The sequence below is a fragment of the Parasteatoda tepidariorum genome, chromosome 11 (genome assembly GCF_982258835.1).
Source record: "Parasteatoda tepidariorum strain Cologne lab strain chromosome 11, Ptep-v5.0, whole genome shotgun sequence".
NCBI lineage: Eukaryota > Metazoa > Arthropoda > Arachnida > Araneae > Theridiidae > Parasteatoda > Parasteatoda tepidariorum.
The window spans coordinates 66,834,463-67,987,895 of record NC_141765.1 but is presented as its reverse complement, the minus strand read 5'-3'; the positions used below and the strand labels follow the sequence as shown (position 1 = coordinate 67,987,895).

Genomic DNA, 1,153,433 nt, shown 5'->3' with positions numbered 1-1,153,433 from the left:
CCCCCTCTGTGGATGCAATTCCGCATCTCTCTTGCTCCCAAGCATCTTTTCCACTCAACTCGCGAGATGATGGCTTCTCCCGCAAATGATAAGGCGGGAGGGAAGTTAGCAGGATTGGATTAATTGATTAGGTATACATCAAAACTGTATTTACTGAAGAAATTAAATTCCGTCCATGATCGTATACTTCAGATTAAATCGCTGGTTCATGACATGCCAGTCGTCACATCCCCACTCCTTTCATTCGATTCTTTGTGCCGACGGTAAAGAGATCCACCCCCCACAGCTACCCCTCTCTCCTTCCTTTTAATTTCCCTCAATCGTTTTCGAGTTAATCAAAATGAGGAATTACTTTTTTTAATTAATGCGGGTAAAAACGATGCGCGCCAAATAATTGACTGTTAATGAGCACCAAAGTTCTAATCGAAGGTTAAAAGTGCTAAAGCCTTCAAGGAAAATTGCTTTCAGTCTTTACTTTAGAGGTTGGAAATTCGACGCACAACGATTTAATTAGAGAACGAATCAATTAAAACAATTAACGCTCGAGTTTTCCTCATTAACTCCTCTTTTGGGCTACTGTAACCTTAACTTGTTTTGAGAGGTGGAAAAAAAAACTCTTCTTTCATCAGTGCCGTTGTAAAGTATTTATACTCTTATTTGAAATTTTTCTTTTAGAATTTGATATATCGGAGAAAGATTATTTCTTTTTTTAACTTTAAAAATGCAAATTGTGGTTCACCGAAACAAATTTATTGACACTAATTATGATTAGATAATTGGGGAACAATGATGGTAAGGAAACTTTTAAATAGTTTTAAAATTGCATAAAAAGGCAAAAAATATTTTTTATTTTTTTGAAATTTTTAAAAAATGCTATTTTTTTTCAAAAATTTTTTACATAACATTTAAATCAATTCATGCTCTTATGACTTCCGTTTTCCTTCTTTTAAATTGATTGTTGCAGAAAGAAACATAAAATCTTTATAAAAAAGAACTTCTACTTAAATAAAATGTATTTACTTATTAAAGATATTTAATTGAATTTAACAAGGTTACATATTGATAATTTTATTATTTGTATTAAGTTATAAGAAAAATAAAGATACATATTGATAATTTGTATTAAGTTATAGGAATAACAAGAATACATATTAATTGTTACTATATATATATATATAAATATATATAATAATTTACATACATATTAATTTGTATAAAGTTATAAGAATAAATAAAAGTAAGAAGATCGATGAAAATATGGATTAATGCGTTTGATTCCATATCAAACAATAAGTTTATTTGATACTACAATTTCCTTACCCCTAACTTATTCTTACAGAAAAAGAGATTAAAAAACATATATAATTCTCAGAGTTATTAATCTTATTTATAAGAATAAGTGATAAGAAAGAAAATCGTAAAAAAATGTTAAGTAGTACATTCGATTGCATAATTTGTGAATAATTAACACATTTTCTTTGTTCATTTTACTTATTCTTATTGAATTATAAAATCATTAATACGAGTAACGTGTAAAAATCTCTTGATGAAATACGCAATCACACATTATATTTTATGTTCAGAATAAAAGTTAATTTAAGATTGCGATTTTACTCACTTTTATTAGGCCATGCAAATATGCAAAGGAGTAAAGTGGAAGAGGATCGAAACTAAGATATAGCAATACATTCCATTTTAAATTTTGAATTTAAATAAGATTGCGGTGTTATTCGTGTTAAGTAATACAAAAGAATAAGGTTTCCTAGTGTGACAGGAAATATGGTATCATTTAATTGATTTTATATTTGGAATGTAAATAAAATCACAATCTTATTCTTATTATAAAGAAGTAAGATGTAAGAGAATCGTAGAAAAGATGCAATTATTCATTCCATTTTATATTAGGAATCTAGAGTTTATTGAAGTGTGAAGTAGAAGATGCATTACATATTTGGAGTGTACTATTACGATCTTACTCTTACTAAGTCAGACAAAAGAGTAAGTTGTAAGATAATTTCAAAAACGATTATGATTTTATTCTTATTAAGTAAAACAAAGAGTGACATGCAAGAGGATTGTAGAAATGATGCAATCCTTCATTCCATTTTAAGTTTGGAATATAGAATTTATTGAAGCATGATATCTTACTTATTCTTATTATATCTAATAAAGGAGTAAGGTGTTAGAAGATAGTAGAAACCAGATGCAATCATGAATTTCATTTTATATTTCGAATGTACGATTACGATCTTACTTTTACTGAGAGTCAGACAAAAGAGTAAGTAGTTAGATAATCTTGAAAACGGTTACGATTTTATTGTTATTAAGTAATACAAAGGAGTAACATCCGAAAGGATCCTAAAAAAGATAGAATAATTTATTCCATTTTATATTTGGAATATAGAATTTTTTGAAGTCTGAGATCTTATTTTTCTTATTATGTCTTATGAAGGAGTAAGATGTAAGAGGATCTTAAGAAAGATTAAATAATACATTTGATTGCGTAAATGAATATACTTATTCATATCACTCAGTCTAATCTAGTTGCATTGGTATGGTATTTAGAAAAAATAAATAACGAAAAAGAAAACAGATTAGGGGTAAACCAGCAAAGGGGAACTACTTAGACAAAAAAAAAAAGGTACAGTAATTTCCAAAATTAATAAAAACAAATTCAAATGTATTTTTAATTATTTCATCAGAGTAAAATGAAATACATTAAACAAAAGGGTTTAAAAAATACATTACGGATATCTTTTCAAAACATTTTAATTCTTGAAAGAAATGATGCGATCTACTTAGCAATTACAAAGATCTTAATCATGACATACTATTTAAAATTCACATAAAAACAAACTGCAAACGCATTACAACTAAAATAGCATAAGAAAACTAAACTTATTCCGTGTCCTCCCGATGTAGAAATGATTATAACATCTCACATTATGGGTCATTTGGAAAAAATCCAAATCATTTTATGATGTTACGTTCCACCAAGTACTCATTAACTACAGATTTACATTTTTTTCAGGGTTTGTTTAAGATAGAAAGATAGATAAACTGAAAACCGCAGCTACCGTGAACATACTTTGTAAAAACTATAAAATACGGACATTAAAAAAAAATTAGAAACTTAACCGTTTCATTGAATATGTAACAGTTATCTACACCTCTTCTAAACTTAGCAATTTATCGTGGGCTGCTTAAAGGATAAGTTTAATGCAATAACATTTTAACTCGCCATAATGATAAAATGCTGAAAACAATGTAATATTTTGTTTGATTTTTAGTATACAATGTTTAACGGTAATATAATGACTATGAAAAGCTTTGAGTTCAAACAATAAACTTGTAAAAAATACTTGAAATTTGTCTTTTTTTTATTATGAAAATATATCTGCGTTTTTTCTTTCCTTTTTTAAGGTCGTTTCCTGCTCTAAATTTTTTGTCAAAGAGTTTCTTATTAGAATATTTTTCATACTTTTTTTATTATTTTTTATTAATTTAGGTCAAAATAAGGGAAAAACATTATATCTATCATTTTAATAATTTATGTCTATGAAATACAGCATGAAGTACCAGTGTTGTGTAAAAGGTATAATCTTCCAAGCGCAACTTACTTCCCAACACTAATTTTTCAAATTTGCAGTTATTTATATCTAAGAAAAAAAATTATAATTCATTAAAATTTTTTAATTTACAAATGCAATTATTGATAAACTTTTGAATATGAATGGAAAAGAATTTTTTCAAACTACTTTTTTTAATTTTATATTTTAGTACAAGTATAATTCAGCTAAGGTATTTTTAATCAGCTAATCTATTTGGCTACAGTGTAGTGTGCATGTGCACACTTGAACACTAAAATTTAAACCAGAGAGTAGATGGTAATTAGACAAGATTTTTCCTCCCCCGGAACCCAGGTTCGATTCCCAGTGATAGCTAGTCGAATTGAATTCTGCTCCAAGCTCACACCGGTTTAAACGTGGGAAGTTTTTGTTGTTTTTCTGTTCGCATAACACAAAAGTGGCTTCACGAAGGGCATTTTTCTTCAATACTTGAACCAGGAACTCTCTTATCTTATGCTTCCGGTTCAAAACTACAAGGCTACGGAGTTGGACATTGATAGCCGTAATAGCTAGAAGTATATAAACCGAAGAGCCATTACATTATGACTACCCTGCTAATAACATGTAGGACCACCTTTAGCCCTCCAAACTCCTAGCACCCGCCGTGGCATCGATTCCACAAGGTGCTGATAGGTAGTCTGAGGTATCTGGTACCAAGCGCTCACCAACAAGTCCTGCAATTCCCTCAGATTGCGAGGGTGTAGCATGGTAGTACGAATTTGGCTTTTCAAGTAGAACCACAAATGCTCTATTGAAGTAAGGTCAGGAGAATTTGGGGGCCAAGACAGGACTTGAAAGTCACTGGAATGTTCCTCGAACCAATCCATGGCGATTCGACCCTTATGACATGGTGCATTATCCTGTTGGTAAACACAATCCCCCGCTGGAAAAACTGTTGCTATGAATGGGTGAACTTGGTCTGCAACTATGTTCAAGTAGCTTACAGACGTCAGGGATTGTTCTATGAGGATTATGGGTCCTAATGAGCCATATGAAAACATTGTTCCTGGGCGAGAAATTATGAAAACCTGCGCGAGCCCATTGTTATAGATGGAGGGTGGTCATAATGTAATTGCTTTTCGGTGTACATAAGGTAAACGAAGCGTCTTGAAAATTTTATCTAATAATCGGATTTTCCAGTACTAGGAATCACTTTTAATGGTTCAAACCAGGCCTGGGGACCTCGAATATGCTAATTAATTTGTGAAGACGATATTTTAAGTTAGGGATTCAGACGCAAAAGCGTAATTTTTCTGAATAAAAGTACCTTTTTTTCGACGGATTTTGATTTCTAACCTCTAAAATTATGGATGTAGTCCAAATAATAAATTTTTTATTTATTTTTTTTTTCCTCAACGTATATCGGCAGATCTCTAAAACCTTTAACTTTTGATAATAATAAAAAAAAATAATAAAAAATAATAGGCACACTATTTTTACACCTCCAGAATTGTTTGAAAATGTATAAAATATCGGAAAATAATCGTGAACATCGAAAATTTTGATGCCCTTATAAGTATAAACAAAAAATTAAAATTTTTGAACTAATTTTTCTAGGTTTATAATCACAAACTGTCATTCGGTGAGGTTATAGTTACGATGTCAAGACCGTAATCAGACGCAGATCTAAAAAGTAAATGTTAAAATCAATCAAAATTTTGATCACATGTTTGTCATTGCCTAATTTATTTTCTGTGTTGTGTGCATCGCATTGCGTTGCATCTGAGTAAAGTTTTCGATAGGTTGTCCAGACCGTAACCCTATCAAACCGTAAACTCAGGATTAATTAATTGAATTTAACATATCAGAACTTAAGTTTTTTTCCCTATGTTTTACTAATTGAAGATATTTTTTGACTGAAAATTATTAAAGTAAGCCTTTTTATACATTTTATAACAATTTAGCTTAATATTAAGATTTTTCAATTCATTTATGATGGTAATAATTTTTGATGAAAAATAAAAGTTAAATATGGATGAAATTATTAAAAAGAAGAAATTGCTCAATAAAAGAAAAATAGGTACAATTAACTTATATGTTTATTAAATAAATGATACTTTTGTCGTTTTTATGATTTTTAACGAAATGTATATAAACCTAGAAAAATTAGTTCAAAAATTAAAAAAATTTTTATACTTATAAGGGCATCAAAATTTTCGATGTTCACGATTATTTTCTGATATTTTATGAATTTTCAAGCAATTCTGGAGATGTAAAAATAGTGTGCCTATTATTTTTTTTTATTTTTCTTCTATTATCAAAAGTTAAAGGTTTTAGAGATCTGCCCATATATATGTTTATTATGTTTTCTTTTATGTATGTAATATGTTTTCACATATTTTATTTAAATTATTTTGCAGTGAGCGAATAATTGAAATGTAAATATTCATTGCCTATTTCGCGCAGTTTTGTTGATGAACCTTTCAGAAAAACCTGAATTAGTTATTATTTGTTTGTGTATACTTAAGTATAATTCAGTTACCGACTAAAAAGAACTCATTCTTTTCCCATATAGTTTATTATTGTTTTTATAGACGTATTTGATTCAATGTCTTCCTTTTAAAAAAATATACCGTTGAGAGAAAGGTGTTTGCAAAGTGTGTTACCCAGGAATGTTAATTTACAGAACAGCTTGAAGGGGAAAAAATTGTTTCTTTAAGAATTCCATATTTATTAATTTTTGAAATACGTAATTAGCAAAGAAAATTGCTTTTTTTTTTGTTTGGAGGAGGAAGTATTCTGACGTCAAAAAAAAAACATTTCTTTTTTTACTGTTGCAGAAAATAATCAGTTGATAAAGGTTTCAGAATTTTTTACCATGGTCGATGGGAAAAAATTAGGAGAGCTTCTGCTCAGTAATTTTTTGCATTAAGTGATTTTAAGTCAGTTGCGTAAATTATAATTCTATCTACCTGTCAGGTAAATTTAGAGTAGTATGGTGTTTTTACACAAAAGGTGCAAAAAAACTTAGAAGTCTAGATTCTTTTTTTAAGATGCTAATTTAAATGAGAGATGTAAAGGGGGATACACTAATTTATAAAAGAATATGCTTTCAACTTTGTCATGTTTAAACTAATTATTTGAATAATTGTTACTTAAACATTAAGTATTTAAATATTCCGTTGCAAGCATTTTTGCATAAATTATCTTAAAAGGTATTGCATGCTAAATTGTTTACATAAAATGGTGTAATTTATTAAGTATGCAGTTACTTGACATATCCATTAACAAATCCTCTATTATCCGTTATCTAGAGAAGTGTGTAAAAATTTAAATTAATGTAAAGTTTAAGCTATTCAACCAATTTAAATTAGTTCAGGAAGTGTAATAAATGCATTTACCTTTTTAAATAATTTTAATTGTAACATACTACTCCATGAATTAAGTAAAATATTTTTTTAATGAATTGTTAAGCAATACTGCCTTTTTTTAATTGCATTCCGTTACCTATAATCACGAACATATTTAAATAAACATAGAAAAAACTAACACAGCGTTTCAAAATTATAAAGAAAGTTTGATTAATTAATTTGTGTCAAATGATACAAAATTACGAAAGGTGGTAAATGTGGAAAGGTTTTTATAAGCAAGATATATGAGCAATTCTACAAGTAAACGCCAATTAGGCGGCCAAAAAAAAAATTTAAAAAAATTTGGGGGACACACTGTTTCTACATGAATTTTCTTCTTTTTTAAACCCTAAAAAGGAAAGAAAAAATCGTGAACATGAAATTTTTTCTTTGTGACATACTTTAAATGTGACATACTCTTTCTGACATACTCAGATAAATCTGAGCCATTTACTCAGATAAAACGATTTTTACATAAATATAATATTATTATACTCTTAAAATGTATTTATAGAGATTTCATATTATAATATTATATTTTAGTATAAAAATTGGCGTTTATTTATAGAATTGCTCATATCGTCGCTTTGAAACTAAACCGTGGTAACTCAAAAAAGCAAGTTTTTCAGGAGAGCAATTTCTAACTTTCCGCGCTAATGCTGATCGCGCCAATGCGATAACGATTTATCTGCTCTCTAAATTAATTTTATGGAACTATGAAGATAACACTTTGTTTCTCTAAAATGGTGATTTTTTTTTTTACACAAAATGACCCAAATATCTCATTTTTCGATTTACTACGGTTAGTTTCAAAGCGACGATTTGAGCAATTCTACAAATAAACGCAAATTAGGCGGCCAAACAGAAAATAAATGTTTTTTTTTTGGGGGGGGGGGCATGCTATTTCTACATGAATTTTCTTCTTTTTTGCACCCTGAAAAAGCAAGAAAAATATTAAACATGAGATTTTTTCTTTGTGACATACTTTAAATGACAAAATACCAATTTTAAATTTTTCCCGATTTTTTCAATTTAAGAACTTTGATTAAATTTTTTTATTTTTGTTTTTTATACTAAAATATAATCTTATAGTACGAAATCTCTGTAAATACATGTTAGAGAGACATTATAATAATATTATATTTATGTAAAAATCGTTTTATCTGAATAAATGGCTCAGATTTATCTGAGTATGTCAGAAAGAGTATGTCACATTTAAAGTATGTCACAAAGAAAAAATTCCATGTTCACGATTTTTTCTTGCCTTTTTAGGGTGTAAAGAAGAAGAAAATTCATGTAGAAATAGTGTGCCCCCTAAAAAAATTTTTTTTTTTTTTTTGGCAGCCTAATTGGCGTTTATTTGTGGAATTGCTCATATTTACTTTTTCTAACTATATAAGTATGATAATTTGCGATGATACATTTTTACAATCTTTAAATATGCGAGAGCCGCAATGGCTCAATAGTTAAGGTACTGAATCGTCACTGTGAAGAGCCGGGGTTCAACTCCTAGTGGCGGCTTGAAGCCCACTCAGCTTCAGATCGATGGTTAACAGTTTGTCGGAGAAGTAAAGTCGATCTGTGGTAGTCCCAAGATTGTGGAGCAGCCAAAACCCAGTTCACCCACAACGAGCTGCTGCGGAAATGAGTTCCTTTTAATGTATGAGTAATAAATAAATTTATATTGAATTTTTTTTAATATATCGAATCAACTTTTATGGCGTACAGCCACTGAAACTATAATTTTGTAAGATAAATTGCATCATAAACTTTACTCCATACCTATCATAATTAACAATCATTAGATACGCGGTGTTCCGTAATAACCAGGGTACTTAAGTCATGATTTGGCAGGAATGAACTGTGCAACAACGCGCGTGGTCACCACTGAAGCACTTCTGTAAGTTTTTTTCTCATTAATAAATCAGATTGTGCAACTTTTGATATAGTTAATTCGCTGACATAAATATCTATTGAAATTCAAACTTTACTTTTTCTGATGGCCGGGATAGCCTGGTTGGCAGGGCGCTGGACTCACGTTAGTGAGATCACTAAACAGGAGTTTAGTGGTGGATTAGTAACAACAGAAGTTCTTATTTTGTAACAACTACTCAGCTTATCCTCTTAAGGTTGAAACTGTCTGAGAGAAATTTTTGCTAAGGAGTATTGATTCAGTAAAAAGAAAAATAAGCAAAGTTGACAAAAATTTAGATCCCAAGAACTTTCTGAGTACAAAGACAAACAATAAAGTAAAAAATAAACGACTTATTATTCAATTTTTCAAAACTTAATTTCACCACGCTAATGATGAAATTTCAAAGTTTTCCTTTTTCTAATCTGGCTTTTTTTTCCTTTGAGTGACTTTTCCAAACGTTTGTCCATAATTAGAGACTGCGCTTACGGTTGTATTAACCGCATTAATCCGTGTCAGAGAATGAGAGTTTGACTATGTTTATAGTTAAGATGATTGTACTGTATTAATTTAAATAATAATTAATTTACATTAATTTCAACTGATTATTACGTTTGTATGATACAAATTGTATTAATTGTATAAATATAAATACTTTTTATTTACTATATATTTTTTTAATTATTGAAGAAACCTTGACATTTCTATTAAAGTACTTTTTTTTTTATTTCAAAACAAATTAATTTAAATACAAATTATTTTATTCATTGCATTTTTTTAGCTTTTAGATATTACAAGATATTTAAATAACAGTATTAATTCCATCGTTCAACAAAATGTTAATGTTTAAGAAGATAGTATTTATAAACTGTAAATATATTTATAATAATTAAAAAATTAGATCTTAAAAGGATTTCTCCAAAATGTACTTGTTTCTTAAAACCCTACAGACAGGTAACTAAACTAATAAGGCTTTTACAGAATTCTACATATGCCATTGAATAAAATTGAGAAATAAATTTTCGTAAAGACTGTATATTAAAAAACCACAACAGTTCATCGTCAATTTTCCATGCCATTTTTTTTAAATGATACTATATTGTTGACACGCTTCTAAACTTTTGTAATATTGAGAAATTTCTTTGAATATTTATAAAATATTCTATTTTAACAAGTCAACTTTAAAAACGTTGTTCATGAAAAATATCATCTTTTATTACCTGAGAAAGGGGAGAAAAAAACTAATTACTTTCAGTTTTATATGATAATTAATATTCAGATTATTATTTATAAAACAAAATACATAGTGAAGTTCATTGAAATTAATTAATTTAAACATTAAGGAAAATTATTCATAAATATTTTCTTAACTATTATTATTTCCTTAAAAGGTTAAATTATTACGGTGCATTAAATATCAAGAAACATCTAATGAAACAGAATATAATAAAATAAAATTAATTTAAAATAAGTACAATTTGTTTACAAAAATAGAATTAAAAGTGACTCACTACAGAGCCCCAGCGTCTCAAAGTCGGACATTTAAAGTGCTTCACTTTTCAAACACGTTTTTCTTGGAATTGGCTCGCATGTAGACATACTACTAGCATACTAAGTTTTATCTCAAACTAACAAACTCTCCTTATTAGCTTCAGTTATATATATATATATATATATATATATATATATATATATATATATATATATATATATATATATATATATATATATATATATATATATATATATATATATATATATATATATATATATATATACAGTACCGCTCAAAAGTATCAGTACACCTAGAAACTTATAAAAAAATGGCAAAATTCAAAGTGTCATAACTTCTTTCTGTCATAACATGTTTTTTGGCGAAGTTATTGTCAAATTAAAAAAAAGGTTTTTTTTTTTCAGAATTTAATGATTTTTCAGCAATTATAATGAATTTTAGCGTAATTATAATATGATATGAAAATTTTTTAATTAAAATAAGTTAAAATTTAATATTTCTCGATAATATTATTTCATAATTTATTATAACAATTTTAACTTTTTTTTTTTGAAAATATAATAATGAAATAAGAATCAACGTTTACAATTTAATATTTTGAAATTTATTTTTTCGTATTTTTCTCAGAAAAAATTTGAAAACAAAAATGTAATAATGAAAAAATACTTTACATCATATTTTGTTTTCTTCAAAATATCCTCCCCGCGCTTTTATAACTGCAGCACACACTCGAGGCATCCGATCAATCAGCTTTTTTAATGTTATCTTGTCTATTTTTCGCCACTGCTCTTGAAGGACTTTCCACATATGATTTATGCTGGTTAATGGATCAAAGACCGAAGGTAGGAAGACGAACCTAAATAGTTCCTGTGCGGAATTCATTATAATTGCTGAAAAATCATTAAATTCTGAAAAAAAGACTTTTTTTTATTTGGCAATAACTACGTCAAAAAACATGTTTTTTTGGAATTTTTTTTTTAAATGAAAGCTAAAAGTCCAAATTTTTCAATGGTATAATAAAAATTAACAATATCTAACCCCTTTGCGGCCGTACATCGCGTCAAACTTCGCAAAAAATTAATACAATTTTCTATGATTGTTTAGAGTGTAATTGTACATAGTTGCAAAATATATTAATTAAAAACAGAAGCATTTTTGATCATTTTTAAAGAAGTTATGACACTTTGAACTTTGCCATTTTTTTATAAGTGTCTAGGTGTACTGATACTTTTGAGTGGTACTGTATATATATATATATTCAGCGCTAAAGAAATCTAGACAGTTGAGAAAAAATAGATGGTGATTGTATTGCAATCTCCAGTTACCAATTGGCAATTTTTTATCTGGTTTAACTTCTGGTCTAACTTTTTTTAATTTAACTTTCAAGTCATGGGTTGTATAAACTACATTAATTAATGTTTGTTCCTTTGTCGTTCTAATACAGGATTGGTTTTCAATTCCAGCCAATAAACGCTTCTTAAGACGTCATGAAATTCTTTTCCTTCTTGAGTATTCATATTTATATTAAAATCACTGCCAAGACAGTAATTATGAGTAAATTAATCATAAAAAAGGGTAAAAATACTTTTAATTAATATTATGTAAAAACATTGAGAATACACTTTGGTGAAAATTAAAAAATAAATAAATCCACGAATAAATGAATTAATAAAAAATCTCAGCCTGGTTAACAATCAACCCTTAAGAAGTTTCAAAATTATCATCTTTTTTTTATTTGATCATGTTGTGCTGCTTATTTAATTAGTGCTCATGTTAGACTGATTTTTTTTATGACTCCTACAAATCTTATTTGTGTTTATGGTGTTGTAATTGATCGAGTCGAACAGTGTGTAGATATGAAATATCTAGTACAGCATCTTTTTTCAAATGGATAATAACATGAAATCAACTTTACAGTACTATGTAAGTCAATACCCCGATGAAGCTACAATTTATTAATAACAATTGATAAATATTTAATTATAAGGAAAATGCATAATAATCAATGTTTCAAAATTTAAAAGTTTTGACACATTCTCACTTATAGTAAAAATCTTAGTTTATGTAATAATTATCTTTACACCAAGAAAATAGAACTATTCATAATAATAGTAATAATATGAAATGGATTGACTTACTCAACAAATCATATAAATTGTTGCTATCGTAATCTATTTCCATCAAATAAAAACGTATATCACAAGCCTATAGCACATACAACAAAGTTACTTAAGTTGTATCGAGTTTAAACTAAATTCCAAGTTATGTTTAAAAGGAAAATGTGTGGGCGTATCAAATGCTGCTTTTTTCCGGAATAAAAAATTGCCACATTGATTGAAACTGTAGTGAAACATTGCCTTTTGCCTTGCTTGAATGAACTTATCAAGCGATAGCCCCCAATTTATTCTGAAAAGGTTAAATCATCATCTTAAAATATTTGTAGACCTACAGTTCAACTATACGAATAAAGCATCTATTCTATATCTTTAGGAGAAAACAGATAATGTTGACCAATCATATAAATCAGAAAACTCTTCGTCATGAACATTAATCTTTTTCTTCCTTATCTATCAAATCACCGAATGTAAAAATTACTTTATTTATTTATCTTCTTAAAATTTTCACTGACTTTTAAAGATAAAGACAGAGAGTATATTATTTTGAAGTACAATAATACAATTTGAAGTCTAGGATAAAAATCTTTACAAATACCCGTTAAAATTGATTTAAAATTTTTGTACTTCTATTTAGGATAATTCTTAATGTTCAGTCTTAATATATATATTTTTAGAATCAATGTCGAAAATGTCATTATAAAAAGTTTGTTGTAAGTTGGTTTTGAAGGGTGGAAAATATAAAAATAGTATCAAAATCTAACGAATCACTATTGACTAAAAACATTGCTTGATTGCGAGAGGGAAAAAAAAACATAGCAGTTGAAAGGTGATTTTTAGAAAAAATTCCTCATTTCTCAAATAATCAAACTTCTTTTGATGTTTTATTCCCACTTTCTTCACTGATAAATTATACTAATTTCTACAGCGTTTTTTAATCACTGAAAATTTAAACTTCAACTAAAAATGTACGTGTCATTTAGGGAAGATTCTTGGTGTTAATTTGCTTGCGGCAACAATGATTCTCGCTATGAGATTTTCGGCCAAATTCACAGACGTCTCGTAAACTGAAGATTCCATTTTTCAGCAGAAAATAAATAAATAAATAAAGAAGTCCAGTGGATTGAGATCTGATGAACGATGAGGCCACGATTTAACTGTTTTCTGTTTCTAGGAATAAAATGCGACTCCTTGTTCCGTGGTTTTTTGTAGAAACAATCTAAACTCCTATATATAGTTTCTAAAAGTATGTTCATAGCATAAATCATGTCAAAATTGGCACAAAATTACTAGCTATTTCCGGCAATTATCGAAAAAAGCAAGCTATATTTTTTAATGATTTCAAAATTTCTTTAAAATTCTCTTATTTTTCAAAAGTTGATACTGTAAAGTGATAGTTCAAATTGAATAAAAATTTTGTTTCCAGGAACATATATTTTCGCGAGAAAGTAAAAACAGGTGAAACGGATGTGCATAAACTATAAATAAGACAGCATAATTTAAATTTTGTCAAATGTTCGCATTTTTTTCGTAATTATATTTCCGTGAAAACTATAGCTTTAAAAGAAATTGCAAATAAGTTGAAAATAACTGACTTTACCGCTCAGATGTCATCATTAAGATTATTATAATTCTTATTTTTTATTTTGGAGAATTGAGGATTTCCTTTAATATCTTAAGAAAAACATTTGATTACTTATTTAGATTATTTAAATTCCTTATTTATTTTTATTCTTTTTAAACTCAAAGACCTTTTAACTACTGAAAAGTTGCTAAACGGATTTTTTTTAAACATTTTTAAAAAAAACTCTTTATTACTTTACTTGATTTATGTAATCTGTGATTAAAAAAAATGAGGACATCATAATAATTTCTTTTCGAAAGGAAAAAATCGAGCTTTGACGAAATTCTTTTTTGTTTGGTTAAATAAGAGAAGTGTAGGGTATTTAAAGACATTTTCTCATAAGCATGGAAATAACGAAATTAACAGTATGCGGGTGAAAATATTCTTATCTATTTGAAAAAAGAATTATTTTGAACTAAGATATTATAAAGGAACTAAAGTTAGTGGTCTGACAGATAGTTTTTATCTATTTATTTATTCAATCAAACGCATTTTTTTTTCTTCAAAATAATACGTTTTGCACAGCTTTTCATTTTTTCTGTTCTTTTTTCTTTCTTCCTTAACATTGAAAGGAAATTTTTTGTTACAATTTTACAAAAAATTTCAATTAGAAAAGGGTGAGGAACTAAAAAATCTCCTCTACATTCATTTATGGGTAAAGAACAGTATGAGTAAACATTGTTTTAATACTTATATGACTAAAACGAGACTTAAGATAAAGAAGAATAGTACATTAATAAATATATGCACAGTTATTGATGTACTTTTTTTGTAGGCACAAAAAGTAAATAAATAAAGTGAACAACAGAAGGCTTAAATAAACTATAGAAAAAATTTACATAGGATTAAAGTAGTTTTCTTTTTCTGTATTTGTTATGCACACACTTAAAGGTGTTTAAGTATCATATTTAGAGCATTTTCATTGTAAATTTTATTTTTCTGAGTCAGGATGTGAGGATTAATTTCAGAATGATTTGTTTGACTTCAGATTTTTTTTTGCACTTGCTACTTATTTCAGAATTATTGTTTTCTCCACTGTTAGACGTGCAGGTCTGAGATAGTTTATACCTGTAATATTAGGAATTATCTGAAAGAATGTTTTTTGTCTAACACACTGTGTAAAATGAATATTTTCAACTAACTATTTTATTGACAAAACCTTTTCTTGGGAAATGCTCTGAAAGAACATTTCGTCAAATGGAGGAAATTATCTTCACCTGTTTGAGGATACGAATTTCAACAAAATCATTATTTTTATTACAACTGATCGAATAATACAAATGATTAATATGACATATAATATCTTTCGCCTAACACACTGTGTAAAATAAATATTCTCAATTCACTAAATTATTGACAAAACTTTTTTTTGGAAAATGCTCTGAGAGAACATTTCGTCAACTGGAGGAAATTATCTTCACCTGTTTGAGGATAAGAATTTCTCCAAAATCATTACTTTTAATACAACTGATCGAATGAAACAAATGATTAAGAAATATAACGTACAATATCTTTTGACTAACACAATGTGTAAAATAAATATTCTCAATTAACTAAATTATTGACAAAACCTTTTTTGTCTTCTTTCTTTTTTCTTTGAAAAATGCTTTAAGAAAACATTTTGTCAAATGGAGAAAATTATCCTTACCTGTTTGAGAATATGGATTTTTCCAAAATCATTACTTTTAATACAACTGATCGAATAAAACAAATGATTAAAAAATATGACATATAATATCTTTTGACTAACACACTGTGTAAAATGAATATTCTCAATTAACTAAATTATTGACAAAAACTTTTTTTTTTTTTAAAGAAATGCTCTGAGAAAGCATTTTGTCAAATGAAGGAAATTATCTTCACCTGTTTGAGGATATGAATTTCTCCAAAATCATTATTTTTAATACAACTGATCGAATAATACAAATTATTAAGAAAAATATCATAAAATATAAAGGGCGCTTACCTCTTCAGTTTAATATAGACAGCGACAGAAAAATTATATGCATGTGATCCATAATAGTGAGATGAAGATAGATAAAGATGGAATGATATTTCATGGGACATGTTTCTTTTGTATTGCTAAGATCATAATGTCAACCTTTTTACGAATGTCGTGTAAAATAGTCGTCTTTAATGATTTGTAGTTAAAGAAAAAAAATGTTACAACTAAGCACGTGCAGAGAGAAAAAGAAAATTTTGATGCTGAATAAAACAAGCACTGTTCAAAATATCTGTACATTAAAAAAATTCTTAATGATAATTTTTAATTTAGAACTACAATGTATATGCATCTTGATAGTTAAAAAACTTCTTCATACATTTCTAATAAGATTGATTATTAACCTTGTTCAAATTTATTCTTAATATAAAAAGTAAACAATCTGTCTTTTTTAATTCTGCTTTCATGAAATTTAAAATTACATCACAATGTTGTTTTAAAATATATTTATGAAATCTTTTTTTTGTATATAATTCTGTACACTGATAACTTTTTTAAGCACAGTATTTCACTTCCAAATCGAAGCAAAGTCAAATTTAAAAAAAATCGATCAGTTTTAAAAATTAAATAGTTTATCTAGCAGCTTCAATCAAGTCGAGTAATTTAAAAAAATTAAGTAAAATTAAAAATCTAGCAAATTAATTATATTCACAAGGATTTGATTGAACTTATATTGTTGAAAAGATTAATTTTCAACTATGTCTTATGTTAGCTTAATATTCAGTTAAAGTAACTAGATGTAATTCACCTTAAATTTTTAAGAAATCAGCATTTCTCAAGAACATTTTGCTAATATTTAATAATTCTCGAATTATCTCGAATTAAATATCAAAAGCTAAGTTTCCTTAATTTATTCTATCACACTCCTTACATTTTCCACATATTTCATGTTTCAAAGTCTTTTTGTTTTTGCACAATAAAACAAAATGTAACGTAAAATAAAAAGTGCGAAAAAATTGCCGAAAAAAGCACTTTAAATTGGAATGACTTTCAAACATATTGGAATTTCGAGAAAAAAATTATTGCTATTATTATTAAGTTCACAAATAGTGCCGATTAGACGGCGTAGTCGTCTGGGAGCTGTCCTCACATCAGAAAGCTCCTGGGCTCGAATCCCCGACAAGGCATGTATGTTCTTTTATTCTCTGTACCATCTAAACTAACTGTGAGAGCAACTTTGGATCATCTAATATAGTGCCCCTGAAGAAGTTGCCAACAAATCTGCAGTATTTATACCTGAATGATGAATATATTAAAACAATATTTGACAGGTTTTCGGAAAAAGTACACTGAAAATAAATTTAGATTTAAAATAATTTTTATATTTAATTAAGAGTTACTGACAAACTTGCATTATCATTAATTTGAAAATCATATCAGAAGATACGACATAGATCATAGCTTTAAAACCTTTCGATACGGTGCACTTTTCTACATTCACATTTGATAGAACTTTATTTTAGGAGAGAAAATTTAATTAATACGAAGAGTACATATTCCTTATTCTAATCTGAAAAATATGTAAGAAAATCAATTCAAAAAGGTATGAAACAAGCGATTTTAAAGCAATGACAATAAAAAGTAATAGTTAGTCTTGTACAATGTTAAAAGTGCAAAAGCTATAGAATTATTTCTGAGCTAGTTTTATTTTTCTGCAAGTAGTACTACATCCTAAAAAATTCACCTAACTTTTCTTTAAATAGTTCTACAAAGTGTACCACAGTCATTAGTTTAGTCATTTTGTTATTAGTTTAGTCATTTTGACTGAAAAACTACGTGTAAATTTAAGAGGAAATCGTATCGGATAAGAAGACTATTTCCAAAAACCATTGGAAGGAAAACTAGTTTGTGCCGTTTGGACCGCATTACCCAAAGTCCGTATAGTTAATGTTATATTACAATGCTACATTAAACTGTGAAGTCACATTCGAATTGAATGTTTGTTTGTTTAAGCATTCTTGCTCCACTGCCCTTTGCTGGCTCCTACGCATCGTCATTAAACGAATATTTCCTATTAAAGTTAAATATTTAAATTAGTAAAACAGGCTTTCGCCTTTCCTTACAAAAAAGAAAAGCAAAATGATACTTATGATTTTACACAAAAAAACATCTAACAAGATGTTAATAAATTATTAATAATTTTAATGAAATTATAAAATGACGTTTTGCTTATTGTATGTAACACTACTCATTTACTATAGAATCATATTTATTCCAGAATGAACCAAAATCAGAGAAATCTTTATTTAATGTTTTAATTTCCCTTGGCACATTTTTTCCGAAAAAAATTTTATTTTACATATCAGGTGGCGCCATCTAGTATAAAAATATTAAGTATTTATCATGCAAAATAATTTATAATTTCTTTTCGAGGGGAAAAAATGCCTATTATTTAAAATTTTGATTAATTTTCGAATTGTATCCAACACTCAAAAGAGCAGCATTTATGCTTTCTTCAGACATAAAAAAATCATGCCCTTATGAAATTCCATGCTCCTTCAGTCAATTAATCTAAAATCATGACTATGATATTAATTAGTTTATCATTTAGTTGATGTTGGGAAGTTACTTTTGTAATTTTTGTTCTGTGTTTTAGCTTATGTTCAATTAATGTAGCTAAAACTGAATGTACATACGTTGAAACTTGTTGATTTTGAACTAATGGAATTAAAAAATGTACTATATTTAAAAAATAGTTTAATTTATTTGAAAGCAGTAATATTTTGAATTTAATATTTCTCTAAAATAATTTGATTGATGCATTATTTCTAAATTTTCCATGCTGTCTACATTTAAAGCAAAATATTTAGAACTTGGTGCAAAACTTTTATGTTTTGTTACTCAAAAATTTTATTATATAATTGTATAATAAATAGTATTGTTTTTTCTTTAGTATTGTTTTTTCAGAGCATAACATTCATAAACCAATATGCTCCTGATTTTTATCAAAATGTACAGCCACAGTCTAACTTTAAAAAGAAAATTAAATAATAAGTAAACAAGTTATATAAGAAATAAATAAAACTCAGCCTTCGAAGCAGAGTTACTCCATAAGCATGAAACATTTATTACTGCTTAAATCATTTCTTAAAGATACTTAATAACTTAGGTTTAGACACATTGTTTGATATTCTAGCTTGAAATAAAAAAATAAAGAATTGAAGTCATAAAGAAGATTAATTACAGCTCATTGAAAAATCCAGCAGTTATAAAATTGAAAGAAAATCAGAGTTTCTTTCTGTATTTATACTAAATGATTTGTCCAACGCTTCTTTCATTTAAATAAAAATAAATAAATAAATAAAGTAAAAAGACTGTAAATAAAGTTATTTTATTTCTCTCGTTCTCATCGTTCTTCCATTTTCTTGAAAGTAATTTTAAATGAGAAAAAAAAAGGCTATGATAATACTTTTTTTTTAAATAAATAAATGAACATTTTTCCAAAAAAAGATAAGGAGGATTTTTGACTCAGAAAGCTTTTGTTAAAATTGTAAGAATTTATTTAATAAATGCTGCTGCAATAGATTATTTTTATTTTAAGACTCAAATTTTCAGCCAAGAAGGACACTCTATGTTATTTAGCAAAATCATTAGTTTTATTTTTACTTTTTTTTAAAAATTTTTCATTGTTAGCTTTGCAAAATACTTAATTAAAGGCAAACAGTTTTCAAGAATTCAGATTATGTTATTATCATTAAAAACTAAGATAATAACGTTTTTCAGAAAATCTGAAGATTTTTGAGTTTTTAGTTCCAAAAATTAAATACTAGCAATTTTCTAAATTCAAATTATCTAGTTATCATTCGAAATTAAATTCGCTATGTCATTTTGAGAGAATGTGATGAATTGTTTAGTTTTTGTATAATTCGGAATTGTAGCACTTAAAATTCACTAGAATGAATTTTCTAAAATTAAAATTATCGTGTTACTTATTGAAAAATATAGAAATGTTATATTATGTAAAAAACTTTGCAAAGTTTCAGTTCTGATATAAATCTCGTAAAAAATATCGTTTAGTTTCATAAGTATTTTTGCATAAGTACTTGGAAAGATTAATTTTGATTTGTGATGAAATATTTGTGGAATAAAGTATTGAAGCATTAATTTTTTTTTTTTAAATGTTACAAAAGTTACCTGATCCTGAACATAATTTAGAGATTTTGAACTAGAATTTAGAACTATGTACTGAATAATACCTTTTTATACCGAGTTTCAAGTATTAAAGTATTTTAAATTTTCCCTGATAGGTGGCAGCATATGCACGTGGTAAATGCATTTTAGACTGAGTTCTTGGAATATTACTTGAAATTACGAACCAAGTTATATTAATTGTGAATTTAGGACATCGATAAAAGTCCCTTATATTAGTCCCTGATTTAGGAGCTATGTAGCTAAAATAATGATATGAGATCATGTAAACGTTTTTCTACTAGGAAACGAAAGATTGGAGAAGCAGAATTCAGATAATTTAAATGCGGAAATGGTGTTTCTTATTTGTTTATTAGGGAAAACTATGTAAATTGTTACGCGTCCTGCAATCCTTTGAGATTATTAAAGAGTTTATAGATACGGTCGTTAATTAATGTTATGAAATAATTTAATTTCAGTAGAATTCGCGGAAAATTTAACCTGAAAATATTGACTGAGTAAATTGTTCAGAAAAAATCATGTGTATTAAGATAAAGGTGAATATTGATACATTTTAGAAATTCTTCATTCACTCATGAACACGTATATCAAGTTCAAACACCCCCCCCCAAAAAACACTTGGGAAATTAGGGTCCATATCAATATCTTTATCGATATCTATATCTTTTACTCTTTATCTATATCTTTTACTCTTTATCTACATCTTTTACTTTTTATCTACATCTATATCTTTTACTTTTCTTCTCTCCCTTTTTTACATAGTGCAACTTATTACATTATTGTTGAATTCCAAGCCTAACAGAGGGGAAATCACGCAAGTATTTTATTCTAAACAAGATATTAAATATTTTGAAAACAAAAATTCTACTAGAATATGCTACTTAAAGGTGCAATGTATAATTGGCATAAAATAATAAAAGAGTTTCATAATTAAATTGCAAGTTAATTAAGAGTACTTGTAACAGAGAAGACAAATAAAATCCCACATTTTTGACATGCACTGCTATTTATGTTAAATTCTTTGATTTGGACTATCCTAAACATTATCTGTTATTATTTTTAAATTATCACATTTCAAGATAAAATGAATTATTATAAGACTTTTAAATTTGCTAACACATTTTTTTAAAGTCGAAATAATGCATCGTAACAGAGCGGACATGAAATGTAACAGAGTCTTACAAATCTGACGAAAAGTTAAAGGGAAATATCACTGCTAAAAGTGACTCTTCGGTTATTTAAAGTTGGAGTTGGCAGCACTGCTATAATTGAAACCCGTGCTACTTCTCTGTAATTACATTTGAAAGTTTGTATTTTACCAGATCATGTTAAAAAAAAACAACAAGTGTATTGTTTGCTTCTTTCTCAATTTTAGTTATTTGGGCAACAAAATTAACTACCCTGTTTTCTTTCTTGAACTTTTTACATTTGAAAAACAGTCTATTACAACATCAAAAGAATCCCAATGTTTTAAATGGGGACTGATGCACGTTAAATATATCGGGTCAAAAAGTCCTCCAAGTTCCCAAAACAAATCAAGCCTCTGAAGGTACTGATCAAGGAGTTCCCTGGTCTTTTGGATTGGGTTCAAAATTAGAAAGCTACGGAGGTACGGCTACATTAGTTGCCGTAAACTCAAATTCAAGTCAGTTGTTCAACGATCGTTATAAAATAATTGAATCAGGATACATTAACACTTGTTTACATACCTTTCAATGGTCCACCTATCAATTTTGTGTAACTGAGGGGACATTTAGTTTTGTCCTCTCTGTTTCATCCCTTCTGTTATGTGAGAAACTTCAAAATATAACATAACATGATTGTATTAATAGACTTTATTGTTAAAACCAAATATTAAGTTAAAAGGTTTTTTGTTTAATGAATAAAATAAACTTAAGAGAATAATTGTAACAGAGGGGACAAATCTATATTTGAGATAATTTTTGACATAAAAATTGCGAAAAAAATTTTTCTTAATGGAAATCACTGCATAATTAGACTCGGGAACAATTTATTTCACAATATAAATAAGCCTATATGTAAAATCGTAATATTTTTAATAACTTATTCTTCTTTAAAATAGAAATTTTTTTTTGTAGAATAAGTCAAAATCATGATTCCTCTCTATTTATGATAAATTTGACTATAATCATGCTTAACTCCAAAAAATAGCTTCTAAATTCATAAATTACGAAAAAATTTCCTTTAAAATGATACCAAATACAAGGATATTGCTTAAACTTTAAGAATTCACTACTGGTTTCAGTTGCCATGGAATTCAACTATAATGAAAAGAAAATTAAATGAAAATAAAATACACAAAAAAATCCAATGCATAAAAAAATAAAACAAGTGGTTAAAGAACAACAAGAATTGTCTCTGTTACCCTCTCCTTCAATAAGCAATAAAACGCTCTTAGCACAATTCTTTTTCCCCATGCACTTAACTGATTAAAGCATCCCTTAACTTTTAATAAAACAACACCCATGGAGAGTCATTTGATACCTCAATTGACTCTCCTAACGCCGCCTCAGTTTACCTTATGGGAAAATGTCCTTTGCATTTTGAAATAGCCTTTATCGTATTTCTGGGATCCTATGTCATCTTTTAAAAATGTCAGATATCGACAGAACCAACTCTTTGTTGGCTATCTATTCATAAATTGTCTCAAACAGGAAATTATCTAGAATTTTTCGGAAAAGAGATGGATTAACCTTTTAGGGAATTTAGGGGGGGGGGGGGACTCTTGTTAATCTTTTCCATTTTTTTGCTAATTTTGTCAAAAGACTTACTCTGATATCAGAGCCGGATTATACCTTTCGTAGGCCCTAGGCATAGCCGTTATTGGGCCCTCCCCTCCCTCCCCACTCCTCCCCTCTTTTCAAAATATATGCTAAAATTATTATGGATAAAAAATATGGATTTTAATTTTTACAAATTTGTTCATCGAACTTTATCTGCAATACCGACATACTGCCGATATTGCAGTTGATATCGATAATACCATTATGATTAGTTCGATCGATAACTATGTAAACACTTCACGTCAACAATACAACAACAAACCAGCAAAGAAAACAGTGAAATTGATAGTGAGATTAATTACAAGAAATATTTATACTACAAATAGCTTCATAGTTTTCATGATACTACTATGATAACTAAGTGAAGGAAATTAACATTGTCAAAAGTAAATCTTTTGAAATTATTTATAAATAAATTTGCAAAGTAGGTTAAATGTTTACTAATTGAAAAAAATAATTTATTACCGAAAAATACTATATTTTTATTTGTATCTTCATAATTTTGTGCAAAATACACTTGTTGTTCTTAAAGCTAAATTATTTTTGTCAACAAATTTTTTTCTCCCAAGTTTTTCGTAGGCCCCTGAATTTCGTAGGCCCTAGGCACGTGCCTAGTGTGCCTATAGGTTAATCCGGCCCTGTCTGACATTCTAAATCTTCTCTTACAAAGCGCTCACATTTCTATGCCCAGGGCCGGACCCAGGGCAGGGCGATCCGGGCGGCCGCCCGGAGCGCAATGATCTAGGGGCGCCAAAATGATAGTTAACAAGATTGAGAGGCGGCAGGCGGAATTTATCATTTTTATTTCTAAGCACATAATTCAAATAATATAATATATTTAAACATTAATGCTAAACCTAGTTGAATTCAATTCAACATGACAAGAATTGATTGTATTTTATGTAATATTTTTGGTCTAAATAATATTTTGGTCTAAATAATATTTTGGTCTAAATAATACTTTGGTTTATATAATATTTTGGTCTTTTTGTATAATATATTTGGTCTAAAAGACATGCCCAGAAATGAGCTACTGGCTCATTGCAAAGATTTGGAAATAGTTTTAACTGATGGAAATTCAAGCGATCTTAACGCCCTGGAACTAGCCGATGAAATAAGCATTGTTTCGTCATTATTAACAAAAAAGGAAACCCCTGTTGAAGTTCTCAAGTTTATCGCTACACTTAAATTAGCACCAAACCTCAGCATAGCATTAAGAATCCTACTTACATTGCCAGTCACTGTGGCTTCAGGGGAAAGAAGCTTTTCAAAACAAAAAATAATAAAAAATTATCTCAGAACGATGCAGACGCAAAATCGACTCAATGGATTGGCAATGATAGCTATAGAACACCAAATTAGTGACAAATTAGACTTGAAATCACTGGTTCGTGAGTTTGCCGAAGGAAAAGTTAGAAAAAGAGTATTTTAATTACTTTGGTTAGTTAGAATTTATTTATAATGTGGGATATTAGTTTAGTAAGCATTACTACACTTTAATCTTTGTTATTTTGCCTTAAATGCTAATTTGCTTATCTTGTTATCTGATGATTGAGTTTTAAATAAAAGTTTTTTTTAATATTTTTCTTCAATGTTTTCTTGATTTTCTGATATGGTCGCATGAGATTTACTTAAAAAAAACGGGGGGGGGGGCGCAAAATTAAGGTTTCGCCCAGAGCGCCAAAATGTCTAGGGCCGGCCCTGCTATGCCACCATCATTTAAATTAACTATTTCTAGCCATTTAATAAAGTTTTTCATTTGATTACAAGAGCTCAGTAAATAAATATATTTTTTGGAAGGTAAGTAAATGCTTGTATAAAATTACGTAATACATTTATAATTGTCTGTTTACGTGTTGTCAGAATTGTTTTATGTTTTATAGTTTATAAACCAAATTTATTTATACAGCACATTAATTCATTATTTCACCGCTCATTGTTTGCGCATAAATTTATTTTTAACGCATAAAGTTTTTTCTTATTTTGTATTTACGAAATATTTCTTCAAATGCAACGTTTAAAGTTTTAAAACTATAAATGAAAAATTAGAATTTTTAGGATTTTTCAATAACTTTGTTTTCATTTATAAATTAAATGTCACGTTTAATTTTATAAAAATTTTGAATGTAATTTAATAAACAATTTGTATAAATACTGATAATTTATATTCTAATATAAAAAATTAACATCAACTTACATTTTAATCAATTAGAAGAACGAAGAAATATTTCAAATGCAAAAGTTTCATAAAAAGAAACAAATCCATATGATTTTATTATACTAATTAATTAAAACTGGAGTAAAAATATATTTTTAAGAATTGGATCATTTGTTAAACTTAATTTATTGTATGAGTGTATATATGTAGTTTTATTTATTTTGGTTTCATCAAAATAATATAGGATTTTTAAAGTAATTATTTTGTGCTAATTAACATTTTTAGAATTTGGTATTTTTCTCGAAAATTTCTTCTGAATTAAAAGTATGAATTTTTTAAAATTTCATTAGTGAAACTATAAATACTGCAGAATGAGGAAGAAAAGGAGAGTTCTATGAGTTATCTCTTTTATTTTTTTGTGTAAATTTATATAAAGTTTTTATGGTTACCAAAATGGACCAAGAAATAGAAAAGACATATATATATATATATATATATATATATATATATATATATATATATATATATATATATATATATATATATATATATATATATATATATATATCTATATCTATATCTATATATATATATATATTTATATATATACAGTCGAACTCGTTTATAACGAGCACAAAGGGTCCGTAACATGTACTCGTTAAATCCAAGTGCTCGTAATAAACGGGTCCTTAAGGCAGGCGTGCAACCAGAAGAGGGGTGGGGGTTGGAAGGTCAAATTATTGAGTTTACATAAAATTTAATTAATACTTACTTACTTTAATTAATTTAATTAAATACTTTTCCTAATTTAATGATAACTATCCCCCCCAACCAGCAAAAAATTTCTAGTTGCGCTTCAGTCTTAAAGGAAAGAAGCAATAAACGGAAAGAAAAATAAAGGAAAAGATTCTTACCAAAACATTTATTTTTTTCATTAATCTACATATTTAAAATAGTAGTTTGTTAGCTTACTTTGAAGTTTCAGTTCGCGGTTTTTTTTTTATTTCGCGCGCATTTCTTATCATTTTGAAAAAAAGATTGCGAGACAGAAAAATATTGCTCGCTAAAACCGGGTCTTGCTCGTTAAAAGCGACTTCTGTTCCATAGACTTAACATTGATCCAACCAAATATTCTCGTTTCCCTCGTTAAATCCGAGCTCGACTGTATATATATATATATATATTATATATATATATATATATATATATATATATATATATATATATATATATATATATATATATATATATATATATATATATATATATATATATATATATATATATATATATATATATATATATATATATATATATATATATATATATATATATATATATATATATATATATATATATATATATATATATATATATATATATATATATATATATATATATATATATATATATATGGCAGTACTTTTACTTGTACTTTCGTTACTTTTTTAGGGAAAAAGTACAAGTATTTGTAACGGAAATGTAGAATGAAATCGTTACTTTTTTCTAAAACTCGGTAAGCTTTCTAAAAAAAAAAATACTTTCGAAATGCATTTATTTTGCAAAATGAATAAAAATATTAATTAGCAAGTTATTTTCATTCATTTTCGAGTTTTATGCATTTGTTTAATAAATTTTAAATAAGAAATGTTGGATTTTGTTATTACGTTTTTCAATTTTCTTTTTGAACTCACTAATAATACATTTTTGTCTTAATACATTTTTACCTAGTACATTTTTTACTAAAATTATGTTTATGCCCGACCTTGTCAAACAACGCCCAGTCAAATCTCTAAGAATTTCAGAACTATTTGTGCTATTGAAAATTATTATAATTACTATTTTAACTCTTGAAAACTCGAAGGTATTAATTTAGCCGCTGATACTAAAATTCGTTTTCAAATTTTAATTATTCCGTCAGGCAGAAATGATTTTCTCGCATGACTTCAGCATTAGCAATTGTAACAAATAAAACTGCAGATTGTTCTGTTTCAACTTATACTGCATATTCAATTATTTTTTACTAGCTCAAAGATCACAAAGCTATCTGAAACCCCGTGTTTGCTTTGTTTATGTTTGTGCTTTTAAAACGCGTTTCTATAGAGCAAAACAATTTTAAATCAATGGTAATTTAAATAAATAAAAATAATAAACTAAGGATTAAAATCAATAGATAAAATTTCTTTTTCGTGCAAAGTCATAAAAAGTTTGATAAAAAAATTATATTTGATTTTAAAATTATATTATACGATTATATTATAAAATTATATTATAAAATTATATTATAATATTCTTCCGAACTAAAAAATAAATTAATGTCCATAACTTTCAAAATTAAAAATAATTAAATAAATAACAACAATTTTGCAAAAACATTTAAGAACATAAGAATATTATTCAATAGAATTTTAGGTTATTTTGAATTTTCGATTTCCTAGAATTGTACTTTTAAATCGTTCTTTTTTTGTTTAGTACTTGTACTTTTACTTGTACTTTTTACTCGTTACTTTTTAAAATAAGAACTTTTTGCTTTTTACTCGTTACTTTTTTTAAAAATACTTGTACTTTTACTCGTTACTTTTTAAAAGTAACGTTGCCATGTATGTATATATATATATATATTAATTTTCATTTGTATATTAATGAGGGATCTTTAATTTAAAATTACTACTTCAATAATAAGGATGTTCGGAAATTATTAAGTATCATTTTTAAATTCATTGCTGTATATTTAATAATGAGAAACTGGTTTCCATGCAGATAACCACAAAATTTATATGTTTCTGGTGTTATTTTTCCGTTCTTATTATTGATATTTTTTTTTTTTAAATTTATTTGCTGAATCATTTTATCCATAAGATTGAAAATGTTGAAAAACATTTTTTTTAAGTGCAATAAATAGTTATCTCTATTATGCAATAAATAGTTAACTCTAAATTTATAATTATGTCAATTGTCCTTGACAAACAGAAGTAAGTTATTACTTTCCGCTAGCATGAAAGAAGAAAAAAAAATTCATCAAAACTGCAGAGCTTTGTTTTTTTTTTGCTTATAATTTTATAATATAGATGGCAGCACCAAGATCACTTAATAAAATTTTTGATCTATTCATCCATATCTTCTTGGCATGAATAACTAAAATACTCGTCTATATGAGAAACTGTAATACGTGTGTTTTACAAAAACATTACGGAAAAGGAAATATCGTTCATGCTGCAATTTATTAATAAATAAAAAAATAGTTTTGTTATTGTTTTCCAAAAAATAAGGCAAAATCTGTTTTCTGTACGCATATTTTAGAAATGAATAAAAATAGATACAAGAAATTTTGGAATATACGTGTAGGTGCCCGAAGCAATTTTTTATTGAATGCAGCATAAAAATGTGATTAAATTTTAACACAAATATTATTTTGAACAAGAAGAGCACAATTGGTAGAGAGTCCTTTTTTTGAAAAAATATTACACAAGAAATAGTACTTCAAGAAATACACAAATTATAGTACTTCAAGAAAAAATTTCTATCCTCATATCAGTATTAATGTTTCTTTCAAAGGCATGTGAAGTCACGTGGTCCTCCAATACGATACGTTCCCTAACCATCAAATTTTCGCTTAAATAATAATCGATTTTATAGACATTTCAGGTTAGGTAAATTATTCCCGGCAAAATATCAACCGGAGACATGTTATCTAGCCCACAATGATTGAATAGTTGGTTATGATGGAAAGATTATTAGTCTGTGAGGGCATTGAAATAGAAGGTTCGCCTTCCAATGCGGCGCCACAAGTTCGAATCCCAAAGGTGGCTGATTGATACAAATTCTGCTCATGGCTTGCACCTTCCACAGTACTGACATAAAATATCCTCAGTGGTAGACGGATCAAGAGTTAGAATCACTTTGCCGACAGGCTAACCGAAAGGGGATTTTCCTCCATATGTAACGCAAATGCGGATTAGTTACTTCGAAAAATCCTTCACGAAGGCTAATTGCTAAATCCAAGAGTACCCGTGTCTCATGGCTTGGATTCAAAGTTACAATACTCAAAGTTGAGCATTGATTATCGTAAACTTAGATCGACTGTTACTACTTTGAGTCCTTCTCCATGAATGTTACATGACAAGATTTAATCCTAAATTTGTTTTTAATTTCGGTGTCACACATTTTAAGAGAATCCTATTCCGCGAGAAAAACCCTTCACATAGGAAATTCCGTTTTATCTATGCTAGTAATTTAAAACGTAAAATTCAGAAAAAGTAAGTTTGTTTAAAACCAAAGCTAACCATGAAATTTCAAATGCTGAAAAAATATTTTTCAAATATCAAAATAAAAACAAAGAATGACAAGATGACTCAATGGGGAAGTAATCGTGCCATAATTTAGTTGCATTATGATGTTTTTAAAATAATTTTTCAACATTTGAAACTTCATGGTTTACTTAAGGTTCACCGTTTTCTATTTTTTAAGTTTTAATTTACCATGGAAGGAAAAATAAAATTTGTCATAAAAAGTTTCCCTCTACGATATATCGTCTTCCCAATTGACAACATTGAAAGTCGACGGTATCTATATCACCATTTTAAGTTACGAAATTCGGCGCAAAAACATAATTTCTCTGAATAAACATACCCTTTTTTCGATGAATTCCAATTTCTGACCCCTGAAGTGTTGGGGGTAGCCCCAATCTGGAAAAAATGAACCCCATAGTTTGGACGGGAGAACGATCCAAACTTTGGAACCCTTAATAATAATTTTACTTTTTGCGTATTTCACCACATCTTGAGAAAGTTTTAAGCGAATTGAACAAATTTTGCACACAATTATATAATTCGTTTATCCAAAGATAATTCCATGCAAAAAAATTTTTTTTGTAAATAATTATTATTTTATTAAATAGCAATCGAAAAAATTTTGAACTCCTAGATATGTAGTTTATTACGTCATTTTAAAGTATGTAATTTTACGTGACAATATATAAAATTTGAGCGAAATCGATTGAATAGTTTCTGAGTAATCAAATTTTAAAGATTTCGTTTATCTAAAATTCGATTACTCAGAAACTATTCAACCGATTTCACTCAAATTTTGAATTTTTCTAGGTAAATTTACATACTTTAAAATGACCCCAAAAATTATACCTTAAAATTTTAAAATATTTTCGATTAGTAAAAAATAATACATATTTAAAAATTTTTTTTGCATGGAAGTATTTTTGGATAAACGAATTTTATAATTGTGGGCAAAAATTTTTCAATTAGCTCAATAAGTTCTCGAGATATGGCGAAATACGCAAGAAGCAAAATTAACATTGAGGGGTCTAAACTTGGGATCGCTCTCCTACTCAAACTATGGGGATCATATCTTCCAGATTGCGGCTACCCTCTATATTTTGGGAGTCAAAAATCCAATTTCATTAAAAAAAAAGGTATGTTTATTCACAGAAAGTACTTTTTTGTTCTTTATTTCGTACTTTAAAATATCGCCTGCTCTAATTAATTAGCATATTTGAAGTCTCTCCCTTGAACCACAAAGAATAAGTCCTGAAGCGTGAATATCCAATCATTAGATCAAAAGTTATATTTAGGATTTATTATCGAAAGAGAGTGGATTCTAGTACTGAGCAGTTTATCATGGGTTCGAGTATAGGTGAAAGGAATACAAGATCAAGAATTAATCGAAAAAAATGAGTTCAAGTATTGTTCAAATGATAGTGGGCTTGAGTAAGCATGAGTTTGCATGTTCGAGTATTATTCAAAAAAGAGTGAGTGGCTTCGAGGTCTGATCAAATCATTATTGGTTCGACTAAAGATGAAAGGTATGCAAGTTCCAATATTATTTAAAAGAGAGCTGGTTCGAATTTCGATCATATCATAGTGGGTCTGCGTATAGGGTAAACCAACCAGTGAAGGAACATTTCATATATATTGATTAAAAATGAGAATTTGAAAGTTTTTCTTTAGATTGATTGGTAACAATAGCTTACTGCCTAACAATAGGAAGTCATCTAACAATGTTTTGGATTACCTGGTCACATAGACTTCTCTGGAAAAATTTTTGAATTTGTTATTATCTCTGCAACACCTTGTTTCTTTGAAAAAATTATAAGGTGAGTGTTTGTATTTATATGTTTGAAGTGGAATTAATTGCATGTAATAGTTTTATTCTTCTCACTGTGAAAAAGAGAATTCAAAATATAGTTATTGAAGTTATGTTTTATTTTTTTAAGTAGCATAATAAAGTACTAAGATAAGGGGGTGTTTATTCACTCGATCACCAAACGATGAAAAACCAGTGAAGGAGCAAGTGTTCCTTCACTGGTTTTTTTTCTAAATTAATGAAAATTAAAGATAAACTTTAATTTTCTTGTACCTTTTTGATGTTCCGCATCAAAAGTATGTTAAAAATACGAAAAATAACTTCTAACCAGAGAGGAAACAGGCATGTTCCTTTACTTGGCATAGATTTCCCAGTGAATGAACAATATGTGTTAATATGTTGACACTTTAATTTTCAATTCATGATTACAAAAAAAAAATTTAACATTTTCCAAGTATTTATATGTTATAATTTCAAGAATAGGCTTGTTTTTAAATATTTGTATGTCTTATAAATTCATAAAGAGCCTTAAAAAATAACCAAAATTAAGTGTTCCTTTACTGGGTGTTCATTCACTGGTAAGAGCTGTTCCTTCACTTGGTCTTCTTACTACTTGTTATTTGAACCTCCAAAACTTTAAAACAATATTATGTAAGTTCTCTACAATTTTTTTACATAATTTGCAATTAGTAACAAATATGTTGACACTGTCATTGGACTAAAATTACGAATTTTGAAATTAATACGATTTTTTGAAAGGCAAGCGAAGCTTAAGTGTTCCTTCACTGGTGAGTTTACCCTAAATCAAAAATTTGTTGCTTCGTGCACTGATCAAAAGAAAGTGGGTTAAATTATTATTGAAATGAGAAGGGGTTCGAGCATATATCAAAAGATTGGAGGTTCGGTTGCTAATCAAATGATAGTGGCTTCGAGCATGAAATGATTACTTTTCAAGTATTGTTAAAAAAAAGGGAATGTTCAAGTTCTGATCAAAAGAGAGCTGTTTTGAGTACTAATGAAATAATTTTGTTACATTTATTGTAATAAGTTTTTTTTGAGATAAACAATCGAAATTGGGTATCTCTTTTTTTATATAAAAGTCGACTTGAATAGTAAACAAAAGGGTACTTACAAGGGTTGGGGTTCTAAAAATAGTTGTTATGCTTAGTGGGGAACGGTTAAATGAACCTGTGCTGTAGAATATCGAATTTTATACCCGGAAACATGGCTTAATTTTCAATGTAGCGAGGATCATTTTAAAAATTAAATTCACGAAGTTGTACCACAAAACTGTTTTGAAGACTGTTATCAATAAAATTCTGTTACACATCTTGCATTTGAGCTTCATTCTTTTACACACAGTTTACCTTTAAACCTTTATAAAGTGATGCGTGATTGAATTTTTAACGTTACAAGGGAAAATTTAAAGAAATTAACTTCAAAAACTAGTACTGCGAAAGCTAAATTTTAAAAATTTTGATACTACCTAAGAACTTTTTTTTTTTCAATGAAATTGTAAAGTTTTTGAAACTTAGTTAATTTTCGATTCTGCAATATATATGCTTTATGAAATAGAGTTTGAAATAGCTATATTTTTTAATGTCAGAATTGACGGAAATCCCTTGTTACCGAGACTATTTATTGTCGTAAGAATTGTTTTGTACTGTTGTTTTTAAGAAAAAAAGGGTAAAAAAATGAATGCACTGGTACTAGAATAAATACCAGAAATGCACTGGTATCCATAACAGAAATTTATTGAACATTCTGAGATCTGAGTAAAATATTTATGTGTTTTGAAATTCTATTTCTTAAGGAAGAAAGCCGAATCTTGTTACTGCTGGTGCCCACCCAGTTTCTTACAATTCTTGTAATTCACTTAAAATAGTAGAGCTGAGTAAAGTAATAAACTTGACAATTTATTTTTTGATCTATTACTTTACATGGAAAATAAAGATAAATTTATATTTCTGCACATGTAAGGCGTTTTTTTCAGTGGCGGATGGCTCTGAAAATGTAGCTATAATATCCGACAAAAATTAAACAAATTAAAATACTCGAGACAAAGCGGTTAGTTTGATTTGTCTATAGAACGAAACGTATTCGAAAGGAAAAAAGTTGATGTCCGACAAAAGTTAAAACTAAAAATGTTTTAGGCAAAACGATTAGTTTGAAATGTCTGTAACATTATATGGGTGATTCTCACAAAAAGGTGATTTTTTAAGTCCCTGAGTAATAAATATTAGGAAATACAGCAGATTTCTTAATATTTTTCTTTATCATTTTTCGTGAAGTTCTTAACTAACAAATCATATGCATTTTTAGTATTTAATATTTCATTCTTATTTTTTAATAAACATGACTTCAAAATCCCCTCCGTGGACGTCCCTACGTCTGTGGCACAAAATAATTTTTAATGCCTGTTAAACAATTTAAATGTTATTTTAATGATTTTTGTAGTTTTACCTAGTTAAATGTTTATAGTAACCTTTTATTTAATATTTTTTTAAAAAAAGTTTATTTTTGTAAAATAAATGACTAGTAAACTTTGTCCATCAAAAATGATGTCTCCCTCCGTGGACAATTAATATAGTTCTGTAAATATGCAATAAAGTGCGAAATCCCTATAAGACAGCTGCTGGGAGGGGTAACCATTCCATTTTCTAATGTTAAATATCAGTTGTTTTTGTTCTCTTTGGTGTCAGTTTTGGATTGTTGTGTTCAACTGGGGTTTGGCAAAGTTCTCACCGTATACTCCGTGGACATCATAAAGAAGGTAAGAGAAAATTATTTTATTTTTGATAGATGAATTTTAGATTGCAAAAATAGTATATTTAACAAAAAGAACTGCCCCATTTTTGTAACTTTAAAATTAAAAATCAGAAAAATTCGGGAACTAGCTTTTGTCTCCTCCGTGGACATAACAAGTCCACGGAGGCGAAGACACAGTCAATGTAAGAGACAATGTGTTAGATAACCATAATACAATTTTAATAATTAAAAAACTATTTTCTTTTAATAGATATTTTTTAAAATGGAACAAATGTGTTAATTTGTTTCTATTTTTAAAGAAAATCAATTAAGTTTAACTTTTTCTTATCGGAGAAGTAAATATTGGCAATTTTTCTAAATAATTTCTGTGATGTTTAAAATTTTTTTTCTCTTCAAATTTTAGGAAAAAAATTGCGAAACCAAAATTTAAGAAAAGAAAGCAATCAAATGTTCAAATGCAAAAGAGAAGGGAACAGAAAAAACTTAGTATGAGACAAGGTAGACAGAAATTAAAAGAAAACCCGATATTGTTTGAAGAAAGTAAAAAAAAAAAAAATAAATAAAGAGCAAGAAACTTTAAAATTTGCATCAGGAAAAGATTTAACAGAAAAATCGTGATTAAATGTACTTAAATTTCTAGAAATTGATAGAGTAAGCCGTTTGTGCCCAGGGAAAAAGGAAACAATAACAAGAAGAAAAGAGAAAAAACAAAAACGTTATTTGGATGACAGTATGTTTAACTTGCATATGATGGTCACAAAGGAGAACCCTCAACACTCAACTTTCATGTGGAGTCTGAATTTTTATTTCAATAGTCTTTACATTTTAATTTATGAATATTCAGTAAGAGTTACTTAAGAAATTGTACACCTAGGTTAAAAATGGATGTTTCCTTTCATAGCAGCACGATTAATCGGAAGTAGCTCTATCTCTAATAATGAAATATTTTATTATTTACTTATTAATGTTAAACTCATATCAGTTGTGCCCAATAATTAATGAATTAGTCTTCATTGACATTTTATATTTTATAACATAAAATGTCTCCTCCGTTGACTATTACATCTCCTCCGTGGCAAGGCAGAATTTAAAATATTTTAAATCTTGTAAGAAATAAAATGGAAAACTTGACCATTATTATAAGGACATATAACAAAAATAAATAAAGGCATTTATGTAATTTTCATCACTTTTTTAATTACTTTAATTTAAGAAATTTTTTTAGTCTATTTATACCTTTTCAGTGAGAATGACCCATATGCATTCGATACACGAAGAATATTCATATAAAATTAAATAGCAATGTTTTATAATAAAAAGGAACATAATAGAGCATTATTAACATCAATTTTTACAATGCATCTTCCATCTCAAATGTTATAAAATTATCTGAGCTGGTTATGTTCTTGTTTTGTAAATTAAAGCGTTCATTTCGAATAGCCAGTATTTTCAATGGGTAGAACACTCGTCTCCCAATGATGGTCTGGGTTCGAATACGAGTATATTTGCTGGTCGAATACGAATTCCGCTCTCGGCTCGCACAGTGCCGACATAAAATTTCCTCAGTATTAGACGGATCATGGGTTAGAATTCCTTTTCCGTCGGGAAAACTGTGATTGGTTTTCATGTTACACAAATTCGAGATGGGATTTTATATTACGCAAATTCAAGTGATTCCATGAAAAAAATCTCCACCTATGAAGGCTAGTTGGTCCCGATGTAATACATAGTAATACATGAGTTCTCTTGTATTCTGGTTTGGGTTCAAAATTTCAAGGCTACATTAATAGAAGTCAATGATTATAAATTGAAATAAAAAATGACAATTTCATAGTTTTTGCCAGAACTTTTAATTCCTACAATTTATAGTGGAGCATTCGTGTTTAAAATACGAAAACAAAGAAATCCTTAAAAAAGCAGACTTGGTAAAAACAATAAAGAACCCAAATTGTTTATATATATATATATATATATATATATATATATATATATATATATATATATATATATATATATATATATATATATATATATATATATATATATATATATATATATATATATATATATATATATATATATATATATATATATATATATATATATATTATTACTATTATTATTATTATTATTATTTTCATTAATCCTTTCAACCACCGCACATGATAAAACTTATTAAATTTTGTTTATAAGCAGTACTTGGAAAAGTGTAACGGGTAAATAGCATTTAAAAAAAAATAGAAAAAGCAATTCGTTAACTAATGTAAGCTTGGATAACGTAAGCAAAGATAAGTAAAAAGAAAAAAACAAACAAAAAGAGTAGATGTTTGAAAATCCTCTGTCCAACTGTTTAAAATAATTACTCACATAGGCAATAAATGGATTTCAAGCATTTTCTCTAATCGGTCTGTGGGCTGCATGGGGTAGAGGCCAGGTTAAGTTGACCATTATAGCAGCAGACTTATACACAAATAATGAACCTCAATCTTGCTGAATAAGAGAGAAGAAATCCTCCTTCTTTCTTATGCCATTCCAAACTGCACACAAAACCGTTTTGGATCATCCAATTTCCTTTTGAAATTCTATTTTTTGCATCTTCCAATTTCTATTTCTACTTTTCTATGTTTGAGGATAGCTTTCAACTTAAGATACTGCTTAATTCCTACATAGAAAATTGTTTATATGATATAACAGTAGATAAGGAAAAAAAGCGGAAATCTTCTCGATTGAACATCAAGGTGGAGGTTCTTTAAAGGAGTGGGAAGGTTTTGGTTGTGTTGGTAAACTTATCATGGCTTTTTCCACGAGTCGTAAGGAGGCTAATAATTACTATAAAACGGTAGAAACCCTTTAATGTCATTTGTAAAAAATCCTCTGGAAAATCTGTCTTGGGCCAGATTTTCTAGATCTTGAAGTTTACCCCGTTCCGAAGAGTAGCTTTCTCACCATCTTGAATTTACTGAGAAGGATTGGAGTTTAAATCCAAAAAATTAAGTTTCACTATAAAGAGAAGTATCTCATTTACTTTTTTGTTGCTTTATTGCTGAATCGTAGGACACCAAAATCAAGTCGGTAGGGCTAATAATTCAAAAGTTATAAGAGAGTCTGAAGTTTAAAATATTATATCTAAAGCATCATTTTTGATTTTACCTATTCTTAAGTCTTAAATACCTATCTAGATAAGAAAAGTATTATATCCTTTGTATATTTTCATGCTAAATCCAATGATAAAACTAATAGTCATAAGAAATACAGATTTATATTTATACTTATCTTTATAAAAACTTTGCTATATAGGTAAGTGAAGTATTGGACCTTAAGCATTATTTTACACTGAATCGTATAACATTAAAATCTAAGATAATAGATTTAAGGTAATAGATCTAAGATTATATATCTAATAGTTTAGAAGTCATGACTGTTTCAAGTATGAAAAATATACTTTTCTCTTTTCACTTTTTCGCAAATAAGAGTTTTATAACTCCGAAACTAAAGAGTTATAAAGGTTCCATTAATAAGTACAAAAACCGTATTTTTTATGCATGAAATCTTTCTGACTCTAATAACTTCAAAACTATTAGTCCAACCGACTGACTGCGATTCTAGAGTTTTAGATTAGTTTTAATACAAAACTGTAATTTCCATATTGTCATCCATATTGTTTTAGTCTCATCTGATTTATCGTTAAAGAAAAGCATTTAAAATATATTACTTGTCTAGATCGAAATTTCAAACGCTTAAGTAGGTATAATAAAAAATTGTACTTTTTATACATCATATTTAATAAATCCCATATAACTTTAGAAAGATTAGTCCTACTGACTTGATTTTGGTGTTAGGTGGAAAAAAGAGCACCGGAAAAAAGCACATGGAAAAAAGCACCGGGAAAAAGCATCCGGAGAAAAGAGAACCTCCCAAAAAAACACCAGAATCATGAAATCACTTTTCAGAATAGATAATTACTAAATTAGATTAATTTTGCTTAAGTATTGAGTTTATTTATAATCTTTTTCTACACATTCTTAAGCAATTTCTACTCACTCTAGTACATTGAAAAATTTATAAGAAACTAATGCTTTAACACATTTTAATAATAATAATTTAAAATAATAATTATTTGTAGAATTTTATTTCTTTTATTGTATTTATAAAATGACTATTTTCGAAATACTATAAATGCCTCTCAGCTGACTTTTAGTATTAATTTGCAAAGTATAGTTTGGAAAATAAAAATCAAATTCCACTTAAATGATAAAATAAAAAATAAAAAATTTTACTGAAAAAATATTTAAAATACACTTGTTATTTGAAAAGTTTTTTTTAGCTCACTTGTTAATTATAAATTAATACTTATTAGACCTTCACATTAATTAAAAAATAATTTGAAGATTATTTAATTCAAACTGTATTTTAGGTTATAATCTGTTCCGTTTTGTTTATACTTGCTCTTTTTGAAAGCAACAATAGTTCAAACAATCAATTTTATTACTTGTTCACACTTACCGCTTTACTAACTATCAAAAATCTGAAAATATGCGTAAATCAATCCTAAGAATTTCCGTCTTGATTGATTTTTCTTTTCTCTTTTTTTGACACTGAAATTGTCCTATAACTGTTTACTTTTGTTATTTATTCCTTTTTCATGACCGACCCTCACATTTCTACAGAAATGTAGATAGAAAGTTTCGGTAACTGATAATATTATTTCCGATAAATTCATAACTAATTGTTTTTTGTATGTAAACTAAATGAATGTAAGAAACATATGATTTCTGATTCTCGTATAATAATTTCAAAAAGTAACTGCAACTTATTTCTTTTCGGAAAGAAATTACTTGGATATCATTAATGATTGAACAAAAGGGAACTAATTATTAAGTAACCATCTTACAATTTTATTTGATCGATTGCTTTGCCTTCAAAATTTCCTTTCATTCAAAATTTTTCGTATTGTTATTATGAAGTTCATTTAACCATTTCCCTTGCAAGATGCCCGTTACTAACAAAAGTCAACTGAAAAAAAATATTACCTCCATAATCCTCCAGTTGAGAAAGCCTGTAATTAAATTCAATTTCTTAGCAAGCTTTAAAATACCAAATCATTAAAAAACTTAAACTCTTTACAGCGCATAGAAATTTTTTTCATCGAAACAGTTTAATACTTTTTACCTATATATGATTTAAGAGATCCTTCACTTCTACTATTGATCAGCAATGTGGAATCAAAGCACTGGTTGCTAAGAATATCATTTTTGACAAATATGTAACTAATAGCATCATTTCCGATTTCCTTGTGCAAATTTCAAAAAGCAGCGTCAACTTGTTTCATTTTAGAATTGAAAAAAAATTAAACATTTAATAAGTGGACAAAAGAAAACAAATTAATAGCTAACCGCGTTATTATTATGAATGTTCGATTGTTTTGTTTTCAAAAAGCATCGTTTTCCTTTTGTAAACTTGAACAAAAGTTATTAATTATTATAAATTTCATTTAACCATTTTTTAATAAAAAAATAATAATAAAAAAATCTACACTTACAAGCAAAAAATTACTTGAAAAAAAAATACCACTATAACTCTCTTATTAACTAAGTCTTTGCAATTACATTCAATTTCGTAGCACATATTTTTTTTTTTAAAAAAAGGGGCCTAAAAAAACAACTTTTAACAGTGTATAAAGCCTTTTTTTTCCATCACAACTGTTTGTTCAATTCTTTTTACTTCTTTTGTGGTAAAAAAGATTCCCGTTCTGTTCTTAGTCAGCTATGTGCATCCGAAGCGCCGGTGTTAATAGAAAAATAGGAGCGCTAAAAGCGTTTAATAAAGACTTCATTTTTAAGAGAGCGTCATGCATCTATTGTGGCTCATTCCGGGGTTCTTCTTCGATTGAAGTGTGTATCTATTACAAAAGAATGAAAAATATGAAAAAAAAGAAAAAAGCTTTGCAAAAAGATGGAACTAATAAAAGGAAGAGTGAAAAGCCCCTTTATCGGAAGTTTTTTCTGCTTAAGAAAAGGGTGAATGGGAGCTTTTTAAAAGAAGAAAGCCCAAATCCATTACAAGAACAGAGTACATGCACGCGTCTAGGCCACGAGAAAAAAGTGTCATGCCTTCGGCTATATCTGATGTTTGTGGGGGGCCTGGGGGCAGTTTTTCCACCATGACAGATGTTTTATTTTATTTGTTGGCGTTATTCATCCAAAAATCTCGCAGCATTGAAGGTTTTTTTAGAGTTTTTTGTGGAAATCTAAAATTTTGAGAGGTGGCAGTTTTTGCAACATAAGTGGAGCGATTTCTATAAACAAGTGCTCGACCTCCCATTGGCTTCGCTTTTACACCGAATAAATTCTGCTTTAATGGCGTTTTCTAAACTCTATGTGGTTATTTTAGCTCTCAATAGAGTGTAAATGTAAGCATTAAGTAGAGTCAAGTAATAACATTGAACGCATATATATATATATATATATATATATATATATATATATATATATATATATATATATATATATATATATATATATATATATATATATATATATATATATGTGTGTGTGTGTGTGTGTGTGTTCACTTCCGCATTAACACATTTTTTGATCATTTTAAAAAAAATACTAAACGGATCATTTTATAAATATAGAAGTGCTTAGGATATGTAATTTCAGATACTTATCAGTAAAGTTTAAAGCTTGTAGAAGTTTGAGGGACCGACAATAAATTACAAATGGAAACTAGTGTTTTTAAGCACCAAGCAATGTAGCAATAAATTAGTAACTTGTAAAATATATTTCGGTTATTATACGCAATAATTGCTCAAAATTTCGTAGCCCTGCTTAAATATGTACGGAGATATGAACATTTTTAGAAAAAAAAACAATTTTTTTTGTTTTACGTTGTTTTATTATAACTTTAAAAATATTCAGTAAAATTATACAAAATTCTTGGAGCAGTTTGAAATTAATTGTAAAACTATTGCTATTTTTTTCTCGCGTGCTTTCTTTCCTTATACAATCATATTTCGGTGTACGAGCGTTTATTGCAAGATATTATTCTTTTTTATTTAATTTTGTCTTATGATACATAATAATATTTGTAGAAAATCTCTTATTATTTTCAGTTTCAATTTAAAAGTACAAAAACTACTCAGAAAATTTCTTGAATCTTTTAAAACAAACTTTTAAGACATTTAAAATTTTTAAGACATTCAAACTGGACTTTTTTCATTAGTCGTTAAACGCGTATCACTATAAAATTATGAAAAATAAATTATAAATTTTTTTCGCGCGTGCAAGAATGAGTTTAATTACTAAATATCGCACAATTTTCAACGAATTGTTTTTCAAATTTAAAGCAATTTGTAATTAATTTTAGATTGCTCTAAAAACTTTCTTTAAATTTATTGAACATTTTTAAACCTATAGCAAAAAACATATGACGAAAAAATTTGTTTTAATCAGTCATAAGTCATTCAGTCCTATATACTGTATGTATATTAATTTAAAAATATTTGAACGTCCTTTCTCTGAAAACTATTAGCATAGACTATTAGCATAGACTTCTGGTAACATGGACACCTGTCTTTTAAATCTGTAATTCTTGATTCCAGAAAAATTCTAGTTGCCAATTCCGGAAACTTAAAATTTATAGTATCCCCTTGACCTTGCAATATAGTTGAGGCATTTGAAAGGAGCGTGCGATATTCTTATATGAAGTGCCTACAGATATGTCTTTTAAGCGAAACGTGTGTTATAGACAAATTTAAAATGTTTTGAGGCAGTTTTTTCGTTTTCGAATGTCTGAAACGAGGCAGACGTGAGATCCGTGTTTATTTTAGGCAATTATAAGTGTTAGAAATTTGAAAATTGTGAAATATTGTGAAGGAGCCTAAAATTTTCATTTCTTTACAGTTTAACAGTGAATCATTTAAAATATTAACAGAAAAAATAATTATGCAGTTTCAAAAGCATATCATTTTGAATGAATTCATAATTGTATCGATAATGTAATAAATTAATATAAATTTCCATGTTACACTTGCGTTAATAAATTTTTTTAATAAATAGGCATTGTTTTATTGTTTCGTTGCATAGTTGTCTTTAATAAAATTGATAAATATATTTGTTTATTTTTAGAGAAAAGCGTAACAATTTATGCTAAATAATATTTAAATCCATTGTATAGTAATATTTTCAAGAGAAATATTATGGCTTAACCACATTTTTGTAGTTTTTGTTTCTCATATTCGCATTAAAAATAAAGAAAAAATAATACGATAAGAAAGAGCCTAGCATTAAATTCTCCAGAACTGAACTTGTAATGGACATGTCTTGAGCATGTCAAACATATATTTTTCGACTGAAAACCCTTTAATCGATGAAATATAATAAAATAGATAAAAAAATTAAAATTAATGTGAAATATAAATAAAAATAGAAAGATTATTAAGTTACGCTTTGAAGTAAAATAAGTTAGACTGTAAAATACATGGTCAAAATGTATTTATTGATGCTGTATTTTAAGAATTCTTCCAACAAAACTCTCCAAATGTTTTAAACAACAGGATTAATATTATTTCTAGTAAGTTTATGGTTGTTTAAGTTATTTCTTTCGTTAAAAACCTTGTCGCTCTTGCAAAAAAATACGATACAAATTGTAAAATAATTATTAGTTTTAATAAATGTTACTTTGTCTGAAATACATTTCTTTAAGAAATATGTATCACTCTTTCGAGAAAGGGAAAAACACAAACAATGAAATTATTATTGCGTCTAATAAGTTTATTATTATTTGAACTATATTTCTTACAGAAATAATTATTTCATCTTCGAAAAAGTGAATGCAAATAATAAAATTATCATTTCTAAAAAGGTTAATCATTGAACTATGATTAGTTAAAAAAAAATATTATCACACTTTCGGAGAAAAAAAATTTAGAACAAGCAATTTTACTGATATTATTTTTTTGAAATTTATCGTAGTTAGAACTAAGTTTCTTTTAGCAATAGTTATCACGCTTTTAAAGAGGCTAATATAAACAATAAAATTATATAATTATTATAAAATTATATATATTAGTAGGTGCACTTAGTGCAATTAGGTGCCTCACATAATAACTTCTATTAAGCTTAGCATTATTTAACCAACTTTTCTTTCATATATGGTTGCCACATTTTCCAAGCAATACGGAAAAAGTAAATCCAGGCAATAAATTTATTATTATTTCAAGTAAGTTTATTTTGTTATTTGAACTATTTTTTTCATAAATACATACTTTTGAAAAAGTATTTTTTACTGAATCGTTACATTTCAAAACATTATTGAAAAAATTTCCAAAAAAAAAGAAGAAAAATTCGAGAGAGAGAGAACTGATTTTATTTCTTACTAGTGTAGGATTTCAGCAATTTTCAAATGCACTTTTCTATATCGGACCATTCAGAAACGCCCAAATGACATGAGAAAAAAAGATATCAACGACGAATCATCTTGAAATATGAAAAAATAGCCAGAATTGTAACGCACTATGTGCGTGCGAAATTTAGCGATAAAAGGCTTTTCTTGTCCTTTTCATATCTATCTGTATCTGATAGATGGATAAATATAAGCATAGAGAAATATAAATATAGTTGCAAAATGGATTTGAATGGATTGATAGAAACGTTTCAAGTATTGCGCTCGAAATTTCGAACAGGTCACACGCCGAGATATCGGGCTATTTTTGCGATGTAAAGCGAAGTACTTTATATCGATTACCTTATCTAAAGATGCATCGATTTACATCTTTTCGAAGACATAAACGGCTTATGATTTGAAATTTGGGTAATTTTCTTTACTGAAGTAAAGATTTTGCCTTACATTGTTGTCATGCCATTACGGGTTTTACATAATTCCCATTTTTTTTAACTTCCTTCATTTTATAAAATACATTATAATTTTTAATTTTTTTAATCCTTTTTTAATAAAAAAAACCCAGTTAAATAACATTTATTCAATCTCACACTATGAGCTAATGACTAGTTCCATTTTTTATAATCTTCCTTCTATAACTTACTTTTTTATTTCAATGCAAGTGCGCAACTATTATGCAATGTAATGACAACCCGATATCAAAAATATATTTTTAATCTTTCTTTCTTCAACCGCATTAAACATTAGGCTTACTAAAATCTTTTAACGAACTTTATGGAACTTTTGCCTAATTATTTAAATATATCAACTCTTCTTATTGCAGAGCTTTCGCCCGTCGAAATTCAGAAATCATATATCTATCTATCAATCTATCTATTTATATATATATTTATATATATATATATATATATATATATATATATGTATGTATATATATATATATATATATATATATATATATATATATATATATATATATATATATATATATATATATATATATATATATATGTATATATATGTATATATATATATATATATATATATATATATATATATATATATATATATATATATATATATATGTATATATATGTATATATGTATATATATGTATATATATATGTATATATATATATATATGTATATATATGTATATACACTGGTTATCATAAATTAAGGAAAAATCACAAAAATAGCGATAACTCTTTCAAAAGTAAGCCAAACCGTGCAAAATTTGCATATGTTGTCCACTAAGAGTAGCTGAGTAAAATTGCAATATGCAAATTAGTGGCGCTGCACTCGGCTTACGTCATATGCCTGGAGCATAAAAGTCCAAGTTTGAGAGAAAGCACACAAATTTTACTGTGATTGCGACATTGAAAATCTGAGATAGCCAATTCGTAATAATGACCTCTAGGCATCATTTGCCTGAAGAACTACGATGGAGAGCCATCGGGAGACTAGAGGCAGGGCAGAGTCAATCAGAAGTGGCCAGATGGCTAAATGTGAGTCCATCTGTGGTTCATAGACTTTGGAGGCAATTTCAAACCACAGATTCGGCATCTAGGAGGTTCAGTCAAGGACGGCCAACTGTTACGACCAGTGCCGATGACCGATATTTGACATTAAGTGCACGCAGGAATAGAACCGCTACTCCGACACATCTTAGATCCTCTCTTGCTGCAGCCACCGGAAGGTTGGTGTCAACGTCAACTGTGCGCAGAAGGCTCCACGAAGGTGGTCTGTATGCGAGACGACCAGCCATTTGCGTGCCGCTCACATCACGCCATAGGAGAGACCGTTTGCAGTGGGCCCGACAACATGTCCACTGGACGTCAGATCAATGGAGGCCTGTTCTCTTTACGGATGAGTCCAGGTTTAGTCTAGAAAGTGACAGTAGACGTTATTTGATATGGAGAGAACCTGGGACCCGTTATCATCCATCAAACATCCGTGAAAGAGATGCATACGGAAGAGGCAGTGTCTGTGTTTGGGGAGGCATATCCTTAGGAGGGCGCACATACCTCCATGTCTTTCCAAGGGGAACCGTGAATGCTCAGGTTTATCGAGACAACATCCTTGATGCTTATGTGCGCCCATATGCCGGGGCAATTGGTGATTGCTTCCTGTTACAGGACGATAATGCAAGACCACACAGAGCTCGCATTGTTGATGATTATCTTCAACAGGAAACAATTACTCGCATGGAGTGGCCAGCTCGATCCCCGGACTTGAATCCTATCGAGCACGTTTGGGATGCTCTAGGGAGGCGTGTATCTGCCATCAATCCGCCCCCTCAGACCCTTGCCACGCTTGCAACTGCTTTACAAGAGCAATGGCTCTCACTTCCTATTGAACTGATAGACCGCATAATTGAAAGCATCACACATCGCTGTTTGTGCTGTATTGCTTCTAGAGGCAATCATATTCCATATTAAAGGTACTTTTTCTATTGCAAACCGATACTTCCAATTTGTTTATTTTATACATGTGCTAATTTCTATACTACTATTAATGTCTGATAATTTCTTTTTATGTTGTTTAATACCTTACTATGTGTTGTATATTGTGGGTAAGTTTCATAAAATTCCATGTGTAATTTCTTGAGTTATCGCGATTTTTGTGAATTTTCCTTAATTTATGATAACCAGTGTATATATATATATATATATATATATATATATGTATATATATATGTATATATATATATATATGTATATATATGTATATATATATGTATATATATATATATATGTATATATATGTATATATATATATATATATATATATATATATATATATATATATATATATATATATATATATATATATACTTGTGAACTGAAATTAACATAAGTATTTTTATTGTGATGGTTAATAAAAGCAATACAAACTTTAAGACAACTGCACAGTATAATTTTTAGTAACAAATTCTAAGTCACAATAAACTTCAGGAAATGAAATAGTTCTATCTTCATTGTATTTGTAGAAAAAATAAAACATTCATATTATTTGTGATGTCTATGTATGGTTTGTTCGGCAAATTACCACATATATAGCAGATTTTTTTTTTCGAAATCATGTATTATCATACGTAGAAATCAAACAGTATGTGAATTAACTTTCATTTATATCAATAAGTTTAATTCAAATGAAATTAAACTTTCCTTTGCAAATTAATGCTGTAGGTCAGAATTTCTCTATAATATTTTCTAAATAATTATTATATTGAAAAACGGGAATTATATATACATAAATAAATTTTTCATGAAAAGTTTTTGTTTAATTCGAGTAAGTCAATGAAATACTAAGAATTTAGGTACTGTTGTGTAGAATGCTGAAAAGTATCTAAATTCAGATGTAATTCCAAGATAAAAATTTCTTTTAATCTCACATTAAATTTTTAAATTATTTTATGACACCTATAAATCGTTTTATTTTTTTCGAAATCATATTTGCTGTAATAGCAGATTTTGGCAATTGTAGTTGCTGAAATATTTTCTGAATACAAATAAATTTGTAAATAAAAATCGAACAAACTAAAAAAAAAATTCGGAACATTGCTAAAAGCCACGTTCAAATCAGACTTGAAATAAAAATAAAAATTATCAACCGCACAATTGATGTGTACTGTCATTGACAAAATTTTAAAGAGATGTAAATAAAAGTAATTAAAACTTTTATTTTTATTATAAGTGAAAGTGACTAATTTTCTTTGTTGATGATAATGATTGTTCTTTAATGATAGTTTCTTTTGAATTTAAGCGTACATAAAAATAATTTCTGTTTCATTTAAGTTAGAGAAGTTATATTTTTTGACAACTTAAAATCCATTTTAAAAATCAATTCAAAAAAAGAAAAGAAAAATGACGTCATGCATTAGAGAGATTTTGCTACCCTCTTTTTCCTATTAATATTTTCCTACCATTTTGAAATCCACAATGCGCGAGTGGGAAATAATTAATATCCAGTTGGAGATTGCGCTGTCATAATCTAATTTCGCGGATGGAAAAAGTTAACGGGGAAGGGGTAAAAAGAAGGGGTATAAAATCTCTCTAACTGAAATATTAAACTTAGTCCTGACGCAACGTTTTAAAGTTCAAAACCTGCATTATTTTGAATTACTTAAGGAAAAAAAAACTATTTTACTGGTAGAGGCATTTAGTTACAATTAATATTTGTTTCTGGCCTGTTACGGTTGGGTATAGAATAAAAATGAAAAAGTTGCAAAAATGAAAAACAATTTAGAAAATAAAAAAAACTAAAAAAATTAATGGCCGGGTGAAACATAGTTAGTGGTACATTTGCGAAGTTTGGCTAACCCAGAAAAATAGTAAATTTTCTTCTTCAAAAATACGTTCCAGAAGATAACAAGTATATTCAAAAAAACATACCTTCTTCTTCAGAGCAGTTCTCTGAGGCAGGATGAAACAAACAGAAAAACAAAACTTTGGTTATTGAAAATGAAGCAGTCCAGTTCCTTTTTTTAAAAAAATTCCTTGTTGTTTTATTGGAGAAAAAATATGTTCAAAAAAATCATCACATTTGAGGCACGACATCATTTTAGAAATCAGCAATAGCACATCCCAAGAAGGTGGAACTAGTGATGACTGGAACAGGAGTTTGAAAATGACTGAGAAGGATTTCCATCCCTGACGGTAGTTGGTCAGCGGATCATCATAAAAAAAGCTGGAGATTTATCAGGAAAATTCTTTAGTAGGCATTAGTCCAATTTGATCAGGAAAATTCATTAGTAGGCATTAATTCAATTTATCAGGAAAATTCTTTAGTAAGCATTAATCCAATTTATCAGGAAAATTCATTAGTAGGCATTAATTCAATTTATCAGGAAAATCCTTTAGTAAGCATTCATCAGAGACAATGAAAAGGACAGCATGGTTATTAACAGCTACTTGAGTTATTTTCAGAGAACAAAGCCCAACATCAGATAAAGATGGCGCAAGGAAGCCATCCTTCGAAAAAAAGCTTCTCCACCTTAGGGAGGTGGGAGCAAAAAAATGTTAAAAACTCCGTTAAGCGGAGGGCAGCAAATTGTATGACATCAAATTATCGAAAGCTATCCGTCTTTCGCGCTCTTCCTTTTTATAAGATACAAAAACTTAAAATTGAAGTTGTAGTGCATGTTGTGCAAGTTAAAGTTAAATTATCTAAAAATCACGAGTTGAGACGAAAAATTGATTATGCGTTAAAAGTTACGGTTGAGAAACACAACAAACACGCGGAGATGAAAGATGCCGACGACCAGTGGAATTCTCAGAAAAAAAAGGGTGGAAACTTCTCGAAATAAAGGGGCTCTTTAAGGAGCTGGTAAGGAATTTTAGGGGGAGAATGTCCAAATTGCGCTACCGCTTAAGGGGCTAAAGAAAGATGATGAAATAAAACGTGTATTACAAAATTAAAAGAATTAGTATTATTGATTAAAAAAAACAGGATATTTATAAATTAGGCTGTGACCTAATGTCACATTATACCCCCCACTGCAGAAAAAAATTTTTGAAGAAAAAATTTTTTTTTTTTTTTTTTTTTTTTTTTTTTTTTTTTTGCCAAAAAATATTAATCCAAAAAAATTTATAAATGAAATTAAGTTCTAACAGCCTGCAACTCCAGTTCACCACTACTCCACTTACAAATAGTCAGATGTTTACATAACAATCTATATCAAAACTTTTGATAGTAAGGGTCTGAAATGAGAAAAGCTGTGCCTCAAACATAAGACATACAAAGAATTAGTAACACATAACAACACATACATATAAGCAGCTTTACATGGCTGCATCTTGATTAGTGAGATGGCCAAACAATGTTAATTGTTTGATAAATGGACGAAAAAAACACAAAACAATCTTAACCCTCCTGGCGTCAAGCCCGTTATATTACGGGCTTCATTTCCTTGCTAAAAGCGGCTTGCCCGTGTTTTCACGGGTTCACGATCTGCCTCTGGAGCGGCGAACCCGTCTTTTTCTCCTCTAGAATATTTCCTTCCCCCTCAACCTCCTACTGCTCACAAATTGAGAGGCGTATAAGCTGTCATCGTAAATCACTCACTGTGCTATAGTATTTCTGTTTGAATTGATGTGAATATTTTGCATTCTTTTTGATTTTTGAACCCCCACTCAAACTAAAAGTTTACCTTTAATAAACAGGTTATTTTTTTTTTTGTTCAACTTATTCGATAGATTTAATTTTATTCAATATTTATTGCTTAATTTATTATACTAAATCTTTAAATGTTTTAAATCGTTTTGTATTTTTAAATTTCAAATAATTTTCGAAAATTCATTTAATTTTAGTGTAAATTGCAGCAAATTATTTCTTCTCTAAATAATAATGTAATATTTAAAGAACTAATTTATGAATTTTTAATATTACCACTTTTCTATAATATTTAACTAATTTAGTTAAAGTTATTAATTGTTTTTAAAAAAAATTTTTTTTTTTTGCTTACAAAATATATTTCAAAACAATTCTTGCAATTGAAGTTAACTCTAAAAACATTCTCTCCTCTTCATGTAATGCTCTGGACTTTCTCAGCGTTTGTCTAAAATCCCGTCACCTATGACACTAGTTTTATTTGTACTTTAGTTTAATGATATTGAAACATTTTCATGGATAGAGAGGAAATCGAAATTCTTTTCATTTGGAAATACGTTTTATTAAATTAGTAAAATTACAAGCTGTTAAAACTCCAAATAACTAAGTGAGTTTCAATATACCAAATATTTTTTTTTCATCCAAGCAAATAATCAAATGAATTGTAAATTTTTATGTCACTCACATTACGATATACATTTTAAAGAAAACGATTTATAGCTTGTTTTAGTAAAAACAAATAAGTTTAGTAATAAATTTAAATTTTCTTAATAAATTATATTAAAAAAAATTACAAGCTGTTAAAACTCCAAATAACTAAGTGAGTTTTAATATACCAAATATTTTTTTTCCATCCCCACAAATAATCAAATGAATTGTAAATTTTTTGGTCACTCACATTACGATATACATTTTAAAGAAAACGATTTATAGCTTGTTTTAGTAAAAACAAATAAGTTTAATATTAAATTTTCTTAATAAATTATATAAAAAAAATTACAAGTTTTTAAAACTCCAAATAACTAAGTGAGTTTTAATATACCAAATATTTTTTTTTTCATCCAAGCAAATAATCAAATGAATTGTAAATTTTTATGTCACTCACATTACGATATACATTTTAAAGAAAACGATTTATAGCTTGTTTCAGTAAAAACAACTAAGTTTAATAATAAATTTAAATTTTCTTAATAAATTATGTAAAAAAAAATTACAAGTTGTTAAAACTTCAAATAACTAAGTGAGTTTTAATATACCAAACATTTTTTTTCATCCTTGCAAATAATCAAATAAATTTTAAATTTTTTATGTCACTCACATTACGATATACATTTTAAACAATCCGGAATTTGAAAGTTGTTGATAACGAGGGTGAATACAGTGTTGATTAAAAATAAAATCTTGGTAACAAATACCAACTGCACCGAAATGACCTTACTTTCCACTCCCCCTAATATTCCATTAATTTAACACAATCAAATTAAGTATTACAGTACTGTCATTCGTACTAGAATATTCATCTATTGACGGTCTAAATACAAAAGTAAATGATACTTCTAGTTACGTGATGATCTTGTTAAGTTATTGAAATCGTTTTTAGAAGTTTCATTTGAAATGAGCAATAAACAAGCTTTATTGTGATGTAAATATAATCTAGACTCCGCTTATAAGTGTTCGGATGAAGTGAGTTTCGCCTTTCGCTTTCTTTTCTATTTATGATCAAAAATACTATGAAAGATGATCTAAAAGAAATGGACGTACTGTAATAAGCAGAACGTGTTGCATTAAGTTAGCGAAATGTGAAATGCAGAGAAGATTTGTCACTGTATTTTCTGAGATTCTTTTCGAGAAATTCTCGACTGCAAGAAAATAATAAAACTTAAAATAAGAGCTTCAATAAATTTAGGATGAATAATAATAATATTTGGGAATAAATATGAAAGACATGATGTTTTTTTTTTCATTCTTAGGAATTGTATATCTTTGAATTCATAAATGACGGTGTAATTTATTTTATAAGGCATAATGCAACCTCTTATATGTTTTTTTTTAAGTGATAACAAGTTCTTGCGCCCTACCATAATCTCAAGTATATCCATAACCCACAAGCTCCTTAAATACGTTGCTAATTACTATAAATAAAATATTCTTAAAGTGTTACTCTTATAAATAGTAAATATAGTGGACAGGGAGGCAAGTTTTATTACACGAAATATTTCTTAGCACATATAATTTGAAACCATAGAGTAATACGTATAATACTTTTTTCTTTAAAAAATGTAATTTTTAAAAAAAAAATGTTATTGCAACTTTTCATTAGTTGATATGTTACAAAAGTAGTGCAATAAGTTTTTATTTTTTTGCAAATTTGAAGCTAAAGATCCCGAAAACTTTATTCCTAAATTTGATCTGCTTAAATGTATTAGTAATAATTTAAAAATAAAAAAGAAAATTAGATGAAAGATAAAATTATACTGATAACCTCGTTAGAAATACAAAATATAGCAACTTCATTAAAATTCATTTATATATAGCTTACTTTATTCAATTAAATAGTATTTATAAAATACAAACGAAGTTATGCAATAAAATATTTATTTAAATGAGAAAATGTTAAACAGGTTAATGTTAATTAAAATATCAGTTGTATTATGTTTTAAACATGTGTAAAAATTACAAATTCTCAATTGTATGATATACTTCAAAACAAGGTACAACACACAAAGTGACATTGCACTGTTTACATTGAAATCGAGATTCTTTCCTAACTCGTTGTCCTTTTGAGTCAAAATTTTTACTCCGCCACCCCCCTAGAAAAGAAATCCTACCCTTATCTATTCTGAATAGAAGGAGTGACTAGTTCGATGACGTTCGACTTAAAAACCTGAATTTGCAATCCCATAGCTCATTTCCTATTATACGTCAGTCATTTTCTATCTCTTGACTTTGAAGAGGGATGAAAGAATGGAATTCGGGGGAAAGCAATATTTATATTGTAATAGATTTTTATACTTATACACATAAGTTTTTTTCAATTTTTTTTCCAGCTAAGTTAGGTTCTATAAAGAAATAAAAAAAGCAAACATATCCTACTTATAAAAATTAAATATAGACTAATGAATATAAGAATATAAAGTAATGAATATATAAACTAACGAATAAAAATATAAAATCCCATATTCATTCTATTTACCATTTCCAATTTTGAAAATATCTTCCTTTTTTTTTGTAATTCTTTTCTATGTCATTTAATTGCCATACAAAAGGTGTGCACCTTGAATAATGCATAATCGAAGTACTTTTTTATGACAAAGTATTTTTATGTCATGTTTACAGGTTGTAATTATTGTCAGTTTTTTTCACAGAAAAAGAAAAGCAGAGCAACGATTTTTTTCCGATTTTGCATGCACTGTATTCTATTCTATAGGCGGAAAAAATTAGTGCTGTCAGCTAGAAGTATAGTTATTTACCTTTGAGTCTGAGACAATATTTCTAAATGGTGTCTCAGAAACATATTTGGAATAACTGATTCTATATGTCATCATGGTGCAAAGAGTTAATTTTTTTCATGAAAAAAATTTAATTGATATTTATTATACTAAATCAATACAACCAAAAATCTTTAAAAATATGTTTATTTTTGTATATTTAAATTCTGTTACTGTGACGTACTCTTTTTTACAATATATATTGTTTGATTTATATTGTAAAAATCATTCACACGAAATTAAAGCAGTAGACAAAATAGCAAAGAATCAATGTATTAATTCTTGAAATCAAGGATGGCGCCAGACTCTGCCCGACAAGGGGTCAAGTCTCCCCCGACTGGGGGGCTCAAACAAATTCAAAATATTTAAATTAATTATACTTTACATTTTTTTCAAGTGTGTTTCTAAGAATCTAAAATCAGTAATATTGATACCCATAATGTGCAGATTCCTTTTAATGTAAATTTAAATCTAATTTTTTTTCTGTTATCGATATATTTTGTACTGTATGGTGCAATTTACCATACATTGTAATCGTAAAAATTACTTCTGTAATGAAGAATAGTTGTAGCAGTAACCGCTGTTTCAAAAAAATTCGACACTTCTTACTCTCATAAAGCAAAATTTATTCGATAATAAAAATCAGAAATTTCATGCACATTTAACAAAAAATTTAAAGAATATTTTAATATAAAATGTTATTTTTATATGCATCGATTGACTTTTGACTCATTTAAATATTTTTCAAATAAAGTTTTAAGTACATTTTTTGCATCCACGTATTCTATCTAAATATATCATGCCCCGTTTCGAAGGAACTTCGAAATGGTTATGCCCATAAAATTGCAAAATTTCTATTTTTTTTAATTGTTACACTGTATAATTTTACGGACAAAAAAAGGGCTATTTTAATCAGGGGACTCGATGCTAATATATATTGTAAATAAATACAAAGATACTTCGAAAATTTCTCCTTGCGATTCCCTTTTCTTTTCAAAGATGCTTTTAAAGTGAACATCTATGTCCGGCAAAATGCTAATTTCTCTATTTGAGAAAAAGAGTAAGTCCATCGGCTGAAAATATAAGATTCAAACAATATAGCTGAAATTTGTAATTATTTTTAAATTTACAAATTTTAAATTTGCTTCCGAGAAACGAATATTAACTAACTTACATTTTTTAAAAAAAATTGCAACACATGGCTGCTGTTTGTCTGCCTATGTTTTCGTTTCACTGCAAAGCTGAAAGCACACTTTCTACCAAGATTTCTGTTTCGCCCTGCAAAAGCGTTTTACATATTGGCATATGCCTGCAACGAATAACCTTTCACACAGTTAATTGATTATTGTTTACCACATGTCAACGCGAAACATTCTTTCCTCTACGATTTAAATTTGTTTTTGCTTTCATAGTTACGAATTTTAAGTCACAAGAAATGGACACTAAAAATTAAGAATTTAGGGGACCAAATTTCGAAAAAAAAAAAATTACTTTTATTTTTCAGGACTTATTTGACCGATTTTGCTTTTTGATTGAATCGAAAAAATTTTCATACAATTGTTAAAATTCGTTTTTCCAAAGGTAATTCCATGCAAAAAATATAGTTTTAAATAGTTATAAAATATTTAATATATTTATAATATGCGTTGAAAAATTCTGAATCACGATTTTTGAAATTCCCGTGCAGTAAATGGCGACTGATGCACGTTAAATCTATCGAGTCGCAAAGCCCCCCATGTTCCCATAACAAATAAACAACACTGGGGGTACTTATCCAGGAGTTTCCTGGTCTTCTGGATTGGTTCAAAATTACAAGGCTACGGAGTTGAAATTGGGTCGGTTGTTCAACGACGGATAAAATAAAATAGCAAGATCTACAAACCTGAAACTATAGACAAACTTGTATGTTTATCCAGATCAGAATGCGTTTTTCTGTTTATTTTCGTAACTTAAAATATGGTATTGATTCTCTGTACGTGAAAATATGATTAAATCAAAAGTTAATCAAGGTGTTCCCTTTTTCCATTTCATGCACTGTAGATAAAATAAGTCAATGAGAATCTGTTAGGTTGATTGATATATATTTTAGGATATTGAATATGAACAGTTTAATTGTTTTTCTGACTCAATCAACAATCTTTTTACTACTAAGAAAATGATAAAAAAGATAATAAATAAAAAATATTTTGTTATTGTTTTTTTTCCGACTGCATATTTATTGCGTTCATTAAAATATAAACCTTGAATCCGAATAAGTAAATGATTTTCCTCAATTAATAGTATTTTTAAAAAAAAAAGATTAAAAAATTAAATTTTTTTTATTTTGTTCTTATACTTTCATTTTGCTTGAAAATTTCAAAAAGAAATTATGTGATCACATAAACCATTGATAAACACATTACATAAAAAAGAATTCGCAAAGAAGAGGACCTGTGTATCCCCTTCTTAGTTCTCCAGAAGAAAGAATAGCAGTTTGAAAGATAAGTTTCCAAGAAAATGAAGATGTGTCTGTGGGAAAGGATTTCTATGGGACTTCGAAAAGTCTTCAATTTCACCTATGTCTAATCGCATCCAGTCTCTAGTTTGACAATGTACAGGTAAAGTTATGGGTAGTGAAGTGAAACTATAATTACATAGAATTTACAATATATTTTACTAATTTTTGTTACTAATTAAGAACAAATAGATAAAAAGTCAACTACAAAATTTTTTTATTAGGCATTTGTAAAAGAATTTTTGACATAATTTAGAAAAAAATGTGACCAGACTATTTTCCGGACGAGACTTTAAAATTTTCCCGTGGGAGGGGGGGGCATGCCCGACAGGGGAGCAATTCCCCCTCCCCTGATCCCGCCTTTGCTTGAAAAAATATTCTTGCAATGATTCTTGTACTGATATTTATTCCTTGCATGCGAAATGTAATAAGATTTTGATATGTTTTCATTCTTAATATTATTTTTACTATGAAAAAATGTAATGAAAAATGCAGTTTTGCTTAATAACTACTAGTGTAAATAGAAATTCATATTTTTTGAAGTTTTATAAATCTCTATTAGAATACCTAACAATTTTTACTCAATCGCGTAAACGATGAATTAAAAATGGATATTTCGTTTTGAAACAGTAGCGCTCAACAAAAGCTTTTTCTCCCTCTCAAAGAAAAAGAGCCATTATACATGAAAATATAATATCCACTGAATTGACGTTATATTTCGCATCTATAGTACTATTATATAAGTACTATATAAGTACTATAAATTATTTTTTAAATTCAAAGATATCATTAATGTGGATTAAAAAGGTAAATATGATTTGTTATTAACACGTATATCAACGAAATTGTTCTCATCCTACATGAACTTAGAACTGAAGTAAATTAAAAAGGATGCACATTTTTTTTTTAAAACTTGGCAATTGTATCTGGAAAATCACAGAAGTCAAAAGAGCTAGGAAGGAAAAAATATCAGTAGAAAGAACCTATTCAGTACCATCACAGGGGATATTGATAACAACCTTTGATGTTATATATCAACGTTATCATTGTCAAAGTTCAAAGGACAAGAAAAAGTGTAATTTAACCTAAAAGCAATAATCTTATCAGTAAAAATGTCTTCTTCATTGCTTGATATTTCAGAGGAAAGTGCAATGTTGACCACAGTTCAAAAATGACTTTCGGAAAAGTGAATCACATACGCGATTCATCCATCAAACTGTCATGATCCACCTGGACCTCCTAGACCGATAATCACCCCTTTTAACCACAAATTGAAGTGGAAAGGGGAAAGCATACCTTTTGTCCGACCCTCGACACTTTTCGTGGCATCTTTCTAAAATGTGTCTGCCGCTTGTAGTAAGAATATAAGAGAGAGGGGAAACGCCAGGAGGGTTAATTGTTTGCTACATGAAAACAAACATTTTGACAATGAATCGTCAACACATGTACTATAAATTAAACTTGAACAACATATGCCTTGATGCATGTGAATGCCTATAAGTGCAATAACACCCGTCTAAAAAAAATTCAGGCTACATGAAGTAGACTGAGAAAATCTTCTCCAAAGAAAATAACATTAAGGAGGTAAAATGGATAATTGATTATTCAAAAAAAAAAATCTCACTTAGTAATAGTGGAAAAGCAATTGTTGAGATAACGGACATTAACTCAAATTATTCCTTGTAAGAAGGAATTGAAAAAAAATTGATTTGTTTGCTGGAAATTATTATGAAAAAAATTGAAAAATTGCAAACAAACGAAAAAAAATCAGGCTACCATTGTAGACTGACAATACTCCGAGCTTAAACGAACAAGAAAACTTTGTACAACATTTTGTACATCAATCCATTAAGTGAATTTTGAGGAAAAAATTGAAACCAATCAAACAAGATTGATAAGTAGTAATCCGAGTTAAAACGACAAAAAAATTAGTACACATCAAAATGTATACCTGAAACAAATCAAAGTCATTAGTGAGAGCAATAAGTGCATTAAAATTATTAATTTTAGACTTGAAAAAAAATTTAAAAAAATTTGCAATTAAATTTACTAGTTGTAACAGGAAAAGCCTATGCAAAACATTAAACTTAACAAAAACTGCAAGGAATTTTAACACTTAAAAACAACAAATTGACTCACAGAACTTTGACCAAAAAAACTGCTAAAAACAAAACAAACACAAAACAAGGCCTTGACACATTGCTTACGGAAAGCATTACCTAACAAAAATTGCTGAACAATATACAATTAACAAACTCAGCATCAACAATTTGTATAAAACAACATAACACAAAACAATAAAAAAATCATAACAACCGTTGTGACACCTTGAGATGTACAATGAGGTGTACTTGTATACATTACTAATGCAAAGAGAATTCACACTCTGCAAAAATCCAAAAAAATTTTGTATGTAATAATAGTTACTTATGACATACTAGAAAAGGGAAAAAAAAATACTGTACAGAACTACAGGGTCGAAAAACAAAAAAATTGGCATTCGAAAATCAGACGTCATCAATTAATTACAATTATGTGTTTACGTAATTTAAAAAAATACAAATATTAACATGAAATATTTGTTAAAAAAAATTGCAATCAGTTAGACATGAACAACGTTGTATCATTTGTTCGTTTATGAAATTAGTGATTACTTAATCAATGTATTATTGATTATGAAAGATTTTGATGATTATTTCATATTATTACAACACAAATGAAAGAATGTTCTCAAACAAAGCAAAAAAATGTTTAACCTCAAAAGACATTTAATTATTAGTTTAACATTAACAGTGAAGGTAACATTGTGAAAGTTATGTACTTTAGTAATTATTAACATATGGATATTCCAAGGTTACGCAAAAGATTTTCCTCAAAGAGCATCAAAACAATTCAATTATCTAACAATTGACTCGAATCATTTTTTTTTTTTTTTTTTTTAGTATTTATTTAATTAAAATTATTATTATATATATATGTCATATATATCATCCGGTTCTTTGACCAGGGTATCATAATTGATCTTCTGGTTTCTTTGACCAGGAATACCTTCTGATTCATATTTGATCAGGAAACTAAAATTAATAATTAACGTCTGGCTCTCTTATGGCCAGGGAAAAGTAAAAGAAAAAAAATTTCTGGTTTAATTTACCAGCAAAAATCGTTGAGCTCAGGTATTACCCAGAGCAATCGGGACATATTTTTCCCAATTAGTTTAATAAATTAATCCCAAATAATAATTGAGGCATCTGTATTACCAGACACGATTCAGGAAATTCACTATCCCAAATATTTTAAATTTTTTTTGTAATAATTCAAGTAAATATTAAATTATCAGATACTCCAGTAAGAAAATCGTAACACATTCAAACATATAAGCTTGGCAAATCTTACATCAAAACATTGATTCACTAAAATTGAGAACATGACATAATAAAAAAATTGGGAGAGAGCCAAATTTGAGAACATTAGATAATAAAAAATTTGGAAAGAGAATTATTTTTTGAAAAAAATGATAAAAAATGACCACAAGAAAATCCAAAATTAAACTGCTCATCCTCCATCATTAAAAAAAACCCCTTCATTTTTGAATACCTCATTCAATTAAAAGCAAATTAGTAAAATTAGAAACATTAAAAAGTTAGAAGAAATAAATTTATAAATGCAAAAGTCATTGATATTGTATAACAACTGCTACAAGACCCCGCTGTTCCACGGATATGTAACGACCAGCATCACACACAACGACGCCCAAATAACACTCGTCACACATATATCAATAAGTTAATTACAAAAATTATTGTCAAAAAAATTATTTGTTAAACTATAAGGATAAACCTTAGGGATAGTGATATTGTTAAAATTATCAGGCATAATTATTGAATTAGAATAAGTTCTATTACGGGTTTGAATTGGGGTCATCTAATGAAAAAAAATTAAATAATAAAAGTATCAATTACACAGGTATTATTACTAATTGTAACCTTTTGATAACCTCATGAAAATAATGTATAAACTTAAATATCAAGAAAAACACAATTAAAAAATTAGGTAACCCTTCAAATTAATCATATAACGATATACTTGCATAAACAAGAAATATCAACCATTAGAAAAAAAATATTGTCATTAATTATTTCAAAGTGCAAATAAATACCCAAACATTTTCAAAAACCAATCAATTGTAGTATAATATATTAGAACACTAATAATTTAGCAATATAGGAGAGTAAGACATTGGCAATACATATTAAAAATCAATTCAATAACCTTTCAACAAAATAATCAATTAAATTATTAAACATGACCTGATTCAAAAGCATAATAAGCAAAATTTTTAGTACACATAGAATTTACCAAATATTAAGTAATGATTATTATTTTAACCAATTGCTGTGAAAAAATTTTATTTTTCAAATAATTTATGTAAACATCAATTTTATAGAATAAAAGGAATCTTATTTTTAAATTGTTATGTGAAAAATTATTTACCAAACCTTATCCAATTACTACTTATTATTTAATCAAAAATATTTATATTAATCATCCTAATCAAAATCGTTATTTTTAATCACTATTATAAAACAATTGTAATATTCAACTACAGAAATTATGACAAATAATTATTATCAACTCAACTTAAAAAATTATCTATTTGGTTATTGTATGAAACAAATTAGTAAATAACCAAAACAAGATATTAATTAACCAATCAAAATATAAAGTCTATTAAAAAATTTGATTACATTGCATAATTTATTATTGTTTATCTGGCTATTCTATCAAAAACTATTGAAATAAACAGTTCATTTCCTACTCCAAACTTAAAGAAATTTATTGAAATTAATTGTATTAAACATTGAATAATAATATCTTACATTACTCATAGTAAAAAAATTTAATTTGAAATCACTGGTCAAAATAAATTTAGTTAAAAACTATATACACCAACCGAAAAGCGGAACGGCACCAGATGACCTGTTACGGTTGGGTATAGAATAAAAATGAAAAAGTTGCAAAAATGAAAAACAATTTAGAAAATAAAAAAAACTAAAAAAATTAATGGCCGGGTGAAACATAGTTAGTGGTACATTTGCGAAGTTTGGCTAACCCAGAAAAATAGTAAATTTTCTTCTTCAAAAATACGTTCCAGAAGATAACAAGTATATTCAAAAAAACATACCTTCTTCTTCAGAGCAGTTCTCTGAGGCAGGATGAAACAAACAGAAAAACAAAACTTTGGTTATTGAAAATGAAGCAGTCCAGTTCCTTTTTTTAAAAAAATTCCTTGTTGTTTTATTGGAGAAAAAATATGTTCAAAAAAATCATCACATTTGAGGCACGACATCATTTTAGAAATCAGCAATGGCACATCCCAAGAAGGTGGAACTAGTGATGACTGGAACAGGAGTTTGAAAATGACTGAGAAGGATTTCCATCCCTGACGGTAGTTGGTCAGCGGATCATCATAAAAAAAGCTGGAGATTTATCAGGAAAATTCTTTAGTAGGCATTAATCCAATTTGATCAGGAAAATTCATTAGTAGGCATTAATTCAATTTATCAGGAAAATTCTTTAGTAAGCATTAATCCAATTTATCAGGAAAATTCATTAGTAGGCATTAATTCAATTTATCAGGAAAATCCTTTAGTAAGCATTCATCAGAGACAATGAAAAGGACAGCATGGTTATTAACAGCTACTTGAGTTATTTTCAGAGAACAAAGCCCAACATCAGATAAAGATGGCGCAAGGAAGCCATCCTTCGAAAAAAAGCTTCTCCACCTTAGGGAGGTGGGAGCAAAAAAATGTTAAAAACTCCGTTAAGCGGAGGGCAGCAAATTGTATGACATCAAATTATCGAAAGCTATCCGTCTTTCGCGCTCTTCCTTTTTATAAGATACAAAAACTTAAAATTGAAGTTGTAGTGCATGTTGTGCAAGTTAAAGTTAAATTATCTAAAAATCACGAGTTGAGACGAAAAATTGATTATGCGTTAAAAGTTACGGTTGAGAAACACAACAAACACGCGGAGATGAAAGATGCCGACGACCAGTGGAATTCTCAGAAAAAAAAGGGTGGAAACTTCTCGAAATAAAGGGGCTCTTTAAGGAGCTGGTAAGGAATTTTAGGGGGAGAATGTCCAAATTGCGCTACCGCTTAAGGGGCTAAAGAAAGATGATGAAATAAAACGTGTATTACAAAATTAAAAGAATTAGTATTATTGATTAAAAAAAACAGGATATTTATAAATTAGGCTGTGACCTAATGTCACAGTTTCCTTCATTGAACTTGACCATGCCTCCCTTAAAATTTGTCAACATTTCGAAATCACATCAACAAGTTATTGCTAGTTCTTGAGGAGAAAAAAAAAAGAGAATTACATAGAGTAAAAAATTTCGGTAAAATGACCGTACTATATGAAAATGACCTTTCGATATTTAAACAATTCATTTGGTAATTTTTCCGTTCACAAGGTAACAGTTCACTAGAAATTCTGGTTTCAAAATTATAGTTCTTATTGTTACACATTCAGTGAAAAAAAGAAAACTTAAAAGTAAATTTAACCGAATAAATGGTTTTTATGCCATGTTCTAAGGTATCATGATAAAATTACCAAGTTTTATCACTTATCAAATCTTATCACATAATTTAAAACCATATTTTTTTGTTAATTTCACCAAAATTATTTTCAAAGCACTTCGGTAAATATTACCGAGTTTTTGGGTATTCCCATGAAGACAGAAACACAGTAAATTTTGCCACATTCCAATAGTTTTGACGGCAACCTTTTCTTAGAGTAGATATAGGTATTTTAGTCTATGAAGCAGTAATTTTGTTCTAACAATTTAAGTAGTTTGTTCAGAATTGAGTAGTTTAAACTCAGTTAAAATTATGTCTATAGGAAACAATTAAGGAATGGTTTATGAAAATGAAGTTAATAATAGTGTTTAACGGAAAAGAAGGAAAATAATTAGGTGATAATAATTTTTTGGTATCAAAAATGGTTAAGTTCTATGACAAATGTGTTACTATTTATAGGCCGGGTTAGCCTGGTCGGCAGGGAGCTGGGCCCATGTCCGATAGTTCGTGGGTTCGAACCCCGCCGGTCGAAGACCTGTAGTAAAGTGACTGATGCACGTTAAATCTGTCGAGACGCAAAAGTCCTCCATGCTCCCATAACAAATCAATACCTCTGGGGGTATTGGATTGGAGATTGATCGTTCTCTGATTCAGATCAAAATTACGATCTGTGAAAGAATGAATGAATAGATGCATGAATGGGTCTGCCCTACAAACGGGTGCGGATTCTTGGCCATAGATGGCGCCATTGAAAAACAAGAAACGCACACTCTGCCTTAAATTTGCTCGGTTTTACCAAGCAGGCTTGCCCGTGTGGCAAGTGATATTAGAAACAGCAACATGTGTTACTATTTAGATTCGATCTTTCTTCTACATTTTAAATAACTCAGAAATGAATTTAAATGCTGACTTACTGACAATATTTTATCGAATTTTAAGTTTGCGCTACTGCTTTAAAGTAAATGTATCCGTTGCAGCTACTAATATCTTACGCAAACGCGAGTTTGTATCAACAAAATATTCCTAAAATTTTGCGAATCATTCACTACTCTCAATAGAAATAAGATCCTTTTCTGGATCAAACATTTGATTTTTTGATTTTTTTAAAAATCTATTTTTAGAAAATTCAAGACCCAATAAAAGTGAGAAGCCAATTAAATCCACCTTCCGTTAAAGATTTTTACACAAAATATTTTCCAGTATGCAGGAAAAGGGTCCAAAATTATTATTATTTTTTTTTAACATTTATCAAATTTTTCAAATCTTTTAATTATTTATCGACACACAGAACTGTATATGTAATCTTGTGATTCCTCAAATTAAGTATGCTAAAAATACTTTAGCAAGTTATTATTTAAGGAGCTATATTATACAAAGGGAGGAAAAAAAACGTAATTTTAGGATTTATTTTCTCGGAAATTCAATTTTTTTTTCTCACAATTATTGTTAACATTGTGAATTCTTGAAGGTGATTTAAAATTGCGATTTTCGATGGCTCCTGGCATTAGAAAACTTATCTAAACCCAATAATTCCAACGGGATCATCATTAATATTAGTAAAAACAAGTAGTTCTCTCTCGATTGAAAGTTAACAAATTAGTGATCGCTTAGGCTGTAAACATCGAGTTTTCATTTTAAAAATCGGTTTTGAGCGATTATGAGAAACCGAGTAATATCGGAAAGGAAAATTAATCAACATCTAAATATAGCTGAACATTAAGAAACTAAAATAAGATATATTGACTAAAACTATAATTTTTTGTCACCTTAAAAACTTGATTTCAAGATAATACTAGCTTGTAGAGCTTGGAGTCACGCTAAAATGTTAAATAAAACTATTATATAATATTGCATAGTTTTGTTTATTTTCATTGAATCTACCTAAATTTAAGTTTGAATAAATTAGCACTCTAAAAAATCTTAAGCTTGAATAAATTAACTTTCAGACTATGCGAAATAAAAATAATTTTTTTTTAATGCGCACACCATGATAAACAATTTCAAAATTTTCATGAAAAAAATTCTGGAGAAAATCTGAAGGTCCACTTCTTGCACTGTCTGATTATATAAAATTTTATTTTGTGGAAAAAATTTATAAGAAATGTTAAGAATAAATTTTTTGCGAATTGATAGCGGAATTAAAAAAGCAGAATTTATTTTATTTAAAAGTTAATATTTTTTATTTATAAAAACGTCAAGCACTCCCACTATCGCCAGTCGCCGAGACCGAGAGTAAGTATGAGGTCAGTATTCTGAAGAATATCTCTAAATAATTTTTAATAGGATACATTTGACACCTTTTCAAAAATTTTCTTAATATATAATAGCCTGCCAAGGAGATATAGAACTTATATGTTAAAATCCTTAAACAATTACAAGAAAACTTTATGACGTTTCAGTAAATTGCTATGCATGCAATTATGCTCAGTTTCTTTGAAAAAATTGAGATCGATTGTCAAAGTTTCAAACTGAAAGAGTGAACTTTCGCTTTTCTGCCCTAAAGTTATCCTTTTTTCATAAACACAGCAGATGTAGAGTACTAAAAGTATAAAAGATTGAAAAAACAAGGTTTTTTTATTTTAATTTCTTCAATTAAAAAATAGACACAAACATAGGAATAGTTCTGATTTTGTAAAACGGAAAAATATTTTATAATAAAGAAACTCTCATTACAATGAAAAAATAGCAAATTGAAAACAGTCTCCTTAAAACAATATGTTTTCAAAAGCTCGATAATTATTTTTATTTTTGAATGTTTATGATATTTAATATCTTCATAGATTTTATGTTAACCTCTTTGAAGTTTTAGGCACGAGTTTTTCTGCACAATTCTTAAAATTTTTTAAACAATATTTTGCTAAACATAGATTATTGCTCTGAATAGAATATAAAATGTAAGTAACTGATTTTTTTCTTTTTTCTTTGCTTGTTTTAATTGTAGCAATCGGACTATGTGTTAATACATAGCCAGATTCTTATAAACTTCTTCGTTACACTAACAATGAATCAAATTACCTATTGCTAAATCCTTATGAAACTCACATTTGTTAAATACTGTTCAAACCTTTTCATTTGTTAGTAATACGAAATTATAATAAATTATACAAAACGTTGTGGTGATTACAGAAAAATGAATAAAAAGCTTAGTTGATCTTGGCAATCAGATGTTAGAGTAGGGTTGCCACGGGCTATTAAAAATGCAAAAAGTGCTGACTATCAAAATGCGAAACTTTTTTAAAAGAAATTAAAATTAGCAAATTTTACATGGCATATATTTTCAGATTACTATTGAAAGTGAATGCAAGGAATATATCTGTTTTAAATATAAATAATTTGAAATGCAAATCTTAGTAGTAGTTACAATTCAATAATTAAAGGGATAATAAATAAATAAAAGATAATTGAGTTTCTACCACCTTTTGCATTTATAGTCACCTGTGACTGAACTTTAAAATAATTATCTTATTCCAATCAAATTTATTCGCATTTTTACATCTGAAAATAATATCTATAAATTAAAATAGGAGAGTGAATTAAAGATACTGAGAAATACAATCAGAACATTAGTTTAATTAATAATATATCAAAATTAATAATTATAACAATGCTTGGTTTTTAATAATTTTACTTTTAATTTAAGTTGTTTGAGATAAACAGTTAATAAAAGAAATTAAAAAGGAAGTAATTACACAGAATAGGCTAAAAATAAAAAGGAAACAATTACATCATAAGTTAAACTTTATACATAAAAAAATCATCACTAATTACATGTTTTATAGACAAAATGGCTTTAAAAGCTAAGATTAACACAAAATATAAAAAAATATTCAAAAATTCATTTAATAATGCCTAGAACATATTTTACTTAACTAGAATCATAAAGTACCAAAACGAAATACAATTTTTTCCAAATATTAGAAGACACACGGAAAGGAAATAGATTGAATAGGGGCCTTCCTTGTAATTATTTCGAATAAGTTGCACGCTTAGCAAAAGTAAAAAACACAACACGATTATTTGAAAAGTAAAACAAAGAAGTCTGTTATCAGTCATTTATCTTTCAAGCTTAACTATGAATAAAAAATTAACTTTCCTAATCAATCTTTTCCAATTTAAAAAAAGCGTCAAAAAAAAAAAGAAGTGCAAAATATTTGAAAATTACAAAACATTTTTATGACGTTACTTTTATTTTCTAATATCTTTAATAACCTAATAAAAGTTTTAAAGAAAGTCCTAAATTGCTTTTCTAGTACTTTTTTTCTTATAACTTTTTTTCTCCAAAAAACAACTTTTGAGTAAATTGGTGAGCTTTTCTCCAAATCCAACTAAATAGATAAACATCTTCTGGAAAGTAACAACGGCTTAAGAACTCATTTTGTTTCGTAAATCTAATAGCTCTTACGGAGAATTTTCAACGACACGCTAGGGTAAGAATGCTCTCGTATTTCCCAATATATCAAGCTATTGCGAATCAATCATGAACTGATCCGTTTGCGAATAATATCCCGAGTAATACTTCTTAACTATTTTTAATTAGTGGTGCTTAACAAAAGTATAAAAATGCAACACAATTTGTTACAAAAATAAGACAACGAATACTTCTCAAAATCTTCTAAGCTTAAATACGAAAAGAAAAATAAATTTCAGTATCCAGTTTAATTCGGAAAAACATCCAAAAAAAGAAATAAAAATATTTCAAGAATTATAAAAGGAACATTTTTATAACGATGTTACATTTATTTTTAAACATCCTCAGCAACCTAATAAAAGTCAGAAAAACCGTCTTAATAAGCATGTTTCCACCACTTATTTCTGAAAATGACTTTTGAGAAAACTGGTGAACTTCGCTCCAAATTCAACTAATTGAATAAACACCTTCTGGAAAGCAACAATGGTTTATGAGCCCATTTTGTTGCGCGACTCACTAATAGCTCTTGCGGAGAATTTTAAACGACACACTTGGGTAAGAATACTCTCATATTTCCTAATATACCAAGCTATTGCGAATCCATCATGAACTGATCCGTTTGCGGATAATATACTGAGATTTCGCATTTGTAATCCTGCCAATAATCGGCACGCGAAAAGCTTACTCAAATGGGAATATTCCCTTAGGAAGAAAATGATTTCCCTCTCTTAGCCGATGATGGAACGATTGGAGGTTTCTACGTTTAAAACCATTCACCAATTTTTCTTTCTATTGACAGACCTCATTTTCAGACATTCTCCCTTATCTGCTTTTCCAGAAATCATTCTGGAAAACATAGAAGCAAAATTTGCGGACGTCGATTTGCGCTTTTCCGCAAATGTAGACGATCCAATTCCGCGATCTATGTATCTTATTTTCTTGCTTTTTTTATTTTTGCTTTGGTTTTTCCCTTTTCACTACTTATTTCATTTATGGAGTTTCTGTCCTTTTCGAAGTTCTTCCCAGCTTAGATCATTCAACGGTTTTGAGAAGCTCTTACCGATTAAGTAGTAAATTCTGCTATCGATAGATTAATGCCTTTTTTCGACTTTCGGTCAAACTGCGAAAGAGAGAAAGAAAGAGAGAAAAAACTCGATTGATCATATCAAAATCCGCTCTTCCAAGAAAATGCAATAAAATAGGAGTTAGAGTATAAATGGTACAACTACAAAATGAGTTAAAGTCACAATACTTGTGCAACTTCACAAACACAATATGACACAATATAAACACACACTTCAAAAAAATCTGCTTAAGGTTGAAAATTGTATCGGTACCTTGAATGTGGAAAAATATTTGCAACCTCATTGAAGTGCTAAATTGATCTATGTTTCTTTTAAGACTCAGCCATAGCATCGCGTAATGAAGTTTAAGAAATACCATAATATGGTTCAACTTTACCTTATAAGGATTTTACAAATTTCTACGGTATTATGATTCAACACGCTTCAAAAGGGGGTAGGGGTCAAAATATATCATTATCTAGTTGTTGGAATTTTTTTTTTATAATTACTTGAAAATAAAATGTCTCAACATTTTTAGCTTATGAAATCCGAAAATTATTTACCAAAATAGAAATCATGTAAACTCATTTAATATAAACTAATACTATTTATAAGAATTTTAAATGTATAATATAAATAAATAAATCGACGCAGACAACCTTTTTTTGATTTGATGTAATTCGTTAATTGCAAAGAAAAAAAAACTAACTAACTGAACTATCCTTGTTATAACTAGAAGATTTTAGAAATTAATTTTGTATATTAATTTTCGTCAATTTTTTTCTAACAGAGAGAAAATTTCCTGTAAACCTGAAAAATTTTTAAGGTTTATTTTATTTGATCGTTTTGTGAAAAAAGTTATATTGTTTCAGTTTATAAATATTAAGTTTTTATTTTCTTTTTGTAAGTTAAACTGTTACCAACTGTAAATTATTTTTCCATGCAAACTTATTTATCGTTATAAAAAAATTAAAAGACTATGGGAAGGCAATTATTTTTTTAAAAAAAAAGAAAAGTTATTTTTAAATGTGATTAATGCTTAAAGTTTAAAGAACGCGGATGGAATAAATGAAACAAAAAAACGTCTCATTAAAACTTTTAAAAAATATGTTTTTTTTAGTAGAGATGTAAAGTCTTTTTCAGATGAAAAATCAAACGAGTGTATATTTGCGTTTGAGCCGGCCAGGTGGCCGAGCGGTTAGCGTGCCTGACTGCGAAGCCATAGGCTGCGGGTTCGAATCCCGCTCTGGGCATGGATGTTTCTCTCTCTCTTTGTGCTGTCCTCTGTTGTGTGTATGATGTGTGAATGTGGCCCACCCTATAAACGGGTTTGTGGCAGTGTGGCGTGGGCAATGTTGCTCGCCTCCGTGACTTTGGTTCACAGGTGCCCACTGGGTAACGCGAAATGAGCAACAATAGGCTGCGGCAAGTATAGGCAAATATTCAAATTCAGTGCCTGCCATTGAAAGAAGAAAGAAGATATTTGCGTTTGAAACACGCTTTAATGAACATTGAGCTATGAGAATTTAAAACTAAATGATTAATTAAAAATTACGTACCTCCAAGATTTTTTTTACATTTTTTGTCTACACTAAGAAAAAGATTGTGGTTAAAACTACCAGAATATGGCAAAATATACCATATTTCTTTACGCCTTGGGAGCAGTAAAAAGCTTGGTAATTTTTACCGACGTGCTTCGGTAATGATTTTGGTAGAAATTAATAGTGAAATATGGTTTTATATTGCGTGATAAAATTTGGTATATTAATCATAATATCTTGGAGCTAAGCATTAAAAGCATTTATTCGATTTAATTTACTTTTCAGTTTTGTATTATTTCTCAATGTGTGGTAATAAGAACTAAAATTTTAAAAACCAGAATTACCAAATGAATGGTTTAAATACCGTATATTATGGTTTTATTAACCTTTGTGCCTTATGTTTTATTAATTTGTTTAGTTAAGACTTTTTTTTTATCAGATATGTCATTACCATGCAGTGCAGTAATTTTATAAGAATTTTTTTTCTTCGTACATAAAAGTTGAATCTCAAAAAATTTTTGTGTATAAACTGTCCAAATATGATTGCATATTATGTTTGAACTCATTCTGATTAAAAATATTTACTTGATTTTTCATTAATAATTAAAATAATTTTTGTCTTAGGCAATACACCGATATTTAATGAAGCATGTTAATCAAACTAAAATATAAATTATCAAAAAAGAAAATGTTTTCTTTGGCCATTTAAAATTAAATTTTGATGGATATAAGCTCATTCGAACTTCATATTTTCCTTATTCTCAAGAAGAAAAAAATTCTGAAGACACTTAAATTATTCTTTTTCTTTCAATATGATTATTTCCACTAAATAATTTACTTTCATTATCTTTCACCAATATTTTTTTTTCTTTTTTTGTGTGCATAAAATCAAAAAAATTGTTGATGAAGAATTTTATTAATACTTTTATTTATAGTATCATTCCCCAGTATTTTTTTGTTTGAATAAGATGCTTATATTTTAATTTTTTTTCTAATCGGATTATCTAATCGATTCAGAATTATTCACTAACGATTCTTAAAGCATAAAGATTCTTAAATAAATAATTTTTCATTTTTCTATCAATATAGCTATTATTCAATCATATTGGAAGAAAATGAGGGAACAGTTTCTTTCTTTTCTTTTTTTTTCTTTTATTTTTCTTAATGACTTATTCCACTTGTCTCTGTAGTAAGTATATGAAGCCAAGATATTCTCTTCTTCCGGCATTCATCTGTACGCGATTCCCCATAAAATCTAGATCTGTATCGGCCAACTATAGAGTACCATCAATTCCCCAACTTGATTTCAGAAGCGTCAGGTGAAATGACATTTGATGGTTTTTGTGAGATGGATTGGGAACTTGATGAAGTGGCTTCTTCTAGATTGTTTGTCTACACACCAAACTGATGAACATGATGCGCACTCTCTTAGGCATTAAAGCGACCAAAAAACTATATTCGATGGGTGATTATTATTGATGCAAAGAGAAGATTTGTCTTTAGTGGTAAGAGTGGCAAACAAAAACAATTTTTTTTTCCTAATGCAATGTTTCGAAAAGTGATCTAAGGATGATATTTTTAAAAAAATTTTTTAATAAAAAGATTTTTTTATTTCTATATTTTTACTGAGGTTTAATAATTTAGTAACAAGAAAAGTCACACTGGGTGGTTATAAAAATAAGCACGTTAAGTGCTTAGAATTTTATTCTAACAAAATTTAAACAAAAATAATTTTCCCAGACCAGGAAGCATTAAATCAATTTTTTTAAAAACAGATTTAAAAGTTTTTAATTAGAATTACTGGATGCTTTTTTTAATCAAACATTATAAAAAAATTCGAATGGATTTAAAATTTCTTTTTTTAAAAATCAATAAATCAAGATTGTTTTGCATTAAATATTTTGATTTTATCATGCCTTTGTGCTACATTTTTTGATTCTCAGTTTTTTATGAAAATGTTTAAGAGTACAATATTTTATGTAGGTCTTGGCACATTTGGCTATCAAAGTGGTCAATACTCAGAGTTATAAATGCATGTTATATGCAACCTTCCTTTTCTGATTCCTAAAACACAGCTAAGAGTATTGTTTTAACAGTTCCACAAAAAATGAATGACCAAATTTTGGAAAATTGTAATTTTGGATCTGAATTAAAACAATTTCAATTTTTTTTAAAGAAGTTATCGAAAACATTTTAAATATTCCTTATTTATTTTTAATTAATTTTATTTTTCATTTATTTCATCATCTTTGAAAATATGAACTAATTTTAATATTGATAAGCATGCATAAATGATTTAAAATAAGACCTTAACAATTTGAAGGAAACTTATTGTTTAAGAACATTTACCTTATTTTTCAGTTGGGAAGACCTTTTATTTTACTCTTTTTAATGAGCAATTTGCTTAGAAAATTTCCTTCAAAATTTTTTTCGATTTTAGCTCCCGCATCTAATTAGTTAAGATTTACAGTTCTACTTAATTTGATTAAGTAGTTTTGTTGCAATGGAATATTAGTGTCCTCTTTGTATGTGATAATTACAGTTAAAAGACCATTATTTAAATCATAGTATTTTTAATAAAAAAAACTTAATTAAGCGACCAGTTATGGGATTAGTTCAAGCTTTAATCAAAAAATAAAAAGGATTTAAATTTTTATTCCTGAATTCTAGTGAAATTTAAAAATAATGTAATAAATTGTTACTCTTAACATATATTAAATGTTGCATATTTTTATAACTAGTTTTTAATGTGATAATTTTTCTTTTCAAATAAAATGTATATATTTATTCTTAATCAGTTCAGCACTCTTGCACTGAATAAGATTTTGAAAACCTGATGGAAATAGTGGATGAAAATTTTCTTTTGGCTTATAACTGATTAGTAAGAATGCAGAGGTGTAAAAGATGAACTAAATACTTAATGAGGAAGAGGTTAGAGATTAGAACTAAATACAGTAGATTGGTTTTATTGCCTGTTAGAATTTTAAGTATCCATATTTATTTAAAAATGGCAAAAGCTTATTTTAGAGTTTCAATAATATTAATTAACGCGTATTTTGGGTTTAAAATTATAACAATGTTATTTAACTTCTATTTTTTTATGTATCTTTGGTATTGGTTTATGTCATAAATATAAGAAATATTTTACGTTCCCTCAAACCGCACTACATTACGTATTTAGAGAATCAATTTTCTATTATGTTCCCAATCTTTTAGCATCTACTGAATTTTCTGTTTGTTTAAAATGTTTTTTTTAGTACTTTCTCAGAATTATTATTTTCGTGTTTTGCGTAACTTTACATTACTATTCTTGTTTGTTACTATATTTTCGAATATTTTTTAAAAGTATTTTTTTTTCTCATTGCTGTTTAGAAGTATGAATAGCATAATAAAAGTTTTGAGTGATACACTATCTCAAAATGCTTCATATAAAACGATTGGATCTATTTATACCTTTATTTCAGTACATGTTTGTTTTAATGCTTTCCCACATTATACTTTTTTTCAAAGTCATTTTATTGGTTACAGTATTTTAAAATATTTTTAAAATATATTTTCTTTTCTCATAACTGTCTAGATTTATGAAAAACATAATAAAATTTTTGAGTGATGCATTATCTCAAATGCTTTGTAAAAAATAATTGGATTTATCGATATTTTTACTTTACTATGTGTTCTTTTTCAGTAATTTCTCGTATTTTTTTGCATTTCAGCATTGTTTTTCTCTTCTTTTCTATATTTTCCAATTATTTTAATGAATACTAATTTTTAAATGACTGTTGTCGAGATCATGGGTTTCCAAGCTTTTTTTGAATAACCGCCTACTTTAAAAGTCAAAAATTTTTTAACATTCCATTAAAAAAAGTTAAAATTAATAAAATAAAAAAAAATTTTTTTTGAGACTGATTTTAAGTCCTTAAATTTTTTTTTGCTAAGATACACTTTGATTCCTGGATTTTCTTCAAAATATATCTAATGATCAATGTATTTATCTATCCTAAAAATATTTTTTACTCCAATTTCGATAAAATATAGTTCATCTGTAAAATTTTTAAGCGTATGCATAAAAATAAGTTCAATATATCATTTTTTCAGTTTCAATTAAATACTTTCTTTGGCAGTTATATGAAAAGTGAAATAAGTAATGTCGTTTATCAGGTCAACCTTCAATCTATCACCTATGTTTTTCAGTGCAACTAATAGTGAGTGAATAATATATCGAAATTCAATCAGTGGTTTATATTTTATAGACTAATAATTACTATCAAACGAATATAGTATATATCATATTTCGTAAAGTATCAACTATTAACTTCATTAATTGCATTTTGATAATATCCCTTTGAACTATTGAACGAAGGACAGACAGAAAATATAAATTATAAAAATAAATTAACTTAATATATCCAAAACTTCTTTATAAATTAAGGAAAAGTGAGATAAAAGTAAAAAAATAAAATAATAATAAGTGATTAAAGTTACCGAATAATAATAATAATTTAAAAAATATATGATTTATTAAATATATCATAAAAGTTTATATACATAAAAAACTTAAAATAATAATAATATACTAATAGTATTAAATATATATAAAAGTTTCAAATTCATATGAAGATGATGGCGCGGTTCGCAGTTAAAATCGTAATTTGTGTATTACGGTGTTTTATTTCCATCGTCAAAATGTTTTTCAAGACAAATAATTTCAATAACAAAGCTGTTTTAATAACAAATAGTAAAAGCTAAATAATTCTTCATTATCGAATCAAAACATGTTTTTAATTTTAATGTGTATTTAATGCTAATTTCGTTATTTTACGATCCTCTAAAAATCTCTAACCGAAAATTTTGCTAGCGTGCCCCATAAAGTTTTCTAAGTCATATTCCCCCTGAAAGTAGCATGCCCCCTAAAATTCTTGGATACTAATGCACTCAAACTACTGTAGAAAGTACCGGCACTCAGGATACCGATACTTCTTACTATATGATACATTTTTACCAGAGCATGTTATGGAATAAGAAATTTGATGTACTATAATTTTTATCGTAAAAACTATCGTAAAATCACTGAATCACATTAATTAAATGAATATTATTGTAAAAATTTTGGTGTAATATTTTGGAGTAAAAATGGAATGCACAGTAAAATGGATTTTATGGATGATGCAGTCAAAGTGCCGATGCTTTATACTGTAATTTGATTCGGAAAATTTTTACAGTGTAATCTAGATATTTCAAATTTCGAAAAAGTTAAAAGAAGGAAAAATTGTAGGGGAAAAATGTTTTGCATAAAATTATTCTATCCTTATCTTTATTTCATTATATTTTTAACACTTTCTAGTAAATAATATTTTTTTCAGTAATTATTATGAATATTTTTTTATTATCTGATAGCTGTCAAGATAATCGAAACTTATGAAAAACTAAGTGAAAGTTTCGGGGTGAAGTATTTCCTCAAAATACTTTGCATAAAATGATTGGATCTTTATTTCCTGTTATTTCGTAACCGCATTCCTTCGATCGAATCTTTCCTTTTTTAACATCATCCACACGAGGTTTCTCTTCTCTTTTTGAAAAGCTTTCAAGTTTTACCGAACTACAATTTTTAAGCCTCACTTGAACGTTTTCTTACAGCAACTGCATAGATCTTGCCATAATAAAAAGGAACAAGTAGAACTTAAAGCGTGTCTCTGATATCCGATGAAAGATTTTGGAGGTCGTTATAAAGTGAATTCTTGAAATTTGAGAAGTGACAATCATTTTTGAATCGGATGATATTGCTTGGGGTGTCGGAAAAAAATGTATAATTTGCAATGACTGATATTCGATCTTCACAGACAATCAGATGCGGCTCTGTGATAAAGTTTTTTCAATTGATAAAGGAATGATACTAGATAATATGTAATTGGCGACGGCTTGCTTTCAGACGGTTTTCAAAAACTACGAAAAGCATCGGTGTTCAACTCTCTTTTTAGTTTTAAACTATAAAAAGCATATTTTATGAAGAAAAAAAAACAGATAGTGTATTTTCACAATAATAAAAACGATAGTATAAATAGTATTTTTTATCCCGAAGAATTATTTTTGTTAAGTTCAATTAAAATAAACTATATAAGTCCCATCGAAATTCACAGGACATCCAGAAAGTGATCTTAAAAAAAAGCTAATCCAAATGACGTCTATTTTATGTTCTTGAAATATTTCAGTTTTGTGCTATGTAATTTTATCTGTTCTCTCAAAAATAATTCTGCTATGTAATCTTTGAAATGTGATAATTTGTTAATGAGTGAAGCACTTCGAGAATGTTGTCTTTGAAATATTATATTTTGATTGGAAGTTTAAACATTCTTAAACGGTTTGCATCACTTTTTCTATTTTTTAAATTTTTTTTTTATATCTATAGGGGCCAAGATAGCCTGGTCGGTAGCACGCTGGGCCCATGTCCGAGAGTTTGTGGGTTCGATCCCAGCCAGCCGAAGACTCCCCGTGTAGTAAAGTGACAGATGCACGTTAAATCTGTCGAGTCGCAATATCCTCCATGTTCCCATAACAAATCAATACCTCTGGGGGCACTGGATTGGAGATCGATCGTTCTCTGATTCAGGTCAAAATTACGATCTGTGGATGAATGAATGGATGTATGAATGGGTCCGCCCTATAAACGAGTGCGACGCATGGTGTGGCAGAAGTTGAATTCTTGGCCACAAATGGCGCCACTGGAAAACAAGAACAATCGCACCCCCTCTGCCTAAACAGGCATACGTCAACAACAACATCACTTTTTCATAGATGGATTCATCTATTAAATAATGAATAGATGGTTGATTGAAGCCTCGGTGGCACAGGAAACGGAGCACTCACCTACCATTAAGTGCCTCAGGTTCGAATCTCAGCGATAGCTGGTTTTTTCACATTTTGAAAAAGTAATAATAATAAGTATATGTTTCACACATTACATCCTCAAACCATGAACCCATTACTTATCCTTGTTCAGAACTCAATCTAAGATTGGTCGTAGTAGGAATGCCAGCTCATTTTGAGCCTGACGTGGACGGAACCTGAACTGGTACCCCCTTTTTTCCACTTCCGCACCTCAACCAACTTTAAACCATAACAAATTTAACTTGCACTTTGTGTATAGATGCTGGTTGTTTTGTCTGCTGGCAGGATCAAACTCACGATTCACATCTCTCTTTTAGTGAAGTAAGGAACGTCATTATGGACTGCGCCCCCGGCCTACTTTTACATATATCTTATGAAGTGACGCTGTGGCTCAGGGTATAGAGCATTTTCCTCTCCCAATGAGGTGGCTAAGGTTTAAATCCAAGTGGTGGGTGGTTGATACGAATTCTACTCCTGGGTTGTACTGACCACAGTATTGATATAAAACATCATCATTGATAGACAGATCATAGGTTAGAATCCCTTGCTGTAAGATTAATAGTTAGTGATCTACATCACGCGACGCAAATGCGGGATAGTACCATCGCTGGCGAGGTATTCTTTGGCCAAGGTACCATCAAAAAGACCTCATTGAAGGCTAGATTGTCCCAATGCTTGATGCAAGAATTTCCTTGTCTTCTGGATTGAGCTAAGAATTACAAGTGTACGGACATTACTAGGGTATAGACATTGATAACCGTAAGCCCAAATATAGGTCATCTGTTCAACACCGGCTTTAAGAGTAAAATATAATGGATAGGTTCAGAAAAGTATTTAACACTTTGGGAGGAATAAATGAAAGAAATAGAATAAATATCGGTCATATCTTTACTATTCCGTGAGATATAAACCGATTGATGTTATGATGCATTTGGACTGCCATTTCGATGAAAGATAAAATTGTTCATTCATTCAAGTGGAAATTAGATATCGTTGAGGAAACTAAATTTGCTCAAACATAAAAAATTTTACATAACTCTATGTAATTTTATTATGCTTCCTTTCAATTAAACATCATGATTACATGAAACGTGTTTGTTTGCACTTCCTTTTAATTGAACTTCATGTGTTAAGAGACTTTACTAGAAAGTGCAATAATCTTTCATTTTCTATACTTTATTTATTTAAAATATAATACTTGTGACTCGCCTTACAAAAAAAAAATGGCACATAAAAGTTTTTAATTTACACAGAAACTTGTTCCATAATATCGCCATAGCAACCAACGATAAATCTTTGGCTGCTAAACATGGATAAATCGCTTTTACTGGTCTATCGATATCACCAATAACTGTTTTTACTTTCATCATTCGGATATTCTTGTCTTTCGCTGGAAATGTGGAAACGATCCGACACAAATGCCCATCTATTCTCGTCTTATTGTCATAGCATACTGAAACTATATCACCAGGTTTTAATTCCCTCATTAGATGTTTGTACTTCGTTGGTTTTTGTACCAGAAGACTAAGATATTCGCCTCTGAATCTTCTTCAAAATGTATCTCTCAAAATTTTCTGATATAGCCATCTTTTGTTGATGTTAACTTTGTCGAAGTGGTTAGATCAGGCATACCAATGGTGTGCACGTCTTGAATAAACATGCATGGGAAGAGTGAAAGTAAATCTTGGAAGTAAATCTTCTGAGATGTAAGCAAGAGACCAGCCGTTGACAACAGTTTCTACTTCACACAGAAAATAGTTAGCCATTTTAAATAGTTAATTTAGTTAGTTAGTTAATAGAAAATAGTTAATTTTTTTACCATTCTAACCATTCCTTTCCACCATGCTGCAGTGGATGGATTGAATTTCACTGTATCCTGAATATTGAGGAATCACCAATGATTTTATTCCAATCAATCGTGTTTAATAAGTTATCTGTTCCAACGAAATTGCTTCCATAGTCATTTTATATTATCCTATGTTATACGCGTCAAGCAACGCATATTCTGAGACCCAACAAGAAACAGCTTGTTGACAGGCTTTGAATGAGCTCCAGATGAACGACTCGATATACGGCACAAGTAAACAAGAGAATCCAGGACTTTATTACATCTTTCAAATAAAGTGGGCCTCCTAGATCAACTCCAGAGACTTCTAATGCTAACGATTTCTTTTCTATCGGATGCATTTTAAAATCTAACTTTGGATTGTTCTTGCTTCCTGTTATTATCTAATATAAATTGTACTCCAGCGTGTAAAAATTTTAAGTGTTTAGCAAGTATCAATTTATCTACGATTTCATGTTTTGAAGGATAGCTTTTTAAATGTCAGATACTACACTAATCCATCAAAATGCAATCTATTCAAAATCGCATCAACAGTGGCGGTATTTCTTCTAATCGATTGATCTCCTTTTCCAGGCAATCGTTTAATGAAGGGGAGCCTTTTCCGTGAGAAGATGCATCAAATACAGGTCTTACTCAGTTGTAGAATGATCTTTTAAAAACTCCTCTGTGTGGCAGGTAATCAGAAATATTTTCAATTTCAGAGTGGGGAACTAATTCAATTATTTCACAATCTTCCTATTCCTTGAAAACGGCATCATATTCTTCGTATCTACCTCCAGTTTTGAGTTTGCTTGAAGTTGAAATGTTATGCTTCAGCAATGGACTTGTTTTCCATTAGAGAGATTTTTGCTTCCAGCCACTGTAGACGAACTTCAAATCATCCCAGTTCTTTCTTCGAAACTGATTTTATATCAGCTAAAATCTGGTTACATAATCATGCAAGAGAGCTTTTAACGATCTTCCATTGGTTTTAAATTCCATCCGTTATATTATTAATACTTTATATAAAATTATAAATTTTTTTTAATATCACGTACTTCTTCACCACAAATGTTAAGAGACTCTACCAGAAAGTATAATATTCTGTCATGCTCTCTACTTTACTTAATTAAAATGAAATACTTCTGACGTCTTTTCTCATCTTTTTACAAAAAAAAAAAGAAAGAAAAAAAAAAAAGAAAAACGAAAGATAAAACTTTTTATTTGCACAAAAATTTGCTCTATAATATTGCCATAGCAACCAACGATACTAATTCCAGATTACCACTGACACATACTGAAATAACAAATAAATTAAGTCTAGTACTTTTAACATCATGATCTGATGAAATGCTTCTGTTACGTTTCTAATATGGTATATTATGCTATAATTATTTCTATCTTTATATAGATACGTTTTAAATATTTAAAGTGGACATTTTGATCGTTTTAAGAAGTAAATCATAAGGAATTGAATAAATCATTTAAGAATCGAGTGAAAAATAATTTACCCTATTCATTATTTAAATAAAAAAATAAAATGTTTGTGAGCTCAAAATATATTTGCATATTTATTGCATTAATTTAACTTAAGCATCAATATGAAATAAAATAAGCCAACTGATAAAGAGTAACAACACAATTAGCACATTTTTTAATTTAATATTTTGATGCGGTGCCAGTTAGCTTAATTACTTCAAAAAGGATATCCCTGAAAGTAATTCTGGCAGCAAATCCCGGTAATATTAGTTACTAGTAATTAATGTCATTAGTAATATTAGTTATTTATTTTGCTTAATATTGCCACGCTTAAACATTGTATTCCCTTTGCATAGGCCTGTTTATGAGAATCGATTGAAATATGAGTTTCCAAATGATACATCCGGAGTAAACATAATTTTTCTGCGAATAATCTTTAAAGAATGATATTTACTAACCATAATTTATTTTCTACTTAAACCATTGTTTTATGGAAAGTGCATTAAGAAAAAAATTGGTTAATTTTTTTAACATAACTTGCTTCTCTTATTATCTGAAAAACTGAGCTAAATGTTGCTCAAATAAACACTGTTCAAATTGAAATCTTACGGTCTAAAAATTAGTTTAATGCTGTAATGGATTAAAAAATAACTACACTGAGAAAATAAAGTATGGTCAAAACTACCCCAGAATATGATAAAATTTACCTTGTTTTTGGCTCTATGGGAACACCAAAAAAGTTCGTTAATTTTTACCAAAGTCCTTTGGTAAAACAAACAAAAAAATATAGTTTTATAATATGTGATAAAATTTCGTAAATTTGGTAGTTTTTGCATGATACTTTAAACCACGGCATAAAAAATATTTGCTTGGTTAAATTAAGTTTTCAGTTTTGTATCTTTTACTAAATGTGTGGTAATAAAAACTATAATTTTGAAAACCCGGAATTTTCTGTAAACTGCTACCATGTGAACGGAGAAATTAGCAAATGAATGGTTTAAATACCGTATATATTAGTTTTATTACCATAATTATGTTTTTATTACCAGAAATGTTATTACCACACAGTACGGCAATTTTACCAGAATTTTTAAGGCAAAAAGATTCCCTTATCCAGAACAAGTCATTAAAGTCACATAATTAGATATCATAACTTTATTTTTCAGTTCTAATTAATAAACATATATAAACAGTACTTTTTGAATCATTAAGATCGTGTTTACCCCTCACAGTACATACATCTGGCAGAGGTGATAGAACTTCAACTAATTTTATGTTTGTCAAATTAACAAATAACAAGTAATTCAGGAATATCAGCTTTGGAGTTGATGGCTCACAGAAGGCTTAAAAATTAAGCTTTTGCAAAAGCCCAGAAAATAGCAGCAGAGCATTAAATGAAACCGGGTTTTGATAGCAGAAAAGAAAAGAAAAAAAAAACAATGAGCAACCGCGACAGAGTTTAGGAAAAGAGTGCAAATATTGGTATGATTCGCCTCCGGAATTATACCAGGAATTATAAAATTATTTCACAATATAAATAATGCTAAATAATTTTTTTTGAAGTAAATAATTAACTTATTAATTAAGGAAATCTGAAACAAGTTAAAAGGGACATTTAGTGTTGTATTGTGTTATAAGTAAAACAGATAAGCAGGTAAAAAGCAGTTAGACGTGCAAATTGGAAAGATACTCAGTTAATTCGTAATCTAATACTACCTTGTTATATTTTGGGTAAAGGATTTGTATCACACTGAATAAACTATTCTTAATTCTATCTGCTTGTCAAATTATAATTAGAGTAAAAAAATTATATATCTTTTAAGATTTTAAATTTTTTTTTACTTTAATGAGGCCTTTGTAAAGTTGAATATCTTTTTCATGACATTTTTATGATGCTAGCCTCTAAGTTAAGCTTTCAGCATCATAAAACAATGTTAACTCTTTATATGCGATGATAACTTCATGTTTTAACGATAACTCGATTCTATTTAATTAAGATTGTATCCATAATTAGTAATGTAGCAATTAAAAGAGAGCAATTAAAATGAACCTTTTCAAATATTTCACTATTAAATCGCATCGTTAAATAAAATATTAACATGTGTAGGTTTCATAATGAAATTAATGATAGAAACATTAATATTTCTAACAGCACTAATCAGGACCTGATTTGCATAGTCCTTGTCCCCTGAGCAAAATATCTTTTAGAGATCAAACTTCGGTTTTGTATTGATTTTGAAACTGCATTTATATTAAAAGTTATATTTATTAGAATTTATATATTATATTATTGGAATTTATATTTATATTAAAAGTGTTTTGCTTCATTATAAACTAAATCCTTTGCTAAGTAATACTTTTGCATATGCCTATGATCCTTTTCTGTAACCGCTTTAAGTTAATAAATAAAACTGGTGCCTATATTAATTTTTAATAAGCTTATTCTAATGGCATTAAATGAAGTATTAAAAAAAGTACCACTATGTAAATGCTTTCTAAATCAAAACAAAAGCTAAATGAAAATCCATAAGCATAGTAAAAAAAAGAAAAAAAAGAACATAAAACCACCAGGGAATACACGATAAAAGAATATAAAAGTTTTCAAAACTCAAATACATTTTAATCACGGAAGGCTAAATCAAATTTATTTTAATAATAAACTCAAAGTTGATTAACATTAATTAACACCTTCGGGAAAATCAGGAACTAAATAGCAATCGTTTCTCACCACAATCATTACATTGGCTTCGAGGCATTTTAATTATATTTAAGCGTCACTTATTACATTAAGCTTTTGCACCACTTCAGAATTAAGTGACTTGAAAGTTGATAATGTGCGATCAATTAGAAAAAGTACAAAAAAAGGCCTTTAAATCAAGAACTCTTTAAATCGTATATTTTTAAATTCTTTATCCACAAACCATCAAATATCACAAAAAGCAGAAGCTTTTAAGCAAATGAATAGCTATTTCCAATCCCCACTTATCCCTTCCCCCATATTTCCACTATCTTCTACAGTCGGTAGGTACTAAGTGGTAACAGCAATGCGATTATTGACTAGTGCCCACTGGAAACCAACCAATTTTACGCCCCAGGCCCCTTTTGCGAGTGCATCCCCACCACTTTACCCTCATACTCCAAAGGCGAGACAGTTTTAAGAGAAACTTCACTTTTTCATATATATTTTTACAGGCAAATTCTTTTTACAAAAGCTCTTTTCTTTTGCACCAAATCTCACGAATCAGAAATTTTCTGAGCATGTAATCGCCCGAAAACGCTCTTTAAGTGGTAGAAGTAAGACATGACGATAAGAAAAAGGGTGACAAAGATTAGAACAATTTTTATTTTATCTTTTCTTTTCTCATCTTCATCTTACCCCCTTTCAACTATGCTGTTGATGGACTCAGCATTTGGACAATGCTGAAGCACTTTTCTAGCCCACAGCAATTTTTGTATTATTGTAGAAGATGGATAAATGGGTCGGTTTTTTTTCTCTCTTTGTTATCTCATATGTCCCAAAGGGAAAAGGTTAGGTACCTTTAAGCTTAGGTTTAAAAGGTGATTCAGTCTTTTTTGATGTAAGTGACTATCATCAATGTCCTTTGATGTGACCATTGAAATCCTAATAGGTCTACTTTATCAGTGCCTTGTTTATTCCCCTCAACAAAACTTGGATACTCATAGGTATTATATATTATTATATATTAAGAGATAAGTATATAAGGCTTGATGCTTATGAAATTCTACTGCGTGTTTGCATAATTTTTTTAAAATTAAGCGTGATAATTCTATTTGATTTGTAATCCACAGGGTGAAAGAGAGCTTAATAATCATAATCTATATTAATTTAAAGTAAGTTAAACACACATTTTAGTTAAATCAGAAATTAGTAAAAAAAAATATTAAATAAATTAAGTAAGCTAAATCTTGAAAAATACACAATTGAAATTATCTCCGGTGACGGCTTGAATTCCATACAACTTCAGATCAATATGTATGAGCTTACTGGGAAGTAAATGTAATCAATGCGAAAAGTCAATCACATCCAACATCATACCATTGATCATGAAATAGTGGATTCCTAACATCTATGACCGCCGTGGCCAACAAAATGGCTACTGTGGTAGAGCTTTCGAAAGTTAAGATTATCTTTAACACAAAGCTGTAATAAAGTTAAGTGAATTTAGTCTACTCTACCAAGTTAAGAGTAGTTGCCGTATCTATACTATCACCCTAAAAAAATCGGTTCATTATTAAGGAATAATATTTCGCAAATAAGGCGTAAATTTGAACCAAGGTATCACATAATTAAATTTATGATAAATGATTTTTCCCGATAAGGTTGAGCTTTAAAGATTATTGAAAATTTGTATAATATTGTGGTTCAACGCGTTCTAAAAATTTTAATACTGCACTTCGTCTCTCACATACAATCATTACATCTGAACATCAATAGAATAAGTTGCAAAAACCATCAAGTTAAATAACTCACCCCATACACAAATACCCCATGATACAAATGCATTTATGCTCAGCATGGCAAGAAGTTGAAAATCCTTCATATACATGATTTGAACTTGCATACCTATACCAAGACAGAATTCTTTATTTTTATAATATGTGTAGCGTATCTACCACTACAAAATTACAACTACAATTCCCTAGTATATAAGACATGTTAACTCGACTCTATGTGGCTTTCTACTTTCAATTTTCGATTTTCACCACCAGAAGGAAGCACCTCAAGGATCCCATCTCATGGTGAAGGGGTAAAGGGCCGTTCCGGCTTTAGGCACCCCGACCAACCAACAAGACCAGACCATCTATGTGGGGGTACCTTTTCATAGATGAAGGTTGACATGGTCGAATACTCCTCTCCCCACATTGATGACCTTCGGACGTGATGTGAACACGCCTACCTTGGCAGTAACGCCCACTTCGATATGAACACTCCTACCTAGACAGTAACGCCTACTTCGATGGATGATCCACATTGAACAATTGACTTGCTACTTGTGACTGCGACATTCTCCACCTCCTCGCACTGTTGCTACTCAGTCTCGTCTCGATCACGCACAACGTCGGCTTGCATACTTGTGATTACTCGACTGCTAACGGCAACACAGCAGCGACTACGACCGTGAAGTTAATACACCTCTCACATTCAGCACTCAAAAAATACGGTGATCTTAATGCAGCTCTCCCGGCATCTCACAAAACAGCAATGAATCAACTAGTGGTATTCGTTCATCGAATTCTATCACAGATATAATTCTAGTGGGGGAGTACTGTAGCGTATCTACCACTACAAAATTACAACTACATTTCACTAGTATATAAGTCATGTTAACTTGACTCTACGTGGGGGTACCTTTTCATAGATGAAGGTTGACATGGTCGAATACTCCTCTCCCCACAATATGTATTGTACTAGTTCATGCCAAAATGATTTTATCAAAACTTATTCCTTTTATTTCTGGCAACAAATGTTGCACGTTGCTTCCAAGCACAAGTAAACAGAATAACAGGAGAAAAGAAAATCATCCAAATGTTCGCAGAACCATACACACATGTTTTCTTCGGAATACAGTCTCCTCCTCATGAAAATATGAAATCAGTTTTTCCTTTTATCTTAATAACACTAAAGTACCTCTCAGTAACCTTGAAATATTTTTTTTTCTTTATTTCTCAAATTATTTTTTTTCTAACTGGCACTAAAGTTTCTAACAATGATCAGTGACTAAAACCATAGGTGTGAAGTTCAGAAACTAATCCCTGATTGCTTCAACAGCTTCATGAAGCTGATTCGATTACATCGTCATACTAGAAAACAATTTACGGAAAAAACCTAATGAGTTAGCTAAATTAGAACGGCATTAGGTTTTTTATTTGTACGTTTTAAAACAATTTACGGAAAAAACCTAATGAGTCAGCTAAATTAGTACGGCATTAGGTTATGGAACCCTTATATATCTGATTTGAATAGGTACATAAACCGGAACTTATTTTCATGACATGTTTCTTATACCAGTAGATGGCACAACATCTTCATCACACCTTATGCCTTTCATTTCTAACAACAAATGTTGCGTGTTGTCTTAAGCACAAATATCTTACAACACATTTATGAATAAAAAATACCAAAAGAAAAGAGAATCATTCAGATGTTTGCAGAAGCATCTTATGAAACGAACAATCTCATCTTCGTAAATATGTAAAATCTGTTTTCCCTTCTCATAATATCACAAAAGTACTTTATAGTCATCTTGAAATAATGTATTTCTCCGACTGGTATGTTTCTCCCCGAAATATATACGTTTCTTATTTTTCTATAGCCGCATGCAAATATTAGAGGTAAGGGTTAGTTGACTTATGCCCACCGATTATTTGAAGGGGCACGAGAATTTGTCAACGGCGTGCACACTATAATAAGTGAATCCTACTTGTCGGCAGTAATTACCGAATCCATCATGCTTTGATGGGGCCCGTGAGGGCGAGGGGAACACTAGATGGGGTTCAAAAAAATGGGGGTAAAAATGATTGTGGTGAGGCATCCTATCCCGTTCAGTAAAACCAAACTAAAAGCAACTCCAATGATGGGGAAGAGAAGTAAAATGAAAGAGGATTAGCCCCACCCCTATGATGAAAGTAGAGATAATGGTCCCGCGAGGACCTCATGAAAAAAGAGCATAATATTCCACAATCAGTACGTCATACGTTAATGCGTCTAGTTAAGTGATATGTAGAAGGAATGGGACTCCTATTTTACAGATGGCTCAATTTTAATTTTCTTCCTTTTTAGTAGGAAATGAAATACAATATATCCGCATTTACAATGCATTTTTCATTAGACTATTAAATAAAACTGCAAGCTCCCATTTCAATTGAGTGAACTTTACTTAAATAAAATGAATCATTGACTTAGCGATGAGGGTATTAAGGCATTTATTGTTTTAATTATTAATATTGTAGTTAGTATACGAAACTTGGTTTCTTTGTTTAATTTTTCTTACGGTTAGTAGCCTCATTACGTATGACATTTGTATAATAATGGTTAACTATAGCATTCCAGTAATTTTGAACAAAAGGTAAGAATATTTTTGAGTTAATTATCTGGACAAAATTTCCTTCTAGGAAGATTTTTGAGTATGAATCATATTTGTATTGTACTGATAAGAAAATCGCTCCTAGTTAATTATCTATACAAATTTGCCTTCATGGAGTACTTATTACCTTCATGGAGTACTTATTACCTATCAGGACAAAATCATATATGTATTGTATGGAAAGTAAAACCATTCTTAATTTTTTAACTAGACCAGCGATTCCCAAAAGGTGTTTCACAGAGTCCTAGTGTTCCGTGGAAAGGTAGTAGGGGTTTCGTAATAAGATCTCTCCCTCTTTTTTTTTTTAAATAATTATAAATAATTGTAATAATTATAAATATAGTATAATTATTAATAATAGTTAAAATAAATATAATATAACGGTTAATACTAGTTAAAATAAATATAATAATTATAAATTATTATAATAATTATAAATATAGTATAATGATTAATAATAGTGAAAATAAATATAATAATTATAAATAATTATGCTAATTATAAATATAGTATAATGATTAATAATAGTTAAAATAAATATAATAATTATAAATTATTATAATAATTATAAATATAGTATAATGATTAATAATAGTGAAAATAAATATAATAATTATAAATAATTATGCTAATTATAAATATAGTATAATGATTAATAATAGTTGAAATAAATATAATAATTATAAATACAGCATAATGATTAATAATATTTAATATAAATATAATATAATGATTAATAATAGATAAAATAAATATAGTGATTAATAATAGATAAAATAAATATAATAATTATAAATAGATGAATAGTTATAATAATTTTAAATAGATGAATAATTATAATAATTATACATGAGTTTGATCATCACTACACATTAATATTACGACAAATATATAAAAGCATAGTCTTCAAAAAATAAATATATTTGTGAGTAAGATTGTTTTTTGGTAGTAATTGTTTTACTACCACTTCAAGAATCCAATCTCGAAAAAAGTGTGAAATTTGGCAAGTATATATATATATATATACATATATATATATATATACATATATATATATATATATATAGCCGGAAAAAAAGTATTTCTAAGAATATTTTATTTTAATAATTTTTCTTCTTCTCTTTTCATCAGTCTTCATTACATTATGTTTTCTTTGTATTTAAAACTTATATATAAGTGTATATATATATTGTTTCAGTATACCTCATTGAAATTTTCAACATATGAGATAATTATTTATTGCTTCAAATCCAAAGTTCCTATTCATCGATAATGATAAAAATATATTAGATAGATGTGTTGTACTAGACGGTACCATTAAATAAAACTGGAGCAGCTTTTAATATATAGAACTATATATGTAATTATTTCAAGTCTTCTTTAAACATTTTTCGAATTTATTTTGGTATCGGGTAATTTTTTACTGCAATTTTTTTAATATTTTTGCTTTTTGTATAGTAATTCTATTTATATTCAAATAAAATGTTTCGCAGTGACCGCTGTTAATGTATATATTTAGAATTCTTACCATAAATGAAATTAAAGAAAGTATGCCATTAAGGGTTACAAAATTGTATTTAAAAGAGAGAAACGAAAGTGCCATCGAAATGTAACGAAAACGCTGTTAACCGCTTCCCTGATTATCCCGAGTTAACTCGGGTATGTGTATATTGCGAATATTTATTATCCCGAGTAAACTCGGGCATAGCAGAATTCTTTAATATGTTTTGTTTTTTCATGTTTTTATTCGACCGGAAGTGAAACAAAAAATAATAATAATCTGCTGTGATTGGAAGCTTACCACTATTTGTTTGGGAGTTTTGCTACTTGTGGGACTGCAGACATGTGTTGTAGAATTATATATATGGGTCATTCTCACAAAAACAGTCATTTTCATGTCCCCAGTATATTTTATGTTTGTTTTACAACTTGCGAAAAAAAAAAATTCAGGGAAAGTGTCCTTCAGAATGCAAGCTAACAAAGGAATAAAAATAAAACTATCAATTTTTATTTTTTATTTATTTTAGGTAATTAAAATATACCAATATGTCATTCCCTCACTTGTCCCCACTGCTGATTTAAAAAAAGAAAAAAATTGTTTCTGAAATAAATTTTTTTTTTTACAAATTCGTGTTTTTTATTTCAGAATACTGAAATATAGAATTCAGAAAATCAATTTTAAATTTAATTTCTGATAAAAATATTAACACAGCACTATTTTAAACTTTGTCCCCAGTGTTTCGCGTCATTCCCTCACAACAATGTTCTTATCACCTGCAATCGTCTTAGAATAAAAATATTTTAATAAAAACTTCAGAAGTTAACAATTGGCATCATAGAACAAAATTGCAGTATGTTTCCATCTTCAACTTAAAGAAGCCTTGCTGTGGAATAAATCTGAATGAATCAAACCAGGTAAAATTTTTTACATTTGTCATTCCCTCATGTCATTTTTTAGAGTAAAATAAAATACAACTTCATCGAGAAAGTGGATAATTATATGTTGCTTTCTTGTATGAATATAATTGTATGTGATTGACTTCAGAAATTAATTAGGCCTAACTGTTATTTTTAAATTTTATTGAATTCGTCATTCCCTCACTAGTGTATAAAGTGAGGGAATGACGCTGAAGTGAGGGAATGATTCAAGATGAGTATATTATTAAATTTTTTTTTGTTCAATCGTGCCAGCCAATTTTATTTCCCAAACCTGTAAAAACTATTAAATATATAAGAGTAAATTATAATAAATATCAGATATACTTAGTATGTTATCATTTTCAAACTTTAGGTAGATGTAACTTAGATAAAAACATGTATTAAAATAAAATATCATTCCCTCACTATTAGTGTCATTCCCTCACATTTTAAATAGCGAAAATAATTTATTTACTTATTAATTAATTTGAAAAATAAATTAAAAAATTAATAAATTAATTTATTAAATTAATTTATTAAATTAATAAATTTATTTATTAAATTAATAAATTTATTTATTAAATTAATTAATTAATTATTAATTATTATAAATTAATTAATTACAAATCAATTATTTAAAAAATTAATTAATTTAAATATTAAGTATATTTTATAGGATATATACTTTCTTTATAATGCCATTACATATTTCTATTAATATAAAACGTTTCAGAGCTTTTTATTCACTTTACTTTTTCGGGATTTTATGAACTGAAAAATGACAGTTTTCGTGAGAATGACCCATATGATGTTTAATGAATTTACATAAAAAAAAGAGTAAAAATATGGCGTTCGCGAGCGAAAGTGAACGTAATTCAGATGATTTTTCAGATTATGAAGAGGTTAACATATACTAAGACTAATATTTAACTTTTTTAATTTACCCGACATAATTTGGGATAGTAAACTGATGGTAAATTAAATACTTTTTCATTAAAAAATTAAAATTTAAACTTAGAATTTGTGTATTATGTTTTGTTTTTGTTCCTAGTGAAATAAAAAAAAATGCGCTGATTTTTTGCAAAAGGCAAAAATCAAAACTTGTTTGATTGCCGTGTGTACCGTATGTTGCGATGAAAGTAGAAGTCTTCAAAAGGCTGGTATTATAAGCGTCTCCAAGTTTCATCTGACAAAGAAACTGGTTTTAAAGTTTTTATCTGATCTTCTTCACAAGCGATTCGACACATTTTGTAAGCTATCTTGTACGTTTCGAAACTGGACACATAGAAATTTAGAATAAATTCTAACTTTTTCTGTCTTCTTTGGACTTTATTATTTCAGAATTTAATACTTTTTTCAAACTTCAATGAAAGTTCACATCAAATCTCCCAGTATACGAATTTCAATAAAATTATATAATGAAAGTAAAGCTTGGAAAGAAATAATGTTACAAACTGAAATTCTAATTTAATTATAAATATAAATTTTTATTGTCATTTTCAATGTTTTTAAAGATATTTTTGTCGTTTTTAAGGGTATATTTTAAAGCATCAAAATTCAAGCTTTACTTATAACTACTCAAAATCAAAATATTTATTGTTTTAGCTTATTCTAATCTCCATTGCCTTAATCCTGATTTTAATAAATTGAAAAATCAATTTTTCTGTGAAAATAAGTCTTATTTTCATGTCTTAAGAATGGTAACTAATCGTAAAACGGTAATAAATGTCTTAATGGTAATAAACTAGAACGGAATCAAATTATATTCTACATAAAATCTATAATCATAAAAATTTTAACGAAGAAAATCAAGTTTCGGCGATAGAAATACGCTTTGTTACTTTTTAGGCTATTATTGTTATTATTATTATTATTCGTCAATTTCTTAAATATATTAATCCAAAACTTTTCTTTCAAATACAAAAATAATTAATTCAACCTTAAAATTTTATCCTAAAATAAATTTGTAAGTACTAAAATTTTAATTATTAAGTACAAGTACTAAGTACTAAGTAATGTTTTACAATAAAAACGTATTCTGTTTAAAGGCTTGAAATAAAGTGTTTCAAAGATTATTAACCTTTATCACAAAACATTTTTTTTAATTAGACAGTAACTATAACGTCTCTTTTTTTTGTCATGTGCTCTAATATAAGGATTAGCTAGCAGAAATTTTAAAATATGTTATTAACAATTAACGTTTGTTATGTTAACGCAATTATATGTTACTAATAATTAATTACGTTGTAATAGCACATGGATTTGTTAAAAGTCTAAAATCATGTAAAATATGAATGCTGTAAAACAATGTTTCGTACATAGCTGTATTTTGAAAAAGTGAGATCTTAAATAAAATTCTTTTCTAGTCATTTAATATAACTAAACACTATCGATAAATAAATTTACGTCATCTAGAAAAAAAGTACATTTTCTATTCAAAAATTTAAAGAGTATTTAAAGGTTTATTACCATTATATTTCTATCTTTGATTGTAATTTAAGAAATACGTGAACAAATTATTTTATCACAATTAAGTGCTGAGATATTGTTATCTTAATCCTTTGAAAGTTTCATTTTAATTGTATTTTATTGCACTTTATTTTGAAAACAAATTAACCTTTACTGTGATATTAATAATAATTAAATATGTATAGATACTGCTGGCAAAAGTTATGTTACCTGCCTTACCAGCTAAAGTGATACGTTAATCATAATATTAATAACTGCTAACAATAATTCGTTTCATTTGGACATAATTGTTGATTGTATCATAAATGTTCAAGAATGGAATGAAATTATTTTTATTTTTTATATTGGAATAAATTATAAAAGAATTATTAAATATTAAAATCAATTATTAAGGAATTTGAACATGTCTTGTAAAGGATATGCTAATTACTAGCAATATAATGGCCTCATTTACAAATTTTTCGGAAGAGTGTTTTTGGTGCAAATTTTTTAACTCTGAACTAATGATTTTGTGACGTTTCCTCGAGCATAATTAAAAATGATATTTTCTATCGAATTAAACAATGTATGTAATATTGTTATTATCCTATCACTAATTATTTTTTAAGATTTAATTCAAACTAAATAGTATATTATTAAAAACTGCATTTACTTGAAAAGAAACAATAAATAAATAATCTGAACTCCAGTAATAAAATCTTTTGGTTTTTTAGTTGCTATAATGATAATATAAGGCCATATAATAAGACTTTTTGAGAATTTTTCTGATACGGCATGTTTGATAAAAAAAAAAACAACGTGTTTTGCTAATGTAATTGGAGATTAACAAATATTAACTTTGAATATTGCTCAGGGAAAAACTAAATGGTGATTGTAAATGAAAATATATGAAATAAGCAACTAACATTTGATTCAAGAAGAGATAAAAAAAAATGCTAATATAAAAAACAATCGTTTTCTAACTTAATAAAAATTTATTTTCAGTCAAGTACCCTCATTGTTTCGATTACAAATAGTCCTTAAAACCCCCAGAATGTCTTTATCAATGACATTCGAAATATGAACAGACAGTCCCTAATGATAATCCTATTAATTTCAATTTCGTAAAAAAATAAAAGATAATATCACGGCGAAATTAGACTACAGGGAATTGATTTAAGACCTTAGACAGACAAAATATTTGTCTCAATAGTCTCAAAATCTTAGAAAGTGGGAGCAACAAGCGAACCAATTGGCAGGGAGCAAAGGCGGTACAAACGACCCCCTTACTAACCAATAGGGGGCGCGTATCACTAGATATGGATTTCAAATGTTGGAAAGCATGGCGCTCCTGAGAGGCGGAGTCGGGAATTTTGTCACTACTTTCAAAGAACTTGGAGTTGGTATTGACAGTCAAGTTTGTGAACAGTCAAACGTGGGACGTTGGGACAAATATTTACTATTGCCTCAAACTTGTGATCAAAATACAACAAAACCATCTATTTTAAAAATAAGAAAAACCGATAACTAGTAATGTTTTGTGAGGATTATACCGTTAGCTGTTTCGATACACAAATACTTTAAATTAATATTAATAATTGGTAACCAATGTCTATCCTGATGTCAGAAAATGGTGAGGAGAGAACTGTTTGCTCATCAAATTCTTCAGAAGCTAAAGCTCCAGCTGAAGACATGAAAGCACCGTCGATAGCCACAAGAAATTCTTTTTCTATAGCTAGTATCCTAAGTAGAGATGATCCAAAAAAAGAATTTCATGTTGTTCCAAATGATGTCAATACCTGCCTTGCCAGAAGGAACTTTCAGAATATTGCATTTGAACCACGTCTGGCGATTATGCGACACGCGCAGAACTTTTGTAATCATCAACAACATGCATATGTGAAACAGATATATCCTCATTATGCATGGAATCCTGTTTCAACTCGAGAAGAGAATAGGAACAATAATTCAGGTAAACAACTTTCTCAAAGTATTGCAAATTTATTTTAATAGTTATATTATTTTGAATGAAGTGTTTAATATCAAATCATAGGGATCAATTTTTGCAACTTTTTTAGAAGAATATTCAATTAACAAAGATAATCTTTCAAGGGTCAATCAAAAATTCCTACCTATTCGCTTTAACTAAGAAGGCTAATTGTGGTAATTAAAATTTAAGAGTGCCAATTGGTAAGAGTAAATGATTTTGGATCGAAACAATATCTCACGATTGCTTTGCGATATTTTCCACTGTCAAAAAACTTTTTGTTTACCGCAAATAAATTTTTTTTCAAAATTGGGATGGCGCTTTATTTTAATTCGAAAATAAATCTATTTCTTTCTAGAAGTACTAAATTAGCAAATATATAAATATATATATTAATATTTTTGCTTATATATATATGTATATATATTCAGCATTTAGTTTTTGAAATAATAAAATATGAAAAAAATGAATTTAATAAAAAAATTTTTTTTAAAAGACTGATAGAAACTGATTTTGTATAAAATTATTTATAAAGGTTTGAACACAGGCCTTTGAAAGAGAATATTAGCTTAGAATGAAAAAAAAGGGGTTGCGAGGGTTTCGAAACTTTAATTAGCTCTTCAAACATTTCTTGATAAGTACCTCAGATATTCCCTTAATCATTTACAATTTGGTAGCACAAATTTTATTTATAGCACAGAGTCTTGCAGCACTTCGAACTTGTTGCTTTCTAGATCAAAGGTGGGAAATGTAGAATATTATGATTATAGAACTACTACTAATTATTGTTCCTTTTATAAAATTGAAGTAACAAATTACTATATTTTTTAAAGGTATAGTCAGATTGAAATTGTTTCTTTCTTTATTTTTTGAATGCAATTATCAGGTCTTGCATCTAGATTACTCAATTATTGAAGTACAGTGATCGTATACAAACAATTGCTTACCGTTTTGCAGAGTTCATACTGATAATTTTATACAAAAGTAAACAATTTTGAACAATTGTAACAGTTTTTTACAATATCGAAAAATGCCATTAAGTCATTTCCAGTTTTGTCTTATCAAACCTTTAGAAAGACATTGTGTCAGCTATTAATACATGCCCAGTACTTTACCCTGTTTGGAAATAATTTAATAATTAATATTTAGAACTAAAACTTAAAAAGGCATTAACAATGGTAGTAAGAATGGAAATATTGTACGATCTTAGTAGTTTTTTTTTTAAAAATTTAGTCTACTAAAGTTAGTAAATAACAATATGTATGCTGTTTTTTAATGAGGTTATTATTCCCGAGAAAGTAATACACACACATATATATATATATATATATAAATACATATCGGCGGCGGCAGCGCGCATTTAGCGATATAAAATGCTTAGTGTTTTGAAGTTTTGAATCTTATATTTAAGTTTAAGTTATTTATCTTAAATAAGATTCCTTTATATAATGGATTTTTGATAATGGAAAAAGTCCCTTTATTTCCATTATCAAAATAATTTAATCAATAAGAATGCAACATTTAAAAGTAATCGGTTATACGGAGGTATATACGGTGAAGAAAACAGCAATGTTATATATGACTCTATTTTAAATTCGTACACAGTTGCACAACTTGGGCGTTAAAATTATTATTGCACTCTAAAAAGTTTATAAGTTCAACATATTTTCCTATGTTGATGAAATCATAGTTTGATTACCTTGCGATAATGTCATTATACAGAATTATGTTTACGAAGAAATAAGAGCGCAGTGACAAATGTTTCATGGGGCTGTTGGAAGCAATAAAGTTTTAATATCTCTTCGATTTTAAGAATTGAATTCGACTGTTTAATTTCCAAACATAATTTCTTTTAATTTGCAAATGTTTTCGATAGATTGAAGTCAATTGAAGTACATTATTTTCTCTAACTTCCTCTAGCACTTGTTAAAGTTTCGTTTTGCCCTTTTTTTTGTTGAGAATAACAATACTGTTCTATGTAAACATAATTTAATTATTTTACTTTTCGTTTGGAATCCATCATATTTGTACATACATTTATTCTAAATAATTTAAAACAAAGTATTAAAACAAACTACATTAAAAAAATTAAGTAGTAATTTAAAAATAGCATAATTTGATTCCAACAAATTACATAAATAATTTGAAAATACTACCATAATTTAGACTAAATACTTTTATTTTACTACAGTAAATCTTAATTAATTGAATTTTATTGTGGATGTAAGTGAAATTTGAAAATTTACACAAAAAAATTTTGTAATGACTATAGCTTTGATCCGTATGCTCTTTTACTGTTGAAAGTTATCATTAGTTTCAACGTATATCGGTATGTATTTACTTTTAATTGTGATCAACAGATTTAAATGATAATGAAAAAGTTTGAAATTACTGTTAATGGATCTTTTAAAGCTAATGAAAAGATTGTTCTGTTGATAAGATAATAATTTAAATTTAATCCGTATAGATTCTTTGCAAGTAATTAAAGTACCTTCAACTGGTATTAAAAATGTTTAAACATAATGAATGTTTTAACGGCAAGGAAAAAGTTTAAAGTGTTGATGATAATGAGAAAATATAAAACACATAAAATTGAAGTATTAAGTAATCATAATTAAAAAAAAAAAAAACATTGCTTGCAGCAACATTTCTAAATGTTAAGAAAAATTTAATCACTGCTGTGAAACTGGAAAAAAAAGTCATTTGTGAAATAGTTTTTACAATTGCTTGGGGAAATAACTGCCCATTGTTTTATTATCATAGTTTTTTGTCATCGTCCAACTAAAAAATAAAAATATAGCAAGGAAGATTAAAGGGATATGGAAGTCTTATTTATATTTCGCGTTATGCAGATTTACAATTTATACTACATATGTATTTGAAAAAATAGAAATTCGTTCTATGATGTTGATCGTTAATGAGCGTTTGTTACTGATGTTTACTTTATATACATTTTAAAATATAAATTATAGTTTTATTAAATTGATTGTTCATAAACGTTTATAGCTGTTTCATATTTCATATGTATTTAAAACATAAACAGTCGTTTTATTAAATTGTACCTTGATAAGCATTTATAGTTGATGCTAAAAAATGAAAATTACTTCGTTATTAAACATTTTACTTGATGATTATAGGCTTAAGTAATGCAACAGTTTTAGTAATGCATTTAAATAAGAATGCTCTAAGGAAAACAACAATGTACTAAAATTTTATTATTTCGTTGTATTTATTCATGGCTATTCTTAGGATGCTATAATAATATCAGAGGATTTAAAAACTCGTTAAGGGTTTTGCAACTAACTATATAAGTTATGTTCCCAAAATTCGCCTAAGATTTTTTTGAAGATTTTTAACTCGTGTAATTTGCATTAATCAAAAATATATTTGCGTTTCCAATAGTCAAAATTATCTCATTCTTTCACTGGGCTATTAAAAGTTATTTAAAGTTTCATGAAGATTCTTTTAAAGAATACACTTTTAAAGTGATGGTTATGAAATCAGTAAAAAAATTAATAAATAAATAAATAAAACCTATAATTTATTAAATCAAATCACGTCCTTTTACTGGGATTAAAAATATTTTATGTTCTTACTTTCCAAAAAAAAAATGCCGAGTTAGGTATACATACTAGGCATATATAGCAAAAGAAATGGAGAAATTCTTGCATATACATATATATAAATCTAAAAAATCGTTCTACATTTCAGTATTCCCTTTCAGCCTAAATATATGACAAAAAAAGAGTTTTCATTTTTATAAATATATACGTTTATTCAATTTTTATTACTTCTTTTCGGCAATAAATTGTACAAATTGAAACAATTGTTTATTAATACGATCTTAATCCTAATGTACTAATTGAAACAGTTGTTTAATAATACAATCCTAATTAGTACAATATTTAAATATTATATAGTGAACCTCGAGTGGTGTGCAATAGTATTTGACTCCCCACGTAACGTACTCAACGTAATACCAAATAATGCAATTATATTTAATTTATTTTGATTTTGATGTAATTATATAAATGGTGCTGAATGTTTAATTGATAATAATATAATAATGAAGTATAAAATGAAACTCATTTACTTGATTTAAAATATTTTATAATGTTAAAAAGCATAAAAAAATTATTTTCAAAAAATCAACTCGTTTTTAAAAATAAATAAATAAAAAAAAATGGTTCAACGGTGAAACATACTATCGGTGCTTCAAACTGCATTATGTTTTAAATTTTTTGAAACTTTAAAAATGAATTGAATTGATTCACATAATTTTGTTGAATTAATTTCCCTTTAAATTGAACCATTCCATTTAAATTATCTTGCACTCAAGTTTAAAAAGTGTGGATCTATATTACAACAAAGCACCATTTTTATATTGCATTAAATTTGAAAGACTCGGACAGTTAGCTATGAAATTTCTGACAATGTATTTGCGTGAGTTTCTTTTGATGTATAAAAATATTAACACCTTATTATTCAATTAACAATAAAAACAAAATGAAAAGAATTCAGAACTGAATTAAGGATTCTACCGGATAAATTCAAGACCAAAAAGTTCTTGATATTTGAGGAGACCTTTCCTGGCAGCTCTAAGCTGCCAATTTTACAATTTTATGCTGCCGATTGTGAAAACTGTATTAGAATGTTTTAAGTACATACATTGATAGTAATCCATTGACATTTAATGGGGAAAAAATGAATCTATCGCTATCTTCTATTACAAATATTAAAAAATACGGATTTTTAATGAAATTACTTATTGGTGTGTCTATTAATCGATCACAACTCGGTAGTTGATATTATCACGACTTTCAAATTTAAATTTTGTTTTGTCCCAGGCAGCTAAACTATTTTTAAAATTAAAGAGGAAAAAAGCCTCATTCATCATATTAAATATTTAGAAAATACTCTATGTATTATTTTGAAAAGAAAGCAAAATTCCCGGTTTATAAAGAGAAAGTTTAGATGGATGATTTTGAAATTTTTTCTATTTTTTAAATCGAATATTGGATTAAAATTAGAAATGTTTGCAATTTTTTTGTTTAAACAATGTCTATGGCAAGGGTGGCAGACATTTTGCATATAAAGCCCCAATTTTTAAACGGGTGTGTCCATATAACTAATATAATTGACAAATTTTTACATAAATAACATTTTTATCTAATGCCCTAGACCGGAAAAGTTATGTTTAAGCAATGCTCTAGAGGAAGTAAAATATTATTAATGTATTACCTCGTAATATCAGATCTCAATAACAGGCCATTTTGAGTCTTCCAGTGCATTAAGATTCGGCTACCCATGGTCTGTGTTGACAAAATAAAAATAAGAGAATCATCAATATGAAGTCGTAATAAAAGAATGATATGAAATTACCTGAATCACTTATTTGACTTTTATGTGACAATTTTAGCAAATATATGCAAACATTTTTCTTAAAATATCTTTTTGTAAATTTAAAAATACATAAATAATTGCACTAATAAGGCACTACCTGTTAATTTAAATTTATAAACAGATATAACCGATGAACAGTGCATATTTCTTTTCTCCATAAATGTCAACAACATAAGAATAAAAAATACATATACTTCAGAATCTGAGATTCGTTGAAAATAATTAAATTTTTATAAGGAAACAACGCTGTAAAATTTTAAAACATAATTTTAAAAAAAATATTCATAAACTGTTATCCCTCGATGGCATTTTCCAGAAAGTATGACAAGAAACGTAGAGGAAAGGTGTAATAGTTCTTTAATATGCGGCATTTGTATTGTAAAGAAGGAGATGATGGTCTTAACCACAAGCAAACTGTAATATACGCGAAGGTTGTGTGAAAACAGAAACAAATAGTGAGGAAACTGAAGTCTGAAGTTGGTTTTAGTGCAAGGAGAGGGTTTAAGAAAATTTCGTTTTTAAATTCGTTATTAAAGTTTATAATCAGATTTTTAAAGTGAAAGGCGAATGATTTTCCTGTTATGCTTTATAGACTCTTTTTTTGTCATAAAATGTTCTTTGAATAACTATGGTCCAAGATTATTACAATTCGAGCTAATATATTAAATATGTTTTAATACAATCTTGGTACTATTGCATTATCCCCGAATTTGACACTTTTTCTAGATTTTGCAGATTTATAATTATTCTTATTTTTTGAAATAAAAATGAAGGCCAAGAGGGATGAACGGCTTATGTCATTTTTCACAAAAATGGCTATTGGATTACCATCTGTTGCATTTTGAGGGTTACTAAGTTTTGTCAAACCAATAACTTGAAAAAGCGTTTCTCCCCGAGAGTTATTACACTTTGCTGAGATTAACGGTTTCTCTCCCAGCAAAGGCAAGACGACCAAAGAAAGGCATAGTGAAGAAAGCGACGGGATTGTATTGCTAAAGTTTTGATTGGAGAGGCATTTCGAGGAAAATACAGTTCTTGTCCAACCCTAATTTCAAATTTTATTTTTTTAAAAACTGCGAGTTTTATTCCGAAATTTTTGAGTCATGTAAATGAATGTTTATGATACTTACGATTTCAATTGTATGCTAGCTCTTAAAAATCTCAAACCTTTAAATTCGTTCCCCCCCCCCTCAGAATCAGCTTTCAGTACCATAATCTGTTTTGAAAACTGCTATATCTTCAAATGCGTTCTTACAAAGCAAAAAAGAAAACAAGCACGAAAAGAAAATAATTCCACTAAAATGTTTAAATAAATAATAGACTCTTAAGGAAATAAGGTAATTTTTATTTTAAACCTTAAAATTATCAAAACACGCGATGCAATTACTTTAAACGATTAAGAGTAGTTAGAGTAGTGACAAAAACAATCCTTTATTTTGTTTTATTTTAAGCTGTTCTTATAACATTTCTCGTAGGAGGAAAAATTATTCAAAAGATCAATTGGCCATTCACTCCCTAAAAAAGCATAGTGTTAAAGAACTCTGTTACTTCAAAACATCCAAATAAACGATGCAAAATTCAGAAGCACTCATAAAATAGCGCAATACACTCAACAACTATGTATTCATCTGTTAAACTGCTACAAACAACACATTTGCTCTTCAATTTACTATGGAGAGTCCATAAAGGCAAGTTATTTGATCGGCTCTTTGATGTTAAATGGGAAATCTTTTGTTCCCTCTCCAACCCCTTGTGATATTGAAACCCATGGGGGACAAAGAATAGGCTGTGACAGGGGTTGGGGACATAAATGGCTCGACTTTTAACCTAGCCTCTTCATTGCTTCATCTGCCAGATGTATCTACAATCTGTCTCATATAAAAGAAACGGTGGATTGTTAGATGAGTGGGATTATATATAAGCTATTGGGTGAGTGGACATGGAATTCTTGTTGAAAGAGTTTTGTTAAAGTTATATAAACTAGGTAGACTAGGTATTACTAGATGCCTAGAGTATACCTAGTGTATACTAGATATACACTAGGTAGACTATACATTAAAATTGTCGGTAGTCGATAATTCTTAGCTAGAAATGAAAAATGCAAATCTACAAGATAACCTACAATATATAAATATATTTTAATAAAAAATTTTTGGAGAATATAATATGTTTATAGAAAAAGTCATATTACGGGTACAAAAAAGAAAATCTAGATCTCCTGAACCTTTTTCTCCATCCAGTTTTCAAGTATATTCGTGTTCAAAATTGATTGCACTCTCAGAAATAAAACTTTCACAGTTTCAGCAGTCCTTGAGCTGTAATTCGTTAATTTTGAGAATCATTTCGTCACGAAATCACGCGAATTGTGACGAAAATGTTTTCTTAATTACGGAACTTCATCGCAGTGCATTGTGGGAGATTGTTAACTAGAATGAGGACTAGATGATCGAAAATAAAGTGGCGGAAGAAGCCGATGGGTCTGTATGGTGGTCGAGGAGTTGTCCTCGTAACAGGATGATTACGGTTCGAATCCGGCTTCGGGTGCTGTTACATTTTATCTCTCTATTCTTTATATCTTTTATAAATATATTTCTTTGCACTATTAATATAGGAGTAAAAAAATGGATTTATTAGAGCGTTAAGGGTATTTTTCTTTATATTCATAAAACTTTACACTCCTTCCTATTTTTAATAAAATAGTCTCAGTATAAATTTGAGATAGGTAAACACAAAATGAAAAATAGTTAATATTTTTTATTGATAATAATGATAAGTATAATTGTGAAACACAAAAACTACAAACGTTCCTAACAAAATAGTTCGAAGAAGTGTTCAAAAAATAGTTTTACATTAATTTAAATGTGTCAATCAGTGATTAAAGCAGTATTACAGTTAAAATTACATTGGAAATAAAATTTATCATAACTTCTAATTAATAAGGATCTTTGAAACTGAAAAAAAAATATTTCTTTCTACTTAATACTTTCTTAAAGAATATGCAATGAGGGAAAGTTGATTGATATGCACATTTTGATAATGTTATGCTTTGTTTCATTGGTTATTTCTATAGTTATAAGGGGAAAAAAGAACATTGACATTGCTAATTTCTGAGGAAAACATGAAATCACGAAATATTTATTTGGTACAACTAGATAGTGGAATTTAAATTAAAAATTCTCCTTTCATTGAATAAAATTTCATGAAATAACTTTTCGCTGATAAATGACCATTGAGTTCCCCCCCCATATTATTATCTCTAAAAGCACACAGTATTATATTGGGTTCAGATCCACAATTTATATCGAAGTGAAGAAATCTAAAATATAAATTATAGAGTGAATTTAGAAGTTAGGAGTTATAGAGAAAACGTAGATAGAACAAAAACATATGTGAGCAGATCAGAAATGCATTATTTTATTCTCTACTTTTGGATTAAAATATTACTAATGTAAACTAAGTATTAGTTACGAATCGAAAAATCATGAATCTAACAATTTGATTTATACTCAAGTTTTGAGCTTACTCTAATATAAAATCGAATTGTTAATTTTTTTAATTCATTGAAGACTATTGATTTATTCATTGATTGGTCATTTGATTATGTTGATTTGTAACATCATGTCTGTTTTCTTAAAAATAAGTTACATAATTTTTGAGAAATTTTAATGTATACTTGTGAACAACATTCTTTTAAAAAATCACTTTCAAATTGTTACAAAAGTACAAAATTTTAGAGAAAAATTGAATGTCGTACTTATACAGTAATATACGCATTAGTTTGTTCATATTTTATGACTTAAAGTTTCAAAAAGTATTTTCTGTGAATCAAATTTAAAACTCTTCTTTCGTAATTATTCATATGATTCAGTTTAAAAATTACATTATTCCTTTGAAATTATTTACTTACCTAAACTATTTATACATTCAGTGTCAAATATAATAATGTTAATACGCTGATATTTATTTCATTATCGAAGTTAAAATGAAATAAATGTGTTACAATAACTGGTGTACTTAATTTTAAATTGGGATATATCACTAATTCTTAATAGTGAGTCGCGATGGCTCAGGGGATAGAGCGCTCGCCTTCCTATGTTGTGAACCGGCTTCAAATCCCGACAATGGCTGGTCATTACGAATTCCGCATCCGGCTTGCACCGACCATAGTGCTGACGTGAAATATCCTCAGTGATGGATTATGGGTTAGAGTCCCCTTGCAGTCAGGCTAACCGTGGGAGATTCTCGTGGTCTTCCTCTCCATGTAAAGGAAATTCGGGTTAGTACCATCAAAAAGTCTTCCACAAAGTCAAATTTGTGCTCCCATATGCTTATTGTAATCCGAAATAATGTTGAGTTGTGAAATTACAACTTCTTTTCTTGAGCCGCGATAGCTCAAGAGATAGAGCATTCGCCTTCCAATGAGGTGAACCCGGTTTGAATCCCGGTGATGGCTGGTTGGTACGAATCCTCATCCGGCTGGCTCTGATCACAGTGCTGACGAAATAGCCTCAGTGGTAGATGGATCATGGGTTAGAGACCCCTTGCAGCTAGACTAACCGTGGGAGGTTCTCGTGGTTTTCCTCTCCGTGTAAAGGAAATGCAGGTTAGTTCCCTCAAAAAGTCCTCCACAGCAAATTTCTCCCAATACTTGGTCCAGGAGTTCCCTTGTCTTCTTGATTGAGTTCAAAATTACAAAGTTACGTAGCTGAACATTAGTAGTCGTAAGCCCAAAAATTGGGTCGGCTGTTCAACGACGGTAATAAGTTAAAAAATTAAAATGACTCTTAATAATTTAAGAATTGATTTATAAAAATATTTCTTTTCCAGAGTGTTATAATTTTATCATTTTATGTACGTAATACACATTTTTTCAATGGCATGTGAAATCTTGAACCATTACTATAAACCCCCTGTTTCAATTTTCTTCTGGTTTTACAAGAACTTGAAATGGCAAACAATCGAGCTTTCAGGTACTTCAGTTGCTCCTCTATTACCTTTTATTTCCGCCAAATATTCATTGAAAGAAGGTCTTTTTATAAAAGAGTGATTCTTTTGGAAAAACGCATTGTCGATCACAAAACAAATCATCGTTTTATCCAACGATCCTAAGATGTGCTTTTAGCGGCGAGATAACACATTCAGATTAGTACGATGCCATTCAGATAATCCTTTAATCTTGCTTCCCCCTCTTTAACTGACTCCCGTGATATTTTGAATGCATTATACTCGTGAGAAATAGAATTTTTTTTTTTTTTTTTAAACTGGCTGAAAGTGGGCTGAAAACTGTGTTTCCTTTTTTGGTTTTATTCTGCTTTTGTGAAAAATAGAAATGTACTTAGGCGTACAATTGCATCTGCCGTAAAGAAGAAGGATAAACGATTACTATTTTTTCTCCCTTTTTATTGAAAAGTTGCTAGAAACATCAAAAAAATGAGATTTTTTTTAAAAAAAATATTGATTGGTATTAGCAATTTTATATTTTTTCATAAAATATTTTAAATGAAAGACAGAAAACATTTTCTGTGAAATATTAAGATTTTAATTTTTTTTCTGTGCTGGTTTAATAAATCTCACTAGAAACATTATTTTAGGTAAGACTGAACACAACCCCAAGAAAAAATTTACTGCAGCCCCTTTCCTTAAGAAACAAAAAGTTCTTTTTGTTTTATTTAGTAGAATTTCTGAAGAACCTTCCTATCAAAATTATAGTTTTCATGATTTCTCGTATTTATATTAAGGAATTCTTTGTAATTTTTTAAAAATAAATTAAAGGACGTTTCATATTTGTAAGGAATTTTGACAGCACGGAGAAAAAAAATCCGGTAAAATCACACTTTTGGTAAAAAAAAAAAAAAAAAAAAAACTTAAGTAAAAATATAAAACTTAAAAGTAAATTTTACCGATTAAATGGTATTTATGCCTTGCTCTCCAGTATTATAATAAAATTACCAAATTAAGCCGCATTTACCAAATTTTATCACATACTATAAAAGCATGTTTTATTGTAAATTTTACCAAAGTTATTACCAAAGCGCTTTGCTGAAAATTAATAAGCTTTTCGGTTTTTCCCTAGACCAGAAACACGATAAATTTCACCATTTCCATATAGTAATTTAAACCACACCTTTTTTTGCTCAGTGCGGATCCTATGCTGTACCTAACTCTGGGACAATTTTCATTGTCTCCCCCCCCCCCCTTGAATACTGCCTTGATTTTAGAGATTTAGCTTATATGTAGTGATTTTTATTATCTTCTGTTGGTTTCCACTCACACAAAAAAATTGGTTCTACTTTGAACCATAACATCGGTACCCGTAATACAGGGAATATTCAGTGCAATCTAAATAAGGTGTAAAATTGAATCTGTTCAAGTTGAAATATCGTATTGTATACTAAAGTTTAAGAAGTCCGATAATATGGTTCAACTTGCGCAGTTATTGAAGTGGCAGTAAATTTTTTTTCAACACGATTCAAATTTTCGGGCAAAATTGTAGGATGTCTTCTTATCTATAAGCATAATTTCATATGATACAATTAAAATAATATTCTGTCTAAAGAAAGTTTGAGTCTCAATGAACTACTTTATCTGAAAATATGGCCTTGGGAAAAGTAATAAAGCACATTGAATTTTTTTATTGCTATACTTTTACGAATGAAAATGATCATACTTTTTTTGCTCTGATAATATATTTTACTACATATAGAGTCAGACAGAGTAAACTTACTTTTAACAACAGATTTACAAATGAAGTCTACAGTTCTTGAATCAAATTTGCACCGCTTAACACACTTGAAGTATTAAAAAAGAATTTGCAAATGAATTCTTATTTGTATTTTATTTACACAAATGCGGAGAAAATAAAAGAATGAAAGCATCAAAAGAAGTTTTGAGTAAGTCATAGTAACGATGACGATTAGAACTGCACACTTTTATGAATTTTGAATACATACTTGGGACCCTCGACCAAGTGAGATGCGAAAATAATATTATTGATTTGATTAATAAATTCTTAATGTTATACTAAATGTCTTAATTAAGCATGTGTTAATTATATATTTTAATTATATGATATGGGTTGCAAGTTGTTTAAATTACATTTACTGCTACTTGTTGTGGTAATTATGTGTATTGTATTGCTAGTTGGTGTGACAATTTTATATGCAACATTATGGAAAAAAAAAAAACAATGTTTAGCGAAAGCTATAAAAAAAAATTAAACTTAGGATTGGAAGAAAAACAGATAAAGATAAGGTGAAGGAATGCATAGAAGATCGCTTTTATTGACCCAATGACACCTTAAGCACAAAAATATTCATTGCAATTTCTTTTATAAATTTAAAATAATAAATTCCCAAAATTTTAAAATTATGTCATTGCTTGTTCTTATATTACTATAAGTTCACATATACTAGTTTGGGTAAATGTTATTATGATTGTTGAATACTCACTTTCATCATAGTATTCGCGCATCCATTATGTATATTTATTAATTAAATTACATTAGCTTGAGAGTTTATGCATCGAAGACGCATACAATAATGACATTTGATTGATAGGTTTTCCGTTGGTAAAATTCACAATTCGCGGAAATAATTAAAAAAATAAAAAAATTTATGAAGCACTAAAATTAATCTCAGGCATTTTTGTTTTGATGTTTTAACTGCTGTTTATGCTTTAATTTTTCTCCCTTTAAAAACACTGACGTAAGTCTGTACTTCATAAACTCTTAAAATCAAAAGAATTCAAGTATCGAATTTTGCCAAAAAACCTTTTATCAAAAAATTATTTATCGACCGAGGTAATTAAGAAATTGTTTTAAAACTTATGGATTTTTAATTTTTTTAACTTTGTGAGAAAATTTAAAAGCTACCGTTGGCTTTTCAGCAGTTTTTAGTTAATATTAAATATCAAACGTTAGATCGTGAGTTCTCCAAAATAGTTTATCATGATATTGCCATAAATGAAGGGATAAGGAAGTTGTGAAATATATATATGTATACACACACTCACGCATATATTTGATGGAATCAAAGGATTTATGAATTTAATATGACTCTAAAATCGTGAATAATATTTTAAATCACTTTTATTCGGGTCATTTTAATTTAACGTTATACATTTTGAGTATACAAAAACACTGAATTTCTCAGCAACAAAGTATCATTCCTTAATTTGACTTCAACTAAAAGAATATAAATTATTCTAAAACAGTCAGAGTTTTTTACTATTTTCAAATTCGTTGGTTTTGTATTGGCTAATTTAAGTTTAAATAACGCATTTTTCAGTCGATATTAAATTTAAATTTTAGGATTTCAAAAACTATTTATTAAACCCAACCTAATTACTGTTTAAAATTATTTTCTGATGCAATTATTGTACACAATCGCTATGTTTGATCAATTTTTTCTGAAATATAAGTTCAATTCCTTTTAAATTCGCAAACATTCCTCTATTTCTCAAGTTTAATCAAGTGAAATGAATTGCTATAACTTAAGAATGCTAAATTGATATCAACTATTTCAACTTTACGACTTATAAATCGCTTAGATCCTCTAAATAGGCTTAGTTAGAAATTATAAACAATTTTGATAAACCCATACACAGAGTATTAGTTTTAATTTGTAAATGTATAGTAGTTTTAATTTGTCGATGCGTAAGTTTATTATAGAAGTTATCTTTAATTATTACCGATATTGTTATTAAGCTTGATTAATATAACTTATTTTTAAATATTGCTAAAATTAATGTTTTTAACGAAGTCAAATAGTTAACATTATCTTTTTGTCTCAGTTTGATTTTCAACATCCATCTTTAGTGCTATTTTAGTTTGTATGAAAAAGAGTTTCAGAGTGCCTTAAAATTCAAGCAATAAAAAGACATTACTAAAACAAGGTTCGCATTTACAAATAAGAAACTATTTTGTTTAATGAAATTAGGGTAAAAACAGTTCTGTACGCAAACTAATTTACTATAAATTTAATTGTGTGCAGAATTCTTGCATTGTTTGTGTACTGAATTGGTTTATTGCTGCAATTACAAATTTGACGTGTTTATTTGAAAGGAAACGCGTTATTTTCTTGAGCAAAAATTAACAAAAGTATATCATTTAAATGGAAGTTAAAAAGTTTATTAATTCAAGGTACATTATGAATTATAACAAAGTAAAAAAGTGAATTTGTCATCTATTTAATATTTTTTTTAAAACATTTAAGAGCATTATATTAATTTATGAAATAAAGTCGTCATATTCTTATAGTGCATCATTTACACTAACATCAAAAACATATATGAATAATCTTGTTCATGTGCATATCACAAATATATGTATTTAGTTTTTATAAAATAAAATTTTATAAAACTATATATAATAATAAGTAATGATAATAGTAAGTAATAATAATAGTAATTAATTATAATAGAAATTTATGTGCCCTAAAGGTTTCAGCAATGAAGGTAAGGGAATTTATTTTATAAAAGAAGAAACTTTAAAACAACTATTGTAAATAAATAAAACATATTACAAATTTCGTAAATGGCTATAAGCAATTTAATAGTAACAAAAGAAACAGTATAAGAAAAGAAATTAGAACTTATATTTGCAATAAATACTCGAAATTTTCGCAACTTTTTTTAAGGCAACGCTCAGCTATTTTGCTTATATTTCTGCAAACGCGTTTCAAGATATTAAAAATTACTTAATTTTTCTTTGAGTAAATGGCACTTTTCAGATTTTTTATTCTTTTTAGAATTAAAATAACCTTTCACAAAATTCGTTTATTTAGACAAAAAACTAAACCCTGATCATTACAGCAAAAAAATTTTACATTATCGAAACATATCGTAGTGTTTACTGCATTAATATTCTTGTTAATTAAATCATGCCTATGGTTTTTATTTTATTTATTTATTTATTTATATTTATTTACTTATTTATATTTATTTACTTATTTATCTTTATTTATATATTTACTTTTGCCGATATATACTTTAGTCACTTTATTTCCTTAAATTGATTATTATTGGGTCAATTGATTATCACAAAATTTTTATCATTGGAGATATTTTAAGTAAAAAATGCTTATGAAGATAATTCTTAAAAATTAAATAATCTCAAAATTGCCATTGTTCAAAAGATACAAGAAGTCCATCTCAGTATGCAAAGCGCGTCTCTAAAGTTATGCAAATAATAACATCCCTTTTTCCTTTGTTATTTTAAAAGTGCTTTTAATCATTAGCATAAAACCGGTTATTTTATGGTTTGTTGTTTTTGCCTTATAAAATCATGAATTCTTACTTTAATCCATCATGAATCCTCAAATATCTATATCGTTGTGTTTTTTTTTCAGAGAGTCCTCCTACCTCTCAACAAGTATCCTCCTCACCATCCTTTCATTCTCCCTATCGTTTGGATTTGAACAATTCCAGTAGATCTCCCAGCCCCAATACAGCCTCAGCTTCTCAACTGCGGCCTGACTCTGGAGGTTCAGACTCAGAACATGAGACTGGATCCAAGTCTTTATGCGCTGGTGATGGATCAGGTCAAGGTGATGACAAGAAAACCAAAACTCATCGGAGGAAAAAGAAGACAAGAACAGTTTTTACACGCAGCCAAGTATACCAATTGGAAGCCACATTTGAAATGAAACGGTATCTTTCTAGCTCAGAGCGAGCTGGACTCGCATCTTCATTGCACCTGACTGAAACTCAGGTCAAGATCTGGTTTCAAAATCGACGTAATAAGTGGAAACGCCAAATGGCAGCTGACATAGAAGCTGCTAACTTGCATGCAGCAGCAACTCAAAGACTTACTAGGGTACCTATTTTGTACCATGAGAGAGCAAGTGGAGGAACATCTCCTATTCCAGGGAATGGACTGCCCGTGGTGAGTGCTGCTGCAACAGCATTTTCTAATTATCCGGCTTTATTTTATCCACCTTATGCGGCAGTCCAACCAACAGCTGTTCGTCCCACGCTTTCTGGAATGGGATGAAAAGCTCAATTATAGGACAATTATTTAACTAACGTTGTAAATAGATTCTGAGTATAGTTAAACAAAAATATTTATTGTATATAGATAAAAACAATATCATAGCATTTTCTGAGAAGAAACCTTTTTTGTACTTTTTGAACCAAACATGAAAGTTATAGTTTACTGAGGAAGCAGAAAATGCTGCAGTTTGATTCGGCTTTGTGAATTATTCGTCACATACTGAAGAACTTTTAATAATAAAAACTGATTTAATATCACTTTAAACAATCATATATATTTATGCGAATTATTCATAAATCTGTGTAATGAATATTGTGTTTTGCAAACTAATGCACATTTATTTCACACTTTTACTTAAACTTGAGATTTATTTCCGTTATTCGACACATTGAATATTGGAAGTAATAAAATTAGTACTTAAAGCTTCGCATAGTATAAAGATTAAAAAAGAATTGTTTTTATTTAAGTAATTAGGCTGTTATCTTGGAAAGATAAGCATTATTCTCAGTGCTTAAAAAATTTGCATTTATGTTCTAAATTAAACTGTTTGGATGTTTTTTTTGATGTACAGAATGGTTTGTGATTTGCAAAAAATTTAAAATGCAAAATAATTTACAATACTTGAATTACTGTGATTTTACTTGAATTACTATGTAATTTAAATGTTGATAAGTACATAATGTTTCTTCTTTACAGTAAATTATTCGTAAAACTATAATTTTCAAAAAAGCCAATAATTAAAATTTGTAAGTTTAAAATAATTTAGATTATTTAAAAAGCGCTGGTGAATTCTGATTACCAGGCCAGCATTTTTTTTGCGAAACTGATGAAAATCTTTGAAAAAAGTAGCTTTGAGTATTTTAAAAAAAATATCAGTCAATTTATAATTACTGCACAAATAATTTTTAGTACAACTAATAAGGAATATATATTAAAAAAATGTCGGTAAAGAAATATCTTTCTTGTTTTTTTTTCTGAAAAGAAATATTAACAAAGGAATTTCTCTTCACATGAATTTTATGAAATAATAAATGTTTTATTCTCTAATTGGAGTTATTATAAAATTTCTGTAGTTTAAAAATTATTTTGAAATATTTGCAAAACTTTTTATCAAAACTCATTGTGTTTAAGATTTAATTTATTTAAGGGGAAATAAATTAGTTGATAAGTATTCCAATTATAAAGCCTCAAAAATTCGATTTTTAATATTTTATTGAAAGAAGTGTATAGAGATAGAAGACTTTTATTGCTTGCCAGTTATAGACTTTTTGCGTGAAGATTCGTGTTTTGTTTGTGGAATATTGAAAGACAATTCACGCAAAATCCTGTTTTTCAATAATGTTGACGCGTTGATCTCACCAAAAGAACATTCGAGTACAAATAATTACAACCCAGATACAAACAAAGAAAGCTAAATTATGCCTCTGAAATGATAGCGTCTATTTTCGTTTAAAGGTCTTATATTTTTTTAAATATGATTTTTAAATAGACTAGGTCAAAAATTTATACGTTTTTGTATAATGAATCAATAAACTTTCAGAAATACAAAGCATAATTAATTATGATAAATTTATACAGTTGTCAGAAAACTTATGAATGTTAAACATTTGTTAAAAACTTATCAATAATTTTCATTTAAATACTTATATGATTTTTTTCATAGAGTCTTTCAGCTGAAAATGTTCTTTTTTAAGTGTTTTGTAGCTAATGCTTAACTAAAAACCATATATTTAAATTTCAAATTTGTTGATTATATATGTATTATAGACAAAAATATCTGCAAACTTGTAAACTTTGTATTAATGGTTTTAAAAGTATTATAAATATGTATTCATAACTATGCTAAAAATAAATGAATTTTGAAGATGCAAGATTTCTTTTACTTTTTTATTTGTTGTCTTATCTATAACTAAATGAAACGAAAATCAAAAATTTATTTTCCGCATTTGTGTCTATCAGAAGCAAATATGATAAAATAATATTTTAAAACTTTCCCAATGAAATTTATAATATTTAAGCAATAAAATAAAAGAGAATTGCATTCATTGAACAATACTCTTTGGTTTAACCTGGAGTAGAATTTGGCCTAAGGTAACTTTCCCTTAAACAACTTCTATTATGGAAATCGCAATCGAAATATGTCATGCCTCTATAGATGCAAAATTAATTTATTAATAACTGGTCGTAAACATAATGTAATAAATAATAATAATAATAATAAAAATTTTTATCCCGAAATAAGTAGATTTTAAGATAAGTAAAATTTTTACGATTTTAATTTTCTAATTTTTACTGGCTGTGGTAGCCCATTGGTTAGAGAATCGGACTCCAGTTCAGAGGGGCATCGACTCAGTTAAGACCAGCAGAGCACAGGTGATATGCATAGCCGTAAAATCTGTGGAAGTCCTATGGTTGACCACTCAGCAGTTCCATGGGTACAGAGATCTGCAGAAAATTACATTTTTCTTCAGATCTATGTATTAATTGAGGAAGAGGCCTCACGAATGAGGTCAGAGGATCAAAAATTTTGATGGTATAGTTTGTCTATGGATAGAACTCCCCTCGCCCCAAAGTATAAGGCTGTCTACTGCTATGGAAACAAGAAACAGCACATTTCAACGAGGCGAGCTTCTCTTTCCCCTGATTCCCTTTCTCCCTTTGACTCGAGCCAAATCCTGTCTTAAATATTGACCTAACACCCCTACTTGAAATAGATAAACCTCGTAATCATTGTCCCTGCCACTGTACCAGACGAATGAGTAAGAGAGTTCCTTCCATAGACAGACTGTCTGTCTTTTACGATCATCCCCAGCTTCTCAGGCAGTCACTAATAGTTTATAGTACAGCTCTAGTGTGACATAAATAAAGTAGCTTACATACCTTTCTTAAAATATTCACTATTGCAAACTTTGTGATGCTTATGTCTTTTACTTATTAGAATAGTAATAGACTATGGTTTAGTTAAATCACAGAAGTGAAACCATTTAATTGTTTTTTTAAATGGTTGATAGGAGTAAGATAACCGTTTTAATATAATATCGCAATTATAACAAGAGGTAAAGTGACATGAATGATGGCTTCCAATGCTTAATTAAAGTGTTTTAAAGATACTGAACTCAGATATATCTAATTATGGTGATTGTTTCAGCCATTTTTTATGGAGGCACTGAGATTTATTTAATTTATTTACATATACACGTCTGTTTCATTCTAAATACTCTGAATGGTTTATAAACTCTTTTTAGTTCAAAAAATTCATAGCACAATTTTGCGAAAGACAGCAAGAATATACATCCTGTGTTATAGCGGGATTCGCACTACATCTACTCTTCAGAGTGTTTATCGGTGCAGCAATAGTACACATCGATGTTCAAGTAAAACATCCATTTATTATTGGGGCTTTGTTGCTGCTGGTTGTTGCCCTTCCGCCAAAGATTCTGAAGCATAGAGATATCTTGGCGCTGTTTTTTTTTTTTTTTTTTTTTTTTTTTCATTTTGTGCTACCTGTTCTACAATTTGCCAAGAGACAAGCCAATCTTTGCATAAGGAACACAAGCTTGTATATGTATCAAAACTAAACGCGTTCATTCTAACGCGCTACCTCTCAGCTGCTTTCTGTTCCAGTGAAAAAACCAGACTGTTGTAAAAAATAATTAAGAAAAAACATTACTATTCGAAATATTTTTTATTGTCACTCACACGTATGCAAGCTTGTGAGCTTATTGCGAAGTATGATTTATTATAAGCTCTTGTCAAGTTAAAAAACAGATTGCTCAATTTAAAGAAAGGCATTACAAAGAGACATCGATTGTAACAAGGATGTAGCGGGTTCGATACGTAGCGGGGATATATGTTTATGGTGCTTTCTCTAATTTGTGATATTTGTATACCGATTTGCCAAATACCTCTGAGGTTCTATTTTAGGATGTTGGGACATCTCTGATGTGTTATAGTTAAGCTACTGATTTCGTTTAGCCTCTTCCGGGCATTTGTAAATTTTCAAATGTACATTTTTTTATAGTTTTAGGTAGTTGTTAACTTATAGTTTAGGTATGAAGAAAAAAAATAACCGACGAGAAACAAAACTAACAGCTGTTTACTAATTAAAATAGAGGTTATCATACTGAACGTTTTTGCAATATCTTAAACTATACAACTGCCATTTAAAGTACCCTCTTTTGGTTAAAATTACCAGAATTATACCTCATTTACCTGTAAACAATATGGTAATAAAACCATATCATTAATTTTACTTAAAAACCATAGCCCTTCGGTAAAAATTATTTTCCATCGTGGTCTTCTCATTGAGCCAGAAGCTCAGTAAATTTTACTATTTTCTAACATTTTTAACCGTTCCTTTTTTTTCCCCCGCATGTATTATTAAAAAGAAAGTTATAAATATTATGAAGTAGTTTTTAAGAAGATTTGTTTCTCTTCTTTTAATACGGAATTCGATTTTGTTGTGATACCATGAATGTGGTTTCAAAAACAATCGCGTGCGAGTGAGAATTGTTTGAGCAGAAATTCCACCCTTTAATTTGTTTATTTTCTGTTATTTTATTTATAAATTTAATTTCTTTAAAAATGACGAAATTCGAACGATGACTTCTAAGTACTGTACTGAACTTGACGGGCTGGAAAATATCCCTGAGGAGGATTTGGACATCCCTTTTTACAAGGAGGACCACATTCAGACACCATCCATTCATCCGCAGATCGTAATTTTCACCTGAACCAGAACATGATCTTTACCCCAAAAGGTATTGGTTTGTTACGGTAACTTGGAGGACTTTGTGACCCCAACAGATTTAGCGAGCACCAGTCATCATTTTGTTTAGGGGAGACTGATGGCCGGTGGGGCCGGTTGGAATCGAACTCACAACCCAACCCCCAGGCAGTCAGGGTTTCCCGACCCCCGATGACGTCTAAGAAAACTTCAGGGCCTTCCTGGCAGAGTAGCATCGCCCACCAAACGCTCTACAGCGTGGAGGTAGCGAGTTCAAATCCCGCCTTAACATTGGATGTATCTTCGTGCTATCCTACTATGAATTATACTATCTATCTTAATACTCGATAAAGGTTTATAAGCTGTACTTATGTAATTGAGCACACAAGATTGCATTTATATGTACCAATAAATAAATGATTTGGTTTCCCTGACAGAGCGGTATCGCCCGTCAAACGCAATGTGAAGCACGGAGGTGGCGGGTTCGAATCCCTTCGTAACCCTGGATGTATTCTTTGTGATGTCCTTCTCAAAATTGTTCTATCTACCATTCTACTTGACAAAGGCTTATAAGCCTAAATTGAGCAAACAAACCTGTAAATGTATGTAATTTCAATAAAGCAATAAATGATGGTAGATGAAAATAAAAGTGTTTGATCTTTTCAGTGAGACAACTGCGTTATATGGAGAATATTTTGAATGTTTATTAGTGTTTCAATTAAATATTTCGCTATTAAGAGGATAGGTAGAGAGATTTCGTTGTTGAGATAATCTATTCCAACGTTTCCCAAATGATGTTACGTGAAACCTTTGGGTTTCGTACAAGGGTCGTGAAGGTACCGAGATTCGGGACTTTTTTTTTACCATTGATTTTCGAAAACTGTAAGTAAATTTCCATCCATTTAATTATCCATTATTTATTACGTCTGTTATTTTTATGAAATTATGTAGTTAAAATGCGTGTGAAAAAGCATAATTTAAAAAAAAATACTAATAATATATTGAAAGAATTATGAAAAGAGTATGCATTTATGAAAATTATCTTAGTATTTCCTCATCAAACAAAAATAATTCAATTCAACAATATAGAAATTGAAAAAATTATGACAAACATTCTCAGTGTTTATTTTTACAAAAACAATATTTTAGCTCATTCATTTATAGTTTATACACAAATTACATTAATATCTAAAGTTAGACTGAGAGCCATATTCAAAACCTTTAAATTCAACTGTCTGTAAACAACTCAATTTGTTAAAATGATATGATGAAAAAACTTCATTCTTCATTCATTTTCGAAATAATAAATAAAAAAAAATAATCATTAAATATTTTCAAAATAATGAATAGTCTTTCATTCATTGGTATGTTCATAATTGCAAATGAAATTTCTTCATTGTATCTCAGGGTTCCACCAGAAGATAGTTGATCGTCAAAGGTTTCATAGCCGAAAAAATTGAGAACCACTGATCTGCTCTGTGGTATTTGAGTAAAAGAGCAAGCATCCCAAAATTTTCTGACACAACTATATATCTGTTCAAATAAACATAGTTGTCACTTATTTTGGAGATCACACATCACCTCTTTAAGTGCAAATGTCAACTGACACTGTCAGTTTTGAAGACAAGGGGTGTGGGTTAAATGAGAGCGATAAGGGATGTATAAAGGCTATCTTGAAAGGTTGAACAAAAGCTTTTAAATTATAAATGAATATATTATCTTTCTCATCTCCAGTTAATTTTATATATTTTATGCTGAATTTTTTCAAATGCTTTCTATTTAAGGAGTTATTGCATTTAGTAAATTGTTAAATATAACATAAACAGTCTGAAAATTTCAAATATCAATAGAAACTTAAAAAAATAAATTAAATATTGGTGTTTTAACACAGTTATTACGGAGGCATTTCTTTTATATTTGGAAGTTTTGTTGCTCTAGAACTTCTTATTAACCTCATAACTTTACATATAGTGCTATACATAAGGAAATTTTATATTTGGTTCGTACTTTAGGTTTTAAGTGTTATTGTAAAAGCAATTTAGGCTTAAACTTATATTTTATAGTTATTAATATTTAATAGTGACTAAAAATGTTTCCTTCTACGAATTGATTCAACATTTTTCACTTGCTTCTATAATTTATTTCTAATCAATAATTGTGTTAAAATAAGTGTTAGACTAATTTGTTGAGTGGCTACTCATGTATAAGTTTTTAAGGTAAGAAAAAAAGGGTAAAAATTGTGTAAATAAGAGTAGAGGAATAAAGTTAGTTTTATTTCAAAATTAAAAATCTCCAAATTTTAAAGTGAAATGCTTCAACATTTTTTAATAAACAATTTCACAAAAGTATTCTTTTCTTTTCTATCGTGCAATATATTTTATTTCATAACCAGATTTGAACAGCCGACCTAATTTTGAGTTTAGAACTCTTAATGTTCAACTCTGTAGCCTTGTAATTTTGATTCCAATCCAGAAGACAAGGGGACTTCTGGAACAAGCATTGGGACAAACTAGTCTTCATGGAGGACTTTTCAATGCAACTAACCAGCATTTGTGTTGCATGGAGAGGAAAAAAACGAAAGTCTCCCTAGGTTAATTCGACGGCAAAGGGATTTTAACCAATAATCCGTCTATCACTAAAGATATTTTCCGTCAGCACTGAGATCAGTGCGAGCCGGGTGCACAATTCGTATCCACCAACCACCTTATTGTGAGGTGAACGCTCTATCTACTGAGCCACAGTGGCTCTGCAGTGAATATTTTATTTTATAAGCGTCGTTGAACAGCCGACCCAATTTTTTGAGTAAACGACTACTTATGTTCAACTCGTAGTCTTGTAATTTTACCCAATTCAGAGGAGAAGGGAACTCCTGTATTAAGTATTGGAAGAAATTTGCTTACGCGGAGGACTTTTCGATGGAACTAACCGGAATTCGTCTAACATAAAGAAGAAAACCACAAAAACCTTCCAAGGTTAGCCTGATGGCAAGGGGACTCATGATCCACTGAGAATATTTTACGTCAGCACTGTAGACGATTCGAGCCTGTTGCGGAAATCGTTTCGACCAGTCGTCGAACCCTGTTCACCTCATTGGTAGGTGAGAGCTCTTTCCCCTGAGCCACCACAGCTCTCTGCCATGTAAATTGGGGATAAAAATGGATAGAGTTATTCATTTATTTGAATTGAATGTTGGGTTCAATGGCAGGAGGTCGAAAAAAGGGCATTATAAGACAAGAGAGGTACTTATTAAGAATTCAAAAACGTGAGACATGCATTCGGATAAATACTTTTAGTATATATGTGTTTTGAAGAAAAAAGAGCTTCTAGCTACCCACACAGGATTACTATAATTCTTTAAGAAACATTTTCTCATAGTTTTTGTCTTGTAGTACTTTTTAGTCAGTCATTGAAGTTCAGTTAATCAATGATTTACCAAATTATTTGCTAAAAATGAAGTTAAATACAGAACGATAAAGAGAGGAAAAGCAATGCTTTACACTGTTTGTTGTGCGGAGAGAACTCCCTAATGAATGCTGAGCATCTAGGGGTTCGCCTTGCAATTACTTGCAACATCTGTGACAGATACTGGAATGCTAAGGAACAGTTGCAGGCGCTGCTAACTGACTGATTTATCTGTTTATATTTCTATTGTTGATATTCGATTTTATGTTTCTTCGTTCTAATTGTTTTTGTATTTCGAATGTTTTCATTTTTTAAATTTTTTATTTCTTACGGGTCTGTGCTGAGGACTTTTTCTTTCACACACACACAAGCGAATGATGTACACATCAAGTTCTGCTGTTGGAAATTTTAAAAAATGGTTTACACAATTCGAAATTTCGCAATGTATTGAATTGTTCAAATTTTTTGCAACCAATATTGGATAAAGTGAGTAATAATATCTTACTTAGATTTAATTACACGCATCTACGGTTCGATTTGAAAAGGTTCATGATTCAATATACTACTTTAATAAAGTTTGGGCCTTATTAAAGTATGATATAAGGTACAGTTCGCAAAATGAAAGAACCACTCTGAATAACTTTTAAACTTCTGATCGGATTTTCACGTTTTAAAGACTCAATCTAAATGGTTCGCGGGGGTTCAAAGGGGTAACCTCAAATACGTTAACTAATTAGTGCATAATATTTTAAACTACGAAATCAAACACAAAATTTAGAATTCAGAAACTAAACGTAAGGGGAAAAAATACTACCAAAATTAAACCATTTAAAATTTCTAAACGAATGCGATTGTCAATAGGGTGGACATTTTCGTTGATAGTGACTTATCGAAGATGATGAGTTGTTGAAGTGGGAGCCTGATTTAAAAAACAAACTCACATTTGGATAGATTTATTTTTATTTTCCGAAAGAATCCATGAATGTTTTTGTAATGTTATAAAATATTTTAAAATAGGTTCTGAAGCTTGCTACTGAGCTATTTGATTTTTATTTAACATATGATGGGTACTTTTTTCCTAATTTAATAATTTTTGAAAATTAAATCGTTACAAGAAACTAATAGTAAAAATCCGAAAACCCCCCGCTACCTGATAAAATTTTTATTAATTGTCAGTGAAACACACCTAATTACCCTAAGAGAGTGAGAGTATACTTGACTAGGTAGCTATTGATTATTTTCAAGGCTATAATTATCATTTCACAGAAGCTTAAGAAATTTGAAATGGGGTTGCGTTGAGAAATTAAAGACAGCTTCACGGAAGCCGAATTATAGTAATGCTTTCAATGGTTTAGGATATTTATGTGATTGTATTATCAGGCAGTAAATTATCTATTTATGGAATTCGCGATACAAGTTTATTCGGAGAAAATATTTAGTGGATATTTTTATTGAGAGAAGAATTAGAGGAAATATAAATTTAAATGTTTAATAATGCTAAAGTAATACTTGGAATTATGTAACGCCAAATTAATAGCAGAACAGTCAATTTTAGAAGAGTTATATACCATAAAATAGTGAGGATATTTATTTTCCAAAGATAATACAATCCGAAAAAAATATTCAAAGAAAATTTAAAGTCCGTGAAAATAAAAATATTAAATAAAAATATGCACAGGGAATAAAATGTTTTTTTCTTTAATAAAAAAACGCCCTGAAAAATTTTTCGATCTAAAAATTGGAACTTTTACGTAGTAAGATGCAATCTGAAGAGTTTGAAAATAAATTAGGTAATTAATAAGTGTAGACAACATTTTAAGTTACGAAATTGGACACAAAATTTCCTTTAAAAAAAATGTTTTTTTTCTTAAGGGTATTTGGATTTTTAACTCTTAAAATATACAAGGGGATGGGTAGCTGATTTCTGGAAAATATAATTAGCATAGCTGTGGAAAGTTTGAGACCTATTATGTAATTTCTAAAACTTACGCATTTCGCTTTGTCTCCTAAAATAATTAAAGTGAACAATAATATTTTTGAATGTAATTGTAAAAACTCGTTTATCCAAAGATAAATATGATATAAAGTCCTTATTTATATAATATCTTATATTATTATTAAAGTAATTACTTTTAATTAACGCAACATTATTTTTATAAATTTATTTATTAGTAATTTACATTATTGCGCAATTATCTATTAAAATCATTCTACATCTTTTCAGCTTCTTAATTACAACATCGAACTTAAAATATTGCTAAAAAATTATTTATCATTGAATGTCGATACAAATCGCTTATGGAATTCTGTAAAATTTAAAGATTTAATTCCGCGACTATCGAATTTTATACATATTTATATAAAATACTTTTTTATTAGCTAGTACATTTGTATTATATATATGCTCAATAATTACCAAATACTTTTACAAAGGGTTATATTTGAAAAAAATAGAAGAAAAATCTTAGAGTGCAGCAAACACTCTGAACAATGTTTGATCGTAAGATTACATTTTTCACATACCAACTTGCAATTTTCTCTAATTTGACAAATTAATTAGTACTAACTTTTATTCAATTAACGAAATCAAACAAAATAAAGACTTGATCTTAAACATTATGTATTCATAAAAGAGAATTATGTATTTCTCCTGATGACAAAGTTGAGATTTGGGAAAGAGTTCTTTGCAAATGAAAAATTGATCAAAATAGTTTATTCAGATTGAAAAATGGCTAAAAGTTTCATCCCTTTAGTGTTACTTTTCTTGGACAAATCTCTCATAATAATTGCTATAATTAAATATTTTTATCACAATTTATGAAACTTGTTTGCATCAAAAATAATTTAAAGTAATTGAAAAAACAATTAAAATTATCTATTAATTCAATTATCATAAACATTCAAATCGTAAAATCTTATATAGGCTAACTATCATGATAACTTCTAAGTATTTTAACTAAGTAAGTTGTACTAATACCAATTTTTTAGCGTTTACTTCGTTTTCCCAGAAGTATTTAGAGTGGACTCCATAACTATATTAAATGGCATTAACTTTACTAATATTTTTATGATTTTTAACCAGAAAAATGATTGCAAAAAGTCTCATGCTTCTACACATCACTACGTGAATTATTGATATGTCGTGTATTTTATAGTTAATATTATTTTTAGTTATTTTATAATTTTTATGACACTCAGTACTATTTTAATAATGCATCTTTGCTATGTCTTATAAAACGCAATGCTTAATATATTTGTATTATCAGAGAACAATAACTAGACGCTTTTTAAGACATGCTTGGGTTGTCTTATGCATTCTACAAAATCATTTAATGTGTTTACAATATTTAATTATAATAATATTTAGCTATAAAAAAGCATGATAGTTCATATATATTTATTTTTTTTAGTTTATTTCTTATTTTTGTTCCCCAAAAAACTAGAAAATGATAAATTTTACTCTCAAATTTTCATTTCGAAAAAGTTTAAAGTTATTCACTTCTAGCTGTACTAAAACTTCTTGCACATAAGTCACGATAACAAGCGAAAGAAATTTTGGAAAACTATAATCAAAAGTGTCATTCATCTAATATAGTACAGTAAAAAGTGATTAAAGAAAGAAAACATGTTCTTTAAAGGAAAAAGTCAAACTTTCTGATGAGTTATGACTTCAAAATACTTCCATAGCATTGCTAAAACTACTTAAGGGACTATGAGACTAGTTTCCTTTTCGTAGCATAGGTTAATCTTATTTTGTTTTAAGATTCACAAAAAATTATCAGGGGTTGATAAATGAAAAAATATGGCTCTGCCCGAGAGTGGGGAAGTTTTTTTTATAAAGGTAACGAGAGTGAAGAGCAGGTAAAATTAAACAACAGTTTTTAAGGTCTAAGGTCAGAAAAGTGCAAAGAAGTGCAATTTTCTTTCGCAAATTCATATTTATTGTTATACTTTTATGGCAGTGGTTGTTTAAAAACTTTAATGCACTACGAGAAACTGCATCGTAATATTGCATATTTGACTCTCTTTACTTAAGAAAGATAGCAATAAAATCTGTACTTTTCTTTTTTTTTCCTAATCTAAAAGATGAGACAGGGTACGTAGTGATGTGAAATACACAAATATTAGTAATAGGCGTAAATCTTGTAGTTATTGAATTCTCCAATGATGATGCCAGATCTTTATAAAAATTTTAAAATTAGGTTTCTCAATTTTTTTTTAACTTTCTTGAATTTTGTCTTTTTTATAGTAATTTAAAAATTAAAAGAATATTAATAGAAAAATAGTACTAATAGAAAAAGTTCTAAGTTTATTTTAAATTTTTGCTATCAGTAGTTTTTGAAATGTTTAAAAAATAAACAAAAAGAACACAGAATTTTTTTTAAAAATATCAAAGTAGTTTTAGTTTTTCTTAATATTGAATTTTTAAAATTTATTAGTTTTTGCAATTTAAAAATTTATTAGTTTTTGAAGATACACACAGTTGAATAACGAAAACAAAGCATGCATCGTTGTTTTTTCCCCTTAACGGGTAAAAAAACAACCAGGTGCTCCTAACGAAAGCAACTTAATCAAAAGTATATTTTTTATTTTGCTCAAAGAATCAAATGTTTTTGGCTATTAAAATTGTCATAAATTGTCTTAATTAAAATTGCCTTATGTCATGAGTTTCCGTTATTACCAGAAATGCCACGAATATTTACATAAATTCTAAAAAAATAGTATGCACTCTAAGAAATAAATTCTCGAAATCTTAAAAATTTTTCGTCTTCTCAGAAACGTTGTTTGGGAAATGCTCTCAGCGAAAATTTCGTCAAATTGAGGAAATAACTATCGTTACCAGCATTTCATTAAAAGAATTAGACTTAATGCTGCATATCTATTAACACAATTTATTAGGACATACTTTATAAAATAAAAAGAATGATGAATGGTTTGTGAACAGTGATATTTAATAGACCAGATTAAAGAACTTTTTTGAGACGTGAGGGCCTACAATGGGTTGTAACGCCATTGAAAAAACTATTGAAGTAAACAGGAAGGAATGAGTACTTCTAGAAAGAAATGAAAACAGGGAAAACTTTTTTAAAAAATGAGCGCACTAGCCCCTATACCATCTTATCGTATAATTAAATCGATTTTAAAAACCGCAAGAAAAAACAATGTTAGGACGTCTTAAAATGCACTGTGAAAACACTATTAAAAGAAGAGTACGTTGCTTTAAGAATCAAGTTTTCTTTTTGATAGATTGATTGTTAAAAATACTAAAATACAGCTCAGTGTTAAAAATACTAAGATGCAGCTCAGTGTTAAAAATAATAAAATACTGCTCAGTGTTAAAAATAATAAAATACTGCTCAGTGTTAAAAATAATAAAATACTGCTCAGTGTTAAAAATAATAAAATACAGCTCAGTGTTAAAAATAATAAAATACAGCTCAGTGTTAAAAATAATAAAATGCAGCTCAATTTTAAAAACAAAAAAATACAGCTCAGTGTTAAGATAATTAAATACAGCTCAGATTGCTGAATTGTTAAAAATCAGTTTCTTTTCTCAGATTGTAGGTGATAAATGATTTCAACATTTCTAGACCAGTGTAGTTTATTGATTTTTCTAAATGACGTTCTTAGGAGTTTTTTATGTTATTATTTGTATTTATTAAATGATTTCAAGGTAAAAAAAAATCTTGGTGAAAAAAATCTAAATATTGTTAATAATTTTAAACGATACAGAAAATAGGTCCAAACACTCCAATCGACACTTTAATTAAATTAGTTATTCCCAGTATGATTGATTTGAGAAAAATTTAAAATTATTTTTGAAAAATAAATATTTTATATTTGTATAATATTTAAATAACACTAATGGCCTTATAATTACTAGGAAAATTCAAACACTTTCAATTGACAGTTCAAATTATTTCCAATGTGGTTCTTTCTAAAAAAACTGAAATATTTAAAAATATATATATATTTATATTATATTTAAATACCGCTAATAGTTTCATAATTGCTACAAAAATCCGAAATCCAAGCACTTTCAATTTGCAATTTAATTCAATAACTCTCCAGTATGACTGATTTCAGAAAAGCTAGAAATATTTGAAAAAATGTTTCTAGATTAAATATGAAAAATATTTCCATATTTAATCGGGAAAAAGAGACATATTGAGACATGTTTGTCAAATTCGTAACTATTTTTTTTCTTTGAATTTCGCAGTGTCACAATTTCTTACTTCTATTCATGTCTCTTTTTGGAAGTTTCGCTATGCATCGAAGGGTAACAAAACGCTGCAAAAGTGTTCTTTAAGTCTACTTTATGCCTAGGGAAAAGTGCCTTTTTTCCTACATATATTGCATTTTATGTTTGTATCGTATTCTCGTACGCAATGTATACAAGTCGTTTAGATATAAAAGCGCTGTCAGGCATAAATAAAAATATGGACGATGTCCACCTTATGTATTGTAACGTGATGCTGGAAGCTTTTTTAAAAATTTTGGTTTTCTAAAAAGAACATTTTCTATAGCTTATTTTGATGCAATATTTTGAAAGATTCTGGTTCACAAAAATATTTGAAATATTATTGATACAATATAAAAACTGTGTCCATTTTCTCGAAAAAAGTTTTTAGTCGATATCTTTCAAAGAAGTCAACATTCATTTCATTCAGCTTTAGAAGTAAACACATCACGTGGCTGATTTTTCTATACTGAAATACAGTACTCAGGTATACAGTACTCAGAAAGTTATGATTTGATTTTGATGACAGCATTTTATTGAATGTAACGCACTAAAAAAAAAAAAAATGTAAGGAATGATTTAACTATGGTAATGATTGTTTCCATATCATACACTATCTTAACTTTTTATTTATTCTTTTTTTTAATTTTTTTTTAATTAAGCCTTAAAGTTTTGTTTTGTGGTTGCATAGTAAAAAAAAAATCTTTAAATAAATAAAAAAGAAAATTCAGTAAAATAACGTAACGATCTGTATCGTATTTTTAAAACCTTATGTCTCTTTATGCAGCAACCTCTGCAGAGTGTTTCTTCTTTTAATTTTATTTTTACCAAAACCATTTTACCATTTCCAAATATAATAAGAACTTTTGTGAGTTCATTTCTTTATCTGCAAGTATAGATGGCGTGCTGTGTGAGAGCAATTTAATTTTGGTGAGTGCTATGAACTACGATTATAAAATTAATTATGTTTGAAAACTACTATATTTGTAAAATTGTCACTGCTTTAATCCGTTCCTCATTTACTTTGTGTTTGTGCAACACTTAGTAGTTATCTGAAAAGTTTTTTTTAAATAAATTGGAGTGGAATTGGAGCTTAAGCTATTCTGATATAGAATAATATAATTAAGTCCAGATTGAAATGTTACTACTTATTTTATAGTAGTAACATTTCGTTACTACTTATTTTTTTTTTTAATAAATATATTTTGCGGACATGAATGTTTTTGTAGAATCAAAATGAATTTAAAAAATGGGCAAGAATGACAACAATAGTTTTATGGTTATTGGGTCAAATATCTTTTTTTTTTACAAATAAACATGTGGCAGATATTTATTCTACTCAGCAGTATCATTTGAATCATGTAAAATAGAAAGTTAATGGGAAATCGGAATGAGAGAGATAGCAGAAGTTTACCCTGTTTCTACCCTAACAAAGATATATCAATACAATCGTGAAAACGATATTTTCAGAAAGTAAATTAAATATTATACTTTTATCAATTTTCAGATTTTTGAAAAAAACTTTTTTTTCTAACGTAATTTTTGATAAAAAAAATTTACAGTATCAAATTGTTCCTTTTCTTTAATTTTTTTTGTTAGTTTAAACAAAAATGATAGCCAATTTTAAAACTCTGAAAGGAGATAATAAAATTCTATAAAAAAATGTCAAATAGCTCCCAAGAAATGAAATAAAACTTCTTAAAATTTTATTGCTCAGAAATTATTTGATCAATTAATTCGTATACCTCATATTTCGAAATATATTTCTGATCATTATTAAACGAAATAACTAAAAACAATTTTTCTTAGGGTAAATGAGTTTTTAAATTTTGAAACTATTTGTCCAGTGGACCGAAGAATTATTTGGTTGTATATTATGTAATTACCTTATCCACTGATTGTATAATTTTCATTTCAAAAAAAATTTCGATTATTATTATAATAAATAATGAAAAAAATATATTTATAAATATTAATTATTTTATGTAATAATCTTAAAATAAACTAGTTTAATATAGATATTGTAAAAAAATTCGTTTTGCTGAAATAGTTCGAGAGATTAAAAGCATCTAGAACAGGTTCCCGCAACAGCCCGTTGTATGCTAGAGAGGTTGTGGAGGTTAAGGGTGCACGGTTTCATGATCAACCGCATGATTGTTTCAATGCGGTCAGCATTGTGCACAGGCCGCCTGTACTTCCCCTACAAGCTGGTATCCATTGATTTGAAGTTGGGTGGACTTCAAGCCGCTGCATGGAATTGAACCTATATCCATCACAATGACAGTTCAGTTCGGTTCCTTCGAGAGAGATATCAAAATAAATAGAAAACAAAACTTTCAAACCTTCGATCGTTTTTCTGATTAAAATATTAGAACAGAATTTCGAGAGTGAAAATTCCGAATTCGTCGAAGAGGTTCATTTTACAACGAAAACGTACGTTTCTGTTTTTAATTTCGTAACTTAAAAGATTATATGTATCTGATAATTAAGCATATTAATAAGTATATTAAAATGAGTACTCATAATTAAGCTTATTAGTGGTGGATCATTCCCTCGAACCATTTAGATTGAATGTTTGAGCGAGAAAACTTACTAGCTCAAAAGTTATTCAGCAGTTTTCTTTTTTTTTTAATTTCGAAAGCACGTTTTCCCAGGAAATAACCAGAAACGGAATTAACAAATTTCATAGAATGCGCCTAGACTACACCAATCTAAATAATTACCTCAATTTTACTTCCAAGTACAATCTCCGCGACAAGAAGATCCCATGAATAGGTAAATAAACCTGTAACCCTTCTCTTGCGCATCATTAATATCACTATCCAAAAGGATACTTTATTCCCCACTGAATGCCATCTGCCCCTTTCTAGAAGCCACAGATAGGAGGGGCTTTTTATTAAAAGGGTCGGATTGGATAGTGAAGTTGCAACAGATATATTTTCCGGGTAAGGGGAGAGGAATATTGTGTTATGTGATAATGGTTTACATTCTAATGGACATTCCTAGTTTCAATATCAGCTTTATTGACTCGAAATATAGTGACATACCCTAATAAAAAGCATCTTTTCACCTTATCTCTTTTATGGAAGTGATTTTTAGAATAAAATTTATTTGAATAAGTGATAATCACGTAAAATTACGAATTAATGTTTTTTTTTATGTAAATTGGATTCATAATTTAGTATGATTTGTGCTTCGCGCAAGTTATTAGATTAAAATTTAGCCGTTCAGTGGAGTCTCTCTATAACGAATCCAATTTGTTTCAGTTGAAAAATTCGCTATACAGAAAACTTCGTTGGGCAGGGGTGTGATATTTTATCTATTTTATCAGTTATTAATGTGAAAAAATACAATTAAGACTCTTAATTGAAATTAAAGTAATGCATAATACCATGAAGTGTTTACATTTTTCTTGATATAGAATAATGCGTGTGGTTCCAGAACAGGATCCAATTCCGAATTGGTTGTACAGAACATAGACAGTGATAATCCCTTAACATAGAACAGTGGATTAGTTGTACGAAATTTTAAATTTTCAGTTGCAAATTTTTCAGCAAAAAAAAAAAAAAAAAAAATTAAAGCCTAAATTAACAAACGTAGAAAATTAAGGTAAATGCATAGATAATTTAAGAAATAACGAAAATTGTTGAATGACTGAAAAGTTTGCAAAAATAACGAAAACCAAATATATAAACGTTCGAAAAATTCGTTATAGGGAGACAATCACTTCGTTATATGGATAATATTTTGAATATAATTTATCGCTCCGATTAAAAATAATTGTCATTGGATAAATTCGCTGTAGGGAAACTTCGTTGCAGGGAGATTTTACATCATTTAACTTACTTTAATTGCTATGAGTTATAATTTGTTACAATAATTTGTTATTATTGTATAATTTGTTATTTATTATTGCATGTTTAGAAGAGTTACAATTATTTATTGTTTAATTTGCATTTTATAATTCGAAAATACTCCAAGAAGGGGAGTTTGTCTTATTGAATGCGGGAGATCCCTTAGGTATAAGATTGGTTAAAAATTATAGGGTCTTATGCAATTCAACCAGTTTTAGAAAATAGAATGGCTAAAATTAAAATGCCTTAAAAGTTTAAGTTCCACAAACTAAATATCTGCAAAAAAATATTAATAATAGGACTGCAGTATTAAATATTCGTATACATAAGTCAGCTAATGGCATAAATTTATTTTCTTAGTATATTTCAAAATATTTATGTTCTATTTTAATTCTTGTTTGTTAAAATTAAAGGGAATAATCCATTCTTTTTTGTTCTTACATCTAAAATAAAGAAAGACAATTAGATGAATTGGGGTTTAACGGTTGCCAGAAACATGTCCAAGTAAATACTTCTATTTTTGTTTTAATTTTATTCATTTTTTTAATCTCTTTTTTTTGTAAGACATAGTTTATGCTATCGTTTATTATTGCTAATTCGTACCATCGAAAAATTTTTGCATTCAGATAGACGCAAGCAACGTCGCAGCATTATCAGGTTCTTGTGCCATTTAACCGCACATTCAACTATAATTCCACAACACTATATATTACATACACTGAGAAAAAAGTATGGTCAAAACTAGTAGAATGGGTATTTCAATTCTGTAGAATGGGTATTCAGTATTTCAACTCTATGGTCTGTTGCTGTGGGTTCCCGCAGTGGATGACTGATCGTCAGGACATCGTTGCCAGCAGATCACCGAAGTCTAGCATCACTCAGGGTGTGGGATGTATGACCACTGCAATCAGCCTGTGATGGAACCGAGGGTGCGAGGTATTAGTCCTCGTTAAATTGCTCAACCATAAAGTACTCTACTTCGCTTGCAGTTTGTTGAGCTAACGAAGCGGGGGTGCCATTCCCTCTGCAGAAGATCATAATTATGACAGCATGTCTTCCGATCATCCTCAGAGATGCTTCCCAGACAGCCGCCAAAAGCCCATTGTGCAGCTCTAGGGCGACGAATATAAATTACAACTGCAATCTCCATGGGAACACCGAAAAGCATGGTAATTTTTTCGAAAGCGCTTTGGTAATGAGTTTTAGTAAAGTTATAAGGTTTTATTATTATGTTACTTGTTAGCAAGTGTGGTAAAATCGGCAATTTTAAGCAAAAAGTAGGTAATTTTAACAGTGCTTGTTTAATTTTAAAGGACTCAAAAATATTCAATTTGATATTCCCTTATTTTGTTTAGAGAAAGCTTGTTAGCTTTGTTTTTCTTGATTTCGCCAGTTGTTTTTATTTCTATATAAGTTATAAGCTAAGCTATAAGCTATAAGGTCTACCAACTTTTAAAACAAATGCCTGATATATGCTTAACTAAATCAGTAGCTTAACTGTCAAGCGTCAGGGCTGTCCCAACATCCTAATTAATGATTTAAATACCATATAATTTTAATTTTATCAGAATTTTTTTTTTCTTTACTGGAAATGTTATATTGGTAATTTTACCTGAATGTTTTTTCTTCGTATATGTTTCATAAAATAAATAAAAAATAATTATACCTCATTTCTTAGGAAAACCTCTGACGAGGCTATAGGGAAATCATCAATTGCTAGACTTAGAGTTGGAGTCCCAAGAAAAAGTCATTGATGTTCGGGGTTAGATTAAATTATTTCCCTTTTCTTAGCGAACAAACTGTTTTTTATAGAAACTGATAATGGCAGTTTATTTCTATATTTCAGCAAAATTACACTCAATAAAATACTGTTAATAGAGAATGAAATCTGTTTAAGTAACTTAAAAACTTTCATACTTGGCACCAAGTACACATTTTGTTTATAAATATTTAACGAAAAATATTTTTTTAAAATTTTGACATCACTATTTCTTTTATGTATATATTATAAATAAACGCATTACATAAAATATCCTCTTCAATGACTCGCTTCATTTTGCTCCTCTCTCTTTTCCTTTTTCTTTTTTCTTTTTTTCTTGTTTCCCTCTTTTTTTATTTCCTTTATCTTTTTTTAAGTTCAATTTTTGGTTTCCTTAAGTTCCTCAATAAGAGTTCCTTAACTTTAATTTATTAAGTCACCCTTAAGTTTCGATCCGAATTTGACCAAAGTAGAGTTAGGCATTTTCAAAAAATTTGAACAGGTATATATATACAAGCTTAACCCTGACCCGCCCCACAGGAGTCATCCAGGGATACTGATAACTCACCAGGATACTGATCAGTAAGCAACTGTTCAAATACAAAAGGTGGAAATCAAGGAAATAGTATACAAGTATGGGAAGTATACAGTTAGTTCCATAGTGTTCACCCTTAATATATATTTTATAAAGCTTATCAATAAGGAATTAAAAAAATAGATATACTATGAATCGTAAATATACATTTAAACGAGGCTATAACAAACAAGTCTTCTAAGTCAGACAAATCACTAATGAGGGAGGTGGGATGAAAAAAGCAAGTCAGTTTGATTGTCTGAAAATTTGGAGATGTTTTTAATCTCCTCTTACTTACTCCTGAACTTAAGAGTTCCTGCTTACCTCCGTAGTGATTCGATTAATTTTGATATGCCTTTTTCGGAATAGATATAAATTTTCAACATTTAGTCTGCATATATATTAGACTTCATTTTTAATATGGATTCTAAAAAGACATATTTTGGGTAGGCATTAAAGAACTCTATGTATTTTTGTTTAGATTAATTGATAATTATCCAGTGTTTTCATTAATTATATAATTTTCTTTTAGAATAATATAGGAATAATAAGCACAGAAAATAAAATAATACTATGAATAATAGAATTGGTTTTACTTTAATTAATTCGGAGAAATGAATAGTTTTTGCTCTGAAAATAAACTTAGTGAACATTATACGTTCATTTAATAGTTTAGGCAAGTGTATCTGGAATACTGAAAATTCAAATTCTGTTAAGAAATGCTTCTCAATGGTTAATAGTTTAATTTAATCTGCGTTTGATTTCGTTAATCAATTCATCAGTTTCCAATTATAAATGTATCAATTTCTAATTTTAATTGCTTTCTATCTATCTCCTCCTCATTAAATTGGTTGGGATATTATGTAATTCTCTGCCTTCAATTCTGACTTCATTTCCTTCCAATCTAAGCTGTTCGTAGCAATTTAGGTGATCAAAATATATAGGTGGTTGTCATAGAAAGCTATGTAATTGCGAACAGTTCTGAATTAAAGCTAAGGTTCCACCCGGTATTGAGATTAACAAACATAGATTCGTAAGCGAGGTGCACACTTAGAGGATATCGTTTTGAAGTATCGCATGTTGCAGAATTAATTCTGTCTTAAGCTATGCATTTATGCTCAACTGATGTCATCTTGTTATATAGTGAGAATCTGTAACTGTTACCTTACTAAGTGATGATGTTATTCAGAATAAATAATAGAAGATGATGTGTAATTACTCTGTCTTATTTTTTATTGGTGAATGAATTCATATAGTTTGGTTGATTTAAATACCAATTTATATGAAGGAAAAACGATCTTTTTTAATCAAAAGTAAGCATGAAACAACGAAAGTAAAAATAAAACTAACTAAAAATAAATTAAAAAATGTTCATAACACAAAAACCGAATTAATTGCATATAAATACAACAGATATCTTTGTATATTTATGTTTGAAATATATTTATTGAATTGTGTTTTAAAATTATCAACCATTTTCTATTCTATTGCTGATAATATCAAAGATATTCTATTTGAATCAAAATTTCTAAAATTCCCCTTTTACTTATACTTCTTATATGCGCTATTTAATACATTTTAGATTCTTAAGTAGTACTAAATACATCAAAAAAACTAAATACATCGAAAATTCGAAGACTAATTTGTCGATGTAATAAGAAAATTTTATAATCATAAAAATTAAATCATAAGAGCTTACTTCAATCATGAAGCGCATTTGCCCTAAATTTTTTCAAAAGTTAAAAACAAAACACTGCCACGTTTGATTGTGCGTGGTTTTATTTAATATCTTTCATAGTGTTCATACTTTGACGGATTTCTACCTGTTGAGCTGTTGTTGTTGTATGCCATTAAGGAAAATGGGTGAGCTTCTTCTTTTTTCCTTTGAAGCCATCTATGGCCAAGAATTCAACTTCTACCACACACATACGTCATAGCCCGTCTACAGGGAAGACCCTTTGTGCATCTCCAATTCGGTACCCCCAGAGGTCTGATTTTTTTATAAAATCATGGAGGACTTTGTGTCCCGACAGATTTAGCGTGCGTACCAGTCGGCATTCACTATACGAGAAGTCTTCAGCCGGTGGGGATTGAACTCACGATCTCTCGGACATGGGTCCAATGCCCTACCAATCTGGTCCTCTTTAGGTGCAAATGAAAAATGACTGTATTGTTATCTAAATGTATTAATATCACTGAGTTGTGGTTGAGCAGTGGTTAAGACGTTGACCTATGAGTATAAAAGACTGGGGTTGTATTCCTAGTGTCAGCCTGATGCCCACCCATTTGGATACCAGTATGTATGAAAAATAATGTCAGCTGGTGCGCAATGCTAAGAAAATTACCACAATCATGCCGATAGTCACGAAATCTAGATGTCTTAACCTTTATGACTAAAGAGGCTATGTCGGAATTGTTTTATGTTTGGATTTATCACATTGTCATTATCTTTTGAGAAAATCTGCATGCTTTTAGAATGCTGTTATCAGTATCTAATTTCTAATTTATAGAACTAAAATCTACGAAAACTTTATATTTATGAAACCTTCAGCTTACTTTATCCAGTAAACAGAAATTTTACTAAAGTTTTGTCAAAAGGTAGAAACAAATTTTGATAGCGCTTGATGCATTTCAAAGCGTCAACCAATAGAAGTTTCTTATCCTTTCTAATCACTTCGGAAGAGGTAAAAAAACATTAACTATTCCTGTAGTGAACCAATACAATTTTCTGTTAAATTTTTTGAAAATTGCTACCAGAATCAAATTTCTAATTCATGTAGTTTTATTTTACAGCTGCTGTTAACATGAAACAGAACATGCTTCAAAAAATTTTCGAAAGTTAGAAACAAGCTTTTAAGTTCACTTGATTTTATACCTTTCAAAGTGAAAATCCTCAAGTTTTTCATTATAAAAAAACTGTAGAAATTTTTAATTTTTTGAATATGCAAATATTATCTTTTTTCGAAAATCTGTGCACTTTAAAAAAAACTGCTTCCAGGATCCAATTTCTGATTAGATTTGATTAGAGTTAAAATATACGACAACTTCATAATCATAAAAAATTAGCATCTGACTTATTTTACAAAACAGTACAATGCACCAACATTTTTCAAGGGTTAAAAACCAAAGTTTGCTGGCGCGTGGTTTCATCTGATATCAAAGTGTCAATCCTCAGAAGTTTCTCTTTTTTTTCCATGTCACTTGTAAAAAAATAAATAAATCAATAAACAAAAAATGTAAAAAAAAAAAAAAAAACGTAAAAAAAAACATCTAATTATACTCTGAGTGTACCAATATCGTTATCTGTTTGCAAATCTGTACGTTTTCAGAAAACTGCTACCAGTATTTGATTTACGATTAGATTTTATTCGAGTTAAAATCCACGGAAACTTTTTAATTATAAACATAAAAAAAACTTTTTTAATTTAATTTAAAAAAAAAACCGTAGTTCATTTTATATACATAAAAAAAAAACAGTACAATGAACCAGATTTTTTCAAAAGTTAAGAACAAACGTTTGATTGCGCGTGGTTTTATCCGATACCTTTTGAAAGCGTCAATCCTCAGAAGTATCTCATAAAAAAAAAATGCCGGTAGCTATTGTCTGAGTTTATCGATGTCATTATCTGTTGAGCAAATCTTCACGCTTTTAGGAAACTGTTAGTAGGATCTGCACTATGCATTATATGGGTGAAAAGGCACTCCTGACAGTCTATGGACAAAAACTTAATCCTATAGTGAAGTACAATCTGACCGCCAAACAGCTATGGCCCCAAGGGAATCCCCATCGTAATAGCAAGTTAATGGTTTAGAGAAGAGCTACATCCCATAGAGGGACAAATCCCTTTATTAATGTACTCTGGTGTACCCTGTAACTTGAATGGAGGGGTGTTATAGTATGGGGTGCATCTGTCAACGGAAGTCAATAGTATTGAAAAATTGTCGCGTTGAATGAGTGCAAACCAGATGAATGTTAAGTGTTCCAAATATTCTATTTTACATAGTTTATACAGAAGCTATAGTTTTTTTTAGGGGTGTGACTGATGATTTTTTCTACCTTGTTTTGGGCTGAGCGTTTTAATGGGCTTCTCATAAAACGAGGGGTAGGTTGTTGGTAAGATGAGAGTTGTAAATTAATGGACTGACTGAGCATTAAATAATGCGTAAAAATTTGTTAATGACGATAAAAGCCTTCAGTGAAAGGTGAGATGGAAGTAAAAGGATTTATCATTTATTTTTATGAGGGTATTAATATATTCTTTTTTTAAAAAATGAATGAAACTAAGTTTGCTTGTTGATCTGCATTTTGTCTTATAATACAAAAAAATTTTATTTTCATTTAAGGCTGTTTTTTGCAAGCTCTGTCGTCTTATTAAATAACACTTTTTATAGAATAATATGCTTTTTTGCGAGTTTGTAATTGTAGTTAATAATAATTTTCAGGTTTAGTCCATCTATAGTCAGAGTCCTTTAAGTAAATTATGAAAATGAAGAATAACGTCTGCATAAAGAAAAAAAGTCACAGTTGTTTGAAAATGAATGGTATTTTGAACCTAAATTTTTGACATTTAAAAGGTCACTCAAACACTACATTGCTTAGGTAAACGACGCTCAGGATTATATGCAAATCTTGAAAATTATTTCGTACTGTTTTTTTTTTTATTTTTTATTTATTTATTTTTTTCTAAATTTATTTTTTTGAAATCTTTGTCGTGGCATAGAATTATGATTTTTTTAGAGAACAATACGGTATTTTTTGCAACTGTTGTGAGTTTATGGCGAGTGTATTCATGCCTGTTAGATTCAGTTTTGTCTATATTTAGGCAACGCTTCCTAGACTAATTATGAAAATAGCGCAAAATATTTATACAAAAAAAAAAACTACAGTTTTGCGAAAGTGAAAAGCGTTTTTGATCTAAATTTTAAATGTTTCTAAAGATACTCTAAAGTAGCACCGTCAAAGCTCACAAAAATTGAGAATTGTTCATTGTTTTTAATGATTTTGATGAAAAATAATAATTAAAATTGGTGATTTTTAAAAATTATAAGTATTTAAGCTTGTACAGATTAAGAAATTCCTGCACCTATGAATGAAATTCCTTTGCCCAAAGATAATTCCCTGCTAAAAATAATGAAATAGTTATTTATTTTCGATTTTTTTTGTTTTTCTTTTTTTGTGTAAGGTATAAAAATAATTGAATGTTTTTAAACAATGCAATTTTTAAAAGTGAAATAAAAAGTTTGTGGAAAACTTTTACCTGGAAAATAAAATCTCGAAACTGCGACCTTTTTCAGTGGTAGTTTGAAGCAGGACACTTTTCAATTTAATAAATCATTTAATCTACCAATATTTCAAATGTCCTAGTTATCAGATTTGCTAATTATTAGGAAAAATGGATCAATTATTACTACCATATAAAAAAAATTTAAACGCGGATATTAGTGACAAAAAATAAATGAATTAAAAAAAAGAGAAACATTTATAAAAAAATAAATAAAAAATATATATAATAAAAATAATATACAAAATAAAAATTTTATAAAATAAAAATAAATTTATAAAATAAAAATAAATTTGTAAAATAAACACTTCGTATTGGCTTTAATAACTCTTTGTAATAAAAGGTAAATAAATCATCAGTAATAATTCAATGTTCAGTTTATGTTAGTTGGTGATCGGATATCAAAATATAAAGAGCTCTTAAATAAAAATACAATATAACTTCAAATTTTATGAAGTATTTTAGAAACGTAAGTAGTAATTTTTGTAGTGATGTGGTATAATAGTTCATGATACAATAAACAACTCTGTAAAACAGAATTGATCAGTGTCGAAGAAAAATTTAGTTTTAGACAGTTTTCTGTCTTGAACCTAATCGGACTTTTTACAAGAAATAAAGATTTTGATTCCACCACATTAAGATATGTATAAATTTTTAAAAACTTGCAAAAAAAGAAGACTCAGAGAAAGGATAATTATAACTTTTCATATTACCAAATTTAATGTATAATTATAAATTACGCAATATAATATAAATTTTTCTGTCTTGTTATACTTTGGTTTGAAGAGTAAATTATTTTCTTAAGTCTTTACTCGATGTTTTTTTTTTCTATTTGCAAATTATTTTACTATTGCGCAGTGCGAAAAATAACGAGCCACCTTGAATAACTTTTGATCAAATGATCAGATCTTAAAGCCACAAATATGCAAATTAATTTGTGCAAATGATATTTTAAGTTACAAAATCAGTTACAAAAGCGTAATTTCTCCGAATAAACATACGTTTTGAATTTTTGACCCTCAAAATATAAGGGGTAGCTGCAATTTGAGAAAAATGGTTCGAATTATTTTTGGTCAGGAGAACAGTCAAAACTTTGGACCCTTTAACTTTAAGTTTAGCTTATTTTTATATATCTCGAGAATTTTTTAACGGAATTTAAAAATTTTTGAACACAATTATAAAATTCGTGTATTATATAATTCCATATAATTCACTTATAATTCCATGCAAAAATAATTTTTAGTATTTTTTTTTCTTTGATTTAATAATAGCCGAAAAATATATTAATTGTAAGTTACAGAAATTTTTTCACCATTATAAAAAATTAAATTTTGTCTGACATAATGCAAAATTTAAACCAAGTAACTCGAATAATTTCCGAGAAATCAAATTTTAAGACACGACATTTTGAAAATTCGATTTCTGGATTTCATTCAAATTTTATATTTTACCATATCACATAGCATTCTTAAAAATGATGTAACAAATTTTATGCCTTACAATTCAAACTTTTTTTAACTATTTTTTTTAAATAAAATACTAAATAGTAATTATTATTAAATATTATTTATGCGTGAAACTATCTTTGAATAAGCGGATTTTATAATTATGGGCGAAAGTTTTTCAATCCATGAAAATTTTTTCCGATATATAGAGAAGTACGCAAAAAATAAAATTAACATCAAAATAAAATTAACATTAACATAACATAATCCTCAAGGTTTAAAAAATATCATTGTTAATATACTCTTCTTCATTACATTTATATTGTTGATTGAATTAACTCCCCTAAATTTTTTCTACAAGCACACAAATTTGAAAAACATGAAACTTTCAAAAAATTTCCACACTTTTGGCCATTACTGTAAATATATATATATATATATATATATATATATATATTGATTTTATATATATATATATATATATATATATTAATTTTATATATATATATATATATATATATATATATATATATATTGATTTTATATATATATATATATATATATATATATATATATATTAATTTTATATATATATATATATATATATATATATATATATATATATATATATATATATATATATATATATATATATATATATATATATATATATATATATATATATATATATATATATATATATATATATATATATATTCTTAGAAAGTATAAAATTTTAGCGAATTATTTCTGTTTATATTAGATGGTAGATTAAATCGTAGAAATAGTTTCAAAAAAATTCTTTAAGTGTAATTTGTTTTTTCCATTACCGGCAGAAGGTGAGAAGAGACTCTTTTTCCCTTACTTTTTAGAAAATTCTCTTGTGACATTCCTTATCCTCTCTTTAGTAAAGTACTGTTGCAATTCCTACTGTAAAAAATAGTCTTCCCCTCTTACTTAAAGAAACAGATTTCAACAAAACGTTTTTTACGCTTTATTTTAAACCTAACACCTTATTTCTTTATACTTATATTTGAAAAGAGACTATTTGTATTTAATATGGTGACTCCTTTTAAGTACTTTTTCAAGAGCTATTGAATATGTTGCTTAATTTTTTTTTCTATAGTCATTTCTTTATTTTAAATTAATTTCTTTAGTACGTAGAAATCTTAGTCCCGGTGGATTTTTTTGAAAAGATCTTAAACTTTTTAATTGAATTAAATTATCAAATATTGAAGTAGAATTTCTTTTAAATGCATCTCTAATGTTATCTTTAATACAGTTCAAAAGTGAATAAGCTAAATTGATACGGATTCGGCTAAGATTTTCACTTAAGCTTCGTCGGATATTAAGTAATTTTTTAACTTCTTATTTACAATAATGTTTTCAGAAAGCCTGATCAATTAAATTTAGCTTAAAATTTAAATTTCTCCTTAAAGTCTTACGCATTTGCATTTGTTTCGAATAAGCATTTTATTTTTGAAAAACTAATAAAAATTTATTTTTTCAAATTCAGCATAATTTTATTATAATAAAATAATTTTTGCGTAAAAAAAATTGAGATTCAGGAGTTCTAAAAAGTGCAATCTCAACTCATTAATCTGATGAATTTTTGAAATGATTTATTTCATATTGCCTAAGACTAAGAGTGCGTTTTACAAAGACCTCAGGTTAAAGTGGTTTACTTTGTTTAGACAAACGAGGTAAAGTTTTTTCCCTTTTTCAATTTCTTTTTGTTTGTGTCAGACTTTGTTTATAGCACCATTTATTTAGGTTCCCTTAATTTCATGATGCTTTGTATACTAGGCGCAGTACAGTAGATTCCAGCTTGTGGGTCTAAAAATTTTATGTTCAAATCAACTAATTCACTTTGAGCATATACATTTGGTATGTCTCTGTCAGTACTTAGCTTTATACATTAACCGTTAGTATTTAACAGTGTGCACTTAGTGCTTAAGATTACTGTTACGGTTTGAACCTTGAACTTTAGTATTTTCCACTTTTGCAACTTATTTTTTAATGAATTTTATTTTTAATTTATTTTTAATTTTATTTTTAATTTTATTTAAACTTTATTGCAGCTTCTGGAACGTAATAGACTCATTTATTGGTAAGGTAAAGTAGACATACTTCAAATTAAAATCTGAGCACAAACAATTATTGGAATAATTGCCATTTTTTTATCGCAGCTCTTAATAGAAGACTACAATATAATAAAATTATAATATAAATTTATAAGAATTAAACTTAGATCATAAGAGCTATGTTTAGAAATACTAAGAAAAGTTATGAAATTAAGAAAGGAAACGTAGGAAATAATGTTTATTGATTAAATGTGAGATGTCTGAATTTTGTTTGTTGGTTGTTAGACTTATTGTTTGTTAAAAAATATCTTTCTATTTTACGTTGAGTTGCTAAATAGGCCATCAAGAACAAGCACGTTGATTTTTTTTAACCAATAAAATAATTGTGTAAAAATAATAGCTATTTTATATCACTTAAAAAAAAACCTCTGTATAAAAATTTAATAAAGCTATAAAATTGTATAAGGCTTAACATCTGACAATCATTCCTCTATAGCAGTGATTCTCAACCAATGTGCCGCGGCACTTTTGTGTGCGCCTCCAAATTCTTAAAATGTGCCGCCAAATATTAGAAATGATACAATAAAATTTATAATGCTTTTTTTTATTATGAGTAAAGTTTAAATTAAAGAAAAGTGTATATAATATTATATATATATGTATACTTTTTATAATTTTTTCACGCTTTAACCACTTGAACATCTTGGTCGGCGATTGTCTTGTCTCTGACAATCTTAAAGTAAGATGGAAGTGTTTAAATTGTATATAACAATTAAAGTAAGCTATGCAATTAATAAACAAATTAACAAAGGATAACTAAAAAAACAAATTAACAAAGGATAACTAGCAAAAATTAAGCTAACAATTAATAATTAGCAGAAAAACTAGTTAACAAGAAATCACAAAAAAATAACAGTTAATGTAAAAAAAAACTAACAGTTAATAACTATGGAAAACAAGCTAATAATTAATAACTAGCAAAAAAAATAAATAACTGTTACTAACTAATAAAAAACTGATCGAAAGAAATAATTAATCCCTTAATAAATGTGCTTTTGTAGTACATATTATTTTATTTCACATTCAAAATTTATTATCACAAACTATTTAACAAAGTGTAAAATAGGTAATTAAACAACTTTTAATCTAATTTTTTTCATTGTGTGCCGTCAAATTTCGCAATCGTTAAAAGTGTGCCGCAACAAAAAAAAAAAGGTTGAGAATCACTGCTCTATAGTGATAAACAAGCTTATATTTTCAACTTTCTTGGTTTTATGCCTGAGCCGTCACTGAATATTCCGTCACTGAATTTTATATTGAATTTTTATGCATTTCTATGCCAATTAAAATAAAATGAACAAATAAATAAAAATTTTAAATTCGAGAAATAAGAATAAACTATTTTCTAACAAAAATAGTTCTCTCTTGAAGTAAATGTTGTCTTCGTTAATAAGACTTAAAAACGCAACTTATAAGAGCGTCTTAAATACGGTAAATATTCTCACTCACAAAATGACTTTTGTAATTAAACGGAGAAAAGATACATATATTAAGTATACAAGAGCCGGGTTTTCGTTTATCCCGCCTCCCCAACTTTCCCAGAATTTTCTTTGACGAATTGATATAGTGCGCTCTAAATATATGTATATTGCGCGACCATAAAACCATTTCCATTTATGCAGCAGTTATTGCCCCAGTATGCTTGCATCGCTTAACTGTAACACCCTCTTGCGATGAGCATTAATTTAAAACGACCATTAATTCTGAAACGGTCGTACCATTAATAACGCTTTAATGGACTGTGTTGAAATCGCGCGTGAACGCTAACAATTTCAGCTACATTTCCGTGAAATATAGCTTAATTAAGTCACCAGGTTGGCAAGGAAGACGCTCTGGCTTTAGATAGAAACATCATTCGTATGGCGCGCTTTTGCCATTTGTAATGAAACACATTCCAACCAGTATGGATATGTTAAACGCGTTTTGAGGGGCAACTTCTATTTAATATCGTTCAATTTAGAAACCAACAGAAAATTTGTTAAAATTTCAGCCGCCGGCAATCAGTCTTGGTCATAAATTTTCGCTAAATTACCCTCTATACCTGAAGGTATTTAAAACGCGTCGCCTGATGAGGCACGGTTCGTAAAAGAAAGAAGAAAAAAAATCTTTTGCTCGGATTCATTTAGGTTTTAAAAGCGAACAGAATCGCGCTACTAGGTAATCTTATTTGTAAAATAACTTTAAATCACTGGGAAATTGGAGTTCTTATTCTTTTTTGGGGCTAGCGATTAAATTGGTACTTATAGCGAGCAAGAGACTAATCGCTGGAGTGACGTTAATTTTTTAAAAAAGTGAAAAGGTTTTTTTTTTTTTTGCCTTCCTTATTTTTTCGGAAGAGATATGAAATAGAGAACGATTTAACCTTTATTAGAAATATCGTTATTGAAGGTCAGACATGGAAGTTGCGATAAAAAGCAAACGACCGTTTAAATCAATATAAGTAAAAGAGAATTTGCAATCAATAAAAACAATTCTTTTACGGTAGAAACTTCTAACGAATGCGTAAAAAAATATATTTATTTATTGATTCAATATTCAATATATTTATTGATGTTTTTTTTAATTTAATTTTAAATCATTCGCTATAGCTCCCAAGTACTATATAAATTCTCAAAACCATTGTATGTCATTGAAGAAATATTCTGGATTTTTCTTTTACTTTTTCCAAATATCTTTTTTCTTGTAGTTACTTTTACAACCGATGTTAAGTTGAATTTTCAAAGTTGCGAAGAGTTGCACGTTCTCATTTTGAGAACTCTAAAAAAAGGCTCAATGTTGAGTCATAATATTGGTATCTTAACCCTTTAACGTGGAATTAGTTAATATATTTTTCATTATTTTGAATTTAGTTCGAAGCAAGTGAAAAATATTATATTTAGCATTTTAATAGTTCGTCTGGGCAGCATGAAACAAGAGTGTCTTTTTCTGTAAAGGTAAAATATCGAATACTCAACTCTAAATCGAATGAGATCGAAACAAAATTAACAGAATTAATAATTTTGAAGTTATAAGAGTTAAATTGATTTAATGTATATAAAGTGCAGTTTTTGACCTACTGTATTTTTTACTCATCTTCACACATCGATGTTTCTATCTATGCAACCAAATTGTACACGGGATTAAATATTTTTAGTGATTTTATAGCAATGTCAAAAGTGTAAACAGGTATAAGTAAAACCTTATGAACTTTTTAAAACAAAATTTAAATTATCATACATCTAAACTGTTCGTCTTATTGGCCTAAGTTGATTCGAATTCAATTCAGATTGTAAAAAGAATTAGAAAATAAAAACGCAGTTTTTAAGGACACTAAAAATATCCGATTCAAGCCAAAAGAATTTTTATATTTTTATTTATTTTTAAATTGGCAACTTTTTTGATAAATAAAATTTTACTCTTCCTAAATTTATTACGAAGCAATTTAATCTGAATAACTATGAACTAATTATTAAGCCATGATATAAATTAGTCAGTCTTAATTAACAATATATAGTGATTAGCGAAAGATTTGGATGAAGACTTGATAAAAATTAGAAACTAATTGCCACTAATAAACTAACCATTGAAAACTAATTTATTTCACTATTAATAACAGAGTGAAAGCCGCGATGACTGAGGGAATAGAGCGTTCGCCTTCCAATGAGGTGAATCGTGTTCGAATCCCGGCAATGGCAGGTCGATACGAATTCCGCATCCGGCTTCCACCGATCGCTGTGCTGACGTGAAATTTCCTCAGTGGTAGACGTATCATAGGTTAGTCCCCTTGCAGTCAGGCTAACCGGGGGAGGTCCTCGTGGTCATCTTCTCCTTGTAGTGCAAATGCGGGTTAGATCCATCAAAAAGTCCTCCACGAACGCAAATTTCTCCTAATACTTGATCCAGGCGTTACCTTGTCTTCTGGATTAGGTTCAAAATTGCAAGGTTACATAGCTGAACATTAGTAGTCGTGAACCCAAAAATTGGGTCGGCTGTTCAACGACCGTTAAAAATAGAAAATAACTGAGTGACTATTTTGAGGCGTTGTCACCTTATATAATAATGACTCCTTGTACTTTAACAGCACTTCTTAATGGTATTTATGCTCTAATACAGTTTTTGTACTGCATTTTTTTTGTATTTCCTTGTATTACTTCGCTTTTCCACTTTTTTTTATTAAAGTTCGAGCCTATGAACCTTTGCTTTGCCTACAATAAAAATTTTTTTTTTTCAAAATGGATATAATCTATGTTTAAAGAGAATGATTTTAAAATTTAATTTAAAAAATTAAATTTATTTAATGTAGACACAATTTGATGTATTTTCCTTTATATTTCTGGAAATTTAAAGGTGCACCTACATATATAAATAAATTCTTAAAAAATAACTTTATTATAGGTAGGTATTTTAATAAAATGAATAACAATTTAAAACTATAGCTTTCAGTAAAATTTTCATCAAAGAATTGAAGGTATGAAAGGTTTATTTTAGCTGCTTGCCGACTCACTCTGCAGCACGTGTTTTCAAATTCGTCTGCGATAAAGATTATTATAAACATTAGACATAATAAAGGTTTAGCAAATTTTGCATAGAAAAGCTAAAATAATGCCCAAAAATTTTGTGTTGGTTAAAAATTTATGAATATTTATTTTGAGGTTAATACATTCTGAGCAATAGCAACAAATTTTAATACAGTTCCGATATTGCCTTTTGGTTATAAGTGCTTAGAGACTGTATAGAACTTTTAAAAAATTCAATAAAAACAATTAAATTTTTAAAAATCATTTTCTTGCATATTTGGAGATCATTTTTAAGTTTAAAGTTTTAAAAGATTTGAAACAGTTTGTAAACTCTTTGCACGCGTGAAATGAGTTATACTAACCTGCTTTTTGCTTTCAAAAAAAGGCGAAAAAAATCTGAGAAGTAAAAATCATATATAGTTTGTCTACGGTAAGAACTCCCCCCGCCACAAAGTCTAAGGCCGTTTGCTGCTATGGAAACAAGAGTAGGGCATTTCAGAGAGGGTAGCTTCTGTTCAATCTAGGGCTAACATAATAGACCGAAAAAAAAAGATTCCCTTTCTCTCACCGACCTGAGCCAAAATCTTTCCTAAAATAAGGACCCGACACCCCTACTTGAAATAGTTATACCTCGTTACCATAGTCACCGCCACGTGTCCAGACGAATGTCTAGGGGTGTTCTTACTATAGACAAACTGTACCGGGACTGTGTCAATCTATAGCTCCCGCTGCCACGCTGAAGGTTTTCTGATAAAGGGATTATGAGCTTCAACTATATTTTCAAAAATTTAGATTCATTCAAGATTTTAAACAAATGCTTACCTTGTTCAAACTGCAGTTTTGGAGGAAAGGGCTAAACTTATAACCTTTGCTGTATTGTTAAATTTTTCTCACTTATATGTAAATAATAATTTAAATGAAAACATTTAAGATTTTCAAAGGGATCCCTCTATCTCCCATACATTATTGCGTTGTTTATTCTAAAGTAAAAACATTAAACGATTAGGTGATAATAGCTTATTTACCTATGTACGAATGCAAATATTCAATTAATAAATGCCTATCTGTTTGACTGCAAAGATTATTTTGGGCGAACTCAAAATATGTAGTATTAATTTCAATATCACAATGATTCAAATTTTAATTATTATATAAATTTTAGTTGTCATGATTCTATAAAAACTTTGAACAGTAATGAAGCTTTTGTCTTATTTAACTTTCTTTTCGTTAAAAACTTGTAAAAATTATTGATTAATTTTTTATGTACTACTACCTTAATTGTATCCCAACATTTTGAAACCTATAAAAAAATTTGAGTATTTGTTATAACATATTATTATTCTATATAATAATTGATAGTAACATTATTTAAATTTCTGGTTTAACTCAAAGGCGAAAAGATATGACATTTTTATTTACAATTTTAATCATTCCATTAATTATTTATTTCAGTTTTAGTTTTTTTAATTATTACAAACTAAAATAATTTATTTATTACAAAGTTGTTGTAATGTCGAGTTTTAATCTTTGCTTTCTAAATCTGAAAATTTATTAAAAACCAATTTATTGATAATCGTTCACTTTTCTTATAGTAGAATTAGTAATAGTATTTACATTAATCACGTATATTTCCTCTAGATGGCAGCAAAAGTAATCGGAGTGAAGAACATTAGAAATATTTTTCAATTATGCTTCTTTCATTTATAAGGATTCCTAGTATACCATTAATTCATTAAATGTTCAAGCTGTTTTTTATATTAATTAATATTTCTGTGTAATTCTCTTTATTGTTTGAAGTGGTATTAAAATTTTGATTGCAGCTATCTTAAATCTCTTATAAAAGCAAAAACATAATTTAAAATTATGGCGAAGTTTTCGGTTATAATATTTTTTCAGAAATAATTCTAATTCATTAGCATTTGCTGCAAAAACGCACGTTTGAGTATTTTGTCTCAAAACAGGCAAAAAAAGAATATATAATTTTTTGCTTGATCAAAAACTGTTGTTTATGTGAAATCATAAAAGACTTCTCGTTATAATATTATGCATTTTTATCAACTATATGCAGTTTTATCAGCTTCTTGTAAAACGAATAGTTATCTTTCTAAGTAATTCAAAATCTGTAAGAACGTTTAGTCTCGAAAGCGGATATTCTAATTAAAAATGTCAAGTAATAACAGGACAAACAAAACTTTTTTTTAAAATTATATTTCGTGAGATTGCATCTCTAATGATGTATCAGAAGAGCTGTTTAATGATTTTAAATTTTTAGCTAAAAAATATAATGCCGAAAAAAATAAGTGCCGAACCCATGTTTTCTGAAACAAATTATGCTTTTTTAATAAATTAAATCTCATTTTTCATTATGAAAATATGAAAAAAGAACTTCTCCCATTATTTTATCGATATCCTACAACGATATCATTATTTTCATGGGTTGAACGTCTAAAAGAAGCAGTTTTTTTTCCAAATTTATAAAGGCCTGAATTTCATAATTGTTTATAATTTACATACGAAGATGATTTTGACTGAATTAGATTTCTTTAATCAATTAAAAGTTTTTTTTTCTTTGCAGATGAACAAAGCATTTTAGTTTAACTATAAGATACTAGTGCAAATTGTTATTTAAGTTATCTTCTCTTTTGAGTTGAGTCAATTTTAACTTATACAGAAGTTTCAGTTTCCGTACAGTTTTGTAAAAAATTACCATTTTTTCGTTTAATTATAACATTTTCTTTAAATTAATTTGTCTATAAATATTTATCATGGAGAATATTTTCCAATTTTTTATATGAATGAAATTGGTGCCTTTAATAAAATAAGCAAACAAAAATTCCCTTTTTATTTGTTGATCTTTAATAAAGAAATCAGAAAAGAAGGAAATATTTTAACTGAATATCTCTTGGTATTGGTATATAGTTAGAGCATAATAATTGCCAAAAAATACCAAAATGTTGTAACCATACATTTGGAGCCTCTTTCGGAAAATTTAAAAAGCAATATGATTAGAATATTTCTTTCTTTAGTATTTTTAAATGTTGGTGAAGTTCATTATGAAATAGACCCATTCTGCGTATGAGAGTATGCGCATCTCTGTATCTAAGTGTATATGGGAGTGTCCTTACAAAAGTTTATCATATAAGATATGGTATATATATCTCACTTAAAGATTTTTTTTTATCCTGAGTTTGATTTAAAGAAATAAGAAAAGTATTAAATTTTTATATATATATATATATATATATATATATATATATATATATATATATATATATATATATATATATATATATATATATATATATAAATAAGCTAAGAAAGAGTGAGGAGGAGAGACCTGAAAGTCTTGATGCAGCCTTGATGATATATATATATATATATATATATATATATATATATATATATAAATAAATAAATAAATAAGCTAAGAAAGAGTGAGGAGGAGAGACCTGAAAGTCTTGATGCAGCCTTGATGATATATATATATATATATATATATATATATATATATATAAATAAATAAATAAATAAATAAGCTAAGAAAGAGTGAGGAGGAGAGACCTGAAAGTCTTGATGCAGCGAATGTTCCTAACTCCCTAGAACGCCGAAACAATTCCTAGGGAAAAAATAATTATTTTAACAGTTAAATTTCAACTAAGAGACTAGGAAGATGTTAAATTCTAATACATTAAGATATTGTGGGGCATATTCTATTTTAAAATAAATTATAAGAAAAGATCGATTTTTCACGTTTTATTTTTTCTTGGCATGCAAGTTTTTAGATATGGAACCTTCTATTATTTATTTTTCCACTCCCAAATAGTAAAAATATTTAGTAAAAATCTTGGCGAAAAACGAGAGTGAGGTCAAGAAGCCATCTTACAATTCTTTCAAAAGTTTTAAGAACTCCCCGCTCTTACTCGATTTCAGACGAAATTGTTACTAAATATTTGAAGGTGGTTGAGAGCGGAAGAGAGGGGCGAGCAGCTTAAATATCTCAATTATGAAATAAAAAATTGCGAAAAGAACTAGAAAAATCTATTTTTTATTTATTTTTTTCACAATTCATGGTGTCAAAAAACACCAATCTTCCTACTGGCTACAATTGTTCGCGCATTGAAACTTTTTTTCCTTTTTAGCCCTAAGAATAAATTCAACTATTAAAATAATTATCCTTCCATCAAAAGTTTTCACTTTGTCAGGGCTTACGAATTCCTTTCTCCCCCACACTCTTTCAGTTAAAATTGCGACTACATATTTTTGTTAATAGGTAGTGTCTAGTGAGAAATTGTTAACATTAAATTGTAGAATTGCTGAATAAAAAAACAAAAGATACTATTTTGACTGAAGTTTATACTCTTTACTCTGAGAAATCGCACCAAAATCTCCCCTTTTTTTCTACAAATATTCAAGTTTCAGAACATTTTATCTTTTTCAGAGTCGAAGCTTAACGCTAAATTAATTATTCTTTTCTAGCAATGAAATTCGAGGATATAAAATAATCAAAAAGGTATATATAAGTTGTCCTTCCAGAAATCGGTGAGTGATGGGGAAAATGGAGATCATATTTGAATTTAAGAGGTAATTTTCTGTAAGAATCAGCAGAAATAGTGTCAGGGTTCAATATTTTTTATTAGTTTATTTATATTTTTTTCCAGTTAGTATAATCTTCCATTTTTTTCAAAACCAGTTTCATTCATTTTTGAATAAATCCTACTAAACTTCAACAGTTTTCGATATTTTTCTAATCCCTGTACTATATTTAATTCCATGAGCAAGTGAGGAATAATCTATTTTACAGATAGTCCAGATTCTCTATAGGATTAAAGTCTGGAGAGTTTCCACGCCACTCTTTAACCATTACTTTGTTTTTGGCAAAATATTGTTTAGAATTATGGCAAATCGCCAAATCTTGTAGAAAACTCCCTCCTTCGGATGAAGACCTTTGGTTGAACTCATGCATTGTTCTTTCTGTATCATTCTATTAATATTTTTATTCCCGTTTGCTGTATCATTCTTTTCTTCAACTTGAGCAATTGATCTGATGTGATCATACAAAAAATAACTTCAAAAGATTAATATGAATTCGAGCAAAACCAAAGTAAATAAGAGTTAAATATTATAATATTATTTTATACATTTGACAGATTTATGTATAATGACAGATTGACACATGAGTATTGACAGATTTATGTAATCTTAAAGATCTTTATTATGCAACTAAAAACAAGCATTTTATAATAGTTTATACGAGTAGCTTGTCAAATCAATCTGTCGAAAATATTGAAATTACTTGGAAAATAATGGACCACAATCAATATTTTTTTTATCAATAATTAAAGAGGATTCATATTTTCTTGGCTATGAGCAGTTTGTCAAGTAAATCCGACTGGAATCATTCATATTTCATGAGTACACTCCATGAAAGCAAACCGCCATATTTATAATATCTTGAAATTGCTCAATTAATCACCTTCAACTTTTAATAATGATCTAAAAGCATTTGCTATGCTATTAAAACATTGCCTTCCATCAGTTCACGCAAAAATTTGAATAAATAATTTAAATATACTCTAATTATTCTCCAAATTTACGCACCTCCAAGAAACACTACAATCTTCACCAACGAGCTGCAGATTGGTGTATCAATTATCAGCGTTAAGATTTTACTACAACCTTTGAAGTGTGTAAGGATTCTAAATGTGATATTAACTTGAAATGAAGTAATCATTCACACTATTTTTTTAAGTTTTTCAGCTCCAAATTCGTATAGGTATTACATAAGTTTTTACAGTGTAATGAAATTCTGAACTTGACTTTCCTAAAGAGTTAAAAAATATAACTATTATTTTTTATACCAACTTCTCCTGGATTTTCTTATTAACCTTAAACGGTTTGTAACTGTTGTAACCCTTTCACTTTTTTTACAACTTATTAGGGAATCATATTGTCCGAATAACTATAATATTATCTTCGAAAATAATTAACATAATGTTTGGAAGCTTTTTGCCCTGCTTCAGAAGTTTATTAAAATATGCGGACAATTTAGGAGGATGGACAACACTGAGCTTTCTCAGTCCGAATTCCTCTTCACTTCTGCTTCTAAAAAGTTTTCACTTCCTTTTAGATTTCTTCTATTTCCACTACTTTCCTCATTTCCTATATTCCTTTCCTCCTCTTTTAGCTACTTCTTCTCCTTTTATTTTTCCATCTCTTCTTCCTTTATTCTTCCGTCTAATTCTACTTCTGCTGCTTCTATTCTCCCACCTACTTTTTCTCCCTCTCTTACACGTTTTTTTTATTGTATTCTCTAAAAGCTGGGATGAATAGTGTGTAAAATAGTGCCGAAAATGAGTAATTGAAATTCAATTAATTTTTTTCTTCTTTTTAACAGTTATGATGACCTATCCATAGTTGTATAACATGCATGCTTACGAATATTCAAAATTTAAGCTGATTCCAGAGAATTTTCTGCTTATCCAAATTAAAAATTCTTGTATTCTAATATTGTAAAATCTCTCCTTACAGTTTTATTTTATCATTAGTGGATAAATGATTAGATGATTTCTAAAGTAATTTGTTTTTGAAAATTTTTTGCGCAACTAAACTTTCTTTAAACCAAAAACAATTGCATATAATTTAAGTTCTTTTGTTTCAAGACAATCATATGAATATTTACATTAAGGTTATATAACATTTTTCAAAAATGTAACTCTTCTAATACTAAAAAAAAGGTGAAATAGATATTGCATTTGTAAATATACATCTATTACAGTAGTATATTCTATTTTAAATATAAAATTCCTATTAAATTTATTATTATTAATATATTATAAATATTGATTATTTATTATTTCAATACATTATTATATTATTGAGAATAACGATAAGAGTAAAGAAAGTAGTATTAATTTAATAATTTAAACAAAATCATAACGCTTTTTTAACTTGATTATTTATTCACGAAACAACTTTCTGAATCGGAAGTTAGTTTTTAAAGTATTATCAATTAGTTATTCTTAAGAAAATGGTATAATGGGTAGCAAAACTGATGAATAATTTTTGTTACTCAATACAATTTTTAAAAAAATCGACAACTGTAAGTAAATAAAATTAAACCTTGTCAAAACTATAAAACTATCATAATAAACTTACAAGATTTGAATATGCATTAAGATATGATACTCTTATAGGTGTGCTACACATCACGCAGATTATAAAATTTACGCACTTTTAGAGTGCTCATAAATTGCAAGCATTCATTTAAATCTCGAGGCCACCAGTGAGTCTTGCCCACACAACTTGCCTATTCAAAATTAGATCATTCTAAGTGGGCGATCGATTCGAACATTTTAATAGAAATGAATCTGAATTTTAGATTTTTTGTGTTCTATTTTTTAATGAGTTTAGTGTTTTACTTTAAAATAATAGAATTTTTTAAAATATAATAATTAAATTTAATTGAATGACTCATTTATTTTCAAAAAACACTTGCCAAAAATAGTGTAACTCTTATTTATAAAAGTTTAATGATAATGCAAAAATTTTGTTTTTAGTTCCATTAAATTACTAGAAGCGTTTTGTTTCGCAAGTAACTATATTTATTTCCATAAATTTAACAGAACTAGCAAGAAGCGAAGCATTGAGCAATGATTTAAGAAAAAAATTAAATTGTTTTATTGATAATAGGTTACTGTTTTATTGATAATGGTTAGGGAAGGGACTGGGTTAAAATAGTGAATAATTGTTCAATTTTGAATAAATAGATTAGCAAAGGTATGAGATCTGGGATTTTTAAAATTTTGTGACAGGAAAATACATTTAATTTTTTAATATATATATATATATATATATATATATATATATATATATATATATAATATGAAAAATTCCCACTATACAATGTACGCAATACACATGATTGTTTAATTTTGTATAAATGGTTTAGGAAAAAACTGAATTCTTGCATTAAAATAGTTTTCATCTTAAGATAAGATTTTAATTTTTATATAAACTATGTTTGTTTGTTTGCCTCCAGACTAATTTTAAACCATTGGAACTCAAGACTTATTAAATATTGAGTTTTATTTCATGTTTAATTGGAAGAATTGTTTCAAATTTTCTCATGTTAGCTTTAACTTCAAACAAGCCTTTTTTTAAGCTTCAGATTTTAAAATTTACAAATAAATTACATGTCTGTAAATCAATACTCCATAAACAAACCATTATCAAATCAGTAATCTACAAATCTTTAATTGCCAGTTGTTAAAATGTTTTGTATAAAAAGGTAATTGGAAAAGAATAAACACTTCATTCATCAACATTTACTCCTAACAAGTCTTATTGATTTTATTTCTTGTTTTCTATTTTTCGGTTTTATTGATTCATTTGACTTAATGGTTTTATTCACTTCTTTCAACAATTTAATGATTTTGTGCTTTGAAATGTTATTGGTAAAATATCAGTGGTAAATTGCTCTATAAATCAGTAAGTCTTTAGTTGTTACTTGTATAAATTGTTTTTGCATTAAAAGGCTATTGAAAAAGAATGAACACTTCATTCATCAACATTTACTTTTAACAAGTCTTATTGATTTTATTTCTTGTTTTCTATTTTCCGGTTTTATTGGTTTATTTGACTTTATGGTTTTATTCATTTCTTTTATCAATTTAATGTTTTTGCGCTTGAAAATTTCATTGGATAAAGCAAGCAATTTATCTTCATATCATTGTTTTACACATTTACTGACAGTCTCTCGAAAATTTGCTTTCGAAGTTTATCTAAAAATCAAATTATTAACAAAAACTTTGTGCGACACATAACCAAGTTGTCAGAGCGTCAAACAGAATCAACACGTTTACTTTAAGTGTTCTAATGGAGCAAAGTAAACCTTCCAAATCAACTTACAAGATTGATAGTTGCAAGAAGAATTATGAATTGTGTTAAATGAAGGGAAAACTTATGGGAAAAGAGCATGACACGGTAAAGAAAAACAGTCGTTTTCTAGGCAAATATATGGGTATTAGATAAAGAATAGCTAGCTAAGCTGCCATATTTATCATCTAAGGAAAGTAGAGAGCAAAAAAGGCAGATCAAACTTTCAATTTTAGTCACTTTGTCTCAAGGTTAACATGAGAATCACATTTTTTTTTCACTTGTAGTCTGGTCTCGAGCGTTTTAAAAATAGACATTTTCAGAACTTTTTCTTCGATCCATTTTGTTCTTGTCAAGTTCACTTATATTATTCATTTAGTAGAGATCTATTTCCTTGAAGGTACCTAAATATAATTTTTCGTCATTTGTGTGTAACGCCTGTTTTACTTTTTTTCATTTGAGTGTTTTGAAAACTTTTACATGTTAGTATAAAATTAAAAAAGGTATTGAAAAAAAATTAATTCTGACCTTTCATAAACATTAAAATTAGAATAAAACGCATAAATTAATTATAGATATTTTTACTTTTCGACATTTCGGAAAAGGTGTTTACCATTATTAAGTTGTGTAAAAGTTTAGTCTTAATATTGTCCGTATGAAATATGACAAAATGCGCCCCAAAATTTAGCACAACGTATAGACTATTGCTGAACAACAATTTTAGCCACTAAATTATCTTTGCGTGGTGTAAAACAATACTTAATGAATCAAACCTTATAATTTCTTTGACAAAACATTTTTATAAATGAAAAAATTGATTTAATTGATCTTCCCTAAAGAGTTGTTCAAAAATTTAATATCTCAATAATTTAACGTAAAGATTTAATTCAAAAATTTTATTTTCCATGACGAATTATGTAATGAAATATGCTTCGTTGCTTGGGAAATTTATTATATTCCTATCAGATTTATTAATTTTCGTATTCCTTGAAAATACAGTGGTTTCATTGAAGTTAAAAAGTGATCGTGTACTTCTTACAATGTGCATTAATGTACAGATCTTTACTATTTAACTATTAGGGCGGCGTTTCTGCTGAACATATGTTTCTTGACATATAATTTCAAAACCTTGAAAATATCAATCATAATTTAGAAGAATTACACGCTTTCATGTTAAAAATGAAGAATACAATGAAAATCTTTCTTCCGCAGCCCGATGGTAAATAGAACTTTTTTAAAACTTTATTAGATAATAAGGGGTTCCATGACTGTTAGAAAAAGAACACAAGCTCTCATCGTAAGATGAGTTCCATCCAAAAATTATGTTCACTGCAAGGAAATTAAATATTAGGAGCAAGCGAGGAGAATGGGTGTGGCTAACCAGTGTTTGACATATTTACCTTGCTATTTTCGAAAATCACCATCGTATCAATGCACCTATTAAGTAAAAATGTATAAAAATTGCATTCATTTCGTAAAAATAATAAAATTTTATTATAAATCTATAGTATTTAAAAAAAGGAATTTATTAGTTTCCTCATGCTAGGCAGCTATTGTGTTTTGCCTCTCTCTGATAACACTAGGGAACAATTTTTTTTTCTAATGGATGAAATTTTTAACAGGTGTTTATGTAACGCTGCTTTCAAATCTGCTATGGGTTTCTCTTTGCAAGCTACACTTTTTTTAAATTTTTAAAAATAGCATCTAGTCTATTTTTCGTCAAAATGTATAAGTTTAAAAACGTTATACATAACAGGGGGTCACACAAATGTTACGAGAAACCTCTAGAGGAGTTAGAGCACATCATTAGGTTTAATATTGCATAAAAACCTATGCCCTGAAATGTTGTCATACGCCGCTAAGGGAACCTTCCCTGTTGTGATCTGCTTTTTCGTGTACTTTTGAGCAGGTCATAATAGGGAAGCACCCCGTGTGACGCCCCAAACGGCGTACATCTATTTGTCATTTCCGGGTATAGGCTTCTATGTAGTATTAATCTTGATAATGTTTACTAACTCCCCTAGAAATTTGCCGCCACATTTATGCAACCTCCTGTTATATATATAACGTTTTCGAACTTGAACAGTTCGGCAAAAGATATGTTAAAAATGTGGCTTTAAAAATATCTGTAATTTTAGGAATAAAACTAGTTTCATATTTGAAATCCAACACCCGAATTAGGTAAGATCAAGTACTTGTATAAGTGCAAAAAGAAATTTGTTTCCTTGTCTAACAGTTCCAGGTTGCAGCCTTGATATCTAATAAATATTAATTTAGTCTGTTTATAATGTTAATATACAAAAAGATACATTCATAAGTATGGAGAATAAATTATTGTCGAATTCTGTAAAAGTATGTGAAAAATAAAATTAGTGGATAGCAATTTTTTAAGCATGTAAACATTAAGTATATAAACACCAATTTAAATACAAATTACATTTTTACGCAAGAATATATTCATTATCAAGGTATTTCTTTCGAGCTCGAAACAACTCTAGTTAGATAGGTCATAAATATTCATATTTAAAGTACTTATAATAAACATCGCTAAATAATGCTATCAACACATTTCCTTATTTCGCCTTACAACGTTTTTAAGTTCAGCAAAATCTAATTTACCGGGATTTGTCCAATTTCCTCACCAAACAGAAATTTGCCACTTCCATTATAAGAGGCATATTTACTCGAAATAAAACATTACTTCTTATTTATGGGATATTTTTAAACTCCAATGACAATTTAGGAAATGAAGAAAGTGGCGAAAAACGTGCATATTCAATATTATACGAACCTTACCCGAAACGATCATTTAAACTGAAGAGATGGCGAAAAACGCATCCTTAAAGCTCCAAAATGCAAATTTCTCTGTAAATAAGATAGAAAGGTGAATATTACAAATCTCCCTTTCGAATCTCGTTTAAATACTGTAAGAGAAACCCATTTCCTTAAGGAAGATATATAAAAAAAACTAAAACTCCATCATCACCCGGGAAGCCGCTCGTAAAAACGGGAGCAAAAAAGAAAGTTTTCTTGATAACTTTTTACCAATCAGTTCTTTATAATGCAATTTAAATCTCCCGCAGTTAGTTTTTCTCGAAACGGGCTCACATTTACATTCATTCAAGACATTTCTTTCCTTTACTGTCTTTCTTAGAAAAGTGGACAAATAACATAAGTCTGCGTTCAAACTTTTTGCCTTTTTGCTCCTTCAGGGAAAGAATCTAAGCTGTGTCACATTAGTGGCGTCTTCCTTCACAAACAGCATCTCCTCAAAAAGATTAGGATTCTCCTTTTTTATTTGTACACAACAGCCATGTATAGATGAACCGCTATCTTCTTTAATAGTTCCCCAGCAACAACTTTTCATCCTCGCTACCCCTTTTTCCCGAAAATGCCCGGGTTATTTAGGAATTTCTCCTCTCCCGTAAACGACACTTTTTCTGGTGGCGCCTCAATTTCTTCTTTTTGTCTGCATTTATTTTTTCTTATTTCTTGTCGCCCCAGCTATACCTTTAACCCTAAGTGCTCCAATATTTCTTCACCTTCCCTTGGCGACGAAAAGCTACTCACTCCTGAAAAAGCAAGAGAGATCCGGGGGTGGTGATGGGTTGAAAAATGCCACTAGAATATTCGAAAAGCCAAAAAAAGAAAAAATATGAAAAAAATATCTATAACCGACCTCGCATAAAACTCGACTTCTTGATGAGTCGCTAAACCTATCGGACTGGAAATAACCCGTTTTCTCCCCTCTTCAACACCTCTTTAAGACCCACCTCACATATTCACATGACTTTTCCCCCCTCAACTTTTTACTCCAAAGCACACGAAAGAGGTGTCATCTATACAGAAGGTCGTCTATACTTCTCCGTTTTCGAAGATTTGAGAGAATATAAAATATACCCTATGTAGCGCGCCGACTTTTCCTAATGGACTGTGAAATCCTGGTGTAAGACATTGCCCTAGTCTATGTATCAAAAGGGATAGGGTGGACATAGAATGGTATCCAATAGAAAGATGTAGAGGATCGTTTCGGAAGTATTGTTTTACAACCAAGAGGAACTGATTTTTTTTATATGTATAAAAGCTTTATTCTGTCCAAAACTTAATGGTTTGTGTAATTACAAGCATTTTTATCTTGAAACTATCAGCTTTTTTTCGAAGAAGAAATTTTAAAGCTACTAAAAGCAATGAAAAAAATACTGTTTGGTCATGCTACGAAAGAGAGACAAATTGTGAACGTTAGAAGTGGCTAAACTTTTTCGATTATTGAAAGAAACATACCAAAGTTTCTCATTTATTTTTATTTATTAAAAGATATATTTAAAGAAGAATCAAAACTTATAGTAAACAAATATTCGTGATAATTACATTTCGCGTGTACACTGATGACGAAAACTAATCTGTATGTTCACTATGTTCACTCTATATGCGGTAATTTTTTTTTTTCAGATTCTATTTATATTAGGCTGTTTTCATTATCCACATAGGCTGTTCTGTAATGACTGACTTTAAAGTGCAAGTTTAAAATCATAGTAAAAAACGAATTAAAAAGCATGCATTGAAAGTATCTCACACCATATTCACAAATTAATATTTAATCTTGGAGAAAACTAAAATATTATTAAAATCTGACGAATTACTACATGCGGAAGCAATATTAAAAACTAAAGAAAATTTTTGAGCAGAAAAATTAATATTTTTTTAAAAATATTTTTGCATTATTTGATGCTAAACAATTTTTAATTTTAGTAGAAACTGAAACTTAAATAAATAAGAAAAATACAATAATTGATGCATGTATTAAAAAAAAAAGATTTTTACTAAAACTTAACAGATGAACTTTTTACGACCCAATGTTTTCTGTACTCGAAGACATAACTATTTTTATCTTCAATGAGCGGGATGTTCAGCAAAGACCACCCTTAATTCTTAGTCATTATCTACATGAGGACAAGTGAATGTACACGTAGGAGATCGAAAATTGATATTTAAGCTAAGAAAAAACAAAAGCTCAATTAAAATATGGCAATTATTGGGGATTGTACATTAATATTAGATGTAAGTCAGGGAAAAAAACACTATCGAAATCTTGCAAATCACAGTTGAGAAAGGTGAGGATAAAAAAACCAAAACTTGTTTGATTGCGAGTAGAAAAGACTATTATTAGGAACTTTCTTAAAGTATTACCAGAAATTAAAAAAACTCTTGACGGGTCATGGTCTGTACAGATGCCTTACTTTCTTTAATTGTGATTCGTCACGTTTCTATAGTGTTTTTTCCCTCACTTAAAAATTAATTTGCGACTGGCAATATGCATATTTATTTTACATCTTTTTCTATAAATATTCTGAAAATTCATAATGAAGTGGGAATTTTTGGATCATCATGCATTTAACCAAACATTTAATAGAACAGATTATACCGATGTAGTTTCCGTTGTAATTACATATGAACTTCCATCGAACACTTATAATTTTTGATTAATTAAATGCGTTAAGATAAAATGAATTTTTTGGAAAAAGAAAACGTTTTGATTAAAAATCTAAGTTTTAGACTTAAGAAATTCTACATCACAGTTGAAGAAATTGAAAAACCTTGGATTGTCCAGCAATTATTGTTAACCATTTTTCATGCCATCGTAATTTGTGATGGCTTTCTGGAACTCGGTTACAGTACAAATGCATTAGCAGCTGTGATTTCTTTACACTTTTAAGATTTTTCTTTCTTTTAACCTAATAACATTGTTTTATAAACAAAGCAAAAACTCAACATCAGTATAGTTTGTCAATGTTTGTGTAATTACATAGCAATCTCATACAGCTATTTTCTCTTTTGTTAAATCAACTCTTTTTATCATATTTTGCATCTGTTTGATTTTACATACTTTTTTTTCTTCTTCTTTCAGATATAATTTAGATATAATTTATCATGATATACTTTTACTAAATCATTAAAACTGCATTTTTTTAAAAAATTTTGCGAACTGTCAGCCCGGAGAGTGTTTCTATTTATATAAAATAGCCCATTTTATAGCACGTGTACCTAATTTCTTAGAAGCTACTAGCAATCTGTATTTAATACGTACGTAAATTTTGTTTTGAGAAAGTAAAACACAATTATTTATATGGCTAATCAGTTTTAAATTTTATTTTATAACCGTCGTTGAACGGCCGACTAAATTCTTTGGGTTTACAACTACTAATGTTCAACTCCGTAGCCTTGTAATTTTGAACCCAATCCAGAAGACAAGGGAACTCCTTGATCAAGTATTAGGAAAAATTTGACTTCGTGGAGGACTTTTTGATGAAACTAACTCGCTCATGCGTTAGAGGGAGAGGAAAACCGCTAAAACCTCTTACGGTTAGCCTAACTTCATGGGGACTCTAACCCTTGATCCGTCTACCACTGAGGATATTTAATGCCTGCACTGTGCTTTGTGCAAGCCAGAAGCGGAATTCGAATCGACCAGTCATAGCTGTGATTCGAATCCAGTTCATCTCATCGAAAGGCGAATGCTCTACCCCCTAAGCCATCTGTGCCAGTCTTAAATATTATCGGTCACAATTTAAACTCTAATAACGTCACACTAACATCCATTACTTGCTTGCTTTGAAAATTATAAGTAAAGTATAAAATTGGTACTTAATTTTTCAGGAATTTCGTTTAAACATGAATTATCTTATGGTCAAGATGTTGATTTTATCTCTTCATAAAGTCAACAGGGAGAGTTTACTGTCAATAACTGTAAAATAATGGCCAATCAAAAAAGTCAACCTAATGATAGAACCTTCCACTGCATGTCAAACGTAGTGAATTTTGTTTCCTTGATAATGGAATGACGCTTAAGTTTGCCGTAGTATAGTCGCTGCCCACCCCTTTTATGCTAAAATATACATTCAATTAATCAATCATAAAAACAATGGTTCTACCAAAAAAAAATCATAATGTTTAAATAAGTTTGACTTAAATAAATTAAATACAAACCTTTAAGTTTCGTATAAATGTTAGACAAGTGTTAAATGAAACAAGTGCAAACCAACAAATAATTTTTTTTTTGCAGTAACTCAATAAAATAAAAGTTTAAAAAACACAAGTGCTTAATTTAAAAAAAATAATCAATAGTCTAATAAAAACAATTTATGAAAAGTAAAGATACGTAATTTAATTAGTAAAAAAGCAGATCAGTTGAAAATATTACCTAAATATTTCCTATACCTAAAATATTTATTCCTCTGTGTATCAATATACTAAAGAAAATACAATACTAAAGAAAACAGAACCTAATGAATTATGACTTCATTAACTTTTCCGGATGCTTACTTAAACAAGATTCGCTAGATTTTAGTTGATAAAAAATTGTATCCCGTATAACTTCATTACACCGCTTTCAAAACTATTAATTTAAAAGCCAAAAAATATTATTCCCATTAGTTAGTAGTGATTTTCAAGCAGTCACTAAAATCTATTCTTCCCCGGCTGAGCAACCCTTAACAACACTCTTTAGTAAGACAAATCGACGTTAAAAATTCCCGCAATTCAATTTAATTATCAACTCATTCGCTCCTGTTCCCTGTCAAGAGGCTGTGTTTTAAGTAAAGACTTACGTCCCTTCTGTCATTTTAGTGAGCCAAAATTTGTTTTTTATTCTAGCCGCTGCGCGCTCTTTTTACTTAGCGCCAAGTTAAAGAAAACAGATGTTCTATTTAAACTTGATGCATCCCCGCTTAGGCAATTTATATCGGAAAGGTGCCGAGCTATTGAAACTTTATTAATAGGTCGAAGGCACTAGGCAGAGGAGAAGCGCAAATCAGGAAAAATAAGCGCCTAATTATTCCGCTCTTTCCAGTTTCCCACCGGATCTGGTAATAGTGACAAATGCGGGAGAAACGCGTTTAAATATTGCGGCAAATAAAACATTACCCTCCTCGTCTCAAGAGATGGCAAATAAATGCAGGAAACAATACCTTAATGTTGCTTTAACACCAGCCGCGCCAGATTCAGGAGTTTTGAAAGGGGGTGATCAGGTATAGGCTCCCTCCCGTTATTTATGAGTAAATGGAGTGGTTTCAAAGAAAGTATGAGGTCACCATCACAACCTTTAAGCCAATCATATTCATTTATCTTCACTTGACCTGACGCTGAGACATTATCTGGATGCCACGCTGTCCTAGAAGCCAGTCCTAGTTCAGCCATTTGCGGGAGTGTGTACTAGAATCTCAAGAAAGACACTTCTTCCAGGTGATGTCTGCAATAAGAGTACCACGGGAACCCACCGCAGTTTGACAAAGAAAAAGATACAAATGTTGATTCATGATACTGGAAAGGTTTCCGGCAAATTCCTAAAGGCATACAGAAATCATATATTATCGATGTAAGTGATAGGAAGACGAGAAACTAACGATTTGTTGTCAGGAGATATGTGGTGTACTGCTACTGACAGAACTTCTCTTTAAGAAGTGTCAGCAAGCGTAACATGGCCGTTAAGGTTGTATATCACCATTCAAGTTCACCTCCTGAGTACGCTATTTTCGATTACGGATTTCTCTTTTATTACTTACAGTATTGCGACATTAGTTTTGCTTGAAACTACTTGCTGCTCAAAACTTACTTTACCTCTGCACGTTTAAAATAAATTTTCTGAAACTGTCGTAAATTTCGTTGAATGCAAATTTATAAGCTTTTGTTCAATTTAATGGCTTTCTTTCGTAGAATAAACACATACCATTATGGAAGATTTATTCAAAACAATTTACTCATCAATATCGATAAAGTAGAGCTTGGTTATCTATTCAGACAATTTAGGTCCATATTTTATTCGCAAAATTTTTTTCTAAGAAAGGCTTGATGAAAGGAGTTAAGAAATAAATTTCAAATTATTTTTAAATTTACATTTTGCTAATAAATTTTAATTTTCAGAAAATTATGATAATATTTTTAACCTATTTCAAATAAGTATATATATATATATATATATATATACCAATTGTGCTTAATTTATTCATTCTATTTAGAGGTCAGTTCTAAAATTATGCTGATTGCAATAAGCTTAAGAAAATGCAGGCTATGAGGAAAAAAAATCTACGTGCATATTTTAATTAGCCTAATACTTATAGGCTGATTTAAATGAACAGACTGACTAAAATATACAGAAGGGTTTCAGAATTGGCGCATTACAAAATGACTTACTTACACAATTAACTTACACACAGCTTATTGCAGTGTGCAAAATATGCCGGCAAAAATATGCCGGCAGAACGAAAATGAGAGAAAAGAAAACGTTTTTTTCAATTAGTCTATGACACAGGTAAATTGACACAGGAGAGAAGTTTTAAATGGATAGATGAGATACTTTTATATATGTAGTAGGCCGTATATCCATTGTTGATAAAATTTTTAAAATATTAAGTTAAGAATTTCTTGGAAAGCACCCTATAAAAGAACGGTCTAAAACACGTATAGCAGCTCATTAAGACTGTAAAATTGTAAACATTGAAATGCGACTTTTAATGTAATATGAGTCGCGAATCCCTAAGTGCAAAGTGCTGTTAAATGTTTTTTGAAAGGCGTATTTTCCTGAAAAAAATACTACTTCAATTTAAGAGGAGGTTGCGACGCATTTTTTGTCCATTAATCTTACTATCATTTTCATAACATCTTGAAACAACAAAAAGTGTCACAAAGCTCTATCATTTTGCAACTAAACAAAAGGGAAAGAAGAGCCTTGGTCGGTTAGTGGGTCAAATGAAAGGTCAACATATGACTAGAGACTTGCAAAAAGTTTTGTTTAAGCCTATCATATAAGAAAACTAAAACGCTTGTTTGAAGGTTTAAAACTACAGTTCTACAAGATTTTTAATAAGCTACCTAAAATAGGTCACATGATTTTTGTTTGAATTGTTATTATAATTGAAAAAAATCTATCATTTAATTTTTTTAACCTGAAGGATGATTATTCCGGCATATTTTTGATTAAACTGTTATTATTTTGTTCCTTACAGGATAAACTTATATTTCCTATCTATAGAATACCGAAGTGATTTGTTTTCTATTTTTAAAATCTATATCATAGGTTCATTTCATTTTCCTGTGTACGTAATCACTAAGTTTAGAACAGTATAGCCAATTCCAGCTTTTCCCCCCATTAAACTGTCTTTGTGTTAATATATTATCAAAAAATATGCATAGTCTTATGAATGTAGCAACAAAAAAATTAATTTAAAATTCGGTTGGTTCATATGACGCAATATTCTTGACATCTATATTAAATTTATCAGAATTATGAAAATATAAATTCGTTTGTATGAAAAAAAGGAACTAAAATTGAATTTGGATTTAAATATATATATATTTTTTTCAACTTTTGTAAAATATTTAAAACTCCATAGAGTATTAGTTTGTGATCTGTGAGTTATGTCAAAACTGTTTTCACTAAGTTGGCAATTAAAATTTATTAAACAGATTCTAAAACATTAAAAGTAAAATTTAAGTTACGTTGCAAAAATTATTATAATAAATAACTCAAAATTGTGTTGCTTTTTAACTAACCAATATTTTTAAAGCTCTAAAAATAATTGTCAAGTTGCATTTTTCGCAAACTGCAGGTACAGTGAGCAAAGAAAAAAAAAGATATCACCTTGAATAACTTTCGTTTTAATAATCGGATTTTCGTGTACTAAGCAGCTATCTTAATGGTTCCTGGGGTTGATCTTAAATATGCTAATTATGTAGTGTTAACTATTAATTAATTTACAAAATCAGACATTAAAACGTATTTTCGCTAAAAAATTAAAAGGAATTATTTTTTTGAAAAAAAATTGGCAACAATGAAGAAATATTTAAATGGGGCGATAAATATTTAAATGTAGATAACTTACAAGAGAAATTTGACTTACGCGCATGTAGAGTAAAATTTCACTCATATTTTTTCACTAATAATCGATTGCTAATCCTTTTTATATAAAATGATAAAATAGGATTTTTCTTTTGTAGTCGTCTTAAACTTTATTCGTAATTGAATAAAGAGATTTGAATAAAAAATTTAATTGAATAAAAACATTTTATTCAACGAATGTCGAGCTTTATTAAAGTATGTTTATGATAGAATGTGAATAGGTATCAGCTTCTTTTAATTTTATTTTTTAGTTTGTTCTTTCAATAAATGATACAATTTCAATAATGTACAAACGTATGCATACATTTAAAATAATATATTTATCAATTTCTTCAATATATATTTTATAAATATTAATACGAATACGTCAACATTTTTAAACTTCTTAAAATTTCTCAACTTCTTATATATCGTCTTAATCTTGAAATAAATTTGTTAATTACCTGTCCACGCGTGTTTCGCAGAATTATTTTACCAACTATTTAATTAAATTTTAACATTTCTCAAAATCTTATTCTTTGCGCTATCACTCATATTATTTTTCCATTAATATACTAATCAATTGTTTTAGCACTTTAATTTAGGTTTTTCTTTAAAGTAAAATTCCTTTTTAAATCATTGTCAAGTTTTGAGTAAAAGAAAGCTCAGAATTGTTGCCAGCCAGCTAAGAATTAAATCTTGTTAAGAAATTTAAAAATATTCTGCTGATCAAAATAATTGGATACAAAACAGTTGACTATTTACTGAGCATACTATTTTCCCGAAAAATGAAGATAAATTATTGTCTTTTTTTATTGTTTCTTATTCATTTGAGATGCTTATATAAAAAATGCAACAGTTTGCTTTGTTTTTTAAATGATAAAAGAATTACGAACATACGACTTTTCTTCAGCGTTCAAACTCATTCTCGCCCGCTAACTTTAAGAAAGTTGCCCTTTTAAAAAGAATAATGTTGAAAAAATTTGCTTAAAAAGTTGTTAATATTATTTCTAAACTTTAGCACAGTTCAACAAAGTATTGTTATATCAGGTAAATGAGCCTTATGCCTTATTTTGTTAAACAGCAAGTACTAAAATTTGAAAATTGTAAAAAGATTCCCAAACCATGCTATTTCTAGAATCTTCATATCAAAATATTTTTCTTTTTATAACTTTAAACTTTCCTTAATGCTAAAATAAGATATATTAAGAAATTTTGGATAACAAATTATTTTATAAATGTAATTAATATGTTTAGCAAATTGTTATGTTAGCAATATACTTTTTTTAGAAATTATAAATAGAAGTTGTTCTTTTAACTCACCGTAAAAAGGCAAGAATATTACTGTTTCTTTTATATTCAATTGAAGAGTGGCAATGATTTAATTAACCCCAGAACTGAAATGTGTTTGGACGTAACAATATTTATTTGATTGAAACAGTAAGAAACAATTAAATTTATTAAAATTATCATAAATTAAACTTATTCTTTTAATTTGTTAAGAGCAGTAGGAAATATGAGGAAAAATAGTGATAAGTCCGTTTACCATCATACTTACTATTCATACATTTAATTATATAAATTGAGTTATTTAAGCAAATTAATAAAATAAAATAAAAGGCAAAATAAAAATTCTATTGAAATGTATCATTAAGCATACACTAAAACATATCTAGAATAGATTTTGGATTGATGAATTAAAAATATATTTTCCAAAAATTTCGAATAGGGCAGAGACGTTAAATTATTCGAAATAATTGACTTGTAACTTCTTAATTTTGATTCCAGGGGAGAGTAATCATTTCATTGTTTCATTCAACTTTTGAAATTTCCCTTATAGACGGAATTGTTTAACATCCTAAGAAATGTTTTTCAGAACAGCAGTCAAAATAAAATAATTGAATAAAACAAAATAAAATAAAATAAACGAATAAATAAAAATGTATTACTTTGAATTTTTTAGAAAGTTTGATGAATTATATATTATGTTTTTTTTCTATCTAATAGCCATAACCATTATATTTCAAAAAACTAATTTTAATATCGCATTAAGCATATAAATTTAATATACTGATTCATAAAGAAGTTATTTTTAACTTAAAAATTTAAATTTCAAAACTTCAAAACTATAACCATAATTAAATACATTTATCTTCTTAGTTTTTCTGACACTATTACAGTTTCTTAAGAAGTTGACGAATTCTATTTAAAAGGAGACCATCATAGCAGATATATGTATAGATGATGTATGATGGTAAGAGTCATAAAATAAGCTAGCAATGAAAGGAATAGAGCAAAAAAAAAAATTATAGTAGCAATATTTGGTGATAGTAACTGTTTAACGTGTTAAGCGACATTTTATAGTGAATTTACGGAAATCCGTTTCCGAATAAATAAAAACGTCAGGATGCTATTTGCAAATTATCTTTATCTAAAGAAATCCACATAACTCAAATATTTGATAGCATAAAATGATTTTTTATAAGTAATCTTACAATATTCTTAAACATAAATTTTTCAGTCTTTTTAAAATAACACGTAACATTCACTAATTTCTTCAACTACATAAAAAAAAAAAGAAATATCGCCGAAAAGAAATAATGGAAACATCGAAAAAAAAATAACAAATAAAAGAAGTATGTATAAAACAAAACCTTGTGAATGTGCATTATAATTTCTTGTAGAAATTTTACAATTTTTACGGGTTCTTTTTCGTGATTTGCCTTACAACCCTGTATATAACAACTAACTACAACTAACTTAAAAACAACTTAAATACAAATAATACTTTATAAAGTGTTCATGTGTTCAAATACTTTAATCTTGGAAAATTATAAATAATTCAAAAATCGATTCAAATTTTATTTTTAAGGGAGATGAAAAGGAAAGCAATCTTTGTTTTTTGGGCAGAAATCAACTGAACACAAATCTATTGCTTAGAAACTTCCAGACACAAAAACGTAGAATATAGCTCCAGTTTTTTTTTATTCTCTCAGCTTAGTTGTTTAGTAACTGAGTATTTTTCTCTTGTCGATTACACTGTCATAGTATGGTTATAAACTGAGATGGGCACAGTCGGCCTTGGCCCTCTTAATGGGCTGTCGCGCCACTGAGTTAGTTAGTATGGTTATATAAAATTTCTAAACCTGTTATGACGATAATTCGTGGTCTCTTTTTGGGACGACTCCAAATACATAAAACTTCCAAGCGTCCTAAATTTTGATAAAACTTTTGATAAAATTTTACTCTTAATACTTTTTCCTCATTGGTTAGATATAAGTAAAAAAAAAATTGCTATTATTTGTTTAGTAAATAAGTCATACGCAAAAAGTGTTCAGTTCAAGCTATCATTAGATATTGCGTGAATAAAACTCCGTGCTTTATCATTACCAAATTTAACTAGCCTTCATATTTTTAGAAGAGTTGGTTTTTGGAAATTTAAAAAATTTGGTGACTGAGTGGTAGCACTCTTGTGACACGGGTCCGGGGTTCTATCCCCGGACAGGGCAAGCTTGACTCAGTCTTTCATCCTATTAGTGGATAGAATTATTGTTGTATTGTTGTAGTTCATTTACGTCGCACTAGAGCTGCACAATGGGCTATTTGCGACTGTCTGGGAAACACCCCTGAGGAGGATCTGAAGACACGCCATCGCAATATTGATCCTCTGCAGAGGGGATGGCACCCCCGCTTCGGTAGCCCGATGACCTGCACGTGATGTCGAGCACTTCATGGTGGAACAGTTATACGAGGACCCATACCGCTCACCCCCGGTCCCTACGCAAACTAATCCAAGTGGTCACCCCCCCCCCGCGCACTGACGGCAGCCAGTGATGCTTGACTTCGGTGATCTGTTCAACTGTGAATAAGTTTTTTGCTCTTCAATGTATCATCTTGTAATCCACTACTATGTAACCTCCCCTTTTTTATTTTTCAATAAATGGATTCTTGAGGTGTGTGATGGATGCCGTCTGCTATCCAATCCACATGATGAAAATACCAGATCGACCCACCCCACCCCCTTTTATTACATTTTACTTTATTTTCTTCTCGATTAACAGACCCCCTATTTTTACATTTTCCATTATGTTTCGATCGGAGGTGCGTGCCCAGTGCACAGGTACTCCGTTGCCTAAAAGCAACACCACTCGCCCTTGACTTCGGTGATCTGCTGGGAACCGTGTCTTAACGATCAGTCCACTGCGGGACATTAGTGGATAGAAGAAATTGGGAATGAACACTAGTGGTTCTAGATATGGCTGACTATCTAATTCAGCACCCCAGAGCTAAGAAAACTTATATGCGCAGTAGAGCTTGATCCCTTTGAGCAGTCACGCCACTGAGTTTAGTTAAGAGAAAAGTGTGAATAAGAGAGAATATACATTTATCTTTCATTCTTCTCTTATGATTAAAATAGTTATAATCAAAACTTATATAAGTAAACATATCAACCAAAGACTAATACATTTGCCTTTCAAAGTGCTTAATTTTTCTTGGCAGTTAATAATTATTTAAGCCTATATTAAGGGAACATAGTACCGAAACTAAACTGAAGAAAAGTATGTTCCTCCAGTGAAAGAATCTTCTTTAAAAATTTTATGGTAATAAATAATTATAGTTGAGTATTCATTAATGGCGAAGCATGTATGTAATCTACTTATATAGATGTCGCGTCATCTAACTCCAAGTAGGCTCTAGCCATCGGTCAGTTTCACTGTTTCTTGAGGTGAACGTTTGTACGAATTGGGAATAAACCAAGACCGACTCTCATCATTAGAGAACAGCTTCTTTTTTTTCAAAAACAATTCGATCTAATTCTGCATCATAATCGAGCTCTGAAAATTTAAAGCATTCCATTATAGCAAGTATAGCAAGAATTTCATCAGGATAGGGACGTGTCTCCTCGTCCGAGTGCCCAATATGAATCAATTTTCTTTCACATAAATAATCTATTATATCAGCAGGTCCCGCAATGGACAGATTGTTAAGACGCGGTTCCCAATAGAACACCGACGTCAAGCATCACTGTCTGTGGTCATTGTGCGGGTGGGTGACCACTTTTATCAGTTTACGAAGGGACCGAGGGTGTGCGGTATGGGTCCTCTTGAAACTGTTCTACCTTAAAGTGCTCGACTTTGTGCTTAGGTTGTCGGGCTTACGAAGCGGGGGTGCCATCTACTCTGTAGAGCAGGGATGGGCAAACTACGGCCCACGGGCCAACTGTGGCCCGCCGGAAGATTTTACCCGGCCCGCGGATGGAATTTTAACTCGTCGATCAGTGGCGAATATAAACAATATACATTATGCATCCATTTTCTTGTCTACTTTGTTTAAAGTTTTTTTTTTGTTCTTTCTTTTTTAACAAAGTTTAGATGATCTTTTTAATTTCTCTATTTTTGTTCTACAAAGCATAAATTGATAGAAATAGTTAGCACAGACAGCTTCAATTGGTAAAATGTTGAAAGTAGAAGTTCTTTACAGAATAGCCGTAGATTGGCTCCAACGAGGGTCTGTCTTTCTCGAGGAGCATATCTATGGAATCTACTATAAGTGAATTGCACTTCACGTGTGGCAGACTGCGCATTTTAAGCTCCAAAGAGCGGATTTTTCTGCCGGCCTCGAGTTCTAACATTTATTGGGTTCGGAAAAATTTCACACATATGTCAGTGTAAATAATGGTGAAATTATTAAATTTATAAAATGGCTAGTGCTTTTTTGACTTATTTGTAAACTTTGTTAACCCCAAAAAAGCTACTAAAAAAAGAAAAGTTGATTTAGAGTGCCATTCGTTCAATGATGAACTTGGACAGATCTTCTTTCTCATATGAACAGCTTGAATCATTCTTCGTTTGAACAACTTGAATCGTTAGCCTCGTTCCTTGAAATAAGCACATCTCACTTCAAACCTCAATATAAGGAAATGAAATCGCAATTTCATTCATATCATTAAATATCTAAATTAAAGCTTGTCTATCGTATTTTTTTTCTTAGAAGTTTCTATTTGGCCCACCAAACTTTTTCTCTCGATTTTCGGCCCTCGATCAAAAAAGTTTGCCCATCCCTGCTGTAGAGGATCAAAATTGTGATGACATGTCTTCGGATCATACTCAGGATGTTTCTCAGACCGTCGGCAATAGCCCATTTTGCAACTCCAGTGTGACTACTGCAACAATCGACTTAAACAGACTGAAGAGGAGAATAACTAAATTTCTATTTGGCCCACCAAACTTTTTCTCTCGATTTTCGGCCCTCGATCAAAAAAGTTTGCCCATCCCTGCTGTAGAGGATCAAAATTGTGATGACATGTCTTCGGATCATACTCAGGATGTTTCCCAGACCGTCGGCAATAGCCCATTTTGCAACTCCAGTGTGACTACTGCAACAATCGACTTAAACAGACTGAAGAGGAGAATAACTAAATTTCTATTTGGCCCACCAAACTTTTTCTCTCGATTTTCGGCCCTCGATCAGAAAAGTTTGCCCATCCCTGCTGTAGAGGATCAAAATTGTGATGACATGTCTTCGGATCATACTCAGGATGTTTCCCAGACCGTCGGCAATAGCCCATTTTGCAGCTCCAGTGTGACTACTGCAACAATCGACTTAAACAGACTGAAGAGGAGAATAACTAAATATGAATAAGGTACCGTATTTTTTGAGTATGCGGAGAGGGAAAGGACGTAAAAAGAAAATTCGCCTTCTCAGTGGACGGTCAGAACAGCGTCGTCCTGGTCTTAGAGCTCGGCAAAGTTATCGGTTATAGTTAAGTACTAAGCCCTGGACACGAAGTAAAAAGTAATTTAAAAAGGCTGAGGCCGGAAATTTGTGAATGGAAAATATTGTGTTAGCATCCTCACAATAATCTAACCTAAAATATTGAATGAGCATTAAAACATATCTGAAGAAAAGTACGCATGTCTTGAGAATAAATTTCTTATGTTTCTTAACATATAGTATTTAATAATAGTAATTGAACTTGATTGATTGAATATAGTAACATATCTTAACTGATGAAAAGTATGTATACTTCGCGAAAGAAATTTTCTTTTGTTTATTTACGTATGGTAATTAATAATAAGTTATAGTTGTCCAGAAAAAGAATCTCTTTTTTTTCCTTTAACTTACGGTAATAATAATAGTAATCAAACTAAATATTGAGTGAAACATATTCTAGCTAGTGATAGCTACTTAAAGCATATATGATTATAACTTTTTTTAAAAATTATTTTCTTAAAAATTTTATCATAAAATAACTCGTATTTGCTAAACACGCTGCTAGAAATTTATCGGGAAAAAAATTGTTAAAAAACAATTTATTTGTCATTTTGTCTCTATTCATCCAAAAGAGTAAAATAATCATAAAAAAAACAACTAACTGCGAGAAAAGTCATTTTTTGACTGTTTTCACCCAAAAGGTTTAAACAATCAGAATTTTATCGGCACTAACTGGGCCCACAGCTAATGAGAATCGAGCAAATGTTCTTCGACAGTGGAAAGCTAAACCATGTAATAAGGTTTTCGAATTCATATTTAATATTCCATCATCGATTACTCAAACGATAATCGATTATAAACGATAATAGATAATCGAATAATCGATTACTCAAACGAATGATTTGATAAGCTCTAATTCATAATTGTTGAACACTTATGAAGCCACTTATTTTTTTGTAGATGAGAACATACCTTAGATGAAGAAGTAATCTGTCATTCTCATGGCCGGCTGAAGTGGATTCAAATGCCAGCCTTGACACCACAATATTTTTTGCTTTTCTCATTTGGTAACCCTGGACTATTGGGATACAAAACTCTGGATTTACGCACATATTGCAGCACCACAGAGCATTTTAACACAAAAAGATGATGCCACTAGATAAACTAATTTACTCACATTACCCGGTTCATTAGTCAAAACACAACTCAACCACAGCTTAACGATATTGTTCATTACTTGAAGAAAAGTCTAACGTAACCTAACTCCAATGTTCAGTTAAGTATCATTTTTATGATTTTGAAACTATGCTAGTCGTAAATGATTACAAAACCGTACAGTCCTGTATTAATTGTTTTCTAACTTGTGTCAGTTGTAAACTGTTTCGAATCCGTAAAAGAAAAGAAATGTTACTAATCGGTTAATCTGAAGAGCATTATTATTTACCGTAATTTTAATATGAACACTCAAACAATCGTACTCAATTTAAAATGATCAATCAATTTTACCTTTAGCTTTGAAAATCTTCTTATCTGAAAATTCTGCTTAAAAAGATTATAAATAAAAACATTTAACTTTGAACAATTTGAACTTTATTAATACAAATTATAGAAAAGAAATTACTCTAAAAGTTAATGAATTTTAAAAATTACCGTTAAGTAAAGTTATTTGATGTTATCTAACGGAATAAAATATAAAAATATTCGTATATTTCAAGTGTAATTCAAAACCCTCAAATGTTTAGTTCCTGGAAAAAATTGTACTGAAATTTCTCTGCTGCACACTATTTTTACCTTTGGATTATAGTTATTAAATCCTGATATTTTAGAAAACACTCTCCATTTATATTAAATGAAATTGATTATTGAACGAGAATGGATCATAGATTTATAATGATCATGAATTTAATCATTAATATGAAATTCTTTTTCAATGAATTTATTTTTTTAATAAAAAAGTTTTTTACTCCAGTTTTCTTTTGCAGTTTGCTTTTCTTTATCTCAACGAAGTTTAAAAATGATCTTCGTTAATGTATGAATAAATTGAATGCATTAAACACATCTATTTTTCTGTTATATTATTGATGCAGGAAAGCCTGCAACTTGATGAATATGTGTTGATAATACTTTGAGAGTTAAACATAAAGAATTTTGGTAATCTTGATAACATTTTAAAAGCCTCATCACGAAAGAGCTGACGTTGTATGTGAACTTTTAAATCATTTATATAAAGTGGTGCGGGAAATAAATTTAAATAAATAAAAAAATAATACATCAAAACAAACTTAGCTACCACTTAAATAATTTTTTACAAAAAGTGTAGAAAGTTGGTAGCCCTTTGAATGGCTAATCAAGGGAGTGTATTAATATGCATCCCTTTTTTAATGAATTTATATTCTTCTTGAGAAAAATTATTTCTCCAGATTCTTATGCAATTTGCTTTTATTTATCTCAACTATATTAAAAATATTTTTATTAACGTATAAATAAAGGTATTAAATGCATCGAGAATTTTATAAGTGAAAGTGTGAAAAGGCAATTAAGGCCCTTGTGAATGATTAATGGTGTGTGATTTCAATTGTAGCTAAGTACTTCATTATCATGAAAGAAAAGAAACAATTTTTATGAAGGATGTTTTTTATTCAGTGCCATCGAAACAATCCAGATGTTTTATTTCCACACGTTTCAGAACTTCGACACCACCTTGATTCTTCAAGTGGTGGACAAGGCCTACTGTTTTTTGAGCCAAAATGAATAATTTTTCTTTTCCTAAATTCTTCTCCAAATCCGCAAGTGTTACTGCAAGAACCCCAGTCGGACCATTCACTTACACGGCAAGATCTTGTTCCTAAAAGTTTGAATGAAAAAAAAAATTATCAATTTCGTTTTATGTATATTAGTATTTTTTGGGCTATATCTATATTTTAATATCGCGATATATCATCAGAAAATTTCGATATGAGGCGATATTTTTGTTTTTAGTTAAACAAATTAACATTATTTTTATATTGACCAATACAACACTCTCGATAATATCATATTCGATAATTATAGTTATCGATTATTCTTGCGATATTATAGTATTTATTATTTCTCGTCATTAGTTGCCTAAACACAATCAGACCATTTACTTCCTCGGCTTGTTCTTAAAAGTTCAGAGAAAAAAAAATCAAATTTTCTTGATGTATATGCTTAGTGCAGGGCGATTATCTAAATTTTGTATTGCAATACATCGTCAAAAATAACGATATATCACGATATTTTTTCTATTTAAAAAATTTACATTGTCTTTACAGTGGTCAGTATTTTTTTCCCAAATGAATTTATAAATTTCCATGATAATATCGTATTCGATAATTATTCTTATCGATTATATGTTATATCGAATCACAACGCTATCGTATTTATCATTTATCGCTGCCGATTATACTCGCGTTTATATTGTTCACGATAATTATCACGTATTCGAAATTTATTATAAGATATAGCATTCTTGATATATCGTGAAAATATTTTTCAGAATATCGTTATCACGATATTTTAAGACTTGGATCATTCATGATGTTTCGATATCTAATTATTATATTTCTCCAGAAATTGTTCTGTTTTTCCTCTAAATATTTAATTGATTTTATTCTACCTAAAATTGAAATATTAACAAGAAATCCTTTTCTTTTATTATTGCATTTTGTAGAAATTAAAAACTTAACAAAATCGCTACAAGTTTTTAAAAATGAAAAAAATAACTATAAATTTTTTTTTATGAAATTAGCTTTCTTAGTATGTGTTACATATTTAAATTATGCATTTTCAACTGGAAACGTTAGTTATAAAACTTAAGATTTGTTCTATTAGTAATGTTGATATTATTATGACTAGATTACTAATATAGCAAATCCTTTATTCAGAGTTCAGTGTATCTGAAGTAAGAGGAATTTTAGTACATTATTAAAGGTTTATCTAGTGTGTTGCATTATTATTTTTCCTCCATATAGGTTAAGCGATGCTAATTGCCTTTTTGGATTTTTGTATAAAATGTTGATTTACTCCGATAAATCAGTTTTGTTTAACATGTTTCCCTACTTTATTATTATAAAAAAGAAAGTAAAATCAAAAGAGTGCCTCGCGATTTTGTAACTCGTATTTACCTTAATAACAATAGTAATAAATAAATAAATAAAACCACGGAGAAGTACAATTTGAGAACAATATAGGAATTAACTAGGCAACTCTAAGATTCGAACCCGAGTAGCTTGGATCAGAAATGAGCCTACGCTACCACGGAGTACAACCTTTCGGATGATAATATGTAATCAATCTTTAAAACTGATACAAATAGTGGATTTTTGGCGGCTCTTTAACCTATTATAAACATAGAAAAAAAAATTTATATCTCAATTGCTACCAAATTTATCGCTTACTCTTTTTTAGGGAAAGAAAGCGATTTCTCTTTAAAAATCAAAAGTTGGTAGCAGTGCTCTAATCAAAGACTTATCGATATATTAATAAAAAACACGCCAGACCTTTTTGCTACTTGATACGGAAGATAAACTGATCTTTTTATAACACTGTAATGAATGAATACATCAACAAAAACTATATGTCAATCAATTCTATTTCAAAAGCGATTCTTGCCAACACTTGTATTCAAGGTTAAGAAGGAAGGTTGATAACCTCCGCCAGATTGAGTTCGTGAAAGTTGGGTTTTTTTTAATTGGAAACATTATTTTATTGTTAATAAGAACTTTTTCATACTGGCTAGTTTTTAATTATGTTTTTGAAAGGACACTGACCTTATGACAGCTGTAGTTATTATTCATACAGAATGCCAGGTGCAAAATTATGATTAATGTGAAAGATAAATTTATGCAGACTAGCTAATTTTAAACTATTGTCTAAATAGAAATATTTCAAACATCGAAGTACCTAGAAGATAAGATTTTAAGGTGAATTATTTGGCAGTTTAAATAATTATTTTTCAGTTCTTAATAATTTCAATTAGGCTATATCAATCCCAGAATATAAAAAATAAATTTTTAAATTTCTTAAGTTTTTTTTTCGATATCTTTTAACATTAAGTAAGTAATTATTATAAAAAAGAAAAATTAAGAAATATTAATCAAAATTTCAATTGCATTTCTAATACAAATGATAAAAAATGAGCATTAGCTACATTTTGCAATGAAAAAAATATTGATTGGTCGTATGATTTAAAACAAAATTAAGAATATTTTCTCAATTACACTACCAGTTAAATGATATACTTAAAATGTGAACACAATTAGCTTTGCAGTATATTGATAATAGAAAAACACAATTTATAAAAGAATTTTTTTTAAATAGTATTACTTACGATGGTGTTTCTTATGTGATTCTTGGTCTTGATTTGTAATTGTAGTTTCAGCTTTTGAAGTAAAAGCATTTATTTCTTTACGAGCTAAATTCTTCTTTTTTTCCCTTCGTAATTTTCTATCTTTTTTAGAGGAAAGTCTTCGTAATTCTCCCATTGAGCTATAAAGGTAAAATGCGAGAGGAAAAAACGTTACTCCGCTTAACTTTTCCAAATATTCTGAGTTGAAATTAATAATATTTAAAATTGAGCAAACCATAAAAATTGAAAAATTCAATAAACTAATCTAAAGATAAATTAACAAATGGTTTAACTACTATTGTTGTAATAGCTTAAAACCAAAGTGATAACTGATATCACATCTTTATAGACACTTTACTCATAATATATTGATTTTGTGTTTTAAATTAAATGGTTTTCTTCGAATAAATATTAGTATTACTGATACAAATAGTACATTATAAAACCCCAAAAACCGTGGAATTGAGATATTATAAAAACTGTGAGTTTATTATTTTTCTATGTCTTAAATTTTCTTTATAAAATTTATTGTTGGGATAGTACAATTCGTCATTTTGAGAACTGAAATTTCAAATTGAGGTGTATAAACGCAAGGTAGTATAAGACTAACAGGTGTTTGGATAGGAGGTTTATGACGGAATTATAACGATAATATAAAAACGCTGAGTTTATTATTTTGCTATGCTTGTAAAAATCTTTATTTTTCGTTGTGAAATTAATAGCTGTGAATGTATATTTCGTCTTCCTAAAAGTTTAAGGTATTATATAACGAACTTAGGTGCATAAATGCAAGTTGGTTTAAGACTAACATGTGTTTAGATAGGAATTTTGGTGTTAGAGGAGGTAAAGTAAAAGATAAATATTTGGAAAAAATATTAAAGACTAAAAAATATATTTTTGGAAAAATCGGCGTGAATTGTGAATAATTTTTTTAAATTCTTTTTAAAGCATTAAATTTGCTCTTAAAAAAGCTTGTTTTTTAATTTTGCAGCTTTGTATAACATTTTCAATTTTTGTAATTTAAAGTTTTCTATCACAATATACTTTTAAAGCAACATTTACTTAGTTTTGTAATATGATGGAATGTAAATATATCTATCCAGTAGTCTTCCAGAAACAACCTGTAAATAATGTATCCTATAAATAAAATATCTGTTATGTTTTTATTCATAGTTATGGAGTTACATAAAATTTAAACATTTCTTCCAAAAGTAAGACTTTCTTTTAAACAAATAAGTCCCACATTATCTGTAATATTTAAAATTTTTCAGCACAGTTCGGGGTCATTCTCCAATATTTGTTATGCACGGGCCATTATAAAGTCATGTGTTTCTATTCTTTATGAAAATGCAAGCAAAAAATCATTTTTTTTAATATATTGTATACCTCTTTAATAATATTACTCCTAAAATGTTTGAAACTTCGTCGTTTTTTTTTCTATTGTAAGACTTTGTTACAGAAGCTTTGTTATGTATAGTGCAACTGAGGTAAAATACTATCTGTGTTCTGGGACAAAACTTAGCAACAATGGGACGAAATCTGGTATCAACTGGGAAAATTAAAGAATTTAATTAAAACTGGCCTCACTTGTTGAGCAGAGATGATTTCATAAAACAATTTCCATAACAGTTGATTGTTTCACAAATTTTTTTCTAAACTCCGCGAAATATTCCCTTATAAGGAAAGTAAAACATCTCAGAAAAAGTGAAATTGAGAAATAAAACAAATTAAATTAATCTCATAAACTATTCTAACTTATTAGCATTCACTCTCATAAATCGGTTCGAAATTGAACTGTAATATCGATACCTCAAATCCTACTAAATAACTAAGTTCATAAAACCTTAATAAAATGTTAAACTGAACCTTTTTTGCATTTTAATTGAACTATAGTATCTTGTAGTAAAGTTTAAAAAATACATGTGCTGCACCATATTAAGATTGAAGCAAATGGGAACAATAATACGATTTTACAAGCTCTAAAATTTCCAACAATGCGGATTAGTAATATTTTATGAAATTTTTAAGCACACATTTCACAAATTATTTTAAATTATGTCCTATTTATTACCTAATAATGTTTTCTTGAGTAATATTTGTTGTATTCTTGGCCAAAACGAGACTTTCTCCCCTGAGACTTATTTTAATTTCTTTGGAGAGATAAAATTCTTTCATTTTTAAAAACGTAACATGTGCTATTCGAGGGAGTTTCTCTAATTTGGGATAAAAAAAAGAACTGGCCGGATGACTTGGATGACTAGCTTTTATGGGAGAGATGCTTGACCTTGGTACAGTGGCCCATTTTGGAGATGTGAATGTGTAGCCGTTGTCTGTGCCACCATCAGTGGGTTCGAGGTCTAGGGTGATATAATCCACCCACTTACTTCCCTTGCAAAGGTCAAAACTATCGACTCCGATAAACCAGTCAGGACTTGGAGTAATACGGCAAATCATCGATACCTGGGAGAAAAATAATAGATTAAATTTGATTTTAACATGACATAGTAGAGGCTTCATAATTGAAATAAGATACTAAACCAGATATGATGAAAATCCAAATAACCTCTCGAGGAATATATCTATTCGGATTGAAATTCCGGACTTATTTACCCCAAGCAAACTTAAAGGACTTGGAGTAATACGATGATAATCCACATTTTTAAATTGCTCTGGAAAGTATTTTTTTAAAAACATTTTTGGGGAACAACACTACGTTTTCCACGTAGGCAGTAAAATGTTTTTTTGTGTACTGTTAACAAGAGGAAACTCTAAACACTTGCAAAGTACCTATCCATAAACAATACTAAGGATTAGTTTAATATAAAATTTTATATTTGAAAAAAAATGTGGTTTATCACTATATATCCAAAACCTCTTAACTTCATGATACATTTTTTATCTCCCCATTACTACATGGATTGTATTAACGAAGTTCAAAATAATTGTTTGGTTTATTAAAAAATTATCAATCACTGTTCTGATTTTATTCGACTGTAGGTTCAGTTTCTTTCATTCTTTTTTTCTTTCCAATAATATTGCCATAGGCTAAAGTTCTACCAAAACGGTGTTTTGCTCATAATCATGAAATTGGATTGATGCAAAAGTTATAATAAAATATAAATTCTATAAATTAATTAATATAAATAGCTTAATAAACAGAGACAAATGATCATTTTGGTACTCTAATAAGTACCATCATCAAAAGTCGAACACAGAATGAAGAGAAATACGAATATATATAATCGTATTAATGGAAAATAACAAGAATTTTCACTCAAGGGAAATAACAAATGACCTTTGACCAATGACGCATTATTCTAAAAAATGCTTATATAAATTAATTGATAACTTTTCTATTACCCTTTATTTTTCAATAGCTTGGATAATATATTACCATATATTTCATCTTCGTTTTTCGATCTACATCGAAACCATTGTATTCTGCTTTTGTCTTTCTCTAATCGTCGATCAACTTTTTCCTTGTAAATCAATTATTGATCCTGTTGCATTTATTTTCTATCTGTGCCTCGGCACTTATGGTGGTAATGTTACATATTATTTGTGCTTTTATACGCTGCGTTCTTTATTATAATTAGATACCTTACTTCCCATAAGCGACGATCCTTGTTTGGATTTATTTCATTATTTTGATTTTAAGCCAGTGAAGTTAAGAACAATTAGATATTTTTAAATATTAAAAATTTTATCATAATTCATATTGTGTGACACTAACACAATTTAACATTGTCATTTTAATAAATAACACTCATGAACCAGTGAAATTAATCATATTTTTTAAACTTATTCTATCTGCTACGCAATCAATCACATCGCAAAATCATCTATGCTTGTAAATCTTAAACGAATCTTCAGATTATATAAAGTAATCATAAATTAATAAATAAAATCTGAAAGATGAAAAGAACATAATTTGAAATATCCGTAATAATCTATGGTATTTGAGTAAAAACAATACATTTTCACAACTATGTAATTTTAACAAATAATTTTCGAGAATATAATCTAGATTTTCATAAATTATAATTATGCACACAATTCATTTCATTTTTCTTATTCTCAGAAATCTATAACCTTAAAAAATAATCCTTGTATTATGAGCTCATTTCATTTAAGTACAAAAGAACTTCAAAGAAAGGCAAGATTCAAATTACATATGCTTTCTATCTTAACAATTCTTTATCCACTATCTTTTCTTTTGAAAGTGTAACTTTATATCTCAGCTGATGACCTCACAAAGAAGAAAGATTATGAATGAAATTGTTACTCGCAGACAGCGTGTCAGCTCAAAATTCACACCAGACAGTTAGTTTTCCTCTTTGTTGATAGTTTTCTTGTAAGCTGCCTCGACCACAAAGCCCCGACAGCACTTTTTCTTCGACTCATTCATCTAAAATTAGCATCGACGATCTTGCCATGTTATTTGAAATAAAAATGCTGTGTTTCCGGCAAATGAGCACCGTGTAAAAGTGGTATTGTAAAAAAATGAGTTAAGATTGATTTTTCTGAACTTTTCGGAAAGTGCAATACCCTAATGACAAGTATACTTTCCCATCTAACATTAACAAATGTTTTATTCATTTTGTTTCATTAAAAAGATGCAATCTTAGCTTGAAAGAAGCATTCTGTGTTTCCAAAAAATGTGTAAAGAAAGAGGTATTGTCAAAAATGGGTTGAGATTAATTCTCTGAACTAATCGAACAGTGATGTACCCTATACCCAAATGGCATAAGAATATTTTATTTTACTAGCATAAAACATAAACAAATGATTTATTCATCTTGTTACTCTTCCTCTTGCTACTTTCATTAAAAATATGAAATCTTATTTTGAAATAAGAATTGTGTTTTCGAAATCTGGCGCAATGGGCAAAGATGTATTGTAAAAATGGGTTGAAATTGAATCTTCGTACTTATTGAAACTTGCAATAGCCTCATGGCATATAAATAAAATACTTCAGCATGATCTGCAGTTAAAAATGCTTTGTTTTACTTAAAATATAAAATCTCAGTTTGCAATAAAATAAGGTTATAACCAAATTAACGTAATGCGTAACTATCACCCTTCATTAGTGATTTTTATAATCAATATTAACTTTTAGCAGTTCAAAATTTTAAAATTAATTCTTAGATTTCAATATTTTAAATTGACATTTCAGGTTTTAATACCTTAATACCAATGGTCAGAAAAACACCATTTTGCAGTTAACTTCATTTGTAACAAAGTAGTTGTAGTTAACTAAAACTTTTTTTTTTAATGTAGTGACTAAAAACTGCTTTCGAAATGTAATAACTACCTCACTACTTTAAGACTAACTTTACTAGGGAACTTAATGTTCAAAATGATGACTGTTGAAATAACATTAATGTTTCACGAGTTTTCATTCGCATGTGAAAGTGCGATAAAAGTGATTAATTATATATTTTTCGTAATGGCTAGTTTAAATATTAGTTACACCGGATTCCAAATACGTAATCTCTGTTAACCTCTGCTACAGTCACAGGGTCATTTTCATTGCACCTATTGACAAACCTGCGAAAGTTTGTACCTATCAAATTCGAAAAATTAGTTGTGCTAAAACCGTGTTTCTTTCCTATTAAAAGTAGTAGTCAGGAATCCTACAAACTACTGCTTTTTTTTTGTATCGCACTACTGACTACACTACTTTTTTTTAAAAAAGTAGCACATTACGCTACTTACCACGAAAAAAAGTAGCAACTACAGAAGTTTCACTACTTGTTGTGCGCTATTTCCAACCACCTTTATATTATCCTTTAATATTATTTAACGCCTCAATGCATTTATAGGGTTACAGGAGGTACGGGAGGTGTTACGAACCACCTCGCTGGACTCTAAGTACTGCTAATTTTAGTTTGATTCAGTCAGATATATCTCACACAGAAAATAATATTCGTGCATTTTAATAATTTTCATGGCAACTAGATTCGTATATATTCCTTTACACAGCCAGCATTGATATGATCTTGATAGTGGGCGAGTACAAACGCTACGGGAGATATTTTTGGGTTTTCTTTACGTGGCTTAAGTACAATTTAGTTTCCTTAATGTTTATTTATTGTCAAAAAGATAATCTTTGAAGTTGAACAGTTTCCTTTTTTTAAAAAACTTATGCGTTCTTTGAAATTGAAGGAATTTGATTGCACTTGAGTGAGTCATGTACTTTTCAATTTATGAACTTGCATCGTACAAATAAATTTTATTTTGTGATATTATACACATTAAATTTAACACTAAAACGTTATATTTGGAACTAGAAAACATAAATAGCCTCTGAATCTCCTGATTTTCAACAACTTTTATTTGAAATAAATAATTTATATTTTGCAATTCATTGTGACTATAGTGAATGATTTGTTGTCAAAAACACATTTAAAACAAATCTTAACGACGCATTAATGACTAAAATGAATAATTACGAATAGGCGTTATTTTAACATTCAGATTTTACCTTTGAATGGGTGGAATCTACAAAAAATGTTGCTTGCGTATTTCCAACACCCTGACTTAAGGGAGGAGCAAAAAATTCAGAGAGGATTCCCCTCTTTTGTTCAGCACTTTCTCGAATAAGTAAGTCAGCTTTTCCGGTTTCTATAAACATTTTGACTGAATCTGAAGCAGTTTTTCCTAAGCTCCATAATATACCACTTGAGTTATGACTTCGTCCTGTAAATAAGATAAATTAATTTTATTTATTATCTGAAAGAGAATAAAATTTAACAAGTGAAATTTGCTTTTCTTTATTTATAAAATTTTTAATCACAGCACTTAAAGTATAATAGTTATAATTGTTAAATAATGAAAAAAAAATTAAAGATTTTAAAGTATTAGGGAGTTACATTTAATTTAATAAAGTACCACAATTTAAACAAATTTTAAAAAATATTGAAAATTTAGTTCGATGCAAAGTTTATGATAATCTTTCAATTAGAGAACTTATCAAAGTACAATAAAAAAATTACATTCACTTAAAATTTATAGAAGCCAAAGGAAAATAAATTAATGTTTTTTTTACAACCGTCGTTGAACAGCCAACCCAATTTTGAGTTTACGACTATCAATGTTCAACTCCATAGCTTTGTAATTATGAATCCAATCCAAAAGACAAGAAAACTCCTGGATAAAATATTGGAAGGAAATTGCCTTCGTGGTGGATTTTTTGATGAAACTAACCGCATTTAAATTGCATGGAGACGGTAACCTCAAAACCTCCCACGGTTTTCCTGACGGCAAGAGAACTCTAACCTATGATCCGTCTACCCCTGAAGATCACTATTGTCGGTGCGAGTAAGGTGCAGAATTCGTATCAACCATTAACCAGCCATGGCTAGGATTCGAATCCAATTGATCTCATTGGAAGGCATACACTCTATCCCTGAGTTACCATAACTCTTAATTTTTGTAAATATTTAACTTACAAGTAAATATTTAACTTACAAGTAAATGTTTAACTCAAATATAGCTTGTTATTCAATAATTTATTATCTCATAATTATTTTTGTAGCATATTCAGTAATATTTGTAGTTATTGTCTACTAATAAGAAATTGTATCTAATTTAAATAGATTTTGCTCACTTTATTCAAGTAATTCTAAAAAAATAATTTACAAAACAATGACAAGTCACAATTTTTCAGTACAGCTTAGAAATTTTTTCGCAGCAATATTATAGCAAGAAACATTTGTAAGAATGAAAAATTTTTCTTATAAAAAATAATTCAGACAAAATGTTAAAAGAGAAATATAACTATACCAGAGAGATTTTTTTACTCTCTGAAAATACTCACATTTATTTTTAAAAAAATAAATAAATTGCTTAGTTTAAGAAATCCTCATTGTTTCTGTCCTTCAATGCCATTTTAAAAGTTTCTCGCAACCCACACTGAAGTAAGGCCTTTTACATTGCCTGTCTCATTTACTTGGGCTGATAATTCCATATAATTAATCACTTCTCACTTTAACGTTTAACAGACACCAAAAAATAAAATCTTTTTAATTTAGTTTTGTCAGTTATTTAATTTAAGAAATTAATTGTCATGTTATAAATTGTAGTTATTGTTGTTGAGAAAGGTTATGTGCATACAAAAAGTTAACATTTTCGCTTATCTAGGTCAAGAAATGAACTTAAGTGATTGAAAATGCGAAGGGTTGATTGCTTTTCTTTCGAGAAAAAAATGATTTATTGCATATTTTACTTTTCAAAGGTTAAATGAGAAACATAGATTTACATGAAAAATTGATTATTCTCTATAAAAAAAAGGGAAATATTTAATACAACAATTTGTTTTAGAAGGATAATAAATTTTCAGAAAGAAATTTAAAACATTTCGATGTACAATGCTCAAAAGGAGAAACTGACCACCCTAAATAACTTTTGATCTAATAATCGGATCTTCACGTTCTAGAACTCGATCTTAATGGTTCGAAGGGGGTGACCTTAAATATGCTCATTAATTACTGAAAACTATATTTTAAGTTATGAAATCAGACACAAAAACGTACTTTCTCAGACTAAGCATGCCTTTTTTTCGATGGATTTGGATTTCTGAACCCCAAAATATACGGGGTAGCCGCAATCTCGGAAAAATGGTCCCAATAGCTTGGCCAGGAGAGTAATCCAAAAGTTTGGACCCCTTAATGTTACTTTTATTTTTTGCATATTTCGCATATTTTTGCATATTTGCAATTGTTCAATTATTAATCATGAACAAATTTTTTTAAAAAATGCTTTGTAAAAAGAGCTTTTATAGCCTGTGATTTAATATATTTTATGCATAATATGTGATTGGAGCAATCAGTTGGGAAGATGTTCAAAAAAACAGTAGGCAACAGCTTTGTAGTTTCATAATTTCAAATATGAATATATTTTTTGGAGACGCAAATAATATTCTCAAAGAAACCATATACGTAAATTAAGAAAAAGTAATTAGTCTTGAAAGAAATTATTCTTCAATTTATTGTACAACGATATCTCATTTGAATTAATTAATATATCTGATTAACTTAAACCGTTAACTAACAAGCATGCATATGTGACTCCTTAGCCTAATCAACTAGAAAATTTTACTCGTGCAGCATCTCATTTAACTATTACTTATATCTGTTTATCACAACTTCTTAATTATCTATCACGTGCTGTATTTGATATAACCTGTCAATTAACTATTACGCATATTCGAAAAGTGTAACCAATTATTAGGTATATCAGACTAATTAAGTGTGTGATTTGGTTAGTATAACTAAAAATAGCTCTTCGTATCATGAAAATCGTATCATAGAAATGCTTCGTGTCAATGTAATTACATATTTCATCAGTACGGTTATATGAATAATATCTCTCTATTTATTAGATTCTATTAATTTTCTCTTTCAAAATATTTGGAATTTCTTATTTTAACTTAATAAAAAAAATCATACCGTAAAATCCATTTCACCGTAAAATCGAGTTTTACCGTAAAATATTAGATTTTTTTTCCAGTATTATTTAGAGTGATTCAGAGATTTTACTGTTATTATTATTATATAAATTAAGGTTTATCATTATTTTTGTTCCGTAACATTTTTTGTTAAAAATAGATTTTAAGGTATAAAAAATCAATGCTCTGAAAAATATCGGTACTTTTTACAGTAATTTGATACAGACTTTTTTACAATCTTAATCATAATCTAATCATTATTAAATATTTTAAATGTTCACAATACACTTTAAAAATAAAGTAAAACATTGAACTTTTTAAAAAGAAGTAATGTTTTTCTCTAAGCATATTTACTAATGAATAAATCAACTCCTCCGTGAAGCCCATTGTTTGTTGATTTGAACTTTATTTATTTTATTTTTTTAATTTCAAATCTGAGGATGCGAGTATAAAATGTTCATGACGTGAGTCATGAAAGAAAACTCACGGCAACCAGGTCATGAAGTGACTTTTTCTGATGACATGAAAAGTTTTATTTAAACCTGCGACACATTCATCATGACAGACAGACATTTGGATTTCCTATTTTTAAAATGAAACAATCTTGAGATTCCAAAGTGTGATTCAGCAAAACAGTAAATATTTATCCTGAAAGTTTGTCTGGATCAACTGCATTACTAAATTTAAAATATTTTTTTAAAAAAAGATAATATTACGGATTATTTAATAATCTATGCAGAATTACAATTAATTACAGAGCTAACAAAGTAATATAAATTAAACTGTTTTTTAATTAATTAAATTAAAATTTCAATGGTAATAAAAATTTAATAAATATACTGAATTATATGGATTTGTATAGGTTTTTAACTTTATTAGATCTAGCACAAAGTTTCATATTATAATATCTTTGTAATGTCGTAAAAAGCCATAAGACAACAATAAAATTGGCTAATAGAAAAATTACGAATTTTAATGCAAAGATATTTGGACGTGTATTGGGCTTTTCAATTATCTATGAAAAGTCCTATGGATATGTATAGGGCTTTTCTGTTATATATTTATGGCTTTTCAATTACCATTTAAAAACAGAACTGTTAACATGATATAACGTGTAACGTTTTTTCAATGGAAATGTTATGAACTGTAATGGTATGTATGATTTTAATGTCTAATGAACTGTAATGTCTAATGTATGGATTTTAATAAGTTTATACATCACTAGAACAAATTCAGATCATAATGTTTCTGAAAAACGATGCATGGAAAAATTGGTCTGCGAATATTTTTGTAGATAAAAAAAAAATCACAATTTAGTATTCAATCAAATCTTTAATATTTTAACACGTTCTTTGCTTTAGATACTTATGTCACTCGAAGTATAAAATGAAAAAAAAATACTTATGTACTTTTCATTTAAAAAAGAGCTTATTGTTAAATTTCTAAATTCACCAGAAAAATATGTGGTTTGACATTGTTTGACATTGTCATAATAAGAAATTCAAAAAAGTAAGTGGATTCCAAGAATTGCAATTCTCCTTTTTTCTCTTATAATTTTGCATCAGTTATAACTTTTAATGGCGTTTGAGCTTGTTCAGAGCAGCATAGTCGCATCCAACTCTTATAGGATAAAACTGTACGATTTTATCACCGGTGATACACGACACTGCACATGTAAGCATTATTTAAAGTAGCTGTCAAACTTAATCACTAGAAAGTATTTCGAGAAAATGCATTATAAGTAATTTTAATTCACACTTTAGTTACCCACGAACCAAAAAATAAAAGAAGATTTTTAAATTGTCCATCCAGCTGAAAAACTCAAGGTGAAACCCGCGGGAAACTTCGAAGAATTGGTATCTAAGTTGACATAAGTCTTTTTACGCAGTAGGGTGTAGACTAGAAACTGTAAATCGAGTGAAAGAATAACAGACTTAACAAGTAGGTTTTCCCTTGCTTAGAAAAAAAAAAATTATTATTTAATGGCAATGCATAATCATTTGAGAGAACTTTTTTTTCGATCTTACTTTGTATCAAGTTGTTGAGTGTTTAAATTTATATTTTGGATTACGTAATTTGAATTTTAGTTAACTTATCAATCGGGGTCAAAATTGTGAAGTGCGTCACAACGTAATTTACCAAGTTTAAAGAAAATCAAAATAGAATGATAATAAAATGAATGAATAATGTATAATGAAAATCATCTATAGACACTGTTAGAAATTTTGGTGCTTGTTGAAGCAAAATGTTTTTACAATTTGCAGCAACTTTTATATCATTCTTTGTTGAACCATTTTATCCTAAACTTTATTAGATAATATTAAGTTAAACATAACTTAATTTAATACCGTATTTCGTTTGTGAACATTTTGCACCCTATCAGGGTACAAAATTTTTCCGAGGTTATACATAATAGATAATATTTAAAAATTATCAAATAATTCGGATTAATACAAAAACAGATTTTAAAATTCAGAAAAGCAAAATAATTTTTGTTAATCATTCTTATAAGACTTAAAGATTTAAAAATAATATTTTAGGCAATAATTTTCATTTTATTAAAGATAATACGATTTTGTAAAGGGCCATTTTGAAATTTAACTCAATTGAAATTTAACTCAATTGAAATTAAACTCAAATGGCGGAACTAGAGAAGGTGAATCATATGTTCCTCATATATATATATATATATATAGTTCTAAATGTAAGGAAAACATGGAAAAAATTTCAGAACAGTGAAAAAAGGGAGAAAGAAAATTATAAAAATAACGAAAATCCGGGGGGAAAAAATCCGAAAAAAAGGAAAAAATTAATAAAAATATTACAATTTTTAATTTTTTCATTTTTTTCGGATTTTCCCCCCTTTCCGGATTTTTGTTATTTTTATTATTATTTTTCCTTTTCCCTTTTTCCCTTGTTCTGTAATTTTTTCCATGTTTTCTCTACATTTTGAACTTATTTTATGAGTTCTGTTTACTTGCAACTTATGCGCAGTAAATAAAACTTAATGTTTTTCTTAATTTTCTTCGCTTTTTTCTTTTTTGTAAAATCTTTGTTCAGACTTCGATGTAGCTTCCTTCTTCCGTTACGCTGCAGCTTTCACGGGCCCAGCATTGATACACATCAAGGAGGGTACCCGATTTGTACCCGATTTTACCCCGTGAGCAGAGGTTGTCGAAATTAAAGAGAACCAGTATCGTGCTGAATTCTTACTGTTTGCTATAGTATAAATCTTTAGTAAACATAAGCTTAACCTAAAATAATTATAACTGTTATGACCATTAAATAGGAAAAGCTTAAAAACAAGAGAATATTAAAAAGTTGACATAGTAAAACCAACTTATTTACAAAAATGCCGTGAATTAACACGCGAATATGGTTCTTTATGTCTACTAAAGTGTGCGTTTGTGGGCTGGAAAACATAAATAATTTCATCAAAATGGAGGTACCCGGTTTTACCCCACTATGCAATATGAAACATCCTATACAAGTTTCTCTACATAAATACATAGCTTAAAATGGTTTTTGCTTATTAATTTAAAGAAATTATTTTACGAAGAGCTATAAAAAGTCAATATTCCAATTAAAAGATTATATTTTGAAGCTAATGGGTAATAATTCTGGAAATAACTCATTAAGAAAATACCGAATATTATTTACGGCGTAATCTGTTAAAATGAATTGAGATGGTTAAATTTTCCCCTTAGGGTGACGCTCTATCACGTTATGGAAGTTCTTGAAACCAATTTCCTTTTAAAATGTCTAAATAAAGGACGGTACAGGGCAATTTCACGCGGCTTTTTCATGGTGTAACTTCCAGTAAAACTACGAAAAGGTCAAACCCGAAGGCCCGAAAGGTCAAACCCGAAGACACTAACTGGGGAAAACTGTTCCTGAAAGAATTTCCATGAAGTGCTATATAAAAATTAAAAGAAAGCAATTTGTGTGTCATCTGTGGCAATTATTTTTTCTAAAAATAAAATCTCTTAATATTAGAAGCTGGCATTCGGTAATTTATATCTCGGAAAAAAATTGTGTTAACTAAATGTAAACTATTTAAGAAAAAGTTTTTTTTTTCTTTCAAAAAAATTACAATTTACATTTCTTAAAAATGGCTAAAAAAGCAATTAACTCCTATATAATAATGGCAAAACATTAATTCTGATATCACTAAATTCATTAAGCATTTGTTACACACGTCAAATAAGAAGCCACGCAAAAAATGTTTTGGTTTTTTACTATACAATCAATGCCTTCCCTTTTTTGCAAAAGTTTCAGGAATGTGCTTCAATAAAATTTAAAGTTTCACCACCTGAAATTTTTCCTCGAATTAAATATCATACTTTTCAATATATAAAACCAAATAGATGATTTTGGCTTTTGCCATTAAAAAAAATATATATATAAAGTGGTTTTTAGCCAAAATATTTCACGCTTTTTTTTTTAATGAAATAACAAAATTCTTCGAACTCTTCATTTCAAATAATGTTAAATATTATATTTTTCAATTAAAGATAAATAAATAAAAATATTTTTTTTTAGTCACTGAGAAAAGAAAAGTGGTTTTGGGCCAAAATTTTAATGTTGCAATAGATTTAAAAAGAAAACTTTAAAATTTTATTAACTTCTTACTGTTTATAAAATGAGAAACATTTCATTCATCATAGTATAATTACTTTTGTTTATGAAATTTTACAATGCCTAATTAAAAGTATTTGCCTGAAATTCATTGTAGCTATCTTACTTGTCTTGAACTTTGGTTAGATTCTCAATTTTTTTTCTTCGACTTTGATTTTTGCGAATTTTTGAAAATAGAGTACGGTAGCTTTAACCAGAAAAAAAAATATTTCAGTTCTTTTCCAGCATTGTATCGTTTCACAAAGTTTCATAAAAATCTGTAGCATGACGGTCACGGCTATTGGTCATTTTTACACGGAAAAAGCCATGCACGATAAATTCAATATATTCATTAATCGAATATATAATAATATTCAATTATGATTTCCCTACATTGAATTCTAATGTGCACAATAATGTTATAATTTAACATCGACAAAAATTTGAATTATTATTATTAAAAAACACTGGGGAATTTTTTGTTGTATTTATACAAATACTTGATCTTGCCTAATGTGGGTATGGGGATTTATAATCTGAAATTAATTTTGCTCCAAAATCTATTGGTTTTTTTTTAAATGACATATTTAGTCTATTTTTTTGTCGAAGTTGAAATGTACAAGTTTAAAAACTTTATAACAGGGATCGTATAAATGTTGCGAAAAACTCCTAAGGATGATAGAACGAATCATCAGGATCAAACTCATGTCCAGAAATGTTGTCAGACGTGGAGAGGAACGTTACCTTATTATGACCTGTTCAGAACCACACGAAGTCGCAATTCATAATAGGGAAGCGTCTCTAGCGGCGTATGACGACATTTTCGGGCATGAATTACCATACAATTTTGATCCTGATGATGTGCTCTAACTCCCCTAGAAGTTTGTTGCAACATTTGTCCGATCCTCTGTTATGTATAACATTTTTAAACATTTCGACAAAAAATAGACTAAAAATGTCATTAAAAAAAACTAACTTGGAGACTAACTAACTATTGTATCCTTGAAATCAGCGATGTAAAATATCCAATATCCGTTAAAAAGTCACATGCAGCAAATAACAAAAGAAGAAAAAAATTGTACCCTAGTGTAAATTATAATAAGAAAATTGACATTTTAGATCAATAGCATAAAGACTAGCAATTTTAGATAAAAAAAATTAAATTTTTTATATATCTAGATAGCTTTTTTTCAGAGTCAACTGCCATTGATCATATGGCCTTGAAAAAAATTTGCATTTCCCGTTAGTTGTTATAAAAAAATAACTAACTAAATAACTAATTAAACTAATTAAATCTTTTTAATTATTATAATAAAGGTAACCACACAGGTTACCTTTAAAAAGTACCGATTATTATTATTTAAATTATTATTTAAATTATTTTTCAAGTTGATAATATAAGTAACTAATTTTGATATTCCAAATTGTTCTGTTTGCTCAATAAAATTAGCATTATATGAAGTGTAGAAAAAGTTTTTGCTTCTTCTGTTTGTTTAACATTTTAATTAACGTTTGTTTGAATTTTTTATAAGCTAACCTCCTTATCCACATAACTGCACAAAGAAAACATATGCAATTGACAAAACATAATTTATAACAATGATGGGTAATAGGGTAGAGCAGAAATACCATTTATGTAGCTAAATTTTCAGACTACAATAGTAAGAGAAAAAATAATCAATTATTATAAAGTTATTGTTATTCAAAAAGGTTAATGATTATAAGTAAAAAAAAGTTAATCATAAAAGTTATAAGTTACCATAAAAGTTAATCATATTGAATATAAAACTTCTTTCATAAAAAAAAAAATACTCGCACATTTAAAACACTTATTGAAGTATATACACTTATATACGCATTGAAAACTGTTATTTAAATGTAAATTAAAAAAAAAGAACTGGTATCCCTTCTAGAAAAATAACAATATTAGTACAACATTGCGTCATTAGCCATTGTAAAAGTATTTAAAAGTTATAAATGAAATTTATTTATAAATTATTCCAACGATTGACGTGCTAAAAATATTTTTACTCTATTTCTCAATATATTTCTCAAAAACTAAGATATGTTCAATATATTTATGATTATTTATCATAAACTAAATATATCCATCAAAAACAAATCTCTTGGGAAAATTACTTTACATTTTCCTCGTTGCTACAAAAACAAGAAGTCTTCATATTACAAATCATATAAATAAAAAGGACGGCTTTTGACAACTTTTTGCTCAGTGGAGTATCGGAAAAAAAGTTTACTTTTCGTATAAATTCAGCATTTTAAAACATTTCTGGTTTAACTAATTTTTTATCAGTAAATATTTTTACATTTCTCACATTAATGAGACATGCCCAATCCATTAGACATAGGTAATGGCGTTTGAATTTTTTTTTCTTTTTGTTTCCTCCGTATTTTACATCAATCTTATGAAACGTTTGTTAAACGAAATTAGCATTATACGAAGTACAGAAAAGAATTTTACTTCTCCTGTTTGTTTAACATTTTAATCAACGTTTATTTGAATATCTTATAAGCAAGTCTCTTTACCACATAACTGCACAAAGAAAATATAGGCAATTGACAATATATAAGTAATAACTATAGGTAATGGGGTATGACGATTTCTCGTTTTTATTTCCTCAGTATTTCGCATGAAACTTATGTAATGCTTATAACTAATTTTGCATCATATAATGAGTAGAAAACGAATTAGCTTTTTTCTAAGTTCACTATTTTAAAGTCGTTTGCATTTAATTTTTTAATAAACAAATCTAGATAAATTTTTCAAAAGGAAACAAGCATAATATTCAAAGTATTTTTGTTTTTTTGCCATCAATTTATTATTTTAAACTGATATCACAATCAACTGATATAAAAAATAATAGCTTTTGCTCTTCTTCTGTAAACTCAACAATTTAAGTAATGTTTCTTTTCATAAGTTAGCAGGTTTATTTTATTTATTTATTTTTGAATGGCTAAGTACTTTTGTAAAAAATAATTTACAAAAATTTTTAAAATCGCATGAACACCATAATATGTATGCATCTATATTGCTTTAAATTGCAAGCAATTAGTTGCGAATTCGAAATTCACTTGACTACATTTGCCATGTCAAAGCTCGGGAATAAAAATAAACTTCATAAAAAAATATTTTGCAGTAGAGATAAATACTTCACAGTCAGAAGAAAAAAAGAGCATAAATTAACTCAAATAGCCATCTCTCCTTTTATAAAAACTAACAAAAATTAATGTAGTAAGGACATTACGATGACCATAATTTCTACCATTACAGAAAATTAACACAATTTATCACGCATCGCTCAGTTGACTCTAAGTTCATAAAAAAGTAATATATTTTAGCTTTAAGGGTAACTTCTCATAATTAAGTTCAACTGAAACGAAATATGTCAGAAGTCGAGAAGCTGTTCTGACAGAGGAATAAAAATCTTAACATCCGGGCTGCAGATAGAAATAACAGTGAAATTGCATAAAGAGATGACAGATAAATAGCGGCCATGTTTACGAACACTTCAACGATATTTCCTGTAATGTTCATTCAAAAATTAACTTAAAAATGAAGACAAGTATAAATTTTAAACTAACAAAAACAAATTAAACTTGAAGAAAGATGGCTACAAAACTTTGCAGAGGAATCTCCAGTAAATAATCTTACTTTTAATCCATAAAAAAGCTATTAGTTGTACCACATAAATTAGGAATTTTTAGGCTATCACTCTTGCTAGAGTATATCGGAGTATTAATATCAAGGTTAAACGAATTAATTATGCAATCAATTACCAAATTAATTCTCAATAATTATAATTATTACCATCAACCACAGGGCTGGGATAAATGAACACACCAGAAAATGAATGAAATATTCCAATAAATATTAATCACAGAAAACATATAATTTAATGACATCTTCTAGTTCCAGTTTGGATTAAAGATTTGAGCTTTGCTACATTAATTTTAACTGTAAATGTGTTCTATAAAAATGAGCGGAGAGGGACATTTCAAAAGTTTTGTTTGAAATGTCCATACACATTTCAAGTATTCTTAAGTTATTATTCAGCAGCGTGCAAGTCTACGGTCAATATACTTTTTTTAATAAATTCTTTCAGTTATTGGTTGCGTACAGATATAACTTTGAGAGATATTGGCTATCAGCTACTAAATGTTTATACATATAACTCATAGGTTATGCATATAACGTCACAAGATACATAAATCTTTTAACTGCGTTGTATTGATAACACGAGACTGTTTTGGCAGACAAATAATTTTTACTTCATCTTTTATTGTAATAAACTAAAATAACATACTGGCTGGAGGCTTTTGCACGCCACTATAAGCGTAATGTTGCTTATACCCCTGGGACCTGGTTGGAAAAAACTGTCTGTAACACAATTAATTTATTCAGTTTTTTAAAATATTTTTTTTATTTATTTATTTATTTTTATTTATTTTTATTTATTTATTTTCATTTATTTATTTTCATTTATTTATTTTTATTTATTTATTTATTTTTATTTATTCTTTACATAGATCCAAATTCTTTTTACTTTCCTTTAAGCATCATAGACACTTTTTACTTCACTTTTTAAACTCCCTTTTAACTGACGTTTAGGTATTCAAATTTAAAACTATCTTTTACTGGCATAATAGTTAAAATGCAGACATTTTCAAATTCCCTAACCATTTTCTTCTAACATCGTAGCATATGCATCGCATGAGGGAACTAAAATGCCTCTCTAATATCCTTTCGAAGCGGGCTGAGGCTAATATTCTATTCTTAGTTAAAATTTCGGATAACCAATTATTTCTAGACAAAATTATTGCGTTACGGGCTAATGTCCATTTTTACTGGTTTAAATGATATATACAATCTAAAGTTTGTATTGAAGATATTTGATACTTTTATCGAAATTTATCAGTCCAGATTCGAATATTATTAAAAAAATTACCCAAGTTTTCTAGATCGTAGAAAATGTTTACAAGTCACAGAAGTTATCGATATAGTTGAAATATTTTGCCAGTGAACAAAATTAATACTACACAACTAAATAAAAAAAATATCTTAAAAACTTAGGGTATCCTTTTTCTATTATATACTTTATAAATTTAGCGACTGCTTCACACTAATGAAAAATAAGTTGTTGTATCTTAAATTTCGGTATATAACGATAAAAATCTATAACTATTTTGAAATCAAATTATAGTAAGTTTTAGAACGATTTGAAAATGAGCATCCTCAATATTTTATTAATTTGGTTCCATTGTGAGCATGCTCATAGTGAGTCGAAAAATTTGAAAATATTTAACGAAAAAGTTTCAGGCAGAAAGACTTAAAGAAATTTTTGTAAGAAATGCAACTAATACCATTATTTATGAGCTTAGAAAAAAAAGTATGTGTATAATTAAATGGCGTATAATTAAACATTTTCACGAAGCATGTTTTACAAAAAAGTAAATCAAATGCTTAATAAAGCCTGGTTAATTGATGAAATGGATGTTTATTTCACAGACTAAACAGAAAGTTCTTGTTAAAAAATGTTAAAGCATTATTTTATTTATTTTCCTTAAATAATGGAATAAAAAGCGATTTTTACTTAGAAATGTGAAGTTCATAAGAAAATATGTGTGATGAAATATTTTTTGTTTATAAAAGTTCAATTATTTGAGCATAATTATTTATTTTTAATCGTTACATTGAGAAATTATTAATTTTAACTTCTAGGATTTTTTGCATGTAAGATAATATTAAACCGTATTTCTTCGTATTTTGGTCATGAAACAAAATCTACTAGATTCAAATAATAAGATACTTGTTTACCATAAAGTCTGCTTGAATTGAATTTTTTTACCTTTCTTATAATTTTTCATTACAACTAAAAACTCCAACTAACGCGAACAAACTGAAAAAAAATTTATGATATTTTTGAAACAAAAATATAACATAATAATCAGCTAACACAGAAAATATAAATTTAATTAAATTCACAGTTTCACTTGTTCGTTCTTAAGGGGAAAAAATAGAATCTCGTAAATCTTCCTTCATACTTTATCTTAAATCATTAAAAATGTCTTTTAATGCTGAGAATAGTCTTTCCACAGCAGCTTGGCTAACGTGCAATGCTGTTGCGATGTGGCAGGTCTCTTAAATATCTGTAAGATACATGGAAATTGCTGGAGCCCAGAAGCATAGGAATATTTAAAGCTCCAACCCCCACTCTGGAGCTCTCCGATTCCAGCTCCAGTCCTTGATTTTCTTTGTATTTCTGTTAATTTTCGCATAAGTGTGAATAAGTTGTTGGAGGATCTTTTAAAAATATTTTAACTACAAGTACTAGGGTATTATTGTAGTTTGATTCATTGTATTTTTTAAACAAGATTTTTATATTCAACACTATAGTTACGTTTTTAAATTCAAAAGTTAAATGATAACACGGAGGAAAACATGAGCAATAAGCATTCAAAAATAATGGCACATGCTATAGAGTGACGAAGTTTCCTGCCAGTATATTCTCATTTTAATTTCATTACAAAGCAGTTCAAATTTTATAAGCATCGTCTTTAAGATTATGTATCATTTTTAAGTTCCAAACAACCAAATGCTGTATGGAGTTACAAAAAATATATTGAGACGCCACTGCAGATATAATTTTTTTATGAATTTAATGCTTTGAGAAAATTTTACATTTTTCATAAAATTTTTCATACCGATCAGGGTAATTTAAAGAGCATAAATTAAAAAATTTTCTTAAAATAAACAAACCCTTTTTTTAATACTAAATAAGTTTAATTCATCTCGGTACATAGTTTCTTTCTTGACCATTATATCTCCTGTCAATAAAATTTTAACAAACACTATACTATGGGAAAAATATTTTTGTTTTCATGTTACAATCAACTGAAGAGATAACCATCCTAAAACGCAAACCTATAAGCAATATTTATAATGCATTGCCCCTTCAGTAAATACTATTATTTCTGACCAAGCGTGATGTATTCTAAGGGATCAATGTGTTACATTATGCAACTATTCTTTTCTTTTAAAAAATTTAAAGTGATAGCAAATGAAAAAAAGTAGTTATTTATTTAAAATATTTAAATTTTACTACTTTTTAATTCGAAGCACTTTTCCTTGGGCTGCCATGTTCAGGAGCTAAAGGGTTAGGGAACGAATATCATATATCTAGTGACCAATATCCTTAGGCTAGTGCTAATGAGAAATAGGTGAATTTTTGGTGCTGATACAGTTGTGGCTCTACTTGGGCACAATGTATGTAAAATTTAAAATGGCTGGTTAACATTTTTAATACGTTTTAATTTTTTCAATATCATAATTCAAATGCTTTTCATTAGTCTTAAAATGCTCCAAAAGTAATTCATAACTTATTGAGATTCTTATGTTCGGATTGATAAGACAATTTTTAAGACAGTACTTAGTTTTTTATTGTTTTAACTATTTTTCGGCAGACAAAGCATATAGCGTTAGGGGGCTAGTAGAGAATTTTTTAATAAAATTAATTATTAATTTTCATTCGCACTACCTACTAAACTGTAAAGAAAACCTACAAAATATTAAAAAGTATTGAAATGTCCGACATTCTAAATGATTAAAATGACAGTGCTTCTCAGATTACAAGAGAAATATGATGTTCTTTCTGATATAGGAAATATGATAGGAATGTTGGATTACTTTATTTTTAAATCTTAGATTAAACTTCACTTGGCATCACTAATCACATACGATTTAATAAAAATGTATGTTGTCTACATGCTATAAATTTAAATTTTTCTAATAATTTGTTGAAAATTTTTTCTGCTGTTTATAATGAGATGCCTTAAAGTATTTCTAAATGCTAATTGTTAAATTTATCAGTGTAATTAATAGATCAATTAACTAAAGTCACCTAGTTGTTTTAAATTAATCAAATATTTAAAAAACATAATTTGAAATTTTGTGATACTAGATTTTATTTCTGTTTGTTTTTAGCTAAGAATTTTTTTCTTTTTAATATTTTTGTTCATATGCTTTATAAAATAAACTCACCAACAACAACTGACCACTGGGCTGGTGGTCTCCATTCTGGATATTGCTTAGGAAATTTCTCTTCAGACCATTCTGTTTGTAAAATTGTCTTGTACATAACCAAGACATCTGTCGGACATCGTGCTGCAGCAAGGGTCAACCAAGACCAAGCTAGTGTAAAACATGCAAGCACCCTCATAATTAGAACCGAGTGAACGAAACAAACTCTAGTTTCTTCCCGCCACAGCATCTTTTATTTGTTATTCTTTTTTAATGAAAAGAAAGATCTTTACTCCCGCGCCACCTATGCAGTCAAAACAAACTAAAGAAGCTTTGTACAATGACGTCGAATGTCCTTGCTTAATATATCATGAAGCTAGAAATCTCAGTTGACAGCTATAGACTTGGTGAGCGAATGATTAGACCTCTTCAGTGCTTGTTTTACACAGTTCTAAAAGAAACAATGTCATTTTATAACTGCTAATTATGTTTTTATTTTTCATGTGTGAAAACAATTCTTTAAATTGAAAAATTAGATCTAATTTTCTTTGGCAGTTTTTCTTGAATTCGTTCATTAACCTGATCTTGATTAATTGGATTAGAATGATTTTTATTTGGTTTAATTTATTCCACCAGACATGACCATTATATTATTTTATTTAATTCATTCTCCATTTTTTTTTATTTGAGAGTGTATTTTTATGAATAAATTAAAAATCAGATCGTTTAGATTAACTTTAGAAAATAAATAATAAATAGTTGAAAAGCAGCATTCCATATACATTTATTTGAACTGATAAGTGATTGCTCAAAATAAATAAATAACAAATAAATAAGAAAAATCACTCTTTTTCTTGCTTGAGTTAAAATATTTAAATACAAAATAGAAATTTAAAATACATTTAAATTACTTCTTCTTTAACTATGCATTTAGAAAGAAAATTTTTAAATCTGTTGCACTTAGATCTTACTTAAAATATGAAAAATGCATTTGTTTCGTTTTTTTTTTTCCAATTAAAAAAAATGTAAATCGATAAAATAGGAAACGTTTGTTTCTTCTTAGTATGTTAGGACTAGGTATATTTTCTTGGCAACTTTAAATATCTTCTGCACTAATTAATTAGCATTCCTAAGTTTGCATCCTCGAACGACTCAGATTGTGTTTTAGTACATGAAAATCTGATTATTAGTTTTAAAAGTTTACTTTCTGTTGCGCTCTATTAAAGCAACCCATATAAAGAAGTTTTCCTAATACATTTAATCTTTCACGAGGTTTACCTTTATCGTGTAAGCATAGTTCTTTAAGCCTAGATCATCTTGCTCTGTTTTCCCTCCTGTTTCTTGTTGAGGCAATCTAAGTTTATAGCGCCATTCGATAACCTTTATAGATTCGATTCTTGCTCTTGTGCCAGTCTACATTTAAACTAACTAACTTTCAGATACTCTTAGTTTAATATGCAAGGTTTGGTCAAGTTTCGTTGGTTAAAATATGAATTTATGAATGCAAATTTAAAGGTATCACAAAATCCATGTAGGATTTTATTTTTTCGCTATTTGTGCAATAAAATGCTTCCAGCAAATATAAGACAGTGAGAGGCTGAAATGAAAAATTGAAAGAAAGAACAATGCGTTTTTGTTGTTGAGTAATATTTTATGCATAGTGGAGTCATTCTTTGGTCGTGAAATTTCCCATTTCGGGTGATTGGAATTAGGCATCAAAATCACGCGATTTAAACAGTTTCTATTTTCTCTCTCTTTAAATCTGAGGTCTGTTCCAAAAGCTTATAACAACCCACGTCTTGAAGGAGGAAATTGAGCTCTGTCAACTAGATTCAGATTCAGAGCCATATTTATGCATAATGGTCTTTTAAAATTTCAACATATGAGGGCATAAGTGACAGCGAGACTATGGAAGCTATTTACCAACACCTCTTAAAAGAGAGAAGGCCTCCGTACGGATCAATTTAGTAGTTCGACATAATTAACATCAACAGCTTAGTGGAGGAAAAAACAAAAGATGTCGCTACGTTCTAACTACTAAAGGATCGGAGTTCTCATTTATGGTAACCTGTGCGGAGGTCTTCTCTCTTATAGGAGGTGCTGCATTTACTCTATACGGTATTGTATATATAACTCTTTACTGTATATTTCTATTTTTTTTTTCGTATAATGAGATTGAGTCCATACAGTGAAGTGGTTGAGATTTATAACTACTATTTCATCTATATTATGCAAACTGGTTTTCCACCATTCTTATGTGGTATTCGTTGTGTAAGATGGTGGGGATTCGGGTTGGAAAATCCTTTCCTTAATTTCAAAATGCTGTTGGAAGCAATCGATTCAAGAATATCTCACGTCGATACAAATTTTGAACGATTTTCATACCTTATTTAACCAAGAATATCTTTGTGCATGGAATGGGATTGATTTAGGACGTGCTTAAATCCGATTCCATGAATATAGTATTACTTTAATTTTCTTTATAGTCAATTCATATACTGAGTGTACGACTTTTGAAGATCAATATTAAATCTCGTAATTTTGAACCAGAGGAAAAAGGAATTTTGAAGTTAAATGACCTGAAGCAAAATTGCAAAGCAACAACGGTGAAGCATCAGCCATTTCATTCGAAGTTCCAATTTACGACGAGTGTGGTTTGTTCCATGTCTTTTGCAGGCGAAGAAAGGTTGGGGACGCATGCCTGCATTTTCTTGAAGCAATTACAGTTAACAGAATTTGTTTTTAAATTATCAGCGAGTAAATTAGTCAAATATTAAAAGTATTAACCAATTTTCGAAAGTCTTCGCCAAATGCGAATCGTAAAAGTTTTTTATTATTACTTTTTTTCCCATAGAAAACTATTTTACGGCAGTTTGTTTCAGGCTTATATTATTTGGACCCAATTCTTATTGGTTATGCTGTGCATCTTCCAAAAATTACTGTAATCGAATAAAAAATACTGATTTGTTTAGAAAAATTCATTTTGATGAAATTTTGAGGATCGAGTTTTATATATATTTTTCTTTCCAGTGGAAAAATCATTCGCCAATACTTTCACCAAAACACAATTTTATTTGCCAAATTTACAATTTTATCGTATTTGGCGAGGTAGCTAATGCTTCGCCCGGGCCCTGATATATATATATATATATATATATATATATATATATATATATATATATATATATATATATATATATATATATATATATATATCCTTTAAATGATGATTTACCTGTCACTAGGAATATTCGATGTTAGCACTGTGGTCAGCAGCATAAAACGAAAGGGGAAGTGATGGCGGTCTAACAATTTGGAAAAGAATTTCCAGTCTGCTTTCATGAATGAAATTTTTTATTTTTTTTATTTCGATATCATCTTTTTAGCATAATAATAATTTCGCTAACATAATCTTTTTGACGATTTAATCCGTTTCCATTACATTCTATTTTATGTTAAACTGCAAAGTAATAAATGTTTGAATTAAAAAATGTATTTTTTTTTTGAGAATTCGGATTGATTTCCGGGAAGTAGCGTAGATCTTGTAGCTAAGTTTTTAAAAAGTGTAAATATGGGATGAAATATACTATAATGTTTTTGTTGTTCTTAAAGCATCTGAATTTCTCGTTGAGAACAGTTACATTTCTAATTATTTTTTTATTACTTAAATAACTTTATTATAAATAAGTGATAGAAATTTAAGTTACTATTAGTTTTTTCTATTTTGCCGAAATAGATTTTTATTCTAGAAAATTGACACACCGAGTTTACAGTAGATTGCATATTTACTCAGTTTGATGTATTCTAGTTTTCGGAGAGGTTCGTTGTAGACTTGTTTGTTTCAAATTCAACTTATCAGTTAAAGTAGGCAGGAGAAAAATCGTTTCCGAACGCTTTAGTATGGAAAGTTGCTTATTGTAATAAGAATAAAAACGGCATAATTTTTTTTAAAAATCAGTTAATATCTTCGTTTCCTCCTAACACTTAACTAATAAAATATCAAAAATCGTGGTGAAAAAAATCAAGCTTCTTCTAATTTCTTTTAAAGTTTACTAAATCTTCTGAAATAACTAAACTTAGTTTTTTGTCTTATGGTTAGAACATCCTTTACGCTCGCAGAATGTTTAGGGAGAAAAACAAAGTCTAACGTTAAATTAAGTTTTCCTAAAACTTACTTCTCGTTTTGCTGGGACCTAGGCGTAAGCCATGGCTAGAACCAACCTAGCTATGGCTAAGCCAACCTAGAACTGACCACGTGAAGATCGTTGCACGTTATTCCAACCTGTACCCTACCCAACTGGACTATAAATTAGTCTCTAGAATTCGAATCATAATCGCTTATTTTGAGAGTGATCCTTTCTTTCTCTGAGTCAGGTCAAACAAGTCAGTTTAAGGAGACCGGAAAGTAATGTCGTTTCGGTGCATTTGATATTTGTTATCAAGATTTTATTTTTCATCAATAATGTATTCACCCTCGTTAGCAACAACCTTTCAATGCTGGATTGAAAATGAATCGAGAAAAAAAAAATGAATTGGTTTTTAAGCCTAACGAATATTTAATGCACCGAAACGACGTTACTTTCCGGTCCCCCTAATAATTAGCTGTTATTGTGAAGAACCCGGGTTTTATGCCCGGTAAGGACTTGAAGCCCACTGAGCTTCGGATAGATGGGTATCAGTTTGACTGAGAAGTAAAGGCGGCCGGTGCACAATGATGTCACCACCATCATACAGTTAATCTCGAAATTGTAGAATCTTAACCTATATGACCCCCTTGTTCAACAACTAGCTGCTGTAGAAATGCTTTACTTCAAGTAGATCTTGTTACCAGGATGTGTTCGCCTTTCTACCGAGGTTCCGGGCTAATGTTGTTGCGCGGTGTGAATGGCCAAAACTCAAAGTAAAATATTGTTAACCAAACTTTATCTTTAACCACTTCGGATGAAATTATTTGCTTGTGCTATATTTTCTAAAGTATGGCTGCAATGTAAGGTGTATTGAAAAAATTTGGCTGGAAAGTAAGTTTATTTATAGAAAGTATGCTTTAACGTAAAACTTTTATTATTATAGTTAGTATTAATTTATTACGATATTCCTTAAATCTATTGATTTTAGGCAATTCAAATGAAGAAAACTGCGCAATTATTTATTGACGCTTGAAAATCCGATTATTATATCAAAAGTTATTCGGAGTTCTTATTTTTTTTTCTTTTTTGCTGACTCTTCCAACTCAAAATAGCGAGGAAAATAGCGAGTTTTGTACTCAAATTTAACCATTTTGCTTCAAGCTCAAATTAAAAACGCCAAACTTAAATTAATATAAATAAAAATAAACTTTTGTGTTTCGAAAAAGCCAAAATCTTCATTTTGAAAGAATACCGTAAATGCAACAGTAGATGAAAAGTCGCGGGGCTGTGATGGGTAGGGGACTCCCTCCTCTGACATTATGCTACCATTAGTAAATGCATATATAAAACAAAGAATATGAATTATCAGTTTAACTGTTCACCAAAAGAGCGCAGCACTAGTATACAAGAAAATAAGGAAAAAGATGAAGAAAGCTTCTCCAACTTTTAAAAAATGCTGGAATTATAAAACTTTTTAGCTCATAATAGATAAAATTAATTAAAGTTAAAAAAAATTATAATTATAATAATTTTTTTGTTAGTTGCTTGGAGCATGAAGTATAACAGATAAACATGATAAATAAACAGAAGTACAACATGATAAATAAACAGTTTTTCGGCCACATTGAAGGTATATATTTTGAATAAAATTTTTTTGGGGTAATGACCCTCGCTAGAACTATACCAATCGAAAGTCAAGAAATATAAATTATATGTTGGTACTATGCTAGTTAAGCGATCTTAATTGAAAAAATTTCACATTTATTATTACTTCATATTTATTTTATTATGGACGAAACCATGTTATCTGTTTCAGACTGTCCTTCCGCAACAAAAATTTTTTTTTCTCAAAAAATTACATAGTTTAAGATTTTTTACTGTGCCGCATAATTCAGTTTAGAAAAAACTATTAGCAGGTAAATTAATATTTTTTTTTGTAGTAATAACATTTAATGATGCACAATACGTCTTACTTAAAATTTTAATTTATTTGGAATAATTAAACAACAAAGTTGCGCTTTATAAAAAGTGAATCTTAATACTCTTTATATGATTTGTTTGCTGGTTGATCTGTAATATATATATATATATATATATATATATAGCGGAGGTAGCAATAGCGCAGCCAGGAATTTTTTATTTTTCTGAGTTGGATTTAAAAATTGCTACTTTCAATATCCATAAATTTTCAATACACGACGATTTCAGTAGAAAAAGGTGAAACAATAGACAATTTTCAACTATAATTATTAAAAAGCTTTATGAATTAATAAGACAATTGCTGATAGCACTTATGAATGCGCATTTTGAACAAATCTAGTTTCTCTTTTATCAAATTTGCGGGCGGATTTTCGTGGTTCTCCTCTCCATGTAACGCAAATACGAATTAATTCCATCAAAAAAGTCCTCTTCGAAGGCCAGTTTGTCCCGATTCCTGGTCAAGGAGTTCCCTTGTCTTCTGGGTTGGGTTAAAAATTATAAGGTTACGGAGTTAAACATTGATAATCTTAAAACTCATAATTGGGTAGCCTGTTCAACCCCGGTTATAAAATTAAGCTATGAAGAGAGAGCTTTATAAATCAAATCGCTTTTCCAATTGTCCGGCAGCAGCTTTAATAATTTATTGATTTAATAGTTAAGGATGATTTCCTGGAAGTTGTTTTAACCCCTAAAACTTCATCTTAACTGCGCCACTAGGTTTTACAGGTGAAAAGAGCAAACGGAACTATCTAAAAAGAACTGAACAAATAGTACTGAGAATGTAGCTTTTAATGTAATGAAAATAAATTGCAAATGATATTGAAGTGTAAAACCTGTTATATTAAACAAGATTCAGGAGAAAAGAGCGAGTGAAGCAAGCTCAGATCTTGAAATTATCAGAAAGGAACTTGCGTCAGCAGGCTCGGGGTTAGCGAGCAATAGAAGTGCAGCCCACTAGACTATTATAAAAAATAACACTATATAAAAAGTATTTTTCAACATTAATAAAGAAGATACTATATTATTTTTAATTCTTGAATATTAATGGAAACATTAAATCAGTATTTTTTTAAAATTGCATTTAAACTTAAAAATTTCTATGCATATTTAATGCTGAATGTTTTTTTTTATAAATAAAAGTTAGAATTAGCAGAAACGTAGATAACATTCTCCGTTGCTCTTCAAAGTTTTAAAATAGTGCTGATGGGCGATTCCACGAAAAGTGGTCCTGAGTGACTAAATTTTCAAAATTATCGTAAAATCAAAAATGACACAATTTCGGAATCTAGAAGATGTACATTTTTTAATAGTTAAGATAGTTTTTTGAATTACAAAAAATATTTATGTGAATTCTAACAAAAGGTGGAATACTATGAATTTTAACAGGAGTTCTCTTCTTTGTTATGTTATATTCCAATGGAGTTCTTAAAATATTAAATAGCAATAAAATAGTTTTTAGTAATAAATATAACTATTTTACTCTTTTATCATTGTTTAATGTATTTTTTTAATTTGGCCTAAATTTTTTTGCTTGTTTGAAAGTCGATTAATCAAGATAGTCTAATTTCCCAGTAACACACGTAACATAATTTTGCATTTTTTTCTGTAAAAACTTTAGTAAAAAAGAAAATTTAAAAATTTTTTGTTTTATAAATTAAGAAGGCAAGATATGCAACGGAAAAAATTCTCGAATTAAAACTGCCAATAGTTAAAATTTTATAATTAATTTTATTCAAGGTAACACACGTAACGAAAAGTTACGCGCGTTACTGTTATGTGTGTTAGAGGTACTTATACACTTTAATTATTTATTTATTTTCAGTAAAAGATTTAAATCATGTTCGGAAATTTTTTATAACCGCTGCGCAACTTCAATGCCACAAATACGGAATTGTAAGATTGTGGCTTTTTGTAAAATCAGGTCGGTATAAGCATTAATAAAAAAACAGCATAATAAGACGATAATTTTGAAACTTTTGGAAATTGTTTTCCCAAACTTCTATTTGTTATACGTTTATGTTTAAGTAGAATATTTCGACTGCATTTGCTAGATTATTATAAAATGGATAAGCTTAAAATAGTGTCCTTATCTGGATTTAAAAGAATAAGAAGATGAAGAAAAAAAGAAAAGAGCATAAGATTCTGCACTTCAAAGGAAAGAAAATAAGGAAATAATGAAAGTTAGACTTGAACTTTCAAAACAGATTGATAATGATGTAAAAGGTTCACCACTAAGTATTTCAGATGAACTTAATTATTAATAAATGGATTTTCTTCAAAAGTTAGATTGTTTATACTATGCTTGTATTGAAACAAGGTTCTCTGGATTATTACGGGGAAAAACGGGCAATAAAACGAAAGAACTATGTAACAATGTTCCTAAGAGAGGCTTATACTGATTTTTGTCAGTTGCATCCTAAACATTGTTTAATTTTCCATATTTAGTGCTTTATGACTAAAAAATTTATTGCTACTGTAAAACTTAGAATCAAAACAAATATCATGAAATTTTTATTCTTTAACTGGAAGGCTAAAATTAAGTTTATGACAATACACGGTGATGGTAGAAGTATTTATGTATAATAAAGTAAAAGAAATTTTGGATCTAATTGTTGGAAGGGTGCTTCTGATACTTACAAAAATTTCTCATTGCTTGTTATAGGTTTCTAACCATCATTTATTGTAGTTTGGTAACGATGAGAAAAAGATGACAATAGCTCACAATAAAAAATATATAATGGCAAATGTGCAAGAAGAATGTTTTGAAATAACTCTTGAAAATTGGACTAACTTTCAATAATACGTAAGAGTTAAAAGAGTCCGAGGTGATACTTTCCAAACAAACATATCTAACATTAAAACCAGGGAAATTCAAGTTGACTTTGCAATGGCATATTCTTTTGAATATAAAAACGAATTTCAATCAGCATTATGCTATCCAGCCACAGTTCCGTTATTCACAGCAGCTGTTTCCTTAGACGATACTCTCCTAAAGAGTTTAAAATAGAGTCCTTTACAATATTTTCCTAAGGCAAAGACAAAGGTGAAACAATGTCTACACTTTTATTTTAAGTCTGTTTAAAAACGATTCTACTTCAGAAGATGAGCTAACAGAAACCTTCTATAGTAATAAGTCAAGTTAAGAATTATGGTAGAATTATTTATATATATGGTAATAAATATATGGTAGAATTATTTCATGTTTTGTCAATCAAAATATAAAAAAAGAAATTAATTTGGAATTATTTTACGATATCACATGCAGAAGTTCCTTCTATGGGATAGGTGTGTAGTACAAAATCTTGAAAGCGAAGCAAAAAGCAAAGTTATTTATATCATTGTGTTGTTATACAAAAAAATTTATTTGCTATCCAGTGTTGTTTGCAAAGCTAACCAATCAACTCATGCCTAATACAACAATATTATATATTAGCCAAAAGGAAATAAAGATATTAATTGAAAAGATCAATGCCTGGCAACGGTAATACAAAGCATAAAATCTATGCATAAGTATCGTTAGATACTTGAATAAGATGCATAGATGCACATTTTGGCACACAAATAGTCAGTAAGTCAATTTCTGTTCCCTCCTGATCAGAAGTGCGCCTATAACTGAAATTAAAACGACATATGCTCTATCTCGGGAACATTATTGACGCAAATGCACATGCTTGTAAACCTAAAATGCAATATTTGCATAAAATAATTGGAAAATATGCATATTTTTGTTTCCAAACAGAAATGATTTTGAAGGAATAGATGTGCCTAAGATTTGCTGTGTTTTACTCTCTAAACCAGTATAAAGAAGGGCTACAACCATCTTTCCAGACCATTAACTATTTTATTTGCTAAAATAAATTGTTTTTCTTCTGCTAAATTAAAATAAATAAATGTTTTAGTGCAACACTTATGACTTCTCAGTTGAAATATTCACAGAGGGTAACACACGTAACGTTCAGTTAACACACGTAACGCACCAATTTCACCAAAATAAAGAAGTTTTTACTGTTGCAAGAAATTTTTAAAAATCACTAAACACAGTTTCGATATTGTATCTCTCTATAAAAGAAAATATCTTAATTTTTTGCCTTTATACTTCACAGAATTAAATGAATATATTCAAGGTTTCAAATATCTAGCATTATAAAGGGTAACACACGTAACAAAATTTCAGAAATTTTTTTTTTCAACATCAAATTAATTTGCGCCCTCAATCTTCGTTTTGAAAACTTACAACACATATAGATTTAACAACAAATTAAGAAAAACATAAAAAATATCTAGCAAGTTTATTATAATAAGTGTTAAAGTTGAAATATGTCGTGTAAAAGTAACACACGTAACGAAAGAATCGCCCTGATCTTTAAATTTCGCCAGTGATTCACAGTACCTATTTCTCTTTTAAATCAGCTGAATATTGTAGAAGGCATGTTTTACTAACCCATATTTGAAAAATTCAAAAAATGTATTAAAAAATCTTTTCACGACAGTTTGATAAATAAAAGAACTAGAACACATCAGAGAAGCCTCGAAGATGCCAACATAAGCGTCGAAACTGGCTCAGATTATCAACACCTAATTCGTAACAAAAATACTAATATATTTTTTTTCAGGACTTCGATATTTGCATGAAATTTATTTTTATTTCAGTATTCTCTTTTAATGACGTCTATTAATTACGATTTATTTATGAGTCACTCTCCAGAAAGAGTGACATTTATGCCCCTTGGTTTTAATCAATTAATTTTTCTTATAAAAATGCCTTTTCGAACTTTTAAAACTTTAAAATTAAAAATGTTAAATTTATTTTATCGTAAATATTAAGACCAACAGTTTAATTTGAATGCATGAACTGTCACTAACCTTAGTTAAGATATTTAAAACAAATTTTCAATATAAGCACAAAACATGTTAAATACGTACTCTGCATTTTTATTTTTTTGCTTAAGTGGAAAGTTACTAGAAGTATATTACATGTTCATTAGCCTAGTTATATTGTCACAGTTCATCAGAAAAATGCTGTCCCTAAGTTTACTAGTTACTATTAAGCCTTGCTTTAAATATTATTAAATTGATTACTAAAGAGCCAAATCTTGAATCAAATAAGAATAATGAATCATTTGTATGACTCCTAGTTTTCTTATATATAGTTGATATACTATAGACTATAGGTTAGTTATTTTGGCCTCTATATCAACTTAAAAGAAAGAATATGTTTACAAGACGAATAAGAATTGGAAAAAAATATACTGAAGTAAAATGAATAATCCCAAGGAACTGAAGTGGAAAACTATGCTTAATGATATAAAACTTTATTTTCCTAAAAAAATACGAAGTTTAAAGTAGACTTGTTTCGAGTGCTAAAAAAAAAGGACTCAATTTTAAGACTCACCAGACGTGACTTACAAAAACAAGAGTGCTTTGAAATAGAAAACGTTGTCCTTATTCATATCTGGCAAGTTTTGAGACTGGGCGTCTATTTTTGAGCGCTCGAAACATTTTAACTTTCATAACTATTATATATATATTTTTTGAAGCAAATTATGTTTAACATCATCAAGTACATAAAACGGTTATTATAATCCAAACCAAATTTAGGCAGAATGGTACTTTTCCCCATTTTGTCACCTCTATCCTCTTAAAAGCATTTTATGGTGGGGATAAAAGTGACTATTAGGCAGAGACTAACGTTAATTAATAATTTACTGGTTTTATCAAATAAAATATTCTTAAAAAAATATTTTTTGGAAATAAGTAAAATTGAAATTATTGGATAATTGATTAATTTTATTAACCAAAGCAGTTCGTCGCATCGAAACTTTTTGTATTGTTACATATGCATTTTCTGAGGTATCTGAATTGTTTTACATGAGTTGCTGCAAAGGTATGTAACCATTCCAGTTAACCCTTCAAATAACCCACAAGTTCTGCATTTATCAAAGTACAGATATGATGAAGGTTGGAACATGAATTGGGATTATCTCAGGCATTCAAAAGTTAATAAAAAAAACTACTTAAATACATTTTATTATTAGATCTGGCAAGAGATGCTATTGCTCGGACAAACAAGAAATACCTATAAAAGAAGTTTCATGCAAAATTGTTGTACCACCATGCCCAGTCTTAGGCAGACATTTGGAAATAGTCTACTTTAAACTAATTAATACAGCTTGTGTTTCACAAAAACTAAAAATTTAAATGTATCATTAACAGTATTGTATGTTAATTTTTTTTTTTTTTACTAACAGCAAAGTGAGTTAAATTCTTTTACTCCTAGGTAACTGCAGTTCCTTAACAGTCACTACTGTCCCTTATATAAAATTTTCATTATATATAAAGCATGTGAATTTAAAACTACTAAAACAATTCTATACTTAATTTTTTAAATAAGCGTAGGAATTATGAATAAGTTAATTTCAATATTTTTTTAAGAAAATAAAATAAAAATTCAATGCTTTCAACATGCATTGTAAAATTTTATTATATATAAATCAGAAAGAATATTTTAGAGCTATAATTTTGTAGGGACTGTTTTTTACAACGATGAATTTCCTTTTGAAAGATTATTATTTTTGAAGATTTATTTTAATTTCATCCAATAAATAATAAAGTACTAAATGGTACAGAGAGAGTTGGTACTAATAACATAAAAAATTACTTACTTCACCGTCATATTTAAAGTCTGCACTAAAATATGTTTCATGAAAATCTGTAGTAAATAGAATTTTATTAAGTATTAAAAAAGTTTTATAAATCATATTTTACCCCTCTTGAATGTCACACTTTCTGTTAAAAGACAAAGCCCTGAAAAACGCTGCCTGGTCTTGTTGGGTTATGTGTTAAGTGTCACGCTTTCTTTAGAATCGCCAATACAATGGTGTGCTAAAGTCTCTGACCAGTGTATTTTTTATAACTTCCTTCAGCCTATGGCTGTTTATATAAACTTAACATACATAAAAGTTTTAAAAGAGAAATATTCTTCCTATTTTTTTATAGTTATCAAAGTAAAATTACTATATACCGGCCAGAGACTATTGCAAGCTAATATAAATCTTAATTATTTCTGAAATATTAGTTATTGAAATTTTTTTTTATAGAGTATTAAATTTTTCTACATAGCATTATAATGGGAAAACCAGTTCTTTTTTAAAATGATCCTGAGTCGAATTTGAGCTGAAAAAATTAAGAAAGGCCATTATTATCATAGGCAATTATTTTTTATTATATGGAAGGCCAAAATATGTTTTTTACAACTATGCATGTTTCTTGTAGTTTAATTGTAAAAAGATGTTTACATTTTTTTTTTAGTAGAAGCAATTCAAAGCATTGAAGAAACTAGAGGTTTTTTAAATTTTTTTTTTTTAGTAATTGTTTTAAATTCATTAATAGAGAGGGAGATAAAAGATAGCTACAACTAAAAAAATAAATATTGATTTTGTTATAATTTTTCTCTTGAGATTTAGGATATGAAGCTCATTATAACATATTTAGCACATTTTGCTAAAATATCAGTATTTAAGACATGGGTGGAGTTCATTCTTTATACTAGCTATTGTGAAGTTTAAGTTTTATCATCAATCCATACTCATTTAGAAAATTTTTAAACTGAAATTGAAATAAAATATATAAGTAACTCTACATTTCACAAACATTCAACTTTTGTTGCACAAAGAAATATATGACAAGTGAATAAAGAAAGAAAAATTAATTATAAAATTAGCTTTATTAATTTTATTAAATAGAAAAAGTAATATGAAAATATGAACTAGAACACATAACAGAAAACACTATTGGTAAATAATAATGAATCAAAGATAAAATAATACAAATTAGTAAATATCAACCCGTTTTGCAAATTAAAAGGACAAACAAGATGATTCAGCCTTGACATAATATTATCTTTAAAACATATTCAGTCAAAAGAAAGCCCCTCTATTAAAATAATGCAAGAGTTAATTTTATACTAACTCTGCAAAATTTTATCACAGTCTTATACATAAATAAGAAAGTACAGTATGAACATAAATTGCAAAGAAAATAATTTAACAAATGTTAATGATTTTAGGTTTTTTTTATTACACATAAAAAAAATGTTTCGATATATCTATAAATAATAAGAAATAAAAAGCTATCTGATTTTGTATAGCACCAAATTGACCAATTGAGTTTAAAATTACCAGAAATATGGTTAATACAGAATATTAACAAATAAATATTTGTAATGTTTAACCTGCTCAAATTGCACACTTAATAAGCATATCATATTTAAGAATTATTAAAATATGAAATAAAACATTTTTAAAATGAGTGAACAATACTGATGTGCAATTGAAAAAAAACAACCCAAGTGCTTTAAGAAAAACGATTTGTCAGCTATTTTTCTTGCCAATTCAAAGCTATTGATTAAATATATTTCAAATTTGTTATAGTTTATATATAGTTTTAACAATATATAGTTTTTAACAAATTAGGAGTTACAATGATTTTCTATAACCGGTTATAATCTGCAATACAAAAAATTATCATAAGTCTATTTTTCTCTTGTTCGAAAAAATAATCTGCAACAATGTGATAACTTCTTTGTATCATTTTCTTTGTTTTTGATTTATTTATTTGCAAGATATTTTTAACATTTCTTGTATTTATTTCCATTATTTTTATTATTTGTGCTTTGCATTTTTTAGTTATATTTTTAAAGTTTTATCTTCAAATTATCAAAAATAAATAAATATTATAATATTTATGATTAAAGAAATTTCATTCAATTATGCCTACAGTATTGTATATATTTACTTAAAGTTACTTGATCAATCATCAATTAAATCTTTGGATGTTTCAAATGTCTTTAAGTTGTTCCAAAATGTAATAACTTCAGTTCAGGAATCAAACTTCAAGATTCTTCAGGATGTCTAATTCCCCCCTCTCCATCTTTGGGAGGAGTGTCTCATACAAGAGGTTTTCTCTTCGTTACAGACAATTTGAAGAAATCATCTTTGAAAGAATTTGAATTCTTCAAAAATTTTAATCCCTCTTTGGAACATCATCTTCAGTATTTTATTCTAGTATGATAAAATGCAGCTAAAGAGAATAATCTCACAGAATTTATTACATTTACTGGTTATTACAAATAATTACCTATGAAATTTGGTTAGTCTAATAATTTTCAACGCATTTGGCTACAGTTTCTAATGTACATGTATAATGGGAATTTCCTGTTCAACCAATTAGACAATGCCAGATAGTTTACTTCAGATGTCGACGTCTGCGATTTATGTACGCTGCTCATATCAAGAAGACTACTTGCGCTAGACTTACTAGAATTCTTTTCCATTATTTTCACTCTTTTTTTTCTTTAAAACACATTATATACCGGTATATATGTGTATACCGGGTAGTGTCCCTTACCTTAAAAAACATTAGTGCAGAGACATAATGGGCAGTAACACTTACTCTTACAAAACATTTGTGTAGGGTAAACCAGGCAATAACTGCTTTGACTTATCCGATTATGAATAATAGCTGTTTTCTATAAACTAATATATTCATTCATCTTTTGTAACAATGTTAAAATGCATTAACTCAAGATTTCAAATTTCATCCATCATCAGTAGATTTAATGATAGATAAAAAAAAATTAAAGCTATTATTTTAAATTAAATCATAGGTAAAAATCAGCATCTTTTTTTTTTTTAGCTCTACAAAGCAGATTTATTATCACAGCACACAGACTATAAAAATTACATTTCTAATTGAAATTCAATAAATTATGCCGAATTAATAGCACTTACCAAACTTCATTGGCAATTATTAATAATAACCACTTAGCATAATTGAAATACATTTGCCAAAGAACTTGATTATTAATAAACATATTCATAACATTCATATGAAAATTCACACTTTTTACATCGTAACACAAGATCGAAAATGATGCTCTGTAATCTTTATGAAGTTTCGCAACATTCTCTCAGAGTATGAAATAATTTAATTTGCGATACATTTGAAGATTATATTCTTGAGTAAAACCTCAAATTTTCAAATCAGCATGTGTTTAATTAGCGCAAGATACTAAAGAAATGAAGCGGGAAAAAAAAAAAAGTACAAGGTTTACCAGGTTATTCTTTCACATCCGTCAGTTACTTGCAATACAAAAAATTATCATAAGTCCATTTTTCGCATGTTCGAAAAAATAATCTGGGAATCGATAGCTATGTTACGATGTTTTCAATGATAATTGAGTGTAATGACGTTTCTTGTCTGGAAATTAAAGATTCTGTTGGAGTTACGCTGAAACAAAATTTCAGAAAAAATTCTTTTTTGCAATCTGTAGCCATACATACAAAGATGCCAAGTATATAAAAATCCCAATTCTGAATTTTTTGTCACTTACGTTGGTTTTCAATTGCACAGCAGAATAGGTTGCTTCACTTTTCAACTTTCTTTTCGGTGCAAAATGTAATATTTGGCCAATCTACTTAGACATAACAGATAATTTTTTGTTTCAAATCAAATATTTGTCTTATTATCAAATTTATTTTATATATATTTGTCTTATATCAAATTCATAAGTTGAGTTACAATATCTTTTGTGGTAAGTATGGCCTCAAAATTTTGACTGAAAATACCAAAATTTTCCCTAATTTAGTTTAAGATGACCATACAATAAGGTTAGAAAATGTCCTTTGCGTTCAAACCTTACTTTTAATCTTTAAAATTAAAGTTAAATATTCTTCAAAAGGGTAAAGATGCCTCATATAAAAGTTTAAATGGAGTGCAAATTCAGTACTGGTGTTACTCTTTACTCACTTGGCCAGTGAAGCCATTGTGGGTAGCATTGGCCAAGATGGCTGAAAGTATAGGTGGCTGCCATTAAGGATCCTCTAAATAGCAATTTTTTGGCAAAATTTTCAGATATTTTGATACTTCATTAGAGTTAGTCAAGAAAGTAAAGTCTGTCTTATGATACCACCTCTAATGTCATAGCAGTATAATTAAGTCTTTTGTAACCAAATTCAAGCCTTATTTTGGTTGTGTGTGAACAGCGGTAAACAAGTATTCTGGTTCTCACACTATTGCCAGGAAATGAAGTCTCTCAATTCATTTTATACTTAAGATTGGTGGTATTAATAAAAACTTAAGTGATTTTCCATTGAATCACATCAGAATAATCTTTCGTTGCAAAGTTTACCTGTGAAATAGCATTTCATTAAAAGGATTGATGAAAATTCTAAAACATCTATTGTCCCGAGGTTTATTACCTATATCTTGACCAACAGGAAGTAGAACATAAGTAATTACATAAAGAATATTGCTTGGGTTGACGAAGTATTTACTTGAGTGGACTATAGCGTGGCATTTATTTCATAATTCTATCTGCCTCTGAAGATTCCAGTAGCATCATTTTATAACCGTCGTTGAACAGCCGACCCATTTTTGGGTTTACGACTACTAATGTTCAACTTCTTAAAGCAGCATCTTTGTCCCTTCAAGGCTATTTAACTTAAATTTTAAGGATTAAAAGTAAGTTTTTAATAGAAGTTTTTTCTAACTTAATTATATGACTGCTTATTCTAACTGAAATCCGTTGTCAGTGTTTTCAAAGAAAATTGTGAAAATTTGATGCCATGCTTCTCAGGGGAGAAAAAAAAATTATATCTGTAATGTTCCCATGGATTGGGCACTTTTGCCACTTATTACACTTCAGTTCAGAAAAGAGTTGAAAAACAAGGCACCCCAGTTATCAATACCTTTAAAATGAATAAATTTCAACAGGCTATCTCCCAATAGGAGTTCTAAAGTTGGTAAATAAACTATAGATTGGAAGGACATGATTAAGCATTTTACTTTTTCATAAGCGAAAGGAGATTTCACAATACAAAAATCCATTTAAAAGATGAAACTTGAAATAAAAACTTCACACTAAAATCCATTTAAAAGATGAAACTTGAAACAAGATTACACAGTCAACAAGATTTAACACTTCTAAAAATTTAGCATTAATAAACTGATATCAAAATCAGACAAATTTTTTCTTTATAGCTTAATACGAGAACATGTTCAATATTATTTGGAAGCATCGAAATTTCTTTTATAGACATTATTTATTAACAGGCTTTACATAAATAAACTTGGCTAACATTAGCCAAATTATGAAACAGAAGCAGTCGCAATAATAAATTAGGTTGAAAAACATTCATATTTGCAGATTTTTAAGCAAGTATTTTAAATTTATCACACACTAGGTAAAATAAAAATATAAATGCTTTCAAAGCTTAGACACACTACTAAAAAATATCCATAAGAATACAACAGCCTATTTGAAGTCATTATACTCTTTTCTTCACACAAAAAGAGATAACTATCAAGTCTGCAAGATTAATAAACAGGTTTCATATTTATCTTTTGAAATTATAAAAATTTGACGACTAAAAAAAAAAAAAAAGCATAACTAAATTCAAATTTGTATTTTGAAAAAACCTGAAAAGCAAACAAGACAGTTTTACCAAGATAGTGAGCAAAATCAATATTGCTTTATTTAACAATGAGCGTCAATTAATTTATTAACCAATCTTGCCCAGATTATTGCTAAAAATACACATTACAGGAATCTACCCAAAATGGGAAAATAATAGAAGAAAAATTCTTAAAACACTAAGCATATAGCAATCAGTAATAGTTGTACACAAGTCATGTTACTCTTACATTAAAAAAATTAAAACTACATGAAAAAGCATAAGCAATATAACATGAAACAAACACAAGATCCTTTAGGCACCAAAATGAAGCCTTCAGTATTTTGATATTTTTTTAGTGTAAAAACAGAAAATGAAAAATAAAACACAGAGATGCAGAAAAACCAAAATCAAGTTACAATATGCTAGTGTTATTGCATCCCTGTCTTTCTCTAGTTCATTCCATGTGTTGATACTTACAAAGGTGCTTCATTTATAGTTGATGCAACATTATTTGTATTTTTCATGCTGTTTCAACTTTCATGCAGCATAAAGTTAATTAGTCTTCATTTGGATACTGTTACATTATTGTTAATATTACTTTTATTGAGTCCCCATTTGCATCACACTTATCTTTTTACATTTTCAAGAATAAAAAAAAAATAGTGTTTCTGCATTATTAAAGTGTTATCATTACTTAAATAATAAAATACCATTAAACATCAATATATAGAAAAAACATAAAATCTATAGTTAAGAAATAATTCAAAGAGTGTACAAAATGAGTAGTTAATACACAAACATATTTTTCATAGAAAATATAGAAGATTCTAACCTTCATATCAAAGGAACCTTCTTTAAATGGTCTCTCTAATTGTTGAGTGGAAATACACAGAGTAAAAATGTACAATAGGTTTACAAAGCACATGAAATGTTTCTATAAAAATGAAAGGTAAAAAGCTGTTTGAAAAATCAATGCTCTAGTTTTAAAAGAGGTTCTAAAGCTAAAAATGGTATAGGTAGTTATATTTATAACTGGTATTATTAATAAATTACTTTGAGTAAAATATTTCAAATAAAGTGGTAACTAAAATACAGTTATACCTTGTCAATAAGATTTTTAAATGACAATTAACAAAAACATAAGGAATATTATTTTAGCTTTCAATCCAATTCATAGAAGACAAATGTTATTTACTATACTTATAGTCCCTTGTGACTCAGTCATGCTTCAAAGAGGTAACCAAATACACTATAACATCTTTTAAGTAAGAAAAATCACAGATAAATTAGTAATTTAATTCAAAAAGAAGTAAAGTATATAGGAAACAATACTTTTAGTTAAAATTACATACTTATTAAAAAAATATATATAATGAAGAAAATACTAAACCAGTGTATAAAATAAAGAACTAAAAAAGGTTCACTTTACAAAGAAAATCAACTATAAATAATTTCAGAATGTACAAATTGCACTAAAAGTAATTTTCAATAAAAGTTACTCAGTAAAAATTTTTTAGTCTTTTATATTTAACGTTAAAAAAAAGTAATTGATTTAGATATAAATCCATAAAAAAAATAAGCTAAAATTTATAAAGGCGATCAAATTTTGGTACTAAGATTTCAGAGAGGGGTTTATAAGTTTCAGCTTCCAAAGAGCATGAGTGAAATTATAATTATCAGTAAATAACCATGATTACACACAAATATTTTTTATTTGATAACTCAGAATTCTTGAAAATATAAAATTTATTACCAAAGGCACAAAATTTCTAATACATATTATAGTAAATAAGTCCCAACATAAATGGCCATGGTAATGTCATTTTAAATGTAGAGATTTACTTAATATTTAATTTAACTGGTGTAAGAGTTGCACTTGAATTATCAAACACAGTCATGCTTAGCATCTGTGTTTAGCATCCAAGATAGCATCTTTCAAATAGGGGTGAACAAAATAATTAAATTGACTTATTTTTCTAAAGCAATATATATATAACTCAATGCAATGATTAAATGAGTTGTACAGTTAAGTATTTCAAAATTATTTCTCTGGAATTAAATTAATTTAGATGTATGCAAAAAAATAATATATATATATATATATATATATAAAGATATCATACATCCTATTATTTACTGTGCATGGATTAGTACTACAATCTGAAATTTGCTGACCTAATTATTTGCATAGATTCTAGGGAAAAGTAAGATTATAAGCCTTTTTATTAACTTAATAAATATTTACCTGTTTTAATGATTTAATTTACATTAAGAATACATAAATTACACATTTTTAATGTACATTCATACTTTTAATCACAATAACGTTTTATTTACAAAAATTAGAATTTATATAATGAAGAAATAAAAACAAGCTCTGAAAGATGAAGTAAAAGCAGTAATTAAAACAGCTTTTAAAACTTTGATAAAGAAAATTTTAGATGAAGGGTAGTTGATTATTTTTTTAAATTAAGCTTGTAATTCTCTTTTCTTGCAACTTATTAAAAACAAGTAAGTAACAAATATACAAAGTACTCAAACTGGCTTATAAGAGCAATAGTAAAGGTATGATACACATTTTGCTTCATATCCAAGTTATCCCTAAACTGTAATGGTGTTTAGTTACAGTCAATCCTTAGTTATAGCTATGTTTTGCCAACTTTTGCAATGAGATCATCACATATGCTTCCCAGTTCAATATTTTCTTTATTCTGAAAATGAATATCAAATTTTAATTAAAACAAAATATCATTAATAACAATTTTGGAACAACTAATTTTAAATTTAGGAATTAATGGAAAGATAATTTAAGTCAGATTTGGGAGTTTTTAATATTACTGTTAATTAAAAAGAATATTGGATGGACTCTCCGAATATAAAGAATCATTGAATTATTGTACCAAATCATTTTTAGGTTCCTTAGTTTTGTTGAAATTACATGATAACATAGCTGCAACTTAACGGCTTTTGCTAAAATGTTTCAAAATGGTAGCGAAGAAACAGTGTAAATGCATTAAAGTTATTAATTTTTTTTAAACCCTGTGAGGCTTTTACACATACAAAGCATAATCTTCAGGGTTCTTATATACGTTTTAAATTCTTTTATGTTGCAATGGTTAAAATAATTTTTAAAACTCAAAGTAATATATTAAAACATTAAATTGAGAAAGAAAATATTGTTTGTAAGTTGTTTAGTTGACACTTTTTAAAAAAAATTTACATTAGCATGTAAAATAAACCTGGCTAACTGGACACCTCACAGCATTTATTAATGCATCTTTATTCAAGGGCAAATGTATCATTTACAGGGGGAAGAAAATGAAATATATTTAACTTTTTTATCAGTTCATATCAAAATAAATATTGTAAAATTTATTCATAATTAAGCAAAATGGACTAAAAAATGAGACACTAAATCACTTGAATATGATGTGAAAATGTAACCCAGCTTATAGGTTGTAAGATTGAACAACAGCAACAATCTTACAAGAAACTTGTAAGATTGTTGCTGCTTTAGATATCAAAATACCGAAGTTGATCCAAATTAAACTAGCTACAGACATTAATACTTAGTATTAGACAAGAGAAATAAGCTCTAAAAAGGACTATTCAATTATGTAAATATCAGTTTTAAAAGCAACTCATAAATTCAATGTTCACCCAAGAATGATTCTAGCTACTCAAGTAGGTTCAAAAAGTATCTGCTACTTCCAACTAGATCCATAATTGCTACTTAAAACTTAATACCTATAAGTGGGAAAAGAAGTTATTACTGGATTCATTTGCAATTGATAAAAAAGGTTATTGGTGGTGTCATCTAGATGCTAAATTTTTGAGATAATTCTAAATTTTTTTTTACAAGTTCAAGGAGTTTTGCGAAGGGCAATTTCATTGCGTCTGACATAAAAAAAATGAAAACATAAATTTCATGGAACAATAACATTTATAAACTATAAATAAAATTTAAAATACTTAGGACATTATATTGTAGCAAAAAATAATTTATAAAATCTGATAATAAGTTCAAATATATTGGTTTAGATTGTTGGTGATTGACGTAAATCAAACAAAAGTTAAAAAAGGTCACTTGGTAAAGTATCCTCTAAATTCTGTGAGTTGGTTCATGATTCAATTTTGAACTCCATTAAATAAAGGTCTAACATAATACATAATTAATTTAAAATTATTTTATTTTGGTGTTGAACATAAATTGTTCAATTTAGCAAAACAAATGTAAGTCAATGAAAATAATTATAAACTTTGAAATGTATTGCAATGTTTATTTCATAACTTTTTTTTACTCTCTTTTCAACTAAATGCTTCTTGAAGTTTAAACTGCTCTCTCTTTCTTGTTGATTCGATGATGTGGATGAATATGTTTAACTAATTTTCGATCTTGTAAAATATTTTTTTTTTACAAGAAATTTATATTCTAGCAGAGGTTTTCATCTTCAAAGTCTGTCATTCTAAATCCACTTTTTGAGCAAAACATACTATACAAGATAAATTTCGCTTTATCCTACTGGTTTCAGACATTGGAAAGACTCTTTTGAAATAGTTTGATAGTATACGATACAAATGATCCAAAGCTTTGAACTTCTTGGGAATTTTTCACTTTACTTCTGATACCACCAGTTTTCTTCTCTTAAATTGCTAAATATCTCAAAAGGTCATTTTTTTCAAATCTAGTTGTGTTTAATATTTTTTGCTTCAAATAAATAAAATAATGTCATATGTAACTAGTGTCATATGTAAAAAAATTAATACATTTACAAACATTAAAAGATCGTACCAATAAGCTATTGAGTCTTGCTCTAAATAGAACATTTTATTTTTCAAGTTCTACCTTTATTTGCTCAGTAGAACTAATTGTTCATTTTATGGACCGATGTAAAATATTTTAAGTGCCTTATGAAAATTCTTTTAAAAATCAAAATGTGCTGTAATTCTACATATTTTTCCAACATTTTAATTCAACTTTTAAATAGTGTACTTTAATAATTATTTCACTTCACAATATTAACATGTATTTACAAAAACATCTGGATTTATTTGAGTCATTTAATGTGACTAAAAATTTCATATGATGCTGCCCTTCCTTCAACAGCCTGTAACCAGTTGGGAAATAAATTTATTAAGTTAAGATGAAATATTTCTAAATTTCTAACTTCCTTTTATAATGACATCTTGTTTCTTAAAAAAATATTTATTTTTTATTTTTTATCATCTGGTTGACTTTACTGTGAAAATGCCCTAAACTTAAATTAATTGATACTAAATTCACTCCTTAATTTCATTTGAAGTACTAAATACTTTAAAATGTTATGTATAAAATATCAGATACATTGATAAAAATCTATCTCTAGTATTTACTATTTTAATACTTTTTATGCAGTGATAACACTGAGAAAGAAGGTAAGAATTCTTTTATCAATATATAATAAAAAATAAGTAATAAGTTAATATAAATAATAAGTATAAGTTAATAAAATAAGAAATAAGTTAATATTTATTTATGTACATAGTCTATAAATAAAAATATCTCAGTTTGTCATTAATTTTTTCCAGTTCATTTTAATTTCAAATTCAAATTGTCTAACAAAAACTGGAGTCTCAGTCTAAGTGCTTTTAGCAACTTTGACTCCTTTTACTCAAAAACATGTTTAATTCTAATTCCATGCCTATAGACTCCACATTATAAAGCAAATCCCAAAAATATCAGTACACAAGGTAAAAAATTAGTAAACCAAATATTATATTCATTTCAACACTTTAAAATTTATTTCCCTATTAATGTCTTCTACAAAACAAACTAAAACCTTTAATATTGCTCCCTATATGCTTAACTCTCAAAGGAGTTAAAGTTAGTTTTTAATACATAGCCTGAATAGCATAAAACCATTTTTCTGCTTAATTTATGAAGGACTAAGAGTAGTATTTAATAACTTTATTAGACAAATTTAAGTTATTTAACTGGTCAAATTACAAACATTTTGTCTCCTTTGTAGCAAGGAATACATTTAATTTAAAAAATCAACTTAGGCAAAAAGTCAAATTACAAAGGTGGTCAGCTTGACAGGTTTCACAGTAAAACTATGCAATTCAATTAACCTTTGATTATACATTCAGCTTTAGCAATAAAATAAATTTTTTTAACCATGTTTCTTGCCAGCATAATTGCAACTGCTTATTGTTTATTTGCATTCATAAATCATATAGTTATCATATAGCAGAGTTTTAGAAGTACACATAAATATGTATACAGAAGTACGCATAAATATGTATACGTATATTCCTATTCAACAATGTGGGAATTTAATTTCAGTCCTTAATACTGATAAAAATTATCTGCTTCAGGAATACAAAAAATAAAAATATATAAATAAAATGTACTTACCTTCTGTTCCAAGTCTCTTTCTAAACTAGATACTTTCATTTCTGCTTTTTTAAGTTGTGCTCTCAAAACGGTTACTTCAGCATCACCAGATTTTCGAGCATTCTCAATTTCAGCATTAGCACTGAAAATATATGATGCAATTAGCACTTACATTTTAACTTTGTAATAAGAAAGAGGACATGAAAAAATTAAAGGATACCTGTCTAGTTTGTCTTGGATACGAGATCTAAGCATCTCATACATCTGCTCTTGCTGTTTTAATTTTAACTGCACCTCAGCAACCTGATGCTTCATCCTATCTTCATTCTTATATTAAGAAAAAACAAAAAAATAAGCAAAAATTATTGACTGATAAAAATTGAAAAAGGTAAAATATTTTGAGAGTATTTATTTACAAAACAAATATTCTAGGAATAAAATCACCATAAAAATAATTGAAAATGTAAATCAAATTCAATAAAGATCATAAATGCTTTGTAATTCTCTCACTACTTCCATCTTTTTTTATTCTATTGATTTAAAAGCGAAATGGGTAAATTATGAAAATAAAAAAATTAGAAAATGATTGATTTAAAAATTAAAATAACCATACAAGTTACAATTTTCAGAATGCAAGAAGTTCACAAATCACAACTAATTGATCATAAATATAGGTAGATATACATAATTATGTAATTAAAATAGTTCAAGATATTATCTTACATTACTCTTTAGTAAAAAAAATTTTCTGTATCACCAATATTTGTTGCCACATTAAAAAATACTGACCAAAAAGTAATTTTTGGAGAAATCACATTTTAACATAGACTTTTCCATTATTATGAATTTTATAGTTCTGTGTATATACAGTAAGGCTAGATTTATTGCAATTATTTTTAAAATCATGCCCAGAAATCTGGATTTCAATCTACAGATGTAAAGCTATATTTACAATGGGTTGAATCAAAAATATCTGGCTTAATCACATTTGAATTTGACATATGCAGTAAACATTGGTCTTACTTGTTTATATCCTTCCAAAACTGCTTTACAGTTTTCATACCTTCGATGTAAATCGGCAAATGCAGATTCTACATTTTGTAAATCTTCTAGTGCCTAAACAAATTTTCAGAGATTAAGTTATTTGAGCATAAGAAAAAGAACTACAAAGGTTTTTTTTCGAGCAAATTTCAGTAATCTAAGAAAATAATCATAATAAAAACTGTTGGTGAAACTCTTTCACAGAAGCTTATTAGTAACTTATAGATTCTTATTCTATAACTTCCACACTTTCAATCTTATGAGAGAATTTCTCTAAGAACACTATAACTATTTTAATGTAAAATCAGTAATTCAAAAATAGTTATCTAGAGCAGAAAACTCCCTGTAGAATGGAAAATATGCTTGTGGGAGAACTGAAAAAACATCTACAACAATAAGTAGCTTTTGTATAGAACATTATTCATTCTTCCTAAATTAAAAACTATAGGAAAATTGAAATCTATAAAAAAATTACGATTGTTATTGAAATTATGTTTACGAAAATTATGTTGCAAAAATTATGGAGGAAATATTGTAGTTGAAACTTTAGCAAAATACTTGAATATAAATTATTATTGAAGAAGTTTACATTTATTTAAGGTTGGTGTATAATCCAATCGTTCATGTTTCCTTTTCACAATAAAGATAAAATATTGTGATATTATATGATGAAACAAGAGAATCAGATTATTTTATTAGAACTTTTATTTCTTGTAAAACTGTAACGTAAATCTTGATATGTTGAACAAAATAAAATTACATATTAAAAAAAAAAAATTTTAAATAATGGAAGAGATGTGCTACTGAAGGATAAATGGACCCTGAGAGAACACATTTTTTAATTCAAAAATATAAATGTTAAGTGTTAAATTTTAGACAATAAAATTGTAAGGAATGCATGATTTTGTTATTAATTATTGACAAAGCTCGTTTTCTTAGTCTTATGCATTCAAATGTGTTGGCTGTAAGGAAGTTATGAGAAATAATAACATTTTAATAAAATAAGTATAGTAGCAACCATATAATTATTTCCAAATTCTTGTGAATTGGATTCAGGAAAACATTAAAAATTTCTGCTTTTTTTTTTTTTTTACAGAATATTAATGATTACTCCGTTAATATTAATGATATATTTCATCGAGAAAAAAATAAAATTTGTAAAAAATGAATTTAGTTTTTTAATGATAGAAAATGTGTCATTCTTATATTTGCATAACAAAATTTTGTTTAGTTTCTTCAACCTGATTCTCATAACATTTGTATTAAAAATTTATTTAAACTACAAAAAGGTAAAAAATTCAAACCTGATCTCTCTCTTTAAGAATTTTTTGATTATTGCTTGTTGTTTCAACACGCTCTTGTTCTTTTGCCGTAAGCCATAGTGTAAAAATATTTAGGAGTTCCTCTAATATGCTTCTACAAAATTTAAACAATAAATTATAAGTTAGGATTAAATGTTTTTAAAAAATTAATAATACAATACGATTAAAAAACATGCATTTAATAAATAAATAATTACATAATTTGTGAAAAATTTATGCATTACTACTTTCAAGTTGTATAGAAAATAGAATTGAAAAGTTTGGATTTAAAGTTTATATTTTCCACTCTATAATTTCCGATAGTTTCTTCATAGCATTCAGTATATTACTGAGAAAACATTATAAGGAATTAGGTTTCTGTGATTGATAAAACTATAATAGTAGCATTGCCCATTCTACTATTTTTAATACTGTAAACATCAAATTAGGCAGTTTTGTACAGAACATATCCGTAGATTTCATTGTAGATAGAAGATATCGAAAATTTTAAAGGATAAGTATAAGCTATACATTTTAATTGTTAAAAAAATGTATACATTAAAATATTTAATGCTGGCAAATTAAAAACTTTTTTGTCATAAGTCTCCACAAACAAAACAATAAAAGTCAAAGGTTCTAACAAATGTTTCATACCAGTTTTTGAATCAAATTGACAATAAATTACCAAATATTAGGGCTTGTTTATATTGTAACCCTTTTTAAAGGTTTGCAAATTATATTATGTAGGTTAAAACTTATTTTGAACTTTGTTCTTGATCCCTTATTTCTAACATGATTAAATTTCTTTCTATTTTTACAAATTACTTATTTAGGTAGTTCATAGATATGATAAAAATTTTATTATTCAATTTTAATAGTTAACTCACACCTATATTTCTATAACTTTCGTCCAAAAAAATTCTGAACTTGAAATTCTAAAGTTTGAAATGCAACATACTTATATAAAAAAAGTTACCCTATAGACCAAAAAAATTAAAGATTTGACTATTATATCAAGTAAAAATGTTACTTAAATGGTAGCACAAAAACAGAATGTCCTAAAATAAATTTAGAAAACATTTCAAATGTTTAATTAATGGCAATGGGGCCTGGTTAGCAGGGTGCGGGACTTATGTTTGTGAGAAAGGGAGTTTGAATCCAGTCTGCTGAAGACTCCCCGTGCAGTAAATGGTGACTGGTGCACGTTAAACCAGTCGGGTCACAAAGTCTTCCACATTCCCATAACAAATCAATACCTCTGGGGGTACTGAATTGGAGATATTGTTCTCTAGTTCGGGTCTAAACTATGACCTGTGAAGGAATGAATGGGTCCGTCCTATAAACAGGTGTGATGTATGGGTGCGACATAAGTCAAATTATTGGCCATAGATGATGCCACTGGAAAACAAGAACAATCGTGACCCACTTACCTTAATGGCCTACAAAAACAACAACAAATTAAGGTAATAAAAGGAAATATAACAACACATACCTAGATGCTCTATAACCTTTGCTAAGTGCTATTACTTGGTTTTTGAGAACCTGTTTATCTCTTTCAAGAACTTTTATCTGATCAATTTTCTCTTTATCTCTTTTCAGCTGTTTTTCATGAAACAGAAGCTCTTGCATTTTTAGTGCTTGAGTGAATTCTTCTTCTGTGAAAAGTTTCTGTTCCTAAAATTTCATTGATCCAAACTTAAAAATTATTTGTAGATGACACACTTACAAACAACTAATGATTTTACATTTAAAATTCTAGAATTTAAAACAGTATCATTCAGGAAATTTTAACTAATATGATTATTGCTATTTAGCACTAGCATATTGACTTGGGCTCGTCAATTTACATATAAGAAGGGAAAAAAAAAACACGTGTTTTGAATTTGCAACTACATATGACTAGGTGAGGGTGCTTAGAACTAGCAAAAAAACAGAAGTCTTTTAAAGATAATGAACTTCCTAAACAAATCATCATGTTTTTCTGACACATGAAGGATTATTTTGAAGTATTAAAAACTGCATGTGAAGTAATGCAAGAAATGACACATGAAGTCATAAGCAAATCTCCCCCATAAAAGTACTCAATACTGCATCTACCAAGCAATGTATGTAAAAAAAAGAACAATGCACAAGAACAAGAAAAGCAGCTTGACAACTATTTTTATTCCCTCTCTAATGCTATGGATGCTAAAATGGAATTTTTTTAAAAAAATGATTAAAAAATTCAATTTTTGAAATTTTTTTTTACAATACATAGCTTATACAAAAAAAGCCGAATACATAAAAATCTCAATTTATTTCACTTATGTTGATTTTTCTTTTACACGGCAGAGATAGGGTCATCTAATGCTAGCATTATGAATCGATTGTTGCTCACAAAAATCATGATTTCTGACAAAATTTAAGTGAATAAAATCCAGCAAAACAGAAAATATATAACATATGCTCAGTTTAATTTATAATGAATTTTTTTTCAAAAATTCACAGCCTAAAAAACTGTTAAAGACATGTCACTAAAGAGATAGCTATTGTGCAAAGCAGACTTATTAAAATAATAAATGTAATAATGCTATTGAAAAGGAAAAAAGGAATGCAACTAAGCTTGATTAATCAATATTCTAGCGTAGTGAAAGAGGTAGGCCTAACTAAAAAGGGTAATCTCAATATTTAATTAAACACCCTTTCATCTACTTGCAGTTACTTTTCAACTAAGATATCCTACCAATGTTACAAATATTTTTAAGTATAATAATTAAAAATAGAGGTTTTCACAATTATTTCAGAAGCAAATTTACCAGAAATTTGCATCACAAAAGAAAATAAAAGAATTGGTTTAGTTAAGGTAATAAAATTCTTAGAACTTGAACAACCAATAGACATTTTAAATATTCACACTGAAACACATGATTAACAGGAACATATACTTACTTGACCACAATGAGAGTTCTGTTGGTGACTAGAGCTTGTTTTATCCATCTAAATGAAAGTAAAAATTTGTATTAAAACTCATTTGTTATATTTGATAACATTTGATTACATTAAAAACTATGTGCAAATCAATAGCTATGTGCAATACTGCAACAAAAAAAACTGATATAATCATTGTGATAAAAATGGAATATTAAAATTCGCAATTTGAATTTCTCTCATTGCCAGAAATATATCAGAATATTTAAAAACCATGTGAAAATCAATAACTGCCGAAAATATAATCGAAACACTACATGGATTTAGGATACTATTAGAATAAATTGAGCATGTCAAAAAGTGATTTAAATGCGTGATTCAAACTTTATTTGAAGAAATATTAACTGAGAAATGACCGGAATTTTAAAAACCCCAAGAAATTCGGTAGTAATAGCAATAAAACGTTTTAAAAAATGATGAAATCGTCACATTAAAGTAAATAATCAAATAAGAGATTTGAATTTTGTCTGGAATAAAATTTTATGTAAAAATATCAGGGTTTGTTCATGCCCAGCTTCATGTTTTCATATTTTATTCAAACTTCTGCCACAAGTTTCTTACACATTTTTCCCCTGCCAGGGAGTGATAGAGAAAATTTCTCCAATGTGTGCAGTGTCAGCAAAATGTGTGATTTAAATCGTGAATATCTTCACTTTAAGTCCTGCAGCATTGGGAAAAGATATACTGCACAATAACACAGGAATCAATGATTTCAAAATAATCCGGTAGTACAAAATTTTTAACAGTTTTTTTCTTCTGAATGGTTTATCTTGCTTTTAAGATCCTTTTTATATACCACATAAGGACTTGGTTGACAAATGTCAGCAGTCTGCAATGGGGCAAAGGAATGCTCGTGATTTTCCAAGCATTCTGGGCAATGCCGAGAGTGATTGAATTTAAAATCTATAATAGGAGTAGATATTGTTGGCAGACAGGAATTTGTTGTAGTAAAGACCAAATTTGGTACTACCAAAGAAAATCTTTAAAACTTTAGATTTAAAATCATTACTTAGAAATCTTGTGTGGTATGCTGCAATACTTCAGTGAAGATAATATTAAATCATTAATCTATTCCAGCACCAGGCACATCAGAGAAATACCATTTCCCCTGTGCCAGTCTTTAGAAAGGTGTGTTAAACTTGTTGCAGCAGCTAGAATAAAGTAGGTGAACATGAAGCTAGAAATGGATATGTCCGAGCAACACAAAGATTAGCCTCAGATTTGTTCAGCCTCTTTTCTCCAAAAAATCAGTTTTAAAAATGTAGTAGGCATAAAAAAAACCTTAATTTAGTAAGCCGAAGAATACAAATCTATTAAAAATCTTTGTAACTAGCAGTAAATAAAATGCAAAATCCACTTCAAAACAGTGGATGGTTTGTTTGGTAGTGTCTAGGTGGAATTTGACATGTAACTCCATGATTGTTCATATTGAGCAAAGAGATATACTTTGAAAATTAGGAAATTGCTGAACTTATATTTTCCAAATCGTTTTGCAAATGTAAGAAATTAAATTGATGATCAAAATTTAATTTATTCAGAATTTCCAAATCATTAAACAAGCATAAAAAACTAAAGCCTATTTATTTCATAAGTCTTAGTTAAACTAAAATTTTTTAAAAAAGATGAGATTTTTTCAAAGTTTTCAATAAATTTAAATATGATGTGCGAACCAAAGACAATAATCAATTTTAAAAATTATTTTGCCAATGCAACTTTTCTCTACTAAAACGTTGCAAAACTTAAAATTTCATTTTTCTTTTACCAACTCTATTTCACACAGCTTTCATATCTAGTTTAAATGGATTACAATAGAGCATGTTTTGATGTAAACAAATAATGCTAAGTTGGCAGTATTTCGACTGTTTGGCGATAAATTTTTGTCTAAAAACGTGGGCATAACGGAAAGATAGTGAAACTAAGAAAATTGAAATTGTTTTTCTATGAAATTCCCTGAATATTCCAAGTTTTTATCCAAATTTCCCTGACCTTTCCTAGGTTTTTTCCAGAATAAAAAAAATTCCGATAATGTGGGTGACAACCCAGAAAAAAATGTTTTGAAGAATTCTGAAAAAAAAAAAGACAAATTTTTTTTTTTAGCTTTATACCTCTTTATTTTCAATCATTCTCAAATGAAAATAGAAAAACCACAAGCATTTCTATCCTCTCTGATGCGTGAGTAGTGTACCTTTTGAATATAATTCTGGAGGGGAAAAAATCTTTTGAAAATTTCTGCAGAAAAGAAAACCAAATTTTTTTACTTCCCAAAGGAAACAATATTTCTGCAAGAACTCTGCGATAATGTTGATGCAATTATGCCACAGGGGCTGTCAGTTGCTAGCAAATTTATTTTAAAGCTACAAACTTAGATTTGTGTCAGTGTGACTAGCATTTTACTTTATTTAAATTTTATTGAGTTTAATTTGTCTATTTCTTTCAGGCAGGGTTGCCACTCAAATCTGGAAAAAAAAATTCCCTGTGTTTTCCCTGTACATATTATGCACAATATATTAAGAGGAAACAATTAATGGGCTCTTGTGTGAGTTATTGTTAGGCTAACAATATTTATTAGTTTTAATTGCTGAGAAAACAGCTGAACATACTTAAATAATGCTGTAGTAAATTAAATAGTATAGTATAGTTGAAATATCATGGTTAAATATCCAATAGATTACGCTTTCAGTGGTCTCCATTCTTTAAAAGACAAAAATAAGAAACAAAATTCTCTGTTTGTAAAGAAAAAATCAAAATTCCCTGCATTTTCCCAGTTATTTTAGGTGATTTTCAAATTCCCAGTATTTTCCAGATTTTCCCTGTTCCCCCTGCAGACTGGCAGCCCTGAGAGGGTAAAAAAGGCTCCAGATAATTCTACAAAAAAAATTAAAACCTGTTTACTAAACCTTTGAATTTAGTAAATTAACTGACTATATAATTTTTTCAATATGAACAGTTTATAATACTGAAATGTGAACCTTTCTTCAACACAAAACATGATTTTTCCAGATTCATAAAAGAATACCTGATTTACACTAAAATTGGATAAACTAAACATACCAAAATTGTGAATGTATCACGTTCATCTATAAAATTACCTTTAATAATACAAACAAAGTGACCAAATGTCAATAAAACAAATGACAATATCTATATATATTAAAAAAGGAAAGTTATATTAAAAAAAAATATTAAAAAATAAAATAAAATATTATATACATTCTATCAATAATTTTATTTAAATCATAAACTTTTGAAACAAAAAAATTAAAAAAAAACAACATATGTAAAACGTAACCTTTTTCGGAGATGCTGAACTTTTATTAGCTGAAACTGGTCCTTCTGACAAAAATGCAGTAGAGTCAGTAGTCATGGTTGAATTCAGTTGACAAAATTCATAGTCTTTTTCATTGCCACATGCCACATTTAATGAATTGCTAAATTCAAACCAATAATTATTTAAAATATTATCTACATACAATAAAATTAATTGAAAATCATTCAAAAAAAGAAAGAAATGAAAACAGAAAATAAACATAAATATCTACCTGTCACCACTTATATCCAATCCTGAATCTTGACCACCTGAAAAAATAATTGAGAGTATTAAGAAACTCATACATTTTAATTTTTGAAATACCTTTCCTAATCAGTGTTAAGACCACAGTAAACAGCCTAAAAATAAGACAAAATACTAACCTTCAGCTTTGTAAGTAGATTCAAGCTTTATAAATTGTGATAGGCGACCAACAGGTGACTCTCTTAGCAGCTGCAAAAAATTCAGTGAATAAAACAACAGTTTCATTTAAAGATAAAATATATTTCAGGTCTACAGAAAAATTAATCCTGAGATAGGGTCAGGTTATGTTATGCTTTTCGAAATAATTGAATCAATATTTTTATTATATCAGGAATTCTGATTGAAGTTTCTTTAAATACACCATATATAATATAATAATCAGGTAGATCAAATCATCAATCTTGTAGTTTTGGAATACACTGTAAAATTTTTCAAAATAGATAATACTATGTATAACACTTCATCTCTTAAGGTTAGAAGAAAAGAAATTAATAGTTGAGATGGATATGAATGAATCTTAATACAAATGAATGGAAATAAAATATGATATGGTAAACATAAAGGATATTATAAAACCATAATATTAGCCAGGCTCAATCGTTTTAGTTTCACATATTTTTAAAAAAATATTATATTAAAGACTGATCCACTAAATTCTCTCCTGTGTAACTAAACTGCATCCCAACTATCTGAGCAATAATATGTTCAAAAAGTAATAAATGTATGTCATGGTTAAAATACTTCACAAAAATGATTAAAACAGTGGTAAAGTTTGAATAATCTACTAAGTAATTTAAGGCATAATTCCATAATTTGCTACAAACAGCAGTTTCAGTCCCAAGTAGAAAATTGTTAGGTATTTATTTCATTTTGAGTATGTTTAGAAGTCTCGTACATTCTTCTGTATATTTTTTGAATAGCATTTAAATAAAAATTTTGCATATTACTCCCATTTATTACCCTATGTTTAAAAAGTAGCATTTCTTTTTTTTCTTCATTGGAAAAATTGAATTTTTCTCTATCTGCAAGCTTAAGAAAATATAAGATTTAAAGGTCTCATAATAGAGAGATGCTCATGGTTCATACACAAAAATAAAATCAAAATTCAGTGATTTTTTTGAAGAAAATATTCACATTTCAAGGATAACTATTGACAGCTTTTATTAAAATATATTTTAAGACTGAAATTGGCTAAACATGACTTGTATTACATAATTTTGGATTTACATCACAATAAGCTTTAAATCACATTTTTTGTGTCTTTGAAAAATCAATGTTTTCTTACACATCAAAAAATATTTTTCTGAAATAAAAAAAAATTAAGTAGTTAAGAGCTTTGTGACAGAATGTTTTCATAGGTATAAGACTTAAGTAGAAAAAGAAAAAAAAAGTTATGAAAGATAATTTTGTGAAAGTGGACTAACTATAAATAAAAACGAATATGGAATGATTTTGATGATGTCATTGTTTGGCTGCTAACTTTTATTTAACATTTTTGATAAATATAAAAAGAAAAAAAGACTAAAAAGAAATTTTTTTTTATCACATTGGGATTAGAAAAAAATTTAAGTGCTCAAATTTTTCTGTTTGACTTTATGTTGCACTTCAAAGCTTAGCAACCCCCCCCCCCCATCATTTTTGCAAAGTTTAATGATTTACAGCATAACTCACGCTTACATTCATTTTTCAAGTATCTGGAAGAATTTAGATTCTATAAAGTGGATTATGAAGCTTTATGATTGAAAACAAATTTGAAGATCTAAAATATTTTTCTAAGATAAAAAAAAAAAAAAAAAACACACACACACACAAAAAAAACTATTTACAATTTTACAATGTGATATTTGTGATTATTATGGGCTTCTACATAAAAGGATTTTCATACGATGTTTATAGTTACATCAAAGAAGTAAAATAATCTTACTAAAAGGACATATCCAATGATTTTAAAAAATTTGAATGCTCTAATGGAGGAAAACTCAAAAATTAACTTAACAGCAGGGATGGATACTGAATTATCATTTATAAAATTAAAAAAAGGAAAGATAATATTTTGATTGATCTTTGTAATTTTTTCAGTTGTTTTTCAAATTTTATCAAGGACATATAACAATTTTAAGGACTTTGAATCCTTTAATCACTCAGCTAACTTTTTCCATTCACTTAACTAGATATAATTATGCTAATGTCAAGTAATTTCAGATGGGCTGCATTTTGCACAATTGAGATCTATTTATATGGAAAGAAGTTAACAAGGAAGAAAAGGGTACAAAATCTCTTCAATATACTTAGTTTGATAATAACTTATAAAATATGGCAGGAAGCTTTTGTTCCTTTTTGAAATGGAAACCCATATTTCTTTATTTTAGCTTTTTAATCCATTAAAATGCTCCCAATTTAAATGCTGGTATGAATGCTGATATCAAAAATCAATGCTGAATGCCAATTCCATGCTGATATCAAAAAAATTGATAATCAGGTCAAAAATTATTTGGGGTGTAATTCCATATTACACATTAACATAAAATTCAGAATTTTTAAACTAGAATACGTTGAAAAAAAAAGCATTTAAAATGTCATACTTATAAAATATATATTCTATTAATAAATATTAATGAAATATTGTTTTATAAAAGATATGACTTGTAAGACTGCGCAAATATGTTAAAGATTGATTTCAAATTATATATTGTACAGCAATACAGGAAAAAAAATGGCAGACACTGGTGAATTGTATAATTATTATTAACCAATTTACCTAACTGTACTTTAAAATACATAAAATTTAAATTTAACAAAACAATAGATGCATACAATGACAATGTAAAACATAAATCAACAATAAAACAACAAAAGTATTTTACCTTTGAGTTTGAAGCTTTCTGAAAAAAGTCAAATGCTGATGGCTCCTTGAAAACTATAAAAAAGAACATAGTTATGTAATTTTCACTTTGCTTACCAACAATAGAAATTTCCTTTCTCTAAAGTGTAGAAAATGTAGAGTTACATGTCAAAGCAACTGATATAGCTCCACACTGTTAAACATAATTTCTAGTGATGGTGATAGAGTATAAACCTTCTCATGATTAAATCTATATTAAAGTTAATGGATAATCATACTTATCAGAATTAGAAATACAGAGCTATTTGTTTAGTAGTTCTCTTAAAATAAAGAAAAAAATCAAAAATTGAAAAAGCCTGGTGTTTTTTTTTACATAGAGGACATGGGCTCAACACCATGTTTGACAAAGGTATCACCACCAATTACTTTTGTACTATAAAAAATTTATCAACTTTGTGGTTAACAACTATTTAAGACATAAAACTTAGAAATATGAAGTTTGTCAATTCATCAAGGTTTTGAGAAATTTGAAGAAACCGCTTAAGAGGTCTGTAGAGAGACTACTAGGAACTTTTTAAGCAGATGTTTGGTACAATTAGATTATAAAAAAATACTGAAGTAGCATAATGATGTGAACTTTTCAGTGTAAGTTAAGAAATTAAACAGTTTACACAAAAGTTTTCCTTTACTTATTTAGAAAACTAAAAGATTTCTTCAAAAATTATTAAATTTAGCATAAATATTGAAGCTTCCTTTTTTTAAATGAACCAGGTTGGGCAAAAGAATACTGATTTAAATTCGCTAATACATACTTCAAGTTATAAAATTACTGTCAATACAGCAAAATTATTATAACCTTATGTCAACTGACATGTTATAAAGAGCAGAGAAACACAACTAAGACTCAAACTTTTCCAATCTCGCAATTTTACAACATTAAGTACAAATGTGAGTAAATTTTCTTTTTTTCAATAAAAAAGACTCAACTAAGCATAAATTGGTCTCCAAGCATAATAGCTTAACTTTTTTCAGGGTTAAATAAAAATTCAGTTTTATGGAAAAAAAGTCAAGTTTCAAAACACATTAAAAGTAATTTTATCATGGTAAAACTAATGTTGAAAAATTGAAAATAAATCATAAGAAAACTCACGTTCCGCAACAGATCTCAACTCCTCTTCAGAAAATTCAGCAACATCTGGTCCTGCTTCACTATGATTTTCTAATAATCCACTAGAATTTACAGTTTGCTTTAGCTTTTCAGATTTTGAAAAATTGTGTGTTTTCGTCGAGTCATGGAGAAGCTGGAATATTGATTCACAATAAACAATACATATAATAATATATTAAAGCAAATTACAAGATTCAAGATTATATTTCTTTATTAAGTTAATATTTCTTTCAAATATACTTATTTCATCATTTAAATTTCATCCCACTTAAAAAAGATAAGCCACTTTTATGAAATTACAGGACCAAATAAGATTACAACACCACCATATAAAAAATTATAAAAAAAAATTGCTGTAATATTAAAAGGTAATGGTAAAATTTTTTTTATGTAAGTCTCACACTTAGAACTGGGGTTTCAATATGATTATTATTAACTTACTCCTTTATGTATCAATGAGATTTTTAAGTCTCACTAATATTAATTTCACATAGCATTCAAATGGAACAAAATATCCCATCAAAGCATGTCGGTTCATATTATATGACTTTCTGTTTATCATTACTGGTTCACAAGACACTATTATTTGAAGTTGAGCATCAACTATGGAACTATTAAGTTTTTGATATTTTCTTTGAGAATGTACTTTTATGATTCTTCAATTTTATTTCTTAATTATCAGCTTACTATTTCAACCAATTGTGCACGAAAGTCTTTCAAATTAAATTATTTATTCATTAACATTTTTAACTACTGGGTGTACAAATAAGTTCCCACCGTTCGACACAAAATGGAAAATACCAGAAGGCTATGTAGAAATTGACTAATGTTAAACGTCTTATTGTAAGTTTGTTCATCTGGTAACAACGTAACCTTAAAGTATTAGTGATTCCATATTAGCAAAAATAAAACAAAATATAAAATGTTTAAGCATAATTAAAATTTTATAATGTGGTTTATGTCCCAAAATTAAAAATTTTATGAAAAAAATTAGAAAATACTATTGAATATTAAATAAATATATATATGCATGCTTGTCAAAGTTTCACAAATTTTTGATAATTTGGGGTATAGATTTAGGAGATGTCTACACCTGTTTTTCCGGATTTTTTTTCTATCTCCAAATTACACGCTAGATGATAATAATATAATGTTAGTTAGAGAACACAGCCATTATGAAGAGGTAAATGGAACTATGGGAGAATCCTATGCATAAAATGACATAGATGAGATTGTATAGGAGGTAGGGAAATAACGTTTTGATAATGTTTATGATAGTTGTGTAATTGTGCAGATCAGGATATTGTTTTGCAGGTGGATAATTGACGTAGTGGGAGGAGGGATTTGATAGATTACGCATATGGAAGATGATTGGCGTAATAAATGTTTTATTGATGTTTCGTTTTTTTATGTAACATTTTTTATAGTAATTTAATCATTAAATTTTGATTTTAGGATCAAATTTTTTTGACATTAATTTTCTGTGGAAAGATAGTTTTGGTTTTTTGAAGTGATTTTCAGTCAACTTTGTGTGAGTTTGAATATAGATTTTTTTTTAAAATGTAGGTAAAATAGGTTTTTCTTTTTTAAAGAGATAGTTTTCTGTAGAATTTAATGCAGAAACTGAAATTTTATTATGGTTTGTAGCTTTTTTTAAAAAGTTTGTGTTTTTGATTTATAATGACCAATTGTTGATTGGTTTGATGAATAACGACTTCCTTAAACAGAAGAGTTTAAACCTTTGTGGATTGCTCGGCTGAAAATGTGTGCTTATCTGAAAAATTTGGGGAAAAAGATTATACTCTAGCAGCAAGATAATTTCTTTTTGTTTTTACATTTATAGTTTTGGAAATTTAACATTGTAATTTTTTTGTCAGCAGATCATTTAAAAATATGTTGCCTAGGGGTAACAGTTCATTATTGATCAGCAGTATTTTAAAAATTGATGTTTTTTTTAAGGTTAAGTGTTGGTGTTTTTAAGTGCCACAGCTCAATATACCCTGCACTGATATTTTTTAGGGCTAAATTTCATTCCCTGGCATACCCTACACTATAGTTTAAAATTGACAGCAATGCAAGTGAACTTTAAATTTAAAAGGATTGCAATATTCAATTCTGTTTTAATCCTCGGTGCAGATACATAATGCAGATGCTTAACAAATCTGTTCCAAGTTAAAATATAATTGCTTTCTTTTGAATTATTCAGGCTAAATTAACTTGCTAAAAGTGAAGTATAGACAATGATTTCCCCATTAAAAAACAACAGTCTCACCATTTTAAAATATTTATGTATACTATTGATTAACAGAAAACTTGTTTTTTCTTCTTTCTCTTTCATAGAAATAAGAACAGATTATTGAGTAATGTGAGAAGCTTTGAGAAATAATTTAGATATTTTTCTTCTTAAACACACATGACTGTTGTGTTGCGATAATAATCAAAAACACGCTTTTTAAAACAATTAAGTACTGATTAAATTAGAGTCAACATACAAATGAATGAAAAAGCTAATAATGAACAAAAATCTTTAATTTAACAAGGATTGTTTTACTGATATTATAATTCTATTCTGGTCAGGGGTGATTGTGACACAATGTGAAAAACCCTGAAATTTTTAGTGCAAAAAATCAATAACAAGATATCAATTTATATACAATTCAGACTTAATATTTTTTTAACTAAGATTTATAATTAAATTACTACCCAATAAAGAATAGCTCACTTTTATAGTAACTAATATAAGAAAAAAATTGTTCTTACAAGAATATTGGATTTTAAAATCGCATGAATGTAAATCGGGATATTGGGTTTGAAGAATTAGAAAATCTGAATCGTGCTGTTGGGTTTTAAAATTGTGTTATTACGAATCACGATGAATGATTTTTAGATCCTGTGAATACGAATAGCGACATTGTATTTTAAATTTGTGTGAATACAAATAGCAATATTGATTTCAAAAACATGTAAATACAAACAGTGATATTGGATTTTTAAAATCACCTGAATATAAATAGCGAGGTACAATATTTAAATTGGGTGTATATAATTCAAAATGAGTAACTTTCAAATCATGTTAATAAGAAAATCAATGTTTAATATGAAAATTGTGTGAGTATGAATAATGATACTAGTTGATTCCAGGGTAGTTTCAAATACAAAAAACAATAAAAATCCAACAAACCAAAATTGTGGAAGAGTCACTTGTATGAAAACATCTTGATAATGTGAATTAGTGAAGGTTTCAAAATTTAAATTTTAGAATTTAATTACTATGTTCAATTTTAGATCGTGGTTAAATTTTGTCAGATTATAAGTTCTGATTTGCGGAAGTCTGCGAAAAAATCACAAGCCCTGTTTCTAGTTTTTTGACCTGGAAAGATAGGAAAAATCTGGAAAACAATCACCCCTGTCTTCCATATATCTTGTAACTAAAAACCTTACTGTTCACCATTCATTAGTGTAATTAATTCATTTCTTACAGGATACATAATATTTAACTTAATATTTTTATTAAATTAATCTTTAATAAAATTACTGAAGTAAATTTAACTATTCCTATCTCTTAGCTCATATTATAGATGTGCCATTAGTATATTTCTTATACAGTAATTTTTTCCATATAGTAGAGCACTGATTATCCAGACAAATCGAGACCACAGCCGATCCGGAAAATGGAAAATTTGAATTATTGGACAACTTTAAAAACTGATATGAGAATGCTTTTAAGTAACTTATCTTCACATTTTTTTCAGGCTAAGGATTAGCAAAAGTAGTAGTGTCTATTATAACATATTACAAGTGGCATGTTTAAACGTTTAATTTTTTTAAAATTTTTAAGAAACCTGCAGAAAATCTCATTGAAGCTGGGTGAAAACAGCATGAGGTTCTTTTCCAAGTCACCAGGGACTAAAGAAGCCATTTCTTAACCCCTCTCAGATATTTTGAAAATAAAAATAACATTTTCGTGATTTTTTTAAGAAGGTGGGAAAATTCTTAGTCTTGAATGATCCAGATAATTGGACAATTAGGTAAATCAACGTTTGGATAATCAGCGCCCTATGGTAATTTTAAATAACTTAAAAAACTTTAAACATTATATAAAATTCAAAATCTATGAGTACATAAAATACCGTACACTCTCGATTATCCGTGCGCGGATTATCCGGTTTGCGGATTATCCGTGCTCATTCCGGAGTCACACAAAAAGTATAAAGAGAAACATTTTCAAGATTAAAAAAATTTGATTCATGAAGTTATAACACTACCAAATTTTTGGAAGCAATACTCGTTATTGGATTGCAGTATATGGAACATCAGCAGAATGGTCAAAGGTAAAATCGTCTGCGTTATCACGATCTTGGAGAAAGATCATACTGCTTGAGGAACAATCCTCTTCAGATGTTCAAGAAAAATATGATAACAGTATTCTTGAACAAGCAAAAGAAATCGAAGGTTTTGAAATTCTTGATGAAGAAAATTTAGAAGATTGGTTTTAAAGTGATGCATGTGAGCCTGGCTTCCAGTATTTGACTGATGAAGACATCGTTATGTTGTTAAATCAAATAGTGATGATAGTAACTAAGGCAGAAGTTGTAGCAAATGAATGAAATACGATTCCTCATTCTGCTGCTCTGTTGAAACTTTATTATATTATATGGGAGGATTTGATTACGGTGACATTACTGCGGTTCGTAAAATATGGCAAAGATGCATTACACATATTTTAATAAGGAAAATTCCTAGTTTGATGTTATGCATGCAAATGTCAGTAATTTTTATATTTTTGTACTGATATTGAATTTTTCTTTAATAAAAGGAGTTTTCGGATTATCCGTGTTTTTCGATTGTCCGTGCGACCTGTCCCGGTGATTAACCCGGATAATCGGGAGTGTACTGTAATTCATTGTAACATCACCATAAATCATAATACATCATTACTCATAAGTCAAATGATATTGTCAGTAGAATATGATTAAAAATACTGAGTGTTTTAAAATTTGACCAAAAAATTAAAAAGGGTAATAAAATGCTTTAAAAGAATGAAAAACTATTGTAGAATATGGGGCTGTAAAGCATATTGATATCTTGAAAATGGCAAAAAACACAAGTCTGTGGACACACAGGAGAACATTCTAACGTAGATTGTTCACTTTAACAGACATCAAAAGCCCAATTAACATTTTTGAAAATGTCCAGAAATTGCCACTTCAAATGACTCTTGTAATAATTAGTCAAAACTTTCTGTAATTAACAAGTATTTAGCAAGTTTTGAAGTTGTTTTCAGAAAAACAGAAATCTGCATGAGTATAACTTAGCAACCCTCTAAATTTATGAAATATGAATAAAAAACAAATGGTTTCTTGAATTTTTTAACAAAATATTCAATTTTTATTATTTGATTGTTTTAAATAAGTCCATTGAATTATTTCTTAGATGGTAAGTGGTAAATTAAGAAAAATGTGACAAAAGAAAACTTAATACTGAGCATATTATTTAAGGTTAACTTTCAGAAAATTCAAATATTTTCCAAGCAAAAATTGCAAAAAATGTATTTATCTTGAAACTTAGCAAGAGCTTAACATGATTATTTTTTTCTTTTCCTTCCCCCAGAAACAGCAGTTCAGTCTCCAAAATATATTATTTTAAAATACAAGTCAAAACAACACCAGGAATATTATTTATAGTATACAGAATACCTCTTTTCGAATATATACAGGGTATTCTATAAAGATTACCCTTAATGTGTATTTTTAGAATCAAAAAGGAAAACAAAAAGTATACCTATCAGAGACCTCTAAATTAATATTTAACAAAGAAATTTAAAAGAAAACAAATACTATAGAAGCCTGACAACTCACAGTACAGAAAGACACAATGCAATAAACAACAAGACAGACTTGATTATGGGAGGAAAGAGAGAAGATTTGAAAAGGGTTTATTAGAAACACTTTCAAGTTTCAACCTCTATAAAAATTGTTTTGATGTATGTTGATTACATCTGCCTTCTTGTTTTATAATAAGCCAGAATCTGTTAGCGGGTTTGTTTTTTTCCTCACTAAAATATTAGTTTGCAATCCCCTATGTCCATACTTTTTTTTCCATTTTTGATAAGGATTCTAAAATTGTTTATTGAGAGAGCCTTTACAAAACACTTGCATACAAAAAACCATTTTTTTAAAACTGACACAGATTGGGGTTTAAATTAATCTCTGAAACTAAATCTCCTTTGAAATCACAAAGGGAATACGAACCGAATTTGTGTGGAACGAAATAGATTGCAGGAGATAGGATTTATGGATAGGAGCAGTAGACTAATTTAACATTCAAGCGAATGTTGTTCCAAAGAAAACTGTTTTAAATTCCATTGTGAATTTCCCGAGAAGAGCAGCAGTGAGATCCTTGAATTTGCAGAGAAGGGGAGCATAATCTGAATTATCTGGCTTGAGTCAACCCTGAATCATCCGGCCCGAATTCATCAAAACATTGGATTACCAACATTGGGAGTCTCTTCAATCAAGGTAGGAATTAAGACGAGGCTATTCTTAATCTTATTTGAAGCACTCTATTATCTACTGTATCAACTAACTTCTCAATTGAGATAAATAAAGCTAGAGAAAAACATGGACAAGTGGTTCAAATCTTATATTCTTAGTTAAAGTGAATTTAAAATTTTTGAAACATTAAAAAAAAAAATACAAAAAATAGTAATATTGAGAAATAAACTTAAGTATACATGCAAAGAAAAGAAAAAGTGGTCAATTTATACAATACTTTAAATTTTATAAACAAATTTACAATAAATAATTAAATATTAATATGCAAGCATAAACAGTTGAGTAAGTACCTATTTCAAACAGAAAAATAATCTAATCATGCAGTGAAGAGTGCAGTGGTATAGAGTTCAACAACCAAATTACTATCAAAACATTTGTAAAACTACCTTTTGTAAAAAATAAATTTTAACTAGATATTGAATTTAAAATACATTTTAAATTCTTCAAACTACAGGTCATCAACACAAAAAATTTTTGAGGTTTTATTTGAGATGTAAACAAACTTTTATAGAAATTTTTTTTTCAAACCTCAAATCTTCAACACAATATTAACTAATTTAGTACAAATCTTTGTCAATTAAAATATATCAGGATTATAGCTTACACAAATAGTGTAACTTGCAATAAATTTTTTTTGTGTAAGTTAAAAGTCTAGCTGTCTTTTCAAACAGATCTAAAAATGATTAAAAAATGTATTTATTAGTTAGCAAAGACAAGTAAGAACAAACAAAAATTAACATTTCATATATTTCTGCTCCTGTAAAAAGAAGAAAACTTTTTGCCTTCTCAACATGTAATTTTACCTAACTTTGCACGGACGTAAATGATATCACAACTAAAAACTTTGATTATATGACACTAATATTTTAAAAATCTTTAATCAATTTTACGCACAGTGTCAACTTAGAACAAAGGAACAAATTTTAATAATACTAATTTGATTATGCTTTAAACAAGTTCAGGGACTAAGAATAAATATGAAGAGAATTATAGTTTTTCGTATCGTTTTAGTCACTTAAGACAGAAATGCTTTTAAATATATAAAGGAAAATTAAATCAGTGTACTAAAAACTCTAATATGCTGCTAAATTTTATTTTACTCTAAATTTGCAAATACTATGTACGAAATAAATGCACATGAAATGATGACAAATGAAAATAATTATTAGCATTATAAAATAAGGCAACAAAATAAATTAACAATCTCAAATAAGAAAATAAAATAACATTACAGCACAAAAAAGCATATAAACAGCTGGCGCCTTAAAAATGATGAGGATTTTTATATAGGAATGTAGATTTTAAAAAATATCAAAACAGAAATAAGAGTAACTTACTTCTGCTTTACTGCATTCGGTAAATTCTGCTGATTGATGATCCTTACCAATATCATTTGGTTGATGAAAGTCATCAGATAGTAAGGGATTAGTAGAATTTACATTAAAATCATTATGACTCGCAGAACTATCCACCATGTTAACTTTGGAAACATTCATTAGGGTGGAAGACATGCTATTTGAATTTTGGTATGAGACAGTTTTTTGAACCGAAGAAATAGTTTCAACCTGATCAAAAGTTTTATATGCGTTATTTGAAATGTTTGAAGACAGTTCATTGAATTCTGAACACTTTGAGTTTGATATGATCGACACTGCATGGGAATTAGTAATGAGTATATTTTGGTTATCTTCTCGTTGTGATGAACAAGATATTAAATTAGAAGTATGTAGTGTATTTATGTTTTCATCAAGGCTAAACATTACTCCCAATTTTGATGAAACTTTATCTTCAGCCATCATTTACCAAACCTTTCTTTTACTAAAATTTTCATTTATCAAAACTTTTCATTTCTGGTGATCAACATGCAATGAATAATTTACAAAATGCCTTTTGTCCTTTTATCAAGGATGCTCACATAATAATACTTCAAAAATAAATACTTCAGTCAGCAGGCAAATCTGGACTTGACAAAGCTAAAATAAAATACATTTCATAAAAACCCAGAAAAAGCTTGTTAAGAAGCACGTAAGTTTATTTTAAGGCCAATGTAATAAGCAAGGTGCAAAAAAAGAAAAAAATGCATAACTTATAAGCAAAATATAAATAACTTGCACAATAACTCATTCAAAAATGAAAATATTAATTAAAATTTCTTAAAGTGAAAGTGTATTTTTATTTTTTATTAAAAATAGCAAAGCACAGAAAAACCTAACAGTGTGACACAAGCAATATGAATTTCAGTGAGCCTTTATGCTTACATAAAAACACATTTAAAACAAGCTATTAGCATGCAATATTTATTTTCTAGTTTTGTTACTGCAAAAAAAAAGAAAAAAAAACTTGAAAGGGAAATAAGTAATGAGTTATTTCTTTAAATTTATTTCAAATCAACATAAAAAGTAGTTTGCTTTGTCTGAAAAAGCAAGCATTCCATTTATGAAAGTTTCATATTTTAGCCATGTTGTTAGCACTCATATATATTGAATTAGGTAAAATTATTTTATCAAAATCCAAACGAATATGATGCGTGCAATATTTATTTCTATATTGCTATGGAAACATTAATAGTTATACCAACTTAAAAGATTTCCTATCATGTTCTATTCTAAGCAAAGATAAATAAATTCAATAATTTTTACAAAACAATAAGAACATTTATAAATAATAAATAAAATCGTTAGAAATAAAATCATTAGAAATACAATGATGTAGTATCAAAGCCAAAACCTAAAAATTTGCCTCAATTTTATAGGAAACTCAATTTTATAGGCTTTGAATAACAACAGAAGTAAATATTTACAAGGAAAATGAAGAAGTTAAGAGGCTATGAACCATTCCAATTGTCTACTATGGTCAGGTTATCATAAAAAAATTTTTTTGACTGCAATCTTACATTACATTATTTTAGAACACAAAATATTTCCTTTGTAAATTTTTTTAGCTAAATCCTTATTTTATATCACCTATTTTTTATGGCATGTTTAAAATTATCACATAGAGTGAAAAAATTTTCATACAGGAAGTCTAAAATGGTAATTTTTAAATTCAATGAATCTAAAATTGTCACTTTTGAGCAAATATTTTTATTAATTGAAAATGTTTTAAACAGCTTCATTTCTAAAAGATTGTTTAGCTTACATAAATAAACTATTAAATTTAAAAAGAAAAAATTTATTAATGGGCAATGAGTATCTCAATGCAAACAAATTGAACGTTTGAACAGTCAACATCATTTTAAAAGTTTGCTGACACTTTTTAAACTTACATTCAACTTTAAAATTAATATTTCTATCAAGCAATATGTTTATTTTATCATTTAAATTTCACCCCACTTAAAAAGATAAAGTCTTAAAAATGATTTATCAGAGATAATACAAATAACATGATTTATTTTTACAATAAATACTAAAAACACTCAACTATTTTTGATAAATTTATTTGCAACAAATAATAAAGGTTTGTAGTGATGGAGTCAGGGTTGGGTTTTTGACGTCAAAAAGTGGTTTTTGACATGACAAGGGTATAATACTGGTTTAAACCGTCAAAAACCCGTCAAAAATGTCAAAAACTAAAGTTTGCCAAAAAATATATATAAACTTCAAAACTACCAACAGTTGCCATGCATTATATTGAAATTTAATTATACTATAGGTAATCAGCAGGTTTTAAAATATTTTTTAATTAAAATTAAGGTAAAATAACAGATTTAAAATCTCAGAAATTTATATTCAAATGCATGTGCAGAAAAATTTTGCACAAAATTTTTTTAAATACAGTAGAGAACCATTTATCCGGTATCCAGGTAACCGGGAAAAATTTTGCTCGATTTTCCCGCCATTTTGAACTAGAACGAAAAAAGCGGAAATTGGACTCATCCTTGAAGTTGAAGAGGAAAATGTAAGGAAGGGGGAAATTTTTTCCCCGTTTACTCAGAGAAACGTCATTTCCTCCGTGACCTTGAAGGCAGGGAAGGGAGGAATGTTTTTTTTCCCTTTAGGCCGTCAATCAAACTCAAGGGTGTGGCATGCTGATTTCGTTTTCTGCTTGATTTACGAGGGGGGTGGGGAAAATGCATTGCATGCATATCAGTGAGCAGAAAAAGTAAAGAGAAAAATATATTTATTTGACATCGAATAATAAAAATAAAATCTTTTTCTTTTGAATAAATTCTCATTCTTTGGAAGTGCGGTATCAATTGCAAGTTTTTCTTGGTGTGGAATCACATCTGCTGTAATAAAAAATCTTGTTTTTATCAACAAAAAAATAAAATAAAAGGAAAATTGTTTATTAATTTAAACATAGGATTATTTTATGAAGCAGATTGCAGTTTTGTTTTTCTGATTCCACTACGTTTGATTTTTTTTCTTTTCGCGATAAACTTTGCACTCAATAAATTAATTCTTTTTATTCATAAATTTTATCATTAGGTTTTTTTTTTTTTTTTTTTTTTTTAATTCCGTTGATCTTGCCTTGCTCCGGGTTTTAATATTTATGCTAGTGCCTTTTTTAACTATCGTTTTGGTTCAATAATTTTCAAGTGTTTTTATTTAGATTAATAAGTTTTCCTTTTATTTTATCGTTTCCTCCCGTATAATTAGGTATGATATATATTGCGTTATTTAATCATTGGTTTTGTTTATATTATTTAATTTAGAAATTGTAATTATTTTTAAAAAATAAATAGGAGAATTTTGTATTTTTTAAACTTGATTTTCTTGTCTAAACTTGCAATTTTTTTTTTTTATTCTTTTAAATGTTATATTTCTACCATTTTTTTTTTCTTTTTAAAGTTAGGAGTACCTTTCTTTTTTCTCTTACTTTATGCATTACACTTTTTCCTTGTACTTCGGGTTCGATAAAACATCGATTAACGACACTTTTTGGTCGATCCAGAAAACCGGGAAATTCAGATATCCGGGATAGCGATGGTCCCGAGCATCCCGGATAATTGGTTCTCTACTGTATTTATATTTTGAAAATTTTTTTTTACTTTTGATACTTAAGAATATTAAAAGTTTATTACTATGCATTTCTGACATATAAGGAACATATAACTAATATTTATAAGGAACTTACAAGTTATGTTGTATAAATACAAACTTGATACAAGTGTATGAAAAAAAAATTTAATGTTATACCGAATATCTTTATTATCCAGTATGTTAATTTGAATTTAAAAGTAGTTTTATTTGTGAATAATGATAAATATAATTAATATTGTTTATTATATTTATTTATAATTATTACACTTATCATTTTAAAACAATTTTTACTTCTTAATTTTTTCCCCCACTTGTATTAAGAATACAAATAATGCATATCTTGAAAGCAAGAAGTAATTATTCAACAGCTGAATATTTAGACATTCAACAAAACTATGTATATAGTATTCAGCAAAATGAAATTCACAAGTATTTGGATAAACTAAATTTTCAGCATAGTAAATGAATAGGCTGAATATACTGTAAATCTACACTAACTACTCTGTGTATTTAACAGAAAGCACTTAAATTTGTATTGTCTTATGTTAAAAAGATTATTAAGAAGATTTAAAGGAATATTAAAAAGATTTTTCTTTAAAAGGTGTCTAATGTACAAAACTGCTAATGTTTATCTTTAAAAATGTCTAATTTTTAGTATAATCTATACTATACACTAAATTTGGTTATAAATAAATTTCTTAATAATATCACTGCAGATTTTCAATAACACATGAAAATGAATACATAATATTACAAAAGATGTGAGCTTTCAAAAGTACAAGATTTTGGTTACTATTTAAAATATAAGTGTTTCTTCAAAATTTTAAATTTATTTTTTCTAGAACATATTTAGAAACACTATCCTTTATAAAAAATATATAAATTTTATGTATTAATTAAATTTCACATATGAATATAGGTTTTTGACATTTTCGACAGTGAGGTTTTTGACGTGACGGTTTAAACCATGGTTTAAACTGTCAAAAACTGTCACATGTCAAAAACCTGCCAACCCTGGATGGAGTAGCCCTTACATAGCATAGCAATTTTAAGTTATCATTGCCATTGGCAAATCTTGGCATAATATCAAAATGTTTTAGCATCTCGAAAGAAAAGAAAATTCTTATTTACTAAAACTGATCACTGATATAATATGATAAAATTAGAATAAATGCTGATATTAGTTTTATTTTATTATTATTATTTGAATGTACCTGTCACCTTTGCCTATGAAATCTTGCAATTATTTCACTTAATAATTTTGATTTGAATAAAAATCTTTAAATATAACTTTCTAAAACAACCTAAAAGATAAATATTTAATAAATAAAATATGCAAGGTATGAAAACTCTGTATACTTTATTTATGAAAATTTATTAAGCATACAAAATTTAGTTATCTTTGCTAATTTCACAAGTGGTCACACAAGATACTACTTAACTTCCCAAACACATTTGAAAAGAATGTTTATAAATCTTTGGTCATTACAGCGCATTATAGAGACAGAAATCCTCTCACACCATTTATTTCCAATTATAAATAATTTAAAAACAAAAATATAATTGTGTTAAAAAAAATTTTAAACGTAAATTTTTTTCAGGATATTGAACACACACGAGAAATGTTCCTATCCATATCATTCCCATGTAAGTTTTTCTCATAATGAGTATAAATAAATATAGCACTTATTACAAAGCAGATAAATTGCTCTTTTGAAAATTCTACCTATAACTTGCTGGAAAAAAAAATTATTATTAACTCTTAAAAAAAAAAAAAAAAGAAACAGATCTGATTTCATGTAATCGACCGAGTTTGAATTTTTTCAAACAACACCAATGTTCATGAAATATCATTATTTATACACTTCATTAAAACTTTAATGCCACATATGTATAAATAGACTATTCAAGATCCTAAAATTTTACCAAAATCAGGAGGGTCGACTTCTACACTGTTAAAAAATTAACGGTGAAATAATGATGCATTATAAACAATGATATAGATATTAATTCAGTATAGATTTACATCTTTCAAAAACTATTTTAAATGTGTTATATAGAATTACTTTTACATTATTCTCATCAAATTTTCTTTACAAGTATTCTTAGAAAAATAATGATTTAAATAAATTTAGTTAAAAAAAAAATTAAGAATAGTATAAAGTTCAGATAAGATAGTAAAAGTTCAGATTCCAAAGTATTTCAAAATATATAACACAATGAAAACTTATAAAACATACCATAAATCTATAAATTTTAAGATTCCAGAATATCATTTGTGTTGGATTCAATAACATTAGCAGAACAGTCATACAGATCACACTTTGCAATGGATTCTACATTATTCTTATTTGCTACGTTCCATAAAAAATAGTCTTTGCCCTCATTCATAGAATTTTAAAAGATTTTCGATAATCTCTTGAATCCACATTTTGTAATGTGTCTAGTATCATTTGGCACATGACATCTATAAGAGCAATTTAGAAGTTTTTGTAAGCATTTTTGATGTGAAATAATTTTAATTTGAGAAAATTCTATAGCTTAATTTATTTGTTTTTTAAATTTCAGAAATTTTTATGTATATATATAATTTTAATATGTGTATATATATATATATATATACAGACCCAAAAAGGGGATCAACTTATACAACAGGACATACAGCAGAATACATATGGATATATACAGAAATTCCTTAATTTAATTTCAAACAAACATATGGCAACACAAAATATTCAGTAAAAAATAAATAAATAAAAATGAGGAAAAACAAAATTTCATAGATTTTTCATGAAGGAGAAAAAAATTGAAGTACAGTACAGAACCCGTTATCCGGAAATCAGAAAACCAAAAAACCAGAATGAAATTCAATAAATTTTCCCGCCATTTTTTTAAAAAAAATATTTTTTTCCTCATAAGATTTTAGGATTTTTCTTTCTTTTCTTAAAGACGTTCACCTTACCATCATCTAGGAAATAATCATTAGTGTATTACTTCATCGTTTTTTCTCCTTTTAAAGATCATTTCCAAATTTTTTTTCTTCTATTAGCTGGGTTTAACAATAAAAAAACGGCTTTTTGTAGTGATTCAGAAAACCGGAAAAATCAATTATCTGGATTAGCGATGGTCCCGATCGTTCCGGATAATCGGTTCCCTACTGTATTTTCTATTTATAAGTTACGTGTCCTTAAACTTGAGTAAAGTTTAGAACTATAACTGAAAAGTAATTTGAATAAAAATTATGTATTATACCATTTGTTCTTTTCAGTTCAATTTAGGATATTTTAACATTAACAATGAAATTATTTCAACTTCTTTTCATTCATAAGTAATAATTACTAGACTAATTTTGAAAAAACAAATACTATACTTAAAAAAAATTTAAAAAAAACAGGCCCTGTGGCAGAATTGCAGCAACACGGCCACATTGTCACAGAATGTTATAGAGTTCTTGCAGAAAGATTTTTCTTTTAAAAAGGAAAAAAATTACTTTTCTTTTCTATAGAAATTTACATGCAATATTTGAATCATGGATTTAGATCAGGGGTTTCAAACTTACACGAGGCCGGGGGCCTCAACTTTATCAAAGTTTTATGTAGGACTCTTATGATTGAAGGAATATTAAATATTCCTGTCTGATTTTTACCAAGTTGTACAAAACAAAAGTATTGAATTACAAATTAAAATAAGAAGTAGATTTTTAAAAATATTTTATTGCATATCAAAAAATTCGGGCTACAATAACTTTGATGTGCACCCATGTATTAAACAATTAATGTGCAACAGATATCTAATTGCTAAGATATAACACTTTAAAAAGGTTGATATTAAAACTTACATAGTTGCACACAAAATGTTCAATGACAAAATTGAGGTTTGTCTGCTGCAACCACCAGAGAATAGATAGTTACATTTTAAATTTAAAATCTGCAAATGTGTGTGTAAATATTTCCGTCCAAAATGAGTGGTTTCAAAAAGTTAAATCAAAGAATTTCTTCGAGAAAATTTCTGATACTGCTAAATTATATTCATAAAATACAAAAAAATGAAATAAAAAAGAGCAACACACGATTATTTTTGTATTTGAATAAATATTTTCTTGGATGCAAAACCTGAGAAATAAATTTTTTTGCGCCGTTGGTTTGATAAATTTCCCCAAAACAAAGAAATTAGGTTTTTATTAACGAGAAAAGTATTTTAAGCCCATATAGATTTTTTACGAAAAATGTCTGCAAAAAATTGATAACTAATATATTTTAGTTCGCAGGCCACAAAAAAAAGGATGCTGCCCCCGGGCCGCCAGTTGGAAACCACTGATTTAGATAATCACTTTTTGACACTCTCAATTTACGCCTATAGTATCATAAATCGATATAATGTTTTGATTGCATTTTTGGCAGTCATTGATATTGATTTTCACATGGATTTTAAATCTCCCGAAATATTTCAAACAATATGGTAAATTCAAATTGTACATTTGAGAATTAATTTTTTAAAGCAATAATTCTACTGAATTTTTGGCAGTTATTGCTATTGATTTCTTCATAGTTTCTAAATATGTTATCTTTTATACGATATTATTTATTACAACAACCTACTCTCGATACAACACAAGCATTTGAGGAGTACGATTAACGAGAGTTCGTCATCAGTACTTTTTAGGCAATTACTATTACGAGTAATTGAATTGAGTTTCAATGAATAAGTAATGTAAGTTGAGCAAATGAGTTTTAATTATTTTTTTACTGTGATTATTTACAAAATGCGAAGAAGGAAATAATTTTTGCGTCCCCCTTTAAAATTGCATGTTCAATAAAAGAAAATTATATTAAAAATTTTTTTTGGTTTGTAAACACAGCGCTTTTGTTATTTTAAATAAGTTCATATTATTTTTTCAAGCTCTTAATTGAAATTCTTAGCATTTAACTGTTCCATTTAACTAATAATTAAAGTTTTGAATAAACATTTCAAAAATATCTACTTTTGTTTCTTAAATATGCTAACAAAATAATAAAGAAAAAAGGAGAACAGTAACTAGATACTTTAAATATGCTTTGATATTACTTTACAACTCCTCTTAATATGCAAATAAATACTCAACATTTAAATTTTATTTTAGTGACATGCGCTTGTCTGTAATTTAAAAATGTTATACTTCAGTATTTAATTAATATCACTATTTAGTTGCATACAATTCATAATAATCGTATTTTTCTTCTTTTTTTAATCCTTTGAATCAATACAAATTTTGATATACTTAAGGCAATATACCATATATATTTTATATTAATACTAATTAAAAAATTGTTGATAATAATGAATTGAAGAAAAGGTGCAAAAATGACATCAGTTGCATGTAAAACAGCAAAAGTCTTATTGCTTTATTTATTATTAAACCATTAGTACTAACTACTTTTTTTAAAAATTTATTTCAACTCAAAAGAGCTTTAAGTTTGATAATATCAGAGTTTGTAGTTGCCTTGAAACTTCCAATTATCCTGCTAAAAATATTTTGTCTTTATTTTTCCAGGATTGCGACAGTATCTGGAAAATCGGGAACAGTCAAAGAATTAAGAATTTGTCCTAAAAATTAGGGAGTTTGATTTGACGGACACCAAACAAGGAATTTTTATGTAAACATGTCCTACACAAGAGTTTTTTTTTCCACCCATTTGGCATGGAACCAAATTTCTCAGAGCTGTAGCAAGTCATGTGGCTTAGAAAACTTAACTGAAAAAAGGAGTTTTAGTTGCTAGAATCCATAATAGTTAAAATGTGGATGGATGGACTTCAGATTGTCTATTCTTACTCTCTATTAAGAAATTTATTGGGATAAATAGGGTTTTATAATCTCTTAAATGCTTTTTGTTAATTTCCTTAATCCGTTTAACACCAAGATGAGATATATGAATTCAATTAAACTAGTTATTAAGAACTCACAGGAAGCATGGGGTTTATTGTACCCACTTAGATATTATATAGCAATACTATAATATCCTGGTGTTGATCCATGCTTTATTTTTAATGCTCATTTATGTGAAAAATGGAAAATTTTTCCTGGGAATTTCGTAATTGATAAAGAACATTCAGTTTCAGCAATCACTATTTTTTATTCCAATTTTTTATAAGTCCAGGAGTTTTTCCGATCGTTTTACAGCCGATTCTCTATGCTTTATTTAAAATTTGAGTCACCACTTTTTTCAAAGTGCTCAATTCGTGACAATTTCCTCATGATTTTGTGTCATTACTTCATAGTTTATTAGCAGTGTTTAAACGAATCCTTAGGTATAAAAATTTTTTAAAATATATATATAATTTCATTTGGATCAATATTTCATTATTTTAAATTGTAGTTTAATGGGCCCATTGAATAGGCTGTTAAATTCATATAGTTACTTATGAGGTTTTTTTTTTCTGTACTTTTTCTTCAAGTGTTTATTTTTCATCCACTGTCAAAACAATGGGGAGGGCTTAGATTAATTAATATCAATCATGATTATTAATTAATATCAATTTGTATAGCTTTACTTGTTTCTATAATACAATTCATTTTACAATCATAGAATAAATTTTCAGTATTTCATATATTATATGGTAATCAAACATAGAATACAAAAATATGAAAGGTTCAAACGTTAAAAAATAAAATTTATGAGATTATTTTTAAAATAATGCTATTTTATAAAACATTTATTGGAAAAAGATGAAATAATCATTTAGTCAAAAAATGAAAAGTAAAAACAGAAGTTATAAATAAATAAAATATTTATTTGTTAATCATACACTATTTTGCGGTTTCTGCCTATATAGCAAAAATTTGACTAACTGAACTCTTTTTTTTATTTTTAGTATGCTACTATAATTGAAGTAAAGAGTATTTTTTTTTTAAATATTTAGCTATGTTAGACTAACAAGCCTAGCTTTCATGGCAGTTTTTAGGGACAAATATACTTCTCCAACTAAAATAAATTACAAACTTATGACTCACCACAACTCAATTTTTAATTGATATTAATGCAATAATTGAATTTACAGCTTATTCTATTGATTCCCATCTTGAATCACACCTTAACATTGCACCGTTAGATCTGCTTCCCTCATCCCTAGATTTTTCACACAGATCCCTCACCCCTAGATCTTTCCTTTTTTTTGTGTGCCAGAGTTACATTAGAGCAATGAGCACCTTGCTTTAGTATGCTTTGTTTTGATCTTTTACGGTTAAAATCTGCATTTCATTCGTCTGTAATTATATTAAAAATTAACACTACCTATCAAATGTAATTAAACAAAAATTATCTAACTAGATTAATAAATATGTCCAGATCACACATATCATGGACCACATACGCGCATTACATATATTAGCTCAGAGAGTTGGCTGAATAATGTCTCTTAGAAAATTGTTTGAGAAGGTGAGATTAGAAATGTATGTTTCATTGCCGATATAAATAGAGGAATTAAAAGACACTTATTTGAGGCACTTCAAGCTAAATTCGGCAATCAAACTGGCTTTAAAGTTATAAAATTCGTTTATCTTAATAGTAATAATTTTAACGATTTTCTTAACCTTTTTTTCTCGTTCTTAAATGGTAATTTGCGATTCTTAATTTGTATATTTTTTTAAACTAAATTCTTAAAGATGATTCTAAAATTATACATGAGAACGTAGATTACGAAATACTCTGCATCATAGAATCAAGATGTTTCAGTTTTCATAATTATAAATTGAATGTTAGTAAAAGATATTGATTTGATCGTGAAATATAATTTTCTTCTATTTGATGTCTTGTTTTTGTCATACATTAAGAAAAAGTTACTTTTATCAATCTATGAGTGTGTGTATTTCGGTCCCTTTTTATATACATATATAATAAGGGCAATACTTTTCTCTTTTTGCCAAGAAATTTGAAAGTAAGTCTTAAGTATGGTCCCCCCAATAAATTTGATCTGCAACGCCAATGCTCCTACAATGCAAATCTAAGCATTACATGATTTTTCTTTTATTCAAAATGAAGTCATATGTTTCACATTTAATGTGCATGAAAAGGAATGGTGGCTTAAACAATTTGCTGAAAAATAAAATATTTGTTTGTTAGCGGTGTTTCAGTATTTCGTTTTGAAAGAACAAAAAAGTTTATCACTTGTTCTAGAAGTGATTTTCTAGGGAATAAAACGATAGTTAATTTTTAGTCACTATATTCAGTTCAAAGGTTTAGTTTCAGCATTTTAACAAGTATTAAAAAACTAAACACCAAATAGAATTATATGTACCGAATAATATTATGGAAGGGTCACTATTAAGGGGTTCATACTGATAAGGGTAAACCTGTATGAGCAAAGGATTTTGGGAAAATTTACCGCATTTCTTATTAGTTACTGATTACAAGAAATATTCGTATTAGAATGAATGACCCATTTAAGATCTCGGCCCTTCGAACAATATATATTTCATTAGTACGCAGAAATCTGATAATTAGATCAAAAGTTAGACAGAGTGATTTTTAGAAGTCAACAAATTATCGAATTTTATTTTCAAAACCTTGTACAACTTATAACTTTGTACAGCATGACAAAAGCGATATTCATTTGTTAGATTGGCTTACAGAGAAAAAGATACACAGATTGATAAAAAATTTTACTAATACATACCAGATCAGATTTCTTATATTCCTTTACATTATGGTGATTAGAAAAAGAATGAACAGACGTTTCCCAAACGGCCAATGGCATATGTGCATTTCAATGTAAGAAGCCAAAGTGTTTCATAACAACACTAGAAAAAAGTTAAGAGTTTATTACACAATGCTTGTTTATTAACAGAAAAAATGATTAAAGAACAATTATTCTGACATAGTCTTTCAAAAAACAAAAGTTTATTCAGATGAAAATGTCATGTATAGGACTGGGAGATATATAATTGAGAAATATTGATGCAACGTATATAGTGGTTTTCATTTTGCCTGATTTATTGGAACTCTGACTTAACATTAGAATTAACGACTTTTTTTCCTATGTAATAACCATTGCAATCATTTTGATCACAATAAGAAAATGAACATAGATATTTGACTTTTATTCTTTGTTCGCACTATAAAAACTGAAAACGTCATTTTTAATAATGTTAACATTCAGTAGAATTTTTGAAGTATTACCTTTAATATATATAAAAAATTTCTTTTATTTTCAGGAAAAATATCATGAAACCGTTAAATAGCATTGGAGATATTAGCAGATTACAGTTAACTCCCGATTATCAGCAATTCACTTTTTTCTTACGATAATAAAGAATATAGAATTGAAAATGAATTCATAGATATGGAACTATTTTAAGAGTTTTGAGAACATTCTAACAAACAATCATGTTTGTAGCCTAGGTGTTCACAATTAATCAAATAATGTGTCAACATGTAAACAATGTGGCCAAGTACCAAGTAAAAACGAGCATTGTGAGGGAGAAAATTGCGAGGCATTCATAAAGAGCAAGACAACATGAGTTATGATTTACAGCTGTCTAACTACAAATGCAGAATGAAGTTCAAATTTCAATGAATAGATTCAGCACCCATCAAAGCAATTTCTTCTCCAGGATTGTATTGTTATTTTTCAAAGCAATATTGATAGCAAGTAAAGAAATTGTTTTTCCTGTCTTGGTTTCATATGATGACTGGGAATGAATGATCCTCAGTTATTTATTTAGTTAACATGTAACACATTATTGGAACTCTTCAAAAAAGAATGAAGGCGGGCCTTGAATAATTTATGGGGCATATGCATGATTTTTAAATTGTAGTCATTTGATTATTATTATTATTTTTTTAATAAGTTTCTAAAAATCATGCGATCCAAACATTTTTTGTGCATTCTTTTTTCAATAGCATATGAACATCCGAGTTAAAAGTCTACTTATGTCTGTTTTATTTTAGCCTTCTGCTCTTCATCACCAAGAAACAAAATAAATTGGCAATCTCTTCCATACAGAAATAAAAATATACACATATAAGAAAAAAACTGCTAATAGACATTGAAATCCATCACTTATATTTAAAAAATTGATGATTGGTGTTTTTTTTAAGCGTTTAGCGGAATATCCGTGTTTCGTCGGCTACTCAATTTTGCGCATAAGTGGCAGTTTGCTGTACTTGTAGTTTCAGAAAGTCAAAAGAGCAAGAGGGTAGTTTATTTAAAGAAAAATATAACAACTCAGTTTGTTTACAAAGATTAAAATGAAAAACTTCCAAGAAATTTGTACGGAGTTACAAGCCTTAAAAAAAAGGGAAAATAGGCAACATAAAGTTTGATCATAATCAAGAAATTATTCATGCTATTTAAAATCTGCTTATGCATTGAATCTAATATTATATACCTAATGCAGAGAAAACAGCGACCTCTTGAAACTTTCTAATATTCGAAACTCTTGGAAAATAACGTTAGATTTTCTGATGTTATCTAATATTATGAGTAACTCTGGTATATATATTTAAACATATATTATATAATTAAACAAATATGAAATACTCCACAGCTCTGGTATAAATATTCAAAATTTTGAGAAAAAAAATTCCAAATAGTAAGTGAAACTATACCTATTTGTTATTTCTTTTAAAGAAATTGATTAATAAATGATTGATTAAAAATGTACTTCTAGAAAATATCGACATGAAAAATGTGTCCACTATAATAGCTTTATTTAAAAGTCTTCACTAAAAATAAAAGAAGTCTATTGAACATTGGTTGAATCAGAAAATGATTTAAATATAAATATATTAAAAGTAAATCCCATTACAACACTTAAATAAGGAATATTTCTCTCAAGAGAAACCAAAACTAATTTGTTACCCTCCGTCTATATGAGCTTAAAAACATTAAACCTGAAACCCTTGAAAAAATCAGATAAATAAATTATATTTCTAATATTAACTTCGCTTAAATTCCAAAATAAATCAAACAGAAAGCATAAAAATTCAAAGAATGGATTAGTCATCTAAGTGAATACAAACAATAATTATTCCAAGAAAACTTTACAGCACATCAAACGAAAAATTATAATAATACAGCAGCATCGTACCTCAAAGGAGTGTAAACTTAAATTAAATTTTTTTTAATAATTTTAAAATCGTATCAGGTGTTCTAAAATACCATAACTATTTCGCATCGGAAATAACACCTGGGTGACTGGAAATGTTCCCAGAAATGGTAAAAAAACAAACCACAGTATTGTGGTCAAAGTCACTGCCATTTCATAAATGTTCAAATATGGAGAGGAAAAACCAATGAATAAGCCTTGGCAACCACCACAAAGTAATTTTCCTTCTTGCGGGAACAGCTATCGCTGGCCAATAGCAAGCTTTGCACAGAAAATTTATCGAATCGAATTTTTTCAATCGACGTATTTGGCGATCGAAATGGGCTGCAGGGAGCGTAGAGCAGAACTCTCTACCTATGGCAACATTTCGCACTCTTTCCCCGTTAGCATGTGAAGAGTCATAGAGGAAGAAGGTACATTAGTTTCTCTCTTGATTTTCATATAGATTAAAATCTTTTAAGTCAGAAAACTATACGGGACTGAAAACTACATTAAACATAGTTCTAAAGAAAAGCATCACTGAAATTTTAAAAAATATTTTTATTAAATAAAACGGAAAAATATTAAGAAAAGGAAAAATATCGTAGTACATTCCTATTCAACTGAAAAGAGGAGGAGAGGGAAGGGAGAAGGGAATTGAGAAGGGCCAAAGGCATAAAATCGGTGTCCCCCCAGATGGCGTATTCAAGCGTTGCGATTGCCAATATTACAGTGATAATTAAATGTAAGTTTTTACTCTTCAATTGCACATATGGAGTACAATTAAATTTAAATGACTTGGTGACTGTGATTATTGGGGATCGAAATGGGCTACAGGTGGAAGGAAGTGCATTAGTTTCTGTCGTCATTTTAAAATAGATTAAAAACTATTAAGTTAGGAAATTATATGTAACTCACAACAGCAGTGAACATAGTTCCAAAAGAAAGCATTGTGGAAATTTTAAAAAGAAAATTGAGACAATTGAATACCTAAAATATTAAAAAAGAGGAAAATATCGTAGTACATTCATATACAACTGAGAAAAGAGGGAAAGGAGGAGGGTCAAGCCACGGAACCGGTCTTCTCCCCAGATGACGTATTCGAGCGTTGCGATCGCGAATAACCCATGAAAAGAGGGCTATAGTTAAAAACACTGATTGGATAAGACTGATCGTAAAGACATGGTTCCCAATGGAATACCGAAATCATCCATCACTGGCTGCCGTCGGTAAGCGGGTGGGAGACAGCTTTTATCAGCCTACGTAGGGACCAAGGGAGTGTGGCATCAGTCCTTGTTAAACTGTTCTACTGTAAAGTGCTTCACTTTGCGGGCAGGTCGTTGGGCTATCAAAGAGGGGGAGTTATTCCCTCTGCATAGGATCAAAATTGTGATACATGTCTTAGAATCATTCTCAGGCATGCTTCCCACACCTTCGCCTATAGCCCATTGTGTAGCTCTAGTACAACATGTATAAAGTGTACACCTACCTACCTAACACAGCAAGTAGAAGTCTATTTAAACAAATTATAAAATAAATAAAACAATTGGAAAGACATGTCCAAGTAAGACAACTTTTAATTTTTATAATTTTTTTCCCATTTGTGGTGGGCAAAGTTGTATCCTCTACTTAGTCACATAAGAAGAAATGGCGAAAATAGGTCAATAAAAAGTACAGAAGAAAAAGTTCCTGCAAAATAAAAGAGTTCCTTTTAGATTTCATTGCGAAAAGACTCTCAAAATAGTAATAGTCGCTTTAAAAATACTTGAACTTATCAATCAATTCGATGTGTATAGAATGTAAATAATTTTATATACAAAGTAAATAAATAATAATTTGAATGTAATTTATATATGTATATATATATATATATATATATATATATATATATATATATATATATATATATATATATATATATATATATATATATATATATATATATATATATATTTTTTTTTTTTTTTTTTTTTTTTAAAAAAAATAATTAATATACGAGAAAAATATGAAGCTTACAGAAAGGAAAGTTTTAAATGATATGTTGGTTTTTCTTTATTTATATATATTCTATGATAATATTATTACATTTAATGTTAAGAGCATTGGAAATAAGGAACTGGAATAAGGGCAGTGGAAAGATTGGAGTTTTTGGTTTAGCACACTCTATACAAATCTTCACCAATTCAATACTTTTTAAAACGATACATAATACAATACTTTATTCTTCCTCCAGAATCAAAAAACATCCATAAGCTGTATTTAAAATGCATCCATTTCATTTTATAAATGCATCTCTTTCTTCTTTTAAAAATCATTTTTATAAATAAGAAAGATTTAATAAAATCATTGAGAGAATAAGCCACTAGAAGAAGATTTTATAAAATATCACCTCCCACCAAAAGAAAATTGCGTGAAATAAATATATAATTATTTAATTAATAAACAAATAAAGTCCTACTTCCGTCGAACCAAACTGCTGGATACAAATGTGTTTAATATGTTTGTTGTTTTATATAAATGTGAACTTGTAAATTGAAGATATAATAAATTTGACTAAAAATTTAACTTCACTGAAGAAAGTTTTCCACAAAGTGAACGACACCACAAAGATTTTCTTAAAAGAAAAAAAAAATGCTGATCTCTTGAAAAAATTCCTGTCTCCGTTCAACTAAGCCACTGGCTAAAAAATTCAACTTGCTTGTTATTTCATAGGATTATAAAATTGTACTTCAAAGATATAATGAATTTAACTAGAAAAAAGTTTCCCACTAAAAAAACTTTTCAAATTATTTCCCCCTTCAAATTTCAAAAAGAAAAGAAAACACCCCTTAAATAATCAAAAACGTAGAAAACTACAAAAAATATCTAAAATATTAGCAAAAGTATCCATCTCCGAAATGGCGTTCTTTGATATCTCTCTTTGGGCATCCTTGATTTAGTTAGTACAAACAGAGTTTAATAATTGCAGGTACAAAGAAGTGAAGTCAAATAAAAGAAAATACTTTCTCACTCGTCTCTCCTGTGTTTCCATTGGCATATTCAGACTTTCTTATGAACGCTTTCTTAGTCTTGCTTCAGGAATTTTATTTAACTTTTTTAAACGTACTAATGGAAGCACAGTAAATTGCAATGATTAGGCATCAGCCAGATGTCCACGGTCCTGCACTGAAAAGTTGCTAATCCCAAGAGAATTAGTTTGATGAGTTGATCAACTCGAGTCTGTCATATCGTATGTAAATAAAAAGACTAATAATGAGTCCTTAAATTTTTCTTTGTATTATAGTTTTTTTTATGTTTTTTTGCAGTATTGTAATTTTTATAAAATATTTTAAATTATCGCTTTCAATATTTCCCATTATAAAGAAAAAGCCCGGACACTATGAAAATTTTTTGAAGATTTGTGTTCTTACCAAATACATAAAAGTCTATATTTTATTCCTTCAAAAAATCGATTAAATAAAATAAAAAATTTATGGTTCTATATTCTATATTTTCTCTCACTATTTTCACATTTATAAAGCCAATGTCTATAATAAAAGTTATTGAGAGACGCCCCACTTCCTTTTCTTTCTTTTCAAACTAGTATTTATTTTTGGATTCTCTAATTTCAAGGACTTGCGTTTAAACTCATGGAGGTTTCTGATACATCTTCTCAATCAAGTAGGAATTTCGCATCTCTTGAGCCTTGCCTCGCCTAAGAAACAAATTTCTGTTTTCCAAGTAAACAAGGTTCCCTTAGTTTTCAGTACAATCTCCCACAATCCAATGACCCATCATAGCAACTTGCCCTCATTTGTAGAAAAATTTTGCTAAATGTGTTGGGTGTTGGTCAGTATTGCTCATTTGTTTCGAATATATTGAGTTTTTTTTCACATTTTTCATCTTACAATTTTTTTAATATCCTAATAAAACGTGAGTTTCGCTGACCACCAAACCGAGACATCTGCTCCTGCACCATAGAGCCCAAGGTTAAGAAAACTGAGATGGGCACAGTAGGCCGTGGCCCTCTAGGGCTGTCGCGCCTCTGAGAGAAATTTCGAAGCAATACTATAAAGCATTAATATTACTATTAGTCATTCACTTATGTGTTTAGAGTGTAGCAGAGTAATATAAGTTACATTTCCCTATTTTGAACATGTGTTCGACCTCTTTTTGATTTTTCTATCCATTTGAAACATTTGAAAAATAAAAAAATAGTCTTTAGTATTTTACTCTGATTTTTTGTAAAATTCACCGAAGTCTTAAAACAAAAAAAGTATTCTGTACTTTATAGTAATTGTAATGCAGAAACGCTTTTGTTATAGTGCTAATTAAAAAATATAAGTATTTGGGAATTATTTTTACTAACTCTCAAAGGTTACTTTTTTTCGACGAAATTGAAATGTGTCCGAAAAATAATTTGCTTGCAGTATAGTTTGTCTACAGTAAGAACTCCTCCCGCCACAAAGTCAGAGGCCTTCTGCTGCTATGGAAACAAGAATAGCGCATTTCAGGGAGTGTAGCTTTTCTTCACTCTAGAGCTAACGCAGTAGACAGAAGAAAAAGATTTCATTTCACTCGCCGACCTGAGCCATAAACTGTCCTTAACAATGATCCCAGACCCCTACTTGAAATAGTTATACCTCATTACCATAGTCACTGCCACGGGACCAGATGAATGGCATGGGGAGTTCTTACTTTAGACTAACTATAGTATGTCTGCCTTTTTTATTATTTTTTTAAAAAGCACGCTTTTAAAATCATAAATGTATTTTTGAAAATTTTTTCTGGATGTTGGAAAAATAAATTTCCATCCTTTTATTCAAATTTTTTACAAAAGGATTGTTTCTCGATTGCAAAAATGAGTGTACTATTTTTAAATATTAAATATGTAAGTATGTACGTTCGATAAAAAATTTGCAGTTTTATTTTTCGCATTTAACAAAAAAAAAAAAAACAATAAAAACAAAAAGTTGTTTTCAAAGAATGGGCGATAAGAGAAAGGCGGATATAGCATTAACCAAAAAATTATGCCTGTATTAACCTTGGAAAAAATAGCAGCAACTGAATAATTTTATTGACTTATGTAATTTAATTTAATATTTGATCGAGAAGATTTGAATTATGAAATGTAAAATCGTTCGTATTACGCTTAACAAAAAATCCAATGTTTAATCAAATCGAATAAAAACTTGCGAGGAATCAGAATTTATAAATACCAGTTTATCATTTATTTTTCTGAAATCATTCAACTTATTGGGTTAAGATCAAATGTTGAATGTCGTTATTTAAAATATCATAAAGTGACTTAAAAATTTCGATAAAATACTAAAATTATTCTAACAGTATAAAATTAAATTACGAAAAATTTAATTCTTGAATATTTTTTCCTCGAATATGTTTTTCGATTAATCAAATTATATTTATAGCTATATTAATTTATCAAATCACATTAAAACCAATAATTATCTAGTAATTATTGATGAGTAATTTGATTTGATAGATTGATCTGTCACTGTACCTCTTATGTTGAAGGTTTCAATCGGACTTATTTCCCCCCATTTTTAAAATCTAAGAAGACAAAAAAGAAGTGGTTATTGATCTCCAAAAGATGCAGTTTTAACAAGAAGCACTTAAAATGTCCTATACGAACTTTGTAGCACGTAACACTATGCTCCATAAACATTTTATAGGCTTATAACACTGTTATTTAGCTTGTAACAGTTGAAAAGTTTAATATCGTATTTCTTATTATGCTCTCATAAGCAAATGCATTGCGTTACACATCTTCTGTTTATTTACTTAATCATAAATACTCAATATTTCTGAGGTTGGTAAAATTTAGGGAGCAGGTGGTACGAATTAGGTACCGGTTAGCTAAATCAGCTGAATCATGGTACCGGGCCGCCCATTTCATTGAAACTGAATTTATACCCCAAATTAAAAATATCTGTGTTCCATTAAAATTTTACTTGTTTAAAAAAAGGGGGCTCAATGGCAGTGACATAAATTTTTGAAATGTATCATTGTCTCCAATTACCTCCAGATGGAACCGTCTCATTGCAAAGAAAAAAGCTTAGGGTTCTCATTGATTTAACGTTCTAGTAAGTTGAAATGCTAAATCACTTAATATTTATTTTTTGGTGCAACTGTATTTTGCTTGGAAGGCATGTTTAATTGCAATTAAATTAAAATTAATGAATCAAAATGATCTAAAATATAAACAATCAACGCCCCCCCCCCAGCGGGCAGCGGTAAAATTATCAAACGTTAACAGGTCCGCGGTGATAAAAAGGTTGGGGAACACTGATATTTTATTAAAATTTTGTTTCATCTTAATGAGTAAACATCAATGTTATTGAAAATACCCAGCTTTGTCAGGATATATATATATATATATATATATATATATATATATATATATATATACATATTGATATAAGGAATTCATAGAGTGCACATGCATGCATATCGCCAATATAAGAGAGGATATTTTTTAAATTTCTTGTATGTTTTCGGAAACGGAATTCATTTGAAACTTGATGTTAAAATTTGAGCGTTAAATTGCTTCAAAATATCTAGATATTTTATGAATTATTTATTGAGCATTTTTAGGAAGAAATCGTTTATTTCAAAACATGATATGAACAGATTATAATTATCACCCAGTATCAAAGAGAACAGTTTGAGAATTTTTATACTTTTTGCAATGTGGAATTCATTTAAAATTTGATTCACATTCAAAAGTGAGCTTCAATTTTTATTAAAATATTGATATATGTATGTTATGACATATTTATTGAAAGCTTTTATGAAGATTTTTTTAGTCCAAAATATGCTAAATTGCGAGCACACATACCACTAACAAAAAGGAGAGAATTTTTCGATTTTTTGTATTTATTTTTTGGTAAAAGGAATTCATCTGAAACTTGTTTTATATACCTCAATTTGTTTCAAAATACTCATTTCAGTAGGGAAATGTTTATTGAAAACTGTTATTAAGAACATGTTAAATCAAAATGTGCGAAATTCTGAGTATATGCTTCGCGAACATACGAGAGGAAACTTAACGAATTTTTTCTATTTTTTGCAGTGAACAATTCCTTATAACCTGTTTTCTGTTTAAGAGTGAGAGTCAATCTGATTGATGATGTCTGCATAAATCAAGAAATATTTACAGACACTTTTTAAAGAGGATTTCTTTGGTACTAAACGCGCGAAATTCAAAGTATACAAATCACAAACATTAAGGAAATATATTTTTCGAATTACTTGCATTAATCTTGCAAAAAGAATTCATTTAACACTTATCTTATGTTTAAAATTGAGCAGAATTTTGTTTGAAAATTCTCACATATGTTAAGAAACATTTCTTAAAAATTATTAAGAACATGTTTAATCCAAAACATGGTAGGTTCGAAACTTACGTATCGCCAAAATCAAAGAGGACAGTTTGCTAATTTTTATGCTCTTTTGCAAAGTGGAATTAGCTTAAAACTTGACTAATATTTATAAATGAGCATGGATTTGTTTTGAAATACCCGTATATGTATTGAAATATTTATTGAAAGCATTTTGTTATTTTATTTATTTACCTATTAGTAGTCCGCTCTACTGATTGTTGAACCGGAGAAATAAGCTAGAGAAGCGATCTGAAAAGAATTGCTGTCCCGAGATTTCCCGAACAATATCGAGGCTGATCCTTTAATTTAAGGTTCTGTCTTTTAATTAAATAATAGAATATATTAGTGTGTGATATCTGAGTATTAAGTAAAAGAGTGAACAAATTGAGCTCAGATCATCAATCCTTCAATTAATAAATTTTTTAAACTGAAAAATTATTAGTTTTATTCTTTCTAATCTCAAGTTATTATTATTATTTTTACTTTAGTACTTAATAAACTAAATATTTTGGGCCCCAGGAGCGTCAAGTTTTTCATTTCATTCTATGTTTTTTATTTAAGCTTCCTTTCGTTTCAACCGGAATTTTTCAGATTTATACTTTCCTCGTTAGTATGTAAAAATCCGACCATAATATCAAAACTTATTCAAATCCTCAATTTTAATTTTTTGCAATGTATATTATATTACTAAAATAATAATGAAAATGGTTCAAGATTTTTAAGTATCATTATTATTATTTATATAAGAAATGCAGTGCTTTATATCACATTTAGATTTTAAATTTTTATGGTAATATTCTGAAACACAGAAGCAGTTTTTTTAAAATGATTTATTACAGTAGGTGAGTTGTACTGTTATACAATTATACAACGTTTGTCTAGGGAAAAAGCTTGGATGAGATTAAAAAAAAAATTTAAAAACTCACACACAATTTTTAATAAAAAAAAGAAGAGGAAAAATCAAGTGAGAAAACAAGACAAGCTTTCTATAAATCTTAACAATCATGATTATATTAGGAACAGCAAAATAGGGATTCATAAAAAAAAAAAAACTGGTTAATCTTTTTAAACTGGTATGCATTTATTTTTAGCCAAGAATCGCATTTAAGCTAAATGTTTTTAAATTATTTCGATACTCTCGTTTCTCATGTTTTCTTAATTTGCCCCTAATATGTATAGTTTTTTACTTCATTTCATTCATTTACTTCCGTCCCTATAGTTTTAACGATATATAAATCTCTAAAGACGATTTCGACAGATGGACTTTACAAGACACAGGGTACTTTTAAATCAATAAAATGATTTGTAACTGACATATTATTGGTATCAATTTTCAAAACGTTTTGAGTAAAGAGTATTTTTGCCCTAAATAACAGTATAAGAATGCAATATTGCTTTATTTATTTATTTATATTTTTGCTCGCACTAGCATTGTTTTTTGCCTTAACAATCTTTTACAAAGAATTTTTGATTCTCTATGTTGCGCAGAGAACAGAATTTTTTAATTCTGGAAAAAATTCATAGAATGTTTTTTTTCCTTTCAACTATTTACAAGTTAATATAAAAATACACCTGGCAGTACTGTTTTAAGCACTTCGAATCAAATTTGGTTATTTATAAGAAAAATTTACTTTTATAAAAGCGTTTTTCTTATCTACCCACTGGATAAAAAATTCTCACCTTTACAAGTTAGCCCACTATTGGCCACATCAAAATGTGCATGCTGTTCAATTTCGCAAGAATGTCGCTTTTGGCAATGGTGTTTGTCGTAGTAAAAAACGTTTTACGTAATATATAATAATATATGTATAACTTCTAGCAATAATAATTTTCAAATTAATCTAATTTTAAATTATAGCAAATTCTCCATCTTTATCAATAAAACAGAAATTTTCGTTACTGCTTTTTTAAATATTAAATCTGATTTTCATTTCCTCGTTACATTATGCAATGAAACAAATTACAGTTTGCAAAACAAAGAAATTTTTTATTTATTGTTGTTTTTTATTAATAATGAACACTAACAAAAAACAATTTAATATTAGCAATTAAATATTAATTTTAATGGGAATTTTATAATATTATCTGGTGCTTGCTCTAAATTTCTAAACCCTGAGCGCCCAAAATATCTCCAGTTTTAAAGCAATTGACAAACCTATTATCCAAAATACATCAGTAACTGAGTCAAACAGTAAATAAAAAAATTATATAATACATATTTAATAATTAAATTTATATAATATGTATATATATATATATATATATATATATATATATATATATATATATATATATATATATATATATATATATATATATATATATATATATAGGGGAGAGTCGGGTAGCCCCGCCCACAGTCAATTTCATAAGAATTGAAGAATTTCATAGAATATTTTTTCAAGTCAATAGGCCATCGGACATTAATTGTTATATTAAAAAAAGATTATTTTCAAAGTATCAAATATTTATGCAGCTGTTAACTTGGTAAGCGATAGTTTTGAAAATATGTTGAATACAGTAGTCATGAAATTTAGAAAAATTGGTTGAATGTTTCGATTAAGCTTCATTTTAATACTAAAAAAATAATTTTTTCTATACATACAGCATTAAAGTATGTAGTCTTAAGTTTAATTTGCACGAAGAACGAAGTCTATATGTGAAAAAATGTTCGAGTAATTACAAATTTACAAAGAAATTGGATTTCGGGTAGCCCCGCTCACATGAATGTCGGGTATCACCGCCCAATTTTATTTCGTCGATAAATGTACGGTTGCAAAGATTATTATTTTATTGCTTCAAAGTTGAATGTTATATGCATTTTAACAACAACTATTGTTGTTATTAAATTATCGTTATTAAATGATAGAATTCACTAAAAGTATATAAATGTGTAATAAATAAAATAATTTTGTGATAAAAATGATAAATGAGGTTTATCTATTGTCAACACATTGGTCACTTTCATTTACGCCTGAAAAAACAGTCAAAAAACATAATTTTTGTAACTGGGCGGGGCTACCCGACACATTTTGAAAAGAGATGAAAAACATATTTTTTTAAATTTAGATTTTTTTAAATTAAACTATTCTTTTTCCGGTTTATTCTTTTTGTATTATTTAATTAGATGGTAAAACAATAGAAACATACAAAAATATTGATTATTACTCAATATTATGCAGAAATATAAGCAATACTCCTTAAGTGGGCGGGGCTACCCGACTCTCCCCTTTATATATACACATATATATAAATGCATATATATATATATATATATATATATGCAGAAAAAAACTGATAAAATGAAATATGAAAAAATTACTGCATAAAGGTGCAAAAAAATTAGTCTTCAAATATTTTATGAACAATTTTTATTTAAATGGTGACTTCATTTAAATAATTAGCAAGAAACAAAACTTATAAATTAATGAAATAACAATGTGGTTTGAGCGTCTAGAATAATGGTGACTACATACACTTTAGAGACGCAATTAGCTACTTTTCTTCAGCACTATTAGAACAATCAGAACTATCAACATTAATTAAAGTTACAAAAGTGTTTGAGCTATCAACGTTTGTCACATGCTGATTTGCCTCTCCTTCCAATTGTATAACAGTCACATCACTGCCGCTGGATCGAGGAGTGCTTGAATTTCTCGCTTGAAAACCTTTTCTTAGGGACCCATTATCCTTTTTACTAAGTTTGTTGCTTTGAATATGTTGTCTACAAGTACCATTTAGTCCTTTTTTACTCCTTCTCAAAAGAGGTCTTTTTTTTCTTGGTCTTTCTAAATCAGCTGATCCAGGATCTGACGTAGTTTCAGGAATTGGTGTTTCTAACTCTCTTGTGGAGCCTAATGAACTTGCACGGCCACATTCTTCTTCTTCTGACGTACTTGGTATTCGGTGTTTTCCTCGAAGAACGTTTTGCAATGCTGCAGCTCTTTCGACCAAAATGCGAGTGGAAAAATCATCTTTCCCATTCACATGTGATCGTCCATTTGGTAAATGGTTTCCATTATTTAACGTTCCATTCATCTGAACTGAATCTCCATTCGTATGTTTGCACTCAGCAATATGATGGTGATGATGATGATGCTTGGATTTTGTTAATGTTTTTTTACGTAAATTTTCTTGAGAGCTTCGTGAACCTCTCGACGTAGTTGAAGAACGATCAGATGTGGGTGTACTTCGATCGCTTTTATCTACACAAACATGCTCAAATGAACATAATGGCAAATGCTGAGTAAGGTTGAATCCTTTAGTGGCACGGTTCCTTGACATACTATTTGCGAGTTTACTCAAGCACAACTCGAATTCGCTATCATCTCTGGTTGCAAGAACATTGCCCAAGTGACTTAAATACCTATTTAGTGAGCAATCATCAGTCGGCTGTATGACAGAGTCTGCTAACTGAGCTAAACACTTGTCGATTGTCGATTCATTTTCATCTTCACTAATATCCTCACGGTTTTCTTCTCCGCATCCATGTGGTGGGACAGGTGTATTTAAGGAATCTTCAGTCATGTCTGAATTGGCAACTGATATAGAATCTGACTCGATAGATGGTGTCTCTACAAACCTATCACATTCATTTTCATTGTAATTACTAGTAGAAATGTCATCAGGATCTTCATGGATGTGAGATATTCTTTGTTTAGGAAGAGAAACTGCTTTTCCAACCCTGGGAATAGATATAGAGTTTGGTGAAGGAGAACACCTTTTTGTTTCCCTAAAAGAAAAAAAAAATATCGATAGTGTTTTTTTATTTTATTTCTGGAATCATAAAAGAAAAAAAATACTAATTTTCATAAATTATGTAATTTACAACTAAAAGAGACAAATATCAAGCTTGAACTCTAACAATGATGGTAAACTTATAAGTGGTATTGCATATACTGTGAGATCTTTTTACGGACAGAAACTGACAGTAGCTCAAATTAAAGAAAATACTTAATCACTGCGAGAAAAATAAACTGACACGGATTTACAGAAGTTTTCAGAAAATTTCATTACCTGACTGTTTCACAAGATCCATTTGATATGGAAATGATGGTTTTCTCTGCTCCATCAACAACTTTAGAGGCAGGCACTATTTCAGGTGTCTTATTTCTAAATTTTTGTTTACCCTTTTTTCCATTTGTTGAAGAGGGAGTAGACGATCTAGTATCATCTGTTTCACTAATGACACCGTGATTATCATAACAATGGTTTTTGCTACTTTCTTCCGTCACAAGTAGTTCTTCATTTTTTCGTCCTTTTAATAAATGACGTTTAAAAATGTTTTTTGAAACATTTTTTTTAGTTTTTTGTGGCTGTAAAGTCCAGTTATCGTTATTTTTCAAAGTTGGGCTAGTTTTTGAGTTTTCACTTTTAGATTTGCCGAAATTTGATTTGAATTCCTTAAAGAAAAATTCCCGAATCATATTTTTCTCCTTTGGTAAATCAGTACTAAAATTAGGAACTGTTCTTTCTGATAATTTTTTTGCAACTTGTGTGGATAGTTGTAAATATTCCTCAAGAGAAGGATGCTCACTATCCTCGCCTAAGTTATACATATCCAAATCGGTACTTAATCGACTATCGTCATCTGTTTCTTCATCACCCGTGTTTTCACAATAGTCAACTTCTTTCAGAACACTGGAGGATGTTACGACGCTAGAGCCAGAGATTACTGACAAATTTTCTGAACTTTTACCAGAAGTTTTGGATTTTAATGACGGGGCTTTTCCTGGTTTTCTGAAACTTGAATTTAGAGAATCTCCTGATAAAGAGTCCTCTGAAGTTTCTGAACAGTCAGTTGAGTCTCCATCATTTATTCCTCTAGCATCCCCGTTTGCTATGTGTTTTTCTTTCATTGTTGATGGTTGACTGCTTGAAGAATTACTCATTGCAGTTCCAGGTCTTGCACTGGACTCTGTAATATCTTCTTCGCTCTCATCTATAAATATAAGAGCACTAATTAACGACTATTTCAGAAAATATCAAGCATTACATCGATATACACCGAAGAGCCATTACATTATGACCGCCCTGCTAATAACATGTAGGACCACCTTTAGCCCTCAAAACTGCTAGCACCCGCCGTGGCATTGATTCCACAAGATGCTGATAGGTAGTCTGAGGTATCTGGTACCAAGCGCTCACCAACTGGTCCTGCAATTCTCTCACATTGCGAGGTGGTAGCGTGGCAGCACAATTTGGTTTTCCAAGTAGGACCACAAATGCTCTATTGAACTAAGGTCAGGTGAATTTGGGGGCCAAGACATGACTTGAAAGTCACTGGAATGTTCCTCGAACCAATCCATGACGATTCGACCCTTATGACATGGTGCATTATCCTGTTGGTAAGCACCATCCCCCGCAGGAAAAAATGTTGCCATGAATGGGTGAACCTGGTCTGCAACTATGTTCAAGTAGCTTACAGACGTCACGGATTGTTTTATGAGGATTATGGGTCCTAATGTGACCCATGAAAACATTGTTCCTGGGCGAGAAACCATGAAAACCTGGACGAGCCCATTGTTCTAGATGGAGGGTGGTCATAATGTAATGGCTCTTCGGTGTATATATATATATATATAACAAACACTAAAAAAAGGAGAAAAAAAGGGATTTTGAATAGAGGAAGAAGAAAAGATTAATTAAAAATTAGCAACAAAAAAATATAACCTCGTTATCAGTTCACACGATATACAGTGCGCCCGCTAAAATACGTTATAAACCCAATAATATTTGAAGGGCAAGAGCTATAGACAGGAAAGTATGGCCAGGGGCCAGAACTCACCACATGAAGATGATTGCACTTTGATTTACTTCTATACCAACCAACCATGCAATATTTTTGTGTATCATTTTATTTGCAGTTAGTTAAAAAGATTTTCAATTCAGTAGAATTCTTTGGTTTAATGCATTGTTAAAGCTCCTTTGTTATACCTACTACAGATTTAAAGTATGAATTTTTTTTTTTGAGAAATGAAACATAACTGATCTGAAATATAGTGTTGCTTGGATATATAGCTAGTGAAATATAGTGTTGCTCTAGCTTCATATTCACATATTTCATTCGAAGCCTCTGACACGAGTTTGACTCACCTTATAGTTATTTTGGTATTTCTCAAATGCGTGTAGAGTCAGAATTAATATGTGATTTAATACTATTTTCACTTAAGTGGTGCAACATTTGGAAAGGATGCACAACTCAAAATTTCTAATTAATATTTTCTAATTAATAATAATAATTAATAATAATAATTAATAATTTCTAATTAATAATAACAATTAATAATTTCTAATTAATAATAATAATTAATAATAATAATTAATAATTTCTAATTAATAATAATAATTAATAATAATAATTAATAATTTCTAATTAATAATAATAATTAATAATTTCTAATTAATAATAATAATTAAAAATTTCTAATTAATAATAATAATTAATAATTTCTGATTGACAATAATAATTAATAATTTCTAAACTACTCAGATGTTAAAAGTTTATCTTCGGCATTAGGAAACTTCTAGCAATATTTTTCTTCGCGCCAGTTGCTTTAAGATCCCACTCAGATATAACTTAATGATTGGGTTAACAACAGTCTGGAATGGGACAGGATTGTGGTTTTTCCAGTCTTCTGAACTGTGCCAAAAGGTGATTTAATTTAAAATACATGTATTGTATTGCTGGTTCACAAAAATTTGTTGAGCAAAGACCAAATTTCATACTAACGAAGATAAGCTTTACATATTTTGATTACTTTGAAACCATTAATTGGAATCACACAACAACTTATTACAGAGTACTTTAAGAAATGCCAATGCTTCCCTGTTACTCCTAAGCTGCATAGAGGTGTTATAAACTTGTTCAAGAGATTTCGATTAATATATGCAAACATGAAGCTAACGATGGATATATTCTTTCAACACTAAAGTCTAGACCAGTTATGCCTCATTTCTTCAAGAAATTGAATTATATCTAAACTGCTGTTTGTAGAAAATGCAACACCATGAAGGAATCATCAGAATCAAATGAAATTCGCAGCAAATGTAAATTATAGGATATTATGCAAATTAATAAAGTTTCAGAGCCATCGCGCGTGCGTGGCGCGCGCAGCGCCCTCTGAATTGATGCTGAAAGCGTATAAATAAAGTGCTGTAGCGGGACGTTGAAAATAGTCTATGATTATTTGTTAGTGGCAAACGTTTAGTGAGACCTGAGTATGCCTCCACGACGGAAGAATAAGAAATTCAAGCAACTTACGGAGTTTGAACGAGGGAGGATAATCGGCCTTCGAGAAGGAGGATTTTCCTATCGCGCAATAGCAGCTCGTATGCAGCGGAACAGTTCCACAGTGATGCGAGTTTGGAAGCAGTGGACCGACGAGCACCGAACAACTCGAAAAACAGGCACTGGACGACAGAAGGTGACGTCAGAGCGCGATGATCGACACCTGCTCCGCATGGCGGTGAATGATCGCACAGCTTCCTCCAGGCAGCTGGCAGCACATTGGTCTACTGCTACAGGTGTACAATTGTCGGCTTCGTCAATTCGTCGTCGTCTGCTGCGCCGTGGATTGCGTGCAAGGGTGCCATTATACAGGATTCCCCTCACGGCGGATCATCGACGGCTGCGTCGGCAGTGGGCTCTTGAGCACAGAGACTGGCGAGCTGATTGCCACCAAGTTGTCTTTTCAGATGAATCACGCTTCAATTTGTGGACCCATGATGGCCGTGTTCGTGTTAGACGTTATGCCGGTCAACGCTGCCTTCCTGAGTGTATTATTGAACGACATAGTGGTCGAACACCCGGAGTTATGGTCTGGGGTGCGATTTCGTATCATGGACGATCCAATTTGATACGAATTGAGGGTAATCTCAATAGCAACAGATACGTCCGTGAAGTGCTACAGCCCGAAGTCGTTCCTTTCCTTCAAGGCATCCCTGGAGCTATCTTTCAGCAGGATAATGCACGCCCACATGTTGCGCGGACTGTTAGAGACTTCTGTTCAGCACAACGCATGCAACTTCTTCCTTGGCCTGCTTATTCGCCGGATATGTCGCCTATTGAGCACGTGTGGGATATGGTTGGTCGGCGTCTCACTCGTGATCCGCGTCCTGCAGTTTCCAAAGACGAACTTTGGTTGCGCATACAAGCGATATGGAATTCTCTTCCTCAAGCAGATATTCAACATCTGTTTGACTCCATGCCACGTCGTATAGCAGCACTTATTGCAGCGCGTGGTGGCTGCACCAAATACTGATTTCGGACGCTTAATTTGTTTCTTTTGTTTTGAAAATTTCATCATTTATTTGTATCAGTACAAGTCGTTTCTGCATTAAATTTCATTTGATTCTGATGATTCTTTCATGGTGTTGCATTTTCTACAAACAGCAGTTTATATCTATAACTATCTATCTATCTATCTATCTATCTATCTATCTATCTATCTATATATATATATATATATATATATATATATATATATATATATATATATTCAAATATATGACGTCTAATATATGATATATAATGTCTAATAGATATACATCGATTAATCTATGCAAACATGAAGCTAGCGATGGATATATTCTTTCAACACTAAAGGCTAGACCAGTTATGCTTCATTTCTTCAAAAAATTTAATTATAAATGTTTAATAGTTATAAGAAAGGAACCTTAACAAGGTAGTAAGTCAAAGAATTCTACTTCGTTGAAAATCCGTTTTATTTTAACTAACTGTATTGTTTTTACTTTGTAATTATTTAAGTTTCAATTAAATTTAATTATAAAAATGTAGCAAAATTGCATTATAATTCTTGTTAATTTTATGTATTACTAACAGAGGTTTCATCTCTCTTGACTATAAAGATCATATTTTCCAGATTATTGCTACCCCCTTATGTTTTGAGGTCAGAAATCCGAATCCGTAGAAAATGAAGTACATTTATTCAGAGAAAGTGTGTTTTTGTGTCTGATTTCATAACTTAAAATAATATCGTTTACTCTAATTAATCAATATATTTGAGGTTACCCCCTCGAACCATTGAGAATGAGTCCTAGAACGTGAAGATTCCATTATTAGATCAAAAGTTATTCAAAGTGGCCCTTTTTTATGTATTGTACTTCACTTCCTTTTTGAGTAAAATGGTTTTGACAATTTTATAAAAAATTTGACCAATTAAAATATTTTTAAAGATTTCTGTTACATATTCTTCATTAACTTCCTTCATTTTTCAGTAAAAATAACCGCTTCTTAAAATTTTTTTTTATTAAAACTTCTTACATTGCGACACTGGAATGTGAAACATCAAATTCCATGTAATTCCAATGCGTTTCTAAAAGGGCTTTAAGTAGTGCTTTATTTAATACACAATAAATTTGATGCTACAATTTTTTCTATACTTCAATTTTTACAAATTTAATTTGAGACATAATTTTCTATTTAATTTGAGACAATTTCTATATATAAGATAAGTTAATGTTCAGATAAAAAGCTTTAAAGACTTTAACAGCCGTTAGTTTAGAAACATGAATGTACTTATATTCCTTATAAGTACTTATTTTTTCTTATATTTTAGAATAATCAAATGCTTTGAGACTTTTTTCAACTTTTTAACTTTAATTAAATATTCATTCATTTTTATTTGAAATGTAGAATTTCGTGATCTTCTAATTAACTAAATTTCTAAATAGAGAATAAATGCTGAACTATAACACAAAAAATATGTTTTGTCAGCTTATGTTTTCAAAAATTAACTTAATATTGACTAATTTAACTTTAATACTAGATGAACTTAATAAAACTTGAATTATCTCTAAGAAATTTAAAAAATTGAACTAAAGAAATAGTTCCGATATTTTTTAATATGTGGCTAGAAATTAAAAACTTTCCAATTTATAAATGTTTACCTCGTATATTGCAAATGATAAAAATAGCAGACATAAAATTTAAATGCAATAACAATTATAATAACAATGTTGATTTCAAATTACCTGCACTTTTGCCAGATTTAACATCCTCTTTAATTTCTTCAGAAATATTTTCATTTTCTGCTTTGTTCCTTTTTCTTTTTGATTTTGTTAAGATTTCAGAGTATTGAATTTTTTCCGATTCCTCTGTTTCATGCAGTTTATGAAGAAGCTGACGACGTGATATCTTTTCCTCAGATTCTCTGGATGCAGAATTTAAGCAATAGTTATTTAATAAGCCACTTTTCTCAATTTCAGAGCAATTTGTTGCTAAGCACATATCATCTGTAAAATAATAATGAAAAGTAAGATATCTTTTTCTATCTATCTCTATGATATACGTGGTGATTTTAATGACCTTATTTAAAACACATATTAATACAATCCTTATCAAAATGAATTAAAAAAAGTGTTCAATTTAAAGGTCATAAGTTAATATTCAAGCAAGCCAAATTGCTATTTTATTTATTTTATAACCGTCGTTAAACAGCAGGTCTAATTTAGAGTTTACGACTACCAATGTTCAATTCCGTAGCCTTGTAATTCTGAACCCAATCCAAAAGACAAGTGAACTCCTGGAATTGGAAGAAATTGTGCCTTCGGGGAGGACTTTTTAATGGAACTAACCCGCATTTGCGTTACAAGGAAAAGAAAACCACGAAAAACTCACATGGTTCGCCTGACCAAAAGGGGACTCTAACCCATAATCCGTCTACCACTGAGGATTTGTTACGGCAGCACTGTGGTCGTTGCTAGCCCGCTGCAGAATTCGTATCGACCAGCCACTGCTGGGATTCGAACCCAGCTGACCTCATTGGGAGGTGAGTGCTCTGTCCCATGAGACACCACTGCTCAACAAATTCCTATTGTGGAGGGCGGGACTAAAAGTATCAAAATTCATTTGTCGGCTGAATGGAATAGAGAATAGTTATTATTAGAAATACATCCATATTAATAAGAAAACTGGCTTTGCTATTTTTACAACCTGCTTACTTCAATAATGATTTAACAGATTTCGATAGCGATTTTGGTTTTTATTTTTGTTCAAATATAAATAATCGTTTTCTGATAATTACATTTTAGACAAAAAATTGTAAAAATATGAAGAACGGTAATGATAAAAATCCTATATACCTCCTGTAAATCTGCTAATAATTTGAAAATTGGTAAGAATTTAAGGGAATTTTATGTTTGAACACGGTCAGTGCGAAATTTATTTTCTTGCCAGGGAAATTTTCTTCTTCTTTCAAACGCAATTATTGAAAACATTCAGATTACAGAAATATTAAGCGCAGGGTGTGCGGTCAATAGAAAATTCTGGATATTTTTGATACTTTCAGTCAAGCAAAGCTTTATTTGGGATGTTGATATTTGCAGACAAAAAGCATTTCGTCGGATGCACCAATGTCTATTAGATCAACGGTTCTCAAATGGTGTACCACGGAACCCGAGGGTTCCATGGAAGGGTCTTACAGGGGTTCCGACTTCTGTTTAAAAAATTAATAATGGTTTTGAAACCTGAAATTATATTCATGCCCAATTTTTATTTATTTAACATTTCGGTTATTTTTTTAAAAAATTCTTTATGATAAATATCACACGGATAAAAAAAAATCTAGAGAAAATACCGTACTGTGTGGTAATCGCATTTTTGGTAAAAATGAGCATAATTTTGATTAAAAAATCCAAAATATACGGTATTTAAGCCGTTTATTTAATAATTTCATTCATATGGTAACTGTTTGCCATTCTAATTACGGCTTAGGTTCTTATTACCATACATTTAGCCAAATAAGCGATTTTTAACTCATGATATGAAGTATCATGATAAAATTACCCAATTTGCCAAATTTTATCACATATTATGAAGTTAACTTAGTTGTTAATTTCACCAAAATCATTACCGAAGCGTTTCAGTAAAAATTATCGAGCCGTATGTTTCCGAAGAGAAAGAAAGACGGTAAATTTAACCATATTCTGGTAGTTATAGCCATACTTTTTTTTCAATGTAACAAAAAAATATATTAACAGAAAAATAAATAATAATTGCATTAGTATTTTTCTTAAATTTTTCACTCAAAAAAATAACCTATATCAGAAAGAAAAAGTTTCCATTAAAGTTTTTGTTTACGTTTCAAAACCGTTATTCAGTTTATTCATTTTAAGCTAATGCTTACACCAAAGACAAATTCTGAACTGGAAAACATGCTACTCCAAACCTATGAATTCAACTGTCTGACATAACACCTAATTTCAATTTTGAGGGCCGATGATTTAGGGTTCCATAGCAGAAAAAATTGTGAACCGCTGTACTAGGTAATAAAAATGATGCCGTAAAATGAGGTAGTTTTGCGCCAAAAAAAGTTTCATTTTAAAAATTAAATGCATTGAATGGCAGCTAAAATAAAGAGAACAGATTGAGAATATTTTGCCAGAGTCAGTAACAGTATAAGTTGTAAGACAGTTGTCATTTTTGTTATTACCGATCCGTACTGATCTACAAAAACCGTTCTTTGATTGTATTTCTTTGGCTGTTTGCACAGAACACTTTCATATCTCACTTGGAGAACATATTTGTAGTATTATTACCAGAAAGATACTCAGATTGCTAGTACTCAGTTGATACTCAGATTGCTCAAAGTAAACACATATGCAAATATGGTCAAGTCAAGGTACTCAAAAATATTGCGCTTTGGGTGATGACTGTCTGTTAGTATTGGGTTATGTGCTGATTAATGAAGAGATCAGTGTAGACAAAACCGATAGGAATAATGTTTGTTCTGACTTTACAAAATCAGTGGAAGTGGTTAAGATAAATAAAACCGCACATTATTAGTTCCTTCTTGATGAAACACTCGGAACTAATAATGAGCTATGTTGTTGTTCAGAGTTTCAGCAAACTGTACCCGATGCTTGCAGAGGAGAGACACCAGTTTCTTCTGAGACCAAAGAACGGTATTATAATGGAAGTAGACAGTACAGGAAAAATAAAAAAAAGTTTACTGTTCCAAATTAAATATCTAACAATTTTTTCGGAGTTGATTTTTATGTTTGGTTACCAGTAAAAACAATATAATTAATAAAAATATAGATATAATGAGAATAATAATAGAATTAATAATTAAGATAAAAATAAAAAGTGAATTATTAAAAAAATTGAATTATTCATAAATATAATAATAAATCTAATACTTATGTTTTTCATTTTTTTGGAATGTTTTTATACTAGAAATTTGTAAACAAAGTCTTTCTGAGATAATTTTTAAAAAAAAATTGTGTATATTTGATGTTAAGAGGACTTTAAATAGAATAGTGTTCTAGTCAGTTTTAAATAATAATAATAAAAAAAATCGGTTTCACAAAGTTACCTCACCCAAGATTATGATTTCGTGCTCAAAAAGAACATTTTATTATAAGTTTTCCATTACATAAAAATCAAATTTCACCTACTACATTAAAAATAATGTGTACATATTTTTTGGAAAATGTTCAAATTTCCACTTTGCAATTTAACCCCTTAACGATCGGTTAATTTCCAAGAAAACGGTCATAAAAGTGCCTATTTTTTTTATCCCTGTATCCCTGATTAGTGCTGACATCTAGTTCAAAATAAACTAACCATCTACAATTACCTTAAAAATATCCTGGTACTGCCATCTGGTGTGTAAAATGAGAAAGAAAATGTTTTCCGAGCAAAAGACATGAATTAGTTTTGTACTTATTGGCGCGTTCCTACTGAACACTCCAGCCCGGAAATATCACGGGAGCGAAAAATAAAGGGCGAAACTTCACCCTGTCATTTTCACGGAAGCGAGAAGGAAGGGGTTAAAAGAGGTCTAATCCAAAAAATCCACGAAAATTGGGACAAAAGTCACATCTCTTTACTGTATAAGCACTCATAGACAAAGAAAAAGAATTAGAGAATTTTTCGAAAAAAAAAATATTGACAAAATTCTTCAGTATCTTAAATAATATAGCAGAATAAAGGTCAGATTGGTAAACTTATGGCTCTTACCTTTAGTTTTTTTCCTGTCAGACATTTCCAAAACAGCTATATCATTTTCAGAGAGAGCTGAACCTCCTTCCCTCATTCTATTTATTTTGTCATATAAATCCAGACGAAATAGGTCAAATTTTGAATAGTTTTCCGATTTTGAATTACCTGTAGAATTTGATTTACGTGTTTTTCTTAGACTGTCATGCAAATCATTTAAACTAACAGGTGAAGGTGACTCTCTCATTAGATCTGGATAATTTAACTTTTCTCCAGGTGGTGATGGAGCTCGTTTTCTTCTTTGTTTAACATTACGAGGAGGAGGTAAAGGAGGAGCTAATTTAGCTTCTAGCATAGCAGCACCTAGATTTGAGCCATGGATTGATTCAAATTTTTTTGTCATGGCTGGTGTGCTGCCTTTGCGAGAAAACTTTTTGAACGAAGATTTTCTTTTACCTACATCACACACATCGGATACCCATGTTCGGATACCATGTTCTTCATCGTCTTCAGGAATTACAAGAAGAGTTGGTCTGTACCGGAAATTGTTTAGACGATTTTTTGCAGCTGCAATCATGCCACGAATTCTAACAAAAAAATCATTTGAAGGGGACTGAGGCAATGTTTCTTCTGTATTTAATGTTCCCTCTGAGTAATCGTTGGTAGAATTTTTACTACTTCTTTTTTTGCCATTGAATTTGCCACATGACGAGGAATCTGATTGATGAGAATGTATTTCCAAGCAATTTACATCCTGGTCATCCAATGTGCGCCGGGAACCCTAAAACAAATAACAAAGAAACATTAACATTATCAGTCTATTATTAAACATATAATGATTCACGCGAGAGTTAATATTTTGAATATGATATTTATATGCGAATCAATGCAACTAATTCCCTTCAAATATTATGAGGTGACTGTTTTCTCTACACAGGCCCAAATTCACTTAACAGTGCCTTGACAACACTAAAAATGGATGAAAACTCAAGAGGCCACTTTAAACATCTTCGTCTTATTTATTAAATTTACTTTTCAGAAATAAAATTTCAAATAAGAGAAACTGTTAAAAAACAGTTAAATAGAATATGAAAATAATAAAGAAGCTGATGTATCATTTGACCTCAGCTTATTTTCATTATTTTATCGAATTATAGCTCACCTTCAATCCACATTTTGAACTCTTGGTTGTTAATTCAGCTTCTTGCACCAAATTATTAATATAGGCATTTCTAAGCTGAAATATTTGAACATTGTCAGAAAATTTACAATACAAGAATATATCTCAATTAGAAACATTATTTTTTTTATTAACTTGTACTAAAAAAATTATTATTAACTCATGTTTACTTATTTATAATAACGCAATTGGTGGCATTTGTCCGTTTGAAGATATTGAAGCTCTTCTCAGGTAGTTTTAGTTCGACACTTTCGCACAATCATATAGCTTTGAACTTAAGCTATAGGGTGTGCTGTAATCACCACCCTTAATATATATTTATAGAATCCTTTTCAAATGTGACATTTAATGCTTATTAGAAGTCGTACATTATAGTCGCATAAGAGAGGAGAAAATATACTGCCCAAATCTAACTAATCACTACTGAGCAAGGGGGGGGGGATTAAAAGAAACCAAAGCATGCACAGAGCGCAAAGAAAAAAAAAACCAAGACACCGTGAAAAAGTTAGATTTAATGATTAGATTTTTACGTACTAGGACTTAATCTTACTGATTCGAGGAAATTACCTCAATTATGCTAATTAATTAGTTAAGACGATATTTTAAATTACGAAATCAGACACAAAAACGCATTTTCTCTGAATAAACGTAAATTTTCTTTTCTATAAATTTGGATTTTTGATTCTCAAAAGGTAGGGGATATCCGCAATTTGGGAAATAGGGTCCATAGTTTGATCAGGAGAGTCGTCCAAAGTTCGGACCTCTCCATGTTAATTTTACTATTTGCGTAATTCTCCCTATATCGAGAATATTTAAGCGAATTGAAAAGTTCATCACGTCATTATGAAAGTCACTTATTTAAAGATATATCAATGCAAAAATAATTCCTTTATTACTTTAAATTTTTTTTTCAAAAATTTTCGAAAACTTTTGAATTGTACAGGATAAAACTTAATAAGAATGTAATTTTATAAGGCAAAATACAAAATTTGACCAAAATCAGCTAAAAGTTGTATATTTGAAGTTCAATTTCTCAGAAACTGTTCGACTGATATCACTGAAATTTTGTATTTTGCCTTCACAATTACATTCTTTAAAAGGATGTAAAAATATGTATACCTAAATAATAAATAGCTAGGAAATGTAATTTCGCATGGAATTATCTCTGGATAAACGAAATTTACAAATGTGTGTAAAATGTTTTCCATTAACTTACAAAATTCTCAAAGATACGGCGAGATACAAGAAGTAAAATTAACATGAAGGCGTTTAAACTTTGGACCAGAAATATGTAGGCCATGTTTCACAGATTGCGATTACCCTCTATATTTTGAGGGTCAGAATCCAAATCTATCGGGGGAAAAAAAAGCATGTTTATTCAGAGAAAATACGTTTTTCTTCTGATTTCGTAGCTTTTAAATATCGTCCACATTAATTAATTGGCATATTTGAGTTCACCTCCTGGAACGATTAAGATTGAGTTCTATTGTGTGAAAACCGATAATTTGATCAAAGTTATTCAGGGTGATTTTTTGCGCACTTTGCAATTTCTAGAAGAAACTGATTATTTTATTAGAGAGAATGTCAAGTTTCATCAAGCAATCAAAATGATGCTTTTTTAATCACTTCTTTTTCACTGGAGAATCGACAAAACGTTTTTGTTTATTTCCCGTGAAATATTAGTTTAGGATCCCTAAATTGTATAAAAACTCCCTTGTGATAACGGAATATCTTGTATATCTTCGCATATTCAGAGGGATGATCATATTTTATTAATCGCATCAATTTTTTTAATAATTTCTAAGAGCCGCATAGAAATTATTGTCAAATTTAGTTCGTATGACGACTTGGATTTCATAGCAAAGAAAATATGTGTACTCATAATTCACTGATATTGCATTGCGATTTTTACGTATTATGTAATGATTCACTCGTATGTTGATTTTCTTGCCTTATTATTTTTTTAGCTGTTTAATGAAGATACTTGGCCGGGAGAGCCTGGTCGGTAGGGTGCTGGGCCCATGTCCGAGAGTTCGTGGGTTCGAACCCCACCAGCCGAAGACTCCCCGTGCAGTAAATGGTGACTGATGCACGTTAAATCTGTCGAGTCGCAATGTTCTCCATGTTCCCATAACAAATCAATACCTCTGGGGATACTGGACGTATGGGCGTGACAGAAGTCGAATTCTCGGCCACAGATGGCGCCACTGGAAAAGAAAGAACAATCGCACCCCTCTGCTTTAACAGGCATACGTCAACAACAATGAAGATACTTAATTCTGTATTTAGCAGGATTTGAAATACTATTGGTAAAGGTATTTAAGCTTAAACATTCTATTTGTATATTGTTTCGTACATTGAAATTTTAATTTTTATTTTATGCTACCTCTGCTGAATTTAACTCTTCGTCCGTAACTTCAATAGAGCTACGAGACAAGCCTTGTCTTGATGATTCATGCAGTCTTCTATTTTTCCTGCTTTTCATGTAAATTAAAACAGCTCCAACATATATAAGACCCAAAATTCCTATTGCCACTGCGATAATGATGTAGTTATTCTTGTTTGATCCTTGCTCTTTTTCTGGATCTAAACCTGCAAGTGAAAGTTTCAAATTAATATATTTTTTTTTCTAAATAAAATAGACTATGTCTTGTAATTTTTTTGAAAGAATATTCAACTGTAATTTCTGACAAACAATCAAGGTGTTTAGCTTTAAACCAAGCTATTATTAGTTTTCTAGTTTTGATATGGGTTGCCAATGCAGCTCTAGTGAGACGTAAATAAACTACAACAACGATATGGGTTGCCAAGAGATAATATAGCTAAGTATCCGGCATCAAATTCAGATGTTTGAGATGAAGATATTTTTTTCAGCAAAACTATTGAAAATTAATGTATGAAATTACAAATCAATGTTGGCTGCTGTCAGTGTGCGGGTGGGTGACCACTTGGACCAGTCTTCGTAGGGACCGAGGGTGTGCGGTATTGGTCCTTGTTAAACTGTTCTACCGTAAAGTGCTTGACTTCGCGCGCAGGTCGACCGGCTTCCAAAGCGGGGGTGCCATCCCCTCTGCAGAGGATCAAAATTGTGACGGCATGTCTTCGGATCACCCTCAGGGATGCTTCCCAGACCGTCGCCAATAGCCCATTGCGCAGCTCTAGTGCGACGTAAATGAACTACAACTACAACAACAAATCAATGTAAAAATATATCAGTAATGTTTATCATTTATTTACTTTTAAATGTCTTTATTCATTTCATAAAAGAACTAAACTGTAAAAAAGTGACGCTAATAGTGTCACACATTTATACTCACTCCTAATGTATTTTTTTCAAAGAATTTTCAGGAATTGTTATATGCTTATTTGGTAATTATTGCTTACAGATAAAATTTAATGCTATATTTTATTAAATAAAAAAATGGCTTAAAAAATTATTGAAAACAAACAACAATAAAAATGTTCCTCAGAGCTATGATTTATTTTGTTATTTATTTAGTAACTTTAATCGCTTGATGTCTATGCCTTTTACCAATAATCTGTTTACACTTCTATGGCTTACTTAAAATGGTAGTTTAATTCATAGGTTGATAGGAGTTAGGTGACGGTTAATTATTTATTTTCTTATTATATTTCTTAAATATAATAGAGATAAAATGGACCTGATGCTTTCAATCGTTTTAAAGATACTTAAACTTGGATTGATCAAGCTATGATGTTTGTTTTACGCATCTTTTATTGGAGTAGTGAGATTTATTTATTTATTCACACACTTATGTGGCTTTCTTTGAAGTACGAATAAATGTTTTGAAACTCTTTTAAATTTAAAAAAATTGATAGCACAAGTTTAAGTAAGACAGCGAGAATATACATCCTGTGTTTTAGCGGGATTCAACCCCACTACATCCACGTATCAGAGCGGTTAATGGAACAGCTACACTGCATGTCAAAAAAGGTCCTTAGCATTTATTGCAAGTAAAACAACCATAAATTATTGGGGTCTCTTTTTTGCAAGTAGTGTCTTTCTGCTAAATTCTCTGAAGTGAGGAGGTAGTGGGTTCGATATGTTTGTGCTGTCTTTCTCAGTTTTGTGCAATCTATTTTTTAATTTGACAACAGACAAATTATTTTTTGCATTAATACATAAAAACGCAGATATATCCAATAAACTTATTTATTTTTTGTCACACATTCGGGGCTAGGATGGGATTTGAACCCGCTACCTCCATTTTAAATAGTGTTTGACAAAAATCCGAAACTGCGCAGACGAGGAGGTCACCGTAAAACGAATAAGTAAAAGAAACATCACTATTCATAATATTTATATTTCTATTGTTACACATACATATTCAGGCTTGTGTGCTCATTACACATTGCAAAGTACGATTTATTACATAGCTCCATGTCAAGTTGAAGAACAGATCGCACAAGGACATTACAAGGATCCCCCTATTGTAACATGCAGGCAGCGGGTTCAAATCTCGCCGTATCTCGGGATATATCTTATGTCCTCCATCTTGTGCTGTCTGTTCTCTGACTTGACAAGGACTTATATGCAGAACTTTATAAATAATACGCGACTCTGTTTAAATTATTTATAATTTTTAAGTAAATATATGAATCCAGGGTTGTGGTGGGATTCGATCTCAAGATTCCTATGTTTCCATTTTAGGATGTTGAGATGGCCTTATGCGTAACAGTTAAGTCACTGATTTTGTTCAGACTTGTCCGGGTAATTACATTTATACAAACACTTATTAAAGTTTCAAAATTTACAGTTTTAAAAGTTGGTAAACATTAGCTAATAGCTTACATTAAAACGAAGGCAACTAACAGATCAGCGCAAAGTTAACAAGTGGTTACTAAATAAAGTAAAGGTTAACAAACTGAAGATTTGCCTTACCTCAAATTAGACAAGCATTGCAAAAATTATCAACTATTGTGTCATAATTATCGAATTTGACCTCTTTTGCAACCAAGCAGCATGATAATAAAAACCTATTTTATGGTTAATTTTATTAAAAGCCATTACCAAAGCACTAGTATAAAATTACTCCACTTTTTGGTGCTCCCATAAAGCCGACAACTAAGGTAAATTTTACCATATTTTATTAGTTTTAACCATACTTTTTTTCAGCGCAGGAGCATTGTAAATGAAATTTCCACTCTTATTCTTCTTCCTACAGATAGTAAATTTTCCCTACTGTATTTAAATATTTTAATTGATAATTTTTATGTTCATCATGGTAATGATAAATCAAAAATTCTGATTTTCAAAATTGTAGGTCTTATTACCCATCCAGTTCATCAAAATACAACACTCAAGAGTATAGAATAGAATTTAACCACAAAAAAAAATGGTTTTCACGCCATTCTCTGCTCATACTCATTTGTTTTATGAGATAATATATATTTTTAATAAAAATTATTATTTCCTGCTCAATACTGTAATTTTTAAATTTACCAAATTTGCTACTGAGCAGCATGATAATTAAAGCAATTTTTAATGGTTATTTTAATATAAGTAATTACCAAAGTACTACGATAAAAATAACCACACTTTTTGATGTTCCCATTGAACCAGGAAACATCATACATTTTATCACGTTCTGTTAGTTTTGACCATACTTTTTTTTTCAAAGTCGAAAGAGCATTCACTCAACATTAGTTGATTGTTGAGTGTTTGATTCAATAAATCAGAGTAGATTGGCGTATGAGAAACATAGCTATAACATAAACACCCAACTCAAGTGCTATAAAAAAGACATTATTACTCTATGCTTACTTCTCACAATATTGCAAATATTTTTAATGATAGAAGTTTATATAAGTCTACCATCTATCTGCACATGTTATAGAAAGCGTAAGCATATTCTTACTCATTGCATAAGATACATGTAGTGTTGAGTGCACGTAGGTTTTAATTGAAATTTTGTTAATTTGTGTAAATTTAAGTTGGCAGTAGAAAATCAAGATTAAGAATTTTCTTTATTTCTTATCCGCTAGTTTCCCCGAATAGCGAAAACTATAAATTCCTAATATTGGTATTTACAGTTCACGCTCTAGAGCTTGCAATATTGGCAGTTTAGTTTGCTGCAAAAACAAGTAAATAAATAAATAAATAAGAATGAAAATCTAAAGTTAATCGTCAATTGCTTATACTTCTACTTCGGAAACACTGAAAGATTGTCACTTAGAGCTTTCGGCTCAGCTCTGCGAAGTTTAAAAACTTAGCAAAATTTATTTTTTCGTATTTAAAGGAATCAAGAATAAGATCTAAAGAAAAATCGAATTCTTCCTCCTTTTACTAAAATGCTTAGTCGAAAAGCTCATAAATGAAAATATTCATGATTTAAAATGTTTTTCTATCTTCAGAAAAGTAATTAAAATTTTATTTTTCATTATTTTATGAAATATAATTAGAAGTTGTTTCACAGAATCGTTAACAGTGATGGAAAATTAAAAACAGAGGAATGACACGTTTAATATTAAGTTAAACCCAACAAACTGAAGCAATAAGATATACTTGATGTAAAAACTTCATTTACTTCAAATAATGAAGTTTTACATCTTTATCATGAAGGTAGAAAAAGTCGTCTTATTTCATGCACTCAAAAAATGAGTCCCGCTGTGGAGTGATCGTTAAGACACGGTTCCCAGCACATAACCGAAGTCAAGCATCACTGGCTGCGGTCAGTGTGCGGGTGGGTGACCACTTGGATCAGTCTGCGTAGGGATCGAGGGTGTGCGGTATTGGTCCTCGTTAAACTGTTCTACCGTAATGTGCTCGACTTCGCGTGCAGGTCGTCGGGCTACCGAAGCGGAGGTGCCATCCCCTCTGCTGAGGATCAAACTTGTGATGGCATGTCTTCGGATCATCCCCAGGAATGCTTCCCAGACCGTCGCCAATAGCCCATTGTGCAGCTCTAGTGCGACGTAAATGAACTACATCACAACAAATAAATGAGGGAAGCAAAAGAGATTTGAAAGCATAAAGTTGCCAATGAAAAACTGGAAAATAAGAAAATGTTTCGCATTTATTCGTGCATTATAATCTCTCTTATTTTCCTCATTCATGTCAGTCGAGTCTTGAGAAAGTGCGATTATTTTTGAGAGCGCAAAACATGTCAACTTTTTCAAACTTTTCATTTCAGAAGCAAATGAAATTTTCATATTATCAAGACACGCTTACTAGTTCACGTGAACATGGTTTTATTTGTCTTAAAATATAACGTTTTTAAATTAGGGTTTCATCACTTCTTTATGAATTTCAAATTTAAGAAAGCAAGATTTCATTTAAAATTTTATTTCAAGAATACAAAAAAAAAATTATTTTATTTTTTAATGTTAGTTAAAAAGTGCATGAAAGGAGATATCTTACCAGGTGCCCAACCAATCCGTAATGCCACACAAGGTTCGATATAAAACAGAGTTCCATTTGTAGTCTCACTCTCACAAACCATTCGAATTAAAACCAAATGATGTTCAAGTTTTCGCCGCTCGTCATCATCGCCAAGCCACTGCAGGAATGTTTTATTCCCATCAATGTAAACACCAAATATGTTTGAAGATGTCCGTATCTCCTCCCATCCATTTGTAGTCATCAATAAGGAAGCTTTAACGTTGCAAAGGAACTGTTTATTTGATATTCCTGTAAACAGCTTCATGTCAGCATAAAGTTCTGAATATTGATTAGTTACAGAATATATATATTTAACTTAACTGAGGTCTGATTTAAGAAAAAAATAATATAAAACAAAATAGCACATGAAACATTTTCAGACTGATTAAATATAATGAATAATGCGATGATGTTGATCGGTTTTTAAATCTATTTGAAATAATCCTTAATACATGATGTGATGAAGGAGATTTTCAGATCTATTTTTACCTTAACGTTTTTGATTTTAATGAAATTCAAGACACAGGTACTTAAGAGCCAGGTTTTCAAGAGCTAGGCAGGGATGGAAGCTTGACATTTTTGATGATTTTGTTGAAATTTTAAGGATATGTTCTTTATGTAAAACTATTAGACACATGTTGTTCTTTTTTAAATATTTTTTTTTAATATTGGTATGGTTAAAACTTCAAATCCTCAGAAATTGACAATACTTTTTGTGAAACATGTGAATCGTGTCACTGATAATTATTTTATGTTCTACTATCTACTACATTAACACTAACTAATATGACATAAATGTTTTCAGTAAACATTTGCATCGAAGGTCAGAAACCATTCCAAAATATTCGAAGATAGCTATTTTCTTTAATTTTGCTAGTCAAAATCTACTCGTACTAACAGTGAATCACAAAGGATCATATTAGGTATTAAGGATCATATTTTTGTAAGTATGTCAGTGATTAGTACCTAAAAAAATAAACATATAAAAATATAAACATAAAAAACATAAAAAACATATAAACATAAAACATATAAACATAAACATATAAACATAAAAAAAATAAAAATAAACATGTGATGTATAATTGGCTTAACCTTAAAACTGACTCTAAAGTAGCAAGAAAATGGAATTTAAAGGTAATTAACAGCCTTCGCCCAAAATGGCTCTAAATTTGAGATTCGTTCTTGAGTTCTGTTCGTTCTTGAACACAGTGGGAATGCTGCAAATTTTTTAAAAAATTGTGATTTAGGCCTGTTCGTTCACCAGGAGTTGGCATTTGGCCCCGCCTTCATCACGTGGTATCCGGCGATACTATTTCGCTATTTTTGGGAGAAGGATGTGAACAACCTTTAACAAGGTTGCTATTTGGTGACCGTATGACAAAAATATTTGTTTCGCAATCTTAATGTGCATTTTTTAACATTAAATATTTCATAAATTTGATGATATTTCTCTCATTTGAGTGAATAGTTGTCCTTTTTGAGACATTTTGCTGCCATATATTTAATTAGCTAGAGTAACGAAGAGTATAGCAGATGATAAAGCGCAAAATAAGTGGCTGAAAAGAATTCACTGTTTGCGTTTGGGGCGCATTAGGGCTTAACCTTAAAACTGACTCTAAAGTAGCAAGAAAATGGAATTTAAAGGTAATTAACTGCCTTCGCCCAAAATGGCTCTAAATTTGAGATTCGTTCTTGAGTTCTGTTCGTTCTTGAACACAGTGGGAAAGCTGCAAATTTTTTCAAAAATTGTGATTTAGACCTGTTCGTTCACCAGGAGTTGGCATTTGGCTCCGCCTTCATCACGTGGTATCCGGCGATACTATTTCGCTATTTTTGGGAGAAGGATGTGAACAACCTTTAACAAGGTTGCTATTTGGTGACTGTATGACAAAAATATTTGTTTCGCAATCTTAATGTGCATTTTTTAACATTAAATATTTCATAAATTTGATGATATTTCTCTCATTTGAGTGAATAGTTGTCCTTTTTGAGACATTTTGCTGCCATATATTTAATTAGCTAGAGTAACGAAGAATATAGAAGATGAAAAAGCGCAAAATAAGTGGCTGAAAAGAATTCACTGTTTGCGTTTGGGGCGCATTAAGGGTTGTCTTAATTTCAGGCGGGGAGACATTTCTCCTCTTACTCCCGCGTTGAAATGAACTCTTCGTATGAGGAGGTGGAGCCACCTTCCAACTCCTGGTGAACAAACTACATCTGAAGTTGACACCTTTCCGCGAGATGAGCTGTAGTCTCAATTTAGAATATACCGAGGGAGCAAAAGGGAGACTTACACTTCGAATTTGTTCGCTGTTGTTTGTTGCTTGCAATTGTTTCGAAGTATTTTTTAGGCTGGATTGAACAAAACCTTACCCTTGATGATACAACTAATAGATCTGAAGTTATAAAAGCTTTTATAGATAAAAAGCATTGTACATTGCCGTGCAGACGAAGTTTAAGATCCTATGGATTTTTTAGAATTAATCAAATTAGATAAAATCAAGTCAAATGAAATCAAAATCATTTTATTATTAAAAGTTTCAGAAATATTTCTTATTTTGAACACATGAATTATTTTGACCATATTAATTATTTTCAACATATTAATTATTTTGAAATAACAACTTAATTTGCTAGATCAGAACATCAATTACTCGTCGAAGCTATGTTTATCATATGTACCTTTTATCTTTTCTTGTGTTATGGAACAGATAGTTTTGCAATTTCTCTTTGTACTTTTTTTTCTTGCTTGTGTGTTTGCTCAATGGTAGTGATACGGATGAACACTGAATCCAGTAAAGATTCAACCAACTTGATTGAACTATTAGTAATAATTCAAAAATTAAAGAATAAAATGTGTACATTAACGTGATTGATATTCCCATACAGACAAGCATTGTATTTACTCAACTCTCTTGTTGTTTCCTCTAACTCAAATGAAATCCAAACCAACTTAATAGAATTAATAATTTTAATGTTATATAATGATTCAATTAATAAAAAGTACAGTTTTTGACTATTTAGGCATCTAATTTCTATCTAGGTAATCCAAAACTGTGCAAGATATCCAAGTACTTACATCAAAAATGTTGGTGCAAGCCAAAATTTATGCTGTTTTAAAATAAATTCAAAATCACTTCTAAACTGTTCATCTTATCAGTTTAAATCTTAATTCGATTCAGTGTAAAAAATACACCAAAAAAATATGTCACTTGTCTAAATACCAAAGTGTCCATTCTTCCTCAATAAGTTATTTTTTAAAACAATTTACAGCATTTCCATAAATATTTTAATATTTAATTATTCAGGTGTTGGACTCAAAATTTAGGGCCATATTATAAAAGAGTTTAAAAGTAACCATACGTCTGTTCATTGATTTCGTTTCTGATATACTTAAGACTTCTTTTTCGGAGAGTTTCTTAGTTATCTAGCTTTGGGAAAGGTAGTTAATGACCTTGAAATTTCATCAAAATTTCCTTTTCTTGCTACATTAAAGTCAATTTTAAGGTCACGCATATATATAGCCATATTTTTAGGTACTACTTATTGCTATGTATTCACAGAAATATATTCATTGTGGTGCACTACTGGTACAAGTTGATTTTGATGGTCAAAAAATAAGGCAATAACATTTATTTTGAACCTTTGATCTTCCATGCAAAGGTCCACTAAAAGTATATATTTCTTAATAATTTGTGTGAACGCAATAGAACATAAAAAATAATGGCCAATACCGTGATTTACTCGCTTCACAAAAATTATTTACCTTTAAAATGTGAATCGACGTTGTTTGTAAATCGATGTGTTTTTCTCAAAAATCAAGAGAATATTTAGTTTTGACCCCCAAAGCGTCAAGAAAATTTTTTTTCCTAGCAAAAATAAAAAATGTAAAGAACATATTTTGTACACGTGTATTTATACAAAGAGTATATCCTGGAAATTTTAAGAAAATCAAACTTCTCAAATATCAAGTTTGCTTGATATGCTCGATTGTATTCTTAAACTGTCTCTTAAACAAATCAAGTTAAATTCAGATTAAAAGAGAGGGTAATACTTCCGAAAATGTGAACTATTATGTGAATAGCAATCACCTATCAAATTTTTACACAAAACTTTCTTTTATTTACTAATTCTTCAAATTTTTGCTTATTACAAAGTCATCTCAACTCGAAGTCGAAGGCATTTTTTCAACAGTAAGTGCATACAAAATATGTTTTAATTAAGTACTTAGTTACTGTTTTCAATTCCAGATTATTTTACAGAATTTAGTTTGATAGTTTTGATTTTACAGAACTTAGTTTGATTCAGTTTAGATGCACAAGTGCGCAAAATTTATATTAAAATTTGAAATAGTATAGGAAGTATTTTTGGTACAACTAATATGGAAAACTATCTTATCTATTTTTTGCACTGTGTCTAAAGTGAGTAAACGAGGCTTTTTCACCCTAGTTCACTATCTCTTAAGTTTTTTACAAGAATTTAGTTTAAAATTTCGATACAATTTTAACAGAAAATAGTAATAGTTAAACATTTAAAAAAATTAAATAATAATGGAAATGAAAGGTGTTGCTTAACTTATATAATTCAACATTTCAAAGAAAACTGCAAACAAAGAGTTATTGGATGCTGTTTTCCAATAACTTTACGTCATCAAATTTGAAAAGAATCAAGATTTATTCAAACACCATCAGTAGAAAGATTACCCATGTTTGCATATTTGAACTTCACTTTATAACTGCTTAATGAAATAAAATCTATGCAAAGCATACTCCGATGAAAAATTACCGATGTTTGTATCTTTGAACTTAATTTTATAGTTGCTTAGTAAAATAAAATCTATGCAAAGCAATCCGATGCAATATTCCCAATGTTTGCATTTTTGAACTTAATTTCATAGTTGCTTAGTGAAATAAAATCGATGCAAAGCATTATCCGATAAAAGATTTCCCATGTTTACATATTTGAACTTAACTTCATAACTGATTAATTAAATAAAATCTATCAACATAATCAGAAGAAAGGGTATCACTGAAAAGATATTTGAATTCAACTTTATAACTGCATAGTAAAATCTATACGAAATATAATGTGATGAATTGTTAACAATACTTACTTATTTGATCCTCTTAAATGCAATATATTGCTTGATTCGAAATATTTTATAGCTTACCTGATGAACTTACCGATGAAAAAATTTCTCAGTCAAAGTTATTAGTTGTTAATAGCAGACTTTCTCAAAATTTAAATATTCTTACTTACCTTGACAGAACCATTAATTCTTCCTGAATTGCTAATAATTGTTAACATAACAGTTTACCTGTAGCAGCGTGTAGCTCTATATACCATGTAATAAATGAGAATGCGTCTTCAATTACATCATCCACATGAGAGATTTAACAATATTAAAAATATGATAAATGCAGTCCTTTTAACCGAATAAAATTTATTATTTTTTACTGCCAATGATTAATCCTTACTGATGTTCTTCCTTAATGAGGTTGTAAGAAAATTCAATAAGTCTGCAATGAAATATTGCCCAGAATTTTGGTTTCAAGATTAAGTTAATTTTATATTTACTTTTGTTCATTACCTATGAAAACTTCCATTATTTCTAAGTGCATATTTCATAATAAAGTTTTAAATAACTATTTACATATAAAATTATTAATTTAATAATAAGTTGCATAAAGATTTAGATTTTAATTAATTTTATAAATAAAATTTTAACGTTTGTTTATAGCCACTGGGAAAAAGTTTATTATTTGCTTACTTATAAATATTTTTTTTGGTAGAGATTTCATTCATTAAAGGAAAATATAAGGAAAAATGTGAGTGCTAATTTTTTTTAAAGTATTTATTGTATTAAAAAATTTAGATGATATTAACAGATTTTTACGGAATATGCTGTAAAAAAATTGTTTAACGATAGGAAATGTTTAATGGATTTTAAATAAGATAAATATGTTTTGCAACTAAAAAAATTACCATCAGACTTTATTGTCAAATGAGCTGAAGGGTATACCAGCTGGCCAGACATCGGTAAAAATACTAGTGGCATCTTTTCCACGGAAAATGGTCTGACAAACATTGCCACTGGACATTCTGTAAAAATAAAAGTTTTTAAAATTATAAGATAGATATTACGAATATCCAATTCTTTTATTAAATGTCTAATTAGGGAAGGCTGAATCACGAGAGAAACTTTTCATGAAAAATTCTGTTTTACATCTATTGACACTTTAAAAATTACAGTTTAGAGAAAAATGAGTTCAGGTTAATTAAGAATAGCTGCTGAAAACTGTTTTCAAAATATCAAAAACCAAACAAATTGGATAAATTCCGCGCTGCGTAATGATATGTAACTATTTCTTTTTAAAAAAAAAAACTCTTTCAGCATTTGAAACTTTATGGTTTATTCTAAGATAACATGAGCTCACTTTTTCTTATAAATTTTTTGTTAACTATCCCTAAATAATGTTAATTACATTTATTTATGATACATTTTCATTCGTACTTTGCTATGCTTTAATTTAACACAAGAAAAACCACAAAAATAATACCTTCAAGAAAGTCCCTCTTTGAAATTTATCACAGCAAAGTTGATGTGATTATACAGTGTGCAACGAAAGGACCATCCGAAATAATTTTTGATCTAATAATCTTCACGTTCTGGGACTCAATCTTAATGGATAAGGGGACTGGCTTATATGCCAATTAATTAGTGTAGACGATATTTCAAGTTACGAAATCAGACGCAAAAACGTAATTTTTCTGAATAAACATAGCTTTTTTTTCCTGACGGATTTGGATTTCTGACTTCCAAAATATAGGATGGGGGGGGGGGGGGGGCGCAATTTGGGAAATAGGGAAGTCGATTTAAAAAATTCGATTTTTTTACGTACAATAGATGAGAATCATTTTTTCATTGACTACCCCTAAATACATTTCATAAATTATTTTAATGTATTAGTTGATCTCTGGGGACATAAAAACTTTTTTGTTTACCAAGAATGTTCTGCAGTCACCACCTTTAAAGCATGTTTTTATAAATCTTGTCAAAAATGAAGCAAAAACTCATTAAAGTCACAAATTAAAGGAACCGAAGAAAAAAGAAAAAAGCTGTTTTTAAATTTATCGTGCTACTTAGAGAAACATAACGCTATTATAATATTAACGAAAAGTGTAAAAATAGAAAAGAGACTTTTTATTTTTCCCCATTTAATTTCCCCAGTTTATTTTATTTAATTAAGAGAAACTTGTCCTTTTCTGAAGAACATTATTCCTTAGTACTTTTTCAGACAGCACCTAAAATCAGTCAAAAATATCCAATTCCGTGAGTAAAAATTATCTTTTATAGTTATTTTTAATTTAAAAGTAATACATATGTTTGTAATCTCAATCCAAGGAATTTGCACCACATAATACTTTCTAAATGTTATTTTTTTAATAATATGATTATAAGCCTTTGCTAGTCAAGAATGATTTTAATTTTAACTAAAAACGTGTGAGCCATTTAACAATTATGCTATAAAATTGAATGAGTGACTGAGTAATTGAGCGTATAAATAAAAGAAAGGAAACGAAATAGTGAGTAAACAATTCCGTTTAAAATAATTTAAAAATATTATTAAGCTATAATCTGTAGACAGGTAATAGGCAGCCACAAATTTAAATATTTCGAGTTTTATTTTTTTCAAAAAAGTGGAAAATCAGTTCAGTGAACTTTTTGATAAGATCAATAATGCACCAAAGGTAGCAAATAAAACGTCGCTATAAAACACACTACCTGTTTTTTTTCCCTTTGACACTTTTATATTCTTTTTTTTCTTCTTCTTTTTACGACAATTTCGGAACTGTGTAAGTTTTGTATTTAAGGCGCGATGTAAACATTAAACGAGTTTTGGTAACACTGCAATTAATTGTCTTTCCTTGTCCAAAACACCTAAGTTGACCTGCTATCTTGACTTTAATGAATTGATCTGTAATTCTTGTTTTCGCGGTATAATCAAAGTTCATACTTAAAATTTTCCTCTTTAAAAAAAATTAATTTTAATTAAACTAAAACAATTAAAATATATAACTATTATAACCATTCGAATTTCGCACTTGTTTACTACTTAGTAGTCAACTTCCATGTATGATGGGAGAAATTTTCTAATCGTCAGCAAAATTCTGGCGAATGAATAATTTGTACCATCCCAGAGAACAAATATTTCATAATTCGATAAGTGTAAAATACTTGATACTAATTATGAGAATTAAAATGTGGGCAATTTTTTTAGAACAAAGTCTTGAGTATTTCTCTTTCACTGCTAAATATTTTCCGGAAGAAAAAAAAACTTAAAAGTTAGTAGTTATAGGATTAAAAATTTTGGTCTCTTAATAGGCTGTGTGGTATTTATATTTTTCATAAAAAAATTTGTATACAGGGAGTAATAAAAGTTTTGAAATGGTCAAATATTTAAAGAAATATGCGTGGAATCGAAAAAATAATAATAGATGTATACAACATTTCGTAAAGGCTATCCAATTATACTAAATTCCATCTCCCACTTCCCTCCTTGGGGGCGGGATGGGGCAAATTCGAACTCCTATTTTTTATTGCAACCCTATTTGACCCTATTATTTGACTATCCCTATTTGACCTATGGATTTATGCAGTTTGCTTCACAGGTGGCTTTTTAGAATGCTTCATAGATGTTTGCTTCGTTGATGGCGCTGTTTCCTGTTTAAACAATCTCATTTTTATCTATATTCTTCTTTTAAATCATTTGACAAATCTTAAATCATTTCTTCTCTTGAATCATTGACTAGTTATAGAGGAGAATTGAACAAAACAGGACTAAATTACTACCTCTATATTTATCATGAAAATATAATTGTTGCAGACAGTGGCGATGCTGAAGATGAAGGAAATATTGTGTAGGCCATGCTTTTGTTTACGCAAATAAAATGATTTGAACAACTTGATTAGATTTTTTTTTATTTTCACTCCACTGATTTTACTCTTTTGTTTCCAATTGCGCGTTATTTTATGGAAATGTACCACTTGATTATACACTTTCCTTAACTTTCATTTTAAATTATTAAGACGGGTTGCATCATGCTAATGCTAAATATCTTTTTTATGCTAAATTATATAATCAGATAAAACCGGGACTTAGTCAGTCGAATATAACTAGGTAATAAAATAGGTGAAGTTACGGCTAAGCTGCAGGTCAAAATTTTAAGTAGGTAGACAGTGTAAAGGATGAGCGCGTTGAAACTAAGCAATGATGCGGAAGCGCGATAAAAGTTTTGCGTGTGATTTTTGCTCATACAATTTTTTTTTATCTAACTTAATTTACTAAAAGTTCTAAAGTTATTAAGATTAGAAATTAAAAATGCTGCTTGATCAGTGTAGAAAGGTCCTTGAATTAATTTAATGCTCTAAATAAATATTTCGAAACAAAGATATGGTATTGATATATGGTATACAAAAAAAGTAGGTATATATGCAATGAAACAAAACATTACATCAATGCCTACCCGGTTTTATTTGACCAGCTTGATTAAAGCCGGTGCAAGCATTAAAAAAAATTACCCGCGAAATATAGATTTTTTTTAAATGAAATCTTATGTATACTTGAAGCTAAAGGAGCTAATTTATCCTTCAAATAAAAATTTAGGACAATTGCTGATTAGGAAAACTAAGAGGTTTTGTCCAACTTTTCAACTTTTCCAACTTTAAAAAAAAATTTATTTTTGAAAATTTTAGAAGTAGGGAAAGATTCGATATTACAATAAAGGATTGAAAGTGAGTAACTGCAAACAATAGATTTCAGAAACAAATCATACGTTTGTACTTTTTTTTCATGAAGTGGTAAGAGAAATTTGAACTTAAATTCATTTACTAATGATATTGATCATTAGTTTCGAAAATTTAATATTTTTCAAAGTCTATAACTTCTAAAAGTTTTGTTCCAGATTTTACAGATGTGCTTTTATTTGCGATGTGCGAAATTTTCAATACCTACTGTAGTTGAGAGAAAATGCCGTTCTTAAAGGATTGCGATTTTTAGTAATGAGTCTAAACTTTTCAACAAGACTGTAATTGTTGTTTGAGAGTTTATACTGTAATAATGTTTATCCCACAAAATGTATGCAAAATACTTATAAGAAATTCTTACCTTCAATATCTTTGATGCACGTCATTAAATCTTCACGAAACACGTAGTGACTTCGGCTACATTGACACGAACAGTCCAAACCAGGAATTTGAGCTGCTCGACGCCCATTGTAAATGCAAAATGATGAAGTTGGATCACAATTTTTGATTGAAAATATATCACCAAAATAATCACGCGTAATTTGTCCTAATTTTTCTGAATTGGTAAATGAATGAAAAGTTAAAAAGCACAGAATTACGGAGGTTTTTAGTTTAATTTTTACCATTATTAAGAATGCAGAGAAAAATGGAATGATAGAAAAAGACATACGAATGCCAATAAACGTATCTTCATTGTAAGAAGGAATTAGTAAAGGAGTTTCATCATATATTTGTGTTTTTAGTTAGATTTATAAAAAATAGTGACATTGCTAACAAAGATAAAGTAGTTTTTAAAAATGTTAGCTATTAATTGAACGTTAAGATACATTTCTAAGAAAAAGGTAAAGATACGCAGTGAAAGTGAGAAGGGATATAATTAGTTACGTTTGTAAAGAAGTGATATTAAATCAATATTTTTTTGTTTTTCACAAACAGATTTTAAAACGGAGTGTTTAGCAATAATTGCAAATGAAAAAAATTGTGTTTCAAGTAACTGGTTAGGATATAAATTCATCTTTATCTTGACATTTCTTCACATTCAAGATTAACCTGAAAAAAAGAAAATATGTTTTAATATCTAAATAAATAAACACCTAAATAATATAATTAATAAGTGCAAACGATGGTTTAAGTTGCAATGTTAGACACAAAAACATAACTTCTTTGAATAGAATTATCTTTCTTTTTTTTCTTTTTTAATGGATTCAAATGTTTCAAAATATTGATGGCAGCCGTAATTTTGAAAATATAATCTCAAAAATGGAGGAGTAATTTTCGAATTTTTTGTCCTTCCATGTCATTCTCATTCTTTACGTTTTTATCTGAATTGTTCGAATCGTATCTTTAAAGAAACCATATTTTTTCATTGTAATTCTCAGAAACTTGCAAACCGATTTCGTTGAGAGTTTGATATTTTTTCCCCCATTTAAAATTGAATTGGCTATGAAGGTGTAAAACTTGTTCACTTTACTAATGAAACGTTTTTAATCATTATTAAATTAAATATTAAAAATCAATAAATACTTAAAATCAATAAAATAGTATTAAAAATTACTGATTGTTAAAATTTGTTTAAAGAGGAAACATAATTTTTTTAAGGTATAGAGACGTAATAAAAAACAAAAAATGTAAGAAAAAGAAGGAGTTCAGATTTTTAATTTTGACGAGCTTTTTGACTACACAATTACGCCCACATTTTTTTCAGATCACGGAAATCCTTTGAAGTGCCAGAAATCCTTGGAAAAAATTTTTTTATTCAAAGAAAGTACATTTTTGTGCCAAATTTTGTAGCTTAACTTATCACACACACTAATTTATCATTATATTTATGGAGCGCATCTTAAACATTCAGATTTAATACGTGTAAGCCTGATCATTAAATTGCAAGTTGTTTAAGCTTTTTTTTTCTCTTTTTGAAGGCTGCATGCGAAGCAATTTTTTAATAATAAAACTTAGAATTAGAATAATACTGGTTCCTTAAAAATGCCATTAATTGACTAAATCATTAGAAATGCCACAAAATGATTGGATCATTAGAAGTACAACGAAATGAAGGCAGGTTGCATTTCATGTTAAACCAATCAAAAAAATTTAATGCTAAAAATATTATAAATAGGGGAGAGCGTTGTACCTTGGGAAAGACAGCATAGCGACTAACAAAACTAACCTGATGTAATTGTTTTCTTAGCCACCAAGAGTTAATGTTGCAACTTTAAAGTGAGATTTGAGGGAGATAGAAAAGAAAAGGAAAATATTTCGTTGGAAAGTAAATTATTATCCCCCCCCCATTTTTTCGTAATTGATTAGTGTTAAAAATTAGAATAGTGTATTTAACATTTAATTATGTTTTACTTAATGGTATGGTTAGTTAATCAGAGCAACTAACCGCTAGCACTTTTACAGGCCATGTTTTGTTTTTCTACCATGTGAATAAATTAAGGTTGAATCTTAGGACAAATCCAATACCTTGTTAAAACAGAAACGAACACTTTCCTTTATAGAAATGAAACCCTATATGAAATGTATGAAGAAGAAATAATATGTAAATCATAATTTGCCCTCAACAACAGGATCTTCGGTGTATCAGAAGCAATCACTTAAGTTCCCCTTGGATTTCGGTGCATATGACATTACTAATCTGGTAGATTAAGAAAACTTTCATTACTTTTTCTACTATTTTACTATTACTTACTATTACTATTACTTTTTCTACTATTACTTACTATTTTATATTCATAAAATAAGATTTATTTTCTATATTTTGTTTATTTTTCATTTAGTATCAAGGTATAATACCCTTCATCACGAGGCACAACATCCTGCATCCCAAGGTATTACAGGGTGTTGTATTTTGAGATACTTTGCAAGGATGTAAGAAATAACTTATTACTCCCTCATAAAATGATTTATTTTTAATTTTAAAATGCTTATATAGATTCTTTAAATGGTAAGCAATAAGATATTAATTAAATTTCTACTGCGATTCTTACCCAAATAAAAAGTAAAAATATTTGTTTTCGAACTGTCCCAAGATACAACGCCTTTCCCTATATTCAAATATTTTCTAAGTATTTAATTTTCATATGGCAAGTATGCCACTCATTTACAAGTCAAAATATTCCTTTCACGGCCAACTGACACTCCCTCGCTTGATGCATCCGCTCAACTTTACTCACACTCAGAAAAAGTTTAAAAAGTAATCATTCATCTTTATATTCATACCTAAACCTCATTTCTAGTGAAAATAAAAACTAGATAAGAAACTATCACACGGTTTCATCGGATGAGATCGCTTTCAAATTGTTTTCTCTTTTTCATGCTAAATGCTTTTGATTTAAAAATGAAAAACAAAGTCTTTAGAAGTCAAACGCTCTACCGCTAAAAGCTATAAAGTGGATTGCACCAAGTTGCATTTCATATGAAACCACTCGGCCGTTTACCTACTATCATCAAAGGAATTGAATCTCAAACATAATTTTCGGATTGTTGCCCTCAGGCTTTTCTCGAGAGAATGTAACTAAAGAGGAATTGTTCAGTCCTCTCACGTAGCCAGAGAAGAATAATTTAAGACATCTGGGAGTTGATGTAATTGGGGTTCTCTATATGTTTAGTTTCAGCCGGTATTTATAGCTTGTTTGAACAATATTGGGTGACTGCTTCATCAATAATCCGTTTGGTTCTTGTCAAATCATTAAAATTAAGCGACATTTTTCAGATACTTCAATATTGTTTGCAATTCCTAGAGAGAAATGATGAATTCGTAATGATTATTGCTCAGCAAAAATACTTTCTTTAACCTCATAGGCCACAATACTCCAAATTCTATAACTAAGGCTACGTAAACGAATCAAAACTAGCGAACTTTTTAAATTAGAAATGTTATTACTTATACATTACGATAAATTTACCAGAATTTTTTTCTCCAAGTAGAATCAGCTAACACAAGACACGTTTATAACTGAATTTGATAGATCTTAAAAATGATAATAATAATAAAATATAAAAGGCTGTCAAATTTTTGATCAATGGCAAAATATGTTTCATTGACTAGTGTAAGCTCTAAATTTGCCAGTAAAATCATAGTGCCTTTTTTAAAAGCATTATAAAATCTATGCTATAAAATTCTTTGCATCATCATGTATAAATTCATAGAATGAAAATTCTATTTATTAATTTAAGTTGAACAGCGATTCGAAACCAAAAAATGCAAAAGAAAAATGAATCTTGACGGATTACTTCCGGACCTATATTTTCCTTAATGCTTCATTTGCATCAGCTTTATGTTACGCGTATTTATAAGCAAAAAAGAATATATTATGTCTGGGAAAAGAGGTACTTCCTACTTAAGCTTAATAGGGGGTCTAAAGTCTCCCGTGAGTATTAAAAGTTCTTTACATGATCAAATTCAGATCTCTCTGTAAGTCACGGAAGGATGATATTAAACAGTAAATTTCTTGTATCCAAAAGCATGAAAGCTTTTCCTACAAATAAGATTTGTTTGAAGTAGTTTCCTTTAGTGAAAACTTCCGGGAGATAATTTTATTTAATAGTTGAAAATAATTATAAAAGAAATTAATCATTTATGTTCAGATCATGTTTATTTAGATAATTTTTCAACTAAAACTTAAAATATTGCTGGATTGGTAAATGTATTTGCTATTATACTTAATATTTTTGAAAATATCTTTGCATCTTAAAATAGCTTTTAAATATTTATTTATTGATTTAAAAGAATTTTTTATGTATAAAGAAATTATGCTCTTACAAAACACAAATGTGCGCCATTGTAGATAAACTTCCAGAAACTTCAGGTTTGAACTGCCCATCTTACGAAATATATATGCAAAACCAATATGCAAACCGATGCTTTATCTGATTAAAGTTTTGCGTGGCAGTTTATTAACATTTGATTACATAATTAATATTACTGTTCAGTTTACAATATGCATGTGATATCACGTTTTAAACTTTTTTTATTTACTAAATTTATGGAAATTCATATTTGATTCCACGAGACTCTTTACATTTTTAACGAAGACGCAGCAATTGGAACGCACACAATTTTTTATATACATATAGATGGTAAATTCTCTAAGAATTTTTTTAAATGCTTTTTTTAGTTCAGTTAAGTTACACTATTAAGTAATATTTCGCTAATTAAGTTGCTACGATTATTTATTATTTGATATTTCAATTATTTACTGAAGGCAGAACAATGATACGCACATTTGTTCAGGGAAGTGAAAATAATAAAACCAAAATATCAGTATAATTCCCCAAAAAGATTTTTAATTCTTCAAAAAATCACTCTTTTAGGGAACAAATGTTCTTACAGAATAATAGTATCGCAATTATACAGGAAACTAAGAACTGAAAAATTGTAGAATTTTTAAACTTTTACCAGAGGTAAATTAATTCTAAAAAGTTGCACTAATTTAGAACAAAATAATATTTATGCTACTTTTCCCAAATACGAATTTACGCAAGAGACCAATATCTTGAGTGAATGCACTTAAGATTCGTCTAATTTGCCCAATCAGTAAATTTGTTTTCCTCAAAAAAGAAACTTCAATTAAGATAAAGGAAATTACATTTTCAAAAGAATGCAATGGATAAATGATAGATTAAAAAAAGCGCTAATAATACACTAAAATGACTCAGCCGAGCATCCCTTTTCCACGTGTTTTTCAAGTATCTTACAAACTTTTACCCTCCAGTAAATGTTTCTAAAAAAGCGTGTTACGCAAGCCGTGTTAGTCGTAAACTGAGCAGAAAAAGCATTGTCCGTGACGTCATGACGCAATAGAAAAATCCGCAAGAAATTCCTACGGGTAAAGGGATCTTATCCGAAATCTGGCCATTGACCCAGCTTAAAGCACAATTCTTTAGCTTTTTTTTTTTTTACTTAGTTGAAGTTTTTTCTTTTCTTTTTTAAGTTGATTGGTCAAAACGATCCTTTTAGCTAAATTTTCACGTATTGCGACACCCAATCCCCAGGCTCATTTCATATAGCTATTCGGCGTTTGTATACGACACATGAGCCTGAGGATTGAGACTCCAAATCCTCAGGCTCATTTCATGTTACTCTTTAGCATTTATATACCTGGTATTTCAACTTTTATATTGCCAATACATCAGGAACTCCAGTAGGGGGGTGTCATAGTAGACTACTGATATTTTTCGCCTATAGTTACTCTTGTTTTTTGCAAAGATAATTAAGCGATGTTTTAATTTTGCAATAAAAAAAAAGAAAATTAATCCCAATCATATATAAAGAGAGTTTCTGTTAAAGTATGAAATTCGTTATATCGTATAATACATATATTTCACGTTAAATTAACTTAGCAATTTCGAAGAGGCTATAGAGTAGAACAATTTGTATCCCGGAAAGTGAAAAAGCTGATATTAAAAAGTGAGCTTCAATTTGTAAGAAAATATCTATATGTGTCAAGAAATATTTATAATACATTTTTCCGAACAACTTGTTAAATCCAAAAAACGTTAAGTTCAGTGCATTTATACCGCTAATACTAGATCGGACAATCTGTATTTTTTTATATAATTCTTTACATATTCACATGAATGCATGAATTCTTTTGAAAATATTCATATCTGTTAAGAAATATTTATTAAAGTTGTCTTAAGAGAAACTTGTTTAGTCCGAATCATGCTAAATTCAGAACATGAAAGCTGACATAAGAAATTTTTTATTTTTTAAAATTCGGAATTTATTTAAAACTTGTTTCATATTCTAAAGTGAGAGTCAATTTGTTCGAAAATACCTATATATGTCAAGAAATAATTGATGAAAATTCTAGAAATACAAAACATACTAAACTAAGTTCATATATCGATAATATAAGGTGAGGCACTTCGCGAGTTTTTCAAATATTTTGCGATTAAAACTTGCTTCATTTCAAAATGCGTACATAAAGCTGTTTAAAAATACTCATATATGTCAAGGAATATTTATTAAAATTTTTAAGAGCAACTTTTTCAGTTCAGAACAGGCTAAGTTCAAGCATACCGATCGCTAACGTAATGGAGAACGAACATAACCGCTAGCATAAGAGTGAATTCTTTATAATTTTTTTTGTAATGCGGGACTCATTTGTGTTTCATATTTTAAAGTGAGCGTCAATTTAATTTAAATTTAAGCATGCCGATTTGCTTTTGAAGTCTAATTCTAACTCTAACTCTAATAACATTTTTTTCGAAAGTATTCAGGTTTTCAGGTTTAAAAAATAGGGTAAAGTTTTACAAAAGTATTGTGCGAAAGCTACGATTTTTGGTGAAGGTATTTATCATTATATCATATCACTCATTAGTTATTTTCTCATTATATAGCACATATGAGGCAGGAAATATGTTTCGTCAATGTGACCTAATTATCAGCTGTATAATCCATGTATCACTGGTCTATGCATAGTAAAAAAATTATGCATAGTCAAAAAATTCTAAATTTAAATTGACGAGCAGGAAAATCTGATGACCATGTAGTTATAGTTTTAATATATTAGCAGATAAACGTCAGAGTTCTGATATAAAAAAAGCAACCTATTACTGATTTTAGTATCTATGACTAGAACTTGAACTCTATGAAGCTGGGACATGTTGTTGTTGACGTATGCCTGTTTAGGCATACGTCAACAACATGCCCCAGCTCCATAGAGTTCAAGTTCTAGTCATAGATGCAACAACAACAACAACAACAGTATCTATGACTAGAACTTGAACTCATAGTCATAGATACAACGACAACAGTATCTATGACTAGAATTTGAACTCTGTGGAGCTGGGACATCTTAAAATGCAATGGTGGCTAATAATAGAAAATTGCGATTTAATAAAATATCCAATATTTTATCGCATTTTTCATAACGGCATTGGTTAACCTCTTCACTCTGATAAATTTGAAATAATAAATAAATAAAATCTGTCAAATCATTTAAAATGACAGCTAAAGTTAGGAAAATGTTCATATTTTGAAGTATTCATTCCAAGTGCCAAAAACATAATCAATTTGATTATATCTGTATGAAATCTTTAAAAATAGTTTTATAATACAATACTGAAATTCAACTTTAAAAAAATTAATAGTTTTGAGAAAAGCCAGTCATGAATTTCAAATTTTTCCAGATTGTGGCTCGGTCATAGGTTTCAGTTTATTTAACGTGTCTAAAAGGGTTTAGAAGGGTTAAAGGGTGTAGAACACATATACCATACTTCTTACGTCTAACGTACATAAGATTAAAAAAAACTATTTGAAAAGCGCATAACTTAACCATCATCATGAGTTTTACATATACCTTTTTTTTAAATATAAATCCCAATATCAATATTTCGAAATATTACTCAAATTTTTATCTTTGAAACGTATTGAGGAAAAAAATTCATGAATATCCAGAATTTGAAATGAAAGTTTATGGAACTTTTCGGGACTGTGTACACTCTTGGATTTGCTTGTACCCCGGAAAAGAGAAAAAAAAATGGCATTGAAAACAGTTTATAGCTGCACCTTATTCTATACAGAGCTACATTCTATACAGAACTAGCATTCCTAATCTGATAAAATTTAAAAAAAAGTGGTGTATAGCTCATAAGCCTCAGTTCTCATTTTAACTTTTAAGTAATCTAGAAATTAAATGATTTTGCTACCATTTTTTTCTCTTTTTTTTTCTTCTTCCTTTCTTATTCCTATCTATCAAAATATATTTGTATTTTAAAGGATAAATGAATAGACTTTTAAAATTTCCCCCCATAATTGCTAATATTAAAGTGAAATTAAAGCCTTTAAAGTTTCCAACAGGTTCAAGAATCATTTGTTGCGATTCTTAAAATTTATTCTGGTTGAGGACACCTATAGTATATTAACCCATTTTCCGCTAACGTTGCGTTTGCTCAACATTTTGTTGTGATGCATATCCTACAAAATTTGTGCTTTTTGCAAAATAATTTTTTTAGTGGCAAGGAACTAAAGCTAAAAGTAGTATTTCTATAAAACAAAACTAAAAACCATGACCATGCGTCCATCTGACCTTTTATACACCAGTTTATATTTTTAAAATGGTTAACAAAATGGTTGGTCCTTTTAACTCCTATTTATTAGGCTATTAACAGAAAATGTTGACTTCCACTGAAACTGAACATAATTCCGAAATTGAATCAAGCTTCATGACTAATTTCATCATGACTAATTTTAATACCGAAATGTGCCAATTCCAATAAAAATTGACATTTTCATCTCATATTTTTAATAAAACTGTAATGTTCTCAAAATTCACTGACTATTTGTTGAAAAGTTTACTTTTTTTAATCTGGAAGAAGTTAAAAAATTCTAATAAAATGATTGAAAGTCAGCAATGCAAAATCTGTATTTGGATTCGAACTCATCCCAATTATATTTTTTTAATAGGCAAGTGGTTGTTATAGGAAGAAAATATTAATTTAATTTGAAAGTGAGTGTGCTTTTTGCATAAGGGCACTTTTTTGTTACTACAATATTTAAAGCCTGACAGTAAAGGACACGAAACCCAAATTTTAATATTAATGTATATTAATTTAATTTTAATAAAATGAAATACCCAAATTTTTAATTAGCAGTGATTAAAACCTATTCGTATAGCAATCCACCAAAATGTTTTTATATGAAATTATGTAATATTTAGTTGTCACAATGGAATTGATCAACTAAATAGAATTTATCAACCTTATTCCCATTACAGCTCATTGGGGGTCATGGAGGTTGCACAATTTCGTGACCAACGACATGATTGTGGCAATGTCTTCAGCGTTGTGCACAGACCACTTTTATTATCTAGACCAACTGGTATTCATCAAAATTACTCATAGTAGAGAAAACGAAACACAGAAACATATATAGCTACTGTAATTAAACTATTAGTGCCGAGAGTAGCTATAAATACTTTTTTGTTTAATGATTAATAAAGCATTTATTTATGAATGGTGTGTAAAATGAATTATTAGTTTCAATTACAAAAAAAAAATAAATAAATGGATGGAATTTATTTTCCGCACAAAGAAATGAATGAATTTTTACTTTAAAACAGTATACAGGTTGGCAAGTATGAGGTTTATATAAAACTGTTCCTTAGTATTGCTTTTCGAAATTTCACTAGTAAACAGTAAGTCAAAAGAAGCAATGTATTGTCTACATACAGTGGTCGCAACGTTCTATAAAAATTACAAGGTTGTCTGTTTTCTTTACTTATATTTATATGAAAAAATTTTACCTATATACAATTATATGAATAAATGTAACAAAATTTTCAAGATAAATTTTTGAAAAAAAATCTGAAATTTTTTAAATATTTAAACGAGACTGTAAAAGTCGAGCTTGAAATACGAAAAGCAATAGTTGAGAACAAATAATTATGTTCAAAAATGAAAGTAATTTATTTTTAATTTTCAAACATTTTTGTTTGATAGTTACTTGCATAATTACTTCAGATAATTACATAATTTAGAAAATTACATAATTAAGTAATCACATATGTATATAGAAGAAAGCTAAAATGTTCTCATATGAATGTCATTATGTACGTGGGAATATCTGGGGCTTTTAGCGTTCACCCACTATTGTATAAATAATTAATCGAAATAAGATTCGTTTGGAGGGACTTAAATATTGGCTTTATTTACATTTCTAGATTGAAAATGAGTTAAGAAAGTTTTCATTAATTTATTTATTTTTATAAAATGATCATCAACGCGAGTAGGTATGCTGAAAACTGGTTTCAATGAAAGGTGAATAATGATTTACTAATCACTACTGACCATTGATCAAAACTAACTTGAAAAAATAGGCATATTATGTTTCCTCCTTCTTTATAAAGAATGGTCAGTAATTGTAAAAATTCTTTACATTTATTAAAAACTCGGAAGTGATAAAATTATATTCTTATTGCTGTTAATTTTTCGATAACCTTTTTTTTAAAATGAAATACAAAATTGAAAAGTAAATTTATACAAACAAATGGTTTTTACGCCATGCTTTGAGGTATGACGCTCAAATTGTCAAATTTTACCAATTTACAAATTTTTAACGAATATGATTTATTATTAATTTTATCAAAGTCATTGACAAAGTACTTCTGTAAACATTATCGTGCATTTTGGTATCTCCATAGAGCTAGAAACACCAAGCGAATTTTACCATATTCTGGTAGTTTAGATCATACTTATTTAGAGTAGTCAAAAACTATTTAACCTACGTAATTGGCCCATAAATGCATCCGTTGAGAGATTTAACTACCAGCTTTTAAGTTTCCTGCAGACGCTCTGGTCTGCTTAGTTAAGAGAAGATTGAAACATTCGTAACAACCACTACTACAATTTTTTTATGCACCTAGAGTAACATTTATAAGATAGTTTCCTTTATACAAAAAGGTAATTATTACAATCTTTTTAAAAATTTATATTTATGTTTCAGAAACAAAACATGCGTGTCCTCTATAACATATTAAAGTTAAAACTTCTTTTATATATAGATCTAAAACCATACTACGCCATGATTTTTTAAAGTTCAGTTTTTCTGCGCAAACTATTGTGATCACAATTACCAGATTGCGTCTTCCAATCTAAGGGACAAAAATCTAAATTTGTCGTAAAAGAGTTATAATTTATTCAATGAAAGTATGTTTTTGTGTCTAATTTCGAAAATTAAAATAAATATCGTTTGCTCTGACTGATAAGCATATTTAATGTTAGACCATTAAACCATTCAGATAAATCCTGTTACAATCATTATATAAAAAGTTAAAGATCATTTGATTAAAATTCAAGATGCTTATTTTATTGAGTTTATTGAGCTTGTTTTATTGATGCTTGCTTGTAACGCGAATTCTTATACCATAGACTTAATTTTTTAAAAAAAACTTTTTTCTTAAATTTTTAAAAAAATTAATAAAATACCAAGAATTATTGGCCTATTTACGAAACTAATTTATATCGGCTTACGAAGATTCATAGATCACATACCCCATTAAACTTAAAAAAATTCCAAAATTTATCGTCTTATTCTCGTAGCTAAATTTATTTAAAAATAGTGCAAAAATAATAACATTAATAATTAATAACTAAATTGCTAATTAATAACAAAATTTATTTTATTTAAAAATAGTGCAAAAATATTAACATATTGATATTTATTTCAATTATAGCAACAATTTTTACCTTTATGAAACCTCGAGTATCTAGATCTCTTAAAATTTCGTCCTAAATTTAATTGAACAAATTAATGTGATATGTACTTGAAAACGCAATTTATGAAAACAAATACATAAATAAAGATTAGAATTCTTATTTCTTACCATAAAAGAAATTTAGAAGATGTCATAATTTTCTTTCCAATATTTAGGGGTAAAAGTAAAGAAAAATCTCCCAAAAATTCCAATATAATAATTTTTTCCTTTTGTTGTTCTATTTTTGAATCAGAAATTAAAGTATCAATCTTTGTTTTAATTTCACCGTCACTTTTTATCTTTAAGACCAGTAAGGCTTATAAAACTATTTTATTTACTCTTTTATTTGATAAAATATTAATAAGTTTTCATCATTAAACAAATTTAATGAAACAAACGTACAAATTAAGAGGAGGATTTTTGTTTGTACCAAATGAAATTTTCAATTATTTAGTTAAAAGTAAAAGTCTATGTATGTAGTGATAACAAAAATATTAACGTATTTAAATGTTGCCACTTAATTGAGACTCATGAAGTAAAATATTATGGAAGAATGTAATTGAGAAATTAATGAGATTTTTGTACTGAAATATATCGAATAACGACAAATATACAATTTTAACTCTTCATATTTATCGGTAATTTATCAGATAATTTAATTTTTCTTTTATTCTATGTTTAAGAAGAGTTTGAACTCTTTTCAATTGAACCCAGCCATTCACCTTGAAAAGAAGTCAAGAATCATTTTCTTTTCATTTTGCCGATCCAGAGCAGTGAACTGAATTACAACACAATCAGGCATTCTTTGTCTGCCTGAAGCTAGAATTATATACAACACTTTGCCTCTTTAATTTTTTTCTTTCTTAATTTTTACTTCTTGGTAATTCTTTTTGCGTACAATTTGTGATTGACTTAATCACAACCATCTATGTCGGATATCCTAGAGAGAAATAAATGCTTTCCATAATTCAACATCCGTTACATTGGATGAGTGTTCATGTTTACACTAAAACTATTTTTTTTTAATTAAACTGAAATCATTTTTCAAAAATACTGTTAGAAATTTCGGAGCATAGTGTATCTTAGTATCGTTAAAATTTGCTTCGTTAGCACGGTCCAAGCTTCACCATATTAACGTCCTTAGTAAATTTGATTACACGAAATACTTTTTAAACTTGATCACAAAATTTTCTTTTACAAAGAATTTAATAGAATTTAATACGAATTTAAATACAGTTCAAAATATAAAAAACAGTCTCCATTATTTAATCAATAAATTTTATTAGAAAATTAAGCCTTTTTTGCAATTATAGCGAAGTTCTCTATTAAAAGGGTTTTTATTTTCATAAAGTTTTTTTAAAAAGGGATGCCGGGCCAAATAAAGGGGTCGAAGGGCACGAAATTCTTACAAAAAGTTGGAAAAAAAATTAAAAGCAACGAAAAATCAAGTTTATTAATAATACTTTTGACCACTGTTATATTAGTTAAATTTAAAATTAGTTGAATAAAGTTATTCTTAGTAATTCATATGTAAACATCAAATATGAGGAATACAAATTATGTAATAGAGATAACTCACGAATTTGCCGTTGCGATTATTCAATTTACCCATATAAAATGCATGTTATTAAAAAAATATAATGGGAACTTTAAAAAAAAAATATTTTAAAAAAAGTCTAAAATATTTGAAAATCTTATTTTAATGTTAAAAAAATCTATAAACGCTATGTAAATGAAATTAGAAATGTTATTCAAGTTCAATTCAGGATCAAAAGAGAAAGAAGAAGGCCTTAAAATAACTAGATGAATTGCGGATATAAATGAACTGAAAGCAATCAGTATAGCTGTAGCCCAGTAAGTATCAAAGCATCCAGTTCTGAATGAATGCTTTGTTTTAAAGTATTTCATGTTGTTGTACAATATAAAAAGTATAAGAAACTGCTCAGAAATTTCGTTTGAGGTTTAAAAAATTAGAAAAGGAATTAATGAAAAAAATTAATAAAATTTGAAAAAATTAATGAAATTTTGTTTGAGGTTTTAGGAAATAAAAATAGTAAAATAAATAATAGTAAAATAAATAAAAAGTAGAAAAAATAAAAAATAGAAAAAATAAACAATAGAAAATTAAATATTAAAATCAAAAAAAAAATTTTAAATTTTTTTGATATAACTGAAAATATTTTGTTATATTATAAAATATTATGCTTATAAAAGCTTTGAATTTATTTTGAATAAAAATGGCCATGCTTTTTTTCAGTATATTGTACTGTTAGCCTTTAAAAAACTTAAGAAATTCTAGATATTAATATTTTTTGAAAAAAAGTTTAATAAAAAGTATAAAATAAAATCTTGAACAGTTTTATGAATCTCCTGAAATCAAGTTAAAAAAAACTTTCAAAATGTATATATTCCAAACGTCATACACTTGTTTTCAATAGATTTTGAGATATATTACGTATAAACTTAGAAAAAAGACATAATAAATAATGATGTTGAAAAGAGCCATTGAAGTTTCAGCTAATTAATTTAACTTTATTAAGGAAAAAAAAAGAAATGAAGTTAGATCTCGTGTTTTAATAGAAAAAAAAAACTTATTGTTTTCATCATTTAAATGTATTTTTTTGGAGTTTTTGTAAACTTTCAGCATTGTTTTGAGAGAGAGAGAGACAGAGAGAGAGAGAGAGAGAGAGAGAGAGAGAGAGAGAGAGAGGCGGGAGATGGGGAGAGAGAGAGGCGGGAGATGGGGAGAGAGAGAGGCGGGAGAGGGGAGAGAGAGAGGGAGAGAGAGGGGGGAGATAGGGGAGAGAGGGGGAGAGAGAGATTTAATTCAATCACACCTGAAAAACTGAGATAACTAACTGTCTAGTTGTTTCATTTTTGTTAATCTTCTCGGGTCACGGTAAACAGTTATTTTTGGGTATGAAATGCTCAATTTTGCGTGAAAACCTTTTGGACGTTAAAATTAACTTGAAAAGTTCGTTTCACCTATTGAGAATGAAAGTAGGCACATTAAGATGTATGCTACGGTTCACTTGAAAACTGAACAAACTTGACTGATGAGTTTCTGATCCTTTAGAAAAGATGAATATTTAAATTACGGTTTGAGTATGCCGGATAATTTACTAATTTTTTTAAAGTTATTTAAAAAAATTCAACACATTTCCTTCAGGTCAAATAGAGATTAGTTTCAGCGTAACCTTAAATTAGATAACTTTATTTGATATTTCAAAGAGGTCAACCATTTTCATTAAAGATTCTAAAAATTGGTTCATTTTTAAATATTTATATGAATACTTTGATCAATAATATCGTTAGAACTCGCTGCAAAGGTTCACGAAGACAATCATGGAAAAGTTCACGATAAGCAATTTTTTTCGTTTTTTTCGGTTCACGTTTGGCTCTATTATGTATTCAAATATGAGAAATAGGCAGAATTTTTTGTTTGTATTAAGATTGAAAAAAATTTGGAAATTTGTTTAGAAGTCTAGTTCAAAATATAATAAATTTGTTAACGGTTTTTATAGCTATGTAAAAATAAATAATGCTTCAGAAAATTTATCAAATATTTATTCCAAAATTAAAAGTCTACATGATTTGATGGTATCTATATCTTAAGGATAGGACACTTAGTATGAATAAAAACAATTTTAAATCTGGATGTAGTAGTCAATTATTTATAAATGAGCTCTTTTTCTTCGATTTACTGGCTTTAGGGACATGCATGTAAACTAAAAAAATTATCTAAGAACATAACATTAAGACCTCGGGGGGAAAAAGCTTATCTTAAGAAGATGATTCAGAGAAAAATCGATTTTGTACTCGGAAAGGAAGGTTATTTCCACAGAATGGCCCATTTTCACTGCGTAGGAACTCTCAGGGAAAACTGATTTTTTTCGCAATACTGATTTGTCGATTTAATTGTCATTTTTAAGAAAATTCGTTTAAACTATTCTCCTCCCTTAGTTTTTATTTACTCAACCCTATTTTCCTTTAACTACGTGGATACAATCATTTATTACTGAAATAAAAAACAAATTTTGATTTTTTTTTTTACTTCAATAAGTAATGAAAGATAACACAAACAATTTATTCTTATGTGGCCTAATTCATAGAAATAAATTTAATAGCCATTTATGAAAACATAGAATAATTTTTTTCATCAAAAAATAAAATCGATACATAAATTGCTCAGTTCAAAAAACTTAACATTCGAAATTAGGGTTTAATTTTATTAAAACATACATTTTTGATATTTGTCTTTTATGGAACAGCGAATTTCGATTGAAATTCTTAGTCAGGCAGAACATAAGCAAGTGTGACCTTATATCTGAAATGAAGCGACATACTTTTTCTCTTAAACATAGTGGTTACTAAACGTTTATAACTAATTAATTTTAGTTTTCTAATGGTTTTTATGATAGTTGTTGAATTTATTTGTGTTACCAGACTGGCTACACTTGCCGGAGAGAGTTAAAGCACTCTTCCGGTATCTATATATATATGCAGAAATATTCTTACATTATTGTATTTATTTATATGCATCTTTAGCCAATAGATACACTCTCAGAAAACGTTAAACAACAACATCTACTTTGAACCATAGTATTGTGAAAATTGTGCAATTAAATTTAAGAAAGATTAATAAGCACTATAATATGGGTAATTATCTCACTAAGATTTTAATTGCAGATTGTATCTAAGATCACAGCAGGTTTCATTGACATTAGTGTTCACCATTCTTCAAAATTTTTATGTATAAATTTATCGTCTTCACTAAGTGACAAAATTAAAATAATGTGTTATAAAATACTTTTCATTCAAAATAAGTTTTAATTGGTTCCCTTGAACCAGTTACTAAGTTCCCGTTTTCCATTTAATTATCCCCACAACTAGGATTAATTTAAATCCGAAATTTACCTGTCCAAATTAAATCCGAACTTTTATAAGTTTAGTTGTCTCATGTTGGTTCACTTTGTGATTAAAAACTTGTAAATTGATGCATTTTAATTAAATTTAATCTGCATCTCTCTAATTGGACAGCATGAAAAAAGAATAGCAATCCTAACTAGAAATAAGGAACCTCTAAACGAATTCTTGCAATTTTATAAGGAATTATAATACTTAACATAACAATATCAGCATGTACGACACAATTTAACTTTCTAATAATTTTGTATTGAATTTTTTTTTCAATCTTTGTTTTCTATAGACGATTCATAAAGATTCTTGGTGAATAGGAACCGGTTCGATAAAATTCCCAACAAGCTCAAATTAAAACCTGACCTGCCCACCACCTGTCTATGTCTTCGGCAGGAACTACCGTGAACTCGTATAATACTTCTGAATGGTTTCACGAGTCGTTCGATCTTCACTTTTGATTACAGGGTTAATTATTACCCACCTAAGGAACCCTTTGGTGCAAAACTCGTCCTATACTCTTTTATCTGTTTGAATTGCGTATGTGAGAAGCTTTTTTCCCTTCCATTTCCGAAAATAGACTGTGTGGTCTTCCGCAATCTTGCAAAGAAAAAAAATAATTCTTACCCTTTTTCAAGGTTTTCTTTATATATTTTAGGTGTTGAGAAATTTCACGATGAGAAAGTAAATAATTTCTGACTTTTTTTTGTGACTTGAACTTTTTGTTGCAAAATCTTAATGACTTTATTTCATTGTTTTATGACGTGAAAGGAAAATATGATCTACTTCAATCTTTTTTTTTATTTCAGCATAACGTTGGTTACTATGGACCTCTTCATTACAGTTAACATATTTAAAGAGACAATGAAAACATAAATTTTTTTATTTTAATAAAATTAGTATTTCTCAAACTTTTTTTAAAAACTGTAAATTAGTTTCCTGTTTTTACGTAAAATTTTTGTTGCAAAAACAGATTATAAATATGTTATGCAAATTTGAATCAAAATAAGTTAGAAAGCGAATATAATTTATTTTTTCTGTTATATTTCCGAACTTATTCGAACTTGATTTTTGTTTTAAAAAGCAAATGCAAAATGGTGTTCGATTATAATTATTCAGTTTAATTATGAATGGAATTCCATATAATGATATTTAATTTAGAATTAAAGTAAATTATTTAACAGACACGTACCCTAAACTTAGCCACATTAAAAAAAATATTAATTACTATTATACACTGAGGAAAGAAGGATGGCTTTTATTATTGGAATATCAGTATAGTAACACCAAAAAGATGGGTATTTATTACCATTGCACTTTTGTAATGGCTTTTGGTAAAATTAAAAAAGATATGTGGTTCTATTAGCATACTGTTTAATATCAAATGTGGTAAAGCTGATAACTTTTCTAAAATTGGTGATTTTGATATTTCAGGGATAATTTGAGATAACTCAAAAATGTTTAGTTTAATAACATCTATTTTAGTTAGTGAACGTTTGTTATCTTTATTTGTAATTGGGCCCTTGTGTTCAGTACAAAGAATAGCATTCTTCCTGCCACATCGTCCCGCTGTGGACAAATCGTAAAGACACGATTCTCCGTAGATCACCGAAGTCAAGCATCACTGGTAGCAGTCAGTCACTTTGATCAAACGGCGAAGGGATAGAGGGTACGCGGTTTCGGTTCTTCTTGAACTGTTCTACCACTAAGTGCTCAACTTTGCGCGCAGATCATCGGACGATCAAAGCTGTGAAACCACCCCCTCTGCAGAGGATCACAACTGGGATGGCATGTCTTTCGGATCATTTTACGGGATGTTTTCTAGACCATCAACAATAGCCCATAGTGCAGCTCTAGAGAGACGTAAATAAACTACTGTTACTATTTTGGTCAAATCAAAGAGAACAGATAGCACAAATTTGACAGACAGTAGCCAATAGTCCACTGTACAGCTCTTGTGTGACGTAAATGAACTACAACAACAACACAAATTTAAGAAAGGCAGCTCAAAGATAGTTTGGTTGTTTTACTTGCACGCACTAAATTCCAGAGGTCTTCCTTTATACCATTTTGTGCAATGTATAATCAAATACATTAATAATTTTATAAATGCTTGTATATTGGAGCCGCTTTAACCAAGCAGTATCATACACTGAAACTTCTGTAGCTTTGAGGTAACGGGTTCGAAACCCACAGTAATCCTAGATGTATATTCGTACTGCATTTTTTTAAATTGTGTTATCTGTTTTTTTACCTGACAAAAACTTATAGGCCATACTTATGTAATTGTGTACATGAGCCTGCATATGTATGTGTACCAATAAAACAAAACTCCCTAAAGTTTACTTAGGGGCTTCCCTGGTGGCTCATCCAATCACAGTAGGAACCGTGGAGGTAGTGGGTTCGAAACCCGCTGTTACCCTGGATGTATCTCCGTGCTGTCCTTCTATGTAATGTGCTACTTGTCCTTCAACTTGACAAAAGTTAATAAGCCTTAATGGAGCACACAAGCCTGCAAATATATGCTGTAGCAATAAACAAAGCCCGGAACATAACTGGATTCCAAGGAGGCGGTACTACTTGGTGCTATCTCTCCTATTGTGCTATCTGTCCTTTTCTACTTGACGAAGGTTTATAAGCCTATTTTGAGCACACAAGCCTGAAAATTTATGTAATTGCAATAACCTATAAACAAAGCCTTCACCTATAACTTGTCTCCATTGTTTTTAAACAAGAATTAATTTGTCGAATAAAATAGTGTCATTTAGAATTACTTTAACTACTTGTGCATTTAAAGTCATTTTGTACACATATAATTATACTTATATATATATATATATATATATATATATATATATATATATATATATATATATATATATATATATATGTATATATATATATATATATATATATATATATATATATATATGTATAGATATATATATCAAATAAAATCTAGCTATTTAATTTAATTTATGAAGTTATTTAATTTATATTTAATCAGTTGAGTTGAAAGTAAGTAAAAGTTTAAAGTTGAGTAATACTAATTAGGCTGATTAATCGGTAAACTAAGTTATAAAACTAAGTAAACTAATGGACTATCTACCATTCGATGCATCAGATCAGAGTAATTAAATATGTAATATAATATAAGATGTAAACAACTAAACAGGGTGTTCCATAAAGACCGAACTTACTATGTACTTTTAGAATTCTTATCGAAAACTGTAATATAAAATAGTTTGTAGATTATTTTGCTCAAGAGCCATCAGGGTGTGGATAATTTGTTTTGCTAAAGGGAAAAAAATTTCAAAAAGCTCGACATTCAATTTATTTAGAATTTAATTTAGAATATTTAATTAGTAAATAATTCGTAAATATTTTATTTACATTTCAAATGAAATTCAGTTTGCATAAGAGTCTCGTAGTTTAGAGCCAAAGCTGAAAATAATATTAAAAGCATGTTTGCAAAAGTGTTTCGGCATTTGGAAGGGTAAAATAAATTGCATTTTATAAAAGTTGAGATTTAAAATAAAAAGGTATACAATTAAATCTGCAAAAATAAATTAAAAGGTATATAGAGTTAGGTTTATCTAAAATCGAATTCTAATATTTAATAAAATGTAGAAGACCAGACTAATTAAAGTATTTTTGGCAATTAAATGCTAGCAACTTTCATTTTTAGTGCACATTGCACAAAATAAAAAAAAATTTAAGAAACTGAGCACACTGAATAACTTTTGATTTATTGGTTGGATTTTCAAGTACTAAAACTCGATCCTTATGGATTGAGAGCCTAACCATAAATTTGTAATTAAATAGTTTAGACAATATTTTATTTTAAATTTAGAGACAAAAAAGTAAAAAAGAATTTCCCGTTGGATTTGAATGCTCGACCCTCAAAACTCGGAGGGTAGTTTCAATCTGGAAAATGTGGTGACAACAGATTAATCAGGAGAACGATCGAAAGTTTGGATCCCTTAATACTAATTTTACTCTTTGGGTACTTTGCCGTATCTCGAGATCTTTTTAAGCGAATCGAAAATTCTTGTATATAATTATGAAATTCGTTTACCCAAGGAAAATTCCATGCAAAAAAAATTAATATTTTTTTTATTGAATAATAGTACAAAAAATCTAAATTATATGTTATACTAATTTTTATAATTTCAAGAATATAATTTTATGTGGTACAGTATAAAATATTAATGAATTCGGTCGAATAGTCTCTGAATTATCAAAATTTTAAAAAAATCGCATATTTAAGAAAAAGAAAATTGAATTATCTGACCGATGTCGTTCGAGATTTATATTTGGCCCTTTGAAATTACATTCTGAAAAATGATGTAAAAACTTGTATACCTTACAACTCAAAAGTTTTTCGAATATTATTTGATAAAATACACTAAGTGATAAAATAAAATAAAACCAAAGTCTTTTAAGATTACGCTACAGTTTATGAATATACCTGCTTTTTATTGTGCATTAGTAGATTTAATAACTCATCACTCCAACAATAGTTCATCAAAGCAAAATTTTCATCGATTGGGTCACTGAACTCTAAATTAAGATATCTTGATCTTTGCCGGAAACGAAATGCGAATGTAATATTTTTAATTTTTTAAATTCAGTTTCAAATTGTATGAAATAGAGTAAAATATTAAAAGGAATCTTCTTTTTTAAGCAATGAACTAAAACATTTTCTGATGGGAAAATCTCCTCAAGTATTGTTTCTTCTTTTTGAAGATGAGACGCATCCGCTTTCGTTTTTATCTCTTTTACATCTTGATGTGATATGTATAGAATTTGTTAGTCATTTTTAGACAATAGTGTTTTGGCTTATAATGGCTTTTTAATAACACAATGCGTCATTTACCACACATTTGAGGCTAAGGTTGAAGGCGCTCACGCAAGTACTAGTTTGCTGTACAATATCTTAGGATATTTTGGTATTGCTGATGTGCAGGTTATTTAGTTCAACTAGGCATTTATATTCAAAAACGGCTTATACAAATACACAGCCGCCGTAAAGGATTAGACAAGCACGTAGTTTGCTTAAGGTGACACATTTCTAGGACTCTTGAGAGGTCCTGTGCCTCTTATATTCGAAAAAAACTTCTTGAATATATATATATATATATATATATATATATATATATATATATATATATATATATATTTAAAAATTGAAATTTTAGTGTGAAAAATTCAAAAATCTTGTCTTTCATTTTATCACAAAATTCAACTGGGAAAGAAAATACAGTAATCTCCACCTTTGATGGTGCAATAGAAAAAAAAACTATGCATTAAAATTATAAGATTAAAAAAATTAGATTTATTAAAGCATTTTTAAATGATCATTTAATTTGGACCCCACAAATCTGCACTTCTTAAGCAATAGCATAAAACTTGAGAAATGGAAAAAAAGAAATTGTTAATATTTAGAAAAAGCACTGCAATATATAGGGAATCCTAAAAGGGGACAGCAAAAATGATGATGATAAAGCCTGACGGTTCTAAGATTCGCTTTTTTGCTGTTAAAGTGGCTTTAATCTCAAAAAAGCCTTTCTATTTAAAAAAAAAAGAATCATATAAAAACCTAAATTGGCTTAGAATACCGCAAATATAAAAATAATCAACCAAAAAAGTAATTCTATTAGAAAAAATTGAAACTTTATTCTATATGTTAGGTGATATAAGCATAGGTAGGTGGTGTTTATTTGCTCCAAATCGCAGAGGGAACGAATGGCGTATCTTAGTTATCATCAGTACGTATTTAGTTTTCCAATAGTTTATGTATCGTTATTGAATTAAACAATGCAAAAAATTCATAATTTAATTTTTCAAAAATTGGTATTCTTTTTTACATATTTTTATTTATTTTATTTGTTTTGTTATTTTCTTTACATTTATTTGTTTTTTTTTCAAATTAGGGAGTTAGGTTTCTATTATATTGGTTGTCATTTATAATCCCAATTTTGACTTTTCTTTGCATGGTTAAAACATAGTCAAAAAGAAATAAGGCCGTTGAGATCATCAAAGTCTTGCTTAGACGTCAGAAACAGTAGTTTTTAGATAACTGTCAATTTTATATATTTGTCATTAAGCAGTAGCTCTGTATACCATACATACCATAATGGTTAGGTACCATAACTACTCATATATACCGCTATAATAATTTTAACAAAGCCATACACATGTGACGTCCGGAAATGTAAAGGCACTTACAAAAATGGACCAAAAGCTTCCCAAAATATTTTGTGCTATATATCCTAATCCCCCCTTTCAATATTGTGCATAATTAAGTATTTTTTTTTATGTAAATAAAATTTTTTGTTTAAATTCTGAGATAAGTTGAATTTTGATTTTTGAACTGATTATTACACAGAAAACAATAGATGGAATTTTTTAAAAATGCATTAAAAAACCAATGAAAAAGAAGAAAACATTTTTTTTGAAATTACATCTAAAATGAACTATTGTTTAAAATTGAAGAAAAATATATATTTAAAAAAAGATTTTTTACTGTAATGCTAAACTTTTTTTTGAATAATAATTGTTAAAATTAAGAGTCCGAACAAAAAATTAATTTAATTTAATGCAAATATTAATTAGTATCTGTAATGAAATAAAAACAGCATTTATTTTAGTGCAAAGTGCTCAAAATAAAAAAAGGAACGCAGTGAATAACTTTTGATCTAATGGAAAGATATTTTAATTCTTAAACACGATCTAAATGGTTTGAGAGCCTAAACTTAAATGTGTAATTAAATAGTGCAGATGGTAGTTTGTTACAAAATCAGACATGAAAACGTACTTTCGCTGAATAAACATAATTTTTCTTCGACGGATTCGGAGTCCTAACCCTCAAATATGGAGGGTAGTTGCAAAACTATGGTCTGGTCAAAGAGCGATCAAAAGTTTGGACCCCATAATGCTAATTTTACTCTTTGCATACTTCGACGTACCTCGAGAACTTTTTAAGCGAATTAAAACATTTTTGCACTCAATTATGAAAATCGTTTATCCAAGATAATCCCTTGCAAAATATTTTTTACTAATTTTTATTTTTATTGAATAATAGTAGAAAAATTATAAATCTAAAACTAATTTCTATAATTTCAAGTTTTTAATTTTACATGGCAAAATATAAAATTTTAACGAGATACAAAATTTTAATGAAATAGTTTCTGAATTATCGAATTTTCAAAAATGTTATATATTTAAAATCTGATTTCTCAAAGAACTATTAGACCAACTTCGTTCGCATTTGTATTTCAACATTTAAAGAAATATTCTTAAAAATGAAGTAAACATTTTTATATCTTACAATTCAAAAGATTCTCTACTATTATTGAATAATATTGAAAAGTAAAAAATACTAAATAATTATTCTTTACTTTTATAAGTAAATCTTAGAAATGGAAATGTTAGACAATTTACTATCATTAGTTTTAAAATGTTTTTATTGAAACTCGTAAATAATACTGTTATTTCTTTGCACCAGATAATTTAATATTTTCAAATCCCAATTTTATTTTGAACATTGATCTAAATTTATGTATTTGAAAAATTATCATTTTCATGAAAATACGAATGTGATTTATCTCAGTCACTACTAAAATTAAAAACTATTATTTTGTATATTTTAATTGCTTTTATTTTTAAACATATTAATATTGAAGTATGCATGATTTTAATGAAACGAAAAATACAATATTGAAGATAATCATAATTGGGAAAACTTTTCAATTGCAGAAGTAAAAACTAGGAAACTTTTTAAAATAAACCATGAGAAAAGGAATGCTAAACAATTTACTATCGTTGCATATAAAATGATTTGATTAAAATTCATAGATAATTAATTCTGTTATTTATTTGATCCGGATAATTTAATAATCTTTGACAATGATGCTTTTCTCTTTTAAATCCTTTTGTCATTTATATTAGGAAGCAAGAATAAATTTACTTTCTTTACTGTCAGGTTTTTAAGAAATGCGTATAATTAAGGTCATTGACTTTCGAAAGATTTGTTAAGAGTTAAAAGTAAATCAATATGAAATGATGCAAATTAGATACACTGAGCTAAGAAGAAGGAGAGTTTTCAACAACTGATTTGCTGACATAAATTATTCATAATATACTTCCAGCTCTAGCTATCAAATTGAACCTTTGAATATATAAAAATCGAAACATTCGAATCCAAATTATATTAAGAGTTTTTACTTATAGCAAAAAGTTGGACTGGTACCTAGCAATGACTGATATCGGAATTTTAATATTGCAATATATAGCCAGGAAAAATTTTTGTTTTGAGAGGATATTTTTTTCTATTTAACCCTTTGCGGTCGTATCTCTACTCTCAGTCAGCAATGCTTTTTTACCGTTTTAGTCTTATGTCTGCTCTCAGTCACCGCAGAAAAGAACCATACTGATCTTATATTAATTCAACAGGCTTCGGAGATACGTAGAATTCGAAATAATATTTCATAAATTGCGTTTAGGTAAATTAATTCCGACCAGCATGACACCCATGTATAAACTTAATACGACCGTAAAAGATTAATTAAAATTTCTTGAGTAATTTTTTTTTATCCAGATGAAATATTACAAAACTCCCGATCACATCGTATTAGATGATTATCAATACTATTCGTTATTTTTTGGTATTAGACAATTAACATTAGAAGAAATACAAGCAAAATTATTACATTTGTTAATTATAGTGGTTGATGATTATAATGATATCTCAATCAATATTCATTGTAAGACATGGTATTCACGAAATATTCTCAGAATACTTTACTTTATAAAATATCGATTTATAGAGATACCTAAATAATATCAATAAATGATGAAATATCGATTTATTATGATTATGCAGCTCTACTGGTAAAAATAAATAATAAATCAAGTTTGGAATTGAACTCCAGGTATGTTAATTATGCCAAATATTAGTGTCTTTTAATTACCAAAATTTGAAGTCTGGAATGATTAATTATAACTGCGACTTGTAACAAATATATAAAACAAATGGCTTAGTTTAAAAAAATAAGTTACTATATTAATTTTGAATGAAAACTATTCATTTGCTAATTATACTGAAAATATTAGCAAAAAATAAAAAATAAATAGTGAATAAAAATACTAATCAATACTAATAACTATTAATAAAAAAATACACACTGAAAACAAATTAATTTTTAATAAAAGGCATTGCTATTTTAAAAAAATTATAAAATTTTTGTAAAATTATTCTTTACTATTTAAATATTTAAAATTAATATCAGTTTTAAGAAATTAAGAATTTTCGCTATTTCACAAAAATACAAATTTTTGTTACATGAGCTATAGATTCAGAAAATATACACTGAGAAAAAAAGAAAAGTCAAAACTATCACTTGGTAACATTTACCGTGGTTCCGACTCAATGGGAGCTACAAAAACACAGTAATTTTTACCGCATCACCTTTTTTTAATGATTTTTTGAAAAATTAACAAAGTATTTTTTAAATTTTTGTATTAAGATTTGGTAAATGTGTTAAAATTAGGAAATTATATCTTGATACCGTAGAGCATGGCATAAAAACCATTAATTCGGTTGAATTTACTCGTCAGTTTTGTATTTTTACTAAATGTGTGAAAACAAGAATTTCTGATAAGCACCATATATATTGGTTTTTATGACCAGAATTATTAAGTTTTTTTTAAAATATTTTTCTCCGTGTAGTGATTCTGTTCCATTATAAAAATAGACTAAAAATTATATTAGAATTTTTTTTTTTACGAAAACGAAGTTATTTGTGTTTCTTTGTGAAACATTTAAAAATAGAAACGAATAATCGGCATTTGGAAAAAATTCTTTATTGATAGCTTAATATTTGGTTCAGGTCGACCAATAATTACGATGGATAAGTTTGAACATATCTTAATAAGCATTAAGATTCAATAAATAGGCAATTCATTAGTTGCGATTCTTTGGTATGATATATAATCTGTCCCAAAAAACATGTAGACATATCTTAAGAATTAACTTCTGAAAGTGGTAACTAATTGCGATTCAATCAAGTGGAAAGTAGGTTATCAATAATAAAGCATCTCAATCTTAAATATTTAGATCATATGACAGTTATTTTGTAACTAAGATGATAATTAAAAACAGTCTGTAAGTTTCACTTCTTGTATAACAATAAATAATAAAAGGAAATTGGGTACAAAATATTTATAGAAGCTAAGAGATTGTTTTGTCTGAAATGCGTTTTGTCTAGATTTAGCTATCGTCAGTTTTTGCTAAAGTCAATAATTGTATAAAAAAGCGATTATTTTTAGTTTATTTAAAAAAACAGTCGTTAAAAATCATTATTTGTATAAATGGTTTCAACGATATCACTTGCATTGTTTGCTAACAATGAGCAGTCTCAAAAACAAACAAATTTTTTTTGAAAGAAAAGATAAAGTTTGCACTTCCTAATGAAAAAATATGATGATTTGTTATTTGTGTTTTTTGTTACACATAAAGAGGTTAAAATGCCTGATATGATCAAGATATATGACCACATGTAAAGATCAAATATCTTGAAAGCTTTTTAAAAAAAATACTGAAAAATATTATAACTAAAATTTATGTTAATTTTTAAGAAGTATTAGCGGCCAGGTTGAGTCTTAGTTTTCTAAATTTGAATTTTATTCCTTTACTACTTACGTTTAGATGAGGGAAAAAATCGGTTTTAAGTATTTAGCTGATTTAGTTTTAAGGTTAATACAAAGTTAGTTTTAGTTTGCTTTTCTTAGTTCTTTATCTAAGTTATATAGATTTTGAGAAAATTGAGAAATTTATAAAAATGTTTTAGAAAACTGTCATGGGAACCGAAAATACTGTAAAATATTTTTAAAAAAATGACATTTGCACACAACACAATATGTTTGCGCTGAAAAAAAATTACTCATGATTTGCATTTTTAAATAGTTTTATTGAGACATAAAATAATATATAATTTTCTGGAAATACGGATTGAAATCTCTAGTAAAAATAACCAATCAGAAAACTATTAAGTCAAAAATTAGAAAAGTTTTTTTAATAGTATATTGGATAGTTTCAATCGTGAAAATATACACAGATCCAATACTGATTACACGGTAGCTTCTGAAAAATTTATTTCGCGAGAATAACTTATAGCTATAAAAAACTAATAGCTTAAGTTAATTGCGTAATTCTTAAGAAGTAATGCGATTGGTTTCATGAATGGAGTCATTATTACTGATAAAAAGAATGGTTATTAAATGATTACGAATGAAATATGTTTTAAATTCCCCAAAAAATCGTTTCCCCCCCTTTTTTTCGTTTTTCTTTTCGAAATTGAAAGAATTTACCCACTGAAGTGATAATGGTTTTGAATTTTTTTCATAGAATGAACTGTGAAATTCAGGCGAACAATATTTTTTGGAACTTAAACAAAAATTCTTGTAGACAATGAATACCATGTTGTATATTATGTATACCATGTTTTTTGTACACTATTTTTCAACCATGCATGCCTTGTTTTTGGTATACCATTTTTCAACAATTCATACCATATTTTCATCCTCATTGGGACTGAAAAGGAAAAATTAACATTTTGGAGAAAAAAAGAAAATTAGTAAAAATAATTTCGGATGTTTTTATGAAATTAATTGTGAAATTTGAGGAGACAATGTATTTTTAATTACCTGCTTTAACTTAATTTTTTGTACCTATCGTCATTTAAAATGGTTTAACTAAGATTATAACATACCGCAGAGATAATGGTTTAAGTTTTGAAAATATACACTGTAAAAAATTCTGGATCAAATTGCGATATAAAATACCGACACTTTGGGTGCATCGTCCGTATAACCCATTATTACCATAAAATATTACACCATAATTTTTACAGTAATATTTATTTAGTTAGAGTAATTCAATGATTTTGCGGTAATTATTACTGTAAAAATTACTGCATATCAGATTTTTTTTTGATAGCATGCTTCGATGAAAATTAATTTTATGAAGAAAAAAAAAGTACCGGTATGAAATTTTTATAGTGTATGAACTCTGAAAGATGGGAAAACAAATATTTGCAAGTACCGACAAAGTTTTTCAAAGCCTTAGCGAAAACTCACAGTATGATTTAAATCGGAATTAACTTGTACTAAAAGTATTAACATGTTGTTGTGAGTCATAGACTAGCATAATCAGTGACCGACACTTACATAGTGATTTCAAAATCACTAAAAGAGTTTAGCTAATTGAGTCTTCTCTTTTCGTTACGAGTGAATCACCTTAATTCATTAAAACTATAAATGATTGCACTTAAATGTAAATCAAGATATCATCAAACCATGTATGGAGGATTAGAGTTAAAATATTTCATAATTAAAGGCAGTCAGCATCTTACAATGAAGTTGTAAGAAAGGGTGACGCTTGAAGATCTTTGCTATACCATCCGTAGATAATTTTCACTCTTTCAAACTCTCTTTAATGCTAAGTGAGGAGAAACGAATAATACCTTTGACTCGATATTAAACAGCAACAAATTTGGCGCCACGGTTGGCTTCACACATCAGCAAGTGCCAAAAATTTTTATTGTGCCTCACGTATTACAGCCAGGGAATATTTCCGTATTTAATTGCTGGATGACACGCATGGTTAACCATTCTTCAATTGAGAGGTACAAGAGAAAATATTTTCACTCAGCAGTTATTGCTGCTGACAAATGCTTTTATAAGCAATAACTGAGAGATTTTCCCTTTCAAATCAAAATAATTTTTAGTTTTTAGTGTTTTCAAATAAATATCAACTACTTCTGAGTATTCTACTTTCTAGCATTCTAAATAAGATATCATATAAAAATTGAATATGGCATAAATGTGGAAAAAAAATTAGAAATGAACACAATGGGATTTCCTTAATTGTTTGAAACTAGCAGAGACATATATATATATATATATATATATATATATATTTATTTTTTGGGCAATACTTAAGAAGAGGTAGTATAATATTTTCAGTTATTTGTGGTTGATGCTAATATATCGGTGATTTCATGGTCCCGTGCGAGGCATTTTTAGTGTGTTTTCTTATGAAATATGTTTTAATTTTGCTATTGGCTATTAAAATACATAAATTTTTTTTTCTTTTTTGCTTTCCTATTAATTTTTTTCTGAATTTTCATGCAACCTGCCAGTTACAAAATTTGACGCATCCTAATATATTAGGGGGGCAGGAAAGTAATGTCGTTAGTCTTAAAAACCAATTCATTTTTTCGAACAATTTAAATTAATTTTCAATCCGGCATTGAAAGTATGATGCTAACCAGGGTGAATACATTGTCTATTAAAAATAAAATCTTGATAAGAAATATCAAATGCAATCAAGAAGAGGCACGGCATCAAAAAATAAAGAAAACTTTAAGAGAACTTTAAGCAAACAATAAGCGAATAATTGAATTGTTTTCAGAAAGTTTAATTTACTGGATCAAATCGAATTCATTTAAAAATTTTAATTTATCATTTCTTTAGCAAGGAATAATTATTTAATATTTAAGACACAATTATAAAATTCATTATTTATTTAAAATTTTTTTTATTAATATATTAGTTATCATGACATTTTTAATTCTTGTTGATTCCACTTTTTCCTAATATACAGTGAAACGACCCGGAAGTGGTAAGAATTGGCCCAGTTTTTGCACCAGAAAAACCCTTAACAAACAAAATGGTTTTAATGTAAGCAATAGTACTACTGTAAGCAATTTACAAACAATATGGGTTATCAAATGATGTTAACTTTGAAATTTTGTTGCGTTTAAAAAAATTTCGAAAACTATTTATTTAAAAACGCGATAAATTATCCCCTACATATTTAAGACATCACTGCAACAAAAAGTAAATCTGGTATTATATTTTTGCATTGATTTGAATTCTTTAAGAGCCATAGGCGATTAAAAAAATTAAATCAATGCTTGCAAAAAGTCATTAATTTTAATGAGTAATTGAAATTTTAATTTGAAAATAACTACGAACTAAGAATTAAATTAAATTGGAATTATTTTATCCAAGTTATTTATCTGCGATATTTGATTTTTTAAATGTTTTTAAAAACTAAATAATTATTTTTTCACTTTCTTTTAATCATTCTGATTTTCAAAATTTGAATTAGTTAAAATAGTTTTGCAACTTTGGCAAATAATTCGAACTATTAATAAAACAAATGTCTATACGAAACGAATAACTTCTTGGGGATGAAAATGCTGATATGTAGACATATAAATCAATCTTGTATACTTTTACCACCAACAGATTACTTTCGTAAATGCTGAAATAGTTAGAAAAAATGACGTTTCATCTCAAATTTAAAGTGTAATTTCGGCAGTTAATTGTAATCAAAAGCGATTAATAATTAAAAAAATAAAATACCGAAACGCACAGAATTGACAGAAGTTAAAGCAAGAATTGTATATGTTGCAAAAAAAAAAAGGTGAGGTAGAATAAATTAAAAACACTTTATTTATAAGACAAGAAACTCGTTTGTTTTTATCAAAAAAATTAAGTAATATATTACGTTGTTCTCAATAAATAAACAAAAACAAAAAGGGTTCAATTAAAAGATATTTTGCAAATTAATAAATATGAAACATGCTTTCAAAACGACAAAATCAAACGAATGAAATAATTTATAATATTACAGTATAAATATAATTTTTTGTAAATGTTTTATTTCAATAATCATATATTATGAAATAATATCTTTTACATAATTTTACTAAAGTCTTACATTAAATTTTCTCAATCGAAAATGAAACAAAAGGTGCTATATTGAAAAACTCAAAACGAATATATAATTTTAGCGTCACTGTATTTTATTATAAAATTCTTGACAAAGAATTAAAATTGAAAATTTTACGTTTGAAACTATAGTAAAGTAGTTACAAAATATTTCTTACGAAGCAAAATATAAAGAAAAACATATATTTCAAACAAAAATGGATCAAGAATATAAAATTTCAATCGTCAAAAAATATTTTGTGGTGTAAGAAATCAAGAATAGGTGCTTTATTGAAAATCAAACAAAAGGTGCTATATTGAAAAACTCAAAACGAATATCTAATTTTAGCGTCAATATATCTTATTATAAAATACTTGACAAAGAATTAAAATTGAAAATTTTACGTTTGAAACTATAGTAAAGTAGTTACAAAATATTTCTTACGAAACAAAATATAAAGAAAAACATATATTTCAAACAAAAATGGATCAAGAATATAAAATTTCAATCGTCAAAAAATATTTTGTGGTGTAAGAAATCAAGAATTTAAATTTAAAATTCAAGCAATGTAAATGCAAATTACACTGTTAAAAAGACTGGGCAAAAAGTAAATTTATGATGCAATGATTTGGTTTCTTAATCGATTTTAAAGTGTTCAGTCTGAAGTACAGCTTGTTTGTAGTTCCTAAAAATTAGTTAAGGTTTCAAAGTTCAGTTGTTATTTCCATATATTTGTATATTATTATTCTGTCACGGAATCAATTGAGGTTCTTGACTGAGATCAGAAAATTTTTTCTTATAGGTTATTTAAATTTTATTTTTATGAAGCTGAATTTTATTTTAACGCTTACAATTAACCGTTATATCAGCCTATAACTTCCTTATTGATTGCACTATATTATACATATAATTTTAGATGACAAGGTTTAATTATGCATATTTAATACTGCCTTAAATGTACTTCTTAATTTCAAATTACACTTACCAGCCTAAAATGCAAGTTTTTTTAAAGTGGTAGTAAAACAATTAAGATAAGTGAAAATGATTTCATTTCGCAAAAATTTAAAAAGTGAACACAATCAGTATTAAATCAAGATTTAATCAAGATCAGTATTAATCAGATTTAAATCAATAAATTTTCACATCAGAAATTAGATGTTTAAGTGAAAAATTTGCTACCAGACTAATTATTTGACAAAACTCTTCCACATAAAGCAGAAGATGGCAACTATTTTGGTGATATTTTAATAAAAGTAATAATTATAGTATTAATGTCTTCTTAAAGCATAAATTGCGTATTTTAATATTTAAAAAATACAGTTCTATCAAATAATACTAAGATACTTTTATTTCGGTCGAATTTTGATAATATTGTAATTTTTCATCTAAATAACTGAGAAAAATAGTATAGTGAATAAAAGTTTTTAAATAAATTACTTTTGGAGCATTTCAAATAAAAGCAGGTATTTTTTTAAATTTTGCCCAAAATCATATATTCCGGAGCCGAATAATTCATATTTATCGATTGTCCAAAAGCAACCGATTATTTGAAAAATCGAGTAAAAAAATGAAAAGAGATAAAGATTAAAGATGCACGATTTGTTGTGGTCTGCTTAAGAAACTAGTTGATTTTTGTACGGTCAAATTTTAAAAATATTTGCAAAGCTTGTGAACAGATAACACTACAGATTGGAGGACTTCTGAAACTGTTTTTTCTGCAGCACATCAGATCATTCTAAGTTAAATATTTGCACTGTTACTTTTGTCCTCAGACAGCACGTCGTTTTCGCAAATGGTCGATATTTTGAAAATATTGTTTTCTCGTTTTTTAAAGTTTGTAGCCATTTATTATAATGGATTTTGTAAATACTTTTCCAAACTTAGATTATTTTTCAGAAATGAATGCCTCAGTGTGTCATCGAATATGTGTAAATTTCAAATTAATATGCTCTTTTTGTAATTTAGGCTCCAACAAGACGCAGTGAACAAGAATTAAATCATTTAATGAAAAGAAAGTTACCGAGTAAGTGAAATTAAATTACTTGTTTCAACTCTTTGTCTCTATTTTTGTTTTATGTAATGTAGTACTCGAAAAGTATTGCATGTGTCGTATTTTCAAAGTTTTTATTTGAGACAAATGAAAGCGTTGGTGAACAAATGCCATAAAGGACCGTATTTAAAAATGAAGCTCTTTAAATAAAATTCCAAACTTAAATAATTATTGTTTACAAAATTAAAATCTATTTAAGCAGCGAGCCAATTTGAGTTTACAAACTCATTAATTAATCATTAATTCTATTAATTATTTGGTTATTTATTTTAATAAAAAGAAAGAAAAATGAATTCTTTACTCAACTTATTTGAAACTAAAAATATTATTTTTAAATAATTTAATTTTGTATTCTCTTTCTTTCCTCGAAACATTTTGACTTCATAATTGGTTTTATTTTTTTAAATAAAAAGTAACGAGCTAGGAAATAAATAGGATAGATATTATTTTAGAAAAAAAATCAAATCTTTACGGGTATTAAAAAATTAATGAAGAGGAAACTTAAACCCAAAATTCAGTTTAAGGCTGTTAGTGATAAAGATAAGAATGTTGAAAATGTTTGTTAATTCGATAATAAAAACTTAAATAAAATAAACATTATTTTTTTAAAGTTTAACAATGTTTATGTTATTTAAAACTGATTGTTAGCCGTTTTCACTTTAAAAAAAGGCTGAAACACTACAGGGAAATAATATTTTTTTAATTATGAATTTTATATTGATAGGAAATTATTTTTAACTCACCTTAGTTTTATTGTTGTTATTTCATTGAAAGCAGAATTTTCTAATGTTTCTCAAAAATAGTGGTTAGCTCTAGTTAGTATACAATTTGTTCTAAGGTAAATTTTAACTAGATATTTTTCAAATGAAATAAAATTATCAAATTTGATAATTTATTTTCACGTTTTAAAGCAGTATATATATTCACGTTGAAATATTTATCTGCTTTTAAATAATTCCATTTTGTTTGAAAAAAAAATTGATCCGCTATTGCATTAAGTTTAGAATTGTAAAGTAATTATGCAGAAAAGAATCAAGAACTTAATATTCTCATTGTATAAATATTTATGGTAATCATTTTATGAAAATTTCACAATACTGTTTCCCAAATTATCAATTAAATTATGAAAATTACCTAAAAAATTACAAAAAAATATGTGCTTGAAGTCTAGATATTAGCTTCAATAAGTACTATTTATACACAAAATCAAATTACAAAATAATTCACCTGGAAATTTAACTCTACTAGTTGTTTAAATTCAATAGCGAATCGTTCTTTTAAACTGATAAAAATAAGTAAATAAAAATTTTAAATATGTTATAAATATTTATTATTTTAAGTAATGAGTAATTTTTTTGTTCTTCAAGTAGCCGAAAATCTGATAAGTCCTATTGTTATTGACTCAAACGACAATACCACAATATCATGTATTTAAATGAAGACAAACTAACTGTTCTTCTAGTGATTGTTTTGAATTTATTGATGTTAAAGCATGATTGATAGTGTTTTAGAGTTCATAGTAATGTTAAATAATGCGCTAAATATTGAACTTCGTTGTCAATATTTCTTCATTTTACTACGAATTTAGTATTGAATTGAAAACTAAACTTAAGAGTGACTGAAATTCGTTTTACAGGAAAAAAAGTAATTTTCTCAAGAGCTTAAAAGTTAATCTTAAAAATGATATGTCAAATTTTTTTTCTGTAAGACAAAAATATTAAAGTTAAAAATTTATTACATAACTTAATAATTTTACAAGTATAATTCTTCTTCACCCAAAATAGTAAAGAATTTGAAAATTTAAGATTACCATGTCATGAGACTTGACTTTTATGCACTATAAGTAACTCAAGTACTCATCCCGCCAAAAAAAGAAAATTTTGATCCCGAATAATAAAAATAAATAAAATAATAAAACGATGGGAAGTAATAAAAGTAAATGAAAATTATTCAGCTTCTAAAAGCCGGAATGTGCCTAACGTAGAAACAGAGAGTTAGCGAAAAGCCCGAATTATATGAAAAACCTTTTAAAACAAGAATTTTTTCCTTATTTGTACAGTAATTATTTTGTCATGAATGTTTCTTTCTTTTGAACATTGATTCTAAATGTAATTTTATGCATTGTATGAAATGAATTGAACTGTAATTCAGTGATTTTTTTTAATAACACTATGAATATACTGAAGAAGAGAGTATCAATAAAAATCTTTTCTCAGGCGAAAATGGTGATTCTGGCATCATGGAAATTTACCAATATACCTTAAGATATTAAGTGGGTATAATTTTTTTTTTGTATTTTATGAAGATAAATGTATAAGTATTGCCGATTCAAAAAACGTGTAATATGCAACATGAACAAAAATATGTTGCAAATAGAAAACAAAAGCAAAAATTTTCTTTTTATTTCCGAAGCCCACCTACGTTAACAGTTGGTCACTTTTTAGGCATTTACAGGGCAGATACGTTGGTCATTCTTTCAGGGGCACCATATTAGGAGGGACAACATTGCTCCCACAGTAACGACAGATAGTACAGAGAATGAAAGAACATCCATGCCTTGCCCGGGATTCGAACTTGGAACCTTTCTGATGCATGGCCAGTTCTTTGACCCCTACATAGTTCGGTCGGAACAAAAGTAAAATTCGATTAAGGGATTTTTTCTTCTTCTAAAAATATTATTCATTCTATACCAATCAATATCACAACAAAAACTGTTTTTAACATTGTACAAATCTATGTTAATCATTTAAAATTAAAGTTATAAACATCTAATATAGTAATAATAATATAGTCTAATATAGTCTTTCTTATCAAGTTTTATAATATTATTCAATTTTTTTTTACTGTGAACATATATGACAATACTTTTAACTTCGTTTCGAGCAATGTAAAAAAAATTTACAGAGTATATATTTGCACTGTGTATGTGAATTTTAGTACTTTTACTCGTACTTTCGTTACTTTGTTTACGAAAAATGAAACCATTTTGAGCGAAAATGAAGACAGAAATTATTACTCTCCCAAAAACTCCACTTAAACATTTTTTAAAATTATTTGAAAGACTTTAAGCAAAATAACTAGCGATAAAATTCTATAGAAATCACCTGTACTGTAAAGTAATGACATTTTTAGTGAAAAAAAAAGAAGAAAAAAACATAATACTGGTTAACAAAACCCAAATATACGGTATTTAAACCATTTATTAGGTAATTTTCCGTTCATGTGGTTTAGTAAAATTTAGTACGCAAATTTAGTAAAAAATACAAAACTGAAAATTAAATTTAACCAAATAAATGGTTTTTATGCCATGCTTCAAGGTATAATGATAAAATTACTACATTTTTCCGAATTTTATCACATATTATAAAACCATATTTAATTGTTAATTTTATCAAAATCACTGCCAAAGTGATTCGGTAATCGAACTTTTTTAGTATTCTCACATAGCCTCACAAGAAAATCTAGTGCAAAATCATAATTGCTTCAATATTGTGAAGCACTTGACTACTCCTTACTGCCAGTGACTATGCTGTCAATGACTATTTTTGCGTAAAATATACACGTTGGTAGACAAATTATCCTATTGTCGTCAAACTATCTTTGATGAAGTTTTATTATCCCTTTTCATAAAGATAGCAGAATAATTAAATATTTTAACTTTCAATTCATCACATGCTTTTTAATAAAAGTTTATTTTACTTCGAAGTTAAAATTTTTTCAGTGCACTTAAAATCAGTACTTTAATGCTTTGTGCTTTTACTTTTTAATAATTACCTTTCATTTTTAACTCATCAATTTCGCTTTAAGTACTTGTACTTTTATTCGTTACTTTATAAAGTAACGTTACCATACCTAATTGTGATGGATTTTTTATATTTTATAAAAAAATTTGAAATCGAGTAGACGGGAAGCTTGATAAAAAAGAAATTTTAGTATTCAATTGACACCGTTTGTAAAAGTTGTTGGATCAATTGTATATTATATCCAGTATTATATTATATTATACCCAGTATTTACTTCTATCTTCCAAAATTCGTATTCGATCAATCCTTATAAATAAAGACTAGACTTTCTTTATACATTGAACTTTGTGAAACAGAAAAAAAGAAGAGAATATATTAGAGATTAAAAAAAATCATACAGTATGTATCGCCGCGAATAGTTCCTTCTTTTTTCACTCTCGTTTTTTTTTTATTTTTGATTCGTCTCATTTTTTTTAACCATTCCATCTTAGCCAGCAGCGATATAAGTGCATTTTATGTAAGAAGGTTTTTACTCCCCTGTGCTCACTGAGACATGAAATTTTCGGAGCTATTGTTTATAAAAGACATACCTTCTAAAGCAAGTTCTTTAGCTCTAAAAGAAATCCAAAATATTCTTTTTTTCTACCACGTCTTGAATCGGATTAAAAAGAGCGATGAAACAAATGCGGCTTTTCGCATTATTTTTTTATACCGTGAAAATGTGCCTTGCACGCGACAAAACGCGATTATTCTTTTGTTTTGTCGCCGCGATCTACATTTCTAACTGGTGATTTTTCTTTGTTTCGTCAATTTGAATTTGGATAAGCAGTTAAGAGATAAAAGAATTTAAAAAAAAATGACAGTGAAATTATCTGTAAGCTATTCCGATCGAAGGGAAAGTAGAAAAGAAATTTGTTTTTGAAATCGAAGTTAAACGATCGTTTTAATACTTATTTGTTTTGGTTTGTTATATGTATCTGCATAAAAAAAAGTTTTCATAATTATAATATGTGATGTGTGTGATTTTTCGCTGTTTCGTCAATTTGAATTTAGATAAGCAGTTAAAAGATAAAAGAATTAAAAGAAAATGACAGTGAAATTATCTGTAAGCTATTCCGATCGAAAGGAAATTTGAAAAGAAATTTGTTTCTGAAATCGGAGTTAAGCGATCGTTTTAATACTTATTTGTTTTTGTTTGTCTTATGTATCTACATAAAAATAGTTTTCATAATTACAATATGATTTTTTTCAAGCTTGTGTTTTTTTAAAACTTTTTCTTTGTATATTTTGGGCATTGTTTATTTTATTATTATTTTATTCCAGATATGTTTCTGCCACATTCATTAAATAGGAGAAAATAGGGGGAAAGTTTTTAATATCAAAGACTCCTCATTAAGAATAGAACATAATAATTATTGCGATGTTCATTTTATTATATCCAGTGGACGTGTGACCTTTGCAAAGAAATATATCAAGTTTGTAAAACTCAAAAGCGTTATCCTAAGAAATAAAAATGTTATCAAATCTGCCAAGTTTAGAATACATTGAATACTATTGAATATTTTGAATATATTTAGAATATATCGAATTGCTATAATATTGAATAGTACCAAGATAATACCAAAACATATAAAATATGTATGCTCTAAAATCCTGGCTATTTATAAAGCATTTGAATATCAAAAAAGGAATCTGTAAAACATAACAAAGTAATCACTTGAATATGACAAAAAAGAAACTCAACAAAGGAAATTCTCAAACACCATCCTTGCTCACACTACAGCAAATAGAAAGCTTCTATTTTCCCTAAAAAAAGCTGCTTTTGAGGTTGACAGGTGTTAAAAAAATTCAAATGAGGTAGAAAATAAGGCACCAAGAAATTTAGCACCAAAAATAACCTCATCAATAAACTTCACCATAAAATCAACCTCATATATAGCTCAGTAATAATTTTAGTTGAAATCGGGGGAAATTATTCACTCCTGAATTACATTAATTTGCTTGAAGTGTAGAAAAAAATAACATGTACAACCTAAAAAAAACTTTCTAAACTGGTTGCTTTAAGATATATTTCTATCAACCTCAAAAAAACTTGAAGAGTGAAAAAAATACCAACTTGATTTTAGACCTAGAGAGGTTTATTTTTTAAGATTGCTTTTGAAGTCAACTTCAAAGAAACATTTAAAATATGCAACATTTTAAATATGCTTCTGGTTAGTTTTTTTTTATAAATAATTAGTAGCCTCAGATACACTTTTCTACTCAGTATAGGGATGTAGTTAATTTTTTCACATGATTGAGATTTAAAAAAAGTTTGCCTTATTATTTGACGTAAAAAACATAATTTTTGTAACTTACATATTTAAAAATACATTACAGTTTACAAATTTTCATTTAACTTTATCATAAAACTGTAAAATTTATGATAAAACATTTGAAGTTAGAAAGAGAATTGCAAACTTTTCTTAACAGTAACCTAATTAAGAAACGAAACAGGTAAATGAAAAAGTAAATAAATAGAAATTTTAGCTATGATATTTACTAACATTTCATTAGAAAAAATTTCCAGGTGTTTCCTATTTACTTCAATACTGAGTCGAGTTTGAAATTGAATTAATTGTTCGGAAACTATATTTTTATAGTTGTGAACTAATAAGAATAATTAATATCAGCACCATTTAATATTATAACCAAATTAAAAGTAATTAAAAATATCTCGTAATATTTTTTTCTTTCTTTTAATTAATTGTCAAAATGTTTTTTTTTAGTATAACTGCCTTATTTATCCCTTATCTTGTTAATTATTTTAGAAATTTCATTGATTACTATAGGTGTTTTATGTATCTTCATTACACCCCTGCAACTCATAATCAGTTTCCAAAATTTTATTTATCACATATCTGTAATATTAGAGGAAAATATTCATGAAAAAACTTTTCCTCAATTTAAAAAAAAACTAATAAATGTATTACGCGGTTTTATTACCAAAAACAAATTTTAATGACCTTTTAGGTGAAGATTAATGTCTTTTCCTCTCTCTTTACGATAAAGTAAAATGTATTGATGCGATAAAAGCACGATATATCCTAATGTAAGGGTGATATGTCTTGCGGCTTGTTAATTTAAGACGTTTAAATGAAAATATAAGACATTCGCAGAGCAAAGATAAGAATAATTACAATCGGTTATCCCTTACAAGATTTGAAAAGAAAATTTTAAGGAACGTGTGAAATAGTTTTTTTTAATAGTAAAAATGTAATCTTAAACTTTTTTTTCGGGAGTGGTAGTTAAAATATTTTTGTAATAACTAAATAAATAAATGATTTAATTTTTTTAAAATTATACGCTTTCAATATAAAAAGTTATATTGAAAGCGTACTACTTTAAATTAAATCAATTTAATGTGCTTTCTGATTTTGTTGCAGATGTTTATTAATTAAATTAAAATATTTTTAACCTTATTATTGAATCAAGCTGCATCAGAATATATAATATTAATATACAAAATGTTTCGTAAAATATAAATCTAGAACATTAATTGGTTAATAAGCCATTAAATAGTTAATTGGTTGTAGATTAGGAAATAATTCAAAGCTACTATAACTTTCTTAGACTAATAGCCACAAAAATATCTGCGATACGTTTTTACTTTTTGCTATACAGCTAAGCTAGTGCTAAAAAATGAAGTAATTAGTTGCTTATGAATGAAAGAATACACATAAATCTATTAATATTTTTAATGCTTGACATCAATCTAACATTGTGAATAATTTTTATAACCTGACCAGAGAAAGATCGATAAGAAAATATGAACACTACATACATTAATTTTAAAAATCTAAATTCTTTTAAAGCCCATTTAACATTTACAAGGAATATACTGATTGATAAATAGGAAATGAGGAATTAGGGAGATTATCTCACTTTATTTACCACTTTGGCTAACAAGAATTATATGAATTACGTGCATATTTATAACAAATTGTATTGCTGAAAAGTTGTAATTCCTGTAAAAAGAAACTGTAAACGGATTTTTTGTCCTTCATTTTTCATTTCATCAGCCCATAAAAATTGTGTTGTATTTAAGTCAATTTTGAAACATTTTTCAAATGATATCCAATATTCGTCATTGTTGCCTCAAAATGGTTATCCACTTAAATATTTTAAGACAAATAAAAATGTGATAAAATTCCATTATTTTGTATATTAAATGACAAAGATTTGTTTCAGCTATAGTATTCAATACAAAATATTAAAAACAACTTTTATTAAAAAATAGGAGTTGTTTTTTTTAAAATTTTAATTCGATATATTTTTTGTTTTTGTTTTGAGATAGGTTAGTGGATAAAAATTTATTTTAACCGTATTTTAGGGCTTTTTATTCCTATTTTCATAGTAATTTTAAGAAAAGTGTTCTCCAACAAATATGCAGCTTAAAAAATTTTCAAATGAGTTGATTATTAGTATCGCAGTTCTAATTAAAAACATTTCTTTGCGAATTTTAAAATAGCTATGAAATTAATGATTAATGAAAAATTTAAAAATTTAATAAGTCACAACGCATGTATTCCCTAAATTAATAAAAAAAGGTTGTTCAAAAAATAAACTGTTCAGAAATCTTCTATTTAAGTTACTTTCAAAAATGTTTTTCAAAAAATATTTGGAGTATTTAATACGAACAAAACTAAATAGTAAACTGAAAAATCAAATTTTAAAAAAAAATTATAAAAAAGGTTAAAATAAAATTAAAATAAAGAATAATTAATATAAACCTCACCTTCCTTAAAGCGTTAATCTCCAAAATTTCCATAAGAAAACACCAGTTTTTTTTGCGAAAAAAAAACGTGTTAATTGTTATTCTTTACTCGAAGCCGAAGTGTTTTTGGCATTCATTAAAGAAGATTCACTAGGATGAAAAAACAACCACTTCCAAGAAGCACTGAAAGCAAACTGCTTCAAGTTTTACTTCTTGTTTCGAGGCTAATCGTTTTAACAGCAAAGAAGAATCAGTTGAGGATTGGGTCTGAGGAATTAATGTAAGAAGATGATTGGTCCGGTTTGTCGGATGTCCTGCAAGTAGCATCTTCTATCCGGAGAATTGGAATTTCTTAAACTTTTTATTTATGTTTTTTGAGCATAATTCACGAAAGAATGTAACTTTGCTTAAGGAGATTTTTGATATCTATTAGTAACAAAAAAATATATTACCCGCTAGCTCTTAGTTTTTTTTCTTTTTTCTTGGGAATTTTTTTTATCTGATAAATAATAAAAAAGCATTTACTCTTTGATTAAGATATACATAAATACAGCTGTATTATGTGATTTTAGAGTTTTAAAAAGTGTAGAATTCCTGCAAGATGTTATTTTAAATTTGTATAATTAGTTGATAACTGATGTTACAAAGGTGATAAAAGATGTCAAAATATGAGGAAAATATGATATGATTTCTTGAATATTGTTATACTTTTGATGAGTGTTTTTTCTATGATAGAAAAGTATGTCATGCAACAGTGCGTATGTTCTCATATGTAAAAAATCTAAAATTCTCTCTTTTATTTTAAACTTTTAAAGAGTTTAAATTATTTAATACAATCTTAAAAAAATATATAATTCGAAAATAGAAGATAATTACTTATCTTTTATTTTTTTATATTGTATTAAATAATATAATTATTTAATATATAAAAATATACATATTTTTGTCAAACCATTCTTCTCTATTTTTCATCGGAATATCAATTTAAGATGCATGCCTCATAATGACGCAACTTATAAAACAATTTAAACTTAATTTTTACTCCTTGTACACTTTTATTATTAAGGATTTACAATGCATTAAAACATTATTTAAACATGCATTATTTTTTTATGATATTTAATTAAAGGACGATAACAAAGATTCAATTTCTATTCTATGAGTCAATGAAATATGAAACAAAAAGTAAAAACAAATTTTTTCTCAAGAATTGCAATTATACCTTTTCTTTAAATCTGAATTCATCGATGCTTATTGTCAACAATGAATTTTACAATCCGTCGTTTTTATATGTAGTACAGTTGTAAAGAATACATATTTCATGAATTCCAGATATACCCATTTGCTTCATTGATATTTGAATGACATCTGGACATTTTATATGCATTATTTTTCCTAAATAATTATAATGAAATATAGCAATTAATATCTCCCTTATCATTCCAATTTTTTAACATGATTTTTTTCTTCATAATCGGTAATGATTCGGTGTCATATTGGCATCGAATTTTCAATGAATTCCATTTTCTTCCAACTACTTATTGTTTCATTTCGTGAAAATATAATAATCTCTCTATACTTTCACTATTTCAATTTCATCTTTAATTTATTTCTGAACTACGAGAATAGTATGGAATTTTTCAGATTAACATATGTTAATTCCTCAAATCTTTTCCTATCTAAATGACGAGTTCATCTTGTGTCATCAATTTAAGTCGAACTAGGTGTTTATTTCCCCCAACATCAGCTTCTCCGTACAATCTAGCAAAATACTTTCATTCTTTGCTCAGATATCAATATAGAGATTTTTCCCATAAACTTATATTTGAATTAGAATCAGGGTAGATCACTGCATTTGTCGTCATATATTTAAAGTAAGCATTTTTAACCCTTTAACACAGGTGGGACACCGGTGACTCTTTTATAGATTTTTTCTGACGATTTAATTATAAGTAAAAATAAATTTTTTTAAATTTTTTAATTATAAAAAGCAGTCCAATAATTACTATCCGTCTGAATCTCCCTAAATTACAATCTGAATCTGTCAGATTATTGGAATTATATTCGTACTAAAAATAACTTAAAAAACGTAGTTTAAATTTTTCAAAATTCATATTCAAAATTTTATCAATAATTGATTTTGTAAATGAAAGAAATTTCCATGAATTATTGCTTCTCTTAGATCTAAATAGCTGCAAATAAGTGCAAATTTGAAAAATCTTTGTTTGGAAGTGAGCTATGTTTGGAAGATCTTACATTTAACGCAAAAAGAGATGCAAGTGTTTCGTGCTGTATGTCATGAAGCATAAATTATTAATATGCTAATTTTTCCACTAATTTTGATCTAGATACAAAGTAACGAAAAAAGTATGAAAAATATGTTTAATAAAAATTCTGCTTCAAGGGGTTAAAGATTTAATCACATAGTTATTTAATGTATGAAAATGCCATTAAATTTTTTAAAATTCATATTCAAAATTTTATCAATAATTAATTTTGTAAATGAAGGAAATTTCCATGAATTATTGCTTCTCTTAGATCTAAATAGCTGCAAATAAGTGCAAATTTGAAAAATCATTGTTTGGAAGTGAGCTGTGCTTGGAAGATCTTACATTTAACGCAAAAACAGATGCAGGTGTTTCGTGCTGTATGTCATGAAGCATAAATTATTAATATGCTAATTTTTCCACTAATTTTGACCAAGATACAAAGTAACGAAAAAAGTATGAAAAATATGTTTAATAAAAATTCTGCTTCAAAGGGTTAAGGATTTAATCACATAGTTATTTAATGTATGAAAATGCTATGTCCTTATATTTGAACTTAATATTTATGTAAATTTCATAATGTTTTATGGAAACTTTGATAAAGTAGGACTTACCATAGATAATAGAACTTAAGTTCTACTTGAGAGGAAACTTAGAAAGTTATATATTGAAAAATCTATTTGAATTGTTTTCATTTTTCTATTCGTATATCTTCATATTTTTTTTGTTATTTTTCAAATTCAGTGAGTTAAACTTTCTTGATACTTGCCTGTTTGATCACGAATGATAAAAATCTTCTATCATTTTGTCATGCTCGTGATTAAAATCATTTTGTCATCATTTTGTCATGTCATCCTCCCCCCAAATTACATATACAATTGGATCAGAAGGTTTGAGTAAGAATTAACTATTTTGGAGTGCACTTTTTTTTTTTGTAGGAAAAATTGCTTCGGAAAAGCACTAAATTTGCTTTATCTCGTTCATACCACCTCATTTCTTACTTTTAGGATTCATCAATTTGCCTTTTTTTCTTCTGATATCTTGAATCATGTCATTTATTTTATTAAGTCTGGAAATTTGGAAAATAAGGAATGTTTTTTTTTCTTTCTGTTCCCAGATTCTTACCGCCCTTTTCCCTCATTTCTGCAGGATGGGGTGTCATGCTTGTGATGTATCTACAGTAAAAAAAACCCGAAAATACATTGAGTAATTATAATTTCGCATCTTCTTTTCTATGAATGAGTAATTTCAAAAAATATTATTTTCAAGAATTTTAAATTATTAAACCTTAAAAAGGAAAATATTACTTCTCGAAGTATTAGAATCGAAATTTTGCTTTAAATTTAAAGATTAAAAAAGATAAAAGTGTGTGTTATCGTGACACTTTTAAGGATGGTAAATTTTTAATTTTATAATTTTTTCAAAATTTTTATGGAAATATAAATTATTTCCCTTAAACTGAGCTTATTTGTTTGCATATATGAAGGGAATATAAAAATAAGAACGCGTTTATTTTATATTCTATCAGTCAAGGAGCTGGTTTGGTTGCAAATTAACATTGATTTAAGTCTAGTTATTTAAGGATATTCGTGGCAACATTGTTTATTTTTTTTAAATTCGAAAATAAGATATGAATTAGATTTCCTAGAATATGTATTATTTTAAAATGTAATTAATAAACTATACGAAGAAAGCTATTCTTTAAGCACTTAGAAACAATTAATAGTTTCAATTTATGAATTATCAGATTAATCTAGGGATGATTCACTGTGCCTTATATGTATGAAAAAATGCGCCACCTTTTTTAAATATAACAACAACAAAAAAATTTACTAATAAATTTTTAGCATTTATCGAATATTACTGCAAATATTACAAAATATCAGTGAAATCGGTGGACTCATGAAAAATCGAATTTTAACTATACAACTTTTTAAAAATATGATTTCTCGAGAACTATTCAACCGATTTCTTTCAAATTTTGTATACTTCCATGTCAAATTTACATGCTTTAAATTGCAAAGTGTTCAATTACATCAATTTAAACTTCAATTTAAACTAATTTTTACATCAATTTAAACTTTTTTCGACTAGTATTAAACAAAAATAATAAAGAAATAATATTTTCCGAAATTTACTTTTCGCACGGAATTATGTTTGGACAAACGAATTTTATAATAGTGTGCAAAAATGTTCTCGAGATATGGTGAAATACGCAAAAATTAAAATTAGCATCGAAGGGTCTAAATTTTGGATCACTCTCCTGACCAAAGTATGGGGACCATATTTCAGAGATATGGTCCCCATACCTCCTATATTTTGGTTACTTCCTATATTTTGGAGGATTAGAAATCCAAATCCGTAGAAAAAAAATTATGTACACTCAAAGAAAGAACGTTTTTGTGTCTGATTTCGTAAATTAAAATATCGTCTGCATTAATTATAGAACAGTTGAGGTTACTCATTACAACCATTAAGATTGAATCCCAGAACGTAAAGATTCGATCATTAAATCGAAAGTTATACAGAGTAGTCCGATTTTCTTTTCGTTTATTTTTATTTTTTACGCACTGTACATTTGAATGAAGAGTAATTTTCGCAGTTTATGCTTGATTAATAAAATAAAATTTTACTAACAATCCATCTATTATTTTTTGGTTTGGATACATTTATGTAATTGCTTAGCTTCATTGTAAAACTGAAATCTATAAATTTGCTTAAATATCAGGCATTAATTAATAAATATCTTCTATGATAATTTTCGTCAACAAAAATTTACAAGCATTTCAACAAATCATTATCAACTAAGTTTTCCTCACTCACCAATCTACATTTTGATGAAAAATATTTCTGAAAATAAATAAATAAATACATAAATAAAACTTCTCGATAGATTCGCTCTTTTAAGATGTTAAACGATATTAATCAGATTTTGCTTATATTACTGCTTGCTACCAGAGGCAGCAAGCAGTGAAAAACCCCAACCAGTTCACCTGAACCAGTTGTGCATGTTTATCATTATTTACCATTAATGTTGTAATGAGTGTAGTAGTAAAATAAAAACAAAACAAATAAAAATTTGAAAACAGTTTCTTTTATTTTTAGATTGTATCTCATGAAAAAGACTGGAGATGCTACGCCGAAACATACAAAAGGCATAAAAAAAACTTATTTTTATGTCACAAAATAACAGCTTTGAGGGAGAAAATATTTTAAAAAACAACTTCAAAACACTAAACATCGTGTTCAAGATATGATATAGTACGATGAGAAACATGAAAATAGCGTCACACAATAATTACCAGCTAAAGCACTGTGGCAAAAGAAAAAAAAACATAAGGAAGGATATGATTCAAGCACTGTATAGTGCGTGTCTGTTGTATAATATATAAAACGGCATTTCACATTTATAACAATACATTTCAAGCATGAGAAGTTGTTTATTTAACTCATAGCAACCTTGCTTATTGTAAAATTAATTTCAATTATAATATTTTCATATTTGTTTCAAACAACTTTTTAATAGTTATGCATGCAAATTAAAACCAGTTTAGTAAGGACTCAAAAATTAAGCATTTTATCAGCCAATAATTTAAAACGTTAATTTATATATATTCGGGCTTATTAATAGAGTAAATTCCCAATTATTATTTTTTTTTAAATATTTTCTTTAAACTTGAGAATTAGTGAACTGATACTTATCGGTTGCTAAAGGTTTGGATGATTGTAAATGTTTTTATTCCCGCGTTTGTAATATTCCAAATTGATATTTACAGATTACATTTAGTTTTTTATTAAAAAAAATCATGCAAGAAATTAAGCTTATTATTGAGAGGTACAGCCAATTAAAATGTGTCTCATTTATTTAAAAAGATTTGTTTCATTATTCTAAATATATACACATTTTCTTCATTTCGTAGAAGCTTATTAAAATTTTATAAATTCTTATTTGATCAAGCGCATAACTTAGCTGTCTGTTATAAAGTAGATAGAGCATTCACGTAACTTTTAATTTATGAGTCCTCAAAAACAATTTTATGAATAGTCAATAGTTTTTGCCAATTATATAACTGCATTCTGTACGAAATTTTGTAAGCATTTAAATTAGTACTTGGAATAGTTAAGAAAATTATAAGAGCGAGAAAATTTTTGCAAGATTTTTTTTAGTTTAAAATTTATAGGCGCGGTCGTCAGGAGCATTCTGATCTAATTATAAGTACAATTAAGGACTGTGGCACAGTAACCTTCTTGTGCGTCGACTGAACTTTCCACGTTTAACTCTACAATTTATGCCTTGGACGTTTTTCTGTGATATTAAAAATTTGGGGATATGTTTCACATCATTACAATCAGTTGTCAATGATATGATTCATAGTAAATGTATTTACTGAAACTAACTCTATCGTCAATTAACTTTTAAAATATATCAGTTCAACGAACAGTTGATCATGTTGAAGTCATTTTTATGCTTCATATGTATGGTATAATCAATCATAGAATAAATTTAATATTTTATACACTATCAGAAAAACTTAACAAGAAATTAACCATTTTAACAAATACATTTTTTTAAAAGTTGAAGGACTAAATGAAAGACTGAAAACCGATCTACGCGAAGCATAGGTTATCGGAACACATTGCGCAAAATGGATTCTTCCACGTTACAAGGAACATGCGCAGGAGACGAAAAAATGTATACAAAGATTCTTTTGAAGCATCTGACGTCATCTACTAAGAGAAATAATCGTGCTATATGAGTGCCACTTGCAAAGGAATGTGTTGCTGCTAACTCAAGCATCTGCACTATTCATGAAATCGTTGGTGTGTAGTACTAAAGAAGGCTATAGACCAAAACACATGAGCAATAGCTTACCAGAGGAGGCATAATTATCTTCTTTTGTTTTTGGTACAATTTATTAAATTTTATTATTAAACTAGAAAATAATACTCATAGAGAAATGTGGCCTGTGATATGCTTTGATCACATGAACGACTAGATCCTCAAATTTCTGGTCCACTAGATAAGATTTTAACATTTAATTTTTTGTCGATTTCATGTAAGTTTTATTTATTTTTTTAAAAAAAAAACCTATGACCATTTTTACCATTTGAAGATCCAAAAGAATAATGAGAATAAGTAGACCGCTCTGATGTATGTAACAATTACGATATAAAATCCGAGACTTGTTCGATTTGGGATTAATTCTCGAGTCAGTGGAAGTTCGTGGCTTAAGTCTCAGTTAATGCAACCAGAGTCCAGGAATAGATCCAACCTGATAAAGAGTCATATATTTGTATTTTCAACCAATCGGTGAATTAAATGGAATAATTTATTTGGTTTTCTTTAAGGATATGACATTCAAAACCAGGAGGCATGAAATTGCAATCTCTGGGTGATTTGCGATATGTCGTGGTTGCAAATTTTCATGAAGGCCACACCGAAATTTTCATAGCAGACGGAGGAGCAAGGCACCCACGACTATATAAATGGAAGCACGTAAGAAGGACCCCAATCCGCATTGCTGTTCAATGCTATTTTCCTGTAAATAAATAAATGGGATTGTGATTTCATTTTAAGTAAAACACTGAATATATTAATATTATTACAATACAAAAATTCACAATTCTTTTTAATGTGATTACACATGATGTCCAGTGGATGACTTACTAATTTCAAAATTAAAAATCACTGAAACAAAAAGTGATAGAGGAATGAAACAAATGATATGTTTATTGCAAAAGGCTGTAAAATTTTTATACAGGAATTTTGTATTTTACTTACAAAATTTACTAAAAAAATCAAACGGAAAAAAATTTACTGTTTCTGCAAGCCATGTATGAACTGAGGTATAAATTTTAGTGTTAAAATGTGAAAGGAGGTTATCGAACCAAATTAGTATTCTTAGCTATTCTACTCGAAGACAACAATGCGTGTTTCTAGTAATGGAATATCACAATTTAGATTAGTCTTTCAGTATTCGCATTCTTTTCACGAACAGAGTAACGCGTTATATGTTGACAACTCTTTTACAACTAAATTATGTATAAACTTTTTAAAGCTTCATAATAAACATACTTTTTGTTTCATTCCTGTACAGCTCTTTGATGTCGAGATTTTTAATTTTGAAATTAATGAGTCACTGGCTGGACATCCTGGCATTAACTAGCAAAACCTTACCAAATTCGCTTACTTTTTTCCATACAACACTGTTAAATTACAAAACATAGCAGCTAACAGAAATGGCGTATTGTATTGTTATTTAGTAAAACATTAAGCAAAACTACAGCAACAACAATCTAAGCAGTAGTTCATCATTATATAAACAGTTTAGATCAAAGTTTTTAATAACATACTTTGCTTATCTCAAACTTAACTATTTTCTGGGCTCGGAAATTTATAATTAAACGCAAAATATATTTAAAATCTTTATAAAAGCTATTATGAAAGCTTTGGAAAAAAAACTACAACCTTATAACTCACAATTTCGTAACAAGGTTGAATGCAATACATTTTAATGAATAAACGGAAAAAATATTTGAATATATTAATTCATTACCATTTCTTTTCATGTCTTGGTACATAAGGTACTTTGGTTTTCCGTCGTTTTCAGCCACTTTCATCTCTTACTTGCTGGCCCGCCCAGGCTTAATGCTCTCTTTTTTCATCATCGTGTTTTATGTAAATTTTCGGCCTTTTCTTCTGGCCCCAATCAAATGCAACTTCAAAAATTTCATCCTTGACCATTCTTAGAATATATCCAGTAAAGCGCCATAAGCAAATAATTCTTTATTTCTTAAATAACTAAGTATACTAACATTAATTAGTTGTTTTGGCTTATCCTCTAACTGTCCTGCTTGCTACTGGTAAGGAAGGGTAGGTGCCAGACAAAAAGAGCACACCACCATAAACCAGCACAAACTTCTACCTATTTGGTGGTCAAATTCCTCAGAACAACAGAAGCTGCAATTCATCTCCTTCCCTTTCTGGTTCTCGATTTTCTGAAGGTTAACGATCTAATGGAATTTGTTTTACTTAGTTAATATTAATTAGTTATTATTTGCTATTAAAAATTCTAAAAGGACATTCATATAATTTTGCTTTGGGTAACATGAAAGCAAAATCCTTTTATTTTCTGTCTGAATACGACACTTAAGGTCATCGGAAACTTATCAAGTAACTTTTGAACAACGTTTCAGAGACGATCACATGTGTCTAAAGTTAACAAGAAGTGATAAGATAATTCTTAGACATTCTTTTTCGAACACTATTACACAGTTTTGAAGCCAAGTTTAATAATGATATTGATACTTACTTCTGGATGATGGTGGACGCATTTTTCAGGTAATTTTCTCAATGTACCATTTCTCATTCTTTGGCATCTTTCTTCTTCATCATATACAATTTCATTTAGTTCTAAAGAATGACTATAACTTTCAGAGACTGTAATATTATCACATGCACACTCACTATATGTAACCACCATTACTAAATTCGTGTAAGGAACTTTTTGTATGATGTAGTTCCTAAAATTAATAATAAAAATTAGTTTGAGCAATTTAACCATACAATTTTAAATAATTTTGAAGTATGTTAAACCATATTACCGGGTGAACTTACGGTCACCTTATATGAATTCAAGTTGACTTTAACTAGAGTCATTTCAAATTAAATAAAAGGATATGATTAAATTTAAACAAAAAGTGTAATTCTTCGTTTAAAGCTTATTAAAATTGCAGTAAATTTTGGCAATCTAATGCTTAAAGTTGCATTCAATGTCACAAATTCTCAACATAAAGTTGCGTTGTGTACTTATTTTTTAGGTTGCATCTGACATAAGTACGCTTAGTCGTCCTTACACTTTCCTCCGCAACTCCAAGAAAAATAATTTTGTACATTTTCAACTGTTTCAATTTCATTGTAATTTTTTTTAAATCATTTTTTAAGTCTTCGAAATATATTTAACTGGTATAAAGGGGAGTTTTGACCAGCTATTCAAATTTTGCCTATTAAATGTTTGTCTATATGCTTTTCACGAGAAAGCATTTTTGAACGATTCAGAATTCATGAAGTTAATACATTTAAATTTCATGTAAACTAAAAAGAGCAACAAAAAAAAAAAAATACAATGCTGCGATAGTCATGATTGCAAGTTATCTGCGCGCGGGAACAAAGCTCTTTCAAAATCGTACCAGAAAAGAAGTGGAGACCACGACCAAAAGGGTCAGCGCAGAAGGATCAGCAACGGAACAGGGTAGCAGCATATGGGATGGGATAGCCGTGTTGGGTTTGATCATGATACTGAGCGCCTTAGACTATGATTTACTTTAAAATGAAAGGCATATTCAAAGACCGACAATTTAAATCGATTGCCGAATGGATTGCCGAAATAGAGCATTCGCCTTCCAATGAGGTGAACCGGGTTCCAATCCCGGCAATGACTGGTCGATACGAATTCCGCATCCGGCTTGAACAGACCACAGTGCTGATGTATAATATCCTCAGTGGTAGACGGATCATGGGATTGAGTCCCCTTGCCGTCAAGCAAACCGTGGGAGGTCTTCGTGGATTTCCTCTCTATGTAACGCAAATGCGGGTTAGTTTCATCAAAAAAGTTCTCCTAATACCTGATCCAGGAGTTCCCTTTTTCTTCTGGATTGGGTTCAAAATTATGAGGCAACGGAGCTGAACATTAGCAGTCGTAAACTGAGAAATTGAGTTGACTGCTTAACGACGGTTATAAAAAAATAAAATCTATTCCAGAGAGCCGTTGTGTCTCGCTCGCTTAGCAATGAGATGAGCCGGGTTCAAATCCTGCGATGCCTGGTCGATACGAATTCCGCACCCTGTTCGCATCGATCACTGTGCTGACGAAAAATATCCTCATTGGTAGACGTCAGGCTAACCGGACTCAGTGGTCAGGCTAACCATGGGTGATTTTCCTCTCCATGTAACGCAAATGTGAGTTAGTTCCAACTAAAAGTCCTCCACGAATGCAAAATTTCTCATAATATTTACTCCAGGAGTTAACTTTTCTTCTATATTAGATACAAAAGGACAAGGCTACGAAGTTGAATTTTAGTAGCAGTAAACTTAAAATCGGATCTGCTGTTCAACGACGGTTATAAAATAAAATCTTATGCAAAAGTTCTTGCTATTGTCTGTAGATTTTACACTAACATCCTCAGGGCATATTTTACCCAAGACCTCCGGAACTTTCCAAGTCTAATAACAGAAGAGCATTAAGGTGTTCAGGGTGATATCTAACTGAAGAAACATCTGTTTTTTGTAAATAAATTGTTATCCCCTGTGTGTCAGCATTTGTGTTATTCATTTTTATAAGACTTAAATAACATGAAGCAGATATTTTTATTTTTTTCTTCAAATAGCAGCAATTTTTTACATGTTGTTCAATAAAACACATATTTAATTTAAAATGTATTGAAAAATTCATCAAAATTTGCATAATTAACCTATTTTATAGGTTAATAAAAATTCTTACAAGCATATAAAATAGATAATAAGTATTAAAAATATTTTTAAACTCTCATACTTGCGAAAATTTTACCTAAAATTATACGAATGTTATTCACTGGAAGTCTATAAAAAGAACACACCTATCGCAATCTTCAAATGAACTGCAATTTGGAAGAACACCTTTCGTAGGTTCCCAAGAATCTGTTGGTCTCATTTCATAAAGATAGAATTCCTTATCACAAGGTCGAGGTCTTGTTTTGTTCGGTGTGAATTGGTCTTCTTCATAGGTATCATCGTAATAGTAATCTAAGAAGGTAAAAGGAAATAAATTGGCGGTTAAACGATTCTAAATACTAAAATAAAGCCTGCAAGTGACTTACTAAGAGGAGACTGCTGTGATTTAATTCATCACACGCGGAAACTCTTAGAATACGGAAGCGGAATTTTACTGATATTTGAAAGTTAGATTTACCTAGTTGACCTTAGAATTGATATATGTTACAGCTATGAATGCCTCTTTGTTTATTTTAATTTTCTCAATTAAAATAAGTAGAACAGTTCAAGTAATTAAAACAGTAATTATTACTACGTCAGCAGTTGCTCTATCAGGAATTTAAATTTACTTAATTTTAAAAAAAATTCGAATATGAATAGCACAACTATAAACTAGTACGAAAATTATATTATCGCTTCTAATAAGAAATTTGCTAAAATTGGTTAATAAATTTTCACAACTTTTATAAATTTTTGAGTAAGAGGATATTTTACAGTAATAAAGTGTTTTGGTGCTTTCGTTAAGAGATTTTGCATCAAGTGACTATTTTAATTTCAAAAAGCGACCTTGCTTGTTACAAACAATTTTACTTTACTTTCGGCAAAATAATTTTTCTATTTACATTGATATTGTTTTCTACTAATTTAATTTAAACTCTTGTAAGTAAATAAAGTTAATTTTCTCTTGTCATTTTTGTTTACTTTATTTTTTTCCTAGATTATTCTACGTTATTTTTTATGTTGCGTAAAATGTTTAATTGTTTTTTAAATTCTTAAATGCGATTGTTAACTACCGTTTACTGCAATGTTCGGTTCCAGCTCAATATTCCTAACATAATGATTATATAAAAATGCATGCTTTTTAAATAAATTGAAGTAAATATCTTTTTTAAAATTAAACTTTATTTCTGTTACTTGAGGATTAAAATTCGTTGAAGCATTTATAAAAACAATATTTTTAACGAAATTTTATCTGATACTTGGTTCAAAGCGTTTCACAGAATTTTTAATAGAAATTTAAACTTATTTTATTTGGTCGAATCAATAAAAAGGAGCTTCAAAATCTATAGTGATTTTCTCTGTAAATGTGAAAAGCTAATTAAAAACTGTTGTTCAATGTTTAACTCGTTGACAAGTTCCACTTCAAATATTTTTTTTAAAGTAGACTTTTGATTTTGTACTTTATTTGTTAAATTTCACGCATAATTTATGTATCACGTCATAAATAAATAAAATGTTTACCTGACGCTTGGGCCATTTTGATTCCATTGTCTGTAAACCACGGTAACACATTTGTTTGCACAAATATCCTAAAATAATAAACAATCTGTATTAATTACTATTACTTTTACTTTGCATGATTAATATTTCAATAGAGCTTGACCACTTTAATGTATTAAAAAATTCAGTTTAACTGACGTTACTAAGTGATTCTGAAAAAGGGTAGCATAGTAATCGCAAAAAACCTACATATCATTTTTCTTTTAATTAAAAACGATAGAATTATTTTTTAATATAATAGTCGAAAGTGTTTAAATTAAATTCTGAAATTGATACAAATTACAAATGTATGGTACATTGTTTATTAATAAGCCCGATATTAAAGAATTAAAGTTTTCTAGATTTTAAAAAACATGTTATTGACCTTTTCAAAAAGAAATTTTTACAGTTTAAAATTTTCTATAATTGTTAAGGAAAGTGGAATTTTTATCTAAATTTACTCAAAGCATGCATTCCATTGATTTAAATGAAATATTTTAAATATTACTTAATGAAATATTTTCATGATCTTAGTAATATATATTAATTTAAAAACAGTTCAAAAATTTTATTTTGTGCTCTAAATTAGTTAAAATTAAAATTATTATAGAACTAATAATCATGCCAAATAATCTAATATTTAGAAAAATTATGAATGCTTGTATAACTTTATTTTATTTTTCAGTATAAGTTCGATAATAATAATATATAAATTAAAGTATTTCGAAAATATCGTTCATTTTTAACCTATTCTACGTAATAATATGATTAATATAGTTTCTCTGTTAGCAAAATAATTATTAGTTGTTTGTTCTAATCTGATTTTAGACGCTATTAAAAATTGCTGAAACAATATTTCTAAGAAAAAGTTAGTATTATTAAACTTAGCTAGCACTATATTTATATCCGTTTTACAAATAAGTTCACTGACTATTATATCACTATTGCTTTTGTAATGTATATTTGAGCGTAATTAGTATCGTTTTTGACTCCCTACAAGAAGAAGTATTCTAAATAATTAATTTCGAGCTTTGCGAAACTAACAACCTCCATAACAACTAACTATATAACTTTCTGAAGAGAAAAAAGATTTCCCGTAAAAATATTAAATGTTTTGCTTCCCTTTTCAAACTTTAACAGAGACACCTACCATCTCAGGCTTTTCTGAAATTGAGAAGTTCTGTATTTAGAGAAGTGCAACTTTATAAATTGAAATATATATTTTCTTCGGATAGGAAAATACCGAGTGTTCTGCAATAATGGTCCCAATATAAATCTCTAGAATATTTGTAAGAACTGAAATCGGAAAACTATGCTCAGTACTGTAGAGAAATTATATTTAAAAGAGAAAAAAGAGACAAAAGTTATCTACTCGGACAAACCATTTGTCACAGAAAGCGAGAGATAAGGCCATTTTGGACTTTTCTCAAAAACGGTATCTGAGAGATAAAAAACATCAAAATCTGTTATATTACTTGCGAAGCAATAGCAAAGAAAATGTGATTATTAGAGATTTCTTAATTTTGAACTGGAAATTTATCTGGTTTTGATGTTTTTAATTCTATTTTCTTCAATAATAATAAATTAAATTTCAATACTTTTTTTTCTAAATTAAATATTTAATGAGCATAATATGAGCATAATTTTTCTTTAATTATTTGACCAGAAATATATATTTAGGCCAATTATCAAAGAATAAACTGTATATACCGATACGAGGATCAATAAAAACCTAAAAAATTATCCCCATATGTTCAATCTATACTTATATGAATTTCTAATATTATATGCACTTACAAAAGCAGTTTGCTCCATATCCAATACAGTATGTTTCCTATCTGGTAAAATGGCTGAAAAGGAAATAAAAGTATATTAATAACTAAATGTCTAACGAGAAAAGAAAGTTGCATATTTGTTTTTCAAATTTAAATTTGTTAATTTTTTCATAACCTAAAATTAAAAAAAAAAAAACTTAATTTTAGTAGAAAGTTATTTTATTTCTCTTATAATTTATTAGTAGACACATTCCTTTAAATTTGCTAATTTTTTTACTTTTTTTAAAGAGAAAGAAATGTTAAAAAATTGCTCAATTAGTTGCAGATTGACAATTATTTTTGAACCAAAGTTTAAAATTTTGGCTAAACCTTATTAGCTATAGTAACTTGCAAAAGCTGCAGTACTTAGCGAAAATAAATTTTAGTTTGATAGCAAGAAAAATAGCATATGGAATTGAATGATGAATTAACAAAAAAATAATAAGTTGTAAATTAAAAATAGTGCCCAATATAAGGATGTGTAAATTTTACTTTTAATATATTAAGAAAATCATAGTTTATTGCGAGATTTTAATCTTATCTATTGATTAATTTGTCTTTTACATTGTAAAACTAATTAAAATATTTTGATTCTAAAATTTTGCAAAAGTTATTGACATAATTTTAAAACTTAGTGCAAATTGAAAATATGTAATAAAAAATGCTACAATAATTTTTATATCTTGATTAATATATTCAAATAAAATCTATTAAAATTTGTCAATTCCATAAAATATTTAAAATGAAAACTATTCCCTAATTAGTTAACAGTTGAATAAATTTTTAATTACCGTTTTCAGAAATGACGCAGGACCCGATGGCACGATAATATCAACGCACATGGCTTGGTAATCGTACATTTTTACCCTAAAATAGAAAGAAAGCATTTAAATGTGATGAACAACAAACATCTAATAATGTTTCAATATAAAATCAAATAACAAAAACAAAATTAATTTTATAATTTAAAAGTTACTTTCATTGGTTATTTTTTATAACTGTATTAGCCGAGGAAAAATTATCATTTGAAATTAGGGGAGAAAATTGTAATATATTGTTAATTTATCTGAATAATGAATTCAATATTTGAAGCATAGCGATCGATGAATGATTATGAAAAAAATAATGATAAAAATAAGTCTGGTTCTTTTCCAGGAACTAATTCAAAGCACATAAAAAATAAATAAAGGTCTTGTGTATTAAGCTATTTTTAACCAGATAAAAATCTTTTTTTCGTGCAAAATTTGGATATATACGTACTTTTGAAATGAAACACTCACATCCCAGATTAGATAATATCATTGGAAAATATGTATTATTTATTGTAATTTCACAGAATTGACTTAATTTTAATGTAATTATTTCATTTTAACATATATTTGTAAAAGTAGTGCATGGAATTTTTATTAATTTATTATTACATTTAGAAATAATTGAGTTAGGGAGCACATTAATTCACAACTCGCAATTATTCGTTGCAATTTTTTTGTCATTAAAGCTGAATACTTTTAAAAGAATTGGAATATTGTTAAACAAAACCTGCCAAAAGAATAGTTTTAGTTAAAAACGTTTTCCATGAAAAACACGCAATAAAAATTAACTAAGAAGACAATACAGAATGTCAAAAAAATTAATAAAAACCTGAAAATTATTTTAGATTCAAAAACATGATTCTAAATATTGTATTTACTAAAACACCTACAAAATTAAAATGAATTAATAAGTAGTTAAGCAATTTCACACTTTCTTCATGATGGTTCAAAAAATTATTCTCTTGTCAAATTTAAAAACAAAGAAAAGCTACACTATCATTCGAATGCTTTACGTAAGTTGAAATGTTCAAAATTTAAAAAAAAAGGGAAAACTAACATTTCTTAAAAGTAATGCCTTTTTAGTTTTTATTCGTTAAAAATTTGACATTGCATTTACAATTTTACATTAATTTTTATACATTAAAAGCTTTTTATACATAATGATTTTTTTAAAATTTAAAATTTTGCACACATGGAAAAGCTGCTTCAGACTCCATAAGAAAATAAATTATCATCAAATGAGGGAAATAAGATAAAAATCATTTAACTAAATAATCATAAAGGAATATCATATAGAATTTGTTGTATGAGAAGGTTTTTATGAGAAGGTGCGAAAGAGAGGTTACATCTTCAATTTAACAATGGATATAAATGGAAAAGAATCATGGATTTTCAACAAAAAACTTGGAGTTCATTTTCTAGAATAATTTTCGACTTTTTCCTTAGTTGTCATTTCATTGTTTCTACAGTATAATTACAAATTTGAAAACAGTTTATAAAAATTACTTACATTTTTTAATGTTTCAGAAAACCTCTCGCCTAATGTGCTTAGAAATCTTAAAAATTTATTTTTAAATATTTTAAAGTAAGAAGTCAATATTAAGTCAATTGTCAGATTTTTGTAATTTTGCAGTTCAAAGGAATCTGAGGGGAGTTGGTAGTTGATATAAATAATATGACAGTTGATATAAATAATAAAATTGTTGTATTAATTTATTATATTTATCTTTAATATTATGTCATGTGATTTATTTTGCTATAATCTGAGCAGAAATTAATGTAATCCAGTAACATTTCCCATATTTGTGAAAATATTGAACATTGTAGTAATTTCGTATAAAATGTTTTTCTTTTTCTTTCAAATCTATTTCTAACATTTTGATGATTGTAACGAATAAATTTAACGAGGAATTTTTTTCCCTCCATTTTCGGCATGCTTTTCTAGAATATATTCCACAGGCAAGGAAGGGATAAGATCATAAAATGTGTAAGAAAATTTTTATTTCTAAATGGATTTTCCAAAAAAACACATTTCAAAAATTTATAATCTCCACTTTTCCAGAGATGTAATGTAATGAAATTTCCGAGATATTACTCGAAAGGTAAATTTTATTTTGGGGTAAACTCGTTCTGGTTATGATATAAATCCTAAGATTTGATAAATCTTAGGATTGATCATCAGAACTTTTATTTAACATAAACGCTGCAGCAAGAATGCATAACCTTCAAACGCAAAAATGTTGGCAAAAATACTGGGAATTTCGAAAATGTGATAACAAACAGCAGGACGAAGGATTTTTCGTTTTAAAGATGAAATATTAAGTTTATTTGAACAAGAATATGCTTATATTGACAAACAATGAAAAAAAATGCACACAATGGTGTGTTTTAGAAGTCAAGCTACTTCTAAAGGCTTTTGTGCTTCGAAAGTACTTTAATTGCTATTACTCTTACTGCATGCTTCCAGCAAAAACGGCAATACAGTTTATATATATGTATATATTGTTTTTGGGTTAATTTTATAACCGTCATTGAGCAGCTGACCCAATTTGGAGTTTACGACTACCAATGTTCAACTCCATAGCAGTATTATTCTGAACCCAATCCAGAAGGCAAGGAAATTCCTGCTTCAAGTATTAAGAGAAATTTACTTTCGTGGAGGACTTTTTTTGATGGATCTAGTTGGATTTGCGTTACATAGAGAGACAAACCAAGAAAGCTTCCTACGGGTAGCCTAATGTCAAGGAAACTCTAAACCATAATCAAGCCACTCAACCACTCAAGATATTTTATTTCGGCGCCGTGGTTGATGCGAGCCGGGTGCGGAATTCTTACTGACCAGTCATCGCTGGGATTCGAACCTGTGCCTGCGCTCTTTCCCCTGAGCCTCCAAGGCTAAACTAGCACATTTTTGCGGAAATTTCTGTTCCTATATTGACAGTTAGAAGTTGTGACAGTTTTTAAGAAATTAAGTCATAGTTAGGAAAATGTATAGGAGACTCCAAGAGCATTTCGAAATGGGAACAATTATAACTTTAAAAATTAAAAACCAGATTAAATTATTCATCGAAGAAAATTTGACATACTTTAAATGCCCTATAAATTTGAAATAGTTCATTTAGCAATTGAAAGCTTTGAGCTAAAATAATTAATTTGTCACCTGACATGCTTTAAATTAATTTATCAATTGAAGGGCAGTATTAATAAAAAAGAATTAGCGATGAAAGAAATACTTATAAACGGAATTGTTTTATCAACTTCTAACTGTCTATTAATAAACTGTCTATGTCTATTAATGAGCTGCTATCTATGTCTATTAATGAGTTGCTATCTATGTCTATTATGAGCTGCTATTTATGTCTATTAATGAGCTGCTATCTATGTCTATTAATGAGCTGCTATCTATGTCTATTAATGAGCTGCTATCTATGTCTATTAATGAGCTGCGTCATCAATTTAATACTTTAATATTTACAGCATATAATTATTAGTTCAAGTGTATCGCAAAAAGATTTTTCAAGCAATTGCTGGAAATATATAGAAGGATTTAGTTTAGCTATACAGAATAATTGTCAAAAATGTTTAAGCTATTACCTCACACCAGTGGTTCTAATTTTGCTCAATGTTTGAATGTAAGTAGATAAAATTAAACAATTTTATACTTACCTGCGGAAAATTTTTCCATGGATCATCGAGTCAAATAGGACGTTATCTATTTCTCCAAAAAATTTCCCCGTCTGTTGAATAAATAAAATGCATTTGTAACAATTGCGCTAAAGCGAAACACGAGATTAAAAATAAAATGCAATAAAAAGTTATCTTTAAAAAGACAAATTAATGTTCTGTGACACACTAAAAGATTTTGAAAATTTTTCAAAGGAATTATAGAAAATGTACAAGGGAATATCAGCTACATTTTTCCCCAGAGAGGTCAATTATTTGAAACAGAAAATGGGGAATTTAAATAAACAAAAAAAAATGATGTGAAATAAATTAGGTCCTGTAATAGAAAAAAAAACAGGAAAAAAAGGAAAAAAATTAGCATAATATTTATAAGTAAAACAAATTATAATTAGAATTTTACCGTTTTAAACTTTTGATATTTTAAATTTTGAATACAAATATTTTCCTTTTAATCTAAAGAATTTTTACATTTTACATAGTTTACTTATTATGACCAGCCAGTAAAACTTTAGTAGAATTTAGTTGAAATTATATCATAAGGATGAAAGATTACTTTAAAAAAAATTGAATTTTATTCAGGAGAATTTCATAAACAAATTTGAAGAAAAAAAAATCATTATCGTATAAAACTGGCTGATAATGTCTATAAATAATGGGCTAGTGCTTTCATCAAATATTTGATATTTATGTTCTAAAAAAAGCTACTTATGCTATTTTTTTGACAGTTTACGTTTATTCCTTCATTAATTACTTAATAAATAATTGCCGTTAACTACTTTATTAATACAATTATTTTTCACAGAGGAAAAAAATGGGGATTAAGCGTAACATATGATTTTTGTTATAATTTTTTTTGTTGATGCGAATGTTATCTGTATGAAAAACGTTTATAAATTACTTCAGAAAAAAAACTTTTCTAATTAATATGGAAAGCCTCTATACAGTGTAAAATACAGTGGTGCAGTGGTAATACAACCTCTATACAGTAGCGGTGTTAGCAATCTGCAGCTTATAAGTAAAATGCAGTAGAAGTAAAAAAATGTTTTTACATGATACGATTTCAAAATTTTGTTAAGTAGAAGAAAAATTCAATCGCAATTTTTTCAAGCCTTTGCCTTTCAAATACATAAGTTATTTAAACAAACTGTCATCAGAACATCTTCATCTTTTACGAAATGAACTGAAAGATTTCCGTTTTCCAGATATTTACGAAATCTTCCCCTCTTTCAAAGATTTACGAAAGCTTCCAAAGGCTTCCAATTTAAGGATATCAAGGAACTCCAGCCATGGCCCTTTTGTACTAGATTATATGGCTGGTCATTCTCCGTTTGTTATACTGTATTGGTTAAGTAATACACAAAACACTTTCGTTAGGTTCGTGATGTTTAAAACATTTCCGAGACAACATTAAGAGGTTTTATAAAAGTGGTTATTTCAAGGTTTAAAAATGTTTTTGGGACTTGATTAAATTGATTGTAATTGATTAAAAACCAAAGCAAAATATTTCTGATGTGTCAGTGGAATTTTTTACGTGTTATGGGTTGATGCAAAATTTTTACACATCTATTTTGCAATTAAATTTCAATATACACTCCGCTAAAACTGAAAATAGCTATAATCCAGCTTTATTTAGTGGTTTAATGTTGTAAAATGATGAAAGAAATAACCTCAACTTCTCAAACCTTTTGTTTCTTAACTGAATTTCTTTTTTTTAAATTATAGGGTTTATTTTTGTTTTTTACTAATATGGTATAGTTGCGTTTCTGTTAACATTGCAGGTTACATTAGTAGAGAAAAAGTATTTTATTTCTTCATTTAATTGACTATGAGTTTTTATTCATTATTTAAGGAACAAATCATCCAAATAGATATTATTTATTTATTGAATCTCGAATAGAAAATTGAAAGGAATATATTGGGAAATCACTACAATGGAAATCGAACTAAAACTAAATATCTCGTTACTTTTGACAAGAACAAGACTAAAAATGCCTTTTTTTATTTTAACGGATAACAGCAAAACACGTATTTGTGAAAAGTTTAACGTGATTATGGTGAAATCCATGTGATACCATTATTACTGACATTTAGAAACTAAAACATACTCAGAAAGCTTATTTTAATTGCTTCATTGTTTTGAGCAGGAAACTGTCTTTAAATACATTAATTTAAGTTCTTTAACTTGGATTCAGATTGAGAGAAAATATTGATCTTTTAAAGTCATAATTCTTTTTAATAAAATCTACATTTTATAACAGAAAATACTCAACAACTTGTCACATAATTGCCAGATGAAAGAAATTTTATTCGTTGAAAGGGTTGTATCCTGTTTTGATATATATATATATATATATATATATATATATATATATATATATATATATATATATATATATATATATATATATATATATATATATATAATTTTATTTTTTTATGACGAACAGTTAACGGAATACTTTTTATTATAATTATAGAAATTTACTCCTTAAAAGCAATTAATATCTAAGGGATTTTGAAATTTTTAGTAAGTAAATGAACATAAATTACTTTTACTAATAATAAGCTGTTCAATAATTTTTCTTTAAATAACTTTTATGTGTGCCAGATTTGAAATAAACTTTCTTCTAAAAACCTTACCTCAAAAATCAATACGACTTTTCAATCACAAGCTTCTGATACTTCTGACAGATAAGAATATTAAATAAAATTATAAATGTAATTTTGAAGATATACTGAGATTTTTAGGATTTTATAAAAAGTTTATTTTATCATAATAATATTTTTAAAGTCTTAAAGGATATAAATCTCATTGAATTCAATTGGAAATCGTAAGAATTCGTAATTCTTTGCAAAATTTGCAGAGTAAAAACTTGCTTTTTTAAAAGTCATTTTATATATAATTAATAAATATGTTAAATAAGATCAAAAAAAATTCTGTAATACATTTAAAAGTGAAAGATAATATAGTATAATACTGACATCTTATTGGGATTATGTATTATAATTAAGATATCATAAATTCGAAAAAATAATAAATAAATATTTGAAAATCAATATCGACAAAATTTTATCAGTTTAATCTTATCGGCTTATTTTCCTAAACATTCACATGTTTTAAAAGCTGAAACTCACAAAATCTACCTTAATTTCTCAATAAGATTGAATGAGAAGTTAAACAAATAGTAAATCTACCAATTACGCCTAAATTAGCTAATGTATTATGTCTAAGTAACTTCAGATTTTAAAGCAAAAATTAATATTTCTAGCTCTAAATTCTGTTATTAATCCCAAAATTTTAATTTAAATTAAATTTATTGAAATATTTACATGTTTCTTTGTGGCCAACTCTGTAATAAATTAAATAGCAGTACTATTATAAAAATAATTTACACTATTTTACGCTTTTATAGCAATTGAAAAAGATTTAAATTTCTAGATATCAAACAAAAAAAAATCTTAAAAATCTCAGTTTAATTTTTGCAAGAATAATTTTGATTAGATTATTATAGAATATTTCTTACCTTGTTTTTGAAAATTCTCTATGAACAGTTAAGATTATCAGAATAAACTTTCAACGTTTCTTAAAATGTGCTCAGTAGAGTTTTGTAAATTTTTTTTAAAAAAATGACAGTGAATCATTAAAAATAAGACTAATTTGTAAAGTATTTTAATAAGTCAGTGAAAAAGTTTTCGCTCAGCACTGAAAATAATATGCGAATAACGCTTAATTAAATCTACTATTAAACCTGAAACTATTATTGCTATAAGCCTCATTGTTGGATAAACAACTCTGATTTGTGTGAGAAGGCATTATTATTCTAATTTTGGTCAAGAGCAACATGCCAAAGATGTACATAAGTTCATCGCTATTTAATAAATAAATTCAATATGTTAGTGGTAATGTTTGAAATACAGTATTCTATAGAATAATTAGGCATTTTATCGAATGAAAAAAACTAGCTGGCAAAGTATGAAACGTTTAAACATTTCTTTTATTGCTTAGGCTTCCAATAGAATATCAAAAGAAAAACTGAGATTATTAAAAATGCCTCGGTATCCTATAGAATGCTTGAGTTTTCAGCATTGCTCGTAACATAGGACAGTCTTTCATTTTGTTTTGTTCTACACAACGTTTGGATTTTTGAGAAATAAATATCTTTTCAAAAAGAGTTTTATCATGACCTTTTTTATGTACTTTTCCTAAGGAGACAGTCATTTTATAAAATGTTTAGGAATTATTCACAATGCCGAAGTAAAATATAGAATAATTCTTAGTTTTCCTTTTTTGCCTAAAAATACCCGTTTTTCAATTAGATGATTTTGTATTTGATGGAATGCTGGCGTTTCGTACATTGATGGTTACAAACAAATCAATGATTCAATTACGAATTTGTAACAATTTTTTTTTAAACCCACGTGTATTCTGAACAAATAGGCTTTTAAAATAAAATTTCCTTAAATTTTAAGAAATCTTTTTCTATTTTAAATTATAATTAATGATTTTAGATAGAACGAGGTTGTACCTAGTTTGTGCGAAGTAAGCATGTTGGTATAATAGAAATTTAAATGAGGTAGAAAGTAATTTCTGGTAATTAATAATTAGAAAGTGCAAGAAATTTTTTTTTTTTACCAAACTATTTAGTTAAAAATCTCTGAACTCTCGAAAAGATTTAAATTTAGACTGACTTTAAAGTAGAAAATTTAATTTCTTTAAATTTTATTTCTTTATTTTAACAATTAGTATTATTTTGAAGTAGTTGCCATTTACAAAAGTAACTTTTTAAAGAATTCAAAAGCATTTTAAGAACTATGAATTTAACTACAGCATCTGATAAGTTATGTACTGCCATCTGGTGTATATATTGAGAAATAAACATGGTTCCGGACATACAAAACATATATTTTGTTTTCTTATCTTTTTTGGCGTGTTACTTTTGAACACTTCTGCCCAGAAATATGGCAAGCACGAAAAATAGGGGGCAAAAATTCTCCCCATCATTTTCACAGGAAAGAAAAGTGAGGGGTTAAATTACATTAAATTTTTGTTTGTGCGACAAATACACGTGTGACGGAAAATTCATTGAACAGTGAAAGTTAATGCAATTTTTTATTATTTTAAACACCGTTATGATTAATTACCATAAATTTGTGACCTTTATTATAAATTGTGTTAGTTGGATGACCCTATAGTTCTGATTTATACAGTTTTAAGTATATTTTGTTTTCTCATGACGCAACCTGGTTAAAAAGAATGAACATGTCATTAATAATAATGTCATTAATTTACCATTGCCAAATTTCGACTGAAAAAAAAAGCTATGATCAAATTTAGAAAAACGAATTTTGAAAAGACTTTACTTATATAGATTTATTAACTTACTTAAAGAAAAAATGTTAGTTACTGAATAATTTATGTTAATGTTATGTAAAAACTGGCTATCTCCCCCAAAGTATTCCAATAGTAAAATAGAAGTGAAGTTTAACATAGCGTTTCCTGTTGAAAATGAAGTAACTTATGTTTTTATTGCTTTTGTATGTTTTTATTGTTTTTAATAACATTACATATATTTAATACATACATACATAATATATACTTACATATGTTTAATTTTAATAACAAAATAGTTTGTTTAAATATATTAAGGGTCTAAGTTTGGATAGATAGTAACCGGTTTGATATAATATCATCATTCAATTTTATTTTAAGACTTGCTAAATTGTATAAAAAAATAAAGAAAAGCGAAAGATTAATTATGAGTTTCGCTTTAATATGAGTTTGGTTATGAAAGATGTTCACGAATTTTATGACATTCTTTGCCATCTTACGAAGTTTAACTTCTAACTAACTTTTCATCAAATTTATTACCGCCTTAGTTTTTTATTAATGAATCAAAATTAATTCAATGAGTCAGAAAGGCTGTTTAAGCCTTTAATGTGGGTTTGCAACTCAAAAAATAACAAATTAATAATAAAATAATTAATAATCAAACACAAATTAATAATAATACATAGTTTCCGCTTTTGAAGTTTTTTAATGAGATTTTGCTTTGAAAAAAAAGCTCTTTTACAGGTAAAGACAGCGTGGTTATCCATTCCCTTTTTTTGCAGAATAATTTGTCTGCAATTTTAACACATGTTTTTCAAACTTTAAAAAAAGATTACTGAGGGCTCCAAGCTAATATAAATCTGAAAAAAAAAATCTAATTCCATTGACTCATTATAGAGAATATAATTACATAGCAATTTACTAACCAAGTATAATAATATATACTGAATAAAAACTATATTAATTATCAGTAAAAAGGCAAACTATCATATTTCTCATGTGTGAGAATGTTGGTAAGTTTATGAATTTATAAAAGGTTTTCGATATTAATAACGATTAGATGTCATTTGATGCGCGTAAAAAATATATTATTAGTATGTTTTTACATACATATGCTAAATACATATTATTAATAATTCAACTTTATAATTACTCAATTTTTCATATTATTACATGTTTGTGAATTATATTTTCGTATTATTACATGTGTAACAACAATAAGTGAGTTTTATATAAGTATTAAAAAGTGACACATCGAATGGTAATAGAACAATAGTGCTTTGTTTCTGTTTGTTATTCTTGTTCTGATTACGTAATAAAGTACAATATATTTAAATGCAGGCTGTATGATTCATGAATTTTAACGGGAATTTAGAATAGCCCGAGAAGAATTCTAAGGAAATATCCCATCATTTATATAGATAAGAAGAATTCTTATATATTGTATATGACTATAGACTAAAGTGAAACAATTGCTGTTTTTCTACCAGTCTGATTGCAATGCGTTGAGGGTTAAAATTATTTTAATAGGCAGCAGTTCAAGTGCAAATGATAGGAAATAGTAGCCCGCTAAAGGTTTATCTGTTCTCATTCTGTTATTTTATTTCAGATGATGTATCTCAGTGAGAATCTAGTTAAAATCAGATCTTTTTAAAATATGATAAGTTATAAAACACGTTTTTTTAACCAATTACATTCTAATTCAACTGTTATAGACTAAATACACACCGATTACACTGTTACAGACTATTTTTAATGAATTAACAGTTATAATAAATTTCCTTTCGTTTCGCTTTATATATTGTACATTAATTTTTCTTATATGATAATCTTCAACGCACCACAGTCAGACCAGCATAAAAACATTTGTCCTGTACCAGGGTAAAGATCATTAAAATAACCTACATTTTGTGACAGTGCCTCTCAAAATATATGCAAATTTTTCATTTTTATTGTCTTCATCCTAGATAGTTCATAGGTAAAGATAATCTCAGTCTTATTTCGAAAATTTCTAATGTTACAGAATTAGAATTTCAGAGAAGGATTGAGATATTCAGATAATGTATAAGCTTAATGTGCAATGTCTTTTTAAACAAAAAAAAATATTTTTCACTAAATAGGTATAAAATTTTCCATGAGAAGAAAAGAAGATTAATATTATATTTTTTAATGTATAATAATTATAATAATAAGATATTAGTAAGTACAATGTTTCATTTTTAACCTTGCAAACAAAGTTTTTTGTGAAAAAAATGAATTAATGTTTTAAAAACGTTTGTGCTCGTTTAAAACAAACTCGACTCGTATAGAGATTAAAGAAATACTTCAGACAACGCAAGCCTTATTTCAAATGCGTTCAGACTACTCGGTACATTGTTAGGGTTCTAAAAAAATGTTTTTATTTCAAATAGGTAGAAAATTTCTCAAAAGTTAAGTAAATTCCAAAATAAACAAAATAAATATTTTAATTCATGATAAAACAACATTGGGAACAATGCTAACTTTTCACCATATCCATTTTTTAACCAAATCTTATTCAATCGAATGGTAATTTATAAAAAATCGTAATTCTGTAAAAAGTCGAAACAACCTTTCGAAACCGAATCTAATAACCACTCCTTAATTTTTTTCTGACTTCAATTGTCCTTAAACTAAAAATCAATGATGCTATTGCAACAAATAGATTATTCTCTATCCAAACCAGATTCGTAACGTAGTTAAATCAACTATTTAGTAACAAAAATTTGACGAAAAATATATATCACTTTCCGCTTAATGGGACACGCCATATTAATGATTAAGTTCAAGACAACGTTTGAAACGCTGAGAGGGGGGGGGAGTGATGGTCGACGTCACGGACTACGTCATCACTATCCCTGTCACTACGTCATCACTATCACAAAAAAGGCCTCACGAATGAATGTGATGTCATCTATTCGTGGGGTTCCAAGCTAAGACGTACTTTCACCCTAGCGGGGCTCTGTTGTTAAGCGAAAGGCGAACTTTCCCGTCTTAATTCGCAAAAGGCGATGGCTTGCGAGCTTGGCTTGTCCAATTATAAATAAAAATAATGATTTTCTACCCTCAGAACAAATGGAGACAAATTTCCGATGTCACCATTGTTACTTCATTAAGCTTAGAACTAAACACAGTGACACATAGACTTCATTACTTAATGGGGCACTTAAAATATGCTTCTTAAAAGAATGCCAGGAGGTAATTCCCGTTGAAATTTTGAAAAGTCTAAATAATTCGGTTCGTCTTGGGGCTGAAGAATCAAATCAAGAGTGAAGAAACGCTCTCCTAAAGACTTCTGACTTGTCAATTGTAACTTGCTGTTTCTATTGCTGTTAAAAAATTAAAATCAACACGCGGCAAATAGAAAATTCCCAAATTAACAGATTTTTCGTTTCCACTTTTGATATAAACTGCAGACGCTCCAAAAATCCAAAAACAAATTTCTTAGAACAATCTCAACTATTATTTTTTTTTCAAATCAAAGTTCGTTTCACATAATGGTTCTTAGATATTTTTTTTTTGCTACAATTTTTACTATCTTCACAAGGAACTCTGTAAAAAATAATTTGGCATGTCTAAGCTTTTAAATACATAAATATATTAAAATAGTAATATAGTAGGGAGTCTGAAAGCTGCTATTCATTGGATGAGAATGCCAATTTAGATTGGGTGAGAATGCCTGTATTTAGATATGACTTTTTTTTCTCAGAATCAATTTATTTGATAGTTTTTTTATTATATAAGAAGCCACAGATAACAATGTACATTCCATTCATCAGTTGTCAGAATATTTCTGCTTAGGGTCTTACTTAGTAGGCTAGAGACCAAAGTCTCTAAAATTTAAAATCAGAAAAAAAAACACTTCAATTCACAATTTCCTTCATATTGATTAAACTCCTAAGCTTTGTAGAGCTTAAGAAAATGAAGTGATAGGCTACACTTTTCCAATGGTAAATGTTTTGTATCAAATTCCTCCTAAGTATTTGTTTCAAATAAGGTTCTTCAAAAATTGCTAGTTTTTTTTACACCAGTTAGCCTGGCATTATACATAATCAGAACTCATTTTACTATTCACATGAAAATCGCGCTGTTTTCCCCCTGAAATGTTCTCTTGAATAAAGTGTGGCTTACTATTATAAAGCTCGCCAAAACCCTTTCACAAATTTTTATGCTACTACAGTATAATTTGTATTACTTTACTTATAATATCTATATAAAAGTTAAAAATTTATAATTTTTATACTTGTAATGATAATAAGTTATAATATTTATTTAATTTCGCAGAAAGACGTTTGAAGAAGCATTTATAAATAAATTATTTGCATCTTTAAACCCAATAAAACCATAGACATCACCTCAATTCTGATTTATTAATTAACAAAGAAAGTATGGGGGTATGGAATACAATACATTGTTTAAATAATAAATAAACCAACTTTTAAAAAGAAATTTCCAACAAAAAATAACCGAAACATTAAAAGATCGAGTTCAAATAACGGAGATAATGAAGCTTTGAATTTTACGAACGAAAGTTTTTTAATTGATTTTCAACTAAATATAATGACAATATAATTATTCAAAACTGCACTTTTAATTATGTCAAAACCTTTAGTATGGCATTGTTTTTAAGCATTTTAATTCGTGTCAAGATATTTCCTGGCTCCTCAAGACATCATTTCTCTGAAAATAAATATTTTAACGCAAAAAAGGAGCGAGAGAGAAGATAACAAAATAACATAAAATATATAATAAAAGAAAATAAATTAACACAGAAACTCATTCATAATATTCTTTATTACTTAAAATCTAATATTTTTGCCTGAATGTATGATGATTCGATAAGTCAAAATAGTAAACAAATTAACATCAAAATAATTATAATTAATTGAGTTTTTTTCTTTGTCTGATACTTGGAATAAAGCAGACTTATATTGATTATGTCTGAGATAATAATTCCAATTGCTAAATTAATGAAACAATCGCTTTTTTACATGCGCGAGGAAGTGTTGTAAGCTTTTTATTATTTTTGAATTGTTTTTTAAATGACATTATGAGTAAGAGATGGAGCCACAAGGCCATTTAGCTAAATGGTAACTAAATGATCATGAAATCATATCTAAATATAAATCATGAAAATTTATAATTCTTTTAAAGGATAACATTTTTCACTCTTGTTTTCATAAGTATCCTCTTCAGCGACTCCGTAATTTACTATTTTAACAATAATTTTAGGGAAATATCCAGTTTAAAACTTCAGATTTATTAAAAAAGTCTTTTTTTTAAGAACTAGTTGACTAGTTCGAATTATTAAACATGCATCATTCTTCTAACAATTTTTATTCTTATCATTTTCTTTTAAAACAAAATGAAATTCATTCAGCTTATGAAACAAACTATAAACAATTTGTTAGTATTGAAATGTATCAAACTAGCATTCTAATGATCCGATGTTCAAACTTAAAATAACTTTCATTTAAAATAAGGTAGAAATAACTGGATTTAATAATCTATATTTATACTTTCAAATATTATTTAAAAAATAATAATTACTTAACATTACTTATAATTATTTTCATAACAAATAAAGCGCACTAAACAGTTGCTTGAAAGCTCATTTTTGTAGAGCTTATTCATATAAAAACATATTTGAGCTGACGAAAAATCAGAATACTTCATAAGTAACTTATTATTTGCTTACATTTTAAAAGAAAAAAAGGACAGTGGAGTATAATTTATTTATTGTAATTATAATAATTAAATTTTTTCTTAAATTAGAACATTTATATATGTTTGTAAATTTTATATTTAAATTTATGTTTTTAAAATTTAATTTTAATATATTTAAAAATAAAAATAATTGTTTTATAAAAAAATTTGTTGAAAAGAATTCTGATTCAAGGAAAATGCTGTGAAGACTTACTGAAAAGCTACCCATCACCTTTACAAGTAAGATGTTTATCTTAAAAAAAAATAGCTAGAAATTTGTGATTTTTTACAATTAAAACCATATTTTCCAAAGAGCGTTTAAGTATGGAAATCTAATCTTTTAAATAGGAGATATTAAGTTTATTAAACAAAGTATTTTTACGGTTTCAGCTGTAATGGCTATAAAAATAATCTGTAACAAAATGAAAACATTTACAGTACAACACATTCAACAATAATTATTATTATTTACTTCAGCTAACTTTCAAATCAAACCCCTTACTTATTAGAAAGTATTCGTAATAAATTTACCCCAACAATTAATATCTGAATAAAGTTCTAATTTTTTGCATTGTATTTTTCCACATAATGCACTGAATGAAATAATTTAATTTTCCTTTCTCATTCATTCAATGTTTGTTATTTTGTAAATTGCAACAATTCATAACAAATGTTATTGATCAAACACTTTTATAGACAAGTTTCAATTTGTTTAAAAGTAACTTATAAACTGCAGATTAAAAAAAAAATCCCAATTTAATACTTTAACCATGCAAAAAATTGTAGAATAGATTCAGCATTGCATTAGAAAAGCAAAACGAGTTCTTTTAATAATCAGCTAGGCTTACCTTTATAAATCTTTCTTCTGCAAAATCGACAATTTAGACTGTGAGTTTAAAGTAGAATAAATCTGTCATTGCTTACCTTTCAATTAGCTAATCAAAGAAGGTGAGAAGAAGTTCAACATGCATATTTCTTATAAACTGAACTAATAGTATATGAACTGAAGTACCAAATAAAAAATACTAAATTTTTCTTGCACCAACTTGTTTTGATAAAAATGTAAAGTTTTAAACCACATCTAATTATTTAAATACCTTCCTTCTATACGAATTATTTTTTATTTTCGTACGTCAAATGATGAACAATGAAACAGTCTTTTAGAACCCCACAACATTTCAACATATTAATTTTTTCAAGTTTATTGAATAATAATAATAAAAAAGAGAAAATTTATAAGGCACCTATAATATTTCAGTGAATAATGCAATGTGTGTAAATTTTCTTAAAATTGCAGACACTTTATAATCATTTAAGTAACCCAGATGCAAAGCCTGCTATCTGAAATCTAGGAGAAAAAATTCGTAAAACATATTACAATCGATTCTTTATTCAATTTTTATTAGCTTAATATGTAATTTTTCTGAAATAATAGTTAAATGGTTTTGCAGTTTATGACTTTTTCCTCATTTTCTACCTTTAGTATAGGAACAGTCAACAGGATTTGCATCTTTGCTTATTCAAAGCATTGCAATTCATTCATTCATTTGCTTATTCATTCATTACACACGTCTGCAGAAATTACACGCAAGTAATTACATCAAGTGAATATTGAAACATGTTAATCAAGTTTGAAAAATATTTAACCAGAGTTATGTAAAAAATATTAAACAGGTTGTATGAAATATTGTAAAAAAAAAGGCAAATTCATTTAACTGCGATAAATGAGATACCCAAGAGCAACGCTTCAATGTGTTTTGAGAAAACTCATTTTTTAAAAAATCTTATTTTATTTTTCTTCCTTTTTTAAGTGGAAATTCATAAAAATGAAACATTTTGCTTTGAGTTATTTTTAGAAATGCACATTATACTATTATTTCATTCACATTATATTTTGAAGAAATTTAGAAATATATCGTTTAGATTAAGCAACAAATTAGCTTTCTAAAAAATACTCACATGTTCATGAACTTCTGATACAACAACAAATCCATTGTTGTCTAGTAAAAAGCAGTCCATTTGCTAAAAAAAACATAAAACGCAAATTGATATACATTTTAATTATACTGAAATATATATTATAAACTACTTTGAATGTCACGAATTGTAAACCATAAAAATCGAAATAGTAAATAATTGTAAAAATTGAACAAGTATTTTATTTTTGCACTTAAAAAATTTAAAAGAAATTACTGTTAGTAACACACTTATCATTAATAATCAATCCGTTTTAAAATTTTAATAATCTCGCAAATAATAGGATTTAAACAGCAAATATAACAATAGCAAATATAACTTAATATAACTTAATAGCAAATATAACTTAAATGCAAAATATTTATTTTTATTAAACGTTAATCTTTAAATAAACTTAAATATGAAAAAATAAATTATTTTTATTTCGATTAAAATGGTGTCAAAAGTCACTTCCTCAATTATCTCAATCAAATTCCACGAAATAAGCGAGATTATTTGTTTCATTTACAATTGTTTGTTTTAGATTATAATTAAAATTGTGATATGATTAAATTGATGTTTGATTAAAATTGATAGTTAATAATTTAAATTGAGAAATAAAAAATTTGCCGAAAACTATAAATTATTATATACTTACTTTGTCTGCACACTTGTATTTGCATGCTGTCATACACTAAAATAACGAAATGATTATGAATTAGAAGATAGTTAAAAATATTCTTTTATGTTCAAAATAAAATTTTAAAAAAGGACTCGAAAAAATTTGCTGCATAAGAAAATTAATTTGATATTTAAACTATTTCTTAATTTATTTTGTAAAGCTTCCAAAAAAAATTTTTTCTTAGGCTGAAAAGTCTTTTAAGTCTAATTCTTGCCTCATTTATTAGTGCACTTTTTGTTTTAAAATTAAACACAATGCTTGCTGTATATTGTGTGTACTTTTTTTAATACGTAAATCAGCTATGTAATATTAGTCTCAGAAAAATCTAATTAAAAAGAAACTTATAGGCCAAGAAAATGTTTAAATATTATTTACGTTTATAATGTAATATAAAGTTATAAAAATTTTTTTGGTTTAATATAATAATAAAAATTAGTTGAATGATTTAATATTAGATACTGCATCGGAAACAAGTAGCAGTTATTAAAGTTATATAATGTAACTGATCATCGAGGGAATAGTTTTTGCTTCTATTCTACGTTTATGTTATTTTTTTTCATCTACCACCGGAGGCTTCGTCGTGTTACATTTAATTCCATAAATAAAAATATTAAAAATAACATTCATTTTTTAAATTTGCTTTCTAAGGATGGGTTTTAAAGTGTTAGCGTTGAAGGATCATCTATTATGAAGCACCCGGTTTTATATTTCTTAGCCATATGAAAATTACCATTTTAAAAACTAAAAAAGAAGAAAAAAATTAGAATGATATCTATTTTAAAGTAGTCTGAAATTTTTTTTGCGGAAATAGGGTCAGAATAATAATTGCTTTCAATACTTGATATGTCTAATAATACCTGTGACTTCAAATTGGGTGGTTTCTAAAAAGTTAACATAAAACACATGTTTAAAATACATAAAATTAGGAAAAAATATGAAAAAGAGCATATAAATAACAAAAATAGTTTAATATAATGGAAATGTTTATGTGGGATAAAAGAAATAAACATTTCCTCTACCGTATTCCCTACCGTTCCTGTTACGTTGAAGAATCGCTCAACAAACGCCGCGTGCTTCAATTGAACTCCAACCACAGCTGCTGGAGCTCGCTTCTTGCCTTTCCCAACGAATATGGCCTGGCTCGCTGTTACCAAACTTGTATTTCGAGTACCTATTTTTAAACAAATGCAATAAATATCTTCTTAAATTCCGTTAAATGCAACTGTTATTACAAAATCAGTACTGGGATCCATCAGAAGTATTTTTTTTATTGTAAATTCTAAGTTCATGGCACATTAATATTTCCTAGTTTTAATGAAATTTGTCCAAGCAGATTTAAAAACGACTAATAAAGAGGATGCAGATTTTTTTACTCTAATTTTGTGGTATTTTCACTCCGTGGGTCATTGATACAAGGAACTATAAACAACTTTGACGAATTTTAAAATCAAAAATTTTATCACGATTTCATTTTTAAAGATGCTTTTAAGGCCACAAAAGTCATTTGAAAATCAAACAACAGCAGGATTCTGCCTTATCACACAGAGCTAATGTAACACATTAATAATTTTTAAGGCCACTTCTTGCATCAGAGTTGTATTCAATGAATGTTTGGTACAACTTGAACACAAATTGACAACTTTGGTACTAGATGAACTATATTGAAGGTAAATTTCGGTTGGTACATATTGTTTAACTTCATAAAATTTATAATAGTAACCCTTAAAATTCCTAGTTCAAGAAATGGAATGAAATATCATTAGGTGAGTTATCGCTCATAGCTGAAAATTCAGCATCACGTTTACATAAAGACTAGATGTGATTCACTATGAAAATTTATAAATGTGGCGCAGAAAGTGGTATTTAAGTGTTTATTTCAAATTTTGGTTGTGATATCTAAGTAAATATTGAAATTTCGTATCATAAGTGGTCAAGTTATTTCTTGTCTCCTTATTTACATAATTTTGAAACATGATTTTTACGACTGTTTAAAACTATCAGCATAACGGTCTGATCATCATGAAATGTCAGAAGACATTTAGATCATTAAAATGATCTAAATGTCGTGTGAGACTTCAGTAAATCGTGAATAAAAACGTGTTAGTTTCACTTTAGCTATAGAAATATAAGCTGTACAACTTCATTGCCAGCTGAGTGCAGGTGGTTATAGTATATCTATCATTATAAAGTTGCTGTATCTATAAAGAAAAAATTAAAGTTTCTTATTTCAGCAATCATTTCAGTTTTTTAATTTTACAATAAGTATATTTTAACAAAAAAAACAAGTTATTGTCATAAGAGAACATATTTTCTGCAAAAATGGTCGGCCAATATTACGATAATACGAATCACGTGATATCACGTGATCCGGCAACGTACGTGCTAAAGATATAATAGTGTACAGAATATTGAGAAATATTTATCTATTGCAGCTAAAATGTGTAATTTATTTCCATTATTCTGAATCTTATAATTAGTTGCAGACTTACGATACACGAGAAAAGAATTTTACTACAAAGAAAAAGTTATTCTTCAATTAAAATGAAAATTTTTAAGTAGTTTTTTCTAAGTAAGTGTATTAACCTAAATACTTTTTGAAGCACACGAAGTTATAACCATAAAGGTTTTGAATTTTATAATTAGAAGGTAAAAAATTATTACAAAAATAGAATTAAGAAAGATTTTTTTAAAAAAGAACTACTTTTTTAACTATAGAATTGCTTTTTTTATTAATAAAATTATCATGCTTCTTGTTTCATTTATAATATCGTCTTAATTTTAATATACATGCAAATAATATGCATATTAAATAAGATGAAATGAAATAAAATTAAAATATGAAATTAAAATTAAGATGAAATATGTAATAAAAATTTGTAATTTCTTCCAAATTTCAACAGGCATGGAAATATATATAGGCAAAGCATGATGAAATTATATAAGATGATATTAAGAATGAAACTATAATTAAGATGAACTTAAAATATGAAATAAAAGTACATGTAAATATACCTCGTATTTGTAAAGTATTTATTATACTTTAGATTAACATACATAATCGATCTATCCCTTAAAATAACTTCAATTAATTTTAAATTACGAAAGAAATAAAATACTTTCTAAAGCTGAATAGACATTTAAATACCTGCATCAAATGGAACTGCAAACACAAAAGCTGTACTGTTTATGTGGTAATAATCCACAGCCCTTCTGTAAAAGAGTTCATCCGTAGCCCTTGTGTGAGTTTCATAGAAAGGTCTTTAAAAAAATAATTATTTAATACTGATTAAAAAAAACAAATTTTAATTATGAACTAAATTAGCAAGTTTATAATTTTTCACTTTACCTTTCAGTGCTATTTCCTTTTTCTTCTTCTGATCTATGATCATCATACCGTAAAAGTCCACTTCGAGTAGCAACAAAAGTTGTAACTATTCCATACATGTCAATTATTCGATCCCTGAAATCAATATTAGTATAAGAAAGAATTTCTTTAAAAATAAAACAGAACAAATTTTTTTTCATAAGGTAATGAGTCAAATAGCATATAACTTAAAGCAAACAATTGTTACATAAATAATTTTTCAAAATGAGAATAAAAATACATATTTTTCTTGTGAATTAGATTGAATTTATGTTTTAAGTAACAGGCTGAGTTGCCTTTGATCAAAATTTCGAATGTTTCTCATTGTAAAATAAATAAAAATTAAATAACCCTTTTGTTAGTTTTTAACTATTTTGGTTTCTCTATTATTCACACTGGCTTTAGTAACTTTAATGAGATCTAAAACTATTATTCTTTAATGTAATTCCCCACTATCTAAACTAATAATTAGGTGAGAGAGAAGTTAATTAACGTAATTAGAATTTCATTTTCCTCACGGAAAGATTTAGAAGTCTTAAAAACTGTCAGTATTATGACAGTGTTGCCTGAGCTAAAAAAAGTCTATTATCTTGATTTTCGTACTGTTGTTATTTTAAAAAATGTTAACAAAGAGAGAGGGTTAATGTTTCGGCAATGAAATGTAAAAGGTAAAGAAAATATTAATGGTAACTAGAAATGTTAAAGGCATCTGAATTGAAAAATTGAACCCAACCCTTACAACTACTCAAACTGTAGATGGATTTTGAGCACGCTTACTGGATCTTTTGTCAACATCATCTGTGACGTATTCCTATTTCATTATATTATACTTGGTATTTTTTTTAGCAAGGAGCAAGTTTGTACTAAAGATATTTTTACTAATTTGAAATGTCAGTTTTTTCACCTGAAAAACTTCTCTCTTCATATATAAATGAAATTACTTTTTCCAATATTAATACTCTTCGAAGCAGCGTTCGAAATTTAAAAAAATGCAACAAGTAATGTTTCAATTATTAAATGCATTAATTATCACTCTGATTTATCAAATGACGCTGAAAACAAATTTTTTTGGTCATATTGATGCTTTATTTCTCATTTACTTATAGTTTTGAATAATTTTATTGCATTTAAAGCTATTCTGTACAATAATAAATAATTTTTATTTTTATTTTATGAAGAACAGTTATATATTAGATGTTTTATTCTGCAAAAGATTTCAAACACTTAACGAAAAATAAAATATGGTGCCAGGTACATTTTTGTTATTAAATTTATTGTTTAATTAAATTTATATCGAAGTAACCTTAATGTGATAGTGGGTTTGTACGGCCGAATTATCCATAATTTTTAGTAGGTTTATCGTACACGTAGCATTGAAATTCTAGTTTTCAATCATATACAAAGCGTTACAGATGAAAATTTGTTTTACATATGCAACTCCTAGAGTGCAAAGCAGACTTATTAATTTCTAAACTAAAAAATAAACGACTTTTAAAGTCATCCACATTATGTTCATGGTATAAAATGTCAAAACATAATATACTAATACATTCAACAAATACATCTTACATAGATACTTACTTTCAAGATAGTGAAAGAAAAATTCATTAGTGGCAAGTGAAAATAATATACTTAAATGAATTGTGCATTTGTTATATTAGACGTATACTTATTTGTTAGATTATTTAGTTTAATCTAACAAATAAACTTATAAGAAACTGTATTTAAATCTAGCAAATACTTTCGTGAATTAAAAAAAAAGTGTAAGTGCTTTACGAGTGGCTTGACCACTATTTTCCTTATATTACTAATGCTAAGAATTTCTGACTGAAACAGATTAGAATATACCTTTTGAAAATTTTTTTTCGCAATAAGTATCGCATTATATAAGAAATGTCATATACACAAAAATCTCAATTTTGAATTTTTATCACTTACATTAATTTTCTATTAATTGGCATAACATTTTTAATCTTGAAGGCTTGGCAGAAAATAATAATTTGCACTTAACTAAAAAATATAATAATGAAAATATAATAATAAAAATAATAATAAAAATTAATGATTAACGAAAATAAAATTCTGTACATGGTAATAATGTTAAAACATTTTTATTAAGTTTTGCTTTAAATATGCTTTTCTTATCGTCACTATTTAAAAATGCACAAAATGATAACTAAAACTGAAAGGGACAACATTTAAAAACATTTTACAATTATAATTATATATATAGTAAAATATTTCCATACACATTTTCAGTTAATAGTTCAACCATTTCATTTTTCCGAAGTTTTTTCTCAAAATGCACGAATTTGTTTATCGTATAATGAATATTTTGATCTGAATTGCCAATCACTTTTTAGTACTTTTTATAAAAGAAAAAAAAAAGATGTTCTCAAATTTGTACTTTTCAAATTTTTACTTTTCGTAGCTATCTCATACAAAATTCAAACAATAATTATAATTACATAATTTTGCATTATGTATAATAATTAAACTAAAAGTTGAAAAAATTACGAAACTTTTTGCATATACTCAGCTACATGAAGGAAAATGTCATGCTATGTCTTAAAGCTCTAAAAGGTACCTTAGAGAAATTTCTGGAGTATGCATTGTGTTTTCTTCATAAGCTTCTACTTTATTTTAAATTTGCATCATATAAAAATTTTTGGGGGAAGGGTGTTTTCAATTACTGGCAAAATATAAGCTTGGAAATAATTACACTGAGATAAATAAGCGTTATTATAAAAGAAACTATGTAAAATAAAAATGCTAATTGCATGATGATATTGACACTAAATGCAATGACTGTAGTAAATACCTGAGCACACGAAAATAAATTTTACCTTGGTAACAGAGCCAGCAGCATACCTAGTGGGCTTTAGCGTTAAACAATGAATAAAGGTTAGTTTACAATATATAAATGTTATATACAGTTGGATTTCAATGAAGTATCTCTCCATTGTATGGTTCTTAACACAGGTTCGATGATACTTACCATTCCTGAATGCTGAAAACAAAATTCTATACCATAATGAATATCTTATGTCATTATGAATATTGTGATGATATCATAAATTATCTACAGAAAGAGTCCAGTCCGTGTCACATGTGTCACAGAATGAACATGGCGGAGTCACAATCAGAGAGTCATTGAAAAATTTAACAAATTACGTTTCTCGTTTGGGAACTTACTCAGAATTCTTAAAATCCCAACTTATACTTCACAACTTTTATAATACAACAGAGCCAGAAAGAAGCATTGCTTATTCAAAAGCTACATTAATTATTTACTAACTGTTTAATAATTATTTAGAATTAAATGTTTCAAGGTATTTAATTTTATTTTATGTCTTATCTAAATTACTGCAGTTTAAAAAACATCAACACTCAAACCTTAGTTAATTTTATTTGCTTCAATATTTTTTAAATCTTTACTACTCAGACTTCATGAAAAAAATTCGATATTATTTTTAGATAGAGTAGCACCCTTTGCAAAAAGTTTGGCCACCTCAATTGATCATGAAAGATTTAGTTTATATCAACTACCATGAAAATTTAGATTTGTAGATTTTTCTGCTTTATGTGTTAAATTTAAATGGCAATACATGTTAGTTTCAGATATATGTTACAATAGGTTAGATTTAGATAGTTAATAACAGAACTGATTATTAAAAACGAAAATTGAAAAGAAATATCAAGTTATAATGTTCTTTTTGCAATTTCTATTTTGTTAGCGTCGATTTACTTAAATCAAAATATTTATGTAAAAAAAGCCGTTGAAAATAGGTATGAATATGCACTCTTAGAGATATGGAAATATAATACCTCATTTTCTAAAACAGTCGAGGTGGATGCATAATTATTTTAACCTCTACTGTTTCACAGTAAAATTCTTTCTCTAAACCGCTAGCAATTTAAAATATTTTGAGCAAAGTTATTTCAAAAATCTTGCCTATTTTGAAGTTTTATTTACTACATAACGCATAAAATAAATTAAATATTTGGTATGTATTTAAATAAGGTAAATAAATTTTTTTGTAAGAAACTGTAGAGTCTGAGTAGTACCCTTTAAAATATTCGTAAATAAAGATAGATTTCTTGCTTTTTTTGTTTCATCAGAACGCTTTGATGCGACAAGGCGTTAGCAATTTAAAAGAACATAAATAAAGATTCTAAAAATATTGCGTACAATGCTATTTTTTACTTATTATTAGAGAATGCCAAATAAATTAAATATTTGAAAGTTAATGATAGTAAATAAAAATTTAAATAATAAGAAGCAAATTTAAAAAATATGTTCTGGAGTTTGAAGAGCAATCTGAATAATTTCTATATTTTGATTGCACTGTTTATAGGGAAACTGAAGTAGGATGCCGCTTAAAAAATTTAAAAAAACTTTTTTTCATTCCTTTAAAATTCGTAATATTTCAACATTCAGTCTTAGAAAAAAAAACTAACTATTTAACTAAACAAGTTTAAAATTGAGTTAAATAATCAAAATTCAAACTGATTATAAGATAAGTTTACAATTGTCAAAATATAAAATTGTACTAGGGACGTTTCATTTATTATTAACTTATAAATTTTTTATGTTATTAAAAAGTGATGTTAGGATTAATATATAAATTTTCAAAGGTCTTAAATGCTAAAAAAAATTTAAATGGTTGGAGTTAAATATTTATTGCAATCTAAGCAAATCTTTTTGTTAAAATAAATAAGCAGAAAATTAGTGTGCCTGCGTTTCAACTGCAAATCTTAAAGTATGCAAACTTTAAAGTTCTTATTTTTTAAAATTATAAACTTTTTTAATGCATTTGATACATCATAAGGTTTTAAGTATAAATCTAAGCAAACCAACACAATTCCCAAATTTCCCACCTTATTTACGTAACATTTAATTCGCAGATTTTCTATAACTATTTGATTGATGTATTTTATATTCTACAACAAATTCTGAAAGTTTGTAAATCTCTTGTAAAAACTGAAATTCCTTCAAAAACTAGAAGAACTGGAATATAATAAAGTTATCTTATTATAATAACAGAGTACTCCACAATGACCACTTTTAATATGCATTTTATAATCCTAATCACAAATGAACCGAAAAGAACATACCTATTAAAGCTTGTAAATTAATATTTAAGTGAGACAAAGTTGAGAAAGGTGATTGTTCAAAACATAAAGACGTGTTTGATTGCGGTATAAGTAAGAGAAGAGTTGAAAAACTATATAAAACATATTCTAGGTTTGATCTGCAATCAAACAAGTTTTTGTATTTTACATGTTCGTCTTCCTTATTTGTTATTCAACCGATTTTGATTCTCTGTTTATTAAATTTTGTTATTCAAAGTACACTGGCCAAATTATTAGACGCACTATAGGATTCTGCCGCATTTTTTCTTTCGTTACGGGTTCAATTCGTACCCTGACTCAATTTTCTTCTTTCTGCGTCGTATACTAAGTTCAGAAACCTTCAATCTTCGTTACATTTGACAGTTTGAAAATATATTAACATTCACGAGGGCCTTTACTTGAGCTTTCTTACGTGGTGAAAGATCGCTTTTTTTTACTCACGATGAAAATGTTTCAATTGATTATATAAACACAGTGCATAAGGTCACAGAGACACGTCCGCAACTGAAACCGCGGTTTGCACTTGTTTTCGTTCGTGTATCAATTGGTTTATATTGTAACGCAATACATTAAAAATGAATTCAAATAGGAAGTATATAAAAAAAACTCCTGAATGAAAACCCATTACGTGTATGACATGTTTATTTAAATATAAAAGTATTGCATTTAACCTCGTGCAAAACATGTAGATATTAAAAAACAACAGTGCGTCTAATAATTTGGCATGGGATCTTGAGAGTAAAGGTCTGATTAGAAAAACAAATACTATAAATTGATTTATTCTACACTATAAACAAATACATGATTGATTAGGTAAATTAATTTCAAGAAAATTTAAAATGCAACCATATACAACAATAATAAGGCCAAAAATACCATATGGATCTAAAACTTGGGTTTTGGAAAATCACAAAGCAACTTTTAAACAATGCTTTGTACATGCTTTATTATCTTTATTTTCATGAAGACTCTTAAAATATGTATTAAATGCGGTCGTTACGGATTACCCTGCATCTAAAAATATATTGTAATAAACTATATGCTTTTCTAGAATATAAAAATTTATTAACAAGAAAACATTTTAAAAACAGAGAATCACAAGAAATCAAAAATTTTTTGTGCACAAAAAATAACTGCTTGTAATAGTTTTTGAATGAAATGAATTTGTATACAAATTTTGACAGTTTCATTATATTTGTTTTATTATTCATAATGTAAAGGAAAACAGACTTAGTTCGTCAAATATTCAAGCAATGAAATGTTTGTTTTAAAATAAAATTTAAAAAAATGAAAATAACAGTATCTGAAGAGAAATAACTTGCAACAAAAATGTTACTTAAGGCTTAAAAATAAAGTAAACCTATTTTGTTACAGCATAAAGTTGAGAAACTCAATTGTAATTTTTTCTTAAATAGTTTTCCTTATTGGGATTTTTTTTCTTTGATAATCCACATGTTTGAACCCTATTTGTAAAAAAGTAAAAGTCAGTTTTCTGGAGCATTTCAAAATGTCAGAGTTATTTTTTACTGAACAGATACTTCGTGTTATGCTGTTACTTAGTTACTGCAAAGAATTAGGTTATTGGTAAGGTTTTCTAAGTGACAAGTCGTAGCGAATACATTATACCAGGAGAAACATCCTGGTTTCTTAGGATGGGGATTGGACTTGGGGTTAACAACTCCATTTCATAAAAAATTGCACTCTTGAGAAATCTCAAAATGGAGTTAAATGGGCTGTCTCCTGGAAATTGATATGGAACGGGAAAAAAGGAAAAGAGATTGAGATATGGTAACATGGAATGTGAGAACTAAGAAAAAACCTGGATGGCAGATGACATATTGAAATATAGTATAGAGATAATTAATCTGCAGGAAATTAGACGGAATAGGCAAGGTAGAATTGATAAGCCTGATTTTACTTTGATTTATAGTCGTGCAGAAGAAAACCCCGCACAATTTGGGACATGATTTATGATATCAAAAAAGATGAGAAAGAGTTTAAATCAAATATGCAGTTATAGATGAAAGAATGTGTAAGCTGCGATTAAAAGGAAAGTTTACAAACATTATTAATATATTTGCACTTGCACCAACTGAAGACAAAGACGAAAATGAGAAGAAAGATTTTTATGGAAAATAAGGAAATACATTTATTGAAGCACCAAAACACGATATGAAGATAATCATGCGTAATTTTAGCACCAAAACTAGAAAAGAATGCTATTTAAAGAAAGCAAAAAAAGTAAGTAACATGCAAGGGCTGTTCGCTGCTAAAAATGAAATGAATATTAAAAGTATGATGTACCCACATAAAAATATACATTTTGGAACAAAGCGTATACTTGGTAGATATGAAACAAATCATCATATTTCGATAATGATTAGGTATTCATCATCAATAATCGATGTAAAAGCTTTCAGAGGGACTAATTGTGACTTAGGCTAAAGTTAAAATACAGGAACGAATAACAAATGTTAAGAATCAAATTAACATTTGTTAACCGTTTCACCAAAAAAAGACAATGGAATATTGAGAAAATCATAAGTAATCACCACATAAGGAAGAGTATCAGAATGAAACGCAAAGGAAATTTGAACAAGGCAGCGATGTAAAAGAAAAAATGGACATCAATGAATATTGGAACAGAGTTAAAACACAGAAACTGCTGAGAAGAAAGTAGGTGAAAGAATAAGAATAAAATAATTTTATGGAGAGTGCGCAGATGTCATTAAAGTAAAAAATGAAGCTAGAAAAGTTATGACACATAAAGAGACAAGGAGTAACTATTGGAAATTAAGGAGTTGCAAAATAAAATCTTTAGAGTAAAGGTCTAATTAGAAAAACAAATACTATAAATTCATTTATTCTATACTATAATACTATAAACAAATACCATAATTGAACAAATACTATAAATTGATTTATTCTATACTATAATACTATAAACAAGTAACATAAATGATTAAGTAAATAAATTTCAGGAATATTTAAAATGCAAATATATAAAGCAATAATAAGGCCAAAAATAGCATATGGATCTGAAACCTGGGTTTTGGGAAATCACAAAGCAACTTTAAAGCAAATTGCGTGTATGGTTAAAGCAAAGAAAAGGATTTAATCCAACATAATATCTTCGTTCATACAAATAATAGGTATATGTAGAATATTAATTGTCTGTAATTATATGACAATGGTATTGAGAATGAAAGATCTAAAGTAACCAACACTAATAAAATTAACACATACAACTGTTTCTATGCTATTAGCGATCTTTTTTTACAATATTTAATGTATAACTGAATTCATTTTGATAATGATATTTTCTATAGGCGCTAAACATTTATATGATTACAAATTGTTTTATTTATGCTGATTTTTAATTTATGTTAAGTTTTTAAAAAAATATGAAACAAAAATTTAGCATAATCACCACAGTTAAATTTTGCAATTAGCAGATACAATTATATCTGTGTTATTTAGTGTGAAAATGAATTGATTTTGGTAACAATGAAGAGTTGTAAAAGGCCCTAAAACATCAGTATGCGTCCAATTAATTTTAAATTCATATTAATAATGTTGGGGATATATAAACTTTTAATTAATACAAATATTTATCATGTTTTCGCTCTTTATTACTATCTTAAATACAGTTTATGATATAAATTTTGTAAAACCAAAAAGATTTTTAATTATTATTTTTATCTCTAGAAGTTAAAATAATTAAAATAACATTTAAACATTTGCATAAACATATTTCATTTCATAAATTGATTGAATGAAACCTCATTTTATTTTCCGCACTATTATAGCAGAGTTTAAATTCATTAATATTTTTTATTCAAAAGAAGAAAGTTCAACCAGACAATTTAATATTTTAGTATTTAAAATAATTTTTTTAAATTTGAAATGATAAACAAGTTTTAAAAATTTAACAAGAATAGTATTACTTACTCATATTGATGGGTTAAGGAAGGAGCCTCACATTTTTTAACATCTACATCAGTTGCTTTTGCATCAAATACAAGACCCTGAACAAGATCTTTATCACCTAAATAGATATAAGAATTAACATTACTTTTCTTTGAATTCTTTTAAAATATATTATTCAAAAATAAAAATAATCTCTTAAAATTCATAACAATTAATTGTTTAAGTTGTAAATATCGTTTGTATTAAGTAGTCCTAGCTAAATTTGTCTTATAAATGTTATTATCCAATTAATCGCTGCTAAATATACAAACCAAGACAAAACATGTACTGTCTGAGTTTTGTAAGTATCTGTATCACATTATCTGATATACGTATTATCTGGGTTTTTATTTGAAGCTCCAAAGTTACATTTCAAATAAGAAAAATATGATTAAAAGTATAGTAACAAAAATGTTTCAAAAACGTTTTTATCTAATCTGCAGTCGCTGTTCAAATTATTTGACTCACTATAATATCCTATGTAAAATCTTAATTATCAGGTGATACTATACAGCTTTATTGTTTTTACGCGACTAAAACCGGTTTCACTTGCTTACGTTCGTGTATCAATTGGTTAAATTGCACGATATATAATGGAAATTCGACGATTCAATAAATTAAACGATATATTATATAAACTTAAAATTTTTTTTGTATCAGATATTATATTAGTATATTATAATAATTAGATCAAATTATTGGACGCACTGCAGTTTTTTGATAATTACATGTTTTGCACTAATTTATATGCAATACTTTTATATTTAAACATACATGTAATGGATTTTTATACAGGAGATTTTGTATATACTTCCTACTTGTATTTATTTTTTTAACGTATTGCGTTACATTGTTAACCAATTGATACACGACAGTACATAAGTGCAAACCGGTTTCAGCCTCGTAAAAACAATAAAGCTGAATGAAAACTTAACAACAAATTCTCAAATGAGAGACCACTTTCGGGTTTAACATCGAATGTTTCCTTAACGTCTGCAGAAGTGGCCCTAGTTTGAAAATCACTTTTTACATAGATTTCAAAAATGTATATTAAAGGCAGTTTTTACGGTGCACCCAACAGAAGAAATATTTTATCTTAGCTAATTACTTACATTTAAATATATATATATTGATAAAGAAAAGCTTGTTACGTTTCATTTATATTGAAATAATTTAATTTTGATTAAATTTCATTGTTATTAGTCATAAAACTTACAGAGAAGAACTTCATATATAGGAGGTCTTGTAGATGGAGATCTCCATTTAAATTTTTGAGAACCCATAGCTTCTTGGAGAAAATTTCGTATTATGTCCTCAGGGCTTATATAGGCATCGCCTTCTTTTTTAGCTGTTTCACAATACACCCTGCAATAATTTTGGTGGTCAGTACATAGCATAACTAAAAATATGTAAAGTCTACCACATTTAATTAAACTGATTCATTGGTTGAACCTAAGAGCAGAATTTCTCAATTTTAAATAAAAAGTTAGAAACCAATAACAAGCAAAAACGAAATTGTAAAGATATGTATGTTAGCAAAAGCATTATAAGCAAGCTAAAGCATTATAAGGATTTTGTAAACAAAGATTTTGAACACATTGTAACAGGTGACCTTAAATTAATCAGAAATGAAGATCTAAGATTTATCTCTGGAATTGGGACTTAAGTTTAGACCAAGAAAAAAATATAACTTAATTTGTACTCTTGCTTCTATTAGTTATTGCAAAATGCTCCAGAAAATTTAATTGGCCTTTAGAGGGATTTATTGAATGGAAATTACGCGTTTTATTTAATTTTAAGTTAAATATTTTAAACAATAATATAAAATAAAAGGGCTTTTATTTGAATTCCAATATTATTAAATCTACCAAGGAATTGAAATATAATGCTATTATTTGTGTTGTTGAAAAAGCATCTAATAATTTTTGCTTTATTTGAAAACTTTTTTTAGACATTTAATGATTAAAGAATATGATAACAATAATACTTTTGTCCGAATTAATAATTCTGAAACAGAAATTGACAATCGAATTTTGGCTTTTTCAAAGAAAAAATTGGTTTAAAACTCAATACCATTAATTATCCTTATTTATTTTCAACAATTAAATTCCACAAAAAACAAACCGGTTGAATTTAGATTTGTTGCTTTCAGTACTGGATGTTATAAGTCTGCTTTTGGATTTTTTTTAAATATATAAACATCTTTTAAAAGAATTATATCTAATGATAAACATTTGGTTATACTAAATAACTACCAAGACGTTATTACTTTTGACTTTTTTTGTGTATCAATATTTGAATTTTTGATTGTTTTTTCTTACTTAGTGTATCCATTATGGGACCTCGGGGCACAGTCAGTTTTTGGTTTAACCACTGACTACAGAAAGGCTCCTATGTGTTAACAGACAGTGTGTCTCCTGATGAAGTGCTGTTTTTGCTAACATAAATGCTTTTAGAATTTCGTTTTTGCTTGTACTTATTTTATAGAGCCTCTGAAGATATGAAAGGCTGAGTCAAAAATGCTATACCTTTCAAAAAAAAAAGTAGAAAAATGAAAGCATCTTTTTATTAGATTGGGAGAAGGAGCACTTCAATACTTTTTATAATCTATAGATTTTCCATGGATTAGAGAGCAATAAAATTACGTGGTTAGAAGTTTTGTAAAGGTTATTCAATGCTGAAGATGTGTCAGTTTTTAAATTTTTTTAAAATTTACTTTGATAATTGGTGCTCAGCCTGATAAAAATCTAATTTTTAATTTTTTGAAAAAAATTTTAATGCAAAATGCACAAAATTAAATTTATTTATGAAAAATGTAACAGACAAAATTATAATACTAAACTACATTAAAAAATTGCTGATTTTAGGTTTGTATCGCCATATATATATATATATATATATATATATTTATTTAATCAAATCAATAAAAATTTAAAACGTTGCTTGTTATAATTTAAAGATTCTAAATAGATGACGTTTTTGTATTTTAATTGTTTCGAAGGACAGTGCAGAGTGGAGTTAGTATTGAACGTTAGTTTACATGTAAAAATTAAATAAGGATAATTAAAATCATATTTAAAAATTTTTCCCTACGTCTTCAGACCTATGTCAGTTTAGTTTATCGGGAAGACTCTAAATTGATGTTTTTCATAATTTCTCTAGGGTTGATTAATATTCTGCCCTGTACGTTTACTTTTTCTCCTATAAGAATGCCGTTATTATACTCATTTTATAATTATTTAAAATAGTAATACCAAATTTAATGCATGTTTAAATTGCCTTTCATTTAATTAAGTACAAAATTTAACTATAAGCTAATGATGCTTTTTTTATGAAAAAAAACTTACCAATCAGGGTGTATTCTCCATCTGTTTCCTTTAAAATATTGTTTTACTGAAATTGAAACAAATATGTTATACTTTTCAGACATAATCTCAAATAAATTTTCTTACAATGGCAAATGAATGAGATGCAGATGATTTTAAATTACTAAATCCGCTTACTGTCTTCTGTTCTCATTTTCACTTCTATTTCACCTTTGACTCTATAACGTCCATAAGGTTCAGGTAAGGCGATGACTAACCTAAAATAGAATATAAGGTCAATTATCTGTCATACATAATAAAGTGCCGTAAAAAATGAATTACCCATTAGAGCCTTTTTCATGCAATTAAGAGGCTATCCATATTTAAGTGCTGGTACTAGTTACATATCAACAAATAACTTTAATCCTACTTTCCAAGTAGAATTAGTCCGATTTGCCTAATCCTACAGTTTGACGTAAAATATTATCAGTGGTGGTCGGATCATGGGTTAGAATCCCGTTCATTAAAAGGAATTCGACATTATCAGGAAGTGTATGATGGAATTGCTTGTCTTTCGATTGTTATCAATTTATAAAGTAAGTGTAAGCAACCGTCTATGTGCCTTAGATCATATAACATTTTATATTACAATATGAAATGTCGGGCATAACACTTTTTTTAAGTACTTTTTCCATAACCTTTTACATAACTTTTAAGTACTTTGTACATAACCTCCAGCTTTGGCCGTGATGGCTCAGAGGATAGAGTGTTCGCCTTCCAATGAGGTGATCCAAGTTTGTTTCCCAGCGGTGGCTAGTTGATACAAATTCTGTCCTCACTCAGACTACGGTTCTGACATAAATTAATCTTCCTCAGTGGAAGACAGTTCATGGATTAAAATCCCTTTTTGCAGTCGGGCTAACCATTGGAGGTTTTCGTGGCTTTTCTCTTCATACAACACAAATGCCATCAAAAAATCCTCCAGGAAGGCTGATTTGTCCCAAGGATACAAGAGTTCCCCTACTTCTGGGTGGGGTTCAAAATTACAAGGCTACGGAGTTGAACATCGATAGTTGCATGCTTAGAATTGGGTTCAACGCCGGTTATAAAATAATACATAAAAATCCAACAGTTTGTGTTTTGTGTTTTCATATCATAATAATCGTCAAAAATAGTGAAATACAGTATTGCGGAATCGACAAAAATGAGAGTTTCATTTCTGAGAGATAACTCTTTCTCATCGTGATTTCGCATTCAAGGTATGTTCATATATTATTAACAAGTAGGTTCAAAAGTATTCAGTAAAAAAGGGGTAAAATATAAATATTAATAAAATATACTTACGCAAAGGGAGTATTGTTCAAAGGTCCATAGTAGTAAGAGTTATTTCTCGTCACAACCCTTCTCTGGAAAAGTTACATAATTATTAATTCATTATCACTATTAATACACAGTTAAAAATGTCCATAAAAATTAGAAATTAAATCAAGAATCTATGTTCAAGTAAGCAAACTTTCGTTTAAACACATCAAAAAAAATTTTTTTCGTCAGCAGGGTTAAGGAAAATATCGATTTTCCCCAGAGAATTTTTCTAAAGAGACTTTATTTTAGTTATTCAAATGTATTGTTAATCATTTCCCAGGTACAATGTAAAAATTTTTAGTGAAAACTTAAGGTAAAACACAAGAATCTTTCACAAATTACATAAGCTCTCTTTTGAATGCATATAAAAGAGATATATATATACACCGAAGAGCCATTACTTTATGACCACCCTGCTAATAACAGGTAGGACCACCTTTTAGCCCTCAAAACTGCCAGCACCCGCCGTGGCATTGATTCCACAAGGTGCTGATAGGTAGTCTGAGGTATCTGGTACGAAGCGCTCACCAACTGGTCCTGCAATTCCCTCACATTGCGAGGGGGTAGTATTTGGTTTTCCAAGTAGGACCACAAATGCTTTATTCGATTAAGGTCAGGTGAGTTTGGGGGCCAAGACATGACTTGAAAGTCACTGGAATGTTCCTTGACGATTCGACTCATATGACATGGTCCATTATCCTGTTGGTAAACACCATCCCCGGCAGGAAAAACTGTTGCCATGAGTGGGTGAACCTGGTCTGCAGCTATGTTCAAGTAGCTTACAGACGTCAGGGATTGTTCTATGAGGATTATGGGTCCTAATGTGCCCCATGAAAACATTGTCCTTGGGCGAGAAGCCACGAAAACCTGGGAGAGCCCATTGTTATAGATGGAGGGTGGTCATAATGTAATGGCTCTTCGGTATATCTATATTTATATATATATATATATATATATATATATATATATATATATATATATATATATATATATATATATATATATATATATATATATATATATATATATATATATATATATATATTGCATTTCTCTGAAAGAATTTTCTTTTAGATTTTCCAATCCATTTTTATTGATTCATAGGTCAGCAGTCGCTCATTTGAAGTGTTGGTAGAGTTTGACTGGCCATTGCTTCAGTCGGGGTTCGATTCCCTGTGGCAAACGTTGTGAGTCTGATTTGTACTTGGATGGTTATACTGAAAAGGATTCTGTTCTGATATTACGTCTTGGGAGGTTACTGAACCTGCAAGGGTTTATATCTATGACCCAGGAGAAGAGTAACATAGTTTTGGGGTAATGTTAAAGTATAAGCTAAATTTTAAATTAAAAGTTTACCTAGGTTTAATTGTTTAGTTAAGTGTATTAGTTAGAAAGATTTTTTTCAATTAAGCTTTTTTAAAGATTGCTCTTAATATTTGTTTTTAAATCTCGCATGAATAATGAAATTAAGGAAAAAAGCATGCACATTATAAGTCATAAATTATAAGCAAATAAAAGAAGATTTTTTTATTGCAGTCCATTTCAAATGGACTGAGCCGTTATTCATAATTCTTTCAAGCACTCCTCGTAAGAGAAAATCAAGTACCATAATTTAATATATTTTCAAATAAAACTAATGTTGTATCGATTTTAAATTTTTAAGACCTAAAATGGCTAATTTTACAATTTTCAGAAATATGTTTTGGAGTTAATAAAATTAATAAATACTATATAAATTCCAAGTTAATTAATATTTTTAATTTTACATTTACTAAGTTATTTGAAAAAGTTAAAGTAAATATTTTCTCTTACCATTCCATCAAGATGGAGTTTTACTGGTAATGTTTTCCAACCAATACGTCCATTTATTGTCAGATTTTTGATCTGGAATTAAAAATAAATTTTTTGTTAGTTTATGAAAAGTTTTCCGTTTAATAATTGTGTTTAAGAAAATTGCAGCAAACTCAAAAAAAAGAAAATGCTGTATGATATTTCATTTATTTATTCAGCATAAATATGATAATAACTAATATATGATTTATTCAAAATTAATAAATATTGGTAAAGTCAATGAAAATGTTATTAGAAATAGTTCTAAGGCGTATAGGTAGCTTACGCAATTTTTGACATAAATTAATTATTTATTAAATATATGCAACTATTACTGGATAAAAATTTCCTTGCCAAAATTGCGGTAAAAAGTTCCGGCACTCAGGTTGCCGGTATTGCCTTTTACCGGAACATGTCACGGAGCCAAAGATCTGATGCACTTAACTTTTTGCAGTAATAATTACCGTAAAATCAGTGAATCACTGAAAGTAAACAAATATTGCTATAAAAATTACGGCATAATATTTTACGGTAAATGGATTTTACGGATGATGGACACAAAATGCCGGTACTGTATTCCTTAATTTGATCCAAAATTTTTTCAAAGTGCACGTGTTGGATAATTAAAACTTTTGTTTTGGAATAGCATGGACCAACCAGTTAAAGATCCAAACATGAATTTTCTATGCATATAAACAGGAAAAATAAAATGTTTGAAAGTTGTTTGGTATCGGTCACAAATTTCAAAGATTGCTAAACAGAATAGTTGTTCTGTATTTTATCAGAAATTAATGAAAGTTCTTTCAATTCAAGCGGAATAAAGTTACCAAACATAAAAAAGGTTGAAATTTTCAAAAATTAATGCATGCATATCGTTTAATAACTATTCAGTGGAAATTGAAATTAACTCTGACAAATTGATAAAGCTCTTTTTTTTAAAAAAAATAACTATGAGTTCGATCGTAGTCTGCCTTTATGTAAAATAAGGATATGTCTTATTTTTAGCAACTATTAAAGACAGTTGCCATTAAAATCATTAATATTCTTTACATCGAAGAAAAAGACTTTTATAGCAGCATACCAAGATTTCAGTGTAAGGTTGATTTTTAAGTGAGCAACAATTTTTATCACAGCGCCCAACAATGTTTATAAACGATTAGCAAATAAACCATGCAATTTTGAAATAGTGTTAAATTTAACTATGCTAGTTTGCTCTCTGTGAGATTCGCATTAAGCTTGCGTTAATAACCTTTTTATATAGAGATTGAATCTGTCTTTACAAAACAAGGCAAGAAAACCTTCTGAAATCCAGGATGAATCTTTCACAATTGAAGTGAAGAAAGAGTTCTCAAACCGAAGATAAATTTACCTTCTCAAGGTTTATTTTGGATTTCATGATTGTCACTGAAACAAGATTTATTTGCGTAGGTTTTTTTAAGTACTTTCTTTAACATTTTAAAGGTGAATTTTTACCTGATCATTAAGTTTTCAACGTAAACAAAATGCTGCCAGCATAAAGCTAGAATGAAATAAAGGCAGAAGCAATGTTTACAGTAAGAGCTAAATTATGATGGTTTTTTTTAATTTTTTGCATGCCTATATTCAACTTTTAAGGAAAAAGCTTGGCATAAACTAATGTTTCCAAAAAGTTTGAAAAAGAATTAATTAGTCAACCTTTTTATGCCAACCAAGGGAAAATTAAACTTCAATGCTTGGCGTAAGGTTACCTGCTATTTGGGATATATTTTTTTTTGTTGCTCTATCCACCTTACATTAACGACTCTAAAAAATATTTTACTAATTCTCAGTTCGATTCAAGCGTGGAAAATTATAACGCCATTCAAGAATTACTTTTCTTTACATTTAAGTTTGAATCTTTTGACGATAATGGAAAGAGGCAAAGTAATGCTAAAATACCCTGTCAAATATATGCTTGTTTGAAATAATCCGAAGTTACAATATTAATAAGTATTTAGTTGAATTTTTCACGTACATTACAGTAATTTTTAGATATTTGTTCATACAATAGCTTATTGTAACTTATAGAAAAATTTCTCCAATATTTTGTTTAATGACTTTTTATTGCAATGCTAATTCTGGAAGAATAATCAGATTATTTTTCTATAAATGTAACAGTTATTAAAAGAAGCAAAAATATAGTTTTGACTTACCATTAATAATGTATCATCGAAATCCTGAAATAGATGAAAAAAGAAATGTATAAAATTCAAAATTCAATCAAGATAATTTAGATAGATAACCATCTAGATAACCAATTTCAATAAATTTTATAACATAAAAAGAACAGAGATTTTTTTTTATTTATTATGATATTTATATGCTTCTTTTACAAAAGAACTTCAAGGAGTTTTTAGTACTTACCCGAGGACCTAATTTATCATCATCCACTATTTCAACTTCAGCCATATCAACCATATTATATTCAGGTTTCAACATATCTTGAAACTAAAGAGAAATATTTTAAATAATTTCTGATTAAAATTTAAGCAATAAATAAGCTTTTGTATATTTTATTTAAGTTTAAATTTAAGAAGAACTATTTAAATATTTTAATTAAATACACTTTCGAATTAAATAATGGAATAATGTAATTAAGAATAAAGAGGTTCACTTGTTTAATAATGAGCTGGCAGTAAATTTGAACTATACAAAGGTTCAGCACGCCTAAAAATATCTAACAGTTTAAGAAAAAATGACAAATAATGCTGTATTTTCTGTTTCAAGACTATTTAAAATTAATAAAAATCATTATTAATAAAAATTATTATTTGAAATTATTGAAAAATTATTATTTTTTACTTACCAATGGTCTGAGATCAGGATGGTATAAAACAAAACCATTGTTTGTAACAACGAATGAATAACCATTTACGCCAAGCTATTGAAGGAAAAATAAATATTAAAAATCTGAATCATGAGAAAAATGTATGATAGATGAAAAATGAATTAAAATATGCTGACAATTAACAAAAAGAGTAAATAAGGGAAGTAGGATTGATTAATTTATTGTATTCTTAAAACTAAAAAAAAATACTCAGATTACGACTGACTATAAATTAAAACGACCTCTAGGATTTAATATTATGATATTATTATAATTAAGGGGACATCCTTTATTCAAAAGGGATTTAAAGAGCTTTCCATTTATTGTGTGATTTCAAAGGAAATAATAGTTTAAATGATTTCTTTGAAACTTTTTCTGAATCAAACGACTAAATTATGGTTGCTATATTGAAATAAACAGTTTCGTGCAGACGTCCAGATGAACATTAAAATTACATCGCTTCTATATAATAGCAAATGGGAATTATTGAATAAGTCATTATAAAAGAAGGATCGCTTTGGGGGTCGTAATAAAGATCGTAGATTGTATTACTTTAAAAAGAAAGATTGCTTATCCCCTCTTTGAAAAATGCAAAATAGGAAAATGGATATTTAAATAGGGGTCTTTCATTTCTCTAACTTGCATTTTTTTTATTTTTTTTACTTCTCTATTCCAAAGTAAATTCTAATACAGTGGAACTGATCTATTAGGAAAATGGATGCATAACTGAGTAAAACCCGAAGCAAAAATGTCAAAGATCATTTCATTTCTGATATCCATTATTTCTAGTACATATGCAAGAGATCTGAAAAATATGCATTAAAAATACGCTTGGAATCAAACATCTAAAACTGCGAATGCAAAATAATTTTAAAAAAATATGCATTCAATGATACCAAACTTGACTTTTCAACCCCTGAGTTGGGGCGGCAGAAACTTCAAAATCTTAAATATGTATATCCCCCTTTTTTGCAATCTCAAAATTATCAACAAATAAAGAGTACCCCGATTTATATGTTTTTGTACTTTGAGCCATGATGGCACTGTAATAGCAAAATAGAAAGGGGGTGCCATATTGTTTAAAATAGAACCATTTCAAAAAATACATGTCCAATCGGGGAAAAAATATTTCGTGTTTTAAACAGGTTATCTTATTTTCCACAACTCTAGGTCCGATTTACTTCAAAATTTCTAATGCATTGTCTAAAAATGTATTAATTCTCATACTGCAAAACTTTTTATACATTATACTTTAAAACTGTTTGAATCATTATAATAATAAGAAAAAATTATAATTTTTTTTCATTGATTAATGGAGAGATAATAGAACGAATAATTTATATAAACGAATTTAATAATTTTGAGCGAACTAGCCTTTGATTTGCATATTTAATTTCATGGAACTCTTTTGATTAATTTCTTTTTTAATTTTTTTGATTGACTTAAAAAATGAAAATAACTTTTTTTATAAATATTATATTTAACCAATATTGTAAATGCTTACATAAATATAATATACTATATATAATATATAAAATATATTACAAAAGACACTTTAAAATTTTTGGAAGTATTAAAATCAAACTTACTTTATGAGGTGGAGTTAGTTTAATTATTTCTCTAATTGGAACATCTGTCCCAGCTACTCCTAAAATATTAGCTACTCGCATCTGTGAAAAGAGTAGTCACTATTTCAATACTAATTCCATATAGAACTAACAAATAAATCATTTCATTACTAGTAAACAATGCAAACAGGTATAAACATGTAATTAAGATGCTCAGGATTAAACATAAGCAATAGTTTTGAGCAAGATTGTTTGATTAGTCACAGTCTTCTACATAAGCATAAGGGATGAATTTTGGCTCGCTTTTAGAAGATAGAGCCAAAGAAATTTTAATCCAAGCCCACCCGAGTCCGAGATACATAGGATTACTTAAGAGCCAGACTCCACCCGAGCCTGAGATAATATCGGGTGAAAACTAAATTCTGCAGACTCTTCACTTAGCCTTTGATGTCCAAACATACACACACAAAAGAAATAGTAAATTAAAATCTCTTCTATCGCTGATCTAAGAAAGAGAAAGCGAAGAGAAAAACTGAACCAACTGAAACTCCAAGATGACTAAAACAAAATTTAGGAAAAAAAATTTCAAATATTAGGTTCATTAAAAGTTATTAGACAATAGTAATTAAATTTTAATCCGAGCCCACCCGAGTCCGAGATACATAGGATTACTTAAGAGCCAGACTCCACCCGAGCCTCAGATAATATCGGGTGAAGACTGAATTTTGCAGACTCTTCACTTAGCCTTTGATGTCCACACATACACACACAAAAGAAATGGTAAATTAAAATCTCTTCTATCGCTGACCTAAGAAAGAGAAAGCGAAGAGAACAACTGAACCAACTGAAACTCCAAGATGACTAAAACAAAATTTAGGAAAAAAAATTTCAAATATTAAGTTCATTAAAAGTTATTAGACAATAGTAATTAAATTTTAATCCGAGCCCACCCGAGTCCGAGATACATAGGATTACTTAAGAGCCAGACTCCACCTGAGCCTGAGATAATATCGGGTGAAGACCAAATTTCGCGAACTCTTCACTTAGCCTTTGATGTCCAAACATACACACACAAAAGAAATAGTAAATTAAAACCTCTTCTATCGCTGACCCGAGAAAGAAAAAGCAAAGAGAAAAATTGAACCAACTGAAACTCCAAGATGACTGAAACAAAATTTTGGAAAAAAAAAATCCAAATATTAAGCTCATTAAAAGTTATTAGACAATAGTAACAGCCTCACAAGGTAAAAGAACCGAACAGTGTAGCCGATCACTATAAATTTTTATACTTTATATAGTTTACATTTTCTTACTCAAGAACTGAATCAATTGCTTATTTAATAGTAGTTTATGAAAATCTTATGAATCTGAGCTCACCCGAGCTTAAAACCTTTTTTCAGTAAAAGGACCCTAGCTCGGGCCACGGTCTGAGACCGTCTCATTATATTTTTATATATATATATATATATATATATATATATATATATATATATATATATATATATATATATATATATATATATATATATATATATATATATATATATATATATATATATATATATATATTTTTTTATATATATATATATATTGCTCTCTATATATATATATATTGCTATGCTCTCTAGCGATGTTAGAAATAATGATGCACCACTTTATTGTTCAGTTTCTTCATATATATATCAAGTTAATTTGTTTCTATAACAATATTCAACAATTTTCTTTGATTTTTTATTCTTGATTGTCAACTGAATGCAAAATCATATAAAAATTGAAAGAGAATTTGTTTCTCTACATTTTCGTCATACTTAGTGATGAAAAAGTAACTTTAACATTGAATATAAAAAAAAACGTAGTTAAAACGTTGTAAAACGTAGCTTAACATAGTAACTTAACTCAGGAAGTATGAAAAGTGTTAATTTTTCTTAAAATGTAAAAAAAGATTTTATCTATAAAACTTTTAATTTTTTTATTAAATGAATAAAATATAAATAAATTTGCTAGGAAGTTTATCAAATTAGGATTAAATAAGAAGTTTTTCTAATTAAAAGCATAACTTTTCAAAGCAATTTTAAAATAAAAATGATCAATTTTAAAATCAATGAAATAAAATTTTTAGAAATTAACACATAAAAATTAAGTCAGCTGAAAAAGAGAATGTATGTAAAAAAATGAAAACTGTAAAAAATCAAATAAATGCTTATAAAAAAAGTACATCAAATGTCATAATGTAAAAATGAAACAAACTTCCTTCTTCTTGACACTTACTCATAATTGTAACTCAAAATTAAATAAAACTCTTATAAGCTATACCTCTTTTGTTCTTTCAATCCAGATATTTTTGCTGCTTCTAATTCTTTCAGTTACATTCTGAAATTAGTTTTGGAATTTAATTTATTGCATGAGAAAATGAATAAAATGTCTAGCAAACATTGCAATAAAAATTTCATAACTTACTGAAAAATTTCGTCTGTCAAACACTGGAGTAGCCACTGTCACCAGAAGCTGTACAGCCTGTAGAAAAGTGATAGAAATTGTATTAATTTTAGACATTTACTGATAGTTATTTGTTTAAAACTTATTATGCAACTCAGTGTTTCTTAAGCCGTAGTTTTTGATTCGTCACTTAAAATACACAAGAGTTGGACAAAATTATATGAACAAACCTAGAAAACTGTTTTTCTTTTAGTTGGAAATATCTTGGAACTGTTAGTACATTCTTACATCACGATTTAAATTATTTAAGAGATTATGTTTAGCAAAACGATTAAAGGAGGGTTGAAGTTTTTTTCCTTTTCATAATATCAGCAATTTGAATTTTTTTCAAATTTGCGATATTAATGAAGAAATAACTTTAAATTTTAAGTGGTTTTAAAGAAAGAAGTATTTAAATTCATCTACTCGTTTTGGATGATACAAACTTTCTGCAAAATTAGTATTATTTCCTAAAGCTTTAATTATGATTTTAAGAAAAATTCTTATAGTTTAGCTATGTAAAAGTTTTGAAAGCATTTTTTGCAAAAAGCAAAACAATTTCCGTAGAATATGCATAACATTGTCCATAGCATTTTGTATAAACTCGTTTACTGATGCAACTGCAAACTTTATTTTATCTATAAACCTTCTTTCAAACATGAAGACTCATTTTTAAAATATTTTCTTTTTGTTCTACCAACACAATTGTCAGTTGTCGGGCATGGCTGCCTTAGGCAAATAATTTCATCTCAATCTAACTGACGTCAGTACTCAATTATTACAATTTTAACAAATCAAAAAAATGGTTAAGAAGCACTGGTTTAGTCAATATATATTTACTACATGAAATATTTAATTCAAAATCTATATTTCTGGAAATAATTGTAGCGCGCAAAGAATACATATAATTTAATGCCCTTATACATACCTTGGAATTTATTGTTCCCCCTTTTTTAAAAAATTTAAGTTTAATCATTCAGTGCTTAGTTTCTTCATACTTAATGCTCTGAATTCCATGACCATAACAGTCTAAACACTACTTAAAAGCTCATTTCGTGGAGGATTTTTTTTAATTCGGAGCATAGCTCAAAATCCGTATTTAAGACAAATGACATTGGCTCAAAAGAGCTCATGGCTCAAAATAACAAATGGCTCGAAATGTTTATTTAAGTATATGGGCATGGCTCAAAATGTTTATTTAAGTATATGGGCATGGCTCAAAATGTTTATTTAAGTATATGGGCATGGCTCAAAATGCGTATATGCGAAAATGGACATGACTCTAACTACGTATTTAAGAAAATGAACATATCATTTTCAAATTTCCCTTATGAGAATTGTTTTTTTCCAACGAACTATCTAATGAGTTCATATAAATACGTGGTTGTAAGATTACGTTGTAGAAATCTCGATGTTTTAATTATCACTTTATTATTTAGAAATCTGACTGCGAAGAGTTCGCCTGAGAAGTTACATCCGCAATATACCTAGCTAACCCCACCTCAAAGTCTTGGACTTAGTTTCGTAATGGTTATGCTTAGTGTTTAAAGCAATACCAAAATTACTGGTTTCGTATTTGAAATTAGGGTTTTTTCATTGAAAAAGCGTATTTTTTTTAATGAAATTTTTTGAGCTTTATCCATTTTCTTAAATGCGTATTTTGAGTTAGGTTCATTTTCCAAAATGCGTATTTTTATCTATGACCATTTCTTAAAAATACATTTTAAGATGTGTCCATTTTCTTAAACATGCATTTTGAGCTATGTTCAGAATAGAATGATGGAATATGGATGAATGAATGATGGATGGATAAATGAAATCTGTAATAATTCCTCAATAAATAAATATTCAATAAATAAATATTCAATAAATTTGACTCTAATAATTTCATTTTTGATAATAATTTATTAGCTATAGGGATATTTTTGCTTCTACATTTATTTTAAGAAATTTAGTGCATTTGAATTTTGTGTACAGTTCAAAAAATCGATTTTTTTTTCTTCTGCTTAAAATCTTGTTTTGTAAAAAATAATTTTTGATTTTTTATACATTAATACGCGAAAAATGTCCATTTAGAATACCCATACCCATGATCACAAAATTTATCCGGTATTAGTGAGATATTAGACAGCAGTATTTCTTTCAAAGTTTGTGCTTAAAAATATAGAAATAGAATAATTAAGTATTTAAAAGTTTTTGAAAACTGTAAATTTTATATTTTTAACAAATACCAGACTAAAGAGGACTAAAAGTGCTTTACGTTTTGGATTTTTAATTTTTGTTAGATAAATGAGAAAATATCTAATCAAGATACAAAAATTTCAAGATATGCTGAAAATACAAATAAAATTTTTTAAAAATTAAGTTATTTGCGTAAACACATCTGCTGTTCAACCAAAAAAATTTTCGAACTTTGTCTCCACATTTCCGTAATCAAAAACAAAACATTTGCTTATAGAAAATCTCAAAATGTGAAAAATATAAAATGGTATATATTATTAACTGTAACATTTTATGATTGTTGTTATTGTCTGCTTAACTATTTTTATTAGCAAAAACAGCAGATACATGCACTAAATTGAAATTATAATACATGCTAAACAGTATATGATTTTTTTCTCGGTATTTTTAACCAACCATGATCAATCAATTCTATCATGTTCTTTTTTCATATTTTATCAGATAGATGTAATACTTTCACGTAGCATGTTCATGTTCTACACAAGCTCCATGCTAAGAATCGAAATAGTTTGTAACGAACTGAATTTGTAACGTTTGCACTTTTGCATGCAAAAGTGCAAAATCTCTCTGATGAGATATTACACATGATTGAATTGTTTGATCATGATTAAATTGAAAATATGGAAAATTCGTATACGCATGAATTGAAATATAACGTGTACACATACATTTAAATCTGTATTTAGTGCATTTATCTGCTATTTACTTGGATTCTTCTTATGTAAATAGCTCTTAAAATATAATGTAAATAGTTCTTAAAAATGGAAGTTTGCAAATTTTCTTCCGACATTGACTGTTTCAAGATAACTATTTGATAATACAATATAAAAAAAACTATAAATTGCTTTACTATAATAAATATCGCTTTTGAGATGACGAAAAACATTTAAGCAAAAGTACTGCAAAGAAGCAGCCAAGCCATTCTCTAAGCAATAATTTTTAAAACAATTAGCCCTAAAAATGGGACTTAAGTTTCATGAAGAATATTATCTATACATTATTTCTGTAAACTTACCCTGCTAGCCGCAGACGAATTCTGTAGAGACTGGAAAGCCAAAGAAATGTAGTTACTTTAAAATGGCTTACAAAAACGAAATTTTCAAAAAAGTGCTAAAAAATTTCAATTTGGAGAACAAATGTGATGAAAAGTGCAAAAATAGGATGCTTATGGAAGGCCTGTGCTCACATTGTACAAAAAGCAAAAACAGTTAAATATTAAAAATATTTAGTTTTTGGAAGCACAAAACATTTTTAAGAAAACGTGGAACTGTGATAATTTATATCTCCATTTAATTCATTCGTTATTTTTTTTGCAATCAATAATTATTAAGATTTTAAAAAATATTAATAACAGCTATTTTTTTTTATCTGAGTTACAAAAACTACTTTATGATGATTAAAGACATTTATATTCGAGTGTTTTTTATTTTTAGTTTAACACTGCATTTTATTTTAAATCATTAAATAATAAACTTTCAGCAACCAAGAGATGTATTTAGAGCACTTTTTATGGGGAGCTATATATGAAATAATCAAAATGGTAATTAAAGATTCCAATAAAATCTTAAACATTCAGAAATGTGGGTTTATTAGAAGAAACAGGAACAATATTTTATTATAATATAGCACGTATCAATTTATGAAATATTATAATATGAATGCATAGAAAATATTTTAAAACATGCATATAGCATCAGAGCATCATGTTTTAGTACTATAGAAAATAATACAGCCAATGGTATAAGAGATTGTTCTGATTCATGTAATAAGTCACAGCCAGACGCCTGTTCATGCAGTATAAAAATATTTTTCATGCTACAAATGTTAAAAAAATCCAAAAAAATGTTGGCATGCGTAGTGAAAAAAATCCAAGAAAATAAGTATAACGGATTTCAGGATAATTCAGCTATCTCATGGTAATGATTTAGTTTATCGACGCACAATTACTTTTAAAACAAATAGCAAAAAAAACCAAATATAAATTATTTTATAAACAGATCAATTGAACATGATGAAAATTTCGATACCTGACGTTTCAGTGAGTTAATCTGGGTGACCATAACTAGCCCCCCAGATTATTGGATTTATAGTTGTTTTTTTTTTTGTCTTAGATAACAAGCCCTAACCACCCACACCTTGAAGGAAAAATTAAGTGCGTCAGTAGAGTTCAGTAATAATTATAGCCATTGAAAGTTTTTTAAAAAAAATAGCTCACGTGCAAAAAAAAAAGCTCACAAAACTTACCCGATGAGTTAAAATTCAAAATTTTTAGCTAAACACTTGCGTTGTTTTTCAAAAACATTTTGAGTCCTGTTTATGACAATAAACTGCATTTTAAATAAACGTCGCAGCACTATTGGAAATTCTTTTAGAACAATCAACTTAAATACGCATTAAAGAAATTTTCGTTGTACATTAACTATGCTTCCCAAATTGAAAAAATATCAGTTAAATTGATTGTAAAAAATATTTACTCATCATGAAATCCGTTAAGACGTATTTCAAGAGAAGATAAGCAAATAATATGATTTACCTTCTTTTTTAATGGACGACGAGGTGCTTCTGGTTCTGTGGCATATTCAATATTTGGAGATGTTCCTAACATATAGTGGTCAGATGAGATGTTTCCTTCTGGATAATCTTGCATTACAGTTTCAACGTCTTTTTGCCTTTTTTCACGCTTTTTTGTTTTAAGTTTAAGAATTTCATCCCTTTCTCTTTCTTGCCACAACCAGTCAGTTAGTTTAACATCCTGTAAAAGTATGACACAGCGTCAAAAATATTTTAGGACTGGAGCTAAAATATGAAATAAGAACAACACATGATAATAATTTTTTTAGAAACAAATTCCTCAATGTTTTAATAGTTTTATTACAGAAATGTAAAAAAAATATTAATTCCTATTTCGAAACTATCTTTAATGCAGAATATGGATACTTTGAATATACTTCGATGCATGAAATATTCTTGGCTTTCGACGAAACCGTTTCATGGAAAATTACTCCGAACAAACATTTCTTCATGATGATGAAATTACTATTTTTTTAAGATAGGAATTTCGTCAAAATTATTAGGCTTAATGTAACTCATCGATTACACAATTCATTAAGAAACACAGCATAAACTAAAAGGGCACATGATTGAAGAAGAATGACTGACTGCTGGTCAGTCATCGTCATGCAACAAATCTGGTAATTTTGTTCAACAGTTACGAGTACTAACCTGTAGACCATCTTGTCATACAGTATTAAAGGCTTTAAAATTAAAAAAAAAAATACTCAACTTACAGAATGCACACGAGTCTAGAAGCAGTTTAATCATATAGTTTATGATTCGTCAAAAAACACGTGATTTCATACTGTAGCTCAAATATCATTGAAAATGAGTTTTATTTCTGAATGTATTAGAAATATGAAGAAGAATTTGAAATATGTAGAGTACAAATGCAATTTCAATAACTTGAATGGTCAAATAAATTACTTGAAAACAATGATTTAAGAAATTAAACTTGAAGTTTTTATCTAGCATTAAAAAAATAGAGCAACAAAACATAAAATAAATTTCTTTTAAAGTAAAACATTTCTTTTTCAGTTATAAACTAGTCACTCTGAAACAACAGAATGATAATAATCATCAATTTTTTTTGGATATTTACTGGTGCAATTTTTAAGATTTTTTTTCAGAATTTATTTAATATATTCACATACATAAGCAGACATGTATAATCTCAATGGAAAGACTGGCTTCTAAATCCTTGTCAAATAGAGAGAAGATAGAGAGAACAAATTGGAAAAAAGTAGAGAGAACAAATTGGAAAAGGACAACACAGGAAACCCTCCACTCCGCACTAATCCGCATTTGCGTTACATGGAAAGGAAAACTTCCCACGGTTAGCCTGACAGCAAGGGGACTCTAACCCATGATCAGACTATGGCTGAGGATAGTTCACGTCGACATTGTGGTCAGGGCTAGCTTGATGCGGAATTCATATCTATCGGCCATCTCTGGGATTTGAACCCAGTTCACCTCATTGGAATGCGAACGCTCTATCCCCTGAGCCATCGCGGCTCATTGAGAATGTTTGTGAAGACATTAACGCTGTTAGAAGTTCATGATAAATATTTCAAAGATTTTTAGAAGAAAAAATGCCTGTGTTAACTACATTTGTCAGAATAAGTATTTTCACCCAAACACGATAAGCAAAACTGGGCTTCTGACATAAAACAATATGGAAAATAACTTACCGTAATATCAGCATACACTGATGACCATACAGTTGGGTGATCTCCCGATAACACTACTGGTCGACTCATTACGGGAATATATTTCTAAGGAAAAAAATTCAAATTTCATATTAAAAAAAAACAGTTTATTTCATGAGTATTTTTCCTTCAATTAAAGATTAAGTATAGTAAATCAGATATATATCATAATATATAAATTGACACTACTTCATTCTTCTGCTTCTACGAAAACAAATTATTTAATTCTTAATGAAGTAATAACTAAATTTTGACAGTTTAAAAAAATATCAAAAATATTTATCAAAATTCTGAAAAAAATGTCCTTTTTGACGACCGAGTTCAGTTGGCAGGAAAGAGTGCTTTGGAAAACTGAGTAATTTTTAGAATTCTCTTTTATTTATATTAAATATATATCTTTTATTTATTAAAACTGAGTAATTTTTAGAATTCTCTTTTATTTATATTAAATATATATCTTTTACTTATTAAAACTGAGTAATTTTTAGAATTCTCTTTTATTTATAAGCTACTTTTTGTGAGAATTTTTTTTTTCTCTATAAAACTGCATAAACGTATAACTCATATTTATTCATCTATAAAAACTTCTTACCTGAACTTGTTCTCTGACTTCAGCAAGGGTTGTAACATGAGTATAATAACCTGTAACAATATATAATTTATTAATTGATGACATTAGATACATTCTCCAATTTATTTATGAAAATTTTATATCAAATAACCAAATTTTCTATCTAAAGAAACTTTAAATATTGTCTTCTGGAAATAGAAAATTATTTACATTAGAGAGACTTGCATATTTTTCTCTAATGCAATTATTGAACTTTATCTATATTTTTATATCTCTTCAAATATCAAGTCAAGCTCTTAACAATAAACTCCTCTCAATTCTTTTGAAACGATTGTTGGCTTTGAAAAGTATTTAGCCTGCACTACCTAATTATTAATTCACCAGATTTTAATAAAATTTATGTTATTTCCTGGTTTTAATATTAGTTGGCTTTAAGTGTGTGTATTTTTCGTGATTCATTTAAATATACAAATTGGAAGATCGATATTGACTGTATATGTATATTGGTAAATCAATAATTTGTTGGTGCACAATTAAGATCTTGCTAACCACGGTAAATTTATATTATCCCCCTCTTTATGTAAAATAGTTATTCTCGGCTAAAAATCATCCATCAAAAAATTACTCTATTATTTTATCCAGGCTTCCTTTAATCTTCTGAGAAGGGTTCAAAGTTACGTTTGAGTTCAAAGTTCAAACGGAACATTTATTGCCTCAAATATTATGCATTACCCGGATTCGTAATAGTTTTGCAAAGTAAAAATAAAAAAAAACTTTATTAAGATATTTTCTTTATACATACAGTAAGCAATTATTTTAATTTCTGTTCTCCCATTTTACGTTTCTTAGGATTTTTAATTCTTTACGTGTACTTAAATTAGTTACTTTTTTTTATTTTGTAAGTGTACTTTTTAATTCTTCTTTTTTTACTTAATCTGTAGTTTTCACTCAATTCTTTTGCTTTAAGTACTAGTACTTTTACTCATTCCTCAATTAACGTAACGTTTCTGTGCATGATATTACATGTAAACAACAAACACATATTAAACACTTTTTTTGGGTACATTTATATAAATCAGTAAAATATATATATATATATATATATATATATATATATATATATATATATATTTGCAAGCAGTTCGAAAGGTCAAATAAAATTTTATTCAGTTCATTAGGCGACTACGTATACTACCACAGCGACATAAAATAGATTGATTTTAACCTCGATTCTGACAAGCCATCCATTGTACTTCATCCATGTCAGTGACTTCCCTTCCAATTAAATAAGTAAATACTCTCACCTATTAAAAGAAAAAAATATTTTTAAAAGCATTTAAAACACTCAAAAGAAATATTAATAGGAAAAAAACAAATCTTACTGGTATATTTGGCCAATTATATTGAGCAAATATTATTTCATATGTTTGTGGAGCACCATCCGTAATAAGCATGATAGCTTGATTGCAATTGCTACCTTCGTTGCTTTTTGCAACCTAAAATTTTAAAAACATTTCTGAAAATAATACTATTTAATTAATAGTTAACATAAACTACAGATTCAAAAGGAGGGTGGGTATATTTTGTGCTACGTGAATAAAGCACAAATAAAATACAGAAATACAACTACTAATAATAAAATTTTGGTGTTAAAACACTGAAAAAGGCTCTTGTAATAGAAAAGAAACATAGTACATTTATCCATTTCTGTATTTTATTTGTGTTTTATTTAAGTTACTCTTTGCTTTATAAACGACAGAGTTACTTTACAACAGATTCTGTCGTAACTGCCAGTTTTTTGAACTATCTCTTTTTTAGATAGTAGAACAGAAAAATTGCTGAAATTCATTTTATTTACAAATATTTATTTCATTACCGAAGCTTAAAATATGACCTATTTTTGGATTTATGACCATCAATGCTCAACCCCGCAAACTTTTAATTATGAATTTAACGTAGAAGATAAGGGAGTTCCTGTTTCATGCAGTTGGGCAAACTAGTCTTTGTTGAGATATTTTTGATGGAACTAATCCGCATTTGCACTACATGGAGAAGAAAACCACGAAAGCCTCCCCTAGTTAGCCCAACGGCAGGGGTATTCTACACCTTTATAGTTGCTTTTGAGTTTTGTGCTTTTAAGATATAGTTACCTATGGGAATGAGGTGTAAGTGATGATCGGACGTACGCACATGATGTAGAGAAGACGTTTGTTGTAAAGATTTAGTGATGACGGGAGACCAGTGGGTTTCAGTGACTGATATGCGGTTTGTGCTTTTTGAAGAGTAGTCTCGATACGTTCTTTCCAGCTTAGATTGTGTGTTATTGTAACTCCGAGTTACTTGACTTTTTTTTTTAACTATTCCGAGAATGGGTGTAGTTTTTCTGTTGCTTGTACTTTTGACTTATTCTCTCCGACTTTAATGAAGCTTGATTTGTCTGCATTTATCTTAACTTTCAATTACGGAATAGCAGTCTGCTTATAACGTTTTTATTATTATCATCGCGATTATTTTGTCTTACTAACAAGACTGTAGCTTTTTTTCCACAAAAATTATTAAAGTATTTTTTGATTTCTTCGTTTTAATCAGTTTGCAACTGGAAGTCAAAAATTAGACTATGGTAATTATATTTCATTAAAGTTTCGGAAATAATTTTTGTTAGTCACATTTAAATATTAAAATTATTATTTATTGAATGATTTAATTAACATGTGGATAAAATGATAGCTCGCTAGAATAAGTTATGAGTGTTTAAGAAAAAAAGAAATAATAATTTCTTGTAGAACTTACTTTTTGAAGTAATTCAAAGGCAGTAATTAATCCCAATGTGAAATTAGCTATATTGACCGTGTCCAAATCTTTCAAAAGTTCACGGAATTCCTAAATAGAATGGATGTATTATTGGTATTATTTTTTTTTATTTAATCGGATTATTAGTAAAATGATTAATTACCCTGAGATTTCCTTCCGTGGCTTGAACAAGTGTATTTTCAAAACATGGAACAACTGATTTAACATTTTCAGAGAACTAGCAGAAATAAAAAGAAATAAGTTAATTAAAAAAATAATAAAAAAATCAATAAAAAAAGTATATATATATATATATATATATATTTTGACATAGAGTCCCTATACTTAACGCAATTGGAGAATTACGATAAGCAGATTTAAAATTTTCCAAATTTGATATTGGAAAAGAAAGATACCGAAGTCAGTTACCACATCCGGCAAAGTTTTCTCTCAATTTTAGCTTTTATAGTTCACGTTAAAGTCAAGTAAACTACATCGAACTACTTTAATGTAAAAATATAATTGTATCTTTACTTTTAGTTCTTTTGCAAAATTTTCTTGCAGAAATTACTTCTCCTCCAGAAAATTAACTCTTAAAATGACATGTAATTGCATAAACAACTTGATATAAGTTAATACCAAGTATAGCAATTATAGTTTTTAAAAGCTAATTATTTTACAGTAGATCAAAAATATCTTATTACTTTATTAAGTCTATGTTTTCTCGTTTTCAGTTTTTTTTTCTTCTTTTTTTTCTCATTCAATTTTGGCTCATAGTCTATCTCAGACCGTTACCTGTTTGTCACTACTCCCTGACTATGCAAAACACAGGGACTCTAGAATAGACAAGTTGCAATCATCGCCTTGTAAACTAAGAAATTCGCTTGATATAACAATACAAGTACAAATAAATAAAATAAACATTAAAGATTTCTCCATTGAAAACTATGTCTTCTTAGTTTAATAAACAACATTTATAAAACAGTGGAAATATAATTTGCAGATTCCTTTTTATTTACTAATAATTTTTTATTCATTTTTTTTCCAATTTTTTAATTTTTTTTGGTCTATTTATTTATAAAAATTACTTCAAGTGAAATTCAAAATGCTAAAAAAAACTTTCCCTCGATGCAGTGTAACCTAATTATCTGAAAACGTTTGATGTTAATCTTCTTTAACTCTAACTGAGTAATTGAAATAATTAAATAAAGAAAGTAGAACTTAACGACAATAAAATAAGACATTCTCTTTTGTTAATGAGAATTAATGCTATAATTTGAGTACGTCTTTTTTCAAAGATAGTTTTTCGTTTGGGATGATGTAATTATCTTCCACCCATCATACAAAATGGAGAATCTTTTATGCAATCATTAAGAATAAGATGCACTTGATATAACTCATAAGAATAAGCTACAGTTGATATTTGATAGTTTTCAATGGTCATGAAATGAAATAATTTTTTTTATTTCTTCTGTTAATTAATTTAGCTGCCTAACTTTAATTTTACTATCCGTTTTTGCAGATTATTATGTCTGCCAGAATTTATAAAATTTAATTTAAAAAAATGCATTTTCTAGATACGTTGTCATTGATACTTTTTGGAACACAATTTATTTCTCTACAATAAACTCTTACATAATGATTTAAGTTGGTTTTTATGGGCAAAATTGCGTCGGAATTCTCTAAATTTCTTTTGCGTGTCTATCACAGAGCGAATTTTAAACAGGAAGGTTACATAAATTTCTAAAGAGCCTACAACTTCTTCAGTTTATTTGAAAGTCATATGGAACAAAATGCAGTGAACAAGTTTATTTAATACGTTAACGCATTTCACTTCAAGTTAGGAAAATTTTTTTGGTAAATTAAAAGGTAGGATTTGTAATTTCCAGCGGGAGGCAACCAGAATTAGATGGAAAAATGAAATCGTTCATGTTTAGAAATCGTTGGAATATTTTACACTGAAATACTCATGCTAAAGAAGAGTCGCATTTAATGCTTTGATAATGTTTATCTGCCAGACATTTATGATGATGTATAACATTTGATGATGTATAACATTTGATGATGTATAACATTTGATGATGCATAACATTTGATGACGTTTATCTGCTCGAAGCTTCATTTCTGAGGGCTATAATGCGCTGTTTTTCAACACCACGCATTCAGTTTTTCAATCTGTCAATAATTATTAATTATTCCTTACTTTAATTAGAGCGATATAAATTTGTTTTAATTAAAAGACGCAGTAGAAACTTGTAGTTCTATAATTGTTGTCTTCTCCAAATGCAAAGAATGAAATCAAGAGTATGTAAATAATAAGTTTTTAATTTTTCTTGTGGAACAATAGTTTTATAATGTTTTTACTACATATTAACAACTTGCATCTTTAAAGTTTAATTCATTTTTTAGATATTTAAATTATTTGTCCGTTTTTAAGTTCAGGCAATTATTTTCAGAGACATAGCATATACAGTTTCAAATTAAAGATACGCCTTGAATGTAAGGCACTTAAAATATGACTTTTTTTTAAAATTTCCCTTAGAGATATAAAATTGTATACCAAAAAATGCAATTTTTTAACATTTTAATAGATACATAGTTCATAGTTACTTAAGAACTTGGTTCTAATTTCTATTTCTTCCTTTTCAATAATTGAAATTACTTTGAAGAACAATTATATATATATATATATATATATATATATATATATATATATATATATATATATATATATATATATATATATATATATATATTGCTTGGTTGCTTTTAACTTTTTTTTTACTTTAATTAAACACATCTAATCTGTAGATTTACAATAAATTTATAAATCTAAATAATTACTGCTAAGTTGACTACTGATAATTTAAAATTTCTCTTTAGAATTAACTATTACTTATATCAACTCGTACTGAGTTTATTTTTTGAACAGTCGTTCGACGAAATTTTTGAACAGAGCGTTGAATTTATAGATAGATTTATACTCAATATTAAGGAGGTATATATTCAATAATTTGAAAATTGATTCATGTGTCTGAAGCTCTTATATTTACGCTCTTCTTAAAATCCACGAATTACAGCAGCATAGTTTCAACTTGACGCAAATGTGATTCCCATGACGATGCTTCTCATCATGTTGTTACATAATATAATTGAATTACGAGAATATTCATTTTCATAAATAAATATAAAAAAATGTTTATTACCCTGAGTATAGTAACAAAGTCATTATCACTAAGAGTTTCTAAAATATTTAATACTACATTCCTTGCAATTTCTTTTCTAAGACCTGTCATTGATCCACTGCCATCTAATAATATCACAATATCCTTGGGGGAGGCAGCTGCTTGAATATACCTTCAAGAAAATGAAAAGAAAAGGCAAATTAGTTAACCTGTACATATTTCTACGCTATTCACCTTTCAGAAATATTTTTAAATAAATACATTTTCTAAAAATGCGACTACAATTTAATAAAATGTAATTAATATTAATAAAACTTTTTAAAAAATGCTCAAATTATTTTATGCAAATATATTTATTATATAATTAACATAATAGTTTTCTTTTACAAATAAAGTAAATTAAAAAATGATGATTGAGCAATTTTTCTTCTTTTTTGTAAGTATTTTTCTAAGAAAATAAATGCTAATTCAATTTAGGCGAAGCATCTCAATGAAAAAGCAGGATGACCCCTATAAGCCCTGATTGTTCATTTTAAAGAGAATATTTGTCTCGTTTCTTTAAAGAAACATATAACATTTCAAAAATATAATCAGAATAATATTATCAAAATTATAATTAAAAATCGGGCTATATTTTTATAGATATGTATATTTTTACACTAAACTGTGCGTGATATTTATGGCATAAAACTTATCAACAGATGGCAGCAGTGATATCTGAACTAGCGATCAATTAGGTTTTAGTTGATTATGCTGCCATCTTTTATAAACAATGTGAAACATTTCTCAAAGACAATTTTCACATCCTGTTACTCTTTATTAACATTTCCGCCATATTCTCTAACTCATATCGTACATGATATATGGAACTTTAATTAAACTTTTATTTATTCAGGGATTCTTTTGTTTCAAATAATTTTGTAAAATTAATATTTACTTATTTTAATTCCGATCAAATAGTCTTATGTAATTTGTAAAAATTCATTCAAAGAAAATTTATTCTTCTTATTAATTTTCGTTGCAATAATTTTTATTATTTACACGCTACAGATATTTAAACGAATATGATGAAAATTAAAATATGAGTAATATTGCTTTAAGTAGGTAATACATGAATATGGGATAAAAAATAAAGACTTAGTTAGAAACTCTGATGAAGTTAAAATTAGAATAATCTATTAGAAATACCTATTTTTTATGAAATTATATTTAAATAAATATTTCGATTGTATATTAGATTTCCTCGACAGATGGCAGCACCATAGTTATGCTTTGAGTTTAGTTTAAGTATATTAAAAATTACCGACATTCGATTTGTGACATTTTAGAATTATTGCTCCTGCATGAAATATAATATATATTTAGTCACCTTCCTGATAATTTAAGGACAAGTAGAAAACGACTTATTACGTTTTCCTCAATTTTTGCAAAACCATGTTTAAATTTTTTATTTCCCTAGGAATTTCTATTTATTTTTTTTTTGCTTTTTTTCCGTTCCTTTCTTTCTTATTTTTAATTTCTTTGATTTCATTTAAATTTTTTTCTATTGTATTTATCGTATGTTTTATTGTATTTGTGCACAGTTGACAATGTGTAATGAAACTGTAACTAAATATTATTCTTCAGAAAATCTGACTTAAAATTGATCATAATGTAATTAATATAAATTAACTTTTTAATGTACATCACTCCTCATAGATTTATATAGACAAATGCAATGAATGGTTTTGTAGGAAAATAAATTAAACACGGTTGTTTATTATTTCTAGTAAAAGTCTTCTTTATAAATTAATCACAGTTAATATCGAGAATATTTAATGGTTTGGCAGTTAACAAAAATATTACGAGGGATCATGATGTACACATTTTTATTCCCCGAAAATCTAATTTAAATAAACAATAAAAAATATCATTGAATATTAATTTAATTTTTTGAATAAGCAACTGGAAAAAATTATTAAAAGTATATATATTTAATTGCGAATAATTGTTTTCTTTCCTCTGAGTATTGCAGAAATTTCTTTTCGAAATATGACTATAAAAATGACACTATGGGGATAGAATTTTCTATCTGCCCAGAAATGACCTTTCTATAATATGGTATGTTTATCAAATACATACATTTTTCTTCCTTCAACTCCATATGATTAATTCCGAATGTTTAATGATTTGGAGTTAGATAAACAGTGGAATTTTGACCAACCTTATCCCTTATTTGACCAATTTGATCTATATTTATATATTTATAAACTGTATGTTGAGCATTTTTATGCATCTCAGCAGTGTCCTCGTAAGATTGAGACAAGCATCGTACTTACTCTGGGTCTCGTATTTCCAGAACAAGAGAGGGGATGGTGATATTCACAGCAGTTTTGTTTCCTTCTTTTTTCAATAATTATAAAAATTTCGATTTTGTTTTTAATAATTTATTTTTAGTGTTTGCAAATTTGAAAACATTTCTTTAACTGTTTCAATCACAATAAATAGTAGCAAATGCTTGGACATTTCGAAAATCCATTCTTAGAAGTGAATTTTTAGAATAGATGTATTTTTTAATTGTTAATTTAATGGATCCCATAAGTGCCAAAATCCACATTTTTACACTGGTGTGACATATACACGCGATATATGACATTCACGTCCCATCTTTGTCACACGGTGACAATGTTCAGACGAAAATATGTCTCAATTTCGTCACACGATAACGTCACTGCAAAATTAAATGCCTGATTGTAGTCTCAAGTTATAATATGAAATTCATAAAAGTTGTCACAGAGACTTTTTTTTTGACCTACCCATTGATGTCGCAAAAACTACTCGTGATTTGACAAAAGAGAATTCGTGACTGTCGCATTTTTGATGCAATCTAGTGACGGTGTTACCTGGGTTATACTAACAGAGGATCAGAAAGCCATATATTTCAATAAATACATAATAATGAGCATAGTACATTTTGAAAAATCAGTAATAATGAATGTTAAAAATTTATTTCTTTGTAATACAATTTAATAAATTATATGTAGTAAGAACGATTAGTAAATTGATATGAATGCTGGAAAAAAAAACCTGGATAATTTTTCGAAAGTAGACGCTCCAGTTTCCCCCATAATTTAAATTTCATTCCCAACTAAAACGTTTTGCCATTCTGGGTTACTATTGAGCTATTTCTGTAACTAAAGCCATTTAACGTGGCAAATGACGAATGATGATATAAGCAGTGCTGTTGTTAGTTTTGTCATTAGCTTTCATAACAAAATGAAAAGATGACAAAACACCAAGATCAAATTAAAAAAAATGCATTGAACAAATCAAAAACAAACTCAATTATCAAATGAAAAACAAATACTACGAACATTAGAAGAAAGTACTCAAATGAAAAGGCAAATAAATAAACGGAAAATAAATAGTATAAAAGGACGAAAAAAAAAAGTAATTGCACGTTTCTTCAATTCATCATCATCGTTTAATCAATTGCACGTTTTAATGAATCTCATGTGTGTTCTAATGGTAAGGTTTGTTAAACAGGTCAAAATCAAGATTATGAATTAAAATAAAGTTTAAAATATTTAAGTTTCTTAACTGTTCAAAAATTTATGAATTTATTAAAAGAAATTAACTTGAAATGTTGAAAAATGTGCAAATAAATTCAGTATTTTGCAAAATCAATCAATCTAAATTAGAAAATAAAAACCATAAAAAACAGCTATTGCAAAATTGTTGATTGGGCTGCATTATTATAAAAAAGAAGAGAAAACTAAAAAAAAAATTTCACAATGAAATAATATTGACATAGTCATGGAAAATACAAGGCCAATTAGTATTTGAAAACGAAAGAACCTTTAAAAATTAAATTTAAATAAATTTTAAAAATTTAAAGTGAACAATGAAAGTGAACTCAAAACATGCCAATAATTTTCAATCTAAGCAAATTATTCTAATTAAACCACAAATACTAAATTATTCACTAATTTTAAAGCTTGTTATAAATAGGATTCAAGCCTTTTGTATGCTTTTATACTTATTTCTCGCGTCACTAAACAATAAAACATTAATTTTTCTCACAAAAAAAAAGAAACTTTCGAAGTTGAGTAATCATTTTCAACTTTTGAAATAATTATCACAAAAGCATGATTTTGTTTAAAATCAAAGGCTTAGAATTCAAAGCACTTTTCGAAACAAGAAATAACCCCAGTGGTTATTAACCAAGTCACTACAATATCACACAACTATTCAAATTCAAACTCAACATTCTTCAAACGTTATCACTTTTTCAAAATATTCAATTTTTGGTGACATCATCATCACTGGAATTATTATCTGCGTTAATCTCTTCAATTGAATAATTCCAAAGGGTCCTCCATTTTCAAAGCTGTAGCATAGCGTAACCGCTGGTTCGTCTTTTTTCATTAAATATTACATTACAACTAAATAATTAAGCATCATCCGAAATCAATAGCAAACTAATAACATTTAAGGAATGCAGAATTGCTGGAAAAAAGCTCTTATGGATCAAAAGCATATGGCAACGTTTTTAACGCAATCAACACAAATTTTAACAGAATCAGCAGAATTTTAATCTTGTAACAGATTAACGTAATCAGCAGAATTTTAATCTTGTAACAGATTAACGTAATCAGCAGAATTTTAATCTTGTAACAGATTTACCTAACCAACAGAATTTTAATCTTGTGACAGATTAACGTAATCAACAGAATTTAAATATTGTAACATATCTTTTGTGGACATTTAATTGATAAGTTCAATTTTAAGTAAGAGCATCGATTGTTCTAAACTTGAGCCTGATCTTTGGCAGTCACCAAATGTAATATATAAATATATATATATATATATATATATATATATATATATATATATATATATATATATATATATATATATATATATATATATATATATATATATATATATATATATATATATATATATATATATATATATATATATATATATGTTGTTGATAGCAGTGATGAATCTTTTGAGCTTTGTTAATAAAATAATTTGCATTTTGCTACGAATTATCAATTAGACATTTCTTCTTTTAATGATTTCCCCCTATTGCTTTGATCATCTCACCAATTACATTTTTATAATCTGTAAAATTAAATTTAAAATTTTTCTCAAATTATTATATTCATTTTGAACTTAGGATTATTTAAGAAATATAAAGTTGTCTGACACAATATATAATTCAATGCAAAATGCTTTATATTCTATTGAAAATCTGTCGACGTTTCTTCCTGAAAAGAAAATCTTTGCTGTGCACACATAATCAGTTTTAGTCAGTTATTTTATCATATAAAATAACAAATAATTTCCGAGACTTTAAAAGTTATGAGAAAACTATGCATCCTTTTACCAGATTTTCTACTTTTTTTTATTTTTCCTTTTTCTTCTTTTTTGCTAATATAATCTTATGAATAAATAAAACCACTAATTTCATTCTAAATATATTCTATATATTACTTGGAAAAAATTCTTTTATATAAGAAAAACAGAAAGAAAATCTGTATAGCAAAAATGAGAAAAAGAAAACAAGGCTACAAGAAAGAAATAATAAATAATAAGATTGATGAGAAAAGCATTACATTGTCCACTTCCGAAAACTTTTCGTAGAATAAATGCAATAACTCCACAAAGTTCAGCTTCTATGTTTGTACTTACAATGTTTATTTATTTCTTTTTCCTCCCCCCTTTTTTTCTGTCCAGATGTTGAAAAATGCTAGACAAAGGGAAAAATTATTACCAAAATAAAATCAATTGTGGCTTTTGGTCTAAAAACCAGTTTAATCCGGAACTGTGAATTCACATTCTTTTGATCCGATTTTTTAAATTATTATTATTATTTTTTTTTTTTAGTTCGACAAACCGTAACTAATTCAAAATTTATTTTGGACCCGTTATGTTAATTTTTTATGCATCCGGTCAAGTTTGAGAATATATAAAAAGTTTCAATTTTCAAACTACTTAATCGATGATCCGGCACTATCCGGTTATGATGCGTCTTTGAATCACATTGATATCCAAAATTTTCGAATCAAAGTGATGCGATACATATTTGGCTCATTGTTACGATGCACAAATTTTCTGTTCACTAAACTTTGGTGCTTCAAATGTGACAAAGTCTTTAAATAAAAAAATGGTTTTGATGAAGATATATAAATACATTGCAAGTTCTTGTCCTATTCAAGTAAAGAAAAAAATGCTGTTTTGTGACCAATGTGATAGCAAATGAATGTGATTTTTTTCTCCATTTTTCCCTGTTGCTCTGCAGACACTGCATAAATGTAAGATGTAAAAAGAGAAATTATCTGTGTTCGCTTGATTCAGGTTTTATATATTCTGCTTTCGACAAAGCAATTTAACTAGCAAAAGAAATTTAATTAGAAGCAAAATCAACTCCATCTTGAAGCATTATTTCTTTTCAAAATTGAGTGAAACGAAGAGAGATAGTGGCAGAAAGTTATAAAAAAATTACATTAATATTGAATGAATACTTTATTTTATAAGTTAAGTTTATCAAGTAATTAAATCAAGCTTATTAATTCAACTTCCTCTCTCTCGTTTCCTTTCGTGTGTAAATTTTTACAATGGCTCAAAACTAATAATAAGGTTATAGTACTAGTTCTCGAACCAGTTATGTAATGTAATTATCACCTTGTTACTATTAGAAGAGTGTTGAACCATATTATCATTCAAGTTTTCTACTACCTAAATATCATCCTAATTTGAACCACATAATTATTCTTCCTAATTGTCATGCCACCATGTCCTAATGACGTAATGTTCAAGCATAAATGTAGTTTTTTTAGTTCCCAAGAAGTGCCTACGAAGGCAAGACGTCGATTTTTGTAGGAGTCAGGGACTCTGAGGTATTATTGGTATTTGGACAGTGCTGTATCACACTAATGATACTATGCTTTAACTTGAACAGACTGCCTAACCAGTTGGTGTATTTTAGCCTTATCTTGAACCTAAGTTCGATTCCCCTGGCTGGGTATTTGATTGCACTGCTTTTTTTCGATCGTATCTTAAGAGGGAGTTCATCTCTATTGGTATCTTTAAATTTTAGAAAAAAGAGAGTTTAGGGAAACACAGAGTAAACCAGGAAGTTACAATTGTTAATTTTCCCCCCTTCAAAACAACAAAATTTAAACAAATCCTGGCAGGATAACTCAAAAATACGCAGTTGGGTGGAATAGTAGTAATCCTGCGATAATTTGTTTGCATTTTACGATTTTTTTTTAACATTTGAAACTTCATGGTTTGTTCTTGATTTATCTAAACTCACTTTTTGTCGATTCTTTAAATCGATACTCTCATCGATACTTTAGTTATGGATAGAGATGAAATAGAATGTCATGAAAAGTTTTTGACGTGATATAGCGTTCTCTTAATGGTTCAAAATTCGCAATTCGAAATTCGAATAATGTCCAAAATTCTTTCAGAACTTGAAAAGTTCATTGTGTGGCTGAGAAGCGTGGTACGGAGGCCGGGTGATTGCTTCCATTATTTGTACTCCGATGCAAACTCTAGAATGTGGTAAAGTAGCGCTCATGCGCTAGAGTATTTTCGGGTCATCATTAAAGACGAATCCTAGATGGTCGCTATTAGTGTAGTCTAGTGGACTTCAAAAACCAAACCAATTCTAATATGAACGGAAGAGTAGTTGGATTTAGTGCATTAAAAAAGTTGCGGCAAATTTATACCACATAATGGTTTTAGGTTCCGATATTATCTTTCAATGATGAGCCAAATTTTCTCATGTTGCTGTTATTCATAGTTTAACTTTTTCAATAAATAAATACACGGTTAAAAATGGTTATTATCTTGAAAGTCGATTTCAAATTGTTTTGTTGATTTATTTTTCTCAAAAAAAAATAATGTGTACAAAGTGTTCCAGCTGTTTGAAACCATGTTGGGGGAAAAAACTATCTAAAATTTGAGATAAAGTCATCAGAATGTAGATTTGAAAAATATAACCAGCATACACTACTTTAAAAATCCACAAGTGAAAACGTATTTCCAAATCATATAATAAAACGATCTCTTGCAAACATTCAGTCAATTATGACAGAAATAAGAAATAATCATTTCTTATGAGGAATGTTTTGAAGATCAATAGATCAATGTCTACCTCATAATTTCTATCCAAACTCTAATCTTGGTATGGGCCATAAACTCTCTTTCTGGAGATGATTGATAGCATTCTCAGATGTATGGCACTGTGAACCCAGATGCCTTTACCGAACAAATAGTCAGATGGCATTAAAGGACTGTTTTGTTACAATAAAATGGCGAGCAAATGAGATACATGCGAACAAGTTCTGAATATGAATTAATCCGACAGTGGCTAATGTAGCATATGCATCAGTTAATATTTCCGATGAATTAAATTTAGATATTCGTATAATGTTTTTTTTTCTTTACTGTTCAATATGAGTCTATGAATAATGTTAACAGGAAGTTATGAAATGGTGGATCAGTAATTGTTTTCTGAAAAATATATGATAGGTGTCACATTTAAACCACTTAATTTGTTTGCAATCACTCTTTCATTTTCATTATCTTTTGATTATTTCAGAGTACTTTCATATTTACGTTTATACCATTAAGCATAATTTGCATTAAATCACGTTTTTAATGAAATAGTTTTCATAAAATTTTTTTTAGAGCCATTATGTTTTTAATAACCACTTAAGAAATCAGACAATTTTAAACAAAACATTATGATAAATGCACGACAAAATCACAAAAATGGAATTATAAAGAACAAATCTCTGTATAACATTTCTTATAAGTTATTTGTATATAATTACTTCATTTTTGATTTTCTATTCTTTACTATTCAATATAAGTCTAAATTTATACACAATATCAATAGCATTATGTTTTATCTAAAATAAAAAATTATAGATAATGTAGCACCGTTTGATAAGTTTACCTAGATAATATAAAACAGTTAGCGTGTTATAATTGATTCATGCTGGTATTAAACTCTACATTTAAGTCAGATATGATATTTCAAGTCATTGTAAATCGCCTCCCACCACCTCACGTGCTTTAATTCCGCATTTAATTATTTTTTATTATTTCAAGTCAGATAACATATTTCAATTCAATGCAAATTAACTCCCACCGCCTCACATGTTTTAATTCCGCTTTTACTTATTTTTATTATTTCAAATCAGATAATATCTTTCAATTCTACGCAATTCAACTCACACCACCTCACGCGCTTTAATTCCGCTTTTAATTAGTATTTCAAGACATTTAAAATAATTTCAATATATGTTTTGCTTAATTTTTAGATCAAGGCATTTACAGGAAAAATCACACTGCACCACTAATAAATTTAAAGGTTTAAGAGTCAAAATAACGAGAATGAATTTGTAGGGGTGGGATGAAGAATAAAGCAGGATGAATTCTCAGGAATTAAATAATGAATATGAATCTTAAAATGATTTTTAAAACCCATATCATACAAGCAGGTAGAGCATAAAAGAGTAAAGTCAGTTCTCTTTCAATGTTTCCTGTTCGCCTTTTAGATATCCTAGCAGCTGACTGTATGTCACAATGACAAAATGTTTCCATATTGATCATTTTAGGAACGAGGATGAATTGGTTGGGGGTGGACGAAGAATAAAGCGGGATGAATTCGCAGGAGTTAAACCGCTAACCATTCTTCTCCCGAGCGGACGACAGGTTTAGGAGAAACCGATAATTCTCCAATATTCTGAGATCTCGGGCAGAAATAAAATAGAAATAACCATCAAGACATGTTCGAACTTTTTACAGCGCCCTTTTTAGGGAATTTTTGCGGTTTATGAATCCCAAATTTTCTTCCCTTTATAAATGGGAATTCTATTTTATCATTAAATAATCAAAGAAGAAAAATATTCTAAACTACATTATCCGAAGATCAAAAGAAGCTTAAGAAAGGTATTTTGATTAGATGTCATGATAGAGCTTGAATTTTAATCATAAAGGACTTCGAAATAAATTTTCGATAAATGGGGAAATAAAATTATGTTTAGAGCACAATACTTCGGGCTAAATCGAAATAAATTTCAAGAGTAGGTTTAATCTCCTCTCGTGTTTTTATTTGAATTAAATGGTTTCAAAGAGTTTTAGGATTTATATAATTTCATAGTTGGATCGATGGGTATTTAAAAATCACGTTTAAAAATCTTTTTATGTCGGGTTTATTTATGAAATGTATTTTAATCTAAAGAAATTTAAATGTATTATTATTGAGAAAAGCTATAGAAAAGGTATTTTGAACAATTTTGAAATAATATAATATTATTTCCCCAATTGACCCAAAAACAAAGGTGAAAAATATTTAATTTTGGAGTTTTAAGCTTCGTAAAATCTGCTATTTTTGATTCTTTTCTTTGACATCTCATTACGAATTTTTAGATAAATATGCATACATGTAGCAATAAATGATAATAATGATAATGAGAATCTATTAAGATTCATATATTTCCAAGAAGTACCAAATATGAAAGCGGCAAAACAGTTGCTTTTCAAGTTTTGAGCATTACAAAATATACTTTTGATTTTTTCTAGGACAATTCATCATTTATTTTTAGATTAATATGCACACATATAGTAATAAACGATGATAATAATATTATCTATCAAGAATCTATAAAGATTCGAACTTTTCCAAGAAAGCTGCAAATAAAAAAGAGACAAAACTGTTGTTTTCTAAGTTTTGAGACTTGCATGTTCTATCTTTAATTTTTTATGGCATTTCATAACTAATAGTTCAATTAATATACATATAGCAATAAACGAGGATAATAATAATAAGAATCTATTAAGATTCGTTTACTTCCATAAAGCTCCAAATATAAAAAAGACAAAACTGCTGCCTTTTAAGTTTTGAGTTTTGCAAATTGTGTTTGTTTGTGTTTGAGTTGTCTGTGTTTGATTTTTCCATGACTTTTCTTTTTCAATTTAAGTTCATATGCATACAATAAACAATAAATGATAATAATTTTAAGATTTGTGTACTTCGTAAATAAATCTTAATATACACGAGACAAAACTGCTGCTTTTCAAGTTTTAACTTTGCATTTGAACTTTTTGTTTTGAACTCAACTTTTGAAACCTGATGTAACTTTTCACTATTTATTTTAAGATTCATACGCTAACGTTAGTTCATGAATATTTCCAATATTCTTAAGTGTGATATCTTTAGTATATTCTTTATATCTTCTACGATATCTTTATTTTGTACCAATCGAAGCTTTAAAACTGATAAAAATACATCCAATAATGACGAAATATTATATCTGTATGCACAAAATTATTATAAAGTAACAGCGAAATTTTTAAAGCTGTCTTTACTTGAAAAGTAATAACCTACTCTGTATGAACTTTCGCATATTTCCTTAAAGTCTTATTTTTATTCCTTTTTATTTTCAATTTACTTTATACACTAAACTCAGAAATCTAATAAAAACCTGATATTTTTGGATTTTATTTTTATAAAAACCATTTAACTGTCCTTAATTTAAAGACCAGTATAATAATTTCTTGAAAAGAAATAGGAAAAACTAAAAGTTCTAAACTATCAACAAAACTATCAAATAGCAATTATCGTGAAGAAAAGTTTAAGAAGAAGAAAGTAAAAAAGATTCTGTCAAGTGAAAAATTGGTAAGTTATGTTGATCCATTTTTCTAATGTTTTCTTCTTAGATATCATAATTTGTCTATTATTGTAAAGCTCTTTTTTTTTCTATAAAAAGCATATAATTTCAATTTAAGGTCTTTTTTAAGATTGATATTGTTGGATTTTAAAATTCTTTTCTAATAAAATATAAAATTGTTTCGAATCAGTAATTCTTCAATTATATTATTGAATTTTTCGCAAACTTTATAAAGAGTTTCAGAAATTTTTTAAAATGAAATAAAATTGTTATTTAAATTTAATAAAAAAATTATATCAATGTCTGATAAGTTTAGATTTAAGCTCACTTATGAATCATTGTCTCTGGAAAAATTAAATTTTCTAGAGCTTCATGCAAGACTTATTATTATTCAGAATTAAAAAGTAATCTTATCAGTTTCTGTTCGTTTTAATTTACGGTGGCTCAAAAAATGATCTACAATTCTAATAAATAATTGAGAAAAAAAAATGAAAATTGACAAAAATGATTTGAAAAAGCAATTAAAAAGCATAAGGAAATTGATATTATACACCATCGCTGCGTTCTACTCAGTGAATTAAGAATTATTTCTCAAAGTTTCTAAATGAATCACACAATTTGGCAGAAAATTGCACTACTAACTGAGAAAAACTATAAAACAATGTCTCTTTCTATGTGCCAGACCATTTCTATTAATTTATTTACAAGAGCTTCGATTAATTGTGGTTTCAGACTACATCAAATTGAAAATGGTGGTATTTTAAAAATGATATTTTATAATTATCTCAGTCTTTATATAGACCGATATTTTATAATTATCTCAGTCTTTATATAGACCGATATTTTATAATTATCTCAGTCTTTATATAGACCGATATTTTATAATTATCTCAGTCTTTATATAGACCGATATTTTACAATTATCTCAGTCTTTATATAGACCGATATTTTATAATTATCTCAGTCTTTATATAGACCGATATTTTATAATTATCTCAGTCTTTATATAGACCGATATTTTATAATTATCTGTAGAACTTCGTTCTAAATCTTTAAACTTGTTAAGAACAAATCTCTAGTTTCTTAGGCAGAGAGTAGAGAATGGTAAATTTTGATTTCCTGCAGTTTTTTTTTTCTTTAATAAATTTTTCAAATCATCAGTCATTTTGGGACATCTGCTGAGAAAAAAAGGCTAGGTTAAGGGTTAAGAGGTAAAGACAAATAGGTTAGCGTTTGGATAACGACGTGTAAAAATTGTTGCTAATAGGCTAAATCTTCAAGAATAGTTCTTATTTGACTGAAACTAACTTTGAACTTATTAGTTTCAAAGCCTGGAATTTTGCTTTTAAAAATTGGCTTATGATTTTTACGGTGGGAATTATGATTCATTTAGTGTGATCAAAATTGCTAAAATACCGATAAGATGGGGACGATTGAAAAAACTACCAGTACAAGCAATAATTATTGTATTATAAAATAAGGGATCACCGTATTTTACTTCAAAATTTATGAAAGTTCATTAATGAAGTTCCTTAAAATAAAAAGTTTTCTATGCTTGGTCATAACACATATTGGAAAATTGTAATGGTTTATTTTTTTATTTTTGCTTGCTTAAACGTAACTGGTAATCACGTATTTATGATTTGACTGAAAAATTTTAATTTCTCTTCATTCGTTCCATTTACTACTAAAAAATATATATAATTGTATAAAGTGTTACGATTTCGGATTTATTATTTTATTTATATTCGTTTTTCAACTTATATTTTTTCGTTATATTTATAATAGAAATGTATATTAAAAACACTATGGATTTGTAGATAATTTTTAAAAATTTGAGAAAAAGCTTACTCTTCATTCGGTGTAAATAAATCTGAAAAAATAGTATAAATTTCTGATTTTTTTTTCTTACCAGGGTCGCATTCTACAATCATACATGTCTGGGCCACTATGCGGAGTTCTCCATTTTATAGCTTAAAAAAAGAATATTTTTATTAGATTTATATAAAAGGGTTTTAAAAATCTACATATAAAAATATCACCTTATTTTAAAACTTCAAACAATAATTAATTTTTACCTGGAAAGAGCCGCAGGAAACCAGTTGCACTACCAAAAAACTGATATATTAGTGATGAATCTCTATTTAGGTTATTTAGAAATGTGTGATATAAACTTTCTGTCCATTTGATGGCATTCAGTACTTCTGAAGCTAAATAGAAAATACAAACAAAATATATGGATATCATGGCCATTGTCATTGAAAACTTAAAATCAGAGAAAAAAAATCGAATTATTATAATGGTTTGGTCAGTACTGTATTAGTTAAAAAAAATAGAGGATTTATCATTATTAGTTTAAAAATCGAATGGAATTTTTGCCAACGTATCGGTAGATCATATATCTCGCAATCTGGTTTATTATAACAATTTAAAGTTATGAAGCAAGTGTATTCACTATGGATGCCAAGTGCAGATGGCGCTGGGGGTCAAAATTTAAAGTAGGATTTCCGAGTTTCTACTTCCGACTGATTTTTATGCCTAAGCTTGGAAAAACGCGCCATCCAATATTATCATACTTGTAGTGGTTTCAATATAACGCTTTCTTTCAATTTAACTTACATAGAAACAAGCAACAAATGAATTTGGAAGACTTCGCAAGCTGGATATGATGCTACCCTAAATATAGCAAACGGCACTATTTTACACAAATATAGCCAAATAAGGGAGAACAAAACATAGCAAACTTTACACTTTATTTAAGCTGAAATATTAATTTTGTTAAGTTTGTTTTAGGTTCACGATGTGTTAGAATTTATTAATTACAGAAAACTCTTATAAATGGTAAAATTACGTGTAAATTTAAACACAAATCACAATAAAACGTCCTGGAATATTTAGCTTGTTCACACATCGCTTCGTAAGCATAACATAAGCTGAGGGATACACCTTCAAAATGTCTTCCGATTTTAGAAAGTTTTTTATTGTTTACATTCGGTCAACCATTCATAGGGTGGGCAAGTTAGAACTAGCCCAGCAAATATTTTTAAAGTATACTACCAGGAACGTTTTTATTTTGATCATCCTGCACAGTGATCAAAATTGAAAACGGAGCGGTGATTTAATGGCCGAATTTTCTCGTGCAAACATGCAATCTTTACCAGTTGAGCGAGCGATGCATTAAGTCACTGCGCTAATCGTATTGAAATTATCATTTATTATAATAGTAATAACTTATTATTGATAATATATATTATTGATAATATATATTATAATTAGTACTTTTTGTGACAAAAAATTTGCCACATTACTACTATTCGCCAATATTTTATATTTATGAACTTAATGTTTCAGGATAATGAAATTAAAACATAGATTTCTGTAATTGTTTCTTATAAAAAAAAGTATTTGTAAATAAAATATATAAAGTTTAGTATTGGACAAATAGCACTCATCCTTTCTGAACGAATTATAACGCACACTGAGACAAAATCTATGTTCAATCCTAACAGAATATGGTAAAAATTACCGTGTTTTTTGGCTCTATGGGAACACCAAAAAGTTCGATAATTTTTGCTGAAGCAAAATTTTTCTATTTTATTATGATACATTAAATCATGATATAAAAACCATACCGTTAATTTTCTTGGTTTTTATTATTTACTTAAAGTGTGGCAATAAGAACTATAGTTTTGATGACTGAAATTTCTGATAAATTGTTACCTTATGAATGGGAAAAAATACAGAAAGAATTTTTTAAAAATCGTATATTTTGATTTTTATTACCAGAATTATCGTTAATACTACTAGAAATTTTTTTCTACTAGAAATATCATTACAATACGGTAAGGTAATTTTACTGTAGTATTCTCCATGTATGTTGAATTTTTTCCTTTATAAAAAGCCAAATGCTAAATGAAATAAAATATTCATAGATTGGTTTTATTATTTCGTTAATGTTAATTTTTGCTGTGATTTTATATTTCTTGAACAAAGTAAAAATGCGATAGATAGAGTTTTTATTTTATCGAACTAAGCATTTCTAAAAAAAGGGAAAAATTTTATAAAAGGATAAGTGAACCGAAGGATTTCTTTCAATTCAATAAAATATATTTAATAAATTTTAAGGTGTCAAATCCTGAGGTTTAATTTTGAGAACAAATAAGATTTCTTATTCTTTAGAGTAATTCACGCTTTATTTTTTAAAAAAAATGTTTCGTGCAATTTGAAGAAGGATAAAAAAACTTTTCATGAAAACTTCCAAACTGTATGGGAATTCTTTTTTGAAAAATAAATTAACTTTTGATGACAAAAGCACTCTTCAAAACCAGCTTTAAATCTAAAAGTTTTATTTCGCACAAGTCATTTAAATTAATGAAAAAAGAGAGTCTAAAAGAAAAGTATTTTCATTCCAAACCCTTTTTTCTTCAATTTCATTAGAAAAATGCATTTAAATTCTCATTTTGAATAAGAAACAAAGATCTAAAGCTATTGATTCAAAAATTCCCTAAAGGCTATAAATTCTTGAAAAACCATCTTTAATTGTAATGATAAATGAATACTACCTCGACCGTGAACATTTTAAGCTTGGGTTGACAACTTAATTATGTTTAATTTGAATTGCATTTTTAAAAGAATAATTATTTTTGAAAACAAAACAGTAATAGATATTTTTTTATCTGATGCTGTATATTTTTTACAGATTTTTGCTCTAATAATCACGGTATGTAAATAGTATATTTTTTATACCGTTTAGAGCGTAGAATATCTTCAATTATATTCTAAAATTAATATTAATTATAGTGTTTAATTAAAATGCTGAAAAAAATACTTTTAAATATTAATATATTTTTCCTTTCATGGTTTAAATAAATATTTCTTTATATGCTTATCCAAAAAAGGGCATAAAAAAGGCTAGTTTATTTAATATAAATATGAGCGCCTTCAGGAACAAAAAAATGAAAGGTACACGAGAGGCCTACATAAGGAGAATGTAATGATTTCATGCATCGTTAATATATCATTGTGTCTCACAAAAGCTCTCTTCAAGACTGGTTTAAAATCTATTATATTTGATTTGAATAAGTCATTTAAATTAATAATAAAAATAAATTAAAAAGAAAGTTATTTTCAACTCAAATCTTTTTTTCTCTCAACTTCATTAGAAAAATATATTTAAATATTTATTTAAAATAAAAAACAAAGATTTAAAGTTATTGGTTCAAACATTTTCACATGACTAATGATTCATCAAAACACGTACTTAGTTATAATAATAAATGGACAATAGCTCAACCTTGATTATTTTAAGTTGTATTGACAATTTAAATTATGTTTAATTCCAATACAATTTCAAGAGAGTAGCTATTACTGAAAGCAAAATTGTAAAATCTGAAATTTTCATAACCCAAGATATTTCTCAGATAGTTTTAAAATTTATAATTGTGATGGGTAAATAGTATATTTTTATTCCATTTATAGTGTACTACTATAACTTAATCTCATATTTGTTTTGAAAACTTGAAAAAAATTAAAATACTAATGTGGTTTTTTACTAATTGACAAAATTAAGTATTTCTTTTTATGTTTATAGGTAAAAAAAAAAGAATTCATTTTCTTTAATATAAATTCTATCAGGAACAAAACAAGAGATTGTCAGGGACAATGAATATCATAAATAGCCAAATTTTGCTATATTTATGGATATTGTGTAAAGTTATTTTCTTATTTTAAAATTAAAAGTTTAATATTATGAAATTAATAGTTATATTATTTATTTCTAAATACGTTTTTCTTTAGCTTTTTAAGAAGAAAAAAAACGATAAACACATAAATGTAATTGAATTTTGCAAAAACAGAATATTCTATATTAATTGCATTATGCAGTAATTAAATTAGAAGTTAAAAAGAAATTAAATCTTGAACCAATCATGATTAAGAACATATAAGGGATTAAAATGTTCTTAAAAGGATGGAACTTTAGGAGATTAACCCATTTTAATATCACTAGACAAATGTACTGGTTTTTGTCTATTTTAAATCCTCCTTTATACCTTTATATAGTCACAGTCTAATAAATAATCAGAGTTATAAAACATTTTTACTTCATATACATTTAAAGGATTCTATATAAACCATGTATATTATATATATATATATATATATATATATATATATATATATATATATATATATATATATATATATATATATATATATTAAGGATGATTATCACAGGGCGCCCTTGTTGCAAGATTTTTTTTAAGACTACTGCATTCGTAATTTAAACTATATTACTCTGAAATGCTTTAAATCACGAGATCCCTTCTGTTTTTCTGTTTGACGATCTTTTCTTGTTAGGCGGAGCACAGCAACTTGAAGTGGCTTTGACTCCACGTATCTGGACAGACTCGATGGCCATCCATAATAGCAAACGTGTTGCGATAACTGAATTTTTTGCAACAGAGTTTTCTACAGACAAGAATAGACAGACTCAGAAGCATTTGATAGGAATCATGTTGGTCAATTTGCATAGCCAAATCCATCGATAGAATTTTCTAGAAGGTTCTTCAAACCAATCATGCAGAATGTTGGACTGTAGACAAATAGCTTTGTCATTCAGATTCTAATCGGGTGGAGTAAAAATAAAATTTTTCTCATATTTCCCGCATGTATAAAAGTTCTGTTTTTATATCATCTGGAAGTAATAAATAATATTTTGAAAATATTTTTCCTAAAATAACATTTTCTTCTGCCACAAGAAAGTCTTAAGCGACTTTTTTTTAATTCCTCTGTGTTTGATCCATTAATCCTTATTATGGTATTATATCAGGCATCATGATATTATATGATGGTATTATGGTATTATGGTGTCATGGTATTATATCTGACATCAAACTCTGATCCAGCAATCAAGCCGTTTTAGATGTTTTATTCCGGTTTCCTCATAAATGGTTTATTAAATAGCTTATTAATTGTTTAATTTAATGGTTTAATTTTTTTATTAAATGTCTGGAAAAAATAAGGTTATATATCCGAAATTTTCTTTATTATTTCTTCATTATTTTATTATTTTCCTCATTATTTCTTAAGAAATGTTTTTTAATTCCTCTGCGTTTGATCTAGCAGTCAAACAGATTTCGATGTTTTTATTCCAGCTTCCTCATAAATGGTTTATTAGACTTTGATAAGATTTCTATTTATTACTCTCGTTGATATATCAATTTGTGTTCCGTAATGTAAATATTTTTCCTTACATTTTTTAAAGGAATTCTTAAAATACTGATAAAGTACTGTCATTAAAGAATACCCTGAGATCAATTTTAGTAATAATAAAGAAAATTCGTAACATGCAACATAATATTTGAATAATGTCTAATAGAAAATGATGTCTGATATAGTACCATAAGTATTAGGCAACCGTGCAATACTATACGTTAGAGCAATCTGTTAGACTTTTCATTTCAAGCTAATTTTTTTTCCTCCAAACATATAAAAACTGATTTCATACGGAGATAAAAACGCAAAAAAAACTTTTGAATAGACTAAAACTTCTTTAAGGCATACTTACATTGATCAAATACATTTGTAGGTACATGGACAACACTATATTTTGTATTAATTGGAACATCATCAAAATTTCTATGCGAATAAAACTCTATAGGCTTGTATTCTTTGCCTTCTTTTACAAAGGGTGATTTTGCATTAATGTAGTCCAGCTAAATGGAAAAAAAATAATACTTTTAAGAAGTTAAGCTCATAATAAAAATTATTTAACCAGCCATTACAATTTTGCATTTCCAAATCACACGGTTCTTCAATAAAAGTTTAGTTTCAGACTTAAAACACTCTAAATATGACTCTTAAAAGCAATATTTTGTTTTAGCAAGCGGGTTGTCATTTCCGTAAGATAGATATCTTCATTAAACCTGATTAAATATAACCCAGTACACAGTATATGAGTTTTATCCAGCACATGCCATAAATAAAACTAAATTAAATATTATTTAACAATAATTATTTTTTTTACAAATTTTAAAATTTATGAATATTTTTCAGCACATGCTATTAGAAATCATTAACTGAATAAACCGTGCCTATATAGACAGCATATGCTTTCAACAATTCTGAATTTATTAAATAATGGCTGTTATAAAGAATCCATCATTATATACAAAATTAAATAAATTTTACACAAGACATCACTCTGTGCAAAGTTGGTTTAAAAACTTAGAGAAATTTAATATTACATTTGCATATTTTAAGAATTTGTCTAGTTTAATAAATTACAAAAATGCATAATTATGAATTTAGTCTAGTTTCCGTAAACAATTTATTTTGTTGTTCAAAAGAACGTGTTTGAAAACTATATTAATATCACTGCATATAGCTATGAGAATGATAAATAAAATGACGTTTTTAGTTGACTTAAAACGATAAGATAATTTATAGTTAAGTTAGTAATGATAAATACTTTCTTTCTACTAGTTTGAAATATGTACTGCATTATTTTACCTTACTCTTCACTGTTTCCAGAGCTTAGGAGGAATATTCAAATTACGAATACCTAATTGATAATTATGATAATAATGATACTCTCCGAGCAATAGTTTAAATAATGTATTTAAATGATTATTTTAAAAAACCGGTGGTAAAAAATTAGTTACGTTTTAAAGTAATTGTTTTAAAAAATTCAAATAATTAGGAACTTAAGAAACACTAACTTTATTCTGTTAATAAAATAGAATTTTCAATGAAAGGCAAAGAAATTGATTTTTTTTATAGGGAATAGATTTTTTATTATGATTATTTTTTCTTGCGGATGAAGAAACGACATCTTAAATTAAAGGTAGACAAAAAAAGCTTTTCTTTGAATTCACTCAATAAAAACTTTTTCACTCAATAAAACTAATTTTCCACATTGATTTGTCAGAACTTAGTTATCCCCAAGATGCAGCAGATGGCTATACAATCGTCATTTAATGGACATAAAATCTTTCCCCTGACCTTCATTTTAAGTATAACCACTTGGAACAGGCCTAATATCATGTGGAAAGAAGTCCAATGGAAAATGCAGTATTAGAATGGTTTTATCTATTAATCTGAGACTAGACACTTATCTGCATCTGCTATGGTCTTCTTTCTAACATGAAATAATTTCATGGTTACTAAACCTGAACATTTTCTTTTGTAACAGATATGGTTCTTTACCGTAACAGTTACAAGGTGTCATTTTAAAACAGATACTACGACCTATCTTAAAACAGCTGTTATGATCCACCTTGTTTTGACCTAACTCAAATGAAAGTTGACCTTATAAGTCAAGCATTGGAAAAGAAGTATAGAGAAATATTTGTTTTATATAACCCATTTATACGAAATATTCCAAGATTACTAGGACATGAACTGTTTCATTTTGTGTAGTATATGGTTTTATATTGTAACCGTCACAAAGTGTTATTTAAAACAGCTGTTGCAACTCATCTTTATCTTTCAATGTTGAACTCCGTAAATATTCAGTCTTAGACCTAGAGAAGATCTAGATCTCAGAAGATGATAGATCTTTTGATACAAGAATCGAAACAGAAATGTTTTTTAACAGGTATCTTTATTTTACGCCAATCCCACTAAAAAGAATCTTAATTTCTTAAAAAAAATTCTTAAGAATATCTTAAATTAATTGGCCCACTCATTCTTAAGATTTTCTTAAGAATATTTTCTGAAGAAAATCTTAAGAAAATAATCTGAAGAAAATCTTCAAAATATAAACTTAAGATTTAGGTTTACGTGGGCCAAATAACTTAAGATAATCTTAAGAATAGAATCTGAAGAAAATCTTCAGAATAGAATCTGAAGAAAATCTTCAAAATGTAATCTGAAGAAAATCTTCAAAAAATAATCTGAAGAAAATCTTCAAAATATAATCTGAAGAAAATTTTCAAAGTATGATCTGAAGATATCTTTAAAATATAGGTATATGTGGACTAAATAACTTAAGATATTTAACATATTTTTTATTTCAGATTTTCTGGAGAATAAATCATATTGATTTGTTTTTTCATTGTTTTTATAATTTTAGTTTTTTTAAATTAAATAAATATATACTGTTTCAATGCTATATCAGAAGACCGATCTTGATAAGAAAACCTATTTTATATGAGTTCCAAATTGTCCAAATTCAATGCTTTTTAATACGATGTTAAGTCTCTTTTGAAGATTGAAGATAACAGTAAAGGAACTAATGTTGACAAAAAATAAAGATTAAATTAAACTCTACAATTTATTCCACCTATCACAAATGTTTTTATCAATTGCTTTGCTTTATATGAAATATTTAATGAGACAAATATGGCCATTGGAATAAAATACTTTTACAAATCCACTAAATTACATAAAAGAATATTCTAAAACTTATTTTTCAAATGATAAAGAGATCACTTAGTAATTCAATATAATCACTTAGTAATCTAATAGCATAGAGGTGGATCAATTATTTTGAAGCGTAAATAATAATTAAATTTTAATTCATAAAACCATACTTACTTTAATTTCTGGCTCATAGTTATGTCCCATGACTGCAATTTCTGCTGCATCCCGTATTCTCTACAAAAACAAATTCACAATATTAGACAAACTGATTGATTATTTAAAGACTATGAATACAATTTACACACTTACTCAAAACTATAAAAAATATAATATGAACTGTTTCTTCAGATAATATGAGTAAGTTTTATAAAAATTAGGAATGAGAAATAAATTTCATTGAAAACTTGCACATTTTGTTATTTAAAACATTTTTCTGGATGTGTTCCAAAAATAATAGAGATAGGGTAAACTAACCAGTGAAGGAACACTTAAGCTTCGCTTGCCTTTTAAAAAATCATATTAATTTCAAAATTCGTAATTTTAGTTAAATGACAGCGTCAACATATTTGTTACTAATTGCAAATTATGTAAAAAAAATTAGAGGACTTACATAATATTGTTTTAAAGTTTTGGAGGTTCAAATAACGAGTAGTAAGAAGACCCAGTGAAGGAACAGCTTTTACCAGTGAATGAACACCCAGTAAAGGAACACTTAATTTTGGTTATTTCTTAATGCTCTTTATGAATTTATAAGCCATACAAATATTTAAAATCAAGCCTATTCTTGAAATTATAACATATAAATACTTGGAAAATGTTAACTTTTTGTTTTGTAATCATGAATTGAAAATAAAAGTGTCAACATATTAACACATACTGCTCATTCACTGGGAAATCTATGCCCAGTAAAGGAACATGCCTGTTCCATTATATTCGTTATATTTGCTCAAATAGTAAACATTTGCTGGTGACTTTATCAAACTATTTGAGAGATTGGTCTTATTATTATACTCCGTTGCAAGTTAAGAAAAGACTATTGCAGTAAAGGATTTAAGTAACCTTCCGCGACGGCATATTGTTCCGGTTTATTTTATTATCAAATTATACAAATATGCTTTCAAAATAATATAAAAGTTTTGAAAAGTTAAATACGTCAGACAGAAATTTAATTCATGCTATCTTTTACGATATATATCATAGAGTTACTAAAGAAAAGTTACAGTTTCGTAGTTTTACTGGAATCCTACACTCGGTGACATATTTCGATAAAAAAGAACATTCATTTTTTTAAAATTATTTTTTTACACAATTATATGAAGTTGCAAGAGCACTGAATTTGATTAGACTACTAAAAAAAGCGCGTATTATGCTGACATTCCCTTAGCAAATCAAATGCGAGATAGAGAATTTTTACTTTTGTTTCGCTTTATCAGAAAATCTTTTGCAAAAGAAACAATATTTATTGTTCTGTCATCAATTTTTTTTAATGCTAACATAAATACGTATATTTTTTACGATTTTAGATATCATTTTTATTAATTCTTATTACTTGTAAATTGATTATTCAATAAGTTTTATTTTCCTCATTTCACACGATTTAAGAAAGCAAGAAAAAAGAAGGCTATGCTACGTCGTTTCAAGAGTTGACGATGTTGATCAATGTTTGCGCTGTCAGTTTGGCATCCAATTGGCGTGCACTTAGATAAAACCCATAGGTATAATGATTTTTTTCTTAACTTGCAACAGAGTTTAGTGATTGGTTTGACTGCATTGATGTAAAAATGTGTTTCTTCTTAGGAGGGTGAAAAAAGCTAAAAGAAATTGTTTTCTTTCGACAAAAATTTGGCGAAAAATTTTTATTTGGCGAAAAATTTTAAGTATTAATTTTTAAGAAATTTATGAGTTGAGTGGAATGTTATATTTGTTATGCGAATTAAAATCGGTTGTACTGCAACAGAGAAGAATCGTATTATGCATTCTAAGTAAGCTGTTGACACGGTGCAATGAATAAGTCTAAAAAATTTTTGTATGGGTTATAAAGTTAATGAATGATACGATGTACTCATATTTAGCGAATACGATGTACTCGTATTTAATAGCATTGAGGCCTTTTTTTTTTAATTTTAAGTATGGTTGGAAAGAAAGTGTTTCGCAAGTTCGAAAAGAGAAGTGTAACTGTTTATTCATTAATTAATACATCGATTTGAATTTAGAGAAAAAAAATACATTAGTGAGAAAACCTTTTTTTCTGGGAATCTATACCTACCAAATTTAAATTTTAAAAAGTTTTTGGAATCTCTAAATTTTTGAGTTTTTTGACTTTAAAAATAATCATACCAGATATTTTTTAATGATACACCTGTTGATTCTAAAACATTATATTTCAATATGCAAACTTTTAAAAAAAATTATGAATTTGGAATTAATGGATTAAAACACAAAATGGCCAAAGTTAAGCTTTTCTTATGGTTGAGAAAAAAAGAGAGATTTTTAAAGGAAAAATAATTTGAAATTCGTACCGTTATGGCATCAGCTTTCCAGCTCATCATAGTTTCTACTTCTTCCCTCATATCACTTAACATTTTATTTGCGTCTACCCATTCAGGAGCAGCACCAAGATTTTTAAAATTCTGAAATAAAAAGTAGAATTAATTGAAAGTAATACAAACAATTTAAGAGACTGAATAATATTTAAATAGTAGCAAGGGTGAATGAGGTGACTCGGGTTCGAAACCCAGCAATGGCTGGTCACTATGATTTCCGCTGACGTAAAAAATCCTCAGTGGTAGTCCATGGGTTAAGGTCCCCTTGCAGGTTTACAATGGGAGGTTTTCCTCTCCATGTAACGAAAATGTGGCTTACATCTTTTATACGGCTCTAAAAGAAAAAGGGTCACATGAAAAGATATCACATGCTTTTAATAACTTTGATAGTACAAGCTTGAATTGAGTCATGGAGTCTGGCTGGACTTGTACGTCGGGGTACAAAAGAGTCGCATGAAGACCAACTGTAAGGACTGTCAATGAAACTTAAATAGTGTCCTTATTTATTACAATGTTTGCTTTACTGTATTAGTCTATTTTTTTTTAATGTAACTTTCTGAAAACTCTGGAAAGATTCATGAGTAATTATTAATGATTTTTAATATATTAATGATATTTTTAAGTTATAAAACAAACTTAAATACACGTATCTTTCTATTATATTATTTTAGAAACTCAATTCACAAGATCTCAAATTATTTTTTAAACAGACGGTTGTTTTATTTTCTTTGATGATTTTAATGAAGAAAAAGAGTTAAACATATGGCTTAAGACTAAAAACAATGCATTTATTTTTAATATGAAACTCTGTAAAATAAAATAAATTTTCCTTAAATTTTTACTTTTTCGACCAATCTATGTTTTTAAATTGCCAAAAATATGTCTCCACACCTGCTTTGAACTGATTTCAGAGCACTAGTATTGCGTAAAGTGAGCTAAAGTATCGTGATGAAAAGAATCGATTTCCATTCTCCAAAAAGAAATTCTAAAGTTTTTTTTCTTCTTCGGGATAAATTTAGTCTTCACCTTTCGAAACTCAAGAAACGGAATCACCGGTTAATATTTGAAGAAAATTGCCTCCAGTTACGAAAAAAAAGTCTTTTTCCCAAGTCCTATATAAATATATCAGGCGCAATTTCTTTTTCTTTCCATGTATAGATATATTTTTCTTCTCTTAACTCTCGAGGGACAGCAAAAAAGTTTCTCTAGCAAAAAAATGTTATTGTTCACCCTTCTTGCAATTTTCCAATCACTTTAATATTGTGCAATTTCTTTTATTTCGTTTCTCATATTCTTGGTTCTCCAGGCCTTCAATTTCAAACTAGGCATCAACTGGAGTTTTCAATGGAAAGATACGTGGTGAAATAAATTGGTATCAATAATATAAGTATATACTTGTTTTTACCTTAAGGCATTACGAATTGTGTCGTAATGACGAATTGACATGATATACTTAATACTAAAACGTTCAAATGTCGCAATGTGTCAAATCAAATAATTAAAAAAAAATCATACCACAATACATAACCCATACACTGAAAGAAAATCAAGAAACCTTTGAGGAAATCATCTTTTTTGAGAAAAAAATTGGTATCAACATTATAAGTATATACTTGTTTTTACCTTAAGGCATTACGAATTGTGTCGTAATGACCAATTGACATGATATACTTAATACTAAAATGTTCAAATATCACAATGTGTCAAATCAAATAATTATAAAAAATATCATACCACAGTACATAATCCATATACTGAAAGAAAATCAAGAAACATTTGAGGTTAACATTAAAAAATGCATTCCTTAATGTACTGTAAAATGCATTCCTTAATGTACTGTAAAATGCATTCCTTATAGTAGGGGAGAGTGGGGTCAATTGTAACATTTTTTACTTAACTATTTTTAACTAACAAAAAATCCAATATATTATTAGTATTAATTGACAGACGAGTAAAGTAGGCTATCCTCTACTAGAAAAAAAATAAATACCTGATTTTAAATATTATTATATTAGTTATTAACAATTTTTGACAGTCGTGCAGTTGTTACAATTGTCCCCACTTACGGGGTCAATTGTAACAGTTCATAAATTAAACTAAAACATAGTTAATTATTCATATTATCATAGTTGTGATATATTTTTTTATTGATCAAAATAGTAGTGATATTTTAGGAGTAAAAATAATGAGCAGAAACCTAAAGGGTTAAACTTTTAACTTTAATGGGTTAAAAATTTTAATTTATGCTGTGAAAGGTGACAAATAAAATAATGCACATGCAACATAATATAAATGATATAGGAAACTATTGGTGGTTCTTAAAGAGTTAAGTAATGGTTTGTAAACATAAGATTATTTATTTTCAGCTGTTACAATCGTCCCTTTACTTATTGTTACAATTGTCCCCAAGACGCCATTTCAGCTTCATTTGTTAAAAACAATGCTAGTTAATTAGCAAAACTAATCTTTTTTTTATTGAAATGTTAATTAAAGTGTCCACTTACATATTCGGTTACTAATTTTTATTTGTTTAAACAAAATTACTTTGTTACAATATAATATTCTAATACCAAAAAAAGTACTTGCGTGGCGTGAAAATATCTTTTGTGATGTAACTCTTTCAAAAGTACATAAAAATGGTTGCCATCAGGGGTGTACATGTAGATTTATTAAATACACCTTGTGCGCCACCTAGGAACCAAATCTAGAACCCGACACTCGAAATTTTTGCTCTGTTACAATCGTACCCTGTTACAATTGACCCCACTCTCCCCTACTATTTAACAATTGCAATAAATTACATGGGTAGAGTAGTCAAGATTAGCATCATATAAGAGGCGAAAGTATTTTTTTTTCATTCAATATGATGTTACAATTGTAATTTAATAAAAATTGCAATTTATTCATAAAACCATCAGTGTCTCAAGACAAAACTGTCCCGGCGTTTGAGTGCTCCGTCTGAAACATTTGTTTCTCTAGGAAATATCAAAACGATTTCAAATTAGACCTGAAGAAGAATTTTAAATTGAATAAATGGTGAATTAAATTAGAATTTGCTATGTGAATCTGAACCTGCATATACCTTACGACATTTTGGAACTGTATCGCTAGGATAATTGACATGATATATTTATGCAATTTGAGACACTTAAATTCCAAAATATTCAAGTAACAACACTCAAATATACAGATACAACACTATATAGATACAATCAATAGATGCGATCAATAGATACAACACTCAAATCAATAGATACAACACTCAAAACAATAGATGCAAAACACTCAAATCTCACTTTGTGATAAATCAAAATGATCAAAAAGTAAATTTAGTAAACTATATATTTCTTGCATCGTGAAACATAGGAAAGTTTTAGTTAAATATTACTGCAAAATGTATTCTATAGAGTACCATTTAGTAATTAATGTAAATTTTACGGGAATATATATATATATATATATATATATATATATAAAAATAAACACAAATATGAAAATATGAAAATATGAAAAACATGAATAAAATAAAAACTAAATTGAAGAGAAACAAGAATGGTAAAAGCAATAGTCGTTATCACGACACATCTATTGCTATAAATGCGATATTTCTGAATAAAGAATAATTATCCTAAGATAAAAATTATTATAATTATATTTATGATTAGTATAATTATATATATATATATATATATATATATATATATATATATATATATATATATATATATATATATATATATATATATATATATATATATATATATATATATATATATATATATATATAAATATATACTAAAATTAATATTAAAGTGTAATACCAATCAGAATAAATTTTTTAATGCATCAATAAATAATATGATTTTTATTTAGAAAAAGCAAATAAACCCAGAAAAATATACATTAGATTTCTTGGTTGCTTTGAATAATAAAAAACGAACAATGAGTGAAAACGAAACTGTTATTCCAGTGATGCCAGTAAAAATGCGTAACAAAAGAAACTTAGCCTTATAAATCTCCTATTATCTCTCTTTTGAAATTTTTACTGTCAAAAAATGTCGTAAAACGATCTGACTCTACCAAAATTCTTGATTATAAAATCAATCTTGCCAGTCTATTCAACATATGCATATCAAGTAGAGAAAGCAAATGTTTTTTGAAACTAACATTTCAAAAAGTAACTGTCATTCTAAAGTATCAAAAAATAATTGAAAAAAAAAGAACAAAAAATAAAGCTAAGAAAAAAAAGCTACTTTGTGAGAAAAACAGATCATAATCTTTTGTGTTGTCATGAACTAATTTACATATTTGTGATCTTGAGTTACGCTCTGTCATTTACTCCAAATTGCTGAAAGGTTTTTTCTTTACATAATTTATTCTTGTTTCTTTTCATTAGAAATACTTTCTTTTAGAAATGTATTATTAATTTTAAATATATTTTTTTTTAATTTCGCACAAAGTAATGTTTTTTCTTCTTGTTTAATTTGAAAAAATAGATTTAAACATGTAAGTTAAGGAAAAATTGCTTTGAGTTAAATCTGCATAATTTTTCCCCGTGCCTTCCGGACACTTGGGATTTCGAGCTGTTAAAATTTGCATAAGCAAACATTTTTAAATTATTTTATAAATCAAAGGTTTATTCAGAGAATAAATCCATCAGTAGTATAATAACGCTTATTTGTATAAAAATAATTTATACACTTCTTGCGTGAAATTAAATTGAAAAGAGATCAGAATAATGTATATTGACCTTTCGTAAATTCATTAAATTATAGGGTGCATTCTTTTGTATACTTTATTTTGCTTACGGCTTCTTAGAAATAGTAATTTCAAAATTTTGTAAATGTCATTTAAATAAGTTTTTCATTTGTAAAAGATAAAATATGTTATTAAAAATACGCAACTGCTAATTAAAAAAATTAACATTAATATAAATATTACATTCCTTATTAATATATTCCTTCGAATAAATTCTGATGCACAGATATTTACTTTAAAAAGCAAAACCGTCTACTTTTGAGAGTATTATGCATCAACTTAATGATTCGTTCCATCAGAAATTATTTCTAATGCTTAACTGAGAACAAAAGAATTTGAAAAATACTGTTTTCAAAATTTAGCTCTATTATTTATTTATTTAAAATTTTGTGGTCTTGCAATTTTAATTAATTAAATATAAAAGTATTTTTAATTCAAGAAATGTGCAAGTTATTATTTTTAGAAATACACGAAAAGTACGAATATCTACGAGGGTAAACTGGAGAGAAGAAACAAAATCTAGAAATCAAGGATGTTCTAGGAAATTCCCGTGGCCCATAAGAAGAAACAAAATGTAATTCCCCGAAAAAATTTGCTGCAAAAGAGACCATCAATATTTCAACAATTTCTCAACATAAGAACCACTGAAATTGTAACACTTGTTGTACTCTGCTATAAGCTTGTGTAGTCCATTCCGTAGAAGTCTGCCACATGGGAATAAAGCCATTATGTCACAGCTGTCTGTATATATTCGTCTTTGGAACTGTGGTGCTCGGACAGGAATTCCTTCAGACGGAAAGAAGAGCACTATTAGCAAGATAGGGATCATAAAGTTAATGGTCAAACGCTTCCCAATGAAACTTCTAAAATAGATTTTTTTGTAGAATTCGTCGAATGTATGATAGCATTGAGGGAGAGCAACACAATACTAGCACAAACCATCTCAAGCCTCTTATTCAGATTTGCTCGTCACAAATCCTCTCGAGTTTCGTAATGTTCAGTGTTCACTTTTAGCATCCTTAAGCACAGAATCAAGGAACAAAAAGGCTTTATTGTCCCCATGTTAGTTTCCATGCGGATCTACCTTTTCTGATTTTGAACAAGCATAGACGTCAAACATGCCTCTAATGCTTCCTTCGTCTGTTACTTGGTTTCTGGGGTTAAGGCGTGTCATTACCACGCAGACAGCTGGGTCACGTTGTCTTTATTCTCAGGAGGCAGACAGCTATGACACTAGATTACGAAGATGTATCCCCCGGTACGACAAGTTATACAATTCTGGTGAGTCTTATCTTAAGAAGTAACTGAAATATAGCATTATTTTTACAGTAATTTTTAAACAGTTATTTTTTACTACTTTATGAACAGTGAGAAACTTGCTTTGCTGATGGCCCTCGTGGACAAATAGCATTTTTGCAGTTTTTTGCATTTAGAATTTTAATATAGGAAAGAACGAAATACTATATACGAAACATGGGTTATTACTAAATGCGAGAAAATAATTTTTTTTTCTTTCTATAAAACTATGAAACGCCTACGCTAATGTACATTGTAATGTAATGACATTTGTAATGCATTACATATTATCGGCATCGTACGAAATGCCGACTTTTTATGAATGTTATGGACTGCTTAAATGTTTTAGTCGAAGTATAAAATATGAAAACTATTACATATTTCCTCTAGGCATTGTAAATAGTACCTAGGCTATCTATAGAATGATATCTCTTGAGACAAATTTTAAAAACGATTATTTAAAGAACGCTCCTTACTCAAAAATACGAATCTTATTTTGAACAAAAAAAGTGAAAAGTTTTTCTTAAGCAGTCAGTTGAATTGTTGTTTTTTTTATTTATAATTGTCAAGAAAAAGAGTCATTTAACACGTTGACTGCAGCAGGCGTTTACAGAGGAATCTCCTTCAGGCCACGAGTACCGCTGTACCAAGCGTATTCTGCTAAGTACTCCCTCCGATATTTTAATAATGCAAGTCTCCGGTTGTTGTTGTTTTCGTATGCCTGTTTTAGGCAGAGGGGTGCGATTGTTCTTGTTTTACAGTGGCGCCATCTATGGCCAAGAATTGCGAGTCGCCGGTGGTCACAAGAATAATATCTTGCTCAGCTTGTTTACATGGTATCATGTCTGTTTATTTGTGTCCGTTGCTTCACATCTCGCCAATTTACACGATCAGTTTTAATCTTTGCCGAGTAAAGAGGGGTATAACTTAAAATCCTTATCTTAATTCGTTGAAATTTGGAAAAGAAAAATGGAAACTTATTTCTTAGTGAGTCAAATAGCAGTGAGCAAGAAAGCTTTTACGAGGCTCGCAATAATTTTCTTAATAAATCATTTTTGTCTTACTTTTATAACAATTCAGTAGCTTTGTTACTTCCTGCGAAATATCTTTTCAAATACTTACAAATATCCTGCACAAGTAGTGAAATAAGCGTCACCCCAATACGGGTTTAAAGTTTTTTTTAAAAAAAGGGTCTAGGTCTAAGAACTTAAATTAATACAATAATCAAGTTTATCATGTAGTCATAATATGAGACAGTAATGTCAGAGATCTTAACACGTTTATTGATAATAATTAAAATCTACAAACTTTTCTGGTTCAACCCAGATTAATACATCATGAACACGAGAGTAGTAGATTGAGTGTTTTTCTTTCTATCGTTATAAATATATTGAATATAATTGAATTCGAAGACAATATTTTAGCAGCATAACTCTATAATTCGAAATCAAGATGCATCATAAAAATTTGAATTGTTCTTATTAACGAGCTCATGCTTGAATATCTTCTGCCGGTATTTATAAAAGTTTTACAACTCTAATCTAAATATTTTATTAATGAGTTTGAATAGAAATTATAAAAAAATATATAATTTAAAATAGAAAAGGAAAAAAAGTTGAAGATCTATGACTATATTCCCTTTTACATTCTGTTTCTATTTTTGTAATTTCAAAGTAGGATTTCTGGATTTTAGCCTAATTAAAAATGAAAGGGAAAAAAGGCTTCTATTTGTAAATTTTTTTTCTCAAAAAACTGTGAAATTAAAAAAATGCGTAATGTGGTTAGTTATTTACAAATTTCATTAGATGTTTTTAAAAATATTGAGCAATAACTAACAAGTAAATTTCATGAATTATTCTTAAGGAGAAAGGTATGAAAACTAGATGATTTTGTATTTTATAATTTTGTAGCTGTTTTATTTCTAATAAAAACAGCAATTTTTATGTTGGTTTATTTACGTTTATTTAATATTATATTCAAGAAACTATCAAAGAAAATAGAAAGCATACTTTATAAAAAATGTGAATACTTTTGTAATTTGAGTCTGAAAACAAGACGTATTCTATATTTTAATTTTGCTAGCACGTGGTATAATTAATCCATTTTTGTTTAGATGCATTTATTATGTTTTGTATATATAAAAAAATAAATTTTCAACATCATTCTTGGAATTTTTTTTATTTCAATACATTTTTTTTGTAATCTGAAACTACTTATTTAGTGGTTTTCATTTCAAATAATATTTTAAAGCTTTACAAAAAGGAAGAGTTACAGCTCATTTTTATTTTCTTATCTTCGAATTTTTGTATTTCTCTTTCGGTGAAAAGAAATGCTTATTTTTTCTTTGCCATTTGCTATATAATTATTTATTTTATAAGTTATTAATTCCAAATCACTGCCTGAAAATTAAAAAGCGAGAATTATCTAAACACATCTTTTGATTTTTGTTAGATTATTTTTTAAACAGAGAAAAGTTTCAGAAAGTAGATCGAAGCATCAAAAATATTTATACATAATACATTTTTGTACTCATACATTGATATTGATAAATGTACTAAACGTTTTTGCCCATAAAAATACGGAAGCGTTTCGTAAATTAATTCTAGCCGTAATTACATTTCTGTTTTCTACCATTAGTAAATATTTATTCATAAAATGAAAAATTTAATAGTTTTATAAAACACATATGTTAGCAGATACGTCATATTGCCCTTAAGAAGGTATCCTCGGAATTGATGACCGTGCGATTTTGGCTGTCAAGGTCCTCCTCCCTTCTAGATGGTTAAGAATAAATGCATCGGTGTCTGCTGCTTTTGTCCTCAGAAAGTATGACGTTGTTGTTGGGTTGAGAATAAATAGTCTTGTTTTCTAAGCAGAATGTCCCAAAGCGTATACCTTTATCTCCCAGCATTTTGCTTTAACTTTTGAAATCGTTGATTATTTTCGGGATACTCTATGCTGCTTTACTTTCATGAATAGTCTAGAAACATCTTTAAAATAACTAAATAGACAGTGGATACCATTTGTGCTAATTTAATTGCGCGCCATTCACATCTGCATTTAATATTAAATCACCACAGTAATGCAAGCGAGATTATTTAAGTTTTGAACATATTTTAATGATACAAATGGGTGCATTTTTAAAAACTTACATCTCTTTCCTTTTAAAAGGAAACCATTAATAGTTAAAGCAAATTACTTTGAAGAATTTCTTCAGATTAAAAAAAAGGAACTAAAGATATAACATTAAACATAGAAATATTTTTCACAGATATAATTGGATATTTTCTTCCACATGTTTTCTATTAGTACTAAAATACGACTTTTTATTTCAATATTTCCTTATTTTTCTGCAAAACTACATATTCCAGAAATACTTGAATTCAAAAATTTCTCTAAATTCCTTACCATCAGACCAATTTTATGCAAATTACACTTTTTGAAACTACCCATCAACATGAATCCCGAGCAGCCAACATTAAATATAATAGCAGATCCTGTTTAAATAATAGATGTTTCTTTCCCAGAAACATCTCTATTTTTCCCGTTCCAGAAGAATAAACGGGAAATAGAAAGGATGTTTCATCTTCGAAGAGGATTTTAGGGAAGAACACACAGTAGTGCTTATCCATTATATAACTCCGTATCAAAGCATTCGAGCAACGCTTCTGTTATAGATAAGAAGAGACTAGATACTCATGGAAGCAGAAAGCCACAATTCCCGATGGGATTTTTGATCTTCTCTCTTGTAAATGAAATAATCCTTCTTATTCAAGACTTATTCCATAGATTTATTCCTGACACTTAAGTAGCATTATGGGTAGAATATTCCTTAATAAGTATTGGGCAAAATTAATAATGTAGAATGTTTCAGTTTTGAAGAGAATTTTTACTTATTTTTATTTGTTAACATTACAGTTAAGTATATGCTATAGCTTCATACGCATTAAAATGGAAAAAAACTAGTGTAATATTATTGACACCCACAAATAAATAAAATATTTTGATCTGTAAATATGTAATTATTTTGCAAAGCAATTTTGTTGATTACAAAAATTATTTTCTTTAAAATTCTTTAAAATACAAGTATATAGAAAATAGATAATTTCGAGTGGTTTTAAACATTCATAAAAGTAGTAGCAATTGATTATAATTTCCTGCTTATTATGAGTAATACAAGTTTACAAGTAAACTTATTATTTTGAGTAATACAAGAAAGCATTACTTATAATTGTACTGCTTATATAACTATGTATCAACGCGTTCTGACGCAGCTTCTATTAAAAGTATATAAGAAGATTCTAAATACTAATCGAAGCTGAAAGCAACAACTCCCGATGGAATTTTGATCTTCACTCTTTGTAAATTAAATAATCCATCTTATGCGAACCTTACTACATAAGTTCATTCTTAACAATAAAGTATCATTATGGGTAGATTAGTTCTTAATAAAATAGTGTGAAAAAGTAGATAAATTTAAATGTTTAATACGCATTGATATAAGCAATCTAGCATTATAAATCGTATAACTCTTAATTACTAGTGGAGAAAATTAATAATATAGAATATTTCAGCTTTGAAGGCATATTTTTGGCATGTTTATGATTTTTTTTAAAAATTTTTACTTGAACTAAAGCTTACGCTATTGAAAAAAATACATTTAATCTTCTTGTTTTAATATATAAATAGCTCCGAAATTTAAAAGAAAATTTAGATTAGTAAGGTAATAAAAATAATACATTGCAATATGTCTAAGGTAGCGAAATGCTTTACTTGTGCATGATTAAAACTTCACATTATTCTATTTTGTAATGGCATAGCACTTTTAACGAAAAGATATTTTGATTAAATTAGTAAAAACAATAGGAAATTTTTTAAAGGGTTTTATTTTATATTCCAAATCAATTATTTATTTCTTCTCTTCCAAAAGCCGAAAATTTAAAAGTCATTTTTTCAAAGTTACTCCCTCTTCTCTATACATTTTACCTTTTACGCAAAAATAATGAGATAACATGCCTTGACTATTTTATTTTTCAACTTATCGCACAAACATTCCACAAACATTTTTTTCTCAATATACCCAAATAAACTCAAATCAATTTCTCTTTACAGCACTTGCTTTGAAATATCCTTATTAGCGATTATTACCGAGAAAGATAGTTTCCATGGCAACGGGTGGTGGCTGAGTGCTACTGACATCTCTTCTCAATTTCTCCAGCCCCTACAGCCTTCAGCAAACCTACAGAGAGGTTGAATAGTACGTGCTATTTCATGAAAATCTATTCCCACTTACGATGTGCAACTAATGCACACTATCGAAACACTCTGTGTTAGATATATCCAGGAATAGGAGTGGTGAAATCCTCTGAAGCGATAAGCCGATGCAATCTTAATTCCTATCGCACATGTGTATATAGTATATTCTCAATAAATTACTTAAAAGGAAAATGAATAGGATATTTGGCCCCACTTCAGTATTTTTTTACTTTATCATAGCCTTAAAGTAGGAGAACAATTTTACTTTAAGTAGTGCTTTGCTGTGTCTTTCAAAATATTTACAATTTTAAGACTCATAAGACTCATTATTTTTATTTAATTTATTAAATTTAAGTTTATTTAAGAGTCATAAAATGCAAGCTACTTGACAGATTTAACTATCAATTTAATGTAATAGAAATTCAATGACATAAGTTCGAGATTCATGCCCTTTCTGCACTAAATGCAAATTTCAATCAATAGTAAATGGTGTTTAATTGTAATGAAACAAATTTTTCTTCCATGCTGAAAAACTGGAAAATTTGAATTAATCTTTGTTAATTCCGTTTGCATTTTTAATGCATTAAAAGAAAATTGTTAAGGAAATAATTTCCCGTCTAAACCAATCAAAATTCAAATTAACTTTTCTTATTCCGTTTGCATTTTTTATGCATGAAATAAAACTTTCAAACTCTGAATTAAGTGCGTAGTTGAATGAAAATCATTTCTTTTCTACACCAATCGATTATATAAAGAACATATCGATTACTTATGGATTGTACACTTTAGACACATAATGGAAATTTTGACGACCGATCAAAATTTTAGTTGTAATGTTCTCATTTCTATGCGACAATAGATTTTTTAATCTGAAAAAAATGGCAAAGAAATTGCTAAGTTAATTTCGTAAAAAATTTATGCCTTTTTTAAAAAAAGCGATAAAAATTTGCTTTTTTAATGCTTAAACACTATTAATATTAATTAAATACTTATTAAAAATATGAAATTTACCTCCCTTTCCCTTTCAAGCAAATCGAATCTAGTCTATCTCACTTCAAAATTATTTACGATGCTTTCTTGAGGGCACTACAAATTGAACAAAAGTTGATTTCGCTTACTATTTAAAAAAAACATTAATTTAATTTTCGAGCAAGAGTTATTATATTTGCTCAAACATTTTCATTCCTTTTAAATATTATTAGTTGCCAACAATATAATCATTAATATATTTTGCCCCATAATTACCATTGTGATAGTCAGGATAATAACATGAAAGGTATATTGTAGCAGCTTTATTGTAATGGCAGTAATCCACCGTAGTTCTAATAAATAATTATTTTAAACTTAGTGTCGATTTTCAAATTGTCAGAAAAAAAACAAAGATTATTTTTAAGAGTAAATTAATCATTTTTTTAGAAAGTATTGTTCATCATTTCTCAGATGTTAATCATTGTTAGAATCATAGTTTAAATGCTTGAATAAATAAAATTAGAGATTCCCATGAAGGATAATTTCGGTTTTGATCACGCTAATTTTGGAAAAAAGAGGTGTAAATTTGAAATTCTGGCTTCAAAAAGAGTGATGCGTACGAAGTTATATGCTTGAAAGTGACAAACTTACATTAATGCTACAATAAAAAATAAATAAATTAAAAGATGTTTTTTTGTAATAGGAATAATAAACTGAATAAGTATAATTCCAACAACGTTAAAAAACTAATGTATACGCTTTCTTCAACTTTCGTTATCGACCACGAAATAAATTAATAACTGTATTGCTTTAAGTCTTTCAAATCAATGTTATCGTTATAAAATGCCGTAAATATGATTTTCACTGATTTCGAGATAATATTAATAATTTATAAAATTGTCTGAATTGAAGAAAATAAACCCCATTTTTTTCAACTAAAAGAGTGCATTAAAAAAACTTAGTGTTATTTCTTTTCAGATGTTTCAATCGGTTGGAACAAAGAAAAAGCCGCTTAGAGGGTTTCCGTCAAAAACAGTTATTTTTTATTGCATAAAAAGAAAACGGAAACAGTAAAGAGCAAGCTAAAAAAAATCACGCAAAATAAGTAAACTTTTAGTTTAAAGATAAAAGTTAACAGGAAACGGTTCGAAGGGACTAACGATATTTCCACTTTAAAAACGCATATTAAAGCTTCTGGTCTCGAAAAAAAAAGGAAAAATAGAATTTAATGAGTAAGAAATATTACGAAAGCGATAATGCTCATGATAAAAAAAAAATAGATGCTAGTTAAACCAAAATATAAAACGAACTAAACTCAAACAGTTTAAAAAAAATCTAACAGTTTTTCTCTTATAATATTTCCCCAAAACAAACTCTGGCTGCTAAATTACGACAATTATAACTCCAAATTCTTTATCACAGAAAATTAGTAAAAGTGATTACGCAAAAAACACCTTTAAATCTTTGTAATTAGTGTTTTAGCGCTTGTTAAAGCAGCTGAGTAATATGAAATGTTTCTTTCATTTCCTCAAATGTAAATTTAGTATTGCTTTGCATTATTAAAATAAGTATTAACATATAAACAATGATCTGAAAACTTTTGATTATATATGTTAGTGTTTTTTAATAGTTATTGTCTATGAGCAGTAAAAATATTCTATTTAATGTTTCTTAAATTTTTTCAATGTTTAATATTTTGTTGTGTATTTAAATCATATTTTAATTCACGATTTAAATTATGGTTCATTCGACTGCTAAAACAGCCGAGTAGTTTAAAATACTATCAGTTTCTGAAATGCAAATTTAGTTTTGTGATGATAAGACTTTTTGTTTATTTTTCTAATTAATAATAGTTTCTTAACGGTTAAAATATGTTTTTTATGGGTTTTGAATTCTTTTACTCTTTTAATAATTAAGAGATGTTAACAATGTTTCATTGTTTTGTTTCCATTGTGTATAGATTTTAAATTCACTTCATAATCAATAGTTTTTAATTAGTATTTAAGCTATTTTAAAATTGTTGAATTTTAAAATTGTAATTTTAATAATGTTTCAATCATTTATTAAAATATAAATTTAATTTTTCTTTGTTAAGACCTTACATTTTCATAAGAATTTTACAAATATATTTACGAAATATTAAAAACTTTTATCATTTCAATTTGTTTTGTGTTTCGTACAAATCATAATTATTAACTAATTAAAATACGTTACTTGTTGTTTTTTTAAATTTGTTTACTGTTTCAATTTTTAAGAATCAAGTCATATTCACTTTATACAAATTTTACGCTGTGATTATTAGAATTAAAATCCTGTTTCTAATCAATAAATACTAGTTTCTAATCATTTGATTGTTTCATAAATTTTGCTAGCATGATGTTCTGAAGTAATTGCTATTAAATATGCTCACATTAGGAGTTAAAAGTTAAGATAAATAATAAAAGATATATCCAACTATGACGAATCATTATCGAGGTCAATTTTAAGAACCATACTGGTTAATTAAAAATATGGTAAATTATAATTGATGAATTATTAATTTTTGTTTTGCTAGTATAAATTATGTGAAATTAATGTAATGAAATTATGGTAATCTTGCTTTGCTAGTGTAAATTATGTGAAACATTATGTAAAATTGCGTGAAAACGTACATATTAGTGGTTATGTTAAGATACGTTTTTAAGAAGAATTCAAGAAATTTATTTTTTTAAATTTTGTACAGAAATGTAGATAATTTTGTAAAGTTTATATATAAACAAATTAGAGTTCTAAAATGATTTGTAACCTAACAAAGCCTTGTAGAAAAAAAAATCATCTATAATTCTACCTTTCTGCTAATCTTAACACTTCTAAAGCATTATCTTTCTAATTTTTTTCCTTTGCTTGTATAAGTATTAAACACGAATCTATAATAAAAGAGCACTCATCTCAATTGTCACACTGCGCTTTATTTTCTCCTCCAAAATTGCTGAATGAGAGAGAGCAAGTGAGCGTGGAGACTAATGTTTAGAACGAAAAGAGATAGAGAAATATAAAGCTGGCTTGCTCTATTTTAAATACAGCTCTATGGTTTCCACGCTCAAAGAATAAGTTTTTATAAAGTATAAAATCTGTTTTCGGCATATTTTTTTTCCATCAGAAAAACTCAAATTAAAAATAATAATAATGCGCAATTATATTTTAAATATGATGAAAAGATATTTTATGATTCAAATGTACATTAGCAATATTTTAATCGAATATCTTTCTTTAGTTAATGATAATTGCAACTTAAATAATTATTTAAAGTTAAAATGAACGTCTCAATTAGTTTCTCATCCAAACCTAATTAGCAATTATTTTTTATCTAGGCTAAAGATAATTATTTTGCAACACCTTTTTTCGCAAAATATGATATTTACTTGCATTAAATTAATAACTGAATGGAAAAATAAAAGCTAATGATAGAATCGTAGGTTTGAAAATAATAATTAAAAGAGAAAACGATTACAAACAACGCGCTTGGTTCCTTTTTAAAAATGCATTTCCAAGTTCCTGTTCCCCATAAAAATCAAAAGCAGAATTTAATGACTATTTAGCTTTGGAAAGTGTTATAAACCTAAAGGTAAATAATAGTATGCTCTTTAAGCTAAGCTAAACAGGGACGAGAATTATTGATTTAAGCTCTTAAGGCGCTGAAAAATATTTCACACAGATATTTCTAATTTATACGGTAATACTAAAAACGCTCATTTCATATCGAATCAACAAAACTATCTTACCATTCATGTATTTCTTTATAAAATACGTAAAACATTATTTGCGAATCACGTAAGCAATAAATATAAGAAGAGATATTTACTTAGTTTACAAATAAGTTATTTAATGGAGAAAATATGACTGATCTTTAAAAATATATGCAACACCACTTTGTTCTAATGAGAAAATTTTATAAGAGAAATTGCTTTAATTTATAACTCACTTACCAAATTAATGCATATACCTTAAGTACTTTAATACAAACTATAAAGCATGTATTAATAAAGCTAAATAGTGTAAAAAAAACAGAAAAGTCATATAAAAAATACAGTTTTGGTTTTAAAATAGAAGCTTTCTTCGGTATAGAGACACGGAATGAAAGAAGGCAATAGCAAGATGCAGAAGATCTAGATTTCTGTGAATCATTTCATATTTTAAAATTTTTTATTAATCTTTAATTAATGATTTTTCTAGTTTCACAATCTTTCTAAATGTTTGATTTTTCGTTTTTTTTATTTTTACATCTAAAAACAGTTGGACTTTTTCCCGCTACACACCTTTAAACTGTTGTTCATTTTCTTATTCGGCCTTGCCCCTCTACCCCATTTGCTAATCTTTTTTTACTGTTGTAACTTACTTGTGATTTGCATTTCAGCGTTTCACTATTTCATTCTGTGTTTTTACACAGAAAATTCTTCAATTAAGGAACCGAAATTAAAGTATACCAATATTTCTACTTATGTGATAATCTTTTTCATTTTTTCATGTTATACATCAACATCACAAAGTTAACATTCTCTTTACTTAAATATTTCAAAACAGTCTAAATAAAAACAAAAATCTAATATCATGGGAGGGAATTTTCTTTTAAATTTCTGGTTTATGTACAACACAAGCCATTAAAAAGATTAAAATAAACAAATGTGTTTTTTTCCCGACATCATAAATATTTTAACAATATTAAAAATTTCAATTTTTCAGAGTTTTATTTTTTCTTAGAATTTTAAATAAATACCTTTTTTAAAAGTATTCTGGAATGATATCAAATTAAAGTTGCTTTAAAAAGTAAATTTAATAAAAGCACGATAGAAGTGAGTTTTTACATGATTGCAACAAAATTATTTAAAGTTAAAATCCTAAATTATTCACAATTTTTAAGGATCATTAAAAATTCATGCTTTAAAAGGGGCATTCGTGTTTGATAAAATGTCACTAGAAGAATTACACTAATATTAGCTGGGTATAGGTTTTGCATATTTTGCGTCAATTATTGTTCTTATATAATTCGGATCAGTTAAAATGATACCAAAAAATTAACTCTAGAATCCTCAGCAACATTTATTCTCTCTATTTTTAAAATATTAGATCAGTTAAAATACCTAAAAATTAACTCTAGAATCCTCAGCAACATTTCTTCTCTCTATTTTTAAAATATTAGAACAGTTAAAATGATACCTAAAAATTAACTCTAGAATCCTCATCAACATTTCTTCTCTCTATTTTTAAAATATTAGTCTTCTCTTTGCTTCTATCTCAGTCGTTCTCAGTAAACATTTTTATTAATCAAGTTTTTGCTATAATTTATTAAATAAATGAACTTATATAAATTTTTTTACGAATACGTTAAAAAAAAAGCTTCATTACCAAAAGTAAGAGTTTTTTTTTCAAATATTATTTGCTATTAAATTCCTTTGAGGAAATGGAATTCATTTAATTGCTTATTCGCCTTTTTTCGAATAAAAATGAAATCGGTTTGACATAAAATGAATGGGGAAAGGGTACTTTTCTCAAAGCTTATCCTCTTTCTAAACACCTATAAAAGGAAATTCCCATCTGTCAAATAGAGTATTATCCGATTTTTCGCTCACCCCGTTAGCTATTGCAACGAAGTAGAAAATTAACTCTTCTTATACATCTATATTCTCTCAAAAATCCGTTAATGGATTTTGCTTGAGCTTCAAGAATAGTCTTCTTTTTATTTTGATCTCAATCGCTTACCACTCCATCAGTCAAAGCAGCTTCAATTCTTCCTCATCTTTTTTTTTTTTTAAAAAAAATCCAGTTTGATGATCTTTCACTTTCAGGAAAAGCAATCAACAGCTATACTTTATCAACGCTGGAATAGTTTGCTGAGAACATTAATTTATCATGCCTCTTGGCTCCTTTGGTTTCTTGTCACCTTATACTACCTTGAAGCACCATAACCACTATAAAAGTTAGACATTTCAAGTTTAAATTTCGTGACGCTGATATATGCTTGCACAGTCAGTTGAATTTTCAATGGCCAAGCTGATCTAAATAAGTCATCAGAGAGATTTAATTTTAGGTGATTTTTGTAATATTCTTCAAGAAACTAAATCTTATGACAGCACAAATTAAAATTATTTAAATAAACTACAGAGTACGTTTATTATGTTATATTATAAAGCAGATTTAAAATTGCTGTATCCAAATAATATTTAACGATGTATCGAATTTTTAAATTTTTACAAACTATAGAGATAATAAAATAGTTTTTAATAATGTACAAACTAAGATGATCCTCTAGTTAATAAATCAAACAGCGAAAACAGAGAATGAAATTACAGTAATATACTCAACATTAAGGATTATAGTTTTAGTTTAGTCTTTAAACTTCTTTTTCTGTTGTTCTACTGATATTCATTATAATATATTCATTACAGTCTTAATATATTCTTTACACTTCATTAATGTAAGTTGGTCATTCACTGTGGTTATACAAGAAATTTGTTCATAATACAGAAAAATAAGTTAAAAATATTAAGTGGAATCATATTTATAAAACCATTTATGTGCCAAAAATATAAATTATTTTTAATTTAAATTCCTTTCTGCCATCAAAATAATCTTATATTTTACGTAAACATAAAGATTCAGTGGTTTGATCTTATTTTATTTATAAAATAAGATTTGGATGAAGTATTGAGAGAAATTTGCCTTCGTGGAGAACTTTTTGATGGAATTAACCCGCATTTGTGTTACATGATGAGAAAAACAGCGAAAACCTCCCACGGTTAACCTGGCGGCAAGGAGACTCTAACATATGATCCCTCTACCACAGAGGATATTTTAGTTCAGCACCGTTGGTGATACGAGCAGGGATCGAAATTCGTATCTACCAGCCAACGCTAGGATTCGAACCCGATTCATTTCATTAGAAAGTGAACACTATATACCCTGAGGCACCTGAGTGTCGCCAAATATATTCTTAATAAAGCACGCCTAGAACAATAAATAAAAATAATGCTTCTTAAGCATTTACTCATTTTACTGTATAAATTATAATTAATGTTACTCCGTCTGACAGATAAGAATGTACTTTTCCTCTAGGATGTCAATTTATTTTTTACTCATGGTCTTAAAGTAACATGAAAAAAGATGCATTTATATTATCATGGTTTAAGAAAGATAAATTCCCACATTAATATGATTAAATCTAATGAATGGTTGCAAAGCGATATTTTGATCTACTAACCATGAGAGGGTTTTCCAAATCATAAAAGACATGAAGAGAAAGAAAACTACGTTAAGAGGGTAAAAAAGGGTTCTGAATTAAACGAAATGTCAGTTGAATTTATACCACCTAAATAATTTTGCGGCAAAACTCAGAGACAGTGACCGTGTGGTTTAAGCATGAGAGTGCCTGTGCACATTATGCCCACCAGCAGCGTAATCATATCGATGTTCCCAAGCGCGAAACCTGTTGCATGTCTTTCGCAGAATCCTCGTGACTTTTCCTATGGGGCCATCTTAAATCTCTAGTTAATGCAACGCCCTTTGCACACTGGTGGTTATCATAACGCAGATTATCATTTTCATCAAAACCACATCTGGAACCTCCGGGAATCGTTTTTACGTTGTTGTAGACAGAGCTATGTCGTCAACAAGTACCACTTAGAATAAAGCTTGTAACAATTAATAACCTTATTAATTAAGAATAAAGCCTGTAGCATCCTTTTTAGTTGTTTTCCAGCGTGACGTCGAAATTTGCATGGGTTGTTCGTGATTTTTACCCTTTCAACGTGGTTTTCCATATACTATGGTAGATATTCATCCTCTTGATGCCTTTTTTCACCCCTTTGAATATCTAAACAACCTATATAATGTCAAAGCTGTTAAGAAAGTATGAATAAAAAATGTTTTAAACTTTTTTATTTCAATTACTGAACTTTTATTTAATTAAAATGCCATGCCAATAAATGCCAATTAAGATGCCATGAAAACTCAGTTAACCGCAAGTTAACATATTTAAACTGCGTCAATTTATGCCCAACTAAGTATATTTTTTGAGATTGTTAGAGATAAACTGGAGTAGCTACATGCGAATAGATTCAAAAAAGTAAAAAAAAATGAGCGAACAGTACATTATGTATGAAAGAAAATGCCGATACTTCAGCCCTTGAAGTTTTTTAAAAAGGAAAAGAGACCACTTAAGTGACCACGTTGACAGGTTTCTCCAGCCATTTCACTTTCATGGCTTAAAAGATGCTTGGTAGACTGACCAAAAACTGGATGCATTACTCATTCTAACATTGAATTGCAGTACGGTTCTTTTTGGCATCTCTTCTTTGGTCTAGAAAGTTTTTTTGGAAAACTTCGTGAATTCACTCAGCTCTTTTTTTTTTATTCTATAGAAAAGATACTTAGAGAAAAAAAATAAAATTCTAGCTTTATCAGACAGTGTATTAGAAAGATTTTGAAAAGAATGTTTAATATTTTTTCAATTAAAAAACAATATCTAAACTACGAATTTGTCTTTCTGATCAAGTTTTAGTCTAATAATTCATTTATAGTATTGTATTTTAAATAAATTTTATTTTTCGTTATTATCTGCATTTGTGTAATGCAGGTATTTTCAATGTTCTAGGCACATAATGAACGTGCATTAAAAATAATATTACAAAGCAATTGAAATAAAAGTATAATTATTTTTACCCACTTGTTTATTTTTTTTCTTCATTTCTTAAAAACGAGTTAGTTAAATAAAAAAAATGATATTTTTCTCAAAAAAAAGATTCATTATATTTAGTAATTATTATTCAATATTTTGACTAACATAACATTTGTAACAGCATGCTGACTATTACAACTAGAGAAAAATCACGCAGAAGCAGTGGTTATGTTCACAAAACAAATGTAAATTTCAAATAAAATAAAAGTTATTTCGTTCTTAAGGAGCACGCAGATATATTATTTGTTCACGCAGTTTCAAGAAAGATGTTATACATTTGCTTAACGTGTTTCAACTAATAATTTTTTTCGTAAACCTTATATAAATTCTACATTCGCTAAAATAAATATTAAATTCCCTTTGAAATATATTTTTATGAACTATGCTAAACTTTTTTTAAGTGAATTTGTTATCTATTATATAGTTGTTAAAACGAAAACAATTTCAAGGTACATCGTAACACGTTTCTTGAGACTCGGCAAAAACTGTCAGAAAAATTTACAAATAATAATTCCTTGCTAAACAATTTTTCTATAAACTATATTTTTAAAAATAAAATTTCAAACAGATTTGTGATTTAACTGTTCAAACAAAAGTAATTTCAAGATAAATCGTAACACGTATTTTTACTTTTGACAAAATCTATTGAGAAATGAAGTTTGCACGTTCATACAATATCCTTAGTTTCGTATTGTTTTATAAGTATAAAAATAATTGCAGTTTGAAGAAGAGAAAAAAAAAGAAAAGTTACATCGTGTTTATAAAATAAATGGAAAAGAAAAAAAAGTTTCTTTTTCTTATCATTTTTACGTCTTTGCTAAAGAAAACAATCTGTCTGCAGTCATAGTTCTTATGATTTTGCTCAAACGAAATGTGGGCAGAAACAATTTGAAGAATGTCAACGAAAGCCTTTTCAGAAGTTCTATGAAAGGTTATGAAAGTGAGGGAAAGAGGGAGAATGTAAGGAAATTTCCTAAGATGAGGGGGACGTGCTTGTTTGTCTTGAGTACTGATAAAAGGAGGAAAAAACGGAAGTAAGGATTCTTGCTTGGCATAATTCATCGGAAATGGTTTTTTAGCAGTTCATTCTTGCGTTGACTTGAATTTTTTAATAATCTTATTTTTGTTCTCAACTTTTTATGAAGAATTAGGAAATTCATTTTTTGAAGATTTTGGCATATCACGGCTTTTTATTTAAATGAAATAGAAATTATAAGAAATAAAATTTATTGCATAATGTGGCTTATAAAAATTATTCCCAAATCCTATGAAACGTTATAGGGAAATGCATTATATATAGAATAATACAGAAAGAATTTATTTTTTACTACATGATAAAAAAAAAGTTTTGTTTTGAGATTTCATATTTGGTTTAATTAAAAAAAATATTTTATATTATTATTGTTACTATCTTATTGCATAAAAAATACAATTGATGTATTTTTTAAAATTGCATTTTGATTAAACAAGCAATTGCCATGATGTCATTTAAAAAATAAGACAAAAATCCTTTAAAAAGTAATAGAAAAACAGCATTGCAATTTAGAAAGTAGAAAGAATTTTCAATATTTTCTTCTTGAAGAAAGAGAATAAGCTTTGTTCTCAAGTTTCATAGTGGGCTTTATTGCATCATTATTAATCAGTATTTTAGTTGTCAAATTTACTTATATTATTGTTTGTTTATTATTATTGTTTATTTATTATTATTTTTTGTTTATTATTATTTTTTATTTATTATTATTGTTTATTTATTATTATAAGTTTATTATATCAATAGGTTTACAAAAATAAGAGTTTATTATCTAGCACAGAAGCTTGCAATTTTTTTCAACTAAGGAATCGTAGATTATCATCCTTCTTCGGTTGAACCCCGACCTTATAAATAAAGTTTATTAAAGTAATTGCGAACATATAACAGGAAAAGCAATACTTAAAATATTTAATTAAAGGAATGAAGATTTTTCATTGTTTTATCATTTGAAATCTTAAATTTGTTATTTCATTTAAAATAATTTCATAAAGATACCCGCAAGATTAAATGAATCATGAATATAGGTTGCATCAAAATACATAGTTTTAAAACTCATCACTGGCTATAAAATTTACAAACTCTCGGGACCCCTTTCACTTTTTCACTAGGGTTCTACGAAACACCATTTGAGAATCGCTGATCTAGTATGTAATTAACCATGTAACCATGTAACGCTGATCTAGTATGTAACCGTGATGATTTTATTTTGTAAAAGGGATCCTAGATATATACTCAGAAAGTGCAGGAATTAGGCAGATCTTTTACAAGTAAAGCCCATTATATGTATTTATTTGTCGAACTCATTCATTTTGAATGTGATAGTAATAAATTTGCCATTACATTTTCAGTCTTTTTAAGCAATATTAAAGAGTGTGTTTAATATTGAGGCATTTAACACCTCTTTAGCAGAAATCAAATTTAATGCTAGCAATATTTGATCGCGACAAAGGATTTATTATGATCTCAGTGTTGCTGAGATATAACGATTATTAGCTAATTAATTAAAGTTACCAGAGTTTCGCCTCTTTGGAGAGCTTTCAATTACTCTATTCAGGAAATCTTCTCTTCATGTGCACCATCATTTGTCTTCAGGATGATGAACGGGTAAATTCTTAGATAGGCTGTGGCGACAAGAGCCTTACGATAAACTTTTGAAATAAAATTGTGTATTTTAATTGTAGCCCAACTAGCAATGCTTTTGGAGTTTCATAAGAATGGATAGTAAAATAACTTATAATCTTATGCAATTAAAATTTTTAATTATATGAAAATACTGATAAAGGGAATGCTTACTAAGAAAGATTGCTTCCTCAAAAATTTGACCCAAATAATGGTTAATAAACAATCATTTATTACATTCATTAATTTTTAAACTAATAATCAAGTTCATAGCTTTGTAGCAAAATTTAGTTTCTACCGCGAAAAAAAAAGAAATTGAAACAACACCATTACAATAAATATATTTTTCAGGATCTAACAACTTACAACTTGCTTTCTGTTTTTTTAAATTTAATCTTTTTAATTATAGTGGAGAATGAGTAACATTTGTAGAGTTAAAAACATTATAATTCAATATTCGGATAAACTGCTGAGAAATAATATTTCCTATTGCAAACCTAAATTGCTACTCAATTGTTTACATTTTTATATTTACACGCAAACTAATTTTTCAGAAAAATTGAATCATTGTGGAACCATAGTACGATAGAAAATTTGCTGTTGTCTTAATAAGGTGTTAAAAGAACCACGAGTCAGTTATCGTATAATAGAGTTTAAGAAATACAATAATATTTTTCAACTTCGCACCTCAAAAAAATTGCAGAAAGCAATATAGTGGTTCAAAAGTGTAAGCAATGTTTAATGATATATTCCTTTCAAAATTGGCTCTAAATAATTTAAGCAATTTTATTTTATTAAGAAAATTATTGAGAAAAATAATAATAATGAAAACAATAAAAATCCGGGAAAAAAATAAATAAAAAAATCCGAAAAAAAGGAAAAAATCTGGAAAATAAAAAAAATAATCTTTTCATCAGCTCACACGATCATATCCGCAAAAAGGAGTGCCTTCTATTATTGCATCAATATAGCCAAAGCAAAATATATCAATACAGTAGTGTGAGGAGCACTCAAAAAAATTTACAAAAAATTTACAACAAATAAAATAGAACAGATTAAGTAAAAGTATCACGTAAAAACAGAAAATAAATGTAAAGAAAAAACTGAATAAAATATAAAAAGAAAACTATAAAGCGAATAGCGATTTCAAATGAGCTTACATGAACAAGAAATTTTTCAAGAATGATTTGAAATATTTTCGTAACAGGATTGTCAGATTACAAAATATGAAAACCAAAGGGCTAATTGAGGTAAAAGAGTAAATAGAGGGGTTTTGTTTTATAGTGCGTTCTTACTGCAGTACTGAAGTGCGTTTGATTTGTTAGTTAACAAGGATGGGCCCGAAAATGCATGTGCGCAGGGTAATATTGCGCTGGATAATTTAAAGAAGTTGACAATTAATAATTATAGAAAATTAATAATTTTAGAAAATTAATAATTTTAGAAAATTAATAATTTTAGAAAATTAATAATTTTAGAAAATTAATAATTTTAGAAATTTCACTTTTATTTAAGAAAAAAAATTTATAAAATAGAAAAGAGAAAGAAACGTGAATTGCCTGTTTTGCACATAATTCTAACCACTGATTTTCTAAAGCTAAGTATAAAAATTTTTTATTTTAATCAAAACTAATGAAATTTTTTTCAAATAATTTTTTTTCTTTCAACTGTCAAATTCTGTGCGCGTAGTTTCTAAAGAATAGCTTTGTAACTTTTGTGTTTCATATCCTCACCTTCTCAGTTGCGTCACCTGTTTAGCAAGATCTATTTTCTTTGATAGCAGCTTAGTTTAATTGCAAATTAAGCCCGCAAACTCATGTTATAGAAACGTGGAAATGAAATTATTCCTGGCATTTAACTTCCATATAAATTAACGCATCACCCTCATCGGTGTATGTAATTAATGTTTCGTCATGGATACGTAATGCTGAGTTTACGCGCTAGACATTACTTTCACTTAAAACACTGAAACATAAAATTGAATTTTTGGTATTGAAAATATAGAGAAAAAGGATATATGGCGTGAAAATGATAATTCGTATGTTTTTGAAATAATAAAAACATGCTCTTCTCCAAATTCCTGAATTTTTATTTAGTTTCTGATATAGTAAGGACTCAAAGTACTTTATATTTTCTACTTATACATTTTTAAAGTTACAGTAATAGAAGAAATGAAAATCTATACATTAAAGAGACTTGCTTGCACTTTTTCTTCTTACTTTTTGAGGCTTGTTTAATGTAAAGCCCACAATTCAAATGATTTAATAATATGAACTATATAAATTATTCTTAGATTCTAAAATATTTTTTCTTGAGATTTTTAAAAGTTTGTGAAGAGCTTTAGAAGTTATTAACATGGATGCCAATATTTGAGAGATGCAAAGAAAATCCAGTTATAAATTTTTAATTTCAAATAAAATTAGTGATTTATGAGCAAGTAAAGCATATAAAGCATACTGCTTTCGGTTTGTTTTTGCTGCAAATTCATACTGTAGCTCACTATTAAACTTTTATAATGCAATTTAAATTTTTTTTCCAATCACTGATAAAAGGGAAAATTTTTCATTATTTTATCAATATTGATTTCTTACTGGCATCACGGAAAGGAAAAAACTGTATTTACGTCGCCCTAGAGCTTCACAATGGGCTATTGGCGATGGGACACATCTCTGATGATGATCCGAAGACCAACATTCGCAATTTTGATCCTCTGCAGGGGGAATGGCTCCCTTGCTTCGTTAGCCCGACGATCTGCAAGCGAAATCGAGCATTTTCCGGTAAAAAGTCTAACGAGGGCCAATACCACGCACCCTCAGTCCCTACAATCAACTGGGTCACCAGCAGTCAGGGATGATTGGCTTCTGTGTTCTACTGGGAACTCAAGTCTTTACGATCAGTCCACTGCTGGACACGCAGGTAAAAGGAATTCTGGCAAAATTACTTCACTATAGTGTAACGACATATCTCGTAAAAAATACTATAATTCGGGTAAATAAAACCGAAATATATGGTATATAAATTATTCGTTTGGTAATTTTTCCATTTATAGGGTAACGGTTTACAGGAAATTCTGGTTTTCAAAATTTTAGTTCTCATTACAGCACAGTTAATAAAAATTGAAAAACTGAATGCAAATTTAATCAAATAAATAGTTTTTATGCCACGCTTTACGGCATCATGATAAAACTACCAAATTTATTAAATTTTTTAAAACTGTATTTTATAATTAATTTTAACAAAATTATTACCAAAGCCCTTCGGTAAGAATTACCGAGCTTTTTGATGTTCCCATAGAGCCAGAAACACGGTAAATTTTACCATATTTCGGTAGCTTTGATCATACTTTTTTTTCAATGTAAATAAACTTTATATAGATGTTGTAATTAATTTACCATCTATTATATTAATTAGAAGGTGTAATTAATTTACCATCTACTATATTAATTAGATGGTGTAATTAATTAATTTAATATAGATGGTGTAATTAATCAATTTAATATAGATGGTGTAATTAACTAATTTGCATATGTTTGCATTTATCAAAATCTGAAAAATTCTTTCTTTGTAAGTACAAAAAAATTAGAGTTTGAAAGATTTTACAAATTTGGTAAATTTTTCAGCTTCTTTGAATAAGACGAAAAGCTTTCCTGTGAAATTTCTATATCATTTTCCTCTTTATTTTATGACTTTAATACCAATAATCATAATACAATATCAAAAAATATAATTTATGAAATAAATATAATAAAATATAATTAAAAAATGTGTCTTCGGATATCAGTAAGTTAATTATAAATAGCTACAAAATTGAAATAATTATAAGCCCTTTTTTAGTTCCATATAAATGTTAAGCAGAGCGTAAGGTTTGGAAGTAATGGAGAAATCAAATGATCAATAGTGTTACGGTATAATCACAACCGCAAAATTGAAAAATATAAATATTTATTTTGAATATCATTAGTATTTACATAACATGAGTTACAAAAGTATATAAAATAACGTAATCAGTGCTGCTCATGTCGCGAAATGTTTCTTAGCAATTTTGCATTGAAACTCACAATATTCTGAGGTTTAATTAGTAAGGAAAATATATTCAATCGTTGTAACATTAACACCTAAATGAGTAAAATTTATCCAGAGAAAGATAGATAAAGGCTTTGAACTAAATTCCTGTATTAAGTTCATTTAATATGCATTCTGTTTAAATAACTTGCTCGTATTCTCTCACTTAATTTGTATAAGATGCTTTTAACTTATTTGCGAAGAGATTCTGGTCTTTAAAAGGGCAAAATGACTCCCGATTAGGGAGAAGTCATGTTACCCGAAAGGTTTAATCAGATTCTAATTCGTTAAATACCTTGTAAAGTGGAAATATTGATTTAATTCACGGTTGCTGCTGTTTTAAATAATAAATGCTGCTTCTGAGTTACTGTAACTACTGCTTTTCATAATATCCCATTGTTTCTAGTTTACAGATGCTTACGGGAATAATCATAAAATTGTGAGAAATATTATAAGAATAATTGAGAAAACTATGTGAATTCCAAAGGGAAATTTAACCTAAAAATGTTTAATTTTTTATGGGCGCATTTAAACATGGCTATTTATGCTGACTAATTGAGCAAAGGTAGTATTTATTACGGCTTAGAGAAAGTTTACAATTTTATTTTAAATATTTTGAAACAAATTTGAAATTAAAATTATTTTGGCCCAATTTTTAATTTAAACAATGTATATCTTGAATAGATGGTTGATTTTGTTGAGATTGTTACATTTCTCCGAGATTTGTGTATGTGTTCGTTGAAAAAAATTAAAAATTTATTAAGTTTTTAATAAAATTTATTATAAGTATCTAAATAAGAATATATTGTTTGAAAACTGAATGAACTATTTTCGAATTAATAAAGTTATAAATTGCTGGAGGGCATGTCAAAAGTATCATATATTACTTTTTGTATGAAAAAGTGGCTGGACTTTGTTTAATATCGAAAGTTATATTAAAAAACGCTTCCTGAAGCTTAAATAGATATATCATTACCAGTTTAAAGTAAAACTGTTTTGAAGTTCTTAAGTGTTTGATCTTTGATTAAGATAATTAATTCAGTGCAAAAAAATTTAAGTATAATAGTGAAAATAAAAAAAGTATTCTAAATTAGATACTTAGATATTTAAATAGATATTGCTTTAAAAAAATTTTTTTTCACACTTCTGCTAGGTTCTAACCCTTTTAACTCTATTTAACTTAAACTGTTTTCATCTATTCACTTATATATTTTAATTCGTATATTTTTCTCGATTTTTATTTTTTTACTACAACTGGGCACAGATTACTTTGAACCACATTAACTTCTTAACTTGCATATTAACTCTAATAAAGTAAAATAATCATATTCTTCCAACTAACCTCAAAAATCTAATAGTAATCACTTTCCATGATCCGAAATCTCTGAAAAGGAACTCAAATCTGGTCTAGAAAATGTAGTTCTTTTTCCCAAAGGCATACACACACATACATGGTAAATTTTAAATTTAAAACTTTTGCCAAAAGGGATTATGACTTATCTTAAACTCAAACTTCAAAAGCTTAACTACAGAAATTTGTCTGTATCAGTTTCTTTCTAAAGATAATAAAATCAAACCTTTCAATTCTGAAATACTTTTCAAGGATATTCCATAGTTGATGTGACTCGTATAACCAACAATTCAATTTCAGCACAAGTCACGCAGATGATTTTTATAACAACGTAATTTTCTTGGTTAGAAGGACTACTGAAATCAATTCAGTTCACTACGATAGATATTGGCCAATACTGGGTGATACGTTTCTGCGTCATAGCACACGATTGTGATAAAGAAGAAGCGCTTGCCAAGAAAGCAAAAGCGGGACATTTTTTCTGCCTTCCCTAAAAAAAGTCTTATTGCCTAAGATTTTTACTCTACGAAGTAATCGCGATGGAGATAAATTTGTGTTACAACAATGGTATGTCTCCCATATTCCTAAATGTGGTACAGTTATCAAAGCTCTCGTCTATTACTAAAAAAATAACGAGGGGAACTGAGAATTAAAGGGACGGACATCAATAGTTCTACAGAACAGCCTTGCGTCGATATCTGGTACTTACTTTAGATTGATGCCAGCAACAGCTTGGCATTATAAGGACTTGGCGTAGTTACTCGTTTGGCAAAGAAGACAAAAAGATACAAATCTATTGATGTCTAACTTATGTTTCTTATTAGAAATGGTTTCGGTTAAACATATTTTATTATTTCCTATAACAATATTAACTTTCCGATTTATGAAGTTAATTTTTAAAATGAAGAAGAAAAAAATTTTTGTCATTAAGATGAAGTATATAAAGAGAAATAGCAATCCTAAAAATCTATCATATTGTGTGTCGTTCATTTGAAATGATGGCAAGTAAGTTATTACGTGCCATAACCATATATGGGAATTTATGTTCTAGTTGTTTCTGTTGATGAAGTACCAATTTTATCATTTTCTCAAAAAGACATATTATTTTTTCAAAATTGGCAATTAATATCTTGTTTTGTGTAAAAAACATTTCGCTTTCTTTTTATTATTTTCTGCAAAAATGGTCCTTCTTCTTTAGCCATAAGTTTAAATTTGAACCACAAATTTCCAATGGGTAAAAAATAAAATTTTTATACCGATGTCTATATAGTATAGAAACTATTAGTTTCATCCACCTAAAAAAAAATATTCGTTTTTGTTCAATCACTTTAGCTGCTTGATATCGAAGCAAAAAAAAGAAAAAAACCTTCTTTTTCTAACACAAAGTGAGGGCTGTTCAATAAATAATGGCAGTACTATTCGTGAATCAATATAAATGATGCTAAGGGAAAGAAGTATAGGAGAACATTGTTAAGACATTGTTGCACTAAGGTCAGTAAAATTTTATTTGTTATCTTGACGTAGACATAAATAATACTTATTTGTGTCTTAGTAATGATTTTTGCTGGAGTTTGCAAAACTGAAAAATCCATTATGTCGTATAAGTTTAAAATAAATATTATTATAGATAATCTAAGGAATTTTCATTGGATATTATTTTACTATGAATTATTTTTTGAAAATGCAATTGAATTGTTTTTAAAGAAATATTTTAAGGTAAAAAAAAGCTTTGACTAAACTATTTTTTTTATGTCCTTCTATTTGAGGTTTTAAGAAACTGGTCATTTGAACATAAATTTAAATTAAGATACAATCGCAGTAAATAGAATTTTCATTTGTCATGTTACTAATGTATAATTTTTGAATTAAGTGGGTTAGACCTGCGTATCTCATTACTTAGAATCGATGAGAATAACAATTTCAAAATTATAATTTCTTCTATTATTTTTATTATTTAGTAATTTATAACTTCTTTTATCATTTTATAAAAAAAATCACTATTTATTGTTATTAAATGTTGAAATAAAATTTGTCCTTTTTACACTTATGGAATACCTTTGAATAAGATTAGAAGAAGTCACGGATACCGAGTGTTCTTTAATGATCACCTATAACATATATTTTTTAGAATCCTTGTCAAAAGTGAAGTCTGAGGAGAAGATAGGGGGTGGTGGAAATAAATATCTGAACAAAGAAAACAAAACGAAATCTTTCATTTCACTAGTGAAGAAGTTGGCCATAAAAGCATTTTTTAATCCAAGAAAATTCGATATCTTGTTTTTGCTTGCATTAATATTTATGTGTTGCATTAATATTTAAGTGTTGCATTAATTAAAGTGTTGCATTAATATTTATGTGTTGAATTAATTAATGTGTTACATTATTATCAATGTTTTTGTCGAGAATTTCGCATGGTATTAGTATTGAAGGTAGTTATTATGGAAAACCTTGTAAAATAATAAATGCATCTTTTTTAAAATGAAAAAATAACGTAATACTATCTAAGACAATACAATACTTCTCTACAGTATTCTACGAAATTATTACCCTGGAATTGGCTTTGCTTGGAAGATTAAATAAATTATATAAAATTTAAGCGCAATGTAAAGTGTCGAAATACTATAAAAATTATGCCTTTATTTGAATTTTTCGATATTGATATTTAATATCATGAAATTAATAAAACATTTCCCCCCAAAAAGTCTTATTTAATTTGAAAAGCTTTAAAATAGCATAAATTCCAAACGTATTGCAAAATGTAAAAAAAAGGTATTAAAATTCAATATTATGTGAAATTTTCAAATTATTCTGCAAAATTATATTCGTTATAATAATTTCTGAATTCAAATTTATTCATTGATCGATTGTCAAATTATTAAACTTGCATGACACTTTTCTTCTGGATATTGATAGAATATTTGAATCGAGTAAAATTTGAAAATCATAAGGGACACTTGATACGAGAATCCATTATTAAAACTAAAAAAAAAGTATACTTAATTAAGACAAAAATGTGTGCATATCATTCCTTTTTTGAAATTACTCTGAAAAAAAGCACTAATGGATAATTTAAAAATAGTTCATGCGGCAATTAAGATTAAATTCTTAGCTGTTTGTAAACAATTATTTTTCTTTTTGAAATTTTGAGTCCTTTAAAGGTTATTAAATGTATGCATTTTGCATAGTTGCGTGAAACGAAAAAAAATTTTCCTTTTTATCTTCAAAACAAATTCTTTTAATATATTTTTGGATTAAAAATTTTCCTTCCAATTAATAAGAAAGTAAGATATTTTATTATTTTATATTAATAAAGCAAGAAAAAAATTTTAGAAGCAAAAATAGTAAAAACAAATCCATCTCTTATAAAAATTCCAGTGCACCTTAACTTTTCTTGGAAAGATGCTCAGTTTTTGAGCTTTAAAAATTGATCCTTGAGAGCAACCTGAAGTCACTTTTCATTATTCTGCTTGCAGCAAGCAGATAAGCATACCGTTTTTTTTATCGTTATTTTTTGGAAATGTGTAGCAGGTGGTGTTTTTTAAATTTTATTTTTTCTTCGTGAAATCTATCTTTTTAAGTAAAAAAATAATGTTTATAAAAACATGATATAAGCTTTTTTTCTTCATGTCCCGACACTGACTAAGCTTATTTTTTGCGAATGTTCTATTTCTGTATTTCAGTGTGTGTACATTATAATATATGTTATGTGGTCAGGAGAGCGATCCAAAGTTTGGATCCCTTAATGTTAATTTTACATTTTGCATATTTCGCTACATTTCGGAAACCTAAGCTAATTGAGAAATTTTTGCAATTGTTATTTTCATAAAATTATGATTGCAAAAACGTTTGCAATTGTTATTTTTATAAAATTCGCTTATACGAAGATAACTGAATGCAAAAATCAATTTTAGTAAGCATTTATTAATTGTTATTATTTTATTAAATAATAGTCAAAACATTTTTGAATTGTAAGGTCTGCAGTTTGTTAAGTCATTTTAAAGTAAGTAAAATTACATAGAAAAATACTTCCTAGTAAAAATAATTTCTGAGAAATTGAACTTTAAATGAGCGACTTCCTTAAAATTTGATTTCTCAGGGTATTTAACTCAGTTTGCTGAAATTTTGTATCTTACCGTGCAAAATTACATACTTTGAAATAGTGCAAAAATTTGTATACCTTCTGTTCAAATTTTTTTTTCGACTAGTATTTAATAAAATAAAAAAAAAACTCTAAATATTTACTAAAATTTATTTCTTGCATGGTAATATCTTTGAATAAACGAATTTTATAATTGTGTGCAAAGTGTTTTCAATTCGCTTAAAAAGTTTTCAAGATATGACGATATACACAGAAAGTAAAATCAACATTAAGGGGTCAAAACTTTGGATTGCTCTCTTGACTAAACTACTATAAGTACTGTAATTCACACACTGCGGCTGCTACTGTATTTTGTAGGTTAGAAATCCGAATCTGTTGGGGGGAAAATGGTTATTCAGAGAAAATATATTTTTATGTTTTATTTCGTAACTTAAATTAATTAACATATTTGAGGCCACCCCCTCAAACTATTAAGAATTATTATTATTATTAGATCAAAAGTTATTCTGAATTCTCCGTTTTTTTTGTTTTTTTGTTTTCCTTAGCACACTGTACACGACTTTAGAATTTCGGTTACAACTCTAAAGAGCTATCAGGCGCATTATGAGGATATCTCGTCAAGAAAAAGTGCTAGTTTAGAACTTGAGACTGAAGAAAATTTATGGAGAAAAAGCATTTATAGATATGGCATTGGTGTATTATAGATAGTTGCAAAATTTCCTAGATTTATAAGGATTATTGATCACAAAACGTTAAATGCTACCTTCTCGAAGCTTTGTTCTTTTTCTTGCTGTATCTCTAACTAGTAGAATTTTCAACCGATTTACTTCAAATTTTGATACAATATTCACAATAAGTATAGATTCGGTTGCTCGTAGGAAGGTTTTAATTGAGTTTACCGGTTTTGAGCAATCCATGAAAATGTAACTTATTTCTTATTAATCTTTGATTTCTTTTCAAAATATCATTTAGCGCAAAAAAATATTTTTTTGAAAATGCAAATGCAAAAATGCAGTTAAAAAAATTCGAAACTGAATTAAATTTGGATGATTGTATTTTGAGTATAGCAAGTTATGCATAATTTAAAAAATTTATTTATAAATGTCATTTTATAAAAGCTCTATTTTTAAAATTTCGTACTTGTAATAAATGAACATTAAATATGAACCAATAGGATGAAAAAAGTTATTAAGTTTATCACAATCATTGCCAAATTGATTAAAAGTTCATTTTCTACTGTCTTCAATTATGTTGTTCTTCCTAAAATTTTCGCAATTTTATTTATATTATAAAATCGCAAATTTTATTTACATTATGAAATAAGTAGATACAGTTGAGTAAAAATATAACAAAAATAAGCGGAAAAATATTGCAGAAGGAAGATCTTAATCTAAAACCCAAACTTTTATTAAAATATTATTTACTAAGAGCGTATAGGAAATAATTTACATAATTTTGTTGCAGAAAGTTATTTTACTTTACTTCGCTTACATCAAGATTACATTATTAAAGATACAGAAATACTTGCTCAATAACGCAATCTTTCTGCAACCTTAATCATTAAAATGATTAAAATGACCAGATCATTAAAATGACCACAGTATTCGTAGTAATTAAGTGATAGTTAAGGAATTCGTAGTACGTTCAAAATTAAGGAATTCGATAATATGACTCAATTTGGTAAACATTAAGGTTGCAGAAAATTTGGGCCAATTATTATTAAACCAGTTTCAAATTTTCGAATAGTGTTTCAGATTTTTATAAAACTCATAATTAGCTAACTCAAAATCTATCGATTTTATCTAATTTCCTTTAAAAGGATTTATTTTATACAATTTTAAATACGACTACAATTTCAACTTATTTAGTTTAATCAATAAAATGGCTTTTTTAATCCTCACCATAAAAGAAAATGAACCGTATGAATGTTTCTCGCTTGATTAGGTCACAAAAAGATATACTAACGTGTCGAAGACATTTGATATCATAATAGCGTAATAAACGTAAACTTTAAAAAGCCATATACCTTTTAGAGCCATTTTTCTACGTTACTCTTGCGTAATAATAAGCATTATTTTAGCCAAGAGCGAGAATGAATTACTCTTCTCGGAAGAAGTAAAAACGGAAAAAAAAGGAAGAAAGAAAGAAGAAGAAAACCGACGGCTGCGTTCTTTTATATCCCGTTAAACTGTCAGAAACAGGATTAAAAGATACGATAAGTGTCAAAAAATGTTCGAAATGTCACTTTACCCACAAACATGATATCTTTGGAATATTTCTTTTTTTTTTCTTTTTTGCTGGCATTGAAATGGTCTAAGTAGTTTCTTATGATGCATATCATCCGAGATATTCATTTGAAAATTGAGTTTCTTTTAAAAATTTAAATCTTTAGACTTAAAAGTAAACAAAACATGAAATCATGCATATTTCTTCTGTTTTGCGTAGTTAAACATTTTAATAAATCATCAAAACATATTTTTATAAAAACTTTTTTTATTTGATAAATATCTAATATTTTCTTACAAATATTACATTATTATATATTCGATTATAATTATATATATTTGAAATATATTCGATTATAATTATATATATTCGCAATATATTCGATTATAATTATATATATTCGAAATATATTCGATTATAATTACATATATTCGAAATATATTCGATTATAATTATATATATTCGAAATATATTCGATTATAATTACATATATTCGAAATATATTTGATTATAATTATATATATTCGAAATATATTCGATTGTAATTATATATATTCGAAATATATTCGATTATAATTATATATATTCGATTATAATTATATATATTCGAAATATATTCGATTATAATTATATATATTCGATTATAATTATATATATTCGAAATATATTCGATTATAATTATATATATTCGAAATATATTCGATTATAATTATATATATTCGATTATAATTATATATATTCGATTATAATTATATATATTCGATTATAATTATATATATTCGATTATAATTATATATATTACAAATATTATATATTCGAAATATTTTCTTACAAATCGCAGTATTACTAAGGGGTAAAATAAGATTAGCGTTATAGTTATAGTAATACAAAACCTATGCAAAATCTTTCTACCATCCAGAAAATTAAACATTTCCAAATTTGAGTCCATAAAACTGTTTCTAAAAAATCTGAAGCTATATTTATTTAAACACTTTATTCAGGTCCTAAAAAACTTGTAAAATATTATAGTTCATACATTACTGACATTATGATTCAACGTTGAACTGGAGTTAAGTATCTTACTAACAAATTAAACAGGCATTACAGACAATGATACATTCAATAACTGATAATGCGTACTATTTTTTTAAATGCTTTGAAGTTTAATTTTTTTTTAAAAACAATTGGGTTGTACTTATCATTAAAAATATATTGATTAATGTATTAGCATTATTAAATGTCTATTAAATTTGAAAATATATTGAACAAAATTTCGCATGTTAAAATAAATGCGAATGTAGAAAATCGAATAAATTTTATCCTCCTGAAGAAAGAAAAAATACAGATTTTAATTTTCTTAAAACTTAATTTGCTTCCCGTTTTATTTGACAGGTTCGACAAATGACATTGTTTTCGTTTGTTATTATTCTGTTCTTGGTAAGATCTAAACAATATCACATGAAACTTTTCTTGCAAATGCTAGATTTCTGCATTTTAGAATAAAAATGAAACTAATAGCTAACTTTTTAATATTCATGAAAGTTAAATATAATACATTTATTTTCAACTAAGAAAAGTGTAAACTGTAAACAATGTAATAAATAAGTAACTCTATCAAAACATCTTAAATAATTGCAAAAATTAAAAGCATACATTTCGTAAAGTTTCACTTGCATAATTTTTTTAAAAGATATTTCACCCAAACTGTGAGCACCACTAAATCTAAGATTTAGAAAAAAGATTTTAATTTGGCAGAAAAAGATATAGTACAATCTTTTGAGTCCATCTTAAATAGATTAATCTAAAAGATAGAAAAATGGTATCGGCTATCTTCCCAAATTACTTTTTTCGCGTTCTAGAATTCGCCATTTTCTTTTCTTAGGAATTAATTTATTTTCTAAAATAAAAGCAACAGAAGAGCGGTTAATAAATAAATTGTATATAGAAGAACACTTTTTTTATACTCATTCACTTTGTTCATCAAAATTTCTCTATATATATTCAGAATTTCATTAACTGTGTCTTTCTTTCATATGTTTTGATAACAGCTGTGCTTTTCTTTGATCGGAATACATATTTATTACATCACACTCTTTAGTTCTTGATAGATGGCGCTCGAGAGTTGATTTTATTTCTGTTTTCAAATTGTACATTGATTGTTGCAAAACTTTTTGTTCGTAATGACGATTGATAGTAGCTGCATATTTGTTTTCAGACTTTTTTATTTTTAATTATTTTATTTATTTATTTTGTTTGATCCTTTTTAGCGCAGTAAATTAAATATTTTTTTTTTCTCCTTTTTTCAGAATTTCGCACATTTACTTCAGAATCACTGTATTATTTATTTTTTGCGTAATCTACTTTAGAGAAAATCATCTTAAAGCAGTTAGAAGAATGTTTTGTAAAGGATTTTGCTTATTAATTAATTTCTTTGAAATTTTTCTTTTGAGACGAAATATTGTTTCGCTTAATCTAAATTAGTAATTTTTACAAATATGAGAAATATTTCGAACCAATAATTTTTCTTTTGGATTATATTTTTTTATCCTCATCATTAGCACGGCAGCCCATTTTGGGTCTTGGCCTTCTCTAGAACATTTTTTCATGATGTTCTCCGTGTTTCTTATAATTTTTTATTTTACTTTGTCAATATTTTTTTTGCTCATTTTAATGTTAAGAGAAAGAATAATTTAATAGAACAGAGCATCTAAATGGACAAATATCGGTTTTGAATAATTTATAGAAATTAATTTTGTAAGTCACAATTAATTTAAAAATAATCATTTGAGCGAAAATTAATTATTTAGTAAATAATTCGTAATCCTACTATTATTGTCTTTATTTTTTTTATCTCTTCTCTATTTTGTAATACTTTAACTTGTTTTATTTAAATGCGCAATTAAATAGTTATGTTTAAAGGTACAAATGGATTGAAAACTTAGAGAAAAATAAAAATTAATTTGAAAATTTCTTGAGATATTTTTTTTTTAAATTTTAGACTTTAAGAAGGAAAATCAATACAAAAAATTCAAATGCTTCGTTAATTAAAATTCTGTACAGAATCTCTAATCTTCTGTAGAATATTTCGTACGAAAAATTAGAAATAAATATTTTTTTTTTAGAGTTTTCCTTAAAATGACTCAGATACATTCAGTACTTAACATTATAAAGAAATAAACTGCCAAATGTGATTACTAATTTCTGTAGTTTGTTATAAGTTGGTGCTATTATAACCATAAATATCTTGTTTTAATAAATATATTTTCAGCAAAAAACATGTATGTTCAGGTCAAATTCAGATTCATTGATTTTCGGTGTTTATGAGAATTTTTTTTAGGGAATTTCGTTATCTTAAAAAGCATTTCAGTTCCTATGTAAATTAAAATAAAAACACTTTTTGATTAAGTTGACTGCATTAAGATACAACTTTGATTAGTTTGAGTTAGAAGGAGTTAATTTTATGGTTGGACTACATTTTTGAATAAATAAAAAATATTTAAATCGATTTTAAAACAATTTTTTCAGTATTTCTGCTTATTTAATTCTAAAATGAGAAACGAAATTATGTGTTTGGTCAGAAACATTCAAAAAACGATGATTCTCTAAGAAAAAGTTGTTTTTATGAAAACAGATAAAGGATTTCCATAAAGTAAAAAAAAAAGAGTCACACTGTTAGAATTTTCATTCTAAAATTACGGTAAAATAAGCGGTAGCAGTCTGTCCATCCGATTAACGGCAAAGTTTACGGTAAGGATTATTTTTCTCCTTGATACGGTTTTGAAACCGTTTATAACAAGTATGGTTATAAAATCATAAATACAAAACTTTACTGTTTTTTTAACCATTTACAGCTACCATGGTTTCAAAACCATGAAAAAAAGAGATTTAACTAGACATAGGAGCTAGGCTTCTCGCTAGATAATGGGCATTGGAGAGTGCGGGACACTGGGAATTCTTCATGTGAGTTAAAGGAATGGAGGTGTCAACGCTGGGACTCGAACCCCGTTCTCTCGGTCATGCGATTGGCAGATTAGTTATCTAAATTATAATATGTACTCAGTTGCAGAGGACTAAGTTGGTTCATTAGATGGGCTTAGTTGGTGCAATAAAATTCTTGCTATTTAACCATTTTAGGTAAAAATAGTTGATAAACGATTTTTTTCACAGTTAATAGTTTCATTACTATCTTATTTATGGTTATTTGACTGTTTTTGTTTAAATATGGTAAAATAACAATTAAATATATTGTTATTTAGTTATTTTTTTCTAGAAATTTCTAACAGTGTAGTGAAATTAACGTTCTCTACGAGAAAATAAAACCTTAATTATTCGATCACAACAATGTTGAAGCTCGAAAATCGAAGATAGTGAAATTTCATTTTTATTTCCAAAGCTTTTTTTATTACTTTTCTTTACAGTAAACTTTGCTTTCTTCAATTGGAATGAAAAAAATGGAGAAAACTAAATGAAAAGTATAGTGAAGCTATTTCATTACTTGCATGCCAGTCTTTGGTATAAGGTAATAAATACGGACTTTTTCCCGGGTTAAAGGATTCCTTCCTTAGGATAAAAAAAATCACTGAGATCAAAAAAAGATATCAACCTGTGCTATAGTCGATAACGGTTTTGATAGTAGCCCAATGTTTTTCAGTAATACTCAAAGGTTTCAAGTTTCAACTTGAATTGCCAATAAAGAGACCTAGAAATGCTCTCTTAAAACATTTCAGATCTTTTATTTTAGAAAACTTTTTGAGATGTTTCTTACAGTTGCGAGTAGTATTGTGAAAAAGTTAAAGAATTGAAACTAGACTTTCTCCTCATTACGAGATTTCAATTCAGATATTCGCCTCCAACAAAAATCGATTATCTTAGCAATACCTCAGCAATACCTTTCTTTCAGCAGTACTTCAGTTACGTAGATATATGATTGTTAATTGATCATTGTGAATATTATAGTATAACAGAATTATTTAACTTTTATAGAATTGAGAAACACAAAATGTATATCTGTAATGCTATAATAAATGTAGTGTTGTCAAAAATATTATTATGAATGCTTCTCATTAAAATTTTAAAAATTGACTCAAAAATCGAATTTAAGAATTGTAGTATTAAGGAAGAAATATCATTTAAATTATATAAAATTCAAGTTTTATCATTGGATTAAAAAATTTTTTTATTTGAAATAATTGCGTGCTGATTTGAAAAAATTTATATTTATTTTATTACCCTATATTTTATTAAATTTATGAATAAAAGTGGTGAATTAAAATTTTTTGACGAAAGAAAGTTGACATTGTTAAGAAGTTGAAACGTTTTTTCTTTTCTTAATTTTTAAGGTTAAAATTTTTCTTTTTAAGGTTATTTTTAATTTTTTTTCGAAGATTTTTTCTGTATTTTTTAAGAATATTTAGGTCATCTACATCCTAGCTCTGATAATTTATTTGCGCTGGTTTTCTAAAAACTGAGGAGCTAAATTCGATTACGAAATAATTTTTTCGTTCTTTTCTCTTCAAAATTTACAATAATGTTTGAGAAGATGAAAAAAATATATCTCAACATGATCGTTTCTAAACATTTATTTATTTTTTCTTGTTAAAAAAAAACGTTCAGATGAAGCACGTTTCATCTCTTGACAGATTTTGCGATGAAAAGATGGTCCAAAATTACACTCGAACTTTACCATCCAAGCTATTAATATCGGAACCGGAATGTAACCCTCCGGTATCCGTTTCCTGGTCACGTGATTCCATTAATCATATAACTGCAATGAAATTCAAAAAAAAAAAAAAAAAGATCGTCGATAAGAAAATGCCACAAAATTGCACAGGACTTTTTTTTTGAAATAAAAAAAATTGTCAAAGCGAACCGGGACTTTATAGTTTCACTAAGGAAATTACGTTTTTGCAAAGGATTTGCCGGAAAACTAGAAATTGCATGTGAAGTGTAAGATTAATAGAAGTGGTTTTCACAATATTTTTTTTATTTAGATGACAGTTCAAACACTCTTATGTAATATGAAAATTTATTACTTATTCCCGCTGAATTTTTCAATATTATGTTAATGAGCCACTTTAATAAAATCCGCTTAAATGAATTGCTTTCACTAGCATTGGCTTAAAAAACGAAATACAAAATTGCTTAAGAATTTATGGTTCATATAAATAGAATTCTATTTCATTCCTTAAGCGTCTGCTAATAAAAGGTTAATTTAGGATATGCAAGATATTTCATAATCAGAGCACTGAATATTTCAGAAAATCTTGCCAAAAATATATACGTAATATATGAAAGAAGGGCCTCAAAAAACGATTTAAAGATAAAGGAAATATCATGGTTTAAATCTGACGGACCATTAACTAGGAAGATGACTTACGAAAGATCAAAACCTGTATGATTGCAGGAAGAAACTGAAAGGAAGTGAGAGGAGAAAAAGGAAAATGGTTTTGATGTTTTAGATTTAACTAATGTTTTTAATTTACCCAGTAACAGTTAAAAATAGGAGTTCGAAAAGAAAGAGTAATAAATTAAAATGTTCATTTTTATATATTCAAACAGATATTCCATTATGGTTGTAATAAATTCAAGGGATCTAATCTGAAATAAGCACAAAATAATAAAACAGAAAATTCTTAGTTGCATACTTGGGTTTAAAAAACACACAAAAAAAAAACCTATTTTAAGTGCTTACATAATTTACAGTGTTGCAAAAATAATGATCAGAATGGCGTCGATGGGAAAATTTTGAAGAATGATTTAAAATATTTTCGTAATAAGATTGCCAGATTGAAAAATATGAAAATAGAAGCGCAAAATGATGGTTGATACGGAGAACAATACATAAGAAATATAAAGGATGTTTCTCATTGGAAACATGCAACAAAACATTCATATGTTCGTTCTAATGGGCAGCTGTCACTTGAAATTCCAAATCGTTTGGTGAGGGATTTTAACAAACACGTAATTCTTTTCTATAAAGTTAAGAAAAACATTTTACATCGTATATTATTACAAATGAGAAACTTTGCTTCGTTTTTAACTTTTTACAAATATAAACGGGAAAACAGAAAAATTAAAAACTTTTATTTAACACAATAAAACTTATTTGCGTTAAATAAAAGTTTTAGGATTTGTCTGAATCATAAACCTTTTTCTTTTCTAAGATGTCGTGTATATTTCAATAAAAAATAAAGTTATTTTTTTATCATAGCTCACTTCATATATTTTCCTATAAAATTAGCTTTCATGTTGTACACAAATTAACCAATTAATTTTTCTTCGCATATCCTCCTTCTATGTAATATTTTGTTGAAAAATGTATTTGCGTAAATAACATGTTTAGTTGAAATTTTACATACTAGTTAAAATTCATATTAGATGACTATTTTCTCTTTCATAAAGAAGAACTGTTTTCTTTCACATTGCATATTGTTACTAGTGATACATTTCTTTACAAATTTTAGCTTATTATAAACGCTTAAAGGTAATCTGAAATATTATTAACTTCTTATAAAAAAGATTTGAAATCCATTTATATTACAGTATCACGCATTGTCTGTCGACATTTTTCTGTTACAAACCTTTTTCATTTTATAATATCAGTTTTGGATAATTTTTGTGGAATTAAATGAATTATTAAGGAGATTTTTTTCTATTATTGATCAGTTGTTGTCTTTTCAAACACAGTTCACACTTATAATTCTGAGCAATATCAATAATTATTTAAATAATATTTATTATTTAAATAAATTTAAATAAAATTTGAGTGAATGCTATTGATTTTAGATAATATTTTACATTGCTATAATTCCATTTATACTTATAATAGTTTCCACTAGTATTAAAAATATCTTTCTTTTTACGCAGTATAGTATTACTTGTGAAAAGTTTCATTTTTTTTAAACTTGTTACAAATATAAAGAGTTAAACAGAAAAATTATAAGCTTCTTATCTAAATGCCCGAAATCCATTTATATCATACCCTCACGTACCATCTATTTTCATACATCTGTTACAAACCTTTTTTCTTTTCGAGGAATCAGTTGTGGTTATTTTTCCGTTCCGAGTTTGAATAAAAAGTAAAGAAAAAAAATGATGAAGGTGCTTTCTTCTATCAATGCTCACTTGATGTCCTCTCATAAAAAGATAGCTTTCCTATTTGGCACAAAAAGTCATAGAAATAAGCCAAGTGATACAGAAAATCCAAATGAAGCTAAATAGCAATTAAGCGCCTATACAATCTTTTCACCAGGCCATTTTGTACCTGAAAACGATAAAAAGAAACCGAAGTAAAAATTGCTTGAAGTTTATTCAGCCAAGCAAAAGCTTATGATCATTTTGGGGGTAGAGAAAAAAATAGTTTTCTTAGAAAAAAGTACTAGTTCGGTGTAATGTCAATCAAGGCAACGGTAGGGAATAATGTTAAGATCAAGTTTAACAGCACGGTCACGATTTCTGTTGGCGGTTAGTTTTCTTTTATCAGTTGTTATTTTCCTTTGACGAGCGAAAGGAGCAAAAGTTTTGAAACTTGGCTTCTATTGTTTAAACAAGAAAATGTTTACTGTTTTTTTAGTTAGCTTTTTCTTGTTATTTTGCGGTTTCGATAGTGTCTCGAAGGATAGAGTAAATGTTTCCATTATTCTATTTTTATAATTGTACTTCATAGACTAATTGAGAAAATTCTGTGTTGGATCTGTCTAAGCGTATTAATTTACAGCGGGAGGGTTTGAAAGCTTTTTTTTTACAAAAATATCATAAGTAAAATTTAAAATCTTTAAAATTTGAATGATTCAAAGGATTTATCAGAAAAAATATTTTACACTCTGATTTTATTGTCGATAATAAAAATCAGTTTTGTACTATTTGTGTTCTTTTTTATATTTATTAGTATATCGAAGGCACTTAAATTACGTAATGTTTTTATAGTTGATTGCATTAAATTTTAACCACAATTATAACGTTTGTTCTTTGAGATTCAATGATTCTTATTATTATATTAAGATAATTCTGCAATATTCCATGGTTAAAACAAAAAATTAAAATAGATAATTTTGTTTTATTTTTTATTTGGGAAGTGATACTTTGCATTTTAGATTTAAAGGTAGCACTAGCATTTATAATGATATTCAAACGATTTAACGTAATATTATTTATTTTATATGAATATATTAATGATTGAGACTTATGTGTAAAAGTAAGATTAGAATATTTTTATTATTTAGATCTAAATGGTTAATATTATAAGAGCTATGTTAGTGATCAAAGTCGTATTGTAATTCGAAGTTATATTTATGAACTTAGAAATTGTGAAAAAACTTGCAAATAATAAAAACCAAGAATTAAAATAAATACAACAGGATCAATACTTAAAAATTGGCAATAAAGGTACAAGAATCGTGCCTTAAATTGCTACAAAAAATACCAAAACTAAAATTTCCAAGGTTGTAAACTATAGTAGCTAATTCGCTAATAATAATAATATATATATATATATATATATATATATATATATATATATATATATATATATATATATATATATATATATATATATATATATTCATTTTGCCTTCATTGATCTGAAGAAGGAAGTGTATGTAAGAGAATATTGTGGTGTCGCCTACAGCTGACTAATAAAATGATAATGGCTGCCTATGGAAAACGACAAGGGTGTGTGCCTAATTAGATTTGATAAATGCCGAATCACTCAGCGTACTTAATCAAGAAGCTCATTAGAAGCATAAGAGTGCTATGTCAAGAGGAGAAGGATGAGGAAAAGTGAGGATTTTCCCATCTGGTGTTCCCTTGAGCCAGAGGTTAGGCGCTGAACCTATGTGCTCTCACATTTCATTATCTTTTATCAAAGAAGTTGCAAGTCCTTACGGACAAGTTCTTGCAATATAAATAACATAAAATATTTTTAATTAATTAAATACGGTTTCTGTTATTGGCCGTATTCTTAGTATATTTTTGAACACAAGAATAGGATTGAATTCGATTTAAAATTTCTCTTTAGCAAACGTTGGAAGCTTGGACGTGTTCGCACTTTAAAAGCGTAATAATGATTCAAATTAATTAACACACATTAATTGAGCTGCATCTTTTAAATTTAAAAGAAAATACAGATTAATATTTTTTTTTCAATTAAATTAGAAGAATTGTAATCACACAGATATACAAAAAAGCCTCAGTTTTGGAATCACATTTGGAAAAAAGGTAACTGATTGATATTCTAAATAAGTAGAATGAAATCTAAATGTTATTCTTAGAAATATTTCATATATTTAAGTAGAATACATCTCTTCTAGTTACTAAATTACTTTTTAATTTTACTATCATGATTAAAAAAGTAAAAATGAGTCTGGTAGGATATTTTTTTCAAGTATTCCATATTTTTTCAATATTATTTCCTTATTTTCGCCATTTTTACTGCATATTAAGGAATATTTTTAAATAAAATTATGCTGCAAAAAATAAAATTATCATTTTAGTCTTAATTTTTCATTTAAAAATAGGACATCCAGCTGCATACATTTGAGACGGAGATTTGATACTTTATAAAAGTTATAGCGCAAACAATTTATAAAAGTTTATAACAATAACCAGAAAAAAATCTTAATGTAAAGATCTTATTCAAGCCATTCGAAATACCTCAAGCATTTTGAAATTGACTGTACAGGTGGTATTTTTAATATAATAAAAATAAAGCGGTGGAGTTCAGAGTCCAATTTAAGCAACACTGCACAATGAAAAAGAAAAAAAAAGTGGGGAAAAATCAAAAATTGCATTCATGACATTTTTTTAATAGGGAAAAGAAAGGTTTCTTACTGACTGAATAATTATTAACGAATATTATTTAATGACCCAATTTTGTAATGAGATTTTTAATTACAATAAGATATTGTTGTTTTTGTCACAAGTCTGTAAATATATGTCCAAAAGAAAATGCGTATGAGTTTTGAATCAACTATCGCAACTGTCAAGTTTAACATTCTGTGACTTTCCATTCTTGTAAATGAATTTAAATTATGTTTATTTGGTGATATTTCAATCTTTCAAATGATATTGATCCTAGTAGTGGGACATTTCTTCACATTGAATCAAGCTGAATTGAAACGGAATCAATGTTAAATTACTGTAACAATAGCAATGACTCCAGCGAAGCTTGTTTGCGCTAATATGAAAAACAAACTATAATTTATAAAAATAAATGTTGAAAAATTACGAATGGTAAATTTTTTTATTTTATTCTATTTGTATTTCGGTTTCATATTGGTACACCTTCATCAGTCAGATAAATTACATTAAAACAGAAGCTGCAATCCGACATAGGTTATGTCCCAATGAAGAGGTACAGTAACAATATTAAATTAACTATATGTGTTAAGAACTAATTGTTTATTCTGTTAGTAAGTTCATTCTGCATATGTTTGTGTATTTTGTATCTATCATCTGTTATGCAAATATTCTGAATATGTCATATTGTGCTTATTTTAAAGTTAATAAGTGCTTATTTTGAGTGGACCAACGTGGCACCGAAATGTGCTTATTTATAAACTTTACCACTTCTGATTTTAAACGTTGTTTTAATGAAAATTGATAGAACAGAGAATTATTCCAGTAGTTTTATAACTTTTTGTTTATATTTCATTTAAGTATATATTATATTTCATTTTGTTTATATTTCATTTAGTGGTGCTCACAGTTTACTTTGAAGTACTGTACACTGAAAAATATTCTGAATAAAATCACAGTAAAAAGCACCGGCTGGTATTTTTTATCGTAAAATACATTTTTGCAAAATCTGATAGAAAGATATAAAATCCTTTTTTTTTGAAAAATCAGATTAAGTTATCTCATACTGCAAAATCTCATATAAATTTTACAGTAATAATTACCATAGAATCACTCTAGGTACATATTACTGCGAAATTCTAAGTATTACAGTAAAAATTTGAGTATAATATTTCATAGAAGAAATGGATCTTACGGTAAAGTTCATTTTACACATGATGCACCTAAAGAGCTAGTGCATTGTACTGTAATTTGATCCGGAATATATTTCCAGTGTATATACCATAAAATATATTTATTTTATCAAGAGATTGGATTATTTGAATCTGATATAATTTTTACAGTAATAATTACCGTAGAATCAACTCTTGGTACATATTACTGCAAAATTCCAAGTAAATATTACAGTAAAAATTTGAGTATAATATTTCATGGAAAAAATGGATCTTACGGTAAAATTCATTTTACCGATGATGCACCCAAAGAGATGGTGCATTATACTGTAATTTGATCCGGAATATATTTTCGGTGTATATGCCATGAAATATTTTATTTTATCAAGAAATTGGATTATTTGGTTCATAGTCATATTTTTATTTCATTTCGAAATCTGATTTTTCCGATTATTATGAATTTTTTTTGAATTCTAGAATCATATTTTAATTCAATTCTGAAAAAAAATATGAGTACAATTATTTTTAACCTTTTTATTATTTATCTGGAAAGCAAAATATTTTACCAGCTGTATTTATAGTAATATTCTTAAATATTTCCGACTCACAGTGTTTTTTTACTGCCTTAAAAATTCACCGCATTTATTTCCCCTTAACGGTTTATTCAAGTCCATTTTATATGATAGAAACAGTTTAGGTTACAAATGTTAAATGTCAGTCTTTCAGATTGCCTCTTGCGACAAAATGTAGTGTCACATCAACACGCAAATCTGTCTTTTCTTTATAGATTTGAAACCTTAAAATTGCCCTCTTTCCTCTTGGTTGTACGAGATGATCAGATGAAAGATATTTTTTAATCCTCTATCCAAAAGAAATATAAAGTTGAAAAGCGCTATCTTTTTCACCAGAGGGAACTATTTTCTTCAATAAGATGAGGTTAGAAAAAATTTGTTCTTACCCGCTGGGCTAAAAATTGTTCCATGTCAGATAGATATTCTTCTGAAGAGCTTCATAAGAGGATGGGTAACCTAGTATTTTGACCTTAATAGAAGAGTTTAGCAAAACAGTTGTCTGGATCTGACAGCATTAACATTTAAACCATTTAACTAGCGTAAATAGTTGAAATTAATTTTGGTTACTAATTTATTTAATGGCTTCGATCTAGCATGTTATGGACTCAATCGTCCCAATTTTTACTAAGTTTAATAAAAAAGTAACTTTTTTTGCATATTTGTGTAAGTTACCGCTAGAGTGTAAAAATCAGTTATTCTACAGATTATCTAGTTAATTTCGCAGATTAACTAGAGCGGTTCGTTGAAGTGCCAAAAATTGTTTTATTTCCCTAGGTAATCTGAAAACTTCTTAGATAATCTGCCTCTGTTAACTACCAGGCTTTCGTTAAAGTGAAAATAAGATGTATGCTAGAACTGCAGCGTTTCTGTGGGCTTAAATTGACATAATGTCAATTATTTATTTTTTGGTATCTAAAGAATCAATTCTATACAATCAACAAATTAATTGATAGAATTAGAGAAACAAACTTTTGAACTTTAACGATACGGTGACAATTAATGGGCACGTAACTAGGTAAATCGCGGAAAACTCTTGATTCAGCATTTTAACAGTCCTTTCTTATCTGCTAATTAGTTAGATAAATGTGCTTATCAATAGCTTGCTTTAGAACATATACATACTTTTTAAAAGGCACTTTAATGTTAACCCTATATGCCTTTTAATCGTATACTTGCTCACTTAATATTAACAAACTGGAATGGCATAGTAGACACGGAACAGTCTAAGGTTTTAACTTCAATAACAACATGAAGAATAAGGTAGATGGGCATCAGTGTTTTTGCTTAGTAAAGGTAACTTGCAAGCAATGCTGACTGCATAGGTTTTGCTGACGCCGTTGATTTTGAAATTGAGAATCTCAATCTTCATGAGTCTCGAGCAAACAACAGACTGTTGTGGGAGTGTTTCCCTTGTTTACTATTAATAAATTCGATCTAAACCATCCGGTACTGTTCGATCATATGGCAACCTGAAATTCTGGTTTTCAAAATTATAGTTCTTATTACCACACATTTAGTATAAAACACAAAACTATAGAGTAAACTTGACCGAATTTGGGTGCTTATGCCGTGATCTAAGGTATCATGAAAAATTACCAAATTTTATCACATATTATAAAACCATATTTCATTGTTAATATTACCAGAATCTTTACCAAAAATTACAGAACAGAATCGTTATCAAAAACTACCATTTCGAGAAAAATTACAGAACTTTTTGGAGTTACCGTACGGCCAGAAACATGGTAAATTTGACCATATTCGAATAGTTTTGACCACACTTTTTCTCAATGCTCTAAAGGATTGATAGAATTTATCCAACAGGAAACAAAACACGTAACTATTAAATTATCGAACCAGCTCTTCTAAACATTCAAGTGAATGACTAATGATGCAATTTCACAAAATGTAGTTTATTTCTACGATTGTGAAATTAAGTTTCAAATAAATGGAGAAAAAAATGTTCAGTTTGGAGAAGTTTGTTTTTATGTCAGATTATGTCATTTCATTCATAATAACATGTTTTTTTACTGCGGACCATAATTTTAGGATCATATCTCCAACAATAATAACTCTAAAGTTTTGAATGAATCATTGAAAATAGTTATTCTGAGTATAGAATATCATTACAATCAGTTGCTTAACGATTGATATGAATATTTTTCTGCTGTATATAACTTATCTGATAAAAAAAACGTCGATTATATTTATTAAAATGATCCTCTTTGGTTTTTATTGAAGAATAAAATCTGGGCAAAATGTAAGGAAATTTATAAGAATAATTAAATATTATTAATTTTTACAAAACGTTTAATTTTCGAAAATGTGATCAAAATGTATAAACGACCATTTTCTTAGTAATCTGAGCAAATATTTGCAAAAGTAATGACTTAGATTTTTATTACTGTGTTTTATTTATTTTTAAATGTTCTTTCAAAATTAATTATTATTTAGATTTAATGAATATTTTTCGTACATTTTAAATTCTTAAATTGTATTAGATTTTTATAAGCGCTTATGAATATATCAAACCTGTTATTGTTTATACAATTTTGTATGAATTATTTTTCAATTATATACAATTGTCTGTTATTAATATTTTATAAATGTTTATGATATTTCTTTAACTTATCATCAATGATTAAACATTATTTATATATGCACTTTTTAAAGTTACTAGTTTTGCAACTAAGATTTTCCAAATATTTACTACATATTTCGAATTATTTGTTAATGCGAATTATTTTAAAATGTTTTCTGCGTATTTTTAAACATCCATCAATAAATAAAAATATTTGTTAAAATTAATAATATTTATTAACTCTGAATAAAACCAGTCTGAAGTTATTTTTTTCAAACATTTTAAGAAAAAAACAACCCATTAAATATTGACAATAGAATTAAAAAAAACTCCCCCGTTAAAAAATATTACGTATGCGTATTTTTAAAAGAAAGTACCAAAAAATAATGGAGAAATCAGTCAAGCCAAATAAAATTAATTCTAAAAGTTTTTCTTGTTCATGATTCTTTTCTGGTTAATCCGTAAAACGTGTTATAGAAGTCACTCCAATCGATTTTATTTTTATTGAAGTGACTTTCGGAACGAATTTATGCGTTGTGCTTAAACGGAAAAAGGGCGTAACGTTTAGCGAAGCATTCGCATACGTCTCTTCGATGAAAATTTCTACATCTTAGAAGCTAAGGCAGGGGAGGATATATTTACCGGCTGTAAACATAAAAAAGCTTTACGCTTTGTCGTCAATGATTTTGTTTGTCGGGTTGTAATTCTTGTTCGTCAGCACATTAATTTTCAAGAAAAATCCTTCGACTTCAGAAGGCGCACGAAATGCAAATTTATTACTTTTCTTTTTCTTATCTTTTCATTTTCAGTTTTTATTTTTAGTTAGGTTCTAGATTATATTGAAACGATTTTTTATGCACCTTTCATTTCCTAAAACGTAAAAGGAAAAATTGTAAGGCAGATTATAAATTTTTCAATTGGATTGTTTAATTTATTTTATTTTATATTTTTTTCCGTTTATAGCATTTTATTGATTACTTAGTGAAATTTCTAATTTGAAGTACGGAAATAAAAAGAATATATGACACAAATACGAAATATATCGATAAGTTTTTTTAATTAAATACAAGAAAATTCTAAAGATAAGATTAAATGCAAAAAAACTCCGTAGATGACTAGACTTTCTATAGGTAGTTTGTCTCTTTATTGTGTTACATATCAGGGGGAAAAGTTAATAATTACAGTTGTTTCACTAAATAGGGAACAAGGGAACGATATGATTCTCACGGTTCGGTCTGAGGAATAAATCCAAAATGTTAATTTATGCATACTGAATCCAAAAATTGAATACGAAACGAAGAAGTGAATAATTAATTCTAAGAAAGCGTTTAATGTTGAATAATAGTTTAAGAAGGAGAATTTTGAAAAAGAAATAACATAAAAAGATTAGTTGAAGCTTTTCATGTTATATTATATATATATATATATATATATATATATATATATATATATATATATATATATATATATATATATATATATATATATATATATATATATATATATATATATATATATATATATTTAAATTTGGGAAGTTTATAAGATTTCTGTCATAATTTTTGAATTAACTCATTAGTGAAACTGAAGGTAATACTAGAAAGCAAATTAATTGCGTTTTACAATGTGTTACAGAGATTTAAATCAATTGGGTATATATAGCCTTCTTTATAAAATATTTAAAAAAAAAACTTCCTTTCCAGGGAATCACAACAAATGCGTGTGCCCTGTTTTGCCTATAAAAAGAGTTATGGAACTATTTGTTTCCTAAGAATCGGATATATACAAATACAACATCTTTTTCAGCAAAGAAGGAAAGACTGGATATAGATAGATCCTTCGAACCGTATACCACTACTACACCAAAAATTTCAAAACATTCGAGCAACGACATTCCAGAACGATTTTCCATCTATCAACCAAACCCACCCTCTCGCATTTTTAAATAAAAGCCACCTGAAGGGAAAAAGTATCCTGTAAAAGTAGAACTGGGAGAAAGTAGGTGGATTTTAGTTGTATCGTAGCTCATTACGCCAGGAAAGCTGACTGAATGGAATGTGCTCCGAAAAATCCAAAAGTTGTGGTCAGATATGTGGTCTGGCAGCGTGATCTGTGATGCTGCATTAGATGGTTACAGTTACGTTGCAACCAGGGTTGTGAAAGGAAAAAGAAGGCCCAAGTGGGGAAGAAAAGCTAATGGAAATGTATTACACTTAGAGTTCCTAGCACGTGCAATGGTATCAGCAACGATCTTTCCTTTACCCAGCCACGTATTTTATAGATCAAATCCATTCCCCTTGAAATCTTTGCACTTCTCCACGAAACTTCTGGAAAATGAGAAAGAAGAGGAGTGGTATAAAAAAGAAACCAAAGAAAAATGGTCAAAAGGTAGAAAAAGTGGATAGTCTGGGATATCGTGGAAAAGTTTTATTTAACGTATCATTCGTTATACTTGACATATTTGAAAATTTTCTAACTTCTTGAAAATCGTGCATTTAAATCAATTTCTTGTAAAGTTCGTATATTTGAATCAGTGAAAAAATATTTTTATGCTTAACCCAAATACTGTACTGACTGAATTATTAGATAAATAATTTTTTTCGGCAATTTAACTATGTACTGAAAAACCGGATATTTGATGCAATTTGACCATTTAAGTAATGCCTTATGTAATGTTTTAATTCAAAACGGCATTGGCCAATTTTTTTAATCCTATTCTTATTTTATATTCATAAGAGAAACTGAAAGTAACACTAGAATACAAATTATTTGCTTTTTTCTATGTGTTACAGATATTTAAAGCAAGTATGAATGAACCTTTTTTTTTATGAAATATTGAATAAAAAATAACTTCTTTTAGAGGGAATTACAACAAATGCTTGTATAATGTTTTGCTCATAAAAGTGTTATGGAACTATCTGCTCGCTAAGAATAGGATTCATTCAATTGTAACATCTTTTTCAACAAAGAAATCCATACTGGGTATAGATGGATCCTTTGTATAGTATACCACTACAAGCAAGCATTATTACGATATGACAAATTTTATTTCTTTGAAAAATTTCAAAACATTCGAGTTTAACATCTGTTTTAGGAGTGATTCTCTTGGAATAAAAAAAAAACTTAGACCATTACAGTATTAAGTAATTAAGGTTTTAATTTAACGATGTCATAAAATTTTTTCTGGTGGTTCTGAGCAGGTCATAATAAGGAATCACTCCCTACCAGCGTACGACGACAATTCAGGCACGGGCTAGTTTTGTGCTCTTTTCGTCTTGATAATGTGCTTGCACTTCTATAGAAGATTATTGTAACATTATCTGGACCCTCTGTTATTTATAATGCTTTTAATCTTGTATATTTCCACAAAAAATTAGACTAAAAATGTCATTTCAAAAAGAATAAGCAGCTTTAGTCTATCCTTGGAGCGAAACTAATTTCAAATTTGAAATTCCTACACTCGAGCTAGGTAAGATAAATTATTTGTATAAATACAGCAAAAATTCTTCAGTGTTTATTTGACAAACTTCCTTATTACTTGCAGCTTGTAGATTTTATTTACTTCACACTGGAGCTGAACATAAGGATATTGCACTTCTACCTTATATTAGAGACTTTGTGCTCCTTTGTGGCAAAATATTACGAAGTTTCAGGCCTTCGCAAAAACAATTGAATTCAAAATTTCAGAAGACGTAAAAATTTATATCATTCATGCAATCTGAAGTACATATGACAGTTTCAAAGATAAAGTTTTTTGATACAGAGTTTTGCTTTTAAATTTTGATCTTAAAATAAATTCATGCATACAAGCAATTTAATCTATCCATTGATGAAATTAAACTTTGAAATAGCTGTACATTTTGACACATTTTAAAGCACGTTTCGTTATTTTATCTACGATTTAAAAAATTGTCTCAGAAATTCGTTCAAAGCAGAATTTTTTTTCTGTAAGACTATTTTATTTTTTATTAAGACAATTTCCTTAATTGAAACGACTATTCAGCTGCTTGCTTGGGTTGTTTGCTTAATACACATTTAAACCAGATCTTTATATACAGCATTTTTAATAAAAAAAAATTTATGAAAATGGTTTTATCTAAATATTAATTCTTTTTTTATATTTAATTTTACTGTTCTTAACAAAGTGAGCCGTGTATGTTGTGTTTATCAACTCATAGTTTATTAGAAGCATGGAATCTAAAGTGAGGTTTAGATGAACATATTAAATGCATAACATATCTACTTAGAAGCATCGACATTCTTAAAAAATAGTCTTAAAGATAAATCATAATTTCGAGCGAATATGCTGAAAATTTAATACGCCTTAAATATATCGATAACTCCCTTTAAGTTGAAACAATGTCTCTTGTAATCAAATTGTTAGATTGATTCGCGTACTTTATTAAAGTTGAACCAAGTTTAAAAAATTATAGTGCAACTCATTTGATAATGTCTAGCAGTAAATTATAGATAATTTTTTATTCTAATTAGTCATAAAATAAAGCAGTTCTCAACATTAAATGCTAATTTTGAAACAAATCCTAGATGCTTCTACAATATTAAACATTTTGTATCTTTTTAAATTATGAAATGTTTCAAATTTATTGCAACCTACATACTGTACTATGTGACCATATTTTTGTGCTTTTTAAATTTGACTACACTATGTTTCTTTTAAATAGAACGGAAATATAGTAATACCAAATGTACCATACCGAAGTTAATACCAAAATGTACCATATTAGGATTCAACGTTGAACCAATTTTTCTGAGTGTATACGTTTTTTATCTGATTTTCTTAAACACATTAAAATGTTAACGAACTCATATTTTATAACTCACTTACTGAAAGAGAGAACTGAAAAAAGGATTTTCTATTTTACAACGTTTGCTTTATTCTTTAGACAGTTGATTCAATTATTTTTTCGCTGTTGAGTTAATCTAATTAAGTCAAATGAAATTACCTAGGAATTTAAATCTCTGAGGACAAATCACGGTGAGACCTCTACTAGCATGGAACAAATCCAATTCCGTATCTGACGTAATCCAAAAAGGAAACTAACAAAAAATATTTATTTCTTTGTAAGCTAGTAATTAAAGAAAAAGCAAAATGGAAAATAAAAGAGTATCTTTCCAAGAGATTTCGTATGTAAGTAACATTTTTAGTTTCTAAAAAAATCATTGAATTTTGGTATGAATAATTTATTTATCTATTATACACTTATTGCATGTTTCATATTTATGAAGACATTATTATAAAATAAAATTAGTTCATAGATACCGTAAACCGGGGCGAGTCTACCCTTCCAGGGGCGAGTCTACCCATTTTAGTTTTATTTAATTTTCACAATTTTAAATTGCAAATAAAATTTTTTTTACCGACGAAGGACTTAGTTCAGACTCTAAGGAAGATGGAGCTGTTGTAGTTTGATCCGTTTTTATTTATTTGTCGTCTTTTTAACCGACCTGTTCAAACGTCTTTTGAGAGATTTGTATTGAAAATCAGCAAACTTTTAGTTGGTGCTCCGTAAGTATATTATTATTATTACTATTTTCACTTTGGTTAAGTGATAAACTTATCTAAGACTAAGATTACATTAATTTTATATGAAAAAAAACAAAAAGAATGTAAGTTTTGCTGTTGTGAACAAAAAGCCAGAATTCGCGGGGCGAGTCTACCCATTCGTATTTAGTTTTAATAAAGCATAATAATATAATTTAGAACTTTGTTTATATTAAAATTAAGTCATTTTAAATGAATTTGAGTATATTATTTTAATTCTGCATTGATAAATTTATCATTAATAAGAAAATTTATAGGTTAAATATAAATGTAAATATAAAATATGTTTATTTTACCTATTTTTTCAATTTTTATATTACAAAATTAACTTTTTTTATTTGATATTATATTTCAACGAGAAAACATTGTAAGAAAAATCACACCTCCCAAAAGAATGGGGAAAGGATTTTTCATGATTCCCAATGTTTGAATTTCGATTTTGTTAATAATCTTTAATTATTATTATTTATTAATTATTTAATTGTAAATTTATATTAATTTTAATTCATTTTTATCAACAATAATCAGAAAAAAATGTTATTTTATAATGTTAATGATTATAAAAACAAAACTGTGATCAAAATGGGATAATCGATCAAATACTCAATTTGTGTTATTTTATGAATAAAAAAATGGAATATATAATAAAGTTATGAATTTTACTTCATACATATCCCATATGGTAACTAAAATAACAATTTAATAGTAAAATTTGATTATTTACAATGTTAACATTCATTTTAGTAGAATGGGTAGACTCGCCCCATAAGAGAGATTTGTCAGCAGTTCTATTAAAATAAACAGTAACAGCGTAACTGTTAATATTTTCTAAAATCGATTTCACAGCTTTAAAGAGGGATAAATAGCGATTCCGAAACACCTATTAAAAGCCTTTTTTCTTTAATATTTACAAAAGTTTGACCACTTGAAAGTTGACAAACTGAAAAAAATGGGTAGACTCGCCCCGGTTTACGGTATGAAAACACTGACATATATTTACAAAAATCCCCGTGGAAAATGAAAAGCAATTATATAAGATAAAAATTAAAATTTTTAGTCAGAAATCTATGAATTTATATATTCTCAATTTTTTAATCTTTTTCTAATATCCATTAAAAATAAATGTCCGAATACAGTATATTGAATAGATAAATTCTAAATGTTTTGCTTGAAACTCTCATATAATAATTGATTAAGTAAACATAGCCATGCCATTTTTCTCAACCAATATTTAAATTTTCGATACATGATTATGTTCTTTAAAAAAAAGATACATTATTTTGGTTTTTAAGTTAATGTCACCATATCATGAAAAAACGCATATTATTAGGAACACTCATTTAGTTTCATGGGATCAATTTCATATCATCTTGCAATTAAAACAAAAAACCTAAAACTGTTTCATAAAATATTTCTAAAAGTTATCGTAGCTAAGTGTGTAACACGTTAAAATTTCCAAAAGCAATATTCCTGAAGAAAAAAAAGAAATCTTAAAAGTAGCATAGAGCCTCGTAAAATAAGTAAAATTGTTAGTTCCTTATTTGCTTCTCTTTTCTCTACTTATCACTATCAAACACGATATTCATCAAAAAGAGTTAAAGCCCCTCAAAAAGCGTTAAAGATTTTCCTTTTAATAAAGTGAACTTACTAATAAAAAAGGAAAATCAAGTAATCAAGAGCTAAGATGAAAGAAAGTAAGTGTACATTAAGTAGAAAAAACGATAATCTTGCAAAAAAGAATATCGAAAAATCAAGAGCAAAGCTTGATTTTCTGTTAAAAGGGAAGAACTTATTTCAAGTTTGCGTTTAATGTGGAAGGGAAAAAAATTATTTTCAACGTATTATTTTATATGAAAAGCGCAATCAATCAAAAAGTGCGTAATAAAGATTCAGATTGATTTTATCAGTAAGCTGATAAAGAATAGTTTTGTTTACTTAATTGATACATATTTCATTCCTATTATTTTATTTTTAACACTTCAAGTAACACCAGGGTAATTTATAAATTAGTGCATATCATGCTGAGCCAAAATTTTGTTCTATATTTCATTCTGCACTCTGGAAAATCAGTACAAAATCGAACCATTATATAGGTACTTTCAATCATAATATCGTGTAAGCGTGCTACATCATTTATAAGTTGTGAAATTAAACCAACTTTATGCTGAATTGAACCTAATTTTTTATTTTGTAACGATGATTTTTTTACACAAAGCGTATATTAGGAATTGGTATATATTATGCTGAGCCCAAAGTTTGTTCCACATTGAAAGTATTTTACACTCTAAAAAATCAGTTTAACACTGAACCACTATATCCATACTTTCAATCATAATATCATTTGATTTGCCATAGCCCAAATAAAGCCTATATAAATCATATTTCCGTAAAACAAAATCTTATTTTTATATTTGTCAATTGATTTGTTACACTAAGGAAAAGTAAAAATTGTCGTATTGGCTCATATTTTCAATGTGGAGTAAACTTTTAGTTCAACATAATATACAACAATGCATAATTTACCATTGGTGTAAAAGTTCATAGGGACAATATTAAAAAAAAGGGTTCAATTTAACTGAAAGTTAATTTAACAAAGTTTAAATGATGTTTCCTGATTTTCCTATTGGTATGGATCAACTAATGGTATGGAGCATAGCGTAAAGGTAGCAGCAAATTTTTTCCGGAATCTTAGTTCAAATCACCTCAAAGTCTTTAAATAGTGAATAAGAAATATACGAGAAATCGAAATTGAGTAGAATTAAAACCCCATTTTTAATTTCAAAATATTAGAAACATAAATTAATTCCTAAAAAATTCATAATGATTTGATTTAAATGATCAAATGAAATTTTTATTATTATAGGAAGCACAATCAAACAAAAATTATTTAAATTCATATTATTTAAATTCATATCATTCAAGTAAATAAACAGTACATAGAGAAATATCATTTAATAACACCTTCATTGATTATTTTCATTAATTTAATGTAGTCAACAAGTAATTTCTAATCAACATTCGTATTAGTTTTGAAAGAAAATTTCAAAATTTTTTTCTCAAGATTATTTTGTTTGTTTAGTTTTAAAAGCTCTTTTCAAAATCAAAAAAGAGTCATAAATAGTATTAGAAGTTAATCTTGAATAAAATTATAAAAATAATATGTTATAACATTATGAAGTTTATATGATATATCATAAAATTAATAGTCTGATAAAATCAAATTTCAAAGAAATATTTAATTAACGTTTATTTATTACTTACTTATTGCTTGATAAATGAAAATTTTAACGATGTTACGTAATTCTTTGTACAGTTTAGTAAATTAGTAAATTATGTATCTATACCCTGAGAAAAAAAATTACTCTGAATTGAACCATAATATTGTTTGAGCTAAATAAAACATACATTTAAAAATCACATTTCAGTTCAGGTTGAATCGTAGAATCTTGCACTTTTTAGCAAGGAAAAGTTAATACCGTAGTATTCCATTGTCACCTTCGTTGCTCTACTATAATGTTACTACAAAAACATTACTTAAACTTTAATATTATGTTTTTACAACGTAATCTGAAATATACATTTCACAATTTCAGATTGTGGAATATCAATTATATTTACGTATTTTTTCTATGATATGATATAAATACCATTAAAACTTTTACGCAAACAATTGTTAGGTCTTTAAGTACGATTTTAAAAATGCATCTAACTATTCTATAAATTTTGTTTCTTAAATGATTGAAATAATGATGAAAAATAATTATGAAAAATAATGCTTTTGCAGTTATTTAAACCAATTTTGGTAAAAAAATATAATTATGTAGAAATAAGCCTTTTTTTTAAAGTACTTTGAAATATAAACCCCATTAAAACTTTTACTCCCAAAAAGTGAAAAGTATTTGTACATATAAGAATGTTCATGATAAACAATGCTATTATCTTCCAACGGTAGTTCAAATAACTTTTGGTTTTGATGCTATAATTATATATTTCCTCAGCGAAATCTCTTTAAAATATGAAGTTTGAATGAAAGTTAGAATAGCCGTCGAGTTTGACCAACGATATAATAATTTTGATAGTACAGTCTAAAATTAAGCTAATAAATCAACTGTCTTAATTGTTGCGTCACAGAAATATAAGGGCGTAGAGAATGTAGTCTTAATATGCAAACTTACCTTGGTAATTAATTTTGCGCAAATAATAATTAAACTGAGGAAAGTGGCGCTACTGTTATAAAGGGGGACAAAGACTAGAAAATGTACGATATTATGACGTATTATCCCATCAAAGGAATAATAGGTGGCAACATTTTGACCATAAATCAGTAAGCGTAGTTAAAATATAATAGTTAAGTCATAACGCTTACATTTTATTTGTTTAATAAAATTTCGTAAAAGTTTCGAACAAAATTAAAAAAAAATTTATAGATATTTCTAAGCTTTGGTATTAGAATGAAATTAAAAATTCAAAAATTATCAAATCAGGAGGAAAGTATATGTTCGAATTTGATAAGCCTAATTCAAACATTTAAAAAAAGAAATTAAACAAATTAGAAGCAGTTACATTTTTAATCTCAGTTACATGTTCAGTCTCAGTTATATGATAACTCAGTATTAATACTGCTTGAGTATTATTCCATATTATTATTATTCGATATTATTATTAATCAACATTATTATTGTTTGATATTATTGTTATTTGATATTATTATTTTATTATTCAATATTATAACTCAGTATTATTTAATATAAAATTATCAAATTAAGAAGAAAGTATAATATATTCTAATTAGGTTAGGCTAATACAAGCATTCAAAAGAAAAATAAAGAATGTAGAAGCAGTTGCATGTTTAATTTTAGATCTATGATAAATCTCAAAAAAAAGAATAAACTTTGTATGTGCTTATTTATTATACAAAGTTTTTATTCCTAAATATATTCTGCTTTTACTTAAACATAACACGTTATACTAAAAAAAATAATAAATAAAAAATAAAACATTTTTTAACATTAGTTTTTATGGAAGTATATTAATTTACAAAAGTTTTGGTATATAGTTCTAAAATACTTCCCTTTTTTTAAAATGCTTGATAATTTCATTAAAATTTTGTGTTTATTTTATATCAAAAATGTCACAGTTTATTTTTTAAACTTAAATCACATTATCTCAGGAAAAAATCAACGTATTGCGATATTCAATAATGTTCTATCATAATTCCTTTTAATATCTTCGTTAGTTATGCAACTTTTTGCGAAAGTACTAAAAGCTTTAAGCTCATATGTTTTAAATGTTTGTTAATGAAAAATATTAATTTTAAATCATTGCGTGTCTTCAAATGTGTTCACAGAAAAATAAAAAAAGGGATTAAAAAACCGTTGTTTTATCACATTTTAGTCTAGTATTATCCTTTAAACTACACGTGTGGAATAATATAACTTTATTTAATTTATGTAATACGATTATTAAGCGTTATAAAGCGTTATTAAGCTTTAGTTAGAATAAAACTTGTTCATGTAGTTAATTGTTCTTATTTATTATCCTTACACACTTTTAAGCGTGCGTACTGTTGACTAATTTAGTATTTATGAGTCATATAAAAATTATTGAACTTATATCAGACATAGATAAAGATTATTTTTGTTTTTGCCAATTACTGGTCAGTGTTAATGCTATCTTATATTTTCCATGGTGATAATTGCTCGTTAAAATGCGCAACAGGCATTGATATTTGAGCATTTTTACTAATTGGTAATGAAAATAAATAAATACTTTTACTTGAGAATTAGCTAGTAAACTAATAAATAATAAATATAATAAGCTAATAAACATAATAAAATGCATAGATAAAATGAATAAATGCTAATGGGCAACAAACCCAATTGCTTGCTGCAACTTATTTTCAGTAATCCTAAACTTAGATAATATAAACTAACTTGCTATTATAATGTGTTTATCGTTAACCCTAACTGTAACGTGTTTTAGGTACAACAGTTTAATATATATGTTAATATCTGATCAGTACTGATTTGCATTAATCAGATAATAATCTACTGCCACGACGTTTAGGGGATCGTTAGTTTCAGAAAAGATGAAATTAGTTAAAATATTTATTCCAAAACGTAAAAATGAGCATTAAATTAATAACGATCATTTTTAGAAATTATTTTGATTAATTTTAAAATATATCAATTAATTAAAATATGGCAAAAAATGAATGTAAAATGTAACTGCTAATGGTAAACAATTTAAAATCAGTGAAACTGTGTAGCAATGTTAATTTACAAAATATATTTACTATATTAGTCAAGTTACTCTTCCATCTCGGTTTAAAAATTATTAAAAACATATAACGTGCAAGAACTTTTCACAAACTATGTAATGATTTATACACTGTATAATATTTTAATGTATCTTAACACCAAAAATGGTGTCTTCTTCTTTGCACTGAAGTAGTGTTCTACTACAACGATCATCAAGAATATCCTTTTTAACTACTTGGTGTAAAGTATCAGTAATTATAATAACATATGATACAAGAGTCAGTAAAGTTACTTTACGATACAATATAAATTAGGAATCATTAGTTTAGTTTAGAATCCATCTATACAATATTTCTTAAAATAAAATTAGTTCGTTAATCAAACATATACACAGTACAGAGAAAATATTAATGTGAATTCGAACCAGGTGTAACAAAACCGAAGTAAATAGAAGTTAAGTGTAATGAAACTTAATACAATTGTCATATTTTTGTAAATTTTATGAAAACATAATTATCTTTATCATTTGAACTAATTATCTTTATCAAAACTACATGTATTTTATAACAGCTGACATGATTAGTTTGTCAAATCAATCCTACCTTAAGATAGAACTTGCTTGGCAATTAATCGACCTCAATTAATATTCTTGCACAGTTAGTAAAGAACGTTGAAATTTATTTGGTATTAGGTAGGCTATGATCGGTTTGCCAAATCAATCCTAGAAGCTTTAAATTACATGGCAAATGATTTTGCTCTCGCGTTGGTAGATATCTAATCCTTGTTAGGGTTCGATGTCCGTCATTATAGATCGGAAATTAAAAGAGTTAATAATTTCAGAATGCCTATAACTGCATAAACGCACTCATTATATGTAGTTGGAGTCTTCTGTCATGGATTATATCAATTCTGGTAAAAATAAAATCACAATTTACCCACCATCTTCCAAAACTTACTGAGCATTTAAAAACAACAACAACAAATCCTTCGACTTGTTACCAGCCATAAATGGCGTACTAACATTTGACCATGGCGTAAGTTTTATTAATTATTGGTGTTAAGCTTTACTACACCCTTCATAGTATGTACGAACACTCAATTCGGTATTAACGTGATAGCAATGTCGTACCTTCATTTCAATATGATTACGGTATTCGGCATCAGGGAAACAATTTACAAAATTTTTAGGATTTTTCAACACCCAATTCCGATAAGTATTCCACCACAGCTTTTACATACGTAAAATGTAAATAGTGTGGCGTAATACGTATCCAAATTTGGAGTTGAATTGCATGAATGATCACTTCTTTTCATGTTGATTACAAATCGAGAGCTGTTAGACACTTCAATGGGTATAGTTCAAACGTAACACCAATAATTAATAAATTTTACAGCAATCTGCAGCTCCAGTGAAGATGGTAGTGTTTTTCGGAGCTCCTTAAATTTGGTGAATAATTAAAGTATATTTAAATTATTTAACTAAATTATTGGGTAAAATAATAAACGGGAATGTTTTAAACATGCAACAAATGCTTTTGGACCATTTTTAGAAGTTAAAGGGGAGTAATTGTGCAATTTCAAGATCCTGTCAATAAGGCGTTTTGTTTATATGAAGTGTATTGATAAAATATGAGTGCTTCTTGTCGGATTTAATTCACAAATTGGTCGAAACCAAGTATTGATTCTCTATAATATTCTATATGAATATTGATTGTGGCTGAATATTTTCCAAGCAATTTCAATCTTTTTGATGGCTTGATTTGACAAGCAATTCATACAAACTTCTATGAATTCCATGTCTGTTTCTAGTTACATGACAAAGATATTTGTTTTCCAAAGATTTATCTAAATCTGTCAATTACATAAAATAATTTATAACATTTAACCTCCATTTGAACAACTTAGGTTTTATATTCTATCGGTGTTGTGTGCAAATTTAACAAAAAAATTTTATTTCACGAAATATTGTATATACATATGCATCCTAAATTTGTGATTCTTGTTAGATATGATCTTGATAGAGAGCATGAAAAGTAGTTTTACTGATTCATTCATTTTTAACGTTGAGATAAACTAAACATTTTTACAGAGCACGCATTTTTTTTATTTCATTGCTATAATCTTATTCATTCATTTATTCATTTTTTGGTTATTTACTATAACACAAATTTAATGTGCATTAGAATCAATTTATGGCTTCATTGAAAAAAAACATTTCGTTCGAAAAACACGCACTATTTTCATATATTCGCCATAAGTCTTTAAAGCAATTGTTATTTTGTAGATTTTATATAATTTTCTCCACGATAACTTCAGTTCTGTACTTAAAAATATGTTTAGCTTACTTCAACATCAAAAATTGGGGTAACTCTACGCCAAAACATTTTACAGTGTCTATAATAAATCAATCAATCACATATTTAGAGAAACAACAGTTTATTAGGAATATTCTTACATTTTGACCTTGATTAATAGTTGAGATCTCTTTGCAATTTTAAAGCCCATTTTACTCGCTTAGGCAAAGATTCTTCCAGACATTTACAGTTTTCGAAGATATGTTTATGGTCTACTTGTATCTATGCTGTTTTTGTAGGTAGTATAAGGAACTGAGAGTACCCTGGACACTCTAAAACATCTATTTGTTGAACCAAATATTCTCTTTTAAAAGCTTATAGAAGTGAGTCAATTTTTTTTTATGTATCTCTACTCAGAATGAAAACCTCTTGCGTAATTCTAACTTCATTTTTTAAAACTATTTTCCTGTCATGGCTGCTTGCTACTTATGATTCCTTCTACAAAAACAGATATAACTGAGCCACTAAGCCAATATATGTATAACATTTTTTTAAACTGATTTAAGCCTTAAGCTGGTTTTATTATGGGCCTAATATGCTCTCCTCTGTATGTAAATAGAGTATTATTTTATATAAAATGCTTACAAGGAATGTGTAATGCTTTAAAAGCATAAGCAGTTTAGTTTTGAAAGGTAGCCGGTGCTTATAAAAATACATAGAGTATTTATTATGTTCTTTTATTAAATGCGAAAGCGAGGGCGCTAGTCAGAAAAGTGTATGATGGCTGCTTAATAGAGAAAAAAGTATTAGAACCTTAGAAATGATTTTTATATCCCCTTTTGAACATTATTAAAATAAAAATAAACTACAATAACGTGAGACTAATAACTTTCCCATGCTACTAAAAGACACGCCATCACATTCCCTAAACTCTATATTAAATCAATATTGCTCCAGTCTTTGAAAAAAAAAGTTTAGCCTAATGCGATTTCATTTTGATCTAAACTGTATTTTTATATTAAATTTAATACAATTCTTTGTTGTATATATATATATATATATATATATATATATATATATATATATATATATATATATATATATATATATACACCTGTTGACTATAGCCTTATGTGCGAAAAAATCTATTCTTCAAATTGCAAGTGACACTACATTTTGTTAGAGGCAAGACATTCTTTTGTAAGACTAATATTAACGGCTTCTATATCCATGGAGAGCGAAGACAGGTCCATTTTAAGAGCCAGTCAGCGCCATTTTTGTTCTCACTCATTTTGGTCGTTAATCGATTTACGTTGGCATGGCAACTTTAGAAGCCAATCATGGACTGTAGAACTGTTCTGGAGAAGAAACTCAGGTTTGTGAAAAATGCTAAATTTTTGAGTAATGTAATAAAGCATCAGCTCCATCTATTTCTTAATCACAAAGCAACATATGGCGTGATATGAGATAAAAACTAGCCAGTAGTAAACACTAACGCAAACAAGTTCATTTGCAAAAACCATTTCGCTATTATGCAATCAGTAGGTACTTTTAAACATTTGGGATTTAATAATTTATTTAACTCCAATAAACTGCCAGTAGAGTTTTCCGGTCATTTGTATGAGACTTTTCAAAGTGTTAAATAAATTTGATACTATTTAAGCAATAAATTTTCCATAAATGTATGGGTGAATTCCATAAACTAAATATTTTTATTATAATACTTTCTGAAATATAATATGAGTTATAATTCAATAAAATGTATATTATCTTTAGTATTTGACTTTATTGAGTATGTGAAAATCATATAATTTTAAAAAGGAATAATTTTAAAATCGAAGTTTTTGCAAATAGTTTCTGCAGATTTTTTTTCAGTTAAAGGGGAATATGTTTCTTAAATTGCACATGTATAGTTAAGCAATAAAAAATATTTTGAGTACAGCAACGTAAAGCTTACACTGAAAAGTAAATAAGTCATAAAAGTTTTGCATACCCAAGTTGAATTTAAAAATTATATACTAGCAATTTACAAAGAAAAATAGTTCCTAACCATAAAGCAAAAACATAATATGAATTTTGAGAAAAAAACACTTCATTAAATGCTTAGGAAACATTAGTGACTTGAGTGTTATTTTTGGGGATTTCAGTCACGGTAGCCAATTATTTCATTTTAGAATTTCATTTTAGAATTTTTAAAGAAAATTCTAAAATGAAAATTTCTAAAATAGTAAACTTTGAAACTTAGCAAGAAATCCGTAACGTTTCATGAATTTTATTTCAATATCTAAGTTTAAAGGAACAGTTCTTAATGTTTAATTCAATGCCATTGTAATTTTGAGCCCAACTAAAAAGATAAGCGTACTTTGGAGTCATTCATCGGATTACTTCGAGTTCGACATTTTTAGTGATACTAGCCAGCATATGAGGAACATTAGGAAAAAAACCTCAGCAGTTACAGCTCTTGAATTAAAAAAAATGTATTGAAATTTAATGATGGTGACATATTCCGGATTTTTTACTCGTTTTTCAATTATTATTTACTTAATTAAAAAAATAATAATATTTATTTAAAGAAATAATCCCAAGAAACTGTAGCTGTAAGATATTACCGGATTGAAAACTTCATTCGCTTCAGAAATAAACAAATACGAAACAACAGTCGACATATTTCAAACGCTTCAAAAATAGGTTTTTTTTAATATTATTATAACCGTCGGTGAACAGCCGACTCAATTTTCGGGTTTACGACTACTAATGTTCAACTCCGTAGCTTTGTAATTTTGAACCCAATCCAGAAGCCAAGGGAACTCCTGGATCGAGTATTGGGAGAAATTTGCCTTCGTAAAGGACTTTTTGACAGAACTAACCTACATTTGCGTTACATGGAGATGAAGACCACGAGAATCTCAGACGGTTAGACTGACGGCAAGGGGACTCTAGCCCATGATCCGTCTTGTCAACTCTTGAAAATGGGTGCCTATTCTTAAGGCATTTGAAAAAAAATTTTTAATAAGGGCAGACCCTGAACTTTCAATCTTCGCCTTAGAAGATACTGGAAGTATTGCTCATTTATCGTTACCCGGTGGGCACCTGTGAACCAAAGTCACGAGCAGCATTAGCCCCTCGACATTGCCACAGATACCCGTTCAAAGGGTGAGCTGCATTCACACATCACACAACAGAGGACAACACACAGAGAAATATCCATGCCCTGAACGAGATACGAACCGCAGTCATTGGCTTCTCAGTCTTGCATGCTAACCACTCGGCTACCTGACCGCCTCGTTTGAAACATCTCGAATGTTATTCTGTCTGGTAATGTTATTTCAATTAGTAAATAACATTTATTTAGTTAAAAAAATGATATTATTAAGAAATAATTTAACCATAATTGCTATCCTCTCCATTATAAAACAAGAAATTTTATTTCGAATTATAAATATGTTTATCTACTTCAAAAGAAACATTATTTAAACTTTGTGATGATTTTGCTGAACTATCTATCCAATCAAGCTAACAAGTCTATTTTTTTTTAATGTTACATTTAAATATATGTAACTTCGAAAACAAAATCATCAGTTATAGTCGCACGCACCTATATGTGCATTATGCTATTTTAATGACATTTCAAAGAATGTGAAAGGTATGATGGGAAGATCAATAGAGCAATCCAAGTAATGATCCATTTTTTTCTCTTATCAAAAACAGCATCTATCAAAATGAAATAAGTGTATTTCTTTGATAGATGAGCTACTGACATGATGTATCGAATTGAAAAATGACAAATTGTTTTGATATCCATTCCTGCGATGAAAAACACTTTTTGAAGACAAATGCATGTTTTCTAATATATTAAACATTGTATATAAGTGTTTTTTTATTCTCCTCCTTCAAAATTTTATTACATTTCTAAAAGATATTCAATTTATAAGTATGATAGCTGAAAAAAATCAGCTTATCCTGCAATGAATTTAGAAATTAGCAATTATTACGAATGAATGCATCCATTTAGGAGTAAACATTTTTATCTTCAAATTATGCAGTGTTCGAGGTTTAATCGTAATCTCTATAAATTATGCATTATAATAATTACTTTTTTTAAAAGTTATCGATAACGTTAAAGCTAAAATGATAGTTAATGTTATCGACTGCTATTTTGCAATTGATTTGTAACGTCATTGCTGTTACTTGCTTTGTTTATTGCAATTGTATGTCGTGTAACACTACGTTACATTATTGTTCTAATAGCGAGGGTTTGGTAGTCATCCTTAGTGCTGATACGCAGACAATATCGGCACAATAACTTACTACACTACCATAATTTATATGGAGGAGCAAGTGATGGTAGTAATAACCCGGTCTTTGCTCCATGCTCCCCAACCAGCTGTGAAACCATTATTTAAAATAAATTCCAAACTACTAAGATTTCACCTGAGAAAGTGAACTTCGATAAAACACCCAGCTTTAGCTTGATGAATTGAACCCTGGCATGGAAGACAAGGACTTTACATGCCATGTTGACTAGATGGCCTGATAAAAAAAAAGTGAAATAGAATTCTAAATATTCTTTAAAAATTTAGTAATTGTATTTGACATAAAGTTTTGATATATAATTAAACATAGTTCAAACATTTTTGCAGTATTTAGTTCTAATTTTGAAAACTTAAACCAAGTCTAAGTTGTGAGCAATTTAAACAGTTTACCCATATACATAGTATTCCTTAAAGATCCCCCACAATATTACTTTTTAGAATCATTTCTAGAAAGAATTAAAAAAACATACAAATTAGGGGTTATAAATAATATTTTAAAGAGAAAAAACACTTTTCGGCAGTCAAACAGGGTTTTAAGATTTCTGCTCTACCGTCCTGAGTTGTGATTCGTAAAATTCTGACAGCGTTTTTACTTTCTTCTTGCTGAAGTATTAGTTTGTGAAATCGAATGCGTGTGGTTTTCTAACTGCATTTTTGTCCGAAAATTTAAATATATATATTTTCTTAAATATATATATTTCTAAAATAAGCTTAAGAGCGATCACTACAAAACACCATGCATAATACCTTGAAACCATATAATACCATAACAAATAAAGAAAACTTTACTCGAAATTCTCAAATTTTTTCTTCATTATAAAGATTATTCTTAGCAACTAATTGTAGATTATTTCTTCATAAATAAAATGACACTTATCTATTAAAACCTGTTGCTTTAAACAATCTCATAAAGCTATCATAAATGAAATCAACATAAATTTATTTCCAAAGGGATTTAATAAGTCCGTACGATTTGAGTCTTCTAAATTTAAAGACGCTTAATTTAAGTCTTCTTAATTATCGAGTGATTTTTTTTTAAAAACCTCATATGAAAAAATTTAAAGTACAAGATTCAAATATCTTATTAATATTTTTTCTTTAAATCATAAAATCCTATATTAATCCCTTTAGATTTTCGAAACTTAAACAACTCTTCTGGCATATTTTCTGAATTTCATTTATATTTTAAAAATATAAAATTTATTTTATTTAATTTGCAATATTAAATGCTATTCTGTTGAACCTATTTTTCAAACTTACAAGCTAGCATTCCAGTTTGAAAATGTATTTAGTGATTCAGATATCTTAATAAGTTGATCATTTTGTCATGTCAGCGTAATTAAATTAAACGCTTTAATGTAAGAAACGAAACTAATATTTTACATTTTGCACATAATATTTATTTATTGGAGCGTTACTGTCTTTTTGATGAAAAGATACTGCCATATTGTCAGATATTGGCGCCACAAGTGTTCCTTCCAGGTTCAAGGGGACGCATTGTCGCCAACAGGTTATTTATGCCTTTGCCTTTTCGATGAACAATACTGATGAAGATCATTCAAAAACTGCTTCTTCAGCATTATAAATATCTTAAAAGTGCTAATACAGCAAAAGAAGTATTGATCACAAAAGAAAAATTTGTTATTGAGAATGATAAATAATGCGAATTGTTTGTGTACGAGAAAATGTCTTTTTTAAAATAGATATTTTATGCTTGGAATTTTTTGCCATTCTTGCAAATTTGATTAAATATTCTATATAAAATATTTTTTAATATTCTTCAAGTTATTAAAATATTATATAATATATATTTTTAAGTTTTTTGAAATCATAAATATCAGCAATGAATTCGGAGTAATTATTTACGATTACAATATTTCTTATTTTCAAAAACTCATTTATTTTAAAACAATTATCTTTTGTCAATTTAGTTTTCTAGAATATGCGTCTTCAAAAATTTAAACGAATAAACTGAAAATTACATATAAAAAGCATTTTATTTCAAAACATTTGTAAGCAATTTTCGTTCTGAAATCATGAGACGATGCAGAAACATATAGAAATTTGTCCTCCTTTATATTTACATTCCAATACACAAAAAAAACTCAATCAAATCGATTAATTCCTGGCGTATCTTACTGTAATTATAAATTTTGGTGTTGCTGAATGACAAATATGGGAAAGGCCACTTTACACGAAATAGTGTTAAGGAACATTCTAGGTTTAAATCTACTGCCGGAACTATCCTTTGTTTTGGTGTAGTAAGGCACTTAGTAAGACACCACTTTGGTTTAAAGTAGTTGCCACCATTTTTTTGTATTTTTAAACACAAAAATTCTTCAAGAAGTAAATAGGCGCTTTCGGTCAAGTTTACGGTCGTGGCACTTTTCCAATAAATAATGTGCCTAGGCATAATCTGCTTGTAATGATTTTTGCTTAATCTACTGTTCAGATAATTATTTACGTTTTCATCATTGAGTAAAACTGTGCCTATTTATTAAAAAAAAGTTATGGTTGCAGCAATTAGAATATTTTTATAATTATTAACATTCAAAGTAAAACGAAGGTATCATCTTGTATCGATCATGCGAAGTTAACGACAGTGCTACTTTGATGTTTCCAACATGCTAAGAATTTTCAGAAATTTAAATAAAGAAAAAAGTAAACGCATCTATAAATAATTATTACCTTAATTTGTAAAAAAAACTTGCAGTGTTTTAAGCCTTATCACTCAATCTGTTTGTACTATTTAAATATTTAAAAAGAAACAGAAAAACAGGAAGGGAATTGAATTCTGTAACAACAATACTTTCCTCTGTTTAGTGGCTTGACTAATAAAATAATATCCATTATAAACCAAAATATGTGCTGTCATAATTTAAATGCACACATTTTAACAAAACAATTATTTAACTATTTACAAAAATAGCTTGTATCAACAGTTTACTCACCATCAACTAAAACCGCTATTTTTTCTGAGATAAAAAGAAAAAAAGTATGTTAGATGCATGTGGACACACACTATGTTGTTAAGGTAGAGAGCATCAGAGAAGAGCTTTGCCGACGTTAAGAGCTAGTCGATAACTCCCATTTCACATAGATTTTTATAGCAACTCTCATCTCCAGTTTTATGACCGTTCTGTTATTACTTGACCCTATGTCCTAGGCGAAACTTTCGTGCTGTCGTAAGTATAACTCTCTCATTTTCTTCCTTGATTGGATGGGTCGGTATGCTTCTCTATCAAAATTTATGTTCTAAGAAGCTTATTGGCTGATGTAGTCGTCAGATTTATAATTAAAAATTTTATAATTACGAATTAAGAACAACCCAATTAATATATATATAATATATATATATATATATATATATATATATATATATATATATATATAATATATAATATATATATAATATATATATATATATATATATATATATATATATATATATATATATATATATATATATATATATATATATACTTTGGCGATGATGTTAATACAATATACGAAAACACTCATTTTTGTGGATAAAACTGGATAAAACTGTGACAGTTGGAAAAAAAGCTGTATGTTTTTGTAGTTGAAATAGATTCTTGTATTTTTAACAGGTAGTTTTTATTTTTTTTCTCCTTTAATCTTGTTTGTATGTTTTCTCTTCTTTTATTTACATTATCCCAAAGGTGTGTATGCTCATAATTTTTTTCTCCCGAAATATTGCAGATCATTGTAAATTTTTCTTTTACAATAAGCAAAGTTATTTTTTCTATGTAAATTTTGGAATGTTATTTTCGATAAGTATTTAAATTATGGAAGAAGCTTAATGTACTGTCATTGTACTCCAAATTTCATTATCAAAGAAAAACTAATTATACACTAGAATTAGAGATGTTCTGATATTTATTAAGAGCAAAATGCAAAATAAAACGATTATTCATTTAAAATATTTAATTGAACATAAATTCATAGCTTTAAAATCACATTAAAAGTTTTAACTCAATTATAAATATATTTGAATTAAATACATCACATAATGAAAAATGCAAAAATGTTAACAAAAATAAAATTCCAGAAAAAGTGCTTACCTCAGCTATGGTTCTTACACAAGTAGATACGGTGCATCCTTTGTTGGCTGCAGCCCCGAATTTTAGTGCCCATGTTTTCACTCTAAAAAATAAGGAAAAAAAATTATTATTTTGAACAGTAAAATTCGTCCTTGAAACAAAAGATTTTTTCTATTAAGTAATATTCTAAAATAAATGCAAAAAATATTAAAATCATAAAAAATGAATATTTCTGTGTACATTTTAATGACATAGTTATTGCGTTGGCGGAAACCAAACATTCAGCCAACTTAATCTTAATATTATTGTTTTAAATTCTCTTTTGGATGATTGATTCTTCGACACATTTCGAAATAAAGCTGAATATCCATATTCAATTTATATTGTATTGCTGATAATGATCAACTTAGCTAAGATGTAAATGGAATGTAAGGACTTGCTTTTAATGCAAACGACTCAGGAAGAATACCGGATATTGCTGATTATTCTATAATTGTATCTATTTACAGACGCTCAGAGCTATATTGCAAAGCTAAGTGAATCCCAGTGATCAGAGGCTTAAGAGTATCATTGGAAATAGACTAACCATGGAAAAGTTTAATAGTTTTTCTCTTCATTTATTTTCGTAAATCAGGTATAGGCTCATCTAAAAAGCTGTCGTTCACAAGAGCAAATTAGTTCCAGTGTTTGAGTAAGAAGTTAATTTTCTAATTTGCGTTCTAAATTACTATGTTATGTAGCAGAATATTGTCTCGCATTTATCATCCTGGTAGATTGTTCGGAGGTGATAGAATAAAACTGTATTATTGAGTAAGGAATTCGTTTTCTACAATGCGTTCTACATTGCAATGTTATGCAGCAAAATATTGTCTCGCATTTACTATCTTGGTAGATTATTCGAAGATGAAAAAATAAAACTAAATACAATGAAACCTGTGTAAGTTGACAACTAGGTGATTTATTTTAGAGATCATCCTCAATAAGGTGGTCAGCTTATAGCGGTGGATGAGTCATTGTTTTTTATCAGGATAAAACTTCATTTTTTAACGTAACTGTTTTTAGAAAATAATCCATTAAAAAATTAAATAACTGGAATAAATTGCAATTAGGATGAATTGCAATTTGCATGATAAGCTGAATAGTTTTTATTAAACTAATATGCATATTTGCAAGGGATTTATACCATTTATTCATAAAATAATTTTTCTAAAAATGTCAAAGCACAAGAACATTTATAAATTTTAAAATTTTTAAAATTTATATGTATCAACATTGCTCAAAAAAGTTACAAAATGACACACAAAAAACGTACTTCCTCTGAATTAGCATACTTTTTCGACAAATTTGGAGTTCATACTCTTAAATAAGGGGGTAGGGGTAGCCGCAGTACGGTCCAAATAATTTGGTTAAGAGAGAGTCCGAAGCTTGAAACTCTTATTGTTAATGAGACTTTTTGCTTATTTCACCATTTCTCGAGAATTTTTTAAGTAAATCGAAACATTTTTGCACCCGATTATAAAATATATTTATCCAGAAATGATGACACTCAAAAAATAATTTTCCTTCATTATTTATTGCTATTTCATACAATAGTAGAAAACAAATTTTGATTTGCGAAGTATGCAATTTTTTTACATTATTATACAAAATGCAATTTTATGTGACAAAATACAAAATTATAATAAATAAATACAAAAAACAAAATTATAATCATAAGTTTCTGAGAAATCAAATTACAAAAATACAGATTTATTAAATATCAATTTTTCAAGTATGTAAAACTAAACTACTTTTTTTAAAATACGATTTTTCAGGAGCTAGTTGGACGATTTCATTAAAATTTCTGTATTTTGCCATATAAAAATACATTTTTTAGAGTGAAGTGAAAATTTGTATCCCTTACATTTTCCTTTTTTTCGACACTTCTAAATAAAACAGAAATAAATTATTAAAATCTATTTTTTTGCATAGAATTTACTTTTGAATTTACGAATTTTATAATTGTGACAAAAATTATTTGATTCACTTGAAAAATTCGTGAGATAGTGAAATACACAAACAGCAATATTAACGTTCAGGAGTCCAAACTTCAAACCGCTCACTTGCCTGGATTATTAGGACCATATTTTTTATACTGAAGCCACCCCTCATATTTTGAGGGTCAGAAATCCAAATCCATCAAAAAAAGGTGTTTATCCAGAGAAGGTTGCGTCTTATTTTGCGACTTAAAATATCATATTTGAAACTTTAAGTTCATTTAGCATATTTGAGGTCACCACAGTGAACCATGAAGAATATGTCCTAGTATGTAAAACTCCAATCATTATAATGAAACATATTCAAGGTGTTCCTTTTCTGCTCACTGTACGCAAAAACATATTTGTTACGAAATTCCTCTATGACTCACAAACGGTTTCAATTTTTATATTACTAATTCAGTGAAATTCTTAATAAAAAAATTTCCTAGTATAATTATGCAAACTTTTCAGTATTTCATTAATTTATGTTTCCAGTCAACTTATCGAGATTTTTAAATAGCATACAATAACACATCTAGACAAAATTGAAATATTGAAATATTCCAGCATACAAGGCAGTTGATCAAATAACAATGATTTCGCTATATAAGATATAGAAGGAATTTGGTTCTTCACAATAGAGGCCAGTATTGATAGCTGGTCAATTTGCAAGGGTCTTCGAAATACAAGAACCGTCAACATACAAGGGCAGTGAACCAATCATGGGAGTGAACTTATCAGGGTAATCAACTTACCTGGGGAGTGAACTTTAAAGGGTAATCAATTTATCATAGTAATCAACTTATCAGGGTAATCAACATATAAGGGTTATCAACTTATCAGAGTAATCACCTTACCAGGGCAAGCAACTTATCAGCATAGTCAACTTACCAGGATAATAAACTTACAAAGGTAATCAACTTACAAAGGTGATCAACTTACAAAGGTGATCAATAGGTATTTCTTATAGTACATTTTACTTCTTTGATAGCATATTACTGTTTTAGACACTTTTGATAGCATATTATTTAAGTGAATAATCTATCACCATATAAGTTTCAAATGAGTTTTAGAATGTATTTATATCTAATTCTGTTAACTTTAAACCTGAAATTGTTTTTATTTATTTATTTTGCAAAAATTTATGTTAACTTTCTCTAACTATTAAAAATCCAAATTTTTCAAAAAAAAGTTTGCTTCTGAAATCTTATCTATTTACTAGTTTGTGATGTGAGCAGAGTTAGAGATAGCACTTTGCATTTCCAATGAAAAATGCTTTTCTCTCTATATGTATCATCTACACTAGAAAGCGAGTTTGAAAATACAGTCATAAATTGAATCTTTTAGTGGATCACATTTATTTCAGGTGACGCATAAAGCACTTTTGAATATTAAGCTTCTCGAAATTTTATTTTTACATCTACTTTATGATTGCTTCAGATTGAATCTTCCTTCTAAAATAAATAACGCTCACTATTTATTCAAAACAGGTTCCATGAAATTGAACAGCAGCTTATCTCAACGTAGGAATTCTAAAAATAAAATAAATTATATCTGAAGAGAACTTCTTGGTAAATTTGTGGCTCCATATATTAGTTTAATGTGTCAGAATTTATGTATTAAATGGCAAGGCATGTATTTATGTATTAAACTGCAATAATAATTAGATAAATGATAACCACATCTACTGTATTATTCTCATTTCTTCTTGGAACATTAATAGAAACTTTCAAACTAATAAATGAAATATTTGTTTTTTTAAAATTAGCTGAATTTGAAGAATTAAGTATTTCTTTTTCAAATTATTTCAAAATCTTTCGCCATCTTTAACCTGTTGTCTTTTGAACATTTTGGTATTTTTTCAAATTTATATACTTTATTTAACCTCAATTCATCATCTTACTTTAGAAATAAATCTAATATCGACAAAGAAAAATCCTAATTCTTCCCTTTTTTAAGAACGAAATATATTTGGAAATTTATTCTTAGATCTAAAAATGCAAAACTATGTAAATATTTTATATATATATATATATATATATATATATATATATATATATATATATATATATATATATATATATATATATATATATATATATATATATATATATATATATATATATATATATATATATATATATATATATATATATATATATATATATATATATATATATATATATATATTACTATTAGATAGATTCCACAACCAATTTTTATGTCTCAAATTTGTGGCTTTAATTTTCATACACATATGCAAGTGCTTGGACCACACACGGGGGAACTTTTTTTTCTATTGCGTAAAATTTTTAAACAGGTCTTAGATGCTTTCAAATCTGCAACCAGATTCCTCAAGCTTCAGTTTTTTTAATTTGCATTTTTTGTTTATCTTTTGACGAAATTTCAAAACGAAGTTCAAAAACGTTATATATAGTAAAAGGATCGCTTGAATGTCTAGGGGAATTAGGGAATTTCATCAATAAATTTGTATTGGAATCCATGCTGGGAAATGTTGTCATACGCCTCTTGGGGCGATTCCTGTTATGAACAGTTACTTTATGAGCTTCTGAACAGGTCATAATAGTGACAGGTCATTTGTCCCCCAGTGTCATTTATCAGGTATTTTTAAGTAGCTCTTGCTTTCGCGAAGGAATTGTTCAGATATTTAGGAAAATCGTTCCTTGAAAATCCTTGAGATATGGACCTCACAAGTTTATGGTTATTTTCTCGATGGTTTTATAAGAAGTATTTAGTAAAATATTTGATAGATATATTTATTCATCGGTCATATAGTACAAGCAAAAACTCTGTACAAATATGGAAGAGTTTGCACTATATAAATATAATCCAAACAATGTGCAAAGTGAAGAAATAATGTCTCACTAAGAAACATACGATCAATTGGATATTAGAAATAACGATCTTCGATGTCAAAAAATAGTATAAAAGAGAAATACAGAGATGCAGGAATTAATCTCTATTTTTCTCATGAACGGTTTTTTTGATTATAAAGAAAGTGATTCGTTATAATACAAATATGACTTCGTCTAAGTGAAATTTTAAAAAAAAAAAATTTTGTTCTCTACATCAGTTATACCTCCATATAAATTTAAGTAACTGAACTTTTTAAATAATGGATACAATAAGATTAAAAAAATATTAATAACAAATTATTATTTTTCTTTGGTGCAATGAAACGAAAATAGAAAAAATGGTGTAGCGGTAAACGGCAAAGTTATAATAAAGCAGATTAGCGTAGCGTCTTGTAAAATACATGAGTACGTTTAATAATGAACTATTTTAATACATTTAGTCAGTAAATTATAACTTTTGTAATCGCATAGCTATAAAAAAAAAGTTTAATTTTTCTTAAATTTTCGTATTTTTCTACGCTGTAAAAATTTGTGCGTATCTGAACACCAAAAACGGTGGCAACTACCTTACACCTAAGTGGTGTTTCAGTAAATGTTCCATTGCAGCAGTACCCAAGGATAGTTCCTTGTTTAGTGAAACAGCTACAATGTTGTTTTACATATTAGTTTCAATAGATATTATATAGCGGTGAGGAAGAAAAAAAAGCGCACGTCAACTCTCATTTGATTTAAATAAACTACTGACGATATCTAAAATGCGCCAACATGTGTGTCTTCGCAAGCGAAAATAATAAAACGTATCTAATCCTATGGGAAGCATTCTTATTTATTGGAGTTTAAATACACCCATTTAAGTGTGGGTGACCGTCTGATGCAGTATTAAAGTGAAATAAACCACATTAGGCCAGCATCCAAGGTTTCATGACCAAAATTAGTACTTCCATAAAATTTGTTTCAAAATTTGGGGGGTTTTATTAAGGGATTTTTATGTAAATTGAATTCATAGTTGAAATTTTGAAATACAATAAAAATACCCCAAAAAGCAAAATGGCGGCTGAAATATGGCGAGCAAAAATAAAAAAAATAATATAGTGCGTCTAAATAATTAAATATAGCAATGAAAATATAATAATTTACGTAATTTTATATTAAAAATGAAAAGCAAATTATATTTCAGAAGTAATATTACGAAATAACGCGAATTAATTACAAAATAACTCGAAAACATGAAAAAAAACATAATTTTTGTTTTTCGGTATATTTACTCAAACCTCTGCAATACGGGCAAAATGAGGCAGGTTTTTTCGAAAGAAAAAACATTAAAGAAGAAAATAAAAAAAAGTTTAGCTAATTACCTCATGGAACTTTTTGGAACTAAGTTTCGAAAGTCATTCAAACAATGTCAAATGTCAAATGATAAGATATAAACTATAAGTTTGTCTAGAGTATTAACTACTCCAACAAATTGAAAAATTGCACTATAATTTCAGATTAATTACTCTGATAAAAATGTAACAGTAAGGTGAAATTCCTATATATATTTCTGAAATAAAATTTAAAAGTTACATTTGAAAAAAAATTTTTTTTTAACATATTTTTCTTTACATTGTACTCTCGTCTGTCCAAAAAGTAAATTATAATGTTTGGAATGATTATGAATATTTAATTTGGGCTATATCAAAACTGCCTACGCATATTTTAGTTGAAAATTTAATCTCTGACTTTTGGCCAAAGATCATGGTCTTCTGGCCCACAGTGCAAACACCAAATTCGGATATGTATTGCACCATAGTTTTTACATAGGATATTCAAAAATAATTCCTTTTTTACCTTTAACTCATACTTTCACTTGTTATTTTTGTTTTATGCACTTGTACTTCGCACCATTATTTTCTCATGTTTGATCTTGAGTAACATAAAATTCCTTGCACCCATTCCCATTAGTAAAGGAACTGGAAATCAAACTTTATTGATTTTTAAACCCTTTATTTAATTGCTTAACTAGTTTTAATGATAAAGATAATTAAAGAAACTGTAACTAGAATCTAAATATATGTATCCTATACAAATATTTGGATCCTCTTCACTTTCATACAATAGAATAATTGCAATCATAAGAGTCGCTAATGTGATTAGAAAAGACGTTTCTGCTCAAATGATAATTTGAGTTGAAACATGACAGAAACCGTTGACTTAAACTCTTTAGTTCCGAAGCAAGTTAAATGCCGTCATCTTGAATCCATCACTAACAGCTGACGCTCCGGTTTGACTAAGTATTTGTTAAGTTATTACGATTTCTTTCTTTGTTGTTGCTCTACAGTGACAATTAGTTCCAAAAACAGACAACATAAAATACTTTCTTACTAATGCTTTTAAAATTTGAATATTTTGACTACTTTTCAAGAACTCACAATTTTTCCTTCATTTTTTCATGTCTTAAAAATATAATTGAATATTTTTTATCCCCAGTAGAACAAACTTTTAAGGTAACTTATTAACTTCACAGCTTTTTTTTCGAAAAAATTTTTGAGAACAACTATTTTCATGTTTTTTTCAGAACAAAATTGTCAATTTATTTTAATCACTCTTAACGAACACCAGACTTCGTTATTAACGGAAAATTGCAAACAAATTTATCCGAAATCAATGACAATAATAATTGGTTTATAAGTAGTAAGTATGATTATTAACTTACCGTTGTAATGTACACCAAATACAATTAACAAAACTAGTGATTTGCCAACAGTTTCTCAGTTCATAAACTAATAATCTTTGTAATTTTGTATTTCCTAAAATATTTCACGTATCAGCAATTTTTGCCACAACACTAAGAAGTAATATTAAAAACTAAATCTTTCTCGAAAGATATGAAGTAAAAATTTTAACTACATCGTATCTTAAATTTTGTTCTAACTTAAATTAAGATTTTAAATAAAACTGTTATAAATGTAAAACCGAAAAAATAATTTGTATTCAGCATGAACGCAAGGATTACTTAATTGCATATTCAGAGTTATATTCTCACGTTAGAAAGATAAATATATTATTAAAAATCATTGTTTTTCTTTAATATATCTCTTCATGAAGGAAATAGAAATGGAAATAAATAAGTGAACGTTTAAAATCTTGAGAAAGAACTAAAAAAGAACCCTATTTTAATATTTTATTCAATGTATTCATACTATAAACCTTATTATGTGTGAACTACACTTATTTAAGGTACTTCAGGTAAGGTTCTTTTACTCAGACTCCTTCAGAAATGTAAGAAATTTGTGTCGTAATTAATTCGCTTACTTAATTAAATGTCGTTAAAATATCACACTTTTCTTCAAAATACATTAAATTTTGTATTTTTTGCTCACCACTACAAATGTTACTTGAAATTAATTCAAAAATTGCAATTTAAGCAGTTATTTTGTTTTCAATAACAGAACATTGCTTTTAAAAATTTTAGAAAATTTTAATTTTTTTTGTTTATTTATATAAACATATATAAACAATTTATTTCAAGTCAAGTATCATATCCAGTAACATTTTTCTAAACCTTATTCATGAAATTTTTTCAAAATAGTTAAATTACTTTTAATAATTTGTAGCGTAAGCGACGCTTCAATTAGAGGTATTTTAAATAATTTTTAGTAAAATCTTCATAATTTTTTACATTTGAAATTTGGTATATTTGTTATGTTTTAAATACATGGTTGACACAATAAAAATTTGATTTCTAGTATCAAAAATACCTAAAATCATTTTAAAAGTTTGCATTTTAAAAGTACCTGCATCGTATCTTGAGACTGACATTTTGCTTTTAAATCATAAATATAATTGTATAATTGAAGATACGTTATAAATTAAAATATGATAATTTTTACTAAGCACAGTATAATTTTTTAATTGTATATTCAGAGTTTTTGGCTTACGTTTGCCATTTATGTTGCTAAATATATCTGCTTTTCACAAAGAAAATTAATTAGCAATGGTATTTAGGTAGTTAAATTAACAATGACATTTTTAATTTACTTTTTATTAAAAACGAAATAGTTTTGAATGCATAATTTAAGAACATGAAAGTTAGTATACAGTATAAAGCAAATGATTTATTTACAGCATATTCCCAGTTTTAGCTTTAAGGTTGGTATATTTCTAAAACTCTTCTTTTTTCCTCGTGTTATATCAGAAAAGAAAAGTGCAGCACTTACTTCAAATTTCCTATAAAGTATCCAACCACTTACAAAACTGGGAGGCATCACCGGAGAAAGGTGCATTCGTAGTCAAAAGGTCAAAAAAAGTAAAATCTATTTCGACATTAAATGAATGGGCGGGCTAAAAGCTGGACTTGGTGAGAAAGTGCTCGTCTGTTTCAAAGAAGTCACATACTGCTGATTTTTCCCAAGAGGGCAAAACTTAGAATAGCTTAAGTTAAATTACAGCCGTCTGAAGAAACTGATAGTTCGTAAAATGAGTTTCTTATCCTTTATACGCTTTCTAAGTTTGTATTAGGATCGCCTTTCATATTTAAGCAGATCAAGCTTTATTGTAATAAATAATATTTTTAAAACTATTAACATCATCCTAAGATTTCCTGATTTTTTTTTTTGCTTTGTCTAACACAGTTTCATGTTTTTTTCTAAGTTATAAAAACAATTTTTAACAAATTGCGTTTCATAAAACAGTGAATTGCTCTTCATGAAAACTTTTTAATGATGTAAAAGTTCTCAAGTGTTAAATATTCCTATTATAGGGTATAATATTCTTATTATAGTTCATAGGTTGCCATTGTTTTTCAAATAGAAACTAAAGTACTAAGAATAGAGATAGGAGAAATTTTCATGCATATTTTAAATTCTCATACATGTACTCAACACATTTTAGGCAAAAAATAACGGAATATTGAGAGTAAAATATGAAAATATTGTTTGAAATTAAACTAACAAGTGGCCATCTCTCTTTAGTGTCAAGGTGAGATGGTCATCTAATCTATGCTTTATACAGTAAAGCAAAAATGAAGCTAAAATATGGAAAATAACACATTTTATGCAGTGAACAATTTTAAACTTACAATAAGCTGTAAAGAATGAACTTTATCTCGGAAAATAAGTAAAAATTATCTAATAAAAATAGTTTAATGTACAGATTAAATCAGTTTCGAAAACACTTTACTACGGTTGTTTGCAAAGATTTTCAAAATTTGCACAATTTTCAAGGATCCATTGCAAGTACCTTACACACCTGAAAGTCATCGTTTTCAGTTGTGGTGTTCTACATTTCTTCCCGGCTAACACACTGATACTCATCAAGCTCTGAGTGTGCAAAATCGAATAATATATAGTGTTCTATCGAATAATATGTTATGTCTGTAGAATCAAACTGTAATGTGCAGGATTTGTACGGTCCTCAAAAAATTTTTAAAAAATGGTTTCAATATTGTAATGAAAAAACTGAAGATTTCGTTTCATTACTTTTAACATAAAATTTCAAAATGGAACCATATCAATTGAAAACTATTAACGATCTCAAAGATTTCGTAATGAGATATATTTATTTTGAAACATTAAACGTGATGGTGAAGAATACTTTATTAATCTTATTTTCTTACTTTTGTTACCCATTATTAATTTTTTTGAGGATCCTACGATCAATGTCAATACGTGTCGATATGTCAATACGTGTAAATGAAAAGTGATTATGTCCCCTAAAGTTGATGATGAGATGGCCACCAGATTTATAGCATTTATAGCATTACTCCACTATAATGTTCCTGTTTTTTATTCAGGAACAAAGATTGGACTATATAAGTTGTCAACGATTCAGCTAGTAGAAAAAAATATAACCTACAAAATGAAAAACGACAGAATACTTAATTCATAAAAAATATTGGACCCTTAAGTAAAATAAATATCAAAATTTTACTTATTTTATGCTGTCATGAAAAGCAATTCTTTATCCAAATTGATAATCAAGTTAATGTGCTTCCTGCAAAACTGAATCGGTTGAAATATATTAATAAATATCCGGCCATCTAACCCAGACCTATTTGTGGCCATCTAACCTAGACTTAATAACATATACTCTGTTTAACTATAAATTTATCAGTTTGCTTTAAAAGGAATATCATAAAAAAGTTGAGTTTTTTTTATTTCAAGAGTTTTTGGTTGATTTAAAGTAAACAAAACCTTTTCTACACTTTTTATTTACAGCGAAACTGCTTTCAATTTAAAACTGAAAACCATGTAAATTAGAAAATGGTATAAATCCAATGATTTATTTACAACATATTATAAGGTACTTTTACTTCCGCCAAACATTATACAATTGTTTATTTTATTTTACTATAGTTAAATATTCGTTTGGTGCAGGGCTTGCGATCAAATCAGTTACATAGTCACACAGCTATGGGAAGCAAAGATCAGTTACGTAAATATGTGGTTTGAATCCTGGAGACAGAGAAATTTAGAGAATGAATATTGAAAAGAAAGTACCTTGGTGGAGACCTTTTTGAATGAAATCCTTATTTACGGCAGATTTAGATGAAAAACTCAAAATTCTGTTATGCTTTATCCAACGACTAAATGATTCGATTTCGGGATCCATCCATTGTTGGAAATATTTTAATTTCCCACCGTATAAATTCTCTAGAAGTAAAAAACTAATCTAACCATATCAGACCAAAAAATAATTATCAATTAACTTATCAAGTAACTGTAATCATCAAATTAAATGCTAAAAATATTAAAAATTTGATGTATGTAAAATATTTACTTAAAATAGTTAAAAATATATAATTTTTTGCATATTTGCTATGAAGAAAATTATAAAAAGTTCACAGAAAAAATACTTAAATGAATCGAAAGTAATTATGAAGAATTATTTCTGAAAAATTTAAGTTCTTGAAATATGAATATGCAAATACATTTTATCTTTCACTTAACCATAAAAAAACATAAACTCTTTTTTTGCAAATAATACAAAAAAACATATTAAAAATATTCACATATTCTCCTTTTAATTAGTATCTTCAACAGCTTTCGTTATATTTGAGTAACGATAATATTTTCCTTGCTCATTTTGTAAAAGGGAAACATTTATTTTGATTGCGTCAAACAATTACGACGATGGAGAACCATTAATTATTGAATCGGATCTAATATAAATCCACAAACAAAGCATACTTAATTAAATTCTTTTGTTATTTCGTTGTAATAGGAAACAGTTAATACCCATAATTGCAATTACACTGTTTATTCAAGAATTGAAATTAAGGTATATTTTGTAGTGAGAAAATTTTCGTGATATCGTAACTATTTAGATAAAATAATGAACAAGATATTAATGAAGCAGCATTTGTGTAAGTTTTCAAAGATTTATAAGTTCAGGTATCATTTATTTAAGTACTATTAATAAGTACTAAGTATAAGTATTATTTCCTTATTAAACAAAAAACTTGAAATATCAATAAAATATTGCAGAAAAATTTCCAATATTAACAAACAATCTTAAATTTTAATAAAGCATTAATTTTCAAGTTACTTGAATTCAAATTAATTTCAGAAAGTTATTATTATTCAAATAGCTATAGTGCAGGTGTTTAAATTATTTTATTTTTTTAATTTTTTACACTAAATTTTATAGTATATTGAGATAAAAAGATATTATAAAACTAAAATATAATAATTTGAATGTATGTTGTGGTTAAAAACATTAAAATACAAAAATATAAAGCAATGAAAAATACCAAAATTGAAATTATTTATTTTATTTTGTGATGTTGTAAAAATATGTTCTTAAAAGGCAATTTTTTTCACTTTTATCTAAGCCTAACAGTTTATGATTGATATACCAAGTATGCGAAAAACTGATAAAGTTACTGAAGCAACAAGAAGTTTTAAGACCTTTCTTGACAACTTTTATTGATTAAGCCCATTTTCTTTAATCTCTCTTGTCAATCTCGATTACCCACAAAGCCACCAAAACAAACTAGGAGTTTTTGTAGTGTTAGATTATTTATAAATAACGAGTCGGTCCTGATATTGTTTTTTCAATAAATTTAAATTCTGTGTAAGAGAGATTAATTATATTTTTGTACTTTAACATTAAACTAGTTTAAAGATCAGTTTTTTAATCACCGAAAACTGGAAAATAATCTTTCATGGAGTTAAAAATTCTGGTAAAACTAAAGTACGGAATTTTAATGCCATTTCTGGTAAAAAGAAAACTCAATTCTGGTAAATAAAATTGAAACATACGGTTTTTAAATCATTAATTAGTTACGTTTTCCATTCATACGGTAAAAGTTTACCATGAATTCGGGTTTTTAAAATTATAGTTCTCATTACCACACATTTAGTAAAAAATACAGAACTGAAAAGTAAATTTAACCAAATAAATAATTCTTATGTCATGATCTAGGGTATCATGATAAATTGATCAAATTTTATCACATATAATAGAAACATATTTTATTGCTATTTTTTTAAAAATCGTCACCAAAGCTTTTCGGTGAAAATAACCGAGCTTTTTGGTGTTCCCATGGAGCCAGAAATACAGTAAATTTTAACATATTTTGCTAGTTTTTACAAAATTGCAGTGATAAAACAGAGCAAGGTACTTGTATGTCAGAGACCATATTTAAAAAAAAATTAGTGGCTGAATTTTAAAAAAAAATAGTAATATCACGTTTGCCTGCCAAAAATAAAAATTCGAATTAACTGTCGTTATGAAAAACTCAAACTGTCTTTCCCAATTGTTACATTGAGTTTATCATAGGATGTTTTATGAATCAAAATATCCCAGTTATGTACATGAGTCGTTCAGAAATTATTGGAGTTCGCAGTTTGAACCTTTTTTTCTTTTGTAGTTTTTAGTAACTTGTTATTTCAATTTTATCTTCTTCCTTTTGAAAAAAAATACCAAGTTTTAAATCTGGATCACTATTATTTGGCTCATTGCGACCGATTGGCCAAACAATCAGCAATAGTACTTACCACTTAATTTTTGCTCTACTTTTATTTTAATCATGCGCTTAGCTAAATTATACTTGTAATTACTATATTTTTGATTAATTTAATATGATGACTTTTTCTATATTTAAAATACTAATAATTTTCTAGTTTAAAGGTACCATTAAAATACTTTTCATTGTGACGGGCAATATCTTTCTTTGTGGTGTTTAATGCAATAAATATGGAATAAGATTAAGTTGAAGTTATATCACAGAGAACATTATAAAAGAGAACATTATAAATATTCTTAATTGGAAACAATTTATCTTTCATATCATGCATGGGTTTCTAAATATGATAAGCTTTTTTTGTTTTTCTTTAAAAATAATACTAGCGTCATTTCATCAAAAAATCAATTTCTAGCGCGTGTTATTTCACAAAAAGGGATGAATCAAGATGAGGGACATTTTACTGTTAAGAAAACAACCATGTTCCCGTTGGATTCTCTAGCAAACTAGAACACATTCAATTTATCATTCTTTTGTTGCAAAATGCTCTTCCAAATGACTTCCATTTCAGTGTTATCTTTGTAAATATCAAAATACATTCTTTTAAAGTAAAAGACTGATATCCAGGTTCTTTGTATAAAAGTTATTCTAATATTAAGAATAAATTTAGATAAAGCTTTTGTAAAAACCATTTTGTTATTGCGCTAGATTGATCAATCAAAGATTTATTTTCCTTTACAATCTTTTTTTTTCTGGTTTTGCACATAGTAATTTTTTAACATTTAAGAATTTTTTCACGGAAGACTTTACACAAGTTTTTGAAACCGCAACATTTAACAAAGTTTTACTGTTAATGATTTTAACGTAATAAAAATAAATTTTCATCTACAATTATCGTAGAAAAAATTTCCTAAAATGTACAAAATCACAATTGTTTGAAGGAACTATTACGAATATATTACTAGAAATGTGCATGCTATTTAAACGAAATAATTTTGCAATGAAGCCAAAATTGATCTTAATCCACATTAAAATAGGTGTCAGTGAAAAAAAAATTAATCAGTGAATGAATAATACTACAGGGATGAAAAAGTAAATAAAAATGTAGCAGCTGTGAAAAATGCTAGTTTACCTCAACACCAAAACTGATGGCAACTATACACCAAAGCGTATATGCACCAAGTATTGCTTTTCATAGTTTCACTATTCATTGCTATAGTCTTATTCATTCAAGAAGAGAACTGTCCAAAATGAAAAAAAGAAAGAAAAAAAAAGTTAAAATCGTAGCAGGTCTTAGTCAGAGATCGTTTCAAAGCGTAATGTTTGCGTACATACGGTATGATCGTATGTATTATGAAGAGAAAAGCCGTTACGGACATCGTTGTTGTATAGATCATTATACGCAGACTCAAGCATAGATACATAATAGCCTGAATTCAGCTTACATAGCAAAAAATAATGGGATTTTCACTTAACACATTGGCCGGTGACGAGTTAATTTGTCTTTTAATACCTAAGCGCTGCTGATCGATTACGACTTAGTTATTAGCTATTGCACTTACATTACCTATTTCAATTTATGAAACCCAAAGACATATAGAATATTGCAAAAGATTTGCACATCGTGCATCAAAAATAATATCTGGTGACGTGACATATTTCTGCATAAAATTTGCCGATCAGGGGGTAAAATGATTTATAGAACAAAGTATATTTTTAAATTGATAACTATTCATAAATATTATTTATGCAAATAGGCACGCAATGTACAGCAATAAAGAAACATGTTGAGTTAGCAATATAGCGTCATAAAGTTAGAACAAGGAAAAAAAAACATTACCACTAGAAATGGCCAAGTCATAGACAAAAAGATTTTTACCTACAAGGAACATTACTATTCTCACAAGTATTTCAGTCACAGATAATGCTGTTTAGAAAGCATGCCATGTACGAAATATATAGCATTGCAAAAGCTATGAATTTCATCTGACCAGTGAGACTTTTATTTTCAGACATTAATAAAATCTTAAGTAATGCATAGCAAACACATATTAGCCATTCCTGAGATACGGAGGATCTTTAGCAATAACTGAGTATTCAGAAGTATCTAAAGCACTTAGTATACAAATATATGATTGAAAAGTTTTTTTTAAAAAATCCTTTTTACAATAAATAAACATAAATAATATATTAATTACGATTCATAAATGGCTTTCTAATGGGTGGCTAATTTATTCATACTCTTCTCTAAACTTGTAATCACCATAAAAACTGCAGACATTTACTGGTGGGGAAAGTAACCATGAGTTAGAACCCTATTGTTACGCTGATAATCGTGGGGGAGGGGGTTGTAGTTTTTACTTCCTAATTGAGCAGATGGTCATTGTTTCAGTCTAAGAGTCATTCTACTTGGTCAAGATACTTGACTCATGAGCACTCATAAAAATTTTTGAAGGATTCAAAATTTTGAAACAGATCCTGAATTTTACGTGAATTGAATAAATATGTCTTAGTTTTATCTCAAAACAATGTATGAAAAACTAACTACCCTTTCTATATTCATTTTATGATTTTTAAATAAATCATTTTAACACTCAAATAGTTTTAATACTCAATTTTTTCTTAATTTCTTTATTAGTTTTGGTTTCTAAAAATGACTTTCGCGGGAAAAACGTATTAGTTCTAAAATATGCATTTGCAGTTATGTTACTTTTCTCAAAGTGCAATAACAAATTAACTTTCCTATGATCCCTAACAGCCGGTGTTTCCTTTTAACCATTTTTCTTTTAATGAAATTAATAATTTACCATACTAAATGAGTTAAATAAAAATAAAAAAGATTTCCAAAAATATTACAAACCTGAATTACTAACTTTGTATACATTTTATTTCCTAATTTTTTGTTCACTAATATAATGCTTCACGTTAATGTAAAGGCGAAAAGACATGTTAGTCGAAAACCTGGAAGAACAGCTGGCAGGACAGACATTGGTGGGTATAAAAGGAAGATGTATATTTGAAGTGATTTTCTTCTATTTATTGTACTTTTCCTTCTTTCTTATCTCTTTCAGATTTAATTCTGTCGCATCTATACTGTGTTCATCAAACACCTGACACACTTCGCTAATTGAACAATCATAAGTCATCTCTGAATTACATCTTCGTATATTACCATAGATTGGGGATCAACTAAAAATTACAACTGAGTTATGTATGATTCAAACAATTAATTAATATTTTTTCAGAATTAAATGTTTCAAGTTATTAATTTTTATCTCAAGCTTAATCTGGCTGACTAAAGCCTTAAAATTTGTATTAAGAAAATAAATTTTCATATTTGCTTCATTTATTGCATTTTTAAATCTCCACTACTTACACTTACATTGAAAAAAACGTGCTGTCTACGTAAAAGTTTTTTAATCATTCTGTAATTAAAATTTAGCTGGAAGTTGCAAGCATATTTTTTTTTCATTTTAGAAAATGGTTGGTACCCTTCCCCGAAAGGTTGGCTATCTCTGGCGTAAGTGGCGTGATCCTATGGAGCAGTGTTTCCCAACATTTTTATCGAATTTTTCCACGGCCCATTGAAGATGGGGGACATTGCTTGCTTATATTTTAGATGGTTTTGATTTAGTAATTTTAATTTAATTGCATTTACATTTCCCTTCAAAACAAACTACAATTACTTGCTTGGTATGGGTGTGGTTTTAGTTGACGGATCTTAGTTTTAAGTTTATCTTAGATTAAGCTTTATCTCAGCACCCATATAACCTCTTATCAATAGAAAGTTGCGCGTATTCAAAAGAAAAACACCACAGTAAATAAAATGGAAATAATTTCATGCTCCTACAGTGGCTCGGAAGTTTGGGACCGCTGCAATAGAGCATAGCCATTATAGCAAATTTAGCCAACTTTCATGACTTAGGCTTAAGCCGTTCTAAAGTGAAAATTACGCATTCAAGATTTATTTAGCAGTTATAAGAGCCAAATTAGTTTTGTAAGGAAAAGCAAATCGAATCTTTGTCTCCTTAACCTTCCATTTATTTCAAAAAGAATTATTTACTGAAAAAAGTATCGTCATAATATCAGCTGTGCTACTGTAGTTAATCTCCTACAGTTTTCTTTAAATAATGCTGACAAAGCAATAAAAATAGTTAACTATTTTAATCACAAATAAAAGATTATCGTGAAGTAAAATTAAGACTTAACTAGAAATATGAAACACAGGATTTGATGTGTTTTCTTTTCATATTACATCAAATTTAACACTTTCAAAAAATGTTAAGTAATTTTTTTAAATAGCCATTTATAAATAAACATTTATAAATAAAACATAGGAAGTATTTTACCACAGTTATAATTATAGCTATGCCGCATTTATATCTGGATAATTTACATATTTTAATTTTCCTGTATGTTCGATCTTATACAATAAAAATTCAAATTACGACAATAAAATTACCTGAACATATTTTTTTCCGCAATTCGTCTATTTTTTTTTTCAGAAAAATGTTTACACATTTATTTCAGATATAGATTATAGTATGCTGATGTAAATGTAATTGTAAAAAGAGAAAATTACATTTAAAATTCGAAAAATTACAATGTCTGTAAGCATTAAGGAACTTAATACTTTAAGTTGAAGAACCCTCTTAAGTTAAAAATAAGCAAAATGATAATGACTTGAAATTTGCATTTGTGGTCTTAAATTCTCATTTGTTTAGTGGGAATTAATTATATCATTCCCCAGACATTATCAATCATTTGGCAATGTCAGCTACAGGGAAGGAATTAAACGTTTTATCTTCAGTACCAGAAAGGAGTAATAAAATGAAAAACCCAAAGAAGCCATATTTAACAAAATAATCACGTGGAGTGTCACAAGCATGACCTGTCTCAGAATATTTTCGGACCATATTTTTCGATCATTTGTATATATTTCAAAATAGTATACTAATGGTGTATTAATGACTTAGGATTATTAAGTGATTGGAGATCTTAAAACCCGATGATGGTATTTAAGTATGTCTGGGGTCTCAAAATTTTTCTTTGAAGAATAATTATAGTTTTATTTAACTGGCTTTGTTTTTTTTATTTAATATGAAATAATTTTTCAAACTGATATATATTTGAAATTCTGAATGAAAGAGTTTTTATTAAGATTAGTTATTTGTTAAAAAATAATTCAACTGAACTACTTTGAAATAAATTGAAAAGAAATTATTTGCTTCTTCGTGTTTTCAATTATATTTAAAGTTATTAGATGCAGATTTATAATTTTAAATAATTTTCCATATTAAAATATATTCAAGATTTCTAAAGAAATAAGTGCTTTTTATTTGATTATTAATTTAGTATATGAGAAAAGAATTTGATTGAACATTTTAAACTTTGATAAAAAGAACTCGAAACAATTTGATTTGTTTTTATTGGTGTAACCTCGAGCAGATATTTAGACGTAATTTTTGAAAAAAAATTTAAATATTAAATTTTCATATTACTCCTTCCTATTATTGAATTTCCGAGAAATTGTTAGGAATTTTTACTCTTATATAGAAAACCGTATTTTGAGAATTAAATTAGGTTTTATACAATACATGCAATACGTTTAGGTCATACTTATTCTTTTATTAAAAAGACAGAACAGTAAAACAATTAGTATAAAAAAAGAAGAAAAATACAAGTTAGAAAAAAAACTGATAACAAACTAAAGCAACTACAAATACATTCCGAATGGTTTCAAGTGCTGCATAAAGGATTTTAGTTTTCATTTATAGTAAATTTGTCTTAAAAAACACTTTTATAATTAATAATTTTCGACCCACAATCTAAGTAAAAAAGATTTCTGTAACCTGTTTATAAAACAATATTTAATTTGATGACAATAATTAACAATTATATTAATAAAAAGTAAGTTTTTTTTGTTCGAAGAATAATTCATTTCTAGAAACAATTTGATACATAAGTTTTCTCTTGCAATCAGAGAAATAAGTTTCCAAGCGATAATATTTAATGATAAAAAATAATAGTTATAGTAATGAGTAATAATTATTATATATAATCTATATAATAATGCATGTTTAGAGCTCCTTCATTTCATTTTTAAACATAAATTCTTAATGATTCTATTTTTTTTATAGAAAACATTGTTTCAGTTCATTTTTACAAGCATATTCTGATATCCATTCTATAGAAAATATTCGATGGATTTTCAATGACGATTCTTGAAGATTCAAGATCAGAGTAGTATATTTCCAATTGATAAAATTTAATCTTTTGATAATTAGTAATATTTAAAATAATATTTAAGTATAAGTCAAACTACACATATAGTATATTTATATTTAAATCAAAATATAGGCAGAAATGTACCTGTAGTAATATTTATAATAATTTATCTAATCTATTTAATAATAAATGCTTAATTAATGCCTATTTAGAGTTCTTTAATTTTTTTTAAATGTGATTTATTTATAAATCTTATTTATTCCTATTTGCTTCTTATAGAAGAATATAATTTCAGCTTATTTTTAGAAGCATATTCGGATATATATTTCCTGGAAATAGTAATAGATAATTAGTTTTGTCCCACTATCTAAGTAAAAAGGCGTTCCAAAAATATAGTCAGACTACAATATTTAATTTTACGAAAAGTAATATTTATAATAATAAATAATATAAAAAAATAAGAAATACTTGCAATAAGTATTATTTGTATTAATAAGTAATCTTTAGAATAATGAATATTACTTTTTTTATTTTGTTTTCAAAAGAAATTTAATCTTAAATCTTGTTTATCCCTAATTGTTTCTTATAGAAAAACGTAAGTTCAGTTTCTTTTTAGGACCATATTCTGATATTTTCTAGAACAGGAAGATTTTTAATTAAAAGCTTTCATTAAGTGAGCGTATTATTAAAAGTAAAAGACTTTAATTTATAAAAATAAAAACAAAACGTTTCAAATAGTCATTTAAAACTGTTACTCAACATTCCGGAAGCTAATGAGAGATAATTACTAAGTTAGACTTGTTTGTAAGCTAAAATACTTTTTTCCGCTGAAAGCGTGCAAAAAAAAAGAACAAAACAACGTTTGAATGATAAGCTACAGAAGATACTTCTAAGATACCAAACTTAAGGAGAAAAAAGAACATAATAAAGGAAAAGAAAAAGGGTGAAACTAAATGATCCGTTGTAATTAAATCACGTGGCTCAACATTTTGGAGCCCTTTGAAGCTAAATGTGGCGACGGAGGCAAAGTGCCTGCCATGTTTGTTTGTATTTTCAAGAACACTGGTTCTTGAACACTCTTGAAGTAGTTAATATTTTGTACGAGTCAAAACTTTAAAAAAAAGACTTTCGTTTAACTCTTTTTTTTTTAATTTTTGAAACAAACTCTTGGAACTTAATTCTCCGAACTAATTTACTTTTAGTCATTAATGTTGAAGAAAACCTGTAAAAAATTAACTTTTAGAATTTTGCTTTAATTGAAATTAATAAAAATAATAAACAATAACCAGTGTTATTTTTTGTAGTATGCAAAATATGTAAAATACTTTCCTTGAAATATCGTTAAAATTAAGGCTAGAATTATCTATTAATCTATTAACTCTATTAATTTTTATATATTATTTTACAAGTTTCCATAATTTTTATAGAAGCTCACAAATTCATAAGCTCACAAATTCGTAAAAATTTAAATATTATTTGTTTTATTTTATTGTATTTAATAATGGTGAGTTTTGTACTCATTAGCATTTATTTACATTTATTTGTTGTTATTTATTTATACTCATTAAGAACTGTTGATGCTTATCGATCTTTTTGTTGTTGTTGCTGTATTTATTGCAAAAATTTTCAAAATACTGGTAAAAAATTATGATGCACGCATAGCAAAATTTCAAACTTAACTCGATTTAAAATTCTATAACGTTAGTGACAGAAACATTGTCTCATTGAGATCCCATTAGCTACAACTTTACGCTAAGAAAAATAAGGTTCAAACTTTAATGAAGTAGTTTAGTGATACAATTTCAATTTCGAGTAGTATTAAAATACCTAAAGTCTAGTGATAGTTTTATTTGGAAGGATTAAAAATTGTCCCTACTGATAATTTTGTTTCAATTTTTCTGTTGTAGTTTCTTTAAACTTTTTAAAATATTGATTCCAAAATTACTCATCAAATAAAGAAATGAATAAAAAAAATAGTACATGAGATTAAAATTTCTTACGCTATACTTAATTTAAAAGCTAATTTGAATAGTATTTTTTGTTTAAAGGAATTGAATGTAAGATGAACTTAATTACAACCCCCTTTTACATACAATTTAGCAGTTCGTTTAACGTCAAGTATAAATTAAAAATTAGCATTGTATCTGAAGTATAAATTACGTTTTCATACTACAATTAACTTCATAATCTTTTTAAAATAGACTGAATATTTTTTACAATGTCTTTTTTATAATCATTTGGTATATAAAACGTAAGCTACATAAACAATTCAAGTTCTGTGTATCTTATCAAGTTCTGTGTTACTTACTAATAAGATACACAGAACTTGAATTGTTTATGTAGCTTACGTTTTAAATACAAAAGGATTATAAAAAATATTCAGTCTATTTAAAAAAGATTATGAAGTTAATTGCAGAATGAAAACGTAATTTATACTCCAGATACAATGCTGATTTTTAATTTATACTTGACGCTAAACGAACTGCTAAACTGTATGTAAAAGGGGGTGTAATTAAGTTCATCTTACATTCAATTCCTTTTAACAAAAAATACTATTCAAATTAGCTTTCAAATTAAGTATAGCATAAGAAATTACTGGTTTAAAATAATATTTATTAATAATATGTTTTTTTATTGCAAGCTTAATTTAAAAACACGAATTACCCTTCTTTTAAAACTAGAAATAAGCAATTTTTTTTCGATTTTTATAATAAATAATGCTTTTTAATTTAATATATAAGATAGAACTTATACACTTTGAATACTAATATTTTATTTGCATTTAACATTAAGAAAATATGCGATAATTTTGCCAGGTTCGTTTTCTTGAAATTTTTTAATCACAATTTCGCATTTTTTTGAAAAAAATCAGAGAATTAAACAAATATATTTTGTTCGCTTCAAAAAAAAAAAAAAACGTCAGTTTAACAGGTGAGTGACTAAGTACATTCCTTTTCAGAAATCAGTATGATAAAACAGTATGCTTTTTATCAGGTGAGAAAAGCAACAATTGCTTGATGAAAATAAAAAAAAAATATGCCAAATAAAAATCATAAATAATAATTTAAAAAATAATATATTAGAAATATAAAAATTACTGCATGTATAATAATTCAATAAATCGGATAATTCCAAAATGAACTTTTTAAAAGAAAAATTGTAATTTTAAACTGATAAACTTATTAAAATGCACTCACTACATAAAAATTTAATTGAAGCATTTAAATGGCATGCAATAATTCAAAAAAATTTAGAGTTGAAAAGAACTATTAAAATTCATCACAACATATTATCTCTTTCCAAATCGACACATTTACGACACTTAAATTAATTTTTATGATCCTAGTAGCTGAAGCATCTTAAAGTAATATTAACGTTGAAAGAGAAACAGTGAAATTTATACCGCAAAAATTTCTTCGCCAAACATAAAGTAAATTAAAGATCCCAAACAAAATGAAAGCCATTTTTCAGTTACTAAGCCGTCGCCAAGAAAACATTACTTTGACACCCAACGTACCCTTCTCGGTATTTAAGCACAAAACTCGGAAAGCGGAACAAACGAATTTAATGGCTCCTTGCATCGAAGACAACTTGCTATTTTTTTTCTCTTCATTTTACTACGTGTCGTTTTAAGAATAAATAAAGAGAAATGTTGTCTCTTAAAAACCGCTATTTTACCAATTTTGTGAGCTACTTATTCTTTAGTAGCAACATTTGGAATACGTAATTAGCAAAGACGTTCTATTTTATGCATTTTTTTCTATTTCTTTGAAAGCATTTACCGCATCGTTTTCTTTGCTATATTTCAATAGTTTTCAAGAAACTAAAAGGAAATAATGAAGAGTATACTAAAATATTTATTTTTTAACATGTAAAAAAATAAACAAGATGCGATTTAAATTGTTGGTTGTCTAATGGTGCCATAGGCGCTTTCATAATAAATAATTAACAATCTTTTTAAGACTTTAAGCCGCTTACAACCTATTGTTACAAAAGTTTTTGAGAGAAGAAAAAAATAAAGTCTCAGAAATAGATAGTAGTACATTTGTTTTATTATTCTGAAAAATTTTAAAAGAAAAAGTTGAGTTTTTACCTGCATTTTTTATTGTTTCTTAATTATACTTTTTAAAGAAAAAAGTCTGCATTTTGATAAATATTTCTGATAAAAAGTGTGTATAAATTTCCTTTCGAATGTTTGTTTTAGATTTTGAACTGCAATTAATCCTAAACAACAAGTCTTCTTCATATTGTGCATAGAACTTGCATATTACATATTGTGAATATATTACCTGATTATTCAATATTTTAGTATAAATTCGGTGTACATGTAAACTATATGGAAAATTATACTATATTTTAATATAACTATTCAATGATGTTAAATATATCTAATGCCATTTAAAACAATATGTAATTTTTTAATAAAAATGAAATTAAATTTTAATTTGAAGATCTATGTATGACAAAAGCAAAATTTATTACTTTAAACTCCTTTATTTTGAGCTGTTTATTTATAAAAATTAAAAGAAAAATATTTTCAGCTATTATTTAAAAAATACAGTATTATTTCATCATAAAGATATATTTTTATTGATAACCTTTTTTTATTGTATAATTTGTGTAACAGAATTCGATGTGAAGAAAATGAAACGGGCTTTTGTCCAAATTCATACATAATTCATTTTCGTGTCTAAGAACTATTCATAAAAGAATTCGTGGCAAGAAATTTGTTCTAAACTATTCAAACATTTTGCATCTTATTTCTTATCACAGGCTGTTTAGGACCAAAAGTCAAACGAAATTGAGTATTTTATTTTTTATTTAAGTAAGACTGATTATCTTAAATATAAAAGATTGTTCGTGAATATCATATTAAGTTCTAGAATTCAGTGGTGGGATTTTTTAGCATTGGAAGAAAAAAGTTATGGATATATTTATATAAATATTTATATATAATAATATTTAATAATATAAATTTAATACATAAATATTTAATAATACTTATAAATATTTAAATATTTATATAAATATTTATTTTCCTTTTCCGATTCCTGAATAATTATATATAACTCCCTGAATTTAGCAAACTGATACTTCAGCTGAATTCAAACACATCTACACAAAATATTCCAATTTTCAACGATACCATGGCCTTAGGATTTATAAAGGTTTAACACAGAAATATGCAGATTTATTTAACAAGAAATAAGTTTGTTCCAAAATTCAACTCGAGATCTGATTAAATCTTGGATAGGGTAAAAAAACTACAAGGTCGAGGAGTGAGCGTCATTAGCGTCGATTTAGATATTGATATATTTGGATATATTTAGATATATTTAGATATTGATATATTTTAGATATATTTTCTTTGAGGGGATTAAATAAATTACACTTTGAATAAAGAATTCTTACCAAATTCAACGACCATATAAACAATAATAAAAGTTTTAAAAAAAAACTAAAGAGTTATTAACAGAGCTGGATAAATCCGGAACACGGCATTTCCAACTAGATTACTGCTGCCAAAAATAGCATGTAACTAGTTGTAAACAAAGGAATTAATTAAATACAGAAGTGGCTATTCGCTTTCCGGTAGCAAAGCTTTGAAAAATTGGGATGAAATCATTTTGATTTTTACCCCACGAATATTGATCTGTAATTCCTAAGTGTTTGAATACTTATTTTAGGTAGGTTCAGCATTTTGTCAGTTCAAGAAACGTAATAAAGAAAATGGATACACCATTTGATTCCATTTTTCTAAAATTTCTTATAAAAATTCGCATTTTTTAAGACTAAATTAATGGATTCAAGCAAATTCGTAACGTGATGTTTTCCATTTGTTTAAATCACTTAGTGCATTTTTTTTTATATCTATTCTTCTTTTCGTATGTACTCTTACGTACTTTTTTTGTGCACACTTTTGTTTCTTTTTTAAAGAAACTTTAAAAGTCAACAGTGTTGTTTCTGAAAAGTTGTCTGTGGTTCTTTAAATTAATAATAATGCTTATTAAATTTACGTTATACGAATTTAGATTTAGCTCTTCGTCGTTGCCAAAACGCTCACAGGAGGACAGGAATTTCTTGAGGTGCAAGAAAACGTGAAAATCGCTGAGAGCAAGATCAGGGCTTTAGGGTGGACGACCAAACATCCCCCCGCCAAATTCCGTCAAAACGGCCAGCTGCTGTGCGTCGTGCCGTATGTGAACAAACATTGTCATGGAGGAGCGCAACATCTGCAATTCCACGACTCTTGTTTTGAATGGCGCGTCACAATTTGTGGCAGTGTTTCACAGTTACGGTCACATTAATGGTAGACGTCTGTCACACGCTGGTTCCATTCACAGGTGGCAGAGTTCTACGACAGAGGGATACAAAAGTTGATCCCACGGCACGACAAGTGTCTCAATTCTGGTGGTGGCTATGTTGAAAAATAGCTGAGACATTGCTGTACTTGTTGGCAATAAATATGTTCCTGAAAGTATGAGTTCTTTTTTTAAAAAAATTCGGGAAACTTACTTTCTGGATGCGCCTCGTACTTTATCGTTTAGTATTCTGTATACGAAGAAATCGCCGGAAAAGTTGCATCTGTAATACATCCTGTTATCCTGATCTCGAAGTCCAGGAGGTTGCTCCGTTTTTATTACTGTTTAATGTTTAAAAAATTAAGGAAAAGTAAGTACGAAATTCTTCGTTTAGTTGGTAAATTTGGTTTGAACATTGAAAACGCGTACATTTTTGCTGTGTCTATTTTCTTAAACACGAATTTTGAGCTGCTTCAGTTCCATCCGATAATTTCTGAGAAATCAAATTTTAAAAATACGACTTATTTAATATTCGATTTTTTTGGGAACTATTCGGTTGATTTAGCTCAGATTTTTGTATTTTGACATGTAAAATTACATTCTTTTAAATGCTGTGAACAATTGTATACCTAAGAATTCATTTCTTTAACTATTAGAAGAATAATTATTTCTTCCCCTTGTAATTTAGACCCGGAGCTTAAACAGTAAGAAAGAAACAATAATACCAGAAAACTTAAGGTGGATATTATTTAAGACCACTAAACCCGCTGTAGAAAAATATTTAGTTCCGATTTAAAACAGATTTCACGTAACCAGGCGAAAGAAGACTTAAAAAATGACCAGCCTGTAACGTTTGTCAAGACATGTACTTTAATTCAAAATCTCTAGAATTCTACATAAAATACTTCAACTATAAAGGATGTAGCAATGTGTTCTTAAGCAGTGCTAGGTGATAGGCAGAGGGTCACAATAAAAGTTTAATTTGGGATTGCTATTCTTAAAAACAAACAACTAATAACTTGGAAGTATGTACAGCTTTGTTAAATTCCAAAGCCAATCAATTCTAAATTATTTATTTTCCATGATTTTTAAGCCCTTCTATGCTTCTCTGTAAAGGTCATTGTAAGAGATAGTTTCGATAAGTAAATATTTCTGAGGAAGTTATTTCTATGCATACTCAATTTGAACAGGCAGAATAAAATCAGGTATTGATCCAAGGTATAATTTGTGGACTTGGTTTAATTAATATAACCTATAAACTATAGTTTTTCAATATTAAAGGCTATTAATTTTTGGGACCAAAAGACTAAATACTTTATTGTTCAAATAAAGTCTTAAGTGATTTCAAATTCATAGCTGCTTAGGAAACGACAAAAAAAATCTTTTAAACCCGGTTTTGTTCAACTTTTCCCCTATAGTAACTAGTTATGTAATAAATATGTACAAATTACATATAATAAAGTCGCATTCCCAAATCTAAATAAATAAAAAAAGCAATTTATTACTTAGTGTACGAATAAAAAGTGTATTATATTTTATTAGGGAAATATTCAATACATTAACATTCTTACATTTATTTTCCTTCCCTAATGCGCATTTCAACGAACAGTTATTATATAATACATTTAATCAATGTATTCGTAAACTGAATGCATAATCATATTAGACATCTAAAAGAAAAATCAAAGCATCCTAGAAATGGGACATCTTTATTTGTAAGACGAAGCTTAAATATATGGAAAAAGGATCACATTGGCAAAATAAATGACAATGGGTGGACAAGTCGATTAGGTTCTGAGAAAAGTAGGCAAAACATGGGATTCAATCAAGAAAAAGATTAGAGTGCTACTATAGGATAGGAAAGATAGGATTGAATGAAAACATTGCTTAAGGAAACAAAATCTAATCTTTTTCCCAAAACTTTTAGTAGAAATGCAATCTTTAAATTTCTTTACACTTTAATGTTTTGTATTTTAGTACATTTAATTATGTTTTGTTGTTTTAATTATAAATATTGAGTAAAAATATTAATGATAAAATACGTAAGCAAATGCATAATAATATGTGAAAAAAACATACTTTTATGGGGTATGATCAATGCCGGTCTAATTTTTAATACATTTTGTTTAATAGTACGAAATGAAATTGATTGACAATCTTTTATCGTTTTTAGCTTTCTTTTAAAAATAAATCAAACTTTTTCATTAGTTGACAAATACGATTCTCTACAAAATTATAAAAAGCTTACATTTTTCTATGCATGCAATAATATGAAGGAATTAAATACTCATATCGTGCGGATATTTCAGCTAATTTTTTTTAAATCAATAATTTTGTAATTAATTTTAAATTGCTCCAAAAATTTTGTTTAATTCTAGTGAATATTTATAAAGTTATAGTAAAAAAAAACTTTATAATATCTGTAGGAATATTCATTCACACTACCCTACAATAATGGAAGAGAAACTTTCAGTTTTTGACATTTTTTTGAAATTTCTCAAGAAATAAATAAAAGATTATTTTGTAACATTAAATGTGCTTTGTTCATGCAAGATTTCATATTTTTCAATAAAGTTCACAGCTTTACGAGGCTTTTCGGACCGAAAATAAATTACAAAAGAAAACAAGTACCAGAAAATCAAGCAATAATCTTGTAACTTGTACCAATTACTTTAGTTGTTAATTTCAAGGACCGCGTAAAATTTCGTAAATATAGCTTAAATATTTATGGAAATATAAACATTTTTATAAAAAAAAACTTTTTTTTGTTTCATGTTCTTTTGCTATAACTTTAAAAATATTCAATATAATTAAGAAACATTTTTGGAGCAATTGCTTATATTCTGGCATAGGGTGTTCAAAAATGTTTATTTTCTTTCGTAATTTATTGTTGGTCTCTCGATTTTCTGAAAGCTTAAAAAACTTTATTGCAAAGTATGAAAAATTGCATTAACTAAACACTTCTAAGTTTACAAAAATGGTTCTTTAAGTATTTCTTGAGAAATTAAAAAAAAATTATCGAAAAATTAAAGTGTAGTGAGCCACACTCACTATATATATATATATATATATATATATATATATATATATATATATATATATATATATATATATATATATATATATATATATATATATATATATATATATATATATATATATATATATATATATATATATATATATATATATATATATATATGATATAACGTTTCTCATCATGGTATGGTTATGTGCAAAGGATGAAAGAGATATCAAGTTGTATCATTCTGTTTTCTTCGATTTAGAACAAAAAATGTAGAGTCACTCCCTTTTTACTAATGAAACCATTGCTATTGAAAGCATTTAGCCTTAAGACAAGCATACTTTGATTTAATAGTATTATTGAAATAAATAAATATCAGTTTCTAAGTTTACCACATTCTTTTATGATTTATATGAAGTTCTTCACATTTTATCTTATTTTATTTCAAAAATAGATAAAATTTTTCATGAATGCAAAATAATGTAGCCCGGGTTAAGAGCTGAAATTGTATGTGCACTTTATAAACTTAAACTCTGAGCTGATTACGTTTTAGGGAATCGTTTCTGGTCGTATTCATAAGTTTTATTTGTTATTAAAACATTTTTAGTAGTTATTAAATAAACACATGGTCATCTTTTAGAAAAAAAATACTTTTCTTCCCTAAATGGTTGAAAAATGGCTAAATCCATCAAGATATTTGTCAATATTCGTTCATATGTAGACACAAGCATGTATCACGCTACTTATTTCAATTTGTGCTAGAAGCCGTTGAATTGGCAGGGATGGTAGCATTAAAATGCGTTTACCTAACACTGCTTTACAAGATTTTTTTCACAGAAAAATTCTATTTTGGAAAGTTCCTGTTATTCGATGCATCTTTTAGCAACTGCATATATTTTTTTTTTACTTTTATGTTTAAATTTCTTTGTTTTTATCATAAAAAAAGAATTTTCTAATATGTAAATAAAATTTAGCGCCCTATTTTTTCAAAAAAAATTTTTACAGATCAAAAGATTTCTTGAAATTTTAAAAAATATTTTCAAAATAGTAATTATCAGTAAGTAAAATATTTTTGGAAAAAAATCATCAAATTAACAAAACAGATCGAAAACTATACGCAAAAAATAATTATGTTATTAACTTGTTTCACCTGAAATGGGCGAGTTAGAAAAGTAATACAAAATATTGAATTAATATAACAAAATATCGATATAAACATCGTGTTAAAGCATATAAAAAACTCAAATCAATATGAAGAAACTAAAATTCACAAATATCATTCAAGTAAAAACCGAAACTGAATAAGAAATAAATATAAAAAATAAGTATCAGAAACATTTCAAAATATTAAACTAAAAAACATGCTGTGGAAGAAGAACGAAAAAATTTAATTTTTTTATGAAAAAAGCAAAGCTACCAACAATGTTTAATTGCCCATTGCTAGAGTGGACAGAAATGCTCAGTTCTGTAACTTAACCTGAAAGTAAACAAAAATTAAACCATAGAGAAGCAGTAAAACACTACATCAAATCCCCTGAGAACATAAAATCGGTTCACAGCGATATCATTTAAATTACACCCATTTCTTCAGGATTACCAAATCTTCATTACCCACATCCGATAAAGACGGTATAAAAAAGTAGTATTCATGTACCCGAAGGCACGGAACATATCGAGAAACTTGGCGAAGAAGTAAGGTCATTTGATGCCCTTTCCCTTGCTTGAGCCAATAAAAGTAGCAGAAACGAGTGTATTGGCGTAGTAAGTGGTAACAAAGCTCACGCAACTCATTGTTTTATCGAATCTGAAAATCCAATAACATTATTGTCGCCTTCTTGCTCATTGTTTTCTCTAGGTTATAAGTGACATCAGTTTGGCCAAGCAGATGTCACTTCAGTAAATCTATATGCCTCATCTACTACTTAAGTTTGCTTGGCCATCTGCCAGATGACAGAGTTAATAAGACAAATTAGGTGAAAGATCTAGAGTTTGGCAAAGGTTGGGTCATATTGTTCTTGGACGCAAATCTTTTATATTTGGCATGCACCCAGATCGTTACAGACCACGCAATACGGGAGCTTAGGTGTTTGGTTAATTATGTGGTTAATCTCTACTCTTTTCGCGAGAGGTGGGTGTTTGGTAATTTAACGGATTTCTTTTTTTTTATGTTTAAAGCAACAAAGATAAAATAGAATGCATTTCGCAAAGACTCGTCGGTTAAGGTCTGAAGCAGAGAGCAACTTTAAGCTTTGTTTGTGACTCAAAGTAGAAGTATATAGCAATTAAAATTTAGTGAGCCTTTTATTTTAGCCATCTAAAAGGGTTAATTTGCAAAATAAGATTTAGTGCTTCCTCTTAAATTTTTTCGGGCATATAGCAAAAACAGTTAACAGATGAGATTCCATGACATTTTTAAAATGCTTTTCTTAAATAAATTTCGGTCTTATGTATGCACTACTGCTCGACATTTTATTGCGTGTTGAACCATAATATATCTCAAATTTGCTGCGACTTAAGCATGCTGAACTTTACCATCTTGCTTCTTAAACCATAGTTCAACTTGAACATAAAAATGGCTCAACTTAGCACGTTACTAAGTTGCTAAATGGAACCTCATAAAGGTTCATCTTAAAATTTGCACCTAATTGTGCTTCTAGGTACATCCTAGTACATATATGACATCCGATCAGATAATATGACATCCGATAAAAAAGTATTTTTTCATGATTTTAGTTGACATATACCGTATATTTTTTTGTTGATATTTTTTGATAATCTATAGATGTCTGTCAAAAATAAATGCAATTTATAAATATATAATTGAGCCAGATTAACAGTAATTAATAGCAAAATTTTTCTACTTTAAGAGGTAACCCAAACTAGGACAATGAAATATGATTTAAGGTTTCGGTTTTAATATTTGTTAAAAGATAAAAACAGAATTAAGAGTAAAAATTAAAGACTTTTTTTCAACAGTAAGCGAAAACATTAAAAGTTTTCTCTATTAGATGGCTGGTAACTGGAGGGGGATTTTTTTTTGGGGGGGGGATCAGACCCATAGAAGTTAGTAAGTAAGGATATTTTTCTTGTCTTTTGACCTAACTATTTCAATCATTATCAGGACAAAATGTAATGCGAAATTCTCAAAATAAATTTTATTTAAAACTCGTTAAACGTATTATGTAAAATCCTTAATTTATTTTACCTAGCAAAAAATATGAAATCATTTTCCAAAGAAACTCTACAAAACAAAATTGAATCCCAATACAAACACTTTTTATCTTACATCCTACATCTAACATCTATCTAAACATCCTACGCTCTTATAAGTTTTATGTTAGTCGAAAGAGAAGATAAATGTTAGCAACAATTAATTATTATTCAAAACAAAACTAGTCTTACATTAGTTTAGAATACCTTTTTGACTTGAATAAAAAATTGTTACAGAACAAATAAAGTATATCCAGAAAAGTTGTAAGCAGAAAAAAACAATAACTCCTCACTCAATATGCTTTTAAACGTTTTTTTTTTAAGAAAATTTCTAATTGCGCTATTCCGAAGTTAATTTTTATTCCACGCTCTTATAAAATTAAAAAATATTGCTTAAAAAAATTGTAAACATTTTTTCAAAAATAAATTTAAATGTATTTTAATTTTAAAACTTACATGTACACCACAAGAAAATGTTTAATTCTATCGTATATGAAAACCTTGAAACTGACAAACTTGAAAAATCGCCAGTTTACCGTAAGTTATACTACATGTCAAAAATATCTGACAAATGGTTTTTAGAGGTGGGTTTGAAGAACTTCCAAACACAGTTTCTTCTTTCTTACAGATAGTTTCATGGTATTGTTTCCACTTGAAATAACATAAAATGACGGCTAAAAAAATTTTAAGTCGAAGTTATATCTTATAAATGTGCCGAAACATTTAACTTAAGACTCCTAAAATGATAACATGAGTGGCGAAATACTTTATCCGTCTGAATGTTATGCCGATATTACCAAAACAACAGAAGAGTTTAAACATAGTTTTAAAAATAAAGTAAAAATCGTGCAAAAAATTATTCACTTTAAAAAAAATATTTAGAATCATGGATACTATGTATTCATTCGTGTTTTAAGTGCAATATAAGTATAATAATATAAGTATAATAATATAAGTTTATAATATAATATTATATTATATATTATATTATTAGTATAATAATATAAGTATAATAAGTTAGATTGTATAAAAATTTTAACATAAAATATAAAATGAGGGTAAATATTCAACATAGATTAGATTATATTTCTGTTTCGAAAGTACTTAATTCAATTAAATTTTACTTTTGTCAAATTAATTTTCTCAATATATTATATCAATATAATAAATAAATTCAATTCTAATTTAATGAATTAAATTCTAATTTAATGAATTAAATTCTATTTCTAAATTCTAATTTATGTATATTCTAGGTTATAATTTATTATAGCTTTTAAAAAAGTAATTCGGGCAAAGTTAGACCTATCGCAGTTATAAATAAAAAATATGATATGAGAATATCTGAGACATGTATAAATAAATATATGAAATAATTAGCTATTTGTTGAAATGATTTTAAAAGTAATGATATAATTATTTTTAATAGTTATAATAATTTAATAGTTTAATATTATTTTTTAATGATAACTTTTATAAAATAAAGGTCTAGTTGCAATTCCAACTAATTTGAAATGTACTATTTACAGCTCAATGATAAACTCAATTATGTAATTTTTTCATAATGTCTCCTAATAACATCTTTTAATGTACTCAGAAAAACTAGTTCAATTATGCAATATAATGTCCATATTTTGAGCTAAAATACCAGACAAACTTATTGCAAATTTAAAAATTTGTATAGCGAAGTATGTAAATATATACGATACAAGTGACATTGATGAAGACCAGAGAATATTTCCTATTATTTTTAACTGTTCAACAATAATTCGTTTATTTTTTTTCTATTTTGAAAGTTGTTAGTTTATGGTTTATACCTGTATTTAAATTGTAAATATTCTTTTTTTCTGTCTATATTTTCGAGTATGAAACAGTCAGTATGATAAATTTATTTACATTTTTTTAATAACTTCAATTCTATTAGTTTGATTTTATCATAGTTATTAAAAATTGTTAAAGGAAAAGTTCAGATACATTCTAAAGATACATTCCAGTTGGATATAAAAAAATGTATGGTTTTCTGAAATAGGAAGTAAGAAGTAGTTAGATTTATGCTAAATTGAGTTTAAGATTGTTTTTCTGCCACACCTATAATAGTTTAATTTTCCTGAGAAAAAGTTGCAACTCTAACTTATTAGTACTGTATTATTCCTCTCTAAGCAGTACATACAATAACGTACATTGTTAGAATATTAGTTTTAACATTACGTTCAAATAACCGTAAACAGTCTATCTCCCCCAATTAACCGTAAATTTTACGGTCAAGAGCATTTTTTTTACCCTTACTGGTATAAAACCATTAACAACTGGTATGGTTAGTAAAAATTCCGAAATATAAAACCATACGGTTTTGTAACCAATTTCAACCTGCATGGTTTTAAAATCACAACTACATTGGAGTAAGGTTATGTTAGGGTTTTCGTTAAGCAATGGGCCTTGTAGTTAGGTTGTGTTCATCATGTAAACCGTGGAATGTTGCTGTAAGCCTATTAGGTATCCGATGAAGGAAAATAAAAATATTATTTCGTAGTCCTTATCACATGGCTTTGCAGCTAGTTTTCGAAAAACGTGAGCTCTATTCTCATTAGCTATGGGTCTAGTTAACGAGCTTTGCTGCAACCTAGATAAGATATTATAATTAATTCTTATTTCCATCAAAGTTTAAATATAATATCGTGTAATCAAGTTGAGGAATACGATATGTTTGAACATGGCACTATATTAAAGTTTGAACAGTATTCTAATTTCTGCGACTTATCTTTTTCAAGATTTAGAATCAATAAGTTTTGTAAGGAAAAAATGAATAGTTTAATCTTATTTTAGATCAAATATGCCGAAATGATAGGAATATATGACCATATAATTTAAGAGAATTATTAACCCTTTATTTCAGTTAATCACATGCATTCAGCCTGTCATGTTTGGATACTTTTGTTAAAAAAAGCAAATATTGGAAAAATATTTTACTTATAAGATAAATTCAGAGAACTCGTGAAGATGATTCCATCAATAAAACTTTTATAATCTGAGAAAAAATCTAGAGACAGAATTACGCTATTTTGACAATAAACATAAATAAACTTCTATAAATATTATTTTGAATTTTATTGCGATTTTTTTTACTGTTAATAAGTATCTTAGTTTTGCATTATGTTGAACTATTTCGTACACCGTGAAAATTTGAACCCATGAAATCAGATAAATTTTAATTTAAGAACGTGTTAAATTCCATTAAATTTGAACCCCAATCAATAAGGTGTTAAATCCTAAAACTTGATAAGGTGTTAAATTCTTTTAAATTTGAAACCCAATTTTGTGTAATCAACATAAGCCTACACTCCAAAAAACATCGATTCAACTTTGAACCATAATATGATGCAAATTTGATGAAGCATAAAAAGATTAAAATTTTAATTTTAACTACATGTTAATTTATGTTTAATCCTTGCAACCATGCAATCAGGGTTAAGATATTAATTCGAAAGACAATAAAATTCAATATTAAGGGTATACGAAATTTGAATATGTTGTGGGCTAAAATGCTGCAGTATTACACGTAAAATAACATACATGTTAAGTCATAATATTTTATCTCACATCTCTCAAATAACTCAGTATGACAAAAAGTCATTTCGAGAGATTATTTTAGATCGAGATACTGTAAAAAGTATTCAAAGCAAAAAACAAAACTATTTTTAAAATTATACCGTTTAATGTCAAAGAAATATTCGAGAAAATACAATTTTCTAAGCGAGCCTATTTTATAAAATGCTATATTAAGTACACCCACTTGAACAAATTGATTTTTGGTTGAGAGCAATTATGGCACAACACCTTTACAAAAATACAATCTTGCGACCTGAAATAAGAGTCAATTTTAAAAGCAACTTGAAGCTCGCACGATTTCTTTTAGAATCTATCGTATAAATATTTATTCTCAAAGGGTTTGATCAGACGATTCATTTTTTGCCCTCGGTGAAAGAGAAAAGAAAAAAGCGATGCTCCGTTTTCTCGAAATTTGAACGAAGGGTATGATTTTCTAACATTAAATTATAGGGTACTTGTTCGTGGATGAAAAAATTTTGATCGTATTGTGAAAGTATTTTCAATCGATACTTGGAAAGAGGGTTGAAAGCTGAGAAGAAAAATTGAAAACTACATAAATGAAGAACTAGTTTTAAAACTTGCGAAAAAAAAGAAAAGAAATTTCTTAAAAAATTAGGTTTGCTTTATGAAAAGTTATTTATTAACACTTTCAGTTATCAGTTTCAATAGTTTCTTTAAGAAATATTTAGTTTAAGAGTTCTGAAATTTTTAAAACTAGACTTAGGTGTATAATTTATTTTGCGGTAATAATTATATGCAGTGGAGTGCTTTCACAATGCATTGAATATAAAATCTGCTTCTGAAGTAGTATTTTATAGTGCTAGCATTAGTTATAGATATTACTACAAATAAATTAACAAAATTTGCTATTACTGTAAAATTATAAATTTATCTTCGTTGTAACAATAATTTCAATCACAGAAATGAAGCTATCATTTTTTGCGATTTAGCAATATTTGTACTGCATTTCGTTATTCTTTATAGTAACGGAATCACGTGATTTTTGACAAAAATTACGCGAATCAAGAAATCAAATGATTTTTGACGAAATGTGAACTCTTAAATGTTTACCAATACTGCTTCCTTATTTGTGTGTCATATCAGTGTATTTTGTGAGCTCTCCAACTGGTTTTATTTAAGTTGAAAACCGCACTGTAGAGTGAAACTGGGTTTCATGCTCATGCTTGTAGCATTAAGCTTTGTGCTATTGAAAAATTCGCATTATCATATTAGTAAAGTTCGAGATTTCTTTAATTTGAAGACATTTTAATAATTGATTGCATTATCCAGGAAATTGATGCACTATCTAGGAAAAGCTTCGACAAAAACAAAGTAAATTTTGAAAGTTCTTTCTTTTCGCCTTTTACATTATTAATTAATTATGTTAATAAATATTTAAGAAAAGGGCATAACAAATGTAATATTTTTTGTTAACTTGTAAATTTTTTAATCATTTTTTTAATTCAAAAATTAGTGTAGTTGTTGTAGTTCATTTACGTCGCACTAGAGCTGGACAATGGGCTATTGGCGACGGTCTGGGAAGCATTCCTGAGGATGATCCGAAGACATGCCATCACAATTTTGATCCTCTGCAGAGCGGATGGCACCCCTGCTTCGGTAGCCCAACGACCTGCACGCGAAGTCGAGCACTTTACGGTAGAACAGTTTAACGAGGACCCATACCGCACACCCTCGGGCCCTACGCAGACTGATCCAAGTGGTCACCCACCCGCACACTGACCGTAGCCAGTGATGCTCGACTTCAATGATCTGCTGGGAAGCGTGTCTTAACGATCAGTCCACTGCGGGACAAAAAAAAAATTTAGTGTAAAAGGGTATTTTAAATTAGTATTATAGTAGTTATAGCTATAATCTGAAATTTAGTCAAATATTTTAATGAGGAAAGTAGTTTAATGTTTCTAATATTGTTACAAACCAAAACATTTTTAACAGATGTAATTTAAAAATCTCTATATCGAGTTTAACTACACAATTCTTGCACCAAAATCTTAAGTTTGGATAAAATCGGCTGAATAGGTTTTGAAAAATAGCAGTTTAAAATAGTAAACATTAATATCACGTCTTAGTAATATGAAATTCTGATTATTAGATCAAAGCGAGTTTTAGATACATACGAAACTTTTTTTTATTTTAAAAAGGCGTTTTTTAAACACACTAAACTGCTTACAAGAAAACTACAAAAAATTTACTTATTAATCATGGAAAATTTAAGCTTTTAAATAGATTCTAACGATATATGAATATTATATCCATTTTTACTTACAAACATGGCATTTTAAAAAAAAATACTGCTTTACGGAAAGTTGTCGCGTACATTAAACTAGGCATTTTTTTGTTAACGTGCTACCTTTTTAGTTAACTTCGTTTATAAAATAAGACAGTGATAATTTGAAAATATTATAAAACTTTTGCGTTTTATATCAAACATTGTAGATCTTGTGAAAAAGGCTATTACCCCATGACCAGGAGATGAAAATCAAATGTCAGGTAGAAAAACCAAAAAATATTTATGGAAACGGGGGTGTCTTTTAATACAAAAGGAATTTCTTTTTTGAGCGATCACCAAAAATTCAAAGAGAATTCATACATTATTCATGATAAGCGATTTGACTCCGGCAATGCAAAGGCTGCTTTGGTTTATTTTATAGGAATAGTACAGCACTAAAATGTGAATACACCAAAAATAGCACCCTCTGAAATGGCTTTAAAATCTCAAAGCTATTTTAAAGTACCATTATAATCTTTTTTGCAACGAAAAGAAAATATATTCACTTCTTTATTTCGGATTATTTGCTTTAATCTGCGAAAGTATTTAAAACATGTTTTTGAACACTAACAATTCTAAAGATGTTAACCGAAAATTTTTGGATTACTTTTATTTGCATTATTTTTTAGACACTAGTAGGATAGTACTTTAAAAATATTTCCGTGACATTTGCACATTTTGAAATGACTTAAAATGCTATTTCAACTCAATTTCTTAATTTTTCTCTCCCTTCAAAATGATAGGATGAAGTGTCGCCCTCTATTTCTCGCGCCCATGATAGCTCTAGGCTGGTTTGTTCCAATTTACTTCTTCAAATATTCCTTCTTATGCCCGGAATCACGCTTATTTCTCATTCTCTACACCAAACGGAAATACTATTTGTGATGTGTTAAAATATAGTTAAACGTCATAGATACCTCAGTTCTCATCAAACATGTATATTTGCAATTGACCCAAAAAATTTAAATCAATACTCATATTGCACATACACCTAGTTTTATATAATTTTTTTGAATAAAAAAATATGTAAATTTATGACCTTTTTCTTTAAAATTATGCAACTATTAATTAGCATTATAATCTATTTTGCAACGATAAAAGTATTTTTTAGTTCTTTATTATCTATTATTCGCTTTAACTTTTAAAAGTTACTAGAATGATTTTCCGCACTAAAAATTTTAAAGAAAGTAACGGGAAAAATTGTGGAATTTATATTTATCTGCATTAGTTTTTAAAAAAAACTATAGGGTAATGTTTAAAAAAACTTCAATTAGCTTTGATCTATAGAAGGGTTTAAAATGTGATTTTTAACGTTAACACTTATAAAAATGAAAAAAGAGATCTGATTATTGTTATTCTAATGTACATTATTATTTCAGACAAAAACATGCATTCATTAATTTCTTGGAAAAAAAATTATAAGTGCCTTATCGACGTTTTAATCAAAGATCTTTTTTCAAAGTTCCATAACCGAAAATTACATAGTTGCAACTTTCCAATTTATTTGTACATCCAATTTATCCAAGGATACCAACTACTACACATTTTGCAAAATATTTTATAAAGTGATAAACAATTAAAAATTGAAAATGGTAGACAGCTTAAAACTGAATAAAATTTTGGTAATTTGGCAACATTTCAAAAGCCTTATCAAAAGAGAGCTTGAACAAAGTAGCATTTCCAGTAAACTTTAGATACATTTACATGTAGTGATGTGGAAAGTAACCATAAATCAAATCTGCTTAACAAAAAATCATAAACTTAGCTACCACTAAAAGAGCATAATTACCATTAGCTACCAAAAAACGTCGAAAGTTGGCTGTTCTTTTTATCGATGCAAATAATTATTAATTAATATTTTATCTAATGATTAGCTAAAGCATAGTTTATAGACTAATATAAAATTTATAATTTAAAGACATCAGAAAATAATTTTCTCAATAATTTTTGATACTCTCTCAAATAATTTTTAATTATCTCTTATTTTTTTAAAATAAGCAAACAAATGGGAATCTCAAATGAAGAGCTGAAATGAAATAAATTTGTGATTGCCATTATTTTTTTCTCCAAAGGAGGGATATGAAATATAGTGAAGGGGGAGAAATAAGGCATAGAATCCCCTGACTATTGGTGCTATTTTTCAAAAGTACTTTTTTTATCTTTCGGCATTGTTCTTGAGAAAATCTAAATTCGTATTTCGTATTTTTATTTAGTGTTCAAATGTTGATTTATTTTCTTACTTTATTTTTTTCCATAAACATTTAAATGTTTTATTTCATCTTCTGTATCGGCATGCTTTCAAAATATTAGTATGCTTTTAAAATATTAAATGCGAAATTCGCGTGTGCTGCTCTAATGCTCCCAATAATTTAAAGCGAAGATTTCTTCAAATACAGAATTCGCGGAAGTGTAAAAATTAAAGCTATTTTCTTTGAGAAATACTGCCTTTAAATATCTTTGAGAAATATTACCTTTAAAATAATTTATTTTCCAAAATTGCAACATGGCATGCCTTAAAATGCAAAATACGCATACACTCTCCTAATACACACTTCATAACTTCGCACGAAGATTTCAGCTAAAATACAATTTCCACAATGGAGCAAAAAATAAAGTTATTATGTTTTCAAAAATAGTTTATTTTATTTTCTAAGTTGGCATTAAAGTATGCTTTTAAAATATTAAACGAAAAATTCACATACACTGTTCTAATGCTCGATTCATCATTTCACTCGGAGATATCAACAAATACAAAACTGACTGTAGAGGGGAAAAAATGTTCTACGAAACCGAATCGTTACAGCCGTTCGCAACTTCTCGATAAATTGGAAGCGATTGAATTATATTCTGGGATTTCGAGATAGCAAATGGCGGGAACTCCAAGAGAAGGTGGAGATTGAAAACTACAATAGAGTTCTTCCCTCACACTTCAGGTGAGGGGAGAGAAGAGAAGAAATGGCCATCCTGTCGCATAATATATTCTCCCCATCTTTCAAAATGGCAATCTGACTTTTTTTTGGAATGGGGAATATCAAATCCGAACTCCCGATCTATATGAGATTGCAATGGAAGAAAAAAAATCGGGGGAAGGGGAATGTTAGAAAAGAAAGATAGAAAATAGTCTTCTCCTGTTTATTTACTTTTTTTTCTATTTTTTTAAATGCTCAATGAAATTTTAAATTTGAAGGAATCCTCCTAGCACAAAAGAAACTTTACGACTTTGATTCTATGAATGCAAAAGCTGGTATCCATAAACGGAAGTCAATGGCATATTGCTAGATATTTCAAACTTTCGATATTTTCAAGTTTTTTAATACCAATCTAGTCTTTAGCTGATTTACGATTAAATTAAAAACGTTATCATTATTACTCAAAATCATAACCTAAATTCAATATTAGTTTAAAGACAAGACAGAAATAGTTGTCAACATAATACCCCATAAAGAACTTCGTCCTCCTAGCACAAAAGAAACTTTACGACTTTGATTCTATGAAGGCAAAAGCTTGTATCCATAAACGGAAGTCAATGGCACATTGCTAGATATTTTAAACTTTCGATATTTTCAAGTTTTTTAATACCAATCTAGTCTTTAGTTGATTTACGATTAAATTGAAAACTTTATCATTATTACTCAAAATCATAACCTAAATTCAACATTAGTTTAAAGACAATACAGAAATAGTTGCCAACATAATACCCCATAACGAACTTCGCTAAGTTAATATCTTTGTCGACAGAATAGTCTCTGTTGAGCATATCGTTCGGAAGAACTGGATAGAATTTCGTACAGATTTATTATGGTGTATGAGTGTTTTTTCGAAGGTTTAACAATATATGAAAATAAAGCCTCAGTTTAAGTGCCGTTTATTCAAAAGCAAATCTGTAATTTTAAATTTTATATAACACAGTACGGTAAAGAATTATCTAGGCCAAAAATGGGATTACATAATTATTCAAAAAGAAATTTTTTTTTAAAAAAATTCGCATACTTGGCAAGGTTTTTCCACTTAGAGGAAAACTTTTAAAATCACTGAAGATTTCTCAATCTTTGCAATTCCGGTGAGCAATACCTTTTTCTAGTAATAAATAATTAGAACACAAAAATTTCTCATTTGCTTAAAATTGCTCTCTTATTTGCATTTATTACCCATTTTCTTAGTTAGCAAAGATAGCTCTGTCTAAATACAGACTTAACTTAAAAGAAATAAACACTCGGCTGTTTTGAAATTAACATATTTTTCGCAAAAAGCATTACTTGTTGAGAAGACAGATCATTCGAAAAACAGTCCTATCCAACTTACATGGTTACTGTCACAGTGACAGAATTTCGATGCATTCAAATAACAGCACCTTCTTGATGACATAAGACTTCTTCAAAAAATATGAAGAAGGTAATAGCAGTCATTTCGAGCTCTCAAAAATACTCATCAGGCGTGAATTTAAAAAAAAAAATGCTAGGAAAGTGATGCTTGCTGTAAATACGTAAATGAAGTTACAATGATACTTTCATCGGTGGCGTTGGTTGCGATTAGAAAATGTGTAAAAGTTGTGGAGCAATCCCTTTCCAAATTTGGGGTTAAGAAATTAAAAAAATTGCGTGAATCGACACTTTTTACCAAACCAAGCATTCATATACAATTTAATGGTTGTATTTAAATCTAAACATTAGTAATCGAGAAAGCGTACACCAAGTTCTGAAGCATTAACAAGGATTATTTTCTCCAATTCTGGCTATTTGCTTGAAAACCAATTGATAGAAATAACAACATATCAGATAACAGCGCGATCAGATAACAGCAGGTCAGAAAACAACAGACTATTTACAATCGAGACCGAGATGTGAGTTGCATGCTGTTGAACATTCCACAATGTCCTTTATGCTTTTAGTTATATATTAATAAAGATCGTTACGTTCCCATAAGAAGATTTATTTAAATCTGTCAATTATATTAAATAATTTTATAATTTTTATTCCCATTAGCTTCTGTCCCATTTAACCTAATTCAAATTTGTCTCACTGTTCACTTTGTGATTTGTGTAAGATCAATTTTATTCTAAGAATCATATATTCAGTCACTATTATTACTTTATACTGTTAATTGCATCGAAAAATATATTATTAAAGTCTGCATCAGCATTTAAAAAATCAAGTATAAATTGAAATTTAATCAGATAAATAATCTTACTTAATCGTAATCAGTCATGATCTTAACTATAATACAACATTGAATACTAAATATGCTACTAAAAGGCGAAAATCTTTTAACATTTCTTAACATCGATTTTTTTTTTAATTCCCTACATAATATTGCATTAAGGTCTCTTTTGATAGCCAGGATACATATCGTGAAGTCAATTCGTATCCTTAATTTCCATTAAACTAATAAAATGTCTAAAAAAAGTCAGAAACCGTAATAACACTTAAAAATCAGGTAAAACTTATGAACTTATAAGGTAAATAATCATAGTCAATCATTTACCAAATCATTAAACTACAAAATGAATACTAAATTCATAAATTCGCAACAGAAATGCGAAAAATTCTCTTTCTTTACATGTCTTTTACATTGAAATCTTTATTTCTTTTCATTACATTGCATTAGGTCTTTTATAACAGCAAGGATACAGATCATAAAGTCAATTCGTGTCTTTAAGTTCCAATAAACTACTAGAATGTCTGAAAAAGTCATTGAAATCTGTAATAGCATTTAAAAAATCGGCAGCTCGCGTAAAAAAACGAAAGATTTTGGCACTACGGATAGCTCAAAACTCAGTCATCTTTTTACATTGCTAGAAATGGTAGCAGGACATAAAAAAAAGCAATGCATTAACTTAGTGTGATATTTTTCCTTCCCCAGAAAAAAGTGCGGAAAAGAGCTCCTCTTTGCGTTATCAGCTCGATGCAAGCCTGTAAGAGGGAGGCCAGGTTGTTAAGAAAGAGATTCCTTCATTTTCTTTCCCACCCCCCTTCCGACAACGTTTCTGAATGACATCAATGCAGATAGCGTGTACTTGGCTAAATTCCGCTTGACTAATACATCACAGTCTTAAACTATAAAAAAAGAACTCTGAAAAGGTGGTGACATTTACGTGAAATTTCATACTGATATGAGAAAATTTATTTTTATGGTTACTGTAAGCATTTCTTAAAATATGCAGCATCAGGAAAAAAATTGAAATCAATAGAGCTTAAGCTAAAAACTTAACTGCAGATAGAGTAAATTTTTTTAGTTATTTGGATTATCGCAACAGCTTTGTGCTTAATAGTTAATGATAGATGTTTTCTTTCTATTACTTTTTTTATATTTCGATTTAATATCTTATTAGTTTACTTATTTTTGAAAGTGTAATTGTTTTTTAAAGCTCTCGATGCAATAACCAAAGAATGATTACTGCGTCGGTTGATGGTTTATACATATTTTTTAAAGAAAATTCAGAAACAGAAATTATTACTCATTTTTTTAAAGGTTGCTTGAATAAAGATTTTAAAATATTCTGTAAATCTCTTGCATGGATGTTTATAATCGAGCATTATTTTTTTTTAAGAAAAAAAAATCCAGTTTAAAATTTTACTACACGCAAATTCATTTTTTTAGCCATTCGGTATTATGTTCCATCTTATAAAACTATATTAGTTTAATCAGTAATTTTAAAGTTTAATATTACAGTTATTATAGGCATATATATAAATTAAATTTGAGTGAAAAATACTTGTTGCAAAAAGCTGTACTTTCTTTTTTCATTTTGTGCTATATTTGGTTTATGCTTATATCATATTATTTTTAATTCATTACATACAACTTATTAGCCCTTTTATGCAATTTAACGCTAATTTTTTTCAAGCTATATATCAATCCTATATACTAAATTTGTTTTCCAACCTTTTGAAAACAAGACAGTTTTATTTAATTTTGATAATAGTAAAAACTTTCTTAAACGTAGCTAACTATTAACTAATTCAGCGTAACAAATAATATATTGAAACAGATTTTTTTCAGTTATATATAAATATATTTTTAGCAACAACGCAACTATTTCTGATGTTCTACTTATTAAAATTCGAAGTTAGTCAACTAAACAATAAACCTTAAAACTTATTTATACTCTTGAAAGATTTGGGGCAATATCGTGATTAGTCACACTTTTTTCGAAGGTGACATTCTTACATCACATTTTCCTTAGTGTTGTTTCAAAAAAGGTAAATTTCATGTTCTTACTACATACCATTAGGTTTCTACAATTAAAAGTGTAGCTTATAGATACTTATTATGTGGCTTTTAACTGCTTATCATGCCCCAAGCTCTTCAATTTAAATAGAAAATGCAAGTATGAGTTACTTTTAATCCGTCGATATTTGCTAGAATCAGACTCAATGAACTAATAAAAGCATCAAAATAAATTTTAATGCATCTAAATAAGCAATTTATCAAAGCATTTTATTTGCTTATACTCCCAAAGCATAAAATAGGATGTTTTTCCAATTCATTAAACTCACTTGTTCATAAAATAAAAATTAATAGCCTTGAATCTTACATAACAAGAAAATATATAACGTTTTGTAAATTCTTTCATTAATGTAGCGCAAACAGTGTAGCAAAAAAATATATAGAAGCAAAGAGAAAATACATGGAGTGGAGTTCGTTTTATGATTCAAAGGAAGATTTTATATCCTCCTTTACGGTCACTTTTCTTTTATGAGAAAGTATGTCATTTTTAAGAGCTACTTTGACCTAGACTCAAATTTATATTTTATTCTGTTTATTGTTTATTTTAAAGAAGTTTATCAATTGAATTTGAACATAAACTATGCCGAAAAATTAATTTAGAATTGTTGAAAATATTTCAGTTTGTTTAGAGTCAGTAAAAGAAATAATTGTATTCTACATTTACGACTACTTTGAGCTTTCACTCTTTTCTTTGATTTGAACTTAAATTTTGCTGTGTATTTTTTAAAAAATAAAAAACTTGACAGAAGAGTTTTTTGAAGAAAAAAAAATTCTTGTAGAAAATTTTCACTTCAGTATTTTTTTTAAAGCTATACATAGCAATAATATATTTCGACAAGTATTGAATTTTCTCTGATCTCATTGGTTTAAGATACTAAAAGAGTCTTTATCTGTATTTCTCAGTTACGAAGGAAGGTTTGAAATTCTGTAACTGGAATTTGTCAAAAACAGTTGCGAAAACTGTCTTTTGACAGTATTTTAAGACCAAATTAAGAATTAAGCATACAGGTTAAAATGTTACTTAATACATACTTCACATTAAACATGCTTTTAATAATTAAAATAACACTGAATATAACGTGATTAAAAAAACTTTTTTTAAATTTCATTATTAATGCAGCATTAACATAGTTATAGATAACAAATATAAAGGTATGTGATGAAGAGGATTTTATAAGAAATAAGAAAAATATTTCATAATCTGATTCTCAATCACAATTCTTTCTTATACAATATTAATCTGCAGGTTTTAAGAGCTACTTTAATGCAGAATATTTATTTATTTTAATTTGTACTTGTATATTTTAACTTTACTTCAACTAATATTTATATATTTTAATTTGTCTATCATTGGTCGAAATTTATCAATTGGATCTGTATGCAAATATTTACTATAAAATCTTTGAAAGCATTCAATCTCGTTAAGAGTCAGTGCAAGAAATCATTGTGATCTACTTTCACATCTACTGTGATTCATTTTTTGAACTCAAATTTGTATTTTGTCCCATCTTCAAAGGTATGTTTTCAATAAAAAGAAAAATTACTTTCTAAAAGATAGATTTGAAGTGGTGTTTTAAAAAGTCAAATTTATCTGATAAAAGGTCTTGATATTTTGTCAAATTTCGCAGAACTCAGTGGCTTAAAGTGTCTTCAGACCTTAAATTGTTTGTGCACTTGTAATGATAGGTTGGGGATATTTAAATGCATTTGCAAAAGAATCATATGCAGAGAACTTCAAAAACATTTTTTTCGGCATCATAATAAGGCGCCTAAAATTAGTCAAAGTAGATATCATTACATCCTGTACGGTAAATAAAATTTTATCTAAATTACGTAAGTTTTTGTTCGAATGCGTTTAGTTGAGGTTCTCGTTAAAGGGATTATGAGAAATACATAGCTTTTACGCCTCATATTTCTAAAGGAGATTTCTTTCAGATATTACAATGTATTGTTATTTGTTTCATCGGTAAATAGCTTACATTCGATGCAGGGGATCAAGTGTTCATCGACCACGACTTCGGCCAGGGTTCGATGCTTATAGTTAAAGCAAAGAATATAGAAAGACGAAGAAGTCCAGCTCTAAGAATATATAACTAACGCGGGAAACTGCTCGGTTTGGCATGCTATACCAGAAAAACAAAAACAACTTACAGAATGAGCAATATACTCAGTTTTAACAGAGCATCATATGTTCTAAGATTCAGCACGTGCACATTATAAGCAAAGTGACTGTCAAAAGGTACGTCACCTGTGCAAAGAATATTTGATTGGGCAACTATACTTGTATGGTTGGGTAAGATACTCCTCGCACCACAATGTTATTCTTCCTTCTTTGTGAAACAGTGTTGGCAGATTTATTCAATATGGATGATATTAATGTATTCTCAAAGGAATAACTTTATTAACAGTACAGTACCATTTATCGCTAGTATAAAAATGCAGAACAAACTAATAATAAATAAAAAGAGAAAACCTTTCTTCTTCTTGAACCCTAGTAGTGGTTGGGAGGAGAGGAGGGTGGAAACCCGTTTCAAGAACTTTTGGTGCGTGCTCTTAAATATTGTTTTTTCCTTTATACTCAAAGACCGCACCAAACCTTGGTGGACTAGTTTACATTATGCCTACGAAAGCTAGCCTTTTCCTCCCTATGTGTATTCTTTGATTTAAGTTTGCTAATCGATTTGAACTTTCCCTGCCACTTAGTGATTTGGATTCTACTCTAATTTTATGTCATCGTCGATGTCAGAGCCGGACAAAACTTAATGTCCTAGAGAGGGAAAGTAGTTTACAAGATTTCATTTACTTTTTTTGCAAAATTATCCAAATCTCTTCTGAATATTATCCTGTATTTATATAGAAATTTTCCATTTTATTTTCTTAATAATTTTGAACTTTCGATAAATGTGCCATTGGATTCTCATATGATTTTTCCCTTTTTTTACATTCTAGTATTGTGTAATAATATTTATGATGATTAAATTATTAAACTTGCTTGATTACTGAATTCAAATGGTCAAGTTTCAGCAAACTTGAATAATATGATGGTTCAACTTGCTCCAAAATTTCTAACAGTGTATAAAACAAAATTTTAAATCTCAATGTTTTCATAACCTTTAAAATCATGATACATAATAACATACACAGATACATTGTTACTCACATACCATATCATTAAGCAATGTTATGGCACTGGCTTTGTATTTAATTTCTTAAAGAAATAAAAAAAAATTGTGGAGCAGTTTGAAAATAGTATTTTCAAAATGAAATTAGGGTTTAAAACGAAAGTGAAAAGACGTTTTTGGTTAAACTGTCCGATTACCGACCATTTTTAATGATACCTGGCTGAGATCCAAAAAAAAAGTATCTCTCAAAAACACATGGCAGAAAAAAATTTACAAAAAAATAAAAAACTACAAGCTGTGAAGCAGAAGTTGAAAAAAAGGAAAAATACAAAATTCTTTTCGAAAAACGCTAACGGAAATTAAAAGTAACTGAGCAAAACTTTTGTTCACTAAAAATCGAAGGTGTCTTTTAATACAATCTGAGAAAATTTATTGATTTTGATTCCCAATTCCAAATCAAACCGACGAATCTTAAGAGAAATTGTTCACTTTTCTTTTCTTCATCCTTTTTTATAGAAAAAGGAAATAAATCTTTTTCTAACGCTTAGTATTAAAAAGCTAATACAAATTCTTCCTTTGTTTAAAAACTTTAAAAAAATCAATTACAAAGGGATGCACACCTGTAAGAAAAATTATATATTTTCATAGAAGCAAGATGAAAAAGAAATTCTTACTTTTTATTTAGATTTAAGACACAAGAGCACTGCAACATTGAATATAATAGAAAAATAAATATAAGTTTTATTAGCAAAAGAGAGATATAAATTGTTTACTCATGATTCTAATAAAATATTCTTTGGAAAGTTCGTATTGCATGAAATTTACAATATAACAAACTTTTTTTAATCTTTTATAAAGACTGATTTTCCGAACCCATAATAACTATTAATCATTTTATACTAATTTTTAACCAAAAAAAAATTTTAATTAACTGTCATTAAAATTCAAAGAATTAATTTCAAAGAATGAATAATTAGAGCTGATATAGAATCTTATCATATAGGCATTTGCCATTTTTTTCGAGATTGCATTCATTTAAAAATACTTTAAACTTAGTGCAACTTAAATTCACTTTAAAATACGCAACATTTATTTCAGAAGGTATATGTTCAGAAGGTTTATACATAGCAAACGCATTAAATATAAGAAATGCAGAATTTTTTTTATAATTTTTTCCCCTTTAAGCTTTTCTTTCTGGAAATAAACAGATATTTTAATAGATATAAATTTGAAATTGGCTTTAAACCTATATCCAGTTGCTCTATAATTTAATAGAGAAATTTCTACAATTTTAGTTTTCTTTAAAACCCTATGAATTTTTGAATTTATCATAAATTAGAAATCCATTCTTTAAGTAGCAGAAATTGCTTTGATTTAAAAATAAGTTAACACCCTCAAACGGCTTAATAAACTCGAAGATTTCTACAATTAAGTTGCATTTCATAATTATTATAATTAGTTTTCTTCATAAGCATAACTGTGAATTGAAAGTATGTATTTAAAAATTCTTAATTTAAGATGTTATCAACTTAATATGATTAGAAATTATCATATTCTGTAAAATTGACAATGCACATTTTTGTAATTACGATTGAAGTTAAAATAAATAATTTTTTATGAAAATAATGTAGGTTAACAATAGCTTAAAAGAACTTTTTACCGGAACAATAAATCGACTTTTCAAAGTTTTCTTTCAATTGGTGTTAATTTATAGGCACATTTTATTCTTTTTTTTTAGATACAGAAACTTAATAAATGTATTATTTTGCCTGATTTGTGGTCCCCTCTCTTTAGCAGAAGATGTAAGTTAGATGCAAGAGAAATAACTCGTGAAAATATGAAAGCAAGCGTAACTCTGCATTTTTAATAAATCTAGTAGGCTATTCAAATCAAATAAGGTATTTCATTCATTTTCTTTGACATTTTTTAAACTGCAACTTGCTTTATCAAAAGAAATTTGCTGAAAAGTTTAATTGGTGCAAATGCTTTTAAAAATATTTCTTCTTAATCTTTAAAATGTGTCAAACTCTATGACAAACTCTATGAAACATATGTACAAAAGAAAGTAATCTGACAACAGTTTGAAAACTTAACAAAAGAAATTCACAAAAGAAAGCAGTCAGAAAACATGCAATCCATAGCATTAAAGTTAATACAATAGCATAAAAGAGAAAACAATCGAAATAAAGTTTTCGATACATTCTTATAGAAAATATATGAAGCGAAATAATTTATTTGCTGAAATGTCTGTAAAGAACAACTTTCTTATTTAGATTTAAAGTAACAAATAATTTTAAGTAAAACGCGACAGTTCTTTCTATTTACTACGCGTATCTATAAATCTCTTTAAATCACAATATTCGACTAACATTAATTTCATGGAATAGAACATGTTAGTTGATGCATCCTTAAATTCTTGATAATTTGCCAAATCTTGTTTTGGTAAAAACTTTACAATGTCACATTTGCAACAAATTAAAGTTATTTAATGTTGTTCAAATTAGACTTGCTAATTTTATTTTCAAAGTTAAGTGAAATATTGCCACAATTCTCTTTTTGTCAGTGATATGAAAATCGGAATAAATTACTTCGTTTATTTCTTAAAACTGTTGTTAAAAAGCATTATTTCCTGTAATTTATGTTCTCTAGTTGCAAAGCTTTCTTCTCTTTATACAATTGTATTCTCTAGTTATGATATTTTTTATCTAATATACTCTGAATATGCAGCTTTTGCCGTAGTGTTATAATTGTATCCATCTAGTTATAATATTTTAGCTTCCACAGGAAGTGTGCTTTCATCACACAAATTTAATTTTTAAAATGTTCATTTATAGCGAATCGAGACTTAACTTTCAAGACTGCTGTGGATCAAAAATGTTAGATTATGTTATTGTTAGATAATGTTTTTATTTCTTACAATAATAGTCTAATTTTTTACAAATTGCACAAAAATTTAATTTTTTTGTAAAAATAGTTATATGTATAAAAAATATATGCTCAAAATAAAAATATATTGAAAACATTTAAAAATCCACAATTGTCGAAGCAACCATTTATTTGGGCTGAGGCAATCTATGAGTAATAAATACAACCAATGTGGTTTATCTTAACTACCCATTTTACGTAAAACCAATTAAAACAAATATTAATATAACAAACATTTCAGTGCAATAAACCGGCCTCTTTTGTACTAAAATTTATATTATGTAAATACATTTTTATCCATTTTAGTAGGTCATAGAAATGCCTTGTTAAATCGAAGATAAATTTGTATTTTTAAAATCAATTTTGCAAGATAAAAAATAAAATAAATGAATAAATAACTTAAAACATATTTCTGAACTCCTAGTGGGAATAGTTGTTAAATTCAAAAGTGAAATATCAATGAAAAATGAGAGACACGGAATCTTTCTGAATTAAAACTAATATTTAAATAAAAAGTACAATTTAAGAATTTGCAACTGGCATTTTAAAGATCTTTTACATTAGCTGTTGACACGTACAAGTTATAAAATAAAAATAGAAATTTAAGATGATATTTTTATATTTTAAATAACTATGTCTAAGAGGATTGTTCCAAAATGCTTCTAAAATTTTATTTCAGACAACAACCTCACTTCTGTGGTTCCATTAAAGTCACATTAATTTCAATAATTGTACATGCTTTGCCAGGTAAGTTAAGCTTTGTAGTTTTTTTTCCCCTCTGTGAGCCTTCTCACATATTGGATTGCTGACACTTGAAGCGACACCTGGTGGCAGATCTAAGTAGCGACTGTGTGAACAGCTTTTTGTTAATTACAAAATCAATATTTCCTCGAGAAACGATGCTCACGATACAAAAATATTGAATGAAAACGCAAGTTAACACCATTTGTGTCCCTCAGTCGTAAATAGAAATATCTCTCGCTAATTCTTTCGTACCGTTTTAATTGTGAGCTCATGAGTTTTGTATTTCAAATTTTTTTTCTCCTAATTTTTACTGATAAACACTTCGGGCCAGATAAAAGTGCTCAAATTGGGAGAATAAAAGTGCCATCGGAAAATAATAAAGATATTGATAAGCAAAATATATGCTTTTTAAAAATGGTATATTAAAAGCTATAAATAATATTTAAACAGAATTTAAAAATATTTAATGAAACTTCGCTCCCCATTTTAGATTGAAATATTTCTGCTTAATAAAATTAGTATACAGTTTAAAAATATGTTATATTTTCAGCACTGAATCTTCACAATTAAAGTATTTATTGAATTTTAACAATTTTGAATAAATATTTTTAAGAAGAGTCATACATTTGCTAGATAACCAAGATGGATTTATTTCAAACAATGGTATCCATGGTTTTTGAACTTGCAATTAACTTGTGTTGAATCGAATGTTGATTACTCAACCAAAACACTGTACGGGGTATAGATTAGTGCACATTTGATAGTACACATTTTGGCATACTTTTATTATTGTTGCTTGATTTTTATTGGTTAAATATTTTCGTCGAATATAAATCATTCAACATAGCATAGATTAATTTCTCTTTCGCATATATTTTTTTTATTAAAAATCTTACTTAGGATTCTAAAAATATAAATAATATTTATTTTTATTTCATTTACTTATTTATTTGCTATCTTATCGAAAATAATAACAATACACTTCTTCTCCGATGTGGTTATGGGGAAACGAAAGATTTTTCATAAATACCGTTAAATGCTTGAAGTCAGTCTTTAGTGTAAAACTTACACACTCTGCAAAAATCCTTTCATATATCTGAGAATTTGTTTCTGCGATTTATTTCCATGCAAAAAAAATTTACCTGCTTTGCATAATACGTGTTAAGTATGAGTTAGATTTCTTTAAATTGTATCTAGCTGCTAAATTTTATCCTAAGCAGCAGTAATGCCATCATTTCATTGAAAAAAAAATCTGGCTAAATACTACTGGGTAATTATACAAATATAAAAAGAATTATTTCAGTTTCGCAAATACTCTTAATCGTGGAAATAATTCATAATAAATTTAGTCTAAAATTAAGTTGTTAATTCAAATAATGGATTCTCCCGTGGCGTTGTGTGAGAAAGTCATCCCTTGAGATCCCTGGAAAAGCACAACAAATTAGGGGGTAATTTTGAGAAGGAAGGATTTTAGGCAACAAGCCAGAATATCTTCTTGAGTTTCAAATTCTTGCCAGAGTTTTCAGTATTATGTGATTCCATTTAAGTTAGGTGCAGTTGACATAAATAAAAATGTTTGTTCATTTTTTGTCTTAAATTTCTTATTTAAATTATTTCATGTAATATTTAGTTAAGTTTTAAAGAATGTTGGAGGTTACAATACTGACTCAGGTGCTTCCGTTGTTTTATAAATGATTTTTGCTCAAAAAAATAAATAAGATTAAAAAAAAAAAAAGATCTTTTTTGTTTGAGAATTTCGAAACTATGCAAGGAGAAGAAAGGTTTTTTTGGTTCACAAAAAGGTGATCAAAAAAGTGATTTACAAAATGAAATGCGCTTAATTTAAAAAGAAAACTTCAGTTATCTAAAAATCTTCCAATTATAGATACTTCCCTAAATGTTCTAAAAAAGTTTAAAAAAATGTAACCTACAGCTACAATGACTTCATAAACAATACAGTACTTAAGACACTTACAAAACATATTTATCAATATTATTTTAAACTCAATATTAAATAAAACTTCATTTTTTAGTTACAGGTTCTTAAACTGAAATAATAAATTTCGGAAGTCTATTTTGCTTCATGTTTTTTTTAAAAATCAAGATCGTTAAATATTTCCTTTTGAATGATAATCAATTACGCAAAGAAAGATCTTGTAACCTATTCCTTTTCAGAATCCCTATATTAAAAACAGGCACTCAGAAATTGCATGGCTTTTTCTTATGTTCTTGTCTAGAATACTCTGTAACCGATCCCAACATTCTCCTTTTCGGAAAACTTCAATTACACTGTGAAAACCATCAACCTAAGTTATGAAATATAAGCTATCTCAATTCATCATTAGTCTAATTGATTGAAATGGCCAGATTTTCTTATAAATGGTAGCCACTGACTGACTTATTCGGATTATTATTTATATGTATTATTTTTATATATTATTAATATATATTACTTATACAGTATTTTAATATATTATTTTTATGTTATTTCCTTATCTGGGTATTGTTTCTCACATTTTTTTCTAAATTTATTATTATTCTTAAAGTTTCCTCGTAGATGGCAGTATTGAATTTTTTAATTGCTAAGCTTTTACGAATTATATTACGCATTGGCAGCTAAATGCTCATTCCTCATATTATTTTTTCTTCTTAGTAATTTTGTTAACTGTTAGATTAGTCAATCTATTTCCTACAGGTTTTTTTTTATTTTACTTTATAAAGGCAAATTTGTTTTTCTTTTCCTTTCTTCTTAAACTTATTTGTAATCACGTTATTTTATTTTTTTAGACATAGATCAACAGATAATATTCTTAAATGCACCTATCTATCGATATATATATATATATATATATATATATATATATATATATATATATATGATTAGAGAGGTTAAAGGTCTCCGATTTCGACGGCACGCTAATTACGATATAGTCTGCATCGTAGGCGGACTATCCGGTACACGATAAGGTTGGATGGGAGTTAAAGCCACTACCAAGGATAGAGGTCTGTATTATAATATCGCATTACCATAACCATTGTGACATTGTAGCTCCCATTATTGTTCTAAATTAATGTTTTACAATTTTAATATATAATATGCATAAAAGATACATGGCACTATGTATCATAGATTCCAATTTCTCATAATATTATATGCAGCAAAAGTTGAGTAAAGATTACTAAAAAACAGATTGTGCTTATTGCTTAAATTTACTTACTGCTTAAAGTTACTAATTAAATCATTACAAATTATCTGAACTCCACACTTATCTCATGATTCTATGAGTAAAACAAATTAAATGCATTATTGTAATTGCTATTCCATACTCCTAATTCAATTCCAAGTTCGAAATAATAAACTTAAAACTATTTCAGTTTTAAAATTACACATTTAAATTTATTAAATGGCATAAATTCGAAACAGACAAATTTTAACGAATATATCATAAATCAACATTTTACAATTGATAATGGAATTTTGAAACTATGTAGCCAAATTAAAACTACTTTACTCTAAATGTTTTCTAAAGAGTCATTTAAGTATGGTGAATTAAATACATTCATTATAGTCAAATTTTAGCACTCTTATTATAATCCTAACAGTAACAGAATTAAATTAATGCTTGCAATTTCAAATAACAAAGCTTGAAGCTACAAAGCCAAAATAAAAATACTTCATAAGTCATTTAAATTTATTAAATTAAATGAACTCAATAACACATTAATTTTACCACTAATTGTACACCTTATAATAAAATAATAATAGAAACTTTTGAAGTTTTAAACAACGTAGCCGATATGAAAACTATCATTTAAATTTATTAAAAAAATTTAATATAGAAAAACTTTACACTCATCCTATATTACGGACAATAAAAGAATTAAAGTAGGCTTAGAACGAAAGTTCGAAACTACAAAGCCAACGAGAGTTATATTCACTTTCTTTTTATCAAAAACTTAGCTATATTGAACATCCATCCTGAAATATTTTTTTTTTATTTCCCTCACATATTTACATCACCGAGTCACTTTTCTTAAAAGTACTAAGCCGTTGCTGTGATAAAAAAAAGGGCCAAAGAAATATCCAACTTTTCCTCCTTCACAAAAATAAAAAAAGTGACTACTGTATTAAGCATTGTCATTTTGCGGACGGGTGAAAAATGGTTTGACTAAATCCTTACCGATGGGCTCAGTAAACTATTGAAAGAATTTAGCAAAAAAGTTCAATTTTTATCAATAAAATCCCAGTATCCATTTGGAAAGGTAGTCGCAGCTTACATGTACATCATGATTTTATTTTTATCCGAAGTTGCAAAGGAAAATACAGTTACTGAATTCAATTGATTGGTCATTGAGAATTATTTCCGCATAGCTTTGCTGGAGGATGAGATAAATGATGCAGTATTAAATGGAATTGGAGGAACGGTTACGCCAATTAGTGTGGGTGGTACGATTTCGGGCGACCTGCCAAAAATGAATTGTATACATAATTTCTGGAAAAGAAGCTCTTTTCTGATAAACTCACTTTAAAGAAAATAAAACATTAGACAAAATAACTTAGAAACGAATATGATTTTTCGTCACTGATAAACTTCTATCCAAAATAAATTATGTTTTTACTTTTTATTGGTCCTTAGCTCGTTTTCATCTCAATGTTGTATTATAACTGATACACTTATAGAAAAATCAGTTAAACGTTGAACTATAAAACTTGTAATTTGAACTATAATAAGGTGGAATTCTACAAATAACTAAATAAGGTGTTAAACTGAACCAAACTTCCATTAAAGTTGAACCATAATATAATGGTTCCTTCATGGTGTTCAAAAGTCTTCAGTCAGTGTATTTTGTTATCATTTTTTAAGAATTTTTTCAGTTTTTAACTGTTTATAGATATAACTTTAAGGTAGGTAGGCTTATTGCCGGAGACTTCTGCACGCTACTTAAGAAGCATGATAATTTATTTCAATAAAGCACCATATTTAGGCAGCAGCAAATTTAGAAGATATTATGGTTCTGAAGTGCATAACAGTCCTCATTCAGTAAATTATTATTTAAATTTTATAACAATAAAAATAGAATAAAAATTTTTTGTCTTTTGAAACAACCTTATGAAATACAGTAGACACATTTAGAATACATTTAGAATGAAATACAGTTTTTAAATGAAATATTATTTTATATCATTTGAAACTAATGTGCAAAGAAATACGCATTTTTATAGACACATTATTCAAGAATAGCACATACTACATTGAAAAGCTTAAAAAGTAATACCAATTTTAAAAACGTATTTGCTAGATGATTAATTATAAATTCAACCCGTTCGATCTACTTAAAGGAAAGTAAATTGAAAGTCAACAAGTTGGGTATTTTAATAAACCTTTAAATAATTTTCTAGTGACACTCAAATACCACAAGATTTAAACCAATGCTATTTTACTTAATATAGCATAAATTTACAATTAAATCTATGACAACCTAATACCAAAACTGTGAATAAGACTGCTTAATCTCCAATTAACTCATCCACAAACATTGCTTAACATCGCAATTTTACTCATATGCATTTCAATTTTACACTCTGCTTATGCGACGTATTAAGATAATTATTTTCATGGTGTGAAAACTTCTACCACGGCCAATTATATTGTGGCTTATGTGATGAGAAGGATTTTGGGCAAAGAGCCAAGAATGGAAGCCTGCCTCAGAAGTAAGCTTTTCAAATCCTTCCCCATTAACAGTTCAGATGTCCGGACCCTTAATCTTCGCCTTCTGCAAGTAAGCATCCTTTCTAGACAGACACTAAATCACAAGTCGAAGGCACCTACTGGACAACTAGATCTTAACCCTCCTGCCATTAATCTGCCTCTACTGTTTCCAACGAAGATAGCCAGATTGAAACATTCTGTGGAATATAACAGGAAATCTGAGTGAGAAATTTCAAGAACTGTTGAATCTTCCCGCTGATGAAATGAGAGAAGAAAATAGGTGTTTAAAGTGAAAATCATTATTGTGAAGATTACGCGTAATTTCCCCGAATGGGTTCTTTAGAGGTTGGAAAGTAAAGAATTTTATAACGTTAAGAAAAGTACAATACTTGATGTAAGATTATTATTAAGTACATATATGGATGTATACATATATACATGTATACTTTTTTTGTATGTAAGTATTTTTATTTATTTATATATTTATTTATTTTTTTTACAATAAACAAAATTCTTTTATTAATATTTAAAACAACTTCTTAAAGCAAGTTTTACAGAATAAAACCATTATGTATTTCGGAAAGAATGAGAAATTCTTCTTCAGCAGATACTTAAGACAATAAGGCAATTAAAACCAGCAAATAATTATGTTAATTACCTGATGAAAAAGAGTTCGTTATTTACAAAAAGTGTAGTGGTTTCTATTGTAAATGGTGTTTTAAGAAATTAATACAATAAGGCAATTAAAACCAGCAAATAATTATGTTAATTACCTGATGAAGGAGAGTTCGTTATTTACAAAAAGTGTAGTGGTTTCTATAGTAAATGGTGTTTTAAGAAAGAGCTAAAGAAGATTTATGTTTCATATCAGCTTTAAATGCTATAATCAAAATGGTTTTGTATTACCTTTTTTCATGCGTAAAAGTTACAAAATTTTCATATTTATATTTTTGTATTTCATATTTTATAGAAAACTGATTCATAGACACCTACTTAGTAGTAATTCCGGGAATCAAATTTTCTTCGATTTCAAAAAAAAGGGCTTAGGCGCCTTAATTTTTCTACACTAATTTTGCATTAGTTATATACGATATAGTTCTCAAAGAACTCCAACACAGTTTTAATTTTTTTCGTTAAATTTCTCAACAAATATTGTATGTAATAAGCATTATTTATTTTAGTGGAGGGCATCCCATTGATCGGAAAAATCAGGTATTTATAACAAAATATTTTCTACTACTATTATGTTGGAAAATTATAGAAGTAAATTTTTGCACGAAAAATGCAATTAAATTAAATGAGATCTAGAAATTCGGTTCATCATAGTAATACCATTCGAACTTGTTCAACCTTGCTAACATGCTAACCTTATTTTTATCAAAAGTTAATTATAATCTAGTTCAAGAAATGTACACCATGAAAAAGTTTATCACATTAAAAGTGCATTAAATTTCAATGAAAGAAAGTTTCAACACAAATCTTAATTTCTAAAATAGAGTTAAAAGAAAATTTAGATCTCAAAAAGGGTTTCTTGTTGCAAAAGTACCCAAAGTTTATCAATATTATAATAGAATTTAAAAGTGTATCATATTCTTCGCAATAGAAAAAAATATTCTTATTTAAATTTTTAAAAAAAAATTTAAAAGTGACTATTTTAGAGACGAAATGTCTGAAGGGTAATTGATAACCCTTGAAACCCTTTAATGATTTTGTAAAGCTGTTTACGAATACTGATCTCATATTCAACTGAAAATCCGATCATTGATTCAAAAAATATTAAGGTGCTTTTTTTGTTGGGGATATTAAAATTACCACGATTTTAACTTAAAAAACGAACCGAAAAAGTAATTTTTATAATTGTATAACTAAACATTTTTTTCATAATTTTGATACATCCCATTAAATTAAAGAAGAAAATTTGAAAATATGATTTATATTTGCTGCTGGGTGCACTATCCTTATAACTAATAATTCAATAAGTTTAATTTTACGTTTAGTAAAAAATAAGTAACTACACAAGCAATTTTATATATACTGAAAAAGAACTGAATAGATTTTTTTTATTGTCTGTTAAACATGACTCCTGTTTTTAATTATTATTTTTCCTTAATCTAAATTATGTCTCGTAGTCATTACCTGTACCTCATGGATATTCGATATCCTAATCAGTGCAAATCGCTTAATCATCGAATAACAATAATTTGAATTAAATCTCCGATGGAAATGAATACCAATTATTCTTTGAAAATTTAATTTTGTACAGGTTCTTTCTTAGTACTAAACGATTCCTACAATAGAAAGTTATAAAATGAAACCAGAAACAATAAGAAATTAGATTCTTAATTGTTAAAAGATTATTTCAGTGCTTTTTAATTTCCACCACTTGGTACTTTTTTAAAATAGTTAGTACCGGAAACATGCATCTTACTATTCTTCAAGAAAAAGTAATTTTCTTTGGCAATAACTTCAATAAATAACAATTCAAATAAAATAGATTTTTATAGTAAAAATGCAAATAAAAAGTTTTAAAGAAGTAGAAAAAAAAACTTTTATTCGTAAAAATTTTTTTCAATGGTTTAATTACTACCAGTTTGTTCTCTCTTTCTGATCAAATATTGAGCAATGTTAATAAAGCAATGAGTTTTTCAAACGATTTTCAACGTTTACAGTAATTTGTTTCAGTTCTTATTTCAAAGTATGCCATATTTCTACTAATTTTATTCTTTTTCAGCAATAAGCATACATTACACCTCGTGACTTCGAATTTAACTGTCAAACATAAAAAATGGCTTAATATTATTAATGATAAAGATAATTAGGATTATTAAGATTTTTAATGATTAAATGATAAAAAAGTTCATTCCATTTTTTTGCAAAAAAAATAGTCTTTTATTGGTAAATATGTTCCAAATAATCTTTTTTACTTTATCTTTGAAGTTGGGGCTTCACTGAAAGAATATAAATTCAATAAGGGTTCAAATGCCAAAAAAACTTGGGAACTGCTGCTATAGGGTATTATGATACAATTAATAAATTTTGTTTCACCCACCAAATTTGAATACTTAATAAAAAAAAATATTTTATTGTTTATTTTACCAAAATCATTACCAAAGTACTTCGGTAAAAATTATCGAGCGTTTTGGTGTTTCCATAGAGCTCAAAATACGGTTAAAGTTACCCTATTCTGGTAGTTTTTATACGTTTTTTCTCAGTGTAGGATCACAATTTTGCAAAAATATAATACTAGAAAAAAACACTGCTCTAAAAAATTCTTAGAATAAAAAATTAGTAACTATAAGACATTTAGTCCTTAAAAGATTATTTCAGCAATTTTTAAATGCTACCAGTTGGTACTCTCTTTGAAAAGAGTTGGTGCCTGAAACATGCAATTTACTATTCTTAAGAAAAATTAATAATTAATGTTTCCATAGAGCCCAAAATACGGTTAAAGTTACCTTATTCTGGTAGTTTTTATACGTTTTTTCTCAGTGTAGGATCACAATTTTGCAAAAATATAATACTAGAAAAAAACACTGCTCTAAAAAATTCTTAGAATAAAAAATTAGTAACTATAAGACATTTAGTCCTTAAAAGATTATTTCAGCAATTTTTAAATGCTACCAGTTGGTACTCTCTTTGAAAAGAGTTGGTGCCTGAAACATGCAATTTACTATTCTTAAGAAAAATTAATATTCTTTGGGCAAACATCTCCAAAAACTGAATGGAGTGGCATCTCGCATGAACTAAATAGTTAATTACTCTCTGAGATATATGGAATCATACAAGGTACCGTCGAATGGATAATGGAAAAGAAATTCGGGCAAACATTTCATTATAAAAAGAAACTTGGAAAAGTTATTAAATTCATGAAGCAATATAGCGCAAATGTAAGAAGTAAAATATGTTAGAAGCTTGCTTACTTTCCTAGCAGCTGACGGCAGGATACGGGGATTTTTCTCACGGCAGGAGATTTTATGATTACTATGCAGGGAAAGAATACATGCAGAAGAAATTGGTTAGAACCTGAATATAAACGACAGAACCACATGCAGATTCAGATTTTGGAATTTCAGACTTGCCCTCATTTTCTTTAAGACCAAAAATAATAACTTTCTACTTTTAGAGCGATGCTCAATTTACTATGATTGAAAATGAATCATAAATTTTGATTTTGTAGAAAACACGAGAGCACATTTTGATGTTTGGGAGAGATTTTATTTTGTAACAAAACGCATTTGATTCATTGAATTATCATAAAATAAAATAGTTTATGCATTTTTTTTAGCTTATTTTGGTTAAATAAACCAGTTAAATAGACAAATTTTAAAATTAATGTGAAATTGTTTATTAACTTACATCTTGTTAATGGCAAATAAACTTCTTGCTCATTGAACATTGTGTTTCAGTAACAATTCTGCATTGGAAGATTAATTTTGTTTTTATTTAAATAAAAAAAATATTTCTTTTAAATAATCGGATGTTTTCATTGGGATGAAACCAGTAAATATAGTTATATAACTATAACTAATTATAAACCAGCTTCAATAGAGCTATGTTTGAATTTGAACAGGCTAATAGGCATAGGAGACACGTACCCTCGCTTCTTCACAAAAATCTAATTCAAAGAATCTCACAAGTTAATATCTAGAGATCTAAAGATAAAAGCTAAGTCATCTTGTACATGGCGACCAATTCAACAGATTCTTGATGACAGCTAATTATTGTTGTACAAATTGATGCCACTGCGAAGGTGCACCATTATGTTACTCAATAAATTTATTTTAGTCATCGCGAAGTTGGAAAAAAATCTAATTCACTTCTGTAACGGTAACTTCTAAAAAAAGTAAAAAAGACCATAAAAAAGTATTAAGCAACTAAAATGGAAATGCTAAAATTTTCTCTTCAATTCTAGCACGCAAGCCCATTTCATTGATACTATAATGAATTCAAACTCATATATTTTTTTACGTACTCACTGTATTCTCATTACAAAGCTTTGAAATATTTCCCCCCCTGATCTCTTTTTTTCCTCAGACAAAATTTCGATTAAATTTGATTAAAAATAGAAAATAATTGAAGTACGCATTGCTTTTTATTTTAAAACATCGATATAAAATAAAAAGACTTTTTTCTAAAATATAGATTAAGTTGGAGATATAGTGAATATAAATGTATATAATAGAAAGAAGAAGCTAAAGCCATGCCCTAATTATCCTTTTTTCGGTTTGGTTTAAATTTACAAAACCACTATTATTACTAGAACGTGAACAGGTGTATAAGGCACGTGTGTATAAGACACGATAAATTAAAGTACAAAAAATCACTAACCAGACAAACACTGTTGCCAAGTTATTTAAATAAAAAACAAAGAACAACTAAATTTAAAAATCAAAGTAAAAAATTTTGAAAAGAAATATTTCACATGCACTTCAAAAGCTCTGTAGTATTTTTTTTTTCTTAACACATAAATGGCCCTAATACAGAAAACAGATTCTGGTTTATGTCATTCTAAAATCTTGGTCACATCTGCTGTGGGCATCTTAAAGAACTTTTGGGTATTTCTAAAATGAAGACCCCTAAAAGTAGGTGGAGTTTCCCAAGCACTCCATATCCAAGTAAACATTGGGCGGTCGTATGAGGAGAAAAGAACATAAAAGAATTCAGAATATTTTTCATTCCTAGAACATAACATTTCTACAGAAAAGCATTTCTAAAGATGACACGGAAGACCGATTTACTGTTAAAAGTTGGATGTAGCAGAGGAATTTTTTCCCTATAACTTATAGGTTGTTTCTTAGCATGCGGATATTTTTATGCTGTTGAAACAAATCACGGAAAAAGAACAAATAAGAGAGGAAAAAAAGCACTTATCGGAAATTTTTACTTAGTCAAAAGTGATTGGACATATTGCTTTGTTTCAAAATAACATTCATGGTTTTGTAGATTACTTTCAAAAATACCTACTTAATTTTGGTTAACTTTTTAACTTGAATAGTAACTAATTAAAGCTCAACAGTTTTTTTAATTTTATCTTGGTTTTAGTTTAGCCTGAAACTATATTAACAACAACATGTAATAAAATTCAAATCAAATATGTTAACAATAATTCATTTATTTTGCAGAATGTCTAGCAATGATCGCTAAACTTTAAGAAAAATCGGTTGAACCATGAACTTGGTACCTGAGCACTTTAATAGAGACACGGAAAGCGTACTTCTCACCAATTTCAACAATTTTTAAACGTAGATAGGAAGATATTTTTTTTCTATGATTTCTCATGGTGATCTGTTCATAATAACCTCAGGAAGTGAAACGAAAAAATTACATGATAACTGCAATGGTTCTTTAAGGTCTAGAGGGAGCAATTTTCCAATACTTAGGAGAAAAGTCCAATACCAAGAAGCAATTTTCTCTTGTGCTTTATGTGTCCGTTGAAAAATTTTCGTTGAGTTTATTTGTATTTATAAACACAGAATTCATAACACGAAAACACAAAGCATTTCATACACAGAACAATTTATAACACAGAACATTTCATAAACACAGATAATTTTTTGAAAATCCCACCCACCTTTCCACCAAACAAATTTATCTTAAAATCTAGCCTATTTTCAGTAATAAACTAAATGAATTTCTTTTTATAGATAAATCTCAAGCCCAAAAATATTTTTACATTACTAGCAAAAAATAGCCCTATCAAGGGCTTAATCATAACTTGGAGCAAATATACTGCTAGCCTAAGATGTTGAAGTGAACCATGATCAACCAATCAAGTTAAACCATAATATCATTTAATCAAGTTTAATATGGCTCCCCTTAGCACCACATTAAAGTTGCCTGAAAAAGAACGCTATTATGATTCAGCATGCTCCAGAACATTGAACAGCATAACAGTTTATTCAGTATTTTAAAATGCGTTCGAATTCAGAAACATATGCTCATTCCTCTCATTCAAATTCAAATACTTTACTTTATTTTTTCAGGGTTTTAACGTTTAACAGCCATTATTGGATCGCGAAGTAGTTTCGATCTCAGTCAGACTATGTCAGAAAGCCTTAGCATGGATCAATTTAGTAGTCCAACGTAACGAACATAAACTGCGCAGTGAGTGAAAAATAAGAGAGATGACCCTACGTTCGGGCTACTACTAAACTGCGCAGTGGTGGTAGATACGAAAGATGTCATTACGTTTGGATTACTAAAGGATCAAATTTCTTGTTTATGGTAACACGTGCTGAGGCCTTCTCTTTTCTATGAGATATTGTGTGAATACAGTCAGTGATAATACATTTTTGTGACTGATTTTCTAACTTAAAACATAGTTCGAACTATTTTAGCATATGTAAGGTTAGGTCTTCGAACCATTGAGATTGAGTACTAGAACGGGAAGATCCGATTATTTGATCAAAAGTTATTCAAGTTCACTTTATGATTTTGTGCACCATGCATCTACTTAAAAGTATTTTATCATTTATTATTTTAATAATATCACTTGGACTTCTAAATAAAACAAAAATCTTATTTGTATTTTGCAAACAAAATAGCATTATAATGTGTATACTCGAAGATGATTAACTGTGATATGATTATGCTTATCAAACCGATTGGTATAGTGAAAATTGTCTTACACTGATGATGTATTAAAATAGAGATACTGCTGAGATATGATCAAATAAAGAAAAACTTCCTGCTTCATAAAGCAAATATTTTGAAACTTTACAAATACGGTCACATTTTAAAACTTCGAAAATATATTAACAAAATAAAATATTGACAAAATAAAATATTAGCAAAATAAAATATTAACAAAATAAAACATCCTCCATACAGAGAATAAGTTTCTTTTTAGGCATCGATTTTATCTAACTTTTTTGCAGCACTTTTAACAAGTGGTGTGAGGGGCCATCTGACATACAAAAAAAAACCTTGTCCTAACGCCAAGAATTTCCAAGCAAATGCATAGTTGCTAACGGACTCTAATTGGTATGGGAAGAGATTCATAATTTAATGAGTTATCAATGGATAATATAGCCAAAACTAAAGCCTACCCCACGTTATTAATATTGCATTTTAAATAATATGTCTAAAATTTGTCACAGAAAGATGGTTAGAACTTAATAAAACCCAGCTTTTTGGACTTAGAGGAATGAAGAAGATTAAAAAAAAAAATTTTTTTGGATTTTTCGAATAGCCGCAAAACTGAATTTATAAGTTATACACTTGTATTGAATTATAAAGTTAGCCGTTGCATTGCTTAGCTAACAATAAATTTATTTATACTTGCGTTTTATGAAATATGACAAAAATTAATTAATTTAATTTAATTAGAGCATTAATAAGAATGATAAAAAATAAAATTTTTGAAATTAAAGAAATTTTAAAAGCCAAGAAATATTTAATGCTTATAACACCATTGCAATACTCTCTCTGGCAAACTTTTCATCATTTATTTAATTAATTCTAAATCATTCAATTATTCTTCAAAACTATTACCTGTAACCAATTTCAAAATAAATTTTAAGTTAATTCTTCTACCATTTTCAGCATTGAAAATGTTAAAAGTTCTAAAATTTTTAATTATATATAATCTTTAAACTACAATATATTGCAAATTTTAGTTTCTCTAAAAGTATTTAATTTTATCAAAATCATTAATTGAAGAGACATCGTCGAAAGGAATTGAATCAGCACACCAATGAGTAATGGAATAAATTAATTTGGTTTTCAAGTTCCTAAGGCAGTCTTATTAAGAAAACTCAAACGTTTTCTATAATTATGCAACAGTTAACTGAATAGTTGGAACTTGCAATTAATTTTTCTAAACCAATTTATCAAAATGTCTCTTTTCCTTAATTACTTCGTAGACTAAACCAATTTTGGAATATCAAGCAACGTGTAACAGATTTAACAAATAGTTTTCAACAAAAATGTGTGAGAATATTTTAAATAAGCTCTAATAATCCTTTTAAATTTCAAAATGGTAAATAAATTTAAAATCGTTAAAAATAAAAATCGAAAATAAATTTGAAATCATTATTTAATTAAACTTTCTTGAAAAAAAGTACTAACTAGCCAAACTAATATCCCTTCATAAAATTTTAGTATTTTCTATAACAGAAAATGACTGTTTATATAAATTTATTTATATCATTGTAAATAAATAATTTAAATAAAAAAATAAAGTATTAAGTAGTAATAATTATAAGTTTAATAATTTATAAAAATAAAAAATTATGAATAATTGAGTTAAATAGAATAGCATCATGACGCCCGGTGGCTGAGTGGTAGTTCTTCGCGCTTCCATGCCACAGGTCCTGGGTTCAATCCTCGGGCCGGGCAGGGTTGACTCAGCCTTCTATCCCTTCAGTGAGTCGATTAATGAGTACCAAGCATGCTTGGGAACTAAACACTGGGGATTTCGCGTTCGGTTGACCACCTAACCGGAACATCTGCTCCTGCACCACAGAGCCCAATGGTCAAGAAAACTGAGATGGGCTCAGTAGGCCTTGGCCCTCTATGGGCTGTCGCACCGCTGAGTTTAGTTTAGTTTTTAGAATAGCATCATTAGAACCCAACCCAAAGGGCAAGCGAACTCATAGAGTGGAGTGAAGAGAATTTTTATAAAAAATCTTCATGGAGAACTATTCAAGAAAAACTGACAAATAATTGCTTCATATAAAAAGAAAAACCAGAGAAATCTCCATTGTTTATACCAAAGTCAAGAAATCTCTTCAAAATATGAATCAACTAGATATCACTAACATTCAAATCTTGACTACTTCAATCGGAAGCTAGCACTATATTCAAATAATTAGAAGAACGTTCTCTATACTTACTGCTTTCTTTAAAGAAACTAAAATTTAAAAATTAATGCATGCTTTCTTTCTTTCTCTTTCTGATATTTTTCCTTAAATTTGCAAAAAAGAGAAGAACTGATTGTTTAATGTTAACCTTTAAATACATCAAATTAAATAGCAGTTTATTGAATTAGCATTTTATAAATCGTTATAAAATGCGAAGTTAATGTTATTGTTTTTATTTTTACAAGTATTTTTAATACATTACATACTGTCTACTGAAAGTTCAAGAACAGTATTCTTAAGAACTCCGAAACGCATTTTAATTAAGAAGAACAACTACTTTTGCTTTTTTTTTAAATCCTTTCAAAAAAAGTATACTATAAATTTTTTGGTTCATTAAATTTCAAACTTTTTTAAAATTTTTACGAAATTTAATAACCTTATTTGATTGGAAATTTTTGTTTCTGATGTACCCGTGCGAAGTTATGAAATTCCTAAGCGTTTAGTAACTCATAGCTATTAAGAAAATTAAGTCCTGATTATTTCTGAGATATCAAATAATTGTATAAAATGATTAAAAAAAAGCAATAAAATATGCATTTCAAAGGAATAAAAAATAAATGACGTTGTCTTTCTTTCTCTTTAAAAAGAAAATAAAATTATATTATGATATTTTCAAAATTTATCAAAATTTCATTTCATCAGAAAGAGTTTTTCTAATACAGGACAAAAAAGCTAACTAGAAAATATATGACTTAACAAGCATGTTAAACTTATATTTGTCAATAGCCTATTTATATTTCTAAAAACACTGAATGAAAAGATTCAGAACCCATGATTATAAGATAAAATGCTGTTTTAAAAACACGCTATTTGCATACTTTTGGAAGATAACTTCATTTTTAAAAGTTACATATTTATTTCATCGACTTATTCCTTTTTAACAATAGCAACGCGTTTTAAATTTAAATATATTACAGAATCAAAATGTTATCTAGTAATATAAAAACTCATAGATAGAAACAATTATCAAATATTTGTTTGACTTTAAATCCAAATGAAACGGTAACACAGTCAGCTCTATTATGAAACTAATCAATCAAACCTAATTAAATTCATAACAAAAAGTCGCATTAGTTCGGAGAAAAAAAACATTCTTTACATATTGAATAAAATCGAAAGGCTTAAATGGCTGATTCACATTCTTGCTTGCATGAAATAATTAATTTTCTCTGTTAATGTTTTCCTTTTTTAATCTAATCATTTTTGAAAATTTCAGGCACCAAAAGAAAGCATAATTACATAAAAACATTACACAACCTAATTAACTTTCTTAAGGTGAATAGAATGAAATTTAATTTTCGCTTGAATAAGGTACATGGCTAGAATTCATGCTTAACTAGATTCAGTCAAAAGGTAGGTTAGCTGACTTTCATCAGCATTAAACAATAGCGAAGAATTGCGTGAGGTTTAGTAATTAATTAGAAAGCAAAAGAATAAACCGAAAGTCCTTAAATTGACCTAAGCAAACTCTTTGAAACGCTTCTGCTAATCTCGATCTATTTCACTCTCACAACCACCCCATTAATTGATTTCAGCAGCATAGAACACGAAACATTCGAATTTTAATTTCTGAGATTTCCATAAAAATTTTCGAACTCAGGATGTAATATAATTTCGAATTGTATATCCAGTAATAAAAAAGGGACAACTTAATATTTTTTTATTTAAATTTCACATACTAGAATTCAATCACTACTTGAGAATAGAATGTAGGTTCGCTACAACGTACTTTCTTTTTATTGATGGATTTGAATTCTTGATCCTCAAAATATGGGGGTCGGGAGAACTATTTGAAAAATATTGTCTCAATAATTTAGGCACAGGAACAGAATTTTGGATACTTGAGGATAATTTCACTTCTTGCATATTTTCGGTAACTTTTTAACCTGCAACTTTTTAACCAATTCCTATTTGATTTTGGATTTAAAGAATTGAAATTACGTACATTGTTAGAATTGTTATTCTAAAATTACAGCGAAATAACCGGCATCAGTCTGTCTATCTAATTGAACGTAAAGTATGTAATTAAAAACAATATTTACCTTTACGGTTTTGAAACCGTTGACAACTGGTATGATTTAAAAACCACGAATACAAAAATATACGGTTTTTAACCATTTACAATTTGCATGATTTTAAAACAGTAAAAAATAAATTTAACTGGAGATAGGCTTTTCCCAAGGTAATGGGCGATGGAGTTAGGTTGCGGTTGAGTTGCATTTTATCAAATGAACCGTGGAATATGATTTGATTAGTTTATCTGGTTGTTTCACCTATCGTAAGAGATGTGAAATGGTGGACTTGTAGTCATATACTGTAAGAATTTTCATTCTAAAATTGCGGTAAAATAATCGGCTGATGTCTAACTAATTGACCATAAAGTTTACGGTAAAACACTCCTTTTCACTTTACGGTTTTGTAATCGTCTACAACTAGTATGGTTAAGAAAACCATGCATATTGAATTATACCATATTTTTTTACCATTTACAACTGGCATGGTTTCAAAACCGTAAAAAAAACTACCTACCCCTCTTTCTTGTTCCAGTGGGACTAAAAAGCAGTATCGTTTTTATTGTATTGTCATCACTCATTCGAATCACGTGGGTCATCCAATTCATTTCTATTTATTTTTATGTATTTAATAATATCAGGTTGTTTAAAAATCTTGTACAGTTCAAAGTTAAATCTTCTTCTCCAGTTATTGTTTTCATTTACACCACCAAGTATACTCCGCAAAATCTTTCTCTCAAATGTTGCGATGCAATTTTCCTCCTGTTTTGTCATTGTCCAAGCCTCAGAAGCGTATGTCAAGACTGGCCGGACAAGAGTTTTGTAGATTAAGAACTTTGTTTTTCTAGAAAGAAACCTAGATTTAATAAATCTTTTCAGCCCTTAGACAGCCCTATTTGCCAGATAAAGTCGGTTTTTTATTTCAGGAGTAATTCTGTTGTCAATAGCAATAATGGATCCTAAGTAAGTAAAACTCCTTACTGTTTCAAATCTATAAGAATTTATTTCAAGCTATGGGTCTGGGACTCTGTTTATTGAGAAAAACATTTTTTTGATTCCTGTACATTTATGACTAAGCCCATTTGCCTTGCACATAAACAATTATATAAATTAAATAATAAAGAAATATTTAAATAAATATAATTTTTTACACAAAATTATCTTCAGATATTTTTTTTTTTTACATAGCATTACCTTTTTTGAATTGTGTGCAAAAAACTGATTCCTTTTATTGATGAGAGAAATTAACATTTCCCCTTGTTGTTCCTAACACGATGTATATTGCTAAACAAGTTCACATAATTTCAGAAAATCTGCATATAAAAAAATTGGTACACTGTTGCAGAACAAAAAGGGCAGGAACAAAATAAAAATAACTGGCAATAATTAATTGCTTTTTTGCTTATTTTTGTAGAGCAATTTTCTTGACGTTTTAATCAATTTCTTTTAAAGACTAAATATATCGAAAAAAAAGCATTTTCACACCACGCTTTACCAGTATTATGTTCATACCTTCGTGCATTGTATTTGATAATTTTTTTTATATCTAAAATGAGTTTTCTAATTTAAAGCGCTTCCCATTAATTGCTGAGTTTTAAATAATTTACTCTACATACACAGAAAAGACCTTTTTAAGAATCTATACTCTTAAATAAATAACACAGAAACAAATGTTATCTTTAATTTTAACATCAGATAAAATTCAAAGGACTACTTTCTTTTGTTACGAAAACAGCTCGAGGCATAAATTTTGTAATCTCCTAATATCAGCAACTTCTTTGAAATGCAATGAAAATAAGTTTATTCTATTCCAGAAACCAATTAATATGCTTCGGTATCAAAGAAAAAATACCTTAAATAAATATTTACATAGGATGTAATAAGAATGATTTGCTTACAAAAGGATTGAAATTTCATTCACAAATGAATAGAAGAAAATCATCATTTTGGTTTAAACTTTTCTCAAATCATTCATTGTTGTTTGGTGCTATATTTCGTACTTTAGTTCCACGGTTAATATAAAAATTGCTTTGCTCCCACTCTTTTCAAAGTAAAAAAAAAGGTATAAGTAATTACATTTTTTATTGTATATTTCTTACCAATAGAATTAATGTATAAGTCAACAAAAAATCTTATCATTTATATCCTATTTCTATTTGAAACTTATATTGAATTTCCTCAGACAAATTTACAAATAATACCAGGAAAAAAAACATAATGTACGATATAAAACAGAAACAAAGAAATGAAATTTTTAAAAAAATTATGCTTCGGCAAAAAAAAAACTGTTTGTTGAAAATGTACGTTTTTAAACAGTAATTATATTAAAGTTGTAGTTCATCAGTTATCTTTTCCCTCTTTGCAGTTTGCCATTTCAATTACATTTATTATTTTTAAACTTTTCAAACTAATTTCCATAATATTTAAAATTAATAAACTAAATATGCAAAAGTTTAACTAACTAAATAACTAAAGTTTAGTTAGGCATCTTGGTTAGTCTTAAAAATTTTGATTTTTTTTATCATTAACTGAATAATGCAATTATTCCTTCCTTAGAGCAAATAAGTTATGTACATTATGTCCGAAGTCAAAACTTGTTGAACATCAAGAGCAACTAAAATTTTGAGTATAATTTTTATCTCAAAAGGCATAAGTCAACTTATCAAATAGAGATAAACTTAAGAAATACAAAATACAAATGGATGGATAAAAAAACCTTTTTGAAAATGTGTTATCAACCACTCCTAAAGGGAAGATAATTTTTACACTGAGAGTGACTAAATATGCAAATAAATTAAGGTTATTATACTATTAAACTATATATGCAAAATAACTAAGAAAAATAAAAATTAAAAAAACATGCATCGAAAATTAATTTTTTTTTAAATTTCTCAAAAACATTGATAAATTAAATATTTTACTAAATTTATAATTTTTTTAACTTTTTGTAACTCTATCTATCCTGATTTTAAAGAAATTTTTTTCATTTTTTTACACAGAACTTTTAAACAGACTTATACACAACAAAGCAATTAATATTAGTTCAGTTTTTTTAATAAAAATCATATTAATAACTACATGTTTTCTTTCAGTGCTGTTAAATTACAAATTATAAAAATAAAAATGAATTACCCAAATAATAAGATCAATTAAAAATACTTAGGGAAACTAAATCTCTCTTTCACTGAATTTAAATTTATTAAATTTCACTTTATCTTGATCTTGAATAAATAAGTTACGTTATCTGTTTCAACATATAATTACGTTTAAACAGAGCATATAAAAATAATTACTAATTAAGATAAGTTTAGTTTTCAAAATAAACAAACAATTTATGTATTTTCTATAATGTTATTAAGTTATATATACGGTCGGGATCATGGCATACAAATAATCTAAGTAAAGAAAATAAATTGTGATGAATGAATTGTTACTAAAATGGTTTTTCCGTCGTTTACGCAAACATCACAAAAGAATCCTTCTGATCTTTTTCATTTGTCTTGTTAAGATCCCACTTATAATCCAGCCTAGTTTTAATGGGAACACTTAAGCGTTGGGGACTTACATGTGATTGATGACATTGCAAGACAGTGGTGGTTGGCCTCAAGTCCCTGTGGTACACCTTAATGACGAAAGGGAACAGCTACAACTGAGAATTCCTAGAGAGCAGTCTCATTTCACTCAATCCTGAAAATAAATCGCCAATCCTAGTTGTTTACTAGAAGAATATATTCAACAGGAGACCCTCCTCTTAATGGGAGTATGGTTGAATACAATGGCGGACAAAGGCGCTTATGACGTGAAGACTATAGAAAATATAACTTGCTCTCTGGTCCTTCTAACGTCTTTGCTTTAATTTTCATTAAAAATAATGCTTTTTTGTGCACAAGTTTATTCATATATCTTTACTTACAATACTGCACTGAAGGAAAAAACATGGTTAAAACTACCAGAATATGGTAAAAAATTGATCGCGTTTCTGTGTCTATGTGAATACCAAAAAGCTCATCTTTGCTTTGGTAATGATTTTGATAAAATTAACAACAAAATGTGGTTTTACATTACATGATAAAATTTGGTAAATGTGGTAAAACTTGGTAATTTTATCAGGATACCTTAGAACATGGCATAAAAACCATTTACTCGGTTCAATTTATTTTTCAGTTTTGTTTTTTTTTGCTAAAAGTGTGGTAATAAGAACTTCAATTTTAAAAACCAGAATTTCCAGTAAATCGATACCATATGCAAGGAAAAATTAGCGAACGAATTGTTCAAATACCGTACATTTTTGATTTTATTAGCAAAATTATGTTTTTTACCATTAATAACATTACTATACTGTACCGTAATTAACCAGACTTTTTTCTCCGTGTGGAGGCTATCTAGAAAACTGGCAAAATAACTACGTGAAAATAATACTAAGTAACATTTTAATGTAAAACTGCCACCTTTGTAAAAATTTTAAATCAATTTATTGCACCAAGCCCTTCACATATAGTTCGATTTTCATGGATATTTTGCAGCACAAATTTTGTAGGCATTAAGAAGTGTCCCTTTGTCGAATCTGGATGTCTGGAAAAGCATGCAATATTTGCTTTGGATATACCATTCTTACTTTCTACAGCAACACTACATTTTCAACCAAATGTTTTTCGAAGTTAATACGACGATTAAATAATGAAACTTTAACAGAGATCAAACGAAGATGTTAAAATTTGTGTTTAATCACTTTATTTTCATTTAACGTTTTTTCTAACTTAGTTGTAACTAGAGTTTACAGAGAATTTCCAGAGTTGTAACTTGAATTAATTAATGAAAAATATTTTTTTTATTATTAATAGTAAAGAAAATATAAATTAATATACCTCATAATACTATAGACATTTATTGTACACAGGGATAAAAAATAAAGCATGAAAGCAAAGCCATCCATAATCACAAATACTTTCCTAAATCATGAATACGAAAAGACAAAAAAGATAAATAAAGCGAAACACTTCTCTGCCGTCTGTTTCTAAATGTAACTTTAACGACAATTTGGCAGATCCCAAAATGACGAAAAAACGAAAGAAAAGAAACATTTCAAACACATTTGATCAAAAATATGAACAACACAAACCACAATATCATCCAGACCTTAAAAAGAAAGAAACTAAGGGATCCGCATCCTGAAATACCACATATACTCTTCATTACTTTAGTGGGTGGGGAAACCCAATATCATTAAGTTGAAAGTGAAAAGAAAAAAAAAGAAGCGAAGGTGACACTTATGGCTTAGTATTACAGCATAGCACAATACTAGGTCCTGTTGCTGAGAATCTTCCCTGATGTTTTATAGTAACAGAAGCAAAGAATATACTAGGAAGAAATCTTTTATGGAAAAGGCAGAAAAGAAAGCTCGGTCGATGAACAGGTTTCTCTTTCGCTTTTCTTTACAGCATCCTCTTCACCCAACTTCCCCACCAGGTGAGGGTGCCTTTCAAGTGCTTAAAACAAGAAAAATTTTTCACTAAGCTCTTGAGAATGCTAATTAAGGAGAGATTTTTAAAACCTTATCTGCTCAAGTATGTGACTTTTAATGCGCGTCCAATCTTAAAGACTAAGTTCGAAAAAATAAGAGAAAATAGATGGAATTTTTGTGAAGGATTTCTTTCTTGAAAATTTGGATTCTTTTGAAAAGGAATATTCTATTAGATATTGCTTTTTTAATCATTTTTGAATTGAATTTACATATATGGGCATAATAAAATTTGAAAAATGTCTAAATGAGCTATTTAATGAGGGTAGTTTATTATACTAAGCGTAATACCTTATCGTGCCACGAGCAGATTGGATAAATCCTGTAAAATAATAGCAACAAAAAATATATTTATTTCCCCTTAAAACTATGTATTTTTGTATTTAAGTGAATTGTTGTTATTTGTCATATTAAGGTGTTTTGAAACGAGGCTTTTGCTTATCTCGTGGCATTGTTGTAGAAGCATTATGAGGATTATAACGAATACTCATATTTCGTAAATGGGGGAGAGTTGGACAAAACCGGTTATATGGATGAAACCGGAACTTGGCACTAGTGAATAAACTACTGGTGTCCTTTGTGTAAAGTCACGTGAAACTAATTGCAGACACTTGCAGTAGAAGAATGGTAGATGGCTATTTGTGAAGATGTCTGTTATTTGTTTATCAACGATAATGTTTCAAAAATTTCGACTAGAAAAGTTTTGATTTTAACTATACAGATTTAACTCTGTACTTTTTAGTTTCTTGAAGATTTATTTTCTAAGAATGCTTTTCTAGCTATTATTTTAAATCATTAAAAACTATCTTGCATCAAGATTCTCGCCTATCAAATGGCGGCGTCGGATAAAACCAAAACCATGTCAGGCAACTCCTACAAAATCCTGAGAAAGGTTGAGCACATACTGAGAAACATGATCAAATTTTTATTCTTGATTTTTTTTCTTAACAACTGATTAACTAACTTAATTCATTTAAAATAACAAATATATCAAATGATTATATTAAGTTCTTTCATTAATATCAACTTTAAATTTCAACTTTTTAATGTTTAATTTTTAAGTTGTTTTCTTTTATTGTGTTAATGTTTTCTTTTGATGCTTTCTTAACCTCTGTGTCTTAATTAATTTAGATTTATGACTAATATATATATATATATATATATATATATATATATATAAAGAGTGAAATTGAAAAGTAGATTTACTATTTCCTCTCTCTCTCTCTCTTTGCTATGATATTATAAATATAAGGTAAACATGGGGAAAATATTTGAGTTTTCTTAGGAATAAAAAAGGAGCTTAGAGGAATAACGCAAGTAAAAGAGTTTGGTTGAACAGAAATCTGCAATGTGCAAGAAGAAGGATGTAGATTTATCCCGGGAGTCTCTTCCCAGATACTACAAAAGAGCAATCATTTCTTCCTGCTCATGAAACTTGCCATCAGCTTATCTTAGAATGCATTTGATTCTCGAAATGGATCCTAAAACGGATAAAATGTAGATGTTTGGATAATATATCTCGTTTCTTACGTATACTTCTATGGAATCAAAAGTATAAATTGAAAGAATTTACCCATTGATGGTGGAGAACTTGGATTATAGCCAAATGGAATAAAATTCGGGAGCGTGTTTTTCGTTTAATTTTAGATAGCTGTAATTAATATATTTTATGGGTTTTATTAAAGATATTTCATTTTAAAAATATATTAAATGGAATTAATGATTAAAGGAAAATGAATTTTCTTAATATATTAATATACGATGTACAGTTACTTAAAAAATGAGTTCTTACATATTACCTTTAAACTCAAAATTCTCATGTCTATAATTTATGTCAGCCGAGACAATTCTTTGATACCGAATATATATATAGCTAAAATGCATAGCGAAAAATATATTGCGAAATTTATAAATCTTGCAATTTAATTTAGTATTTCATCCTGTCATCTGGAAAATAAGTATAAGATATAATTATAAGATTCTTTATTATCTATCATGTCATAAAATATTAAAACTGTTGTTAATTGTAAAAGTTTTAGTTAAAACAGTGTTAGTTAAAAATTTTGATTAAAAGATAAATGAATGTTTCTTTTTTAATGAATCTCTAAAATTATTTGGTTTAAACCGTTTGAAAACCTCAAAGTACAGTTACATTGAAAGAATAATCTGCTATTTTTATAAGCTATTATATAAAAAGAGTATTTAAACACTAATATGTATGATTTCTAACATAATCCGTATGATAGAGGCTATTTTTGAATTAAATCAATCGTCTGAGAGTAAACGCAATTCATATAGTAATGGAACTATTGCAAATTTCGCAAGATGTGAAAATAACAAAAGGAGCTAAGCTTTCAACAGATATTCTGAATAAGCTATTGGGACCATACCTACTTGCTATTCCATTTATAATGTTAGTTAAAAATACAAATCCATAGAAAGAAAGTTATGTGTATTCAAAAGCAATACAATTTTAAGTTAGTATATGCACTAATTTTACGTATCTGAGGTTTCTTAAAGCAACTTTGGTCATTTGGTCAAAATTTATTCAGAGTGAACCTTCTTTTCTAAATATTTCTGAAGAGGAGTAATGTTGAGTAGAGATAGAGCAATAAATCATCCATTAAATAGAAAATTATAAACGACGAGTGTTGTTGTTGTGTAGTTTCTAATGCCACTTGCCACGCGGGCAAGCCTGCTTGGTGAAACAGAGCAAATTTAAGGCAGAGTGTGCGTTTCTTGATTTTCAGTGGCGTCATCTATGGCCAAGAATTTGACTTCTGCCACACCAAACGTCGCATCCGTTTATAGAGCGGACCCATTCATACATCCACAGATCGTAATTTTGACCTGAATCAGAGAACGATTGATCTCAAATCCAGTACCCCCAGAGATTTGGATTTTGAAGAGGGTTTTACCTTTAACCTCATGTACCCTAGATCAAAGAAAATATTTGTATCTAGCAGGAAAATTCTGCTTGCATTTAATAACTATAACAACAGGTACTAACTGCTGTTTAGGTGACAGATTCATTTCTTCCCAAGCATACGCTAAAAACTAGGTTTCCAGTTGTTGAGTTGTTCCTTCAATTAATTTTATTGGGAGATAAAACCTTTCAGTACTTGAATTTGAAAATAGTAGAAAGTAATAAAGAGCTAGAATAATTCTATTTCTAAGATAAAATACCAAAGTTTTAAAAAATTACCTATCTTTGTTAGACCTAAGAAAATTTTAAAAAATTTATGTTTGTTGTTATTTGAGCAAGATGTTGCCTTCAACACCATTACATTTCCCTCTGAACTTACTAATTACAAATTGTACAATATTTGAAAACATGAAAAAAAAAATTTTTTTGGTTAAACATTTATGACTCATTTAGCCTACTGTGGATGAAGTTAAATATCCATGCATTCGAAAGAGCATGTCTAAAAAAGGCACTCAAAATGGATATTATCCATACAATAGTCATAATTACAACACTATTTAGTATCCATGTCTCTTCAATTTATAACTATTTTCGGAAGAGAAAATAATGAAGAATGCATATGAATAATATCGCATATTTCTAGACAAACATAATGTATTTCTCACAAAACTTTTAACCTAAATGAATAATAAACTTTTTTTTAAAAAAATTTAAAATTTGTCTCATGTATAAGGCTCTCCATTACTTTTTAAAATGGGAAAAAACTTTAAACTTTGGTTGTCTAACATATTTTTTTAAAATATTTTTCTGTCAAATATTCATTCGGATTAATCCAGTAATTAACATATGTTTGTTCCACGTGATAGCACTTGAAACCATTAGAAATATTTTCTGAATGTTTTTGAGGCATTCAGAAAAGTAAATAAAAACTGTAGGAAGCAATTTCTGAAAAGCAAAAACTTTTACTTTTTCTGGAGGTGAATAAAATTTTTTCCAAGACTTTGTAGAACTATTTTGCACTCTGAGAATGTTTAAAATGTTGTATACCTTTGAATTTCAACGATTTTTTTAATCTGAATGATTGATTCCTCTTAAAATTGCTTGACACTTCATAAAAAAATTCGTCCATATTATTATTTATAATAATTTGTTTCAAAAATTATAAGATTTGATAAAAATTCTTTTTTTTTTTGGCATTAATATTAAGAAATTTATATTTTGAAAGTTTATTTCCTGAAAACTATTTGAATTATTAGTTTTAAATTTTGCATTCAAAGTTTGATAGTTCTAGAAGATATGAGTTTGTAGTAAAAATAAATTATTCAGTCAAAGTTCTTTTTTTTTTGTAGTACGATTTTGTATTTAAAAATCATCTGCACTAAGTAATTAGCATGTTCAAGATGTTTTGCGAATAACATTCATCAGAATTATAATTGCTACTGACATTAAAAACATCAAATTTTATGTATTTATCTCCGGATCATAATTGAAACAATTATTATTTTTTGAATATTTTATAATTTACAATTTTGGCGGCTATGTTTCAAAATATAAGTACTTAAAATTCTGTCTTTAAATAACCAATTCTTACTGTAACAAAAATTACTCTAACTGTGTAAAATTATTCTAAAAATAATTCTAGCACTGTGGCCCACTTGATATCATGAGAATCATGAAAACGATGTATCAAAAGCATTATTTTTATCTAGAATATTTCTCAGTTGTTTTTTTTTTATCGGTAGTTTGTTATAAAAAAAAATAATAACAAGAAGTACTTTTTACAGAAAAGCTCATTTTTAGCTGCTTTTTTAACAGTAGTGCATGAAAAAACTTCCAAAATCTTTAAAAAATGTTTTAAGGAAGAAATTCTGCCGAAACATACATTTTTTAGACTAACATTACTATACTTTCTATTACTTTGAACACTACGCAATAAAAGACATAAAAGAAAAGGCTTCCTATTCTTATTTTTGCAACAAATAGATTTTTCTTGTAACCTCTCTGGTAATTCAGATATATATTCACGTTCAAGACATTTTGTCGAACTTCTGAACCAATTTTCAGACCCATTATTAACAACAAGAACGGGCTCTCTTCTTGAGGAGTTTCCTACAATACACTCCTCTAAAGAATGAAAGCAATGGATGCTATTTCGACTGGAGGCCAAATAATCCCGCATGGCAAAAATAAATTATGTTCTTGCAAAACAAACTACAAAAAACGGTGGGGTACGAAGAAGCCATTTGAGGAAGTTAGGTAAGAATAGAATAGATTCTTATCCAAATATGGTAGGGAGCACTGAAGAAAAAATATTCAAAACAAAAACGACTTTCGATAAACTTTTTTTAAAACGATGGAAACTTTTTCATAATATATGACAAGCAGTCACAGTTTCCTACTTTTACTTATCAGTCATAAAAATGAATAATATTGCGTGAGAGGGGGATATTTTTATTTACGTACTTAGTGAGAAAAACTAGAGCAGCTTGTAGAATAACGCCCTAGTTTGGATGAAACAGAAAAACTTCGATAACTGCTTGCTGTCTTATATATTGCTATCTAATATATCTTGCACTGTTATATATAAATAATAGAAAATGGCGTTCGAACATTTAGCGGTAAAATAAAACAAAATCTATTTCGTAATGCTGTTACAAGGTAATATCCTTTAGATATCCTTTCTAAGATGAAATTTTTATAAAAATTTAATTGTTTTAGCCAGAGAAAGCTTAAGTAATGTTTATTGTGTTTATGCAATAAGTGGAAATACTTTCTTCAAATAAATAGATTTTAACTGCTCGTGGGGGAAAAAATAAAAGACACATATTTCTGTATCTTTAACACGATATATTTCAAAACTTTTAGTAGTTTACAATTCACACTAAAACTTTTGATCAATTTCCTTTAATAGTTTAAAAAAATTAATATACGCTTTTGCTTTTAGTTAGACCTTATACTTTACAATTAAATTCATACATAGGGGTAATGATTGTTTTAAGCAACCACCAGAAGAATAGACAAATATCAAGTTATTAAAGTCTTTAAGCAAAAACATTTCTTTTCAAGTACACTTGTTCTGAATTAGTGCGCATGCGCGACAGATTTTAAGAAGTAACAACGTATGTACGGGCGTGTGCAGTAGTGAGGTATTAGTCTTGGGTACAGAAGTAGTTATTTCCGAATGTGCATGTGTAAATGTAAGAACATGTAAAGCGTAAACGTCAAAATCTTCTACTGATTTATTCACAATAAACTTTTATTGAATTAAGAAAATTTGACATTTTTCTATTTTAGGAGGAAAATATTAAATAACAAATCTGATGTGAAAAAAACTTTTTTTTGTTTTTAGCTTAGTTGAAATCAGAAAATAATTAAGTAATGTATGATTCATTACCTCCATTGTTTTTTTTCTTGAAATCACCAACTGGATTAGAAAGCTAAACAAACTATAATTTTATAGGAACACTTTGTAAATTTAATAGCATTTTTAGAAATATACGAACAAGTTCCATCTTTGGAGATTCAAAATTACTTAAAACATGAAATGTAATGTAATTTTGCAATTTAAAATCTTTTCTGTTGACTCTTATGAAATTTCAAAATAAAATTACTTCACATTTTTTTATATTTAGTTTAATAACTAACAATAACTAACATAAATATTGCATCGTATTACATGTTTGGATTTAAAATAAATACCATAGTGAAAAATAGCGTACTGAAATATTTTTCAACTGAGAATCATCATAAACATGATTAAAATAAAAAGGTTTTTAAACTAAACAAATAAAAGCAAATGAATCAGGGGATAAACTAGAATTCCTCAGGACATAAATGTTTGCTTTTTTTCTGTATAAAAACACACGCATTCGTCGAATGGAATTACTTCTGCTTTCCTGAACTTAAATTCTGATACTTCATAGTTTAAAGATTTCTATAAACGAAACGACTGAAAGGATATAATAAAGTACCCGCTTTCTTGTTTACTTCCTATTTAGAGATATCTATTATTTTGAATTAAAGATAAATATTTATTAATTTTTATACTTGTGAAGAAAGGAAAATATTTCTCTTACCATGATATTTATTTTTGCGTATGTTCTAAGACTAAAGCAAGCGACGTAAACTTTAAATTTACAATAATTAGAAAATCGACGAATGCACCTGTTTTGCACTTAAATTTGTATTTGATAAGTATGTAATTTTTAGTTGAAAAGTTATTTTTTGCATTTATTTTATTCTAGAAAAAAATTTCAAATAATGTTTTAACTATGAGGAGACAATGTGAAATGTTACATTTTAAGTTTTTTTTTCTGTAGAAAAGTATTTTTTTGAATGCTTAAACATTTTTGTGACAACTGATGATATAAGCAATCAAATTGTATTCAAAATGAAAAAGGAACAGATAATTATACTTATTTCACAGAAATAGATTCATAAAAATAAATTTAACTGAGAATTAAGCATTTTAAACAAGATATATAAATAGTTAATTACTTTAAATCTTTGAATAAAAGAATTCTGCAATCCTAAAAAACCTTTTTTTAGTGAATATAAATTTTTTTTTCATTAATGTAATTTATAAGCCAAGACATAATCGTGAAAATGCTTCAGGAATCAAGACTGTTTTTCCTTACTCAACGTTTCAAATATCGATTTATCTCTTAAATTTTCTTATATCCTCTACATTTTAGTCTTTTCAAACACTTTTTACATCATTCTTTTTTGGCTTAAGATATTCTCTTTTAATTGCCTTTCAGGTTTAATGTTCCATGCAACAGCGACTTAATTTCAATAAATTAAAAAAAACATTGAGCTACTAAGAACTATCTTATTTAATTTCAGCTTACGAAAATTTTTAAAAAAAGTACAATGTGATGTTTGAAATAAGTGAAAAAATATTTTTATTTCTTTATTAGAAAAGAACACTCTCTCATATTTTTTCCTACACCAAAAGCAAAAGCAATTATTTCTTAATCAACATAAGATTATGATTCACTAATAAATAATTTTTTGATATTTTGCACTTAAACGCTACTTAAGTGTAAACAGGAAAAAGTTTCTTTCAAGCTTTGAAAAATTTCTCAAAAGAAAAAGAATTTAAAGATTTTTATCTTGTACGAAACAGAAAATTGTTTGTCGAGACAAGAAAAAATTATATCTCTGTTTTTATTAATAGTAGCTGCATAAATATTTCTTCTTTATACTGCAAAATGTTTCCCGTAAAATTGCTTTTTCGTTTAATCAGGATGTTTATTATTTCTTGTAAAACATAAATAAACCATTAATTAAACTTCATTTTAGCTCTAAAAAGTAAGTTTTAAAAATTTTTTGGCAGTTTGAATAGCCCTAAAATTATTATTTATTTCGCAATGCTTGTATTTTTATTACATAAAATCAATTTATTTAATCTCTGAGTTTATGGTGGTTTTCTTTTTACTAATCTTTTAAATAATTACATACTTTATTTTTTGAACGTATTGCATGAACAGGTAAATTAGTTCATCTGGTACTACTTTATAACCCCAAAATTATTATTTTATTTGAAAATGCTAAATTGTAATCAATTTATGCAACTTATCAATTACGATGGAAATACTAGGTAAGAGTCAATAAAATTTTTATTTTATTTAAAAATGCTTGCATTGTTATCAAATGCTATCAATTTATATAGTTTATATTTAAAATTAAAAATATTTAGCCGGGACCACTAAAACACCTTTTAAAACAATTGGCCCAGGATTGAATGTACCTGAAATAATTCAATCATTAAATGAACGCAGGTACTTGCACTTTATTCAATAGCCCAATCAAATAAATTATATAAATTTAGAAAGTCCTCCTCACCTTAAAAATTTCTGTGAAAAAGTGGTTAAATAACAATTTATTTGTTATTTTACCATATTCAAATGAAACAGTCAAATAACCATAAATCAGAAGGTATTCAAACTGTGAGAAAAACTGTTTATCAACTGCTTTCACCCAATGCGGTTAAATAACCAGAATTTTATTAAACCATCAACCAGGCCTACCTAATGAAGTTACTCAGTTCCTTACAGATAGGTACATATTATAGCCGAGAAGGCTAATCTGTCAATCTCATAACCGACACAACGGAGGTTCGAAACCCAGCATTGACACCACAATATTTCCTCCACTCCCTTCAACACATGTAAAGTTACCAGTGTCCTGTACTCCCCAATTTGTGACTCTGGACTATTTAAAAACAATATTCTTATTCCAGCATAGATGGCAGCACCAAAACGCTGCTTAACCCAAAAAAGTCTAGTATTTATCATCTCTTACGATAGGTGAGACAATCAGATGATTTGATCAAATACACCTCAACCACTACGCTTAGCTCCAATGTCCAATTCAATGTTTTTTTGCGTTTTTTGAAACCATGCTAGTTGTAAATGGTAAGAAAATATGGTATAGTTTAATATGCATGGTTTTCTTAACCATGCTAATTGTAGACGATTACAAAACCGTAAAGTGAAAAGGAGTGTTTTACCGTAAACTTTATGGTCAATTAGTTAGACTTCAGCCGATTATTTTACCGCAATTTTAGAATGAAAATTCTAACAGTATATGACTAGAAAGTGACAGTAGTTGGAAGACAGAAGTTGAAGTGATGATCTTATAAGATACAGATGAGGTCTTTGGAATATTGTCGATTCTCTCGATCGAATACTTAAATGGTTTTAACGCTCAATTGCTGTTCGAAACCAGAGCTGAATCATTAAAAACCATAAAATGTTTTTATAATTGAATACCACTTAAATATGCTAACCTAGACATTTTTAGAATTTTATATGTTAAATTTTACATGCTTTTTGTTTTACAGCTTTAGAGGTAATTAGATCATGCGATTTATCATACTTAACAATAAATCGCAAAGCAAGGTTCGAGAGACCCAGAAATAAATTACGAGCAAAAACAGCTATTTTGAGCAACCTATGGCAAAAAGTATAGCAGTAAGCTTTTAATTTGTATAGATTATTTTGATTTTTATTTGTAATAAAGGCATAACATTTCGTAAACATTGGTTAAATACATATATGAAGAAATGGACATATTCATAAAAAACTAGTTTTTTGTCGTATATATTTTGCAACAACTGAAAATCTTCAATAAAATGATGCAAAATTTTTGGTGTAATTTTCAATTAATAACAAAATCATCACTTTAAAATTTTAAAAATAATCGTTTAAAATTGCATAAGATGTGAGCATTTGAAGTAGTTCTTTCATTCACGAAAAGAAATTTTTAAAAAAATTAAAAATTCTGTAGTAAATTGTATTTAGAAACTAAGCAAAAAATTTCATTTAAATTTCTTAAAAATATGAAAAATTTCTGGAAATTTTCTAGGTAGATTTTGTATTTTTTTGAAAAAAAGAGTCATTCAATGATAAGGGATATTCCACAAATTTTATTTCGTACATTTTTTCTCATTAAAAATCACTTTGGCATTGCATGGGATCATCCCTCATAAAAATATGTTTTCTTTCCTTATCCCATCACATTTAAGACTACGGAAGAAAACTGTGAGATATTATGGTTTGTTAGTAAACTTTGTCTTACGATAAAAAATTAAATCTGTTGAGCACTATCTTTTAGAGCTTTATTTTATGAAAACAAAATGAAGTCGATACAAGTTATAAGCTTATTGCTGTATTTTCTGGCATAGTGTGTTCACATTTACTTGTTTTGTTCATAATTTCTTGCAGGCTTCATAAACCTCTGACGGCTTATTAACTTTGTTGATAAGTTTAAGAAATCACATAACCTAAACCCCTCTGAAGTTATAAAATAATTCGTCGAATATTTCTCAAGAAATTTTAAAAAAAAATTTAAAAAACTGAAAATGTTTCTTCCATTATTGTAGGGTCGAGTAATATTTAACCTCTGCTCAAATATTGAATGCGAGCGCTTTAGTATCAAACATCCTACAACAGTTAAGCTAAAAAAATATATGCAATTTGTTTTCTTATTAAAGTTTCGAAATATATATTTAAGTTTCAAGATTGTTTTCAATGAAACATTTTCATCTTAAGTCTATTACTATAAATTAACGTTTTTTTTGTAAAGGGTAACAAGATTTTTAACAAACCTCTTCAGCCAAAAGAAGAATCGACAAATCAAAATCTCCTGCCGAAAACATCAATCTTTTGAGGTACAAAAAAAAAACTCAAAGGCTTTCGACTTTCGGTTTTTACAACCGTAAAATAATTAATAGCAAAAGAAGACTAGCTATAGGGGACAAAAATGACGAATGTTTCATTTTTCCTTTTTCTTGAGCTTCACGTGCAGGAGTCAGACCTGTTCAATCAATTTCATCGGGAAACCGATTTATAAGACCTTTGGGTATCTTTTTGCTTCCTCTCTGCGGCTGCATTTTTCTGAAGAAACTTCTATTCAATAGAAACCTGATACTGCTTCTTTATGTGTAGCGAGATTTTACTTGTAACAAAAGCCTCTTATAGGAGTTTCACTTTTTTTGCTCTTAATTCATTATTTTCATTAATATTTATGAATTTTATCAACCAAATTGTATTCTTGATAATATTAAATTCAGAGTTAAATCGTTTATCAATTGAGGATGTAAAATTCTTAGTTAAATGAAATGAGGATACGTTGTTTTTAGTTGATCAACCTGCCAATTCTCATTTAGAATTGAATTTTTGAGGTTATTTTTAATTCTAAAACACATGATGTAACTAAGCTGTCATTCTAAACATATGTATTGCTATATACACCGAAGAGCCATTACATTATGACCACCCTCCATCTGTAACAATGGGCTCGCCCAGGTTTTCATGGTTTCTCGCCCAGGAACAATGTTTTCATGGGGCACATTAGGACCCATAATCCTCATTAAAAAACAATCCCTGGCGTCTGTAAGCTACTTGAACATAGTTGCAGACCAGGTTCACCCACTCATGGCAGCAGTTTTTCCTGCTGGGGATGGTGTTTACCAACAGGATAATGCACCATGTCATAAGGGTCGAATCGTCATGGATTGGTTCGAGGAACATTTCAGTGACTTTTAAGTCATGTCTTGGCCCCCAAATTCATCTGACCAATAGAGCATTTATAGTCCTACTGGGAAAACCAAATTCGTGCTTCCACGCTACCCCTTCGCAATGTGAGGGAATTGCAGGACCAGTTGGTGAGCACTTGGTACCAGATACCTCAGACTACTTGTCAGCACCTTGTGAAATCAATGTCCCGGCGGGTGCTAGCAGTTTTGAGGGCTAAAGGTGGTCTTACATGTTATTAGCTGGGTGATCATAATGTAATTGCTCTTCGGTGTATATGCAACTAGACATACGCATTTTTATTCATATGTATTGTTGCTTATTGGTAATGCGTCCCACTGTGAGACTGCGACAAGCCACATCAACTTTTATTTTCCCTGAAAGCTAAATTTTTAAACAATACTACCTTTCATGATGATAAAAAAGTCGGTCTATATCATGCTAGTATGATGCTTTAATCTAAATGTCAATGAGTTAATTCAGAATGTAAAAAAGAAAAGGTACTTAGATCATAAGCCAATCCTTTATTATCTGCAGGAACCTAGAGACATTTGGTACACTATACTTATCTCTCTCAAAACCTATAAATAATGTCTGCATTCAATATTAAGATGAGTTTCAATTGCTATGGATTACACGAGCTTGATATATCTAAGATATATCAAGCTCTAGATATTCAAGCTCTAGATCTGAGATATTATCTATTAAAAGGAATAATTAGCTGAAACATGATTAAGTTATGTTTCAGCTAATTATTTTTGAAGTCAATATTTTATTAAAACATTCCTTTAGAATTCAGAAATTTTTTCATGCATTTTCCTGGTAATAGAGAGTTTTTCTAAACAAATCAAACCTTGAAATAACTTTACAAACTAATGAATCATCCAATTGATTATTCCAGAAGCGCAATTATTTTTATGAAGAAAAAAAATAAAAGAAAATTTTGTGAAATTAGAAGTAATAGACAGACATAATTTATTGATATTACACATCAAAAACTGTTTAATCGGTTTTACTAAATTTCAGAATTTATTGGGGACTGGAAAGTAATGCTGTTTCGGTGAATTTCATATTCGTTATCAAGATTTTATTTTTAATCAATAATGTATTCTCACTTGTTAACAATCTTTCAATGCCAGATCAAAAATGAATTGAAATGAATAAAAAAAAGGAATTGGTTTCTAAGACCAACGAATATTTAATGCACCCAAATGACATTACTTTCTGGTTCCCTTAATATTTAACCCATGGTTAAGGTTCTAAAGTGAAGTACATCTGACTTCAGAAAAATATTTGCACATTTGCATTTTAAAAAAAGGGACGTTAGACTTTTTCTCTGAAATTCACTGTTTGTTTAAATTTACTGTCGGCAGAACGAAATAGAAATGTTCTATGTCCAAAAATGTAACGAATTATTCGTAGTTATGAAACAAAAGATATTTTAACTGCAAGTGTCAAATTTCATGTTGTATTATGCATCTTGATTGTCAGAAATTATGAGCAAAAGAACTACTGATGGCAGTTACAATGAGTTATTAAAATTATTCATATGAAATGTAATTTTGGTAATTTAAATTTTTGTGCTTATTTAAATATCTGTTAATTTCTGAAAATTGCGTTGTACCCTTTCTAATCACTGTTCATTGCACTTATTACATGAATAATTTATTTTATCAGTCTTACACATCAAAATAAATACCTATAGCGTTACTATGACTCTATCTTAGGCATTTAAGTAGAATTTTAATTTTTTTGCTCAAGGAGTTGACGAAACACTGCTTAAAAATGTGACAAATATTTGGTACCCTAAAAATTCCGTTCTTTTATTTGTAACGAAGTAAATGATAAAGATTTTATTAAATGTTTGAAAAATGAGTTTTTGCCTTGAATGTAGAAAAAGAAAAAATAATGTAATTTTTCTCTTGAATAGTAATCAAGTTTATATAGTATAATGGAAAAACGTTTAATTCGAAGCTCTTAATATAGCATTAAATGTTCAATTAATCTATATTTTCTATATAAAAATAATTCTAAGCGCATAGCAAAAGCGCAATCTTAATAATAAAGCTAAATAGCATAGATTTAACAATTATTATCCCTACAAAAAATTTTCAATTTTTATTACATTTACTAGATTGTTATTATTTACTGAATATTTATTTTATATGTAACATGAACAGAATTTTATGCGAAACTATTTTTATTCTCCAAACAATGCACTTGACAAACTAGCTTTCTTTAAATAAATTGTTTTTTTACTACTTATTCATGATTTTAACTACTGTTTGCACAAATTGTTGAGTTAAGTAGCAGTCTAAAACAATACATTAAACTTTTTACGTTCATAAGAGTGTCGAAAATTGAAGTTTAAAAGCGTATTAAGTAATGTATCTAAAGAAAATATTGAAAAATGTCATTTTCCGTAAAAGACTTTACTCTAAAACATTTCTCCCATTTAGGGAAAGAAAAACTCTTAGATTTACTTTAGAAAAACTTCAATTCGAATTTGATCCTTTGAAAGCTCTTAAATCCAAAAACAATTACGTCCAACAGCTAAGGAAAATGGAATGCGTCCCAAATTATTCTCCAGAATTCTCTTTCTAAGTTAACTTTTTCTGGGAAAAGAACAAATAGTGTGCCAATAAACAAGAGACCGTTTCTTCAGAAGTAATTTTCGAGGGCTGAAAATTGCTATTCTACATAAATGCAAACAAAAAAACATTGTACAGAATTTCAAAACTGAAAAAGCATATCGATTTAGTCGCCATTACTTATGCATGCAAATAAAAGTAACTCATAAGGGTAGTTAATGACTTTGAAGTCATTTAAAAAGCATCGAAAAATTTCATTTTCTTGCACGTTAATGAAAATAGTAGTATTGATATTATGGTTTTCTTAAAGTTCTTGTTATCTTTTTTTCGATCTATGTGTGTTTTATCATGAAAACTTTTGCCCATCAAAGTTAGAATTCTAGTTTAATAACATATTTCCCATTTTATCAATAAAAAGCTTTATAATGATACTTAATGACTCTGCAGTATTTTCAAATGCATTTAGAAAATTGATTTACCAGTATTATTATGTATAAAGTAGAGATTTTACTTCAAGTTTTTAAGCAAACGCTAAATCATCTGCGTTTTCTTTCTTTCGAAACATTTTAAGCATTCAAGATGTAAATAAAATGTAATTAATGAAAATTAACGATAATTTAGTAAATTTATTTTTTAGTTGACTAAAATCTTTATAACAGTTCTACAGGAAATAAAAATAAAAGCATTTTTTATCAATCATTTTTGCATACTTCAAGTTTTATTTGGCAATAATTTCAGGACTATTTACGTCATAAAATTGTGTTTTTTAATTAAAATTTTAAAAAAAGTCAAAATAAAAAGGTATTAATTATTTACATTTTTCAAACATAAGTTAAAATAAATTTTCCTTTGTCTCTTACTTCTCATTCATTTGTACATTTTTAAAGAAATTTTAATTTCAAAATATTTCAAATTGATCTCGAAATCGTGAATATAATATTACATTTATAATCCTACGTTATAATACTTTTGATTAATTTCACTAAAACTCAATCTAAAAATGTTCTTTACCCATTAAAAGTTTGCAACTTTGTATGAGTATACACTATTTGTATCTCACGTATCTCCTAAAAAGGTGTTTAATAAATTTTTTTAGTCATATTAAATTGAACAAAAAAATTTAATTTTCTCATAAATTAATGTAAAAAAACATGATTTCATTTCATGCCTTTTTTTATTTTTTCTAGAAACTACATTAGTTTTATTTAAAAAAGAATTTTTACTCATAGAAGTTACAACTGCAGTTTAATTACAAGTTTTTCATTTTATTATCAAACACAAATTTATTTTCCGCTGGAGTTACCTTATTCCAAAAGAATAAGGATGCTTGATAGAGAAAGCTAGATTCCTCTTTTCTTCTGTATCTGTTGATGCCGAAATAAAACTGATAAAAAAGAGAATTAAAAAAAGTAATAAAACTAAAAATGCTACACTAACAATTCACTTCTCATTATTTTAATTAACATTTAGAAAAAGTAATTTTTTTATACGTGTGATCTTTCAAAAAAGGAAATTATCTTAAATAACTTCCATGACAGAGGGAAGTAATTTTCCTCCAGAGAAGAAGAAATGATATCAAATTAAAAAAAATCAAGAATATGTTAATTTTACACGTTCTCTTTAGCTGTCAAAGTAACGGAAAAGAATCAAAAGGGTTCGGAAAAAAAAACTGCCGAAATAATCGCGCCTCTAAAAGTATGTTCGAACTTTGGTTACGATTTTTCATTTTTATCTTCTTTTTCAATTTAGTTCGATTGAGTTTTAATTCTTTATACTGTACATTTAGAAAAATTGGAAATATATATTTTTAGAAGTCATAAAAATCATTATTAGAACTAAGCGAAACACAGAATTTTTCTGATGCCTGTAATAATCAATGCTTCATTTAAAGATATGTTTCGACATGTATTCTCGATATTAAACAAAATTAGACGTGTTTCAAAGGCACAAAATTTACTAGGACAATTTTAATTTAATAGAAAAAATACTATTACAATTATTTTTATTAATTTAAAAAAATCTGAGGGTTTCCTAATGAAAAGTGAATAGAGTCAATAATTTTGGGTCAATATGACTATAATGTATGCCAGCCGACAGGTAATAAGTTAAAATACGATGATTAAGTTAAGTTATGAGAAATTATTACGTTAAGATATAAGAAATGATTACTTTAATCATTTCTCACATCTTAACATAAAGATATGAGAAATGATTAAAGTTATAAAAAAGGATTGAGCTGCTAAGGTCCATTGGTTAAAGCATTGGATTGTCAATGTGACGGAAGAGGGTTTCAATCAACAATGGCGACTTGAAGATCGAACCAGCTTCAGATCCATTGGCATAAACTTAAGTTTGAAGTGAAGGTGGTTTGTGTTGGAAGTGATTGATGACCACATTGCCACAATAATACCAGTTGTTACGAAATTACGAAGCCTTATACACATGACCCCATGACTTCCAGCGGGAAAGAATGATTTTCTGCTTTATGAAAAGTGGATTAGTTAAAATATGAGAAATGATTAAATTACGACAAATTGCGTATAACTGTCTTACCAGTTGTCATGAAATCATTTAAAGTGAATGTAAATTTGTGCTAAAATGAATGTGTCGAAAACATAGTGTGTAGCAGATATCGCGAAGTGTAAATATGAGTAAAACAATTGTGCTCTCATCTTTTCCTATTTAGCATAATGTTGTCCTCACTTTGAATACTCTGGCGTAAACTGGTATTCAATTGCCCAAATTCTGGGGTGCACTCTTTTAACCTGGAATATAACCCTGAATGGGTAATATTCCAGGAATGGGTCATATTTATGATGCTATCATTCTTGTCCACTTTTCAATTGAGCAACCCTTATACAAAAGTCAATATAGCAATATTAGTAAATAGTGTTTTTTTACTGTATACTAATTCATCACAGCTAATAGTTTGCACTTGCTTCAACATAGCAGCCATGTCTGTTTCACCATCCCAAGGTTTAGCATCAAGGACAACCTTGCATTTTGCAATAACACCAGGTTATTTCATTTCTTTTCTGCATAAAATTTTAAACGCTTTTCTTTAAGCTTTTCAGCATCTGCGTGCAATCCATCATCAAAACGAAACAGATCAATGTCATCATCATCACCACCAGCTTTGGCAGGAGATGATTTAGAAGCTTCACTAAATGGATTTGCCATAAGATTTTATGTGATTATACCATCTTAGAGCATGAGGGTGTGCTGAGAACAAGTGTGTTGCTTGGAAAACAGCTGTATCGGCTTGAGAGGGCTGGAAGCATTCTACATAGCTGCGATCAGCCAAATATTCATTAAGCCAACATCAGTTTTGAGATCTCCGAAACCCATTTTAGAAGAATTTTATTTAAAGAAAACACAGCTCACAAATGTTAGGAAAGTGAAAAAAAAATATAAATAAACTTAAGATATATAACCAAATTTCCACAGATAAAGAAAAAAATAAAATTGATATGTTCCAAAATATGATGCCACTCAGAAGATAGGGAATTTTTCGGACTTTCTTAATGAGTATTTTTCTAAAAATTATTACCCATTAACTTCAGAAAATAATCTTTTAATTGGCATCAACTTTTTATTACTCTTCGTGAAAAAACGATTCCCTACGTCTTAAAATTAATAAGAAAAATCTATTTTAAGCTTTTGATTTAAAATAAAAAGACTCGTATAAAGCATTATATATATATATATATATATATATATATATATATATATATATATATATATATATATATATATATATATATATATATATATATATATATATATATATATATATATATATATATATATATATATATATATATATATATATATATATATATATATATATATATCACAAGTGCCGTATATTGTTTTATACGGCAGGCATTGAACATTCATTACGCACCTCGAAAGATGCTGGAAGTGTTGCTCATTTCACGTTACCTGGCACTTGTGAACCTGATGAGAATTAACATTGAACCCACACATCACTACTTACATTGACAAATCTAAATTAAACATTGACAAAATGACTTAACATCCAACAAAACTATTGCATATTTAATGGTAATACATAAGCATTCTAGCTTTTCAAAATTTGAAGTTTTTATGGAAAAACTTTTTTAAAGTAAATTGTAATTTCCATTTACGGTGATTTTTTAAATGGTTAATTCGGATAATTGTTCTTAAAAAAAAACGATTAAGGGTAAAAATATTAATAAAAATAATATTAATAATAAAAATAATAATAATGATTTTCTCTTCAAACTAAAACCATGACACACGTAAACTAATTTATGCAATCTGCTTCAGGGTGCGAATAATCTTATTTCTATCAAATTATTTCTTTTAAATCATTAACGAATACAGCCCAGCATATCAATTTATTCGTTAATAAAAATAAAACGTTAAATAGGTGTATTTCAAATGTCCCAAGCATATGCATTATGATGGACATTTCTACAAATAAAAAAGGAAAACACATTAATTTATGCAGAAAAATAGCATGGCATCAGATTTCTTTTTCCTCATTCATTTAAGCAGAAGTGAAAAGACTTACCACTAAAATTTTACAATTTCAATAGTTAAAAATATCTAAGATAAAAAATTGTTGTCGTTCTTTTTACTTTACAAATAGAACGTTACAACAAAATATAAAATTATGTTGATTCAATAGTTGATCATAATGAATCCCACCTGTAGGAACAATAAGTCAAAAAGATTTCTTTTGAAAACAAACATTTTCTTCTTACTTCTAGCAATATTTAAACAAAAACAATTTTATTAATAAAATCCACAAAATTACTTGTAAGTTTGTTTTGAAAAATATATTTTTCCAAGTAATTTGTTTTATTTAAACGATTTTAAAATGATCATTTAAGAATTAATTTTTAAATGATCTTCATAAAAACGGTTCTAAAAACGTTTTTCTAATTTTAGAATTGATTATTTTGACTTTAAAAAGAATTTCCAAAAGAGTTTTCAATTCAATATTTTCGAAGTTGCATTCTGAAATATGTAACTTAGTAGTACTTTCAATTATGAAATTTGCTGTTTTTGATGTAGAACTTGAAAAATTTATGAAACTTGAAATAGCGTTTTGCATTCTAATCCATTAAAATCCAATTTCAAATGTCTAACTTAAAATTTTCCTAGTCAGTATTAGTTTCCTAGTATGGATTAATATTTTCTTACGTTTTGTATTAGTAGAAGTAGTATTTTATTTACGTCATACTAGGGTTGTACAATGGTTCTTGGCTATCGTCTGGGAAATATCCTTGAAGATGATCCGATTGCCATCATAATTTTTATCGTCTGGAGAAGGGGTGGCACTCCCTCTTTGGTAGCCAAACGACCTGCGTGTAATCGAGCACTTTAACGTGTAAACTAGAGCAGTTTAACTTGGACCAATACCACACACCCTTGGTCCCTTTGCAGGTTGATCAAAGGAGTCACCCACCCACTCACTGACCGCTATCACTTATGCTTGACATCGTAGATCTACTGATAACCATGCCTTACGATCAGTTACGATTTCACATTGGAACAACCCGATAGTTTTTTCTTGGAATTTGAAATCTGTATGATAATGAAATCTGTATCCTGCATCAAACAAAACCAGTCACATTTCTATCTAATTTAAACGAAAAATATAAAATATGTTTCACTTTATAAAAGGAAAATTCTTTCTCAAAAACAAAATTCTGAAATGTTTCCGAATGGGGAAAATTCAATATTTTATATTATTAAGAAAAATATTTTTCATAAAAATAAAAAATTCTGAAAGCACTGAAGCGAAAAATGTATTTAAAAATAACCTAGTCATAGACAAAAGCTTAAAATCGATCGAGCTGCAAAACCTCAGATTAATGAAAGTTTATGAACCCGTTAGAAAAGGCACAGTTGTTGACGAAAAAGAAGAAAAAATTAAAGAAAGGGAAACCAAAAGAAACCATGGTAGCCAATGAGACAGTGATGGCCGAAGAAGGCAATTAAAAATAGAACACATTTAATTACACAATGCAAGGGAGGAAAACGGAAATCATTTTTTTAAGAAACGAGATATTTATGAATAAAACAAGACTTAAAGGCATCAAGATGAGCTGATGTTTGAAAATAATAATATAAAAAAATAGCGAGATTGAAAATAAATTTATGCTCATTTTACCAATTATATGAGATACTTGAAGGCTTGTTGATCTCTTCATAACATATATCTTCATAAAAGTTTCAGAATAAATTTAAAAATACGCTTGATGACTTTGCATTCCTGACGAGGAGTGTCGTGTGTTGGCCATTCAAAACCAGTCAACAAATACGGTAGTAAAAAATTATTTTTTTAAAAAAGATGTGTTGCCTCTTGATCATTTTTAACACGTTGATATACCTTTTCAAATTCATAAATGTTTCGTAAATATAAATCTTATTAAAAAGATCACACTAGTATATCGTATTAAATAACAGTGGAAATGCTGGTCTTTTACAAAAAACATATAAATTGTTAACAACTAAACAGAGTAAAATAGTAAATTAAATGCATTGTGCGTAAAATCTATATTCGCAAGAATTTACAACCTTCAAAACGCGATTTTCATATCAATCTCTCTCAATTTATATGGATTTCTATTTCAATTATGTAAAGCAAAAAGGTATTAAACGATATTTAAGTGATATTATATCCCACATCTATAATCAATATATCTTTATGTAGCAATGAAATAACACATATTTTCGTTGCCTTAATCACAATAGCGCGTGATACAATTTAACAAAAAATATATATATTTTGAATGAATTGATGTTTTCAGTTTCAAAACAACATTAAATAAATTGAATCGAAAAGTACCTTTCTTTCAAAGATGAAAAAAAAATTCCTTCATAATTAAAAAACAAAACATAATTTTAATTTACACATTTTACATTAAGAGCTACTTTATTTTAAATAGTCTTTCAAGCGTAGCAATTTGAATTTTTAATCCATACATCATCGTAAAAAATAGCCAATTAATCAAAATGGGATCAACTCTTATGGCCTTAATTATACCAAAATTTTAATTGGAATAATCTTGATCCGAAAAGCCCGATTTAAGAGGTCTTAACGAGAAAATAACAAAACAAAAAAGAGTATTTGTTAAGATTCTTAGAATTTTTATTAAATGAAGACGTACTAAAGGCAAAAAAAGAGAACATTATAATTTAAAAAAAGCGGTACAATGAGCTTCGGGAGTTTTAATCTGTCATCCCCACGCAGCCTATTCTAAAGAACTTTATTAAAAATGAATACCTTTCATTCATCTTTTTAAGTTGATACAAGACTTTTCAATAATGAAAACTACTCCTCTTTAATACTTGCTTTTTTTTACCATAATTAATCGAGTTTTTATTTCGATTAGTTTTATTTTAATGATTAAATAATCTTCTCATTAAAATAACAATTAGAAAAGCTTCCTATTTTGATAGTTTTTTGCTGTATATCTAGCGCGTTAATAAAGTATTTTAAAAGAAACGAATGTTTTATTTGACATTAAAATTTATTTCGGAGTAAAAATATTTAAAATAGATACTTAAGTAGTTGTGAATTACTTTATAAAAAATAATTCAGTCATATAACAATTAGATACATTTTTTTGTAATTTTTATGTATAAAACTCAAAATTATAAAGAGAAGGTAATTGATTTTTTAATCACTGGGTACATTTAAGTGTCTTCATCAGGACACATAACGAGTATGAAAACTAGAACATAATACTTTTTCAAGTACATGAAATTAAAACAAGAAAAAACAGTCATAACTCTTTATTTTATTAACCACATTCTCACAGCATTTATGATTCATTTAAACTATTTAATTCAAATGTACTAATAAATACATTGGGATATTACATCTGAATATATATGATGATTAAAAATATTTTACAAAATATTCAATAAATATTCATAAAATATTCAAATTTTCAACGAAATATCGCGTAACTGCCAGCAAAATTGTGAACTCGTTATACTATTCAGTATACAACCCCGTGCTGTATGCTTTATAAAGCAATTAAACAATTACAATTTGTCAATAAAACCTGTTTTTTTTTTTAAATATTAAAACTATTCCCCATGTAAATTTTAGGGAAACCTATGTATTTTATCTTATCATAAAGTACTTAAAAAATAGTACGCGCTATGTTCAGTCTGGGGCAAATTATTAAAATATTACGTTTATTAAAATCTTACGCTTAGTTCCTAACTATAGTTCACATCCCTAACTATTAGAATGAGAATTTTTTTCGGGAGTTATTCGAATTTTCAACGAAATATCGCGTAACTGCCAGCAAAATTGTGGAGGCCGTCAACTCGTTATACTATTCAATATACAACCCCGTGCTGAATACTTTATAAAGCAATTAAAAAATTACAATTTGTCAAAAAAAACCTGTTTTTTTAATATCAAAACTTTTTCCCATGTAAATTTTAGGGAAAACTATGTATTTAATCTTATTATAAATACTTAAAAAATAGTAAGCGCTATGTTCAGTCTGTTGCGAATTATTAATTAAAATATTACGCTTATTAAAATCCTCCTACGCTTAGTTCCTAACTATAGTTCACATCCCTAACTATTAGAATGAGAATTTTTTTCGGAAGTTATTCATCTCCGACATCACTAAACTACCGGAATCATAGAAGAGCAACGTAAGCACATTCTCGTGCATTGAAGCCTTTTATTAAATTCTTGCCGTAGAAGATAGGTGGGAAGTTCCACAGTTTATCAAGGGTGGTCATCTCACTGACACAAAGGCTTTTCCAAACGATAAATGCAACCCATAAGGCTCGCCTCATTAGATCGCAATAGAAAAGCCTAATGAAGTGAACTAAATTCACGTCAAACTGATTCGATGTTTCGCACGCGATGTGAAAACCCAACGATTCATCAGAGTCCAAACACGTACGAAACTCCTTATTTGACGAACTATTCAGATGAAACATCGAAAGGGACCCTTTGAGTAGGGACTTTAGCTCGTGAGCGATTGTCAAACGATGAAAAGGGAGGGGCTTCTGTGCAACGTTCTTAATAAAATAGAATCGAGTGAATTTTTAAAAGGCCAGCGATTTGCTTCCTGAAATATGGCTAATCTGGAAATTGTGGAAAGCTTTCGGAACCAATTACTTTTAAAATATTTGATGAAAAATAGTTTCAGAAACATTCTTGGATTGCAAGGATGATGTTAAGCTTTTAAAATAACCAGTTATAACTTTCAATAAAAAATCTAAAATTATTTTCATTGTCTGATAATTTTAGTGAAAAGTTCAAAAAAATTAAAATATTGTAAAAAAAAAAGTTTACTACTTTAGTTAAAGTTTTATTTTAAACCTGCATTTGCGTGGTATTTTGAAGCATCAAATGTGAAACGTAAATGCGGGTCATTTATTTTTTGCAAGAGCTAAAAAGAAATCTTTAATTGGTGAATCTGTGTCGTAATTTTATTTGCGGATTTTTTTGCCTTTTTCTTATGAATTCGCATAATAATATCAAAATCTATATAATATACATACTCTTATATTATATATAAAGTATATAGATTAAAGTATATATAATATGATATACTTTGAGGATAGACAACAATTCTAATAAGAAGAAAATTTTTAAAATATATTATAAATTTTAAATTATGATATAATATACATTTAAGTACTCATAAAACCTTTATTCGAGTTCGCATCAAAAAGTTTATTTTTTTCAGGTATTTAAGAATATGTATGAAACTGTAAATTAGTGTATTGTTTTGAACTAATTTTAATTGCAGTTGTTTATTTACGTAGCACTAGAATGGGCTATTGGCGACGGTCTGGGAAACATCTCTCAGGATGATCCGAAGACATGCCCTCAAAATTGTGATCCTCTGCGTAGGGGATGACACCCCCACTTTGGTAGTCCAATGACCTGCGTGTGAAATCGAACACTTTACGGTAGAACAGTTTAACAAAAACCGATACCGCACACCCTCGGTCCCTTCGTTGTCTGATCAAAGTTGTCACCCAGCCACACACTGACCGTAGTCAGTGATGCCTGACTTCGGTGTTCTACTGGAAATAGTGTGTTACGATGTAATTTTAGAACCAATTTTAGAGTAAACAAAATGTCAATGATGTTCAGTATTATATAGCCATATGGCAAAAAATGTCTTCTGTATTGAGAAAATATTCCCGTAAAATTTTCCTTTAAAATATAGCCTGTAAGATTTTTCATATAATAGCATAAATTTAATACACTACGAGGAACAATAGTGAGAAGTTAATTACTTTTTGTTTAATACGAATTTAAATTGACAACTCGTAATTCAAAATATACTACTAATTTACCTTTAAGTTATAATACGGACCTAATTATATTAGTTGTTGCAACGGAATAATTGTATTAACTATTTTTAGTGCACTAATTAACTAGAGATGCATGGCATACCTAAACTACATCTAAAGTGTAAGATTTCATTGTTAATCAATAAGACTTCCTCATGTTAAAACCATTAAAAAAGGTAAAATGAATAAGATTTCGCATTTTAGATTTTCAAAAACAAAATGCGTGCAATTAAAGTATTAACAGTAACACTTAAACAAAACTAATGTCATAATGTAATATTTCTAATCATTAGCGATAAAAAATTCAGTCTAATTATGTACTTCATTAAAGATCATTTTCCTTTTTATATTCTTTTTTTTTCAATTGAAAAACCCGCAAGAGAATTAAAACAATTTAGGTTGTTTATTTTCGATGTGTTCATAATCAAATTTTAAGTATAATGCTCATCAATAAGATATCGCAAAAGTGATTCAAAAAGAAAAATAATTACTAATTCATATTTTAGTTTTTCAAACAAATATGTAGAAGCTCAGTATTAGAAGTTACACTTCAAAATAATTTCAACTCGGAATCTTTCGTAATCTTTCTAATCATACACAATAAAAGTTTTCAGAATATTGGTATTATCACAACTAGATTTTTTTATATAATTTTAGTCTCAAGCACCAGCATTCTATAATTTCAAATGATAATTTTAAATTGATCATTTTGTTTTCTGTTTACGAATCGATTAATTGATCGTTTTGTTTTTGTTTGAATCTCCTTCCCTTGCTTCGGTAGCCCCATGAGCTGCACGCGAAGTCGAGCACTTTACGGTAGAACGAGGATCGATACCGCGCACTCTTCGTCCTTACGCAGGCTGATCAAAGCGGTCACCCACCCGCTTACTTACCTCAGCCAGTGATGCTTGGCTTCAGTGTTCTACTGGGAACCATGTCTTTACGATCACAACTGCGAGACCACAATTCAAGCGTAAATAGTTATGTAATAATATGTCACGATTATATTCAAGTGATAACTATCAATAATATCATGTAATAATAATGATTTTTATAATAATTAATTCAAAATGAATAATTTAACTATAAAAACAGCTCCCAAAGCAATATAAACTTATAACTAGCAATAATACTTTGTAATAATGATATTTGTAATAGTTAATTCAAATGATGTTACTATATAGTTAGTAAAACTATGTTTTTATAACAGTTTAAAAATAAAATATCGACTATATCGTGTAACAATAATATTTTTATAGCTTATTTTGGTGACGTATAAATAGTACAAATAGTTCCCAAAACTATTTACTCACAATAATATAAACATGAATAAACTTTTGCAGCTACATACGATAAATGATCAACTTATATCTCGATAACGCACCTTTTACATGAGCAAACTATACATTTTTGCTATACAACAAGAAATGGATACATCCCTTGTAAAATATATCGGTTGGATAGATATCATATTTTAACTGTCAAACATATGAGATAAAGGATCCAAAATAACATTGTAACATCTTCTCAGTACACTAAAGAAGAACCCAGCATATTATGGATGAGTTGTCAAAGTTTTCCCTTTGGCGCGTTTTATCTCCAGTTCTTGGCGCCCAATTGTGATTGATTATCCAAAGCTTATGTGTAAGGTGAAGAAAATTTCTGGAATGTGTTTTATCATCACATTTACGGCTTCCGAGGAGCGTTTTAACGGGGAAAAAATAAAACATTCATAGCAGAAAAAATGTTTATTTTCCTAAAATGATAGCATGCTTTTTTTTGTTTTAGAGAACAGAGTTGCTAAACGCTTTTTTTAAAATTACGAAAATAAGAACCATTAAGAGCTAAAGCGAAAAAAAAATAATAAGCATTCAATTGAAGAATTTTTTCCCCATAACTTTTTGCGTAGTTAAGCATGGACAATTTATTTAAGATTTTTTTTTCCAGTATCGCTTTTTACAGCATCTAACATAACTCTTGAAGTTTTTATTGCTGCGTTTTTTCAGATTAAACATGACATAAAATTACATTATTTTTTTAAGTGCAAATAACAATTTATAAAAATAAACTGGTCCAAAAAATTATTAAACAAAAAATAAAATTATTCCGTCAGCAATCTATTGTCAGCCACGGAATTCATAAAGGGTAAAGATCCATTGTTTCATGACCAATAGTGTGATAAAGGCAATGGGATCAGCATTGCGTACTGTCCACCTTTACTTCTTAAACAAGCTACTTAAGAACATAAAACCACAGATGGAAATCGAACCCAAGTTCTTCACTGCGCGTTTAAGATTCTAAATAAATTATTTTCTGGATTAATTTTGAGTGATAAGGAAAGGAGATAATTTTGATGATAAGGAGTCACTTAGGAAAAAAAAATTTATTTGTATAATATTTTCCTGTGATAAAGATTATTTGGCAGGCGTATTTATATAGTGAAAAATACTACTTATTAGAATTTATCTCCCTTACATGCTTATACACTTCATTTTTGTCCCTTTTTAAAATAAGTACACAACCACTTAATTTTTGTTGCTAGGCAGAGGACTATTCAAATCAGACAAGATGGAAAAAAAACATTATTCTCGATCGACCTATAGGCTCTGTATCTTAAAATGAAGTTAATCAATATTTGATTTGGGCTTTCATTTAACTATGACAAAAGAAAATGTAAACACTATAAATTGTTAACCAAGTAATCATACAAAAAATATTTCTGGTAAAATACCAATCAGATTCATAAGAATAATTTCCAACTTAAAATTGGTTGATAAAATGAAAGAATTAAGAAAATAAAATTAAAGAGCATTTTAAAAAGATATTGAACATTGCTTGAATATTAATCATAGCATTACTCAATGCCAAACTGCTTTACATAAATGCACATTTAGTCAAAAATTGCATTTAATATCAGCATTAAACTCCTCTGTTCTGAAACTTTCAGTAATTGAAAGCCATTAAAGAATACTCAAAATGTTTCTAAAACTTAAAATATAAATGAGGCACTTTGAAACCCTCTTTTTAGTATTTTTCTTTGCTTTAATTATCTCAGAAAATAAAACTCTTACAAGTGCCATCTGAAAAGTTACAATGGCCTGAAATAAAAATAATGTAGAACTCGAGCTGAAATTCAGCATTATAAATGTTTTAAAAATGTCTCGAGTAATGTTAATTAAGCTCTGCGAAAAATCACTTTATTGTGTGTATTCTAATTCAGTTAAACATCTTCTGAATTATTTTTGTAGAAATTTTACATAAATAAATTAAATATATAAATTATACAATATTTTGTTATAAAATACAAACAATTGAATAATAATTATATTATGCAATAAAGATTGTATGATGTATTGTATAGTAATAACTTTTATACGTGTTTACATTCCTCATATATAAGTATGAAAGTAAGAAATATTTATGTACTAATGTATTTACCTAATAAATATATAGTTAATTACATACGAACACATATTTTAGCTACATATGTAAGCATATACTTATATTGTGCGTATAAAATATATGTATGTACATATCTAATATTTATGCACATATGTATGAACACATATAAAAACTGAAACTATAAAACTGAAACTACGTGTGTAGAAAATGAAAACTGCAACTAGCTTACGCAATAAATGTATATATTTTATGCACATACTTGCGCAAGTACAATAAATATTCGTGCTTGTGTACGCATGTGCTTACACTCTACTTTCTTTTGTACATGCATTGCGTGTACAATTTGTGTCCCATACAAACTGTGTGTGTACATATGTTTTAAGTGCGTATGTACCTAGAAAAATTGTATATGCAATCATTGTACAAGCACGCAATGAACATACATTAATTCTATGCATGCATAGAGCATATATTGTACATAGGATATATATTGTGCATACATGCATTGGACATAGCTGCATGGGACATGCATATATTACACATACATGTGGAATGTATAGGACATATATTCCACATGCAATCATGTTAGTTAGCACAAACAAAAGTACATTGTAGCGTACATATGCACAAACGTGCGTTATACTCAAATATGTACATAAAACAATCATCGTGCTTACATATCTACATTGCTAGCACATACATACGTACATTAACATTAGATGTATACATATGTATATATATTTTATGCATGCAATGTAAGTATATTTGTACATATGTATGTAATTAGCCAATTGAAACTACAATGGCCCTCTAATAACATTAATATATTATAGTCGAACTTTCTGTAAATGTTGAAATGTATATTACACAGTAATCAGTATTTAGTATTGTTATTATGATTTATTTTTCAATGCAAGACTGCTAATATAACAGTAAAGGAATTAATTTCAATAAAAATAAAATATATAAGAAATTCAAAGTTTATAAAAAAAAAAATTTCACATTTCTATATGTAACGCCTGAACTTTTTTATATGCCGATACTCAAAAAATAGCTCCGATTAAAAAAAAAATCAGCTAAATTAATATTTTCTTCTTCTTTTAACTTTTACTTGATTTTTGAGAAAAATAAAAAACATTTGCTTTGTGTGGAAAGAGTCCTGCTTCAGATATAGAATTTCGTAAAATTCTTGAAATTTGCGTGACTCACAAGTCACGCAAGGTGAACATTGATTTTAAATACAACCATATATTATTATACTTTAATGAATATGTACAGATGGTTTGTAGTTTCCTTTTAGTTATGTTTCGGAACCACATCTTTCAAACTTATTTGTTGCTTAATAGGAAACATTTATAAAATCTGTGATGTTCACATTGATTATTATTCCTTGTTTGTGTAAACAATTTCGACTGAATACAATTGATATAGGGATAAAATGCATACGATAGAATTTATAAATCAATAGAAAAGAAAGTAACCAAGCCACAACAATCGCTTATCAAAAGTAAAAAGATGGAAAAGTTAGTAATACTGCGTTAAAGAGCTGAAGAAATGATATTAATACTACTATTTCATAAAACAAAATTTTGATTATCAGAAAGATTTCGAAAAGAAAAGTTTAAAATTTTGAAAAAGTATTTATTTTTTTAGATAATTAAGATGATAAATATTTTTAAACGAATTGCAACGAAGTATTTATCATAGCAAATTAAAAAAACATATCAGAATAAGTTTTGTAACTGAGTTTAAAAAAATCATTTTAAAATATTTCTTTATGGGAAAGAGAAAACGCTTCTGAAATTAAAGGGCAATTTACAAAGGCTTAAATCTCTTTGAAATTTATCTACAAACAATTACTTCAAAATAATGACAATAAATGAGTTTTGATAATATTTCATCTCAATTTTAATTAAGCAATAAATATTTTCTTAACGAAATCTTTTGAAATCATTTAAATAGTTCGTTTCAAGTAAAGATCCTTCTCTATCAGAATATCTTATTGGTAACAAAATTTAGAGAATAAAAATAACGAAATAAACTGTATTGAAGTTTTTATTCCAACCTATGATTGATATTTCTACAGAGAATGCATCGGGTTGTAAATGGATTTAATATTCTAATCTAACGAATATCTAAACCTACATTTCAATAATTGAATTCGGATACAAATCGGAAAAGTTTTCTTTTTTTCAAACAAAATCTTAAGCTCTGATTCACCGTATTATTTAACTTCGAGTTGAAATTCTACTTCAAAAAAGACTCCATTTACTTTTTTAAATATAAAAGTTCTTCAAATGTTTTATTTCATTTTAAATTTTATAAAGAAGAAAGATAATTTAATTTTTTCTTAAGATTCTAAGAAAGAAATAATTTACTTTTTACTAGTTTCAGTTTTCATATAGTTGTTCTTTTTTCTAGCTTGAGTGGTTTTCTAAGGATTTTACTAAAATACCAGAAATTAAAAATATTTCACCAGGAAAATATATACTGTAACAAAATCTAAAATACTCCTTTCTGAAATTGGATGACTAAAATTAGATGTTGCGTGAATTATTTTATACCGTACTTAGTATTAACTATAGATTCAATTTCAAAGTTTAGCTTAACGCTATAAAGTCTTATAATTATTATAATTAAAAAAAAAGAGAAAGTTTTGAAATTACTATCAAACATTTAGGTTTTATATTTAAGCCTTTATCTTTTAATTTTTAAGTATAATGCTTGAACTATTTATTAAAAACATGTTTTATATACTACGAGCATTTCTAATTACTGTGAATAATAAATTTAACCAAATAGAATAATATGAAAAAAACTAAAAATTATTACTATGAATTATTTGTTATAAGTTTAACTTGTTTTTTATACAATTTTCAAAAGCTGACATGTTTTTTTATGGTATTGTATTTCTTATATCTTCAACACAATATATTGTTTAAAAGATAGCAAATTTTAACGAACATTTTTTGAAATTTATAACTGCAAAATAATAGCTGGAATTATTTTTAATGCAAATCGGAAAAAAAAAATTTATAATTTTTCATTCACTTCCGAATTTTGTATTTTATTATGTACTTTAAAACAGTTTTTTAATTAACTACAGTAAAATAGCAATTCCGAAGAAAAATGAGTGAGTATTGTATTGATAAAAAGTCTTCGAGTGTGAATGGATTTATTTTAATTCCCAAAAACTTTTAAATATCATTTTGTACAATGTATCCATCGTCACACATCAAAAATTGGATTATTGACGGAGGTGACACTATAAAAGGTATGGGATAGCAATATGCAACAGATGATGGCTGTGGTATCGCGTACAAAATGCAAATGGATTTAGTACGCATATGGCATTTTAAATGCATATGGGTTTAATATTCAGATGAATGGGTTTAGTATGTATATGGGTAGTGCATTGGCATGATTTTCTGTGCTTCTGCGAATATTTCTGATGTACTGCACGGCGAGAATTAACTAAATTTGAAAGTGGACTGGTAGTTGGAATAAGACAGATAGAACATTCCATTCCGGAAGTTTCAGGGAATTTAACATTCCTAGATCTACAGTGTCAAGAGTATACCAAAAACACTTAATTTCCGTCATAACCATGCAGCAAGGTGGGGACTGCTTTCTCAGTCTGATTGCACCGATCATTGACAGAAAATGGTTTTGTTCAGCTACTTGGAGACCACTTGGAGCCATTCTTGGACTTCATGTACCCAAAACACGATTGGATTTTTATAGACAAAAAAGCACCAGTGGGTCTGAATCGTTTGAGACTAGTTAGATGAACATTCTGGACCAATTCCGGTGAATGATTTGACCACCTAGATCACCCAACATGGATCCCATTGAACATTTATGGAATCTAATCTAGAAGTCAATTCTAACACAAAATCCTGTACCAGCAACATTTGGATTATTATGTATATCTATTGAGGTTTCATGGGTGAATGTTTCTGAAAAAGACTTGCAATTACTTGTTAAGTCCGTGCCATAACGAAACTTAGCATTTCGTAAGCTAGAGAAGATTCGACGATATTAAGAGGTATCCTATGACTTTTGCCAATAGGCTACCATTCATTTTTTAATCAGTTATTTAATATAACTACAATATCTTGAAGCATTATACAATACCTTGAACAATTATATAATACCTTGAAGCATTATATTTTTGTATTACGTTTTCGGCCTACAAAAGCCATTTTTTTAAAATAAGAATGGGAAATATTGATTTCTTCTAGTACGATTTCGAAAACGTGACATCAAAGTTTAAATAAAGCCCTTTCTGCACTAAGTGCTTCAACATTTTTTATTGATTTATTGAATAAATTATTCATTTTATGAAAATGTACTTTATTCATTCAATGTAGTAATAGAAGCGAATTATTAAAAAATTACTTAATAAGCCAAGTCATAATTCCAAAAAATATAAGTATTGAATTAAACATTTAATATCCTCACAAAGTGAAAAAATAACATTTTTTCTTTATCTAAATACGATAGAAATATATCATAAAGTATCTTACGTCAGTCCCACAGCAATGATTGATTGTTTACGTTATTAAAAGAGGCAAGATGCCATGATTCTGTTTTCTTCCCTCCATAAAATATCTGAGATATTGTTCTTGCATTTCTGAACAGTAAACCTCCATCCCAATGGCTATCTTAAAAGAATAAAGTTAATGTGTTTTATAATCTGAAAGCTTAAGGCTCGGTACTTTCTATGATGATCTGTTCATATATTAATGATATTTATCTACCGCTTCTTTGTACATATTAGATGCATTTGGAGCAAAACATTTTATTTCAGTAGCAATAGGTTGAGGTTAGATGACGAAAGAAGAAGATTGTATTGAGAAATTAGTTCCCTAAAGTATGTTTGCTATTCTAAAAAGTATTGCATTTTATATATTACTTCTTCGGAACGTTTCCCAGCCTTAAGAACTAATCAGTTATGAAAATAGCTTTCTGAAAGAGAAAGCTGTTCTTAAGGGGAAAAATTGTTTTGCTCGTGTGCCCTCATACAGAGTGTTTTTTAAGACCTCCCTTAGTAAGAATTTTTAGAACGCACAATTAAAAGAGAAAAGGCATCAACAATTAGGATCAAAAATTTATATTTCACTCTAAAAAAACGCATTTGATTGTACAGGAATGTGGGAGTATTAAACAAGGTAGGTTTGATTGCGAGAGGAGTTGAGAGATAATTATCAGAAACACCTTCCAAATTCCAATTGAACCTGTTTTTCTGTTTATTACTTTTCTCTGTATACCTTTTGTAATTCGTCAAATATCAATAGAGTTTATGCTTTTTCGTAAGTTAAATATTAATTTGTAATCGCCAATGCTTATAATTTTTTTTTACATTTTTGATTTAAGATTCAAAAAATGCATATTAATAGTTAATTTTACGGAACACCTTATATAGGCTTTAAGTATATGATACTTTAAGAAAAATGAATTCTAAATTTCAAAAATCTTAAAGATACTTTAAAAATAACAGTTGTTTTTTTAACAACATTCCCTTTGGAGGATTTCATAAAGTTGCAGCGTAGATACTACTACAACTATTAAATAAGGTACTACTACAACTATTAAATAAGGTACTACTACAACTATTAAATAAGGTACTACTACAACTATTAAATAAGGTACTGCTACAACTATTAAATAATCAATATTATTACATAATTATATAAGGCATTTTAACTTGATTCAATCTGGAGGTACCTTTTGATAGATAACGGTTGATAAAGTCGGCTGCCTTTCACCCACATTGGTGACCTTCGGATATGGTCTGAACACGCCTACCTCGACTGAAATGCCCACTTCAATTTAAACACACCAAGTTCAATGGACGGTTCACAGTGAACAGTTGACTTTGTATATGTGACTGCGACATTTTCCTCCTCACTCTCTTATTACTCAGTCTCGATCACACATAATTAGGGCATGTACACACTCGACTTCTAATTGCGACACAGGGGCTGCTAAGACTACAACCATGATCTTAACATGGCTCTCCCGGCCTCTCTCAAAGCAGCAATGAATAAACTAATGGTATTTGTTCATCGAATTCTATCACAGAATAAATTCTGTAATGTAGCTGGGAGTAATGTAGCGTAGCTATCACTGCAACCATTTAATTAATTTTAAATTCATGAGTATATAAGACATGCGAACTCCTTACCTTTACTACTTTAACTAACCTTTTGATAGATGACGGCTAATAATCTTGATAGCCTTTCGCCAACGAAGTATTTATTGTTAATCTATTTTGTACGACTTAATCATTCATGAATTAAATGCTTTAACCAACCACTTTAAACTAAGATCTGAAGATAGAGATTTTAGATTAAGGTAAAAGACCTAAGGCAAACTTTTTTGTCATAGTTCAAAGCAGGCTATTTCAATATATTCTGTCATAGCTAAATTCATACAAATTGCAATTGACTGTACATGTGTTTCTCAAATTATAAAATTAGTGTATAAACTAGTCTTTGTTTGCTGATATTTAAAAACATCATTAAGTGATAGTTTGCGGCTTAATTTCTTAAAATTATCAATAAGACCAAGTATTTAGATTTCTGAATTACCGATTGTCTTGTTTAAGCACATAAATTTCTAACCTACTTCTGCCTTAAAAGTAAAAAAAATCCCCGTTAGAAAAAAATTAGTTTTCCTTTTTCTAGATAGACAGTTGTAGATAGATACTTTTGAATTTCGTCGGGAAAAAAGCACTTTTCCTTGTGAAAAACAACCTGTTCTAGTAGATCTATTACGAAAAGATTTTACCACTGATTATTGCAGAATAAACCAATTTACCGTCTGGGAAAGCAATTAGATCCTAAATATACAATATTGACAATTAAGGAAATTTTTCACAATAATTTTGATTCCTTGTTTATAGTAAAATAATTTTAAAAATAAACTATTTCATTAATTTCTTGAAACTGCTAAGCCAAAATTTATTACATAGTTTACAGTTTATTAATTAATATATAAAATTGTTACCAACGTAAAAACAGCTAAAAATCGTGCTAACAATACCCTCATTACCATGACAGTCTAATACTCATTTCTTACTAGATAATATAGATACTCATCTAATAAAATTGAATATTGGAAAATATACTTGTTGATACTTACAAACTTTAACTTGATTACAGTTTATATTACATGCAATAAATGACCCAAAGTGTTGGATGACCCAAATCTTCAAGTATGATTTGGAGTGGTATCGACACCCAAAAGAGTGATGGGACCAACCTGAAGGTGTCTGACTATTTTCTATGTCCTCCGCCGCTAATACTTCGGGAAAACGGAGGATGTTCTAGGTTAAATAATTCATGGGTTAAATTTCAAACACATGGAGCTGTCGAATAATTTTCCAAAGAGAGAACCTCAGCAATTAGGTCATTCATTTTTAACTTTTTTTCAAGCAATTACAATCTTAAATTTAATAATACTTTTACATTAAGTCACTCAATATCATTTTTTTTTCTCTTTTTAAGAAGTTATAATCTTATTAATAAATTATAATATAATATATATTAGGTATATTAGTTATAAATTAGGTCTCATGGCATCTTAACTTAGTCATTAATTTACTAGTTATTTAACTTTAGATATTTTATTTAAAAGTAATGAATATTTTTATTATTTTATTATTATGTATATTGTACTAATATTTTCCGTTAGAGTATGCCTGGTCAGATGGGCTTAGTAGTTCTGAAGAGTTGTAGGTAGGATATAGGTGCACGCTGCCTCACGCATTGCTTCAAGGTAGCAGCTGGTGGTTTCCGTGTCGTATGAGCCTAGAACCATGGACAGTCCCTACAGCAGGGATGCTTAATTAAACGTGGGGAGCCGTGAAAAACAGCAAACCCGCATCACGAGTCGTCTGGCCACCTTCTGTGACCAAACAATGAATTTAGAAAATAATGTAAATGACGAAACTAAAATGAAATTGAAACAAAATAAATTAGAGGAATCTAAAATTACCGAACTAAAACGGAGAAGTAAACAGAAATAAGGCGAGACAGGTTTGCAGACAGAACAAAAACAGAATATTCTCAATAAATTTAAAGTAAGCAGACCAAGCAAATCCAGAATAAAATTGAAAAAGAAACAATTATCAAGAAGTGAAGTAAATTGAAATTATTCACTAGCATAAAAGCATATCTAATGCTTGAAAATTAATATAAATTATACTGGATCATTTTATTACAAACTTGTTAGTTCTAATTTAAACAGCTAAATCAAATAATTAATTAATTAGACAAAAGTGTTTATTTCACTCATTACATTTAAATTCTAATTTGATCATAAACCATTTAAATATCTTATTATAACAGAAATTACACAAACTAACTCCGATATCACTTCAACTCTTGCAATGACTGAGGATAAAGATATCGATTGAATAATCGGAAAGCTTAAACTCGTCTTTAATGAGCAATGCATCCAACAAATGCATTGAATTTAATCAAATATGTCAACCTTTAACCCGGCTCACTTCCTGTCTAAACAGCCGTAACTGTAAGAGACAGATGACGGAATCCCCATTGAAGATAGATTGCCATCCAAATTCAATTGAAATGTAAATCTCTATTAAAAGGAATGTCAGTCAAAAGATGTATGCATGACTATGGATAATGGAATTGTTTGTTTATTTATAATAGAAATAGCGCAGTTATTATAATTATGCCTTTAATAAATAATGACTTTCATTCAGATAATGCTAAAACACACAAACACTGTTTTAATATTGCATGCAGGTAACATTAATCCATTTGTTATAACGACAGCAGAAATCCATTAATTATTTAACCATATAATGTCACCAGTTAATGGGTACACAGATAGTTCGAACGAAGTTTGCAACCTTTTCCTGATTTATTTTTATAAAGCTAGTTTAATTTGAAATACATTTTAGTTTTTTCTAACTAATATATTAAAACTACTATTACTTGCGTGCCGTTGAGTTAAAGCTAAGATTCTGAAAAAATTTTTAATGGTTCCTAGAATAAAATGTTTCTTCTTTCTGGGAGGGGCGAAATTTATTTTGAATATTTCTTCCATAATAAGTTTCCAGAAAGTTATTTTTTAAATATTTCATAAAATATTTTTGAATCCTTGTCTTCTGGATTGTGATCAAAATTACAAGGCTACGGAGTTAAACATTAGGAGTCGTTAACCCAAAAATTAGGTCGGCTGTTCAACGACTGTTATAAAATTATGAAAATAAAATATAATGTTCTTTTGAAAAGATTTCTGTATTACATGTGAAAAGTTGTAATCATATAATAATTACTAGAAAAATTATTCCACTAGTAGTTGCAGGAAAATATAGATTTTAATGCTTCTGGTTATAATAAACTAGAATGCTTCTGTAGTTTTTTAAACGCTTTAAACTGTACTTCGTAACATGTTTTTCATATTTGAAAGGCAATTTTCACCTTTTTGTCTTCATGGACATTAATTCTGAACATAATTCAAACAGTAAACTGAATTATACCTCTGAAGCTTTAGAATTCAATAACTGCAGTACAAGAAAAAAACAAATCTGATAAAAAGTCAAAGAAATTTTTTTTTTGAAAAAAAAACTGAAATGTAGCAAAAAGAAAACACTTTTTTTAATGAAATTCTATTGTAAGTGGAGTATGCATTTACAGTTCAGTTTTCATTTTTGAAATGTGCCACGTTAAAGACTTTTAAAAATACCGGATAAGATTTTTCGCAAATTTCTGATAAAAAGATAAAAAAAAACAAATTCAAATAATAATAAAAAATCACAAGCTATTTTCTTTTAAAGTAATAAAAAAAACTAAATATATTTTTTTAATTAAGATTTTGCAAATAAATGTACTAATTTTAAAAAGCAATGAACTGCCAATATTTAAATATTATTAACATATTACTAGTTAAAATATCAATATGAATGAAAATGGAGCATTTTTCAAATTAAAAATTTAGCTTTTAAAACTCAAGTTTAAGGACATTAGTCTAGATATTTATTTTAAAGGAAATAAAAATTCAAAGACTAAACAATTTGAATTTGCACTGTCAAGCATTAAAAATAACAACTTTTGGCCACTCTCCCCACTAAACTAATGGGACCATATTTCCTAGATTGCGGCTTCCCCTATTAAGGATCAGAAATCTAAGCATGTCGAAAAAGAGGTGTGATTATTCAGAAAAGGTATTGTTTTTAGTCTGATTTCGTAACTTAATATATTGCCTGCACTAATTAGCTATCGTATTAAGATCTCGACCTATTAAGATTGAGTCCTAGTACCTGATAATCATATCACTAGATCAAAAGTTATTCAGTGCTGTTTTGAACACTGTAAACTAAAAAAAGGAATAAACAAAAAGAAATTAAAGCAGATTATGTATTTTACAAAAAAAAAGGTGTATCCATATTACTATTTATTTTGACTGGGATAAAACTCCAGACTTCCCTTTAAAGGAACAAAATCAAAACAGTTATTGAATTTTTTTTCTGTCTATGATATAAAATCTTGATATTGTTCCATTTTTCCCACTACAAATAAGCACATGTTTTCTCAGAAACACCTGAACATCTTTTCGACAGTTCAGCATCGAATATGTTACTTTCTTTTTCTACCATTTGTTAGAAATGGAGCTGAAATGATTGATATTTAGCACCTGCAGTTTTTGATTCAATCGCATCACAGATTTCTTTTCAATAGAGGAAAAAAAGCAGAATTTATGTTGCAAGAAAAACTTTACGTAGGCAAACAGAAAACAAAAATATTATATTAAGAAATAATCTCAAATAAGGAATCACAATACATTAATGAATACATTTACCCAAGATTCTAATTTTTATCAAATGAGAGATTATTTGTTATGTTTCAGAACTTTATTTGAAGTAATTTTTACTTATTTACAACTTAGACATTGCTGTCTTATAACTATTGCTTAGTTTTACATCGAATCAAATGAGACTGACTTCGAGGAAAGAGTAATAATAATAATTTTGAATTTATAGAAAATTTATGGAAAAAAAGAACCAAAGTCATTTTGACTCATTTGAAGTTGCTATCTAGACGAATTAAGTATTGTTCCCCAAGTATTTTTACGCTAAATGGAATTAAACTATACTCGATTCAATAGTACAGAAAAGGCAAAGATTGTTTTCTGTATAAAAGTACTATTTTTTACCTTAGCTCTATATTCATTAAAGAAAAATAAATTATTAATGAATAATAACTTTTGATCTAAAATAATGAAAATTTAGTTAAAAACAAAATAGAGATCTATTTTTATGCTTCTATAATTATTTGAGCAAAAATTTATACATAGCACTTAAAAATTAATAGAAATTTATAAATAGCTACTAACTAATTGCTAGATATGACTGTCCTACATTTTCTTGAAATTTATTGAATTGGTATTAAACAATTATAATATAAAATTTATTTTTACTATAATTTAAAATGTATTTAAATTGTACTAATTTAATATGTGATTAATTCAGGCTTATGTTAGAGAAAAAAAATTTAAATGCAATAATTGAATACTTATTACAAATTTAAATTTTAATATTGATTACATTACTTTTTTATTTACATAACTATTTGCTTATTTTCTATAATTATTTAATATAATCAAAAATTATGATTTCAAAAAATATAAGTTACAATCAGAAAAATGCAAATCAATTAAAGCAAAACTAAATTCTATTATCATTAAAAACTAAACAAAAATGAGTAACAATGAATTTAGCTTGATTAATATTCCGCTGACTGCTTTCATTTAATGTCATTTGCAAACAAATGATTTCGAATTAATATACATACAGTTAATAGATTTCATTCCGAATACTTGTAATAGGTTCATTAAGTTAATTTACTTCGGTAATATCCTTATTTTATTAATTCCTTTGATATTTAGTTCGAAACTAAAGTCAGCTTACTCTTAACATGCTATGTTTTGTGCTTAATTGCAGTTACAAATTGTTTTATAATACAAAGAATTTCATATGTCTTAATAATGCTGATTTTTCAGTAAAGGATAAAGGATACAATATACATTTTCAACAATTCAATATCTATTGATAAGATAAGATTGTGCGTTGTTTGTTTTTTCCCTACATTGAGCTTTAAGTGATGCTGAAACTTGATCATTTTAGCATCCAACTTTATTTTATATATCAAATTAGTTAATAATACTAAGATCAATAATTTATTAAAGATAACATTTCTGCTAGTTTTGCGCGATTACTATTCTATCTATATGTATATTTTTTATGTCTACTTCTGTCGGTAACAAATTTCTCAATGTTACATTTGTACGTGGTTATCTGTTTAAAATATTTTTCTTCCAAACTTTATTTTTTTTGATCATCGGCTGATTCAGACTAGCACCCTGTTTTAGTTTAAATAATTTTCTAATAATTCCGAATATATATATATATATATATATATATATATATAGTAGAGCGCCGATTATCCGATCCCTTATTATCCGAACTTCCAATTATCCGAACTATGTCTGAATTAATTTATGTTTTTTTTTTTGAAGTTTAGAATACTTTTTAACCTATCGACAATTTTTCTAAATTAAAAAGAATAAGTAATATCCCCTACTTCTGAAGACTATATTTAATTTACAACCTTTTTAGCAGTTTTCTCGTAGTAGCCGTACATACATGTATTGTGATACAGTTAAACTTACATAACCCTTTAGCCCTTTACAACTGAAAATTATCTTCCAAGAATGCGAGCTCATTTTGATAGTCTACAATGGTTGGAATGCAGAAGGAGTTTATGAATAGATAAGTGCTGAAGTTCTATAATTGGGGAATGGGTAGTTGTCACTCATGGTTAATTATTAGTGTTTACAGTGCTTGGAATCTTAAATCTTGGAATAAAATTCTTAACAGAAAAACAAACGAAACTAAAGTTTCTGAACCAGATCTTTCGGATGAAAATAATGAAATTGTTGCTGAAATTTTGAATGAAAATCGGAACTGCACGCAATTCATTAGATATTGCAATGAATTGGCTAGAACGTCAAATATGATGTTGATCCAGTTCAGTTGATTTATTTAAAAAGAATAAGGGATATATGACTGCTAAAAGAAAAAAACGCATCTTCTTTGAAACGAAATCTTTGTCGAATTTCTTTCACAATGGAAAATAATAAAAAATGTGGTAAAATCAGTAATTGACAAAAAAATTATAAAAAACTGAAATATGTATGATAAAAATAATTCAAAATTAAAAAAAATTTTAAAAAAAATGAATTTAAAATATTTAAAAATTTAAAAAAAAAAAACTTTTAAGCACGCTAGAGCTACTTTAGATAGTACTGCCAGTCCTAAGCCTACAAAAGGTGCGAAGGGAAGTTAATGCATAAATAATAATCATTTACACTAGATTTTAAACAACTTTCCAATTATCCGAACTTTTCATTATCCGAACCATGTTCGGTCCCGAGCAGTTCGGATAATCGGCGCTCTACTATATATATATAGATATATATTAGTGTTGAATACTAGTGAGCTTTTTTGTAATTTTCTTTGTTATGTTGTAATAAACATTAACATAAAATATCCGGAAGGAACTTCGAGAAATTCAAGACTGCGTTCTAAACCCTTTAAATTTCACTATATATTAAAATTGAACTTTATTTCTGTACTTTGTTTAATACATAAAAGTTAAATTTTTAATACAAATTCTTAATCACAATATTAATTTTCTATAATTTATACAGTTTCCTTTAAATAATTTTTACAAAAATTGTTGCTACTGAAAATTATTGACACCTGAAGGAATAATAATCTTTTCTAAAATTCAAAAAGTAATACGTCAACGTTTCATTTTGCTCACGATTTAATTTAACTGTCTAAAATGAAACGCTGTTTTGTCATTTTATTTCTTACCCAAAACATATTTGCCTTCTGACAGAAAAGAAACTTAATATTATACATTTAATCTAAAGATCTTTTTGAACTTTTGAAGAGATTTTTTTGAATAGGATAAATTTTTTTCGTATTTAATACTTTTGCTTCACATCTTTTAAATCATTCTCAAATATTGGATTTCTAGAAAATTTAAGAGCAGAGTTTATAATTCCCTACCTACCATTCTAACACAAATCTCTTGTTATCCTTGTAAGATTGAAATCCCTTATTGTACGTATACAGATTAAAAGCAAGCTATTGAATAAATGATGATAATCTTTGGAGTTTTTAGATAATAAAAAAACTTGTTTAGAATATTAAATATTTCATTGCTCTCATTTCTTTTCATTTAAATATTTTAAATTCTTTGTAAATACTATACTTCCAGATGTTTAAAATGCTGAGTAGAAAGTTTTTTTAACCAATAATAATGCAAATGTCTTGGTATTCATTTAAGATTTAAATACAACTTCTACATTATATGCAGACTATTATCAAGATAATTTTTAATTTTTATAATCTACAATTTTTTAATAATCATAACAATAAATGATCTTTACTTTTATTGCATATTTTAGACCTTTAAGATATGGCTTTAACATAACATTTTGAGATGATCTGAACACTGATTTTATTAATTTTTGTCAATCAATTTTATACATGGACATGCATAAAGTAAACCAAATATAATTTATCTAGAATTTCAAAATGTTTCATTGTACTGATATAGATAATTATCAATACATATAATTAAAAATTATGTTTTTATTTTAAAAACAAAATTGCATTTTTTTTTTATTTAACTACTTCATTTTCACTTATTATTATTTTAAATTATAAATATAAGTTATTTTAAAAATAGTTTATTTACAGTTACTTTCCAAACATTTCATTTTTAAGTTTCTTCTCAACACACTTAATTCATGATTCAATTGCACACCATTTGTAACTATTTTTAATTGTTGCTCACATAATTATAACCATTGGTCTAAATATTTTTAGCAAGATCAAAATCTTTTTTTTTTTCATTTTTGAATTTATAGGACTGAACTTTTAAGTAAAATCTATCGGAATTAGAGCTTATTCAAATTCAAATTTTGTTTTGTAAAAACACTGCAATAAATATTCAGAAGAAAAATTGATTATAATATTATGATACTCTTTAAAAATGTACATGAACCCTTTAAAAATAATTTATGATATCTAAAAGCATTTACTTAAAAATGTCATTTGAAACTCAATAAAAAAAAATTATATTCAAATAAAAACAAAGAATAAAATTAGTATAACTTATCCAGCACTGTAGATAACACTACTCTAACATGCAACGAAATAATTAAGGAATCATTCACGAATAAGTATTTTAAAAAAGTAAAAATATTTGAAATATTATTTTTAAACTTATATTTGAACAAAACTAGAATGAAATCATTTTGGGAATTTCCGTGAGTCCAAGCTAACATTTTTCACTAAACCTCGCGTGCACATCAACATACTAGACGTTTCTCATGAATTTCATTAAATTTTGTTTCTCTCTCTACATTTTGGCCAAAAAGGACAAAGAATCCAAAACCTTTATTCCAGTTCGTGTCTTCCTTTTAAAACACAATTGTATCTTAGTTATAAAGAGTTTTCCTAAACTTTAATGTATTCAGCAATAACAATATTTTACAATGTGTAATGCCTTCAAAACGATATAAAAAATTAGGATTCATTTTGAAAAAGGCATATTTTCTTTTTTTTTCAAAATTTATCTTAAAAAGAAATTACTCAGTTCATAGCACTTGCAGACTTTAGACCAATATTGAAACATTTTACCGTAGGTAGAATTAAATAACATAATTAGTACTGCTAGTTTGCTAAATTTCAAAAAATAGATGAAAATCGTATTTTCTTTGAACTAATTCGGAATTAAATGTTAATATTTCCTTTATTCAGTCAAGAGAATCCCGAAAATACACTGTTAAAATTTCCATTCTAAAATTATGGTAAAATAACTGGCAGCTGTCTGTCCATCCGATTAACCGTAAAGTTTACGGTAAAGAACATTTTTTTTCCTTTATGAACCATTTACAAAAAGTATGGTTATAAAACCAAGAATACAAAACTATACCGTTTTTTAACCATTTATAACTAGCATTTTTAAAAACGCAAATTTTTTTTTTATTTAACTTGACATAGGAGCTCGTCTTTTCGTAAGGTAATGGGCACTGGAGAGTGCCGGACACAGTAAATTCTTCATGTGTTGAAGGCAGTAAAGGAAATATTGTGGTATCAACAATAGGACTCGAACTCCAGTACTGCTGGTCATGAGATTGACAGATAAGCCCGCTGGGCCATGATATGTACGCACTTGCAAAGAACTAAGTAGCTTCATCAGGTGGTTCTAGTGGGTGAGTTAAAGTTCTGTCTGTTTAACCGTATTAGGTGAAAGCAGTTAATAAACAGTTTTTCTCAAATTTAGCAGTTTGATTACCGTTTTATTTATGGTTATTTGACTGCTTCGATTAAATATGGTAAAATAACCTTTCAATAAATTGCAATTTAACCACTTTTTCCGAGAAATTTCTAACAGTGTATGTAAAGCTAACGAAATTAACTGATTAGGTAAAATTCCTGCAGGCAGTCTTAAAACTAGTTTTTCGAAAAATAATTTTTTGCTCGCAAAATATGTTATGATATATTTATTATCACTAATTAATTAGTTTTATAATTGTGAATGATATTGTACATCTATGTTCAGGCAATTTTATCTAATTATTTTTAATGTAAATCATAGTACCAAAAAATCTGAAGAAGTTAAATATTTTTCAAAGCATAATAACTATAAATATGCCTGATATCTTACTGAAGCATATTATTAGCATGCATTACTAAACTATAAATTTGAAAAGTAAATCTTTCAAGAGAAGAAATCAAACTAAGGTTGAAGTATAAGGAAACAGTGAAAGGCAGAACCCCAAACCTACTGGTTCGAAAAGCAATGTATTACGCTTTTAAACTGAATATGAACATCTCATCCTCGAAAGACCAAGTTACTTTCTAAAACGCCATTGCATTATATTAGCTTGATAAAACTTTATATAAATATAGCTCTAACTTTTACTGCAATATATGCTAACGTTTTATCTTTTAACGCTACTTAACACTTTTCAGATCGCTTAAGCAAAACAAAATATAAGCAAACAAAATACGCATTAATGTAATTTAATTTGCGAAAGTAATATAAACTGAATATAGACGAAAAATTCAATGAATCGGCGTTAAAATAAAATGATCACATTAGGAACAGAAAAACAAAATGTACTATAAAACGTAACGAAATCCCATGAACTATTACCTTTTTTCAAATAAAATCGAAAATCAATAGCATAAAAACATTTGCAACTTACCAATTGAATCTTTCCTCTTCTTAAATTTATCGAATACGCATAACTATTGACACTTTAAGATTTATACCACCATTCTTAAAAGTACAGAGATAAATTGATTTTAAGAAGCTCTCAGTTTAAAATAACCAATACGCGAAAACATCGATAATTTGACGCACTTCTAGAGTTTCTAACTAGCCCATCATCATCAATCATTCTAATGTTGAAAGACATACATTAAAAAAGAATAAGATTCTTAAAGGAAAAATTATACCGAAAGTATTAAAGATTAACCAGAATTAGCTTGAGAAAAAATCAAATCGTAAACGCTTATTTCAGTTAATATTTTTAGACTCATATGCATTTTATACTCTGTCACTTAATAGTTTTTTCATTGAACTTAATTTTATTGAAGAATAATTATAAAAAAAATACTATAAAAAAAGAGCGGAAAAGACATATTTTGATCAAATGACCATATTTTAACATATAAGAACTCGTATACTAGTGGCTCGAGATCAAACCTTAAATATGTAAATTAATTTGTAAAAAAAAAATTTTTTAATTATAAAACAGACGCGAAAATTTACTTTCTCTGACATTTCTTTTCATCTGCTGATTTGGAATGTTGGCCCTCAGAATTCTGGAAAATATAGCTGAATAATTTGAGCAGAAAATTTGAGACCCTTACAGTTTAAATCCTTTTTAACGCATTTCGCCATTTCAAACAAGTCGAATTTTTAAACTTTCATTTCTCAAGAACTATTTGAACTTCCTTACTTCTTTTAGAAACGTCTTAAAACTGAGAAACTTCTTTTTAAATTTTAGATTTTGAAATCACGTAATTAATTGAATCTCACGTATTGAAATTCACGTAATTGAAAATCACGTAAAATAAACTGGTGTAAAAAAAGAACTTCGTGTAAAGTATTAAAGCTAAAAATAATTTGCCTAGAATTAGCAATGGACAAAAAAGTTTTATAATTGTGTGAAAATATTTTTGAATCGCTACATTAGCTCTGGAGATGTACCGAAATATGCAACTTCAATATTTACGAATACGAATATTCAATGTTTCGATTTTCGATTACGAAATACGAATATTCGTAATTCCAAACCCTCTAAACTATTGGAACCATATTTTCTAAATTACGGCTACCTATTAAATATTGAAAGTCAAAAGTATAAATCCATCAAAAAAATATTTGTTTATTCATGGAATGTACGTTTCTGCAGATATAAAATATTGTTTGCGAAAATCAATTAACATATTTTAGATTTGGAACTCGAAGCATAAAGATTGAGACCTATTATGCGAAAATAAGAATATTATATCAAAAGTTAAAGATATATCTTTTTTTATTCCCTGTAAATAAAATATAAAGAGGATAAATTGTCAAAAACGAAACAAAAACTTTGTGAAACCCAATAACCAATCAAACATCACATATAAATATAAATATTATCAAATTTTATCTTTCAGGCTTTCAAATTTTTTCTGTAAAAGGTTACTTAAGTATATTTCAGATGATATCGTTCACGAGGCTTCAACGAGAAATAAACTTCCAAATTTTGAAAACTATTCAACGTATTGTTAGAAATAGTTTTTGCAAGGAATGTTGCATTTATATATTATATTTTAAAATAAACTATATATATAAGCTTATATTTCAATGTATATCAAATGTATCTTTTGTAAAATGTATAATGTATCTTTTTAATATAAGTCAAACTTTTTAATTTGAAATTTTTTAGTTTTAAAACTACAAATTATGCAATTTTTTTGCATTTTAATTCCTAGCATCTAATTCTTACATATAAAAATTTTGCTCTATAGGTAAACGACACTTAAGGTACATTACTTGGTCGAGCATTAATAAATTATTAGCTTGTTTATTATTTTTATGGATAATTTCTTAATGCGTAAAAAGAAACAATGCGCAATTACCTTTTGACGCAAAATTTTTATTGAACATATTTTCCATACTTTTTTTTTATTATTTTGGATTAATTTAGATCAAAATAAGTGGAAAATATAATTAGCTTTTTAATAATTAATGGTTATGAGCAACATGAAATACCGGTTTTTTTTCTGCGCTGTAGGTATATCTTCCTATCACGGCTCAATTCCAAACAATAATTTTACAAATTTGCACTTATTTGCAGTTTAGATCTAAGAGAAATAGTTATTCATCATTAAAATTTCTTAATTTACAAAATTAATCACTAATAAATTTTCGAATATGAATGAAATTTTTTTTTTGAATTTTATATTTTAGTATAAATATGATTCCGACAGTCAAGCAGATTTTTTTCAGTATTTATTAGACTATTTTTATAATTAAAAAATAACATAACATATGTTTGTTTGTAATTAGATTATCAGAAAAGAATGAATAAGAGAGACACCGGTGTCCCAAGAGTTAATGAATTATCTACATAGAAATACCAATACTAGAAAATTCCTTTACTAGCGACAGTTTAAAAGAATGACAGTAAGAATAAGGATCAAATTGCACATGTTTCAGCAATTGATAAAATTAATTTTCATTTTCTAAATCTAAAAAAACTATTATGAAAAACGTATGATTACATCAAAAATATGCACACTCATAAAAATGATCGAAAAATTAAAATAATTTTCACTTTTACCAAAATTTAAAAACGTAATCGAACTGAATCATAAAGCTAAATTATTTTACTTTTGATAAACTATTTCATAGAAATAAGCCATTTATTTTCACAGACATTTTCAATAAATACTGTGAATTTTCGCAAATAATTGAATGCTTCCACATTTAAACAGCCAAAATTATCAACGAGTATTTAACTAAGCTGCAAAGATTCACCATTTTAAAATTTCCTCTTTTCTTTCCACTTATAAATTTATAATGAAGTATTACATTTTGGAAAGGATATTGCTTCCGAACATTTTACCTGGATATTTTCAAACCCTTCCGTTCATTCCGTCACCTTCTTTCTTGTTGACAAGACAAACTGACTAAAACGCGCTGAAAATGGTGAAGCGTTAATAATTAAGTCAATATCCGATAATTGGAAGCATTATAAATTCATACCACCCCCCAAAATGAAATATGAGCTCATTAGTGGTAAACTTCCTGTACGCAACAGCATCTCTAATAATGCACGTTAGAGAAACATTTACCGCGAATCTTCGATGTTGTATATTTTAAAAAGGTTTGCCCACAATTTTTGTAAAATAAATGCATTGTCGATTTATTAGGAGAACAGTGAAGTTGTAAGTAGTTTTGAAAGACTAGGGAAATATTTTCTCATGTTGTATTGCGAATTAATTGATGCGTAAAATATTTTGTAATTGTTCCTATTTTTGCTAACAGACTCATTTTTATTATTTTATTTTAAATAAAAATGTGAAAAAATTATTTTGAAAATTGTTTAAGAGATTTAAAAATTTGAAAAAAAATAAAGAAGGAATTAATAATTTATTGAGTTGACTATTTCATACGACGATCTATAATTGTCCTTTGTGGAAAAATAGTTGTTAAAATATATGTTAACGAAATAATATTGGACCCAGGAGTTTCGAAAGCTAATAAGAAATATTCTAAAAGGCATCACTGTGACTGACATAATTTCAAAATAATGATACATTTTTTTAAAAATAATGCATTTTTTATATTGGTATTTCACAAGAGTAGTTGAAAAAGCTGTTTAAAAACACTGAAAAATAATTGAGTGTGTAAAACAATGCGTATTTGTAAATCAACTAAAGTAAATTTGATATTACGTGTAATTGATTGAAAATTTACTTATCAAGTTTACTGGTTCAAGAGGATAACCTCAAATATGGTAATTAATTAATGCAGACGATGTTCCAAGTTACTAAATCAGACACGAAAACTTGCTTTCTCTGAAACAAGCCTTTCTTATGATGGACGATGGACTCGGAATTCTGACCCCCAAAATATAGGGGGTAACCACAATCTGAGGAATATGGTCCCCATTGTTTGGTTTTGAGAGTAACCCCAAGTTTGGATCCCTTATTATAAATTTTACTTTTTCGCGTATTTCGCCATATCTCGACTATTTTTTAAGCAAATCGAAAAAATGTTGCACATAATTATGAAATTTATTTGTTCAAAAATAAATTTATGCAAAAAATAACTTTCAGTATTTATTTATTATTTTTTCTTTCACTTAATAGCGAGACAAAATTTGAATTGCAAAATTCAAATTTTGTCAAATTTTAAATCTAAGCAGCATTCTGTGTCTATCCCAAACTTTTCCTGCCGACAATTAAACGACGCATTAAATTAAATCAAAAATTAGAAATTACCCTCAAACAATTGCTTTAAATATTATATTTCAGCAATCTATAGATCAAGAGCTTTTTCTCAAAATATTGCATACTGCTTAATAAGCATTTATTTTCTGAATAAACATTTTAGTATAAATATTTAGCTGAAAACAAGTCCTTATGAGCAAATATTGACTTTAAAAATATAAAACCAATAAGGTATATTATTTGATCCTAAGTGGCCTCATGCTGTTAATTGATGTTCTCAGTAGTCTGAATCATTTTCTACACCCAATTAACTCTAACTAATTATCAAAAACGTGTGAGATAATTTTAAGAAACTATGCATAAAAAAATGAATTCATTGATCTATACCTTTGCAAGTCATTTCGAACATAAATCAGTTTTCTTAATTGAACGTTTATGGTGGGACTTAGAGTTTTTCTCAATTTATTTCAGTAGGAATTAATCATTTCATTAAATTTATATAAAAAAGTAATTTCAAAAAGTTGCTCAAAATTTTAAATGATCTGTAGCTCTGTTACGCAATCCGCGTAAATCAAAAAATGTTTGATTGCGGAAAAAAAATATAATTATGCTACATAAAAAACCTTCTAAACTTGTTATCTCCCAGGTAACGGAGAACCATCACTTTTATGTCAAAAATACGTATATTTCACTTTGAAATATACGTATTTTTGACGCGTACGTATTATTGAAATATACGTACGTATTGACGCGCGTACGTATACGTATTTTTCACTACGTAAATTTCACTAATCATTCGTAAACTGTACGTAAAACTTAAACTTCGATGTATAGCAAAAAACGTAGAATTTATATATAATGCTACGTAAACAAATTTATTTCTTTTCTGAATAGTTTACCAACTACTTTCTATTAGGTAAGAATAAGTACATTATTTCTATGTAATTTTCCCGTCAACATTACGTCAAAATTTACAACGTCGAATCATCAAAATTTACAACGTCGAAAGTTGAAACGTCGAATCATAATAGCAAATGGTTATCCAAAAAATAGAATATTTGCGTATATAAATTCGAGCAGAAATTTAAATAGTAAATTTGATTTGTCATTAATGCATAAAATACACAGAATCATTTTTATTAAATCTAAGTATTAAATATTCTCTCGTCAATCTTTTGTAAAATATACGAAAGCAATCATACCGAAGGGTATCTGATAAAATCCATTCCGTTAATATTACGCAAAATATACCAAGGTTTTTTCACCAAATATTTCAATGGCAACATCAATATCATTCCGTCAATATTACGTCAAATTGACGTATAAAGAGTATTGAAAATTTTCGTTTAATTTACTTATCATGCTACATGGGCTGTATTACGCAACTTTTTTAAATATTTTTACAGTTTAATCAAAACAAAAATTGTTGCTGGGATTTGTCCAACAGTTACTTAATGATCACAACAAAATGAATCAAATTTAGCAGAAAAGTCATGAAAGTATCAAACAGTTCAGTAGATTGTATCCGTTCATTTGTTTTCTTTCAAAAAAAAACTAATTTGCTGTTAGAAATGCACATTCTAAAATGATGCACAGAAAAAATTAATGAGAAATACTTTTCTTACAAATACACATTATTTAAACAAAAAAATATTCTATACTTAAAATGATGAAATGTCCAACCTAAAAAGCCTTTCAATGAAATAAGAAAAAATAATTTCATTAATTTTCTTTATGATACCATATTCATAATACAGATTCTGCTATAATAAATTGAAAACTTATTTTAAAACAAAACTTTAGTTATCTTGGACGCACCCCAAAAATAAACACTTACGCTTTTCAAAATTCACAAAGCATAAAGATACTTTTTTTTTCATTTGAGTAAAAACACATGTATAAAAGACAACCAATTTAAGAAATGATCAAAGAAAAATTTCAAATATAGAAAAGAAAACTCATTTTGTTTTAATGCATATCTACTAACAAGGTCTTCTTCTAATGAGGGATTTTGAAGAAAAAAAAGTATGTTAAGGGATTTCTACGTCTCATTAATATCAGAAACTGTCATTGGTCATTCACGTATGGTTTAATACTCATTTAAAGTTCCTTTTAAGTTAATTGATAGTATTAAAAATTCTCCATAACTTTCTCGAAAATTATTCGACGGGAAAAATTTATGAAAAACTTTTACAGGAAGCTAGCTAATTAACTACAGAAAATGAAAGATAATGTAAAATTTTATAATTGCAACGCAATGAACAAATGTTATGTTAAAACTTTATTCGTTAATGCATAATTTTTTGTTGCTTTTTTTAGTTTGTACTTTTTTACGTAACTATTAAAAAAAATTCAAGAAAGTTAATATAGGAAGCAAGTTACTTTATGTCTGCAGAAAAGCATTAAGACTGCCAATTTATTATATAGTAAGTAAAATATGTCTTCATTTTAATGTATACTTTGTTGCGTTTTTTTTCTTCATCTTTTTGTTTCGTGTTTACTTTAACTATTACAAGATGTCAAGGAAAAATATAAATGTAAAACTTTTAACTCTTTAATATTTTTAACTGAAATTTTCACATTTTTAACTTTAGCAAATTTTGCAATCGCAAAACTTTTTGTACAATATTAAAACATAATATCGGAGTTTAAACCAGGATATTGAAGATTTGTTGCGTGCTTAAGAAGGTGTTAAGCGTGTTTTCATTCAAGCTGTAGCAAATTTAACAAGCTGTAATTTCAACAAACTGTAACAAATTTAGCAAACTGTTATCAAATTTAAGGAGTAATATGGGCGATTCTATGGCTCGACTTAGCACCGTATTGAATCTGCAGTAATTTTGAAAGATATGATTTAACAGGGTCCGCATTTATAACAATTTATACATATTTTCACACAGCCTTTAAAATTACTGTAATTGATGGAATCAATACATAATAATTTCAAGCAGTATCTTGGTATAACAAAATTATTGTTGTTGCTTTCAATAGTAAAAGATGAAAAATAAATAATTTTTTCACCATAACCATTAATATTATGAACTAAACTATAATAACGTGTAAGAAAATAAATTTTTCATGATTAGTGAAGACTGAGACAATACCGGCTATAACTAAGATTCTAAAGCCTGTTTCTATCCAATTTTTTTGACCTAAAACTGTCAGATTTAGTCAACATATTCATTGTTTAGTTGTGTACAATATATCATTCCTGAAAAGTCATTGATTTAATACTTTTTCGTAAAGATTTTTATCTAGCAAAAATCAAATCAACAGATCTTACCCCACTAGTGGGGATAAAACCAGTGGTGTTAAAACCGGGTACAAATGTTACTTCTATGGAGAATTTAGAAATACTAGAATTTCAATGAAAAAGTAGCTAACATATCTATTTTACAAGACAATTTAAGAAAAATAATCGTGTAATTTACACGTGATGTAGTTAAAGACGTATTTAACAGAGACGAATTGTCCTAGGGCCCGCGACAGCTAAAGACCCAAGCAAAATTCCAAACAAAATTATAGCGCATATTAATTAGTGTTTTAAGAGAGAATTTCTTTATATCTATATAAAAACTAGGAAATTGTATAAAGGTTATTTAAGAATACTTCAAAATATGAAAATAGTGCTTTTCAAGCTTTGAAGAAGGGCACAGTAATAATAAAATTGTCCCAGGGCCCGTAAAACCTTTGTTCAGCCTTGAATGTAATTTTCTTACTCCGTTGCACTACAGCGCTTACGTAAGCTCAGAATTAATACAACTAAAAGGTACCAGGTCTTACCCCGAGAAAAGATGCTTTCGAGCCTAAAAATGCTTGGTGCTCTTCAAGAAGATAATTTCTTTCGAATTCTTTACAATTATAAAATATATAGACCCTGAAATAGTAAAAGTCATCAAATCGAACAAAATAAGGTAGCTAGGGCACTTATTTAGATCAGAGGATAAGAATTTCACTCATTGTTTAATCTTCAATAAGCGAGGTGGCATTAAAAAAAAGAGGAAAACCTCCTCTCAGAGGACTTTGTGACGTTGGGAAAGACCTGAATATATTAAAGGTGACTAATTGGAAGCCGCATGAATTTAATTGACTCGTGTGAAAAAAAAAATCGCTTGAACGCTTTTGGCATGTTCTAGACGGTACAGTCAAAACATTGCAAGAATTCACAATGCACTATTCATATATGTATCCCTTTTCACTTTAATTGGAATTCATTTCTGTGACAAATGTAACATCTCCACGGCATTCAGGCAATAATGCGTATTTTGTGCTCAGGTTTTCATAAGCAGAAATAACTTTTGTCTCAGATTTAAACACATTAGCCACGCAAAACCACAGCAAAACATGATTTCCTGACTTATGTTATTTTGTTAACGGAAGTGAAGAAAAAATTTATGTAAATGAACTTAAAATTTAGTCTGCGTTGTAGACTTGTAATAATGTTTTTTGTGCTGTATATTTCGCAGAGTGTGAAAATAAATTTTCAAACAACTAAACGTAAGAGACAATTTATGTTCTGTGTTGGGTTTTCACAGAACAGAAGTTGTTCTTAGAATAAACGTCTGAACTGCACTAAAGAAATTTTGAAGCCAAGCTATCTATATAAATCTATGAGTTTGAAAAGCGAATTTTTCTCTAAGTATTGAATTAAATGTTTTTCTTTTTGAAAAAAAAATAAACATAAAAAACTTCATAGGAATATTCTTATAAATTAATGTTTATCAACTTAATTTTATCCTCTAATTTTTCATACAAACTGAAACAAAAAAAACACAAAATTAAATTATTCATATTAACAGACAATAACATTTTATCTACCTTGATATACTATTTGATTTGAAAGATATTGAATGAATACCTCACAATCGTAAAATTGTTTATTTGTCTAAAAGTATGAAATACTTTTTAGGGAATAAAGAAATAAAAGAAGGGGTAAAAGTCATCCATGCTTTCAAAAAGTTATAAAACTACAAAAACCGGAACCATTAAATCAACATAAAAACCTTCTATGGTATATTTCCACAGATTTTTTTTCTTGTGTGAGTTAAAGTAATTTTTCTGATGTTTAAAGAAGGAAAAATAATAAAATTTATTAAGTTAAACCTTTTGAGGTTAAATTAAACGCAATATGTTATTTTAATATCTCGTTTATAGATTAAAATCTCAATATGAAATCGAAATTAATTTTTAAAAAAAAATTATATGAACGTTAAAAGAAACTAATAAAAATTGATAAGCAGAATAATTAAATTATAAAAATGGAGACATAAATTTATTTTTATAATTTTTCACACAGTTGATCAAACTAAATTTTCATTAAATTTTTAAAATAGCATTAAAATCTAACCTAAACCTCTTTCTGAGTTGGCCATATGTAACTTGGTAGGATTTACTTCAATTTTGATTCAGTCTTATTTTATCCTGATTGGTTTCATTTTATCAGCTTTGAACATCTAAGAAATAAATTAACAACAAGATATGATGCATAAATATTAAGATATGTTAGAAATTATAGGAAAAATGATTATATTCCCTCAATAAGTTGACCTCTCGTCTAAATAGACTACTAAAAAATGCACTATTAGTGTTCAACTTAGTGGTTTAACTGTATTTTATTTAACTTTTTAACATAACTTTATATTTGTATAAAAAAGTTTAAAGTTTGTCTACTTGAAGTTTTTCCTTGATGATTTTGTTGAATAAATTTAACTTTTATTGATATAAATTTGTTTTTGCTTTTTTAAAAAAAAAAAAAACTTTCAAATAGATTTAATTAAAATTAGTATTTTTCATTCATATGTTTTTTATACCCTCAAAAAAACTCGAAATTGTATTTAATCAGTTAATATGAAACTCTATTTTACGGATTAAAAAGAAATATATAAAAAATGATATTTTATAAATCTTTGATATTGATTCTTACTGCATGAAATTTTCTTTCTGAATGAGGATTTTTTTTAATTTTCTATTATTCAGTGCTTGCTATTTTTTTTAACACAATACATCCTCTAATATATTACAGAACAAGGAAAATGGACAATTCGAAATCTCAAGAGATTCATTAGTTCTGATGAAAAAATCATTATCTATGACAATGCATACCCTCATTTTGCAGATAATGCTGATTAAACAGTTATTGTCTGAGGCCGTACAGTGAGCCAAAAAAAAAGAACCACTCTGAACAACTTTTCATCTAATGATTGGATCCTCATGTCTTAGGACTCAATCTTAATAGTTTGAAGGGGTGATTTCAAATATGTTAATTGATTAGTGCGAACGATATTTTAAGTTACGAAATCAGGCACAGAAAGTCGCTTTCTCTGACTAAACATACCTTTTCTTAAACGGATTCAAATTTCTGGCTCCCAAAATATAGCGATAGACGAAATATGGTCTGAGGTTTGGACTCCTTAATTTCACTTTTTGCGTATTTCGCCATATCTAGAAAACTTCTTAAGTGAAATCAAAAAATTTTGTATAAACTCTAAAATTCGTTTATCCTAAAACAATTCTATGCAAAAATCAAATTTCAGTAAATATTTATTATTTTTATTATTGTATTTAATAATAATCGAAAAATTTTGTATTGTAAATTATGTAATTTTTACGTCATTTTAGAGAATGCAATTTCAAATGACAAAATACGAAATTTGAACGAAATCGGTATATTTAGTTTCTGGAAAATTGAATTTTAAACATGCAACTTTTTTAAAATTTGATTTTTCCGGAACTATCAGACCGATTTCGCTGAAATTTTGGATTTTGCCATGTAAAATTATATACTTTGAAATGATGTAAACGATTTCATATCTTACAATTCGAGAACAGTACCGAGAATATTATTATTTTTGAATATGTTGTTGTTGTTACTTATCTCCAAAGGTCTAACTGCGTCAGACCAGATCCATAAGTTCGTTGACGAGTAAAAATTCGGAAACAAGGAGGGACGAAGTATAAATTTCTTCCCGAAGAAGTCCCAAACAGCTTAAAATATGTTCAGCTGAAGCCTGATGTTGGTGGCATTTTGGAAAAAGGAGGTAGGATTTTGTACCCTGAGAAAAAGTAAGACATTTTAGATGTCCACTGGCAAGGTGTGATAGGCAAGTATTGGTTTTTCTGTCACATTGAAGACTGTCCTGACTTACTAGCCCTATACCAATCATGAGAGGGAGACACCAGCCAAATCCTCCTATTTAAGTTTTTCATCTGAGAAAAAAGCTCTAATTTTTTAATAGTATCAAATGAAATAACAGAAACAAATAAATATTTACTAATGATTATTTTTTGCATGGAATTATCTTTAACGAATTTTATAGTTGCGAGCAAAACATTTTCAATTCGCTTAAGAAGTTCTGGAGGTGAAGCGAAATACGCAAAAAGTGAAATTAACATTAAGGAGTTCAAACTTTAGAACGCTCTCCTGACCAAACTATGGAGAACATATTTCTCAGATTGCGTCAACCCTTATATTTTGAGAGTCAGAAATCCGAATCCTTCGAAAAAAAAGCTTCGAAAGAAATGGAACTGTAAAGAAATTGAAGATAAATTTCCTAATTAAGTTAAAGAGTTTTTCTCATAACAAACGTATGTAAATTGTATTATTAGTACACTAAATGAATTGTAGAAATAATTTTTAAGAGCTGGTTATGTAGCATAATGATTTCTAAGAATATATCTTTCTCTCGTAGAAATATTCTTCAAATAGAATTATAGTTATTTATGGTTAAATTTATGGTTAATATGTCTAATTCTAAATTCATGGTTATCATACTGCATAAAAAGAATATTAAAGTTATAAGAAAAACTAAAATTGTTCGTATGTTATCGTTGATAATTATATTAAATGCAATCTATAGTTACATTATAAATAATTTCTTTCCCTTGATCTCAATGAAAAAAGATTTTTATCAGCTTTAAGTTAAATATATCTTTCATTATAATTTTTCAAACCATAAAAAGTCACAGTTTATGCAACTTAGCTAGAAAATGCATTTTAAAATAATTAGATTCAAGTTATTAGCAGAATTAAGGAAATGATTGATAATTGGTATTGCTAATTAAGATGTTTAAATGAGTTTAAGCGAAATATTTTGAAAAAATTATTTGAATTTCTAAATATAATCTTATTTATTGTAGTTTACGAAGTTTTTGAACGAATGTGTTAGAAGGATCGATTCACTTATCATCAGTAAAACATCAATGCATCACCATTCTACATCAGTAAAACGATATCAGTATTTAGTTCAAATTGTGGATTAGATTAAAAATGGAAAAATTTAAATTATAACATATAAATGAAGCAAAGCAATGACTGAAGTTCAATTGAGATTTAACAATGTTTAAAATAATAAAGGATTCTAAATTAGTTATAATGAAAGTAAAAAATATGTAATCTTCTTATATAAATTATACGGAAGACTCGATGGATTTTACAAAATTAAGTATTAAAAGTAAAAATATGTTCTCAACTGATGTCGAAAATATCACACAATTTGCAAAAGAATTGGAATTTGGATGTTCTTTACTTAAATTTAAATGCCAATATTTTCGTAAAATTTTCTGAAATCTACATAGTGAAAGAAACAATTCTTCACTTATGAGTAAATGTAATACGAAATACATTAATCGCGAAATAAAAGAACAAATCTAATTGAATAACATAAACTGTGTAATAAAATCATGATAATAAATTGAAATGATTTGTATCGCGAAATTTAAAATTACATTAAATAAAAAATACAATGATTATGAATTAAGAAAAAGTACTTCTAATTGATAAATATGATTTTATTAACCGATTTCCTTTTTGTCTGTACACTAATAAATCCCCATCATTTTTGCAGAATATCTCTGAATACTTGACATATTAAAACAGTTCTGTGGACAAAATGATTCTTCTCCGTTTTCATCCTGTTCATAAACGGATTAAAAGCATCAATTCAAATTCTAGTTTTTTTCCCTGCAGTTTTACTCACCGAATGATAACCTTACCTTCTTTCAAATTATTTTATGATTATTTTCTTTACTTTATCTCACTTTCCAGCAATTATTTTATGGTTTTGAACATCGTTTAATAATTTAAGTAAAACTGCTATTCGACTTGTTGTCAAACTGACAATCTGCCTAATAATATTTCTTCAGACATAATATTTTGCTAAGTTGCCTAATATTTCGCCTAAACGGGTGAACCACTATTGTTTTAACCGTTTTGATACCTTATTATTTCAACAATTTAGACTTTTCAAATAAGAACAGATTAAGGTTGTTCTATATACTGAGACATTAAGGCTGCGGTAGCTCAGTAGACAAAGCATGCCTCCTAATGACCCATATTCGATACCCAGCGTCGACTGCTCATACAAATGCTGCTCTCTACTCGCACCGACCACATTGCTCACTTTATAGAGATTTAATTATTACTGTATATAGATTACTTATCACTTCAATAGTAATTTTATAAAGATTTTTGTTAAAAATAAAGTACTTATCTGTTTAAAAAATACAAGTGTCTGTTTAAAAAAAAAAAAAAAAAAAAAAAAAAAAAAAAAAAAACAATATTGTTCAGTGATTTCAATGGTTTTATACTGGCATGCAAGCAGGCCTTTTTTCCGTAAATTTAACAGATTCTTTTTACAGTGTATTATCACTAAGTCTTTTAATTGGGTCCCGAAAATTGTTTTTGAACTAAATGCGTTTCGATCATCAGTTTTTCTGTCTTAATTTTATTATGAAAAATATAAAAATACGTTTTTTTATGCTTGATTTCGTGACTTATAAAATTGCAACTTCCTTTATTATTTTTTATGATTTTCAGCTCTTATTACTAAAATAGCTTTCTAGGATTAATTTTCTTATATATCTCTGAATTTTATATAATTCTCATGATTACTGATTATTGAAAAACATAGAGAATGTATATGTATTTCTTGAACATTCCTCCTAGAAGTTTGCCCCTGTAAAAATGTTTACACGTTGCTACGAGAGCTCAGGCAGGGAGACGAATAACCATTTAAAGATGGGCATGGTGTTTTCAACTCCTTGCTGAATAAATCGGTTTGTGATGAATTTCCTTTTTTTGTATTTAAAATATCAAAAATTTAGGTGTATATGAAACTAATGATTTATTTCAATTAAAATAATGAAAAGTAAAAAAAAAAAAGATGTATTTTTGAAAGGACAATGGATCTTTTTGCTATTTATTAATTAATTTTTCTTTTTTTTTTATGGAAATCTAGTTTTTGTTCCACAAGATACCTAACGTACCAAGTTAAAAAAAAATATTGAAAAAATTAAGGAAAATATTCAAAATACATTTTATTTAAGATTCCGAAACTTTTTCAAATGTAATTTTTTTTTTTTTATTATCATTTAATTTTATTTTATAAAGACCTGCTTAATTTTTTACAAAAAATTGGTTGAAAATAAAGTTTAAAACATGAACAAAAGGTTAAAACATGAGGTTTAAAACTTTCTAAATTGAATGCTTATATCAATAAAAATATGAAATTTAAATTTTCGAAAAGTTGTAAAAAGATCACGTTTGTTGAAGAAAAAGTTGCATTTTAAACTTGAAATTTTGAAGTAATTTCATGTGTCATTTGTGATCATGTGACAAATTTTACTTTTGACCAACATTTTAAAATTGAAGTTATATATTTTTCACGCAAGGTATTACTTTAAATAAATGTAACTAAATGAGTGAATGAAATATTCTCTATATTTGATGATACTTTGAATATAAATCTCCTGTATATAGTATCGATACATGCAATAAAATATTAAAATATTAAAAAATCATTTAAGAGTCACATTCATTAAATTCTTAAAATGAAGTGCAATGGTCAAAGATTTTTATAAAAAATTTTAAAAAAATCAAATAATATTCTAACCACCCTTCAAGAACTTTAAACATAAAAAGTTTTTATTTTTACATTATTAACTATCCAAAAAATTTTGCACACTAAATGATTCAAATATTATTCTTATCTTAATTAAATTTTGCATATTAATCTTCAGCAAAAAAAATAGAAAGCAAAATTTTTTTAGATTGAAGATAGCGCATTATACTTCAATGAAAAGTAAAAAATGATCCGACATTTCAGGTTTAATGTTCCTTGCAAAGTAAAACAATGTAGTTTACTTTGTAGAGTGTAATGTTCAGTTAAGTTTAATGTACTTTGAGCCACATAGGTAGATAATTAAAAATGTTCTCAAAAAAGGAAACTCTTATTAAAGGAAACTCTTTGCTTTTAAAGGAATATTAAATATCTCTTACAGAAAAAATATTTTTATTCCTTTACACTATGTTTGCAGAAAAACAAATTAATAACTCCAATAATAATTCACTAACATTTTAATGGACGCAATATTTTTATATATTTGTTGAAAGCTTCCGTTGAAAAAGTTAAAACTTAGCATTTATTACATACTTTGCTAATTTTATCAAATCAATTAATTTTAAAGATTAATTTGTTTAATATTTTTCATGTTAATAAATGGAAACATTTTAATGTAGTGTATTAGACATTTACATTTAATTACCATATAATAAAATCATTTTCAATAAATGAAAATACACTTGAAAATACTTTGGTTGCTTCATTTTAATATAAAAACATAAATTAAGAGCAATTCAATTCTTTTAATAATTCATAATTGAACTAAATATTATAAATAATAATGCTTAATAGCAATGTAAATTAGTTTTAATGTTACTCGAAATCGAAAAACACCAATGCAATTATTAAATAGGATGAAACATGTGCCACAAAAAAGCTGATTAATAGAAAACGGATGTAAAGAAATGCATAAATTATTATAAACTTGCAAATGCGATGCTTATTAAAATTGTATGTTTAACTTGAAGAGCTTACACAATTTATTTTCTAGCATTATTATTACAGTTTAAAATAACACAACTGAAAATATTATCATAAAATTCTTATGAAGCTTTTTATTCACTGTTCCATTATTTAGGTTTCTTTAAAAGATAATACTTAAGAGTATAAAACTTTTTTTGCAATTAATTTTGTAAGTCAGACACATAAAAATATGAAACAAAATTGCTCAAAAATAAATAATTTCGTTCAGTTCAAGAGCATTTGAACATTTTTCACAGATACTTATAATAATGAAAGCCTTATTTACTCTTTTAAAATGTATTTCAAAAATATAAGGCAAATATTATATTGCATAATACAATACCATTTTCGGTGACATTTACTAAATAATGAAACAGAACATTCAACAAAATTAATCGTTCCTCTGATGTTTAAATTAATGTAATTTTCATTATTGATTTTAAACTGAAACATTTATTTAATAATTATTGATGATATGAGAAGCATTTCATTGAATTAATTTAGTCAACAATAACTGTAGTTAATACAAATTTTCAGAGTCGACCTGATTAGAAAATATAAAGGGGAGTTATTATTTTGCCTCTAACATTAACATGCTTAATATAAGTCATGAACGATAAAACATTAACTTATAAAGCAAGCTAAGAACATTTTTACCATCGAAGTGAAAGAATTTTTTCCCAAAATATAGACATAAAATAGTAATACCTTACTTTATAGCTCATATTATATAAAAATCAGGCGTAATGTTCAAAATATCATAAGCTATTTCATGCAAACAATTTTATTTTAAGTCAAAAAGGCGAATTATATAATTTATAGCATTCTGAATCTTTTTTATAGTTAATAGTTTCATTTTCAGTTTCTATATAATAGAATAATAAAATATTATAATATAATATTAAATAATCAGATAATTATTGCAGCAATCTGTACATTTAAAATGAAATATTTTAATGAATAAAATGACAACGCAAATTACGAACGATAATAGTAAATAATAAAATCTAACAGTGAATCAAGCTGTGAAAAATAAATTTTTAATTTATTTGTATTTTATTGCATGATATCTTGAATTCTTATATCAAAATTAAGTTAAGCAAATGGTGGATCCGTATCTAGAGATAATAAACTTAAATACCATGATCTCGATCATAAGCAAATAGTAAACAAGATTGTAAACAATATTGCGAAACAATATGTTCCAGCATACACGATAAAACAGTTTCATTTTCAGTGATATTTACACTGTCGAAAAAGAGAATGAATGTAAAAAAGGTGCAAATAAGCATGCATTTTGAAGAAAAAATATTGAATTTACTTACTCCTGTGCAGCTATTTCTAGTTCATCTACACTAACTGTGGGTCTAGTTGGAAGAATTAGAGCTAGAAGAGATAACAAAGCTAAAATGAGTGACCGTTGTGGCAGGTGACCCCATACAGGTAAGGGGGCCCGAAGCCCTCTTTCATGTGTTCTCCTACACGGGGTTCCTTCCATCTCCTTTTTCGGTCACATGGGTCCCTGTCCTTTTAAATTGAGAAGCGAGAAATCTCAGCTTAGAGGTGCTCCAACAAAAACCATTCTGTGGGGTTGAGCTCTGTCTCCTAGATACGCAGAGGATAGCGCTCTACTGCCATTGGTGCTATTGAGTCACATGGCATGATATTGATTCTGGAAGCAGCGTGGACATTCCCATTGGTTCACTTGTATTTGTATCGGCCACGACAGACAAGGTGACGTCAATATGCTGACGTCATCACAGAATCACCATCTGTCCGCAAGAGGTTTTAACCCAGGGAGAGCAGGTAGAAAAATGTAGGCACATTACGTAATCGCCTACCTGTGTAACACCCCTCAACACAAAAGGATGGTGCAGATATTGAAATTAATTTACGATCATTAGTCAATATTCCGAGAAATGTTCGTTTGTGCTACAGGAATGTGCGTTATTTTTATGAATAAATTTAATTCGCATACCTTTACAGAACAAATTAGCATGCATTTATGCATATTGTATTGAATAACTTTTATAAAAAATTCGCATTGAGAAACTATTATTTACACTAGCTCAGGTATAAAAGAGAAATGCGAAATCGTTTAAAAATTAAATATTATATTACACATTATTATTCATGTTCTGTAGATTTTAGTTATGTTAAAGGAATGCACACTATTTTTAACGAATAAGTTAATTTTCCTATCTTTCAAGAACAAATTAGCACGTATTTACATGGATGTCGCCGGCCACTATAAGCTCCTGTAAGACACTCTACATTGTTATTTTAATTAAAATAAAAAATAAATAAAAATCATTTGCTTTTTCACATTGTGCAGTTTTTATAAGCAACTTTTAAAAGATTTATGCACTTTTTTAAAATTAATATTTGTAAACAGCCAAAAGGCTGGAAGAGTTAATACATATTAGTTGGAGACTTAAGCACGCCAATGCATAGGTATTGCATATGCATAACTACTTTATAGAAAAATTGCAATCAGATACTAATGTTTTTATGTTTTTTTTACAACCGTCATTGAACAGCCGTCCAAATTTTTGGGTTCACGGCTGCTAATTTTCAACCCCGTAATCTTATAATTTTGAACCCGATCCAGAAGACAAGGGAACTCTTGGATCAAGTATTGGGAGAAATTTGCTTTCGTGGAAGACTTTTTGATGGAACTAACCCGCCTTTGAATTACATGGAAAAGAAGACCACGGAAACCTCCCACGGTTAGCTTAACGGCTATGGGACTCCAACCTATGATCCGTCTAACACTGAGAACATTTCACGTCAGCACTGTGGTCGGTGCAAGCCGGATGCGACCAGTCATCGCTGGATTTGAACCCGGTTCATCTCATTGGAAGGCGAACGCTCTATCCCCTGAACCATCAAGGCTCAGATGCTAAAGTTAACATATTTCTAGTAATTGAAAGAGAAATGTAATATATTTTTGAAAGAGAATTAAATTGCTTAATATATAGAAAATAATATGCATAATTCATATAGTTTTTTATATATTATAATTAATAGATACACACAGAAAAAAAATTTCACAAAGCAGCATAATTAATCTAATATTTATAAATGTATGAAAATGGTTTATTTTCTCATAAAATTATGTAGATAAATTGAAACATACATTATAAATTATGACAAATTAATTTCCCATTTTTGCAAATTACGTTTGGTCAAAAATGCAATAAAATCCCGTCATACAAAAATAATGTGACTAGTATAGCTAAATTAAACAAAAATATGCAATTATATCGAAATTATGCATCAAAATAACCTAATGTCGTTTAAAAGAATAAAAGCAGGAATAAAACAAATTCAGTAGGACTATGTTTTTTTAAGTATTTATTAGTTGTTTGGGTGTCGCTTAGTTTGCTTTTTTCATAGTTTCAAAAAAGGCAATTTAGAGCTAACATTAAAAACATTTATCATTTATGCCATTAAATAGAATTGAACAAATATCTAAAATCAACAACATTATCCAAATAACTTTTCTCTTGTCAAATAACTATAATTGTTGTTTTCAACTACATTTAGAGACTAGAATTGCAATTTTAATCAATAAAAAAAATTTATGGTTATTTTTGAAGCTGTAAAAATGCTTGGAAATTAATCTCGTGTAATTTATTAAGAAAATTCGCACATTTATAAAAGAATATTATGAAATTTTGCCCTTTGTATTACAGATAAAATTCACAAATTTTGTTTTCTTATTTTTTTTATATTTTGCATCAAAAATATTTTTTTTAAATTTTTATTTCAGAGGAACACACTAACAACCGAATCCAATTTAACATACAGTTAATTAACCTGACATACCACCGAGTTCTTTCAATAGTAATCCAATTGCAGTTGGATTAGTTAAAACATGAATAAAACTACTGTTGGAAAGTATTTTTACGTTGTTTTATCATTATTTATATGCAGTGCAAGGTTTATTCATTTCTTTGTGCGAAAAAAAATGCATAAACTAAAATAATGTAGTCATTAAGTTTATCTAGGTATGTTGCAATGCAATTAAGTTCTGAAAAGACAAATTTCTCAATTATAAAACATTTTATTAAATAAAGATAAAAGTTTTTCCTCTCCAAAAAATATGATTATTGTTTTTAACAAACAACAATGCTTAAACTCAATCAATAGTTGAAGAACCAACCACGTGAACAGAGAATATGCCGCTGTAGATGTGTTTACATGTTGCTACAAGTGCTCAGGCAGGGAAACGAATATCCACATAATTGTGGGAGTTGCTGTATTTTTGTTAAATCCTTGCTGTTGCGTTTAGGAAAATTTTAACTGCTTATAAACCAGATTTGAAGAAGTTGAATTTATTTTTAATCTAGAAAGCACCTTAAAACTAAGATTACCTAAAATTATAAATTTTAAATATTTCATTTAGTAATTTGATTATTTATCAGTAAATAAAATTGGTTATATAATAAAAGCAGTCAATTAATAAACAGATAATTTTAAAATATTGAAGTTTTATAACGAAATTAAATTCAGGCTGTGCAGTTAAAAACGAATAATGAGCAAATAAATTTCAAAAAATGTATTTTTCAGCTAGAAAAAATTTTATATAAATTAATTTTTTTTAATTAGCAGTACGTCCGCTATTCTTATTTCTGAAAATTATTTTATTTTCCTCCATCCCCATTGAATCACTGATGTACATCAATGCAATAAATGATTATTATTCAACATGCAAGACTATGTTTTACTGCTTAAAAATTATTTAAATTTAAAAAGCTTAACAATATTCGCAGAAAAAAAATTTTTTATAATAGGCAAACGTATTACGTATTTCTCACGAAATTTCTAAAATATTTGAATAACTACAATTGGCATAAGAAAATTCAAAATGCATGCAGGGTAACAAAGCTTAATAAATAACTATAACCATTTTTTTTAAATACGAAATTGAAATTATTTTTATTTAATATACATTCAGTATTCATGTTAATTATAATAAACTATTTATTTGGTTGTTTTAAATTACACTATCTTTTAATCAATTTGAAAAAATAAAAAATAAATCTTAAAAGAAAAATTAGAAAGTTTTGAGTTGCGTAAATTGTTGGTGTTTTTTTTAAATCTAATATTAGAGTCAGATTTATTTTTCATCGAAGAAAATGTATAGAATTTTTCTGAAAAGATTAAGATGAAAGAAGAAAACACCTTTAATCATTGTTTTTTACAATCTAAATATTTATATTTGAGATAGTAGCAAAAACTTTGTTAAACGTTTTTCCAGACTTTGATTATTACATTAATTTTTTGTGCATGCATTCTTCGCAGTTTAATACGACCCCAATACAGCAACTCTTCCATTATAACGCCCGTGCCTAAAGTTCCGTTCGCTATTCCACGGACGCAATGTTATTTTAATGTCCATAAGAATGCTTGCTCCGTCATTCCAATATAGCGACCGAAATTTAGGCATTTGATTTAGAAAAAGTTTCAAAAAATCCTAATATTTTCTTCGATATCACCACACAACAAATGTTAAACATCTTCAATGAAAGAAGAGTGACATGACCTTCTAAGCAAGTCCAAGGTGGTCATAATTTATGTTCATTCATATTCTGCATATTTCTTTTCAGAAGATATAATAAATATATCAAACATACTTGTCTTGGTTGAAAATTATATTCACTTTTTGTAAAATTAAGTTCCCTTGTGTGTCTTATTTTCGAGTTAAAACATGCAACCTTGACGAAAGTCTTTTATTAAAAATTGCATCCCCTTGAACCAGCTTATTATTTTAATGCAATTTTCACCCATGAAGAATGCATGGGTATTTTTACTTACATATTAATATAGAACAAAATTTGCTTGGTTACCAATTTTTCTGATAGTTACCAAATTCTTATCAAAGTGATGTATTACTTTGTTAAGATTGGTATAATACTTTTTTTTAACTTTGTTTGTCGTTTCTGATTAAATATTATATTTATTGAACGAAGATTTATTAAGAAAAGAAAAAAAAATTACTTGAAGTAAGGAGCAGTAAATAATTGGCCTGTCACTTCGTTTCCTCGACCGCCTCTTGCCAATAGCAGGGCTACAAAATGAATGAAATGACTAATTGGCTCTTTGGTAGTCATCTAAGAAAGCAATAGTCTACACAAAGAGAATACTTCAGAGAAATTAATTTCTTCTAAAGTTTCTACTTTATCCATCAAAAGACAAGGTATCGAATCAAGAGTTCGGTAAAAGTCTTGTAAGGTTTTATGCATATCATAAATTATTGGAGAAAATTTTATCTTCGAAAGTAATGATTTAGTACAGCAGATTAGACAAAGTTCCTTAAGTAGTTAATTCATGTAAGAATTTTCATTCATGCCTTACTTTGATTCCTGACTAGAATACAATCAAAGAGTTTGTAAATTTAGCGGTTTATTTTAAAGGTTATTTTTTCATATGTCAAGAAGCAGATAGTACAAAGATTATCAGTGTTGATTTTTAAAATCTTGAGACTTTGAAATGTTCAACCTTTGTAATCGAGAAAATACACTCTATCAAACCAACACTGTTATTTTACTTTACAACCAGCATTGAACAATCTGCCCATTTATGGATTTTTCGACAATAAATGTTCAACTTCATAATCTTATAATTTTGAACACATTCTAGAAGACAAGGTACCTCCCGGATCAAGCATCGGTACAAAATCTTCGTGTAGAACTTTTTGACGAAGCTTACTCATATTTACTTTACAATAAGAGGAAAACCACAAAAAACTAACGGTTCGACAACCGCAAAGAGATTTTAACCCATGATCCGTCTACCACTAACGTTATTTCATGTCAGCATTGTAGTCGGTTAGAGATCAGAGCAGAATGTGTCTCACCCAACCACCTCTGGGAATCCAACCTGGGTCACCTCATTGAGAAGCGAACGCTCTATCTCCTGAGCCGCAGCGGCTCAACACTGCTTAACACTAAACATACCAACACTTTTCAATACAATACAACATACAAAAACGGGTCTTTTGACTCGTTATGGTATGATTAGTGTTAAGCAATCCAACATTGTATGCTATATTCTGCAGCTATATAATAACGTAGCACCACTATCATAATTCAGAGACGGTATAGCAAGTTTTTACTCTCATTAAACATAAACTCTAATCATGTATTTCAAATTCATTAAACTTCAAACTAGAACGAAATGACAAACAATACCAGTTAAAATTTGTGAAACAAAAAAATTCGTTTTTTATAAAAATATCTCTATAAATATTTAAGCTAGGTTTACGAAATTTTCACTATTATTGCATGTAATAACTAAAATAATACTTATAAGGTATAAATTTACTGCAACATTTTATGGCATAGGATCTTCAAAAACATTTTTTTCGGGTTGTAATTTATTGTCGGTCCCTCAAACCTCAAAAAGCTTTAAACTTCATTGATATGTATGAAACATTGCACGATCTAAAAACTTTAAAATTTATAAACTAATTCTCTAAGTATTTTTTGAGAAATATCAAAGAATGTGTTAGTATGGAAGTATTTCCATTATCTTGTCCAACCCCGGTAAGTAATATTTACATTAACAAAATACTTATTAAAAAAACTCGTGTATAAAATTTGAAATTAAAAGAAAATGACTAAGTACTATACCATACGGATTGTTAAAAAGTGAATTTTATTTTACTGAAATCAGGTCACGCTCTTCAAATCATTTTGGAAAAGAGCCAATAAACATTGATAGTGTGCTGCTTCATAAAACCGACCGTTTTTAGTAAAGAGTTAAAAATAGTGAAAATATTTCAAAAGGTAGCTGTTCTATGCAATAATTCTTTGTGCTTGCAAACAGAGAATTTCAAAATCGGTTAAACAATTGAGGAAAATAAGTGCTATTTCTTTCGTTTCCTATTATATTGTTTATTAAGATTTGCAACACAACCAATCGCTTGGATGAAAATGTAATAAAATTTTCTTTTAAAGCGATCAGATTTTTATAAAAAAATGACATTTCAGAGGAAAATATAAAAGTTAAATTTTGAAATTAAAAGAGCTCTTTTTAACTCATTAATGCCTGAATTTTATTTTCTAATAAATGATTATTCAGATGTAAAGAATTGAATAAGAAAAGCGCTTAAATCCCGTCTCAAATCGTTTGTTTATTACTATTAAACTGGAAAAATAAGTAAACCTTAGAGTTACAATACAGAATGACAGAAGAAAAAAAACAAAAAAAAGCTTAAGATCTAAATCTATTTCAGATTCTATGAAAATATTGTTCTGATAGTTGTATTAATAAATCCTGAACTTCAAGTACATTAGTTAATGAATAATTAAACAAATACACTTCCTAACATCCCAAAAAAATTTCAGTTTAAGGTGAAAACAAAAAATGTTTATTATGTACCAAAGCTTGAAACTTGAAGGCTGTGAAAAAATTTTAAGTAAATGAATACTTAAAAATAATTTAAGTCAAATAAAATTATTGCTAGTCTATCTATACACTTTCTGACTCCAGGGCACCAAGCTAATTCAAACCTTCTTTCATTTCCACTTCAAAATTATACAAATAGGATATAAAAGTCGACATGTTTCAAGCGCTTCAAGAATAGGCGCCCATTTTCAAGACTTGGCAGACGTGAATGAGAAGAAGCAGATCATTTGAAATATGAAATGCAAAGGTGAAACCGAAAAATGGAAAAATAAGGACAAGAAACAAAACTAGAAAACCACAGTAGAGAAAAAAAAAGATGAAAAACAAAACAAGAAAGACCATAGTGGCTGAGAGGGGCAAAATTAGGGTAAAACGCATTTCCATGCGCTATGGAGAGAAAGTAAGGAACAAATGTCGTTAACATGGCAATTAGAATTTGTATGAATAGAGCAAGATTCTAGGGCATCAAGATGAGCTGATGAGACTGAGATGGAAATAATTTTGGCATTGTACACAGAGCTGATATTATAAGGGACCGGGGTTTAATTTCCGATTTTGACTTAAATTCCAATCAGCTCGAGAATATGAAAGTGAAATTGTGTAAGAAATAAAGATGACCAGAGCACAATGCTAACCACATAGCTCAATCATGCTGTTGGTATGAATAATATACAGAAGCTGTAAAATAGAGTTGAGCATTTTGTAAAAAATTTCATTAATATTTAAATAACTTTTATTAGACTAATTAATTTATGAAGACGATATTTAAAGTTACGTTAATCGGACACACAAACGTATTTTCATTTAAGAAGCATGCCTTTTTTTGACAAGTTTTGATTCTTGCGCAGCCGTAATCTGGAAAATATAGTCCCAACCGAGCTAAAAAGAGACCAATCAAAATTTTGGATATAAAATAATTGTTTTCATTTTAGCATAGATTCGATTCGATTTAGCTTTTTCTCCATATATTCAAAAATATCTGTAATGAAGTATGTATAAGAAATAATATATGGGCAAGAAATAATAAAGCGAATTAACAAATTTCTGTATGCAAGTATAAAATTTATTCTTCCAAATACTTGTAAAATTATTTTTTTATAATTATATACATTTTCTTATTATTTAATTTCTAGTGGTAGAAGAAATTTTGGACTTAAGTGCAAACAAATTTTTAACTCTTTATTAAATCTACGTAATTTTAATCCTGCAAAATCCGAAATTTGGAGAAATTCCATTTAATTAGTTCTTGATAAATAAAATTTAGAAATACGACCTTTTAGATATTGAAATGAGCAATAAGTGAACGCAACATTAGGGACTCGAAATTGAGACTGTTACCCTACCTAAGCTATTGGGACAATATTTTTTATATAGGTTCTACCTCCAGAGCCTGAGAGTGAAAAATTAAAATTCGCTGTAATAAAAGGCATGTTTATAAAGAGAAAATATGCTTTTGTGTCAGATTTCTTAACTTAAAATAGTGTCTGCCTAAATTAGAGTATTTAAGGTTAGGCTCTCTAAACATTAAGTTTAAATCATAGATCTTGAAAATTCGATCATTAGATCGAAAAGTTATTCAGGGAGTTCACTGTTTTATTTTGAGCATAAAACTTTTTTATATAACTCACAACATTTATTAAATTAAATAAAATAATATTTATTATATTCGTAACATTTATTTATCCATAAATTATTGCACTAAATAAAGCCTTTGCACTTTAAGAGGCACATTTTATTTACAAGCTTAAGTTATATAAAAGTAAAAATTACTGACCTAAAAATTTTTTAAATTGTATTTTTCGAATTAATATCCGATATGTTTATTGCATAACTTTGCTAGCAAACTGAAAAAAAAATATTTACTTGCAGTTAAATGATAAAAAAAACTAAAAATGAAAATACGAGTAATGCATAAATTTTCAAATCAAGTAATAAATAATTCCTTATCCATTCTTTTTTTCTTAACTTTAAATTTACAATTCAAAATATGTATTTCATATTAAATAAGATTTCCTTTCAACCAATCTCACAATTTTCTCCAAAGTTTACAAAGCACAATAAACTTCCCCAGAAAATTATTTTTCGAGCTGTAAATTCCTAACTCTTTGAACATTTAAAGCATTTGTCTTGAATAGAAGTTTGTTCAAGAAGATAAAATTTTGAATACAGAGAGGGAAGAACATTGACTCAACTCAAACGAGCCATGAACAACGTGAAGAGAAGTTTTACTGAAAAGCAATTAAAGTATGAATGAATACATAACATTAGAAATGGAATGAATAAATACCAAACTTCTTAACTTTTATTCAAAGTGTCAGATGGCAAAATTCTTTTTGGAACAAATACGACAAAATCAGACGTCAAAATGAAATATATTTATTTCAATATGATTAGTAGTCGTGTCTTTTTGTCATAACTTAATCGTTCATGTAGCGATAAATTTAAAATTGCTGTTTGTTCATTGTGAACAAATTTATGAAAGCGATATTTTTCAAAACTAAACTGTATTAATCAAAAATGTATGTATTACATGCAGCGACTTTCTTTTTAACAACGAGAACATTTAAATTGATATTGGTTCTTTTATCTAAAATAGATTTTTATGCTTTTGTTTGAATTAGTTAAGATGTTCCAGACACGAACATCTTGGAAATCATGATTTTTTATGACTTAAAAATTATTCCAATTTTCTTATCTTTAGTTATCTGTCGAAAATTTGTGTTTTTATTCCAAAAGCAACGAGAGATAAAACGCTTTTTTTACGGTATTGAACTCCAAGTTGTATTAAAAATTTAAAATTTCCATTAGTCATTTTTTTGTGTGATTTTTTTTTCCTATTCGAAACTCAACATCTCAAAGCAAATTAAGGAGGAATGCATGCAATTTAGAATGACTATTTTAGCTGTTTAACTTTTTATAAAATCCATTAAATTTCTTCACGTTTTATACTGTTTGTAAAATTACTAAAATTGTAAGAAATTTAATTTCTTACAAGCTTTAAACATTTTTTTAATTATAACTAGGAAAATGTGCTGAAAATAAATTTAAATATTGCCGCTTATTAGAAATAAAACCAAAATATTTTATTATTCAAGTATATTTTTGCTTGGTAAAAAGTAAAACCATTCTTATTAATGTTGTTTGTAAAAAACAAAGAAATATTTTATATTTTTTGTATCACTTTTACATAACACTACAGTATAAAAAACTCAGCGCATTAAAAAAATTTAAATTCCAGATAAAAGGGAAAATTATGAAAAATAAATTTTTGATTAGTTTTTATAACTTAGCTTATATATTTGTAATAACTATATGACATCAGTTTCATTTAAAGCGTACGAAACGCTTTGCATCAGTAATAACACTTGAAACGCTTAATACTTGGAATACTTATTTTTCAAAACAAACATTTTCATTTTTCTTCCAGGTGAGAGTTTTGTTTTTAATTATCTTTACAATAACATGACGGCAATAAAGAAAATTATTGTAACGTTTTGCGTGTGTATCCATATATTCGATTCTGAAGTTACTTTTTGAGGAAACTAGAGGGAAACATGTAACTTCACAAATATACGTAAACTATGTCAGAAAGTCTAAATTAATATTTGAAATTCTAAAGTAGCACCACTAAAACAAATTTGAAAAATTGGAAAAACAATTTACAAATGCAAAAACAAATCAAAATTCTTACAGTTTTTTTAATTTTCTAGTAGATGAAAGGGTAAAACACTGATTATAACGAAAGTATCAAAAACTAAAATTGTTTCAAAATTACCAATATTTCGATAATATTTTTACTGATATATAATTACTGAGCCATAATGGCTCAGGGGATCGACCGTTCACCTCCTACTGAGATGACCCAGGTTCGAATTGCAGCGGCGGCTAGTCGATTCGAATTCCGCATCCGGCTTACACCGACCACAGTGCTGACATAAATATCCTCAGTGGTAGACGGATCATTGGTTAGAGTCCCCTTGCCGTCCGATTAACCGAGGGAGGTTTTCGTATCCCCCCACAGCATGCAACGCAAATGCGGATTAGTTCCATCAAAAAGTCCTTCACGAAGGTAAATTTCTCCCAATACTTGATTCAGGAGTTCCCTTGTCTTCTGGATTGGGTTCAAAATTACAAAGCTACGGATTGAGCATTAACAGTCGTAAACCCCAAAAATTAGGTCTGCTGTTCAACAACGATCATAAAATAAAATAAGATATATAATTACCGAAAAGAAAGGAAATAAAAAATTAATCGAATTTAGATATGATATTGAAAGGAAATTCCATATGTTTAGAGAGTTCCAAACATGGGAATTTTTTGTAAACTCAGCTCCAGAAATTTTAAATGACGACTGGAGAGAGATCGGTTTTCACTACGATATTTGTATTAAAGAAATTAAAAGAAATTCACTTCTAATGTAAATCTCACATGCACTCGCTTGCTTAAAGGTTAAAAAATGTATAATTAGGATAACCTTTAGTCAATTTTTAAAAAATTAAGATCAGATAAAAAATCAACACTCTTATGTATATGAAGTTATAAACCTGCAAAAAAAAATTTTTGAATAACTAGTGAGTTATAATAAATTTAGGAACATTTCATAAGAGTTGCAATTACTTTAAAAAAATACAACAATCTACAATAGATAAGTACAATGATCTACAATATTTCCTAAATGTTATTATGCTTATAGTATAAAAAGTATATTATTGGTATTAGATATACTTTAAAGTTTAGAAAATAATTGAAAGTAAATATTTGACTCAATAAAAAAAAAATTTCATGTACTAAAGATATTTCCAAAATTAATATAAAGAAAATTGAAACAGTTCGGAATTTCATGCATCTCTTTTTTTCTTTCTTTCTTTTTTCTTTTTTGGAAATGAAAGCTCTCCGAAAATATTTTTAAGAGAAACAAAAATATATTTCTAATTCTTTTTAGATCCCTAGTTTCGAAAAGATATTATTTTCTAATTCTTTTTGTAGCCTATAAAAAGCAGAAACTGTATATTACATAATAAATGCGAAGCGCAAAACAAAATTTAATATTAATAGAATTTTCTCAAGTGTGTTTTTTAATAATCTCAACTTAACGAAACAAATTGGTGACTTTTTATAAGTCAAATTAATAAAAGGGACAAAAAAGTTATTAAGTTAACGTCTACTACAAATCCTCATAAAGCTAAAAAGAAAATAAATACTGAGAAAGAAAGCTTTGTTTCGAAAAGAAAAGAGTGGAAATTTTTAATTAGAAAATCTAATTTTAATGACCGTAACTCATTAAAAAAAATCTTGAAGCTATTGTATACACTCACAAAGCATTTCAAGTAAGGTAAAGCTTTAGAGTATTATAAGAAATTGCATTTAGACTATGAACTCTTGAGATTATTTTATAAATTGAAAGGAACAAATTTCTCAAACAAAGATTAAAATAAAAAACATTTTTCATTTTAAATTATCATAAATAATCTCTGTTCGTAATTAATAATTAAATGTACATTAAAATAAATTTAAAATTAGACATATCTTCTTTATATTATATTTTTTGTGCGAAGTTAAATTTATGGTTAATAAAAAATAGTATGATCTATGATAGGTTCTTTTTTATCAATCCAATCATTAACTTTACTGAAGAGTTTTATTATTGAAGATAAAAGAAATATTCAAATTTAATGCGTTGACTTACAACCTAACAACCACCTAACTACACCTTACCTAACAACCACTTTAATAAAAATTTTTTGTCACGTGGAATATGAAATATGAATGAGAATAAAATGTAGTGTGCGCAAAGAAATGTAGCAGACACTAACAACCTTTCGATGGTCGGAATTTGCTCTTTCCACGGGGAATGTGAATTATGAATAATAATCAATAAAATGTAGAGTATGCAAAGAAATGTAGCAGACACTAATAACCTTTCGATGGTCGGAATTTGTTCTTTTTACGTGGAATATGAATTATGAATGAGAATAAGAATCAGTAAAATGTAGAGTGTGCAAAGAACTGTAGCAGACACTAACAACCATTCGATGGTCTTAATTAATTCCTAGGACTCAAACACAATGACTAAGTCACAAAAATACACTTTGAACAAGTATTTCTTTATTTCGATGAATTAAACCATTCATTAACCATTCATTACTCTCAAAACGTGGAGAGAGGGTAGCCTAAATCTGTAAAATGTGGTCCCAATACTTTAGACTAGTGAGCGATCAAAGGTCTTGGCATCTTAATATTAGCTTCCCTTTAGCGTATTTCACTACCTCAAAGAAATCTTGTTTTCAAATTTTGGTTTTTTTTTAAACCTGTTCGACCAACTATCAAATTTTGGATTTTGTCATTTAACCAAGATTACACAGATTGAAATGGTTCAAAAAATTTATACGAATATAACAAATCATTAATTATGAAATTTTTTTCAATTCAAATCAATAATCAAGAATTATTTTTTAATAAACCTGTTTTTTAAATGTGGGCAAAACCTTTCCTATTTTCTTTACTCTTCCGGACGCATCGTAAAATACACAAAACTAAAATTATCAATAAGAGCACCAAACTTACAAAACCAGCCTAAAATTTTAGAAACATATTTCCCCTGGCTTGAGTGTCGAAAATAAAAATTTATCAAAAATTACGTGTGCATGTTTTTGTAACTTAACATATCGTCCGTTCAGATTCTTTTTCATTTTATAACCGTCGTTGCAGAATAGACCCAATATTTCGGGTTTACGACAGCTCATAATCAACTCCGTATCCCTGTAATTTTGAACCTAATCCAGAAGACAAAGAAACTCCTGGATCAAATATTGGGAGAAATAGCCTACGTGGAGGACTTTTTGATTTAAAATATCTTCAGTGGTAGATGGATCATGGGTTAGAGTCCCCTTGCCATCAGGATAACCGTGGAAGGTTTTCGTGGTTTTCCTCTCCATGTAACACAAATGCGGGCTAGTAGGGAGTACTTTTTGAGGGAACTAACCCGCATTTGTAGAGGGAAACCTCGAAAACCTCCCACGGTTAGACTGATGGCAGGGGGACTCTAACCCATGATACATCTACCACTGAGGATATTTTACATCAGCACAGTGGTCGGTGTAAACCGGATGTAGAATTCGTATGGACCAGCCATTGCTGGGATCTGAACCCGCAAACCTCATTCGAAGGCAAGCCCTCTATCCCCTGATTCAGCTCGTTCAGATTAATTAGCATATGTTAAACTAAGCCCCTTAACTATTAAGTCTTACTGCGTGACAAATGGAGCATCATATCAAAAGCATCCGCTTTTTTTGCATGAGAATAATCAAAACATGTAAAACGAAATATCAATGCACAGGACAATAGTTGGCTAAAATGGTCTCACAAAATCAGACAAAAACAGAAGATGGACCTTACACGATCAATCGAAAATTAAAAATAAACGAATTAGTAAAGAAACTCAATCGTATAGAAGCAAAATCTTACAATACTCCAATTGATTGAGGCTATATAGACAGATGGGGAAGAAAATCTTCTACCTAACAACTCTCAATACAGACAAGCAATAGAATCATTAATTTACATAGCATGTATTAGATAGTCTATTAGTCGACCAGACGTATGAGCAGCGGTAAACCTATTGAATCGTCGGAACGAAAATCAAAGAAAAATGGTCTGGGAGCAAGTTAAGGGAACCATGAGATACTTAAATACAACACAAAACTTCGAACTGTTTCTAGATATCGGTTGCTAACCTACACAAACAGTATATGCAGATGCTGATTGGGAAGGTTATCGAAGAGATCGGAAATCTACCTCTGGAAATTTATATTCACTTGGTAATGCACCAATACAGTGGTACACTAAGAAGCAGACAAACGTAGCACTATTATCAGCTGAAGCTGAATATATCTCAACAGCTCAAACCATTCAAGAAACTTTATGGATTATAAAACTTCTGAAAGAATTGGAAATGCTTCAAGCTTAACCTATCGCTCTAAAGATAATCAATCGACGATAAAGATGATTAAATTACCTAAATACACAAATCGCACCAAGCACATCGATGTTAAACTTAAAGCACTCTGTAAGAAACCTCCAACAGAATGGAACTATAAATCTCGAATATTGTCCAACAAAAGTCATGACTGCAGACATACTCACTAAACTATCACTGAAGCCTGACATTCAAAGACATAGAATGAAACTGAAGTTATAATCTGATCCAGATTCAGAGATCTAGAGGGGGATGTTCAATAGAATGATCTCTGATGCTTCCTCTCAACCAGGGGACCAGGTGTGTGAGAACTGAAACTCTCATATCATGTGACTTTCTTTTTCAAGGTCTGAATATTAATTCAGTGTAGTTGTTATATTTTGGATTTTGTTCTTCCTTTTTAGCCTTCACTTTCACTTTATATTTCCTCAACTAAGGGAGAAGTTTTATTTTTCCTTATATCATGTAAAGTTTTTCAAATAATCCTAAAAAAATATAATCCTAAAATTCACATTAAAACTTTAAATTCAAACACACAGTGTAAAATGTCATGTGTACAAACTGAACGATATAAACATGACAGAATTCCAGTGCAAAAATATCCTGTAAAAAATAAACGATAGAAGAGGAAGCTGAGAGATTTTCATACTCAATTTTCCGTATAAATTAAAAAAAGTTGGCTGCCGACGGCAACTAAAATCGACGAAAAATTAACGCTAATTAGGGTTCTTACCAGAAACACATGCTGTATTGAGACGTAAACCCTTTATCGCGATTTAAAAGAAGCACGGGAAATTCTGACATTGAAAGATTAAATATATTACAGATTTTCTTAAGTAATATAACCTGAAGACAAATTTTGCAACTTATTAAATATATTGGTAACTTCTATAACTTAAATATTATATTGGTAACTTGTGCAACTTATATGGTATGTTGGCTCGAGTCAACTAATTTTAAACAATTAAGTTTTAGACAATTTTAACGGCAATTTTTATATATATATATATATATATATATATATATATATATATATATATATATATATATATATATATATATATATATATATATATATATATATAAAAATTGCCGTTATATATATATATATATATATATATATTGCCGTTATATATATATATATATATATATGCCGTTATATATATATATATATATATTGCCGTTATATATATATATATATATATTGCCGTTATATATATATATATATATATTGCCGTTATATATATATATATATATATATATATATATATATATATATATATATATATATATATATATATATATATATATATATATATATATATATATATATATATATGAAGAGCTTCGGGGAAGAACCGGCTAAGTGACATTTTTAAAAGAATTGAGATTTCTAGGCAAAATTTTTTATTTTTGTCTTATTTAACTATATAACATTAATTTATATTGCGAAATTTATTCATTCTGAAGATATCAGTGGAAGAACCAGGTGAGTGACATTATTTGAGTATTCCTTGGATGGAAGAGCCGACTAAGTTACTTGGTGACAAATAGTCAATAAACAACCCTAAAAATCACTTGCTTGACTTCGAACTCTAAGGCGTGGGCAGAAAAAAATTGGTGAAAATAAAAAACTGGAAATAGTAGATTCCATACATTAAAGAGGAATACATATTTTGTTACGAATCAATAGTTAAGAAAGACAGCGAAAAAAAATAACAACTCTTCAAAATAAAAAAAATTTGTCTCTGGTTCGTATTAGTTTGAGTGCCAGACACATTGCTCCAGTAATGAACTTAATTTTTTTTCTGAGCGAAGTCGTGCTAAAAACAAATTATATTTTGTGCTTATGCAACTTTCTTAGATTATTTGTTACTAGGGGAATATTTTTATTTTGCGGATTGAAATAAAGCTAAATAATCAATAAATCGGTAATCATTACCAAACCATGCACAAAATTAAAAGAGATATGCGCACACAAGCAAAAAATGTGTTATTTTCGTATGAAGCTGCAAATTTTTAATGAAAAACTGAAAATAATTTATGTTTTTCAACAACCCTACCTAATCATTTTTTGTACTAACACTAATAAAAATAATTTTATTTTATTTCAGAAATACCTTCAGAAATAACAAAATGACATAACATTTTGACCACAATCAGCGCTATTTAAAATAATGTTTTTTTTTAAATCAAAAATTGCCGAATTCTTGCTGATTGAAGCAATAGCTACCGGTAAAATATTACTCTGCGAAAGTTGCACTCATGCTGCCTCTAAATTGTTTTTTATTGGTTATCAGACCAACAAGGCAAGATTGAATTTGATGACAGTTCGTTCCAAATTAAGGTTGCTAAATTTTTATTCCATAAATATAAGCCAAAATATATGTATATTTGTTTTATCGCCTCAAACAAAATTATATTCGATGAAAAACATTAAAAATTCTCCGTAAAAACAATCAAATGCTACTTACAAAAATCATTAAAAATCAATCTTCCTTCATAAAAGAGTTAGAATCAAATGAATATATCCCTAAAAATTGTGAATTATACTTCAAAAACTTACTAAAAACAAATATTGAGCTAAGAAACAAAAAGGAGGAAAGCATAAACTTTAAAGTTCATTTACTCAAATTCACTAAAATGTCACTTAGCCAGTTCTTCCACTAAGCTTTTCATATATGTAAGGAATATAGTTTGTTAAGTATAAATATTAAGTTATAACTATTTTGCCTCAGAAAGTCAAATAGCAAGCTTGCATTAAATTTACATGTCTAATGATTAACAGAATTATAAAATTTATACAAATATAGCTATAATAAACGTAGATATTCTAAATATATATATCTAGAACAATGAGCTCGAAATAGTAATCCCTTTTCTGCGAAGCTTTCATGATATTTGTTAGAATACAATGTTAACAATACTAGAAAATGATACAAAGAAAGGATTCGTTAGAATACAATGATTTATAAGAGATGGCATAGGATTCTACATTAAGGATTGAATTCTTTTATCCAATTCTACCGAAGTCAAGATGAATTGACTGTATTGATAGTTTTTCTTTAAATACAAAGCAGAATGGAAAGATTCTTCCGAATAGATAAAAATGGAACTAAATCATTAAGAAAGCAGAAACCTTCTTTCAACTCTGGGGGTTATTAAAAAAAGCGAATTTATAGAGTTTCTTCAATTTCTTTTCGAATTTCTTTTATTGGAAAGTAAATCGTATTTAAATTTTTGCAGACAGATTGTGTTTAAAGACTGGATACTTTTGGAGTTTGTTGAAAAAGGATTACTCATTAATAAAGAGCAAATTTAGTTTAAGAAAAATCTATCTACGATTAGTTTTCAATTATTTTAATGAGATTTTAGTAGACTTTAGTAGATTTTAGTAGACTTAGGGGGAAGATTACTTTATCTTGAAAGACATTAAGCATACCTCGAAGGTTTTTTTTTTAAAAAATGGCTTAAAATTTGCATCGGTTGTAATAAGTTGGTAACAATTTGTATGACTTTGTTGCTTCTGGTTCAGTGTTTAATATTTAGTTTAGTTTGCGAATAAGAAAATTTATACAGATGTATTTAGACTATTAAGCATCATCTTTTTCTTCTTATTAAGCATCACCTTGTTAAACATCAGCCAGTTGTTACTCAACGGAGCAGTCTCTCCAAGCCTTCTTTACTTGACGAAATGCTTCTCCATTGATTTATTTCCATAACTCTTAAGTCTTTTCGACAATATCCTGCCTTCCAAGTCAATGTGGTGGGTCAATTCCCATCTAAATTGGTGGGTCAATTCCATCTTTATTCCCGATACTTACATGGCGAGAAAAATATACATAGAGGAAGAAGGCTAGCTTCGATAGACCTAATATAAACTTGTTTACCAATGATTGGTGCTTTTCCTGAGTATGAAAGAAAAAGGAACGTTTAAGAGAACAGCAGCAGAGATTTTTGAAACCGATTTTTACCCTCCTCTCCTCCCAACCACTACTGGGATTAGAGGGGAGATGAAAAGTTCTCATTGTTAGTTTGTTCTGCGTTTTGGCACTATTTATAAACAGTACTGTTCTATTAAAATATTTTTTTGATAACACATTTATATCATCCATGTTGACTAAACTTACTGACATATTTTAACATAGAAAGAAGGAATAAAATGGCAGTTAGCGGGAGACAGCGTATTCAACCATACATGTCCAACAACTGGTTCACATGTAACGGGCTGTCACTTTGCTTCCACTGCGGATGTGCTGGATCTTAGCACATTTGATGCTCTGCATTATCTGAGTATGTTGCCAGCCCTGTGCGTTGTTTTTCTGGTATAGCACACCACCCCTACCAGTTCCCCGCTGTAGTTTCGCATTCGAAGAGCTGGACTACTTCTCCGTTCCATAATCCTTGCAAGGGGTTGGATGTTTTATCTGACTGTGTTTTCTCCAGAACCATTTTAGTGGTTCAGAATCCTCTCTAATACAATGTTCTAGATGACTATAGAGCCGAACGGGAATGTTAACATAAGGTTGGGTGGTTCGGGAACATGGCATGGAGACCGTGTGATTGCTAAATCACCGTCCAACTTCTGATCCAACCTGTAGTAATGTTGTGTGCGTATACGCTAGTATTGTCTAAGCATCATCATTAATTAAGAACCTCAGACCGCACCAATTGCTTATTAGGGTAGCTTTAGTGTGACATTAACAATCAAACCATGTGATCTGGTCTACCTCTTTTACGCATCCCTTCAATTTTAGAGAAATTTTATTCAGGAGGGTCATTTACAATAAATGTTTCATCTGATGCGACATGCTTTAACTACAATATTTTAATGATGTTAGGTGTTAGTTTTCGCATATTCTATGATTGTACAGGATTCTCCGCATGCTGTTTTGTTATGCTGTGCCATATATGTTTGATATTTTTCTTTCAATCCTTAAATAAATCATAAAAAGATAGATAATTAAAGTGAATAATTTTTGTGTTGATTTAATTTGATTTCAATTTACCAGTTCTCCGATGTTTCAATTTTTTGTTAATTACTAGATAAAACTAAGCTCATTTTTTATTTAAAAAATTTAGAAAGTTTTCATAAATATAAACATGGAGTGTAACTGTCGACACAAGTTTCAAACCAATTAATTTTTATCCAATAAGAATTACCAATATAAATCCAATATTTATCCAATATAAATTACCCGATTTATTTATTCCATTCAAACAGACTAAGAATGACAAATGCAGCAAATAAACAAAATTAGACAAACACTTTTTTGCTGCCTAATATTGTTTGGAATGATTTTCCATAAAACCCCAACGCAAAATGAAATAAAAGTTATTGCATTATAGTCATATCTTTTGCTTTCACTGTTTCTACTTTCACCATTAACGTTTTTATCCATCTAGATATTCCCATTAAGATAAAATGTGTTTGCCCTCGATATAAACTATCATTAGCAATATTAGGAAGGAATTGAGATTTAATATCATTTTGTTGTTATTGAAAGCACCTCACTTTGATAGATTTGTACACTTTCTATATGAACATGTCGGAAAAATGTGCCCCGTCGAAATTTGAGGCAACATTTTTATTTGATTTTCTGGAGTAAAAAAAAGTATAGAACGTGTTTCTTATAATGTTTTTCTTCACATTATATAATTTTGATAACTGCTGTTAAATTTAATAAAACATCGAATTTTATTTTACTTATTTTACTTTGATAAAAAAATAATAACTAATTTTTCGTTAACTCCAGTTAACTTTAAATACTTTATTATCTTATGAAAAATATGCATATTTTCGACTTACTTTTAAAACCTTCTTTCTAACATAACTTCTGTACATTTAAAACGTTTTTTTATGACTGTCGTTGAACAGCAGACCCATTTTTTTGGGTTTACGACTGCTAATAACTGTTAACCTCAACCCACCCCCACAAGGGTTGAATCCGGGAGCATACCGCTAACTCGAAGTGTACCCAAAAGTTCAATTACAAAATCAAACATATTCAAAAAGTTTCGAATTTGAGTTTTAACTAATAGAGGGGACTTTAAATATGAAATCTAGAAAAATGTTACTTACAAATGAGCAAAATACAAACAATTTTACATCTGGTGTTGTGGTCCGGTGTTTCATTTTGAGTAAAAACAGCATAATCACAAATAATAAATTTCATAATAATAGTAATAATAGATTAAAAATAGGTTAATCAGTAATAGAATAAGTAAAATTAGTCATATTTATAAAAATAATTTTAATGCTAGCATTTCAAATTATTTTCGTCAGTTTTCTCCAAAAACATTTCTACAAAATTATGCATTGAAAATTTTTAGATATTTTAAATATTTTATGTGCTACAATGACATTTAGTCAATTTCATTGCAAGAAAGCAAATGTCAAAGTAATCTCTTCCAAGGTGTTAACTGTGTGATAAAGAAGACTTTTTTTAATTCCTATGCCATTTAGAATAGTTTAACCAGCCACCTAAAATAACTGCGCAGACATACTTTGTAAAATATTCATAACTCTGCCACAGTTTAATAGAGATAACAAACAAAAGTCTCAAAAAGTGTAACAAAGTTACGCCACTTTACAGTTATGCGAACGAAATATTTTTTAAAAGAGTAAATTTCATCAGTTGTAAGTAAATTATGCATAATCTCGACTTTTTGCCTTAAAATGGTTTTATTTAAACAGGAATATTTTTAGGTTGTGCATTTTCCTTACGTTTTATAAATAAAAAATATAAGGAATATTTCTCGTAAATTCTCGTGAATATTCCAGTAAATATATTTAATATATATTTTAAATGCAAACATAATTTTTAGTACAGATTTTAAATAGAAATATAACTTTTAGTGTATGACTAGGGTATTATATAATTAGTGTCATATTATATAATATTTCAGTGGGAAAAATATATTTAAGTGCTTAAATTCATAATTGATGATACAAAATAGTCTGCTGTTAAAATCAATTAAACATCTTATAATGCAATAAAATCAAACTACTAGTACATTCTGCAAAAAAATTTATGAAACCAGAGTAAAATTTTGTTAAAGTGTTGTTAGAAATTAAAATAATAATAAAAGGTTATAGAATATATAATGTTCAATCCTTTATTATTACAAGTAATAAATAAATGTAACCTACAGTTCAAATATACACAGATATACTCATTTAATAATGTATAATAAAAGATGAGGAATAGTATATGTTAGCTATAATTAAAATACGTTAGTTTACTTAATATATTGATACATATACTTAAAGTAACATTTTAAAATAAATTTATATATCTAAAGCAGTGGCAAATATGAAATGAATCCAATTCTAATCGATTACTTGACATAAATCCGTTATGTTTGATATGTTCGAGAAAACTGTTTCCTTAAAAAAGATCAATGTTTTTTCTTATAAAAAAGCCATCAAGTATTTTACTATAAAAAATAACTCATTTTTTATTAATAATGCAATGACTGTTTTTAAGATACTCGTTGATCTTTTCTTTTATTCTGTAAAAAATTTAGACCATTAAACCATATTATCTCTTAAATTTGCAACAAACTCAGAAAGGTGTTAAGTTGATCTATTATTATTCTGCAAACATGGCATTTATTTTCTGACTTGGAAGGGTAGCTCAACTTGGAAGGCTAATGATTACAAATAATTTAATTAAGAAAATTTCCTGTTTCGCAATCGAAAATAGTTTATTTTCTGATGCCAACTGGTAGAACAAAAAAGCCGTGGATAAGTTTATCATCTGTTATATAATACTTTCATCATTTGCAATAATTTTAGAAGACATTTAAATATGTTAAAACTTAACAAATTTAAACCGAGTTGAACCATGTCATTCAAATTTACTAGACTCAATATGGTGTCCAGTATAACCATATTACTGAGCATATTACTGCTTTTTGCACTTTATTCTTCCATACTATGGTTCAACTGGAATGAAAGCATGGTTTAATTTAACTAAATTGAGGTTGTAACGAATTTGCACCAAAGCATAATTTAAGGTATAAATATTATGGTTCAACTTTGAATCAATTTTGCGGGAAATTATGTTCCTCTTTCTCACGATTTTCACTCCGAAAAATTTCCATATTGAGAGAGTCAATATGGAAATTGGATGATACATGTGGATGATCCATATTGGATGATACATGAAATCCCCTTAGAGACGAAACAAAATAACGGGGAACTCAAAAAACAAATGACATCAGTGAAAAAAAATTATTTAATGAGGTTAGAACTTCAAAATGAGGAAAAATTCATCATTGAATTTTTTCTGTAAATACTAAATGTTCGATTTTAATTGTTATGATCACACATAAAAAATACGACAAAATGAAACACCTGAATATCTAGGCATGTTATTTGAGATGTCCTTATGTAATGCGTCCGGAATTTTCAAAAACTCTCCTCTTGCAGGTGTTCTCCAGAATTTTATTGTTTGACATACAGATTCTAATTGAATCAAACAGTGCTTACCAGTAGCATTTTGACGGAATTATTATAATGCTCAGAGCATAATGGATTGCTTTCAAATTCCAAATGAAAAACCATGAAATGCATTTCAACAATGTATGACTTGGTTCGACTACTACAAAACTAATACCATAAAATCCGTGATAACTTGTACTCCTAATGGCTTTATTTTGAAGGGTTATGGGAGGCGTACACTGAGCGGAAAAAGCGGACCACCCTGAATAGCTTTTGATTGGATCTTCACACTCTAATACTCAATCTTAATAGCTTGAGAGGGTGACTTCAAATATGCTAATTAATTGCTGCAGGCGATATTTTAATTACGAAATCGGATACAAAAATTACTTTCTCTGAATATACATATCTTTCTTTCAACGGATTCGGATTTCTAATCCCAAAAGTATAGGAGGTAGCCGGAATCTGGGAAATATGGTCCCAATAGTTTGGTCAAGAAAGCGTTCTGAAGTTTGGACCCTCTAATGTCAATTTTACTTTTTGTGTATTTTGTCATATCTCAAGAACTTTTAAAGTGAAATGAAAAATCTTTGCACACATTTGTAAAATTAGAGTATCCAAAGATAATTCGGTGCAAAAAATAAAAACTAGTAAATACTTAAAATTTTTTATTATTTTATTCAATAGCAGCCATAAAACTTTTGAATAGTTTGGTGTATAAATATTTATATAATTTTAAATTATCTAATTTCACATGGCAAAATACAAAATACAAAATTTAGTTCCTGAGAAATCAAATTTGATTTCTCAGAAACAATTCAATAGATTTATATCAAATTTCGTATTTTGTCGTAATTCATTAGATATTTTAAAATTATGTAAAAAATTTATACCTTGCAACTCAAAATTTTTCCGACTGGTGCAAAATAAAATAATAGAAACGAGTTAATATTTACAAAAATTTATTTTTTGCATGGATTTATCTTTGAATAAATGAATTTTATAATTGTGTGCAAAGATTTTTCAATTCGTTTAAAACGTTCTCCAGATATGGCGAAATACGCAAAAAATAAAATTAACCTTAGGGGATTCAAACTTTGGATCGCTCTCCTGACCAAACTAAGGGGATCATAGTTCCCAGATTGCGGCTACCATCAATATTTTCGTGGTCGAAAATTTGAATCAGTCGAAAAAACGGTATGTTTATTGAGAGAAAGTAAGTTTTTGTGTATGATTTCGTAACTTAAAATTTCGTGTGCACCAAGTAGTTAGCATATTTTGATTTTATACTCGTCGTTGAACAGCCAACCCAATTTTGGGTTTACGACTCCTAATGTTCAACTCCGTAGCCTTGTAATTTTGAACCCATCTAGAAGACAAGAAAACTCCTGGATCAATACCCCCAGAGGTATGATTTGTTATGGGAACATGGAGGACGTTGTGAATCCAGAGATTTTACGTGCATCAGTCACCATTCACTTCGACAGGCGGGGATCGAACCCACAACCTCTTGGACATGGGCCCAATGCCTTACCAACCTGACTATCCCGGCCTTAGATAGCATATTTGAGGCCATCTCCTCAAATCATTAAGATGGAGTCCTAGAACGTAAAGATCCTATCGTTATTCACGGTTGTCCGTTTTTTATTTTGCGCACTGTACAACAGATCCGCTATCGTGAAAGATTCGGGATATTTAACGCTATTGTTTCCTCACATGGATATTATGGCAGATCGAAGATTTAAAAATATAGCGTGTCAATTATTAATTTAACGTGTAACGAGTTGTCAACTTATTCGTCCTCTTTCTGTATTACAAAATCAATGTCTGCAGAGGAAGTTAAACCCCTAAAGAGCTGTCTATTGATATTGTATCCAAAGATACATGCATGGGTCATTTTTTTTAAATGACTGGTCTATTTCCCATTGGCCTAAGAAATGCCAGAATTACTACTCTCTTATTGTTACTCAGTGGGCATCTGTGTCTAAGCCACGGTGATGGACTGGCGTCGTTACCCCCCCCCCCCGCCATACAACCACAAACCCGTTTATAGGACGTGTTACATTCACACAGAAGAGAGAGTTACATCCATGGTGGGATTCGAGCCCACAACCACTGGCCACATAGTCCAGTACAGTAACTACTAGACCAGTGATCGGTGCATTGCTCATACCTTCGTACAGTTATTTGATCTCATTTTCATTGTAGTTTGTGGCATTATTAATTGACAAAATGAAATTATTAAGGTATGAAAATATACTTTTTATTCATTGTCTAAAGAATAATTATGCGAAAAATATAACATCTACTATTTACTACTTTACATAATGTTTAGATATTTCATGCTTTATTTAATCAACTTTAAGGAAATTTTTCGGGCCGGGATAGCCTGGTCGGTAGGGCGCTGGGCCCATATCCAAGAGGTCGTGGGTTCGATCCTCGCCGGCCGAAGACTCCCCGTGTAGTAAATGGTGACTGATGCATGTTAAATCTGTCGAGTCTCAAAGTCCTCCATGTTCCCACAACAAATCAATACCTCTGGGGGTACTGTTCCAGGAGTTTCCTTGTCTTCTGGATTGGTTCAAAATTACAAGGCTACGGAGTTGAACGTAAGTAGTCGTAAACCCATAAAATTGGGTCGGCTGTTCAACGACGGTTATAAAATAATGTTTTGACACATATTGCTTCGAATATATGGGGGGCGGGGTTTCAATTTATTTAAAAGTTGAAAATTTTGATTAAAAAACATTTTTTTCCTCTAAAATATGTTCTAAATAAAGTAAGCAGAGCAAATAAGAAATAGAGTCATTGACAAGCTCTTTTATTGACCTGTCTAGAATAGTCACCGTATTTATTTCTGAAGACTTTTTCTGTACTTTCAACTTGAATTGATAATCTTACGTTAGTATTGTGCAGTAATGTATATTTTAGTATTAAGCTGTTAATATTTTATAACTTTTGTTCTAAACATTTTTTTTTAAATATACATTCCTTTTTTCAATAAAACTGCTGTTCATAGTCGGCAACATTTATTAAATGGATTGCCAAGCACAGTTTCCGAATAGTTGATAAAATTTTTGAAATTCCTTGTTTTACATTCACAATTCTAGAACATTAATGTAAATGAGTGTTATTTTTTATCTTTCTATTTTTAAAGTTAAAAAATATATGTTTTTATAAAATTTAATGATAGATGTTTTTAAATCTTACATTGACAATACATTTCAATAGCAAATTTTTATTAAAATAGCTCGTTATATTTTTGTGTTTTCATTGTTCATTGTAAGCCATGCCCAATATCCAAATATCCAATTGGCCTAAACGGCAGCATATTAAAGATTTTCAGCACTTGCACCGGATTGTCAGCATTTTATTTATCTCATTATAACAAGAAAAAATTATTATTTTACAGAACTAAGAATTTAATATTTTCATCGATGGATTAAACCACAGAGTTAACTTTAAATTGTTTTAGTTTCTAATTTACATGAGTTCTATGAGTTTATTTGAGAAATAAAGTTGACAAAATCTTTAAGAAATAAATAGAAGAAAGAATAAGAAATTTTAAGAAATAAATAGAAGAAAGAATAAGAAATTTTAAGAAATAAAAAAATTTTATATAATCTAATGAGAAAACTTTATATTCGAAGCCCCTGATGGAACATTAGATTTTTTACTACTTTTTATTTTTCTATTTAAATATTATAAAAGCATTACTTCTAATTTTTCTATAAAATCACTTCTTCTGTCTGTCTTTTATGCAATAATTCTCAAAACCAATTAATTTTCCATTTTCAATAGAATTATTGTCTTGCGTATTCTTTTGAGATTTAAAGTTATTAAAAGGCAAACGTACCTACGTAAACGTATGGTACGCTTTATTCTTCAAACAAAAGAAAATTACATTACATTCGTGTAAGATTATTAAGAAACTTTTCTTAGCTATTTAATGTTCCGTAAACTCCTGTTCTGTAATAGTATCAAACTTAAGCTTTATGTCATAAAAATTACAATTCAAACAAAGTAGAGGTCAAAATTATAAGTATACAAGAGTTATAAAAGTTTCAGTGAGACATTTGTTTGGTGCGGTCATTAATCATAACATTGTTTTAGTTGATGTAAAGTAATTATAAAGTACTGTCAAATGTGCTTAGTTAAGGAACAATTTTTAAATCCCATTGTTTTCTGGACATAATGATTTTCTTGATCCGAATTAATTTTAACTAAAGAGCTAAAAATTTAGCTTTCTGAGACAAAAATTATGATTGTTCCTCGAAAATAAATTATTTAACTTTCTTATCGAATTTCGTATATATTTTGAATACATCATTAGGAAAATAATTTTACAATTAGATTTGTTAAAAACATTACCACTATTTACCATCGATACAATTCATATTTCACGTAAGATATAAAATAAAAGATGGCAATCGTGTGAGCGAAGCTAATTATCAAACAAATTTAAACACAATTATTCTTTATATAGGTTTCATTTTTTACTTTTATTGTAGTGATTCGTAATTATTTATACCATGTCTCTGCAATTTGATATAAGTAACACGAATTGTTTCAAAACTTGGGGCATACGTGCAGTGGATACTTTTGTTTTGTTTGCTTTGAGGAATTAAGAATTCATTTTTTTTTCAAATAAACTATGCATTTAGCAAATATTATAAATAATCATCATTATTCATTTTATATAAATTTTCATAAAAAAGTATATAAAGTTTGATTTTATATAAAATTAGTTTTCATATAACATCAATTTTTGTTTCAAAATTAAAACGAAACTAGTTTCCAGAATGTCTCACTGAATAACTTTTATGCCTGAAAATAACGATGCAAGCATCAGAACTAAAAAAAATATATGTTGAATTCATATAATTATACCTACCAAATATTTTCAAATGTACTATATATAATGGAAAAAATCAGTTAGTCAGCACTTAGTTGATATGATTGTGGACAATAGCAAAAACCTATCGACATTTCATAATCCTGAGCTAAAATCAATAGTTAGAGGGGATATTGCTAGCTCACCTTGGAATCGAGAAACCAGTGTTTAAGAAAGCCTTTGAAGGGATAAGATATTTAGAAAGGTTGAAGATATCTATCACATATAAGTATGATGAAAACTTGCAATTTGAATTCCTGCGTTGAATATTTAACGGGAAAAACAAATGCTGAATTACACTTCAGTTTATTATCTTTTTTTTTTTTTTGTGAGTCACGCATAGCATTATCAAGTGTTTTAATCACTTTAAAATTAACAGTATTTAATCTTATTTCGAATTTAATATGTTTCAAAATTTTTAAGTAAAAAATAGTTTAAATATTTTTCAGACAGGCGAAAGGAAGTTTCAGTATGTCCATTAAAAGACTTAATACAGAGTGTTTATAAAGTACCGGACCAATTTTGATGTTTAATAACTCATAAAATAATGAAGATAAATTAAAATTAATAACATAAATGGTTAGATAGACTCAAAAAGTTTCATGACCCTTGTCAATGAGCTTCCACGTGTGCCCCCTTCTTCGCAAGGAGAATATCAAGTCGATAGTCAATTTCATGCCAGGTAGCGGCAAGCATGTCAGCATCCACAGAGGCTATTGCGGTTGTAATTCTGGCTTTTAGGTCATCAATGTTCGACACGATCCTCCTCTAAACATTGTCCTTTATGAATCCCCAAAGAAAAAAGTCCAGCGGCTTTATATCAGGTGATCTGGATGGCCGAGGAATTGGACCTCCTCGCCCAATCCATCTTCCCGGAAAATGGTCATTCAAAGAACTACGAACGATGATACCCCAATGAGGTTTTGCACCATCTTGTTGCAAAAAGACATGTGGTTGAAGCTCTTCTAGTTGTGGAAATACGAAGTTTTCCAACATGTCTAAGTATACGACTGATGAGACCGTCTTTTCTGTAAAAAGAACGGCCCAATGACACGGTCGTGCATTAGTCCACACCACACATTAACCTTTGGGGAATCCCTTTGTGTCTCACGGTATTCATGGGGGTTTTCAGATCCCCATATGCTCACGTATGGCGATTAACAATGCCAGAAACACCCATTTTTGACCAATTTTGATGTTTAATAACTGATAACGCTTGCAGCTACCTGGCGTGAAATTGACTAGACTTGATATTCTCCGTGCGACGAAGGGGACACACGTGGAAGTTCATTGACAAGGGTCATAAAACTTTTTGAGTCTATCTTACCATTTATGTTATTAATTTTAATCTATCTTTATTATTTTATGAGTTATTAAGCATCAAAATGGGTCCGGGACCTTATAAACACCCTGTACTTCAGTTATTTTCGTTTTAATTTACAAAATGAATGTTTATAATGATCAAAAAATACTCTAAAACCATTTACCCGGAATCGGATTACTAGGCTGCATAAGATTTTATTCTTCCACTTAAGATTCCTAATACGCAATGAACTAACTTTAAAACAAAGCATGTCAAATATGTTATATAATGATCATGTTATGATACACATACATATTATTAATAGACACATATTATTGTCAGTATGTATAGTTTGAGTTAGATATGCATACGTAGCTATAGAAATATCATAAATTAAAGGAGTGACATAAAACTGGGAATGTATTCTATGGAAGAAATAAATCAAAGATACTGAGATTTTAAGAATATAGTCGTTTTCCATTTATTTTTTGAAATGTTTAGCTGAATCTTCTATTTTAATTCATTCTCGTAGAATTAAAAAGTTTCTTATTCTTTGACTGCCAAGCATCCCAAGCAATATTGTTCCAGGAAAAAAATTCAACAGTGTTACATTGTGTGATCTGATTGGCCAGCCCTAACATAACATTTAAAAAGAAATGTTATAGGACAAGGAAATGACATAATAATGCTGAAAAAGGAAAATATTAATTCGAGCAACTCTTCATTTTACAGGAATTTGGACCATCAGCTGTCTTTATTTCTTCATCGGCAACATTTCATACCAAATGGTGTCAAATGGTGTTCAATTCAAACCTTTCGTTAGTTTTGGTACATTCTTTAACTTTCGCAGTCATAGAAATATCAGGAAAAAAACCAAATGACATTAATGTTAGAAAATGTATTGTATGGGAGGAATAAAAGATGCTGAGATTTAGAGGTAATGGATTTCTTTGAATATCTAGCTCGATCCTTTATTTCGATAAATTTCACTGGAATGGGTAGTTTCCTATTCTTCTACTGCCAAACATCTCAGGTTATCCATAGCCTGTTTTAATACCCCAATGCGAATATAGTTCTAAAAGAAATCCGGAAAAAAAAGATCATTTTCAAAATGAACAGAAGTTAGGCATGTTTTAGGAAAGGAATTAGCTGAAATGGTAAAAGAGAATCACTCTAAAAAAGAAAGAAGGGATAATGATGTTTCCTTTTGAAAGTTAAAACAAAGAGTTCTTCAAATCTGAGACATCTAAAGGAGATTTTCTCTCCGATCTCAGTCCATTTAATGACTTGAGGGTGGAATTCTGTTTCCCTTTGTCTTTGGTTGTAATCCTACAACCAAGTAAGAAGGCCAAGAAAGAATGTGACATGTGACCACTAATGAGGACTGACTGGTCGTTTTCCGAATAGCTTAGAAACGAATTCTGTGACAGTGTAACATGAATCCTGTTGCAAAAGTTTTCAAAGAAGAAGTTAAAAGAACTTGTGAGAAGAATTATTGAGGAAACTCTCAGTAGAGAATGGTAATGTGGTTTTGGGTTGGAAAAGATTATTAATTATCCTGGGAGTAAAATTTATTTTCCAGCACTAGAAATTTTATGAAAGCTTTCATCAGCTATTGTAATTAATTTTTGTGAGAATGGAAGATAGCTTATAACAAATTTAATAGCGTTACTCAAAGTAGTTTATTTTCAGTTGAAATGTATATCAAACTAATTCTAAATATTTCTAAAAGTAAACTACCGAATCTTTAAAATTAGAGTTGTTTTCCTTTTAACTTTAAATATAAACTTGATGAAAGTGTCTCAAAAATACTATAAAAATTTCAAGTGCGATATTAATTACTTTGATGCTAGTTATTTTTTGAGTTAATTCGGCAAGCAAATTTCGAAATTGCAATTAGTATTACAAAAAAAGCTTTTTAAATCAAAAATGAATTACTAAAACTGAATTGTTTCAAAATATTAAGTCGTGATAATTTCAAATCTATTTGCTACATTTTGTAAATGGTTTTATTTAATTTAATTAAAATATTTAAGTTGAAATATGCAAATTTTGTTATTGCAATTTTGCTCATAACAAAAAAATTTGCTTTAACTTGGCAAATATACGCTTATTAACATTTGTAGTAGTTCCAACAAAATTAATTTTTATATTCTTCAATAACTGAATGCAGGATTAAATATTTGCAATTATAAGTATTTTACTGAAACATTGGTTTAAACTGTTTATTAAATATATTTCTTATTCTTTTTCTATTCAATATTAGTAAAAGTGCCTGAAATAGATATGTAATGCTCAAAATACATTGCATTTTAAAGAGACATTTTGTGTAAAATCATAAATTTATGAAATTAAATACTTCTTGTAATATTTTACTTACAATCTATTATTACATACAATTAAGAGATATAAATAGAATTATGCATGGCTAATTTTATTATAGCTCGGGTTACTTCTTTGCATATTGCATTTTATTTCGCTTTTAATTGAGTTACTTTGACTTAATAATTAGTGAAAATAAGCCAACTTGCAAATTATATTTATGACTAAATAGCAACAAAATGTTCATAAATATTCTTTGGGAATATAGATAGGAAATTTTCAGATAGGAAATTAGGAGATAGGAAAAAGCGTTTGTTGAGACAAATTACTAAATATCTAACTTTTTTATTTTTGTACTAATTATTAAGATGGAAATCTGATAATTTCATGTTAAAATCATGTAACACTATTATATGTATAGTAATATAATATTGTTTTAATATATGAAAGCTTCAGTATCATCAACTTAAAAAGTTCCAATTTTTATCTCATATAAAATTTCATTATTATTCCTCCATAAAGTTTTAATATTATTCACTTGGATTTCTTTAAAATTCTAATTGCAAATCACAAGTATTTATTTTCACTCTTGAATATTACATTTTCGGATTTATTTAATGAAAGAATATTCAAAATACTAACTTCCTCCTTTAGTCAAATTAAATCGAAAATATTCACTAAACATTAAACAAAATACGCTTGATCTTTACTTAAAACAAATTATTTGAATGTTTATGACTTTGTCTAAAAACAAATATAGGTATTAGTCACTCAAACAAAATACACTAGATCTTAAAAACTGGTTATTTTTAAAGCTAACTTAAGAGAAATCATTTGCTTCCTATAAATATTTATAATTTTGTTTAGAGACAAATATACTGGAAAACATTATTTGTAACTCAAATAAAATACAATGGATCTTACAAATTATTGTGCTTAAAATAAATAAACTACACAACTACTTAGAACAAAATTATTAACCCCCTATTAATGTTTATAACACTACTCAGAGATAAATGTATGAAAAAATAAGAAAAGGAGTATATTCTAAATGATATAAATTGAACAACCTCAAGGCATTATCATTATAAATCTCGGGGTACTCTTATAAATTATTGTAATAGTTGTAACATAAACCTTAAAGGTTATTCAACCCCCAAGCGCACCATCAAACCTCACTTTTCGGCAGGAGAATTTATTTTTGTGGATAGTAAAGCCAAGGTTTTAATGAAATAATAGATTACCTGGAACTGGCTGTAAATTCTTTTCTTTTTCATACACTTCAAGAGTTTAATGTTATCCATAAGAAACTTGTGAGAAATATTCGTTCGTCATCAATTCATAAACTTACAGTTTTCCTTTCTTAAAATGTTTATAAAAAGTACGCGCAAATTATATAATTACACATATAAAACCATAAACTAATAAAAACATTTTTGGTCTTTTGAGGTAACAGCTTGTTTGCTGGAACGTGTATAGTTAAATAGGCTTATGTTACATAAAGCATCTGTATGTATGCGAGTTTTTTTCAACCCTAAAGACGAGTGTCTCAGAAGAGTACATTTAAATAACTTCTTTCAGAATTTTCAGTTAATAGAAATTACTTTAAAATGATACATAAATACTTAAAAAGATGCAGTGTAATGAAAAGATAAGACTGTTTTAAAAGCAGTTTTCATTTTTTGTGGTGATAAAATTAAAATAATAAGGCTGGAGACTTTTACACGCCAATGTATGTATCATGCTATAACTATAAATGGTTAAATGGTTAATGATTTTATGTACTGTGATAAACGTTATGGAAACCATGAGTAAAAAAACTATCTTTATAATGAAGAATTCTTATCTCAGGGTGCTCCATAATCACTCCCCTTAATATGTATTATAGGATTCTTGTCAAAAAATAAAATCAAACAGCAAAATCAAAGACTTTCACAATTAAATCAAATACACATAAATACGAGACGGATATAATCTAACAAATCATATTTAAGAAAGTTTAGATTAAAAACTCAAAAACGTGCTTGATTGTCACCGAAATTAAAGAACTAAACAATATAAACATTAATTATGCTTTTAAAAAATATCGTGAAATACTCATTTTTCAATGATTAACAATGAATAAAATTATTATTATTATTATTGAACCCGCATAAATATAATTAAAACATTATAGAACACTCTGTTATTTGAACTACTCACTTTTAAAATTCCCAACTTATAGCTCAGGTTGTTTCAGCTTTTTGCTTCCCACGTGAGAAAATAATTCAGAAATTTCTAAACAAGTACGTTTACGCTTTAATGCTTATGACATCGCATGCGCTTAATATTTTAATTCTTTGCTGCAATCGCGAAAAAGAAACAAGGACTTTTTTGCCGCCGTGTAAGAGAAATACATATAGATATATTAAAGTCTGAGATTACTGAAAACCCTGCATCTCAAAACTATTTTGATACCTAAGAATCATAAAGAGGGATGTTACGCCTACTGACCTGTATTTTTGTAGAATAAAACTTATCTTAAATTTCCGATATTTTCAATTTACTATATCATTATACTTATTGATGCGAATTAATTTAAATGCAGGCTGTTATTAGTTTGGGTTCATTTGCGTTAAAAATAAATACAGAAAAATGGTTAAAGTTTAAATAAAAAAAATTCTTGCAACAAATTCATTTGACGGCATAATCTTTTTTCTATAATTTCTTACTTTCAGTATATGCAAATGTAGCTGCAAATCAATAGAAAACTATTGATAATCACAGCAGTTTTCAATTTTTTCAATTATAGAAAAATATTTATCAATATTTTCGAAATGTCCGCTATCAGCCACAATAATGGAGAGCAAAACTGTTATACATCAAAACAAGATGGAAAAAATAGACCATACTTACAGCGCCATTTATCGGAAATACACTACCCTAGACTGAGTCAATAAATAGGGATAAAGTCTTCGAGACCTAAGTTGTCTTCTCATGGGTGTAGTTTGCTATGATTTTATTTTAGTAGGCGGCGATGACATGTTGCCTCATAACATTCATCTGATAGAAGATTTTATGGAAAATGAGAAGTTTTCACCGAATTGTTTAGCCCGCTAGATCTCCAGACATCAAGATCTCTAGGGAGAATAACTGAAATCCACAAGCCAACCACAAAAATGATTGAACGCTAGAAAATAGCGCTGTTGAACAAGTATTTTCATTTTGCACAGGAACTTAACAGCTGCTTGATTTCTAATATAGTTCAAGTAGTAAGACTGTATGTCAGAGAAACTTACAGAATTGTACAGAATTGCTACAGAATTGCACCAATAGAATAAGTTGTAAGAAATATTAAAATTTCGTTAGAAATATCCTATCCATTTCGACACAAAGAAAAAGATATCTGGTAAAATTACAGTACTTGTATGAAAAAAGATATTTCTGGTAAGAAAGAAACCATAATTCCGGTAATAAAACCAAAATAAACGGTGTTCAAACCATTCATTTGGTACTTATTCCGATCGTATGGTAACGGTTAACAAGAAATTCTGATTTTCAAAATTATAGTTCTTATTACCACACATTTAGTAAAAATACAAAACTGAAAAGTCAATGTAACTAAATAAATGGTTTTTATGCCATTCCTGATAAAATTACCAATATTCAACCCATTTATTACCAAACAACATGTTAATAAAACCATATTTTATTGCAATTTTACCAAAAGTCATTTCCAAAGCGGTGTTCAAATGGGACCAGAAATACTGTAAATTTTACCATATTTTGGTAGTATTGACCATACTTTTTCCTCAGTGTATTTATCCCTTAAAAATAAAAATACAAGTTATAATAATGCGAACTTTTATTAAAGACAGCATGTGCTCAGGAAATTTTGTAATCACTGTCATAAAAAAGGGGTTGCCAAAATGCTCGATATTGACCACCGTGGGATGATTTAATATAACTAGGGATTGATCCAAACTAGGGGGTCCATTTAGAGTCGATAAAAGAGTATCAATGATATTCAATCGTAAGCAAAGCTTTTTATGATAGATTACACCTTATTTAATTTCTCATCCCAGCATATTTTATATTTGAAGATTATGCTATTCATATAGTCATTCTTATTAGTTGACCTTAAAGATTTTTCTGGGTAAATTTTGGACAAATATAAATGTTGCGCAAATATATTCAAAACTTTGTAATAAAGCAATTTTAAATTTTAAAACCAAGCTAATATAGTTGGCTTCAGTCCAATAAATTCTATTCTAACAACTCCGAGAACTAAATTGAGCTATTTAAGACAAACTAACAAACTAACTAAAGCTTTCTTAAATATATATTTCTCATTCATTTATTTCAATTATTCATCTATTATTTATATGAATAGCATTACGCTGTCCTTAATAAATGTCATTAATAATGATAAATGGCCTTAATAATGAAAATTAAATAATTGTCAAAAAAAATGATTTTAGTTTTTCTCTCTTTTTAATAATTTTTTTACGATTAGAGAATTAAAAAATTTTCGGGGCCTAATTAGAAGCCGTTTTACAAATTTAAAAAATAGAGAAAATATGGAAAATAATAAAAATTAAGGTAAAAAGAAGAAAATTATTACAATAAAATATCTTTTAAAGTATTTTTTTTAAAAAATTTTATTATTAAAAAGTCGAAAAACAATTTAATGAAAAGATAATCTTATCAGCTCACATAATTATATCGCAAAAAGGAGTGCTTTCTAATAATGTATTAATAGTTCCAACGTGAAATATATCAATACAATAGTGTAAACATTATAAATATATATAAAGTAAATATATATTAAGTTTAAAATATAAATTTAGTTAACAAAGAATTTTTTAGTAAATTTATAAATAATAATAACCTACAATTAACTCAATGATTTAATATAGAACGTTATTTCATTAGTTAGGTATCCATTGTTTTTATCAAATTTTGAAAGAGTTTGTCTATTTGATTTTTGGATAAATAAACATTACAACATATTCTTTTAATTTTATTCATTTGATTAAAAATGGTGCTAAATAAAAGATTTTAGAAACATTAGAATTCCAAGAATTAGTTTGTTTATATTAAGATTAAAATCACTTCTTTCATCGTATAAACCAACAAAGTAGATATTTTTTTCTTTTTTAATGCCTAAAGTCAACAAATTAAAATTTGTCATGATTACGAAGCAATATTAATTCCTCGGGGAAAATATTACTTAAAAAAATTGTATAATCTTGAAAATTAGAGATAATTAAGTCAGCAACAAATCTAAAAACAAATATATTAAGAGTATAATTTTTTTCAAAATAGTGTAAAAATAAATTAACTAAGAGATTAAAAATTAGATCCTTGTAGTACTCCATCAATCTGAAAAAAAAAATATGTTTTCTGGTATAAAGATAATTATTAAACTGATTTTTGAAACTATAGTTCGTATTGCCGCACCTTTAGTTAAAAATAAAAAGCTGAAAAGAAATTTTAACCAAATAAATGGTTTTTATGCGATGCTATATATTATTTATACCATATTCTGTTAGTTTTTACCATACTATCTTTTAAATAAAAAAAATTATTTCCTTTCCATTTTTTTGTTCTTTTCCGTCTTAATATTCATGCACTTTCAGACGCCCTGAACTCAACCAATAAGTCATTCCAATCAATGAACACTTTCACCAATAATTAAAAATCAAAGATTAACTAAGCAATCTAATTTAAAGCACTCTTCTACGCTATTTATCTTTACATTATGTATTCATTCAGAACTAAAAGCATGACAGAACACTTTATATATTGAAACTGAGAAGTAATCTTTCCGATAAATTTAGCTTCTGATAAAATTCCAATTGAGGAACCGAATTCCATCAGAAATCTGGTATCAGGAAAATATTACTTTCCTTTAAGTAGTTTCTTGAGCAATGTCCCTAAAGTAGCTTCAGTTAGCTCAGGCATTAACGAAACAAACTTTACTGTTAGTTTCCAAATCGGATGCGTCTAAGGCAGCGGAATTGAATGTCATTTCTTACAACATTCACGTTTTCTCCAGCCTTACAATTAATTTGAAAGTTTTCGATTTTTATCGCAGCATGTTTAGTTATTATTAGCGTGCTAAATTTTTCCCGTCCCTTTACTCGTAAGAAAACAGTATAAATTACTCAAACTAAGCATTTTATTGAGGATATAGTTTCAATTTATTGACTTTAGTTTTTAAGAGTAAATAAAAATTTTCAGTAAATTCTCCAATATCAATATTATCCAATATTTTTCTACGATTTTGTAATGATTTAGAGAAGATAAGTTTGCTTTCAGAAATAGGGAAAAATATAAAGACTAATAGTTAAAACAAAAATCACTAAAAAAGGCTACGAAAATTCCCATATTAGCTTCGACAAAAACATAACTAATTAACAGTTTATATACAAAATATTCACATTTTATTTTAATGTTTCTTTTTAATTGATCAAACTAGTTTTGAGGATTTTTATCCCAGCTTTTTTCCCAGCTAAGTTCTTTGTCATGTTTTGATAGGATTTTTCATTTAAATTTTCATTTATAATCCTTCATGAAGATATTTATATATAGACTATTATATGAAATGAATAATCACAAGAAGTGAAAATCACTGCGTTGAAGCGAAAAGCGCTCAGAACTAAGCGGTCATTCGTAAAACTAATCACTTGTGAATTGTGAAAATATATTAATAAAAGTCGACATTAAAAGCAATGGAAAATAAAGGTGAAAAAATTGGTAGCCTAGGAGAAATGTTGTCCAAGAGAGCAAATCAAAGCAGGATATATTTCCAAATGGAATGAAGTCTCGGTGCAGTCTTTGACAAAGAATCTGCATGCATACCAAAGTCAAAATTTCTGATAGTACCATCAAATCATTTAGATGGTTTATGGTTTTTCCAGTGCAATTAATGATGGTCCGACATCATTTGATAGTCACCATCCAACGTCTTTCATTATGCGCCTTTCATTATTTCTGACATGCCAGCAAACTTCCATCATTCCATGATGGAAAATGCTACTTTAATACTATGATGATTAACCATCAAGAGAAGTTTCATTCTTATGGACTAGTAATCCATGATGATTTGTGATAGTCCATGACGGTTGCAACTATACATTTCCCTGTTGGTTTAATGGGAATTCTCGTTAGTTCTCAAGAATATACCTTCAAAACAATTTGTTTTGTTTTTTTATGCAGGCTCGTCATATATCATTCTGAATTCCTACATTGAGATGATGGTTGTTCATGATCGTTTCAACACTTCATTTCCGAGAAACTATTTTTGATGACTTAACATGAACAAACCATCAAAGCAAGTTGCTATTCTTATGTTGAACCATACTAAATAAGAGCAAATTCCTACATTAGAGTAATGGTTATTTATGGTACCATCAAAAATATAATGGTGCGTGATGGAATTATTGATGGTCACCATCAAGATTATGTTGGTTCATCAATCGAAAACAATGAAAAATTATGATTTTGGTATGAAACAATTTAAGCATTATGAAAGTCAAATTTATGCCCAAGGTTCCAAGAATGTGCAGCAATTGATGAGTTTTTGAATTCTTGATGACTGACATCTTGTGCTTTCTTTCTTCTTAGTTTTTGAAGCTAATGAATTTTTTCCATGGACCCTTTTTACTTTACCAATGAAAAGTTAATGTATTAATTATTTATATTTTATGCTTATTCATTTACTTTTTTAAGCAGAAATAGGAGACAGTGAGCGAATAAATTCAGCAGAAAATTGAACTTTGAAGTTTTTCAAAAAAGCTGGAAAAAAATACTTAAAACATTTATAAAAAAAAGAAAAACAATTTTTTGATTAGTTACATTTAGATTTTGTGTTAAATTATCAAAGCAATAATGTGATTTGTATGAGGCAGAAAGCAGCTGAAATAAGGTTTCAAGCTTTAATAAAAAAAAATTAGAAAATTCCTTACTAAAAAATGGAATTCGAAATCAGTCGGAAGGCGCTTTGCTCTATTTCGACCACTTTCGTTTAAATTTTATATTTTACCATAAAAATTACGTTCTTTAAAATGTTGTAAAAATTTTGCCCCTTACAATCCAGACTATTATTAAACAAAATAAGAAAATAATTATAAAAATATTTTTTTGCATGGATCTGTCTACATTTAAACAAATTATATAAGTTTGTGCAAAGAATTTTCAATTCCCTTAAAAAACTTTGAAAATATAGCGAGATACACAGAAAGTACAATAACTATTAAGGCGTCAAAAAATTTCGACCGGTATCTTGATCAAACTATTCCCGACATTGTGGCTACATTGTGGGACCCTATTCCCTACATTGTGGCTACCACCATATAATTTTGGTCTCAGAAAACCAAATCCGTCTAAAAAAAGGCGTTTATTCAGAGAAAGTACGTTTTTGTGTCTGATTTTAACCTAAAATATCATCTGCATTAGCTAATTAGCACATTTGACGTCATCTTTTTAAACCATAAAGTTTAAGTCCTAGTACGTAAAAATACAATCATTAAATAATAAGTTTACTCAGACTAATTAAATTCAATTTTTTTTTCTTATTTTTTAGTTTTTTTGCGCTCGCTTCCTATATGCAAATACAATGTTCGAAACTTTTGCAGCGTGTCGAACCATAGTTGTATTCAAACGTTGCTGCAACGGTAATACGGTGATAAGTTTAACTACAGTATTATACTTGATTACCAGATAAAATTTGACTTTATTAAACTTGATTGCGTGATAGTGTAACTTGATGTTTGTTTTTTGTTTTGTTTGTTTGTTCATTTACGTCACACTAGAGCTGCACAATGGGCTATTGGCGACGATCTGGGAAACATTCCTGAGGATGATCCGAAGACATGCCATCACAATTTTGATCCTCTGCGGAGGGGATGGCACCCCCGCTTCGGTAGCCCGACGACCTGCACGCGAAGTCGAGCACTTTACGGTAGAACAGTTTAACGAGGACCAATACTGCACACCCTCGGTCCCTACGCATGATGATCCAAATGGTCACCCACCCGCACACTGACCGTAGCCAGTGATGCTTGACTTCGGTGATCTGCTGGGAACCGTATCTTAACGATCAGTCCACTGCGGGGCGTGTAACTTGATGAGAAATATTGTTCAATTTATAACCTAATTTGAGATTACAGCAAATTTGCAACATATTCTTTAAGGTACTGATATTATGCATCCCATATTGAGACTTTAGAAAATATGCAGCATATTATTCAAGGTACTGATATTGCATAAATCTTATTGAGACCGCAACAAGTTTGCAACATAATGTTCAAGCGGCTCAAGGGATAGCGCGTTCGTTTCCCAATGAGGTGACCCAGATTCAAATACCAGCGGTGGCTCGATGATACGAATGTTGCTCCCAGTTGATACGTATTCTGCCCAAGTACCAGTAGTAGTCGGATCATAAGTAAGAATCCCCTCTTCCTCGGGCTGACCGCAAGATGTTTTCATGTTCTTCCTCACCATGTAAAGCAAATTTGGTTTAATTCTATCAAAAAGTCATCCACGAGGGAAAATTTCTTCCAATACTTAATCCAGGAGTTACCTTGTCTTCTGGATTCGGTTCAGAATTACAAGGCTACGGAGTTTAACATTGATGGTTGTAAACTCAAAATTCGATTGACTGCTCAACGTTGTTAAAAATAAAGTAAAACATATTGTTCAAGGTACCGATAATACAGAAACCTTATTGAGATTATACCAATTTACAACATGTTGCTCAAGGTACATATATTATGGTTTATAGTTGAACAAATTTTTCAGAAAAAGAACCAAACCATAAACAATACCTGTTTTACTCTTTTGAAAAGCCAGTATCAAACATTAAAAAAAAATCCTTAAAAATGAAAGAAATTCAAAAATGAAATTTTCAATGATTTCGTACCAACTGTTTACAAAGTCCAGTAAAAAAGTTTTTTAATAAATAAATAAATGAAAAGCAAAGCAAGCTCATACAGTAACAAATGTTTTGAAAATGTTGAGTAATAAATTTCTTTCATGCAAAAGAAAAACCTTTATGTGTTAAAGGTCAAAATCTCAATAACAAATAAGGAATTTCGTTTGAATACGATATTCTCCATCCACAGACAGATTGGTTTGTGAGTAGACAAAAAGAAAGAAAGGCTTTTGCAAAAACTGAACTTGAATGCAAAAGTTTCAACTGAATAAATAAAACCGAACCTTTTTATAATGTTAAATAAGTATCGAAAAATATACTATCAAGCTTTCACGTCACATTGAAGAAAAATAAAGCGCTTAAAATAAGCTTTCGCTCAAGTCAACTTTATTTGAATTTCTTTTCTAGTCTAGTTCAAAAACATTACATAAAATAAGCGAAAGGAAATTTTAAAAAAAAATTCTGCCATACAGCTTACTAAACAATTCAACTTCAAAATTAATAATAAATATAAGATGAGAAAAATACCAGTGACTGAAAATATAATCCTGTAATATTCTTATTAAATTCTTCGTTTCATTACTTAGAAGATTGTTATAACTAAACTTGCATGACAGAAAGAAAGTGAAAGTTATCTAATATTCTTAATAAATGTAACGTTTAATGTTTAAAAAAACTTCAAAGTTTCACAGTATTTTAATTGTTAATTTAAAAATTTAGTTAAAATTAATGTTTATTTGCTTTAAAGAGATGATTTTAATTAAAATTGCTATTTTTATAAAATGTTCAATTATCCTTAAAATAATTAGTGATGTCTTAACGATATATTTTTTTACATTTATTGACAATATTCAAACTTTCATGATTAATTTTAACACTATGAAATATGCTTTGAACTACAAGGAACAACTATTTATTTCCAAAACAGGTCTAATAATATGTGAATTACTTACCCATTTAATATATTCCGAAATAACTTCCCGCAGTCTACTTCTTATCAGCTGTTCTCCTTCTTGTAAATGTCCTCTTTCGGAATTCTTAATAGTCACATCATGGTTTTTACTGATTAAAGTCTTTAAAATCCTTAAACCTCGTTTTTTTTTCTCAATTTGATTAAAAATAACGTTTAAAACTCACTAATAACAAAGTTTTATTAAAACCTTACGCGTTTCCAAATAAAAAATAGTACACTTTCATCAATAGAACAAATGACTTAGATGAACAAAGCAAAGATAAGGTAATTTAACAGAGGATACGTCACACTAAAGAGATAAGCTACATTTGGTTTGGTTATTGGTTATTGTAATTACATAAATTTTCAGGCTTGTGTGCTCTAAATAGGCTTATAAACCTTCGTCAAGTAGAAGAGGACAGATAGCACAATAATAAGCTACATTTGGTAGAATGGTAGAAATCATATAAATCTCGGTGCGCTGCCGAGAAGCGGCATTAACCGATTCATCTGTAGTAGTAATTCGATGATGAGGAGTAGTGAGGTGGAATGGAGATGGGGGGAAGAGGTGGTGCTTAGCACCAAAAATCGAGTAAGCTACATTTAAGAATTAATACAATTAAATAGACAGTATGACCAAAAATATTTAAACTATTACTACTAGTAGTAGTTGTCCCGCTGTGGACTGATCGCAAAGACACATTTCCCAGTAGAACACCGAAGTCAATCATCACTGGCTGCAGTCAGTAAGCGGGTGGGTGACCACTTTGATCAGCCTGCGTAGAGACCGAGGGTGTGCGGTATCGGTCCTCGTTAAACTGTTCTACCTTAAAGTACGTAGACTTCTCGGGCAGGTCATCGGGCTACCAAAACAGGGGAGCCATCCTTTCTGCAGAGGATGAAAATTGCGATGGCATGTCTTCGGATCATCCTCGGGGATGTTTCCCAGACCGTCGCGAATAGCCTATTGTGCAGCTCTAGTGTGACGTAAATAAAGTACCTACCTAGTAGTAGTAATACATTATATACGTCTCATTAGAGCTGCACAACGGGCGATAATCTTGGATGCATCCCTGGGGATTCTCCGATTGCCATCACGATATTGATCCTCAGCAGAGGGGATGACTCCCCCTCTTCGATAGCCCAATGAACTGCGCTTGAAGTCGAACGCTTTACGGTAGAACAGTTTAACAAGTACCGATACCCCGTACCACCGGTCCCTTCACAGGATGATCCAAGTGGTTACCCACCTGCTCACCGACCGCAGTCAGTGATGCTTCAATGATCTACTGAAAGCCATGTCTTACGATATGTGAGGATAAGAAAAATTGAAACTACCAAGTTCCAAATATTTGAAAATTATCCTAGAGCAGTGAGATCAATCATAATTATAAAAGTGCTGCCCCAGAAATTCAGCTCAACTTCGCTATGAATGATATGATATGAAAAAAAATCGTACCAAAGACCTTCTATCCAACAGCAATAGCAAAAATCTTGATTCTTGATGTTGTTGTTGTTGATTTACGTCGCACTAGAGCTGCACAATGGGCTATTGGTGACGGTCTGGGAAACATCCCTGAGGATGATCCGAAGACATGCCATCACAATTTTGATCCTCTGCAGAGGGGATGGCACCCCCGGTTCGGTAGCCCAACGACCTGCACGCGAAGTCGAGCACTTTACGGTAGCACAGTTTAAAGAGGACCAATACCGCACACCCTCAGTCCCTACGCAGACTGATCCAAGTGGGTCACCCACCCGCACACTGACCACAGCCAGTGTCTTGATTCTTGAATAGCAGAATACTTGATTGTAACAATAAAAAAAGTACTTAAAATGTTGGAACAGTTTTTGATTTTTTATTACTTATTCGCTTTGCAGGGGCCTCCTTGGTTTCACCAAATGCTATGTAGATTGGCGGTAGCGGGTTCGAATCCCACCGTATCTCTGAATGTGTAACAATAAACAAATTTGTTTTATGTAGTACAGTGCACAAAAGGAAAATAACGGAACACAATGAATAATTTTTGTTGCAATGATTGGATCTTCACTTTTTATGACTCAATCTTTAAGGTTCATGGGGGGGACCGTAAATACGCTAACTAGTTACTGCAGACGATATTTTTAAGTTGCGAAATTAGACACGAGAACGTACTTTCGTTGAATAAACATACCTTTTTTTCGACTGATTCGAATTTCCGACCCCTAAGATATAGCCTCAATCCGGGAAATGTGGTCCCAATAATTTGGTTCGGACAGGGGTCCAAATCTGTTAATTTTACTTTTGGCGTATTTCGCGATTTCTCGAGAGCTTTTCAAGTGAGTTGAAAAAGTTTTGCACACAATTGTAAAACTTGTTTATCGAAAGATAATTCCAGGCAACAATCGAAAAAATTTTGAATAGCAAGGTAAGCAATTTTTATATAACTTTATAGACTGCAATTTTAAATGATAAAATACAAAATTTGAGCAAAACTGGCTGAATTCGAATTTTGAAAACGTCGTATTTTTAAAATTCAATTGAACTTTTTGACCGATTTCGCTCAAATTTTGAATTTTGCTATATAAAATTACATTTTTAAGATGATGTAAAAAAATATTTACGTTACCATTCACGAAGTTTTCGACTATTTTTAAATAAAATAATATGAAATAATAAATATATACTAAATTCTTATTCTGCATTGAATTATCTTTGAATAAACGAGTTTTATAATTGTGTGTAAAAATTCGTTTATAAATTTCATCTCTCGTAACTACACCCTATATTTTGGTGGTCAGAAATCTGAATTTGTAGAAGAAAATTTATGTTTTATTGAGATAAAGTACGTTTTTGTGTCTGATTTCGTAACTGAAAATATCGTCTACACTAATTATTTAGCATATTTGAAGTCACTTCCTTGAAACATTAAAATTGAGTCCTAGAACGTGAAGATCCGAACGTTAGATCAAAAGTTATTTAGGGTAGTCCATTTTTTTTCTTCTTTTGAGCACATATGTAGGTTCGTGTACATACAAAGAATGTCTTATATCGTGTCAAATGGGAGAAAAGATGGCATACAACAGAGAAAACAGTACACATTGTACTATCATTTTAATTGCTTAATTTTAAATAATAAAACCGAAAATTTTAAGGTCAAATAGGTCTTGAAAAACAAAACTGCAGTAATGCTACATTTTTTAAAATTTATTTTAAAAAATGCTCAGAACTTTCAAGACGATTTCATTCGAATTTTGCATTTCGTGTCATTTAAAATTACATAATTTAAAAACCAAAAAAATGTGTAGACTTCGCGAACTTTTCTACTACATTTCTAGATAATAAATCTTTGAAAAATTATTATTTCTTTTAATTTAATTTTGGATGAAATTGTTTATGTTTAAAGAGTTTTACAATTGTGTACGAAAAATATTTTTTTTAGTTATTATGATCACCTCTAAGCATTTGAAAACAATACCATTAGATCAAAAATTATTCATATGTTCTGAATTTTATTGTATGAACTGTAATTATGTACAACCTAAAAAAAAAACTCAAGTTAACAAAACTTACAATTAAACTTTTTAAAAAAGATATATTTTATAAGTAATTTTCAAATTTACCAATTCTTTGAAACATTCACTTTAATCAATTTTATTTGTCTGATATCACCTTTACCATATACTCAACCAAAAGAATCTTACTAAAATAAAGTATACCCTTTAATAATTACTTAGCAATTTTCTGTTATTGCAAATGAAATTATTGCAAATTATTGAAATGAAATTATTGAATTGAATTATTGAATTGCAAATGAAATTATTGAAATTATTGCCATCATTGCAAATGAAATTGAGATATTCTAGGTTCTGTTTAATGCACATTTCACCATAAAAAATTCTTTTGAATGTGAAAACATTAATAATAATTTTTTTTTTAAAAATTGATTTATAAAAAATTTATAAGTGTACTTGAAATGTTAAGTGCCCTTGAGATGTTCGTTTATGTCAATTATATTTATTTTTCATAATATACATTTTAAAAAACTAAATAATTGCTCAGCAATTATTTATTTAAAATGCGTTCATAACCAATTATTGACGTCTAATGTGCTTTCCAATAATAAAAAAAGACATGACTGTAATAAAACTTGTATAAAATATGTGTGTTAAGGGGTTATTAGGAATTGATATGCTGAAATCGGTTGTTTGGAAGTTAAAAAGGGCTTGATTTTGTGACTCTTTATCGTGATAAATCAATATATTCAATATCATCTGCACACTGAGAAAAAAAAATATGATCGAAACTATCAGAACATGGGAAAGTTTAGTGTGCTTCCAGCTTTATGGGAACACCTAAAAGCTCGGTAACTTTTACCGCAGTACTTTTTTTTAATTTAGGTAAAATAAGCAATGAAATACGGTTTTATAGCAGGTAAAATTTGGATAATGTAGTAAAGTTTAATAACTTTATCATGATATCTTAAAGCATGGCATAAAAAATATTTATTAGGTAAAATCAACTTTTCAGTTTTGTATTTTTTACTAAATGTGTGACATTTCTGGTAAGAACTATAATTTTAAAAACCAGAATTTCCGGTAAACCGTTATCATGTGAACGAAAATATTACCAAATGAATTGTTTATATGCCGTATATTTTAATTTTATTAACCAGAACTATGTTTTCTTTTACCAGAAATGTCATTACAATACAAAACTGTAATTTTGCCAAAATTGTTTTCTTCATGTTCAAAATTGTTTTCTTCAATCCGATCAATTATATCAAAAATTATTCAAGCGCTCCATGTTTTATTTTGAAATCTGTACATCCATATAAAAGCAATTCAAGAAGACAGAATTTACGACAAAAAATTTTTTAAAAAAATCACTTTCTAAATATTTTTAAGAGTACGATTCCCTTGGAACGTTCTTTTCTATCAATTATATTTATGTGTATTTTCCAAGAGTAAATAGCAGTAAGCTTCTTCTGGCGTTATTATTTATTGCAGAGGAAAATACTACAACAACAATTTATTTAAAATGCGTCCATAACCAATCCTTGATATCTAATATGCTTCCATAAAGAAACATGACTGAAATAAATTTTGTAGAAAATACGTTTCTGAAGGGCTTAAAGCAGGAATTTAGATAATTTTGATGCTGAAATCAGTTGTTCGGAAAATATATTTTACGTTTTATTTTCTTTTTTGAAGAGTAAATGACGCGTATGAACTCATCCTTGTCAGAATTCAGCATTAAATAGCAACACAATAGATTTTATTTCAGAATTCTAACTGAATACAATGCTTTGGAAACACAAAAATCAAATATTTACTAAAGAAGATGACTAAAAAGTTAAATATAAATAAGACTAGAATGAGGAATACTTAAAAAATATTATTTATATCTCAGAATAATTTTTTGGAAGTATTTTAATAGTAAAAATTGTTTCGTTTTGGTTTTTCTCATTAATATAAATGTCTTACGGCAAAAAGATTACTTATACCGTTGTGGATCATTTGTAAAATTATGTCAAAATATTTAGTATGAGCTTTTTATTAATAGTCTCGGTAAAAGTAAGCTCCAGAATTTATAAATAATTTCTACTACAGATACAAATCATGCTGTTTTTAGTTTGGGCTGTACTTGAAACTAAAGAACTTAACTGTTTTTTTTTCTTTGAATTGATAAATTATTACGCAATATATATAAGTAAAAGTATAACCATTTATTTGAAGAATAGTTAAGAGTATTGGTTATAACTTTATGATAAATAGCACGACAAAACCTTATTATACGTAATTTTTATTTATTAGACTCAGAAGCAAAATGAAATTTTAGGACAAACAAAATAAAAAAATTCAAATTAATTTATTTTAAGAAAATTGCTAACAAGTTCTTAAACAGCTTCAGGAGGAATATATTTGATCAACGACGGAAATATAGCATTAAAAAAATCAATTAAAACTGTACTTTGATTAAGATAACTCGTTTTATAAGAAAGGCAATCATGTGCACTGAGTAATGTGCAAAATATCTGATAATGAAATAATAGAACGTGTACTCAGATTAAGATTACTCATTACTTACTTAAGATTACTCATCTATCTAAGACATTTTTCTGTATTGGAAATGAAGAAATCTGATTATGAATTTTAAAAAATACTGCGAATGGATCAAACTACTAATTTTTTAAAAAAGTTTTGATTCTTCGTTTGTACAGTCAAGCCACGCATGTTTTTGAGATATTAAAAATATTTGTGGCATAAGTAACATTTGATATTTCTTATTTTCTTACACTATTCTCTTAAAAGGTTTCGTCCAGCAGCACTGTGGGCCAGAAGACATGATCTGTTAAGTACAATGTAATGAAAAATATGTTAAAAAAAATTTTTTTGAATGGAACTTTTAAATTTTTATTTCAGAAATATATATATAGGGATTTCACCTTACTGTTACATTTTTATCAGAGTAATTAGTCTGAAATTATAGTACAATTTTTCAATTTGCTGGATTAATTAATACTCTTGACTAACTTATAGTTTATATCTTATCATTTGACATTTTTCATTCTTTGAATGACTTTCGAAACTTAGTTCCAAGAAGTTCCCCGAGGTAATTAGCTCAACTTTTTTTTTGTTGTCTTCTTTGATGTTTCTTCTTTCGAAAAAACCTGCCTCATCTTACCTGTATTGCAAAGGTGGACTAAATTTATCGAAAAACAAAGATTATGTTTTTTTTTATTGTTCTCTCGCTATTTTGTAATTAAATCGAGTTATTTTGTAATATTACTTCTGAAATATAATTTGCTTTTCATTTTTAATATAAAATTACGAAAATTATTATATTTTCATTGCGATATTTAATTATTTAAACGCACTATATTATTTTTTTTTATTTCTGCTCGCCATATTTCAGCTGCCATTGTGGGTTTTTTTAGGATATTTTTAGAGTATTTAAAAATTTCAACTATGAATTCAATTTACCTGCACATAAAAACCCCTAAATACAAACCCCCAAATTTTGAAACAAATTTTATCGAAATACTAATTTTGGCCACGAAACCTTGGATGCTGGCCCACTGCACGTAGTTGACTGATCGTAAAGACACTGCTCCCAGTAGAACACCAAAGTCAAGCATCACTGGCTTCTGTCAATAACCAGGTGGTTGACCACTTTGATCAGCCTGCGTAGGGACTGAGGGTGCGCAGTATGGGTCCTCGTTAAACTGCTCTAAACTAAAATGCTCGATTTCACGCGCAGGTCGTCGGGCTACCAACGCAGGGGAGCCATCCCCTCTGAAGAGGATCAAAATTACGATAACATGTCTCTGGATCATCCTCAGGGATGTTTCCCAGACTGTCGCCAATAGCCCATTATGCAACTCTAGTGTGACAAAAATAAAGTACCTACCTTAAAGGTGTAATTTTTCCAAAATGTTCTGTACGCAGATACTTCCTAATGCTTTCATATGAAATATTAAAAATACTTGTTTTTGAGGTATTAAAACACGCCAGCTTTTGAGATATTATGCACATTTCTGGCATAAATATGATCTAACATAACTAACTGCCTTATGCTATCCCTTTAGAAGGACTTTATCATTTTATAAGAACTAAAACCGGTTCTTCATACTGAGTGAAATCAATTAAGTAGTCAATATATAAATCATCAATAAATGAGTACTGAGCAACGCTAAAAAATGACACCCAATCTGAGAGGCATGCGCAGAATGCCAAAAAAACGGGTCACCCTAAAAAATTCAAATGAATTCTTGGCCATAGATGGCGCCACTGGAAAACAAGAGCAAATCAAGGCCTTAATGGCCTACGACCACAACAACAACTACTGCAATCAAGCTATTTTCTCCTGTTCTTATGCATTTCGAAGGGACCAAAAAAAATCTTGTTTCCATATTATCTATATTAAAACTGCACGGTATAGGTACAGTTTTTATAAGTACCAAATGCGATATTACAATAACTTGTATCGATATTAATGTATTTGGTACCTATTATCAGGCTCATTACCAAAACTAATTAAGCATCATTCGCTTCAAGAATAGTATGGAGATTTTTTACGTTTTTCAGAAGCGAATCAGTACCATACCTCAATTAATTTATCATAACTTATTTTTCACACATATTAGTACCTATACAAAATTCACATTATTACCAAAAAGCATCATTGGTGTCAAAAAACAGGATAGCTATTTTTTACTTTTCTCCTAAACGAATTAGTACCCTTTCTCCATAAATTTTGATTTTTAGAAAACAGTTTGTTTATTTTGTTTTGCTTTAATTAGCACATGTTATCCAAGTTAATTAAACATCATTGGCCTCAATAGTAGTATGGCAATTTTTACGCTTCTCATATAAACGAATTAATACCATTTCTCCATTAATTTTTCTTTCAAGTACGAAACATTTTTTTTTATATCAATTAGGGTCTATTAGTATCTCAGGCTTCAATAATAGTGTGGCAGTTTATTACGGTTTCCCGAAAAAAAATAAGTACCTTATCTCTATTAATTTTGCTTTTCAGTATAGCGCCTGTTTTTTTTCTTTCAATAAGAGTCTATTACGAAATTTAATTAAAAATTATTAGTGCCAATAAAAGTACGGCAATTATGCTTCTTCTAAACGAAAAAGTGCAAATTCTCCACAAATTTCGTGTTTTATTCAAACAACTTACTTTTTTTTATTTCAATCGTAGCTGTTAACAAAATGAATCAAGCATCCTTGACAGAATTAATTATATGGCGATTTTTTAAGTTTCCCTCTGAAACGAATTAATATTATTTTTTCATCAATTTTGCTTTTCTGCACACCTTACTTTAGTTAACATTGAATTTAAATCTTCAGTTTTATGGCAACACGTTTCAAACACATAACTATAAACAAAATAAACACTTGATTTCAGATAATTTTAAAAATACTAATTCAGTGATCTTGTACACTAAAGTTCACATCCGCTTAACTTTATCAACAAAACATAACTAAACAAAATGACAAACAAAATATAACTAAACATTAAAGAACGTGCAAAAAACTTTATTTTAATGAGAACTATAAGCTAGCAGACAGGGCACCATATTAGGGCCAACGTTGCTCCCACAGTAAAGACAGCTGTTGTAATTCATTTACGTCGCACTAGAGCTGCACAATGGGCTATTGGCGACGGTCTGGGAAACATCCCTGAGGATGATCCGAAGACATGCCATCACAATTTTGATCCTCTGCAGAGGGGATGGCACCCCCGCTTCGGTAGCCCAACAACCTGCACGCGAAGTCGAGCACTTTACGGTAGAACAGTTTAACGAGGACCAATACTGCACACCCTCGGTCCCTACGCAGACTGATCCAAGTGGTCACCGACCCGCACACTGACCGCAGCCATCGATGCTTGACTTCGGTGATCTGCTGAGAACCGCGTCTTAATGATCAGTCCACTGCGGGACTTATGGAACTACGAAGATATCAAGTTGTTTCTCTAAAAGGGTGATTTTTTTTTTTACACAAAATGACCCAAATATCTCATTTTTCAATTTTTTTCAGTTACCACGGTTTAGTTTCAAACGACGTAAAGACAGACAGTACAGAGAATGAAGGAATATCCATGCCTTGCCCGGGAATCGAACCTAGAACCTTTCTGATGCGAGGCCAGTTTTTTGACTGCTACATAGTCCAGTCGGCAAATTTTTAAGATGTTAAAATACTTGTTTTTGAAATATTAAAAATATTTGTTTAAAAAAATAATTCATTCTTTCTCATACTGGTCCCTTTAAATGTCATAGCTATTTTATAAAGTTTTGCTCGAGTAAATATTTCATGTTTTTAAAAGGGCGAAAGTAAACACAAGTACTATTTAGTTTGAATTCTACTCGCTTCAAATAAGTGTTAAACACTATTGAAGTCTTGTTCTGGTATTAGGATTGCGAGGCATCTAAACCATGCTCTTAATTTCTGAAATCCACCACCTTAGCATAATGACTTTGAGGTAATTAGTTACTCAAGCAGTCATAAACAACTCCCGGTTCACTAAACTGGAAAACTACCTTCGATTTGGGAGACCCTTTAACATTGAATATATTTAGTGACGCGTCACTTCGGTTTTAAATTGGATCCAGTAACGATGCGACTTGATGAGAAGTTCAGTACTTAAACAAATAACAAAGAAGAAGTGTTTACGATTCAATGAAAATGATAATACGAAGACAACTTTTTTATTTTAAAGTTCAGAGATTAACAGCAGATGCAAGAATTGTAAAGTTAAATTGAAATGAGAAGTCACTTTTATTAGTAGAAAATGTATGTAACTTTGAATAATCAAGAAAGCAAATAACTTACATTAAAAAAATTAAAAAATTTTAAAAATCTTGCGATAAATGGGATCAAAAGAGTATTTATTTTAATTCCATTAAAAAATCTCTTCTAATTTATTTTATTTTAAATTAAAGTTTGAATCCTATAAATTTCTAAAGGATTTTTTAAAACATCAAAAACTGTTTGGTAAAGTAAGAAACGATTAAATATCTCGCATTGCCTAGGCATTATATTGAATAGCAGCTGAAAAACCGGGAAAGAGGGTGATACATCCTTAGGAGCATTGCCTTAGGGTTGCCTTAGGAGTGTTGCCTTAGGAGCATTTGCTGTTCTAAGGAAAACTTAAGTATTATGTATGACATCTGTATTGTAAGAAACACAAGCATTCTATGGAATACCTACCATTTTCTATGAAATACCTGATATTTTATTCGGCACCTATTCCAATAATCTAAAGAAAACTTAAGTATTATATACGTCATCGGTATGGTATGAAATACAAGCATTCTATAGAATACCTAGCATTTTATTCAATACCTGGATTATTAGACTAAGTAAGAAAAAATGAAGGCCAGGATAGACTGGTCGGTGGGGTGCTGGGCCCATGTCCGAAAGTTCGTGGGTTCGATTTGAACCCCGCTGGCCGAAAACTCCTCGTGTAGTTGGTGACTGATGCACGTTAAAATTCTGTCGAGTCGCAAAGTCTTCCATGTTCCCTTAACAAATCAATACCTCTGGAAGTACTGGATTGGAGATCGATCGTTCTCCAATCCTGGTCAAAATTACGATCTGTAGATGAATGAATGGATGTATGAATTGGTCGGCTTTATAAACAGGTGTGAAGTATGATGTGGCAGAAGTCGAATTCTAGGTTATAGATGGCTTCACTGAAAAACAAGAACAGCACACTCTACCTAAAATTTGCTCGGTTTCATCAAGCAGGCTTGCCCATGTGACAAGGTCCCGCAGTGGACTGATCGTTAAGACAACGTTCCCAGCAGATCACCGAAGTCAAGCATCACTGGCTGCTGTCAGTGTGCGGGTGGGTGACCGCTTGGATCAGTCTGCGTAGGGACCGAGGGTGTGCGGTATTGGTCCTCGTTAAACTGTGCTACCGTAAAGTGCTCGAATTCGCGCGCAGGTCGTCGGGTTACCGAAGCGGGGGTGCCATCCCCTCCGCAGAGGATCAAAATTGTGATGGCATGTCTTCGGATAATCCTCCGGGATGTTTCCCAGACCGTCGCCAATAGCCCATTGTGCAGCTCTAGTACGACGTAAATTAACAACAACAACAACAACCGTGTGACAAGTGGCATTAGAACCGACGAACCAACCAAAAAATCACACGATGTGACTAATATCCAAAAACCATTCATCCCTCAAAAATACGATGTTTTTTGAAAAAATTATGAAAGACTGGCACTGATAAACCTTTATTCAAAATAGATATGAAAACTTAAAACTGCACACAACGTAAGTTTCAAATTTCCCCGTTTAGGCATTCTACAGGATGCTTAGGCAGTGTACGTAATGTTTGAAGCAACAAGTAGATTTGATTTTTATTTTGATTATATATTTTTAATGAAAGCTTTTACTGATGGTCTTTATTTTTTAAAAAAAAATAACATTTCTTTTTTTAGGCAAAAATGACTCCTAAATAATAGCCTTATCATCACTTTTTCATACTTTGCATAAAGAGCATTTGTCATTCTATAGAATTTTAGTTATCTTGTATAATGCTTGGAAAGGCATGTAATAATTTTTATATTTAATGCATCACCTATAGACAACTGGCTTTTCATACATAGTCGGTAATAACGTATAGATAATTTTTCTATAAATACCCCACCCCTACAAATACCCCTACAATACAAATCCTACAATACCTACAATATCTTGTTTTACTTAAACATTTTAAGCATATAGCAAGTAAAACAAGAGAAGAGATTTAACTGCCTTGTTTGCAAGCAATTCATTTATCTTCGTCACAGGAAAAAGTTTAAGCCGATTTTATGACGTAATGATTTTTGCATGCTTGTATGTACGAAAGAATATCCCAGACAGAATTGAAAGTGGCATCTTTTGATGTTAAATAAGATTGAGGCAAATATTTACGTTTTGGCTATAAGGTTTTCTTCTCACAATTTATATGCCTTATTTCTAGGAAGCAATCCTTGAGCCACGGTGGCTCAGGGGATAGAGCACTCGCCTGCCAATTAGGTGATCCAGGTTCAAATTCCTGCGATGGCTGATCTATACGATTTTTGCTCCCGGCTCAACCAAACTGCAGTGCTTTCGTAAAATATCTTCAGTGGTAGACGGATCATGGGTTAGAGTCCCCTTGCCGTCAGACTAACCATGGGAGTTTTTGTGGTTTTCCTCTTCATGTAACGCAAATTAGGGTTAGTTCCACTCCTAATACTTGATTCCCTTGTCTTCTGGATTGGGTTCAAAATTTCAAGACTACAGATACGATTATTGGTTATCATAAGCTCAAAATTGGGTTAGCTGTTTAACGACGGTTATGAAATAAAATATAAGGTCATTTAACAGTTAACTTTGCTTACTCAGAATATTAAAAAAGAATAAAAGAAATAAAAAATCCCGCTCTATTTGTAGATGAAATCTTTTTGAGTCGGTAGTTTTGGGATAAGTCCCTATGATGAAAACTCTACTATGAAATTTAAAATCGTAAAAATAATTTTGCATTGTTTCGATAATAAAGTAAATTTATAAATGATCTAAAGTATGTGTTTCTAAAATATGTGTTTATCTAGTGATCATTTTCAAGTAAATTAAAAATGAGGAGAAAAGTTTCTGCCAAGAAATTCTTATGATTGTGGAGGAATATGTTATAATTTTAACTTAATGTTGATGTTGTTGTTGTTGTTGTTGTTAATTTACGTCACACTAGAGCTGCACAATGGGCTATTGGCGACGGTCTGGGAAACATCCCGGGGGATGATCCGAAGACATGCCATCACAATTTTGATCCTCTGCCTAGGGGATGGCACCCCCGCTTCGGTAGCCCGACGACCTGCACGCGAAGTCGAGCACATTATGGTAGAACAGTTTAACGAGGACCAATACCGCACACCCTCGGTCCCTACGCAGACTGATCCAAGTGGTCACCCACCCGCACACTGACCGTAGCCAGTGATGCTTGACTTCGGTGATCTGCTGGGAACCGTGTCTTAACGATCAGTCCACTGCGGGACAACTTAATGTTGAATATGTAATTAAACATTATAGCATCAATCTCATAATACTTCAAAGAAAATACTCTAATTCCAAAATTAGTCGAAGTATAAAAGCTGATTTCGTTTAATTTATAAACAGATTTGCATGTTTCTTTTATTCAGATGAAACGACATTGCATAGGAAAAATAAGGATCCTAAAAAGGTACAAAATTACGAAAGACAGTAGTTCACTGATTTTCGAACTAATAATTTTCATATCATTGTAAAAATTTATAATAATAAGTATTAGCCAATAGTAATTCTAAGCTTGTAAACTTGTAAGTAATTCCAAGAAAATGTTGATACATTTTTCTAATATATTCGATGATTATTCAAGAATTATTTGCATAGTTTTTGAATTATTTAAATGTGAACTCCATTGTAAAATCCTCCATTTCATATTTATCCAAATCAAGTTTTCAAAATTCCTCTCTAGAAAATAAAAATATCCAGTTTTTTTTTTAATTTTTCAAATTTCATTAGGTAACAATTCTTTTCTATGATGATATTTATGTAGGTATTATAATGAGTTTCTGTAATGAGCACCCTTATTACAATAAAAAGCATCTAAACCGGTTTTATTGCCCATTAATACTTGAGGGATTTTCCAATAATCACCTCTCAATTTCCATCAACAATAAAACAGATTGTTACGTTTTATATCCTGTTTTTGTTTTCGCTTCAATATTAATTAACGACTTCTAATGTGAGTTAATTTTATATTTTACTTGCGTTTCTATAAATATATATTGTGGGTGGTCATTTCAAAACACCCTTTATATTGCTTTAAATTCGCGCAATAAGATTAAAATCTTTAATTTCCCCTTAGTTCCCTCTAATTGTCTCCCATTCAAGTCTTCACACCATCAGGTACTGTGTTATTGCTACACAATCTAATAAGAGCTCCACAGGAAATGCTTAGTTCACCAACAATCGAATAAATCCCTCAACTTTTAATTAAATAACTAATGAGCTTCCAATAAATCCGATTTCCATTTGATACCATAAAATAGAAACCCCACGAAAGCAGTCGATATAATCCCCGCACCAAACCACAATCCCTAAGACTAAAATAAAAATCCCTTTCACAACCTGATACATGTAAGATAAGGCAAGTATTTAATGCAGCAGCAATTCTGTACCAATAACTATATAGTTTGAGCGAGAAACGAGTTACTCTCAGAATTACTTATCAGGATTTGGAGGTTTCATCATTTCTACTACCTCTCTCTTATCAGGGTGAAAATTTTCATTCTAAAATAACTGGCAGTGGAGGAAAATATTAATAACGTGTGGAAAGTTACGCTGTTGGCTACTGAACGTGATGCTGAGCAACGTGATTAAAAGAAAACCAATTCACGTGGTCTCTAATCACTGCTTTGCTACAGTGATCTGAGCTTCATCCTCTTGGGAATTAACATTAGCAGCAGGTAGTTTCAACTCCTCATTGGGGGAGGGGGGCTGATAAGAATTAGAAATTTATTATTTGCCATAAAAATACCATTTTTTATTTTGTATAATTATCGTTTTTAGTCGTTCTAATTCCAATCGCATAAGGGTTTCTTATCACTGAAATTCACTGTCTTGCAACTTTTTTTTTTCTTCTTTTTTAATTTCTCTATTAAGAGTAGTATTTTCTCGCTGAAATATAATATTTTGATTAGTTGTTGACTTTTAATTTTAGCAATTGTTTAAATTTTAAATTTCTAGACTTTCAAAAACCGAAAACAAGTTTTGAAACGGCATGCAAAATTTCTTTTCCTTTTCTTTTCTTTTTCTTATTTTTTCTTCTTTTTCATTTCTTCTTCTACTCTTTTCCTTTCTTTTTCAACCATTTTTCTTTTCTTTTTCCTTCTGCTCTTTCTCGACTCTTTTCTTTCCCCATTCTATTCTTTTTTCATTTTCTGTTATTTTTTTCTCCTCTTTTTTCGTTCCTTTTTCTAATATTTTTCTTTTCTTTCTCTCCTCCTTCTTCTTGCTCTTTTTATTTTTTTCTTCTTAATAATGAATGCGTTAATTATAAATTAAACTTAGTAGTTAAACTTAGTCTTCAAATATGCTGCAATAACTTTTAATGTGCAAACTCCAGCAATCACATTTGGATTGGAGGCACAGAGGCAATACTAGAGAAACTATGTAAGGAAATTCCAGAAAAACTAAGTAAGTAAACAAATTTAGGCAGTTATAACTTTAACTTCTGAAAAGGTTGAAAATGAACTACGTTATATGTAAAGCTTTAGCATTGTAGGAGTAAGAGAGTAATTAGATTTTTTACAAGAAAAACTATGACTAATGAAATCAAAAAACAACTTCACAGTTCAAAAACAATGATTAAAATATTTTAACAATAAAAGGAAGTGATAATATAAACTAATGTTTGATTGATTGAAAACAAACTGAGTTTTGATTTTTGAAATAAAAACTTTCGACTAAAAAATTCGAATTTCTAGATAAAATCCATCATTGAAAATACTTTAATAACAAAATAATATGCAGTTACAAAACAAAAATAAGTTTCATTATAATTAACAGTAAAATTATGTGAATAAATAATATTTATAATGTTGCCAAGAAATAAATTAATGAGCCAACATCTTTATTTTTGACGTAGTAATTTATGACTAAAAAAATAATTAGATTTTAACAAAAAAACTACTAGTAAAACTAGTAAAACCATAACATTACGTCTAATATTCAAAACAATATTAAAAAGAATTAGCAATAAAATAAACTGGAGGGACAAAGCAAAACATATGCCTCACTAATTTGTTAATGAAATGATGACAAAAACTACTTTCGTAGTTTTGTAAAAAAAAGCAATTTACAATTTATGAGTTTTGAATTTTGTTATAAATTAACTACTTGATGCAAGATATTTTAGCATTGCATGACTATGAAAATAATCAGATTTAAACAAGAAACTATGCCTAAAGTCCCAAACAAGAGCTGATCAGTTTTATGTCATAATTTGCAATATTTTAATAATAAAATGAAATGGTTGATACGAAGCAAAAACTAAGTTAAATATTTGTAAGATAACACTTTTAATGCACTTGACCATTGAAAAAAAAATAAGCTTTCAGTTTATCGAAATGGAATTGTAAATATGGTTATTTTCTCGAGAAAAAAAGTGTAAGTTTCGACTTAATGTAGCAACCACTACAAAATAAAAAGATTTTTACTTAAAAACGCATTCTTCCATAACTACCTAAACTTATAGCCGTCACCAAAATGACTGACTTTAAATCAAAAAAGAAAGAAAAATAAAGCTTGTCGATAGATGCGGAAAATTCTCGTGTGTTGTAAGGCAAAGATAAAGACGAAGAAAAGAATAAAAAGTTAGAAAATGCTCACAAAAAAAGTAATGCCTGTACGAGATTTTGATATCGAATTTCCGATAATATCCACGTTTAGAAGGGAAAGTAAAAATGCAAACTAAACAGGCGAAGAAATGCTCGATGTAGCGGAAACTCACCCTCAAACTTCTTGGCTGTTTCCTCTGATATTTTTAGATGATTTTTTGTTCTTTTTACCTGTCTTTCCCCCCTCTTTAACATCCGTTGAAATATTGTTAAATCTACATATGACACATCAGTTTTTCTTTATAAAAGATTACATTCAAGTTAGATAAGAAAACAAATATTACAACCATCTCATTATAAAAATGAAGTATTGAACGCGACGTTTTATTGAAAGAATATTTCGTTCAGTTTTTGATGTCTTTGTCGTTTTTGATGAATGCGGAAAAATATTTTTATGAAAAGATTCTCCAGTTGATAAACAATACATTTTTTGCATAGAATTATTTCGATGATAAATTTATTCGATGTTCTTATTTGGCCATGTAAAAGAAAGTTTTAAAACGCATTAAATGAAAGATTTACAGTAGGCTTACTTAATTGCATAAACATATTTACTGCAGTTATGCATTTGAAGGACAAAATTTTCCTTTTCCTGTAAATCATATTATTTTTTTAAAAAAATATGAAACGTCTATATTTAAAAATTGAGCAATATTTGAAGATTAAATGTTGGTTTACTTAATGAAGAATACATTTTCTTTCTTTAAAAACAGGTTTAAGGAATGCAAATGAAGCGTGCAGATATAATCAATTTTTATAAAATAAACCATTGTTCTCCAGTGGGTTCCTGCCCATTGCGGGATTACGGGTAATGAAAATGCAGACTACTTAGCAAAAAAGGGAGCCTTAATTATTCAGACTTCTGTGCACCTTATGCCCTTCTGTTCCATCAAACAGCTTATTGAGAAGACCTTTGGGACCAGTGCTCATGAAGAGCTTATCGACCGTACTTCTACTAAGTCTTGGAGGGCTACCATCCTAAATTTGCGAAATGGCCCAAGACGAAGAATTCGTACTAAAAAAAACCCGTATGCACTCTTTGCAATTCTGGTGAGGGCATGGACTCCACGCTCCTTCTCCGCTGCTCGGCACTTTGCAAGAATTCTATCACTGAACGCTATTGGGAAGCTAGAGACATGTTGTGATTAATAAACTTTGCTGTAGCATCTTTTGTTTCTGTTCTTATTTTTATTCGATGTTTATGCGTGCTGTTACTGTCTGTAATCTGCCATTGGAAATAAAAAAAATATAGAATAATAACTTAAGTGTTAAAATTCACGGCATTAAAAGAAAGCAAAATTGTATATCTATATATAAGAGGCCTTATTTTTTCTAAGTCAAAAGTCAGATTGGTCACTAAAATAAAAATCAAATCAAAACTATTTTATTTTAAACATGTAACTACATCTCTCAGTTAATTTGCTACTCTCATCAAAGAAGCCAGTCGCATGTATTTTCAGTCGATTCTCTCAACTATGGCCTACATTGTCTTTACCAAAATGCTGTCCTCCGAGCCAACGCCATTTCGATAAACTGCTGGCTAGCGAAAAAGGCTGTAGGCATGGAACAAATTTATTCCCATTTATTGCAAAATGATTCAGTGTAGAATAGTGCAATGAATAAAAAGGTCATATTTACTAACAATCAAATTCAAAATTGTAAAACAATAAAAACGAACAATAATGATAGTATGTTATTTGTCTTCCTAATAAAACTTCCCTTCCAACCCGTTGCCTGACACGCAAGTAATACGTAATTAGAATTACAGTGAATGATTACAGCACACTCTGTTTGTCAGGCAGAAATTCGCTACACCATGCACTAATGTTTTACCTAAGAACGTTTCGCTACTTTAAAATTTAAAGCAAACTAATACACCATATGCACCTGAATTTAGAAACGACAAAATATTGTAACTTAAATGTGTAAACTTGTATAAAAACTATTTACTTAAACAAATTTTGTTTAGTTATGTTTAATTTACTTATTGAAATTTCCGGGATCTTGTAACTCTCTACAGAGTATGAACCCGTATTCCATCTTTTAAGTATACCCCTGTCACAAACTTCTGCGTTGATATACTATTAAAATTTTTTCATCATTTTTTTGTTATTTTTACCTGTCTTTTCCCCTCTATAAAATCTGATGAAATATTATGAAATGTTTCACTATAGCAGATCGTCCTGATGTAGTGACGCCATTGAATGGTGCACGCGGCGTGACGTATGCTCACAGAATGTCAGCTATCTGATGTTCTAATTTTCTTATTTAAGTATTTTATAGCAATATATTTGGAGATATAGCAATCTTAAATGAAAATGCAATCGACTAAAAAAGCATATAAAGCGCATTCAAATTATACTTTTAGAGATACGAATCCAAGATAGGCAAATAGAAAACTTGCCAGTGACAGGGTCGGTAATCAAACTTAATGATCTGATGCAACCTAAATACAGCACTTTACACAGCATCGCATGGATGCTGGTTAAATACGATATCCATAAACACAGATCATCTCGTGGATGCCGATTAAATATGGCATTCGTAACGAAAGGGTAAAATCTAATTATGATGCATTATAGTTTTTCTTTAAAAAATATTGCCCTCAAATAAGATAAGAGATTAAATTTCGGAGCCATCTCATTATTAAATTGAAGTATTAAGCAAGTCTTTTTATTGAGGAAATATTTTGTTGCCTTTTGTCACTTTTGATGAATGCTGAAAGAAATTTTTATGAAAGATTCTCTACCAGATAAACAACTCACGTACTTATTATTGAATTAAATTGATGATACATCTATTCCATCTTCGTAATCGGCCATGCAAAGAAAAGTTGAAAAATGACTTGAATAAAAAGTTCACAGTTGAATTGTTTAATTGCATAGATTTGCATTTCTTGCATTTATATACTGCTAGGACCAACTTTTCTTTGTACGCAGCATTTATTAAGTTATTGTAAGTTAATTATCATTTAGCTGATTTAAAAATTTTGTAATTTTAATACATTCATATTTTTTTTATTCATGAAAACAAGAAATACAGATGATAACCTCTATTATATCAGCCATAACATTCAGAAAATAAAATTTATGCAAGATAAGATATAATATAACACTATTTTATGATTCAAATTTCGAACATGTTCAATATAAAAGAAAAAATATAGGCCCCTGAAATAAATATATATATATATATATATATATATATATATATATATATATATATATATATATATATATATATATATATATATATATATATATATATATATATATATATATATATATATATATATATATATATATATATATATATATATATATATATATATATATATATATATATATATAGGCACTAAAAAAAAGAAACAGAGAACTAAAAAAAGGGGGAGGGAGATTGACATAAGGCTCCTTTTAGCCTGAATTAATTTGTGTATAATTTTGGATCTTGGCCTCGAGTTTTCTTATTTTAAAATGATAAATGAGACTAAGTTTGAAAATTATAGAGGTTAATGAAAAAGCAAAGCATAGTGCTTCATTTAAATGCAGAGAACACAGGAAAACTTTTCATAGTGTGCCGGCGCTATCTGTAAAAAAGGGAATATTGAGAGCGATGACTTAAAATATTTTATTAGTTTTACTACATTGCAAAAATAGGAAAAAATAAAAGATTTTTAATTCTGTAACAAAAGAAAAATTATTAAAAAAATAAAAACCCTTATTATGTACAAATAATGTGCCTGACCGTCCCGGGATTTAAACTCGTGCTCTGTAAATTAGCAGTTTGGTGCATTTTATCTTACCACTGATACATGGTCAACTGGCTGAATAAAAATTAAGCTTTTAAGTCATTTTCAAGGTTTTACATATGGTGCAAAATAGATCCATGTTATACCTCAATGTGGGATTATCTATAGCTTTGAGGTTTAGTGTGTAAGTGTGGTCCATTATTACAATATATCTGACTATATTTTGAAATTATAAGTAAATATTAAGAAAAGATATGAGCCATTATGTATATTTAGAACACGGGCAATATTCTTCTTTTAGGAAAGAAATATTGACATTACAGTCAGGCCCTCAAGTGCCCGAACTCATTGGTATATTTTCGAGCATGTTCACTCCAACGGAAATAATAAATGGGAAAAAATTTGAAAATTACAGGTGAATATCAAAGCAAAATATAAGCGCTTATGTATATGCAATGAAAACACACCCAAAAAAAAAGGTTAACATTACAATAAGGACACCATGTGACCTAATTGATTAGTCTCATTTGCGGCTTAGTATACATGCTCACTTATATTGTAATAATATAAGTAATAATAACGCTTTCTTTGTAAAGGAGAATATTAAAAGCGATAATTTTAAATATTTTATCAAGATATCCATACTGTTAAAAAAAAGTAAAAAATAATTATTCTTAATTCTGTAATAAAAAGAAAAAATTAATGACTAATAATTAACCGTTTTATTTACATACTATACAAGAGAATGGGAATATCTGGAATTCGGAATCGTGTTCTTGGAATAAGAAGTTTGTCACTTAGTACGATACCAGGAGGCCATGGACGCATGGATGCTTACGAGAATCAAGCTCTTAAGTCATTGTCGCAATTTTGCACAGGTTGCTCAATGGAGCCACATTATTAAAATAAAGAGAAGATTTAGGGCATTATATTTATTTAAGCATTTACTATATTCTACTGTTATAAAGAGAATTAGTATCTAACATTAATTCTTTGTCATTAGTACCTACCTATTAGCATTTTTATTTACATACGATACGATAGATAAAGCTAGGTTTCGAACTTGCATTCATGGAATTAGCAGTTTGAAGCTTCATATCATACCACAGGACCATCGTAATCTGCCTGATTAACGAAAATCACGCTTCTAAGTTATTTTTACAATTTTGCATAGGATCTATACTATGGCGATAAAGGAACCATTATATGCCTCATATTGCGGCTCGTAATTCGTATATAATTTTGATCCCTGATATGTTAATTTGGTACGTTATAACAGTATATCTGACCAAGTTTCAACATTATAGGTTAATAATAAAACAAATTATTGGCCGTTATGTACACATTTAGAACATGCTCTATATTCTTCTATTATAAAGGGAATAGTAACATTACAAGTAGACCCATTGCGTCCGAAATAATTCATCTATAATTTTGCAGCTTTACTCCCGATTTACTTATACTAAAATAGTCAATTTGACAAAGATTAAAAATTAAAGGTTAATATAAAATCAAAACATATATGATTATGTATAAGTAAGGAACACGAAAACTTGACATTACATAGCCCCCATTCCTCCTTGTGCCTATACTGATTTGTCTATACATTTAGGGCTTGAACCCCTGTTTATTTATATTCCTGTAAAAAATAGGCCAAGCTTTAAAAATAATAGGTTAGTATAAAAGTAAAAAGTAAGTCTTTACGTGTATGCAAGGAACTGAACATGCGCTATATTCTTCTATTATCAAGGGAACAGTAATATTACAACTAGTACCATTGCGTCCAAAATAATTCATCTATAATTTTGCAGTTTTGCCCCCTATTTAATTATACTAAAATAGTCAGTTTGGCAAAGACTAAAAATTATAGATTAATATAAAATCAAAATATATACCATTATCTATAAGTACGGAACACGAAAACTTGACATTACATAGCCCCTATGCCTCCTTGTGCCTATATTGCTTTGTCTATAATTTTAGGGCTTGGATCTCAGTTTATTTATATTCATATAAAAAATGCGCCAAGCTTTGAAAATAATAGGTTAGTACAAAAGCAAAAAGTAAGTCTTTATGTATTTGCAAAGAACTGAAGAAATTTTTCATTCTGTTCCTACGCTTTCTTTATGAAGGGAAATATTGAGAGATTTACTTATGATAAGACTGAACACGAAGGGAATCGAATTCACGCTCATGGGATTGGCAATTTGGTGCTTGGTGCCACGCGACCGTTGTAATTCGCCTGCTTAATAAGAAGCAGGCTTCTAAATCATTTTCGCCATTTTAAAAAGGGTGCAAATTACAAAGAATTGAATAAAATTGAACAAGTTGGAAAATTGTAAGTTCATACAAAAGCAAAATATATTCCTTTATGTATAAGTAAGAAACACAAAAAGAAAAAGATTCATATAGCTAAAGACCCCATGTGACCTGAACTGATTCGCCTATAATTTTGGGGCTTGACTTCCAGCTTATTTATAATGAAACAAATTTTGAAAGTTATAGGTCAATATATAAGCAAAATATAGGTTTTTACTTATAAGCAGAGAAGACAGGAAATTTACAAATATATTTATATTCACCGTCTCTTTCTTTATGAAGGGATATATTGACAGCGATAATTTAAAATATTTTATTAAAATCCATAAGAAAAATATTTTAAAAAAAATTTTAAATATATAATAATTAAAAAATGCCAATAGGAAATTATTAGCATACTTATTTACTTACAATACGACTAACCACGACGGAAATGAAACTCGTGCTCATGGGATTAACAGTTTAGTGCTTCCTTTCGTACCACGGGATTATCGTAATCTGCCTCTGTCTGCTTAACGAGAATCAAGTTTCTCAGTCATTTTCGCCTTCTTGCTTAAGAAGCGCCACGTAAAAGCATTATTCCTCATTTTGAGGCCTCTATTTAGTCTATAACTTTAATATTTGGGCCGGCCAGGTGGCCGAGCGGTTAGCGTGCCTGACTGCGAAGCCATAGGCTGCGGGTTCGAATCCCGCTCTGGGCATGAATGTTTCTCTCTCTCTTTGTGCTGTCCTCTGTTGTGTGTGTGTATGATGTGTGAATGTGGCCCACCCTATAAACGGATTTGTGGTAGTGTGGCGTGGGCAATGTTGCTCGCCTCCGTGACTTTGGTTCACAGGTGCCCACTGGGTAACGCGAAATGAGCAACAATTCTGGCATAGTATAGGCAAAGATTCAAATTCAGTGCCTACCATTGGAAAAAAAAACTTTAATATTTGGAGTGCTAGTTTAGTACTTCATAGCAATATATCTGTTTAAGTTTTGAAATTATATGTTAATAAGAGAAGTTATAGCTCATTATGTTTAGTTAGAGCATGTGCTATATTCTTCCATTACAAAGGGAATATTGACACGACATTTGAGCCCACTGTACCTGAAATAATTCGTCTATAATTTTGCTGATTATTTTATTATATTAAAATCGTAAATCGGATTAAGTTTGAAAAGTATAAGTTAATATGAACGCAAAATATTGGCTTTTAGTTGATAGTTAATATTGACCTAAGTAAGAGGGGGAAACTTGACATTACAATACTCTAGGGCCCTTTATGTCTGAACTGGATTATCTATTATTTTAGGGATAGGCCCCCTTTATTTATATTTAAATAGTATGAGGGACGAATTTTGAAAATTATAGGGTAAAATGAAAGCAGAATATGGATCTTTACGTATATACAGATAGCTTAAGAAATATTCAGAAATTTTTCTTTATGTTCCGACACTTTCTTTACAAAGGCGTATATTGAGAGCGATAATTTAAAATAATTTATTAAAATATCCATTATCTAAAAAAAAGTGTAATTTTTTTTAAATCTATCATAAAAGAAATTATTCATTTCAAATGATTAGCATACTTATTATTAAACGATAGGACTGACCTCGACGGTGATCGAATTCGCTCGATAAACAGGCTCTCTCCATTGGGATAATGGTTTTTTCTTAACTTACAACAGAGTATAGATAATACAATATTCTGAAACTAAATCGCAAAATTTAATAGCAACAGTTCCGCTTACGTATCGCCTTGGGGGGGGGGAAGAGAATGAGAGAAAGATTTAAGGACCCAATTTTTATCAACTCTCAAGTAAGTTTTCTCCAGTAACTGTTCCAGTTCTGTTAAAAATTTAAGTAATTAAATGAAAAGTAAAAAGGTCATACGAAAACGCCATTAAAATTTTGGACAAGCTTATTTTAAGTAAAAACGCTGCATCTTTCTAGTTCACAATATTAATTTACTATCAAATTATTATTTTAGAATGTTATTTTATTTGGAATCGGCATTTTATTATAAATTTCAAAATTACATTCTAAAAGAACATGGATAGTTTATGGTTATAGCAGATACTTTATATCGTAAATTATTGTAAATTTAAACGACTAAAATTTTTCGAAATTTTAAAATAATGTTCAATCAGACACATTTTTATTTCATTTATTGATCTTTCTAATTTTGAATTTTATTGTCTTAATATTCTAATGATCCACAAGATATTTTTTTACACTTAGTTTGAGATTTTAAATAAATTTTCAATAATGAAAGTTTAATTTATTCTATTAATTCCAACGATAACTGTTACATAAGCGATAATTGCATTTTTAATTAAGCAATTTCTTAATGCCTCAGTCGATATTCGTCATCTAACAGAAAACATTAAGTTAAACTACTCAATCTAATTTCTCCAAATTCTTTTTCGCATATATATAGGATCCGAGAGCTTTGATTGTCCAATCTACTTACATTTTATTTGATGAAATGATTTTGCTGTAATTCTAACTTGAAGATGTAGGAGAAACTGTAATAGCTCTAAGAATATATCTTAGAAACGAACATTTCATTTCTTAAGTGGTAACCAATACGAGACACTCAGACAAATTAAATTAAGCGAGCTCGAAAAATTCCAAGTTTTTCTAAACGCCACTTTTTCTTGGATTAATGTAGAAAGTTTCACTTTCACATTTTCTGTAGAAAAAAGAGTTACAATTAAATTTCAATTTTTTTCACAACTTACGAACTACCTTGCTTGAAGTATTGGAAAGAGTTAAATTACAATAAAGTGTCAGATTTTTAAAACTTTAGTACAGCATCAAGTTGAACTATATCCTGCAAATTAAACCGTATATTTAGCAAAAAAAAAACATGTTAAAATTAGATTTTGAAGTTTTTTGCAAATTAATTTGTTTGAAGTATTTGTTGAAGACGGAGAGCGTTTAATTACAATTTAGAGCAAGCTTTCTGTCATCGCAATGCAAAATCAAGTTGAGTCCTGCAAATTAAACTATCTTGCATTTGTTTAAAGGACACTATACTTTAATTTGAACAAAAATATGGTGCATAGTTCAGCGTTGAACATATTTTATGAGAGAGGATTTAGATTTTTTTCCCTGTTGCTCATTTTTGCAATTTTGCTGCTACTGAAATTTTCGTGCCACCCAAAATAACTTAATGTTGTTATTGTCGCTGGTCATTAAGGCAGAGGTTATGCTACTGGTCTTGTTTTCCAGTGGCGCCAAGAATTCGACATCTGCCACACCCATTTATAGGGCGGACCCATTCATTCGTCCACAGATCGTAATTTTGACCTGAGCCAGAGAACGATCAATCTCCAATTCCTTACCCTCAGGGGTACTTATTTGTTATGATAACTTGGTGGACTTTGTGACCCGACAGGTTTAACGTGCACCAGTCACCATTACTACACGGGGAGTCTCTGGCCCCTGGGATCGAACTCACGATCTCTTGAACATGGGCCCAACGCCTTGCCAGTCAATCTATCCCGGCCGAAATAACTTAATTTAACTACAAAGCGCTGTTCCTAATTTATTTTTTTAATTACTTTTTTTTATTATTTATTTTATTTTTATTTAATGTTTAAAAACTACATCAAACCTGATCCATGCTGGGGCAGAAAAACAGGCTTTATTATGTATTTGATATTTGTTATTTAAGTAATTATGAACATTTAGTGTATCTGGTATAAATTTAAAATGATTCGCAAATGCTACCTTTAATATATATATATTTAAAATCTTTATCGAAATGAAGTAGCAAAATAATTCACACTAGGAATTGTAATATTAAAAATTGAAAAAAAAAACAATAACATTAGTGAGTTCTGGGAAAGAAAACAGAATAAAAGACTGGATTTCAGAAGGCTGGCTGAAAAACTTTCATTCAATCGCCGAACGAAATTTGAAATTGTTTCTAATAATCGCCTTTCTCTTGCATGCAGTTCCCCCGAACAATCAAACAGGTTTTGATTCTAATAGTCTTCCTTAATGGTTATGTTAACGCACTTTAAATTGCGACATTAAATACATATTTTCCTAATTATTCTAAAAATTTTGATGGCTCTTACTGGATGCTCCAATTTTTAAAAAATATCTTTTCTAAGTAAAAAAGAGATTATATATTGTTTAAAAAAAATCATTCTAAAAATAGTTTCCTAGTTTTTATTTCATTGGGTTTCTTTGTAACTAAGTTACAGCCAATCAAATTAATTTTGGAGACATGTAGATAACGCGCATTAAAATAACAAGTTACTAGTTCCAAATTGTTCAGAAGAGCGTTTATTTTTAAAGCGTTTAAAAACGAAAAAAATTACAATTGTCTTGAAATGAATAAACGATAATTTTTTTATGTGTGTGTGTTTTGTACTATCATCTAAGGGAAATTCTTGACATCTGTTACGCACCAATCTGGACACAATACTAAAAGTCAGTTCAATCCTAGAACGTTATGTGGAAAGTAGATTATCCTAGAAGCTCTACATATAAAAGGTTATACAGCAACATCTTTGTAATTGTAAACTAATTTGCTAGCTAAGTAACAGACTATTAAAAAATGTGTTTTCATTTTTTTTTAATTATGCTTCACCTTTGCAATAATAGGGTCTAAACTAAAAATTTTCGTTGTTATTTTTTTCATATCAGAGGCGTAGGAAAATAAGCTCTATCAATCATGTAAGCTGTTTTAACTGCATTGCTACGAATATCCACTGTATGACACTTGCAATAAATATAATGATATCATTGAAAACAATTGTGAATCCCAGTAAATTCACTTTTTTATGTTACGATAACAATGTTGTACTGTTGATGCGATGTTTAATAGCTCTGGTTTTTTTTATTATTATTATTATTATTATTTTATGCATTATTCATTCTTCGACAATTCATGACAATTGAAATTTTATTTTCTCTTTATGCGAGATTTCGATCACTTGTATAGAAAACTATAGTTAAAAAAAACTCACTGATTCAATTAACAATTGTTTACATCAGACAAAATGGTTTTTAAAGAATTCTTATAATTAGAATTCTTCCGAACATGAATTTCTAGAATTTCACAGCATTATGAATTTAACGCTTAATATTATTAAGATATTTTAGGATTATTTTTACCTTATATGTTAGCAAGTTTCAATAAAATAAATTTTGCTACTGGACAATTCCATGAAAGTGTCAACTTTTAAGCGAAATTTTTTTTTTATGAATTGCATACTTTGAATTCAAAAATATGTTCAGAAATAGCCAAAGTCTACTTATTCATGTTTCATTTTTGATAATTTTAAGTTTTTTGAATATAGCAGTATTCTAAAGTAATCACATGGCTGACAAGTGAATTGTTCACATTTGTGCTGAAATTGTTGTCTTGAAAACCACTTATAAAATAAAATAAATGCATCTTTCTTTTGCAATATTTTGATAAAATTATGCATATAGTACAAAATTTAAACATTTAAAACATAGTCTTTAAGTCATTTTAAGTTTAATATATAAAATAAAAGTAACTTTTTTTGTGTCATTCCGTCACATGTTTTAGTATTTTTTTTTAAACTGAAACTAAATTTCAAAATGAAAATGTGTATATTTTGGAATATAAAGCAGATATGGCATAAGAATCAATGAGAGATTATAAAATTTTATGCATTTGATTATTAACTTCCAATAATTAATGTGACGGAATGACACATCCTTGGCGATAGAATGACAAAACGAGTCCCTGAAAAGCCTATTCAAAAAGTAGAGAATTATTTATTTTTCAATTAACCTAATGGCTAAAACAACTGTTGAAAGACAGATAGAATATTGAGAAGGATAATCCCCATAGGATCCCCATAATAAGATGGAAAAAAAGCCAGAGACAGAAAAGCAAATAAGAAGGCTTCCGCCACAAAAGCTGAACTTGAAAGCTTAGATGTTGTGCAGAGATTGTGTAAACAAAGAAAAAATATAATTCTACCAACCTCTTCACATACAAATAATTTAAATTCCCCCTACAAATCTTGGTAAAGCCGTAAAAAAAGTTGTACACTCACTTCCAAAATCAACAGTAAAGTTAAAAAAATTAATTCAGTCTTAATGTGAGAAGTATTTAACATTCAACTCAAAAGAAACTAAATTAAGTGAATGTCGATAAGCTGTTTATTTTGGTTAAAAAATTTAACTGTCAAGATGATGTTAGTTACAAGCCCCCAGGAAGGATTCAGTCATAATACAAACTCTGACAGAGTAACGAAGAGTGCACTAAAAGAGGCTTTTCACTTGCTTAAAGAAGCAGATAATGATGTAAAGTGTGTTTAATTTTTGTTAAGTGTATTTCATTAATACCTCACAACACATGCATCTATAAATACCACGTAAATGTGAGGTTGTTTTAAAAAGCCAAACAAGGCATTGGATACTTTAAAACGGCACCTAATATGCAAAAGAATTTTATGATTTCATAAAGTCGAAGCAACAAATTGTTGAAGTTTTGTTTCTGTCCAGCTATTCTATTTAACCCTTTCGCGCCGACTGTCACAAATACGTGCCAGTATAAAACCGTATCGATCAGGGCAAAAAGATAAAACTGGTAATCAAAGTAATTCTTTAGCAGTTTATTTATGGGCGGAGTTATAATTGTTTGATTTATTTAATTCACCATTACTTTGTTCAAAATAAAACTATTTAGTTATACGTTGAATTAACATTGATTATATGCGTGATTAAACTAACAATAATTAAAGTAAAAGCAAAGTAAGTCTGTCAAATTAGAAACGACTACATTTGAGTTATCGTTTTTTATTTAATTACATCCTGATTCTGATTTTGTACGAATGCTTTTCTGAATCACCCGTCCCCTAGGGGTTAAGAGAGGGCAAAAGAGAATGACTTCAGCTGGTCACCTGTTACAGCAGCATTGTCAGAGACAAGAGACGTGCACTAGACGTTCATGTGGTTGAAAAGTGAATCATCAAAATTAGAATGTTTTCTAATTTTAACCAAAACCAAGTATATGATTTGAAAGAAGGCCACTGTTTTGAAGAGGAAAACATGACTGAGGAGACTCTTTAATCACTGTCCCATATTTCAGAAAAGGAATATTTATATGTGGCTCAAACTACTTTGACAGACCATTTAGATGTTAAAGTTCTAAAAAGAAGACAGGACAAAAATTGATTTATGCATAAATTTCCTGAGAAAGAAGATAAGATGTGTTATTGGCAAGTTAGATATAAAACCTCTTCAGAGATAAGCTAATTTTCAAATTGTTGAAATTTTTACTAATTCTGTTTATCGGTTACATACACATTAATCCTGTTTATCTGTTACATTCTTTTTATCATTTACATATTAATTAAAAAAATTTTAAATGAAAACTTTCTTCCACTAAACTTTTTGTCATTCTGTCACGGTCATTCCGTCACAGCAAATAGATGCTAATAACTGCTAGCCAACCTGAGGTTAATTTTCCAAATTCAGATTTTACATTGCTTACACATTATACTAAAAGTAAAAAGCAGTTCAGAAAAATAATAGCTGCAAAATTCACAGAAACTACCAGTTTTAAGCAGCATGCCAAAAGCTTGGTTGCCAAAATGTCATTCCGTCACACAAATAAAAAGTTCGTAAAATTAAAAATAAAAAAGATAGAAAATCCTTTTTTTTTAGTTTATGAATCGCATTATGCCAATAATAATGATATGTATGAGAAAAAACAATGCTTACTTGAAATTAGATGCATAGAAACTAAAATGAAATGTTATTTTTCAAGTCAAAATGTCATTCCGTCACATATGGAATTGCCCTACTAAGAATATATATATTTACAATAAAGAATTTCCGAATTAAAAGAAATGCACCAAAAATGATAGTTAAGTGTTATATTTAAAACATTGCAACTTTGAAATATTTTTGATAGCATATAAACATTTGTAAAAGTTTTTCTGATAACACGCAGCTCTGAAACATAAATTATACCTTTAGATTCTGTGTAAAGAAGAAATTCAAAATGAATATGAAGTTTTAAACTACATAAATATGCAAATAATGGCTTTTACTGGAAACTTTTTTATTAAAAACTTGAATATATAATGTATACTTTATAATGTATACTTCAAATATGAATACCACATAAATGTTTATAAGTAATCATTAGCTTTATAAAAATTATTTTTAATTATTGAACAATGTCACCTGAAACAACATCATCTTCATCATAGTTGGCCAGATAGCCCAATGTGGGCCAATGCCTTCCTCTGAAGATTTCTCAATTATCGACTTCCGATTTATCTTTGATCTCCAATTCTTTTCAATAATTGCAAGAAAATCAGATTCCATCGAATCAGCCCATCTCAACAGAGGCTTTTTCTGCTTTCTTGTTCCAGTGGAACTAAAAAGCAATATATTTTTAATTATTTTGCCATCACTCATTCGAATTAGATGGGCCATTCAATTCATTCTATTTATTTTTATGTATTTAATAATATCAGACCGTCTATAAATATTGTACAATTCAAAGTAAAATCTCCTTCTCCAATTATTGTTTTCATTTACACCACCAAGTATACACCGCAAAATCTTTCTCTCAAATACCTGAAACAACAAATAATGCTAAATTATTTAATTATAGAAAATTTTCGTCTATACTTTAAACACTGAAGGCAAGCTTTCACTCAATATATTTCTTGATAATAATATTGATTCTTTAGCAAAGTACCTTTAAACAAATTCCTTTCTAAGATTAAGAAATCTACTTCAACTTGTAGGAATTAATCCGATTCCTCTAACTCAAAAGATAATTAAAAATAACCTCCAGCCCATATCCCAAAAGCGGGCAACTTTCGATATCAACTAACATCAGTCAAAAGTTTAAACGTTACCACTCGACGGCGAAAATATTATCGATCAAGAAATTACACCCCGGCAGATAGGTACATTTTTCCTCGCAAACACGATGAAAAATCTTCCCCACCTATGTTAATCCTTTCTAATTAGTAAGCTACCAATACTCCTTAGCTTTGAGAACTTATCTGATGATTCCACAATACTTGAATTAATGCTGCATGAATATACGGTTAATATCTAGGAAGGATTCTTCAGGCTTAATGTCAAAGGAAAGACTATCCATCAAGGCTTAGCATATTGAATAATCCAGGAAATCACAAATTCACCGGCTGAAACTTCTAAAAACAACTCTCATTGAATCAACACACTAGACATGTTTTTTTGTTTCCAACAGAAAGGAAATCAAGGAAAGTTAATGGAAACTCTGTTGAGAAATTTCAGTAATTAGATTGACTTTGTCGTGGACTTTAAATATTAGTAAGAGAAGAAATATCGACGATCGGCTTTTAACTAAGAAACGGAGGCGTAATCTGTGTTACTCCACGTTTTTTTCTTTTCACTTTTAAAGAAATTGAAACTGAAGTACTGCTTCAGTAAGTTTAACGGACTGTTGGGAAATTCGCCAACATTTGCTTTTAGAAACAAAATGTGCTCATTATGTTCTTGGGGAATTAATTTAGATAAAATCCGTCTATGAAGATTAAAAGCTTTTGTGTCTAAAGCTTTAAAATGAGTTTATTTAATCTAAGTCCTCCCTTTTGGTTTGAAAAAGGAACAATCTCATCAGTAGAACTAAAGTTTGAAAGACATCATTTTTCACGAACAGATTTTAACTTTTCCACCAAGTAATGGAATTTTTCTCTTATTCGGTTTAGAAGTTACATTTCAAATCAAAGTATATAAGTTCTTTAATTTTTTTTTAAGATCTGTCAAAATTATGCTATTTCGTTTCGCATTTTTAATCATTCTTTTCCTTTTTACTGTTTATTTCTGAATATTAAATTAATGATCACTTAAAGCCTTACCAAATGTCTTATGTAAGAGTGACAAGAACACTTACGATACACTATAATTTGAATGATTATTAAAATGTCATAATCAAACATAACATTTCAAGTAGACATTAAAACATTAGTGCATGCCACATACTTCAAAGCAACTACCTTTGACCCTAATGCAGTACTGTAAACATAACATAAAAGTTCCTCTCGAATTTTTTCTTATCTCTTGCTCAAGGGTTTATTATTATTATTATTGTTATTTTAGAGATGCAAAGTCTTATGAGGTTTAGCACAAGTTCTTCTCTCCAAGACAAACCAATTGGGAAATAAGGTGACCATTCTTTTGCTGTAAATAAGCCAAGGAAATATACTTTGAACTATTTTTAAGTTCCTTTAGCTCTGTGTGCTAGAGCTGATCATGTTCTAGTAAACTTAGTTTTGGTTATCAAACAACATCTTTGACTGAATCATGAAATCTTCCATAATGCGTTTGCGATCAACAAAAACAAATGGCACATTTCCCATTGCAAACCATTATGAATTATATTCCGTTTACACACTTCAATGCTGCAAGAAGCTGCAGGATTGTCTGCAAACCATTCTCTATCATTATGATTATTATGAACTTATTCATAATATCACAATAGAAATAATGAACATTATCTTATCTCTTATTCTTTCTTATTTTGAAAAAAAATTTTGCAATTGATCACCATGCACCACTTGGTAAGTTCTTTTTACTTTGAAGTCCTATATCTTTGTTTTGATCTGCATTCATTTTATAAGAGCTTTTTAGTTTGCAATGACTTGCAGTTTCTTGTAAGATCTTTAAACTTCCTTGGCGACCTATCTCGCCGAAACTTATCTGGGAAATCTTTCCAGAATTTAGTTCTGTTCTCTTTTTAGTTTATTGGAATGTCCCCTGTTTCTTCGAATCTAGATTTTTATCGCTTTCATGGCAATATTTCGAAGCCTTTAGTTATTGTGTAAAATGACATCTATTTAAACATTTGCGGTACCTGTTTTCTTTTGGTACACGTTATCCTCTGTCCACATTGCTTTTTCCGTGAATTTGTAAAGCAACGACAGCAGAATGATACATCCATCTCATATTTGGACGCATGCTTGGATCATTACTTAACTTTAAAACTTTTGTAGTTATTAAAGCACTTTGATTTATAACTTTTCTCAATTTCTGGTTACCTTATAAATATCACTTTAGGCTCTAGTCTATAAGAATTAAAGTTTTCATCGAATTATTAGTTTCATTTTCTTTCCCTTGTCATATTGTTGAAATAATAATCTTGAATTCGTATTTATCTCAGAGCTTCTTACTTTAAAATTATCTACATATTCAGAGATACTCGCTACATTTAAACTTTGAAGATAAAATAAAAGCAATAGAAAGGTGACATTAAATCATTCTTTTATTCATTAATTTTTAATTTAATTCTTGTTCAGTAAGGAAAATTCCCTAGAAAAATAGTTTTCATTCCGAAAAAGCTTTCTTGGTTTATAAACCTGTTTGGTTCTACCTCGGAGCTTCTTGGTCTAGAAATTCTTTTTTAGATCTTCAGCAATACTCTCTGTATTTTAATTTTAAAGATAAAATAAAAGCAATGAAAGGGTGACATTAATTTATTCTCTCTTTTTTTTTTAATTTAGTACTTGTTCAGTCATAAAGGTTCCCTCAAAAAATCATCAAAACTTCGTTTTTTTTCTCTTTGTTAAAAAGGAAGAAATTAAACCACAACCATTAAAACACGTTTCTAATTTTTAAATTCTCCAAAGATAAGCTTTCTGTTTTATGATTTAAACTAATCAAATGAAATATAAAAAATAAGCAAACAGACTTCATTCAAAGAAACTTCTCGAGCAAAAAATTAGTTTCGGCGTAAAAATAATTGGATCTTATTTGTTGAATTTATTCTAGATTGTCATTGTCAAAGAACTACTGATCAATGTAATAGATTCATAGCCCTAATCCGATTATTTCGACATACGGGTGCAATCACCACGCAAACTTCCACAGATTTGATCACTTGATAAAAAATATAGTTCGACCATTTTTTTACCAAACCAGGCGAATAATTTTACTTTTTTTTAAATATCACATTTAAATTATTCGATTAAAAGAATCATTTGATTAGAAAAGAAAAAAACGTGTTGTTTACTAAAGAATTACAGAAAAAAGTGATTAGTGAAGAGAAATTTAAAATTTTTCTGCTTCAAAAATTAAAAATAAAGGAGATCTTTGATTTCTTTTACAATTTTTTAATCATAGAATAAAATGGAATCTAATATTTTAAGCCCTAAAACCAGCTATTGAGACTAACTATTATATTAAGAGTTAGTGATTTAACAGAAATGTTTTTATTGCTCACACATATGAGTGAAACACATCTATATTCTCTACTTTTCTTATTTATTTATTTATTTTACTTTTTGATTCTGAATAAAGTTATAAGCACAAATCGTGTGGTAGGACAAAATACACTAACTATTATTAGTATTTAGAGACTAACTAAAACTAAATACTAGAATTTAGTATTTAGTTTTTTTAGTGTGTTGCTCATTTTATATTATAGTTACAGAGACGCGTTTCTCAATATTTGATCATTTTTTAAATAATACAATCCCTCTGGACAGAAAAATTTGATAGAAAAATTTTGAAAAAAAAAAAGAAAGAAAACGTGGAAATTTCTTTTCCTCCAAATCCTTGTCAAAAAGTAAGATAATAATGAGTATTTACGCATAATCATTGCGTGTACACGAGTAAAAAATATATAAACGAAGTTAAATATCAAAAACACGAAGTCAAAACAGCGATGTCCGAAGAATAAGGTGAATGTTTCATTTTTACACATATTTAGTATGCACTACAGGCCATTTAAATTGCTAAACCAGGAAGGCGACACACCACGAACGTGAAATTACGGATAAAGCATGTGGTATGCAAATGATTAGCTTATCAGCGCATTCAAACAAAGCAGGTGGCGATAGCGACATCCACAATGCTTAAGAATAGATTTGACAGTAATAAAGAAGAGATTTAACAGTAAGTTTTTCATACAGAAATTAAATTTGAGCGTTGCTCTTGGGTAAAAAAAGTTTGAATTATGCCTCGTGTAAGAAGAAGAAATGCCTACCAACACGTGTCTGAGTTTGATCTCGGTCGAATTCCGGCCAACCGGGATTACGGTTTATCATACCGAAATGTTGCTGCTCGTGTTGGTCGAGATCCCGTGACTGATAGCAGAATATGAAATCGATGGGCTCATGACGTTCATATGGAACGCCGTGCAGGATCTGAGCGGCTCCACATCCCTAACAGCCGAGAAGACAGACATGTTATCCACATGGCCTTAAGGGATCGTACAGCAACGTCACGAACCCTGAGTCAATAAATGGGGTCATTTGCAAGACAAAATGTGTCTGCACGAACAGTTCGACGACGACTGTTAGCACAGCGACCGTGGCTTTGGCTACCCATGACACTGCATCACAGGCTAGAGCGCCTCCAATGGTGTGATCAACGACGACCCTGGACTCAGGAATGGCATGACGTCGTCTTTTCATACGAATCAAGGCTCTGTATACAGCATCATGATGACTGCATCTGTGTTTGGCGACATCGTGGAGAACTCCCATTGGCAGCCTGCATTCGACATCGTCATACTGATCCATCATCTAGAGTAATGGTATGGGGTGCCATTGGATATACGTCTCGATCACCTCTTGTCCGCATTTCCAGTACAGCAGCCGTTACATTTCTGATGTGTTAGGGCCAGCTTCTCTGCCATATCTTCAAGGCCTCTATAACTCTACGTTTCAGGACAAGGCACGACCACACTGTCCTGACCTGACTTGATACAGAACATGTTCGCCTGTTGCCATGGCCAGCATGTTCTCCTGATCTCTCGCCAATTGAAAGCGTTGGGCCAATGGTTGCCGAACGACTAGCGCGCCACCACTCATCAGTCACTACGGTCGATGAATTGTGGCATAATGTTGCAGCTGCTTGGAATGCTGTACCCGTCGATGCTATTCAATCTCTGTTCTACTCGATGCCCAGGAGAATAACTGCTGTTATTGCTGCCAGAGGAGGCTGCTCTGAATACTGATTCCTCAGGATCTATACATCCAAATACCCTGAAAATTTAATCACTTTTTCTGCCAACTATAATGTATGTGCACAATAAATATCATTCTGTTATTTGTTCTGTTATTTGTATCATACATAAAAAATAGAAATTTATAAATGATATTTACTTACTAATAACATTAATAATTTCCTAGCATTCAGTAAAAAGTTTTGTTGGTATCAAACTCTCAGAAGAGTCCACTCATTTCAACTACAGACTCCATAGCTCTGCATTATTATGTGCCTTTTTTTTATTTCTGTATTGTTATATTGAAAATAACATTATGGCTTTCTTGCAACGTGAAACCATAACAAATAATTCTACTTTTAAATAAATGTATACTACTTAAATACTTAAAAATTGTATTAATAAATAAGCTTAATTTTGATCAATTTTGCTTGAAACAAAATAAATGTTGACTGAAAGAACCGTCATTAGACATTGCCTAACTTAAGACATTAAAATAAAATGACTAAAGAAATCGTATATTCCAGAGCACCAAATTGCTTTTTAATACAATTTTCAAAACACGTGCCTAACGGTGGTTGGCATCAAACCAAATATGTAAATTATACTAAAAACAGAATTTTTTTCAATGCTTGATTTTCTGTTTAAGAATTTCACAACACAAGCTTTCTCAGAAAACTTTCTTCTCCGTTTAACCAGTGAATTAAATACATGAAGATTGATTTGAGAAGTAAAATCCATTATTTACGATTTATGCTTATTTGGTATTCTAACCTGAATTTTTAATTTATATTAAATTTAAACGAAACGAGGATTGCAAACATTGAAAAAGAAAGAAGTAAACTCTTCACGTTTTAGTGACTTTACGTAGAAAATAATTAAGTAATATTTTTAATACAATGTAATTATTTTCCTATAAAATTTAACAACGGTAATACAACAATCTAGTTCATCAAAATTTTACTTTATCTCATCCCATAGGAGAATTTGAAGTAGCTAAAGGTATAGACTACCTATGACAAAACATATAAACTGCATATAATGACACACAAAAATACAGTAACAAAATACAAAAATTGGTGTGAATACTGTACACTGATAAAACATATAAGATGCCCAATACAGTGTTAACTAAAATACACAAAAACATTTAAGAAAGTGAAAATGAAAAAAATGAGAATTGGAAGAAAGGGGAATTTAAATATAGCCCTAGGAAATATAAGTGAAAAAAGAAAGAAGAATAAATGAATTTAAAAAATTGAATATTCTTCTTTTTACTTTGAAACTCTAAACTTTATTAAATAAGAAATAATATTTCCTGGCATATTCATAATATATTAATGTACTGTATTTTCTTTTATTTATTATTCTTAATTCCAACAAAATTCAAGCAATTTCAGTAAAATTAAGCGAAAAATTATTAAGTCTTTTTTTTTCCTTTCCAAAACCTAAATAAAACTATTTTTTCCCTATTTTGATACAGTATTATTTTTTTTTTTTAAATATAACTCTTGTAGTATTTCATACTCTTACAATTAAGAACACACCTATTGGTTTCTTACATTAGTGCTGCCATCTATTTTTTAATTTGAGCAACTAAATCTACTTAGCAATTTGTTTTTAAACTTTTCGTAAGCTTAACTGCGAAACAAAATAGGTGTTGTTTTCTTCTATGCCTGAATCATTTATTAAATTAATTTACTATACAAAAACGTTAGGTTGAAGATTTATTTATAAATTCATATTTTTCATGATCTATTTTGATATAATCTATTAAGAATAAAAATGTATTTTCAATAGACAACCGACAACAAACTTAAAATTTAAAAGTATTTCTAAAGCTATTTAAAAAGATCATATCCGTTTAAAAAAATTACATACGCAACTTATGTCCAGGATGTTTTCATGTGCACTTATGTGCAGTTATGGTTCCTTTCACTTTCATATGGCATAAAGAAAACAACTAAAACTTTATTTCGAGATAAGAATTGATGTGAGTCGATTTATATTAGTGAAAATGTTTTTTCTGCATTTAAAAGTATGTGCTAAAGAAAGTCACAAAAATACGCTCAAAAGCTAAAAAATATATTCACCTTCATAAGTAAAATATTTCTAAGAACTTACAATTATTCTTATAGTATATAGTCTTATAAATTTTTGTTTGGAAGTTCTATATTTTGACATTTAAACGTATTTTAAAGGGATTTAGTAAAATCTCTTAGGAATTGTGATTTTTTATGGCGTACGAAATGCCCATACATTCTTAAAGATAATGTAGGAACATTTGATAAATTTTGGTTCCTCTTAAATTGCAAGTGTTTGAAAATTTACGAGAATATTTTAGATTTTGTTTCGCCAAAAAAAGTTGGGTCCAGAAAAAATTATTATTTAATAAAATGTTATAAAATTATTATGTAAAACTGACTCTTTTCTTCCCCCCCCCCACTGGCCTTACGGAGTTGCATGTAGCATTAAACATGTAATAGTATTTTCACGAACCTACTCTAATTTCGACTGTCGATGATTAAAAGAAAAACTATATAACATTTCACTTTTGAGTATATAGGATCATTTCATTTTATTTTACTTTATAGCCGCCGTTTAACAGCTGACCCAATTTTGGATTTACGACTACTAATGTTCAACTCCGTAGCCTTGTAATTTTGAACCCATTCCAGAAGACAAGGGACCTTCTGGATCAAGTATTGGTAGAAATTTGCTTTTGTGGAGAATTTTTTTAATGGAACTAACCTGCATATGAGTAACATGGTGATGGAAACCACGAAAACCTCTCCAGTTAGCCTAACGGCGAGGGGGGGGATCCGTCACCACCAAGGATATTTTACGCCAGCACTGTGGTCGGTGTGACCCGGGTGCGGAATTCGTATCGATCAGTCATTGCTGGGATTCGAACCCGGTTCACCTAATTGAAAGTAGAGCTCTCCGTCCCCTGAGCCACCACGGCTCTATATAGGATCATTTCACAGAATGTCATTCCTGGAAACTTATCTGTCCAATAAATATAGATTTCGAGAAACGTTTTCAGATTCAATCATCACTCTTTGTCACCTTTTCAAGACACCCAGCACAGCCTTGAATCACTGACTTTAACCCTTTAACGCAGAATTTTTACTAAACATATTCTCGTACTTTTTCATCACTTTGTATAAAGGTCAAAATAAGTAAAGAATATTATATTTAGCATTAAACTGATTTATAGTTATGAAATACAACACGAAACATCGGTGTATTTTTCTGCGTTAAAGCAAACATTTTCCAAACACGGCTCACTTCGAAACAATGATTTTTGATTTTTCGAATTTGCACTTACTTGCAGTTATTGGATTGAAGAGAAACAGTTATTCATCATTGAAATCTCTTTAATTTACAAAATCAATTATTAATTGATTTTTGAATATCAATGAAAAAAAATTTCGCATTACTTTTTTTTTTGGATTTTATATTTTATTACAAACATAATTCCGATAATCTAACAGATTTTTTTTAATGCTAGACAATTTGTTTTATAATTAAAAAGTACCAAAACTTATTTTTGCTGTAATTAGAACCTATGGGAAAAAATAATAGATAAAAAGGGTACCAGTGTCTCATCTGCGTCAAAGGAATAAAAAAAAAGTCATCAGTTATGAAATTTTACTTTAATTTTTTAATAATGATTTAATTCAAAAAAAGTTAAGATAATATTAAAAAATTAAAACGAAACAAATATTTTTATTAGCTTTGTGCTAAAATACTAGCAATCAATCTGTATTATTTTATTCTGTGTCGTACATAGTGTACAGTTTACATTGTGTATAATAAGCTAACCATTCACCCGAAATAACTTTCGATCAGATTTTCAAGTACAAAAATGCAATCTTCATAATTTTGAAAATGCTTTACAAATGTATTTATTAATAACTGTTATTTATGAATTTAATTAATAAATTGGGCACAAAAATTTACTTTTTCTGAATAAATATACCTTTTTTCGATGCATTTGGTTTTTTGATCATAAAAAATATGGAACGGGGTACCATAAGTTTAGTAAGAAGAACTATCGAGAATTTAGTTCCTTGATATCATTTTTATTTGCCTTTTTCGTCATATTTCTGGAACTAATATTTCTCGCTTTCATTTACGAAACTCGTTTACCCAGCGATCAATCCACACAAAATTTGTATATAAATGAATAAATTTTCACAACTTTCCCTTGTATGAAATTATTAAATTTATAAGTGACAGAAAAAACTTTTACTTTAAAAGCTAATAAAATTTCACACACTCATAGACAGTGACATTTCCAATCACGAAATCCATATATAAATTAAGTCGGTCTAAGTAATTCTGAGAAATAAAAAATAAAATAAAAACTTGCACGAGAACTACTTAACCAATTTCATTTTAATTATAGAAGCTCTCATTTAAACATGGATTTCGTGCAAATGCTACTTAATTATGCACTTATGCTCAAAATTAAATATCATAAAATTTATCTTTTTCCTAATTTTATGATTCACACCGGTTTATCTTTAGCGTTTTTTGACATTAAAAATTAGAAGGAACCCTTAAAATTGCAAAAAAAAAAGAAGAAAAAAAACTCCAGAACACATCTGTTTTATAATTGCTATCAAAATATTGAGAATTCTGCTGAACAATATTTTTTTATTTGTAATATTGCATTATTTTAAATAGAAAAAAAAGCCGTGCTAATTTTTTGCAGCGTAGTATGCTTGAGCCTTTTAAGATTTTTATGCTGAAAGATAAAGAAAAAAAATTTTCCAAATAGCGAAAATTACAAATTCCATAAGCTATTAAACAATTTTAATTTTTAAGCCTCACTTTTGTAATTTGTAAGCCTCAGTATACCAAAAATCAAACAACCAAATATTTCAAATCAAACAACTTCAATTTATGCATAACATAACATAACGTCTCAGTTTGCTAGTAATTGCATAATTATACATGAGATGTAAAAATCAATATTGCAATGGTAAATTATTTTGCAGCGCCGTCGAAATAAACGATTTTCGTTAAGGGTCATGGTCACAGTTCAAAAGATTGCAAATCAAAAAAAAAAAGTAAAATAAAATAAAGAATAAAATAAACTATTTGCTGTAAACCTCCTGTTTTTCTCCCCTCTTCTGAACTATGGAAGCTGATCCACTCTATACAAGTAGACAAGAACTACCGAAGCAGAACCAAGACCAGCCACAAAGCTTAAATAGAATGAATTGAAAAAAAAAAGTTCTTTTTATTTGAAAAGAAGCAAAGGAAGGAGCAGATCCCCCCCCCCTTTTGTCATCCCTATTGAATTGTCACGCATTTTTGATCCGATAAACCCCTAACTTATGTCCAAAATAGAATTGTGATATTTGACCATTCCTCTTTTTCTTAAAATAAATAAATAAAATAAAATAAATACATATTTTTTGGAACAAGACTTTATTGTAATTACAATATAGAAATTACTTCATTTCTGCTATCAAAATTGAATAAATTTGAACTCGTTTATTACGAACCCTGATTTAGTAGTATCCCGGGATTAAAGAAGGCATTTCTAATTTTTAAGGAGCCTATAAAAATTAAGAGCATAATTCTGATTTACGGAAAGAAAAAAAAATTGAAGCTATCCGTAAAAAGTATTTGATTGTCCATGGAAGTTGTAGATAAACAATTAAAAAGAATCACTGAGATGTCCCCTTTATGCCTTATCACAAAATTGCAATAATGCGTAGAAGTTAATGCTATGCAAACCATGTAAAAGTTTCTGTATCTACGTGAACATGAGTGCGAACATGGTCCTGTCAAAATGTTTGTAAGTAATAGAATCTTAAAGTGAAAAATCAACAAAATATAAAAGATTAAACCTATGCCATCCACTGCATAGTATTTGTCAAGAGGTTGCAAATTTTCATCAACTTTGCGTTGCAACAAATATGCCTATGCACAGTGATATATTTTAGTAATATTAAGCTTTTTATTTTCTTCCGAAGTAATCGAATTGTAACTTAACCTTTATAAAAGTAAATACCCAGGTAATTTAAATATTAAAGAACAGTATTGTTGTGGCTAATTTTTCATGGAGGCTAATTTTTCTCATAAATTCCAACATTTATGCACTTTAAGAAAAACATGAAGAAATGTATAAAAATTTTGCATAAAATTCTCAAAATTACAGCCAGCATAAAGCAAGGTTTTTCACCACTACTAAATGTAACCTCTAAGTTAATTAGTTAATTAAGCCAAACATATATGGGTGATTCTCACAAAACATAACAATTCGGACCAAAAAATTTCTTCAAATTTAGTCTTCAAAATAATCTAAAAAAAATTTTGTATACTTCTTTCGCTACACTTATTAACATCTTATAGACAGTAGTGTAGTTTATTGACATTTGCTCAAGAAAAATAAAATAAAATAGAAATTCACCAAATCTTGAATGCCAGGAAAATGACATATTAGCTTAGAAGTTTAAAAAACAGTCATTTTAAGTTAATAGTAAGTAACTCAACTTAAGCCTTTATGTCAGATGGACCATAAATTGCTTAAATTAAACCTTTTTATCCACTGTAGAAAGAAACAAAAAATCTTGTCGCTGATATGTACAGAATAAAATTGTGTATAATAATCAATCATTAATTAAATAAATAACTTTGATTACATCCAAGCATATTACAATCATACATAAACTTGGTATTAGTTTAATATTTGCTTTCCCTCTTTACAGTATTAGAAGTTAAAAAGAATTTCTTGTAACACTTCAATGTCCTGGCATTCAGAAGCCAGGAAAATGACAGCCAGGATAATGACAAATTCGCCATTTTATAGCATATAACTTTACTTTAATTTATTATTTTGGCCGAAGACGTTTATATTCTGCAGAAAACAACAGTATTTCTTAAAATAACTCAGATAAATCTATGTAGTTTTTGTTATTAATGATTTCAAGAAGCCAGAAAAATGACAGCACAAAAGCCTACTCACCTTGAAAAATTTTTTGAAATAGATTTTGAGCCAGAAAATTGGTTCTTTATTCATGCAACAGGACATGTTCAGATAGGAGGGCATCTAATCAATCTATTAACATAAGATATTGATTCCTGGCGCTATCTATTTTGGTTATAAATCACTAAATAAAAGTAGCCAGGAAAATGACAAATTTTCATGGGACAAACAAATTATTGACAGAAAAAATTATTTTAAAAGAAGTTTTAGTAAACAATACCCCTGCGTATATTCTAGAAATGCTTACATAGGATAAGATAAAAAAAATTAGATTTTGAAAAATGTATGGGAAGTTTTGATGCTAGTTATTATTGGAAATATTGTTTGAGACATGCCAGGAAAATGACATTTTGATATTGAATTAAATTTTGTAAGTATACAAAACAGTCAATGCTAGTGCAACGTCATTTTAAAATTAATTTTTTTTTTAAAAAAAGTTCTTTTAGTATTATAGTATTAGATCCTGGAGCAAGGGACGGTGAATTGTCATGTTTCGTGAGAATCACCCATATGTATTCATTTTCATCCCACTTAAACGTTAAAGTTACGTTTACGAAAATTCAAAAAAAATTTTAAAGAAAAAAAAAACTGCGAAATTGGGTGAAAATGAGATTTTATAAAAAATACAGTAAAGGTACGCTGTTCCTTCGTACGCCCTCTCAATTACGATCCGAGCAATGAACTACTACTCTTTTTCTAATAACACTTTCCACAGCATTGCTATACATAAGGTCACGCACTTTAGAATTAAAGTAGGAAAAATAAAATAGCTTTCAATGAAGAAATTCTGAAAAACTCATATTTTCGTTTTTATTTTTAATTTTTTTTTACTTGAATTATTTTTGAGTTATTCAATAATTGAGCTATTTCTACCATGTGGTTTTAAACGGCGCTCTAGAAGATTTAATTTCAAGTAATTCACTAAGATAAATAATTTCTCCACCATTAATTTTTTGACTTTTTGTACTATAGTTAAATTGTAGTACATATATTTATTCAGTTTTTTACTATAGTAAATTTATATACTTACTCTCTAACACATCCTGTACATAAAAATGAGCCCATGATATGCCTATTTCTACCAAGAAGTGCTTTTTGACCAGAACTTTGGTGTGAGAAAGTAGAAATGTTCAACTCCGAATTATATTTAATTTTAAAAAAACCGAATCCTTGAAAGATATTAGTATTATTAGTAAAAGTGTTAATTATAAATTATATAGGGCAGAGAAAGTTAGTGAGGATATGGAGCTAAAATTGACCAATAGAATACTTGTCTTATTTAGGACTCAAATATTCCCTGTAAATTTTGACAGGATGGTAAAACAGTGTTACACTTGCCTGTGTAGTGAGGAGACAAAACAGTGGTTCTCAAATGGTGTTCTACTGAACCCTAGGGTTCCGTTGAAGAGTTAAGGGGTTCCGCGAGTTAGTGTGCTTTGCAACCTGTAATAAATTTTGAAATCGCTTATTAAATTTAGATCCAACCTATAACTCGTAATTTATTAAATCTTCCGGTTGCCTTTACGAAATTATTTCGAGTAAAATGCCAATGAAAAAAGAAATGGCCTTTTTTAAATGAATATATATTTCTCATAGCAATGGTGATCAAATACGGAAAGAGCAAGCATTTATAAAATATTTTATTAGTATTTCAATAACAAATTAAAATAAAATGCCTAAATTTCTTAATAAAGCACCCTGACTGTAATAACTATTCGCCTGACCCTAATAACTATTTTCAATATTTATAACGACTTTTTTAATTCATTTTTAGCTTATGTATATACACCAAAAACAAATTCATAACTAGACTAGATATAGCATAAAGACTACTAATTTAACTATCGATTTAAGATTATAAGTAATAAATTGATAAAAAAATCGTCTTTCATCAAATTAAATATTTTAAAAGTATTCTTTTATGGATTATGACGTTCACTATCATCTTAATAAACTTTATAACGTATAAGTTCCGTAGAAAGAAGGTCAATAAAACAATATTAAGGAAAAAAGATTGTTATAAAACTACAGATAAGAATTAGCTTATCTATAATTCAAAATCAAGAAAAACGTTAAAATTTTAATGAAAAAATATGTTCAAAATGAAGATTAGTAAGCATTTTTAGCAAATTCGTAAAAATTGTCCACACTAGCATCGTTTCCCCTGTGTCTACTTTTTTATATGCGATTAGAATTAAGGGTATTTTGAATAAAATTACATTTTATAATATGATAATTGAAGAAATAAAGTTTAAAAAATATATTTGTACAAAATGTGAAATTATGCAAAATCATTTTGAAGAAAGAACCTTATCACACACTCTCACATATAAAAGCATTTTATAGCAAGAAAATTCTTTAGTCTGTATTTTTGAATTAGTTAAACTCTTACAATTTTCGCATTAAATTCTTTTGCCCACCCTTTTAATTAACTTTTGTAATACACTTGGTTTTAGAAATTATGAATTAAAAGGCAATCTAATCAAATTTTTTCTGCGTTACTTATCAGTAATTCAGTCAAACATAACATTCAAATGTGATATATTAAGTTTGCGATAAATTATAATTTAAGTAACTGTCCTGAAATTCATATGAGTAATATTGTTGTTCACATTATCATTAATATCTGTTTAAATAATTTTTATAAAATCAAAATTTTAGTTTATTTTATTAGCATGTTGGACCTATTTTTGAACAAACCGGAGTTGAAAAATTTTTCCAACTCCAACTTTAACTCCAAAACTATGGCTCCTCAGTACTACTTTTGACATCTTAAGGAATTTCACAACAGTGTCTAATTTTTAATGATTTAATACCATTTTACAGCATAATTTGATTATTGTCAGTCATAGGTGAGAATCTAGTTTGTTGCATTACCAAGATGCCTTTTACAACAAGTTGCTTTTTAGTGCAAATCATTGCAGGTATTAGATCTAAAAAAATTGAAGAAAACTGCTATATTAACGCATAAGCATTCTTAAAGTTTTTAAAAATTTGTAGAAATTGTTTTAAAGCCACTTAAATTTCCACTCTCCAAAGCTTGTTTCCTGAAAAAGCCTAAAAAGTATTGAAAAATATTCTATACGTTATTCAAAATAGGAAGCAAATTTTAACACATTTCTTTGAGCTATATAATAAATTGGAAGTTTTTATGGCATAAAATAAATAGAAAGCACATGAATGGAAGAAAAAAACTTTCTTCGTAAGACAACAACGTAAGGAAACTTGAATTTCAACTTTCCTAAGTTTTTTTTCTAAAAAGGTCAAAAAATAATTACAAAAATTATCAAAAATTTGTTCAAAAATGGAAGCTGATTTTGACACATTTTTCAGATCTACATAATAAATTCGAAATTTCTATAGAATAAAATAAATCAAAGACATGAACGGAAAAAAAAAAGTTTCTTCATTATAACCTAGCCTAAACCATTCACAATAACCTAACTGAACTTGAATTTCGACTATTTCTGAAAAAACCTAGAAAATTATTTTTAAAAAAATTACCTAAAATTTAAAGGCAATTGCTATATAATGAATTTCTTTGTAACAGAAAATATGTTTATGGAGGAGGGAGAAGATCAATGAAGAGCAGCCTCAACGGAACTATACACAGTTTGTTTCCTAAAAAGGCACCATCAGACATTTCTTAGAGAATAAATTAGAAATTTCTATGGATTAAAATAAATAGGGTTGAAAAAAGTTTCTTCATCAAAAGACTATAACCTAACTGAGCTCGAATTTCGACTATTTCTAAAAAGACCTAAAAAAATTTTAAAATAAATTGCCAACAATGTATTCAAAAATTTGAAGCAAATTGGTATATGATGAATTTCTCTTTAATAGAAAATATAATAAAAGTGGAGGGAGAAAATCAATGAAAAATAATCTAAACGGAACTATGCATAGTTAGTTTCCTAAAATGGTCCCATCAGACATTTCTTAGAGCTATATAATAAATTGTAAATTTCTATAGAATAAAATAAATAGAAGACATGAGTGGGGGGAAAAAGTTTCTTCATCATAAAACAATAACTCAACTGAACTTGAATTTCGACTATTTCTAAAAAAACTAAAAAATTATTTAAAAAAATTACCAAAAATTTATTCAAAATTTAAAGTTAATTGCTATCTAATGAATTTCTTTTTATTAGAAAATATGATTAAGGTGGAGGGAGAGGATCAATGAAGAGCAACCTTAACGGAACTATGCACAGTTTGTTTCCTAAAAAGGCCCCATCAGACATTTCTTAGAGAATAAATTAGAAATTTCTGTAGAATAAAATAAGTAGGAGACTTAGGTGGAAAAAAGTTTCTTCATCAAAAGATTATAACCTAACTGAATTTGAATTTCGACTACTTCTAAAAAGACCTAAAATTTTATTAAAATAAATTGCCAACAATTTATTAAAAAATTTGAAGCAAATTAATATATAATGAATTCTTCTGTAATAGAAAATATGATAAAGATGGAGGGAGAAAATCAAGGAAGAACAATCTAAACGGAACTATGCATAGTTTGTTCCCTAAAAAGGCCCCATCAGACATTTTTTAGAGCTATATAATAAATTGTAAATTTCTATAGAATAAAATAAATTGAAGACATTAGTGGGGAGAAAAAAAAATTCTTCATCATAAAACAATAACTCAACTGAACTTGAATTTCAACTATTTATTAAAGAAGCTGAAAAATTATTTTAAAAAATTACCAAAAATTTATTTAAGAATTTAAAGCTAATTGCTATCTGCATTTCTTTGTATTAGAAAATATGATTAAGGTGGAGGGAGAAGATCAATGAAGAGCAGCCTTAACAGAACTATGCACAGTTTGTTTCCTAAAAAGGCCCCATCAGACATTTCTTAGAGAATAAAATAGAAATTTCTATAGAATAAAATAAATAGGGAGGAAAAAAGTTTCTTCATCAAAAAACTGTAACCTAACTGAACTTGAATTTCGACTATTTCTAAAAAGACCTAAAATTTTATTAAAATAAATTGCCAACAATTTATTAAAAAATTTTGAGCAAATTAATATATAATGAATTTTTCTGTAATAGAAAATATGATAAAGATGGAGGGAGAAAATCAAGGAAGAGCAATCTAAACGGAACTATGCATAGTTTGTTTCCTAAAAAAGCCCCATCAGACATATTTTAGAACTATTTAATAAATTGGAAATTTCTATAGAATAAAATAAATAGAAAACATGAGTGGGAGAAAAAAAAAAGGTTTCTTCATCATAAAACAATAATTCAACTGAACTTGAATTTCGACTATTTCTAAAAAGACCTAAAATTTTATTAAAATAAATTGCCAACAATTTATTCAAAAATTTGAAGCAAATTAATATATAATGAATTTTTCTGTAATAGAAAATATGATAAAGATGGAGGGAGAAAATCAAGGAAGAACAATCTAAACGGAACTATGCATAGTTTGTTCCCTAAAAAGGCCCCATCAGACATTTCTTAGAGCTACATAATAAATTGTAAATTTTTATGGAATAAAATGAATTGAAGACATTAGTGGGGGGAAAAGAAAGTTTCTTCATCGTAAAACAATAACTCAACTGAATTTGAATTTCGACTATTTATTAAAAAAAACTAAAAAATTATTTTAAAAAATTACCAAAAATTTATTCAAAAATTTAAAGCTAATTGCTATCTGCATTTCTTTGTATTAGAAAATATGATTAAGGTGGAGGGAGAAGATCAATGAAGAGCAACCTTAACGGAACTATGCACAGTTTGTTTCCTAAAAAGGCCCCATCAGATGTTTAGATCTTATTGTTTATGTCATATTCCTGGTCTATGATGATATCGTGCAGTCCACATTTTCTTCCAAATCAGTAGGCAGGTCGCAGACGCCGGAAATGACACACCTGTTAAACGCCTGTGAAAGAAACCCCGGTAACACACAGAACAATCATTTAGATGTGATCTCCGAAACCGGAGTGAAGGATTTTTTCAAAGCTGTAGTTAGGGTTGGGGCGGAACCTTCCTAGTTGATCGTGACTCTGCCCATCTGTTACGAGGTGAGTCAAACGATAACTTGGGGATGGAGATTCATTCACGGAAAATGTGTTGGTGAAAGCGGTTTATTTTTTCTCTCCTCGCCAAACTATGCTTTAGATAATCAATGATATTTTAAACAATACATAGATTACGTATTTGTATGGACAGAATGATAAGGAAATCAAAATAAAGTTCCGAAGAACAATATTGGAGGATTTAATTGTGGTGTTATTGTTGAAAAAATATATGCATGAGTCAACGACAGATTTTTGACTATTAACAATATCGTATTATGGCATTTAAAGGAATTTAAATCTTTTTTTTTTTTTTTTTTTAAAAAAAGATCTGAAAAATGCAATTTTTAGGAATGAATTTCAATTTAGTTATAAACTATTTGAATTGGATTTTATCTGTTTTATTAATTTTAAATCATAAATCCTGCTATGGATACCACCATACAGTTTTAGATTACAACAATCGTTTTCATCTTTACTGGAAATTAGACAATCCGAATGAAAGATTGCTCTTTCGAATTGAAGTTGAAACACATGGCTATGTTGCTATAGGCTTATCAGTAAATGGAGGAATGTCTGGAAGTGATATAGCCTTCGGATGGGTGAAGAACGGCAAAGCTTTTCTACAGGTAAGTTTTTTTTTATTGGTGATAAATTAAAAATATTTTGTAGATAACATTTATTTTTTCCCTGGTCTAATTATAAGAGCCTTTATATAATTATGTATTGTAGTTTTCAAATCAATGTGAACGGTGCTTCGTAATGACCACCCTAAATACAGGAATTTTAAATCCTTGTTGAAACTGAAATAAACACATTATGTCTTGCAAAATAACATTTAAGCGATGAAAAAATAAAAATAATATTGAAATCTATCAAGTTACTACTGCAGAAAGCAGGAATAAAAACAAGACGAAGGTTAGTGTTAAAGGTTGGATCAATTTATTTGCTTGGAGAAACGGAGGAGTTGTAAGTGGATTACTAGAAGCACCTTTAAGTTTCTTCAGGCAATTTTACTTTTTTTAAAGGCCTTGATCCGCCTTCCTCACTAGTTGTTCGACAGATTTTAATATAGTTTCTGTTTCTCCCTCTCTTGAATATTAACTTATCATTTTAAAGCTTTGCATTAAGAGGGAAGATAGAGCAACGCCATGTAGAAATTGTTAATATAGTTCTTGCGTCAGTTCTAGATTTTGAAGCCATTTTGTGCCAAGGCACGAGTGTAGGGACTGTTTTTAAACAACAATTTCTATCTCACTTTATCCACTTGAAATTGACAAATAGCTCATATTTTAAAAAGTCTAAGGTCACAAAATGCAGTCATGCAGGAATCAAACAAGTTAGAACTATTATATATATATATATAATAGTTCTAACTTGTTCAAAAGAGTGGGTGCTGTCTCCTGAGGCACTTGCCAACGGACCAAGTTTGAATGTTGTCTAGGATATAATTTTCTGTTTCAGACTAAGTGTCAATCACGCCTCCATTGTACAATCCTTGTTTTACATGGATTTTAAACTCTTGTTTTACATGAAAATAATTATTATAAAATATAATTAGCTTCACAAAACGTCCCTCTTATTGCGAGCACTCTTGCTTTATGTTTGATCCGGGTAGAGTTTTTTTGTCCTTTGAGTTTATCTTTTTATTGTCTTTTGAGTTGGTTAACATCAGAAGTCAACTCCAAGTTATCAAGCATCATAAATGCTTTGCTAGCATCTAATGCAATCATTACATCAAACTTTGTCTTTCGTATGTTTCTTTAAAAAGCTTTTCGTGTTTTTGTTTCATGTGTCATGCCTATGAAGTGGTTTAATTTATTTCTCAAAGTTCACTGTAAAATAATGCTTACCATTTTCCAGTCCATTTCAAAGTTTAAAATTTAAAAGTGAATATTGCCCTTCTATAAACTTACATATAAAATTTATAACTGACTCAAAATTGAAAAAAATCACCTACACCGTTTCTGCTTTTGTTTTTAGTCATATTCTCTAAATCTATGAAACGAAATTTCCTTAATTAACAGTGTTTGTTTGATATTAAAAAGAAAATTTTAAATTTGAAAGAAAATTCTTCTAATATTTTTTTAAAATGCACATTCTATACAGGGTATTACAAAATGACCTCACTCAATGCAAATTTTTGAAATAAAAATGAAAAATGAAGAAAACAAGTATGCTAGGAAGGATATTATAGAACATTCGGTATGCATCATTTAATAATGCGTATTATCTTAAAATTCTAATATTGATAAACTACATGATACACATGAAATGAAAATTAAAATAGCATTTATAAAATTTCATAAAATAGAAAACTGTTATGATATGGATTCACATTCTCCTATCTTTGTTTTTATCTCGTATCACGTGTCTTTACATATAATATATATATATATATATATATATATATATATATATATATATATATATATATATATATATATTAATAAATTACATCACATATTTTTTATCAGAAATATAACATATTTTCATATTACATATGCCCTATAAAGTGTGAATGCACCTAAATGGAAACGTTATGATCGAAAAAACAAATGAAAAAGAAATAATAAAACAAGATGAGATCACAATGTTTATGGCCTTATTTATGTCCGAAGTCGTCAATGAAAAGTTTCCTCTTTTTTGTGTGTATGGTCCAGCAAGAATCATACTCTTGTTAGAATTATCAAAATAACTGGAAAGATTTTTCCCAATAACCTGCTTTAATAACATTTGTTATGCAAGCAGTTTTTGCAATTGCTTGTTATATAATCATTTTGAAAAACTTCGATTAAATTTAAACAAACTTTATCATTACAACCAATTTTCTATTTATTCCTGACACTTTTCCAACTACTTTTCGTATGAAATATAAAAGTTTAGTCACAATTAAGATTTTTATTTTTTTGCCATTTTTAAACTGCATAAAAAAGTCCTTGATGTTTCATAAATATTATTTTGAAACATTTCTGCAACATATCATTAATTTCAAGTTATTTCGTGCAATGTTCGCCTTTTCCAATCATTTATAAGAGATAGCCTTTATCTTTCTGAAATTCTTATTTGAAACGGTTTAAATTGATTTGCTATTCAATTTTAAATCATTAGTGTAGGATCAATAATGCACTAGTATTAGCTTAAAAATCTAGTGTATTTTAGTGAATCTAAGTAGGAGACATATTGAATAACTTTTTTATTTATTGGTCAAATCACCACTGTAATATATCTTTAAATGATAACACTGGTGTGCAATTTCATGTGCAGTTGCATAATCCCGTAGTGAATATTTTAGTAGAAATTTGTAAAAGAAGGTTTTTAAGGTGTAAAATTAACTTTCAAATTTACTCTTTTATATGTTATTTCCAGAATTTCAACTGACGGTAATTTTTTAATTTTGATCTGTATATAATCAGCATAAGGCATAAACTAACATGTCTTCGTGGGGCTTGTATGGACATGTTAGAGTTGATTTTTTCATTTATAAGTTAAGAAGGGTTTTTTTTTATCATTTTTAAGTAGCAATGATATTAGATCGATATAAATAAATTGAAACCTCTTAACACTAACTTAATATGCAATATGGTGCTTTTTTAAATTATTATTATGTTGGTGGGATGGAAATTGCTTATAGATTTAGAGATTATGATGTTCAGCTCTTAAGGGGGGAAAAAGATATAGTTCATCTAATCATGAATCTTTAATTTTCCAGTAAAAATCCTCAATACACGTTTATGCATCTCAATACTCATTTAAAATTGATCATTCCATTTTCTTTAATAAAATAAAAAAAAAATCTAAATATTTATCAGATAAACTAAATTGAACGATGGTTTCCAATTACATTGAATTTCGTTCCAAATATCTTTCTTAGTAAAATGAAATGCTCTGCTATGAATTAGTATTTAAACTAATCTGTTTCAATATGTATTCCCCAATAAGGCTTAGACTGAAATTCATTTCATTTTGGCTTTATATATGCCTTTCTGAGTTGCAACAAATGACTACAAACACCATAGCTTAACCACACTAGCTCCGTGTAGTCGGGCTAGTGTGGGCAAAAACAGCCTTTTTTAATATATTATTGTGGAAAAACTAAATAACTTTTTAAATCTAGAAAAAACCAAAATATAATAAAGCGTCCAAATTGTTGTTGAAATACTTCACGATTTAAAAATTATATTTAATGAAGTTTCCTGGCAAATTTGCAAAAAATGTCCTTACTAAGCCCCCTCCTCCCTAATAAATTAGCCATGGTCAAGTATCTAGCCTTTTTTTCCAAGACTATATATTCTAAAAGCTAATTCTTTAGGTTACTCTGTAAGTTTTTATAACGCTTCTAAAAGAAAATGCATTATTCTTAAAAACATGCATTTCAAAAACTTAAATATAAAAAGACAGATTGCTAAAAAAAATGGTCATGTCTATGTTTTATAAAATTTAAAAACATATTATTAGGGTTTTTAAATAATATTATGCGGATGCTGTATGTGTTTAAAAGTAATTGATTAACTCAACTATGTAGGTTTTCTTTTTATGTATATAACTCGGATTGTTTGATTGTAAAGATGGTGTTAAAATTATTTTCTGTTAAATTACTTTCAACCAATATTATAATAATTCTTATAACTTTGTATTGTAAGTCATACATAGATTTGTATAGTAATTCCTTGAATAGTAATTTTTATAACTTTGATTGGATACTAAAAATTGAATTTTTGATGAAAAATATTATTTTTATTCACTCTTAAATGAATTTAATCAAATATATTGCAATAAAATTTAACAATAGATGTTTTGAATTTAGTTAAGATTATTTTAGTAAATTAAAATAAATTTTAAAAACATAACTAAATTCCAACAATGAAATGTAAAAAATAAGCACTTTAACTAATAAAGCTCTGCAATCAAAAGATATTACCGCTATCTATCTTATTTATTCTAAGTAATTGCATAAATCTATGTAAAAAGTACACAAACAGCGTGCATTCTTAAAAAGCCCTTAACTTGTTTATTATTCACCCCTTTTATTATGCAACATTATATTTAGTTTGATCTTCTAATAATGACCACACAACATTTACGACTTGGCAAAGAAGGCAAAATTCGATCATTGTTCCGAGGGAAAAAGATTTGTATTAAATTAACATATTTGAGGGGTCTATTGATGGAGCATTGTTACTTTAATAGAGGCGTTTTATCATCCTAAAGGATTATTTGGACTGTGAAATTGATTAAGCCATTGAGAAAGGTCAATGTACGGTAAATAATTTATTTATTGATGTGTTTCTCTCTCTGCCCAATCTAGGATTTGTAGTTTCATTCTTGTTTATTCCCTTGTCTTATCAAAATTTTAAAATTTCGAAACAAATTTTGATAGATGCTCGTATTATATTTTAACTTGTTATTAGAGACATATTTCTAAAAAATTTTAAAACATAAATTACAATAGGTCATGGGCTTTAAAAAGATTTTAATACTTAAAGTAAAATGATTTCGTTTTTTTTTCTTTTTTTTTTAAACTAAAAAAAAACAATAATTTTCTTTATTTTCAAGTATCCGAAAAAAATATCTGTCATAACTTTGAATGTAACGATTTTAAATAATTATCAAAATACCATATATCTTATACTTCATTAAAATAATATATTTGAATATTGATGTAAGAAGGGAAACGCATAAACTAAGTTCATAAATAATAAATGCTATATTGTAAAAAACGTATGGAATGCATGTATTGTAATGTAAGGCATGAATGTAAGAAATGTTTGTATGTGTGTATTGTAAATGCCGACCGGATTGAGTAGGGGTCGGGGAACTGGCCATGCATCTGAAAGGTTCTGGTTTCGAATCCAGGACAAAGCATGGATGTTCTTTCATTCTCTGTACTATCTGTCCTAACTGTGGAAGCAACGCTGGCCCACCCTCTGAAAAAGTGGACGACAAATCTGCAATAATACGCCTGAATTGATGAATTTCAACCAAGGTGGCCATTGGAAAGAAAAAAAAGTTTCTAATTTTTTTTTAATAAACGCAAATGTTTTAAAATTTTGATTTCATTTTTCAATAAAATTCAATTTATTCCCAACTGCGAATTATATGAACCCAGTTGAACACTGGAAAAGGCTACTATGTAATGGAAATATTAATTTTATAACTGGCGTTAAACAGCGAGCCCAATTTTGAACTTACGTCTACCAATGTTTTCGCAGTACCCCTGTAATTTTAAATCCAATCCAGAAGACAATAGAACTCCTGAATAAAGTATTCGGAAAGGACTTTTTGAGGGAACTAACCCGTATTTGCGTTACATGGAGAGGATAACCACGAAAACCTCTTAGAATAAGCCTGGCGGCAAGGGGACACTAACCCACGATCCTTCAATCACTGAAAATATTCTACGCCAGCACTGTGGCCGGGTGCAGAATTCGTATTGACCCACCATCACTGGGATTCGAACCTAGTTCCTTGGGACGCGAGTTCTCTGTATTCTGAGCCACCATGACTCGGAAATGTTAATTGAAAACGTTAGCATTTCATGTTAAACTATCTTTGGAACATTTTTAATGAGTTTCTCTTAAGTAGGCGCCTTACAAAAAATGTGTCAATAATTTCAACTTTTAAAATTTGCCACAACTTTTCAGTTGCATTTCGTAATATATACTTACAAGATACAAAATATATCAGCAATATCTCATGTGCTGAGGCATTGCTGATATATTTTGATATCATTCCACATATCATTCATATCATTCCACAAACGGCAGTTCAATTAGTTATCTTGTTTTTCGTACCACAGTTTTTTCTCCATATTTTTGATAGAAACTTTTCAATTTTAAAAACACTTCTGTATGATTATGAATTTCCGTAAAACCTAAAATAGTATAAGACGTGGAATGCAGCGTGCTGAAAAAAATGAATCTTCAAGTTCAGCAGATGTTTCAGATGTTCTTACAAAAAATGCGTCAATAATTTCAACTTTTAAAATTTGCCACAACTTTTCAGTTACATTTCATAGTACATACTTACAAGATACAAAATATATCAGCAATATCTCATGTGCTGAGGCATTGCTGATATATTTTGATATCATTCCACGTATCATTCATATCATTCCACGTATCATTCATATCATTCCACAAACGGTAGTTCAATTAGTTATCTTGTTTTTCTTACCACAGTTTCTCCTCCATATTTTTGATAGAAGCTTTTCAATTTTAAAAACACTTCTGTATCATTATGAATTTCCGTAAAACCTAAAATATAAGAAGGGGATTACAGCGTGCTAAAAAAAATGAATCTTCAAGTTCAGCAGATGTTTCATCCGTTTGAATCTAGTTCCGTGTTTAGTAGTGGAATTTAAAAGGCCTCTTCCTGTATTTTTTCACCCCTCATTTTCCTTATAGATTAATATTTTTTTTCTTATCTCTGCTTGGAAGGAAGCTGCAAAAAATATTACTTTATAATTTTGAGAAAAAATATAGAACGATAAAGGAACATGTTTCTGTAAATAATAATAAAAAAATACAAAAAACAGTTTTAATGCTTCTAAACTTAATTTTTTTTTCATTACAAAACTATAAGCTTGATATAGTAAATATGTATTTAAAATAAAATTTAAGCTTTCAATTTTAGACTTTATATATGACTCAAAAAATGAAAGCTGAAATCTTATTTTAATTAACTTATTTAATTTTAATCAGGCTCTTAAACAAAGTTTTATTTATCATTTTGAATTTACGTTGAAATGACAATGTTCGTGTGTGTTTTATTTTTTTAATTTTTTTTATTTATTCACATTAAATTTCTTCAATTTTCAATTTTCAATTGTTAAACTATAGTTAACATGAAAACTAAAAAACTAAACTCAGTGGGGAGATTCACTTTTTATAGTTAGAAAAATGTTGCAAAATCAATAATTATGTCATAATCACGTGAGAAAGAGGGGAAGATGTACCGGGGATGCACCAGGTACACAATAATCACCCGTTATTCTGGCCAGATATTCATTCCCGGTACCAGGTATCCAGAGCCAGGTAATAATCATTTATGTTCGACAGAACCATTTTCAGATTTAGAATAACCCTGAAACTATTCATGAAACTATTCTACAAATCCATGTATTCCACCAGTTTCATAACAATAAAATTGAAATAGCTAGTTCAGGCACGATATATTTTACTCTTGATCAGAATTTAAATCCATGGAAAATTCGATTAAGTGATCACCTTTGGGACAAAGAAATATCTTCGCTAAGGAAAGTTGTCCTTCTGCTGCTTCTTTTTCTTAGGCACTACAGCCTTTTACCGGCCAAGACCATCTCAGTCAGTTTACCCCATGTCCGATGCTATATATCTCCATCTATTAACTTCGAAGTATTTTACCCACTTATCTACTCTATCTAACCATATTGTTCTAGGTCTTCCTCTTTTTCTTTTTCCGTCTGGAGTTTGGGAGCTTATTTTTTGAACAGGATTTTCATTGCTATATCGAAATACATGACCTAGTAACCTTATTTGAGAAACCATGATCATTTTTACTACTTTAGGTTCTTTGTATTTTGATTGTAATTGTGATGTTTGTAGCGAATTCTCTAGATTCCGTTTTCTCTTATTGCACCAAAAAATTTTCTTAATATTTTTCTCTCGAAAGTCATCAGTTTCTCTTCCTCTACTTTGTTAATTGCCCAGCAATCTCTGTCTTACAAAACTATTGGTCTCACTAGTATCTTGTGCAATTGTATTTTTGTTTCACAACTTATGCATTTAGATTTGAACTTGTTTCTCAATCCATGATAATATCTGTTAGCCACGTTGATTCTATTTTTGTTTTCAATTTTTATGTCATTATTAAAATAAGATATTTATAAGGTGCCCTCTAAGGAGAAATGCATGCAAATTCGGATATCTAATGCTGAAAACTATCAAATGGTAGTGAAATTAGAAATACAGAATTACATCTTTAATCAAAGTCAATACATAAAATCATAATTAATAAAAATCAAATATAACTGTAGAAAAATACGATATATTTGTATTACTTTCATTCTTAGGAAATGGAAAAACACGTTTTTATTATTCTGGTTCGTTTTGCAGGCAAAGTGTTTTATCCAAGCATAATGGACAACAATTGCAAACATAACATATTTGTAACAAAACATAAATAATTTATTACAAATATCACATTAATTATTCTATTGCTAGAGCTAATTTAGACATAATTGAAGATTAATTTCTTAGTAAATAAAATCATATGTTAAAACGAGCCAATTGTTTTAACAAAAAGTTATACATAAATTTTTCGTTTTTATTTTAAAACACAAAAGAAAAACTTTTTATTCTTAAATAGCTCAACAAAATACTTATCTGGAAACAATTTGTCACATTTTCGAATAAGTTGATTTAGATTCTTATCGAAAAGAAGCATGGTTGAATAAAACATGACCATCATTAAATATTAACTAAACTTTGACCATTAAGCAGGTTTCTTACTCATTAGCTCAATAAATTTATTTTTAATCCAGTCTAGTTAAAGTTCTCTAACCAGTTCACCATGGAAACCTTTCGTGGTTTTTCTCCGTAGAACACAAATACGCGTTACTTTCACAGAAAAAGTTGTATTGAAAACAAATTTTCATCTTGTTTTTTGCTTCATCTAGGACTTAATTTATCTTGGAGGTTTAAAATTACTAGGATACGGATGATTTAATATAAACATTTAGGACAACATCAACTCTACGAATTTTCTGCTTAAAATTGATAATATTTTTCACCTGGTATCTAAACGTAAACGAGATTATGCTATAGTAGATTTCATTGCCTTAAATTACGCTGTTGTTCATAAAGTCCAATGTTTGAAGATATTTCCAGTTCAAAATAAAGTTTTAAGCTACTTGTTCTACATCCAAACAGTCATTGCAAAGTTATTTTAAAAAATTCTTTTGTAAAAATATAAAAATAGAAGCATTTTTTCATTTATATAGGAGAGCAATAAATTTCCTTAGAACTAACGCATGTAAAATATTTATTCGTCATAAAATTATACCTGAAACTGGGAAACAGGGTAACAAATTTTTTCGGGTAACTGGACCCGGCAAACTTTTGAACCCAGTACATCTCTAATTTGAATAATTCTCATTTAATTCGTACTACCTGAAGGAAAAAACCTTAATAATTATTACAAATGAATGCTAAACTTCAGTTCTTTATATACAGGGTTATTCATAATTCCCTCCGGGGATTCGAAGCGTTATAGTAAAAAAAAGAAGACGAATTTGAAAAAAAGAAACATATGAAATTATTCCGAAACTGTTCAAGTTACATACATTACAGGTGTTCTATGTGTGAACCCTTGGTCACACGGCATACATCGATGCGATAGTCCAATTCCTGTTCGGAGGGAATCATGAACAACCCTGTATATATATATATATATATATATACAGGGTGTCCCAAAACGACCGCATAAACTCTGCACAGCTAGATTCCTCGTTGGGAGTACATAAAAACAGCTCAAAGAAGCGTTCCTGTACGATCCATAGCTTACGAGAAAAATACGAAAAACAAAGTATGACGTCACTGCCGGTGCAAGGAAGAAAAAAACACTTTATTGGACATATCAACAACAGTATTTGCATATCTTTCAGGACGATAATGTTTAAAACGCTCGCCGCGCGTATTCTTCTTTAAATTGTGCATAGTATACTGCAGTTGAAATGTTCAATAAAGTGTTTTCTCTTGCACCGGCAGTGACGTCATTCTTTGTTTTTCGTATTTTTATCGTAAACTATGGATCGTGCAAGAACGCTTCTTTGTGCAGTTTTTATGTACTCCCAACGAGGAATCTAGCTGTGCAGAGTTTATGCTGTCGTTTTGGGACACCCTGTATTCATATATATATATATATATATATATATATTCCACAAAAAGGAAAATATTGAGAGTTTGGTTCTGCTAATTCAAACTTCCCCGCATGTTCTAACAGTGTTGTCATACTCTTGAATTGTAAAAGCTTCCGTGATTAAAATTGAATCAAAAGGTAAAAGTTATGTGATAAAACCTCAATTATTTCCGCTCTACACTCTAAGTGTGGAAGACTTCTCAAATGGTGTTCTATGTTCTTCTGATATTATAGGATTAAATTCGGTACCAGAACTATCTGAAATCGAATAGAACGATGTAAAGAAAATAAAACAAATGAAAGGATGTCATGTAACAGAGGGCGTTATACCGCATCTCGATGTTTTTCTTTTTTTCTTTTTTTAATGTTTAGATATATTCCTCCGAGAAAAAATGATCATCAAACCATAAACTGTGACGCGAGACTTTCAAGGTTATTTTTTTTTTCCATTCATGTTTTATGCAAAAGGTAGTATTCGTGCCATATTTGATGCCATTTTTTTAAGATTAAGTAAGATAGCAAATAAATCCTTATAGATCAGTGAACAACAATAAATAAATAGCATTAAGATCTTTCATACATTTTCTTCATATCCGTTTAAAGCATCGAAATATAACCCCTTACTTAATAAAACACATATGTATTAAAAGGCATATTGTACAGAAGGCAGAGCTTATTTAATCTTGTTTCATTTTTATACTGCTTCGATAGTTCAAGAAAATAAATAATGTGAGTAGTGTGTAATTAGTACACACTGAAGTGCAAAAATTAAAGATCAAGTGGTTTTTCAAATGTAAGTTTGAACAGCAGTGTTGAAAATCGATAAAAATCTGTTTTGTTGTTATGCTAGTTTTTCCATTTCGTCCTTAATTTATGCACATCAGTATATGTATTTTGTATAAATAGTACGTAACGAGCATATAAATTGTATTAGTAGTATGTAATAAGTACATAAGTTATATAAGTTGTATGAGAAGTACTGTTTGTCTACGATAGGTACTCTGACCGCCACAAAGTCTGCGACAGTCTGGTGCTATGGAAACAAGAAGAGGGCATTTTAGGGAGGGTAGCTTCGATGATAGCTTGTATGGGAAGTATACCAGATTGGCTGACTCAGCCATCAGTAGGAGACTTATTTAATCTGATTCAATAACTTTTTTAAGATTCGCATGGATATTTCTTTCTTACTTGAAATGATTCTCTCTACTCATTGGTTGTTATTTTTTAAATACAAAGGAAAAAAAGTGAACAAATTCTGACATTAAGGGTAGTACAGGTTTTTTTTTAATTTTACGATATTTATTATGAATGTTCATTGATTGTTAGATGGTTTAATTTCTAAACTTGCACATTTTTTAAAGCAGTTAATTTCTTTTACTATTTGAGTTTTCTGGAAAAAGTGAAGTGCTTAAACTTATTAACTCTGATTTTAAAAGGAGATAAAACTTTTGTTGAAAATGGAAATAGTTCACGTTATCTGTGCCGAAAAAATATTAAATATCTTTGTTTTTATTATTTATTTTTTAATTTTTTTTTAAACTGAAAGCAAAATACCGCAAATAGGATGAAATCTAAAACTATCAACGATGATTTTTATCAGCACCCATCAAACCATCTGAAATTATCTAAGTTTTTTTGTTGCTTAAATTACGTTTTCTTACTCGTATTTTAATGTAACCTGTATAGTATTTCTCACTATTTATTAAAAAAAATAATTCTAACAGTTTTTTATTAGCAAATTTATTTTTTTATTTCTTTTCTTAATAACCAATTTACTATGCATGATAAATTTATAGATGAGTTATTTATTAATAAAACATTGAGCTTGCTTTAAACAATTTTATACAATATCCATACACATCCTATTTATGAATCATTACATAGAAATAACAATTTTAATTTGTCATTGAGTCGAAATTTGAATAGCTGTTACACCCAAAATTAAATATCCTAATTTTTAAATTTTTTGTTGCATTTTGAAAGTATATATTATACAAAACAATAGCCCAAAACGATTTTTTTTATTTAATTTATTTTACAAGATGTTAACAATTAAATTTTAAAGCTCTTTTTAATTAAAAAATAAATATCTAAGGATAGAATAAATGGATTTTAAAAAATTGTATCTCATTTTACGTGGAAGTTCTTGAAGTTTTTGTTAAGATAGTTATAAATAAAATATATTCTTCCAGTTCCAAGTTCAAACTCAAAAAATTATGTAAATAAATTATAAATAACTAATTATTCATAATATTATTCACCTAAAATTATGAATTTATTATTTAATATAATGTTTGTTATTTTGTGAAACTTTAGTTGAGGTTTTTAAATTCCTTCCAAATCAACTGATACAGCACGATTGAGCGATCAGCGGAGTGCAGAGGCAGAGCGCGCCGCGGTGCAGCGTTTCGCGAAAAAAGCTATAACTTTTTATGGAATTGCGATCCATTTTTTTTGAAAAGCCATTTTGTTCAGAATAAAATTTACTTTAAAATGGGTTTTGTTTGAACTTTGAACGACATTAACGACATTTTTGTTTTTCATTTTACAACTTAATTTTGCATTAAAAATTAAATTTTTTAAGCATTTGTTTTATTATAATTATTTTATCAACAACTTCCATTATTTCCGCGTAAAATGAGGCACATTTTTTTTAAATCCATTCATTCTATCCTCAGATATTTATTTTTTAATTAAAACGAGCTTTGAAATTTAATTGTTAATTTCTTGTAAAATAAATTAAATTAAAAAAAATCGTTTTGGGCTATTGTTTTGTATAATATATACTTTTTTAAAAAAAATAAAAAATGTGAAAATTATGATATCAAATTTTGGGTGCTTACCGCTATTAAAATTTTGACTCTTTTAAAAAAGAGAAAATCGAACGATCTAAACGATGTTTCAGGTGCGATACTTATTTCTCAAATAATCATACCTCGTTACCATAGTCACCCCCACCCCTCCAGACGAATGTCTGTCAGAGTACCTATCGTAGACAAACAGTATGTAGCAAGTAAATAGGTTGTATGTAACAAGTTTATAAGTAGCATAAGCAGTATTTTACAAGTATATAAATAATATGTAATAAGTTTATAAATGGTTTATGAGAAGTATAAGTTTTATTTAACTATATGCTAGCTACATATAATTTATATGTAGCTAACCTATAAGCAGTAACTTGCAAGTTTGCAAATTAATCATTCTAGATCAATGAACTAAAATGCATAAATCATTTATTCTTCCATGCATTCATTTTATATCAGTATAATGTGTGAAAAATAAAACGTATTTGCAGAGCATACTGTACAGAAAATAGGGCGTATTTTAATCTTTTTAATCTCTTTTCTTAAATTCGGTACAAAATGAATAAATTACCTTTAATTGTTAATGATTTTCACAAAGGTGACAAAAGTCATGGGATACGTCTTAATATCGTGTTTAGCTTCTTACAGCTCTACGAAGTGCAGGAACCCGACGTAGCATAGACTCAACAAGTAGTTGGAAATCTCTTGCAGGAATATTCAGCCATACAGCCTCGGTGTGCATAATTGTGAAAATATTACTGATTTACTGGTGCAGGATTTTGTGCACGAACTGAGCTCTCGATTATATCCCATAAATGTTCGATGAGATTCATGTCGGTCTATCTAGGTAGACAAATCGTTGGCTTTATTTGTACAGAATATTCCTCAAACCAGTCGCGAGCAGTTAAGGTGCGGTGACAAGGCGCATTGTCATCTTTAAAAATTCCATCTTTTTTTAAATACTTGAAGTCTGTGAACGTCTGCAAGTGGTCTCCAGATTGCTGAACATGACCATTTTCAGTCAATGAATGGTGCAATCGGACCATAGGACCCAGTTCATGCCATGAAAAAATAGCCCACACTATTATGGAGCCATCACCAGATTGCACATTGCCTTGTTGACAGTTTGGGTCCATGGCTTCGTGAGGTCTGCGCCAAACTCGAACTCTCCCATCAGCTCTGACCAGATAAAAGAGCAACTCATCTAAGCAAGCAACAGTATTCCAGTCATCTAGGATCCAACCAAATTGGTCACGAGCCCAGGTGAGGCGCTGGACATAATGTCATGCATTAGCAAAGGCACTCGATTCGGTCATCTGCTGCCATATCCCGTTACAGCCTAATTTCGGGGCACTGTTCTAACTGTCACGACCATTTCACGTCCCGCATTGATGCGGTTCATTTAAGTGCTGGCGGTGCATTTTAGGCAATGTTACTTGTCTGTTAAGACTGATAATTCTTCGCACACGTTTGCGGTCTCAGATATTAAGTGCTGGCGGTCGGCTTCTACGTTGTCCATGCCTGAAATTAGGCATTCTCGATACACTCTTGACACTGTGGATCTAGAAATGTTGAATTCCTTACAATTTCAGAGTGTCCCGTGTGTCTAACTCCTACTATTCCAAGTTCAAAGTCTATTAATTATCTTCTTGCTGCCATAATTACGTCTGAAACATTCTCCAAAATCAAAAATGGATTCTGCCAGTGCACTATTCAATTTTGATTTTCGTGCGCCTTACTACTGCCATCTTCATATTTGCATATTGCTATTGCATGACTTTTGTCACCTCAGTGTATGCACCCTTGAACAGTTTTTGCTTTTTAATTTTCAATTTTTACGTTAAAATAATAAAAGTATCTGAAATACTTATGATCTGCTAAAAACTTATGATAACTTTAAAAGTATTTGGTTGATGTTGTTTTTAAAGATTTTCTGTATCTCTGGAAATCATTTAACTCCAGAAAGCGCGGGTATTCCACCTTTCACAAAGCAACCCAACGATTAGAGTAACTGCTATTTGGAAGTCAAATTGTACTAAGTGCTTTTTTCGAAGTGAATGGAGTATCTTGTTTTCACTACTTGAAATTGAGCTCCTTTAATAACATTGGAAGTCGTCGTCAGTGACTGAAGATCATGATTTCTGTCATGAATCCAATCAAATATCGGCATGCGTGAGATTGATGCTCTATGTAATTTTAAAAGATAAAAAAACGGGAGAAGTTTATTCGCTCAAGAAAATACTTTAATATTCAAGAAAATACTTACTTCATGAAAAAACTTTAATACTTGAATTAGACAGAAGTAGACATGCATATCTCCTTTGGGAAAAATGAATATACAGGCTGTGTAGAGATAAACGCTTAAAATATTGTGGGTGGTTCTTATTATTACTGGTTTTTTTATTTTTTGCAATTAAGCTCATTTTATATTTCAAGATCAATGTTACAATTTTTTTCTATGTTTTTAGAATTCTTGTCACAAAGGAAGTAAAGTTTGCTCATGAAAGGTATCAAATGAAAAAGGTCAATCCCGAATAAAAAATATTCCGAAAAAAACGAACTTTTTAAGGTCTAACAGTTTAAAAGATACGCCGCTTTGAGGAATAGTTTCATTCCTATACATTCATATAAACAAATTTTTCTTTTGTACTATAATTAGAATGCCGAGAATGAGAACATGAACGTTTATATGCAATAAATTTATTGTGAAATTTATCTATATCAACTGTTCGTTAAAATAAATAATTAGAATGAATAGTTGTTTTTATGGAAGGATTTCTGCCACACAATATGAAATTTCTAGTTTTGATTTTTTAAAGTACCGTTTTTATAGAACACTAAATTTTATTGAAAACTGAATTTTATTGAACACAATATTTCTAACAGTTAAAAAAAATTTGATTCATATTAGTTTTTTATCACAAAAGTCAATATAAATGTTGGAAAACGTTTGCATCATTTTTCATATATTATTCATTTTTCCACAAAAAAAGGGAAATTGCAACCATTTTCATCATTAACTCAATATAGTATTACTCAAATTTTTGACCGTTTTCACAAAAGTCAATATAAATGTTGGAAAACGCTTGCGTCATTTTTCATATATTATTCAACTTTCCACAAAAAAAGGGAAATTGCAACCATTTTCATCATTAACTCAATATAGTATTACTCAAATTTTTGACCGTTTTCGACTAAACTGAAGTGATTGTATATTATCAAGATTGAGGCTATATTTTTAGAGTCAAAAATCCAAGGACATTTCGAAAAAAGTATGCTAATTCAGTGAAAGTTCGTTACCGTGTCTGATTTCGTAACTTAAAATATCGTCTACACTGATTAATTACCATAGTTACTTTCTCGGACCATTAAATTGAGTCTTAGTAAATGAAAATCCGGTTATTATATTCAGGTTATTCACAGTGATATCTTTTTTTTATTTTGCGCACTTTAGAGAGAGTCAAAAAACAGAGCTCAATTTTGATGTTTCGAGAGTTATGTTTCTTATGCAATGTAAGTAACGAGATTTTAAGTAACGAAATCACGCACAAGAACTTACTTTTTCTGAATAAACCCTCAAAATAAAAAGAGTTGCTGCAATCTGAAATAAGATTGTCCCAATACCTAATGCCAAAGTTTAGACTCTTTTTGGACCCTTAATGTTAATTTCACTTTCCGTGTATTTAGCCCTGTCTCAGAAAATATTAAAGCAGATGGAAAAATTTTTGCACACTATTATAAAATTCATTAAGTCAAAGAATGTAAAAATTAATTTTTTTAATATTTTATTTTACTTAATAGAATAAGCATTCCCTCAACAACCAGTTGTGGGCTAGAGGATTATGGAGTTTAAGGCCCTAAAATTTTGTGACCAACGGCATGATTATGGCAATGGTAGAGTTTTGATTTAGTTTATTATCTACCTAGATAAACCACCTTTTCCGAATACATACTGATAAAAACATATGAATATATACTTATAATTTATTTGTCCCAAAATATGACATTAACAACATTATATCCATATCATTTTTATTTTAAATATCAATTAAAAGTAATGAGCATTATTAACAAAGAAGTATTAGCAATTAAACCAAAAACGCATTTAGCACTGATAAGCATTGGTGGAGTAACATGGAGTATTATTATCAGAATAATTAGGTATCATTGGCGAGTGATTACTCTTCATGTTACTTTCAAACGATCTCGCGTGTGCTTTCGCATTACGATTTCCACTTTCATGTTGATTCTTTTCTTACCCATACCAATTGAATAAATGTGTTTTTTTTTTAATGCATGACTAGGAATACAAAAAATAATGAGGTATACTTTGTTTCATAAATTCTTATTTATATAATTAAATTCAAAAATACGTAGGTTAATTTTTGATAAATGTAATTTTCTTTTCTTCTGCTTTGATGCCGTTTATCATTATTCACTTCAGCAATTTTCGTTAAAATTTGAGGGAGTTAAGAATATGAGTTGAAAATACCAGTCTGATTGGAATTTTCATATATTTTGGGGATGTCGGGCAATATAAACCTGAAGTGATTGTAAATCAATTTGGTTTTTATAGTCAAAAAAAAAAAAAAAAAAAATTCCTGTTTATTAATGAGGAAATCGATAAACTAAGTCAGCTTTGATTGAATAAAAAAATTACGTACCAACAACGTTTTTACTATTATTATTATTATTATTTACAAAATAATAAATTTCCGTATTTCCTTTGTATTCTGAAGCACATTTTTTTAAATTTCTTTATATTTTACTCCTGCTTATAAGATAAATTAGAAATTGAATGATAGCTTTGTAATTGAAAATATGAACTTTGAATTGGAAACGTTAGGTTTAGCATTACAAGAAATAAATTTGGAATTGAAAAGATAAACTGGCAAATAAAAATTTACATTTATAATGGAAAAGAAAAATTTATTAAACTTTAAAAATGTGTCCGCAAATTTGAATTACAATATAGTGAAACGCAGTTAATTCAGAAATGATTTACTAATCTATGCTTATTACGAAATAAGTTTAACCAAATTAAAAACTTAAAAGCTTTATAATATTTTACATAATTAAGAGTTTTTGTTAAACATTATTATTTCAGAATATTGATCTAGTTATAGAAAAAAAGGGCTAAAAATTGTTGCAATGTGTTTGTAAAGTTTATCTCCTTTTAGGACCGTTATGCACATAAAAATGGAATACCTGTGTTAGATGATCAGCAAGATTGGCATTTGTTAAGCGGCTATGAAAATATAACTCATACTATTCTTCAATTCAGTAGAAAGTTCGACACCTGTGATCAACAAGATATACCGATTACGGTAAGAAATTCTCTTTTTTCAATATTTTTTCTTACTTTTTAAATTTATATTAGAGCAAGGTAATAATGTAATAAGATAATAATGTAATTCATGAGTAATATTAAAAATAAAATTTTGTTATTTCTTACGAGTAAACGATTTACCTGTATGATTTATATATATATATATATATATATATATATATATATATATATATATATATATATATATAGAAAAGCGACTAATTTGAGTAACGAGTAAAACGAGTAACAAACTGGTTTCATCTTTTTTTTATTTTGCATCTTATCTCAAATTATTTAAGAAAGGGTTTTCTCAATTAGATCATTGGGGGTTGACCATTAGGGCCGGATTCTTGCAAGATTTTCTTTTACGTAATCTGAAATTTAATCATCTCTATTCATTTTGACAGATGGCGCCACAAGACTCAAGGGAATTTTTGAGATTTTCTTAATGATCATATATAGACACCGTATATTTTAGATCTTACAGATGCATAGATCTTAACATACAGACTCCGGTAAATTTTTATTTCCAAGAATTATTACCTATTAACATCAGATTTGAATTTTGAATTTTTATGGTTCTTTATGAAAGATCCATTAAAAGAACGATTTCCTACGTTTAAAAGTAATATGAACTTTATTGCATCCTCAAAACTGCCACTCAACAAATTAAGTAAATTTAATTTTTATTCATATTTGCCTATTCTTTCATTGATTCCAGTGATCAATTTAAACTATATTTATCCAAACGTCAGTGTGTATAGTAAATAAAAGACACTCTTATAAATGTATTCTTTTCTGCAACACTATTTCTAATTGCGTACAGTTTTCCAGAATGATACAGCTCGGGTAATATACGCTTACCATGATGACGATCCTTCATCTGATGATCACTTCATGTATCATGGAAAACACAGAAGAGGATCTAAGAGCCTTATGCTTCTACAGCCAGTTCTACAAAAGACTTCGCTCCCGAATGAAGCAAAAATTTGGGATATTCGTGCCCCAAATGTAAGTAACTTTACACATTTAAACTTGTATATTTTAGCAACTGCAATTAATGATGCAGCTTATTAGTAATGAATTAGATCTAAACCTGCGTTTCTGAAAACTTAAACATTTTCGTTAGACTTTTAGTAAATTCAAAATGATGTGAAATAATTATCGCTACATATTTAAAAACATGAAGAAAAAGGAAATTTTTTTTGCTATGTATGCATCATTGATAAAAATCAAAGATTATTGCTCATATACTTATTATTTATTTTTAAAAAAAATTTAATTTGTTCTTTTTTTTTGTAAAAAAAAAAGGCTATTTTTTTTGTAAAAAAAAAAAAAAAATAGCCTTAAATATCGCTGATTTAGATTGAGTTACGGTAGCTTAGAAGATAGAATTCTCAAATTCTGCGCTCGGCTCGCTCTAACCACAGTGCTGATGTAATATATCTTTAGTGGTAGACGGATCAGAGGTTAGAGTCACGTTGCCGATGGGCTAACTGTGAGAGGTATTAGCAGGTTTCCTCTCCGTGTAACGCAATTGTCACTTAGTTCCATCAAAAAATCCTCTACGAAGGCTATTTCTTATCCTAATAATTGATACAGGAGGTCTCAGGGAGGACATGAGTTGAGCAATAAGCTATGGAGTTGTATGATAATCATAGTGAACCCAAAACTGGGTCTGCAGTTCAACTGTGGTTATCAAGCAAAATAAAGCAATTCAAATTTGACATGCACCAATTATAAAGACAGAGAAAAGAATTTTAAAATAGTGATTTTTCGAATCTTTATTTTAATTGAATTATATTTAATTCCTTATAAATTATTTAATTATTATAGAATGACGTAAAAATTTATTTGACGATAACGATTTATATGTGTACAGTGAGCAAAAAAACGGACCGCCCTGAATAACTTTTGATCTAATGATCGGATTTTCTGGTTCTAGGACTCAATCTTAATGGTTCGAGGGGTGACCTAAAAATGCTAATTAATAAGTGCAGACGATATTTTACGTTAAGAAATCAGACACAAAAACGTACTTCTCTGAATAAACATACCTTCTTTTCGACGGATTCGGACTTCTGACCCCCAAAATATAAGGGGTAGCTGCAATCTGGGAAATATGATCCCAATAGTTTGGTCAAGAGAGCGTTCCAAAGTTTGGGCCCTTTAATGCTAATTTTACCTTTTGCGTGTTCCTCGAGAACTTTTTATGCGAATTGAAAGATTTTTGCTCACAATAATGAAATTCGTTTATCCAAAGGTAATTCCATGCAAGAAATAACTTTTAGTTAATATTTATGATTTTTTTATATTTTATTTTGTAATGGTAGAAAAAAATTTGATTTGTAAGGTATACAATTTTTTGAATAATTTTAAGGAATATAATTTTATATGGCAAAATACAAAATTGGAACAAAACCGGTTGAATAGTAGAATTTTAAGTATCTGACTTTGTTGAAATAGTCAGTGAACTTTTATTCTGAAAACAACTCAGAATGCGAGTTTAACAAAATTAGCACATCCCAAAAATCATGTTTGAAAGAATAGCAAAGTAAAGCATTCATGCAGCAGCCCATTGCGGGCCAGGGAAATCATGGATATTTAGGTTCCCCAATTTTGTGACGAGTGTTATGATAGTGGCAATGTGGTGAACACTGCACACAAGCCGTCTTTATTTCACAGGCAAGCTGGTACCCATCGATCTAAAGATAGGTGGGGTTCAAGACACCACTGAGGATCGAACCCCAGTTCTACACAGTGACAGTTCAGTGCTATAACCACTGAACCATCACACATAATTCAAAAAGCATACCATAGCATCAGCATTCTCTAAAAACTCAAAAAAAAAATTTTTCAAATTGCGCCTCTTAAATAAGAATGTCGACCTTCAAATTTTTCATGAATCAAATTAAAATGTACTTTATTTCTTAGAACCTTTGCTTGTTTAAATAAAATAGTTTCATTCCATTGCAGATTACTATTATGGATGATACTGATACAACATACTGGTGTAAAATCGTCAAAGCACCTCCATTGAACAAAAAACATCACGTCATTCAAGTAAGTTAAGTTTATTTGTTGTTCTTTTCTGTTTAAAAAGTATAAAAAAAGTTCGAAAATTCAAATATATTTAATGTTTTTTTTTTAAATAAACTGTTTTTAAATCGGGAACAGGAAGATACGAGTTTACTAACTGTTACACATGTAATAAAATTAAATTGAAAATCAGTGTGCGTAATTTGCAGAAAATACGGGGTTTGAATTCTCAGAAAACTCAGCTAAACGTTGAACCATAATATCGGTACCTTGAACCATAATACAGTGCGAATTGGCTAAAACCTTATTAAGCTGTTATAAAATAGTTTATCCATTAATTTATCAAGTTTATCCATAGTATCGAATAGTCAGATTCAAAGGGGGTTACGATATTATCGTTAAACAACTTCAAGATTTCTAACAGTATATAATTAGAAATCTATATACGTGCCCCTTCAATATTTCAAACGAACAAAAAAATATATAAATCGTTACCATTTTAAATTTAGCTTACTTAAAAAAAATTTAAGAAAAATGTAAAAAAAATATAATTTAACTGATTTTTGAATAATTAAAAGAAAATGCTTTTTTTTATATGTGTGAAATTTGGAGAATTTTAGAAGCAGTTTATTTTCATTTCGTCCCTTCTCCCTGTGGCATTAAAAATTTAAATTTCTATATTTTTAATCCACAATCAAAAAAAATCCTCTGAAAAATATTCATTTTGGGTATTTATATTTAAGACGCACGTTCTTTAAATGTTAAAGTTGAAAGGGGAAAACACAAGCGTATCATTGGTTAAAAATTTCAAACCTAGGCGAAAGAGTCTTAATAATGAAGGTCAAAATGATTATCAGTTGGAAGAAACTATCGATTATCCAAATTTCTACCATTTAGCTTAATTAAGTATTATCTAAACAAATTCAAAATATTTTGCATGACTTTAATGTTAGCCTTAGGTAGAAGAATTCCTTCATTATCATGCTATGTTACTAGTCTAAATAGTTAATGATCCTTGACGCCAGGGTGTTTTGGATCTTTTTAGTTTGAATAACCATGGTGTGAATGACCGCTTAGCAAGGTAATTAAGAGATGGTCTGCTATTTATAATGATGTTTCTGGTATGTGAATATGTAATATATATTTCTTAAAAATTAATGGACCAACTGTTCATTTATTTACTTTCGGCTAAGAATGCGATAGCTTGCATTTTGAGCAGCCCTTGTATAAAATGTTGCTGGAGTTTTATTCAAAGTACTTTTCAATTATATTAGTTTAAATTTAATTAACAAATTTTTAAAAAAAATTGGGTTGTATGGTATAGGAGATCATTTTATAGCTTTAATTGAAAAAAAACTCTTTAACTATTTCTGAAGAGGGTTTTTTTTTAGATGAAAAAAATGAAAGAAAAAACTTCTTTTAAATTTTTATTTTTCTTTTATGCATAACTTATTTATTCTTGTAGTTTTTTAAACTATTTATTCACTTTATAATTGAATTTCCATTTTATGAAGTAGCCTGTTTCGCTAGGAACCTTTGAGTCATTCCTGAAACATTGTAATTTCTCTCAAAGTACACTTTATTATTATTAGTATGCTTTTTATAAATAAACTGAACTATATAACAACAAGAAATGTCAGTTGTATAGGGTAAGAAAACGACATTATGCCTATTAACTGGAAAAATGTTTTCAACCTTTTTGTTTTAAACCTTTTTTTTTCGATAAAAGAAGACAAAAAATTTTTAATATTTTTCTTCAGTCTAGAGACGAATTCAGGCCGCTTTTGTCTATTTGAGCCCGAAATATATAGAATTATTTAGAACCCGATATATAAGTCGAATAACGGCCAAATTTTGAGTTCTCGCCACTCGTCCTTTGATGTCTAAACAAGGTAATTTAGAAAAGTCATTTCGGAAATTATAACTGTTAATTCATATCATGAACAACCGTTAAAATGAATAATGAAATAATAAGAAGTTAAGATATAAATATATCCCTCCTTTTTTTCCTTTTTTTTATTTCAAAACGGTTCCCTACTATTGATTTTACCACTAGAGCCTTGCACATAAGAATAAATTATATTTAACGAACATGATTACCGTCAGAACGTATTTTTACATACAAGAATTAAGATTTACTGGAGGACTCCATGCCCTCTTGGCAAGTATTCCCGAGACATTAAATATTACATTTTGCTACCAAACTTTCTCATTCTATTATTAGAATCTCTCATTCTATTATTAGAATCTCTCATTCTAATATTAGTATCTCTCATTCTATTTTTAGAATTTCTCATTCTATTGTTAAAATCTCTCATTCAATTATTAGAATAACTCATTCTATTATTGGAATCACTCATTCTATTATTAAAATCTCTCTTTTTTTATTAGAATCTCTCATTCTAGTATTAGTATCTCTCATTCTGTCATTTGAACACCGAAAGTTCGCCCCCACACTAACTCTACTTGCATTCCACTAACATTAAAAATCCGAAATGATAAAAAATAAAAATATTTAATTAAACGCTTAAGTTAAATAAATTTCATTTAACAATTAACCACACGAAGCAAAAAAAAAAAACACCGAACAGATTGTAAATTTATAAATTTTGATACATTTTTTAAAACCTTATAAATTTTGCATTTTTTATACTTAATAGCTGAATCAAATGCTTGTTTAAAAGTAATAAAAAGTTCATTAATATTTTACCAGGAAACCGATCCCGTCCTGGACTCAAACACTTTTTTAGTTAACGAGCCCGGGACGGACTTTCGCGTCTGAGCCCATTTTATCTCTACTTTAGTTTAAGCTGAAAAAAAAGATCATGAATTATTTTATAGAAATTAGCTAAAAAAATATCTCTTTAAACCTTTCTATTCTGCAGTTTTTTAAATGAAAAGAGAAAAAAAACAATAAATAAATAAAATAAAATAATATATATATATATATATATATATATATATATATATATATATATATATATATATATATATATATATATATATATATATATATATATATATATATATATATATATATATATATATATATATATATATATATATATATATATATATATATATTAGTTTTCTGCTTCATTTAGGTTTTTAAAAGAACGTAAGACTGTTTCGTACCATTATTTAACTATTTATCCTAAATTTTTAGTCATTTTTTATTAAATTTCTACTTAATGATTTCCTAATCTATCCTCTATTACATTGTTTCTTATTACATTTTTTCATAAATTTAATGAATAAAATATTTAATGACTTTTTTTATAAATTTTTAAATTAATTTGAGCACTCTTTGTTTTAAAACAATTTCGCACGAGCAATTTAAATTTTATTTTTTTTAATCTGTTTTTCTTAGCCTTACTTCTTTATCATATTTCAAAAAAAGTACAAGCATAGAAAATATTCAAAACATAAGATTTAAATTGCTTTTATTTGAAGAATATAAAAATACTTTTTAATTACACTGAAAAATAAATTTTTAGTTGCACTCATAAAAATACTTGCCTATTTCGGGAATTTCAAATCTGAAATTAGTTTTGCTGCTAAAGCTACTGATTTCTTTTGCGTTTTTAGTCTATTTTTTGTTGAAATGTAACTTTATGTATAACAGTTTATGAACTTTATGTATAACAGGAGGTCATCTAAATGTTGAGACAAATTTCTATGGGAATTAGGGTACATGATCAGGATTAAAATTGCATAGGAACCCATGCCTGAAAATATCATTGAACGTGGTTTAAGGAGCTTCCCTATTATGACCAGCTCAGTAGCACACCAAGAAACAGTTCGTAATAGGGACGCGCCCATAGCGGCGTATGGTGACTTTTCCGGGCCTGGGGCTCAATGCAGTTTTAGTTCTGGTAATGTGCTTCAACTCCCCTAGTAATTTTTAAAACTAATTAGTCATTTAAATCTAATTAATTTCAACTAATTTTTAAAGTAGTCGATTTAAATATGCCATCTCCTTTTAAATATCATATAAGAATATATATTTTTTTTTAAATCTTCGATGGTTTTAATCACATTTTTATATTATTCCCTAAACATCATACAAAATAGACAAAAAAGAAAGGAAATCTTAGAAATTCAAGAAAAAGCTTAAAAAAATATTATAATTTTTCAAGAGGAATACAAATTTAAGATACAAAGCAAATACTTATTTTGTATTATTATAGGGAAGAAAATACCCTGAGTAATTTTACCAACAAAAAACTTAAAAAAATTTTAAAAAAATTCGGAATATTGTTTGATTTTCAAAAATTTAAGCCATATGTCCCTTTAAAATTTGAAATTCAAAATCCAATTTTAAATTTAAGTCATTCATAATGTAGTTTGCCCAAACATGTTTTTTCCAAGTTTAAGTTTATTTCGAAAAAAAAATGGATGGCAATATTTTTTGTGCTAAAATCTAATTTACAGAAACAAACTGCAAACTTCGATATTAAATTTTAAAATATTTTTTCAGAAGATATCACTTCTGTGTTGCGTGTAATTGTACAGAAATAAGTTTTAAACTGTGCAAATTATGAATCTAATTTTACCCATAAAATAAATTTTTTTTTTGTTACAAATTATTATACAGAAAAAGATTGCTAGAAGTAGATAGGAATCCAGGGAAGTTTTATATACTTTAAAATTTCCAATAACAACTTTAAAGTATAAAAGAAAATTTATCAATAGTATAACAATTTATTTTTCCTTTCTTGAAAGAAAAAAAGTGCGTAAAAAAAAGTTTGAAAAATGATCCCAGAAAAATCATGGAATCTTACATATCGTAGTACGTGACTAAACTCTTCAATTCAAGAGATAACATCAAAATAATTGTTCCATTTTCGTAAAATTTAAATTCCTTTTTTTATTATTATTAGTGCGCTCACGATTAATCATCGACAATGAAAATCATGATCCCCGCGGATTGATGATAATTGCTTTAAGTTCACGAGAACAATTTTGCACAAGTGGGCTTTTCCAGACTCCAAGTAACATTCGAGAATTCTTCTGACTTATAATTCCTTAAAAAAAATTATATAAGGTCATTGAGACAGAAAAGCGTGAATAGCATGAGACTTGAAACATTAAAAACTAAAAGACTATACTTAATGTTTGTATTTTGTTTGAGATTTTTTCCTAGCTCAATCTTTTGATAGTGATTATAAGAAAAGCGACGAGCTCTCTTTGCTGTTTTCAGTTCCTGATTACATTCCTGGGTCTATAACGAAAAATAAATAAACCAGTTAATTGTCCTTATGAGCACGTTTTATTTTAACTTGACCTTAGTCCTCGTACGCTTCTCTTCTAGAAACAATGAAGCTGTTACTTTTTAAAATATAAATATGGGTAGCGTAAAACGATAGTTGAGTGTATCAATTAACAACTCGTTAAAGTAACTAATTCATGATTTATTTCTAATTTAGACACCTTATCTCACAATTGTTTCTTTGAAAAGTTGTAATACATTAATCATGTTTATCTTAATCAAAATTTTACCTTTACTTAACTCTTTCTCAAACATACTATAATTGAAATAAATAAAGTTTTTTTTTTTATTTTTTTAAAGATTTTTTTTTTTTTTTTGGTCATAAGTTCCCAACCTTTTTTATCTCACCACCCACCTCTTTGCCAATAAAAAACCATGCAAAAATGTAAACGAAAAAGTATATTAAAAAATTTAAAAAAGAACTTTTTTAAATTCTTTAAAAATTTTGACGTAATTCACTTTTAATAATATCATTATTTCATTGAAAATTTCCACTGTCCAATGAATTTACATTTCAACCTTTATTTAACCAATTTTTTTTTTAAATGTTTAAATGTGGAGAGAAAAAAAATTATGTCTTCTGCTCGTGCATAAAAGGAAAGAACTAATTTTGACTCTCGCGCAATTTTGACGAAATTTTTTCAAATTTTAAAATAATTTTGCTATTAATTAAAAATTGCTCCCAAAATTTTACTTAATTTTATTGAATATTTTTAAAGTTTCGGCAGAAAAACGTAAAACAAAATTATTATTATTATTTATAAAAGTGATCGTATCTTTCCATAAATATTTAGGCTAGGCTTATTAAATTTTGTACGAATACTGCATGTAATAACTAAAGTAATCAATACAAGCTGCAAGTTAATTGTCTTATTTTCTAACATAAGGTGTTCAAAAGCACTTTATTTCGTTTGTAATTTATTGCTAGTTCCTCAAATATTTGAAGGCTTTAAACTTTATTGATAAGTTGAAGAATTTGTACAAGCTAAACACCTCTTAAGTTAGATCTAAATATTTCCTGAGAAATTTAAAAAAATGCCAATTGAAAGTGTCTCTTCAATTATTGTAGGGTAGTGTATCTTCATGTGAATAGCAGTCAATATGATTAAATATATAATCATTTAAATTTCGAGAACTTTATTTCTATTACTGTTTCTTAAATTCTAAAGCTTCATCAATTATTTTGTTCAGCGTATTGCGTGATTCCGGGATAGCCTAGTTGACAAGGTGCTGGACTCATGCTCGTGAGAATGTGAGTTCGAATCCAGCCGACCGAAGACTCTCCGTGTAGTAAATGGTGATCGAATTATGGTGACCGTGTTATAAATGGTGACCGTATAGTAAATAGGTCGGGTCACAAAGTCCTCCATGTTTTCATAACAAGCTATACCTCTGGGAGTACTGAATTAGAGATTGATCGTTCGCTGGTTGAGGTCAAAATTACGATCTGTAGATGAATGAATGGATGTATGATTGGGTCTACCCTATAAACGGATGTGACGTATGGGAGTGGCAGAAGTCAAAATTCTTGACCATAGATGGCGCCACTAGAAAACAAGAACAATCGCACTCCTTTTCTTATTGGCCTACCACAAGAACAGCAAAGTATTGCTTCTGATCAGCAGATTGCTTTTGTTTCAATAATTTTTTTTATAAAAAATGCCTCAAATTACCTGAAAACGTCTTTATCCCGTTACATAGCTACTACAAAGAATAATTTTAAAGTAAAATACTTATTTTTAATTTAGACTTAGTATCCTTGTTACTGTTTTAAATTGTCCATTACTTAGTATTTTTTAACCTTGAAATTGGTTCGAATAAACATTAAATTTTCCCTCATCAATTTTAATATCAATGTTCAGTTTTCGTATTTTTTTTTTCATTAATGAAATAAAAACTATTTGTGTAAACTTTGTCGTTTATATTTATATTCAAAAAATAAAGAAAATGTCTTTCCAGCTTTTACTGTTTCACGGCGGTAAAATTAAAAATAAAAATGTATAAACAGCTTGGCCAGAAACTTTACTGATGTTTATGATAACTATACATGACTGCCAGTTAAGGTAATTTAATAGTGAATGACCAACTGCATAAAATTTTCTCTTTTACAAACAGAATTAGCACAATTAACGAACAGAAGACCTGACAAACAAAATCCTTTTTCATGTAAAATGGACGGATTATTAAAATGCATTTTATAACATTTGTGATTTTTCATAATGAAACCTTTTAATTATTAAAGTTCAATGAATAAACTGTATTTAATATGTAATTAAAATTTATTGTAAATTTATTAAAATTTATGTATTTAGGAAATAATGTCTACCCAGAAAAAAGGTGATAATAAAAGAATTCGTATTAACTTTACAAATTAATAATAAATATATATATAACTTTAAAAATATCTTAAACAAAAACCGACTTTTTAATATTGTGTTTATTCAAAAATAAACAAAATTTGAAATATTTCTAACCCTTTTTATATATCAGCAATTCAACTTCACCACGAAGTTGCAATATGAAAGTTATGATGCATCCCCTTGGACGCATAAGAAAAATTATTATACATTCCCGCAGACTCATAAGAAAAGTTATCACGGACGATCCAAGGCCACATCGTCAATTTTAGCAAATTCTTATTTATGCAAATTATTATTACAAAAAGAAATCAAACTATATTATAAGTAAAAAGAAGATGAAGAGCAAAATTTCTTTTTTGATAGCAGAAGGAGAAAATAAAAATAAACTTAGGCACCAAAAAACATACGTGCTTTTTCTTACTGTCGGTGATTTATCAGTCCCTGTCTTTGTTCAAAATTACTCCTTTCGTTATTCGAAATTTTTGGTCCTTGGTTTAAAAAAAGTAGAATAATTATAAATGCTCATGGATGTAAATGGATGAAGATGAAGAGAATTTATCGTCTACTAAATATCGAAAAAAAATTATATTGGAGATTTATTTCTTCCACGTGATACGTTTCTTGACATATAAAATGTTGATTGTAGCGTTGATTACGTTATTTCACTTAGAATTGCAAATTTTGTAGATTTAGAGCATTTGTTTCTCACCTCTTTTAGCTCACCACCCACTTTGCGAGTCAAAAATTTTTCAACGCGCTGAAATAAACCATGAATAACTTTTGATCGGATTTTCATGTTCTAAGAATCAATCTTAATGACTCGAGGGGTTAAACTCAACTATGCTAACTAATTAGCTCACATGATATTTTCAGTTACGAAATCAGACACAAAAACGTACTTACTCTGAATAAACATACATTTTTTTTTTCTGAAAGATTCAGATTTGTCATTCCAAAATCTACGGGGTAGTCGCAATCTAGGAAATATTTTTCCAATAGTTTGGTCGGGAGAGCGCTCCTAAGTTTGGACCCCAGATGTTAATTCTACTTTTTATGTATTTCTCTATATCTCTAGAACTTTTTAAGAGAATTGAAAGTTTTTTACACACAATTATAAAATTGGTTTATCCAAAGATGACTTCCATGCAAAAAATAACAATTTTTAGTAAATATTTATTATTTCTTATTTAATTCAAAAATGGTCAAAAAATTTGATGTCTGAGGTATACAATTTTTTGCATCATTTTAAAGAATATAATTTTATATGGCAAAATACGAAGTTTGAGCAAAATTTGTCGAATAGTTCCTGAGAAATCAAATTTTAAGAATCTCACTTTTTTGAAATTCAATTTCTCAGGAACTAATTGACCGATTTTGCTCAAATTTTGTATTTTGCCATTTAAATGTATTTTGCCACCTAAAAATGATCCTAAAAGTTGTATACCAAACAAATCAAAATTTTTTCGACCATTCTTAAATAAAATAATAAAAAATAATTAAAATTTACTAAAAGTTATTTTTTGTATGGAGTTATCTCCGGATAAACGAATTTTATATTTACGTGTAAAAAAATTTTCAATTCGAATAAAAAGTTCTCGAGTTATAGCAAAATACACAAAAGGTAAAATTAACATTAAAGAGTCTAAATTATGGAAAGCTCTCCTGATTAAACTATTGGGATCTTATTTCAAAGATTGCAGCTAACCCCCTATGTTTTGGGGACCAGAAGTTCGAATCTGTCAAAAAAAAGGTATATTTATTCAAAGAAAGTACGTTTTTGTGTCTGATTTCGTAATTTAAAATATTGTCTGCACTTATTAATTATCATAGTTAAAATCAACCTCTAGAGCTATTAAGTCCTAGAACGATCATTAGCTCAAAAGTTATTTAGACAATAATACTTGTTGATCCAACAATAATACTTATGACATGCTGGCTCACTAACATTACAATAAACATTATATTTCATCATATTTTAATGACTTTTGTTGGCCCAACAATAATACATATAAAATGATAATTAAATCGTCATAATATTAAAGCAATACCCTCCGTAATATTATGATGGTTATCGTTCAACCAATATTAATAAGCACAACTTGTTGGTCAACCATCAAAATGGCTATTAAATATCTTCCATCATATTTTGTTGGTTACTGTTAGTCCAATAGTAATAAACATAGCTTGCTTATTAACCATTATAATGGTAAAACAACATCTTTCATCAAAATATAATGGTTGATATTAGTTCATTAAATATCAAGCATTACTTGATGGGTTGCCATCAAAGCACTAAAGCAGCATTTTTCATTTTGATGGAAGTCTGTCAGACCATCAAAAATCATGATTTCTCATTATGACGAACTTTTACTGTATTTGTCTCATCAATATCTAACATATTAAATTTATCCAATAAAAATGACTTCTGATATGTATGACAACTATGCATAATTCTGAAATTTATATGATCACAATGGGTTACTATTAAAAACTCTTCTGAATTCATTTTCAGATTGCTCCTTTAGTTTCGAAAGAAAGTGCTGCATATGTTCATCACATGGTGCTGTATCGCTGTTTAGGAGCAACAGCTAGGGAGCTTGAACCTCACGTTCATCACATTGGTTATCCATGTTATCTACCAGAAACTCCTCAGATTTATACAAAATGTGAAAGCATATATGCTGCATGGGGAATCGGAGGCCTAGTAAGTGCAATAGTTTTTTTCCACTTAAATGTTTTCAAATGGCCGATCGGCCTGTGTAGATGCAAGGGAACTGGCCCTGCGTCAGAAAGGCTCTGGGTTCGAATCCCGGGCAAGGCATGGATATTCTTTCATTCTCTGTACTATCTGCCCTTACTGTGGGGGCAATATTGGCCCACCTAATATGGTGCCTGTGAAAGAGTGACCAACAATTCTGTCCTTCAGATGCCTGTATAACGAAAGGTCATTCTCCAGGTGGGCATCGAAAAAGAATGTTTTCAAACGAGTTGTAACTGTCTCGAGATCCTACATTTTAATTTTTTGCCACTTAGTTATACTAACTTTAATTGTGAAAATAAAAGTAATTTTTTCAAATTAAAAAAAAAATCAAAAAACACGTTAGAATACAAAATTAAAGCAAAAGTAAATCATAAAGGTAAATTGGTTTTGAATAATTAAAGCTATTTTATATTCTAAAACATTGTATTAGCTCCAGCAGTTTTAAATTTCCCTTTGCATTAGATTAGAAGCAAAAAAAAAATTTATGTTATGACGCATTGTGAAAAGAATTGGAAAAGCGTATTGTAGAATTAAAGCTTTAAAAAAGAATCACCAATTAAGGAGCTTTATTCCATAACGATCAAATGACCATTTTATTAATTCTTTTCCTTATCATCCCTTCTAAAATTTTAGTAAATTGTATGAAAACTTCGTTTTCATTAAATATTTTAAGCTCTCTTTTTTGTAATTCATAACTTTATTTTTCAATAATTTTATTAATTTAAGAACAAGAAAGATTGCAATAATACTTTTTTGTTTTGATTCAAGTTTGGATATTAGTAAATATTATTATAGTTATTACCTTAGATTTAGATAACTGTAAAACAAAATCAAATGTCATTCAAATTAATCGTCTTGCATTTTGACAATTAAAAATCTTATATTTTTAATCAACTCATATTTTATTATGTGTCATAACTTTGGTAATTTTTAGATTATAGAAATTATAGTGTTATAAGAGACATATTATCAGAAACATTGTCTCTTAGTTGCCTTTTTGTTTACTATATTGTACTAAACTAGTTGTATTTTTACCTTAAAGGATTTAGTGATGCCAGAAAAAGCTGGATTGCCTTTAGGTGATAAGCCCAACTTGTATTTTGTTTTGGAAATTCATTACGACAACAGTGAATTTCGATCAGGTAAGAAAGAATGAATTCACAGAAAAATTATTTCAAATTTCTCGATTGTAAAAATTGACAATGTTATTAATTAAAAACTAATTGTTGAAATAAAATTGGAGCAAAACTCTGAGATGTGAGAAAGTTTACTCTTGGGGTGTACAGTGCGCAAAATAAAAAACGAACCACTTTGAATTTTGAAGAAGTCGTATTTTAAAAATTCGATTTCTCAGGAACTATTCGACCGATTTCACTCAAAATTTTTATTTTTCCATTTACAATTACTTTCTTTAAACTGATTTAAAAAATTGTATACATTAAAATTCAAACTTTTTTGACTATTATTAAAAAAAAATAATAAATAATAATAAATGTATACTAAAAGTTATTTTAAGCATGGAATTATCTTTGCCTTAACGAATTTTATAATTGTGTGCAAAAAAATTTCAATTCACGCAAACATTTCTCGAGATATGGTGAAATACGCAAAAAACAAAATTAAATTTATGGAATCCAAACTTTAAACCGCTCTTCTGACCAAAATATATTTCCCAGATTGCTGCTGTCCCCTATTTTTTGTGGATCTCAAATCCGAATCCGACGAAAAAAAAGGTATGTTTATTCAGAGAAAGTACGTTTTATATTTGATTCCATTGCTTAAAATATCGTCTGCCCTAATTGATTAGCATATTTGAGGTCACCACCTTAAACCAATAAGTTTGAGTCCTAGAACGTAGAAGATCCGATCATTAGATCAAAATTAGGGTGGTCCGCTTTTTTTTAATTTCTTGCGCATTACACCTTTAATTTAAAGTAATATTGTATTGCTTATAAACAACGCAAAACTTTGAGAAGCATGTCGATCAGCTTTCTAACTGAAAACCTCTACCTAAAGGTAGTCCAAGGAAACCGCTAAAATAGTGAATCGATTAGCCCATTACCCATTTTATAGAAAAACGAGTAACGAGATGATAGCAAATATACAGGGTGTTCAAAGATCTCTCGTTATATTTTTGGAATCCTTACCAAAAATAAAAAATGGAAAAGTATAGATACACATCGAGGGTCACAAATTCTTGAGCGAGAAAAAAAAAACTTCATCGTAATCAGACAAATCACAGTACAGAAGGGTATCACTCAAAACAGGATAGGAGGTTGATTTTTCAAAGATATTTTTAATAGTTGTTTTTCAATACCTCTTTACTTTCTTCCGCAATCAAACCTATTTTGTTGCTTATTACGCTTGCGGATTCCTATACTGTTGTAAGACAGATATTGATAACGTTTTTGCTTTTTTCTCATTTAAATGTAAATTTGCGACCCTTAATGCGTAACCATTTGCTCTCACTTTTGACGAAGAATTCAAAAATGCGTATTAAGGGTGGTTTACAGGGTGAAACACCCTGTATGTCTTATTAAAAACTGAAGAATAAGATTGATTTTTTTTCTCCTCTTTGTCACTCAATTATATAAATAATTAAATAAAAAAATTTATTTCTGCAACTTTTTATAAGAAAGAGTTGTGCATAAACTGGATCACTTTTTAAATGAGCTACCACTGAGAAAACAAGTGGAGGCTTTCTGTTTTATAATAGATGATATTTCAGGCGGGAGATGTAATTTGAATTAACATTTTGAGTAAAAGAATTAATTAAGATAGAATATATTTATAGGGACAGGCTATAGGAGATAAATCCCCACCACTTGCCTAGTCAATTCAAAAGTAAGTGTTAAATCGACATTTAACATGAGAGATCCATTATTGGCGCGTTATTGAAAATGGATACTGCCAAAAATCAAGCCAATTCTGCCAACCCCACAATATCTAATGTTAATATTTAAATAATTTGGCTGGAATTTTAAGACCAAATTGTTCGTTAGAAATTCAAGTAAATTTTAAATAACGTAAATACTAATAATTAAAATGGTTAAAGCTGGAAAGCTTAAAATTAGTTGTGGTGACACTGAATATAATTCGTTATACACTTGCAATAAAAGGTTACATTCATTGAGAGAAAGATTTACATTCATTCTTCATAAAATTGAATTAAAATTAACTAATCTATTTCATTAAAAAGTGCTTGTGATTAAATATGATTAAAAATTTTGAAATAATTTTTGAACACTTCTGAAATATGAATATAAATTTAAAAGCTGCGAAATATGTAATGCATATAACGGCATGACACGATTCTACATTAAGGCCTATAGTGATGATAATAATGTTTTTATATTTATTTTAAAGTCTGATTGTAATAATTTAAAAATCATTAAAATTCTGTGTTATATGTTCCTAAGTTATATCTCGTCAATCTGTATTTTATTATAACTATTTTTAATTTTATTTTGGTTTTTCTATTTAAAACTTACTTATACTTCTTGTCACAACACAAAGTTACCATTTATTTCTTGTTACTTTGTATTTTATTATTACTGTTTAAAACATTACATTTGGAAAAATTCAGAATTCAAAAGCAGACTTTTCTATAATGTTTTAAACAATAAATCGAATTTTAACCATGAATTTTTTTCTAATTTAGGAGTTGTAGATGAATCTGGTTTTCGAGTTTATTATACACCTAATCTAAGACGTTACGATGCAATGACCTTAATGATTGGTGCTTCCGTGGATCCTTGCATAGTTGTGCCTCCTGGTAGACGGAAGTTTACCATAGCTGGACACGCTAATCCACAATGTCTAGGACCGGTAAAGCAATTAAATATTTTATTTACTATTATAATATTATTTGAGGCATTCTGAGACACAAAGGAGAAAAAATTTATTATAGTCTTTATTATTGTCTTAATATTGTCTTTTATTATCTCATTATTGTCTTTATTATTGTCTAATTATAATCCTAAATTTTATCTAAAATATCTCTCATTGTAGAAAATTTTCTGTTTCATAATATAGTAGAAAAAAGTTTTGATTTTTGTTTAGTCTTATTTTACTATACAACATTAATTTATTTTGTCGAGTCTTTAAATGACTGAAGGTACTAATGACTTAAGTGGCTGAATGGTTTAAATGACTTAAGTGACTGAATGTTTTAAATAATTCAAGTGACTGAAGGTACTATGTGACAATCTTTGAGTGCAATCAAAGTGGGAGAAAGTACAATTTGCAGCAATCGAAAAGTAACCTTAGTCTCTTTTGGCCGCTAATTAAAATGTCAAGAGTGTAAACAGTTTAAATGAGTGTTAGGAACTTGTAAATTTTGCCAATTCAAAGCTTGTGGGCAAGAAATGAAAGCAATGCTTAATCTTTATCTGCTACTGTCAAAATAATTTAAAAGATTATTTATTCAAATTCATTAAAATATCAGTTGAATCATGCCTCCAATTAGCTCTTAAAATATAAAGAACATAATGCTACAAGCACATCTCGCAGCATAACATGGGGTCGAAAAAGGATGCAGCTAGAGGGGGTTCTTCTTCAGTGACTGAATTAACAGTACAACATACCAGATAAAATGTGTCGTTACAATTCCTAATTGATTCTATTTTTTTATAATGTTAATCTATGTAAAGTTTTCTACGATCCAAAATTTGACCGAAAATAGGTTGACTATTTTACAAAAGTTGACAATTTAAATAGAAAATCCATGAATTATTTCCAATGACAAGGGATTGATGGCATCGACAATTGCAAAAGCAGAAGATAAATATGAATTCTTTATTCGTCTATTAAAGATTTTCAATGTTAAATCAAAAATTCCAAATATATTTGATCTGGTTTTCTGTGATTCTGATAATCGATGAACATGGAGCCCCAAACAGTTACAGCGTTTCAGTTTTTTCCTCATGGCCTATTACGAAAAGCACTTGTTTTTTTTTTTCAAGGAGATTTTGCAATCTTATTAAGCCACTGCTTACAAGACTCCGTCATCATGAGATTGAGAAATTAGCTTATAATTATTGGTGAGTTTGTAACAGATGTTCACGACTTTTTTGCGTAACTCACACCTTAACCAGAGTCTCTTATGCTAATTTAGAAAATGGTGCCAAATGTCTTTTTTATAAAAATGAAAGCGTTTCGTTGTCGAATTTTTTCTCCCATTGTATTTTTGGGCTCAATATGTTTTGCAAAAATTGAGATTAATTAGTTGTTTATGCAAAATCTAGCTGATCAGGCAAGGTTGGACACTTGACACTTTCAAAATTTTCACTATATGTTCCTTGCTTAATGCTATTAAAAAAAATTTTTTTTTGCAAAATAATTTTTTTCCATGATTTCGATAGGTCAAAACTGAAGATTCACTGGAATTTTGAGAAAACACTTATTTACATGTGGTAATGCTTTTTTTGTAAAATAAGTTTTTTAGGGTACTCACCATCAATTTATCTGTTACTGCTTTCACACTTACTATGAAGATATAAATACTTTCAGTGCACTTTTGCATCAATGAAAGAAATCTTTTTCTTTCATTTTGACCGTCAAATTCTGATTGGCCATTAGTTAAACACAAAGGTCTGTAAATATATATTAAGTAGTTCCGTTAAAATTTACCTTAAACTATCTAGAATTTACAGGACGGGCAAAGGTAAAATATACTCCGTACAATCTAAGTAAGTGATATGTTTCAGGTGTAATTTTTTTTTTCACTTAATCAAATTCACTGTCAATTGAATCAAGATATCCATTGTTTAGTTATGTACAATATATCATTCCTGAAAGTCATGAGTGCACTACTTTCCATATAATTTTTTTTTTTTTATTTATTTTTTTTTTTTTTTTTTTTTTGTAGAAATAGTCAAATTACCAGTGGGGGTAAAATATGTGTTCAAAATAAGAAAAACTTAATCCTTATTGTTTTTTTAAGGTATGAACTTTTATTAAACATGTAATAAGCTGGAATAAAAATAATTTTTATAACTGTAATGACCAATAAATAAGGCTAGTTTGAAAATTTAAGAGCATTGGAGAGTTGACGAAGCAAAACAAACTTATCTACGCAAACGTCGTGTCAATATGGTCCTTCTTCTCGATTAATAAAATTTTTGTTTCATTTTTAGAGTTTAACCGCTAGAAACCCGAACTAATTTCAACACAATCGAGGTACCCAGTCTATCCACATTCTCCTCTAGAGATTTTTTTTTTTCAAAATTTCAGAGGAACTTCAAATTTAAGCCGCTCCCCCCCCCCCCCAAAAAAAAAAACTGAGAAAAAAAAAGTTTCACAAGATAAGATTAAACGTGTGTCTAATAGCTTTACATAAAGAAAATATCTTAAAAAAATTTCAACAAAATCAAAAATATTAAGTTTCCAATCCTGCCGGACTCATGAAAGAAAAACTGGCTCTGAATAATTTTCAGTTAAGTTTAAAATTCTCTTTAAATCGACAACTTTTAAAAATTTTGATAATTTTTAAGATATTTCTTAAAAACCTAGATAATTCTTTCCAGCAGGATAGTCTGTATAGTTAAAAAGTAAAAATTTGCTTCGAATTTAAGGTATTTTAATTGTATTTTTTTTTATTTATTTATTTTCCTTATCGAAAGAATGTCAAAATATAACATTGAATAGATCACCACTGCGCAATCTCCAACTGGCCAATAACTAAGCACAAAGAAGGGAGATATAGCCCCCCTCCCAGTCCAGTTGATTTCTTCCCTTTTTTCCATCTAAACAGATACAGATACAGATAAAGATTAAAAAAATAATATTCTAACAATTCTTAGTAAATTATTTTCACGTTGTAAATTAATGTAAATAGTGCCTTGTAATTTTTGTTCATCAGAGATGTGTTACATCTGTTTTAGGCAATACCAGCTGAAGGAATTCGAGTATTTGCTGTTTTTCTGCATTCTCATCTACTTGGTAAAACATTTCTTTCGATACATTTAAAACAAATTTACGAAAGATATTATTTAAAATTACATAGTATAAGTTGTACAAAACTTTAAAATTTGTATTCTTTACAATTCATAACGTCTTCTATCATTTCTAAATTCAATAATTAAGTCAGAAATAATTATAAAAAATTAATCTTTGAATAAGAAAATTTCATGAATTGTATGCAAAGCATCTTAGATTTGCATATATCGTTGAATTATCAAATGCTATAAAATTAAGTTCAATATTCTATGTAAAAAGAAAAATATAATAATAATTTTACCCAATTTAAATTTTTAAGCCCGTGTTGCATTACAGATTCCATTAACATGCATAAAAAGCGAAGGCTTACTTTACCCACTGTGGATTGATATGCATAAAATATCTTCCATCTTACATAGTTATTAAATTATTTCAAAAGATCATAAACTAATGAAGCTGTTTACAAAAGTGCAAATACATACATTTACATACATTTATACATTTTATATCCTATAATAATGTATAGAAGTTATAGAGGAAAACAAAATGCATTTTATATTCTTATATTCCTCTATTATATAACATATAAATTGGAATACTCAAAAAGACCGACTGTATGAAAATAATTTCGGGAGTTAGAAATAAAAAGTATCATGCGTTCTGCTTATTTTTTCATAAGTTTAAAACTTAGTTACTAAGTTCTTCAACAAATGTCGCAATAAGCTCAAAACTATAAAACAATGCTATAACGTGACGTAATCTTGGAACAAAATTTATACCAGTCCGTGTAAATATCTTTGTTGGAATGGTCAAGTAGCAAAAAACATTCCATAGATTTTCAATCCATAGTTTTTCCTATCTAACAGTGCTATCTATCAACGAAATTTGATAATGATTTTGTAACTGGATGAGAATAATTCTCACTCCCTAAACAGAACGCAGTAAATAATTTATTTATATCTCCTATCGTTTTTCTTAAACAGAGTTTTCAAAACTTTGGAAATTTTTAAGACACCAGATTGGATAAAAATTTTAATTTTTATTCTTAAATTTTACTATCCATCATTTTAATAATATAACTTATGTTTTGTTATTACTAATAACTGCATGAAATTTCTTTTCTTTCTCTAGGGAGACAAATGAAGCTTCGTCACTTTAGAAATAGTGTTGAATTGCCCCACATTGCATCGGATTTAAAATATGATTTTAATTATCAGGTGATATCTTGATTAAGATCTCATTAAATGTGAAATATTTTTTAATGTACAAATCATTTTTTTATAGTTTGCAGTTCCATTCCATTCCATAAAAACAAAAATAGTCTGATTTACTTGATAAAATGTTTGAAACATTATTTTTATAATTAAAAATATTAATTGAAGCTTTAATTTTATAGGATTATCGCTATTTACCGGAAGAGATCACAGTTAAATCAGTAAGTAAACATTTTTACCTTAAAGTTGGAAAGTTATGGATATTTGCAAGTTATGTCCTTTACAGCATCGTATATCTTTAATTGCGAATGTTTCGTACATTTTTCTCTGTATGAAATACTTCAAAGTTCGACTAAAAATATTCATAATGCTGTTTTAAGAAATGTTATGAAGTAAAAATTAATAATTAAAGCTTTAAAAATCTTGCATTTATACATCTCTTTCCAATACCTTAAAACTTAAAAATATTCGAGATTAAAAACCATTCTTCGTGTGTAAACTCTATTTCTTCCGATAAAATTGCAATTTTATATTTATTATAATTAATTTCAAAAAAAAGAATATTCCTTGAAGTTTACTCACAAATTATGACGATTATATATAAATACTTTTATAGCAAGCAATGTTCATAAATAATATTCAAAAATACTCTAAAGTAGAGGGTTTTCAAGAAATGACAAAGGATTTCAAATTTGAAAGAAAAACGATAGGAGATAGAAATATGAAGGATTCACTGCTTTCAGCTTAGAAATACAGATATTTATTCTGATCAGGGTTTAATATTAAGATTTATATTTAAGTTATCAATAACAATTGGTGCTTTTAAAAGAGAAAATCTGTAAAACAATTTTTTTTCAAATTTACCACCATTTGCAGAGCCAAAATTCGACTGATGGAGGAAGCGAGTTTGAATTTCACACTCTCACGTATACCTTTGTGCTGTCCTTCTTTTATTTGAGCTACCTTTCCCTTTACTTGACTGGGATTAGAGTTAGAGACTTGAAAAGCCAATTTATTTAAGCGTCTAAATAAATAAACAAAACATGGCTCAGTTTGAAGACAGAATTAACAGCACTCCGTCGAAATATTTTAAGTGAGAATAGTCTGGTATGCAACAGAAAGCATTGTTTTTTTTTTATTTTAAAAGCGCTAGTATATGAATTGTATAACTACTCTCGAAACTTGGTAAGAAAAAATTTTGCTTAATTTAACAGAACTCAGCTTGTAAACATTTCTATCTCTTTTCGTTTCCTTTAACCTCCTGGGACCCGATCCTTAAATAATGACAAAAAATGCGAATTTTATTTAGAAATATTTGCAGTTTAGGAGAAAGTAAACTAATCATTAAAATAATTTTTTTTAAATTTCAAATAATAGAACTTATTTTTGAATGATTTTTAATTATTTCAAAAAACTAACCAGAAATTTTAAAGTTTTTCACATATTGTGGGTCATTCTTATTGTGTTCCTTCACATTTTCTTCATGAAACATAATCTAGCTAGATACAAATAGTATTTTTATTTGACATAAAACTGCTAAATTGATACATCAGTTTGATACCTATTAATTGAAAGAAAAATTAATTCTAGGGTGATCACCTTACTGTCGAATGTACTTATGACTCCACAGGAAGAAATATGACTACTTTTGTAAGTATATGTTATAGAATCAAACGAAATTTTGCATATGTAAGTACAACGTTCGTATCAGTAAGTGATTCAAAAATCAAAGCAAAATAATCATTTATTGCAGGAGAAAATACCAATGAGTGAAGGTTTTAGCACCCTCTTGGACCTACTCTAGCACAATTGCAGGGTTCAATGAGGTTGTGCATTGAGGCATTAAAATCCCTTATGATGTCCTTCAGCATATCATTTCACAATTGATGTAGGAATAACGTAAATTGACTGATCTTGGAGGCTGTTCAACTTGCCATACCAAATGGTCCAAAATAAGTCTATTCTGTGACAAATATGGGGATGAAACAAGCAAGGGAAAAGTGGTAATGTGACAGAGATTTTCCTGTGACACCCTTGCTGTGTGTTGTCGAGCACTGCCTTGTTGAAAAATTGCTCTGAGGAGCCCTGCTACGAGTGGCAACACTTGAAGCTAAAGGATGCCACGAGCATTCCGCTGGGCATGTATGGTGCAATGGCTCAATATTAGTGTCGTATACGATAGCACGCTTTACCATCACGCTCAGCGTAGGTAGGATTGAAGCGTTCACCATAGAACCTCCACACTCGTGCACGATGGTTATCACTGCTCATATTAAATCTAGATTCAGCACTGAAGAAGATCTGGTTCTATATGGTAGCAATCCAATCCTGTCTTGAGCGGCAACGATTGGTGGGGTCAATCCATTCAATTGCGTTTTTACCAGCCTTAAATGATAATTTTGCTTCGATTTTTAATCATTTACTTACATCAACGTTATACTTGCGCATGTAAAATTTCGTTTCATATTGACAAGTCTTTCTAGATGCTTTAATTTTAATGGCAATGAGTGTATGTATATGTATATCTATACAAATTTGGAATTATTTATTTATTTATTTATTATTTATTTATTTATTTATTTATTTATTTATTTATTTATTTATTTATTTATTTATTTATTATTTATTTATTTATTTATTTATTTATTTATAAATTTATTATGTATTTATTTGTTATTTATTTATTCATCATTTATTTATTTATTATTTATTTATTCATTTATTATTCATTTATTTGCACTGATATAGAGTCCATTAGAAAATACCATTTATATTTTAAGAATCCTTATTATAAAGTAAAGACAAAGTATATATATTATGGGCTACAAATTTGTGTACAAAGCGCCAAAACTTGTTTTGTAGAAGAAGTAAACAGAGAGAAGTTAAAAGACGATTATTTGAAAGACTACTATTATAAACATTTTCAAGTTTTAACTGGCAATCATATCTAATTTGATAGTATATACACCCGCCTTACTCTATTGTTATTTGTGTCCAGACTAATTTTACAATCCGCAGTGTGTATATTTTTTGTCTACTTTTTCGATTAAGATTCTAATAGTTACATATTAAAAGCAGTCTTTGTGAAACTAACCTCAGTATTAATTTACTACGCTTACTCAATTTTTTTTTTTCATTTTTTAGATTTCTGAAAATTAATTACTTAGGGTGATCACTAAGAAACACCCAGCATATTGAGTAAAATAAAATTCATCATTTCTTTCATAAAGTGTGTATTTCGATTTATAGGGTGGACTTGGTACTGGTCAAGAAATGTGTTTAGCATTTGTATTATACTATCCAAGAATTGCAAGAGCAAGAGCCTTGAGTAGTGCAACATGTGACTTGGTAAAAAGTTTAGCCGGAATGGAAATAAGCAGGTAATAATTGCAGTTCAGTGTTCATCTTCTCCAACGATTAAGATAAATTAATATGAAACCTATTCTTTCATTTATTATAATCACATCTTTTAAATAAGTTTAAAGTTACTCAAATCAAGCACAACAATAAATGAAAATAGACTATTAAATGATTAAAAACAGATTCAGATAGAAATTTGGAAAACATCAAGAATATACACACATATATACAGCTACTTCTTTCCTTCGCATCTTACGTAAGTACATAAACAAGTGAAATATTAAATAAACTATGAATTATTAATTGGATATAAATATTATTATAATTAGCTAAAAAATATCCTATTTCTTGAATCCCACGTCACCCTTCCACTGAATCCTAGGATTTTGCGAAACACCTTTTGGGAACAGCTGGTCTAGGGAAATCTGATGCAGTGTTAATAGCTCCTATGCAATTTCACACGCGAAGCGGATGCAGTGAGAATGATCCATGCTGTATAGTAACTGAGCTGGCGCAGTGTGAGGAATATATGATGCCGTCATACGGGTATTTTAAAATGCATATGTCATTGCTTTATGAAAGTTCTAAACTTCTCTAATATCTCGTAACTGAGCCGTGGTGGCTCAGTGGATAGAGCGCTTCACTTTTAATGAGGTGAACCGGCTTCGAATCCCAGCGATGGCTAGTTGATTCTAATTCCGCTGCTGGTTCGCACCGGCCACAGTGCTGACGTAAAATATCCTTACTGGTAAACGGATCATGGGTTAGAGTCCCCTTGCCGTCACGCTAGCCATGGGAGGTTTTCGTGGTTTCTCCTCTCATGTAATCAAATGCGGATTAGTTCCATCAAAGAGTCCCCCAGAACTGTGAAATTTCTCCCAATGCTTGACCCATGAGTTCCCTTGTCTCCTGGATTGGGTTCAAAATTACAAGGCTAAGCAGTTGAACTTTAGTAGTCGTAAACCCAAAGAATTGGGTTCAACGACGGTTATTAAATATGAAACATAAAATGTCGTAACTAAAATAAACAGAGTCCGCATTAGAAGGTGTTCATTTTAATCCTTTAGCTGTCTCATGAAACATAAAAAGTCTCATTTCAAATTACTCTCCTCTCCGCATAACAAAACCAGTGTTCTTTGATTGTTAGATAGGGAAACAATAATATATAGATGGTTAATCGTGTTAAGCTAAGCACAAATGTCACTAGTATTTAAAATTCATAATAAGACTTCCATGTTACACTTCCGGTTCATTTTTATGTCCAAGTGTATAAAAGGCACCATCCTATACTGTTATTGTACGTGTATTGTTTTCAATGCGACTGTGCCATTCAATTTACAAATACATTTTACTTTAGCTGAAAATATAAAAAGTTGATGATAGCACTTGAAACATAACAAATTTTATACTTTATTTTGTCACGGTATTAATTTCCTTAATATATTTACAGTTATCTACCTTTTAAAGTTTAGAAATTCATATTTACTTTTTTCAGAAGTGCCCAAGCTGATGACGAAAATTCAAATTTCACCTTCTATCAGCACTTCCACACTAATAATCCTTGGGATACTCAATATGCAGGTATAGCTGAAGCTGCAATGAGATATGGGTATCATTCAAGTCACTGTTTCCTAGGTGATGGAAGAAGAATACCGGTAATGATTGCAAAATACTTCAAAATTCACTATTATATTATATATGGTGATTCAATACAGTGGTTACAATCATGGAGTAGATAAAGGACGATGATACTTCCATCAAGGGAATTAAGAATTCTATAGCAATCTATGGCAGAAAATGTCAACGTAAGCCGCTAGGGACGCTTCCCTATTATGAATTTCCTATTCGTGCACTTTTGAACTGCCATTTTCATTTGAATAAATTATCTTAATTTTATACTTTTTTGATAATTATTTTCACTAATTGCATTCTAAGAAGAAGGCTCGGAAGAGGCTTTTTATCGTAATTTATATCACTAAAAATTGTTAATCAAAATTACTAAAAATTGTAAATCAAAATTACTAAAAATTATTAATGTATGCAAATTACTGAATCGCACCAATATTGCATAAAAATATATGCTAATTCCTCGCTAATGACGCACATTGCGATCAATCTGCCCCTGACGAGCCATTGCGCAACTACCGTTAAAGGTTTAAATTACATCTCTAAAGTAAACAAGGCCCTACTAAGAATTTAATGAGCAACGTCACTCGATCCTTACTTTTGGATTTCGCTGATCGGCGGAATGTTACACATTAATGCCGTGCGACAATTCTTAATCCTTATAAGCCCAACTTCCAGTTTTGTAACCGTTGTACTGAATTACCTTGTAAAATTTAACCAAATGCTAAAATTTCGTTTCATTCTAGATCCGACTTCTTACGAAAATATAAATTGATGAAAACTAATTTCGATGATGCGGAAAAACTGTTTTATCGTAAATTGCACAAAAGCAAAGATATTTAATTCTTAAAAACTCAAAGATATTCTTATTTAGAACTCTCCCTTCTATCGCCACTCTAGCATAAAAAACGCTATCACAATCGGTGGAATCAGTAGCAAGGTAGGTGGGATGAAAGACATCAAAGCCATTTTGATTGTTTGTTGAAATTTGAAGTTGTTTCTTTTAATAACCTGTCAATTGTTTCTTCCAGCATTCCAGTATTCCTTAAATTAGTTTTCGTTTTGATCCTGGATCAAATAATAATTTGTGGACCCTCTTGTACTAATTTCTCGTCTTCATTTTTGACAAGGATTATAAAAATATTGATTAAGGGTGGTCGTTACAAAACAGCTTGTATGTATAATTTAGAATCCGTGAGAAAAAAAAAAGGCAAGCACATTAGCAATTCCAGATTTCAGTGAAGAAAAAACAAAAATGGTATTGAAATCTTACAAATCATTACTGAGGAAGGAGCCTAGATTGCTGAGTGGTTGAAGGCACTGAGCTGCCATTGTATAAGACTGGGGTTCAATCCTCAGAATCCCACCTAGTTTCACGTCGATGGGTTAGCTTGTCTGAGAAGTAAAGACTGCATTGTGCAATGCTGATAAAATTGCATTAACTATGTCGTTGATCATGAACTTGTGAAGCTCCTTCAACTCCATTATCCTGCCTGGCTCTGAGTAGGCTAATGTGGGAATGCTTTACTTTACTGAGAAAGGCGGGGGGGGGGAACATCAATACCTATTTGATTGTCTGATTTGTCTTTGATTGACCTGTTTGATGATTTGTCTTGTCTAAAACTTGTCTTTCGATTCTCTATTATCTCTTCCAATCAAATAGATTTTGGTAGCGCATTTTGTTTCTTTACGTGACTATTAATTAGCGACTCCTTATAAATTTTTAATCACTTTTGACAAAATTCTACGAATATAAAATAAAAGGAGGACATTTAGAAACATCTTGCATTTTTATAATTAAATATAAATTTTTAAAACTAACTACAATTTCATTGTGAAACTCACAAAAAAATTATTTTATCTAATTTGTGTGGAGTAAAAAAACTTTGTATCCTTTGATATTATTTCATAGATGCCTGGATTTGTTACTTATCCAAGAAATATTCGACCATACAATGAACCATCAAGATGTACATTTTCTTCTTCTACACAGGAGCACTGGAGAGATTATCACGTTAATCTATTTCAAGAATCTACACCAAGTTCATCAAAATCATCAGAATGTTCATTAATTCTTTCTTTGTTAACACTATTCTTCCTACAACTTAAATGTAAATTAGTGTGCAGGTGTTGATAATAACACAACAAACATGTATATTCATGATTCTTCATCAAAAATAGGAACATCTTCTTGCATTATAAATCTCTAAGTTATACCTCATTTTTCATTCAGATTTTATTTACAGGGTATTACATTTAATCTATTTTTGTAAATATTTTGTGTTCTATTATAGTACTACCGTTAGTTACTTTTAATGTAATTTCAAATGCTCAAAAATTGTGAAAATTGAAAATAAACTTTCTATATACTGTCTATACATTGTCTATACTTTCTATACATTGTCAAATTTTATTTACAACTTTTTAGAAAATGGTCATATAATTTAGAAATGATTTAAATGTGTGTTATATCATAAATTGTTTTTCGATTTATTTATAAACTTTTTTGAAATAGATTTTACCCAGGGTGTGAAAAAACTCAGAAATTTTTCCCGTTCCCTGAGGACGGCTTGTCCAACAATGTTCCCGTCTTCCTTTGAAACTAACCCGTAGCTTCCAAATAAATAGAAACATAATTTTCTCTTATTTAATGCAAAAATTTTTATAAACTGCACAATAAATTAGTAGTTACTAGGATTACATTATGCAGTAATAAACGAAATACTAGGTTACTAATAGTAACGTAGTATTTATTTTATGAAATAATTTAATTGACAAAGGTCAAATTATATGGAGTGTCAATTTATCCGAGAGTGTTGCGTTTTTTAAATGAATCGAATATGACGTTTGCAAGTTCCACAATCAAGTCAATGATTTACAGAGGTGGTGATTTACACAAAAATCTGAAATGGATTTTCCATTAAGGTAGATGTTCATAATTGCGCTTAACGCTTCTTGTTTAAGACCAGTACGTAATGTGTTATTTTGTAAGTTCATTGCTGAAAAGCCCCTTTCAACAGCTGCAGTACTCCCAGACAGAGAAAACATCAATTCCACCACACGCAATATGTTGCTATATTTCTAGATTAGAGGGTCATTTTAGAAGTGAGGCGCTAGACTCTTGTAAGATAACAAAAATTGAAAATGTATCAGGAACATTAACTGGAAAATGACAGTTCGCGCGAACGTCGGATTCAACAAATTCGTTGTCCGCGGGGATGGCAGAGGACGGGCGGACGGGATGTTTTTCGAGCTCTGATTTTACCCCTCTTTTACCATTAAAAAAAGTAAACACATGTTTTATTCAAAAACAGTAAAACCTTTCTTATAGCGAGATTCCAAATGTAAAGAGCGAAATGGAATGTTTTTAATCTAAAGATTGCAAGTAATCTTCATTTGCAGGCAAGTGATACTATGCCACAGTGGTTAAAAAATGTGTCTTCTATGGCAACTTTTACCCTAACCAGCATCAAATTAATGAGTACCAGATTGTGTGCTGTCAAATTGTCTTAACCTCTATGATCCCCTTGACAGAAAATTAGAAGGAAAAAAAATCTCTCTCTTTTGTAGCTTACTGCTGATCCCTCAAACCTTTGAAAGCTTTGAACTTTACTGATAAAAATCACCTCTAAAGTTATAAAATAATTCTCTAAAGATTTCTTGAAAAACTTGAAAAAATTTCAAAAACTGAAGTGCTCCATAATTTCAGATAAGAATACTAAAGATGTTAGCCGGCAATTATCCGGTACCAGGCCAAATATTCATTACCCAGTACCCGGATCCGGTTTTTAGTTTGTGAATATTCGGCAGGCTTCACAGAAAATTTTGCAACATTTTGACACTTAGAATTTTTTTTTCTCTTAGGACAATTTCGGACAACTCCTGGAATATACAACATGATACTTATGCAAAGGGATGGGAACTAACAGGAAGTGTCACAATGGCCTGAACGAGAACAAGGAACGCAAGGCGGCTTGCTTCGACAGAATGTTTTGAGTGAGCAAGCTTTTAACATTGAAAGCACTGTAAAAAATTTCAAGCTATGTTGCGCCAAACATGGTATTCATTTGCTGGCTACATGAATTGGTGCTCAGTTTTACTATATAATGGTGCTCTTACTAGCTCCAAACAACGAGAGAAGGTTGCACCAAAAATGAGTATTTTGAAAGAACCTAAAAGCAGCGAAAGGTTGCACCAAAAATCAGTGTTTTGAAAAGAACTAAAAGTGAAGGAAGGTTGCCCCATGATTTGGTATTTCCAAAAAGCAGAGAAAGTTAGCATCATTATAAAATATTTATAAAAGAAAGAGAAGATAATTTAAATCAAGTTTAGATAAATCAAATTATAATTTAATCATTTAAATCTATAAAAATTTAAAAGAAACTATTTTTATTTTAGATGTGTTATGTGACTAAATTACTCATACAGACATTGTAGACATCTGTTGGCGCCTTGACGAATTTCGGTAACGCCATTTACGTCAACCTTTTCATCTAGTTATAAAAGTTCGTTGTTCATTCTCGGATTGAATCTATGGTCAATCCTATGAATATGTAAACGAAATTAATGACACAATCCTATGAATGCGTCATTAATTTCGTTTTAATAATATACCTACTTCTATGGGGAAGTTTTCAGGTACATGCTTAACGTAATTGCTGATATATCCACTCGGGATATTACTTATTTCGTTAATGTTAATTATTAAATAAATTGTTGTTATTTGTTCTTCACTTTTTGATGTTTGTCATAATTGGCATTTTGATCAACATGAATTCTAATAATTTGCTATGTTGAAATTAGCCAATTAATTACTCGAAACATTTTTTTTTTTTTTTTTTTTTTTACGAATTTAAACTACAAGTACAATCTTAAACTTATTTTAATGAAAATTTGTAATTTCTACATTCAAAAGCGAAAATTATTGTAATTAACTTTATTTGTCATAAAGTATTTGCAGTTAACTACAAAAAAAATGCTTTTCCAATCATGGCCTAATTGACTTTGGTACTGTTTTTTTTTTTATTTATTTATTTGCTAGCAATAACATGAACGGCAATAAAAAATTCCGTGTGTATTAATTGTACATCGTAGTATATTGTACGTGTTCACGGAAATATTTATTTCGATACATGCTTTCAATTCCTAAAATTGCTACAGAATAGCAGAAACTGAGATTCAAGACAATAATGCAAAATGTAGATAATCAAAGCTTAACCCTGCCCCGCCCTCGTCAGGGGGCATCAGGGGAACAAAAAGTAGATAAATGATTCAAACTTCAAAAAATGCTTGCAAAATGTTAAAAAAAAATTTTGCTACTAATGATTTATATGTTAATTTCCTTATGCCTTGTAAAAAGCCTGTTATATTTTTTATCTAAAAATATTATTTTTATATTTATTCTTTCCTCATTACTAACCAAGCACAAAATATTAATAATGCTAATGTAATGATTTTAAATTAAAATGTAATGAATCTAAATTTATTCGAAAATTCGTTAGTTGGCGATACTAATCAACACCTCCTAGAAGTAGAAAGGCCTCAGCACGGATCAATTTAGTAGTCCGATGTGACGAAGTTAACTGCACAGTAGACGAAAAATAAGAAAGATGTCACTACGTTAGGGGTACTAAGCTGCGCTGTGGTTCAAAATACAAAATATGTCATTACGTTTGGACTACTAAGGGATATTTATGGTAACCCGTGCTGATGCCTGTTCTTTCCAGGAGGTGTTGTACACATCGTGTTTGTGTTTGGTAATAATTTTTTTGTGGCGCCATTTATTGTTTTGTGCTAAAATATATTTTCAATCAAAAAAGTTTTGTATAGTGAAACCTCTCAGGAACGACCTCTCTCCGTTCCACAGTAAAATAGTAGTTGATGGAGGTTGATCGTTCTTAGAGGTTACCTCCATTGACATCAAAATTGTTATAGAAGGTACACAATTTTTCGCAAACCATTCTAATTTTAGTCAGTATCATTTTCTTGGAGCGGAAATGTCACTTCTTTTGACGTCATGAAAAAACGTATTGATGAATGAAATTTAGCGTCTGTGAAAATGATCCTAACTGATATAATTATGAGTAAAAACAAATTCGCCAATTATGAATGATAAAGCTTTTTTGAATAAATAAACAATTATGTTTTTTAAATTTTCATTTACTTTTATATCATAAAAATTAGTTAGCTTTAAGATACTTGCTTTTTCTAAAGTAACTTTTTTTTTTCTAATTTAACTTTCAACTCTAAAAGTAAATCATTGATAGCATCGTTTTTAGTACACTCTGACTGCAACTTGAGGTTGTATCTACCAAAAGAACTCTCTAAATAAGAGCCTCACACAAATATTTTGAATGCATTTTAATCTATTTATTTGTTTTTCTAATGTTTTTGATAATTTCTCATGTTTCCTTAAATGACATTTTCCGTATTTGGTGCAGAAATTTTCCCGGTAGCTGGGAGGTTATAATGGTCTCTCTTAAAAGTTACCTTCAACACAAAGCATATGGAAAAAAATTCCGTGCCTAATGCCTATGGTCATAAATAGAGGTGGTCTTTAATGGAGGTCACACTGTAGTTACATTCTAAATCTTAAATTAATGAACTAAAATTGAATAATTAACAAATAATTCTAACAAAGATTGTCTTGAAAATAGTATGCTGTATTATTAATTTCTCAAAATTTTAGTAGCAATGCAACTCCAAACTGCCATTCGCTGTTTTTATATTCTTAAATATTTCAGAATTTATTTATTATTTTAAATGAGAGCAAATTTTTATTAAAATAAAAATTACAGTCTTTTCTTTTCTCTATACATATAATATCTCTATCATTCTCTCTTGTTGTTGTTGACGTATCCCTGTTTAGGCGGAGGGGTGCAATTGTTCTTGTTTTCAAATGGCGCCTTCTATGGCTAAGAATTCGACTTCTGCCACACCATACGTTGCACCCGCTTATAGGGCGGACCCATTCATACATCCATTCATTCATCTACAGATCGTAATTTTGACCTGAATCAGAGAACGATCGATCTCCAATTCCCCAGAGGTATTGACTTGTTATGGAAACATGGAGGACTTTTGCGACTCGACAGATTTAACGTGCATAAGTCACTTTACTACACGAGGAGTCTTCGGCCGGCGGAGTTCGAACCCACGATCTCTCGGACATGGGCCCAGCACCCTACCAACCAGTCTATTCTGGCCTTTATCATTCTTTCTCTATATATAATATATTTCGCCATTAGCATGTAGATAGTAATAGGAGGAGGAAATACGTTAGTTTCTTTCATGATTTTCAAAAAGATTAAAAAAAATTTAAGTTACGAAACTATATGGAACTTAAAACTAAAAAAAAGCATCGTGGAAATTTTAAAAGATATTTTTTTAATTAAATACGAAAAATATTAATAAATAGGAAAAATATAAATAAATAGGATATCATAGTACGAAAACAGTAACCCGGAAGTATAGGGAATCAAGAACTTGCAGCTCTCCCTAGGGTAGAAAGTACCATCCATATGTTAAGTAAGGAAGAAAGAAATTACTGTTAAAGATGGCTAGATAAAAAAATGTCAGAACCTTTATGGATGCCAGATGAAACTTCAATTATTTAATTATAATAATTATTTATATTATATATAAATACAGTTACAAATATTACTACAAAATTTTTAAGAAGTTAAATCTTATGTTTAAAGATTTAATGGATGGTGTTTTTTAGACTAGAGTGCACCGCAAGTTTTTTACTGCCTATACTTCATTGGTTACTGTTCCTGGTGTATTTTGAAACCATTTGGCTCCCAACGTGATCATTGTGTTTTGGGACTCTTTTGAGTAGTATTTCCTGTATACATGTATTTGTCACCTGATTTATTATTTGTATTTAAAAAAGGAATCGTTATTTGAAGACCTATCATTTCATGACGTAAGAATCGTCGTTGGAAAAAAAAAGAATAGTTAAAAAGCACTTATTACCTTGTCAACAATATACCAACTTCGCAATTTAAATCTGAATGATAATTTGTAAAATGAACATAGTCTCTCTGATCAAGCAATATGCTAACACTAACGATATTGGTGCACGGCGTGCAACTAGAACAAACAGTAAAAGACAAATAAAAAGGGGCTAAATCGGGTCTGCCAAAAAAGCGAGTGCTTTCTAATTCCATCCATCAAACTTTTTAAACTGCATTCTAATATTCATAACTTTCATTTCTAAATCTAAACCACGTCACCTTTTTTTAACAATACATCTATAAATAACTAAAACAAATTTTCCCTTTCAACTCACTATAATTACTTAATATCATTAATATCTAATGAAGAACAACACAGATTTGTGCTCGGAAATTATATAATTTATTGCTTTTATTAAAAACAAAATTATCTATTTGAAAATATCCCCGAGGCAGAATAAGCTCTACCAAGAAGCTCTATACTTTCTAACAGGAAGTAAAGCAGGTCAAGAGCTCGAGATTGTTGCTGATTGCATTTACATTAAAACATTAAAAACACCATCCATAAATCCATAAGTGAGATAACCTCTCTTCTCTTCATCAGAATGGAATAATTTTCTAATTTGCAAAAAAAAAAAATTCTTTTAACAATTTGTTTCCTTTCTCTGAATAAAAAAAAGTAAAAACTATTTTAGCGACTCATGAGTTACATAAAAGTAAATTTTTTTATGATAATCTAAAAAGGGAAAAAGAGAGACTTTTATGTCTTATACTTTTCCCTAGACGGCAGCATAATTAGAAACCGACTTTTTCATTTCAATCTAACATACGTTTTCACACCAGATCTGATACATCTTTCCTTACTCCCATTGGAAAACAAAATGGGCTACACGTGGCGTATAACAAAGATCTCTACAAATAGCAACATGCTTCGACCATTAGCGTAAGGAGAGTCATAGAAGAAGGAAGTACGTTAGTTTCTGTCTTGATTTTCAAATACATAAATTAAAAACTTTTAAGTTAGGAAACTATATGGAACTGAAAATTGCATTGAAAATAATTCTAAAAGTAAACATCATGGATTTTTTTTAAAAAATTAACAGAGAAATGAACAATGAACATTGCAACAATTGAACATTTAAAAAATTAACATTAATAAACTTAAAAGTGCACTTTATTATGTAAATTATGTTTATTTTAATTTCTCACTTGTACTTTTCTTGTACTTGTTTTTATTTTTATGTTGAATATGCACATTTATATGGATGTCATGCACTATTAATCTTTTTCAACTAATAGGAGAATAGAAAGAGGAAAAACTGATGCAGAGTTTTTCTGTTTAAAAGAGAATTTATCATATCACAGAATGAATTAAAAAAGACAATATGAATTAAATAAAAAAATTGACTGAAGCAGTTTTTTACGAATTTGAGATTACAATACTCGAATACGTTATCTGGGGAGAAGACCGGTTCCATGAGCTCAAACCTCGCAGACTTCGAACGAGCTAGGAAGAGAAAAATGACGTCATTTTGACGTCACGTTTCTACTCCTAGGGAAAACCTGAAACCTCGCGCTTTCGAACGGATTTTGCTCACGGGCTGCGATCTTCATTTTTCCTCCCATCTATCGGAAAGCTTTCACCTAACAATTTGCTGGTGAAAGCGATTCGAACGTTCGAATAGGATGCGTTTAACGCTGGGATTAAATTAGATTTCCGATTTCAAAGATAATTTTTACCCAGATATTTTATGATTTTTTATAATCATTTACCTAGATATTTTATGAATATATTTCAGACATAATTTTTTCTCTCACAAATTTATTATTTCATATAATAAATGGATTAAGTAATTAGTTTCGGTTTCTAGCAGAACTTTAATAAAATCTATAATAATCCTGCACGACTTTAAATAAAACGTGAACATTTTTTCTGTTCCAAATTTTTGTGTATTCTTAGCCATAATATGTTTAGTATAATTATTGCCATGTTTTTATTAACTTTTATTTTAATTACCTCGAAATATTTTCAAAATATCTGCAGAAAAAAAATGGAATTTTTTTCTTTAAAAAATTGGTGAGTTATGACTGAGATTAGTGCCAAATAAATAAAAAAGATTACTATAACTAAAATAGTATAAAATTTAAATAAGAATTACTATAAATTGTATGCTTATTTTTAATCCGCTATGCAATTTTCTATCAGAGATTTGAAAGAATTGAAGCTTTTAGAATATGATCGGTTTTGTAATTTTTATAAAGTAGTTGATTAGTTTAGATGCATAATTAAGAAGCATAATTTCATTTATTTTCACTTGTCTTTTGAGTTGGGTAGAATATAAGTGGGTAATAAAAAGCATGGAATATGAAGAGCGGAAATTTTTTCGATATAATCGTTTTTGAATTATTATTAAGTTGCAGTTAAATTTAGATGCATAATTAAGAAACATTTTTATTTATTTTTTTATTTTTCTGTTCATACTTTAAATGCGAAAATTTCATCTTTTATTTTCTAAGACAAAAAGATATTTTTACTCTTATATCTATCTATAATGCCAAAATATATTCGACAATTTATTTTTTGAAAAATTATCTATTATTTTTAGGAATAAAATTTGTTAAGATTAAGATTAAAAAAAATTCTAAAATCACCTTTTTTAAAAAAATTTTTTGTTAGAAATAGCATTAAAAAAGCAATTGAATAAGAAAAGCGTTTTAGAGTTATTTCTTAATCTTCTGTTTGACATTTGATCTTTTTAAAATAATTACTCCTTTAATAAAATGGTAAGTAATAAGTTTTAGGGTGGAAAAAAAACTTAAGCATTATTCTCTTTTCTGTTTCTCTTTTCTCCATTAAGTATCAGCTAAGTTATTCTAAAGATATTCACTTATATTTATTTGTTATTATTAAACTAGCGTTATTATGTTTTTATTCAAGTAATACTTTAAATTATCTTAATGTATGCGATTAATTCTACTTCAAAAAGCTTTTTTCGAATTTTTGCGGCGTGTAAAAAGAGAGAATTTTTTTTGAATTGCTTTAGCATAATTTATTTATATACAGAATGGTAAATCATAAGAAAAAAATATCCTGCGTCAATCAGAAAAACAATTGAGAAAATTTTGTTCTTAAAAATGTGTGCAATAAAAACTAGTTGATAATTTGCATCGAGCTAAACTACTAACACTAATTTGTGATAAAATAAAATCACGAATAATCCTTATGGCTAGACCATTTTCCATTGCTGTACATACAAGGGAAATGTATAACTAAAAGTTCTAACTCCCAAAAGTTCTAACAAAGTTCTCATGACTTGGCACCCTTGTCTTCTGAGTTGGATTCCATATAAGAGCATAATAAAAAGACCGGAATATAAAGAAAGAAAACTTTTTTAATAAAATTGTTTTTGAATTAATTGTTTTAAAGTTGCTGGTAAATTTAGATGCATAATTAAGAAACCTTTTTTTATTATTTTTTTCCTTAATTTTCCTGTTCTCAATTTTCCAAGAAAAAATTATTTATATTTCTAGTCTTATAATTATGACATCGAAATATACTCGAAAATTTGTTTTTTAAAAATTATGTAATATTTTAAGAAAAAAAATTGTTAAAATAAACATTAAAAATTTTCTAAAAAGAAATCAAGTTGTTTTAAATATTTTGTTTAAAAATTGTACTAAAGAAATTCTAGACTAAAGAAAACTTTTTAGTTATTTCTTAAACTGTTGTTTGACATTTGAATTTTTTAAAATACTTATTGTTAGTATTACAAATTTTAGGGAGAGAAAAAATCAAGCATAATTGTTTTCTCTGTTAATTTTTTTTAATTATTAGCTAAGTATTAATAATTTGCTAAGTATTATTAATTTTTAAATATTAACTAATATATTCTGTTTTACCTGTATTCATTGGTAATTATTATACTAGTCTTTTTTTGGTATTATTCGAATAATATTTTAAGTTATCCTCATTGATGCAATTAATTCTAATTCAAAAAGTCTCTTGCAAATTTATGTGGCACTTAAAACAAATATTTTTCCGAAATACTTTTTCATAATTTATTTACATACACAATGGTAAATGATAAGGCGAAAAAAATAAAATCCAGCCTCAAATATAAAAACAATTGAGAATATTTTGAAATTGAAAATGTGTTTAATTGAAAGTATTAAAAATACTTGTAACGAATTAAACTTTAAAAACGAATTTGTGATATAAAAAAAATCACGAACTGCAATTATGGTTAAAACGACAATAGTGAAATTGTGTAACTAATAACTCTAGCATGAAATTCTTAAATAAAGTACAACTACTTGGCATCCTTGTCTTCTGAGTTGGGTTTAATGTAAGAGGGTAATGTAAGGCAAAAAATTCATTGCAGAGAATTTTTTTCCAAATCTAGTTCAATATAACACAACGATTGAAAATACCATTTCCAAAAAAGAGATAAATTATTAAATTTGAAAAATAAATATTGCATTGTTTGAGTTGCGAATTGTAATTTATTATAAAAAATATTATAAAAAAGAAGAAAATAATGTTTTTCTTGAAAAAATAACTTACAATTATTAAAATGTATAAGTTTGCAATTGCGAAAAAAAAAAAAAAAAAAAAAGAGGAATCATAAAAAAGAAAGTGAAAAATTGAAAAAGCAGTTTCTTTTAAAATTGTAAAACAAATTTTTTTTAAGATTATTTAAACTAACAATTATTTAAAAAATGCTAGTTTAAAGTTTATTTCATGCATTCTACCGATTTATTAAAGTTTATTTATTGCGCGTTATTTTGATACTTATTGTAGCTTTAAAACTAAAAGATTTTAGTGTTATAAAGTATAAAGCTACACATTTTATCAATTGCAAATAATAATAAAAAAAAATGTATAAATAATAGAAGGTAATAAAGTAATCATAAATATAATAAAAATTTTATAAATAATAAAATAAGTAAAAATAGAAAATTGCAAAATTTTGTGAAATTAAATATTAATCATTAGTTCTTTAAATCTAAAAGCACTCGATAATATACATATAATTTCTAAAGTTTCATAATCTAGTGATAAAATTTCTAATTGACTCAATTACATTTATTTAAAACAACATTTAAAGTATGATTTTTAGAAAAGGTAATAAATAAAGATGTATTTTTTATTTTAAGAATATTTCTTATTTTTGGCAAACTGTTAGTAAATATAGTTATAGGTAAATCGATTCTCTAATAATAAATACAATAATGCAAACAAGTTTAAAACGAATACTACATATTAAATTCTTGAAGAAAGATCAAAGATTAAAATATGTAGATATTTATTTTAGACTATGCATGTAACTGTCAAAATGAAAGAAGAATACATTCTCTTTCTGAAAGAACACTGTAAACTCTGGGATAGAGGTCACGACCCCTAAGCGAAGGGAGAACGATTAAAGGATAAACAAAAGCCATTGGTCACTTTCTTATAACTATCGATACAAAACGTCACTTCCTAGGGGGAGGGTCCGAACCTTTCTTCGAGGGCTGGGATTCCCTTCACCGCTCTCTTCGGGAGTTGCGAGGTTTGGATTTTGTTTTACTATCGGACGGTGGTATAGAATAGACTCCGGGGAATAGTGGCGTCACCGTCCGTGTTCGAAGTCTGCGAGGTTTGGGGTCCATGTCTTGACCATCTCCCTTCCCTCTCCTTTTCTTCTCAATTGAATGGATGGTTGACCGAGTAAATCTAAGCACAGATGGCGCTGGAAGTCAAAATTCTCTGTAGGACTTCCGGGGTATTATTTCCGACTGATTTTTACGCCTAAGCTTAAAAAACGCCTAAGCTTACCTTTTACTTTGTTAACTATATACTAACTTCGACATTTAGCCCTAAATGATAATTTGTAAATATGCCAATACTACAATATGGTGGAACGATATGCTAATACTAACGTATGATGGTGCACGGCCAACACCAAGAACAAACGGTAATAAGTAAAAAGAGACTAAATCAGAACTCCCAAAAAAGCTAGTTCCTTCTAAATCTTACAACCATGTCACCTTTTTTAACAAGACATCTCTAATAAGCTAAAACAAATTTCTATTTCAAACTTACCAGAATTACTTACAATCATTAATATCTTATGCAGATTTGAGCTTAGAAATTACATAATTTATTTGAAAATATTGCCTCGCAGAATAAGCTGCAGTAAGCCACTGTATACTTTTTACCAGAAGTAGAGCAGGTCGAGAGCTCGAGATTGTTGTTATTTACATTTATATTGAAAATACCATCCATAGTACACAGAACTGACATAAACATAGTTTTTAAAGAAAGCGTAGAGAAAATTTAAAAAAATATTTTTTACAATTATATTCGAAAAAGTATTACTGAAAGGAAAGATATCATTAGCGATCACAACACTCGAATACGCCATCTGGGGAGAGACCGGTGTCATGCCTTTAGCCCTTCTCCCTTCTCTCTCCTCCTCTTTTCAGTTGCATAGGAATGTACTACGACATTTTCCCTTTTCTTAATATTTTTCCTTTCTATTTTTTAAAAATAATTTTTAAAATTTCCGTGATACTTTTCTTCAAAAATATGTTTAATGTAGTTTTTAGTTCCATATAGTTTTCCAACTTAAAAGATTTTAATCTATATGAAAATCAAGAGAGAAACTAACTTCCTTCCTTCCTCTATAATATGATTTTCCTCGCGCTAATGGGGAAAGCATGTGAAGTGTTGCCATAGGTAGAGCTGCTCTACGCCACCTGCAGCCCATTTCGATTGCCAATAATATATTCCCAAACAAATGAGCAGAGGGGGAGAGGAGAAGGATGAGGCTCTAGATATACAACCGATTCCCAGATGGTGTATTCGAGTTTTGCGTCGCGAATTCGTTATCAAGCACAAATATAATCGTACAGAAGTAAATAAAACATGGCAGAAATACTATGATATACCGTAGAGTTTCAGCTATTCACATGTACTGACTCAATTAACCGTTTCCGGTAAGTGCTGCTAGAGAGCGCTGTAGGCAATTGAACAGGAAAAATTTCAAGAAACGTGGTTTGATGATGTCAGAGAGGATTGTCCTTAAGTTTTATAGTTCATGATTAGAAGTTATTAATGTCATTCAAATTGGTTTATAGCATTTGCAGTAAATGGCACTCATAGAATTAACTGCACAAAGCATAACTCGAAGCCTCCAAAGAGAGCAATTTTTATTTCTCGGTTACTACGGGTGAATGAGAATTTTATGTAGAGGGCGTCAAACCGTTAATGACATATGAATCAATCTACTCTATACTGTTTTAGGCTGTCTTTGTTTTTGGAATTTCGAAACTAGTTGAGACTAGCTGATGGTTAATGGCATTTGTATATTATAAGTGCTTTAAAAACATGCTGGTATTGCTAATAGAACTTTATGACGGGCGTAAGATAAATCAGATGGTTCAATCAGATTATTCATAAATTCATTAAACTTTATATGAGTGTCTGGCATAGGAATAATCGTCATGCTTTTTCTTCTAGCCAATCAGATCACAATGTTATGTTTTTAACTTTTTAGGGGTCGCGGTCGTGAACTCTAACCTTTATAAATATTTTATTTGGACAACATTGCGACAACTTATTAACAGCTTTGAAGGTAGAGAAATATTTTACCACTTTTAAAGCATGGCTGTTTCATTTTACCTCTTAAAAGATTAACGTAGTTATTGTAATGCTTTTTTATATTTTCGTATTTAAATCGCATGATTGCAAATATCTAGCACTGTGCTTGATGCATGTTTCTTTTTTCCATTTGTCTAAATGATTGTATTTCTCATTTTTTTAATTTATAAAAGCCCACGGTTATTCATAGTTTCAAAATTTATCTTGTTCCTTAACAATAATCCTTTCTGTAATGAAATTAGAACTATTGTGTTCAACCACGATTTTCTTTTAAATAGACTACTACACTAACTACAGATAGATTCTCTTCACACTGTCTAAAATTGATGGACTTAATCTTGATCTCTTGCGACAAAATTCTTAATAGATTAGATAAATAGTTTGAAGTTTTGATCCTTCAATACGCATTTTTATTCTTTAGATTCAGAAGTTCTTTTTCTATTTTATCCAGTATAAATATCGTTTAATAGTAGTTAAAGTATTTATTTTGCATTGCAGTTTTAAAAATTACATTTTAAACTTTTACTTTATGGTACTTCTATGTAGAGATGTCAAAATGCATGATAAAAAATAAAAAAGTAAACGTGTGGACAATTCTTCAATTATTGTGATATTAAAACCCTGTTAATATTTCCGTTTTTTATCTTCTAAACTCGAAATAATCCAACAAACTTAATACTTCTAAAAATGTTTGGAAGATGAAAATGTTTCAATTGTATTTTGTTATCTCATAGTGTTTTTATAACATACTATTCTAATTAATACCTATACAATAATTGTCCATTAAAAGTTATAGTTACTACTTGTTTCTAGGAGCTTTAGTTCTTATGAACTATATTTATGGTCAGTCCAATGAGAAATGTGCAGTTTGCATTTAAATAGTTATCCTCACTATGTTTATAAACATTAATTTTTCTAATCATAAAAATATTTATTTTTTATTGAGTTATGTTTCAGACTTTTTTAATTATCGAGTTTTTCTTCTTCAAATAAAAATTAAGGTTTAATTTTTTCTCTTATTGATAGAAATTTTGATTGTATTACATTAAAATTTTTCAATTTTCTAAAGAAGTAACTTTAGTTTATGAAATTTATTAGAAAGAGTTACAGTAAATTAAAACATATAATATTATCCTTAACTTATGAACAAGCCTTAAGTTTTTCAAGATATTTTCAAAGGCTTTCTTTTGCTGCTTATACTGTTTCATTGGTTGAGCAGTCAATCATTGATTGAACGGTTTGACGGGTCAACTATTAATCGCAGTTCTTCTTTTATATTGGTCTCAATGAAACAGCTTCATAACGGTGACTTATTTACCCGGAAATTACATTTAGTCTGTAGAAAGGACTCTCCTAGTGCCAAAGTCTAAGGCCATTTGTTACTATGCTTACAAGAAATATTGCATTTCAAAGAGGGGAACTTCTCTCACCCGATTCACCTTCGAGGGCTGTGGAGTCGGAATCAAAATTAGGCAGATTTTCGCTTAAGTCGCTAAAAACATGACAACTTTGACTCAGGGTTTTGTTGCTTAGTTCATAATTGAAATGAAATTATATTGAATTGTAAAAAATAATTAATGACAAACTGAGTTGTTGTTTTTTTTGCAAATTATATATATTAATAATTAGTTATTTCCTATTTTATTAATATATGGGTGAGTGGTGAACCTTGGGAAACTTTTTTATTTTAATTTTTTTTTTTTTTTTGATCAATAATTGTCAAAATTTTACCTGGTATTCTTGTAATATTTGAAAACATTTTTAACTAGGTTTTGATTTTGTATCTGTCAAAGAAAAATTTTTTAGTTACCTTGTTTATTTGTCCCAAGGTGTACCTCCTAGTGGGGCAGTTTAAAAGATGTGAAAAGTTAAGTAGAAATTATCTAAAATAGTGTAACTAAATAAATTTACTTATTTTTTAATTTTGTTAATAAAGTTTTATTTTGTTAGTTTCAACTTTTTGTATGCAAATCCAAGTTCAATCAGTATGCAAATTGCTCAGAATCAAATACCAAACCTAAAGAACATTCAAAGCTTTTCTCTGCTTAAGTTTTAACAAAATGTCATTTGAATCTATGTATGATTTGTCTTCTTTTTCGGGATATATAAATGTTTGACTGACTCACTCTTCTCAAAACTGATAACTCTTACTCATCTCCGTCAACTCTTTCAACAACCTACAAAGGCAACAACAGATCTTTTACCAGCAAATTTGATAAGAGCAAAATCTCTAATTAATAATCTTGTTTTACTACTTTTTTTGTAGATGAACTTTTTTCTTATCGTTAAACATTTTGCTGTCACTTTCACTGTTCATTTCATCTAAGCACGAACTGCTGCATTATTTTTATACTTCTTGCTTCAAATTCTTGCCATTAATTAAATCTAATGAGTTCCTAAAATGAGAAATAACTATTAATAAACAAAGATTATATAAATTAAAAAATACTTTGCATGCACAATATATTTTTGTTGAAAATCTATTTTATTTTTAATAAGGATCAATTATACATATCTAGTGTCTCAAGGTGGGCCACCTCAATCTGTCCCAAGGTGCACTATATACTTAGTAGGATATTTTAAACTATCATACTTTTAGGCTTAGCATTAGAACAATTAAATTTGATAACTTCGAAAGGAAAAGCTTTACACTTCATTATATTAACTTTTATTAACTAATTAAACTTTTATATGAAAGTAAGTAAACATGCTTCAAAAATAAAAATCTTAATACATTCTTACCTGCTTAATTATTAGCATCAAAATATGTTTCAAGGTTAAGTGATGCTGACATTTATCTGAATCTAAGAGAACTAAAAGATAATTTAAAATTTAAGACCAAAAATAAAAATGTCCCAAGGTGAGCCACTCTTCCCTATTAATAAATAAATGAAGAGAAAAAAAAATTTAGTTTGTTAGACGATGAAATCGTGCTAGTTTCAATATGTAGATCCAAAACACCGGAATTTTGTTGGATGATGAGCATATTTAAAAGGTAAAGAAAGCCATCTATAAACTTAATGAAATTATTCTCAGAACAATTTGGATATTCAAATCAGGACAGTCAGGCTGTCGACATTGTAACTGAGTATCTATCTTCCTCTTCCAGTGATGAATTAATTTTTAGAAATATTTGAATAATATTGAAAAGGCTAAGGCAAAGCAAGTAAAAATAAAGAACTAAGAGACTTTAAATTTAAAAATAAAAATTCCAAACAAGATTTCTACACAGACCTTAAATAAATTGTGAAATATGATTGCTGTTGTAAGACCTCTTTTAAAAATTATACAAATATATCCTGAAAAGTTTTTAAAAAAAGTAGCCATAACAATTACAACTCTTCCTCTTAGTCAAGTTAGTGTAGAAAAACTATTCTCAGTTTTGCAGTTTATAAAATTGGATCTATGGTCATCTATTGAAAAGATCTTGCGAAGCTATACTGTTTCCTAGAAATTACAAATAGCAGTTTTTCCATTTTATAATAAATGTTATTTAATATAAATAATCTGCTATGACATGAATTATATTTTATGTAGCATCTATTACTTCTTTTATATTATATTTTTTAAAAAAATAAACTAACACATATGTATATGTTTACATACAGAGCCGGATTATACCTTTTGTAGGCCCTAGGCATAGCCGTTTTTGGGCACTCCCCTCCTTACCCCACTCCAATTTTCTTGCATATTTTTTTTACATTTTTATTAATATGGATTTTAATTTACAAATTTGTTTATCGAACTTTATCTGCAATACCGACATACTGCTGATATTGCAGTTGATATCGATTTGGATTTCGACAGCATAATACAAGATTTCGTTGAATCCAAAAATCGCAAAAAAAGTAATATATTAAATCATAAGATTCTGCAAAATAATTTATTACCGAAAAATATAATATTTTTATTTGTATCTTCATAATTTTGTGCGAAATACACTTGTTGTTTTTAAAGCTAAATTATTTTTGTAGGCCCTAGGCATAGCCGTTTTGGGGCACTCCCCTCCTTCCCCCACTCCTCCCCTCTATTCAAAATATATGCTAAAATTGCTATATGCTCGTTGAATCCAAAAATCGCAAAAAAGTAATATATTAAATCATAAGATTCTGCAAAATAATTTATTACCGAAAAATATTATATTTTTATTTGTATCTTCATAATTTTGTGCAATACACTTGTTGTTTTTAAAGCTAAATTATTTTTGTCAACAAATTTTTTTCTCCCAAGTTTTTCGTAGGCCCTAGGCACGTGCCTAGTGTGCCTATAGGTTAATCCGGCCCTGTTTACATATGTATGGTGTAGTTGAAGTCTGTCATTTTCCTTACATCCTCCACAGCCTTGGATCAAACACCTCTACTTGAAATAGTTACTATAGTCCCCGTAACCTCCAAAACTAACTGTGGTAATACCAAAAACTGACTGTGCCCCGAGGCCTGAAGCATATAGATGGCAGCACTTTCTTAGACTTTTTACTCATTGAATGTTTTTTGCTTTATTTTTCAAAAGGGGTCAGCACTTCATTTATATCTAAAGTTTTCTTAATGATTTGGCAATTTATATTTTATTTTGATTTGGTAATTCGAAATGTAGTTTTATCTTTATTTTTCTTATATGTGGTTGTTTCATTATTAAATCTTACTCTGTGTACTTTTTAATTGTCTTTGTTTGTCATTAATTTTTCATTGCATTTCAATTTTTCTAATTGCTTTTTCTTATTTGTTTATCCATTATGGGGCCTCGGGACACAATCAGTTTTTGATATTACCACTGATGACAGAAAGGCTCCTGTGTGTTGGTAGGCAGTGTCCTCCCTAATGAAGTGCTGTCTTGCTAGCACACATATCTTAAATATTCTTCGTTTTCTGCCAGAATAGTATTTCTGACTTTCTAAATTAAAATAAGACAAATTTGATTTTAGCTCTTTTCAATTTTGATTTATTATTTTAAATGTTATTTACTTATTTTGTCTTTTTCTGAATTTGTGTAAATCAATTTCATTCTTTGATTACATTGACTTACTTATTAATACTTAATATTTTTTATTTTTTACAAATTACTTAAACTTAACCAAAAGCAAATAGTAAAATATGACGGAAATTTTTTTTACCTTTCGAAATTCTGCAATTTATTAAATAAAAATTGAAATTGATTATAAAATTGCAATTTTGCATGAATAATGCAATATGTTTAATAAAATATTCGAACTCAATATAACGACCTGTGTGGTCATTAATTAAAATAGTGCATATGTTTACTTATCTCATACACAGTGGACATATTAAATATCATTATTAAATATTGAGAAAAAATTTATGAATGGTTACAATTGAATATTAAATAATATTTAATAAATAACTCTTAGTTATGTTAGAAAATCCAATTTTATGCTAAAATTTCCTTTTCTTTAAAGATCTTTCAAAAATTCTATATTTATGATCTTTACGAAAACAAAGAAATTAGCTTGGGCTGTCCTGCTACAACTATTCTTGTAGATGATATTTTAAAAGTTATATGATATTGAAAATTATATTGTGACTATTATGTACTAATTTATTATTTAATTACTATGGTACTTAAGTAATTACTGTTTTTAAATTCACAGATATACATATGCGTAACTATATAATATACCATTGCTTCTAACTATTGTGAATTTTAAAATCAAATAAAAATTCCAATAAATTTATATTTTTCTTTTTTTTTCTTTGTCTAACTATTATGTTTTTATTATAATCAATGTTTGTTTCTTACCTATTTTCTATCCCATTCTTCATTTTACGCTAAGTTAATAACAAGTATTTTTGCTGTAATAGTTGTAGCTGTTTGGAAATTTAAAGTTAATTTGCTTTAATTAAAAGTTTATTTGAAAGAAATAGATAAAAATATGAATAAAAAGAAAATATTAGTTTAGTTTCATCCTTTTAAATATTAATACTAAAAGAAAGAGAAAAAAAAGATTCTCCCGTTACTGGACATCCAGTTGAAAGTTAGGCCAGATATATATCTGGCTAATGTAAGATCTGTTGCATCCTTAAATATAAAAATATTTTTTCTTCAAAGAGATATATGTTTATTTTTAGCTTTTCTTTTGCTTATCTAAAAGCTGGTCATTCTTAGTTTGTTCCATTTTGTCCATTTTATTCCAGTATCCTGAAAGAAATTCATCCCATATTTCATTTATATTTTAAACTATTGTGATGAAAATTTGAAGTTGTTTCCGAAATCTGAGAAATTTTTCTATAAATTTTGTTCAGTTTAATTAAATTCTTTCTATCATGGTATTTCTTGTTAAATTATGAACTTCAATTACATTGGTTTCTATGAAATAAAAACGTCTATGTATAAAATGTGAAATTGAGAAAATAGATTATTAAAAAAAAATGTCACCATTTTATATTGAAACATATTTCTACAACTTCAAATATTTAAAAAGATGCACAATTATATCCCCAACTGTTTAATGTTATTTTTTTCTGTTTTGTATTTATATTTAAAAGAAAATAGTACTTTTTATTTTACATATACTTTGTTTTTAAATAAAATTGTTCTTGACTTTTACTTTTGAATTTGTTTTAATTTTATAATAGTTTCCAATTAAATATTTTACTTGCTTTTATTTTTCAAATTTTAAAAAGGCATTTTAATATGCAATATAGCAAATATTACTAGCTATTAATGCAATGTAGCAAATATTACGCCCTTTAACCTTGTGTGCTGAAAGCTAGTACTGAGAAAAAAATTTATACAAACGAGATTAGATTAGTGAATTTTTCTGTAGGGAGAAAGTGAGCGTTACTTTGTGTAGGCATTGTATATTTTCCTTGCACATTTATTTATTTAATTATTTTGGAGGGGAGAATTTATACATTTAGTGTACAACTTGGAAAGATTTCCTTATTGGCGATCAAAGTGGGCTGCAGGTGGCGTAGAGCAGAACTCTCTACCTATGGCAACACTTCACATGATTTCACCATTAGCGTGTGGAGAATCTTAGAAGAAGGAAGTACGTTTGTTTCTGTTTTGATTTTCAAATAGATAAAATCTTTCAAGTTTGTAAACTATGTGGAACTGAAAACTACTTTAAGCGTAGGTCTAAAAAAAAAAGCATCATGGAAATTTAAAAAAAAAAATAATTTTAACAATTAAATACGAAAAATATTAAGAAAAGGAAAAATATCGTAATTCATTCCTATACAACTAAAAAGAGGAGGAAAGGGGTAGGGCCTCCCAGTTGGCGTTCTTCTCCCCAGATGGCGTGTTCGAGTGTTGCGATAGTCTAGTCTATAGATCCAGGCGTGTGATTCTTTCCCGCGAATCTCAAGACCGTCGATTCACGGACTTCCGCGAATCAATAATTTATATACCGACAAAAAAATTTTCGGAGTTTCGCTAATCTAAAATATAAATTTTGTTACATAAAATTTCGTGAATTACCGAGCTCTCTCTCTCCCCCCCCCCTTTCTTCCTAAGTTCGATAACGATTTTTTTTTCTATCAGATTTATTAAACAATAACGCATCTTCCAGAGGGCAAAAAAATCCATAATAACTTCGGCTAGAATTAAGGAACTACTGAGGTACTCATAAAAGTATAAAATTGATAATCTAAAAAATTAATTCCCAAATGGTTAACATTTAAAGAAGTTCGTTAGAAAAAAAAAATAGTGTTTTTTTCTTTTTTTTTACGTAACCCTTTTATTTATTATTGAATCTTCAAACGTTCATTTAATTAACCCCTTTTCTACGCTTCCGATTCGTGTGATTTCGTCATAAATTCACGTGGTTACTCACACAAAAAAAAAACCCTTCTTGGTTTGCGTGGTGGCAATGTAAGTAATCCCATGATATGTCAACCGCTGGAAATATTTTGTGTATAAATCGCAGTAGTAAGCGAGTGAGCCATCTATCGAAATTATAAGAACCTTGTCCATTATAAGAACTCAGTCGAAAGTCATCGCTGTATTCGTTTCAGATTGTTTTCGTTGATGCAGAGTGCTTTGCTAGCATAACACAAATTATGTATACATATATAATATAAAAAGGAAAGAGTTTGATTTTATTAAATTAAATGGAAAAAAAAAACGTTTTTTTTTATACATAAATTTTGTCGAAAAACTATCCCAACAAGAATGTTTTCCTTTTTTTTTCCTACTGCTATATTAAGCAGATTTTAATTTAAAAACGCTTGGCAATTTTCATATAACATTTATTTTACATTTTGATCTGAAAGCAGAATGTTTAGAACTTCGAAAAAGCCCTTGTAGAACAGTTTATGTTTTGAGCAGAATTCTTTACATCCACTCAAAATAATGGATGTCCAAATCTCGAAGAAAAAATTATGTACTTTAACAATTCTTGTTTAACTATGCAGGCATTCTTCCATAATTTTATATTTAACTCATTAAAGCTTCACTTCGAAAATTTAGTTTGCAAAAAAAAAAAAAATTATCCATCATTAAAAAGAAGATCAATAATTTAATTGAGTGTTTATATTGATGGCACCCGAAACACATGTGTCGTTCTTAAGTTACGTCGCTACTCTTGGGTAATAAGTGATAAAATTGTGAATAAGCACTTTTAAAATCATTGAGTTTTGAACTTGTTTGCAACCTTTGCCCATTTCAAGTTCTTTTATAGAGATAATAATGAAATTGACACTAATTCACTTTTAATCGACTTTCTGATGAATGTTTCACTTTCACTATTCATGGGAAAAAGGGTTCTGAAAAAGTTTTCTATAAAACGGGCAAATATTTAAAAATATATTAATTTAATGGAATCACCAATTGGTGAGATTAAATTATTTAAACCATGGAATGATTATCAATTTTTGCATATTTTTATGAGCTTTCAAGAAGTAAAAAATACTTTTAAAAATAAATCGTGAACTTTTTATTAATTTTGTGTCGTTTCATTACCAGTATTTAACTACTATTTAAAAATAATGCATCAGAACTCTTGAGAGATAATTTTAAGTTTTATCATTTAACAGTGTATCTGAAAGTAGATTAAAATTTTAAAAATAAAATTCTTTTGTTACACGCTTGGTGTGCAGAAATTAAGGATTATTTGAAAAACTAGCATAACAATAAAACAAGCAGTTACAAAAAGGTCATTGAGAAGACCAATCACCCTAAGGAAAAATTTAGAATTTGCATATATGCACCATGACGTATCGGGGACGTGTCGTAAGGAAATAAAACGAGCTATCATTGAAAGCTCAGTATTTATGTGAATGGTATACATTACATCAGTTTAAACGAAGTGAATTTGTTGTCACGTTATGATCCAGACAACACAGAAGACGACATCTGGATGATTTTACGCGCGATCGAATTATTGAATAGTTGGAAGAAGATCGAAATTTGCACGACGGCCAGTACACTGGAGACTCCTTTGAATGTGGTGCCACAAACACAACTGGACTGATGCACAAAGGGTTCGCTACGGATGAGAGCAGCTTTAATTTGACCAGTGATTCTGGACGCATACACATCTGGAAAGAGCGAGGCAATAACCCCTCTAACATCATCAAAAGATACCGATTTAGAGGAGGCGGAGTACTTGTATATTACCTGTACTGATCTACACATCTTCCTAGGTGGTTCGGTCACTGGTGCCCGCTATTGTACCTAGGTTTTCCTTCCTCATGTGTGCCTTTAGAGGTACTGTGGGTTCTGAGTTCATCTTCATGGACGATAATGCTACAATCGCACATTGGCTGTCACAGAACTGTTTGAGAGTGAAGATGCGCGCATGATATGGCCAGTGAGGTCCCCGGATTTTAATCCCATCGAACGTAAAAAAAATAATTGTAAAAAACATCAATTATTGGAAAACATTTAATTTTATTATTTTAATAGTATACAAAATTTTTAAAATTAAAACTTTTAATGTGAAGGTTGCTGCTGCTTTTCCTTAATTAATAAATTGAATTGGGGGATGGTTTTCGATAACGTGCGTATCATGCTCAACATTCAATCGATTTGGATGTTATGTTTTTATTGTCACAAGTGTGGAAAATCCCTCTTTGCAAAGATACACTGTAACAAACGGAATTATAGCTGCCATAGCTCGCTTTACAAGCAATGGGTAGGCTTCCAAACGTTTTGAAAATTAGGAGTAGTCAGCGGACCCCCAAAATATAACTCATGGACCCCTTAGGGGTTCATGAACCACAGGTTAAGAAACCCTGCTCTAGGGAGACGCTTGGCAGCACGTCCCCAGCCACTAGCAACAATTCTGCAGCTGCGATTAGCACTATAACAGGAATAAACAGCAATTCTTCAAGAGCTTCTTAACAGCCTGGGAAGATGATGTCTATCCTGCATAGCAGGCAGAAGTGATCATATCCCATACTAAAGGTTGGAATTTACTTGCCAATAATCCGGCGTAACTTTGACGTTTTAGTCTTTTGTACAATTGTGTTTTAAGCCTATATTTCAATAAAGTCTCTTGGCTCGCTACAACCACAGGGATGACGTAAAATATCCCCTTGTCCGACAAACAGTATGAGTGTCGTGATTTACCTTTCCTCATCCTTGTTTCCTCTCTCTGTCAGCTTCACTCAAGAGGTACTAGAACTAGAGGAAGTCGAGTTAGTCCATATTCCCGAATTAGGAGTTCCCATGTTTTCTGGGTTGAGTTCAGAATTGCCCAGCTACTGAATTGAATATAGACATATCCATAATTCGAATGTGAAACGTCTGTTCAACACTGGTTAAGAAAATAAAACATTTCAGACTCGTAAAAATAAATATCGACAATTTAAATTCAGGTAAGTTTAACAATATTGGAAATTTTAAAAAATGCGTATGTAAAAGCAGCTGGACGAAAAAATTTATTTATTCTGTTATGTGTAAAGAACTGTTTTAATTATTTATTTTAGTTTCTCCCCCCGAAAAAAAAATAGAACTGCGACTTTCCTGGCTAAATTCCTACTTTATTACAACAGTAAAAAGTACTTATTTGGGACATTTTCTTTCACTTTCTTAATTGGGACGCCATTTATTAGTTGTAAGACTTACGATCGGCACAATTTGAACTTTATTCATCTGTTCTAACATAGTCTTTAAAAATAAGTTATATGGAAGCACGTTAGTGTGTGTCAATGCTCTTAAAAACGGGGCGGGTATGACCTTTCCTTTGCCTTTTCGTTACTATGGTGACCATAAAGCAGCCCAAGTTCATAAGAGGTTAAGTCAAACGACTGCAATAAAAAAAATGACAACTGCTTTGTTAGAAACAACTGTTTTATAAAATATTCTGTGTAATCAGTTGCTGCTACCTGCTATGAATACTTTTTCGTCTGCCTTTATGGCTTTCTTATATACTTTTGTTCTTATGAACCTTGTTATTTTGTTGAAATCGGCTCACTGACTTAGTCATTAGGTGTGTAAAAAAGAGTTCCCCCCCCCCCTTGCGAACATTTTAGCTTGACTGCATCATTAGTGAGTGAACGTGAATCAAAGATAAGCATAAAGTATTTTTTAGAGTTCGATTGTTTATATTAAATTGTCATGTATCATCAAACATATGCAATCAAATTCTTTTTTACGAGTTCTGAGTTAACGAAGACCTGGGCTTAACGAGTAAATTTTTATTAAATGGTTGGTTTAATGTTGGGTTAACCAACATAACTCCCTGGGATTACATACTACCATAACTCGGATTTATTGTTATAATTATTAAATTGTCATATATCATTAAATATATACTATAAAATTCTTTTATTATGATAAAATTCTTTTATTATAATACATAACTACCGGAACACAACTTTTTAGACATAGCATCCTGGAATTATGACAATAACTTGGATTTATTTTTATAATTATTAAATTATAATTAATTTAATTATCATGTATCATCAAGCATATACAATCAAGTTTATTTTTTATTTCGAATTCTGATATAGCGAGAACCTGAACTTAACGTGTAAATTTTTATTATATGATTGATTTATACATACATAACATAACTACCGAAACACAGCTTTTTAGACATAGCATCCTGGAATTATGACAATAACTTGGATTTAGTTTTATAATTATTAAATTATAATTAATTTAATTATCATGTATCATCAAGCATGTACAATCAAGTTTTTTTATTTTTTTATTTCGAGTTCTGATATAGCAAGAACCTAAACTTAACGTGTAAATTTTTATTATATGGTTGATTTAATGTTAAAAATTCTACTCAATCCCCGGAAATTACAATCGTAACTCAGATTTAACGAGAGATTTTTTCTAAGCTTCTTCGATATTATTTTATTAAAGCTGTGTGAAAAAAGTGTTCGACTGTTCGTAGAATATACTCTCTCTTCGAAAAGGTTCTAATTATCCCTTTTTACCTCAATTTGTTAAGAAAAATTATTTGTAAATATGCGAAATTTTTCATCCGTTTGCTATGAATCGCACAATTGCAATATCTAACAGATGATGTTGCTATACAAACCATAGAATAGATTCAATACCTACTATTGTGCATGTGTCTCTCCAGGATTGTCCGATACCAAATGTTTGTAAAACGCATAATCTGGTTGTAATGTGGAGGAAACAATGGACAACTAGTCAAATTTTCATTTAGTGACGTAGCTAAGTTAACTGCTAACCTAACTTAAAACCGAAACGTTAACATTTGCTTTGAATGTAAACAAAAACTGGTTCTGAATCGGACGAGGAGATTTTTCAGTTCCTAAAACAAAACAGAGCTCGTGTACGTAATAAAAATGATTGAACCTCTTTCCTGGCTTCGGAGATCACCTAAAGGTGAGGCAAATGTTTACAATGTAAACGAAACAGTTCAATTGTGTATTGAACGACCCTCACACATTCGAAGAAATTACTTATCTTTTGGAATCAATAGGATAGAATTTTTTAACAACTTCGGCCGACTATTGTTTACGAGCACCCTGATTTTACGAGCGATTTATCTTGGTCCCTTCAATTATGTAATAAACGAACTCAGCTGTATTGCAAAGATATTTTTTAATGAGTCGAACGTTATTAATATGCAGTTTTATGTCTCGGAAAATCGAATAAGTTTCGAATTAATGTGTATTACTTTAATTTTTTTTCAGAGGTGTAACTAATAAATGGTTTTATTAGATCAACTAATAAGCATATCATAAGAAAAATAGACATCAATGAAAGTCAATAAAAAATTTTGTCTCACGCATTTCTTAAAAATCAATAATTTTAGACTCCTTAGAAAAAATAAGGACACAAAAAATTCACAAGTCACAAATATTTAAGCGAGGAAAAAACAAAAACTCTGTCGATATCTGACAAATCGCAATTCATCAAGGCAGGAACATAAGAACATGTTTGATTGCAAGTTGAAACTTGAAAGTGTTACCTGTAATAAATAGTCTTTCAACTTCTCTGTTTCTTACCGCAATCTAACAGGTTTTGGTGTTTCATACACCCTCCTTATTCAAGTGTGATTGTCAGATTTCGGTAGCGTTTTGTTTTCTATGTGGATTTTAGAAATATACATTAAGGGTGGTCTATGCGGAATACCCTTTAGGTTCAGTAAGTATACCTAGATGAAAAAGAAATGTAGGTTGTTGTAATGTGTTATGACTGTCGTATAATCTCTTACATAACAGCATAAGAAAGCTTTATTTGAATAGAGGAACTCAATAGTTGTTTATTTTGAGATTAAGACCAACGTTTAAGGAGTTTTTTTTTTTTTTTATACCTTATGTGATTTATGGTGCCCTCTGGTGACAGAAATAAGCTAGAAGAGCGTTAGTTTTATTATCAGATAGAAATGAGACTTATATGAACTGAAAATAAAACTCCGTTAGTTTTATTTTTTCTTAATTAGTGAAGTTTACCCACTATTCAAATAAAGTCTGCATATTGAATTATAAGAGCACTGACGCAGCCAAATTGCGTCTGAAATGTGTGCTTACAAATACAGTGGCGTTAAAATAAAGTTTAAAAAACAGTACCGATTCATTTAAAAAACTGGATTAAAAATTCGTTGTAACCGGGGTTTGATCCTCGACTCCGCTAAGACCCGCCGAGTGCGTGATATATACGTACTCGTATAGAACCGAAATTCCTGTGGTCAGTCGTTAAGCAGTACCATGAGTACAGGGATCTGGAGAAAACTTCCTTCCCCCTCAGATCTATGTCGAAATTGTGATGGCATCTCTTCGGATCATCTTTAGAGATGTTTCCCAGACCGTCGCCAATAACCCATTGTGCAGCTCTAGTGCGACGTGAATAGAGTACCTACCTAACGATCAGGTACTATTCATCCGATTGCGTTTAAATTTGTAGTTTGTTATTTAAAATTGCAAAGTTAAAATGAAGGGGGGGGGGAATTTCGACGACTATTAAATTAAATACAGAAAAAAAAAACTTTTTCATGGAGTTATCTATAGATAAATAAATTTTATAAATGTAAAAAAAAGAAAATAATAATAATTGTTTGTGGGCCTTAGAACGGACAAATAATTCAAATATTTTGAAAGTTATTAAACTTTTTAAAACAGACCAATTTGACCAGGTTTTTCTACTTAGATGAAAGTCAATGAAAAAATCTCGATTTTGGCAAATTTTTATGTGCACTGATGATGCAGCGTTGGAGTAATTTTTTAAATAACTAAAGAAGCAGATCACAAACACTTTCCATTTTCAAAGAACTGACTTTTCCTTATAGTGACGTTTTGGGCCATTTTCTTTATAAGTATAGTGAGCTTAGGCTAAAGATGGGCCAAACTTGACCCGACTATCTTGAATGACTTTCAAGTTTAAACTCGCGGAATATGAAAATTAATATTTGCTAAAAAAGCGTTATTTCGTGTGACGACAGAGCCAGGGACCGCGGTAGAGGGGGGGGGAGTGGAGGGAGCTTCAGCTCACGCGCATTTTATAATTGATGAGACCCTTCATAGATTACAATTTTTTACTCAATATTTGTGTGATTAAATTCACAATTATTAAAAATTGATACATTTTGTGCCTGAATCAATGGGGAAAATTCTTGGTCACATGATTTTAAAAAAGAATAGTAAAACAGAATTAAAGAAAATGCCTTTAAATGAGAAATAATCTTTTATTTTGATTTTGAAACAATTCGAATCAGGCTTCGAAATTTTTCGGAATTCGAATTCTTGATTGCCATTTTTGTGAGGTACCGATAATATTAATAATATATATAATATGTAGTGAGGGAGAGATCCCCCTCCCCTTACTTTTGAGATACTTCTGCGATCTCTGAACAGAGCCTCAGAAAAACAGCCTTAAAGGTAGTCAATTTTGACTACACAAAAAATAAACCAGTTTGCGTATTAGCCAATGTTTTAGAGAAATCGTGTTGAAACAAGAAAAACTAACGTGGTATTCAATACATTTTTAAAATCTACTTAGTCGAGAAATAAAAAATAAATTCTCAGCCGTTGTTAAGCAGCTCATATTAATAAATCAAATATCTTAAGTTTCTTTGGCGGATTTTATAATAGAAGTTGGCTTGCGTCCAAAATGATTCACTTTTTAAGTAGTCTAAGCATATTATGATGCCGTTTGAATACTTTCAGTTTTGGGCTGAGGTGGCTTATATTAGAATATTTAATATTTGATGTTTTCTGCTGGATCCTGAAAAGTATCATTATATTAACTCGAAGCATATGCTAACTCATGTTTCTCGAAAATCAGACGTGTCTTATTCGCACAAATTCCAATCATAGAATTAAAAAAATTTAGTATATCATAAAGAGCGGTAAGGTTCTTTGAAATTTTGTGGATTTTCATTTTAATTAAAGCATTTTCATCTATGAGAATTATTTTTCTCTATTCTTTATCTCTAGTTTGAGGTTAGCAATCAAACCAAATTTTCATATGGTAACTGCGTTGAATGACACGATTTTTGAAGACTATACATTCTTTAGAAAGTGTCAGGGAACGTAGCATTTTTAAAAAGTGCTTAAAGGTGCTTATTTTCGTTTTTTAAAAGCCCTTGAAGGTGCTTTTTTCATTGGGTGTTTTTAAAAAGTGCTTAATTTTCCCTTTTCTAAATTAAGATTTTTCCTTTACCCTGTTGATTTTCGCTACGAATTATGCAGAAAGACACTTCACATTGTTCTATTCAACGTTTTCACAATTAATTCAACCCCAATCTATTTCGCCGCATCGTCAGTCTGTAGCGTATGAAAACGCCATTCGATTTACATGATTTAAAAATTTTTGACAATTGTCAAAAACAATGACAAAAGGTTTTTTTTTTTTTTTGACATGGCGGATAAAACCGTAAATTGTCAAAAGCTTTCCAACCCTGCCTAGTTATGATATTTTTTTAAAGTGCTTAAAAATATGAGTGTGCTTGAAAAAAGTTTAAAAGGTGCTTATTTTTTGTTGAATAATTTGGCTAGACATCTTCATTTTATTTACTAATTGCCATTGCAACGCAATAAGTAAATGAGAAAATATAATAGCGGTTTTTAGTAATGCAGGTGTAAAACTCGTAGGGGACGATTTTTATACATTTTATTAGTTTGAAATAAGTCCGAAGCCGGAGTGAGCCCGTTACATCTCTAATGGTTATTATCGTTTTGAATTGAATTTTTCATTTAAAGTGTTCAGTTAATGTTCTTCTTAACCTTTGTGGAAAGAGTTTTTGAAAAATTAATTCTCTGATTCGATTTCATACAAGCATTGATGTAATAGATTCATTTTTAATTTAATTCTGTGTGATCGTATATCCGATTCAATCCGGACTGAACGGAAACTCTTATCTATAATTGAAGAACTAACTTGAAAAAAAAGAGGGTTGGATGGAATTTGGTGATGAAATAAGACTCAAGAACAAAAACAGTACATATACTGTAGATAAATTAAAAAAATATATTTCTACCGATCTCTTTAGACAAGTATCACGATTAGAAAACTTCAGTTTCATAATTCTTATTTAAGAAGATGTATCTTTCTTAAATTTATTTTTTCGCAGTATTATGAAAAATCATGGCAAGCCATTCATAGCGAGTTGTTTTAATTAATATTTAAAAAAAATTTCTTTTATTTTGATTAATTTTTCAAATGAAACGCTTTAAATGAGATTTGAATTATTTACGGTTTGTTATTATAACACTGCTAGGAATTTTTTTTCTGTGATTATGACAACGCTTTAATTATTTCTTGCTTTACATGTTGTTTTAAAACTAGTGTAGCAAATGTTTACTTTTGCTGCTTTAAATTAATATAACAAGAGTGCGACGAATTTTAACGATCAGGGTTAAACATAAATGTTTCTAAAATTGAGAAATACAAGTTTTGTTGGAGTTTTTGACTTACAAAATATATAATTAAAAAATATAGCAGACGATTTTTTTCGATAAATACATGGCTAAAAATGTAACCCACTGTCACGTAAAACGATTTCTTACATTTTTGTTTTATCAAACGATATATTTAGTAAATTACAGACGATTTTTCCTTATCCTGTTCTCAATTCATTTAATATTTGTTAGTTCATAACATAATAACATGTTTGATCTCAGTAATGTAAATAACTTTTTTTCCTTGAAAAATATTTCTGAGCATGAGAATAATCACATACAGGGTAAAGAACAAAGTCATTACTAACTAATCACTTAAAATTTCAATAAAAAAATAACTCATTAAACTTATTTTTGTTATTTTATTTTATTATTTATTTTCTTGCAACATTAAGTTAGCGCTTTTATTTTTGATTTCTTATCACATCTTGTACCAATAATTGTGCTTTTAATTCCCATCAATTTAGTGTTATTTTTAAGTGAATATACAATACGATAACCTAAGGTTATATTTGTTAAATTTAGTTTATTGTATTTGGGACTGTAATATGTTACAAACGGTATGTTAATTGAGAAAAATTATCTAAAAATGAATATTATGTAGTTTTTTTTATTGGTGACCCAATTTAATTTATATGATGATTTGAATAAAAGCTATTAATTTTCATTTGTTATTATTATTTATTTAATTCGTTTTTGGAAAGCATTGTTTTTAATTTATGTTCGAAATTGTACGAAAGAGTTCGTAATTACTTTGCCTATTGTTCTAGTTTTAAGTGCAGTTAGCACAATTTGTAGGCTTATATGTATTGTAGTTTTATACTTTGTATTAGCCAAGAGGCAAATCGTTATTTAATATACCAGTGGTAGTAGCTACAGCATGTTTCAATCCCAAAAACAACGAAGGTTTTCCAGTCAGTAGCGCCATCCATTGATGAACTTAGTAGCTCATTTTGAAAGTTGTTTCAAAAAACTTTTTTCGTTTTATAAGCAGAACGCATCAAATCTCACGTGTCCAATTTTTTCTGTTTTAAATAGATTTTCAAAAAATTTTGTTATTTTAGGGACATATTCTTAAAGTTTAATTCATTATTGTAATTTATAATGCAGGTATAATTTAATTATTATCTGCGTAATAATACAACCTGTAATGATTTTTGAAGCACTACATTTTAAAAGCACACCCTATCATATGAAAACATTTATTGCGAATGAATTATTATTCTATTATTGTAGACAAGTTTTCTCTCAAAATATTTGACAGCGATATTTTCGATGTCCTTCAAAATTCTAATCCGCACTGTTTTATTATAATAACCTGAAAACTTTTGAGGTCAATGCCAATCTTACTTTCTCAGATCATGTACGAATCTTTTACATCTACCATAAAACGGACAACATCAGCTTTTCCAATTTATGTAGATTCGTTTACTGTTTATGATTGTTTCAAACTTGACTTGTTTCAAATAATCACATGTGTAGCAACTGTAAACGTAAATAAATAAAACTTTTAAGTCTTTGATATGTTTCATTTTCTCCATTAAATAATCAAAGATTAAGATGAAATTAAGAGATAAAACTGGAATAAAATGAGCACATAAATTTAACTGAATCAGGGCATGGAAAAATAAGAAGACAAGATGGTAAATCAAAAGATAATCGAATCATTAAAAAAGCAAAAAGTGGTGACTAATAAAATACAAAATTTTATTAAAAAAGATTAAACTTAGCAACTTCTTCTAGCATTTGTTTTTTCTGTTTAACAATGAACGTTAATAAATATCAAAAATCTGAAATGTTTGCTATTGTGGTAGTTATGATTGAATAATAAAAGCGATAATAAATAAACAAAAATGAATTGAGTTTCTACAACTTTTTACAATTTTTGTCGCTTGTGGCATCTCTGATATATGTAGTTCAAAAAAAGGAAAATCTTGGTGTCCGTTTGCTGGTCTAAATATATGCTCTTAATGCTTAACTTTTTTTTCGTTACAACACTTTTTATGCCAGAAAAATCCACAAATAAGCGAAAAGAAAAGAAATCCAAAGATAATAAAGTTATTCTTTTTAAACAACTTATGCTCTCTATGTTGAACTTATTTTATTACAAAATTTATTTTATATTTGAACTTTGTTTATTATTTATTATCATATAGCTATTTATGCTATTTAGAGATTCAGTTGCATTTTAAATTAGTTTTAGCTCATATACTTAAAAAACAGTTTTTATTGACTATGACGCTGTTGTTTTGCTTTAAAAATAAATTTAATGAATCATGCAAAATTAATAGTTAAAACTTTGGTAAATTATGGTTATGTGTGAATGAGATGTCGATTAAATGTAATGATAATGTAATGTGTTGTGTTTAGTAAAAGTGTGCATCATATTTTTTTGATTTTGTCTTTCAGGTATCTTTACCGATGTATTTTTTATTCTGAATAAAGAAGTGGTGTGTAGTTGGTGAAAAATGCTAAATTATCATTTTCCAAAATATCGATGGGTTATCCATACCCATAGGAATTATCGTTCATATGAAAGTCTACGTGGATTTTCCTTTCTTAGCCATTAGGAAGATTTTACGGAATTTTTATTATTAAGTAAGTGTATTTTTAATTCATAGTATTTTATGAATACTTTATTGTTTTATTAACGTAAGATAAAAGTATAATATTTTTGAAATTAATTATTAATCACTTGCAGCTATAAGTACGATATTATTCAATTTCTTGTTATATATGCTAATTTCGTCTTTTAGGTTGTCTTTTAGAAAAAAGTATTACGTGTTTTACGTTAGTAGCTTTAATTTTTTGTTATGTTTTGTTATTAATTATTAAACGCTTGCAGCTTTGAGTACGATATCTTTCTTTATTTTTTTGTACGACAATGCCATCTTTCAAGTTGTCATGTGGAAAAATAATTTTTTTCATTACATTTTGATATTTTTCACCTAGAAATACTTTTTAAAAAATTCTTATTTTACTATTCCGTTTCTTTTAAAGTACTGCTTCAATACGTTCAAGGATAAGTTTCAAGAATAGTTAATTTTTGTTACACTAAAAGTGAAATGAAATAAATAAATGAGATTTGCGAAAAATTTTGTTTACTGATTTTGAGTAGAATGGATTATTTCCTCTTGTAGAATAGAGTATATTTATGTTTTGCTTTTTAACCGTAATGTAAAGTAATTTGTTGTAAAGTAATCTTGACATTTTAATAGATTCAGTTAACTATGAATTTATTCGTTAATGCGAATCATTGTAATTTTTTTTTCAAATAAAAGCATCCCGTTTCATTAAAAGCAGGTTTATAAACAACCGATTTACATTTGTCATGTGTCCCGCAGTGGACTGATCGTTAAGACACGGTTCCCAGCAGATCACTGGCTGCGGTCAGTGTGCGGGTGGGTGACCACTTGGATCAGACTGCGTAGGGACCGAGGGTGTGCGGTATTGGTCCTCGTTAAACTGTGCTACCGTAAAGTGCTCGACTTCGCGCGCAGGTCGTCGGGCTACCGAAGCGGGGGTGCCATCCCCTCCGCAGAGGATTAAAATTGTGATGGCATGTCTTCGGATCATCCTCCGGGATGTTTCCCAGACCGTCGCCAATAGCCCATTGTGCAGCTCTAGTGCGACGTAAATTAGCAACAACAACTATATTTGTCATGTTGTATGCACTGCCAAGTTACTCTGATGCAAAATCTAGTTATTATATGAAAATATAGAAAGCAAATAATTTTACTCACATAAAATCTTTCAAGTTGTTCAGTGCAATTATTTTACCCCACAACACAAAAACTTTTATTAAACAATAGTTGTGGCATCTCAACTCTGATTAATAACAATTTTATTTATCATTCAGTTTTTTTTTTAACTCATTTAACTTGCTATATGATAAATAATGTTCTAAGTTTTTAAGAAAAGTAATTAAACTTAAATTATAACTTCAAAATACATCTGTGAATAGAAATAAAGCGTTCGTAATATTAGTTACAACCCATCAAATTTTTAATTACTGCATTGAAATTGTCACAAAATTAAATGACATGTCACAAAAAATGTTACTTTTTTTTATTTATTTATTTATTTTGTAGTACCGTGGTGTAAAATGATCCATGCAAAAAAAATCAAAAAAAAATTTTTTTAAGTTAAATAATACATTTTAAAAATCATGTAACATAACTTTAAAAATCGTGCAAAAATTACCAAAATATATTAATACTTTTCAGAAAAGTCCGTCGAATATTTGTTTATTGAATATATGTCGAATATTTGAATATATATGGAATATTTTTAATTTCAACTTTTTAATTACTGCATTGAAATTGTCACAAAATTAAATTACATGTCACAAAAAATTTTACTTTTTTAATTTATTTATTTATTTAATTTTTTTTTTTGTCGCACCGTGGTGTAAAGTGATCCATGCAAGAAAAAAAAATTTAAAAGTTAAATAATACATTTTAAAAATCACGTAACATAACTTTAAAAATCGTGAAAATATATTATTACTTTTCAGAAAAGTCCATCGAATGTTTGTTTATTGAATATTTGAATATGTATGGAATAATTGCATTTATGTAGAGTATTTGATTAGTGGAAATATTATACGACCATCTTATAGCAATTACTATGCATATTTTTCTAAAAAAAATTTATTTCTCTTAAGAATGGAGTGTAAGGTTAGTACCATTTTAGCTATTGGGAAATGCCTCTAAAACTTAGAAGGCAATTTTAAAAGGGATTGGGTGGAAACTTCGATCGATAGTGTCTCCTGGGGATTTTATCTCCTTTCAGCATGTCAGTCCTACCCTAATTCCTTTATTACTGAGATAATGAAATAGTGAACCACCTACCTCTTCCCGTTCTTTGTGACAGTTGATATTCTTTTCTAAAGCATTTTTATGTTTATTTTCTAAACGTTTTACAATTGTTGTTAAATTAACCAGCTAGTTTTAGTTTCTTGGAATATTTTTCCAAATAAAGTTGTTTCTAGTCTTAGCGTGATATTTTTCGCTACTTCAATTTTATTTAAAAAATAGCAATTTTTAATTCTAAAAATAAAGTTATCTTTAAAATGAATAAAAACTGTCAACATCACTAAGTTTATTTTCATCCTATTAGCAATATTATATAAATTTCATTTTTAAGAAAGCATGTAGATTAAAATAAGAAAAAGGAGGAAGATTATCTCACTTTTTTTAAAAAATAAATAAATAAAGAGAGAGAGAGATTGTCACTTTGACTGCTAAGAATTATTAGAATTATAAAATAACAGTGTCCTATTTTGTAAAAAGATTCAAAAATTATTTATAATGAACTAAATGAAAAAAAAATTATTCAGAATAACTAAGTTACAATAACTTCATAAAGAAAGTCTTTTTTAAATGAAGATCGATTTAAAAAGAAAAGAGTTCTAAGAAGTGTTATTTTTGAAAAAAATGAATTTTCTTGAGAAAAGATATTATTTTTAATTTTATTTAACTATTCAGCATGAATTTATTTTTTCAACAAGTTAAATTTCGCAGATCTCAGTGGATGAAGAAACTAGTTTACAATCTTTGAGTGTTTTTGGAGTGGAAGAAACTTCCAAGTGCATTTGTTATCAAGCAGTTGACTACTCTTTTAGAAAGTCACTCGTTTGACAACAAGTTAAGACGTTAAGAGTGCAAATGCTATAACGTGAACACTTCAAATAAGTGTTAGGGATTTCAAAATTTTCTCAATTAAAAACTTGTTGGAAAAAAATATAAAGCATAGTTTTTATTTCAGGTTATCGTAGAATAGGTTATAAAACTAATTTACTTAAATTCAGTTGAATGTCTCTTCGAATTTTTATCCTAAAATGTATAATCTATATTCAAATGTATAATTATCAAAAATGGTTCATCGTAAATAACAAACCTAACCTTAATGTAAAATTTTAACTTTATTTAAACTTAAAATAGTTTAGAAGGAACATTTTGTTTTTATCGTAAAAGCTGTCTTTTTAGTACTTGCAGAAAAAAAGTTTTTTTATTTAAATGACTTTAAACTACATAATAAACAAGTAGAATGGTAGCAATATAAAACATTTCCATTTAAAGTTATTTTGATCTATTTTATTCTCAGTTTGCAGGCTAATGAGAAAATATTCAAATTATTATCTTGAAAGCACAGTGCATGGTTCTAATATGTAAATTACCTTTTACCAAATAAGTACTTTTAAAGTAGCTATACCGTACCGAAATAATACTAAGTAATAGTTAGACGTAAAATGTCACCCTTGAAACAAAGTGTAGATTATCACTAATCATTTAATTATAATTAAGCCCTTCATATGTCTAAAAAAAAATTGGGAAATAATGTTAAAACTGTTGAACATGGTCTGAAATGATGTTCCAACCAGAAAAAAATTACAAAAGTACGGGTTTATTAACATTTTTCATCATGTATAATTATTTCTTAACCTGTTTAATTAAACCTTATTAACATATTAAACATATTTTATTAGATCACTAAAATAATATAGTGGAATGAAAAGTTTTGATATTGATGTGGATTATTAAAGAGTATGACTTGTAAAGTTTTATTACAAAAATTATTTTTTATTACAAAGCATGCACTAAATAGCACTATAATTTTTAAAAAAATTTAGAAGATCAACTTTTGCTATAGGTAATGAAATGAAATGATTTTTATATTTAACTATTAAATTTTAACTGTGAAAAATAAAAATATTAATTGGCATAAAAAAAAAGCAGTCAGAACTTAAATATTCATTTGTTTGAAACAATGGCGTAGCTAGATGGAAGGGGACATTTGTCACCGGGTGCATCTTTAGAAGGGCGCATAATTTATAAAAAATTAATTCCAGTACAATTTTTTTTCTCTTTTAAATATCCTCAATTTCATTTATTAATAACGGGTCTCATAACTTCTTCACATTTTTATCACTTTTATCTAAAATTGAAAAGGAAGTCTAATGTTATATTAGTTTGTTTTACATTTAGTTTTTTTTTTTAAAATTATTTTTAACAAATTGGTAAAATATTTATTGAAAAATACCCTTAAACATAATGGCATTGAGAAATGTATATCGATTAATCAATTAAAAACAATAAATGTAATCAAAGACATCTATGTGTAATAGAAACTGCATTAATTACATACTCTGTTAAACTTTAAACCAATCGAATATAAATTTATGAAGTTATTGAGAGACGTTGCCATTAAAAATATTTAAGTTTCAAAATCCTATTCAGAGTAAACTTAACATTCCGATGCTGTGGATTTCAGTTTTTACTGAAAATGGTCCGGAAGAACCCCCTTAACTCAGGCATTTAAGGGGGTGCAAACCCCTGGTGCTGTAAATCTTATTTGAAATTCAGATTTATTGCTTTTCTCTTATCATGAATATTTTAATTTTATTCGACCTGTTAATCAACCACATACTTAGAAGATTAACTTTGTTAGATAAAATTAAACCTACAAAAAATATGTAAAGAAAAAAAGAATCCTAGTATTTTGCCTTAAAGCGGCATTGAAAGCGAAGGAGAAAGAACGAGTTTCAATTTTGTTTTTCCCTTTTTAACATATTTTCTCTTTTTTATTTTCTTATGTTACACGTTATTTTTTACTACGTTTTTATTAACCGCTTTCGTTTCTGTGTGGATAGAATTTTGCAATTACTCTCGGACTAGAGGTAGCACTCACTCAATACACTCAAATTACTAGCTCGAGCACTCAGATCGGCATTTCTTTCCAGATAATAAAGCAAGTTTCAATCATTTTTTTAATACCACAACAAACAGAATTTATCATTATTTTAATGCTAAATAGAATTAATTCCGATCACTTGCCGACTATCTAGAGTTCTCGAATTTCACCAGGAGTTATATGCCTGATATAAATGCTAGTTACGATTAAATTGTGCAAGCAAATTTATCACGAAATAAAAATCGTCAATCAAAATTTCAAATACTTTCAGATGAATTACAGTGCTCAAATTTCAACCGGCGCTTTTTACCTGATATTACAAGTTAATATTATTTCCTAAATGGTGCAAGTGAAACTAATGAACAGTCGAAATTCCCTCCAACTTCCTAGATAAACAAACAAACATACACAAAATTACTAATAAGAAAATAATATTCTTTTTTTGTTTTGAAAAAAGACCGTCTTTTTTAGTAGAATTCTGTCATTTAATATTCTAAATTTATTTTTATCAAATATAAAAAGAAGTCCCCCGCCCCCGTCTTAAAATAGCGTTTTCGCATGGAGTTTTCGCTTTAATTTTGACAAAATATGTAATTTCTTACTTTTACTCTACTTGATAAACGTATCTTTTTTTTATTTTATGTTATTATAATAAAATTTTGAAAATAATTTCTTTACCAAAAGATTTTTTTTGTTGCTTTGTTTACTTTTTTTTTCTTTTTGTCTTATTATACTTGTTTTTATTGTACTAACAAACTATATTTTTTAAACTTTCGTTCATTCATTTTAAAACTTATTGCAGGTATTTAAATTTGTGGAAAACGTTTACAAACTTGAGGATATTTTTATGAACACGTGTGATGCATTCATGAACAATTGCAGAATTTTTAATGCAGTACTCTAATTAAAAAATAGTTCAAAAATAGTAAGTTAATATATTTTATTAAAGAATTTTATTTTATTTAAAACAAAAAGTACAATTTGATTTTATAATTAAAATATACCATTTTTCAAACACACATTTTCAAAATTTAGAAATCAAAATTTCTTAATTTTTCGTAAAATTCAAATTTTATGATGTGCAACATTAAGACAACTTATTTGATATTCGAATCAAAATTAAAAGTTTAACTAACATAAAAACATACTTTCTAGGAATTAAACACTAATATATACTACATATTTGAAATGTTAAGTGTAGTTTTTAAATTATTTTTATGTTTTTTTTTTTAAATCAAACTTTTGTTTTAAAAAAACATTTTAATTTTTTATTTAAAATTCGTATTTAATTCGAAGAAAATAAACTTTGAATTTGGATTTAAATGTCTGGTGCTTTGACATAATATTGCTCGCTAATAAACTCCCATTTTGGGAAGCAATTAAAAATAGTTTATTTCAATTTTAAAATTAAACTGCACTTCAAATAAAAAAAAAATAATAAAATAAAATTAAAAAAAAATAAATTAAATAAAATTAAAAAATAAATGCTTTATCAAAAAATGAAGCCCAATTATCTCATTATGTTACTATAAAAATTGGACTGCTGTTTCTTTAAATTTCTGTAAAGTGGTATGAAGTGGAAGAATTTCTACATTTTGCTACGCTTGCTGCTTTGTTAATACTAGTTACCCCCCATAAATAATTGTTAAAATTCGTTTATTTGATTGAAACTTTATTAAAAAAAACTTAATTTTTATTGAAACATAATTTTTTTTGAAACGAATATTTATCACATAGCATCGAGGTGGTTTTGTTTTATGTTAAAGTTTTTATGTTATTGTTGTTTGTAATATAATCTTCCCACTAACTTCTTTCAAAAATTATTATTTTACCAGTTTTTGATAGTTTCGTTCGAAAATTCACTCAGTCATATCCGTTGTTTGGCAATGCTTCATTATGTTGATATGATAGAAAAGTTCTGAAGGTCATTACCGCCGACCTTAAGTTGAATTCGATTAATGGTAGGAGGTAACATTCGATAGTAATCTTGTATAAAATTATAGTTGGAAATGAAAAAATGGAAGTAGGAAAAGTGATAACATTAAAATGGTTTTTTCCCCTTGATGACTTATAATTTTATTCTTGTTTATGTCATTCTATTTTACAATTAAAAAACAACTTTAAGTCAGTTTTTTTTTTTTCCTAATAAGAAAATAAAAATCTACACTCGACATTAAAGATCAAAATTTAATAACAATAATTTTTTTTAAACCTTGCAAATGTCAATAGATAGATGGGATTTTTTTTTTAAAAACAAAATTTAGTTTTACTTTTAAATGCTTTAAATTGTTGAAAATACTTTTACACATTATTCGGTGTAGTTTTTTAACAATACAAAGTGTTTGGATAGGACATTTAAAATTTCTCATTTTTAGGAGAATATTTAAAATGATAAATTAAAATACATAAAATAACCCTTTAAAATAAGAGAATTTTACATGAAAGTTCCCTCCCTTTGCCATAATCATAAGCTAATCTGAATCATAGCTGATAAATTAGCGAGAAAAACTTTCATGATACTAAGAATCGTTAAAGAACTTTTTACAAAAAAAATTGTTAGAAAATAAAATAGTAAATTTTGAATTTTTTTTTTTAAGCTCCCACTCTTAAATAAAAAATAAAATAAAAAGAGACGTCTGACTCAAAAGTACCTTTTTCATTCCTCAATTCGAAAATCTAAATATTAACTGTTAAAGTAGCGAGGAAACGTTTATGATGCAGGGAATTATTTCAGCTCCTTCTACAACAAAAATAATCTGAAATGGAAAATTATATCTTTCACAAAAAAGCATCAAAATTAAACCCTCTTAAAAAAAGAAAGAAAATAAATATGTTCCACTCAATATCCCTCAATTAGGAAACTAAATTATGTCTGTTAAAATAGTAAGAAAAACTTTCATGATGTAAGAAATCGTTTCTACAAAATCGTGCCCTTCTACAAAAAATAATTTGAAAAATAGAAAATAACGTAACTGTATTAAAAAAAAGGACATGTTAAATAAAACCCCTCTTAAAAAAGAAATACGCACCTCTGAATATCCCCCTTACTTTAATTAGCCAATCTAAATCAACTGAGGAAATCGAGAGAGAAGCTTTCTTGATGCAGAGAATGCTTCACATGAAATTTCCCTACACATTTTCCCTGTTGAGGTACCTTTTTACCGGACCTTATTTTCCAGGGATCCTTTTAACCGGTACCTTTTTTTCCTTCTACCGAAAAACAAACGTGAACAAAACAAACTTTTTTGAAAATAGATACAGTATTTTCGTGGTATACTTAACTAGTCATTTTAACATAATTTAGAATGAAGTATCCAACTATTAAGTCACACTGAAAGAAATATTAGTTGATATAAAAAGGAATTTCTATTTCGTTGCAAGAAAAATAAAATATCTATACAATATTAAATAGAATTTTATAGTTGAAAGCTTATGAATGAGTTTGCTATAAAAAATATCATAACACCCGTCTTATTGTGTGCTCGATATTTACAAAGAGTTAACTGTCTTAAGTTGAGAAAGCTGTCTTTAACCTAATTTTACAGTCGTAAATGTCACTCTTTTAATTTCTGCTTGCTTCACAACGCTCCAATTTGAAAGCTGTGTCGAAAAAAAGAAAGGAAAAATTGTTATCGTTTCTAAATGATGATAATTTCAATCTTCGTTAACCTGCTTAGCAGCTTAAAATAACGATAGTGATATTCGTCCAAAAGATGGAAATTTGACCTTCTGCATATGCAGCATTTGCAAGTGTTACGAGGTCGGACTTAGCCTAAGGGACAGGAACTGCTTTAGGGACTTAAGCATCTATCCAAAAGTCCGGTCTGACTTCCTTATGACTTTTCAAGGTTGCCTGCTGGAAAAAAGATTGTTTGTGGTCCACATTCATGGGGCGTGGTGACCCTGCAGCGTGGGAGCAATTTTGATTTCTTTTTTATGCGCATATGTAGCTTTTTCAATGTTTGCAATTTAACGACATCGACCCTAATCAAGGTCCTCTATGCCTGGGCTGATATCGCCCAGTTTATTTACAAATATATCTTACACCTAATAGCAATTACTCTTTTTCTGAAAGAAAGAGGTAACTTAAATTGACCAGAACGATTTTGAAGGTGGCTTGTTTTGATTGTCCGGGATGTTATACGTGATTTTTATAAATACGGGTCACTATCTAAATGTATCGTTTTCATCGAAATTTATATTTATTAGATGATGCATATTTTGTCTCATTCTTGGGTTGGCAGTTCAATATGTTGTTTTAATTTCAACTACGTATATTTGGTTGAAATTGAAAAATAGTTTGAAGAACCATCTTCAGGAACTATGCTCAACATTTTTTTTTTGTTGTTGTTGTTGTTGTCTGTTTGATTTCAATAGACCATATTAAAATGTTACAAGAACGAAACTAGCTGTTATCTACCTAATCAAGGCCCTGAACATGAAAATGACTTCGAAAATATCCAATCAGCTCTAGTTTTAAAGTGATTTAACTATTTTAAGGAACTGACATGGGACCTTTTCTTATAATATGGGACAAAAATAAACCTTGATAGAATTCTTTAAAAATATAGGAGGATCTAGTCAATACGTCATATTCTTCAAATGTCTCAAATTAAGCCGTTGTGGCTCAGGAGAGCACTCGCCTTCTAATGAAGAGACTCGGGTCTGAATCCAAGTGATGGCTGATCAATATGAACTTCGTGCCTGGATTGCACCGACCTCAGTGCTGGCGCAAACTATTCTCAGTAGTGAATAGTTTGCGCCAGCACTGACTCAAAAAATCATGAGTTAAGAGTCCCCTTGTCGTCAAGCTAACCGTAAGAGATTTTCATGGTTGGTATTTCTCTCCATGTAACGCAATTGCGGGTTAGTTCCATCAAAAATCCCTCTTCGAAAGTAACTTTCTTCCAATAATTGATCAATGAGTTCCCTAGTCTTCTGGATTGAGTTCAAAATTACAAGACTAATTAAAATGTCCATATATCCATGAATATTCAAGCTAGGTGCAATTGTTACAATTAATAACCAAAAATATTGTTGCAAGTTTATTGGTACATTTTTTGGCATAGGGTGTTCAAAAACACTAATTTCCGTTTGTAATTTATTATCGGTATGTCAAACCTCTTAAAGCTTTAAACTTCATTGCTAAGTATAAGAAATCGCATGATCTAAACACTTCTGAAGTTAAAAAATGTTTCGCTAAGTATTTCTTGAGAAATAAGAAAAAATGTGTTAGTATAAAAGTGTTTCCATTATTTTGTCCCCATCCCCTGTACATATATATATATATGTGTAACGAAGAGACATTTCGAAAAAAAGAAGAAAAAATTAATAATGTATTTGTAGATAATGAGTTTAAAATGTAAGAAAAAAAAAGCAGAAAGCAAACTTACCTATATAAAGTAAATTATAATAAAAAATGCGTTAAAAATAGATTGACTAATCTATCAGTTAACAAAATTTGCTGAGAAAAAAATAAAGTACGTGCTTTTAGCTCTATTGTATAAAATACTTGGTAAAAAAAGAAAATTAAATTTCAGTACTGCCATCTATAAAAAAATACTTTAAGAATAATAATGTTTGGAAAAATTTAAGTAACAGACGCCCATAATAGGAAAAAGAAGTTTATAAAAATCATAAAAACACAAACTTGGAATAAACCATTTTACTAACTTTCCTTCTTTCATAGGGGGACTGTTTATAAGTCAGAGCCCACATATATGTATAAAAATCCATTTTTAGACTTTATCCTTCATTCATACATTCCCTCATAACAGTTATGTCTGAAAGTGTTGCCAGCATTCATCGGGGGTGTTGTTTATAGGTTAGAGTCCTTATCCACTTATTTGCGAAAAATAAATAAGTAAAGAAGTAAACTGTTTATTACACTATACAATAAAGATTTAAAACTCTTTAATAAAGGAATTAGAAGAATTACAAATTAGAAGTTTACTTAATGAATTAATTTATACAGTATAAAAGGTCATACATCAAAATTATTTAATCCACTGGCTTTAGAAATAGCTTATCATAACTAGTTTCTACCTTAAAAATAAATCAGAACTAATACTATATTCAGAAAAAATATTGTTCTAAGTTGTTTTTAGTTATATTAAAAGAAAATTGAAAGATTGAATATGGAAAATTGTTATTACTTATATCTGATTTAAAATTATCAGTCTCTTTTAAAAATTCTTTAGAATAGGAGTTATTTTTGTAATACCTAAGAATCTGATTGGTAATAATATTCGAGAAAACCTTATTAGATAAATTGGAATTAAAATAGAGTTAAAATCATTTCTTTTGTCAAGGGAAATTTGTCATTTATTTTAAAGAGTTAAATCTTGAAAATTTGCTGAACGATTTCAAATATTAGGTTTGTTAAGAATTAATTCACTGGGATAAATTTGCTTAGCTAAAACTTCAAAATTACTAACCAATAGATCCTAAATAAAATAAATCGGAGAACGGACATAAGATTATCAAAGGATTTTTCAAATCCATATATATATATATATATATATATATATATATATATATATATATATATATATATATATATATATATATATATATATATATATATATATATATATATATATATATATATATATATATATATATCAAAATTGTTACACCAGGAAGGAAAGCAAACAACAAAATTATATTTATTGGGCACATACATTATAGTTAGAAGAACAAGTGATTAAATTTTCAGGATATTTAGATGTATAGATCTTGAGGAATCAGTACTCAGAGCAGCCTCCCCTGGCAGCAATAACAGCAGTTATTCTCCTGGTCATCGAGTCGAACAGAGATTGGATAGCATGGACGGATACAGGTCAGCATTCCATGCAGCTTCAACATTATGCCACAATTCATCGACCTTAGTTACTGACAAGTGGTGGCGTGCCAGTCGTTCGGCAATCATTGACCAGACGTTTTCAATTGATGAAAGATCAAGAGGACGTGCTGACCAGGGCAACAGGCGAACATGTTCTGTGTCTAGGAAGGTCAGGACAGTGCGGGCAACATGCGGTCGTGCATTGTCCTGCTGAAGCGTAGCGTTATGGTGACCTCGAGGATAAGGCAGAGCAACCGGCCCTAACACGTCAGAAATGTAACGGCTACAGTTCAAAGTGCCGCCAATGCGAACAAGAGGTGATCGAGACGTGTATCCAATGGCACCCCATACCATTACTCCAGATGATGGGCCGGTATGACGATGTCGAACGCAGGCTGCCAATGGGCGTTCTCCATGATGTCGCCAAGCATGGATACGACCATCATGATGCTGTATACAGAACCTGGATTCGTCTGAAAAAACAACGTCATGCCATTCCTGCGTCCAGGTTCGTCGTTGATCACACCATTTGAGGCGTTCCTGCCAACGATGCAGCATCAAGGGCAGCCGAAGCCGTGGTCGCTGTGCTGACAGTCCATGCTGCTGCAAACGTTGTCGAACTGTTCGTCCAGACGCTTATTGTCTTGCAAATGACCCCATTTGTTGACTCAGGGTTCGTGACGTAGCTGTACGATCCTTTAAGGCCATGTGGATAACATGTCTGTCTCCTCGGCTGTTAGTGATGCGGGGCTGCTGAGTTCCTGCGCGGTGTTCCATATGACCGTCATGAACCCATCGCATCGATTCCATATTTTGCTAACAATCAGGGGATCTCGATCAAACTCAGACACGTGCTGGTAGGAATTTCTCCTTCTTACAGGAGGCAAAACAAAAACTTTTTCACCCAAGAACAACGCTCAAATTTAATTTCTGTATGGGAAACTTACTGTCAAATCTCTTCTTTTATACACGGTGTAGGTGTCGCTACCGCCGCCTGCTTTCCATGAATGCGCTGATAAGCTAATCATTTGCATACCTCAACATGCTGTATCCGTCCTGCAAATTTTGCGCTCGTGGTGTGTCGCCTTCCTGGTGTAGCAATTTTAATGGCCAATAGTGTATATAAAAATATGAATAACTTTTGTTTTATTTAGCGAATTTTCATTTATTAATATGTGCCAATAATGATTCAAAGGTTGATCTCAAATATGCTAATTATTTAGTTTTAATTATTTATTAAGTTACATTATCAGACGCGAAAACGTACGTTCTCTAATTACCTTTTTTTATGGATTTGAATTTTTCACCATCAAAATATGGCCCAATGTATGATCCCAATGATTTTATCATGAGAGCGATAGAAAATTCTGGCCCCTTAATACATATTCACTGATGTTTGTAAAAATTGCAACACTGGGAAGAAATTATCAGAAATTAATAAAATTTATTCCGAATATTACTGATAGTGATAGATAAACGATCAAATTTACAAACAAACAAAAAAGTCGGAAATCAGTGTTTTGATGTCTGTTACGCTGAGCTATGAGAGCCTGCATGCATACCTCATGGCATTCTGGGAAATGGCATTCTACGAGTGTGTCACTGACAGATGAAATCTAGACATACTCTTTGGGTGACATATCCGGAGAATAAGCGAACATAGAAGAAGCAAAATCTGTTGCAAACTGATAACGACTTGTGCAGTTTTAAAACATGTGCACGGGCATTATCCTGCTAAAATATAACACCTGGAATACATCAAAGAATGGGGAGCCGTACACGAGAGAACGCTGCTCCTTAAATCACTGCCATGCGGATGAAGTGTCTGTCCTTCCATACTAATGTTCTATTGCTTGCCCCACTGCCAGGTTTTCGCCTTGTTTGTTTCTCCTGTGTCCAAACACGTATCACTTGTAGTGGCATAACACTGCGTGCGGGCTGAGATTTTTCGATACGAAAATCCCTCCTCTGACGACCTGATGCGAACTCCGTTAGTTGTTCAGATGGCGTTGTCTGCTTTTGACGTGGCATGTTGACCACTAATTAACCGTTTACCGCATACAGTCCTTCATGTACATGGGACAAACGGCAGATAAGGAGCGAGTTCTCTCTCTACGCTCGCTTTGTTATTCTATTTATTTGTATATCTTACATTTAATATAAGTTTGGTTCAATTTGCAATGATGCATGATGTTGCAATTTTCACAAACATGAGTTTACACAATTTCTTTTTTTCCAATTTTCACAAAAAAATACAATTTCAATTTTTAGCTATAAACTTTTAAACGAATTAGAAACATATTCAGCGAATCGAAAAACTTAACTTTTACTCACAATTTTAAAGATAATCCGATGCAAAAAATAATTCTTTAATGATTGTTTACTATTTATTAGCATTTTTCTTAAAAATGGTCTGAAAATTTTGAATTGTAAGGTATTCAAATTTTTGCACCATTTTAAACAAAGTAATTCAAATGACAAAATGCAAATTTAACACTAGGTTGCCTAAAAAAGTCATTTTGACTGCTTTTTAACTGCGTTTTCATTTGCAAAAAATGTACAAATAATAATGCATAAATTAATATTTTCTTTTCAAGTGAAGTAAATTTTTTATTGTTAATATTTACTAATAACTTGTTATATAACTGTAAATAATATAAAAAATTAATTAAACAAATTTCTTAACGCATTTGTCATTCTTTCACAATGCAATCGTTTTGACTGCTTTTGGGCAATATAGGTATATACTAAGTTTCAGTCTTTCTAGTGTTAAACGAAATCGGCGGAATATTTTCTGAGTTATAAAATTCTTAAAAAAGCTGTATTTATAGGTTCTTAAAAAAACTATTCGATTTTTATTCTATTAACCTAATAGTTAACTTTTCGATTACTATTACGTTTTTAAAAAACTATTCGACCAACCAATTACGTTCAAATATTTTATTTTATTATTTACTTAGATAGACTTAGTTTAAAATAATTTACCAATTTGTTTACTGTAATTCAAAAATTTTTTGACCATTATTAAATAAAATAGAAATAAATATTAAAAATAATTTTTTTTTTGGCATGACATTATGTTTGGATAAATGCGTGCAAAAAAAATTTCGATACGCTAAAAATGTTCCTGATATTGCAGCGAAATATAATGCAATTATATTGCTGAAATATAACTCAAAAAGTGAAATTAGCATGAGAAGCATAAACTTTTGACCACTTCCCTGGCTAAGCTATTGTGACCATGATTTCCATGTATGGCTATCTCTTTCTCCTATATTTTGGTGGTCAAAAATTTGGAGATAAAAAAAAGGTACATAAAAGGAAGTACGTTTTTGAGTTTGAGTTAAAAAATAATTAGCATATTTTAAGTCAACCATTTGAACTATTAAGATTGGTTTTAATACGTGAAAATCAACCACTTCCCTGACTAAGCTGTAGTGACCATAATTTCCATATATGGCTATCTCCCTCGCCTATATTTTGGTGGTCAAAAATTTGGAGGTAAAAAAAAAGTACATAAGAGGAAGTACGAGTTTGAGTTAAAAAATGATTAGCATATTTTAAGTCAACCATTTGAACTATTAAGATTGGTTTTAATACGTGAAAATCAACCACTTCCCTGACTAAGCTGTAGTGACCATAATTTCCATATATGGCTATCTCCCTCTCCTATATTTTGGTGGTCAAAAATTTGGAGGTAAAAAAAAAGTACATAAGAGGAAGTACGTTTTTGAGTTTGAGTTAAAAAATGATTAGCATATTTTAAGTCAACCATTTGAACTATTAAGATTGGTTTTAATACGTGAAAATCAACCACTTCCCTGACTAAGCTGTAGTGACCATAATTTCCATATATGGCTATCTCCCTCTCCTATATTTTGGTGGTCAAAAATTTGGAGGTAAAAAAAAAGTACATAAGAGGAAGTACGTTTTTGAGTTTGAGTTAAAAAATGATTAGCATATTTTAAGTCAACCATTTGAACTATTAAGATTGGTTTTAATACGTGAAAATCAACCACTTCCCTGACTAAGCTGTAGTGACCATAATTTCCATATATGGCTATCTCCCTCTCCTATATTTTGGTGGTCAAAAATTTGGAGGTAAAAAAAAAGTACATAAGAGGAAGTACGTTTTTGAGTTTGAGTTAAAAAATGATTAGCATATTTTAAGTCAACCATTTGAACTATTAAGATTGGTTTTAATACGTGAAAATCAACCACTTCCCTGACTAAGCTGTAGTGACCATAATTTCCATATATGGCTATCTCCCTCTCCTATATTTTGGTGGTCAAAAATTTGGAGGTAAAAAAAAAGTACATAAGAGGAAGTACGTTTTTGAGTTTGAGTTAAAAAATGATTAGCATATTTTAAGTCAACCATTTGAACTATTAAGATTGGTTTTAATACGTGAAAATCAACCACTTCCCTGACTAAGCTGTAGTGACCATAATTTCCATATATGGCTATCTCCCTCTCCTATATTTTGGTGGTCAAAAATTTGGAGGTAAAAAAAAAGTACATAAGAGGAAGTACGTTTTTGAGTTTGAGTTAAAAAATGATTAGCATATTTTAAGTCAACCATTTGAACTATTAAGATTGGTTTTAATACGTGAAAATCAACCACTTCCCTGACTAAGCTGTAGTGACCATAATTTCCATATATGGCTATCTCCCTCTCCTATATTTTGGTGGTCAAAAATTTGGAGGTAAAAAAAAAGTACATAAGAGGAAGTACGTTTTTGAGTTTGAGTTAAAAAATGATTAGCATATTTTAAGTCAACCATTTGAACTATTAAGATTGGTTTTAATACGTGAAAATCAACCACTTCCCTGACTAAGCTGTAGTGACCATAATTTCCATATATGGCTATCTCCCTCTCCTATATTTTGGTGGTCAAAAATTTGGAGGTAAAAAAAAAGTACATAAGAGGAAGTACGTTTTTGAGTTTGAGTTAAAAAATGATTAGCATATTTTAAGTCAACCATTTGAACTATTAAGATTGGTTTTAATACGTGAAAAATCAAGTCATTAGAAGAAAAAAAATTATTGATCGTAAAATTCAATGAATATGAATAAACCACTGAATACCTATACATTTATTAAACGCAAACCGTAAATTGCATTTACTATGAATAACAGTGATGACATAAAACTTTACAATGTCGATCAACCAAATGAGTAAGCAAAATTTTATCTATTCTTGCAGCGACCAATAATAGTCCATTGTTTTTTTTTATTTCTTAATAGCGTGTTTAACCTACGATGTTAAAGAATTTGAATTGATGAAGATTTTTACTTTCACGATTTCGTTTCCATGCATAGTAGATTTCATTGTCTTGGTTTGTTTTACTGGCTGTTACGCCGACACACTACGCCCTGGTGAGCTGGTCATCATGAAATGCCATTTGAACTTGTCGTGATTGAAGATAGTTTTGTCATAACATTTGACAGAAAGAGAAAACAACCTTATTCCATCTTTAGATCGTTAAGATCAGGATGCTGTTCTTTCAATTATGTCACGCTATTTACGTTAAACTAACCGCGTATATTTCAGTTGTAAATTATGTCATATCGAATTTGAGAGACCCTTTGTTAAAGAATATAATTATGATTATTAAAAAAAAAATTAATTTATTCTTTGCGTGGCAGGTTTTGCATTATTATTTAATTACTAACGAGACATCTAACGAGTTCTAAATTTTGTTTGAGTTTTTATTCTAAATAATTTTAACAGGGTAGATTTTTTAATATTCGATGCACTTGGAGAATCGACATTATCTCTTCGTTCTTTTTAAAAACCGGTAAAAATGAAAAAAAAAAAAAAAAAAAAGAACGAAAGAACAAATTTAATTAATTTCTTTCTATTTATTTATTTTTTAATCCTAATACGGCATCAAATGATTGGCGCATAAGAAAAGGGGCATCCGTTTGACCTCTAAAACTCTGAATCTATTTTTGTTATTTTTATTTTAAAATTAATTTTTTAAAAAGATAAATATCTGGTTCAAGCCAAATATTTTATACAGAATAAACAAGGATTTTCTAACAAATGTAATAATAAATGTTTTAGGTGATTAAAAATTTAAACTCCCCCCCCCCCATCTTTTGCGACCCTTCAGTGTTTGATATTACTCACTTTTTAAAGGCATCTAGTTAAAACATAGCCTCAAACATCGAAACATCGCTTGTACTCACTTACGTGATGGCTCGTTTGGGCTTCAAATCCCATTGCTGTTAACCTCATGATAGGATTTAAATTCTTATGTAAGTCAAGTACAGATTAGTTGAAAAGAAAACCTTAAAGTGCATATATTATTGCTGTGAATCCATTTTCTGAATTTTTTGTTTACTAAGTAAAAGAGAAAGAAATCATATTAATTTCATAATTACTAAAGAAACCTATGCTATTCCATTCAGTTTTAGTAAGATGCCTGAAAAATAATATAAATCCCATTAATAGTTTAAGAATTTCCTTTCTCTTTTCCAAACGTTAATTAAAAGTTTTTATATCTGTTCTTACAAAAGATGGGACGCGCAGCGTCTGTTTTGATGACCTTGACTTTTTACATACCTATAGCATAATAACTAATCATTTTAATTTTTTTTTCTTCCCAAGATTATAAATCTTATTTAATAGCCTATCTAAGAGGTTAGGATAAACTTAATACTCTCTCTTACTTTTGTATTATAATTTGGAAAAAAAAAGGGTAATTTGATAAAAGCTTGTATGTTTCTTAATACAATGTATCTAATGTAATGTATGCAGCACAAAATTTCTTATTTAGAATTAAGAAATATTTTTATTCTCCACATGCTTTTAAAAACGTTTCCACATTTATATCTTGAAATATATTTTTTGATAACATTTTGAGGGAGTTTTATTCGATATAACTATTTTGCGGGATGTTTTAAAATGACCGCTACCATTTTACATTTCTAGTGTAATCATTAGGGGTCACAAATTAATATTTAAACGGGAAGGGACAAAAACGTTATCAAAATTAGTCGAATCAGTTCGTGAGGAAGGTAGAAAGAAAGACATCAAAACCAGTTTGGTTGGCTCATGAAACTTGAAAGTGAAGTTATGTTTCGGCATATTTCTATGGCGTTTTTGTTTCTTCCTGATTTTAATTAATTTGCCTACTTTAATCTGCAGATTTTTATTTCGTTTTCGACAAAAATTCTAAAAACATAGCTACTTGTTCAGAAAGAGATAGTCACGTGTTCGTTGTGTGGTAGAGTAGATTTTTAGCCGTGGTCAGGGGTTGAATACTATTTTATTCGTAATTTTTTATATTTCTTCCATATCAATTCGATTTTGGTGACTTTTTATTTGTATAAATACTGTCAGAACACAAAAAAATGCTTAATTACTGAAATATATTCCTTTAAGAGGAAGTCCATAAAAAGTTAATTTTAGAAATAACATGAAAAATACCCAGTGCACAGTTTTATAAGTCAACGACTTTTTTAGAGAGAATTGGCGAGTTTCTAGAATTCAAGAACGAAAGTACACTAAAATACGCCAACGCTAATTTCACTGTGTGTACCCTATGCTTTCTCTAAGTTCCTCCTCCCTCACTGCAACTGACCATCATTATTAACAACTGTGTTCTTTGAGGGAGGTACAATCTTGGTAGTTATCTTTGGGATGATACCGCCAATCCCGGACTTTTGGTTCTAAGCTGAAGGTTCTAATCACCATCGAAAAGGGTGTACATCTCCACTCAAAGTGAGTTAAGATGTTGTTTTATGTTGTCGCCGCTTGTTTCTAAGGGGAGTTCCTTTCCTTTCTTTTGTTGCAGATTAAACTATTGCACTCACTTACCGGGTGTCCGGAAAATAAACGACGATTTGAAGAACCAATTAAAAGAGATAAAAATGAAAGTTTACCTTCTTTTTGTCTAGGAAACTAGGGTTTAGTCTGGAAATATTTACACAGACGTCTGAAATTTTAGCTTTAGTTTACACCAAGTTGTTGCGAATTACGGTTATTATTTTTTTAAAGCATTTTTTTATAGTTTTTCTCAATTAGCAACGTCTTAAGTTGACAACTTTTGTAACTAATTTTGAAAATTGGTTTTGAAAAAATAATAATAATTGCTTCCCTAAGCAATACTCAACAAACTATACCAACATTCCGTTTTTCTTTAGACTGATTTTTCTCATTGTCGGTCATTTTAGGGACATCTGGTAGGAAATATTAGAGTGGCATCAAAATAAGAAGCGTATTTAAATTTAGCACCTTACTATCTACCTAAAAAGTATTGCTGTATGATAGAGAAGAGTTCAAAATTACTATGGATGGTGTTTTCAATAGAAATATAAACAATAACAATCTCGAGCTCGGGACCTACTCTAGTTCCAGTTAGAAAGTTTGCAGCTGCTTACTACATGTTATTCTGATAGGCGATGTTTTCAAACGGATAATTTTGTTTTCAATAAAAGAAATAAACTAGATGATTTCTGAGCTCAAATCTGTCGTATTTCATAAGATATTAATGTTAGTATGTAATTCTGGGGAGTTTGGAGTGAAAATTTGTTTTAGTTATTTTGTTATTTATTATTAAAAAAGGTGACATGGTTGCTAGATTTTGAATAACTCGCTTTTTTGGCAGTCTTGATTTGGCCTCTTTCCATTTGTTTATTACTGTTTGTTCGTGTTGCAAGCTGTGCACCATCTTACGTTAGTGTTAACACTTTTAGTATTGTAAACAGTATTGTTAGCATTGTAAACATAAGTAATAAGTAATCAAATGCATTGTTTGCAAGTATCTCAAGACACAATGATGCCAAATGGCTTTAAAATACAACTGAAACAGTAACCCGGAAATTTAGGCAGTCCCGAGCTTGCAGCGCTCCCTAGTGTAGAAAACACCATCCATAGGGTGACTAGGGAAACTTTATACTGTTACTTAGCGTCACTTACAGATTCTGCGCAAGCTTATTGTTTATTGAAATTACATACATTTGCAGGCTTGTTTGCTCAATTTAGGCCTATAAACCTTTGTCAAGTAGAAGGACAGATAGAACAAATTAGAGAAGGACATCACAAAGAATACACCCAGGGTTACGACAGGATTCGAACTCGCCACCTCCACGTTTCACATTGCGTCTGACGGGCGATACCGCTCAGCCAGGGAGGCCCCTCTGCTCAAGCTATGAGGAGAAACGAGAGTATTCTGTACTAACTCTGCTGCGTGCGAGATGCCACGTGTAAGTGCTAAATATTTTTTATGCTACAGAGACAGACGTTTGAATAGCGTTAACTCGCTATGTGGATTGTTGAGGTTTGCAAATTTTTAAAATATGTTTCAAATAATTTAAGTTTTTCAACGGCGATAACATGAAGTGTTACTTGTCTTATTTAGGCTACGATATATAATTTTAAGAATTCACTTGTGTTTCTAATAATGTAAGTTTATTCAAATGTGCATCTAATAATGTGCCACAAGTTTTTTTGTTTTTGTTTGTTTCTTTTACAAAAAATATATAATCTTTTCATTGCTTGAGATATGATTCTGTTTACCTTTATCGTACGTCGGAAGGAAAGGGGAATTATATTGGGTTTTACGGTTCAAAGGTTCAAAGTCACAGCTTTTTTTTCTTGTGTGTGTGTGCGGTTAAGTGCCACTAAGACAGCTATTTAAGAGCATGAAATGTTACTTGTCTTATTTTGGCTGCGATGTATAATTTTAAGAATTCATTTGTGTTTCTAATAATGTAAGTTTATTCATATGTGCTTCTAATAATGTGCCACAAGTTTTTTTTTTTTTTTTTTTTTTTTCTTTTACGAAAAATATATAATTTTTTCATTGCTTGAAATATGATTTTGTTTACCTTTACCGTACGTTGGAAGGAAAGGTGAATTATGTTGGGTTTTACGGTTCAAAGGTTCAGAGTCGCAGCCTTTTTTTTTTCTTGTGTATGTGTGGTTAAGTGCCACTAAGACAGCTATTTAAGCATAAATCGCGCTTAACTTATGATTGTTGAGAATTTGCGTCAATCTTACGCTCTTTTTTTTTTTTTTTTTTTTTTTTTAAACTGCTTTATTGAGAAATCTGAAAGGTTTTTTTTTTCCTTCCTTGAATAAAAAATAAACAAAAAGACGTAACCTTTGTCACACTCCAACGATCGAAACTTAAAAAGTTTTGAGCGTAACACGAGGCCTCTTTTTCTTCTCATTGCTTCCAGAGAAGAAAAAAAATGAATTAAAAAGAAATAAATAACTATTAATTATTCAGCCCAAACCTGAGTATCTAGAAAGAGGAATAACGAAAAACTCTTGCAAGTAGAAATAGTTGTTCGCTATAGCAGGTGTGGCCACTGGACTAGAACGTGGCGATAGGCCAAGGCCACTGGCGTGTCACCCGGCACCTCTACATTTCGTTCTTTAAGCTGTATTAGAGTGCGGAGGTCATATACGTCAAAGATGGGTTGTTGTGCACCTGTGCCCATCAAATAATACTGCACGCTATTGTACCTGCATTAGACCAGTATTGAATCCTCGGACATTTGATGATTCATTGAATGAAATACTTAGGAATGAAATTTGATAAATTAATTTTTAGTCAAAGATTCTTCAGGTGATTCACAAGAATTGATTTCTGATGAATCACGTTTCGTATATCTGACAAACCCAGTTATTGCGTGTAGTAACTGGTTTTTAAACATATAACCCAAAATGGTTGATTAATAAAATTAATTATTTGCATTTTTATAAAACTTGTTATGTTAACCAATAAGTCTGGTGAATGTTTTTCTTGTAAAAAAAATTGCTGACAGCTAAAATTATAAAATTGTAAATGTTTTTATGACATCAAGCATTTATTTTAGACATTATACAACATAACTAGTTATTACGTATGCTAACCAGTTTATCACTTTCACAAAAACATATTCACCATAAATATCTTTAAAAATAGTAAATCGTAATAGAAAAGTTTTAAAACATTGGCAACTAATTTGTTTATTTACTTAAGAGGCATTCTGTCAAAAATAAGTTTAAATACTTTAAAAAATTTAAGTTTTTATTTATTTATTTTTTTCACGATCTTTAAATTTTGCAGTCTTTTTGTAAATGTACATTGAATCGCTTGATGCATGAAAGGAATTGTAATAATTTAAGCATTTTCCATGTCAATCTTCATAATATTTAGCCTAAGTCTTTACTGCTCTATTTTTATTAAACCATTATTATAATTTATTTCGTGAGAATCGTTAAAACTTATCAAAAATAAAATTTACTTGATTCACTTGATTTTTCTATTATGAAGTATAATTATCATGAAAATTTATTTGTATAGAGATTATCATAATTCTCATACCGTAATTATCGCAATTACCATAAAAATTGAAATAAAGTGTTTTGTGACAGTGATTTATAATATAATAATAATGAATAAAATAATATGAATTTAAAATCAGTAGTTTATTGTTTGTTTTAACGCTTAAAAGCCTAGTTTCAATTTTTTGATAATCTTTCAGTGTTAACATCAAGTATAACACTCGTCTAAAGAATTACTTAAATCCTGCTTAAAATTTTTTTCTTTATTTGAAAAATAGAAAATTTTTAAAATTTCTGAAAATGCAATATGCCAAAAAACATCCAAAATCTAAAATCAGGCGTGATATTAAGAAAAAGTTCACCTTTACTTTTGTATTTGTATTTTAAGTGGTAGTTGAATACAAAGGAATATATTAATAAATAATTAAACTAGCTTAATGCTTTCGTTTTCTTCGTACAAAAAACTACTTTCGAATACAACTTAAATAAATAAAAAACGGGCTAAGTTATCAACCTAATGCTCGATACGAACTGACATTGATAAAAAGTAAAGGAATAGAATATTTAATAAATATGCCAAATTTATGTCTTAAAAAAAATAATTTTTCTGAGCTTACGCATTTTTAAGACGGTTTTTAAATGGAGTTCATGAGCCTGAGCATCGATAAATTGAGAAAATAAGTATCTTGGAAAGTGATAATTGTGTAAATAAATATTGAATAGAATTATTTTGTATCCTGTCTTGAACCTGTACCATTGAATATTATTATGAAAATAAACATTTTATTATAAAAATATACTTTTTGTTTATCTTGTGGCAATAAGTCTCATCGAGATTTTATCTTTTTCTGTCTTTAGTTTTTTAATGAAGGTTCCGTAACGTTCTTTTTAATTTAAGATCAGAAGTAACGCCGAAAGTGATAATCTCAAATGCAAACAAATAAAATAAATAATTCTGACATGCCGGTTGTTGCGAAAGTTTGAGTGAAACCGAAAATCATTTTTTAACGCTTTTATTTTCTGAGAAAATTAAATTATTCTCGGATATTTTGTATATTTTTTACGTCATTTTTATTTGGTAATATCAAGATATGTTAAATAAAAGCTTACGTTACTTTCATCTTAAAATTACGAAACCAAACGAAAATCATTAACGAAATCGAGATTTCACGGAAAGATTTATTTATTTGGAAATAAATTAAGCGTAATGGTGAATGCGAATTTACTAAAATACGTGTTTAATTTTTTTTTAAAAAATATTAATGTATTTATTTATGCAACATTAGTTGTGCTGTGTTATTTCAACATTTTAAATGTCATTTTTATTTGGTTAATATCCTGATATCTTAAGAAGTTGGTTACATTGGAGGATATGTTTTGATCTATTTTTAAGCCTTAAGTAAATTTATTTATTTATTTTAAAAATATTAATACTTAATTTATACAAACATTAATTGTACTGGGTCATTTAAACATTTTAAATGCCATATTTATTCGTTAGTATCAAGATATCTCAAGTAGTTGCTTTTGTTGTTTTTGACTATGCCTGTTTAGGCAGAGGGGGTGCCATCTTTGGCCAAGAATTCGACTTCTGCCACACCATACGTCACACCCGTTTATAGGACGGACCCATTCATTCATCCACAGATCGTAATTTTGACCTGAATCAGAGAAGAGAACGATCTATCTCCAATCCAGTACCCCCAGAGGGATTAATTTGTTATGGGAATATGGAGGACTTTCGCGACTCGACAGATTTAACGTGCATCAGCCACTTTACTACACGGAGTCTTCTGCCGGCGGGTTTCGAACCCACGAACTCTCGTACATGGGCCCAGCGCCCTACCGACCAGGCTATCCCGGCCCTGATGCTTTTGTTGAAAATATGTTTTAATCTATTTATTATCATTATTATTGATTTTTTTCTTCTTTTTTGATATTAATGCTTTTATTCACCATACAAATATTTTTTATGCTGAATTATTTTCAAAACATTTTATGGCTAAATTTTTTTAAGTTTTGTTTAAAAGTTAAGACTTTGAAACATGTACTTTTTTTTTTTGAAGAAGAAGAATTTTGTGGGACATAACAAGACTTGAAAAAAAATTATCAGATATCTTTTCGTTGCTTGTTTGCCACCGTGAAATTATCAAGTTATTGAATTTTGAGTTCCTTCACATTTTTATGACATGTTTTCGTTCTCTCCCATTTAGAAATTTTTCTTACGTATCTTTGTCTCTATTATGTTTAATTTTTTTAAAGATTTTATTGTCTCATTTAAAAAATACCATATATTTCTTAACCATTCTTGTAAGAAGTTCTTCCTCGAATTTAAGTTCATAATAAATAATATCACCGTTCATTTCAAAATGCTCTTTTCAAATGTTGCAGTAACGCCAGGTAAAAATGCTAATTCACTCATGACATAACGCAATATGAGTCAAGAAAAAACATTAATAAATTTTTCTCTTTTATTGTTTCGAAAGTGTGAGTCGTATTGAAAGCAGGGTTGCCAGATTTAAGCCAAGCCAAAAAGAAATCCGTCGGTTTCTTTAAAAAAAGAAACTGAGATAAAATTAAAGAAGCATGATGTTTTTTAATTAATTACAATAGTTTTATTAAATGATAGAAACAATATGGAAGGGTTGTTTTTCACTCTAGAAACAGTTTTAAACTTTATAAGTGTTAAGAATAATAATTTTAAACTACTTGGGGTTATAAAAATCAATTTCTCAACTTTTACGACCAAATATATTTTTATTATTGTTTTGAATAAATCTTATTGTTTTATAGAAAATTAGTGATAAAAAAATTTGTGTACTTTTGAAAAATGTTTACTTTGGAGCAATTTTAGACACAGCTTGAGTTATTTTAATACATAAAGAGTATTTAGGAAAGATAATTGCACCACTATAATTACTAAAGTTTTAACTTTTAATGTAATAAATGCCATTAAGATATAAAAGTGAAAAATAAACTTCAACTTCGAAAAAAAAAATCGAATGAAAAAAAAACCTTAATACTAAAGTTAATCTATAAAGTAAAAATTTAAACTAATGCAAACTTCTTATCAATTCAATTTGTAAATTGTACTAATTTATTTTTTGAATATTGTAAATTTTAAAGTAAGAGTATATAGCTTTTTCTGTGCATATTAAAAACAATCCTAGTTGTAAATAACCAGTTTTTCTTTTGAAATGAGTAACTAATTCTTTATAGATCTATTTTAAATTTTATTTCGAACTATAAAACTAAAAATAACTATAACAGTTGTTGAAGAGTAGACTTGTAAAAAAAAAAATAATAACAAAAATCTTACTACATACTTTCACAAATTATACTAAAACAAATTAATGAAATTTTTCTTTATTTTATGTGTTAGCTACTTTGAATAAAAACAAAAATGATTCAAAAAATTTCTGAAAGCCAAGTTTTAATTTAAGAAATTTAAAGTCAAATTTCTGTAACTTAAACGCATAAAAATTTCTTTAAAAACAAATTAAGCCTTTATAGCTTGTCGTAGATAACGATAGTTTCCGTCACATTTGCTGATCTAAAACATTATTGCGCTTTACTACAGTATTCGACATCTCATGCCTCATAATATCGTAACAAATTCTAGTTAAATTTCTTACTAATAAGTAAACAATTAAATAAGTAAAGACTAATAAGTAAACAATTGAATATAAATACACAGATGCTAATGAAGGTAAAAAATAAAAATTAAAAAAGGCTTTTTTAATAAAAAAGGCAACCCTGATGCAAAGATAGAATGCCTTAATTTATCACTAAACGTTATTTCCCTTTTTTGATGTTGAATCATCACTAGAGAATAGACATATGAAATAACTTTATCAGCTGCCGAAAGAAGACAAGTGAACTCTTATGACATTTAGCCCAAGCGAAGAAAACGGCGAGCTAGAAAAGATACCTTAGCGACTTTTTCTCCCACCCCTAGTCCCCCACCCTTTTTCTCAACCTTTGTCTACGCACGTTGCTTGTCGACAGTGTACCTGTGTTGAAGCTGTTAGCGTGAACCTGCGTTCGCATCTGTCGCGCGCCCTCATTTGACCTCCACTGTTAACTCGCTCGTGGTCAAAGTACGCAATAGAGCCGCTGTTTCATCACGACCTTTTGGCGAAGAGGTAGCGTTTTATGTGTTCCTGCTGAGTTGAGTAGTTTGAATTATTCCTCTACCTTTCCAGTTTCATATTGTTCTCCAAGTTTAGTTTTTTTTTTTTTGTTTATTAAACAGAAAATTTTGTGTCTAGTGCCTGTGTTTCTTTGATTTTTCTCCTGTGTCTGGAGAATGTTTCTGTCACTTAAAGCACGTTGATTAATTAATTGATTTGGATTAATACGTTTTATCATTTCCATGATTTGGACCGACCTCTGCACCTTATCACAGGTGAGTTGACATTTTTTTAATATGCGTTTCTCGGGCGGTTTACTTGTTTATTCTCAATAAATATTGAGAATTGTGTTGTTTTATTTTTAGTAAAAACAAGCAAATGTTTATATATATATATATATATATATATATATATATATATATATATATATATATATATATATATATGGTGAAAGCCATATTTTCTGTAGATATCCAGAGATGCCAACTGCTCCCGACGAGCCATAATTATTTAAAAATGGTAAACAACTGCACACTAAAATTTGCAAATATTTGACTAATTTTGTTTCGTCGACGGTATAGCACGACTTAACTATAACAAAGGGGCGAATTATATAACCTTTCGAATTATTTAGAAATAGTGGTGGATATAAAGCTAATAAATTGAATTTTTTAAACCAAGAATCACACATTAATAAACTACCACTCGAAAATATTTATTTGCAGTCCGGAGCAAGTTGGCATTTCTGGATATCATGAGAAATATAATTATCCTGATATATCTCCCGGCATCTGCAAAAAGAAAATAAATAATTCAAAAAGTAAATACCACCTGTAGAGAAAAATGGATGTATTATTTTCGTTCTAATGAACTACATCAAAATGGAATATGTGATAAAACATTATTGTTTGCATTAAAAATGCTCACATTCATTTGAAATTAAATTTAAAATTTTGTTTTTCTTTGCTCTTGCACCTTATTTTCTCACATAAATATAGTGATAAATATTCTTATTGTGTTTGCCTCCACACTAAGTCAAAACCTTGGATTTTTTCAATTTTCCAATTTAATTTAGAATTCTTTTTCTTATTTCCCTCCCTGGCACAGAGCCAATATTGTGTGTGTCTCAAATCAGTGTTTGCCTTTAAATTATTTAAATAACTATGAAGAACTCATAATATTCAGTTGAAGAAAACAAGCATGTAATAGATATAACTTTTTTCATTACCCGGAACAAATTATTCTAATTGTTTACAAACAGAACTCCTGTATTAAAATTTGTGTATACTTACGCTACACCAAAACTTATTTGAAACATTTAAATGACTAAATAATTTTAATTTTGCTTTAAAATAAATAGGTGTTTACTTTGACTTTTGTTCAATTGTAATAATTTATAAATAATAATAATTTTCTTAAAAGAATTTTTTATAAATTTTATTTTTATAATAAGTTTTATGGTATTTCTCCCCTTGAAAAATCTGTTGCAGTTGATTTAACGGTATATTCTGATTAGTTCAATGTCAATGTTAACGTCACTGGACGTCTCAGGCTTTTGAAATGTTTTCAAATTTCTAAACAAATACGGAAGATATTGTTGAATAACTTTAAGTGTGATCAAGTAATTATTCATATAATCTAAATCAAGCTATAGTAACTAGAAGTTTAATCAAGAAATGAACGAACGAACAAAACAAAAAGTACTTCTGACTAAAACCCTGAAAACTTGTAATCAGTCTCAATTTTAAAGACGCGTCTTTGTTTATTATGTGCATTTAATTTCGTACGCCTTGCTCGTAAACTGACGAAAATACTGAGGTTTCCTTAAAAAAATATTTATGTAGTTTGCTTATTATAACCTAAAGATTAAAGAAACTTAACAAAAATTATGCAATATAATATAATTGGCGAGAAAAAAAAAGTGAAGAACATTTGCAGTAATATTTTTATACTGCGCATGCGCGAAGAAAATTTTCTTTTTCTATTATTTTGGTTGTCAACTGATTGAGCATTCATAAAGTGTTCTCTGATAATTTAAAAAGAATACTTGAATTGTAGATGGCCATATCAGAAATGGATTCATTATGGATTGTATAATCGAAGTGAATTCAGATGCCTTAGATTGTTTTGGATGAATAAAGTATCTCTGTTAATGACTGTATATGAGCCGTTTAATTCTTGCATAAGCACATGTTTAACAATATTAGACGTCAAAAAATGTGTCAGCAAAATAAGCAAATTACAAACCTCCTCCCAAGCTGATGCTAGAAAGTTGCACCCCCCCCCCTTGATGTTTGTTTTATTTTTGACTTTTTCAAATTCGAAATTTTCTCAAGCGTTCTTTCTTTTCTTTTTTATACTTAAAAAATGAATTAACGGTTTTTCGTAAGTATTGCTCAGATCCTCCTCTCCCCTCGTATCAACAAAAATATGAAGATCACTTGTCATTTCGTCACTTTTAGGTGCTTACGTATAAGGACCCTGAGGTTTCCTTCCCCCCTAAGTATTCCAAAACTAAATAAAAACAAGCAAAACTGAAAATGCAAAATTGAAAATTAAAGCTATTTTTCTCAAACATGGAAAATGATCAAGTAATATGCTATGAAAATCCCTAACAAGTCATCTGTGCTATTCAGAGTTGGTTGGCTAAAGTTCTTTAATCTTCACTCAAAATTCTGTTGTAATCTAGATTTTCGATAACACATTCAATTACTTATTTTTCTTTTAACAAATTGTTTAAATAGGGTAAGTATATTTTAAGTCTGTTGAAAACACTATGTAGTATAGACTAGCTTTAGTTTAGATATATTTTTGTTCTATTATTGTAGCTAATATTCAATATCCTTTCAATTCCCCCCCCCCCCAGAAAAGGATTTACATTTTTTTTAACACAATTCAATTTTACTATAATACTTTAGTCTAACTTTAAACTAATATTATAATAATATTTTTCATCTATTTTCAGAAAATTATATTTTTGTCAAAAACACCTTATAGTTTATTTTAAATAGCTCTAGTTTAGTTAAAAATTTAGTTTAGTTTAGAGTTTCAAGTGATTAGAAAAAAATTAAAATTTAGTTTAAAATAGGGTTATTTGTTTTTAGTTTAAAATAAAATTGATTTATTCATTACTTTCAAATAAATATTGACCTGATGGCAGTAAAATTAGTTTAAGAATTAACTTCGCCCTTTGCTAATTCATCGCAAAACATTTTGGAATGTTACACACATAATAATGACTGTAAAAAATAATTTTATGAATAAATTTTGCCAATTCCTCGCAATTCATTTAGATATATAAACATGGAATAATGAAGGCAGTAAAAAAAGAAATTTTAGGAATAAATTCCTATCATTTGCCAATTCATCGCAATTATTTTAGATACGTAAGCATTGAATAGTGAACAGTTTAAAGTTTTTCAGGGACTGCTTTTTCTTTATTTTTTCATAATTATGGCCATTAAATTTTTCTCCCTTTAACATCTAAACGCGAACACATGAAATTTAACAAAAAATTAAAGTAAAAAATCTATCAATACATAACAAATTTTTATTATGAGAGTTAAAAACTTAAAATTCTGAAATTCCTTTTATTGTACTTATTTATCTTATTAATTAAATCAAAATCGACCTGATATTACTTTATATTATAAAAAATGAAAACGGCCAGAACGTATGTGCATGCCATAGTTAGAAAATTATTTTCTAGAAACTAAGAAAAGAAAACTTGTTCTGGTGAGGAAATAAGTAGGTCACATGTATAACATGAATACTTTATTATTAATGCCTTGTTATATAATGTCGTCAACACATAATATTTAATTCAGTTTTTTTTTTTTTTTTTTACAAATTTTTGTTGAATATTATATTAGACTAGGTATGAAGGTAATTAAGTATAAAGTAAAATGTAATTCATGTGTTGTATGACATCTTCGTGCTGAATATATATAATTCCAGTAATCTTGTTTTGCGCGTAATTTACAAATCTTATAGCTAATATGAGTATCTGATAACTGAATAAATAACTGAATCGAAAAACACTTTTAAAATATTTTTAATGTATCAGACATGTTTTCAGATTAGACACCAGTTCTTGTCAAGAATTTATAATGCACCTAAATTTATAAAAAAAAAAAAAAATTATAAATAGCTTGAATGAGTGAATAAAACAGATCAAAAAGAGAGCTATACCTAGAATGATTAACAAGAGAACTGAAGTTAGAATGATGAAACAGTTATTAGTCAGAGTAATTTTCACAAGAACGACTTTAGAGGATAAGCCTTTTTAACAACTTTTAATATCATGTCATCTGAGATGTCTACATATATTTATTTCAATTGTTGGTAAATTCTTTGTGGATTACCATGTGAACGTTTCTAATGGACCCTTTAAACTTATATCCTATTTCAATTTATTTATTTATTTTTAGAGAAAAAAACTTATGGAGAAAAAAGGATTGAGTGGTCACTCTAAGGTTCTCAGTTAAGGCTCTCTGGTCGTTATAACTTACCTCGGGGTAAGGGACATTTTTGCTTTGTCATTGATTTCATGACAAAAGTAAAGTTTGAATAAAATGGATAATGTTAGCTCAAAATAGTGAAATAGACAAAAACTATAAAATATGTTTCTTACATCACTTAGACGGTAAAAAACATGTTAGGGTAAACCAACCAGTGAAGGAACACTACCCAGTGAAGGAACATTTCATATATATTGATTAAAAATAAGAATTTGAAAGTTTTTCTTTCGATTGATTGGCAACAATAGCTTACTGCAAAACAATAGGAAGTCACCTAGCAATGTTTTGGATTACCTGGTCAAATAGACTTCTCTGAAAAAATTTTTGAATTTGTTATTATCTCTGTAACACCTTATTTCTTTGAAAAAATTATAAGGTGAGTGTTTGCATGTATATGTTTGAAGTGGAATTAATTGCATGTAATCGATTTATTTTTTCTCACTGTTAAAAAGAGAATTCAAAATATAGTTATTGAAGTTACGTTTTATTTTTTTAAAAGCATCATAGCATAATAAAGTACTGAGATAAGGGGGTGTTTATTCACTGGATCACCAAACGATGAAAAACCAGTGAAGGAACAAGTGTTCATTTACTGTTTTTTTTCTCTAAGTTAATGAAAATAAAAGATAAACTTTAATTTTCTTGTACCTTTAGTGATGTTCTGCATCAAAAGTATGTTGAAAATACGAAAAACAACTTCTAACCAGTAGGGGAACAGGCATGTTCCTTTACTGGGCATAGATTTCCCAGTGAATGAATAGTATGTGTCAATATGTTGACACTTTAATTTTCAATTCATGATTACAAAAAAAAAGTTAACATTTTCCAAGTATTTATATGTTATAATTTCAAGAATAGGCTTGTTTTTAAATATTTGTATGGCTTATAAATTCATAAAGAGCATTAAAAAATAACCAAAATTAAGTGTTCCTTTACTGGGTGTTCATTCACTGGTAAAGGCTGTTCCTTCACTGGGTCTTCTTACTACTCGTTATTTGAACTTCCAAAACTTTAAAACAATATTATGTAAGTCCTCTAAATTTTTTTTACATAATTTGCAATTAGTAACAAATATGTTGACACTGTCATTTAACTAAAATTACGAATTTTGAAATTAATAAGATTTTTTAAAAGGCAAGCGAAGCTTAAGTGTTCCTTCACTGGTTAGTTTACCCTACATAGTTACTAGAAACATATTGGATATGAAAGATAAGAACAATCTTGGATACGTGTGATTTCGAGTCACTAAATTACTTTTAGCAATTTTTACTCATTTCCTCTTTGAAGCTCGCCGCTTAGAAATTCTTAGGTTGCTTTGCACCAATTGCACCTGTTAGTCGGCTTCTCTGATCGACACGTGCGAATTTCGTCATTGTTTTGGTTTAGGTGTCACTCGTTTCTTCTCTGACCCTTCCGAAAATAAGAATCTACTAAAAAAAATTAGTGGGGCAAAAATAAGTTGGCTTCGAACATTCATTTTTTGGAAGAAACAAGCTCAAGTTTAAATACAGAGACATTTCCGCGAAGCACGCGATTCGACATTCACACCATGAACAATATCACCTGTAGATATATTTCTATTCTTCATCTTTGCTTTTCCTACGTTTCGGACGGAGCTAAGCCATGATGTATCGACGCAAGAGAAGAAGTGTCCTTTCCTGATCAACCATTTCATATAGATTCACCAGCCAGTAGTTTTTCTAAATGGAGTGTTTTACCTATCGGCACCTTTTTTGTTTTGTTGCTCTGCTGATCAGATGAGAAGACTACAAGGGTTTATTTTAATTGGCAAAAAGGATATGCTCTTCCCTCGTGGGTTTTCATAGAATATTCCTTGAAGTGAAGCAGCTCCCTTACCCTTTTTGATGAGTCTGCCATCTATCTTAACTCTTGCAAGCGTAAGAATGTAGTGTCTTCCATATCAGCAGCTGCTGTTTTGACCTGCTGTTCCTTGATCGCTCTTCTTCATAGGTAAATATGTCAACTGCTATAACAACACATTTCAAAGAATAACTCCAAAGTAAAAAGTTTTTTTTGAACTGCAATCTCCATCTGAATCTATAACTTGCTACAGGTCGTAAAATTTTGTCCTTCCAAATGATATTTTTATATTCTTGAATAATCTTCACAAAGGGCTCTTTTTGCGAAACATTGCTATTGTACTTTCATTATACTGTTTTTTTTTCCGGCCTATAAATTCATTATTTTTCGTTTGACAAAAATGTTGCTTAATAAATATAATTTTCATTAATTAAACCTCTCTATTAAATTATAAATTATCCTCAAAATAAATGTTTAATTCTACTAATTAATGGTAATCTTTCAATAATTTTCCCTCAACCATAATTTTTATTTATTGACTACTAATACTAATGGTTTATTTTAATAATAAGTTGTTTTCAATAATTTCCTAATTTAATTTTCCCAATTATTCTTTTGCATTCATTTATTTATTTTTATGCCACAATTCGAGTATCATATTTAAGAAAAAATTGCGTTCCCTCAATTGAAATTTTAACAAATCTAAGTTAAATGTATGTTTAGATTCGCGAAAAAATTATGTTTGATATGATAAGGAAATGCGTAATAAAAAAAAAGATGTAAACGTTTTATCTCTTAAATTTGAATGTTCGTACGTATACAATGCGCAAAATAAAAAACGCGACATCCGACGAATCCGATTAACTTTTGATCAAATGAAAGGAATTTCACATTAAAATGCTTTTTCGAATTATAGACACGCCTTAAACGCGAAAATCAAATAGTGCTGTTGTTATTTTAGGCTACGAAATCAGACATAAAAATATTTTTCTATGATTAAATCTTTTTTTTTCTCCTTTAGTTCATATTTTTAAACCTTCGCCAAAGTGGTCTATATAGACCCCCAGGGGTCTATTTAACAAAAGCGGGGGTCGATCTGAGACAGGGGGGCGAATGGGGGTCGATCCGAATCGGAAGGGTCGATTGTGGATCGAGAAAAAAAAACAGTTCTCAATACGCAAATCACACATACCTAATTAAGTATGCAAAATTTGTGAATTTTTTTTATAATTGACTCAATATCAGTTTCTTTATGAAACATAAATTAATAAACGTATAATTATTGGGGTGAAACAAGTATTTACGTACCACCGCGCAGTGGCACGAACTCAGGGCAGTTTATAAGTCATATGCATGCATATGTGCACTTGCCCAAATGTCACGTGTGACGACCATTGACGTTACAAATGCAAATATCATATGCAGTTTCAGCCATCTTTGAAAACTGTGTTGAATATTTGCAGTGTCATTATTAAAACTTTTATAGTTTTGGATAATTAGTTATTGTTTCGATTAAACCATTCGTTTGGTTTAGATATCAATTTTAATTATCAATGCACAAAAAAGAAGGTAAGCATTAATAATATGGATTAGTACAGCCCGCGACAAAACTATAGCACACTTTGTATTTTTTTAAAAAAAATTACAAAATTGGCCAATTTTGACGAAAATTAAAATTGACCAATTTTGAACCCAATATAGCGAACCTTGCAAAAAAAACACCAGGCACACCCATCTCATTGATCAAGAAGCACCTTAGTTACTTTACTTATTATATCTACTTATGCATGATTACTTATTATTTAATAATAAGGTATTTAAATTTCAATACTAATATATTTTTCATAAAACTATTGTTACACAATGTACTATTACTTTAATAAACGTTTAAAATCATAAAATAAATGTACACAGTATCTAATAGAGTTTTATTTTAATTAATTGAAAATTACTTTTGTGGGGGTCGATGGAGATTTCGAAAAATTATATAGGGGTCGATGATCAAAAAAGTTTGGCGACCCCTGCCTTAAGGTATGGTCGATAGTTGGAAAATAGTCCCAGTAGTTTAGTTATAAGATTGGTCTAATGTTTGTGTCCCTTAATGGGCTGTTCGCAAATAATGTCAGTCTTCATAAAAGGGGGGAGGGGTTTGTGAAATTCTGACAGTTTGTGACAAGGGGAAGAAAGGGGGTAACAGGAAATGTGGCAACATGCAATTTGATCAAACTTAATCAACTTGCATTTTCAAAAACATTTATTCATCAGATTAAATATTTTTATGATTTCTTTTCATATTTTCCCCTCAAAATGAGTTGTATATGTTTAATCATTGTTATGTGCCAAACGTCATTAAAACACACAAATACAAATAAAATTGCAAATAAAATTTTAAACATCATCTAAAACATGGTGCTTTGTTTCTGAACTATTAGAATATGTTTATGTAATTAAGCATGATACGTCACAAGGAGGCAAGAGGTTTGAGGAAATGTGACACTTTGTGATAAACGTAAATAGGGGATAAAAGTATTATTTAAAAAAATAGTGATATCATTTATGAACAGCCCCTTTTGTAAGTTTAAGTTATGCTTATTTCGCCTTATCTTTAAAACTTCGTAAATATTCTTGCAAACTAAGAAATCTTTGCATACAATTATAAAAATAATTTATCCAAATATAATTTCATGCGAAACGAAAATTATAATAATATCTGACATAGGTAATCAGACATAAAAACTGTCGTGAAATAATATATTCACTTATATATAATAAGATGTTTTGAAGACTTTTTTACATAACATGTAGTAAAACGTGCATATAAGTATAGAGTGTCTCATCTCTCTTAAGTTTAAACATAATAATTACATCTCCCTTTAGAATGGCAATTTTTAAACATTTTATGATTTCACATTAGCTCACATCGGTAAAATAAAATCTGTTGAATTGGGTCCCTTGCTTGCATCTCACCCCAATATCTTTTTTTAATTTTACATATTTTACACCATCTATTTATTAATTAACTATAAATGCACTATAGTTTCTAAGAAAAAGTTCTCATTTTTTATTATTCTCTTATTTCTGCAAAAAAAAAAAGAATTGTTGCAAGGAAATAAGAGAGTTCTGATGGACTTTTCACTTGTAGAACTTTTTTCTTAGTCGGCAGTCATTTTGTATTATGCGGAAATTGGTGTAATCATTTGGGTAAATAAAGCTATAAAAGAATTACTTAATTTTTCAAATAAAAGACGAATTACAAGAAATTTTTTTTTTTTTAAATTCTGTCATTTAAATTATGTTGAAAATTATGCTGTTTATTGGATTTGAAGAGACTGTTTGAGCTTGAAGTATATCCATAAAATCTTAAAATGTTTTTATAAATGTTTTAAAATTGTTCAACGAAACAAATACTAAATTTCTGAATTAAATTTCAATTAATGTTATTCTTCTCCTATTTCCAAAAAAAAAGAAAAAGAATTCTTGCTAGGAAATAAAAGAGTTCCGCTTGTAGATGCAACTTTTTTCTTAGTCGGCAGTCATTTTGCATTATGCGGAAATTGATGTAGTCATTTGGGTAAATAAAGCTGTAAAAGAATGACTTAATTTTTCAAATAAAAGACGAATTACGAGAAAAGAAATTTTTAAAAAATTCTGTCATTTAAATTTAAATTAAGTTGACAATTATGCTGTTTTTTGGATTTGAAAAGACTGTATGAGCTTAAAGTATATAGATAAAATCTTAAAATGCTTTCATAAATGTTTTAAAATTATTCAACGAAACAAATACCAAATTTCTGGGCAACGTGTATTAGTAATAGTTTACATTTAATGCGTTTATTTTTTCTGAAATTTTGTCAACACTATTTTTGTGAATACTATATATTTCATTTCTAAAAAGGAAATAATTTATAAATTTTTTTGAACAAACACCGAAAATTTGTAATAATATTATTTATATAAATTAGAATTATTATATTATATTAATATCTATACAATGATAAATACTTTACTATTGTTAATTATAAGAAATACTTAATGAGATTTATCAATTATAAAAAGTGAATATTTTTTAAAATGAATAATACTCACGATAAATTATGTTTATGCAAGTTTATGAATTTACACAAACGTAATCATTTACACTGCAAACAGAAGACACAAACATACACATACTCGTACATACATAATCATTTTCATAGTTTATTAATTAATCTACGAAATTATTTGTAAACCATACTTTTATCGAACTCAAAAATTTCATTTTTTAAATATATTTTTTGGAATAATGTAATATAATGTGTATCTGAGGTTGAAAACTCTAAACGATAGAGTAATTAAAAAATACTAAAAAAATAGTTTCACGTTCACTCCCTCAATTTTTGCATAAAATTACTTTCTAGCATTTTCTGATCCACTTCACCCTAGTTTTGGAAATATTCGATATCAAAATTTACGTTTTTGCTTTTAAAGCATCAGGACATAATTTTTACGCTTTAAGTGAAAATGCATTGACATTTGTTTGACTAATGCTATAATAAACTTGCTACGGACGGGGTGGGCTGTCTAAAATATAATAAATTTTTTTTAATATTTATGTCTGTATACATAAATTTGAAGTTGTCTTTTGTTTTTCCACTTACCATTCAACTGATTTTTTCCCTCCTAACAATTATATGAGAAGTTGCTTTCCTGCAAAACAAAACTATAAAATAATAGTTAAAAACGTTACAAATTTGGATTTTTTTTTCCCTTGAGACGCATTCTAAGGATTTTATTATAGTTTCGGATTTTATAGAGTAAAATTGTTTACATTAAAAGGATAAGAAGTTTTTTGGACCTCAAAAATTTTTGGATAACTATGAATTACATCAAAATAATTAAGTATTGGAAGCTATTCTATTCATGAAATAATGTTTGGAAAACGAGTTAGAAAATGGGCGCAGAATTGATTTAGACCTACTATTTTCACAAATATAGCTTAAAAGGCCGAAAAAAATAATTAGCTCAAACTAATCAAGCACCAAGGAACTAATTGCATGGCTGCTACGGCTGATCTGCATATTTTGATGGTTAAAAAAATCAAACAAAAAAAAGGTATGTTTATTCAGAGAATAATTGAGTCTGATTGCGTCACTTAATTTGTCGTTTTAACTATTTAATATGCGTATTTAAGGCCTGCTTCATTTACCATTAAATATATTTAAATACAAAAAATCCTGTTGTTTGATCAATAGTTATTCCGGGTGTTTTTGTCGACTGTACTTTAAAACAGATTTGAAATTCAAATTCATAGCTATTAAATAAAATTTTAAAATATCTATTAGAGCATAATGGACTATCTAATCTTGTTTAATCTTATTGCCCTCAATTATCATTTTACCTAAATTTGTAATATATCTTTAAGTCTCCCATCATATAGTTTATAAATAGCTATCATCTTGGTATCACATTTCTAAGGAAACTCAATTTTTTGTCCCAATGTGTTTAAGTTTTGACCTTCATTAAGGATTCTAAAAATATGTATCAAGGAGGGTTTTTAACTGTACCATGCACTACCAAATTATATATATATATATATATATATATATATATATATATATATATATATATATATATATATATATATATATATATATATATATATATATATATATATTAACCTCTATCTTATTTTATGAATCTACATTTTTAATTACTTATCTGCGTTATTTAACCTTGTCAGTTCTTTATAAATGTTAAAGGCATAGCACTATTATTTATTTTAATTCTAAGTTAATTATTTCTGCTACAACAGCAGTTGTTATAGTATAGGGTGAGGGTTTTCAAGAACAGGCCCGTGACCTTCAACATCTTAACTGTGGTCCTTAAGCACTTCCGTCTGAGTCTTAACCTTTGCAATTAGAACTTTCGTAAAACAAGTTTCGGAAGAAAACTTTCTTTGTTACAACTTTCACCAATATAATATTAACTTAGCTTTCTTTTTATTTTCTGAATAATATTTTTCACCTTGAGTGTTCAGTTTTCCTTTTCAGACTTGAGAATCGATATTAGAAATTGGGGCATCATTAAAAAAAATTTCGAAGTAAAATATTATTAGTTTACATATATATATATATATATATATATATATATATATATATATATATATATATATATATATATATATATATACAGTCGAACTTCGATCCACTGTTGCCGCATCCTTCGTTAAGAAAAATTTCCGATTTAGAAAAAATAATTGAAGTGATTTTGTTTTGAGAAGAAAAACAATATGGAGTTTGGGTAAAACTCCTAAAGTATCACTTTTAATGTTTATACATCTGTTGATGAAAGTGATGAAACTTGTGGTGCGATGTTGATTAAAAAAATGGTTGCGAAAAAATAAAGGCTGTGAAACAGCAGAATTGTAACCAGTGCAACAGAATTGTAACCAGCTCAAAGCCTTTGGATCAATGTGAAACTTTCTGTACTTACACTAATTTACAGAAGAAGAATGGCAATCTGTTACAAAAGTTGAAAATTTATTGTTTGCATTGAAAAGAAAAGCACGTGTTCAAACTAAAATTTCTAAAAATATTAAAGAAATAAACGTGTTTTTTAATTTTTTCCATCTTATCGTAAATATTTCTGCAGCAAGCATTTAATTTTTTAATAAAAATTTTTTATACTTAATGCAAATTTATATCTTTATTATTTAAATAAATTTAATACTTTTCAAGTGATTATTTGATTTTTTATGTTGTTTCGTATTCGTCGTTTTCTGGCATTTACCGTTCACATTGAATGGTCTCATGAGAATCGATTAGTCGAGGTTCTACTGCATTTTTTTTTTTTTTTCTATAAATTTTATCGTACTTTCAAAAGTAGTTTTTGCTAAGTTTATTAAACAGGGGTCTGTCCAGACATTTTGTGAAAGGTCCGATTTTTGTAAAATTGTGAAAAAAACGTTAAGTCACATTCTTCCAACCAGGATCCTGCTTTTGTAAATTTGTGCAAATAGGGTCCGGTTATTGCAAAAAACTTTTTCAATGAGTTTTTAAATTGTAAATAGATACAATAATACTCTCAGCACTGTAAAATTGTAATTTAAAAAATTTTTATTTTTGAAACTAAACAGCAATTGCTGCTTCAAAATTAGAGAAGCAACATACAAATATTTGTTATTTAGCTTATACTGCTGAACGCAGAATATTCATTTCGGACGAATAATGGAAGAAGCGTCTGCCGAAGACAAAACTTAATTCATTTACATCAATCTTTGTTTTCGCCCCTGGGAAGGTTTTATTCGATTAACAAAACAATAATGAAGACAAACAAATTTGTGAAGGGTCCGAATAAAAGAAAAATCATTTTGTGAAGGGTCCGTTTTTAAGTTAAAATATTTTGTGAAGGGTCCGTTTTTATGAAAAGATATTTTGTGAAGGGTCCATTAACGGACCCAAATTTCCTCTTAACAGACCCCTGTTAAAGACGAAAGTAATAGTTAGAACCTGCTAGTTATCATTCTAGCCTCATAATAATAAGTTAATAATTTACGTTTTTCATAACATTTTTAGAAATATTTAATAAAATCGAATATTTTACTTATATTAGTTCCTCGTCAACTTATTTTTTTACCCCTTTAGAGCCAAATTCTAAGTATGCTATTTAATGTTAGTTTATATCATATGTTTTAAGTAGTGAATTTTTATATACAAAATTTTCAATGTAATCATAAGGTTGCCTAAATATAGCTTCATTGATATAGTTTAATAGTTAAAATAATCATTTTGAAAAAAAATAGTTATAATGTTAGTTAAATATAGTTAACACTAATAAGTTATGAGATTCAATTTTAATTGTATACTTAATTGATATCAAAGACAATGAAATATAAGAATATTTTTTTCAGTGAACTTTTTTTTAAAAAAATGGCAATTATAGATTGACAAATATAAAAATTCATTAGAACTAGTTGAAATTTTGTTCTTTAAAATTCTCTTTATCTTGATTTGAATAATTTTTAATTTATATTGATGATATTGCTTGTGTTTGATATTTATTTCGAAAACAATTTTATCCAAAACTTTTTCGACAAACAAAAACCTTATGTTTCAACATATGTGACATTTCCTTTTTCCAAACACGTGAAAACATTCAATTGAAAATTTGCATTTCGAAACGTGCCAATCCTTTCAATTTGGATTCGTAGAAATATGTGATTTTCTTTCCTAGGAACCTTGAATTATTTCAAGGATTGTCGTATAAGAATCTCAAAATACATTAATTTTTTGTAATGTTTCCAAATATACAATTTAATTATATTTTTTATTTCACTGCATACATTCTGCAATCATTACAGTGAAAAATTTTGAATTTAACTTCTTTAATTATAATTTTTTTCAACTTCTTTATTTTTTAAAAGTGTTGCTAATTTTCTTAAATAATGTTTTCATAAAAAGTTTTAATTATACCTTTATATCTATTTTTCAATAATCATATCTAAATCATATTTAAAAAATTGTTTTGTTCCGTTGAAAAAAAATGCACTACTTGTTGAACTGACGTAAAGAAATAATTTCCGCAACTTGTATTTATAATTTTTCACCTTTCATGAAACACTTTTGCCCGCTATATTCGCTATACTTAATCTGTAGCTCTCTTAGGTTTTCCAAATGATCTAGGAGCTGTCTATGAATGATGTAATTTTTGACAACCACTCTCCCTTCACTATTTCTCCTTTCTTTGCTACGTTACATAAACTTGCAGTTTCGAAACCAAACACTGTTATAGATCATACTTTTTCATAGTAATTATTATTTTAAAATTAAGGAATGATTATTTAAAAAAATATTATTTTAATTTTTTTTTTTTTTTTAATTATTGAGTTTAAAGATTGTTTAATAAACAGGGGTCTGTTTAGAAGAAATTTGGGTCCATTAACGGACCCTTCACAAAATATATTTTCATAAAAATGGACCCTTCACAAAATATTTTAACTTAAAACTTCACAAGATAATTTATCTTTTAATCGGACCCTTCACAAATTTGTTGATCTTCATTATTGTTTTGTTAATCGAATAAACCCTTTCCAGAAGGAGGGGGGGGGGAGAAAGACAGACGTAAACGAACTAAGTTTTGTCTTCTGCAGACGCTTCGTACTAAATGAATATTCTGCGTTTAGCAGTATAGGCTAAATACCAAATATTTGTATGTTGCATCTCTAATTTAGTAGCAGCAATTGCTGTTTATTTTTTAAAATTTACTTTTTTAAAATTTACTTTTTAAAATTATTTTACAGTGTTGAGCATAATCTTGTATGTCTTTACAATTTAAAAACTCCATAAAAAACTTTTTTGCAATTAGTAATTTTTTCACAATTTTACAAAAACGGACTTTTCACAAAATGTCTGGACAGACCCCTGATAAAAATTCAAACAGTGTACACATAAATGGATGTTATTTTTTTTTATATAAATTTATTTAAAATAAGAGGTCAAGTAATATTTTAAGCCTTAAATAAAGCGTTACTAAACCATCAAAAAGTATTTCATCGAAACCTTTTTTGACTATTAATTAATGTTTTCAATAAATACTTCAGAAATATCTACTTTTGTTCCATAAATATGCTAACGTGATAAAAAAAGTACAATAATTGACGACTCTATTTAATTTTACGACTCTATTTAACATGTAAATAAACACTCAACATGTAATTGTTATTTAATAATGTAAACGGTATTTAGCCTGTAAAAAAGTGATTTTCCCCTTTCCTTATCTGGAATATAAAAATGCCATACATCAGCTTTATTTTCAGTAATATCAATTCTTAGCGGTATTCCATTATATAAATTAAATTACCATTAGATAAATTTTTTACCATTTGTGTAAATCAAATTTTATAAAATACAAATTTTAATATGAAATATCTTAGACAATATATTTGTTTTCATTTGAAAATAATGGAATGGTTAAAAGCAATAAAAATGACTAATAGATTGCATAGAAAATGATAAAAATATGTTTTAGTACTAATTAATGGTTTATTAATTAAAAAAGAATTAAATGCTTTTTTTTCATTTATTTGAACATAATGGAGCTTTAAATTTAACAATATACTTAAAACATAATGCAGCATTAAGTGAAATAATATGCATTAAAAATATTTATTGTGGATTTTGAATATTTTTTGTTAATCTTTTTTAATGTACATTACAATAATGAATAAAAACATAATGCATATATACAATACAAATTTATTTAATTTACACTGATGACAAAAGAAAAATTAATGAAAATAAACTGGAAAGTAATGTATAAAATTAAAAAAAGCGCTTCATTTCCGTTTAGGCATTTGATAGAAGCATAGTGTATTTTACTTCAGATTTAAAAAAAAAAGTTTCTCTGTATTTTTTTCCTTACTTCCTTTATTAAATTAATTTTAAAAACTATTATTATAAACTAATTTTAAAACCAAAAACTCCACTATTCATCCATCTCGAAACAATGCTAGGTAGAAGGCCATAGGTTTGATTTTTCTTCACCTAATATCATTCATAAATGTAAATCAGTAGTTGACCTAGATTTTTGGGAGAGTTACTACATCTTCAAAAACAGAAACTCGATTGTGTGTGTCCTTTCTTCTATACCATATTTATCTAATATTTGGAAATCATTTATTATTTTTAAATGTTTAGGCTCTTTTAACTATATATTTATCTCTTTTAATATGACCTAACATCTGCCGGATTTTAATCAACTCTGTTTTTACCATTTCTGTCGTTTATCCTATTGATCAACGTGCGCCATTGTGACATCGAAACCCTTATGGATTTTTTTAAAAAAATTACTATTAGTGATTTTAAAATATTTTAATGAAATTTAATTGAGTTTTTTGTTTTTGATGATGAAACCGTCCCAGAAAGCCAGATCATCTTATGAAATATATTTTTTAATCATATAAGGTGAACAAAAATCGAACCTATGACCTTCAGTTCAGTAGTGTTTTGTCATAGATGAGCGGTGGAATTCTTGTTGATTTTTAATTGTTATTTTTTTTAAGACATTAAATTTTATCGCAAAGGATTACTGTCCTTGCTTTATCATCTGCCTTTCTTGAGAAATTTCTCATTAGTGAGCTTCCAAACCAATGAGGAGCATCCAGGCTCATCATGGTGGTCATGTTGTCACATATCGTTTGATTTGGTTGTCACTCTTATCTGTTTTCTGCTGTCCAACGAAAATATTACACTAGTATAAGTAAATATTTATTCTTTTGAACATTTATTGTTATAGTTTAATTTTTTTTTCTTTTTGTTTCTTAAGAGTCAAATGGTTCGATTTTGCCCATGTGAATTTTCCTCTTTTTGTTTTGGTAATTAACTAGGAATTTATTCTTTTGAGTAATTAATTGAAAGTTTGTTCCTGTTGTAGAATTCTATAATTTTTTTGGATTGATATAATTTTTCATCTATTTCTTAACTGTTTTTTATATATTAGTTTAAAAAAATCACCTTGAAAGTATTTATTTTGCTTCGAAATTTCTTAACTTAAAGAGTTGTACATAAAATAAAATATTAGAAAACCCATTATGATGTTTTCGTAGTTTCTGAAGGTTATTTTTTTAGTTTGGTGATACTATTAATAATAAACTGGTCTAAACTTGTTACATGAGCACAAGATTATGTAAAATTACTTAATGGATGATAGAGGGAAGATGAAATACAATAATCTAAAGATAACAAGATCAAAAACAGATACTTCGAAAAAAAATTCTGATTTCCAAAGAATGATATCTCAAATTATTATATTTTGGTTAAAAAAGCACATTTGATATCTACTTTTTTAATGCATTGTTTTATTATAAAATAAAATAATGTATGGTAAAAAAATAGCGAAATTGATTCGCCATTTTTTTTTCTTTTCTAAAAGAGGTTTTTTACCATATGCAATTTATCAAAAGGTTTCTGAATAAGTATGAAATTATAATCACGCTTCTTGCCATTACTTTTTATAACTTTTCCAATTGTTAATGTTGCATTGAAATTAAACCTACTAATCATGTAATGGGACAATCTATTTAAATAGTTATATAGTTAAATCACAATTGGATTAAACAATAAATAGACTGTACGATCAAGGGTAGTAAAAAATACTTTTCTTTTTTAACATAAATGAGAAATTCTCAAAACATCATTTAACTAGAAAAAATCCTCCATTTTCCATTTATGCCAGCTATCTTTCACAGCATTATAGAATTACAAACAACCACATTACATTTTATAACTATATATTTATCAGGGGTCTGTTTAGAAGAAATTTGGGTCCATTAACGGACCCTTCACAAAATATCTTTTCATAAAAACGGACCCTTCATAAAATAATCTTCATTATTGTTTTGTTATTCGAATGAACCCTTCCCGGGGGAAAAAAAAAGAAAGACAGTTCGAAACGAAATAAGTTTTCCAAGTTTCCTAAGTTTAAATTCCAAATGTAGTATTCTAAGAAAATATTTCTACTTTTACAAACATCGTGTGCATACTTTTATTGATATTAAATTATATTTATTTTGTATTTTTTTGTAAATAAATAATTGATCAATTTATATTTATTCATAAAATTAATTAATAGAATATTATGTAAATAAAAATTAATTTCTGGCAATTTTTTAAATAAAATATTATAAATTTAAGAATTGACTAATGCTTAACAAATTAAAAGTGATACATAACTAGGTTGTGTTATTTAAAATATGTCAATTGAAATTATTAAAAATGTGAGTGATTTTTGTTTCCATTATTCGTCCGAAATGAATATTCTGTGTTGAGCAGTATAGGCTAAATACCAAATATTTGTATGTTGCATCGCTGATTTAGTAGCAGTAATTCTTGAGCAAAATCTTGTATCGATTTACAATTTAAAAACTTCTTGAAAAAGTTTCTAGCAAATTTTTGCAATAACACGACCCTATTTGCACAAATTCACAAAAGCAGGACCCTGGTTGAAAGAATGTGACTTAGCGCTTATTTTATATTAACAAATTATGTCTGGACAGACGCCTGTTTATGTAACCTTCGCAAATGAAAAAAGTAATAGCCTGCATTGATCTTTATAAGGTTAATTTCTTCCCAAAGAATACAAAGAAAAAAAGATATTTCATTGTTTGACGAATTAAAATTAATTGAAAAAACTCAAATTAATATTGATAACCTAATAAATGCGCAAATAATAATATTTAGTCTTAATTTTTACGCCCTAATAAGTATGAAACAATTTTTATCCTTCTATTTTACGAATTTTTCCCTTCAAAAACTGATGTTTGTTTTAAGTCATTTAAAAAAAGTAGTTACAGGATGATGTGTCAGAGTTCAAAGACACCGGAGACCCCAGGCTAAGGACGAGAATAACCTTCTAGCGGTTCAGTGAAAGATGCTTTAAAATAGATCGTCCTTCCATGCAGTGCAAGAATTTTACCCTTAAAGCAGATTTACTTTCCTCTACGGCTATATTATTTTCCAGAGCACTCTTGCATTACCTGGCCCTTTTTTTTTTTTCAGGGTTCTTTTCTCAGTAACGTTTGATTAAATTCAGATTGGGAATATTTTCTTCCTTCAAAAACAAATTCAGTTTCTGAGAATACGCAAAGCTATACTTTCTGTCTTTTTTTTTTTTTTTTAGGTCACAACCAACAAGCAAAATCAAAAAGGGAAAAAAATTACAGGGAAAAATTTTAAAAACTCTACGAATAAAAATACTTTCGTTTCCTTTTTTTTTTCCTTCATGTATTAAATGTCATGAATATTATACATGATGCACAACTCAATTTTTCCAACTGACGCCTTTTTTCACCGAGGAAAAAAAATTAAAGAAAGAAAATAAAAAACTATTCAAATATTTAGGAAAACCAATTGCAAATTTCTACACTTTATAGTGTTTTTCGTTCTTAAGATGGTTAGTTTTAAAATTTCGAAATTAAGGTTACTTAATTTTTGCTTTATTAAATACGCCCCATTTATGCAAACGCCAATATAAAACTCTTTAGGCAATTTTGTAAACTTAACATCTCTTGCATTTTCTTTGAACTTAAAATGCTTCCGGGTACAAAATTTTCAATTTGCTTTATTTATTCATAAATTTTACTTCATTTCTTAATTAATTTCGATTATAAATATGTTTGGGCATTTTTTTTACTATGTTTCGAGAATTTTTTTCATGCAAATGATTTTTTTTTTCTTTCAATATTGATATAGGGTGAAATAGGTAACTTTAAAAAGTTTATTGATATCGAAATTTTCATTTAACTTCCAACATAGCATTCGGTTACGATTAAATGAAAAAAAAAATGTACAGTTTTAATGATTATTTTTATTTATAATTCGGTGAAAACCAAGAACCAAAATTAAAATGAAAAAAAGAAACTGCATGTGTGTTTGTTAAAGATTCTGATTCGGGGTCGCCCTTTATTTGTCTGTAAACACGGGAACTGTCTTTAATGTAACATCCTGATCTGACTTGTGAAAAAAAGTGTATTCATAAACGGTGTTTCCTAATGACTGATCTTGATATATATTTTTGGAGTCTTTGTCAAAAACGAAATCAAACACACATGAATTTTTATGTGAAGGAGGAACAAAAAGACTATTGAAATCGGCTGATGAAGAAATAGTGAGTTAAAACTGAAAATCCCCTTTCACATCCTCTCTGTTTCCTCCCGCAATTAAAGAGATCTTGATGTTTTCAGCCCCGCCTTTCTCAATAGTGGTTCTTTAGGTATTTATAATAAATTTGTTTTTTTCTTTATTTAACTATAGCTTGCAAAGACAGCTTGCAACGTGTATATTTATTTTGTCTTGAATTTTTACTCTAAAAATATATATTTAGGATAGTCATAACCGAATACACCTGTATTTGCTAAAATATAACGAAATGACAATTTTTAACTTCTAAAATGAGTGTTAAGATGAAGTCAAAATAGAATACTCATTAGGAGTCATATTAATATTTTGTCGAGGAGAAAAGCAAACACCCTCTCTCAATTCAGTAGTGCGGAAGACAGGACTGAAAACATCAAAGCTATTTTGTTTACCTGATGAATTTAGGAAATCGTCTAATAATCGTCCTTCTGCTTCCTTCGAAATTAAAATATATTTTAATGTTTTCAATCTTCCTTTCCTCACAAATTGTTCTTCGATTTCGATAGCGGGTTTGTTTGTTTTTTACACTTTAATTTGCGGTTTCTAACGTGTATCCTTTATTTTCTTTTTGACAAAGGGAAGCCATAGTGAAACACGGTGTATAAAACGCTTATTTCTACTATTCAGAACAGGCTCGAACTATTTCAATCACTGAATAAATCTTCATTGATTTTTCTTCGAGAAATAAGTTTATTTATTTGGGATTTTCGTAACTTTTTTTAGGACTTCTTATTCTAAATTGACAGAAAAGCTAGAAACACTATTCAAATTTTATGTACCGTTACGGACTTATAAGTTGCTTGCTAATAAGCAGCGTTAGCAGTAAAAGGTAAAAAATCTATATATTTTTAATTCAACCTTTTTTTACTCAACTAGTTTTTCTAAATAAATAGTTTTGTAATTGATTTAAATAAAGTCGTTTATTGCTATGTAATTAAAAAATGACGAGAACTGGTTAAAATAAATAACTCTTAAAATAATATATTCCTCAAACATAGATGCCCTCATTCTCTTATGGTATCTATCAATAAGTCCCTCAATCAGCAGAAATTGCGAGAATATTTTTTTTTATTTAAAAAAAATACATTAGATGGTTCCAACAAATATTTTTATAAATTTGACTCATTAAATTAAGGGAAGTAGATAAGGTATGAAAACTGAGCTCTGTTATCTTCAGCAAAGTATGTTATTGAACTTTGACCATTTTTTTTTCTTCTTGATTTCGAAAAATACCTAGGTTCTGGGTCTATCAACCCCATTTTAGGCCTCCTCTTACAAGTTAAAGTAATTGAATTTAATTTGTAAGCACTGATTTGAAAATTTGTAATGTCTTATACGAACCCAAAATTCTTATATTTACTAATTTTTCCTTTAGAAAAAAAAATAAAAAATGCATTTAAAGTAATTTCGAAATAAAATATGCCTTCCCCCCTCTCCCAGAAAAAAGTATTGAGCATTTCTTTTCATCAGATTTAATTAAGTAATAATTTGAGCCCAGTAAAGTTACTTTATTTAATAATTGTTTTTCCTTAGTATCATCTTATAACCAGTAACGTTACTTTCAGATAAGTCACTTTATAGTTTAGTCACTTTATAGATTAATGTTTTTCATTACATCTTAAAAACCAGTAAAATCACTTTATTGTGAAGTCACTTAATAGATTTATATTTTCCATTATATATCTCAACGCTTTATGTAAGTCACTTTATAGTAAAGTAACTTTATGCTCGTAGATTAATATTTTCTCGTATATCTCGCCACCAGTTTTTTGGATGATTAAATTATTTTATTATCCCACAAATTCCCTATTACAAATATTGCAATGACATAAAACGTGCCCTTTACGAACAAAGAACAACTTATACATTAGTGTTAAATTGATAATTCTTTCTGCTAAATACCTACCACTTTAACATTAAAGAGGTACGATATGTTTTGATTTCAGATCAAAATATAAATATATGGTTGACAAAACTATCTTGTCTCTGCAAAATAAATGCTAGTATTGAAAAACTTCTGCAATAACTTCTTCTTTAAACAAAATTTTATAATTAAGTCTCTTTACAAAATGTTTTATAATAAAAACAGACGCTTCTCTAAATATTTTATTGCAAAAACGGAACCTGCATATAAGTTTTTTTTTTTTTTAGTGGTGTTAATGACGTTTCTAATTAATAAATTTCAAACTGAAACTCCTTAAATTACAAACTTTTTCTTTTTTATTCGCAGTTAATCTATCTATTCAAACAATTATATTTATTAAGTTATGCAGAAAAATAATAAACAATAACTATGTAAAAATGAATTTCCGAATATTGGGATTTAATATATTTTTGTAATTCGCTTGTTTAAACAATTGTAATTTATTTAGTAACATGAAAAAGCCTACTAATAATATATTTTAGAAATGAACCGAAACAAAGCGGAACTCGATACAGGCAACATGATTTTAACGCGGAAAGTTGAGACAAATGGCCCCAAGGGTGGTAACCGACTCCGATATCTTTTTCAGGGTGCGTAGCGTTTTTAACTCTAGATCGCCTAAGGAAGTCATTTTGACTGCTTTTAATTTCAATTAGAAAAACAATGATGTATATAACGACATAATTTCTTAGAATTTTGTACAACATATAATTTTTTTATTGTTAATATTTACTAATAACTTGTTATATAACTGTAAATAATATAAAAAATATTAAAAACTAATTTTAAATAAATTTCTTTACGCATCATTTATTCTTTGACTATCCAGTCATTTTGACTGCTTTTGGGCAATATAGGTATATACTAAATTTCCATCTTTCTAGTGTTAAAAAGTGCTTAAAGGTGCTTATTTTCATTTTTTAAAAGCCCTTAAAGGTGCTTTTTTCATTGGGTGTTTTTAAAAAGTGCTTAATTTTCCCTTTTTAAAAAAGAGATTTTTCCTTTACCATGTTGATTTTCGCTACGAATAATGCTAAAAAAAGACACAGTTGCCATTGTTCTATTCTACGTTTTCACAATTAATTAAACCCCAATCTATTTCGGCGTATTGTCAGTCCGTAGCGTATGAAAACACCAGCGTATGAAAACATCAAAATTTCATGATTTTTGTCAATTGTCAAGAACAATGCCAAAAGTTTTTTTTATGATATTTTTTTAAAGTGCTTAAAATATTTTTTGAATGCTTAAAAGGTGCTTATTTTTTGTTGACTAATTTAGCTACGCACCCTGCTTTCTTTCTGTACCCCAATCTGGATGATTTTAAAGCTGCTTGTCCTAACTCTCCAACTACGTTAATTAGATGCATATGCTCATCACTCTTTACAGAGAAACTTAAAAACCTGACTTTAAAATAGAAATTTTTACATATCTTTGTTTTTAAAAAATGATAGAATTAAAACAGAATTATGCTGATGTTTTTTCCATCTGTGAAACACTTCGCATAGAATCGTGCATAAATTTCAAAATATCTACAACAACAAAACTCTTGAAAACATAATATTTTTTATTACAAGAGAGGTCTTGTGTGCAGCAATATTGCTTTTTCAAACCGAATAAAATTTAGAAAACTGAAAATCAATTTCATAATTTTTTTATGAAAACTTGTAACTTATCAAATTTAAATTGACGTATTTTTAAACAAAAATTAATAGACAATAATATAAAAACAGGAACAAGACTCTTAAAGTTGTGCAAACCTTAAGTACCTTAAATTAAACACTTAGAACTCCAATTTTTAACTAGTTTTTTATTTTTTATAGTGAATACATAAGCTGAAATTATTTATGTTATTATACTACTATTAAATTCAACAATGTAGAAAGTTATTAATTTTAAAATATCTTCTTGCTTTGTCATATTAACAGTCATTAATCAAATGGGGTTATATTGACAAATTGATCGTAATCGATTTTTTATATTCTAGTTGAGTTAATAAAATTGGTTAATACTATTTTGAGTTTTTTGCAAAATTTATTTTTTATGTGGTTGCAGTTAAATATATGAGTAACTTCACCAACTGTCTAATTATCATATATTCTAATGTGTATAATTATTATCTATCATAATTTATCTATTTTATAATTAGCTTATAAAGTACATTGTTCGAAATTTTTAGCATGTTGAAGAATAATATCGGTCCAAATTTGCTGCTACGTTATTATGGTTCTATAAGTTGAATCATATATCTTTAACTTGATTGAAATGATATTATGGTTCAATTTAAACAAAAACTTGTTTCAATTTAACACCTTTTAGAAATTTATATCAGTATTATAATACTCAGTATCAAGGTACCAATATTATGCTTCAACGTTGAACCTTTTCTTCTTATATATGCTTTTAAAACTTAGAATTGGGTGCATTCTTTATAAGAAAACTCATCACAAACAAGGACAATTGTTTAATTTAATCGAAAACATCGTTCAATTTAACACCTTATTAAGAATTCAGTTAATTTTCACCATATTATAGTCAGGGTGTGTAGCGTTTTTAAAAAGTGCTTAAAGGTGCTTATTTTTGATTTTCATTTTTTAAAAGCCCTTAAAGGTGCTTTTTTCATTGGGTGTTTTTAAAAAGTGCTTAATTTTCGCTTTTCCAAATTGAGATTTTTCCTTTACCATATTGATTTTCGCTACGAATTATGCAGAAAGTTTCTGTTCACATTGTTCTATTCAACGTTTTCACAATTAATTTAACCCCAATCTATTTCGGCTCATCGTCAGTCTGTAGCGTATGAAAACGCCATTCGATTTACATGATTCAAAAATTTTAACAATTGTTAAAAACAATGCCAAAAGGTTTTTTTTTTTTTTTTTTTTTTTTTTTTTACATGACGGTTAAAACCAGATAAAACCGTAAATAGTCAAAAACTTTCCAACCCTACCTAATTATGATATTTTTGCTTAAAAATAGTGCTTAAAAATATTATTTCCATTCGAAATTGCTTAAAAGGTGCTTATTTTTTGTTGACTAATTTGGCTACGCACCCAGATAGTTTAAGGTACCGATATTATGATTCAACGGTGAATCAATTTTTCTGAGATTGTTATTGTAAAGTAACTCTATTTAGAAACATTTAAGATGAAAGCGCTCTAAATCATTTAAGAGAAAAATGACAAGAATTGTTCTTAGTACCTCGTTAACATAGATATGAATAGAGTTGGTAAGAAAATAAATCAAAAATTACCATTCTGTTGTATGAAAAATCAAAGGAAAAGCTCTTCATGCGTAAACGAACAAGTCTTGAGAGTTACCCTAGGGAAAATGGTTCCAGTTCAGTTATTGGGGAATATCAAGTTCCCAATTATCATATGAAACGATAACCTTCACATTCATAACGGTTAAGGTCAACATTTATAATTCATTTGTTTTTATGATAAATTAAATTTTGAATTTAAATTTTTTCGAGAAAATAAATTTACATAAATACATTTCTTTTTACGCTTCCTAATAGAAAAATACTATAACTTTGATCCAAAAACTCTCCATTTTTTATAATTTTTCTAAAGCACATTTATAGCGTTTCATCATGAAAATGTTATGGTTTCTCATTCAACATAAATTTTGCTTAGTCTCTCTTTTCCTCTAAATTAGGAAATCTCTTGTCATCTAAATTGGATTCAAAATTACAAAGATTCTTTGCTTATTTATTCATATATCCGCTTTATCGATCAGCAATTCCATGCTGTTAATAAAGTAATGTGAATATTTGATATAACTAACTAAATATTATGCAATGTACAGTTTTTAAATGTTTATTTAAAAAAATATGTTTTTGTTATGTAAGTATGAAAAATAAAATATTAAATTGAGATTAAATATTTAAATTTGAACCATTTACTTTTTTTAATGATGTTATCGATTTAGTTAAACCATGCGTTATAAAACTTTAACCCAGATTTTGATTTCATACATTAAATGAAACAAATCGCATTAAAATCGATTTAAAATAAGATGTTTATTTCAGAAAATATGCTTATTCCCCCACGGAGTTTGGACGTGAACATTAACCTGAATCCGAATAAATTTAATAACCTACTTTATTGACAAATAAGCGTCTAGTTTTAGTATATAATTTTATTTAGTATATAATTAAGTCTAATATATAATTTTTTAAAAAAAGCCATTAATTTGAAAAAAACATATGAATGAATTTTTCCCTATTTTCTATGTTTGAATATTAGTACTATTATGACAATTAATAAATTAAATACGATTATAATAATTAAATAACAAATCAATTAAATTATACTCTAATAATACTATAACTTTAATTATTGGTAGCACTTGGCAAAATATTTTTTACTGCCTCAAGATATGCCAAAAATTCGTCAATATTGCGATGGCTCTGATTGGAATGATGGTTGTTATGAGCTTTTATCGGTCGGTTAATTTTCTATTATCTATATATGCCATCTATTTACCTTTTCTAATCTTAAATTTCTATTATAAATATGTAAATTAATATGTATTTCATTTCAATAAATATTTTTATTTTGCACTTTATATTAAATTAATTCATTTCATTATAAATACAACCAATTACTTAAAAAAATAAAATAAAGTTATAAAGAAAGAAAAAAAATATTACAATTCAGACGAAATATGTTAAAAGTGGACTTACTTTCGGTGTTCTATTTTTTTTTTCTAATTCTGCGGAAATAAATAAAAAATTAGTGAAAATTATCTTATAGGAGTAAATTGATTTAATGCACAAATTAGAGAGGATTACTAACAAAATAATTAGTAATAGATTACTGTTTGGATTCTTATTCGCTTGTTCTTTTCGAAAGTTTTCATAACTTTTCAACCGGATTCAAAAAAATAAATCAATGTTTTTTTTTGTTTTTTTTTCATTACAAAATGATCGATTTCTCCCTAAACATCCATCAGAGGAAAGTAGACCAAGTGTTTGCTAATAAAATGTGAAGAAAAATTTGAGCTTCATGAGACTTCATCCATAGAAATGCTATCAATTTCTTAGAACAACCTATGAGAGAGTGGGAGGGTGGTCATTACATTGAAAACATGCATCTTTACATTCACACTCATGAGACATATCCATGAGGTGAAGAAAAAAAACTCAATTCCCATTTAGAGAACAAAAGGGTTTGGTAGTTTCCTGTAATACCCCCTACCCCTCGACAGTTTTAATTCATGCAACATTACAATAAAGCAGTGTTTCCCAAAGTGTGGTACTCGTACCCCCAGGGGTACGGGTACGGTTTAGCTGGGGTACGCGTTCTTATGTGAAATATCTTGCAACAAACGAAAATTTTATTTAAAAATTAAAAACAAAGCTAGCAATGATAATTTACGTTTACTCATTTTTCTATTGACTATTTTTTGCAGAGTTAACAGTTAATAATTAGTGGTGTCAACAGCCAGTTGTGATTTTTAACTTTTGTGGAATTTTTTATAGTAAAAAATAATTCAATTTTTTTATTAGTGGTACACAGCATTACGAAAAATTTAGAAAGGGTACACAAAAGTTCGGGAAACGCTGCAATAAAGCATTAAAAAAAACTACTCTTTTAGATGCAGAACTATGAATGATCAGTTTTCTTATCTGTCAGAGGGGAAATAAATTTTCTGTTCACCTTAAAAATAAATTTTTTCCATGACTAACGAAATTTGAGTTCACCTTAAAAAATATTTTACATCTAAGCGTGTTTTCATGTTAAAAATGTTTAAGGTTTTATATCCGCATACAATTTGACGGGAAATCAGAAATCAGTTCACCTTAAAAGAAATTCACGTTAAGAATGTTCACCTTCGAGATTTTTTGATGTATATATTAAAAAAAAGAAGGAAAAAAAAATTTTGCATAATGGAACTTAAGATGGATTGCCATTATGCATAGTTATGAGAACGTTCGAGCTATAAAAGTAGTAAGTAGTAGTCGTAAAGTGCTATAAAATTGCATAGATTTCATAATGTGTGTTTGAGTCCAAAATCCTATGACATATTTTTTACTGAAAATACAGATTTTTTCATGCTCAATTGGAAACCACAAAGTGTTCTTCCTTACCATAAGTGGTAGTTAGGTGAATTCCGTTTCATCCATATCCGTGCTCTCAGAAAGACGCTCTTTGCAGTTATATATTAAAAAGTAAACTTAAAAAAATATCAAAATGTACTTTTATTTACCTGACAGTCCGTAGTTTCAGATGTAACACTGAAAGGTTAAACATCATAATAATGCTTCAATCCACACAACGCATTGTGCGAATTAAATTAAATATGTGTGTTCAGTGAAACCTCTCTTTAAGGGCCACCTGTCCTTCCATTGAAAATTGGCCCTTATGGGGGGTGGCCCTTAAATGGGGGTGACCAAAAAATAAAATGAGGAAATCAAAATTTATGCAGAAAAAAACTGTTTATTAACATTTTAAGTTTTTATACATGTTTAAGAAAATTTTCAATTGAAGTTTGTTTACTTTTTGCAATTTTTTCGCAAACAATTTTAGTTTCTAATGATTCCTTAACTCTATAAAACAAATTAGTTAAAATCGCATCACTTATTAATGCCTTGGATTGGGATATCAGTTTATTTACTTCTATTAGCGTTTCTTGGTTTGATAAATATGGCACGGGGGACTCCTGGGACGGGGGAAAAATGGCCTTTATTGGAGGTAGTCAGGAAAATGTGGCCCTCTAATGGGAGGAAAATTAACATTATGTCTATGGGGAAAATTTTCGTTCCTCAAAATATTGGCCCTTAATAGAGGTGGCCCTTAAGTAGAGGTGGCCTTTAGGAGAAGTTACACTGTATATAGATAAAAAAATTTAAAAAATAAAAATAAATAAAAACTAGTATTTGTCTGATCAAACTCAAGCAAGTTAAGTCACACTAATGAAGAACTCTTTAGGTACATTAGCCAAAGAAATGTATTTACTGGCAAAGAATTCATTTAATTTGGCACAGGGGGAAAAAAAGTAAGTATTTGCGAAATAAAAGAAAAGAAATAAAAATCCGATTATGATCAATACCCATACTTAGCCAACAAGTTTTGCTTTAATTATACACATCGTTCTCTTCATTTTATTAATAAAAGTAATCTTCACAAACAAATTTTTCATCTGAAGTCTTAAGCCTCTGGCTAATTATGAAATATTTCTTGCGTTATTGTAGTAAAACGTTAGTGATGTGAAATATATATATATATATATATATATATATATATATATATATATATATATATATATATATATATATATATATATATATATATATATACACACAGAGAGATGGAGATTCCATTGTTCCTACGTCTAGACACATTTTTCTTGCATCGGATAGATATTCTACACTTCGGTTTCAGGTTCCTTATTTTGAGAGTGGATAATCCGAGTACATTCAAAAAAAGTTAATTCAGTTGGAATGTGCTTTTATATGTGATTTTGTTATTTAATTAATAATAACGAGCATTATTTAACGAACACGTAGAAATAATAACTTTGACCTCTTGAAAGTAGGATTTCATTAAAAATCAGAAAAATACAATCGAGCGTGAAACAATTATTTATTTTTTATAAATATTACGATTTTCGCATTGATAAATTAAATCCCTATTTTTCTCGTTTATTTCTTTTTATGAAAATATTCTTCATACGTCATGGGAACTATTTTTGACAGTTTTAAATCCTTCCAGTTTCTGAGTTCACAGTCTTCATTATCTTCAGATCTAATTATTACAAAAACTAGAAAAACAATCTTCGAAAACTTAAAAGTATACGTTAACTAAAATAGTTATTTTATTTTATAATGTAATAAATAATAACTCAATTAATAGTAATTTTATTTTATATCATTATTAAATCATATAAAATTTGGTTTTGATATCGAATTTTGCATTGATATTTTTAATAATTTTATTTCAGAATTGTATCCAAAGCTGTTTTGAAAAGAACTTTGAAATCAATTTCTGCAAAGACTTACTACGAATATGTTGTCGCGACTGCCATGACATCTGTTACTGATGGTCCTGTCATTTCTTCCACACTAGGTAATAAATATAATTAATTAAATCTTTTAATCTATGTTTGGCATGGCTAAGCTAATCACGTTAAGGTAACTCAACGTTTAAAAAGCGGATTGGCAACCTATTTCCATACATAATTTATTTTTTAAATATGAAAATTAACTTAATGTCGCTGAAACTATTAACTGCTCTCGATTCATCCCAACCTTCAACTTTTAGTTATTTTATTTTTCATCTTATCTTTCAGCATTATAAGTTAAAACCTAAAGTGTCGACATGTTTTTGTCTTTGTATTTTATTATTATTATTATATATAGGTTTTAATGGTATGCGGTACCACCCATCATTTTTACAATGCTTTTTTTTTAAATACAATACTTCTATCCCGTTTCATATGCAGTTATACAGGGTGTTTATAAAGTCCCGGACCCATTTTGATGTTTGACAACTCATAAAATAATAAAGATAGATTAAAATTAATAACATAAATGATTAAATAGACTCAAAAAGTTTCATGACCTTTGTCAATGAACTTCCACGCGTGCCCCCTTCGTCGCACGGAGAATATCAAGTCGATAGTCAATTTCACACCAGGTAGCGGCAAGCATGTCGGCATCCACAGAGGCTATTGCAATGTTTACAGGAGGTTCGACACGATCCTCCTGTAAACATTGTCCTTTGAAAGAAAAAAGTCCAGCGGCGTTATATCAAGTGATCTGGGTGACCAAGGAAGACCTCCTCGCTCAATCCATCTTCCTGGAAAATGGTCATTCAAAGAACTACGAACGATGATACCCAATGAGGTGGCGTACCATCTTGTTGCAAAAAGACATGTGGCTGAAGCTCTTCTAGTTGTGGAAATACGAAGTTTTCCAACATGTCTAAGTATACGACTGATGAGACCGTCATTTCTGTTAAAAAGAAGTTCTTTGAATGACCATTTTCCATGAAGATGGATTGGGCGAGGAGCTCCAATGGTGGTACTATTTAGTTGGAAAATGTGTCAAAAGTTTGGACCTCTTCATATTTTAATTAAAAAATTTCCTCGATTTTAAAATCGTTTATTCAAGGATAATACTATTAAAAAAAGTTTTTGTTATTTATTTATTAAGTTTTATGCACTGGTGTGCAAAAATTGAGGACAAAGGGGTTTTTGGAATGTAACTTTGACTATATACGGGTCGTCCGCTGCCGTGGTTTGTAGGACGACCTCTACTAAACCTCTGGGCAGCTGTCCCTGTCTTCTGAAATGTGTTCCAAGCTCGGGAAACAATGTGGGTGATCCCGATCTCCGCAGTCACACTGGACCTTCACTAACACTTCGACCTTTTCCCAATTTCTCAATGATTCCATTTCTCGTAAACTTATCTAGATGTCGTCTTCTGTGTTGTCTGTTTTTATTTATTTATTTTTTATCCGTCGTTGAACAGCTGACCCAAATTTCGGTTTACGACTACTAATGTTCAACTCCGTAGCCTTGCATATTTGAACTAATCCAGAAGACAAGGAAACTCCTGGATCTGTACCCCCAGAGGTATTGATTCATTATGGGAACATGGAGGACTTTGCGACTGGACAGATTTAACGTGCATCGGTCACCTTTACTGCACGAGGAGTCTTCGGCCCGCGGGGATCGAACCCACGAACGATATTTTATTTTATTTTATATCCGTCGTTGAACAGCTGACCCAATTTCGGGTTTACAACTACTAATGTTCAACTCCGTAGCCTTGTAATTTTGAATCAATCCGGAAGACAAGGAAACTCCTGGATTAGTACCCCCAGAGGTATTGATTTGTTATGGGAACATGGAGGACTTTGTGACTTGACAAATTTAACGTGCATCAGTCACCAATTACTACAGGGGGAGTCTTCGGCCTGCCTGGGATCGAACCCACGAACTCTTGGACATGGGCCCAATGCCCTACCAATCAGTCTATCACGGCCCTCCACGAACGATATTTTATTTATAACCGTCTTTGAACAACCGACCCAATTTTATGGGCTTACGACTGCTAATGTTCAGCGCCGTAACCTTGCAATTTTGAACCAATTCAGAAGACAAGGAAACTCCTGAATCAGTACCCCCAGAAGTATTGATTTGTTATGGGAACATGGAGGACTTAGCGACTCGACAGATTTAATGTGCATCAGTTACCATTTATTACACGGGGAGTTTTCGCCGGAACCCACGAACTCTTGAACATAAGCTCAGCGCCCTACCGACCAGGCTATCCCAGCCCCCACGAACGATATTTTATTTTATTTTATAACCGTCGTTGAACATCCGACCCAATTTCATGGGTTTACGACTACTAACGTTCAACTCCGTAGCCTTGTAATTTTGAACCAATCCAGAAGACTAGGAAACTCCTGGATCAGTACCCCCAGAGGTATTGATTTGTAGTGGGAACATGGAGGACTTTGAGACTCGACAGATTTAACGTGCATCAGTCACCATATACTACACGAGGAGTCTTCGGCCGGCGAGGATCGAACCCACGACCTCTTGGATATGGGCCCAGCGCCCTACCGACCAGGCTATCCCGGCCCCACGAACGATATTTTATTTTATTTTATAACCGTCGTTGAACAGCCGACCCAAATTCATGGGTTTACGACTACTTACGTTCAACTCCGTAGCCTTGTAATTTTGAACCAATCCAGAAGACAAGGAAACTCCTGGATCAGTACCCCCAGAGGTATTGATTTGTTGTGGGAACATGGAGGACTTTGAGACTCGACAGATTTAACGTGCATCAGTCACCATTTACTACACGGGGAGTCTTCGGCCGGCGAGGATCGAACCCACGACCTCTTGGATATGGGCCCAGCGCCCTACCGACCAGGCTATCCCGGCCCCCCACGAACGATATTTTATTTTATTTTATGACCGTCGTTGAACAGCCGACCCAATTTCATGGGTTTACGACTACTTACGTTCAACTCCGTAGCCTTGTAATTTTGAACCAATCCAGAAGACAAGGAAACTCCTGGATCAGTACCCCCAGAGGTATTGATTTGTTGTGGGAACATGGAGGACTTTGAGACTCGACAGATTTAACGTGCATCAGTCACCATTTACTACACGGGGAGTCTTCGGCCGGCGAGGATCGAACCCACGACCTCTTGGATATGGGCCCAGCGCCCTACCGACCGGGCTATCCCTGCCCCCACGAACGATATTGGCCATATCACACTGTGACAAATTCACTTCGTTTAAACTGATGTATATCATACAATACCATTTACATAAATACTGGGTTTCCTCCACCAGCTCGTTTTATTTCCTTGCGACCCCCCCCCCCCGTGTACGTCATGGTGCATATATACACATTTTCTACTTTATCTTACCGTGATCAGTCTTCTTAATGACCTTTCCTTCTGTTGCAACTGCCTGTTTTTTTTTGTTATGTTAGTTTTCCCATTTCGTCCTTATTTTTGCATACTAGTGTAATTTAATTTATTGATGATCGAAACAAATTTGATGAATCATTTCTCGTGTCATTTACTTTTCAACTTTTTCGTACTAGGTAATAAATATAATAATTTAAATCTTTTAATTTGTCATGACTAAGCAGCAATCATATTTAAATGTGAATAGGTAACCTATTTCTCTACAGAATGAATCATTAATAATTACGTAAATTAGCTTAACGTCTCTGAAACTAAACTGCTCTAGATTCCTTCGAGCTTCAACTTCTCTGTCATTTATATTTTCTTTTCCTTTTTGTTAGATAATAGTTTGACTTATAGTAAAAACTAGTAAAACAATACTTCGTAGTTTATTATTGTTTTACTTACAGGTTTTATACGTAGAAAAAAAAAGGACATATTTTAAATAACTTTTGATTTTATAATGATGGTTACGAAGTTAAAAGCTTGTAAGCTACTAACAATTTGAGCAATCAACCTGTAATATGCTAAATATTTAGGCATAATTGACTAATAATTTCTAAATACTTTCACTAGTTAAGTAGTGTTTAGTAATAATAACGTAATATTTCAGAAGTGAGAAGGTGTTTTAATCCCGGAATCGTTATTTTTGATTTTATTATTTCAGTCATGAACCCTAAACTAATTATGTTCATTTAAAAATGTTTCCCGATTTTATAAGTTTAATTTATCCAATGAGAATTTTAGGTAAAAAATATGTTTAATTACTATTTATGTTTTATAACTATTTATTTAAAAACTGCTAAACATTTACTTTAAATGCATAAGTAATTATAGTTCAGTGAATTAATCAAAACAGCATGAAAAATGTTCAAATAAACGGCACTTAGGTTGGTCTTAGCCTAAATTAGTTATAACCAAATTCATTTGGATTAACAAGGTGATTTTTTTTATCCTCAACTATTCGGAAACAACGTTGTTAAATAAAAGAAAATATCATCGTAAGAAAAAGAAAAAAAATCTAAGGAAACCCCAACTGAAACTTAGCTGATTAATCGCTTCATTACACATTTAAGAATGAGAAAATGGTGATTCTGAAGACGCAATTTTAATAATTAGAGGAGTAGACCTTTAATAAGCGAATTAGTTAGTACAGACGATAATTTAACTGAAAATCACTAGATTAGGCTCAAAAACACTTTTTTGCAAAGAAACATGCAGTAAACCAAACCAAAGAAAGAAATTTATATCGCTTTATTTATTTTTTTTCTTTGTTAAACTTCAACAGATAATGCTAATTAGTTGGTACTATTTATAAATAACGTTACAAAGTCAGACACAAAAATATACTTTATCTAAATCAAAATGGCTTTTCTTCTCTTTTTTTTTTTTTTTTTTTCAAAGAAAAAATCAACTTGGTCGATAGTAGTTACAAAATTTTTGAGACTTTGTAGCCTTCTGCTAGTAATACTCTTGACTATTTCACAACAAGCTGGACAAACTATTGTTTGCTGAAAAAAAGAATATTTTACATTAAAAATTTGTGCATCTACTATCAAACTTATTGAGTATTTAAAGAGAGTAAATACTAATTCATAAATATTTTTCTTACACGCCCTTTATTATCTAACTTATTCACGTCGTCTCCTTATATTTACTTTTCTAAAAATTTATTAAATTTGCTGTTTTGCTTAGCTTCTTTTCAAAATAACCCTGGAACAATAAGCGCACGAACAGAGGAAAGGAAGCAAGCCCAGTTATTTATTGTTCTTTTTCGCAGTTTAATATTTTTTGACGTTTAATCGCGGATTTCTGCTTTTCTGATTACCCCCAAGTTTTATTTATCGCGACTTCTTGCATGGAAAATAAACTATACTCAATAAGATATTTCCTTTACACTTAACTTTGGGATTCTATCACAACTTAAAACGTGGAAGTATTTCTTGGTCATGTTTGAAACAAATATTCAGAGGTCTGTTTAGAAAAAATTTGGGTCCGTTTTTTCATAAAAACGGACCCTTCTCAAAATATTTTACCTTAAAAGCGGACCCTTCACAAAATAATTTTTATTTTAATTGGACCCTTCACAAATTTGTTTATCTTTATTATTGTTTTGTTAATCGAATAGACCCTTCCCAGGAAGGGGGGGGGGGAGGAAGAACGACAGATGTAAACGAACTAAGTTTTGTCTTCAGCAGTATAGGCTAAATACCAATATTTGTATGTTGCATCTCTAATTTAGTTGCAGCAATTGCTGTTTATTTTTTAAAATTTAAATTTTTTTAATTATAATTTTACAGTGTTGAGCATAATCATGTTACTCTATTAACAATTTAATAACTTTTAACTTTACAATTTAAAAACTCCTTGAAATATTTTTTTGCAATAACAGGACTCTATTTGCACAAATTCACAAAAGCAGGACCCTGGTTGAAAGAATGTGATTTAACGTTTATTTTATATTGACAAATTACGAGTAATTTTTTCACAATTTTACAAAAACGGACCTTTCACAAAATGTATGGACAAACCCCTGGTTACGAGTCCCCTCAGAAATGTTTTATTTATAACACCGTAATGTCCGAAGGATCTTTCATCTTAGAAAATATCAGCAGGACCTGATTACCGTATAAGTCAGCTAAGACTTGGTTGGTGCTCAGAATTTCTTGAGGACTTCCCACAAAATTAAAAGAAAAACATTTTATTAAAATTATACATTTATTAAAAGTTATTTTTAGCGTTGAATCTTAAAGTGAATGAAAATAAATTCAAACAAGTTATTAAAATCTTGCATTTTTTATAAATAATTTGAAAAATTATTACTTATGATCTTTTTAGAAACATGAAATAGAAATTTGTTTCTTTGGTGTTAATCATTTGAATGTGAACCCTGATTGTTAAAATAAGGGTTAGCACTCAAACTGATTTCGCTGGATTTTTTTTTTTTTTTTTTTTTTTTTTGTTAAAAAAATTATTAAAAAAAATGGTTATTAATAAATTTTCTGGTAGTTTATAATGATTAAAAATCTTTTACGGTTTTTTGTTAGTAAGAAAGCTTTAGTACTGGAAAATTTCAAGCGAAGTGTTATTATTCTCATTTTTGTAAAAATGCTTAAAAAAAGGAATTGTTTAGAGGTGAAAGGAAAAGTATTGTTGGTTGGTGGCCCGTTGTAGGCTGGTGGGCCATGGATGTTAAGGCCCACAATTTCATGCCCTAAAGCATAATTGTGGCAATGTGATTAACGTTGCGCACAAGCCACCTATACTTCCCAGTTAAGCTAGTACCCATCAATCTGAAGCTGGGTGAGCTTCAAATCGCTACTAGGATTCGAACCCCAATCCACAATGACAGTTAAGTGCCTTAACCGCTCAGCCAACGCACGGTTCAAGTAGTTTTTTTTTTTTTTTTTTTTTTTTTGTATGCAATACAATCTTCATTATTTAAATATCAGTAAAACTGTAAAATTTATTGAATTAATTAAATTATTTATAAATATAATTAAGCTCATAAATATATTTGATATTATGGAGAGAGAAAATTCATATGTTCGTTTACCTTGGTTTAGATTGAATAGAGGCCCCAAAGCTTTTTATTTCCTTGTGCCCTTTTTCTGTTAGTTGGGTCCTGAAAATAATGCCTTATAGGAAATAAGATGCTATTCTTATAATTGTTGTGCTTTCTTAACTGGATGCTATTCTTATAATTGTTGTGCTTTCTTAACTGTTATACATAATTGTTAGGTAAGTTTTGTACATCTTTTGGCAGCATCAACTATGCTGAACTTGAAAATGGCACCAAATTTTAACTTAAAGTAAAGCCAGTCTCTTAAAAATGTAAAGAATTCGTTTTATGGATACTATTTGGATCGTGATTTTTATAATTATATAGTATTTTCTTAAAAGTTATTCTACTTGGGCTCATAAAAATGAGCAAAAAATTAAAGTTATTGATATATTTTTCTTGGTGAAATGTCACGAACTTAACGATTTTTTTTCTTTGAAGAAATTAAATAGTTCTTTAAATTTTTTTTTTTAAATATTATTCAATTACGTAGAACCAATGTTTATTTATCAATTATGTGGCACCAATAATTATTTATTTTTTTAGCTAAATAGTTAATAGTAAATTAAAGCTTTACCTGGAGTTTAAGATACTCAAACTCAGGCTTTTTTATTTTCCTTGGTGAAAAGGGGTCCAAAAGCATGTTTAAATCTTTCATTTATGTTTCTGAAGCGTTAAAAATTTTAAATTATTTAAGAAAATTGTATATTTCTAACATTTAATACTTTTGGAAACATTATTGAATACATGCATGAGTAATGTTATGTTTGCTTCTAAGTATCTGAAATATACTGAGAAACTTTAATGATATTTTTTCTGCTATGTAGAAATTAAAATGAGAAAAAGAACCTAAATATTCACTACAGGCCTTTTCTTCTCATTTTCTGAAAAAACGTCATAAAGATTTATCTATGAAAAAGTGAAAAGCAATTAAGTGATTTTGTTATCTAGAAGTTCATTTATAGAATAATTCTATTGAAAGAGTGAAATGAAGGCAGCCAATAAACAGATCTTTATATTAGCGTAATCGAAATATCATTTAAAAAATTATTTATTTTTCTAGTTAAAGTGGTAAGAAAATGAATTGAAGTGAGGCAACTGTGAAAAACTTAATAGTTAAGAGAATAATTCTATTAAAAGAGTGAAATGAAGGCAGTTAATAAACAGATCTTCATATTCGCGTAATCGAAATATCATTTAAAAAATTATTTATTTTTCTAGTTTAAGTGGTAAGAAAATGAATTGAAGTGAGGCAACTGTGAAAAACTTAATAGTTAAGAGAATAATTCTATTAAAAGAGTGAAATGAAGGCAGTTAATAAACAGATCTTCATATTCGCGTAATCGAAATATCATTTAAAAAATTATTTATTTTTCTAGTTAAAGTAGTAAGAAAATGAATTGAAGTGAGGCAACTGTGCAAAACTTAATAGTTAAGAGAATAATTCTATTAAAAGAGTGAAATGAAGGCAGTTAATAAACAGATCTTCATATTCGCGTAATCGAAATATCATTTAAAAAATTATTTATTTTTCTAGTTTAAGTGGTAAGAAAATGAATTGAAGTGAGGCAACTGTGAAAAACTTAATAGTTAAGAGAATAATTCTATTAAAAGAGTGAAATGAAGGCAGTTAATAAACAGATCTTCATATTCGCGTAATCGAAATATCATTTAAAAAATTATTTATTTTTCTAGTTAAAGTGGTAAGAAAATGAATTGAAGTGAGGCAACTGTGAAAAACTTAATAGTGAAGAGAATTTAGTGTCTTGAATTTATGTCTAAAGAAATTCGGAAATGAAAAATAAATAAATAAAAAAATTGCCCAATGGAATAAATATTAAAGTTTTAATGTATAGAATGGGTATGAAAATTTAAGAAAATTGTGATAATTGGCCAGACTGTCCCTTCCGCTACAATTCTTTTATTGTTTTTTTTTTTCTTTCAATAACAAGTCTTTTTTTTTTCTTTTTTTTTAAGAACAGCAATTATTGATATTTTTCTAATTTAAATATTTTTATAAATATTTTATTCTTAAAAAACGATAAAAATGCTTTGCATCGAAATTAAAACAGGAATAAATCAGAAGCGTACAAAATTAATATTCTTTCAATGATTCGAAAGAAACATTGAAGGAATATTAATTTTAATTAAGTTGGTATATATTTGTCCAAATAAATAAATTCTTGTGGTTTTTCCATCTATAGAGATGTAGTAAATATTATTCATATAAAATGTTTATATATGCGTTATATAAAGAAGTGTAAAATACATACAATTTTAAATACGTGTATCCAATCAAAAGGTTTTGAGGTTTAAGATAGACAAAAGTTTTTATTATTATTATTAAGTTTAAACTTTGAAGCAGCCTTATCTACAAATGCTTAATATCCTAAAATATGATATCACAGTAATTTTATCACTACTTTGTTTTTATATCCTAAGGCAGTTTTGCAGGTGGGCAAATTTAGGAAAATATTTCATCCTCATTCATGTTTACTTTATCTCATAATAGGGGAAACTGTTTTTGCTTTGTGGAGGAAAATGCGGGTTGAATTTCAACTTACTAAGTGCAAGATCGAAAAAGAGTTTAAAAAATCTTTTCAATTGTGAACTATATGAAATAGATAAATTCTGTCACTTCTACATGTCTCAACTCAAAAGAAACTTTTTGTACATATTTTTCATGAGCATAAAATATCGAACGAATTGTCCTGTTTAGGACTGGGCTATAAATCGATGTATCGAGACATATCGATTTAACGCATATATCGGCAAGACGATACAGCGATGCATTAGAAATCTGATTTAATCCGTCGAGTAAAGACAACGAGGGCAAAGCGATATAAGACACGCAAGGATATAAGATAACGATATAGCGATATAAGACTCTTCTCTTACGTTCCGATGTCGACTAGCGCTGTGGAAGACGATGTTCGTTTCGTTATGTTGAAATGGCCTTGATTGGTGAGCTGTAGAATCAAAGTTTTGAGAACATATATCGTAATCTCACATGTTCATTTTCGCACCTCTTAGTTTTTTTGCTTTGTCGCGACTTGGTATCGTTTCTTGTAGATTATTTTCAGTGGGACTAACTTCGTGATCGCCGATGTTACCTTGTTCTGAAGGTAATCTATTATTGAAAAGAATATATAAATAAGAGTTTCTTCATTAATTAGATAAGTTTTTTTTTAACAAAACTTTTTTTTTATTTTTAAATGTGAAAATTATCGAAAATCTAATTTAAGGCACCCTTAAAGAATTAAATTTGTTAGGTTATTTTTTCACTTTCTTTTAATTTATTAAAAACTTTTTGGATAAAACTTCTTATAATTTAATGGATTTTTATTACTGATTTTAAATTTATAAATCTTGTTGTTTTTATTTTTAGAAATAAAGTTAAAGCAAAACTTATTTTTTGTCATTTGGATTTGGACATAAGTCAATCAACATTGTTTATTCAAAAAAATTTAAAAGGTTTGCGTATTTTATTCATTTTTTTAAATCATTTAGCACTTTGTTTTATTAGAGAGTATAATAATTTTTTAAAAAAATATTCTTTTCATATTATTTGTTAATTAGCTAAATATATTATCGAATATCACAATTCTTTTGTTTTTATTTTTAAGAAATTAAACCTTACTTTGTTTTTCGTTCCTAATTCGGTCATTATTCAATTTAATTTAATTATTTATCTGAAATAATAATAATAAAAAACAGTGTTTTAAAAGCGTTTTTTTTTTTTTCTAAAATTTATTTAGCACTTTGTTTTAAACATACAAATAATTTTTAACGAACTTATTTTTTAAATTTTCTTTCTATACTGTTAGGTAAACATATTGATAAATTTCAATTTTATTTATTTTTTTATTATTTATCTTTAAATTAAGAAATCTTTATTTGTGTGATCATTTTTAGAAAATGTAACAAAACTTGCATTTACTTTTTCATTTAGAAATTGAACATTACGATCGAACTTAATAATTATGTAATTAATTATGCATAATAGTACAAGAAAATATTAATTTGCAAAAAAAAGTTTTTAACACTTTGTTTTAAGCGTATTATGAATTTCTAAACAAACATTTCAATAAATATTTTAAGTAAGATTTGCACATTGCAGTCAATTTATTTAATATCTTTCTTAAGCAAAACATATATATCTTCAAATTTATAAATTGATTTAAATCAATCTGAATATGGAGTTTTGATAGAAATATGACTTTCTGTGCCTTACAAGTAAATGAAATTCAAAAATACTATATCGCGATACATCGCTATATCGCGATGAAAAACTGACGTTGCATCACGATATATAATTTCTAATATCGTCCAGTCCTAGTCCTGTTCTTCCCAGATCACACTATACATACTTGTTTGCTAGTACAAGTATAATTTGTATTTTCCCCTTCTTATAGATAAATAGTATGCAAAAAAAAATTGTAAATAAAAAAAAAGTATGGTAAAAAAACATTAAATAAAAATTAAAAACAAAAATAAAATGTTTTTACAAAAAACATTTTACACTGGTTTTTGTGACGCACAATGCGCAAAGAATAGGACATATTCATTTCATTTATATATTATCAAGAGTTGTTGCCCATCAAAGTTTGCGAAAAAATTTTAAATCAACCCCTATAGGTCAAATCTAATAGTAAGATTAATAAATGTAATCTAACATCGATATTTAAAGAATACAGGTTATTAAAGTCAAATAAAATTAAATTTTTTAATGATTATTTTGCATTTCATAAACAAATCTGACAGAAATTAATATTTTTATTACCTTATCTTTTTTTATTATAATCTTTTCACTCTATTTTAATCCATAGAATTCATAACCTAGATCATTCTTGTCCTAGCAATGTATATATATAAAAATTTTGCTTATAATTAAAATAAAACTTCCATGATTGGCTTACTAAAACGATTCGTTCTGTTGTATTGTAAACCATTTAAAGAACGTTAAATTTTAAAACAAAAAAAAACGATACTTTTTATGATTTTTAACAAAGATATTTTGAAGTCATGTTTTATTTTAATGTGTTTTTAATGCACAAAAACTAATTTTAAGATTATAGTTTACAATTTCCATACTAAAATTTAAGGTTGCATGAAATAATCTTTTCTCTCCCTTTCCTTTTCATAAAGGTTTATTACCTTCATGTATAAATCAGGATTTCTTAACATTTTAAATGTGGGGACCCTATGAGCATTGCGCAAATCCAACAAACGCTTAAGACAATTAGCTTCTTCACTTGACTATAATATTCTATTGCAGTCTTAGGGCTTTAATTTTAAATCATAGAACAGTGTGAAAATTTTAAATAAATAACTAACTTAAAAATATTATACAATAATAAAAATGTGTCGTTTTTTCTTCATTAGTATTTGTCTTATCTTTACCTATTTACAAACACATAGTGTAAAAATATTTGGTAATTATAAAATTACTATACTATGTTAAAGAAATATCAAAATTTCTGAAATTTTTGATGACTCCTTGCTACAAGTCCAGCGACCCCTGTTGGGGTCGGACCTACAGTTTAAGAAACGCTGCACCTTCAGAAATTATTACCACTTATTTTTTCAAAGCACGTTGTTGAAGGCCGGGATAGCCTGGTTGGTAGGGCACTGGAGATCCATGTCCAAGAGTTCGAGGGTTTGATCCCCACAGCCTAAGACTCCCTGTGTAGTAAATGGTGACTGATGTGATGCGCGTTAAATCTGTTGAGTCTCAAAGTCCTCCATGTTCCCATAACAAATCAATACCTCGGGGGGTACTGATCCAGGAGTTTCCTTGTCTTCTGGATTCAAAATTACAGGACTACGGAGTTGAACATTAGTTGTCATAAACCCAAAAAATTGGGTCGGCTGTTCAACGTCGGATATAATATATATGTATATATATAAATTAATTTAAAAAAAGCACTTTGTTTGTTTTTTCTAAACCCAATAATTCCTTTGGCGCAATCTGTAATTAATATTTTATACTACATTAGTTTTATCTGTCGGGAAATCTACTGGAGAAACACTAAAAAAAAAAAATTAATCCTAAAACTCTTTATTTTGTTAAAAAATTAAAAAAAGTAGTTGGAGAAATAATTTAAAATGCTGAATTTCAAAAAAACGCAATGCAAGCGCTAAAAAAAGTAATAATGATGATTAAATTATTTAAAAGCACAAAAATAAAGTTTTATTCACGATTGTATTTACTAAAATAATTATTGCATGCAACTAAATGAATTTATAAAAAATTGAACCAACTAACCATTTTCTTTTTCACAATGTGAAAATCTATTTTCATTTTCTTGAAAATAAAAAAAAGTTACATTATTAACTGATTACTCTTTCTAAGCTATTATAAATAAGATTTATAAAAATGATAACTTAAACGATAATTTATTTCGAAAAATTTCTCCAAACTTGAAAGTGCACAAACTTTTGAGTACATTAATGGCTAAACACTATGCAATAGTGCATTTAATCTTCAAAACTGTATATCAACAGTGTGTAAAACTGTGTATAACTATCAATAACCCTGGCTTATATTCAAAAATAAGCCATGTATTCTATGGTTAAGCATTTCAATGGGGCAAAGTACATGATTTAGTTTTCTATAAATAACTTATTTAATGTAGAACACATTTTCTGAACACGGGGGACTCCGTTATCATTTGGAATCGTAAAAAAAAAAAGCAAAAATGAATGCACAGTATATATGCAAATAAATATGTAAGCCAGAACTAAAATCCCTATCAAGGAAGGTTGGATTCAAAACATCAGAATCAGTTTGATTGCCGAAATAAACTTGGAACGGTTTCTAGTCAATGTTTTTTTACTGCCTTTGATTTTTCCAGCAATCAAGCATGTTTTGATATTTTTTCCCCCTTTCTCCTTCATAAGAGTTTTGTTGATAAGAGAGACAAGTTTTGATACGTTTCTGTTTTATCATAACTTTAATATTAATTTGCGATCTTGTATATCATTTTTAAAACATGATTAAATAAATCATTTGCATTCTAAAAAAAGGAATCTTTTGCAGATAGTAGTTGTGAGTCTCGAAGTGCTGCGAGTCTTCATAGTGATTACCCAGATAGCCCACAATGCTCTCCTTCAAATCAAAACCAGACCTGTGATAGCAAAGGAAATAGTGAAACAGGTGATGTTAAGGTTAAAGAGGAACCCGCCAGTCCGGTAATTTAAATATGTTTTCTTGTTAAAATACAATTAACACATGTATCTTAACTCTTTCATCACGACGGACGAGATAACTCGTCTTCCAAGAATACTTTCTGTACTCTATTGTTGTATTAGTGAATATGGTTATCGATTGCAATTAATTATTATTTTTTAAACTAAAATAATTAAGTCTTAAAGTCATTTAAATTTATTTTCAGTTTTAGTGCCACGTATGAACTCTAAGCACAAAGGGGCGTCTTAGCCCCTTTGAAAGTGTAGACGATGAAAGTGTTAAAGCCATCTACTTCTGTCGTCATAGTATTAGTTTTCTAATCAGTTTATTGTTAGATCTCTTTCCTATTAAAATAAATCCTCTTTAAGGCAATGACAAACAATATTGCCATTTTGGATCACTTTCTACACATACTATAATATTCACGTTGTTAGTAAAGTTTGCTCTTGATATATTGTTTTAGAATTCTTGTCAGAAATAAAGACCAAAAAAATATACTCAATGGGGTTGCAAATTAATATTAATGGTAAATAATTTTAAATGGTATACAAAATACCAAAACCTGTTTGTTTGTGAGTGGAAGACTATTGAAGATGAGTGCTTTGAGAAACACTTTCAGGTTTCAACTTGAAATAAAGCAGTTTTTGATGTTCTCTACACCCGCCTTCCTTAATCGAATTTTGTCAGATACCGCTTGCATTCTTTTGCCTCGTTTAAGTATCAGTTACGACCTCCCATGTGTATGCCTTTTCTTTCATTATTGACAAGGATTCTGCAAAGTATGTATTAAAGGTAGTACTTACGACCAGGGGAGTTGGAAAGAAACCAATTGAATTGGAAATTAAAAAAACGTAAATGGAAATAGATTGGTCAAGTTCTACATAAATATGAGAAAGTTAAAGTAAAAGAAAATTTTGAGTGGAACCGTCAAGGCAATAGAAAAAGAGGAAGACCTAAAAATGATGGTGAAGGATAATTATATGCACTAACACTTGTGGGTACATTGTATTTAAATAGTTCCTGAGAAGTTGAATTTCAAAAAGTCAAATACTTAAAATATGATTTCTCAGGAACTATTAGAATGATTTTGCTCAAATTCCGCATTTTTCTATGTAAAATTACATTCTTTGAAATGATACGAAAAATTTTATACCTTACAACTCAACATTTTTTCGGCCATTATTAAATAAAATAATAAAAAACAATAAATAGTCCAAAAATAATAAATAGTTAAAAGTTAGTTTTTGCATGAAATCTTTGGATAAGCAAATTTTATAATTCATAGTGTGTAAAAAAAATTTCAATTCGCTTAAAAAATTTTGAGATGTAGCAAAATAAACAAAAAGTAAAATTAACAATAAGTGGTCCAAGCTTTGGAGCACTCTCTTGACCAAACTATTGGGACCATATTTTCCAGATTGTGGCTTCACCCTACGTTTTGGGTGTTAGAAATCCGAATCTGTCAAAGAAAAATGTATGTTTATTCAGAGGAAGTACGTTTTTGTATCTGATTTCATATTCTAAAATATCGTCAGCACTAATTAAATAGCACACCCACTTGAACCATTAAGATTGGGTCATAGAACCTGAAGATCTGATTATTAGATCAAAAGTTATTCAGGGTAATCCACTTTTTTTGCCCACTGTACATTTTTCTATACAATATACATATGTTTATAGATTTAATGCATGTATGTATGGTCGTATGTACAGTGCGCAAGAGAAAATAAAAACCTTGAGTAACTTTTGATCTAATGATCGGATTTTTACATACCAGGACTCAAACTTAATAGTTAGCTGGTGAGATCACAAATGTGCTAATTAATTTATGCAGACGATATATAATGTTACAAAATTGTGCACAAAACCTACTTTTTCTGAATAAACATAACTTTTTCGGCAGAACTAGAATTCTTACTCTCAAAGTAGAAGGGTCGCCGCAATCTGGCAAATTAGGACCTAATAATTTGGTCAGGAGAACAGTTTAGGGTATGGGCCCCTTAATGTTATTTTTACTTTTTGCATATTTCATCACATCTTGAGAATTTGTTTGCGAAATTTAATTTTAAAAAAAATCAAATAATTAATAGAAATAAAAAAAATAAAAAAAATCTTTCTATAAACGGATTTTATCATTGTGTGCAAAAAATGTTAGGTTTGCTTCAAAAGTTCTTGAGATATAGTGAAATATGCAAAAACTAAAATTAAACGTTAAGGGGTCCAAACTTTTGATCTCTCTCCTGACCAAACTACTCAGACCATATTTCCCAAATTGCAATTACCCTCCCGCCTTATTTCAAAGGTTTAAAAAAAAAATATATATATATATTTTTTTTATTTGGAGGAAGTTTGTTTCTCTGTTTGATTTCATAACTTAAAATATCATCTCCCTAATTAATTAGCATATATGAAATCGGATTCTAGTGCCATTTAGATTGAGTCCTAGTACGTGAAAATCTGATCAAAAGTTATTCAGAGTGTTCCTTTTTTTTTCTTTTGCACACTGTACGTACAATGTGGATAAGTATTTTTATACATACAATATATATCTCTATACATATGCATTTATCTGTGTATAATATATTAATGTTGATACAATATATTTATGTATATCTGTACCCACAATACATTTATAAATTTACATACGATGTTTAAAAATTTTCATTTAATTAACCAAACAAGTAAATTCATTTGATTTGTGCTTTACTTAAAAAAGTAATTAATTTCTTACAATTCTGATTACAATGTAATCAAGATAACTTGTAATTATGTTACATTTGACAACGCTGTAACTATTACAATTATTTGTATTCAAAATTACAAATCATTAGATTAAGATGATTGGTAATCATGCTTGCTTGTAATTCTACATAATGATTATTTTAATCACATTGAAATGTAATTTAAGATTGTGGTTATTTGTAATAACAATTACCCACAATCGCTTTTTATTTTGATTAAAAATTATTGTTGCCTCTTTTTAATGGAAATTATTGTTATTTGTAATTGTAATTACTGTTACAAGTAATTTATTACTATGTACTTTTTATTTATAGTTCATTACAATTGTCGTTTCTGCTGAGCAGTATTTCAAATCATTTGTCGCCCATTTTGTTTTGTCGTTTTTGTTGTTCATGAAATTATTCATTTTGAATTTATTCTTGACTAATGAATAAGGAATAAAGTCTAAAAATAGTAAACATTTTAATCTTTGTTCAAAATATTTCAGAATAATGAATAAATTTTTATTCATTATTCAGAAAGATTTTAACTAATTATTCATTAGTCTTTATTCATTAATTCTGAATGATGAATGACCATCTCTGATATCAGATAAGATTTGCAAGGACTTAAAATATTTCTGTTTTAGATGAAATTCTGCACATGCAATTAATTAGTATTTTAGCTGACAAAAATTTTATGAAAAATGTATTTATGTGTCTGAAATATATTTGTACCAAATGTGAATTAATGATAGTTATATACATGTTTACAGAAGAAAAAAAAACTTTAAAATTGTATGATTTCTGATAGTCCTTGATGTAAATTCTCTTTATCTCATAATCAGTATTTATATGACATAAACATGCAGTGCATGTAATATTTAATCATTATTTTATAATATCTTTTACTCATTTTTCAATTTAGGTGAGCATAAGTGATGTTCTGAAACTTACAAGTGGCCCTGGGCCATTAGATTTAGGCTCTGGGTTTTCATTCAATTCTCTGGGGAAAAGTAGCTCATGTAGCTCAGATTGGGCTACTAAAGTGAAAGAGTGGCAAACTGCAGAGCAATTAACAAGAATGAGAGATGAAGAGCCTTTGTTAAAAAATGGAAACGATCGAAAATTCAATGAACTTTGTATTGTTTGTGGGGATAAAGCTTCAGGTAAACTATTTTATGCATGCATTATTGTTTAAATAAATAAAGAATTTTGGTTTTAACATTAGTTCACTTAATAACATAAAACAATGAATCAATTTTGTCTTCTATGCCACAAGTGTTCTGTCTCTCATTCAGAAAAAAAAAAAAAAAGCATAAGTACTTCCTGATACATTTCTAGACAAGTTGCTTGACAACTTTTTCTTTCTATTCCTATTGCTATAAACTAGAATTTAAGAAAACTGATAAAACAAAACCTATTTTTGAAAAAAAAATTCAATATCTAGCAAGAGAAAAAATTAATTTTCTTCAATTGAAACTCTACAGCAATTTTCTGCATATTTGTTTATCATATTTCACAAGAGAAAATATTGCAACATTTTGAGTATTACAGCAATTATTTTCTGCCTATTTGTTAAGCATATTTAAAGTACAATGCAAATCTTATTCATGTAAAAGTGTATAATTATTTATCACTACAGGCATTTTTATGGAGAAGAAATATTCAGTGTGCCAATTTAAGTGGTGATGTATATTCAGTGATGATGGAATATTAAGGTGTGGGTGGAAATTTGTATTGGTATGTGGGCCAGTTGAAGATATTGACAAATTGAAGATTGATGCTGAAAACAGAAGGGTGATGAAAATAATACTTGAACTGGATCGGAATTAATAAAAAGCTTTTATTTCATATATTTGCAGAGCTCGAGATATCAAATGTAAATATTATCCATAAGAATTTCAGTTGAATCAATTTTGCATAATAATATTAATAAGGACAGGCCATGGGAGACAAATCCCCCACGACCTGCCTAATCAAGAGCCAAATTAAAAAGTACGTGTAATTTGTTCCCATCGGACACAGAAGCATGGATAAGAGATCCAAAATTGGCGCTTTAGTAAATTATAACATAGCCAAAACAAAGCTAACCAGCATATCAATATTGGGTTTAAAATAATACCTTGGCGATCGCGAGTCGCCAATAAATTTATGAGAATTATTACAACCATGCAACTGAAACATTTTTGCGGTTAGAAATTAGAATAATAAAAGTTATAAATAGATTTTTGTTTTGGATTAGTAATGAAATAAAAAGTATCCGTTGCATTGATCTATAAGAGAAGGATAAATATTATATGTTCATGTTCGTTTTAAAAGATTAAGTCTTTGATTTATTTTAAAGGTAATTCTATTAATAAAAATCAGCTTAAGTAATAAGAGATATTTAAAAGATAGGAAATAAATATGTAATGCCAATTGTGGCATCACATATATCCCGAAGTAAAATGCTTTTTGTGTCCAAGTATGCCTTTTTTAAAAAATAAATAAATAAATGAAAAATATTGAAAATTATTCACGATTTTAAAAAATCTATCAGTGTTAATAGATAATATGAGTATACAAAATCTTTACTTTTGAAATGTATTTATATTTTGTAAATCATGCTTAATTAAGTTTTCTATTTTTCTTATGATTTATGAATTAAGATGATTGCATTTTGATTATTTCCAACACTTTACAGGCCGACATTATGGTGCTGTTAGCTGTGAAGGGTGTAAAGGGTTTTTTAAACGTAGTATACGTAAACAGCTAGGCTATGCTTGCAGAGGAAACCGCGACTGTGAAGTTACAAAACATCACCGTAACCGCTGCCAATATTGCCGTCTTCAAAAGTGCCTTGTGATGGGCATGAGAGCAGATTGTAAGTACTTGCAATTTTTGGACACTTTTGTAAAAAATGTTTGAAGACTGTTCTTCAAATGCTCTGTTGCCTTAATGAATAATGCTTTTTTGCAAATAATTTATGATTTTAATTATTGTTTGTAACAACTATTCATAATTTTAAGGTTATACTTTCTCAACCTGTTACCATCCCTCTCTATGCTAATGATAAAAATAGCACAAAAAGACAATACAAAAGAAAAGCCCTTAGTTTTGAAAAAAAGAAAAAGCGTATATAGACTACTTTTTAAACGTATGAAAAATTACTCCAACTACGCATTCAAAGGACACTGTACCAAGGCAGAAGCATTTCATGATAAATTTTCTATTATCTAAATAAGTAATTTAGAATTCAAAGTATAGAAAAAGTGAGTTAAGGTGAACCTAGAATAAACCATGAAGTTTAAAAAGAGGAAAAAATTTTATTTCTAAATATAAAAATGCAAAAAGAAAAAAAAATGTGACTTGATTGCTTAGGATTAGTGAGCGCAGAAGTAATTCTGCAATAATTAGTTTGCATTTTGAAAACTTTTTCTTTAGCATTTGAAACTTAGCATTTTAAAATACATGTTAAAAGTGCTCATTAGGGAACACCCTGTATATAATAAAATTTTAAACTTTGCTTAAATTCAATGTACTCAAGCAGGTCTTTTTTATTTTATATTGTAAAAGAGCTTCTAAGAACACTCACCTTCTAGTTTTAGTTTATTGTTTAATCTAAGCCATGAATTTTTCTTTAGCTGTCCAATCTGAAAGAAAACCAGCTGATTCTAGAGAGAAGACTGTCACCCCTCCAATGGCGGCAAGCTCACAAAGAATCTATGTACGTAAGGATTTCAGAACTCCTCTTGCTGCTTTGCCATCATACAGCTCTTATAAGGTTTGCCTTATTCAGTATCCCTCCAACCACATGTGTCCCCTGGCCTTTTCCACAACCAACCATCAAATATATAAGCATTTTCAGCTTATGTGACTAAATTTATTTCAAGGATTAGTTTCTGAAATATCTTACTCCATTGCATGCTTGCTCTTACCTGCCAGTTATTATAATTTGTGACCTTTTTCAATTTAACCCATTCATTATGTAATCATGCATTTTGATTATAATAAATCAACAAGTTCTATTTCCTAAAACAAAATAATATACTTAATAATAATTTCATACTTAATTATAATAATATACTTAATTATAATAATAATTTCATTCATTACGAGGTAGAATTATATAAATATCTTTTATCAAGAGCTTTTAGTTTGCCCATTTTTAACTTTGTTACAAATTAGTGATAATTCCACATTTAACTAACGGAATGAAAGTAATATTAACTTACTCATTTATGTGAAACTAACTAAATAAAATAATACTATTTTATCCATCTACTCTCTAAATTTAATTTTGATTTTGACTAGATTTGTTTCAACAAAGCAAAAATTTACGAAAGAACCTGTCACCATTTATTAAATACAAGAACAGGTATCATAAGCAGGAGCTAATTACCAAATTAAGACTGGAAAATTGGATCCGCAATTTTATCTGGCTCGTTAAGGTCTAGTGGCATGCAAATGTCTGAAGCAAACATTTTGATCTCTTAAAATGGAATATAATCATTTAAGGGCAAAAGAAAACTAATTTGATTACTACGTCTAATTTATATTTTTAAAATTCTTTCCAAAAAAAGAAAAAGTATACACATTAGAGGTCACGAAATAATATTCAAGTAAGAAAGAATTGATAGCGCTTTTAAATTTAGGGAGAATGGGAAATAAAAAACATCAAATTAAGTTTGATTGCTTGATGAAACTAGGAAGTTTTATAATAATTGTTTCAGAAAAATCGAAATTTCCAGATTTTTCGTTAATTGCGATCTGGAAGTTTCCTGAAATCTAAGGTCCAGAAGTTTCAAGAAAACACCGATCACATAAAATTCTTGTATATTTTACTTAAAAATATCAGAACTAAAATTTATACTTTGCATTTCTCTCATCTCATTTGTAAATAATTTTTCTGATAGAATAATAAAAGTGATTAGAGATAAAAGTTAACTTATACATAATTATTCATTTAAATTTATAAAGACATTAATTTTTTGAAATGCGTCATCAATGAAATTTTCAGGATTTATGAGTAGGTCTCACAATCTCCCCTATAATTTGAAATCCCGAAATTCCTCAGAAGTGGTTCTTCATTAAATTTCCTTCTGGTTTTGTTTTTCCTTTCTTAAATATTATAGTGAAATGTTTGCTTCAGTCAATGTTAGTATGTGGTTAAAGATTTATTTTAAACAAATTACATTTTTGCAACAAATTTTTAACACTTATCTTACTCTATTTAGACTTTTGACTGGTTCCATGCATAAATGAATTACATATTAATAATATGTAATGTATGTATTTTGCAGCAAGCTACTTACTTCATAACTAACCTGAGTGTTAATAAATGTTGATAATATTTATCCAACCATCTGTCCTATTACTGAAAGACAAACCTTTGACTATTTATCTATTAATGTACTGATATAATGTTCATTTAACAGAAAACAACGAATATTTATGGTTATTATAAATTAGTTTGATTTATGTTAAATTTTATCTTCTTAACTAAATTTTTTTAGTACTTATAAATTATTTGTATTTTTTACTTATTTTGCTAAGTATTCTGCATTTTGTTTTTTAACAGCATAACACTATTACTCATTCTGACCATAATTATTATTAAAAAGAGCTTTTATTATTATACTATGTGTGTAGTAAAAGTAGTATTATTATACTACTTTTATTATATACTAATTATCGCCTTTAAGGCTTAGTTTTAAAATCATTGTCAAAAAAAAAGCCTAAAATATACTCATTAAGAGGTGCAAATTAATATGCAAGTGAGGAAAAACTAAAACAGTTTTTTTTTAAATCAGACAAATAATTATTGAGGGAAACAGAATTAAAAATACAAAACAAGTTTGATTACCAGGGGAAACTTTAACGTGTTTTCTAATAATCACCTTCCCCCTTTTTTAGTCTCTTTCAGCAATCAAACAGGTTTTGATCTTTTTTTAATTCTTTATTCTTCATTTATGATTCGCCAGATTTTGATTGCAGTTTTCACATTTCCTTGCTTAAATATTAATTTGAGACCTTAATATATATGTTTTTTATTTCATTTCTGACAAGAATTCTGAAACTATGTATTAAAGATGTAACGGATACTGGATTACAAATTGTCTTGCTTATTTTAATTTGCATTAAATTGTTCTTGTCTGAACCTAGGGAGAAATTCACCATTTTGTGTTGTATTCTGAACCAAAATCCCCCCGGGTGTTTAAAAACACAAAAATAAATATTGATGTTTCTCTTTTATTTTTGTTTTGCTGAAGTTTAGGAAGCTAAGAGATAAAGAATTTCATATAACTTAATAAATTGTGGGTATGCTGCCAAAAGTGATTAAGCCATAAGTGAAAAGTGATAAAAATAAATCAATATACCTCAGTCGTTTAATTGCTTGTCAACTTTTTTTGAGAAAAAAATCTCAAAATTATTTGCTTAGCTTTTGACAGTATCAATGCTATGTATACTGACAAGAGCCTTCACTCCCAAAAAAGCAATAGACAAATAATTTTAGCACATTTTCTCCTTTTTGTCAATTATTGATTTGGTCTTATTTGGAAATATAGCAAAGTATGTCTAAAATACTATATTGTAGTATTTATTTATTATTATTATTTAAATTTTGATATTAGTTTTAGCAAATGAAAAAATTAGTTATAAAATTTTCCAATTAATTTGTGCAAGATATAAATTGTTCATTTTTTTCATTTACTAATTTTAATTAGCATATGGAATTCTAGGTTTTATTTGCATATTATTTAATGGCAAAGTTGATTTATTATTTTAATTCAAGAGCTGATATTTTTATTGTTATAGATGTTATTTGTTACATTAAAATAACTTGAGTTCTGTTTGTTTTTTTCAGGATGTACGAAGCAATTCTAATACTGGCAATTCAGGTAAAATAATATTTCATTAATATTTCATCAATTAAATATATTTAATTTAATAAAGATTGAATAAATAAATATTTAATGTTATGCTATTAACATTTAGTGAAAATGTAGTTAATGATTTATTGAATGTTATTTTTATTGTTTACTTTCAGATCTAAGCACATTAGCAAATGTGGTAACTTCATTAGTTGCATTGAAGCAAAACTCAAATGATCAATGCGATAAATCACTAGTCACTGCTAATGGGGAATCCCATAACAGGTTATTATCTAAAGATAATAACAATATAATATCCAAAGCCTTTGATACGATGGTGAAGGTAGCTAGATTTCTATTAATATCATATTACATTTCACATCAGCTTAACTTGTCAGTGATGTTAAAACTAGAATATGTAATGATGCATTAAGGAAATTTAATATTTTGATTTTTTTTAAATAGAAATAGTGAATGAACACTTTATACACAAAAGAGGGAAATCCTTGATAAAATTTTAAGATTATGAGCTTTTTTTAATGATTATAGAATTTTAGCTTATTGTTTACACAATTTATCCAACAATCTTTAATTTGAGCATTTTTAAAGGCCCAATTTTTATTTAAAAAACTTTTAAATGAAGTTTGAGCAAGCAATGTTTTAAATAAGTATTGCTGGACTTGAGAACAAAAAACTTATCTTATTTTGTTTCTTACTTGTCAGTTAACTTGTTGTTGTCATAAAAATTATCTAAACTATTTTTAAATTAAGGAATAACTTTGTATGATGACATAAAACAAAATTGATTTATTTATGTTATAAGTAGTAAAATATAGTATTTATTTTTCAAAATTTGAGCTTAAATACAAGCTGATTCTAAATAAAATAATCAATAAGTTGAAAAGGATTTAAATATTAATTTAAAGTTGTTATTGTTAAGTTGAACAAACTGAAAAATTTATTATTGCTATGGCACTAAATGTGCTAATTATGTATTTTAAATCTAATTGTGTATTTTTTGTTCACTAATGTGCTTCATTTTAATTTTAACAAATGAAAACAACATATTACAGAACACTTCTTTACAACCTGTCATTGCAATATATTTCATTAGACCACACCTATAAATAACCGATTTACATGTATCAGGCTATTATGCATTGCCAAATTAAGCTGATGTATATTCTGTCTGTACAGGATATTCCTTGAAGAACACCTTTTTATGTATATTTTTAAATCTTTGTCGAAAATGAAACCAAAAACGGATACACATTAGGATTTACGAAGTAATATTTAAGAGAGTATTAAACCTAAATACTATAGAATCACTTGTGTGATAGGCGGGATAAAATAACATCAAAACCAGTTTGATAGCCTGATTAAAGCAGTAGGTATAGCTAATAGTCACTTTTAAACTCCTCTCTGTTACGTCAAGCAATAAAACAGGTTTTGATGTTTTCAGTTCTGTCTTCCTTAGAAGTCATTTGTTAAATTTTGATAGCTAATGCGCTTTAAATATTGTAAAAATATATATTAAAGGTGAGTCTTTACGGAAACCCAGTATAATAATTCTGTTTTCCAGCATTCAAATCTCTTTATTCTATTACTGATATTGCCTTATTTAGTTTCTGAGATCAATATCTATTTTCATCTAGAATTTTCTACATATATATTTTTTAAAATTGGTTAGTGATGTAGAGATTCATGTTTAAGATATATTTCCCCCTATTTATGCATTATATGTTTACATGTACTGGTTATTTACATTTTAACAAATTTTATTTAAAACATCCAGCTTATTATTACTTAAGTTACTTACATATTATGGTACATAATAAGAATGTTATGATATTTTGAATGTTATGATAATGTTATGATTTTAAATGTCATGATATTATATTTATTACTTTTGTTTTTTTAGCTTAATGTATAAACTGGAGCTTATTATTTTAAACTTTAAATTTGATACTCATTTATTGATGATCTGTAGTTCCTATTTTCAAAATCATAATTTTTTTTTATTATTTTGTTATGTGTTTATTGGTAAAAAGTAAACAGTAACTTCTCCCATTGTAAAATTGTTGCATTAATTTTGTAATTTTATTAACTGTCTTTTTGTTAAATGACTCAAACTTAGTCAGCATTCGTTCTGCTAGCCTATACATTTATCAAATGTAATTTATAACTTAATGCCAAAATTTTTAAAAAAGGGAATATTTTCTGCAAGAGAACTTGCATTTTAAATAAAATTTATTACACTGATGAGGTATTGTGGAGAAATAGCATTGTAAAATGTTTAAAAAGTTAATTTTTAATTTTATATAATTTAGTTGTACGCAAATTTTAAGATTTTTTTTCTATAAAATTGAAGTTGTAGTTCACATAAAGGAAAAGTATAGAGCATTTTGTTTAATCAATGAGCACATAGGGTGAATAAGCTCTACAAACTAGGTACTGGAAACAATATCTTTTATTTGCTCAAGATACTGTAGCTTCCTCAGTTTTATTCAAATTTAAACAATTTATATTGTTTATGCAGTGAAATAAGATTTCTTTGCTATGCTTATAGTTTTTGATTGATTACATGATAAACTCAGAATTTAAAACATTTCATGTTAATCAAATATTTAACAAAATGCTGTAACTGCAATAAAAAAATATTGCACACAATGAGAACTATTTTAGTAATAATATATCTTTAAAATCAGGTGAGTATTGAAAAAGTTTTCATGTCTGTGATTATAAAGTCACAGTTAAGTGAAAATACCATTTGGAAATCTTATTTCACATATGTACGTCTTGATGCAATATTCTAATATACATGAGTTCCAAATTATGGTTCTCAAAATATTCTTAGGCCTACCTGCTGCCAAATAACATAAAAATATACAAACTATCCTTTTAAAAAATGTAACCAGGCATTTTTTCTTATTGATTCAGTTTGTTGGGAATTTTTCATATTAAGATTTCATGATTAAATATAGAAATTTTAATTTTAAAAAAAATTATTCTTGTCCTTTGATCATGTAATTATTCTTTTAAAGGTTGCTGGGGGTTGTTCTGATCAATTATCTCTGCCACTAGAACCTGAAAGTGATTCATTGTTTGAATTTGATGGTAAATTCTTCTTAATGTTATTGTTCTTTCAACGTATTTGTGTATAATAAGCATATTTTACATTAAGTTAAATTCAAGGCCCAGTTTTCTCAAGCCATATGATAAATCAGACAGTGGCTCTAACTTGTGCAATTACCTGATAGACTTAAAAGTCCTTGAAAGTTTATAGAAATATCAGGTCATTTTTCTAAAAGCCAAATAAATACTTAACAACATTTATTAATTTGCGTGTTCTTAGCAACTGTCAAAAGTAATAGCAGTAATGAACTGGTAAGCATTATAAAATTCGTGTTCAACAAAATCTTTCATATTTTAAGAAGAATAACGTAACTGTAGCGATAAAGGTACAAAAATGTTTAAGAAATTTCACTTGACTTTCTTATGAATATTTCATACCCTAGCAAAAGTAACATAACTCAAACCTTATTTTACTGTGGAGTCAAAATAATGTTTATTTTAGTTGTGAAATCAAAGTTAAAATAAGTCAACTCAGCGTCATAAATTAAAACTCAAATTTGTGAATTTTTGAGTGGTGATGTTATTTGCACCAATGGTTGATTAATTTTTTTTGCTCCTACTCATTGTTTTTATATGACGTGAGTACCAGTTTTTAAAACTTGATTTAATGTAATAAAAAATTACTTTGGATGATTGACAAGTTATAATATGATCTGTTTATTGTAAACATTGATGTCTTTTCTCAAGCTTTTTAAAAGAAAGAAAAAAATTTGGTTAAAAAAAACTTGGTTATAAAACTAAACAAGATATGTTAATTTCATTATTTATACAGATTTAATTTAGACTAGAATTGATTAGAAGCTATTTGAAATGGAAAACTATGGGATATATTTTGATTCGAAAAAAGCAATATGGGGAGTACCTTGATCTTCTTACTGATGTCATTACTTATCTAGTTATACATTCAACAGATCCTGTAACAGAATGAATAGTATCTAACTGCTTCTGAATGTTACTCGTATAACTTCTCTTCCATTTCTGATATATCTGTTTCAAAATTAAATTCAGAAAAAGTAACATTACTGAAAATTGAGAAAATAATGAATCTACCTGGTTTGTTTTCTAAACAGGTGGAACAGGTGAACACTTTTCTATGAACCACTAAAATCCCTGGGAGGTGTAGTTGCTTTATTTTTATACTGGAAATGCTATCTAAAAAGGCAAATTTCTTTTTACACACTAAAGCATATACATGTGATATTTGGTTTATGCAAGAAAATGTTCATGAAAGAAAATGTTCATGAAAGAAAAAATTCTGTTAATACTTATTCTCAAAGATACTTTCAAAATAAAATTTGGCAAACAGTTATATCAAGCAATTTCAATTTGGCATTATTTTTTTTAAAACTTTTAAATCAAAATAAGCGTGGTTAATATTATTATGCGTGGTTAATATTATTATTAATATTATTATTAATTATATAAGCAAGGTTAAAAATTGTTAACTTTTTATGATTTAAAATTATTTAGTTTTGTAACTAAATAGAAGGCTAGAAATGGCTTAATCATCGAAGCACTGACTTATGCGACGTTTACTAGAAATTTTTTATTTACTAATAAAAAATCCTACTTTTGAATAATGAAACTACTAATTGAATTAGGCTGTAAGATTTATTAAAAATGTGAAAATAGCACTTAAGTTGTCATTTAACACCTTGCACAAGTACTTTTAGCTCATAAATTTTACATGCTAGTATAGTAATTATAATGTATTTGTTTTCAGGTCCATTACTTTTAGACTCTCATGTACAATTTCATCTAACCACTCCTAACCCTGGATCATCGTATCTCAACGTCCACTACATTTGTGAAAGTGGCTCTAGGCTTCTTTTCCTTTCAGTCCATTGGGCTAGATCCATTCCTGCCTTCCAATTACTTCAGTGAGTGTAAATAAATATTCTTAGTTAGGTTGATTGGGATAATACTAATTAATATTATTTATATTCATGTGCAAAGTTGTGTGTCAAATAGTTGCTGGGCTATCTTAGGTCTTTGTGGCATAACTTCATAGAGAAAATACTTGGCTAAATTATAATTGTTAAAATTGTAATGTTATTGTAATATTTTATGACTCTGGAGAATATTTTATTTCAGACGTTTTTGGTAATAGCAGTTTATTGTTTAGTTTCAACCTCCTTTACCTATGCAACCCTAAAAAAGCTGCTGACAACATGCAATAACTTATTTACATACAATAAGATCTACTTTAGAATACTTATTCTGACTTTTTTTTTATGAATTGATACAATAGCATATTTAAAAATGAAGGCATGTAATATAACTATCACAGGTCCCAAAACTTCAAAGGGTCTAGTAAAATTCTTCACAAAAATAATGTTTTTTAATAATTTAAAAAATAATTGAGAAAATTTCTTTATAAAATAAATAATGTATATCCATAAATGTTTAATTTTTAGCAGAAATAAGCTTTTATAAAACTAGTGAAAGTTAATATTTTAGTATGTTTATGAAAATAGATATTCCAAGAATCTCTCCTGTAAACTGTAATTTTAAAAATGTCTTTTTAAGAAATTTTATAAAATATGCAACAACAATAATTTTTTTGTGTTTTGAGAAAGTACCTTACAATAAATTTTGTCCTGGGAAGTGTAAAATCTGTATTTTTCCTTGATGAGAATGGTAACATCCCTAGTTTGCTCTATTATATTTATATTACATGAGAAATTACAAGATATACACTCTAAAATTATCTAAACCCACGACCTAATGGAACATTCAGTACAAAATTCGAATTGATTTGTGTTGTTATGTGTGAATTTTTTAAGTATGAAGTAATTCATAAAACTGTTTGTACATTTATCTTATAGGCCAGAAGTTCAGGCTACATTGGTACGAAGTTGTTGGAGTGAGCTATTTACATTAGGTTTAGCTCAGTGTTCACAAGTCATGTCTGTAAAAACAATTTTCAACGCTATTATAACTCATTTACAATCAAGTGTTCAACAAGGTGTGTGTTTTCCTCCTTTTTTTTAGATAATATTTTATGTTTATTTATCTTCAATGCAAAAAAAATTAGATTCAATTGATTTACAATACAATTCTATTTGAAATTTTATTGACAGATTTGATAACATTTAATTAAAATCCTTCTTTTACTTCTAACTTCTGATGCAGCTGTTTTGTTGCTACTCAAAATTCTTTCTAATGCTTATGGTACCTTTTCATGCAATTGCATTTCTTAATAAAAGTTACTTGTATTCATGTCTCTTATATGTGTTTAAATATATATCCTATTTTTGTTAAAGTATATACTTTTATAAGTATTATTTAAAATATTTATCTCTTATTTGTTAAACTATGTATTTTATACTTGTCAAATTATATATATCCTTTATTTATCATTTATATTTCTTATAATGTTATAGCAGAACTTTAACTCACATTTTCTGTTACAAAGGAGATAAATTATTGCTGTTCACTTTACTCTGAATGGCATTTCTCTATATTATTGACAGATAGAAGCAGAATAAGTGAAGCATACAACTTCACCCTGATGATGCAAATACTAATTTGATTTATATACTAATTTGAACTGTTAAGTTTAATTTATATATTTTTTATTTAAATATTTATGTAAGAAAATTTAGAAATGGTTCAAGTTTTGCAAATTATAGTATGAAAAAAATCTGAATAAAAATGATAATGAGAATAATGGTACTAATGTCATCATTCTGATTGTTATGTAATGAAATAAAAGTGTACTTCTAAGTGAACTTTAGTAAAATTTCTATGTTTATTTAAGGGTCTAATCATAATTTATATTTTAAATACTATGTGTTAATTTTATTATTATTAATAATAAAAGCTCAGCTTTTGTAGCTTATCAATACTATAGTCAGTTTTAAAAACAAAACATATTTTTACTTATTCTCCTCCAGCTGTAGCATAATACAAAGGAATCAAGTTACAAATTAATTCAAGATTCATTCCCATAGTAATTGATTTTAAAATTTATTCATATAACTTTTTATCTAGTGAAACAAAATTTCATGAAAAACAGCATTTAAAATCACAAATGGTAATTAAAATCTATATATATTTCAGTGTCTCAATAGTATACCTTCATCATTAGGATAAAAGAAAGGAATGGTAAAAACAGAGTTATTAATCCGACAGAAGTTATGTCATATTAAAGAGATTAATATATAGTTAGAAGATAAATTTTCTTTCAACTGTACATTTATTGCTTTAGTTTATCTCTTTGATATCTATGGCATCTTTTTTTTTAACTGTATATTTAGTATGACGTAACCTCTATTTGATTACCATATCATCTCTGTTTTTATCATTCCTCTCTTTTATCCTTCTGATGAACATTTGTGACACTGAAACACGAAATAACCTAGGTTTTAGCAAAATTTTACCATTTGTGATTTTAAACATAGTTTTTAATGAAATTTAATTTTATCACTAAGGATTATTTTCATAATTTTACTAATGAAACAAATTTTAAAATATAATGTTTGTCTTAGTAAATACTAATGCAGATCACAGATTCTAAATGATGAAAACATTTTTTTTATGTAACAAACAAACTTTATTACTCTCACTTCAAGAAATTAACTAAGTAAATGATATTGTTTGAATATTTTCATTACTACTTTAATTCTGTTTTTTTCAACTTTATTTTATAAAAACAAACTGAGAACGTTAGTCACATTCTACTGTGACATTGGAGATGGAGAGCAAGACTTCCAGTAGGGATTTTGTTTAGATACAAGGAAAATTAAGTAAAATATCATACAAGGGAACTTTATGAGTATTATGACCCACACCATATAATAAGGAAATGATTCAGTAAATTTTTATTTCAGTTTTGGTTTGAAAAAGCATATTCTTTTCATATCGTTTTTTTCGTTGAAAAGCATGTTCTTTTTTATATAGATGTATTTTTTATGAATTTCTGGGAGAAGGTTATTACAAACTTCAAAAACAAAAGCTTTTTTGTGATTATTACAATTTTGGAAATCCAGTTAAAATTATTCAAAATTCTTTTTGGACCATGAATAATTTTACCTTTGGGCAGTAGTTTGTAAATTAGGTAAAAGTTTTAAAATAAATAAAGTTTTTTTTATTAAAATGGTAAATGTAATATTTATTGAAGTTTGTCTATTTTGTTGTTTGATTTCAATGTTTAGATTTAAAGTGTATTAAAAATAACATTATTTGCACCCAATCATCAAATGTATTTGCTCTATTTATATCTTTAAATTTTTTTAAAACTTTTGTAGATCGGTTATCAGCTTCTAGAGTGAAACAAGTAACTGATCATATTTGCAAACTGCAAGATTTTGTAAATTCTATGCTTCGAGTTCAAGTTGATGAACATGAGTATGCTTATTTAAAAGCAATTGTACTTTTTAGTCCAGGTATGCCAGAATGTTTTGATTGCTTAACTTTACATTATTATTTTTTATCTCTATCTTTTATAATATGCATTACAGTATAACTAGTACATTTGTAATTTTTAAAAAGCTCAATAACTCCAAAATTTGAAATACAGCTTTTCCTCAAACATTTCTTATTTTGGCTTTTCCTGTATTTGATTAATCAGGATGAATGCTTTTTTTTAAAAATTAAATTAATCTTAAAGCATATTCAAATAATTTAAACTTTATTGGTAAGTCTCAGAAATTAGTTTACAGTATAGTATAACTTTGTAAAGTTTAGTTTGAATTATTTAGGAACATTTTTAAAATTTCAAAAACTATTCTCTCATTGTTTAAGTGCTACTTTTAGTCAAAATTAAGCTCCTTGAAAATTTTCCAGTACAGTTTAGAACATAAAATATAGCAATCGAATTTGAGTTCTCACCTGGGATCTGATAATCTTGTGTGCTTACGTAGCCCATTACTGATAATTGATTTTAAACAGATCTGAATTCTACTTAATAATGAATTATTTCAGGATTCAATTACCATTTTTATAAAAAAAATAATTGTATAAGTTAACTATGCAAAAATGGACCAAAAAAACCTAAATGACAATAAAAAACTTAGTTTAATTTAGTACAAATAAGTATTGTCTAGTAAATAGTTCACAAAATCTCCATTCCGAGATTAAGTTAAATTCAGGCATATTCATTCCTTGTTTTTGCAACAATTTTGTTGTGCTATTTTGGTAAAGTATTTTTTTTTAAATTCAATAAAAAGAAAATTTAAACCTAAACTAGAAGATAAAGCAAGTTAAAATTATATATCTCCCTAAGCTGTCAAGACTAGGATTCATGTTTTTTTTAGCATTCAATGAAGATTTTGATAATCACCCTCAAAGCCATATGCTATTATATTATTTGTAGAGTTATTAGTCAAATCCAAACGAGTATATTCAGTAATTGATTTATTAATTTAATTCTTATAAATTAATTAGTAATTTGAGAATATTATTTGTAGCTGTAAATTTGAGATAACTTTGTTATTTTGATGAATTTGTCTGAAAATTAAATTTCCCATGCAGTTTCTAGGCTTCATTTCTTATAAGGAATATTCCAAATTTTATTTTTTGTCTTAGATCACCCTTCACTCCCCAGTGCAAGACAAGTGGAAAAATTTCAGGAAAAAGGGTACCAAGAATTAAGAGCCTACATTGGGCAAACATTTCCTGAAAATAATGACAGATTTCCAAAATTGCTTTTGAGGTAAGTATGTAACATAGATTTTTCTTTCTAGAGTGAAACTTTCATTATTACAAACCTTTGACAATGAAACAGTGGCTTGTTGTACTCATGTAATAATTTTAGTAATGAACACTAGAGAAAAGAATAGTGTTTTGCTGGAATATGTATTTTACTAATCAGAATTAAGAGTGCCTCTCCTTATTTTTGGGATACTGTTTTTAAATTTTGTTTTTAAATGTGTGCTGAGAGATGCTGCTGGAGTGCTATAAACATGTTGTTAAATACACAGAGGAAGGACAAATTTTAAGTTCATCACCAAACAATAACTTTTCTGCCCATGTCATTTTGAAATGATATTAGTGTTCTTCATCATAGGCAATTAAAATAATTTTTAAAAATTGATATTCAACTGTGGGAACTCAAGTGGTGAAATCAACTTCAATTTAAATGTGTGCCTTAGTAAAAAGAAGACTGGGACTTCTAACTTTAAAACCATATGTTTCTAATTTCTATATAAATATTCTAAAGGATTATTTTTTTTCTTATGAAATATAAGATTTATTCTTATCATTTACTGTGTCATCACAAATTAAACTATTCTCAGCACGATTTTTACTTTATAGAAATACAAATAAAGGTTTAGAAACAATTATAAAAACCTATGTGAGTATAGGGACTTAGTATATTAACTCTGTTCTTTGTTGTCAAACATAAGTAAATAATTCAATTTATGCAAATCAATATTAAAAATATCCTTTACTTTAATTTTCACTCTATAAAACTTCATGAAAGATTTAAATTATACCACTAAATACATTTTATGAATAACACTTGTGTATTATTATATACTGAAATTGCATAATTATAGATCTAGTTATTCAATTTTCAGCCATAAGTAGCTTTCATTCTGGAATAAGTTCTCTATCTAAATGTAATATGAACTCTACAAATCAGACGTGTCTTCTCAATTTTGTTTCTACTTCTAACATTGTTTCTAACAACATTTAATTTTGTTATTTTGCATGTAAAATTTTTTCCCTTAAGTTTAGCCCATTATAGCCACATCTGGCTCCATTAAATAGTATATATGTATCTGCTATATATGTATATTCAATCCAATCCTTAGTTAAAATTAAAGAAATATTGTAAAAATTAAATCAAAGTCAGGCCTTTTTCTAAATTAACGCTCTTTTTCACCTCACTCCATTTTGAACCTTTTAAAAATATATGCCATTATTCATAACATATTTTGAAACATATCAATTTTTTTTAATAAATGTGTTTTAAAATTTATGTATTTCAAAAAGAAGAAAAATACAATGCTTAGCTTCATTTCTAATACTGACTGTGTTCTAAATATTATTTGGGAATAAGAAACTATAATTCCAAATGGATAATTAACACAATCTAATTTGCCTAATAGCAAAATAATTTAGATAATTTCCTTGTCTTCCTCACATTTCTTTATTACAATATTTAATTTAGTGTTAAATAATTGTGTTTGATTTGAGTGACAATCTTAAAATATTGTTAATGAAATCCCTTGATAGATTTTAAGCATGTACTCATTGTATGGCTTCTAACTTTAAATGAATATGAATTAAGTTTTTTTGTACACTTCATGAAAATGTCTCATTAAGCCATTAAAATTGTCCAAATTTACTACAACCTCAATAAGATGATAAGTTGAAATAAATAACACTTAAAAGTTATAATTAATTTTGAAGAATAATGTTTATCAAATTACTAATATTGGTATTAATTCTTTTTTTTTTGTCAAAGTGCATTCTTTTATCAGACTTTGCAACCAAAATAACTACATTAGTGTTAGCGTATGAGATATTTTATATTTTCTTGCAAAATTTGTTTCTAAATTTGTTCTTTTCTTGCTATATATGTTTCTAAACAAACAAAAAAAACTAGTTTCAATTAACACAACTACTACTTGTTAGCATAACTGGAATTAGTAACTGTTACCCAACCCAAATCAGTTCCCTTAATGTAAAATACTTCATTTCAAAATATGGAAGAATTTAAAATTTTACAAATTGCTACAAAAAATTCAAAAAGTTAATATGAATTCTATTCTGGACTTTAATTCATAAATGAGCTGCTGTGGATCCCATGGTATATTGATTTACAGAAATGGTTGCCCCAAGTTATCTTAGTCATCCACTCTTTATTAGTTTTTTCTTTATTGTAATGTGCAGGGTTGGAACAGCATGCCAAACTACTTTAAAATGAAATGTCTGCTTCAGCCTGCTCCAAAATGCTGTTTTTACCCAAAATTGTACCAAGTTGTTTCAAAACTCTAGCAATTTTCATTGAGCAAAAATGTGAAAATTCGACACTAAATTAGTGCAATAGGAAGTTATCAATAGATGAGGAGGTTGATTTAACATAAAATTGTCGCAATTAGAGTGTGTTAAAAAGTAATACCTAACATTTTGTAAACTTGTGTTGTTATAGCATTGTGTCGAAAATATACTAAACTACCAACTAAACTCATTGGGGCGACATAGAGGGTCAAGGCCTACTGTACCCATTTCAGTTTTCTTCACCTTGGAGTGCAGGAGCAGATGTTCCGGTTGGTTGGTCGACCAAGCATTGAACAACCTCAAGTGTTTAGTCCCCTCCAAGCATGCTTGGTACTCGTTCTATTGGCCCACTGAAGAGATGAAAGGCTGGGTTCACCTTGCCCAGTCCGAGGATCGAACCCAGTACCTGTGGCATGAGAGGGCAAAGCACTGCCACTGGGCATCTAAAATATGGAAATTAGAAAAAAAATGTTAGAGTATTTTTAGAAACAATAGTAAAACAATGTGGAATTACAATGAAATCAAGAGTTTCAAAAAGTCATTTTTGAATGAAAGGTTAACAAATAGTTGTTACTAAAACCAAAATTTGTATGCTATAATAATACCATAAAAAATATCAGATTTCAGAAATCCTTGTTGAGATAGCAGAAAAAGAGAAAATCACTTAGATATACGATAGAATCATCACAAATCAAAGTGTTATAAAGTACTCAAATACAAAATTTTATATAATTCAATTATATTAAAGTTATATTATATTCAATATTATATTATATTCAATCATATTAAAAGTTTTGGAATTTGAAAAAACCATGTGAGAATAGATGAAAAAAAAGTCAATTATTGCCAAAAAAAACGACCACTAAACAATTAGGACTTGTGATGGTATTGCCACTAATGTAGTGCATCAACAAGTGAAAACTCAATATTAACGTTTCATAATAGCATATTAATGATATCCTAAGTTGTAAAACTTCTTTGAAATGGCAGAGAAGCAATATATAACCGCTGAAAAACGATTAGAAAACCACGATTAGAATTTCTTCTTATAGACCAAAGCGGTTGACCAAAATGAAAGAGCATGTAAGGTTGAAATTTTCCATCCAAAAGTCAAAGGGTATCCCACAAACCCTACCTAAATGAACTCTGCAATGATGATGTAATACATTATGGATGATGTGTGTGGTCAGGGCCAGGAAAAATTTCTTTCATTTTGTATTTTCGGTTGCTTTTTCTTTCTGGCAGGGCATTACTCATAATTTTTTCCCCTTTTTTTATTTTTTTGCTTGTGAGTTAATTTTTCTTTATATATTAAACTAAATACGGCAATAATTTTATTTTTAAGGTCAAGTAGGTCTAATAGGTTTTCTAAATAGATATTTCTCTTATCATGATTGTCCAAGATATATTTTCTACTGATAAAAGTAAAGCATAGCTTTCATTAAATCAAATTTGGATAATTAAGGATTTTGTTAAAACAAGAAATGAAATGAAAATAAAAATTATCACTGAATTACAGTGCGTTAAAGAAAAAATTGTGTCTTAAATATTGTAGCTAAAGATAATTTTAATACTTATTTATCTTTAAGAGGTATTTATTGCATTTTTTTTTTTTGTGCATTCATTAAATGCATATTTATTTTATCATTAATTTATATTTTTATTAAACTAATAAACATTTTCTCCGACATTTGAATCATATTATTTTTTGTTTTTAAGATCATTTTTTATTGTTTTTTGAGCATTTATTTTTGCATATTTTAGGAATTTTTAGGTCATCAGCATTATTGTCCTGGTGATGTGACGGTAAATTAAGTTTATTTTAAATTAGGATTTATATTTAGTTTTTGACTTATAAAATTAGTTAAAAGAAATATGCATTATTTGCATATTTAAATATGATTTAAGCCGCTTTTTTAGATTTTATTTCTTCAAGAAACCAGTTCAGTAAAGTTTTTTCAGTAATAAATTTAAATAATTTAATATTTTAAGTAATTTTACATGCGCTATGCACAAAATATAAAAATTATTTGCTTCATAAACCAAATATGCTTGCTTCAAAGCGCAGCTTTTCTGCTCCAAAATGGTTATGCTGCTGTTCCATCTCAGCAAGTGTTATTATTAAATTTACAAACACAATAATTTGGCTTTTAGTCTTAAGTAGACCATGAAATTTTTTCAAAAGATTAGTTTTCACAGGTCTAACTTTTCATCACTTACAACACTCTTCAACCCATTAAACAACTTAAGTTATATTAGCACTTATTATATTTTCTGACATGCACTGTCATATAAGACACTAGTCTTTAGAGAATCATTTGATTATTATCTATTTTAGATTACCTGCTCTTCGGTCATTACAGCCATCGATCACTGAAGAACTGTTCTTCTCTGGTTTAATTGGAAACGTTCAAATTGACAGCATCATTCCTTACATTTTAAGTATGGATTCCAGTGAATACACCCCAGAAATGAGTAAGCATATTATTATTATTTTTTTTTTTTTTTTTGGTGTTTAGTGATATTTTACTTCAATTTCTTTAAGTGATAAATTCATTCTATTAAGTGATTTTACATGTTTTTAAAGTTAAGAAATACTTTAAAAATACCATATTTCTCATTATGGTTTCTTTAAAGAGTTTCCTATTCTATCCCAATTAATAAAATAGTTTTAACACTCTCAACTTTTTTCATAAGCTTAGAATTAAGCCACAAAGGTAATGATTAGGAATCACTGCTAATGATATGTATCTTTTTAATAGTTGTTAAAATGAAGCCATAGGTGAGAGAAAGTATCAAAAATTTATAATCGGAAAAATCCATATTGTGGTTAATTAAAGTAGAGGGAATTAATTCTTCAAAATACTGTTATTTTGTCTCATGAAACTTGACAACTAATGTTGGAATGCTGATTTTTTTTGTTGCAATTGTTATTAAAATTTTTACTTATGTATACACGCATCACCCATTGTGAGGGCCAAGAAACTAGCCTCATTTTTGAGTGCTCCATTTTTTAAAGATTTTAGTTGGAATCAGCGGTCGGAAGTAGCGCACTACAAGTAATGAAACTACTGTAGTCGCCATTTTGTTGTAGCGCAGTGTACTACTTTTTTTGAAAAAAAAAGTAGTGTAGTGAATAGTGCGATACAAAAAACAGTAGTTTATAGTGATTCCTGGCAACTACTTTTAATGTTAATTTTAGAAAGAAACACAATTCTAATGCAACTAGTTTTTTGAATTTGATGGGTACAAATCTTTGCTGGTCGATCAATGGATGCAATGAAAATGACCCTGTAGCTGTAACTGAGTGTTAATAAAAATTACGTATTTAAAACTACTTAGAACTGATATTTAAACTAGATAATTAATCGATTTGGTCACACTTTTGCATGCAAATGCTCACTCATGAAGCATTGATGTTATTTAAAAGGAAAGAAACGTATTTTCAATATACTTAATTTTTTAGAGGAAATAAAAAAGCATTAAACAATTTAAAAAATTGCAAGTAGTTGATACTTTCGCATTTCTTAAATTAAATATTTACTGTCGGAAAAGGCATAAAAAGTGGAAGGTTAGATAAATAAATTTGAAAACAATTTTTGAAATAAGAAACTTGCTCATGTAAGCATGAATAAATATTTCTTAATTATTCCCTTATATTTAATGTAAGCCAATTTCTTATTTAAAACCAGTCAGAACCTAAGTATAAATTAAGTTTTCAGCAAAGCTCATCTTCTTAAAGTAGTGAAGTAGTTACTACAACAATTCCAAAGTAGTTTGTAGTCACTACATTAAATAACAAGTTGTTGCAGTTTACTATATTTGAAACAAAGTAGTTGTAGTAAACTACAAAAATAATGTATTTTTTCAACTACTGGTTGGAATGCAGTGTAATTTTGAGCTTGTCACATTACATGGCTAGAACTGGAACTACTCTCTCCAAATCACGGTCAACAAGAGGACTTTCAGCCACTGCATATTTAATGTGTACCTCGCTGAATACACATTCTCGTAATTTCGTCGGCTGCCAGGATCCAACTTTTGATCTTAGCTCTCCTCCAGCAGTGTGAGAGATGTCTTACTGATGGTGCCACTTAATAACAAATTAGGAACAAATAATTTACTATGGGTCAGAAGTGTTATTTTATGAATTAATACTTTATATTAATAAAAAAAAATTCTTTTTGTTGTGTACGAATAAAGATTTTGCTTTACCAATCGTTAAGATATAGTGTGTTTTGTTACAATTTTTAAATTTTTGTCAAAAATGAAGTCAAAGACGTATATGCATTAGAGGTTGCCAATTAATATTTTAACGAGGAAAAAATGAAAGTGCTATTGAAATCTATTGAGGAAGATGTGATTGAAAACATCAAAATCTGTATGATTGTTGGAGAAAACAGAAAGGAGTTGCAAAGAAATTATTTGAAAGACCTCGGTATTTTATAAAACTAGCAACTAGCATGGCTTCTGTCTTGCCTTTGTCAGTGGTGATTCAAAAAATTACAATTGCAGTCACATGATTTCTCCTTGCTTAAATATTAAATAGGGACATCGAATGTGTATAATTTTGACTTCATGCAAAGTTTATTTTTCGCAAAGTTTCTATAAAATTTTATTAAAAACAAACTTCAAAAACTCTGCACACTAGAGGTTGCAAATTAATGTTTTTTTTGGCTTGGGGGGGGGAATAAAAAATTTGTTTCCTTATATAATAAATTGTAACTGAGGTCAGGAAGACCAAAGGACAAATTAAAATTATTAAAAAAAAGTATTTGTTTGTGTAGTAGGATTAGAATGTGTTCCCCCTTTGATTGAAACTGCCTAAAATTTTTAAGATTTATATTAAAGTTAGGATTCATAATCAAGTTGACTATTTTTAAATAATTTTAGTCCCTCTTTTACTCTTTTTAACCTTAATAAAGATTGGTCAGAATTTGAATGCCTTTTTGTTTTTTCTTAGTTAAATATCAGTTGGCAACTATTTATTATTTTCTTCATTTTTTACCAGAATTCTGATTATCTACATTAAGGGCAATCATTATGGAACATATATTTTCTATATTACAGTGAAGCCTCTATTTAGCGGACGCTCTTGCAAAAAAATTGTCCGTTTCAAGAGCTTTCTGTTTACAAGAAGGGTACACTAATAACGAAGTTTAAATTCACAAATTGTTTTTAGAGTTATTGCTATGACCTAGAAATAAATAATCTGTAATAACTATTTGCATCGATATTTATTTCAACTTTGAAAATTATGATATTGACAATACAAAAAGAATAGATGAAGAATGATGATTAGATTTCTGTCCTCTCTTTTTTCTTTAACCCAGCTGTATTAAATTCAGGAATCAAAGTGATTAGAAGAAAAGGAAAAAATTTTCAGTGTTGGAGGGCAATGAAGAACATTTAGTGAATCATTTCAACTTGTGGGGTCTCATCCAGGTGAAAAGTTCAAAAGATATCACTATCCAAAATATTTCACAGGACCAGTAAAAAATTTTGTCCTTTTTTTACAAAGATATAGATAGGTGACAGGAGAATGATTGATTCTTTAATAGTAAAATAGCTTAAATATATTTTTAAGTCTTAGATTAGGCAAAAAATTTACATGCTTTAAAGATAATGGAACGATGCATTTTTTTTCTTCCCAATTTGAAATGGAAGTAGTTTTTTTTTAACTTAGAAAAAGTGAATGAAGTGGGTTTGAAGAGATGAAAACAATATTTCAAGGCATATGTGACTGTCCGCTTTGTGAAGATGGTACATATTCATCATATTATTCATACAAGATTCATGGGAAATTAAAAAAAGAGACCAGAATGAGGGGCTTTTTTAGGGATGTCCATAATATGAGGTTTCACTGTATTTGTTTTTGTTCTTGACAAATAAGTAATTTTATTCTATAACTTTACTACATAGGTTCCCATCATGGAGAACATGTGCCAGGGAGTAATCTTCCACAGTGGTAAATTTTCCAATATGTATTTTAATTCTTTTCTTTGTTTACATTATCTTTCTACTTTTAAAATTCCAGTGCTAGTATATGTTTTTTGGAGCTATCATGCTTTGTTAACGATCTTGATTGTAAGTCCCAGATGTTTAATAAATTATTTTATATAGCTGTTAAAAATAACTTGCAAGTACTTTGTAACATAAATTACTATACAGTTCTTCAAGTTTTATTTTATTTTTAAGAAGAAGATTAAAAAATATATTTCCAATGCGAATCTTAAATCTATTTTACATTATTTTAAAATTAATACTATTTTTAACAATAAAAATTTATTAAGATAATTTTGAAAAACAAAATGTTAAGTAACTCCTGTTGATACACATGAGTGGAATCCACATCTATGTTGGCAGGGATGGATATGTGAGGTCCACCAAATATTTTTCGTGAAAGGAAAGTTTAAAAAGTAGCTACTTTTTTGAAGTTTATTTGTTCTAAATTCATTTAACTAACTTGAATGAAATTTAATGAAATAATTTCAATTAAATTTGGTTAAATGTGTATTTAAGTTTATTTTTGAAAGATAAAATAACACCAATAACAAAAATATAAATATTTGCCTTACAATTCAAATTGTTTTAGATCAGTAGTAAATAAAAAACAAAAAATATCTATAAAAACTAATATTCTGCATGTGAATTGTCGTTGGATGAAAGAAATTTTTAGTGTTATGGAGCTACCTCTCAAATTTTTAGTGTCTAAGAGTTGAATCTATCCATTGACTTCATACCAAATTTACATAAATCATTTAGTTCCTTTTTTCTATTTTGTTCTTTTTTTTTTATTAAATGATTGATTTTAATAGCCTATTTTTTGTTTTGTGTGCTCCCATTTTGTTACTTTTAACTATTGCAGTTAATAAGCATCAATGGTAAAGTTAAATGCTAAATTAAATCCAATGAAGGTTAAAGAAATTATTGTAGAGTGTGGTGGCCATAAGCAAATGTTTTCAGAAAGGAGTTTTATATTAGTGATTCATTATGCACAATTTGTTATGATTTTAATCATAAAAAATTTATTTTTTGAATTGTTTTACTAAATATAGTTTAAACCATGCAGAGTTATTCCAAAACAAATGTGCAGTGAAACCTCTTAGAAAAACCACTTCTATGTAGCGATCTCCTCTATTTACGGCCATTTTTGGGAGGCAGGGAATTTTTTCTATAGACTTTGTGTAGAAGGAAACCTTTAAGAGAGACCATAAAAACCTCTCCCAGCAAATAGGCTAACCTCTACACTAAATGCTTAAAAGGTCTAATAAGGTAACAGAAAGAAATATCAAAACCATAAATATTAAGAAGTAGGTTAAAATGTATTCAAAATATTTGTGTAGGTTTTTATTTAGAGAGCTCTTTTTGTCGATCTCTGAAAGAGATCTACAACCTCATGTTGCTGTCAGAATGCACTACAGACAATGTTATCTGTGATTTGTTTTTAGAGTTGAAAGTTAAATAAGAAAGAAAAGTTATTGTAGCATTATTAAGCATCTCAAAAGAACAAACGTTTTCTCATTTTTAATTTTTATTGTCATTAAATTTTATTCATCAATTAATCTTTATTAAAAATCATATAAATTTTATTCGGTTTTCATGACTCCAACACAAGTGGAATTTCCGCACCAAGGAAATGACACTGACTTAAGGGAAAATTGTTTGTAAAGAATCATATACTACTGATATCATTTTAAAGTTGATGAAGGTAACCCCTAAAAGCAACCGAACTCCATAAATGACCATTTTACAGTGGAACAGGGAGTAGTTACTCCCGAGAGTTATCACTGTATTTACTTTAGATTATTATAAGATTAATGATAAAATTAAATAATGAATGTTTTAAGGCTGTTTTTCATTCAACTGTCGGCATTTTGTTAAAAGTATTTTTAAAAAACTACTTTCAACATTTTAAATTATATTACATAAGATTTTTAATATCAAAGTTTTTAATAATTGCCCTATATTTATTTTTAAATTACATTTTCTAATTAAACAGAAAATTTGGGGTTGTCATTATTTCATAACAAGCCCTTCAATTCATTTATTGTTTATATTTTTCATACCATGTTAATTATATTGTTATAGCGTTATGTTTCTATTTCTAAGTATTTTGAGTGATGTTATAAATAGTTATATAGAAAATTTTATTTTTCAGATCAATTGAAGTGACCTTCCCACAAGTGTGACATTTCATTTTATTATCTTTCTCTTCTTCATGTTTTGGTCTTGTATACAAGTGACTTTAAGCTCTGTTAGTTTTACTGGATGCTGCTTCTTAGTAGAAATTAAAGAGAAGACATTTTCCATGCCCGGTTTTTTAAATAAATGATATTTTAGTAAAGTGTTGTACATTTTATTAAGACTAAAGGGATGGGATGGGTAACTCAACCCATATAACTTTTGTTGAAGTATAAAAAAGTTAATATTTTGTACATTTTTGTTCAAGTTTCCCTGTTCCTATGTTACCGGTGCAAATATGGTTTTGTTTAATACCATACTGTTCTGTTTTGTGAATACACAGAAGTTATTTACTAAGAGAAGAAATTTATGAACTTTACAAGTAGTTTAAAGTTCATATCTCAATACTCCATATTCATACTCAACATCTGGACAAAAGTGTTAAAATGCAACACAGTTTGAATTTATTTGTACATAACCTAAAAAGTAATGTCTTTCTTGTGTAATGTTGTTTGTGACTGCCATTTATGTTTTTAGATTGTACAGTTATTATTATTATTATAACGCAAAACTTTATATTATTGTTTAACTATTATATTCAATTTGTGTTAAAATTTGTTAATTTTATTTCATTTAGATATAAATGATACGTTAATGAAACATGCTTGTATATTTTCATGACCTGGTATCATAAATTTTGAGTAATAATTAGTTTATTTATACATAAGCAAAGATACGGTTATAAGAAACATAACTTAGAAGCCTTTGGTGCTGCAGTATTCTGTGTAAAATGTTAGAGCTGTGATATTTCCGATGTCTGTGGTGTCATGATATATTCCTAGCATGTGCTATTTGAGTAAACTATGTTCATTTTCTGGTATTCATTCTCTAGATATCCACAGATGCCTACTTGCTCTGCTTTGTGAGGAAATTTTTTCCAATAATAGCAAAATTTAAGTTTTAATTCCTGATAATTCATTTGATTCCTGATTAAGTACATTAAAAGATAACCGATTTTTTACGCCACTTCATAGAATAAATTTTTGTACACAACTACATTATAAACATGTATATAAAATTCCACTTAATTGCCATTATTTTATGGTAAGGTGTTTTCAAAATTAAACAAATTCTGAAAATTTTAGTTTTAATTATTCTACCACTTTCTAAAATATTTTGCTGAAAGCAGTGCTGTTGGCATCCCTGGATATATCTATACATAGATATCTACTATATATCTAGATCTATATATTAACTCAAAATATTTTTATCTCTAAAATGCCTTGTATAATTCTAGATGTCAATTCCAATGGAATTAAGGCTGTATTTTTTGCTCTTATTCTAGTCCTTTGAGTAATAATCTAAAACTGTAAAAAAATAATAATTTATTCTTCATAAGACTTGAGTGATTCTATTGTCTTATATTTCTATCAAAAGTATTTTTCTGTGTAATCAATTTGTTTTTAACATTGTAACTGAATTGTGTATGTTAGCTATAAGGTGATATTTGTTAGTCAAAGCTAGTTTTACCTTTACATTTTTATGTAAATACTATTAATATCAGCACAAGTTTTAGTTGATTACATTTTATTTTTACCTATATGGCAATGTTTTGACCTAAGGAATTTTTACAAATATTTTGCTCTCAGTTCAGCCCCTAAAGCTTTTTATCAAATTTTAAAAGAAAATTTAAAATTGAAGTTTTTTTAATATCCTCTGTACCAATTGGTATTTATTATTCTTTATTTCTTTCTTCCTTCTCTTTATTTTTCTCTAAAGTTGTATTACATTTTTTAGCTGACTATAATGACCCATTTTGTTACATAAAATAAATATACTTCCCTGAATTTAAAATTAAGTTTCTAACATTCAATCATCTATCCTGTGTACACATTTTTGTAGTTGAAGAATCGCTTCAAAAACATTGAGTTTTGTAACACCAATCAAGGAAAGTCCAAGGTATACAGTGTAGCACTCATATTAGCTACACTTTAAATAAATTTTAGCCATTCTTATTCTCAATATTAAAAGCAAATTAGATCTCATTTTCAATGTTATTAGATTACTTATCTATGAGATATTAAGAGAAAAAAAATTATCCCTCCTTGAATTTTTTTTTCAAAGTCATTTACTTTATTCAAATTATAATTCAAGTTATTACTTAAAACAGTCATTTGTAATATGAGAAATATTTTTCTAGAAATAATATTTTTTTTCACTGTATGTTAATTTTTTCAATTTTCTTAAAAATAAAACTATCACTGTTGAGTTATTTTATTAAATTTTTTGGTCAGTTATCAATTTTTTTCATTTAAATGCAAAATGATGAAAAGTACAAAAAATAATTAGTGAGCAAAAGTTATATCAAAGAAATTAAAGCTTGAAATTAAATATAATCTCTGTTAAACATTTAAACCATTTTTCTTAGGTATATTAGGTGTTATTTTTAATTTATTAGACCCCTATGTTAATGATGTAGATAACAGATATCTACACATGGAAGTAAAATTTTAAATTCTGTGGAATTTTAATTTAAATCTTTTTAGTAAATTTTCGATCTGCTTATCTAAATGCATTTTCTTTTGTTTGATTTTGCAAAAAATAGTTGAAACACTGTAAATTTCTTTTTTAATGGGTTAGTTGTTAATGATGCCTTTAGAATTTTTTTTTTGTTATTTGTTGTTTTAGTTATAGTTTATACCTTTTTTTCTTCTCTTTTCTAAAATTTTCTGAATCGTTTGTTTTAAATGGTTAAAATTAATCCGGTGATACAGAATCTAAATCTCTCTGTTGTCAATCATTATGCAAACTTTATGTAAACCCCATGAAATTTTAGAATGTATTGTGGTAATAACATTATTTAAAAACACAGCTTTAATTTATTTCAAAACTTTCAGATTAGATTTTTTTCTTTTGTCTGATGACATAATCACCGATTATGAAATAACATGGCTTTCTTCCTTTTAAAATTTGTTATTATCAATGGCATAAAATTATGCTGAACAAAATATGTGATCAAAAAGTAAATTTACAAACACGGTAAACTTATAATTAGTTATTTGTATTTTTCCCTGTTTTATTTCTTCTTAACATTGATTTCAATTTTTATATTTTAACCAAGTATGTATTCAAAAATATAAGGCGAGATATTCTTAAAAAATATTTTTAAAAAACTAGCAAATTTAACTGTAAGTTATGATCATTCTGTTTAACCAAGAGGTTGACCCCCGTAAAAGTTATTATGCAAATAGTTTAAAACTATATGTTGTTTATTTTTACATTAATGATATCTTTACTTTTGCATAAATGATATCCTAAAACTAAGAACTAACATATTTTTTTAACTTTTTCAATAATTTTGCATTAATAATTTTGCAATAATTTTGTATTGCTGATTTTCCTTAAAATCAGTCCAACTTTATTGAAATAGAAATAAATTTTTTTTCTAAACAACTTTAGAAACTCTGACAGTTTTGTTAATTCTCACACATTTATTACTACTTATAACAACACTTTTTGAAAACTAGTATCCTTCAAGTATTGTTTTAGAATGTGTAATAACCTGTGTCGAAAGTTTTAATAACCTATATTTTTATCCATTTATTTTAAGTATTTAAGCCAGGCAGAATAATAAAAAATCTGTGTTATATTTTGAAAACATGAATAAATATTTGAAGTAACTTATTTGAATATTATATAACCACAGGTCCTTATCTCATTTACTCAGTACTCAGATTTTTAGTTATAAAAATATATTTTTTTAATACATACAACAAACATACTTTTGAATGGAATTTTTTGTATTTGCTTGAACCGAACTTTAAAAAAAATATTTTTAAAGGTTTTTTTTAGCTGCATACATATGCTCTTTAAAGCTAAATATTTTTAAGGAAACTTATCTGGTTTTTTAAGATAACGTTACAATTTCCAAGACCAAGTCACATCACAAAATGCCATAGAATGTTTTAAGCTTGAAAATAATTTCCTTTAATTTTTAAAAAGTTATAATAATATAATGCATAAGACCTACTTTCCATGTGAAATATATCATGTGCAATAATGTAAATGTCAGCTCACCAAAGCCAAATATACCAGGTTTTGTATTTATGTAAATTTCATTTACCTTCTTATATGTGGGTGTGTTACAAGCAATTAAAATTATTTGTGCCATGGATTCACCCTGTTTGATATCTAAAATATCTGACCCTACATTCCTCAATATCACCTACACGTCTCCCTGGTAAAAGGTATCAATTAGACCAGCATCCGCTTTTAAATGTTTTCTCGTAACCACACCTGATTTGTTCATTAATACACCAACTTTACGCATGGATAGCTTCATAACTACTTGAGTATTTTATATTGCTTGTTAATTGTGCTGAATTGCTTTATTCTCTGGAAAAAACTGATCCGTGTCTAGAGACAACTTATCCAATACTTTTGGTTCATATGCTGCAGAAGAAAATGCATATTTTAAATATTATATCATGTAGATTATAATTTTTAAATGCAACCGCAAAGCAAGGAGTATATTATAAATCTGTTAAAAAACCTTTAAATTCTCAGCAACGACAAAAGAAAACGTTTTTTGTTAAAATTTTAAAAAGGTCCAAAGTTTTTTAAGATTACCAAGTTTTAAAAAATTTAAAGAAATAATTCAAATAAAGATGATCAACAAAATAGAATTATTATGCACTACAAAATATGAGTACAAGCTAAGTAAAACATAAATATGTACCAATTTTAAAAAAAATATGTACCAATTAAAACAAAAATATGTACCAATTAAAACAAAAATATGTACAAGTCTATAACAACAAAAAATTTTGTACAATATTCATTATGTACGATATGTATCACAATCAAACTCAAAGTCTAACAGTTTTATAAAGGTAATTGCACATTTTCTTTTTGGCTCATGACCTCTAAAACTTTGTAGATCATAAACTTCTGAAGGCGTCATCAAGTCCTGTAGTTCTTTCGTAAAAGTATCCACAGTCAAACTAGATTTTTTTGTACAGGAAAGCCTCATCAAAACAAAAGTCCTGCATATCGAATATCACTGATTCTTGAGGCACAGAATGCTTTCTAGTGGAGTAAAATTTCCTTGAGGCACAATTTTGTACTTAAATATATAAATACATTTTAGTCATGATTGCTATTACTCTAAAACAAGATCACTGATTTTTGACTTGCTTCTATTTTTGTTTTTTTTTCTAGATAATGATTACTAGCTATTTTGTAATTGCTTACAAAGAGCTTATGTATTACTTATGGATAGTGAGAATTGTATGGTAGCTAAAATATAATGTTTTAATTAAATGCTATACTTAATATTTTTGCTGTTTGTTGTACGTATAAAGTAGTCATTTTCAATTAATAATAGCTCTAGTGATGTTATAATTAAAACTACTCTGATTTTTGCATTACATTTCATTCAGTTTTAAGAAAAATCTTAACTGTTTATATTTAATTTTATAACTACATCTTTTAAATTTTAATAGTCTTTAAATTTTGGCATAACTATTTAATTTAATTAGGGTAAACTTAACAGAAGCACTACAAAGCAAATGTTTATTTTTTATTTATTTATTTTTACTTTGAATCCGAAAAGTTGGTTTTCCTAATTTGTGCAGTTTTGCAATTAAGCATGAAATATAATTTAAGTGACTACATGATTTTTTAATTGTGTCAAAATAATGTATTGCAAATTGCCACATATTTTAAAACTTTTCTTCATAAATAAACTTCGGGAACTTTCAAATTGGTAGCTTTATTTTTTTTTCAGGTTATTTTTTTTCTTATAAGTATATAGTAAAATTCTTATTTTTTTCTTTCTAAATTATTTTGTTACTTCATTTTAAATTCGTCTAAATGTTTTGATCTCATGTAAAGTTTTCTTGTATGAAAATGATTATACTCAATTAATTTCATTTTTGGTGTAAAAAGTAATCATTTTTATTGATTTTTTAATGTTTCACTGTATTTGTTTGGTTACCTAACTCATCCCTTATTGTGTAGTATTGTATAAAGGCACAAAACTTCAGTATTTAGAAGTATCTCAGGTTTTATATAAACTTTCCAAAAGATGCGCTTTGAAATTTGCTCTGTTCGTAAAAATCTTTCAAGCCTTGTCCATTTTCATTACAGGTTTATTGTAACCTATGTAAGAGACTACATTGTAACATTTTCATCTGATCCCAGTTGCTGTGTAGCTCAGCAAAAGTAAATGGTTGTATACAGATAATTTATATGACTGATAGCCATGAAAATTGAGGATTAAATATATTTGAGTGATTTTTTGTCGTTTTTTCTTTCTTTAAGTTTTAATGATTTTAGCTTGCAAAAGTATCAACTGTAGCATTTTTTTTTTAAATTTTGCATTTTTTTAAAATTTTGGATTTTTCTATTCCAATTGCTAAACGTTTTCAGTGGAAAGAAACACAGAGACCTTCATTTTATCTACACTCTCAGAAAAATCAATTCATTGTTGTTTAACACGTGTATCTTAAAGCATACTAGTGCAAATTTGATGTCGTAATATAGTGTTAAATTGGATACCTTGTAGCCTGGAAGACACCTGGGTTATTACTCCCCTTCTGCATCTTTGATATATGAAGCAACGAGGTGCAGGAATCTGGCGGTGGTGGTTTAAGCCAAAGCTACTTGTTGTTTACTTTCAAAATGCTTTTAAATTTTTTATAAAATAAGTAAACAATGATATGTTCATATTACATTTATTTCAATTTTTGTTAACTTATAAATCTTAAGAAACATAAAATTTTGTAACATTTAGGGGACCTCTAGAAATATCGGGGCCTTAGAACCTGGGCCTCTCAGGTCTTGTGATGAATCAGACTGACGAAGTGGGTTATTTGAGATGATCAGTGCCTTAGTTTGACACACAATTAAATGTATGGTTGATCGCGATTTAGTATAAACATATGGGTATTGAAATCATTGGTGTAACACTTGTTGAACTCTACTCCTACAATTCGCTCCTCTTTTGAATGGGAGGGATTACCAAGTTTTTCTTAAAGTAGTGTCATCAGAATAAAAGTGCACCCTGTGAATGGTAGCAATTATTGTTTTTTCAATATGATGCTTGTGTAAGCACCTTTTCAAGAAATGTGCGGGCATATTTAGTATATTTCCTAACAAATGGAATGGGAAAAAATATGTTAAACGGCCAACGAGATCTCCAGATAAACAAGTCCAGAAGTTTCCATGCTATAAGTTCCACTGTCAATACTGACTTATTGCAAAATGTTGCACGACTCGACATTGAAAAGTGAGCATTTTTTACCATATACACAATAGAGATTACTTTGGGCAATTTAGTGTTTTATGTAGAGACATTTATTTATTTTTTTTCTATTTAGTTTTCTAGCAAATATCTCTGATTAATATATCAATAATTTAATTGATATTATTAATTTAATTGTTAACTTTTATCACCTATGTATTATCCGTTGAAATTTTTTCTGTTGCTATTGTTTATGTACATGCGCATGATTGGTATTTTTCCTTAGTCTATGAGAATTTTTTTAAAAACTGCTAGAATTTCTACATCTTAAAGAGAAAATAATGCTTAAAATTGTAGGAATTATTTTCGCTTTTCTTTTTTCTTCTTCTCTTCTGAAACCCCAGGCCTCCTATTACGAAGGGGTTCCAAAAGCTCACATGAAAAGTGATTGGTGAAAGGAAAGCTCTGTTACTAACAAAATAAAAATAAACATTTTTTCAAAAGCTTTAACTCTCACTCCAAACCTGGCATTTTATGATAAAAAATTTAAAATTTTGCATTTTAATAAATTTTTATTTTCTTTCAAATATTTTGTGAAAAGGAAACAGAGAGAGAGAGAGAAAAAAATGAAGATTGCATTGTTCAATCAATGTCAAAGGGGAAGGAAAACAGTGATGGAAGTAGAAGCTTTGTTTGCAAATTATTATGAAATTTTAATTACGTTCGAAAAAACTATTAACACATTATTCTTGTGGAAAGCTTAAGATCCAAAATAGCTTACTTTATTGGTTTTAATAAAACAAATTCCTGCTAAAAATTTGTCTGTAAATTGCCGAATATTTATTTGAAAATTACTAACTTGATATATTCCCTAATGTATACACCATTCTAAAGATTTATCTGGCTATAAAAATATCATAAGCTCTTTAGAAGAACGATGTGGATTCGAATCCCAGCAGAGGTCGATTTTGGGGCCAGGATAGCCTGGTCGGTAGGGCGCTGGATCCATGTCCGAGAGTTCGTGGGTTCAAACCCCGCCGGCCGAAGACTCCCCGTGTAGTAAAGTGACTGATGCACGTTAAATCTGTTGAGTCGCTAAAGTCCTCCATGTTCCCATAACAAATCAATACCTCTGGGGATTCTGGATTGGAGATCGATCGTTCTCTGATTCTGGTCAAAATTACGATCTGTGGATGTATGAATGGGTTCGCCCTATAAACGGGTGTGACGTATGGTTTGGCAGAAGTCGAATTCTTGGCCATAGATGGCGCCACAAAAAAACAAGAAACGCACACTCTACCTTAAATTTGCTCGGTTTAACCATGCAGGCTTGTTACTATGGCAAGTGACATTAGAAACAACAACAACAGAAGAACGACTTTATAATTTTATATTATTATTAATAAGGCGAGAAAATAATTTATTTCTTTAAATGAAGCTTTTTTAAAGAAAAAAATTACTAGAGCATTTATGTTAGCATTAATTATTTTACAAATTTGAAAAGCATTAGAAAATGCAATGTAATAAATATATTTTATTAACTTTTGTCCCAATCTTTTGGCTTATAGGCTTTAGATATACATATTGTTTGTATGAATTACGCTGTAATACGTGTGGAGGGAAATTTCACTAATACCAAATTACGAAAAAATATATATTTTTTTTAAAAAAAGTGCTTTAGGGAAATAAACTTTCTGATCAAAATATCTGGAGAGAGCAATTTAGACATTATCGAAAATGTTAAATATTTCACTTCTTAGAAAATCTTAACTCTCCCGCTCTAATTCATTTTTATTTTATAACCGTCGTTGAACAGCCTATCCAATTTTCGGGTTTACGACTTCTAAAAGCGGGGGTGCCATCCCCTCTGCAGAGGATCAAAATTGTGATAGCATGTCTTCGAATCATCCTCCAGGGATGTTTCCCAGACCGTCGCCAATAGCCCATTGTGCAGCTCTAGTGCGACGTAAATGAACAACAACAACAACGACTTCTGAAATTCAACTCCGTAGCCTTGTAATTTTGAACCCGATCCAGAAGACAAGGGAACTTCTGAATCAAATATTGGGAGAAATTTGCCTTCGTGGAGGTCTTTTTGATGGAACTAACCCGCATTAGCGTTACCTGGAGAAAAAAACCTCCCACTGTTAGCTTGACGGCAAGGAGACTCTAAAGCATGATCCGTCTCCCACTGTGGATATCTTACGTCAGCACCGTGGTCGGTGCAAGCCGGATGCGGAATTCGTTTTGACCAGCTATCGCTGGAATTTGAACCCGGTTCACCTCATTAGAAGGTATCACAATGAAAAGTTAGTTTTCGAAACATTTGAATTCAACTCAAAATAATTTTTATCATAAAAAGAGTGGGAAATCATTTTCTCACTCCTTTCTTAAGATGGAAACAGAGTTCCCGCGGTCCTTGAAAAATATTAGAAGTGGTTATAAATTATGGTTAATGCTAAAAGATATTTTAAATTTGAACTTACCACTTTGTCGTTAAGTGGTTTAAAAGCTGGAATTCGCATGCATATATACTTTCTTTGAAAAAAAAAATGTCGACATTTGTTTAATTTTCGTTACCACTTTTTAAAATTTACTAGGTCCGCGGGAACCCTGTGGAAACCAATTAACTTTTCTGTTTGGATTTGAAAGTTATCCTCAGAACAGTTTACAGTGTACTTCTATAGCCTTAAAAGAGTTTAAAAAAAGTCCCTCAGTGGATTGATCTTTAAGACATGGTTCCCAGTAGAACACTGAAGGCAAGCATCACTGGCTGAGATCAGTAAGCGGGTGGGTGACCACTTTGATCAGTTTGCGTAGGGACCAAGGATGCGCGGTGTCGGTCCTCGTTAAACTGTTCTGCAGTAAAGTGCTCGACTTCGCACCCATATCACCGGGCTACTAAAGCAGGGAGGCCATCCCCTCTGCAGAGGATCAAAATTGCGATGGCATCTCATTGAAGCATTCCCAGACCAATAGCCCATTGTGCAGCTCTAGTGTTGTTGTTGTTGTTAATTCACGTCGCACTAGAGCTGCACAATGGGCTATTGGCGACGGTCTGGGAAACATCCCGGAGGATGATCTGAAGACATGCCATCACAATTTTGATCCTCTGCAGAGGGGGTGGCGCCTCCGCTTCGGTAGCCCGACGACCTGCACGCGAAGTCGAGCACTTTACGGTAGCACAGTTTAACGAGGACCAATACCGCACACCCTCGGCCCCTACGCAGACTGATCCAAGTGGTCACCCCCTGGCACACTGACCGTAGACAGCGATGCTTGACTTCGGTGATCTGCTGGGAACCGTGTCTTAACGATCAGTCCACTGCGGGACGCAGCTCTAGTGTGACGTAAAAATATGGTACCTACTTACCTATTAAAAAAATATTAAGTTCACAAAGAGTTAATCAACTTATTAACTGTAAAACTTCTTACAAAGGCTTACACGATTTCCGCTGAAAATAGCTGATGCACTGTTTAGAATGCCAATTTAAATACCTGGGAATATAAACCCAGTAATTTTGAAAATTTCCTTCACTAAATCCCGGGTACCGCAATAGACTGATCGATAAGACACGGTTCCCAGTTCCCATCAGATCACCCAAGTTAAGCATCACTGGCTGCGGTCAGTGTGTGGGTGGGTGACCACTTGGATCAGTCTGCGTTGGGACCGAAGGTGTGCGGTATTAGTCCTCGTTAAACTGTTCTACCGTAAAGTGCTCGACTTCGCGTGCAGGTCGTCAGGCTACCAAAGCAGGAGAGTCATCCCATCTGCAGAGGATCAAAATTGTGATGGCATGTCTTCGGATCATCCTCAGGGATATTTCCCAGACCGTTGCCAATAGCCCATTGTGCAGCTCTAGTGCGACGTAAATGAATTACAACAACCCTAAATCCCGGGAATCTTTAGTATGGAGACTTACAGGTTCGAGTGTAGCGGCTCTTCGGTACTCGAACCTAGTTTATCGGTTGATTCCACCATTGTATATGAAATGAATTTATAATCCCTTCGTGGATGTTAGGCAGCAAGCGGCCCCAAAAGTCAAGTTGAGGAATTAGGGTCGTGGATTTGTTGTTGTAGTTCATTTACGTCGCACTAGAGCTACACAATGGGCTATTGGCGACTGTCTGGGGAACATCCCTGAGGATGATCCGAGACATGCCATCACAATTTTGATCCTCTGCGGAGGGGATGGCACCCCCGTTTCGGTAGCCCGACGACCTGCACGCGAAGTCGAGCACTTTACGGTGGAACAATTTAACGAGGACGAATACCGCTCACCCTCGGTTCCAACGCAGACTAATCCATGTGGTCACCCACCCGCACACTGAACGCAGCCAGTGATGCTTGACTTCAGTGATCTGCTGGGAACCGTGTCTTAACGATCAGTCCACTGCGGGACGTGGATTTTCGGAATAACGAGATAAGTAAAAATAAAATTCGTTTATTAAAAAATAAACATGCGTAGTAAGTTTTGAATTCAAGTAGTTTCTGGATAATATTTGAGTTAAACAAATCTAAATAAACATTGAAATAGTTATCTGTGAAGATTGAACTTGAAGATTATATTTAAATTCAGATTTTTCAATCGTTATTTTCTCGTAAATCTAAAAGTGTCTTAATTTCCTTCATCTATATTTATAAAAAAGCACCTTCGTGGATTTTTGGAAAACGAGGTAAGCAAAATCAAAATTCGTTTATTAAAAGTACGCGTACTAAATTTTGATTTCAAAAAATCTAAAGGATATTTGAATTATCCGATATTTGAATTTAACGAATCTAAATAAAGTATTCAAATAGATATCTATACCAAATGATCTTCAGGATTATAATTTTCAATATTCATTTTCTCGTAAACTTAAAAAATAAGTTTCCCTAACAATGTATGTGTGTATACGTATATATAATAAATTTATATTAGTAATAAATAAGTACATTACTATCTCCGTAGAGTTTTGGAATAACGAGGTAAGGAAAAATAAAACTCGTTCATTTAAAATAATGCATACTAAATTTTGATTTCGAATAATCTCTAAATAATCCAACATTTGAATTTAGTAAATCTAAAATATTCAAATAGTAATATGTATCAAATAATCTTTAAGATTTATGTTTTAGGATTTTCAAACTTCATTTTTCCATAAATTTTAAAAAGTCAGATACCTTCAACAATATATTTAAGCACAATTAAATAAATAAATAATAAATTTGTAGGAGGAGTGTTCAGATTAGAAGTTGAGACAGAATTGAAATAAATTACGATACCACCATATATATATATATATGAGAGAGGGAAAATAGCGGAAGCATATACAATTGTTACTTTTAAATATATTTAAGAATAGCTTAGCTTAGACAAAGTGTGCTGTAAAAAGTTCACAAGTTGAAATCTTTGTAGTTTTTGAAACCCATTATTACAAGTCAAAAAGTAGTTCAAGCTTCTGATATTTTTTTCTCGAGATCAATTGCGAAACTTCTTATTTTCCTGCCCTAAATTGACCAAGATTTATAAAAAGAACTCTTTCACAAAATTAGTGGCTTAAAAGAGCTACTAAATCTAAAAACTGCTTAAGTAACATTAAAAACAGTTTATATGCAGTTTAATAATTACAGTTCAATATTACTTACGACTTAGAGATATAATTATGCCTTGAAAAGAAAAGAAATTAACTTAGACAACTTCACATAAAAAGCAAGTTATCTATAAAGGAGGATACTTTTTTTTATGAAAATAGTATTTATTTTGTATGAATGGTGTTAAAATTGAATTTTAAAAAAAAATGGGTCAGTTCTGCTACTGGTGCTCGCTCCAAATTTCAACTTTTAAAATCGTTTGATCACCGACTTTTCGAACAATCCAGTTCATAATTTTCCAGTGGTGTCATTATTTTTCATTTAATGACAATTCTTTTATCGAAACTCTAAATAATTCTATCAGAAAAACTATAATATAAAAGCGCTTTTTTTTTTTTCAAAATATACTGAAGTAATATTCCTAGCTCACAATAACGCAGAAAGTTATCTAAATAATCTGATAAAATTAATATTTATCGAGTTAAAAATGTCTGGATATTACGCTAAGCAATTGAAAAAAAAAGATATTTAATAGTGTTTATATTGTCCTTGTTGTATTAAGTGAAAAATTAAGACTAATTCGATGTATAATTTATAACGATGTATAATTTAATATTTCATATATCGAATACATCGTAATACATCGAAAAACAGTAAAAGAAAAAAAAAGACTTCTTGAACGCTTAGTCCCTCAATTTATGATAAAACTAAACTTTGCTTTAAACTTATTTAAATTGTAGTGTAAGGTCTGTATGGTTTAGAAAGTTATTCTTAAAACTATACAAATTACATAACTACAGAAGAACTATATTTTATATTAACTACAGAGGGTACCGTTAGAAAATTTCCAACCCGAAGGATATTAAATATAAAAGTTTTGTTTTGACTATTTTTGTTACTCAAAAAACTTTACGTAGGAGTTCAAGTTGTTTTGCGCTTTTGAATAGATCACGTCGAACGTTGTGCTTTTGTTCTTTGAGGGACGTGTCTATGATAATCATCAAACGATGAGCAAATTATAAATAACTAAACCTGCTGCTACAGTTTTTGTCCTTATCCATTTTATTATATATTTCGTCTTAGTTGTAAAGCTTCATTTTGTCTTTATTTAAATTCTCTTCTCGAAATCATATTTATATTCTTTTTACGTGTTTCTTCCTTTTTTTTTTTCTTCTTACCTAATTAAATTTATGCCATGCCTTTTTTTTTCTTTTTGCTTTTTATATTTTTCTAGTCCCTTTCTGTTTTTTTTTTTTTTTTTTTTTTTTCCTCATTTCACTGTTTTTCTTTGTAATTTAGTTAGTTTGCACAGAACTATGTGGGACTTTTTTCTTTTTTTAATGTTTCATCAGTTTTTGAATACCAATTTGTAGTTGGCCTAAATAATTTTTCGATATTATGCATATATTTTGTCTTAGTTAAATTGTTAAGCTTCCTTTTGACTTTAGTTAAATTTTCCTCTCGCGATTATATTTTTATTCTTTTTACGTCTTTCTACCTGTTTTTTTTTCTTTTATCTTCACCAACTAAATTTTTGCCATGCCTCTTTTTTCTTTTTAATTTTCATTTATATTTTTCTCGTCCCCATCTTTTTTTTCTCATTTCAGTGTTTATTTTATTTATTAATTTATTATTATTTATTTATTTATTTTTTTTGTAATTTAGTTTGCGCAGAACTTTTTTTTTTCCTAATGTTTCATCTGTTTTTTAATACCAATTTGTAGTTGGCCTAAATAAATTTTCGATATTATGCATTTTACCTCAAAATAGCGCAAAAATTATTCATTTGATTATATATTTCGTCTTTGTTAAATAGTTGCGCTTCATTTTCGCTTTAATGAAATTTTCATCCCGAGATCATATTTTTATTCTTTTTACGTCTTTCATCCTTTTTTTCTCTTTTATCTTCACTAATTGAATTTTTGCCATGCTTTTTTTTTCTTTTTGCTTTTTATGTTTTTCTAGTCCCTTTCTGTTCTTTTTTTTTTTTCTCCTTATTTCACTGTTTTTTTTTTTTTTTTTTTTTTTTTTGTAATTTAGTTAGTTTGCACAGAACTTTGTGGAACTTTTTTTTTTTATTTCATCAGTTTGTGAATTTTTGAATACCAATTTGTAGCTGGCCTAAATAATTTTTCGATATTATCCATTTTGCCTTGAAATAGTGCAAAAATTATTATATATTTCATTTTAATATATATTTTGTCTTAGTTAAATTGTTAAGCTTCATTTTGGCCTTAATTAAATTTTCATCTCGCCATCACATTTTTATTCTTTTTACGTCTTTCTACCTATTTTTTTTTTCTTTTATCTTCACCAATTAAGTTTTTGCCATGCCTTTTTTTTCTTTCTGATTTTTATTTATGTTTTTCTTGTCCCTTTCCTTTTTTTTTTTTCTTTTCTCATTTCAGTGTTTATTTTATTTATTTATTATTATTTCTTTGTAATTTAGTTTGCACAGAACTTTTTTTTTCCCCTAATGTTTCATCAGTTTTTGAATACCGATAAATTAGCCGAAATAAATTTTCGATATTATGCATTTTACCTCAAAATAGTGCAAAAATTATTCATTTTATTATATATTTCGTCTTTGTTAAATTGTTGCGCTTCATTTTCGCTTTAATGAAATTTTCATCTCGAGATCATATTTTTATTCTTTTTACGTCTTTCTTCCTCTTTTTTTTTTCTTTTATCTCCACTAATTAAATTTTTGCCATGCTTTTTTTTTCTTTCTGCCTTTTATGTTTTTCTAGTCCCTTTCTTTTTTCTTATTTTATAGCGTTTTTTTTTTTTTTTTTTTTTTTTTTTTTTTTTTTTTTTTTGTAATTTAGTTAGTCTGCACAGAACTTTGTGGAACCTTTTTTTTTGTTTCATCAGTTTTTGAATACCGATAAATTGGCCTAAATAAATTTTCGATATTATGCATTCTGGTTCAAAATAATGCTAAATTTCTTTTTTCAAACAAAATGTCTTTCAAAACTTGATAACTTCTAATTCTTCATAACTTCTGTGCTCTGATTCTGTTTTGAAATATCCACTAATGATGAATACTCCTAAGAGCGCTAGTCAAATATGTTATGCAATATAGTATTAAAATACGTTACACAGTATCGTTACATAAGAATATTCCCTAAAAGGGGCAATCCTTAATCTGAATTTTAAATCTTCGTTCAGTGGCGCAATAAAGTCTTCGGCCATTATAGTATTTAACTTTGATTTAAATGAAATGTTTTTCTAAACAGCTGGCCTAAATAAAAAATATGTTTTTCAAAGATGGAAAGTAAATTAAGATTGTGTTATGTCTCTTAAATTTTAGTGCTAACGTTTGCTTGGTTATTCTATTTTTAAAGTTCTCTAAGTGCAAATAAATATTTCGTTAAAAGTCTCAAAATCTTCAGCAGTTATATTTTAATAAGAATTATACTAAAGTTAATTACACTATACACTGTTATTAATTAGTTATATTATTGTGTTAATTACATTATTTCCATGACCATTCTTTGGTACTCAAAAAGAGACTTAGTTTGTTTTATTTTATTAGGTAACAAAATTTTAAAATTTAAACATGATTCTGTAAAAATGTAATTTATGGAATCGTGTGTCTGAAGGAGTTTTTTTTTTATTTTGGCGTTTTATTTTTCATTTAAAATAGTTGATATAAATAAATTTTTTTGACAAAATCTGCTGAAATAGTGCAAAATAAGTTTTAATTGAGTGTCACTTAAAATGAAACAACTTTTCAAAGACGACACTGATTTCAGGAACTGTTCTTGCTAAATAAGTTGGCAGGTTACAGTCAGTCCTACTTGTTTAATTTATAAATGTTGTACAGTACATCAAAAAGAAAAGGAAAAAAGAAACTGACCATCCTGCATGACTTTTGATCTAACGATCCGGAATTACGTTCTAGGACTCAATCTTATTGGTTCGAGGGAGTCATCTCAAATATGCTAATTTATTAGTTCAGACGGATTTTTTAAGTTATGAAATTAAGCACAAAACCATACTTTTTCAGAATAATTTTTTTCGAATGATTAAGATTTCAGACCCCCAAAATATAGAGGGTATCCGATGTTTGGACAGGAGACTAGTTCAAAATTTGCACCCCTTAATGTTAATTTCACTTTTTTCGTATTTCGCTAAGTTTCGAGAACTTTTTATGCATATTGAACAATTTTTGTGCGCAATTATAAAATTTGTTTACCCATAGATATATCTTTGGACAAACAGATAATTCCATGCAAAAATTAACTTTTAGTAACTATTATCTTTTTTTATTTTATTTAATAATGGCCGAAAAAATTTTGAATTGTAAGGTATACAGTTTTTTAAATCTTTTTAAATAATGTAGTTTTACGTTGCAAAATATAAAATTTTAGTGATTTCGCACAAATTTTGTATTTTACCACATAAAATTACCTTCTTTAAAATTATGTAAATTGGATTTCTTACAACTTAAAATAATTTTTCATTTCGCTTAAAAAGTTATCGAGATATATTGAAATATGCAAAAAGTAATATTAGGATTAAGGGATCCAAGCTTTAGAGCGTTCTCCTGACCATATTTCCTAGATTGCAGATACTAATTGATTAATTCATACGATATTTTAAATTACGAAATCAGACACAAAACACACTTTTTCTGAATAAGTATGTATTTCTTACAACGAATTTATATTTTTTGTTCTAAAGAGAAATTTAGAAACAGTTACCCAATAGTTTAGTCAGGAGAGCAGTTGAAAGTGAGAGCCTTTTAATGTAAATTTCACATTTTGCGCATTTCAAAAAGTTTTTGTACCAGATTAAAAAATTCGTTTATCCAAAGATTGTAAAAGTAATTTCTGATAATTATCTATTGTTTTTTATTATTTTATGGTCGAAAAGTATTTTGAACTGTAAGGCATACATATTTTGACTTCATTTTAAATTAAGAAACTTTAAGTAATAAAATACAAAATTTGAGATCGATCTACTCGATATATCCCTACATATTATTCGATTCTACACGCAGAATTTGATGAATATGAGTGCTAGCTATAGAAGAGTACAATACCACAACTAAAACCAATGTGTAAGGTGCATGTAATGGCTCCATAAAACATGTATTAACCATAAAACATGTGAAAACCTTTGCCAAAAATGTAGTTAAATTTTTTAATGTGATTAATTAAATCCGTTTATTATATTCTTTTTACTTATTTTCCAAGGTAAAATGTATTCCTTTCTGCTCATTATTAGTTTTTCAAGGCTAAATATGTAACTTTTCATACATTAACTAGACTTTTCCTTCACATTATTAGACAGCCATCTCATCTGGACATTAAGTAGCGATGGCGACATGTTAGTTTATTTTCATTTTTTTTTTCATACTTTGTTCTCAGTATTTCATTTTTTTTTTTTACTCAAAATATGCATGTATGAAAATTTAAAATATGCATCAGCATTTCTTGTATCGATATTCTCAGCACTTTATTTCGATTTGAAAAAACTATGGCCATCTATCCTAGTCTTACCGTATATAATGGAGGTTAAAATTTAAAACTAATTTCTGAAATAAAGAATGATAATCAAAGCATAAATCTATTAAACCAAAGCATACATTTCGTTATTCAATGTATAATTCTTGTAGCCACTTTAATTATAAACAATTTAATAATCTACGAAAACTGTTGGAATTGCCAACCATGATTATGTTAAATAATTTCATCTTCTAAAAATGATTGCAAAAAGAAGAAAAAAATAATTTTGTTCCTTTATAATTCTGCTATTCTATGGTTTTTTTTAAAAAAATTTTTACCAATTGGTTTAATAAAGTAAAGTTTTATTAAAAAATGGTAAAAGTTTTATAAAAATAACGTTTCAATCATCATTCAAACCTTATTTTTATATGCCAGTTATAGAGGTTAAACAATTTTCATTTGAACTTTTATTCAATTTTATTATTCGCTATAACTTCTAACGTTTTTTTTATCAGCTGGTTTTAAAGTGAAACGTAATTCAAATCTTCTTTTAAACACCAGCTATAGAAGTCAAACATAATTTCTGTTTGAGTTTCTATTTAACTTTTATATTTATTGTAACTAGGAATACTTAGAAAATTGTTTTTGTTAGTTGTTAGAATTACCATTCAAACCTTGATTTTCATACACCAGTTACAGAAATTAAGTTCATTTTGTGTTTGAAGTATGATCTTTTTTCAACACAACACAAGATTCATAAAAAACAACTTTTTGGGGATCTTAAATTACTTTTATTATTCATATTGCTTTATTATTTTCCATAACAATAACTCACCTGAAAAATTTAATAACCAAAAAATTTATGGAGAAAAAAAATATTTTCTTGTCTAGATTTTTCAACTGCTGATAACTACAAATTGTTTGTAAGTTTCTGGATGATTAAACCACTTACAAATCGGGAGTTACGCCATGAGAGATGAATTTAATTAAAGTCATGCTCCCACAGGAAACTCCTGATTCGCAATGGAATTTGAGATAGTTCATCTCACAATGTCCAGTTGATAGGTAGTTGATAGTTGATAATTGATGTGCCAATCACATTCGTAAATCTGAAAATTAAAAAAGAATAAATTAAGGGAAGAACTATAATACAATATAGGTATTTGATACTTTTTAAAATAAAAAAAAATCACCAATTTGGCGAATTTTATGGAATAAAACAATACAAATCTTCGAAATGTAATTTAAAACAGTTTTCTTGTTATTAGATGAATCAATATTAATCTGTATAATAATTTGTTTCTTTCAAACTTGTGGACTATGGATTATAGTAAACCATAAGTCACTTTTTGTTTATATATATATATATATATACACTACCGGTCAAAAGTTTGCGAAAATTTTGAAATCTGCAAAAAAAAGGTCTAAATTCAAATGTTCATAGAACTGCGAAAAATCATTCAAATTGCATAAAAATTTTATATGCTCTAAAGTGAACCCTCTACAGTTAGTTACACATGATCAAATTGCAATACTTTGTTTCTTGCGAACTGAATCCAGCTTTTTATCATGGGTTGTTTCTATGGTGAAAAAAGTTGTTAAGTTTGAACACTTGCCAAACTTCCAAAATTTTTTTTTTGTATTTTCTGCTAATAGAAAATAGTTATTTGAACCATTCTATGCAAGCCCTCAAAATTTCAGATCGATTTGATTTTGTTTGACGAAGTTATAGAATTTTGAAAAACATGTGTACTTTTCTCAATTTTTGAGCATTCCACATATGCTGTCTTTTGGTCTATACATCTTCTACCAAAGAACTTTTTAATTTTAATGTTTTCTATATTTTCAAATAATTAATATTGATTATAAAAAAAATATTCTTATTCATTATTGTAATTATTGTTATTACAAAGAATTTTTTATGAATATAATTAAAACAATATCTCATAGATGTCACATTTCATCGAAAATTTGTTTGTTCTTGCAAACGATGCTCTGATATTTCGAATCGAAATCAGTTATGGGACATTTTACAACAGGAATGGAACTTTTTATCACTTGAAGTGATAAATGGTTTGTTAGAACGAATGCCACGCATATGTAAGGCTAAAATAAAAGCAAAAGGTGGATGGTTCGAGGAATCAAAGACTTAAATGTTAATTTATTTAATTACAAAATACGAATAAGAATATGTTAAATATTTGACCTGTTGTAAATAAAATAGTTTAGTAAAAATGCGAATTTTTTATACTATTGTTATTATTTTTTTAGAATTATTTCTGTAATTATTGCTATAACTTTTTATTTTAATTTAATGTAAAGTAAAAATATCCCAACAAAACTAATACATATAAGCAATAAATATAAACAATAATAATTACAATAATGAATAAGAGTATTTGTTTTATAATAAATATTAATTATTTGAAAATATAGGAAACATTAAAATTAAAAAGCTCTTTGGTAGAAGATGTATAGACCAAAAGACTGCATATGTGGAATGCTCAAAAATCGAGAAACGTACACATGTTTTTCAAAATTCTATAACTTCGTCAAAAAAAATCGAATTGATCTGAAATTTAGGGGGCTTACATATAACGGTTCAAATGACTATTTTCCATTAACAGAAAGTACAAAAAAAGTTTTTTGCAAGTTTGGGAAGTGTTCAAACTTAGCAAAGTTTTTCACCATAAAAACAATTCATGATGAAAAGCTGGATTCAGTTCGCAAGAAACAAAGTATTGCAATTTGATCATATGTAACTAACAGTAGAGGGTTCACTTTAGATCATATCAAATTTTCATGCAATTTGAATGATTTTTCGCAGTTTTATGATCATTTGAATTTAGACCTTTTGTTTGTAGATTTCAAAATTTTCGCAAACTTTTGACCGGTAGTGTGTGTGTATATATATATATATATATATATATATATATATATATATATATATATATATATATATATATATATATATATATATATATATATATATATATATATATATATATATATATATATATATCTATATATCTATATCTATATCTATATCTATATCTATATCTATATCTATATCTATATCTATATCTATATCTATATCTATATCTATATCTATATCTATATCTATATCTATATCTATATCTATATCTATATCTATATCTATATCTATATATATATATATATCTATATCTATATATATATCTATATATATATCTATATATATATATATATATATATATATATATATATATATATATATATATATATATATATATATATATATCTATATATATATCTATATATATATCTATATATATATATATATATATATATATATATATATATATATATATATATCTATATCTATATCTATATCTATATCTATATCTATATCTATATATATATATATCTATATATATATATATCTATATATATATATATCTATATATATATATATCTATATATATATATATCTATATATATATATATCTATATATATATATATCTATATATATATATATATATATATATATATATATATATATATATCTATATATATATATATCTATATATATATATATATATATATATATATATATATATATATATATATATCTATATATATATATATATATATATATATATATATATATATATATATATATATATATATATATAAAAACTAATTCTACATGAATTTTCTTCTTTTTTACACCCTAAAAAGGTAAGAAAAAATCGTGTTGTGACATACTTTAAATGACAAAATACTAATTTTAATGGCTAAGATAAATCTGAGCCATTTATTCAGATAAAATGATTTTTACATAAATATAATATTATTATAATGTCTCTCTAAAATGTACTTATAGTGATTTCATACTATAAGATTATATTTTTGTATAAAAAACAAAAATAAAAAAATTTAATCAAAGTTTGTAATTTGAAAAAAATCGGGAAAAATTTAAAATTGGTATTTTGTCATTTAAAGTATGTCACAAAGAAAAAATGTCAAGTTCACGATTTTTTCTTGCTTTCATTAATATTTAATAAACTTAGCTCATAGAAATTTTAAACATTCAAAAGGATCCGGTATACAAAGATCAAATATTATGGAATTTGTTTGATTATTTGAAAAATTAACTGCTAGGTAGCTCTTTTAAAAATGGTGAAAAAATTATGCTCGTAACGGAGTTAAAAACGCAAGGTAAAACTAAGTTAATTTTTTCTCTCCTTGTGAACTACAGGTGAAGCAAAGATGCTTGAAATTCTTTTTCCCCCATCATCAATTCTTTCAACTTTAAAATAATTTAACTTAAATACTAGAATATAATTCCGTGAAATTTGTAATATATATGTTTTAGTTAATATCTTCAGAAAACTTCCTTTGATTTTATTGCATGTGTTTTTTTAAAAAAGTAGGAAAATACATGCAAATTTTAAATTAAGAAATTTAAAAAAAAAAAATTTAATAGCTAATAGCGAAAACTGCTTAAAGACAAATTTATGATACTTTCGATGAAATAAATCAGAAATTGTGAATATTAAAGTATATTTTGAGTTGAATCAAAATTAAAAAGACAACTATTTTATTACTAGGTAACTAAACTTAAATAAAAGTTACTTTTTAACTAATCATTCGATACTCAGACTGTGAATTAAATACTTGATTATTTTTATAATTCTTTTGTTTATGCCAAGGAAATTAGCACATTTTAAGAAAAATATTTTCAATTTTCGTTTCGAAATATAAATAAGTAAAATAAAATTAGCGTTTACAATAGCGTTATTACTTTACAACAAAGTCAATTAAGTTACAACGGTACTATTCTGACTTTGCAAAACTGGGAAAAATAGAGACCAATTGGATGAACGTTTAGTTATCTAAGGATAAAATTTATGCTATTATTATTTATTGTTATTATATATTGTTATTATTATATATTGTTAGTATTATATATCTGAGGATTAAGGATAAAATTAAGGATTATTAAATTATCTAAATTTTTATAAAAGAAGCTTGTAGAAGATTGTGAGAGTACTCCTGCTGGTTAGAGCATCACTGCTGGGGATCGTGAGTTCGATCCTGGCAGTCGGCTAAACTACCGGCATGTATATGTAACAAGGTGCGTGCTAAATCAGTCGTGGCTGTGGTTATAAGTCCTCTCGCTGTTTGTAACATGGATGTTTGAGAGAGGGGTACCAACTCGGGCGCTGTCTACGTCGTCTGTCAAAGGTCAAAACTCAGTAATGGTCGTTAAATAACGCAGTCCTCAAAACATGGGGCGAGGTGGAGAGAGACTATAATTTTGTGGAGTAATTAAATGGTACAACATCGCGAAAGCAAAATAACAGGAAAAAAAGAACTTAAGGATATTTGAATTTAGAAAAAGGGACTTTAAAATTGTGTCCCAAACCCATTAAATACATTAACTAATCAGAAAATAATTAAATCAACGATATTATTTCATATTACATTTTTGCTTATTACATTTTTACAAATTTAATGGCTAAAAAATTAAGTGCGCCTTGAAAATATTAACTATAATTTTTTTATCACAATTTGCGATAAAAACCCGCTATAAGATAGGGAAATGGTATTCAATAGCGTGATCATAAAAACTGCGTGCAATATTTTTAACACGTATAAAAACATTTGCTTAGCTTTCATTTCCGTTAGTTCATAAGGAAACGGAAAAAAATAACAACCACCTTTTTTATAATTTCTTTTATTACAATACATTGCGAATGCTTATATTTTATTATGCATCAAAAATAGAACCTATTGGAAATAGTTACATTAGGTCGTGCTAAGTTTTCCTGAAACCAAGCCTAAACACCCCTCAAAAATTATGTTTCCATTTATTTCCGCCATTTAATAAGGAAAGGAAAAAAGAACCTTCCCGGTACTATAGCTCAATTTTTTGCACTATATTGTTAGCTAAATACATTATGCTACAGATCTAAAACAAAAGACATAGATAATATTAATATACTGGTTAAGTATCCCAGGAGCTATGAAAGCCATATTTTAAACACCCCTCAAAAATTATGTTCCTTTATTTCTACCACAAGGAAATGAAGGAAAAAAACACGCGCAATATAGCTCATTATATTGTATATTATGCTCAATATAGAATAGAAGGCATTGAAAACTAATGCAAAAATGTATGTATTCGTGAACTCCATGATATAACATTCAGGTGAAATAACAAAAATAAGTAAACGTCAAAAAATACCAGGTAGAAATCATTCATACGGAAAGTTGACTTTCCCAGGGGGGGTATTATTAATTCATTGTGAACAGTAATGAAAGCGGACGTCCTTTCTTTCGCCCATTATTGCCGATAACGGAAACCCCTCAGGTAACAGAAAACGTGTGAAAACAATGTTGTGAGCAACATTAGTTTTTCTACACGATAATCTTGACATTAAACAGTATTGTATTGTTTTTTGAGATCACGGTATACTCACAAAATATCGGATAATTGAATTGTTTGATGCAGAAATGACATAAGTTATGTTATCCAAAATGCTTTTATTTCCTTTCTGCAATAGCAGAGTAATGTTACTTAAAATTATTTTTTATTACAAATTCTTCTTGATAATTATCTAGCATTAGCTAAATTAGTTAAATATTTTTCTTAAAAATTTAAGTGAATTTTTGTTATGGATTTTGAGATCACGGTACTCACAAAATATCGGATAATTTAATTATTTGATGCAAAAATAACATAAGTTTTGTTATCCAAAATTTTTTATTTCCTTTCTGCAGTTGCAGAGTAATGTTACTTAAAATTATTTTTCATTACAAATTCTTCTTGATAATTATCTAGCAATAGCTAAATTAGCTAAATATTTTTCTTAAAGATTTAAGTGAATTTTTGTTATGTTTCTTGAGATCACGGTACTCACAAAATATGGGGAATTATTTTCCACAAAAACGAATAAGTTATGTTATTCAGAATTTTTGAATTTCCTTTCTGCGTGAATAAAATTGCAGGTCATTGTTATTTGAAATTATTTCTTATTAGAAGTTTTTGATAATTATCTAGAATTTTTAGCAAATAGTTTTCCATTTCTCTAAATAATTCAAGTCAATTTTCACAGATATTAAACATATATTCCCCCTAATAATCGACTAAGGTTTCCACCTGGCGATAAAATAAAAAATAAATAGTTTTATCTTTTCAAATCCAATTATAATTTTAATGGTAGCTGCTTCGTTCGGCTGTTATTTAAATTTATTTTACCCACACCTTTAAAAAATAGTTAGATTCAAATACTATTTATTTAATAACTAACAATAGACTTAATAGTATAAATGCAGTATTATGAAAGGCAATGCATTCGCAAAACAGTTTTTGCTGCTAACACAATTTTAAAATCTAAATTAAAATCTGAATTAAAAAGAACAACTTCAAGGAAGGATAAAACCACGCAAACGTTTGGGGCTTTTAAAAAAACCTTATTTAATATTTACAGTATCATGTATCATTAAATGGGATTTATATATTTTAAATTGCTTAAAAAATTTTACACCAGTCAATTAAAAGCATTATATAAATATTCTGCAGGACAAAAAGTATTTTTTTAAAAACAATTTCGAAGTTTATCTACAATTTCTGTAAAATAGAACATTTGTTTTACATGAAGTTATTTTCAGATCTTGAGTCAATAAAAAATCTAATTATATAATGATTAAAATAAAGTCTATTGGGATTATATTTAATTAAAAATTTATGACAAAACCGATGCTAGAAATATCAAGTTAAATGGTTTATCTTCAAATTAAATGTTTAATTTTAATAAGTTAAGCTTCACACTTAAACCATTTGTCTTCAAATTTCTGTCGTTGATGTATCTTTAACGAACAAATTTTATAAATAGCATTTTACATACTTTTTAATTCTTTGGAGAATATTCTTAGTTAAATTTTGATGTAATGTTTAACAAAGAAGCTGAAATTAGTTTTTTTTTCTGCGTCAGAAACTATACTTTTTATTCAAATATTTTTTTATTCTTTAAAGTTTTTTTATAAACTTATGTCATCATGAATTTTTGTCCATTAATATATTTATTTTTGATCAAAAATGATATCTAATGGAGATGAAATCTGATACTATCACGATCGAATCTGATAGAATCTTTGTGGCCAGTAAAACAAATTATCTCATTTACAAATATTTTCAATAAATTCGCGACATTATAGTCGAAGATAAAGGCGAAGGAATGGTTTGGTTGTTTATACCATTGTTTGGATCCATTTAAAAGAGACAATTTATGTGTCCTGTTTTGTCCTTCTAACTTTCAATTCGGAAACTGCATAAAAGAATACACTTTATTCTGGAAAAAAAATCATACAAAATTCTTTTTCGTTAATGGTTTTTGGACAAATAACTTTTCATCCAGGGTTGACTTAATATCACGCGATTCCTGATTACAAACGAGTTCCTAGAATCAGGGCCTAAGAGGTAAATTTTCTTTCACAAAAACAACGATTAGAAAATGATAAAAGATGTTTAGACTAAGGTTTTGATGTTACAACTCACTTTATTTATTATATTCACTTTATATTTGCATGGAAAGAAATATAAAGGTGGGTTTTATTATTTAAGTTTCATTGTAGCTTTTATTACATTACATCTAATTATTCAAAAATCGTAAATCGTTAACTGGCTATCATTAACGAATTATAGTAAAAACATTGTTATCTGCAAATTATATACTCTGAAAAATATTTTAAGAGTTGCTTTTATTCCTATTGTTTTATCTCAATAATTAATGGAAAGAAAGATAAAATCATGAAACCTGCACAGAAAATATTGAGAAACACTGCTGTGTGTTCTTAATGACAATTTTAAGGATCTGCAACTTTTTGCGATGAATAGTTAGTTGCACGTAACATTGTTATTTTATTCTTTTTTAAAAACAGGTTAGTAAAATTTTTCCTCTTATTTTACTGTCCTGATTTTATAACTAAAAAGCGATAACGCATGCAATATAAAATTAGTACAGAAAGAAAATTTGAGCATTTTAAAGCAGTATTGAAGGTAAAGTTTTCTAAACTTCTTTTTCATTTGTGATCTTAAATTGAATTAATTTTGAAAAGAAACTGTAGAAAAAGAAAATACATAACAATTGGACAAATATGGGGAAATCTCTAAAACTTTTTTTTTAAACTTTCATAAATAGATGTAAATATATATAAAAAATATATAAATATATATTTAATAAATATAAATACATATTTAATAAAAATAAATATATATTTAATAAATATATTTTATATAAATTTATTTTAACTATAAAAATTGAAATATAATTAATAGCATTAAAATTAAGACAAAAGCATTTAATTTCAGAAGCACGAGTTTATAATTCTTTAAAGAAAATCTACCTTTTTTTAATTTTCGTAGTTTTTGCACTTTTCTTCCTTACTAGTATTTATTTGACTCGTTAAGAGATTTTTATAAGCTAAAAAATAATTTGAAAAATCCTCTTTTTACAAACTGAAAAGTAATTTCAATAATTATAAATACAGATTACAACTCCCTCTGAGTACTTATTTATCTAACAAATGATTGTAATTTTAATAATTTAAAGCAAAATATAGTAGCAGCAAAGGACTTTACAAGAGCGCAAAAACTAAGAAAAATAATATAAAAGGAAAACAAAGATGAGAAACTTTCCATTTATAAATTTTTTCTGAATTGTTATTTGTGTTCACTAATTTATCTCGTAACTATTATTTTATGAATTGATCAACGAAAAAATCATTTAATTTGTCTGTGAGATTTCAAAAATTCGCCGTTATACCTAAAATTATATTCAATTTGCTTTAATAAACGAGAAGGTACATTGTTGGCAGTTTTTTTTATTATCATTTTTATGAGTCGTAAAATATTAATCGGGGGAGTGATGGTTTTATTGTTTCCGGTATTAATGCACCATCATCATAAATTCGGACTTCAATGAGTATTTGTTTAAATAGAGGAAATGAAGTTAAAAACAAAGGAAGTAATAACGAATAAATAAGTTAGGATATTTGTGAACATTGCTTAAAAATACAGCCATATTCTGCAAAGCTAAGTTTGATTGGTTCTTGCTGTCTACCATAGTTTAACATTGAAAACTGAATTGCACATCTCCGATGTCTTAGTAAGAGAAAAGAATTGACCACTTGTCAGTGTTGGTTTCAATGTTGAAAGACATATGCTGTTTCCTCACTTCGCTTATTACCATTTCAGAAAAAGGGATAATTGCTATTCTGATGATTCTGTGTTTATTATTGTAATTTGAAGCTTCATTCATTTCAGTTCTTATATATGTTATAATGATAATTAATATTGATATTAAAATTGAATAATAATGTTAATTAGTAATGTTATAAGCATTAAATAATGATAATTAATATTGTTATTAAAATTAAATAATAATAAATAATGTTATTTTATTTTGAAAATGGATACTCTTAAGTGATAAATGCATTTTATATGCATTCAAATTTTCTAAGAATTTCAAAAGTCACTATAATTTATTTCTATGCCAGGACAATACCTGAGGCTCGTGTCTAGACAGCGTTAGAAAGAAAAACGTGTTTTCTTTATTTAATAATTTGCTGCATTTGCCTAACCTTGAGGGAAAAAAATAAGTACTCTCATTGGTAAATATTGCTTTTCTGGGGTAAAATTTTTTTTTCTCTCCTGCAATTGGGATTTTTAAGGAATTTCACGGTAGCTGCTCTTTGAACCATACGGAAAATATAAAGTAAAATATTGAAAAATCCCATTTAAATAAATTATAAGATTTAAAATGATATATAATGACATATATTTTCAAGCCAGTACTTAGAATGTTTTATAAAAAAGAGGAAAACACGCTTTTTTTTCTATAAATATTTTCTAGATCATATTTCAAAAAAAAAAAGCATTACAAAATTTTTTGATTATACTATTAAAAATACTATACATTAAGGGAATGATACTATAAAAAATGATGTTATTTAAAAATAAACAGAATATGTAAAGCTGTGGATATTGGCGAATAAAATAGATAAAACTACGAAAATTCAAGGTTTTGTTTTGAAATTATAGTTACGACCATTAGTAGAATGAAAATACTATATAGTAATAATTTATAATAATGTCGTACTGGAAAATTTATATTTATTTTAAAATCTAATTAAAGCGTAACATTTAGCTATATTTCTAAAAACTGACTTTTTCCTTTGACATTCAATAAATAAGATAGTCAAGCTTTCTTGCTTGTATATACAGTACTCAAAATAAGACGGAATAACTTTTGATCTAGTGATGAGATTATTACGTACTAATATACGATCTTATTGTTTAGAGTGAGTTAACCTAAAATATTTTAATCATGTTAAACGATATTTTAAATTGCGCTATCAGACTTTAAAAAATACTTTTTTTTGCATCGCTACATTTTTTTGCATCGTTACATATGTTGACAAATCAAAAGTTTTTTACTTTAATTAGATTGAGCATGCTCGCACCTATTCCTAGTGAAATAAAAATAAATATATATTATAATTAGTTTCATAACTTTGCATAAAAGAAATCCTTCTGCCCAAACCGATAAGCTAAGAAAATTAGGCAGAAAACAAAAACTTTTTCGAATGCTCTCGTCATATAAAAAAACGCTTTTGAGTGAATAATATGATCTTTTTATGACTGTTGGGAATATGACTGTTATTCATAACTACTAGATTAAATTGTGTCTATATTCAGTCATTCATCCTCAGTGGGTTGGGAATATGATTGTTATTCATAACTGCTAGATTAAATATTGCCTATATTTAGTCATCGATCCTCAATGAGTGGAAATATGACTGTTATTCATAACTGCTAGATAAAATATTGTCTATATTTAGTCATCGATCCTCAATGGGTGGGAATATGACTGTTATTTATAACTGCTAGATTAAGTATTGTCTATATTTAGTCCTCGATTCTCAATGACTGTTATTCATATCTACTAGATAAAATTTTATCTATATTTAGTTATCCATCCTCAATGAGTTGAGAATATGACTGTTATTCATAACTGTTAAATTAAATTTTGTCTATATTTAGTCATCCATTCTCAATGGGTTAGAATTGTAATTCATATCTGCTAGATTAAATATTGTCTATATTTAGTCATGGATACTCAATGGGTGGGAATATAACTGTTGTTCATAGCTGCTAGATTAAATGTTTTCCTTATTTAGTCATCCATCCTCAATGGTAACTATGAAAGAATCACAAAATGTCAGTATGAAGGAAAGTCATAGTTTTGAAAAAATTAAAACAGTTTGTAATCTATTACTTTAAAATTGGAAAAATCATTCCGAAGTTGCATTGTTGTTTGGGCTCATAATAATATACAAACATTGCGAATTATTAACTGATTTTAAGAAATTTCCTTTTCATAGAAAAATACCAACCTTTTATCACCAAATGAGTCGCCAATCGTCAATTTTTCTTTTAGATTTATTTAAGCTACATATTTATCAGCTTTAAAGTCCAAACAGTTGTTTGAGCAGGATTATATAATTTTAAAATTAAAAATGTTCTTCATATTTAAGACACTCAAACTATGGCTTTTCCAGTTTCTTTGATGAAAGAACTAATTTCTTTCTACCAGTATTTAAAGTTGCGCGACATATCAATAAAAAATCCATTGTTTTAAAATATATCTATTTTAAACAAATTTCATAAAAACCTTCTCTGAAATGCTTATTTTTAAGTACCTTTTTTAATGCGAATAATTTTATTTTCTACTTCAGATTTCTCTATCACATCATACTAGATAATAAATATTTACCGAAACAAAAAAAGTAATTAGTACCATTTTTGAATGACACATGAGAACTTGCAGCCCATTAAGTGATGCGTGCCATTATTCATTATAATTGTATAATAGAAAACCAAGTCATTGCTCATACACCTGGTCTTCATTTGTGAGTCGATGCTTCTTTTGGGTTATTATTTTGTAAAAATGCTAAAGGCATATTAAAGCAATATAATTAATATGCTTTACAAGTATGAGCTAGGTTATTATATTTAATTTCGTGAAAAGCGTGTCAAACTGAAATATAAGCTTTTAAGTGTTAAAATGATGTATCTGCAATACGCGTTTAAATGGTTTCCATTCATCTTTTGAATGAAGAAAGGAACGTTTGTTATTTTACATAAAATTGATTCTTTTTCTTCTAAATTTGAAAATCATTAATAATAAAACACAAAAGATAATTTAAAGTGTTAAAATTTTTTAAATTTACTATTATTAGTACAATTTTAAAACTGCATTCAGTAACAGGTTCGAAGCATTATAAAAACTACATTTAGTAACTTGTCCTAAATATTATAAAAACTACATGTAATAACTGGTCCTAAAAATTACAAAAACTATATTTAGTAAATGGTTCCTAAACATTATAAAAACTACATTTAGTAACAGGTCTTAAACATTATTAAAACAATTTCCTGGGACCATTAGAAAAATACAAATGATCAATGAAATAAAAAGTTTTGAAATATTAACTCATAATCGGTAACCACAAATAAATTCATGATTAATTGAAATTTTTTTATTTGTAAGTTAAAGTAATCTGTACATAAATCAGAATACCCAGTACTTTCACGAGCACAATTTCAAAGCTATTGTTAAAAAGATTAGCTGCAAAAACAAGGAAATTTGAATAATAAAAGTCAACTTAATATTCATTAATTGACTTATTTTCCTTAAGGTATCCAACTGGGTGAAAATCGCCAATTTCGACAACAATTTCAAATTTCTTTTCAAATTTTTGTTCTCCTGTCTTAAGAACAGAAGTTATAGTTGCTTTTTCGCATGCTGACAGATCAAACAGAATAACGATTATATACATTTAAAAAATACATTTAAAAAAAATTTATTTTCAGAAAATCTCTTTAAGCTAACACACATTACAAAAAAAAAGTTCAGGATAGAATTCTTTAAAACTTGGAATGCAAATTTTGTATAATGGTAGCAATGTTTTTAACTAAAAGCTAAGAGGCCTAAATGTGAATTTAACGTTTTTACCATACTTTATATAACAATGCTTAGAATTTTCTTTTAAAAATTAATATTGAATTATATTTGGTTCCATTTCTTTAAATATTTGAAATTGTTTAAAGATTTTAGTTCAAAACACAGGCAACCATATTAATCTAGAAAAATAATTATTTTGATATTTATGGATTACAATTTGTTATAGAGCTGTTATCGTGACATAGAAATTTGCAGTTGTTATGTAAATACGTTCTTAAAAATGTTTTTATTTGACCTTATTTTGACAAAATATTTTATAAACTTTAAAAGTTTACTTTTGATTTATTACTATCGCTGCTAACCAGAAATAGGGTTACAATTTTAATAAAGTTGTTTTCAAAGAAAATTAAATTTGGTCGATTACCTTAAAGTGGACTTTCAAAAAAAATTAGCCCCATTAAAAATTAATTTATTTTCTGTGCATTTTTGCAGAACTACAAAAACTATTCTAACAAAGCTATGACTGCAGCTTTTGGATATGTTTCTCAAATTTCATGTTTAAAATTTTCGCTGCTCAAACGTTTTAGAGTTGATTTTCAGTTTGTAAATTAATTTTACTTTTTTCTGTAATAATTTCTGTAAAAATCAAAAAAATTCAGTAGTTATAAATGTATAAAAAAATTGGTTTACGAGTAAAGCAGTACCCGTGCTTTAAAGTAGCCGTACTTGTAATATTCTGCATTTGTATGCTCATAGCTCAATAAAAAAAATCAGTAAAATCTTTGTCTACAAAATTTTGATTTCCTAGATGATATTTGTGACGCTTATATATTCAACGGTTCAATTTAAAACAACTTTGTTGATAAAGAGATGAATATTATTTATTTAAAAAGATGTTAATATTAGTTATATTAGTAAAAATTAATATTATTATATCCTTAATCCTTTACTATTAATGTATCCTTAATCCTTTACCATTAATATATCCTTTACCTGAATATTTATCAAGAATAAATATTTATTTAAAAAGTAGCATAAAAATTTTGCTAACCAAAGAGTTTCTTAATATGATATAGTTCATTTTGTTTTTAAATGCACAAAATATATATAATTTTTTGCACAATTAAGAAACTACTGTTGTAAAATTTTTTATCTGTAAAATGTTTTGCTATGACATTTTTCATTTTTTTTTTTAAAAATATGTAAAAAATTATATTTTAAATTTTGCATGGAAATTAAACTCATGAAATAATTTGTTTCCCGAAAATGCTATGACGCATTTCATTTTTCTAAATATTATAAACAAATTATCGCAGTGTACCAAATAACTTATCAGCATTTGCTTGTAAATTAAGTAAGCTTTAACAGTTAAATTTCCACACGATTTTAACATAAAATAAGAAAATAGTTTTTGCAAAGATTTCAATATTAAAAACAGAGTTAAGGCATTTTTTTTCTATACTATAACATGTAAATGCTAATATTAATTCAAAATGTTTGGACAAAGCATAGCTGCAAGATTATCTGCGATGGCAAAGCCTAGAAATATGATATCCACTGTCTTTACTTCTCAAACATTAATGGTGTTGATTTTTTTCACACTAATGAGTTTCAAACTCATTATAAATACCATGTAGTGAAATATAATCATGAATCATGTTGTTTTAAGTGATATTGACAGCAAAATGCTTGTTTACTTTCCCTCTCCTAGTAATAAACCCGTTCACAAAATAAGTAAGTAAATAAATAAATAAAAAATTACATGCAAGCAAAAATTATGAAAAACGATTTATAAAGAACCCTTTATACAAACTGGTCATGCAGACTTACTTTAATTTTTTGGACAAAGCATAACAGAAGGATCTTTTTCAATGATAAAGCCAAGAAATGTGATAACAACTGTCGTTGCGAAGAGCTTTTTTTTTCATATTTATAAGTTTCAAACACATTCAAAAATATCCGATGAAACATGAAATATAATCGTGTTGTTTTAGGTGATATTGACTATAAAAAAATTGCCAGTATTTCGGATTGTTTGTAAATAGATACGCAACAGAACCTACATTTTCTCGGATGGTTTCAAAATCAGCCAAATATTATTTGCTTGCTTTCCTTTACCTGAAATTACAACTGACCACACAATAAAAAAAGAAAAGAAAAAAAAGAAGCGAAGTGTAAGTAAGAATTATGAAAAACGATTCCGAAAAACCGTTTTTCTGGAAAACATTAATTTCCAAACATCGTTCAGTCTTTTGTTATGGTTTCTTTTTCGGAAAAAGAAAAAAAAATTGAACGCTGTGTCATGATTGTATGTTTCGTTTTACCGTATTCAATAGAAATGGAACGAAGCTACTCTAGAAAGTTTAAGGTCAAGGTAGAAGTTATGCTTCAGAGAAGTTTTCGTGTCTTTCTGGTAAAGACTGATGATTTCTATGTATTGTGATCGTATTAAGTTCTTTGGGGGAAAAAATGACAGCTATTGCTCGTAACTGTTGAATATTTATTCCGGATGTTTTGTTCACTCATATTTTATTATTTTTAGAGATCGCAAGAGCTAAAAAACTTCTTTTATTAACTAAAGTATTTAATAAAATATATAATTTTAGCTTTTTTTTAATTTGAATTAAATTTGCAAACTGCATAAAATGATCTAGATTTAAGAACTTATTTACGTATTCGTATCTAAAGATTAGATGTATATAATACCCTCCAACGGATAAACGGGAAAATTAAGACCATTTTCCCTCATTTCTATTCAAATTCTCCTCACTGATTATGTCATTTATTATATTAGGGGGACCGGAAAGTAATGTCGTTTCGGCGCATTAAATATTTGTTAGTCGTTAAAAATCAATTAATTTTTTTCGATTCATTTTCGATCCGGCATTGAAAGTTTGTTGCTAACGAGGGTGAATACATTATTGATTAAAAATAAAATCTGGATAACAAATTCCCCGAAACGACATTACTTTCCGGTCCCCTTAATATATTGACAGTCATAAATTTTGGAATGACAGAAATTTAAACATTAACCTTATAAAGTCTAATTTAACAATTATATCAAACTATTTCTCCTCTTTTTAAACAAACAAAAAATTTTGTATAAAAAATTATTTTTTATAAAAAAAAAGCTCTAAAACTTTAAAAGTTAAACTAAAAAGTCAAAAAAAATGAAAGTATAATTTCCATTCAAATATACTTTCTAACTAAGACAACTATAGAATATTATATAGGTCAAGTAAAAATGTCTGTGAATAATTTCATAAGTTTTTTCAAAGATAAGTATAGAATAAAGCTAAGTTTTATTAAATATGGCGTGTTAAAATCAATGAAATCTTCAAGTTTTGTTTCACATATTTTTAGCATTAAGAAGTGTAAATGTAAATTATATAAATACGTATACCTTAAGGAGAAAAATACCTCATTTAATTTAAGAGGGTTCCTATACATGAATTTGTCTAAATGAATTTTACACAAATATATGCATTTAGCACTTTCCTTTCAGTTTCATATTATAATTTAAAAGAAAAATGCAACAAGACTCGTTGCATTCTTTAATTTTTTTAAGTAAGAATTAAAATGAATGAATGCTTTGATGAATGAATTTATGCATGAAGGAATTGATACAAATATGTGCATTTTAGCCTGATAATACAACTTAAGAGAATAACATTCTTTAATATTTCAAGTTAGATTTAAATTGTATTAATGCTCTGATAATTAAATTTAGGCACAAATAAATTTATACACATATATGCGTTTTAGCTTGATAGTAAAATTTTTAAAAATAGTTATTTTTTGATATTTTAAGTTAAAATAAATTATCTGAAATAGATCATTAAATTGAAATTTAGTTTGACAGACTAATCGTTATGACATTTTTATGTTAATTAGACATAGACATTTTAAGTAAATTAATTTGAATGTCTTGATCTGGATATTATTGTATGAAATGGTTAGATTTAGAGTTTTTTGTTATATTTATATGGATTAAGCATAGACCTTGTGAATAAATTTGAGTACATATCTTAATCTGAATATAGTTGTATGTCTCTAAGTGAAGTGAATAACGGTAAGAAGTTCGAACGTTATTCGAGTGTCATTAAATCTAGATAAAAACATGAATGACATCCCAGATAGTATCACCGAGACCTGCGTGATCGTTGCGTTATCCTAATAAACGGCGGCTTGTATGCTGAAGGCTCACGGAATCCTTAGTCTAACGGACAAGCTGTTGTAACTAAAAAAGCTTGTGCAGCTGTCGGTTTTGGACAGCTAGCGAAGCTGCTGTATTTTTTTACGGTCTGGTGACTCAAACACCTGACCCATCAGAGTGCAACAAAACAGGCCATGCCAAAAAATGAACCGAAAAACTACTCACTTCCGACCTTTTTTTTATTATTATTCTAAGCTTTTTTCAACAAATAAAAAGAAACAAAAAATGGGAAATCGAAACCACACCAATCGAATAGCTTTTACTGTTAAGCTAGATTAAGGGGACCTGTGCAGGGGATTTTTATTGCTGGGAGATTCGTGATTCTAATAAAAATTCATTTGTTCGATTTTCTAGATGAGATTTCTATTTCTACGGTGTTATCAATTTTTTCAGCCGTCTGGAATTGATCTGTATCCCACTTTGCTAGTAAGCATTCTATTTTATCGGTTATGCATATTAGATTAGTTTATGATAATTAATAATAGATCCAGCTGCAATTCATATATAGAAATCTGAAATCCATATTTAGCTTACTGCTGAAGCCACATTATGTTACAACTAAATTTTTCTCGTCCAATATTTTTTTACGTTGCCGGAAATTTTGAACGTGTTGAACCATATTTTATCACCGTCGTTGAACAGCAGACCCAAAGTTAAGTTAACAATTACCAGTGTTCAACTCTGTAGCCTGGTAATTTTGAACCCAATCTTGAAGACAATGGTACACCTGTATCTGTACACCCAGAGGTATTAATTTAATATGAGAACTTGGTGGATTTTGTGACCCAGATAGAGTTAATGTCACCATTCAATATTCTTCAGTCGGTTAGATTCGAAATCTCTTTCTCGCGAACAAGAGTTCAATGCCATACCAATCAGGCTGTCCCGGAGCTTGTTGAACCACATTATCGATGAAATTTACTTCAACCTAAATACAATGCTAAGTTGAACCATATTATCTTACTTTTTAAGTTTGATAACGCGATATATTGGCCCAACTTGAACAGAAACATAGTCCAATGGAACACCTTATTAAGATTGCGGTAAATTTGGGTCGCATTAAGGTTCTGAAAGTGTACCATCTAAACTCATGGTCATAATTTCATGTCTGTCAATAGAATTAAGAGATTGCCAAGTGAAGATAAACTTTAGCTACAAATAATTCCATTGATCTTGAAATGGTATTTTAAGATTGAGAGTGAGTTTTGTTCCGTTATCTTAAATTTATAATAATTCGAAGACTGAAATCTTGATCAATATTGCTAAATTGAGGAGTAAAAATAAACGTAGAATGTTGAATATTAAATTGATTATTAAATACTGAATTTATTGTTTCTCAAACTTGATTGCATTATACTATTATTAAATTTGAAAAGAAATGCAGCTGCACTGAAAGCAATATTAAGATTGCAGTACAAATACTTCATATTACAGAACCAAGTACCAATATCATAGTTCAATGATATGCCGATTTTTTCAAGAGTGTGACATAGCGTTTTAATATCAAAACAAATAAAATTTTCCGTGAATTAAAAGGTGTAGTGGTACATATTTAAGGTGACATTTTTCTTTTTTTTTTTTTTTTTTTTTTGCAGTAAGAGAAACGTTTGTTTGAGATTAAATAAAAAACTATTCAATATTCAAAACAAATAACATATCTGAATTAACCTCAGAGCTTGTAACCTCTTTTCAGAGTTTGTTTGAAATTAAAACGTCTGATAACATAGATCTTGTAAGGAAAATTCACCTATTTCAATTTTTTAACGTTTTAGCAGAAACTGTATCTTCACCAAAAACGTTTGATAAGTAACGTTTCTGCAATTATTCAACCTTATTGGAATAAAAATATGCGAACAAATAGGTTTCCAACTTAAATGAAGCACGTGATTGAAAATAATATAGTAAAAAAAGATCCTATGTTGTAACCTAAAACTCGTGTTACAATTTAAGTTGGGATTTCAGAGTAGACATTTTCAGAAAACCATATAAGATTATCGAACGAATTCGTTTTTTAAATTTAACGGTATCGCGTGACTTACACATAATCTATGCCCACAAAATTATTGAAACATCAAATTTTTGCTAACTAAACATACAAAGCAGCACATCCTCTATTGGAATAAAAAATCATTTTTATTTTCCTGTTACATTTCATAAGATATCGTATCCTAGAAAACTACGGTTAAATTAGCAAACACAAATTCTTGACTACTCAGGAAAAAGTGCTGAGTTACAAAAATGACATTTATTCCAAACGGGTCTAAGCCCAAGTTTTATTCATTTTTTTTTATAACCGAAAACAAGGTAACTCCTGGATCAAGTATTGTGAGTAATTTGCTTCCGTGGAGGACTTTTTAATGGAACTAACCGGCATTTGCGTTACATGGAGAGGAAAACCACGAGTACCTCCCACGATTATCCTGACGGCAAGGTGACTGTAACCCATGATCCGTCTACCACTGAGGATATTTCACGTCAGGACTGCAATCGATGCAAGCCGGGTGCGGAATTCGTATCGACCAGCCATCGCTGGGATTCGAACCCGGTTCACCTCATTGAAAGGTGAACGCTCTATCCCCTGAGTAACCGCGGCTCAAGCCAAAGTTTATTTAATAAAGTCTAATAAGCTTTAAAAGCCAATGAGTTTACCCTATATATAATTAATAAACATTTGACAATAAAAATAGGGGCCAAATATATAATAATATATAATGTAACTTTTAAGAGTCAAACTTTTCTGTGATTAAAACGAATTTATTTACTATAAAGTCTCAATTAGTTCCGAAAATTGAGGAAATTCACTAAGATGTCATTGCTAAACATGAAAGGTTAAAGATTCCTTTGCATCCGCTATAGCAAATGCAACAATGTAATTGCAACAGGAAGGGTGTTCCAACGGTATAACGTCTTTCGTAATCATTAAATCCCATCAATTTTCTCATCCGTAGCCTCGGGCCGTTAACTGCTACCTTTGGTGACTTCCGTATGTCCTGCTGGTTTTTTCTCTAACCCTTCCGGTCGATTTAGATTTTGATGAATAACTTCAGGGAATATTCAAGTGGTTTTATTTTTTGGTTTTTATTTTTCAGAACAGCAGGTGGTTTTGCGGTTGTTTTTAATAAAAATAAACAAAATAAAAGCATAGGTTTATCGAAACTTAATGGGCCAAGAGTCAAACAGAAATCATATGCAAGGTCAGTCAGCGTAATTTAATAGAGAAATCAAATTTATATTACTAAATAACCATAATTGCAATAGACTGTTTCCAAATCTTATTTACTTTTTTTTTAAGTCTGATATCAGGATCCAATTAATTAGATAAAATCAATTAAAGACATTTAAGTCTAAAATTCTGATTCCCCCTGATTCTCAGCAGAGATTTGAAAAACGTAACAATAATTTTCTCTGGGTCATTTACAAAAAAACGTTTTTTATCAGTTCAGTTTCGCTCATTGAATTCATTTAAATAATGCTCCCAAAATATACAAATTTGAATTCGTTATAATTATTATTATTTAAAGAAACATGCCAGCGAGAAATAACATATGAAATACAAATTTTTCGAAAAAGATTTGTAGATTTTAACAAATAAAAACTACTGATCTCAAATTGTTTTGTTCCACTTGTGGCTTTATAATTTCAGATCACATACCCGTTAAGATAAATAAGATTTACGCAGCGTAGCTGCATTCAAATTTAGAACCATCGAACTTTATCAATGGAGGAAAAAAACGAGACATTTAACAATTATTTTATAGCATTTTGCATAAGTAATAAACTTTAAAAGATTATTTAATACAATTTTATGAGTTCTTTTCAGTACACGAAGAGACAAAAAAAAATCTAATATGCTCTTAATTATGAATCAATAACAAGACTAGCCATAAATAATAAGGCTTATACTTTCAAATAATAAGTCTTAATATTTTTAATTATACAGTAAAAAGTTGCTTAAAGAATGAAAATTACTTAAATAAGTTTAAAAAATTGAGAAAAAATAGCAAGACTAGCCACAAGGCTTATGCTTACAAATAATAAGTCTTAATATTTATAATTAAATAGTAAAAAGTTGCTTAAAGAGTGACAATTACTTAAATAAGTTTAAAAAATTGAGAAAAAAAAGTAAAACCTAACTTAAAAGTGAAAAATAATATCTATATCACCGCATAACTTAATATTAACTATATATCACCGTATAATTAAAATATAGTGAAAAATTGTGCAAAATAATACGTAAATTCAACAAAAACGCAAAAAATTAAAGCAATAGATATTACTGAATTACTTAATCTTTATGCGTTATACCTAGCAATTTATAATCATTACTTTTACAAATTATTACTTTTTTATTTCATTCTTATTCAGTAGCCTACATAACCTGGTTTAAACTACAGTAAAAAGCTTAGCTAAACTCTAAAAAAATTGGTTCTACGTTCTATCATAATATCGGTAAAACAACATGCGAACTTCTGTGATCTTAATAAAGCGTTAAATTAAGCCATCTATCTGTTCAAGTTGAACCACATATTCAAGTTTAAGATATAAAATAATTTAATCAAGCTTATATTAAAATTTCTCGCGCTTTCGTAAGAACAAGTTCTATGCACTATTCATTCAAATTGTTCCAACTTCCCACAGTTTCATTACAAACATTGTAGCAAGTTAGATCTCAACAAGGGGCAAATAAATTTTATTTAAAAAAGATTCATGAAGGCGAGAGTCGCAACTTGGGGCTTGTATCCCTTGTTAACTACTTTACTAAATTCCTAATAGTTTTATTAACATTAACTGGTAATTTATTTGTAGGGTTTGGTTGATTCGTTTCATAATGACTAAACCGTGTTACCAAAATCACACGCTTAAATAAGAAATGCTTTATAGCTTTTTTAATAAAATTTATAAAAATCCATCGAACTGTATTTAAAACAAAGAGCTCCTTATATTAACTAACGTTTAGTTATACACATTTCTCGCTTCATCCTAACAAATTAATGCAACATATTTTTTTCAATTTAATGATTTTAATCAACAAGTAACCATTACCTTTAAAAAAATGTGTCTCAATAATTCTGTCTAATCTCCATAATCTGTCTACTTCTGTTAAATCTCCATAAACTATGTTCCTTATTAAACTTTCTCTAAGTAACAAATTCGTAAGAACAAGTTTTTTTTTCCTTTATTATTTTTATTCAAATAATTCCAGCTTCCCACAGTTTCGCAGCGAACATAGTAGCAATTTAGATCTCAACCAAGTGCAAATAAATTTTATTTAAAAAGATACATCAAGGTGAGAGAGAGGTGCAACCTGGGGTTTGAAGAAACAGAACTTCATAAAAGGATGCCGATTCTGTTTGAAGAGCCATAATTTAAAAGTAAATGTTAGGTATTGCGTAAGAATTGATTCCAATTCTCAATGTATTAAGAACCACCTACGAAGTCATGATGGAGTTACGGTGTAAAGAAAAAAAGTTAACTTGGTGGGTAACCTTTCATTTTATTCGAAGAACTAGAACACTCACATTCCACTAAGTTAAGTAATGATGTTTAAGTGCTTTAAAATCGGGCGCAAAATAAGCGATTAAATGCCAAATAGATAATTGACACCAAGGATGTTGAATACCAAAGAAAAATTTTTTTTTACTTTATCTATTTTCATCTCTTTCTTTTGAATGCTTAACAGTGCGTTTAGAAGCTCTATCGCCAAGGGAAATAGTAATAATAAAAAGAAAAGTAACAGTTTAAGTGCCTTACATTTCTTGGAAAGCTATAATTTTAAACTATATCTATATCATCTTGTCGTGAAGAATTATCTAGGATTTAGAACGGAAAAATAAAAGTTTAATATTTTAAAAGTTAATAAACTTTCTTTAAAATACCTAATTTTGGGAAGATTTTCTGATGTGAATTAAATTCATTGAAATCAACGAATAACTCTCTATTTTTACAAATTTTTATGAGCCCCGGTAATAAAGCATTATTGTTCCTTTTTAAATGTTACAAAATTAGATCACAAGCACTTATCATTTTCGCGAAACTGAACTTATTGATTTTTATATTGATGTTTGGTGCATTTTTCATATTTAGCATAGAAAGCGCTGGATCGACTGAACTTAACAGTCACGAATAACTGTTACAAACTCACATCAAACATGGTAATAGCAAACAAAATCGCAAAAAAAGAAGAAAAAAAAGTGTTATATCATGTGACTGCAGAGGATTCGGAAAACAGCCTTAAATAGTGAGTATTCAAAGTTTTTGATTTAATTCCAAAATAGCATATATTTTTTCCCAGTCTTCGAAATCGAAGCATGTCATTCTCAGACGAAATTTTTTATTGTTTTTTCTCGTTTTTATGCTCATTTAAAAAAAAAAAAAAAAAAAATTCGGTTTCAATAAAAATGGTTCAACGTTGAACTATAATATTAGTATCTTGAACCATAATACAGTTCAAATTAGCTGCAACCTTGCTAAGGTTTTAAATTGAACCATATTTCCGTTTAAGTTTAACCATAGTCTTGTAATTAAGTTACTAAAGTAGGATAATATGGTTTAACCTATCATCACATTAAGGTTGCTACATATTTTAACATAATAATGGTTCAACACGTACTAATATTTCTAAAATGGCAATTTATTGAATTAAAGTACTGATCGAAATAAGTTTAAGCTACCGAAGGTAAAATCATGAAAATTAAATGTATAAGCAATGAGAATTCACAATCCTTCACTAAATTTTTGTAAAAGCATGATTTTTATAAATTGTAACTAATTACCAGATAAATATTGCATCAAATAATTTTTTTAACATAAGTTTTACTTTTAAAATATTTATTCCCAATTTTCCAAGAGAAAAATGCTCGATTCGAATCTTACAATTTAATAATTAATTTTTTATTACTTTATATTAACTATACATTTCAAGCAAATGATGAATTAATTTATATTCATAATATCCTAATAACACAAAACTCGTGGATATTTGAATATTTCCATAAATAACATTAAAAATGTGCTAAAAATAAATAAAATAACGTAAAGTTTAGATTAGTTTTGTTAAAAAGAAATCCAAGAAGTTGACAAACTACTTTAGCTACATAGATATTAAGGAAAAAAAAATCTTCAAAATATTTGGTTAAAAAAAAAAGACAATCCTGAAAAAATTCTTAAATTTACCACATTGAGACAATTCTCGTAGTAAGATTTCATTAGAACATAATTCTAAATTAAGATAAGTTCTCTGAATAAAGACATTGAATATGATTGCGAAGCATACTTCATAAATAGGTGTTTAAAAAAATAAAATAAATGAATGCCTGATGTACTTGATCCATCATATGTGAAATATTTAATCTTCTTCTCAGGTGAATAAATACAACCAGACCTTGCCTATCACATTATGAACGGATTAAGTAATAAACAAAATAAATGGAAGAACTTTTGAGCATTTGTAAACGATCTGGACAGAATTACCATGTAAATCGTTTTTACGAATTACTTCTGTCAGTTTCTACGAAATATTTTAATGACTTAGAAAACGTGAGGTGTTGAATAAAATGAAGGTCTCAGAGAACACGCGACATTTTTCTCCGCGTAAAATCAATTTTTCGAAAAAACTATTCTGCAATCCTTTTTTTACGAATATTTCTTTTAGGCAGAAATTGTTTCAACCCTTAAAATTTTGAATTTATTAAATTAAAAATTTTCAAATTGTGCATTTCAATATGCATAAACATTTTGTTTGATTTTAAACTATTTATAAATACGGTCAAACCTCTATTTAACGAAGTCGCTAAATCCCGATAATAAGTTCGTTATATGGAAAATTCTCTGAATAGAAAATCACCTTTTAAAATACTTAAACAACACAAAACAGGTTTTAAATTCATAAACACTGGGCCTAATTAAAATAGCAATTGATGCACTTTTATCTTGTAAACTAGTATCTACTATTTATTTTATAAATCTTAGCCATAAAAGAAATCTGCATGGAAAGCAAGAATAGGGCAAAACATTATCCAGTGCTACACTATCGTGCTACATACATTTTCAAGTAAAAAAAAAAAGAGGCTTAATTCATGCAAAAAATTATAGCTGCATTTATTATAAATGTAATTTTAAACATGCATTACCAGATGCGCTCTTAAGTTTAATTGCTACTGATTAAATCCGTTAATTTGGACAGTTTTTCATTTGAAATGTAAACGAAAAGGGAAAAGAATTTTACTTGCTTTGTGAAACATTGCATAATGCCGTGGCTTCGAAAATTAATTCAAGTTCATTTCCCCCATAAAATGCGTTAACAAGTTTGAAATGTTCTGAAATATTTTGGAAAATAGGGAAAGTGAATCTCAAAGAAAAGTTCGTTAAATGGAAAATTCACTTCGCTATTTGGAAGTTATTTTACGAAGAAATTTCCAAAATGTTCTTTGTTCCTCTAAAAAATTGGCAAAATAGAGAAATTCGCAAAATGGAAGTTCCGTATTACGAATTTTAAACGTTATTTAAAATCCTTCATTACTTGTTTTGCTAGCGTTTAATATTTTGCACGTTTAATATGAAAATGTTTATTTGTTAACATAAATTTCAATGTCTGTTGATATAAAAACTACATTAAAAAAATTGTAAAAAAAAAATTTATATTTGGTATTTTAAAATTATTTTTTGAATATATACAAAGTTTTTTCTAATGTATACTGATTAAAAAATCCAAATTTGTTTTAAATTTTCTTCTTAAAATAATGAATGTTTAAAATAAAAGAAGAGATGAAAATCAGAGAGAAAATGATCTAATTCATTAAAATTGGGTTTTTAAAACGAAATTTAAGCAACTGGAAGTTCCGCAATAAATGGACTTAAAAATTAGCTGCAATGAATTAAGCTAAAAGTTACGCAGCCTCAACACTAATAACGAGGTAACTAATTCACGTTTTGAACAATTAAAATTTATTCAATATCATTTCAGAAGGTGAATTGAATACTGAGTAATTGCGAGAATAATTTTATCTAAGAAAATTGTTGAATTTTTGTCCTTTCGGGAAAACAATAAGAAAAATATAAATATTTTTCTTTGTATACTAAATAGGAAAAAAAAATATTTTAGAGACTGAATAACAGTAAAACCATCAATATTACATTTTCAACAGTAAATTATACACATCTGAGTATTTAACAAAACACTTTTTAACAATTAGTACAAAAAAAGTTGCAATGATGAAATTTGTTGGCAACAGTGAACTTTGTCACCTATGCCGCTAAGATCTAAGTCACTTAAATTAAAATAAATAAATAAAAATAGGACAAACAGACAGTGTGTAAATTTTTATGTTGGAAATGGGTTATGTTCAACTGCACCATTTAAAAGAATAAAGACATTGAATAGTGGATCACGGTACGATTTAATGTTTGAAACATAGTCTTTGAAAATTTTAAGGATTTTTTTCCTCCATAAATCTGTGTGTTAATTAAAACATTTTATGTTCTAACTTTATCCGAAAAAAAGGTTTTTTTCTTTTAGTCTCTGATTTTAATAAAAGAAGAAAAAAAAGAAGGAAAAAGAAGAAAGAAAACTCAGTTATCTAATACTTCATATCTGGAGATTTAGCGACTAACCTAAAATGTAAAAGTTTATGTCGCATGCTTAGAAATTTGTTAAATTTTAATAGAAGTCGTAAATGAATAAATATATGAATATTTTGAAAATGTTTAATGATAAATTTAATATGTTTTAACCTCTCCATAGTTATCGCAATTAAAAATAAGAGATTTATGAAATGCTATCATTCGCATAAATTTGCTAATTCAGACAAATAATTACGTGCAGAAGTCCAGTCAGGTGACTAACTCCTAAATGTACTAAATATCACTTCTACTAAACTATTAAGTCCGGAATGCTAAAAAATAATAACGTAATAAAATCACGCCAGCGAATTTTTAAAAGTTCGTTTGACCTGCAAGACAGAATCTCTTTAAATAATATCATCGAATTTTCAGCTGCTTGACTCCTTTATAATCACCTGCGTTCCATTTTGTCGTGACAAAGAAGCCATTAAAATCTCTAAAATTTGTGATAAACCATTCTTTCTACGAGATTTTTCACCTGCCTAATTTTTGTAACAAATATTAGATCATTCTGCTACCGCTATAAACTTTTAAAAAACTAGCCTAGTTTAGAGCTTTGTGGAAAAAATTGATGTTCGTTGAATTCGTTATATGATGTTCGTTCGTTCGTAATTGATCGTATTGATCAATGTTCGTAATCGTTCGTAATTGATCGTATCGTTCGTTCGTATCATTAATTGATAGATTATATGTGATGTTTAATGGCACAAAGTCTTAAAAGGGAAATATTGTGACAAACAAAGGATTTTGAAGCAAATCAGGAAGGCAAATGACAGCTAAGCCATGTTAATATCTGCATAAAATACATTAATTAGGCAAAATGGTACATTTAAAACTTTAAAAGAAGACAAGCGTGGTAAAATTTGATACCTCTTGAATTACCCAATTACGATAAGCTATTTCCTATTATTGATAGAATATATGAATCTGAGGTTTAATGGCACAAAGTCCAAAAAACCATAGACAAATGTTTCGTTTAAAAACAGATCAGACGATAAATTACAACTAATTCATGTTAGCATTAGTATAAAATTCATGAAATAGGTAAAACGGAATACTTATAACTTTAAAAAAGACTAATGCTTAAAATGACTTTTGTGGTAAAAATTGATATCTGTTGAATTACCTAATAACTACCAGCTATTTCATTTTATTGATCGAATAAATGAATATGACTTTTAATTGCACTAAGCTCAAAAGCGGTAATGTTGCGACAAGCAATATGTTTAAAAACAGATCAGAAGATAAATTGTATCTAGTTTATGTTAAAATCTGCATGAAATTGGTAATTGATGCCATTTCATATAATAAAAAATCTTTACCGCAATAAATTTGTGTAGTAGATTTTTTTTCAAATATCAATATTTAGTTAAAATTTAACTTTTTCTCATTAAGATATATTAACTTAGGAAAAATCCCTTAAAATACTTAATTGAAAATTGAGCTTTAACTATTCTTGTACTATTAGTGAAAATGTGAAATAAAAGCATTTTGAGTAGTCATACATTTTTCGTCACCTATTCGTCAATTTATTTTTATTGATAATCAATACACATTTCAAACAAAATAAATAGTTAGCCCAAAATAAAAGTAAAGTTTGGGAGAATTTAAAAAAAAAATTGAAAACCAACTTTTAAGGGAAGAAAAATTCTGTCAAAAGTTACTTTTACAACAAATATTCTAGAAATCCAAATAAGACGAATTTTCTGCATTTGTAAGGTTTTTAATTTCGATTACCGAATTACAGAAAGCTTTTGAAAATAACAGAAAAGTCATATTGTTCAATTTTCTTTCTAATATTTTTAGCAACATTTTTTTTAAATCTAAATAAACTCCTATTTATTTCTTCAGAAATTATAATTTCTTTAAAGTAATTTTTAATGCTTTTGTAAGCAATTGTTAGTCTGAGTTAAAACTAAGTAAAAAAAAAGAAACAATTAAATAAAAAAATTACTGTATGTTGTTCCTGAAAGACAAATAATCAGATATGCCAAATTATGCTGATTTTCCACATTTCTTCCGATTTTACTTTTGATTACCCAATTACGCGAAATTGGTGTAACCAATGAAAAAGATCGATTTCTAATTTTTTTAAAGACAAATTATCTCTTAAGTTTTGCGTCCTAAAGTGTATAGATTTTTTCTTTAATTATTTGCTGTTACACCTTTTCAAACCCTGTGACCACTTCCTTATTTTTAGGAACATATATAAATTCTGTTTTATTTGTTCGGCTATTATAATTTCCAAGCAAAATTTCCAATAATTTATAAATTCCAATTGTTAGTCTTTCAACGATGAAATTTATTTTTGCTGTTTGGAAAAGTTTTAGTAAAAGGAATGCAAGTTAAATTTTTAATTTACATTCAAATACCACCAAAAAGAACTTTGGAAAGTCCTCGCCATTACAACGGAAACTATGGAAAAACGCTATTTCCCTGAGTTTAAATATTTCTATAAGTCCTATATTTTTATAATTCATTTTTATAATTCATTTTTAAAATTGGTTTTAATGTTAACTTTAAAGTTAAGTAGATTTCTATTTTTTTTAAATGTGCGAAGATGGTTTGAACGAAGCATTTAGCTGTGTAAATGGCCAACATTATAAGTGCCCAGAAGTATTGATTGACCCCTAACTGAAGCGAAATAATGAGTCAAACATAAACTGACCTTGAAAATGTAAGGGGTTTTCATCACTTCATCAAAGTTTGGGTGGGGCTCTTTTTTAAATCAATAAGCAAACTAAAGCTGTTTAAAACATCATGCTTTGGCAAAACTTTTAAATATTTTTAATAGAATATTTTTATAAAATACAATATTTATATTTTATCGGTTACGAACAACACCAATTCATAAAGAACGAATTGAAAGTCAATTACAAAAAAGAAACTTAAAGTTACAATTTAAATAAATTTCGCGTATCTGCGTATTTAAATAAATTTCGCGTATCATAAACTTCATCCACAAATTAGAAATTAAATAAATTTGTTTGGAATATATCTTCTGAGGAAGCAATGGAAGTTAGAGAAAAAAAAACGCGATTAAATCGATTGACAATAGCAAGTTTTATGAAATAAAAATAACTTATACCTTCGACAAAAAATGCTTAATTGCAAAAATTTAAAACTTTTCGAAATTCTCAGCAAGAAGCATACTTAAAACCTTTGATAAAATTTGATATAAATAATTTTTTCACTTTGAATAAGTTGTATAAGTTTGAGATTTAAAATGTCTTACCTGACCTCCAAAATTTATGATGGAAAATGAGGGACTTTCGCAGTGGGTCAGTAGGATATCAGGGGCTCGTCGACATGGTAACCAAATCAAAACATTTCGGAATAACTGCATTTTTCCTGTGGGTGGTGGATACAAGTTCTACTAGATGTGTCGTGGTAGTGAATTCTAGTATTTTAAACAAAACCCCTCATGTCCCTCCCTCACAGTTAAATTCAGTTGGCCATGTAAATGTTCCACCCGGAAATCATCATTTTTCAAACACCTGTGTTTGTCTACAAAGGGTTGTCAAGGTCAGGCTATCCAATGAAAGATTGGGGAACATAAGGGGGAGATGCAATACAAGCTGTTCATTGGATCAAACCTTGTTGTCTTCAACGATGCGGCAATCAAGGGAAAGGGGCGTGTGATATTTTATTCGCTCTGGGGGGTATTAAAAAGTCAGGGGGTCAGCAATGACACGGGCTGTTGGTGATCTCAGGTTATGTGGCATGGGAGGATGGGGTGGGGACGAACCGTTGATTCCAGGAAACTTACGATGGTAATAATTACGTCTGCAAAACCTTATGTCTGAAAGTAGGTAGTTTAGCCTCGAGGGAATCTGGTCTCTAGTTTACAAAAAGGAAAAAAAAAATGGGACATTCACTTCTGGTTACAAGATGGGGCTTATCTTTCTTTTTTTTTCATTCTGTGGCCTTTTGTAAGGACAAAAAAAAAAGCAAATTACAAAAGGGAAGTTTAGAATAACTGTAGATTCCGTTAAGGCTTGCGGTTATAATCACTTGAGTCAATTGTTGGAACTTTAAGAAAAGAAACTGAGCCAATTTGATGTAGAATTTAAAAGAAAAAAAATATTAAATTTTGACGTTTGAGTAGTACACAGACGCTGTTAGAATTTTTATTCTGAAATTACGGTAAAATAACCAGCAAGGTAAAATAACCAGCATTAACCGTAAAGTTTACGGTAAAGAACATTTTTTACTTTAACGGTTTTGAAACCGTTTACAGCAAGTAAGGTTGAAAAACCATAAATATAAAACTATACGGTTTTTAACCATTTAAAACCAGCATAAAAATACCAGTCATTTTGTGTTAAGCAGCTTTATGGTGTTGCCATCTATGCGTGAATTAGAGGATCTTATTCTAATAATCCAGTGTTACAAATTGGAGAGTGCATGACAATGGAAACTTTTCAAGCTTTGAAAGGAATAAAGGAAATATCTTGGTGTCAGCCCTGGGACTCGAATCCCCGACTTCATGTGGTGGGCCTAGTTGGTGCAATAAAAATCTTGTTGTTTAACTGTATTAAGCGAAAGCAGAGTTAATAAACTGTTTTTCTCACACTTTAGAGCTTAATGTGCATGGTTATTCGTTATTCGACTGTTTTGTTTGAAGAATTTTCCTAGAAATTTCTAACGGTGTATATTAGAGAAGAGTGAAACATCGATATTTTTTAGCACAATGATATTAAATATATTTTCAAAAAAGAAAAATGATATTTTAAAAGTATTCTCATTATATATATCGTGAATATCATGTCTAACAATACATATCATATCTAAAACAATTTTCATGCATGATAACATTACGCTTGTTATGAACAAAGATTAATATCGAATATGACAGTAATAAATATTGAATGTGACATAACCATGAGTGTTGATAGATTTCATTAGGGTAACTAAAATATTGACCAACGTGAAAATAATGTAAATTTGTAAAAATAATATGTCGTGAATTATCGATATTTCCTGACGATACATTGCAAGATTAAAATTTCGGTACTGCCCTCCAAATATTGACGTATACATTGAAGTATTTTTTCGTTAGTATTAATTACAATATTCCTCAGAAATATTTTTAATTAAAGTGAAATAATCACTTATTTTGAAAGCTATGAGTATTTAAGATCGTTAAAGTTAAATAAAAAAAAAAAGCACTTTTAAATCCTAGTTAACAAATGCGTTATCTATATTCTATCTTATGAGTGAAAAATACTTATTTAATATATATATGGAAACTCTGCAGTAAAAAGTGACGGAAAATAGGGTTAAACATATTTAATGATGACATACTTAATGATGCGCTTTAATTTTCAAAAATATTGACTTTAAAATTTCGAAAATGGTTTTTATTTTCGTCATTTTCATAAATTTAAAATGCTGCAGGGAAGAAGATTTTTAAACAACTAACTTCATTTTTTATTCTATTTACGTGACAATGAGTCCTAAACCTGCCGTGCTATAGAAAAATCAACGTAAGCAATAAATTCAAAATTAAGATTTTTAAATATTTGACATTTTTGTGTGATAAGCTACATATTGCATTTTTTGGTCAAAAATAATTTTATTTTTTAAATTTTTTGAAATTTTATTTCAGTTTTCATGGCATTCGCATTAAAAAAAATAGTTGTAATATTAATAATTATTGTTCAGTAGACTTTTTCTTATGAATATTCGGAAAAGTACAATGATTTTAATATGCTAAGAATGCCGATATTCTGTCAATCGCAATTATTTTTCATTATCAATATAAAATCATTTTTTTACAAATATATTTTGGTCTTCTTTACTTCATTCGTTCAGGATTAGTCTTCGCCTCCCCAAAAAATCTGCTAAATGTTGAACCATGACATTGGTACTTTGAACTATAATATAGTGCAAGCTTACAAAATTCTTAATGAGGTGTCAAACTGAATCGTGTTTCCCTTCAAATTAAACCAAAGTATCGTACAAATAAGTTTAAAAAGTCCAATAATCTGGTTAAGCTTAGCACCATAATAAGGTTACAGGAAATTCGAACGATATTATGGTTGCCTGACTTTGAACTCTGTGTCCTATAACTTATGAGATACAGCAATGAAGTTTTCAGCATTTATTATAAAAATTCCTAATTAATTTTGCAAAAGCTACGTCCAGTTTTATGAAAGGATTAAATATTTTAATATTGGATACAGAAAAAAAAATAACTTTTTATTTAATGATCCGATCTTCACGTTCTAGGACTCAATTTTAATAGTTTTAGGGGGTAACCTCTAATATGCTAATTAATTAGTGTAGACTTTGCTGCAATCTTGATATGGTGCTAGGTTTAACCATGTTATCGTACTTCTTATGTTTGTTTACATACTACAATGGTCCATTTTGAACGGAAGCAGGGTTCAATTCAACATACTATTAAGGTTGCAGCAAAATTACACCGTATTACTGTTCAGGGCATTGATATTACGGTTCAACTGAACTAATTTTTTTATAGCTATATATATATTTTATTGCTTTTGTGACTTCTAAATAGTTAAATGACTAAAACTTTTAAAATAATCAATATTCCACTTAGTTGAAATATTAGAAGAAAAAATTGCGTATAAAGCAAATTCCACCAGTAATGTACTTATAGCTAAATTCTTAAGTCATACAGACTTTTATTAATCCTGTTTACAGTTAGCACCTTTTTATATACATATATGCATTTTCTTTAGAACAGAATCTCTGTAGCAAATTCTATAATTTAAATATACATGAAAATATGAAAAATAGTCTAATAATAAATACATAATTCTTTTATTATGTGGGTCAATATGTTGACTTTATATTCGGTATTTATTCCTCACTAGGCCCATAGAATATTTCTTTCATTTATTTTCTTTACTACGAAAGTCACCCCCACTTTTAAATCTGTCGCTAAGTTCATTTCTCTAAACAGATAAGACATTTGTTTAAAACATAAGATAAATGAAATTCTTTCTTTTCTGTGAATTTGTTTATAATTTAAACTATTTTTTTTTTTTCTAACGATGTGTGAAAATGTAAAATCAACTTATACATCGAAATGTCTATTTTTTCTTTCTCCATTTGTTGTTAAAAATTCTTATGTATAAAATCTTATATAAAAATATCGTTTTCATTTTCAAAAAATTATGGTTTTAAACGTAAAAATGAAGTAATTATGTGATCAAAATTATTGTAATATTTTATTCCAAATTTTTTAATATCATTAGCCGATCTGCCAACCTTTGCCTTTTCGTGGAAAAATTTCTTCTAAAGGTAGCTAAGTTTATGTATTAATGTACGATTCTTTGTTTTATAAATATGATTTAAAGTGATTTTCCACACTACTGCATAAAAATAATTCAAAAGCTCATATGAAACGCTTATTTGTTTCAGTTCTTTCGTAGTGAAGTTTCTAAAATATTGGCAAAATTACTGAAAATTCTGAACGTTTTAGCATTTATTCGTCTGCCATTTTATTAAATATATTGCAAAAAGCGTTGTACTTTCTGCCCTACATTTCAAAATTATTAAAAAAATGTAAGTATTTTAGCACTGACTTAATTTATTATCTAAACATAATTAAATATCCGGTTAAAAAGAAACTTTTAAATGGTAAAATGAAGGGAAAAAAATAAAAGCATTTTCAAGCTTAAAAGAAATTGGTTTAAAGTTGAATCTTAATATAGGTACCTAGAATCATAATACGGTGCAGATTTACTGCATCTTTTATAAGGTGTGAAATTGATCTCTGTATTTCCTTGTTAAAACCAAACTTGTGACAAATATAACCCACGGACTAAAAACTGCTAACCAGCAACGATTTAAACGCAATTTTTATATTAATGATGTACTTTTAATATTAATCGTGCATTCATTTTTTTTTTTTTTAACGTTTTTAAAATTTTTTTCATCCCAAAAAATATTTAGAATATAATAATAATCATAATCATCTCATACATAATAATAACCATTAAAAAAGAAGTAAATTATTATTAAAAAAATAAAAATATACATCTTAAAGTGAGTATAAAACTTAATCGAAATGTAATGTAATACAAATAATACTAAATAGTTGAATGAATTTAAAGGGGATATTATTAAGAGTATAACATTAAAATCCAAAACAATCTATGTAACTTCGGAATTGAAAATGAAAAGTTGCACATAAATAAAAAAAACTTTCGAACGAAGAAAAGAGCTTTTATAAAAATTAATGAATGTATTTCGAACGATAAATTGGAGAAAAATATATCTAAAGAATAAAAATAATTTTTGAGTTTCCAGTAATTTTTAAACTTTTTTCACAATTTTAATTTTTTTCTTACATTGAAATTATTAAATACTTTTTACGAACAACTTTTTTTATTAATGCTTATATACAGGATGGCTACGCTTTAAATAATTTTTTAGAATCCTTCTCAAAACGAAGACCAAAAGTAGACACATTAGTGATAGCATATTAACAATTAAATGAGCAAATATGTTATTGAAATCTGTCAGTTTCAAGTAAGAAAGGCAGGATAGATATTAGCAAAATCAGTTAGATTGTCTGATGGAATTTAGCAGAGCTTCTATAAACACCTTTCAACTTTTCTATTTCCTCCAACAAAAAGTTCAATGGCAGAGTTAAACGACAGGCAATCAAACAGGTTTTTATGTTTTAAGTTCTTCACTCACTTGTGATTTCTTGGATTTATATAGTGTTTCTGTATTTTCCTTGCTTAAACATTAATTTGAAATTCCTAATGGGTATACAAGGATTCAAAAAATATTTTTTGACCTTTGCACATTGAAGTGAGTTTCATAATGAAACAAACTTCATATATATTACTTAATTCATACATAATTCCTTAAAAAAAGATTTGTTATAAATTGAACTTCCTAATATGCGTTAGTAACCGTATTTTCATTCCGAATTTTTTTTTTTCTTACAGCCTATGAAAATCTTCAAAATTTCTATAATGGATTCCACTATGCATTCCTTGAGAACAAATTTTTTTTTTTATTTTGCTATTTGTTTATTCTACTTAATTATTTTTTTTACCACTATTATACGTAATGACATTTCTCGGAATAATAAAACAATCCAAATATAAGTCAACTATCAGAAGAAATTTTTTTTTCCGAAAATATTAAGAAACCCACTTTGCTGTAAGATGGGTAATTTAGTACCAGTTTACATAATATAGATAATGTTTTCTTTAAGTGAAAAATTATGTCTTAAATTGTGAGCCAAATATATTTATTTATTAACGTCAATTAGTGAGTCAAATATTTCAAATTTTTTTATTCCAATAAAAAAATTTATGTTATGTGTATTTTATATTATGCATATTTTATATTATATATATTTTATATTATGCATATTTTATATAATCACATCAAGATTTTCCTATAATGGTTTAAATGCATAAAAACACGTAATTTTGAGAAGAGTATTTTCGTTATTCATTAATCTCCAGCAAAAGTGTTCAATGAAATGTAATTATACTAATGGTAAATTGTTAAATAACACTTTCTCTCTAAAATAGTGGAAATTAATTTGCTGTCAGTTATAATAAATAATTAATCTCAACTATAATTTTAGCTCTTTCTTTTTACCAGAAATGATCTGATTATTTTGAAAGAAAATTAGGTACTTTAACTAACTAATAAGTTTGACAAAATATACTTTAAGATCTAAAATAGATTATTAAATAATCCAAAAATTAATAATAATTATTCTCGGTTAAATTTTGCAATAAGCAAAATATATATTCTAAATTTACCGAATGTAGCAATTACTTATTCTTAGAAGCAAAATTTATTTGCATAAAGAAAATTGTTCTTTGAATTTTATATATGTGTTGCCTATTTTTATTCTTTTGTCTATTAGTTTTTATTAAGTATCGTATCTATATAAAATTTTTATGACTATAAAATTTTTATGTAGAAATAAATAAGCCAATCACACAACTATTATTTTGAACGGATACGTACCTTCCAATATTTGATGTTTGTGGGAAATATATCTTGCAACTGTAGTGAATTTTAAGCAATAATCCTTAAAACAAACTGAATTTTGAAAAAACATTTTATCATAATTTAAGATCATTTGACCCTTTATACACCTATTTAAATAATTTTATATGCAGTAGTGCGCAAAACTTTAATTCTGATTTATTGAAATATTAATAAAATAGTCTTTTGCTACAACAAGGGGAAATATTTTCTAAAACTACTGAAATTCCGTGGTAGTCGGAGGGTATGTGGATATTCAAATGCAAATACGTAGTTTCGAGTCGCGGTGGCTCAGGGGATCGATTGCTCACCTCTCTCTGAGATGACCCAGGTTCGAATTACAGCTGTGGCCGGTGGATTTGAATTCCGCATCCGGTTTGCACCGACCACCGTGCTGACGTGAAATATCCTCAGTGGTAGACGGATAATGGGTTAGAGTCCCCTTGCCATCAGGCTAACCGTGGGAGGTTCTAGTGGTTTTCCTCTCCATGTAACGCAAATGAGGGTTTGTTCCATTTAAGAAGTCCTCCATGAAGGCAAATTTCTCCCAATACCAGATCCAAAAGCTCTCTTGTCTTCTTTATTGGATTCAAAATTACAAGGCTACGGAGTTGAACATTAGTAGTCGTAAACCCAAAAAAATGGATCGGCTGTTCAACGACTGTTATGAAAAAAAAGTAAATAAATAAAATTAAGCTTGGGCTTGGAGCCATTTAGAATAAATGTCATTTTTAAAACTCAGAGCTTTTTCTTGAGAACTTTTCTCGAAAAATAACTTTTCATTGTGATACCTTCCAATGAGGTGAACCGGGTTCGAATCCCAGCGATGGCTGATCAATACGAATTCCGCATCCGCCTTGCACTGACCGTAGTGCCGACGAAATATATCCGAAGTGGTAGACGGATCATGGGTTAGAGTCCCCTTGCAGTCAGGCTAATCGTGGGCGGCTTTCGAGATTTCCTCTCCGTGTAACGCAAACGTGGATTAGTTCCATCAAAACGTCCTCAACGAAGGCTAGTTTATCCCAATGCTTTATCAAGGAGTTTCCTTGTCTTCTGGGCTGGGTTCAAATTTGCAAGAATACGGAGTTGAACATTGATAATCATAAACTCAGAATTAGGACGGCTGTTCAACGCCAGTTATAAAATAAAATGAAATATATGGTTTTGTACTAAAAAGAAATGAAAATCAAACATGCAAACTGATTCATGTGAGGTATTTAATAAGTTAATAAGTTAGTATTGAATAGGTATCGATTAATAAAGTTACTCCAGCTTGAATTCAATATTTAATAAAGCTACTCTAGCTTGATCTCGATATTCCATTAATTCTATCCGTGTACAAAATATTAAATTTTCCTTCTCACTTATTTAATGCTGAAAACAGTTCTTTTTATCAGAATATATAAATATTTTACATTTTATACTTATATACTAAATATATAAGAGTGATTTATAAACAGAAAAATTTCATTTAATATCAATTAAAAAAAAGGAAAAAAACTTTTTTATTATATTTCCTTAGACTTCGAAAAAAAAAAATTGGATTTTTGGTGTACAAAATTCATACATTTTGGCAACCTAAGATATTTTATAGGATTAGAAACAATTTCAGAAACAACCAATTTAATTGTGGTGTCTATAATTACTAACTAAAAATAAGTATTTGAGTAAAATAAATTCATTTTTGGGTAGAAAATTTTATGTTTTGTTAAGAACTTCAATAAAATGAAAATTCGGCATATTAAACGATATAACAAGGCCTAAAGACATTAACTTAATACTTTTGATTTAAATATTTTGACATAAAGTCTTTAAAGATCTAGAATCTTTTTACACCATGAATCTCGAAAAAGTATCGAAAATATGAATTGCAAGTGTAATTATTAAAAATATAAATTCGTGTACTTAATACTGGTTTACTCTTAAACAGTTAATAAAAAATTAATTATATTGTTAGATACAAACTAATAAGAACCATAATAATCTTTAAAAAAGTCGTGATTATTCTTAGATTTTTCTTCATTTAGAGCATATTATATTTTTATTACAATTTAGAAACTCTTTAAAACCACAAAGTCAGAAATTTTATAACTTGTTGAACTACAATATCATTGTTTTCTATATGATTTAATTTTTGCTAAATGGTTAACCATATTATCGCATCTCTACCGCTTGAATACATTATACTTTGGCTTAATTTGAATGGAAATTCATCATTTTACTATGGTGCCGCAATTTTGCACTATATTATGGTTTAACGTTGAACTGATTTTGCTGAGAGTTTAAAAAAATATTCGTAAGATAGGTTTGTTTCTTCACTTTTTATGCTAATTAGGACTAGGATTTAGTTTTAAATCGTTTTTAATTTGAATTTCAGATATTTTATCCTGGACTAAGAAGTCCGAAAAATTTGCTCGACTCCGGTTGCTTAAAAATTAGGTCAAAATAAAAAACAAACTTAGGTCTCATAAAAATTATTTTCGAAAGTATTTATAATTTATTTGTGAATAAAAATTCAACTCAAATAATCAAATAAGTTATCCCAAATTTATTCCATTTGAACGTTTTTGAGTCTATATGTAATTGAACTATTGAAAAAAGAACATGAATTCCAAAAAAGAAATTTATTTAGCTTGATAGAAAAGATTATTAAAAACATATGAAAATGAATTCTATGTATCAATTATAATAATTTCTTTGTTCCAGAATATTTTTTAAGCAATTTTTTTTCAATACTATGCTTTTAATGAGAAAGTGCGCTTGTAATCTCTTTTCGTATAATGGTTTGCACAATTTCATTATTTTGAACAAATATATATTAGGTGGACCGGAAAGTAATGGCGTTTCGGTGAATTTAATAATTGTTATTAAGATTTTATTTTTAATCAGTAATGTATTCACCCTCGTTAGCAACAAACTTTCACTGCCGGATCGAAAGTGAATCGAAATAAATGAATTTTAAGACTAACGAATATTTAATGCGCGGAAACGACATTATTTTCCGGTCCCCCTAATACTACATACATTCATCAATTTTGTATTCTATTAGTGGATTTATCCGCTTATCGGGAGACAAGAAAAAAGTGCAATTTATCCTAAACAACGAAGCGTGATTCATCAAAATTTCAAAATCCACTATATAAAGATGAACGATATATTCAATCCTTTCTGTAATAAGGTGCAATGAAAAGAAGAATATTTTTTAATTGTACGAGAATGCAATAAACACCTTCTTATATTTAAGAAAAATTATTTAGATTGTAAACTGAATCATACCGTAATAAAAATCATTTTTCATGCGTAAATAGTTTTTCTTCTCCATAAGATTTAGAGCTAAGAATAAATGCAATATACATAAATGCTACTTAACGGTGGTATTGTTAAAATCTAGAATAATAATCTTAATTAAATGACATAATCGGTGGGGAGAATTTGAGTAGAAATGAAGGAAAATGGTCCTAATTTTCCCGTTTATCCGTTGGAGGGTATTATGTACATCTAATTTTTAGATGCAAATGCGTAAACACGTTCTTAAATCTAGATCATTTTATACAGTTTGCTAATTTAATAGAAATTAAAAATCGACATTACTTTCCTGTTTCCCTAATATGGTATTTAAAGTTTTATTTCTTTAACTTTTATGTTATTATATGGTTTGTAATTTTAAATAAAATACCCTAAAATCTAGGAGTGATATTTTTATGGACCAAATATTTTTAAATCTGAATATTTTTCTTAATATTTTTAAGCACTATTTATGACGCCCAATGTCTGCACCCGCGTATTTGTTTATTCATTTCAGTTATGTTTAGAAATATAATTCTCCACTTTTAAGTGTGTTCTCAAAACTTTAATTGCATAGTTCATGAAAAAATTTTTAAGTAATTATTAACAAATTAATATCAATGGAAATATTTCTAATTTCAATTATCGTACTACGTGGTAGGATTGAGAAAAAGTGAAAAAAATCACTTAAAATAATTACAAACATGATTTTATTATTTCATTGTTCAATAAACTAATTTAAGTTTTAATATATTAATTTTAAAATACCAATGCTTTTAAGGAGGCACTTAACAATTTGTATTCATTTTTTTAGAATGATAAATCGAATTAGACTGTTCTACTCCTACTCATATAAAGTGAGACTATCATGCCCAAAATTAATTTTGTTTCGTGCGCCATTTTATTCCACCCAGCAATATTAAAAACTAAAATTTAATGACATAATCTGAAAATCAAATATCAAAGTATTGTAGGTGACATAAAATGGTTTTGTCCAAGATGCACTAAATGTCTGAAATGTGTAAAAACAAGCATTAACAACTGTTGTATTACGCAAAACAACTTTTGAGAGTTTATTTTCTAAAAATGCTGCGTAAGCAGAATGAAAGGTTAAACACTAAAGCCAGAATAACTTTTGTTCCAACAATAGAATTTTCACTTATTTTATTTTTTTATTTTTATATTTTTCATAATATATAAACTCATTTCTGTAGTTTATGACCAAAAGTAACTTGTTCATTTTATTTATTCTGTGTCTGCTTGTTTCTTGTTCTTATTTTATATTGTATTGTAGTGAATTAATAATAGTAATGAAAAAATTAACAGATCAATGGGTTGACTTTAAATCTGTTAATTAATTAGTACTAGCAATTAATTAAGTGGCGGAATCAGATTCAGAAACATATTTTCGCTGAAAGAACATAAATTATTTTCCATCGAATTTGGATTTTTGATTATCAAAATATAAGGGGGTTAGCCACTCTCTGGTAAATATAAATTAGGCAAGAGAGCCATCGAAAGCTTTTTTTTTCTTTTTTTTTTGATAATTTTACTCTATCTTGTGAACTTTTTAAACAAATCGAAACTTTTTTGCGCACAATTATAAAATTCGTTCATCCAAAGATATTCACTTGAAAAAAAATTATATAAAAAATATTATTTCGATGATTTGTAATAATCAAATTAATAATATAGAATTTTTAATTTGATATTTACATGTTTAGTAAGCATTTGTTTGATATCATTAAAATCTAAATACTTTTTTAAATTGTAATTACTCCCTCTTAAGCTATATATTTTAAATGACAAAAGACAAAGTTATAACTAAAATGGCAGAATATGTAGTTCCTGGGTCATAAAAGCCATATTTTTAAATTTTCATCTTTCTTCTTGTAAGCTCCGGTCTTATAAATCTTGTTTTAAAAGTATAATAAAACTATTATATATTTATTCATGGCAAATATTAGAAGTATGATACTTATATATTATTTCATATAGTAATTTTTCAGAAAATACAAAATGCAGCTTACTAAAAAGGAAAGGTGAATTCTTTTAAGGTAAACAAAATATAATTGAAAATGCTATTTTAAATCATATTGAATCGGCAGAAATACCATTATAAATTATTTTAAATGGACAGAAATAAAATTATAAAATAATATTTTATTATAAATTTATTAGAAATTTATCCAATTAAATGTAAGATTAGTATTTAAGATGCCCCATCTACCTTCTCTCCATCTAGAATTAGTTGGTAAAACAGACCGGTAATAGATCGATGTATCATTAAAATATCAATACAATGTGAGGACATCGCATCGTGATAACTGTATTTTAAAACTTAATTCTACGATAAATATGGACGACACTAATATCACGATCAATATAGAATAGGGTAAAAACTGAATACGATAATGTCACGAGTCTTATGGATAACAATAATTATTGTACTCGACCATCGATATCGCAATCATCATTGACAAAGATAAATATTTTAAGCGATATTATCGTTGCATTACCTGCAACGATAATTCTCGAATACGATATTATTCGTAAGTGTTGATAAATTACAATTGGGTAACGAAATTATTGACAAAATCAAAGATAATTGGAAAAACATCGGGAAATATCGATATTTCCTGATAGTAGACCGGGATATTATAACTGCAATATCACATCACTTTACACTAAGTTGCAGAAAGAGTATGAAAAGGTATCAACTCTTCCAAACAATAAAATATTATGAAACTTCCCAGACTTAGAATAAAAGTTATCAACTATTTAAAAATATATAATGATTTCTAAGAACTTTTCTTTAGTCGCATAGCCTATTTGTAATATATACTTCAACATAATCGATGTTGCATATATATATATATATATATATATATATATATATATATATATATATATATATATATATATATATATATATATATATATATATATATATATGTATATGTATATGTATATGTATATGTATATGTATATGTATATGTATATGTATATGTATATAATATATATATATATATATATATATATATATATATATATATATATATATATATATATATATATATATATATATATATATATATATATATATATATATATATATATATATATAAACTCTCAGAATAATCGCTTCAATGTTAAAACATTTATAACGATATCCTTGATCCATTGCTGCAATCTTAATTTAGTGTTAAATTGAACCATTTTTCCATTCAAGTGGAAAAATAGTATCAGATAATCAAGATTAAGAAGCACGATAATATGGTTCAACTTAGCACTACATTTATCCGATAAGTATTTTAGTACTGGTGTAATTTGTGAAACAAATCTAATTATATAACTGAATAAAAAAAACCTTCGAGCGATAATATGAAATAAGCATTAAAAAAATTATTTTTCTTCGAAATATTTGATACAATCTGAGAAAAATTGTTTCAGCGTTGAATTATAGTAATTGTACCATGAGCCACAATACGATGCAATCTTATTAAAAGTGTTATGTTGAACTGCGTTTCCGTTCAAGTTGAACCGTAGTATCATTTAATCAAATGTAAGTAGTATGTTAATATGGTTCAAACAATTTAATTAGCACAATATTAAGTACAATACAAATTTATACAGCATTATGGATCAATTCTTTAAAAAATTTCTGGCAGTGTATGCATAACCTAAAACTACTAAATATTTTTCTCTAAAGTTCTTTAAAAGTTTTCACGAAATCTAGCATTTTTGAATAAACTTGCTAAATCTAGTTTTACCGTAATCTAAAACTACTGAATAAATGTTTTGAAAAAGTTCTTAAAATGTTTTACAAATCAAGTATTTTTGAATGAACTTGCTAAATCTAGTTTTACCGTAATCTAAAACTACTGAATAATTGTTTCAAAAAGTTCTTAAAATATTTTACAAATCAAGCATTTTTGTATGAACTTGCTAAATCTAGTTCTACCGTAATCTAAAACTACTGAATAATTGTTTCGAAAAAGTTCTTTAAAATGTTTTACCAAATCTAGCATTTTTTAATAAACTTACCTTAATGTAAGAAATGCACAAAAGACGAAACCTGTCACTTGATTACTGCCTAAGTTTCATAGAAGAAAAAAAAAGTAGATCTTCACCTTCTAAAACTTGCATTTTCACCGAATTCGGAACAAAACGTGACCTCCTGTCTTTACGATGAAATGAGAAAGTTATACTTTGATGCTTGCTGACTAAAATAAAACCGAACAAAATAATAATATAAAAGCCCCTGACCGTCTTGTGTTAACCACCGGAAACTGAGGGCGTGATTTGAAAGTTAATGAGGTATCCCGATAAAAAGTCGTTTTTATTTTATATATACACATTTTTTTTTCCAAGTTTCTCTTAAACATCTGCTTCCTTATCTAATACTAGTATTATCTCTTCGCCCCCCTTACCCTCTTTAGTTGTTGAAGAGTCCTAATAATTTTATTTCGACAACCCAAGACAAAAAACGAGAGGTCGCTGGCCTTATATTCTTAGATTTGAAGTCTTTTATTCTGCTTTTGCAACCCCCCCCCCCCCAGAATGAGTCCCTTTTCTATACGATTTTGCAACTTCTCTAGACGATTAAGTATGTTTATTATCATTTTCCCCAACTTTAACTTTCCATCGCAGCGGTACTTTAAAAAAATACATAAATACAAAAGAAGCTTTGTGTGTATTTATGCTGTAAATCTCCAAATCGTGAGATTAGTTCACTAACTCTTTTTCCTTTATTAAACTATGAAATTAATTAAAAGAAAGGTTTGTAAAACGTGCTTTCTTTGGTCGTCATTTATATTCGCATCCAATTAACTTTAGTGAGAAGCATTAAAAAACTTTTTTTAAACTCGCCTTTAAAACATTTTTGGGAAAATTTGGCCTCAAAAGATACGTTTTGCTGAGAAACCGGATATGTTGTACCATTATTTCGGTTTTATATACCCGTAAGATTTCGAAACACTTTACAGATATAAAATTGCAATTCTTCAAAGGTAATTAGAAATATATCTATATATAAAGCTAATTAGAAAAATATATCTTTTACGTAAACATTTTAACTTTGATAATAAACATAATATATGCACATCTATAAACGATTTTATAATGTACAGTTAGAGAACTATTTGTTTTGTTTTTTTTACCTAAACAGTTTAATTTTGATAATAAACATATTGTATGCACATCTATAAACTATTTTATAATGTGCAGTTAGAGAACAATTTTTTTCTTTTTTTTACCTAAACAGTTTAATTTTGATAATAAACATATTGCATACACATTTATAAACAAATTTATCTTGTACATTTTCATTATTATTAAACATAATATTCCTCTCAAAAGATTTGCTTTAAACGTTTTAGTTTATAAGTTATTTTTTGTTTTAAAATATATACAATTCATAATGTTATCTTCTTAACTTGTTACCTGGAACAAGGTGCGCAAAAATGTCTTGAAAATTTATATTTTTCATGCAGTTGAGCTGTCAGAAGCAGTGTCACTTTTTATACTTGCAGGTAAAGGGAAAAAATTTGCTTATACATCTCTAAATATTATAACTCGCAAACATAGTCAAGTTTTTTTTTTTTCTCGAGGCTAAGTTTTTAGGAAATGTTAACTTAGTTGTATTATTACAGAATTTTAAATATTTCCTAAATATTTGTACTCAAAAGTAAATAAATAATTAGACATGTATTTTAGTAGCAATACTTATTATGCTAAAAGTACATTTATTAAAGACAAATTGAACGTTGTCGAGTTAATTTAATTCAAGTTTACTCATTTTACCTTACATATTCCGGAATTGATAATTTTAGTCGTATAAGCACTTCCCTATCTATTTCTGCGTGCGTTTTACACATAAAATAAATTATATTTTTAAACTTGACAGCATGGCAAACAAGGATAGGTATTCTTTGGCCAAGCTTAACAGAATTATGTAAACACCTGAATAACTTTTGGCAATACACCCACATTTTTTCAAACCGGCATATTTTTATATCGAACTGTTCCTTACTATTTTTTCAGATAGATGCATTTACAAATTTTCATACTTTCCACTATAAAACATTACACTACCCACAAACATCTTATTTTCTAAATGAAAATCATGCCGCTTTTCACCAAAAAATAATTCCTTCGCGTGAAAAATTTTGAAATGTGATTTTAACCGTGGGCATCGTTTCCACAGAGGATGGCGGGTATATACCAAAGAATATACATAGGGGAAAAATATACATATATACAAAGAATATGCATACTTTCTATATTCTTTATATATACCTCCCCCAATCATTGGAAATCTGTCCAAATCCCTCTTAATATTTCAGGCAAATAGAGAAAATTTTCATGAATCGCCATAAAATATTAAGTATGAGTTAAAGTAAAAAATCCTTTTACTGATATTTAAGGGATGGAAAAAAATGCTGATTTTCTTATGGGGAAAATTTAAAGAACTTTCGAAACTGTATGTTTTAATTTCATCCCCCGAAATTCAAAAAAGGAAAAAAAAAAAAAAATGGACGACTGCGATGGCACTTCTTTTAGTTTCATTTCATACAAAATATTCAAAACCAGATACTTTTTAGAAATTTTATTGATGTGTCGAAAAACGTATACTATTAAGATGCTTAATTTTAGCAAATATTTTTCTATGAAAAAAACTATTTAATTACTGTTTCTTTTCTTAGTTATCTGAAATTTTATTCCCCTATTAATTTATTTCAATCTTCTCAAACAGATTAAAAAGCATGTATTTTGGATTGAGCTTCTTTTGCTAATTTTTTGTCATTAAATTTGAAAGAAGAAACAAACATTTGCGCTATAGCCTTCTGTTACGTTACAACTATATGCCTTCAGAAATTAGTTAATGTCAAAAACAAAAACTTACTATTTGTCGATAAACTAAAAAGTTTGTATGACTTTCTTTTAAAATAAATATAATTATTCATTTTTATTATTATATAATAATATTAGTAGCAATTTTAATTGATTCTAAAAAGAGGCATCACATATCTATTTCTTTGGAATCTAGGTATTCTGTAACTAATTTGAATGCATATGGATGAATTTATTACACTTACATTACTTACAAAATTACGGATGAGTTTATTTAAACTTTTCACCGATAAATAATGCACCACAAATCATAATAATTATTAAAGTATTAAGCACTAAGAATACCTCAATCGAAAAAAATATATAATCTCAAACACAATATCTCTACTAAAAGTTAATAAAGATCAACTAGTAGTGTAGTTTCTTTTTTTTATGCAGCAGAACTGGGTAGAGATCAGGGAACTGTCCTTGCATCAGAAAGGTTCTGAATTCGAATCACGGCAAGGCATGGATGATCTTTCATTCTCTGTTCTATCTGTCCTTTTTGTGGGAGCAACGTTGGCCCACCTAATAAGATGCCCCTGAAAGAGTGGCCAACAAATCTGCGCTAATGCACCAGAATGGACGAATACCAACCCAGGTGGGCATTGAGGAGAAAAAAAAGTTTCTAATTTTTATTTAGTAAACGCAAGCGTTTTGAAATTTTTATTTTTTTTTATTTAATAGAATAAATTTTTGCCCAACTTAATGCCGATAATTTTTATATGTACTACAGTAAAAATAAATAAATTAAAAAACTCAGAGATAAAATTATTACACGTCTACAGTCCACAACTGAAAGTAAGCAACATTTAAGTACAAATTCGCGTTTGATATTCACAAATTAAGGAAAAATCTTTTCACTTGTACTTATTGATTGTTTGGAGAAAGAGAAAAAAAAATGTTTTTGAAGTTTTTCTCGTCTTTTCTACTGAACTTCAATAGTCCTGATGTTGAAAGAATTAAGAGATAGTTTTCTATTAAAAATGGAAGCAAATATTTCAATTTGTATATTCGTATTGAATTTGTTTATTGGGTTGGCTATGGGGCCACGGAATGTCACTCACTTGTTAATCTCAACACATTTTTTTGTTATAAAATTCTTTTCTAAGATGAGATAATGGTAGGGGCCGTTCATAAAATACGTCATAACAAGATAGCCACTAACACTAAAAAAAATTCTCGTTTTTTTTTTTCAGGCTGGTTTTAATCGAATTTCTCTGTATTTTGTATGTGATGGTACAATTTTTGATATTAATTTTTCAATTCATTCTTATTCAAGCATATAAAATATAATACGAAACACTTCAAGCTATTGAACTTTTTCTTTAAAAACAATATAAAAATAAAAAATAAACGAACATACATAAAAGGATTGAGGTAAAGACAAAGTAAAGATATACTTGTATAACGGACAACTATTTATGTTGCTGCTATTTATAATGACTCAAAAGAACGAGTAACTATTAGTAATTGAAGGAAACATTTAGCATAAGTAGTTAGTTAAAATAATTAGTTATTGTAAATAGCTAATTAGTATAGATGGTTAATTAGCATATATGGTTTGTATAAAAATTTAGCTTATATAAATAGTTAGTATAAATAGTTAGCATAAATTGTAAGTTCAGTCAATGAGCGAGCATAAATATCTGTAATCGAATTCTGTTTTTTTTTCATATTTCGAACAAAACTTTTTGATTTTGATAATAAATATTTTTAAATTGAATTAATATTGATAGTAAGATATTTTCTTTCACTCCTCGAAAATTTTAATACGAGAGAAAACATTCCTAGTGATTTTTTTTTTTTTTTTTTTTGGCGAATTTAAGGAAATGGTAGGTAAAAAGTAGAGATGTACCTGGTACCCGGTTGGATCCCGCAAAAAAATTTAATTTTTGGTACCCGGTAGTCGGACCCAGTTTTTAGTTTCAAGATCTGGTACCGAGTACTTGGACCTGGTGATTTCACCGGTTATCCATTGCCGGACAACACTTATCCATGTTCGACACAACCATATTCAGATTTATGGTAAACGTAAAACTATTTAAAAATAAATAATTAAATTAATAAATATATAATGACTTTGGAAATCAGTGCTTCTTAATAATCAGGCTGAAATAAGTGTTTAGGTACAATATATTTTACCCTTGTGCAGAATTTTAATTCAGGGAAACCTTGGTAAAGTGAAAACTTTCAGGACAGAGAAATATATTAGTTAAAGTGGTGTCCTCTTAGGACAGTGTTTCCCAAACTTATGACTTTTGTGTACCCCTTCTAAATTTTTTGTAACACTGTGTACCACTAATAACAAATGAATGTATTTTTTACCGTAAAAAATTCGCACAAAAGTTAAAAATCAAAACTGGCTGTTGACACCACTAATTATTAACTGCTAACTCTGCAAAAAATAGCCACAAAAAAAAAAAATGCGTAATCGTAAATTTTCATGGTTAGCTTTGCTTTTAAATATAAATTTTTGAAATTTTCGCTTGTTGCAACATATTTTGCATAAGAACGAGTACCCCCGCTAAACTGTTCCCGTACCCCTGGGGGTACGCGTACCACACTTTGAACACTGTCTTAGGACATACAGATATCTAATGCTGAAAACTATTTTAACTGAATTAATATGGCAGTTAAATACATAAAAAATTCGAAACAGTGAATTATATATTTTTTTTAAAGTTAACTAAATCATAATGAATAAAATTCAAAGAAAACTGTAGAAAAATACGATAGATGAGTATCCCTCTCGTACTAAATTTGCTTTCAACAAATGAGTTAATGTAACAATATATTTTCATTGTTTGGGCTTGGGAGCTTAGCAAATCGAAGTATAATGGACATCGCGAATAGAATATGAATATTTTCTTATAAATAACAGATTAGTAATTCGAATGCGATTACTAATTTAAACATCATCGAAGATTAATTTCCTAGCAAATAAAAACACAAACTAAAACTGATAAAATTGTTTTAAAAAAATACTGATAAATATTTTGGAGGTAGTTTTTATTTTAAAAATTTAGAAAAAAAAAATTCTCTTTTTTTTATTTTTGAAATCACAAAAAAAGCGCTTGGAAACATTTTATTACATTTTCAATATATAAGTGGATTTAAATTTAATATTGAAAAGAAGAATGTATGAATAAAATTGGTCATCCGTAACTTAAAACTAAATTTTTATTGGAAAACGTGTTTCTCTTACTCGTTATGGCTCAATGAATTAAATTTCCTACCACTCATAAAAGATCTGGAATTAACATCTGGTTAATCATGGGAGCTGTTCGAGGTTTCTTTTCTTTTTTACTACGTTTAACTCAAATGTGCGTTTGTTTCATAGATAAAGTTTTTTACGAAAGCACTTTTTTTTTGTTGCTTGATCTGAAAGATACTTTTTATTTTGAGGGATTCGAAATTACTAGGATACAGCGACTGAATCGCAACATTGAGGGTATCTAATATTTTAAATAATAATTATCTGTTCAACATTTTAAATAAGATAAAATTTCTCACCGAATGTCGATAAGTTTAAGAGATTATACGAGGATAGATCTCATTGCATATGAATTAATTTTATAGTTAACGGATGATAAAACCCGGAGAGTTAAAACTTTCATACTGTCATTTTATTAAAATATTTTCAAAATATATATACAATATATACATAATATACAATATATATATAATATATATACAATTGCCCCCTGAACCTCAACCAAAGCGGTGGGCCTTCCTTAAAGGTGGGGCCCTCTGAACCAATGCCTTTTCCAACAAAAAAAAAGCATTTAAATAAAAACAATATTAAAACATACTTTGTCGTAATTTGTTTTATTATTCGCATTATGAATAAACTATTTATTTAGAATTTTATTTGATAAATAAGTCTGAAGCTACCTAAGTGCGTCACAGTTTAAATAATTATAGGAACTGCATCTTCAGCCTAACGCATGTGGATAAAATTCTGAGTTTGTAAACTTTTGAGTCTATAAACCGGGGCCCAAACTACAAAATTTTATTTTAAGATCAAGATACCCCTTACTATTCAGCCTCCTTTAAAAATAGGGAAAAAAAAGAAAAGAAAAATATTTCTAAGCAAATTACTTCATCTTCGCAATGATGAATTATGAAACAAAAATAAAACAAAAAAACATGAGTACAATTCCGGCATAATATGCATAAAATTATGAGTTGACAAATTTTTGATTATACAATCCCAGGCCCCACTAGAAAAATATTGTACACCAAGAGGGGTCCTTAGGACCTCCTACCGTCTAAAAAAGGAAGATGGAAAAAATTTTCTACGCAAAATATTTCAACTTTGCATACGAGGGTTGTAAATTAAATAGTGGCAACTTAACCTTGAAACTCACAGAAGGCCGGGAATGCGCAAATAGGATACGGGAGGGGGCACTGTTGTCGATGTGTATAGTGCAAAAAACAGTCGATCTGCCTAGAAGGGTGGTGGTTGTGTGGCGTTAAAGTGAGGAGTTTCGTTTCCATCGCTCTAAAGCATGTTTTCAAAAGGTGATCAGTGGTCGTGGCTTAAAATCGAGGTTGCCCGTGGCAAAAATGCAACAGAATGCTATCGAGGATTAGTCGAAGTCTGTGGCGCAAATGCTTTGCCGTATAGGACAGTAGCACGATGGGTTCAAACATCTTGTCTATTTTCGGCATTAAGTCTTTTGAAAACATGCTTTAGAGCGATGGAAACGAAACTCCTCACTTTAACGCCACACAAGAACCACCCTTCTGAGCAGATCGACTGTTTTTTGCACTATACACATCGACAACAGTACCCCCTCACCCCTCCCATATCCTATTTGCGCATTCCCGCCTTTCTGTGAGTTTCAAGGTTAAGTTGCCACTATTTAATTTACAACCCTCGTATGATGAATTTTATGAAACATAAACATACTTAAGATTGCGGTATATTGTGCATTAAATTCTAAGTTAACAATCTTTTGCTTGTAAAAACCGGGTCCCACCTTCAAAATGTTTGGAACGTAGGGGCCTTTAAAAATTTTTTCGTCCTCCGGTAAAAATGGTAGAAGAAAAAACGCATATACCCAAAATGATACTTCACCTTTGCAATAATGAATTATAAAACAAACGCATACTTACTCTTACGGCAATTATATTTATTTCTGTTTAACATTTTAATGGCGGTCATTAATTTCTGTTTTATATTTTAATATTAAACAGAAAAAAAGCATAAAATATTATATAATTTATTCAGCGTTAATTTAAAAAAAAAAATTATAAGCTTAAACTCCTTGAAAAAAATTACATCAATTTTGCGCAATTTATTGGTGAGAGTGCAGTACAGGTTGGATGTTACCCCCTCCCACAAATATATTTTTAAAAACTTTAAAGTTAACAGATTCTATAACTTTTAATCACATTTAGTTAAAATCAGTAAAAATCAAAGCAATAAATTATTTTGTAGCTCTTCTTATTCAAATATTTCTTTACTAGTCCGTTTTGGCCAATGTCAAGGTAATTAACACCTTTTGAACAATGTATTCAAAAAATATTAAAATGCATACACACTTATAACAATGCATGCATTTCAATATTTTTTGCTGATTTGAGACAATATTGTCTATACTTTTTTTTACAAAAAATTTTTTCACGTATCAGTTCTTAAAAGTTGAAATGCACCTCTCAGTGAAAAATTTATAACTAACATAATTGATTGAGTAAAAACAAAACGAGTTAAGAAATTTTTTGGGTTACACTAGTTTAAAATTGTTTCAACAGTTTAGGATTGAGAAAAAAATAAAAAATATTTTGGGAAACAGAACATACTAATTTCCTGTCATATATTTCATTGATAATAATTAAATTAAAATATAACAAAACTATATTTTTTATTTTCTTACAATAAATTTTTAAAAAAACTGCGTCAAATAAAAAGTAGATGCTTTAAAATTAAATATAAAATATTTAGCTCATTAAAGAATTTTTAAAATTTCTTATAAATTTTGCAAATCAATAACGCTTCATTAGTATTTCCAAAAAATTAAGGATATTTTATTCGTTCAAGGGCTCTTAACTTCCAGTCCGATCCTGACAAGACAAACAGTTATTTGAGGAAGCAAATAGAATGTTATTTTAACTTTGAATATTAAAAATGAACTTTCACTTGCAAAAAAAGTGTTTTTGCGATTAGCTAAAGATCTACCACTTACTAAAATTACTCTTAATTCATTTCTTTCCTCAAAAGTGAACACTTTCAATGGCTCACTTGTGCAGCCAAAGAAATTGTTTTGCTCTACAAAACACAAACTTTTCTTTTTCAACATGATTCATTTAAAAATTTCCAAATGAATGATTCATTGCATTTGCAATACAAAAGTTTTATCCGATTCATACTTTACAGACAGTCTTTTTTTTACATTGTTCGTGAGGAACAAACAATAAATTTAATAAGTTTTACATATATATATATATATATATATATATATATATATATATATAATAAAAAAAAATTCTTCTGACATGTAACTAGCTATTATTTTTGTATTAAATTTAATGCAACTCCATTTATCATTTGTATAAAATAAAATCATTATCATTTATGGGTCATTCTCACGAAAACTGTCATTTTTCAGTTCATAAAATCTCAAAAAAGTTAAGTGAATAAAAAGCTCTGAAACTTTTTATATTAATAGAAATATGTAATGGCATTATAAAGAAAGTATATATCCTATAAATTATACTTAATATTTAAATTAATTAATTTTTTTAAATAATTAATTTATAATAATTAATTAATTTATAATAATTAATTAATTTATAATAATTAATTAATTAATTTAATAAATAAATTAATTAATTTAATAAATTAATTTAATTTTTTAATTTATTTTTCAAATTAATTAATAAGTAAATTAATTATTTTCACAATTTAAAAAGTGAGGGAATGACACTAATAGTGAGGGAATGATATTTTATTTTAATACATGTTTTTATCTAAGTTACATCTACCTAAAGTTTGAAAATGATAACATACTAAGTATATCTAATATTTATTATAATTTAGTCTTATATATTTAATAGTTTTTACAGGTTTGGGAAATAAAATTGGCTGGCACGATTGAACAAAAAAAAATTTGATAATATACTCATCTTGAATCATTCCCTCACTTCAGCGTCATTCCCTCACTTTATACACTAGTAAGGGAATGACGAAATCAATAAAATTTAAAAATAACAGTTAGGCCTAATTAATTTCTGAAGTCAATCACATACTATTATATTCATAGAAGAAAGCAACATATAATTATCCACTTTCTCGATGAAGTTGTATTTTATTTTACTCTAAAAAATGACATGAGGGAATGACAAATGTAAAAAATTTTACCTGGTTTGATTCATTCAAATTTATTCCACAGCAAAGCTTCTTTAAGTTGAAGATGGAAACATACTGCAATTTTGTTCTATGATGCCAGTTGTTAACTTCTGAAGTTCTTATTAAAATATTTTTATTCTAAGAAGATTGCAGGTGATAAGAACATTGTTGTGAGGGAATGACGCGAAACACTGGGGACAAAGTTTAAAATAGTGCTGTGTTAATATTTTTATCAGAAATTAAATATAAAATTGATTTTCTGAATTCTATATTTCATTATTCTGAAATAAAAAACACGAATTTGTAAAAAAAAAAAAATTTATTTCAGAAACAATTTTTTTCTTTTTTTAAATCAGCAGTGGGGACAAGTGAGGGAATGACATATTGGTATATTTTAATTACCTAAAATAAATAAAAAAATAAAAATTTATAATTTTATTTTTATTCTTTTGTTAGCTTGCATTCCGAAGGACACTTTCCCTGAATTTTTTTTTTTTTTTTCGTAAGCTGTAAAACAAACATAAAATATACTGGGGACATGAAAATGACTGTTTTTGTGAGAATGACCCTTATATGAAATCTATAAGTTTACATATTTTTGGGGGAGAAGTGAAGCTATTTTCAGTTATGAATTGAAAAATCTGTTCCCGAGAAGCTATTTTCAATCCTGTTTCAATAGCATCGGAACTTTTCTTTCTATTTATTATGATACCATTATTCAAACTGCAGTTCATATAATTTAAAATAAATAAATAAAAAGCATGCTACTTTTTTCCTGAACAATAACCTAACGATGGGACATCCATTTCGTTGTTAATTTGAATGACCTACATTTTTGAGGTAAAAATGAAATGAATAGGAAAGAAATATCCCAGAATTTAATAACATTAATTATGAAATTTATAGCTAGGGCAGATCCTTTCTAGAACTTATTATGATATTAAAGGGAGATGCTGTATCTCCAACTTTCCCGGACCTTTAAAGAATAGTGAAAGATATATTTGGAATTCTAATTTTTATGAATCAACAGAAGAAAAAGCAGTTGCTTACTTCTGTCTTTGTTAGAGATTCGATGACTATTTTAGCATTATTTAATGAACTCAAAAATTGGAAATAAAAAAGTCAAATTAATATTTTTTTGAATATCTTATTTGTTTTTAGATAATGTTAAATTTATTATAGTATTATCTGAAGTATTTTAAATTTTATTACTTTTCCCCAATATTATAAGAGCATAAGTAAACTTTTTACATTTTATTATCTAAAGAAATAATTTTTTTGTGGAAACTATCCTTTTTAGCTGTTTAATTTAACTAATTTTATTCAGATTTTTTTTTCTGAATATGAGTTTCTTAAACTTGTAATAAATAATAAACTAATAATCTGTAGGGGAGAGTGGGGTCAATTGTAACAGGGTACGATTGTAACAGAGCAAAAATTTCGAGTGTCGGGTTCTAGATTTGTTTCCTAGGTGGTGCACAAGGTGTATTTAATAAATCTACATGTACACCCCTGCTGGCAACCATTTTTATGTACTTTTGAAAGAGTTACACGACAAAAGATATTTTCACGCTACGTAAGTACTTTTTTTGGTATTAGAATATTATATTAAAACAAAGTAATTTCGTTTAAGCAAATAAAAATTATTAACCGAATATGTAAGTGGACACCTTAATTAACATTTCAAAAGAAAAAAAGATTGGTTTTGTTAATTAACTAGCATTGTTTTTAACAAATGAAGCTGAAATGGCGTCTTGGGGACAATTGTAACAATAAATAAAGGGACGAATGTAACAGCTGAAAATAAAATTCATAATTTCGCTGTGGTTTAAGATAAAGCTGACTGAAAATTTTGTGTTTTTTTACATAATATTATAAATAAATTATGTAAAATAATAATAAATAAATAAATGATCATAATAATAATAAATAAATAAATGATAATAATAAATAAATGAATAAATTATGTCATTTAAAACATAATATTCAGCAGCAAGTTCACCTTCATGATTGTTTACTTTTTAAATAAAGAATAAAAATAACTTATTTTTTAATGTATAAAAACAGTGAAACCTGTTTTTGTGCGGTCCTTTTTTATGCGATTTTATTTTTGTGCCATTGGTTTTGTGCGATTTATTTTCATGCGGTATATGAATATTAGCGGCGTTAGCACCAGTTTAATGTTTCCTATCAATGTGCACATACATGTTGTGGACGAACTCTGATTACGTGGTCTCCTTGACAACGATGTATCTGGACTGCTCTGTTTATTTACTTTCATTAGTTCATTTATTATCGTCAACTCCATTTTCTCTTCTGTTTAAAATTTATTCTGCGAACAAGTTAAAGTAAATCAGTAAAAAATCGTCTGCTGTGTTAAAATACTTAGTATTTTAAAATTAAACCGTTATTTTTATTTTGTAAATTCTCGTCTGCGCCTATCTCAAATACTATAGAATCGTCGTATTCGGAGTTTTATACACGACACATGTGAATAAGGATTCATTTTATAGTGAGATTAAAGGTAAATAAATTATTTACTTTTGTTCCTATTTATATGTAGTTTTTATGATTTTTATTTTATTTTTTAATCATAAGTACTCCCTTAAATGGACAGGAAGAATCGGAATTTATTACAGCAGATAAAATATATGCAGAGTTCAAGATTTCGAAAAAATTGAAAACAAAAGTTGAATAAGTGAAAAAATTGAAAATTTTTCACTTTTTTAACCCTTCAGGTCTCATTTTTAAACCTTAAAAATCACCATTTAATCCTTCACATATCGACCTGTTTACACCCTTAAAAATCATTGTTCTAACCCTAAACATCAATATTTAACTCCTCATGTATTTCACTTTTAACCCCTTAAGCCTCATTTGTTTGAAACTAAAAAATAACTATTAAACCTCTTATATTTTCATTTGTTCAATCTCTCACACGTGACTAATTTAAAAATAAAAAATCCCTATTTAATTTCTTATGTAGCAATTGTTTAAACCCTTAGGTCTCATTTCTTATGTTTACAAACCATTACTTAATTCTTTAAGAACCACGACGAATAGTTTTCTATATCATTTATATTATCCTGCATTATTTTATTTCTCACCTTTCACAGCATAAATTAAAATTTTTAACCCCTTAAAGTTAAAAGTTAAGCACTTTAGGTCTCTGCTCATTATTATTTTTACTCCTAAAATATCACTACTATTTTGATCAATAAAGAAATATATCACAGCTATAATAATATGTATAATTAACTATGTTTTAGTTGAATTTATGAACTGTTACAATTGACCCCGTAAGTGAGGACAATTGTAACAAGTGCGCGACTGTCAAAAACTAATATAATAACGTTTAAAATAAGGTATTTATTTTTTTTTCTAGTAGAGGACAGTCTACTTTACTCGTCTGTCAATTAATACTAGTAATATATTGGATTTTTTGTCAGTTAAAAATAGTTAAGTAAAAAATGTTACAATTGACCCCACTCTCCCCTACATAAAGTTTTTCGGATATATAGGGTATGTTATAATCACTGCACTTAACAAATATTTTTATAATTCTAGTCAAATATTGAAGTAAAAGAAGAATAGAAATTAGACTGCAAATTAATATTTATGCAAGGAAAATGGAAAAACGTTGCTGAAATATGACATCATTTACGAGAAAGACCAGATTAAAAATATCGAAACCCGATTAGTTGAGTAAACTGAGGAGGTGAAAGTTGATTGTTGAATCGAACTGGTTTCAACATTTTTTATTTCTTTTCCCCAACAGTTATAAGTCAGATTTTGCCAAAATTTTTATATTTTCCTCTCTCTTAAATATTAATTAGTGACCCGTAACGTTTATGTATTTTGTTATAGTTAGATTTTATTTTTGATAAGGACTCGAAACACCCTGTTAATTTATTTTTTTTATAAATAATCAAAAATTTAAGACACTGCATCATAGTTTTTAAGAGAGCTTTATTTACACAAGACATCACCAGTTATGAAAGTTTACAAGACAGACACTGAACTAAAAACAAAATAAAATATAAAAATATTTTCAAAACATAATAAATGTAGGAAAGCACCTTAGAGTGACATATTTATTCAATCTTATTAAGTGCAGGATTATCAATTAATGTCAAGTCACCTTTTCCCTCATGAGTTATTATCTACATAAAATACTTTTAGAAAGCTAACTTTAAATTTAACACAAGAATTTGCTTTTAAAACCAGTCTCATAACCAGAACAATTAAAATAATAAACAGAAACAAAAACTTATTTACTTTTGCAGAAGAATGAACTGTTATTTTAAAGAGAATTTATGTTCACATAAAAATTTAAAGTGTTCATTTTAAGGTGCTTGATTACAGTGCAGTTTCACATTTAACATGAAATAGTATATATCCTAGGACTAGTTAGACAATTTTTAAGAGTTTACATTATGATTAACATCCGATATATTTTAATATAGATAAAAAATACTATTATTAACTAAACTTTTTCAAATATATTGAAATGATTTTTACAATGTTAGCATGCAAACTGGTAGAAATTATTACAATACATAATATGGTAAAATGCAATATCTTCATTTCAACTAACTTTTAAGATTTTGATAAGGAACTTTAAATAAGAAAATATAAAGTAATAATTTAAATACATCAAGTCACAATACTTTAGAACAGAATAAATGAGTAAATTCAACGAATAACAAAGAAACAAATGAAAAATTATCTACAAATTTTAAAGTTAAGCAAATTCAACTCATTTAATTAATATTTTTAATTGCTTAAAAGAAACGTAATAAACATTTCTTTGAAGTAAAAGTACAACAGAAAGGGAGGATATATTTTGCTTTGTATAAGAATAAAATATGATCTTTATAAGAATTTTCGCCTTTTCAAACAGAATTCTTTACTTAAAAGTTAGAACAAAAAGATAATAGAAGAACAAGCTCAAATAAAGATCAGAATAACTGTTTTATTTGAATCAAGTTCTTGTAAACTTATATATTTTGTAAGGAATTACTAAATAATAGATGTTTGCACTCGTTTACATAATCCATGATCCTAAGTACACCGTTTAAAGCAGTTTTTCTAAAATTAACAAATTCTAGGAATACAAACAATTATAAAACCGGACATTAGGCATTTGTAACAGTTTGTGAGGAAGTCAAGCAAAATGTGAAAATATATTTTACAAAACATTTACGTATCAAATAAGTCATCAAAGACAAGAGTAGAAAGTTGTCTGCAATACGTATATTATGTTTTTAAAATAATTCTGGAAGAATATGGCACTTTTTGAATACATAGATGAGAGGAAAACTAAGTATTTGGTCCCACAATATTACATTTAATAATAAAAAAAGGTATTAATCAGAAAATAAATTAAATATAAAATTATTTAGGAGTTCTTGCATTTTGAAAGATCTATCATTGAAAAATGATAATTGTTTTATTTTTCATTAATATTAGAGGAAAATATAATATTTTTAAGAGAAAGTTACAATAATGTAATACTTTTCCAAACAACCTCTTTCTTTATGCAGCTTAATCAATTTCTAATTTTTGAAGCTTTAAAAAATAAAAATTCAATCGAATGTAACAATGATTGTAATAAATTTCACCTAATTAAATTTTTTTAATACATAATAGTTGAAGTTCAAATTTACAATACTTTAATAGTTATTGATGATATAATAATTAAGAAATGTAACAAAATTTTACATACAATGTAGTAAGTATTTTACATACAATGTAGTTAAAATATCCAAGCAAAATAAAAATTTATTGAAGGAAAAAATGCAAATGAGTGGAGAATATAGTACTGTTTTTGAACCAAATCTAGCAAATGTAGGTTGCAATAGGGTCATGTATTGAGGCATAAGAGTTCCTTATTTTGCCCTGCGTCATCTCATTCCATGGTTTATTGAGCATCGTCTTGTTAAAAAATGGCTCCTGGGAGCCCTGCTATGTGTGACAGAACATGTCGCTGAAGGATATCACAAACATACCACTGATATGTCCTCGTACCGTGGATCAATATTAAGAGTGATCAAGACGACTTGATTAAATTTGGCTGCAGTTCAAAAAGGCCGATTTTCCAAACAAAGGCAACAAGGAGCTGGGTGTCAATCCTGCCTTTGCTGTACAGAAGCACACAGTTTCATACAGCTGGTGAGATGGTATCGGGTGATATTGCATAAGACAATATTCCTCCATGGTGCCATGACAGTTCAGTAGTACATTCGCGACATCCTTCAAACACATGTTTCGCCACTCGTGGCAGAGTTCACAAGAGCCTTTTTTTTCCACAAGCAATGCTCGGCCACACTACCACCTTGTCTGATCCCAAGGTTTGTCATTGAACTAGCATCTCTAGGACAGCAAGTTGGACAACCTTCGAGTTTATAGTAGATTTAGACGTATTTTAATTGCAAATAACGATCAAGACATTACAGGACATAAGGAAATTGTATGCCTTAATGCATGACCGTATTGCCCCCTGCATTCACACTAGAGGTAGCCCAAGAGGGTACTAAAACCTCCATTCTTTTCTTTTTTTAATATATAATTTTTCTCTGATTTTTTAATCACTTACTTTAATTATCCTTGTACTTACGTATGAAAAGTTTAATTTCATTCTGAGTGAGCTAATTTTATTTAAATAGAAAAAAAGTCAAAATCAATTTTCACAAACTGATGTTAAAACAAAGCTACAACGCATTAGGCTTCAGAAAATTAACCAAATATTAATTTTAATCATTCAATTTACAAATTTTAACTGTAATTCTATTTCTGCATTTGAATATAGAGTAATATTAAAGAGAACAATTATTTTATCACATTTTTTTTAAAATTACTATTTAAAAGAGCATCAGCTATTTCAGGACAGAAGTAGTTAAGTTTTTATAAGAAACTTAAACTATCAATTTAAAATGTAAAAAATTAACAATTGAGAAAACAAATTAGTTGAAAAAAGTATGAATAATTAATAACTATGTAGCATTGTTTCTTCATTTAAATAAGGAAAGCTATAGTACAATAATTTAAAAAGATTCTATAAAATTAGTAAAGTATAAGAGAACTTGTCATTGATATTTTTTATTTTAAAAAAAGTCTAGCTTTTAAATTTTTGATATATTATAAATCAAACATTGTAGTAATATTATAAAAAGTGTTTTATATGTAAATCAATTTATGCACCAAGATATAAGGTAAAACTTTAGTGAGACCAATGACAAAACTGCTTTAGCACAGAATTTTCTATAGGGGGGATTAGATTTTCAAAATAATTTTTGAAATTTCAATTCTAGGAGTTTTTAATGAATAAAAGATTTACAGTTCTTGTCAAAAGTCTGAGCAGACCCCTATTTTTCCAGAAATTTCTTAACAAAAGACAACGCATCAATCCAACATTGAAACTTACTGTTTTCCAATATACCTGATTCTCCAACTGGCAGAATTTTAACGAACTTTTACGAGTCATCTGCTTTACAAGTCATGGCACTAATATCCTATCATGTTCATGTGTAGATGACAATCAGATACAAATCTGTGCAATTTAACCTTGCAATATTAACTTACTTTAATCAGTTGAACTGTATGAAGAATCTTCAAATGAACCAGAAATTCGAATTGAGTGTCAGGACTCGAGTCAAGCAATTATTTTTTCTGATCAAGAGGGCTTTGTAAGAAAGTGTTCAGAAGCTGAATATATCAATCTGAGCATTGCATCAAACTATTAAAAGATCATAAATTCCAGAAAATTTTGAAAGAAGACAAACTGGTCATCCAAAAATAACCATACTTAGCAACTTTATTGTGACAACAAGCAAAAATAATAGATGTTTCATCATTTCAGAAGTAGCAAGAACTACAAAAGACAGGTGTCAGATAGGGTGGTGGCCAGGCATTTGGAAACCTATGGTCTTTTGACTTAGAACTGCAATAAATGAACTACTCCTTAGAACTAGAAACATTATAAAAAAATCTGCTGGGCAATAAAATGACTACACCGAAGCACAATGGAAGAGAGTTCTCTAAACCGACGAATTTAAGTTTCAACTTTTTGGTTTCCATCCTAGACTTTAGTATGCCATCCAGATTGAGTAATACCAAGTGGAATGCAATGATACCTTGTGGGGATAGTTTGCAGCACTCAAGTTGGTGATTTGGTTAGAATTAAAGTAATTCATCAAAAAGAATGTGAATTAAATGTGATATGTTATCTCATCAGAAACACAAATTTCAGGGTGTGGCTTTGTGTTCCAACAAAATAATGATCCAAAGCACAGTTCAAAGTCTTGCAGTAATTGGAAAAGAAAAGAAGATGCTCACATCAGAGGATCACCACAAACCCTGAGCAGTCACAACTGAACTATTATAAGATGAACTAAACAGGGAAAACTTTAAGTAGATGCCAATAAACACAGAAGACCTATAGAAAGGTCTTCAAAGTTATTGAAGACACGTACGCTGTCAAACATTAGATAAAGTGATCCAACTAATTAATGACTAACATATTCAAAGCTCTTATCAAAGCCAAAGGTCAAGCTCAGGTTTTTGACAGTAATGTATATCATGACATTTTTTGAGAAACAAGTTGTTTGGCAGCAATATTTAGTTGATAATATAGAATTTGATTTAACAAAATATTTTAAGTCTGATTAATTAATTCAAAAGATAACCTTAAACTAATTTGTGAATGTTAAGTCATTCTTTAGAAACTGATAATTTTATTTGTTCTGAACAATTTACAATAAAGTGTTAACTTTTTGAAGTCTTTACATTTTTTAGAAAATATTTAAATATCTTGTTTAAGAAAAGCATTATTTCTAAATAAATCAGATTTTACCTCTGCTGTTTTGATATTTATTTGCTTTGAATGATTTCAGATAGTGATTTTAAAAATTTCAATAATAAAAATGAAAGATTCTAAGATTAATTAGAGCAATATGTATCTATTACATTTAAATTTTGCAAGGAATAATTTGAATTATCAATTAGAAACTCTTCATCTTAACCATATTAAGTACAAAATATAGAATCCATGAAAAATTTTAAAATGGTTTCCACTATTTTTTTTATTCAATGATAACTTCTTACGTCAAGAATTGCAGAAACACTCATTAAAATATACCAGGACCTCCATCACAGCATCAGAAGTAGTTTCAAAATTTCAGAATGTTACAAGGTAAAATGCTACTTATAACTAATCAGAATGGCAAAAAGTATTTTATCTCTAACTTGATAATCTTAGAGAAAGAAAGAAACTAGGGTATTATATTTGTATCTGAATTACAAACTTTTTAATTCATGTTCTTAAATGGATTGTATAGTATGCATTTGTTTTGACTCTAGGAAGAATCAGATCAAAAAATTGCTAATTAAAATAAATGGCAATAGTTTAAAAAATTGAATAAATCTTCAAAAATTTGTACTTTAACTTGTTAACAGAAAGAATACTGATGAATTAGTTTGTGGCTCAGTAAAATATTGTAAAAGAGGGAAAGTGATCAACAAAAAATTGAGTGTATAAAAATATTTTTATAAAGTCAAGTAATGTTAAGTGAGCACATTCTTGAGCTTTATATCTTTCAGATCTTGTACTTCATATCTAATTAGAAAATTGCAGAATCAAGTTCACATTTTGAAAATTCTGTACAATGAGATTAGTTTTAAAATGTGATAGTAAAATCATAAAAATTTACAAAGTTTAACAGATTCACAGATATTAATGTTCCATCAGTTTGAACACATCAGACTTGAAAATTGTATATTTATTTCATCACACTTTAAATAGATAGTATGCCATCCCATTAATAATGTGTGTTAATTCACAGTACACAATTAACTCGCTTTTTTTTTTTTTTTTTTTTTTTTTTACTCAGGCAAATTTTTTTGAAGTAGATAATCAATTTATCTAGTTATTATGCAGAATTTTTCAGAGTTCTATTGTAACTTATTTTTAAAATTAATATGAAAGTGAGACAAATGAACAAATTTTGCTTTAATTCAAAATTAAAAATGTAAGTAATATTAATGCACTATGAGGATATCAGGCAATTGGCATAAAACAGTGTTGATAAAAGTTATTAAAATTCTTATTTGAAAAGGGAACCTTATTTTGAAATTTATGTAGATTTAAGCTAAGAGACCCATTTTAACAATTATTGCTAATAAATAAAGTTTAATTTTTATTATCCAATTATTCACTGAGACTTCAAGATCAAATTGAGTCAAAAGGTTCCTGACAAGTTTACAGAGTTTAATATGTGCAACAAATAAACCTGAATTATTTATGAGATGGCATAATGCATTCGACTTATAGTAATATATACAGATTACCAAGATAATCTATTGCAACTGTTATGATTGTTTTAATCACACAAAAATTCATCAGAAACAGTAACTATACTGTCAATATAAATCAATTTTGTAATTTTTTTTAGAAGACCATTATTAAAGCAAATGTAAAAAATATAATTTAACCAATAATTTTAAATAGATCTTGATGATTTTGTATAAACATTAAAACTTATGCGAGTAGTTTAAACTAAAAAATACTATACTAGCATCATAAAAGATATATCATTAAAATTGTTGCTATTTGTTGCAGACATAGCTTTAACCTACTTTTAACAAAACCTCCATATTTACTAGCATGCAAAACTTAACCAACAAAATCATGTTACCTCTTTAATTACTCTGATACTTGGGAAAATGTTTTTAAAACTAAATTAACAATTAGCTACACTTCTGGGTCTAGTAGGCCAAAACTAATTTTTGAATAATAAACATTTTCTCATGGGATATATTATGCACAATGAACATGTTTCAGAAAGTGATAGTAAAAAAAAACAACCTAGAAGTCCACTAAAAGGCCATGAAACTTGCTTTTTCTCTCTTTCCCTGTTGTGTTGAGGGGGAAGAATTTGAAAGTAGTCTTTGGCAAACCTGATATGTGTAGATTATTATTTTTTTTTTAAAACAGTGAATTGAAAAATACTATCCCTATACTTCATTTCGTACATTTATGACAAATTAATTTTTTGTATTGTCAAACAGAATACAGAATAAAACTAAAATATTTTATTAATGTTTTGGTTCTTTTTCTGTAATTGTTTCTTTTTATTAAATATTCCTTGCATTTAATAAAAAATTGTAAGAATATTTTATTAAAAGTGATAATTTTAGCTTAATTATATTAAAAGGAATTTAAAATATGGATTAAGATTTTTCTTTTCACTGTTTTTAAAATATTGAATCAGTTTTTACACCATGTGGTGAGCTCTCTTTTTTTTCAGGGGAAGTCACACCACTGCAATTCGGAAATGAATTTTTGTTGACGAATAAAAAATTTTTTGTGCAAAATTATTTCTTCCTTAAATACACACAAAACTAAAACTCAAAAAGATAAAGATAATTTTGTTAGAAAAGTTTCCTACAGCTCAAAATTAACTCAAGACCAAAATATAAATAAAATTTTTCTTCATTCATTAAATCTTTTGATAAGTTAATTTTTATGTTCGATTTTAAAAGTAATTTAAAGATTTCTTTTTTGAAAAAGAACATAATAAAACCTAATTAAATAAAATCAAAAATGCTTAGTTCTCATACACAATTTATTTCAATGATAATATTTCATTGAACCTCCTTGTTACTTCAGTTTTTTATATTTAAATATGAAACTTAGGAGAAATTAAATTAATAAAATTTACTACCCTGATACCTAGGATAATTAAAATTGATGAATCCTTTGGATGGGAAAAATTAGGAACATTTGTAACGGTTTCTTTGGGGGGGGGGGAAACCAAAGCATTTCATAAAAATGTACAATGGTTATAGAACATCCTCAAGAGCGTTTATAACTGTCAGTATAAATAGTATTTGAAGATGCCCAATTTTAGTAAGTTTAAATGGAATACACTTAAAAACTCACACATGGGATGTTTCGTAACTTTTTTGTATAAATGAAGCAATTACAGTAAAAACAATATTTACAACCCTTTTTCACTACTCTAAACAATGTATTTTTTTAAATCATAAAATATTTTAATATATTAGAAATATGAGATAACAGGATCTCATAAATAGGACAACAAAATGGTCAGATTTTTAATCTGATTTAATTTTAACATCAAAGACATAATAAATATTATCTAACATATGCACTTTAAAAGTGCACTGGAGATATAGATTACAATATCATTAGCCACAATAAAGTTTTATATGATATATGTATGTATAAACGTTTGACTTTAAGTCACAATATCATCACACAAAGCTCAAAATATTATTTCACTTTTAAATTCAATTTTCTGAGTTTTAAAGGTGACTAAACCTAATTTCAAAAATAGAAAAGCACTAAAATGCATTGAAAAGTATTGAAAGTGCAAGTGCAGATGAATTTGAATACAACAATTACTTACATACCCTGTAAAATTCAAATCCACCTTTACCTCAAAACATGAAGATTTGAATTCCATCAAAGATTTAGGTACATTTTTATACAATAAAGAAATTAATATATTTATTTTTTTCTACTTAAAATCATAAATTTTTAATTTATTAATTAATGATTTTATTTAGTTAATACGATATCACATCATGATCATAGTTGCTAAAAAACATCGTTTTTTTTAATAAAAAAAAATAACTAAAAGGAATAAGTTAAAAACTTTAAATTAACCTTTAATAAACCATGTAGCACGACATAAAAAGAAAACCTACTTATTAAATTTGGCACACTAACTTTGGATATGCACAAGAAATTAAAAGGTACTTTTTCAAATAAACATATTTGTACTGATACCTGTTTCATCACAGACAAGTAGTAGTAATAGAACTAGTTATGTTAATTGAAGAAGAAAATCAACAAAACACCGATAATCATAGGTTTAATACACAATATCTAAACAGTTTTGTGACTAGCTAAACTACTTAAACAAGGTGAAAGACTTAAAATTTTCAGTAAAGAAGCATAATTCATTGTGTTCACCCAAAAATTCAAATATATTTTAAAAATTCATAAGCATAAAACAGTTTTGGTTTACTCATATATTTATAAGTAAATTAGATTAATGAATGGAAAACCTAAGTCACAAAGTAACTTTCAAGATGTAATTATTATTACTTATTTTTATTACCTTAGCATCTTTCAGTACTCAGAGCAAATTTTTGAGTTCAGTATATTGAATGCACAAAAATCTATATCTAAGAAAGTGAGGTCATTTCTTGAGCAGTTTTCATTAAGAATTACAATATGAGGAAATATAAGTAGAAGATCGCATTCAGTTAAAATTCATACAACCCTTGAAACTTTAAACACCTGTTTTATGTCAAGGCACAGTTATAGTTTTATGGGCTTACTGATAGCTCAAAGGAAAATTTGATTTCATTTTATTGTTGGCTAAAATCGATTAACTTTCATTGTCAATAATCTTACAAATTAAAAATATAAAAAGAAATGTACTTAAAAAACTTGAAATTTTTTTTAATTGTTGGTCAGAAACAAAATTGCTAGCTCTACAAACACTGTCTCAATAGTTCGAAAAGATGATTTAAATTTTATGTTAACTAACATGTAAAGTTATCAAACAAAATAAGATTTTGAATATTATCTCATCAAAAGCAAAAATTATCATTGAAAGTTAAACTTATTATCAGTATTAATACTTTGATCATTTTTAGTTAATTATGTTTTGTTGCTTAAATATTTTTTGTATTATTCAACAAATAAAGCAATTTTTACACTTCAATTTAAGAAACAGAAAGTAAACAAAAATGAAAAGAAAATATATTTTGAACTAATGAAAATAAATCTGATTTCACTAAAACCAATAAAAGTTAGTAAAAAATTGCAGAGTAAAAGAATAAAAATAAATGCTAATACATATAAAATATCAAAGTCATGCATAAAAAAACAGGAATTACAAAGTAAAGTTTAAAAATAAAATAAATACATATAGATGAGAAAAAAAACAGCTATAAAGTAAAACAAAATTTTTATAATAATTGCCAGAAACTTATTTGTATAAAAAGAAAATGTTTAATAAAAATATCATTACAATAACAAAGATAAATAGTTAAAACGAATTATAAAATCTCACTTGTAAAGAAAATTATTTAGCAATATAAACTACAAAATTAAAAATACAAGGATCAAATCAAAATTAAATGCTATTTTTGAAGCAAGCAAATAAATATTCATAAGTTAGTAAATTTATATAATGCTTGTATGGAAAAAAATGCAGAAAGAAAATACTTTTTTATTATGTATGGTTAAAAGACAAAATTAAACAAAACAGCTAAAAAAAAAATTGTGAACATGTTACACCTCTAAATAATGATGATTCTAACCTTCTACAAACACCAAAATAAATAATAACCAAACAAAAAGGTTATATAAGCATCGATGCAAACTAGAGTGTATTTAACGCTAGAGTGTCTTTAACAGCAAATTTATCAGATTATATGTTTAAAATACAATTACCCAAACAAGTTAAAGGTTTCGGTAACATAATTTCAAATTTTAGAAGCAATAATAATGATATGTGTTATCACATTTTACATGAATTAAGATTAGTAATGGAGGTAACCCATATCTTAAAATGTTTTTTTTTTTTTTTGCTAAATTTTACTCCGGTAATTTTCGTATTTACAGTTAACTAATGAATTTATTGTGCTTAAGCTTTTACATGTTTTCATAGACAAACATAAAATTTGCTAATAAATCTTTTTTCTAATTAAGGCTGTTCTCCAAAATTATATACAAAAGTATGTTACTTAGCAATGAGAAGAACATAAAGAAAGCCGACATAAATTAATGCATAGCAGTTACATCCTTTTATATGGACTACTTAGTTTTAGAAAAATCATCTAAAAACAAGTATGGTTTTAAATTGATAAGTTACATTGTGGTTTCAAGTATTGCCTCTTGATAAAAAAATGTTTCAGCTGAACTTTCAGTCTTTTAAAAGAATTATGAACAACTTATTTAAGCAGTTAGAAGATAGGTATCTCTGAAGCAATAACAATCCTGAAAATCCATATGGGGTACTCAAACATAAGACAACTACTGACCCTTAATAAGGCTGATTGCTTTAATTATTGAGGTTGAAAACTGATCTACCATTGTGTACTCCCTAGAATTTTAACACTTGTAAATGCGGGCATTTATTCTTTGAAATATAATTATTATTACAACTATATTGCTACCTGCATTTTTTTTTTAAATCACAGATCACACTCCATCTGAACTTTCAAGAAATTGGTATTGCATTAGATCAACTAAAGCATCGTAAAAAATTATTAAGTATCTTCAGTAAAAAGTTATAAGCAATATTGATAGCATTTTCTGAGAACTACAAAAGTTTTACTTGAGCATGAATTATAGGTCAGCCATGCACATATTTTATCATTATCAAGTACATTTCATCCAAAATTTTAAAAACTTAATCTAAAAAAAGTATAACATAAAATATCAATGAAAGGAACAATTAAAATTTGGTTTCAATACGTAATTATGACCCATGTTGAGATTAATTTAATACATTATAATAAAATTTAATGAAGCTTCCTTCAATCTATTACTAGTTGAAAATATTTACCATCAGATTGATGAATGTTTCAAGCATTATTTTAAACATATAACAACAATAAATGATTTAATAAATAACAAATGAACTAAAAATATTCAATTAGAGAATTCAACAATTAAAAAAATTAGTCATAAGTTAACACTAGAACAGCGGTAGGGGTCATTTTGACCCTTAATCATTTCTGCCAGTTGATTACTTTTGTTTGACTGAAAGAAATCATTTTGAAAATTTTTGACTTTTTCTATACAGTTAACAAATATTTCTAAACAAAAGTTCATCATTCTAGATTAGTCAGATTTTGAAATATAGGCATCTATTCCTAAAACGACAGACAAGAATCATTTTGACCCTTTCAATGAAATACTCATTTTACTCGCAAAGACATAGACAAACAATCAATGAGAAAAATTCAGTAATAAGCATTTTTCACTTGCATTTATACTGTCTCCAAGAGTGATAAAAATCTGGGTGGTCACTCTTTTTGCTATCTCTAGTGAATTTTGATTCCTAGCTTGCTTTTTCTCACTCTTTTGAATAAAATATTGCAAAGAAAGCAGGTGCAGGGTTTTTCATGCTTACATTTCTTTTGAGAATTAGTTAATTTTACAGATATATTGTTCCATTTGTTACTTTTATCAGTTCAGATACCTCACTGCAATTAATAAGAATTATAATAGCAGTTTTTATATAGTTCAATATCAGTGTAGATGAATTCTTCAGTGAAATATAATCTTGCCTTTACGCTATGAATCATATGCTAAATATAGACAATCATGAACTGGTATTTTTTTTTTCGGTCACTGATATATTATTGCTCTTAAATTTTACAAAATATGACCTATAAGCAAAAAAGAGATTTGACTAAAAAATGAAAAATTGTATCAGTTTTCTGTAGACAATGAAGAATTCCAAACACACAGCATTAGAGATCCGAAAACGGCTAAGTTAATGGAGATCAACACAGCAGATATAATGAAAGTGCAAAATAGGATCGTAATATATGAAAAACTGTTTTTACAGCTCCTAGTTACACTATATACAATGAAATAAATTCGAAAACTCAGCTAGCAGCAGTATTCTTGCTTAAGATCTTGTAGCATAAGAAAAAATGTGCAGAATCAGAAGCACTTCAGTAATTTGGATATAAAGACTGGAGTTTATCTCTGGCTGAGTTAGATACTTTTTTTTGCTATACTACATGTTTGAAGAGCAACAAGAGCAAAATTTTAGATTTATGTTCATTGTGATCTGAGGCATGGAGTATCCATTTTGTAAAGAAATAAAGATATTTGAGGTTTGACAAGAAGACATTAAGATCTACTCTATTACAGACTAATAAATTTGCTCCTAATCTGAAATGTGGAATAATTTTATTAAAAACTGTAAAATATGCTAAATTCAGAACAAAATTTTGGTTATCTGTTGATGTTGGTACTAAGTACCTCCTAAATGGAAAAGATGAAGCAACAAATCCTCAATTACGTTTATCTGAAAATGTCACAAATCGTTAAAGTCTTACAAGCCTCAAATTTGTGAATTGCTAAATTCTAAAAAAACAATTTTGGTCGGCACAATGTAAAAATAACAGAAAAGAAATTCTTCATCTTTATATCATGCTTACAATTATAATCACACTATAACCATCTATCAAGCCAAAAGAAAAATAAGATGTTTTTCTACTGAGCTCATTACAGTCTACTGTAAAAACTGAAGACAAATTCAAGAAGTTACATATGGCATTTTACAATATTTAAATCATTTTATAATGAAACAAAGTATTGTGTAGATATTCATGATCAGATGAAATATTCCTTTAATTGGCTTTTGGATGATGACTTGTGCATATCTTTTTTATTATTTTGGATCATGCATAATGGAAAAATTGTTAAAAATTACACTTGTATTCAGTGCATTAATTCCTAATACATGTGTAATTTAAATTTTAATATAAATGTCCTTCATCGATAATTTCTTTACGGATTGAAGGAAAGAATCATTCTGTGAGTAAGTACATCAAAAATAAATGTTTTATTTTAGTTAGCATTCATTTTAACTTTAAAAGCTATTTATTTGAAATCAATTTTTATATCGAATTAGTGAGTTATTTAAGTAGTTGTAGTATGATCCAATTGATATATTTACAGTATTTTAAAAATTTAGTAAATTATCATGTAATATTAAATATAAAATACACACAATTTATATATTTTTGTCAATGTATGGCATTTAAAATTATATTCTGTCTATTTCAGTGGTTTTTATGAAGGGAGTCAAAATGATCATTTCTTGCTGCTCCAGAGTACGTAAGATTGTTCCGCAGTTCTAGCATTAAACACAATTTAAATATCAACACTATGTTGTGTAATAATATCAAATATAACACAATAAAGTAATGTTAACATTGTAATAAATAAGTTTGCTTTTTAATGAAAAAATTTACCACTTAATATTTGTTTACTATAAGCGAGTTAAAATATAAAATGTCAGAAAAAACAACACAATAAATCTTAATTTAGGTATTTCTTTTAACAAAATATCTAACCAAATAAAATTTATCAGTTCTGATTATTTTTAAGATCACCTATTTTTACTCTCTGCAATAGTTATGATGAATTTTTATGCAATTTACAACATATATTTAGCATGAGTATCACATTAACAAAGTTTTTTTTTCTTCTTAATCTATGTGGTAAATTAGATTTTCTAATAGTAAAATTATTTCTAACTTTTAAAATTAAGAGAAAAAAATTACAACATACATTTTATCAAATAGGCCACACTTTTAGTGTGAAACAGTAAGTTACGTTATTTAAGGCCCAAAAAGATATGATAGTTTTTAGTACCCTTTGCTTTATAATCAAAGGATCTTCAATTAGATTTATAAATAATTGTTAGGAAGCCAAATTTCAGTTTGAACTATTAGCCATGCAAACAGCATAAAAATTTAAAATTGCTGTTTTTCAAGTATAATATGAGCAGCAATAATGCTTTAAGCAAAATTGCAAATTAAAACAAAGGAACTCACATACATTCGATAACATAAAATTAAAAAATAGCCTAGTTTTATTGCACAAAAACAGTCTACTCATTTTGAACCTTTATCATAATATAAAATATTTGTGAGGAACATGAAGGCAATCAAAAGTTAAAATGATCTAATGGAACGAACATTCACAAATATCAAAACATTCAGGATGCAAAACGACAAGATGATAAAAACAGACTAGACTATCGGTCAATTAATGTGAACATGTGGTAAAGATTATACTCCTCATGTACATCTTTTAAGGAGTTAATTCTTATAACAAGGGGATGTAAAAGATACTGCAAAATTCTCTTCTTTTTTTTTTTAATTTAGTTTAAAAATAAATAAGCTGAAACATAAGTCAAGATATCAACTAAATTAATGAAGGAAAAAAACATGAAATGTAACAGAATAATCAAATTATCAATTAAGATAAACATAAGAAATATTGTATTTTGCAGCATCTTTTGTAAAAATGGGGGACATTATAGTTAAGGTAGCAGTTTTTAAAAAATTGCTACATTAATATTCATTAAAGCTTGTGTCATAACATTCTTCTTTAACCTTAGCATATGTATCAACTTGAGGTACATATGAACAGTCAGCCTGAGAATAACCCATGTAAGGTCGGTTATAACCACCATAATACTGATTATTTTGAGACTGCTTACTAGCTTGTTCAGCATGAGTCATTTGATAATTATGAACAGGGCTCATATTATGAGTTTGTGAATGATCTGTAAAAGAATTTTCTGTTCCATTATGGTTTTCTTGCCAATGCTGCCAACTATGCTGAGGAGTTGAATCTGTAGAAAAATAAGGTGAGGTAACAGTTGATGAGCTAGACCAAGATGACCCTGACGGGCTATATCCACTATGATGTTCTACAGGTCTTCTACCCCTACCACGTCTGCCAGAACCTCTTCCTCGAGGCCTGGAACATTCAGCATCAGTATGATTAACAGGCACAGGATAACGACCTAAATCTGTTTTTCGTTTTCTACCCCGTTTACCTCGTACAGGAATCATCACTCTCATCTCAGTTTCGGTTTCTAAGCTTCTATGCACAGTAGCACTAACATCATTCCTTCGAAAGTCACTGAAACAATCTTCATGATTATCCTCTTTAACCTCCACTTTTAACTTGACATCAGGAAATGACACTTCAGAAAAATCCAAATCAGGAAGAACACCACATAAATGGTCTCTTAATTTCTTGAGGGCGATATAAAATGGAACTTTATCAACTGCTCTAGGTAGTTGAGCACATCTTGCACTTGAGGAAGGCATGACAAAAACAGACTGCAAAATTTCAAAATAAAAAATTTAAAACAAATACATATAAAAAAAATTTTTTTGGGAAAACAAATATCCTAGAGTCAGACTGATAAGTGATTATGTAAAATTGTTACTCATTACATTACAAATAGACAAAATAGTTATAATGAGTAAAGGTTAGAAACTTAAGTCTGACTCAAAATTAGTGATGTGATTGGCTATGTGACAAAGATCTATTTTGAAATTAACAATATTTATTAAAAACTCATTTTAAGAAATTCCACAAAAGTTGGGGGTTCTAAGCCGGAGAAGAAAAAATTTGCTTAAGTAAAAGTCTTACAGAAAACAGAATTAGGTGAATAAAACAATACCTAAAAGAAATTATTACAGAGAAATAATGAGTTAGCAGCCCTAAAATATAATTAATCACAATAAATACACAATTTAGTGTTATTCTTGGCTTTGTATCATTGATGAAGTCTTACTACATAGGATAATTTGTTCTAGTCTTTGTGAGGACAAGCAAAAAAATTTAGTATGTTCAAAACTAAGGATGAAAGAAATATTTGGCTCTTTAGCAGAATATTCTGCCATATATTTGGCTAAATGTACAACAAATTATTTTTGAGAAACAAATTTAAAAGATTTAATAAAGAGTAATTTAAAATCATATTTTTTAAAACACATTAGAAATATTTTTTTACACATATTTGTTAAGTTCTAAAACTTGTTAATTTATGTTCTGAAAGATACATGGAAAAGAGAAACTTGGAAAAATTGAAACTATCTATTACTTTATACTAAACCATAAGTTACGTACAACTATGTCTTTAAAATTATATTCAAGCAAGTCTATTTTGTCATTTTTTCAACACTTTTTTTTCTTCAAGAACTGAGAATTTTTTTAAAAAATTTGTTTCATTTTTGCTGTCTTTTTTGTTCTAATTATAAAGCAGCGCTACTATAAAAAAAAAACATTTCTTATAGACTTTTTTTTTACTATCACTTTTTCCCTGTATGGTGAGACAGATAACCTAGAAAAGCGGGATTTTCAAATTCTGCATCTGAGTTCTCTTTTTGATGGGCTCAAATCGAATCTTCATCATAAATCTACTTAGTTTTTTTAGCTATATCCCCCTTTAAAAAAAAAATTATTTTTTTAATGTAAATAAAATTTCTAATTTGAGATACTTTTTGATGAGCTAGGTTTGCAACGATTCCGTCATACATTCATACCATTTTCTGCAGTTATCGTTTTTCTCCCATTTCCACATAGTTTATCAAATATTTTAAATATGTTATATTACGACAAACAACTTTCAAATTTGAGATATTCCATTTAACCACTTGGTTTACGATTCTGTCATACATTCACATCATTTTCCAATCATGTTTTTTAGTAGATATAGTTTTTTTTTGGCTGTCTTCACGTATTTTTTCAATTATAAATATTATTAATAAGATGGTATTAAAACACGCAAATTTCGAATTTGAGTTAGCAAAAGAAAAAATTTTCCTGACTTTTCTTTTAAAAAATTTGGATTTTCATGAATTTTGATCAGTAGATACCCAAGAAACAGATTTGAGAATATCTTTTTCTACTATGTGCAGGTGCACATTCTAGGGGTTTACATTATTCCATTTGACTTTCAGGTATAAAGAATAAAGACAAATAGTGGTTGGTTTTCTTACCAGGCAGAAAGCATTGTTTTCAGATATTTAGTTGATCTTGTTGTTACATATATTATCGATTCAAGATGTCACAGAATTTTTAAGCTTTAACTCTCTGTGTGACTTGTTAAATTGTGGTTCAGTTTGTGGTCACACCTATCAGAGTTCAGCTTTTTTTTAAGCTCGATTTAAATATAAATTAAAATACTATTAATAAATACAGTGATTTTTGAACAAATTTTTGCAGACTTAGTGATGAAAAGACTGGAACTAGTTACACGAGTCAATCATTTGATTGTAGAAAGTTTTTAATTGAGATTTTGGGTTTACTTCATTTTATCTAAGTCTGCCATTCTTTTACGATTGTTTGACAAAAAGTAATAGGTGGATCACTGGTTCCTTCTGACACACACAGATAATAAAGAATTTGTCCCTTCTTTGCCCCTCTAAGACAAGATCAAGAAAGAAATAATTTAGGTTTTCTCTAGATTCATTCTATTCCTCTAGATTCATTATTTCATTCTCTAGATTCTATCTAATCATTAAGAAAGAAAAAAAAGAAAAGAAAAAAAAAAGAAAGACTACTAGAACCTAATTTCCTACTTCTTTTTATACAAATTATTTGAGACTTTTTTTTACATTGATATAACCTTAATTTTTTCTATCTCATTAACTACCAATCATGTTTTTTTTTCTCAAAGTAGTCAAAATTTGTCTCTGTAATTTGCTGGCTATAAAAAAGCATATTACATATCTATTACATATCTATTGCCCAATAACATTTCTCACCTTTAATTTAGTCTAAGACAAAAAGCATAATTATTTTTTTTTAAATCTGATAGTATGAAAATATCAGGAAAAACATTATTTAAAATGTTAACCATCCTAAAAATAATGGACTGTTAACAATTAAAATTAGTTAAATAATTGAGTTCACCAGAATTAAATAGATAGACTTTATTTTATTTGTCTATCATTTAGGAAAAAATTTTGTTCTGTTTGAATAAATATGGTCTCAGAGGAAGCTAGCAGATTTTTTTATTTATTTTTAAAACAGATAAAAAGAAGATAAATTTTTAGAGTAATAATAATTTTAAAAAAAAAAAGCTTGTTTTAATAGTATTTTAACTTCAGGGATGGTGTAAAAGAAAATAGAGCTTAATAATTTAAAATTACAAAGATTTATTCATGTTTTTATAACTGTTAATGCAACATAATATTTTATCTGTCCATTTAATTTCATCTTAATATCTGTCTAAATGTAGGCTTATATTTTCAATGTTAATAAATCCCTTTATAAATACTTTTTTTTATATGAATATACTCAATACTCATCGAATTTTAATAATCTGTTAGAGAGTTGCATTTTATTAATTTTTTGAGTATTTAGCATTTAAAAAAACTTCTGTTATTTAGTAATGATAGCTTGGTATTGTTGGTGATACCCTACATCTTTGACTATAGAGTTAAGTAAAGTAATTACTTTTAAAGATTAGTTAATAAACACATTTAAAATCACCACATTAAATAGTGAGATATTTGAAACATTAAATTTTCTTACAATTCCAGTTCCTTGAATGGGGTCAGGCTGTCGTCCAAAATCAAAATTTTTCTTTCCTGAGAAGACTTCATATATCACTAAAGTGAATAAATAAATTAAATGAGCTCATAAGATTTTGAATGAAAATGTTTGCTGCAATCAAATTGAACATGTAACAAAAGTTATTAATCATAAAATTATAGTAATTAGTAATAAAAAATATTTATTGTATAATATTTTGACATCAATAAAAAGAATGTTTATATGTTGGGTGGTAAGGAGGAATTTTTTCTACACAACTATAATGGCATACTATTAAGAAATCAAATGGAAATACTACACTCAAAATTGAATAATATTTAATAAGTTCTGATGAGTGTCAGTTCTGATGTTAAAAATGTGAGATTTTTCCATAGGCTTTACTTCATATTTTTAACTTTAATTTTTTCTTGATTAATGTTTAAGTCATGCATTAAGTTTTTTATGTCTTTATAATTAATAATGCATAATATGCGACAAAGGAAAATAGCTTTTAAAGATTAGTAAAACACCTTTAAATCAACCTATTATCAAATTTTGTTCAATATATTTTGCCTTTAAAATAACCTTAAGAATAAAATTCTAAGAAATTTTCATTAATCTATATCAATCTCATTCTGTTAAATTATATATTTAAGTACATAATATAACTAAATTTTTAGTAAATAGCATTGAAGCAGAGGATTTAGAACAGCAAAAATAGTTCAAGATGATTTAAGATGATTCAAGATAATTCAAGATGATTAATTTCAAGATGAGTTTAATTTTGAAATTAAGTTTACTATTTTGATATCCATAAAAATATTAGGTATTATTTTGATGATCAAATTTTTTTATTTTCAATAAATCCCAACTTAAAACAAAGTTTTAAAGTAAATTTATTTTAAAAAGATTGTAAAGACTAAAATATAGACATTTAAGTACTATTTACTGTCTAATTATCACTATTGCCCCAATAATTTGTCACTTATTTTCTAATAATTGTCACAAGAAAGATTTTTTTTAAAACTCAAAACAGAACAAATTTTACAACATAAAGTGAAAGCATACTTTTCCCATTAAATACTGCAATTTTAGGTTGATACTTCCTTAGTTTTGAAAGTAATATTTCAGCTCCTTCTCTGATTTCTTTCCTAAAATTTAAAATAGGTTATTAATCTACATAAAAATGCAAAGGTTTTTTTTTTATTTATTGCAATCAAAATTTATTATGTAAGAAAATCCTATAGAACTAAAATTTATATTTTTTGGAAAATATGTAGTAAACACATCTTTTCTTCAGATAAAGAAAAACTGATTGAAAAAATCATTAATAACTTTGTTTTATCAAAGGTAAAATCTAAATAATGTACAGCACTCAAAAGAAAAATAACATACACAATGAGTTTCATTTTCATTTACAGAATATGAGTAAATTTTAAGATATCTAGCTGTAAAATTTAGTTACACAAAAACATTTTATTAAACATATATTTTATAATAACATAATAATGAACAAATTTGTCATTCAAATGCAAAATCGGTAATCTTTTTAAATTTTGGAAACACACACACATATATATTATTTAAAGGTCTAACTCATCTTTTCCATCAACTGAATAAAAGAAACCACGCCACATTTAATCAAATCCATATTTTATAAGTATTTACAAATCAACTTACTATCTGGAGGATTTGGTATGTTTTGCTGCAAAGCTAGCCAAATTCTCCAGATAGTGAGTTGCAAAACTGACCTTTTTCATAAACAGTAAATGTCACTTTTAAGAAAGAGTTAAATTACTACTTGTTTAGCATTATATTGTAGTTTATAACTGTGCCCGCAAAGTTTATTAAATGAGTTCTGTTTTTTTTTCCTTTATGAAGGATTGTGTTGCAAGGATGAGATTGGCTAAAAGCTGAATTTTCACGAGAGTCAATTTTACGCACGTGCAATCATTTTATAATAAATTCTGGACAATTCAAGATAATAAATAACTATGCACTTACATAAAATTTTTTACTAATTTATTAATATATGAATGATTACATCGATACTTAACATTTAGTAAAAAGTAATATTACCAATTGAAAAAATAAAGTTAGAAATTATATTTTTCTTCAGTTCATATAAAGGAGACAATTATTACTAGAGAAATTGCCTGGATTAGCAAATTAAAATTACTGAGAACATACATTAACATTCCCTTTCTTTTAATAAAAACTGTTATGTGATTTATAACAAATATATCAGTAACATGACTTGTTAAATTATTTAGAAAAGAAAATAAACTTTCACAATTAGAATCACTATGTTCATATTATAATCTAATCTAGCTAGAGCCCTGTGAAACATGTCAATAACTGTGAAGTAGAAACATATAGTTACTCCTTAACATACGAAAATTGCTATTTTAGTTTGAAAAATTACATAATAATCAGCAGCTGTTTAGATAGTTAAGATTAGTTAGATCGATAAGAATTTCACATTTAATAGCATAAATAACAGCACCATTATTTTTTAAATTTAGGATTTTGGTGCTATGTTCATCAACTCTTTTTCCAAAAAAAAAAAAATAGAATAACTTTTTATGTGATTGCTTTTGTTTGCTATATCTTTTTTTTTTTTTTTTTAATTTGCTGCAAATGCTTCACAAAACAAGTTAAAAAAATCCTTTAAAAAGGTCAAATTGCTCATAATGCAGCTTGTGAATGTGGAGAAACAGATTGGTGATTAATTTAGTAGTTAGCCCATCTTCAAACATATTCCTATTTTTTATTTCTTTATCTGCCTGTGTCACATTCTTCTTTGCAAGCATAGCAGGGTGGCCACTCAAATCAGATTTCAAATTTCCCTGACTTTTCCAGATAAAAATCTTAAAATTTTCAGGTTTTAGTTTCTTTATTCTAATAAAGTGTAGGCAAGAAAAGTGACTATATAATAACATATTTTATTCAAATTTTATTTTTTTAACATATCTTGAAAAAAATAATTTATTTTGACAATTTGGCAAGATTTTTATTCATTTTTTAATGTTATGGTTGGTACAAAGTTTTGAATCAAAAATCATATATATTGACCAACAAAAGAGTAAAATTAAATATTAGTATATAGTTAGTTCTTAAAAAAAACCTTTTTTAAAAATTAAAATATGTTATAAAAGGTTACAATGAAACAAAAAATTAGCATTAATGTAACAATTGTAACAATTTGTCGATAAACATTGCTGTTAGCGATTGTAAAAAAATATGTGTGGTTGGTTTGCTGAGAAAAAATAATTCACAGTAATTCAATATTGTTATTAAATTATAATCAACTAATTTTTGGAGAATTTTATAAAGTTAAAAATACAAAAACATTTTGTCGGAATGGAAAAAAAATTACCACGAAATCATTGGAACAAACTTAAGCCATAAATGGATTCAGCCCAAGGACAGAATTTAAAAACAGAAGCTAATATCCTAATCCCTTCTTCCACCTCCACCACAATCTTTCCTAAATTGCACAGTCCATAGCGGTCAAAGGTTTCCACATTCATTTAACAACAGTGGGAGAATTTTATGTGGCATTCTAGTTTAACAGAGCTGTAATGGAGCAAATTTTGATGCAAGCAAAGTATTGCTAAGTTGATGATATTTCAACTGCGTGGAGATACATTTCCGTCTAAAAAAAGTGGGTATAATGGATAAAATAATTTTAATTAAGAAAATTAGTGAAATTAAAAAAATTTCCAGATTTTCTTTAAAATTCCCTGATTTTTCCAGTATAAAAAAAATTCCCTGATAATTCCAGGTTTTCAAGGTTGGTGGCCACCCTGCACAGAATGCAAGTTTTGAATATGCCTATATATACTAATAATTGTCGATAGAAAAACAGTCACATTTATAATAGCTCATTAAAGAAAAACTTACTTCTTACAAGAGTGTTGATAATTGATTTTAAAATCGCATGAATACAAATAGCGATCTTGGATTTTAAAATCGCGTGAATATGAAACTCAATATTCGATTTTAAAAATGAGAAAATACAAACTGCGTTACAGACTTTTAAAAAGAGCATAAATACAAATAGCAATTCATAATTTTTAGATTGTGTAAATACAAACCACAACGCGTACTTTTTAGATCTTGTAAATACGAATCACAATGCATAATTCTTAAATTGTGTGAATGCAAATTCCAATGCATTATTTTATTACTAAAATCGATGTTTGATATTATAAGCGCATGAACAAATCACGACATTGTATTTTAAACTCTTGTGAATACAAACTGCTGAATAGGATTTTAAAAACGCATAAATACAAAAAGTGACATTGTATTTTTAAATCTCGTAAAAAAGAATCATAATGTATGATATTCAAATTGCGTGAATAAGAGTCGCAAGGCACAACTTTTAAATCACTTAAATACAAAAGGCTATGTTTGATATTAAAATCGCGTGAATAAGAATCGAAATGTTAGCAGATTCCGGGCTTGGGACTTCCAGAAGGCTCATTTGAAGCAGCGACGTCTTAATTACAAAAATACAAGATATCTGATAGGTGAGTAAAAATTTGGAAAATCTTACCTTCTGCGAGTAAAATAGCTAAAATAAGTAAAAACACGGAAGGGTTGGCAGCTATGTAGTTTGAATTTTCTCTTTATCCTTGAAAATCGGAAATAAATATAATTATTTTATTTCAACAGCTGAATTTTTTGAAAAAGCGGAATATTTATTTTTAAAAAAAGTGAAACTTTTAGATAAGCGGAGTTTTTGATAAAGAGGCTGAAATTGGAAGGACAAAAGTGAAAAAAGTGGAAAAATCTCATCTCTGGTGCTGACTGTGACGGCAGTATCTCTTTTAATAAATCAAGAAAAAAGAAAAATTACATCAGTTATTATCGAACTTTATTTTAATGTTTTGTAATAATGTGTACTCATCACTAATTGATATTTTAGAAACACATAATGTTTGATATTGTACTATACCAAAGATTAAATTCAATTGTCAAGATATTCTGAATTTTTTTCTAGTTACAAATATGCATTTAATATATTTTATTTCATGGTTCTTAAATAAGTTCTAAATTGTGTCTGTCCAATATAGTTCACTTTAACTAAGATTTTAATTTTTGTTTAATAAAATTTTTTAATCAAACTATACATCTTTGTAGTTTTAAAAATAATTTTATAATAAATAGTATTTACAATAAATTTAACAATTTAAATTTCGGTTAGAAGCAAAACCAGCCAAATCCAAAAAAAAAAAAATTAATATTCCCCTCCCTTAATGCATGTGGACTTTCTTACTTTGTTTTAAAATATTGATTTATTAAGTTTCAATTTTATTTATTGCTTCTTAATCTCAAGAATTTTAGATCCCATTTCATTTTGGCTTAGTGATACAGAAAAACAACTTTTCTTTAAAATGTTTTGTTTTGGAAATGGCCAGTTTTGCAACAGAACAACACTGACAACAATTGAAAAGTAATTAATATTTAACAAATAGTTTTCAAGAAAAATTTAGAAATTTATTATTTTAATAAGTAGTTATATTCATATAGTTATTTCTTAGAAAAATCAAAAATTTAGGTTAAATGTTTAATGGATCATACAAATTTTCTAACCTTGAGTAAATTCTCAATAAGCTGAATTAACTAATGAATATAATAAAAAAGTATAACTAAAATTAAGATATTAAAATATTTTAATAACTCTCAAGGAGAAAATATTGGAAGCCCATTTATCAATTTGTAGTTAACCTCTAAATTTCAAAAATTACAGGTGCAAATTTATCTTAAAGACCTGATTCAGTGTGAGATTTCTATGTTTAAATACAGTAGAGAACCAATTATCCGGGAAGCTCGGGACTATCGCTATCGCGGATATCTGAATTTCCCGGTTTTCTGGATCGACCAAAAAGTGTCATTAATCGATGTTTTATCGAACCCGAAGTACAAGGAAAAAATGTAATGCATAAAGTAAGAGAAAAAAGAAAAAAAAATGGTAGAAATATAACATTTAAAAAAACAAAAAAATGTGCAAGTTTAGACAGGAAAATCATGTTTAAAAAATACAAAATTCTCATATTTATTTTTTAAAAATAATTACGATTCCTAAATTAAATAATATAAACAAAACCAATGATTAAATAATGCAATATATTTCATACCTAATTATACGGGGGAAACGATAAAATAAAAGGAAAACTTATTAAATTTAAATAAAAACACTTGAAAATTATCGAACCGAAACGATAGTTAAAAAAGGCACTAGCAGAAATATTAAAACCCGAAACGAGGCAAGATCAACGGAATTAAAAAAAAAAAAAAAAAAAAAAAAACCTAATGATAAAATTTATGAATAAAAAGAATTAATTTATTGAGTGCGAAATTTATCGCGAAAAGAAACGTAGTGGAATCAGAAAAACAAAACTGCAATCTGCTTCATAAAATAATCCTATGTTTAAAATAATAAACAATTCTCCTTTTATTTTATTTTTCTGTTGATAAAAACAAGATTTTTAATTACAGCAGATGTGATTCCACACCAAAAAAAACTTGTAATTGATACCGCACTTCCAAAGAATAAGAATTTATTCAAAAGAAAAAGATTTTTATTTTTATTAGTCGATGTCAAATAAATATATTCTTCTCTTTTCTTTTTCTGTTCACTGATATGCATGCAATGCATTTTCCCCACCCCTCTCGTAAATCAAGCAGAAAACGAAATCAGCACTTGAGTTTGATTGACGGCCTAAAGGAAAAAATAAAACATTCCTCCCTTCCCTGCCTTCAAGGTCACGGAGGAAATGACGTTTCTCTGGGTAAACGGGGGAAAAAATCTTCCCCTTCCTTACATTTTCCTTTACTCAACTTCAAGGATGAGTCCAATTTCCGCTTTTTTCGTTCTACTTTAAAATCGTTCTAGTTTAAAATGGCGGGAAATTCGAGCAAAATTTTTCCCGGTTATCTGGATACCGGATAAATGGTTCTCTACTGTAATTGTTCAAACTAATTAATTCTGAGTGGGTCTCATCAGCTAGAAAATTAAAACTCAATACATAAAAATCAAATTGTTGGTTTTGAATATTGACGCTTTCTTTGCATATAATTATCAGAACAGACAAGCAAATGTATTTAATTTAAAATACAACTTTTTTAAGCAAATATACATATGTTTATAAGCCAAGTAAATAAAAGACTTTTACATGAAGAAAGTAAGAAAAAGCTGCATGTTGACGAAAGTTAGAACTCACTTAAATTCTATTTATTGTTAAAACTACCCCATAAGTTCCTCCTCCTCCTCTCCTAAATTCTATACATTTTAACAAAACTAAACAAACAAAAACTAAACTTTAAAATAAAAAGAGCTTTTCTACGATTTCGTAAATATAATTTTAGTTGAATGTAAAAATAGGCAAAATCTTCAATTGAGATTTATATTTTTCATGGTTTATGGAAATTACAATACATCAATTGATAAAAAATGTTAAAAAAAATTGTATTTTCGGCAAATATTTAGAATAATGCAGTGTAGACCATTCTTATATTTTTCAATAGAAAAAACGCCTTTAATTTCTTTTTTTTTTAAGAATGAGATAAATAAAAAAATATATAATTATTTTCTTGTAAAAAGAGCAGATTTTTCCTTCTAACATTTCCTTATCAGGTCCATGTTTATACACTCAAGCAACTATATATTTGCTATTAAATTGTCTTTGAACATTAAACTCCAGATATTTTTCTCTATATGGTTACAATTCATTGATCATTTCTAAAAACAATCAAACATGTTTATAAATTTTTTTAACTGATGATGCCATTAAGTAATAAGTAAACTTCCATATAGATAACTGATCTGCTTTCACAAATCTCCAACATATTATTCATTGGATAAGTGGCCCCTTTTAGAGAATTTACCTACTTAAACACAGGTCCCAAGCCTAAGATGACCTCTTTCATTTTTTTATTTTTGTAACCAATGTAATTTATATTATTGACAAGTTCATTTCACATTAAATACCAAATAACAACTTTTGCCCTAACTAAAAAATATATAATTGTTTGCAATAAAATTTTGCATTCAAACATACTTATTTTATGAGGTTGAGTTTGAAAAATCTTATGAAAAAATAATTACTTCTACATTTCCACCTTGGTGTTGGTTCAGGGATGTTTCTACGATACGTAATAAGAGGCACAATTAACAAAATGTAAAAGTTAACACTTTAAAATGAATTATAAGAATAATGATTTATAATTTAAAATGAATTATAATTTTGATAAGAATAAATAATTGCAATAAAAAGTTAGAAACCAAAAATAAACAAAAAACGAAATTTTAAGGATATGCATGTTAGCAAAAACAGCACTTCATTAGGAGACACACTCTCTGCTAAGGCACTGGAGCCTTTCTGTTCCCTGATAAAGTACTGTTTTTGCTAACATACATATCTTTAAAAAAAAATTTTTTGTTTATTTTTGGTTTCTAACTTTTTATTTAAATTCTTTACAAAAGAAAAATTTGGTTTTAGCTGCTTTTAGCACTTTTCAATTTTGACTTATTATTTTAAAGTTTTATCCTAAATTTTTAAATATAAATTTGAATACTTTGATTGGTTTTGATAAGAAGAGTCCTTTACTACATTATCTAAAATTTTAATTGCATTTGGATGAAATCCATTTTCCATATACAATAGAGCGGATGAATAAATTAAAAAATGAAAACAGCAATAACTCTCTTAAAATCTCTGCAGAACAAAAAGCTTTTTTTTTAAATTGTTTGTCTAGAAAATACCTTTTTAACAATTTATTACAATATATATTATCTTAGAAGCAATTTCTAAAAAACAGAAATAATAAATTTATTAAGTTCAAATAAATAAAGATGAAGGTGTGTACGATAATAAACAGTTAAATTATTTAGAGAAGGTGAAAAGAAAGCTGACAGCAGGCAAGAGCTTTTGGCCTTCTAAAAGAATTACATAAATTGGCAAGCATTCAGCAGGTCCCAAAATTTCTTCCAATATACACTCATTTTTAGCTTCATAAATCGGGCTTTATTATAAAAAATATACGTACCTACTTAAATCTGCACTTCCTTTTGTGGGACGTGAAACTATATTAGTAAAACCAATACCATGAGAAATAAGTTTAAAATCATCTACAGCACTCATCGGCTCTGGAATTAAACCAGCTAAAAACAGGCATTTCCCTATAAAAATGGTAAAAAAAAAAAAATTATAAAAATTATGCTATAACAAAAATAAAAAAGTAAATTGTACGCAATCATAAAACATTTTTTTTTAATGTTTGATGTTATTTTGAATGAAAAAAAGGACATTAGAAGCAAATTGATATCCAATTATAGGTTACAAGATTAATCAAATTCATAATCAAAAGTTTATAACATATATGAAGTACATATAACACTAAGCATTGCAAAATAGTTTGATCCACACAAATGTTTTTCAAGGTTTACAAAATCTTTTTAGCACTTGTTTATATAAACAATTACGTTAAATTTAGAATTTATAACTACCCATAAATAATTGTATCTTAAAATACAAACTACAATAATAACTTATTTACAGTGGACAAAATTATAAACCAAAACACCATATATAACTTTTGATCTAATGATCAGATTTTCACATATTAGGACTATGTTTTGAGGACCTGACCACAAACATACTAATTAATTAGTTGATATTTTAAGTTACGACAAAAACATACTTTCTCTGAATAAATATACCTTTTTTTTTTAATGGATTTAGGTTTCAGATCCTCAAAAGGGAAGGTAGTTCCAATTTGGAAAACTGGATCCCAATAATTTGGCCAGAGTTGTATGGTTGGACCCTTTAATATTAATTTCACATTTTGCGTACTTTGCAATACCTCATGAAATTTTTAAAAGATTAAAAAAACAATTTGCACACAGTTACAAAATTCGTTTCTCCAAAGATATTAGATGCAAAAAATAATTTTCGATAATTTGATATTTTTTAATGTTTTAGTCAGTAATGGTGGAAAAAATTATGAATAGTGAGGTAAAAGGTATTTGAGCGCAATCACTCAAATAATTCCAGAGAAAACAAATTTCAAATAAACAACTTTTTATAAAAATTTCATTTCTTAGGAGCTATGCAACAGATTTTGCCGAAAAATTTTTTTCATTTTTAATTTTAAAATTAAATATTTTATATTTTTCATATTTCATTCTTCAAAATGTCAAAAATTTGTAGACCTTAGAATCAAGTTCTTTTTTAACTGCTAAATTAACTAATTAAAATAAAAAAATAATAAATAGCTATTGAAAATTACTTTTTGCATGAAATTACTTTTGAATACACAAATTTAATAATTGCATAGCAAAATATTTTTGATTTGCTTAAAAAAAAATTTGAGATTTGGTGAAATAGACAAAAAGTAAAATTAAACTAATAAGTCTAAACTATGGACTGCTCTCCTCACTAAACCATTGGGAGTATATTTCCTAGATTATGGCTATGTCCCCTCCATACTTCAGGGGTCAGGAATTCAAATCAAAGGTATGTTCAATCAGTGAAAATAAGTTTTTATGTCCAATTTTGTAACTTAAAATACCGTCTGCACTACTTACACTGGTGTTCCATTTTTTTCTGTGCAATGTACATTTAACTGTTTAGTAAATGTCCTACTTACAGACAAATAAATATAATTTGTTTAATGATACTTGCTAGTTAGAACTATGAGCCAAATTTTACGATGAATAAAAAGTTAAGTTGCCTCTCACCACAATTGCATAATAGTTAACTACTGATAAGAATAATATTCATATTTTACTCTAAATTATTTTTTAAGTTCATATTTCATGGCAAACAACTAGGTTTTCTTATCATTCTACACTTAATTGCATAGAAAGAAAATACTGAAAGGAATGTTTTTCTTCATACAAATAATTTTAGCAACCCAAAAGGAATTTCTAATTTTAAATTCAAATAAATAAATAAATAAAATAAGGATCCTTTAAAAAATAACTTTCTATCTTCACATTGTTTTAAACAGAAAGAGGAGGAAGATTGATAAAGATTTGATTAATCTTGCTGAATTGGAGGTCTAACTTTTCATTCAAAAAGGTAAGCTCTTAATGTTGGAACATCTCGTTTTCCAATGATATATCCATAAAATTCATCGATCTTGACAGATAACCATTGCTTATTTCATTAAAACTCTGTGTTGGTTACATAAAGAACATGAAAAAGGAATTATTCGAGTTAAACCCAAACGTGAGAAGCAATGTAAAATATACATCAAAACAGTCTTTTCTAATATATTCTTAGGGGGAAAATATATATATATATAATTATTATATAAATGCTCTACAGCAGTATAGTTTATTTCTAAGTACTTAACGCTTAGAAAAAAACATGGCTAGTTTTAATTTGCAAATAATCATAAATTCGGTTTAATAAAACTAATAAATTAATATAGCACACAAGTTGTTAACATGCAAATTCTATAATGCTATTTATTTCAATTTACTGATTCCTAAACTTTTGCAACTATGCTTTTTTGAATACAGTTTACTGTAAACAATGAGATCTCTTCAAGCTAGGCTGACTAATTTTCAATAAAAAATAAAATCTCATTAGCACTAAAACAATATTAAAAGTTAACATAGGGATGAAATTTAATGTTTGGTGTCTATGACTAATTTAATAATATAGTGTATGATAAATATATTATTAAAAAAAAAGAAAGAGGAAAGCTTACAAAAATGATTTCCAGGTCCAGCATAGTGATGACCTTTATATGCAGCCATTAAACCAGGATTGATACCAATCTACAAAAAATATTTTAAACATTTAAAAGTTAAAGTAAAATTTAAAAAAATATTTTTACAATTTACATACTTAGTTAATTGGGGCTTGTGTGAGACACATGGAAAAACCAATAAATATTCTTACACTGAAAAAACCAAATTTGTGCTCTTCTATTCCATTTAATGTATTCTATTTTTTGTAAGTATCAAATTACTAAGAGAATTAAAATGTTATAAGTAATTCAGAATATAATAAATTTTTTATGTTTCAAAAATTTACATTTAAATGATTAGTATATCAATAAATTATTATAGTTATGGGTTAAAATAAAATGGAAACGGTTGCTATCTAAAAAAAATTTTAAATTTAGTCAAGAGGGATCCTTTCACTAGATTATGTATTTGGTTCTTTTGAAGTTAGTTTATTATTAGTTTGAATGTACCTTGAAATTAATTCATTATCAGCTTTAAAATCATTGCTTAAGCTTTGTATTGTTCTAGATGTACAAAAATTGAAACATAAATATAACTTAGTTAAATCATTCAGTTAATCATATACCATAACTCAATACAGTGCACACAAAAAAAAATTATATATATACAGTAGGGAACCGATTATCCGGAACGATCAGGACCATCGCTATTCCGGATAACTGATTTTTCCGGTTTTCTGAATCGCTACAAAAAGCCGTTTTTTTTATTGTCAAATTCAACTAAAAAAATATATTTGGAAATAATCTTGAAAAGAAGAAAAAAACGATGAAGTAATACACTAATGATTGTTTCCAAAATGATGGTAAGGTTAACATCTTTCAAAAAAGAAAGAAAAAATCTTGAAATCTTATGAGGAGAAAAACATTTGTTTTTTCAAAAATGGCGGGGAAATTTATCGAATTTCGTTCCGGTTATTTGGTTTTCCGGTTTTCTGATTTCCGGATAACGGGTTCTGTACTGTATATATATATATATATATAGGATTACTCTGAATAACTTTTGATCTAAAGATCAGATCTTAACATTCTAGGACAAGGACTCAATCTTAATGGTTCAAGGGGGTGATTGCAAAAATGGTAATCAACTAGTGCAGACGATATTTTAAGTTACAAAATGAAACACAAAAACGCACTTTCTCTGAACAAACATACCTTTATTCAATGGATTCGGATTTCTGACCCTCCCATTATAAGAGGAAGTTGCAATTTGGGAAACACAGTCATAGTTTGGGTCAGGAGGGCAGTCAAAAGCTTGGACTCCCTAATATTAATTTTACTTTTGCATATTTCGCCATATCCTAAGAACTTTTTAAGTAAATTTAAACATTTACATTTTTGCACAAAATTATAAAATTCGTTTATCCAAAGACAATTCCACGCAAAAAATGAATTCTTAGAATTTACATAACAAAATACAAAATTTGAGCAAAATCAGTAAAATGGTTCCTGAGAAATTTAATAAAATACGAATTTCTTTAAAAATTTGATTTCTCAGGAACTATTCGACCAATTTAATTCCAATTTTTTACATAGTTACATAAAATTACTTTTTTTAAAATGATGTGAAAAATTTTAAACCGTACAATTCAAAATTTTTTGACTATTATTAAATAAAATAAAAAAGAATAAATATCTAATAAAAGTTATTTTTTGCATGGAATTATCATTGGATGAACGAATTTTATAATTGAGTGCAAAATTTTTTCAATTTGCTTATAAAGTTTGAGATATGTTGAAATACACAAAAAGTAAAATTAACATTAAGAGGTTGAAAACTTACAATTACTCTCCTGACAAAACTATGGGGACTATAATTCCTAGATTGCAGCTGCCTCCTATATTTTGGAAGTAAAAAAATCCAAATCCGTCAAAAAAGATACATGTTAATTAAGAGAAAGAACATTTTTGTGCCCGATTTTGCAACTTAAAATATAGTGTGTACTAATTAATTAGCATGTTTGAGGTCACCCTCTTGTACCATTAAGATTATGTCCAAGAACATGAAGATCCGATTTTTAGACTATTAGCTAATCAGGTTGATCCATTTTTTTTTTACACTGTTCAACAGTTGGGCCAAAATAACATGTAGTAGTACACTTAACACATTTTAGCATACTTATAACAGATTTTAGATACATATTTTTGTAATATGGATTCAAAAGATTAAAAATGCAGGTTTAGCAAAATGAAGCTGTATGTCCAAACAGGAATTACAAGAAAAAAGTAAAATATTATTATAATTGATAGTTAAAAATATAGTTACAATAACAATATCTAATCCATGACTAAGATGATCAGGAAGAGATTTCTTCATAACTTCTTCTTCAGGCATTCCATCAAAACGATCCATTCTCTTTCTTTGTTTAAAAGTTTCATTTACTCTTTCTTGTTTGATACATTTCACACCCTCAGGTGTATTTATATACTCATAACTGTTAAAAAGAAATTTCTTTAAATTAGCAAGGAAAAAGGAGAAAACAGAAAGCTTTAAGTAAAAAAAATCAACAAAGAGAAAATAAACTTTTTGTAATATAGTTCAAAGTATTTTCTCAACTCAGTAAAGTATATATTAATATTAAAGCATATTTTGCACTTAGTATATTTTGCACTGCAAGATAAAATCCTGGGAAACTTTGTGCAAAAATTTCCCACACATTGCACTTAATTTAATTAAATAACATGAGTGAAAACCTGTTTGTTTAAGGAGTAAATGTCAGGGCAATTAAAACTATGGGTCAAATACTCAGAGGGCTAGTAGAGTTTCAGATGGCAAGAGTTAAATCCAACACAGAATTTTAGATTAAATACACAAAAGTTAGAATCGGCTATAACAATAAGTATTCCCTTAATGAGTACAGAGCAACAGCGATAAAGGGACATATGCTTAATTACTATTTATGCATTACGAATGAGCTTACTAGTTTGAATATTATCTTATTTTCCCCTGGTTAATACAGCCTATATACTAAGTCCAAATAAAATGTTATACATATTCCGAATAAATATAAATCTCTTTGATTATATTCACACAAGTTAAGAGTACCCTCACTCCACACAGGAAAGTAATAACTAATCATTCTTTATAATATATCTTTTCAGTGACTCTTATAAGATGATCTGTAAAAGAAAGAATGTATAATAAAAATTTTAATAAACAAATTTGTACTATTTATGCAAATGACATTTTCTTTATGGAAATGAAAGTTTTACGTCAAAAGTGCAAGTGCATTGCTACAAAGTATTTAAATTTAAAACAACCAAGAAAATAATGATTTAGTTTGAAACATAACAGTTATTAAAGTTTAAAGCACAAATTTAACATTAATTCTACTGTAGAATGAAAAGGCTGGTTCTATGAAAAGCAATAGCTAATACGAGACAAAATTTCTAACTTTCATCATTAAACTTTACAACTGTTAAAAACGGGGCAAAAAAAAAAATATCTAAAAATTTTTCCTTTTTAAGAATTAAAAATACTGAATACTCTAAAAATAAAACAATTGTCTCACACTAATTTAGTTAATATCATCTGTGATTATTTTGTGAGAAGCAAAATTTCCGCTGACAGAAAGAATACTTTTGAGGACTTATTATAAATGCACTTCAGAATCTTTATAAAAGGTATTTTAATGTGAAAATGAAAAGTGGGGAAAGTAGTATTTACAATGCTCCAACTACTTGTGATCAAAATTGACTTGTAGCAGAATTCTTTAATTATTGCAAACATGCTACTAATTCAACATAAGACTGAAAATAATCATTAGACATAGGAGTAAGAAATACATTAGTTATGCCTTGATTTTGAAAGTTATTTGAAATTTTCTTGTTCTTTTAATTATAGAGCCTAAGGAAAAAATGCATAAATTTTAAAATATATATTAGGCAATCCAAATTGGTAAGCATTGAAGAAGGAGAAAACATTGTATACTACATTCACAAACTGAACAAGGGAGGGGGGAGGTTGTTACCATGAAGCTGATACACTCTCAAGATGGCATATTAAAACCTTCCAAATATCAGTGCTTGAAAGATTAACTTGACATTTATTATTAAAAAAATTCTTTTTATTAAAATACAGTTTTAAAGTGATGATATATTTGAATTTGCTATCTCTTTAGAAATTTGAGACACTTTCACTATCTTTTTTATTTATTCACTATCTTCGAGTAAGGAAAAAAAATCAGTTACTTATTACTTGCAGTGTCAATTGTTTACTACCTCTCGTGGCTAAGAGCAAATCATGACACTCTTTAGCCAAGGCTAAAGAGTGTCATGAAGTTATGAGTTAATAACCTTTTCATTTCAAAATAATTACCAGTTGAGTTTGGGCCGGGATAACCTGGTTTATAGGGCGTTGGGCCCGTGTCCAAGTGGTTGTGAGTTTAATCTTCAACAGCCGAAGACTCCCAGAGCAGTAAAGGGTGACTGGTGCACATTAAATCTGTCAGGTCACAAAGTCCTCCATGCTCCCATAGCAAATCATACCTCTGTGGGTACTGAATTGAAGACTAATCATTCTCTGGTTCAGGTCAAAATTACGATCTGAGAATGAATGGGTTCGTCTTATATACAAGCTGTGACGCACGTGCGTGACGGATGTAGATGGCCATAGATGGTGCCACTGGAAAACAAGAAGCGCACTTTCTTTGCCTTAATGGCATATGGCAACGACATCAGTTGAGTTTAATGCAGGAATTAGAAGAATGAGGAAGTAAGAGAGCCTTATTCCTTAATCCCATACATATTTCGAATTATCATTATAATTAATCATATGTCTGAGAAATCAATTTTAATTATTAATAAATAGTAGTTGTTTAAATGCTTCCAGTGGATATTCTTATAAAATTATCACACTGGGAAATGGAAATTGCGTGTTCATAGAAGGTATAATACGTCAGTGTTCATAGTGAGCTGAATAATGTACTTTGTGCTATTTTCTTCAAATCAACTTCAAAAAATGATAGTGAAAAAGTTATAGAGAAAATGAAATATTTGTTTATATCTTTTAATTAATAACAGTATTTATTTTGAATTAGGAGAGAAACTTCTATTTATCATTCCACAATGATGAGTAGAAGAATTATTCTTATTCGGTTGTGTTTGTCGATGATTTTTCAGAATTATTATCAATTGAAAGAGCTGAGGATTTTGTTGAGATAACAGGTGGAATTATCTAATCTAGAATTGCCACAAAATCAATAATTCAGAAACTGCTTTCATTGAGTGTTAAAGTAAACTCAGTGGCACGACAGCCCATGGAGAACCAAAGCTGCTCATCTCAGTTTTTTTTTTTTACCTCTGGCTCTAGGGTACAGGAACAGATATTTTGGTTGGTTGGTTGGTCAGCCAGACATGGAATACCCAGTATTTAGTCCCCAAGCATGCTTGGAACTGTACTAATTTTATTGACCCACTGAAGGCTGAGTCAACCTTACCTGGTCTGAGGCTAGTGAAAGTGAAAATCTTTCGGTAAAAAGACAGAATTAAAAAAAATCATCATTTCTAAAGGTAGGACCGTGTTTCCTTAGCCTATTGTTATATGAGTATAATAGTGAATTGATTATAAAGAAAACTCAATTAACAAGAAAGAGTAATAATAGTTCAGATGAAGTAAGGATTAAATTAAATGAACTAGATCTAAAAGAAAAAGAAATGTTAGAATATAAACCTTAAATTAAATTAACTATTATAATGCAGAAAATATAATTTCAAATAATTATTTATTAGATAAATATTCTAAAATCTTAACAGCAATAGCACCAAAACTGCCTAACGATTGAAGCAATATAACTTCATACTTCCATGCTATTGAAAATACCGGAAAATTTAAGAAGGTTCAATACAATCACTTTTAGGTGGGGGGAAAAAAATGAGAATTTTAATAATGCCAAAAACTGGAAAAGGAATTTTATGCACAATCTGCCACAAGATTGCTTAGTTTGGGCCTACACTATAAAAAACCAAAACAAGTTGAAAATTTTGATGACAGATTTTTTAAATTCTTTGAGAAATGAGACACTGCTTACTCCCTAAAACTATAAATTATGTTTTACTTTAAGAAAAACAAACTTTACATGAAGAAAGCGAAATCGCCTTTTAAGCAGAAATACATGCAAATTCATTTGAATTAAAACCTAAACATATATTTCGTGAGAAGTACATGGCCCCTCACTTCAGAAAAGGTAAATATAAACTTGGCACCACCAGTTAAAGCAATAAAAAATGTAACAGATGCAGTGAGAATTATTTAGCTTAATTTTGCAATAAAAAATTCAACAACCCCTAAAAGTAAAGAACTAAACATGAATAAAGAAAACGAAGGAAATAAAAATATGACCACCGAAGCCGACGTCTTCAGGGGGTACCGGCCTCGGTAGCCATAAAAACAAAACCATTTCTAATTGAGGGAGAAGCAAATGCCTAAATTAACTCCCTCAGTACCCCGATGGTTTTGTATAGAAGTCCAGGAAAAAAACATGCAATACAAATAACAAATTAAGAAAAAAACTCAAACAAAATCATCAGAAAAATAAAAACTCACATAGTGTTGAGAATCATGAATAAGCTTTGCTAAATTGTGGAACTCAAAAACGAAAAATATACTTTGGAAGAATTTAAGAAGCCATATAGAAAAGTTCAATTTCAGCTTTTGATAATAAAGCTTTGTTAAAATAAAGATATCCATTTTTTGAGATAAGATAAAAATATTAATAACTTGCCAATGCCGATTAAAAATTAATCGCCATGATGTCAAAATTAAGAGCTTAATTTCTAGAATTCGGTTCTTAGATTTCGGATTTGTTACCTGAGAATGTAAACAATCCAAAAATTTTAGAGAGATGAAGGAGTTAGAAATAACTTAATTAGAAAGAGGAAGTGAAAGTTTGGGATTTATAGGCGATTAATCTAAATGGCACATTCAAAATGTCTTTAGAAAGCAGGGGGAAATTTAATGAGGGGATTAGAATTAATAAAGCATCGTTAAATGAATTTTATAGAGGATAAATGAATGACATAGCAATATTTTCAGATAATCATAGATGTAATTTTAGAAATTTTTTTAAATAAACTAGCTAAGTCAAAGAATACTGTCTCGTCTTAATGAAAATGTTAATGATTTTTGTTATACATGTATAGTTTGGCATATAGAGTCATAGTCTTCGTCTGAATAATATTATTTTGTGTTAACATTTATTTAGAACTCAATCAACATTTACTGATTTCATTTTTTATATATATTATGAGTTAATTTGGAGTTGATATTTCTAAATCTTCAGTTTTTCACATTGAAAATACCTTTTTTGCTAAAAAATATTAAGCTTAAAAATTTGGTCATCTGGTAAACCTTACTATGGAAATTCCCTTCTATTCAACTGCAATTTTAAATAAGCTTTAATTCAATATTCGCAATCGCAATGCTCGAATATGCCATCTAGGGGAGAAGATCGATGCCATGTTTTGACCCTCCCTTCTCCTCCACTTCTTATTTGTATAGGAATGTACTCTGATATTTTACCCTTTCTTAATATTTTTTGTATTTACTTATCAAAAATATTTTTAGAATTTCCACGACATTTTCCTTTAGATTTAAGTTTAATGTAGTTTTCATTTCCATATAGTTACCTAACTTAAAATTTTTTAACCTACTTGAAAATCAAGACAGAAACTAACATGCTTCCTTCTTCTATGAATTTGCGCACACTAATGGTGAAAGCACGTGATTGCTGCCATAGATATAGAATTCTGCTCTAAGCCACCTGTAGCCCATTTCGATCGCCAATTATTCAAATCTAATTTAGATTTTTTTTTCAATCTTTTTATATTATGTCAAAATAATTACATATATCCAATAATGTTTTAATTTTGTAACAATATAAAGAATTTAATCTTTCATAAAGGGTGCTATTTCAAGATTTGCCACAGAGATTATTTTCCCTAGATACGCTTATGTCACCATACCTTAAAATTGAGTGTTTATAGCAAGCATTCAACATTCATTACCCTTTAGATGCACATATATTGCACAAAAAAGAAATCAGCATTTTGTCAATTTTTTTACCACTATTCGACAAAACAAAATTGCACGTAAAAGTCCCACCAGAGAATACTATTGGAATGTCAACCAAATATAATCTCATTATGCAGATCAAAACAACCTTAGCCTCTCTACTTTTTAACACAAATGCTACTTTAGCATTTTGTGTTTTCAAGTAAAAATTTGTAATAAAACACAATAGTGCCAAAATAATAAAATAAGTTCTGCATCTGCAATATTTTCCAAGTATTAATTTTCATTTTTTATGTATAATATGCAATGAAAAGCTAGTCTAAAAGTAAAGTTTTTATATGTTGTTGAGACCCAATGGTCTTTAAGCTTAAATGATTAAACTTTGAGTTATTTGTCACTCATTATACTAAATACATTAATTAATTACAACATCAAATTTAATTTAAAGCATTGCATTGAATTTCAAAAATGCTCTGCAAATGTTTGAGAACCTTCAAACTTTTCAAAACAGATAAAAATTTCTTCTACATCATACTTTATGTTAGCCAAAAATCAGCAAATTACTAAAATAACAGTCAAACCTTTTTTAAAGACCACCTCTGAACAAAGTAACATGCAAAGATTGGCCATGCGTTTATGGAAGCAACAATATTTCATAGAACATATCGTCAAGAAAACCTCCGTGTGGCAATTTCCTAACAATAGCCACCTATTAAAAGCATGAATTTTATTTCAATGTGTATCTTTGCTTTATTTCAATGTGTATCTTTGCAACATTTCTAACCCTTCATCTCAAGCTTGAGATATTTTTCATTGATTGTGAAAAAAACAATTCTTAAGCATAAATGAAGATATCCATCATAGATATAATTAGACAGTTCAATACTGCCAATGCAAATTAATGGCATTTAAAAATAAAAAATTATCATCATCGGATCAGTATTTCAGTGGATAAAATCTGCTGTTTGAGATTTCTTTTATTTCTTGAACAATCAATTCAATGGTAGCTCCAAATAGCGGCTACCTCTAAACACTAGTCACATAGGGACCATCTTGCAAGGGACCGTTATTTGGAGGTTTTACTGTTATGATAAATTTTCAATCATTGAGGTAAATAGAAAATTTCTGTTCAAATATCCCAATATTTTGAAATTTACATACTTCAGCAGAAAAGTTTTCGGAATATATATAAATAAATATTTCAATACCTGATTCCATTTTGCTCTTTCTTTTTTCTGCCTCTTTTTTTCGGCTGAGGAGGAAGCTCGTCATAATCTTCATACTGATAAGGATCATGTTTGACGGTTTGACCGAGTGTTTCAAATACCTGTTCATCAGGTGGCCTTTCATCATGTCTCTCATTATTTTCCATGTGATAACCACTATCAGAACTAATAGTTTTGCTTTTATAAGAGGAACTGTCCATATTATCTTCACCAGAATAAAACATAGAGGATCCAATACTGTAATCCAGTGGTTCTTGATTTGTACTGCTAGAAGTGAGGTAAGTATAATGATTGTATTGATCTTCTGGAGACCACTGCCAATCTTCATTATGGCCATAAAGTGTAGATGTTGACAATGGTCCTAAATATGAGTATTCTGATGTATGTGATGGAGATGACATTATAAAATTATTTATGCCTGAAAAACAAAATATGATATATTAAAATAGTTTTCAGTGTTTAAAGACATACATATACATTGAATTCACTAAAAAGATTTACGCAGTAAAACATTATTAACACATCATTTAATATAGGAAAAAGAGGGGTAACTTAATTTAAATGCAATTTTAGATATTTCTAATGCATTATTCTAATGCATAATTTCTAATTGAGCTATATTACTTTTTACGATTATAGATAGCTCAGTTAATCATTTGCCTCATATATTAAGAACTACAAACAAGCTTATTTTTAAATTTTTTTTACATAATGTTTAAGAAATTAGACTAGCTTAAGGATTATGTTCTTAAATTTTGATTAAAATTTAGATGGAAACTTTGAAGACGTTAGTATTAGGTATAATGCTCCAATTTCATAAAACTGACAAAAAGCAGGAATCAATCTGACAAAAGTTTAGTTATCAAGGTTCAAATCACTCAGTTTAAATTGTATGATCAACTGTATGCCTACTACATACAATTCTATTTAAAGAGAAATTATGTTGATTAATTGACACTGATTTTTGTCAACATTTAAAATCATGAGTGAAGGAAACCATTGAAACGAGATATGGAGCATAGAAAAATTATCTTGAATAATTGACAGATCTTGACGTGAGTAATCACAAGCAAAGATCCAAGTGAAAAAGTAAAATATTTGGTAATTCTTAGAAGTTGCTAAAAAATACAATATTTGAGAATTAAATTTTAAATAAAATACAAATGAAACATTTCAGCTAAATAAATCATCTTTTTTTCTATATTTCTCATTGATGTCTGATAATTATAAACATTTTTAGTTATTAATCAAATTTTATAGTCAATTCATCAACCATGATATATAAAATCAATGAACTGATAATAACCAAATAAATTAAATAATTTATTATAATTTAAAAATTTGTTGTTTCTTTGATTTCAATTTTTGTTAATCTGTTAATCTAATAGATAATTCTTGAGGTGGAAAAATATAACTATTTGTAACATTTAAGAGGCTTCCAGAATTGTAGAGGCTTTAAGTCCGAGCCTCTCAGGCCTTATGATAAATCAAACACTAATTATATAGGAAAGTAGGAAATAAAAGTGCAATAATAATAATAAATAAAATAGAAGGAATATTTCCAAATGTTAAAAAACAGAAAAAGAAACTTTATCAGAATCTCATATCAATCTTTAGAATATGAAATGATACCTAAAAATTTATGAGAACAAGAATCAAGAATAATGATAAATGATCTTAACATAAGATAAATCAAAGAGATGATTGACAAATGAAAGAAACTTTTTATTTTGAAGTAAACATCTTTTGTTCTTTAACATTAATTATTTTAGACAATTTAAAAGATTAACTTTTATGAAACATTGTGTTAATTTGCCAACGACAAAAACATAAAACTTCAATCAACATAAAACTCTCTTTTAAAATATTGATTTAAATGTTAATTTCAATAACTAATGGGTTAGTTAAAATATTTAAAACCTCTTTAAATATTTTTCAATTTTACTCATATTAATTAGCTTGAACATAACACATTTATTAATAAATAACTGAATAGGAAAAAGGAATTTTCCTTTATTTTTTTAATAACATAATCTTTAAAAATCAATAAATATATATGCAATTGCTTTAAAAGTATATGAGTTTAAAAAGTAACTACTTATCAGATGAATTTTCTGGTTGAAACATACATCTGATAATTATAACTTAGTCCAAAAACTTTAATTAACCAATAAATTTAATTTTTTAACCAAATTAAATATTGAAGTAATATAAATAAGAATCTAATTTAAATTTATTATAAACTTTCACATCTGTTTGTGTAATTAAAGGCATAAAAATTTCTAAACTTAGAAAAATTTTTAGGTAAATAAAATTTAATAAATCATTCAAAATGGCTGTAAACTGGAACTAATTATTGATTTAATGATAAATGAAAATATTTCATTAAAAATAAATCTCAAAACTATTCTCGAAAAATAATATTCATTAACGAATTCATAACAGTAAGCAGTTTACTAACTAGAACGTAAAAATTCTTGAAAAGTATCATTATTATTTTAAATATTAACCTATTTAAACATGCTTTTAAATACCTTAAATATAAAAATGCAAACTATTGTAATTGACAATTTTAATTTCAAGTGACTAAGAAGTTGGAGAAAAACTTGACTTTGATCAAAGAGCCGAGAAAAAAAATAAGCCAAGAAAAAAGAAAACGTAAACACACTCAATGGTATTTGCATAAATAAAAAAAAGAAAAATCACGTGAACCACATGGCTGTCAAGATCACGACAAAACAAAATAGTTTATTTGAGAAAAAAAATACTTTTATATATTTATCTCACATTTACTCATTACATTATGAGGGTTTGTAAACGATCAATATGTTCAAAAAACGTTTGTCATAATTTAAACTTAAAATATTTTAATATTTAATAAGAAAATATTTTATCAAAAAATTGAAAAACATAGACCTGAAAATTTAAAATTCTAAAAAAAAGTGTAATTAAAAAACTGTGTACCTTTCTCGTCATACAACACTAAATTTCATATATTTTTGGAATGTTTGCTGTATATTGATTGAAACTGACGATATGAATGTGCAAATTGCAATGAATTTCATGCATTTAAATGTTATGAAAATGGCGGAAAATAAATACCTTTTGGCTGTCACAAAATTATAAACTGTAGATCCATAGCGATTAAAATAGTTCAGATTAATCTTAAAAAACAGTTTAATATTAATCAAAGAAAAACAGAATAAATTAAAATTAATATTTCGGAATTAAGTAGCGGCGCTACTTAGTTCTTAAAGAACCGCAAAGGAATGATTGCCAGGTTTGAAGGACGAAAAATAACAGAAAACCCTTCCTGTTCGGTAAACCGAAACAGATTCGGATTCGGTTTTTTAAGTTTTAAAAAATTTGTATTTCTGAAGTTAAACAAAGTACTTATGTCATGAATTATTACAAAAAATGTATATCTTATCAAAAGGGAGAAAATTACCATTTTTTATTTTAAAAAAAAAGATTGAATTAAACTTACTTGAAGAAAAAAAATTAAAACACATCACATTGAAATAAAAAATTAAACGCTTTTGTCAGTAAGGGAGTTAAGGAAACAATTTTTATTTTTATTTTTCACAACGAAAAACAATCCCGCAAGATCGCAAGTGTGGATCGTATTCAGTTGATTAATCCCTGAGAAAATCAATTGTTCAGCTTGTTAGGTGTGGGGTTTATACTATGGGTTTTAAAGCAACGTGAAAACATCATCTAAACTTTGAATAATTGCTATTTAAGATAACGAAGTTCGTATGTTCTTCTGGAAAGGTAGATTTTACGGTAAAACATTCAATCTTTCGTGTCTGAGCACACTGGCTGAAACGCATCGGCGGAGTGATAAGCCATATATTCCGGTTTCGTCATTGATTGATGTTTGTTCATTGTTGATATTTGATTAGCAATTAGTGGTTAATGTGGTATTGTTACTAATTATTGTTGAGTATTTATACATTAGATAATAGTTATTTAATTTACTGTTTCAGTAAACCCAGCTGTTCCAGTAACCCCAAATCTGTCCAATTTCTGTTCCAGAACTTAAATTAGTCTGCTGTAGTAAGTAGATGCATTATGAACTATACATTTTTTATTTGTATATACTGTATATGTTTTTTTTTCTTACATTTTCTTTTTATTTGTACCAATAACTATATTTTGCGCAGATCCGGTTGCAATGGGTAAAATTGTAAAATGTGCTATATTTCTAAAAACTAATATGTCCGATGCATCTAAAATTTTGATTTTACTGGATAGCTTTATAATATACAGCTACTATATAGATGAAAGTTGTTATCAATGTAGAGGACATCTTATAAAAGCCCTAACTGTTGAAAATCAGTCAAAACTGGTTGGATCCCGTCCGATGGTCCGCTGCTATAATTCGTTCACCAAGATTGACACTTGGCTCCACCTCCTCAAAAAAAGTCTCCGTGCTTAAAATTGAGACAACCCTTAAAGCTCGCCAGACGTAAACGCCACTTACTTTGTTTTATCATCCGTTACTGTACTTTTTGTTACTCTAGCTAATTAAATATATTGCAACAAAATGTCTCAAAAGGCACAAAATATTCCCTCAAAAAAGAGAAACAGCTTTGTTTACTTATCTGCGAAGTAGATTTTAACACTCTTCCTTTTATAAATAAATAATAAATTTAATATTTTAGGGCCAAATTAAACTGTTAGCCATAGTATTTATGGTATAATAATTTTAATGCTTTTAAAATGCATGTTTAGAAAAATTTGAAAATTTTAAAGAGTTTCAAAGAAAAATAAATTGAATAAAAGCAAAAGACACAACTGCAGAGATGCCACAGGCCACTAAAAACTTAAAAAGTGGTAGAAACTCAATTCATTTTTATTTATTTATAATATCTTTAATTATTCAATCATAACTAACACTATGATTTAGTTTTTAAATTATTTAAAACAAAAACAGTCTCTTTCAATAGTAAAAAAGATGCTACAAAGTGTTGTTAATTTTAATTTCTTTCAATAGAAGGTATTAGTCAGCACTTTTCAGTCTTCCATAGTAACTGTCAGACTTTTTGAAGAATGGCCCATATTTACAGAATGGTTATTATAAAAAATCCTGTATACCCTACTGCTACATAACTACGCATTTTGTAAACTTAAAATGTTAGTAAAATGTGCGCTTTCTATTTATTTCTATAAATAACATTTAAGATGATTTTGACCACCACTATTTATAAATAAATTTAACACATCTATAAACGTGTGGTAATCTATCGATGGTATGCTTTAGCTCTTACAAAATAAAAAGGTCCCTTAGTGGACTGATCGTAAAGATCAAGTTTCCAGTAGAACACCGAAGTCAAGCATCACTGGCCACGGTCAACAAGCGGGTAGGTGACCACTTTGATCAGCCTAAGCAGGGATAGAGGCTGCGCCGTATCGGTCCTCGTTAAACTGTTCTACAATAAAATGCTCGACTTCGCGAGCAGGTCGTCGGGCTACCAAAGCGGAGGAGCCACCCCCTTTGCAGAGGATCAATATTGTGATAGCATATCTTCGGATCATCCTCGGGGATGTTTCACAGACCGTCGCCAAAAGCCCATTGTGCAGCTTTAGTGCAATGCAAATAAAATACCTACCTACAAAGAAAAGTATATTTATTATATATAATTGCTGTTCCATCTTTATTTTAATACTATTACTACTAAAAAGTTGTTCTTACTGTATGAGGATTTCAGTTTTTACTGTGCAATGCGAATTTTTGCTCATTTAGTTATAACTTTTTAAATTTTTTTATAGGCAATGTGTCTCGTGTAAAGACAAGATACAGCTATATTAATTTAGGAGACATTGAAGTCATGAGGACCTTGAAAACATTACAACTGTTCTTACTTTTTCCTTTTGAAACTTACAATACGGTAAGACCATATGGAAAAATTCAAAATTTGAGCGTAATTGATTGGATAGTTTCTGAATTAACACATTTAAAAAAAAGTCGCATATTTAAAATTCGATTTCTCGAGAACTATTCAACCTATTTTGTTCTAGATAAAAAAAAAATTATTAAAAATTAATTTTTGCGTGAAATTACCTTTGGATAAATGAATTTTATAAATGCTCGCAAAACTTTTTCGAATCTATTAAAAAGCTCTCCAGAAAAGCGAAATACTTATTAAAAGATTTAAACTTTCGACCGCCTTCCTGATGAAACTAAGGGGGCCATATTTTATTGATTGCTGTTGCCCCCTATATTTTGAAGTTCAGGAATCCGAAACCGTCGAAAAAAGGTTTGTTTATTCAGAGACCGTACGATTTTTGTATCTGAATTTCTAACTTAAAAATATCGTCTACACCAGGGATGGGGAAACTACGGCCCGCGGGCCAACTGTGGCCCGCCGGAAGGTTTTATCCGGCCCGCGGATGGAATTTTAACTTGCTGATCTGTGGCGAATATAAACAATATACATCCATTTTCTTGTCTACTTCGTTTAAAGTTATTTTTCCTTCTTTTTTAACTAAGTACTGCGAACCTTTTAACTTTCTCTATTTTTGTTCTACAAAATAATAAATTGATGGAGGCTAGCACAGACAGCTTCAATTGGTGAAATGAGCAGAAGTTCTTTATAGAATAGCCGTAGATTGGTGCCATCTGAAGCAATTGTTTCTGAATATGCCAAAAATTGAGTTTTACAAATCATTACCAAAAGCTAGTTTCCCAAATATTTCATGCCTAGAAAATCAGGTCTATGTTTGCTTCCTTTTATTTATGTGTGAACAAGTGTTTTCATCTACAAACCTGAGAAAAAATCTTTTCAGAAGTAGTTACCTAGAAGTAGTTTACCCTTGTTCCTTAAAATAAGTACATCTCACTTGGAACCTTAATATAAGGAACTTTTAAAAATGAAATCGCAATTTCATTCATCTCATTAAATACTTACATTGAAAATTGCATATAGAATTTTTTTTTATTTTAGATGTTTTTATTTAGCCCACCAAAAATTTTTTTCTTCGATTTTTGGCCCTCGACCAGAAAAGTTTGCCCATCCCTGGTCTACACTATAATTAATTAGCATATTTTAGGATCGAATCTCTAACTATTAAGGAGTTAATACGTGAAAATCCCATCATTAGATCAAAAGTTATTCAGAGTACTCCTTTTTCGCACTATACGTGACCCTAGAGCAGTGTTTCTTAACCTTTTTGGTAGAATGGACCCCTTTTAAAAATTTTAAGAAGTCACGAACCACCCCCCAGTGAAAAAAATAATTGCAAAAAACATCAATTATTAGTAGACATATAATTTTATTATTTTAATAGTATACAAAATGTTAAAAATAAATATTTTTAATGTGAAGGTTGTTGCTGCTTTTCCTTAATTAATAAATTGAATTGAGGAAAGGTTTGCAACAAAGCAATGCGCATATCATGTTCAACATTCAATCGATTTTGATGTTTTGTTTTTATTGTCACAAGCGTGGAAAATCCTCCTTCGCAAAGATACACTGTAGCAAACGGAATTCTAGCTGCCACAGCTCACTTTACAAGCAATGAGAAGGCTTCTAAACATTTTAAAAATTAGGAGTAGTCGGCGGACCCCCAAAATTTGACCCATGGACCCCTAAAGGGTCCATGGACCACAGGTTAAGAAACCCTGCCCTAGAGGAAAATATTGAGTGGGTGTTTAAAGCATCTTACTTTGTAAAAAAGTTTATACATCGTCACCGGAAAAATTTGTTTTGTTAAAAAGAATTGTTCATAGCTCCAAACTTCTAAAATTTGCTTTTTTGTTTTTAAAAAACTTAAAAAATTTTATTAATTTGAGGAAGTTGGAAATAAGATAGAACAGCAGGGTTTCTCTGTCTCTGGTTGAAACTTTAAAATCCTGTTGAAACTTTCGTTTAAAAGCTTTAGTTGAAACTTTTTTTAAACTATTTTAAGAAATGAAATATGAAAATAAATCAGTGATATTAATTTTACTATGATGGAATTAGTTGTTTAAAATCTTTAAAACATTGTAGTGCCTGAATCATTACTCATAAATAAAAACAAACTGAAAATACACGATTTTTTTCTGAATACACATACGTTTCTTAAACGGATTTGGATTCTTGACTATGAAAATAGTGATCCGAGTTATGGCCCTCCTAAATATATTCGCTACACATTTTGAGTTTTATAGATGGCGTTGTAATAGCAAAATAAAGATGTTCGTTTAAAATAGCGATATCTTGAAATACATGTCAGATAGAAAAAAAATAGATAGTTTTAGACTCCTATCTAATGACTCAACCCCTTACCAAAACTAGGCCCTGCCCACTAGAAGTCACTCCAGCTCTAGGGAGTGAAGGTTGAATTTGGTGTAATTAAATTTTCTCTAAAAAATACCAAAAAAATCATTTTATTTTTTTCGATCTGACATGTATTTTTCGCATGGGACTTACCATTGTATGTAGAGTGTTCGATAGAAACAACTCTTCATACGTATTTTTAAAATATTTATTAAAAATGAAATAAAAGTATGCACATTGAGGATCGCAAATCAACATTTAACCGACGATAAAAAAAAAAAAATTCTATCAAAACAATCTAACAAATCCCAGTGCAGAAAGTAGAAAGTAACAAACAAGACAGGTTTGATTATGGGAGGATACAGAAAAGTTTGAAAAAGAATTATTCGAAACATCTTCATGTTTCAACATACAATTAACCCTGTTTTGATGTTCATTAAATCTACCATCCTCCGCTGTGACTTGTCATATTTCGTTACAGTTTTGTTTTTTCTCTCAAATATTATTTTGCGACCCCCATGTGTATATTTTTTTCTCATTTTTCATAAGAATTCTAAAAAATACAAAGTGCGGCCTAAACCGAACACTCTACATATTTTTTTTTCTTTTTCATTTTATGCAATTTCCATTTTTTCTTATTTATAAGTGAGTATTTTTATTACAAGTGAGTATTTTTATTAAATTATTAAAAGCGCCGCGATGTCCCAGGGAGCGTTCGCTTTGCAATGAGGTGTACCGGGTTCGAATCCCAGCGATGACTGGTCGGTCCCTTCCGCATACGGCTTGCACTGACCACAGTGCTGAGCTGAAATATCCTCAGTGGTAGACGGATCATGGGTTAAAGTCCCCTTGGCGTCAGGCTAACCGTGGGAGATTCTCGTGGTCTTCCTCTCCATGTAACGCAAATGCGGGTTAGTTCCCTCAAAAAGTCCTCCACGAAGGCAAATAGCTCCCAATACTTGATCCAGGTGTTCCCTTGTCTTCTGGATTGGATTCAAAATTACAAGGCTACAGCGTTAAACGTTAGTAGTGGTAAACACAAAAATTGTGTAGGCTGTTCAACGACGGTTATAAAATAAAATACATTATTAAAAATATTTTATTTATAAAAACAATTATATAGACAATGCACTATAAATTGTTTTCTCTAAAACTTAACATAATTTAGAAAATTTTTAATTGTCTTCATGGTGGATTTAGAGAATTATTTAAATTTAAAAAATAAACAGCATTAAGCAGCAACCTCTAAATATTAACGAAAACCGCTTTTTTTTTTTAATTTTTTTTTTTTTTTACGTTCTTAAATTTTCATATAATGAAAGATGAAACTGCATTCTATTTGTTTGAAATAAGAGATATTTATAATTTGTTATTCGATGTCTTTAGTAGAAAGAATTGAATTATTTTTCATTTTTTTTACAGTTAATCATGTATTGAGAAAAAATTCTATTTTGACGACATTCCTACTCATTATCATTCGATGTTGGTGAAGATTTACAGATCTGTGTGTGTTTTTCCAGGGTCGGGATTAGACAAAATGATGGAAACACTTGCATATTTACTTATTTTTTGCACATTTCTGAAGAAATATTTCAAATATTTGGGAAGAGAAGTGTTTGATATGCTTAGGCCACGCGATTTCTCATGCATATCAATAAAGTTAAAAGCTTTTAGAGGTTTGATTGAACGGCAATAAATTACGAACGAAAAATAAAATGTTTTTGCCTTATGCCAAAAAAAATAGCGATAAGTACGTGTGTTGTGCCAATTACGTTGATTATCATATGCAATAACTGCACAAAATTTCTTCGACCTTGCTTAAATCTTCATGAAGATATGAACAGTTTTAAATATTTTTTTAAAAAAAAACGTAATTTTTTTAAACCTAAGTTTTCTTACTATAACTGCAAAAATATTCAATAAAATTATACAAAATTTTTAGAGTAATTTTTAATTAATAATAAAATATATTACAATTTTAAAAAAAATCGTTGAAAATTGCGCAAGATATGAGCATTTCAGGTAATCCTTTCATACTGCGCATGCGCTGACAACTTATTAAAAAAATTTTTCATAATTTTGTTTTGAATTGTATTTGGTACCTTTAAAAAAAATCTGATTTAAATATCATAAATTTATACAGTTTCTAGCAATTTTCTAAGTAGTTTGTTAGTTTGGAAAGAGAACTTTGAATGATATGTGGTTTTCCACGAATTTAATTTAAGTACTAATAAACAAGGATTTATTAAAGTGACATCGGTGTTCCATAGGACCTCACCTTATTCATTCATGTTTTATTTCCTATTACCATTACATCTCGTTCTCCGGATAAATTTTTTTTTATATTTTAAAATTATGTCTGGTGTGAAAAATGGTATTTGTAAAAAACTCCTTATCCTTTAGAGCTTTCTATAAAAAAGTACGAAAGCTGCATGGAAATTTGCAAGAAACTTTTTATATTTTCAAGACATTCAAATCAAACTTTTTTCATAAGTTATCACATAAGATTCTCAACAAAACATTTTGTAAATGATTTCCGCGCATCCGCAATATGAAAGGATTACTTTAAATACTCAAATCTTAAGCAATTTGTAACAAATTTTTTAAAATTATAAATTGGCATTTTTATAAAATAAAAATTACTAAAAATTTTGTTTAGTTTTATTGAATATTTCTGCAGTTATAGTAAGAAAAAGTAAGGTAAAAAAATTAGTTTTTTTTATAGAAATTTCCATAAATATTTAAACCAGGTTTATGAAATTATGTGCATTTATTGCATATGATAGCCAAACTGATATAAATAACAAGCTTATCGCTATATTTTTGGCATAGGGTGTCCAAAAACAATCCTTTTCGTATGTAATTTATTGTTGGTCCCTCAAACCTCTAAAAGCTTTAAACTTTATTGATTTGTCTACGAAATCGCATACTTCTAAAGACTTGAAATACTCTAAATATTTCGTAAAAAATGCGAGAAAATAATTAAGTATAGAAGTATTTCCATTATTTTGTTCAACCCCTTTGGAGTTACTGTACTTCACACAAAATATGTGTCTTCATCCAACATGTTTTGTTTTTAATCTAAGTTAGTATACTGGAAACCAAAGTGCCTTCATTTTTGTTTTTATGCATTTAATAAATAAAAATATCAGTTATACTTAAAGATAATGAATCAATGATTAGGGGTCCCCTTATAATGGATTTCTTGAAAATAAATTTAAAAAAATTAAGAAAAACAATGATTTTTCAAATATTTTCCAAAATGTCATGATTATTTTTTAGTTCCAATTTAATAAAATAAAGTAAAATTTAAATTATTATTATTTATTTTTATTTTAAATATGCTTTCTTAAATGAAAAGATATACAGGGTGTCTCAGTTAAGCGTTTCAGAACTTCTAAGAGGGGTAGGGGGCATCTTAACGACTCGAAATCATATAGCAATGGGGGGTCGGAAATGCTTTCCTGTAGCGGTCACGTACACAGAAGCACCATAAAGAAAAGAGACTGTAAGTGAAAAATCGCTATAATAATACATTGAAAAAATTATATGGTACATGGGCCAAAGTAAGTGTTCAAAGTTTCTGACAAAGGCTACAATGTACACCTCACATCTCTGGCGCATGGACATTCGAACATTCTGCAATACTCCAGGCATATCACGCAGGCAGCTACTGCGATTCTTGAAACCAGCATTATTAACAGGGGTGTCATAAACCAGCGTTTTCATATGACTCCAGAAATCAAGACATGAGGTCGGGTGACCGAGGAGGCCATATAAGTTTTTTCAACGTATTATTATAGCGATTTTTCACTTATGGTCTCTTTTCTTTATGGTGCTTCTGTGTATGGTGCACCGCTTCAGGAAAGCATTTCCGACCCCACATTGCTATATGATTTCGAGTCGCCAGGATGCCCCCTACCCCTCTTAGAAGTTCTGAAACGCTTAACTGAGACACCCTGTATAAATACTTTTATATTTGAATAAATAAAAAATTCCAATTCCAAGACTGTTTGATCTTTGAAAAGGTATTAATCTCATAATCAATCTAAAGGCAAATATTCAGTTTTGAGCAAAACAAAGTTAAAATATTTTCTTTTGTATATTCAATGTAAAGTTTCCTGTTTTGAATAAATTACAGTAACAAAATCTCACTTCACATTGAGCTTGCTAAATTTAAAATCAAGTTATAAATGGATGGTGTTTTCTACACTAGGGAGCGCTGCAAGCTCGGGACTGCCTAAATTTCCGGGTTACTGTTTCAGTTGTATTTTAAAGCCATTTGGCATCATTGTGTTTTGAGATTCTTGCAAACAAAGCATTTGTTTACTTATTACTTATGTTTACAATGCTAACAATACTGTTTACAATACTAAAAGTGTTAACACTAACGTAAGATGGTGCACAGCTTGCAACACGAACAAACAGTAATAAACAAATGGAAGGAGGCCAAATCAAGTCTGCCAAAAAAGCGAGTTATTCAAAATCTAGCAACCATGTCACCTTTTTTAATAATAAATAACAAAATAACTAAAACAAATTTCCACTCCAAAGTCCCCAGAATTACATAATAACATTAATATCTTATGAAATACGGCAGATTTGAGCTCAGAAATTATCTAGTTTATTTCTTTTATTGACAACAAAATTATACGTTTGAAAACATCGCCTATCAGAATAACATGTAGTAAGCAGCTACAAACTTTTTAACCGGAACTAGAGTAGGTCCCGAGCTCGAGATTGTTATTGTTTACATTTCGATTGAAAACACCATCCATAATAAAGCTCTTAGTAAATATAAAATCTTAAAAAAAAATTATTCACAAAAAGCGCTTACAATTAACTTTAGTATTAGAAATTTAAATACTTGACATTTTGAATGTTTTTACTTACTGAACTTCAGACCGGCGGTTTATAGTGCGGAACAATCTTTGAGGCCTCATTGAGCGTTCGGAAATCGTAATCTAGACAGTGTTAGCGGCAGAAATCGATCTGCCACTGTTACCGGCACGGAATCAATCTATCAGAATTATTAGTGACTCGTATTTCTTGAACATCTTTGGGTTTTCCATATCCCCAAAATTAATTTTTTAAAAGATAACTATTCATAAACAATCTACTCAGCAACCGGAACCATTGAAAGCTAATGATCTCTCATATACTTGAGTTAAGTTACTGTACTGTACTACTTGTCCGCCAAGGGGACGCGCCAGTCTTTCAGAAATGTCAATGACTGTGGATGATGAAAATATTGTCAGTAAGACAAAATATCGAGAAGGCCTGTGTAAGAGAGGAAGCAGATGTAGTGGCAGACTATGAATTGAAAGTCATTATGCAATCGGGGACAGGGGGATAAGTTAGGTATAAAACGATGGATGGTACATTCAAATTATCCCTTGATATATTTCTTCGCTGAGAGTATCCATGAATTAAAATAGAGGCGAGAGAATCACTCCTAGAATTTTGGCAGGATTCCGTCCGAGAGGAGAAGTTATAGGATTACAAAGTCGGAAGTAACAGCTTTCCACAATATTTAAAGTGGTAGCTAAAAATAATTTTTGGTTAACTTAATGAGTTTAAGAAGGTATCTTATTTCCGTCGCACTAGAGCTGCACAAAGGGCTATCGGCGACTGTCTGGGAAACATCCCTAAGGATGATCCGAAGACATGTTATCATAATTTTGATCCTCTGCAGAGGGATGGCCCTCCTGCTTTGGTAACCCGACGACCTGCGTGCGAAGTCGAGCACTTTGCTGTAGAACAGTTTAACGAGGACCGATACCGCGCCTCCTCGGTCCCTACGCAGGCTGATCAAAGAAATTCCCCACCCGCTTAACTGACCGCAACCAGTGGTGCCTACAGGAAATCGTGTCTTTACGATCAGTTCACTACGGGAATTAATAAGTTCATTTTTGCCGCACTTAAGCATTTCACTGCATGGTTATCAGGTCTTTTATAAAAATCTAAGTTGCTTGTTTATAGCGAAGAATAAAATTAATCTGTATTGAATTTACAAAATCAATAATAAAACATAAAATTTATTACCATTCTAAATATGTAACAAAAATCTCCCGATAAATCAGGAGATGTTGGCAGGCATTGAATTATAATCTTTCATGTCTATAATCAGTTCTCTTTTTTCGATAGATAATTAAATCCAGCTGGGTCAGTCTTTTGAGCTTTTGTAGAATGTCGCACTAAACTTATGTAATTGTTTATTGGAATCACATACATTTGCAGGCTTCTGTGCTCAATTTAGGCTTATAAACCTTTGTCAAATAGGACAGATAGCACAATACAGAGAAAGACAGCACGAAGATACATCCAGGGTAACAGTGGGATTCGAACCCGCTACCTCCACGCTTTGCACAGCGTTTGGTGGGCGATACCTCTCAGCCAGGGAGGCCCCTATGCAATTGTTGATTTATTTATTAGTACACATACACGCTGGTTCGTGTGCTTAATTACATCAGTACGGTTTATAAGCCTTTGTCAAATAGAAAGACAGATAGTACAATGCAGAGAAAGACAAGAAATAACATTCAGGGTTACGGCGGGATTTGAACCCGCTACAGAGGGCTTGGTGTGCGATATCGCTCGGTAAAGGAGGCCCCTGTAATTGCTGATAGTTTCTCTGAAGTTCAGTGCTTTTATATTTCTTAAGAATCCCGATAGCGATTAGTTTATACCTCAGCCAATAACAATAAAGAACTTAACTGATGACTAAGGTTTCCAAATGTCTGAATTCCCAAATAACTTCAGAGCAGCTCTTAGGTTTATGCCTTGACTTAGCTAAAGAGCCTAGAGCTTTTAATCGTTTTTGTGTAGCATGAAATTTTTAGATTTGAGCACTTAATGAAAAGAGTATCTTTCATTAAGCTCTTAATGAAAAGAGTATCAACTTACTTACCTTTTATATTATAACCGTCGTTGAACAGCCGACCCAAATTTTGGGTTTACGACTACTAATGTTCAACTACGTAGCCTTGTAATTTTGAACCCAATCCAGAAGACAAGGGAACTCCTGGATTAAGTTTTATGAGAAATTTGCCTTCGTGGAGGACATTTTGATGTAGCTAACCCGCATTTGTGTTACATTGAGAGGAAGACCACGAGAACCGCCCACGGTTAGCCTGACGGCAAGGGGACTCTTAACACATGATCCGTCTACCACTGGGGATATTTCACGTCAGAACTGTGGTTGGTGCAAGCCGGATGCGGAATTCGTATCGACCAACCATTGCCGGGATTCGAACTCGGCTCACCTCATTGGAAGGCGAAAGCTCTGTCCCCCGAGTCATTGCGATTTAGCATCAACTTACTGTATCTGATGCAGTAACCTATAGATTCTTACTGCAACAATATAGAGGAGATCTCGCTCCCCTATGAATAAAACCACTTGGGGAACCTTAAAAGAGTTTAAAAGTTTCGGTTGATGGTTTTTAATCACGATATCAAAGGATAATTTTTTAGAACACAACAAACTGTAAACCTTCATTTACGTTACTAGAGCTGTACAATGGGCTATTAGCGACGTATAATCTTTTATCGACAACAACAAATCGTAAACTTTTATCAAGAAGTACGTCGTATAGAAACTCAAAATTAAATTGAGCTAAACTATGAAAAAGTACTAAAATTTATTCCATAGAGTTGTTGGTGAGAATGATAAAAAATTATGTGGGAAACAAGATATTCATATGAAGTACCTAGCAGATCATTCTGAAAAATCATTTGTAAGGTTTATTATTTTACTATTTATCAAGTTTAAGTAATAATTTTATGAAATGAAAGGAATTCACATTAAATGTTTCACATTTTAAAATACTTATATGAAAGAGTTGACAAAATGAGAAAGTAAAAGACAAATTTGTATTTGGTGACCCTTGCAAATTTAAAGACAAAGTAGTTAACGACCCATAAATCAGTCCTCGAGTTCAATTACGCTTTTGTGGTCCGAGCCTGAGGAATTTTAATCTCGGCTCAACCGAATCCGAGATATATAGGATTGTTTAGAGTCCAGGGCCAGACTTAGCCTAATTGGGATCCCCTTCTGCTTCACTACTTTAGTAATGAAGAACCGAACTTTACGGAGGTATTTAAATTTTTCACCTTATTATAGATAACATAACAAGAAAATTGACTAGAACCTGGACATACGAAATATAGTTCTGTCCATTTTATAGATTTACTGAACTGAATAACTGAAAAATAAAATCATTTTGCTAGGACTCACCACTTTTTGGCTCTCTATCCCTTATCCTTCATTATTTAGTAGCAAAAATAAATATAAAATAAATAGAAACAAAATAAAATTATTTCCAAGGATTATCCATGATTAAATAAGAAAGATAAGTGAATGAGTTTGGAAGCAAAATAAGTCGTTGGTAGTAAAATGTCAATATTGCTTAAAATGGCTACAAAACAACACAGAAAAAAAAGAAAAATCTTTTTATTTTTATAGTAAAGGAAAAATAATTTTTATAACATAACTAGTTCTCAAATTTAACAGAACTTTAAATTGGTGGAGCAAAACATTAAAAAAAGAATGACAAGAAAATTGCTTCTTGCTAAAAAGGATAAGTTTCCTTTGAAATTAAACAAATGAAAAACAAATTGTGAATATAATTTTCAAATTTGTAAACTAAACCAAGTTATTATAAAATGAAAAGATAAATTAGAAGAAGAAAAATTTTCTTTTTAATGATTAAAAAATTTGTTTACTAATTCATCAGAACATAAAATTTATGCTGGTAAATGGCAATACGTAGTAATTTTTTGAACAATGAAACTGAAAATAAAATGAGAAAATTTTAAGTTTTTTAATGATATAATAAAAATTGAGATTTCAAATTTCTTCGAACTCACTTTTCTTGTCTCTTAAATGAGTATAACTACAGAATATTAACAGAATTTCAGTATAACTACAGAATTTATAACAATAGGCACAACAATCGTATACTTTTTCAGGTTTAATTATTGGTATTACAGATATTCTAATAGCAATAAATTTATTGAGAATAATAGTGAAAATATAACAGTGAGTGATACTAAATATAAATAAAATTAAATTATATAACTTGGAATATTAAATTACTGAATTAAAATTGAAGCACGTGTAATTATAATTGTTTATTATCATTGTTATATAATTTTTTTATAAATTAAGGATTATAAAGAAATTTGTTTCTTTTTTCTTGTTTGTTCAAAATTTGATTAAATATTAATCAAACAAAGAATTAATAACCTAAAATTGGCACCCTGAAGTATGAAATTTTTTTATACACATAACACATAAAGTTAAAAAATTTAACTTTGGCAGCAGTAAATAAGAATGAGAAAGAGATGTGTCTAAGTTACAGAATATATTATATGGATATAATTTAATGATATGGTATGTATACATTCTTCATCAATACAGGCTGTCTAACATTAACAAGAAATATCATTCAATACAAAGTGATAGAATTTTTTTCATTGAATTAAGATTTAAACATTTACAATATTGGACAAAAAGAAGCAGTTTAATGAAAAATGCTTAGAAAGTTTAACTGGTTTCTATAACATCTTCTGCTGCATTATTCAGGCTGAACTAACAGTAAAGTTCCTGGGAAGTGTTATTGTTTGAATTTTTGTACTTAACCTTTCAAGTATTCAGCTCCTAAATAAAATTGTACAGAAATTTTCTTACTGCACCTTTTCCATTTAATAGCATAAAAAACCAGTTTTTGATGCAGAAAAGCTTGCAGCTGAAATTTTGGAGAAACCCGAGACTAATACTCAAAGGGTTAGTATTAAAAGTAAGTAAAATAAGCAGATTTATATATGAAGCAAATATAGAAATTACAATTTTAACATAATTAAACATCATGGAAAATTCAAAGAAAAAAAAAGTTGAAACATAGGAACTGAGGCAAGACATGTTTGATGATGTAAAATAGAGTTACCTCACATTTCTAAGGAGTATAAGTTTGATCGGAGCTGTTGTGAAGTAAATTATTTTCACTTTACATTTTTAATATGAGAGTTCTAACAATTTTTAAAACCGGTTCCTAAATATTCTATAGGAGTCCTTGCAGTGTTAATGTTTTCAACAGCCATAAAATTACATACATTATGTAATACATTTTTATGGTACATTTTAAACTAAAAATACAGTAAATTCTTTTAGTAGATTTTTTAAAAATAATATAAGAAGATTCTAAAGTAGAAACTTAGTGGTTCTCATTAAAGTAAGTAGATATTTCACAAATTCCAAAAAAACTTTTGCCGCAACCAGAAAAGTACCATAACTTCATTACTGGTGGCAAATCAGTATTAATATCCTAAAACCCCAATTTAAGATGCAAAAAAGTACAAAAGTTAACTAATTAATTATAAAAGTTAATTTTTTTGATGAATCAGATATAATTTTTTTAAAAATATTCATGAGTGATCTCAATTCTAGCATTCTTTTGAACATCATAATGCAAAGGCACTGAAGTATTTATTATTTGTAGTAAGGATAAATGACAGTTTATGGTATTTTACAAATGATATAAGAAAACAGAACTTCTCAATCTCTTTTAATTATTGAATTCCAATTAGTTTAAATTGGAACAAGTAAAAAATTTAACTGGGTACAGCAATCAGTTTAAAAAAAAAAGGTAAAAGAAAATATTTACAACAACTTAAATGCATTTAAAGGTTTAATATACTTCACTGGATCAAACAAGTAAATGAAATTGTTACAAATACTATACATATATTAACAAAACAAAAATTTATTAATTGCTCTAAAAATCATGCTATATCTACAACATTTAATAAAATATTTTTACAATCGACAGTCCTTCTGTTACATTCACTACAAATATGGAAAAAAAAAAAAAAAACATTTAATGTTCAATTATTTTACCCAAAAAAAGAACTATCAGCCTTATGCAACTTTAAACTACTTCATTACTAGAAAACTTTTTCAAACATTATGAATCTTTTTATATACATAAAAAAGTAAAATAAATTGTTAAATTAAAAGAAAAATTAAAACACCTAGTTTTAAACAAAATAAAAAATGTAAAGGTTAAAACAATGTGATGATTCCTGACAAAAAGTTGCAAAATATTCAACAAAACTAGCAATTATAAGAGTCACTAGACATTTAAAAACATGTCTATTACATGGAATCTTTACTTCATTTTGACTACAGAAATTAATCATGAGCTATCTTGTCAATATATTGCAAAAATAAAAATCCAACTTTTCTCCTGAAATTTAAAAGTTGCTAAACATTATAATTTTTTTAAAACTAAACAGATAAAAAAAAGTTTTATGAACACTTTCATTTTAATATAGTGCCCTTGAATTTTTTTAAACTGTATTAATTACATACTTTGAGCTGGTATACAAAACATTTCTAGATATTTTACAAAATTTAACTTATAGCATAGGAAAAGTTTATTTTTGATTAGATCAAAACTATTCCTAAAATTCTTAACCATTTAAATTTATTTAAAAAAAAAATGGAATTTGTCAAAATAGTAACCCTGATATATCCTCTGTTTGTCAATAGACTAAGAACAATGCTTTAAAAATTGCATAAAGCTGATAGAAAGATGTGAATATCTTTTAATATCAGAAAAATATCTGAATTTACAAAAAATGTTGGACGGCCATCACTGAAATCATCATCTTTCATACAAAACATTTGTCGGAGCTCAACACATAACTGTTTTCTAATATTACATTTCATAATGTTGAATCTCTTATAAAAATAATCACTATAACCAACTGATGAACCTACAAACATGATGAATTTTTTTTCTAGAGTAATTACAACCAAGCACAGGACAAATGATTTGACTGTTTAAACAAATCTTCAAATAAGTTAAATCAAGACCTAAATATAAACTCAAGTAGGTCTTGAATAAATCAAAGTACAGAAAACATTTTCTACGTACAAGAAGAAGTACAGAAAACATTTTCTGTCATACAAAATAATTTCAGTGTACATCTCCTGAGGTACTGTTTTCAGGCGTAGATAAGACAGGAAAATCCAACTCCAAATAAACCTGAAAATACAGCTTATGTTAATTTATTATGCATGAATTTGTTACTAAGAAAAGGAATGTATAAATATACATTAAGGTTAAAAACTAGCAAATATAATGTCTAGATTATTGTTTAAATATAGCTCATGAAACTCATACAAACTGCTTTGATAATTTAGTGTGATGAATAAAAAAGATCAAGACAGCAAAAAGTAAAGGTATATAGACCCAAAAAAAACCCCAGCTGCCTCACTTGAATAACCTGACACTATTGAACATGCTTAAGGGATTTAATAGTTCTGTTTTTTTTTTTATTAAACTGAATTATTTTATTTCTTAATTTGTTCCAAAATATTATAAATATGGCTTTTTTTTATCTTTATTTGTATTCGTATTCTGTTAAAAACAGAAAGGCTTTATCACTGAAAATACATACTTAAATGATTTTGCAGTATCTTAGTATGAGAGATAGAAAAGTTTGCATTTAATAAATGTTAAGAGCAATCATTATTATTTTTTTTTAAAAGTAAAGCCAAAAAAGGGAGAGAGGAATGCATCAATTTTTTATCACTATGGAAAATAAATTATATATTAACTGTTGCGAAAAGAGAGAGAAATTTAAAAATATTTTAACACTTTATTTACCACTAAATATACATAGCTCGATTCCCTCCTCTATACCCAAAAATTCTTAAAATGTAAATATTTTTTTTATTGAAACATGACATGCTTTTTTTCTAATACTATATAATTTTCTTTAATAGTAGTAATCATCAAAAGGGAGGAATAGACATACAGACAATGGAAGATTCTTTCTAAATATTTAAAAATCTATTCTGCTTTAAATTTGCTACCCCAGGTATTCTCACTCTAACCTTACCAAATCTGTGTTTTACCTCATTGCTTTCATTAGATTATCTCCTACAAACAAGTTCCTTATCAGTCTCTCACTCTTTGATCTTTGTTGTAGTTTTTTAATTTTTTTCTGAATTTCTCTGTTTCAAAACTGAGGACAGTTCCTTATCATAGAACTGAAACTATAATATTTCTGTTCACGTGGCATTATTTATGCTCTTCTTTCTTATTTTTTTAAACTTCAATCACGTATAAAAGAAGGTCAATCCTTTCTTCACTTGGATAAAAAAGAGTATTTCAATATTTATTTTTGTTTATCTACCTCTATCTTACATTTTGAAAATATGTTTCCAAGTTCTTTAAGTAGATTTTCCCTTATTAAGAGGAAAATTCATTAAGGCCCTTATATAAAGGGAACTGGACCAACACAATTATCCCTGAAAAAGAAGGTATCCCTTATTTAGAGATCTCCTACAGAAGATTTTACAGTATATCATTTTACAGCACATTTAGTTGGTTAACTATGCTTTGATTGGACAGTTATCCTTACAAAATAAATATAGTGGTGTAAATTCTTTAAACTTTTAGTTTTTCCACAATGTGTCTACAGCAAAGTAGAATTCATTACATGTACTATCTGCAACATATACACTAAAACTATTTCCATGAGAATTTAAAAATCAGGATATAAATTTATCGATTCTATATGAAATGATAAAATCTGAGAATTTTCTATTTCTAAGCCAATTTTAAATCTTTCATGGAAACATTTTCTATGTATGTATCAAAACAGCCATTGAACTTGTTACATTCATTGCGAACAATAACTTCTTTAAAGGCAGCCAGTGAGAAAAATGTAAACTCTTATACACTGTTAAGAATAATGGGTCATTAAAAATAAAGCAAAATTTACATTTAAGAAAAAAGACTGAAATAAAAGGAAAATTGGATGCAAGAAAATAGTAATTGTTAAAATGTAGGCTTTAGAACATTTTAAACAAATTTTATTTTCTGTGTTCACTGTGAGCTGTTATAAATGCTATCATATTTTATCATTTACTCGTTTATTTTGAAGTTTATTTAAGTCTACATAAGTTTTTTTAAGATTTCAGAAAATTAATTTTGTGTAAGAAAAAACAATTTTTTTCCCCTGCAAAATAAGAATATATTTGTATAATAAAACTGTTTAACTATTTTGAAATATCAGAATTAAAGCTTTATAAAGAATTAATGTCATTTTTAGCAGCACAAAATACATATGTAGCAACTATGGCAAGCATAGAAAGTTTAAGGATTGTTTCATTTCTGGATAACAACAATTTCAAAATTATTTTTCCAGAAATGATAATTAAACTGTAATTCTCTTTTTATATAGAGGTGTGATAAGTATCAGCATTAAAAAGTATATAAATATTTCTTCACAATAAGGCTTGATAATGTCATATTTTGAACATTTTCTAAATAACTGTTATTCTAAAAGGAATCAAAGAATTTAACTTTGCTTGTTTATCACATTTGTTATAAATTTTGTGAGCATAAATATCTTTTAGGTGTTTTACAATTAGGAGAAATGCAGTTTTCATAACAGTTAATGAGGTGAAATTTTTAATTTATGGATATCAGTGCGTGAAAGAAAACTTCATTTTTATGATATTTTGCATCAGATAATTATATAATACTGATAACATTTGATTTAGTGTAATAAATAAATTTGATTAATAAAAAAGATAATGTAAAGTAACTAAAATATTATATTACTTGAATTCTTTACATTCATTTACTTTTAGTTGCATCATAAGAAATGCACTTTCTGAGAAGTACACAAAATTTAATTGGTGCACTTTTTTAGTATATTAGATATACATGCAAAACATACCTTAAATTTTACAAGGAAATGATAGTTAAAAATCTGGCTAATTCTCATAATTAAAAACTGGATACACCACTAAAATCAAGCATCTTTTATAAAAACTTTATTTCTTATTCATTCATATTTTAAAAGACAAATAATATAGAAAATGAAAACAAGAAAAATTTCAAGAATATCAAATTTAAAAACAATATGCCTGATTCTTAGTATGAAGAAAAATAATTTGGCTTAAATTCTCCTCTGAAATGTTTCAACTTTTTACCGGTTTCAGATCTAGTGAGTACACATCAGAACATATTAGCGTTCGCATAGAAGTGTGATTTGCATATTAGTTCAGATAAGACTATTTTACAATCAGGATATGTCATTTAAAAAGAAAGAAAAATAATTTACAAAAAATGAATAATAATAACAATAAACCTGATTTGCTTCCTCCAGTGAATCTAATAAAATTCTATCCAATTTCTTTGCAATAGTTTGAAAATTCGGCCTTGCTTTTGGTTCATAGTTCCAACAATCAAGCATTATACCATAAACAGAAGAAGGACATTGATCTGGCTTAGCCATTCTGTGGCCATTTCTCAATTTCTGGAACATTTTTTCATATGGAATTGTTGGATAGGGTGAAGCTCCAAGAGAAAATATCTCCCAAATAAGTACACCATAGCTCCATCTGGAAAATTAAAAATATAAATAGTGTGAGAGACGTTAAAACATATTAAGATAAATTTTTCTTGGAATATTAGAGCAGAAAAATACACTAACTTACTTTTCCTTAATAGAACACTTGGAAAAAAATATTAAAAAACAATTTTTAGGAAAAGAAGAAACAGCAATAGCAATGAATTTAAATTAGTTTATTTTTAATTAGTTAATATCTAATTAATTTATTTCTAATTAGTTAAAAAGGAGGCATAGATACTCAAACTTACACATCACTTTCTGGACTGAAAATTCTATTTAATAAGGATTCAGGCGACATCCACTTTATGGGCAAAATACCACTTGTTGTCTTCCTGTAGTAGTCATTGTTTTGAATGTCTCTTGCCAGTCCAAAATCAGCAATCTTTATAATGCCATCTTCAGTAAGCAAAACATTGCGGGCCGCTATGTCCCGATGAATACAGTTCTTTGAAATTAAATATTCCAGGCCTCTTGCAGACTGATAGGCGAATGAAAGAAGGTTTTTTAAAGTCAATGATTTAGGAGTTTCACCATTAATTCCAATTGGCTCTTGATATCCATCTGGATTGCGATGAGCACGCAAATAATCTTTTAAACATCCCTTTGAAGCATACTCAACCAAAACATATAGAGGGCCTAAAAAAAATGTTTTTTTCATAAAACATCTTAGAATTTATATAAAAAATTGATAGCAAAAATTATTCTAACTAGATGAAGACCATTTCAGCATTTCATAACTAAACATTTACCTTTTTTTTAAAAAAAAAAAATTAAAGAATCAAAAAAAATTCAAGAATCAAAAAAAATTTCCTTTTCCAGTTTCTTTTAGCCTTCACCTTTTGCAATTTCTTAAATTCCTTAACCCTCTGTCCTTAGCGTTTTCAAACATTAAGCTGATGGCTTGTTATTCAATGAAAAAAATAAGTGCACAGGAGGTTAGTGTCACAACAATTTCGTAGGAGGCTCAATGCTTGGAGGGTATACAGCATAATTGAGAAATTTTTTTAAATTATCAATGAAATTTTGAGCACTCATTGTAAATACTAGCATTAGCTTAGTTATAAGTTTCATAAAAAAATGAAGTACATATTAACAACAATATTTTGTCATAATTTTAATAATGAAATTGAAATGATGTAAACCTAGAGGAAAGTTCCATATCCAGAATCATAGGGACTTTGGCAAGTCTAGAAAATAGATTTTTTCTTGATAATGGGGTCTTTGAGGTAAACAAACATTAAAACATACGCTATTCAATAAGAAAATAGCAAATAGATGATAAATCTCATACATCATTTTCTTATAGGTTGAATGACATTTAATTAACTAAAGAATGTTTAGTATGATAGAATATATAGTAAAAAATATAAGATAATTTGAACTTTTGCTTTCACATAATAAAGACAAATTTTTTTCGCTCTCCTTTTTTCCCCTCTTGATGTGAAGAATTAGCCGCCCAGATAATCAGATGAAAATAGCAGTAAAAATAAAGCAACAAATTCCAAAAATAGAATAATCCAATTTATTAAAAAAAAATATATAAAACAGGAACAAAATTGAATAAATCCCCCTTAGTGAAAACTTTTATAATTTAACGGTAAACAAAGCTTGAAACATAAAATTTTAAATATTCAGCTTCATTAATATTCATAGTTTACTACTCTCACCAAAGTTTATTTTTCTTTTAACTGCTCTTATCTATCTAACAACTGTTATAGTGAGAAACAGAATAATATTGAAAAATCAGCAAGAAATATAATTTTTTTTTGCTACTTCTTTTTTTAATAAATCAGAGTTTTTTTTAAAAAATGGATTTCTTTTCAAGAAAGGAAAATTTTTTATTTTGATTCTTAAAAAGTGACCACAAAATAGACGCTTCTAATTCTGCTATTTTTTTTTTTTTTTTTTTTTTTTAATGTTAATGTTGACTTTCATTTTGTTTGCTTTTGTCTCCACACATTTTATTCTGTTTTTGATAAACTAAAGTATTTTTGTTTCTCAATTGTGCTTTGAAAAAGTTGAAGACTTTTTTCTTGATGTTTTGCTGCATTTAGTTTTTATAGCTTTGCTAAATTTTAAAACAGAAAATCAAAAGAAGATATGATGATAAAAATTAAATGGAAATTCTAGTGGTTTAAAAAAGCTTTACCAGATCATTTTTCAATACTAAAATAAATTTTTTAGCCTTAAAAAAATCTAATATTTTTTAAAAGAATTTTTAAAAAATTTCTATTCTAACATGGATGATCTTTTTAACAATTTTTTTACTTCATTTTTCTTGATAAAATCATAAATATAATCATATAATTTTTGAAACCTAATTATTTCTTCCCAACATAATCCTTAAGATTATACTTGCTCATACATCCACCTGGGACTGCTAAAAAAACTGGTTGAAAGTTTCTAAAAAAAATAAAAGGACATTCTTATTAGAAAAAAAAACATTTCCATTGAAGATTATTGTTCTGGCAATTTTAAATTCAGAAAGTAAAGTAGTAAGTTTTCAAATATCCCTTTCAAAACATTAAATATAATTTCTTAAGTGGTCATTTAGACTGGTATTTAAGTGAGAGGCCACTAAATATACGAGTAAATTTTACTTGCCTGTCTTAAAATGCACGAGATGAAAATTTGCAAAAGAATTTGAAAAAAAAAAATTGCTAGAATATTAGGTTTTTGTTCATATTTTGATTGATTAAGTAAAAATTTACCTCCTTTTGTACAGCATCCTAAGAGGCTAACAATATTAAGATGTTTCCCTATATTTTTCATGACTTCCATCTCTTTGACAAGTACAGCCATTTCACTGTCAACATGATTTTGTTTCAGCATCTTAACAGCAACAGTAGTTGGCTCTCCAGGTTTGTTTATGCCATGAGCTATAGCTTTGCGAACCTGTCCAAAAGCTCCTTCCCCAAGTAAATTACCTAAAATAATATTCTCTCTTGGAAATTCATAAATTGGATCTTCCGGCAGTTCAAATTCTGGAACATCTGTGCAACCAACTGTTTTTGTTACAACATTGTAATCAATTTTGACAAATGGGATTAGTGAATTAGTTTCATCTTGTCGATGCTCAAGAATTATTTTTTTTGTCACAATAACTTGCTTCATTTCCTTAGCACGCATTCGATATCGATGTCTGCATATGCACACTAAGGCAATAATAATTAAAGGTAGGATTAAGAAGAAGGTTACGGATAATGCAACAAGTAAGGGATTTCGAAAATCAAAAAGATTAGGCTTCTGTTCAGCAACTGTTTCATCTGGAGCTATAAAAAAAATATTTATAAAATAAAGTAAATATATTAAGCATCTTAAAATGAATTATATTTTTCAGAGTGCAAACATGCTTACGTGGTAAAACTGTTAGAAAAGCACTGCGATAAGAAACCCCAATAGAATTTCCTGCTAAACAAGTAATCCATCCTTGATCTTCATAAGTCACATTATCTAATATAAGTATATGAGGATCAGTGACATTGGGATCAGTACTTTGAACAGGTTCCACATACGGAATTTCGGAACTGTCAGCAAAGGATCCATTTACTTTGTAATGGCGTAACCAGCTAAAGTAAAATAATTTTCAAAATCAAAAAAAGCTTATAATAATTTAAAACAGGATAGAATAGCAAATATGCATGCAAGTAAAATGCATAATTAATTAAATATTAGAAAATTTAGTAAATTGGAGTAAAAAAATGGGTATTAAATTGTAGTTACTACAATTGTTTGTAAATTGCTGGTGAATTTAATCAATCAAATTTTTTATCCATTGGTAATTCATTTAATTCTATTTATTCTTTTTAATAAAATCAAAAATTATTCTTAAGGGCTATTGCCTTGCACTGAGTTCTAGGCTACTCACACCCAGCATCAATTAAATGGCTAGCAACAGTTCCATGTGGGGAGTGGGGCAAGTAGAGATTCTAAGAAATTTTGTTTCCTTTTTTTAGTTGCATTGCTCTTCTTTTAAACTTTTCTGATAAAAAGGGCATCGCTTTACCCTTGAATGTTTTTTAATTTTGAAATTTCTCTGCTAAGAAGAACAAATAAGTTTTGTAAAAAAAATATTTAGAATTTAATTACAAAAAAATATATAATATACATATAAGCTTAATGATTTTGGAAGGTAAATGATAACATATTTCTCTATCAGGGATGATTTTGAGCCGAACTCAAATATCCACAAAATTTCTCAACTAAAATCATTAATGATGCATTTAAGAAAATTAATGTCTTCATAAATTTAATCATTGATATTTTAAAAACATGAAATTCTAAATACATTATATACAGCATAATTTAAATGAATAATTATGTATAAGTTTACTTCTATAACTAATTACATTTATTATTCTAAAAGAAAAAATATTTACAAACATAAGAGATGCCAAGTATGAATTCTAGTTTTAATATTTCTAAATAAAATATACAAGAATTTTTAGACATAAATGTGATCAATGATTTCTTGAAACTTCTAGACCTTAGATTTCCGGAAACTTCCAGATCGCGGATTTTTTTCCGTAGCACAATCATCTCTGCTCCTTGTAAATATCGAAATTTTAATATCGCATTTATTTCTATAAGTATTGTTTAACCATCATATTTAATAAGGTAAGAAAATTATGATTGATTTTCATAAGATTATTATCATTGTAAACAACAATTAATATTTTTAAGAATGGTACATATTAAAAAAAATTTTTTTTTGTTGTCATTATACTAAATGTTATGTCATGCTTAATATCATAAATACTAACGTTTCAACTCTTAGAATATCTGTAATGGTTTTTTGGATTATGCCATTGACAATTTTGTATTTACATTGGTTATAGTGCAAATTACAGTTTTCACAAAAATTAACTAAGACATTAAGAAAAAAAAATTTATACTCAGTTTGCATTAAAATAGCATCATGAAAGTATTTTATGGTCTTCCTGTTCACACAACCCAAATAAAGAATGAATGTTTGTTCTTAACATCAAAAGGAATTTTAAACAGACCTGAATTCTATAGTTACTTAAATGCACACCTTGAGTGAATATGGTTACCTTTTTGTTGTAAAATCATTTACTACTTAAGAAAAAAGTAATGAAATTAACTGAAATGACAAAATAAGTTTAATGTACATAACGTAACTATAACTTTTCTGGAAAATAGAGGCTATATGTGTGTAATGCTGATCGCACTCTTAGAATTGTTATGTTTTTGTTAAAAAAGTTTTTTAATAATAATGCGAATTTAGCTATTAATAGATTTTATAGATTATAGATTTTAGAATTTTAAATTAATTTTAGATTTTAGAATTTTAAACAGTTATTTACTATTCATTATTTTATTTCCCTAGGTTGAGTAAATATAGTTACTTTTATAGAATTTCTATTTCTATTATCTATAGCATTTACTATTTAAGAAAAAAAAAGCTCAAGCGAAAAAAATAAGTTGATAGATAAGATACATAGTGTAAAATAAAATACATAGTTTAACTACCAATTTGTCTGGATAGCAAAGGCAGTCTGTACGCTATACCGATTGTACAGCTACAATTGTAAAAGGAGGCCATGTATCAATAACGTGAATTTAACAATTAATACTACTTTAGAATTTTAAACAATTATTTACTATTCATAATTTTTATTGTATACCTTGAATGAACACAATTAATTTTATTGAATTCTCATTCACAATTAAAAAAATATTTAAAACAAAAATAGCTGAAATAAGTTTAATCTACAGAGCGTAATTATTAGTTTGCCTGAGAAGTAAAGGCTGCCTGTGAGCAGTACTTAACATACTACCATAATCATGCCATTGGTCACGAAATTGCAGAGTTTTAACCTCCTTGGCCCTCAATGGGCTGCTGCGATAATAGTTTACCCTTCTTTCACTTTCATACATAGCGTAATACTAGTTAAAAAATATATGATAGTTAAATATTCCTATAATTAAAATAAAAATACAGTTAAATAAGAGATACAGGTAAATATCATTTTAAGCAATAACGACTATTAGTATCCGTGTTTTATTAGACAGTTTTAAGAAAAAAATTTATTTAATTAACTTACAAAATGTATTGTACAGAAAGATATAAAAATCGTTTCCTAAGTCACATGATTATTCCTCTTATTTTCCGCTCGCTGTGTTCAAATTTGGTAAATAAATTATAAGTACTTATTAATGCTCAAACATTTAACAACTACACAATAATTATTAGGAAAAAAAAAGATTAACAAATTTCAAGCAGTAAGAGATCTGATCATTTCAATGCATTTTGAAGTAATAAATAACTTGCAAGTTAAAATTGAAATACTCCCATAATAAAATTAAAAAAAAAAAATCCTAACACAATCACGTTTTACAGCATCAACAGCTTTTTAATTTTCGATGGTTCTTAAAACTCACTCTCTTCAATGAACACGTTTGAGGAATCTCCAGATCCACACGTAGGTTTGCACCATTTTACATGCAATTAGTCAGGCGGCATTAATTGATGAGAGATCATACAAAAGGGGATTCGTAGCATTTTTGACTATCCATCGTTTCTAAACATTGACCAAAAAGTTACTGTCTTTCACAGCTTTTTTTGTTGTTTGTTAAACTATTAATAAATATAGTTAAGAGCTGGGAAAGCTGGTAGCTCCTATGTTAGAAACGCATAATTCGTTTAAACAGTTTTCACATTAATTGTAATATCGTATAATCAAGTTAGTGCAGTCTAAAATGCGATACATAGCTATAATTAATTCAATCCTAAACATCCAATTAAAACCTATTCTCATCATTAAAACTTACCGAAACCTTGGTTGCAGGTCTGATATAAAAGAACATTCAAATCTAGCTCTTTCTCCAAGATGAACGGTTTGGTTTGCAGGAAAACCATCACGAAATATAGGCTTGTGGGGTATTCGTTCTATTAAAAAAGAAATACATTTTTAAAATAATAACAAAAAATGATAGTAAATTAATAAAAATAATGGAATGAATAAAGAAACATGTTAGAAAAACAAGTAACTTATGAAAAAAATAAGAGGTTAAGTGAGATTAATCATTTATATTTGTAATAAGATTTTAAAAAAAAAAAAAACAGCAAAAGCACAATTATCTGGAGAAGGACAAACCAGGTAGCTCAACTGAATGAATTTTCTGAAGTTATAGAAAATTTTATTATAAAGCATTTTTTACAAAAAAAAAAAAAATATGGTGTAAAATCAATTCCCCCCACCCATTCTTAGTAAAAAATGGACTGTCCAGAATTCTTCAAGTTAGAACTTTGGGAAAATCTCAATCAAAAATATCTAGTAAATTTTTTTTATATCAAAAAAGAAAGTAACTAGAATTTTTGGAGAGGAAGAATTTTTTTTAGTTCAATATGGAGTCAATTCTTCTGATATAAAAATATTTAATCTACAGTAAAAAGCTTTCTTTTTTGGTCAGCTTTTGATATAGAGTAGAACATCAAATGATGACAAAAAATTAATAAACACAATTATTTATTTAAAATATATCTACAGAAATTTTAATTTTAAAGTTTCTCATTGTTTCAGAAACCTTGTACAAGTATTAACACTTATTAAAGTTCCATTTTACTGTCTTCATCAGTATCATTTTCACAGTTTTACCCTCTGTAAATTTTTTTTTAACCATTATCACAAGTTTCTCCCTTTTCCTTCGTGCTGCATTAGCATCAAATGTGACATTTACTGAATTTTACAGAAACTGTCACATCTTCTCATTTTCTTCTTCATGATTATCAATCAGGAGTTACTGCTTTTCTTCTCCAAATGTAATAACTTTAATTTTTTTTCAAATGATGGTAAAACTTTTGAATGATAGGTGTAGGAATCTCTATTCTCAAAAACGATCTAAATGGGCATTATAAAAATAGTATTTGTGATGGGATCAGAAAAACAGGGCAATACAAGCAGAAAAACGAAAGATGCAGGAACGAGAGATTTCTGTGTATTCTGGATAGTCAAGTTTTCACTGTAAATTATATTTAGAGTACTTCCAGTCAGTTTAATTTGCTATTATTCATGGCAATTCTAGCAAAATAAATATACTTTTTGGAACAAATATTTTGTACAAATCTGGATACTCAAGTTTTCGGCATTTTGCTGTTTTAAAATTTGAGTCATTTAATTTTTTTATTAAAGAAACTTAGACAAACAGACATTAAGGGGGCAATGATGAACCTTAAAGTTATTTGTATTATTTATGAAAAAAAAAATAGTCTCTTTGAAAAACCCCCCTCCTGTTTGAATTGTAATTTTGAATGTGTTTATTGTCATTATTAAGACAATATTATTTTTTTTATATGCATTAACAAAATAAGCATTAATTTTTAAAACTAAATATCGTTTAGGAAAAATGAATTCGATTAAGTTATGATAAAATAAAAAATTCTTCTCATCGATAAGCAGAGAATTTTAGGAAAAATTTCAAAAGCTTATGTACAGATATTGAAAATTATGCAGACCTACCTGGATGACAGAAAAATAAACAAAATTCATCAAAAATTAAAATAAAATACAACAAAAATATAGAAATATAGCAAAAAAAATCTTAGACTGCTTATTTTATGCCCACAATTATTTTAAAATTAAAGCAATTTACATAATATATTTAAAAATGTATTAAACAAAAATAAAAATGAATTTTCTGAAAAAGAAGTATACAACAAAAACTGACCATGAATTTCCAATTCATAGGTATAGTTAATGGAGCCCAAACTGTTGGAGACAATGCAATCATACTTGCCAGTATCAGAAACAATTAAATGATCTATGATCATTGACCACTTCCTAAATTGAATCTAAAATGAGAGAAAAATACCAATTGATTGTTTTCCTTTATAAGACAATTAAGAAAGAAGAAAATCTTTCATTTAATCCAAAAAATTTTCCATATAAGAAGTAGGTAAGTTACATATTATAAGACTACAATAATATAAGAAAATACAGATAAAGTATTAAAGCTATAAAAAAGTACTTGTTTTAAAATTAATTACAAAGAAAAAAAACTAAATCAAGTTTCCCTTCAAAACATTGCAGACATTGTTTTTACAGAGCTTAAACAGAAATCAGACATATATACACTCACAATCTAGAGTTTAGGAGTATATAAAATAAAATATAGGTATAAAAAATCTTTCAATATCAGCCAAGGGTGAAAAAAAAATTGCATTATTAATTTTAAGCAACTGTTGGAATCTTGTAGGAGTTACAATACAAATGATGTGAAAGTAGCTGATTAAAGCAAAAATTAAGGAAGAGTAGGATTGTACTATACAAAAGCACAAAGGCCATTTTTATAAAGGGCAATGATGCATTAAAACCCCTTCAAAATGAATACATTTAGATTATTTTGCAATTTTTTTTAAAAGAATTTCAACAAATTTCATAAACTAATAATTTCACAGTTATAACCATCTAACAATCATCAGTAAAATTATATATATCCCTACTCAGACTGGAGGCCATCAGCATTGAATATCCAAAACCTGGTAAAATCACTTAAACTATAAAAAATTTACAACAAAGTCTCAATTTGCTTAACACTGCTTTTCAACTGAATATTTAAACTTTAAAACTTATAACTAGCTTAACTGAAAAAATCCATTTAGCATAATGCATGCATGTTGAAGTAATACTTATTCATGATATATATATATGATATTCATGATATATATATGATATTCATGATATATATATATTGGCTCAAAACAATTAAAAGATATTGTAAGCTTTGTATAAAATAATGGTATAAGCAATTTTTTGTTGTTGCATAAATTAGTCACAAATGCAAATTTTTTTTACTTTCAAACTTTGCAATATGCAAATTTTGAGTTTGACATTGAAGATGACAATTTAACAGCAGCAAATTTGATTTGGCTTTCAACTTAATGTAAGACAAAGCGGAAAATAATGATCTACATTGAGTAGGCGTGTTGTTTCGATGAGTGTGATTTCTCAACGAAGTCATTAAGCTGAATCAGATACTTTAAGAGTTGTTGGCCAGTTAGAGACTGGCCAAACACAAGCCATTGGAGATTCACAAAGTGAGATTTCCAGTATCTGGATCCATTGATTGTAGACTGGAAATGCAGACCGAAGATCAGGGCAAGGGCGTAGGTGTTCAACAACACTCAATGAAGACCGTTACTTAACGTTAATGGCTAGGAGACACTGAAATAAATGCCACTCTTCTTTAACGACACCTTCCCTTGGCTACTGGTACCACAGTTTTGACACAAACCACCTTGACGCTGTAGGTGTGTATGCTCTCCGACCAATGGTGTGTGTCATGTAAACAGCAAGGCACCGCCATACCCGCAGGAAGTAGGCAACAGAGCATGTGAACTAGAGAAATGAATGGCACAATATTCTGTTCTAAAACGAGCTCTGTTTTTCTGTTCATCCTGATAATAGGCGTATTTTCATCTGGAGGGAACATGGCACTAAAAACAATCCTACGTTTGTGAATGAAAGCGTAAGATTTGGCAGTAGAGGAGTGATGGTCTATGTTGGCATCTCCATTGATGGGAGCACCGATCTCTATATCATTCAAAATGAAGCTCTCACCGGTCGCCAATATAGGGATGAGATCCTGAGATCTTTTGTAGTCCCTTACACCATAACCTCTTTCTCTTGATTAAATGAAAAATATCATTAAATAAAAAATGTGAATCTTTTAATGAAAATAATGAGCAAAGTCACTTATTTAAGATACATACAAAAATAGACACACAATAAAAAACTACAATAAATTACTTTAATCATATAAATTTCGAATAAAAAGAAAAAGTATTGAGCTTCATTTATATTAACCAAGATATATTTATTTTATCCAAATCTGATGCCACAACATGAACAATAAAATCTTTTTTAAATATAAATCAAAACCAAATGAAACTGATAATTTGGTTTGACTGCTAAAATCAGCAAGCAAATGGAGCGCTAGATTTGGCTTTGAATTCAGATCCCAGGACCGGATCTTTTGGGGGAGATTACCATTTATAGACAACACGAACCTTGCCCACTGCTCTGGGCCAGTCCGAACTTCTAAAAATTTCATAAAATGTTTTAAAATTTCATAAAGTGCTCTAAAATTTAAACAAACTGTCTTAAAATGAAAAAAAAAATTGTCCTAGAAACTGAAAAAAATTTTCTGGAAATATAAAATAAAAATTTCCTAAACCAGGAAAAGTGTCCAAATATACAAAAAATGCAAATATCGTCAAACAAAGTATGGGCTTTGTATAAATGTGATAAATTTGCTCATGCTTATAAAATAGCATGTAAAATTATATACTAAACGTACACTTTAGAATAAGTAATATATTTTACTTACCATAATACAGCTCTGTTTCCATCAATATTTTGTAGCTTAATGACTTAAAATGAAATAAACTGTCTTACCTAAGATTTGTATCCTTCAAAACTGATATTTAAATTAACTGACAATTCAACTACACTACAAAAAGTACTGAATAAAATATATTAAAACTTAATATTCATTCAAGTTTCAAATTTTTTTATTATCAAAAAATACTTTAAGAACCCAAAAGTAGCATTAGTATTACTTAACACTGAGCTGATATTACCTATAATAAAAATTAATAGCGAGAAATCCTTTTCGGAATTTAAGGAAAATATTAAATATAGCCAATTATTAAGACAAAAGAAGTCATAGCCATACAGAAGGAATTTCATAAATCTTAACAACTTACACGCCTGTTTGAATCTTGTATAAGATTTTGTGCATTTTTTCTCCACACAATACTTGGCAATGGTTTACCACTTGAGGGACATTTCAAAACAACTGAAGATCCAGCAGGACGAGCCAATAGTGTAACTTCCATCTTTGAAGGTTGTGTAAAGTAAGGTGCAACTGTAATGAAAATTTATTTATTAAAAAAATATAATAGCACCTTTAAAAAATTGCTAAATGTATAAATTACAAGAGAAATCAAAGGTTTTTAATGTAACAAATGCATAGATTACATTAATGAAAAATATAAAAGAAAATTCAAATTTAATCTTAGTTTTAAATTAAGCTGTTGAGATTAAGTAAGTCCAATGATACTAATTTTGCCTGCAAACAAACAAAAATAAATAAAAAGTTAACTTTTATAAAAAATAGTTACATGAATTAATCAATGCAAAAAATCTTGTGTTTTTATAAAATAATTTACAAAAACCATCTTGTTTAATAAAAATATTAGAAATATTATTTTAATATTATTATTTAGAAATATTATTAACATTTAAAAAAATGAAGAGAAATGTATTTTACTACATTCTTTAGGGAAAAACATAAAACTGTTGATTGGCTTATATTAATAGTGCATAATGTGCAAGGTTGCCTATGGTGTCACACTTTGATAGTTTACCTAGATACTTTTACTTATAAAAAAGGAACAACTTATAATTGCTAATTTGGAAATTAATTATAGAGTTGCTGAATTAAAGAATGTGTAATTTAACTACATAGGTCATCAACTTACAAGAGTTATTAATCTAGTGTGTTTCAGAATCAAAATTTGCTATCATGTTGAAATTTACAACTGAATGAGGTCAAACAATAATGCTCCAAGGGGCACAGGATTACTTGAAATTTTTTCAAATAAAGAGCATCAGTTTGTTGTTGTGTTAGGCAAAAGCCAAACAGTTTCTCTTTTATTTAGGTCTATGCTGAAAAACTGAGGCTCCCTCATTGTACAGTGCCCTGTAAGGTTTTTGGGAGAATTTTAATCTCTAAACTGAACTAGAGACTTAAAATGTTTTTAATTTAAAACTTGTAATAATAAACTGTGACTCAAAGTTTCCATTTTTTTTTTATCTACAAAGTTAGATTAGGATTTATTGTTTATGAAAATGTTGGTAATTAGTTAATTTGGCCAGATGCATTCAAAACACCAAAAAGAGCAAGATATAAAGCAAGCCTGACTCTTTGTCTTAATTTTATATTTATGATTCTAATGAAAAAGTTGTTTAATGCCAGACTCTCTTACTCTAGTTAAGGCAATGTTACATCTTTTTATCCTTATTAGACAAAACTACCATTTGATTACTTTAACTGCAAAAAATTTTAATAGTTAAGTTCGAATTTTTTTTGTTTTTGTTTGTAAAAAGCTGATTTAAAAAATCTTTCAAGGGTAACATAGTGAATTTTGTACAACATCACGTACCAAATAGTAAAACTATATGACAGATTGTCAGATAAAATAGAATCATTTTTTCTTTTTATAAGTAGATTAATCATAAATGAAATATAATTTATGAAATAAAAGTTTAAAAAACATACAATGTTCTCCTGATCTAAGAGTCCTTGTAAAAACATCTTCATCTGGTTCATCCTGATGATAAACATCTACAAAAATAACTTGTAAATATTTCAAACTATTTTATATAAATAATAAAAGTATAGTAGATAAATAATAGTTTGATCCACTAAAATGTTAACATATGTACAGTAAAATCTTGAAAACATGGGTGTCACAGGTGCCCAATTTTTGAGGGAACGAAATTAAAATAGTCATACTAGAATTTAATCTAGTAAGGAAATCACAATTTTTTTATATTATTTTAGATTAACTTAAATATATATAAAATCCGGAATTTTCTGAAATCTGGACCTACCAAACTCCTAAGCAGTCTGGATTTTCAAGGTTGTACTGCATAAAAAAATATAATTAACTTAGAACTATTTAGAATTCAATACTTAAAAATGTTTAGCAATTAGTCATTCTAGATAAGCACTGTCAATTTTGGTTTCAATTGAAAAAATTTAGATTAACAAAAATCTTGCAGGTCATAAGTAAAAAAGTTAACGGAGACAGATAATTACTTTGGTACTATTAATCACGTCTCTCTCTGTATTTTCATATGCTCTTATTCATTGTTTAACTTTATTTAATAAACTATATATGAAATATAAGCACATTAAATGTATTACAGTCTTATAATTTTACAATGTTCAAAAATAAATGAAGGAATATTTTTTTTCTTTATCAAATAGTGATATACCTTTTTCTATCACAACTTTTAGAGTGAAGTTCTTGGATATTTCGCCATAAATATTAAATGCACGGCAAGAGTATATGCCTTCATCTGAAAATGAAACATTTTCCACTGTCAAGCTATTTTTGCTGAATTTCCTATTTTCTGATGTGTTCACTTTTATGGAGTCATTTCCATTCAAAAATAAATATTCAACAGTTGGTCTTGGATTTCCAGTCACAGGGCATCTAAACTTTACCTTTTGTCCAAAGGGTACTTCAAAATAATTAGGAATGTTTTCATCTCTAAATTTTGGTGAAGCTGTAAATATATTAACACATCAATATTTTTGTAAGTTTCACAGAACTAATTTTGTAAATTTAATAATAAAAAAACACATAATAGAAAAATAATAGCTATTTAATTTTCAGCATTCAACTTCTGTCTGGAATCACTTCTGATGGTTTGGATTAATTAAAATAAAAATTTTTCATTAGCTCTTTTAAACAAGACAACTAAACACACATCAAAGGCTTTAGTTGTTCTTTACTTAGATATTACAAATTATTCTGATAGTTTCCTAATCTTTCATAAAGTATAGTATTAGTTCAGTAGTACATTTTAGTTAAGAGTAAATAATTATAACATATTTGTATGCAAGAGTAAATAGTTATAGCATATTTGTATGCACAATACGTATTGATCCCACATTATATGACAATTTTCATTTGGATGATAATGGTTGTTTTAGTGAGCATCAATTGTATTTCCTTCTTAGTTCAAAAAATAAAAAAAAATAATATATCCTTCAATCGAAACTGATGAAACATGGACAAGGGTAAACTGGCCATGAACCAAAAAATGTGATCCCCTATGGTGGATCCTCCATGATAGAAATTTCATTCTTATCAGAGTGAATAAAATATTTAGCAATTATAAGGATTAACATCAAGTGAAAATGGTGGAAATTGCATTCTTGGCAGTGTAAATAAAATATTTAGTAATTACAAGGATTAACATCAAGCCCAAAGCATGTGTAGAGCAAACAAATGGTGGGGAGGGATGTTTGAAAACAGGAGGGCTCTTGCAGATCAGTCCTTCCCCTCCATAAAAATGAAAGAAGAAAAAAATTAAAAATACTTCTACATTAAATGATACTTGAACTTTGTATTTATCCATTATGAAACAAAGCAAAAATTTTAACTACAAAGACTTTAAAGCAGGTAAGTGGAATTTTTAACATTTAACAGACACAAAACTAATAAAACAAATTATAAGAACTATAAAGCTGAGCTTATTTTGAGAAATTCATTGGCATAGGCACAGGGTGAATGTGGCGCCGCACACCTTTAAGTATTTTTGAGAAAAACTTAAAATTCACCAATTTCATATACTATGAAAAAATTTTGTCAAAATATGAAGAAAAAAAAATGCTTTTACTTCTTTTTTTTCTATTCAAATCTTTTCTCGCTCAAATTAATTACAGCTTTTTCAGAGAGAAAGAAAAAAAATATATGAAGCTGGATGGAGGGGGGGGGGGGAGTCAACCTTGGGAATAGCACAATTCTGTTCCACTGTTTCTCAGAATTTATCACCTCCAAGAATTTTAGTCTGATCAAATTGCAACAACAACAATTTATTGAAACTTTTCCAAGGGGTGGTGATTTCAGAGGTAATAATTTGTATGGTACAGGGTGCCTGTGATGTTTGTAAGACCACACAGAGTCTTTTTCTTCAGTCTTGTGTCAATAAACAACAAAAAGCCTTAATGTATAAAGTAAACATCCTATAATTTTGGTAAATAAAAAGGTTCATTAAAAAAAAAGGATAGTCTTTAAAAAAATGAGATTAGTTAAGTTTAAAATTAAATAAGCATACAGATGTGTATTAATATAAATTTGTGGATTGAATTAACAGCACAAATTATGCATAAATTTAAAATTCCATTTAAATTAAATGTGTAAATAGGATTCAAATTTAGAATTATTTTTTTAAAATTTTAATTGAATTTTTAACATTAATAAATAAATATTCTTAAATCTTATGTTTCACAACTCTAAATAACTTAGCTATGCAATGTTTTCAGTAAATCATAAGAAGAATAAAAATATCACCCTTTATAACTTTTGTTCTAAAGATAAGATTTTCAAATACTAGAAACTCAATCTTTAACCTACTCGGTCAAAAGGTTGACCTTGAATAGGCAATTTAGTTCTAAATATTAATTAAGTTATGGAATCAGACACAAAAAACATGCTCTTACTGAATTAATATAGTTTTTGATTTTTGACCATCAAAATATTGGGGGTAACTGCAATTTGAAAATATAGTCCCAGTAAATTAGTCACCAGAACAGTAAAATGTTTGGGCCCCTTAAAGTTTATTTTACTTTTTATACATTTCGTCTTATCCAGTGAACTTTAAAAGAAGTTGACAATTTATTGCACACAATTATAAATTTATCTATTATACGTTAGTTCTACATAAAATATAATCTTTAATAAATGTTTATTAGTTTTTATAATCCTATTTAATAATGATCAAAAAATAAAAAAGTGTAAAAATTTTTAATTCATTTTAAACTATGTAATAATATTAAATTACAAAATGTTGAATGGTATTGTTTAATGAAAATGTAAAAGTTGCCTTTTTAAGTTTTAAGAACATGAGATCTGTCCAATCACTTACGTTCAAATTTTGCATTTAACATTTAAAATTATATATTGAGAAATTATATGAAAAAATATTTTAAATTTTTTGGCACTTATTAAAAAATTAAAATAAATAATTATTAAAGAAACTTTTTTTACAAGAAATCATCTTTGGATGGTGAAATTTAATTTTGGCAAAAAATTTTCAATTAACTTTAAAAGTTCCCATGATGTGGTGAAATAAGCAAAAAGTGAAATTAATATTAATAGACCCTAACATATCCCCTTCTTCATATATATGCAACATAAGCTTAAAAAACAGAGTATTCTCATTCCTTGCTAAAATGAATTTAGTAAACACAACTTGACCAAATCTTAACACCTGCATTTTGTGATGTTTTAATATTACTTGGTATCATTATCATACAACTAAAGTACCAATAATTAAATTCATTACGATAAAAAATAAATAAAAAGAATACTATGTGCAGCATTTTCGACACCTTATTTTGTCAATAAATCAATTATTAGAATAGATGGAAGTTTTTTTTAACTGCAATTAGATTAGCTATTGGAGCATAATTATGGCAATCATTTTTAGTAGATAATGGTACATAAATAAAAATGATTATTCATATGTGTATTTTTAAACTATTATCTTAAAATGAAAACTTGCTAAACGATTATAAAATATATGCAGCACAATTACTTATCAATTATGAATAATAAAATGTCATAAGCAAATACAAATACAAGGTTTAAAAAGTTCAGCACAAAAGAGAGATTAATGAAACACCATGAATAAGAATTCAGGCCTTGATGTTATTTTATGCTGATTTCAAACAAGCAATTTAGAAATGTTTAGTCAAAGTAAAAATATTGGTTATTAATATTTACATCAGAACAACATGTCTTGTTTTGGCAAAAGCATTCAATAGAATCAATTTTAAACGATTTCTTTAAAAGAATAAGTTGAATTTTGAAAATAATTATGTTATCCATATTAAATTCCATCAAAAACGATTCCACCTTAAAGAAAAAACCGAAGCATTTACGCATAATTTATATTATCCCAAAATAAATGTTATTGTAACGTGTTTTTGCTTTTTCAGTAAGCAGCTTTATGTTTTCAGTCTCATTCAAGAGTTAGTAGTGCTGCCATCTAGTGAGAAAATTAGTTGCATATTTTGGATTCAGACAAATAATGCTGCCATCTCTTGTCTTATTTTAAAACCATCTGCTTGAAATTAATTTTGATGAAGACAAAACACTAAATATCCTCAGAAGAATTTCTAAGATCTTTTCTTTTGAAACATTTAGTCATTTTCAAAATACATCTGTATGCCTACAAAGTTTTTATTATTTATTAATTCCATGGATGCACAAAAATTTTTTATTTTTACCAAGGTAAAAAAAAAGAAAATAAAGAACCATGCTGCCTTTTTAATATTAAGAACAACTTGTTTATAGTAATAAAATTGTGATCTGTATTTTTCATACAAGATTAATTTGGAAGAAAAGAGCAAAGCTATTACTTTCACAAAATATTTTAAAATATTTTTTTACCACAATTTAGCTGGTGTTATTAATTATAATTATATTAAAATAAAAATATTAAGCAATTAAAGAAAAATTCTTATATTTTACCAGGAGATTTGATGATTAAACTTGACAAAGTTTCATTTTCTTCAGCGTCAATTCTTATGAAAAGCAAGCCTAAAATGACTGTGACTAAGAATAACATTTTCAAATGATTCACAGAAGTTTCACTCTTGCCATTGTTACATCCTTCTTTTTAAAGTCATCTACATATTTCCAGCTATATATAAAGAAGAAGAATAATTTTGAAACAATAATTAAAACTTTGTATTATTAGTGTTAAAACAGATAAAATTTAACAAACGTCAGGAAAATATATCATTAATAAATTTAATTACCTACTTTGCAGCAGTTAGGAACGTTACACTTAAATATTTGTTTTAATTTGTACTTAAAATATAATATGTTAGTCATAAAATAATTTGTACTCATACTTGGTAGATGTTATCCCGATACACTTTAAGGTAACCTGGTTTAAAATAGCTAGGTATTAAAACGAAATCCAAATACCTTGATACCATTTATCAGTAGGGATGATAAGGGACCTGTTAATTACTCTGTTAGTGATAAAAGAGAGAGGGTCACACAATAAATAGGGATAACTCTGTTCAGAATAAAAAAGCCATACATTTTTATAAATAGGAGACGGAGGAGTTTTTAAATGGCTTTACAGAAACTCGATTATTACGCATCGATTATTAGTGATAAAAGAGAGAGGATCACACAATAAATAGGGATAATTCTGTTCAGAATAGAAAAGCCATACATTTTTATAAATAGGAGAAGGCTGCGATTTTAAATGGCTTTACAGAAACTCGATTATTACGTATCGATTATTAGTGATAAAAGAGAGAGGATCATACATTAAATAGGGATAATTCTGTTCAGAATAGAAAAGCCATACATTTTTATAAATAGGAGAAGGCTGCGTTTTTAAATGGCTGTACAGAAACTATCGATTATTACGTATTGATTATTAGTGATAAAAGAGAGAGGATCACACAATAAATAGGGATAATTCTGCTCAGAATAGAAAAGCCATACATTTTAATAAATAGGAGAAGGCTACGTTTTTAATGGCTGTACAGAAACTATAGATTATTACGTTTCTTGTAAGTATTAAGATTTTTATAATTTTTTGAAAAAGCGATATGCACACATAAAGTATTGAAATACTTATTTTATGATACAAAAAAAGTGGTTTAAACTTTTATCGATCTGTTTCTTATGAATATCGAAAAAAATATAACTCTTTTATAGAGATGATGATTTTTGGTAATTGTAGGAGACTTCATAATGGTGAGCTACATTTTCCAAATTGTTTAGGAGATGAAATTGATGAAAAACTTTTTTTAAGGAATAAAATCACGATTTTTCAGTAGGTGATCAGATGTTTCTATGCATTGTGGAGTTATCTACAAGATTTATCAATTACCCATCTGGAAACAGTGCTAAGCAGCAGTTAAACGTAAAAACTTAACTCTTAAAAAGTATGGCTTATCATTTTATTCCGTTAAACCGTCAACTATTATGGGGCCCATGATTCCATCTATACTTCTTAAGATTTATCATAAAATCTTTTCAAACCACTGTGGGAAGAATTATGGGATCTAGGGATTTATAACTGATTAAGGAACTATGAGCAAAACATAATTTTAAAAATATTTGATGGCAAAAAGAATATCGCAAAAGTCGCGGAGTGAATTTTAAGAATATTTGGCGATGGTTATAAGATAATATTCTAAAAGTCGCGGAGTGATATCACTATAACAGTAATAAGGAAATTTAATTAGGAAAAGAGCTTAATAAATAATGAATGAATACAACTGTCAGAAAAATTAATTAAAGATTGAGTATTTTGAACTGTTATAACGTTCCAATTTGGTGTAATCATTCTTTAATATGGTTCAATTAAGGTTTTTGCAAACTTACACGAAATTATAGTTCAACTCGCAATAACAATTTTGACTGCAGTGGTGTTACCCAAGAATACATTGTTGAAATTATTAGATAGTAAATGAAAGCGTATTTTAGTTATTTCCAAAGAAATAGAATAAGACTTATATGTTAAAGACCTTTCTTTAAGCCCTGTCCCCAAGGAAAATAAGTCACGCTCTGAACGTTTGTAACTAGATGCAAAATTTAAATTATGCTATTTTCTGAAGACATTGAATGAAATTTAAAACAGACTTATCTTTCACACATTTAAAAAAAAAAAAATTGAAATATTTTTAAAAAAAACATGCCAATTTGGCGGGAGTTTTCCATTTAAATGAAAGCCATTACAATCACTGAATAATTTTTTAACTTCGATACATTTTTAATGAGCTCTAATTTAGCAGTGCGGAAGTAAGAGCCGCTATAGCTCGGGGGATAGAGTGTTCGCCTTCCAATGAGGTGAACCGGGTTTGAATCCTAGCGATGGCTGGTCAATCAAAGGTTAGACTCCCCTTGTCATCAGGCTAACAATTGGAGGTTTTCGCGTTTTTCCTTCTCATGTAACGAAAATGCGGAATTTCTTTACGAAGGAAAATTTCTCAATACTCGATCCTGGAGTTCCCTAGTCCTCTGGACTGGGTTCAAAGTTACGATCAGCTGTTGAATCGACGGTCATAAAGAGTTAAAGTAAACCTTAAAAATGTTTAGTTTCAAATTGGAAAAATAATTCCTGAACCTGACTAAAAATATCATACTCTTCAAAATAAAGATTACCAGAAAAAAAAATGAATCAAATTTATTCGGAATCATTTGAGAAGTATGATTTGCAATTTTCAGTCATTGCGTATGGGTTGAATCGCAGCTGGAATCCGCTTAACTCTGTTGGATACTGCTTTAGCTTCGATACTTTTGATTATTATGAGTTTAATTTAGTTCCCTGGGTAGATTTCGACCAATTATATTTTTGACACAATTAAAGAGAAAATGTGATTTGAATTTTCTTTTCCTTCATTGCACAAATTCTGCTAATTGCTAGAAGGAATAAATATGATTTATGATATTTTCTTCCCATTTTATTGTTTATGGAGTTTCAAAATCTTCAGAATCGGATCTTCCAACCAAATTTCCGACTCAAGGAATTTTTACGGAAATGAATATTTTTTATTTATTTATTATTATGATTATGAGTCAGGAAAAAAATTTAAAACTAACTTTGAGACTAATTTTAATTTTCTAAAAACTTAAAGAAATTCTTAATGCATAGTAATTGAATTCAAAATAATAGGAAATAGATGATTTCTATCCTTTTTTACTTTCAAAACAACAATTACTTTTTCCGTAATACTCTGCATATAACAATTTGTTACCATTTAAAAAAATAAAAGAAAAAGAAAGAAAAGAAAAGGAAAATAAAATTGTTAAACATTTGTTAAAGGTACACTTTATCGAATCACTTAAGCAAAATTTTCATAAATTATAGAAGGAAGAGCAAAATTTTGATGAAACACGGAGCTCCTTTATTTTTGAAAAAATTAATATGATAAAACTATTAATTAATAATAACTGTATAATATTTTTTTTCAAATCTTCATACTGAACTAATAAAACAGCAACAATGAAATCATACTGAAAATCGAAGTAAAGAAAATCTTTTGGGGCTCAATCTAAGAAAAAAATCTTTTGTTGAAGTTTTAATTTTAAAGATTTATTAAAAATCTTTCACGCTTGTAGCTGTCAGTGCCTGCAAATCATAGATTTTTTTTTGAAAAATAGATTTTCTAAAATTTAGACTGCATTAATCAGAAAGTAAAAAAGATAATAACAATATAATCGACATTTGATATACCGACCCCTGTGGCTGAAACGAAAACGGACGTTATAACGTGATGTCCTTATATCGTGACTACAAAAAATTAGTGCAAATATTTACTTATATTACTAATTTTTATACTGGAATTATTAATATTATACTGGAATTATTAATAATTTTTATACTTCATTAATACTGGAATTATTTTGTCAAAAATATGCTACACGTTAAATAGAATTATGTACTGACTAACACGCAGTTTTTATGCCAATAACGTATTATTTCATATAGTACATTAAATATGCAATTAAATTATTTCAAATGACATATTTTAATATTGTACTTAAGCCACTCATTCAGTATCTTTTCTCAATTTTGTTTCGTGAAAATTTTCGCATTGTATTTTCAAGAGCACATTGTAAAATATAAATACACAAATTTCACGATGACGAAACTGTCTGTTGGTATATATATGCTTAGCTCGAACATTTCGTCAAAGGGACGAAATAACTATTGTCCCAATTTTGTCAAAAGGTAACAAATATTTCGTCGATCTTGTTTCGATCATCTAGTCGTCGTTCTAGTTCCGCCATTTTAGTTAACAATCACCCACAATGCACTGTGATGAGGTTTCGAGTTAAAGAAACATTTTCGTCATAGATTTGAGAGATCGCGTTCCGTCACAAATCACGTAATTTCGTGACGAAATGATTTTCAAAATTAACGATATACAGCATAAGGATCACTGAATCGTCAAAAGTGAGAGTTTTATTTCCGAGAGTGCATTAACACCAGGAGCAGAAGTCCCGAATTATCTATAATGTTCTGCAATAAGAAGTTAAATTATTACCCTTTATTTAACTGACAAGCAATATTTTTTTGAAAACTTAACTAAAATTGCAAAAAGGTTAATTAGACGAATCTTTAAATTATGCATGAATGCGTACATAATGAAATAAATAATAAACAAATTTTACATGGAATACGAATATTCTACGGCGTACGTCTCAGTTTTGAATATTTTGCTTTAAGGATTGTTATTAACGATAAAATGACAAAAATGATTTCAATTTAAAAAGGAAATCTCATTATAATTATTATACTACATTCATAAGGAAATTTCAAGATAGCAATAAGATTGTATTAGTTTCACGTAACTTATACAGTTGATGGAATGCGTATTAGTTTCACGTAACTTATACACTTGATGAAATACGTATTAGTTTCACGTAACTTATACACTTGATGAAATACGTATTAGTTTCACGTAACTTATTCACTTGATGGAATACGTATTAGTTTCACGTAACTTATACACTTGATCGAATACGAATCTTACAAAATCACCTCCCCCAAAAGCTACGTAAGAGATGGGGTCTTCTACGGGAGACTGGTTTTCGTAGAAGATTAGTTGATGGCTATTTTACCTACTTGCAAAAGACTTACAGATAATGAATCTCTGAAGTTCCATACTTCCTTTACTATCTGGAACTCCTTGATATATTTACTTCCTGAACATTATACTCAATAAAAACATCCGGAATGAATTAAACTCGGTAATAAGAAAATAGACAAACTAAATATTGAAACGTACGGCAGAAAGAAAAAAAATATTCAAACATTAAAATAAAACTTAAAAAGGGAAAAAAAAAAAAAAAAAAAAAAAAAAACTAAATAAGCGTACACATAGAAACATCTAGCTTTCTATTGAAGTATGAAGTTTCTATTGATTTTAGAAATTTCTCGTTTCTCTCGTGAAATTTCTCTATTGATTTTAGGATTTTCGTGAGCATTTTATAAATTTCTCCATTGCATTTCTCCGAAATGCAAAATCTGTAAATGATAACATTTGAGACATGTGTATGTTTTACATTGAAACTAAGTAAAACACTTATTAATCATCCCAAAAAGAACAATTAGCAGGCATAGCAACAGATCGGCTTCAATCATAGAAGCGAGATAGAGTGTAATTGTTATTTTCTAATTATCTAAAAGCAATATCTTAGTATAATACAATTTTCTAAATCTATATCTGGCATAAAACGATAGCTTCTACCTTATAGGAGTTATTTTATCGTGTTATTTTCTAACAAAACACAGCGCCGACAAGGGACTGTTCTACAAGAATCAAGAGAATCCTCTCAGAAAAATAAATTCTTTGTTGAACCATAATATCAGTACTTTGAACCATAATACTGAGTAAACTTGTAACAACCTTAATAAAGTGTTAAATTTAAACATGATTACATCAAATTTACTGTAATATTATGTAATCAAGTTTTAGAAATAAAATTATATGGTTCACTTTAGTATCGTATTGAATTTGCAGTAAATTTGAATCGCGTAGAATAAAGCTCGGGTAAGCTATTTGGCGTTAATGAGTAAGACTAAATGTTCCCTCGTCTTTAGAGTAAGATTGAAAATTACAAGGAATCAGAAGTGAAGTTATTGTTTCAAATCTAGGCTTTTAATTGTATTTTCAAAAGCGGTGATTTAAATAAATAAGTATATTTTTAAACCAAAGAATGCATAATCGTTATATTAGTTGTGCTTTTCTTATTTTGTTATTCATCCAAATCTGCAGAAATCTTAAAATACATCTCTATTTGGCTAGTTGAAGATCAAGAAATATTTAACGACAAAAAACTTGATTGTTTTTTTATTTTATTAAGGAATTTGCTTCTTTCGGACATTAAATATTTGAATTATTATGTTAATGAAAAATATGCATCAAGATGTTCCAATAAAACTAGAGTTAAACTAAAATATATGAGTAAGTATTTATATTGCATAGGCATTTAAAAATAAAACGTGCAATTTAATATATTTTTCGGAGTGTTTAAGATTTTTTTTAAATTCAAAATTCAAAAAAAAAAAGATTACATTAATGTAAATAAAATAAGTATGTTAGAAAATTAAGTAAAAATGTTTGTCTGAAAAAAAAATATTAAATAAAAAAAAAAACAAATTTAACATTTTTAAAATTCATTAAAAAATACCTACATATATTCTTTTCATGCAACTCTTAGTCTAAAACAGAATTATATATGAAAGAAAATAGTTAAGTACATTAAATAAATTATTTGGTGTTTGATATATTTAAATCTTAAAAGGCTTGTCTTATGAATTATTATTACGAACACGTATTTTTCAATTGACAGAATAAGAAGAATTTTGCGTAAGGACATAAAAAAATAAATCGGTGTTTGAATTTAAGGTTACATCATGCATTAATAAAATAAATTAATTTAAATGGAAAAATAAATATTTATGCGTTTTAATTGCTTTAGTTTTTTTAATTGGCAAATATTAATACATACTTCTATAGATATTTCAAAGACGTACGGTTAAAAGTCGTTCAAATATAACGTAACTATGTTTTTTTACAATTTTGAACTCTTCCTCTCTTTTAATCAGAAAAAAAAAAAAAAAAAAATCCTGAACTCTCTATGGTTACTTTAGAAAGTCGCAACCCCCTCCCTTGTTTTTGCGTTGACTTTTAAAGTAGTAATTTAATTTTAGTACAAAATTCAAATGAACGATTTAATTTTGTAAAAAATGCAATTAATTTTTCAATTCATTTGACGAAATTTTGAGTAAATTATTTTTGAGGAATCTCTTGTGTTTTTCTTCTATGGTAAAAACTCTTGTTTTCTGAAACTCCCAGAAGTATACTTTTTTGAGCATTTTCTTTCCCTAAACTGAACTTTAATTTCAAATTTGAGATTTTTCCAAACATAATTTATCCCCAAATTTCTTTAGTAATTTTTTCCCCTTAAATTTTAAATTTTTTTGAAAATAATCTGATTTTAATGTTTTACGTAAGCATACCCCTCTTTCTTTATCAGCAAGGAAAAGCAAATCACAAACCCCTTCCCACGTTAGAAGCTCACGTAATATTTGAACGACCCCTTATAATTAGAGAAAATACGTAATTCTTTTCTAAAAAGTGATATTTGACTTAAATTGAGAAGAAGCCTGAAATTGCATTTTTGAAAGAAAAACATTCGTTGTGCTTTTCTTCTTTTTACTACACTACTCAAGACCATTTGCTCTCTCGAAATTATCCAAACACCACTTGTTGAAGAAAATGAAAAGATACATCTTCTTGTTCTTCGCTCAACTAAAAACAATAATAAAAAAAATAATAATAGAAAGATTCTCAGCGTCATGACATAAAAGCATTTGTGTCCAACAGTCCCGAGAAAATAAAAACTAGTAACTTGTTTTCTAGGAAAAGCCGTGTCTTCCACTTCATCTAATTGGAGCGTTTCACAGCGCGTTACCGCCTACTGTGACTGAGAAGTTTTAAGTTTGATCATTCAGAGAATGAGATGTTGCACAGATTTCTTCCAGAATGAAACGCTTACTGTGCGACGTCTTGTTGATGTCAACATTTGTTGAATTTGTCCGCGCCCTTACACATTTAATCACTTAATTCATCAACTGTTTGTCGACACTGTTACACAAATGACAGTATTTACAAGTGCTTTTAAGTTTTGTTAGAGACTAAAATCATTGGAAGAGGAATGTTCTCATAATTTAATTAATAAAAATAATGTTTTTTTACAAATTTATAGGAACATACCTAAACCTGTTAATGTTTATATGGATCTTTTAATTTTTTAATGCAAATGACAGGTCCTATTACTCATGTATTTGAGAGACTAAATAACCATGGATAAATGAATTCCGCGAATAGTTGACATTTTTTAGTAACATTATATGTCATTAAGAAGAAAAAAAAAAACTTATCGACATAAATATAAAGGAAAATTCAGTCGATTTATTTACTCTTTCGAAATATCTGGTTCAAGCATCGTACAACGAAATCTTGAGCAAGCAAAATTTCGGGCAGACATTAAAATAAAAGTTACCCATAATTTCGTTTAATGTGTAAATAATTAGAAATATGGTTTTAAAAAAATTATTTAACTCTTTGTATTTGTTCTAAGAACTCCTTGATCGATTTATTTACTCTCTCGAAATATTTGGTTCAAGCATCGCATAACAAAATCTTGAGCAAGCAAAATTTTGAGCAGTCATTAAAATTAAATTTACCCATAATTTCGTTTAATGTGTAGAAACATGATTTTAAGAAAATTACTTAACTCTTTGCATTTGTTCTAAGAACGCCTTGGTGAAATTAAAATAATATTTTAGGACTGCATTTCCGCTTATACGAATATTAATGCTAAAAGTAAAAGCTAAGAATTAAAAGAATTATGAAGCCCGGGGGGTGCTTGGCTGGTGTTAGAAATTCATCAATTTTTTGAAGCACGCATTCCTTCCTATCATTGAAAGGAAAAGAAATATTAATTTTTTTTAGCATTTTGGTGCAGTTAAAGTAGTTATAAATTTTTGACGTTTACTACTTATTTATTTTATGATCTCTAGATTATTTAAACTAAATAAATGAGTAATGCAATGAGTAAAGCATATATATATATATTAAAAACATTGAAATATATATATGCTTTAAAAAAACTATCGTTTAAAATTTATGACGAATTCAAGGAAAATTACTAAAGCAGGAAAATAATTAAGAACTCTGCAATGAAGGCAAATATTCTTAGAAGAAAATGTTTAAAATGTTATATGCTTAACGAGGCAAAGCTGTTACTTGCTCTCTGTGCACTTTTCCTTCAACTAATCATCTTTTAAAATGATGGCACAAAGTAAAAAAAAAAAAAAAAAAAGAGCGAGTTCTGTCGTTTTTCAGAACTTGCGTTGAGTTGCCCTCTCTTTCAACGCTGTGCGTCTTGGCTGCTAATTTTGGCACCTCTCTAAAAGAATAACAAAAATATATTCTTACCCAACCTGGATGGGACTTATCGAAAAATCCGCCAATAATAGACTATTTATTTATCTATATTGGAAAGTACAATTTGCTCAATTTTAGATACTCGGAGATAGTTACTAAAAATTGGAGAAGAAACAAGTTTTTTTCTTTTCCATTTTTTGTATTTTTAATCATGTCTTTGCCCAGTTTTCAATTTACTAAATGCGAGTTTGTAAATAGATTAAAATTCTCTAATATCGCCAAAGAAGCCCAGGACTTATTATAGCTTTCTTAGAAATTTCCTTGGAAATATTGATTGACAAAGAGATTTTTCAAATTTTTTTAAATCGAAAAATCCGCCACTAATATACTGTTTATTTATCTATATTGGAAAGGGTGATTTGTTTAATATTAGATACTCGGAGATAGTTACTTAAAATTGGAGATGAAACAAGTTTTTCTTTTCCCTTTTTCATATTTTTAGTTATGTTTTCGCACATTTTTCAATTTACTAAATGCGAGTTAGATGGTTACTGAAAATTGGAGATGAAAGTTGAATTTACTAAATGTGAGTTTGTAAATGGATTAAAATTCGCTAACATCGCCAAAGAAGCCAGGACGTATTGCAGCTTTTTTAGAAATTTCCTTGGAAATATCGATTGACAAAAATTTTTAAAAAAAAATTTTCTGGACAGAAATGAAATAACTATATTATAATATTCTTTGATTTCTTTTTTCTAACTGTATGCAAAATGAAATAGGAATAAAAATTTCATTAATGTGAGAAGAAATTTAGCCATCCAAAAAAGTTTGTGTAATGCAACTAGTGATAGGATGCAATGCGTCCCTAATTCTAATTTCCAAAGAGGTCAGCGTCCAGGGTCTTTATACTTTCCCTTTTAAATACCAGTACTTAAAAACATACAAATTATTATAAAATGTAAATTATCGATAGCAAAATTATACGAATTTAAAATTAAAAGTAACTTATATTTTAGTTAAAATTTTTTAATCATTTCCTTTTATTTAAACAGATTTCAATATGTCTATTAAATGAGTGAATTTAGCCTCTTTGATTTAATAAAGTGATGTGTCAATAATAAGTAATTGACTGAAGCAACAAATTCTTTTCTTTCTTATTTTTTAAATTATAAAATAGAATTAAGTAAAATATCTAACAGTGTTTATAGCAAATATGCTTTTATTTGTTTTTGATATCTACTTTTTAATCACTAAAGGATTAGGATTACTCCTACGATTAGGATTTAATCACTAAAAGATTAAGACAAGCAAAAATTGCTAAAATTTTTTGATTTTTTGAGGATTATTTTTATATGATTTTTCTTAGTTACATTACCTTTATTACATTAAGCAATTAGCAGCGCCATTAATTTTATGCGATATATGGTTTGAAATTTTCTAAATATTTCGAATGCATCAGAAATCAATAACAAAAAAATAAAACTAGTTAAGTGTGTCGGCTCTTAAATGAATTGAAATCATTGATTAAAACAAAGATACTTGAGCAGTAGGTATTTTTCATTGAATTAAAAGAAAATTTATAATAATTATAATCTTTACTCCTTTTGTGGAAACGGGCTACTTCAAGATGTATTTTGACAATGTAAATTTATAAAATGATGGAGAACTTTTCATTTTCAACGCAACTCAAAGGGCCCATTCAAAAAAATGGACATAGCTTGAAATGTGCGTTTGTTAAAATAAATATAGCTCAAAATGCGCAGTGAAGAGAAAAAAGCGTAGTTAAAAAATGAACATAGAAATGTGGGTTTGTAAAAATGGACATAGCTGAAAATGAGGGCCTGAAAAGCAATATGGTCACAGCCCAATATGAGCTGTTTAAAATATAGGCATGCATTTGTTTAAGAAAACAAACGCATTGCTTGATTCCGCTTTTTAAAGTACTATATTTTATTAAAAATAACTTTCAAATAATGATTATTATAAGTGTTATTAAAAAAGAAGCTTTATCCAGCAAACCACTAATTATTTAGTACGACCTTTGAAAAGAAATTATGAAAACTTGGGCTTATTGTTTATTGAAAAGGTGCATTTTCTGCTATGTTCAGTTTCTTTGAACGTTCATTGTAATCAATTTCTTTTTTTGCAAAAGCACATTTCAAACTATGCTTATTTACTTAAATACGCATTTCAAGCTATGTACATTTTCTCAAGCGCGCATTTCAAGCTATGTCCATCTTCTTTAACGTACATTTCAAGCTATTTCCATTTTCTCAAACGTGTATTTCAAGCTATGTATATTTTTTGAAGCATTTATTTTTAGTTATGCCCATTTTCTGAAACATTCCTTTTAAGTTGCGTCCATTTTCTCAAACGGGCATTTTAAGCTATGACAAAAAAAAAAGCATTGATTTGTTTTAATAGAATATTTTTATGGTTTCATGCGCAAAAGATTGGAACAAAAGCTGCTAAATCAGTTGTAGGACTAATCAGATTTTCTATCAATCCTCCACAGTTTTTTTTCTTCTTTTTTTGTACAATTCAAATGGTAAAATTTTTTAAACACATATTTCAATATATTTTTAAATTAGAGTTTTAAATTATGAAAGAGAGCTAATAACAACTGCCAACACAAAAAGATTTCAGTGTCATTGCCATGCTTCCAAACTAAAAATTCTGAAAAGCGCGTCGTATGAAAGGCAATAAGAGCATCATTGTTTTCGCTTGGTTGGAATGATGTCATTTAGTGGGGGAAAACCATAACAGCTGAACTATCAGGAATTTTTTTAACGTTGTCACACCCTTCTTTAGTTTATGAGGGACAGAACAAGAAGAAAGAGTTCTATTTTGGAAATTTTGCTTTTTCTGGGGGAAAAAACTGATATTTGATTATGAGATTAAAAACATAATTATTAAATGTGGTTTATTTTGTTGCACTCTTAAATGTAAAATAAATGCTATTAATTCAACAGATTGTATTTTTTTTTGTTTGGATTTTGGTTTTTATTCAATAAAGTAGTTAGAAAATTAATAATAAATTTAAACAGGTCATATTAATTAAGTAAAAGAACAATCAAAAGAAGTTTGAATGAAGTATTACACCAGCTATTAAAAAGTACATTACATTTCGTAGGTATTTATAATTTAAATAAATCAATAAAAACAAAAACTAAGTGTAAAAGCATTAATTTCTTCCTAAAACACTTAAAATAGAAACTTAAAAGCAAGTTAGGAATTTACTTTTCCACTATAAAACCTTAGTTTTAAAATTTATTTTGTAACAATCAAGTGTGTGAACTTGAAATTTCAAGCGAACGAATTTAAGATTCTGTTTTGTGAATCTGTCAAAATTCTTCTGTCAAATGAATCTGTCAAAATTCCAGTCACCCATATTACCTCATATCCACATTAGCTTCCCACTCACTTAATTTTGGAGTACATAACATAGCCAGCAAATTTTTAATGTATCAGAAGATACGTTATACAGGTATTTTACAGGACAGATTTGTTAACCACGCTTTCAGGGTCACTATATTAGGTGGGCCAACGTTGATCCCACAGTAAGGACAGATAGTAAAGAGAAGGAAAGAACATCCATGCCTTGCCCAGGATTCGAACCCAGAACCTTTCTGATGCAAGGGCAGTTCCCTAACCCCTATACAGGCCGATCAGCAAATTCATAGAATTTGTCTTCCATATAAACACAATTTATTTAGGAATTAGCAGCGTGATTTTTATAATCGTTCCACAAGTTGTATAGTCGAACTTTTACCATTTTCAGGATTTGTGGATGGATCTGAATAAAGTGTGCATGATTAGCTTTTTTACACAAGGTATATCTATTCCATAATCCCCACCATTAATATTTAAGTCAAGTCAGAAAATCAAGTTCGAATTATAAAAACCTGGAATGGCAAGTTAATGTTTGAGCAAGCAAGAGCTTAAAAAAATTTAACGAATTATTATTGAAGTAGGCGGTTAAAAAAATCAACCTGTCTGCCTGCCAGTGAAAATGGGGGAAAAAAATTAAAAGCGATTATCAGAAAAATCTTCAAATTATGTCCCTCAGCAAACAAATTAGATTGCATTCCCGGCTTTCTCAATGCTAATTCATCGGGTTTGATAACGTTTTCTTTCTTTTTTTTTCTGGCTTAAATATTCATCCTTAATGCTTATAATGGAATGTATATTTGAAGGGTGGTGATTCACTTCTCATTTATTGTTTTTATTAATGAAGTTGGGCGATTCTTTATCAAAAGAAGTCTCAAAATTTCCACGAAAATGCCTCTTAATTAAATTTCTACAAAAACATCTCCCAATTATTCTCTAAATTAATCAAGAAAACTTTTCCAACGAATTTCTTAAGCTGGTAACTGGTAACTTAGTGGAAATCAGAGGCCTATCAATTGAAGAAAGCGCCTTCGGCAAATCTCGTACTGGCGCTCTTCCTATAATATTTATATTCTCCTTCCTTTTTTTATATAATACGAAATAAAATCATAGTTTGAAGTATTTAACCCATTTGGTAATATTGAAAATAGACTGCATTGAATTTAAAAAAAGATAGATTAATAAATAAATAAAAAATAACTATAATAATAAAATTATCTCTTTTTAATTGTAATGCATTCAAGTGTACTCAAAATCATCATTAGTTGGAAGTAAAAAGTATTTTTTTTATCATATTTATAGAAGATTCTATCACGTTTTTTCAGTTGTCAATAAAAATTCTGACAATTTGTTCAGTTAAGCATAATTATATTTTAAAGTTTCACCAATATAATTTTGCAACAAAAATATGCACACGCAACGAAAGTAGTTCTAGGTTAAAGAAGAACTGTAACATAACTGGATGATTGCCCAATATTTTTAAAATTAAAAATGATTTGATTTAAAATTAAAAATGATTGAAAATGATGATTGATCGATTGATTTTTTTAAAAAAAAATCACACTTTGCTATCATTAAAACAATAAAGCTATCCCGTACAATGTAAATAATTACGATTCGTTATGACAATTACAAATAACATAGCTACAATTAAATGTTATATTTGGGTTAGTTTATTTACTGTTCAATAAAAAAAAACACGATGCTCATAATTTAATAAAGTTTTTACAAACATTAGATAATAACAGATAATAAGAAAAAATGTACACATAATTACATACAGAACTCTAGATTATAGACCGGAATACATTATGGTCTATTTAATAAAATAAAATAAAGAAAAATCCTCCTCGCATCACAATGGAACAAATTTAAGAGAAAGAAAAAAAAATTGAGCAGATTTGAATTATAAATTTTTAGATGTTCAGTGCAAAAAAATAAATAAAAGGACTACTCTGATAACTTTTGATCTAATGTTTAGATCTTCACGTTCTAGGACTCATTCTTAATTGTTCAAGGGGTGACTTCAAATATGCTATTTAATAAGTACAGGGGCGATATTTTAAGTAACAAAATCAGGCACTAAAACGTACTTTCTCTGAGTAAACATGCCATTTTTGTGACGGTTTCAAATTTCTGAACCCGAAAATATAGGGGGCAGGCGCAATTTGAGAAATAACTCGAGAGTTTTACAAGCTAATTGAAAAGTTTTTGCACACAATTATAAAGGTCGGTTATAATTGTATAAATTATATAAAAATAACTTTTAGCAAGTATTTATTATTTTATTTGATATTAGTTGGAAAAAAATTTGAATTGTAAGGTATAAATATTTTGCATCGTTTTAAAAGAAGATAATTTAACAAGGAAAAATACAATATGTGAGTGGAATTAATGGAATAGTACCTGAGAAATCAAATTTCAAATATACGGCTTTTTTAAAAAATTCGATTTTTCAGGAATCCGAACTCCGTATTTGAACTATATGAATTTAGACCAATCTGCATAACAAGTTTTTAAAAAGAAAAAGAAAACTTTTTGAAATTAATAAATTAAGGAAAAAGAGGAAAAAATTAAAGAATTTAAGGAAAAAGAGAAATATAAATCATTGGCATATTTGGAGAAAGAGGGCTTTTCGTATCTTTATGAAAATACATTATAAGAATGCGTATGCTTCATAACTAAGCAAGCTCTAACTTTTCTATACATGAGATGCTTATTGCATTTTTTTACATTTTTAAAATAAAGATAATTATTTAATGAAAAAAAATTACTGTTATTGTCATTTTAATGATACTTTTTTTTTCCTTTTGAGAAACTAAACTGCTGTAATGGTTGGTTATAAACGACTCATTATAGCCTTAATATCATTTTGTTGTCATTTTACTTTGATTATAAAAGACAAATATAATATATAAATAATGGACACTTTGAAAAAAGGGTACTCCAAAGGACCCTTTTAAAAGCAGTAAAACAATTTGTTAAAAAATCAATGTGCATATTAAATGTCTTGTTATAAAACAGTAATAATAAAAACAACAAAATATTATAAATAATTTATAACCTTATAAGGGGGGGGGAGAACAAATGTCCCTCTCGATCTACATATGCAGAGATGTCAACTTGCTTTGCCTAATGAGAAATTTTTTTTTAGCGGAGGCAAAATGCATGTTTTAATGCTTGATTTCTGGTTTATGTAAATTTATGTAACAAACTGGTTTATGTAACAAATGTCCCTCTCTATCTACATATGCAGAGATGTTAGCTTGCTTTGCCTAATGAGAAATTTTTTTTTTAGCGGAGGCAAAATGCATGTTTTAATGCTTGATTTCTGGTTTATGTAAATTTGATATAAATTTATTTTTTCCGCCACTACGTATATATAATTCGAAATTTCGAGTGAAACACAATTTCATTTCAATTGTCTCGTGGTAAACATTTTAAATTTTAATAAAATTACGTAAAATTTTGCAAATTTCGGTTTTTAATCCTCTACCACTTAATAAAATATTTCGGAGAAATCCTGGCAGTCAGCATCTCTGTATATAGGCACCGTGATTTCTAGAAAATATAACGAACGCATATAATGCTATCTAATAATTAAGTATAATTCACTTATTTAAATATTTAGGAAATGATTACTTAAACAACAGCAAAAAAAAAAAAAAAAAATCCTTGTAGTTCACGTTGTAATAGTTGAATCAACTATATAAAAGCCCAGAAGCTGTATCGATCCGATTAAAATAGATTATAAAATTCCAAACTAGACTTTAAATATTTGATTTTTCTTAAATTAAATTTTGAAATAACAACTAAGGCGAGCAGAATTTTTTATATGAGCGTGAGCACAAGACAACTTACACTTACGTCTGTCTTTATTTTTCAAAATAGTGGGGCGTATTCATTAAGATTTACAAGAATTTTACTACAGAACCCTAACAACAATCTTGGTTCCAGTTGGGCTAAAAATTGTCTAAAAATGGGACCTATATAGGGCAAATATCGGCCTATATACGGCCAATATAAAGCTGAACATAAAATATCGGGTTAATTTGACAGCTCTATATAAAGTCGATATTGGCTGTATAATGGCTGTAAGATATCGGGTGAAACAGACAATTTTATATAAAACCAATATCGGAAATGAACGACCTTTTAAATCTTTAATGAGCCAAGATTCCTGAATGTTGGTCCAATGAGGGTTTAAGTACGGGAGGGTCTAGGTACGGGATAACTAGAACGGGGCACCCCATGGTTTTCACATTTCTTTGTCCTCTGTTCATCACCAAAAATCTATTATCTTTGCCTCTCTGCCTAAAGGGTTTCCATTCATTTCCTCCCCGGATAATTACCCATTTAAAAGGACTACAATCTTGCAATGTGATATGAAGAGGAAAAGCAAATTGTTTATCTTTTCTCTTTGCTTGTGGAAAAATAAATAAAATTCAGGGATCATGTATTCTCTGTATTCTAGTCTTTCTTTCAAATGTTGCATGCTTTTTTTAAATTCAGTCCTATCTTTAAAAAAAAATTAATAAAAAAATCCTAAGTAAAAAAAGAAAAATGCACTTTTTTGAAATAATGTGCCTATGACATACCCTAGATACGCCACTAGTGGAAATATATTATTTGTGGACTATCAATGCTATCACAATTTCTTTTTCCCTCACCGATTGAAATTATTTCACATACACCTTGGCTTGGGTACTGTTAAAAAGAAATTTAAAATTTGATTGAAAAGAAACTGTAAACAACAGAAACTTGGGCTGTTGAGAAACTGTACTAGGTCAAACACTTAAGTTATTAATTAAGTTATATATATATATATATATATATATATATATATATATATATATATATATATATATATATATACATAAAATTCAAAAATTTATGCAAAATTTTAACAATTAATTAAAATTACCTAGATATGCGCATACTTGTAAATATTATCAGTTTGCAGAGTCTATTGTAAGGTAATTTAATTTTGATCAGCCTTTGCAAATAAATTGAGAAAAATAATGCAAACTTTAAGATGAACGCATTTACACTGTTTCCCATGACTAATTCCCAGACTCAAAGATATAATTCCCAGTTTAAATGATTCCAGTTGACATGATTCCCAGGTATGATTATCTAAAATGAGGGTGCTTTGGGGACAGAAGGAAGGTCATATATTAGTTAAGAGAAAACGTGCCATCTCCAAGGAGCCGTCTCAAACTGATCTCAGTGCCAACGAACGTTTCTTTGAGGTAGACACGGTGTAAAAATAACGCCGTCATAACAGCTTTAGTTGGATTCAGGTGCAAAAGATAATAGTTCTAGCCTGGCAAACATTCAACATTCAGAATACGAAACTACAACATCAAAAATTGAAAAAGATTCACAATTGGAAAAAGAAAAATGGAAGGTAAATAAAGAGAGAACAGGCCATTTTCGATGTTATTTGCAGAAAGTAAACTTAATAAAATGTATCGATTATAATTTTTTTGTTTATTTAAAAAAAGTATTTAGAAGAAGTAGTTTATGTTTGATAGAATATAGAATATGACAATAATAAATTTTTTTGCATTGTTAAAGAGTTAACTTTGCATATTTTATTTGACAGCAACGAGAAATGGATGATCATAATTGTGAGCTGGAAAAAAGAAAACCTTTTTGCATTGCTAAAGAGTAACTTTGCATATTTAATTTGACAGCAACCAGAAATGCATGTTCATATTTGTGAGCTGGAAAAAAAAACATTTTTGCATTGTTAAAGAGTAAGCTTTGCATATTTAATTTGACAGCAACCAGAAATGCATGATCATATTTGTGAGCTGGAAAGAAAAACTGAATGCTCTTTTGCAAATAATAATAAAAAATCTAGTTTAAATTGATCTGTGGTCACTATTGCAAGTATCTTTGCAATATTTAAAAATCCAAGTTACAGAAATGCAAGGTTACCAAATTACTCTTGCATAAGATTCAAAATCTTACATGCGTTTGCTTCAGATATTATTTCAAAGCGAAAATTTGAACATTTGCCTTTTGGTCGAATTATAATTTTCACTCTTGCATTAAATGGTGCTTAGCAAAACTAAATAATTAAAAAATAAAAAGGCAAAATTCATCTTAAAGCAAAAAAAAATTAAAAATAAGTAGAAAAATAATAAATACACAGCTAAACAGAAAAAAAATGTATGAAAATGTGCTTAAAAAAATAAAACTCGCTATAAAGCGAAGAAAATTTTAAGAAATATAGTATAAAATAAAGTTCAAAGATATATAAACACCTTTTAGGATATGATATGGTATAACGAAATGTAAGTTTAGGTTTTTCGATTATTGCAAGCATAAAATATGCGGAGAAACAAGGGTCCTATTGATAGTTCTAAAATAGACACTAATTCTGACAGCTATATAATGAAGAGTTCGGAGTGATAAATAATGGAATATTTGTGCAAAAAGTATAAAAGTAAATAATAAATATGAAACTTATAATTAAGATGAAAATATTTGATTACACAAATTCATTTATTTATTATTATTTTTTTTGTAACTCCAAAACGACGTGTAGAGATATAATGTGTTGAAAAATTGATAATGTCTTGACCTCGTCATATTGATTTATTATATTGCTGTGCATAACTAAACTTATTTGATAAGCATATGAGTGGTATTTGACGAATTTTACTGAGCGTTTACGTTTAGTGCATTATACATAATCAATTCTGTTTCGAATCCGCATATAATTAGTAAAAAAAATATTCACTTTTGAGATTCTACGAAAAAAAAAAAAAAAAACTGAAAATACATGCAGATCGCAATCACTTACAGTAAGAGATTGACTTACAAGAAAATGAATTCAAAGTAAAGTAAGATTTTGGGGCAGCTGCTTTCCTTTTCCTCATTTACTAGTTAAGTTAATACATTTTTTTCTGATTTTTTTCTTGAATTATTCAAACTTAATCTTATCTATCTTCATTTAATTAAGGAAATTAATTATTGAAAGAAAATGGAACTAGAAATATAGTTTTAGGCAAAATATGCAGAATGATTCAAGGGTATTTTTTTTTTTTTAAATAAACAAAGAATTGAAAATTGATTCACAGATGTACAGATAGATAAATAATAATAAAAACGTTTTACATTAGTGGAATTTGTGGAATGTTGATTTAACTTTTGACTAAAACGTGGTGGTTTTTAGTACCTAAATAAATCAAGTTCAATTTTAGTAATTTGGTACATTATTGCTTACAGAACTCCACCTGAAGTCCCCTTTAAGGGCTTTTAAGATTCGTATCCAGATATATAAATAAATCTTAGTATGACATACAGTGTCTTTGAAGTGATTTGAAAACAACTCATTAAACTCTCTGTACTTCAGGCATCCCATATTATATTTAATGCAATCAAACTGTTCTTGCAAATAATAATAATAGTTAAATGAATGAATAAATACGAAAAATAATTTTCTATAAAAGGTTTGTATAACAGAAAAAATATTATTAACGCACTTAATTAAAAAAAAAAATAAGAATTAGAAAATAAGCAATTAATGCACTGATTAAATAAATTTATATTTTCAACCTAAAACGTGTATTTGAAATATAAATTGCAATACCTAGAAACATTCATTTTCACATTCTAAACTGTCATGTTGAGCCTTATCTGTATTAATCTGTCTCTCTTATAATTAGAAAGGTAATCCTATGGTATAATTATATAGGTAAGGTGAGATAATTAAACGGTACTTGAATTATTTCACCCATTAGATAGAATATCACTACAAGATAGACTTCTTAGTATTTTTTTAAAAATTAAAAGAATATCACCGCTTCATAGTATTTTTCCAAATTCAAAACTACTTATGTCTTTCACCGCATAAAACTTAAATATAGTTTTAAGTGTAAGTTTTAAGTGTAGTTTATTCTGCAAACAAATACAAGAAGAATTTGTTCTAAAGTAAAAATAAGTTCACGAAGAAAGAATATGTCCTGAAGAGAAAGCTTGAAACTCCGTAAAAGTTTAACACGTAAAGAATTTTTACTTTTTTCTCTTCCATAAATACCATTTCAGTATAAAAAATTAGAAGGGCCATGCGCCTAAGAATTTCTTGACTGCTGAGCAGAAAACCGAAGATAACGATTTTTTCCCCCTTGAGAAATATAGTTACCTATTTCCAAGGAATGGAAAGAAAACAATCTCCTCCTAGTATGTAGAATCTTAAAACTTCGTTACTATTGGTCGAAGGGGAGTTTGTGGTCCCTCACATTTGGAAGGCACATGGCGACGGCAACTTTATGACGATTTCCGGACATAGGGAAGCCTAGAATTCAAGTTTCCGGTGATTTACCCCATCTTCAGGACTGTCTTCCACAGTTGTGGTTTTGCATCAATAAAGACGCATAGTAAAAGAATGTTTTGCACTCCGCCATCGTGTCACCATTTAGAGATCTTTGGCGGGAAGAATGAGTTGGGGAAAAAATATATTCCTCGCGTGAAATAATGATTTTAATCGAAAAATATGTTGTTTTTAAAAATAACGATAATAATTTTGTAATAGTTCATAATTGTGAAGTCAAACTTTGTTAACTTCTAGTCAGTGCTTTGTTAGCTGTTAAGGGACCATTTGAAATATTAAATATTTCTTTTGTATTCAAAACTCTTGACCTCAAAAATTCCTTCAAAATTTGTTTTCTTTCTTTAAAAAATTTATTTTTAAAACAAAATTTCTTTTTAAAAATTTATTTTTAGCGAATTCAATTTTCATTCCAAATGTGAAATTTTTGCACTTTAAATTTTTTTTCATATATTTTTTGTTTTTTTTAAAAAAAAATCTGAAAATAAAGGGATTTTAATGTCTTGCATAAGAATTGCTCATTTTTCTAATTTTGCTTGACAAGCAAAAAAAAAAAAAAAAAAAACAAATCACAAAAAAGCACCCTATTTGAGCAACCTCTTATAAAAATGGCGATTTTTGAAGAAAAGCAATTTTTTTTAAAATAAAAAGTATTTGCGCTCAAATTTTTTATTGTTTGAAAATTACTACAATTTCTTCGGCTCATAAAACTATAAAAAAATTGAGGATTATTCACTTTAAGACTGTTTTTTAAAGGCTGTTTGGTCGCAAGAAATAGCAAATTTTTTTGCTATTAATTTCATATTTGCTGTGAGTTTGCAATAGTTATTCATGACTACTAGATCAAGTTTGGCCTACATTTAGCCCAGCAAATTTTTTTTTTTTTTTGCTTTCTTTGAAAATGGTGCAAAAAGAAAATCCACAGTTTTGTAAAAATAAAGAGCATTTTGTGATCTAATTTTTAAAAGTTACTCCAGTTGTAAAAATTTCGCCAAATTGGCAATTTTTTTTAAAAAAGTTTAATAACTTTTAAGATATTCAAGTTATTTCCGCTGTAAAGTTCAAATAATTCTATATGGCGAGATGATTTTTGTAGTTAAAAATGATAGTTTTGTCTCAAGTGTAAAGCACTTAAAATGATGTCTTCATTATTTTCCTTGGCGAAAGCTTTGAAAATCACCCTTAAAATGCAAGTCACAATAAAAACTTGTAAAGCTAAAAACAACACTAGCGAATAAATAGTGCAATGTCGGCAATTGTAAAAATACTCTTATGTAAGCTATAGTTTAAAAAGCAATGCAGGCGGGTTACGTGCCGAACACTTTATTTACAATAGTTTGTAAATCATCTCATTCATAGTGGACGGAAATAGGGCCATATGCCCAACTTTACCACGTGATTGCCATGTGTGTATAAAGATTAGCTTAGAAAACTCTAACACAACAAAGTTAACTTTCTTTCAGAAAGCGAATAAAAAAATTAAATAAATTTTCATAAGAAAATGCACTAGTAATTTTCAATCATTTTAAAATTGTCAAAAAACATTTCACTTAGAAATTGATTTGATTAGAGCTAGATTCGTATCAGAAGAATCGAAAGCTAATAATTATAACTGTTTCAAGAAAAAAAATATCTCAAAAATTTGTTTGAATCAATAATAATTATTGGATTAGAGTATTTTTAGATTTTTTATGTTTATTTGGTGGAAAAAATTAACTTAGTCTGGTCATTTTTTTTTCTCAGATACATAGTGGAATAAATCGAAATTTAGAAAAAGTTTCTTAATTAAACATCTCAGCTAATGAACCATAAGAAATAATCAACGAAATTTAGTACTTTGAATAAAATTAGGTTTCATAATTTTGAAAATAAGAAATAAATGATAATTTAATAAAAAAAAAGTTTAAGGAACACTGTCCAATAAAGTTTTAGATGCATTAATATTGCTTTGATTCATATTTTTGAAGAATTAATTTTTCAAATACTGTGGGCCAAAACTTTTGATTTGGGGGATAAAAAATCGAATTATAATTTAATTCATGCTGGCTGGCAAAAAAGAAAAAAAATCTTTCAAAATGTAATTAGATTGATTTAGCTAAGATTTCTTTTGCACTGTAACTCAACAATTAAAAAATACCTCCCTTTAAATAAAATCATCCTATTTTGCATTTTTTATTTATTTGTAAAAAAAGATGAGGAAAAAAATGAGAGATGTTAAGATTAGAGATAGAAAAGATTAAAATTTAAATTTCATTTTGTGAAATTTCAAACTGCGTCGAAAATTTCTCTAACTTAGAAATTACCATCTTCAAAGTAGTAAATAAAGTTCAACGACTTCTTTTTATATTGTTCATTTATTTAAATGAAACGTACAAAAAATAAACCAATCTCCAACTTTCCATGCGTAATCTGTCAGTTTTGAGCAATAACCATTGTTAAAAAGCACTCCACAATGACAATTACAAGAAAAACAAACAACAAAACAATGCATGTGCTTGAAAACTATGAATAATTGAACCACGTTTGTAGTTGGAAGATACGAGAAACCGCAAACTTATCGTTAAAATTACAATGATCGTTGTCTTAATAATATTCACTTCAACCATTTCCACAGAGCAATTTCAGTAATTTTTTTTAAGCCTCAGTCAAATGAGTCATGAAAAAAAATTATGTTGAGTTATAATTATGCTAAGCGGGCAAAATCGTTAAGACAAAGTTTACTCCTACCCTTAAATTTTAAAAGAAATGACAAGATAATTGGTCCACCGGTATGAGTTATTGCTGAAATAGTACCGTGAATAAATAAATAGAATTGAAGTTATAATTAATATTTAATTTTTTATGTATATCCATCTATCTCAATAAATACCCAAAATTTTTGCGAAGCATTTGTTGAGTCAAAACCATGCAGCGTTAAGAGCATTAATATAGTAAACATAATGAAAGACAAATTTTAAACATTTTTTAAAATGAGGACTTAATTTGAAACTTGCTTCAGATTACAAAGTAAGCGTCAAATTTTTTCAAAATCCCCGTAGATTAAAAGAAATAAATGCTCAAACTTTTTTAAAAACATTTGTTTATTCCAAACCATGGTACGTTAAGAGCATATGTATATAGTTCCATATAGGGAAGGGCACTTTGTGAGTTTTTAATATTTTTTTGCAATGAGGAATCCATTTGAAACTTATTTCAAATTTCAAAGAGAGCGTTTTTTTTTTTCCTTCAAAAACACTAATACGTTTCAAAAAATAAGCACTGAAAATTTTTAAGATGGATTTGTTTACTCATGTTAAGAACATCATATATGTAAAATTAGCGTAATAAGGGACGATTTGCGAATTTTTTATTTATTTTTTGCGATGAAAAAAAATTTTTAAACTTGTTTCAGATTATAAAGTGAGAGTCAATTTTCTTTTCAAGAATTCTCATGTGTCAGGAAATAAGTATTCAAAATATTCAAGAATCAATTTTTAGTCCAAACAATACTGCGTTATAAGCATACATATAAAAATAAAGGACATTTTGCGAATTTTTTTATAATTTTTCGCAATGCGGATTTCATTTGAAATTTGTTTTAGGTTACAAAGTTAGCGTCATTTTTTCCAAAAATTCCCTTTAGTGTCAATAAATAAGTAATCAAAGGTTTTAAGAAGGTTTTACTTACTCCAACTATTAGGAGCATATGTATTATAATTGACAAAAAGGAGGACAATTTACGATTTTTATTTTATAACTTTTTGCAATGAGGAACTCATTTGAAATGAAATAATGTTAAAAAATGAGCGTCAATTCTTCCAAAAATACCCGTATTTGTGAAAAAACAAGAACTCAAATTTTTAAGAAGGATTTGTTTACCCGCTTTAAGAGCATATATGTATAATTAACGTAAAGAAGGACAATTCACAAATTTTTTTAAAAAATCTTTTGAAAGGAGAAAATAATTTTAAACTCATTTCAGATTATGAGGTAAGCGTCAGTTGTATTTCTAAAATAACCATATGTGTCAGGAAATAAGTACTCAAAATTATAAAGAAGCAATTTTTAGTCCAAATAATGTTACGTTATGAGCATATATATATATAAATGAAAGAGGGCATTTTGCAAACTTTTTCATATTTTTTTACAATGAGGATTTCTCTTAAAACTCGCTTCAGATTACAAAGTTAGCGTCAAATGTTTCAAAAATACCCATAGATGTGAAAAAATAAATATCCAAGAATTTTTAAGAACTATATGTTTAGTCCAAACCATATTACGTTAAGAGCATTAATATAGTTTACATACCTGAAAGATATTCTGCAATTTTTTTTAATAATTTTTTGCCATGAGGAAATTATTTGAAACTTGTTCCAGATTACAAAGTTGGCGTGTATTTTTACATAAATAGCGATATGTGTCATGAAATAAGCATTTAAAAGTTTTAAGAAGGATTTTTTCACTCAATGTGCAAAGAGCATAACACTTTAAACAATGTGTTAAGAGCATATGTATAAGTAACGAAAAGGAGGACAATTTGCCAATTTTTTATAATTTTTTGCTATGAGGTAAGGCTTCGAGAGATGCTTAAACTTAGACAACTCACTTCTCAGTAATAATTCTTCTAATTTTTCCAACTTTAATAGAAAAAATGCAGAAAAAATTTGAAATATGGGCTTGTTTATACAAACTAAATCGAATAGTTTTAATATTGAATCATAATATTTTTAGTTATAGCAAAAATTAGAAACTTTAATTTTCTGAAATTTCTTAAAAATGTATCATAGAAGATTTGTATGCATTTTTTGTACGGCATAACTATATAAAATTGAAAACAATCCAAGTGTTTCTTAAATGTTTTTTTAGAAACTGCGTCTCTGGATGCTATACTACAGGAGCAATATGTCATTGCAAATTCTCCTTCGCCTCCATAAGTAATATAAAATTTAAACTATAGAAAAGGTGAGATTAAGCAAACCTAGAGTATGTCTCGAAGTTTCAAATACTGAAAAAAAACCCTCAAAATATCAAAATGAAATCAAATCAAAATTATCATATTATTAGAATCTTTCTTATTGGGTAACCCTAAGTTATCCTCTCATACTTTCTTTTCGTTTTGACATTTTTAAATTAATTTCGATTGATTTTTGATTTATTTTGATTTTTTTTTCAGAAATCGAAACATCATGGCTTATTCTAGGTTGCCTAAAGTCACTTTTTTTGCACTTTAAATTTTATATTACCTATATAGGTAAAGGAGAATTTGCGATGAAAACTTTTTCTCTCGGTGGATATTTTTAATGGCAAATCCTACTTCACTTTCATTGATAATTTAAAATTTACTTGAAGTAAGTTTTTTTTATATTTCAAATTTTAAATAACTCTGAAACGGAATTTTCATGAAAAGTTTCTACCACGAGAAAAAATTTAATCGCAAATTCCTTTTTACCTCTATCAGTAATTTGAAATTTAAAGTATAGAAAAAGTGAGTTCAGGCAGACCTAGAATAAGCCTTAAAGTTTCAATTGCTAAAAAAAAAAAAACATATATATTAAAATGCAAACAAATTATTAGAATCATCCCCATTGCGTAATCCAAAATTAATCTCTCATGATATGTTTTCATTTTGATATTTTGAAATTTCTTCACAGTATTTGAAATTTCATGTCTTATTGTTCTACCGCACAAAACATGCCTGCAAATTTTCGATAATCCATCTTTAAGAATTCTTTAAAAAATTGATGTTTCTAATTCTTGCTATAAATAAAAATATTATAATTCAAATTTAATTTATTTAATTATATAATTTAATTTACATTAGCTATTGATTTAAATTATATAAGCTTGATCATAACTTAATTTTTCATCATTTTTTGCTATTAAAGTTAAAAAAATAAAATGAACGGTACAGCTAGCTCCCTTTTCAAGATAGGTTTAATGCAATCATTTCAAATGATAATCATATTACGGGAATTACATGAATCATGAGAAAATTTTATCTAACTCATTGAAATAGAGAATGTAAATGAAGAGTCGGTATTTTTCTATTGAATTTTAAACACTTAATTTAATTATGCGGGTGGGCCTTTAGAAGAGGCGCCATGACGGAAATCATCTTCATCCACTGTCGCAGTGATATAAATCCAATGTTTTGCTCAAGAGCTGACTTAGGAGGGAGAAAAGAAGAAACAAGACTGATGGTAAAAAAAAAGATAATAAATAATGTAGAAAATGAGAGGGAAAAATATAGGATGTGTGAAAGAAAATACATCATTACAAACCCATTTCTCAACAAAATAAAAAACTCAAATAAAAAAATATTTGTAGCTTTGCTAAGACAAATTTATTTTACGAAAAGTTTCTGTGTATCTTTATTGATGAAATATGGCAGCAACGTATTCAAACTGAAAAAGTTTTTCTGTCCGTTAACTTAGAATTAAATTTTTTTAACTTGTTGACCGCCAAGCTTTCCTTACTCTTGGACGGTGGTATAAAACTAAATTATCAATATTTATAAAGTTTTGCATTAATATTAAATTTTGAAAAATACGTTTTTCTTTAAATATTTATCTCGGCAAATTTAGAATCGTGTTAATTTTTTATAGAGAACAGAATATACGGTAATAATAAACCCGTTTTGTTATTTTTTTCAGTTAGTGAACTGTGAAAGTTAATAATTCTAAAATCGATACAGCCTCTGTGACTTTAAAGTTTAGATGAAATTTTTTTTCCCAATCATCCAGGATGTTTCGTAAGGACCATCCTTGACATGTATTCTCAGAATATTCATCAAAAATAAAAGTGTGCACATTCGTAGTCACAAATTAACCGAAGAGAAAGTCACTTTCATATTCTGACAAATCACGGTACAGGAAGGTGGGAGTAAGAAACAACAAGAGATATTTAAGTAATAAACAACAAGAGAGAGGAGAAATCGAGGGGATTTGAAAGATAATTGTTCGATACACCTTCAAGTTTAGAGCTTCAATTAAGCCTGTATAATGTTCATTATATCTACCTTTTTAATTAGATTGAGAATGCATTTTTGATTCTTCCTCGGTTAAATGTTAATTTGCGACTCTGATTATGTATATTTCCTTGTTTTCAATTCTGATAGGAAATCTAAAAATACATATTAAGGGAGGTTTTTGCGGAACACTCTATATATATGAACAGAGTCACGATGGCTCAGGGGATAGAGCGTCCGCCTTCCAATGGGGTGTACCGGGTTATTCCGACCCCAAATTCCTTCACGAAGAAAAATTTTTCCCACTACTTGAGCCAGGAGTTCCTTTGTCTTCTGGATTGGGTTTGAAATTACAAGGCTACGGAATTGAACATTAGTAGTCGTAAACCCATAAAACTGAGTCGGCTGTTGAACGACGGTTATAAAATATATATGCGAACAGTTACAAAAGCAGCAAGATTTTCTTTTTTAAATATACAGACTGTTACATGGTCGACTGTAACATATAGATTAAAAAGAATGCTCTCAAAATTGATACAATGAGAAAAACGCGAATGAAGGGTTTTACCATTTTTGGTGATTTCATTCACTTCTTGACTATACTCTCAAGCAATATTCACTGCAAAATGTTCGCTTCGAATGAGATGAGCCGGGTTCGAATCCCAGCAATGGTTGGTCGATACGAATTCCGCATCCGGCTTGCACTGACCACAGTGCTGACGTAAAATATCCTCAGTGGTAGACGAATCATGGGTTAGAGTCCCCTTGCCGTTAGATTAACCGTGGGAGGTTTCCGTGGTTTTCCTCTCCATGTGACGCAAATGCGGGTTAGTTCCATCAAAAAGTTCTCCAGACATGCAAATGTTTCTCAATATTTGATCCAGGAGTTCGCTTGTCTTCTGGATTGGATTCAAAATTACAAGGCTACGGAGTTAAACATTAGTAGTCGTAAACCCAAAAAATTGGGTTGGCTGTTCAACGACGGTTATAAAATAAAATGGTCACTTAAGACTTTTGGTCACTTAAGAATTTCTTAAATTCCTACTTTCCTGAAATAAGGTGTAAAAAAAATTTGGAATAAATTTCACTCGGAAAATGTTTAAATCTGAAATAAAAGTCAAATTTGGGAAAGGCAAAATCTAGAAAAAAATTTTTCGAGGAGTTTTAAAAATGCATTAAAACGTAAATTTTCCTTTTTGAGTTACATCTTCTATTATAATTTCATACTGAAATTCCATAAACTGGATTACTACAGTAAAAGTTCACGCAAAATATAAGGAGGGCGATTTTCTTTCGTAAGTATGAAAGGGGGTTTCGGATTTGCTTATTTTTCCTAACGAGAGGGAGAATGAATATCTTAGAAAATGTTTGCCTTCCACTCTTAATATGAATGACAGCTTTGACCCACCAAGAATGTTCACTTTCTTGGTACTCTCTCTATGTGATCCGGCTCCCTCCAAAAAATTTCTTAAAATCATTACAAAAATCCCTCCCCCTAAAACGATAAATGGCTACAGAATTCGTCCAATTCTTCCCCTTATATGTAGTCAAAACTTATGACCCTTTGGCCAAGGGTCAGAAGTTATGTGAAACCATTTGGAGACTTTTCTCACACCTGAAAAAACGGACAGGAAACGTGAAGAGGTCAGTAATTCATCCCCTAAGCAAGTGTTAAGCCGAAAACAGGGAAGACAAGAAATCAATTAAATCCAAACATTTATCTTTAGTATTAGAATAGCAGTTAAATTATCTTATTGAAATTAATATATTAAGTTACAGTACATTAATGATATCATAACACAGACATTAGTAAGACTGGGGAGTTTTTTAATAAAAAAAAAACCTGACTACGAATTTCAAAATTTTTTTTAAAAAATTATGCAATAAAATGAAATAATACGACGCACTTAAATAAAGAATATAGGTTTTTAATTAAACTGCTCAATTTTTAAGGTCAATAAGTGAAGATTTCGAGTTATGACTTTGGAAGGATTGAAAAATGTACCTTTCAGAAAAGTACTTTTGAAATATTTTGGATACAAGCTATGGACTACAAGAGGTTTTAAATCGAGTAACAGCTCATAAGCGTTTGGATAAACGATTTTAAGGTGGCAATATTTTCAGAAAAAAACTGAAAAGTCATTTTTTGAAAATCCTGGAGTGGTCATTCCCCATAAGAAGTGAAAATATGGACTGACAAGGGTGCTTTGTCGCCTTTAAGACTGTCTTTGGAAGGTTCTGTCACCCCCTGATATAACACTTTTTTTGAGAATAATTTGTTATTTTTATAACTGCTGTGAGTTTACAACAGTTAGTCAAGACTGTTAGATCAAGTTTAGAGTATCTTAAGAGAGTTTAGAGTATCACCCTCTATACTGTATCTCAAAATGGCGCAAAAGTCACAGTTTTGTAAAAAGGAAAAGAGTTTGTAATCTAATTTTTTAATATTTAAAACATTTCTTAAAATTTGCAAAAATCCTGAATTTTTCATTGATTTGGAGAATTTTAATCTAAGTGGAAAAATCTTGCCAAAATGGTGATTTTTGAAAAAGTTTAATTATATTACCCATTCTAAGGCCCAAATAGTTCTTTACGGCAGGATCTTGCCAAAATGGTGATTTTTGAAAAAGTTTAATATTTTAATTATATTACCCATTCTAAGGCCCAAATAGTTCTTTACGGCAGGATAATATATATAGTCTAAAATTGTAGCTTTACCTCAAGTGTAAGGCACTTTAATTGTGACTTTTTTTTATTTTCTTTGAAGCGCTTCGAAATAAAAACAAGTTAATTGTATTATTAGTTGCATATCGACACAACTATGACCTCTTTCTACGTATCTTCTTAGCACATCCAATTAATTTTACTTAAGTGCTTTTGTAATCAGTTTTTCTTTCAAGATTTTCAAAGACATTTGTGCTTCACGGAGGTAATTTCTAAGTCTTTTCATCGAGTAAATTTTCCTTGACCAGTTCATTTATAAACAGAGGACGCAGATCGCCATGTGTGTCTTAGTAATCTACAAATTAATTAGAGAAATCAGAACTAATCTAATATAAAAAAAAAGTTAATGAAACAGTTCTTGATCTGATAGTTGTAGACACGTATTTATGCCCACCCACAATGACAGTGCAATTAAATGCATGGGTGTAAAAAAGTGTTTATTCTGAGCAAATTACTAATGATGATTGACAATTTTATGAAAAAGAAGAGTTTCGCATTTGTTAATTTTTTTATTAAGATGAAGAAGAAAATAAATTGAACATATTTTTGTATATGTTTTAATACTCAGAGGTAGGAAATATTATTGTTATTCAAATTGCTAAATATCTCAGAAAAACTACATCGAATGTGCTCACCACATTAAGTATCTGACGTAGATCCGGAAAAAACTACTAAATAAAAAAATAAAGATACATTTTTATATATTCTGTTTAATCACAGGCATATCTTATTTCTTTTTAAATATTTTTTTTCCATTCAAAATAAACATATGAAAGAATTAAGAAACACAAAACTTAAAGTATTATGGAACATTACAAAAGCTGATTCAACTGGAATTTGAAGAATGTATTAAACTTTTGATTATATAATGCATATTAGATTATTAATGTTTTGATTAGTTATTAAATAATTTATCTATTTTGTTGTCTATTTTGAAACAGTTTTAGCTTAAGTGGTGAGGAAATTTCCATCATTCAAAAATCTATTGCGTGGAAAGACAAGCCTTGTTAAACGACATATTAGAGGATTTAAGTAGAAATAAGGGTAGAAAATTGTCAAGATTTCCAATTTTTACGGAAGATAAGAAAATTTAGTAAAATTAATTAAAACTGTATTTCATAATAGGGATGCAGCAATGAATATAAACAAAATTCAGGCAGTTCATGTTTTGATAATAAACAATTTATCATCCAATTTAGGTTCCTTTGCCCATGCCCTACTTAGTTTGGCAATTTTTAAAAAGATTGGAAACTATTTTAACTTGGTAGGAAATTGATTTGAATAGTCTTGATTGCGCTTACATGAAGAAGCGTTTATTTTACAAACGGTTAGACTTCTCTCTTAGAGTTCTCTGAAGCATTTATTTTAGATTGTGATAAAATTGTAAAAAAAAAAATTAAAAAATAAATAAATAAATAATTTTGTAGCAAATGTGGCGTTGAAAATCCCATGTTTATAGGTCGCAAGATAAATAAAGCATTTAAATTCAATATTTCTCTCTATTCTAAAAAAAAGTTTTTGCAGTTAATTTTGTCCCCTAAAAACTTTTTAACTACGTGATGAAAATCTAAGATTAAGGAATCAATTCATTCAGAATCTTTCAGGGAAGACATTTAGGGCATTCAAATCTTTTACATAATTTTAAATTTTTACTTATTTTAGTTTTAAAGCACGATTTTGCAGTTAATAATGAAGAATAACCGCCGTTCACAACAGCCAATCACATGTCTGAAAACGGCAAGCTTAAAAAAGCGATTTACAAGTCTGAATTTTCTTTTTCAGAGATGCAACCAATCACAAAATAGTTAGAATTTCATTCTTCAGTTTTACAACATCTCAACTTATTTCGTATTGATATATTGATTAATCTGATTATTTGTTTTCTAAAACGTTAATTCGTAAGTTTAATCTGGTTTTAAATCTTAATTCGATTTGTTTATTTACAAGTAATACCTAAAAAGAAAAGACCTAACATTACTAAAAAGTCGCAACTCAATGCAAAAGCTAATCGAAAGCGGGAAAAACGTAAACTTCATAGTATAGAAGAAAATAATGCTCTTTTGCTTATACAACCTAATGATGATTCAACTAACAAAAAAAAAGTTAAACTAACAAAGGTTGAGCTAAAAGAGAATGTGTGTAATTGCTACACAGTCGCAACAACAATTCTTCCTTACCATTTGTGCTTTATCGACGACAATTTCCTGTTAGATTAGCTTATGCCTTAACAATTAATAAGGCCCAGGGCCAAACCTTCGATAAAGTTGGGCTATATATTGAACGGCCTATTTTTTCTCATGGTCAATTATATGTGGCATTGTCAAGATGCACAACGAAGGAGAACATTAAAATATTTATTAAAGATGATCCTGTCATTAACAATATTGTATATAGAGAAATATTATAACATATATATATAATGTCAAATTTATAAATGTATTTAGCGTAAAGAAAATGCTATTGGTGCATTGTTTATTTTAATTCCGCAAAATTAATGTTTTCATTTATAGTTATTTTGCTGAATATTATTAAAATATTTTTTTAAAAATTACCCTGTTCTTAACAATATTGCTTATTGAAAAATATTATAATCTGCACATTGATGTTAATTTCTGACAATTTTGGCTCATTTAGAGAACAAATAGGACATAGAAGGAACTGTAGTCAACGAAAAAAAGTGACATTGATATTGACACACTGCTTATTCTGCATTTAAGAAAATTAATTCTTTTCGATGATAACAGTTAATATTCAGTTTAATATTGAAATATATGAAATCAAAGCATTCTTGGTTTTGCGAAGCAAACCAAGCAAGAATTGCGAAGCAATTCTCCGGGGGTTGGCGAGCGTCAGCGAGCAGGGGGCGGAGCCCTCTAGTTCAATAAAAAAAAAAAGACTCAAACTAACTAACTCAAATTACTATAAACTAGTGTACTATAAAACTAAATATCTAACATATGAAAGGGGTTGTTCAAATGCTACATAAGAATAATTTTGACGATTTGATTCATTTCCCCCCTTTTCAGCAAAAATAAACAAATCACAAACCCCCTCCTTCCTCACGTAAGAAAGTCAAAGCAGCCTCCCCCCCTTTGTTTCTTGCGTTTGAAAATTATTGAAGTTATATAAATTCAAGAGTAGTTTAAAATTAAACACGCAACTTTGCATAAAACAAAATTTGCGCTTTCATTCGTTTTATAAAATTCTGAGAAGTAACTGTTGACAAGTTTTTGACATTCGAAACTCTTCGAGGAACTTATGTTCAAACTTTTTTTCTCCCCGAAATTAGCTTTTATTCCAAATTAGAATTTTTCCAAGTGTCCTTTTTTTACATTATTTTTGCATTAAAAAAGTGAAAAATAAAGATATTTCAGTGTTTTATGTACGCATTGCTCATCCCCTACCTACTCCACTTGTCAGCAAAAATTAGCAAGTCATAAACCCCTTCCCCCCTTAGGTGCTTACGTATAAGAACTCCCCCAAATATTTTATAATTATTAGTTTCACTAAAATTACTTTTAGAAATCTAAACGAAAAAAATTCTCCAATCCACAAACACAATTTTTTATCCAAAAATATCATTCAATTATAATTGATTACTTAGACGAGTAACTTCAATTGTAGATCATTTATTTACTGAACATTTTCACTCTTCTTTTTTTTTTTTTTTTCTCCTCCTCTGTACCATCACAGATCCTCTGTACCATCACAGAATATTTAATAATTATTAGTCTCACTAAAATTACTTTTAGAAATCCAAACGAAAAAATTCTCCAATCCACAAACGCAATTTTTTATCCAAAAATATCATTCAATTATAATTGATTACTTAGACGAGTAACGTCAATTGAAGATCATTTATTTACTGAACTTTTTCACTCTTCTTTTCTTTTTTTTCTCCTCCTCTGTACCATCACAGATTACCATCACAGAATATTTAATAATTATTAGTCTCACTAAAATTACTTTTAGAAATCCAAACGAAGAAATTCTCCAATCCACAAACGCAATTTTTTATCCAAAAATATCATTCAATTATAATTGATTACTTAGACGAGTAACTTCAATTGAAGATCATTTATTTACTGAACTTTTTCACTCTTCTTTTCTTTTTTTCTCCTCCTCTGTACCATCACAGATCCTTTCACTTTTTTCTTCCGATTTCTTAATCTTCTCTGGTTTCTTTCTAGCGTCTTTTTCTCTAAGAGCGGCTGCCTTATGTCAAAATTGCCACTCATGCTCAATTGAGAGTAACGATTTCGTTCATCTTCGGAGGCTGAGCAAAATTGCTAGTTCAATCAAACCAAATTGTCTGGTGTTTTTTCTTCTTTTTTTTTCAAGACAGTTTATGGTGAAGTTTTTATTTTTGTTATTATTCACACAAATAGTACGAAATCTGTGGAAAACGTAATCCATAACGATTAATTTTCTTTTCGTTTTAATTAAGAAGCGGTCTACTTTTAAGAATACAAACATCCGTTTCTGGTCAATGTTATTTACAGTAGTTTTGCTGTCAAAGTTAACTTGGATACAAGATTTTTATGGATTTTACTTCCATTTACTTTCGCTTTTCTTTTCCAGACGTTAACTACTTCAACTCTTCCTTATTCGATTATCTTTTTAGTTAGTTTTTTTTTCTCTCGTTTTATGTCCTTAGAAAAAGTGTTGATATGTCAGCAAATGTTTATATTTTGTCAACGAATTAATTATTTTTATGAACTGATAATGGCTACAGACAGTAAATAAGGCTGACAACTTAATGATGGTTATAGCATTTTTGAACGAAAGTTGTTAAAGAAGGTTTTAAAGGTAAGCTGAAAAAACTAGAATCATAATTGATTTTTTTTTTTAAATAAAATTAGTTTAAACTCACTTTTTCTTTTTGAATATGAATGTAAAATTTAAATGGAAATTGAATTTAAAGAGAAAACAAACGTCATATGTTTCACAAATGAAGGGGAAAAGAAGAAGATATCTGGAAAACAAAATACATAACTTATATGGAAACTTTATTTAAAAATTTTAAGAAGTTTAAAGAAACGTTTAAAAACATTTTTCAGTATAATATAAAGGATTTAGAAAAAGGAGGGAATACAATGAAGTGTAAGCGGTTTTGGGCATTAAGTATTTGTTTTGCGTCGAGAAAACTAACATCTCATAAACAAACATTGCAAACAACATGAATAATATCAGGTACAAAGTATTTGTTCTTCAAGATATGTCAACAATCTTATAAAAGTTTCAGAAAGCTCGGAATGGTACATAATATAAATGTTCTTTGGTATTTAGTATTTGTTCACCTGGATGACTCCCAGGTTTCAAGTAAAATTTCCAAATAGATCGAAGCATAATCAATATAAACGATTTCGGGTATTTGTTCTCAACGATACATCAACAATATAAATATTTCAGAAAAAGTTGAAATAAAAAAAAAAAAAAAAAAAGAGGCAATTTTGAGTAGAGGAGGATCTTATGAAAATTTCTTAAAAGAAAGAGCCGATTAATAATAAATTCCGGTAATAAGTACATGTGCTTTAAAGTATATAGACTATTTAATGAAAATTTCAAAATACATTACTAATCTTTATAAACGATCTTAGACAAAAAGTTTTTCCTTCTAAAATAAATAATCTGCAAAAAAATTTCTGAAATTATTGAACCTTTAGAATCCAATATACCACTATAATTCACGACTTTAGGAATTCAAAGTATTTGTTCTCCGTGATGAACATCGACTGTTTCATAAAAATTAAAAAATAAGAAAAAATTAAAAACTCTTGTTGCATTTATTCAGAAAAATGAAATTTTTCTTTTAACTTGGGCCAATTTGAGTATTGTGTAATTATATAACATACTCTGTACGACTAAGAACTATTTTTCTTTATAATAAATTAAAAATAATACTGTTTTTACAAAATCATGTTGAAAAATCAGAAAAAAAAGTTTTCTTCAAGAACAGCTAAACTATATCTAACGAAAAGAGGAAAAAGAAAGGCTAACTTTATTTGAGATTAGAGCCAATTATGATGAAATTTATACTGTTTTGCTCGAGTGCATAGCAAATAATAAATGTTAAGTAAATCCTATAATAATGTAACACTTAATTTTGCATACATTAATTTATTGTCAAGTTTGAAAACAAAATTTGATCCCAAGCAAATTGAAGTTAAAAGTTTGTTTTCTTTAAGCGTTTCTTTCAACCAAAGTCATAAGTAAACTCAAGGATTTCGTCCCAGAAGAACTCTAAATTTATCACTTATCTGAGAGACACTGTCATAAGCTCCTCATGGAAAAAAAAAAACACTCAATCAAATTGCCAAGCTTTTAAATTTAGAACATTTCATTTTCATCTTTAAATGCTTAATTAACTTTGATCTTTTAATCACTTATAAAATAAATGAATATTAGTTTAAATGTAAGATTATGGCAAATTTACAAAATGTTTAAATAAAACGTAGCTTTGAATCGTCATTCGATGCGTAATTTAAAACATGCATCGAAATATAGCGCATGATTTACATTTTTAATTTTCCACGAAATTAGTAGACACAGTTGTATTTTAATTTAAATTCCAAATATGCTGCTAACTTTTTTTTGAAATTTATATTTAATTGATTTTTCTCAAAACTGTATTTTCCAGGCTTTAGAGCAAAATTTCAGAAAAACTACAGTATGGAATAAAATTAAAATTTTGTTGATTTATAATTTCGATCAAAAATATTTTACTTGATATACAAAAACATTTTATTTTATACTGGTTTCAATTCTAAATTTCAACGCCAGATGGTACTGTAAAATGTTAAAATCTTTAAATCTCATCGTTTGAGTGGATCAATGTCGACTATTTCATGTTCGACTATTTCTTAATAGGTTTGTATTGATTTTAGCAGATTATATAAATAAACTTTTTGTGTTAGCAAGTGAGCTAGCTATATTAATACAGTATATAACGAAAAAAAATTAATTATAAATTAAGTTTTCTAAGAAAGCAAACGACGCATTTGAAATTTAAAAATTTTATAATTTGTTTTAAGCTTTGTTTATTTAATGTATGAAAAATAAGAAGAATTGAGTCATCTTTCACAATCTAAATTATGTTCCAGCTCAGACACTCAATTACAAAAATATTAAATGCGCCCTGGTCTTTTAAATTAGAATATTAGACTTTTATTTTTTCTTAAGACAATAGGTTCTGAATTTATAATCGCTTACTGACAAGAACGATAATGCAAGCTTCGAAGAGAGTATGTATAGTTTGTCTATGGTAAGAACTCCTCCCGCCATGAAGTCTGAGGCCTTCTGCTGCTATGGAAGCAAGAATACCTCATTTCAGAGAGGGTAGCTTTTCTTCACTCTTAGACAAACAGAATAGACCGAAGAAAAATGTTCCCTTTTTCTCACCGACACGACACCAAACAATGACCCCACACACCGACTTGAAATAGTTATACCTCGTTACCATAGTCACCGCCACAGGTCCAGATGAATGGCAAGGGGAGTTCTTACTTGAGACAAACTATAACTTCACGTGATTCAGTTATATTTTGCTTAAAAAAACATGCTCAATTTAGTAGGAAACGCAATCGAATTAGAATTTTTATAATTTAATTGAGAAATATACACGAAAATAAAAGCGATTTTTTTAACTTGCTTTCATTTCTTTTTAAAAAGAGAATTTAAAAAAAAAAGAGTTTCGCCTTTATGCTTTGCTTTGCTTTGCTTTTTTACTCTGAACTTAACAATTTTCATGGCCTTAGGTGCTGAAGAAAACTTATCGAACTCAGGGGTTGGTAACTTTTCGACGATATCATTTCCAACAGATTTCGAAAAGTGACAAAATAGTAGATTTTGAATGCCTTTTAAATATTTTAATTGGTGCCTCAAAATTCACGCAGGATTTAAATTCGCGTCTCTGGAAGAATATTTTGAAAATTGTTAAGACATTCCCTGTTTGGAAACTTCTCGTTTTGATGATCAAAATTGGGTGTCCAGGTCATGCAATTGAGAGCCGTAAGTTACAGTTACAGAATTCTCTTCACTTGACCTTTTCCAAAGAGATTTATGCTAACAAGCACATAACTAATCACACCTTGAAGGGGGTAATAAATTGTCTGATCAATGTAATTTAGCCACATTTATTGTAGGTGAAAAATTTTATATAAGAGTTTAGCTAAACCGGTGGTCATTTACTTGATTTGCTATTTTTCATTTTTCCTACATGACCCCTATAGAGTAAAAAATTTATGATAGAGTACAATTTCAGTTTTCTTAATTACGTAACAAGCTAAGTACTTGTGCTTTCTTTCAAAATTATTTCTTGACTGAATTTTGAGACACTCCGTATAAATTTTATGTTGGAAAACAATTTATCTAATTAGCTATGTTTTTCAAATAATTTTGTTTAATCTAAGTTTTTCAATTAAGTAGTTCATTTAAAATTTTTAAAGAATTTTAAAAAAATTAGATATTTTAGGAGAAAAAAATTTATTACTTACAAAATTCTTTGCTCATGTGAATTGAAAGACAACTTTTCTAGAAGAGTAAAGCTCTTCAAATAAAATTAAAGTACCTATATCAAACTTTAAAAACTCATCTAAAATAATGATTCACAGAAATAGAATAGAATATTTTATCTAAAAAGGATATTTCAATGAGGGAAATAAATAAAGATAGTGATAAACGACTGAAAGAATACGAAAAATAATTTAATTCAAGGTTATGAATAGAATTTATTACTATGCTTTTTGTTGTATGAATCAGAAAGATGAGAGATTTCTTTAATTGAAATGATAAAAAGAAGAATTCTGCGCATTTTGGTTTCATACTCGGAATTCTGTAATCATCGAATAAAATAATTTAAGCTCGCTCTTTCTGAATTGCAAAATACGAAATCTTTTCAAAAAGCCAAGGTTAAATAAAAAACATTTTATAGATGAATGAAAAATTTTAAAATGTTCATTTAATTTTGTTTTAACAAATGATAATTCTAGAATGTAAGCATATATTTATGATATTTCAAAAATTTCTTTAGATTTAAATTCAAAAAGTTGACGATAAGATTCTAATATGTTTATCATTTTTTGTTTAAAATTTAAAGTGTAATGTAAGCGAAAGAATTATAATTTTTTCTTCTTCTTGAGAGTAGAATTGACATGTGATATGTTAAGCACAAATTTTTAGAAAGATAAGCATTGGACACAACATTTTGGAACGAGTTAAAAATACGTTATTTGAACTGAAATTTATAATTTTTGCATTTACAAATTGAAAAATTACTATTCACAAAAAGTTTTTTTTTCCTCGTTAACAAATAAATGTCCTGAGGGTAAAATTAGTAGAGTTTGACGTACTAGTACATTTTTAAAAATTGTTACATATATTGTGCATATTATTACACGGAAAAAAGAGTTTTCGTAAAATTACAGAACTGTATGGTAATGACATTTCTGGTTAAAAAAAAAGAAAAAAAAACATAATTCTGGTTAATAAAGCCAAAACATACGGTATTTAAAAGATTGATTTGGTAATTTTTCCGTTCATATGGTAACTGTTTACCGGAAGTTCTGGTTTTCAAAACTATAGCTCTTATTACCACACATTTAGTAAAAAATTTAAAACTGAAAAGTAAATTTCACCGATTGCTTAAGTTTTTTTTATGCCATGATCTAAAGTATCATGATAAAATTCAAACAAATTATTGCCAAAGCGCTTCGGTAAAAAATTACCAAGCTTTTAATGTGTTCTCACAGAGCTTTTTTCTTTCTTTTCTTCTTTTTTTTGTAGTTTTGACCATATATTTTTTTTCTCAGAGTATATTTTGACATTTTAGCATATTTCTGACTTATTTTGTAGTGCTAGTATTCTTGCTTTGAATTACAATTGGTTTTGTTGTTAAAAATTTCCTACTTATATATTGCAGGCTCAAGCAGTAAAAATGCTGATTCACTTATTTTAGAAAAAAATTAAAGTTGTTAAAGTAAGAGATAAAAAACTTGAATCAGAAATTGAATAATTATTTTAATAACAGACCAGGAGTGGGTAAATTATAAATACTGAAATTTTTATTGAAAAAATCATGAGCTATAAGAAATGAAATTACACAATTAGAAAAATGAATAAGTAGTAATAAGATTTAAAAAGTTTAAACGTTTCTCTCTTTCTAGAAAAAAAATTGTGATATATTTAGCAAATATATAAAATTGCTATTTGCTGTTAACTAAATTAACTAAACCAGTTGTTAATAAATTTTCTTCGTACTTTTTAATTGGTTAATATAAGTTTCTTTTTGTATATTGTATTAAAAGTGCATTTTCATATATTTTTTTAAAGAAAAGTAGTATTAAAATAAAAATAAATCACGATTTTAATAGAAATTATCTTATTTGAGTCATATAAATCCTTTTCCAAGCAAAATAAAAGAAAATAACAGTTTAATCAACAAAGCTGTATAGAACCTATTTTTTCTACCAAGAAACTTCGCAAGTTGTTTAAAAAGCATTAATGTACTCTTCAAAAACTCATAAGATCTCACATTTCTATTCTAATTAAAGGCATTAATATGTTATTGTTGGTTTTAGAACTGATAAAAAGTTTTATTGATCCAACTAATTTTCCATTAAAGTGTTTAAAATTTTAAATTCAAATAATAACAATAATAAAAATTATAACACTTATTTAGTTTTCAAAGTAAAAATTATGAATGCAGTACGCACTTTGGGGAAAAGGGAATTTTCTCAGGTGGATTCACCCGAAAAAACTCGGGCAAACAGTTTGGGTCCACTTCCGCGAAACACAGAAAAAAAATACCGGAAAAAAAGGCACCAGAAGGAAAACCAGAAAAAAAGCAGAGGAGCAAAAAACCGGGAAATGAAGCACCGGAAAAAGCTCTTCATTAACTATTATTTAAATGTAATGTACGATTCCATTCAGATCGTTGAACCCGTGTGTAATGTCATTTAATTAATTACAACGTAATTAATTTAATTACAAAGTAATTAGATATTTTTACAAAAGTTAATTATAATACAAAATTTAATTTAAAATTGAGTGAAAGGAATTTTTAATTTAAGTAATTCGATGAAATTATATAATGTGCGATAGTTTTTTTTAATTAATACTGTAACAAATAACAATAATCCTCTTTTAATCTTGTGATAAATTAAAAATTGCTATCTGAAATTACAAAGTATTTAATACAATTATTAAAAAAAAACTAGTTGAAAAAGTATTATTTGTATATTATTATTATAACACAGTATAATAAGTATAATTTTTAAAATTCAGAATAATTTCAGAACTGGGAATCATTTTGTTAAATAGTATGAAGCAAGAAAAATCCTTTCTGTAGACTTTGAATCTATCCGTAAATAATATTATTTTTTTGAAATTTTTTATTTCATTCAAAAATTTCGTCAATCAATATTATTTTTTTTTAATTTTTTTTATTTCATTCAAAAAAATATTTAATTTCATTGAATTTTGACTCAATGGTTCGAATTAAATAGATTTATAAGTTCACATAACATGAAGGCAAGTTTTTCCCCGGTGTTCTTCCGAAAAGCTCGGATTTTACTGTAAAAATTATAAAAAATAAATAAATAAATACCAATTATTTTATGAGCTTCCTCGAAGAAGAAAAACCTTTAGCCAGCGTTTGGGCATTCATTAAGCGTTAAATAGTTTTCTCCTGGGGTTTGGTGTAAGTGTAATATTAATCCCTAATTAGTTCTGGACTCCTTCGTTCAAATGATAAATGCATCTTCTTCATGTGTACTCTGCTTATTAGGGGAATCCAATACTTCCTCTTTGGTAATTTCGCGGGAAAAGCAAGGATGTAAACAGGTTGAATTTTCACAACTCCCCCTCCTTTTTCCGTTGAAATCAGTAAAGCTAACAGGTAAAAGATTGATGACTATTTATTTTATTCTTATTGTCTAACAACACTCTTTAGGGAAACTCCAGAACATTTCATGCACCAATTTCGTTCTTCTTGGAATCGGATCATTTCAGGGTTTGTTTGAGTGAGTGTCAGTAGAAAATTAGAGATAAATGTTTATTTAACGGCCATAGGTATAGGCTTGAAGAAAATAGAAGACATGATAACAAAAAAAAAAGTCGATTTAATTAAAGATTTTTACTTCAAATTCATTCATTTAATTTTCAGTTGATAAAATTTTCGTTTGTGTATTAAAATTTTAGCGTCATACAATTTTTAAAAAGAATAAGATATTTTACAGAAAACGACGATTATGTATTTTTTGAATTATCATATCACAAAATTGGATAATTTTTTTTTCATTGCTAAATTTCTCTTTCTCAATTTTAAAATAAATTAATTTATGTATAAAAAGGTAGAAAATCAATTAATTCTTTAAGAGGACGCTGTACTGCAGAAGAAACCTTTCATGCCAAATTTTGTTTCACTTATACTGTACACAAAACACCTATCACGATACCTATCACTATGTACACTATCGCAAAATTGGATCGATTTTTTTTATTGATAAAAGTTTTCGCTCCTGATTTTAAAATAAATTAATTCATGTTTAAAAAAGTAGAAAATCAATTAACTCTTTAAGAGAATAATTTGTTTTCATTTTGATACTTCAAAATTTTTTTTCAGCATTTGAAACCACTTTTTTTTTTTACCCGAACTCACTTTTTCTACATTTTAAATTTTAAATTGTGAGTGAAAATGAATTCGCCAAGAAGGGCTTCTAACGTGGTATAGTATCCTTCTAGAGTCATCTGCCTCTTTAACTTTTTAAATTTTTCAAATAAGTTTTTTTGACTTTTTGCAAAAGGCTTTTTTGACTTAGACTGATTTATGAAAAACAATCTGTTCTTTTTACGCACATGTATTTATTAAATAAGAAATTCGTATTTTATTAATTATTAAATTCGGAAATTAAGAAAGCAAAAATATAGCCAAAAACGTAAAGGTTATGACAAAAAAGAAAATTCTTTTGACAAAAACGTAAAGCTGAATTTTCCAAGAAAGTTTTTGTCCTCCTTGTCCAAGATTTTTTTAGATTTATAAACTGCTATAAAAAATGTCTTCTTTTCAGTCTTATTTATTTAATCAATATAGATATTCAAAAATTTACCATTTGTTTGAATGTTGTGTCAAAAGCATTATTTATTTATTTATTCATTTTTTTAATCAAAAGTGAGATTACAAACTTTTAACATACAAAAAAAAAAAGAAAGAAATGTCCTTTAATATTTCTGAGAAAAAAATATAGCAACATTCAAAAAAATCTTCTAAATTAATTTTTTTAAGTGTTGAATATTGTCATGTTTTCAGTGAAAAAAGTAAGCATATTATTTGCTGAATCATAATAGGAGGCCGGCCAAATATGAAAACGCACTTAACGCGGGAGGGGGGATGCTTGCTAGGGGGGGACATTTAAATTTTATTTTTACTGACAAGGTGAGGAGAGCCCAAAATTGCGAAAAATATGGTTATGTAATAACTGAAGAGCCTCAAATGAGGTTTTGAAAAAAAAATAGTTTAAATCATTCTTGAAAGAAAGCCTATTTTACTAATATTATATATTAAAATGTTAAAAATAGGTTTATAAGAAACTAGTTTCAAAGAATAATATTGCAAGGTCAAAAATAAAATAAAATGAGATCCGTATGGCGTTGCACAAATCAAGAATATTTATAAAAAAGAAACCGTATAATGTGCCAGTTCTTTACACGCACCAACGGAAGTAGTACGCTTTATTTCAATTCGCATTAATCATACCCCATAATGAGGTTTATAATGGGAGACAAGCGAGTTAACTTCATCTATGAATCCGGTAAATCAAATTACAACAAAAGAACGTCAAATCGTAAATCATTTTCTTAGTTCGCTGGATTTCTATATCTCTAAAAGAAATGCAGTTAAATATAATGGATTTATTTCTGATGTTTCATCAAAAGTTAATTTTACAGAAATTTACATTAAACATCAAGTAATGGATGAATAAATTAAAAATAATTTTTTTTTTTAAATAAAAAATCTGCGGAAATGAAAGCTAATGCACTTTTCAGAAATTTTCTTTAAATTATAAATATAAAAGCCAATCTTAAAAAAAATTATGAATGGTTGAAATAATTTTAGAAAAAATTATGAATAATTATAAATACAAAAGCCAATTTAAAAAAAAAAAAATTTCTGGAATTGAGACAAATGTGAAATAAAAAATACAAAATAGTAAAGTAGTAAAATAAATAAACACCATGATTATGTTATTCCACTTGATTATTGCCATTGCGTTAATTAAGAATGTAACTTTTGTTGCTTAAAAACATTACTATTTCCTAATACTATTTTTTTTACCTTAAAAGTACGCTAGCAATACGCTAGTGTTCAAATTAATCACATTTAAAGCGTTTAAGTGTACCTCATACAATAAACAAAAGTTCATTGATTTAAACAATAAGTTTAAGGGGATTTAAAAAAAAGTTCACTACAACTTTATTATTATTATTATGCTTTTTTTTTGAGAGAGGTAAGCAATCTGGGGCAAAATAATATTGAACAATAAAACAAAACATTTAATAAGAGTTGCAGGAAATATTTAAGTCATTGAATCCCAACTGAATATTTTAATTATTTGCGCTTGATATATAATATCAACACAAATCTTTCAGTAACATGAATCGTTCTACATACCTATTCATATATAATAATAGTAATAGTTAACTCAATAATTACAGTTTAAATAAAAATCAGAAAAATAATTTTAGTATAAGTAACACTAAGTTCAATAATTTAACTAAAATGCAAAGAAGGCAATTATTAATTCCTGACTAACAAACTAATAAAAAGCTTTTACTAAAACCAAATTTACAAAAACAATTTCTAAATTCACCCGGCATAGAAATAGAATTTACAAGAATTCTCGCAAAGAATTAACAGTATACTTCAAGTACTAAAATAAAGATATACTTAGCACGATTTATAGCAATATGTTAATGTAAAATAGTTATGAAAAGACAGGTTAACTTTGTACTGAAATATATACCCAAATAACTTCATAATGAGTAAAAATTAAAACATATCCAGCTTTTTCAGTACAATAAACAAATATCATCAGTAACAAAGTACAAAATAAAGAGAGTGCAGTATCAATGGATGCATTAAAATAATTAAAATAATTTGAATTATTCTCAGAACATTGCTTTTGGTACTAATAATATAGCATTCTCGATACCTACATAGTCAATTTACAGTAATTCAAACAGAAATATTAAGGCTCCCATAACGCGATGCATTACAATATATTGATGCATAATATTTAAAAAACGAGTAGCATGGTTTAATTTGAATAGAAATATTTATACAGAAAACTACTCATCGAGCACTAATTATAATAACTAAAAACATACAGCCGTTTCGGTACTATAAACAAATTTTGTCGGTGATAATGCGCAAAATGAAGTGCAGCATGTAATGATTACTGAATCAATCGATTTAAAAATAAACAGCTGACTAACTTAGAAAATTTTTATAATACATTGTTTTAAGAAATATTCCATTGTTTTTTGTAATAATGTAACATCTTCGGTGCCTATACTCACAATAAAATTTGATCAATGCTGAACCATAATATCGGTACCTTGAACCATAATATCGTGAAAATTTATTATAATTTTATAAAAGTATTACACTTATTCGTATTTCAGTTCAAAATGAACAAAATTTTTTTTTTTAAGAAAGATTAATTTGCGCGATAATAGGGTTCAAATTAGACGATGTTATAGTTTAACACAGATATTGTCATTCGTTAATCAAACATAATAGATAAAAATAAATATCTTACCTGTTTAATGACAGGTAGAACTTAAGTTCCTTGAAAATAATTCCACTGATATTTAGATAAAGAATGATTAAATTTATTCCAAGCACAAAATCGAAGTCACTGCTGCGCACACCCGATGCACCACTGAATATCGTCAAATGAAAGTACAGGAAACTATCATCTTCCTCTAACTGCATTCGTCTATGAGCATCTATGAGTGAAGAAGATGCAGAGAAACTTCAAAACTTCAGCGATTCGATAGGCCCTTCAAGTTTCGATAATCCCGCCAATGACAAACCGTAGTGGTTTCTCTTGGCGCTTTATCGCCCTTTTTCTAATGTTTTTAGTCATGAGGTATTTTTTACAAGGAAAGAAAGTAAACTTGCTTGGTTTCGTTCTTGCTTTAAATTTACTGGAGTGTTTTCTGAATAGAATCATGAAAATGAAAACACCAAGAAACAATTCATGGAAAAAAAAAGGCTTCTAAACAATAAGTTGTTAGGCTCTTAAACAAAAAGTTTAAGGGGAAAAAAAGGGCTCAAAACACTATGTTCCTGGAAAAAAGAACATTAAAACACACAACAGCCCTCAGAAAAAAATTCTACTCATGACCGTGAATATTTTTCTGAATGTATTTGGATGCATTTTTAAAAATCAATTATTATACAAGAATTAATAAATTGAAAGAAAATTTTCCTAATTCACATTATGTAACTTACATGCCAATTAAGCCGCTTTATATCATTTCACGCTTTATATGCCAATTTTACGCTTTATATTTCAAGCTTTATACGCTATTTATTTCACGCTTTATATGCCAATTAAGAATAGTCTATCATAAGAAATATTTTATGATGGGTTAAAGATATTGAAAAAAACAATTAAATATTTCATTTCAATACAATTAAAAAATATCCCTATTCGAAAAGTATTATTTATAAATTCAATCATTTAGTTTAAAAGTATTTCGTAAGAAAAATTCCCATCATGTAAAAATTCTAATATATAAGTATATATATACATAAATATATATACGTATATATATATATATGGGTGATTCTCACGAAACATGACAACTCACTGTCATTTGCTCCAAGATCTAATACTATAAAACTAAAAGAGCTTTTTTTTAAAAAAAATTAATAAATAGCATTGCTGTTAGCATTTTAAAATGACTTTGCACTAACATTGGCTGTTTTGTATACTTAAAAAAATTTAATTGAATATCAAAATGTCATTTTCCTGGTATGTCCCAAACAATATTTTCAATAATAACTAGCTTCAAAACTTCCCATACATTTTTCAAAATCTAATTTTTTTTATCTTATCCTATGTAAGCATTTCTAGGATATACGCAAAGGGTATTGCTTACTAAAACTTCGTTTAAAATAATTTTTTCTGTCAATAATTTGTTTGTCCCATAAAAATCTGTCATTTTCCTGGCTACTTTTATTTAGTGATTTATAACCGAAATAGATAGCGCCAGGAATCAATATCTTATGTTAATAGACTGATTAGATACCCTCCCATCTGAACATGTCTTGTTGCATGAATAAAGAACCAATTTTCTGGCTCAAAATCTATTTCAAAAAATTTTTCAAGGTCAGTAGGTTTTCATGCTGTCATTTTCCTGGCCTCTTGAAATCATTAATAACAAAATCTACATAGATTTATCTGAGTTATTTTAAGAAATACTGTTGTTTTCTGCAGAATATAAGCGTTTTCGGCCAAAATATTAAATAAAAGTAAAGTTATATGCTATAAAATGGCAAATTTGTCATTATCCTGGTTGTCATTTTCCTGCTTATGAATGCCAGGACATTGAAGTGTTACCAGAAATTCTTTTTAACTGCTAATACTGTAAAGAGGGAAAGCAAATATTAACCAAGTTTATGCATGATTGTAATATGCTTGGATGTAATCAAAGTTATTTATTTATTTAATGATTGATTATTATACATCATTTTATTCTGTGCATATCAGCAACAAAATTTTTTTTGTTTCTTTCTACAGTGGATAATAAGAATTAATTTAAGCAATTTATGGTCCATCTAACATATAGCTTAAGTTGAGTTACTTACTATTAACTTAAAATTACTGTTTTTTAAACTTCTAAGGTAATATATCATTTTCCTGGCATTCAAGATTTGGTGAATTTCTATTATATTTTTTTTCCTCGAGCAAATGTCAATAAACTACACTGCTGTCTATAAGATATTAATAAGTGTAGCTAAAGAAGTATACAAAAAAATTTTTAGATTATTTTGAAGACTTTAAATTTGAAGAAATTTCTTGGTTCGAATTGTCATGCTTCGTGAGAATCACCCATATATATATATATATATATATATATATATATATATATATATATATATATATATATATATATATATATATATATATATATATATATATATATATATATATATATATATATATATATATATATATATATATATATATATATATATATATATATATATATATATATATATATATATATATATATATATATATATATATATATATATCACTCAAAAATGATAAATATTTGGAATTATTAATTAGAAGACTGCGGAATCAAATTAGATCAAATCTGGAGGCCAAACAAGATCACACAGTGACAATTCCTTTATTAAATTGTGTAAATAAACTTAATTTTTTTTAAATGAAAAATAAAATTTCTTTCAAGCGGCTAGCATTATTTTACAATTCATTTTTTATTATTTCCAAGGTCTTGTCTTCATAGTTTTAAATAAATGTATACATTTGTTTCCATTAGGTTTTTAGTAATATGGATCAAAACTCCTCACATTATTTTATGATTATGCTGTGTTACAAAAATATTTCTGTTGGAATGACATACTTATCAAACTGGAAATTCTCATTTTTCACAATATTTTAAGTGGCAGTAATGCAATAATTAAATAATCGGTGTATAACTTTTAAGTAAATATAAGTTAAAATTAAATTAATTAAACTAATAATGAAATGTTAAAGTTTAAATTTCGCTACCACTTTAAATGCTTGAGTTGAAAAGTAAGGGGTAATTCATATCTAATATTCCCTGATATAGTCGAAATACAAAAATTACAAATGTTTTTTTTTTTTTTTATTTAAAATTTTCCGAAATTAATAAATTATATTTAATTAAAAATTTATCCATAAAAGGGAATATGTTTTTTCAGTTTATTGTTATGATGTAAGATCTGAATAGTTGTAGCTGCTACCACACACATGAATTAAGTCATTTTATTTTCATTGAAAAATTTATTAATACAACATGTCATAAGATTTTTTCTTCTTCTTTGTAGCTGAGAAGAAAACAGGCATGCTTAGTATTGAGTGAAACAGCTTTGAAATCCTTTATGTAAAATACTTATTATTTAAGTTTTATTGTAATTAGTTCAGCTCATGCATCATTTCCTTAACTATTAAACTAACAATACAAAATGATAGTTCTTATTTTGCATATCATATTTATTGAACTGTAGTAATCCAGATCCTTCAAATGGTACATGTTCACAACATAACATTACTATTTAAGAAATGCACATTTTTGTCACTACTGTGGACACTCTGTATACCATTAACTAAATGTAGAATATTACTTTTATGTATTGTCACAAGCTGTATGACTTTATTAATTATAATTGCTGTATCAGACCTCGCATATCTATGATGTATGTGCATTTAATTAGAAAAATATGAATGGAGCATCACTCCTGGTGAATGGAGAGCGGCAGTGTAGGTGTAAAATATATTATGTATATTTAAATTTGTTTGTTCAGTTCATGCCACCTCTGTTTAATAATCTAACAATTTGAAATTATAGATTTAATTCTGTAACCGTATTGAACGAAATCTAATTATCAGTGGTTCCCAATTTGTTTCGCTTACTGAACCCTTAATAATTAATAATCTTTCAGAGGCCTTTATTAATGAAGTTTGTTAGGGTTAAAACATATAAAAAAACTATTTTTGAAATATTTAATTTGAGGAATGAAGTTTTTCCTCTTTCTATCATTAATAATCTAAAATTTGGATTTGTGGCAGACATTTAAATTTGCAGTTCTTGTGTTATATTTAGTCTAGCTATGATTTTGTTTTTGGTGTATATGAATAAGTAGAAATTTTTTATTTAAAAAAAAAAAACGAATTATGGTGTACTTCGAGATGAAAAGTTAAAAGAACTGCTATAAACTTTGAATATGGTTATTAAGGAAACTTATTTCTTCATTAAAGAATTTAATTATTTTAGTTTTATTTGAAGTGTGCGATAGGAAATACCAATGAAATATTTTATAAATGCTTATTTGTTTTTATAATTTATTCAATATATTGTTATTAGAAATATTATATTTTTCTTCAAAAAATGCCATCTCTATTTCATTAATATTTCACGTGAAATAATTTCTTAAGGACAACAGAAAGATTAAATAAATTATGAATTATATGTTGTATTTAAATATAATCACCGGTTTCAAAATTCATCCCTGCTATAAGGAATAACTAATTCGCAGAACCCCTTTTACTCTTCCTTAGGGTTCCATAGAACGCCATTTGGGAACCACTGAAATATACGGAACAACCTAAAAATATAACTTATTATGTTATTATTTAAAAAATTGACCAGTAGACACATCTTTTACCTCTGTAAACCATAAAATAAAAATGAATGCGATGACAGGATTTTATATACCATACTTTAAATTTTTGGAAAAATTTATCTATTAAACTGTGTCAAATTGGGAGTTTTAATGTATAGCTTTTGTCTCAACTAATTCTTTTGGTCCGTATAAAGAGGTTTCTATGCAGTATCACTCTTTTACTGAAACCCCCTTCAAGATTCAGAGAAGATTCATATGATGTACGTTGGTGTCGGACATTTTCACATTCGTCCTAAGATTTACTGCTGCTGTAAAGGACACCGCGCATCATTGTAGAACGCTTCTCTCTTTTTTGTATCATTTTTCACTCAAGACAATTAAATGAATGATTCAAAGAAAAAGTTTTTATAATTGCGGTATGTTTATAAATGACTAAAATAAAGTAGTTTTCGTTTAAAAAATGCAGATGTCTATAAATTGGATTACATTGAAATATGTGTTCAGCTTTTAAATTTCAGGTCAAAAAAACCATGGTGCGATTTCGATATCCAGGAGCTGTATAAGCACAGAGCTATCAGAAACCCAAATGTATGCAATCTTGAAAGAAATATGCATCTTTATTGAATGATTTGAGAATTGCGTTATGTTTGCTACCGCTAAAGTGTAAAAATGAGTTATTATATAGATTAACTGGTTAATATGCATATTAACTAGGCTAATCCGTTAAAGTGTCAAAAAATTGCTTCATTTCTCAAATTACCTAGGTAAATCTGCGAACTTTTTAGACAATTAAATGAATGATTCAGGGAAAAAAAATTTATAATTGCGGTATGTTTATAAATGAGTAAAATAAAGTAGTTTTCGTTTAAAAATTGCAAATGTCTATAAATTAGATTATATTGAAATATGTGTTTAATTTTTAAATTTAAGGTCAATAAACCATGGTTCGATTTAGAAATCCAGGAGCTGTATAAGCACAGAGCTATCAGAAACCCTATTGTATGCAATTTTGAAAGAAATATGCCTCTTGTTTGAATGATTTATAATATAGAGATTTGCGATATGTTTGTTACCGTTAAAGTATAAAAATGAGTTATTATATAGATTATCTGGCTAATATGCAGATTAACTAGGTTAATCTTTTAAAGTGTCAAAAAATTGTTTCATTTCTCAAATTACCTAGGTAAATCTGCGAACTTTTTAGACAATTAAATGAATGATTCAAGGAAAAAAATTTTATAATTGCGGTATGTTTATAAATGAGTAAAATAAAGTAGTTTTCGTTTAAAAATTGTAAATGTCTATAAATGGGATTATATTAAAATATGTGCTTAACCTTTAAGTTTCAGGTCAAAAAACCATGGTCCGATTTAGAAATCCAGGAGCTGTAAAAATACAGAGCTATCAGAAACCCTATTGTATGCAATCTTGAAAGAAATATGTATTTTGTTTGAATGATTTATAACATAGAGAATTGTGACATGTTTGTTACAGTTAAAATGTAGAAATTAGTTATTAAACAGATTATCTGGCTAATGTGCAGATTAACTAGGTAAATCCGTTAAAGTGTCAAAAAATTTTTTCGTTTCTCAAACTACCTAGGTAATCTGGGAAATACCTAGATAATCTTCCCAATACCTATTTAGGGCTCGTTAAAGTGAAACTAAGATCTTTGCTGAAACAACGGCAACGTTTCCGTACGCTTATATTAACACAATGTTATTATTATTTTCGCTAAGAATAAAGTTACACATTAGTTGATTTAATCAATCACTTTAAAATTTTAATACAAAAAAAAAAAAGAAAGAAAAGAAGAAGCGGTTTAAAATCTTATTACAATTAAAGAAATTAACATTTATTTATTTTTTAATATCTAAAGAATAAAGTCAATAAATACCATCTAACAATCAGTTAACTAGTTGATAAAACAGAAAAATAAACTTTTGAACGAAGCCGTGTTAATGCACAGATTACGTAAGTAAATTGTGGAAAACTCTTGATTACCCGATTCACAGGAATCAAGTTTAATTTACACGATAATCAATTTGAGATTGTTGCGGCAATAATGCACGATATTGTTGTTAAACGTGTTCCAGAATTTTCCATCAAGATACCATTGTAAATACGATTCATAAATAAACGGATTAGGGCTATCGTATCTGTGAGTGAAAGAAAAATGCTTTAAGAAAAACTTTCTTTATTTAATACGTAGGCGAAAAGTGCTAAATTTTTCTCATTCCTAAAATTATATAAATTTGAAATTTTCAAAATTTTTTTAGTTGTGCTTAAAATTTATAGAAACTATTAACATTTCTCATTTTTTAGCTTCTTTTTAAGAAAACTTCAATAAAAATATATTATTGCAATTTATATTCAGTTTTTCTTAAATGAATAATTTCTTATAAAAAAAAATGGAAGAAACTAATATCTAAAAGAGTAAATGAAATTTTTTAAAAATTTCCTTTTAACTAATGTTGGCTCATCATTTTTTTAAAAGTATTTTTGATAAAAGTAAAACACTTCTGAATGTTTCAAAATATTATTCTTTATTCTAGAAAGAATATTATCCTTTTTTGATCAATTCTTTAATAGTAAGTTCTTGTAAATACATTTTTTGAGTAGCAGCGAAGGAAAAAGGAGTGCATTATTTTTTAAGTGAGAGACACTTATGTATAAGAAGATAGGTTAACATTAAAGAAAAGGCTCATTATCCTGCTATCTTTCGATAACTGTTCAAAATAGGAAAGCTACTTATATATGATATCCACCTTATCTTAAGCTTATCACAGAAAAATAAATTTAGTTAGATTGTTAGCAATTCATGAATAAAGTGAGTTTTCTTAAGAGAGAAATTATTCATGATTCTGAGTCAGAGTGACTGTAATCTTACTTATTTTTTGGTATTTTGATATTTTGGAAATTAATCAATTTGAGTCGTGGTGGCTCAGGGGATAGAGCGTTTGCCTTCCAATGAGGTGAACCGTGTTCGAATCACAGCAATGGCTCGTCGATACGAATTCCGCACTCGGCTCGCACTGTTCACAGTGCAGACGTAAAGTATTCTCAGCTGCAGACGGATCATGGTTAAAGCCCCCTTGCCATCAGACTTACTCTGGCAGGTTTTTGTGGTTTTCCTCTTAATGTAACGCGAATGAGGATAAGTTATATCAAAAATCCTCCACAAAGACTAAATCTCTTCCAACGCTTGATTCAGGAGCTCCCTTGTTTTCCGGATTGTGTTCAAAATTGCAGGGCTACGGAGTTGGACATTGGTAGCCGTAACCTCAAAATTGGGTTTAGCGACGGTTATAAAAAAATGAATGAACAATCTTTTTATTGCATTTATACAAATACTTGATCTTGTTTAGTTCAGGTGTGTGTATTTTGAATCTAAAATTAGTTTTCTCCTAAAGTGACTGATTTTTTTAAAAGAGCATTATTAGTCTATTTTGTACTAGTTTAAAACTTTATATATAAATGAGGGGACGTAAATGTTGCGACAAACTTCAAGGGAGACTTAGGGCATATAAACAGTATATAAAATGGCATAGGAACCCATGCCCGGAAAAGTCGTCGTACGTGGCTAGGGGCGCTTTCTTATCATGGCTTGTTCAGAAGCACATGACGAAACAGCTTATAATAGGCAAGTGCCCCCAGCGGCATACGACGTGACGCCCTTTTCGGGCATGGGTTCTTATGCAGTTTTAAGCCTGATGATGTGTCCTAACTCCCTCAGAAGTTTGTCTTAACATTTATGAGATATCCAGCTATAAATAACGTTTTTAAACTTGTACATTTGGGATCGAAATGAATGTATCAAGTATTCATTATATTTATAGGGTGTTCCGTAAAGACCACCCTTAATACAAATTTCTGGAATCCTTATCAAAATGAAAATAGACATATACATATTGCAGTAACAAATTAATGTTTAATCGGAGAAAATGCAAAAACGCTTTTAGAATCTGATAAATTACGGTACAAGAAGGTGAGAGTAATAAACAACAAGAAAGGTTTGATTACGTTCGGAAACAGCAGTTGAATGACCAAGATTAAAAACACAATTAAGTTTCACCCTACAATTAATCCTCTTTTGATGTTTATTACATCCTCATTTCTCTACTGTTATTGGTTTGATTTTAATAGCGTTTTTGTATCTTTCTCCCAATTTACTTTTTATATTTAAACTTTTTTATAGAGTTTCAGAACCATTTCTAATTATCGAAATAAAAAATATAAATGAGAAAAGGTTCTCAAAAATTTGACAAAGCTAAATGTATAATGGCGTATCAACTTGTATTAATTAAATTAAAACATTTCTCATAATCTATTTTATTTAAAAACTTATTTTAATTTATCAAAATTATTGAAGTTACACTAGGAATAAAAAAAAGTTTATTAAGATGCCTTAGGATTTCATTCTTGAAATTTTAATGATCTTTTAAGCTACATTTTTAAAGATATTTCCCAAATTTAAAAACTAAGCTTTTGGTTTTGAAATCCATATTTGTTTCAAGAATTGTTTATGGACTAATTTTTATTAAAACAGAAACTGAGAGTTGTAATGAAATTAACGTGAAAAAAAAATTTATAATATTTGATGCATATTAAAAACCGAAAATTTTAGGAAACATCTATTATTCAATTCAAGTGCGTTTTTTGTACTCCTATTTCAATAAATGAATAAATAAAAGAGTAACAAGCTGATTGTCTAAAGTTTAAAGCAAAGCTTTTATTTAAAACTTTGCACTTTCTTGAAAAGAAGAAGTGATTATACTTTAAAAAGGACAAATATTTAAAAAACAAAAAATTCATCTAGATAAGGTTAAGAAAAAGCAATGAATAATTTACAATTTTGTAAAGTTTTAATGAACCCAAATAATGTAGCATTGCTATTACATTAGTTTTTCCCATGTTACATAACTGAATCTCTAATTCTTTTCAATTTGAAAAAACTGTGGCTTTTTCGCGTCCTTTTCAGAATTGGCATAGATGACTAATTATAATTAGCAATTTTTCTGGTAATAATTAACAAATAATCTATAACAAAACTGATGTTCCTATTGCGAAATGCATTTAAATTCAATTTTACGCTAAATCTAGTTTATACTTGAAATTTTGCTGTCCTGACAATTTGCCCCCACCTCACTTTACCTCCTGAGGTTAATTACAGCTTTAGTCCATCATTCCTGCAACAGCCAAGATGCTAGGAGTAGCTAGATCAGGGGAAATATCATAACCTTGGTGATAATTATTTATCGTCAGACATAACCATCATGGGGATATTGTTTCAACAACAAATCATAAATGTATCTGCTTTTTGTCAATTTTATGAAACGATATAGAGATTAACACGACAGATTTATTAAAAAAAATAAATAAATAAATACCAAATACAGATTACTTTCAAAATATTTTTAATCCGTTTATTTTTGCAAATGTATTTAATAAATAACATTTTTCCTACTTTTTTTAATATCATTGAAAAAGGTGTTTTATTATTATTTTATCTTTTTCGTTTTAAATAATCATAAAAATAATAAAATAAATATTTCATTTGAAATGCTTCAAAAGAAAGTTTTAAATTCTTCGTAAGCATGTTTTCCCCCAATTCCTGCAAAAATATCTTTCAGTTTTTTGTTAATCCTTAATGTTTTTAGTTTTCGTTACGATGAACCCAGAAATAACGTTAAACACTAATTCATTTTCTTGTATTTATTTATTATTTTTTTGCGGCAATAATTTCTTTTGCATTTTATCAATGTTAATTTTGATTCCAACTCTGAGAACGTGGCGTATTTATTAAAAAATAAAATATTAAAACAGATTGCTTGTTCAAAATATCTAGTACATAAATATATTACATAGTTTTTGTGTGTTTTTTTCTACTGAGATATTTTTTATAGGCAAAATTTTCCAATGTATTTTTTTTCCACTGTTGAATATTGATGAGTAAAATTTTCGTTTTCTCCTGTTTCTTTTTTTTAAAGAAGAAAAAAATTCACTTACGCATAAAATAATCCTAAAGAGTAGTAAATTAATAAATAAATTTTGTAATTCTTTCGTAAGAATATATTTTCATCTCTAATTTAATGCCCAGCAAAAGTATCTACGCGGATCTTTATTTATGGTACCCGCGAAAATAACGTTAAATATAAATTTCATATATATTTTTTTTTCAGTATTCTTTTATTTTAATTTTTAAAAAGTTTAGTTCTAATTCCGACAAGAAAGTAGTTGTATTCTCACAATTCCTAGTAAAAAAAGTGGTATAACACTTCTCGTTTTATATTACATTCAGTAAATAATCTAGTAGACACAGCCTTATAAAATACTTTTATTTTCGCAACACGGCAAACATAATCAAATATATTTCCTAGAAATCTCATACATAAAGAGAGATTTTGTAGTTTTTGTCATCTTCCACAGAAAAAATAGGCTTTCAAGCAAAATTTGTTTTGGTAATATTCTAGATTATTTTTAGATATTTAAAATTAACAAACAAAACATTATTGAAAAAATTTTGGCAATTTTGGGTGAAGATTAATAAATAATTCGTGATAATGGGTGAAGATGAATAAATTAAAAAAGTAATTGAGATGAGCAAAATAAATAAATAAATAAAAGCGAATATTTTGTTAATCTTTTTTTCTTGCAAAAACTTCTAGGATGCAAAGGTGCCAAACATAATTTCAAGGTTCAAAGGTGCCAAACATAGTTTCAACCCAGACACCATCCAGTTTGACCATCATAATCAGGTGTACTATTCAGAGTCACCCCTTCCCTGGTCCCCTGCTGCTTTCGACTTCCCCGAAATTTTAGATAAATAGAAAAGATCTAAAAATTATTTCATTTACGTATCTATTATAGATAAGGTTATAATCTGTATAATAATTTAACTTTTTTGAGTCTTGACCATTGGTTTCGACCCCCACGTGACTTTTAGGGGTTTTACTGGCCAATTAGAACCCCTCTAAGCTAACCAATGAATGAAGCACTTGCTCCTAACATAGAATGCAGAAACTGACCACATAGGGAGAAAAGTGACTTCTTTTTTTAAGTCTTAGGGACCGTCCACAAATGACGTCACACTTGAAGGAGAAGGAAGAGGTTCTTGAACTAGTGATAGTTTGTGACAATGGGGAGGGGGTAGCCGGAAGAATGACAGCACACATTTTGGTTCGATTAAAGACATTCAAAATCAGTAGATTATATATTTTTATATTATATTACACATTTTCATTATTGTTTAATCTTTTTTTTTTAAATGCACAAATTGTCTTTATTATTGTTACGCTCAAAAGTGCCATTAACGCACATTGTTTAAAAATAAAATTTGATCTATTATTATGTAATTTTTTGCTTCTTAACTGTATGTACATGTTAACGCAAGATAATTTGTGACAGTTAGTGACAATAAAAAAAGACGAGGTTAATGATAAAAGAACCATGGGTTCCTGAAAGGGGACAAAAGGCTGCATTTGTACCTCTCAGAAAATCTTTATTTTGCTGCTAAATCTTATAACTTTTTTTATTTTAATTAATTACACATGAGTCACATTAAGTTTTACTTTCTTTCATGTAAAGTTTTACTTCATTCAAAAACTGAGAGCAATAGTTGCTTTTTTAAACTTAATTCAATAATTAATAAAGATTTCTTTGCTAATTAATACAAGAAAAAATAATAGTAAATAAATAAACGAATAAATGTTTGGATTGAAAGTAATTAAATTATAATACTTGAACTTTTTTTGTGTGCATCATACGATCGACTTTGGTAACTTCAAATCGTTGTTAACCAGTAAAACTGGTTTGTTAAAAATAAAAACAAGTTTAATTACAAATCTCGAAGGGTCAAGAAATAGGTCCTCTCTTTTGCACCCCTAAACACAAACTACCCATTATATCTTGGGAACACTGAGGTATCAGAAAGGCGCATTCTTATATGCTGTGAGGTATGAAGAAAGATAATTTGTAGAACTAAAATTTTAAGTAATTAGAAAAATAAAGATGTATAGCTCCCCACTCCTTTCACAAATTCTTAAAATTAGTTACCTAATTTAACCTACTTTTATGCATTATAATTTTTAGTAATCTTCGGTTTCTTCCGGTATGATGGTCCTTTCCCAAAAAAAGCCTTTTTCGTAAGAAAACAACCGTCACAGTATGGGGAAAAATAGATTTATTTTCCCCTTTTTCTCTGCACCAGGGCGTGACAAGTGTGATTTATTATTGAAAAAGCCGTCACCACTTTCTTCAAGGGAGACACGGGTATGGTTTGAGTTTTCTTCTATGCCTGTTGTCCCTTGTTTATTCTATAGGTTATTAAGAAAATTTTAATGGAAATTAAGATTTATAAATAATTAGTTTAAATAGAAGTTAAAGTTCATAATTTTAAGGAATTTATGAATTAAGGAAATTTTAAAATAAACTTAATTCGTTAGAAATTCTGAATGGTTAAGGATATTTTAATAATCGCTTATTAAAGCTTACATTGCCTAATTAAGACAAAGGAAAATTGTTAAATATATCTTAAAGAAAGGGAGCTCTAACTCTAAGTTAGTTATAACTGTGGAGCCTTAATTTACTTAAGTTCCATGTCATTTTAGTAGAATCGGGCATGTGTAAACAATACAGTTACAAGGATCTAGTGGTTAACAACACGCTAAATATATATACAACGAAGAGCCATTACATTATGACCGCCCTCCATCTATAACAATGGGCTCGCTCAGGTTTTCATGGTTTCTCGCCCAGGAACAATGTTTTCATGGGGCACATTAGGACCCATAATTCTCATTGAACAATCCCTGACGTCTGTAAGATACTTGAACATAGTTCCCCCATTCATGGCAACAGTTTTTCTTGGGGGGGATGGTGTTTGCTAACAGGATAATGCACCATGTCATAAGGGTCGAATCGTCATGGATTGGTTCGAGGAACATTCCAGTGACTTTCAAGTCATGTCTTGGCCCCCAAATTCACCTGACCTTAATCCAATAGAGCATTTGTGGCCCTACTTGAAGAAACCAAATTCGTGCTGCCACGCTACCCCCTCGCAATGTGAGGGAATCGCAGGACCAGTTGGTGTGCGCTTGGTACCAGATACCTCAGACTACCTATCAGCACCTTGTGGAATCAATGCCACGGCGGGTTCTAGCAGTTTTAAGGGCTTTAGGTGGTCCTACATGTTATTAGCAGTGTGGTCATAATGTAATGGCTCTTCGGTGTATATATATATATATATATATATATATATATATATATATATATATATATATATACGTAAGAAATTTTTTATGGTATGTCATTAAATTCTGAAACTTATAGTGTAAAAATAGCAGATTTGCTCAGATCACGATTTATTGTCCTGAAAATATTAAAATTAAATTTAAAAATAATTTTTACCTTGATATTACAAAGCTGTAGGCAAATAAAAATAAAGTAAATAGACAGGAAAAATACTTCCTTCATATAGTTAAAATAAATAAATAAATAAATTAAAAAGTCTTAAAAAATTTTTGGTGATAAATGTGCTTTTCTTATTTGTTTTTTTCGTGCTTTTGAGGATTTAATTTGAGGTAAAATATGTTAAGCTAAAAAATGTCCCTTACAAAAAATAAATAAATAAAAGAAAGATACAACCATACCCGAACAGAAAAAACTGTCCACTCTAAATATTAAAAATAATCGTAAAAACTATTTTTCGTTTATAAAACTTGAAGAAAAAAAAAGTGCCCCGCTTCCTAAAATAGATATAGTGATTGGAATCAATAGATATAACTTAGCACCCCAGACAAAGTTGTTTTATAATTTATGTCTTCCCGGAACAATAGTTGACTCAAAGCATTTTAAAACTTTTGAAACTACACAACCATTTAAATAGATTGTAATACATTTTACCTCTCAAAATTTGTCAAATCTGATTAAATTTGTGCTTTAACTTATCAAATCGAATAAAATTTCAAGTTTTGAAGCATTAGGTTAAATCTAATTAATACGTATCTGCTTCAAATAAATTGACAATAAAATTTTTATTTAAGGTTTAAATTTCGTGTCTTGCCAGTTGTATGATTTAGTAAAAGTTGGATACAGAAATTTTTAATGAAATAATTAATTTTGCTTAATTATCTTAAATAATTATGTTTCAAGTTACCAATTAGGTGCATTTTAATTAAATCAGAAAAGGTTTTTTTTATTTTTTAATAATGATACTTAAATTTCGTGATAATTAAATGAAATACGATCAATGATTTAAATGCAATTTGAATACAAATGTGTACATTAACATTTAAGATAAACAATGAAAATTTATATCAACTAATATTATTGGAATGTAAAAATGAATCGAAATTAATTTCTCCTTAGAATTAATTTCTCCTTTATTTTTAAGAAAATTTAAAGTTCTTGAGTAAATTTTGATCAAACAGTAAAACAAAATATATAATGCTAAATTTGAATTTTAATAGCTTTTTTATGTTAAAACCCTTCTGGTGGTGCTCACTTGAAATAGTTTTACCAGTTTTACTCTTAATAGGGGTAGGCGTATTTACCAGAGATCTACCTCAAACCGCAAGGGTCGAACAAAAGGAATATCCCCCTCTTTTGCCGTTTGTTGTTAGAAGAATTATTCACGGTCTATGTTGTCAGCTAAGGGAATGAGATTGATTGATGATTGATTCAGTTTGATTGAGGAAACCCGTTTTGTAATTCACTTTTCAACTATCTTTTTTGAATCCTTGTGCAAAGCAATGCTTGTTTCCAGAATGTTTTTACCTTTTTACAATTTGTATTTAAATGACATGACTGTGTATGGTTTTCACCTTTCCCCTTATTAGAGCAATTTCATTCAAGTTTTTAAAAAAAAAAATAATAATAACTCGTAATAAATAAATAAAAAACCAAAAGTTGAAAACAATATTGTGTAGTTTAAGTTTGTTTCAAAAAATCACATTTCGAAAACAATTAGAATAATTTATTAAATTAAGCAAATTGCATTGTGTTCATTTTAGTCTCATTCCCCCAGAATTTTTTACGGTTGTGTAAATAGGTTAAATTTATACGAAAGGAAAATAGTTTTCTTCTTCGATACTTAAATCGGAACTTAAGCACATTTTCTTACTTGAGAGTTTTCTAATAAGTAAGTTCTCAAATAATGTTCCATTTTTTCAGACCAGCTTTCAAATTTTTTTAAGAATAAATGAGATAGTTTAGAGACCAATTCAATGAATCATATTAAGTAATAAAAACATTTTCCTTGACAAACTTAACAGTATTTCAAATTAACATTTATTTTAGGTAAAATATACAGGGAAAGATGAAATAAGGATATAGAAATTTCTGAATAATATGATTAAATACATAAATTAGTTTGAAAATATTAATGAAGAACCTTTAAATCTATATATTTCTTGGTTCAATGCTAATAGTAACCTATAAAAACTTTAAAATATATCTGTTAATTTTTTTAATCCATGCAAACTTGGTGTTGCATGGCTATTGGCATGGTTTGCTATTATTCATTTTCTTTCAGCTCAGTACTTTTTCTTTTTCTGAAATTTTTAGGATGTAATAGATTTAATTCTATTAGAATTTTCAGGCATTCAAAATTAATTTGAAAAAAAAAAAAAAAAAAAAAAAACAGGAAGCAAAAGTAAAAATTCTTATTTAAAATAGAATATGGCTCAAATAAACTTCGGTGTTGCTAAAAACGAGCACCCCCTAATCACTCTAAAAAATTATTTATTGTATAACTCAATAAAAAAAATTGTTTTTAAGTTTAATATAAGAAGATATCCAAAGAGGTTTCATTTTCACATTTCTTTACAGTTTACTGATTTTTTTTCAATTCTTAGATTGATTTGAAAATGGATGCATAGAGAATAAATGTTATTCAAAAGTAGGTTTGATTTTAAATAGTCCAATGTTTCAAACAGATTGAAATTGAAACATTTTGGCAAAATCTTTTTTTTTCCTAGGGTATCTATGAATATTTAATAGTATTCATCACATTATGCATGCCATAGACATTGCAAGAAATTATCGAATTTACAGTACTTATAATGAAACTGATGAACATTATTAATTGAGATATTTTAAAACTAATTCAAATTAAGCGAATATTTAATTTTAAAAAAATTTAAAGTAATTTGAGATAATATATTTTATTTCTTCATATTTTTCTGAGCAATGGTATGATTGTGGCAATGTTTACAATTGTTTATATAGCAGTAAATCTGGATTTCCGAAGGGTAACGTGCTTCATTGCAGCTATCAGTTCACGGACAAACAACAGGGGCTAATGTCTAGGGGAGAATTAAGTTTTTGGGCATAACGCAACAACTAAAAAGAATTTTTTGCCTGAGTTAATACCATTCATTTCCTTTTGTTGTTATCCCTATTTGTAAATATTTTTTTTTAGATAAATTGCAACTGAAAACAATTTTGGTATTGTATTCGAAGGAGCAGTGTTTTAGATATCAGGGTTGGTCATTGATTGGTTATGGATAGACGACTAAGGCACCTATCTACACAATAGCACCCGGTTTTGTCAAACTCTCTCCTACTCATTAAAAGCATATTGCAAAACTTTTAAGAACTAAATAGTTTTAAAATCTGCTTCTATTGTTCAATCAAAGAAACACGTTCTAATTATGTAACATAGATTTTTTTTCCAGATTATTATATGCAAAGATTTTTGACATGTAAACAATGTCTGTCTAACACCTTAAATTTTGCATTCTTGTCTTGATATTGATTTCACCCTTGGAAAGGTATCTGCATAGTGTCTTCTGACATGTTTAGCCACCACAAAGATAAATAATTCGCCTAGATTATAGCGTGAAATGTCAGAGACTAGTGGTGTACAATGTGGTCCCAGACAAGTGGCATATGAGTTTGCCCTCGATATCCAAAGAACAAGGATGCTTGGGGCACAATCCTCGATTAAATACTCCTGAAAGCCGAGATGGCTCAGGGGATAGAGCATTCGCCTTCCAATGAGGTGAACCGGGTTTGAATCCCAGTGATGGCTGATCGATACGAATTCCGCATCCTGCTTGCATTGACCACCGTGCCGACGTAAAATATCCTCAGTGGTAGACGGATCATGGGTTAGAGTCTTGCCATCGAGCTAACCTAGGGAGATTTTCGTGGTTTTCCTCTCTATGTAAAGCAAAGGTGGATTAGTTCCATCAAAAAGTCCTACACCAAGGCAAATTTCTCCCAATACTTGATCCTGAAGTTTCATTGTCTTCTTAATTGGGTTCAAAATTAAAAGGCTACGTAGTTGAACATTAGTAGTCATAAACCCAAGTATTTAGGTCGGCTGCTCAACGACGGTTACAAAATAAAATAAAATACCACCGAAAAGAGGAATGCTATCACAGTTGGGAAATGAAAGCCAATTCAATTAATGAAAAATAATCAATTCCGTGCTTTAAATTCCTTTTTATGTAATATAAAAAAATATTCTGAGGTAAAAATTTATTATCTAAAGCGGAATATTTTTTTTCTTTTTATACGCAAAGAACAAAGTTTTAGTGATCAAAAATTTCATTTTCAAATTTATTTGAAAAATTATATTTTATTTTTCACGATATACTTTGCTTCCGTCAAATATTTATCTGTTTAAGAAATAAAACATAAATAATGAAAATAGTAGTAATACATTTATAGTATTAATGTCGTTAAACAGTGTGGATGCTTTTTTTAAATGGATGCGTGGCCCTTTCACTCTTTTCTCTACATACCAGTGTCCAAAACACAATTTTAGAGATCATGTAGAGCCAACCATTTATTTGAAAACAACTTTCCCCTAAGAAATGTGAGGAAGCATAAATTCTGTTTTCCCTGCAAATGTTGCAAGCTTTTATGTCTCTGCCTGACTATCTTATCAATTTCTATCTAGTTTTTGTGTCTTGGGCAACTATAGAATTACAGATTTCCTCAGGGTTGACTGAAAGCAGCTACCAATGCTGGATGGATTCATTTCTTGGTTGAAGTATCTTAAAGCCTGTTTCAAACATTTCATCAAGCACTTCCGATGATTCTACTGACAAACTACAAGCAGTCACTCACTGGAAGAAATGCTACAATTTGTTTACTTTGCTCGGAGTCTACTGAAAGTTTATTTTATCTTCTGTAGAATTCTTATTTCAACGGAGGCATTAACAATTTATTACTTTGTCGTAAGTGATAAATGGTTTTCCCTTTTAGTGAAGAAACTAAATTTCCATCATAATTTAAGAGCAGTAACAGAAATGTCATTGCATGTCATTTTGAAAAAATGAGCCTTTATTCGTTATTATTTTTATTGCAAGTACTCCTTTGATGAAAATTTTAAAAAGTGTATTCTCTTAAATATATTTATTCAATGGCGCAATCTCAATATTCAGTAATCTTCAATTCATTATTTGAGATTAATAATAAAAATTTCACTCTTTTTATTTGTCGAAGAATGTATGCAATTTAAAGAAAAAATTCGAATTTGTGATTGTTTTCATTTTCTTCATACTCTTTCAGTGAAAATTTTAAGAAACTTCACCTCTTAAATATGAGTTTAATTTGGGTGCTTATTCTTATTTTTTTCAAAGGAAACCAAACTCCCTATTAATCGATATTACCAAATCAAATTCAAAAAATATATTTCCTAAGGAGTTTAGTTTAACAAAACTCTCTAAATCACTAAGTTTTGTTGATTAGACCTTCTTATTCCAATATTTTTTTTTAAAATTTAAATAAAATTTCTTTAGGAAATCATGTGAAATAATAATAATATATTTCGTTTTGTGCAATGAACATATCGTGCAAAATGGTACTTTTTTATTAATGGAAATCTTCTCAATCTTAAAGATAATAATTGATAAACGTAATGGATTTACAGTATTTACATTTATTTGTATAGTGTTATGATTTCGTACCCAGCTATTAAGGAGTTCTTTTCTTAGGTAAAATATTGCAACTTGCTTTGATAAAGGAATTTCTGAATGCAAGGGAGGGATTAAAATCATCTTATACCAATTTATTAGAAAATAAAGCTTTAAAACGGTTAAAGGCGAATGCATCCCAGTTCCACGACATTTGAAATTTGGTAGTTTTTGACTTATTTATTATTGATGATTATTTCCATTCCTTTTATGTTTTTTTTTTCGACCAAAAAGATGATTGCTCAAAATTTGGAAGTGTTTTAGCTAAGTTTAACATTAATTTGCGAATTCAAATGTTCATAGTTTTTGTTGCATCATACAGTTGAAGGATATTGAAAATATATATTAAGATACTATGTACGATCTTTGAGAAATACTATGCATTCCTCTTGTATTATGCGATGTTTTATATATTTTCATTGCATTTCGCAATTTATGTATTTATGACGTTTTTCAAATGCTCCTATAGGATCGACTCAGAATAAAGCATTGTGTAAAAATATTTTTTTACAGATTTTTTTTTATTAATCTATTGCTGGGGTGTACAAAATGTTATAAAGTATTTTAAAAATCATTAAGAATTCATATTCAGTACTCGAACTGTATCGAATAATACATTTTGATTAATCGATATTATGTTTAAATGAATCGACTATAATTAATTATTATACATTTCTATCGAATTATATTAACTTTTGTTCAACATATCAAAAGAGTAAAAGATTTGAGAAAAATTTGAATATGAGAAATTGATTTGAATATGAGAAAAGCTAAAAACATAGAAAAAAGATATGAAGGTCATGTTAGAATTAAGATCCCTATTTTTTGGGTTAAGACATAGCTTCGTAACACAGGTTACAATCTTGAATGACACGGTAAGAAATATGTAATGTAAAATTATCATAAAAAGTTTTATTCACCTTAAGACATCTGTCTAGGTGTTTCTTTATGCATCTGTTTTCTTGCCATATGGAATTTTTGACCCCACACACATTTGTGAAGGTGGATAGAGAAGAGATACAAGCAGCTGTTGCTTGTTAAGAACTTCGCATCTTCTTCTTTGTATACCTCCTTCCCCTTACATTTCGATCAACTATTTTTTTATTCAGCTTCCTTTTTCTGTAGAGTTACTTCATCTTACTTCTCAATACGAGTACAATCAAATGTAATAATAAAAAATGAAATATTTTTTAAGTAAATGGATAATTGAACATGAACTTAAACGAATAAAAGTAATATAAATGAAAAAGTTTAAAAGAAAAAGAATGAAAGAAGGGGTAAATAAACAAAAGAGAAATAAAAACAAAGACAATTAGTTAAATGAAAGTGAAAAAATGAATAAATAAGTATAGAAGCAAATAGAAGTAAAAAAGTAAAGCATTGCCGCAGCAGCCCGTTAGGGGCCAGTGGATCATAAAGTTTAAGCTCCACAATTTCGTAATTGACGACACGA

The 1,153,433-nt window shown here is 28.2% G+C and overlaps 9 protein-coding genes, 2 long non-coding RNA genes and 1 pseudogene across 33 annotated transcripts; 5 read left to right on the top strand and 7 right to left on the bottom strand.

Annotated features, from left to right (window-relative positions):
• Positions 1 to 92,702: 92,702 nt before the first annotated feature.
• Positions 92,703 to 111,621, top strand: LOC107437524 (uncharacterized). Its single transcript, XM_016049560.4, has 2 exons — positions 92,703 to 93,342; positions 109,107 to 111,621. The coding sequence occupies exons 1-2, from the start codon at positions 92,979 to 92,981 to the stop codon at positions 109,748 to 109,750; spliced, it is 1,008 nt and encodes a 335-aa protein (XP_015905046.2). The 5' UTR covers positions 92,703 to 92,978; the 3' UTR covers positions 109,751 to 111,621.
• Positions 111,622 to 172,747: 61,126 nt separating this feature from the next.
• On the bottom strand, positions 172,748 to 197,879 carry mspo (M-spondin). Its single transcript, XM_043040076.3, has 5 exons — positions 197,624 to 197,879; positions 181,987 to 182,201; positions 177,571 to 177,959; positions 175,482 to 175,639; positions 172,748 to 172,976 (listed from the first exon to the last, which is right to left on the bottom strand). The coding sequence occupies exons 1-5, from the start codon at positions 197,850 to 197,852 to the stop codon at positions 172,771 to 172,773; spliced, it is 1,197 nt and encodes a 398-aa protein (XP_042896010.1). The 5' UTR covers positions 197,853 to 197,879; the 3' UTR covers positions 172,748 to 172,770.
• Positions 197,880 to 218,645: 20,766 nt separating this feature from the next.
• On the bottom strand, positions 218,646 to 258,184 carry LOC107437535 (uncharacterized). The gene is made up of 15 exons (XM_016049583.4): positions 258,032 to 258,184; positions 255,616 to 255,739; positions 243,322 to 243,957; positions 235,413 to 235,563; positions 234,285 to 234,337; positions 231,540 to 231,609; positions 231,389 to 231,425; positions 231,139 to 231,277; positions 227,811 to 227,858; positions 226,375 to 226,556; positions 224,886 to 224,997; positions 223,564 to 223,656; positions 222,761 to 222,867; positions 222,562 to 222,682; positions 218,646 to 218,875 (listed from the first exon to the last, which is right to left on the bottom strand). Exons 3-15 carry the CDS (start codon positions 243,781 to 243,783, stop codon positions 218,810 to 218,812), a joined length of 1,641 nt encoding a protein of 546 aa, XP_015905069.1. The 5' UTR covers positions 243,784 to 243,957; positions 255,616 to 255,739; positions 258,032 to 258,184; the 3' UTR covers positions 218,646 to 218,809.
• A 10,588-nt stretch (positions 258,185 to 268,772) lies between these two features.
• Positions 268,773 to 341,420, bottom strand: LOC107437532 (uncharacterized). Its single transcript, XM_087155323.1, has 10 exons — positions 341,244 to 341,420; positions 299,130 to 299,818; positions 294,946 to 295,062; positions 288,937 to 289,206; positions 283,942 to 284,147; positions 281,538 to 281,612; positions 280,397 to 281,156; positions 276,406 to 276,666; positions 270,427 to 271,351; positions 268,773 to 270,142 (listed from the first exon to the last, which is right to left on the bottom strand). The coding sequence occupies exons 2-10, from the start codon at positions 299,434 to 299,436 to the stop codon at positions 268,906 to 268,908; spliced, it is 4,158 nt and encodes a 1,385-aa protein (XP_087011449.1). The 5' UTR covers positions 299,437 to 299,818; positions 341,244 to 341,420; the 3' UTR covers positions 268,773 to 268,905.
• On the top strand, positions 286,272 to 338,605 carry LOC107437534 (uncharacterized). The gene is made up of 3 exons (XR_006224829.3): positions 286,272 to 286,646; positions 332,639 to 332,696; positions 337,790 to 338,605. It is a non-coding gene; the product is annotated as an uncharacterized LOC107437534 (long non-coding RNA).
• Positions 341,421 to 346,567: 5,147 nt separating the features above from the next.
• Positions 346,568 to 692,862, bottom strand: LOC107437533 (voltage-dependent calcium channel subunit alpha-2/delta-3). 9 transcript variants are annotated; one of them, XM_087155322.1, is made up of 42 exons: positions 692,577 to 692,862; positions 649,669 to 649,729; positions 511,002 to 511,083; positions 437,967 to 438,077; positions 435,622 to 435,681; positions 432,650 to 432,797; positions 427,161 to 427,292; positions 426,995 to 427,055; positions 413,423 to 413,573; positions 410,380 to 410,454; positions 410,217 to 410,306; positions 408,809 to 408,922; positions 408,652 to 408,730; positions 407,448 to 407,497; positions 406,838 to 406,921; positions 405,127 to 405,345; positions 403,609 to 403,638; positions 400,335 to 400,391; positions 400,191 to 400,247; positions 397,899 to 397,979; positions 396,289 to 396,363; positions 395,847 to 395,930; positions 395,636 to 395,659; positions 393,447 to 393,518; positions 391,617 to 391,678; positions 390,471 to 390,550; positions 390,315 to 390,360; positions 388,184 to 388,332; positions 386,950 to 387,046; positions 380,709 to 380,741; positions 377,845 to 377,958; positions 377,644 to 377,756; positions 375,518 to 375,669; positions 374,475 to 374,510; positions 373,820 to 373,882; positions 360,790 to 360,860; positions 357,103 to 357,178; positions 356,295 to 356,347; positions 354,480 to 354,547; positions 353,105 to 353,270; positions 350,803 to 351,013; positions 346,568 to 349,029 (listed from the first exon to the last, which is right to left on the bottom strand). In XM_087155322.1, the coding sequence occupies exons 1-42, from the start codon at positions 692,578 to 692,580 to the stop codon at positions 348,937 to 348,939; spliced, it is 3,684 nt and encodes a 1,227-aa protein (XP_087011448.1). In that variant the 5' UTR covers positions 692,581 to 692,862; the 3' UTR covers positions 346,568 to 348,936. The 9 variants fall into 9 exon arrangements, with proteins under 9 accessions (XP_087011448.1, XP_087011440.1, XP_087011441.1 ...); XM_087155314.1 differs by lacking the exon at positions 692,577 to 692,862 and having other exon boundaries at positions 649,669 to 650,017; XM_087155315.1 differs by lacking the exon at positions 692,577 to 692,862 and having other exon boundaries at positions 375,530 to 375,669; positions 649,669 to 650,017.
• LOC122268969 (elongation factor 1-beta pseudogene) lies at positions 603,351 to 604,821 on the bottom strand (annotated as a pseudogene).
• A 2,013-nt stretch (positions 692,863 to 694,875) lies between the features above and the next one.
• Positions 694,876 to 790,500, top strand: LOC107437531 (DBH-like monooxygenase protein 1). The gene is made up of 15 exons (XM_087155487.1): positions 694,876 to 694,894; positions 743,013 to 743,152; positions 761,407 to 761,553; positions 762,390 to 762,566; positions 764,532 to 764,618; positions 774,739 to 774,930; positions 776,030 to 776,129; positions 778,649 to 778,815; positions 781,872 to 781,929; positions 783,058 to 783,143; positions 783,323 to 783,361; positions 784,731 to 784,790; positions 786,390 to 786,520; positions 787,996 to 788,155; positions 790,039 to 790,500. Exons 2-15 carry the CDS (start codon positions 743,096 to 743,098, stop codon positions 790,258 to 790,260), a joined length of 1,683 nt encoding a protein of 560 aa, XP_087011613.1. The 5' UTR covers positions 694,876 to 694,894; positions 743,013 to 743,095; the 3' UTR covers positions 790,261 to 790,500.
• A 12,646-nt stretch (positions 790,501 to 803,146) lies between these two features.
• LOC107437530 (nuclear receptor subfamily 2 group C member 2) lies at positions 803,147 to 928,233 on the top strand. Of its 10 annotated transcripts, none has more exons than XM_043040090.3 (17): positions 803,147 to 803,703; positions 823,430 to 823,618; positions 881,860 to 881,984; positions 895,961 to 896,112; positions 899,759 to 899,999; positions 901,517 to 901,696; positions 902,457 to 902,596; positions 905,681 to 905,714; positions 905,864 to 906,030; positions 908,732 to 908,804; positions 910,546 to 910,702; positions 911,651 to 911,790; positions 914,075 to 914,212; positions 915,354 to 915,480; positions 920,116 to 920,252; positions 923,700 to 923,745; positions 925,939 to 928,233. In XM_043040090.3, coding segments are annotated over exons 3-17 (1,776 nt in total). In that variant the 5' UTR covers positions 803,147 to 803,703; positions 823,430 to 823,618; positions 881,860 to 881,941; the 3' UTR covers positions 925,940 to 928,233. The 10 variants fall into 10 exon arrangements, with proteins under 10 accessions (XP_042896024.2, XP_087011139.1, XP_071044039.2 ...); XM_071187938.2 differs by having other exon boundaries at positions 803,342 to 803,703; positions 902,457 to 902,539; XM_087155013.1 differs by lacking the exon at positions 923,700 to 923,745 and having other exon boundaries at positions 925,939 to 926,157.
• Positions 928,234 to 937,670: 9,437 nt separating this feature from the next.
• LOC122268971 (uncharacterized) lies at positions 937,671 to 1,007,815 on the top strand. The gene is made up of 2 exons (XR_006224826.3): positions 937,671 to 937,884; positions 1,007,491 to 1,007,815. It is a non-coding gene; the product is annotated as an uncharacterized LOC122268971 (long non-coding RNA).
• Positions 1,007,816 to 1,017,242: 9,427 nt separating this feature from the next.
• On the bottom strand, positions 1,017,243 to 1,047,046 carry Tdg (Thymine DNA glycosylase). Of its 3 annotated transcripts, none has more exons than XM_016049564.4 (8): positions 1,046,878 to 1,047,046; positions 1,043,758 to 1,044,193; positions 1,036,805 to 1,036,973; positions 1,034,500 to 1,034,569; positions 1,031,827 to 1,031,959; positions 1,023,835 to 1,023,917; positions 1,022,767 to 1,022,843; positions 1,017,243 to 1,019,558 (listed from the first exon to the last, which is right to left on the bottom strand). In XM_016049564.4, the coding sequence occupies exons 2-8, from the start codon at positions 1,044,174 to 1,044,176 to the stop codon at positions 1,018,779 to 1,018,781; spliced, it is 1,731 nt and encodes a 576-aa protein (XP_015905050.1). In that variant the 5' UTR covers positions 1,044,177 to 1,044,193; positions 1,046,878 to 1,047,046; the 3' UTR covers positions 1,017,243 to 1,018,778. The 3 variants fall into 3 exon arrangements, with proteins under 3 accessions (XP_015905050.1, XP_015905052.1, XP_015905053.1); XM_016049566.4 differs by lacking the exon at positions 1,046,878 to 1,047,046 and adding an exon at positions 1,046,740 to 1,046,875; XM_016049567.4 differs by lacking the exon at positions 1,046,878 to 1,047,046 and adding an exon at positions 1,046,310 to 1,046,445.
• A 13,427-nt stretch (positions 1,047,047 to 1,060,473) lies between these two features.
• On the bottom strand, positions 1,060,474 to 1,132,692 carry LOC107437526 (fibroblast growth factor receptor 3). 4 transcript variants are annotated; one of them, XM_016049562.4, is made up of 12 exons: positions 1,132,465 to 1,132,692; positions 1,085,779 to 1,085,950; positions 1,081,508 to 1,081,801; positions 1,080,786 to 1,080,851; positions 1,079,209 to 1,079,369; positions 1,076,169 to 1,076,292; positions 1,074,273 to 1,074,390; positions 1,070,835 to 1,071,046; positions 1,070,189 to 1,070,749; positions 1,067,726 to 1,068,113; positions 1,067,214 to 1,067,466; positions 1,060,474 to 1,064,089 (listed from the first exon to the last, which is right to left on the bottom strand). In XM_016049562.4, the coding sequence occupies exons 2-12, from the start codon at positions 1,085,873 to 1,085,875 to the stop codon at positions 1,064,021 to 1,064,023; spliced, it is 2,343 nt and encodes a 780-aa protein (XP_015905048.1). In that variant the 5' UTR covers positions 1,085,876 to 1,085,950; positions 1,132,465 to 1,132,692; the 3' UTR covers positions 1,060,474 to 1,064,020. The 4 variants fall into 4 exon arrangements, with proteins under 4 accessions (XP_015905048.1, XP_042896026.1, XP_015905049.1 ...); XM_043040092.3 differs by lacking the exon at positions 1,132,465 to 1,132,692 and adding an exon at positions 1,106,791 to 1,107,058; XM_016049563.4 differs by lacking the exon at positions 1,132,465 to 1,132,692 and adding an exon at positions 1,086,069 to 1,086,204.
• Between the last annotated feature and the right edge of the window lie 20,741 nt (positions 1,132,693 to 1,153,433).

Coding starts and splice junctions, on each gene's coding strand:
- LOC107437533 (XM_087155314.1), bottom strand. CDS start 649,841: ATGGAAGGAACCCCGTGTAGGAGAACACATGAAAGAGGGCTTCGGGCC. Junction 410,307..410,379: donor CCACGGAAGGAAATCTCAGG/GTAATTAATCAT, acceptor CATTCTATTTAG/GAATTCCGTGAACTTTTGAA. Junction 397,980..400,190: donor GGATTGAAAGAACAAAAGAG/GTATAGCTTATA, acceptor CTCTTTTCACAG/ATGCGAGTAGCTAATATTTT.
- mspo (XM_043040076.3), bottom strand. CDS start 197,852: ATGCTGTGGCGGGAAGAAACTAGAGTTTGTTTCGTTCACTCGGTTCTA. Junction 182,202..197,623: donor CCAGTGGTCAGTTGTTGTTG/GTGAGTTTATTT, acceptor TCTTATTTACAG/GACGAAGTCATAACTCAAGT. Junction 175,640..177,570: donor ACTCAAGAAAACATTATTAG/GTAATAAATAGG, acceptor TTACCTTTATAG/CTCAATGGGAGAATTACGAA.
- LOC107437531 (XM_087155487.1), top strand. CDS start 743,096: ATGTCTGGAAGTGATATAGCCTTCGGATGGGTGAAGAACGGCAAAGCT. Junction 783,362..784,730: donor AAGAGATCACAGTTAAATCA/GTAAGTAAACAT, acceptor AATTAATTCTAG/GGTGATCACCTTACTGTCGA. Junction 786,521..787,995: donor GCCGGAATGGAAATAAGCAG/GTAATAATTGCA, acceptor TACTTTTTTCAG/AAGTGCCCAAGCTGATGACG.
- LOC107437530 (XM_043040090.3), top strand. CDS start 881,942: ATGACATCTGTTACTGATGGTCCTGTCATTTCTTCCACACTAG. Junction 900,000..901,516: donor TTGTGGGGATAAAGCTTCAG/GTAAACTATTTT, acceptor AACACTTTACAG/GCCGACATTATGGTGCTGTT. Junction 908,805..910,545: donor TTCATTGTTTGAATTTGATG/GTAAATTCTTCT, acceptor ATTTGTTTTCAG/GTCCATTACTTTTAGACTCT.
- LOC107437526 (XM_016049562.4), bottom strand. CDS start 1,085,875: ATGTTATTCTTAGTCACAGTCATTTTAGGCTTGCTTTTCATAAGAATT. Junction 1,076,293..1,079,208: donor TACAAGATTCAAACAGGCGT/GTAAGTTGTTAA, acceptor CTCTCATTTTAG/ATTCAATTTAGGAAGTGGTC. Junction 1,064,090..1,067,213: donor CACTGGAGGAAGCAAATCAG/GTTTATTGTTAT, acceptor CTGTATTTTCAG/GTTTATTTGGAGTTGGATTT.
- LOC107437535 (XM_016049583.4), bottom strand. CDS start 243,783: ATGATGGCTGAAGATAAAGTTTCATCAAAATTGGGAGTAATGTTTAGC. Junction 231,610..234,284: donor AGAAAGCTTCAAACTCAAAG/GTAAAATACTTT, acceptor AATTTTTTGCAG/CTGCTAAGAGAGTCACCTGT. Junction 222,683..222,760: donor ATCCAAGACAAACTAGACAG/GTATCCTTTAAT, acceptor ATATATTTTCAG/TGCTAATGCTGAAATTGAGA.
- LOC107437524 (XM_016049560.4), top strand. CDS start 92,979: ATGTCTATCCTGATGTCAGAAAATGGTGAGGAGAGAACTGTTTGCTCA. Junction 93,343..109,106: donor GAATAGGAACAATAATTCAG/GTAAACAACTTT, acceptor TTTTTTTTTCAG/AGAGTCCTCCTACCTCTCAA.
- LOC107437532 (XM_087155323.1), bottom strand. CDS start 299,436: ATGTCTTTTTCTATCATTCCATTTTTCTCTGCATTCTTAATAATGGTA. Junction 276,667..280,396: donor TGACAGGAAAAAAACTAAAG/GTAAGAGCCATA, acceptor ATTATTTTACAG/ATGATATGTGCTTAGCAACA. Junction 270,143..270,426: donor GGATCTTGTGAAACAGTCAG/GTAATGAAATTT, acceptor TTTTTCTTTTAG/GGAAACAAAAAGGTGTTCTC.
- Tdg (XM_016049564.4), bottom strand. CDS start 1,044,176: ATGTCATCTCCATCACATACATCAGAATACTCATATTTAGGACCATTG. Junction 1,023,918..1,031,826: donor GGAAGTGCAGATTTAAGTAG/GTACGTATATTT, acceptor TTTAAATTTTAG/GAAAGAAATCAGAGAAGGAG. Junction 1,022,844..1,023,834: donor TGCAGTATTTAATGGGAAAA/GTATGCTTTCAC, acceptor TATTCACTTTAG/TGATATATGAAGTCTTCTCA.